Source organism: Engystomops pustulosus, chromosome 3 (assembly GCF_040894005.1).
Source record: "Engystomops pustulosus chromosome 3, aEngPut4.maternal, whole genome shotgun sequence".
In the NCBI taxonomy this organism is placed as follows: Eukaryota; Metazoa; Chordata; class Amphibia; order Anura; family Leptodactylidae; genus Engystomops; species Engystomops pustulosus.
Window position 1 is genome coordinate 115,388,796 of NC_092413.1, and position 1,153,433 is coordinate 116,542,228.

Below are 1,153,433 nucleotides of genomic sequence, written 5' to 3' on the forward strand. Positions count from 1 at the left end.
GCCAGATAAAAGACAGGATGAGGACACAGAATGGGAAAGCTAAGAGAGAATTGGAGTTTCAGGCATGAAATGTTTTCCTGGAGTGATTGGTGTAAACCCCTTAACGACGCCCGCCGTAATAGTACGGTGCACATCAGGTGCGGGTACATAGAGAGGGCTCATGGGCTAACCCCTTCACCATAGTCGGTAAGTTTTTGCTGCATATTGCAGCAAAGACTTACTGGTGACACCCGCAATCGATGTTAACACAAATTTGCTATCCCTGTGATCGCACCGACCCAAAGAATAAAGTAGACATGTAATTTGGGGTGCACAGTGAAAGCTGTAAAATCCAAGCCCACGAGAAAACGGAGCAAATGGCATGGAATAATAAATACCATCATTATACAGTGCAATTTGTTAAGCAGAAAACAAGCCCTCACAGAGCTCTTTACGTTTAAAAATAAAAAAGTTATACATTTTTGAAGGTGGGAAATGAAAAATGGAAATGAAAAAACAAAAAAGGGCCAGGTTATTCAGGGGTCATTAGCATGTTTGATGCTTTGTAGAATGGGTATTAATCTGATAGTCCAGGGAGGGGGAAACAAGAGAATTGTTGCACCTCAGGAGAAGTCCTGGAGAAGTGAGTGAGAGGTTCAAATTAAGGAAGAGAATAATATAAGATCACTGGCAGATCGAAGAGATCGGGTTGGGTGACTGAGATGAGAGAGGAGAGGTAGGGAGATGCAGCATAATGCAGAGCTTTGTGGGTGAGGATGCTTATTTTAAATTTTATGTGTAAGGAAACAGGCAACCAATGCAGTGCCTGGCAAAGACTACCATATAGCGTTTGGTCCGAAAAACAAGCCTGGCTGCTGCATTAAGAATAGATTGTAAGTGCCAGTTGAGAAGAGAGTGAGTCTGTGCCACAATTAGGGTTTTAGATTAATTAAATGCTACTACTAGAAAACAAACCCTTATGAAACTCAATGCACTGAAAGATAAAAATAGATGTTACAGACCACAGGCAAACTATATTGTGGTTAACCAATATGGCAATTTTAAAAAAAAATAAATGTGTTCTCATCTCTTCCTTTGCTACTGATGTTCCGAACCTACCTGATACAGTGCTGGAAACAGGGAGTGGTGGGCCTGGCCGACCACCTTGGCCAGCTGAAAGCTCCCCGAGCACAGCTTCTGTGCCCCTGTAAACATAAGGAGCAACTGAGGAGGTGAGTACACATTTTTTTTTAAAAGCCTGACCCTCAATATTATATTAATGAATTATATTCTGGTCTTGGTATAAATAGGTATATGGCAACTATCTTTATGTAATATTTTTGTTAAACCGGGTAAATCCTAGCTAGGAAATTGAAGAAAGCCTGAATCTTAAATTAGAAAATACAAAGCTACATTCATATTGATGAAATAAGCACTTTTCATTTCTTTTTAAAATACAGCAATATTTAGTAGATGAATTATGTGAACACAATACCCTTTTTATGTATTTGATGCTATAAATATTATCTTGAAGGCATTATAATATTTTGGGTGAAAAATAAGATAGTTTACTGCAATCTAGTGCAACAGTGTGGCATGATGCCACCATGGTTTATTTAGTTTTTCCTTTAAATATATTTCCTCTCTCTTCATCAAGACTTGTTTTCTCTGAAACGCCACCTCCAATCAGCAGAAAAACATCTGCATGCATTTTAAATGCACAACTGAAGAACAAAACTGGGTTTACTAATTTATGGGAAGAATGAAAGCTAAACCAGGTGATGATTTTCAGGAGTGCATCATATTGATTTTTATTACCAAATACATTACTCGTATTTGCTTTGTGTTAGTATACAATTTACTGGCTGTCAGACATTCTTGTAAAATCGGAATAAATTCCGTTTACTGCTGAGAAAGCAAATGAATGTGACTTTTTTTCCCCCTAAACCATGCAGAGCCATCATTTGCATACATAAATACATTTACTCCTTTTGCAGATGAAGCCTCTGCATTCAAAGTCAGAAGCAAACATCGGAAGCCTCATAACAGATCTCAGTTCTATCTCTAGAGCTGCAGGAAAAGCATCTGTCCTTAACCCAATTTTTTTTAAGCAACCACCAGTCGTATTAAACGGAACACAATATTTCCTATCTAAGAGCACCTCATCATTTTCAGTGTCAGATGCTTTAGCTAGATGTGAAAACACTGCACCAGCTGTAAATCCTCTGTCTTTCGCAATGGCTATGTCATGTACCAGTTTTATTAGAGCTATTTCAGTGGAATGAGCTTTTCTAATGCCAAATTGGAAGAGTGTCGTGCTCCATAAACTTAGTCGTTGTTCATGCACATTTTTTTAACAGTTCAGCTATTAGAGTTTGAACTGAAATAAGGTTAGTCAAATGTTTTAACTTCATTTTCTTACATGTTCCAGAACCACTGTTGTTTCTCCACGATCAGAATAATGGTATCATTGCTCAAATATCTCATTACACCTTAAAAGATTATGTTATATAACAAGAGAATTGCTAATAAAATAATACATGCCATACTATTCAAGCAGTTGGACCCTTGAAATCTTCAGAAACCTTATACTTTGAGGGGTATCTGTCTGTAGTTACTTTGTCTTGTCTGTAGTGTTTTGTCTTTGTCTCCTTGTTTTGCCCTTTGGCGCAGGAAGGCAAGGTAATCTAGCTGTCCCCTACTGCTTATGGTAGGCTAGCAAATCAGGCATGGAAAGCTAAAAAGGAGGTTAGTTTCAGGGCCAACTGTCTCTGCCTATGTCACCTGTCCATTCCCAGATTCCTGCATCACATTACAATAATATTACATAAGTAGAAAATGTGTGCTCCTATTAGATACATAATTGTGAACCTTGCTGTGGTGATAAAGATAGGGAAACATCCAAATTATGTGTGAAATTACTGGTCCCTAAACCAGGCCAGGATTCTGGTGCCATAAAACCAATATCCACTGGAACAAGATTCTATCATAAAAACCTAACGGCCCAGTTAAGGGATTCTAGCAACCTCCATTACAGAGGTCAGTAAAAGATGATGTCCTATTGTCACGGGTGCTCCCACGACCCATGTCTCAGGTCACAGGCTCACCCGTGCTCCTCTGTTTCCCCCTGTGCAGGTCTGACACCTATCACCGCTCCTGTTTATGGTCCGGAGGCTTTGCATGTTTGTCCCCGCCTCCCAGGGCGCGCATGCGTCAGCGTTAGAAAATTTAAAGGGACAGCGCACCACTGATTGGTGCTGTGTTTCACAGCCTTGTTCCCATGACCTTTGCGCTTAATGTGATTTCCCGTTGTGACCCCGGACCTGCTCCCATTTAGCTCCTCCCCTGCCAGCCCTGACGTTCTGCTCTGCCTCTGACCCTGAGCCTTTGCTGCCTGTCTTGACCTCCTGCCTGTTCCCGACCACGAACCTGCCTTCTGTTTCTGTACTTTGCCTTAGCTGCCACCACAGACAAAATTGCACCTGTGGAAAGACCTTGTGGTACCACGCCACAGCAAGTCCAACCCACTTTGCGGCGGGCTCTGGGGAAAACCAGGTACCACTTAGATTCTGGTCCCAGGTGTTGGCTAATGTCATCATCTGCGGTGGTCCAGTGGGTCCACTACCCCTGGAGCCTTACACCTATCTAATGAAGGTGACATCTAAAAACTCCCATCCTGCTATACACATCAAAGATTACAAAAGGATAAAAACAATAAATCAACGCGTTTTGATGCTACCGTGTCTTAGTCATGATCTTATCCAGAGTGATACATATATAGTAACACTCAATGGTGGCCTGTCCAGGGGAGGGAAATGTATGAAAGTGATCATGAAAACCCAGCATCCATGTATCCCGCATGACACTCCGTTCAATGCCGGCGACTATAACCACGGATAACAGAGTTCCCAGTCCCAGTTTTCCCCTCCCTTGCAAACATTTATATATTGCAGTGGAAAGATGTCTTCCTTTTCTCATCCAGCAATCCGTACCAGGAGTTGATAGTATGGCTAGGCCATTATATTAACGACCTGGTCTGGATCTGGAGGGGAGAGAGATTAACTTCTTAGATGTTTGTCTGAAGGGTTGTGGAAACAGAATCAATTATAGCTAGAGATGAGCGAACACTAAAATGCTCGGGTACTCGTTATTCGAGACGAACTTTTCCCGATGCTCGAGTGCTCGTCTCGAATAACGAACCCCATTGAAGTCAATGGGAGACTCGAGCATTTTTCAAGGGGACCAAGGCTCTGCACAGGGAAGCTTGGCCAAACACCTGGGAACCTCAGAAAAGGATGGAAACACCACGGAAATGGACAGGAAACAGCAGGGGCAGCATGCATGGATGCCTCTGAGGCTGCATAATCGCACCATTATGCCAAAATTATGGGCAACAGCATGGCCATGACAGAGTGACAGAATGAAGCTAGATAGCATCTAAAACATCCAATAATTGACCCTGACACTATAGGGGACGGCATGCAGAGGCAGCGGCAGCAGCGGCAGGCATGGCAACATACCCTAAATGGACTCAGGCTTCAAACCAATGGGTAGCAGAGAGGAACCAAAGGAGGTGAGCAAGAAGCGCTCAAATAATATCGGTACATGATAAAAGTTTGCCAGTATATTTTGTGGATTACACAGCAGGGTGGCGACAAAGTTAACATGGAAGCCATGAAAACAACCCAAAATTCTGCCTGACACAGCTCGTTTGATAAGGGGACCATGTATGGAGGCAGTGAACTAGTAGTAGATTAAAGGTGCTGCAGTTAAAACTATGTTAGTTGGATCTTGGCATGGAGCTGGCGCTCCGCTGCCAGGCGAGCTTTCGCCAATCCAAGCCCCTGTCTCTAGGCTACTCCCCAAACAGCACTTCTAAGAACCTTTTGTATAAGATCAAGTGTAGTAGCGTTCTTATAAGTTTAGGATATGCCGGGTGAGGGGAATGTAAACAGATGCGCAAGAAGCACATGATGCGCATGGAGCTGGCGCTCCGCTGCCAGGCGAGCTTTCGCCAATTCAAGCCCCTGTCTCTAGGCTACTCCCCAAACAGCACTTCTAAGAACCTTTTGTATAAGATCAAGTGTAGTAGCGTTCTTATAAGTTTAGGATATGCCGGGTGAGGGGAATGTAAACAGATGCGCAAGAAGCGCATGATGCGCATGGAGCTGGCGCTCCGCTGCCAGGCGAGCTTTCGCCAATTCAAGCCCCTGTCTCTAGGCTACTCCCCAAACAGCACTTCTAAGAACCTTTTGTATAAGATCAAGTGTAGTAGCGTTCTTATAAGTTTAGGATATGCCGGGTGAGGGGAATGTAAACAGATGCGCAAGAAGCGCTGAAATAATATCCCTAAATGGTAAAAGTTTGCAAGTATATTTTGGGGATTACACAGCAGGGTGGCGACAAAGTTAACAACTTTGATGTGGAATGCCCTGTAATAGCTCTTGGGCGGTGTGCCTTTTATCGCCTAGGCTCAGCAGTTTCAGCACCGCCTGCTGTCGCTTAGCAACGGCACTGCTGCTGTGCCTAGAGCTACCGACTGATGGCGCCATGCCCACGGATGGTAATTCGGAGGAGGAGGAGGTGGAGGAGGGGTGGGAGGAGGTATAGTAGGCCTTTGAGACCTGGACCGAGGTAGGCCCCGCAATTCTCTGCGTCGGCAGTATATGACCAGCCCCAGGGTCAGACTCGGTCCCAGCCTGCACCAAGTTAAGTGTAGTAGCGTTCTCATAAGTTTGGGATATGGCGGGTGAGGGGAATGTAAACAGATGCGCAAGAAGCGCATGATGCGCATGGAGCTGGCGTTCCGCTGCCAGGCGAGCTTTCGCCAATCCAAGCCCCTGTCTCTAGGCTACTCCCCAAACAGCACTTCTAAGAACCTTTTGTATAAGATCAAGTGTAGTAGCGTTCTTATAAGTTTAGGATATGCCGGGTGAGGGGAATGTAAACAGATGCGCAAGAAGCGCTGAAATAATATCCCTAAATGGTAAAAGTTTGCCAGTATATTTTGGGGATTACACAGCAGGGTGGCGACAAAGTTAACAACTTTGATGTGGAATCCATGAAAACAACCCAAATTTCTGCCTGACACACCTCGTTTGATAAAGGGACGATGTATGGAGGCAGCTATATGGACGACTTTTGGAGGTAGCAATGGAGACAACGTGTGGAGGCTGCTATGGAGACAATTTAATTTGGATAGTGCCTGTATGTGGCAGTCCCAAACATTTTTCAAACCAGAGGAGCAGGTAGGTGGCCCTGCAGTAAAATGGAATAGATTGAGTGCCTGTATGTGGCAGTCCCAAAAATTGTTCAAACCAGAGGAGCAGGTAGGTGGCCCTGCAGTAAAATGGAATAGATTGAGTGCCTGTATGTGGCAGTCCCAAAAATGTTTCAAACCAGAGGAGCAGGTAGGTGGCCCTCCAGTAAAATGGAATAGATTGAGTGCCTGTATGTGGCAGTCCCAAAAATGTTTCAAACCAGAGGAGCAGGTAGGTGGCCCTGCAGTAAAATGGAATAGATTGAGTGCCTGTATGTGGCAGTCCCAAAAATGTTTCAAACCAGAGGAGCAGGTAGGTGGCCCTGCAGTAAAATGGAATAGATTGAGTGCCTGTATGTGGCAGTCCCAAAAATGTTTCAAACCAGAGGAGCAGGTAGGTGGCCCTCCAGTAAAATGGAATAGATTGAGTGCCTGTATGTGGCAGTCCCAAAAATTGTTCAAACCAGAGGAGCAGGTAGGTGGCCCTGCAGTAAAATGGAATAGATTGAGTGCCTGTATGTGGCAGTCCCAAAAATTGTTCAAACCAGAGGAGCAGGTAGGTGGCCCTGCAGTAAAATGGAATAGATTGAGTGCCTGTATGTGGCAGTCCCAAAAATGTTTCAAACCAGAGGAGCAGGTAGGTGGCCCTCCAGTAAAATGGAATAGATTGAGTGCCTGTATGTGGCAGTCCCAAAAATGTTTCAAACCAGAGGAGCAGGTAGGTGGCCCTGCAGTAAAATGGAATAGATTGAGTGCCTGTATGTGGCAGTCCCAAAAATGTTTCAAACCAGAGGAGCAGGTAGGTGGCCCTCCAGTAAAATGGAATAGATTGAGTGCCTGTATGTGGCAGTCCCAAAAATGTTTCAAACCAGAGGAGCAGGTAGGTGGCCCTGCAGTAAAATGGAATAGATTGAGTGCCTGTATGTGGCAGTCCCAAAAATGTTTCAAACCAGAGGAGCAGGTAGGTGGCCCTCCAGTAAAATGGAATAGATTGAGTGCCTGTATGTGGCAGTCCCAAAAATTGTTCAAACCAGAGGAGCAGGTAGGTGGCCCTGCAGTAAAATGGAATAGATTGAGTGCCTGTATGTGGCAGTCCCAAAAATTGTTCAAACCAGAGGAGCAGGTAGGTGGCCCTGCAGTAAAATGGAATAGATTGAGTGCCTGTATGTGGCAGTCCCAAAAATGTTTCAAACCAGAGGAGCAGGTAGGTGGCCCTCCAGTAAAATGGAATAGATTGAGTGCCTGTATGTGGCAGTCCCAAAAATGTTTCAAACCAGAGGAGCAGGTAGGTGGCCCTGCAGTAAAATGGAATAGATTGAGTGCCTGTATGTGGCAGTCCCAAAAATGTTTCAAACCAGAGGAGCAGGTAGGTGGCCCTCCAGTAAAATGGAATAGATTGAGTGCCTGTATGTGGCAGTCCCAAAAATTGTTCAAACCAGAGGAGCAGGTAGGTGGCCCTGCAGTAAAATGGAATAGATTGAGTGCCTGTATGTGGCAGTCCCAAAAATTTTTTAAAACAGAGGACCGGGTAGGTGGCCCTCCAGAAAAATGGAATAGATTGAGTGCCTGTATGTGGCACTCACAAAAATTGTTTCAAACAGAGGACCGGGTAGGTGGCCCTCCAGAAAAATTAAATGCATGAAGTACTATAGCAAGAGCCAGTGGGCCCTGTCAAAAAATAGCCATTTTCCTCTGCTTTACTGTACAAAGAGGAGGAGAAGGAGGAAAATGAGGAGGAGGAGGAGGAGTGGATCAATTATTCAGGTTGAGCTTCCTTCACCTGGTGGAGATTGGAAATTCTGAGAAATCCAGCCTTTATTCATTTTAATAAGCGTCAGCCTGTCAGCGCTGTCAGTCGACAGGCGTGTACGCTTATCGGTGATGATGCCACCAGCTGCACTGAAAACCCGCTCGGACAAGACGCTAGCGGCAGGGCAGGCAAGAACCTCCAAGGCGTACAGCGCCAGTTCGTGCCACATGTCCAGCTTTGAAACCCAGTAGTTGTAGGGAGCTGTGTGATCATTTAGGACGATGGTATGGTCAGCTACGTACTCCCTCACCATCTTTCTGTAAAGATCAGCCCTACTCTGCCGAGACTGGGGACAGGTGACAGTGTCTTGCTGGGGTGACATAAAGCTGGCAAAAGCCTTGTAAAGCGTACCCTTGCCAGTGCTGGACAAGCTGCCTGCTCGCCTACTCTCCCTCGCTACTTGTCCCGCAGAACTACGCACTCTGCCGCTAGCGCTGTCAGAAGGGAAATACTGTTTCAGCTTGTGCACCAGGGCCTGCTGGTATTCATGCATTCTCACACTCCTTTCCTCTCCAGGGATGAGAGTGGGAAGATTTTGCTTGTACCGTGGGTCCAGGAGAGTGAACACCCAGTAATCGGTGCTGGAATAAATTCTTTGAACGCGAGGGTCACGGGATAGGCAGCCTAGCATGAAATCTGCCATATGCGCCAGAGTACCAACGCGTAAGAATTCACTCCCCTCACTGGCCTGACTGTCCATTTCCTCCTCCTCCAACTCCTCCAACTCCTCTTCTTCTGCCCATACACGCTGAACAGTGAAGGACTCAACAATGGTCCCCTCTTGTGTCTCGCCAACATTCTCCTCCTCTTCCTCCTCATCCTCCTCCACCTCCACCTCCTCCGATATGCGCTGAGAAACAGACCTCAGGGTGCTTTGGCTATCAACAAGGGAATATTCTTCCCCCGTCTCTTGTGACGAGCGCAAAGCTTCCGACTTCATGCTGACCAGAGAGTTTTTCAACAGGCCAAGCAGCGGGATGGTGAGGCTGATGATGGCGGCATCGCCACTGACCATCTGTGTTGACTCCTCAAAGTTACTCAGCACCTGACAGATATCAGACATCCACGTCCACTCCTCATTGTAGACTTGAGGAAGCTGACTGACCTGACTACCAGTTCTGGTGGAAGTTGACATCTGGCAGTCTACAATCGCTCTGCGCTGCTGGTAAACTCTGGATAACATGGTCAGTGTTGAATTCCACCTCGTGGGCACGTCGCACAACAGTCGGTGAGCGGGCAGTTGGAGGCGGCGCTGCGCTGCCCTGAGAGTGGCAGCATCTGGGCTGGACTTCCTGAAATGCGCACAGATGCGGCGCACCTTCGTGAGCAAATCAGACAGATTGGGGTATGTCTTGAGGAAACGCTGCACTATCAGATTTAACACATGGGCCAGGCATGGCACATGTGTCAGTCTGCCGAGTTGCAGAGCCGCCACCAGGTTACGGCCGTTGTCACACACAACCATTCCCGGCTTGAGGTTCAGCGGTGCCAGCCACAGATCAGTCTGCGCCGTGATGCCCTGTAATAGCTCTTGGGCGGTGTGCCTTTTGTCGCCTAGGCTCAGCAGTTTGAGCACCGCCTGCTGTCGCTTAGCGACGGCACTGCTGCTGTGCCTAGAGCTACCGACTGATGGCGCCGTGCCCACGGATGGTAGTTCGGAGGAGGAGGTGGAGGAGGGGTGGGAGGAGGAGGAGGCATAGTAGGCCTGAAACACCTGGACCGAGGTAGGCCCCGCAATCCTCGGCGTCGGCAGTATATGAGCAGCCCCAGGGTCAGACTCGGTCCCAGCCTCCACCAAGTTAACCCAATGTGCCGTCAGCGATATATAGTGGCCCTGCCCGCCAGCACTCGTCCACGTGTCCGTGGTCAGGTGGACCTTGTCAGAAACGGCGTTGGTCAGGGCACGGATGATGTTGTCTGACACGTGCTGGTGCAGGGCTGGGACGGCACATCGGGAAAAGTAGTGGCGGCTGGGGACCGAATACCGAGGGGCGGCCGCCGCCATGAGGTTGCGAAAGGCCTCGGTCTCTACTAGCCTATAGGGCAGCATCTCCAGGCTAAGCAATCTGGAGATGTGCACATTAAGGGCTTGGGCGTGCGGGTGGGTTGCACTATATTTGCGTTTCCGCTCCAGCGTCTGGGGTATGGAGAGCTGAACGCTGGTGGATGCTGTGGAGGATCGTGGAGGCGACGATGGGGTTTTTGTGGCAGGGTCCTGGGCAGGGGGCTGACTAGCAGCTGACACAGGGGAAGGAGCAGTGGTGTGCACGGCCGGAGGTGAACGGGCTTGTTGCCACTGAGTGGGGTGCTTAGCATTCATATGCCTGCGCATACTGGTGGTAGTTAAGCTAGTAGTGGTGGAACCCCTGCTGAGCCTGGTTTGGCAAATGTTGCACACCACAGTCCGTCGGTCATCCGGTGTTTCCTTAAAGAACCTCCACACTTCTGAAGATCTAGCCCTCGCCGCAAGAGCCCTCACCACGGGAGCTTCACTAGTTGACAGTGGCGCTGATGCACCAGCTCTGGCCCTGCCTCTCCGTCTGGCCCCACCACTGCCTCTTCCAACCTGTTCAGGTCGAGGACTCTCCTCCGTCTCAGAAGCACTGTGTTCACCCGGCCTCTCAACCCAGCTTGGGTCTGTCACCTCATCATCCTCCGATCCCTCAGTCTGCTCCCCCCTCGGACTTCCTGCCCTGACAACAACTTCCCCACTGTCTGACAACCGTGTCTCCTCATCGTCGGACACCTCTTTACACACTTCCACTACGTCAAGAAGGTCATCATCACCCACAGACTGTGACTGGTGGAAAACCTGGGCATCGGAAAATTGCTCAGCAGCAACCGGACAAGTGGTTTGTGACTGTGGGAAGGGTCCAGAAAACAGTTCCTCAGAGTATGCCGGTTCAAATGCCAAATTTTCCTGGGAGGGGGCAGACTGGGGGGGAGGAGGCTGAGGTGCAGGAGCTGGAGGAGTGGCGATTTCGGTGACATGGGTGGACTGCGTGGAAGACTGACTGGTGGTGGACAAATTGCTCGAAGCATTGTCAGCAATCCACGACATCACCTGTTCGCACTGTTCTGGCCTCAACAGTGCTCTACCACGAGTCCCAGTAACTTCAGACATGAACCTAGGGAGTGTAGCTCTGCGGCGTTCCCCTGCTCCCTCATCAGCAGGTGGTGTCTCACCCCGCCCAGGACCACGGCCTCTGACCCCTGCAGTAGTTGGACGCCCACGTCCCCGCCCTCGTCCTCTACCCCTAGCCCTCGGGTTAAACATTTTTAAAATGAGAGTTATAACTTTATTTTTTTTTTTACTTTTTTTTGTTTTTTTTTGTGTTTTTTTTTTTTTTTTTGTGTTTTTTGTTTTTTTTTGAGTTTTTAAAACCAAACAATGCTATCCTATTGCTATGGCTATTTTCTAGCCAAGTATCAAAGGAAGCACAGTACTATGCCAGATGAGATGACACTGAGTTATTGCCTAATAGAAATCCAACCCCTACTGAATTTTGCCACTTCAGCCTTTGCTATGGATATGTGCGCCACTAAGCGCAGAACACAGCGGTCGCAAGTCCCACTACAAATTGCTCAGAATTGGCAAGTACATGCACTGCAGAAACTACAGTCACCAGCAGATCAACCAGAAATCAAATATATAGAACGCTACTGTAGGCTTCAAGAAGCTGTTTGTATTCTCCTATGGCTATTTTCTAGCCAAGTATCAAAGGAAGCACAGTACTATGCCAGATGAGATGACACTGAGTTATTGCCTAATAGAAATCCAACCCCTACTGAATTTTCCCACTTCGGTCTTTGCTATGGATATGTGTGCCACTAAGAGCTAAACACAACGGTAGCAAGTCCCCCTGCTAATTCCTCACAAAATGGTAAAAGATGCAAATTAAAATAAAAAAAGTAGAACGTTATTGTAGCCCTAAGAAGGGCTGTTGGGTTCTTTGAGAATCACTCCTGCCTAACAGTAAGCTAATAGAACACCCTAACGCTTTCCCTGAGCAGCAGCAGCTCTCTCCCTAGCGGCATCCAGAGACAGAATGATCCGAGCAGCGCGGCCAGCGGCTAGTCTATCCCAGGGTCACCTGATCTGGCCAGCCAACCACTGCTATCGACGTGTAAGGGTACCACGTCATGCTGGGTGGAGTGCAGAGTCTCCTGGCTTGTGATTGGCTCTGTTTCTGGCCGCCAAAAAGCAAAACGGCGGGAGCTGCCATTTTCTCGAGCGGGCGAAGTATTCGTCCGAGTAACGAGCAGTTTCGAGTACCCTAATGCTCGACCGAGCATCAAGCTCGGACGAGCATGTTCGCTCATCTCTAATTATAGCCCATATAGGAAAGATTCTGCAGGCAACCCCCCGCAGCAGACAATTTACCCAAATAAAACAAATAATAAACAAATACCTTCCCTTATTATTAACCCCTTATCACCGACACTAGTTTTCAGCTTAATGACCAGACTTGATTTTTCAAATCTGACATGTCTCACGATAATTGGTTATAACTTAGGAACGCTTTAACATATCCAGGTTTTGCGTTTAGTTCTGAAAAAAAGTGAAAATTTGGCAAAAGTTTGTAAAAATTCTTCATTTTCCAAGTTTGAAATGTTCTGCTTTCCAGACAGGAAGTAAAACTACCCAAAAAGCTTGATAATTAACATTTATGGAATGTCTGCTTTATGCTGAGATGATATTTTATGCGTCCTCTCATTTTTCTAGGATGTTATGAGGTGCAGAACTTTAGGTGCCATTTTTCTCATTTTCATGAAAATTGCCAAAACTCACATTTTGTGGGACAACTCAGCTTCCAAGTGACTTTGTAAGGCCTAAATAATAGTAAAACCCCATAAATTACCCCACTATGGAAACGTGACCCCTCAATGTATGTAAAACAACTTCTATTAAGTCTATTAACCCTTTAAGTGTTTCACATGGGTTAAAACAATATGGACCTGCGATTTAGAAACTTTCAAATTTTTTGGGAAAATACATTCATTTAGGACAAAACTGACAGTTTCAGAATAAATTAAATGATGAAACGCACTGCAACATTTGATGCCCAATTCCTCCCGAGTGTAGCGATACCCCATATGTGGTGGTCTCCTGCAGTATGGGCGCACGGCCGGCATAGAATGAATGGAGGTGCCCTTCACAGCAGATTTGTATTGTCACATTGTACAAAGTATAAATTTTAATTTTTTTTGGTAATGCGAACATGTGAGGGCTTATCATTTACGGGATGATATACATTGTATATATAATTCATTTTGGGAGTCTAAATCTTATTCATGAGATTTTATTAACTATTTCAAGTACCCTTAATGACCGCCGTAAAAAGCCGTTACGGCGGTCATTAAGGGGTTAGAGGACGATGCAATGATCCCGATTATATCGTCTGGTGTGAAATGTGGCCAAAATAGTCAAAACTGTAGGCTCTGTGTTATCACCTAGTCTCTTTGACAGTACTGTGGGAGCAACACCAATTCCAAGTTGGTTGAGATTCCCAGGGTGTTTTAAATGTGGACACACAAGGTGCAAAGTTTGCACATACATAGCAGTACAAAACACTTTCTGTTCCTTTTCAGGCAAGGAATTTGTTATATGTAGCTGTATAAACTACAACTCAGAAAACATCATTTATTTAGCAGGTTGTTCAATTTGCCACAAACAATATGTGGATCACATAGCTTGTCCCCTCAAGGTTAGAATAAGGTGACATCTGTCAGATATTGGAGGCAACACTGTAAATATTTCTATCCTGTCAAGACACTTTCGATAGGTACACAACAAACAAACACAAGGATTTGTATGTTCAGGTATCGAAAAGGTTTTTACACCTAAGAGGGTAGGTGACATGAAAGGCAAGCTGTTGAATTGGGAGACATTCTGGATGTTCATGCTTAATAGCTGGCATCCAGTGGGTCTAACCAAAAGATTAGATTTAATTTTGACCTACTGAGGGTAGATCAGTCTTAGTGTATGTTACCCCGTGTCTGTCTCAATATGAAGCTATTGTTATGATGTATAATAGGGCTTGCCTGGTGCAAATATAACTGGTGGAAGAGTCATAATGATACACAGCGCAACACGTCTATTGCAAGGTTTTGGTTCATGTGCGCATTTGTATATTAATGTATGTTAACCCCTTTTAACATATCCAGGGGATTTTGAGATTGTTATCCATCACATATTGTACTTCAAAGTAATAGAACATTTTTTATATCTTTTGTGTTTAGTTACAAAAAAAAATTAAATTTGGCATATATTTCTAAAAATTATACATTTTCAAAGTTAAAAATTTTCTGCTTTTCAAGCAACTTTATAACTAAGATTTCCCAAGTGCCTGCTTTATATTGGTGTGGCTTTTTATGCATCCTCTCTCTTTTTTAGGTTGCGAGGAGGTTCAAAATTTGGGTGCAGTAACAGCCAAGATCACGGCTGTCGTGATCCCGCCTGTTTAACCCTGTAGATAGGATTTTGGCGCATGTGACAGAAATGGGGGGGTTGGCTGCCGGACTATCCGACTGATTCAAACTGAGTGCAGGATTTAACATTTAGATCAAGATCAAGCACTCACATGCACCGGGAAGAAGAAGGTGAACTCCGGCGGACCTGATCGTGAAAGCGACAAATGCAGGAAATCGGGTACACAATCTTCTTTAAATTGCAGCAGATGTGCATTCCGGTCGGACAATGCACTTTTCAGGGATCGTGCAGGACAAGTAAGTAAATGTGCCCCATTGTGTATTACAACGTCCATAACAACCCGTACAATAAAATAAAATTGTCACTGAACCAGGTACAGTGAATTCTGTAAAACGGAATAAAAACTCACAAAAATTATGAAATTTTCACATCTGATCTCATAAAAAGTGCATAAAAATTGATCAAAAAGTAATATTTACCTTAACATGATACCAAGACCGGACTGTCTGACGATCCTGCATTGTGGCGCGATTCACGTAGCTACACGATCGGATTGTGTCACATCAGCGCCGGCTTGCATGTGACAGAAATCGGGGTACGTTGCCGTCGGACAACCCGACAGATTTGGACAAACCACGGAATTTAAAAAAGGAATTGTGTCGCAAGATCAACCACTCACATACACCGGGAAGAAGAAGGTGAACCCCAACGGACACATGCAGGAACTCGGGCGCACGATCTTAGTGAATCGCGCCAGACCCGAAACCTCATCGCACAACGCAACGCAGGGACAGGGTAAGTAAATCTGCCCCACTGCGTTTGATGCATACCCAATGCCCAGCATTGATGAGTTACTAGCCAGTGGCAGATACGTTACAATTGTGGACTTGAGTAGGGGATACTGGCAGATTCCCACGTCCAAAGAGGCTCACTAGAGGTCTGCCTTTATCACTCCGATTGGGTTCTATGACTATGTAGTGATGATATTTTGTATGAAAAATGCACCTGACATTTTCCAGGGCTTGGTTATCCAGCTGCTTGAAGAGTTTGAAGGTTTGTCATAGATTACCTGGATGACATTTCTGTAACCTAAAGGGTATGCAAGGTGAATTAATTATTGTTTTTATAGACACTCCCTAAATGCACATGTTGCAGAAGATACATGAAGTAAGCTAGAGCTGTTCAAACAACCTATGGTATGGCACAACACTTGCTCACAACCCTGAATGGCTGAAATTCCCCTTTAATTATTATCAGTGAAACTGAGCCTTTTCAGAACAGTAAACTTCCACCCGGTCCTTAATGAGGTTTTTATGGGTCAGAAGTCCACCCAGTAGCATATTTATAACTGAGACACGGACATGGAAATTCAGAGATCAAGAATAAAACAATGGATCTATGTATATTCATGGATCGAGAATATAACATCAGACAAAACAATGGGACACATTTACTTAAAAATTCAGATAGTTCACTAAAAGTGCTATATCCATGTATAATGCTACGTGCGGTGATTCACTAAGATCATGCGCCAGAAATCATTAATCTAGTGCTTCTCCGCAATGGTCTAACAGAGTTCACCATCTTTATTGTGGGGCACCTTTAACATAGGACATGCAACACAATTTGTTAAATACGGCGACAAGTCTGAATCAGTCATACCATCCGACAGCACGCCCCATAAATTATGTTGCATGGAAGCCAGCGCAGCTGCACCACAAAGGGTCGCATGTAATACAATCTCAGTGCAGACACTTCTTAAAGCTGCAAGCTGTTTTAGCCATGTAGAACGTGCACAGTCTGACAGAAGTGCAGCGTGTGACCCTTAGTAAATGTGCCCCGATATATACAATAGAGATATATGCAGTGAACAGAGTGTAGATTACAAGTGGAGTACCACAAGTCTAAGCCATTCAGTGAGTCAGTTACCTTGTACTGGTCAATGGAGATGGATGGCCCATATTTAATGATTCTTTCTGCCTTATGATGGTTAAATATCTCCCAGGAAAGAACAATGAACAGAAGGGGCAAATTGCTTATATTAGGACACACCCCATTCACCCCCTCTAGGTGTCTTTAGAGAACAGCCCACCTTGGATCCACAGAGTAAATGACAATCTCCAGCTTGTTTTCCTGATTTAAATGAGCTATTCAAGATAAGGCTGAGGAAGTTGGGGAAATCTGGGACATGTGTGATATACGGTGAAACAAAAAACACTGCCATGAAACCTTCCCCCTCTTGCTATATACTCTACATTTTGATCACAGTACCTGTCACAGGTGCTTCAGCAAATCTGAAACGTCCAAAACCCAAAAAAAGCAGGTGATATCCTTTTTAGGAACAAAATAATACTATAAGAAGTTATTTCCAAACTACAGCACAATGGGTCTCACAAAAAAGAAACTGCCCCAAATAGTGATTTCTGAATAGCTAATTAACCAGCAATTTTTGTTGATCAATTCATTTTGGAAGTGCCCTATAAAGGCTTTTGTACTATATACCCCCACAAGTAGCACCATTTTGTGAACCTAACATCTCAACTTATTCAAATCAGCATTTAATAAGTCTGTTAATCCTTTAATTTTTTTCCAGAAGCAAACAAAAATGGATAGAAAATTTTGAAATTTCAATTTTTGACTACAATTTTTTTCATTTAGCCACATTCAGAAGGAATTTGAGGTAAATATACATTCCAAAATTTGGGGGTTTTTAGAAGGCCAATATTGCTGCAAATGTTTTGTGGTGTCACAGTTTAATTGAAGAGCCCCTGAAGTAACAGCACAATAGAAAACTCCCAAAGATGTCACCATTTCAGAAACTAGACCCCTCAAAAAATGTATCTGTGGTTGTGGTGAGCATTTTAACCCCCAACATGCTGGCCGAAATCTAATATAAAGTAAATGGTGCAGAGTAAAAATTGCGTTTTTATCTAAAAAATGTCATTTTATTGCCAAATATATTGTGCCCAACCCATGCCACTTTAGACAAACACCCCAAAAATCATTCTGCAAGTTGTCCTGAGTATGCCAATACCACACACGTGCCAATAATTGACAGGCTGGGCACACGACAGGGCTGAGAAGGGAAGGAGTGAAATTTTGCTTTTCCAGCTCTGTTTTCACTTGTTTGCATTTGGAGCGCCATGTCATGTTCGCAGGGCCCCTGAGGTACTAGTGCAATAGAAACCCCCCAAAATTATACAATTTTGAAAACTATAACCCTCAAAGAATTTATCTGGGGTTGAGGTGAGCATTTTAACCCTCAACATGCTGGCCAAAATATAACGCAAAATAAATGCTGCAGAGTAATAAATGGGTTTTTATCTCAAAAATGTTAGTTCAATGTCTAATATATTGTGGCCAACCCATGCCACTTTAGAAAAACATCACAAAAATCATTCTGCGGATTGTCCTGAGTATATCACACATGTGAACTATTACAAAGAGAGGCTCGTTAGATCTTCAATCTTGGCTGTATTGCACCTACAGGTATCAATGAAGATCTTCTATTCTCAGGATTTTACAAACAGCGTTAAGAATGCAGACTAAAACACGGATGGTGAGACTATTGTAGTCTTAGGCGTTGCGAAGTATGTTAAATATTTTAGTTCTTACATTTACAGTTTTTACCTTGTTCTTAGATAGTATTGGAGTCAATAGCAACTTATAGTTTTTCACTATTCACTAAAAGATAGCACAGTAGAGTCTGTCTACACTTTATTATCACTTGGGGAGGCTTTTCTTTCCCTCTTGTAGGTTTGGACCCTTACGGTCCCTTATCACTGTTTTTTGTCTTGTTATTGAACTAGATAGAACTCGTCTTGTTAATTATTCTTTCACCACGGTTCTCTTCAATAGGGTAACCAAGGCACAATTAACCACTTCCTTTTTGACAGCTTTTGTGATAATAGACACTAGGATCTTTATAAAAGAGAGAAGAAACTTTAAGAGAGCACAAGAGCACAGGTAAGGATTTGGATATACTCATAAGAATATATATAAAAAAAATATATATACTTTTTCCCTCACGTTTTTCCTACACGTTTTTTTTTTGCTGTGCAAAATTCAATACTGTCTTTTCAAGTTTTTGTTTACAAGTAACTAACCATAAGAAGGATATGAATATTCATACTTACCAAAATTTTTTTACATGTTCTGCTTTCATTTGTTGATAAAGGCTCATCTGTCGTGTCTGATGGTCGATTGCTGATACTAATACTCCTTAATAGAAGTAAAACTGTTCAAGGAACATAAATAAGAAAAAATAAAAAATAAAGGAAAAAAGAAGAAATGCCAGAAAGAACAGAAAGAAGGAATGATACTGAATGAGATACAGTATGATAAACTTAAGGAACACAAAAGCAAAGAGGAAGATGAATAAAATAAAATAAAATAATTGAATTATACTGTGATAAGAGGAACTTTCCAAGTAAGAAAGACACATGAGATAAATGGGATGCAGAATATACCCCTTAATGCACTCATTTGGGGGAATGGAGTAGAAAGAGGGAAAAAATGTAATTAAAAAATATGTAATTTTTCTCTGCAATACCAGAATGGAGCACTGTAAAAATTTCATTGTTTTCTCAAATGTGCCATTATACTTTCAAATGAAATCAGACCAACTCATGCCACTGTGGATAAAAACCCCAAAAATCATTCTGCGGATTATTAGGGGTATAGTAATACCCCATGTGTGGCAATAGGCTACAAGAGGGAGACACGTCAGGGCTCGAAAGAGAATGGCATTTGGAGCACAGACATTTAATCTTTTTTTGGCATCATAAAACATTTGTAGATACCCCTAGGGATCAGTACAGTAGAAACCTCTAAAAACTGACCGTATTTTAGAAACTACACCCCTCCATGAATAAATCTAGGGCTGTAGTGAGCATTTTAACCCCACAGGTGGACCCTAAGGATGATGCATAATGGATAGTGCATAGTACAAAATATCCATTTTGTCATCTTGTGCCCAGCTCCTGCCACAGGAGATAAACACCCCAAAAATCAGGATGCGGGTTCTCCCGGGTACGGCAATACCCCATATGTGGCAATAATCTACAAGCTGGGTACATGGTAGAGCTCAGCAGGGCTCTTGTCCTTGTACCTACCACACAATACTGAGTTGCTGATTAGTGCTCAGCTCTTGTGCCTTTTGACCTTTTCCCCGTGCAGCGACTTCGGGAGACCTCTCTGATTTTTCCTAAAAGTGCCGCATGTCGCAGTTTGTCTGGAAGCGAGGCACTTGAACAGGGTAACAGTGGTATGAAAATTATCCAGATAGAGATGGTAACCCTGGTCCAATAGTGGGTGGACAAAATCCCAAACTATCTTTCCAGCAATTTCCAGGAAGGGGGAGCATTCATCCTCCTCCTCCACAGAACTACTACTCCTCCACAAAACTTCTCCTCCCCCACAGAACTACTACTCCTCCACAAAACTTCTCCTCCTCCACAGAACCACTACTCCTTCACAGAACGCCTCCTCCTCCACAGAACCACTACTCCTCCACAAAATGCCTCGTCCCCCACAGAACCACTACTCCTCCACAAAATGCCTCGTCCTCCACAGAACCTCTACTCCTCCGCAAAACACCACTTCCTCCACAGAACCACTTCTCCTCCATAGAACGCCTCCTCCTCCACAAAACTACAAATCCTCCACAAAATGCCTCCTCCTCCACAAAACGCCTACTCCACTTTGGCTATGGGAGGACACTTTGGGAGGAAGAGGTAGACAAATAAAACAGACACTCGTCCCCACTGCATGACCTCCAAATCAGTATATGTCTTCTGGGACATGATGAGGGGGATAGTATACAACCTAAACTGAACTACACAGAACAACACATACTCCTCTGCAGAACAACACAGAACTACACAGAACACCTACTCCTCTGCAGAACAACACAGAACGACAACAGAACAGCTCCTCCTCAACAGAACAGAACACCTACTCCTTTACAAAACGCCTTCAACACAGAACCACTACTCCTCCACAAAATGCCTCCTCTTCCACAGAACCACTACTCCTCCACAAAACGCCTCCTCCTCCACAGAACCACTACTCCTTCACAGAACGCCTCCTCCTCCACAGAACCACTACTCCTCCACAAAATGCCTCGTCCCCCACAGAACCACTACTCCTCCACAAAATGCCTCGTCCTCCACAGAACCTCTACTCCTCCGCAAAACACCACTTCCTCCACAGAACCACTTCTCCTCCATAGAACGCCTCCTCCTCCTCCACAAAACTACAAATCCTCCACAAAATGCCTCCTCCTCCACAAAACGCCTACTCCACTATGGCTATGGGAGGACACTTTGGGAGGAAGAGGTAGACAAATAAAACAGACACTCGTCCCCACTGCATGACCTCCAAATCAGTATATGTCTTCTGGGACATGATGAGGGGGATAGTATACAACCTAAACTGAACTACACAGAACAACACATACTCCTCTGCAGAACAACACAGAACACCTACTCCTCTGCAGAACAACACAGAACGACAACAGAACAGCTCCTCCTCAACAGAACAGAACACCCACTCCTTTACAAAACGTCTTCAACACAGAACCACTACTCCTCCACAAAATGCCTCCTCCTCCACAGAACCACTACTCCTCCACAAAATGCCTCATCCTCCACAGAACCTCTACTCTTCCACAAAACACCACTTCCTCCACAGAACCACTACTCCTCCACAAAACGCCTCCTCCTCCACAGAACCACTACTCCTCCACAAAATGCTTCCTCCTACACAGAACCACTACTCCTCCACAGAACGCCTCCTCCTCCACAGAACCACTACTCCTCCACAGAATGCCTCCCCCTCCACAGAACCACTTCTCCTCCACAGAACGCCTCCTTATTCCACAAAATGCCTCCTCCTCCACAAAACGCCTACCCCTCCACAAAACTCCCACTCCTCCACAAAATGCCTCCTCCTCCACAAAACGCCACCTTCTCCACAGAACCACTATTCCTCCACAAATCGCCTCCTCCTCCACAGAACCACTACTCCTCCACAAAATGCTTCCTCCTACACAGAACCACTACTCCTCCACAAAATGCTTCCTCCTCCACAGAACCTCTACTCCTCCACTGAACGCCTCCTCCTCCACAGAACCACTTCTCCTCCACAGAATGCCTCCTCCTCCACAAAACCCCTAACCCTCCACAAAACTCCTACTCCTCCACAAAACGCCTACTCAGCACGATTCACACTTAAAAGTGCGTTGGAGACAGTGGAGAGCCGTGGATCTGCCCCCCACAGTCTCTGTTCACTGTAATTGGCCAGTCTGTACAGATGTGGCAATCACATCGATCGACATCACAGGACCAATCAGATCAGCCCTGTGATGTCAGAGGGGGGATGTCCCCTCTCAATCCCGACATGCGCCACAGGTCTGTTATCCCGTCTTGCGACTGGATGACGTCATTTTACCATGCCGCCGCCAGCCCACAGTGTCGATTCGCTGTAATTGGCGACATAATCTTTACATGTTGCGCTGCCCGCGGATATGGCCGCTGCTGAGCGCTAACTTACTGCGCTCAGTGGCGGATATAACTGCCGCGGAGCGGCAAGGGGTTAACAACCTGCCTCTGATTTCCTATCTGCACCTACTTATCTACCGCCTCATGTGGGATCTAGTGATTCGGTGGATTTCAACTTTGAATATGCTATAAGGGTATGTGAGCAGCAGCAGTAAATAGTACAATTTCAGCTCCTAATCGCCTGGGTGAGCTAAACTAGTGGCCATCAGCAATTCACCACTAGTGACTGAGCTGCCATGAGGCAAATGTATGCCTTGCTGCACTACGTCCAATATGCCACTAATATGGTCTGCATTAGCTGGATTCAAAACTGAAATTGTCAAATACCGCATTAGCTAGATTTTAACCACAGTGAGAGGAGGGGTTTGTGATTTTGTTATTGCTTCTTTTAATGCTATGAGCATAAGGTAGTCTGAACACTCAGAGTTCCTTTAATCTCAATTAAATTAACAGCCTTTATTTTTTAATTAATTTTTTTTCTTTGTTTTTTTTTTCATCTTATTATTTTAAGTACTTTTAATAGCCCATTGTGAGCAGGGAAACTGCCCTGTTATTACTCCCATGTTTATGCCTCTACCCCTCACTACCTTAATTTGTCAGCAATTTTTGATTGTTAAAATTCAGGCTCATGTTCAGGGTCAAGCCAATGAACCAATTTTGAGAAACACGTGTGTCACTACTGGTGTGTACTATGATCAACATGATGAAAAATACATTGTCCATGACACATAGTACTCCTACACTGTCAATAACAGCTCAAGGATGGGTCCATGTATTGGTGATCTATTATTCAAAGGAGACATTATCTATATGTCCTTTCTTCCTAAAAACTAACATTACAAGTTTTTGTAATTTTTTTTCGTAGGCTGTAACCGTTTAAACTCAAATAACTGCACTGTAGAGCTAGACATTAACTGTAGGATAGTTTCAGTCAAGAATCGCTTTATTACAGTATATTAGGCAGTATATACAGTATATATAGAAATGCATTATGTGTTATGCATTATTATATTCTCTGTTTAGCTAATTCTAAGATGAGAATACTGTTTGGAATATTTAAAGCATATTATGCGCAGAGTTTATTTTCTAATGTTACCTAGCAACAAAAAGGCTATTTTGGTAATGCACATAAACCTTTTTAAAAGTTTAGTAAAAAATAAATAAAAATGATATTATAATATACCATTGGCTGTGGGTGTGTGTGTGTGGGGGGGGTACACTGGGTATAGGGGCCTCTGGTCCCTTCCCTCTAGGGGGGTTTTCCTTGTGCTTAATTGTGGCACATTTTTAATTGCTTTTAACATTGCATGTGTCTCACTTTTGTTATTTATGTGGAACAATATTGTATTTAATAAAATTGCTTTTGTTTATTGAGATTGGCCTCTTATTGCACTGCTGTTTTTATTCCCTATTTGAGTTTAAGGAGAGGCGGTTCTACCATTACCCTAGATGGGGATTCTTTACTGTAAGAGCAGTGAGACTTTGGAAGTCTCTGCCACAGGAGGTTGTTATGGCGGACTCTATGTACTCTATGTAAAATATTCTGGGTTATGGGGAAAAAAATTGTTTAATTCTAATAGGTTGGGCTTAATAGACCTTCATATTTTACTCACAATCAATTTGAATAGCATTTTAGGGACCTTAGGTAGAGTGGAATTCAGCAATGCTATCTGTGGCTCTCTTAGAGGCAAAGTATCTGTAAGAGAGAAAATAAAATGTCCGCCTTCCACTGAATCATATAAGACAACTTCATATTTGGAGTAATCAGATGAGAGGAAAGAAAGGAAATGTTACAACCCATTGTAGTCAATTTAGAAAAATATTCAAGGATAGACAGGGTCCTCATGTTTGGCTTTCAAAGTTAATAAGAAACTTTGGAATTGAAAATAGTGATGTACCTCAGAAGGAGGAAGGGGAAAAAAGTCCAAATTATTGCCTACCCAATAGTCTGTAATGCGGAAAAAAAAACCCTTGTTTAACCACCATTGGGAGGAAATCCTGACAATATTTTGGGTCAGGTTTACTTACCCGGTCCATTCGAGATCCAGCTGTGCGTTCTCTGCGGTGGATTCGGGTCTGGCCGGATTCATTAAGGCAGTTCCTCCGAAGTCCACCAGCGCTGAAGAGCATCGGAACGCACTCAAGTTCACCGGCCTATTCCTACTGAAGGTAAGTGCAAGCTCCGCGACACTTTTTTTGTTTTAAATGCGGCGGTTTTTCCAAATCTGTCGGGTTTTCATTCAGCCACGCCCCCAATTTCCGTCGCGTGCATGCCAGCGCCGATGCGCCACAATACAATCACGTGCGCCAAAATCCTGGGGCAATTCAGGGGAAATTGACTCAAAGCGGAAATATTTGGGTAACACGTCGAGAAAACGCGAATCGGGCCCTTAGTAAATAAATTGTGACCAAGGGTCTATGCAGAGATACCAAGGTATGTCCTTTCAAGATAAAAATCCCACAATGCTAACATTTGTGAAAGAACTGGAGATAGGATTGGGGGGGAGGGGAAGGGAGCTGTTGAGCTTTAACCAAAGGACAGACTCAATCAGAACCAGATGCCTCTACAGGCAGTCCCCGGGTTACATACAAGATAGGGTCTGTAGATTTGTTCTTAAGTTGAATTTGTATGTAAGTCGGAACTGTATACTTTATCATTGTAATCCCAGACAGACCTTTTTTGGTCTCTATGACAAATGGATTTAAAAAATGTTGGGTTGTCATAAGAATCAATATTAATACTAAAGCTTCATTACAGACACATGTGATAACTGTTACAGCTGTTTATTGTAGCCTAGGACTAAAATACAATAAATTACCAATATCCAGAGGTCCGTTTGTAACTAGGGGTCGTATGTAAGTCGAGTGTTCTTAAGTAGGGGACCGCCTGTATTTGAACCCACCGAGGGTAATTGGATATGAGTATATGGAGAATAAATTGGAAGCTCCCAGCCCTTCTGGTATATGTGGGGTAAATAAAGTCTTATTCGGAATACTTCTAGGGACATAACAAGGACATCCCTGTTAATGAACCTGATATGTGGGGCCCTAATTAGATAAAGCAAACAAGTTAATAGGGTAATTTTAATGAACCACTACACTAACAAGCCATGTGGTTAGTCAGTCAATTCTAAAGCCAATTTACGTAGCATGGGTGGGAACTGAGCTGTATCGAGGGAAGCTATACCTACAGTAAATTTAGTGCTAAATTTAAAGCAGTAGATTTGAGTACTTTTTTGAAGTTCCTTTAGATTTAAATTCCTTTAGATTTACTTTGTTTAATACTAGATTTACAATCATATGTGAAAACTGCATTATTTGTGACCGTAGCCACCAGTATATTTAACTTGCCATTTATAATTAACATTTTGACAATGATTGCTGACAAGGATACACTAAGTACACTAAGATTTGTACTCATGATTTACACTTGCTTTAAGTGCCTTTAACTTACCTTGAAAGAAAAAAAAGTAAGCTTATGATGTTCCTTCACTGAAAAACTATTGAAAAAAAAAAAAACTCTTCTTTACATATTACTGACCAGATAATGTAAAAATTAAGTAACACAGAGTCTCTGACAGAGTCACAATGGTCTCTGACTTGTCATTTATAGTAGGGTAGGTACAATTTACCAATTTAAAACCAAGGATTTCACATACCGTCATAATAATCAAAGATGTTTTATCCTGCTGAATAGAAGATACAATAGCATGTCATATGCACTGTCAGTTTTGTACTATTAAAATCTACTTCAGGTAACTTCGAAACAGAACTAGATGACAACTGGTATAATGTATATTATGGGACTAACACAACCAACCTGAGTATAAATAGTATAAGAATAAGATAGTAAATCAAGGCAGATCATAAATATACTAGACAATTTAGCAACAAAGCATAAAGTTTCTCATGGCCTACCCAGAGCCGCTATCATGGGGGGTCTAACGGGACTTTGTTCAAGGGCACCCATTTTCCTGTCACCATCAGTCTAAAAAAAAATACTATACTTACCTTTCCGCTTCTTCTCCCTTGTTGGTGGCCGTTCGGATGACCTTCCATAGGGATTTGCACTTTTTATCTCCTTGAGCTCTTGTGGTTGTGTCTCCTTACATCAGACATTTTTAACCTTTTTGTACAGTATATTGTTGAGGTCTGTCAAGGATTGCTTTACCCCCTGTGGGTTTATCACATTTATCGCATTTACATATCACGGTTATGTAGACGTTCTGGCGATTTTCCCTGACTTCTGGCCTGTTTGAGGTGTCTTTATATCTTGAAGTCGATGTTTTCAACCAAGCACTCTGGCGGTGCAATGTAGGCTACACACAAATAGATGTCAGACTGAGAGCTGAGGATGGAGCGATCTATTCTTATCCAGATGTGGCTCTCTCCTCTCATCATTCATGTCATCTGTCCAAGGAGCTCATCTTTGTACCACATTAATATTCCTCCTGAGCTCCAGCCCTACTTGGTGTTCTTGGTGTTCTTTATTTTTCCTGGAGTATTTGTATGTCTATGTTCTTTAGACTTTTCTTGAAATCTGGGTCTAGTGCTTAACCTCTAAAAACCAAGGCGTTTAGGCCCTGAATGTTCCAGCTACTGATAATAAGGGACATGGTTGTTGTGTCCATATGCCTTGTAATGAACATTTCTGTTTAGAACAATCTTGATTTGGATTGGTTGGTTCAGTCCAGTCATGAATCTTTTGCACAAGGTGATAAGCAGGGTCTTTATCTCCTCCATGTTGTCAGGATCAGTGGATCCTCTGGACCACCGCGGGAGATGGAACTAGCTGACACCTGGGACCGGAATACAAGTGGTACCTGGTTTTCACCAGAGCCCGCCGCAAAGCGGGTTGGACTTGCTGCGGCAGGATACCACCAGGTCGTTCCCAGGTGCGACTAGCCCGACTAGCCCATGGTGGCAGCCGAGGTCGAGGTACCTTAGCAGAAGCAGTAGCCAGGTCCAGGCTCTTGGTCAGGACAAGCGGCAGAGGTGCAAGGTCAAGTCCAAATCTGGGGTAAGCAATGGGAGATCCAGGCAGGTGGGAACGGGAACACAGGCACACGGAACACAGCAACATGGAGGAACTCGGGTAACACGGCAACACAGGACTCAGGAGCGGAGACACACAGGAACGCAGGAATACACAGGAACGCAGGAATAAACACCAGGAAGCTTTCTCTTAGGCTGTGAGGCACAAAGGACACAGGAAGGGGAAGGATTCTTAAAGGTGAGGGGTTCAGCCAGTGCACCAATTAGTGGTGCGCTGGTCCTTTAAATTTTTGGCAGGAGCCACGTGCGCGCCCTAGGAGGCGGGGACGCACGTGCACGGCAGTCCGGGGAAGAGCAGGAGTCGATAGAGGTGAGTGAGTTGACCGGGCTGCAGCGGGGGGGCACAGAGGAGCACGGATGCGCCCGCGATCTGAGACATGGATCGCGGGAGCACCCGTGACACATGTCTTTGCTCTGTATCTCTCTGTGTCAGGCAGGTGGATTTCCCCATGGTTTATACCTCTGGTGGTCTGGTTTTGGGTAGGGGGCTTTGTTTTGGACTTCTGGTAGGAAATTTTTTCTGAGGTCCATTTATTATTGGTCACCTCAAGATAGGATTTTTGTCATGGCATTGTGTGAGGTCCAGGCCATGGCATTGTCTGAAGTTCAGGCCCTTGCTCTCTGTCTAGGACAAGGTTTTCATCCCTTTGGCCAGCATGTTGACCCCTTGTTTATTTAGGTGTTTGTTGTCATACAGCTGGTGATGATTGATGAAGGGTTGTTGTGCCAGGGTGATATGTGGCATCGCGCTGGTTTTGGCTGCCAGCTGAGTATTGATCTCCTTGGCGGTGTGGTCAAGGAAGTCCTTTCTTGGAAGGATGATACGATTATTTTGCAGCCAGGAAACATTTGCATTTGCTGTGCAGTCTGGGCTACTGGTGCTCTGTTCTGCTATCTGCTGTCACAGGTCCTGAAGGTTGTTCGTTCCGGTGTGGATAATGATGCACTTTGGGTTGGTAAAATATGGTTTGCCCATGACAGCTTTAACTTGTGTTAATATACTTCCCACTGGAGTCTTTTATCAGGACTATTTCTGGACTTTGTGGTTTCTTAGTGACCAGCTTCCTGGTGGTGGTGTCCTGTGTTTGGCTACCCTGTGGTGGTTGACCCTCTGTTACAGGGGTGTGTTTGGGGACTGTATTTTTGATTTTAGATTTTTAGTTCTGCTATCTCATTCTTGAGTCTATTATTTTATTGCTGCAGCTCTGTCAGTTTGTTTAGCTCTCTGGTCATTTAGTCATTTGTGTTTCTCTCGCCATTAAATAATAAATTAACTTTCTAATTGAGAAAGACAATCTCTGAGTGTCTCAAGTGAGAGGTGTGAAACAGCAAGGGGTTCTCTGTTAACTGTCTGTGTAAAGGTGAGGACATCGGTAGTTTTAAAAGTTGTGTGTGTCTTATAAGTTTGGTCTTCATCTTTAATGAGAAGGATAGATGTCTTCAAATTCCTCCAGATTTGCCTCACTCCCCTGTACCATGATGGTGCTGCTATTGTACACGTTGATGATGAGTGGGGTGTCTGGGTCCAGTACTCTCATTTGTTGGCCCTTGCTGATGCCACCCTTTGTGATATTCTTGTGGTGTTGGCATATAGCTTTGTGCCAGGCCAGGGGATGATCTGTGTTTTAGAGGTGAAGTGAGCAAAGAGGTTTTCTGGATTTTCTCGATTGTAGTATGTTTTATGGCTTTTCATCCCTCAATGGACTATTCTATTGCCTTGCTTTGTGTTACAACTTTTCATTTTAGGATATTTTTTATGTTCTATCGGTTTGGCTTGCTGGTTGGTTTCTAGTGGTAGTGCTGTAGTCTCTTCAGGCTCTTTCTTCTGGTTTGTGCTGCTTTGTTTAGGCTGAGGTCTTTCTTTTCTTGTTTTGCTCTTTAACCCATTAAGCCAACATGACATTGGGGAACATCATGGTGAGCTTCTTTTTCACCCACCATGATGTTCCCCAACGTCATGTGGATCACACAGGCTCAGAAGCAGGGCCTGTGCAATCCGTGCAGGAGGCCAGCTGTATTTGACAACCGAGCCTCTGCACTAGTAGCCAGGATCGCAATAGTCACGACCTAGGCTGTTTAATCCTTTAGGTGCTGCAGTCAACATGAAGGACCCAAGGACTGCCTTCTCTGAATGCTTGCTGGGTTGGACCCAGCAAAATAGTTGTCAGCCTATATATTTGCATAGGAGGACCAAAAAAAAAAGTAAAAAAAAGGTTTAATTAAAAAAAAATTGATACACAGTAAAAGTCCCCTGAATGCCCCTTATAGGATAAAACTTCCAAACACAATGAAATGTGAAAAATACCACAAATACAGCATATATAGAATAAAATAAAATCTTTACTGAATTCGTTTTTTTCATTTTTTTTCATTTTCATGGCAATATTTTGTGTCCTGTTGCTTCTGTATTCCATGGAGTCTAGATTTTCCAGGTTTTGCTCATGTTTAGTGCTGCTTACTCCTTAAAGGTCTCTAATATGTTCAGCTCTTGCTAAAGCAGTACTTTTGCTAGAAAACGCTAGTTAGTCCAACATAAAGGTTACTAAACAAAAGCACAAATTCTTCCTTTGTTATGTTCGTTATGTCTGGAGTAGAAATCCATATAGGAGATCCTCTGAAATGGATATCCATGGAGAATAAAAGCTAATTGTGCATCCTAAAACCATCAAACTTGGACATTGGCTCTCAAGTATATCCTGTGTGCACCCGCATTCGGGTGTCTCCAGAAACAAAGCCCATTAAGAGGGGGCCGATGATCATCTTGGACTAACTAGCATTTTTTAGCAGAATATATTTTGGTATATGGTTTCATTTGTACTACCTAGTGATAGTATTCAGTATTTGACGCCAAATGTGGTGAAATTGATGAAAATACACATTTGCACCATTTTCTTTTGGACCCAGTTTTCAGGACATTCACTGTGCCCTCCAAAAGACAACTCTCTTTTATTCCTTGGGTATGTCTGATGAGAGATATCAAATTTGTATAGAATTTCTTACATTTTTCTAGATTTAATAAATGGAAATCTTTTTTATGAAGAAATCTTAATTTTGCCATGTTCTAAGGTCCATAACTTTTTCATTATTCAGTGTACGGAGCTGTGCAAGGTTTCATTTTCATTGCTACCATTTTGAGGACTGTATGACCTTTTGATCCCTTTTAATTGAAATTTTTATTTGTTTAAAATGGCAAGAAAGTGACAATGCAAACAATTTGCCACTATTTTCCGCCACGGGGTTCAATATTGTTTTTCTATTTAGGTACATCATGTTTTGTTGGACACGTGGATGCCTAACATGTTTATGATTTTTATTTGTATATATATATATATATATATATATATATATATATATATATATATATATTGTAGCGGGGTCAGTTTTAATGTGACAAAGTCCAGAGACAGGCTTGATGGCAGAAATGCGGTTTCCTTGCGGCTTTTATTGCCAGCCAAAACAATGCAGCTTTACAGGCAAGTAAAATAAAACAAAGCGGGGAAACAAAAATGGGCTCGTCTGAGCGCTACTTGTACATCAGCAGGTCCCTCTCTAGCAAAGCAGCGTATTCACAGCGGCTAGTGACACACGGCTGGCAAGCCTTCCAGAGCAATGTCTCTCACACAGAGCTCCAGCCCAGTATGCAGCTCTGGGATAAAACCCCTTCTCCCAGCTGCACTTGGTAATTAGGGCTGTGCAGTTTCTGGTCAGTGCATTAACCCTTTACCCCAGGTATGGAAGTAACCTGAAAGGAATATATACACCATCTATTACCTTTCCAGCCGCTGTCCTACATACCCTCCCCCTCTGCTCAGACCTGTGGGGAGGAGCACTTTGTGCCCCTAGAGAGTGGACACGGGACAAGGCATCAGCATTACCTTGCTTAGACCCTGGGCGGTGTTCCACATAGAACTTATAGTCCTGAAAGGCTAAAAACCACCTGGTTACCCTGGCATTTTTCCCTTTATTCTAAGCCATCCATTTTAAGGGAGAATGATCCGTCACCAACCTAAACTGTCTCCCTAGTAGGTAATATCTTAGGGACTCAATGGCCCACTTAAGCGCAAGACATTCCCTCTCAATGATGGCATAATTCTTTTCTGCAGAAGACAATTTCCTACTCAGATAAACAACAGGATGTTCTTCTTCTTGACTATCTGTGAGAGGACAGCTCCCAAGCCGACATTAGAGGCATCTGCCTGGACCACAAATTCTTCTCTGAAATTTGGGGCCATCAACACTGGCCTTTTGCACAACACCTCCTTTAACTGTTGGAATGCTTTGTCTGCCTTCTCATCCCACTTGACCATAGCAGATTTTGACCCTTTGGTAAGGTCTGTGAGGGGGGCTGCAATTGTGGCAAAGTTTGGCACAAACCTTCTATAATACCCGGCTAGTCCTAAAAAAGCCTTTACCTGCTTTTTTGAAACAGGTTTAGGCCAATTTCTTATAGCCTCAACCTTATCCATTTGGGGCTTAATGACACCTCGCCCAATGGTATATCCCAAATATCTGGCTTCCTCCAGGGCTATGGCACATTTTTTTGGGTTAGCTGTCAAGCCCGCCTCTCGAATTGAGTTTAACACCCTTTGGACCTTTTTTAAATGCGACTCCCAGTCTGGGCTAAAAATAACCACATCGTCCAAATATGCAGACGCATACTCCTTATGAGGCTGTAAAATAAGGTCCATCAATCTTTGAAATGTAGCCGGCGCACCATGCAGGCCAAACGGGAGAACTACATATTGGAAATGACCATCAGGCGTGGAAAATGCTGTTTTCTCCTTCACCGCTTCAGTAAGTGGCACTTGCCAATAACCTTTGGTCAGATCCAAAGTAGTAATGTATCTTGCCGGGCCTAATCTTTCAATCAATTCGTCTACTCGTGGCATAGAGTAGGTGTCAAATTTTGAAACTTCATTTAACTTTCTAAAGTCATTGCAGAACCTAAGACTGCCATCAGGTTTGGGAATCAGAACTATGGGGCTTGACCAACCACTGTTAGACTTCTCTATAACCCCTAGAGACAACATTTTACCCACCTCCTCTGAAATAGTCTGTCCTTGAGCCTCTGGTACCCTATAAGGTCTCAACCGTAACTTTTGGCCTGGCTCTTTCACTATGTCGTGCTGTATGACATTGGTCCACCCTGGCAGGTCAGAAAAAGTCTCTCTATTTCTCTGTAGGAACTCCTTGACCTCCTGTACCTGTACTGCAGACAAGGCTTCTGATATGTGGACTGCTGGTAGTTCATGACTAGGTGAATCTCTAGGCCAACTTCCAGCAGTCAGCACCTCTATGTCTTTCCGAGGCTAAAGCAAGTTCACATGGTAAATTTGGAGTGGCTTTCTTTTCCCTGGTTGATACACCCTATAGTTTACCTCACTTAGTTTTTCCCGAATCTCATAGGGGCCTTGCCACTTTGCCAAAAATTTGCTTTCAGCTGTCAGCACAAGCACTAACACACGGTCACCGGGTTGAAAGGACCTGACTTTTGCAGACTTATTGTACACCCTAGCTTGAGCTTCTTAAGCCTGTAACATGTGCTCTTTCACAATGGGCATTATGGGGGCCATCCTTTCCTGCAATTCACTCACATGTTCAATAAGGCTATGGTGTGGTGTGCATTCCTGTTCCCAGGTATCCTTGGCTATATCCAATAGCCCCCTGGGGTATCTACCGTTTAACAATTCAAATGGGGAAAACCCTGTGGATACCTGTGGCGCCTCCCTTATAGAGAACATCAAGTAGGGCAAGAGGCGGTCCCAGTTTTTTCCATCTTTGTCAATTACCTTCCAGAGCATCCCCTTTAAGGTTCTATTAAACCTTTCAACCAGACCGTCCGTCTGTGGGTGATATACAGATGTACGTAATTGGGCAATGTTTAGGAGATGACACAGCTCTTTGGTGACCTTTGACATAAACGGTGTCCCTTGGTCGGTTAGTATCTCTTTAGGGATCCCCGTTCGAGTGAACATTTGGAATAGTTCCCTTGCTATTGTTTTTGAAGAGGTGTTTCTGAGAGGGATGGCCTCGGGATAACGTGTGGCATAGTCAAGTACGACCAAAATATGCTGGTGCCCCCTGGCAGACTTAGGAAGGGGCCCAACCAAATCCATAGCTATGCGCTCAAAGGGTATTTCAATTATGAGTAGTGGGACCAGCGGACTACGGAAGTGTGGTCTAGGGGTGTGTATTTGACACTCTGGGCAAGACTGGCAAAAGTCCTCTATTGCCTTATAGATACCGGGCCAAAAGAACCTCCGCTCTATACGTTCCCTGGTCTTTTCTGCCCCCAGGTGCCCACCCAGTACATGTGAATGGCCCAGCTCCAATACCAAGCGTATGTGGGACTGTGGTACCACAAGTTGCTCCACAACCTCAGAGTCAGTTTTCTTAACTCTATACAGCAAATCATTATTTACCATAAAATGTGGATACACCAACTCTCTACCTGGTTCTTGGGAAACACCATTGATCACCTTTACATTCTTCAGGCATTAGCTAGGTTGGGGTCCCTCAACTGTTCTGTACCAAAGTTTCCCTTTGCAATTTGTAGGGCAGAGAACTCAGTCTCAGGCAAAGTTTCCTCTGAGTCTCCAGCGAGGACCTCTAAAGGAAAGTTCTCCATTTCCCTTGGTGCTTCTGTCACCGTGTTTGAAAGTTTACACAGATTTTTCACATTTTGATTTGACCTATACACCTTAGCTTGCTTATTTTCCCACAGGTTCCAAAACAGAGGAAAATCACACCCCAGTATGACTTGGTGCATCAAGTCTTTAACCACGCCCACTCCATGCCTCACTGACCCACATGGAGTCTCCAGTTTCACCAAGGATGTGGGATAGTCTTTTGAATCACCATGTATACACACCACCCCCCATCCAGCGGGTCTGAACTTAGTCTGGGTCGACCAGGCTGGCATGCAACAAAGTCACTAGACTTCCCGAGTCCAGCAGGGCCATCACATGACGCCCTCCAATCTTGACTGGGCACACTTGCCGCTCACTTACAATGTCTTTCTGGGCAGCATATGAGGGCCTTGCAAAATAAGACCTGCGCCTGCCCAAATCACAGTCCATGGGTTCAGTTTGTTCTGGACAACTTGCAGCAACATGTCCTAAACCACCGCAACGCCAGCAAACTATCTGTGCCCGAGCACCAGGCACCGTGTCCCTTCGGGGATTTGATAGTCTTTTGGCTTGGCCCTCTGAGGGGACACCACCCTCTTTAACAGACAGTCTCATCCCTTTAACAATAGGAACAGTCTTACCACTGGGTGGTTTTCTTTTGTTCCCAGGGTTACGCACATCCTGCAGGTACTCTTCTGTAGCAGTGAACCTCTCAACTGCAGAAACCAAATCATCAGTGCTTTTAGGATTCGTATATCCGAGGCCGCGCTGCATCCTCACTGGTAGGGCGCGGATGAAACGATCAGAGACCACACGGTCCACAATCTGGTCTGTGGAGAGGGCTTCCGGCTGCAACCACTTGTTGGTGAGATTGTAGAGGTCATACATCTGAGACCGTACAGGCTTGTCAGGATCATATTCCCAGTTGTAGACACGCTGGGCTCGGACAGCCAAGGTAACCCCTAGCCTAGCCAGGATTTCCCCTTTCAGCTTTGCATATACTTTTGCATCCTGCACTCGCAGGTTAAAGTTACGCTTTTTGGGGTTCTCCTGACAAAAATGGGGCCAACACATCCACCCACTGGTCCTGGGGTAGACTCTCTCTCGGCAATCCTTTCAAAGGTACCCAGATACGCCTCAATGTCATCTTCCGGAGTCATCTTTCTTAGAGTCTTTTGCACCAAATGGCGTGGCATAGACTGCAATGCTGAAGCTGTCACTTGTCTCTCAGCCAAGACATGTAACTGCTGCTGGTGGGACTGGTTCAGATGCTGTTGCTCTCTCACCGATGTCTGTTGCATCTTTACCACTTCCTCATGCACTTGTCGCTGCAGAGCGCTTGATTGTTGGAGGTTGATGTTGGACTGCACCAGCTGTTTTATAAGCTCCTCCATCTTTAGTCGGGCCTTTGTCTGTTGCAACCGTCCCTTTAAGAGTACTGTCTCTTTAAGAAACTGCCCGCATCCTCCACCAAGATGTAGCTGGGTCAGTTTTAATGTGACAAAGTCCAGAGACACAGACAGGCTTGACGGCAGAAATGTGGTTTCCTTGCGGCTTTTATTGGCAGCCAAAACAATGCAGCTTTACAGGCAAGTAAAATAAAACAAAGCGGGGAAACAAAATCGGGCTCGTCTGAGCGCTACCTGTACATCAACAGGTCCCTCTCTAGCAAAGCAGCGTACTCATAGCGCCTAGTGACACACGGCTGGCAAGCCTTCCAGAGCAATGTCTCTCACACAGAGCTCCAGCCCAGTATGCAGCTCTGAGATAAAACCCCTTCTCCCAGCTGCACTTGGTAATTAGGGCTGTGCAGTTTCTGGTCAGTGCATTAACCCTTTACCACAGGTAAGGAAGTAACCTGAAAGGAATATATACGCCATCTATTACCTTTCCGGCCGCTGTCCTACAATATTATATATATATATATATATATATATATATTTGTATATTTATCAGTTCTAAGGGAAGGGGTTCATTTGAGCTTTTAGGTTTTTAATAACATTTTTTTGTTACTTTTTTCCCACTTTCTCACTGTAATTTTCAAGTACCCTGTGGGGGTCTAAAAATATAGTTAAAAAAATGGCCAATGTAAGAATGATTATTCCAGTCATTAAACCCCGTAGACATTGTCACTTTTTTGCCATTTTGCAACACACAAAACTTTTAATAAAAAGTGATTAAAAGGTCGTACAGACCTCAAATGGTAGCAAAGAAAATGGCTTCTCATTCCACTGAAAATGAAACTTTCAGGGTCGCTAGGGAGATTGCTGGGACTTCCTGTTCTTCTGCTGGTGCCAGCAGCGTTCTCCGACCCCCGGCGCGTATCCGTGCAAACTCCACCTCTCGTCCCGGGCAGCGGCTGCTAAGATCTCGCGCTGTCTAGGAGTTGTGTTCGGAACTGCTGGGACTTGTGGTACCTCTGCATGATGCCTGGTTGTTCTGCACCATGAGGGGTTAATTCCCAGTAGCTGTCCAGCTCCTATCAGGTTCTGGAGTTGGAGTTCTGGCTGCATAAATTGCAGCTTCACTAGTCACCTGTGCCAGTGTTTGAAATCCCTTCTCCACTCGCTCTCAGCATTAGGTTTGACTTGCTCTATATCTGTATCTGTATCGTTGTTGACCTCGGCTCATTTTTGACATTGACTCTTTGCCTACTGATTTTGCTATTGACGTACCCTCTCGTTGTTTCTCCGGCTAGTTAACCATTCTTTTGTGTTTTATGTTTATCAGTGTATTTCGAGTCTTCAAGTAGTCGCCCCACGGTTTATCGTGGGGGGGCTATAGGAAGGGACAGAGGTTGGGGCAAGCTCAGGGCACACTATCCCCTGTCTTTTGTGTTACCCAATCCTAACAGAAACACTGGCCCACACATAGGTCTGCATCCTGTATATCAGTGATTTTCAACCTTTTTTGAGCCGCGGCACACTTTTTATACTTGGAAAATCCTGGGGCACACCACCAACCAAAATAGCACAAAATGACACTAAAAAAGTCATAAAAGGCCTCCCTTTACTAATAAAAAGGCCCTGGCGGCCTCCCTTTACTAATAAAAAGGCCCTGGCGGCCTCCCTTTACTAATAAAAAGGCCCTGGCTGCCTCCCTTTACTAATAAAAAGTCCCTAGCTGCCTCCCTTTACTAATAAAAAGCCCCTAGCTGCCTCCCTTTACTAATAAAAAGTCCCTAGCTGCCTCCCTTTACTAATAAAAAGCCCCTGGCGGCCTCCCTTTACTAATAAAAAGCCCCTAGCTGCCTCCCTTTACTAATAAAAAGTCCCTAGCTGCCTCCCTTTACTAATTAAAAAGCCCCTAGCTGCCTCCCTTTACTAATAAAAAGCCCCTAGCTGCCTCCCTTTACTAATAAAAAGCCCCTAGCTGCCTCCCTTTACTAATAAAAAGCCCCTAGCTGCCTCCCTTTACTAATAAAAAGGCCCTAGCAGCCTCCCTTTACTAATAAAAAGCCCCTAGCTGCCTCCCTTTACTAATAAAAAGCCCCTAGCTGCCTCCCTTTACTAATAAAAAGCCCCTAGCTGCCTCCCTTTACTAATAAAAAGGCCCTAGCAGCCTCCCTTTACTAATAAAAAGCCCCTAGCTGCCTCCCTTTACTAATTAAAAGACCCTAGCGGTCTCCCTTTACAAATTAAGAGCCCCTAGAGGCCTCCCTTTACAAATTAAGAGCCCGTAGCGGCCTCCCTTTACAAATTAAGAGCCCGTAGCGGCCTCTCTTTACTAGTTAAAAGGCCCTAGAGCCCCCCCTTTACTAATTAAAAGGCCCTAGAGCCCCCCTTTACTAATTAAAAGGCCCTAGAGCCCCCTTTACTAATTAAAAGGCCCTAGAGGCCCCCCTTTACTAATTAAAAGGCCCTAGAGGCCCCCTTTTACTAATTAAAAGGCCCTAGAGCCCCCCTTTACTAATTAAAAGGCCCTAGAGGCCCCCCTTTACTAATTAAAAGGCCCTAGAGGCCCCCCTTTACTAATTAAAAGGCCCTAGAGGCATCCCTTTCCTAATTAAAAGGCCCTAAAGGCCCCCCTTTACTAATTAAAAGGCCCTAGAGGCCTCCCTTTAGTAATTAAAAGGCCCTAGAGGCCTCCCTTTACTAATTAAAAGGCCCTAGAGGCCTCCCTTTACTAATTAAAAGGCCCTAGAGGCCTCCCTTAACAAATAAAAAGCCCCAGCCTACCTTTACTAATAAAAAAAAAGACCCTAGCTGCCTTCCCTATACAAATAATAACCCTATATACTTACCCTTGATGTCTTCTTCCGCGTACCTTCACTCCTAATGGCGATCCGCTCACCTTCTGCAGCTCCTGCACCGCGCGCCTCTGGTCACGTGACTTACGCGACCTGACGTCAGGTCGCGTCAGTCACGTGACATGGGCCGCGCGGTACAGGAGCTACAGAAGATGGGCGGATCGCCGACGCGGGGCTTGGAGGTAAGTATGGGGCAGAAATACGGGGGCGCGGCGGCAGCTTAGTTCGGGGAACTTTCCCCCGCGGCACACTCAACCTTGTGTCGCGGCACACTAGTGTGCCGCGGCACACAGGTTGAAAATCACTGCTGTATATGACCTGCTACATTCACTCCTTCCATGGAGCCTTTGTCCGCTGTGGTCAATCAGGTCCAGACCTTAACTCAGTTATCGAGGGGACTGTTTAGGAGCTCAGGTACTCCCAGTTGTGTCTAGAATGTATTTACCTTGTACGGTTAAGTTTCAATCTGTTTCCTGTACTGGTCGCACCTTCTTGCATTCAGGCGCTGCAACTAATTTAATTGATTATAATTTTGTCTCTCAGTTTTGTATGTCTTTGATTCCATTGTCCTCTCCTATCCAGATGTCAGGTGCGGATTTGACCCCTCTACAGGCAGGGTTGATTAAATTCCGAACCCCGCAGATAAAGCTTATGGTAGGAGCTATGCATGAAGAATGGTGTTCTTTCCTAGTTATGGAAAATTTGTCTGAAAATGTCATTCTTGGTCTACCCTAGCTCCGGATCCATAATCCGGTAATTAATTGGGAAACTCTGGAGCTGGTTCATTGGGGTCCTCACTGTAAGGATCACCTGACCAGAGTTTCATTATGTACAGTAGTGGCTGAAGATCAGAGTCTTCCAGGTTTTCTCTCTGATTACTCTGATGTGTTTTCAAAACCCTTGTCCCAAGTCCTTCCTCCTCACAGGGAGTTTGATTGTAAAATTGACCTTCTTCCTGATGCTAGATTGCCTAAGGGTCGTATATATAACCTGTCAGTACCAGAACGGGAGGCACTGAAGAGTTATATTGATGAGAGTTTGGCAATCGGACATATCCGTCCCTCTGAGTCGCCCACTGGGGCCGGGTTCTTTTTTGTTGAGAAGAAAGATGGTGGTTTACGGCCGTGTATTGATTATCGAGAATTAAATAGGATAACGGTAAAAAACTCAGGTCCTCTCCCCTTGATCCCAGATCTCTTAAATCAGGTTTCTGGGGCCCAAGTTTTCTCTAAATTAGATCTCAGAGGGGCTTATAACCTGATTTGGATCCGGGAAGGGGATGAGTGGAAGACCGCATTTAATACACCTTTGGGACACTTTGAATACCTGGTTATGCCCTTTGGTTTGAGTAATGCCCCAGCGGTGTTCCAAGGGTTTATGAACTCCATCTTTCATGATTACATCGGTGTGTTTATGGTGGTGTATCTAGACCATATTTTGATTTTCTCTCCTGATATGATTTCTCACCAGCAACATCTCCGCCAAGTACTTACCAGGTTGCGCAAAAAGCACCTCTTCGCTAAGCTGGAAAAGTGTGTTTTTTGCGTCCAGAAGGTTTCCTTCTTAGGTTATGTTGTGACTCCCTCTGATGTACAGATGGATCCGAGTAAGGTTCAGGCGCTCACGGACCGGGTTTGGCCTACCAATCTTAAGGCCCTACAACGTTTTTTAGGTTTCGCTAACTATTATCGGAACTTTATTAAGAACTTTTCCGTGATCGCCAAACCCCTCACGGATCTAACCCGTAAGGGTGCTGATCCGAACAATTGGTCTCCTGCCTCTTGCTCTGCGTTTGAAACTCTAAAAGCGGCATTCTCGTCAGCCCCAGTTTTGGTTCAACCTGATCTCTCTCTACCGTTTGTTGTGGAGGTAGATGCCTCCGAGGTTGGAGTAGGTGCAGTGTTGTCTCAGGGGTCCTCCACTCTCACCAGACTTAGGCCCTGTGCATATTTCTCTAGAAAGTTTTCTTCTTGTGAGAGGAATTATGATATTGGTAATCGAGAGCTCTTTGCCATTAAGTGGGCATTTGAAGTCTGGCGACACTTTTTGGAGGGAGCTCTTCATCCGATAACTGTGCTCACGGATCATAAGAACTTAGTATATTTGGATACGGCTAAGCGTTGGAACTCACGTCAGGCTAGGTGGGCCTTGTTTTTCTCTCGCTTTAATTTTGTGGTCACCTACCGACCTGGGTCAAAAAATGTGAAGGCTGATGCCTTGTCCCGTAGCTTCGGGACTCCTGAGCTTCCAGAGGCTACTGACAGTAATATTTTGTCTCCAGGTGTTGTGCTGGCAGCTGTCTCCTCCCACCTCTCCTCTCAAATTTTAGCAGGACAAAGATCTGCACCTAAAGACCTTCCGGAAGGAAAATTATTTGTTCCTCTTTCTGGTCGTTTGAGAGTGTTGGAGGAGACGCATTGCTCGGTATTGGCAGTTCATCCTGGAATGCGGAGTACCTTGGATCTCTTAAAAAGAAGTTACTGGTGGCCTCACATGACTAATGATGTGCACGCATTTGTTCAAGCCTGTCAGGTCTGTGCGCGAGGAAAGACTCCCAGGAGACGTCCTGAGGGGCCTCTTCTTCCGCTTCCAGTTCCCACCAGGCCATGGTCTAAAGTGTCTATGGATTTTGTCACTGATCTGCCAGCATCTCAAGGCTATACAGTGATTTGGGTGGTAGTGGACCGTTTCTCTAAGATGGGACACTTTGTTCCATTAAAAAAGTTACCTTCAGCTGAAGAATTGGCTGAATTGTTTATACAGAATATTGTACGCCTCCATGGTATACCAGATGATATTGTGTCAGATAGGGGCGTACAATTTGTTTCCAGATATTGGCGAGCATTTTGTTCTAGACTGGAAGTTAATTTGTCGTTTTCGTCGGCATTTCACCCTGAGTCTAATGGTCAGTCCGAGAGAATGAATCAGGAGATGATTCAATATCTGCGACTCTTTGTCTCGGACAGTCAGGACCAGTGGGTGAAATTCCTTCCATTGGCAGAATTTGCTATTAATAATCACTGTAGTTCTTCCACTCAGGTTTCTCCGTTTTTCTGCAATTATGGTTTTCATCCTCGTTTCTCCTTTTCTTCTGTGCCTGTCTCTAATATTCCTCGGGCGGAAGCTATTACATCCAAGTTGCGCACGCTCTGGTCGCAAGTTCAGGAGAATATTCAGAGGGCACAAAATACTATGGTCCAACAGACTGAAAGAAGGCGCACTAACTCCGATACGTTTGTGGTGGGGGATAAAGTGTGGTTATCAACAAAAAACCTTAAATTGAAGGTCCCCGCTTTGAAGTTTGCGCCCAGGTTTGTAGGTCCATTTGTTGTTACTGAAATTGTTAACCCGGTTTCCTTCAAGATTACTCTTCCAGCAGGGTGGCGGGTTCATAACACCTTCCATAAGAGTCTTCTGAAGCGCTATGTTGAGCCTGTTTTGCCCCTTCCTGACCCTCCTTCTCCATCTATTGTGGAGGAAAATCTGGAATTTGAGGTGGAAAAAGTTGTGAATTCCAGACCAGATGGGTAGGTAACTCCCTGCAGTACCTGGTCCATTGGAAAGGTTTTGGTCCTGAGGATAGGTCTTGGGTTCCGGCTAGAGATGTTCATGCGCAGTGGTTACTCAAGTTATTTCATCAGGCCTATCCTCAGAAGCCATCTTTAAGATCTAGGGGTCCAAAGGCCCCCCGTCAGGGGGGGGGTACTGTCAGGGTCGCTAGGGAGAATGCTGGGACTTCCGGTTCTTCTGCTGGTGCCAGCAGCGTTCTCCGACCCCCGGCGCGTATCCGTGCAAACTCCACCTCTCGTCCCGGGCAGCGGCTGCTAAGATCTTGCGCTGTCTAGGAGTTGTGTTCAGAACTGCAGGGACTTGTGGTACCTCTGCATGATGCCTGGTTGTTCTGCACCATGAGGGGTTAATTCCCAGTAGCTGTCCAGCTCCTATCAGGTTCTGGAGGTGGAGTTCTGGCTGCATAAATTGCAGCTTCACTAGTCACCTGTGCCAGTGTTTGAAATCCCTTCTCCACTCGCTCTCAGCATTAGGTTTGACTTGCTCTATATCTGTATCGTTGTTGACCTCGGCTCGTTTTTGACATTGACTCTTTGCCTACTGATTTTGCTATTGACGTACCCTCTCGTTGTTACTCCGGCTAGTTAAACATTCTTTTGTGTTTTATGTTATCAGTCTGTTTGTGTTTCCCTTCCCACACTTATCAGTGTATTGCGAGTCTTCAAGTAGTCGCCCCACGGTTTAGCGTGGGGGGGCTATAGGAAGGGACAGAGGTTGGGGCAAGATAAGGGCACACTATCCCCTGTATTTTGTGTTACCCAATCCTAACAGAAACCTTATACAGCTCCAGCATCTGATCCTAACATGTACTGTAATACTACTGTAGTGCAGTGGATGGGGATTCTCCTATTGAAACAACTTTGTCAGCCAGCCTGCCATCTGCCTACCATCTGCTTCCCTCACATTTAAAGGGAACCTGTATGTTGTCAAGAGCCGAACACCATCCAGATCATGTTTGTTTCATAACCCAACATAGTGACATCATCTAGAAAATAAGCTTTGAAGTGACTTGTAAATTGGTTGTATAAAGTCAAGGAGGAAGAGATTTTAACACTGAAGTCCAGCTCTCTCTTCCTCTGAAAGCCTCCTTAATTGTAATTGGTGGTCCTGCATCCAGCAACATCATTACCAGATTTCCTGGAGTCTGATGTATGATGTTAATTCTTTTGGAGGAGAAGTTCAGAGTTTCTCACCTTGACCTTAATGTTAAACTCTCCACCTTCTTGACTTTATACAACCAAAGAGTTGATTTTCTGGATGATGCCACCACCATGGGCCATGAAAGAAACCTTGAACTCTTACTGCCATGCACAAATTGACTTCAGACACAAGGGCCAACATAATATGAAGAATAGAAAAAAATTTTGGTGAGACCCTTAAAGGTCAGGGGAAACACCATAAGCTACCTGATTATCTTGCTATCAGAACAAGTTATATATCTGTATCATGAACTCATGATTGATACATTGATCTGAAAACCATGCAATGTCAGCAAACATCTTCAACTTGAAAATAAGGAATTTTCATTATCATTCAGTTGTTTACAAGGGCGAAAGTCGGTTTTCTTCCACTACACTGATTGAATACATGCCTTAAGTGCCAGCCTTGACAGAATACTCATTGTATCAACTGTTATGTTGCATTGTATTTCTGCCAGCAAAATAAATCCTCTTGATACATAAATGCATTGCTAAATATACGTCACTGTAATAACCTGTCAAATATGAACGATGCTAAAGAAAGTTCATGGTCCATGAATCATGAATTTTAGATGTATTAGCCTATATGACATTCAGGCACCTGTAAGATGGGCTAGGTGATGATTCTGTATTATGTTATTCGTAGCAATGTATCAAGGCTTACCGAGCTACGCAGATATTTTGCATGTTAAGATGTTATGTACTTCCTTACTTATTATGCAAATAAATTCAATGTAGGAATAGTTGCAGTAAGCAGACCTGTTGAACATGACTGCTTGGCACATTTACATTTAAAATGTTGTACAGAATCCCTTTTACCATCTTACTGTCTATGGAATACAAACATAATGGGGGAGATTCATTAATGTGTCTCAGGCTCTCATGCTGGTCACCACTAGGTTTGTGCTGCACCAGATTCATTATTGTGATAATGAATCTGGACTGTTGAGTTTTACATTTAAAGCTGCTTTTAGCTGGTCTAAACTGTGTGTGACATTTTGGCACAAGCTCCTACTTTTTTGGTGCACAGGCTCCATACAGCCACGTACCTTTCTCTAAAATCACGCCCCTATTTGAGATGCCAAGCCCCTTTCCCAGATGGGCTTAAAAGGGTCAAAAACTGATCTAAAAGTTTTTAGTCATTTTAGTCATTTTTTGGTGCAAAATGTCATTTTCCGGCACAAAAGCAATCACGAATTCCCCCCAACAGGTTTGATATATCAATTTGTCTACACCAGAAAATTGGAGCAATTTGCATCTGAAATGCAGTGCGCCACATTTACTGAAGGTTTTAGACCAATTTTTTGGCAGTTTTCCGACTCCTATAAAAATGGGGCGTGTCTTTGGTAAAAGGGGGGGGGTGTTTGCACTGAAATAATTCATGCACTAAGAAAATTCAATCAATACAGGAAATCCTGCAAGCTATCAAAACCTGTAATGAGGCTATACAGGAATTATCCAGCAAATTTGACAGCACCTCAAGTGATATAATGCTAATTAGAGAAGATGTCAGCAAAATCCGTGACCGATTGAGGGAGAATGACGCTAAGGTCGCCTCAATAAAGCAATAAGTGCAGAATGTAAAAACAGAAATGGCTATATTAAAAAAAGAAAATAAAGACCTGAGCGATAATATAAGTGACCTAGAAGATAGATTGCGCAGAGCAAATATACGGATTGTTGGATTCCCTGAAGGGGCTGAGGGGAAGAACCTCATAGACCTTGTGGAAACCTGGCTTAGTGAATAGCTGGGAGTGGATAAATTGTCCAAAAACTTCGGGGTGGAAAGAGCCCATCGGGTCCCCATGAAACCCAACCCTCCAGGCTATCCTCCAAGGCACCTCTTGGTGAAGATTCTCTCCAGTAAGGACAGATATATCATATTACAGGAATTGTGCTCCAAAACAGAAGTGGTATACGGGAATACGAAAATAATGTGTTTCCCAGAATTTTCTAGGAATACCCAGATGAAGAGGAAAATGTTTATGGATGTGAAAAGAAGGATGAGGAAAGCAGAGATTAAATATGCATTGTTGTTTCCTGCAAAACTGCGTGTAATATTCCAAGGAAAAACTCATTTCTTTTCTAATCCTCAGGAGGCGACAGAGTGGCTGGATAGTAAAGGGTTCTAGCAACTGACTATGGGGGGTAGGCATTGTGTCGGTCGGTCAAGGCCATCATGCCCATCAGAGCTATGCAATTAATGTCAGTCCAGAATATAATGCAGAAGTTCTGTCGTGTTTTTTTTTTCCTTTTTTTCCTTTTTCCCTGTGATGTGTGATTGCAGATAATATGGATTCCTTGGATACTATGGACATTATAGCAACCAGGAGTTAAAAGGCTATTCAACGCATATTTATGGGAGATGGCCACTTGATATTAAGTGCACTCATCCATGAAAAGATGATCACCAATCTGAACTGACGAGAGGGAAAGGCATGTTCGATATGGTTTATTTAATACAGAAATAATATTAAAGGGGGAGGGGAGGACGGATCACATGGCTCAGAGGAAAGAGACCAACATGGACCGGAATAGGTCTATGATAGGCCATTTGGTGTGTAAGGGGGGGGGGGGGCTCCAGCCAGGGTGCCATTTGTTTTTTGTTTTTTTCTTTTTTTTTTTTCTTTCTCCTCCTGTAGTGGCTCTTGAATGGAAGTTAAAATCATTGCATGGAATATTATAGGACTGAATGAGAGGACAAAAAGAAGGGCTGTACTGGACTGCATAGAGAGACATTTACCCGGTATTGTCTTAATTGAAACTCACTTGACAAATGAGAAAGTATTTAAAATTGAAAGAAAATGGGCAGAAGTTAAATTACACTCGGTTTTCACATCTACGTCACGGGGACTGAGTGTACTTATACACAATAGAATTAACATCAAAGTGCTAGAGACACGAGTAGACAAAATGGGAAGATATATATTCATTGATTGTGTTCTAGAGGGGGTACGCTGTGTATTATCATTTGTCTATATCCCGCCGCCATATAAGGGGGAGATAATGAATCACTTACTCGTGTTCATAGAAAATAAGCCAAAATGCCCATTAATATCCTGTGGGGATTACAACTGTACAATGAGCGAGAAACTGGACAGGATAAAAGTAAATATGAGTACAAGAACGGAGGGTGAATCTCCACTTAAAAAGTTTTGCACAGAGATTGGATTAATAGACATCTGGCGATACAAATATGGGGAGAAGAAAGCCTTTTCCTGCTACAGTAGCTCGCACAGGTCTTTATCAAGAATAGATATGGCGTTATGTAATGAGTTGTGTGTACAATACATTAAAAGGATGGGCTATGAAGCAAATTCCCTCTCCGACCACTCATTGATGATAGTGGATCTAAGTCTGAGAGATGATAGCGCAGGAACACTACCTCCTCTAAGAATCAACTCACATTGGCTAGCAATAATAAACGAAGATGAAATAATTACACAAGAGTTGATAGAGTTTTGGGATAGGAATAGAGACAGTAATAATATTGGAGCGGCGTGGGATGCAATCAAGGCCTTTTTACGGGGTCTCCTAAAATACTGTGGACTAAAAAGATGACTAGAAAAAAGGAGGACAGTGCAGAATAGTAAAGAAAACGATCTAACGATCCCACAGAAAAAAAAACAGGGGCTGACCTTGAAGAGGCAAGAATAGAATATAAAAACTTTTTACTAGGGAAAGCTCAGCATTCCTCCTTCTTTTCAGGATACAAACAGTTTCGTGAGGCAGGAAAGCCAGGGAAGCTATTAGCTAACATCATAACTTAGCACAAAAAACAAAAAAGTATAGAGGCTATAAGGAATGACAAAGGGGAAATCTCTAGAAGATCAGAGGAAATTAAAAATATCTTTTTGGAAAACTTTGAAAGATTATATAAATCTGAATTAAAAATGAGTGATGAGGGCATCCAAAACTATTTTTCTGGCATAAAATTTCCCAAGTTAACGAACACCCAGAGGCTGGAACTGGATAAACCAATTTCTCTGGAGGAACTCCAAAACGTATTGAGTACTATTACAGGGAATACAGCTCCCGGGACCAATGGATTGCCCTTTACAGGAGATTCGGGGGTATATTACTCCCGGCCCTGTTGGAGACCTTACAGGGGGCAATGAATGGAGGCCTGCTATCTACCACAATGAATCAAGCCGTAATTGCCTTAATTTTAAAAAAGAGCAAAGATATACATGAGGTGGACTCCTATCGTCCAATATCCCTCCTCAATACTGATGTTAAGATTTATTCTAAATTGTTGGCAGTAAAGGCTGAGGAAAGTGATATTGGATATAGTGGATGAAGATCAGGCAGGATTTATGCCAAATAGACATGCTTTGAATAATTTAAGAAGGCTTCAGGCCAACATCCTGTTGGGACGGGTGGGGGTCGCTCCATCCTGTCTATCGACGCCACAAAAGCGTTTTATAGGGTGGAGTGGCTCCCACTCTGGGAAACCCTGGAGAGGTTTGGCTTCGGGACAAATTTCATCAAATGGGTGCAATTATTGTATCTTGAACCTAGAGTGTGCATTAAATTGGGGCGATTGGTGACCAAAATGTTAAGGTTAGGTAGAGGAACCCGACAGGGATGCCCTCTCTCTCCTCTGCTCTATTGAGCCATCGGCAATAATATGTAGAAGGAATAGGGGAATAGCCGGCTTCGGCAGCAGGGGAGAGGAGGACAAAATCCTTCTCTATGCCGATGACTTGTTGTTTTGCCTCAGTGAAACAGAGAAATCTTTGCCAGAAGTCATAGACACCATCTTGAAATTTGGGGAAGTGACAGGAATGGCTGTTAATTGGGGCAAATCTACACTCTTGCCATTAGATGATATGGAGTTAGGGGAAACAGGAGATTTAAAAGTTCTGAAGGAGAACGAGCATTTTCAATATCTGGGTCTTAAAATCGGAGGTAAGGCTAGCTCATTTGTTGAACACAATTTGGTGCCGTTGATCCAAAAGATCGGGAAAAGAATTAAAGTATGGATTAAATTACCTATATCACAGGCAGACAGGATAGCTTTGATCAGAATTATAATACTATCACAACTTCTCTATGTCATATCTGCCACTCCTACTTGTATAAATAATAAATACTTCAAGACTATAGAAACCTTGCTTAACGAGCTGATCTGGGGCAGAAAGAGGGTTCAGATTAAAATTCAGCAATTAAATCAGCCAAGAGGGAAAGGGGGCATATCGTTAACAAACTTCTTCTGGTACTATATCTCTGCTATTTTACAATTTTTAATAGTTGGAAATAATAAAACGATAATCAAGGAAATAGCAAGGAGAGTTGAATTAGACACAGATAGCGGACTAGGGGACTAGTATTGGTGGAATCTGGGTTACTGAAGGACCCCAGAATAGCTAGAATTCCCTTATGCAGACTTTTTCTCAAAGTATGGATGTGGTTTAGGCAAAGCTTTAACATAAAGGTGAGCACGGAATATTCACCACTGTGGAATAATTTTGTAATAAAAGAATTTAGGGCTTACCACAATAGAATATACTGGGAAGACAAGGGTATAAAGACATTTTCAAATTTGAAAAATTCTTTTGAATTAGAGGATAAGCACTATTTTAAGTACATACAAATGACATACAAAAGTGAGAGGATGTCTAGTAAGAAGGGTTTATTTGTGGGGGAACATGAACAGATTAAATTTTTGGATGAATTATGGAATAAAAAGAAGACACTTTCTAAGATATATAAATTTCTCACAAGATCGTTGAACTCTATAAATGAACACATAAGTAAATCTAAGTGGATGAAAGAAATGGGTACACTGAATGAGGCACAATGGGATAATATTTATAGTAATATGGAATTGGAGAGTCCTTCAAATTGATACAGATTACGATAGTCTACAGACTCCATTATAGTCCGAAAATGATTAGTAAATTTAAAAAAGGGATAGAAATAGATTGTAGCAAATGTAAGGAGAAAAATGTAGATCTGCTGCATATGTTCTGGAAATGTAAGCCGGTCTTAGCCTTTTGGGAAGCAGAGTATGCAAAGATAAGAGAGCTCATCAAGATCGATATACCAGATACCCCGGATGTAATGATATTGAGTAACTTAACTGGAGTAAAAGGGAACCAATATGAAATCAAATGGTTAGCAAGGGTGTTATTTATAGCAAGGTATGTAATAGTCAAAAAATGGATCCTTAAAGAACCACCAAATGTAAAGGAGTGGGAAAGTCATTTAGAATGCATTAAAAAATTAGTGAGTTTGGTTTCTTAGTTTGTTCTCTTATTTATTTGTTTATGTGTGTATGTGTATTTATATATGTGTATATATATGCTGCAGAAAGATGTGGCCACTAGCAACCAGGGGAATGTGTGCTCCAGTAAGAAGGGTAATGGGAGCACAGGCAAGGTCAGACAGGTGCTGGTAGTGGGAGATTCCATTATTAGGGGAACACACAGGGCAATCTGTCACAAAGACCGTGCATACCGAACAGTGTGTTGTTTGCCGGGTGCTCGGGTTCGGCATGTTGCGGATCGGGTTGATGGATTACTGGGAGGGGCTGGTGAGGAACCAGCGGTCATGGTCCACATTGGCACTAATGACAAAGTAACAGGTAGGTGGAAGGTCCTTAAAAATGATTTCAGAGATTTAGGCCATAAGCTCAGGGCAAGGACCTCAAAGGTAATTTTCTCCGAAATACTGCCTGTACCACGTGCCACACCAGAAAGGCAGCGGGAGATCAAGGAGGTAAATAAGTGGCTCAAAAGTTGGTGTAGGAAGGAGGGGTTTGGGTTCATGGAGAACTGGGCTGACTTTTCTGTGGGCTACAGGCTCTACAGTAGGGATGGGCTGCACCTCAATGGGGAGGGGGCTGCTGTTTTAGGGGAAAAAATGGCTAGAAGGTTGGAGGAGTGTTTAAACTAGAGACCTGGGGGGAGGGCAACTACACTTGTGCAGGGCAACTAGACGGTGTACATAGAGAGCTGGGAAGAGCCATAGTCCATGGGGGAGGAAGGGGGGCTGGAATGAAAAGTGTATGTACACAAATGCCAGAAGCCTCACAAACAAAATGGAGGAACTGGAACTCTTGATGTTGGAACGGAAATATGATATAGTGGGTATCAGCGAGACATGGCTGGACAGTAGCTATGACTGGGCTGTTACTATAGATGGTTATAGTCTTTTTAGAAAGGATCGTATAAATAAAAAAGGGGGAGGGGTTTGTTTATATGTGAATTCTTGCCTCAAGCCCGTCTTGCGAGATGACATCAGTAACGCAAATGTGGAGTCCCTATGGGTGGAGATAAGAGGAGGGAAAAATAAAAATAAAATATTACTAGGGGTTTGTTATAAGGCTCCAAATATAGTGGAGGCAGCAGAGGAAATTCTGATAAGTGAAATGGATGCGGCTTCAAAGCACGGTGAAGTACTTATCATGGGGGACTTCAATTACCCAGATATTGACTGGGGGGCAGAAACCTGCAGGTCCTTCAAAGGTAGCAGGTTCTTGTCAACAACAAAAGACAATTACCTGTCGCAACTAGTCCTGGAGCCAACAAGAGGGGGGGCACTGCTGATAGGGTATCAAAACTACAGGTTGGGGGGAACCTGGGGAATAGTGATCATAATATCATTGATTTTGTATTACGCTTTACTAAGCATGTTAGTGAAGGGGCAACCAACACTCTAAACTTCAGGAGGGCAAATTTTCATTAACTAAGGGAAGACCTTAAAGGCATAGACTGGGATAATGCTCTCAAAGACAAAAGCCCCCCCCAAAAATGGGACTTTTTCTCATATATTCTGAAAAAGTCCTGTGAGAAACACATACCTTATGGGAAAAAGCATAAAAGGAACAAGAAAAAGCCTATGTGGCTAACTAGTCTTGTAAGGAAAGCAATAAGCGAGAAAGATAAAGCATTTAAGGTGCTAAAACGTGAAGGTAGCGATGAGGCATTACAGGATTATAGAGAGAAAAATAAATCCTGTAAAAAGCAGATAAAGGCCGCAAAAATAGAGACTGAAAGAAATATTGCCAGGGAGAGCAAAAATAATCCCAAATTATTTTTCAAGTATATAAATGATAAGAAACTAAAAACAGAGAGTGTGGGTCCCCTTAGAAATAACATGGGGGTCATGGTGGAAGGAGATGAGGAAAGGGCCAATCTACTGAATGTCGCCTTCTCAACTGTCTTTACCCAGGAAAATCCCCTGGTGGAAGACACAATGAGGAATAATGTAAATTCTTTTTATAATGTCAACAGTTTAACCCAGGAAGAGGTACGGCGCCGCCTCGCAACCACTAAGATAGATAAATCACCTGGGCCAGATGGCATACACCCCCGGGTTCTGCATGAATTATGTACGGTGATAGACAGACCGTTATTTTTAATACTTGAAGATTCACTGAGGACTGGTTATGTTTCACAGGAATGGCGCATAGCAAATGTGGTACCAATATACAAAAAAGGATCAAATAGCGATCCTGGAAACTACAGACCCGTAAGTCTAACTGCTGTGGTGGGGAAAATATTTGAGGGGTTTATTAGAGATGCTATCCTTGAGTATCTCACTGTGCACAACCTTATAACCCAGCGTCAGCATGGGTTTATGAGAGATTGGTCCTGTCAGACTAATCTGATTGGTTTCTACGAGGAGGTAAGTTCAAGACTGGATCTGGGGGACGCTGTGGATGTTGTATATCTGGACTTTTCAAAGGCATTTGACACCGTGCCACATAAAAGGTTGGTATATAAAATGAGACTGCTGGGAATAGGAGAAAATCTGTGTATCTGGGTAAGTAATTGGCTTAGTGATAGAAAACAGAGGGTGGTCATTAATGGCACATTCTCAGATTGGGTTGATGTTACCAGTGGAGTGCCACAGGGGTCAGTATTGGGGCCACTTCTTTTTAATATTTTTATTAATGACCTTGTAGTGGGTTTACACAGTCAAGTTTCAATATTTGCAGATGATACTAAGCTGTGTAAAGTAATAAATACTGAGGTCGATAGTTTAGCATTACAGAGGGATTTGTGGAAGCTTGAGGGATGGGCAGAGAAATGGTTGATGAGGTTTAATGTAGATAAATGTAAAGTTATACACTTGGGCCATGGAAACAAAAAGTATAATTATGTTCTAAACGGTCAATTACTTAGTAAAACTGAAGCTGAAAAGGACTTGGGCGTATTGGTGGATGGTAAACTTAATTTTAGTGACCAGAGCCAGGCGGCTGCTGCTAAAGCAAATAAAATAATGGGATGTATCAAGAGAGGAATAGATTCTCATGATAAAGACATAGTTCTGCCCTTATACAAATCCCTGGTCAGACCACACATGGAATATTGTGTACAGTTTTGGGCACCAGTATTTAAAAAGGATATAGTAGAGCTGGAACGGGTGCAGAGGAGAGCAACCAGGATTATTAGGGGAATGGGGGGACTAGAATACAATGACAGATTACAAAATTTGGGATTATTCAGTTTAGAAAAAAGACGACTGAGGGGAGACCTCATTACAATGTACAAATACCTGAACGGACAGTACAAGGATCTCTCCAAAGATCTTTTTATACCTAGGCCTGTGACCAGGACAAGGGGGCATCCTCTACGCCTAGAGGAGAGGCGATTCTACCATCACCATAGACAAAGGTTCTTTACTGTAAGAGCAGTGAGACTATGGAACTCTCTGCCGCAGGAGGTTGTTATGGCCGACTCTATGTACATGTTCAAGAGAGGCCTGGATGACTTTCTGGAGAGAAAAAATATCACGGGTTATGGGGATAAAACATTTATTTAATTCTTTAAGGTTGGACTTGATGGACTTGCGTCTCCTTCCAGCCTTATATACTATGATACTATGATATATATATATATATATATATATATATATATATATATATATTACACTCACTGGCCACTTTATTAGGTACACCTGTCCAACTGCTCGTTAACACTTAATTTCTAATCAGCCAATCACATGGTGGCAACTCAGTGCATTTAGGCATGTAGGCATCGTCAAGATAATCTCCTGCAGTTCAAACCGAGCATCAGTATGGGGAAGAAAGGTGATTTGAGTGCCTTTGAATATGGCATGGTTGTTGGTGTCAGAAGGGCTGGTCTGAGTATTTCAGAAACTGCTGATCTACTGGGATTATCACGCACAACCATCTCTAGGGTTTACAGAGAATGGTCTGAAAAAGAAAATACATCCAGTGAGCGGCAGTTCTGTGGGCAGAAATGCCTTGTTGATGCCAGAGGTCAGAGGAGAATGGGCAGACTGGTTCGAGCTGATAGGAAGGCAACAGTGACTCAAATCGCCACCCGTTAAAACCAAGGTAGGCAGAAGAGCATCTCTGAACGCACAGTTTGTCGAACTTTGAGGCAGATGGGCTACAGCAGCAGAACACCACACCGGGTGCCACTCCTTTCAGCTAAGAACAGGAAACTGAGGCTACAATTTGCACAAGCTCATCGAAATTGGACAGTAGAAGATTGGAAAAACGTTGCCTGGTCTGATGAGTCTCAATTTCTGCTGCGACATTCGGATGGTAGGGTCAGAATTTGGTGTCAACAACATGAAAGCATGGATCCATCCTGCCTTGTATCAACGGTTCAGGCTGGTGGTGGTGGTGTCATGGTGTGGGGAATATTTTCTTGGCACTCTTTGGGCCCCTTGGTACCAATTGAGCATCGTTGCAATGCCACAGCCTACCTGAGTATTGTTGCTGACCATGTCCATCCCTTTATGACCACAATGTACCCAACATCTGATGGCTACTTTCAGCAGGATAATGCGCCATGTCATAAAGCTGGAATCATCTCTGACTGGTTTCTTGAACATGACAATGAGTTCACTGTACTCAAATGGCCTCCACAGTCACCAGATCTCAATCCAATAGAGCATCTTTGGGATGTGGTGGAACGGGAGATTCGCATCATGGATGTGCAGCCGACAAATCTGCGGCAGCTGTGTGATGCCATCATATCAATATGGACCAAAATCTCTGAGGAATGCTTCCAGCACCTTGTTGAATCTATGCCACAAAGAATTGAGGCAGTTCTGAAGGCAAAAGGGGGTCCAACCCGTTACTATCATGGTGTACCTAATAAAGTGGCCAGTGAGTGTATATGTGTATGTATATGTATATGTGTATATATAATTTTTTTTTCTTTTCCTTTTTTTTTTCTTTTTTTGGACCTGGCTGGAGGGGAGGGGGTGGTTGGATAGGCAATTTGGGGATAAAGGTATGCAATTATGCAATCAATTTTTGTAAGATTAATTAAAAAAAAAACAAAAAAAAACAAACATAAACTTAAAATAATTTTAAGGTTTATTACAATAAACTTGTATTAATATTTGAAAAAAATAAAAAGCTGCTTTTAGCTGGTCTAAACTGTTCATGACATTTTGGCACAAGCTCCTACTTTTTTGGTGCACAGGCTAATCTCCATACAGCCACGTCCCTTTCTCTAAAATCACGCCCCTATTTGAGATGCCAAGCCCCTTTTCCAGATGGGTTTAAAAGGGTCAAAAACTGATCTAAAAGTCTTCATAAATGTGTCAGAAGGCATTTTAGACATTTTTTGGCGCAAAATGTCATTTTCCCGCGCAAAAGCAATCACGATTTCCCCCCAACAGGTTTGATGTATCAATTTGTCTACAACAGAAAATTGGAGTAATTTGCATCTGAAGGTTTTAGACCAATTTTTTGGCAGTTTTCCGACTCCTATAAAAAAGGGGCTTGTCTTCGGTTTGCACTGAAAAAATTCATGCACTAAGAAAATTCAGTCTGTGTGCTGGAAAATCCAATATTGCAGGCAGTAAACTAAACTAAAAGGAGATGCAAAGTCTGATTCCCCAGTCTTATACTGCACCAGATTAATTAGCCAGCATCAGACACAATGATGAATCTGGTGCAGCAGAGAACTGTCTACTCTGCACTGGTCTAAAGACTGACACATTAATACATCTTCCCCATTGTTCTTGTACTATGAACAAAACAGTGAAAACTGCACTACGTGCAATTTGCCTGCGTAGTGTGCACGGTGTGCAAGATTCATGAATTGTGGAGCATGTTCTTCATTAATCTGGCGCCCCCTCCACTGCTCCAACAGAGTGCACCAACTTATTTTTGGTGCAGCTTTAGCACAATTCTCCTGGAAACTGCTTGATAAATGTGTCACACGGTCTGACTGCGCAACGAAATGCTCCTTTCAATGCAAAATTTTGTCAGGTATAGTGCCCCATTGGTATAGATTTACCTTAAGTTTTTCTATTTTGCGTTGTTTTTTGCACCTAAAGGGGCAGATTTACTTACCCGGTCCATTCGCGATCCAGCGGCGCGTTCTCTGCGCTGGATTCGGGTCCGGCCGGGATTCATGGCGGTAGTTCCTCCGCCGTCCACCAGGTGGTGCTGCTGCGCTGAAAAGCATCACATTTCTTTTTTTAAATGCTGCGGTTTTTCCGAATCCGTCGGTTTTTCGCTCGCCCACGCCCCCCCATTTCCGTCACGTGCATGCCAGCACCGATGTGCCACAATCCGATCGTGTGCGCCAGAATCCCTGGGCAATACAGGGGAAATCGGCGCAAATCGGAAATATTCGGGTAACACGTCGGGAAAACGCAAATCGGGCCCTTAGTAATTGACTCCAAAATGTCTCTATTTTGCACCATATTTGTCCCATGTCAAAATTTGCTTGGATAGATGTGTTCATTCTCTGTGGTTGGTTTTTGAGACTTTTTCATATGTTTGCGACTTTTTGTAAAAAGTCTCAATGATAAATAATTCTATAAATCAGCTTTAGCTGACAAAATGCTGCTGGCAACATATAATCATTTAACATTTAGGAATATTATTCAGACTATATTTTATGTTTAAATTTTAATAATACTGTTTCAGCTTTGTATATACAGATGTCCTATCCCTGTAGGTCCTGCACATAGTACGGCAGCAGTCAACTCTCCGTTTATAAGGAGAACTTTTGCGGCTCAGCAATGTGTCCTTACACTGTATATCACTGACGTATCACTGTGAGCTCATAGGTGGCTGTATTCTGCCTGATCCTCCCCCTGAATACAGGGGGGGAGTCAATGCCCTTATATGGAGACTGAAATCACTGGAGACCTCCCACCTGCTGAGTGACAAATGTGTTCGCGCAGGGGGAAGGGGCAGGGGAGGGGTTTAATGTGAAGAGCCCCATATTATGATGGTTTATATTGTTAAGCTATCATAATCGTTTTCTGTTTGAAAGAATCAATTTAAAACAAAATTATTAAAAAACATCAAGAACAGCTGTATGCTTCTGATGCTTCTGACAAATGTTTATGTAAACAATAAACATGAAGTTACAAAATTACAAAAAAAGGCTTTTATTCACGCAGAAGTTTATGGGAGAGTGAAAATTTACATCAATGTGCAGATTCCTTGAAGAATTCTTAGTCAATATTGATGGGAAAAAGGGGAAAATCTGCATTTAACTGCATATTAAAAAAGGGAATTTGCTGATTTTGCGCATGACAATCTACAATATGTGCAGAGCTGAACACACAGGTAGTTTGTTTACCTATTTTTTAAAACCAACAAAAGAAGAAAGTCAAATGTGTCTGATTGTTTGTTTGTTTTTTTGGTTATCTGCTCCTGCTCTGTAGAGGAGCACTTTTGAGATTTTTTTGGGACATTTAAAAAAAGGTCACATATCATAAATTAGGAAAAACATCTGGATTCCTAAGTTAAATAAGGCAAACTTGGCTAAAATCCATGCGCCACTTATTTTTGAAAAGTCTCAAAAAAGTCACAAAAAAAGACGCAAATATGCAGAAAATACAAAAAGTCGCAAAAGACATACCAAAAAGTCACAAAAAAGACTATATATCTGGCCTATTGACGCCCACTGGAAGATCCTGGAAAATATGCAAATATGTTTTCCAGGATGGGATAAGGTAAATACAGTATTGGGGCACATGTATCAAACTTTTTGCTTGCCTTTTTCTTTATTTTTTTATCACTTTTCGCGGCGAATGTGCTAATCTTTTACACCTAAGACAGTCTCCTTTCAAAGTCCACAATTCTCTCGGTTTCTGTAGTATTCCTTGAGTGATAACCTGAATCCAGATGTGAAAGTTGCAACTTTTTTTAAAAAAGTTGGAACTTCTGGCACAAATCTACCACAAAGCTGCCACTGACCAGGCTTAGAAATTAGCTTAGAGCCTCTCTTTCCTCATGCACAAGCCCTGCAACAAACTCCAGCAGGTCCTTCAGCTTAGTCATGCCCCTTCCCACCAGAGAGCTCTCTGATAAAGCAAGTCCTATTGTTTTCTTCCCTGGCACCAGCATCCATAAAGTGCTGGCACAGTCTCTCTCTGCTTCCTAAAGTAGCAGTGTGTATACCAGCTTATGTGTTCCCAGCCTATCAGTGCTCACCTGGGACTATATAGACAAGCTTGTCCTATTCCCCAGTACCTGAGCAAAGACTAGTCTAAGGCTGATGAGAGATGTTTTCAATTCTGATGTTTTCAATTTTTTACCTTTGGCTCGTTCACTGACTACATTCCTGATCTGATGTCCTTTGTGCACGACCCCAACTTGTAATTTGACCTTAGACTGACCAATACCATTCTCTTGCCATATCCTTTGGTGTCACAGACAAGTGTCTTTTTGCCTGTTGGGCATTGCTCTCCAATTGATAGCTACATAAGAACTCTTCAGAGGCTCAGACAGAAGGTATGCACTGGAACCCCTTCAAAAGTTCTCAATTCTCTAATATGTTGGCAGTTATTTTTCTAACATTAAAATGGCTATTGAATTAGCAGTACTTAAATTGATTGCTTTGTTTACCTTCACAAAAAGTACACTTTTAGGTGGATTGTTTATCCTGAGAGCTATTCTTAATAATGATGCTGTGCGTCTTTTACCATTTACTTTTGACAAATTCAGTGTTACTTATCAGAAACTTACATTTGCCAACATTCATTAATTTCAAACATTAATTCAACATCAAACTCGGCTTTCTTGTTTAAGACTAACTGTTATATTCATCAAAGTGACTTATTTATCTCACATGCGATAAATAAGACATCATGCTAACATATTCAATGAGGCTTATTCATTAGTGTCTAAATCATTGTTTGATGAATAAGCCCCACTGAATGCAATAGTAAGACATCTTATTTACCTTACAAGAGATAATTAACAATCTTGATGAATAAAAATCTAAGTACCATTCAGCCAGTAAAATAACTCATTATAGCATACTCAATAGGCTTTCTTGCAGCAAGAAAAAAATCTGCATTTCAGGCAAGAAAATGCTATAGTCTGATCTTCCAGAGTTTTCAAATCTTTCTCTACATAGATACTATAACTGTGGGTACCTGGAACGCCTGATGATTTTTTACATTTTCAAAGTACAGTTTTTTTCTTCTTTTTTTCATGCACTAACACATGTCATTTTATTATATGTATATACATTAATTTAGACAGCATATGCTTTAAATGGCAGCATAACATAGATAACATATGGTAAGGGTTGAAACAAGAATATGTCATAAGCTGCATACTATATCCCAAGAGTACTGAAGATGCCGTGATTCTAATTTTATACTGTACGTTAATATTGTAAGAAAATGTAATCAGCACTAAATCATCCTTATACTTAGTTCTAATTGGTGAAAAAATTATACTTTAATAATTTGATACAAGTACATTGTAACATCCGTGCCAGGACCGTCTTCTGTCGTCTACTGGCTTATGTTTTGAGACTTTCCCTTTCCCTGATTTTGTGCTGTATCTGCTATCTTGTTGTGACCAGGACTGCTCTTGATTCTTCCGTTATTTGTTTGTGAGTCTTGTTTTGTGTCCCCCTTTTGGCATAGGGAAGGAACATAGTTATTCTATTTCATCTTAGGATACGCCAAGGCAAGCAGGCAGGTGACAGTTTAGGTGGGCTCAGTTTAGGGCTCACTGTCCTTTTTGTCCACCCTGTAACATATATGCATGCCACAGTAATTAGTTAACAATGGTAGGGCACAATGTGTCAGATGATTAAAAACTAGTAAATCTTCAAAGATAAAAGACAATACTAGTGCACATAAAAGAAAACATGCCTTTCTGGAGATTAATAATATCACATCATATAGAAATAAAACTTTTTCTAAGAAGTTTTTGCTGATACAGGGAGTTATTGTGACAGGGTTAGGAAATAATTTTTCCTGCTTTGGGACAATTAGCATTAGATTTTCCCGGATTTTGCCTTCTTCTGGATCAACGCGGTATAACTTAATAGGTTGCACTTGATGGACTGATGTCTTTTTCTAACCTTATTTATTTACTATTTGTAATAACTGGGCCAGCACATATACCGTAAAATGTCTTATGTTGGGACCCAAATGTTTTTTTATATCTATTTCTAACTGAAGTATACAGTCTATGTGGAGCTCTTGTCTATTTGTTTTTATTTGGCTTTTAGTTTTCTTCAACTGCCCTGTGCAATGGTCATTGCAGCTACAAGGAGAATGGTGAGCCCAATTTAATCTCCTAAATGGCTTTTCCTGGAGCCTTGTTTTACTAGAGCTATCACAGTGCATCTGGTTACCATGGCGACTGGACCTGACCAAGGTGATCTCCTAACTGCTGACACTGAAAGCGGTGTTGCAGGCGTAGGGAGAAAGAAGCAAAGTGGCACTGCTGGGTATGCATAGATTCTAGAGAGTCTTCTTATAGGTTGGTGAAACCGACCTTGTTATCAGTGGTGGGGGTTATGCTCTATTCACATTGAAAATACAAGATGAACTTATAGTAGGGGGGAAATAATGGCACTCATTCCATGGAACTCTTCAATATGTGCTGCATTATTGTACAAGTAAGCATCATGTGCAGTAGCCAGGACTAACAGGTCACTGGGTCAGAGTATAATGCCTTAATGGCTCAGAAGATGTAAAAAGAATATTTTATATATATCTATATACCGTGTCAGACTGTCACTGACCATCCCTTTTTTATAATTTTTTTTGACAGTCTCTTCCAGCAACTGTCTGGCTCTGACACATTCATTCCAGTGACTGTCTGTCTCTGACACTCTCTTTTCATCAACTATCTGTCTCTGACACACTCATTCCAGCGATTGTCTGTCTCTGACACTCACATTCCAGCAACTGTCTCTCTGATACTCTAATTCCAGCGACTGTCTGTCTCTGACACTCTCATTTCAGCAACTTTCTGCCTCTGACACTCTCATTCCAGCAACTGTCTCTCTGATACTCTAATTCCAGCGACTGTCTTTCTCTGACACTCTCGTTCCAGCGACTGTCTGCCTCTGACACTCTCATTCTAATGACTGTCTGTCTCTGACAGTCGCAGTCCAGCAACTGTCTGTCTCTGACACTCTCATTACAGTGACTGTCTGTCTCTGACACTCTCATAACAGTGACTGTCTGTCTCTTACACTCCCATAACAGTGACTGTCTGTGTGTCCGACTGTCACTTTGTCTATGGGGAGATTTATAAGAAGTGTCTGAGAGTAGAAATGCTCTAGTTGCCCATGGCAACCATTCAGAGCTCAATTTTCATTTTCCCACAGATGTTTATAAAATTATATCTGATCTCTGATTGGTTTCCAAGGACAACTGGAACAGTTTTACCTCAGACAATCTCCCCATATCTCTGTATCCATCTTACCTCACACATAAGTGTCTTATACTCACTGCCAATAGTAACCAATCACAGCTCAGAGCACATATTAATGACCTGTGGCAGAACAGCAACCAATCACGGCTCAGCTTCCAACTGCCACAGCAGCAGCAGACACTGGCTCCTGTATATGGTGCTTAATAAGTGGATTTTGGAAAGAGTGGGGTGAAAATTTTGTTTCAAAACTGAGTCTATGATGTTCCCAGTGTCACAGGCAACAACGGTGCTAAATTTGGTGATTGTGAACTCGACGGCACAGATTCCTTTAGCGAACATACATACATACACATATACATTCAGCTGTATATATTTGATTAATCTCTGTAAGATATAGGAGTTTTCTAATATTGCTAATTAAACTCAAGGCTGAAACTGAAGCTTATTTCCTCTTTTAAGGTTGGCTAACAATTCTGAATTGGAAGCAACATTTTAATGTCATTATTATGTGTAATCAATATTCAGTAACAGCATTAATAACAGTTATGCTAATAGTTGTAATAAAGATAACTTAACCTCTTGCCACACAGCAGCGGAAATATCCGTCACTGCGCTCTGGCACTTAGCACTCCACGGCGGATAGATCCGCCACTAAGCTGATGCCAATATAGCTCAAAATTGGATTTGAGGCATCATTGGCATGCATGGGGTGTCAGCTGTAACTGTAGCTGTCAAATGTAACACTACATGGAGTGAGCCATGATCGCAGGTGTTTAACCTGTTTATTGCCTCGGCCAGCAGCACCGTGGCATTTAACGTGCCTATCAAGGGTCTCTTCCCCATGATCGCCCCCCTGCGCCGTCTCCATTGCAGCCCTGAGGTTCGATCAAGACCTCAGGGCTGTCTGCAGGCTTTAAATGCTTTTGCATAGGCTGACTGAGCTAATACCCTGCAATACATCCGTATTGCAGAGTATTATTATGAACAAGCAATCAGATGAAAAAAATTTTCTTAAATAGTGTTCTTAAATAAAAATAAATTAATATAAATGCCCATAAGCCCCATAAACATATAAAGAGACATATACCCCATATACACTTGAGTATAAGCCGACCCGAGTATAAGCCGAGTTATCTAATTTTAAAACAAAAAACCTATTGACTGGAGTATAAGCCGAGGGTGGGAAATGCATTGGTCACAGCCTCCCCAGTATATAGCCTGCCAGCCCCTGTAGTATATAGCCTGCGATTTCATTAAAAACATTACTTATCCCCAAAAAAGTTAATTTTGAAATCTCCTTGAAAATATGGAAAACTGATGGTAGTTTTGGAGGCTGCCTGACATCAAAATAAATTATCCAGACTTTTCAAAAATTATGAAAATGTAAAGCAGACATATGGGAAATGTTATTCAGATGGTAAAATTAGCTGCCTGAAAACAAGATAATTTAGAATTTTTAAAAAATTAAAAAATGTCAGTTTTTTTTTATACATAAACTCAAAACTTATCAGCCAAAATTTACCACCAAAATGAAATACAACATGTAACAAAAAAACTCATAATCTTAAAATCGCTTTTATAGGTAACAGTGTTCAAGAGTTATAACTTTATAAAGAAATCCATGTCAGAATACAAAACATTGGGCTGAGCCTTAGGCCCCTTCCACACTAGCGAGTGTGATGCGATGAACTCGCATCACACTCGCAACGCAAGCTGCCGGGAACGCACAGCCCGAACGCTGCACCGCGGGAGTGAACTCAGCATGTCAGTTCACTCCCGCGGTGCAGCGTTCGGGCCGTGCGTTCCCGGCAGCTTGCGTTGCGAGTGTGATGCGAGTTCATCGCATCACACTCGCTAGTGTGGAAGGGGCCTTAAGCTGTAGGTCCTGAAGGTCCTGGTAGGTCCTGAAGGGGTTAATATTGAGTTCTCTATTTACTACTGAAACCTCGACCATTAATGTTTTAAGCAAGACCAATAACTTACAGTTCTGATTGCTTCTATCATAAGGAAAATATCAATGTCTATAACACAGCATAACTTAGACATAAGACCTTAGTATCTAGAAACAAGAAAAAAATATTGAAATCTATATAATATATCATTTTAGACAAAATTTAAATTTGTCAAAAACATCAAAATCCTGATTTTAACAGGGCTTTTGTTAAGGGCTAGAGCTTAAAGGGAACCTGTTATCAGGAGCCCATTTTCTGGCTCCCCTTGTCCACATAGAGGATCGTGTGCACATTGCAACAAATGTTTTATAATAAAATTGGCTTTTTGTGATAAAAAGAAAAATTAGATAAAAGTTTACCTTTCTCTCTGCAGGGCAGTGTCCATCATGCATCTAATTCAAATGCCCATATCCCTCCTATTTAAAATAGACGCATGATGGAACGGTTTCTGGAGGGTCCTCACTGGCCACTCCCATGGAACACGAGGCACTGCTCTGTAATGAGAAAGGTAAACTTTCACCTAACTTTTCTTTTTATCGGAAAAAGACAGTTCTATACAAAAGACATTGGTAACGTGCACACTTTTTTCTATGGGGACATGGGGGAGCCAGAAAGAGGGCTCCTGATGCCAGGTTCCCTTTAATAAAAATCTGCACTTACATTCCCTCACTTTTATTGCCTTGCTGTCTCTCCAAGTTACTCCTACCATCCCTACCCTTTTAGTGTATTGTCACAGCTGGTGGGCTATCCTTGTTATTCACTGATTGCCACATGAAGAACGCATGACTAATGGTTTTGCACTACTTTCGGTTATGATTTGATTATGATTTTTTTTTTGTCTTTATAATTTAAAGGAAATCTACCAAACAAATCAAGCGTGAATAAAGTTTTATTTTTATTGTAATGCTGCAATGAGAAAATTTTGTTTTTCTTAAAGGGCACCTACCACCAGGATAAAGGACTGTATCCAAATGAGCCAGATGAGCTCCAGGTTCCATAGGTGTTAATGGAGCCTGGAGGCAATCTGGCTCATTTGCATACAGTTTTTAATCCTGGTAGTAGATATCCTTTAATGTTTTTTTTGGGGGGGGGAGCAAAAATGTTTTAAAAAATTGCAAATGTCAATGTTTTTGCTCTACAGTACAGTATCAATATGACGATATAAAAAATAGTTTTTTATTTTAGTGTTTAAGTACATTAAAACATGTTTATTGGATAAATGTCATGCTGCTGGATAACTTTTTTTTTATTTTTCATTAGATAAGCCATGATGGCTTGTATTTTTGTATTACATTTTCTATTGGTATTATTCTATATTACATACAGAGCTGACAGAGGAAGACTCCCTTTCTATGTTAAACACCTTAGATGGGATGGTCTGGACCAAGACAATAGTATGAATGGTTACAAAACTCTTTTCTATTGGTTTCCCATCAGAAACTGACTCCAATGCTTTTATCAATGACATCTGCTACTAAAGCTCACAGTGAGAATAATCATAGGAAGGCCAGATAAATAGAATGTAAAGGGGCATTAGTTTGACATTACTTATTGTCATGTATGTTTTATACAAGAGGAAGTACCATTTTATTCTTATCACAATGTCTAAAAATCATAGAGTTTGCATAATATCTACGTGCTGACTGCTGCACAAACTATTTCTGAGGAATATGTAGAATAGTATTTTTCATGCAACAATTGTTTAAACTGAATTGTATTCCCTACAGGTGTTGAGATGAAATGAACATTGTGTGGTTGTGCTGGCGGGCTTAAGGTTCTGGACACAAAGAAAGTGATAAGTTGCCGTAAATACTAAAGGGACTTATTTAAGGTCCCAGCTATTTCAGCAATGAAGCCTTCCATGTTTCTCTTGATTGATCCATTTTCTAAATAAGCAGCCGAGCCCAGAGTACAAAATGATGCACACATTCCCAAGCACTTTCATACATTCCTTACACTGTCATTTCATCCTTTAAGTCTTGGTACTTAGCATTTAGAGTAGAAATTTATTCGGCTTGCTTGGCAGTTTAACTTGCTATTCACATTCTGTTTACACACATTATACAGAATCCATTTAAAGATAGTTCTTTTGTAATCATTATCACCTTTTAATAGTTGACATGTCAGTGTCCTTAAGTGAGCTTCTACTGTCTTCATGAGGAAAAAACAACATTAAGAGGTGGTTGAAGAACTGGAATGTTTTGTCCAAATGAATCTAAGCATTATGGCATTTACATCCCATTTTACAGTGAGTCATTTTATACACAAAGATGTTCTTTTTTTAATAATGTTAACAACTATTACATAGAAAAAAACTATCTTGCTTTGTAGAAAACCAGGCAGTGGTAAGTGTGTTACTTACAACTGTAATATCTAATTATTTTAATTGATGTTATAGCTCTGACTTGAATATTGTTATATAGGACAAGAACATAACCATGAACTACCTACCAGACCTAAAATGCTGTATCCGGACTATGGGACATCAATTTATCCAAGAGGTGACATCACATAACGTGTACAGCAGTGTGGAATATGATATAGAAGTAACTCAGCACTCAGCACATATGTTGAACAAGTTCATCCAAATTCCATCCAAATCTATGCAATCCACTTATTTTTTGACATTTTGGTCAATTCCTGACCTTCCTCAGAAAACCGACTGCTGGAGGGCAAATAGGATAAAAAAGAAAATGAGGAAATGTAGGCCATGGTGTGGCTCCATTTTCAGTATGCAGCGTGGTAGGTAGTACAGCGCACAGCATGTGAAAAAAGAGCAGTCCATTTTCTGTGGAAGGTCACAAATTGACCAAAATTTAAGTGGATTGCATAGATTTGGATGGAATAAAATATTTTTCTAATTTGTTCAACATATGAGAGACGAGTTACTTCTTCGCTTTTGAATCGGGGTGGCACCCTACTTGTGCACCTGTTTCCCAAGTGTTGTGACGTGTTTACAGATATACTGTGGAAAATGATGGCACAATAGAAAGATTTAATATTATATTATTGTAGTGTGTATTTTCTCTCATTTGTACACATTGGGGCACATTTAGCGTATATTCCGGCGTATAAGACGACCTGGTGTATAAGACGACCCCCCTACTTTCCTGTTTAAAATATAGAGTTTAAGATATATTCGCCGTATAAGACTACCCCTTTTCCAACGCATACAAAACACCGGTAAAAATTTAAAAAAAAACAGATTTGAATTTAACATGGTCCTTTTTTTAATTTAAATTCTTATGACATGCAGGTATATAGCAGGAAAACTGTCGCTCATGAACATAAGGCATACAACAACAACATTACCATCGTCCATTTTACTGTAAATGTTACCATACTTTAACATACTTTACATACTTTACCTTAAATTTTTATTTTATTAAATATTCCATGCCATGTACTCAGCAGCGGGAAAAAAATTCCAAATGCAATGAAAATGGTGAAAAAACGCATTTGCGCCATTTTCTTGTGGGCTTGGATATTACGTCTTTCACTGAGCGCCCCAAATGACATGTCTAATTTATTCTTTGGGTCGGTACGATTAAGGGGATACCAAATTTGTATAGGTTTTATAATGTTTTCATACATTTACAAAAATGAAAACCTCCTGTACAAAAATTATTTTTTTGATTTTGCCAACTTCTGGCGCTAATAACTTTTTTATACTTTGGTGTACGGAGCTGTGGGTGGTGTCATTTTTTGCGAAATTTGATAATATTTTCAATTATATCATTTTTAGGACTGTACGACCTTTTGATCACTTTTTATAGATTTTTTTATATTTTTCAAAAGGGCGCTATTTTCCATTACGGGGTTAAACGCATTGAAAAACCATTATCATATTTTGATAGATCGGGCATTTTCGGACGCGTCGATACCTGATGTGTTTATGATTTTTACTGTTTATTTATATTTATGTCAGTTCTAGGGAAAGGGGGGTGATTTGAAATTTTAGGTTTTTTTATTATAATTTTTTTTTTTACTTTTTTTATTTATACATTAACCCTAGGTTGTCTGATCGACCCTACCATATACTGCCATACTACAGTATGGCAGTATATGGGGATTTTCCTCATTCATTACAATGTGCTATCAGCACATTGTAATGAAGGGGTTAAAACGAAATAGCCTCGGGTCTTCGGAAGACCCGAGGCTACCATGGAGACGGATCGCCCATGCGCCGCTATCTTTTTGAGGGTGCCGGCAGCTTTGCCGGCAGCCAACGCTGTGAAAACATTTATCAAAACAGGTGCAGTCTCTACTATGCACAGTTTGTTTGTGGAGTCTGCAGATGCACCACATGAATCTGGCGCCCCCTGGACTGCTCTGTAAGTGTGCACAATTTTTTGTTTATGCTGCAGAATTGTGGCGCAAGTAAGTGAAAAAATGTGGTACAAACACTACACGACTAAGCATACCCCTTTAGGTGCACCCTTTTTTTATCGTGTCAGACACCGTGCAGCCATGACACAAAACTGGCACAGTTTGAGTACAACATAGGTTCTTTAGGTTTGTTATTAAGTGGAATTTGTTTTTAAGTTGGAACTGTATATTTTATAATTGTAACTACAGACAATTTTTTTTTTTGTCCCAGTGACAATTGGATTTTTAAAGTTTTTTGCAGCATTGGGAAGAAGGATTATCAATAAAACTTTATTACAGACACCTAACAGCTGATCATTGAAGCCTGGGGCTATAGTAAAGCATCCAGAGAGGTTCACCAGAGGTCACAATAACACAAAAAAAGGAGGGTAACAGGGCTGAACTATTAAGGGTCTTTTGTGCAGCCAGTATGGAGCGAGCCAAAGTGCATAGATCCTTAGTAGACAGTAAGCATGTTATATCAGTGTGGTGCTCTAACTGTAGCAGCAAGTCATATGTGATAACTTCATATGTGATAACTTGGTGAGTGCCAACTTTTTCCTTCTATACATTTTGAAGTTATCACCAGAGGTCACAGTTGGTACAGAGGTCCATCTGTAACTAGGAGTCGCCTGTAAGTTGGGTGTCCTTAAGTAGGGGACCGCCTGTACATGTGTTTGCATGTTCTTTTCAGTACAAAGTCAAACAGAAAACTGGCGCAAAAACTTTAATAAATGTGGGCCATAACTTTTTTGTCCACATTGGTATGTGAGGGCTTGTTTTCTGAAGCAGTTGTATTTTTCAATGGTGCCATTGTTAGGATAAATAAACTACTGTTCCACAAAAACATCTTTAAATGAACTCATTTGCTTTTATGTTGTAATATAGTATATGGAGAGTTAGAACATTTGTCTGCAAAAGAGTGGTATGATGGCTTGTAATTGCAGGATTGACAATGCACAATGGGCATCTAGTAGCCGCACCTTGTAGCTTCAGCTCCGGCTACAAGAAGCCACTTTAAGATATTTGCATATTAGGGGATAAAAGATTTATAAAGTTAGAAGACACTGAAGGATTAGCCCTAAAAAGGGTTCCCATGTCATTCATTAGTTGGACCTTCCACCGGATCTACCTTAATATGTAGATCCAAGATGGTAGGTTTTCTTTAAGAAATGTATATATTCTATTTGGATACATATACTGTATGATAAGACAGTGATCTTTCCTTTTGTTTACATTAGTGTCATAATACACATATTTTCTGTAACAAGCTCAGTTATACATAATAATTTGTGTTGGAAACACTGAATACAATAAGAATTATTCCTGAAACTGGAAAATGCCTTGTAATCTCCCTTGACTTTAAATGCTTACAGTAACAGCAAACCATTTTGTCATTGAATAAATCACCAATTAAAAAAAAATAAATCTGTAAGCATGAAAAAAATGATTTATGTCTCTCATTATTTGTAAAAGAAATGATGACAATCACTGTATGAAAGTTATCTTCTTAGAAGAAGCTAAGTGTTTGTTCAAAACAAAGGCCCTTGTGGGTTTTACAGGAAAACACCTGACAATATCATCCGTGTAATATGGGTCATAAACACATTGCTTGCAGGATGTTTATGAGCCTCAAACGTTGTTTTTTTGCTTCAGATACAGTTTTTGACAATTAAAAATCATATAACCATTCAGTAATAATAACTCATGTTTGTCATCTCCTTAATGCTTTCAAGCAAAATGACTATATCTATAAAGCTCAAAGCAATAAGAGATACAAAATTTTAATTTCCTTTGAATATTTACCAGGGGCTGATCACCCTATAGAAAGCACTGTGCAACGAGTTACTTTAATTAGATGCTACTTACAAATAGCCTTGGAAATTGTAAGAATAGTGTTCTCATTTTGCTTCCTTGTTTCAATCACACGGCACAAGGGGATTCTAACTCTTCTCATATGATGAAACTTTAATGAGATATCTCTTTGAAATGATACAGCATTCAGTCTGGAAGAGGAAAAAATATACACATGTCAAAAGTGTATTGACAGCCGGCAGGCTCAAAGGAGGAGAAATAGAATATCTGTGCTGGTGTTTTCAGTGGAAGTGATTAAAAATGACTTGGAGACTAGTTGATAAACAAACACACTGTTGTATCTTTAAAGCTGGGAATTAGGAGAATGTATGTGATTTAAAGCTAAAGGTTACGCTTGTGAATGACAACAGGAACAATGAATGAACTCTCAGTCAGAATACTGTAAGCATCAGCTGTAATTCTGATGTGTCAGTAATCTTGTCAGTTCCCATATATTTAATAAAGGGAAAATAAGAAGGAGACGTTGAAAACATTTGTAAGAGACACTCCATGACTGTATACAATGGGGAAAAAAATTAATATTTTTAAAGACAATGACATGGAAATTCAAATCAGCATTCATTGGGGGAACAAAGATCGGACAAAACATTATAACCAATAATATCGGCTGGTGCCTCTGATAAAAAGCCCAGAAGTGCTAATTGGTAATGTAAAGCAGGTGACTCCTGGAGATAATTCTTATTCTCAACTTAGGTCATCCAGAGGACCTCCAAACCCTGCTGATAAACCAATGAAACTTAGTTTACACTATATGCAAGTATCTGTGTCACCACGTCCAATCCTGCCAGAGGTCATTCTACCATCATATTGAGAAAAAGCAAAAAGAACACACTTTTTTCCCTTTTTTCCAGAGGGAATTCTGCATGAAAACCGCACATTGATACAGATTTGATGTGGATTTCATTAAGATTTTTACATGCCCATAGACTTCAATGCAAAATAATGCATTCAAACATCTGCAATGACGAAGAAGAAAAGTAACATGATCATTATTTTCCACAATGAGCAACAATTTCCATACTTAGTAAAGTAAAGTTGACAATGCATTGATGTCTATGGGCGAGCAAGAATCTGCATCACATGTGCATTTTTCCCACATAATTCCTTCAGCCTGGGGCTGAGTAAAAGGGGGAAGAAATGCATGTGAAAACCAAAAAAAACACAAGAGTAAATAGATAAATCAGCACAAAAAATGCATGTTAGCAGAAAAAATACAGAACACCAAATCTTCATGCAGTTTCATTAGTAAAATGCCTGCTAAAACCTCAGCAGGTGGCTGCTTGCAGTTAAAGGAAACCTACCATAGGGAATTTACCTATTAAGGTAGATCCAATGGTAGGTTCCTTCAATATTATTGTACTTTGCACGTCAAACAATTGCTGGAGAGACCAAGGCTCGGCTTTGGCTTTCTGATGAAAGGGACATATTGGAGCAAGATTTAGAGGGGGGCAAATGCTTAAAAACTGAAAAATACTGTGTGAACCTAGCCTAAAAGGAAATCTACCATCTGGAATGTACTTACTGTAGAAGATCCAGTGACAGATTCCCCAGGGTTGTGTGATCCAGAATTAGATTTTTTTTAATTGGCTGTATGGCCTCCTTTGTCCCTCAAACCAGTCTTTTATAATATGCAGAATAACTGCAAATGCTACCTCCCGCTGGACCAGTATGATCAGGAAAGTTCTGCAACCTGCAATCAGCGGTGCAACAAATGGCACTGCACATACGTGGTACATGCTGTTGGTTTCAGACACATCACAGATTTTCAATGGGGTGTCTCAGAGTACACAGAGAATATGGTGATACTCCCTGTATCTTTTGCGGTTAATCGGCATATTATTCAGGATCGATTGTATGGTTAAAGGAGGCCATACTGTTGCTTAAACTAAAAAAAGGTTTTGACCATGCTGCCATGGAGAATCTGCCACTGGATCTTTTTCAGTAAGTAGATTCCAGAATGGGGGTTTCATTTATGGGTGGAGGAATGGCTCTGTGAGTGCTGAGACACATAATGGGATGTACAAACTCATCACAGGGCAATAGCCTAAGCCAATACGCCTTATCATGTGTCCCATGTTTCATTATATCTCATTAAAATTTATGTGTCCCAAGGATATTGGAAACTGTCTGCATTTTGTGCTGATATGGGAGGTTGATCAATATTCAGTCAATTTTATTAAGCTATCTAGGGGTTACAAATAAATAAGCCTACTAAAATGCTATAGAACGGATCTGTTGATCGAAACTAGCAATTTTCTTTAGAATTGTAATCTTCAAGTAGAAATGCATATAATGTTACAAGAACATTAGATACGACTCTAGTGAAATAACATGTTTTAGAAAAGTATCTGTCACAGTATATCATTTTCTGTTTTTAGAATATGCGTTTTCATTTTTAAAAAACTAATGTATTTACTCGCAAAAGTAGTGGGATTAAAGTGGCTGTGTGAAATATTTCCATCTGTATGCCATTTTTTTACTTTTGCTACTTTTTAGTCTTTTTTATTGAAAAAAAGTTCTAAAAATAACATCAAACATTTGTTTTCAACATTTACATTCATAATAACAGATGGACAGGTTATCAGGGCAAGAATATAAATGCTCTGATCCATAATTTGAAGCATTGAATTCAATTCTAGTAACATCCATGTATTGCTAAGTTTAGTTTCCTTTATAAATGATTGCATGAGAAAATGTTTAAGTGAGTACATCAAGGCATATTCTATAAGCGTCATTAAAAGGAATAAGATGTTCAGCCTACGGCCATGATAACTGCACAAATACTGAGCATTTTGTCTTGAACTCATTTAAATGAAAAGTGGCCTGTTTTATAAATAGTGTAGTAAAATTATTAAATTATTAATTAAAGAAAAAACTTTCTATTGTATAGGTAAAACTCAATTTTATTTTGTAATGCTACATAGTTTGACTATAAAGAATATATTTCAATTTATTCTGTTTACGAATCCGCTCTTTATGCAGAAACGTACACAATTACCGTATATACTCGAGTACAAGCCAAAAATGTGCTGAAAAACCCAAACTCGGCTTATATTCGATTAAAAAAATAAATGTAAGTACTCACCTTTCCAACGCCCCCACGGGTCTTCTCTTCTTTGGTAGGTCCGTGTTACGCTGCGGTGCACAAGCTGTGACATCAGCAGCTGCTGTCATCATATTGTGTGTGCTAGCCGGCACATACTCTGAAGTCAGCAATAGCACACACGGACCTGCTGTTGCCGGACCGAAGAAGAGAAGAACTGCACGGGGCGTCGAAAGGTGAGTATTTACCGGCTGGCTTTAAACTTAGGCAGGGTTTGGCTATATTGGGGGAATGCTGGCTAGATAATTTCAATGTTGAGAAGTATATAAATGTATATGATGCAAAAAAGAAGACGCATACGAGTGACCATCTTGCAGCATAAAATGCATAGTCAATTTTGGTGTATAAGTTTGATAATAAAATAATATAGATTGTTGACTTTTATTTGATTTTATAATAATACTACCATGATTGAATCTGTTTGAAGATCTTATATCTAATGTTGATGAAATGTATTACCTTTTTCTAAATTGCATGTTTCTAAGAAAACATGGAATAAACTATGATTTTATAAAAAGCTCACTGTACAGTTTAGTACAACAATGAACAGCTTGGATAGTAATAATTAATAGAAAATAATCCTGCTCTTAAACATCAGAAAAGGCTTGCCCATGTTAGGTCTTCTATTTGCCTTGGAGGCCTGTTCATACAAATGATGCAATTAATCTGTATACATATATGCATTGGCTTATGCTCTCCAATACACAAACAAATTGTCAGAACTAGCAAATTGTTCTGATTGGGATCAGGTTCAAGCTCTGCTTGTAACTACAAGCAGAGCTACCTGTGATTGACAGCTCCTTCTCAGGATCTTTCCGTGGGAAAGCTGGGTGTGAGTATGTGCTTGTTCCATCTGCAGCTGTGGTTTGAGTGATGGATGGCTGAACCAGTCAGTGCTGGAGGCAGTGTCCATTGCTCTTCAGAGGGTGCTTTTTATTCAGTCTCCTGTGTTCTCTAATGCTTTTGCTATTGTGTTGTTTGTTATTCTGTATATTTGACTTCTGCTTTGCCTATCGACTGTTCTATTTACTATAAGATTCTGTACCTTTGCCGTCATCTTAGTTTTGACCCGGTTTTGTCCGACTCTGCGTGTCTGTATCTGTTGTTTGTCCCTCAGTGTCGTGTATCTCTCGTTGTGACCCCCCCCCTTCCCTTTCCCTGATTCAGACTTGTGTTGGTTTTCAGTGTACCGGTTTGAACACTCGTCTTTATCTGAATTCCTGTTACCTGTCGGCTCCACCATCCAGCAGCTGCCAGAAGTAGTAAGTTTTCCCTATCACCTTCTCTCAGGGATCATTAGTTGGGTTCCATATAGCATGTCCAACCTTGTCAGGGCAGCTTATGTGCCGCAGACAGGGCCATAGTCCACAGGGACGTCGCAGGGTGAGTTCGCCACCACTTACCCAGTCTGACAGCTAACGCCAAGCCTGGTTGTGCTGTTGCTGGACAGGTTCATTACACATATATTTACCATTTATTTGAATGGAGGAAAATATTAAATGATAGGAGTCACCTAGAAAAACATGATATTAGTTTTCAAGGGAGACATGCAAATATTGATATATACACAAGTGGACAAAATTGTTGGTATCTCTCATAAAGAGAAAGAAAAACCCACAATGGTCACATCAATAACTTAATATGACAAAAGTTAAAATTAATTACATTTTTAATAAAAATGAACAGATGAAAGGCAGACACTGCTTTTCTACCAAGCTTCAACAGAATAAAAATAAATAAATAAAAACTCATGAAACAGGCCTGGACAGAAATGATAGTACCTCTGAAAAAATGTGAGCAAAGTGTGGAATCACTAATTAGATGGGAAGCTGTACAATAATAGAGTGGTAAAAATGGCAAAAACAGCATTTGCGTCAGGATCAGTTTTTATGACTTTAACTGTGCACTTCTTTATTCTTCTTTATTCCAAATTTATATAGGCTTTATTGAAACATATGTGTACGAAAAAAAATTGTTTTGCCATCTACTAGCGCTAAATACTTTTTCAAACTTTGGTGTACAGAGCTATGTGAGGTGTCATTTTCATCGCTATCATTTTGAGGACATTTTATTACATTTTTATATTATTTTCCATTATGGTGTTCACTGCTGGCAATAACTGTTTTTACATTTTAATAAATTGAGCATTTTGAGACGCAGCGATACCTAAAATGTTTGTGATTTTTACTGTTTATTACGTTTTATATTAATTTTAGGGAAAGGGAGGTGATTTTAACTTTAACTTTTTATTTTTTATTATTTTGTCAACTTTTTTTTTTTTTTTAGACACTCAATACTGCAATGCTACTGTATAGCAGTTTACAGCATTTTTACACAGTATTCATTAAAATGAGCCAATCGCTCATTGTAACGAGACTGCATATGCCATGCAGCCACAAGTCTGACGTAGACCATAGGCTGCCATGGCAACTGATTGCCGCTTTCAAGGCCTTCCTTGTGAGCAATGATCATAACAAAGATGGCAGCGCCGGCACTGGGGGGAGGCACTGTAACTGTACTGGAGTGGGGGGGAGACCCCGTTACTGTACCGGAGTGTGAGAGGCCCTGTGACTGTATGGTGGTGTGGGGGAGGCCCTGTGACTATACTGGGGTTGGGAAAGCCCTGTGACTATACAGGGGTAGGGGGAGACCCTTTCACTCTACTAAGGTGGGGGTAGGCCTGTGACTAAACTGGGATGGGGGAGGCCCTGTGACTATACTAGAGTGGGGGGAGTCCCTGTGACTGTACTGACGTGGAGGAGGCCCTGTGACTGTACTGGGGTGGGAGGAGGCCCTGTGACTGTACTGGGGTGGGGGGAGGCCCTGTGACTGTACTAGGGTGGGGGATGCCCTGTGACTCTAATGGGGTGGGAAGAGGCCCTTTGACTGTACTGGGGTGTAGGGAACCCCTGTGACTGTACTGGGGTGGAGGGAGCCCCTGTGACTGTACTGGGGTTGGGGGAGGCCCTGTGACTGTACTGGGATCGGGGAGGCCCTGTGAATTTACTGGGATGAGGGGAGGCACTGTGACTGTACTGGGGTGGGGGGAGACACAGTGACTGTACTGGGATGAAGAGGCACTGTGATTACACTGGGGTGGGGGACACCCTGTTACTGGGGTGGAGAGAGCCCCTGTGACTGTACTGGGGTGGGGGGAGTCCCTGTGACTGTACTGGGGTGGGGGAGGCCCTATGACTATACTGGGGTGGGGGGAGGCCCTATGACTACAAAGGGGTAGGGTGAGTCCCTGTCATTGCACTGGGGTGGTGGAAGCACTGTGACTGTACAGGGGTGCGCGGGAGGCCATGTGACTGTACTGGGGTGGGTGAGGCCCTGTGACTGTACTGTGGTGGGGGGAGGCCCTGTGACTGTACTGGGGTGGAAGGAGCCCCCGGGGTTGGGGGAGGCCCTGTGACTATACTGGGGTGGGGAGGTCCTGTGACTATACAGGGGTAGGAGGAGACCCTGTAACTGTATGGGGGTGGGGGAGGCCTTTTAACTGTACTGGGGTGGGGGAGGCCCTCTGACTATACAGGGGTAGGGGGAGACCCTGTGACTGTACTGGGGTGGGGGAGGCACTGTGACTGTACTGTGGTGGGGGAGGCCCTGTGACTGTACTGGGCTGGGGGAGGAATGTGAATATACTGGGATGGGGGGAGGTCCTGTGACTTCACTGGGGAGGGGAAGGCCCTATGACTACACAGGTGGAGTCCCTGTCAATGTACTGGGGTGGTGGAAGCACTGTGACTGTACGGGGGTGCGCGGGAGGCCATGTGACTGTACTGGGGTGGGTGAGGCCCTGTGACTGCACTGGGGTGGAAGGAGCCCCCGGGGTTGGGAGAGGCCCTGTGACTGTACTGGGGTGGGTAGGCCCTGTGACTATACTGGTGTGGTGGGAGGCCCTTTGACTGTACTGGGGTAGGGGTGGCCCGGTGACTGTCCTGGATGGAGGGAGGCCCTGTGACTGTACTGGGGTGGATGGAGCCCATGTGACTGCACTGGTGTTGGGGGAGGCCCTGTGACTGTACAGGGGTGGGGAGGAGGTCCTGTGATGTACTAGGGTGGAGGGAGCCACTGTGACTGTACTGGGGTGCGGGAGAGGCTCTGTGACTGTACTAGGATGGGGAGGCCCTGTGACTGTACTGGGATGGGGGGAGGCCTTGTGATTATACTGGGGTGGGGGAGAACTGTGACTGTACTGGGGTGCAGGGAGGCCTGTGACTGTACTGGGGTTGGTGGAGGCCCTGTGACTGTACTGGGGTAGGGGGAGACCCTGTCACTGTACTGAGGTGGGGGGAGGCCCTGTGACTGTACTGGGGTGGAAGGAGACCCTGTAACTGTACTGGAGTGGGGAAGGCCCTGTGACTGTATGGTGGTGTGGGGGAGGTCCTGTGATTATACTGGGGTGGGGGAAGCCCTGTGACTATACAGGGGTAGGGGGAGACCCTGTCACTGTACTGAGGTCGGGGGAGGCCCTGTGACTGTACTGGGGTGGGGGGAGGCCCTGTGACTAAACTGGGATGGGAGGAGGCTGGAGGCTTCATGACGATAAAATGGCTGGCTAGGTCATGGAAGATGAAAGTAAGATTAAGAGTAAGTGCTGGTATTACCCCTCAACTCACAATACTGCAGCATCTCACTTGTGCAGTGACTCTTCATTATTTTCTCCTATGAGGAGAGAATAAGACCTTTACTTAACCGCTTAGCACTCTGCGTCTGATATATCGGACGCTGAGTGCAATGACTTAGCACTTAGCATCCGACATATCGGACGCAGAGCTGACGCCGGTTCAGCTCAAGAGCTGCCTGTAGGCACTGATGTCATGTTAAAGGCACAGTCTCAGCTTATGCAAGTGCATAAGCTGACACTGCATTTACCCCACAATACATCAGTATTGCAGAGTATTATCATGATCAAGCAATCAGATGATGACGGCAATGCAAAAATGATAGATTTTTCCCACATTAGGGTTTTCTTGGATAAATTTAGTAATTAAATGTAAGAAAAAATATTCATGTATGGTATCCCCGTAATCGTATTGAACTTTAGAATAAAGATGATTATTAGGCTATATGGTGAACACGAAAAAAGAAAAGTTAAAAATCCAGTACAGAATTGGTGCTTTTCTACTCCTGCCCTCAAAAAAAGTTCCTAAATTTTCAACAATAGGGGATAACAACCCCAAAATGGTAACACTGGAAAAAACATCTCATTCCGCAAAAAAATGGCGTCACATGGCCCCAATAGTGAAAAAGCAAAAATTTTATAGCCTATAAAAGGGACCAATGCTAAAACTAAAATCCTAGCAGCTGCAGGGTGCTCCTTTCCTTATGCGCCTTGCTGTGCCCCATAAAAACAGTAACGGTCATGTGGGGGGTCTCTGTACTTTCTCTTTTTATCTTTTGGATATGTGCAAATTTTAGAGCTAAATGAACGTATAACCGACAAAATTTGACAATTCTAAATTTCACCTCCATTTTGATTTGATTACTATGAAGATCTCAAGGGGTTAACAAGGGGTTACTAAAAGCTGTTTCTGTATGAGGGGTGCAGATTTGAAAATGGGTTGGTTATATAGGGGGTTTTGATGTTAAATATGTAAAATTTCATTCAAAATGGTATTTTGAATTATGAAACTGTAAAGTAGACATATGGGAAATGTTATTCGGCAACTTATTTAGGTGGTAAATCTATCTGCCTGAAAATGCAATGATTTTGAATTTCAAAAATGGCAAATTTTTCAAAAACATTCATAAATTTTTCCTTTTTTTGTAAATAAACGCAAAACTTATCAGCCAACTTTTCCACTAAAATGAAGTACAAAATGTGGGGAAAAAAACAATATCAGAATCGCTTTGATAAGTGTTCAAAAGTTATATCCATATAAAGTGACGCAAGTCAGAATCCAAAAAATGGGACTCAGCTTTAAGCTATAAAATGGCTGCGTCCTTAAGGGGTTAAATAGCTACAGCCGCAGTACACAGCAATACATAGACTGAACTACTCAGGCAGACATGCCAGGAGTGATGTCAGATCTGTACTGTTTTGTGACTATTGCTGCACAGTGCTTTATTCAAAAATATAGTTTTTAGTGTGATAATACTCTGCAGAGCCCCTTTGCAGGCACAGTTTTTGACCGCTATATAGTCATGGTTTGCTGCAGTGGACATTTTTTTTAGCACCCTTTAGATTTTTTTCTTAGGTCTGTGTCTGTTTTTAACAAGTTGGTGGATTTACAACCACCTGTTCTCTATCTGGGGATTACAGTAGTGGTATGTCATCTGTGGTTTTACCAACTAAGCTTTTACTCTGTTTGTATAGAGCATAAGTTGGTGTTTTATTTTTGTAATTCTGATCTAGATAATAAGCTTGGCTGAATGCTGCAGTTATGGAGCTTGGTTCTGGCCCTTTATCTTATGTTAGATGCTATTAATAAATCTGTCAAAAAGTTTTTTACGCTTTAATTAGGAGTAGTCGGGTAGTCTTTCTCGTTACATGAAGGGTGGTCCCCCCAAAAAATTTTCTTTGGTGCGCTCAAGGTACTCCAGTCCAACACTGTCTATGATTGCCATGTGAGGCTTGTTTCAACCACGTGATTGAACGAGTTGTCGTGTAGTGGCTGTGTACAAGCCTGTCCATCAGAAAATGCCCCTTTCTGAATGTGATCCAGGGCAGGGGCTTATGACATCACCAATGTGGGGGTCCATACCTAGAATCCCCCAATGTTTGTTGATAATATGTTGAATTCCAGAAAAGTCCCCACTGTAAGTTGGAATCAGCTGGACAGGGTTATTACTAAGAAGGGGTTTATGGGCCTTATTCATAAGAGACGAGCGGTCACTTTCTATGGCACTCTGAAAGGCCTTCCATAAAACAGCATCAGGAAAACCCTTTTCTAGGAATCTTAACCATAGTTTGTCAGCCTGTCTTTTAAACTCTTTATTACTGGAGCAATCAAAAAATACAAAATAAGGTTTGGATGGTGCCTGACCTCAAACCCTGCTGCGCCACAATATTCAAGACCAAAGTACAAATGGTGAGTCTGAATTAGTAAAACGTAAATTTTACAATAAAGTTACATTCTACTAATTCAGACTCACCATGTGTACTTTGAACATTACAGGGGCAGTTGCTTCTAAGTCTTAAAAACTGGCCTACAGGAATACCACAGTCTATCAGTAGGAGATGACTGCTTTCCCAATGAAGTAATGCATTTATAGCCGTGAGTTTCCTGTATACAGTAGTGTCCAAAGTACCAAAAGAACCCTTACTGATCAGTATATCGATAAAAGGGAGCTCAGATTCATGGATTTCATAAGTGAATCTGAGTCCTATCGTGTTCTGATTTAATCTCAATATTCTTAAGATTCTCCTAGTTGGGGTCACCAAAGACTATCACCTCTTCCCACCAGCCCAATAGCAAATTTGCAAAGGTTGGCGCAGGCACACCCGTGCCCCTCTCCGTGGCTATACCACGGTCCCGAATCACTTACCGCTCTGCGTTCCTGCTCCCATCCTGGCTGGCCAGCATGCCGGTCCCCACTCCCTAGGACGGGCATGCTCCAGCACTGGTAGATTTAAAGGGCCAGCGTGCCACTGATTCGTGATGGCCACTTCCAGGTTTCTTTATAAGCCGGCTTCTCACAGCAATCCTTGTCGTCTCTTTGAGCTATATGCCATCAATAAAGCTTCCTTCCGTGATTGTTGTTTCTGCTCTGACCTCCAGTTGTGACCCCGGACCTGACCCAGACCTTGCTCGTACGCTGCCAGCCCTGACCTCTGGCTCTGTTCCTAATTCTGCACCATTGCCACCTGTCCTGTCTATCCGCCTCGGGCCTGCTTAGTGTTCCTTTACCTCGAACTTGGCTGCTACCGTGGACAAGTCGCACCTGTGGAATGACCAGGTGGCACCACGCCAAAGCCTGGCAGATTGGAGGGCATGATAGTATATGTGTCCCTAACATTTAATAAATCCATGCACAGAGACACATATGCTTCAGAATTCAATACCAACACATTACCACCCTTGTCTGGGGGATTAATAGTGGTTGATGTATCTAGTTCAAGGTTCCTAAGTGCAATCAATTCAGACCTCAAGTTACAGTTGCCATACCTTTACTGAAAAACCCAAAGCTCATCGGTAACTTAATTTAAGAATACATCGAAGTATCACCTAAAGGTGGCAATTGTGTATCTTTCTTTTTCAGATACATAAAAGGCCAGGTGGTACAGTGTCATTTTCAATGCTGAAGAGTAATTAAACATCACTAAGCAATTCAAGGGGTATTCCTAGCTCTTGGCTAGTTTTAAAATTCTTACGCCTATGGAATTTGTGTCATTTAAGTATATTTACAAATAGATGCAAGTCTTGCACAACTTCAAAGATATCCGAATGTCCAGTAGGGACGAAGATAATCCTTTGCTCAACAGCAACATTTCCAATGAGGTTAGTATTCTAGAGGAAAGATTAACTATTTGGGGATTTCTGTAGGGGTGGGGTTTGGATGTGTTGTCTTGCTCCATAAAGGGTAATTGAGATCTATAAAACCCCTAACCAGTTCCGTGACCCCCCCACGGTCGTAGGTTTGTTTCCCCTCTCCCATCCTCTACGTCTAGTTTTGCCTGTGTGTTTCCTTGTGCCTGAATCAGAGACCTCAGCTTCAGTGGAGGATCCTTCAGTCTCAGCTTCTCGTCTCGAATAGTAAGGGGAGTAGACTCTGTTTTCTTTGAAATCTTGCAGATATGTCAAAACCTGTTTATGTTTGCAATCATTAACCCCTTAAAGACCGCCCTATCGGGATTTCACGGTGGTCATTAAGGGTACTTCTTCTGGCGCAACGCCTTTATACGCAAAAAATGTTCTAAAAAGTGATCAAAAAAAGTTACGTTCCCTAATATGATATGACTGAAAAGAACAACTCTTTACACAAAAAATAAGCCCCCAAACAAATCTGACAACAGAAAAATACAGACGTGATGGCCCTGAAAATTTGTCTATAGTAAAAACAATACGATTTTCTGCAATATTGGTTTTGCTCAGTAAAATTGAGCAAAGATAAGAAAACCTATATAAATGAGGTATCACCGCAATCGTAGTGAACCAGTGAATAAAGATAAAATATTATTTTTATGTTACAGTGAGCGGGGAAAAAAGTGCTTAAAATCCAAAATAAAAATTAATGATTTTGTTTGTGTCCCCCTTGAAAAAGTTAATAAAATCTCACGAATAAGCTTAAGACCCCCAAAAATAATTACCTATCCATTGTATCTCATCCCACAAATAATAAGCCTCATATGTTCGCATTACCAAAAAAATTAAAATTTATAGCTTGTACAATGTGACAATACAAATCTGCTGTCAATAGCGCTGCTTTCATTCTATCCCTGGCCGTGCGCCCATACAGCAGTTTACCACCACATATGGGGTATCAGTACACTCAGGAGAAATTGGCATCAAAAGTTGCAGAGGGTTTCATCATTTAATTTATTATGAAATGGACAGTTTTGACCTGAATGAATTTATTTTCCCAAAAAATTCTAAAGTTTCTAAATCGCAGGTCCATATTGTTTTAACCCATGTGAAACACTTAAAGGGTTAATAGATTCAATAGAAGTTGTTTTACATACGTTGAGGGTTGAAGTTTCCATAGTGGGGTAAATTTTCACTTTTTTTAAACCAAAACGCAAAACGTATCACTTAAATTTTACAACTAACATGAAGTACAATGCGTCACAAGAAAGCATTCTCAAAATCACCTGGATATGTTAAAGTGTTCTGAAGTTATAACCAATTATCGTGACACAGGGCAGTATTTGAAAAATCGAGTCTGGTCATTAAGCTGAAAACTAGAGTCGGTGATAAGGGGTTAAGATGAAATTGGAACCTTTCGATTTAATTCTGAAGTTGTTTGTTTTTGAACTTAGGTTCGGCTTCATATTTTTTGGTGATATCAATCTGTTCTTTAAGTTTGGATTCAAGTCTGGTGAGGATAACTCTTTCCTCATTAAGAAGAATCTACATGATCCTGAGTGAGCTGTTGGTAGCATCTTGCTCCCATTTATTAATTAGAGATGTGCTCTGACACCTGGCAACTGGAGTAATATTGATCCTAAGCCCTATTGGTACTATTTTGTTACTAGTTTTCAAGGCTCTGCACTTCACAGCATTATGTAATTTGCTCCTAAAAAGCCTTTAATAATTCCTTAAATGCCACATAAAAAGAATGTGTATATCTTTTCTGTACATAATCCACATCAGAAAATACATCCTTGACCTCACTCAACCACTGTTCCTCATTGTCAGGAGGTGAGGAATCTGTCCATTCCAATCAAAATGTAATAGCAATAGGATCAAGGGTAGTGGACCCACTCTACCACAGGGAGTGATGACGTATGCCGACACCTAGGAGCGGAGTCTAAGTGGCACCCGGTTTTCATTAGAGCCCCCCGCAAAGCGGGTTGGACTTGCTGCGGTGGGATACCACCAAGTCGCTCTACAAGTGCGACATTGCTTACGGTGGTGGCCAAGGCGAGGTACAGAGTGGTGAGGTAGAGTTGTGGTCAGGGTCAGGAATTCACCAAACAATCGCAGGACATAGGGAACAAGCTTTTTCAACAATAGGGAACAAGCTTTGGCACGAGGCACAAAGATCTGGCAGGGGTCAAAGGATGAGACTGGCTACTTAACAGGTCAGGCGGCCGGCAGCACTAATTAGCAGTGTGCTGGCCTTTTAAATCTGGCAGAGCTGGGGCACACTAGGATGCGCGCGCCAGACCGTAGGAGCCGCTGCTGCATTGTGGGGAGTTGAGTGAGAGCTCTGGCGTGGAGGGACACAGAGGAGCACAGGTGCACTTGTGACCCAAGACATGGGTCGCAGGGGCACCCGTGATAAGCAAGACACAAGTTTGGAAATATTAATGTAAATATCAGTTAACTGTCATTGAGTCACAAAATTCACCAGCCAATTAACAACACTAGGAAGATGTGAAGAATAAGCATAAAACATAAGTTTTACTTGTTCGCTTGTTTTGTTTGATATCTCCTTAATATCCAACATTGTTTTCCACCACCATGATGCCTTGGATATGGAGCTCTGAAGCCATATGGGTGATGCTATTCACCTTTATGGGTGGTGACTGACCCTATCCTAAGGAAATCTGTTCTCTCCTCCTGAGTGTTTTGCATTATGCCTACATCGTATCAGTTCAAATTGACAACTTTCCTCTATGTACTGCATCGGTTCTGTAATGTTACAGTTTGTTATATGATCAATAGGGTAATGTATCTTTTGCAGTGCAAAGGTATCTTTAACACACATTACTATTTGCCGTTAGGGTTGTACACCACTGTGGGATTTACCTAATGTTAGTCCGACATTGATTATTGCTGTGCAACTATTTGCAACCACATTAGGGTCTGAGACTCCTCCCCCCGATTGTATCTTGTGATTGCATCTCTTACGTGATCTTGGATAGAGGCACGTAACTAGTCATCACTTCTTGCTGCATGCCATGTGTTTATGGTGTGGCGCCCATCGGTACACTGAATATTTATTGCGACTCGACACAGGTAGGTGGAGTTTAACTCGATTGGTTTAAGTCTTGACATCACAAAACCCACTTGTCTCCACCCTCCCTTCTCTACTAAACCTAAATAAACTAAACATGATTTGCGAATGGCTATTACCACTGAGGAGGGTGTGTTCAACATTATCGCTGCGTGCTTAAATTAGCCTAGTGGAAGGTATACTATGCCGCTTCATATTACACCACTGTCATGCACCTATATGTGACCTGCATGCCACAGTCCACGCACAATTTGTCTAGCTTCCTTGATTAAAGGCCCACTTTTTGTGATCCTGGAAACGCACAGGGGTTTCTGTGAGGACATACTAGTTATTTCTTATATCTATAGGGACTCCCTGGGACTCTCCTTGTCAGGGCAGGAGTTATGATATGGAGCTAGGGACAACGCAGCCATAGGGTTTACAAGGTCCAGTGCCTCATCTCCTCCTGGTCTGGGATACTCTATATGGCGGTATGTTCTATCTATAATTGCCCATATATAGTCCTGCTTTCTGAAGACAGATAAGATCTGCTCCTTTTTTCACTTCACTGTGTTTGGGTAGCTCCACACTCTTTAGGTTTGCCAGTATTGTTGTGCTGTTGTACCAGTATGTGATTGCTGCTTTTATTGAGCCTTGGTTTTATATACTGTGTATTGTGCAATTTTTTTTCCATCTTTATTTATTAAAAGTTATGTTTTATACCTATTCTTCACCTCTTCCTAGTGTTACTAATTGTCTGATGAATTTTGTGTCTCTTTGACAGGGAACTGATATTTACGTAATGCAATCGTTCCAAATTTGTGTCTTGTTATTCATGGTAACCACAAAATGTTCTTACAGGAGCCTTTCTATATTAGGCAATAAAATATAAATCATGATGACAACTCACTCAGTTTTTAATCTTAAATTGAAATTCAACAAGCAGTCTATCACCCACACCCTATCTCAATCCAACTAACAGTAGTAAGTCTGCTGCTAACAATCGAGTTTAAAGACAAGCTTTATGTAAATAGTATGGAATCACTTTACTCCTCTTAAGTCATTCAACAGACAAGAAAGATATATAGTGGTATTAAAACAGTAAACTTTATTATAACAAGTTTGGTCATAGAAACTAGTCTTGTGCTCTTGCAGGATTCCCTGGCCAATCATTGCCCAGTCACTTTAGTGATTCTTAATTTAGTCTGGAAATCCTGTTAGCACACAAAGTGAGTTTCTCAGATTTAGCTCACTTGCTGTTAATGGGTTTTAAGCTGGCTGAACACAAAACCCATATCAGGATTCAATCACATGCAGTTTGGCCATATTTCTGTATGATGCAAGAACTCCCATCTTGTGTAATGTGTGTTATCCGCGGAAATGGACCACCATGTTCATCTGCAGCCAGACTTAGGTTCCTAACACCAATAGTTTGAAAAGAGACACTAAATGAAAGCTATATGATTCGCAGAATAATACAGAATGTAAAAGTATCTGCCTTTACATAGCTCAGAGGAAGTCTGAAGGCATGAAAGCATGCTAAAAATATTAAAGGCAACCTCTCACCAGAGGGCTTTTATTAGCGGGTGACAGGTTGACACACACAGAAACAATAATGTATAATCTAAACATGTTTTTAAAAAGTCTTCTTAAAAAGAGTTTTATATTTTTGTAAAATAAATTATATTAAACTTTACCTGGCTCCCTGCCAGCTGTCATATGCGAGTCCCAGTGGTGTGTGAACAAAGTCCCAGCTGCTGATGTAAACGCATGTTCTCTTTACTTATCAATCAAGATTCCCTCCTCACCTCACTAACCACAGCAAGCAAATCTCATGCTTGAACGTAAGCTGCTAATACTTTACATGCACACAGGGCATGGAGACTGGCTACCAGGAGATGAGGCAGAGGAGGGAGGAGGAGGAATCCCCACCTTCCTGAAGTAAACGCTCATTTTCCTCATTGTTCCAAACAAGCCTCCCTCCTCCTCCTCCTCCTCCTCCTCCTCCCTCCTCTGCTGCATCTTGTGGTCTGAACGCTATCTGTGCATAGCAAGTAGTAGTAGCTGACAATCATTTATTTCAGGAGGGGGGCTCAACTAGTTTGCCCACACACTCCTGGGACTTGCATATGAAAGCTGGCAGGTAAGGTTTAATGTAGTTTATTTCAAAAACTATGGAAGTCAGAGCTTTTTTTAAAAAAAACATGTTTTGATTATACATTACTGTGCCTGTGGAATCCTGTCCCCTGCTTGACCAAAGGCCCCCTGGTGACAGGTTCCTTTTAATTCTATTCACACTTTTACTGCTCGTATTGACATAAAAAATGCAACGATGATAATAATGGGGATGAAGGCCCTTTCCCTTTCCCCTAAACTAGCTGCTAACCTAGACAAATCCACCTTGGGCATGTATAGCACTTTCTGGAAGAAAGCCACAATTTTCTAATTTTGCACAAACCTTTTAATGTATTTTACACTGAAGATCCCTATCAATCAGCTTCACAAAAACACAGAATATCATAGAACATGATATAAATAAAATATGAATATAAGGACAGTTTTGGGAATGTTTACCTTCAGTAAAGTTGGAAGCATTACAAAGCGTCATGCATGGCATCCGAACATCAAAAGCGTTTCTGAATGTAATATGATTTAAGTGGAGAATGTGGATCCAGCATATAACCTTTTAAATTATTAGTATTTATTCTAAGTAGAAATGCACATCTATTAAGTTGCCAACCAGATCAACAAAGATTTCTTTAAAATGCTTATTTAAATCTTAGAATAAACCTTAATATTATTTATGACAGTAGTATGCAGTAAAGAAAAGTTTAAGAAAAACCTAATATAGTGCTGTACATGCGGCAGATAATTGACACTTCATACTACAGCATCTCTAGGCACAGCATACACTGTGCAGTGTATAATCAACGTTGTAGTGATCTTATTCCACAGATGCCAACTATCTCCTTCAGTCAAGATGGATCATGTGATGCCCAGGTGTCTGCACTCCATAAAGTTGGTAAAAGGGTAAGAATATCTCTTTAATTGCATGATCTTTAAAGAAAGGTTATCATAAATCATCTTCTTGTTTCTTTCACAAAATGTCTCCAGTTTTCTTACATGTGGAATATTATATTGGTAAAACAATATATTGCTAAAAAATGCTATGTCACCCACTACTATGTGTAATCCTGCTACTTATTGCTATTGAACATGATACATATGTGACTATATATATAATCTAATAGGAGAACTTGAGTTTAAATGGCATCTACCTCCAGGAGGAAGGACTGTATGCAAATGAGCCTGAGAGTGTTAATAGAGCCTGGAGCCCCTCGGGCTCATTTGCATACAGTCTTTCATCCTGGTAGATGTCCTTTAAACACATAGGGAGCAGATTTATCAAGCTGTCTAAAAGTCAAAATATTCTTAGTTGCCCATGGCAACCAATTACAGCTCGGCTTTCATTTTACCGTGAGCCGTGATTGGTTTCCATGGGCGACTTAAAATATTCTGACTTTTAGACAGCTTGATAAATCTGCCCCATAATCTTGCAATTATATACTGCAACTTGATACTGTAAATTTGCTCCATACATCTGGACAATGTTTTTCCACAAGTTAGTATGCCATAATACGGTAAATCCAACTGATGGATTGCTATTAAAAGTATAACAATTATTTACTGGAATACATTTATTAACGAAACTCATTTTTTATTTTATGTAGAAAACATTAATTCTAATTAACATATTACTGACAATTGAAAAATTATGTTGGAAGCAAAAGTCATAATTTAAAATGTACAAAACAGCAAAGATCATCATATAGCAATGAATTCAAGAATAACTGTAGAAACTCGAAATTTTTCAAGGCTTTTACACAATTTATTGTGCATAGACAAGAGTTCCGATTATTTCCAGGGTTGGACTGGCAAAGCAACCCACTGGGAGATTTCCCGGGGGAATGACTGCCTCTGGGCTGGTTTCATCATGTTTTAGCTGTGATTCACTGCAAAAGTGTGATGAAAAATGAGTTCAGGAGCACACAGCAATCTGCAACAGGACCTGTAATTACATCATTCACAGTCCTATTGGATGGGAGGTGCAGATTAATGTAGCAAGATAAATATACATTTACTCACATCCTCCCAGGTAAAGGATCTTAACTGATGTCATGTTATCACATGACCTGCACATTACTGCATTATATAGGCAGGGCCGGTTCTAGACAAAGTGGGACCCTGGGCAAAATTAAAAGCGGGGCCCCAAAATAAAACTATTTTATGACCAGTCACAGTCAGCAAGAGGCTCCCTTTAATATGATAAAATAAACTGTAATTTTGGAGAATTTTATTGGAAGATAGGGAGATTGATGGGCAGCATGGTGGCTCAGTGATTAGTACTACAGCCTTGCAGCGCTGGTCAACATCTGCAAAGAGTTTGGTCATTCTCTCTATGTCTGTGTGGGTTTCCTCCGGTTTCCTCCCACACTCCAAAAAATTACTGGTAGGTGGATTAGAGTGTGAGGCCCATTGGGGACAGGGACCGATATTTTCTGAAAGCAGACACTTGCCCCGTTTTCAAAATTGCATCAAAGAGTTTACAGACATAGGTGCCTTCATGCAATTTTGATTCAAACTGAAACATTTTATAAAAAATACTTAAAATTTGACTTTGATGGCAAAAAAATTGTTCCAAACAGAATTTACCTTCACATCTCCTAAATGTACTAGATGGACATGGGTAGAGTTCCCAAATGTGCCCTATTGATATGTTCACATAAATAAATCCACATAATATGACTAAAACTGTAATACAGGTGGTCCCCTACTTAAGAACACTCGACTTACATACGACCCCTAGTTACAAACGGACCTCTGGATGTTGGTAATTTATTGTACTTTAGTCCAAGGCTACAATAAACAGCTATAACAGTTATCACTGGTGTCTGTAATGAAGCTTTACTGTTAATCCTGATTCTTATGACAACCCAACATTTTTAAAATCCAATTGTCACAGAGACCAAAAAAGTTCTGGCTGGGATTACAGTGATAAAATATACAGTTCCGACTTACATACAAATTCAACTTAAGAACCAGCACCATGCTCCAAAAGTAGCTGGCACTAGGCAGCTTAAGTGCCAGTACCTGGCAAAAGTGGAGCTGTGGGCAGTGTCCATTCTGACATAAGCCCCAAGCCTCACAACATTGTTTCAACACAACACTGTTTGTGTCGCAGTGGCACCCCTACTGTAGTAATACCTAGGCATGTAGCCTGTGTCTGTGGCTAGCATATTTTCGTGCTGTAATCATTTCCCCATATGCTATGTAATGTGGTCATATTAACCTGTATTGTGCTGTATCGCACTGTTCTGTTACCAAGTCTGTATGCAACTTAGGAACTAGCACCTGAGTAACAAGCAACATGCAAGAATGATGTGTCTCTCGTAGTGTATTTACTTAGTTGCAATGTTAACCCTGTCTTTATTGTGTGTACAATGGCCAGGACGCTATGTACATAAGAATTTTAAAGTATTATTGTATCGTATTTACATTCACATCATCAAACAGATCCAAGCGTCCTACCTCCAAATGTAAAATTGGAATAATCACTTTTTAAACTTTTAATGGTTTGATCTACATCATGAATCTTTCCACTTCATCTAGCTGCCTTGGTGAAACTTGATACACAGAGAGCAAAGTAGCGAGTTGTGCGATTTTGATCAGTGTGAATGGGCGCCAGCATATGGTAAATCCCCCCTAAATATGAACTTTAACGCAAACAAATTGTTAAACACATGGGGGCACATTTATTTATAAGGTCACTCAAGTTCACTAAAAGTCCATTGTCTGTCTATTATGCTGCGTGCGGCAATTCACTAAGATTGCTAAGAAATCATTAATCTGGGGCTTCCCCGCAATGGTCCAACAGACTTCACCATCTTTTTTGTGGTGTTCCTTTAACATAGGGCGTGCAACATAATTTGAAACTTAAATACGACGCTTGGTCCGAATCAGGCAGACGGTCCCTCGGCACGTCCCCTAATTTGTGTGGCATGGAAGCCAGTGCAGCTGCACCACAAAAGGGTCGTTTGCGACACAATTTCAATGCAGACACTTCTTAAATACTTGTGCAAGCCTATTTTCCCCATGAAGAACGTGCACGGTCCGACAAAAGTGCACTGTGCGACCCTTAGTGAATGTGCCCCATGGAGTCAATATTTCCAACTATGCATGAAATATCAATATTTATTGCAATCCATTAAAAACACATGTTGCAGTAATGAAGTATTTCAATAAAAAAGAGAGAAAACATGCCCCATTTTAAACCATTTGGCATGTAAAGATACAAGTTATTTGTAGATAGCCAAACAGAACCAGCAACTAAACTCTTAATTATGCGTCTGTGTTGCAGCAATGATCCCTATCATTAACAATATTTACGACACTGCGGCTGGATTCTTGCCTCTCTACAACACTAGACCCTAACAACATGTATAACTCAGGTTACCTACCATGACAAGTGTAAAGTATGCCTACACTTGTTGTGGGTAGGTAACCTCATATCAGACCCTTACAAACGTAATGTTTTTAAATGATTTTATACACTTTTCCAATGAAACTGGGGTTGCTCTGCTACCCAAGTTACAGGGGAAAGTGCACAATTGTAGTGACATGTGCCATAGTTTGGGCTTTGAAGGGTCCAGTGTATGTATAGATAGCTGACCAGCCACTGACAACACCGCTTCTATAAACTCCTTAAGGGTCTATGACTGCCCTCTGTAGATTTATGTATTAAATACTCAACAACCGATAATAATAATAATAATAATGATAATAATAATAATAATAATTCATATAATAATAATGAAATCAATGCATTTCTAAATTTAATTCTTTCTCTCTTTTTTTTTTAAACAGGTGTTAATTGATTTTAAGCAGATATATCAGAGAACCAACACTTGTGTTATTTTCTTAAAAATTCATATCCTTCATTGTGTGAAAAATACAAAAAAATACAAAGCATGTGGAGCATGCATGCTCAATAATAAAATCGCTTAGCAGGCCTACCCGTTTTGTACATTACGGTGTGTGGTTCTTAGTCATTGTCTATCTGCTAGTAGTAAAATAATCATTTAAATAGTTTTCATACTTACATCGTTGAGATTAATGCACCAGCACAGTTAGTAAGACAACAAACAAATGCTACAATTATTTAAACTTAATGCATAGTTTCAAATATACTTTAAACATTTTGTACATATTAATAAAAACACATTGTATCTATTGTTTAGACCTTTCATTGATCCAATTTTAGGACCCAATATATTTCTCTCTCTTTTGGGGATGGTAAGTTTCTCAATAGCTGTAACGTGCAACATTTGTTAATGAATCTGTTTTACATGAATCCCGGACATGTTCTGATATTCTTACCTTGAATGGTCTGATTTTCCTGCCGACATACTGTATGCACCATTGTGCACAGGCAGCTAAGTATATGACTAAACGGCTGTTGCAATTAATCATTAAAGAAATGGAAAAACATTAATTATCCTATAAAGGAAGCAAAAAGTTTTATTAGGTATCATATATTTGCATGCATTACATCTGTTTCCTCCACATGGATAAGAGTCTTTACTCGATAGTCATGTAGTGGCTTATGATTTCCTTCTAATATCATAAACTGATGGAGAAACCATGTCTCCTATTGACACACTCTACGGGCAACAAAATCTGTAGTTATGGATGAGATTGGGTAGAAATCTGAATTCTTAGCCTTTCCATCATACTAATTTTTTGTGCTTCTTCCATACATTGTTGTAGATTAAGTTCAGTACTTTGTTCCTGAAAATTAAGGTTTTCAGTTCAGTTTTGTATGGAGCATATTGTTTCATGCTCCTATATGTTCTGGGGTTGTCTATTGCAAAAAAATTACTTTTTACAGTCAAAGCTCTAATACATTTTTGCACATCCATGAGTAAAAATTAAATCTCTTTGTCAGCACATACTTTAAATCTTTGCTTAGAATCGATATTTGCATTTTACTTATTATGCATGCAGATAAATTCAATACTGTTAGTTCCTGTTCATCGTCCCTGTCTTATTTTTTCTCATGTTGGGATAATATGTTGTGTTGCCTCCTGTGTTTCTTCCCTGCTCTCCTAGATGTCCTCCTGGAGGGGGTTTGCTGTTCATTCGTCCCGCATAGTTTTTTGCAGTTGCATTCGATTGGGCACTGTTCACATGAGTATGACTAATGCATGCATCAAGTTGTGGGTTGTTGTTCTCCATGTGACACATAAAAAAAATAAAAATTATAATAAAAAAACATAAATGTTCAAATCAGCCCCTTTCCCTAGAACTGGTATAAATATAAATAAACAGTAAAAATCATAAATACATTAGGAATCGCCACGTCTGAAAATGCCCGTTTTTCACTGCGTTTAACCCCGTAATGGAAAATTACCAAAAAAAAGTAGAAAATTACACTTTTTTGACATTTTGAAAAATCAAAAAAATTCCATTAAATGTCATACAGTCTTAATAAAGGTGGCATTGAAAATGTCATTAAAAGTTGCACAAAATGACACCAAAGTACAAAAAAGTTATAAGCATCAGAAGATGGCAAAATTAAAAAAAAATATTGTACAGGAGGTTTTAATTTTTGTAAATGTATGAAAACATTATAAAACCTATAGAAATTTGGTATCCCCGTAATCGTATCGACCCTAAGAAAAGAGTAGACATTTCATTTGGGGAACACAGTGAAAGCCGTAAAATCCAAGCCCACAAGAAAATGACGCAAATGTGTTTTTTCTCCATTTTCACTGCATTTGGATTTTTTTTACCGCTTCCAAATACATGGCATGGATTATTCAATACCATCACTATAAAGTGCAATTTGTTACACAGAAAACAATCCATCACAGAGTTCTTTAAGTGTAAAAATAAAAAAGTTAAAGATTTTTGAAGGTGGGGAGTGAAAAATGAAAATGAAAAATCATAAAAAGGCCAGGTCGTTAAGGGGTTAAGATTAGAGATGAGCGAACACACTCGTCCGAGCTTGATGCTCGTTCGAGCATTAGCGTACTCGTAACTGCTCGTTGCTCGGACGAATACTTCGCCAGCTCGAGAAAATGGCATCTCCCGCCGTTTTGATTTTTGGCGGCCAGAAACAGAGCCAATCACAAGCCAGGAGACTCTGCACTCCACCCAGCATGACATGGTACCCTTACATGTCGATAGCAGTGGTTGGCTGGCCTGATCAGGTGACCCTGGAATAGACTAGCCCCTGCCCGCGCTGCTCGGAACATTCTCTGTCTGGATGCCGTTAGGGAGAGAGTTGCTGCTGCTGCAGAGATAGCGTTAGGGTGTTATATTAGCTTATTGTTAGGCAGGAGTGAGTCTATAAGAGCCCAACAGCCCTTGTTAGGGCTAGAATAGCGTTATATATATATTTTTTTTTGTTTGCTTGTGGCTGGGCTTGCTGGCACTAGTAGTGCAGCTAGTACCATATTGTGACGAATTTGCAGGGAGACTTGTGAACGTTATATTTAGCTCTTAGTGACACACATATCCATCTCAAACACCTAAGTGGGACAATTTATTAGGGGTTTTATTGAATTAGGCAAAGTCTGACGATTTTTTTCAAAACTTAAAGTGACTTAAAATCCAGTTGTTGTGTGCTGTTAGTGTAGTTTAGAAACTAAGCATACAAGACCCCATCCGGGTTTCTTAGGCCTACAATAGCGTTATATATATATATATTTTGTTGATTTGCTTGTGGCTGGCCTTGCTGGCACTAGTAGTGCATCTCGTACCATATTGTGAGGAATTTGCAGGGAGACTTGCGAACGTTATATTTAGCTCTTAGTGACACACATATCCATCTCAAACACCTAAGTGGGACAATTTATTAGGGGTTTGATTGAATTAGGCACAGTCTGACGATTTTTTTTTTTTCAAAACTTAAAGTGACTTAAAATCCAGTTGTGTGCTGTCAGTGTAGGTTAGAAACTAGGCATACAAGAACCCAACCGGCTTTCTTAGGCCTACAATAGCGTTATATATATTGTGGGAGATTTGGCCCAGTACAGACCCTGGTAGCGGGGTGCTGTGATGCAGGTCAACACAGTGACACCAAGGTACAGTCCAAAACAGGTCTAGCCTGCGTTTATTGCAGCAGGAACAAAATAAAACAGCCTTCACATTCAGGCAACAAAACAAAATAATATCCTACCCGTCAGGGTGCTAACTATACAGTGATTCTCTGACTCACCACTAACAAAATACTTTGCTGCTCCAGGCACAGAGGTCAAGGCTGCGTGCTCTCCAGCCTCCACTCAGAGAGACCACACTCTCAGCTCTGCTAGGCAGCTTTATGCAGACTGATTAGGCTGCTCCCATCACCTGTGTCCAAGGTGCTGGACAACACAACCTCAGCACTCAGGCCTCGCATAGTATGAAATCCTAGGGGAAACATACAACCCATCCACAGTTAACCCGTTCAGTGTCTCACATACCCTCCCCCTCTGTTTGACCCTGTAGGGGCGAACACTTTTTGCCATCAGACAGTGGGTACGAGACAGGGCATCAGCATTCCCATGCAGCTTTCCTGCTCGATGTTCTACCGTGAACTTGAAATTTTGTAACATTAGGAACTACTTTGTGACCCTGATGTTCCTTTCTTTAGCCTGACTCATCCAGGTGAGGGGAGAGTGATCGGTTACTAGCGTAAACTGTCGCCCTATCAAGTAATACCTCAGGGATTCCAGAGCCCATTTGATCGCCAAGCACTCCCTCTCAACTATACTATAGTTCTTCTCAGGGGGTGTGAGCTTGCGGCTTAGGAATGTCACAGGATGTTCCTCATCCTCCACTACTTGGGACAGGACAGCCCCTAAACCCACGTCAGAAGCGTCAGTCTGTACAATAAAGGTTTTGGTGAAGTTAGGGGTGATCAGTACCGGTCCCTCGCACAAAACCGTCTTAAGTCGCTGAAACGCCCCCTCAGCCTCTTCACTCCACTTTACCATTACCGACCCGCTACCCTTGGTCAGGTCAGTCAGGGGTGCCGCTATTGTCGCAAAATCGGGAATAAATCGGCGATAATAGCCCACTTTGCCTAGGAAAGCCCTCACTTGCTTCTTGCTCACAGGTCGTGGCCACTGCTGTATCGCCTCCACTTTATTTACTTGGGGTTTGATGACCCCTCGCCCAATACAGTACCCCAGGTAACGGGCCTCTTCCAGACCAAGCGCACATTTTTGGGGGTTCGCTGTCAACCCTGCTGCCCTCAGGGAGTCTGCCACTGCTTGTAACTTGGCTAGATGACTCTCCCAATCGTTACTATAGACTATGATGTCATCCAGGTAGGCCGAGGCATATCTCCGGTGAGGTTTTAGCACGAGATCCATTAACCTCTGGAATGTGGCAGGGGCCCCATGTAGCTCAAAGGGAAGTACCACATACTGAAATAGACCATCAGGGGTAACAAAAGCTGTCTTCTCTTTAGCCCTGTCAGTAAGGGGTACCTGCCAATACCCTTTCGTCAGGTCAAGGGTGGAGAAGAACCTAGCCTGTCCAAGTCGTTCTATCAACTTGTCAACTCTAGGCATGGGGTAAGAATCAAATTTGGATACCTCGTTCAACTTCCTAAAGTCATTGCAGAACCGTAGGGAACCATCAGGCTTGGGAATCAACACAATAGGACTCGACCAGTCACTTTTAGACTCCTCGATAACCCCCAGGTCTAACATCTGCCTGACTTCTTCGGTTATGGCTTGCCGGCATGCTTCAGGGGCCCGGTATTGTTTTTGGTGTACCCGGATGTGGGGTTCGGTTATGATGTCATGCTTGATGACTGAAGTACGACCCGGTAACTTAGAGAACACATCAACGTTTCGAAGCACAAACTCCTTCGCTTCCTGAATCTGGGCCCTGGAGAGGGACTCCGAGATCCGTACTTCAGGCACCTTGGCATCGGGTACACCTACCTCGGGCGTCACCTTCTTGGGGACAGATGCTTTTCCTACTCCCACAGCTATGAGGGACTCTCTTTCCCTCCATGGCTTTAGGAGGTTCACGTGGTATATCTGTTCGGGTTTCCTCCTCCCCGGCTGATATACCTTGTAGTTGACCTCCCCTACTTTCTCCATGACCTCATATGGACCTTGCCATTTTGCCAAGAACTTACTCTCTATGAAGGCAACAAACAATCCCAGTCCTTCCCATCTTTGCTGACCACCCTCTTTAGCATCCCCTTCAAAGTCTTGTTAAACCTCTCGACCAGGCCATCTGTCTGGGGGTGATATACAGAGGTGCGGAGCTGTTTAACCTGCAGTAATTTACACATCTCCTTCATTACTCTAGGGGTACCCTGGTCAGTCAAGATTTCCTTGGGGAGGCCTGTGCGGGAGAATACCTGTAACAGCTCCCTAGCAATGTTTTTGGAGGAGGTGTTCCTTAATGGAATCGCCTCTGGATACCGCGTAGCGTAGTCCAGGATAACCAGGATGTACTGGTGCCCCCTTGTGGATTTGACTATGGGGCCAACCAAATCCATTGCAATCCGTTCAAACGGCACCTCTATGATTGGTAATGGGAGCAGAGGACTCCGGAAGTGGGACAACGGGGCAGTAAGTTGACACTCAGGGCAGGAGCTACAATACCGGTTTACCTCCTCCCATACCCCAGGCCAGAAAAATCTCTGCAGGATTCTCTCTCGGGTCTTCTCAGCACCTAAGTGCCCTCCCAGCACATGTTTGTGTGCCAAATCTAGCACCAGCCTACGGTGAGATTGGGGTACTACAAGTTGCTCAAACTCCTCACCCCGTATCTGGTCAACCCTGTACAACAGTTCCCCAACAATCACCATTCGGGGTATATTTTGTCAGCCCCTGGTATTTGGAGTACCCCATTTATCACTTTAACATTCTCCCGTGCTTTAAATAAGGTAGGGTCCTGTAGCTGTGCAGCCCCAAAATTTTCACGGGAAATCTCAAGGTCCGGCATGTCGGCCCCCTCCTCGTGACCCTCGAACTCACCAGCTAGGACCTCTAGGGGAGAGAATTCATCACCTGGGGTCACCCCTACTGCTGGTGTGGGTACATTGGCCTCGAAGGGTTCAGGGGCCAAGGCCGGGCATATCCGATGTCCATTATCTGTAATAGCACCTGAGGTGGGTCTTCGTCTCCAGAGGTCCCAAAACACCGGTAAGTCTCTGCCGATAATAGCCTCATGAAACAGGGTCCCCACCACCCCCACTTCATGGGTGATAGTACCACAAGGTGTATGTAGGTTGATGACGGCAGTGGGATATTCGCGAGTGTCCCCATGTATACATAACACTCCCACTTTACGCCCACTGTACAGTCCAGGATCAACCAAAGTTCCCCGCACCAGGGTGACCAGACTTCCTGAGTCTAGCAAGGCTTCCACCGTGTGACCACCGATTGTGACCATACACACTTGGGGTTCAGCATCCGTGACTGACTCGGCTGCCAGAACCGGCCGGGCAAACAGTGACATTCGCCGGGTCTGGTTGCAGTCCATTGGCTCCACTGACAGGGGACAGTTGGCAGCAATATGGCCCATTTCATGGCATCGCCAGCACTGGATACGGCTATGACCTCTGTCACGAGCCTCACTGGGTTTCTGTGTATCCAAGCCCCCCAGTGGACCCCCTCCCAACCTGACCTGTCTCCCTTTTTCTGCAGTAGCAGTCTTACCAGATGGTTTAGTGGTCTTGTCACTAGCACTGCTTCGTGTGGGAGAGATAAGTAGAAGATCCTGCGTAGCCCGAGATCTCTCTACTAGGGACACGAGTTCCTCAGCATTTGTGGGACTGACCTGTCCAACCCATCGCTGGAGCCGAGAGGGCAGAGAACAGGTGACCTTGTCAAGAACCACTCTCTCGACCATCTGTGCTGGAGTGCAGTCCTCGGGTTGTAGCCACTTCCGGACAAGATGGATCAGGTCGTGCATTTGGGAGCGCGGGGGTAGTTTTTCAGAGTATGCCCACTGATGGACCCGGCTGGAACGAAATTGTATGGTGACGCCAAGACGAGCCAGAATCTCCGCCTTTAGCTGGTGGTACTCACAGGCCTCCGTTTCACTCAGGTCGTAGTAGGCCTTCTGCAATTCAACTGTTAGGAACGGTGCCAGGACATCTGCCCACTGCTCAGCTGGTAACTCCTCTCGCTCAGCTACTCGCTCTAAACACAGTGAGATACGCCTCCACGTCGTCGGTTGCCGTCATCTTTTGTAACGCCTTCTGCACTGCAGCCCGTGAGGAATGCTGGACAACCGGGTACCCTTGCAAACCAGTATGGGACCCCTCAGTAGTCGTCACTTGCGGTGCTGCCATAATGCCAGAAAACTTTTCCATCATCAGCTGGAACATGGCTCAGGACTCTTCCTGCTGTTGCAGGAGCATGGTTTGCTGCTGGCAGGACCTCTCCTCCTGCTGCTGGAGCATGGCTTGCTGCAGCTGTCGATTAGCCTGGGACTCTTCCTGCTGCTGGCGGGACGTCTCCTCCTGCTGCTGGAGCATAGCCTTAATAAAGTCCTCCATCTTGGCTTTATGCTGCAATTTGCCTGCAGCTTTCACCCAGGCCATGCAATGTTGCAGGATGTAGCGAGCCTTTTCAGGTGTGTGTCTTTTGAACTGCCCACAATCCGAAGCACCATATGTGGGAGATTTGGCCCAGTAGAGACCGTGGTAGCGGGGTGCTGTGATGCAGTTCAAGACAGTGACACCAAGGTACAGTGCAAAACAGGTCTAGCCTGCGTTTATTGCAGCAGGAACAAAATAAAACAGCCTTCACATTCAGGCAACAAAACAAAATAATATCCTACCCGTCAGGGTGCTAACTATACAGTGATTCTCTGACTCACCACTAACAAAATACTTTGCTGCTCCAGGCACAGAGGTCAAGGCTGCGTGCTCTCCAGACTCCACTCTCCAGAGACCACACTCTCAGCTCTGCTCGGCAGCTTTATGCAGACTGATTAGGCTGCTCCCATCACCTGTGTCCGAGGTGCTGGACAACACAACCTCAGCACTCAGGCCTCGCATAGTATGAAAACCTTGGGGAAACATACCGCCCATCCACAGTTAACCCCTTCAGTGTCTCACAATATATATATATATATATATATATATATATATATACGTAGGGAAAGTCCAAAACAGCACTTCAAAGAAATAGCAGTGGTGGGTGCAGGCACTCAGAACCAGGCTTTAGGTCCTCCAGAGGTAGGTAATTGAAAATAGGCAGCACTCCAAGGTATTCAGTGAAAAAGTGGTGTTCTTTATTCCATGTTAGAGTACATTAAAGTACATAAGCAGCGACGTTTCGGCTCCAGGGAGCCTTTTTCAAGCCAAGTGAAGACAGTGGAGCTCATATATATACCAGAGTGATCACATGATTAAGTAGCCCCGCCCCCTAATTTGCATATCCCGTCTAAATTTACAAACATGATAGGCATTAAATATCCACAAAATCATCAATAAATATATACATAGTGAAAGTGCATGTGCTGTGGTACAGTACATACCATTGATTTTACAAATATCATCAAGATTGTGTATTATAAAGTGCTAAGTGCAGTGTTACAATCAAAAACAATGACAAAAGATTCCAGGATCTCACCATCCCATCCACGCGCTGCAGAGGGAAAAAACCAGCCTGTGAGCGCGCCGATAGCCTCCGTGCGTTATACGCACATATGGAACGCAAGCCAAAGGAGGTGTAATGCTGCTATACCGTTGTCTAGGAGACCAACGTCACTAATGCTCTGCTGTCACTCATATTACTAGAACCAGTCGGTGTAATGCAAAGCGGTACATTGTAAATTATATGCGTGTGTAACGCTGAATAGATTAGGGTCAATGGCACAAAAAGAGGGCATATATAGTTATACAGAGTCGGCACTTTTAGTGTCCGAGGGGCCAATAATGGCCAATGAAAGAGGAGGTAACGGGTCAGGTCCCTGCGTATTCAGGAGACAGAACCCACGGGCATCTAATCCACCCTGCAGCATCCAATTAGCTTGTCAGGGGATACGGATCCGGTGCCACTACTCCCCATGTTAACCCTACACAGGAAAGCCACTCCCTTGGCACATAATATGACCACTGGGTACATTAACTGGTACCGTGGGTACCTTGATTTATTAAGGGAAATTGTACAAGAGTAGACAACAAGGTGAAGCAACAAATCCAAAAAAGGCAAAAAACGAAAAAGTAGCAAAATTTAAAGTAGATGGCAGCATATGGTGGTGTCGGATGGTGAGGAGACTCCCGGTATTGGCTTCAATACATTCATATATTCATGTCATCTGGAAAAATAAAAGAAAGACATTTTAGTAATATTACTCAAGTGTCGTAAAAATATTTAGACATTCATTAGAGGTGTTATCACTTTGTGTCAACACATCCTATAGGATATCATAAAGGTCTCCAGGCTAGAGCATTGTCACATACATTTCAAATACCGGTCAACTTAAAATCAACATTAAGACCTTTTGGTCTAAGGGTGTCAAGGACATATATCCATTCTAACTCCTTCTTTTTCAAAATGCGTTCTCTGTCCCCTCCTCTACGCAATGGGGGTACATAATCGATCAATTGGAATCGTAAGTCCTTTTCTGTGTGGCCTGCCTCAATAAAGTGTTTCGGCACAGGTAAATCTCTCCTACCGCTACGTATTGTGTAGCGGTGTTGGTTGAATCTAGTTTTAAATTCGAGAGTAGTCTCTCCAATATAGATGAACCCACAAGGGCAGCTCAGTTTATAGATCACATAGCAGCTATCGCAGTTAAGGTAGTGTTTTATTTTATACTCAACATCATTGTGAAGGAACATCGCACCTTTATCCATTTGTTTGCAGTTGATACAACTGCGACAAGGATAAGAACCCTTGTTTAGTTGACCCATAATCCCTGTTTGTCTGGTTTTTCACATGGACCCCACGTCCGATTTGACTATCCGATCTTTTAACGAGTGTGACTTTCTATAGGAAAAAAGGGGAGGATTCTGGAATTCGGGGATATGGACTGGACCCCCCGATAGTTTAGACCAATGTTTGCGAACAATATTAGAGATGGCAATACTTTGTTCACTATATGTGGATACGAAAGGGAGTCTTTTGAGGTTAGGCTTTAAATTTTGCTACTTTTTCGTTTTTTGCCTTTTTTGGATTTGTTGCTTCACCTTGTTGTCTACTCTTGTACAATTTCCCTTAATAAATCAAGGTACCCACGGTACCAGTTAATGTACCCAGTGGTCATATTATGTGCCAAGGGAGTGGCTTTCCTGTGTAGGGTTAACATGGGGAGTAGTGGCACCGGATCCGTATCCCCTGACAAGCTAATTGGATGCTGCAGGGTGGATTAGATGCCCGTGGGTTCTGTCTCCTGAATACGCAGGGACCTGACCCGTTACCTCCTCTTTCATTGGCCATTATTGGCCCCTCGGACACTAAAAGTGCCGACTCTGTATAACTATATATGCCCTCTTTTTGTGCCATTGACCCTAATCTATTCAGCGTTACACACGCATATAATTTACAATGTACCGCTTTGCATTACACCGACTGGTTCTAGTAATATGAGTGACAGCAGAGCATTAGTGACGTTGGTCTCCTAGACAACGGTATAGCAGCATTTCCGGTCATGCGCATTACACCTCCTTTGGCTTGCGTTCCATATGTGCGTATAACGCACGGAGGCTATCGGCGCGCTCACAGGCTGGTTTTTTCCCTCTGCAGCGCGTGGATGGGATGGTGAGATCCTGGAATCTTTTGTCATTGTTTTTGATTGTAACACTGCACTTAGCACTTTATAATACACAATCTTGATGATATTTGTAAAATCAATGGTATGTACTGTACCACAGCACATGCACTTTCACTATGTATATATTTATTGATGATTTTGTGGATATTTAATGCCTATCATGTTTGTAAATTTAGACGGGATATGCAAATTAGGGGGCGGGGCTACTTAATCATGTGATCACTCTGGTATATATATGAGCTCCACTGTCTTCACTTGGCTTGAAAAAGGCTCCCTGGAGCCGAAACGTCGCTGCTTATGTACTTTAATGTACTCTAACATGGAATAAAGAACACCACTTTTTCACTGAATACCTTGGAGTGCTGCCTATTTTCAATTACCTATAATATATATATATATATATATATATATATATATATATATTTTTTTTTTTTTGTTTATTTGCTTGTGGCTGGCCTTGCTGGCACTAGTAGTGCAGCTAGTACCATATTGTGACGAATTAGCAGGGAGACTTGCGAACGTTCTATTTAGCTCTTATTGGCACACATATCCATCTCAAACACCTAAGTGGGACAATTTATTAGGGGTTTGATTGAAATAGGCACAGTCTGCAATGTATTTGCAATGTATGATCTGTATTTATGTATTTTAACTCAAATAAAATATGTTTAAAGAAAAAAAAAAAGAAATAGGCACAGTCTGCTTTTTTTTTTTTTTCAAAAATTAAAGTGACTTAAAATCCAGTTGTGTGCTGTCAGTGTAGGTTAGAAATTAAGCATACAAGAACCCAACCGGCTTTCTTAGGCCTACAATAGCGTTATATATATTTATTTTGTTGATTTGCTGGCTGGCCTTGCTGGCACTAGTAGTGCAGCTAGTGCCATATTGTGACGAATTTGCAGGGAGTCTTGCGAACGTTCTGTATAGCTTTTAGTGACACGCATATCAATTTCGAACACCTAAGTGGGACAATTTATTAGGGGTTTGATTGAATTAGGCACAGTCTGCTTTTTCTTTTTTTTTTTTTTTCAAAAATAAAAGTCATCAGGCACAGCACAAAATCCTGTTGTGTGCTGTCGGTGTAGGTTAGAAACTAGCCATAGCAATAGGATAGCATTGTTTTCTTAAAAAAACTAAAACACAAAAAAAACACAAAAAAAAATAAATAAACAGTTTACACTTTAATTTTGAAAATGTTGAACCCGAGGGCTAGGGGTAGAGGACGAGGGCATTTGCGTCCCACTACTGCAGGGGTCAGAGGCCGTGGTCCTGGGCGGGGTGAGACACCACCTGCTGATGAGGGAGCAGGGGAACGCCGCAGAGCTACACTCCCTAGGTTCATGTCTCAAGTTACTGGGACTCGTGGTAGAGCACTGTTGAGGCCAGAACAGTGCGAACAGGTGATGTTGCGGATTGCCGACAATGCTTCGAGCAATTTGTCCACCAGTCAGTCTTCCACGTAGTCCACCCATGTCACCGAAATCGGCACTCCTCCAGCTCCTGCACCTCAGCCTCCTCCCCCCCAGTCTGCCCCCTCCCAGGAAATTTTGGCATTTGAACCGGCATACTCTGAGGAACTGTTTTCTGGACCCTTCCCAGAGTCACAAACCACTTGTCCGGTTGCTGCTGAGCTCTTTTCCGATGCCCAGGTTTTCCACCGGTCACAGTCTGTTGGTGATGATGACATTGTTGACGTAGTGGAAGAAGTGTGTAAAGAGGTGTCGGACGATGAGGAGACACGATTGTCAGACAGTGGTGAAGTTGTTGTCAGGGCAGGAAGTTCGAGGGGGGGAGCAGACTGAGGGATCGGAGGATGATGAGGTGACAGACCCAAGCTGGGTTGATAGGCCGGGTGAACACAGTGCTTCTGAGACGGAGGCGAGTCCTCGACGAGAACAGGTTGGAAGAGGCAGTGGTAGGGCCAGATGGAGAGGCAGAGCCAGAGCTGGTGCATCAGCGCCAAATGTTTCACGTAGTGAAGCTCCCGTGGTGAGGGCTAGATTTTTGGAAGTCTGGAGGTTCTTTAAAGAAACACCAGATGACCGACGGACTGTGGTGTGCAACCTGTGCCACACCAGGATCAGCAGGGGTTCCACCACTACCAGCTTAACCACCACCAGTATGCACAGGCATATGAATGCTAAACACCCCACTCAATGGAACCAAGGCCGTTCACCTCCGGCTGGGCACACAACTGCTTCTTCCCCTGTGTCACCTGCTGCATCTGCTAGTCAGCCCCCTGCCCAGGAACCAGGCCCAAACCACACCTTCGCCTCCATGATCCTCCACAGCATCCACCAATGTCTCCATACGCAGCGTTCAGCTCTCCATACCCCAGACGCTGGAGCGCAAGAGGAAGCACAGTGCAACCCACCCACACGCCCAAGCCCTCAACGTCCACATCTCCAAACTGCTTAGCCTGAGATGCTGCCCTATAGGCTGGTAGAGACCGAGGCCTTTCGAAACCTCATGGTGGCGGCCGCCCCTCGGTATTCGGTCCCCAGCCGCCACTATTTTTTCCGATGTGCCGTCCCAGCCCTGCATCAGCACGTATCAGACAACATCATCTGTGCCCTGACCAACGCCGTTTCTACCAAGGTCCACCTGACCACGGACAAGTGGACAAGTGCTGCCAGGCAGGGCCACTATGTATCGCTGACGGCACATTGGGTTAACTTGGTGGAGGCTGGAACCGAGTCTGACCCTGGGGCTGGTCATATACTGCCGACGCCGAGGATTGCTGGGACTACCTCGGTCCAAGTCTCAGGCCTACTATGCCTCCACCTCCTCCTCCGAATTACCATCCGTGGGCATGGCGCCATCAGTCGGTAGCTCTAGGCACAGCAGCAGTGTCGTCGCTAAGCGACAGCAGGCGGTACTCAAACTGCTGAGCCTAGGCGATAAAAGGCACACCGCCCAAGAACTATTACAGGGCATCACGGCGCCGACTGATCTGTGGCTAGCACCGCTGAACCTGAAGCCAGGCATGGTTGTGTGTGACAACGGCTGTAACCTGGTGGCGGCTCTGCAACTCGGCAGACTGACACATGTGCCATGCCTGGCCCATGTGTTAAATCTCATAGTTCAGCGTTTCCTCAAGACATACCCAAATCTGTCTGATTTGCTCACGAAGGTGCGCCGCATCTGTGCGCATTTCAGGAAGTCCAGCACAGATGCTGCCACTCTCAGGGCAGCGCAGCGCCGCCTCCAACTGGCCGCTCACCGACTGTTGTGCGTCGTGCCCACGAGATGGAATTCAACATTAACCATGTTATCCAGAGTTTACCAGCAGCGCAGAGCGATTGTAGACTGCCAGATGTAAACTTCCACCAGAACTGGTAGTCAGGTCAGTCACCTTCGTCAAGTCTACAATGAGGAGTGGATGTTTGATATCTGTCAGGTGCTGAGTAACTTTGAGGAGTCAACACATATGGTCAGCGGCGATGCCGCCATCATCAGCCTCACCATCCCGCTGCTTGGCCTGTTGAAAAACTCTCTGGTCAGCATGAAATCAGAAGCTTTGTGCTCGTCACAAGAGACGGGGGAAGAAGATTCCCTTGTTGATAGCCAAAGCACCCTCAGGTCTGTTTCTCAGTGCATATCGGAGGAGGATGAGGAGGAAGAGGAGGAGAATGTTGGCGAGACAGAAAAGGGGAGCATTGCTCAGTTCTTCACTGTTCAGCATGTATGGGCAGAAGAAGAGGAGTTGGAGGAGGAGGAAATGGACAGTCAGGCCAGTGAGGGGAGTGAATTCTTGTGCGTTGGGACTCTGGCGCATATGGCAGAATTCATGCTAGGCTGCCTATCCGTGACCCTTGCGTTCAAAGAATTTATTCCAGCACCGATTACTGGGTATTCACTCTCCTGGTCCCACGGTACAAGCAACATCTTTCCACTCTCATCCCTGGAGAGGAAAGGAGTGTGAGAATGCATGAATACCAGCAGGCCCTGGTGCACAAGCTGAAACAGTATTTCCCTTCTGACGGCAGAGGGCGTACTTCTGCGGGACAAGTAGCGAGGGAGAGTAAGGGAGCAGGCAGCTTGTCCAACACTGGCAGGGTTACGCTTTACAAGGCCTTTGTCAGTTTTATGTCACCCCAGCAAGACACTGTCACCTGTCCCCAGTCTCGGCAGAGTAGGGCTGCTCTTTACAGAAAGATGGTGAGGGAGTACGTAGCTGACCATACCATCGTCCTAAATGATCACACAGCTCCCTACAACTACTGGGTTTCAAAGCGGGACATGTGGCACGAACTGGCGCTGTACGCCTTGGAGGTTCTTTCCTGCCCTGCCGCTAGCGTGTTGTCTGAGCGGGTTTTCAATGCAGCTGGTGGCATCATCACCGATAAGCGTACACGCCTGTTGACTGACAGCGCTGACAGCGCTGACAGGCTGACGCCTATCAAGATGAATAAAGCCTGGATTTCTCAGGATTTCCATTCTCCACCAGGTGAAAGAAGCTCAACCTGAATAATGTATGCACTCCTCCTCCTCATTTTTCTCCTTCTCCTCTCCGCAGAGGAAACTGGCTATTTTTTGCCAGGGCCAACTGGCTCTAGCTATAGTACTCTATGTATTTAATATTTCTGGAGGGCCACCTACCCGGTCCTCTGTTTTAAACAATTTTTGGGAGTGCCACAAACAGGCACTCAATCTATTTAATTTTTCTGGAGGACCACCTACATGCTCTTCTGGTTTGAAAACTTTTTTTGACTGCCACATACAGGCACTATCCAAATTTAATTGTCTCCATAGCAGCCTCCACACATGGTCTTTATAGCTGCCTCCACACGTTGTCTTCATTGCTACCTCCACACATCATCTCCATAGCTGCCTCCCAAAGTCTTCCATATAGCTGCCTCCATACATTGTCACCTTAGCAAACGAGCTGTGTCAGGCAGAATTTTGGGTTGTTTTCGTGGCTTCCACATCAAACTTGTTAACTTTGTCACCACCCTGCTGTGTTATCCACAAAATATACTGGCAAACTTTTATCATTTACCGATATTATTTCAGCGCTTCTAGAACACTACTACACTTTATCTTATTTAAAAGGTTCTTAGAAGTGCTGTTTGGGGAGGAGCCGAGAGACAGGGGCTTGGACAGGTGAAAGCTCGCCTGGCAGCGGACCGCCAGCTCCATCCCAAGATCCAACTAACATATTTTTAACTGCAGCACCTTTAATCTACTACTACTTTACTGCCTCCATACATCGTCCCCTTATCAAACGAGCTGTGTCAGGCAGAATTTTCGGGTGTTTCACCAGATACATAATGGAACTCGGCCCATCTGTCGCCACCATGCTGGAGACCTGAAGTTGCAATCATAGCAGCGCAGTATGGATGCCCCATACTGTCGCTCTTAATCATGGAACCATTTCCGAAAAAACTATTAAAAATAAAACCGCTATGCTATTCCATTATTCCTAGATGAAATATTCAAACGACCCCACCTTTTTTGAAAATTATAATTTTTTCAAAGTAAACGCTTCTGGCCCCCAGGCCCATTTTGGGTGAGGAGGAGCCGAGAGACAGGGGCTTGGACAGGCGAAAGCTCGTCTGGCAGCGGACCGCCAGCTCCATCCCAAGATTAGGCAGCCTCAGAGGCATCCATGCATACTGCCCCTGCTGTTTCCTGTCCTTTTCGCCTCCACGATCCTCCACAGCATCCACCAATGTCTCCATGTGCAACTTTCAACTCTCTATACCCCAGACGCTGGAGCGCAAGAGGATATACAGCACATCATCCCCTTTTCAAATGAGCTGTGTCAGGCAGAATTTTTGGGTGTTTCACCAGATACATAATGGAACTCGACGCATCAGTCGCCGCCAAGCTGGAGACCTGAAGTTTCAATCATAGAAGCAATATGGATGCCTCATACTGTCACTCTTAATCATGGAAGTCGTCTCCATGGCTGCCTCCACATGTCATCCCCTTATCAAACGAGCTGTGTCAGGCTCATTTTTCGGGTGTTTCATCAGATACGTTATGGAACTTGGTCACTATGTCGCCACCATGCTGTGTTATCAACTAAATATACCATCAACCTTTTGTTCACATAGGAAATCATTTCCGCGCTTCTTGCTCTCCTCCTTTGGTTCCTCTCTGCCACCCATTGGTTTGAAGCCTGAGTCCATTTAGGGTATGTCGCCATGACACTCTCTAGCCTGCCGCTGCTGCCGCTGCCTCTGCATGCCGTCTTCTATAGTGTCAGGGTCAATTATTGGATGTTTTAGATGCTATCTAGCCTCATTCGGTCACTCTGTCATCGTCATGCTGTTGCCCATAATTTTGGCATAATGGTGCAATTAAGCAGCTTCAGAGGCATCCATGCATGCTGCCCCTGCTGTTTCCTGTTCATTTCCGTGGTGTTTCCATCATTTTCTGAGGTTTCCAGGTGTTTGGCCAAGCTTCCCTGTGCAGACCCTTGGTCCCCTTGAAAAATGCTCGAGTCTCCCATTGACTTCAATGGGGTTCGTTATTCGAGACGAGCACTCGAGCATCGGGAAAAGTTCATCTCGCTCATCTCTAGTTAAGATACATTAGAGACAATAATGGGTATACTGACCCCATCAATAATATACAAATAGACAAAACTAAGAGTGTAGGAAACACACAGCAGGAAAGGCGGATACAATGCTAGGGTGCATGTTGGGAATTTATTGTGCCCCTAATATATTATCTGAGGCACCACTGAGTTAGAGCGAATTAACTGCTTCCTTTTCTCTATTTTTATGAAACATTTTTTGGCCTTCATATACTTTTTACATTCTGTGTCTATACAGTCTGTGTTCATTAACAAATAAAGTTGGTAAAATATTAGCAAAAGCACTGCTGTTTTAAGGATCGCTTCCTAACTCTTGATAAGAGGTTTGCAATCATCTCCTGCAATCATCATGATTATCCTATTCAAATATTACAAAAGCTTTATCTGGATTTAGTAAGGGAAGTTGGAATGTTATTATGTTTCTATTCTTTACATATTATTTTGAAATTGGGATCAAAAATGTACATATACGTGTAAAGCTTAATACAGTGCACAAAATCAATGAATTTTAATCATTATTATCCTTTTCTTGTAATACAATATATTTTCCTAAGATGAATTCAGCAAAAATAGCAATACATAAAAGAAAAGTAAGACAGAGGTAATTAAAATAAGACAAGCACATCAAAAATCTTCAAACAGAAAGTAAGCCTAAGCTAAGCTTATTTCTTGAAAAAAGCCACGTATGAAATTGATTGAAATACACATTAAATAACAGATACAAACGAAGAAAAGGAACAAATGCTCTTTTCACATATTAGGATCAAAGACAGTGTGACATATTTTCAATTTGTATTGCAGACATATCCATGCCCTGTTCAAACAAATGAGTATTTCTCTTTCACTCCGTACAAAGCAGTCTAACTGAAAAAAAGTTCCACTCAAGTGGCACTCAAGCCTGGTATTATAAATTAAAACCTTGAGTCACAACAATTTGAATTTCCAGATAAATTATCTTCTGGTGGGTTAACAAATATATACAATTAAAATTCTTTTATAGAGAGTTTTATATTTAGGATGCAAGTTCATCCTTACAAGTATGTGTTATTAAAAAAATTGTAGCCAAGTACAATTAGGAGCATCAATATTAGGACAGAAACAGCATTTTACTAATTTTGGTTTTGTACATTACCACAGTGAATTTTGAACAAAAATTTGAATTTTCAGCTTTAATTCAGTGGGTTAAACAAAATGCCTGCACATAAATGTAAGGAAACAATACATTTTAACCCCTTTGTGACTTAGCCATTTTAGGGCTTTAGGACCAAGCTTGATTTTTTAATTGTGCCGGATTTCATTTTAGGAGGTTATATCTTTGTAACACTTTAACATATCCAGGGGATTGTTTTCTCATCACACATTGTACCTCAAATTAATAGAAACATTTTGATGATATCTTTTGTGTTTAGTTATTAAAAAAAACAAATTTGGCAACATTTTTTAAAAATTATTCATTTTCAAAGTTCTAAATGTTTTGTTTTTTTAGGCTGGTAGTCACAGCACCCAAGTAACTTAAAACTAACATTTCCCAAATGTCTGCTTTATATCAACGTGGCTTTTATATGTATCCTCGTTCTTTACTAGGTTGTTGGGAGGTTCATAATTGTGGGTGCAATTTTTCTCATTTTTATGAAAATCAGCAAAACCTTTATTTAAAGGCACCTACTCAGCTTTAAGTGACTTTAAGAGGCCTAAATAGCAGTAATACCGGTAAAGTATGCCAATTTAGAAACTACACCCCTCAATGCATGACTTTAACCCTTTCCCGACGCGCCGTACTAGTACCGCGCGTCGGGTCCCGGTGCATGGAGAGGGCTCTCGGGCCGAGCCCTCTCCATAGCCGGTAAGTCTTTGTTGCATATTGCAGCAAAGGCTTACCGGTAACACCCGCGGGTGTTTTCACCTTGATTGCCGCTGGCAGTGCTGCCGGCGGCTTCAAAAAGAAGCCATCTTGTCGCGGATCGTCGCTCCCCGATGATGTCACGGGGAGCGGCGATCCTTCGCCATGGTAGCCTCTAGTGTTCCGAATACCCGAGGCTACTTCGTTTTAACCCATGCATTACAATGTGCTAATTGCACATTGTAATGAATGGGGAGTAAAATCCACATATACTGCCATACAGTAGTATGGCAGTATATGATAGGATAAATCAGAATAACTAAGGTTAGAGTACCCTATGGGGTCTGAAAAATAGTAAAAGTAAAAATAAAAAAAGTTTAAAAAAAATTATAATAAAAAACCTAAAAATTCAAATCACCCCCCTTTCCCTAGAACTGATATAAATTTAAATAAACAGTAAAAATCATAAACACATTAGGTATCGCCGCGTCCAAAAATGCCCGATATATCAAAATATAATAGCGATTTTTCACTGCGTTTAACCCCATAACGGAAAATACCGTCCAAAGTCGAAAATTGCATTTTTTTGCCATTTTGAAAAATATAAAAAAAATTAATAAAAAGTGATCAAAAGGTTACACCGTCCCAATAATTATAGCCTTGAAAACGCCATCAAAATTTGCAAAAAATGACACTACCCACAGCTCCGTACACCAAAGTATGAAAAAGTTATTGGCGCCAGAAAATGGCAAAATAAAGGTTTTAATTTTTTTAAATGTATGAAAACATTATAAAACCTATACAAATTTGGTATCCACGTGATCGTACCGATCCAAAGAATAAAGTAGACATGTCATTTGGGATGCAGAGTGAAAGCTGTAAAATCCAAGCCCACAAGAAAACGTCGCAAATGTGGGTTTTCACCATTTTCACTGCATTTGGAATTTATTTCCCGCTTCCCAGTACACGCCATGGAATATTAAATACTGTCACTATGAAGTGCAATTTGTTACGCAGAAAATAAGCCATAACACAGCTCTTTATGTGGAAAAATAAAAAAGTTATAGATTTTTGAAGTTGGTGAGTGGAAAATGGAAGTGAAAAAACTAAAAAAGGCCAAGTCGTTAAGGGGTTAAGAAGTATGTTAACCCTTTAGATGTTTCACGGGGTTCAAAACAAATTGGATATGTAATTTTTATTAGACAATACATTTATTTTGGCCAAAAATTTAACTGACACAAAGTATTAAATGACAAAAAACTCCACAAAGTTTGATACCCAATTTCTCCCAGGTATGAGGATGCCCACATATTTGTTGGTAAACTGCTGTATAGGCACATGCCCGAGCATCGAATGGAAGGAGCTTTATACAGAGCAGGTTTACATAGTCACATTTTACAGGCTATTCTTTTTTTAATTTGGGGGATCCATTTTTTTCTGTAACATCATTTAAGGGGGTTGAATTGCTAATAATGAAATTTTATTGGTGGTGGTTAAAAAAAATCCATACCATAAAAATAATGGGGCACATTTTCTTACCCAGTCCTGTCGCGATCCCCGATCCAGGAGGTCACCTTCTTCTTCCTGCTGTATGTGAGTGCATGTCTTGCGGCGCAATTTTCAATGTTAAATCCTGCGCGTTGTCTGAATCCGTCGGATCGACAGCCTTCCCCCCCCCCCCCGATTTGTGTCACAGGAAAGCCGATGCCGATGCGTCAAAATCCGATGTTAAACCCTGTTAACTTGTTTTGCAAAAAAAAGAATTTTGTGAGAAATTTGCTTGTTTTTGCATTAACATGTATTAACCCCTTAAAGATGCAAGACAATATAAATCGTCTTCATCAGCAGGCCATTGCCGCATGAAGACAATTTAAATCATCCTTGGGATTGTGCTGGCACTGCTAGTGTGCCAGCGTGATTCACAGCATGAGACCGGCTGTTACATACAGCCTTAGTCCCTGCTATGCCTGCCTGACCATTGCTGGGTTCCCTCTGTCACTCCCCCGGACCAATGGATAGCGGGCTGCCGTGGGTCGCCATGGCAGCTGGAGGTCTGACCAAGACCTCCATGTCTGCCATGTACGGTGGCCTATGAGATCCAGTCCGAGACTGGATCTAAAAATGACAATTTTAGTGCTTCCTATCTCCCAAAAACATGTAATATAGAAAGCGATCATCAAGTACCAATCTATCCGCTACTTTTTCCGGCAATTAACCAGCCCTAATAACCCTCTTTTGATTGAGGAATAAAAAACTTATAGGTCTCAGGATATGGCAAATGCGGTTTCCATAAAAAGGAGTTTTTATTTGCTAAAGTAGTAAAATATAAAAAAAAACCTGCACATCTCCTTAACTGTATCATGTTTATTATACTGTGGGGTGAACTGAGTAAATGTTAAAATTGAAAAACTAGTGGCAAAACAGCTGTTTTATTTTGCACGGTTGCAAGAAAGAGTTAAGATATTTGAATTCTCATGCTATTTTTACCATAAAAATAAACCCATTGAAAAATACAAATATTCCCGCAAAAAAACAAGCCCTTGTATGGCCATGTCAAATAAAAGATAAAAAAGTTAAATCTTTTGCAATTTGGGCAGGAAAAAAAACATTAAAAAGTCTGTCTCCTGAAGGAGAATTTAGGCCATGTCCTAAGGGTGTTAATGGGCATAACATTTTAATTTATTTGTTTACAGAGCTGTTTAGGGCTTTTTTTGTGGGACAAGCTACACTTTTCTTGGTATCATGTCGGGGTAAATATTACTTTTTGATAACTTTTTATGCTGTTTTTATGTGGTCAAAATTTTGTGATAATTTCACACCCCCCATAGGGGTAAGAAGAAGCGCAGTGTTGCACATTACGGTTTGTTTATGACAAAATAAAGAGAAAATATCTTGCAAGATTATTGAAAGACGGCACAAGTGTAGGAAAACGCCAGCTCACCAATCCAATGAGGCTCCACCGGAAAGACAGACCACTAATAATCCCTCTGGTGCACGAGAAACAGTCTACACACGGCCATCGAGTAATTCCAAATAAATATATGGAGAACCAGCACTCACAAGGAAATCTAAAGGTCTTGTTAATAGGGCATCTACCACCAGGATGAAGGCAAATGAGCCTAAGGGGCTCCTGGCTCCATAGGTGATAACACGATGGGATATAGCAGGGTCGATATGTCTTAAACAAGACCTGTAGACCTTGTGAGTGCTGGTCGTATATATATTTTATCTTGGAAGATGTGTGCCATCCATTTCTTTCTACAATTCTTATAAACTTGGTTAGCATTGAGAAAAGTTTTGTTTTGGTACCTATTGAAATAGGTGCAAAATAGGGATGATAACGAGGCAATTTTGTTGTAAAAAATGAGCTAGAGAAAATACCTAACAGAAAATAATAACAGAAAGTAAAAAATAAAATTAAGAAATAAATTCATTTAAATCATTACATTAAAACCAAATAAAATAGTGTTGATGTCACTTCCCTATAAAACAAGACCTTTCAGTCAAAAAAAGGAGGCATTGTTCAGTGGAAGCCTGGAGAAAACCTAACTCATCTCATCAGAAGTTGACTTATATCTACTCATTTGCACAACAGAAAAAAACGGCTGTAATTAAGGTACAGTGCCTTAGTGGCAGATAATGTTAGGCGATATGAGGAGGACTTTCTTTTGATGTAACAGAAAAGGGGTAAAAATTCGGATGACAGGTCTTTTGAAAGTGAAAATATACTGTTGAAAGTGAAAATTGAATGTTGAAATTTACTGTGCTGACTTATGAATATGTCTGCAAGGTTCATTGGTCATTGAAATGTACATACAGGCAGTCCCCGGGTTACGTACAAGATAGATTCTGTAGGTATGTTCTTAAGTTGAATTTTTATGTAAGTCGGAACTGTATACTTTATCATTGTAACCCCAGTTATAAGAACCAGGATTAACAATAAAGCTTAATTGCTGACACGTTTGATAACTGTTATAGCTGTTTATTGTAGCCAAAGGATAAAGTACAGTAAGTTACCAGTCCGTTTGTAACTAGGGGTCGTCTGTAAGTCGGGTGTTCTTAAGTAGGGGACCACCTGTATACTGGTAGCTGTTACAAAGTGCAAAAGGTAATGAAGAGTGTACAAGAAAGTGAAAAATGTTCTTACCACAAATGTGCTCATTTAAAGGAGTGAGATATGACCTTTTCAAGATGTGTATTGTATATGTACTGAAAACAAACATAATCCTTCTATGGAGTAGGCTCATGGATTGATTATTTTCCGTATAAGTGAAGTATCTGTTTGCTTTGTGTGGCAAATGCCATGTACCAACACCTTCGCAACCAAAGACAAACTATATTGTCCTCATGCTGCAAAGGGTGTATGGAGAGAGCTCACAAGCAAATCTCTCTATACACAGCGGGTGACGGCTGTATAAAAAAATTCTCACTGATTTGTTGTTCATGGTGAAGGCTATATCATGTGAAAATTTTCTCAGAGACACGGAAGATTACCAACAAAAAAGAGTATACAGGTGGCAAGATTCCAACTTCCAAGGATTCCGTAACAGACAAAAATTTAATTGGCGCTCATCCTCATCCAGCAGTGATAGAACATCCGACTCACGCTGACAGGGTTTTTTAGGCCACAGATTCCCAATAACATCACAACAATATCCAACATCGCATCAAGATACAGTCGACCCACGAGAAGAGGGCGCAAGACAACCACCACCCCCTCAACGCTCCCAGACCCGCTCTCAGGTGAGTGTGACCAAGACCAAGACAACTCCTCGCAGACGTTAACACCTATAGAAATGGCAGTTCTTAGTAAAGGCCTCAGTTTTTGTCCTACCACTCCCCTTAACACATTTACCCTAGAAGATGATTAACATTGCTTCTTTAGATCAATACACCTCAAAGCGCACTTCTCTGAGACACCATCTACAAATAGAGATCAGGAGATCACTTCCAACATTACCATTAACAAACTGGGACTCTGTAACAAAAATAACTACAATCCACCAACCTGTTACCACCCATTAGAGACCTACATATCTTTAGTCAACAGGGACATCCAAAACAGTGTGACAGATATCAAGAAACAAATACAAACACAGCTCAAATTTAAGTCAGAACGTCAGGCCCTAACATCCTTACAAGAATCGAAAAACTTGATCATAAAACCAGCAGAGCAGCGGCAGAACCATAGTGTTAATGAATAAAACAGATTACATCAATTAGATACAATCTCAGCTTAATGACCCAACTACATACCAGAAACTACCAAGGGACCCTACACCACAAGTAGCCACCCTCATCCTAAACAACATCTCTAAATACCAATCCCTAGGCACCATTGACTCCAAAACATCACAATTTCTGACCAACCACCATCCCATCACCCCTGTTTTTTACATTCTTCCGAAAATCCACAAAAGCCTGGGCAAAACCCCTGGGTAGACCCATTGTGTCCTCCACGGATTCAATACTAGCACCCATTTCTATTTACCTGGAAAAAATCCTCACTACCCTGGTCAAAAAAGCTCCCTCATTTCTCCTAGAAACTTCACAGTTTCTGGACTTTATCAAAACCCTGTCACCCTTACCACAACCCTCCATCTTAGTCACCTGGGAGGTCTGTAGCCTGTATACATCCATTACACACAACAAGGGCATCAATTCAGTCAAGAAACTTTTAGACCAGAACCAAATCAAAGGACATGAAAAGGACTTTATCCTAGAACTTCTACACTTAGTTCTTCATAATAACTTCTTCCTTTTTGGTGACCAATTCTTCCTTCAAATCCAGGGCACAGCCATGGGGTCCAATGTAGCCCCCCCCCCCATACGCAAATACATACATGGCAGCCTTTGAATAAGACTACATATACAAAAATGATATTTTTCAGCAATGTTCCATCTTTTGCCGCCATTACATTGACAATGTGTTTTGCGTATGGGTGGGCTCATTGGACTCCCTACAGTCATTACACTCATACCTTAATTCAATAACACCAGAACTACAGTTCACATTGCCTTTTGATTGCTCCCAGATGAACTTCCTTGATACCCTGGTCATACAAGACACACAAGGGAACATCTCTATAGATCTCTATGTCAAACCAACAGATCGCAACACCTTATTACATTTCGAAAGCTACCAACCACCCCAAACAAAAAAGTCACTACCGTTACCCCAATTTAGCAGAATAAACAGTATTGTCAGTAACCCTTCCAAAAAAATATAGAGACTAACATAAATGTCAGCAAAATTTCAAAATAGAGGCTATCCATACAGTACTCTCACCAATTCCAAAACCAGACCCCCTAGGCAAGAACAGGTAACACCTAAAGACTCAACAGCATGCATTCCTTTCATCCACCAATACCACCAAACTTCTCCCTTACTCACTAGGGCTATTAAAAAACATTGGCCACTACTTTAACAAACTTATCCTAGTGTTCAGGAGTTTCAACTCTATCCCCCCCGCCTCCCGAATTTGTTACAAGCGTAACAAAAATCTGAGAGATAAGCTAGTACGCACAGACATCGGCAGTGTAACAAAAAAGACTAAAACTTTTCTCTCTGCATTTAAAAAAGGCACATTTCCATGTCTAGACTGTAGCCAACGTTCTGCCGTCAATTGTGGCGAATGCTTCTGCCCAAGAATACCCAAGAACTGGCCGGCGATATCCGATCCAAGGATATTATAACTGTAACTCTAGTCTAGTTTGCAGTCTATTTACTTAAATGTCCCTGTGATTTACTATATGTGGGCGAAACCACTACTCCTGTAAAAGACAGGATAAGCAAGCAGAAGTCCACAATACCAACTAACCAGAACTTATTACCAGCGCATTTCAATACCCACCATCATCATCCGTCGCAGCTACGGTATCAGGTAATTGACCATGTGGAGAGATCCCAGATGAGGTGGCAACAGGACAATGCTACTATGCAACCGTGAATCCTTTTGGATTCTTACGTTACAGACGAACCCCTTGGACTGAATCAAGCTTATGATCGTACCTATACATAATCCATGTTGTTGCAATTTTTTCATTATGTACCAGTAATTGTTTTATTATGTGATTCCGAACATATATTCCTTTCCCCTTTCTTACAGAAAAAGTAGTTACCTCCGCTGTGTTCTGCTCTCCTGGATGGTAAAAATACACATAGCATAGTGTGATACTATTATGTCTTTTCAACTTATAACCACCTAACTCTTTTTTCTCCATTACATTATTCCACACTTTGCCATTTCTTCAGCATATATATTCATCACTGTGTCTCATACTATTAGATTGTTCCTAACACCACACATTTTCAGCGACACAACTTCAGCCACACGCTCTATAACAGTGGTGGCAAACCTATGGCACAGGTGGCAGAGGTGGCACTCGGAGCCCTTTCTGCGGGCACTCAGGCCATCAGAGTTCACCAAACACTGAATCTTCCTACAGTCCCAGGCAACTTAAGAGATCCTGCTCTCAGTGCTAATTTGGAACTGGAGGGAAAGTAAGAACTGCATTATCTTTGGAGGTCATCCTGCTGGACCCACCTTTCTTCCTGTACAGAGAGGCCATGGAGAGAAGCTACCATGATAGTTTGAAATTGCCCTCCTTCTGTCATCTGTACTGTTGGCCTTGGGGGACCGATACAATTAAACGATGTGGAAGAACAGGGAGCAATTTGTTACTGTATAAAATTCCATGTTGACACTTCACGGTAAATAAGTGGATTTTGGTTGAAGTTTGGGCACTCAGTCTCTAAAAGGTTCTCCATTGCTGCTCTATAACATGCGCCCAATCTGTCTCTTAGCTACATGACATGCGCCCAATCTGTCTCTTGGCTACATGACTTGCGCCCAATCTGTCTCTTGGCTATATGACTTGTGCCAAAATTAGTTGCTCTCCATAGCAACAGGTATACACATACCAGGACATGCATTGATCGATGGTATGACGTACTTCCAGTCTTGCGCAACACACACATCGGGGCGCTCTCTCACAGTATAAAACAGTAACAGTCCATGCTTGCAACACAACCTCACCAAAACCTCCTACTACACAACTTGCAGTAAATACTTTTGCTCCTCACAAGCACTCTGTCCCTTACAAAGTGACTGTTCTCCTTAACATAGACCTCTGGTTATTGATTATCATCTCAAAACTACCTTCATTCTACCTTTATTCCTTCACACACAATTTGTATATACCATTTACCTGACTACAGCTCTCCTACATATACTTCTTTAGACCTCCCTCTTCTATACTTACCATGAAATGTCTACCTAGCTTTCTATTATCTGATTGCTTCTTTGCCATGATTATGATATCGCTTATTTTGCGTCAATTTTTTGTTATATGATTTATCTTATACAATAACCATGCAAGTCTCACGTTATTTCTATCCTTCCTAGGTCAGATCTAACTTGACAAAGGTCGGGATAACCGAAACGTCGTAATTTTGATTTGTTTATTTTGAAAAAATTCTCACTGATTTGTTGTTTATGAGGAAGGCTTTATCATGTGAAAAATTTTGTAAAAATTAAAAAAATAGAAATAAGAATACAGAAAGTGTGTGCCATGTTTTCCGATTGGCTGTATAACACAGCTGACACCCGCCTGTTGCTGGCACCGATCGCGGCAGATAACCTGTTAAATGCACCTAACTTACCTTTACATGGGCGCTGCCATCTTGGATGTCTGATCGCCTGTGACGTCACATGAGGGAGGAGATCAGTTGCCATGTGCAATGATCTCTAATAGCCAGCAAATGGCAGTCTATTAGAAATCATAGTAAAATTGCTATATACTTCACTTCAGCCTTACCATTCTCTCCGTAAGTGGATGCCTCTTCTTTTGCTGTTGGAGCAGTGCTCTCTTAACCACCTCCTTCTGGAAAAACTCACCCTTGCTGATTCTTCTCCAAGAAATTCTCTGCAACAGATAAAAATTATGGGGATAAGGATATTCTTAAGCTGCCATTGGAGGAGTGGAGACATTTGTTGGAAGAAGCCTCACATCCAGTCACAGTATACACTAACCATAAGAATCTCTTATTTCTGCATTCAGCCGGCATCTGTCTCCACTCCTCCAATGCCGCCTAAGAATACATCCTTGATCCCAGGAGCATACAACTTGCCACTGCTTATGTTAAAATTCTGACTCCACCACATGTTCAAACTTTTGTCTGAATTGTGACCAAAGTTGATGGTTTGGGCACATTCCTATCGCTTTTGTGGGCATGCAGGAGTCAAAAAGACTCTTCTGTCATGGAACTACTGGTGGCCTTCTATTAGACCATATGTGAATACGTTGCTGCCTGTCTTCAGGCACCTGGGTAAAAAAAACGCACCTGGGTATCCTATTGGGTTTCTTCAACCACTTCCGATTTTGGAGACTTCTTGGACACATAAACATTACAGACCTGCCTCCATCTAAAGGTTACAACACCATCTGGGTCGTGGTGGACCGACTCTCCAAAATGTCACGCTTTGTCCCCTTGATAGGATTACTTTCTGCAGCTACATTAGCCTCCGTTTCCATCCCAGATGTATTCAGGAAATTGTATCAGACAGGGGAACACAATTCAATTCTCAATTCTGGTAAACTCCATTTCTCCTCTGCTCATCATCCACAACTCAATGGGCAAACCAAATTCATGGTAATAAAAAGAGACGCCGGTTCCATTATGGTTTATTTTAGATAAATTCTGATTATCTACTGACTTAATCAGACTCCGAGTACCTAGGATGAAATTTGCTGCTCGTTTCATTGGTCCTTTCTCCATAACACTAGTCATCAATCCTGTGTCTTATCGTCTTGCTCTGCCACCATCCGTACGTATCAACAACGTCTTCCAACAACTTCTGAAGCCATTAAATCTCAATAGATTCTTTACATCCACCATGCCATCCAAGCTTGACCTTGTGGAAAACCTGGAAGAATATGAGATTGATGAAATCATAGACTACAAGAAAGGACCTCTCTACCTTCTGGTCAACTGGAAGGGCTATGGCCCAGAGGAACACCCCTGGGGGATAAAAGAAATTGTACATGCTCCCCAGCTTCTGAAAAGTATTCTTGGAAAAAAGGGAGAGAACTTGGGGTGTTGAGAGTCCATCCCTAAAAGGGGGGTAATTTCATGATTTCTGCACTGATTCTGTATTCTATCTGCTTCTAGTTCCAACTATGCAGATTGCTTGCTGTCATGGTTCTGCATTCTGACTCCCTCTGGCAGCAAATATGCAGATTGCATACTGAACTCCCTCTAGTGGCTGTTGCTTAGCATTGCACCTAACTCCTGGAACTTCCTCTTGTGGTCATGTGATCTGTTCTATTGGATGGGCTACCTGAATGATTAGTCTTTGCTTGAGTTTTAGGCCGCTACCTTCTGCTCCAGCACCCTGCCTGGGAACTTGTGTTTCCCAGACCTTATGTTTGTGGCCACTACTCCGCTGTTCCTGTTCCTGCCTCCGACTCTGAATCTCTGGACTTTGCTCCGTTATCTGCCTCTCCTTGGCCCTGGCTCCGTACCAGTCACTACCAGTGAAGCTTTCACTATCTGCTGCTTCCCTACAGTCTAAGCTTCCTGAAAACCACTGGCATCAAAATCCATTCCGCTTTGGGATGGACTCTGGTGAAGACAAGGGGGCTTGTATGCTCTGCATACCTCACATATACACTCACCGGCTACTTTATTAGGTACACCATGCTAGTAACGGGTTGGACCCCCTTTTGCCTTCAGAACTGCCTCAATTCTTCGTGGCATAGATTCAACAAGGTGCTCGAAGCATTCCTCAGAGATTTTGTTCCATATTGACATGATGGCATCACACAGTTGCCGCAGTTTTGTCGGCTGCACATCCATGATGCAAATCTCCCGTTCCACCACATCCCAAATATGCTCTATTGGATTGAGATCTGGTGACTGTGGAGGCCATTTGAGTACAGTGAACTCATTGTCATGTTCAAGAAACCAGTCTGAGATGATTCCAGCTTTATGACATGGCGCATTATCCTGCTGAAAGTAGCCATCAGATGTTGGGTACATTGTGGTCATAAAGGGATGGACATGGTCAGCAACAATACTCAGGTAGGCTGTGGCTTTGCAATGATGCTCACTTGGTACCAAGGGGCCCAAAGAGTGCCAAGAAAATATTCCCCACACCATGACACCACCACCACCAGCCTGAACCGTTGATACAAGGCAGGATGGATCCATGCTTTCATGTTGTTGACGCCAAATTCTGATCCTACCATCCGAATGTCGCAGCAGAAATCGAGACTCATCAGACCAGGCAACGTTTTTCCAATCTTCTACTGTCCAATTTCGATGAGCTTGTGCAAATTGTAGCCTCAGTTTCCTGTTCTTAGCTGAAAGGAGTGGCACCCGGTGTGTGTTCTTCTGCTGCAGTAGCCCATCTGCCTCAAAGTTCGACGTACTGTGCATTCAGAGATGCTCTTCTGCCTACCTTGGTTGTAACGGGTGGCGATTTGAGTCACTGTTGCCTTTCTATCAGCTCGAACCAGTCTGCCCTTTCTCCTCTGACCTCGGGCATCAACAAGGCATTTACGCCCACAGAACTGTCGCTCACTGGATGTTTTTTCTTTTTCGGACCATTCTCTGTAAACCCTAGAGATGGTTGTGCGTGAAAATCCCAGTAGATTAGCAGTTTCTGAAATACTCAGACCAGCCCTTCTGGCACCAACAACCATGCCACGTTCAAAGGCACTCAAATCACCTTTCTTCCCCATACTGATGCTCGGTTTGAATTGCAGGAGATTGTCTTGACCATGTCTACATGCCTAAATGCACTGAGTTGCCACCATGTGATTGGCTGATTAGAAATTAAGTGTTAACGAGCAGTTGGACAGGTGTAACTAATAAAGTGGCCGGTGAGTGTATGGGCTTAGGGAAGCTGGTGAAGCAGAATTTCATCTGACCCACAAGGTTAGTGGCTGGCTGACCCACAAGGTTACGGGGAAAGACTGCAGATGTTTTTGGCCACAGGTAGATGTTTCTGCAAATTTTTTTTATTGTATGCCGATGAAACCTCATCCTGTCTTTACGTTTTTGTCCTGTTTCTCCAACATAAAGGCTGCCCACGTGAAATTTTAGGCACACAATCAGGTTGACCACATTAGAAGTTGAACAAATAAGATGTGGCCAGAATGTCATAGTCCTGCTGTGTGTTGGGGATCTGTATCCTGTCGGTGGTCAAAATCAAAGGACATGTTTTGCAGCTCCTGATATTACAGGGGGAAGGTCATTTTTGTATGTTTGTTGATAGGGTGGTCCTGATTATGATATTTATATTTGGAGGGTCTTAGGTGGTCATCTTTGATGAGTATGTGGTGGAGTTTTCTTGAGGTTATTCTTAGTATTTCCAAATGTGGATTCTAAGTCACAACCATTGCTACACAATTGTTGTTTACCTTTTATTCTGTGTGTCTCCATCGGCTACTGTGTGTGTCTCTACTTTGGATCTTTATTGTTGTGTTCAAGAAGTTTAATTCACTGTATGCAAAATTTGATGTCAGGTTTATTGTAGCTGTTGTTTTGAACCTGTTCAGAAGATCGAAATATCATCAATAAACCGGTAGTAAACCAAGGGTTTGATAGCATATTGTGGTGCCATCTTTGTTCCCATAGCAGTTCCAGTGTTCTGTAGGTAGATTTGCTCCCCAAAGCAGAAATAATTGTTCTTATGGATAAATTTGGTCATCTGTAATACTGGGTCTGAGGTAATCCCAGAGTCTGGAGATGAATTTTGTCAGGCTTTTAGTTCATCTTTGTGTTGGATGATAGAATATAGGGATTACACATCCAGGCTAGCCAGGATACTGCCCTTGGGGAGAGGACCTATAGAAGATATTTTTTTCAGTAGGTCTGCTTCCAGGAGGAGGTCGGTGGTATTTCTACCTAGTGATTTAAGGATACCCTCTACCCATCCTGATATTTTTTCAGAGAGATCATTGGTATCCCTGGGTTTCCTGGTTTATGAATTTTGCGAAGCATATAAAATACTCCTATTTTGGGATTCTCCGGGATCAAGTCCAGAAGGTTTGAAAAATCTGTAGACATCCCTTTAATGACTATCCCCAGTTCTCTTGTGTATTTTTGAGTTGTCTGTCAGTAAGCTGTCTATGTGATTCTTTCATGTAGTCAGATGTATTCATCAGGACTGCAGCGCCACCCTTATCTGTAGGTTTAATTATAATTTCATAGTTGTTTTTATGGGAGTTGGTGGCCCTTCTTTCCTGCACACTGATGTTAGAGGTTTCTCTGTCTTGCTTCTCTTATATTGAAGTTTGTATTGAAGCTGTCTAAAACAGTCAAAGTAATGGTCCAAAGTGTTGTTGCGGGCAGGTGAGGGGGTCCAATCATAATTTTTTTTTCTTTTGTTTTACAGCCTGTCTTGTATTTGGCAGTTTGAGAGTAGCCTCTTCTTTCAGTCTTAACCTCCTGAAAAATTGTCACTACAGAGTCCTGTTTTAGCTAGAGGTTTGGTGGGACAGAATATCTAGAGAGTCCTCTAGATAGTATATCCACTTCAACATTTGTGGGTTTGTAAGATGACAAATTAATTACACAATTGTCTTTACCTGTGTCCTTATGGTATGTCTGGAAGAGCTGCCAGGAGTTTGTAGACCCTCTGGATAACCACAGGAGTTGATGCTAGCCGCAACCTGGGACTGGAGTCTAAGTGGCACCTGGTCTTCACCAGAGCCCTCCGCAAAGCAGGATGGACTTGCTGTGGCAGGGTACCACCAGGTCATTCCGCAGCACCAGTGCGACTAGTCCCTCTGTGGCATTCAGGAAACAGTCCAAGGTGGAATGCAGGAGACAGTCCTTGCCCGGAATGACAGCGGGGGTACAACGCTGGAAGAAACCCTGGAACCTCTCAGCAGAGACACGGAGCTGGCAGGAGCGTAGGAACACCGGCACACAGGAGACTCAGAGGAACACTGGTAACACTGGAGACAGGAACACCATTGCAGTCTGCGTCATTGCCAACCAACCCCCAGATCCTGACAATATGGGGCACATGTACTTACAGGGTCACCAGAGTTCACGGAAAGTGCATTGTCCAACTATAATACGCTGTGCCGCGATTCATGCGCCCAAAGTCATGAACGTGTCGCTTCCCGGCTCATGTCCGACCGATTTCACCATCTTTTTAGTGGTGCAACTAATTGCTTTGGCTTGCGACACAATTTGAAAGTTAAATCCCACGCTCAGTCCGAATCAGTCGGAGTGTCCGACGGCAAGCCCCCTAATTTGTGTTGCGGCTGCGCCACAAAAATTGTTGCATGCGCCACAATCCCAGCGCATACATTTCTTAAATACCTTTGCAAGCCAATTTAGCCCCAAAAATGGTGTACAGTCCGAAAAAAGTGAGCAAGCGACCCTTAGTAAATGAGCCCTTCTGTGTACAATTGAATGCATTCTATTGATATTTTATGTAATAGAGAAACGCAAGTTATAAAGTTCTTGTGAAGTGTAAATAAATTTATCTGTGAAAGTGTGATATGTGCAAATTTTTGCATATGAAAAAGGAGGTTCACATGTATTCAACCTGCCAAGTCAATACTTTTTAGAGCCACCATTCTGATGGTGTGTTGTGGTACATAACTTTTTTCAAATTGAAATTAAGACTTTTTATAGCTTGCTTTCAAAAATGTCTTTCTTCTTGGCACTCTAAAGGACAGATTTGTAGAGTATGCAACTTATAGTTGTCCTGTAGACAGGGCCGTATTTAGACTTGATGCTGCCTTAGGCACTTACAGAACTTACATCCCCTTATTGGTATCATCAGTTTTTGTCTAACAGCGGCATCCATTTGTATATAGTCTGCATCCATGGTTGTTGGGATGGGGGTGATGGGTTGCCATCCTTCCCTCACCTAAGAACAATGGATACAGCCCCCCCATGACCCACTCTAGCCTCCTCTCCTTCCTGGCAGAATGCACGTGCTGAAGCAGCACATAGGAGCATGAGTTTTGTAGAAATGCAACCAATCATGAGGAAGTAAACGAAGCAATCACTCATTGCTCACCATGGCACTGCTGTGGCCACTCCTCTGACGCTGCAGACAAATGTGTCTGACCTGAGGCTGACACACTTACAAAAAAGCTATACCGCCACTAAAACCACCACCTTGATTGGATGGGCATTCACTCCTACATTAATGATCGTCTGGGTCTTCCGGGTGTCTGCTCCTCTCGGGTTTGTCTTATGGGCCTGGTGGGGAACATTTGAGAGGGCTCTGTTCAGACTGCTAATGTTCTATGGTAGGAAGGTTATTTTGCTGAACTGGAAGGCTCCTAAGCTCCCCACATTAGCCAAATGGATCTCGCTAATTAATGTGAAACTTTCAATGTATAAACTCACTTACACGGCTAGAGGTACTCCAGATCATTTTATTTCGATCTGGGTTGTGTGGGTAACAGCCCAGACTGCATTTGGGGAGGAGGAGGGATAGCTTCGTATGTATGAGGTGTGAATGGGTGTGTGAATGTGCATTCTCTGCCTTGGGGAGGAGGGGCCTCCTGTGGGGTAAATATCGCTCTGTTGTTGCATCACTAGTTGATGAACTTATCCTGTATTGATATTTTCATGCTGATAACCTATTTTCCATGATTGTACCTTGTACTTCCCTGAGGCGAATGTTTTCCTTGTGTACTGTTGTATTCTTGAAAAATGAAAAAGACAATCTTAAAAAAAAAAACACCACCACCCGGGGGTGGGTGAAGGTCAGACAGAAAATGTATATTTTTGGCCCTGTCAGACACTCCCCCACTATTTTTTCTGCCCTAGGTGTCCATGGTGCCTAGGTGGAAATAAAGCCCTGCCAGTAGACCAATTCTCCCTCCTGAGATATTCTGGGCATCTTTGTTACTTCCTTTTCGGTTTAATTGGATGTCCATGTCTTAGAAGGTTAGAAGTTGTGCCATATATAGATGAGAGCTTGAACATAAAAGATATTTAAAAAAAAAATAATCCTGGAATACATTTTGTCACAGCTTTATCTCACAGCTGTCTGGTTCGTTCGTTGGTTTTCGTTATGCTGTTTGTCCACAGATGTTGCCTAACAAACCTGGGATGCCTTCACAAACCAGCTGTAGTTATGATTGAGAATAAATTCCTGTTTGAATTTCTCTATGTTAAGACTATCTTGTTTTTGGACTACTACCCTTTATTCTTAGGTGAACCATTGCAACAGCAGATATTTACTCCTGTATTGAACTCCTTGATTGAACATTTAGTCTGTCAGTCAATATTACTTCTCATGTGACAGACAGGGAGTGAATTTTTAAGTTCTATCTGTTTAGTGTGTAGACTCGGCATGCAGCCCATTTGATATTATATTTAAATTTCCTGCTGCGACATGTTTTTGACTTAGAAGATTACCTGCCCCAATGACTTGCTAGAATTCTGTACTGTTGTATAGTGCTTGTTTGTATGTAATTTCTCTGTTCCATGTCTTGTCTTGTTTTCCTACCCTTGTTTTGAACTTATTTGGTGGAAGGATTGTCGATAGTTTGACACTTGTGTTTGGTACAAGGTCGGCAAATTGGAAAAAGCCTGTGGGTGAGATTAGGCTTTACTCTTTACCCTTTTTCCTGACAGTGATAATGAGACACTCTGGATACTATTCATGGGTATCAGATAGCAGGGGGCTGAACACATATGAATTCCACACTTTTCAGTTTTTTATTTGCTAAATTTTTTAATTTTCACAAATACTTAATACTTTGTGTTACTCAAGCACTAAAATTATGTATCAATGTTGTAACATGTTATGTTTAAAAAATGCAGAAAAGTAAGCAAGAAGGTTCTTTTCGTATTCCTCCGACGTCTTCTTCCTCTGTACCTTCCACTTATTCTCTTATGCCTATAGTCATACAGACCTATGCAGGTAGAAGTGCAAGTTGAAGTTGGAGTTATGTCACCTCAGCGATGCAGAGAGGAACGCCCTTTGCTTCTGCTGTGGGAACTCCGGTCATGTCATGCAATCCTACTCTACCAGAACTCAGTTGAAGAAACATCAGCGACTAAGCGATAAATTCTGCCAAGGTACCTCAGATGACATCATCAATTGGTGCAATGGACGTGCACCAATTTTGGTGATACATTCCAAAGACCTCAAATCCCTCATTGTTTATTTTTGTGGTTTTCAAGCCCCTGACTAGTTTTCCTTCTAAAGTTGTTTTGTCTGCTACTGAGATAGATTGTAACAGATACTGTCATCTGTTACAATTTTGGCTCATAACAACACCCCTGCAGACAAATTTTTTGTACCTTCTATATATGTGGTAAAGGTTACGGAGGAATGTGACAGTACTAGTACTGTATTTGCTGAGCATTCTCAAGTCACTGCTACAAATTGATTTCCAAATTAACTCCTAGTCACAGAAAGGAGAACATGTTGCATTATGTGATGTTTGTACTAGAGCAAAGGTTCCCAGGACATTTCCTGCAGAACCCTTGCCTGTTCTGTCTAAGCCATGGACTTATTTACCCATGGATTTCATCCCTGATCTCCCTCCTTTTCAGGGTATCATTGTGATCTGGGTGGTAGTAGATCTCTGTTTCAAAATATGCGCTTAATGCAAAGAATCTGTCACTCTGTTAAAAGTATTCTTAGAGTGCATGGGGTAACTCAATCTGATGTCTTTAATAATAATAATAATTATTATTATTATTATTTATTTATATAGCTTTAATCAATGGGTACAATCTGTAAGTTTCTATAGTGAGCTCTGTCAACAACTGTCAGTTTCACCATCTTGTCACTCCTGTGAATCTAGTGGTTAGGTTGTGAGAAAACCAACATGTGAACCACACCCAAGGTTGCTCTGCTTGATGCTGTGATTGATAGCTTGTTCTGTAGAGTTAATTCATTTGGCTGAGTTTGGTGTATGTTATGTGGAAATCTGGGTGATTTTATCTTCTATCTTAAGCTGGGAGTCTGTGAGTTAGGTGTGGTTTAAATGATGGATGGCCAAACCAATCAGAGGTCAGGGTGGTTTCCAGCGACATAAACCTGCCTCTTACTTACACTGGTCTCTTGCTACTTGTATGTGTTCATTCTGTATTGAGCTATTGCTGTGTTTTGATTTTTGCCCATCTATCTCAGAATAGAATGTCAACCAGTTTCTGCGGGTTAGCACAGGGCCAGGAAAGTAGACAGGGACAGAGGTCTTTGGTTAGCACAGAGCTTGCACCTCTATTTCTCTGTCATGACACTAAGATTTGATAATATGCCCCAAAAATTTCCATAGTTTGAACCAAATAGGTGACATAAAGCTACAGAAATTGTCACTGGGGCTCCCACGATCCCTATCTCGGATCGCACCCGTGGTCCTCTGTGTGCCCCTGCTGCAGCCCCTGCACCGGACTCACCTCTCCCAGCTCCTGCTATCCTCCAGACTGCCGTGCGCGCATCCCCGCCTCCTAGGGCGCGTATGCTGGCTGCCGGAAATTTAAAGGGCCAGCGCACCGCTGACTGGTGCACTGGCTGAAAACCTCCACTTTATAATCCGGCTCCTCCCTTCCTGCTCTGCCAGATCTTTGTGCCTCACAGCCTGAGGGAAAGCTTCCTAGCGAGTATTCCTGTGTTCCTGTGCATTCCTGTGTTCCTTTGTATTCCTGTGTTCCTTTGTCCTGCGTTTCTGTGTGTTCATGCGTTTCTGTGTATTCCTGCCTTTCTGTGTATTCCTGCATTTCTGTGTATTCCTGCGTTCCTGTGTATTCCTGCGTTCCTGTGTATTCCTGCTTTCCTGTGTGTTCCTGCTCCTGAGTCCTGTGTTGCCGTGTTACCAGTGTTCCTCCGTGTTGCTCTGTTCCGTTCCCTTCTGCCTGGACCTCCAGTTGCTGACCCCGGGTTGGAATTGACCCTGCATCTCTGCCGCCTGCCTTGACCCTCTGCCTGGACCTGACCACGAGACTTTCTTCTGTTAAGGTACCTCTACCTCGGCTGCCACCGTGGGCTAGTCGCACCTATGGAGCGACCTGGTGGTTCCCTGCCACAGTAACTCAAACCCGCTTTGCGGCGGGCTCTGGTGAAGACCAGGTGTTACTTAGACTCCGGTCTTAGGTGTCGGCTAGTACCACCTCCCACGGAGGTCCATCCTGACAGAAATGTTTGTAGAATGTGGCACATGAGCATTTGCTATAAATGTAGTTCATTGATAGACTCTCTAATCCAACTTTACTCTGTCTAGATATAAGATAAATCTTGCCTAATATTCTGTATGTTTAGACTTTCAAAATGTATATAAATATGCTGATCTAATATAATATTCTAGTATATAGAGTAAAAAAAAAAGATTTTATTATGTTGACAAAAATAGATTTGACTAAAGCATTTTTTAGCATTGGCAACATTTTCCAACAGCTATACTGTACATTTATATAATTCTGAAAATTGGATTGTACTGTGCATAACATTATCTTTTATGTTACCTATAATACTATAATGGAAATATTATTGGATTGTATAATTTAGTCACAGTTATGGAAAAAAGTCAAAGACTAGGTGAACATGAAAAACTACTTGTGATTTTAACAATGCCTTGTGAGTCACATAAAGCTCAGTCAGCAGGTTGTATAGAACCCTTGTAATATTTCCTTGAAATATATTCCACTGACAGCTGTGTAAAGTTCCATCTTTCTGTTGCTTACAGTGACTAAATTCACAGTGACGCATTTATACCTTTGGGATTAAGCTAAAACTATAGGAATGGAATAATGACAGAAATGACTAAGGCTAAGTGCAAATTCATAATGTGAAATGTCAAGAGGCTTAACTCTCTAGTTAAAAGGAGGCAATTATTTCACAACTTCAATAATCTTTAAATGAATGTGTACGTTTCTTAGGAGATTCATTTTCCGAAATCCAGAGAATTTAATCTCAAAAGTAAACACTTGGTGATTCCACTTTTATTCAGTTGATATAAAAGGAATGGCGTTACAATTCTAATTTCTAAAATCTTCCAAGTAAAGAAAGGGAAAAGGAGCACAAATGACTTTGGTCATGTGGAGATCAACTAAAGATTTTATTGTAGATCTCATTTAATATATAATACTGCATATGTGTTCTAATAATAAGTCACATGCTGTACAGATTTCTAGAACAAAGATAATAGGCTCTAAAATTGGTCTAACATAATGTCATTCTCGTAATCCTATTTAAAAAGTAAAAGCTATATTGTTAACTAACACTTTTTTCACTATACAGAGGAACTTATGGATATACCCAAGAAGATTTCTAAAAGCTTTGAATTAACTAGATGCTGTCAAGCCTCCACAAGGAATAAATCCAGGTCTCTTGAGTTAAAATATGTAGTAACTTATGTATAATCTCAGTAATAGGTCATTAAAAAGGTTACATGAAAATGTTCCAGCACACACCACCATCTGTCATTTGATGTGAAAAGATATTTTACAATATCCTTAGTTTGCAAGGAAAAAGATGAAAAGAATAAATGTCACTCCTATTAAAAAATAATATTGCAAATTATGCATTGCAGTATTTTGCCAGTTTTGGTTCCTTTTTTAAAAAAAAATTGGCTCTAGCTCAAAAGGTGGTCCATATTGTTTAGTATTAAATCCATACTGTAAATATTCCACCATATAGCAAGGCACTGCTAGTTTAAGAAGATGTTTAGTGCTGGACGAAAAAATGTAAGTAGCAGTGTCTTGCTATATGGTGGATTAAATCCTCTGGGGAAGAATTGCCTAAACGGAGGAACAAGGACAGTGGCTGATCCATATTACACACTTCTGACAGTGTTGTGCCTGAAAGAACAACCCTATCAGGTGAGAAGAGAATATATACTACTTCTATTGGCTATATCACTGAAATTCCACACTAAGGAAAACCCTTTCTTTCCAGTTTTGTTTCCCTTTAATATTGTAAATATTATGCTTGTTCATTTGGCAGTCTGGTAATAGCAGCACACAATAGAAATTTAAAAATAGTGCCTTCAGTGGTAATGGCTGAAAAAAGATCAACTGATCCCAAAAGATCCCTGCAGCAAAGGTGATGTGTCAGGATCTGTGGTAGTGAAGTAGTAAGCCGTAGTGGTAGTAGTAAGCCTCCACCTGGGACCTGAGTCTAAGTGTTACCTGGTTTTCACCAGAGCCCGTCGCAAAGCAGGTTGGACTTGTTGCAGCGTGGTACCACCTGGTTGTCCCACAGGCGTGACTTTGTCTGCGGTGGCGGGCAAGGCGTAGTATAGAAATGTAAGCCAAACTCATGGTCGGGGACAGGCAGGAGGTCGAGACAGACAGCACAGGACCAGAGTCGGGGACGTAGTGGTAGGTCAGGACAGGCAGCACGGGATTGGAGTCAGGAACGGAATCGAGGTCACAATGGGTAATCAGGATAATCGCAGTGGGCATGGAATACAGCTTTCTTTCAGGCATGTTAGCACAAAGATCTGGCAGGGGACATAGGAAGGGGCAGGAATTTATCAGGGCAGGCAGCTGCCCAGCGCCAATTACTTTAAATTTCACAGAACCGGCGCGCACGCCGGAGCGCGGACATTGCGGGGACCATCGATGGAGTCGGGACAGGTGAGTTACCGGCTGGGGCACACAGAGGTACATTATGACATTATGTACTATTACACAGTGCACAGTGAATGAATAGGCAACGATGTAATTAAGGAAATAATTAGGACTCCACTGTGGCATCTAATCCACTAGCATATTGTGTCAAAGGTTGCTGACCCTCACCTGCCATTATGGCATGTTTGCTGGTATATGAAAAAAGTTTTACTAGATGTTAAATGGGTTTCTGCCCATACTGTAAAAAAATTTATTATCACTACTACATGATGATGGGAGTAGATCTTTTACAGTTCCAAGTACAGAAGTTGCTGCTTCTTTCTTGAGAAGAAGCTTTTCTATGACACAAAAGGAAGTGCTACCTCCATCTCTGTCAGAAGTCAGTCACCTGGAACAATGTTCACACTACCTCTGAGATTCAAGTAAATATTTCAGGTAATTGCTATTATAATTAGTTGCAGCAGCATTATGGTGTGGGCCATGAGCACTCTTCTTTTATTAGTCTCAGTTGGCAAGATGTCAATGTAAAAATATATGATAATAAATGTGGACCCTATTTTTTGCTGCAGGTAAGTGTTTGAGAAATCTATCATAGCAATCCTAAACAATGGGGTTGATTTATCATTAGACAGGCCCCTTAGGACAGTTGGGAATGTCTTTTTTTGAAGCTCCGCTGCCCATCAGATTAAAGTACCTTATATACCGTATATATAAAATGTGCTGAAAAACGTCACCTGGGCTTATACATGAGTCAATAAAAATAATAAACTTATAAACTCACCCACTGGGGGCCCAGACGCTCCTCTTCTGTCTTCCCTGCAGTTCCTCTTGTCTTCGGTCTTCTGTACAGCAGGCAGGGACGCAGCCATGTTATCTTCCTGGCCGGCACATACTATGATGCGGCCGTCGATGACATCATAGTATGCGTCCGCTGGGAGATAACATGGTCGCATCCCTGCCTGCTGTACAGAAGACTGAAGAAAGAAGAGGAGCAGCGGGGAAGACAGAGGAGGAGCGCATCGGGGACATCGGGAGCCACGCTGAGCATCGGGGTCGCCGGAGGTTAAGTATATAAGGTTTTTTTTTTAGTGCTGGGTGGGCTGGCTGTATACTACAGGCGGAAGGCTGGGTATGCTGTATACTACAGGGGGCAGGCTGGGCTGGCTGTATACTACAGGGGGCAGGCTGGGCTGGCTGTATACTACAGGGGGCAGGCTGCGGTGGCTGTATACTACAGGGGGTAGGCTGGCTGTATACTACAGGGGGCAGGCTGGGTATGCTGTATACTACAGGGGGCAGGCTGGGCTGCCTGTATACTACAGGGGGCAGGCTGGGCTGCCTGTATACTACAGGGGGCAGGCTGGGCTGCCTGTGTACTACAGGGGGCAGGCTGGGCTGCCTGTATACTACAGGTGGCCGGCTGGGCTGGGAGTAAACTACAGGGGGCAGGCTGGGCTGGCTGTATACTACAGGAAGCAGGCTGGGCTGGCTGTATACTACATGGGGGCAGGCTGGGCTGGCTGTATACTACTGGGAGCTGGCTGGCTATATACTACTGGGAGCTGGCTGGCTATATACTACTGGGAGCTTGCTGGCTATATACTGGGGGGCTGTGACCAATTTCCCATCGTCAGCTAATAGTTTTTCCCAGATTTTGGTGGTAAAATTAGGGGTCTTGGCTTATACTCGGGTTGGCTTATACTCAAGTAAATACGGTAGTTTTGCCCCTTTAATAAATGTTCTTATGGTCTACTTTCTGTCTTGGATTTTTTTTTCCAAAAAATCCCAAAAAAGTGTCAACACAAACACCAGCAGGGGACTGGAGTAACTAAGAGACTTTTTATGGGACTTTCTGCACTAGCAGTAGTTCTGTTTATGTCAGATTAAAGAAGAGGCAGAAATAAATGCCACTTTTTTTAGGCTTTTTATGCCAAAGAAGCACAGGAAAAAAGCCAATATTTATATGCTTCTCCTCTGGTATCTATGCATCATAGCAATGGGGTTCAACTTGGTATCAAACTAAATAACCTGGGTTTTTGTTGCATCCTACATACTGAAATAACTTGCATGATGCTGTATATTACCATTTTGCCCAAATAAAAGATCTACTTATAAAAATAGGAGAAAAGCACTACTTTTCAAAAAAAATATTTGATCAAAAGTATATTACTGCCAGCGAAGCGAAAAGCAAAAGCATTTTTCATTTCAGAAGACAACACATCCAAATGATAAACAGATATTGTACTAGTTGTATATTTTAATTGGCTTTGTTTTCTTATTATGTTTAGTTATTGAAAATACAAAATATGTTTGTCAAATTTTAGCTACAGTTCTCCAGTATATATCGATTCAGATTAGGAAACACACACTCTGGCTGGCCTTTTCAGGATATTACCACAGAGACAGGAGCTTTCTCAAAGCCAGAAGGGTTTCAACCCAGTATTGAGGAATAGCTTCCAGTTGAAAATCCCCATGTCTGGCAGGAATCACAGCATCTGATTTGGGAAACCAGCAATCATATTCACAACATCATATTATGCCATGTGTGCAAGCTGCTGGATGTTGGCCTGCCTGAATCCCACTAGTGCTGCTCTTCATTTACTTGCTTACAGTGACTGACAAGAAGCTAGGAAAGCATCCAAAATCACAGAATCACATATGTCTCAGGAGCTGGTTGCTGTATTCATGCTTTTTTTTACCATTGCTTGTGTTACTCTTTCCTTTTGCAAAACTATGTCAATTTATCATGAACATGATTTGTCTAATTAGCTCTTTATTTAACCTCCGGGACTGGGCCAATTTTGGCCTTAAGGATCACAGGAATTATTTAGTTTTTCCTCTGCTTCATTCCTTTAACGAAAACATATTTTTTATGTTTTATTACAAAATGTTTAGATTGCTATTTCAAATCTTGTTTTTATTGTTTGTTGTAGACATCATTATGATATACACTAAGGTTAATGTTACATTTACAAGTTTTTTGTGTCTTTGTATGTATAAAGACTTACGGTATATACTCAAGTATAAGACGAAAAAATGTGCTTAAAAAACTCGGATTACACTCGAGTCTGTAAAAAAATAAACTCTGTACTCACCTTTCCGACAACCCCCACAGGTCCTCTTCCTTCTTTCGGTGCTCCGTCTCCCTTCCGGCGCACACCATATGACATCAGCTGCTTGCTCACATCATAGTGTGTATGCTGATGGCTGCGCAAACACTATTTAGTAAGCAAGCAACTGATGTCATAGTGTGTTCTGTGGCAGTGCACATGGAGCTAGAGGCAGAGCCAATAAAGCACCAGAAGAAATCAAAAAAATGAGTACAGAGTTTTTCTTTTTTTTTTATAGGCTGGGCAAACTTAGGACAGGGAGCTGGCGATAAACTAGGGGCAGGGGCTGCTGGCTATATACTTGGGGGCATAAGCCATTGCATTCCCCACCCTAGGTTTATACTTGAGTTAATAGTATTCCCAGTTTTTTTCATTAAATTATGTACCTCGGTTTATACTCAAGTCAACCTATACTTGAGTAGGGACGGCACCAGCACTGGGCATACCTGGGCAAGTGCCAGTGCCCAAAGCTGCTGGGGGGTCCACTTAAGGATGTACATAAGGAATCCATGGGGGTGAGGTGGCTGTATCTACTGAATTCATAGGGTGTGAGGGGGGCTTAAATAAAATAACCATGAGGGGGCTGTATATAAAATTACCATGAGGAGGCTGGATGATATGATAAACTAGAGAATATTTTAGGATTTTGAATGCTGCCACCTGAGATCACTACAAAAGGGTCCACTGAGGCTCTGTTGCCCAGGGGCCTATTGAAACCTGGAGCCGACAAAGTACTCGAGTGTAATAAAAAGTTATATGTAAACAGTCTATCATGGTATCACATTTAATCTGTGATTTATACCCTGTAATTAGATTGTTTACACTGTGTGAGGAAATTTAAGAAATTGTGGAAAGCCTATTAAAAAGGAAAGAAATTTCTTGCACATTAGTATTGAGACATTTTGCTATGTCTCTTATTTCTCTTTTGAGCAATGACTTCATATTAATAGTGGAAAAGACAAAAGGCACAAGACAAAAAATAACAAAATGTGAAAGGATATGAAAACCTTCTAAACCTACTGAAAATTATCAAAAAAGTTGTAAGCCCGGAACATTTAGGTTTTGATCAAAAAGCTGTATGGATTATGCAGTAGTGGAGATGCAATGAAAAGATCTAAAAGTTTCAACCCTCCAGCGTCTTGATAATGATCTATCAGCCATATTTAAAAAATAAAATAAAATATTTAAAAGAACCTGCCTTGGTGGGGGTGGTTACCATTCACACAGAGGCCATATAACCTACGGATCCACCCCCCTGTCATACGACTGGGTAACAATGAAGAATAAACATAACAAAGTATGTTCAACAATAGAGCAACTATTACGGGCATCTACAGTGGGTACGGAAAGAATTCAGACCCCTTAAAATTTTTCACTTTTTATTTCATTGCAGCCAATTGGTAAGGTCAAAAATGTTCTTTTTTTCTGCTCATTATTGTGCACTCTGCACCCTATGTTGACACAAAAAATGAAATTTAGATGTTTCTGCTAATTTATTTAATAAGAAAAAAATAAAATATCACACGGTCATAAGTATTCAGACTAGAGATGAGCGAGCACTAAAATGCTCGGGTACTCGTTATTCGAGACGAACTTTTCCCGATGCTCGAGTGCTCGTTTCGAGTAACGAGCCCCATTGAAGTCAATGGGAGACTCGAGCATTTTTCAAGGGGACCAAGGCTCTGCACAGGGAAGCTTGGCCAAACACCTGGGAACCTCAGAAAAGGATGGAAACACCAAGGAAATGGACAGGAAACAGCAGGGGCAGCATGCATGGATGCCTCTGAGGCTGCTTAAATGCACCATTATGCCAAAATTATGGGCAACAGCATGGCCATGACAGAGTGACAGAATGAAGCTAGATAGCATCTAAAACATCCAATAATTGACCCTGACACTATAGGGGACGGCATGCAGCGGCAGCGGCAGCAGCGGAAGGCTAGAGAGTGGCATGGCGACATACCCTAAATGGACTCAGGCTTCAAACCAATGGGTAGCAGAGAGGAACCAAAGGAGGTGAGCAAGAAGCGCTCAAATAATATCGGTACATGATAAAAGTTTGCCAGTATATTTTGTGGATTACACAGCAGGGTGGCGACAAAGTTAACATGGAAGCCATGAAAACAATCCAAAATTCTGCCTGACACAGCTCGTTTGATAAGGGGACCATGTATGGAGGCAGTGAACTAGTAGTAGATTAAAGGTGCTGCAGTTAAAACTATGTTAGTTGGTTCTTGGCATGGAGCTGGCGCTCCGCTGCCAGGCGAGCTTTCGCCAATCCAAGCCCCTGTCTCTAGGCTACTCCCCAAACAGCACTTCTAAGAACCTTTTGTATAAGATCAAGTGTAGTAGCGTTCTTATAAGTTTAGGATATGGCGGGTGAGGGGAATGTAAACAGATGCGCAAGAAGCGCTGAAATAATATCCGTAAATGGTAAAAGTTTGCCAGTATATTTTGTGGATTACACAGCAGGGTGGCGACAAAGTTAACAAGTTTGTTGTGGAAGCAATGAAAACAACCCAAAATTCTGCCTGACACAGCACGTTTGATAAGGCGGGCATGTATGGAGGCAGTGAACTAGTAGTAGATTAAAGGTGCTGCAGTTAAAACTATGTTAGTTGGTTCTTGGCATGGAGCTGGCGCTCCGCTGCCAGGCGAGCTTTCGCCAATCCAAGCCCCTGTCTCTAGGCTACTCCCCAAACAGCACTTCTAAGAACCTTTTGTATAAGATCAAGTGTAGTAGCGTTCTTATAAGTTTAGGATATGGCGGGTGAGGGGAATGTAAACAGATGCGCAAGAAGCGCTGAAATAATATCCGTAAATGGTAAAAGTTTGCCAGTATATTTTGTGGATTACACAGCAGGGTGGCGACAAAGTTAACAAGTTTGTTGTGGAAGCCATGAAAACAACCCAAAATTCTGCCTGACACAGCACGTTTGATAAGGCGGGCATGTATGGAGGCAGTGAACTAGTAGTAGATTAAAGGTGCTGCAGTTAAAACTATGTTAGTTGGTTCTTGGCATGGAGCTGGCGCTCCGCTGCCAGGCGAGCTTTCGCCAATCCAAGCCCCTGTCTCTAGGCTACTCCCCAAACAGCACTTCTAAGAACCTTTTGTATAAGATCAAGTGTAGTAGCGTTCTTATAAGTTTAGGATATGGCGGGTGAGGGGAATGTAAACAGATGCGCAAGAAGCGCTGAAATAATATCCGTAAATGGTAAAAGTTTGCCAGTATATTTTGTGGATTACACAGCAGGGTGGCGACAAAGTTAACAAGTTTGTTGTGGAAGCCATGAAAACAACCCAAAATTCTGCCTGACACAGCACGTTTGATAAGGCGGGCATGTATGGAGGCAGTGAACTAGTAGTAGATTAAAGGTGCTGCAGTTAAAACTATGTTAGTTGGTTCTTGGCATGGAGCTGGGCTCCGCTGCCAGGCGAGCTTTCGCCAATCCAAGCCCCTGTCTCTAGGCTACTCCCCAAACAGCACTTCTAAGAACCTTTTGTATAAGATCAAGTGTAGTAGCGTTCTTATAAGTTTGGGATATGGCGGGTGAGGGGAATGTAAACAGATGCGCAAGAAGCGCTGAAATAATATCCGTAAATGGTAAAAGTTTGCCAGTGTATTTTGTGGATAACACAGCAGGGTGGCGACAAAGTTAACAACTTTGATGTGGAATCCATGAAAACAACCCAAATTTCGGCCTGACAAACCTCGTTTGATAAAGGGACGATGTATGGAGGCAGCTATATGGACGACTTTTAGAGGTAGCAATGGAGACAACGTGTGGAGGCTGCTATGGAGACAATTCAATTTGGATAGTGCCTGTATGTGGCAGTCCAAAAAATTTTTCAAACCAGAGGAGCAGGTAGGTGGCCCTCCAGAAAAATGGAATAGATTGAGTGCCTGTATGTGGCAGTCCAAAAAAGTTTTTAAACCAGAGGAGCAGGTAGGTGGCCCTCCAGAAAAATGGAATAGATTGAGTGCCTGTATGTGGCATTCCAAAAAAGTTTTTAAACCAGAGGAGCAGGTAGGTGGCCCTCCAGAAAAATGGAATAGATTGAGTGCCTGTATGTGGCAGTCCAAAAAATTTTCAAACCAGAGGAGCAGGTAGGTGGAGCTCCAGAAAAATTGAATAGATTGAGTGCCTGTATGTGGCACTCCCAAAAATTGTTTAAAACAGAGGACCGGGTCGGTGGCCCTCCAGAAAAATTAAATGCATAAAGTACTATAGGTAGAGCCAGTGGGCCCTGTCAAAAAATAGCCAGTTTCCTCTGCTTTACTGTACAAAGAGCAGGAGAAGGAGGAAAATGAGGAGGAGGAGGAGGAGTGGATAAATTATTCAGGTTGAGCTTCCTTCACCTGCTGGAGATTGGAAATTAGGAGAAATCCATGCTTTATTCATCTTGATAAGCGTCAGCCTGTCAGCGCTGTCAGTCGACAGGCGTGTACGCTTATCGGTAATGATGCCACCAGCTGCACTGAAAACCCGCTCGGACAAGACGCTAGCGGCAGGGCAGGCAAGAACCTCCAAGGCGTACAGCGCCAGTTCGTGCCACATGTCCAGCTTTGAAACCCAGTAGTTGTAGGGAGCTGTGTGATCATTTAGGACGATGGTATGGTCAGCTACGTACTCCCTCACCATCTTTCTGTAAAGATCAGCCCTACTCTGCCGAGACTGGGGACAGGTGACAGTGTCTTGCTGGGGTGACATAAAGCTGGCAAAAGCCTTGTAAAGCGTACCCTTGCCAGTGCTGGACAAGCTGCCTGCTCGCCTACTCTCCCTCGCTACTTGTCCCGCAGAACTACGCACTCTGCCGCTAGCGCTGTCAGAAGGGAAATACTGTTTCAGCTTGTGCACCAGGGCCTGCTGGTATTCATGCATTCTCACACTCCTTTCCTCTCCAGGGATGAGAGTGGAAAGATTTTGCTTGTACCGTGGGTCCAGGAGAGTGAACACCCAGTAATCGGTGCTGGAATAAATTCTTTGAACGCGAGGGTCACGGGATAGGCAGCCTAGCATGAAATCTGCCATATGCGCCAGAGTACCAACGCGTAAGAATTCGCTCCCCTCACTGGCCTGACTGTCCATTTCCTCCTCCTCCAACTCCTCCAATTCCTCTTCTTCTGCCCATACATGCTCAACAGTGAAGGACTCAACAATGGTCCCCTCTTGTGTCTCGCCAACATTCTCCTCCTCTTCCTCCTCCACCTCCACCTCCTCCGATATGCGCTGAGAAACAGACCTAAGGGTGCTTTGGCTATCAACAAGGGAATCTTCTTCCCCCGTCTCTTGTGAGGAGCGCAAAGCTTCCGACTTCATGCTGACCAGAGAGTTTTTCAACAGGCCAAGCAGCGGGATGGTGAGGCTGATGATGGCGGCATCGCCACTGACCATCTGTGTTGACTCCTCAAAGTTACTCAGCACCTGACAGATATCAGACATCCACGTCCACTCCTCATTGTAGACTTGAGGAAGCTGACTGACCTGACTACCAGTTCTGGTGGAAGTTGACATCTGGCAGTCTACAATCGCTCGGCGCTGCTGGTAAACTCTGGATAACATGGTCAGTGTTGAATTCCACCTCGTGGGCACGTCGCACAACAGTCGGTGAGCGGGCAGTTGGAGGCGGCGCTGCGCTGCCCTGAGAGTGGCAGCATCTGTGCTGGACTTCCTGAAATGCGCACAGATGCGGCGCACCTTCGTGAGCAAATCAGACAGATTGGGGTATGTCTTGAGGAAACGCTGAACTATCAGATTTAACACATGGGCCAGGCATGGCACATGTGTCAGTCTGCCGAGTTGCAGAGCCGCCACCAGGTTACGGCCGTTGTCACACACAACCATGCCTGGCTTCAGGTTCAGCGGTGCCAGCCACAGATCAGTCTGCGCCGTGATGCCCTGTAATAGTTCTTGGGCGGTGTGCCTTTTATCGCCTAGGCTCAGCAGTTTGAGCACCGCCTGCTGTCGCTTAGCGACGGCACTGCTGCTGTGCCTAGAGCTACCGACTGATGGCGCCATGCCCACGGATGGTCGTTCGGAGGAGGAGGTGGAGGAGGGGTGGGAGGAGGAGGAGGCATAGTAGGCCTCAAACACCTGGACCGAGGTATATGACCAGCCGCAGGGTCACACTCGGTCCCAGCCTCCACCAAGTTAACCCAATGTGCCGTCAGAGATATATAGTGGCCCTGCCCGGCAGCACTCGTCCACGTGTCCGTGGTCAGGTGGACCTTGTCAGAAACGGCGTTGGTCAGGGCACGGATTATGTTGTCTGACACGTGCTGGTGCAGGGCTGGGACGGCACATCGGGAAAAGTAGTGGCGGCTGGGGACCGAATACCGAGGGGCGGCCGCCGCCATGAGGCTGCGAAAGGCCTCGGTCTCTACTAGCCTATAGGGCAGCATCTCCAGGCTTAGCAATCTGGAGATGTGCACATTAAGGGCTTGGGCGTGCGGGTGGGTTGCACTATATTTGCGTTTCCGCTCCAGCGTCTGGGGTATGGAGAGCTGAACGCTGGTGGATGCTGTGGAGGATCGTGGAGGCGACGATGGGGTTTTTGTGGCAGGGTCCTGGGCAGGGGGCTGACTATCAGCTGACACAGGGGAAGGAGCAGTGGTGTGCACGGCCGGAGGTGAACTCGCTTGTTGCCACTGAGTGGGGTGTTTAGCATTCATATGCCTGCGCATACTGGTGGTAGTTAAGCTAGTAGTGGTGGAACCCCTGCTGATCCTGGTTTGGCAAATGTGGCACACCACAGTCCGTCGGTCATCCGGTGTTTCCTTAAAGAACCTCCAGACTTCTGAAAATCTAGCCCTCGCCGCAGGAGCCCTCGCCACGGGAGCTTCACTAGTTGACACATTTGGCGCTGATGCACCAGCTCTGGCCCTGCCTCTCCGTCTGGCCCCACCACTGCCTCTTCCAACCTGTTCTGGTCGAGGACTCTCCTCCGTCTCAGAAGCACTATGTTCACCCGGCCTCTCAACCCAGCTTGGGTCTGTCACCTCATCATCCTCCGATCCCTCAGTCTGCTCCCCCCTCGGACTTCCTGCCCTGACAACAACTTCCCCACTGTCTGACAACCGTGTCTCCTCATCGTCGGACACCTCTTTACACACTTCTTCCAGTACGTCAACAAGGTCATCATCACCCACAGACTGCGACTGGTGGAAAACCTGGGCATCGGAAAATTGCTCATCAGCAACCGGACAAGTGGTTTGTGACTGTGGGAAGGGTCCAGAAAACAGTTCCTCAGAGTATGCCGGTTCAAATGGCAAATTTTGCTGGGAGGGGGCAGACTGGGGGGGAGGAGGCTGAGGTGCAGGAGCTGGAGGAGTGCCGATTTCGGTGACATGGGTGGACTGCGTGGAAGACTGACTGGTGGACAAATTGCTCGAAGCATTGTCGGCAATCCACGACATCACCTGTTCGCACTGTTCTGGCCTCAACAGTGCTCTACCACAAGTCCCAGTAACTTCAGACATGAACCTAGGGAGTGTAGCTCTGCAGCGTTCCCCTGCTCCCTCATAAGCAGGTGGTGTCTCACCCCGCCCAGGACCACGGCCTCTGACCCCTGCAGTAGTTGGACGCCCACGTCCCCGCCCTCGTCCTCTACCCCTAGCCCTCGGGTTAAACATTTTGAAAATGAGAGTTATAACTTGAATTTTTTTTTACCTTTTTTTTATGTTTTTTTATTTTCTAGCCAAGTATTACAGCACACTACTATGCCAGATGAGATGACGCTGAGTTATGAAAAAAATAAACGTAAAATAAAAAAGGAAATGGCAGACTGTGCCTAATTGAAATACAACCCCGGGCCCTAATAAATTTTCCCACTTCGGTCTTTGCGATGGATATGTGCGTCACTAAGCGCAAAACACAGTGGTCGCAAGTCTGACTCCAAATTGCTCACAATTTGCTAGTAGATGCACTGCAACAACTACAGCCACCAGCAGATCAACCAGAAATCAAATATATATAACGCTACTGTAGGCGTAATTAAGCCGTTTGTATTCTCCTATGGCTATTTTCTAGCCAAGTATTACAGCACACTACTATGCCAGATGAGATGACGCTGAGTTATGAAAAAAATAAACGTAAAATAAAAAAGGAAATGGCAGACTGTGCCTAATTGAAATACAACCCCGGGCCCTAATAAATTTTCCCACTTCGGTCTTTGCGATGGATATGTGCGTCACTAAAACACAGTGGTCGCAAGTCTGACTCCAAATTGCTCACAATTTGCTAGTAGATGCATTGCAACAACTACAGCCACCAGCAGATCAACCAGAAATCAAATATATATAACGCTACTGTAGGCGTAATTAAGCCGTTTGTATTCTCCTATGGCTATTTTCTAGCCAAGTATTACAGCACACTACTATGCCAGATGAGATGACGCTGAGTTATGAAAAAAATAAACGTAAAATAAAAAAGGAAATGGCAGACTGTGCCTAATTGAAATACAACCCCGGGCCCTAATAAATTTTCCCACTTCGGTCTTTGCGATGGATATGTGCGTCACTAAAACACAGTGGTCGCAAGTCTGACTCCAAATTGCTCACAATTTACTAGTAGATGCACTGCAACAACTACAGCCACCAGCAGATCAACCAGAAATCAAATATATATAACGCTACTGTAGGCGTAATTAAGCCGTTTGTATTCTCCTATGGCTATTTTCTAGCCAAGTATTACAGCACACTACTATGCCAGATGAGATGACGCTGAGTTATGAAAAAAATAAACGTAAAATAAAAAAGGAAATGGCAGACTGTGCCTAATTGAAATACAACCCCGGGCCCTAATAAATTTTCCCACTTCGGTCTTTGCGATGGATATGTGCGTCACTAAAACACAGTGGTCGCAAGTCTGACTCCAAATTGCTCACAATTTGCTAGTAGATGCACTGCAACAACTACAGCCACCAGCAGATCAACCAGAAATCAAATATATATAACGCTACTGTAGGCGTAATTAAGCCGTTTGTATTCTCCTATGGCTATTTTCTAGCCAAGTATTACAGCACACTACTATGCCAGATGAGATGACACTGAGTTATTAAAACAATAAACGTAAAATAAAAAGAAACTGGCAGACTGTGCCTAATTCTACTCAAACCCCTAATAAATTTTCCCACTTTGGTGTTTGAGGTGGATATGTGTGTCACTAAGAGCTAAACACAACGGTAGCAAGTCCCCCTGCAAATTCCTCACAATATGGTACTAGCTGCAAATAAAAAAAAAAAAAAATTATAACGTTATTGTAGCCCTAAGAAGGGCTGTTGGGTTCTTTTAGAATCACTCCTGCCTAACAGTAAGCTAATAGAACACCCTAACGCTTTCCCTGACCAGCAGCAGCTCTCTCCCTAGCGGCATCCAGACAGAGAATGATCCGAGCAGCGCGGGCAGCAGCTAGTCTATCCCAGGGTCACCTGATCTGGCCAGCCAACCACTGCTATCTACGTGTAAGGGTACCACGTCATGCTGGGTGGAGTGCAGAGTCTCCTGGCTTGTGATTGGCTCTGTTTCTGGCCGCCAAAAAGCAAAACGGCGGGAGCTGCCATTTTCTCGAGCGGGCGAAATACTCGTCCGAGCAACGAGCAGTTACGAGTACGCTAATGCTCGATCGAGCATCAAGCTCGGACGAGTATGTTCACTCATCTCTAATTCAGACCCTTTGCTCAGTGTAGAGTAGAAGCACCTTTTGAGCCATGAGTCTTCTTGGGATTGATGCAACAAGTTTTCACACCTGGATTTGGTTGGATGGTGAAAGTTGGTCGGCAGACATTTTCAAATATTTCCATAGATGCTCAAATGGTTTTAGGTCAGGGGTCTGGCTGGACCAGTTAAGAATGGTCACAGAGTTCTTCTGAAGCCACTGCTTTGTTATTTTAGCTGTATCCTTAACTACATTGTCTTGTTAGAAGATGAACCTTTGGCCCAGTCTGAGATCCAGAGCACTCTAGAAGAGGTTTTCATCCAGGATATCTCTGTACTTGGAAGCATTCATCTTTCCTTCCATTACAACCAGTCGCCCTGTCCCTGTAGCTGAAAAAAACCCATAGCATAATGCTGCCACCACCATGTTCTACTGTTAGTGATGAGCAGTGATTGGATTTCTCCACACTTACCGCTTAGAATTAACACCAAAAAGTTCAATCTTTTTCTCATCAGACCACAAAATCTTATTTCTCATAGTCTGCAAAATGAGAGGCAAGGAGAGGCTTCTGACAGCACACACTGTCATAAAGCCCCGACTGGTGGAGCGCTGCAGTGATATTTGACTCTGTGGAACTTTCTCCCATCTCCCTACTGCATCTTTAGAGCTCAGCCACCATGGTCTTGGGGTTCTTCTGACCAAGGCTCCTCTCCCACGATTGTTTAGTTTGGCTGGATGACCAGGTCAGGGAAGAGTTCTTCTTCCATTTAAGGATTATGGATCATGTGCCCTTAGAATCCTTGAGTGCTGCATAAATTCTTTTGTAACCTTGGCCAGATATGTGCCGTGCCACAATTCTGTTTCTGAGCTCATTTGGCAGTTCCTTGGACTCCATGATTCATATGTGCACCGATATGCATTGTGAGCTGTGGGGTCAATCAGTTTCAATAAACACAGATGGACTCAAAAGAAGGAGTGGAACCATCTTAAGGAGGATCAGAAGGAATGTGAGTTAAATATGAGTGTCACAGCAAGAAGTCTGAATACTTACATTTCAGGTTTTTTTCTGTCAAGATGGGGTGCAAAGTGTACAGTAATGAGCAACAAAAAGAACACTTTTGATCTTCCCAATTGGCTGTAATGAAACAATGGGTAAAAAATTTAAAGAGATCTGAATACTTTCCATACCCACTGTATATAAAATGGACATTATCATTTTATTCATTCATAAAAAATATTGTATTAAAAATGAGTAAATTCTTTTACAGTGGCACTGCACTCCAGTCAAGTTAACCCTCAATTCAGTGCTGCCGCTGTGACAGAATGGCACTGTGGCAGAATGTTAATCAGTTGTATAATGCTTTGACTAACTTCCATATGATTTTTTTTACAGTGGAACAGGCCCTGCTCCCTGCTCTTCCTGGACCCATCTCAAGAATTAAAAGGGGACTGTCGAGACATTTTCTTGTTGCCACTTGGGAGGTTATTCCTTGTTGCTGGAGATCTTCAGTTCCTCCTTCTAGAGCTGATTGGGTTACCACTCTGAATCATATTTTCAGAATGGAAGAACTAAAAGCCATAGGTGATGGCATAGTTGTTCCACACCACATGGTCGACCTTGATGAAATTCAGGAACTCCCACTCTTTCGCAGCTTGTGTCACATCTGGGACTCTGCCCTAAATTAAATTTTTTTGAATCTTCTTTCCGTTTTATTTTCTGCATAGACTTTCCTCAGTTATAAATTATCATTGCAGGATCTATTTCAGATGTTATCAGCTCCTTCCATTGAATCCCTGAAAATACATACCACAGTCACTTATGATTGGCTAACAATTTCATCCAACATTTTCAGCAACTAAGGGAAGACCTTAAAGGCATAGACTGGAACAATGTTCTCAAAGACAACCCCCCCCCCCAAAAAAAGGGACTTTTTTTCATATATTCTTAAAAAGTCCTGTGAGAAACACATACCATATGGGAAAAAGCATAAGAGGAACAAGAAAAATCCAATGAGGCTAACTAGTCTTGTAAGGAAAGCAATAAGCGAAAAAAATAAGGGGTTTAAGGTGTGAAAACGTGAAAGTAGCTATGAGGCATTATAGGATTATAGAAAGAAAAATAAATCCTGTAAAAAGCAGATAAAGGCTGCAAAAATAGAGACAGAAAAATATTGCCAGGGAGAGCAAAAATAATCCCAAATTATATATAAGTATATAAATGATAAAAAACTAAAAACGGAGAGTGTGGGCCCTCTTAAGAATAACAAGGGGGTCATGGTGGAAGGAGATGAGGAAAGGGCAAATCTACTGAATATCGCCTTCTCGACTGAAGACACAATGAGGAATAATGTAAATTCTCTTTGGGGGCCAGATGGCATACACCCCTGGGTTCTGCATGAAGTATGTACCGTGATAGACAGACCGTTATTTTTAATATTTGAAGATTCACTGAGGACTGGTTATGTTCCACAGGACTGGCGCATAGCAAATGTGGTACCAATATACAAAAAAAGGATCAAAAAGTGATCCTGGAAACTACAGACCTGTGAGTCTGTGATGATACTAAGCTGTGTAAATTAAGAAATACTGAGGTCGATAGTTTAGCATTACAGAGGGATTTGTGGAAGCTTGAGGAGTGGGCAGAGAAATGGTTGATTAGGTTTAATGTAGATAAATGTAAAGTTATGCACTTGGGCCGTGGAAACAAAAAGTACAATTATGTTCTAAACAATGAATTACTTGGTAAAACTGGAGCTGAAAAGGACTTGGGGGTATTGGCGGTTGGTAAAATTAATTTTATTTACCAGAGCCAGGCAGCTGCTGCTAAAGCAAATAAAATTATGGGATGTATCAAGAGAGAAATAGATTCTCATGATAAAGACGTAGTTTTGCCCTTTTACAAATCCCTGGTCAGACCACACATGGAATATTCTATACAGTTTGGGGCACCAGTGTATAAAAAGGACATAGTAGAACTGGAACAGGTGCAGAGGAGTGCAACCAAGAATATTAGGGGAATAAGGGGATTAGAATACAATGACAGATTACAAAATTTGGGATTATTCAGTTTAGAAAAAAGATGACTGAGGGGAGACCTCATTACAATATACAAATACCCAAATGGGCAGTACAAGGATCTCTCCAAAGATCTTGACCAGTACAAGGGGACATCCTCTACGCCTAGAGGAGAGGCGATTCTACCATCAACATAGACAAAAGGTTCTTTACTGTAAGAGCAGTGAGACTATGGAACTCTCTGCCGCAAGAGGTTGCTACTCTATGTACATGTTCAAGAGAGGCCTGGATGCCTTTCTGGTGAGAAAAATATATCACCGGTTATGGGGATAAAATATTTATTTATTTCTTAATGTTGGCCGGCCTTATATACTATGATACTATGAACACTGTGCTAAACCCAATTAACCATACTGCCCCCACATAAATTAATTATACCCCTCACTGCCCAACTGTAAACAGCACATACTGTATATCCAACACACCCTTTACACTACTTTTAACCACACTTTGCCCCACATAAATATCACACAATGCACTGTAATGAAAAATACACTGTCACATATAAATTTACTTGGACGTAATTAAATAATGTGGCCCACAATATAATAATATAGAACAAGCCTATGCTCCAAGAACCTATATTGTCTTCTATTATCTTTACTTTCCTGCATAGCGATGCAAGATGGCATCAACCTACTGACATCTGTCTGCAGGATGGCATGATATGGAGTGGGACACTCAGCTTATGACCAGGCAGCCCACCAGGAAATTTCCAGGTGAGTTACATTGCCTATGAGCCTGGTATAAGATAGTATTTAAGGTTTAATATAGGTGCCAGGTTATTTGTGCTTTAAACAACTGAACAGAAACAACTGTTATATATAGATGTTGCAAAAACACCTAGGTCCCTTTTTGGCCATTTGACCTTATAACATTATGCAAATGAGCCTAAGGATCTCCAGGCTCAAAATGGAGCCTGGAGCCCCAATGGCTCATTTGCATAATTGTAAAGCCTTTTTTCCCTTAAAAACAGGGCATAAGAAGATGAAAGAAGAACTTATCCTGCCAGAGGGGGCACATGCCAGTATGTCAGTATGTTTGGTTTCCAATCCTTCTTTCTGATGGTAGATGTCCTTTAAATATAACAGCAAATATTACAAGTACTGCAGCTCTATTTTTGCTATTATAAACAATGTTACAGGAGGTTGGAGGGTGCGATAGAGAGGAGGCCTTACATATATAATACACTCTTCTATGCATCGCTAATAGATAATCGATTTACATTTTCTTCAATCTCTTATAAAAAGATCACAATACAATCAGCAACCTTCTCATATGGTAAAATCATTATTAGTCCTTAGAAATTATACAATGGCAGAGGCTGTAAAAATGTTGAAATATAGCTGGAGTAATAGTTAGGTACAACAGATGGAGAAGGTCAGGTGGATTGATAGGCGTACAACTATTACAGGAAAAGAATGTGACAGCATGCCCAGAAACATTTCAATTATATATAAGAGTACTTAAAACACCACAAGGAAGGCAGGAAAGGATGTTGAGCACCTTTTATCTCAGGACAATAATACAGTGACATGTAGAAACACTGCAGATGTAACAATCAGGAGAAGCATCAGCCATGTTATACAATTGTGTCATCTTTATATTCTTTTATGACACAGTGTAAGTGGTTCTAAAGTTGGAAATCCATGCACACTTGGATGACTTAGAAGTATATCTGACAAGTTATTTCTTCACCTTGATTTACCTTCATAAGCTTAATTCAATAGAAAATGCTGTAGCTATGTCTTGTAAAAATTAACTATAGAGTATAGTTGCAGCACTCTAAATGTAAAGTGATGTTTGAAAGACAATGGAGAAAAATGTTGTTCCCCAGCGAGATAATCAGTAGGACAGCAGTTGTTCCTTTTTAAGTGTCACTTCAAAGTTGCTGCGAGTTCTGGTTCAAAGGAACAGAGTCCTTAGCGGTACAATTAATAACATATACCAGATACCAGAATAACCTTTACGTTACTTAATGTCATATAGAAAGAGGGTAGTATCAAGCATATAACTATGTATACAATTAGACATTTATTTCACATATATATATTGACAAGGGGCAACATGTTTCAGGGAGGAATTACCCCCTTCGTCAGGTCCAATAAATAGTTCAGTCTAGTTGCTTAACAATACCCTTCTGCTGCCTGATGCAGAGATTGTAAATGGAATGCGGAATGGAAGGTTTCCACAGGGGAAATAGGAAAAAATTACTCTGATTAAGGGTCGCTCATGCATCTGGTTTGTCAGCAATCTGGAGAGTATTCGGAGTAATTTTTTCCTATGTCCCCTGTAAAAACAATCCCCTTGTCCCCTTCTACAATCTCTGCATCAGGCCGCAGAAGCGTATTGTTAAGCAACTAGACTGAACTATTTATTGGACCTGATAAAGGGGATAATTCATCCCCAAAATGTGTTGTTCCTTGTCGATATTTATGTGAAATAAATGTCTAATTGTATACATATGTATATGCAACCTTCACAATGCTAAAATTGATTCTACTGAGTGCTTTGTTGTAAAGTTATAAATAAGCACATAATTCTGCAGGAAGATTAGTCCATAGCAACACAGCAGTTATCCACCCTGTATGAAGAGGTTTTAACTCCTGAGCCCTCTCCATAAACACCCATCCTAGACATGGTTTTGTAACAGAAGGGGTTAAACTGTGCCAGATTTATCGAAGTGTCTGATTATGAGATTATGATAGGCTATCAATAATGAATAAGAACAGGTATTCTAACTGTTTTAAATGAGATGAACAAAAAGACAACATATTACATATGCTACAGTCGTGTAGATACATTCACAAATTTTGGATGAGGTGTTGGACACCATTAAGACAAAATTAAACATAGAAATCCCAATGGGCCTGATATCATGCGTATTTGGGGTTTATTGATAGTTATGAATAAATGGGGATATGTGGAAATAATAAAGATTTTTTTTTTAACTTAGGTTAAAGGGGTATACCCACAAATACAACTTTCGTAATTGTACTCTGAATAACAAAATAACATATTCTTTAATTCACTGTTATTAACAAAAATACAGCATTTCACAGTTATAATTCCAACCTGTGTCTATCAGTCCTGGTGTACACAATTTTGGTTGCCTCTAGACTCGACCCTGGTCGGCAGACCTTTTGTTTTTTCTGTCTGACACTGCACTGAGCTGCTTCCTGCTTCTAGCCCCCACCCTTGCATTCCAAGCAAGCTCACATAGAGACTTCCTGCCATCACATCCTGAGGTGAGTAAAGCTACAAGCTACAGAGAGCTAACATCTTTATCAAGGGGAGGGAGAGAGGGAGGGAGGTATATAGCAGAACTGTGTGTGTTATAGGTCAATTAGCAGAGCTGAGAGTCTCATTGTGTGTTATTTCCATCTCATGGATCTCATCATCTCTCATCTCTGATCTGTCTCATCTCTCTTTCAATGTGTCAGATACTAGTAGAATGATCAGAAGCAAAAAGAAAGTGTATATAAACCTGTACCCTGATAATCTAACTACATTATCAACACACAAAACTAGAGGAATCATGAAGTGTCTGCTTGGAGAGTCCCTTCCCATACCCTGGAATTTTACACTGACCATCACTGAGTGATAAGAGCTAAAACAGCAATAAAACTGAGTAAAATTGTAAAATAGGGTTGATAATTATCTTTATTGTGCAAACATCACTGGTGGATTGAAATTTGAGAATTTTCTTTCCTGGGCAAACCCATTTAACTCTTATAGGGGTATGCTCATGAAATAAAGTTCTCAAATCTTAATCGTAAAGATAATGTTTAACTTTTCAATTTTACTTGCAGTTTTATTGCTGCTATTGGTTCTATCACTGCATTAGCTGAAGTGCAGACATTTCCTGAGTCTTCTGTGCTATGCTTGTGTATGAGATGCTGTGTGCAGACAATGTGCTGAGATTGGTACAGGGTTTATCTACAAATTCAGTTAGCTTCTGAAAATTCAACTAATATCATAGAAAAAAGGAGAAGGCCATAAGACACAATGACACACTCGGCTCTAATATTTCACCTAACCAATAAATCAGACCGCTATGTTCCCCTATTCTGAAAAATCTGCCTGACCATAGTCAGAACTGAGTCTATGGTCATATCCCAACCAAAACCAAAATATACAACATCAGGACTGATAGAGACAGGTCAGAATTATATCTACGACATACTTTATTTTGTTAACCCCTTCCCACCGATGCTTTGCACCATTTTTTGTGGGCTCTGTTTTTACGGCTTATTATTTGGGGCAGTGCGATTATGAGGATTATGATGATGTCGCAGGGGAGCCAATTGGAAGCAATATGAAGCCGCTGTTTAGGTGAAATGGTTGTCAAAGAGGATGACAATGAAAACTAGCAGGTCCACTGCCTATCTTGTTGGTAACAATGATTGTGGCAGTTAGCGTAAGGTGTCTGTTGTATAATACAAAAGATACCTGCCCTGTAAAAAAAGGGTATAGCCCGTAAGCCTTCTCCATACAGCCTTAATTTCTTAAGGACGTACATGTCCTATGGGTATTCCCCAAGAGGTTAAAATATTTATAAATCCTTCCTGGGTGTCTGTCCTAATCGAAGTAGGTAGAGGGGAGGGAAGAGATGGGGAAAGATTATGATAGAATACTTTTTTATCTTACATAATGTACAGTATAATGAAACATGGGTAATGTGAAATTTGTTTCACATTATCCAGGGTGGGCCAGGCAGATAGGTTGCAGATTCCATCTTTTATAGATGAGTGGTGGGAGCCAAGATGGCACAAAGCTGTACTAAAGTAGGTAGGCCCAGAAGGGCAGAAAGGTTGTAAACTTAAGCGGCTAACTGTGCATGTGGTCCATCTGGAATTCAACCCGCAGAGCTTGTGGTAGAAGGGCAGCAAAAAATGTTGAGGGCCACATCCAGGAAATTAGGGATGGAATCAGGCAGGATGCAGACACAGATGTGCCCTCTCTTATTTCTCCAAATCTCTAACTTAGCTTAAAGCTGGTCAATCCATGCTCGAACATCATCTATCCTTGACCTGTCAGCATCAAGGGATTTAATGATGCCATCAGTCATGCTCCAAAACAGCACAATGTTGACTAAGCTCCTTAATCTGTACAGATATTTTCTACAGCTGCGGTCAGTCAAGACTGGAACATGGCTTGAATTTTGTCAAATAGATGTACATCCACAATGGTTGACTTGTGCGGTCATTGGTTAGGTGACCAGATCAGATAGTTATCTAAGCCAAGAGAGTCAGGTCTTTTGGTTGGAGTCTGTGTCATCTTAGACAGAAGTGCATGATTGAGAGAATAGATCCATTAAAGTCCCTTTTGGTAGAGTGTCCAGCATTTTAGTTGATTTCCCATTTCTCATAGTTATACTCATCAGGCAGTTCATAGAGGCTATGGTATGTAAGTCACATAACCAAAAAAGAGTTAAATCCTCCAGCACTTGAAAATAGTATAAAAATAGTTCCTTTATTTAATCCATATTGCAAAAAACATGCAATCTAACTGCAATATAAAAAATGGTAGGTGGACCTACAGTTCCAGGCCTTTACATACCGTCTGTTCACCTTTCGCTTCACACACATATTTATATAAAACCATCTTAATAGCACACCTGTATTGATCCGATTTTATGATATCATTTCTATATTCAAAAAACACATCCACACTGTAGCATGATCTTATACAGAAACACTTTCTCACAACCACAACACAAGATGAGGGAAGGAGGATCTGAAAACGAGTAAAATACATCAATTGAGAGGTATGTTTACGGCATACACCTTAACAAAATATATATTATATGGGCTATACAGACACAACACACCCAACAGGTAGAATATATATGTATACGAACCTAATACCCTTTATGTGAGAAAAAGGCAAAAAGGATTTATTACGGCTCGTAAAAATATACATGAGATCAGTCCTATTAGTTAAATCCCATGGATGCCTGGTATGCAACTCCAGGATCCAAAAACCCTCCCTATTTCTCAATTTGTAAACCCAATTGCCTCCTCTAACCAGTTTGGTAACCCTTTCTATAATAGTAGCCACAAGACCATGTACATTACTATCATGCATTTCCCGATAATGTTTAGATAAATTGGACACATATTAGTTTTTTTCTTCATCTCTAGTATCTATGAGACTTTTGGGAGAAAGATTTTATTCCATAATCCCTTTGCACCACACATACAGTGGTATGGTCGTTATATCAATGATACTCTGTATGTGTGGATGGGACACCCTGAGGACATTCCACTGTTTCTCAATCTTGTTTTCTGTATGAGACACATCCTGAATATACAGGCGGTGCCCTACTTAAGGACACCCGACTTACAGACAACCCATAGTTACAGACAGACCCCTCTGACCTCTGGTGAAGCTTTCTGAATGCTTTACTATAGTCCCAGATTGCAATAATCAGCTGTAAGGTGTCTGTGATGAAGCTTTATTGAAAATCCTTGGTCCCATTACAGCAAAAAATGTTTAAACTCCAATTGTCACTGGGGGCAAAACATTTTTTTGTCCGGATTTTAAAATATACTGTTTCAACTTACATACAAATTCAACTTAAGAACAAACCTCCGGACCCTATCTTGTACGTAACCCGGGGACTGCCTGTATTACTTTTTTGGATATTCTATTGACAGGTATTAGTATATCAGGTAGAATCCCCACTAAATTACATAGAAAGGTCAACAGTGGGAATACGTTATTATATGCAGTTGTCAACCCAGACATACTGTTTATAATTTACCCATGGGGGATTTCATCAGGGCAAGCTGCTGCTGCAGCACTAATAGTGATTTTGGGAATGAATGTGCCATAATATGTAAAAGATTGTACCAACACAACACAAATGATTAATAAAGCATATGATATAGTTAAATTAAAGGACAGCGAAAATTTGGTCCACACAAGACACAAAACAACATTGAATGCTGACCTACGCACCTTCCATTATCATATGGATCTGTAATGATTGAGAGCACTTTGACTACAGTGACCTGCATTCTCAATGATTAATAGTTTTGGCTGAACATTACTAGTGTACTGACGGATGCAGCCCATATTTGGTATTCTACATGTGATTTGCCATATTAGCTTATTAATAGGGTTGGTTTGGATACTATCTACTTCTAGAGGAGGTGTTTTGTTGGTCAACCTTATCCGGCTGAGCCAACTATTTGTGTTTTGAATGTACTTTGCCCATTTTTAATTGTTTCTATTATGTTCACTAACTCCTTATATCTTTCTTATGTCTGAATAAAAATTCATTATATATGTACTATTTATGCCTTACGACACACCTCTTTTTTCTTGGCGTAGTACTAATTCATGTTTTGTGTGTTGGCATATGCATGATTTTTTGGCTATACAAGGTCCTATGTCTAGTAATTATGCAGTTGTCACCCCAGACATATTTTTAATAAGTTACCCATGGAGGTGTTCATCAGGGCAAGCTGCTGCTGCAGCACTGATAATGGTTTTGGGAATGAATGTGCCATAATATGTAAAAGATTGTCCCAGAGATGATATACAGTACACTACAAATGATTAATTAAGCATATGATATAGATAAATTAAAGGACAGGGACAGTTTGCTATTTGGTCCACGCAAACCACAAAACAACAGCACTGATTTCCATGATATAGTCAATATAATCAAAAATATTTACCAATTCTACAGTCAAGATGACTGTATATTTCAGGAAAGATGTTAATTTGTATCCAGGCGAGCTAAAACTGTAGGTAATGTAGTGTCCCCTCTGTATGAGCCCAGCCAGACTGGTGTATAAGAAGCGGGGAATGCTCTTCAATGTCTGTCCTTATATCACACCCACTAAAACTTTTTGTTCTTCACAAACAAATATACTATATAGGATCAAAACACTAGTTAATTGTGACACTAAATACATTGTTTACTTTTTTGTCCTTCACAAAGCAAGAAACTATATAATATCAAAACACTAATTAATTGAAATACTTTAAAACAAGTAAATACATTGTTTACTTGTTTTGTTGTAGTATCTGCCAACTGCAATATATTAGCAGTACAAAGAGGCCAATTCCAAGGTATATATATGAATGAAGGTAATGTACATGGTCTTATCGAAAGGGTTTTGAAAATGTTTAGAGGAGGCAAATGAATTTACAAATTAAGTTATAGGGAAGCCTTTTGGATCCCAGAGTTGGATACCAGGCATCCAAATAGGACAGATCTCATGTATATTTATGAGTTATAAGGAGTTGGAGCAGTAAGGAAGAGTACCATGAGTAAGTCCGCCTACCATTTTATATATTGCAGTTGGATTGCATGTTTTTTACAATATGGATTAAATAAAGGAACAATTTTTATACTATTTTCGATTCCGGAGGATTTAAGTCTTTTTTGGTTATATAGTTTCACCGTTAGCAGATGCATTTTTTCCTTCCTCCCCCTCCCTTCCTCCATGCACCAGTTTGAAGGAATTCTTAGGTGGCTAAAATGGACAATTTCAACTTCAAGGAGAGCTGACAACATGCTTATTGTCTTACATGTGAATACAATTATCCTGCATGTAAGCCACATAGGTGTCTCTGTATTTCAGATGATCAGAGGGGAGCCTCTGACAAGTAACTTGATGTAGCTATGCAGAGACTGTGCGGGTAAGCAAACCATCCTCATGGAGGAGCCACCCACGCCGTCAAACAGGGTACCCTGTAAAGATAAAGGCTCCAGCGACCAAAAAAGGCAGCTGCTTCAGCTTCAAACCAGATACTGTAGCTGGCCCTTTAGATGGCTAAATTAGGCTGCAGAGCTAGGAGTGGAGGCTAGAAAGTTGTCTTGCTGGAGAGAAGCTGGATGGTCCTAGAGTTAAACTCTGCATGGTAGAGAAGGCTCAGGGAGGTCGCTGGCAACCCAATGCAGCATGTAAATGACTATCCAGGGCCCAGAATCCGTGCTGGGAGTCAGCAGGACCAGTGTAGGGTGCAGAGTCCTACCAGATCCTTAGAAGGGTCCCAGGGAGGGAGAAGACATGGCTCCACACAGGTCAGGAATGGGTGTGGAGTGACCAAAATCAAGGATCCAGCAACAGATGGAAGCAGGCCACAATAGGCCGCATGTGGAAACAAAGATGGTCACTTGCAGAGTTCAGTTCAGGCACGTCTAGAAAAGTTGGCTGGTACCCCGCATTCCCTTCTGTGTTACAGTTATTTTAAAAATAGGATAACAGATTAAGCAAATAATTCAACCTTATCATTTTAATTGTGCTTTGGACAAATCATTAACTTCAATACCTCAACAGTTCTTGTGTTGCTTTTCACTGTAATTCTAAGGTCTTACTGTGAGAGACCCATAATGATTTTTTTCTTGTAATTCTGCAGTTGCAGCTCATTGTGTGCCAACAGCAAGGGACTATTTGAGGAAGATATTTGAATGATTTGCAAGGAATTATACTAGTCTTCTCATTAATGTTTTGTGGACAGCAAAAAATGGCAAATGTTCTTTTTTAAGCTATAATGTCAGAGTGTGCAAGAAAGATTTTCTTGTTTGATAAAAGGACCATAAATAATGTCACTACTCTTAGATGTCTCATTAAAGTGTCTGCGTAAATAGATAATTCATCACTTTCCATACATACGTCCTACACTTTTTGACATTACACATATATTTTTTATACCTGCACATTATACACTATTACCCTAAAATAGCAAACAAGGAAAACTGTATTGTAGATGCTGAGCCAACACTTTCTCTATTGTTATTGCTTGAGCTTTACACCCCAGCTGTAAAGAAGTGCATGTTGTTTGATAGAAGCAAATAAAAGTATCTATTTCCTTACCTATTCCCACACAGAGCACAGATATTGGGGGTCATTTACTAAGGGCCCGATTCGCGTTTTCCCAACGTGTTACCCGAATATTTCTGATGTGCGCCGATTTCCCCTGAATTGCCCTGGGATTTTGGCGCACGCGATTGGATTGTGGCGCATCGGCGCTGGCATGCACGCAATGGAAATCGGGGGACGTGGTCGAACAAAAACCCGACGGATTCTGAAAAACCGCCGTATTTAAAAAAAAAAAAAAAGTGTCGCGGGACTCACGCTTACCTTCACTTGGTCCGGCTTGGTAAAGATCAGTGCATTCCGGGGAACTTCAGCGCAGCAGCGCCACCTGGTGGACGTCGGAGGAGCTACCTTTGTGAATCCCGGCCGGACCCAAATCCACCGCCGCTAGATCGCGATTGGACCGGGTAAGTAAATCTGCCCCCATTGTGTGTGGGCTTTTAAAAAAAACTTGCCTCGTGGCCGAACGAAAACCCGACGCATTCGGAAAAACCGCCGCATTTTTTAAAACAAATCTGTCGCGGAGCTTGCACTTACCTTCACTCAGCCCGGCTCAGTGAACTCCAGCGCGTTCCGATGCTTTTCAGCGCAGCAGCGCCACCTGGTGGACATCGGAGGAACTACCTTAATGAATCCCGGCCAGACCCGAATCCAGCGAAGAGAACGCGCCGCTGGATCGTAAATGGACCGGGTAAGTAAATCTGCTCCATTATGTCTGATAGCTGTGGGTACTAGGTGTATTACCCAATTTTCCGCTCTGCTTGCAAATTTGAGCAATGAACAGTCATTTTAAAAAAAATGTAAGGTAAGTCCATGAGAGACATACCGTACCTGTTACCCGTGCCTATAACTATATTTTTTCCTCCACAATTTACCTTTTGGATAAAGATCATGCTTTTATTTTAGCAAATTTGAAATGGCTTGCTTTGGTTTTAGCAAATATTAATTATACAGCAATCATTAATATTATTGTTCACAGGGAAATATTTATGTATAAAAATTAGCCTGTAGTCTGACCCAACTTCTTAGAAGTCATCCTCATTTTTGGGAAAAAGGTCATGGCTTTTTAGTCACATACATAGCACTAAAACTGGCTGCTTGGAAAATGAACATTAAGCTACAACAGGTAAGCCAATTTCATCACAGGCTAACATGGCATCGCAGTACATAGCTCCTTCTCCAGCCCTTTATGGTTGAGGTGGCCAGGAAAAAGCCAAGTAGACTGTGCTGTGCTGACTCTGTAGTTCATTTAGAATTTAAAAGAAACCTTTCACCAGCTTCTACACTCCTAAAGTAACAGCACTAACAAGCAGGAGGCTAAAATTATGTTAAATACCCGGTGGCTCAGTGGTTAGGACTTAAACCTTGTAGTGCTGGGCTGCTGGGCTCAGGTCAACATCTGCAAAGAGCTTGTATGTTCTCTCCGTGTTTGGGTGGGTTGCCTTCCACACTCCTAAACATACTGGTAGGTTGATTAGATTGATAGATCTAACCACTCTGCTACCTGTACAGTAGAAAGATTCCCTTCCTTCATTAGTTTTATATTATGTTTGGAGCAAATAATCATTCAAGGTAACCATTTAAACCCTTAAGTTCCTTCCAATTACCATCAGTACTTGGTTTCTGTTAATTTTTTGTTATGGAATGGGATAATGGAAACCTGAAATTGTGGACCAGTTTTCAAGTGACAAGGGCAGTCTGGTAAAACTGTGCTAGGTAGTATGGTAGTATTTATCCCTTGTTATCACTGCCTTTTGTTTTTTTGCAGAAAGTCATGGGGTTTAACCCATATACTGCCTACCTAAAGAGGAAACTTTTAAATTAGTTTCAGCAAGCAGTGTACAGGTTAAACGTCCTGACTTGCTGCAGAAAACAAAAATAAAGGATAAGTAGACCAGACTCAGGGGCAAAGCTAGTACATAACGCCACCATGCCCTGTCCTGCACAGTGAGTATGAATGTGTATTATATGGCAGGGGCCATTATATACAAGTGGCTGTATATACTGAGGTCTATGAGGGAGATAATATACTGGCGGCTGTAGGGGCACATTATACACTCTGGTCTGTGAAGGACATTATTTCCCAGGGCTGTGGGGACATTATATACTGGGGGCTGTTGAATACCTTATATGCAGGGGCTGAGTGGACAATACTTACTGGGGGATGTTGGAAGACCTTATATACTGGGGATCAGGACAGTTTATGGGTAATTTGTTGTACAGGGCGAATCATGTGCCATCATTTTTAGCAGAAAAAGACCCCCCCCCCCACACACACACACACACACAAATTTAAAACAGAGACTTGCATTTATGTATGGATTAAAATGTATGTAGCACTATACCACTATGTTAACTTAGACATTGTTCCCTTAAATTAATTCTAACATATATAGTGTCCGCTCATTAATTGAAACATACAGGGGGATATACACTCACCGGCCACTTTATTAGGTACACCATGCTAGTAACGGGTTGGACCCCCTTTTGCCTTCAGAACTGCCTCAATTCTTCGTGGCATAGATTCAACAAGGTGCTGGAAGCATTCCTCAGAGATTTTGGTCCATATTGACATGATGGCATCACACAGTTGCCGCAGATTTGTCGGCTGCACATCCATGATGCGAATCTCCCGTTCCACCACATCCCAAAGATGCTCTATTGGATTGAGATCTGGTGACTGTGGAGGCCATTTGAGTACACTGAACTCGTTGTCATGTTCAAGAAACCAGTCTGAGATTATTCCAGCTTTATGACATGGTGCATTATCCTGCTGAAAGTAGCCATCAGATGTTGGGTACATTGTGGTCATAAAGGGATGGACATGGTCAGCAACAATACTCAGGTAGGCTGTGGCGTTGCAACGATGCTCAATTGGTACCAAGGGGCCCAAAGAGTGCCAAGAAAATATTCCCCACACCATGACACCACCACCACCAACCTGAACCGTTGATACAAGGCAGGATGGATCCATGCTTTCATGTTGTCGACACCAAATTCTGACCCTACCATCCGAATGTCGCAGCAGAAATCGAGACTCATCAGACCAGGCAACGTTTTTCCAATCTTCTACTGTCCAATTTTAATGAGCTTGTGCAAATTGTAGCCTCAGTTTCCTGTTCTTAGCTGAAAGGAGTGGCACCCGGTGTGGTCTTCTGCTGCTGTAGCCCATCTGCCTCAAAGTTCGACGTACTGTGCGTTCAGAGATGCTCTTCTGCCTACCTTGGTTGTAACGGGTGGCGATTTGAGTCACTGTTGCCTTTCTATCAGCTCGAACCAGTCTGCCCATTCTCCTCTGACCTCTGGCATCAACAAGGCATTTCCGCCCACAGAACTGCCGCTCACTGGATGTTTTTTCTTTTTCGGACCATTCTCTGTTAACCCTAGAAATGGTTGTGCGTGAAAATCCCAGTAGATCAGCAGTTTCTGAAATACTCAAACAAGCCCTTCTGGCACCAACAACCATGCCACATTCAAAGGCACTCAAATCACCTTTCTTCCCCATACTGATGCTCGGTTTGAACTGCAGGAGATTGTCTTGACCATGTCTACATGCCTAAATGCACTGAGTTGCCGCCATGTGATTGGATGATTAGAAATTAAGTGTTAACGAGCAGTTGGACAGGTGAGTGTATATCATGGCTCATGCGATGGCGTATGATAGCCCAGCCACTGAATTTTAGCAGTGCGATCCATCGGCCAGCTACCCCCCCCCCCCCCCACCTGGACTGGAGTGAAGATGACAGAGAGGGCAAAATAATTGCAGCTGCTAGCAATAAGCTTAAGCAATTATTTCAGGGCCTCTACATGACATGGTGCAGAGGCACTGATAAATATGCCCCACAGTGTCTTTAAAAATTAAAATATTGTGCCTGTCATGAATTATGATCATAGCAATTTACATATACACTTCACCAGAGCAAAGCTTAGTACATAAATCTAGAAAAGTATGAAGTTCAATACAGTACAGTACAAGAATTGAGCTTCCTACAGAAACACAACACCAGGACCAATTATCCCAAATAATTTTACATATTTACAGAGCTCTCTCATTTACATATATACGATACCCTTTTAATGAATGAATACATGCAACCCCCCCCCCTTTAATTCATACTGTGCAACCTATAAGAAATATAGATAGATACTGTGCCTCCTTTATGAAATACCATCTTCTTTTTATTCGGTATCTCTAATAGATATTTATGTGATGATGCATCTGTATACATATCAATGATCACACGCTCTATACCACTAAGGCATCACCTTTGCAGGATGGTGGTAACCACAGAGAGAAAACTAGCTTCAAAGAATCCAAACAATAAATATTCAAAATGGCAGCTTAAAAACATGATAACCCCCGCCCACCCCCAGTGTATAGGTATCCAACCCACTGGCCCAGTATATATGTATGCAACACACTGCCCACCTAGTATATAGGTAGCCCCAGCCCAGTGCCCCCCAGTATATAGGTAGCCAGCACACTGAACCCCCTTCCACATCAGTATATTGATAGCCAGCCCACTGCAGGCCCCAGTATATAGGTAACCAGCACACTGCCCCTTCCATCACAGTATATAGGTTGGCAGCACTTTCTCCCCAAGATATAGGTAGTCCGAGCATATGCCCCCAGTATATAGGTAGTCCTTATACATGCCCCCAGTGAATATGTATCCAGCACACTGTCTCCCAGTATATATGTATCCAGCACATTGCCCACCCCAGTAAATAGGTAGTCCCAGAACATGCCCCCTGTATATAGGGAGAGTAGCAGCAGAGATAGAAGCAGGATAACCCTGCTAGGAGATCAGGATGTAGGGACAATGAAGAATATAACATGTCTGTGTGGTAAACTCCAAAGGGATGACACATGACTGGAAGAGAAGACAATGGGGCAGATTTACTTACCCGGTCCAGTCGCAATCCAGTGGCGCATTCTCCAACGCTGATTCGGGTTCTGCCGGGATTCAAAAAGGTCGTGCGCCCGATGTCCACTTGGTGTCGCTGCTGCGCTGAAGTCTGCCGTAATTCACCTTCTTCGTCTCAGTGTATGTGAGTGCTATTTTTGGGACACAATTTTTTTTTAAAATTCTGCAGGTTTTCCAACGGCCACGCCCCCCCAATTTTTGTTGCATGAAAGCTGGTGCAGATGCGCCACAATCCGATCTTATGCGCCAAAATCCCAGGGCAATTCGACGCAAATCAGAAAAATTTGGGAAACGTGGCGGAAAAACGTGATTCGGACCCTTAGTAAATGTGCCCCAATGTGATTCTAACCCAAATGGAGAAGATAGAGAACAACTACAATCCAAGGACCCGTCACCTACAGTCACTGGATGCAACAGGTAGGGATTTTGCCTCTGTTTCTTTTAAGTTCTGAATAGGATAGATACAGATCTTTTTACAGTTGGTGTTACAGTTGCTGGCATGAGCACATGTGAGGGGGGTTATGTATAGGAGTGGACACTACTAAAAATTACAAGTTACAAATGGTGCCCCTGATCTTTAAGATTCTAACAATGCACATGCATAGAGCACTTTTATATCTGCCTTTCCTTTTCTATCTGTCCAGATGGTTGTAGGAAGGATATACTGCTGGACAGGAAAGTTAAAGGGTGTGGAGGGCATAATTCACACAAGTAAAGCTCAGCATCCTCTATTCTTAATAACTAGAGCTTCTGCAACATCTTCATTTCTCCTCTCCAGCCAACCTTAGCGTTATACATCCCTGCTACATTAACTCCACGTCACAGAACGTTCTGACACTGGACTTTGCTAAGACTCTGAATTTAGCAGAAAGAGGAGCAGTGAAAAAGTGTAATGCCCTCCTTTGCACAGACCTCTATTCATGCACTTCTTGGCAGCCAGGACATGCCACAATCAGTGCTTTTTTAACTCAATTTGCCTCATTGCGGTGCACTCTTGGGTATATCTTTTATTTATTCTTTTATTATATTTATTCAATTAAGGTAGAGTGCTTTGGGAGCGTTGCCAGAGCCTTTTCTGGCACCAGCTTTACTCACTGATACACATACCCCACCACTTGTAGTCCACCAGTTGCCTTTTCCTAAGCTGCCTCCTTCTCTGGCAGGCTGCCTCCTGTCTATCTACCAAGAAGCAGTATCAGTGAAGGAACCTGGACAAGGTTTAAAGAGCACAATGTGGTCAAAGGTATAGAGAACAATACGTGGTCTTTGGCTGAATAAGGGGTAGTCTACTCTAAGAGGGTCATCTTACTTAAAGTAAATCATATTTTGCTACTTTTTGAAGTTGCAATTCAGAAATCTTCTTGCAAAATCTGGATTTACAGGCGGTCCCCTACTTAAGGACACCCGACTTACAGACGACCGCTAGTTACAGACCTCTGGTGAAGTTCTCTGGATGCTTTACTATAGTCCCAGACAGCAATAATCAGCTGTAAGGTGTCTGTAATTAAGCTTTTTTGATAATCCTTGGTCCCATTACAGCAAAAAATTTTGAAACTCCAATTGTCACTGGGGCAAAAAAAAAAAATTGTCTAGAACTTCAATTATAAAATATACAGTTTTGACTTACATACAAATTCAACTTAAGAACAAACCTCCGGACCCTATTTTGTACGTAACCCGGAGACTGCCTGTACGTGATCTGGAGTAAAATTGTTGGAAGTAAAAAAAATGGGTTTATGTTACAGCTTGAGTTTTTTGGGGGTTTTTTAAACACATTTTATTCGGTTTTCAATACAAAAACATAAAACATTATGACATATATGCCGAGTGTATCAGTGTACGTTTCTTTAAATTGAAAATAATTACCAACACTCCAGTGTTTGTTGATCACTATGCTGACATTTTCTGGTTGACAAAAAGCCATATATTTGGAGAGCAAGAAGGGAAGGGTATACAACTCTCTAACCTCTTTCCACGCTATCAACGTGTCTCTCAGGACTATTGACTTTTTCACTATCGCGGGCCATCTGTTGTATTTTGTGTGCAAAAGAGCCCCTAGGTCATTTGGTACTGCCAATTGTTGCTCCAGCTCTACATTGGAAAACTGTCCTGTCCCATGTATCCAGTCACGTACATGACGGAACAGGCATGCCAGGTTATATCCCCTTATGTTTGGTAAATTTACCCCTCCCTCCCATTTTCCTAGCATTAATTTCCTTGCAGCTATACGCGGTCTTTTCCCTCTCCGAATAAAGGTTTTAAAGACCTTCATTATTTTATTCACATCCACATGCTTCAATAGCACAGGGATAGTCTGCAGTAAATGGAAGTTGGACTCCGGCCTATGTGAATTCCCAAATATGTCACATGAGTGCTGGCTAGCTTAATTCCCAGTTCCGGTTCGGCCAATCTGTGTCCCTCTGATTTGGCCTTAAGTCTAGAACTTCACTCTCTGAAACATTAATATGAAAACCCACAAATTTTCCAAATTCTCCTATATGGTTAAACACCTTTCGGAGTTGGTGTTTAGGATTGGAGAGAAAGAGAATAACATTGTCCGCAAACAATGCCACCTTCACTTCTTGCGTTCCAACCTTAATACCGTCAAAGAGGGCGGAGTCCTCTAGTGTTCTAGCCAGTGGCTCTAGTGCCAGGTCAAACAACAGTGGGGACAGCGGGCAACCCTGTCGTGTGCCCTTTTGGAGTTCGAAGGGGGGAGAGAGAAAGCCACCCGTGTGTATACGTGCCATTGGAGTATTATATAGGTTCTTAAGGTATGTGTTGAACTTCCCTGTGATACCAAATTTTTTCAGGACCACCCACAGCCAAGGCCATCTGACGTTGTCGAAAGCTTTTTCGGCATCAAGTGCCACCAATACTGGATGTTCTCCTGGCTGAGGGTAGGTCTGAACCCTATCTAGAACCGTCAGAACTTTTCTAATGTTGGTCACTGCTGTCCTTCCTTTTATGAATCCCACTTGGGCCTTCCCTACCAACCCCGGCATGTATTGCCATAATTTTAGATAGTAATTTAATATCTTGGTCTATTAGGGATATCGGGCGGTATGAACCTGGGTTTAATAAGTCTTTCCCCTCTTTCGGTAGCAGTTTTATGTATGCTGTCTTCAAGTGAACGGGAAGGGTCTCCCCACGTAGTAGGCTATTAAAATAGGGCGCCAGAACAGGGGTTATCTTGTTTTTTATGGCCTTAAAAAATTCTGCCGTGTACCCATCTGGTCCGGGGGCTTTTCCATTTTTTAGACCTCCTATGACTCTGTCTATTTCTTCCGGGGTAATATCAACATTAAGGGTGTCTAATTGTGTTTTGGGTCAGTTTCGGGAGCTTAACCCCCTCCAGGAAGGATTTTGCCACTCCCCCCCCCCCCTATTTTCATCGGCATACAATTTTGAGTAGAACTTCTGAAAAATACTATTTATTTCCTTCGGGGAAGTAGTTTGGCTACCATTTGCTGTGCATAGCGCATGGATGTGTGCGGTCCTATATTGGCCTTTAGCTAGCCTAGATAGTAAACGCCCTGATTTGTTTTCATAGCGGAAGAGCTCAGATTCAAAGGATTGGCGGTAAATTTCTTCCCTCCTATCAAGCCATAGATCATAGTCAGATTTTGCCTCTTCCCACGCTGTTTTGCTAGCTTTGTTGCACTAGCCTTTGCATACTTTGTCTCTACCTTTTTCTTTAAGCTGGCTACATAGGCCATACGTCTGCCCCTAATGACTGTTTTTACCAAAGTCCAGAATGCCCCAGGATAATCTGCAGTGTTCCCATTATCTGCTGCGTGCTCCTCCCACCATAATTCTAGTATTTTGTTAAATGTGTCGTCTTTTGTGAGGAATGTGGGGAAACGCCATAATATATCTGTTCCTTTGGGATATGTATTGTGTAGTTACCTGGACTGGGGAATGGTCTGAAATGGCTATTTCACCTATCTGTGCCTGTAGGAGCCGCTGGCACAATTTATTTGAGAGCAGAACATAATCAATTCTTGACCAACAGTCTTGTGAGTGTGAGTAATGGGTGTATTCCCTGGTATCTGGGTGCATTAGTCGCCATGCATCGTTTAGTCTCGCCCACGTAATGAAGGCCGGTAGAGCTTGGTCGTTTGACCGCGTCTGTGGCCTATTTATGTGAAGAGTTGGTCTATTACGCTTGCGATCTTCATCGGGAGACAAAGCCGCATTCATGTCCCCTCCCACAATGACTAGGTCATTTCCGTCCCCTAGCAGCATATTGGTCATATTGCAAAAGAACGGATCGTTAGAGTTGTTGGGGCCGTAAACACTATATATAGACCAAATCTCTCCATGGTAGTCTACCTGAATTCTCGCCCACCTACCCTCTGTGTCACGGGCTTGGTTTATGACCTTACCCGCAAAATTTTTGTGAAGTAGGATAAGTGTTACCGCTTTTCCATTTTGTGCTGGAGAGCCCATCACCTGCCCCACCCAGAACTTTTTGAGGCAAAAAAAATCCTCATCCCCTAAATGGGTTTCTTGGAGCAGTACAACATCTGGACGAGCCCGTCCTAGGTGTCTCAGGATTTTGGTTCGCTTCTGTGGAGATCTTAATCCCTTCACATTCCACGTTATGACTCTCATTAGCTAATAACTATGTCAGTAATAGGTGGAATAAAAGTATGTTATGTACTTTCATTAAGGAGTACAGGTAATGGGCCCCCCTTCTCCACTGCCTAGTTCTTTGTTTTTGTCGTTGTTGTTCCTTTGATCTCCCCCAAGGGCTAGTTGTGATGAGTGAATGAGTACATTTTCCAGGTATTATCAGTTGGAGTATGTTGGCATCAGAACAATACAAAATAATACATTGAACCCTTAACAAAATAACATAATAACACAAACATTTCCTCCCCTCCTTGCCCGAACCCAGCCATTGTGGTTGCTGTGAATAAGCCCCCATTTGAGCTTCTGGACCTCTCTTTTTTCAGAGTGTCAGGAGCATCTCGGCCACCCATTCCTGTGTCTCGAGCCGTCCAGGCCAACAGTCTTGAAGTTGTCCAATAAGGATTGTCCTGGTATAGACCAGACCACTAGCTACCATCCCCCGTTCAATGTATGCTCAAACCTCAGGGCCATAACCACCCTTGAACTAATTCTATATAAATACTTTAACACTTTTCCTAACTTTAAGCTACATGACTGTTGCTTATGTTCACAAATCTATACTCTATTGTGTGGCGCACCTTACAGTGCATTGCAAATCTTACCCCACCTCTACCGATAGTCCATGGTCAGGCTCTTCTTGATGCTTGCGAAGCATTGCGGCCCATCTCTGGGGAAGATGCTCTTGAATCTCGACTCCGGAAGCAATGTCTCTGGGTGGCGATGGTGAAGTAGCCCTTTTCCCCCTTTCTCCCCGTAGTTGGGATGAGGATAGAACTCGATGTTTCAGGAGTGCCTCTTCTGCTGTCTTAGGTGTTGAGTATGTTCCCATGGAACCATCGTCGTAGAAGACCCTCAAGGTTGCTGGGAAGGCTAGCTGAAATCTTATCCATTGCCCCACCAAGGCTGTGCAGATATTGCTGAATGCTCTTCTTTTTTTTGTGACGTCTGCCGAGTAGTCCTCGAACAAGAGCAGCTTGGAGTTTCTGAATAGCAGGGGTCTTTTGCGCTGGCGGAAGGCCCTGATGATATCAGTCTTGTCATTAAAGTCAAGGTATCTCATTATGACTTGACTTGGTCTTATCTGGTCCAGGTCCCTAATTGAGAGCTGCAAGTTGGTGAGTTTTGGGTCTGGGCCCAGCCTGTGCGCCCGCTCCACTCTGCATCTGCCTGTTACTCCCAACACCTTGGGCAGTTCTAACTCACAAAAGGCCTAGAGTTTTCCTGGGGGGAATGATTCCGGCAGGCCTACCAGTCTCAAATTGTTCCTCCTGGAACGGTTTTCCACATCATCCAACTTTTCAGTTAAACGTTTCACCTCTAGAGTAACATCTTCCAGCCGGCATTTTATTTCATCTTGTGTATCCTCTGTGTTGGCCACTCTCTGTTCCACTTCTAGCAATTGCGTAGCCTGTTGCGATATTTCTTTCTGGAGTGACTGTATTGCCGCTTGCATGGAAGCTTCCAGTGCTTTTTGTATGTCTGGGGGCCAATTTTGCTACGACTTCTGCTGCCAGTAATTGATAATTCATTTGCGGAGCTAGTAGCGGAGCACCTAATGTATCAGTCGTTGCTGCAGCAGTTGCGAGTTCTTCCATGTGTCTTTCTTTCCCATTCTGTGAGTCTATTATCGTGTTGTTTCGGAGATTTGGAAGCGCTCTCTTGGGGGTTGCCCGTTTTGCTCTTTTGTGCACTCCGTAGTAGGTATCTCTTTATGCACTGCGCTTTCAGTAGGATTGGATATGCGAGTATGTAGGTCGGGTCTGCCCTGATGGCTGTGTAGCAGCCCACCTTAGGTGCTGGAGCGGGTTAGTTGTTGCTATCCCCCTGAGATATAAGACCGGGCTGCTCCTGTTCTTGCGCAGGAGCCCACCTGAGTGGTACTAAAGAGAGATCTGTCACTGCCTTTCTGTTATGCAAGGCTGTGCTACCTTGCTGGATGTAAAGTAGCCTCCTGGGTATAATGAGAGGGAGCTCTCTTGGCCTTTCTTTATTGGGGAGCCGGGCTGCTCTAACTGGCTTAGTAGCTGCCTGTTTCTGATTCCTTTGTAGGACAGGAAAATGGAGGAGAGGAGGGGGGGGTTCTGGAACCTTCAGTCTAACTTTGAGGGAGTCTCTCAGGTACCCTGTGGTGAAATTGTATTGTCAGCAGGCTGTCTGACGCTCACTGCTGGGATGCAGCTTACCTCCCCCACCTCTGCTGTTCTGCGCTGTGATTTCGCGCCTTCGTGCCACGTGGCTGGCCGTGGTATGGCGCTCGGTCAGCTAGCGGGTTATGTTCCCGGTAACCCAGGCTGACCTCTGGGCTTGCCTAATCCCAGTCTCCGCTGGGCTGCTGGTGTTTGCCCTCCGTGTGCTGCTGCTGGCAAGGCCTCTAGGCGCGTATGCGCCGCGTGTCTCCCTGCCGCCTCTAGCACCTGATCGCGGTCCCGGTGCTCTGTGGCCTGCCTGCCGTCAGTGTCCACCTTCTGGACCAGGGTGAATGCCCGAACGGCTGGTTTGCTGCGGATTTTCTGTAGGTGGTATGCGGGAGCTCCGTTCCTGCTTCCTTACATCTCCGCGCCGGAACCGGAAGTCACCACAGCTTGAGTTTTAAAGGCCTTACAAAATGCAATGTTAATTATTCCAGACCCGTGGAAACCCTGTTATGAAATATGTGCTATTGTACTACTTTATTTTTCACAGAAAAAAATTAATAGAATTAAATCAGCTTATACATATATAGTACATCTCTACGCATATCTCATTGCAATTAGATAAACCCTTTTTTTATACAATGTATAAATATATCAAAATAATAACAGGAATCTAAAAATAAAATAGCATAGTCGGCTACAGCATTTCATTATGGTTAATGGTTGATGTATGTGTAATGAATACTACTGTTCTAGTTATATTATACAGTTTGAAGCTAGTAGGCGGCTACATCTATATCCACTTATTCTCTTTTTCAGAACCAACAATCAAGAAGAGTACAGCTGAATTTCATGGTAATAATAACAGCATATTCTTTAACTATTAGTCACAACATAGCAATATTGCACATACCCTTAAATGGTACCAATAACAATAACAGCTCATCATGCAAAAAAAAATCCCTTAACTAACTCAGTCAGCTTTCAAGTAGAAAGTAGATAACATGGTGATGCAAAAACGAATGATTAGAATAGTGTTTTCATTGTATAATACTAGCAAAACAATATATAGATTTATGCCATATGGTAAATGGCCCAACATTTTCTATAAAGAGTTAATACATTTCAGTAAATAAGTTATAGGTACCCAAATGGACTCCACCAAATGGTACAAATTGCAAAAAAAACAAGCCTTCAACAAGCAAATTTTATGGAAAAATAAATTTATGGCTGCAGCCAGTTTTGTCCTGAAACTGTCTACATCATTTGAAACTTAAGGGACAACTTATTTTATTAACTTTACTTTTATTAACTTTGGTTCTCAGTGTTTTGTAGCCTGAAAGGCAGCATACTTTAAACACCTAAAGTTCATATGTGGTTATTGCCTCAATACTGCAGGCTCTTTCAATCTACTTTTGCATAGCTAAATTTTGGATTACCTACACATGAATATACATAACTATATTCACAAACATACTAAATGCCCATTAAAATATTAAGTGTATTAACACACAGCGCACAAAATATACATTCTGTGAGTCTATTATCGTGTTGTTTCGGAGATTTGGAAGCGCTCTCTTGTTTGATGAGCTTTGTTTGGATGAACAACCCATATTAGGACAAAACTGTATAATAATAATAATAATAATATGTCACTTTTATTGTTTAAATTAAACAAGGTACCGTATATACTCAAGTATAAGCCAACCTGAGTATAAGCAGAGACCCCTAATTTCAACACAAAAAACTGTGAAAACCTATTGGCTCGAGTATAAGCCGAGGGTGGGAAATGCATTGGTCACTGCCTCCCAGTATATAGCCAGGAAGACCCCTGTAGTATATAGCCTGCCAGCCCCCTGTAGTATACAGCCTGACCAGCCCCTGTAGTATATAGCCTGCCTAGTCTGTCTCCGATGGTGCCTCGGGTCCTTCGGTCCTCTTTGGATCCTTCCGCTCCGCGTAGGACCTACGGGTGACGTCAGAAAGGTGAGTTTTGCCTTTTTTTTCTTGTCTTGTGTATAAGCCTAGTTAGGGTTTTTGAGAACAAATTTTGTGCTGAAAAACTAGGCTTATAATCGAGTATATATGGTAATTGTACTACTTGGTGTTCAAGGGACTGTGTTTAAAAACACAGTGCAGACTATGCCCGCAGTCTTGCCATCCACACTGTAAGTGGTACCATTAATATCTAGATAGTTAGCTGTGACTTATAATACATACAGTATACATACAGTATGAGAAAGTGGTATGTTTCTCTGATGGTGAATTATATTGTCACATCTATAGGCTAGATCTAAACCTAAAGTATTTCAACACAAGCATGCCCCTATGTAATAGATGTATCAACACTATGCAGTTCCTATATGATGCATGTATAACACTTTCTAAATAAACACTGACTGACTGGAGGTGCACATACCACTGCTAGTTTAACATTATCCCCCAGACATGTTTTGCCAGTAAGACTGGCTTCATCAGGGGTTCGGGTTAAAACTCATCGTGAGGTGATAACGCAGCGTATATAAAAATAAGGCCACTCCCAAAGCAAGAAACATTAACCAATAGAATGAGAGAGAAAAGATTGTCCCCCAAGGAAGGCGAGGCGATAGAGATTGAAAGATAGAGTTGACCATACATAACATATGAACGGGGGTGACAGCTCATCGCTAAGGGATATCATTGGTTGATGCTGAAGACTCAGTTATCCAATGATCTTGATCCTCGTCTTTGCATCAGTGTCCGCGCTTCCTATCAGCTGATAGTTTGTGTATCAGCTGACCGTCCACTGTTCCTGTTTGGCACATGTCAATCTACTTAGCCGCTGATCGGAGTATGTATTGGCTGGCAGAGATATGTTGTTTCACTGTGCAAGTCAGCACTCTTAGCCGCTAGTACAGATGTGTGTTCGCTGCGCATGTCAGTGTACTTAGTCGCTGATCAGGACGAAAGATTGCCGCTCATGTCCACACACTTAGTCGCTGATAGGGCATATATGAGAATTGTCAGATGCAGGGACAGAGTGTTCCAAGTGTAGGCCAATTATAGGCCTTAAGAAGGGAAATATCAATGTTATCACCTAGAAGTGATGTGAGACTACAAAAAGTGTAAGTGTATATATGATGCTGAGGAAGAAAGTTTCAATAATCATTAATGTTCCAGTTCAATGAGATAGTATAAGAGCATGTATGCCGCACTTATTGATCGGCTATGAGCCGTCATTGGTTCAACGTTTAGGCATAAAGACTCGCTTAGATATGATTAATAAACAGAAAATAAAGATCACAGTGCATGTTACCAAGGGGACATTATTGAATAAAATAAGATAGATCAAAAGGAGAGGCTCAGATCCCCATTCGCCGACCTACATGAAAAGCATAATACGAAGAGTGATATATCATGAGCAATCACAATCAGTGAGGTGTGTACAGAAAAAATCTGAACTTATAGGTATGCAGCAAAGGTAAACCCTTCATTTAGGGGCACTGGGCTCAGAGATTTGAGGCAATGTAACCATTTAACCTCCTACTGCAGAACTTTGAAATCAATGTTTCCCTGACAAAGTCTTGTCTGGACCTGGTCTATCATCACGAATCTGAGGGTACCTGAATTCCCTCTGTGGTGAAGTCTCACGTGTCTAGAAATTGGAGTATCTTTGTTTGTTGTAATGGAGCTGATGTGACTACAAATTCTCCTCCACAGTTGTTGTATGGTTTTGCCGACATATATGCATGGGCAGGTACATTGTGCCACATAGACCACTGCAGGGATTTCACAGTTGAGGAAATGTTTGATGAATATGATCTCATTGTTTGCTGGATTGACAAAAATTCTAGTTCTTGGCATAAGTGGACAAAAAGTGTATGATTCACGTGGGAAGGAGCCCGAAATTAGATTTCTTGATCTTGGAGCAGTTACTGGGGCCTCGCTGAAATCGCTATGTACTAGAAAATTCTGAAGGTTAGGACCTCTACTATAAGTGCGTGTAGGCCTATCTGTTCATCTTTCTCTCAAATCTGAGTCAGCTGTTAGTATCGGCCAGTATCTAAAGAGGATTTTCTCAATGCTATCCGCAAAGGCATCGTAAGTACCTATGCATCTAATAATTTGGTGTGCATGCTGTCGTGTCTTGTTCTGAAAGAGAGAATTTCTCTCTCTATTTCTTGCCCTGGAATAGGCTTTGTATCCATAACTACTGTGTTACCCCCCTGATCGGAGGGTTTCACTGGTTGGTCAAAGTCTAATCGAAATTTCTCCAGGGCTTTAATTTCCTCAGCACTCAAGTTATGAAATTGTTGTCTCTTATCCATTTTGAGTTTCTCTATATTATTAGAGACCAATTGTACAAAGGTCTCAATATTACAATACTATGAAAAAGAAAGGGTATGCTTGGCCCGAGGTTTCATGTCTGTGAGTGGGGCTTTTATATTAGATGGACCGGATGTATTTTCTTCCTCCAATGTCAAAAGCCCTTCCAGTGCCTTTTCCTTTATTTAAGTTTTTCTTGTTAGTTTCTTCTTCCTTGTGCATTATGTGGAGTGCAAGTTTCTGAGCAAATAAGTTCACGTCTTTAATCCATAAAAATGTGTCACTCAAAGGTGTGGGTGTGAAAGTGAGACCTTTTTGTAATAATGAATTCAGTTTAGGTGACAGTGTTTTTGAAGATAGGTTGATAACCAAATTGTTGGGGGGGTTAGGGTCCCAAGAGCCATTACTTCCTATTGTACCACCATTTCTCTCTATCCCAGAACTGTACGCTCAGAGTCTGTGTGCCTAAAAAAGGAGATGGAAAGGGTGTGATGGTCAGATGTGGAATGATAGAAGTTTGTGTGTTGAAAGGAGGTGGTTGTGCAGTCGGTGTGAATGTGCATTGTGGCTTCATTGTTCTCCTGGGATCTATGTTCTTTCATTATGTTACTATTGTGCTGAAGAACATTGCTGACTGGTTAATGGTAGTGACAGTAAACAGTAGTGACACCATGTTCCCTTGCATTTTGTCACTACTGTATTATTCAAGAAATTGTGACAATTGTAAGTTCTCTTTTGTCAGGGAGACTTACGATTTTTAGTATTTTTGCATTTAGTCACTCCCTGATGGGGAGATTGGACCATCATTGGATCTTCATTACTGGAAAAATCAGGCTTGGAAATGTCTGTATAGAGAGGTCTAGAACCGTGGTTTTTATTGCGTTTGTGATTGCTTCCCTGGTAGTATATCTGCCTTGTTTCAAAACCCTTTCTATCTCTTAAGTATTTCTGATGTTTTTTTATCTTTAACCCCTTAACGACTTGGCCTTTTTTTAGTTTTTTCACTTAAATTTTTCACTCACCACCTTCAAAAATCTATAACTTTTTTATTTTTCCACATAAAGAGCTGTGTTATGGCTTATTTTCTGCGTAACAAATTGTACTTCATAGTGACGGTATTTAATATTCTATGGCGTGTACTGGGAAGCGGGAAAAAAATTCCAAATGCAGTGAAAATGGTGAAAAAACACATTTGGGACGTTTTCTTGTGGGCTTGGATTTTACAGCTTTCACTCAGCGTCCCAAATGACATGTCTACTTTATTCTTTGGGTCGGTACGATCACGTGGATACCAAATTTGTATAGGTTTTATAATGTTTTCATACATTTAAAAAAATTAAAACCTCCTGTACAAAATATTTTTTTTTATTTTGCCATCTTCTGGGGCCAATAACTTTTTCATACTTTGGTGTACGGAGCTGTGGATAGTGTCATTTTTTGCGAATTTTGATGACGTTTTCATTACTATAATTTTTGGGACTGTGCGACCTTTTGATCACTTTTTATTAATTTTTTTATATTTTTCAAAATGGCAAAAAAATGCCATTTTCGACTTTGGACGCTATTTTCCGTTACAGCGTTAAACATAGTGAAAAAACATTATCATATTTTGATAGATCGGGCATTTTCGGACGCGGCGATACCTAATGTGTTTATGATTTTTACTGTTTATTTATTTTTATATCAGTTCTAGGGAAAGGGGGGTGATTTGAATTTTTAGGTTTTTTTATTATAATTTTTTTTTTTTTAACTTTTTTTTATTTTTACTTTTACTATTTTTCAGACTCCCTAGGGTACTCTAACCCTAGGTAGTCTGATCGATCCTATCATATACTGCCATACCACAGTATGGCAGTATATGGGGATTTTACTCCCCATGCATTACAATGTGCAATTAGCACATTGTAATGCATGTGCAACACCCTCGCCGATGCCATGGCGAGGGAGGGTTTGCGAATAAGCCCCATAACATGTCACCACGTCACACAGGGGACATTGCAGTGGTTAATCCTGCCTGGCAAGGCAGAAGTTAAATCTGTATATGATGTACAAGTCCAGTATCCAATGATCTGTGTTACATCCTGTGCTTTATGAGCTGAGATGTGATTGGAGGAGCAGCCACCACCTGACCAAAGGGAGGTAATAAAACCCCCTGGTCAGGAATATTCCAGTATGTCTTTCCAGAGATCTTTTCAGAGAGATTCAAGTGTAGGAGAATCCTAGAGTGAGTGAGTAATCTCTGTCTAGCCCATACCAGAGCAGGAAGAGCCTAGCCCCTGCCTCTGAAGAGTGGAGCATTAGACTAGAGTTAGTGTAGTGAGGAAAAGGGGTATCATCTTACCTTTAAAGGTGATACCTGAAGCCCTACAGGACAAGCTGAAGCTTCCTACCAGGACACAGCTGCCTTCCCAGCCTGCCCTCTACATCCTGAGGCTCCCTCCAAAAGCATCTCAGCACTCCATCTACCTGTTAAAGGCACGTTGCTGCGGTTCCTGCCGGTTCAAATAAAGAACTGTAAGTTGTTTTCTTCAACTTCTGTCTCCGTCTGGTCCCTGCTAATACGGCTGCCTTCATCACCGGCACCCTGTCCATCACCCAGAGACTCACACTCGGGACATTAAGGGGTTGCCCGAGGGAGATCCGCTATAGCAGCCTCTCCCTCATCATTTCTTGCCAACACCACCCTGCTGGAGACCTGCCAGGCTGTAGGACAGCCCTCCGGTTCCCCCGTACCAAGCACCGTGACAATAGCGTGCTTAGGCCGCAACCGCCAGCCACTCCGGTACCGCGGGCCCCGGCTGTTTCCAGGCCTCACCTCAAGGGCTAGGCCCCGGTGGGGGATGTTGCAAGTGGCGTCACGAACAGGATTGATACTTCTGTGCCTTATTACGGCATTAAAGACTTTCCTTTATTAAAAAGACTGTGCTGCCTAACCCTGCTGCCATCCGGGTTTAGGCCCAAGTGCTTGTGTGTCTCTGGAATGAACTGTGTTATACTGCTGCCACGTGCTGTCGAGCACTCCAGAGGCTAATCCTGGCAAGAACTGTACCAGCTCTGCTACATCCGGCGCTGCCGTGCCTGAAGATTTTTACCTCAGAAACTGTGGCGCAGCAAATAATTCAAGCCCGCCAAAACCTTCACTGGCGGGAAACCCAGATGACGCATCAAGCTCCACCCACGCGCGAGGGGCGCGAACCCCGCCTCCTGTGGCGCAGGAAAAATTAGAGCCCGCCACAGCTCTTGGCGGGAAGGACTTGGACTCCTCCCACTGGCTAGAGGCGGACTTCTTGCCCTGCCTCAGAGAAGCGCCAGAACTCGAGTGGATTTTGGACAGTGAGGACAGCATCATGTGGGGTCCTCCGCCCTTCCCTCCTGTGGAGCGTCCTGAATTCTATGAGGTACTAGAGACTATGGTGGTGGTCTCTGCGCAGCCGGTCCGGAGACCCTCCGCTGGACATCGGCTGCACCGAGGATTGACTCGGGCCTTCGTCACCAGGACGTGTTTTCAAACGGTGACGCAGTACCAAGTCCCACCCGGGCGGTTCCTCATACCTATCCCGGTTACCATCCCGGTACCACAGGCCCACGTGGAGGCGCCACGTGGGGAAGCCCCGACTCCTGTCGAGCCAACGCCTGGGCCTACTGCGGCTGTGCCACCTGCTCCGAGGCCTACCATTCCTGCTGTTCGGCCTGCTAGCCCTGCTGTGACGGTTCCTGATCCTCCGGCTGCTCCTGCTCCTGTTCCGGCACCTGCCCGACCATCACGGAGATCCGAGCCTGAACCGGAGCCCCGAGCCCCAGCACCGGCACCTCCGCAGCCTCGAGGCAAAGGTGAGGCCGCCCGCCAGCGACTCCGGGACGCTGTCTCGGAGCAGCGACGCCGCGAGAAGGAGGCCCAACGCTACATGGCCGGCCGGTCTACAGCTGGAGCCTGGGTGGAGAAGAACCGCACCACCGGCATGGTCCGGTTCTTCGATAAGCAGCGTGGCTATGGCTCCGCCACCCAGGACTACACCGGACGGGAAGTATTTATACCCCGTCGGTCCGTCAAGAGGCCTGATCTGCCGGAGAGTCAGCACAACCTGAAGCCAGGCGAGTGCATTGAATTCTCCCTGCAAGAGGAGCCCCGAGGACCTTGGGCGGCTGGTGTGATCCGGATCCCCGACTCCGATGAGGACCGCTACTTCCCGCACGACGACTGGTATGAGGACGACGAGTGGCCGGAGTCTCCGAACACTTCTTCTTCCTCGGCTGCGAGTCCCCGGGCGGTGACCCACGTGAATGCCCCATCCACGGTAATCGTGAGTACGGGTCCCATTGCCATCCATGGGCCGGGCATGATCCAGGGCGCCACCCCCACCGTCTCCCCTGCCGGGAGCGTTGCAAGGTCCCGCGGCTCTTCTGTGGGAGAAGACATCCCGGCTAGCGAACCTTGTCCGGAGGTTCCATCTAGGCCCACATCTCCCCTTGCCGGTTACCAATGGGGTGATGACCCGGCCCCGGAAGAACCGGAGCTGGAAGGAGCTGCGGCGCGGCCGCCGGGCCCTGTTTATTTCTTCCTGGACCCCTCCGTGGTCCCTGGCTCAGTTGAGCCCCCGGCTGGAACAGCCGACACCCCGGGCGACAGCGCTCCTCCCCCTGAAGGTCCGGAGGATGTTCCTGCACCTGCAGTACCCGCTACTGCCACCGGGTGTCCCCAGCCGGCACCTACTCCCGCTGAGGACGCACAGGATTCCCTATTGCCTTTGGATCCTGTCCCTGCTGAACCCAGCGAGCGAAGGTGCATCTGACTAACCCCTGAAGGGCTGTAGCCCACTTCAGGTACTGTACTATGTACATATTGTAAATATTTATTTCTGTCCTTACCCTGTAGAGCCAGAAACTGTCCTGAGACTCTTACCCTTATTTATCTCAGTCCAGAGATTATACATTGTCCTGTGCTATGATAGCACCCTTCCTCTGCCACAGCAGAGATTTCTTCAAAGGACTCTGTCCCTCTCCAAATAGAGGAGACCCTTTGCATCTCAGTGCACTTTTCCCCACATCAAGGGCTGCACCCAGAAGATGGACTTTGTCATTAAAGACCTTCTGAGAGATTTTTGCCAGATACTCCAGGGAAAAGTTGCTATTGCTATTGATTATTATTTTGCACTTAATGCCTTCCTTTTTAGGTATGGACATTCTGCTTGCACTCTTTATGCCTTTTCTTTGCAGGAAAAGAGACATTTGCTACCGTGCTACCCTGAGTAGCCTATCTACCTCTGTAACGTTTGTAACGTTCAAGATGTGTACCCATTGGGCTCCTAAGCCAATGTGATCTTAACCTGTTTGCACACTGTCATATATGCCAGTAGTCTGCATTAACCCTTTCATAGGCTTTTCAGGTTGTAGTGTGGCTGTGTCGGACCGTCTTTCTTGTAAAACACTGACCGCTACCTGATCCCTCAAACCGAGGTTTGCACGTGGGGGTAGTCCGTAAACTGCGGGTCCTAAGGGGACCGGGGGTGTTACAGAGTTAGCACCTGGATGCCACCCATACATGGGTAAGGATGCCAGTCAGGAGGTACTCGTGTCGCATATGCTAACGCAATGCAGATATACACACTATATAATTGCCGCCAGGGAAGAAGCGTTGATAAAACAAATATACAGGCCTTGGTGCAAGGAGTGGATTACAGGACATGACACCACACCTTTCCTACTGTACAGTTCGGTTTAATGGCATCAGCGACCAACTGTCATACAGCTACATGTTTTGTCTTAGTCCGACACCAACCCAGGTGCCTGTCTCCAGGACCATGGGCGGTTTGTCCCTACACCTCACATAGCCTGCACTTCCCAGAAGTGCCCTTAGCCCCCTCTGTGCCCCAAAACATCTGTAGTCGAGCCGAGGGCGGCTCTTTCAATTGCCCCCGGGGTATGCAACACCCTCGCCGATGCCATGGCGAGGGAGGGTTTGCGAATAAGCCCCATAACATGTCACCACGTCACACAGGGGACATTGCAGTGGTTAATCCTGCCTGGCAAGGCAGAAGTTAAATCTGTATATGATGTACAAGTCCAGTATCCAATGATCTGTGTTACATCCTGTGCTTTGTGAGCTGAGATGTGATTGGAGGAGCAGCCACCACCTGACCAAAGGGAGGTAATAAAACCCCCTGGTCAGGAATATTCCAGTATGTCTTTCCAGAGATCTTTTCAGAGAGATTCAAGTGTAGGAGAATCCTAGAGTGAGTGAGTAATCTCTGTCTAGCCCATACCAGAGCAGGAAGAGCATAGCCCCTGCCTCTGAAGAGTGGAGCATTAGACTAGAGTTAGTGTAGTGAGGAAAAGGGGTATCATCTTACCTTTAAAGGTGATACCTGAAGCCCTACAGGACAAGCTGAAGCTTCCTACCAGGACACAGCTGCGTCCCAGCCTGCCCTCTACATCCAGGCTGGTGAACTATCTCCTGAGGCTCCCTCCAACTCACATCTCAGCACCCTACCTACCTGTTAACGGCACGTTTGCTGCGGTTCCTGCCGGTTCAAATAAAGAACTGTAAGTTGTTTTCTTCAACTTCTGTCTCCGTCTGGTCCCTGCTAATAGGCTGCCTTCATCACCGGCACCCTGCCCATCACCCAGAGACTCACACTCGGGACATTAAGGGGTTGCCCGAGGGAGATCCGCTATAGCAGCCTCTCCCTCATCATTTCTTGCCAACACCACCCTGCTGGAGACCTGCCAGGCTGTAGGACAGCCCTCCGGTTCCCCAGTACCAAGCACCGTGACAATAGCGTGCTTAGGCCGCAACCGCCAGCCACTCCGGTACCGCGGGCCCCGGCTGTCTCCAGGCCTCACCTCAAGGGCTAGGCCCCGGTGGGGGATGTTGCACATGGGTTAAAACGAAGTAGCCTCGGGTGTTCGGAACACCCGAGGTTACCATGGCGACGGATTGACGCTCCCCGTGACGTCATCGGGGAGCAGCGATCCACGACAAGATGGCGGCGCCCATGCGGTGCCATCTCTTTGAAGCCGCCGGCAGCATTGCCGGCGGCGATCGCAGAGAAAACACCCGTGATCAGTGCTAGCACCGATCGCGGGTGTTACCGGTAAGCCTTTGCTGCAATATGCAGCAAAGACTTACCGGCTATGGAGAGGGCTCGGCCCGCGAGCCCTCTCCATGCACCGGGACCCGGCGCGCGCCGTACTAGTACGGCGTGCGTCGGGAAGGGGTTAATCTCATTCGCAAGAGTATCAATATATTTATGTAGTTTGTTCTTGAGCCCTAGGAACTCAGGGTGTTGATTAAATACCTGTATATCCTGAATCTCCTTTTGTAATTTATTATGTAATTTATGCAAAGGATTTTTTTCATAAGCGTGCATATATTCAATCATGCATCAAGAGTTTTTGGTCAAGATTGTCTGACAGCCCCTTAACCCCTTAAGGACGCAGGGTTTTTCGGCTCATTTCTCGCTCTCCAACTTCAAAAATCCATAACTTTTTAATTTTTCCGTGTACAGACCTGTGTGAGGGCTTATTTTTTCCGTAACAAATTTTACTTTCCCGTAATGTTATTTATTTTAACATGCCGTGTACTGCGAAGCTGAAAAAAAATTCCAAACGTTCTTGTGGGCTCAATTTTTACGACTTTCACTCTTCACTCCAAATAACATGCCTACTTTATTCTTTGGTTCGGTGCGATCGCGGTAATACCAAATTTATATAGGTTTTATTGTGTTTTAATACATTTTCAAAAATTAAACGAATGTGTACAAAAAAGAAAAAAACATTTTTGCCATCTTCTGACGCTAATAACTTTTTCATACTTTGGCGCACGGAGATGTGTGAGGGGTCATTTTTTGCGAAATGAGGCGATGTTTTCATTGCTACCATTTTGAGGTCTGTGCGACATTTTTATCATTTTTTATTTTATTTTTTATGTTATGTAAAAAGGTGTAAAAGTCGCATTTCGGACATTTGGGCGCCATTTCCCGCCTCGGATGTCACCGCTGCCCGTAACCGTTTTTATATTTTGATAGATCGGGCATTTTGGGACGCAGCGATACCTAATATGTTTGGGATTTTTACTGTTTATTATGTTTTATATCAGTTCTAGGGAAAGGGGGGTGATTTGAACTTTTAATATTTTATGATTTTTTTTTTTAAACTTTTTTTTTTCTTTTTTTTTCCACTATTTTTTAGACCATCTAGGGTACATTAACCCTAGATGGTCAGATCGCTCCTACCATATACTGCAATACTTCTGTATTGCAATATATGGCATTTTTGCAGGTCATACATTACAATGAGCCACTGGCGTTGAGAGGGTTAATAGCCGCGGTCGGTGCTTGCAAAATGCAAAAACCCCCACCTTTGTATGAAGAGGACTCAGCCCGTGAGCCCTCTTCATACATCCCTTATACCTCTGCGCCGTAACTCTAGCGTTAAGGGGTTTAAAAAATCAGGATGATTTGGGGTTGATTTGGATTCTCAATCCCCTATAGGTAATTTTCAAAACTCACTACCTCCCAACTTGCTCTAGTATATTGTTTATAGGTCTTGTACAGATCATTGAAAGCTAAGTGAATATCACTTTGGTTCATGGGTAAATCTTCTGTTGAAAATACCTGGGTGGCCTGTTGTGTGACACTTTCAAGGTTAATAGATTGTGACAAGAATCCTGTCATATCAGGATAGCTTTTAAGGCAAAACACAAAGAGGAAAGACTTGCTTAGTATACTGTGTATACTATCACAGGAGAGAAAACTTGCAAAGTATAGTGTATTGAGGATGCTCAGATGTACACACAGAATGCCACCTACTCAAGAAAGTAGTGGATGGGAGTGGTATCCCAAGGTCCCATACTGGAGAAACTCCTAGGGTTTAAACACTAGTTACAAAAAACGGACCTAATGTCACGGCAGAGATTCTTTACACAACTTTATACAAAGCTGTCACTGGCAGACTGAACAACCCATATCTGGACAAAACAAAATGATAAAATGTCACTTTTATTGTTTAAATTATAAAAACAAGGTAATTCTACTACTTGGCGTTCAAGGGGGTGTGTTTATAAACAGTGTGGACTATACCCACTTACAGTCCAGCTGACAAGACTGTTGGCATAGTCTACACTGTGTTTTTAAAGGAGCCCAAAATTAGATTTCTTAATCTAATCCTTTCTCTCTTGTTCTATTGGTTAATGTTTCTCACATTGGGAGTGGCCTTATCTTTATATACCCGGCGTTATCATGCCGCAATTAGTGTTAGCCCGAACCTGATGAAGCCACTCTTACTGGCGAAACATGTCTGGGGGCTAGTGTTAGAATTTATTTAGAAAGTGTTATACACACGTCATATAGGGACTGCATAGTGTTGATACTTCTATTATATAGGGGGATGCCAGTGTTGTAATACTTTAGGTTTAGATCTAGTCTATAGGTGTGACAATAATTCACTTTCAGAGAAACATACCACTTTTTCATACTGTATGTATTAGAAGCCACAGCTTCTGAAAAATACTGGCCCAATCGCCACAGCAGACCCCTGGTTGACAGGTGCGATTTGAGCCAGATCTTTTCACTACATGGCTAATTGTGTGCGTCACGTTAAGAATAATAACTCTGAGACATTGATACTACATACTGTCATACTACACTCCTAGCCCTATTATCTTATAAAATGCTTATTTCATTTTGTAACTTCGATTCCCATCTGAAACAACCATACAATGCCCTAAGTTTCTAACTATCTAGATATTATTGGTACCACTTACAGTCCGGCTGACAATACTGTGGGAATAGTCTACACTGTTTTTTTAAATACACCCCCTTGAGCACAAAATAGTACCAAGCACCAGGTAGCACCAAGTAGTACAATAACCTTGTTCTTATAATTTAAACAATAAAGGTGACATTTTATTATTCAGTTTTAAATTGCACCAAATGCATTAAATTAGAGGGTTATTACATGATCATTTATTCAGGGGGAATATAAAATAAATTATAATACAATTGGAGGGCCGCAATGTGGACGTTTTACTTATGGGGACAATCAGTGTGGGCAGTTGTGTTGTAAGGCATATATTTTGTTATCCGGGTGACATTACACTGTAACGACTATGGTATTTTTAGTGGTGCAATGCAAAGATGTTAAGACATCTGGGAGAAAATTAAGCAGCAGGAGTTAAATCCAGGAGAAGTAATAGGGGCACATTTACTAAGGACAGTGCAGAGTGTATAGTCATGACCAAAAGTTTGGAGAATGATACAAATGCTATTTTTTACCAAGTTTACTGCATCAGGTTTTATAATGGCAATTTGAATATACTCCAGAATGTTATAAAGAGTGATCAGCTTAACGGCAATTACCATATATACTCGACTATAAGCCTAGTTGTTCAGCACAAAAAAATGTGCTGAAAACCCAAACTCGGCTTATACTCGAGTAAAAAATATAGGTTCTACCAGGTTTTTGTGGTAAAATTAGGGGCCTCGGCTTATACTTGGGTCGGCTTATACTCGAGTATATACGGTAATTGCAAATTCAATATTTGCTTAGAAAATGAACTTTTTCCCTTAAAACACATTTCAACTTCATTGCAGGCCTGCTTTAAAAGGAGCAACTAACATTGTTTCAGTGATTGCTCCATTAACACAGGTGGGGGTGTTGATAAGGACAGGTCTGGAGATCAAACTGTCATGATCAAGTAAGAATCACACTACTGGACACTTTAAAAGGAGGCTGGTGCTTGGCATCATCGTTTCTCTTCTGTTAACCATGGTTATCTCTAAAGAAACACTTGCAGTCATCATTGCACTGCACAAAACTGGCCTAACAGAGTATCGCAGCTAAAAAGATTGCACCTCAGTCAACAATATATTGCATCAATTCAAGGAGAGAGGTTCCAGGGCGCCCAAGAAGGACCAACAAGTGCCAGGACTGTCTCTTAAAAGAGTTTCAGCTTCGGGATCGGGTTACCAGCAGTGCAGAGCTTGCTAAGGAATGGTAGCAGGCAGGTGTGAGTGCATCTGCACGCAATGTGAGGCAGAGACTCTTGGAGCAAGGCCTGGTGTCAAGAAGGGCAGGAAAGAAGCCACTTCTCTCCAGAAAAACATCAGGGACAGAATGATATTCTGCAAAAGGTACAGGGAGTGGACTGCTGAGGACTGGGGTAAAGTCATTTTCTCTGATGAATCCGCTTTCCGCTTGTTTGGAACATCTGGAAAAAAGCTTGTTCGGAGAAGACAAGGTGAGCAATACCACCAGTCTTGTCTCATGCCAACTGTGAAGCATCCTGCAACCATTCAGGTGTGGGGTTGCTTCTCAGCCAAGGAAATCGTCTCTCTTACAGTCTTGCCTAAAAACACATCCATGAATAAAGAATGGTACCAGAATGTCCTCCAAGAGCAACTTCTCCAAACCGTCCAAGAGCAGTTTGGTGATTAACAATGCCTTTTCCAGCATGATGGAGCACCTTGCCATAAAGCAAAGGTGATAACTAAATGACTCAGGGAACAAAACATAGGGGTAGATTTACTTACCCGGTCCACTCGTGATCCAGCGGCGCGTTCTCTGCGGTGGATTCAGGTCTTCCAGTGATTCACTAAGGCAGTTCCTCCGACGTCCGCCAGGTGTCGCTGCTGTGCTGAAGTCCGCCGAGGTCCGCCGGAGTTCACGATCCATTGCTGGGTGCAGGTAAGCGCATGTCCAGCGACACTTTTTTTTTTTAAATGCGGCGGTTTCTCCGAATCCATCGGGTTTTCATTCGGCCATGCCCCTCGATTTCCGTCTCGCGCACGCCGGCGATGATGCGCCACAATCCGATTGTGTGCGCCAAAAACCTGGGGCAATTCAGGGAAAATCGGTGCAAATCAGAATTATTCGGGTAACCTGCCGTAAAAATACGATTCGGGCCCTTAGTAAATGACCCCCATAGAGATTTTGGGTCCGTGGCTTGGAAACTGCCCAGATCTTAATCCCATTGAGAACTTGTAGTCAATCATCAAGAGACAGGTGGACAAACAAAAACCAATAAATTGTGACAAAATGCAAGCATGTAATAATATTTGTGTCATTCTCAAACCTTATGGCCATGACTGTACTATGTGCAATTACCTGTGTAGTGTGCAGGGGGGACCAGATTCAGGATTCAGGATTTCTGATGCAGTTTCTGAATGAATATATATTGCACCACTATTTTTGGTGTGTCTTTAACATTCAGTCAGCCTCTGCATGATAAATCTGGTACAGGGTGCAAATGAGTACCAGAACTCCCCCTTCAATGCAGATATTTGTGTCATATAAAGACTAGTGCCGCCTCGACACAAAAGAGTTGCATGCGACACAAATGTGACGCAGACACTTCTTAAATACCTGTGTAAGCAGTTTGACCTAAAAGAACATGCAAAGTTTGACAGAAAACTGGTGCACAGCCCTTAGTAAATGTGCCCCATTATAAACATCTTCCCCAGTGAGTTATTTGTCCTGATGTCACTGACTAACTTTATGGCATGTGCAGCATCAGTGAGCCAGCTTTGCCTACTGAATGTTGACTGGCAACAAGGTGTGGAGATGTTATCAATTGTTGGCAATGATGTCGGATTTTTCAGATCATTGGGGGTCATTTACTAAGGGCCCGATTCACGTTTTCCCGATGTGTAACCTGAATATTTCCGATTTGCGCCGATTTTCCATGAATTTCCCCAGGATTTTGGCGCACACGATCGGATTGTGGCGCATCGGCGCTGGCATGCACGCAACGGAAATCGGGGGATGTGGTCGAACAAAAACCCGATGGATTCGGAAAAACCGCCGTATTTAAAAAAAAAAAAAAAGTGTCGCGGGACTCGCACTTACCTTCACTTGGTCCGGCTTGGTAAAGATCAGTGCATTCCGGGGAACTTTAGCGCAGCAGCGCCACCTGGTGGACGTCGGAGGAACTACCTTTGTGAATCCCGGCCGGACCCAAATCCACCGCCGCTGGATCGCGATTGGACCGGGTAAGTAAATCTGCCCCCATTGTGTGTGGGCTTTTAAAAAAACTTGCCTGTATTTTACATTTAAACCGAATGTAGGCTGCATCTATGTCTATAAAACTAAAGACCGACTGGGGCCCACAATATTAATACTGCCCAGGGCCCCTGGCTTCATTAATCCGCCACTGTTTGCACATACCCTAAACTGCAACAGGCAAACGCAACTTAGAGCTCAGTGTTTTGACATTCAATTACTCTCTTTTAGCATCACAAGTTAAATTATGTTTACTGTTCTTTTATAAAAAAATAAAATACAATTAAAATAAATAAATAAAAGATATATTTGAGACACTCTGAGTCAAATTTAATTTTTTTTAATAGAAGTTGGAATTACCCATCCAGAATAGGTATTGTGTCTCAACTGTAATTATAAATATATACTGTACTATATGACATCTGGAAAATCTATAGTTAAATATACTGTGCTGTATAAAGAAGGCAAACCTTTCACAAGCAGAGATACTGAAATATATTCTACTCTATCTCAAGCTGTACCTGGACACCTGCTGATGTTCTGCTAATAACTTATGGTAGTTATTGAGATGATAATTCAGAACACAATTTTCCCTACTTAGATAAAGCACACACTTTTGAAAGTAGTAGGGGTACTATTAGTTAAGATAGGATTGAACACTACTGCAGAACCTTGAAAAATATGCCTAATGTATGAAATGTGGTCTTTGTTCACAATCTAACAGTGCAGTAAATTAGACATTATTATGGCTTTTTAATGCCCATTAGCAATTTTCTAGTACTTATATCCATGCCATCACAAAATGACAAAATGTATATGAAATAAAAAATTATAATCTGTATATTGCAAAGTGTTTTACCTTCCATTACTTTCTACTTTTTTGTTTTGCTTATAATACATTCATCTTTTTAGACAAATTTATATATATATAAGTAACTGTGTCTCAGTTTGATAAAAAGCATAGCTTCCCTACAACTGGACATTCACAAGAAAAACTGCCAACCTATAGAAACTCACCTTATTGATAAGTGTAATTGTAACCCAGTTAATAGTGGAATTGTACAACAATTCTAATAAAAGAGAGTGTAAGGCTTAGTTCACACTACGGTTGTGATTTCCGTTTCTGGTATCCACCAATAAAAGTAAAAAACTGAAATAGAATGGATCAGTTTTAAATCCCATTGAAATCAATGTAAATTTTTATGTCATCTGCTGTCATCAGTTGAACAGTGATCCATTATTCTTCAGGCTGCCCAGGCACTCCCACGCACCCACAACCCCTCCCCCCTTACAGAGAGGTAGAGGGAGCACAGTCTGACCCTGCCCAGGCCCCCAGTGATGTTCCCCCTCATCTGTTCCCGCCCGAACCTCTGCCCACTTAGTTTGCCTGACGTCTGGTCACAGGACCCGACCCGCCGGGCAACATCTACCAGGACTACCAAGTCTGGTAAGTAAATATACTGTACATATATATCTACGTGTGTGTATGCTGTGTATATGCTGTATGTGTGTATACTATATATATTTCTGTGGATGTCTATCTACTGTATATATTTATGTTCTGTATGTGCTTGTATATAATGTATGTATGATGTCTATATACTGTACGTATGTGTGCATATTTTATTTGTATGTATATGCAGTGTTTATATGGTGTGTTTATACTGTATGTATGTTTGTATATAGGGTGTGTATATACTTTATGTCTATGTATATGTGTTTATAATGTACATGTACTATATAGAATGCGTGTGTATACTGTATGTATGTTTGTATATATGGTGTGTCTATACTGTATGTACGTTTGTATATAGGGTGTGTATATACTTTATGTCTATGTATATGTGTTTATAATGTACATGTACTATATAGAATGGGTATACATACTGTATGTATGTTTGTATATATGGTGTATCTATACTGTATGTACATTTGTATATAGGGTGTGTATATACTTTATGTCTATGTATATGTGTTTATAATGTACATGTACTATATAGAATGGGTATACATACTGTATGTACGTTTGTATTTTATGGTGTGTCTATACTGTATGTACGTTTGTATATAGGGTGTGTATATACTTTATGTCTATGTACAGTATATGTGTTTATAATGTACATGTACTATATAGAATGGGTATACATACTGTATGTATGTTTGTATATAGAGTGTGTATATACTGTATGTATGTTTGTATATAGGGTTTGTTTATAATGTATGTCTATGTATATGTGTTTATAATGTACATGTACTATATAGAATGGGTGTATATACTGTATGTATACTTGTATATAGGGTGTGTATATACTATATGTCTATGTATATGTGTTTATAATGTACATGTGCCATATAAAATATGTGTGTATATACTGTATGTTTGTATATAGGGTGTGTCCTGCATGTAAATACTATCTATGGGGATCTTATCTGTATTTACTGTCTATGGTGGGGATCCTGCCTACGTATACTATCTGTGAGGGACGCCTGCCTGTATATACTATCTAAGGGGGTTTTGCCTGTATATACTATATATGGGGGATCTTGCCTTTATATACTATATGTGGTGGTGATCCTGCCTGTATATACTATCTATAGGGGTATTGTCTATATATACTATAATTGGGGAGTGGTCCTGCATATATATACTATCTATGAACAACACCTACCTGTATATACTATCTATATTTTAATTAGGTGATATATAGGATGTTTTATTTGTGTTGTCAGTTTTTTTGTTCGGGTTATATATTATCCAGGTGACATTATACTGGAATTGACTGTCGTATATTTGCATGCACAGTGCGGAAATGTGCTGCACAGAGCTAAACACAACTGTTGGTTAATACAGCATCCATAAACCGTAGGAGGGAGAAATTGTAATGAATTCCTCTGCATGATGGAATAGATCATATCCTATAAAGGTACTAGATACCACTGACCTGTGTCATTGGAGGGTGCGCCATTTCCATTTTCGCCTCAGGCAGCAGAAAGGCTAGAATCGGCCCTGTGTGTGATCTGTCCTGTAGGTACTGTTGCACAATCACTATTATGCCCCCATCGTCCATCTTTCCTTGCGTTATTCCCACCACCGTCTGTTTTTCCTTGCATTGTGCCCCCCCATTTTCCCTTTCCCCCCAACTGCACTTGTGAGTGCGTTGTCATAGTAGGAGCAGTGCACGTGGTGTGCGGTGCATGTAATAGCGCACGCCGTGTTTGGAGGTGGTAGTAGTGCATGCAATTTGAGAACTTGCCACTAAAACTATAAACCTTCAAAAATTCGTAAAAAAAATAAGCAAACTTAAAATAACAATTATAGAAAGAAGACAAATGGCGAAAAGTTTTCTACTAAAAAAATTGTGGTATGACTATAAATGGTATAAATTGTGGTCAAAAAACAAGAAACAAGTTAGAAAATTAAAAAGTTGATTTTTGTACCCCAAAAAAACCTGACAAATCTACTTATATAAACTACAATGTATCACAAGTTTGATAAGTTAAAGTGTTAAAAGTTATTACGGTGGTCAGATTTAAAAAAAAAAAACACGCTGAGCCTTAATGTGCAAACTCACTGCGTCCTTAAGGGGTTAAAATGCTGTTTTCAGCATTTTGAATCTTTTAATATAAGTTTAATTCACATTACCTGGCTCCCTGCCAGCAGCATCTGGTGAGTCCCAGACTGCATCCTGTGATTGCCTGTGTTGCCTTATGCATTCTTCCTATTCCTCCTCCCTCTCCTGGCTGCTCAATACACATGACAAGAAGTAGAAAAGGATGAGGAGAAGAGACTGACGAGGGCACACAGGATACAGCTGCCTCACCCCTGAGACTTACCACATTCTGTTGGCCTATTTCAACTGAAAGCCTTTGAAAGCAGGTATCCCAGATGAAGGCCAAATTGGTGACCTTTTATGGCGTAGCAAGAGAAGTTGGTCATTCCAAGTTAGTCATTTATAGAATATTGCATTCTCACAACATCACAAACTCATTCAGGTCCCCCAAGAAGGTTGGTCATCCTCAAAAAGACAAATGCAAGAGAGGACAGGATAATGCAGAGAATACAAAAGCTGGAATTGCTTGCCATTTCAGTACCGAACAGGGTGAGGATCAGTTTTGTGATACAGTTTTGTCTGATGTATCTCAACAATTATGAGCATTTGGACTGAAGGCCTACTCTATAGTGACCAAACCTCTCTTTAGCAGAAAGAATGAAAAGTCTAGACCCACCTTTACTAAGCTGAATGCCATGTGGGAAACATGATCATTAGAGATGGGCGAATTTGTTGAAATTTGGTTCGACCTGATTCGCCACATTTTTTGAAAATAATCAATTCGACCCAATTCGAATCACGACAAATTGCTGTAAAAAACCAGGTATTTCCTGGCTGCAGAGAGCCTGTAGGGTGTTGTAGAACATTGTGACATGCTTAAGTATGCATAGGGAGCGTAGTTTGGTCTTCAAACAATGCTGTGTTTTAGTATGACACACATGACAGCCACCGCTCTTAGAATCGCTTCACTCTTCAATTCAATGGGCACTTACAGAGGCCAACGTGACCAAAAAAGTAAAGCGGGAATGCAGCCTGCAGCCAGCTCAAAAGGACTGAGGGTGAAGATCTGCACTCTTTTTACACTGACATCAGATGATTCCATAGATTATGACAGAACCTGTTCTGTTAAACGTGGATATATGTAGAAACCCCCCTAAAGAGTGCAGAGGGTGGCGGCAGTAATTTTGCACATCAATTTTGACATCACTGATCATTTTGCCCTTCATTTCATCCGTCAGTGTCCGCTTTCAATCGGTCAATAATCCATCTTCAGTATAGCTAAAGCCAAAAACAAACAGGTGTAGATCCAAAACAGAGATGACCAGTAAATGGGATATTTGCATGTCCTCTGTATCCACTCCTGCTTTTGGCTATCAATCCTGAGGCTATTCATTCCTTCTGACAGATAAAATAAAGGGGTAAACCAAACATAGTGGCAACATCATAGAGCGATGGAGGGGGAAAACAGCAATATGGAAATCACAGGGTGTTCCAGGGAGACAGCGGTCAGTTGGCAGCAGCATGAGTAGGCTGCAGAGTGGCACAATGTCAAATTATGGAGGCGGCGGAAACATGGTAGGCCACGGAGTGGCACAATGACAAAGCGTGGAGGTGCCGTCAGCAGAAGCAGCAGCAGGAGCCCACAGGTGGCAGTAACATGGTGGCAGCAACATGGAAAGCCACAGAGTGGCACAGTGAGAAAGTGTGGAGGTGGCGGCAGCAGCAGCAGCAGGAGCCCACAGAGCCCACACAAGGGGAGGCCACATTGTGGCACAATGACAAAGTTTGAATTGAATTTGAAGTTGAAATTTTCCATTTAAATTTGAATTTGAAGATTAGAGATGCCACATGCATCATACATTACAGTTTTCCTGAAAATATCATGTCTTTGCCAAAAAAGAACTGTAAAGTTGGCACCAGCAGCGACAGCATGAGGTCAGAGAGTGGCACGATGACAAATTCTGGAGCTGGCAACAACAGAGAAGGCCACATCGTGGCACAATGACGAAGTTTGAAATAAATTTGAAGTTGAAATTTTCCATTTAAATTCGAATTTGAAGATTAGAGAGGCCACATGCATCCTTCATTACTGTTTTCCTGAAATTGCAGTTCTTTTTTGGCAAAGACATGATAAGGTGGCACCAGAAGCAGCATGAGGTCAGAGAGTGGCACAATGACAAATTCTGGAGGTGCCAGTAACATGGGAGGCCACATTGTGGTACAATGACAGAGAGTGGAGGTGGTGGCAACATGGTAAGCAACAGAGTGACACAATGATAGACTGTGGAGGTGGCAGCAACATGGTAAGCCACAGAGTGGCACAATGATGAGAGTGCGGAGGTGGTGGCAGCAGGAGCCCACAGAGTGACACATAGACAGGGTGGAGTAGGCGGCAACATGATTAGCCACAGAGTGGCACAATGAAAGAGTGTGGAGGTGGCGGCAGCAGCAGGAGGTCAGAAAGTGGCACAATGACAGAGTGTGGAGCTTGGGGCAACGTGGTAGGCCACAGAGTGGCAGAATGACAGTGTGGAGATGGCAGCAACATGATAAGCCACAGAGTGGCACAATTAAAGAGTGTGGAGGTGGCGGCAGCAGCAGCAGAAGGTTAGAGAGTGGCCCAATGAAAGAGTGTGGAGGTGGCGGCAGCAGCAAGAGGTCAGAAAGTGGCACAATGACAGAGTGTGGAGCTTGGGGCAACGTGGTAGGCCACAGAGTGGCAGAATGACAGTGTGGAGGTGGCAGCAACATGATAAGCCACAGAGTGGCACAATGATGAGAGTGCGGAGGTGGTGGCAGCAGGAGCCCACAGAGTGACACATAGACAGGGTGGAGTAGGCGGCAACATGATTAGCCACAGAGTGGCACAATGAAAGAGTGTGGAGGTGGCGGCAGCAGCAGCAGAAGGTTAGAGAGTGGCCCAATGACAGAGTGGAGGAGGCCGCAACATGATAAGCCACAGAGTGGCACAATGATAGAGTGTGGAGCTTGCGGCAGCAGCAGGAGGTCAGAATGTGGCAAAATGACAAATTCTTTAGCTGGCAGCAACATGGTAGACAACAGAGTGGCACAATGACATAGTGTGGAGGTGTGTGACGATTCCAGTCCCTGGTAAAGTTGGTGGGAGGCAGATTGAGAACTGGCAGCAGATTTGTGGCATCAGGCGGGTGGCAGCATCAGAATAGTGGCTGAGGCAGGTAGTTAGAATCCAGACTCATTTCTCAGTGTTTGGGGGAGGCCTCATGGCTGATCTAATTTGATGCATAAGGCATTGGTGTGTTGAAATCCTGGCCGATCCACTCTTGAGTCATCTTGACAAAGGTCAGTCTTTTAACATTATGGGTGGACAAGCAAACCCTTGGGGTAATGATGGCCCTCGCCGCACTGAATACCCGCTCTGATGCCACACTACTGGCCAGGCAGTACAGCTTCTCTACAGCTAACTCTGTAGGTTGCAGCCATGCATCAAGTTTGTCTGCCCAGTAGACCAGGGGATCCTCTACCTGGGGTGGTAAAGTGCTGTCCAATTAGGCAACCACCTGCTGATGCAGGGTCTGCTCCATGTCCTGCTGCTGCTGCTGGTTGCAGCCTCCCACCTCACTAGGCGGGTGAAGGAAGCTGCTCATTAAGTACTTCAGACTTAAGCTTTTGCTGATGCAGCTGCTACTGCTCCTACCCTCCCATCTCCCCACAGCAGCCGTGGCAGTAGTATGTGAGCGATGACTGCCAGGAATCCCCCGGTCAGACCTGACAGAGGATGGACAATGGCGCACATAGGCAGAAGACAACTGTCTTTTCAGTATTTCTGTATAGTACGCCAGTTGTTCCTCCCGCTCAGCAGCTGGAAAAATGTCACCCAGTTTTGACCGGTAGCGAGGGTCCAAGAGGGTGGAGATCCAAAACTCATCCGTATGCCGGATGTTGACCATTCGGCTGTCACTAGTTAGGCAAAGCAGCATGCTGTGGGCCATTTTCGCAAATGACTCTGAGGGACTCCCGGCCTCCATCTCCACTGTATACTGCCACGGTGCTTCTGGGTCATCTGCCTCGTCTTCTACCTCCTCCAGATGCTCCTGCTCCTCCTCTCTTGTCACTGGAATGGAAAAACAACTGATTTCACCAGACTCTGCTTGTGCTCCAATGTCCTCCTCCTCCAGTTCAGCCTCCACTGGACTCATGTGGTCATGAGATGTAGTCTCCACTTCTCCAGTGCCCTGACCAGACAGATTTTGCAATGAGTTCCAGGACATGAAGCAATGGAATGACGTTATTCATCCCGCAGTCCTGGCGACTGACAAATAACGGGGCCTCTTCAAAGGGCCTGAGCAAAAACCAGGTGTCACGCATGAGCTGCCAGTGGCTGACATTAAAGTTACACTGGGGAGTACTCCATTCCGCTTGCATCATCAAAAAATCATTAATGGATTTTCTCTGTTCATACAGACGGTCTAACATATGGAAGCTGGAATTCTAACGGGTGGAAACATTGCATATCAGACTATGTTGGGGTAGGCCATTCTGACGCTTTGTAAGAATGGCTGAAGTGCATGCACAGTTTCCTGGCCATTTTTAGAATGTCATGCAGATGGGTGGAAGACAGGAGGAATCTGTTGACAACCAGATTGAACACGTGCACCATGCAGGGTGCATGGGCCATCCCTCCTCGGTGCCGCGTGGACACCATGTTCCTCCCATTGTCTTACTATTTTCATTTGTCGCGGAGAAAGCCACACATTGATTTCTTCTTGCATGATGCTGAGCAGTTCCTCCCCTGTGTGACTTTGTTCGCCCAGGCAAACCATTGAAGCAGAAATCACTGCAAAGGGATTAATGTCGTCAGCATACATCATGACTGAGAGTAATGGCCAAGCTCTAAAGCTCTAAGAGTGTTCAATTTCCGAAACTGGGTGGAGTGGTGTACTCCGTGCAGTATGAAAGACTAGTGATGTACTGGGGCTGCAGATGTGCTAAAGTCATTCAAAGTAAAGTCCTATACACTTCCTACTGATTTGTGTCTGTTGTAACATTCTGAAAATGTAATTGCAATCTTTGTGTGTGCTACAGTCATTGCTGTTCTTTTATAATAACCATCATGTTTTTTGCAAAAAAAAAGGTTTCATGTTGATATACTTTGATAATTTTGTTAAACACAGTTCTAGTGGCATGCATGGTGTACCCCTTGTTGGTGATATATTCCTCTACGGTGGCCATCTTGAGCAAGAGAGCTAAGACGCCATTACAGGTCCAGCCTGGGGGGGTGTATGTTGCCCAATCAGAAGCTATAGAGTTAAATGTTTTAATTCAGCTATTTTTCTTATTTAAACTGTTGATTGCCTTTCACATTATCCTTAGCATTTTTACTGTCCTTCAGCCTCTGTTTTCTTATTATTTGTTTTGGTTATGAAGAAGCTTCTGTGTTTTGCTGTGTACAGAACTGACATGAAAGTGGCCGTCAAGTATAGATAACACAGGATTTCTCCATATTGAGACGTTGGAGTCTGGCGTTGGAGTATGCAGATGACCTACTGTTTCTGTGCCTCATTTTTTACAGATTTGCCAGAATGCATGTATTGACGTTATGTGTTTTCTGTTCCAGAAGGGTTACAAAGTTTCCAGAGACAAACTCCAGTGCTTCTCAGCCACAGGCAGATACCTGACAGAAAGAAAGCTGGCAGTCCAGAATGTGCCCCTGTCCTGAAGCCCTAAGCCTCTTCACATGTTTCTAGGACTGGCCAGCTACTGCAGGCCTGGGATAAGGTCTGCTGCCTCCAGCCTGATGCTGCCCCTTAGTAACTGCATTGCCTCTTCCCCATTTGCCCTTAGTCAGGAGGCAATTGATGCATTTCACAGCCTTAAGCTGGCAAATCCTGTCTGCCCCGGCCCTAGGCACATCCCACTGAACCAGACCTTTTGTTTTATTTTGCACTGAGTATCTAGTCCATGCCACATGTGCCTTAGCCCAGGAACTTGGTGGCCTCCCCAGTGGCCCATTATTAGGCCCGGTTAGATTCAGTCGTGAGGGGAGCCCCTCGTGTGTCAGTAGCTGCAGCCAGCGATCTGCTCAGCAAGGCAACTAGACCCTAGATCACTCAGTTACAGTGCAAACCACACATACCTTGCACAGTGTCCTCACCCAAGTACAGCCCAAGCATCTGAGCAAAGGCCAGACAGCTCAGGCTCCAGTGTACACTCCTGATGCCCCAGGATACACTGTCACCAGTCTTCCAGGATTCAGAGAGGGGGGAGAGAAGGGTGATTAACCCAGATGTTGAGTTTTTTTTCTCATAGATGGTTCCAGGTCTGCAGGAGAAGACAGATGGTTCTACACTGGATATACAGTGGTCAGTGGCGCACATGAGGAAGTACGAGTAGAACCACTCCCTCCACACAGGTCAGCGCAGGTTATTGCATGTTGTGTGGTCCCCCTCATCAAGTCCACTATGTCCCAGATGGCCTCCCGGGTAAGCACCACGACAACTGCCTGTTGGAGAACCAGCCTGTTTATAAACCTATGGACTGTAGAAACTCAGTGATGTGATTTGAGTATGCAGGCCTCCAGTATGTAACCCCTGAGTGAGTGGCCTCCAGAGGATCTGGTGAAGAGTTAACAAGTCCAGCAGGTAAGGGCTTAGCCTACATGTGGGTACCTGAAGCTTGAGGAGGTTACTTACAGGCCAGCAAAGCTCAAAAGGGGGGAATTGTTGGTGATATATTCCTCTACGGCGGCCATCTTGAGCAAGAGAACTAATACGCCATTACAGGTCCAGTGTGGGGGGGGGGTATGTTGCCCACTCAGAAGCTATAGAGTTAAATGTTTTAATTCAGCTATTTTTCTTTTTTAAACTGTTGTTTGCCTTTCACATTATCCTTGGCATTTTTACTGTCCTTCGACCTCTGTTTTCTTATTATTTGTTTTGGTTATGAAGAAGCTTCTGGAGACATTCTGTAGATAAGCATGTCTGTGAACAAGGCCTATTAATTTTTTCCCAGAATGTGCTGATGAACTCATTATGGCCAATAGCATTGAAGCATTCTATTCACGCCTCTTTGATTACTCTTCTGTCTGTGATATTATGCATTTGAGAGATTAAAAGGGAGAAGATCTTTACATACACTAAGAGACTGACGTGTGTCTTGGTTTTATGTTCAAGCCCCGGGGCAGCCATGAAATATTTAATATGAAAGTCCCTGTACAGCATGAAGTGAGGACTGTTTTGAGTCCTAGATAAAAATCTCTAACACCCTAAAAAAAACATAAAGTATGATTAATGGAGATTACATTATTTTTGAAAAAATCAAGTGATCTTACATTGTTCTCTATTTTTGATCTCCAGGGTATATGGCAGATGAATTAAATTAAATGTGAATGCTTAGATGACAATACCTTTAAGTATACTTACCATTTGGGCATTTGGAAATGTTGGTAACAATCCCCATGAATATCACCATCTGTGGTTAAAGATGACACTATTTATTTCACATTCATTCAAATACCATTTGCTTCCCATTACATTGGCTGCCACATGATTATATTATTTTTGCTGTTTATTGTTCTTTATCTGTTATATGTGCATGCTTGTAATTGGACTATTAAGTGGAGTTTCGTTGCTTTTTGTGTTGGCCAAAAACTGATGAGGGTAATACTTGTAATTATAGAGGTAATATAGTCTTTATTACATTTTTCATGAATACACTTTGTTGTCTATTTCATTAAAAATAGTTTTTCATGTTGGGTGGTTGTGCGACTAATTTTTATTCTGGCTTACATTTTCTCGTTTGCGTCGGAGAACAAGTATATTTACTATATGGGATTTTGGAAAACATTTGGTTAGCAGTATCCATATCCAGATGTCTTGTTGAAGTATGCTGAAACCCTGACAATTACTGTTAGGAGAATCTCATGGTCTGTTTAAGGCCATAGTACACAGGAGTTTAAATACAGGAATACCGTTAGCCATGTACATTATATATAAGAACTTGAATTGGATGTTGCAATTATAAAACAGATTGGAAACAAAGTATACATATTTTACTAAATGTCCTTTATGTTCACTCCTCATAAGGACTCTATTGGGTTAAATTTGATCTTGGCCCATGTGTCCTGGTGATTTCATCTGTAGCAATAACTGCTGTTTACAACAGAAATATTGCTAAGATAGGAACTCTGCGGTATACCGAATTTATGTCCCAGCCAGTGAGGGATTGAACATCCCTGCTGCCTGGAGGCTGTTTAAACAATAACTATAAGTCTGTATTGCCCCTAGAACATTTCCCCCTAGTGAATCACAAATACATCTTTCAAATTATTGTAAGAATCAACATAACATAACTCAGAATTCAGAATAGCTAGAGTAGAACTGCTCTGAGAGCTAAAGTATTTGAAATGCCATGGGTATGGTTAATGCTTTCCATAGTAAAACTACATTTATTGTCCTAGTGTTGTGTTATATTGTTTTATAAAAAAGAAAGTTATTAAAAATAAGCTTTTCACTAGGGTTCTAATCTATAAAGAAATGTTTTGCTTAGAGACTTTACCTCTAAAATATGAGCAGTAGAGTAAAGAACACATAGCAGGCATGTCAACTAGCCTATTAAAGGCCACATACAGAAAACTCTGGTCCCTGGCTACTTCTGTGACTTTCAATTAAGAGCAGCCTAAAGCTTGTACAATGTTCTGTATGCTCTAAAAGATTTAGTTCTACAACCTTTTTTTATTTATGACTATATTTATAAAGCTTTTGAAACTAATAATAGTACTATATAAAAAATATACCTTTGTAGTTACATACAAATACATTTATGCACAACTAATGATACTTGTATGAATATGCAAATCAACTTGAAAGGGGGCAGGCCTCATTTACCCAGTTTTTAGCCATGATGCAAACATAAGCCAAAATAGTTGATTATGGCTAATGGGACAACTATTCTGAGGTGAGCCAAGGCATCCAGACAACATGATTATCTCTGCCTTGCCTCATTGTTATGTTTCTGTTATTACAGTATATGGCAGTAAAAAACTGTTTGTCAGGAATCCTAGACATGACAGATTTCCTTTAAGACAGTGTAACAAAAAAATTTAAGATTTGAAGGATAAACAACTGATCATTTTCACTGTTAACCCTCTGCTGATTCAATTTCTAAGGCATTTTCTGTTTTTGTGTTTCTACTGCTATTCATGGCATGAAAATAATTCACTTTTTTACTTTTTTATGTTTATAAAGAGGTCTGAGGGATTGCTTTTGTGGGAACCTCCTAAGTGTACTGGAAAGGCTGTGCAATGTACTGGAAATCTTGAAATTGACCCAAAAAAAACTGTTGCACCATTTTCTTACTATCTGTTTTTACAGCTTTCCCTGTAGAGTTCAAATTACAAGTATTCTTTATTCTTTGGTTCGGTAAGGTCACAGAAATGCCAAAACATATATGCTTTAAAAAATGCCTTTGTATTGCCATTGTGACACACGTAAGATTTTTATAGCTCAGTGTAAGAAGCCATGTAAAGATTCCATTTTTACAGGATAATCTGAAATTTGATCTGACATTTGGGAACCATTTATCAATGTTATGGGTTTCAAAAGGGAAAAAAAATGGATGATCCGTACTTTTTAACTGTTTAAAAATTTACCATTTGTTATAACCTTTTAAAATTTATGTTTTGATAGATCAGGCATATTTGGACCAACATATCTAAAATGTTTCTGTTCTTATTTATATATTTTATTTATTTAATATTCTAAGAAAAGTGGTGACAAGAATTTTTACATATACAGGCAGTCCCCGGGTTACATACAAGATAGGGACTGTAGGTTTGTTCTTAAGTTGAATTTGTATGTAAGTCGAAACTGTATATTTTATCATTGTAGTTCCCGACAATTTTTTTTTTTTGCCCCAGTGGCAATTGGAGTTTCAAATTTTTTTGCTGTAATAGGACCAAGAATTATCAATAAAGCTTCATTGCAGACAATTTTAAGCTGATTATTGCAATCTGGGACTATTTTAAAGCATCCAGAGAGCTTCACCAGAGGTCACAGTGGGCAGAGGGGTCCGTCTGTAACTATGGGTTGTCTGTAAGTCGGGTGTCCTTAAGTAGGGGACCGCCTGTATACATTTTTATAGTTTTTAACCTATTTATAATTTTTTTCTTACATTTTTCAGGCCCCCTCATGTGTTTGAACCCCAGAGTTTCTAATCATGCTTTGTAATATGGAGTCTAAAATGGCAGGTAGAGTTGAGTGGTTTGGTCGAAATTCGGGTTCAAGGGTTTGTCCGAATTTTGCAACAAAATTCAATTTGAGACACAGACTTTGTGATAAACTTTGACCTGAACACGGACCACATCGAAGTCAATGTGGTACTTAATTTTAACATCCCAAAAAAGGCTGTAAAATGGGGCTGGTAAAAGGGTATAACCGGGCAGTGAAAGTACTTAAAGATGACCTGTCACATGTAAAAATGGCACTAGGAGATACTTACTAAAGTAAGCAACTCCTAGTGCTATAACAGACGCAGCAGTGTTTCCGAAAACCCTAGAAGACACTGCCGCGATGTACACTAGGAACTGCACTGTAAGCGTATTCATGAGGGGGAGGGATTAGGAGTGGGGCCTATGGAGTGGGCGGGAAGGTCCAGGGGAGTGTACATCGCAGCAGTTTCCTCTCTACATACATGCTCATTAATTCTATTATTGCCTTTATATTTACAGTCACTATGAATCCATATATAGATATAAACCTGCTACTTATTGTATAGAATGACTGATTTATGGCAGTTTACTTGAACTACAGATATGTTGCCGATTGTATAATATGTAGTATATTACTGTATGCTAATGTTCTCTTTGTATATACTTTTGTAGTGGCTGATAAAGTACCAGTTCTGGTCCAAAATATTACTCATTAATTTGACTTTGGACTGCTATACTACTATTAAAAAATGTGTGAAATCCCAATATGCTGGAAAGAGTGCTGATTGTCTTGTAATGTATGTGTACTCTAATTGTGCACCTAGGATTAAACTAATGAATAAGGAGTGACATGTATGAAGGCTGTTCTTTTCTTCTTCCTCATCTGCCACCATTACATCCTCCATCATAGCCTGAAGAGCTTTTTCAAGCAAACAAAAGATGGGGATGGTAAAGCTGGAGATGACGTCATTGGCGCTGACCATGTTAGTGGCATATTGGAAGCAGTGCGGCACTGAACAAATGTCCCTCATGGAAGCCCAGCCACTGGGGGTGATGTGCTGCTGTTCACTGCATCGACTCACTTGGACGTTCTCGAGTTGGAATTCCAGAATTCCTGAAGCTGCTAAAACACTTAAAAAAATTTGTAAAGTGGAATTCCATCTATTTGGTACATTACATATCAGGCGGTGAGTGGGCAGGCCAAAGTTCTTCTTCAGTGCAGATAAGAGAGCAGCAGCAGGGCGTGCACACCAAAAATACACAACATGAACCACAAGAAGCAACTCCGGCAGGTTGGCCAGAAACCTTTGCACTACCAAGTTGAGCACATGTGCAAGACATGAGATGTGCATCAACCTGGTTTGTCCCAAAGCTGCTACAGGGATTGTTAAGGGACTACATGCCGGGAAAAGTAGTGCCAGCTGGGAACTTCATAACGTGGGACAGCTACTGCCATCAGATCTTTAAAGCTGTCTCCACCAGCCTGAATGGGAGTATTTCCATGGCCAGCAATTTGTAAATGCTCCTATCCACTACCAGACAGGGCTGATTCTAGCTTTTTGCTGCCTGAGGCTAAATTTTAAAATGATGCCCCGCCCCCCCTCGCACGCGTGGACGTGCGTGCGTGCCCCTGGTGATGCTACCTTACACACTAGTAGTCATTAGTCAGAGATATTAGTGACCTCTAGTACCTTACAGGTGACCATCTACTCCATCCGGAATGGTACTTCTTTATGCTTTCTTCCGGCCTTGGTTTTCCTGCGAATTCACAAAGAAATGTCTTCAACTCCATGCAGCACAACTCACCATGGCGCCCCTAAATATACCACAGTCACTTACAGTATAATGAATTGTGATTCCAATATATATATATATATATTATCCTCATAACATGACTGAACAAACTATTCCCAACATAAAACTTCCTTTAGTCACCCAAATTAGAGCATATAGAGCAATTCAATTAGGTGCCCTAATTTAGCCTCCCCCAATAATGAACAGCCACCCCCCCCCCCCCCCCGTATACACAGCCTCTCCTCTCTACCATTTATATACAGCGTCTCTCCTATCCCCCTGTATACACAGCCTTTCCTCTACCCCCCTGTATACACAGCCTACACCCCCCCCCACCACCCGTATACAGTCTCAGTTCCCCCACCACCTGTATCCAGTCTCAGCTGTATACATGCCCCACACAATTACCCCTAGTAATGTCTCCCATACAACCCCCCAAAATTTCCCCAACAGCTACCCCCAGTAAATAATGTGCCCACACACATAGCCCCCCAGTAAGTAATGTGCCCACACACAGCCCCCAGTAAATAATGTGCCCACACAGCCTCCCAGTAACTAATGTGGCCACACAGCCCCCAGTAAGTAATGTGCCCACACAGCCCCCCAGTAAGTAATGTGCCCACACACAGCCCCCCAGTAAGTAATATGCCCACACACAGCCCCCCAGTAAGTAATGTGCCCACACACAGCCCCCAGTAAGTAATGTGCCCACACAGCCCCCCAGTAAGTAATGTGCCCACACAGCCCCCAGTAAGTAATATGCCCACACATAGCCCCCAGTAAGTAATGTGCCCACACAAAGCCCCCCAGTAAGTTATGTGCCCACACAGCCCCACAGTAAGTAATGTGCCCACACAGCCTCCCAGTAAGTAATGTGCCCACACAGCCTCCCAGTAAGTAATGTGCCCACACAGCCCCCAGTAAGTAATGTGCCCACACAGCCCCCCAGTAAGTAATGTGCCCACACAGCCCCAGTAAGTAATGTGCCCCAACCAGCCCCCCAGTAAGTAATGTGCCTCACACAGCCCCCCAGTAAGTAATGTGCCTCACACACAGCCCCCCAGTAAGTAATGTGCCTCACACACAGCCCCCCAGTAAGTAATGTGCCTCACACACAGCCCCCGATGTTCTTCCCCTTCCCTGGCCCCTGTCATGTCTCCCCCTCACCTCACTCAGGCAGCTCTCTCTGTGTGTGCACTGCTTTCCCCGGCAGGTCATGTGACCATTGCATCATCAAAGGTCCTTCAGCCTTCAGCCTCCGGGAGTCTTATACTCCAGGAGGGTGAAGCAACTGCTGGGGAAAGCAGTCACTGTACATGTTCTCATCACGATCTGTGTCCTAAGGACACAGATCGTTATGAGAGAGGGAAGGAAGATCTAGGGATCCCCCTACTGCACTCACCATTCAGTGCTCCCACGCATCTCCCTCATCTTCTCCAGCTAGCAGCCGCTCTGTGAAGGGACACAGGAGCAATCTGCTGCACCGCTCTGCCTATAAATTACATCACCGCCTTAAAGGCGGCGATGTAATTTATTTTACAGGTGGCACGGACCTGCCAGCCATTGGCAAGTCCATGCTACCAACGGCAAAATGCCACTCTTAAATTGGGTCCGCTATCTGCCGCCTGAGGTGGGGACTTCACCTCTCCTCATGGCAGAAGCGGCCCTGCTACCAGAGTTGTTCTTTTCATTTAAAAATGAGGATGAGCATGGCAAAGATAGTCCGACAGAAGTTGAGGCACTGTTTGCCATGTAATTGACCAATGCCTCAACTTTGTGTGGCCTACCAGTACATGCTGCACACCCTGGCACCTACTTGCATCAGAGGAACTTGGAGCAGGTAGAGATGGAACACATCCTCTCCCTGCAGCACCACGTCCACATAACTGTCCCTTAATTCCTGTGTTTCTTATTTTAAAAGACCTGCAGTACCAAACTTTACTGTGAAAGCACCTTTATGATCAAGGTATTACTGATTGCTTGTCTCAGGAGGAGTGTAATAGGGTCATCAGAAGCACTGAACACACTGCTTTTACCACTCTTGCCACATATAAGATCTTCAATTATTGACTTTTACGCAGCCTTTCTTGTGGATTATAATGTTCTGCAGCAGCTGACGTGTAGATTAAGATCTGTGCCACTAAGGTTTGGATTAAGTTTTTCAGCAGGTGATGTGTGTATTAAAACATTTTTGCAACAGCTATGGTGTGCATTCTAATGTTCTGCAGGAGCTGAAATATGTTTATTCAGACTGTCAGCTCTGAAAGCCGACATTGTTGCTTCACACACTAGCGATCTGCTAGGAGAGAGTAGAGCTGAACAGTCACTGGGGCTTATTTACTAAGGGTCCACGGATCGCACTTACATCGGATTTTCCAACATTTTTGGGATTTTCGCCACTGTGAAAGGTATTTAACAGGGGATTGTGGCGCACATGATCAGAATTTTGGCGCAGCTGCTTCGGCTTTCATTCAACAGAAATCGGGGGCCGTGCCATCAGACGATCCAACTGATTCAGAATGAGCGCAGGATTTAACTTTAAAATTGTGTCGCAAGATCAAGCACTAACATACAAAATCTTAGCAAACTTAGTCGAACAATGCACTTTTGGGGAACTCCAGCGGCCGGGTAAGTAAATGTACCCATTATGTTTCAAAGGGATTTGCTATAAAATGTTGTTCTAAATACATATTTTATACAGTGCTATCTTATTCCGCAGTGCTTTACAAATCATGGCGTACATACACAAATATAAAAAGACTTTACAGAGTAATAATAATAATAATAATATCAGAGCTTTCCCTTTCCTTTCCCTTTCCCTAATCTGGTGACTACTGTATATCAGACTTAAAGTGGTTGTTCACTGCCAGCAATTAAATTATAGTATTTGTGTAAAGAATAGTTATACAATTTTCCAATATACTTTCTGTAATGATTCCTCAAGATTTTCTACATCTCTGCTTGCAGTCATTCTATGGAAAGCTTCTATGCAGTTAGTAGAAATCTGTCCATTGTCTTATTATGTCACACAGGTGCACAAGCTGATGTCACAAAGATGCAGAGTCATGTGATAACTGAATCTTTCTGTAGTGTTCAAGGCTTGTGACCATACTCACGCCATGCTATGCTTGAGGCATTGATTGACATGCAGGCTTCCGCTGGGGGCTGGGGGTGTTTCATGGGTGGCAGTTGTTGTGACAGATGGCCAAACCAATGGGCTATAGAGGTTGTGTTCAGGACTGTGTGTTCAATCAAGGCCCGATATTCTTCTGACTCATTTGATTTCTCTTGACTCCTGTTGCTACTCTGCTGACTACTTCTGGTTACTCTGACTTTTAACTGTTTTGTAAACATTATATTGCTTTTGTACCTAGTGATTTTGTGCCTCTCCACTATCTTAGTTCTGAATCCCAGTTAGTTGACATCGGCTCAATCCCAATCTCCAACTGGCTTTATTCCTGAGGTGGTGCGGGTATCAAGTCTGCATCAACCTCTCTCAGCATCACTGCAGTTTCTTCCTCTCCTGCACAGATTGCAGAACCCTAAGACAAAAGTGTTTTTTTACAACTTCTAAGTTATCCTTTCCTCCCTACATAGTTCTAAACAAGAACTATGTGGAGTGAATAGAGGCAGCTGTCCTGGCGCTGCCTCTATAGAACCATGATTGCCGGTGTGAAGACGTTAACCAGTAATAAAAAGTATATACACTAAATAAACAAATAAATACACATTCAGATTTTACAATAAGTTAAACTTCTATCCACTGGAAATAAACATAGAAGCTTTGAGGAATTAATACAGAACGTATATATGAAAATTATATAACTTTTACCAACACAAACTCTATTAAATATTTGCTGAAAGTGGACAACCCCTTTAACTTTTATCTATCCCTATGTGTCACAAAAAGAGCCACAAAAGGCAACAGATAGCTAATGTGAGTAAATAAGAGAATTGATTATATTAGCTTAGTGCAGAGTTAGGCAAAAAAAAAAATGTATACTTAACAGTTGTACTTTAAAACCTTTTTTGTATGAAAAAGCTAAAAGAAGAGTAGATCCTGCCAGAGGGGGCACACACCAGTATGTAAGTGTACGTGGTTTACATTCCTTGATTCTGGAGGTAGATTTCCTTTAAGAGGGAAAGTTGTCTGGCTTGTGTTTGTTTTCACTTCTGTAGCTGTCCACTTACCCGTGTAGTGTTCGCCAACTAGTTGCTTTTACATTTTGCGCAGTTTACCAATAACTAATGTAATAACAATTAAACATTTTATATTTTTCTAAAAAAAAAACACAAAAAGAAGTTAATAGAACCGCACCTACAGTATTTGTCACTGAGAAAACTGCTACAAAAATAGTTTGGGGTACCTGAGAAATAAAAGGCTTGGGACATCAACCTATTCACGAATGGTCAACATAAAATTAAAGGGGTATTCTTGTCTGGGCAATAACATTTAAGTTTGATTAATCTGCCATACATATATATGTATATACAATTCTTCAATTAGAAGTTATTAAAAATTTTTTACCTGGTTGAAGATAATTTCTTATAAATGTAGTCATATGGTCCCTTAGAAACAAGACTGTGTCCTTGGATACAGCCACCTCTGCTGGAGGGATTGCCCAAAGAAACAAAAGGTTTTTGTATATGAAATGTCCAGGATTCCTTACCTGTCCTGTGGTAATGAATGCTGGAGCCAGGTGGTCAGGCACTACTGAATAGTACATGTCTGGCCACCACTGCTAGAGTGTGGGATGGTCGTATCCAAGGAAGCTTTATGGTTTCTAAGGGACAACATGGCTACATTTATGAGAAATTATCTTAACACAGGAACATTTTTTTAATAACATCCAATTGAAGAATGTTTACATATGCAAATGCAAATTATTCTGTATGATTAATACTGTAATGGAAAAACAAAACCTTTTTAAAAATCACTGAGATTGTGCAGACCCAAAGAATAAATGGTTTGTGTCAATTGGCCCGCCTTAAGAGCTGTAAAATCAAAGCCCATGAAAGAGTGGCACAACTTAGCTTTTTTGCAAATTCCACCACATTTGGAATTTTTTTACAGCTTCCCAGTACATTGTAAAGAACATTAACTTTTACCACCAGGAAGTCCAATTTATCCATAGATAACAAACCATTGTACAGCTTAGTAAATTAATATAATCAAAAAGATATGGTTTGTGGAAGGAGTTTAGTGAAAAATTGAAAAGCAAATACTTTGTCCTGAAAAAGTATAGGAATTTATTAACCATTATGCACCAGACTTCTGGCAGATTTGCACCAAAAAACTGAATCTAATCTGAATACTATGTGAAACATTTTTCTTAGACCATTCTTTTAACCCCTTAAGGACGCAGGGTATTTTCGCTCATTTCTCGCTCTCCATCTTCAAAAATACATAACTTTTTCATTTTTCCGTGTGAGATGTGTGAGGACTTATTTTGTGTGTAACAAATTTTACTTTCCTGTGATGTTATTTATTATTCCCTGCCATGTAGTGGGAAGCCAGAAAAAAATTCCAAATGTGGAAAAAATGCATGTGCGTCACGTTCTTGTGCTCAGTTTTTACGACTTTCAGTCTGAGCTCCAAATAATACCTCTACTTTATTCTTTGGTTCGGTACAATCACGGTGATACCAAATTTATATAGGTTTTATTGTTTTTTAATGCATTTTCAAAAATTAAACAAATGTGAACAAAAAAAAAAAAAATGTCACCATCTTCTGACGCTAATAACTTTTTCATACTTTGGTGCACAGAGCTGTGTGACGTGTAATTTTTTGCAAAATGACGTTTTCATTGCTACCATTTTGAGGACTGTGCAAGATTTTGATAATTTTTTAATTACGTTTTATGTCATGTAAAAAGGTGTAAAAGTCGCATTTCGGACATTTGGACACCATTTCCCGTCTCGGAGGTCACTGCCGATTGTAACCGTTTTTGCATTTTGGGACGCGGTGATAACTAATGTGTTTGTGATTTTTACTGTTTATTAGATTTTATATCAGTTCTAGGGAAAGGGGGGTGATTTGAACTTTTAATATTTTATAAGTTTTTCAAATTTTTTAAACTTTTTTTTCACTATTTCTTAGACGATCTAGGGTACATTAACCCTAGATGATCATATTGTTACTACCATATACTGCAATAATACTGTATATGGCATTTCTGCACACTATACATTACAATGAGCCATTGGCTCATTGTAATGAATATGCAGAAGCCATTCAGCCTCGGGTCAAATGAAGACCCGAGGCTACCATGGCAACCAATCGCCGCTCCCCGATGACGTTCGGGGGAGCGACGATCGGAGGTAAGATGGCGGTGCCCATGCGCCGCCATGCTTCCAGTGCTGCCAGCGACTTTGCCGGCGGCAAACAACAGGTTAACGCCCGTGATCGGTGTTAGCGATGGGTCTTAGCTCCGTGGCGGATATATCCGTCACTGAGCGTGAAGGGGTTAAAACTTTTCAGTCATGCCCTTCAAATGGTGGATAGAATACAGAAAATGGGACCATGTCCGACGACATGGCATGTATCTTTTCTTTTTCTTGTGCTTCAAAGGGAGCATGACAATCGGAAATGGGGGTGGTCTTGGTAAAAGTGAAAAAATAGTCCGTGCACCAAAAATTATAAGAGGGAAGCTTTTTAAAACAGCTTAAAGCAGGTCTAAAAGTAGAAGTTGACAGTTTTAAACTGTAACAAAGTTTATCATCTCAATAATGAATCTGGCACAGCAAAAGACAGCCTTCACTGTTGGAACCTGGACACATTAATAAATACCCTTTATTGTGTCCAACCATATTAGGGATTCTGTCACCAGATTTTAACCCATTAAACCCCCAGCACTCCCAGGTAGGGTATGAAATGCCCTCACTGAGTGCCACTTCAGACATCCCTATCTTCAGTTTTCTAGCACCTATTGACATGAGCTAAGGAACAGAAGATATAGGCAGTTAAAGGCATAGTTGGAATTTGATTTACAGATAAACATCCAGTACCCACCTATTTATTTAAGATGTCTGTATCTCCAGTTTGTTTAACATAGACATCTGGATTAAATCCTCCAATGCAGCCTCTAAAAGTGACTAGTCTCAAGCAATACATGACTCTATGCTGCTGATTTTCACATAACTGTGGAAGTAATTTTGTTAGGTAAATAGGCAAGGGACCTAGTAGTTTCTTGGGGTAACATTTTATGATAGTCCCTTTAAGGCTTTGTAAGGCGTAGTCATGAAGGGGTTAACTGTCTGTTTTATTAGTAATAATTAATACATTTTAATTATTTACTGAAAAAGTAAGGAAATTTGAGCTAATAATGAAAAGAAAAGAAAAAATACTGTGTTCCAATAACCAACACAGAATAAGAGCAGTAATGGATGATACTTTCAAATAAATTACAAATCAATTTATGAAACATTGCTTTGTTTGACTATTTTTTTTCAGTCAGCTATTATTTGTCTTGTTCCTTTTATCCTGGAGTAGCTTGTGAAGTATGCCTAGTTCACATCTTGGCGGCAATTGCTTTGAAAACAAGTGAGTTATAATTCTGTCTATACATGGCTGTATCAATTGTCTGGTTGGCAAACTTACAAAAAGTATTTTTTTTGGTATATACAAAATGAGTTTGTGAAATGCCTTAGATATGGTTATATATTTGCCTTTGACAAGCTGTTTTTTGTCTCACTGAGCAGGTATTTTATACTTTACTGTTTTCTCATCTATACTCCTAAGCTCTTTATTTTGATCTATTAGAAGAACCATGCTTGCCACTTTGTGTACACGGTGGGTACAATACAGGGCTGTATTTGCCATTAGGACATGTCCATCCAGCAACAAGGTGCAGGATTTGATTTCATTTTTAAAATATTTTTTAGTTCAAAATTGCTAACGTTAGGAGTGGGGACACAGAAGGTTTCATAATGTACTGAGGTGGGATCATAATAGATACGGGTGGGGATAAAAATGATGAGGGAGATTTATCATAAGTGCGCCAGTGTATGATTAAACCCCCACCCCTCTGGCACCACCAGCTAGATCAAGAGGCTTAAACCTCCTTGTGTATCAAGGCGGGCAGTCATGCAACGTATATTTCTGAGCAAGGCCCTGTCTGGCATAGAAATATGCCACAGCCTATGAATTCTAACTTCTAGAACCTTGTTATCTGCAGTAAGTGCTCAGGTGCGGGACACGAATGCCCCGTGCTGTTCAACTCTGCCGCTGGACATGCCCCCCTTCACAACCCTCCATGCTCCCTTGGCGTGGAGCTGGTGTGCAGGGAATAATAATTGCAATGGCTGGCAGTTCGAGGGTTTATACACCTGTTTTCTGGCATAAAAGACCCCGATAAGTCTATGGAGAGACAGGGAGTGAGAACTTATGGACCAAACTCCTACTTAACACCATCACTAATGTATACAAAAAGTGATGGAATGCTTCTTTTTGCAGGAGCCAGCCCCCCTGCGCTGGGTACTTCTTTCCTATGGTTCCTGACACTGGAGCAGAAGAGGAGTAAAGAGAGGGTGCATTTTTTTTCTCAATTTTTTTAGGCTGATCTAGGGTCTGTATAAAATCTAATTATGTGACCCAAGGGTGGAGCGTCAATAGAGCTCTAATGATAATCCCACCATTTCCACTTCTCACTCTTCCTGCAGTCCCAGGCAGCTCAAGAATTATCATTTTAAAATGGTGTTCAGTATGACATATCCTAGGCTGCCTGGTCCTGCAGGAGGAGGTCTGAAGCCCTATCTGATGAACTGTTTGTTGGGGTGACAGTAAGCATGCCACCTCTGGCATGTATGCCACAGGTTCCCCACCACTGGTATAGGACTTGAGTATGCCAAGAAATTTGAAAAACTGCTTTTTTTTACACAAAGGCCAAAAATTGATACATTGAAAAAATTGAAACATTTTTGAAAGACTTTGAGATATCAAATGAAGACATTGATGATCGTGTGTATCTATTATTCATCATGTCACAACGCAAATATAAAATATGTGTGTTTTATATTGGTTATGTAACCAAGCATGGGCATACTATAAAAGAAACTTCATGCTCCATGGAAAAAAGGAACATGGATTGGTCAGGTCCCCTTTCTCTGGTAGGGGTTAAGGCTCTATATAGAGCTCCAATCAAGAGCAATTGCATTTCCCTGGTGGCAAAATCTGACACTGAAATGGAAGTCAGGTTTTTGCTATGGGGCCCCAACTTTGCAAGTTATTCTACAGTATATAACATCAGCATATTCTTCACTAATAATGTTTTTATACAGATTAGCTCTTATTTTCAGGAGGCCTCAGTCAATTTTCTGAAAACAAAAAGGCACATTAAAGTACAACTATAAAGTATAAAAACTTTTGCCTAGCTCTGGACTAAGCTATCAGTCCTTATCAGTAGCTGCTGGGTGCAGGAGAATATCAGTCCCAGCTGTATGTTTCATAGTTTACATGGTTGAAAAAAGACACATGTCCATCAAGTTCAGACAAGTAAGGGAAAGGATTGGATGAGGAACTGATTTAGGGGAAACAATTGTATAGAACATAGCTGTCTATGTTACTTAGGTGTAAAAAAGTATCTAGACCCTTCTTGAAGCTCTCTGCTGTCCCTGTTGTGACCAGTGCCTGAGAGAGGCTATTCCACAGATTGACAGTTCTCACAGTTAAAAAGCCCTGTCGTCTCTGGTGATCAAACCTTGTTTTTTCCAGATGGAGACCATCCGCAACCTCATCAGGAGCATGCTGATGGGAGTAGGGAGGTCATACAGGCACGTGGATGCCCCAAGCAATACTGAGCCTCATTTTGACTTGTTTTAAGGACATTAAATGAAAGTTGGATCAGCCTTTAGTATATTTTCCAACTTTAATTTTGGGGGTGACTCCAAATCCAGGCCTCCATTGGTTAATAAATGTGATTTCCAGTTATAACCATTTTTTTTGCAATTTTGTTGACAGCACATTTAACTGTGTACAGAATAAAGAATTCAATGAGAATATTTCATTCATTCAGATCTAGGCTATGTTATATGAGTTTTTCCTTTATTTTTTGAGCAGTGTATACATGTTACATTCCAATGACCTAGCCTACGGGATCTTTTCAATCCAATATGAAGTGCTGTATTCTTTGTATAATTTTCTTCATCCATCTGTGCCATCAGAAACTCTTTTTGCTTTATATATTATGTAAATGTTCTCCAATAAATTAGAAATTATGTATGTTACATATAGTCTATCTGGTAGTCATAGTATGTGTCATGATAGCGGCTTATAGCAGTACTTGTACAGGTTATCTATGGGGATTAGTGGCATTAAGACTGTAATACCTGATGGGCCAAAAGTTGGCTACCGGGGTATAAATGTTGCCTATATGGGTTCCAGTCTCCCCATTTAATAGGGGTTGACTTGTTACCCTTTCCCCTTTAAAATGTCCTGGTATACACATATTAATTTGGAGAGCCATAATGGCTACAATTACATATGCCCTTCGCTGTGCCATTGATCAGCACATGCACGACTTATGGTGCGTGTTATTTTTCTATACATTTCAGCTTTTTGAGCTATGAGGTTACTTTTACCAGCGTGAAACACAGACGGCTACGATCGGCTTGGAGCTGTCGCTATGTCTGTGTTTGTATACGCATGACGTAGGCGGTTCCCTTGACAACCCGGCAGTGGCTATTTCTGTCATGTGCATTATGCCATTACATGGCTTGTGTTCCATCTATGCGGGTCACACTCGTATTTGCAAGGAAGGAAGGAAAAGGAAATATCCACTCAATCCGCACTGGTGTGAAGTTTAAAAAATGTTTAGTTCAATTTATTCAGTTCATCAAAAAATTAAAACCAGCAAGACATCACAAGAAAAATGCATATGGTGACGCGTTTCGGACAAAAACAAATGTCAGTCCTTAGTCATACCTAACATAGCATTGATGTGAGGTTGAATATAAAGAGAAAAGGAAACCGGAAAGGTGTTAATCGCAAAGGAGGCATTGTCATGTGGTGTGGATACACATGATCTGAAGAGAGGATCTGCGAGAGACAGGCAAAGCCGCAGTAACCCAGCAACCGTGGGAGCCGTGTCCTGTACAAATGCAGAAACTTTGCATGTTACAATGACATATTAATAGTCAGAAAAGAATGAGTAGATTTAAGCAACCCAGTGATTGCGGATAATCCCAAAAAGAAGGAATATCTAAAGGTAAGTGAAAATTGTATTAATGGTAAAATTAGGGACATGAAATTTTAGGCTAGTTGTAAATGAATGCATCAATAGATGTACATTAGATCATTTTTATAATTCATGCCCTTCATGCCCTACTACAACCTTTCGTCATGAGACTACCTGGATTCTTACAGGACAGCAAAACCGTCTTATGTGCCATGAGCCTACTCACCTGGACCAAGGACAACAGCTGGCTCACGTGTGATGTCGCGGCCCTGTACACGTCTATTCCCCATGTGAGAGCGTGCAGGGCCGTGGCATCCCACCTGGCCAGATACAGTAATTTCTCTGTGGTTCTACAAAATTTTATTTTGGATGTACTCATTTTTCTTTTGAATAACAATTTCTTCATGAGGAAACCCACGCAAACACGGAGAGAACATACAAACTCTTTGCAGATGTTGACCTGGGTGGGATTCAAACCCAGGACCCCAGTGCTGCAAGGCAGAAGTGCTACTCACTCAGCCACCGTGCTGCCCTTTAAGCGGACCACAGGAAGGTGATACTGGAAGACCAGGGCAGTATCCATGAAATTTCCTGCAGAACCAGAATTCAAGAAGGCTGTGGCTTGAAACTGAGTAAGTAAAAACTGAGCTGAGTAAAATAGGCAAGTTCAGTCATGAAGAAGCTTTGCTCTCACCTAGGGACGCTCCTCTCAAGGTGTGTGCGTTTCCCAGTCGCATGAAGGCAAACTGGACAAGACTCAAGAAAGTTCTCTGGGCTGCCACAATAGGAAAAGGTTCTCCTGTCTTCATCGGGAGTGATCTTGAGGTGTCAGACGAGCTTTATCCACCTCCATCGGTTCCTCTGGAGTAGACACGGAAGGTGGCAGGCACGGTCTAAGGAAAACAGGAGCCTGGCCAGGCAATCATCGAGTCCTGACTTGTAGTTGTTCCAGATGCTGCTCCTTAAAATGCTCGGCAAAGCGTACGTCAGTATCAGTGGCCAGAGTGATGAGATCACTCAGCATAGACGGCAGGTCATGTGCAGCCAATGCGTCTTGAACTTTACCAGACAGTCCTTTTTTAAAAGTGGCGACAAAAACCGCTTCATTCCACGAGAGCTTAGATGCTAAATTGCGGAATTGAACTGCATAGTCTCCACCAGATGGGTCCCCTTGGCGTAAATACAGCAGGAAGATTTCTCAAAGACGGACCGCAATTATGCAAGGAAAGTGGAGATATTAGCCGTGATCAGGTCATTCCTGACGCAGAGGGGGGTGGCCCATACCAGGGCTTTCCCGGAAAGCAGACTTAGAATAAATGCCACTTTTGACTGTTCCATGGAAAACTGTATAGTCATCGGCTAGATGTGCAGAGAGCATTGTGTGATGAACCCTCTGCATAGATTGGGGTCTCTGTCACATTTAGAGGGCATGGATAGTCGCAGTCTGGGTTCTGACGAAGATGATGGAGCTGTAGTAGCAGGAGGTTATGCTGCTGGTCGCTGCGTGGCCAACAATTGCTGCATAGTGAAAGTGAGGTGTCCAAGTTGCTGGCCTTGTGAGGCAATCTATTGGAACTGCTGGACCACCTTGCTGGTGAGATCAGCCAGTTCAGGAAGCAGAACCATGGCGGGATCCATGGCCAGATGTTACTGTCCAGCACCAGGGGTAGTGGACCCACTGGACCGCCGCGGACGATTACGTAAGCGACACCTGGGAGCGGAGAGGTGGCAGCCAAGGCGCAGTATAAAGTCGTGAGGCAGAAGGTCGAGACAGGCAGCACAGGATTGGAGTCGGGGACGCAGCGGTAGGTCAGGACAAGCGGCACAGGAGCGAAGTCAGGAACGAAATCAAGGTTACAACGGGGAATCAGGATAATCGCAAAGGGCTTGGAACACAGCTTTCTCTCTGGCATGAAAGCACAAAGATCTGGCAGGGAACACAGGAAGGAGTCTTTAAATCTCAGGAAGCCGACGCATGCGCCCTAGGAGGCAGGGATGCGTGCCATGCCGCCGGAGTCAGCACGGCAAGAGGTAAGTGAGCCAGCGGGGAACTGGGGCAGAGGAGAGGGGCATGGGTGGGTCACAGGAGCACCTGTAACATACATATATATATATATATATATATATATATATATATATATTTTTATTTTTTTTATTTTTTTTTTAAATAAACTTATATACTCACCCTCTGGTGACCCCGATGCTCAGCGCGGCTCCTCTTCTGTCTTCAGTCTTCTGTAACAGCCGGCATAGACAGGGCCATGTTATCTGCCGGCCAGCGCATACTATGACGTAAGCAGCGGCTGCTTGATAGTATGCGCCTGTTACAGAAGTGTGCGCCTGTTACAGAAGACGAAAGAGGAGCTGCAGGGAAGACAGAAGAGGAGCCGCACCAACACCCGGAAGTCGCACTGAGAACCAGAGTGCCAGAGGGAGAGTATATACAGGTTTCTTTTAAGTGCTGGCTGGCTCTATACTACAGGGGGCTGGGTGGGCTGGCTGTACACTACAGGGGGCTGGGTGGGCTGGCTCTACACTACAGGGGGCTGGGTGGGCTGGCTCTACACTACAGGGGGCTAGGTGGGCTGGCTGTATACTACAAGGGGCTGGCTGTATACTACAGGGGGCAGGCTGGCTATATATTACTGGGAACTGGCTGGCTTTATACTTCTGGGGGCTTGCTGGCTATATACTGGGAGGCTGTTACCAATGCATTTCCCACCCTGAGCTTATAGTCGAGTCAATAGGTTCTCCCAGTTTTTGGTGGTAAAATTAGGGGTCTCGGCTTATACTCGGGTCGTCTTATACTCGAGTATATACCATATATATATATATATATATATATATTTATATAAAATGTATGTGTATGTACACATACAGGCGGTCCCCTACAAGCAGTAGCACTGATTCTGTGTCATTATTGGCTGGGTTTCACGTGAATGCCATCACTGCTTTGGCATCACTGCCCATAGCTGATGTCACTACCAGGAAGTCCAACCCACTTCACGAAAAACTGAGAGGATATTACAGATAGCTTCATATACCTGTTTGCCCTATATATCAGGGTAGGTAAAAAACAGAAGCATGATACAGGTATCGTTGGAATTGTTGCCAGAGGCTCTCTCTAGCTGTGCTAAGATTATTTTTTGTCAAGTAACTTTACAGTTACGTTTAGAGATGGGTGAATCAATTCCAACAATTCTAAATTTGCAGCAAAGACTGACCGACTATGGAGAGGGCTCAACCCGTGAGCCCTCTCCATGCACCTGCACCCAGCATGTAACGTACCCCTACGTCACATGCCGTGATTCGTTTCCATTTGATTCAGTTCAAATAGAATTTTCGTGGAAAATTCGTCGAACCAGGTCGATTTGAATTTTCACTAATTCGCCCATCTCTAGTTACGTTTTAAGTGACATGAACGTGTTAGTATGTTATTATGTTAGCATTTTACATTTTATCTGACTTTGCTTATATCATCACTGTAATCGGGCAAGCTATTTTAGCAGACTATTAAACAAGCATTATTATTCCTTTATAGAGATTTACTGAAAAATACCACAACTGATATTGTATTTTAATTTTACTTGTAAACACTTGGCAGTATGCTGCAGTACATTCATTTTACTCATCTCTGAAACAGACTTTGACATTTTAGTAAAAATCCCAGCTATTGGGAGCCAGAACTGCTTGTTTGACTGCCCTATGCTCTAGAGACATGGAACTAGAAGTCTGCAATAAAAACAGGAGAAGATCATGTGCATTGATTTTAGATGGAAAAAGGCCAAGGATAACACATTTAAGAAGATTACCACAGTCACGGTTCCTGGATCTAAGTAAGTACGTGGATCTGGTGTAAGTGGCCCTGGTTTATCATGCCTAATTTTCATGATAGATGGTAGTCCAAAGTCAAAATCAGAGCTAAAGTTGATTTTCATCTAAAATTTAACACTGACTATATAGAAGGGCACATTTACTTATCCGTCTTGTGCGATTCCCCGAAAGTGCATTGTCCGACCGGAATGCACATCCGCCGCGATTCACTAAGATCGTGCGCCTGATATCCTACATGTTTCGCTTCCCCGCTCAGGTCCCCCAGAGTTCACCTTCATCTTCCCGGTGTATGTAAGTGCATTGTCTTGCAAAACAAATTGTATCTTAAATCCCATGCTGAGTCCGAATCAGTTGGATTGTCCGACACCCTGCCCCCCTATTTCTGTCGCATGTAAGCCAGCGCACAATCTTAGTTAAATAACTGTCACAGCGACTCAAATCATGAAAACTTCGAAAATCCGAAAGTGTGATCCGCGGACCCTTAGTAAATAATCCCCATTATATTGGTAAATTAGAATCTTTTTTACAGATAATTTAAAGTACTTTTTACTATTGTCCAAAAGATGTCTGACCCTTCTTTGAACAAGCTTCTCTATTTTTCTGGTGAGTAAATAATAATGTTCTCCATTTGGTGGGGACTGATCATAGGAAAGTAGAGCCACGCTACTTCAGAGCTTTGTGAGAGTACCAGCTGTGATGGGTGCTCCTACGACCCATGTCCCAGGTCGCAGGCGCACCCGTGCCCCTCTCCAGTTCCCTGAACCCCCACTGCTGACTGCCTTTGCATTCCAGCGATTGCTCCAGCGTCCCGGGGCGTTCATCCCTGCCTCCCAGGGAGCTCGCGCGTCGGCTTACACAGAGCTAGTGCGTAGCTAATTGCCGCTGGCCATCTGGTGTCTGTTAAATAGCCAGCCTCTTCCCACATTCCCTGACGAATCTTTGTGTCTCGTGCCTAAGAAAAAGCTTTGTCCCTATGCCTTGTGATTGTCTACTGTATTCCCGTTGTGACCCCGGTTCTGTTCCTGACTTTGCTTTTGTGCTGCCTGTTCCAACTCTGATCCCACGCTGCCTGTCCCGACCTCCTGCCTGTCCGAGACTCTGTCTCTGCCTCACGACTCTGTACCTTGCCTTGGCCACCACCACTGACAAAGTCATGCCTGTGGAGCGACCTGGTGGTACCACGCTGCAGCAAGCCCAACCTGCTTTGCGATGGGCTCTGGTGAAAACAGGGTGCCACTTAGATTCCACTCCCAGGCTTCGGCTTACGTCATCATCTGCAGTGGTTTAGTGGGTCCACTACCCCTGAATCCTAACAATAGCCTGTTAACTGATAGTGCCTCATTAGATCCATTAAATACTTACCCCTCAGTGGGGAAGCTGTTTTGGTGGAATCGGAAGTGGGCTTCTCTAGTACACCAGGACAGATTATAGGGAGGGCATCTACCACCTTACTTATAAAGGCACTGTCCAGCAATGTCCGACAGCCAGCTCAGAGCTGCGCCTGCCTACAAGAAGTAATAGTGACTCACTCAGTGAGTGCATGTTCATGGAGCCTGTGCTTTTTGGACGCTGAGCTGCATGAAGAAAGACACCGTATTCCCAAGACGTTTGTACCTAACACTGGTCAGCTGAATTGGTTGCAAGTCCTAGCCAACCAGTGTTAGGTTTACTAATGAGTGATCTGTGAGAGGAGGAGAGAGCTAGGCCAGCAGCTAGGAGAAAGTTTAGAATATTAATGATGATTTAGAATAGTAGTGTGTACCACTGGGCTAGATTCATCAATTATCAATGTCTTGTAAGGAACACAAACTGGAGTATGGATACACGTGGAACATGGATACGTTCTCACCGGATTACTTGGAAATCAGAGGAGAGGATGAAGGTAGGCAGGCTTTGGAAAGCAGATGCAAATATAGCCAAGATGTCTGTATAGTGGTCTATTCTGATCGGAGGATCTTTTATTGTGGGAACACGTCTGAAAGACTTTTATTATTGGAAGAAAAAGAAATTGGTGGAATTACATATAAAGACGAAGAAAAAGACCAAAAGAGCTCCGGTTAGAGTATTTATATTTGTAAAATGTATTACTGGTTAAGAAGGATGAAAAGTCTTAATGGATTATGAGCAGGGCATATTTTCTTTATAAAGAACAAAGAAAAATGTCTACAGATACCAGAGTGGTAAGGAAGTTGACTGGATGTAACACACTACATAAGTGAACATCATTAGAACAATGTGCTTTAGAATTCCTTATACTTCAGTCAATGTAACACTGACGGCTTAGTCTAAGATCCAAAAGCTGACAAACCATAACTCTGCAGTGTAACTCTAATGCAATTTAAACAGAACAAAAAGAGGAGGACAACATATTGATACCGCTACATGTGCTTAAGAGTTAGGATGACAAAGACAGAAAAGATCTGATAAGCCTGGTATAAAGGTTTAGCTAGTAATTTACCAAAATCCTGTTTCTATAACATTTCACGCAAGGTAAACTTAAACAATGCTTTTGTTACAATACACATGCTCCCTGGTGTGTGTTATATTACAAATAGTAATCGCACACATTCAGCAAACAGAATTTGACAAAAAAGCCTGTATAAAACTAATTAAAAAATTAGTTTCTACTCATACAACTTGAGATTTCTACTATATATATTTATATATAGTAATAAGATTATAATAAATCAAATTTTTACCATTTGCACCAAGCTTCAAAGTTTAGTATCCAACATTTTCCATATGTCTGTTTCATGTTGGCTTGAAACATTCTATTATTTTATTGAGACGTTATACGTTTTAAGCCCCTTTCACACTTGTGTTGCATATCACGTCAGAGGGCAGAGCTTGAAAAACTGACCCTTTGCCTGTGATTTTCATCAGTTTTTGATCTGATTCATTAACGTTCAATGCGCTTTCATTGCATTTTTCATGCACAGGCGTGAAAAAGACTCATGACTGTGGTCTATCTTTTCTAGGGCAACTGCTCAGTGAAAAACACATTGAGCAGATTTACTTGCGTGGTCCATTCGCGATCCAGCGGCGCGTTCTCGGTGGAGGATTCAGGTCTTACGGCGATTCACTAAGGTAGTGCGCCCGATGTCCACCAGGTGTCGCTGCTGTGCTGAAGTCCGTCGGAGTTCACCAAGCTATGCTGGGTACAGGTAACAGCGTGTCAAGCGACACTTTTTTTTAAAAAAAATACTGCGGTTTTTCCGAATCATAGTATCATAGTATATAAGGCTGGAAAAAGATGCAAGTCCATCAAGTCCAACCTTTAAGAATACATAATTGTTTTATCCCCATAACCTGTGATATTTTTTCTCTCCAGAAAGGCATCCAGGCCTCCAGGGTCGGACTGGGGTACCTGGGGCCCACCAGTGAAATTGATTTGGGGGGCCCACCTACTACTACATAGAAATATTGTGGGATAAGGGAATTTCTAAGCACTAGCGGGGGCAGTGAAATAAAGGATAAGCTAATCCCTTTCACCCTCCCTCTCTGCTAGTGCTCGGCTCTTGGTTTGTGTACAGGGGCTGCAGGGGTGACGTTATCTCAGGGCATTAATGTTAGGGATAGTATAAGAGTTACCCATGGTGTCCCGGGCTTCTGCTGGTGCCTGGGCTGTGGTTAGGGATGTAAGTGTTCGCACTGCACCAACCTTCCAATAAAACTGATGACAATAACCCTACTCTGGCATCCCCGCACCACATAGACAAGTCACACCCGGCTCTCTGACCCTATAGATATAACCGTACATGAGCTGAGAGCTGTCTCACACTAGAAGGTTAGTCAGCGACTACAATACTGATCTGACACAGGAAGAAGTAGCATCTGGTACCTTACAGGTGACAAGTTTTCTCCTTCACATCCAGAATCATCATAAAATCTGGTTGCAGAATTTTCTGGCAGATGTGTTCAGCTCTAGGAAGCAGATCCCCGCACTGCGCCCCTAAAAACACCACAGTTAATTACTGTAGGGTGTAGGGTTTATATAAATATATAATACCCCTTCCATTTCATATACACAAGGGGGTGTGTATACTGCCCCCCTGGGCCCCCCTTTGCTCTTCCTCCTTTTAATAAATACAGCCACCGCACCCCCCCCCCCCCGAGGGCCCCCTTTTGCCCTCAATTCTTTTTATATTTTTTGCTCCTAAGGCATTATTTTTATAAATTCTAACCCCCCTTTGCCCCCCATTCTTTGGCCTGAAGGTGGGGGATAAGAAAAAAAACAAAAAAAAAAACAACTCACCTAATCACAGTCGGCGGCGCTTTCTCCTATCTTCAGCTCTTCAGGGCCGGAGTGAAGAGCGGGCATGACAGGATGTGCGGCGCGTAATGATGTCATTACGCGCCGCACATCCGGAGTCTTGGAGACTGTAAGACTCGCGGTACTAGCACCGCGAGTCTTACTGCGGCTGCCTGCGGTTGCTTCCCGCGGCACTGACCACCAATGTCCGCGATGACAGTCCCGGACCAGACATGTCATCTGCATCTTAAAGATGCAGATGACATGTCTGGGGCCGGCTGTCAGCCGAAGGAGCAGCCGGCGCCAGCATCTGCATACTAGTGGCTGGGGCCTCCGATGCAAACGGAGGCCCCTGCAACTTTGTGTCGGCCGGGTGTTGGTGTCTGGGACCGGGGCCCACCGGGGAATTCACCGGCCCCCCGGCAACCCAGTCCGACGCTGCAGGCCTCTCTTGAACATGTACATAGAGTCCACCATAACAACCTCCTGTGGCAGAGAGTTCCATAGTCTCACTGCTCTTACAGTAAAGAACCTTTGTCTATGGGTATGGTAGAATCGCCTCTCCTGTAGGCGTAGAGGATGCCCCCTTGTCCTGGTCACAGGCCTAGGTATAAAAAGATCTTTGCAGAGATCCTTGTACTGTCCATTCAGGTATTTGTACATTGTAATGAGGTCTCCTCTCAGTCGTCTTTTTTCTAAACTGAACAATCCCAAATTTTGTAATCTGTCATTGCTATTCTAATCCCGCTGTAATGCTAAACTATCGACCTCAGTATTTATTACATTACACAGCTTAGTATCATCTGCAAATATTGAAACTTGACTGTTTAAACCCACTTCAAGGTCATTAATAAAAATATTAAAAAGAAGTGGCCCCAATACTGACCCATGTGGCACTCCACTGGTAACATCAACCCAATCTGAGAATGTGCCATTAATGACCACCCTCTGTTTTCTATCACTAAGCCAATTACTTACCCAAATACACAGATTTTCTCCTATTCCCAGCAGCCTCATTTTATATACCAACCTTTTATCTGGCACGGTGTCAAATGCCTTTGAAAAGTCCAGATATACAACATCCACAGCGTCCCCCAGATCCAGTCTTGAACTTACCTCCTCGTAGAAACCAATCAGAATAGTCTGACAGGACCGATCTCTCATAAACCCATGCTGACACTGGGTTATAAGGTTGTGCACAGTGAGATACTCCAGGATAGCATCTCTAACAAACCCCTCAAATATTTTCCCCACCACAGCAGTTAGACTCACGGGTCTGTAGTTTCCAGGATCGCTATTTGATCCTTTTTTGTATATTGGTACCACATTTGCTATGTGCCAGTCCTGTGGAACATAACCAGTCCTCAGAGAATCTTCAAATATTAAAAATAACGGTCTGTCTATCACGGTACATAGTTCATGCAGAACCCGTGGGTGTATGCCATCTCACCCCGGTGATTTATCTATCTTAGTGGTTGCGAGGCGGCGCCGTACCTCTTCCTGGGTTAAACTGTTGACATTCCAAAAAGAATTTATATTATTCCTCATTGTGTCTTCCACCAGGGGATTTTCCTGGGTAAAGACAGTTGAGAAGGCGACATTCAGTAGATTGGCCCTTTCCTCATCTCCTTCCACCATGACCCCCATGTTATTTCTAAGGGGACCCACACTCTCTGTTTTTAGTTTCTTATCATTTATATACTTGAAAAATAATATGGGATTATTTTTGCTCTCCCTGGCAATTTTTCTCTCAGTCTCTATTTTTGCAGCCTTTATCTGCTTTTTACAGAATTTATTTTTCTCTCTATAATCCTGTAATACCTCATCACTACCTTCACGTTTTAGCACCTTAAACGCCTTATCTTTCTCGCTTATTGCTTTCCTTACAAGACTAGTTAGCCACATAGGCTGTTTCTTGTTCCTCTTATGCTTTTTCCCATAAGGTATGTGTTTCTCACAGGACTTTTTCAGAATATATGAGAAAAAGTCCCATTTTTTTTGGGGGGGGGGGGGCTTTTGTCTTTGAACACATTATCCCAGTCTATGCCTTTAAGGTTTTCCCTTAGTTGCTAAAAATTTGCCCTCCTGAAGTTTAGAGTGTTGGTTGCCCCTTCCCTAATGTTCTCAGTAAAGCGTAATACAAAATCAATGATATTATGATCACTATTCCACAGGTTCCCCCCAACCTGTAGTTTTGATACCCTATCAGGTCTGTTGGTTAGGATAAGGTCCAGCAGTGCCCCCCCTCTTGTTGGCTCCAGGACTATTTGTGACAGGTAATTGTCTTTTGTTGTTGACAAGAACCTTCTGCCTTTGAAGGACCTGCATGTTTCTTCCCCCCCAGTCAATATCTGGGTAATTGAAGTCCCCCATGATAAGTACTTCACCATGCTTTGAAGCCGCATCCATTTCACTTATCAGCATTTCCTCTGCTGCCTCCAATATATTTGGAGCCTTATAACAAACCCCTAGTAATATTTTATTATTCTTTTCCCCTCCCCTTATCTCCACCCATAGGGACTCCACATTTGCATTTGCGTTACTGTCATCTCACAAGACAGGCTTGCGGCAAGAATTCACATATAAACAAACCCCTCCCCCTTTTTTATTTATACAATCCTTTCTAAAAAGACTATAACCATCTATAGTGACAGCCCAGTCATAGCTACTGTCCAGCCATGTCTCGCTGATTCCCACTATATCATATTTCCGCTCCAACATCAAGAGTTCCAGTTCCTCCATTTTGTTTGTGAGGCTTCTGGCATTTGTGTACATACACTTTATATGGTTTTCCCTGTCCGTATTCCTTTTGTTCTTATTCCCCAATCTCATTCCAGTCCCCCTTCTTTCCCCATGGACTATGACTCTTCCCAGCTCTCTATCTACACTGTCTATTTGCCCTGCACAAGTGTAGTTGCCCTCCCCCCTGGTCTCTAGTTTAAACACTCCTCCAACCTTCTAGCCATTTTTTACCCCAAAACAGCTGCACCCTCCCCATTGAGGTGCAGCCCATCCCTACTGTAGAGCCTGTAGCCGACAGAAAAGTCAGCCCAGTTCTCCATGAGGCCAAAGCCCTCCTTCCTACACCAACTTTTGAGCCACTTATTTACCTCCTTGTATTTCGGAGAAAACTACCTTTGAGGTCCTTGCCCAGAGCTTATGGCCTAAATCCCTGAAATCATTTTTAAGGACCTTCCACCTACCTCTTACTTTGTCATTAGTGCCAATGTGGACCATGACCGCTGGTTCCTCACCAGCCCCTCCCAGTAATCTGTCAACACGATCCGCAACATGCCGAACCGAGTACCCGGCAAACAACACACTGTTCAGTATGCACGGTCTTTGTGACAGATTGCCCTGTGTGTTCCCCTAATAATTGAATCTCCCACTACCAGCACCTGTCTGACCTTGCCTGTGCTCCCATTACCCTTCTTACTGGAGCAGACAGTCCCCTGGTTGCTAGAGGCCATGTCTTGCTGCAGCATTGCTACCCCAGAGCTGATATCCCCCTCATCCGCCAGTCTGTCAAACTTATTGGGGTGCACCAGATCTGGACTATACTCGCTACAACTCTTCCCTCTACCCCGCCTTCTACATGTTACCCAACTAGCTTCCCCCTCACTCTGCACCTCCATACTTCCCTCCCCACACCCATCTTCCCCAGAGAGTTTGTGCTCCAGGAGCAGCAAACTTCGCTACATATTGTCAATTGCCCGCAGCCTTGAAACTTGCTCATTTAGATCCAGAATCTGGGCTTCCAGATGAGCAATTTTCATACATCCCACACAGCAGTCTTCCCCCTTGAACGGCTGTTCAAGGAAAGCATTCATGGCACAGGATGTACACTGCGTAGCAATGCCACTTATGGAGTCCTTTGTTCTAATGGGGATTACAATAGAAATATGCACAAAAAGAAGAATTTACAGTCAAAGTAACACAAAATACAGCAGTTACCTGCTAAAGTCCCTCAAACTTAAGTCCCTTAAACGTAAGTCACACTTAGGACAGCACACACTTCGGATCAATGCACACTCGCCACCAAGCTCCCATACTCGCTTTTCTGATGCTTTTTTAAAGGTTATGTGCCACAAAACTCTGCTGAGCTCACTGCAACAAGATCTGGCTGCAAACCGTCGGGTGTTCCTATGGCCATGCCCCTGATTTCCGTTGTGTGCATGCCAGCGCTGATGCGCCACAATCCGATCAGGTGCGCCAAAAACCCGGGGCAATTCAAGGAAAATCGGCGCAAAACGGAAAAATTCAAGCCCTTAGTAAATGACCCCCATTGCGCTTGCATGTATCTCATAGTGCAATGCGTCTGTGATGGACAGATGCTTTCTATATTCAATAAAATGAAATAAATGGATTCCAGTTTATTGTAAATATCAATAACTTCAAGCATATAGTACAAATTTCATAAAATTAAATACACTAACCAAAGCATAAAATATATAAAAAATACATCCCCTGTATAAAGTATATACCAAAATCACTCCATGGTAGTAAGGCGGATGCTACAGTTCCAAACGATATTAGTACACATATTTGGAAATATTCAAATATAAAACTGAACACTCCACTTTACTCAACATTCATCTAGAATCCAATTACAGGGAAAAATATTGTGTATACAATATACAATGTACATACAATATCTAAAATACTCAATATATCAATAAAATATGCATAAATAATAAATACACAAATAGAAGCTAATCACCTCTGCATGAGAGCTCTCATTTCTCTCAACATGTATACCTACATGCAGGGGCGTAACTACAGTGGTAGCAGCCATAGCAACTGCTATGGGGCCCACAGTGTCAGGGGGCCCCAGCATCTGACCTGACACACTAAAGAGTGGGGGATGTGCATCATTATATTCATATTATTCTGCACATGTATATATGCTGCATCTAGGATGTGTATAAGTTGTATGTGTATACAGTGTATGGCATCTGTATATGCTGTATGTGTGTATATATGCTGTGTGTTTGTAAATGTCACTGTATGTGTGTGTGTGTGTGTGTGTGTGTGTGTGTATTCTCTATATGAGCATATGTGCATAAGTGTATAAATGTGTGATTGTAACTTGCATGTGTGAGCATACAAATATGTATCGTATTTAAGTGGGAAGAGGGGCCCCATGCTGACGCCTGCTATGGAGCCCTGCTACTCCTAGTTACGCCACCGCCTACATGCGTATTATGCACTAAAGGCGCAAAGCTGATTAAAAAGAATATAATGCAGGAATATTAGAGATCCTATATACTCTTGCAACAGGCTTTCAAATGACTGCAGTTAAATTAAATCCTCCCTTTTATAGGCCTGCATATACAAACATACCATATATACTCGAGTATAAGCCGCCCCGAGTTTAAGCCAAGGTACCTAGTTATAACACAAAAAACTGGAAAAAACTATTGACTTATAAGTTGAGGTTAGGAAATGCATTGGTCCTAGTATGCCCCCAGTATACAGCCAGCCACTGCATGGCCCCCCAGTACAGGCAGTCCCCGGTTACATACAAGATAGGGTCTGTAGGTTTGATCTTAAGTTGAATTTGTATGTAAGTCGGAACTGTATACTTTATAATTGTAAACCCAGCCAAAATTTTTGGGGTCTCTGTCACAATTGTATTTTAAAAATCTTGGAATGTCATAAGAACCAGGATTAACACTAAAGCTTCAGTGCAGACACCTGTGATAACTGTTATAGCTGGTTATTGTAGCCTAGGACTAAAGTACAGTAAATTACCAAAATCCAGAGGTCCATTTGTAACTAGGCGTCGTCTGTAAGTCAGGTGTTAAGTAGGGGACCGGCTGTACACAGCCTGCAGCCCCTGCCCACAGTATGCAGCCTGCAGCCCCTGTCCCCCAGTATACAACCTGCAAGCCCCTGTCCCCCAGTAATGAATACCAATTATCCAGGAAAATTTGTAAAGAACAAGGACCACTACCAAAAAGCTATATATACCTATATACAGGCCTCGTACAAGCTATTCAAAAGAATGTAAACAGCAATTCATGCAAAATTCAATAGATTTTATTAATAATACAAACAAACAACACATGTTTAACCCCTACGGGACTCAACCTCTTTTGGCCTTAAGGATGCGGCCCCATTTTTCAAATCTGACCTGTGTCACTATAAGTGGTTATAGCTTTGGAACGCTATGAGATATCCAGGGGGTTTTGAGATTGTTTTCTCGTGACACATTGTACTTCAAATTAGTTTAATAATTTGGATGAAATCTTTTGCGTTTAGTTATTTAAAAAAACTAAATTTGGAAAAATTCTTTATTTTCAACATTCTAAATTCTTTACTTTTGATGCAGACAGTCATAGCACCCAAATAAATTCATAACTTACATTTCCCAAATGTCTGCTTTATGTTGGCATGGTTTTTTAAGATTCCACATATTTTACTAGAATGTTATGAGGCTCAGAATTTAGGTATCATTTTTCACATTTTTTGTAAAAATACCAAAACCTGTATTTAGATGGACCTGCTCAAATTCTAAGTGACACTGAGAGGCCTAAATAATAGTGAGACTCATAAATTACCCCATTATGGAAACTACACCCCTAATTGTATGAAAAACCACTTTTATGAAGTTTGTTAACCCTTTAGGTGTTTTATAGGGATTAAAACAAAATGGAGGTGCAGTCTGCAAATTGTAATATTTTTTCACAATACACTCATTTTGGGTGGAAAATTAAACATTTACAATGGATTAAATGAAAAAAGGCTCCACAAAGTTTGATACCCAATTTCTCCCGAGTACAGGGATACCCCATATGTGGTGGTAACCTGCTGTATGGGCGCACGGCCGGGCATAGAAGGGAAGGAGGTGCCATCCAGATCAGATTTGCTATGTCACATTGTAAAGGATATAATTTTTTTAATGTGGACCTATAGGGGCTTATTTCTTTTGCCACATGAGATGCACTTTTCTGGTACATAATTTTGGGGAATCTATAGGCTAATTGGTGAGATTTTATTAACTCTTTGTTGGTGGAGGAAATGAAAATCATCACTTTTCAGGAAGATTTTTATGGGGTTTTTTTTGGGCTGTTTACCATACCATAAAAATAGTATATTATTTTTATTCTATGGGTCGCCACGATTACAAAAAGATCTCATTTATATAGATTTTTTATTTTTTCCCATTTTTACTGAATAAAAAGTAATTTGGCAAAAATGTTGTTAATTTTAGCATCACCATCTTTCATATGCATAACTTTTTTATTTTTCGCCTCACAAATCTGTTTAAGGGCTTATTTTTTGCGAGAAGGATTGTTCTTTTTAGTGTTCTTATTTTGAAGTGCATATCATTTTTTAAATAACTTTTTAGAGCATTTTTATAGGGTATTAATTGAAGATTATCTTTTTTTGGGGAGCTTTTTTGGGGTTTTTTTTTACGGGGTTCACTTTGCGAATCTAATAACGATTCTGTTTTATTATGCAGATTGTTACGGACGCAGGGATACCAAATATGTGGGGGTTTTATTTTTATTCAATTGTACTGAATAAAAACCAATTTGGAGAAAATCTTGTTCATTTTAGCATCACCATCTTTTCATATGCATAACTTTTTTATTTTTCAGCTGACAAATCTAGTTAGGGACTTATTTTTTGCAAGAATAGTTGTTCTTTTTAGTGGGCTTATTCTGGAGTGCATAACAGTTTTTAAATCACTTTTTAGAGCATTTTTTATAGGGTATTAATTAAAAATGATCATTTTTTCGGAACGTTTTTGCGTTTTTTTTCTACGGCGAGTACCGTGCGGGTCCAGTAACAATTCTGTTTTATTATGCAGATTGTTACGGACGTGGCAATACCAAATATGTGGGGGGGGTTTTGTGCTTTTGTGTTTTTTATACTTTATTAAGTGTTTTTATAGGAAAGTGACATTTTAGGGGCTTATATTTTAATGTATTTATTTTTTTTTTATTCTAATCTATTAACTTTAGTGGCTCCGATCGCGGGTGTTAGCGCAGGCTGTCAGCTGTACTAGACAGCTGACAGCCGCTGCTTCTGGTACCGGCTCCGTTCGTGAGCCGGTGCTAGAAGCAGGACGTTATAGAACGTCCCCGTGCGCTAAGTATCTAGCCCCGGGGACGTACTATAACGTCCTGTGCGCCTAGGGGTTAATCACCACAATTAAAAACATCCCATAAAAACAATCCCTGGTGGACAAAAAAGGGGTACAATCCTGTATGAATAATGTCACATACAATAGTAGATGAATACAACAAGGTATAGATGTAAACAACAGTGCCAAATCTATAACCCGGCCATAAAAGATAGATACTGGTAGGAGGTCAAGTGAGAGTCAAAGACCAAAATATAAAGTGCATAGTGCAAAACAATTCATATATACCGATAAGATTGTATCGTAAACAGGAAAGTATGGCGATGGACCAAATGAACCCCTGTCCCCCAGTATACAGCCTGCCAGCCCCTGTCCCCCAGTATACAGCTCGCAAGCCCCTGTCCCCCAGTATACAGCCTGTCAGCCCCTGTCCCCCAGTATACAGCCCCTGCCCAGCCTATAAGAAAAAAAAACTGTACTCACCTTCCGACGCCCCCGGGAGGTCCTCTTCTGTCTAACACTGCTCCGGCTCCCTCTCCCCGTGCGGTGCCGCCGCTTGAGGCGCTGATGTCACAGCTCAAGCAACAGCAGTGCACAGAGAGAGGGAGCCGGAACATGGTAGGACAGAAGAGTACCTCGCGGGGAGGCATCGGAAGGTGAGTACACTTATTGGAGTTTTTTTTATAGACCTGAGTATAAGCCGAGTTAGGGTTTTTCAGCACATTTTTCAGCAAGGATATACGGTATGTCCTTAAAAATACGGTTCTTTATATGCGGTTACTACCACAGGATATGTACTGTCTGTCCTTTGCTGACACACAATTGTACTAGATGAACACCTTATGTGCCTTTACAAAGTTATGCAATCCAAGGGGTCACTTCAATTCTTATTCATTTCAAAAGCTTTGGATTTTTTTGATATTTACTTTGTGGTAAGTCTAGAAGTCACCCAGATGTCTCTACCCTGGACCCCCACGTTTTGCAGACACTTAGTGAGTCTCCGCTGGATCTTTACTTGTGTAAGCTAATGCCAGTGCCCCAGTCAACTGATCCCTCGGCAGGGAATAGACAATTATCTTTGAGTGGTATAGATGATAATTTGTTAAAAATATGCCGATGACTTGCAATAAACTTTTGTGTCAGCGATTGGGTTTTAAAATTTTGTGGATGTGGATGTATATCAAAGTGGCTATATACTCAGGGGGGCAGGCTTGCTATATACTACAGGGAGGGAGGCAGACTGACTATATACTCCAGGAGGGCAGGCTCACCATATACTCCAGGGTAGGTAAGTATTATTCTATTATACAGGGTAGGTAAGTATTAATCTATTATTGTTTTTGCATGGCTATATACTCTGGGGGGGGGGGCAGACTGACTATATACTCCAGGAGGGCAGGCTGACTATATACTCCAGGGGGAGCTGGCTATATACAATAGGGGGGCACAGGCTGGCTATATACTATGGGGGGGCAGTCTGGCTATATAATACAGGGGGTTAGGATGGCTATATACTCCAGAGGGGGGCTGGCTGACTATATACTACAGGGAGGCTGGATCTATACTATGGGGCGGGCAGGCTCTATACTACAGGGGGAGCAGTCCGACTATAAACTCCAGGGAGGGAAGGCTGCCTGTATACTTAAGGGAGGGCTGGCTATATACCACAGGGGGGAGCTGGCTGTATACTACAGGGGGAGGCAGGCTGGCTATACACTACAGGGGGGATGGCTGGCTATATACTACATGGGCAGGCTAACTATATACTCCAGGGGGGGCAAGCTGGTTATATACTACAGGCTGGCTCAATACTATGGGGCTTGCTGGCTATATACTACCAGGGACTTGCTGGATATATACTACAGGGGGAAGGATGGCTATATACACCAGGGGTGGGTAAGCTGACTATATACTCCAGGGCGGTTGGCTCTATAGTATGGGGCTGGCTATATACTACCAGGGGGATGTATGGCTATATACTACAGGAGCAGGCTGACTATATATTTCAGAGGGGCCTGGCTATATACTACAAGGGGGCAGACTGGCTCTATACTATGGGGCTGGCTGGCTATATACTACCAGGGGATTGCTGGCTATATACTACAGGGGCGAAGGATGGCTATATACTCCAGAGGGGGAGTATTTTCAGATTCTCAGGAGGTGCCTCATCAACAAATTCTGGCCTGGAATCTATTTCAGGCACTAACGATTCCTATACAAAAACCCAGGACCGAAGTCCGGATGGAGTAGACGTTCCACTACCAGCCTACCCCAACTCCATAATAAGCATTTTGGGCCACATTGGCACCTAACATGTTTGTGATTTTTATTATTTATTTTAATATCATTTATAGAAAAGGGGGTAGATTAGGATTCCCAAGGGTGCTTTAACCCTCGGGGCTCTAATAATTTCTACCATATGTTGCGATACTACAGTTTTGCAGTACATGGAGAAATTGCTACGGATCTATAACACTGTGACTCTTGCACATCATTATAGATGCTACCCAATGACAGGCCCTTGAGTCTTCTGGCTGTCATGGGAACGGATCATTGCTCCCCAATGACATCACCCGATCCAAGATCATAGTATCATAGTATATAAGGCTGGAAGGAGACTCAAGTCCATCAAGTCCAACCTTCAAGAATTAAATAAATGTTTTATCCCCATAACCGTGATATTTTTTCTCTCCAGAAAGTCATCCAGGCCTCTCTTGAACATGTACATAGAGTCGGCCATAACAACCTCCTGCGGCAGAGAGTTCCATAGTCTCACTGCTCTTACAGTAAAGAACCTTTGTCTATGGTGATGGTAGAATCGCCTCTCCTCTAGGCGTAGAGGATGCCCCCTTGTCCTGGTCACAGGCCTAGGTATAAAAAGATCTTTGGAGAGATCCTTGTACTGTCCATTCAGGTATTTGTACATTGTAATGAGGTCTCCCCTCAGTCGTCTTTTTTCTAAACTGAATAATCCCAAATTTTGTAATCTGTCATTGTATTCTAGTCCCCCCATTCCCCTAATAATCCTGGTTGCTCTCCTCTGCACCCGTTCCAGCTCTACTATATCCTTTTTATACACTGGTGCCCAAAACTGTACACAATATTCCATGTGTGGTCTGACCAGGGATTTGTATAAGGGCAGAACTATGTCTTTATCATGAGAATCTATTCCTCTCTTGATACATCCCATTATTTTATTTGCTTTAGCAGCAGCCGCCTGGCTCTGGTCACTAAAATTAAGTTTACCATCCACCAATACGCCCAAGTCCTTTTCAGCTTCAGTTTTACTAAGTAATTGACCGTTTGGAACATAATTATACTTTTTGTTTCCATGGCCCAAGTGCATAACTTTACATTTATCTACATTAAACCGCATCAACCATTTCTCTGCCCATCCCTCAAGCTTCCACAAATCCCTCTGTAATGCTAAACTATCGACCTCAGTATTTATTACTTTACACAGCTTAGTTTCATCTGCAAATATTGAAACTTGACTTTGTAAACCCACTACAAGGTCATTAATAAAAATATTAAAAAGAAGTGGCCCCAATACTGACCCCTGTGGCACTCCACTGGTAACATCAACCCAATCTGAGAATGTGCCATTAATGACCACCCTCTGTTTTCTATCACTAAGCCAATTACTTACCCAAATACACAGATTTTCTCCTATTCCCAGCAGTCTCATTTTATATACCAACCTTTTATGTTGCACGGTGTCAAATGCCTTTGAAAAGCCCAGATATACAACATCCACAGCGTCCCCCAGATCCAGTCTTGAACTTACCTCCTCGTAGAAACCAATCAGATTAGTCTGACAGGACCGATCTCTCATAAACCCATGCTGACACTGGGTTATAAGGTTGTGCACAGTGAGATACTCCAGGATAGCATCTCTAATAAACCCCTCAAATATTTTCCCCACCACAGCAGTTAGACTTACGGGTCTGTAGTTTCCAGGATCGCTATTTGATCCTTTTTTGTATATTGGTACCACATTTGCTATGCGCCATTCCTGTGGAACATAACCAGTCCTCAGTGAATCTTAAAATATTAAAAATAATGGTCTGTCTATCACCGTACATAATTCATGCAGAACCCGGGGGTGTATGCCATCTGACCCAGGTGATTTATCTATCTTAGTGGTTGCGAGGCGGCGCCGTACCTCTTCCTGGGTTAAACTGTTGACATTATAAAAAGAATTTACATTATTCCTCATTGTGTCTTCCACCAGGGGATTTTCCTGGGTAAAGACAGTTGAGAAGGCGACATTCAGTAGATTGGCCCTTTCCTCATCTCCTTCCACCATGACCCCCATGTTATTTCTAAGGGGACCCACACTCTCTGTTTTTAGTTTCTTATCATTTATATACTTGAAAAATAATTTGGGATTATTTTTGCTCTCCCTGGCAATATTTCTCTCAGTCTCTATTTTTGCGGCCTTTATCTGCTTTTTACAGGATTTATTTTTCTCTCTATAATCCTGTAATGCCTCATCGCTACCTTCACGTTTTAGCACCTTAAACGCTTTATCTTTTTCGCTTATTGCTTTCCTTACAAGACTAGTTAGCCACATAGGCTTTTTCTTGTTCCTTTTATGCTTTTTCCCATAAGGTATGTGTTTCTCACAGGACTTTTTCAGAATATATGAGAAAAAGTCCCATTTTTGGGGGGGGGGCTTTTGTCTTTGAGAGCATTATCCCAGTCTATGCCTTTAAGGTCTTCCCTTAGTTGATGAAAATTTGCCCTCCTGAAGTTTAGAGTGTTGGTTGCCCCTTCACTAACGTGCTTAGTAAAGCGTAATACAAAATCAATGATATTATGATCACTATTCCCCAGGTTCCCCCCAACCTGTAGTTTTGATACCCTATCAGGTCTGTTGGTAAGGATAAGGTCCAGCAGTGCCCCCCCTCTTGTTGGCTCCAGGATTAGTTGCGACAGGTGGCGACCTTTTTAATTTATTAGTTTATTTTATATATAAAAATTGTATTTGTCACACTACAGGACATGAATAAGCAATCATTCAATTGCTTGTTCATTATAATACCCTGCAATGCTGCATAGGCTGACACACTTTGACCGTATGGATAGCCCTGGGGTTGCCATATCGATGAACAGCACCCCCTGAAAACACTGCAGGCAGGGCACCGATTGTCGGAGGAGATCCCCCTGCAGGAATTCAAATGCCGTGGTTGGGTTGTCTGCGTCACCTTCACAGCTTGCTCAGACTGCGGGTGTGACACACAAATGGCAGCTCACACCCTTGTTTCCCGATGCTGGTTCAGTTCCGTTGATAAGCTGAAGCGGCATCAGCTCCATGACATACTATTATTGCCTGGAGCAATATCTGTTAATGTTTACGGTATATGGCTCCATTGATGCGGTGAAATAGTCATGGGCCCTTGGCAGAGTAACACTGCCAAAACATTATGTGGCCACCACCATGCTTTGCCATGGGGAGCATTTTCTTTGGGTCATAGGCAGCATTTCACTTCCTACAAATGCTGTGATTTGAGTGTATGCCAAAGAGCTAAATTTTTGTCTCATCTGACCACAACATTTTCTCTCAATCACTCACACAATCATCCATGTATTCATTGGCAAACTTCAGAGCAACCTGCTCATGTGCCTTCTTAAGCAGGGGGATCTTGCGGGCACTGCAGGATTTGAAAACATTACACCATAATGTGTTACCAATGGGTTTCTTGGCGACTGTTGTCCCAACTGCCTTGAGGTCATTAACAAGTTGTTTTAGGCTGATCTCTCAATTTTATTATGATCAAGAATACCCCATGAAGTGATATTTTCCATGATTCCCCTAATCGATTTCAATTGAGACATTTTGTATTTCTTCCATTTTCTAAATATTGCACAGTCGTTGCCTTCCCACCCAGCGTCTTACTTATGATTTTGTAGCCCATGCCAGCCTTGTGCACGTCTATGATCTTATCCCTGACATTGTTAAAAAGCTCTTTGATCTTGCCCATGTTTAGAGGTTAGAGTCTTAAGAGTCAAGAGTCACTCTCTACTCTTCACATTATAATAGAAGACTTTGGACTCATCCTTTCCTGAAAACTTCTGTACAACTATGGACTTAGTTCATACCGACAAATCTACATATTGGTAACCCAGATGACACCAATAATGCTTAGCTGTCTTAAGTGATGATTGTAAGCTTGTAAGATTGAATGGCGATCTAATAGATGTATGCTTCTCTTTGTTAAATAAAATTAAAAAAAAAAAAAGGAAAAAAAAGAAAAGTTACTCTGACCGGAGCTCCTGATCTTTCAACTTTATCCTTCTTTTTGGTATTGTGTTCCACTGATATAGCTTGTGGAACACAATACCAAAAAGAAAAACAGGAAAAAGTTGCAGCTAATGAGTTGGTTAGGAGCTCATAACTGGTCTGTAGGAGGGATCAAATACTTATTTCTCTCAGCAAAATGTAAATAAAATTATTTAATTTATACAATGTTATTTTCTGGAATTTATTTTTGATATTCTATCTCTCAATGTTAAAATTAACCTACCCTTAAAATTATAGACATACGTTCATGTCTTCGTCAGTGGGGAAACTTACCATTTCAGCCAAGGATCAAATAATTATTTCCTACACTGTGGGGCAAATTTAATTACCTGTCTGACGAAGTTCCCCAAAAGGGCATTGTCCGACCGGGATGCAGTCTGCCGCAATTCACCAAGATTGTGCGCCTGATATCCTGCATGTGTCGCTTCCCTGCTCAGGTCCGTCGAAGTTCACCATGCAATGGTGTAAGTGCATTGTCTTGCGTCACAATTTGAAAGCTAAATCCCGCACTCAGTCCGATCAGACGGATCATCCAACGGCACCCCCTAATTGTTGTTGAATGAAAGCCAGTGCAGCTGCACCAAAAACCGATCACGTGCGACACAATGCCAGTGCAGACAGACCCCCTGTTAAGTACCTGTCACAGCCATGCAAAACTCGAAAAATGTTGGAAAGTCCAACTAAAGTGCACATGCGGACACTTAGTAAATAAGCCCCAGTATGTCCATAGTATGGTTTTAACCTTGGTTTGGTTTCAGGAGCAAGTCCACTTAAAGAAGTAAATTTTTTCTACTTGTGCTGAAACCCTTAGCAATGTCTAGCTGTCTATTTTGAAGTAATTTTTACATTTAGGTTTATCACTGCAAAATTAGTCTAAAAGTCACGGGTGGACCCATATCGCGGGTCGCGGGCTCACCCGCGCTTCTCTGCCCCCGCCAGCGCGCCGCCAGCGCTGCTTACCTTCCCTGGCTCCCGTCTCGCTCCCTTCCGCCGTGCGCGCGCGGCCCCGTATGCTAGGGCGCGCGCGCGGTCACTTCTCAAAATTTAAATCTATTAAAGCATGCCTCTTCCTGCAAGCCCCTGCCGGATCTTCGAGCCTAGCACCATAGAGAAAGCTTTTCTGATGCCTTGTGCTCTGCTTGTGAATTCCCGTTGTGACCCTGGTTCCGTTTCTGACATCGCTCCTTTGCCGCCTGCCCTGACCTGTTGCTACGTCTCTGACTCCGATCCTGTGCTGCCGGTCCTCACCTCCTGCCTGTCCCCGACTACGAGATTGCCTGCCGTTTCTGTACCTCGACCTTGGCTGCCACTGCGGACAAGTCACGCCTGTGGAACGACCTGGTGGTACCACGCCACAGCTTGTCTAACCCGCTTTGCGGCGGGCTCTGGTGAAAACCGGGTGGGTACCACTTAGACTCCAGTCCCAGGTAGTGGCGTGTGCCATCGTCCGTAGTGGTTCAGAGGATCCACAACCTCCAAGCCTGACACTAAATATTTTTAAAAATAAACATTTGTTAAATTTTATATTCTTTTTTACAATAAACTCCAGAAGAAAGCTGCTCATTAACAAAAAAAGAAACACATTAGAAATATCTCAACACCAATAAAATCTTTACATTTAGTTGAGATAAGGGTAGAGAAAATACAAATATATTTGCTTTTGAAACAACTTAAAGGATACTAACAGTATTACAAAGAAAGTAGGAGGCTGATTTGCTGTGCATATCACGTATAAGACGTAAAGATTGAAAGGCACCCTGAATAGCGCAGTATGGTAAAAAAGTCCCAGACAGTTAATTACTGCCCGTGTGGTATTAAGGATTATAGATTTTATTATTGTTCCATCCACTGCTGTGAGAACACACATTTCTTATCTCTACAGAAGCATGCAAATTGCAATTGTGCTTCTAATGATTATCCAATTATTTCTTATATTTCACATAGTAATATCATGCTCAGAAGGTATAAGGCTTTGATGTTGAGACTTGAATAATTGTACAGTAATAATACTTTATTCCAGTCACTCAGTGTCCAATACAATTTAAAGTCGAAACTCTCCAGATACAAGAAAGGCATACAAATACCTAAAGGGAGCATTAAAGATTGAAAATTATTTATAAAAAGGACTGCTCAACTCCACACCCCATTATCTAAAATGTTTAGACTATAGTAAATGGTATTCATGAAAAAAAAGGAACATACGTACCCCATAGACGGCTATAGCGCCCATGCTCGGAACGGTGTACATATACATAACAAGTGCTCACCGTTCGGACCGAAAAATATAGAGCATGCTCTTTCTTCAGCCATATCGACGGCCGTGCAGTTACTTTTTTCCTCCCACACTCCAAAAATATACCAGTAGGTTGATTAGATTATGAGCTCCATGGGGACAGGGACCAATTTGGCAAGCTCTGTGTAGTGCTGCGTACTTATGCACTATATAAATAAAAGAATTATTATTATTATTATTATTATCTATGGAGAGGGAGGGGGATGATGCCCATCTCTGCAAACATTCTAAATGGGGAAAAAAACTCTTTGCAGTAGCTCCATATACAGTTAGGGCCAGAAATATTTGGACAGTGACACAATTTTGGCGAGTTGGGCTCTGCATGCCACCACATTGGATTTGAAATGAAATCTCTACAACAGAATTCAAGTGCAGATTGTAACGTTTAATTTGAAGGGTTGAACAAAAATATCTGATAGAAAATGTAGGAATTGTACACATTTCTTTACAAACACTCCACATTTTAGTAGCTCAAAAGTAATTGGACAAATAAACATAACCCAAACAAAATATTTTTATTTTCAATATTTTGTTGCGAATCCTTTGGAGGCAATCACTGCCTTAAGTCTGGAACCCATGGACATCACCAAACGCTGGGTTTCCTCCTTCTTAATGCTTTGCCAGGCCTTTACAGCCGCAGCCATCAGGTCTTGCTTGTTTGTGGGTCTTTCTGTCTTAAGTGTGGATTTGAGCAAGTGAAATGCATGCTCAATTGGGTTAAGATCTGGTGATTTACTTGGCCATTGCAGAATGTTCCACTTTTTTGCACTCATGAACTCCTGGGTAGCTTTGGCTGTATGCTTGGGGTCATTGTCCATCTGTACTATGAAGCGCCGTCCGATCAACTTTGCAGCATTTGGCTGAATCTGGGATGAAAGTATATCCTGGTACACTTCAGAATTAATCCGGCTACTCTTGTCTGCTGTTATGTCATCAATAAACACAAGTGACCCAGTGCCATTGAAAGCCATGCATGCCCATGCTATCACGTTGCCTCCACCATGTTTTACAGAAGATGTGGTGTGCCTTGGATCATGTGCCGTTCCCTTTCTTCTCCAAACTTTTTTCTTCCCATCATTCTGGTACAGGTTGATCTTTGCCTTATCTGTCCATAGAATACTTTTCCAGAACCGAGCTGGCTTCTTGAGGTGTTTTTCAGCAAATTTAACTCTGGCCTGTCTATTTTTGGAATTGATGAATGGTTTGCATCTAGATGTGAACCCTTTGTATTTACTTTCATGGAGTCTTCTCTTTACTGTTGACTTAAAGACAGATACACCTACTTCACTGAGAGTGTTCTGGACTTCAGTTGATGTTGTGAACGGGTTCTTCTTCACCAAAGAAAGTATGCGGCGATCATCCACCACTGTTGTCATCCGTGGACGCCCAGGCCTTTTTGAGTTCCCAAGCTCACCAGTCAATTCCTTTTTTCTCAGAATGTACCTGACTGTTGATTTTGCTACTTCAAGCATGTCTGCTATCTCTCTGATAGATTTTTTTCTTTTTTTTAAGCCTCAGGATGTTCTGCTTCACCTCAATTGAGAGTTCCTTTGACCGCATGTTGTCTGGTCACAGCAACAGCTTCCAAATGCAAAACCACACACCTGGAATCAACCCCAGACCTTTTAACTACTCCAGTGATTACAGGTTAACGAGGGAGACGCCTTCAGAGTTAATTGCAGCCCTTAGAGTCCATTGTCCAATTACTATTGGTCCCTTGAAAAAGAGGAGGCTGTGCATTACAGAGCTATGATTCCTAAAACCTTTCTCCGATTTGGATGTGGAAACTCTCATATTGCAGCTGGGAGTGTGCACTTTCAGCCCATATTATATATATAGTTGTATTTCTGAACATGTTTTGTAAACAGCTAAAATAACAAAACTTGTGTCACTGTCCAAATATTTCTGGCCCTAACTGGTAGTTAAAAAGTGATAAATTCTTTGATACACCTTCCAACGTGCAACTAACTTTTCTGCTAGGAAAGATAAAAACTTAAATGGTGCCAACCTACACCATTAAAAAATCTTAAAAATAAACCTACACACCTTATCTTTTAAGGACGCAGCTTTACAGCTTAAGGCTCACTCCCATTTTTTGGATTCTGGCTTGCGTCGTTTTATATGGTTATAACTTTTGAATACTGTTACTTATCAAAGTAATTCTGAGATTGTTTTTCCCCACATATTTTACTTCATTTTAGTGGTAAATTTTGGCTGAAAAGTTTTGCGTTTATTTACCAAAAAAAAAAGAAAAAATTATGAATTTTTTGAAAAATGTGGCATTTTCGAAATTCGAAATCATTGCGTTTTCAGGCAGATAGATTTACCACCTAAATAAGTTGCTGAATAACATTTCCCACATGTCTACTTTACATTTTCAACATTTTTGTCTGGATAATTTATTTTGACGTCACGCGGCTTACAAATCGAATATCGCTTTTCCGGATTTTCAGCCTTGACTATTTTGGGGATAAATACAGTTTTGAAGGAAATTTTACATAATTAGCATCAAAACCCCGTATATAACCAACCCATTTTCAAATCTGCACCCCTTAAACTATCAGAAACAGCTTTTAGGAAGATTTTTAACCCCAATTCATAGTAATTGAATCAAAATGGAGGTGAAATTTAGAATGGTCAAATTGTGTCGGTTATACGTTCATTTAGCCCTAAAATTTACACATTTCCAAAAGATAAAAAGAGAAAATCCACCATACAATTAGTTCTGACCCACCACATGTGGCCATTACTTGTTTTATGGGCGCACAGCGAGGCGCACAATGGAAGGAGCACCCTGCAGCTGCCAGGATTTTAGTTTCCTCATTGGCCCCTTTTGTAGGCTATAAAATTTGTCAAATAAAACCCTAATGTGGGAAAAATCTATAATTTTTGCATTGCCGTCTTCCAAGTGGCATAACATTACTTCATTTTTACGGCTACGGAGCTGGTTGATGGCTTGTTTTTTGTGGAGTCAAAGATATAAAATTAGTGCTCTACTCCTTATACTGTTTGTCAAATGGCTAGAGCCTCTCACCACCTCTTCATTGGAATACTATACGAAAGAGAAAATGATACCGGAAGGGTTAAGATGGCAACTCCCCCTTAATATCGGGGAAGGAGATACCCATGATGTGTTGGCATGGGAGGAGTTTTTAAATCTATGCTCCTTTAATGCCATTGCATTTATTATTAACATTAGGAAAAAGAAATTGGTCAAAATTAGTGAGGATATAGAGGAATATAAAAGGAAGTTGGAACCTTTTAGGGAGCTGGATGACTATATCTGCCTTTCTAATAACTGTCAGAGAAATATAAAGAGGGCAGAAAATGAAATTAAAAATAGAAAACATAAGAAATATCAGAAGGTAAAAACTGAATATGAAAGCAAGCAGGTTTATAAGTGGCAAAAGAAGAAGAACAATCAGGATGAGGAACACTCACCACCTGTGGGGGGAAAAATACCCAGTTGGGTGTATGAAGATAAAAAAGGGAAAGTCAGCAAAAATACACAGGATACATTAATTCCCAATGGATTGGCTATTGGAGGAAATACCATTTACAGAGATGACTCACGTTCCCGGCCTTGGCAGGGACAACAATTTCACAACTATAATAACGGGCACTGGAGATCACGTAGAAACTACAGATCACCATATGGATACAATTATAGGGATAGCAGAAATAACTCTAACTCACCACACGGTTACAACCATAGGGACAATAGGAATAATTCCTACGTCCGTTATGGTCCCAGATATGGATCCCAATATGGCCATGACCAAAGGTGGAGGGGCAATAATTATAGACAGGAGGGGCGGGGATTCCCTGACCCCATTCCGACACAGAATAGATACACTCCGTTGCTAACTGAGCAATCACATACACTGACGAATCAAAGGGGGGATTTTCACTTGGAAAAGGGCAAATCACTAGCAAAGGAGAGGGGGGAACCTACCCTCAATACCCCAATAAAAAGAAAACTAGGAGAGGGAGAAGGAAACGGACACTCGAGCCTGCCCAAGAGGACAAGGGAGACCGAGAAATAGGAATTTTCAATCTAAGTAATACTGAGTTAAGTGATGCACAGATTCGGGTTTTGAACAAAGGTTTTAAGTTTGCACCCAAACCAAAATTTAATAAATTTCAAACGTATATTGATATTCACAAGTTTGTTAGAAACATTAATTTAAAAAAAATTTTCTTAACTAAACCAACCACTTCACTGCTACCTATCACTGAGAGTAACCAAACTCTACATTCCGGATTAAAAGAAAAGTCCTCCTTCGTTCCCAAAAATCCTGCCAATGAGTGCATAGATGCATTTAAGAGAGTAGTACTCAAGGATTTAAACAAAATAAAGGTTTACCGCACTGGTGATAATTTAACTAAGGATGAGAGGGAAGCTTTAAAGTCACTTAGGGAGAATAGAAATATTATTTTAAAACCAGCGGATAAAGGAGGGGGGGTGGTTGTGCTTAATAAGGATGATTACGATTTGGAGATGAATAGACTATTGGGGGATTTAAACACATACCAAAAACTCACCTACAACCCTACTGAGAGATACAAAAAAGAATTATATTCGCTATTACAGGAAGCTCGAGAAAATAACATTATTAATCAAAAAGAATATAATTATTTATCTATCAAATTCCCTAGGATTCCAGTGATATATTATCTTCCAAAAGTGGATAAGAATGTAGAGAAACCCCCGGGACGACCCATCGTCTCTGGTATAAATTCCCTTACCAGCCGGCTCTCCGAATATATTGATTTTTACTTGCAGAGACATGTCACTAAAATGAAATCATTTCTAAAAGACTTCCAGCAAGCTATAGATCTTTTTAAAAATATAGAACTGGGCAGTGGTACTCCTTTCTTATGTAGCTGTGATGTTACGTCCCTATATACCTCTATCCCACAAGATCTGGGGGTAGAGGCAATTAAAAAATGCCTTGAAAAGGATAAGGAATTAACATTGGAACATAAGGAATTTATCATTAAAGCTATTGTTTACTGCTTGAAAAGAAATTACTTTTGGTATGGGGGAAATTTTTTAATCAAACAACCGGAACGGCCATGGGTGCGGAATTCGCACCCAGTTTCGCGAATTTGTATATGGAGATGTTTGAGGAGGAGTTTATTTACTCCACTACGAACCCTTTTGAACAATATATACAAGTATACAGGAGGTATATAGATGATTGCATCATTGTGTGGCTGGGTACTTCTATTGAGTTTGAAAGATTTATTAAGTACCTCAATACAAACAATTTTAATCTAAATTTTACCTACGAAATTGATCCCAAAAAAATCTATTTTTTGGACCTAGAAATATACATAGAAAATCATAAGATTCTAACTAGAAATCATTTTAAAGCCACCGATGTAAATAGTTTCATTGAATTTAATAGTTGCCATCATCGCCCCTGGATTAACAACATACCAAAAGGCCAACTAAAAAGGATTCAAAGGAATTGTAGTAAACAGGAGGATTTTTCTGCACAGGCTGAAATCATCTTAAATAGGTTTAAGGAAAGGAACTACACCAGCGATATTCTGGGGAGGGCATATGAAAAGGTATCTAACAATAGACAAAAAATTTTTGGGGAAAAAAAAGATAAAAGTGAAAGCATCTCCTCTAACCCCATCTTTGTTACGAAATATTGCAGGGAGGCACTGGATGTCAAAAAAATAATAGAGAAACATTGACATCTCATAACAAGTGATCCGGTGTTAAGTGAAGTGGTCACCGCTAGACCTAAGACTGTCTTTAAAAGAGCACATAATATTAGGGATCTAGTCACCTCAAGCTTTGTGAGAGAGGGAAACACAAAGGGTCCAGGGATGCAAGGATTCTATAGTTGCAAAGAATGTCAGGGATGCAAGTATAGAAGTTGGGTGGCTAAAGGGGTAGTAAAGGAATTCAATATAGACAGGAACTCACCCCCATACAAGACAAAAGATTTTATAAATTGCGATACTTGCGCCATTATTTATTTGATTGTTTGCCCATGTGGACTCAAGTATGTTGGGAGGACGGGGAGAAAGCTAAAAATTAGAATCGGCGAGCATGTTAGTAATATAAAAAAGGGTTTAAAGACACACAGTTTGTCTGCCCACTTTCGTGAGAAGCATAACCAGAACCCTAAAGATTTAATTTTTTTTGGTCTGGAAAGAGTTGAGGCACACTGGAGGGGAGAAGACCTGAACAAGAAATTGAATGTCAGGGAAGGTTTTTGGATTTACCACCTGAACACCCTCCAACTATATGGCCTTAATATAGACTTGGAACTAAAAAGTTTTCTTGTATAATTATTTTAGTAATCACTGTATTACTGTATAATGTTTCAATGCTGATATAGGAATGATATAGGAATGAAGGAGGCGATCTTAATATGTACAGCATCAATATTGAACGAACATTTAAAGTTTTTTAAATTTGTTTTTTAAAATTTGTTTACATGTAAGTAAGCTTTTGTGTATTTTTGTATTTCGATATGCAAATTAACATCAGCTTGTATGGCAATACACAACATCATGTTTATGCGGATGGAAGGTCTTGGTCTCCCTGAGTTAGGGGGGAAGTGGTTTTGTGTCGGTGTATGTGATTTTGGTATAAAAACACCAGTGATGACGCCAAACACCATGCCCCGGAAGAAGCCTGAATAGGCGAAACCTGGGTCGGGCGAGGTGTTTTAGGCGTCTTATGCTTTTACTACATGCGCGCTTTTAAATTGGAATGTGTGAGTATATACAATAAATACTATTTCCTTTTTGAACCTGGCAATCTGCACTATCCTTTCGCATACCTCCTGATGTAGGATTGGGAACACACCGTGGACACGGTAACGAGACGAGGATTGTGTTTCAACCCACTAAAGGAGGATGATTGGCGATGCAAGGAGTCGGGGATATCTTTTATTTCCAGTCCATGAAGAGGTGGTGAGAGGCTCTAGCCATTTGACAAACAGTATAAGGAGTAGAGCACTAATTTTATATCTTTGACTCTGTGACTTTGTGGCATATACGGGAGTATGCCGTATTAGTGGCTCCTCCATATTTTTATGTTACATTTTCCATCTTACCTGGATATTTTATTATTTGTTTTTTGTGGAATATGTTTTACTTTGCACCAGTATAATTCTGGAGTACATATGTTTTTTGATCACTTTTTATAGCATTTTTTGTGGATTGAATAGGTAAAAATCATATTTTTTTTTTAACGCCGTTCATCGCGCGGGTTCAATAATTATTTACTATTATTCTACGGGTTGTTATGGACGCGGTGATAATATATATGTGGGGTTTGTGTTTTAGACTTAGATTTTTATGCAATAACCTTTTTTTTTTACTTTTTTACAGTTTCCACCATGGGACATGAACAAGCAATCATCTGAATGCTTGTTCATGATAGTACTCATGAAGTATTAGTATGTATTAGCAGTGTCATCCTATGTACATGCATAGGCTGACACTGTGCCTGAAAGATAACGTCACAGACGCCATCTTTCAGACAGTTCTTACAGGCAACTCTGGGGTCCAGATCGAAACGGCTTGGAGGTCGGGGGTGATCGTGGGGAAAAGACCCCCCAGAGGCATGTTAAATGCCGCGGTCGAGCTGATTAAACACCCGCGATGGGAGCCCACTCTGACCGCCAGTGTTACACTGGGGTGTTGGCTATCAGTCATAGTCGACACCCCGTGTTTCCCATTGCCGGTCCGGCTCAGATCTTGAGCTGAACCAACATCAGCTCTGCGTTTGATATACAGCAGGAACCGGGACAGGTGAGTCCAGTGCAGCGGCTGCTGCGGGGGCACATGGAGGAGCACCTGTGACATTAGCTTTTGAACCTCAACAAATGAAGTACCTAAAAGGTGAATCTCGGTCACAAAAATAATCCCCCATATGTCCAAATTACAAAAAAATAGACATTTTACAGTCTGTAGATTGTGACAATGCAGATCTGCTCTGAATGTCGCTCCTTCAATTCTATGTCCGGTCACGTGCCCATACAGCAGTTTACAAATACATATGGGGGATCCTCAAACCTTGTGTAGTTTTTTGTCATTTAATACATTGTGACAGTTTAAGTTTGTAAATTACACCTCCATTTGGTTTTAACTAGAGATGAGCGAACACACTCCTCCGAGCTTGATGCTCGTTCGAGCATTAGCATACTCGTAACTGCTCGTTGCTCGGATGAATATTTCGCCAGCTGGAGAAAATGGCATCTCCCGCCGTTTTGATTTTTGGCGGCCAGAAACAGAGACAATCACAAGCCAGGAGACTCTGCACTCCACCCAGCATGACGTGGTACCCTTACACGTCGATAGCAGTGGTTGGCTGGCCTGATCAGGTGACCCTGGAATAGACTAGCCCCTGCCCGCGCTGCTCGCCTCATTCTCTGTCTGGATGCCGTTAGGAAGAGAGCTGCTGCTGCTAGGCAGGAGTGAGTCTACAAGAACCTAACAGCCCTTGTTAGAGCTAGAATAGCGTTATATATATATTTTTTTTTTTGTTTGCTTGTGGCTGGGCTTGCTGGCACTAGTAGTGCAGCTAGTACCATATTGTGACGAATTTGCAGGGAGACTTGCGAACATTATATTTAGCTCTTAGTGACAGACATATCCATCTCAAACACCTAAGTGGGACAATTTATTAGGGGTTTTATTAACCCCTTATCACCGACACTAGTTTTCAGCTCAATGACCAGACTCGATTTTTCAAATCTGACATGTATCACGATAATTGGTTATAACTTTGGAACGCTTTAACATATCCCGGTGATTTTGAGAATGTTTTCTCGTGATACATTGTACTTAATGTTAACACCTCAAACACCTAAGTGGGACAATTTATTAGGGGTTTGATTGAATTCGGCACAGTCTGCTTTTTCTTTTCTTTTTTTTTTTTCAAAACTAAAAGTCATCAGGCACAGCAAAAAATCCTGTTGTGTGCTGTCAGTGTAGGTTAGAAACTAGCCATAGCAATAGGATAGCATCGTTTTCTTAAAAAAACAAAAACACAAAAAAACACACAAAAAAAACACCAAAAAAAATTACAGTTTACACTTTAATTTTTAAAATGTTGAACCCGAGGGCTAGGGGTAGAGGACGGGGGCGTGGGCGTCCCACTATTGCAGGGGTCAGAGGCCGTGGTCCTGGGCAGGGTGAGACACCACCTGCTGATGAGGGAGCAAGGGAACGCCGCAGAGCTACACTCCCTAGGTTCATGTCTCAAGTTACTGGGAGCCGTGGTAGAGCACTGTTGAGGCCAGAACAGTGCGGACAGGTGATGTCGTGGATTGCGGACAATGCTTCTAGCCATTTGTCCACCAGTCAGTCTTCCAAGCAGTCCACCCATGTCACCGAAATCAGCACTCCTCCACCTCAGCCTCCTTCCCCCCCAGTCTGCCTCCTTCCAAGGAAAATTTGGCATTTGAACCGGCATACTCTGAGGAACTGTTTTCTGGACCCTTCCCAGAGTCACAAACCACTTGTCCGTTTGCTGCTGAGCTCTTTTCCGATGCCCAGGTTTTCCACCGGTCGCAGTCTGTGGGTGATGATGACATTGTTGACATAGTGGAAGAAGTGTGTAAAGAGGTGTCGGACAATGAGGAGACATGGTTGTCAGACAGTGGTGAAGTTGCTTTCAGGGCAGGAAGTCCGAGGGGGGAGCAGACTGAGGATCGGAGGATGATGAGGTGACATACCCAAGCTGGGTTGATAGGCCGGGTGAACACAGTGCTTCTGAGACGGAGGCGAGTCCTCGACGAGAACAGGTTGGAAGAGGCAGTGGTGGGGCCAGACGGAGAGGCAGGGCCAGAGCTGGTGCATCAGCGCCAAATGTTTCAAGTAGTGAAGCTCCCGTGGCGAGGGCTAGATTTTCGGAAGTCTGAAGGTTCTTTAAAGAAACACCGGATGACCGACGGACTGTGGTGTGCAACCTGTGCCACACCAGGATCAGCAGGGGTTCCACCACTACCACCAGTATGCGCAGGCATATGAATGCCAAACACCCCACTCAATGGAACCAAGGCCGTTCACCTCCGGCCGGGCACACCACTGCTCCTTCCCCTGTGTCACCTGCTGCCTCTGCTAGTCAGCTCCCTGCCCAGGACCCCGGCCCAAACACCTCCCGTGCGAAAACCACACCTTCACCTCTACGATCCTCCACAGCATCCACCAATGTCTCCATGCGCTGCGTTCAGCTCTCCATACCCCAGACATTGGAGCGCAAAAGGAAGTACAGTGCAACCGACCCACACGCCCCAAGCCCTCAAAGTCCACATCTCCAAACTGCTTAGCCTGGAGATGCTGCCCTATAGGCTGGTAGAGACCGAGGCCTTTCGCAACCTCATGGCGGCGACCGCCCCTCGGTATTCGGTCCCCAGCCACCACTACTTTTCCTGATGTGCCGTCCCAGCCCTGCACCAGCACGTGTCAGACAACATCATCCGTGCCCTAACCAACGCCATTTCTGACAAGGACACCTGACCACGGACACGTGGACGAGTGCTGCCGGGCAGGGCCACTATATATCGCTTAGGGCACATTGGGTTAACTTGGTGGAGTCTGGGACCGAGTCTGACCCTGGGGCTGGTCATACACTGCCGACGCCGAGGATTGCGGGGCCTACCTCGGTCCAGGTCTCTCAGGCCTACTATGCCTCCTCCCACCCCTCCTCCACCTCCTCCTCCGAATTACCATCTGTGCTGAGCCTAGGCGATAAAAGGCACACCGCCCAAGAGCTATTACAGGGCATCACGGCGCAGACTGATCTGTGGCTGACACCGCTGAACCTGAAGCCAGGCATGGTTGTGTGTGACAACAGCCGTAACCTGGTGGTGGCTCTGCAACTCGGCAAACTGACACATGTGCCATGCCTGGCCCATGTGTTAAATCTCATAGTTCAGCGGTTCCTCAAGACCTACCCCAATCTGTCTGATTTGCTCACGAAGGTGCGCTGAATCTGTGCGCATTTCAGGAAGTCCAGCACAGATGCTGCCACTCTCAGGGCAGCACAGCACCGCCTACAACTGCCCGCTCACCGACTGTTGTGCGTCGTGCCCACGAGGTGGAATTCAACATTAACCATGTTATCCAGAGTTTACCAGCAGCACAGAGCGATTATAGACTGCCAGATGTCAACTTCCACCAGAACTGGTAGTCAGGTCAGTCAGCTTCCTCAAGTCTACAATGAGGAGTGGACGTGGATGTCTGATATCTGTCAGGTGCTGAGTAACTTTGAGGAGTCAACACAGATGGTCAGCGGCGATGCCGCCATCATCAGCCTCACCATCCCGCTGCTTGGCCTGTTGAAAAACTCTCTGGTCAGCATGAAGTCGGAAGCTTTGCGCTCGTCACAAGAGACGGGGGAAGAAGATTCCCTTGTTGATAGCCAAAGCACCCTCAGGTCTGTTTCTCAGCGCATATAGGAGGAGGTGGAGGAGGATGAAGAGGAGGAGAATGTTGGCGAGACAGAAGAGGGGAGCATTGCACAGTCCTTCACTGTTCAGCATGTATGGGCAGAAGAAGAGGAGTTGGAGGAGGAGGAAATGGACAGTCAGGCCAGTGAGGGGATTGAATTCTTGCTCGTTGGGACTCTGGCGCATATGGTAGATTTCATGCTAGGCTGCCTATCCCGTGACCCTCGCGTTCAAAGAATTTATTCCAACACCGATTACTGGGTATTCACTCTCCTGGACCCACGGTACAAGCAAAATCTTTCCACTCTCATCCCTGGAGAGGAAAGGAGTGTGAGAATGCATGAATACCAGCAGGCCCTGTGGCACAAGCTGAAACAGTATTTCCCTTCTGACAGCGGAGGGCATACTTCTGCGGGACAAGTAGCGAGGGAGAGTAGGCGAGCAGGCAGCTTGTTCAACACTGGCAGGGGTACACTTTACAAGGCCTTTGCCAGTTTTATGTCACCCCAGCAAGACACTGTCACCTGTCCCCAGTCTCGGCAGAGTAGGGCTGCTCTTTACAGAAAGATGGTGAGGGAGTACGTAGCTGACCATACCATCGTCCTAAATGATCACACAGCTCCTTACAACTACTGGATTTCAAAGCTGGACATGTGGCACGAACTGGTGCTGTACGCCTTGGAGGTTCTTGTCTGCCCTGCCGCTAGCGTGTTGTCTGAGCGGGTTTTCAGTGCAGCTGGTGGCATCATCAATGATAAGCGTCAGGGCCGGCTCCAGGTTTCAGTGGGCCCTTGGGCGACAGAGCCTCAGTGGGCCCCTTTGCAGTAAACTGGCGTAGCGGCATGGATTCATTATATACAGCCTCCTCACCCCCATAAATTAATTATAAGCAGCCCCCCCATGGATTAATTATATACAGCCCAGGCCCCCCTCACCACCCATAGTTTAATTATATGTAGCCCCTCTCCCCCCCATGGATTATATGCATCCCCCTCACCGCCCATTATATGCAGCCCCCTGCACGCACCCCCGATTCATTATATACAGCCCCTTCCTCATCCCCCCATTCATTATATACAGCCCCTCCTCATCTCCCTATTCATCATATACAGCCCCTCCTCATCTCCCCAATTCATTATATACAGCCCCCTCCTCATCTCCCCAATTCATTATATACAGCCCCCTCCTCATCTCCCCAATTCATTATATACAGCCCCCTCCTCATCTCCCCAATTCATTATATACAGCCCCCTCCTCATCTCCCCATTCATTATATACAGCCCCCTCCTCATCTCCCCATTCATTATATACAGCCCCCTCCTCATCTCCCCATTCATTATATACAGCCCCCTCCTCATCTCCCCAATTCATTATATACAGCCCCCTCCTCATCTCCCCATTCATTATATACAGCCCCCTCATCATCCCCCCCATTCATTATGTAAAGCCAACTCCACATTCTCCCCACCCCCCATTCATTATATACAGCGGCCTCCTCACCCCCTCCCATTCATTATATACAGCGGCCTCCTCACCCCCTCCCATTCATTATATACAGCGGCCTCCTCACCCCCTCCCATTCATTATATACAGCGGCCTCCTCACCCCCTCCCATTCATTATATACAGCGGCCTCCTCACCCCCTCCCATTCATTATATACAGCCCCCTCCTCATCCCCCCCCATTCATTATATACAGCCCCCTCCTCATCCCCCCATTCATTATATACAGTCCCCTCCTCATCCCCCTATTCCGTATATGCAGCCCCCTCAACCTCCCACCCCATTCATTATGTACAGCAGCCTCCTCACCCCCCATGCACTAGTGAATGTGACCATTAAAAATAAAGAGAATAATACTCACCTCAGTCTTCTGGTCCGGTCCGGAGCTTCCCCTTCGCCGACTTCCTCCTCCTGCCGGCGGCCTCATGCGCAGCATCCTGCTGCAGACGGAGCGCCACTTTACGGCCCTAGAACCCGGCACGGAACTTCTGCTTGGGACGGGGGTTTTGCTGCACGGCAGCGGTAAATGGAGCGCCGCTTTACTGTGCTAGCACCCGGCACGGCCTGGCTGCTGGGGGATGAGATCTTGCCACGAGTGGGCCCTCCCAGCAGCTGTGGGCCCCGGCACTTGCCCGGGTTTGCCGGGTGCTGGCGCCGGCCCTGATAAGCGTACATGCCTGTCGACTGACAGCGCTGACAGGCTGACGCTTATCAAGATGAATAAAGCCTGGATTTTTCAGGATTTCCATTCTCCACCAGGTGAAAGAAGCTCAACCTGAATAATGTATGCACTCCTTCTCCTCATTTTCCTCCTTCTCCTCCTCTTTGTACACTAAAGCAGAGGAAACTGGCTCTAGCTATAGTACTCTATGTATTTAATTTTTCTGGAGGGCCACCTTCCCGGTCCTCTGTTTTAAACAATTTTTGGGAGTGCCACATACAGGCACTCAATCTATTTAATTTTTCTGGAGGAACACCTACCTGCTCCTCCAGAAAAATTGAAAACTTTTTTGGACTGCCACATACAGGCACTATCCAAATTTAATTGTCTCCATAGCAGCCTCCACACGTCATCTTTATAGCTGCCTCCCAAAATCGTCCATATAGCTGCCTCCATACATCGTCCCCTTAGAAAACGAGCTGTGTCAGGCAGAATTTTGGGTTGTTTTCATGGCTTCCACATCAAACTTGTTAACTTTGTCACCACCCTGCTGTGTTATCCACAAAATATACTGGCAAACTTTTATCATTTACCGATATTATTTCAGCCCTTCTTGCGCATATGTTTACATTCCCCTCACCCGCCATAACCCAAACTTATAAGAACACTACTACACTTGATCTTATACAAACGGTTCTTAGAAGTGCTGTTTGGGGAGGAGCCGAGAGACAGGGGCTTGGAGAGGCGAAAGCTTGCCTGGCAGCGGACCGCCAGCTCCATCCCAAGATCCAACTAACATAGTTTTAACTGCAGCACCTTTAATCTACTACTACTTTACTGCCTCCATACATCGTCCCCTTATCAAACGAGCTGTGTCAGGCAGAATTTTCGGGTGTTTCACCAGATACATAATGGAACTCGGCGGATCTGTCGCCGCCATGCTGGAGACCTGAAGTTGCAATCATAGCAGCGCAATATGGATGCCCCATACTGTCGCTCTAAATCATGGAACCATTTCCGAAAAAACTATTAAAAATAGAACCGCTATGCTATTCCATTATTCCTAGATGAAATATTCAAACGACCCCGCCTGCTTTGAAAATTATAATTTTTTCAAAGTAAACGCTTCTGGCCCCCAGGCCCATTTTGGGTGGGGAGGAGCCGAGAGACAGGGGCTTGGACAGGCGAAAGGTCGCCTGGCAGCGGACCGCCAGCTCCATCCCAAGATTAGGCAGCCTCAGAGGCATCCATGCATACTGCCCCTGCTGTTTCCTGTCCATTTCGCCTCCACGATCCTCCACAGCGTCCACCAATTACTCCATGCGCAACTTTCAACTCTCTATACCCCAGACGCTGGAACGCGAGAGGATACACAGCACATCATCCCCTTATGAAACAAGCTGTGTCAGGCAGAATTTTCGGGTGTTTCACCAGATACATAATGGAACTCGGCCCATCTGTCACCGCCATGCTGGAGACCTGAAGTTTCAATCATAGAAGCAATATGGATGCCCCATACTGTCACTCTTAACCATAGAAGTCGTCTTCATGGCTGCCTCCACATGTCATCCCCTTATCAAACGAGCTGTGTCAGGCTCATTTTTCGGGTGTTTCACCAGATACGTTATGGAACTTGGTCACTATGTCGCCACCATGCTGTGTTAACGACTAAATATACAGTCAACCTTTTGTTCTCATAGAGAAATAGAGAAATCATTTCAGCGCTTCTTGCTCACCTCCTTTGGTTCCTCTCTGCCACCCATTGGTTTGAAGCCTGAGTCCATTTAGGGTATGTCGCCATAACACTCTCTAGCCTGCCGCTGCTGCCGCTGCCTCTGCATGCCGTCTTCTATAGTGTCAGGGTCAATCATTGGATGTTTTAGATGCTATCTAGCCTCATTCGGTCACTCTGTCATCGCCATGCTGTTGCCCATAATTTTGGCATAATGGTGCGATTAAGCAGCCTCAGAGGCATCCATGCATGCTGCCCCTGCTGTTTCCTGCCCATTTCCGTGGTGTTTCCATCATTTTCTGAGGTTTCCAGGTGTTTGGCCAAGCTTCCCTGTGCAGACCCTTGGTCCCCTTGAAAAATTGACTTCAATGGGGTTCGTTATTCGAGACGAGCACTCGAGCATCGGGAAAAGTTTGTCTCGAATAACGAGCACCCGAGCATTTTAGTGCTCGCTCATCTCTAGTTTTAACCCCTGTAAAAATTCTTAAGGATTAACACACTTCTTAAACTTGATTATTCAAACATTGAGGGGTGTAGTTTCTAAAATGGCATAATTTAGGGGGGGAGTTACTGTTATTTAGGCCTCTCAAAGTCACTTAAAGCTGTGCAGGGGCCTCCAAATTTCGGTTTGTGGCGATTTTCAAATTGCACCTAAAATTCTGAACCTCCAAACAACCTAGAAAAAAATGGATGCATAAAAAGACTAGCCAATATGAAACAGACAGTTGGGAAATAAAGTTATTTGGATGATATTACTATCTGCCTTAAAAGCAAATAATTGAATAATATTTAGAAATTTTTGACAAATTTCAGTTTTTTTTATAACTAAACTCATAAGATATCATCAAAATTTTTCTATTAATTCGAATTACAAATATGACGAGTAAACACTTGCTAACTGCTTGGAATGTCAACTCTCTCTTTACAAATCCATCCTGTGTTGTCCTTCCATCTGTTAGGCTTCTCTGCAGTCACTTTCACCTTGGACTTTGTATATAGGATGGCAGCTAATGGTTGGTTCAAGAAGCAGAATTTTTATTTATTAAATTATTTTATAATGTTCCCTTATAAAGAAAGGCTGGACCATTATACCATTATGCTCTTATACCGCTTGTGTCACCCCCTTCATCTTCATAGAATGTAAGCTCTTGTGAGCAGGGCCCTCACTCCTCTTGTTCCATATAACGGTTTGTACTCTCTAATGTAATATATTTGTATATGTCCCCTATGATTTGTAAAGCTCTATGGATATTTTATGACGCTATATAAATAAAGATTATTATTATAAACAGTCTCAAAATACACTATGTTACAAAGGTATAACCTCCTATAATATAACCTCCTATAATGGTCCTGAAGCCCTAAAATGGCTTAGTCTCAAAGGGTTAAGATACATTGTCAAGCTTCAGGGGTAGTGGACCCACTGGACCACCACAGACGATGATGTAAGCCGACACCTGGGAAAGGAATCTAAGTGGTTCCCGGTTTTCACCAGAGCCAGACGCAAACCGGTTTGGACTTGCTGCGGTGTGGTACCACCAGGTTGCTCCACAGGTGTGACTTTGTTGGCGAAGCTTAAAGTCCTTAAGCAGAATCATAGTCGGGGACAGGCAACAGGTCAGGATGGGCAGCACAGGATCAGAGTCGGAGAGGAAGCAATAGGTCAATGCAGGCAGTGGAGGAGTGTATTTAGGAACGGAACAGGGGTCACAACTGAAAATCACAATAATAGCACAGGGCATGTAACACAGCTTTCTCTAGGAACAAGGCACAAAGATCCAGCAGGGAACACAGGAAGAGGCTGACTATTTAACAGAATTGTCAGATGGCCAGCGGCAATTAGCGGTGCACTGGCCCTTTACAGAGGTGGCTCAAAAAAATAATGGGAACACTCAAAAACACCATAGATCTGAACAAATGAAATATTCTCATTGAATACTTGATTCTGTACATAGTTGAATGTGCTGAAAAAAAAATCACAAAGAAATCATCAATGGAAATCACATTTATTACCCCCTAGGCGAACCTGGATGTTATAGTACGTCCCGGTGGCTAGATACTTAGTGCACCAGGACGCAAAATAATGTCCTGCTTCTGGCACCAGCTCACGAACGGAGCCGGTGCCAGACGCCGTGGCTGTCAGCAGTCAATCACAGCTGACATGGCGCGCTAACACCCGCGATTGGAACTGGGTCAAGCATGACCGCAGCGTGTAAGGGTGTTCCTACTATGGATTGGATCCCCCGTGGCGCTTACCGGGGGATCCGATCCACTTCTGGGCAGCCCCGAAGTCTGCCTAGTGCTCCGAGGCTGCCCGATCTCCCTGGCAATCAGATCCCTTGCGGGTCTGACTGTAAACTGTCTGAGCATGCGCCTGCATGCTCAGACAGTTTACACTGTTCTACAATGAAAAAGTATTGTAGAGCAGTGCATTGGACTTGAACCAGCGATCAGAGTAACGCTGGTTCAAGTTCAAGTTTGTATAGGTGAAAAAAAGTGAAAAACAGTAAAGTTAACACATTAGAATAAATAAAAAATAAATACATTAAAATATAATGTAAAATATAAGCCCTTAAAGTGTCACTTTCCCATAAAAACACTTAATAAACTATAAAAAACACTAACACACACAAAAAACCGCCACATATTTGGTATTGACACGTCCGTAACAATCTGTATAATAAAACAGAATCGTTACTGGACCTACTTCCAGTTACTTTGCTGGAAAATCCACAAAAAAGGGAAATCGTGCTAATGTTAACACTAAACCAATTTCTTTTATTACAACATACAGTAATTAATTTCATCTTATCAAAAAAACTATAAAGAAATATTTACTGATTTTGGAACAAAATAAAGATTTAAATACATGTCTTTCACAGGTGATTACTACTTTTGCAGTATATTTGATAACTTGCATAATATGTAGGAAACAATATGTGAGATGCACAACTAATTCCCTGAAAACTCGCATTAGGAGACATTTATCAGACATCAAAAACACAAATTTAACCAAAATATCTGCTGCCTCAAGGCACTTTCGTGAGGTTCATGGGGGAAACTGTAATTCATTCACTTGGCAAGGGATAAAGAAAGTTAAGAGACCAGAGAGGGGAGGAGATCATAGGAAAAAATTAAAGAATAGAGAAACATTCTGGATGTTTATGTTATAAACTACCCAGCCATTGGGCATGAATAGAAAAAAGAGACTAAAAATTTTTATTTATCTCACCCATTCCTTGTAGCCACGTGTTAGAAGCCGGTGCTCGGACAAACTGAGCCGATTCAGTACAGGTGCAGAGGAAGAGCAGGTGAATCCAGCAACCAGGCAGAAAACATTACAAAACATAAGTATAAAACTTCAATTTATTTCATCCTTTAAAAATGGGTTAAAAAGGTACCATAGTAGCGGAAAAACGGACGTGTTTCGAACTAAATGCTGTTCTTAATCATAGTCAACAAATCACCATACTATGTTAAAAGTTATATTGGGCATGAATCTAAGACAGGATCTGATATTGTGCTATTATTGAAACATTTTATTTTAATATTATTTTTGAGCAACAAGGTTTTTTTGTGCCCCTTAATTATGTAAACATGTAATTGATAATTGGGATACCATGAACCTTGACATGTATTATGTTTTTATCTGTATTTGAAATAAAGGAAACCATTTTATTCATCTATTATCTCCTCAAGCGCTGGTCCCTTTCTTGTTGGGTTACGTTTGTGCCCGAAGTCCGTGGGGCTTCTTGCTGTCTCCTGTGCTGGGGGTGAATCGGCTGGAAGGTGAGCTAGACTTTTGGACTTTGTGTTTGCAAATCATGTATAACTATACAGATAATATAAAAATGTAGATGCTAAGTGGTGAAGCACTTTGAAATGCGTCTAGATGATTATTGATGTGGTTTATATTTGGAGAACACAAAGAGGTCAACTGAGACAATCCACAACAATATACCTGCGGCACCTTGTAGTACATAGTAAATACTGCATCTATATGGAATACTACCATGCTCCAAATCAATCTGAAGGGGCAGCATCATCAGTCACATGAGCAGCCGACTTAATACATACGCAGAACTATGATTGAGATGCTTGGCATCACAGGCTCAGAAAGCCGAGCCAGCTCAGAGGTGAACACCAAACATCTGATGGTCAGTAAATAGCAAGACTGGGTATACAAACAAATCAATATCAGGAATTACAATATTGTGAATAACCCGATGTAAGACTCACATTAGACATTATTTGATACAATATTTACAGGCCTTTTATTACTCAGCACAGGGGCGGAACGCCTATCGTAATTGTCTTACAATCAATAACATTATGGTGTCCTTTATAGGCAGAACATACTGGATAAAACCCAAATAGAACATTTAGTTGTACAAAGGATAGAGAAGGCCCTACTATCCCGCACAAAAAAAAACCTGGATCCGACTACATGAGCTTATTGTGTATTTAACAGTGAAGTGCATCACAATATTGAATATGCATTTACTGTCAAAAGAGTTTTCAGTATACTTAAATATATATTGCTTATGGATTTTATTTTTATCACATTTCAATGAATTAGCTTAATTAAGTATTTTTAATGTATGTTTATTTCTATGGGTACAATAAATATGTACCCCTCTAACATTATGGGACAATCCTGAATTTACAGTGGGACAAACAAGTAGGCTTTTTGTGCCATGACGCACAAAAAGCCTAACCAAGATAAATTCTTAATTTGGTCTACCACCTAGGCAGGAATGCCCATAGGCTCAGTTTCAAGCCTACTGCACCACTAAATTGCACTAAACCTGGTGGGTAAGATTGTGTCTAACAATCTAATGGGGGGGTCCAAACTCCTGGAGATCAACATCCATTCTATAAATGTTATTAACACCAGTGAGGGCAGACTCAGACTTAACTCTGAAATTCCCATATTTGGAGATGAGACTAAGGGCAAACAATGTGTTAAGGCAAAGTGCATGTGTATTTGGTAATGATACTCAAACACGTCATTCATGAAAAGTGGAAAAGTGTGAAGAAACATTTTTAAGTTAATTCATGATGCTATGTATGCTTTAAATATTCCTGCCTCTGAATCCTGATTAAATAGGATTACTAAATGTCCAAAATGATCCCCCACTGACTTATTTCACTCAATGTGGTAATGCCCCTTACTGCACTCTTTTTGGAGGGACTTACAAAGCTTTATTATTAACTCCTTTAAGGTTGCAATTCCCTTCCAATCATTGGCTTTTCTTTTACACACTTTTACGCCCATCATACACATCCTCCTGCTGATAGACAAACATTGCTTATTCAATCACTGGCTGCTGTCAACTCTCCCAACAATTTCTGAGGTAATAGATCTGAGGTCTACCTAAACATGGATAGACTAGAAGCTGAAAGAGTGGGTGATAAGCACACAAAATCCTCTTTCGCAAATGGCGCAAATTTATCACCAATCACTTATACACTGATGAGATCAGAGAATTTATATCTTAACTGTAGAACTCAGTCTGCTATCTTGTTGAAGACATCAGAGGCACATTGGGCAGGCTCTGAGTATGACTAGCTTAGATGTAGATGTAGGTGCTTTCTGACATAAGATCATTAATATACAGATTCCCTAATATCTGACTTGTTATGACAACCTGTGCTACCGCCCCTGGTCTTTTTCTTTTCTTTATTCTTTTGAATGTTGTTGATCTTTAGTTTAGTTTCAACATGTGAGATAGGGATGTTACTGATGTATCTAATGGCACAAGATGTGCAAGATTGGAGGAAAATCTGAAAACGGGAGAGGGAAAATGGCAAAGAATTCCTGAAACCAAAAAATTTGTTAAACTAATTTTTTGCCTATGAACCATTGTTACTGTAATATTTTTGTATGATATGAACTGTATATCCTTGCTTAAAGAGGTATTCCCACTTCGGTAGATTAATGTTGTTGTTTGTATGATGAAAAATATTAAAATTTTACAATATACTTTATTAATTCCTCATGCTTTTCTAGATCTCAGTTCGTTAGTATTATAGAGAGTAATCAGAGCTGTGTGTAATGAGCCGTGCACATGTGTGACCGTGGTCAGATATCTGTCCGTTGGAAATAAACAATGAAGCTTTCTATAGAATGACAACAAGCTGAAGTCTAGAACACCAAGAGGAATTGATACAGAAATTATATTGGAAATTTGTATAACTTTTCATTACTCAAACAATATCAATTACTCGTTGAAATGTGAATACTCCTTTAAGTTTCTAAATAAAAATGTTAAAAAAAGAAGCAATGGGAAAATCACAAACTCTTCCTCTCATTGCAGTTAATGGAGCTCTGGGTGTTCAAACTTTGTTATTTACATAGCGTTCAAAAAAACAGTGGGAAAACCACAAACCCTTCTCAATGTGCTTAAAATCCAGCAACTGTGGTATTTGTGGTATTTCAATTTTGAAGATAGCTAATGCAGAATTTGACAATTTTAATTTTAAATCCAGCAACATGCAGAATTTGATTGTATCACTCAGAAGTAAACACAGCCGAGTTATAAGGGAACCGTGCCTGGTTTATCTAAATGAATGTGAGGAAACCCAGTGTAGCTGTGAACAGGTAGTTTGCTGGTGATGACACCACTGGCACATTTGCAGAAGAGCAGGAGAGCACCTGGCCAAATGTCCAATTCTACCACCCAGAAATTGAATGGGGAAGACCCATCCTTCAGTATCAGGAGACTTCCTGCCAGCAGCAGCATGAGGAGTGTTAAGCTACAAAAAGATATCTGGGGAGGGGGAGGATGGCACAGCAGATCTAGGAGTGTGTTGTGGAATAGCAGAGATATAGGAATGCTAACTGTGCCATTGTGTGCAATAGGCATCTCATGGATTGCATCATCTCTGATCTGTCTCATCTCTCTTTCTATGTGGCAGATACTAGTACAATGTTCAGAAACTAAATTAAAGTGCATATAAACTTGTACCCTGATAATCTAACCACATTTTTATCTCACAGAACTATATGGATCATAATGGGGCAGATTTACTTACCCGGTCCATTCGCGATCCAGCGGCGTGTTCTCTGACGCTGATTCGGTTCTACCGGGATTCGCTAAGGTTGTGCGCCCAATGTCCACTAGGTGTCGCTGCTGCACTGAAGTCCGCCGGAGTTCGCTGGAATTCACCTCCTTCATTCCGGTGTATGTGAGTGCTATTTTTGCAACACAATTTTTTTAAAAAATTCCGTGTTTTTTCCGAATCCATCGGGTTTTCCAACGGCCACGTCCCCCGATTTCTGTCGTGTTAAAGACGGCGTCGATGCGCCACAATCTGAACGCTTGCGCCAAAATCCCGGGGGAATTCGCCGCAAAACGGAAATATTCGGGAAACCCAACGTAAGTGCTGCATTCGGACCCTTAGTAAATGTGCCCCAATGTGTCTACTAAGAGAGCCCATGCCCACACCCTGAAATTTTGCACCGATCATCACTGAGTGAGCTAAAACAGTAATAAAACTGAGTAAAATTATAACGTAAAGGGTTAAAATGATCTTTATTATTGTGTTAACATCACTAGGGGATTGAAATTTGAGATTTTTCTTTCAAGGGAAAACCCCTTTAACCCCTTAAGGACGCAGGGTATTTTCGCTAATTTCTTGCTCTCCATCTTCAAAAATCCATAACTTTTTCATTTTTCCGTGTATAGAGCTGTGTGAGGGCTTATTTTGTGCGTAACAAATTTTACTTTCCCATGATGTTATTTATTATTCCATGCCATGTAGTGGGAAGCCGCAAAAAAATTCCAAATGTGGAAAAATTGAAAAAAACTGCATGTGCGTCATGTTCTTGTGGGCTCAGTTTTTACGACTTTCACTCTGCGCTCCAAATAACACCTCTATTTTATTCTTTGGTTTGGTACGATCGCGGTGATACCAAATTTATACAGGTTTTATTGCGTTTTAATACATTTTCAAAAATTAAACGAATGTGTACAAAAAAGAAAAAAAATTTTTGCCATCTTCTGACGCGAATAACTTTTTCATACTTTGGCGCATGGAGCTGTGTGAGATGTCATTTTTTGCAAAATGAGCCGACGTTCTCATTGCTACCATTTTGAGGACTGTGCGACATTTTGATCATTTTTTATTACATTTTTTATGTCATCTAAAAAGGTGTAAAAGTCGCGTTTTGGACATTTGGGCGCCATTTGCCGTTCCGGAGGTCACCGCCGTCAATAACCGTTTTTATATTTTGATAGATCGGGCATTTTGGGACGCGGCAATACCTAATGTGTCTGTGATTTTTACTGTTTATTATATTTTATATCAGTTCTAGGGAAAGGGGGGTGATTTGAACTTTTAATATTTTATTATTTTTTTACATTTTTTAAACTTTTTTTTTCTTTTTTTTCCCACTATTTCTTAGACCCCCTAGGGTACATTAACCCTAGATGGTCTGATCGCTCCAGCCATATACTACAATACCACTGTATCGCAGTATATGACATTTCTGCTCACTATACATTACAATGAGCCACAGGCTCATTGTAATGCATGTGCAGAAGCCATGTATCCTCAGGTCAAACGAAGACCCGAGGCTACCATGGCAACCGATCGCCGCCCCCCGATGACGTTCGGGGGAGCGGCGATCGGAGGTAATATGGCGGCGCCCATGCGCCGCCAAATTTAAAGTGCCGCCGGCGGCATTGCCGGCTGCAAAGAAAAGGTTAACACCCGCGATCGGTGCAAGCAAGCCCATCTCTGTATGAAGAAGGCTCAGCCCGTGAGCCTTCTTCATACAACCTTCACAGCTCCATGGCGGATATATCCGTCACGGAGAGTGAAGGGGTTAAGTATCCGCCTGCCTGACAGACCGTATCAAGATCAGCAGCCATAAAATCATGTGGGCCAAAACTACTTCAATATTATACATGTAGAATCTGCAGCCCTTTATTACAAATGCACTACAAAATCTGTCTGCCACTATAGATTCCCACAAATCATAATCCATGTCTTCAAGATCTTTAACACTGTTTTTTTTTTTCACTAAACTTCAGAATAATATGTGTCAGTATTTCAAAAATATTTTTAAAAAAGTGTAAAGTAAAAGAAATAAAATTTTAGTCTGTTTTTTAGTTTAAACTAAACTAAAAAATGTACATCTGCTGATAACAACTTCACAGATTGCTTTGCAGGGTAAATCTTGTATCATCATTTTTTACAGTTAGGATGGAGAAATATTACACAATTACATGCATAAATGTGTTAGAGACACAGTTGCAAGTATAAACACAAACATGTTTTCTACCTTTTGGTGCAAATAACATGGAAAATACTTTAGTTCATTTTACAAACAGAATGGACAATTACTGCCTATGTTTCTTAACCCCTTAACGACTTGGCCTTTTTTAGTTTTTTCACTTCCATTTTTCACTCCCCACCTTCAAAAATCTATAACTTTTTTATTTTTCCACATAAAGAGCTGTGTTATGGCTTATTTTCTGCGTAACAAATTGCACTTCGTAGTGACGGTATTTAATATTCCATGGTGCGTACTAGGAAGCAGGAAAAAAATTCCAAATGCAGTGAAAATGGTGAACGTTTTCTTGTTGGCTTGGATTTTACAGCTTTCACTGTGTGCCCCAAATGACATGTCTACTTTATTCTTTGGGTTGCTACGATTATGTGGATACCAAATTTGTATAGGTTTTATAATGTTTTCATACATTTAAAAAAATTAAAACCTCCTGTACAAAAATTTTTTTTTTGTTTTTTTGCCGTCTTCTGGCGGCAATAACTTTTTCATACTTTGGTGTACGGAGCTGTGGGTGGTGTCATTTTTTGCGACTTTTGATAGCGTTTTCATTGCTATCATTTTTAGGACTGTGCGACCTTTTGATCACTTTTTATTAATTTTTTTATATTTTCCAAAATGGCAGCGATTATATTTTGATAGATCGCACATTCTCAGACGCGGCGATACCTAATGTGTTTATGATTTTTACTGTTTATTAATATTAATATCAGTTCTAGGGAAAGGGGGGTGATTTGAATTTTTAGGTTTTTTTATTATAATTTTTTTTTTTAACTTTTTTTTACTTTTACTTTTACTATTTTTCAGACTCCCTAGGGTACTTTAACCCTAGGTTGTCTGATCGATCCTACCATATACTGCCATACTGCAATATGGCAGTATATGGGGATTTTACTCCTCATTCATTACAATGTGATGATAGCACATTGTAATGAATGGGTTAAAACGAGACAGCTCCGAGCCTCCGTGAGGCCCGAAGCTGTCATGGCAACGGATCACCGCTCCCCGTGACGTCATCGGGGAGCAATGATCCGCGGCAAGATGGCGGCGCCCATGCGGCGCCATCTTTCTGAAGCCTCCGGCAGCATTGCCGGCGGCGATCGTAGTGAAAGCACCCACGATCGGTGCTAGCACCGATCGCGGGTGTTACCGGTAAGCCTTTGCTGCAATATGCAGCAAATACTTACCGGCTATGCAGCGCGCGTCGGGAAGGGGTTAAAATATAAAGGAACTATCCCAAGCTTGTGAACTTTTTGCAAATCAATGTTTTTATACATCGTAACGCTATTTGGCTTTCTGTAATCCCAGCACTTCAATTGTTTCTGCCCTTACCTAATGCTCTACCTTCTCTTTTGGTTATTTCTTTCTTTTTATTAATTAAACGTTGGAAATTCCAACGATTACCGTTTTGCGCCACATTTAAAAGGGGATTGTGGTGCACGGTATTTAACATTTGAATTTGTGTCACAAGCCAAGCACTTACATGCACCGGGAAGAAGATGTGAACTCTGGCGGACCTGAGCGGGGAAGCGACACAAGCAGGAAATTGGGCACACGATCTCAGTGAATTGCGCTGGAGTCCATGATCGTCGGACAATGCACAGAGGGGATCGCGCAAGGGGCGGGTAAGTAAATGTGCCCCAATCTGTCCATGCTTTGCTGTCTCCTCTTCTTTATTTATTGAGCTTTTTGTGTCAGCTACAAGTCAAATGGGTGTTTAAAATATAATTTAAAAATTCTAAAAAGATTTCACCTGACAATCATTGTACATCTGGTTTATTTAAGCACTTTATTCCAAATTCCCTCATGAAAAAAGTATAAATGCTATTTTTTTAGAATCATATCCTTTTGTGCCATGTAATAAGAATTAATTTATACACAGTTTCTTTGTAACTAACAACATTTTTTAGCTTTCAGAAAACTGAGTACCAGATTTGACCCGAGATTTGCCAATTTGTTTAGTATTATAGAAAACCCTTAACTGGATCATGAACACCCACTAACTTTTGACAGTAGCCAATGAAGATCCTGAGACTGCAGGGGTGCCTTTGCAGTTTCTCCTGCGTTGATTGCAAGAGTAAGACCAGGACTCTGGCTTTCAGACGCAGCTAGAGACCCTAGGGAGAAGGCAGAAGAGGTTTATTAACGCTTTTGCCTTCTACTTTCTCCACTGCATAGCGCTAAATTTTTATATCACTGTATTAAAAAATTATTTATATGCATATATATTAAGAGTGAATATCTCTGGTTCTCTTAAGCATCCATGCACTTTCCCTATATCATTTTACAGAGGAGACTCTCCGGTTCAATAAGACACAAGAATTGTGTCTCTTTGTACAAGGGTTCAGGGGATAAAGGCATTTGAAGTGTGCCCCCCTCCAACCTGTCAGCTGAAGGCAGAATATAGAAGAAGCTGCAGGAGACTTTCACTTTCACTTTGCAGAAGTACATGCACCCTCTACATTTGTAGCTGAACTTGGGAAAGGTTAAATAATGCTGTACATAATCATAACATATTTTGGTAAAAGTTACTACTTATTTTAAAAAAAAAGCAAACTTTAATTGGATAAATGACAGAAAAAGCTTATTTTTTCACTCACATGTCACGAAAAAAACTAAATAAAAATTGTTATGATATGTAAAGTTTTTCCAGAGATCATTTAAAGAAGTGCATAGCAGAACGTCAAAATTTGACCTGGACATTCAGGCACCGATGGCCATTGGTCACTAAAAGATTAAAAATAGAGAATACTAGACATAAAAAAGTATTTTTTCCCCACTTTTTGTAACTTTGATCCCCAAGTCCCCCAAAAACTATAGAATTTGTTAATTTTCAACTAGCATTTATATGTCACAAAAAATACCTTCCCCAAAATTTCCAAGGTAGCATGCAAAAAATAGAAGTTGTAACAAACGACTTAATGTCAGTTGTTACAAAAATAGTTAATTTAATAGCTGCTCGCCTCCTTCACAAGCGAGAATTTTCTGAACTTTTATTGGAGGTTGATTCCACCTACAGTGGACTGCTGATGTACAATAATGTACGATGGCTGAGACGAGGCAAAGTTCTTGATCGCTTTGTGGAGTGCTTTGAAGAAATTAAGGTATTTCTTGAGGATAAGGATCTGGGAAACTTTCCTCATTTCTATGATAATAAGTGGGTCAATACCCTGATGTTTTTTACAGATATCTCTGTTCATATTAATGAACTGAACTTAAAGGGGTATTCTCATCTGGGCACTTACATTCAGTTTCATTAATCTGCCATATATAAACATTTCTTCAATTGGATGTTATTAAAAAAAATGTTCCTGTGTGAAGATAATTTCTCATAAATGTAACCATGTTGTCCCTTAGAAACGAGATAGCTTCCTCGGATACGGCCACATCTGATAGATTGAGTGCACAAAGAAACAAAAGGTTATTGTATATAAAATGTCCGGGAGTTACTACATGTCGTACAGCCATCCTGTGGTAATGATCGCTGAATCCTGGTGGTTTGGCAGGACTCTATAGCGCAAGTCTGGCCACCGCTGCCAGAGTATGACGTGGTCGTATCCGAGGAAGCTATCTCGTTTCTAAGGGACAGAATAACTACATTTATGAGAAATTATCTTCACACAGGAACATTATTTTTAATAACATCCAATTGAAGAAATGTTTACATATGGCAAATGAATTTAATTAAATGTAAATGCCCAGATGGGAATACCCCTTTAAAGCTACAAGGTTTTGGCAAAAGTATTGACGTTACGTTTGGATACATAAAAGCTTTTGAAAGTAAACTTAAAATTTTCAAGCGAGATGTAGAAACTAAAACTTATAAGTATTTTCCTTGAGTAACAAAGTATTTTGAGAAGGTCAGTGCAGCTGTACAAAATGAAATGGAACCCTTGCATATAAAGTGCCAGCATGTTTTAGACTCCTTACTTGACCAGTTCAGTGATAGGTTTAATCAATTTAGAAGCCTAGAACAGACCATGAAAATAATTAAGTATCCTGATGTAGTAGTCTACAGTAGTTTGGAATTAAATGGTTTTCAATGAATACAAATTGATGACTTGGAGATGCAACTTGTAGAATTTCAGGAAAGCATCTGGGGTCAGGTGTTTGTTGACTTGAGGTCAAAACTTGAGAACCTAGAAAGGTGCCGCTTGGAGAATCAAGAGGAATGCCACTATGAAAAGGAAATTTGGAGTGCCTGGAACCGGTTACCAGACACTTTTAGCACCCTGAAAAATATAGCAATGGCTTTACTTACTATTTTTCCCTCTACATACTTTTGTGAGACCTTATTCTCAGCATTAAATAATATCAAAACCAACAAAAGAAACAGATTGACAGATGAACTTAGTAGCGCTTGCTTGGGCTTGAAGTGTACAAAATACCAACCTTCAATTGAAGATTTAGTGAATGAAATTCAGCTGTCGCTGGACTGCCACAGGTTCGCCATCACTGGAAGAATTCCCCCTCCCCCTCACTTATCTTAGTTCATGGCACCCCACACAAGTTAAATAACAGCAAGACCAACAAAAGAAACCAACTGACAGATTAACAAAGAACTCACTAAGCAGGTAAGTTAAATAATTATACATATTTGTTATTTAAACTCTAAATATCACAAAATTAGGTTTTTTTTCTAAAGGTGACACACCACCCGAGTTATGCTCGTTTTTTTGGCGAATTTTGACACACCAACCTCAAAAGGTTGCCCATCACTGTTCTAGGTGCTAGGGATTGTGAGTTATTCATGTTTAAAGTGAAGATTATGGGTGGGATTTTTATATATAAAATCACTCCGAACTGCAAATTAACAGTTAATATTACCGTAACCTGGCACCTAAAAATACAATTCTAGATTTATATGAAAGAGGCGATTCTCCTCTTTCAGAGGAAAAAAACTCTAGGTGCCAGGGATCCAAACAGTTTAACTAAACAGAGCTGGACTCATGTGAAGGAAGATCAGAAGGAAATGGACAGCATGTGAGTTAAATAAATATGAGAATCTCAGAAAAGAGTCTGCATACTTATGACCATGTGATATTTCAGTTTTTATTTCTAATAAATTAGCAAAAATATCTACATTTCTGTTTTCTTTCTTTCAAGATGAGATGCAGAGTGTACATTAATGAGCAAAAAACAGTCTAAATACTTTCGGTACCCACTTTATAGTCCATGTTGCTTTTTGTGCTGAGCACAATTCTTTCTTTTATATTGTTTTGGACTGTCCAGCATTTTAAATCCGGGATAATATTTTTATATTTTTAAAAGGTGATATATATTTTTAACTGTGATCAGTCTGTTCAGACTGAAGTTGCATTATGGTCCTTTTTGGGTTAACATATCAAACTACAGACCAATGTGGGACACGTTCTGCCTGACCATTTTTTCACTGAAATTACATGACAGCTTTCCTTTAATCACTCGATGTTTTCTGATTGATAATTGATGTGTCATTAAAAATGTGCACCAACTCTGTCCTACAGGTTGTGCACCACATTTAGACGTTTTAGATTCAGTTTCAACAAATCTTCTGAGGACAATATAGCTTCACAGATGGGTTGAGGCTCTGTAGAAAAGTGGTTGGATTATGATGCAACAGTGTGTGACAAACTGCTATATTTATGGTACAACTTTCCTGGAATAAACAACTCCAGAAAATTGCCTATTCCTTCCCTGTTAAAATTCAGTGTTTCTAATCTATTCCTGTCATGAAACAGTTCTTCATTTACTGACTTCAGTCAAAAGACAAATGATATAGAACTCCATCTACCTTAGACAGGCCTACTTGCAATAAATAATCACCCTTAAAGGAGCACAACCAATGAGCCCCGCAATCAATAATTTTATAGATATCAGACAGGTGGTTTACAGGCTATCAAACATATTCCTTAAATATTTATAGAAGGCTTGTCATCACACAACTGAAATAGGCATCAGCTATATTGCCTATTAACTGATGCCTGAGCAGTATTTATTTCTCCTTGTCTATCATATTAATTGGTCCCATAATTTTGCACACAATGGGGCATATTTATCAGGGCCTCTGTGCCATGTCACTTATTGCTAGCACTTGCGATTATTTGCTGTGGAAGCCATTTTAGAGCTATGTGGTAAGTTACCAGGGATTCCATATGCTATGCTCTCCTACTGCTGCCGTTATCTCATTTCTGTGGTGCCTACTAATGTGCCCCCCCTGAAGTTGCCCTGAATAGAAGACTGGGGGCCCCCAAATTAGGAAGGGTAATGTTCTCCACTGCCTGGACAACGCGTTAGACCAGTGTGCAGTCACCCATGGCAACGCTTCCTCTCCTCTGCCAGCACAGTGCTTCTACACATATCAGCGTTGCACATCCAGCTACAGCAGCCTATGTCTCAGTCTCTACTTTCTCTCCTCCACACTCATCCAACTCAATCCCCCGCCTTGTCGTGTTCATTGTTCAGGCGATCGGGGGGCTCCTCCAAGAACCACCAGGTGATTTCCTTTGTTAACTTGAGTAATAGTTGACAACAAACAAAGATTACTAAAAAAAAAAGGATGAAAACATACATTTTTACATAAAACTCAGATCAATGCAGAGGTTTAGCACAAACAGGGATGTAAAAATAAGTCAAAGTGAGCAGATCAACACCACAACAAAAATGTACACTTCCAAAAATGCTAAAACAAAAGTCAGGCAATATTTGGTTGCATTCAACAAATGTGAATACAAAAACTTAAAATGCTTATGCTTTAAAGATTGATGCTATAAAAGATATCCTATCATAGATGTTACATTTATTGTAACATGTATGAGAATATCTTTCATAATATCAATTTTGTTTGGGTTGTTGGTATGGTGATGTGTGGTTTACTCAAATTTTTTTTATAGCATGTTTGTGTCACTGCATATTTTTACATTGTATATGATTTAAGATGTGTGTATATATGAAATTTGCACAATTTCTTGCTTATCTCTTGCATGTATCTTTGATTTTTACATATTTTTCACATTCATTATTCACTGTATATGTATTATTACATGGACTGCATATGGATTATGAAGTGTGTGTGTGTGTGTGTGTGTGTGTATATCACTCACCGGCCACTTTATTAGGTACACCATGCTAGTAACGGGTTGGACCCCCTTTTGCCTTCAGAACTGCCTCAATTCTTCGTGGCATAGATTCAACAAGGTGCTGGAAGCATTCCTCAGAGATTTTGGTCCATATTGACATGATGGCATCACACAGTTGCCGCAGATTTGTCGGCTGCACATCCATGATGCGAATTTCCCGTTCCACCACATCCCAAAGATGCTCTATTGGATTGAGATCTGGTGACTGTGGAGGCCATTTGAGTACAGTGAACTCATTGTCATGTTCAAGAAACCAGTCTGAGATGACTCCAGCTTTATGACATGGCGTATTATCCTGCTGAAAGTAGCCGTCAGATGTTGGGTACATTGTGGTCATAAAGGGATGGACATGGTCAGCAACAATACTCAGGTAGGCTGTGGCGTTGCAACGATGCTCAATTGGTACTAAGGGGCCCAAAGGGTGCCAAGAAAATATTCCCCACACCATGACACCACCACCACCAGCCTGAACCGTTGATACAAGGCAGGATGGATCCATGCTTTCATGTTAATGTTGCCAAATTCTGACCCTACCATCCGAATGTTGCAGCAGAATTCGAGACTCATCAGACCAGGCAACGTTTTTCCAATCTTCTACTGTCCAATTTCGATGAGCTTGTGCAAATTGTAGCCTCAGTTTCCTGTTCTTAGCTGAAAGGAGTGGCACCTGGTGTGGTCTTCTGCTGCTGTAGCCCATCTGCCTCAAAGTTCGATGTACTGTGCGTTCAGAGATGCTCTTCTGCTTACCTTGGTTGTAACGGGTGGCGATTTGAGTCACTGTTGCCTTTCTATCAGCTCGAACCAGTCTGCCCATTCTCCTCTGACCTCTGGCATCAATAAGGTATTTCCGCCCACAGAACTGCCGCTCACTGGATGTTTTTTCTTTTTCGGACCATTCTCTGTAAACTCTAGAAATGGTTGTGCGTGAAAATCCCAGTAGATCAGCAGTTTCTGAAATACTCAGACCAGCCCTTCTGGCACCAACAACCATGCCAAAGGCACTCAAATCACCTTTCTTCCCCATACTGATGCTCGGTTTGAACTGCAGGAGATTGTCTTGACCATGTCTACATGCCTAAATGCACTGAGTTGCCGCCATGTGATTGGCTGATTAGAAATGAAGTGTTAACGAGCAGTTGGACAGGTGTACCTAATAAAGTGGCCGGTGAGTGTATATATATATATATACATATATTTTAACCCCTTAGTGACCTCCCATACTGGTTTGGCGGTCACTAAGGGGCCTTAGGCTAGGCCGATGGGTTTCTTCATCAGCCTAACCTACCGTAAGTTCTGCAGGGGCCCCCCGTGCAGGGAAGAGCAGTACACTGTCCTGTTTAACCTGTTAGATCCCACGATCTCGGGGGGGCCCCCTCCCTCTCTTCCCAAAATCCCCTTATGCGATCGCGACCCCGTAACGGAAAAAAAATGCCAAACTGTCACTTTTTTGCCGTTTGAGAAGGCGACATGCAGTATATTGGTCCTTTCAACATCTCTCTCCACCATGATTGCCAGGTTATTCTTCAAAGGCTCCACACTCTCCGTTTTTAGTTTCTAATCATTTATATACTTGAAAAATAATTTAGGATTATTTTTACTCTCCTTGGTAATATTTTTTGTAGTCTCTATTTTTGCTACCTTTATCTGTTTTTCACAGAATATTTTTTTTCCTCTATAATCCTGTAACTAGGATTCCTATGTTCGCACTTTAGCACCTTAAACACCTCATCTTTCTTGCTTATTGTTCTTCTTACAGTACTAGTTAACCACCTTTGGGTTTTTCTTGTTTTGCATATGCGTTTTCCCATTTTTTAGAATATTTGTGAAAATGGCCCATTCTTTTGGGGGCTTTTGTTTTTGAGAACATTGGGGGTCATTTACTAAGGGCCCGATTCGCGTTTTCCCGACGTGTTACCCGAATATTTCCAAATTGCGCCAATTTTCCCTGAATTGCCCCGGGATTTTGGCGTACGCGATCAGATTGTGGCGCATCGGCGCTGGCATGCACACAACGGAAATCGGGGGCCGTGGTCGAACGAAAACCTGACGGATTCAGAAAAACCGCCGCATTTAAAAAAAAAAAATTGGTCGCACGCGCCATACTTACATGCACCAGGAAGAGATCAGTGAACTCCGACGCAACTCGGCAGGCCTCGGTGCAGCAGCGACACCTGGTGGACATCGAGCGCAGGACCTTCATGAATCGCCGGAAGACCCGAACGCTCGTCGGAGAAGCCGCCGCTGGAACGCTAATGGACTGGGTAAGTAAATGTGCCCCCATGCCTATAAGGTCCTCCTGATAAAAGCTGATAAAAATTGGCCCTCTTGAAATTTAGAATGTTCATTGACCCTCTTAGTAAAGCATAATGTACAATCAATGATATTGTGGTGACTATTACCCAGGTTCCCCCCAACCTGTAACTTTGATATCCCGGTTATGGCCATTTGAAATGCTGATAGTGGCCCACCCTTTGGACTGGTCTGTGGCATTGATGCAGTGTATCGGTTCCCGTTGATGCGTTTGGGACCGCACATGCGTGTGAGTGTCATACTGGAAACAGGCTGCAGCCATTCTCAGGTGTGACCGCTTATTATCATCTGGCACCTCAGCATGTTTTAAGTCCCTTTAGGAAGCATGTAAGGCCTGTTGGTGATCATACACTTTAACCCCTTGCCACCAAAGACACTTTTGACCTTCCTGACAAGGCCCATTTTTTTTTCAAATCTGACATGGGTCACTGTAAGTGGTTATAACTTTGCAATGTTTTAACATATCCAGGCGATTTTGAAATATTTTTCTCGAGGACACATTGTAATCCACGTTAGTTGAAACATTTTGGTGATATGTTTTGCGTTTATGAAAAAAAATTGGTGAAAATTGTAACAATTCTTAAATTTCTTTCCCGACACAGTCATAGCAGCAAAATAACTTTATAACATTTACCGAATGTCTTCTTTATGTTTACATGGTTTTGTATGTGTCTTCTCATTTTTGAAAATTTTATTTTTTTGGCTAAATGAATGTATTTTTCAAAAAATTTATGCATTCTCAGTAGATAAAATATCACAATGCTCCACAAAGGTTGATACCAGTCACAGGTGTTCCCGTGACCCATATCGTGGGTTGCAGGCTCACCCCTGCCCCTCGCTGCCCGCAGGTACAGTGCCAGTGCCAATCACATGTCCCCGCTCTTGAATCTCCTCCTCCCTCTGTATGCGCGCGTCCCTGTGTCCCAGAGCGCCAGCTTCAGGAAATTCAAAGGGCCAGCGCACCATTAATTGGCTGTAGCCATTTTCCTAGAAGGCTATTTAAATTTTTATTGAAGATTTACATTTTCACATCTCCACAGCAAATGCGAGGGAACCTATATTTTATATTCTAATAGCAGTACATTATAAGTGCTATATGTAAGTTAGAGAAATATTTAGGTTTCTTCTGCCGTAAGGTTCATCCGAAGTCTGTTGTTTCGGTGTCTATGGCGACAAGGGACCAGAGTTTGTTTGCTTTCTATTTCCCATGTGGGCTGATCATCAGATGAGGTGTACCCTATGGTTATCTAATGGCGACCTCTGGCATCATCCAACTGGGGGTAACACCAGAGAATCTCCACCATAAAGGTTGTAAAGGACGATGAGGAACTGACTTGTATGTGACGGCTCCCTCACCTCACCTCACGACCACCATATATGGAGCATGTTTCCTTTCTCCACGCCACACCTCCAGCACGTGTCCAGCAGCGAGGGGTAGTCTATGGAGTCCCATAGTTTCAAGGTCTACGATAGGAAAAGGGTCTGCGGTTCCAAGTCTATTTGTCGGAAAGGCACCCAAGGGAGTAGTCGTAGTGGGATCGTAGAGCTATATTGCTCAATCCGGACCCACTGTTTAGAGGTATGATGATGGTGCCAGTCCAATAGTCTCACCATGGCGGATGCCTGGTGATAGAGTCTGAGGTCGGGCAGGCCCCTCCCCCCCCCCTGCTATTTTTGAGCGAATAAGAAATCTCCAGCCAATCCTCGGATGGGTTGAACCCCAGATTAAACGAAGCGGGGCTGAGCGGATGGATTTAAAGAAGGAAGCGGGTGGCTGGATCGGTACTCCCTGGAACAGATAGAGGAACCGGGGTAAAATATCCATTTTAAACGTATTGATCCGGCCAAACCAAGACAGGTATTTTTTATCATAGGAGGAAATGTCTTTCAGTGTACGTTCCAAGAGTGGAAGGTAGTTCAAAGAGTATAGTTTTGCTGGATCGCTGGGAACCCTAATGCCTAAGAAGGTAATTGCATCTGTGTGCCAGCGGAAGGGGAAGGCGCCCTTAAGGGACTGAACTTCGGAGGATGGCAGTGAGACGTTCAGTGCTTCCGATTTACCGTAGTTAATTTTAAAATTGCTTAGCTCTCCATACCTCTCCAGTTCCGCGATCAGTGAGGGGAATGAAATTCTAGGTTGCTGCACATACAACAGAATATCGTCTGCAAACAGCGCCGTCTTATGCTGTCGTTGGCCTACTTGTATTCCATGTATACTGGGGTTATTCCGGATGGCACATGCCAGATGTTCCGTGACAATAATGTATAACAGCAGTGATAAGGGGCAACCCTGACGTGTGCCATTATGGATTGCAATGGGTGGGGAGAGCGAGGATCTTCCCCAAGAAAGACTGACCTATTCCCAGCTGTGTATGTGCTGCTGACATGAATTCCCAGTGGACCCTTCTCTGCGTCTATTGACAGGAGGCAGGAAGGAGCTGAGCGTTTACGAGCATGCGCTATTAGGAGGAAAGTTTTATTTAGATTATCTCTAGCCTCCCTGCCCCTCACGAACCCCACCTGGTCTGTATGGATTACATTAGGGAGATGTGGTGCCAGTCGGTCTGCCAATATTTTGAAGAACAACTTCAGGTCAACATTCAGGAGCGATATAGGCCTGTAACTTGCAGTGGATAATGGGTCCTTCCCTGGCTTCAAAAGGATGCTAATGTTGGCTTCTAGCGATTGAGGGTAAAAGGCTGTGGTAGGGTATATGGCGTTAAAAAATCTTGTCATAAGGGGGGCTAGTGTGTCCCTGAAAATTTTTATAAAAGGCCGGTGTGAAACCGTCTGGTCCCAGACTTTTCCCTGAGGGGCATTTTTTAATAGCCTCAGAGATTTAGAACTCTGATTCTAATTCTTCTACCACCTTTGGTTCCAGACTTGGGAGCGACGTTTCTGCAATGTAAGCCTTTATGCGGTCGCTCAGATCACCGGGATGTTGATCCGAGGTCTGTCCTTTGATGTTGTATAGCCGGGAGTAGTATGTCCCGAACTCCACGCTGATGTCGACAGGATTATGAATTACACCCCCAAGAGAGCACGTCCCATATCCCGCGTATCTCGTCCTCGAAAGGTATAATAGTCGGGCCAGAGGTCTCCCGCATTTATTGGACCGTTCATAAAATCTACTCTTAAATCGTAAGTAGTTGGCCATGGATTTCTGGTCTAGTAAGGTCCGGATAGCATTATGGACTTAAACCAATTCTGCCAGGTCTCCCGGGGTTTGAGATAGTTTGTGTCTCTTTTCTAGAGAGTTTAATTGTTGGAGCAGGGAGGATAGTTATCAGAGTTCTCCCTTTTTAATCTGACTCCGTGATCTATAAACCGGCTCCTAATCTCACATTTAAGTGCTTCCCACTTCATCGGGAGCAATGTGGGAGAAAGATCGTGTGTCCGCATGAAGGTAGTCACCGTGTCTTTTATGTCCTGTGAGCGTCCTTGAGTAAATTGTCGTTGCCCTCATCCACAAAGCTCTGAATAATGCTGCATCTCCCTATCCCTGCACCTCTTCTCTCATCTGTTTATTGCCCTTCTCGTTCTCTTCGATCTGCCAGTGACATTAGATTAATCTCTATCTTAATTCGAACCTCTCATGCACGTCTCCAGGACTTCTCCCGAATTGCTCCAATTCCCTTCCCTGGACTCTCAGACTAATAGCCACCCTCCAAAGTTTCAAACATGCTCTTAAAACCCATCTCTTTAGGCAGGCCTATGACACTTGCTAACTGCATGAAACGTCAACTCTCCCTTTACTAATCCATCATATGTTGTATCTCCCGTCTGTTATCTGGAAAACAGCAGATATATACAAAGCTCCAGGCTTCTCTGCAGTCTTTTTCACTTGGACCCTGTAAATAAGATGGCAGCTGATGGCTGTTTCTAGCAGCAGAATTTTTATTTATTATTGTTCCCCTATAAAGAATGGCTGGACTATTATACAAGCTCTTTTTCCTGTGTCAACATCCTCATAGTCTGTAATCTCTTGTGAGCAGGGTGCTCACTCCTACTGTTCCATAGGACGGTTTGTACTCTGTAATGTAATATTATATTTGTATATGTCCCCTATGATTTGTAAAGCGCTGTGGAATTTGATGGCGCTATATAAAGATTATTATTATTACCAGGACAACCTTCTCCTGGAAAATCACTGGTGACCTTTACCAGTCGCATGTGTTTCAAAGGAAATGCAAATGTGAGCAGACTGAGCCCCGATCCCAGATTTTGCATTGTATTTCTAAATGCAATGTGACGGCACCCTAAACATTAAGATAATACTAGTAATAGTATCGTATCGCACTCAAAATTCTGGTATCTGTGCAACCCTAAATAGCAGTAATGTTTGGCTCAAGGTGTGAGCCTTTCTCAAGCGAAACATAAGAGGTCAAATACACATATAAATACAAATTAAAAAAAAATAATTATAATAATATATATATACATATACACACACACAAACATGGTGGGCATCACATAATGCAAACCCCGCCGCATCCAGTTGGTTCTTACTACTAAGCTTTCTTACTAATCCATCTGAAATGTGCTTTAAGAGGAAATATGATCATTCACGAAGGGGCATGAGATCATGGGTTTCTCCAAATTTGTTTTCACAGAACCATGAGTATTTCACCAGATTTGCTCAGATTTCTTATAAATATTCTTTGGACCTTATGCTTCTGGACATACAGTTTTTGAAGAAAGAAATTTTGATTTTAGAAACATCTATGAAGGATACCATCTCTAACAATGATTTTTCCAAGTTTTCAAATTTAATCAAAACACGTTTGCCGACATTAAGACTTGAATACTCAAAAGAAGAAAATGGATGTGAGGCAATGATGACTACAAGTAGGTCCAGATTTATTCCTGGCAGGGATCCCAAGGCCGAAGTGGTTTCCTTCCAACAGAGATGGTAGCCGCAAATTTAAAACAGAAAAGGAAACGGGTATCAAAATATTAAAGTTACATCTCCGAAAAGATGGCGATGCAAAAACAAATGAGATTTCCTCTATATTCGTTTTTTCCAGTAAAATTGTAAAAATATATGAAAAACGATATTAATGAGGTATCGCCATAATCGTAGTATTTTTAGTGTACTGTGTACGACCTCCAAAAAATACAAAAGGAACCCAAAATTGACAATTCTTTTCACCCATAAATTCAAGAGTTAATTAAATCTCATCAATAAGCTAATGACCCACTAAAATGAAGTATTTGTAAAGCGCGTCTCATGTTACAAAAAATAAGCCCTTATACATCCAAATTGCCAAAAAAATAAAGATTGTATAGCCAATAAAAAGTGACAATGCATAATCTGCTCTGAATGGTGCAGCTTCCCTTCGATGCCCTGGCATGTGCCCATACAGCAGGTTACCACCACATATGGGGTATTGTTATATGCGGGAGAGATTTGGTATCAAATTTTTTGGAGCGTTTTGGTATTTTATCCACTGAGAATTTGTACATTTTTTGAAAAACTCATTCATTTAGCCAAAAAAAATATTACTTTCAAAATTGCATCCGATTTTGTTATGACCCCTGTAAAACAATTAAAGGGTTAACAAACTTCATAAAGGTTGTTTTATGTACGTTGAGGGGTGTAGTTTCTATAATGGCGTAAAAATCGCACCTAACTTTCAAAGTCCCATAGCATCATATAAGAGTATGCATAAAAAACCATGTCCCCATAAAGTAGACATTTGGTGAATGTTAGTTATTATGTTTTTTTGCGGTTATGACTATGTTTGAAAAAAGTAGAACATTTTGAAGTTCGAAAATCGAGAATTTTTCCAAATTTTCACCAAATACAGGTGGTCCCCTACTTAACCCCTAGGCGCACCAGGACGTTATAGTACGTCCCCGGGGCTAGATGCTTAGCGCACGGGGACGTTCTATAACGTCCTGCTTCTGGCACCGGCTCACGAACGGAGCCGGTACCAGAAGCAGCGGCTGTCAGCTAACACCCGCGATCGGAGCCGGCTCCGATCGCGGGTGTTAACCCCTTACACGCCGCGGTCAAACATGACCGCGGCGTGTAAGGGTGTTTGCGCTGTGGATCGGATCCCCCGTGCCGCTTACCGGGGGATCCGATCCACTTCTGGGCAGCTCCGAGGACTGGCATGTGCCCCGGAGCTGCCCGGTCTCCATGGCAGTCAGACCCCTTCCGGGTCTGACTGTAAACTGTCTGAGCATGCGCAAGCTTGCTCAGACAGTTTACACTGCTCTACAATAAAATAGTATTGTAGAGCAGTGTATTGAACTTAAACCAGTGATCAGAGCATCACTGGTTCAAGTTCAAGTATGTATAAGTAAAAATATGCAAAAACACTTAACACTACACATTATAATAAATAAAAAATAAATACATAAAAATATAAGCCCCTAAAATGTCACTTTCCCATAAAAACACTTAATAAAGTATAAAAAACACAAAAACACAAAAAAACCCGCATATTTGGTATTGCCGCGTCCGTAACAATCTGTATAATAAAACAGAATCGTTACTGGACCCGCACGGTACACGCCGTAGAAAAAAAAACGCAAAAACGTTCCGAAAAAAGATAATTTTTAATTAATACCCTATAAAAAAGTGCTCTAAAAAGTAATTTAAAAAATGTTATGCACTCCAAAATAAGCCCACTAAAAAGAACAACTCTTCTCACAAAAAATAAGCCCCTAACTAGATTTGTCAGCTGAAAAATAAAAAAGTTATGCATATGAAAAGATGATGATGCTAAAATGAACAAGATTTTCTCCAAATTGGTTTTAATTCAGTACAATTGAATAAAATACACAAAACCCCCACATATTTGGTATCCCTGCGTCCGTAACAATCTGCATAATAAAACAGAATCGTTATTAGATCCGCAAAGTTAACCCCGTAAAAAACAAAACAAAAAAAAGCTCCAGAAAAAAGATAATTTTCAATTAATACCCTATAAAAATGCTCTAAAAAGGGATTTAAAAAATGTTATGCACTCTAAAATAAGACCACTAAAAAGAACAATCCTTCTCGCAAAAAATAAGCCCTTAAACAGATTTGTGAGGCGAAAAATAAAAAAGTTATGCATATGAAAGACGGTGATGCTAAAATTAACAACATTTTTGCCAAATTACTTTTTATGCACTAAAAATGGGGGAAAAATAAAAAATCTATATAAATGAGGTCTTTTTGTAATCGTGGCAACCTAAAGAATAAAAATAATATACTATTTTTATGGTATGGTAAACAGCCAAAAAAAAACCCCCATAAAAATCTTCCTGAAAAGTGATGATTTTCATTTCCTCCACCAACAAAGAGTTAATAAAATCTCACCAATTAGCCTATAGATTCCCCCAAATTACGTACCAGAAAAGTGCATCTCATGTGGCAAAAGAAATAAGCCCCTATAGTTTCACATTAAAAAAAAAAGAAAAAAATTATAGCCTGTACAAAATGACATAGCAAATCTGATCTGGATGGCGCCTCCTTCCCCTATATGCCCGGCCGTGCGCCCATACAGCAGGTTACCACCACATGTAGAGTATCCGTGTACTCGGGAGAGATTGGGTAACAAACTTTGTGGAGCCTTTATTCATTTAATCCATTGTAAATGTTTAATTTTCCACCCAAAATGGGTGTATTGTGAAAAAATATTACAATTTGCAGACTGCACCTCCATTTTGTTTTAACCCCTATAAAACACGTAAAGGGTTAACAAACTTCTTAAAAGTGGTTTTTCATACGTTGAGGTGTGTAGTTTCCACAATGGGGTAATTTACGAGTCTCGCTATTATTTAGGCCTCTCAGTGTCAATTAGAAGTTGAGCAGGTCCATCTAAATACAGGTTTTGGTAATTTTACAAAAAATTTGAAAAATGATACCTAAATTCTGAGCCTCATAACATTCTAGTAAAATATGTGGAATCTTAAAAAACCATGCCAACATAAAGCAGACATTTGGGAAATGTAAGTTATGAATTTATTTGGGTGCTATGACTATCTGCATCAAAAGTAGAGAATTTAGAACGTTGAAAATAAAGAATTTTTCCAAATTTTTGCCAAATTTTGTTTTTTTTCCATAACTAAACACAAAAGATATCATCCAAATTTTTAAACTAATTTGAAGTACAATATGTCACGAGAAAACAATCTCAAAATCCCCTGGATATCTCATAGCGTTCCAAAACTATAACCACTTAGAGTGACACAGGTCAGATTTGAAGAATGGGGCCGCGTCCTTAAGGCCAAAAGAGGCTGAGTCCCGTAGGGGTTAAGGACACCCGACTTACAGACAACCCATAGTTACAGACAGACCCCTCTGACCTCTGGTGAAGCTTTCTGAATGCTTTATTATAGTCCCAGACTGCAATGATCAGCTGTAATGTAATGAAGCTTTATTGATAATCCTTGGTCCCATTACAGCAAAAAATGTTTAAACTCCAATTGTCACCTGGGCCAAAATTTTTTTTGTCTGGATCTACAATTATAAAATATACAGTTTGACTTACATACAAATTCAACTTAAGAACAAACCTCCGGACCCCATCTTGTACGTAACCCGGGGACTGCCTGTATCTGATTTTCTCATAAATAAATGCAAAACATACCACCAAAATGTTTCAACTGACATGAAGTACAAAGTGTCACGAGAAAATTATTTCAAAATCACTTGGATATGTTAAAGCCTTCCAAAGTTATAACCACTTATAGTGACACAGGGCAGATTTGAAAAAAACAGATCGTGTCAGGAAGGTGAAAAGTGGCTTCAGCGTTAAGATGTAAGAGGATATTGTCTTGCATTAGTTATAGGCCTGACTGGTTGAATTTGGAGTTTGATTTACATAATCTGTTTAGATATATTAAGTCGAAGCAATTTCTTCATGAGTGTACATGTAGTAGTACACCATCTACTGCTGAGTTGGCGTTTAAAGATTTTGAATTGCAGAATAAGAGTTCTTTTTCTCCTGATACAAATATACCCCACATGGAATCTTTCATTGCATCAGTGAAGGGAGACATTGATAAGTAGCGTTCTAATTGTACAGATTGTAACCTGGAGAGACCGAGTTTAACCAGCGTTGAAATTGAAGCCTTGGGTGGCTTGGTCCATGACGACAACATCACCATTTAACCAATAGACAAGGGTGGGGCTGTCGTTGTTAATTTCCATACTAAATGAAATACACCTTCTGCCAGATCAACATGTGATGTTAGTTTCATTTGATATATCTTTGTATACCTCTATTGACCATCAGAAAGGGTTGTCAGCTGTACAAAAAATTTTGCACCTGAAGTTTGCAGTTTTATTTTGAGACTTCTTGAATTTGCGCTAAACATACAACTATGTTTAATTTGTGGAGACATTTTTTTTCAGCTAATGGGGGTTGCAATGAGGGTCAATATAGCACCAACATACAACAATATTGTCATGGCCGTTCTGGACGAGCAGCACATCTAAGCCTCCTCACACTTTGTACATGTGGAGGAACATGTGGAGGAACATGTGGAGTCCAGAGGAGGAACACCATCAATATACCGCCACCACCATCTCCTCTGGACTGGAGATGAAGTAACTATAGAGGAGTAACATAGTTTTCTAAATACCAGGGATTCCTCATGGTGAAATCCTTTATCAAGTTACAATTCCTTGATGTGTTAGTTACCCTTCACAGCAATGTGATATCTTCTGATTTGTTTGTATAACAGACAGACTGTAACAAACTTGTTACATTTGAAAGTGGCCATCAGAGACCAATGCTCAAATCAATTCTTAAGTGTTGAAAGAATCACTAGCGACTCAAAGAAGGTAGTCACAAATATGGATAAGATGAGCAAAAAAATTCATGTTTAGAGGCTATCACAAGAGGATTGTTGACATTAATAGAAATAAATCCATGTTATGTACATGTAAAGATCTATTGGCCTATAAAACAAATACAAAATCAATGACTTGTATTTCCTTTGTTTCAATGTTTAATGATAAAAGTAATAATATAGCAGAAATTATAAAGACACATTGGTCAAAGTTTAACTATGGTGGCACACCTATACCCTTTGTTTGCATTCCAGTCATTACAGGACAGACTTGTTAAATCTGTCTGATTTTAACCCAAAGGGGTTAGAAAATAAATGATGGTCCAACTAAATGCATGCATGCAAGATGCTGTGGTAACCATGCTGGTTCAGTATACCTTCAATTTTGAATAAATTCCCAACAGTGTCACCAACAAAGCACCACCACATCATCACACCTCCTCCTCCATGCGTCACAGTGAGAACCAGGCATGTAGAGTCCATTCGTTCACCTTTTCTGCACAAAGACACGGTGGTTGGAACCAAAGATCTCAAATTTGGACTCTTCAGACCAAAGCTCAGATTTCCACTGGTCTAATGACCATTCCTTGACTGTCCTTAGTAGTGGTTTCATAGCAGCTATTTTACCATGAAGGCTGCTGCACAGTCTCCTCTTAACAGTCGTTGTAGAGATGTGTCTGCTGCCAGACATCTAATCTGATCTGCTGTTAACCAGCAGAGGCTGGTGTCTCAGATGAACTTATCTTCCACAGGAGAAGACTCTTCTTCTTTGAATGAGAAGGTGTGCTTGTACTGTGTAAATTTATAGTATACAGGCGGCGCCCGACCCCTAGTTAAAGACAGACCCCTCTGCCCACTGTGACCTCTGGTGAAGTCTCTGGATGCTTTACTTTAGTCCCAGGCTGCAATGATCTGCTGTAAGGTGTCTGTAATGAAGCTTTATTGGTAATCCTGGGTCCAATTACAGCAAAAAATTTAAAACTACAATCAAGCTACATCTTTTTATACTGCTCAGCAACGGATCTGTCGTATCCCAGTGTATAAGCATACAGTAGGATACATGGTCGCCATACGATGGAAGGACACTTCAGAATCCCCCTGACATGTCCTTACAACGCACGGCGAATAATATGATGCGATCCCAGCCTAACTTTGTTTTATACTGTTTGAATGTAGTTTGAACTTATCTACAAGCTGTTGCTCCCAACGTTTCATCACCAATCAGTACACTAAATCCCAGTGGTTGATTTCCTTTAAAGGGAACCCATCACCACTATTTTCACAAATACTGGTAGGTAGGTAGGTTCCCATAAAGCTCTAGTAACTATCTCACACCCTGCTTGTAGCTAAAAATGATTCCCCTGAGATTCCCATATATTCAACTTTATAGTTTTACCTTGTAACTAAGCATGGCTACAGCGAGTCCAGGTGGGCGTGGCCTCCTCAGGCTGAGTCCAGCAGCTTCTCTCCATCCCTATTGCTGTCTGCTGCTATAATGTCATGTGACCAGGGTGACATAATCGCAGGTCCTATACCTTTTGTAGCATTAGGAACTGTACACTAAGCATATATGTCATGAAATCACAGCATATTTTATCACATCAGCCTGCATGGAGAGGAGTAGAAGTCCATGGAGGCTGCTGTGATTGTTTTATCTGGTCAGATATGTACATGGGGTATAGTTTTCATATTAAGTAGCTTAACCCCTTAAGGACGGAGGGTTTTTCGCCTCATTTCTCGCTCTCCAACTTCAAAAATCCATAACTTTTTCATTTTTCCGTGTACAGACCTGTGTGAGGGCTTATTTTGTGCGTAACAAATTTTACTTTCCCGTAATGTTATTTATTTTAACATGCCATGTACTGCAAAGCTGAAAAAAAATTCCAAATGTGGAAAAATTGAAAAAAAACCGCACGTGCGTCACGTTCTTGTGGGCTCAGTTTTTACGACTTTCACTCTTCGCTCCAAATAACACGCCTACTTTATTCTTTGGTTCGGTGCGATCGCGGTGATACCAAATTTATACAGGTTTTATTGTGTTTTAATACATTTTCAAAAATTAAACGAATGTGTACAAAAAAGAAAAAAAATTTTTTGCCATCTTCTGACGCTAATAACTTTTTCATACTTTGGCGCACGGAGATGTGTGAGGGGTCATTTTTTGCGAAATGAGGCGACGTTTTCATTGCTACCATTTTGAGGTCTGTGCGACATTTTGATCATTTTTTATTTCATTTTTTATGTTATGTAAAAAGGTGTAAAAGTCGCATTTCGGACATTTGGGCGCCATTTCCCGCCTCGGAGGTCACCGCCGGCCGTAACCGTTTTTATATTTTGATAGATCGGGCATTTTGGGACGCGGCGATACCTAATATGTCTGTGATTTTTACTGTTTGTTATGTTTTATATCCGTTCTAGGGAAAGGGGGGTGATTTGAACTTTTAATATTTTATTAATTTTTTTTATTTTTTAAACTTTTTTTTTTCTTTTTTTTTTCACTATCTTTTAGACCATCTAGGGTACATTAACCCTAGATAGTCAGATCGCTGCTACCATATACTGCAATACTTCTGTATTGCAATATATGGCATTTTTGCAGCACATTCATTACAATGAGCCACTGGCTCATTGTAACGAATATGCAGCTGCCAGATAGCCTCGTGTCAAAAGAAGACACGAGGCTACCATGGCAACTGATCGCCGCCCCCCGATGACGTTCGGGGGCGTGGCGATCGAAAAAAAGATGGCGGCGCCCACGCGCCGCCGTCTTTTAAACGCCGCCGGCGACTTTGCCGGCGGCGTTTAGGGGGTTAATAGCCGCGATCGGTGCAAGCACCGACCGCGGTTATTAGCGGTGGGGGTTTTGTGCAAAATGCAAAAACCCCCACCTTTGTATGAAGAGGACTCAGCCCGTGAGCCCTCTTCATACATCCCTTATACCTCTGCGCCGTAGAGCTACGGCGCAGAGCGTTAAGGGGTTAAGGACCTTTGATGTTGTCATCCTGGTTACATAACATTAGGCCGCACCCCTTGGACTTGCTCCAAAGCTGCTTAGATACCAGGCAAGATTATAACTCTGATTTTATGGGGATCTGAGGGGAACTACTTTTAGCTACAAGCAGGGTGTCAGATAGTTACTGGAGCTCTATAGGAACCTGCCACTACCTGTATTTGTGAAAATAGTGGTGGCGTGGTTCCCTTTAAAGGGGTTTTCCCATCCACAGGATTATAAGCAACTTGCTTATCGTGGGGGGTCTCAGTGATGAGACCTGCACAGATCACGAGGGGTCCCAGATACCTCCGTCGGAGACCTCGTTGCTCCCCGAGATTAATGAAGTAAACGGGAGCTGAAGGAGATTGCCGAACATGGCGATTTCTGTCAGTTGCATAGTGATGAATGGAGCAAAACGGTCATGCTCGGCCGTCTACTCCATTCATCTCGGGGAGCAACAAGAGGACTGGCGGAGGTACCTGGGACCCTATCGGACACCTCGTTCTCGTGATCCGTGGTTGTCTCATCACTGACACCCGCATCGATCAGCAAGTTAGACCCCATACCATGGATAGGGCACAACTTTTTTGCATGGGAAAACCCCTTTAATGCAATTTAGAAATTTTCAGTTTGATTTGCACATGCCACAATTGTAAAAATTGCTTTTGTCAATAATACAACAAAACTTCCAAAAAATGCCCTTCAAGCAAAGGATAAAACAACCTTCATCCCTGTGTCCCCCTCCTCTACACACAACATGCATCCCTGCACTCGCCTCCCTCTTCACACAACCTGCATTTCCGTTTCACCCCTTTTTACACAAAACCTTTCCCTTTCATACAACTTCCACCCCCGTGCCCCCTGCTTCTCACACAACCTGCTGCCCCATATCGCCTCTACTTCATACAGCCTGCACCCACACCTGCTGCACGGTGCACTCGTTACGTTCGCCCAGCACCAAAGACACAGCAGCCCTCTCTAGCGCTAGCTAGTTACGCTCCTCCCACACGAGAGTCAGGTCGCGTGTTCATGACGTCATCGAAGGTCCTCTAGCACTCGGAAGTAGTGTCTCCCCAGGTAAGTGAACGTAGCGGTGCCATGTGTTTGGGGCCCGACCAAATTGCGTGTATTGTGTATTCAGAGACCGCAATAAACGTATGTGATCTGCGATGTGCACGTCTGAATACATCCTTCACCTCTGTACCTGACGTCTAGCTTAGTCTCTCCTTAAGAAAGCCTGGTAGTGTATGACAACTTGTAATTTGTACATTCTGTGAAGTAAAACCGACCAAAGTTGGGGAAATGATACGGGAATAAAAATGCACATGTTTTCATGTTCACCCGAAATGCACCTAAAACAATGAGAACATCTGGTAAGGTTTACAGTAATTGTCTTTGGTCACATACTCCTGGAAGAGCTGGTTGACAACCAACATGGCCGCTATTACAGCTGTCACTATATCAGAGCTTGTGACAGCAGTGGACAGTCCCTCTAAAGCTTTCTGTGATGACCTTCAAATCAGTAGGTACTGTACTTCTTTTATGTATTGTGCTATATGTAATGCCTTTTCATGTGCACAGAGCTCAAAAATAGTGGGGCAGATTTATCAAAATGTCTAAAAGTAAGAATGTCCTTAGTTGCCCATGGCAACCAATTACAGCTCAGCTTTCATTTTACCAGTGCTCATGAATATTTTAAAGGGGAGCTGTAATTGTTTGCCATGGGCATCTAAAAACATTCTTTCTTTTAGACATTTTGATTCTTTTTTTGAGCTCTGTGCACATAAAAAGGCATTACATATTGCAAAATACATAAAACAAGTACAGTACCTACCGCTTTTGAAGGTTTTGCCAGGAGTTGGAGCTGAAATACATGGTTGTCAGTTTGTAAATCAGCTGTGCACTGGCAGGCCTCTGTGCAAATAGTGATATATGGTACAAGAAGTCCCTTCTCTGCTGTAATCCTGATTAATGTCAGCATTGGGAAGCAGCAATTCCTTGCATCAAACATTACTGTCTTCTGCACTGTGGCCTACTTGTGATTTAAAGCAAACCCTCTTTCTGGATACCCCATGTCCCCATAGAGAATAGTGTACAAATTGCCAAAGAGTATTTATAGAAAAACTGGCTTTTTTGAGAAAAAGATAAGCTATATCAAAGTTTACCTTTTCGTATGCAGATCTGTGTCCCTAGTCCTATGGGAGTGGCCAGTGAGGAGTGGGGTAGAAATGGATGACATCCTTATGGGGAAAGCAACAGGGGTAGGCGATGTGGGGAACATGCACGTTTTTATTTTAAATTGATGCATGACAGAGCTGTTTCCCGTGGCTGGGAAGAAAACTCCTCACTGACCATTCCCATGGGACTACGAAAGAGCTCTGCATACACAAAGGTAAACTTTGATCGAAATTATCTTTTTTCCAGAAAAAGTCAGTTTTACTATAAAAACTTTTTGGCAATGTGTACAATATTCTCTATTTGGATACAGGGGGAGCCAGAATAAGGCCTTCTGATGACAAATGCCCTTTAACTCACAGACAAGATTTTAGTGTCCTGATTGGAGGGAGATCGTGAGGGAGAGACCTCCAGAAGGCAATTAACAACCGCGGCATTTAACAGGTTAAACACCCGCGATCAGAGCTCACTTGGTGTTATAATGGGGTGTCAGCTGTAGTTAGAACCTGTCGCCAGGTAACCTCCCCACAAAGCATACATAGTAACATTGAGATGTCTGTTATACATGTTCCATTGATGCCTCTATCCATGGTATTAGAGGCAGCATTCTTGACTTTTATTGATGGCCTCTGTTCTAGTCATGGGGATGGAGTGCTGCAGTATACAGTCAAGCTATACCCCTTCTATTTCACATATATAAAAAGTAAAGGACAAAACTGTGATTGTGAACATATAACATGGTCTATTTAGCCACTTGCACATTTCCCAAAGATTGTGTGGGGAAGACTTTCCGTCAACTTAGAAAAAGGGTCCAGGAACATATGCTGGACATCAAGGACAACAAGGATACCCCGATAGCGAAGCATATGGAGCAATACCATCAGAGCAACAGAGGCATATAGGTGGTAAGACCATCTGTAAGAGGGGGAGACTGGGACAGAATGATCCTCAGGAAAGAAGCCCAGTGGACCTTTAAAATAAACTCTATAAAACCACATGGAATCAATGATTTCATATCCTATGCAAGCTTTATTGAATGATATTAGGGGTAACGCCTTTACCCTGGGCATCAAAATTCCCCCCTCCAGAACTCCTTATCCATCTGGAAAGGATTGCTCTGGTCACCACATATGCTGTCACAGCGGATTCCCCAATGTCGTATGTCCTATAGGACATAAGCAGATATTGCTATCCCATCAAGTGCTTGCTAAGATCACGTGAGAGCACCATGGATACACTCTAAATACCTCTAAGCATATTTGAGCAACATTCATAAAACTGCCAGTCTGTTCCTGCAACAAAAGCACTGGAAGCAGTGCTATTTCAAGCAAAAAAATAGACCTCAGATCTAACTCAAAGTCCCAATTAGTAGCCGACGGGCAGGCTGATACAGGTTGGCTATAACATTCTAAACAATTGACATGCCTATACTTTATGCTGTCTATAATAAATCGAGCTGGCACAGGGCGACCAGTTTTAATAGTATAACAGAACGGACTGTGAGCGGCTTAAAGGAAACCTACCACTTGGGATAGGGCTTATCCCGCACCGGGGTCCGCGCTCGGCGCACCATGCGCGCTACCACTTCCTATTCAGATGCACGCACGGTCGTGCGCATGGTGCGCCGAGCGCGGACCCCGGTGCGGGAAAGCCAGTAAGGATATAAACATTAATAAACTGTTAAAACACTTTAAAACTGTTTAAAAACATAACGGAGATGAGCGCCGGCACCAACTCACCCTGAGCTGGTGCACGGCATGTCCAGCTTATAAGCCCTATCCCAAGTGGTAGGTTTCCTTTAAACCCTCCATTGACTATGGTGGGCACCTTGATCAGGGCAAGCCCAGTAGGACCAGTGCCTCATATACGCTGATGGTCCGTACCGAGACATCCAATCTTACTCACCGAGAATACTTGTAGTATACTGACTAGATATACAGAACCAGCGTTTGAGGTAGATCAGATCGTCCCCTGATCCCGCTGAGCGTGGAAGGGAGAAACCTGTATCCTGTACATGTTGCGATAGAAGGCATCATTCGATAGATGTGATATGTGAAAATCTGCTTAACACAGCAGGCCCGCCAAGGTTGAAACCTTGCACAGAGTCACACCTGATTACACAGATACCGCTAACCCCTATCGCAAGGTACAGGTACCACTAACCTGTTTGCGATTGCTAACCTCCATCGCAAACAACATATTAAACACATACCTGATCCCGATCCGAAACAGCATATTAAAATACATACCTTCTGTCAGTAGTACAGTACGCAATAGTCAGGGGGCAGTCCTATCTCCACACTGGCGCCACCCACTACGCGCTGGTTGGTTAAGCCAGCCTGACTCAAACAAAGCGTCATGGATGACGCGCTGCCAGTTCATTGGCCACTCGGGGAGGCTCGCCGGCGGTGACGAGCCTAAGATCTGAGTTAAAAGGAGGACAGACGTGGCGCGCCGCGGCTAGCAACATGCCGGGCATGCACACAGCACATTCGTTTGCACAATTTATACCCTAGATTTTCGTGCCTTTCCAAAAAGACCCCTGATGAGTTCTGGCAAAAACGAAACGCGTTGGGTCCTAGGGTCAATTCAGTATGAATGGCAGTCATTAGATTAGACCATAGCTTCTATAGATCGAGACTTCAGTATATTCAGATAGGAGTGTATGTGTGAATGGCACTACCAGATAAGCATCAGATAAGACTGATGTTGTCTAATTGCAGAAAGGCTATATAAAAATTAGCATAAAGTACCTAAGCCAACCTTCGCTAGCAACTTGAGCACAGTGGTAGCCAGCCAGAGGTAGAAAGCAATACCATCTAGTCACTCCAAAAAAGCATATCGATATATAAAAGCAGCAGGTCAAACTGAGTACCGCTCTAGTCACACTGCCAAAACACTGAGTGGTGAGGTAAACACTGTATCCAAACCACCACAATGCTGTATAAAACATTTTAGAGTTGCTGTTAGTAAAGTTGCAGTAATAGATGCAACAATCAGAGTAGGATTCAATAGCAAATACAGTCTTTGCACCTACTAAGGAAGAACTAACATAGCAATCACATTTATGTTATATGTTCACAATCACAGTTTTGTCCTTTACTTTTTATATATGTGAAATAAAAGCTACGTTTTAATTCTTAAGAAAAATAACTCCACTGTCAGTGAATCTAGTGCAATCTATCTAAGGAGCTATTAGTTAAACCGTCAAAATCTTTTTTCAGTGAAAAAGCTATTCCCCTTGGTGACACTGCTAACTAGGCTGAAGAAATTCCTGTTGGAGGCGTAAGGAGAAAGTGAGCTGTACTGCTCTGCTATATTGTTAACCACTGCCTCAGGAAGGTGGGCACAGAGAGGGAGCTGGCTGTGTGAATAGAAATCAGCTTTCCTTCTAAATGGCCAGTGAGGGGGCGGTGTTGGCGTCAGTGAGGGGGTGAGGTAGCATGACTGCATAATAAAGCTCCCTGCCTCCATGACTGGAACAGAGGAATAGTCTTTTTCAGAAGAATGGTGGCTCTGTTCCCTTGAATGTGAAACATGTATAAAGACATCTAAAAAGTACTATATATGCTGTGGGGTGGGGAGTCCTGGTGAGCTTTTTGTAAATATTTATCAGATGGGCTCAGTGAACTAGATCAACTATTATTAGACGGTCGGACTTGCAACTACACTGGTCTAATGTAAAACTCATTGATAAGCTTTGCCCAGTGGGGCAGATTAATCAAAGAGTTTGTTACTGAATTATGTTGTAATTTGTACCAAAGAATGTCTAAAATGTATTGCACCACATATTATTAGGCATTTTAGACAAAAAAGTGGCGTTGTCTTGAAAAAGCACATGAAAAAGCCTGTAATGCAAAAAGTGTAATCTGAATGGCTAAAACAGTGCATCTTCATCTTAAGTCAATGTTTGGTTACATTCTGCATGAACACCCTAAGGCAGTGATGGCTAACCTATGGCACTGGTGCCAGAGGTGGCACTCAGAGCCCTTTCTGTGGGCACTCAGGCCATCACCAGAGATGACTCCAGGTAGCTTCCTCCAGTCCCAGACAGCCCAGGACTTGCTGTGCACAGAGCTATTTTAAAGTGACAGCTGTACCTGGGACTATGTTCTGCTTTATTGGTGTCCTCAGGTGCTGGTATCAATGAAAACTGTGACAGAGAAGGGAGTATAAATCACAAATTAAATTTCTGTGTTGGCACTTTGCGATACATAAGCGGGTCTTTGTTGTAGTTTGGGCACTCAGTCTCTAAAAGGTTTGCCATCACTGCCCTAAGGCCTCATTCACAATTTGGTAATTAATCAGTAATTTAACCCCTTAGTGCTCAGCGCCCCCTAAGCTGATGCACCGCTGTTACTAGCATCCCCTAGTAACACCCGCGGCCAATCGCAGGTGTTTAACCCGTTAAATGCCGAGGTTAGTGCAATTGCATAATTTAAACGGCCTTCCGAGGGTCCTTCGCCCCCACCCCCCTGCACCGTCTTTGGGGGCGCCGATTGTTACTATTTTTAGTATTTACTAATTTATTTTTTGGTGTTTCTGATAGTTTGAGGGGTGCAGATTTGAAAATGGGTTGATTATGGAGGTTTTTTAATGCTAAATATTTAAAATTTCATTAAAAACAATAATTATCCCCAAAATAGTCCATGCAGAAAATATGGAAAATCGATATTTGATTTGTAAGCCGCGTGACATCAAAATAAATTATCCAGACACTTCAAAAATTATGAAAATGTAAGGCTACATTCACACTGCCGTTGCCCACCGTACCGGTGCAGCCCTTACTGCGACCTTTAAAAAGAGACTTTCGGGACAAATTAATGATGCTCTGTCTGCACGTGACTGGCCGTCTACTCTGAGTGAATGGATCGATATCCGGTTTACGAAGCGCTCTGAGGAACAGCATCTCTATTAAGTGCTAGTCCGGCGCCGACGTTTGCATTACTTGGCTCCCGGCTTCCAAAGGCCTTTCAGCCTCCAGCCATGACTTCTGCAGAAGAACCAATGCATGTGGACAGAGCCTGACTTTCTCCTCAGGTACGCTCCAGATGATGTCAGGAGGAATTCTGTCTGTACTGTGCCGGTCCAGAACTTTTCATTGGGGCTTATCCTGTTCGCCCTGCAGTGTCGCTGCATGGTGGTTCCTCATCCAGTCTTGGTCTCCTCGGTGATTTACAGGCCTCTGGAGGGTCTTCCAGCTTGATATCAGGACTTTGCTGACATTTTTTCAAAGGAGCAAGCAGAGACTTTGCCTCTGCACCGGCTCTACGACTACCCTGTTGATCTGCTGCCGGGTACGTCTCCGCCTCGGGGTCGGTTGTACCCTCTCTCACTGCCAGAAACTACAGCAATTTTCGGGCTATATAAAAGAGCACCTGCAGAGGGGGTTTATACGTAAATCCTCTTCTCTGGCTTCTTATTTGTGACCAAGAAGGATGGGTCACTCTGCCCTTGTATCTACTACCATGGTCTTAACAAAGTCGCCGTTAAGAACTGCTATCCTTTGCCATTGATCACTGAGCTGTTTAACCGCCTACGTGGTGCAGGGTCTTCTCGAAACTGGACCTATAACATTCGTATCCGCAAGGTTGACAAGTGGAAGACTGCCTTTAACACTCGCCATTTTAAGTACCTGGTTATGCAGTTCGGGCTTTGTAACGCACAGCCATCTTTTAGGAGTTCGTCAACGACATCTTCAGAGACTTGCTATACACCTGTGTTGTGGTTTATCTAGATGATATACTGGTGTTTTTTGCGGACCTTGAATTCCATCAGTCCCACGCGCGTCAAGTCCTCCGTAGTCTAAGAGCCAATCGCCACTATGCCAAACTTAGTAAGAGCCAGTTCCAGCTGAAGAGTCTGCCCTTCCTTGGCTACATTGGGTCTACAAATTAATCCTTGTCTGCGGTTCTTTAATGGCCACACCCAGTAGGACTACATGCAATACAGAGATTCTTTGGCACTCGCCAAGAAGGATGCCAATCCCCTTATCTGGCCTTGAGTGGATATAGAAGTCTCAAGATTAAAATCTACCTTTTGCCTCAGCCTCACTCTGCCTGATACAGAGTAGCCTTTTCATCGAACCAAGCTCCAGGCCGACAAGAAACATAGGCTTCCTCCTAGCTTCTCTCCAGTTGACAAGCAAAAAATACAGCAATAACAGCTATGTGCTGCACACCTCTCTCACGCAGCAACAAACGGTCAAGAGTTGATCCAGTAAACCCAATTTGTAAAACATAGAAAATAAGTTCTGACCGGCGCTCCCGATTCCCTTGCTTCCGTGTGTCTTTCTCTTCCAATATGTCACTCACAAAATAGAGCAGTTCACACTCCTCCAGCACAAATTCCTGAATCCTCCCATAAGAATATACCGCTATTCAGACCAACACTCCTGCGTTTTTCTTGTGACCTTCTCCGTATGCAACATATGTTGCGGTAGATCGCTGGAAGAAATTCACCCACAGATAGCGTAGTACAGTTTAACACTCAGGATTTATTTAGGTTAAAAACATACTCACAAAAGAGCGATAAAAATGTGCATATAAAACTCCAATATGGGACGCCAGCTGCACCCAGTAGAAGCCAAACCGGGCGAAGCCCAGGGTCGGGCGAGAATGTGCAGCTGGCGTCCCATATTGGGCCTGAGGAGAGATTTTGGGAGCCCGAGGACAATATCCTGGACCATGATATGCAGAGATTTCTGTCACAGGCTCTCTCGTGCCCCGCCAGTGCCACCCACCTGTCCCCATTCCTGTTCCGGCTCACGCGGCTGTGTGTGCGCGTCCCTGACTCCTAGGGCGCTTGGCTTGAAAAGATTTAAAGGGGCAGCGCACCGCACCGCTGATTGGTGCTGGCCATTCCATGGGTAAAAGCCGGCCTCTCCCAGCATTCCCTGCCGGATCTTCGTGCTCTATGCCATTGAGAAAGCTAGTGGACCTGCCTGTGTATTGACTTCACGTTGTGAACCCGGTTCTGTATTTGACTTTGATCCTTTTCCGCCTATCCTGACCTCCTGCTTTGTTCCCGATGTTGATCCTATGCTGCCTGTTTCGACCTCCTGCTTGTCCCTGACCCATCTGCCTGACGTCGTTGTACCTCGCCTTGGCTGCCACCGTAGACAAAGTCACACATGTGTGTCGCCGTGGCAGGCACTGGTAAAAACCAGGTGTTACTTAGATTCCGGTCCCAGACGTCGGCTTACGTCATCGTCCAAGGTGGTCCAGTGGGTCCACTGCCCCTGGAGCCTGACAAACCCCTTAGATGTCAGAAGAAAAGTCCTTCACTACCTACAGATAACTAGGAGTTGGCGTACAGACTCAAACTTTATTCCTCTAGTTTTAAGGCGAGAATAGAGGCAAGAAATTGCTTGCTGGATCAGACTAACCATCAAAGACTGTTATACCTAATAAAAGTTAGAAGTTCCCTCGAATCTAAAAGCCCACTCAACCTTGGGCTGCTATCGGGTGGACTTATAATCTACCAGAGATTCTACAAGCTGTAGTTCTACAAGAAAATTCTACAAGCTGTAATTCCTCCCTAAAAAATCCCTTATCATCTGGTACATCTCCAGGTGGGGGCCGATTTGGCTTTCCTTTAGTCCACCGTGGCGGGCGAAATTTTTCCTCCACTAGATGCTGTAATACTTTTATTGTGCGCTGAAGTTTTTTTTGGTATGTGATTTAACATGCTATTAAACCTCCTTGCTTCCTTTCTTGGTGTTGTTATTTGGCAGACACTAGAGATCGATGCAGGGGACGGACCTCTTAACCTCTCTCTGCGTGTCCCGTCAGAGGTCAAGGGCTCATCCTCCAGGTGGGGCCATCATGGTGGAATTTAAAGACTTTTTAGTTGCAAGTTGAAGTACGGACCCATACTTGCGTCTAAACATGCTCCTAGAAAGTTGCAAAAAAAATTCCCCCATGTTCTTATGTATCTCAACCTGTGATACATGGGAACACACAAGTGTGCTGACTTCAGATTACTTTGAAAAGAGGCAGCAGAAATACAATGATAAATGTGCTCCAAGTAGTACTTATAGATGCTTTTATCAGTAGTACAGCATATAGTGCGGTCGGTGGCCTTTTCACATGGTGCGTACACAGATTTTTGGAAAACCATTGCCGTGTGTGTGAATAAGTCCTTCCGGCCCAAACGCTCTTTACCAGAACCGACCTCAGCATGTCAGTTCAGTTTCTGTTTATGAATATTCGGGCCGAACATTATAGCAAGCACATGAAGCGAGTTGATGATGAGTTGCACGCATCAAACTGGTTTGTGGGCAATAGGCCAGCACTTCAACTTCTGTGCAAGAAGATGCCATACATAACCTGTATATCTCCATGGCCTGCTGTATGTCATCTTGCATCATAGTGGTAGTCCAACAGCGTGCTAGACTACCTTGCACTTGTAGTTTTCCCCAATAAACTTTCCTACTCTTATATTATCACTCACGTATATCATTATTAAAGGGAACCTACCACCCCGATTCTACCTATAAAGGTAGAATGGGTGGTAGGTGGATGGATGGGATGTGAGGATTAGCCCTTTTTTGGGCTAATCCTCACGTCCCGGGTGTCTTTTAGAAAACTTTATTGCATGTATATGCTAATTTTTTATGCGGCTACTGGGGCATGGAGTAGCCGGACATGAGGCTACTAGTCACAGCTACTCCACGCCCCAGTAGCCACGTTACTCCGCCTACCAGGTAATCTTCGGCGCGCAGCTCATGGTAGCTGTGCGCCCTCGTCCGAGTCCCCCGGCTACTGCGCATGCGCAGCAGTTCCGGAGCCGCGGCCATGCAGCCGAAGTTCTGCGCATGCGCAGAACGCAGGGGACCCGGACGAGGGCTACTGCGCGCCGAAGATTACCTGGTAGGCGGAGTAACGTGGCTACTGGGGCGTGGAGTAGCCGCATAAAAAAATTAGCATATACATGCAATAAAGTTTTCTAAAAGACACCCGGGACGTGAGGATTAGGCCAAAAAAGGGCTATCCTCACGTCCCATCCATCCACCTACCACCCCTTCTACCTTTATAGGTAGAATCAGGGTGGTAGGTGCCCTTTAAATTAACGCATATATGGTTTCATTTGATCACAGCAACTTGTTTTAATATATTCATTCTGTGTGTGTATGTCTGTTATAGGGTGAGTTGGACGTACACAGGAAGCTCTTTATTAAAATCAGAATGGGACCGATCAACTGAATCTTCAGTCACGAGCTAAAAAAGAAATAGATTTCAAATCAGTTCAGATTTATACGCCATAAATGCATGCATTGGAGATTGCATTTATAATATCTTTTTCTATATTAAATTGAGGCATAATAGACACCTTCCTTTTAATGGTACATCTGAAAACACGAGCTGTTTATTTATATGTTCATAGTGTGTCTTTATAGTATATGTTATGAGAATTATTCAGGATATAAGTCTTGCAGGTTTTTCATAAAGCAGCTCTATGAATGGAGCCATAATGATATACTTTTTCAGAAGGAGAGGTTGGCACTTGACATATGCCTTTGCTTGTATTTTTAGAAATATAAGTTTGGCAGTCTATTTTTGGCTGGACTTCAGGAGTATCTGCATTTTTCTTTTATCTGTGTCTTTTTATGCATGTAACAAAAAATCACAACATTTCCCATTTTTTCTTTTGTTCACCTTTACAGGTCATGGCTCATATTTCAGTCTTTCCTCTGTTCGTGCTGGATTAAATCCAGCTGCCAGCAACTTAATATGACAAAACTGAAATCCAATTTTACCACCCTTCACTCTGTCACTAACCTTTCATTTCCCCTCTTCTCAATGTTGACAACGCATGCATCATCACTGCCTCAGTTGCCAAAAAGTCCAGTTTTTACTACAGGCAAACTTTTTCTCATTGTCAGCTAAAAAACCAAGCTCTTCAATGATTTACATTATAATTGTGTTTCTATGTCAGCTGATCTCTGGAAATGGTTTTATGTTTTAAAAGCAAGTGTCGGCTCGTGATAAATATACTTACTGGTCCGTATATATATATCTGCGTTCTCACCTAAAGACCTTTTGTAGCACACAATTGATTACATTTAAAGAATATTATATAGATAATAGATTTAAAGAAGATTCCAACTTTCTATATTGTTGATGGGTGTTTGTTATGGACAACTCATATGCCTGTGTAAATGGGTTAAAAGCCCTTTGCCCTTCCCCCACACCCCTGCACACCAACTTGCTGGTTCTGTGGAATAAAACCTGTGTGCTGGTGAGATCCCATGGACCAAGCACAGCACAGTGCATTGGAGTCCATGCGTCATAAAGTAATATGATGCAAAGAATCACTGTCTGCTGGACAAACCGCAGCGCTTACACTGTAACAATGTTCAAGGAACCTGTCATGTAAATTTACCCACCCAAAATAAAGACTTCATTAAAAGCTATATTTAAAACAACGCAAGACACCGGAATCTGGTTACTGACCGCTTGTGTCTCCAGAAAAACGCACCACAGAGGCCCGGCTTGTACGCTTTAGCAGTGTTTGTAAACGCAGCGCTATCGGTACAAGTGACCGTGTCCTAAATGGTTCCTTTCCATGGTTGCAATGTTACAAAAATAAGTTTGTAATCTCGCATGGAACTCACCTGATTTGAGTCATGCACACTAATTGAATCCATCATATTAAGTTTTACTTGCATTGCCTGCCTCCTTGTCCCTGTTTGACCTGCTATGACATTCTGCTGTATGGAGAGCTCTGTTACATCATTGGGCACTCAGTCATGGGACCAGAAAGACATTATGTTACATCTGCAACATCTACCTCATGTATGTATCTGATCACATGAAAACACAGCATGCATCCATGGACGATGGGAAACGTAGAAGTTGATGGAGGCTGCTCTGATTTTATGTGATCAGATATATGCATGATGTACGGTTTGCTAATGCTACCAGATTAAAGGATCTTTAATTATGTCAGCCTGGTCACATGATATGCTCAGAAGAATGGGACATGAGTAGGAGTAGAGGGAGGGGCTGGCTGAGCAAGCACCAGAAGCTTTTTCTGATGCCAGGTTATATAACATAAGATTAATTTATGCGGATGTCAGGGAAACCATTTTTAGCTAAAAAAAGGGTGTCAGTCAATAGGGCTCTATAGGAACCTGTCACTATCTGTATTAGTGAAAATCTGGTGACAGATTCTCTATAAGCTGTGACCAATCTGGGAAACTAAATCGGTGCAGGTCCACTATTCTTTACAGGATCATGTAAATTATGGCTTAACAAAGATTAAGCACTCAGGATTGTTTATAAGGGTTGACCAGGAGTGTATATATATTTTATGGGCAATGCGAATCAATCAACTTTCTGTCACTATGCAATTTGTGGGGATACACAGGTTATTGCAATTTGCTTTTGTGTATCTAAATTGACTGTAAAGCATGATGAACCAAGGACACTTACTCCAACACTTAGACCCAGGCACTGTGACTATAAATAAAATTACGCTAATACCCTTGAAAGGCTATGGGCGTGTTACAGAGGCCCACTGGGCTCTGGCTTCACAAACTGTTACACTGCAGCAGCTTATCTCAGTCTCACCTTCCTCCTTGAACTGCCTTTAATCTCTGCATTGGTGAGCGGGAAAGTGCTCTTTTAGAATGTAATGGCCTGTGAATTTTTAAAAGTTAAGCTAAAAAAAAGGAGGAAGTGCATAAGAAATTTGAACGATCACCACAGGCATAGTGCCTTGATCCATGAGTAAGTGTCCTTGGTTTATCATGCTTGATTTTGATGGTAATGATTACCTTTATTAATCCTGTAGTTTTAATACTCCTGCCTACTTCATGTTTGTACATAACTTGCTTTGTTTGTTTTGAATTTTGTGTAGAAGGTGTTAATAAAGATAAACTGTAAGATATATGTACCACAGAATGAAGCCATTGAAAGGTACAGCTTGTAAAAACAAGCTTGTTGGAGAAAAATACAAAAAAAATTTGATAACATGAGTTTTATGCTTGTTTTTTTTTATCTGTTTTTTTCCCCTAACTTATTAACAAACATTTTCCTCTGTTTCATTTTAGGTCTTAGAACTTGGAGCTAAATCTTATTTTTCATCCTATGGATCACTGAATAAGAAAGAGATGGTTTTACCTCGTCTCACAGGAGCACTGCGTTCCTTTTCAAATGTCACTAGACAAGATGATTACAGGGGAGACTCGAAAGACTTGATGGTAAAATGTTTTATCAAGGACGCAAAATGCTAAACATTCACAGTGACTCATGATAGTCCAATTCTTTATATATTGTGGTAAATTGCGGTTAAAAGTGTTGAGCCAGCATTCTCACAAAGTGCAGTTTGTAGATGTAAAAATACTGATACACCCCCAATGTTTTTGATCCAGTTGCTGTTCCTAGCAGAATTTGTAGAATGATCCTTCACAGCTCGCAATGAAGCTCCAAAAGAGGAGGAGTATTTATTACTATGCAGTTTGTCTAAAAATATGGGGATTAAGGACCGAATTTCTGCAGCATGTCCATTTCAAATTTGCATGGTCCAGAGATCCCTTCAAGTTTTGCATTTGGGTCTGGTCACATGCATTTGAATTGTGTTTAAAAAAGAGAGGATCTGGGTTTGCCGCAGCTGAATTTTTATTTATTTTTTGTGATTGGGGCATACTTAATACCCAATTTATTATTTTTTTTTGCATCTTCTGGTCCATGTTGAGTGTGGTACAAACCATTTGGGGATATTTATCACTGTTTGTACACCAGTTTTCAAGTGTAGAAGCTGTGAATTAATCATAAATTCTGTGTGGGTGGGGGGCGTTGTACAATCTAAGCAACTCAGTTAGTTACAGCTGGATCCTGCCAGGAGGCTTAACCCTGCTTGAAGAGGAGCCGGTAGCCTTGGGCACATGCTCGACCCCTGGGCTGCCACAGGATGGATCGGATTCCACAGTAAGCTTACCAGAACGATCCGATCCACCGGGTACTTACTTACACTAATGCTTGACCACATCGTGTAAGGGGTTAAACATCAGGGATTGGAGTTTTTCGATCCTGGGTGTTCGGGTCTGGGCTGTGATGACATAATATGTATGAAGCCTTGAAAATTAGTATAATTGTTTGTATAACGAAAAGTTGTGCAATTTTCCAATCCATTTGTGTATCAATTCCTCAGTTTTCTAGATATTTGCTTGCTGTCATTCTATTAAATCCCTCTTTGTTAACTTGTTGTCCGAATGAGTCCTAGGGGCTTATATTGGTGACAATATAAAGCTGCTCAGCCCCTCCTACTTTGTGCAGATCAGACTGCATATTGTATGCAACAGGTTCCATTTAAAGGGGCTCGCCCATGAAAGCATGTTCTCATATTTGTATCCCCTAGTGATGTTTACACAATAAAGATAATTTTTAACCCCTTACTTTGCAATTTTAGTCAGTTTTATTGTTGTTTTTGGTACTGAAGATCAGTGTAAAATTCAGCGGTAGTGCTGATTGCTCTGTGCTATGAGATTCTGTGTTATACACTTTTATTTACCTTCTGAACATTCTACTAGTATCTGACACATAGAAAAAGAGTCATGAGATGGATATAAGACACAATGACACACTCAAATCTGCTGACTCACCGAATCAATTAGACACAAAATAAGCACTGCTATGTCACTCACCACCCTCGGATACAGAGCTTATCTTGTTTGTGTGCTTCTGATGGCTCCTCTCCACGCTGTGCTTATGAACTATAAAATGCGTATGTCTGCAGTGTGCTGCCTGCCTTCTACCCCTCCCCCCTCCAATGCAAGAGAAGCTTAAGGTATCTGACCACCATAGTCAGAAGATTTACAGTCTGAACTGGGGATGTGTTATTTTTTTTATCCTCTGTAAATGTAAGAATCTTGTGGGAATACCCCTTTTAACTAAACCATATTTTCTCTAAAGAGTCCTTGGTCCTTTAAGTTATTTTTTGACTACGGTATTTATTTTGGACTTGAATTTAAAAGAAGAAAATATCTTTGTCTTTGCTAACAAGCACTAATCACTTTTTGGAGGATCACTTCTGCCTTCAATAATTTCAACATTTAGATCTGTAGTTTCAGGTATATTTGACCATACTGCATTAATTTTCCAGAACAAAAGATCAAAGTTGCGTGAACAAGTTTTGGAGTCTGACCTTACTTGGAAGAAAATAACTCAATTTGTCACTGGCATTGTGGACAAGGAGCATGAAGCAATAAACGAGGGCCTAAAAGAAATATTACAGGCTGCAAAACAGATCGGTAAATTACTTTTTGTTAAAGACGAATTCTTTGAAATTCATGATGTGCTGTGAATTCTACTTGGTAATTTTTCACCTGGCTAGTCAGAGTAAAGGAGAGCCTCACTTGATTGTTCTGCCGCAAGTGAATTTTCAATCTACTGATCTTTGGTTCAATAATTCAGACTTAAATATTTACATAAGGGTGACTGTGGGGGTTGTAATTCTCCCAGGTTGTCATTTTTATTGTAGTGCTTATGATTTGGAGTGAAAGGTTTAAGCTATTACAGGGGAGATAGCACACATTTATTTAGAGGCAGTTTAAATCAAACACATGCGTTATGCCAAACCCATTGCTTTGTTTTCTTACAGTTGGAACAGACTATGGACAAGAAGCAATTGAAAGTGGAGCCGTCTTCCTTTTTAGGACTTTCTATGATAAGGACTGTGTCAATCAAGAAGCAACCAAAGCTATCAAACAGATGTTTGGCCCCTTTTCATCAACGTGCGCCACAGAGGCTTGTGATGCCACCAATAAAATTGTGTCATTTTTGACCGATAAAGAGCTTAAGAAACTTTCACTGATGTTTCAGGAAGACCCTGTTGAAGAAACGGTGCCGTTTGGGAGAAATGTAAAATTCTCTCTAGAAATGTATGAACTAGAAGAGACTGAAAATATACCATTAAGTGGCGAATTTGAGACCAATGAAAACATCAGCTTAGACTTATTTAAAATTCAAAATGGCCTCAAAGCCTGTACTGTAGACCCCTCTAGATCCAAACAAAATGTCGGCAGCGGTGAAGATGATGGCTCTTTGTTATATGATGCAGTTGAAAAATACGTGAGGTTGCAAAATTCGATTGGAGGTCCCACAGTCGAAGATTTGTGCAGCACTATATTTGAGATGCTGGCCTCTTCAAAGAGCAATGATGAGCTTCAAAATGAGGTTTGTGTATCTCTGTTTTACATTAATATATTTTTACACCTCAAGATTTCTTGGTCTTGTCCCAGTACCTATTCTGCATAAAAAATTACTCCCAATGAATTCTTTACAATGGTTCTCATGGAATTATTTTGATGGTCTTAAAACTAGGATTTAGTTTTTTACTAATAGTCTTTCATGTTTCTTTTTTTCATTCACCTCTTTAAAAAGTGGATTTTATTTAAGTTATATATATATATAGACATACGGTACATCCCATTATCTAGTCTGTCATTAAAAACTTTTGTCTGACTGAAGATATTATAGTCTTATACTTGTTATCCATGGCCTCATTCCTTCTAAAATTAACTTGAAGTGAAAAAAACTTGAATCAAAAAAGTTTTGGATCATCCTGTAAATTTAAAGAGCTGCTCTGACTATATGGACTGCTGTAAATTAGAATCTAAATTTACAATCAATTTCTTTTTATGTGGTCAATTAGCAAGATAATCTCATCCCAAGTAACTAAAACAATTGTTTCAATTCTACTGTGACTTTGAGCAAGATGTCTGTGTTTGTTCCTCTGACTGGGTTCCTCCACCCATGTCCTTGCACTTATTGAAAACCTGATCTGTCAATCAGTTTCTGACTTTCTTATCTGAACATAGATCTGAGTAGTCAATTTAGCTGGTAGAGACATCAGGGATGCCAATTCCTATAAAATATTTATGTATGAAAAACAGTGAGCAGACTATTAATGTTCAATTAAAATTCACTGATGTACAATGCAACAAAGTTATTAAGTGGCACATGCATAACGATAAATTTGGGGTAGCTTTGGCTGTCCATGCCCCAAAAATTGAGCTCCACTAATTTCACCACCTTTATCAACTCCAACTGGGGTAATCTTTTAATAGTTGCCATTCAACCAATTGTACCACACAATGCGGGATATTTATCAAAGGAGTCCAAGAGCAAAACTGTTCTAGTTGCTTATGGCAAATAGGAGCTCAGCTTTCAGATGAAAGATGAGCTCTGATTAATGTCACATTAATGTGGTGTATATGGACTTTAATAATATAGGTCTTTTAAAAGCTCATTGACAACTGCAGAAACTGTAGAAAGTGATTTGGGAACGTTTCCTGCATATCTTGAAAATGGTTAATTATTTAGTAAATAAAATAAAAACACATTTATAAACTGTTAATATGAAACAGACCTATCAGAAATGTTAGAGAGTAGAATACATATTTTGAAGTTTGCTAATTCTTTGTATTTTTATAAGAAAGCAATTCAAAGCAAAACAATTCAAAGCATTATAGCCAAAATTTGCCTATAAAATAAAATATCTTGGGGCAGATTTATTTATCTTTTTAGGGTCAACAAAAAGATGTATCTGTCTCTAGAGGTCACGCCCTTGTTGTTATAGTTGTTGGAAAAGTGTAGAAAATCCATAATGAACGCATTTCAGGACATTTTAGCGCAAATTTTGACAGAATTGTGTTGCAGACAGTTTGTGATATATCTACCCGAAAAAAATATTCTATCACCTTTAAAATAAGTAATGTATAAATTGTTGATGTCAGTGTTTCTTTAGCTTACAGTTATGCCTCTTGGAGTGTGTAACTCATATTGGAGCGAGTTATGATATATTTATAACACAAGTGAAATGCAAATGTTTTTGTTAAGCCTTTGCCAAAACTCATTTTAAAAAGCTATCCTAGAAACTGTCAAGTTTTAGGAAACATTAGACTTGGCAAATCACATCAATAAATTCTTAGTCACAAGTATAACTTTTTGACCTGGTAAGTTTTAATTTATGACACACTGCATGAGATTGTTCATTAAGTGAGTTGTAATTTCAGTGTATGTGTAACATGCTCACTGGCAGCACTAAGACCGTTGTTTGCTGCCAGAGAATGCACACATTTTTTGCAGGTAGACTTTACAGCCCTGGTCGGTACCCTGCTGACAGTCTGAGTCCAATGTACGTTTTTATAACTGATGTAACATAAGTGATGGAAGTGATCATTAATGCAGGAGGTGGATAGTGGTGAGTACAGCCAAGAAGTTCTCATTGCTGCCGTGTCCTCTTCTGCCGCTCCGCTCTGTGTCCGACATGTACAACCAGTGTCAGAAGCCAGAACAGGCCCAGGAGAGGTTCCAGGAGTGGCAAGTACTTGTCTGCTCCCAAGTCCTTTCCTGCTCCTAGCACAGTTCTGCTGTGGGTGCTGATGCCGCCACATACAACCAGCACCAGACACCGAGGAGAGCAAGTTGTTCACCACTGGCCTATATCCGTAGATCAGGAGTAGAACATACATTTAAAGGAAATTTTTATCATTTCATATGTTTGTGGAGCTGGTCCATTTTATCTTGACTATACAGGCCTGCAGCCAGTGGTAGGAAAGTCAACAAAGAGAACACAAAGAGAACAAAGAAAACCACAAAATGCACAAAGTACTCTTTAAACCCTGAGCCTTGTCATATTTCCAGGCAAAAAAATTAGGCCTACATTTATGGCATTTATTCTGGAAACCTAGCATATTAAGTAAAGACTTTGCTTTTCATAGTAGCACAAGCTGGATATGACATTAGAAACAAAAACATGTTCATCTAAAAATGTTGCTTTTTCTGTAACCTCATATACCAAAAAAGAGAGCGTTGTACAGGGCTCTTATGCTCCACTCAGCGCCTCTAATGGTTCAGCCAGCATGAGTGCCATACACCTAAGAAACATACATTTATCACTGGACACCCTGCGATAGGGAACCGTGCTAGTAACCTCCATGAGTACGAATGTCCTAAAATTATTTCCCACAGTGAGCCCATCCATGGCAGTGTTATATGAGATTGGACTGTACCCGTTTCCAGTAGCAACCCACTATAAAAACCACAACAAGTTATGCCCCCATAGCCAATTTTAAAACTGCTGAAGATTGTGAAAAATGGAATTGTGACCAACCGTCTTGACACCTCACTTGCAAGTCTGACAATAAAGATTCCAGTTTATTCCGTGTATAAACCGTGTCTGAGTTGGTCATTACAGACTTGCATCACCCCAAGAGGTTTGTATGGGCTCAGGGAAGCTCCAGCGAGCCCTTGAACCATAACACCAAGTCCCCCTCTGGGCACTACAAAACCCACCACACCAACATTAAGGAGACATATGGTAAATGTTAGGAAGTAACCGCTTTGTATGCCAAGACTAACGGATGAACATTCTATTTAGAATTCTGAAAACTGTTTCCTAGCACAGTGACGGCGAACCTTTTATTTACGGAGTACCCAAACTACAACCCAAACCCCACTTATTTTTAGTGAAGTGCCAACACAGGATTTTAAGCAGTAAATGCTCCTGGTTCAGCTTTCATCGTAGCGGTCTTGAAGACGCCAAAAAAGTTGAAGCAAAAGAGCAAATTTGGACTCTTATTGTATCTTCTCTTCAGTGTTCTTCTGTACAGGAAGAAACATGGGTTCAGCTGAAGAACCACCAAATATAAATAGGCCCTTCTCACTTTTCCTTCAGTCCCAAGCAGCCATGGAATTGTCTCTTTAGAATTGCACTGAAAGCAGCATTTAAAAAAAAAACTTTAAAAAAACTTTTGATATGTTGTAGGGCAGGTAATTTTAAGCCCTTTTGCAATTGGATTAGTTACCTGAATCTTGCTCCTTCCTCTTGTATTCTGCAGACTTCCCCTAGATGTCCGTGATCTCTCATATAGCTGTTGCTATGCACATTGCGCCGTCTTCACTGAAGAGCTGAGACTACTGAGCTAGAGACACGCCCCCATCCTCCTCCCTGCAATCAGCAGATTGCTTCGCGGCTCAGTGCTCCAGCAGTCATGTGCAGGTAGAAGCCCTCACTAATGTAGTAGCAAAACAACTACATTCTCATCTCTCCCTCAGCTTTCCCTACACTTGCATATAAGCAAATAATCCACACAGACACAAGATCATCGATCACAACCCCCCTATCCCCATCACCTCACACTCCACAGCAGGAAATGGCAGGAGAGACTCTGCCAAGTCTTCAAGCTGCCCCCTCATGTGCTGTGCTGAAGTTTTCCTTGGATAGGTAGATAGGTATGATATACACAGATAGGTAGGTAGATAGGAGATAGAGCATAGATAGGAAGAAAGATAGGATATAGATAAATATGAGGTAGATAGATATGGTGTCATTGGTCAGCAGCAGGTGCTTGTGATGAGGTGACAGGAGGCAGGTCCCGTTCCCCCTTTTTGCTGATTGTAGTTTTTTTGAGAGGTGGAAACCGTGGTTGCTATGGGCCAAAAAAGGTACTAAATGAGGACCTCAAGGCAAAATACTTTGAGGAATGATTCTCAGAAACACCTTGAGCAGAATTATGGTTTTTTATTTATTTATTTTTTTGCTCAGAATGACGGTTACATTCTAAGTTCCTAGGAGTGCAGGACAAGTCTTGGTGAATACGACCCTGGCGTATATCAGCCATAATAAACTATTGGTGTGAAGTGCAACTTAGGCTATATTCAGCACACGCTTCTCATCCCGGCCCCTCTTCGTAGAGAAACTTGGTGAACGGCGCCGTGTTCCGGGGCAAGATAGGACATGTCCTATCTTTCTCCCGGGTATGGAACATTACAGTGCCGTACTGCTCCATACAACGCTATGCACCCATTGGGTGCTTATGGGGGGAACGTAGATCTGACGTATGTATGTCCCCAACAGCTGTCTGAATGCAGTCTTATGACGAAATAACAATGTCAAAATTACTTGGATTAGACATAGAAGTCTGTTATTACCGCAAACAGTGACATGTCAGTGATGTGTCAGATGTGAACACATCTGGACAGTTTCCTTTTACTTTGTGATTGTTTTATATGATAAACTAAAGTATTGTAGCAACATGACATAGTCTTGGTCATGACGAAAAATAGATCCTTTGGAAGGGGGAACTCCCCAGTCTGACTCCCCAGTCAGACTCTGAGTCCTAACTATTTACTGGATTTGGCTTTGCCCCAGCCATCTCTTGAGAGGAGCGTGAAGGAGATTGAGTTTAAGTAATAATAATATAATTCTTTATATAGTGCTTACAGCTCTGCTGCACACGGTTTGCTAAATCAGTGCCTGTCCCCATGGGGCTTACATTCCAATCAACCTACCAGTATATTTTTGTAGTGTGACAGGAAACCCGAGGACCTGGAGAAAACATACAGACTCTTTGCAAATGTTGACCTGGATGGGTAGGAGTAAGCTTAATCTGAAGCTGATGCACCCCTCTGCTTGTTTCCAGGAGCCAGCAATGGATCTGGCAAAGCCACGGTGTCCTGTTCTGGGATCAATGACATTGGGGTAGGCAGTAGGAGACTCCAGTGGTGGTGTACTTTGAAGCTGCAGGCATGAGTTCCTGAGGTAGCCTCAGGTGGGAAGAGGTAGATTCTGATCTGGAGATGCAGGCCCTAGGTTCCTTTCAGTGCTCCAGGCTGGGGCTTCACCTTGGTAGTCTGCCTCATTGGAGTGGAAGCCCTCCTGTATCTCCCAGAGCTGAGACTCTGCAGGGGAAATCTGCTGCCAGGATCGGTGGCTCCCCTGGAACTGTCAATGGGCCTGGGGAGCAGTTTCTCCTCCAGGGGAAGCTCTGGCGGTCGTGGAAGGCACCTCTGCTGGCCGTGGCCTGAGATCGAGTCCCGGCTTCTGGAGGTTCGGTAGGCCGCAAGTGCCAAATACCCCAACTGTCTGGGGCACAGTATCACCCTTCATAGGGTAAGCAAAAATGGCTTTGGATTTAATGGTCGGAGACAGAGCTGCAGGAAAATGCGTCCGTCTTGGTCTACAGCTTGGACACGCCCCCACTATACTATATGTAGTTTTTATATATTGTGCATTTATTATTTTGAATAACATACATCCTGTTGACACCCATCTTTATCTGTGTAAAATCTGTGAATTTCTATGTAATGAAAAAGAATTATTATTCTGGGTGGTCAGATGTACATTTAAATTGATCTTGAATTAATCGAAAACTAGAAATTGCTATGAAGTAGAATTCATATTGCAGTAAAACTGCATTTCCTTCATTCTGGATGCATCTCATTAACAATAATAGATAAACAGCAGTTTTACTTGTATATAAAATGCTGCCGAATAGAGCCCCTGAGGTCTAAAAAGCAGTCAGAATCTATTAAGATAACAGCACACAGAAGAGCAACTTGTGTGCATCACGTAAAAGCCGCTGAAGCTCTAAATGCTACTGTAATGGATGTTTTACAGTATCTGTAGCCGCTTTTATTGGACACACTGTAATTGGGAAACCAGTGCACCCAGTTTTATGACATCGAGACTATGTATATACAAAGGATATAAGCTGTTTTACATAGAGACGCATCTTTAGTGTCTTAACTCACCAGGGCAAAAGCATGCCAGCCAGCTTTCTTTATTTCTACAGCATAAAATAACTGGAACTGATAGCTTAGATGGGTTTTTATTGGCTTAATGCTTAAAAAAAAACCAATCCTGCATTAAAATTGGTGGGATCTGTGTCAGGTTAGGTTAGCAACAACATTTTCTTTATAGTTTTGGTATACTTATTTTCAATTTTCTTTTTTTACTGTTTGAAAATGGGCACTAGTAAACATTGCGCTGCAGTGTCCCGTTCATTCCCTATATAAAGAAGCCAAAAACTAAATGGAAAATGTTCACCATTTAGGATAGAATAGAAATGAATAGAGCATTAAACCGCACAGTATAAACTATATCTAATTAAGAGGTATTAAGAAAAGATGGAATCGAAGCAAATGACTGCTCAGAACCCTGAAAGTAATGAAACAATACTATAAAACGTGTAAGTGAAATGTAGCTTATAATTGAATGTAATTGCTTATGTGTTCCCTTTCCTTTCTGATGTGTCAGAAAACAAAGCCTTTTTAATTTAGGCACTTGTTTCATTGATCCCCAGAGACACAACATAAATCATTCAGCTTTTGAAGCCTCTTCAACAAACATTGGATTTTAGAGTTTTTTACATTTCACTTTAGTATATATTACACAGGAGAACAAAAAAAATTACCAGCTAAATGCACTACTGATGTAGCTATGCATTCCAATATATCCGCTAAGATCTCTTGGACACAGTGAAATACTTAAGTGGAAGCGGAAGTCAAGCATTACGAGGAAATTGATATTTCTTGCCAGAAAAAAAAGTGACGTGGGTCATTTTCTAGCCTCCCTTACGTGCTTGACTGTGGGTTTAAATGAAAATGGTGCCAACCACTCTATAAAACTCTCAGCAAGCTGACTGTGTGTGTGTGTGTGTATGTATATGTGTGTATATGTATATGTGTGTGTGTATGTATATGTGTGTGTGTGTATGTATGTATATATATATATATATATATATATATATATATATATATATATATTTCTAAAAGTTACATAAAGGCGGTTCATTTGACTTTCAGATGGACCTCTCTGCCTGCTATGACCTCTAGTGAAGCTCTTTTCTTTAGTCCCAGGCTGCAATGATCAGCTTTACTGTACTGTACTGACATTAGAAACGCATGTTCATACTTATAACAGTTGATGTATAATGCACGTTTCACAATGACAGTCTGCTGTAAACTACAGAGCAATATGTGTTAGGGAGAACGGGCTTCCAAAAATGTATTCACACATTGTAAAATGAGTGCTAAATGTGCTGGTCTTAGACTTGAAGCGTACTCGGGGAAACCTCATGGTGCCCCAAATCCCGCAGAATATGCAGTGGAGCAGATGTTTGTATTACTAGCCTTCAAGATTGGTGCAGCCTCAGTGTGTTACAAAAGTATTTATTGGGAGGAAGTTGTCATTACAATTTGTCTTTGACTTGGTTGTCTATGTTCAATTCCAATTTTGTTTTATCTGAATTTGTCAAGCGAGTCTATGTATGTTGTTTTTGTTGCAAAATATATATTTTTTTTTTTAGTGCACAGTCCCTCTAAGGTGCAGTTGGTCTTAATAAATTTGGAACTGTTTTTATGACCTATTTCTATGCCAGGCAGTGACTGGAGTCATTTTGCGGCAAAACATGCACCTAAATAAAAATTTGTGCCAAATCACAAATCATTAATTCAGTATTGTAAAAACTAGTCTGTGCAAATAAGGAATTTGGCGCAGACAATCTGAGGACTTTGCACTGTCCTATGTTCATCTGGTGCAATGGGAAGTTGTAAAACAGCATTTATACCAAAACTGTGCCAAAACAATGCCAAACATAGACACAGAACCCAATGATAAATTCCCCCCAATGTGTATAGTATTCAAAACCAATACTATAGTATGCAAACATATTTAAAAGGAATTATGGCCTGGAATGTGGCATTTTAACACCTGTTAATGTGCTTTGTTTTATACCATTCCATTGTGGTTTTTTTCCTTATCATAAGGATACTTGTTCTTCTTGAAGACAAACCTACAGCCTCTCATAGGTTTTTACTCTAGAATGGCTCCTTTCATCTTCCCACCAATTTTGGTCAGCTTCCAAGTGGTGGGAGCATTCTTCCAACACCATGCCTCATGGTGTGGGAGTTGTGATGTGTGAGCTTTCCTCAATGCGTAACTTTTGCTATTCAGGCAAAAAAAATATAGTCTCATGCAACCAGAGCACCCACTTGCATATGCTAGCTATGTCTACTACATAGTTGGGGGGGGGGGTTGTTTGTTTTTTTAGGAATGTGCAAATGGGACAACTTATGGCTTGCTTTGTTAAATGGCTTACTTCATGTTAGTTGTCCATATAAGCCAGGTTTGTGAAGTACAAGTTTCCTTTGGACAGATTCTCCCACCCATTGACCCCGGGCTGTTCACATGTTCACATGAAATGTCTACCTCAGATGGCCCCCTTTTAATGAAATATTTGCTACAGATGCTCCCATTTAACAAAATGCCCACCCCAGATGCCGCCTTTAATGAAATGTCTATCTCAGATGGCCCCCTTTACTAAAATGTCCACCCCAGATGGCCCACTTTACTAAAATGTCCACCCCAGATGGTCCCCTTTTAATGAAATGTCCACAGTAGGGCCCTCTTGAAAGAAAAAAAAATCTATACTCACCTTCTGTCTTCTCCTCTTCTGGCCCATGGCTCCGTCTTCTCCTTCCTTGCGCATACACCATGACATAGCGGTGTTGCAGCCAAATGGCTTCATAGTGGCGCATGCACTATGACGTCACACCAGAAGGAGACGCGGGGCCGGGGAGAAGAAGCCGGAAGGTCAGTATAGACTTTTTTTGGGTTCCCGCCCATACTACCTATAGGAAGATCTGCTTTTCTTCCCACCTGAGCGGTGTATGTCTGCTGCTTTCCTTGTCTCGGGTGTCGGCTAAGGTGGACGGCCATGTCTTTGTTGGTTTCATTTATGGATTATGGATTGCATGTGCTTCATGAACGGTTAAAGTATTGTTTTGTTTTAAGCCTAGTCATGCAATACACTCACCTCTAAGGTGAGGTGTAGTTATACTGAGAATAAATAGTATACTTGCCATATGTACGGTACTTTTTTTTTGGTGTTCAGAGTACATAGTGAAATTATACATTTGCATGCTACAGTTTATTTATTCCTAAAAATTTGGTAAAGCATGTGTCATATTCTTTCCATTTAACCCCTTAAGGATTCGCTCATTTTTTTGCTCTCCATCGTCAAAAATCCATAACTTTTTCATTTTTCCGTGTGCAGAGCTGTGTGAGGACTTATTTTGTGCGTAACAAATTTTACTTTCCCGTGATGTTATTTATTATTCCGTGTACTGGGAAGCCAGAACAAAATTCCAAATGTGGAAAAATTTAAAAAAAAATGTGTGTGTGTCACGGTCTTGTGACTTTCACTCTTCGCTCCAAATAACACCTCTACTTTTTTAACAACTTTTTCATACTTTGGGGTACGGAGCTGTGTGATATGTTACTTTTTGCGAAATGAGCCAACGTTTTCATTACTACCATTTTGAGGACTGTGCGACATTTTGATAATTTTTTTAACATTTTTTATGTTATGTAAAAGTCACATTTCGGACATTTGGGCGCCATTTCCCATCTCGGAGGTCACCGCCGGCTGTAACCGTTTTTATATTTTTATAGATCGGGCATTTTGGGACGCAGCGATACCTAATGTGTCTATGATTTTGACTGTTTTTTTTTTTATATTTTATGTCAGTTCTAGGGAAAGGGGGGTGATTTGAACTTTTAATATTTTATTAATTTTTCACATTTTTTAAACTTTTTTTTTTTTTTTTTCCACTATTTCTTAGACCTTCTAGAGTATATTAACCCTAGATGGTCCGATCGTTCCTACCATATACTGCAATACAACTATATTGCAGTATATGGCTTTTCTGCTCACTATACATTACAATGAGCCACAGGCTCATTGTAATGAATAGGCAGAAACCATGTAGCCTCGGGTCAAACGAAGACCCGAGGCTACCATGGCAACCGATGGCCGCCCCCCGATGACTTTCGGGGGAGTGACGATCGGAGGTAATGCCATGCACTGCCATGCTTAAAGTGCCGCCAGCGACTTTGCACCGACCGTGGGTGTTAGCGATGGGTCTTTGCTGCGATATGCAGCAAAGCCCATCTCTTTATGAAGAGGGCTCAGCCCGTGAGCCCTCTTCATACACCCTTCACAGCTTGAAGGGGTTAAAAAAATACTTGATGCTTTTGTTCATTGGTTACAATAACATAATATTTATGTTCGTGGCTTTAACACGATGAGAAAGAGTTCAAATATATATAATTCAGCCAGCTCTACCTTGTTTAGATAAACTTTCCATTTGGAAATTCCTCGGATCTTGCTCTTAATGAATTGCAACATCCCCCACCGGGGCCTAGCCCTTTGAGGTGAGGCCTGGGGACAGCCGGGGCCCGCGGTACCGGAGTGGCTGGCGGTTGCGGCCTAAGCACGCTATTGTCACGGTGCTTGGTACGGGGGAACCGGAGGGCTGTCCTACAGCCTGGCAGGTCTCCAGCAGGGTGGTGTTGGCAAGAAAAGATGAGGGAGAGGCTGCTATAGCGGATCTCCCTGGGGCAACCCCTTAATGTCCCGAGTGTGAGTCTCTGGGTGATGGACAGGGTGCCGGTGATGAAGGCAGCCGTATTAGCAGGGACCAGACGGAGACAGAAGTTGAAGAAAACAACTTACAGTTCTTTATTTGAACCGGCAGGAACCGCAGCAACGTGCCTTTAACAGGTAGATGGAGTGCTGAGATGTGAGTTGGAGGGAGCCTCAGGAGATAGTTCACCAGCCTGGATGTAGAGGGCAGGCTGGGAGGCAGCTGTGTCCTGGTAGGAAGCTTCAGCTTGTCCTGTAGGGCTTCAGGTATCACCTTTAAAGGTAAGATGATACCCCTTTTCCTCACTACACTAACTCTAGTCTTATACTCCACTCTTCAGAGGCAGGGGCTAGGCTCTTCCTGCTCTGGTATGGGCTAGACAGAGATTACTCACTCACTCACTCTAAGATTCTCCTACACTGGAATCTCTCTAAATCTTCCAGAACATTCCTGGCCAGGGGGTTTTATTACCTTCCTTTGGTCAGGTGGTGGCTGCTCCTCCAATCACATCTCAGCTTACAGAGCACAGGATGTAACACAGATCATTGGATAACAGCATCTTGCATCATACAAAATACTTAACCTCTGCCTTGCCAGGCAGGATTCACCACTGCAATACCGCTATGTCCTATCAGGACCATGTAGTGTAAGGTGATTACATGCAGATGGGACGTATTCGCAAACCCTCCCTCGCCATTGCATCGGCGAGGGTGTTGCAGAATTATACCAGCTAATTCACACCTGATTACAATAGTGGTGTCTCTAAACTATGGACGAAATCCGAAAGCGTCCAACGTGCAAATATTTTAAGTTGTTCATACACTATAAATGCTTACTTAACCCTTTCACGGGCTGAGCCCTCTACATAGCCGGTAAGTCTTTGCTGCAAATCGCACCCGCACATCGCCGCCAGCTTCAAAAAGATGGAGGCGGCACTTATTGTTGGAGATCGGTTGCCATGACAGCCTCGGGTCTGTCTGGATTAACCCATTCAGTACTATGTGCTAATTGCACATTGTAATGTATTAGGATGAAAATCCCCATATACTGCCATACTGTAGTATGGCAGTATTTGATAGGATCAATCAGACAACCTAGGGTTAAAGTAACCCAGGGAGTCTAAAAAATAGTAAAAATAAAAGAAATTAAACAAAAATTCTAATAAAAAAAACCTAAAAATTCACCTCCCTTTCCCTAGAAGTGATATAAATATAAATAAACAGTAAAAATCACAAACACATTAGGTATCGCTGCATCCGAAAATGCCCGATCTATCAAAATATAATAACGCTTTTACACTGTGTTTAACCCTGTAACGGAAAATAGCACCCAAAGCCGAAAATTGCACTTTTTTGCAATTTTGAAAGAGATAAAATAATCAAAAAGTGATTAAAAGGTCATACAGTCCTAAAAATGATAGCATTGAAAACTTCATCAATAGTCGCAAAAAAAATATACTACCCGCAGCTCCGTACACCAAAGTATAAAAAGTTATAAGCGCCAGAAGATGGCAAAATAAGAAAAAAATTCTACACAAGTTTTTAACTTTTGTAAATGTATGAAAACATTATAAAACCTATACAAATTTGGTATCTCCGTGTTCGTACCGACCCAAAGAATGAAGTAGACGTATCATTTTGGGTGCACAGTGAAATCTGTAAATTCCAAGCCCACAAAAAACATTGTAAATGCAGTTTTTCACCAATTTCACTGCAATTGGAATTTTTTTTTCCCGCTTCCCAGTACTCGGCATGGAATATTCAATACCACCACTATGAAGTGCAATTTGTTACTCAGTAAACAAGCCAAAAAGTTATAAATATTTGGTTGTGGGGAGTGAAAAATGAAAAAAAAAGGGCGAGGTCCTTAAAGGGTTAAGCAACACAACATCTTCTATCACCCATCAACTTACATACTCTGCTTTACTGAACTTGCCTGTATTTTTAATATACAGTAGAAAAGGGACTAAGCTACACCTGAATATATATAAATGGATTCTAAATTCTTAACTTTTTCTTTATCAATAGATTTAATGCAGCATGCATAACCAGATTTACTGTAATATACCCCAATTTCCAGAGCATGGTCAACCAGAGATTCCCCAGATTGATGAAGCCGTTACCTTTGCACACTATACTCCTGCCCACTTCAGCTTAATCCTGACATGTGAAACACTGACCCTTGTAAATCCCCCCCAGTGAGCTGGTATTACATACACTTTCAAGCAGCATTGGTGAATGCAGTTGCACTGCATGGTTGCACTTTATCTTCATCTTAAGGTAATACTATTGGCACAGTTTCTTCCAGGTAATGGCCTCTGGAGTAATTAATAGCTTTTATTTGGAGGCACCCTATTTGTTAACTACTTTAACAATGCCAAAGTCAAGGTCACTTTACAACTTAATTAAGACTGCTTGTAATGGGAGGATTATTTATTTCTGCATGCTATAATTAATTCAGTGGGCTGTACATAAGGTTAAAAGCAGGTACTTGAGAATTTAAAAGCTCACTCGACATTTTGCTTTCACAAGTGCGCACATTAATTGACAGGTTACCTATGCCGAGGGCATACACTCGCTCTGATTGCATCGCTGCAGAGAAGCAATTTCTCGCTTGTAATTTCACTGGGATAAAGTGTTATTATTGAAGCTTATAACTTGTTTCAGTACATATTAGACAAGTAAATTGATTTGAAAGGAAACCACAAGACAGTCTTCCTCTCCGTGTATCCATCACTAATCACAAGGCTTATATGTTGCCTCCCGAGGGGAGTCTTGTGTGAGTGTTTAGATCAGGCCTGAGAATCATTGTGGGTTGCTCATTTAATTTCTTTCAAGTGCCTTCTTCATTTCATGTTCCTGTGTCTGGCATGGTATACTTATACAGCGTAATGCTTATTGGTGTTACAGTAAAAGCTAACTTTCTTTAAAGTGATACAGCTCATTAAAAATCTACAGGCTACCTACCTAGTTGGACTTCATAATCCAGCGTGAATGGAACCTCTTGATGAAGATCCTACAGTTACATCCTCTATTAATATGTGCTGCAGTATGGCAACCTCATATGGCACTATAGAATACTTCAAAACTTTAGCCTTTTTCTAAAGAATCCTTGATGAAAATAATTGTTTGTATTGTTGCATTAGAAATTATATAATAGGATGTGAATGTTGTTTTCTGTATCTGTACAAGAATCTATAAGATGTCCGTATTCATATTCTATTTTGCCACAAGGAAATAAGCATTTAGGTTAATGTGTATATTTATTTTGGGAAAAATCTTTTCCTTGTGTAAAATAACATCACCATCAGATGTTGCACTAAATTTTTTCTAGGAGAGTAACAATATACCGCTTACCATTTTTGAGGTGTATTTTGAGGAAAGGAGAAGTATGATATTTTCAGTAATAGAAATACGAGTTTAAAATATTCCCCTTGATCCCCCAGACCAAACAGTGGAGAACCCAAAGGCCTTTATTCCATTAATTTTTTTTTTATTGGGGAGGGGGATTATGAAATGTCTAACTCTTCCATTTTGTTTTCCTTATTTTTGTTGGATAATTAAAATTTTAAATGTACTTTTAGTTACTACTTGAAAAGAGTTAGCGGGAAGCACATTATATGCTGTTTTGCATACAGATCACATGTAGCAGTGATCTAATGGACTGTACACATGGATATGCAGAGTTGGATGCACATGGAATCTACCTTGCATTCCTATTAAAGTCGTATGCTCCAGGAATCATTGCGATGTCATCACTGACGTCACTGGATCCCATGGCATTAGTGTGCACAGTGCTGCGACAAGGGACTTACTGTAACGGCCCCGTTACTGTAAAAGTTTGTGCGGTCATTCTGATGACACCAGACAGGGCAGTTTGTTGAATATCGTGTTTACTGAGAGGAATTAAGAAAAGTGCTCCCCCCTTACTTATATGTCAGATACAAGTAGACAAAAAAAATACATGAGGCATTATTTCTTGCTTTTGCTGGTATGATATGCCCTTATATTTCCTCCTACATCTCCTTCTCCTCATCCGTTTGCACTGAAGACAGGATTTGACTTATCTAATAAACTTTGAAAAAGAAAAATAATTGCAATGTTTTTAAACTTCAGTTTGGTGGGTTTAGCATTTGTGATGCATAATCTTATTTCCCGGGTGGCTTTGCGAATAATCAGATGCCTCAGTAAGTTCTATAGTAAGATTTAAGTACATTGATTTAGCACAGAATTCTGATTTGGTTTTTTTTCCACCTTCTGTTAAGACTTAATTAAGACAAGAATAATATAGCAGCAGGATTTGTAGTGATGGCAGTAGGCATTATGGGGAACATATTGTTCTGTATTTTACTACAGTAACCTGCTTACAATGGTAGTGATTACAAATGTATGCATATATTGGCTTTCTAATTATTGAGCTAACAGTTTTCTATGGAGCAGTTTTTTATAAAGTTTTTAGTGTCAGGATCAGTGGATCCTCTGGACCACCCCGGGAGATGGAACTAGCCGACACCTGGGACCGGAATCCAAGTGGCACCTGGTTTTCACCAGAGCCCGCCGCAAAGCGGGTTGGACTTGCTGCGGCAGGATACCACCAGGTCGTTCCCAGGCGTGACCAGCCCGCGGTGGCAGCCGAGGTCGAGGTACCTTAGCAGAAGATAGTCTCGTAGTCAGGTCCAGGTTCGGGGTCAGGGCAGGCGGCAGAGATGCGAGGTCAAGTCCAAATCCGGGGTCAGCAACAGGAGGTCCAGGCAGGTGGGAACGGGAACACAGGCACACGGAACACAGCAACACGGAGGAACTCGGGTAACACGGCAACACAGGACTCGGGAGCGGAGACTCACAGGAACGCAGGAATACACAGGAATGCAGATAATCACCAAGAAGCTTTCTCTTAGGCTGTGAGGCACAAAGATCCGTCAGGGAACACAGGAAGAGGCAGGATTCTTAAAGGTGAGGTGTTCAGCCAGTGCACCAATTAGCGGTGCGCTGGCCCTTTAAATCTTTGGAAGGAGCCGCACGCGCGCCCTAGGAGGCGGGGACGCGCGCGCGCACGGCAGTCTGGGGAAGATCAGGAGCCGAGAGAGGTGAGTGAGATCGGGCAGCAGCGGGGGCACACTGAGGAGCACGGATGCGCCCGCGATCCGAGACGGGGACATTTAGCTTATTGCTGTTGCACTAAATGTATATATTTCAGCCTGTTCTACCTTATTTAGTTAAACCTTTCCATCTGGAAATTCCTGGGATCTTGCTCTTAATCAAAAGGATAGGTCAATAAAGTCTTAATGATGGGGTGCAATACCTGCTAATCACTCAGTGATGGTCAGTGTAAAATTCCAGAGTGTGGGTGGGGACTCTCTAGGCAGACACTTCATGATCCATCTAGTTCTGTAGCTGAAAATGTGGTTAGATGATCATGGTACATATTTATATACACTTTCATTTAGCTTCTGAACATTGTACTAGTATTTGACACCTAGAGATGAGAATAGATGCCTATTACACACTGACGGCTCTGCTACATATTTGTTCTTACACTATGAGATCTTCTGTGCCTCCCTCCTCCTTCCCCAGGATAAAGAACTTATCTGCCTTTAGTTTGCAGCTTCTCTCTCCTCACGATGTTCTGTTTGCTGGCAGGAAGTGAATGATTGTCCTTGAAGGGGTTATCCGGGTGTTAAAAAATACTGAGGGCCGGGCTGGGGTGGGCTAGTTAAACATAATAAACGTGTACTTGCCTCGTCCGGTGCTGCTGATGTCCCGCGCCGCAGTCAGTCTCTTCTGTGCGCCGGTTTGTATACAGGGGCGCACAGGGAGTTTCCGGACGGCCAGAAGCTCCCATCCGACACCATCTCCCAGCGCTTACAACGCTGAGAGATAGGGACAGGTGGGAGGAACCGGCCACATTGCGGACCGGAAGCACCCTGTGTGCGGCTTCTGTGCCCCTGTAAACAAACAGGGGCACTGATGAAACGGACCGCGGCGCGGGATATCGGCAGCGCCAAAGGAGGTAAGTACATGTTTATTATGTGTAACTAGCCCACCCCAGCTGGATAACCCCTTTAAGCTCTATCCTGGACTGCAGGGGGCCAGAAATCTAAGCTGCATGGCCCTCACAGAAATCCAAGATGGCTTCCCGAAGTCAGAAGTTACAGGGTGATGTCTATGGGCATTTTAAATTGCGTACATCAGCACTGATAGGCAGGTTGGAATTAAATCTGTGAAATGCAGTATTTTTGTTAATAGTGAATTAGAGAATGTGTTATTTTTTTTTTATCCTGAGTATTTTTAAGAAACTTGTGTTTGTGTAAATACCTCTTTAAACTCTGACCATATTAAGTCTTGGATAACAGCATTAGTGCAAGGATACAACCTATTGATCAGCTTCCAATTTATTCCTACATTTCCTGGTGGAATTTTCGAGGAATGATATAACAAAATGTTTTATGACAGTTTGCTTCAGAATTTTCAATTTATGGCGAATGCAAGTAAGCTTGTGCAACATCCCCCACCTGGGCCTTGCCTTTTCTTGGTGGCCTGGGGGCAGCTGGGGCCCAGAATACCCTAGGCATGCTGTGGTCATGGTGCTAGGTATGGGGACCGGAGGGCTGTCCCACAGCCTGGCAGGTCTACAGCAGGTTGTGTGTGCAAGAAATATGGAGGGAGAGGCTGACACAATGCTTCCCCCTGGGGCAACCTGGGTGATGGGTGGGGATGTCTGTGGTGGTAAGCAGCTGTGCAAAACAACTTACAGTTCTTTATTATTAACAGAAGTTTCTGAAGCTGGAAAGGTCATGGAGAGCCGGTCCACAGGAAAGGTTACAAGCAGCCTGATAGTAGATGCAGGCTGGGCTGGTGCTGGGGGAACTGAGTCCGGGTGTTGGAGCTGCAGTTCTGGGCTTAAGTGTCTGGACTTGCCCTGACTGCTAGGCAGTAGGCCTGAGGCACTAGAATTTCCTGAGATGAAGACGCAGGCTGTGGCAGCCTCTAGCTCTGACTAGAGTGACTGACTGCTAAGACTGACAGACCTGAGACTAAGACCATGTGCTTTCGCCCAGCAGGGGATTATATACTCTTTGGTCAGGTGGTAGCACCTCTCCAATCACCTTCCAGCTTGCATAACAGAAACCTCATTGGACAATTGCATATTACACAATTAACTGTTGCCTTACCAGGCACTAACTGCATCTGCAGTTGTAATATCCTAGTTCTAGAAGCTTCCTAGGAGGTTCATGACTCCCACCTAACCGCTCCTGACCTGGAGAGGGAGCTATTCACAACTACCAACCTGCTTGTGCATTGGCAGGGGTGTTGCACGTGGTTTAAAATAACATTTTATACTTGGGTTTTCATAGCATGTTTTAGAAATCTATTAAAGTGGTTTTTAACAATGTAAGTATAAGGCTCTAATAGGGTCACCCATATTATAATTACTGTGATAAAGTTTGCCGTTTACTTCCATTTACTCCACTTCATATGCCCGTGGGTAGAAGTACTCTGGGCTTCCTGTAATGTCTGGTTTCCAGTTGGTGGATGGAGGGGCCTGAGCAGTCATTATTGTTTGCGGACGTTTGACCGTAACAACTACACATCCCCCTCCATCCCCTGAAAACCAGAAAGAGATGGGGCATCACAGGAAGTCCTGAGTCCAGGGATTACCTGACTCACTGCTCCTAGTAAATTGTAAAAGGATATGTATACTATAAGTGAACCTAGGGTTGCACGATTTATCGAAGTTTCAGTGCCAAAACCGTCCAACCGGTTCAATACCAGGATTACCTGCTGTTCAATACTGAACATGTAATCGCTGTGGAAAGGAACCTAATACATGCTGTTTGAGACTTCCAATGAGAGGAGACTCAACAAGGGGGCTTTTGTGGCTCTTGACAGAAGTGTAAATGCAGTAGTTAGGTGCCCATGACTTTAGTACCAGTGGTTTTTAAATATCCCCCTCATCAGATCTTCCTAGCCAGGTCCCTGAACCTTGGTAGCTGTGATGGTACATGATAGGTTACCCACTCAGCCCTGTTTCTCTCTGGCTTGCTGATTACTAGTAATTAAGGTAGCACGGAGAGATAAAGTACCGGGGCTGAACAGGTTAAACTGGTCCTAAATAGTTTTAATTGTCCATGAAAGTTGTGTGTGTCATAGGTCATACTCTATATTTAATATGAACATCAGTAATTGTTAAACTTTTACTGCAGCAGAACATTGTAAAAATATAATTTTTGATACAAGTTAATTTTGTCTAGAGCAGCGGTGCTTAACCTGCGACCAAAGCACAGGGGTTGCCTAAAGAACCGTGATTTTATTGCGTCTTCGATGAAACAACACTAGTGTCTGTCGGACCTTGCTTTACATCATTCAAGGTCTAGCTGCAGGGGTCGCTATAGCAGCTGTATTTCTATACAGAAATACAGCGCCTATAACCTTGTGGCTAAAGGAGCTTTGATGATGTAATCATCACATGACCTTTCAGCTTCTCAATCACATACAACAGGGCTGCTGACAGTGAAGAGGGGGGCAAGGATGGAGGACTAGACCCGTGGGGATCCCGGGTAAGACCTGGGGAGGGGATTCTTTGTTTTGGAGAGGGTGTCCGATTTTAGACGGGTTTGTTCTGTGAAGGGTCGGGCGAGGGCAAATCTGGGATTGGATTTTGTGTTGTGGAGGGTGGGGTGACCAAGACCAGGGGGTGAGAATCTTTTAAAGGAGGGGTAGCAGACATGGGGACTACCTGAGTTAGGTGAGGAGGAAGATGAGACCTGCGGTCGAGCAGTGTTATATTATATTATAGTAGTTATATTCTTGTACATAGAGAGCAGTATTATAGTAGTTTATATTCTTGTACATAGGGAGCAGAATTATAGTAATTATATTCTTGTACATAGGGAGCAGTATTATTGTAGTTATATTCTTGTACATAGGGGGCAGTATTATAGTAGTTATATTCTTGTACATAGGGGCAGTATTGAGAAGAGATGCAAAGTTTCTGCTCACCTTCTGGCTGGACTGGCCCCCAGCGCAAGATACATCCAAGAAAGCCCCACGGACCAAAGGCACAAAATCCACAATAGAAAAAAGATGATGTACGCGCTTCAGGGGATATGCTGATAAAACAAATTCTTTTATTTCGCATCCAAAAAATCCATAAAAGTACATAGGGAGCAGTATTATAGTATTTGTATTCTTGTACATCGGGAGCAGTATTATAGTAGTTATATTCTTGTACATAGGGGCAGTATTATAGTAGTTATATTCTTGTACCTAGGGGGCAGTATTATAGTAGTTATATTCTTGTACCTAGGGGGCAGTATTATAGTAGTTATATTCTTGTACCTAGGGGGCAGTATTATAGTAGTTATATTCTTGTACCTAGGGGGCAGTATTACAGTAGTTATATTATTGTACCTAGGGGGCAGTATTATAGTAGTTATATTCTTGTACCTAGGGGGCAGTATTATAGTAGTGATGTACAAATAACAAAGCAAAAAATGCAGTGGTATATACTCACCCCTGAGTTTGTAGTAAGTTTGTGTATGCCGTGTACAGATGGTTAGGTTGCTGGTCCGGTTCCAAGCACGTGAGATGAGAATGAATGAAAAAGTGATGTCCATCGGCAGCAGGCGAAAAAAGTCAGTGGCTGGTAAAAAAAAAGGCTTTATTGAAAAAACAATGGTTAAAACAAGGATCGGAGCGTGTCTGGATGTACACATGATGCCATCTTGAAGGATTTGATTAAGCGTGGGATCGCATTGTAAGATGGGTAAGTATTTTTTTTACAGTATTTACAATTTGAGTGTACATAGGAGAAAAACGAGTGCAAAACACCGGTTTGGAGATGGCAGTATTACTCTTATTTGGTTTTTCAGTTAAGTAGTGTGAACGAGGTTTTGCGTTCACAATATTTTGGGCTCGTAGACCATCAGAATTAGAATAGCCTCTTTGATTTAGGCGAGATGTCATATTAATGGCCTTGGTTTCATAAGAAATATTGTCAGAACACGCACGTTTGGCTCTAATAAACTCTCCTATAGGTAGATTTTTTGTAATGTGAGCTGGATGGCAGCTATGTTTTCTGAGGAGTGTGTTACCACTGGTGAGCTTGCGGTAAAGGGCTGTGTGAACTGTACCATCGTCTGGGTTACCCGTGAGCATGACGTCCAAGAAGGAAATGGAATTGTTGCCAAGTTCAAAAGTAAAAGATAAGTTAAGATCGTTGGCATTGATGTAGGAGATAAAGTCAACGACTGCCTCCCGGTGCCCAGTCCACACCAGGAGGCTGTCGTCGATGTATCTACCGTACCATTTTATCATGTAAACAAATGAGTTGTTGGCATTGTATAGGTGTCTTTCCTCCCTCTATTGAAAGAGACTTGAGATTTCTTTATTCCAATATGCCTGAATGTAAACAAAATCTTACCTCCAAAGAGAGACGCTCTATACGAGAACTGAGGACCAATCCATACATACTTGTAAGACCTTCAGACAAAGGAGGAAGCATCACAGTTCTTGACAAAGAGTTATATCGCACTCAAGCTCGCATGATGCTGACTGATAAGAGTACCTACCACTGCCTATCTTCTGATCCCACCAATCGCATAAAAAACCAAATGACATCCCTAATCCATGAGGGATTACATCTAGGAATTATTGATACCCGGACTGCAGAATACCTCATTCCCGAGAAACCTACGTGTGCAAATTTCTACATGCTTCCACCAGCACAAACAAGGCTTTCCACCAGCCTTTCGTCCAATAGTGTCTTGTACCGGTTCTCTCTTGGAAAAACTTGGAACTTGGTTGGATGATCTTCTACAACCTCTCGTCACCCGTTTGCCTGGCTACATCAGAGACACTAAAGCCGTCTTATTGGCTATGACCGAATTCACATGGAACCCTGATGATACCTGGCTATCTTGTGACTTCGCTTCGCTTTACACATCCATCCCGCACAGACTAGCATGCCATGCTGTAGCCTATCATCTACAAAAATACAGCACGTACTCTGCATCACTACAGGACTACATTGTATCAGTTTTGTCTTTGGTAGGTACGGTAGATACATCGACGACTGCCTCCTGGTGTGGACTGGGCACCGGGAGGCAGTCGTTGACTTTATCTCCTACATCAATGCCAACGATCTTAACTTATCTTTTACTTTTGAACTTGGCAACAATTCCATTTCCTTCTTGGACGTCATGCTCACGGGTAACCCGGACGATGGTACAGTTCACACAGCCCTTTACCGCAAGCTCACCAGTGGTAACACACTCCTCAGAAAACATAGCTGCCATCCAGCTCACATTACAAAAAATCTACCTATAGGAGAGTTTATTAGAGCCAAACGTGCGTGTTCTGACAATATTTCTTATGAAACCAAGGCCATTAATATGACATCTCGCCTAAATCAAAGAGGCTATTCTAATTCTGATTGTCTACGAGCCCAAAATATTGTGAACTCAAAACCTCGTTCACACTACTTAACTGAAAAACCAAATAAGAGTAATACTGCCATCTCCAAACCGGTGTTTTGCACTCGTTTTTCTCCTATGTACACTCAAATTGTAAATACTGTAAAAAAATACCCATCTTACAATGCGATCCCACGCTTAATCAAATCCTTCAAGATGGCATCATTTGTACATCCAGACACGCTCCGATCCTGGCCAATATCATCTCTCCAAACACCTTCACTGCTTTTACCCAGGGCAGTACGTGGCTATCGTATAAGGGCAGTTTCTGCTGCGGGGGCTCCCGATGCAATATTTGCAAACATATGAAAAAAACATCCACTTTCACATCCGTGTCCATCAATACTAATTACAACATCAACAGACACATGAATTGTGAAACCTCGCATGTTGTTTATTTAGCCGAGTGTGTTACCTGTAAATTGCAATATGTAGGCTGCACCTACAGGAAGCTTAAAGATAGGCTCTCAGAACATATCACCGGTGCCAACCCAAATACCATCGCCAGCACCCGCAATTTAACTGGCCTATCTAAGCATTTCCGAGACACACATCTGGGAAATATGACGTCCCTCAAAGTGTGTGCCATCGATCATGTCCCTCCACAGAAACGTGGCGGTGACAGGGTTAAATCTTTACATCTTAAAGAAGCCAAATGGATCCTGCTGCTTGATACCAGACATCCTCTTGGTCTTAACTACAAAAGTGACCTTCTATATATCTACTAAATGTATTATTTTCCCTGCCTCTCTATATAAGTGCTTTGGTCTTTGTGGTCATACACTGTTGTTTTTTTACGCATAATTTTTGCATCTTTTGTATATTCTGTGCCTGTGCTCATTTGAATATCATCACCTGTTACTGAGTATTGAAGAGGCGTAACCCTCAATGGCTTACTTCCTTTTGCTTTAAATACCAGTTCATTGCTTTACCTCCTAGGTATGACTAAGGACCCGCTCTCTAGGGTCTGAAACGCGTAACCTGCTACCATGGTATCCTTGTTTTAACCATTGTTTTTTCAATAAAGCCTTTTTTTACCAGCCACTGACTTTTTTCGCCTGCTGCCGATGGACATCACTTTTTCATTCATTATAGTAGTGATATTCTTGTGTCAGGGTCGTAATCGACAATTAACCGGTCCAGTCAGTCACCTCCAAATTAGATAGAGCAAGTGTGCACGTTTTCAAGATAAAATCTGAGATAAGATTATTCAGGTTTTAATCTTAAGCAAGCTCTTCACTCTAGCTTTCATGACAGCAAGATTGATTTTATTTCCGTGTTTGTAGCTTTTATACAGAAGAGAGAAAGGTGTGGTTATGTGTCATGCAGCATCATAATGGGGAAGGGTTAAGCAAATTTGTCTAGCATCCGATGTGCCCTGGTTGGTCAGTTCCAGTATCTGGGCAGATAATGTCCTGGGCGTTGAGTTTCGATATGAGGGATGAAGCCTTTTTGGAATCAGGAATGTTGTTCTCTTCTTGGATGTAGGGTGTTGGCTGTGTGGATGCCGGCGCCATCTTAAGTAATATATCTGAGCATATTGCTGAGGAGGAAAAACTTTAGTATTTGCCAGCTATATAAAAGTATAAAAATATAAAACTATAGGCTCATATACAAATATTCCCCTTCACAATCCCCCCTAAATACTAAATTTTTCCTCTAACGTACCTTCGAGGTTGTCCATGAGTGGGGATAGGTCGGGGTGGGGATTCTTCACAAACTTCGGGCAAGGCCTGCCCTTTCAGCAAGACCTCACCTCCCGCTTGCACTACGCTAACTTACACTCATGGAGTCCTCCCATCTTTCCCTAAATTAGCTCCATGGATGGGGGATTGGGCAATCGTGGTTTATTTTGGGGCATATTAACCCATAATGTGGTTAATCCTGAACCAATGTGGCACGAGCTAAAGAACATCATGTATATAGAAAGGATATGTTTCCTCATGGTGAGGCCGGGTCTCTTCTGCAGTGGGAGGCGTGTGTCCAGGTGGTTTTCCCTTCAAGTTTAACTGCAGTGGGGGAGACAAGAACCACAGTGTATGGACCGTCAAACCTCAGGTCCATGCAGTTCTTGCGGATGTACTTCTTTACGTATACTTTGTCACCTGGTTGGAAGTCGTGGACCGTGTCACCTGTGGATTCAGGAATAGAAGCAGAGACTGCAGAATGTGTGTTAGACAGTTCTTTTAGACAGACGGACAACAAACTTAACAACTTTATCCATCCCCTCAGCTAACTGCTGCTCCCTAACTTCTGACAACTTACGTGGTGACCCAAACAGAATCTCATAGGGAGTGAGACCATGTTTGGCTTGAGGGGTGTGTCTGACATGGTACAGGGCAATGGGCAAGAGTTCTGGCTATTCCTTAGGGTTTTCTTGTGTCATCTTGAGCAGTTTGTTCTTCAAAGTCCCATTCATCCTTTCAACTTTCCCGGAGCTTTGAGGATGATACGGCGTGTGGAGTCCTATGTTAGCTCCTAGCATCTGCTATAGTTCTGTGTAGATTTGTCCGGTGAAGGCTGGTCCTTGGTCACTTTCCATTACCTGAGGTACTCCAAATCTGCAGGCAATTTCAGTAATCAGTTTCTTGGCTGTGAGCTTGGCAGTCATGTTGACAACTGGGTAAGCTTCTGCCCATCCTGAGAACATGTCCACAGCTACTAAGGCATATTCATATCTTCCTGACTTGGGAAGCTGAATGTGGTCAACTTGGATCCTTTGGAAAGGGTAATCTGACTTGGCCAGGTGCTGGTAGGGCACTTTGGTCGTGGGAGCTGGGTTGCAGGTAGCACAAATGGAGCAGGCCGTGATGTAGGCATTCACAGCAGTAGATAATCCTGGAGCAAAATACATCTTCTTGGCATAGCCTAGTGCTTGGTTCTTTCCTCTGTGCGTTACCCCATGAGCCCAGGCAGCAATGGCGGGGTACAGCTTTCTAGGGAGACAGACAAGTCCTTGCATTGTCCAGAGTCCATTCTTATAAGCAGCACCCCATGTTTTCCATGCTTTATGCTGTTCTTCTGGGGCCATCTTTTGTTCCTCTTGTAACTGAGCAAGGGTAGGAGAGGTGGTCCTTCCCTCTTCCTCCTTTTTCTTCTTCTGGGCTCTAGTGGCCACCATACAAGGGTAGGTCATCTCTTGTTTTTCCTTCGGGACCCTTTCCAGCCACTCGGATGACACATTCCCCATGGCAGCTTCTTTGGCTGTGCAGTCAGCCAGGTAGTTTCCTCTGGTTGCTTTAGAGTTCACTTTTCCGTGAGCTTTTACCTTGATCACTGCCACTGCCACCTTGGTAGGCAGTTGTAGAGCTTCCATCAGGCTCTTGATGAGGTCTGCATGCTTCACTGGGGTACCTGCGGCTGTGATGAAGCCTCTGTTCTTCCAGATTATTCCAAAATCATGGGCAATGCCATGGGCATACCTTGAGTCAGTCCTGATGTTCAGTCTTCCCTTTGGCCAAAGTACAGGCTTCCTTGAGGGCTATCAGTTCGGCTTCTTGAGCTGACATGGAGGCTGGTATGGCTTCCGCTTTCACCACCTGTGTTTCAGTGGTTACCGCATAATCTGTATGGTACCTTCCAGACTGGTCTGCAAACCTGGAGCCGTCTGTCCAAAGTTCAAGGTCAGGATGGGGTAATTCCTGGGTAGTTACCCCTGGAAGCGTTGAGGTATCATCAAGAAGAACTTGTAAACAGCCATGAGGATCTTCAACTTCTGGAGCAACTCCTGGGTCAGCTTCTTCCCCCCTGGAATGTGGAAGGAGAGTGGCTGGATTGATGACTGAACAACGTTTGAAGGTGATATGGGAAGGCAGAAGTAAAGAACACTGAAGTCTGAGGTGTCTCTGGTGGGTCAGATGTCTGGGTTGGGTCTGAGAAAGAACTGCCGCCAGATCATGAGAAGCTTGAATGATGAGGTCATGTCCCAGGACGATGTCAGCAGTCTTGTCTAGGAGTGCATGGGCAGCATTAACTGCTTTCAAAAAAGTAGGAGATGTTCTGGCCACAGGGTCCAGACGGCAAGAGTAGTAACCATAAGGACGTTGTCTCCCAGCATGCTGTTGCGCCAGGACACCAGTTGCATGTCCTTCACTTTCAGAAACAAACAGGTTGAAGGGATGGGTATAGTCTGGAAGTTCCAGAGCAGGCGCTCTGGAAATGGCCATCTTCAGTTGGTGGTGACAGTCTTGTAGATGTGGGAGGACCAGAGGTGAAGCACCTTGTGGTCCTCCTGACTTTAAACAGTCATACAAGGGTTGCATAAGCCTGGATGCATCCGGAATCCATTGTCTGCAGTAGGTGATGAGTCCCAAGAAAGAGTGGAGTTGGTTAATGGTGGAAGGAAATGGTAACTTGGCAATGGCAGATTTCCTGTCTTCTATGAGGTGTCTGGCCCCTTGAGAGACACAATGTCCAAGGAAAATGACCTTTGCATGACACCATTGAACTTTATCCTTGGAAACTTTGCAGTTGGCTGTAGAGATACAGCAGGAGAGACAATGACTCTTGCTCCAGCAGTTGTTTGGAGTCGGCACAGAGGAGAAGATCATCCACATACTGTAGGAGAGTAACTTGAGAATGCTCAGCAATCCAGGGAGACAAGACAGTCTTCATAGCCTGAGTAAATTGGTTAGGGCTGTTCTGGGCACCCCGTGGGCACCTTGTCCAAGTGAGTTGGCTTCCACAGGATGTAAAGGCAAACAGATAACGGCACTTCAGGTGTAAGGGTACACTGAAGAAGGCATTAGCAAGATCGATGACCGTGAAAACCTTCGCAGAGGGTGGAATGCTGGCCAGCAAAGTGTTGGGGTTGGGTACCACCGGAGTTTCCAATACAGTAGCTGCATTGATTGCTCTGAGGTCCTGGACTGACCTGTACTTGGGTGGTGACCAGAGTGAGGAGGGGAGTTGGGCTGAGACCCGGTCCGGGACTCCATAGAGGAGATCAGGTTGAAGAATTTGCTGAAGCATCAGAGGGAGAGCTCTAAGTACACATCTGTCCATAGTTCCCTCTTCTGTCTTGGGATTACGTAATTCCAGCTGAAGACCTTGGGGGGTAGAACTGATAAAAGCTCTGAGGTGTTGGAGAAGGTCTGCCCCCAAGAGGTTGACGGGGCAGGTACCTGACACCAGGAAGCGAGCCATGACATCAGGGAAAGGTCCAACGGGGACAGGAATAGTGAGGGGAGACTCAGCAGTGGTGCCAGTAATGCCAATACAATCCTGTGGTCTTGGTTCTTGATATCTTTGGTCCTGGTACCTGGGTTCATCATGTGATCCTTTATAGTCATCAGGTCTGGGTATATTCTGGGACCCTCTATAGTCATCAGATCTAGGTCCACTTTGGCACGGTCTGTAGTCATCTCGGGGGCGTTGACTGGGTCTGGACCTGCAGTCTCTTTTGACATGGCCTTGTCTTCCACAAATCCAGCAGGTAGGGCGAGGTCTCTGGTTGTTGAATCCAAAGGGTCCTTGCTGTTGTGGTGTCTGCCACGGATGAGATGCATGGGGTACTGGTGGCTGAGGGTAGTAGTTGACAGGCATAGGTGGTCCTGTAGGGGCTTGCTGTACCATGATAGGAGCAGGGACCGTTTCTTCATCTGAATCACTGTCCATTGAAGTGGTGGTCATCAGCATCACTTCCTTTTTTCTTCTTGTCTCTCTCCTTATGTTGAGCTTTCTGGAATCCTTTGATTATGGTTACAGCATCCTTGAATCCTGCGGATAGGATTTCTGGACGAGTGGCAAGAACTTTGTCTTTAAGTTCATCTTGGAGGCCCTCCACTAGGGCCTTTACAAGCATGTGGGCTTGGATCTTATTATGGAGGGTGAATCCGAGATCCTCAAATTGTTGAGACAGTCTGGAGGAGTACCTGTCCATAGGTTCATCTTTTTCCTGCTGGACGTCCTGGATAGAACCTGCCTGGTCGGTGAGGGATTCCTGTGCCCAAGTCTTCATCTGGGAACAGAAGTCCAACCCTGACTGGTAACTGTCCTGGTCCGGTACTGCTGAGGCGTCCAGATACTTCAGGATGACCTGCAGATAAGTGTCAGGAGTTTTAACAGTAACCATATTGTAAAGATCCCTCCAGGTGGCACCATAGATCTGGCGGTTCTGCTCCAACTTCCGCAGAAACTGCATAGGGTGTTTATCCGGGTCTGGGAGTTTACTGATGATAGTGTCCACTTGCGTGGGTGTGAAAGCCACGTACCTAGTAGGTTCACTGGTGAGGGTCTTGCTCTTCAGGGGAGCTTCTGCTGTGACAGTAGTCATGTTTAGGTCAGGGAGTGTAGGAACACTGGGTGTGACTGTTTTTTTCTTCATCTGGGACTGCAGGGTCTCCACTGTTCGGTAGTTTGCTGTCCACACTGTTCCTCTTTCCCCCTCTGGGGTGCCTGTGGGGTAAGCAGTGGAGGCTGCGGTCCCTTGGTGTGTGAAAGTCCGGTAGAGAGCCGGGCCCTGGACTTGGGAGGGTCAGTTTTCCACTCATCTCCGCTGTCTGCTATAGCGGCATGTCTATCTTGCAAGCGACTGTAGAGTGGGGACCCTTGCAAAATTTCAGGGGTTATTTGGACTTGAGGGGCCGGCTGATCCTGATCACGCTTTTTGTGAGCTCGGGTGTCATGCTGGACTGGAAACAGGCCTAGCGCCTGTGAGGGGTGAGATGAACTTTCTTCCGAAGCGCTTGGGCCTTGGTAGTAGGCCCCGGAAGAAGTGAGGATACAGTGGCTGCACCCGGGTCTCTGCAGGAGTACCAAGATAGCCACTGCCGGAAGAGGGGCATATTCTGGATTGCCAGCTTTCTTTCTGCCAGATATTTGCCTGTGGCTGAGAAGCAGTGGCCTAGGAAGACCACTTTCTCCTGGCAGTACTGGAGTTTGTCTTTGGAAACTTTGCAACCCTTCTGGAACAGAAAACACATAAGGTCAATAAATGCATCCTGGCAAACAAAAACAGTAGGTCCTCCGCATACTGAAAAGGAGAACATCCAGTAAGGGGCTAGTCTGCCAGTCTACTCCCTGTAGGGCCGTGGGGTATTGGCTGTGTGAGTTTTACCCCCCTTGTGGGAATCTACATCAGGTATACTGGAATATTGAAGTGGTAAAGGCAAATAGGTCCTGGCAATCTTCATGTAGGGGCCCAGAGAGAACATTTGCCAAATCAATAACAGTGAATAATATGTCACTCTCAGGGACTGCTGCCAGTTTGGGCTAGGGACCACTGGGCTTCAGTACACTCATTGGCAGCTTGGAGGTCATGGACCATGCTACATGTATCCAGCTGTTCTTTCCGGGCCTTTTCCTTGACCGGGAATGGGTTAAAATCATCATCGGGCTAGCAGGGGAGAGTTTTACAATGAAAAGCACTAACTCTATTTGGAAGAGGGGGACTGTTCTCGCTGACATCCTTGCCCGTAATCACCCCCCTTGTCCTGCCCTGTTGGGGCCGTCTCCACCACTCACTATAGTAATGTCTCCTCCCCACAGTCGAAACACGCCCACTTGGGTCGGTCGGTTGAGACTTCCGGAAACGTTGTCAATCTGACTTTGCCGTGGTCTGTGAAACTGGTCTCTGTTTCCCTCTGGCTTTCAGTCCCTGTATACATAAGTCTGGTAGAGATGTCTCCAGTCGTTAACACCTTTGGTAACAACCCATTACAAAACAGATGTACACTACACTGTCAGGTCATCAAATCTTCCATTACCGTGTGCGTCTTGCTTTATCTCATCCAGACATATAGGATTCTCTTAACTATCTATAAACTTCTGGCCAGACTCCAACATCTCAACAAAATCCAGGTACACTTAAGTTGGTTTTTAATCAAAAAGGAACAACAGTCAGTCATAGGCTCTGTAATGCAGTCGGGGGGCTCGTTCTTGCTTAGTCTGTTGTGCTGTAAGCGTCAAGGTCAGAACAGAACACACACTGATAACACAGCTCAGGCAGAACCGTAGATTTTTGGAGAACTTCAGCGTCAAGGTCATTTACATGTCTTCAGAAAACAAAACGCAGCTACACAGCCCCCGAGATCTCCCTCTCGTTAACCTCTTAAACACCAGAAAGCAGGTACCAGACACATTGCAACACTTTTTTATAGTAATTTTTCTGCAGTTGTCGGGAACAAATAAATTTTTAACTATCAGAGATGACCATACCCAAACAGACAGGCCCTGTTCAGGCCCTTCAATGGTGCTTCACTGCTACCCACAACCAGCGTTTATGGCTGCCAATAGTAGGGTCATAGGTAATTAACTTTCAGGGACTTGAAGGGAATATAACTTAAAATGGCCGCCACTGAAAAATAAACTGTCTTAAAATGGCGTCTACCGGAAGAGGGGCATGCCCCACTTCCGGTGGATTTGGGGCTGTGTCTAAATGGGGTGTGGAGCACCACACTGACGACAAGTCTCCACCCCATCCGGGTTCTGAATTCCACATACGTCACATGTCCACCCCTCCGGAGTTGAACCGGCGCCATTATAGGGCGGTGGCGCGCCAAGAGGAACGGCGGCCATTTTAGATACATCTTTTTCATTACAATTTTTAACACTTTGTGATTCACATTTTACATATCCGTAAGTCATTTCTGCCCCTTCACTGCCACCTTCTCCTTTCTTGCGCTGACTCTAACAGCCCCTTGTCCTCTAAGGACCCTTTACTACCATCTAAGATGGTCTTCCACAGTGTGGGCTGTAATCTCCCTGACTTCCCTGGCTGTTCTACAAACTTGTACAAGTCTTTTGCATATTTCACATATTTCTTTCCTTCTCTCTGCTCCACTATCTGGGTTGCCATCTGTGCTCCCGGGGGGAGGCTGTGTTCCTTTCTCATGAGACGTAACATTCGGTCTAACTAAATAGAGTACTATGTTGGCGTGGCCACTCGCTCAACACAGCGATCCCCGTTAAATCAAAATCCTTTCCACACGTGCGCCACGGTGTTATTCTGTCCTAACCAATATACAGGCTAACACGGTGGTCTGGTCCCCAACCAGAATAACGGTATCCACTACGGTACTCTATGCAGGTAACTCTCCTAGTGAGAAGTTCCTACTGGGTTATACTCCCCAGCTCGCCTTATTTTAGGCCTAGACACCCGTCATGGCGTATTTCTCTACTCTGACGGCCGATGTCACTAGACATTACTTAGTTACGTCTCTAAATATTCTTTTCCTGATCACAATACAACTTTAAATAACCAGACGGCAACACACAAATTTACTTCACTGTCCAGGCAGAAATTATCAGTGACTGATGGAGCGGGGGTGGTGTTTGAAAACGAAACTAAATCGTCTTCCTTGCTGTGTCACGGTTCTGAGCGTAGCGCTGAGACAAAGAGAGCCCACACCACTCAGACAGTCACCCCGCAGACCCGTAGAGTCCGGAGACTACTACCTCACGCCCTCGGATACACAGATAAGTACTATATATATATTATATACATAGACTTACCGTGTTCCTGTGAGATTGATCAGATCTCCTCCGGGAGCGTCAGGGGTCATCCACCGGGTTTTAGTGCGGGTCCCCGGGGGCTCAGAGGCTCAGGCCACGCCCCCACAGTTGAGCGCCAAATTGTCAGGGTCGTAATCGACAATTAACCGGTCCAGTCAGTCACCTCCAAATTAGATAGAGCAAGTGTGCACGTTTTCAAGATAAAATCTGAGATAAGATTATTCAGGTTTTAATCTTAAGCAAGCTCTTCACTCTAGCTTTCATGACAGCAAGATTGATTTTATTTCCGTGTTTGTAGCTTTTATACAGAAGAGAGAAAGGTGTGGTTATGTGTCATGCAGCATCATAATGGGGAAGGGTTAAGCAAATTTGTCTAGCATCCGATGTGCCCTGGTTGGTCAGTTCCAGTATCTGGGCAGATAATGTCCTGGGCGTTGAGTTTCGATATGAGGGATGAAGCCTTTTTGGAATCAGGAATGTTGTTCTCTTCTTGGATGTAGGGTGTTGGCTGTGTGGATGCCGGCGCCATCTTAAGTAATATATCTGAGCATATTGCTGAGGAGGAAAAACTTTAGTATTTGCCAGCTATATAAAAGTATAAAAATATAAAACTATAGGCTCATATACAAATATTCCCCTTCACACTTGTACATAGGAGACAGTATTATAGTAGTTATTTTCTTTTACGTAGGGGGCAGTATTATAGTAGTGATATTCTTGTACATAGGGGGCAGCATTATAGTAGTTATATTCTTTACGTAGGGGGCAGCATTATAGTAGTTATATTCTTGTACATAGGGGGCAGCATTATAGTAGTGATATTCTTGTACATAGGGGGCAGTATTATAGTAGTGATATTCCTGTAAATAGGGGGCAGTATTATAGTAGTAATATTCTCATACAATCTACATAGGGGGCAGCATTATAGTAGTTATATTCTTGTATATAGGGGACGGGATTATAGTAGTTATATTCTTATACATGGTTTGGGGGTCACCGCAACATGAGGAGCTGTATTGTATGGGGTCACAGCATTAGAAAGGTTGAGAACCACTGGTGTAGAGGTTATGGAGGCATGGAGTAGCTGCACTGTAGAGCGGGAGTTACGACTGCCCCACACCCCAGTAGCCTCTTTGGATCCCTTCTACAGCCTCTCGTCTATGAAGCCAGCGCTGCTGTGCATACGTAGGAGTGCATGCGCATGCTGCACTGGGATATGCATGACTATGAGGAAGCCATCATTCCTTATCATGCAGATATTATCAGAAGATAAAGTAATTGGTTTCCCTGTAATCACATGAAAATTAGTAACTTCAATTGTGAAATGACTTGTTGCAATTTATAAGAAATTGTTGTTAGCATGCACTGTTATGTGTCCATGGAGCAGCAGAAGAAAACTCTTATCAATCAACTATTATTATTGAATTCTGTGTTCCCTTGCTCTGTTTCTTATGCAAGTGCCTTTCATTGCAATTCCACTTGTTGTAATGATGAAAATATAACCACAGAGCAGGAAGTCATCGCTACAGAACAATTTCAAGGGTGCCATTTTTTAAATAATCAATGTTGTTTTTTTTTCAGGGAAATGAAAACGCCAACATATAAAATATTTACTATGGAAATGCATCACAAATTTCTGAAGCTACCTTTATTTACCAATTAACTTCACTCCTTAAGGTCGCAGCCGCTAGTTTCTATGTTAAGCCTCAGCTTTTTTTTTTTTTTTTTTAATTCAATATCTCTTCCTATGGTAATGACTTTTTTACACTTTAGCTTATTTAAAGCTACTATCAAAATGTGCATAACCCTGGGACACATACTTGTAGATCCAGACACAGCGACTGTGGTATTCTTCTTATATTTGTTATCCATAGCCTCCTTCCTTTTAGAATTAACCTTTACGATTATGCTAATGAGGAGCTCTAGTAGGTGTTACCAGAGCCCCTCAGTGCTGCAGAGGTCGCAGGCAGTTTACAATTAGCAGAACATGTAATTTGTAATCTAGCAGCAGCAGGAAGTGCAGAGGGAGAGGAGACCTGCCCAGCTCATTGTAACATCCAGTAAAAAGATGTTACTGGGCAAAAGGAGATATCAGTGACGCCAATTGCAGTTATATTTCATTACATACCAAAAGCAGCAGACCTGGGAGAAACAAGTATAGTCAACAAGAATGCAATACATATTGCACTTCTAGTGGCAAAGAAATGCATTTTACAACATTGGTTAGAATGTACCCACGCTCCTCGCAGCTCCGCTGTTACAGTCCGGCCGGCATTGACAGCTCAGTGCACCGCCGGCATTGCACAGACTATGACGTTGGCAAGCAGCTGACATCATAGTCAGCGGAGCTGCGGGGGAGCGACAGAAAGGTAATATGCTGGACAGGGGAGTGGCAGGTTGGCTATATACTGGGGAGGGGCAGGCTGGCCATATACTGGGGGGTGTCTGGCTGTATATAAGGGGGGGGGCTGGCTGACTATTTACTGGGGAGGGGCTGGCTGGCCATATACTGTTGTTTTATGCTTTATATATTTTGTTTTTTGTTTCCTTTGTTGTGGTGTTATTTGATTTTGGGAACAAAGGGGGGTACATTGTGTACACGCCCCCGATTACCCTAGTTGCAAAAGTTATAATACTGAAACTTTTCTTGAATGAACCTTCACATTCTCACTTATGTATAATATTCAGCCTCTTAGCTATAAGCTCCACACTCTGCTGTGTGGGTGTGTTTAAGATGCACAAGCTCTGGTGTCATTGGTCAGCACCAGGCGCTTGTGATGAGATGACAGGAGGCAGGTTCCGCCCCTCCATCTTACTGATTGTAGGTCTTTTCAGAGCTGGAAACCATGGTCCCTATGGGCTAAAAAAGGTACTAAATGAGGACTGAGAGGCAACATACTTTGAGGAATGATTCCCAGGGACACCTGGAGCAGAATTTTGTTTGTTTGTTTTTTTTTGCTCAGAATGACGTTTTTGCAGAAGGACGAATGAAAAAGTGAAATGGGTGCAAAAAATAACATAAAAATGAACCTACAAGCTTTAGTCTGTGGACCTAGGGAATGTGATAGGGCCCTAAGATTTTATTTTTTTAGCAGTGTATGCAAAATAACATTACAGTAACATGTAGACACATTATTGCAATACTGAAGAGAAAGCAACCGAAAAATTGTGTTCGGTTTTTGGAATTTTCAGTGTCCATCCTCACTGGAGCTAGCCCTCTCAGGGAAGTAGGAAAAAAGATTTAAATGACTAGTGAAGCTAGAGCCCTGCTGTGCGGACTGCTGGTTCAATAAACTATTAATACAAGCTTTTCTTAAAAGAAATCCCAGACAGAATCCCTTAGAGCACAGTTTCAGAACACATTGACACTGTTTCTATTTTGCTTTCCAGAGCTCTATTTTGGGATGCTTCATTTTTGTATGGCATCCCATAAAAAAAACTACAACGAAAAGAAACTATGTATTCAATGTTAGGGTACAATCCTGAGTTGTATATTGCAGTCTTAGCTTAAATATCAGCTGACCTTTTATAATAGTCATATGTACTGATAGGTTCACCTTTGTGTCTGTGATTTAGTTAAAACCAGAAAAAATATGAGCAACTACTTCTGCGTGCTGTGTGTGTGTTGTTTTTTTTAACTGAATGAATCTTCATTGGAAGCTCAGACATTTGTATGAATTTAGCGTTGTAATCAACTACCATGAATGTTTACTGAAAAAATCTTCCCTGTATTGAAATGCATGACTGCATGAATGTTGAAAACGCGTTGCAGTGACAAATACGTTATGGTGAGTTGCCCTATATTGCTGAATGTACACCAGATCAAAATATCACCTTTTTTTGTCTGATATATTTTTATTTCATCTCTGAACCAATACACAAAGTCAACGTAAGGTATGGAATTGCTTTCTTTTAGAGTGTTCTCGGTCTGTTCTAGAAAGTGATAGGTGAGAGAGTAGAGATATAAGTAGGGCTTTATCTGTTGTTCCCGTCTGGTGTTTTATATTGTAGAACACTTTATGAAGTAAACTGCTAAAAGAACATGCTAGCTTGCACTAAACCTGATTTTTATTTGCAACGTTTAATCATCATCTCCAGCTTGTTAGATTTACAGTTACAGTTGTCCGTTTTTTTTATCCAAAAGGTAAAACATCAGACTCAGACAGATTACACCATTTGGGGAATGTCACAAGGCCATTAGAAGTAAATTTATCTTGACTAAAACTATTAAGAAATCAATTGGATTTGTTATCTCGTTCCCCAAGCTGCAGCCCGGTTACGTATCTTGTTGCAGAGTCTCCCTATCACTTTTGTCATGTGAATATATATGCCGTTTATCACACAGAAAATAAGGATAGGCTGATGCCACACGACAAAAAATGTCTTTGATTTTTCTTAGGTGAAAAACATTCCGCATATAGAGCATGAGTTATCTGGAGACGATAAACTAACCCAATTAACAGAGAAGACCTATAACCAGGATTCTGCAGAGGCACTTAGCACTGCGTTACTTGACTTTCTTTGCTTTTGTAACTGATATCTTCTCATTCTAAAATCAGAGTTGAGAACTTTTGTCTCTTTTATTATATCAACGCATTATATTCTGTTCTTGAGATGTAAAATGAAAAATTAGTTTTGCAATTCAAAGGTGATGAGTTTAGTAATAAAATTCTGACAGATATGCGGAAATATAGTATCTGCCATATTGAGGTTATTATTTAAATTCAGCGATGCTATAATGTAAGAGATGCTATAATGTAAGAGAGGTTCTAATTTACTAGTTAAGGTATATATGAATATTTATGGTATGTCTGCAACTACATAGATGAACCAGTGACCTACTTGCACATAATATGTACTCTAAAAGTTTGTGGTCACCCAGACAACATTTGTGTTTTCCATGAAAACTCATACTTTTAGTTTTTAAATCAGTTGCAAAATGATTAGAAAATATAGTCCAGAAACTCAAGGAGAAAATTATTTCAAAAAATAAAAGTTCAAACCTTTCAAACTTTGCTTTCATTAAAGAGAACCCGTCATGCAAAATAACCCCCCTAGACTGAATATATTTTCATAAACTGCCATTAGAGAGCATTGCCTCTATCCCTTCATTGTCCCTCTACATGCCTGTAAACCTAAGCAATGAGGTCCTAAAGCTGTATGCAAATGACCTGTGAAATGTCCAATGAAGCATTAGCATATTCAAGCTGTCCACTCTATTCATGAGTGGGAGGCACAGCCACACCCCCAGTGCATGACTGACAGCCTGTATAATGATGTGAGGCTGTATAATGATGTGCCTCCTGGTGCTGGCGGCCACGCCCCCTGCAGCCTGTGTGTGCATGTGTGTGTGTTTAGGAGAGATACAGCAGCTCCAGGCAGCCATGTTACAGCAGAACATGTCAGATTCATGTGTAGCTGCTGTCTGTGTCTCTCACCTGTATATTAGGAGGATGCAGCATGTCAGCAGATGCAGCACACACACTAGCCATGCTTTACTATACATTACACACAGACCTGAGCAGGGGGAGGAGAGGGGAGGGGTAACAGGGGTGACATCACTGCCTCTGACCAGCCTCATTTACATGATAAAAAATAGATGATTTTACAATGAATAATGTATGAAATAACTAGATAAAGGCTGGGATGGGATCCTTGTGAGCTGCTCCAACAGGTAGTAGTGACAGGACAAGTGACACAGACCTGATGACAGGTGTCCTTTAAATAATGCTCCCTTTACTGCAATTACAGCATTGCAGACCTTTGGCATTCTAGCTGTTAATTTGCTGAAGAAATGTCACTCCATACTTACAGAAGCCCATCCCATGAGTTGGATTGGCTTTGATGGGCACTTATTGCTTACCATGCGGTCAAGCTGCTCCCACAATAGCTCAATGCAGTTGAGGTCTGGTAACTGGACTGGCCACACCATTACAGATAGAATACCAACTGCCTGCTATTTCCCTAAATAGTTCATGTGTACTAGGTGCGCATTGTTCTGTTGTAGAATGAAATTGGCTCCAATCAAGTACTGTCCACAGGGTATAGCATGCCATTACAAAATGGAGTGATAACCTTCTTTATTCAAAATCCATTTGACCTTGTACAAATCTCCCACTTTTCCAGCACCGAAGCAACCCCAGACCATCACATTTCCTCCTCCATGCTTGTCAGGCATCTTCCAGCATGTTTTCAGTTATTATGCGTCTCAAAACTGTTCTCAAACACAACAAACTTAGATTTGTCTGCCCATTCATCTGTCTTTTCCAATCTTCCTCTGTCCAATGTCTGTCTTCTTTTGCCCATATAAATCTTTTCCTTTTATTAACCAGTCTCAGATATTACTTTTTCCTTGCGACTCTGTCCTGAAGGCCAGCATCCTGGAGTCGCCTCTTCATTGTAGAGGTTGACACTGGCATTTGGCAGGTACTATTAAATGAAGCTGCCAGTTGAGGGCCTTTGAGGCATCAGTTTCTCAAACTATAGACTCTGATGTACTTTTCTTTTTCCTTAGTTGTGCAGCAGGACCTCCCACTTCTCTTTCTACTCTAATTAGAGTCTGTTTGTGCACACCATTGTAGGAAATCTTCAGTGTCTTGGCAGTTTGTTCCATGGAATGGCCTTAATTTCTAAAAACAAGTACAGGCTGTAAAGTTTCACATGAGTTTTCTGGACATTGTGAGAGTTTGATAGAACAAACAAATGCAATTTTCCAGAGGATTAAGCAGCTCAAAGGAAGGTCAGTTCTATAGCTTCTCTAATCAGCCAAACAGTTTTCAGCTGTGCTAGGATACAAGCACAGTGCTTGTGCTTGAACAAGTGTTTTTAAGGTATTTGCAAGTATCCATTAGCCTTCTCACACAGTTAGCAAACACAATGGGGGGATTTAACAATGTGTCTCAGGTTCACCCAGTTTCTAGTTGGCAAACACTAGTCTTTTGCTTGCCTGATTTAACACCGTGATGATGAATTATGTTGCAGTATAAGACTGTCGGTTTCTACTTTAGACCTACTTTTAGGTGATCTAAACTGTGCACCAGAATTGTGGGCGCACGGACAATTTCCTGCAAGCCACGCATGTTATTCGGACAAGTCTGAAAAGTGCCAAAAAAGTCTAAAAGCATTGATACCTGTGGTCAAGGCATTTTAGACAGTGTTTTTGGTGCAAAACCAGCAGAATTGTGGCGCAAGTGCTTTATAAATCCCCCCCCCCCCCCCAATGTACCATTAAACAACAGGATTGGTGGTTGTTGGAAATGGACCTATATGCACCTATGTAGATAATGCATTAAAACCCAGACATTTGCAGCTAGAATAGTGATTTACCACATTAACAATGTAAAAAGTATATTAATTACTCATTTAATGTAAGCGTCATTGAAATCAAATGTCTTTTTCCTTTAAAAATTAGAAAATTTCTAAGTGACCCCAAACTTCTGATCAATTGTGTAATTTTGAGAACAATTAATGCAATGTAATGCAATATCAAAAAAGGAAATCACATGACAAATACCTTGTGTTGTACTCAATCAACAAAATGTATATTTAATGAGTAAAACAAAACATTATAGAATTAAAGTAACCAAAAATTACTAAAATGTTCATGTATTAAAATATGAATAGATTATTTCATGAGCCTGTTTCAGGATAATTTCAGGCCCTCCCATTACCTTTTTTTGTTATTACTTTACACCGACTATTATAAAAATAAGAAATTCTAAACAAATATATAAAACATCAAAATGATTTAACCCCTTAGGGTTTTATTTTTCCATGTAAAGAGCTCTGTTTGGGCTTTTTTTTTTGCGTAACAAATTGAACTTTATAGTGATGGTATTTATTATTCCATGCCTGTATTGGGAAGCGGGAAAAAATTCAGAATGCAGTGAAAATGATGAAAAACCGCATTTGCGCCGTTTTCTTGTGGGCTTGGATTTTACAGCTTTCATTGAGCACCTCAAATCACATGTCTATTTTATTCTTTGGTTCAGTACGATCTTGAGAATACCAAATTTGTACAGGTTTTATGTTTTTATACATTTAAAAAAATTAAAACCTTCTGTACAAAAAAAAAATTCTTCATTTTGCCATCTTCTGGCACTAATAACTTTTTCATACTTCAGTGCACGCAGCTGTGGGTGGTGTCATTTTTGCGACTTTTTATGAAGTTTTTAATGCTTTCTTTTTGAGGACTGTATGGGCTTTTGATCACTTTTTATAGTATTTTTTATTATTTTCAAAATGGCAAAAAAGTGGCATTTTCGACTTTGGGCGCCAATTTCCGTTACAGGGTTAAACGCTGGGAAAATTTGCTAATATATTTTTATAGATCGGACATTTTGGGACGCGTCGATACTTAATGTGTTTATGATTTTTACTGTTTATATTTATATCAGTTCTAGGGAAAGGGGGGTGATTTAAACTTTTACTTTTTTTTGCTATTTTTTCATATCTTTTTTTACCATTATTTTAGATCCTCCAGGGTAATTTAACCCTGCAAGGTCCGATTGCTAATACTGCTGTATTGCAGTATATACCTATTTTATTATGATTTTTAATAGCCTGCTCTCTGCTGGTTGATTATAAATCATTGCACCTGGCAAGCCTACGAGTCTCAATGAGACTCTAGGCTGCCATAGCAACCGATCGCCACCCTCCGATGACGATCCAGGGAGCGGCGATCGGGCATCCAAAATGGCAGCCGGCATTTAACAGTAAATTAGGTGCCGCGGCAGTGACAGGCGGGTGTTGGCTGTTTTATACAGCCGTTACCCGCTGTGTATGGAGAGAGCTCAGCTCGTGAGCTCTCTCCATACACCCCTTACCGCGCGAGGACGATATAGTTCGTTCTCGGTTGAAAAGGTGTTAATGGCCAGACTCTGTAAAAGTATACATGCTTTGACATAAGTAGTTTGAGATATTTGATCCTACCACAGTATTTATTTGCTTTTTTATTTTGTTTTTGTTTGTATCTGATACATTTAAATCAGTAAAATCAATATCTTGCTGTATTGTCTCACGTATTTGACTATTTTATGGCATTGGCATCAATTTATATATCGGAGAGACTGACTTATTGCTCGTCATTAAGTGATGGCTATATTTTGGCATTTCTAAAATACTGAGTCATTTGTATTCTGCAGAGCGGTACCTGATTTTGCATCCAGTGTTACATGTTTGAGGATACCGGGAGTGGGCTCCATCCCCCTTTTCTGTTTCTCAAGTCCAATATTTGTCTGTCAATTCCTGGCTTTGACACAACAATAAATTGTAGCTGGTTTCACTAATATTCAATTTGCATTGGTGTCTGTTTTTTTTATACTACAGATGTGACATAGTGGCTTAAAATGCCCATTTAAGTCTGTTCAAGTTTCTATCATTTTGACATCAAAGCTAGCAGATAATTTCAGACTGTGCTGGATTGGAGGGTATGCATTCATACAACTGTAGATGCCGGCTTGTCCTTCTTATTGATGTCTAACGGGAGAGAGGAGCTCAGTGTTCCTGGGCCGCAGAGATGTACATTCTGGAGTCTACAGGGAGTCAAGTGTTTTAAGGAATCTCACAGTTCTTGGTGCCAAAATAGGGTTACAGTCAAATCTGTTTACGCTCTTTAGGGTTTATTACTTTGTTGTCCATGTTAATGTGGTGCCAGCATGCCACATAGTTCAAAACATTGCTTGTTGTGTATTATAAAGATTTTATTTTTATTATTTTCCTTAGTGCAAATAGAAGTTAATTGACAAAAAACCTTGACAAAGATATTGTTGCAAAATTGTTATAACTCATAACCAATGCATGTGTGCTTTAAAGGGGTATTCCCATTTTGGCAAATTAATGTTATTGTTTGTATGATGAAAAATGATTCAACTTTCCAATATACTTTCTGTATCAATTTCTTTAATTTTCTAGATCTCTGACTGTTGTCCTTCTATGGAAAGGTTTACCTTTGCTTCCAGTGCGTAGAAATATGACCATGTTTACACTAATGAAGCTTTCTTTAGAAGGACAGCAATACGCAGTCTAAAAATACATGAGGAATTGATACAGAAAATATATTGTAAAATTGTCTAGCTTTTCATTCTTCAAACAACAACATTTATTTGCTAAAAGAGCTAAGAGTTAAGAGTTTTTTTTTCTCCCTTCAAGACCATCACACAAAACCCCTAGATGTCGACACCCTTCTAAAAGTGTGACTAGGTAGATAAACCTGAAGTTTGATATCTTTGTTAAATAAAGGATGTTGTGTTAGTAAGGCTGGGTTCACACTACCCTTTAAACTTCTGTTCCTTACCTCCGGAAAGAACAGAGGTTTAACGGATCTGTTAAAAATCCGTTTGTCATAAATGTAAATTTGACATTGACATCAATAGGATTTTTAATCGATACGTTAATCCTCCATTTTTTTTTACAGCGGTAAAGAACTGATATTTGATCGTTAGTATGAACTTTCCCTAAGACATTTGCTTTTTACATTTTAAACTGTTCAAGATATATGTCCCATATATCTGTAGAGAGCTTGATGCCTCTCACTCTAACCTTTTAGACCTTGTACATTTATGACCAATTTTGTTTATAATGGCTTTGTGCAGTGCTTTGTTCAGCATTTGCTGATTTGTCCATTTCATTTACGTCAGTGTTCATTCAGCAAATATTTTTAGTTACTTGTCAGCCTTTTATAAAACATAGTAACCAAACTGAACAGTATGCATCTATCTCAATTGTCCATCTGATAAGAGATTCATAATTGGAATGCTTTTAGGTTCAGTGCATCTATAAAAACAGCAAATAACACATCTGATTGACTGTAGTGCCGTGGGTACTGCCTGTTCTCCCCATAATTGGGGATATTTATTTCATAATTGGTTATATTGGAGGTCGCAGAGTAGAGTTGACATGTAATTTACCTGTTTAATGTAAATGTAGGTAGAACGGAGCAGGTTTTTGTAAATGAGCTCTGTGCTCCGGCATCTCTTGCTTTCAGTAATTTCCTATGATTCTTAATATTAGCAGCTCCTTTTTAAAAGTTAGTTTGTGTATGTGAATGTTTTATGTTGATTTTATGCACACAGAGACAAACATTTACTAAACCTTTCACTAGCTAGACTGTGTATGCAGTCACAAAAGGTTCCAAGTGTATTACTGTGTTACATGCTGTATGATATATTTGGTGGCAAGATAGGCACTTTACCGAAACTCCAAAAAGGAGTATTCAGAGAAAATTTCCACAGCCAGCTCGTGAGGGCTTGGAAAAATCCTCACCAGTTGGACCTGGAAATTTTCTCTGAGTATTACCTTTTGGAGTTTCGTTAAAGTGCCTGGCTTGCCACCAAATATATCATGTGTCATTGTGTGACCTTAGCAGTAAGGCGCACCGTGCTTAAGCAGGAGAAACCGATACAGGGGGCTGGTTAGCTGGAATTTGTATATGTCATTATAAATCTAATCAGGGCTGTGGAGTCGTAGAGTCAGAATCGGTGACCATTTCTTTTGGAGTCAGAATTGTGATAGAATGGACCGAATCTGACTGTAAAAAATGTGTACATTTTGATCAGTGCAGTATGTGCTGAGTATTTTTTTTTTAATAAGAATTTGGAAAAATTGTCTAAGGATATCTAAGGATTTAGCAGCACCAAATGCCACCCCTGAAATTATAAATGCCATAGTACAGCAATAAATACCAATCCATCATCCAAATACTACTTCCAGAGCAGACTATAGTATTTGACACCCCAGAACACCGAGCACACCGATAATAATGGAGAAACCCCTGAGTAGACAATAATACTGAAGACCCAAGAGCAGACAACTACTAATAATGGAGACAAATAAATAAAATCCTCTCCTTCCCTGGCTGCTCATCTGCTCTGTGCACTACACTGAAGCTTCTCCTCTCCTTCATGTGCAAGTACCCAGAAGCAGTGTAAATATAGATGATAAGTACTTACCAATTCTGGGTCCTTTCCTGCTTCTGCTCTTGGTTCTGTCATTGATGCACTCAGTCCCTAAAAGGTTCGCCATCACTGGTCTAGGGGATGCAGGGGGGAGGACTAATTTTTAGACATTTTTATGGAACTTTATTAATGAAATATTAATTTTGTAATCGTGCCGGAGGAGCTCATGTGGGCGGCGACCCGATCGCATCTCGCCCTCCCCAGCTTTTAATTTATGCACGCCCCTGCTTCAAGCCTGCTCCAGGCCGGGGAATTACGATCCGGCTGGTGACATCAGAGCCGGGCCATGGAGAGAGATGTGCATATTCTTTCTCTTAGCTCCCCGGCTGTGAGGAGGCTTGCAGCGGGGGGCGTGCATAAATTAAAAGCCAGGGAAGCAAAGAGGCGATTGGACCCCATCAGCTTGTGCGCCTTCAGCTCTTTTACAAAGTTAATATTTCATTAATAATATTTTTATTTTTATATGTACAGAGCTGTAGAAGGTCTTGTTTTCTGCATAACAAATTGTACTTCCTAGTGGTGGTATTTTATATTCCATGCCGTGTACAGTGAAGAAGACATACAATTCAAGAAACCGCTAATTTCCATTCCTGAGGGCTCTGTTTTTGCGTCTTTCACTGTGCATCTCTAATTTATTCTTTGGTTTGGTACAATCGCAGGGATACCAAACTTATATAGGTTTTATTAGGTGTTAATAGATATATATATATATTTTATATATGTAATGGAAAATGTTGCTTTTTCTTCCAATGATACCCAGCCATCATTCTATTGGAAGCAGTACGGCTTGAGTGTATGTGTGTCATTGGTACAGTAAACTGTTTACATCGGTAATTACGTTAGAAGTAAGAAGAAAAACAATTATCTTGTCTAAATTGCACAATAAGGTAATATTATCAGCCCAGTACATGTTTGGCCACTGGCTCACCCATCAGTCACATTATAAAACCATTAACTTATGATTGCTTTTATTATTAGAAAAAGGTTGGTTAGGCCAAGAGTAAAGACTTTAGAAACATTTATCAAAAATAAAGCTCTCCTATGGCAATCACAAAAATCTAAAAGGTTTTTAAACATCACTAATGACAGAGCCTAAATATGGCTTGGTCCTGAAGAGGCTAATATAACTGCAAAACCAGTTTTTTTTCGTCTGTATAAAATTGTGATGTATGTGAAGCAAGTACAATAAAAATCCTTTAATTCTTTCATAATCTTAAAATATTTCAGCTTCTGTGATCCGACATTGGAAATCTGTTTCCAAAATCTGAAGCCTTTCTCCATGCTTTAGACATTGTAGAAATTGTACAAAGATGTGAAGCAGACTGTAAGCCGTTCTCAGATCATTCTCATCCCCATAAACCGTTTTGTTTTTGTTTTTTTGCTTCTAACAATCGCTAATAGTCACTTTTCTATTCTTCTCTATATGCAAGTAAATCCAATGTATTTGGATACGGTTCCTGTTATAGTGATGGTTTATCCATATTCCTTTTTTGCAGCTCTTTGAACTCCTTGGACCTGAAGGATTTGCAGCAATAGAAATTCTCCTGCAACAGAGGCAAAAAATAGTGGCTAAATCTGTTAACTGGCAAAATGATAAGCAATACAGTTTTCCAGGTAAGAAAGATATATTCAAATGTGAGGATCTCATAGTTTTTTGAATCATAAAGGGTATAAAATAATAAATACTCAGCCATGAAATGTCTCCGTGCTTCAAAAGCCAAAATATAGAGTTTAGCTCACCAGAACATTGTATGAAAGTGTAGTTTGCGTTACAGATCCCTCCTGGATTTCTCTCTCTTCTGGAGAAATGTGAACATTTGCACCATGGTTCATACAATGCCATATATCCCATATCAATGAGAGGAATTACTTTACTGGAAATATGTACCATTGCTCATACGAAGCCATATATGCTATTGCAATAAGAGATATTGCCCTACTAGAAATGTGCACCATTGTTCATACCATGCCTTATATTCCATGACAATGGGATGTATTTATATACTAGAAATATTCCCTATTGTTCATACTTTCCCATATATCCCATGGCAATAAGAGGTGACACTTTGCTGATACTCTATGGATTCTACGCTGCATGAAGATGGTAGCTTAGTTTTCCTGTGGTCGAAGGATCAGTCAGATATGCTTTGTGGAATGGCTGCATTGTAATGGATGACACCTGCTTTGCATTTGTATTAAAGCATGACTGTAAAGCTATAGTGATTTTACCAAATTATTATATGTGATTCCTTGCTTGTCCTTTTCTTTTCAAGGTTATGGCATTTACAGTTCTGAAAGTGTTTTGACACTTAGGACGGAGACTAATGTCTGTCCGTCTATCCCCTCAGCCTGAGGCCAGTTAGCTTACCCACAGATCCTGTGATGCCTTGTGTTCTCTCTCCAAGTAATCTAGCATTAAATACATTTAGTTTACTACAGGTAAATCCACTGAACAGTGCACAATTTACATTCAGGATGTACATGGTGACTAGTCTGGCAGCTTCCATCACATAGTGGAGCAGGGGGTATGTAATAAATGAAATGGTAGAAATCATTAATACATGAAGTCTATAGCCTGTGCTGTGTGAGCACTAAGGGTTAATAGCTTCTCTGCACAGAGCTGATAATTTCCGATGACAAGGTGGGGAGAGTGAACAGCAGAAGATGGAAAGAGAGACAGAGAAAGTTCTGTAGAATCAAAGACTGGGATGGAGGGCTGATGGGAAACAGAGAGATCTTGTACCTCACTATTCTGTGCTGGAGACATTTGCATTCACTGTTCTGTACACATCCAGCACTACTACATTCACTGTCACACGACCTCCTCCTCTGTGAGCAGGGAGCAGCAGTTCCTTTCCTTCCATGAAATCGACCAAGAAACAAAATGTAAACAAAGTATGGATTCATAGGGCTTATCAGCAAATGGAGAATAAGCAGCTATTGCAGCAATGAGGTAATCGGAGGTGGACAGCAAAGAAACTGCTACATATAGGTAACAAAGATAATAGGCAAATTTGTTTTACATCCCAAGAGCTATTGATTTATTGAAAAAAAAAAACCTTTACAGTTACTCTTTTCAGTTAAGAAAACCTGTTTTCTTCTACCAGCTTGTGTCAACAATCAATCTGAAGCTATCAGGGCTACAGTATATCATGTCATCCTGATTTCCCATTAGAATGCCTTTCTACCTATTGCCGTCAGTTATCCTTTGTCTTAATAAAGCTGTCGTTTTTCAGTTTTACCCTTCAGGTAGAGATTCACTAGCTCCTTTTCACTAATTTGATTGTACATCCTCTTCTTCTTTCTGCCATTCTTCTGACTCGCCTTTCTTAAACCTTTCAATCTGTCTTCTTCTATTTGTTCTTGGCCTCTCTAGTTCTTGTCATGTTTCTTTCACATCTCTAGTCCTTCATACACAATTGCTAAGCAAAGGTGGTACCGCTGTATTGCTGTATATATTTTCATGGCAGCTTTGTACAGTCTGCAATTCTTAATAGGAAATCCTAACATTTAATTGATGCTAAGGCTAAAGCAGGTTATGTACCCTGACCTGCATATTGAAATCAAACTTTTATTTTTTGCCCTTAGATTTATATGCCTTTGACGCTACATCTTGACTTTTGATTGTCCATGAACTTTATTGTATCTCGGCTTATTGTGTTGCTTCTGCTGTTATTCTTAGTAAAGAGCTATTGTGTGAAGTCGTGTTTTACTATTTCAGCCCTTGATGTTGCACCTTGTAGCTATATTTGCCTCCTCACTACTCTGCACCCAGAAGTCATGTTCGCTGGGTTTTCTTTTTTTTTTCTGTCTCTGAAGCAGTAAGATTATCGCTTATAGTATGTAAGAGGATGCTACTGCTCTGGCAATGGACATGCGTTTGTAATGGGTCTCACAACACAGCCTTATGTATGAACACATCATCAGACACAATTTCTAAATCAGAATTCACCATATTGGCCCAAAGAACGGTAAGACGAATGAAGCCCTTACACCGACATTGGACATAGTACTACGTCACGGATGGCAAGGATTTGCCGCATTGTGACGTAGTACTAAGTCCCCCTTCTGGCACTGGCTGACAAACGGGGTCGGTGCCAGAAGTGATTGGAGATTCCTCTGATTGTGGGTGTTAACCCCTTACACTCCAAGGTTTGTAAGGGCTGTGTGTACCGAGTTGGACCCCCCTGTGGGAGTCTGATGCTCGGATGGCAGCCCCGGGGCTGCGCAATCTTCTCCGGGAGCCGAGTCAGAGTAATACATCTGTATTACGCTGTGTTATAAGAATAAGAGCATCGCTCGTTCAAGTCAACCTGTAAAAGTAAAAATAATTTTTAAAAATGTAATTAAAGTGAAAGTCCCCTAAACACCAACATTCCGTATACATACTTAATAAAGTACAAAAACAACAAAATTATGAGAAAAACCCACATATTTGGTATTGCCACGTCCGTAACAATATGTACAATAAATCAGTAACATTATTGAACCCGCTGGGTGAAGGCCGTAAAAACTAAATCCCAAAAACGTGCCAAAAATATATATATTTTTCATAAAATCTCTTCACAAAAGTGTTCAAAGTGTTCAAAAAGCGTTATATGCACCAAAATGGTACCACTTAAAAGGACAACTCAACAAGTAAAAAAATAAACCCTGAACCAGCTCTGTCAACCAATAAATATAAAAGTTATATCTCCAAAAAATGGTGATACGAAATAAAAATGAAGTATTTGTAAAGCGCATCTCATGTCGCAGAAAATAACTTTTATTTGTTCATATTGCCAAAAAAATTGATTGTATAGCCATTCAAAAAGGGTATCAAACTTTGTGGAGCGTTTTGGTATTTTATCCACTGAGAATGTGTAAATTTTTTTAAAAACACATACATTTAGCCAAAAAAAATTTCTAAATTGCACACAATTTAGTTTTAACACCTGTAAAATAGGGTTAATAGACTTCATAAAAGTTGTTTTACATATGTTGAGGGGAGTAGTTTCTATAATTGGGTAATTTATGCGGTTTTACTATTATTTAGGCCTCTCACAGTGACTTGAAATCTGAGCAGGTCCCTCCATAGCAGGATTTTGCATTTTTTTATGAAAATGTGAATGACACTAATGTGAAAAAAGTTCATAACCTTCTACAAAAATGAGAGGATGCATAAAAAAACATGTCATTATAAAGCAGACATATGGTTTATGTTAGTTCTCAAGTATTTTTGCTGTTGTGTTATGTGTTGAAAAAGTAGAGCATTTTGAATTTCGAAAATCCAGAATTTTTCAAAATTTACATCCATCATTTTTTTTCATAAATAAATACAAAACTTAATAGCAAATTTTTTTCAAGTAACATGAAGTACAAAGTGTCACAAGAAAACAATTTTTAATAGACTTTGATATGTTGAAGCTTTCTGAAGTTATAACCACTTTTGACTAGTGATGCAGATTTTAAAAAATGGGCCTTATCTGGAAGGAAAAAAGAGGCTTTGGCGGTAAGGGGTTAAAATCTCTGGGGAACAGAAGGTGATGGGAAGACCTTCCTTTCACCTTTTGGGGTTTCTCTCCCGTTATGCTCTCCTGAAATAGGTAGAGTAACAGATTACCCCAATGCAGGTGTAACCTGGGTCTTAACTCTTTATAGTCACTTGAATTTCTGAAATGAAACAACATTTTTTTAAGGTTTAACTTACAATTTGGTGTATAGAGAAAGTTGTCAAGTAGTTTCCTACATCTGCTGAGAAAATGTTGTTTAGCTGACATATGTTGTGTATAGAAGCTCCAAAGCCCTTCCCTTTTATTTAGACCATGTGTAGTCGGAAGGTCAGTACTACTTTATGTTCAACTGACGAATCCTGCTAACTCATTGGTGCAAATTGACGTACCTGTATGTTCGAGGTGGCAGTTTATCATTTTGGCAGTGCTGCCATGATGTTCTGTTAGTTTTGAATGGAGCAGCAGGACACTTGCTTGACTGTCTTCGGTGTGAATAAGATTCCTGTTCCCAAGATCGGTGGGTGTGCAGATGACAAACTAACATGTTAGAACTCTTTTAACCCGTTCACGACCTGTGACGTAATAGCACGTCACGGGTCGGCCGCGGGTGCATGGAGAGGGCTCACGCGCTGAGCCTTCTCCATAGCCGGTAAGTCTTTGCTGCATATTGCAGCAAAGGCTTACCGGTAACACCCGCGATCGGTGCCTGCACCGATCGCGGGTGTTTTCCCACTGATCGCCGCCGGCAAAGCTGCCGGCGGCTTCAAAAGGATTGCGGCGCATCGGCGCCGCCATCTCTTCGAGGATCGCCGCTCCCCGTGACGTCATCGGGGAACGGTGATCCGTCACCATGGTAGCTACTTCGGGTTAACCCATGCATTACAATGTGCTATCAGCACATTGTAATGTATGAGTAGTAAGATACACATATACTGCCATACTGTAGTATGGCAGTATATGATAGGATCGTGCAGACACCCTAGGGTTAAAGTACCCTAGGGAGTCTGAAAAATACTAAAAATAAAAATAAAAAAAAGTTTAAAAAACAAATTATAATAAAAAACCCTAAAAACTCAAATCACCCCCCCCTTTCCCTAGAACTGATATAAATATAAATAAACAGTAAAAATCACACATTAGGTATTGCCGCGTCCGAAAATGCCCGATCTATCAAAATATGATAACGGTTTTTCACTGCGTTTAATCCCGTAATGGAAAATCGCGCCCAAAGTCGAAAATGGCACTTTTTTTGTCATTTAAAAAAATTTAAAAATTCTATAAAAAGTGATCACAAGGTCGAACAGTCCTAAAATTGATAACATTGTAAACGCCATCAAAATCCGCAAAAAAATGACACCACCCACAGCTCTGTACACCAAAGTATAAAAAAGTTTTATTAGCGCCAGAAGATGGCAAAATCCCCCAAAAAAATTTTTATACAGGAGGTTTTAATTTTTTTAAATGTATGAAAACAATATAAAACCTATATAAATTTGGTATCCCCGTAATCGCACCGACCCAAAGAATAAAGTAGACATGTCATTTGGGGCGCACAGTGAAATCCGTAAGATCCAAGCCCACAAGAATACGGCACAAATGCGTTTTTTTACCAATTTCACTGCATTTGGAATTTTTTTACCGCTTCCTAGTACACGGCATGGAATATTCAATACCATCTCCATGAAGTGCAATTTGTTACACAGAAAATAAGCCGTCACACAGCTCTGTACATGGAAATATAAAAAAGTTATGGATTTTTGATCATGGGGAGTGAAAAATGAAAATGAAAAAACAAAAAAGGGCCAGGTCCTGAAAGGGTTAAAGGTTTTGAAACATGCTGTATAAACTACAGAATGGCAGGTCCGCCTACTTTAAATTGGCTACAATCCTCAGGGTTCCCCATTTTAAGAGCTGTCTTGGTGACCAGAATGTTGGTTTTTACATAGCTTTTTAAGAAATCAAGTTTTATTTAAAAAAAAAAAAAAAAAGTTTCTTAGTAGACTTGAGATTTAATTATTTTTTAATATTTGAGCGAGATTAAGGACTGTTTTTTTTTTTTTTTTTTTAAATCTTTTATAAAGGCTACCTTAAAAGAAATGCCCCGGATGGTTCTAAACCCAACTATGGCTGTCAAGTCACTGTCCACTCTGAACAGGAAAAGCAGCTCATCAAACAGTATCGTCGAGAAGAAAAACGTCATGCCAGGCGAGAAAAACGAGTAGGCGAGGAAGGAGAGATTTCTGGTGAAGGGCTAATAGGCTTTGATCCAAAGGAACTGCGGATGCAAAGGTAATAAATGCCAGAAGCTGAAAAATGTTTTAGCTGTAATTGGTACTTTAATGTATCCTAATCGTTTATTTTCTTTAAGTTCAGCTTTTTGAGATTACACGATTTCAACTTCTGGTCACGTCTAAGCAGAAGTATAGAATTTTTTTTTCCTCTATGAAAACCTAATTTTCTAGGATAAGGAAGCAGTGATCTGCTTAATTAGAATCTGCTTGGTCGCTTTCACGCGGTTTAGAAATGCAGATTAAGGAGGTAAGCCATCTTCCTTAGGTGCTCTGTACACACCACTAGTTTAAGATTTATGAAGTCTGTACTAAATGCATTGAAACTATCTGTTTTTCCTCCGGAGATTAATGGTTGCTATTTTCTACGTTGTCATCTTGAAATATAGGGAAAAAAGGGAAAGCAAATAAGGCGTTGCAATGCTGCAGTGAAAGAAAAAAAAACTAGCCTTGTTGGCTTTTTAAATATTGGACCCATAAAATGTGTGATCTCTACATTGTTACGTGGCATAGAGTGAGAACAGCAACATTGTAAATAAGAATGTCTTCTGCGGCTATTGAGATGCCAATGCCTACAAATTATGCCTATAATTTGCTGCAATTGTTATTGGGAGAGTGTTTTTATCCTTACTCACTGACCTCTTTGTTTCAAAGCAGGTGAATTGTTAAATTGACTGTGACACGGACAACACACTGCTTCATATACTCCCACCTCTTCCCTGTTCTTTATCTTGTTAGGGTCACCCCAGGGACTTTATTCTAGGGAAAACTATGTAAAAGTATATTTCTGCCTTCATTTCTTTCCCCAGTTGTGTGTGTTATTGTGAATCTCTGAATATTGTGGTGTCCATCAGCAATGTTGCTTAAAATGGTCACATACCAGGCTTTTGTAGCTCACGTTGGATGTTGTTTGGTCTTTGTACCTAAACTCTTTGAGTATCATTCTATCTCTGTGAAGGAAAATCACTGTCCTAATAGAGTTATGGAATTTAGTCTTTCTTAACTCCTTAACCCCTTTAAAGCTTCTTTAACCCCTTAAGGACGCAGCCTGTTTGCAGGTTAAGGCTCGCAACTTTTTTTGGAAATTTGACCAGTGTCTCTTCCTGTGGTAATAACTTTTCAACGCTTTAAGATATCTCTGTGATTTTGAGATTGTTTTCTCGTGAGACATTGTAGTTTATGTTAGTAGTGTCATTTCAGTGATCCGTTCCTTTTTTGGGGGGTAAAAATTCAAAAATTTAGGAAAAATTTGAAAAAAATGACTATTTTCAAAGTTTCAAATGTTATAATTTTTAGACAAAAAGTGATACCACAAATTTTTTTTGATAGAAACCTTTTGCCATTGGTCTTCTTTTTATATCCATAATTTGTTTTACGTTTCCATTATTTTTATGGATGTGAGAAGGTTTGAAGTTTTAGTAGCAACTTCTCAGATTTTCTTGAAATTTGAAAAATGCGAACTTTTTGGTGATCAATTCAGTTTGGAAGTGCTCTATAAAGGCTTATGTACTATATACCCCCACAAGTAACACCATTTTATGAACCTAACATCTCAACCTATTCAAATCAGCATTTAAGAAGTCTGTTAACCCTTTAATTATTTTTCCGGAAGCATATGAAAATGGAGTGGAAATTTTGAAATTTCAATTTTTGATTTCAATCTTTCCAATTTAGCCCTAAAACGGATACATTCAGAAGGAATTTGAGGTAAATATATATTCCTAATTTCTTGCCCTGCTTCTTCCGAGTACGGCGATACCAGACATGTGGATGTCAGCTGCTGTTTCCCCGCACATCGATGTCCAGAACAGAGTTAGCGATACCGGGAATTTGGAAGGCCAATTTGGCTGCAAATATTTTGTGGTGCCACAGTGTAATTGAAGAGCCCCTGAAGTAAAAGTACAATAGAAAACCCCCCAAAATGTCACCATTTCGGAAACTAGACCCCTCAAAGAATTTATCGGTGGTTGTGGTGAGCATTTTAACCCCCGACACGCTGGTCAAAATTGAATGCAAAGTAAATGGTGCAGAGTAAAAATTGTGTTTTTATCTCAAAAATGTCATTTTAGTGCCTCATATACTGTGCCCAACCCATGCCACTTTAGACAAACACCCCAAAAATCATTCTGCGGGTTGTCCCGAGTACAGCAATACCACACATGTGCCAATAATTTACAGACTGGGCGCACAGAAGGGATGAGAACGGAAGGAGTGAAATTTTGATTTTCCAGCTCCGTTTTCACATGTGTGGATTTGGAGTGCCATGTCATGTTGGCAGGGCCCGTGAGGTGCCAGTGCAATAGAAACCCCCAATAAATGATACCATTACGGAAACTAGACCCCTCAAAGAATATATCGGTGGTTGTGGTGAGCATTTTAACCCCCGACACGCTGGTCAAAATTAAATGCAAAGTAAATGGTGCAGAGTAAAAATTGCGTTTTTAGCTCAAAAATGTCATTTTAGTGCCTCATATACTGTGCCCAACCCATGCCACTTTAGACAAACACCCCAAAAATCATTCTGCGGGTTGTCCTGAGTACAGCAATACCACACATGTGCCAATAATTTACAGACTGGGCACACAGAAGGGATGAAAACGGAAGGAGTGAAATTTTGATTTTCCAGCTCCGTTTTCACATGTTTGGATTTGGAGTGCCATGTCATGTTGGCAGGGCCCGTGAGGTGCCAGTGCAATAGAAACCCCCAATAAATGATACCATTACGGAAACTAGACCCCTCAAAGAATTTATCGGTGGTTGTGGTGAGCATTTTAACCCCCGACACGCTGGTCAAAATTAAATGCAAAGCAAATGGTGCAGAGTAAAAATTGCGTTTTTATCTCAAAAATGTCATTTTAGTGCCTCATATACTGTGCCCAACCCGTGCCACTTTAGACAAACACCCCAAAAATCATTCTGCAGGTTGTCCCGAGTACAGCAATACCACACATGTGCCAATAATTCACAGACTGGGCACACAGAAGGGATGAAAACGGAAGGAGTGAAATTTTGATTTTCCAGCTCCGTTTTCACATGTTTGGATTTGGAGTGCCATGTCATGTTGGCAGGGCCCGTGAGGTGCCAGTGCAATAGAAACCCCAATAAATGATACCATTACGGAAACTAGACCCCTCAAAGAATTTATCGGTGGTTGTGCTGAGCATTTTAACCCCCGACACGCTGGTCAAAATTAAATGCAAAGTAAATGGTGCAGAGTAAAAATTGCGTTTTTATCTCAAAAATGTCATTTTAGTGCCTCATATACTGTGCCCAACCCGTGCCACTTTAGACAAACACCCCAAAAATCATTCTGCAGGTTGTCCCGAGTACAGCAATACCACACATGTGCCAATAATTTACAGACTGGGCACACAGAAGGGATGAAAACGGAAGGAGTGAAATTTAGATTTTCCAGCTCCGTTTTCACATGTTTGGATTTGGAGTGCCATGTCATGTTGGCAGGGCCCGTGAGGTGCCAGTGCAATAGAAACCCCAATAAATGATACCATTACGGAAACTAGACCCCTCAAAGAATTTATCGGTGGTTGTGGTGAGCATTTTAACCCCTGACACGCTGGTCAAAATTAAATGCAAAGTAAATGGTGCAGAGTAAAAATTGCGTTTTTATCTCAAAAATGTCATTTTAGTGCCTCATATACTGTGCCCAACCCATGCCACTTTAGACAAACACCCCAAAAATCATTCTGCGGGTTGTCCTGAGTACAGCAATACCACACATGTGCCAATAATTTACAGACTGGGCACACAGAAGGGATGAAAACGGAAGGAGTGAAATTTTGATTTTCCAGCTCCGTTTTCACATGTTTGGATTTGGAGTGCCATGTCATGTTGGCAGGGCCCGTGAGGTGCCAGTGCAATAGAAACCCCAATAAATGATACCATTACGGAAACTAGACCCCTCAAAGAATTTATCGGTGGTTGTGGTGAGCATTTTAACCCCCGACACGCTGGTCAAAATTAAATGCAAAGTAAATGGTGCAGAGTAAAAATTGCGTTTTTATCTCAAAAATGTCATTTTAGTGCCTCATATACTGTGCCCAACCCGTGCCACTTTAGACAAACACCGCAAAAATCATTCTGCAGGTTGTCCCGAGTACAGCAATACCACACATGTGCCAATAATTTACAGACTGGGCACACAGAAGGGATGAAAACGGAAGGAGTGAAATTTTGATTTTCCAGCTCCGTTTTCACATGTTTGGATTTGGAGTGCCATGTCATGTTGGCAGGGCCCGTGAGGTGCCAGTGCAATAGTAACCCCCAATAAATGATACCATTACGGAAACTAGACCCCTCAAAGAATTTATCGGTGGTTGTGGTGAGCATTTTAACCCCCGACACGCTGGTCAAAATTAAATGCAAAGTAAATGGTGCAGAGTAAAAATTGCGTTTTTATCTCAAAAATGTCATTTTAGTGCGTCATATATTGTGCCCAACCCATGCCACTTTAGACAAACACCCCAAAAATCATTCTGTGGGTTGTCCCGAGTACAGCAATACCACACATGTGCCAATAATTTACAGACTGGGCACACGGCAGGGGTCAGGAATAAAGAAGCACAATTTAGGTTTTCAAGCTTCGTTTTCACTAGATTGGTAATGGGGGGTACCCCTGAGGTACCAGTACAATAGAAACCCCCAAGTAGTGAACCTATTTTGGAAAGGGCACCCCTCAAAGAATGTATGTAGGCTTGTATGAGCATTTTAACCCCCAACACGCTGGCCAAAATTGAGTGCAAAGTAAATGGTGCAGAGTAAAAATTGTGTTTTTATCTCAAAAATGTCATTTTAGTGCCTCATGTACTGTGCCCAACCCATGCCACTTTAGACAAACACCCCAAAAATCATTCTGCGGGTTGTCCCGAGTACAGCAATACCACACATGTGCCAATAATTTACAGGCTGGGCACACGGCAGGGGTCAGGAATAAAGAAGCACAATTTAGGTTTTCAAGCTTCGTTTTCACTAGATTGGTAATGGGGGGTACCCCCGAGGTACCAGTACAATAGAAACCCCCAAGTAGTGAACCTATTTTGGAAAGGGCACCCCTCAAAGAATGTATGTAGGCTTGTATGAGCATTTTAACCCCCAACACGCTGGCCAAAATTGAGTGCAAAGTAAATGGTGCAGAGTAAAAATTGTGTTTTTATCTCAAAAATGTCATTTTAGTGCCTCATGTACTGTGCCCAACCCATGCCACTTTAGACAAACACCCCAAAAATCATTCTGCGGGTTGTCCCGAGTACAGCAATACCACACATGTGCCAATAATTTACAGGCTGGGCACACGGCAGGGGTCAGGAATAAAGAAGCACAATTTAGGTTTTCAAGCTTCGTTTTCACTAGATTGGTAATGGGGGGTACCCCCGAGGTACCAGTACAATAGAAACCCCCAAGTAGTGAACCTATTTTGGAAAGGGCACCCCTCAAAGAATGTATGTAGGCTTGTATGAGCATTTTAACCCCCAACACGCTGGCCAAAATTGAGTGCAAAGTAAATGGTGCAGAGTAAAAATTGTGTTTTTATCTCAAAAATGTCATTTTAGTGCCTCATGTACTGTGCCCAACCCATGCCACTTTAGACAAACACCCCAAAAATCATTCTGCGGGTTGTCCCGAGTACAGCAATACCACACATGTGCCAATAATTTACAGGCTGGGCACACGGCAGGGGTCAGGAATAAAGAAGCACAATTTAGGTTTTCAAGCTTCGTTTTCACTAGATTGGTAATGGGGGGTACCCCCGAGGTACCAGTACAATAGAAACCCCCAAGTAGTGAACCCATTTTGGAAAGGGCACCCCTCAAAGAATGTATGTAGGTTTGTATGAGCATTTTAACCACTAAGGTGCTGGCTCAAATGTAATACAAAGTGAGTAGTGCAGAGAAACAATTGTATTGCAATTTATCAAATATGCCATTGAAGTGACAAAAGTATTTTGCCCAACTCATGCCACTTTAGACAAACACCCCAAAAATCATTCTGCGGGTTACCCCGGTTAGGGCAATACCCCATAGGAGGCAATAACCTGTAGGATGGAGACACGGCAGGGCTCAAAAGGGAATAACTTGTTGGAGCACAGACATTGTACTTTTTTTTTTCTTTTTGGCATCATGAAAGATTTGTAGATGGCAATAGGGGCCAGTACAGTAGAAACCCCTAAGAACTGACCCTATTTTGGAAACTACACCCCTCCATGAATTAATCTAGGGGTATAGTTAGCATTTTAACCCCACAGGTGGACCCCTGAAAAAGTGCATAATGGATAGTGCATAGTAAAAAATATCCATTATGTCATTTTGTGCCCAGCTGCTGCCACGGGAGACAAACACCCTAAAAATCATGATGCATGTTTTCCCGGGTAAAGCATACGGGATAGTAATCTACAGGCTGGGCACATGGCAGGGCTTAGAAGGGAAGATGCGGCATGCGGCATGATGTATAAGCTGTGCGTCAGGGTAACAACAGGGTACTCTAAAAATCCAGGGATGTATGATAAATTCGGAAGCAATCTTTCATACATAACCCTGGTTTTTCTGGGCATGTCTCACAGTGATGAATGGTGTCCTTCCTAATGCCATTTTTGGAGCACACCCTGCACCTCTTTTGTGACCTTCCCTTGCTGGCTGATTGGGGAACTACTCCTGGAAAGTGCTGCCCTGGTACAATACGTGATGTGGCCTCACTTCCAGATGTGCTAGCACTCTCCCCTTCCTGGTCTCCAAAAAGAAAGTACTTTATTACCACCTCTTGAAATTCCAGGAAAGTTCCCCTCTGGCCGGCATATCGATGCAGCACATAAGCATTATACAATGCCATCTGCATGATGTGCACGGCCAGCTTCTTGTACCACACCCTCGACTTCCGCATGGCATTGTACGGCTGAAGCACCTGGTCAGACAAGTCCACCCCTCCCATGTATTTATTATAATCTAAAATACAGTCTGGCTTGGGGGCTTCTGCACTGGCACCTCGTACTGGGACAGGGGTGGTGGTGTGCTCATGTATTGTGGTTAATACAAGGACTTCTCTCTTGTCCTTGTACTTAACACACAGTACAGAGTCGCTGCATAGTGCCCTGCTTTCGTGCCTTTTAAGTTTTTGCCCAAGCAGCGACTTAGGGAGACCTCTCTGATTTCTGCGTACAGTGCCGCATGCCGCAGTATTTCTGGAAGTGAGGCACTTGAACAGGGTGGTGCTGGTGTAGAAATTGTCCAGGTAGATGTGGTAGCCCTGGTCCAGCAGTGGGTGCACTAAATCCCACACTATCTTCCCTGTAACACCCAGGAAGGGGGGGCATTCTGGGGGCACTATAGTGGAGTCCTTCCCTTCATATACCCTGAACTTGTATGTGTACCCTGATGAACTTTCGCACAGCTTATACATTTTCACACCATATCTTGCCCTCTTATTGGGCAGGTACTGGCGGAATTGAAGTCTCCCTTTGAATTGTACCAGGGACTCGTCTATGCTCACATGTTTGGCGGGAGTATATGCCTGGGCAAACTTGGCACTAAAATGATCTAATATGGGCCTGACCTTAAATAACCGATCATAACTGGGGTCACCTCTGGGTGGGCACTGTGTGTTGTCAGTGTAGTGCAAAAACTTATGGATGGCTTCAAAGCGCATCCTGCTCATTGCCATGCGGAACATGGGGGTGTGGTACAGTATGTCTGTGCTCCAGTAGTCCCTGATTGAAGGCTTCTTTACTATCCCCATAAGGAGTATTATGCCCCAATACTTGTGCATCTCTGCTGCAGTGACAGGGGTCCACCTGTAGGGTTGTGCATAAAAGGACGTGGGGTTTTGGGCAATATGTTGTGCAGCGTAGAGATTTGTCTGAAATATAATAATATTCAGCAGCGCCTCATCAAAAAAAAACTTAAAAAAGTCCACAGCTCTGAGCCCTGTCGTGTCAAAGTTAATTCCAGGATGGCCCGTAAAGTCAGGGACCTGAGGGGTATAATTATCTGGGGCTACCCATGTGGGGTCAGTGGAAGCCCCAGACGCTTCTCCTGCAGAAGTCCCAGAAACTTCTCCTGCAGAAGTCCCAGGCACTTCTCCTGCAGAAGTCCCAGGCACTTCTCCTGCAGAAGTCCCAGGCACTTCTCCTGCAGAAGTCCCAGGCACTTCTCCTGCAGAAGTCCCAGGCACTTCTCCTGCAGAAGTCCCAGGCACTTCTCCTGCAGAAGTCCCTGGAACCCTACGGCGCCTTCTTGGGGGTCCTTCCAGGTCACTAGAAGATGAGCAGGAGGATGATGATAAGTAAAAGGGACCATCATCCCCACTAGCTGACTCGGTGTCAGAGGCAAGCATGTTATATGCCTCCAACACGGTGTACGTCTTCTGAGACATTGCACACAAAAAAAATAGAGAACTAGAAAAATTAGATAATGTGCACCAAACTACACGGATAAACCGTCTAGCAGGCACACAAAAAAAAAAAAATATAATGCACACCAAACTACACGGACAAGCCGCACAGATGGCACACACAAAAAATAATGTGCACTAAACTACACGGACAAGCCGCACAGATAGCACACAAAAAAAAAAAGAGAATGCACACCAAACCACACGGACAAGCCGCACAGATGGCACACAAAAAATAATGCGCACTAAACTACACGGACAAGCCGCACAGATAGCACACAAAAAAAATAATGTGCACTAAACTACACGGACAAGCCGCACAGATAGCACACAAAAAAAAAAAGAGAATGCACACCAAACCACACGGACAAGCCGCACAGATGGCACACAAAAAATAATGCGCACTAAACTACACGGACCAGCCGCACAGATGGCACACAAAAAATAATGTGCACTAAACTACACGGACAAGCCGCACAGATAGCACACAAAAAAAAAAAGAGAATGCACACCAAACCACACGGACAAGCCGCACAGATGGCACACAAAAAATAATGTGCACTAAACTACACGGACAAGCCGCACAGATAGCACACAAAAAAAAAAAGAGAATGCACACCAAACCACACGGACAAGCCGCACAGATGGCACACAAAAAATAATGCGCACTAAACTACACGGACAAGCCGCACAGATAGCACACAAAAAAAATAATGCGCACTAAACTACACGGACAAGCCGCACAGATGGCACACAAAAAAAATAATGCGCACTAAACTACACGGACAAGCCGCACAGATAGCACACAAAAAAAAAGAGAATGCACACCAAACCACACGGACCAGCCGCACAGATTGCACACACAAAAAGTAGCTACGTACGGGTACACCTACGGCGCTCTGGAAAAAAATATTACCAGGCACCGAAAAAAAACCTATGTGCACCGCGCAAAAAGGCGCTACAAATGCACCTAGCTTGCCCTAAGACAAACTAACTACCGCTAAGACTGCTAAAGATTCTGTGCAGCGCTATTCACACGGCGCACTGAAAAGTGCGTCCAGTGCAGAACAACGCTAACACAGCGCACTGAAAAGTGCGTTTGGGTTCAGAAGGGACAGACAGGGAAAAACGGAAGACACGTGGGATCACACAAGGCGATCACACAGGGAACACACAGGACACAGGAAAAAACAGATAGGATGGGAATTTGTAGGGAACAATAGGGATCAGATAAGGATCAGAACACTATTTATAGTGTAAAAGTGTATTTTGGTGCACACAGTAACGCTCTTTCCTCTCTCCAGCGATACCAAACCAAAATGGTGCCGCTGGAGGAAGAGGAAAGGGCTAAAAGCACGTTTTTCAGCCCAAAATCGCTGTAATTGGCCAGTCAGGTTTGACTGGCCAATCACGGCGATCGGCGGGCGGGACCGATTTGATTGGTCGGGTGACGGAGACAGGAACTCCTCCTGCCTCTGTCACCCAATTCTCGTCCCGATGTCACCACGTCGCGAGACGTGGTGACAATTCTAAAATCCTATGCGCTCGCGCCGTAGCTGTACTGCGCTGAGCGCTAATCGTCGGAAGCTGCGCAGTACAGCTACGGCGCGGAGCGCTAAGGTGTTAAATGACAAGGTCTCTGCAAAAGCAATACATATCATAACAAATTTTACTTAGTTTTTTTCAAGACATGTGAGACTTAATCTTGATATGATATTTTTAATAATTACATATTTAAAATTTGCCAATAATTGACTACAAGCATTTTTGTCATTTTTCCAATTAAAATGTTTTTAATTTAAGTTTAAGTAGTAATTTCTTTACCAAGCTATGCTATAAATATTTGCAGCATTATTCTGTCACCCTTTCCTAGGTTCAGCTACAGATCTCTGGCACTTTGAAGCATCCATATACAATCCATATATCATATTTAAGGGGGAACTCTCCTGTTTAATATGGCACCATAACTTTAACTTTCCCTTTGCAGAAGTACATGCACCCAGACCCAGACATGCGCCAGACTGCAGCCGACACTGCAAATCCATCATAGTTGCTTTGTAAAATGCTTTTATTTAAAATAAATTTTGGTTTATTTTTTTTGGTGTCTGTGTTGGGGGGGAGGTTTTTTTTTTTTTAAGGTTTTTTATTAATTGAATTTGCGTCTGTCACTTTTTACGTGTTTTTACTGTTTATGCAGTCCTGTTTCACATACACCTCATGCCACCTCAGCACTCGCCAGGCACGCACTCCCACGTAACATATACCTCATGCCACCTCGGCACCAGACATGCAGTCCCACGTAACATATACCTCATACCACTTCAGCACTCGCCAGACACGCACTCCCACGTAACATATACCTCATGCCACCTCAGCACCAGACATGCAGTCCCACGTAACATATACCTCATGCCACCTCAGCACTCGCCAGACACGCACTCCCACGTACCATATACCTCATGCCACCTCAGCACCAGACATGCAGTCCCACGTAACATATACCTCATGCCACCTCAGCACCAGACATGCAGTCCCACGTAACATACACCTGCCACCTCAGCACCCGGCAGACACGCAGACCCACGTAACATATACCTCATGCCACCTCAGCACCAGACATGCAGTCCCACGTAACATACACCTGCCACCTCAGCACCCGGCAAACAAGCAGTCCCACGTAACATATACCTCATACCACCTCAGCGCCAGACACGCAGTCCCACGTAACATATACCTCATGCCACATCAGCACCAGACATGCAGTCCCACGTAACATACACCTGCCACCTCAGCACCCGCCAGACACGCAGTCCCACGTAACATATACCTCATACCACCTCAGCACTCGCCAGACACGCACTCCCACGTAACATATACCTCATGCCACCTCAGCACTCGCCAGACACGCACTCCCACGTAACATATACCTCATGCCACCTCAGCACCAGACATGCAGTCCCACGTAACATATACCTCATGCCACCTCAGCACTCGCCAGACACGCACTCCCACGTAACATATACCTCATGCCACCTCAGCACCAGACATGCAGTCCCACGTAACATACACCTGCCACCTCAGCACCCGGCAGACACGCAGTCCCACGTAACGTATACCTCATGCCACCTCAGCGCCAGACACGCAGTCCCACGTAACATATACCTCATGCCACCTCAGCACCAGACATGCAGTCCCACGTAACATACACCTGCCACCTCAGCACCCGGCAGACATGCAGTCCCACGTAACATATACCTCATGCCACCTCAGCGCCAGACACGCAGTCCCACGTAACATATACCTCATGCCACCTCAGCACCAGACATGCAGTCCCACGTAACATACACCTGCCACCTCAGCACTCGCCAGACACACAGTCCCACATAACATATACCTCATGCCACCTCAGCACCAGACATGCAGTCCCACGTAACATATACCTCATGCCAACTCAGCACCAGACATGCAGTCTCACGTAACATGTACCTCATGCCACCTCAGCACCAGACATGCAGTCTCACGTAACATGTACCTCATGCCACCTCAGCACCAGACACACAGTCCCACATAACATATACCTCATGCCACCTCAGCACCAGACATGCAGTCCCACGTAACATATACCTCATGCCAACTCAGCACCAGACATGCAGTCTCACGTAACATGTACCTCATGCCACCTCAGCACCAGACATGCAGTCTCACGTAACATATACCTCATGCCACCTCAACACCAGACATGCTGTCTCACGTAACATATACCTCATGCCACCTCAGCACCCGCCAGACACGCAGTCCTACGTAACATAAACCTCATGCCACCTCGGCACCCGCCAGACACGCAGTCCTACGTAACATAAACCTCATGCCACCTCGGCACCCGCCAGAAACGCAGTCCTACGTAACATACACCTAATGCCACCTCAGCACCTGTCAGACATGCAGTTCTATGTAAAATACACCTCATGCCAACTCAGCACCTGCAAGACATGCAGTCCCATGTAACATACAGGTCTTCACTGACCTTATCACATCCACTCCTATCAAGCCCCCTCACCTCCATACACGTGTATGCACACAGTACCTGAACACGTTCTACTTGCAGGCAGCCATTACAGCTCTACTTCCTGTGAGAAGACTGCGTAGTAAGCCACGCCCCTTTCCTGGAGGCTCCGCCCCCTCCCGTGACATCACGGCTACTCAGACTACCACGCTCCGGACCGCTCAGCCCACACACTACAGGGGATAATTGCCAAGCTTACTTTTACGCTTGGCAATTATTCTGGGGAGTAATGGCGCCTCATCATGCGTCTATGACGCTTGGTGAGGCGTTAATGCGATCTCTGGGTGCAATGAGAATTTTAACCCTTTATGTGCTGTTCCAAATCTAATACAAAGTGAATGGTGCAGAGTAAAAATCATTATGCAGGTTCTGCCAGGTACGGAAATAATCTATGGTCTGGGCGCACAGCACAACAGACATATTACAAATGTTTTTTGTCAGCATGAAGCATTTTCAGATGCCTTTAGGGACCAGTAAAGTAAAAAGAAAAACTGTCCCTAATTTCAGAAAATACACCCCTTAATTTATCTAGGATTGTTGTGACTATTTCAAATATGCCATTTTTGTCCAAATATATTGTGCCCAACTCATGCCACTAGAGAAAATCACCTTAAAAATGATTGTTGGTTCTCCTGGTAACAGCAATATCCAATTTGTGGCAATAATCTATTACCGGGACACAAGGCAGGGTACATCCAACAAATAAGAAAATTAAATTAAAACACTTCTCTATGCATAGACTACGTTTGTTGGGTAATGTATCACACTAATAAATGTTTTCCCTCCTTATACCCCTTTTTGAACACATCCTGCACCATTTTTGATTCCTTCCTTTGCTTGCAGTTTGGGGAACTTCTCCAGGAAAGTGTTGCCCTGGTACAACACTTGTGGCATCGCTTCCGGAAGCACTGGTGCTCACCCTTTCTAGTCTCCAAAAATCAGTTTTATTACCACCTTTTGGTATTCCAGGAAAGATCTGCTCTGGCATGCACATCAATATAGCACATATGCATTATACAGTGTCCAGCTTCTTGTACCACACCCTCCATTTCCACATGACGCTATAGGGCTGAAGCACCTGGTAGACCAAGTCAACCACCCCCATGTACCTCTTGTAGACCAAAATGTAGTCAAGTTTGGGGGGTTTAGTACTGGTACCTTGTATTGGGACAGGGGTGCTGGTGTGCCCATGTATTGCTGTTAATTCAAGGACCTCTCTCTTGTCTGTTGTACTTAACACAAAATACAGAGTTGCTGCATTGTTCCCTGGCTCTCATGCCAGTTTTTGCTCAAGGAGCAACTTAGGGAGGTTTTTCTTTCTGACCATGCTATATGCCACAGTATTTGTTGAAGCGAGGCATACGAATAGTGTTATGTTCATATAAAAATTGTCATATAATTGTCATATAAAAAAGTATAAGTGGAAGCCCCTTTCCATTAGTGGGTGCACTAAGCCCCAAGCTACTCCAGCAATTCCGGCAAGGGGGGTCATTCTGTGGGCTGTATCCTGGAGTTCTTAAATTTGTAGGTAATAATAATAATCTTTATTTATATAGCACCATCAAATTCCATAGCACTACAGACTTAGGGGAACATATACAAAATAAAATAAGACATTGCAGAGTAATAACAGTCATATGAAACAATAGGAGTGAGGGCCCTTCTCACAAGAGCTTACAGTCTATGAGGAAGAAGGGGGTGACACGAGGTATAAGAGCTTACATAATGGTCCAGTCATTTTTTAAAAATAAGGGAATGGAATAAAAATTAATAAATAAAAATTCTGCTGCTTGAACCATCATCCATCAGCCACCATCTTATATACAAAGTCCAAAGGAACGGTAGGGAAACCTGGTACCTTGCATTTTCTGGATACAGACAAGGGGACTACCCAGCATTGGTTAATAGAGAGCGATAAGCCTGCCTAAATATATAGGTCTTAAGAGCACATTTGAAGGTTTGGGGGTTGGGTATTAGTCTGACCCTCGGTAGGGCATTCCAGAGAATTGGTGCAGCTCTGGAGAAGTCATGGAGACCTGAGTGGGAGGTTCCAATTAAATAAAAGTTTAACTTAACTTAAAATAACTGGATAAGCGATAGATTTAGATAAGAGTGAACAGGTAGGACGGTGCAGCAATATGAAGAGTTTTGTAGATGATGGTGACTAATTTAAACTGTATTTGAAAGAAGATACGCAACCAGTGCAGTGACTGGCATAGACTGGATGAATCAGTGTAGTGTTTGGACTGAAATATGAACCTGGCTGCTGCCATGAGAATGGATTGTAGAGGAGAGTGTATAATAAGTGGATGTCCGTGTAGGGATTTACAGTAGTCTAGAAGAGAGTGAATGAGAGCGACAACTTGTGTTTTAGAGGTTTCAATTGTAAGATAAGGTAAGATTTTAGAAATGTTTTTTAAGGTGCTTACGACTAGAGCGAGCAACATATTGAAAATTCTGTGCAAAGGAGAGTTCGGAGTCCAGCCTAGCCTTAAGACAATGAGCCTGCTACATTGGGGTTATGGTGACATTACAGACAGAAATAGAGAGATCAGTGTTTGGGTGGAGACTGTAGAAAGGCAAGAAGTTCAGTTTTGGAAGCATTAGGGTCATGATTTGAGAGATGGCAGAGAGACAGTCACTGGTGTTCCTCAGCAAGGCGGGAGTGATATATTACGTGCAGACTTGTATAGCTGGGTATCATCCGAATAAAGATGATACTGAAAACAAAATCTGCTGATGGTTTGTCCAATGGGGGCAATATAGAGTGTAAAAAAGAAGAGTACCTAGGACTGAGCCCTGAAGAACCCCATCAGTGAGGGGGAGAGGCGAGAGATCCAGAGGAGGTGACACTGAAGGTGCGGTGCGAGAGAGGAAAAAAATGTCATTCAGGCCATCTTGAGTTAGAGTTGGCATCAAATGCTGCCGAGAGATCCAGAAGAACTAAGAGAGAATAGAGCCCTTTGGATTTGGTGGTGAGGAGATTATTGGAGACTTTAGAAAGAGAAGTTTAAGTACAGCGCAAAGAGCGGAAACCAGATTGTTGGGGAACAAGTAGGGAGTTGCTGAGAGATGGCGTGTTAGTCGAGAATAAACCAGGCACTCCAGGAGTTTGGAGATAAAATGAAGATTTTAACCCCTTAAGGACCCAGGGTATTTTCGTTCATTTCTCGCTCTCCATCTTCAAAAATCTGTAACTTTTTTATTTTTCTGTGTACAGAGCTGTGTGAGGGCTTATTTTGTGCGTAACAATTTTTAATTTACCTTGATGTCATTTATTATAACATGCCATGTAGTGGGAAGCCGGAATAAAATTCCAAATGTGGATAAATTGAAAAAAAACATGTGTGCGTCACGTTCTTGTGGGCTCAGTTTTTATGACTTTCACTGTGTGCTCCAAATAACACCTCTACTTTATTTTTTGGTTCGGTACGATTGCGATAATACCAAATTTATACAGGTTTTATTGCGTTTTAATACATTTTCAAAAATTAAACAAATGAGTACAAAAAAGATAAAAAAATTTTTTTCCATCTTCTGATGCTAATAACTTTTTCATACTTTGGTGCACGGAGATGTGTGAGGTGTCATTTTTTGCGAAATGAGACGACGTTTTCATTGCTACCATTTTGAGGTCTGTGCGACATTTTGATAATTTTTTGTTTCATTTTTTATGTGATGTAACCGTTTTTATATTTTGATCGGGCATTTTGGGACGCAGCGATACCCAATATGTTTGTGATTTTTACTGTTTATTATGTTTTATATCAGTTCTTTTCATCAGTTTTTTCATTTTTTAAACTTTTTTTTTTTCTTTTTTTTCCCACTATTTCTTAGACCATCTAGGGTACATTAACTCTAGATGGTCAGATCGCTCCTACCATATACTGCAATACTTCTGTATTGCAATATATGGCATTTTTGCAGGTCATTCATTACAATGAGCCACTGGTTGACTGATCACTCATGTCAAAAGAAGACCCGAGGCTACCATGGCAACCGATCGCCGCCCCCCGATGACGTTCGGGGGGCGCAGCGATCGTAAAAAAGATGCGGCGCCCGCGCGCCGCCGTCTTTTAAACGCCGCCGGCAATGACAGGGTTAATAGCTGCGATCGGTGCAAGCACCGACCGCGGTTATTAGCGGTGGGGGTTTTCTGCAAAATGCAAAAAACCCCACCTTTGTATGAAGAGGACTCAGCATGTGAGCCCTCTTCATACACTCCTTATACCTCTGCGCCGTAGAGCTACGGCGCAGAGCGTTAAGGGACATCTACCATCAGGATAAAGAATTGTAAACCATGCACACTGACGTACTGGTGTGTGCTCTTCTTTTAGCTTCTTAGAACCTTGTTTAGAAGGTTTAGAACGCTTAGGCTCAATTGCATAATTAAAAACTTTATTTTGTAAAAACAAGGGCATGACAACCTACAAGAAGAGCAGATCCTGAAAATGGTTGACACACCAGCATGTAATTGTGCTTGGTTTACATACTGGTGGTAGATGTCCTTTAAAACGTGGTGGTAGTTAGCAGCACTGGATGTATCCAGGGAAGGTTTCTTTAGGAATCGAGTGACAACCGCATGCTTGAAAAAAGAGGGATAGATGCCAGAAGCGCGAGAGAGGTTGAAGATTTTAGTGAGGTGCGACGTGACCTCTGGGTAGAGAGCCTGTGTAGGATGTGATGGGATGGGGTGACTGATGCAGGTAGTGGAGCAAGCAAAGGAGCCTGCACACTTCATCCTCTGTAACTGGCTCAAAGGAAGAGACCGGACAGGGTGAAATAGCGGAGGTAGGAGTAGTTCATGGAGTTAAGGGGAATTTATTTCCTGGTGAATGCAGTCTTTAACCCCTTATCAACTAGCCTGTTTTTGTTTGTTTCTTTGTTTTCACACTTCAGTGTATGGAGCTGGGCATGGTGTAATTTTGTTGTAGTTTTCAATGCTACCATTTTAAGGACTGTAAGGCCTTTTGATCACTTTTTATTGAGTTTTTTAAAATGGCAAAATAGTAGCCTTTTTGACTTTGGGTGCTATATTCCATTACGGGGTTAAATTCTGTGAAAAACAGTTGTTATATTTGATAGATTGGACAATTTGGGACATGGCAATATACAACGTGCGTATGATTTTATCTTTTTATTTATATCAGTTATAGGGAAAGGGGGGTGATTAGAATTTTTTTTTTCAACTATTTTTCAGACCCCCTAGGGTACTTTAACTCTACGTTGTCTGATTGATCCTACCATATACTGACATACTACAGTATGGACGCATATGGGGATTTTCCACACCATCTATTACAATGTGCAAATCGCATTGTATTTGATGGTGTAAAACAAGACCTTGGGTTTTTGTATGACCCAAGGCTGTCATAGTAATCTGGGAGGTTTTTCGGGGGGCAGCGATCAAATGCAATATGGCAGTGCCCACACTGCAGGCATTTACGTGGGTAACACCCGCGATCTGTGTTAGCACCAACCAGCAAATGCCAACGCCCACCCTGTGTGGAGAGGGCTCAGCCTGTGTAACCGACGGGAGCCAACATGTAACATACTATTTCGTCACCCATTGGTAAGGGGTTAAAGTAGGTGGCTGGATCTTCTGCCACAAGGTTTTTAACAAGGTGCTGAACCTTTGGTGTTAGTAAATAATGAAGAATATCGAAGACCCTTTTAGGATTGTTAGAGAGAGAGGATATTAGATTAGTGAAATAGACCACTTTGGCGAGATGGAGGGAAATGTTATATGTTTAAAGCATAAATTTGAAGTGCAATAAGTCTGCAGATGTGTGCGATTTTATCCACAGATGTTCGGCACTCCTGTAGTACTGCCTAAGGAAACGTGTTTCTCCTCCTAACGCGGCGCGCGGTCCTTCGTCCTCCTAACGCGGAGCGCGGTCCTTTGTCCTCCCAACGCGCCGCGCGTTCCTTTGTCCTCCCAACGCGGCGCGCGTTCCTTTGTCCTCCCAACGCGGCGCGCGTTCCTTTGTCCTCCCAACGCGGCGCGCGGTCGTTTGTCCTCCCAACGCGGCGCGCGGTCGTTTGTCCTCCCAACGCGGCGCGCGGTCGTTTGTCCTCCCAACGCGGCGCGCGGTCGTTTGTCCTCCCAACGCGGCGCGCGGTCGTTTGTCCTCCCAACGCGGCGCGCGGTCGTTTGTCCTCCCAACGCGGCGCGCGGTCGTTTGTCCTCCCAACGCGGCGCGCGGTCGTTTATCCTCCCAACGCGGCGCGCGGTCCTTTGTCCTCCCAACGCGGCGCGCGGTCCTTTGTCCTCCCAATGCGGCGCGCGGTCCTTTGTCCTCCCAACGCGGCGCGCGGTCCTTTGTCCTCCCAACGCGGCGCGCGGTCCTTTGTCCTCCCAACGCGGCGCGCGGTCCTTTGTCCTCCCAACGCGGCGCGCGGTCCTTTGTCCTCCCAACGCGGCGCGCGGTCCTTTGTCCTCCCAACGCGGCGCGCGCCCCTTTGTTTTTTCCCCACATGGCGAGCGGTCCTTTGTCCTCCCAACGCGGCGCGCGCCCCTTTGTTTTTTCCCCACATGGCGCGCGCTCCTTTGTCCTCCCAACGCGGCGCGCGTTCCTTTGTCCTCCCAACGCGGCGCGCGCTCCTTTGTCCTCCAACGCGGCGCGCGCTCCTTTGTCCTCCCAACGCGGCGCGCGCTCCTTTGTCCTCCCAACGCGGCACGCGCTCCTTTGTTTTTTCCCCACATGGCGCGCGGTACCTTGTCCTCCCAACGCGGCGCGCGCGCCTTTGTTTTTTCCCCACGTGGCGCGCGCTCCTTTGTTTTTTTCCCACGTGGCGCGCGCTCCTTTGTTTTTTCCCCACATGGCGCGCGCTCCTTTGTATTTTTCCCACGTGGCGCGCGCTCCTTTGTATTTTTCCCACGCGTTAGGAGGACAGTCTCAGAATCACTTTGATAAGTAACAGTGTTCAAAAGTTATAACCATATAAAGCGACGCAAGTCAGAATCCAAAAAATGGGAGTGTGCCTTAAGCTGCAAAATGGCTGCGTCCTTAAGGGGTTAAGGGTACTATTGTGTTATGTTGAAGCACAAGCTCACTTTTCTTTTTTCTTTTTTTTAGGGGAAGTGCTCTGCCGTTTAAATTGCAGCTGGCATGTTTAGGTCTCCAACCTTGGGGATGCTGCTGAACATAGTATATACTATAATGGATAGAAAAAACTGTTTCTAGAAATGTGATGTTTTTTTTCTTCAGCGGTTCACATAAGAAGGCATGGAAGATCATAGTTTAGCAATTACTTAACAGAGTTGTAAACCATTTGTGAAAAAAGTAGCATAATAAAATGGACCTACAGGCTGTAGATGCATAATATCTTCACTTAACTTGATCTATTTTTAATTAAGGTTAAGGTTTTTACCTTGTATAGTGGTATGTGTTCCTAGGATTCATTCCTAAGTCAGATCTTTTCTCTTACACCTTGTTTACATTTTTCTTTGTTCCTGTTAGTTTGATTATTCTCATGTTTTTTTATATGCCAGTACTTTGTTTTGATCAAAACAGTTTTTCCTACAGGGAACATGCACTTTTAAATGCCAGAAATGCACCAGTTCTGGGAAGAGAAAGGGATTATGGCGAAAGAATTGTGTACCCACATGTTTATGACTCATATGCTGAAGCCATTAAAACATCTGCATTTGTTGGTGGAGCAAAGGTATGTTTACAGCTACCTTCTCATTTCTGGCTCATGTCATAGAAAATATATATAGCTAATCATGTTTTTGCTATTGTAGCTGCTTCTGCCAGAAGGTATTCAAAGAGAAAACAACAAAATGTATGAAGAGGTCAAGATCCCTATTACTGAGCCAATGCCAATAGGATTTGAAGAGAGGCCAGTCTACATTAAAGACTTGGATGAGGTATGTATGTTTACTTGTACCATCCTTAGTTTAAAATGTCTTCAAGGCTGAAAAGAACAGTTCTTGTTGCAGTTACTCTCAGTACCCACTTTCCTTATTTCAAAATTTCAGGATCCCATAATCTGAAAATGTGAGGAGCTAATAGTTTTGTTAGGTGCCCCTGTGCCTTTTTTTTGCATACAGCAACACTGAGGTTACTGGTAGGGATCATTGCTTGTTTTTCTTGTTCCGAAAAGGACAGGGGATACTTGTCATTTGGTGAGGATTCCAGGATTTAGACCTCTGCTAATCAGTAGTATGGAGGCCTATTTTAATTCCAAAAAAATAGAGCAGCTGAGCTCAGTAGTGGTAGGTCACTTGCTCGACTTGCCCCATTTGGGGGTACAATAGACCCCAGTTTTCATGATTTGTTGGTATGCTGCCTGGGTCTCACAAATTACTCCTTTGAGTCTGCCTATTGTGTTCTCTTGAAGAAGTTACAGTATTGTCAATTTTTCTTTGTTGAATAAACGTTTACCATATTTTTTGGCCTATAAAGCGTACCAGATTAAAAGGCGCACCATCAATAAATGCCTGCTAAAACGCCTAGGTTCATATATAAGGTGCACCGGATTATAAGGATTAATGACCAGCAGGTGGCAAATCTGTGCACAGTTCAAGGCAGCTGTTGTCTGTAAGTACGGTTCATATATAAGGCACACTAGACTATAAGGCGCACCTTTGATTTCTGAGAAAATCAAAGGATTTTTTAATGCACATTTTATAGTCCGAAAAATATGGTACTTGGTTTTATTTTTGTATTTTTCAAGAGCAGTTTGGCTATCGCCTATGCTATTAGATGCTTTTTATCATATATTGTGACCTCTATATTATTTTGTGATTATGTATACAATATATAGACTATTCTAAGACGTATGTTCTCTGCAGATAATAGTGCATGGGCACTGCACTCAAATACTTTTATATTCTCTGGTGTTATATTTTGTGTGAGTTGTTATTAATACCCATCTATAAAGTTTTGGATGATACTGATACTTAGTGTAATTATTTGGTGTAAGTATTGTTTGAACAAGCTACATGTGGTGCACCTACATGTATTAATTCTTTCAGCTATTTTTACCCTTGTACCCAGGGTTGTCACATTGCACATGTGTAGCTTTTCATATTCAACTACGATGCCCAACACGGTGTAATTTTGCTGAATAAAATTAAGCAAAGGAAATTTTGAGGTTCAGTAATTCTTAAAAACCCAGGCCAACAAAGATCTTCGCAATATTTGCAGTGCGTTATAAATGATTCAGGACTCGGCTTTCGCTTTTTTTAATAAAAAAATTCACATGAGCTCAATGCGAGTGCAGACACTTTCTTAAATGTCCTTGAGCTTGAAAATGACAGTATAAGGCTGTATGCTAGTCATTGAAACATCTGCACTGGCACGTACAGTGACAGACTTCCTCTACTGAATCCATTTGCAAACCATTGATTAGGAGGAGAGAATGGAATATCATGCATGGACAGGAGATTGCTGAGCACATTTTAAGAAGCAAGCTGAAATTGCTTTGTGTGTGCAAGAAATCTGCTCATACGCAGACGTCAAACCAAATTAGTGGAACTGTTCAGCCTTCTTTATATCACATTTATGTCGTCTCCGGGGACCTGTTGTAATTCCTATTGACCCACATTCTCTCCATCATTCCAGCCTAATCTAAAAGGGTAAACTGTTTTTACAAAGCTAACCAGGTCTGCCAGTCTCCCTTATTGTCACATTTCCAGCTTCTTTATATTCAGTACTGTCACTGTAGCTTTTTTTTTTTCAATCTTTTTTTGAATGTTTCTCCAAGTCGGATTTTACTCTGGGGAACTAATCCCCTTTTTTACCCACCAAACTTTATTTTGTCGCCTTTTTTGGTATAATGTTTACATGTGCATAGTAATATATGCAGTCCCTGTGTTACGTACAATTCAGGTTCTTTAAGTTTGTATATAATAAGTATATTTTACTATTGTAGCTCCAGAAAAAAAAAATTGTCCCTTCTGGGATGTTAAAGCATCTTTCCCACCTTCATCTTTTATATGTAAGTGAACAAAAATTGACAAGAGCAAGATCTTTTGATCACTTGTTCAAGTCTAAGGCTAAAACTATAGTAAAAAAAAATAAATTTATATTATTTTTATATAACAATAGAAATAGAAAGAAAACATCCCTAAAAGGAAACTTGCCAAAAAATGATTTTTTAAATTAATTCCCTTCACAAAAAAATATTTTAAAAAGTGATCAAAAAATAGAATGTGCTCCACAATGATACCACTGTGGAAATCCACTTGTCATGCAAAAAGTAAGCCTTTAACCAGCTTTTTCAACTTGAAAAATGCATAAATTATGCCTCTGGAAGCATTGCGATGCAAAAGTAAATTATTTTTTTCTCCAGTTTTGTTTTTATTCAGATAAATAGGCCAATTTTTTAAATAAAATATAAGTGAGTTATTGCCATAATCTTAGTGATCCATACAATAAATATAAGCGATTATTTTTGTGGTACAGGCAGTCCCCGGGTTACATACAAGATAGGGTCTGTAGGTTTGTTCTTAAGTTGAATTTGTATGCAAGTCAGAACTGTATATTTTATCATTGTAATCCCAGCCAGAACTTTTTTGGTCTCTGTGACAATTGGATTTTAAAAATGTTGGGTTGTCATAAGAATCAATATTAACACTAAAGCTTCATTACAGACACCTGTGATAACTGTTACCGCTGATCATTGTAGCCTAGGACTAAAGTACAATAAATTACCTACATCCAGAGGTCCGTTTGTAACTAGGGTTGTATGTAAGTCGAGTGTTCTTAAGTAGGGGACCGCCTGTACAGTGAAAATCGAAAAAAAATATATTTTATAGTCAATATTGTTTGGACTATAAGACTCATCCCGGATCTAGTCTTCCAAACACACACACTCACTGACTGGGCACACAGAAAAACACAGCTCTTTTGTACATACACAAGGAACACACTGGGCACTGCTTCACACAAACACACAGTTCTGCTATACACACACACAAGGAACAAACTGTGCACTGCTATACACAAAAATACAGCCTGCTATACACACATAATGAACATACTTGTGTATATATATATATATAAAACTACTGATATACACATAAACACACACAATGTGAAATTTTTGGGTCAAAATGAATGTAATTTCCAAAAAAATTGCAATTTCTAAATCACCTCTCAAAGTCACTTGAAAGATGAACTATTCCTTTAAATTTGATCCATATTTCCAGCTTTTGCATAACTAAAGGCAAAACATATCACCCAATTAATGTCCCTCAGCAATGACAGTGTCATTGCTACAATCTCCCATTCTCACTACCCACTGTGTGAATAGACCTTGCAGTGGGTAACAAATGGTGATGGAAGGACGATCTACAGGTCTATCTTTGGTATGTGCATGTTAGGTTGGGTCAAAGAAACAGCCTATTGACCCTCAATAGTGCACTGTAGTGCACTATAGTGCACACTATAACACCTTGCAGTATAAAAGTAGAGATGACTATAAATGTTACAAGGAATTTTAAGTCGGGCCCTAGGTTGCAGCCTAAAACTTGAGGCCCTACACCTACCCCTTTCTTAGGTATCTGGTTAACACTGTGTTGGACTGGACATTCTTGTGTTGGATACAAATAAAGGTGGGCCTTAAAGAAGTCACATGAGTATATTGACTGAAATGAAAAACACAGTAGGCCATGTAAAAACAGAAGATATACCAAGGCCTATTGTATTCCATAATATATTAAGTTTATTAGATTATAAGATTAAACATAAAGTTTAAAAGCAATTAGAAGAGGAAAAATACCTTAAAAAAAATAAAATTGGGTCCCATGACATTACGATGGTGAGCACCTGCAGAGGTTTCCCTCTCTTCCTTTTGCCTTCCCTGATCAAAGGAATGTATATCTAGATATCTATCGATTACCGTAAATACAGAGCCGACTCGAATATAAGCGGAGGTACCAAATTTTACCACAAAAAAGTGCATGTATGACCTCCCTACAACGCATCGGCAACCCGCACATGTGTCTCAGATAGTGCAGCTCATCCAGCATGGCACATCAATGCAAGCTGTGGTCAGAAGGTTTGCTGTGTCTTTCAGCATAGTTTCCAGAGGCAGGAGATGTGGAGTGGGCCGTAGGAGGGCAACAAACCATCACCAGGACCAGTCACAAGACCTTTGTGGAAGGAGGAGAACTGCCAGAGCCCTGCAAAATGACCACCAGCAGGTGCATGTGTCTGCACGGTTAGAAACAGACTCCATGAGGATGGTATGAGGGCCCAATGTCCACAGATGGGGGTTGTGCTCACAGCCCAACACCGCGAAGGACACGTGGCATTTGCCATACAACACCAGGATTAGCTAATTTGCCACTTGACAGTCTGGAAACGCCGTGGAGAGCGATCTGCTGCCTGCAACATCCTTAAGCATGATCGATTTGGCAGTGGGTCAGTAATAGTGTGAGGTGGCATTGCTTTCGAGGGCCACAGGGCAAGGGGAGTATTGACTTTGTTATTTTATAGACTCAAGTATAAGCTGAGTTTGGCTTTTTTCAGCCCATTGTGCTGAAAAACAATTCTGCTTATACTCGAGTATATACGGTATATGCCAAGTAAGGTGCCAGATATCATAATGCCATAACAGCCCCTGAAATATACAAGCAACATAGCAAAATCACACACAAAGACAAATGAACCTGGGGGAGGAGGAGGGGGAAGAGTCTCATTATTTATTATCTCTTATGTATCATTGTGTTTTTACTCAAAGTATTAGTAGAACGTCTGGTATAAACTTGATGTAACACTTAAAGGGGTTATCCGGGTTTAAAATTTTTTTTATGTCCGGGCTGGGGAGGGCTATTTAAACATAATAAACATGTACTTACCTCCTCCGGTGCTGCCGATGTCCTGCGCCGCGGCCCGTCTTCTCCGTGCGCCGGTTTCATTACACCGGCGCACAGGGAGCTTCCTATCATATCACCATAACCGAAAATAATGAAGACTTTGTGAATGAAAACAAGTCTTTATTGCACAATCTATTCATAAATTACATAACAAGATATTATCTGTATTGGTGTAACACTTAGTCTGGTGTAACCACACCTTTCAGCATTATGCCAAAAATCACCAAAACACATAGATCAGAATTATACAAGATTTCAAAATTTTTGCCGTTCCTACATGCATTTTATCGAATCTCTTATGCATAAGCTATGAATGCATTCTTTTCTGTGTGTATGCTGTATAAAATTTTAAATTCACAAAACATTTATTAGTATATGAATTACTGTTGTCCTTATTTTAGTAGAAGCAGATACATATCTAGGGCAGCAGATTTATTTCTCGCATACTATCAACTGTGTGTAATCAATTAACTCTGTGCTTTGGGAGAAGATAAAGTGTTCAGGTTGCTTGATACAGGGATTAGTATTTACATCTTATTGTTTTTCAGCTTTTTCCTTGGTGATTAATATTAGACATTTAATAAGTACCTCTATGTCTTAAAGGGAACCTGTCACCAGAAGACCCATTTTTAGCACTCACCCAGTCCCCACAGAGCATAGTACATACGCTGCTAAAGTGTTTTTGTATAAAAAAAATTGGTTTAACAGAAAAAAAGATATGTTATATTGTACCTTTCATTAGCATCTGCTGTGTGACTAGGCAGTTGCCAAATGGGAGGGGCTGGAAAGGAGCAGTTCCCCCCCACCCTTGGGGATCAGCTACTCCATGTGACCTTTTCAAATATATGAAAACACCCATCACTTGGCTTAGCCACGCCCCCTGCTCCTCTACAGCCAATCCCAATATTCATATATTTGAAAAGGTCACATGTTTCCCAAGGGTGAGGGGGAACTGCTCCTTTCCAGCCCCTCCCAATTGGCAACTGCCTAGTCACACAGCAGATGCTAATGAAAGGTACAATATAACATATCTTTTTTTCTGTAAAACCTATTTTTCCACCACGTCCCCCATGACGGCCACTTGGAGGATGCCCTTTGACCTCTGTGGGAACAGGAAGGAGAGAGGTTAAAAGTCCCCTCCCAGCATCCTCCCACCAGTGTTCTTCCTGTTCCCACAGGGTCAGGATGGAGAGAAGGTCTCTCCTTGCATCTTCCAGGTGTAAGGGGGGACGTAAACACTCACCGTCGCGCGGTCCTCGACCAAGCCACGCAGGCCGGGTCCACGGGCGGCTCCGGCACTCCCTGGTCATCCCCGTCCGGCCTGGTAAGCACCGCTCGTCCCGCTGGCAGCGTCGCCTAAGGGAGAGCGGTGGAGCTCCGTGCGCCTTAAATCAAAAGATCCCGGTGTGTCGCGCGGAGGCAGATGACGACTTCCGGCGCGACCGGAAGTGACGCTCCAATGCCGGGTCCCGGAGCATGAACGCCGGCTGCAGCCTTCAACAGGGGGATGGGCTCCCCTAGAAGGTATTTAAGTCAGATTTTTGTGGGTACACGTTGATCTGAGGTCTAAGTTCAAAGTTTGTTCTGGACTCTCGTGCAGTCGTGTGTTTTGTCTCCCTGCCGTCACAGCCATGTCTGAAGAGGCAGATGTAGGCTCTCTCCACCCGCTGGTACTCGTAAGTGCGCTGGAGGTGTCCTCCACCTGGTATATATGTGTATATTTGTGTTTATGGTCTCCTGCAACAAATTCTCCTCCTTCCCTTCCAGGAGGAATCTGGTGGAAAGGGGAAAGGCAAGGAGTAGAAGTAGGAGAAAGGGGGCAAAGTGGCGAGATCCAAATCAAAACCATCTGATGTTCAGAGCAGAAGATGTAATATGTGCATTAGCAAGTTACCCGATACGCATAAGAAACCGATATGTAAATCTTGCATAGATAAATTATTGAGAGACGAAAAAACCTCCTTTATGGATGAGATTAAGGAGTTTATCGAAGAAAAATTTGTATCCCTCGCTTCAACCTCTCAGGTTCTTCAGGGTCCCTCCCCTAAAAGAGCCCGTATGGATCCAGATTTAGCCACTCCTGCATCAGATTCAGATGTCTCTGAATCTCCGTCATGTTCTTATAGAGATTCAGAAGTAACACATTCTAATTTACAAGACTCTGAAGCCAGGTATTTGTTTCCTATTGAGGAAATGGAAAGACTACTCAAAGCAGTAAGGGATACACTAAACATTGAAGATATAATCCCTCCTAGATCAGTCGAAGAGGATCTCTTTGGAGGACTGAGGACTAAAAAGCGAAGGGTCTTTCCTGTCAATGATACCTTGAAAGATCTGATTACGGCAGAATGGCAAGAACCTGAAAAGAAAATAATGGTTTCCAAAAATTTCAAGAAACGACCTCTGTTCGAACCTAACGATTCGAAGATTTGGGACGCCTGTCCTAAAGTGGACGTACAAGTCTCCAAGGTATCCAAGAAGATGGATTTACCATTTGAAGATGCGGGACAGCTACGGGATCCTATGGATCGTAAATCCGAGGTACTACTCAGGAAAGCATGGGATACATCTATGCTAAATCTGAAGACTAACCTGACGGCTACCTCGGTAGCCAGGACACTACTCTTCTGGCTGAAGGAGCTGGAAAACCACGTTAAAGACCATACTCCCAAAGAAGTTATCCTAGAGAATATTCCTCTCCTTAAATTAGTGACAGCCTTTCTAGCTGATGCCTCAGCGGAGTCCATCCGATTTTAAGCTAAAGAAGGGGCCCTATCCAACGCATCCAGGAGAGTGCTTCGGCTAAAACAATGGGGAGGAGACATCCATTCCAAAACAAAATTGTGTGGAATCCCCTTTTCAGGCGAGTTCGTCTTCGGTCCGGACCTCGATGCCATTCTCGAGAAAGCTGCCGACAAGAAGATGGGGTTTCCGGAAAATCGACCCAACACCAAAAGAAAATTTTTTAGTGGCCCCAAGGACCAAAGGGAGAGCTACAGAGGAAAGGGCAAACAAGGCCGTTGGAGCTATCCCAAGGGAGGTAGAGGTCGTGGCTTCTTGTTCTCAAATAGTGACCCATCAAAAAGTAAGAAGCAGTGACGCCAGGGTTGGGGGAAGACTCACGTTTTATACTTCTCAATGGGAGAAGATAACATCAAATCTCTGGGCAAGAGACATTGTAAAAAATGGTTACAGAATAGAATTCTCCCGTCTTCCCCCACAAAGATACTTCTGTCCATCTTCATCATCTCCTTCTACACAGGTCACCATCTGGCAGGAGGTCCAGAACCTGCTACAACTGGGGGCCATCCTGAGAGTTCCGCTCAATCAAGAGGAACAAGGTTTCTACTCCCCTCTGTTCACAGTGAAAAAACCAAATGGATCGAACCGCCTCATAATAAATTTGAGAGGATTAAATCGCTTCATAATATACAGATGCTTCAAGATGGAGTCTGTAAGATCTGCTATACCCCTCATCCACTGAAACTTCTTTATGTGCACCATAGACCTAAAGGACGCTTATTATCACGTTCCTATCCACCCTTCCTCTCAGAAGTATTTAAGATTCTCTGTTCTTTCCTTGGAAGGGGTAACTCACCACTTTCAATTTTGTGCACTACCCTTCGGAATCTCTTCCGCTCCCAGGGTATTTTCCAAACTGATGATAGAGGTGGTTGCTTTTTTAAGAAATCAAAAAGTGTCTGTCGTTCCCTACTTAGACGACTTCCTGATTATAGCCAATACCAGCTTAGACCTAACCAGGTCTCAGGATTTCACTATTTCTACACTCACAGGTCTGGGGTGGATCGTCAACTTTCAGAAGTCAAATCTTTCCCCCCTTACCCAGATAAAATTCTTGGGGGTAATCTTAGACTCATGTCGTCAAATCTCTTCTCTTCCGCAGGACAAGAAGGACAGCATCAGACACCTCATAACATCATTCAGGAAAAAGCCAAATGTTTCAATCCGGACAGCTATGAAGCTCTTAGGACATATGACAGCCAGTATCCCAGCAGTATCATGGTGCCAAAACCACTCCAGATCACTCCAAAGCTGGATCCTTTCATCCTGGGACAGATCACCAAGAGGCTTAGAGAAAAAGGTCCAGATCCCACTGAGTGTGAGACGAGATCTTTTGTGGTGGCTAAGTACAAAGAACCTAGGAAGGGGCGTCCCATGGATCCAACAGCCCTTGATTACCATCCAGACGGATGCAAGCAAGTCAGGTTGGGGTGCTTGTTTCCAGGATCAGCTGGTACAGGGTCAATGCCAAATCCTCCAACTTCAGAGAATTACGTGCGGTTTGGGAGACACTGAGATCCAACAGGTCTCACCTAAGGAATTCACACCTCCTGATATTATCCAACAACATCACCACTGTATCATATCTGAGGAGACAAGGAGGAACCAGGTCTCCGAATTTACTGGCCCTATCGCAGAAGATCTTCAAATGGGCAGAGGACAATTGCCAATCTCTCTCTGCGACTCATCTTTGTGGAAGAGAAAATCTAACAGCCGACTTCCTGAGCAGGAAAACTCTCTCACCAAATGAATGGTGCCTAAAGCAGGAGATTTACGACCATCTGATCACCCTATGGGGGCAACCACTCATAGATCTTTTTGCCTCAAGAGAGAATACAAAGTGCAACCATTTTTATTCTCTAGACGCAAGAGAACCATTCTCGATTCTGGACGCATTCAGCCATACTTGGGACCAGCCACTAGCATATGCCTTTCCCCCAATTCCCCTGATTTCAAGGGTGCTACGCAAGATCTACCTGGACAGGGCCAGGGTAATACTAATCTGCCCGAACTGGAAGAAGAAGAGTTGGTACCCTCTTCTGAGATCCATGGCTCTTCAGGAACCCATCCTACTTCCTCCGGAGAACGATCTTCTATTTCAAGGCCCAGTCTTTCATCCAAGACCGAGCTACTTCGACCTATCGGCATGGAACCTGAAAGGGAACTCCTGCTAAGGAAGGGTCTTTCCTCAAGGGTGGTGAACACTCTACAGGTGAGTAGAAAACCAGTGACATTTGCCATATATCATAAAATATGGAAAAAATTTGTATCCTTTTGTGGGGATAAACTTCCATCACAAGATAACCCTAATGTCTTTCAGGTGTTGGAGTTCCTGCAAGCTGGACTAGAAAAGGGTCTATCCACAAGCACTTTAAAAGTGCAGGTGTCTGCCCTCGGTGCCTTTCATGACTGCTGCCTTATGGACAATAGGTGGGTAAAAAGACTCATAACCGCCTCTTCTAGGATCCGTCTTCAGGTCCTTACTAAAATCCCTACCTGGGATCTTACTTTGGTTCTCAATGCCTTAACTAAAGGTCCATTCGAACCAATAGAAAGTACTGATATCAGAAACCTGACCTTAAAAACAGTTTTTCTGATAGCTATAACCTCAGCCCAAAGACTAGGAGAACTCCAAGCCATTTCTATACTAAAGCCTTACTTAAAAATTTTAGATGACAGAATTATAATAACTCTTGACTCTGCTTTTCTTCCTAAGGTGGTCTCGGATTTCCACAGAAACCAGGAAATTATCCTGCCGTCTTTTTGCCATAATCCGACATCCTCCAGGGAGGCCAAATGGCATACTTTTGAGGAATGGCGAGTAGATAATAACCTCTTAATTCAATTCCAGGGGCTCAACAAGGGAAAAAAGGCATCTAAGGTCACTATCGCTAGATGGCTCAAGATGGCAATTTCAAAGTGTTACAGCCTACAGAACAAGCCAGTACCATCGAACATAAAGGCCCACTCCACAAGAGCCATGTCTACATCGTGGGCAGAAAGAAGGGGAGCTACGTTAGACCAGATTTGCAGGGCAGCAACTTGGGCTTCCCAAAATACATTCCTCAAACATTACAGATTAGACATTCCTAAGAATAAGGATCTGGCCTTCGGAAGGAAGGTGCTTCAATCAGTTATGCCACCCTAACTTATCATCTCATTTGATAAGTCTCCAGGTGGCCGTCATGGGGGACGTGGTGGAAATTAAGATTTAGAACCTACCGGTAAATCAGTTTCCACTAGTCCACCATGACGGCCTATTTATTCCCTCCCTAATATTGATTGTTTTGTATTCTGGTTTGTGACTTAACATACTAAATAAATACAGTTGCATCCATTACAGGTGTGGTTATTTGGTAGACACTGGTGGGAGGATGCTGGGAGGGGACTTTTAACCTCTCTCCTTCCTGTTCCCACAGAGGTCAAAGGGCATCCTCCAGGTGGCCATCATGGTGGACTAGTGGAAACTGATTCTAATTCTTAATTTTATACAAAAACACTTTGGCAATGTATGTACTATTCTCTGTGGGGACTGAGGGAGTGCTAAAAATGGGTCTCCTGGTGACAGGTTCCCTTTAAGTTATAATATGGATTTCCATTCTGTTAGGTAATGCGTCCTTTCCTCTTTTTCACAAGTGTTGTTGTATATGTTTGTGTTTCCCAAGAACGTATCATCAATTAAAATATGAAGGGAAACGCATGAACAATCAATCGCTTGTAATGGTGCAAAATTAAAAAATTAAAAGTAGTGACCACCTTTATTTCTGTAATAATTTATGGTTTAATTTTTTTATTCAAAAGCTGAGCATTACAAGCTGCACACTCCCTTCTACTCCCTACTACTCCCTACAAAATGCTAACCCACAAACATGGAACAGCTGTGTGCCAGAAGCATAAGGTGACACAAAAAGGAAATCAAAACTAAGAATTAAAGTACCCCAGGAGTTTGAAAAATAGTAAAAAAAAATATTTAGTTTACATTTTTTTTTTAAAATATAAATTGAAATTTGTTGAAATATAAACAAACAGTAAAAATCATAATCATGTTAGATATTGCCGATCCTAAAATGGTCCATCTATTAAAATATAATATGGTTATTTTTTGACGTTTAACCCTGTAAGAATAAAAGAATCAAGCTTCTAATGCTGGTATAGGTCTCGCCACACTTTTGTTGGAAATGGTCCATAAAAGAGCTGTAAGGATTCAATCCTTTCTCCTCAGCAGAAACTATTTCGAGACCTGTTCACACTGAAGAGGATCAACTATTGCGTTTTTCAAACCGATGTTGCAGGTATCCTGTCAGAGCTAACTGGATAGATAGATAGATCCATGGTGCTGATATAACCAATTAAATAATGTCTTTAAAAGTGTTGATTATACTCACAAAATATTCAAAATATTAGCACTTATCATGTAAAACTAGAGAGTCACTTGCCTGACCTTGGGTTTCGCCATTTGGCATCTTCGACATCTAGGATTTTATGATGAGCACTGAAATTTAAAAAAAAACCTTGGGAGCACAATTAACATTTTTAAATAAATTATTTTGACTGTTTATATGCACCATGTTTACGTTTCATTCCATTTAACTCTGACAGAGAACCTGATAAATCTTGTAGTTAATATAATAGATGATCTTCTTCAGTGTCAACAGGTCCTGAAACAGTTTCTGCTGAGGTGGAAAGAATGGATCCTTACAGCTCTCTTATGGGCTATTTTCAACAAGGCCTCATGTACACAAATCTATGTGAATGTGTGGCACAGTCTAGGGACTGTGTGACTTGTTTGTGGCCTAGGACGGTGCATTGAAAGAACCATGAACATGCCCAATAAAAGGCTATATTTCTGTGAGCTAGCCGCAGTTTTTACAGCCTCTACCCCTGTACACTGTGATGTGCCTGAAGCCGAGTGTGGTGAGACTTAGACTAGCATTCAAAGTTTTGAGACATTAGCAAATGTATTTGATCATGATATGATAAATAGAAATTGCCATATTACCGTATATACTTGAGTATAAGCCGAGGGTGGGAAATGCATTGGTCACAGTCTCCCAGTATATTGCCAGCCAGCCCCCAGTAGTATGCAGCCAGTCAGCCCCCAGTAGTAGTATACAGCCAGTCAGCCCCCAGTAGTAGTATACAGCCAGTCAGCCCCCAGTAGTAGTATACAGCCAGTCAGCCCCCAGTAGTAGTATACAGCCAGTCAGCCCCCAGTAGTAGTATACAGCCAGCCAGCCCCCAGTAGTAGTATACAGCCAGCCAGCCCCCAGTAGTAGTATACAGCCAGCCAGCCCCCAGTAGTAGTATACAGCCAGCCAGCCCCCAGTAGTAGTATACAGCCAGCCAGCCCCCAGTAGTAGTATACAGCCAGCCAGCCCCCAGTAGTAGTATACAGCCAGCCCCCAGTAGTAGTATACAGCCAGCCCCCAGTAGTAGTATACAGCCAGCCCCCAGTAGTAGTATACAGCCAGCCCCCAGTAGTAGTATACAGCCAGCCCCCAGTAGTAGTATACAGCCAGCCCCCAGTAGTAGTATACAGCCAGCCCCCAGTAGTAGTATACAGCCAGCCCCCAGTAGTAGTATACAGCCAGCCCCCAGTAGTAGTATACAGCCAGCCCCCAGTAGTAGTATACAGCCAGCCCCCAGTAGTAGTATACAGCCAGCCCCCAGTAGTAGTATACAGCCAGCTTGCCAGCCAGCCCCCAGCAGTATACAGCTAGCCAGCCCCCAGTAGTATACAGCCAGCTTGCCAGCCAGCCCCCAGTAGTATACAGCCAGCTTGCCAGCCAGCCCCCAGTAGTATACAGCCAGCTTGCCAGCCCGCCCCCAGTAGTATACAGCCAGCTTGCCAGCCCGCCCCCAGTAGTATACAGCCAGCCAGACCGCCGTTGCGCCATGCATATAAAAAAACCCTTGGGCGCCCAGTTACTCGGTGCGGCTTTTCTTCGGTCTTCTCCCTGCTGTATTAGCCGGCAGAGACAAGTCCACGCAATCTGTAGGGCGACGCACACTATGACATCATCAGCTGTGACACCGCCGCATCCTAGCGTGCGCTGGCCAACATATCGCATGGACGCGTCTCTGCCGGCTAATAGAGCACAGAGAAGACCAGAGAGAAGAGGAGCCACCAGGAGGTGCAACGAGCATCAGGGCGCCCGAGGGCGAGTATATAAGCTTATTTGTTTAAATTGACTCGTGTATAAACAAAGGTGAGGTTTTTCAACACAATTTTTGTGCTGAAAAAATTAAGCTTTTACAGGAGTATATATGGTAAAATGTCAGGAAGATGGTTTTGAGAAATCTGGAAACTCCATTTGATTTAGAAAATGAAGGTTGCCATTTAATAAGAAAGAGCCAAATATGAATTTATGAAAGCTTCAAAGTAACAGTTTTTTTCTTTGTGCCTGCTTTGTAAAAAATATTTCTTTGTGATATTACACAAACTTTCTGGTACTATACTACTGCTTAGCTGATATACAGCGCCAGACATTTAGGGATTCCATTCTTTCATGCCATATCTTTCGTTAATATACTTACAAGTGTTTCATTGACTGCATCAAAGAAGGTTCAGTTTGCATATGGTAGAAAAAAATTTGCTTCTATGAATCACTATCCCTGATAAATGGCTTGAGCTTTTTACCTAAAGTGGGTTCTCGAGGTAGGATTTATTTCTTTGTTACATGCCATTTCCATTTCCTTTTACTTACAGTACATAATTAATGACCTAAATAAAAAGTGGATTTCTCTGCTTAATGCATAGGAATTATTACAAAATCAATACACCCCTTTCTTTCAGTAATGTTTTGTTGCTTTTATAATTTTACCAAGTAAGCAAGGCTGGGTGAAGTAAAACACATTAGTGCATAAATTACCATGTTTATACTATCCTTTGGAAAGCTTAGCAGTTAATAGAACTATGCTTCTGTGGCCATAATTCTCTCTGAGATCTGCATAAATGTTTCTTATTTCTGCACCTATTATCCCCTGGCATTCGGCACATAACAATTAGCTTATTCTTGTATCTGTGTGATGGCTTGTTTTTTTTTGTTTGTTTATTTTTTAAATACCGCCAATGTTGGCTCAAACCGTTTAACTTTCTTGGAATAGTCATAGACAGAAAGAATGAAACCTTATCAATCATTTAAAACGGTATTACGATTTTCTGGATTTATTTTATTAGAGAATAAGATATTATACACTTTTCTAATGTGTGTGCAATTAAAATTTTCATCTCACTTCTTTATCATTTCAGTGTGAGACCTCCTGTCATTCAATTGCCTAACCCTAACTTTCCTATGTCTTATGTTGAATTTCCTTCTTTAATTCTAAATACTTTCTTCACAGTATGACACAGTTAAATAGAGATAGACCGAGGCATTTATCACAAATCTCCTAGAAACCATTCTAGGAGCCATTTTACACCTTACCTGGAAACAGATGGGGAAAAAAAATACACAACTGTAAAAGAGTTGTTATAAAGATCTGTTTCCACCATCAGTGTGTATGGTAACGATACATGTATGAATGAAACCTAGTGCTGAATGATGTCACAAGGCAGTTACCACGTTAAAGAGAACCCGTCATGCAAAATAACCCCCCTAATCTAAATATATTTTCATAAACTGCCATTAGAAAGCATTGCCTCTATCCCTTCATTATTCCTCTACATGCCTGTAAACCTAAGCAATGAGGTCTTAAAGCTGTATGCAAATGACCTGTGAAATGTCCAATGAAGCATTAGCATATTCAAGCTGTCCAGCTTATTCATGAGTGGGAGGCACAGCCACACCCCCAGTGCATGACTGACAGCCTGTATAATGATGTGAGGCTGTATAATGTTGTGCTTCCCGATGCTGGTGGCCACGACCCCTGCAGCCTGTGTCTGCATGTGTTTAGGAGAGATACAGCAGCTCCAGGCAGCCATGTTACAGCAGAACATGTCAGGTACTGGTGTAGCTGATGTCTGTGTCTCTCACCTGTATATTAGGAGGATGCAGCATGTCAGCAGATGCAGCACACACACTAGCAATGCTTTACTATACATTACACACAGACATGAGCAGGGGGAGGAGAGGGGAGGGGTAACAGGGGTGACATCACTGCCCCTGACCATGTGACCAGCCTTATTTACATAATAAAGAATAGATGATTTTACAATGAATAATGTATGAAATAACTAGATAAAGGCTGGGATGGGATCCTTGTGAGCTGCTCCAACAGGTAGTAGTGACAAGACTAATGACACAGACCTGATGACAGGTGTCCTTTAAATCTGATTCTCTTAGCCCATGGTTGTACGGAAGCTGTACCATTCTACTGTGCACAAAACCTTTCTAAAAGAGAGGTATATGAGCAGAATTTTAAATACATTAAAATTATTAAATGAAAAAAAGGGACACACCTTTAAAGCTTAAAGTCTCCTCTGAATTGTTACAAGCTTTTGTGTAGCAGTAGCAGAATTAAAGCGCATTTAAGTGGAAAGGCTGTTAGATTTGTAGAAAAGGACAACATCGGCCTGTAATGGAGAAATAATCTCAGTAATTTTTGGTTATTGTTTTAGGAAAATACACTGGTTGTCGTCATTTTCGTTATATGTCGTTATATTCCCCTCACACATCACATCAAATATTCATAGCTGTGAAATGAGGATTTCTTGCAACATTTAATACATCTACCAATATATTTTCCTGTCTTTGGCTGAGAATTCCTAAATTTCAGTACAGTGCTTGTTATATACAATTTTATAAAGAGATTGATAGTGGTTAACTTTTATAATGAAAAGTGTCTTTATTTTACTCATACTAATGGAATCTGTCATATCCACACATAGAAATTATTTTGGAAATTCATACCTAAAGGGGAAATGGCCTTGGACTAAGGTAGGCTCAAAACTAAATTAGACTAGAAAAAAAAAAAAGCACAAAGCATGCCCTGGCGTAATATAATGGTTGGCTATTGAGGCTTAAAAAAGGGTCTGTCCCATTATTAACTTACACATTCACCCTGTAAGAAATGGGAATCTACCATCAAATCATGCATGATAAACCAGGGATACTTATTTATAGATTCAGGCGCCATGATCTTACATTTGTTATTCATGCCTTCTTTTTTCTAAAATCATATTCTAAGCTAATTATAGGCGTTTTACAGAAGCCCTCTGTGCTCTGGCATCACAAGCTGCTGGCTGTGGCTGCACTGCAGTTGCACATCTCAGTCTTACCAAGACAAGACATGAAGGGAGCCCTGTACTTCCTGTAATATTGGCATCAGTTTACAGTGAGCACACAGTCAAAGGGGGAAGTGCTTCTCCACAGTGTAGCAACCTGTGGATCTGCAGCTGGAGCCGATAGCCAGGACTGCCACTCAGAAGTTTGGGGCCCCTGACTGGCAAAATTTTTTGGGTCCCCTACAGAATAATAATCTGGCTCGGTGTGCACAGTTTCCTGCACCTGAGAAGGCAGAAGGGTTTTCTGTGACTTGTGGCCCCTTCTCCTTGGGGCCCTTTAAACACAGTCACACTAAACCCCCCTTGATGGCGGCCCTGCTCATAGACCTTTAGGCTCATTAGCACATTGATTTTAGAAGGAAGCAATGGATACAAATTATAGGATTACCAGTGTCACTGTGTCTTTTCTCTCTTTGTATGTGTCAGATACTAGTACAATGTTCAGAAGCTAAATGAAAGTGTTTATAAAACTTTACTTTGATAATCTAAGCACATTTTATGCACACGGCATCTCATAGCACTACACAGATCATAATGGGGCACATTTACTTACCCGGTCCAGTCGCGATCCAGCGGCGGGTTCTCTGCACTGGATTCGGGTCCGGCCGGGATTTAATAAGGCAGTTCCTCCGCCGTCCACCAGGTGGCGCTGCTGCGCTGAAAAGCATTTTAACGCGCCGGAATTCACCAAGGCCGTCTGAGTGAAGGTAAGCGGGTCCCGAGCGACACATTTTCGGTTCTTAAATGCGGCGGTTTTTCCGAATACGTCGGGTTTTCGTTCGGCCACGCCCCCCGATTTCCGTCGCGCGCATGCCGGCGCCGATGCGCCACAATCCGATCGCGTGCGCCAAAATCCCGGGGCAATTCAGGTACAATCGGCGCAAATCGGAAATATTCGGGTAACACGTCGGGAAAACGCGAATCGGGCCCTTAGTAAATGACCCCCAATGTGTCTGCTTAGTGCCCCCCACCCCCCCACACACACTCTGGAATATTACACTGACCATCACTGACAGGAGCTAAAACAGCTGAAAATGTAGTAAAATTGTAAAGTAAGGGGTTGAAATTTTTTTTTGCTAATACAGGTTGATGTAAGATTTCCATTAACAATAATATATTAGCTTGCTTGTATATAAGCACATTGGTAATATTTCATACAATATATGTAGCTTTAAACATTCAAGAAAATTCACTTCTGTTGAAAATGCAACTGGTTAAATGTATACCATTAAGCACTGACTTTAGAAAGCTGCCCTCTGTTGTATTCTGGAATGAAATCCTATATTAGCTTGGTGTAAGACCAGTTCACAGTCAGTTTAACTGAATGCCCCCTGCAGTCTTTTTTTCTCGCTTTTTCTACTACACAATAGGGTCATGCTAAAGTTCTCAGTTTCCCTGCCGTGTGGACTAGTAGAGCCTCAAGCAAAGCTAGTAGCACTCTATGCTTGGGACTGTCAGATTGCATGGTTCATTGAAAAAGAAATGTAAAGGAATTGATCACAAACTCTTAAGTTCTGAAAGACCCGGCTGGTGGCAAAGAAATTGAACTCAGGGGTTCCTTGTGTTGATGCTTTTAATTTTCTGCTGGTTTGACAGTGAATCCCAAATGCAAATGTTTTCCAGCAACATGTTTTACAAAAAAAATAAAGATCTGTAGAAAACAGCTGCAACAAGTGTAAGGTTATAAAAGAACTCTGCATTGAAAGCACGAAATAGCTTTGTCATTTACGATAATAAAATACAATGTAAAATATTTATTGCTTCCTATGGAGACACATTTTGTATTTGTATATCTTATGGCTGCTGTTCAGCTATAGAAGATTTTTCTTTTTTTCTAATCACTGAGGCTTTTCAAGTGGGAAGTAAAACTTGCATTTTTCTTTTAATATAGGCTACGTGCGCACAAACACGTGTAGTTCTTGGCCTGCAGGTAACAGATCCATGGTAATCAGAGTGTAAATCTGCTGCTAAGCTGTATTTCCACAAAATCGGAGTGTCACACAAATTGAATTTGTTACAAAGTCAAATTATTGTGTATTGCAGCAGATTACATTTTTTTTACAAAAACATAAACCTATTCGTGGATTCCCTTAAACCCTATGCGTACATAAAAGTAAAAGTAGGTCAATCGGGACATGCTATTGCATCCAGCTTCTGGCATCGGCTCACGAGCGGAGTCGGCACCAGAACCAGCGGGTGTTTACTGTATTTCACAGCTGACACCGTGCTCTAACACCCACGATCGGAGTCGCCTCTGATCACGAGTGTTAACTCCAAAGGATCAGACTCTCGATGCCGCTTACCAGAGATCCAGCCATGAGGTCTACCAAGTGCCCTGGGGCTACTTTTCGGGTATGACTTTCATAATGACTAAGATGAAGAAATGCACTGCAAAGTTTGATGCCCAATTCTCCCGGGTGTAACAATACCCCATATGTGGTGTTAACTGCTGTATGGGCATACAGCCGTGCATCGAATGGAAGCGGCGCCATTCAGAGCAGATTTGTATTGTTACAATGTACAGGCTGTAAAATTTTAATTTCTTTGTGGCTTATTATTTGTGAGGTGAGATACAATGTATAGGTAATTCATTTGGGGGTCTTAAGCTTTTTTCGTGGGATTTTATTAACTATTTCAAGGAGGATACAAACAAAATCATAAATTTTTATTCTGGATTTTTAGCACTTTACGATTATGGTGATACCTTATTTATATCGTTTTTCTTATCTTTGCTCAATTTTATTGAGCAAAACTAATATTGGAGAAAATCCACTTTTTTTTTTTTTTTATACTATAGACAAATTTTAAGGTGCATAACTACTGTATTTTTTTGTTGACATGATAGTTGAGGGTTTACCGGGGGGAGGGGGGGTCTGATCCACGGGGGCCAAACTTACACGCTGCGGTCATGCTTGACCACGGCGTGTAAGGGGTTAAACACCTGGTATTGGAGTTTTTCCGAGGCCGGGTGTTAGTGCCGGGTTTGGGCTGTGATGTCACAGCCTGACACCAGCACCAGCGAGACCCGATGTCCCGCAATCCGTAGAAAGGCGTCACGTCAGAAGAAGTACCCTTAATGACCGCCGTAGAATCCCGATAGAGCGGTCATTAAGGGGTTAAATGACAATGTATTTGGAAAAGCTTTACATATCATAACAATTTTTACTTTGCTTTTTTTTTCCCAAGACATGTAATACTTAAACCTGATAGGGTAGTTTTATTAATTACCATGTATACTCATGTTTTAGCCAAGTTTTTCAGCTCACCACCTGAATGCGCCCTTAATGTGTACGTTTTAGGGCTAAATGAAAATACTAGTACAACAATTGAAATGTAAAAATTTCCAATCCATCTTTGTTTGATTCCTGAGAAAGAAATAAAGGTTTAACATACTTCCCAAATGTTAAATTCATAAAATGGTGGTACACGTGGGGGTTTATGGTACATAAGCCTTTTATGGGGCAATTCCAAACTAAATTGGTCACCAAAAATGTATTTTTCCATCTCTTGAAAATGTGAGAACTTGCTACTAAAACTATAAACCTTCTGTTTTTACCTTTGTAAAAAAAGGAAAATAATTATGGAAATACAAAGAAGACAAATGGCAAACAGTTTCTACAAAAAATGTGGTATGACTTTGCTTAAAAAGTAAAACATTTGAAACTACTAACATAAACTACAATATCACAGGGATATGTTTAAAGTGTTGAAAAGTTGTTAGCACAGGTAAAATCACTGGTCAAATTGGGAAAAAAAAGCCAGGCCTTAACATACAAACTGGCTGCGTCCTTAAGAGGTTAATGAAGTGAGAATAATATTTTTCATGTTAGGTTAGCATTTTTCCTTTTGTTTTTGTAGGTTTGTTATTTTCACACCTACCTCAAGGGGCTGTTACTTTAGTGGTGCAAAAGCTGGTGGCAACTTCCCCTTTACTCCTTTGAAAGAGTGGGAGAGACCTGTTTTTTTGCACATTTAGATTTAGGGCACCATGCACACGAATGTATGGGGGAACTTGTGCGGCCAACTCATGGCCTCCATAGAGGTCTATGGGACCCAGTCACGGTGTGTTGAGCAGCTACACGGAAAAATATAGGACATGTGTGGCTTTCAATGGAGAGGGGAGGGGTGAATTCTCTCTGAATGTAAAAAATGTCATTTGGTTAGATTTTTAAAAAATATTTGACATGTATAATTATTTTTTTTGATCTGATGTGTCTTTTGCAAGATATTCCATCATCCCAACCTTTTTGTTACACCCTGTATATTTTCCTCTGGGTAAAATTGCTTTTTTTACAACAAGATTATTTACATATTGAATATGGTTGATTAAAAATAAAATTGGCAATAAAATCAAGCTTTTGTTATTTTCCGGCAGCTTCTAGTAATGACATTGTTTTTCTTACCCTTAATGGGGTTTTTTGTTTTTGTTTCCAGTCTCAAATACCTTGAGTCATGTTCTTGTAAAGCACAATATTAATATTTTTAATAAATATAATAAGCAAGTTGGCGAATTTGTTAAGAAATCCATTTTTCGCTTAATTTGCATAGCAAACATAGCAAAGCTGAATACAAAATATGTAATCAGGCAGATTCTTACCGGTATATTCTCTTCAGATTAAAAAAAAATTGCATCACTTTTATTCTCAACTGTTAGTGACTCATTAAATATGTGCAATGCATCCGTTCTCTGCATATTATTTTCTATTTTTATCTTTTATTTGTAAAAGCGATATGTGGTAGTCCCTAAAATACATGATCTGTGCCTGCTGTGTTGGTAATCTCTGTGAACAATAAAATTCTTCATCAGGGAACGTTACCTGGGGAATAAAGGGAGATAAATTACCCTACCATATTCTTTATCTCCTCTTTCCAGCCGTCTGTGTACTTGCGGTTTGCTGCTACTACTCTCTCGACACAATAACTTTTTGGTGTTGATTGCTTTGATGCGTTTCTCCTCTCAGGTTTTTTTTTTCATCCTTACTAAATTCGCTTATCAGTGCTGTTCATCAGCACCTGCAACCTGCTTATCATATATCACATCATGAACATTGAAAACCTTCAAAAGAAAGGAGAGCAACTGATTTAACTTTTGGATGATGCTTTTAAAGATGCTAAGTCGTCTGCAGTTTACAAGGAATAGTTTTCTGGTGGTTATTGTCTGTCATTTCTATTCACTGGAGGTATGCTGCTGGTTTGTAGCTTTTTAATGGAAACTGCCGTTGCAAAGCTAAACTATTTATTTGTTAAAATATCAATCCCAAGATATCAGAGAGAACAAATTAAATAAAGAAAATATAAAAACCTGCAAAGTCCCCTTGACAGAATAATTTTGGGGAATGCTTTGATCTAATTAATATGTGTTCTGATTTTACTTTACCTTTTGTTATTTTATTTACCATCAATATACAAAATTATATTTAATTTGTATAAACAAAAGATCACAGTAGATTTCAGAATTTTAAAAGTGAACCTAAAACCAGGATTATTTTGTTTGGCTGGTGACTGGTTTCAATAGCCTAATCTATCCTTTATTTTAACTCCTTCATGACCGGCCAACATAAATATAACACTTGCCAGTAAGTGCCGCGTTCATGCTGGCACTGATTGCAGCAGCAAACCTGATGCCCTAAAAAAATTGGATGTTGTTAATCATTATATACATACTATACTGTCCGTTGTGCAGCATAATATGCATATAACATGGCACATTTTCTACAGTACACACTGTCGGCGGCTCAAAAAAAAAAAAAAAAAGGCGGGGTAGAGTGAGTGGAGAGCAGACTGACAGGACTAGGGATCAGTCATCTCTAATTCTTTCTGTGTACTTCCCCATGTGGTCAAAAGCTACTGGGACAGATCTGTCTATGTGTGTGAATGTATATATGCGTGCATAAATGTGTGTGCATAAATGTATAAATGTGTTTACCTGTGTAAGAGTGTATAAATATGTGAATACAGGCAGTCCCCGGGTTACGTACAAGATAGGGTCCGGAGGTTTGTTCTTAAGTTGAATTGGTATGTAAGTCCAAACTGTATATTTAATAATTGTTGATCCAGACAAAAGCATTTTTGGCCCCAGTGACAATTGTAGTTTAAACATTTTTTGCTGTAATGGGACCAAGGATTATCAATAAAGCTTCATTACAGACCTCTTACAGCTGATCATTGTAGTCTGGGACTAAAAAGCATTCAGAAAGCTTCACCAGAGGTCAGAGGGGTCTGTCTGTAACTATGGGCTTTATGGTTAATCCTGGTTCTAATGACAATCCAACATTTTTAAATCCAATTGTCACAGAGACCAAAAACATTTGTCTGGGGTTACAATGATAAAGTATAGGGTTCGAACTTACATACAAATTCAACTTAAGAACAAACCTACAGTCCCTATGTTGTACGTAACCCTGCCTGTATTTTCTGAGGGGCTAGGTGTCCCCATTCAACCTTCTGCTATGGGGCCCTGCCTCATCTAGTTATGCTTCTATTCCTAGTACATGTCACAGAATATTACATGGTGTCACTAGAAAATACAAATTTTCTTGCAGATAAAAAGCCCTCATTATGACTTTGTAAAAAGAAAAATTTTAAAGTTACACCTTGTGGAAGGAGCGGAGTGAAAAACCGAAAAGAAAAAAAAAGGTCTTGAAGGTGTTAAAAATTTCTTTGTCAGCATTCTGAATACTGCCACTACTTTATAAAACTTGATTTCACATTACATAGCTCCTTCAAACAGTGTGTTGGTGGGGCAGCTGTAGAAGCCTGTTTCTCTGTCTTGCTAATATGTTTTCCAGGATGAGATATGGAAAACATTGACTTCTTAGCTACCTTGTAAGGCAAACTGCTTAAAGGAAACCTACCACTTCTGATGGTAGGTATTAGATGTAAACACCGGGCACCAGCTCAGGGTGAGCTGGTGCCGGAGGTTACCTTAGCTAGTGTTTTAAACCGCTATATCGCGGTTTAAACACATTTTGATTTCCAATCAATACCAAAATGAAGATATAACCATTACACAAGTAACGTGTCCCTCTACTAAGCACGAAACACAATACCAACAATAGTAATCAGGACTAAATTCATCACAAAAGTCACAATAGAGCAACAAAAATACATTAATCAAATTTTATTCACCACAAGGTACCAAAAAGGGACAATACAATTTAAAAACATCACTAAAATACATAACAACAAACACACAAAGGCGGTGGTGGTAGATAAATACACAATTTCACCTAAGTAGGTAAGAAAGTAAATATAAAGATTGCAGTACACGTATCTATTAGAGTACCCAGGCCCAATAGTCAATTCGCCCAAAGGAAAAAAGGGCATTACATATACAAAGGCCTACCACTCTGCCAGAACAACTCACAGGACCACCACCGCAACACCCCCGATTTCCAGCCCCGAGGTAGCTTCGGCGCTGCGCGCGGCCGTGCACGCGTGACGCCTCCCGCACTTTCTATGTAGGCGCATACGGCCGCGCGCAGCGCCGAAGCTACCTCGGGGCTGTAAATCAAAATGTGTTTAAACCGCGATATAGCGGTTTAAAACACTATCTAAGGTAAGCTCCGGCACCAGCTCACCCTGAGCTGGTGCCCGGTGTTTACATCTAATACCTACCATCAAAAGTGGTAGGTTTCCTTTAACATCAAGCATGACTTTCAGGGAGCCTAAGGGCATGATGTGACATAAAGGCCAAACCAGTTTATCTAAACCAGAGGGAAAAGACCCCAACTGTAGCCAGCACTGTTTCATTCATATGGTTGTATCTCTTCAGTACAATGTTGGGAACTGGTTTAGCTGCGTGAGAGGCTTTTGACTAGGGTCAGGAAGTAAGAGCTCGTCTTAAGGAGTCTTTGCAATTAAGGCCCCCTTCCAGTTGTATGGAGACTTTTATAGCCGTTGAGGACCCCTAGAAATATATAAAAATATATATATTTATATTATTATATTTTCCAGAATGTTTCTCAGTCTCCTCATGCATTATTCCCCACAGGGAAAGGGGAAATAGCACGAAGTGTCCCGCCAATCTCCATTTTTGCCTGAATTGATATGGGACCCAACTGACTTTGAGATCAGGAGAACCCTTTATTACACACATAAATTCAAGTATTACTGTCAGTGTATATACACAGAAAATTCTAGATATATCAGAGTGGCTTAAAGCAAACAAATCCCCATTAAAATGCAGTGTAATTTGCAGGTAACATGTTTAAGAGCAGTATGAGCTAAAAAGATTGATACACAGTATAGTTCTATAATTCATATTTTTAATACTTTAAGGGGTGTTCCCATCTGGGCATGTAAATTTAATTTAATTCATTTGCCATATGTAAACATTTCTGCAATTGGATGTTATTCAAAAAAATGTTCCTGTGTGAAGATAATTTCTCATAAATGTCGCCATGTTGTCCCTTAGAAACGAGATGGCTTCCCCGGATATGACCAGCTCACATTTTGGCAGCAGTGGCCAATGAGTCCTGAGATGTGCTATTGAGTCCTGTCTGACCACTTGGATTCAGGGCTCATTACCAGACGACAGCTGTGGGACATGGAGTAACTCCCAGACATTTCATATACAAAAACTTTTAGTTTCTTTGTGCAATCACTCCAGAGAGGTGGCCGTACCCGGGGACATAGTCTTGTTTCTAAGGGACCATATCACTACATTTATGAGAAATTATCTTCTCACAGGAACATGTTTTTAATGACTGCTAATTAAAGAAATGTTTATATATGGCAGATTAATGAATCTGGATGTGAATGCCCAGACAAGAATACCCCTTTAACTTTTCTTTTTCTATGCAGTGAAGTCATGGGGGGCAGTCCTCGGTGACTGAAGTTCTATTGAATCTTTGACCGCAAAACTATTTATCAAATTTCTCAGCTCCTCCTGCCTTATAAAATGCTGCCTGCAAATTACACTTAATTTTTATGGTGTTAGGTTCTCATTTTGTTATATGATAAGACTGTCTACGCTGTTGCTTGGTCTCGTTTTCACCAAAATGTGATATGAACATTGTAACATTTACCAAATAAATGTCTGTACACTGACTTCAGTAATATCTCTATATAAACTACAGTAGTTTGTAGGAGATATCCTACTAGATAATTAAGGGACTGCTCATATATAGATTTTATGATCATAAGCTGCTGTGAGTCACAACTAGTAGAGATGGAAGAGAAAAGAGAGCTTGAACATGTTGCATAATGACTATTACAAGCATAGAAGACCTCATAGATTGGTAATATTAGAAAAATTGTTGTAAGGTATTGGAAAAAATGCTAAAATAGTTATGCAAATGGCAGGCGTATCTCTGATTTTTGCACATACCACAAAATATCTAGGTTGCTGAAATTGCACAGTTGAATCCTATAAAACATGATCGCTACATCAGTCTGGATTGGTCAGAATACAAGCAGCAGAGTGGAAACCGAGGCGCAAAACCAGAATTTTTTTAATGAAAACTATGTCATTGTGATCGTACCTTGAAACATGTTGATGCACGGTATGAGATCTTGTTTTTATATAAATAAAAAGTTCTGGTTTTGCACGATTATTTCCACCCCAAAACACAATGACCAGAAACAGTACTATTCCTACTGTTTTATGCCAAGTATGTTGAAAGGTTTAGTATGCTTTAAATGCATGAGTTATCACGCCTTCAGCCATTTTTTTGGGAGTTGCTGCAGTGAGCGGATGTTAATTTAAATGCTATAGTGCTTTATGAAATACATTGCCAACAACCAGTTCATTTGCTGGCAGTTTGGTGTTGCTTTTTCTGTTTTTTCCCTATACTTACTTTATAAACATGACAAAGGTTGTGTATAATTAGAATATGAGTGCTGACATCTTAAATAAGTTTTCTCCTAAGTTTAAAAAAGAACTAATTAAACCCACAAACAAATAAAATCCTCTTTATCAGCACAATAAAGCCAGTGTTTAATGGAGCAACTGTAATTGCAAGATTTTTTATTGTTTTTGTTCTCCTTTTAAGTATCCATATATATTTTATTTATTTTTGCTACTAACAATCTCTATATTTCCCAGACAATACCAATTACAGACTGACAGATTTTAAACTATGGAAAGATGTAGCTTTTTATTAGCTTTCTCCCGCTATTGTGTTTTTGTACTTAAATTAACATATAGTCCAGGCACTACATATACCGCCTTAATAGTTTGAGTATGTATGTCTTTCTTTCTTATGTCTTTCTGAATTTTTACAAGTTCTTCTGAAACAGTAGGTTAAAGACAATTCTCCAACCTCTCTTGTCTTGCTTGAACTGCTTAGTTTAACAAAGCTAGATTGTGATACGATTTAAACAAGTCAACCTTACTTTGGTGCACAGAACAAAATCCCTTTATCCAAGTGGATTTTCACAACATATAGCAACGTATTTTCTAAACTCCAGTAGTTGAGGCAAAAAGCAGTGTTCTAGGCATTAGGGCTTGCCATGCTTTTAAAACCTGAGACAATTCATAAATATTTTGGTGCATTCCCTTAAGGAACACGGACAATGAAAAATGTTACATTGTGCTTGCTTTTTGTTTTTCAACAAAATATTGCAATTAAAATGTCACACATAGGACTATATGGGAATATTCCCTTGTTTTTTAATTAATCCAGTATATTCCCAGGATACTACAATTTCTAAAATGCTGATAGCTATTGGAATTGGACTACAATTAGAAAAGGTCACCACCAGCCCTTGAAATAAATAAAGCATAACATCCCTCTAGTGTTTTTATGGGGGTTTGAGTTGCTAAAACACAAAATATGTAGATTTATATTTCATTTATATTGAATCTATTTAGTAGCAGTGATTTACAGAAGCATAATGTGGTATAGCGTGTTATGTTTCTGTATTAGCACTTGCCACAATATACTACCAGGAGTTTATCTCTTTAGTTTCTGACCTGTGTTTGAACTCTGGATATATTGCACAATTACATCTATTTATTTAACCTGATTTTCTATATTTTATATTCATTATAGCCAGCACATACTCATGTTATGAGAGTACCATCTAGGATATACAGTGGCAGTAGTTATATCTGAATGACACAAGTAGCATGATTAATTCTGCTGTAAATAATAACCCAGCTCACTCGCAATTAAAAGTCTGTATTACAATTTTTTGCAGATTCAAAATTTTCTCATTGTTATCAGTTCAGATAAAAGGGATGTCCATATGCAAATAAAAGACCTTCTAGAGTAATAACATGGTCAGATGAAACAATAGGAGTGAGGGCTCTGCATAGTCCATTTGACGATATGTCCATCTACTTATGGCCTCATGCATTTTCCGGGCTAAGTTCTATTGCTTGAGGCCTATCGGTCATTGGTAAGTGAGCACCGCTCACCCCGCCAATGTCCATAGTTGAGACTGGTGTTGCTGCGCATGCCTGTAACACGTCTGTTGTATGTTTTTTGACAAAGGACCATTGGTCTGAAACACCACTGTACTGTAACACTGATGTAACTCTTGCACAATAAACATTTTGCATCATTTTGCACAATCAAGAAGTGCACCGTCTGTATCTTACATTGGCTATTTAGGTTGCATCCCTAGATTATGGCACATGCCCCTGACCTATTATTGCAACCAAACTCATCTTTGAAAGTCCAACTACAGGGACTCTCACATAACAACAACAGACCATCAGGCAATCCAGGGACTGGGGCTTCTTTTCTCCCTTATTCATGGTGTGGTGCTTCTATTCACAAGGAGAAAATGAAGAACAGTCCAACATTACAGTGATAATATGGGGTTTTGAATAAAGGGATACTCTGAATCTTACTGTAGCCATCCTAAAGCAGTATACCAGGAGGGAAAACAAGAATCCACAGAAGTCAGTGGAGAGCTCATACAATGTGTCTAGAAAACAAAAACATGGTTTTAGTACAACAATTTTTTTGTTGAGTAAAGGTATAACAGTTTAACAATACATAACCATGCTTGGAAACACACATGTAATTTACACAAAGTACACATAATATGCTTTTCCATACCAAACATTTTTGAACTATTTACAGCAAACGGTAGCATTATTACATAATTACAGGTGCCATTTTCCAGTCTGTTTCAGTTATTTCTCCTCTGGCAGTATAGCTGGAAGCATACAATATTTTTGATGGTGTAACGTCAAGCTCGAAATTATGATTCTGTCACTTCAGCGTGAAAGGACATTTAAATTACGCTCTAAGAAAATCATGGTTTATTATGTGTGCTTACAATTCTCTGAAGAGAACATGATATCACTGAAAGGCTTCATCTTGGTTTAGAAAAGTTTTAATCTCTGACCATTATGGTAGAATTGAGAAGAGAATTGTGCAGCTGCATAGCTTTATTATGCTCCAGTTGTGTCCGGTATCTGATTGTTAATGAAACCTTACAAATTGTATCAGTAAACATTCTGGGATAGCAAGGAGATGGGTTAAATAACTGCTATTTGTTCTTATTCTTCTAATTACAACCTCTGCAGAGCACTTAAAATATATATTGAGGCAGCTGTATGTACCAGCAATGATAAAATGTTAACGGTTGGCTTGGAAACCTATCCCTTTGTTTGTTTCTGTGCTTAGAGGTATGTGTAATCATTAATAATAGCTAATTAAAACTCCGGTGTAATGTGCAGGGCCTAAAAAGAGAATGGAAAAAAAATTGCTCTTAAAGGAAAACTGCATATTTGTATGACTGTACAACCTGTTCCACAAGATTTGTTAGTGGTTCAGATTATAATTTATGTATCATTTAAATGGGTATTTACACCAAGACACCAACAAGATTCTTAAATATACTCGGGATAAGAAAAAAACACATTCTCTAATTCACTGTTATTCACAAAAAGACCACATTTCACAGATATAAGTTTCTATCAGTCTTGGTGTTTACATTTTGTTGTCCCTGGATACGACTACGACCACAAACTCCTGACTCTGTTCGGGTATACTCCTCTAGCATGAATAGCTTCTTTTGTACTGCAAGCCCCGTCCCAGTACATGGAGAGGGCTTGCGGGCCGAGCCCTCTCCATAGCCGGTGAGTTTTTGCTGCATATTGCTTACTACTAACACCCGCGATCGCTGTTTTCCTGACGATCGCCGGTGGCATGGGCGCCGGCATCTTGCCGTGGATTGTCGCTCCCCGTGACGTCATCAGGGAGCGGCGATCCAGCACCATGACAGCCTCGGGTCTTCCTGAGGCTGTCTCGTTTTAACCCATTCATTACAATGTGCTATCAGCACATTGTAATAAATGAGGAGGAAAATCCCTATATACTGCCATACTGGAGTATGGCAGTATATGATAGGATCAATCAGACAACCTAGTGTTAAAGTACCCTAGGGAGTATGAAAAATAGTAAAAGTAAAAATAAAGAGAAGTTTAAAAAAATATTATAATTAAAAAACCTAAAAATTCAAATCACCCCGCTTTCCCTAGAACCAATATAAATATTAATAAACAGTAATAAACACATTAGGTTTCGCCGCGTCCGTAAAGGCCTTTCTATCAAAATATAATAACGGTTTTTCACTCCGTTTATTTCCGTAACAGAAAATAGCGCCCAAAGTCAAAAATGGCACTTTTTTGCCATTTTGAAAAATATAAAAAAAATCTATAAAAAGTGATGAAAAGGTCACACAGTCCTAAAAATTATAGCAATGAAAATTACATCAAGAGTCGCAGAAAATGACACCACCCACAGCTCCTTACACCAAAGTATGAAAAAGTTATTGGCGCCAGAAGATGGCAAAATTAAAAAAAAAAAAAAAATTTGTACAGGTGGTTTTAATTTTTGTAAATGTATGAAAACATTATAAAACCTACATAAATTTGTTATCCCCGTAACCGTACCGACCCAAAGAATAAAGTAAACTTGTCATTTGTGGCACACAGTGAAAGCTGTAAAATCCAAACCCACAAGAAAACGTCGCAAATGCGTTTTTCACCATTTTCACTGCATTTGGAATTTGTTTCCCGCTTCCCAGTACACGGTATGGAATATTAAATACCATCACTGTGAAGTGCAATTTGTTACGCAGAAAATAAGCCATCACAGAGCTCTTTATGTGGAAAAATAAAAAAATAAGGGGTTAAGCTATATCTCTAACTATAGAGCTCACGCCTCTTCTATAGAAACCTTGTTTGGAATGTGGTACACAGCATGTCCCCAAGTCTTTGGTGCAAATGAATACACAATTATAGCACATTTTGCCAAGTAAAACCCTTAGCATGGAATATATGTTTTTTTTTTTTTTAATTTGTACTTGCCTATAAAATGCTCTTTCATATCTTATTTTAGATGCAATGTTGATTGTTTAAAAAGTTATTGATATTTTAGCACCATACCGCTCCTTTAAATGGATGGTTATGTGAAATCTCATCTATTAACCTAAGAAAACAACACTTCCAAAATCATATAGAAACGAGCAGAGAAGAGTTAAAGAGGGCCTGTCACCCTGAAATACGGCATGAGGAGCTGCTTACTAAAGTAAGCATCTCCTAGTGCTAAAACAAACTCCGATAATGCTAACGAACACTGCTGCACTGTACACTACAAACTCTCAAAGTGGTACGGCGTATTTATGAGGGGGTGGCGCGGTCTGAGGCACTGCCTCTTCCCCGGACTGCCCCGCTCACTCCATAGGCCGGCAGTGACACGGCAGTCACCACCCCTAAACCCGCCTCCAATCCTGCCCCCTCATGAATTGGCCAGACTGCTTTCACAGCTGTCCGGCGATTGTAATTTGTTGCGTTTGTTTTAGCACTAGGAGCTGCTTACTTTAGTAAGCAGCTCCTAATGCCGTTTTTCTGGGTGACAGGTCTTCTTTAAATGTGTTGAATCACAAATGAAATGTGATGTGATGTGATGTGTACTGACAAGGTGCATTATACAGTTATTGACATATGTGTCCTGTAGCTGGAACACACACAGCATAATCTACAAACTTTCTGAGGCACTGTTCACATTTCAGTTACCCATCACTGGTAATAGTTTTTTTTTTCTGTGTTGATCTTCCCTGTAGAAATAAAAGAAAATAAATAATATGAAACCATTGCTTGGGGGGAGAGAATCAGCCTTTTAATGGAGGCTGTTTCAGATGCATTTTTAAACCTTATTAATTATCATAATAATTGTAAATATTTCTATGAGAGTCATTTTAATAATGTTATGTGTTTCCTCTGCCTATATCTCAAATTTTTAATCAAGGAATAAATCAGAACAGTATTATTATTTTTTGCTACACTTTGTTTTCTTCACTATGAGATGATTATGATTCTGCTGAGAATCTTCCCAGCGCCATATATTGCATGACTCTGCTAACAGCAGGAACTTCTGCACCATTATGCAAGTACAGTGGAAAGTTATGATTCTTTATGTGGAATGGTCAAATGCGAATAGGTTAAATTATGTTTGTGTTTCATGGAATATATATGCTCTAATATTATTAATTAACAATTATCCTTCCTTAGTAGTTTATGCTTTTGTTTTGCATCTTATAGTAAACTTACCATGAATAATATATATTTGTGTATGAACAAATGTAAAGAAAAGTATTTATAATTGTATATATCACCTGTGTATACATTATTCTGCTAATTTGCCATACCTTTAAATGGATAGTAATGCAAAATCTCACCCATTAACCATAAAAAAAAAAATGACTTGCAAAATCATTTAGAAATGAACATAGAAAAGACAGCGGGTTTACGCGCCAAGTCCAGAGACCAGCATGGGCGGCGCACAGTTTGTGGGGCCACAGCAAGCCCTCAGCGAGGAGACTGGCACATATGGGTTTGGGATGACTGAGAGCAGTTGCTTTTTGACAGTGGGCTGATGACTGCTGTCTGTGCAGCACCACATGGCACACAACATGTATGCTGCCAATGACTCGGCACCCACCAGAGTAGCAAAGGAGCCCGCATTTCACTAAACAACTGATGACCCTGCATTCCGCACACACCACCAGGTTTGCAAACCCCCTCCAGTGCCTGCATGTACAATTGGGGCACTGCTCTGTCCTAATACCTCTATACCTACTGGTAACAATACCACTGGTGACCTGTTGAGGTCATCACTGCCATGGACCAGCTGTCAATCAAGGGACAATAAAACAATCTCACTCCCCAAGTGCTACTGTATCTGCTAACAGTGTTTACTCTTCTCTCCTTACATTGATTGTTCTTTTTTTATCACTTGTCTCATGAGCTAAGCCATTACTTTCTCCATTTGTGTATAAATTTGTGTTCTATTCAGTTATTGTCAGATGAAGAGACCTAACTAGTCTTAAAAGCTTGCAATTGTCATGTCAACTTTTTTAGTTGGCCAAAAGAAAGTATAAGCAATTGAACCACTGGCTAACACGCTACAAAGAAACTTTTAGATTTCTAGCTGGTGTCAGGTTCCAATAGCTTATGGTATGCTGATTTAAAAAAAAAATCCTTAACCAGCATTCTGAATTATTTAAGTACTCTATATCAGTTATAATTTAATTTACATTAATTACTTTTAATTTACATTACCTGGGGCCAGCAGCATGTAGTGAGTCCCAAGGGAGGGACAGCTGCACCCTGTCACACCATCCCCCTCTCTCCCCTGCTTTTCAATGCACAGGATAGGAAATGGGGGAGTGGGGAGGGAGCTGCATGAGTGTGGCGAAGAGGAGACTGACAGCGGCACTGACGGGCTTCATTTGCCTCTGCCCTCCTCTGGACTCGCCACACTGCTTCAAGGGAGCCTGGTAATGTGAAATAAAGATTTATAAAGTAATAAAATAAATTAAAAATCAGCATAGCATAGGTTATTGGAACCTGTCACCAGCTAAAAATGACATTCCTAGTGATTGGTCTCTTCTTAAACCAAACCAATCTTTTTGTGAATCAACAGTCTGAGGATAAGAACAAATTTGGCAATAACCTATTTTATAGTTTAACGTATGACTTTTAATATAAAGAGGGGATATCATAACAGATGTTCCATCCCTTTCCTGAAGGCCCTGGTAGTTTAGTAATGTTAAAACTGGCAACAGGTTCCCCTTAAAAATGTTCACAAGGATTTGTTATTATTCCTATACATGTAACGTTACTTGGTAACTGTGGTAACCTGGCAAGTGCAGTGTTTCTAGTTTCAAGAAATTTGTGTACACTTCTGATTCTTTCACTTTTGCCATAGAATTTCTAACACACACACACAACCAGCTTAGCATATGATTATATTTTAATATAATTAGCATAACTTTTTTTCTTTTAAAGCTTAATGTCACATTAAACTCTTTTAATTGGATTTTGAACATGGATTAGCTTCTCATCCTATTTTTCACACTTTCGGCAGCTCTATTCCTTAGGCTTACAGTGAACAGCAGTCTTGTATGTTACTTCTAATGTGTGAATTAGTAATATTTATTTCCGTTCTTTTTCCCACATCAGATTGGACAGCTGGTCTTCAAGGGCGTCAAACGACTGAACCGTATCCAGTCCATAGTGTTCGAAACAGCTTATAACACAAATGAAAACATGCTCATCTGTGCACCAACTGGAGCCGGCAAAACTAACATTGCCATGCTAACAGTCTTGCATGTAATTCGCCAAAATATTCAGCAAGGTGTTATTAAAAAAGATTCTTTTAAGGTAAGCAATAGCACTAGTATTATCCTGTATGCCTGGAATACTAATCGGGCCAATATACTAGAAACAATGCAGAAGTGTTTCTTCTTTACAAATATAATTTAAGGAGTATTCTATTTGAATGTTCTATCACTAAGATGTGACAGATGATGACTGCAACCCCTCTCTGGTATGATATAAGCTTCATCACAATCTTTTTTTTTTTATCTATACCCAAAGTGAAAAGTATAAACTAACTCTAATATTGCATTTTGCTATAAGTTGAAAAGCAATTGATTATTTCAAATGCTATATTTGGGATTAATATATTGATAAAAAAAGACTGTTTTTGTCTCTTAATGATTAGAGTATATTGAGTCATATGGTCCCTAAGAAATGAAGGGCATTTGCCCTTGGATACGACCTTGCCTTGGATGCTGTAGTGGTTCAAAGAAACAAAAAGCTTTTGCATATGAAAATGCACGAAAAAGTTGCTACATGTCCCACAGCTGTCCTGCTCCTAGACTGCTCATAGTTGCACCCAAGAACAACTATCTCGTTTCTAAGGGACAACATGAGTACAGTTATGGGAAAATAACCTCACCCAGGTGCCTTTTTATTAATAACATGCATTTGAAGATGAATTGTGAAATGCGCTCTTTCTATCTCTTCTATTTCAGTCATATGACCCTGCTTTAAGCTGATTTAATTTTTTTCATCTTTTTAAAATTATTGGGACAGTCTATGTGGGTTTCTCAGTGTGCTCTGTGAAATAAAAGGTTACCACACATTTGACTAGAATAAGATTATTCACATAGAAATTTCCATATTTTTTAAACGGACTCACTGATTACTAAAGAAAAAAAAAACCTAACTTGATCAGGGACATGTGGCAGTGAAATTAAATGTGTCATTCTCCATTTTGTGCTTGATGACAGGTTCTTTTTGAATTCTGTTGCCCTGCCAGGACCTTGATCTTGTATTCATATGATAAGGTCCTAGTCAGGTGATTGTTCATGGACAGTTAGAAATCACATGCTGCTGTCATTTTATGGTCAGGAATGTCTGGCTGGTGAACTAAAAGACTGGATGCAGGGTCTTATTTTCTGATTGGTGTTCGGTAAAGGGAATACTGGGAGAATTATTTTTAAGCATTCCTTATACATTCCCGTTTAGAGAGACAAACATGTTTTGCTTAAATTATGCAATCTATTGTTGTTACTAAATGACATAGAAGTTCATAGTAATGTTGTGTGTGCATCCCTTCTGTACCTCGCCACAATGAAAAACAAGATTAGGTGTTAAATGCTCTGTGCACCGTTTCTTGTTCTTTGGATGAAAACGGATATCCCATGTTCTGTTATCTTATACTAGTAAATAAAGAGAAAGTTTTTCAAGGGTATTAGTCATTCGTAATTCACACAAAGAATGCTGCTTAATTTAGTTCATTACTATTACAGCAATTCGTGTTTGTGTCCTGAAAATCTTATTACCCATGTGAAAAGCTATGAAAATGCGTTTAGCTTTGATGCAGAACCAATTTTCTAAGTGATGAGGCTATATAAACAAAATCCATTGTCCTCTAAACAGCTGCACACTTATCCAGGGAAGATAACGACTTTTCATATATCACGATTAAGATTTTTCACTGGAAGTGCCTCCAATCATATTTCACAATAAATTGTGATTTGTACTGGTTGCTTTGGGACAAATGACATTGTGAGTTTTGCTCATTTATCAACTTGGTGTCCGTTTTGTACAGATTGTGTATGTAGCTCCTATGAAGGCCCTGGCAGCTGAGATGACAAATTACTTCAGCAAGCGTCTAGAGCCACTGGGTGTCACAGTGAAAGAGCTGACTGGTGATATGCAGTTGTCAAAAGGTGAAATTCTACGCACCCAGGTGAGTTCAGCTAAGGTGGCATTTCCTTTATACTGTTTTTTATGACATTACTTTCACCTTATTTATGATATGTTGGTTTTGTATTTGCAATTTAGTAATCAGGTTAACAAATATTTAGTACATATTTGAAGTGTAAAACAAATCCATACAACATTACAGATAATTGTCAACTTTTTAACCTTCACATAGTCTTTCTCAATACACATGCATTTGTTGCCATTTATTATAACAGTTGCAGGTTACCTGGGCTTATAAAAAGGGTATTGGCATAAATCCCCCTTTTATTCCTGTATTAGCATACCGTTCTATCTCTAAATAAAATGTTATTATATTTAATATTAGCCATCTTTGAAAGTTGAATTGGAGCGAAACTTATATTTCCCAAGTATACTTTTTTGTTGTAAAATACAATGACCATGTTTTTATGTTAAACAGGTTTAGGAATTTCCGATTATATTTTTAAATTGTTCCAAATTTTTATTTAAATTGTTCCAAATATTTATTTAAACATGAAAGCATTAACCTAGTATGGTGATTAAAGGGAACCTGTCACCACATTTTTCACGTACCTACTAGTGACGGGTTCTCAGAGTCTCATTAACTAAACGCCACCCTTCTTATAGCTAACAATTTTTCCCTTTCATCCCCATAAAATCATCTTTGTTATCCTACCTACCTACCTACATGAAAGGGGATGTGTCGTTCCCGGACAGAACTTCACAAATTCTTTTATTAATGATTAACATATTTTTAATTTTCCCTTGCTCAACCACCGTTCTTAATCTCTTCAGATGAATGACAGCAGTAGAAAAATCATGTCACGGACAAGCACAGATAAATGCATGTTTGAAGGTGTTAAAAGGCAGGCATGTTGTAAAACACTGAAAATAGTTTTTTTATTTCAAAGCTTTCAAAAGGGTAAATTTTTGGATACAGGTAGAGTTTTAAACACACTCAGTGATATTTGAAAAAAAAAAATGCTTGATGAGGGACTATACTTCCAAAAATTAGACCTGCCCTAAATCCACACTGACAGAATTTTTACAAAGTAGGATGAATTATTAAGAGATCTCAAAAAATTATTGCATGGTCAGCAGCCTGCAGTGATAACTTTCAGAACTAAGACCTGGTGGATAACTTGGCTTTTTTGGACAAAGCCTAAAAATTCTCTTTTACTAAGAGAAGAATCATTTCCTGTTGCCTGGCCAGGTACTGGTAAGTGGCAGAACACTATGGAAGTATAAATGATCAGCCAGGGACAGATTAACCCCTTCCCGACATTTGACGTAATAGTACTGCATGGCGGGAGGTGCGTTCCCGCAAAATGCAGTACTATTACGTCAAGCTTCTGGCCCCGGCTCCTGAACGGTGCCGGGGCCAGAAGCTGCGGGTGTCGGCTATATATTATAGCTGACACCTGCCTCTAACACCCGCGATCGGGGATTTCTCCGATCGCGGGTGTTAACCCCTAACACGCCGTGGTCGCGCTGACCGCGGTGTGTTAGGGGAATTTCGCAAGAATCGGACCCCCCCGCGGCGCTTACCCGGGGGGGGGTCCGTGGTTCCGATCGCAGCCCCGGGACTGCCAGTGCCCGGGGCTGCGTGATCCTCCTCGGTGAGCCGGGTCCTGCATGCTCAGCCGCATGCTCAGTGTGTTACATTACACAGTGTAATACATCTGTATTACACTGTGTAAAGTGAAGAATAGCTTGAACAAGCGATCAGTGGATCGCTTGTTCAAGCTTACCTGTAAAAGTGATATAAAAACAGTTAAAAACATTTAATGAAAACATTTTTTAATAAAAAGAATTAATTAAATAAAGTTAAAGTCCCCTAAACACAAACATTCCCTATACACATGCAATGAAGTGGAAAAAACACAAAATCGCCGAAACCCACCACATATTTGGTATTGTCGCGTCTGTAACAATCCGTACAATAACTCAGAAACATAATTGGGCACGCTCAGTGAACGCCGTAAAATCAAAACACGAAAAACTCGCCAAGAATGTAAATTTTTCATAAAATCTCTTAAAAAAATGTTATAAATAGTGATCAAAAAAAGTTATGTGCGCCAAAATGGTATCAATTGAAAGGACAACTCAACACGTAAAAAATAAGCCCTAAACCAGCTCTGTCAACTGAAAAATATTAGCGTTATATCTCCGTAAAGATGGCGATGCAAAATCAAATGAGATTTCCTCTATATTAGTTTTTTTCCAGTAAAATTGTAAAAATAAATGAAAAACTATATAAATGAGGTATCACCATAATCGCAGTGATCTGTAGAATAAAGATATTATAGTATTTTTAGTGTACGGTGCACGACCCCCAAAAGATACAAAAAGAAAGGAAACCAAAATTGACAATTTTCTTTTCACCCATACATTAAAGAGTTAATAAATTCTCATCATTAAGCTAATGACCCACTAAAATGAAGTATTTGTAAACTGCATCTCATGTCGCAAAAAATAAGCTCTTATATGTCCAAATTGCCAAAAAAATAAAGATTGTATAGCCAATAAAAAGTGACAATGCATAATCTGCTCTGAATGGCGCAGCTTCCATTCGATGCCCTGGCATGTGCCCGTACAGCAGGTTACCACCACATATGGGGGATTGTTATACGCGGGAGGGATTGGGTATCAAATTTTGTGGAGCGTTTTGGTATTTTATCCACTGAGAATTTGTACATTTTTTGAAAAACACATTAATTTAGCCCAAAAAAATTTACTTTCAAAATTGTATCCGATTTTGTTTTAACCCCTGTAAAACAATTAAAGGGTTTACAAACTTCATAAAAGTTGTTTTACATATGTTGAGGGGTGTAATTTCTATAATGGGGTAATTTATGGGGTTTTACTTTTATTTAGGCCTTTCAAGTGACTTGAAACCTGAGCAGGTCCCTCAATAGCAGGATTTGGGTTTTTTTATGAAAATGTGAAAAATTGCACCTAACGTTCAAAGGCCCATAACATCCTACAAAAATAAGAGTATGCATAAAAAACTATGTCCATATAAAGTAGACATTTGATAAATGTTAGTTATTAAGTTTTTTTGCGGTTATGACTATGTGTGGAAAAAGTAGAACATTTTGAAGTTCGAAAATTGAGAATTTTTACAAATTTTCACCAAATATCTGATTTTCTCATAAATAAATGCAAAACATACCACCAAAATTTTTCAACTAACATGAAGTACGATGTGTCATGAGAAAACAATTTTAAAATCACTTGGATATGTTAAAGGGTTTCAAAGTTATAACCATTTATAGTGACACAGGGCAGATTTGAAAAAATGGGCCGTGTCAGGAAGGTGAAAAGTGGCTTCAGCGTTAAGGGGTTAAAGTTACATCTCCGAAAACATGGTGATGCAAAAACAAATGAGATTTCCTCTATATTAGTTTTTTTCCAGTAAAATTGTAAAAATAAATGAAAAACTATATAAATGAGCTATCACCGTAATCGTAGTGACCTATTGAATAAAGATAATATAGTAATTTTAGTGTACGGTGTACGACCCCCAAAAAATACAAAAAGAAAGGAAACCAAAATTGACAATTTTCTTTTCACCCATACATTCAAGAGTTAATAAAATCTCATCAATAATCCAATGACCCACTAAAATGAAGTATTTGTAAAGTGCATCTCATGTCGCAAAAAATAAGCCCTTATATGTCCAAATTGCCAAAAAAATAAAGATTGTATAGCCAATAAAAAGTGACAATGCATAATCTGCTCTGAATGGCACAGCTCCCCCCTCAATGCCCTGGTGTGTGCCTATACAGCAGGTCACCACCACATATGGGGTATTGTTATACGCGGGAGGGATTGGGTATCACATTTTGTGGAGCGTTTTGGTATTTTATCCACTGAAAATTTGTACATTTTTTGAAAAACACATTCATTTAGCCAAAAAAATTTTACTTTCAAAATTGCAATTAAAGGGTTAAAAAACTTCATAAAAGTTGTTTTACGTTCGTTGAGGGGTGTAGTTTCTATAATGGGGTAATTTATGGGGTTTTACTTTTATTTAGGCCTCTCAAAGTGATTTGAAACCTGAGCTGGTCCCTCAATAGCTGGATTTTGGGTTTTTTATGAAAATGTGAAAAATCGCACCTAACTTTCAAATGCCCATAACATCCTACAAAAAAAAAAAACCATGTCCACATAAAGTAGACATTCGGTTAATGTTAGTTATTAAGTTTTTTTGCTGTTATGACTATGTGTGGAAAAAGTAGAACATTTTGAAACTCGAAAATCGAGAATTTTTCCAAATTTTCACCAAATATCTGATTTTCTCATAAATAAATGCAAAACATACCACCAAAGTTTTTCAACTAACATGAAGTACAAAGTGTTACGAGAAAACAATTTCAAAATCACTTGGATATGTTAAAGCGTTTCAAAGTTATAACCACTTATAGTGACACAGGGCAGATTTGAAAAAATGGGCCGTGTCAGGAAGTTGAAAAGTGGCTTCGGCGTTAAGGGGTTAAGACCACCATGGGCCCTGGGCTGTATGAATATAATAGCCCCATAGTCTGGAATACACTTTTTACAAATGGTACTAGAATAAAGTTTCTTGTGGAATGGAGGATGTGTTCCTTCTGCTTGCTTACTATCTGCCATTTTACAACCTTTGGTGGACCTTCCTGAGAGCAGAAACAGATGTATGAGGATTTATTGGATAAAGCTCCTTCTCTGTATAAAATTTCCTGGGTGGTTTGGGTGGCCATAGGCCCCCTAGAAGACTTGGGACCTGGTCTACTGCCCAAACTCCCGATTATTATAATCCGCTACTGATTTCAGCGGGCTGTGTAAAAACTGGCTGCAACAATGCGTTAAACTGGAAAAAGGTCCTTTTTTGCCCTGTAAAAGGCAGTGATTTCCTCTTGCTTGGCTTGATTTGGTAACAGAATACTACAAATAAAAATGAAAACCAGTTCCAGTGGGCATACTGACTGGCTGCACCAACACCACACCGATTTATACAAAACGTTCACATCTGAAAACAACTTTCACTTACATTTTTGAGAGCTTATAAATTGTCTTATTATGCTCCTGACATGTACAAAGAACAGTTCTATTGATAGATCTAATTTCTAAGAGCCAGAAATAATAAAACATCTCTATTAACAGCAATAACATTCATGCCTTGGGTGATGAGTTTCATGTACAGGCAGTCCCCGGGTTACATACAAGATAGGGTCTGTAGGTTTGTTTTTAAGTTGAATTTGTATGTAAGTCAGAAATGTATATTTTATAATTGTAATCCCAGCCAGAATTTTTGGGTCTCTGTGACAATTGGATTTTAAAAATGTTGGATTGTCATAAGAACCAGGATTAACAATTAAGCTTAATTCCAGACACCTTTAATAACTGTTGTAGCTGCCTAAAGCTAAAGTAGAGTAAATTACTAATATCCAGAGGTCTGTTTGTAACTAGGGGTTGTCTGTAAGTCGGGTGTTCTCAAGTAGGGGACCGCCTGCATATCCATAAATGTTACAGGGGGACTTGAACATTGAAGAATATTTTGGGGTTTGTTTAAAGTGCAAGTTTTAAACACGAGTAACATTTTCAATATAGTATTGGAAACATTTTATAATATATGTTTTAGTGGTATTGTGCTACTTAAAGAAAAAGTCACTCCTTAGGCGGCATTCACACGACCGTAGGGGGAATTATGTGCAAGCTGCTGTCTTTACATACATCCCCCATAGACCGGCAACGGCCGCACACCGCTGATACTAACAAGCCATGCACTTGGGTGACAATGCTCAGATATCTGTCTACTGGAAGTTAACATTGAAGCTTCCTATAGCATGACAGTAAGCAGAGATCTTGAAATCCATGAGAAAGTATATCGGAATATTGTATAACTTTTCATTATACAAACAATAACATCAATTTGCTGAAATGGGAATACCATTCGCTTTGCCAGAAGTAATCAACTGCTTCAACCGTGTGTTTATTTCTAATGCTTGTATCTAAACTTTCAACATCTATTGTGACAAGCCATACACCTTGTTCCAAGGTTATATTCTTAATTGTTTAAAGAATTTGCATTGTATGCCGTTTATTCTCATAATGGCAGAGTTTATTATCCAGACATTTACTACATCTCTCCGTCAGGCACATGGTTTCTTTCCTTGTGACCATTGCATAGTATGTCTGATTGTACTCAAGAAGAAATCCTTCAGAGATCATAGTGGACACATCTACTATACAGGAGCATATAACCTCTACTACTAGAGCTATGCACTACCATGTATGTGTAGTCTGACTTACATTGGTATGACATCAACAATTATGACAAATTGCTGGCAGAAGAAATACGACAAAATAAGCCATCCCTACTACCCCAGTGGCGGAACATTTTAAAAGAGCACGCTACTTTAATTACAGAGATCTACAAGGGTGGACATTAACGCTAATAATGTTACAACAGGCTTTGGGGGGGGGGGGTTATATATCCTCCTTCTCAAAAAAGAGTGTGAATGAATTCACAAAATGTGTAAAGAGTTCCAGTTAGCTGATGGTTATTTTAGTTTGTATCTACAGGTATTGTCCCATAAAGTTACAGTTTCACATTACCTAAATGACGTAACACTTGCTAGGTGTTTCCTGACTCTAGTACAGGGGTCAATTAATCAAAGTGAGCTTAGCTTCTGCACTGACAGCTGAGCAACCAAGTGGCGTCCCTCGGTCACTTGGCCTGTGCATCTCTGTACCTAGCTCCATAGCTCTGCTGGCAGTGCTCCTCAGAATGGTGTCCAAGCAGCATTTCAAACAAGGGAGACCACACCACCAGTCCTGAGATGTGGACTGTGCCCTTGTTATACTGTGTAAGAGGGGCGAAACGTAAATCACCTAATGTTCTACCACTTAAACAATAATCATTATAATACAAGAAGGTGGTTTATAATAGATATACTTTGCTAAGCAATTGACAATTAATGAAGATTATGTTTTTAATCTTAAACTCAAATCTGTGTCCCATCCTATTTCCCCTTTTCCTGAATTTCATTTGGTGAGTGAGTGAATCAACATCAACATAAAACTCTTGACTATACCATTTATATGTTTATCAAAAGGGCTGTGAGGCTTTAAAGGACTGTAAAGTTTTTTCCCCCATCAAATCAATATATTTTGGTATGTAGAACAACTTTGCGTATTATCTTTGTTAATTATTTGCAGCAGATTCTTTGCTGTACCCCTCAGATTATCTCAGTGCTGAAGTAGCTCCTTCCTTTGCCTGTGCTGAGTAGCCCTCGAGTCCATCTGATAAACAGATCTACAGTTTCACAAGAAGGGGAAGCTGCTTCCTGCTCACAGAGGATGTCATGTGACAGAGCTCTCTGTCTATGTAGCAGAGTCTTTCTCTTCACTTCCTGCTGCAGCCCTTTCCCCTGTGCAGAGGAGCTATTAACCCTTGGTGCTCAAACTGCCCAGACTATACACCTTATGTACTAATGATTTCTGCCACTTATTACATGTTCCATGCTACTCCATGTGATGAGACATGCCAGGCTAGTCACTATATACATTCTGTATGTGCACTGTGCATTGTTCACTGGTTTCACTGGATTTACTGCTAAATTTCTTTGAGAGAAAACAAAGGGCAGCATGGTAAATGTGCGCAAACTTATTGGACTCAGCTTAAGGGCAGATACAGGAAGACCTTAGTCTCTGCCCACTTCACCTCCGGTGATAAGGATTTTTGACATAAAGGCGAGTAACACAATATGGGCATTGTTAGTGATCCATTAGAAAAAAAGACAAAAGAAAGTGTGTATAAGGGCCAAAACTATATACAGAATATATTTATTTATTTCATGACATAGTACCAAACAAGACACAATTTAAAAACATCTAAAAAGTACACCAGTACATATTACAAAGACCACTGTATCAGACCATGATAAGTCGATACATCACATTGCATAAATGAAGATCAACTTGATAATTATTGCCAAAATCCTCATAAATAAATAGCGAATGTGCAGAGAGGTGCTACAAAGTCACCACATGTAACCGCATGTAAAAGCAACTTCCTCAGGGGTCCATGTTGTTTGCGACGGAACGTGTGGGGTATTCCTACACATTGCCTGGTATTTACCTAGCCTGTTTCTGCCTCGTTGACAATTTTGGTGTGGTAACTATACATTAATACAGAGTGTCAGATTTCTGTAGGTTGTGCCATCTTTTCCATGTATTACATGCGGTTACATGTGGTGACTTTGTAGCACCTCTCTGCACATTCACTATTTATTTATGAGGCTTTTGGCAATACTTATCAAGTTGATCTTCATTTATGCAATGTGATGTATCGACTTATCAAGGTCTGATACAGTGGTCTTTGTAATATGTACTGGTGTACTTTTTAGATGTTTTTAAATTGTGTCTTGTTTGGTACTATGTCATGAAATAAATAAATATATTCTGTATATAGTTTTGGCCCTTATACACACTTTCTTTTGTCTTTTTTTCTAATGGATCAGTAGCTATTTTTTGTGTGTGTGCTTGTTTACATTATGGATAGTATTTGGATGTATTGAGCTGTGCAGGTTTCCTTTTCCATGTACTAAAATATGGGCATTGTTGTGTCACATATGAGAATTTGGAAAAATGATTATAACTTTCTTTACAGTTACTCATTAATGTCTGACATATGTATTTATTTTTGGGAAAACACATAGAATGTATATATATATATAAGTAAACAAAAAACGGCAGCACTCCCAAGGATTGAAGAAAAAAAGTGAGGTTTTATTCCATCTCTCGCTCAAAACCTCACTTTTTTTCTTCAATCCTTGGGAGTGCTGCCGTTTTTTTGTTTACTTATACTCATACTCTTTGGGTAAGAGCACCTGGATAGCACCCGCATTTCTTTTTTTCTCTAAGGCTGTGCTGCTCTTACTATTCTTTATCTATATATATATATATATATATATATATATATATATATATATATATATATATAATATATGTATATATATTATATATGTATATATATTATATATGTATATATATTATATATGTATATATATTATATATATATATGTGTGTATATATATATGTGTATATATATATATATGTGTGTGTGTGTGTGTAGTTCTACGCACACACACATATGCATGCGTACAGTCTTCGGGGTATTTTATTTTTTGTGAATTAGCTTGTTTTTTTACATGTTGTGTTTTGTCAGAAACCTCTGGGTGCCATGTAATGTCCTAGACAAAGGTTACAATACAGCGACACAATGGGACTAATTTAAACATTCTGCCTTTGTCCTTACAGTGGCTGTTTCGTAATAATCTTTGCTGAGACATCCATTTTACGGTTGATGAAGGGGAAAAAAAATTGAACACATTTATCAGAGCCTACCAATATATTTCTTGTGTAATAAGAGTCAGATTTTCTGTTGCTGTACACCCGCCGGGTCCATTGTTTCTGTTCCAAATATCTGTTTATTAAAAATAAACAAACTGTAGTTTACTGCCAACTTTTATGGCTCCCTTCGTTTTGAAACAAATCATACACGTAAGCAGACATAAGACATTTCACCAGAACAACCTTACTATTTCATTTTGTGCTATTTGGTAAATTTCATTATACTCAATTGAGTGAAGAGCTTTTACATTTTTTATGGCGTAGTGGCAGCATGCAAAATTGCCTTCTAGAAAATGGAATCTATTTTGTACTTTATGGGAGAAAGGTTCCCGACTCCCGTCTCATAATGCAATGGTCCGTGCATGTTTTATTTCCTTACAGGTATAAAATTGCTAAGCAGCATTCAAGTAAAGGCACACTCTTAACAAATGTAGCCTCTCTGCACCACCAAACAAGACCATTCCCTGCTTTCCGAAATAAATCCCGTTATACTAGCTTTCAGAAAATTGCACCACGCTGAGGGTTGTGATTATTCAATGTTTAGCAAGAGAGTGGCTTTGACTCTGCGTAGGCCATTAGGGTATTAATATTACTCTACAACGTAATGTGTACTGATTTTATAATGGGTGCAGTGACCAAAGTTATTTACAAGAAGCAAATAACTCTATCAGATCCGAGAACTGGTGCCCTTTGAAAACTTTGAATGTATTGGATGGAGTATAATGACTTTGTCATTGTGATATTTGTAAAAGGGACGTTAGGCTCATAGGATGGTTCATTTAAATGATGTATAGAATATTTTTGCTATAGAACACTTGGTGAAAAATTGTGAATGCATAAAGCTGCTGAATTCTCTATGGAGTGGATACTGTATTACAAGGTTTTTTTTTATCAGTGCAATGTTCTCTCTGCACAAAGACTGCTATAGTACTTCAAATGCTAATCCCATTCAGGCCTTCAGTCCTTGTTCTTCAATAAAGTATGACTTTCAGCTGACCTTCTGCTTACCCACATCTAAATGTGTTCATCTGAAGGGAAATTTCTTATAAAACCAGGATTAGAGCGCTCAAACTTTTAGAATCTATATTCAGAGACATTTTTTAAGCTTTCCCCATTCTGTCTATGCTTCGTGTTAGCATAATGAGGCTTTAATTTTCAGCATGCATAAAATAGCCATCTCATTTTCTCATGAAATTGCAGCCTCTGTTTTTTCTTAAAATATCATTTGTTGGAGCTGATGATCTTTTTATATTTGCAGTGAAGCAATAGAATAGTTTTTGTTCCAGTGTGGCTGGCGCTCAGATGAAGAGTGTCTAAGCAAGTCTTCTCTTGGCAGGTTTTGTTTCTCAGTTTATCGTGGCACTTCCTGCTGATCAACTTCTTAATCTGTTTTAAGCCTTTTAGATGTGATTTCAATTACTTTTTTCCGTCAGCCAGAAGAATTAGCACATTCTTCTCCTTCATTAATATCTGGCTTAAACTGTTAATTAGATCTCCATGTGGTCTTAATGCTGACAGTTACAGGAAGCTGGTGTATTTTACATGTCCATATGCTTTCCGTTAATCATATAGAGCGAAGGTTAGACATTGAATGTATGTAACAGCAAGGACTAGACCTCAATACTGCAGTATGTGGCTTTTTTTTGTTTTTGTTTTTTCTCTTTGCATTTAGTACATGTGGGTCAGGGACTAAGCTTTTGTCAATTAAGGCCGCCTTGCAGGTGTGTGGAGCCTTCTAGCCATTGATGCTCCACTAGGGGATTCTGGGATATGTGCAAATAGTTTTTCCTAGGTGGGACAAGGAAAACCTTGCCTCTTTTGCAACCTTGAGGCATGTATATGTGAACAGAGCATGTTTTATTGTCGAGTATATTCTGTGTAAGTCACTGGAGTCTGAGGTTCATATAAGGAAGGATTTCGTAGGGACTTAAAGGAGACCTGTAAGAAGTTTACCTCCCAAACCAGCAATGTCTGCTGGTAAATGCATTACAAGTACTACCCATATCGCCTAAAATTATCTGCCAGTGAGGCACTGTACCTTAATTACTGCTGTTTTCTGATGGGCAAATTAGAGTATTTGACTCAAGATATGACGCTTACCCCTTCTGCACCCTTATTTTGGCTGCATCCTGCCACTTCATTCAATTTTATGGAAGTGTAACCAATTGCAAAGCACAGAACCTCACTTAAACAGTGAATGCAAGTGGCACAGTCTCTTCAAATAAGGAAGATAGGGGAAAGAGAAGGAAACGGGGATGTATTGTATTACAAAGTTTACTTTTATCATATGCACTATTGATTTATGTAATAACGGAAATGTAAAAGTTTAATCATGCATTTCATTATGGATGCAGAAGGCAGCATTGTTTACTGTCAGGGAAGATTTGACTGTCTATCTTCATGATATCTCATGAATCCTCCCAAAATATTTATTTTGTGCAGCTTGTAAGATCATCCAATTGATGTTGAGTTTACCATCACCTGTTGGGAGGAATTTCTAAGGAATATCCTTTGTTTACTTCTTGCACTTTCTGAAAAAAGCGATAGTGGTGCAAAATAAGGACAGCGCCGCTTTGAGTTGTATTCTTAATTGTGTTTGCCTTCTAGGAAGTGCCATTCATAATTATTTTATCAATGATCCTTCTAAACCATATATTTTGAGCATTATAGAAATAATCAAACAATTTCTTTTTCAAGCCACTTATAAATGACCTACTCCTACAAAAACAAACATACATTTTTAACCCCTTCCCGACATGTGACGTAATAGTACGTCACATGTCGGGTCCCGGTACATGGAGAGTGCTCGCGGGCCGAGCCCTCTCCATAGCCGGTAAAATTTTGCTGGATATCGCAGCAAAGGCTTACCGGTAACACCCGGTAAGTGTGTAAGGGTGTTTTACCGCTGATCGCCGCCGGCAAAGACCCGAAGCTACTTCGGGTTAACCCATTCAATACAATGTGCTGTCAGCACATTGTAATGTATGAGTAGTAAAATCCACATATACTGCCATACTGTAGTATGGCAGTATATGATAGGATCGTACAGACACCCTAGGGTTAAAGTACCCTAGGGAGTCTGAAAAATAGTAAAAATAAAGTTAAAATAAAAAAATTATAATAAAAAAACCTAAAAATTCAAATCACCCCCCTTTCCCTAGAACTGATATAAATATAAATAAACAGTAAAAATCATAAACATATTAGGTATCACCGCGTCCGAAAATGCCCGATCTATCAAAAAATGATAACGGTTTTTCACTGCGATTAATCCCGTAACAGAAAATCGCGGCCAAAGTCATTTAAAAAAAAATAAAAAATTCTATAAAAAGTGATCACAAGGTAGTACAGTCCTAAAAATGATAACTTTGTTAACGTCATCAAAATCCGCAAAAAACGGCACCACCCACAGCTCCATACACTAAAGTATGAAAAAGTTATTAGCGCCAGAAGATGGCAAAATCCCCCCAAAAAATTTTGTACAGGAGGTTTTAATTTTTTTAAATGTATGAAAACATTATAAAACCTATACAAATTTGGTATCCCCGTAATCGTACCGACCCAAAGAATAAAGTAGACATGTCATTTGGGGTGCACAGTGAAATCCGTAAAATCCAAGCCCACAAGAATACGGCAAAAATGCGTTTTTTTTACCAATTTCACTGCATTTGGAATTTTTTTCCCGCTTCTCAGTACACGGCATGGAATATTAAATACCACCATTTCGAAGTGTCATTTGTTATGCAGAAAATAAGCCGTCACACAGCTCTGTACATGGAAAAATAAAAAAGTTACAGATTTTTGAATGTGGGGAGTGAAAAATGAAAACGCAAAATCGAAAAAGGGCTGCGGCGGGAAGGGGTTAAATAAAAAAGGTTATCATTTGATGTTATTGTGCAAAAGCACTAAAATATAAAATAAAACAATGGTTTGGTTTTATCGTATTCATACTTGCCTGCAGAATAAAGTTAGCATATTATATTTTGCACACAGTGCACTGCAGAAAAGCATTAAAAAATTTAAAAAAAAATGAACATTTGTAATTGAACTGGTTTGTATTTTTTCCCCCTTTCCCTTAGAATTGATATAAAACGTAATAAACTGTTAAAAATCACAAACACGTTCCGTATCGCTGTTTCTCAAAATGGGCGCTTCATAAAAATATAAAAACGGTTATTGCTGTCAGCGAACACCATAACTGAAAATGGCACCCAAATGTCCAAAACTTTACTTTTACACCATTGTACACCACATAAAAAAGGTGATGAAAAGCTTGCACAGTCCTCAAAATGAAAACGTCAGCTCTTTTCAGAAAAAATGACACCTAACATCGCTCCATACACCATAGTATTAAAAAGTTATTAGCGTCAGAAGATTCGTTTTATTTTTGAGTGTATCAAAACACAATAAAACCTATATAAATTTGGTATCACCATCATTGGACCAAACTAACAAATAAAGCAGTGGTGTTATTTGGAGTGCACAGTGAAAGTTGTAAAAACTAAGCCCACAAGAATGTGACGCAAATGTTTGTTTTTTTTTTTTTGCTAATTTCACCACATTTGGAATTTCTTAACAGCTTCCCAGTAAATGGCATGGAATAATAAATAACATCACTGAGAAGTAAAATTTGTTACACAGAAAATAAGCCCTCGCACAGCTCTGTACACAAAAAATTAAACAGTTATCGATTTTTGAAGGTGGAGAGCGAGAAATGAGCGAAATAACCCTGCGTCCTTAAGCATTATTATAATTATATAATTATTTTTTATATATGCATTTATTTTCCTGTGACTCCTCGCCTTCTTTTGGATTTTTCTGTTTTCTGTAAGCATTTTTACTCTGTGAATTATTGTCTTGGTTTACAAATCATGTACAATATTAAATGTTTCTGTATTCTACAAGAGTCTGACAAATGAATGGCACTTGACACAACTATAAAAAAGACAAAATATGTGTTTGTCTTGATATTAATGCCACTGATTGTCACAGGTTTCTCTTTTGTAATCAGTAATAGTAGAAGGTAATATATTTTTTCTCTTTTCTCTGCAATTTCTGACTTATTTTTTTAAATGGTAAATAAAATAATCAGTGACTTACATATCTTTTCCTTTTACCTTGCTTTGCCTTCAGCCAAAACTTAACAGTTGTCAGTTATTCATATTCCTCATTTGTAGGAATTGTGTACCTTCTCTTATGGCTTTTAGCATACTTTCTACAACAACAAAACACAATGGGGCAGATTTATCAAGCTGTCTGAAAATCAGAATATTTCTAGTTGTCCATGGCAACCAATCACAGCTCCCCTTTAAAATATTCATGAGCATTGGTAAACTGAAAGCTGAGCTGTGATTGGTTGCCATGGGCAACTAGAAATATTCTGACTTTCAGACAGCTTGATAAATCTGCCCCAATATTCTGCACATTTATGTGCCATAATCACTTCTAGGTTTTCTAAATGTGGGCATTTACCTTGACTGGACTGCGAGTCTTAAAGTTTTCTTTTCAACCAATGAACCTAAATGTATCTTGTTCTCAAGAAGTCACTTTTTAGCAGGAATTTCATTTTTATCGCAGACAGAGTTTCAATGAAAGACAATACACACTCTCCCATAAAAGTAAGGTCTGCTCTAGACGGATACCTTTTGTCCATTTGGCTGCTGTAAAGCATATTCATGTAAAGTATGTTGTGTTGTGTGTGGGATTTTCACGCACAACCATCTCTAGTGTTTACAGAGAATGGTCCAAAAAAGACAAAAACATCCAGTGAGTGGCAGTTCTGTGGGCGGAAATGCCTTGTTGATGCCAGAGGTCAGAGGAGAATGGGCAGACTGGTTCGAGCTGATAGAAAGGCAACAGTGACTCAGATCTCTGAATGCACAGTACGTCGAACTTTGAGGCAGATGGGCTACAGCAGGAGAAGACCACACCGGGTGCCACTCCTTTCAGCTAAGAACAGGAAACTGAGGCTAAAATTTGCACAAGCTCATCGAAATTGGACAGTAGAAGATTGGAAAGACGTTGCCTGGTCTGATGAGTCTCGATTTCTGCTGCGACATTCGGATGGTAGGGTCAGAATTTGGCATCAACAACATGAAAGCATGGATCCATCCTGCCTTGTATCAACGGTTCAGGCTGGTGGTGGTGGTGTCATGGTGTGGGGAATATTTTCTTGGCACTCTTTGGGCCCCTTGGTACCAATTGAGCATCGTTGCAATGCCACAGCTTACCTGAGTATTGTTGCTGACCATGTCCATCCCTTTATGACCACAATGTACCCAACATCTGATGGCTACTTTCAGCAGGATAATGCGCCATGTCATAAAGCTGGAATCATCTCAGACTGGTTTCTTGAACATGACAATGAGTTCACTGTACTCAAATGGCCTCCACAGTCACCAGATCTCAATCCAATAGAGCATCTTTGGGATGTGGTGGAACAGGAGATTCACATCATGGATGTGCAGCCGACAAATCTGCGGCAACTGTGTGATGCCATCATGTCAATATGGACCAAAATCTCTGAGGAATGCTTCCAGCACCTTGTTGAATCTATGCCACGAAGAATTAGGGCAGTTCTGAAGGCAAAAGGGGGTCCAACCCGTTACTAGCATGGTGTACCTAATAAAGTGGCCGGTGAGTGTGTGTGTATGTGTGTATACATATATATATTATTTATTATGTATTTTTGTAGCTGAGTTGTGATGAACACATAATAGGACCTCCCAAAATGGGGCATTTAAAGGTTAAACCAAGAACACCATTGGCTAGTTTGAACAGAAGTTTGACAATCAATCACACCTGGGCTTATTTTGTTTTCTATTAAGGTAATTTTTGACCTACCACTATGGTGCCACAAGGGATAGCAAATGTAGCTTTCTACGTCATTTTAGGACATATAGTGTTTATAGTAGACTAGTGCTGTAGTTTCTCCGATTTCTACCAAGCAACTGCCTATCTTACAGTTTCAGCAGATGTGCTTGGTATTATAATTTTTATTTTATTGGAATGAGCTGCACATAGTTTATGCAATGGTTGAATATGATATCACTGGCTAAGAATAGACAATTGCTGGATGTCCATTGTAATCTGAAACAGAGCACCTTTACTAAGGACCAGCAAATCACTTCTTAAACATGGCATTTTAATAATCTTACCCTTAATATAACTGGTTTGGAAATAATTTTCTATCTAGTGGGAACCTTTGTTATCTGTAAATAAGTGTATGGTTAGATTAAGACAATCACACTTTAGGTAGGAGTAAGAAACACACTTGGGCAGCTTTATAAACACTGTCCTAAGTTGAGACAGTACAGAGTTATACTAGACAGTCTCATTCTGCACCAGATTTATACAAGTGTCTAATGCTGAATGATAAATCTGTCCTAGTATAAAAGTGTCTAGTTGTACTCTGCACCACAATACCACGCCCCCTTCTTAGGTCACACCTCTTTTGTCGAGCTAGCTGTAGGAGAGCCAGGAAACTGTCTAAAACCCTTTATAAATGTGGTGCAGACAGTGAGTTTTTAGTGCAAACTATGACAGATTTCTGTTGTGGACCGATTAATCTCCCCCACTGTGTACTGTGTGTAACTGTATAGTCATGTGTTCCTTCTTTAGGCAGAATATTGTATATGCATATAGTTATCTGCTTGTTCTGTTCTTGTGTGGTAGAGCAAGTGAAGGGAAGAGATTGAAATGCATGAGCAGATGCGGTGTTCATTGTCTTTTGAATGATCTTGAATAAAAGCCTCTAGTGAACCTACATATATCAGTGGATATTTTTTCATCACTGAAGATATTTATAAAAATTTGACTACTGACATTATTACTTTCCTCAGGTGACCTCTTTGGTGTGGCAATGAAATGCAAATGCTTTGGCTCATCCGTTTTTAGCTACAAATGAGAGATTTAGTTCACAAGGAGGACTCATAAAATATGTATTAACTGCTCATTTTGCCTTAAATCCATAGCTGATAAGGTACTCAACTGTTTGAATGTTTTCAGCTTCCTGCACTCCTGAATTGTCTATCTTTACTTAGCTTTATATTTGCACTTCGTTCTTTAACTTAATGAATCATTTTATTCTTAAGGGTGTATTCCCATTTTAATCATAAAAGATGTATTCACAGGGTATTCAATAAATGCCAGATAGCTGCAGCTCTCTTGTTTGCAATCCTTACCTATGAACTACTATTTGTTTGTTTGTTTGTTTGGTTTTGTACCATTTTTCATAGAGTTGAACTAAAGTGGATGCATTCACAAATGTCTCAAATGTTCAAGTTTCACTATGCTTAACATACTTTCGGACAAGTTATTTTGTGGAGAAGCAAGCCTAGGATAGCATGGGCTTTTCTGACACATCAAAGACAGGCTTCATCATAGTGCCAACTTTTCCCAATATCCTCTTTAAGAAGCAATGGCTTCCCCTTATGATCTAAAATCCTTACTTCACACAAGATATGCAACAATAAGTGAAACAGTGGGTTGCTTTAAGGGACCATCTGCATTCATAGAGAATGAGCGGTGGTGGCTGACCAGAAAATACAACTTACCCGAGTATAAGCTTGAGTATAATCAACTTGAATAGAAGTCAAGGGTGGGAAAAGCTATTGTCACAGTATATAACTAGCCAGCCAGCTCATGCCCCCAGTATATAGCCTGCCAGCCCATGCCACAGTATATAGCCTGCATACCTATGCCACCAGTATATAGCCTGCCAGTCCAGAGTATATAGCTAGCCTCTGCTTCCACTATATAGCCAGCCATCCCATAGTATATAGCCATCCAGGCTATAATATATTTCCAGCCAGCTCATATTATAGCCAGAACACACCCAACCCTCCCACTCAGCACATAAAAAAAATAAACTCAGTACCCGTGCAGGTTCTGGTCTCTTTCTTCTGGCAGCTAAAGGCTATAATGTCAGCTAACTAATAAGCCCAGTTTGTTTTTTTCAGCAATTTTTTTTGTGCTGAGAAACTGATTATACTCAAGAATATACGGTATGTGTCCATTTGTTCTCACAAGCTCAATCAATCCCTCCCCATAATACCTTTGATTTTTTTTCTGGGGTCCTCACAATACAGACCATGATTATATTAAGGTATATTTCTATTTAAAGAAAATCTACCATCTACTAGGGGCATTTAATCATAGATCCAGGCACCATGACTGTGGTATTTTTTTTTAATTTTGTTATCCAAGTAAAGTAAACTTTTAAAACTATGCTAATGAGCTTGGGGGCTCTGTGGGTTCTTTTCCGGAGTCCCTCAGTGATGTATTTTCACTATTACAATGAGCAGAGCAGGTCAACTTTCCCCCTGCACTTCCTGCTGCTGCTAGATTACACAGAGGGAGGAGGGAGAGAGCAGTGGGAGGGTGAGACATATTCTGCTCATTGTCACAGCCTGTGAAACTGCAGCACTGAGGGGCTCTGGTGGGGTTTTCAAGCAGTATAGTAGCCACAATTCCAGCTGGTGTTGAGTTAGATTGGTTGGGGACATTGTTTTCTACGGTACCTGTCCTATTCTCGGCATCCTGGAGATGTCACATCCAGATTTAGTCTGGGACAGCATGATTGGCTGCCCAGGGGCGAGCCCTCTTCCTCGGATATGCCTATTGTTTCCCCATTGGTTACAGCCATCTGGTAGTGGTTGGCTTCGGGTGGGGGTGGGGGGGTCGTTCTCTACATAGACCTCATCTTGGTCTCTGAGCTACCCCTGGGTGCCAGCTATTCCAAACAAGTAAGGAATTAGTTGCTGTGGTTTTCCTGAATATTTTGGTAGTCAGTCTACCAGATTCAGAATAGAGATTGTGTCATGATGAATCTCCGATGTAAGGGCAAGACCAATCCGGTTGGAATTAAGGATGGTCACAAATTCCTTAAACAAATTCCCGGGGTCCTTAACACAAAATCAGGACATCATCTATAAATCTTACCCATAATAGGATGTTTGATGTACTGAACCAGCATGGTTACCACAGCGACATTCTATTCCATCTGGTTTGCATTCAGTTGAACCATCATTTATTTTTCAACAGGACAATGACCCCAAACACACCTCCAGGCTATTAAGTGCTATTTGACCTAGCAGGAGAGTGATTGGGTGCTATGCCAGATGACACAGTCACCAGACCTGAACCCAATCAAGATGGTTTGGGGTGAGCTGGACCACAGAGTGAAGGCAACAAGTGCTAAGCATCTCTGGGAACTCCTTCAAAAATGTTGGAAGACAATTTCTGGTGACTACCTCTTGAAGTTCATCAAGAGAATGCCAAGTGTGTGCAAAGTAGTAATCAAAGCAAAAGTTGGCTACTTTGAAGAACCTGGAATATAAGACATTTTTCAGTTGTTTCACACTTAAAGGGGTATTCCCATCTGGGCATTCACATTTAATTAAATTCATTTGCCTTATGTAAAAATTTCTTCAATTGGATGTTAATTAAAAAAATGTTCCTGTGTGAAGATAATTTCTCATAAATGTAGGCATGTTGTCCCTTAGAAACGAGAGAGCTTCCTCGGATACGACCACGTCACACTCTGGCAGCGGTGGCCAGACTTGCGCTATAGAGTCTTGCCGGACCACCTGGATTCAGTAATCATTACCACAGAGTGGCTGTGGGACATGTAGTAACTTCCGGACATTTTATATACAATAACCTTTTGTGTTCCTTGTGAAGCTATCTCGTTTCTAAGGGACCCAATGACTACATTTATGAGAATTTATTTTCACACAGGAACTTTTTTTTAATAACATCTAATTGAAGAAATGTTTACATATGGCAGATTAATGAAACTGAATGTAAGTGCCCAGATGAGAATACCCCTTTAAGTTATATATGTTAAGTATATAATTCCACATGTGTTAATTCATAGTTTTGATGACTTCAGTGTTAATCTACAGTTTTTATAGTCCTAAAAATACAGAAAACTATTTGAATGAGAAGGTGTGTCCAAACATTTGGTCTGTACTGTATGTAGGAAGATTACCACAACCACAGTGCCTGAATATATTAGTAAGTGCCCCTGATTTTTCCATGCTTGATTTTAATGGTAGATTTCCTTAAAAAAAGATGGAGGCAATGGTGTTAGACAAGTGGGAAGATAAAGACATAACTCTTCAGATTTTAGGTGGATGAAACAGATATGTCTGATGAACTCCCACTCTAAGGTCATGTCACGTGGTGTACTTATTCTGGAAGGCCTCACAATTTAGTACGTAGGCCTGCCCACCTATGCAAGATAGTGCCTTTGCGCTAAATTCTACTCTTAGCCCTGTCACTGTCTCAAACATTTCACTGCCACAACCGATACGTTTCTTAGCCTTACTAGTGAATAGTTGAATTTTTTTTGGAAGCCTTCTAGGTCAGTGATGGCGAACCCTTTAGGGCAGTGATGGCTAACCTATGGCACGGGTGCCAGAGGTGGCACTCAGAGCCCTTTCTGTGGACACTCGGCCCATCACCAGAGATTACTCCAGGTATCTTCCTGTAGTCCCAGACAGCCCAGGACTTGCTGTACACAGAGCTATTTTAAAGTGACAGCTCTACCTGGGACTATTTTCTGCTTTATTGGTGTCCTCAGGGGCTGGTATCAATGAAAACTGTGACAGAGAAGGGAGTATAAATCGCAAATTAAATTTCTGTATTGGCACTTTGCGATAAATAAGCGGGCCTTTGTTGTAGTTTGGGCACTCGGCCTCTAAAAGTTTTGCCATCACTGCTTTAGGGACTAAGTGCTGAAACTACCAGCAAAAGCCACATATTTTTCACAAAGTGCCAAATTAAGGTAACTAAAGTAACTTACAGGCTACAAATGTATTGGCATCCTGAGGACACCAATACAGTTGGAAAGAAGAAATTCTGATTATTATTATAGCTTCCCTCTAAGGTCCCCTTAACAGGATGAATCAAAGGCTCAGAGAAGGGGCCAAACCTCCTCGCTCCTCCTGCACTTCAAGTCACTTTAAAATAGTGTTAAAGTCCTGGGCTGCCTGTGACTGCAGGAGGAGGTATTGAATGGTGAGCTTTGTGCTGGGTGATGACCAGGGTGCCCACAGAGAGGGCTCTGAGTGCCACCTCTGGCACCAGTGCCATAGGTTCGCCACCACTGTTCTAGGTGGTAATGTAGTCCCAAAATGAGCAATTAAGACAGTGAGCATTTACATGTCTTAATTATTTACACTTGATGGATTTTCCTCCTTCCTCCCGGTTTGTGATGTCCCTGAGAAAGGGATGTTCCAGTGCTAATCTGAACTATACCTGCCCCACAGTGAGGCACATTTTGAAAGTGAATTGTCAAAAGAACTCTTCAAAAAAAAGGTTGCAATAATGCAACCATCTTTAATTGACTGCGTAACCTCATTCTCTATCACCCCATATCAAATTAGGAGGTGCTATTCTTAAAATCTGGGGGCTTATATGATCAGACCATGTTCTTGAATAGCTTCAGTCCTGAGATTTAAAAGGCATGTAAAATAATTTCTCCCTATCCTATCCTGTTAGCAGAGGGCTCATAACTATGGGTGATGTCCAAGTCATCAAGAGGTTTGTGATTTCTTTGTTGTAGTTTAGGCAGGAAATCCCCAAGACGGGCTCCCCCACATTACTGAACAGCTTATCCCTTTCATCCTGCCTGGGGTGTAATATGTACATATACTCTTTGGGATGTGTAAACTTATCACATTCTCCTCCCAGACTACTACTTTTTATGTAATATGTGTGACTGGGTCCCCCCCCATTGTGAAAGCTTCCTTACAGAATTGGGTCATAGGTGACATTTGTCTGAATAAAGGTGATTGTGAGAGGATGGAGAACTTTAAACAATAAATTAATCGCCATAGTTTATACCATACCACACAACAGTATGGAAGTGCACAACTAGGGAAGTTTAAAGGAGGACATACTTCAGCATCAGACACAATGATTTATCAGGCGCAACCGTTTACAGTCATGGAGGCTGAACTGTGAGCCACTAAGTATAACTAACTTAACTAATAACCTATTTGTCTTTTACTTCACTTTTAACTCCCTGTGCAGGAACCCTCTGTTACCTCTAATTTGGTAAATTTTGCTATAAGAGAAAGTACTGTATGTAGGACCTTTTCTCTTTTTTTAGGGTGCATTTACACAGCCGTCTTGGGGGATGTATATTTGGCCCCAAATTTGCCCCCATAGTCTCCATAGATGGCAATGGCAGCCCGACGGCAGTACAGTGCCAAACGTGTGGCTTCGTACACCAGGAAACGATAGAGCATGCCGCCATGTGAATGGACCCTTAAACTCAATTTGTCATAACAGTTTGAACATATATGTGGTAGAAATGTCTGTCCCGCTGTTAAGAGCCTGTACATTACAGCACATGCGATTTTCAAAATTTATCAAGATCATGTGACTGTTATGAGTAACATACAGTGCCTACGTAGGGGCCCGTTTCCAGCCGCTGTGCACCATTTTGTGTAGGAGGCCTTAAAGGCAAAAATGTGGTGAGAAAGAAATACACTAGTGGGACCCTTGGTGAACTAGTTTGCAGGGAGTTGACCTTAAGTTTAATTGTATATGACTCAAGCAGACTGTGATTTGTCTGTTAGATAACTTTGAACATAACTTTCAGTCTCTAGTGTATCAAGGCTCCATGTGTACAGGCAGAAGGCATTAACTGAGTTTTGCATGCTTAATGCTTATCTCAATATTTATTGCATTCTATACACTTGAAATTGCTCCCCATCTTCCCATTTTAGAGACATAATGTTATTTGATTACCTTTTAATAAGCTTTGGAAGTAAGTGCTGGAAGAACAAATCCAGTTACTGTGGTGAGCTGTACAAGAGAAGCATGAGCTAAGTGTGAGGCCTGTGCTGTGTTATCCTGGAACTGATTTTGGCTCCATATGACCTTCAAATTGTATTAAAATTGTACACTGATACTTCAATTTCATACAGTGCAGACTATTTAAATCCGGCTGAAAAAATGGTATTCTCCATTTTATTTGCTTAAGAAGTGTAGAGTATCTTCATAATATGATCCTATAAAATAATTGTCTTTGGATCCATGGTAAGTAGCTTTGAGAATTGCTCCATTGCTACATGTTCCATGCTTATGCATGACACATTTAAGTAAATCTGTCATCAAAATCAAGACTGATAAACGAGGGTCACTTACTCATAGATCCAGGCACCGTAACTATGGTAATCTCCTTTTATTTGTTATCCATGGCCTTCTTCCTTCCAAAATCAACCTTTAATATTATCCTGAAGGGCTTGTGGATTGTTAAGAGTTCCCTGATGCAACGGCACAGGCTGTAACACTCTGCAGGAGCACGTCTCCCCCTCCCCCTGATCCCTTTGTACTCCCTCTCTCCTCTGCGTGAAGTAATCTTACTTGCAGCAGATGACGTTTCAGCAACGGAGGGGGGTAAAGGGCTCCTTGCACGCTCTAACAGCTTGTGAAGCTAACAACCCCCTTCAGTCTCATTAGCATAATTTTAAAAGTTGATTTTAGAAGGAAAGAGGCCATGGATAAAAAAAATATAAGATTTATACTACTTAGTTTTGATGGTAGATTTCATTTTAAATAGAGCATCCATCATTTTGTTTTATATCTTTTTTTTTTCTACTGTTGCACCTATTTTTGACAGATATACTATGCACAGACAGAAATATTTATAAGATAGTATGGCAACTTCTCTTAGCTACCACTGTATGGAATTATGTAGCATTAGCTTCCTCTAGCCAATCCTAGAAGTTCAATTTTTTATGAAGCGGCCCAGGGGACTTCAGTTCCCAATTCTGCTAATCGCTAGAGGACCCCAGATTGAATAGGTAAATATCTTTAATGATAAAATCTTTTTAAGAAGATTTGAATGATTTCCTAACCTCTCTGTTTTAATAAATACTTGTATTCATCATTAAAAAAATATATTCTGGATCAGATTTTACATACGTAGGCTACATTCACACTTCGGTCCCTGGTAGAGGAGGAGGAGGTGAGCACTGCTCACTCCGCCCCTCTCCATAGAGAAACATGAGGCACAGAACCATATTCCGAGAAAAGAGAGAACATGTCCTATCTTTACACAAGGTACGGAACGGTACGGTGCCGCACTTGTACTGTACCATACCGCTCCCATTGGGCGCCGTGCACCCATTGCCGTCTATGGGGGACGTATATATGCCATATATACAACGACTGTATTTACCTCCCCCATATGATTAAAGTAACATAAATAATCTGTAGCTACAGACAAAAATTGCTAGATAGTTTCAGGTATTCACTGCTTACCAGTCCGATGTATGATCCAATGCAGCTGATTGCCTCTTAGTGTGTACGGTGCCTGCAAGAGCATAAATTCTGTGCCAATGAAGGTAAAAGATCCAAAGAAATAGCAATGGTGATCCAACACTTCTATAGTTTAGTAAAAACAGTAGATTTTTGATTTCATTCCATTAAAAGTTTTTCCATGAATAGATACAAAAAAACATTCATGCTCAAAGTTTTAAAAGCACGAACAGACTTACGCATTTTGGATGCTATGTGATATGGTCCTTAGTCATGGTTTATTTGCTTCCAGTGAGAGAAACATTTAAATTACTATCGGGTTTACGTTATGATGTCGGGGCATGCACAGTAAGGATATTAGTAAAATGGGTATGCCGTATGAATGACGTATAAAACACATGTATATCAACATTGATGAAGTGTATATTAAATGTTTTTCATAGAAATAGATGGTATCAGATCTGTTATTGAATCCTTTTGGTGAGTGTGTGTCTATTTATAGGATCCAATATGTCTCTCTATTCTAGAGTTTGTTCTACCCCCACCTCTTTTGGGGGTGGCAACCTTTTCTATCTCTGTGATATGTAAGCTTGTCATATCTCCTTGGGGAGTGTCATAAAGTCATAAAAGTGTTTTGATAGAGATGACATGCTTTTGTTGATCAAGTTATCTACTTTTACATGCATGGCGAATGTGTTCAGCTATTCTTGTTTTAAGTGTTGTTATAGTGCTCCCAATATATTGGGTGCAGCAGTGAGTACATGTGGCCAAATATAATATAAATGATCTTTGTAATTGAAGTATACAAAACTTTTAGTCAATGCCGAATTATAATTTTTATTTTCTATTACCTCATACATTTGTATATAAGGAAATGTTTTAGCCTTACTGAAATAACAACGGGGTCTCATTGGTTGCTGTTTTTATAACTTGTGGATCACTAATAAGCTCAAACAAATCCACACGTCTAAAACCTCTATTTCAATGCAAATGTGTTGTATCCCTTTGTGCTGGCAAGGGATCGGATGGGAAGGATTATGTGTGAGCTCTGTATACATAGGTTCATACCGTAGAATATTGCTTTGTAATTCGACTGTGTATATGCTAATGCGATTGGTCATTGAAGCTCAGCTTAGTACAACAAGTAATGTCTTAAACCAAGAAAGTCAAAATGATTTCCTTAGACCATGGGGTTAATGCTTAAATTAGTTTAAATTCCTTGTGTTTTTGCTTTGTTTTATTTTCCGGGGATTTTTTTGCTGTGTTATACACGTACAAGGGTTCAGTGCTTTGCTGTTCACTTGGGAATGCTGTTCTGGAATGGAAGAAAAAGCTTAGAAGGCTGAATAGATTCTGGCATCCAAAAGATTACAGATGATTAATTGTAGCAGTGATGACAAAGTAGAAGTGAATGGTGAGACAGAGACCATGATAAGGGTGTCAGACTTGAATAAGGTGAGCAGTGCTGAGGATGGCAAGCCGCATCAGGACCTCTGAGTAATATGGATGACCGTACTGATGGTTTTTGTCAGCTGATGGACTGTAATATTGAGTCGTGAGTGCTCAACTCCCAGTTGCAATCTGCTGCTAATAAAATAAAATAATAGTTCTTGATACTTAGTCTCCTGGATAAGTGTAATGATAAGGAATGCCGCAGCCGTGTTTAGAACCCCCCGTCTCCTGTACTGCTTTAAGGCTTAAGCCAGACTGCACAAAGCATTGTATATATACTGGCTTTACAGTCACATGGAGTCCATTTTATCACTGTGCTGAGATTTATGTGAAGAAAGAGAAACTCTATTTTTGACACTGGGGTCTCCTGTGGCATGACCTCTATATTGTGCCACAAGTGGGTTATGCTTGAAGACCTTGGTATTTTGGGTCTATATAATTGCTGTGGCCACATGGCTGCACATACTAAATCAGCCTCCTGGGCCTGCATCGTTTCTAGGGAAGATTTTGTTCCTATAAATGGTCACGCAATGAACTAAGGATTTTACTGCTGAAACCAAGACGGCTTGTCAGACACAGTGCACAGAGCTAATATTACTGCCGTTTACAGCATTAGGATAAGGCCTACATATTAGAATATGTAGGAACCTGATGCAATGGAAGTACAAAATAAAAAACAGACATTTACACAGATACTACAAACCAGCATTCAGTACTCTGAGTGGTTTGGGGAGAAAAGGGCTGATTTAAGGCCAACCATAAAGTACTGCCTGGCATGGAAGCTGCTACTTATCACTTAAGTTTACAGTTTGAATCGTGTTTACAGGAGGTTGAAGGAAGTGAAAACACACTCCATCTTTTACTGATAGCAGATATCTCCATTGTGTAGCAAGTAACTTTTATTATGCATGTGTTTGCCTTCGTACAACTGTCTTTGCACAGCAGAGAATTTGCTTCAGTTCTTTTTTTTTTTTTTTTTTTTTTTTTTTAATCTTCTAGCTTAGATGAACATTTGCATTGTTTACGTGTTCGGACTCATCCACAGCAAATAACTCCTGTGTGCAAGTTTGTCTTTATTGCTAAACAATTCTGTTTTTACACATAAAAGTTGAAGCAATAAACATTAGTTTGTTGCCACTATAATTGTGCTAAATGAGAGTACAGAAATGTAGAAAATAATTGTATTTCATTCAGATCATTGATCCTTGCACAGCAGACAAATATTGCGGATAAGCCCAACAGTGTCACCTGCAGGTGAATAAAAGGGCCTAATAATTCTCCATCTGGCAAATGCAAAAATCCGTCTTCAGAGAAATATCATTTAGATTATGCTCTCTAGACATATCTCTAGATGTCTCAAATCTGCATTTTTAAGGTTTTGTAATATTTTCAGCATTGCTGATTAATAATGGTAATTAATTTCATGAAATGCTTGAGGGGTCTATAGCAGTGGTGCAAATAGTTTCAGAAAGTCGCCATTGACTTACCAAATGTTTAGCTTTAAGATCATCACTTTTTCTGTTGCCCAGCAGAAAGATTTTTATTGATTAGTAACATTGGACTTTTCATTGTGACCAAATCTTGAAATCGGAGGCACCATGCTGATTTCGGTCTGCACCTATTATTCTGGAATAGATAAATATTTATCACCATAAAAAAACCCTCTAATTCTGTTCTGTTCCCTCTTGCTCCCTACCATTAAATCATTCACAGGGTGAGATTTATCAGAAGTGTTTGGTTGCCATGGGCAACTAGAACACTTCTGCTCTCAATCAGAACTCAGCTTCCATTTTCCCACAGTTGTTCATAAACTTAAAGCTCATAGTTGCCTTGAGCAACTAGAACAGTTCTGCTCTGACGCTTTCGATAAATCTCCCCTGTACAATCGTTCAGCTTCACTGAGGGATCAGTTTACAGATTCTTTCCATAAAAAACTATGTAGTGCGTTAAAGAAATAGAAGAGAAGTGGTTCGATAAATGATGAGCACGCTGGCACGACGAACATAGGATGTAGGGAATAATGCACTTGACACATGTGTTAGTTAGCATATTAGGGAAGCTAACTGTGTGAGTGATCAAGCTATGACAATATAAATTCTGATACAAAAACCCACAATGCTATAAATAAATGAACGTAACAAAACTCAATGTTATTAGTCACAAAATAAAGCTTAAATTGTTTGATTTTATGATTCACAAAATTTTATGGCCTCTCTAAAGTAGTAGGAGTTATCACCAAGATGGCCGCCACTGGAAACTACAAGTCCCATGATCCTTTAGTTTAGTGGATGCACAGCAACCAACCGACAACAGCCAAACATAGTGGTGATCACGTAACCTGCCCAGGCAGCTGCAGGACATGTGATTTGGACATGTGACCAGCGGCCATCTTCTTTCCTGTGTCTTTTCCACGTGGAGGAAATTAATGGACTGATTAAGGGGCCAGTAGCATTTTATTTCTTCATTACAGTCTATGTCAACAGCATTTTTCTGCTAAGGGGAGCAAAATTTTAAATGACTAATTACATATAAGCTTATATTTTAAGGACCCATTTGTATATGAATTATGTTGATGAAGTAGTGGCTGACTCAACCAATGTGATATTAAAAGGAGTCTGGCTTCCCCATTAATCAGATGATTCAAGTGCTCATTATTAATCAGGCACATATTCTTATATTTGGTAGTGGCTAAATTGAAATGTTTCTCTCTTTGTGTTCATTTCATAATAGGGTGATTGAAAAAGTCAGGTTGATGTAAATAAAAAAATATTTTTTGTTGTTTCTTGGATACCAGTTTATTAACATCATTATTTTGGAAAGAAATGCATTTTTCTTGTGTTCAGAAATACTGTCTAAGTAATTAAAGTTATAATGTTAGTCGGTTCACTAAGTTTCCTCATCCTAGAAGCCGTTTAAAGCTAGATTAGAAGACTGCAGGGATTCTTTCTTTCTACATTAAGCTAGCTCAAACTTATTAGCAAAGATAATTAAACATTACTTCTTTGTAACATTTACTTTTTTTTAGTAGACAAACTAATTAGCTAAATTACAGTAATTGTATTTTATAACCAACAACAATTTTCAGTAGTAAGTTCTAACATGAAGGCAGTAGTAGGTCTGAAACTACTTATGGTCATTCTCTAAGACAGTGGTTCTCAACCTGTGGGTCGGGACCCCGGCGTGGGTCGAACGACCAAAACCGGGGGTCGCCTAAAGCCGTCGGAACCGCAATTTTACTGTGTTTTTACTGCGAGTTGCATGGTTTGGGGTCACCACAGCATGAGGAGCTGTATTGCGGGGGCCCTGGCATTAGAAAGGTTGAGAACCACTGCTCTAAGATATTGTAGAAGTGAAAAATAGAAATGTGCGTGTACTTCCACCCTGCTGCCCACCGTTATATTGAGATGGGGGTCATTAAGTCCATTTTCAAGATAGAAGCACCCTTTTAAAGAAAAGCTACAATAAGAATCAAGCATGATAAAACAGGGACACATACTTGATAGATCCAGGCACTGTGACTGTGGTAATCTTCTTATGTTTGTTATCCATGGCCTCCCTCCTTCTAGCATCAACCTCTAAAATTCTGCTAATGAGCCAGAAGGGCTCAGGGGGCGTCAATAAAGCCCCTCTGTGCCATAGCTTCACAGGTTGTTACCTTGTTTCACCCTCCCTGCTCCTTGAACACTGAACAGTCAGTGAAGCTAAAGCACGTAGCGGTTCTGGTAACATTCACAAAAGCCCTTTACACTCATTAGCATAACTTTAAAAGTTGTTTTAAGAAGAAAGCAGGCCATGGATAACCAATATGGTCCATGGTTCATCCGGATTTTAGCTACATGTCTGCTGAACTCTCAGAGGACTGAGCACTTTTTCATATTTGTGTTTGTTTTTTATTTATCTGAGCGACAAATTTTACTTTTTAGTTTTTCAATTTATTATTCTATGCAATGTACTGGAAAGCTGGAAAAAATGTGATGGAGTGAACATCAAAACACAATTGCACCTTTCTCTCTTTGTCTGTTTATGCTTTATCTCTACGGTCCAGATGTGTTTTTTTTTTTTTTTTTAACCAAAGATCTGCTTTTCCATTTTTATGGTACAATTAGGCTACAATTTAACCCCTTAAGGACACAGCCTTTTTGTTTTTGTCTTTCCAGTTTTCACTCCCCACTTTCAAAAAAATCAATTTTTTGAACCTTCCAACTTTTTTATTTTTCTGTGTACAGACATGTATTTATAGTGATGGGAAGCTGAAAAAAAATTTGATACAATGAAATTGACGGAAAAAAAAACACATTGGCACCATTTTCCTTTAGGAAAATTTTCCTTTAGGACTTGTCATTACAGTTTTCATTAAGCATTAAAAAAACATATAATAGATCAGGGTTCTTATTTGGGTCCCTGTGTGTCTTCTTTGGCCATTCTAGGATATGCTGTGCTTTCTCTGAGTTAATTTCCACACCCCTCATCTCTTAAAAATGGGAGGAAACATAACAACTCAACAACAACAATAAACCGTATAGATTGCACAGGGTACCACACTTGTTGCATAAAATTTTGCCTTAAGTTTCCCCTCTATGCTGGGGTTGAGTTTCTGAGGAAGGTACGCTGATCCATGCTTTCTGGGGATGTCTTAGACTACAACAAAAAAAAAACATTGATTTACATTTAAAACTGACAAAACTTGCTGTTCTTAGCTGCTTCACAGTTTCAGGGGCACTTCTTTCTAGCTCCCACAGGATATCAGTATCGGTATCTGACCAATTTTATTATCTACAGTGTCAGAGGGGAGGTGCTGAAGCGGTTGAGGGGAGTGTGCTAATAATTATGCTAATCTTCTCTGTCACTGACCAGTTGACAGTGTCAGAAGCTGCTGTGTACATGAACATTGTGATCTCAGGATGCTCATCCATGACACTGTTGGCAGCTGCTGTGCGCTCCTGGCCTCTGTCCACACACAAATAGCAGGAGAAAAGCATGCGATAAACGCCCGCCGGACATGAGAGACTAAGGAGCTACAGATTGGGAACTATAAACATCCCTCTACAAGAAGCAGATGATTACTGTTATAGAGCATATTAATTGAAGTCTGAACATAGATATTTGCAACAAAGGATCCCTAGTCCTGAGTGAGAATATATTGGAACTGCGAACTGTTCCAGTCGTACTGTCATACAGCATGCAGGTTGTCTAGTAGGCTCATTGCTCTGGCTTTGCTCTATATAGCATGCTCAGTGCCTAGATGGCTACTGATATGTAACACGCAGGCTTCCTAGGTGGCTATTGCTAAATAACCTGATCTTTGCCTTGGTGGCTATGCTTGATGGGATCTGAAAGATGAACTTTTTAACTGTATTATGACACAAATAGCTTGTTCCTAGTTACATAACCAAATATATGGGCTTCTGGATTGACATAACCCAAGCAACCACTAAACTCAGGAATTAGAATAGTAATATTTGCCTGACTTTGGGGGAGTTTTATAGGTAAAATTGTGAGATTTCACATAAAAGGAATTTAGAAAAGACATTTCATACTCTACCCGAGAGGACTAGTAGTTTAGTGGGGTAAAACTTGGAGACAGGTTCCTTTTAAAGAGGACCTGCCAACGATATAAAAGGCACTAGGAGCTGCTTACTAAAATAACGCGCGGTCCGGCGTTTTTATTGTATGGCACGGCAGTGTCTGCTAGCTTTATCGGTGGGATAAAAAGCTAAAAGTGTAACACTGATGCATCTGAGATAGCGCTAGGAGCTGCTTACTTTTGCCTTTTTATGGGTGACTGGTCCTCTTTAACAGTGCCCCCATGACATTAAACCTGACTTTTTCAAGAGGCCTGATGACCGGATGCGTGATAGGATTCACACCAGTATATCTTTTCCAAAAGGAAGGGACTCCTGAATGTACTGTACCGAATGACAGTGTTGTTGCATCTTTTGAGCACAGTGTGGGGAACTGGCTTGGCTGAAAGAGATGCAGGTCAGGGAAGAAAGTGTTCTTCTTATGGAGAGATTTCCATTAACCCCTCAGCCTCTTTTGGCCTTTTTTTTTCAAATCTGTCCTGTGTCACTATAGCTTTGGAACGCTATGAGATATCTAGGGGATTTTGAAATTGTTTTCTCGTGACACATTGTACTTCAAATTTGTTTAAAAATTTGGATGAAATCTTTTGTGTTTAGTGTTTAAAAAACTAAATTTGGCAAAAATTTTGAAAAATTCTTTATTTTCAAAGTTCTAAATTCTCTACTTTTGATGCAGATATAGCACCCAAATAAATTTGTAACTTACATTTCCCAAACGTCTGCTTTATGTTGGCATGGTTTTTTAAGATTCCACATATTTTACTAGAATGTTATGAGGATCAGAATTTGGGTGCCATTTTAAAAATGTTTTCAAATTTAGATGGACCTGCTCAACTTTTAATTGAATGTGAGAGGCCTAAATAAAAGCTAGAATTGTTAATGACCCCATTATGGAAACTACACACCTCAATGTATGAAAAAGCACTTTTAAGAAGTTTGTTAACCCTTTAGGTGTTTTATAGGGGTTAAAACAAAATGGAGGTGTTGTCTACAAATTGTAATATTTTTTGACAATACACTCATTTTGGGTGGAAAATTAAACATTTGTAATGGATTAAATGAAAAAAGGCTCCACAAAGTTTGATACCCAATTTCTCCCGAGTACAGTGATACCCCATATGTGGTGGTAACCTGCTGTATGGGCGCACGGCCGGGCATAGAAGGGAAGAAGGCGCCATGCAGATCAAATTTTCTATGTCACATTGTACAGGCTATAATTTTTTTTGTTTTTTTATTGTGGACCTGTAGGGGCTTATTTTTTGCCACATGAGATTCACCTCTCTGGTAAATTATTTTGGGGGCATCTAAAGCTAATTGATGAGATTTTATTAACTCTTTGTTGGTGGAGGAAATGAAAATCATCAATTTTTGTTTATTCTATGGGTCTCCAGGATTACAGAGAGACCTCATTTGTATAGTTTTTTCCCCCCATTTTTACTGAATAAAAAGTAATTTGGCGAAAATATTCATTTTAGTATCACCGTCTTTCATATGCATAACTTTTTTATTTTTCCGGCTTACAAATCTGGTTAAGGGCTTATTTTTTGCAAGAAGGATTGTTCTTTTTAGTGGTCTTATTTTAGAGTGCGTAACTTTTTCATATCACTTTTTAGAGCATTTTTTAAAGGGTGTTTTAAAGGGTGTTAATTAAAAATGATCTTTTTCGGAACTTTTTTGAGGTTGTTTTTACGGGGTTCATTTTGCAGTTCCAAAAAGATTGTTTTATTATGCAGATTGTCACGGACGTAGCGAATCCAAATATGTGGGGGTTTTGTGTATTTTATTTTATTCAATTTTACTAAACATAACTCATTTGGAGAAAACTTTCTTCATTTTAGCATCACCATATTTTCAGATGCAGAACTTTTTTATTTTTCGGCTGACAAATCTGGTTAGGGGCCTATTTTTTGCAAGAAGAGTTATTCTTTTTAGTAGTCTCATTTTACAGTGCGTAACATTTTTTTAATCACTTTTTAGAGCAGTGATGGCAAACCTTTTAGAGGCCGAGTGCCCAAACTACAACAAAGACCCGCTTATTTATCGCAAAGTGCCAACACAGAAATTTAATTTATGATTTATACTCCCTTCTCTGTCACAGTTTTCATTGATACCAGCACCTGAGGACACCAATAAAGCAGAAAATAGTCCCAGGTACAGCTGTCACTTTAAAATACCTCTGTGCACAGCAAGTTCTGGGCTGTCTGGGATTGCAGGAAGATAAATGGAGTCCTCTCTGGTGATGGCCTGAGTGCCCATAGAAAGGGCCCTGAGTGCCACCTCTGGCACCAGTGCCATAGGTTAGCCATCACTGTTTTAGAGCATTTTTTAAAGGTATTAATTAAAAATTATCTTTTTGGAACGTTTTTTGCATTTTTCCCCCCTGGTGTTTACCGTGCAGGTCCAGTAACGATTCTGTTTTATTATACAGATTGTTACGGATGCGCCAATACCAAATATGTGGCGTTTTTTGTGTCTTTGTGTTTTTTATACTTTACTAAGTGTTTTTATGAGAAAGTGGCATTTTAGGGGCTTATATTTTTATATATTTATTTTTTATTTATTCTAATGTGTTAACTTTAGTGTTTTTAACTTTTTTTTTACTAATACATACTCTGATCGCTGGTTCAAGTCCAATACAATGCTGTACAATACTTCTTCATTGTAGAGCAGTGTAAACTGTTTGAGCATGCAGACGCATGCTCAGACAGTTTACAGTCAGGATCATCGGGCAGCCCTGGAGCACTGAGCAGACTTCAGGGCTGCCCAGAAGTGGATTGGATCCCCCAGTAAGCAGCACGGGGATCCGATCCATAGCAGGAACACCCTTACACGCCCTGGTCATGCTTGATTAAGGGGACGCTCCGATCGCGGGTGTTGGCCGCTGCTCTTGGTGTCTCTGAATATACAATCTGAAAACAAGGTGTAGAAAGTAAGAAAAGTTATTTTAGTATTTTATTATGCCTTTATTATCGTTTATAACTAGACATGTAAATGGGTGTCTGAGGTATATGATATTTATTACATGAATGGTATCAATTGAGTATGTATTGATTAGCAGGGCCGGCGCTATGGGTAGGCAAAGGTGGCAATTGCCCATGGCCCCCTGAAAGGGGAGAATCTCTTCTTTCAAATGAATCTTGAATTTTGTTTTTAGGTGCCATGGATCCAGAGATATTCAGGTTTAAATTGAGAATATCAGGTGCCATTTTTATATATAAAAATCACTCCCAACGGCAGTTCAACAGTTATTATCTCCATTTTCCTAAAACTTAGAAACACAAATTTAGATTCGTATAAAAGAGGAGACTCTCTTCTTTCATAGGAAAAAAGAAGTAAGGTTCTATGTGTCACAGAGCGGGAGATATAGCCCTCTGAATTGTCCCCCCCTCCAGATTCTTAGCCAGCGGCTACAGGGAGCATTTGCTGGACACAGGAGATGCTGCACCTCACAGATAATGGAAATATTCACTTTATATGTTACTACATTTTGACAAGGGATAATATCAACTAATATTCATGTTTTTAACCCTTCTCTATGCAGAACTATCTAAGAACACACTTTCTCTCTTATTCCCTTTTATTTTGTGATAGTTTTTTGTTTTGGGAAAATTGACTGATACAATGAACATTCAAACCCAGAACATGTCCATAAAGTTATATGTAAAACCAAAAACACACACATGTTCTGGGATAAAGTTTTTATTTCACACCATCCTCCATTATTTACACCTATGTTATGATGTTTTCACTCTCATTCTTATGATCCGCAGAGGGTTCTGTTATTGGCAGCTAATACAATGGTACACATCTAAAAGTGACTTTATTATCTCATTAGCTTGGTTTATGGATATATTGTTATTTATTTGGGTGACCATTGTGTAAGGAACATACAATGATAGATTTGTGTGAATTTTCTAGCTGAAAATCAGATAGATATCTAGTTATTACAGTGTTAGTGATATTATGATGATTCGAACATATCAATATGGGACATTTGTGAACTCTACACATGTCCATCTATTACATTTAGGAGATGTGAAGGTAAATAGTTTCTGTTTGGAACACATTTTTTTGCCATCAAAGTCAAATTTTAAGTATTTTTTTGTAAAATGTTTCATTTCGAATCAAAGTTGCATGAAGGCGCCTATGTCTATAAACTCTTTGATGCTATTTTGAAAATCCGCTATCTCCTATAAAATTCTCCAAAATTACAGTTTGTTTTACCATACTAAAGGGAGCCTTTTGCTGACTGTGACTGGTCATAAAATAGTTTTATTTTGGGGCCCCACTTTTAGTTTTGCCCAGGGCCCCACTTTGTCTAGAACCGGCCCTGTTGATTAGGCTGGTGTGACAGTGCCATCTATGGTGGCAATTACTGCTGTGATGATTTCATGGTTTTGTATAGAGGTATTTTCCTATATATTCATTGCATTTAGGTCAAAGGATGATGTCTCCAGCATTCACTGAATAACAATATATATGTTTATTATAGGAAATCCTAAGCACTCGTATTGCTGCCATTATAGGTTCTATGTAAGTTGTTTTAGTGGTTTTGCCATCCACATGGACTGTGCGACCCAATTCACACCTATGTTGGGGCTCTCGGTAAAGGAAACTAAATTCCAAAGTTAAACTTCAAAATAGACTTCAATGTATCTTATGTTACAATTTTTTATTTGAAGCTGAAATGCATATGCAGGTTGCTTTTTCCCTCCATATATAATTAAAAGTGAAATGGAATCTGCTGAACGCAGTTGTGAACTTGGCCTTATATCAAAGTAAATCAGATTTACTACCTGGTCACTTGAGGTGTATTAGATACTGTTGTATTCATCATATATGGATAATTTTTTTGTCATGTTTTGTGCCGTTACTGTTATTACCACTTTTTTTTTACTTTTTAGAATCCATTATTTTAATACCTGTTTTATTATTGCCAGGCTTGTGCATTTTGATATGCGATGAGACTGCAAATTGAACTTATTGGTCTTGCAACGGTATATTCCCAATCAGTTGCACGGTGTCAAATTATCTTTGTATGTGAAGTCTATCCAATTAATTTTTACATTCTGGATCTGTAATTGAAACCTGTCATCCTTGACCTAAATATAATTAACTGGATTTCAATCCAAAACGCTTCTTGCTTTACAATAACACGTATATGCTGCATGCATTGTGCCAATCATCCTCTTCTGTTAAAGAACACATTGAAGAGAAGAAAGAGGGGGAGAACCTTGTCTGTAAGGAAATGTTATTCCGGGTGAAGCCAGCAAGTTAAGGTAGACATCACTTGAGACTAGCACTTGTAGATAGTTGTCACATCTGATTAAAGGACCCACTGGCAACAATGAGAGTTGGCATTGTTATATCAGGGGTTAGCATAAGCATAATTAGCAAAGTGATTAACGACAAAAGAAATGCTGTGTAATGTTCTGGGATCAATTTTCCATTTAAAACACTTGCACCATTATTTAAACTTACATGTGGTTAGTTAATTATCTATTTTACAATATTGAAAAGCTGGATTTCTCAAGGCACACAAGCTGTTCTGTCCCATCTGCAGTCCAGCTATTAAAAATGTGATTTGCACTGACTCCAAACAGACTGTTTTTACCCTAGGAAGATCCACGGAGCAGGTGTTCTTATCATATTACTTTGCAGTACAGTTAATACGACCCTACTGCCGAAATTGCTTCTCTCAATTGGTTTTTCCTTGGAGTATATGCAACTGTTATGTGCATAAAGTAGTATGCTTACTAGCTAGAAGCACACTGCATGCTGTAAAATGAATTATTACTGTCTTTAAGCCTATTTATTTGCTTTTAAGTCTCATTTCTCTTCTTTACTAATATTGACAGAACTCATTGAGCCACTCAAGCCTATGCTTACATCTGCCATTACAAATGTGTTAAAAGCATTTTCATTTTTCCATGTAACTGCACATTTATTGCAAAAATACAGTACGCCACAACTAAGAGGTTCACTTTTCCAAGACATACTAATTGTGTAATTTCATAGAGTTTTATGTACTATGGTTATCTTTTCCTAACATGTATGTAAAACTATGTCATCATGCTTAGCTGCTTTTTTTTTTGTACGTGGGGATGTACACAGCGCATATGGCAGAAACAATGGCGGATCTCTACCTGAGCCCTATATAAAGATTTGTCATCAGTCTTTGAAAAACCTTTTTGCTCACCTTCGGCATCTTTTTCCCGACCCGTGGCTCTGTCTTCTATTCTTCCGACCCTGGTGCATCACTATGACGCTGCGGTGTCGGGGGACGTATGACGTCATAGAGTAAGGGCCCATGCGGCACTTTTATATTTTCAATAGAGTCCTTCTGTGTACGTTTCTGTAAAGGGGGCTCTGTTGTGAACATTTCTGTAAAGGGGTCAATGCCATGGATATTTCTGTAACGGGGGCTCTGTCGGGATGTCAGGGCCACATGACATCATAGTGTAAGGGCCCATGCAGCGCATACACTATGACGTCACACAGCCGCGATACCGACACGCCATGGTGTATGCACCCGGGACGCAAGAGAAGAAGACGGAGCCACAGGACTGGGAAAAAGAGTCCGAAGGTGAGTAAAGAGGCTTTTATTTTTTTCAAGAGAGTCCTGCTGTGTACATTTCTGTAAAGGGGCTCTGCTGTGGACATTTCTGTAAAGCTAGCTCTGCCGTGGACATTCATGTAAAGGGGGGGCTGCCGTGGACATTCATGTAAAGGGGGTTCTGCCATGGATACTTCTGTAAAGGGGGCTCTGCCGTGGACGTTTCTGTAAAGGGGCTCTGCCGTGGACGTTTCTGTAAAGGGGCTCTGCCGTGGACGTTTCTGTAAAGGGGCTCTGCCGTGGACGTTTCTGTACAGGGGCTCTGCCGTGGACGTTTCTGTACAGGGGCTCTGCCGTGGACGTTTCTGTACAGGGGCTCTGCCGTGGACGTTTCTGTACAGGGGCTCTGCCGTGGACGTTTCTGTACAGGGGCTCTGCCGTGGACGTTTCTGTACAGGGGCTCTGCCGTGGACGTTTCTGTACAGGGGCTCTGCCGTGGACGTTTCTGTACAGGGGCTCTGCCGTGGACGTTTCTGTACAGGGGCTCTGCCGTGGACGTTTCTGTACAGGGGCTCTGCCGTGGACATTCATGTAAAGGGGGGGCTGCCGTGGACATTCATGTAAAGGGGGTTCTGCCATGGATACTTCTGTAAAGGGGGCTCTGCCGTGGACGTTTCTGTAAAGGGGCTCTGCCGTGGACGTTTCTGTAAAGGGGCTCTGCCGTGGACGTTTCTGTACAGGGGCTCTGCCGTGGACGTTTCTGTACAGGGGCTCTGCCGTGGACGTTTCTGTACAGGGGCTCTGCCGTGGACGTTTCTGTACAGGGGCTCTGCCGTGGACGTTTCTGTACAGGGGCTCTGCCGTGGACGTTTCTGTACAGGGGCTCTGCCGTGGACGTTTCTGTACAGGGGCTCTGCCGTGGACGTTTCTGTACAGGGGCTCTGCCGTGGACGTTTCTGTACAGGGGCTCTGCCGTGGACGTTTCTGTACAGGGGCTCTGCCGTGGACGTTTCTGTACAGGGGCTCTGCCGTGGACGTTTCTGTACAGGGGCTCTGCCGTGGACGTTCTGTAAAGGTAGCTCTGCCGTGGACATTTCTGTAGAGAGTGCGCTACTGTGGACGTTTCTGTACAGGGGCTCTGCCGTGGACGTTTCTGTACAGGGGCTCTGCCGTGGACATTCATGTAAAGGGGGGGCTGCCGTGGACATTCATGTAAAGGGGGTTCTGCCATGGATACTTCTGTAAAGGGGGCTCTGCCGTGGACGTTTCTGTAAAGGGGCTCTGCCGTGGACGTTTCTGTAAAGGGGCTCTGCCGTGGACGTTTCTGTACAGGGGCTCTGCCGTGGACGTTTCTGTACAGGGGCTCTGCCGTGGACGTTTCTGTACAGGGGCTCTGCCGTGGACGTTTCTGTACAGGGGCTCTGCCGTGGACGTTTCTGTACAGGGGCTCTGCCGTGGACGTTTCTGTACAGGGGCTCTGCCGTGGACGTTTCTGTACAGGGGCTCTGCCGTGGACGTTTCTGTACAGGGGCTCTGCCGTGGACGTTTCTGTACAGGGGCTCTGCCGTGGACGTTTCTGTACAGGGGCTCTGCCGTGGACGTTTCTGTACAGGGGCTCTGCCGTGGACGTTTCTGTACAGGGGCTCTGCCGTGGACGTTCTGTAAAGGTAGCTCTGCCGTGGACATTTCTGTAGAGAGTGCGCTACTGTGGACGTTTCTGTAAAAAGGCCTCTACCGTGGACGTTTCTGTAAAAGGGCCTCTGCTGTGGACGTTTCTGTAAAGGGGCTTCTGCTGTGGACATTTCATTTATGAGGTGCGGCTGCTTCTGGACATTTCATTAAAGTAGAGGCTGCATTTCCTACCCTTAGGACTTATACTCAAAACAATTTTGTTGTTGTAAAATTAGGAACCTTGGCTTATACGCGACTTCTTACAGCATGAGGGGGAGTTCAACTGCAGAGAGCACAGAGGCCGAGCCAGCCAGGGGTAACATCCACATCTCCTACAATATCTGGGAGATCTGGACTGGATGGCACTGTGGTGGATGGTTTCATGCAGCTAGGGCAGTGGTGGCGAACCTATGGCACGGGTGCCAGAGGTGGCACTCAGAGCCCTCTCTATGGACACCCGCACCATCACCCCAGTGCAGAGTTCGCCGGACAGGACTCAAGGCCTCTTGAAGTCCTAGACAGCCCAGGACCCTAGAAGAAAACTACAATGATAATCCAAATTTCTTCTCCTTTCTACTGTATTGGTGTCCTCAGGTGCCTATACAATTTAAACCTGTGACAGAGCAGGGAGTCATAAGTTACTGCTTAAATTGTCGCATTGGCACTTTGCGAAAAATATGTAGGTATTGGTTGTAGTTTTGGCACTTGATGTCTAAAAGGTTTGCCATCACTGAGCTAGGGAATGTGATGGGTTTCCTAAATAGTTGGGTTTACTTTTATGAATAGTACAAGATTAAGGATATAGAGTAGTACTTAAGTCCTAACATCCAGGCACATGTTGGTTTGGACGCTGTGGGGCACTACTTGTGTGAACAGCCCGGGGGCCCATGGGTCACTTAATCTGCCACTGGGCAGAAACCCTTTGTGACCGAGGGCCTTTGGTGTCTGAATGTCCAGGTCAAATTTTGCAATTCTGTTCCGCTCTTCATTAAATGAAAATATCTTTGGAACCATTTTTTTTTTCATGACATGTGGGAAATTGTTTTTTTTTTATTTTTTTTTTACAGAATTAAGCAGGCAAATGCAGACAATGACATGAAATGTTTTTACTACTTTGCACTTTTTATTGCCACTGCCACTTTTTATTGCAATGGAAAGTGGCAGTGGCGTTTAGCTGCGGAGGGCAGGGTTTCCACAGGCAAGAAGATTTCCTTCTGTTTGTATCAGAAATGTGTGCCGTTTACTGCGCTAGTGTAAGACTGTCCATAACTGGTGAAAAATTCAATTTCTGGAGCATTGAAAGTTGTGCCATATTTATTAAGAGTCATGCCACGTAATTATTATTATTAGGACGCAGAGTACATCAGTAAATATTGGTTAAAACTAGTGTAGTTCTATGCAATGTTGTTTTTATTTTTTTATTTTTTGGTGTTTAGGTTATCTTCTATTTTTGCATGTTTGAAAAAAAATCAGTTTACACATTGTGTAAGATGTACAACATATGTAATAATTACCATGTCTGGGCCCTGTTGTCAATGTGTTGGCAGAAATGTTCTTCTTTCCTGAAAGAAACAAACCAATACATTTTTAAGTTGAAGTCCCTATTTCAAGCTGGTGTAATGACTGGTCATTTTAGAAAGTAGAATTCTGTATTATAGTACTTGAAGGAGCGTGGAGAGCCAGAGGTTTGATTTTGAATGTAATGTTCCAGAACCAGTAAAGTGATTAAGCACATTTTCTTTATTCTACTGAATCGTTCATGAGTAGTCAGACATAGATTTTCTTTAAAAATAATGTTCAGTGTCTTTGCAGGGAAATCATTGAAAGGTGTATTGTTGAAGTGTTGCCGCAGACATTTACTACATCATTTCTCTCATTTTTGTTAAAATGTAATCAGCTTTGTATTTTAAAAGAACTGCCAGTACAGTGCCTTTAGTTCCAAAAATAAATGTGAATGATGGCCAATTAACCTCTCCAATCTTTCTATCAGCAACTGATAAATTGCAAAATACTGCAATCTGAATATTGTTAGTCTTTCTTCATCCCGGGAAAATGAAAAATGTTACACAGCTTGTGTGGTTGAGTAAAGGCAAGTGTCCATATCTGAGGTCTGTGTGTCAGAACAAGAAGCAAATCTGTGTGATGCTGTTTCTCACACTTATTATTATTAATATTACACATTATGTAAATGATAACTTTGCAAATACTTCAATAGCTACAAAAGTAATATTGTTAGTTCATTTCCTGAGAAATGAGATCTAATGTCCAAAACACATGGGTCAGTAAGACAACTGGTAACCCACAGTAATTTAACCCCTTCAGGACCTATTTTGGCCTCAGGAACGCAACCCAATTTTTTCAAATCTGCAATAAGTCACTATAAGTGGTTATAACTTTGGTACACATATTTTGTCGTGACACATTGGGGGAGTTTAATAAATCTGTCTATAAAAAAAATTGTCTTATATTGCACTAAAAATGCACCACATTTATGGGGGAATTTAGACAGTTTTCCGGGTATCCTACGACTAGTTCACCACAGGGAGTCGGCTAAGAAAAGGGTGCGTGGCTTTGTGACAAAAAAGTCTGTGCACCAAAAATAGTGTTGACCTGACAGAATTTTGTCCTAGTTTTTTTGGCGTAAAATAAACCAGCTAATAAGAGGAGAAAGGTATAACTAGACAATCTTAACCCGTTCCCGACACGTATTTCTGCTGTGTGTTATTCGATCCAGTATGTTAACCCCTAAAACACATATAGATTTCAATCGGACCGCCTCTCCGCTTACCCAATTGCACCACAGCTGCGCGAACTCCATTACTGTCAGGTCCTGCCTCTGGGCAGGACCCGATTTGTAACACACTGAAATACATTCTTATTGCAATGTGTTGGCTCAATATTAGCTTGGACAAGCAATCAGAGGTTGACTTGTACAAGCCAACATGTTTAAAAGAAAAAAAAAAGTTTCAAAAATGTTTTTTTTAAATACAAATAAATAACGGACATCTACCATCAGTTTACTGATGGTAGATTTGTCCTAATGATGTTACTGAGGACTGAGGACTTCTTATTATTTATCCATTGTGAATATGTCTATATCTTGAAAAATACATTCATTTAGCCAAAAAAAGAGAGTTTCAAAATTGCACCCCCTATAAAACACTTAAAGGCTTAACAAACGTCATTAAAGTTGTTTTACATACATCGAGGGGTGTAGTTTCTATAATGGGGTTTTACTATTATTTAGGACTCTCAGATCGACTTGAAACCTGAAAATTTGAAAAATTGCACCTAAAAGTTTTAAGCCTTATAACATCCTACAAAAATGAGAGGACGCTTAAAAACACCATTCCAACACAAAGCAGACATTAGGTAAATGTCATTTATTTGTTTCAGAAAAGTAGAACATTTAGAATTTCAAAAATCAATAATTTTTCCAGATTTTTGTCAAATATTTATTTTTTTTCATATCACCCACATGTTTTCATTAACATAAATTACAATGTGTCATGAGAAAACAATTTGAAAATCATCTGAATATGTCAAAGCTTTCCAAAGTTATAACCACTTATAGTGTCAGATTTGAATAAATGTGAATAAATGGGTAGTGTCAGAAAGGCACATAATGGCCACTTTGGGGTTATCATCCAGAAACAGACACTTATATGAATCTTGTGTAGTATAAGATTGTCTAGTCTAACTCTGCACTGTCTAACTGTGGGATACTTTCCATAAATCTGCCTACTAGTGCTTCAAAATAGTTAAAGATTTGGATAATATCTTTTGTGTAGTAAAGTAAAGATTCACCATTTTCTAAATTCTCTATTTTTCTGGAAGGTAGTGATACCACCCAAATAAATTCATAACTTACATTTCCCAAATGTCTGCTTTATGTGGGCATGATTTGTTATGAATCCACTCACTTTTTTCAGGATGCTATGTGGCTTAGAATTTGGGTGCAATTTTTCACATTTTTTGGAAAATCACTGAAACATATATTTAGAGGAAACTACACACCTCATCGTAGGAAAAACACTTTTAAGAAGCTTAACCCTACAGGTGTTTTTACAGGGGTTCAAACAAAATGAATTAAACATTCACAATGGATTCAATGACAAAAGCTCCACAAAGTTTGATGCCCAATCTGTCACGACTGTACAGATATACAATATGTAGTGGTGAGCTGCTGTATAAGCACACAACAGTGCATAGAATGGAAGGGATCCATTCAGAGCAGATTTGCATTGTCACATTGTATACATTTTCCCTTTTTTATGTGGATATATTGGTGGCTTATTTTTTGCTGGATTAGATGCATTTTTCAGGTGCATCTTTTTGAGGCATCTATAGATGATCAATGAAATGTTATTAATTCTTTCTTGGTGGAGGAAACGAAAATGATTAACCCCCCCCTCCCCATGGATTAAATATAAGACAGGATCTAATGGGTTTTTTTTATTAACCCCTTAACGCCGCAGCCCTTTTTCATTTTTGCGTTTTCATTTTTCACTCCCCACCTTCAAAAATCTGTAACTTTTTTATTTTTCCAAGTACAGAGCTGTGTGATTGCTTATTTTCTGCGTAACAAATTACACTTCAAAGTGTTGGTATTTAATATTCCATGCCGTGTACTGGGAAGCAGGAAAAAAAATTCCAAATGCAGTGAAATTGGTAAAAAAAAACATTTGTGCCGTATTCTTGTGGGCTTGGATTTTACGGATTTCACTGTACGCCCCAAATTACATTTACACTTTACAATTACACTGTACGCCACAAAACAAATTTAGGTTTTATAATGTTTTCATACATTTAAAAAAAAATTAAAACCTCCTGTACAAAAATTTTTGGGGGGATTTTGCCATCTTCTGGCGCTAATAACTTTTTTATACTTTGGTGCATGGAGCTGTGGGTGGTGTCGTTTTTTGCGGATTTTAATGACATTTACAATGTTATCATATTTAGGACTGTGCGACCTTTTGATCACTTTTTATAGATTTTTTTTTTTTTAACTGGCAAAAAATGTTTGGGCATGATTTCCCGCAGTGAAAAACCGTTATCATATTTTGATAGACCGGGGATTTTCGAGCGCGGCGATACGTACTGTGTTGATGATTTTTACTGTTTATTTATATTTATATCAGTTCTAGGGAAAGGGGGGTTATTTTGAGTTTTTAGGGTTTTTTATTATTTTTTTTAAAACTTTTTTTAATTTTTATTTTTACTATATTTCAGACTCCCTAGGGTACATTATTCCTAGGTTGTCTGTAAGATCCTATCATATACTGCCACAGTATGGCAGAATATGTGGATTTTACTCCTCATACATTACAATGTGTTGATAGCACATTGTAATGCATGGGTTAACCCGAAGTATCCTCGGGTCTTCATGAGACCGGAGGCTACCACGGCGATGGATCGCTGCTCCCTGATGACGTTACGGGGAGCGACTATCCTCAGAAAGATGGCGGCAGCCTTGCCGGCAGCGATGAGCCGAAAACACCCTCGATCGGTGCTGGCACCAATCGCGGGTGTTGTAGGTAAGCCTTTGCAGCAAAGACTTACCGGCTATGGAGAAGGCTTGGTCCGCAAGCCCTCTCCCATGCACCAGGACCCGGCATGTGACGTAATACTACGTCACATGTCGGCAAGGGGTTAAACAGGGTAAAGGTAACACATTATGCATGTATCATCTTGCTACAAAAGTTCAGCAGTCTTAAGGGGGATAAAGTGAAATAGATACAAGTAACAAGGTAAATTGTATACATAAATGTATGTTTCCCTTAAGTACGAACTTCTCTTTTTTCACCCACTCCAGGTTTTGCTGTTCCACACCACCTGAATAACTCTATAGCAATTAAACAAGCTTTCAGGGGTGAACATTTGTAACAGGAAACACAAGATACTTTGTTTAGCCGTGAGTAAGATTGTATTGAAATGTGTAGGCTTTGCCTGATAATCGACCGTGTGCCTTCCTAAGTATTCTATTGCCTGCACAAATTTTAATGAACCTGGAATAAAGTACTCGATACATTTTTAAGGAGCGTGTCTGCAGCGGGATCCTTTGATTGTCATGTCTGAGATGCATTTTTCAGGTACATTATTTGGGGGCATCTGTAGATCAACAATGAAATGTTATTTACTCTTTCTTGATGGACGAAAGTAAAATGATCAATTTTTTAGCCGTGATTCTGGTAATACCTCATTTATATAGCTTTTTTACTTTTCCCCAATTTGACTTAATAAAAAGTCAATTGGAGAAAATCTTGCTTATTTCAGCATCCTCATCTTTTCAGAGGCATCCATTTTTGTATTTTTAATAAGGGCTTATTTTTTGCCAGAAGAGTTTTTCTTTTTAGCAGTTTTAACATAAAATTTGTTTATCACTTTTTATAGCTTTTCTTAAGGCTATTGATGAAAAAATCACCTTTTTTGGAATTTTTTTTTAGGTATTTTTTCTCAGTGCAGGTCCAATTATGATTTTGGTTTATTGAGCAGACTGTTGTGGTTGTTAGAGTAGAGTTTCAGCTGTGATATACAGCTGACACTCACTTCTTTGTGTACCAGCTCCACTTGTAAGAGCAAGAAGCCTGTTGTATCTCTTTTCAGGAAATATTACGTTGAGGTGCATGAAAGGGTTAAAGATTGAGCATGGTAAGCAGTCTATGCAATCCTACAATAGAACAGTGTTTTTTTAGAGTATTTTCTGCAAAAGCCATCCTACTTTCAACATTTGTGCATCTGTCGTTCTAGAAAGACCTTCTACTGTAACTATTCCACTTTGGTCTAATTTATAAGGCCTAGTTCACATCCCATATACACTCACCGACCACTTTATTAGGTACACCTGTCCAACTGCTCGTTAACACTTAATTTCTAATCAGCCAATCACATGGAGGCAACTCAGTGCATTTAGGCATGTAGACATGGTCAAGACAATCTCCTGCAGTTCAAACCGAGCATCAGTATGGGGAAGAAAGGTGATTTGAGTGCCTTTGAACGTGGCATGGTTGTTGGTGCCAGAAGGGCTGGTCTGAGTATTTCAGAAACTGCTGATCTACTGGGATTTTCACGCACAACCATCTCTAGGGTTTACAGAGAATGGTCCGAAAAAGAAAAAACATCCAGTGAGCGGCAGTTCTGTGGGCGGAAATGCCTTGCTGATGCCAGAGGTCAGAGGAGAATGGGCAGACTGGTTCGAGCTGATAGAAAGGCAACAGTGACTCAAATCGCCACCCGTTACAACCAAGGTAGGCAAAAGAGCATCTCTGAACGCACAGTTCGTCGAACTTTGAGGCAGATGGGCTACAGCAGCAGAAGACCACACCGGGTGCCAATCCTTTCAGCTAAGAACAGGAAACTGAGGCTACAATTTGCACAAGCTCATCGAAATTGGACAGTAGAAGATTGGAAAAACGTTGCCTGGTCTGATGAGTCTCGATTTCTGCTGGACATTTGGATGGTAGGGTTAGAATTTGGCATCAACAACATGAAAGCATGGATCCATCCTGCCTTGTATCAACGGTTCAGGCTGGTGGTGGTGGAGTCATGGTGTGGGGAATATTTTCTTGGCACTCTTTGGGCCCCTTGGTAGCAATTGAGCATCGTTGCAACGCCACAGCCTACCTGAGTATTGTTGCTGACCATGTGAATCCCTTTATGACCACAATGTACCCAACATCTGATGGCTACTTTCAGCAGGATAATGCGCCATGTCATAAAGCTGGAATCATCTCAGACTGGTTTCTTGAACATGACAATGAGTTCACTGTACTCAAATGGCCTCCACAGTCACCAGATCTCAATCCAATAGAGCATCTTTGGGATGTGGTGGAACGGGAGATTTGCATCATGGATGTGCAGCCGACAAATCTGCGGCAACTGTGTGATGCCATCATGTCAATATGGACCAAAATCTCTGAGGAATGCTTCCAGCACCTTGTTGAATCTATGCCACGAAGAATTGAGGCAGTTCTGAAAGCAAAAGGGGATCCAACCCGTTACTAGCATGGTGTACCTAATAAAGTGGCTGGTGAGTGTATAGTGAGCCAAACCCTGAAGTGTTCTGTGTGTGAACACACAGAACAGAAGAGGGTGCGGTCACACACTGCATTTATAACTGCATCACAATCAGTTTTCAGGTGGATTTAGGTGCAGTTTTAATTTAACAGTGAAAGACATGAACTGAGCGGGTGAATTAGATATTGAAGGGAAAACCTGTTCAACAAATGTATTTTACCTGTTAAATTAACAAAACTGCACCTAAAATTTTCTCAAGGCTGATCGCAATGCAGTTTTATTTGCACCATGTGACTGCACCCAAAAAATCCCATACTACCTTTCCTCTGTATAGTGACTGGAAGGACTTGCACCTGTTCTGTGTGTTCAGCCACTCCTGGTTCTGGCCTATAATAACTGGAGATGTGAAACGGAGATGTGAACTCGACCTTCTATAATATGTTCAACAAAATATCAGTAAAGTCAAGTTTCAGTAGTAAAGCATGACACCACCTTCAAGTAGACATACTGTTAACCCCTTCCCACAATGTCATTATTAGTGGACAGTGATACATATTTTGCTGATCCTGAGGCACTCTGATAAAAAAATCAAACATTTTTGGGCCAATTTATGGAGGAGACATATTAATTGTAGATTTCTCTGCTCTCTTCTGAAACTTAGCCGTGTCGTGTAGTTTATACTTTGACTCTGCAAACAATGAAGTGTATCACGTATTAACAGAGAAACTAACTTTGTCTACACTTCAGATGTTTTGTCATTTGGACACAGCTGAAGATCAGAAAGGTGCAGATAATTTAAAAGGGCAGTCATCAGGGAGCCAAGTACCCATATTCACCCCCTCCTCCCTGTTCCTACTGCAGGGGTTTTCCTGTATAACTGGATTTCATGTAGTACCTGCCTCATGTACATTATATAAGGAAAAATTAACAGCTTAATTTCTCTACCCCCAAGGGCAGCTTCCCCTGTCTGCGGCATTAGGCGATTAAATGCTGAAATGCTGCATGAGTTTTAATACATTAGTAATACAGAAGCTTTGCCTTATAGAATTCCCCAGTTACATTTATCATGTTGATTAGTAATAGAATTATCCATTTCATGTTATGCAGTTTAAAGGTTGTTCATATTTCCCAGGTGTGTCATGTATTTGCTATTTCAATGGGCAACTATAAATTATACCTATAAAGATACTATTAAGACTTTTAAAAAGTAACATTAGGTTTAAAAGGTTGACATTTGTTCTTGCGGTCATTTTACCTATACTAAATCAAAGTAAAATATTTTATGTTATCTTTGTTATCATTTTAATAAGAAGGCAAGTATATTGGATATTACTAAAAAGCCCATTTATTTTACTTATAAGGTCCCAAATAAAATGTCTTTATCTTGAGGTAACCCATGAACCCAATAAAAGCATGGAGATGTTCTTGATGATTGTGCTAGTAACTAAGTTGTGCTGCGTTTTAACTAAAACTAAAATGTTGTTAATTTTAGCATCACCATCTTTCATATGCATAACTTTTTTGCGAGAAGAGTTGTTCTTTTTAGACTCTTATTTTAGAGTACATAACATTTTTTTAATCACTTTTTAGAGCATTATTTATAGGGTATTATTTAAAAATTATCTTTTTTGGGAGCATTTTTTTAAGGGGTTCACTTTGCGGATCTAATAATGATTCTGTTTTATTATGCAGATTGATACGGACGCAGCGATACCAAATGTGTGGGTTTTTGTGTATTTTATTCAATTGTACCGAATAAAAACTAATTTGGAGAAAATCTTGTTCATTTTAGCATCACCATCTTTTCATATGCATAACTTTTTTTTCTTTTTCGGCTGACAAATCTGGTTAGGAGTTCCTTTTTTGTTCTTTTTAGTGGGCATATTTTAGAGTGCGGAACATTTTTTAATCACTTTTTAGAGCATTTTTTTAAAGGTATTAATTAAAAATTAGCTTTTTTTGGAACGTTTTTTTTTTCGTTTTGTTTCTCCGGCGTTTACCATGCAGGTCTAGTAACGATTCTGTTTTATTATACAGATTGTTACTGATGTGACAATACCAAAAATGTGGGGTTGTGTTTTGTGTTTTTTATACTTAAGTGTTTTTATGGGAAAGTGACATTTTAGGGGCTTATATTTTTATGTATTTATTTTTTATTTATTCTAATGTGTAAACTTTCAGTGTTTTTACATTGTTTTACTTTTCCATACTTGAACTTGAACCAGCAATGCTCTGATCACTGGTTCAAGTTTAATACACTGCTCTACAATACTAATTTATTGTAGAGCAGTGTAAACTGTCTGAGCTTCCAGGAACATCGGGCAGCCCCGGGGCACTCGGCAGTCCTCGGGGCTGCCCAGAAGTGTTTAGTAAGCCCTTTGTATATTAGTAATCTGGCTAGGTTTAAATGAGCCCCTCCCCCAATTAAGTTCGACTAAAGTGATAATAGATATTAGATTGTCTACCCTTTGAAGGTATATACCAGATTTTAATGTGAGGAAATGGATTAGTGCTTGTATTGTGCACTTGTCAATTTTGAGGGATATAATATAACCATTTGAATATATTGCAACCAAATTTAATTCACCCCAATCGGAGAGGTTTATGTATTTAAGGATTAAATCCTTCCTATTTATGTCCAGGCTGAGCAGTAGGTTTTTAGTATACCTGGAAGTTTTATTAGTTTCCAAAAAGCTGATGACAAATTTAGAGTTAGTATTTCTACCTCATATGGGGATTGATTGGGATGTAAGCGGAAAGGGAAACTTAGCTATATGATGCGATGGGGAAAGGAACTGGGCTCTACCTTTCCGTTATCTGAGTAGTTGTATGCATTATGTGTTGTGTACTATAAGTGCAGGAATCACTCAGTAATTCTGTTTAAACTGCATACAAGCTGGTACATAACCCCTAATAGACAGGCTAATATTTATAAACATAATCACACTTTTGTTGGCATGATCGTAACCAACCCGTCATCCTATCTCACCTATGTTCCTGGGATAGCTAGGTTCTGGATTGAGTTTATATCATTGATTAAAAGTTTGTGGAATTGGACAATAATAATATTGCCAACACAACTGCTACTGAACTTACTTCCAGGCTATTTACTAAATGAATATAGTGATTCCTATGGGGGCTAAAAAGGATATTTTTCAGTAGCTAGGGCTGTTATAATTAGGAACTGGAAATCTACTGCCTGTCCCATAATCAAGGATGTGATTTTTGGGTTTAATGAAATTTGGAGCTTATAACAATGTGTGTTGGAATATGGGTTGTTAGATCTAGAGGACTTAGATCAAAAGTGGCAATATTGACCAGCCTATAGAAGACTATCAAGGCTTAAAAAATTAAAAGATTGTAGCATTCAATTTAGGCCTTGTATAGCTCACAAATTACTTCTGTGTGGGGAGGGCGGGGGTTGTATTGGTGAGCAGCCGAGCTGGCAATACCTGCCTGAGCTGAGCTCTGCCATTGCCAAAATCCTTGTTATATTATTCTGAGCAGGCACCGGAGACTTCTAAGAGAACCTTCCGGAGACTCACCTACGTTTTGAAATTAGTATCCAAAAGAGTGTAACAGGGTGGTAAGGGCAAGTTTACCCCCAGTTAAACTAATAATGATGTGTAAATCAGAAAAAATTACACCAAAAAACATAATTCAACTTTAAATCTTTATTCAGTTCACAAAACATGATTAAAATGTAGCCATTGGCAAAGAGAGCCAACAAAATTAAAAAGGTGTGTTTTATAATCCATATCACCAATTAACCCAAAGTATAAATATGATACAAAACATATTCTAACAGAACAGACCTAATCACTCTAAGTTTAGTTGTCAGATATTAATTACAAAAGAATTCATACATAGAAAACAATGGGATAAATCATACCAGTAAATAGGACACCACACCAGCCAGCCCCGACACGTGTTTCGCAGTACGCTTCCTCGGGGGGGGGGGGGTGTCTGGTCCCTAGTATTCTCCTCCTATTTAAATGTATGCATAACAAAATTTGCATACTAGTTTAATAAAAGTTAACAAAAAAGTGCGGGGACGTGAGGGCTATCCTCACGTCCTATTGATCCACCTACCCACCCGATCTACCTTTATAGGTAGATTTGTGGTGGTAGGTTCCCTTTAACCACTTCCCGCTGCAGCCCTTTTTCATTTTTGCGTTTTCTTTTTTCACTCCTCACCTTCAAAAATCTATAACTTTTTTATTTTAACATTTACACAGCTGTGTGATGGCTTGTTTTCTGTGTAACAAATTGCACTTCAAAATTGTGTTATTTAATATTCCATGCCGTGTATTGGGAAACATTTCAAATGCAGTGAAATTGGTGAAAATAACGCATTTGCTCCGTTTTCTTGTGGGCTTGGATTTTCCGGATTTCACTGTGCGCCCCAAATGACATGTCTGCTATGTTCTTTGGGTTGGTACGGTTACGGGGATACCAAATTTGTATATGTTTTATAATGTTTTCATACATTGACAAAAATTAAAAAATTATTTTGCCAATTTCTGGCGCTAATAACTTTTTCATACTTTGGTGCATGGAGCTGTGGATGGTGTCATTTTTGTGACTTTTGATCACTTTTTCAATGCTACCATTTTTAGGACTGTACAACCTTTTGATAACTTTTTAATTAATTTTTTTATGTTATTCAAAATGGCCCCAAAATTGTGTTGATGTGCAGTAGAAGTTTAATCAGGATGTGCCTATGTGGCTTTCTGCTTGCCAATATTATCTAATTCAAGTTTTCACATTGTTTTCTAGACATATTTGTGCATATATTATTTTATTTTATTTACTCGTGTTTTATATGCGTTTGGAAAAGGGGTAGTCTTATACGGCGAATATATCTTAAACTCTATATTTTAACAGGAAAGTAGGGGGGTCGTCTTATTCACCAGGTCGTCTTATACGCCGGAATATACGGTAAATGCTTTTCATCTACACTTTTCCCTATGGGAAAAATAAACCAGTAGCAAAATCTAATATTACTTCTAACAGAGTTTAGACATGGAAAAAAGGTTACATGGGCTGCAAGAAATTTACTCTGACAGAATAGGTATAGTTGACCTGTTTTTTATTCTGCTGTGCCCTTGTACAAATCTAAGATTAAAATGTCACTCATGAGTTTATTTTACTGAGTTTATTTTACTGTCCCCACTACTTTATATATAATACATTTTAATCTGTTTTAATTACTCACAGTGTGATGAAGCATTTGTAAAAATGATTTCACACTTTTTTCACATAAATTTAAGCAGATGGTAATGGTATTGTGGTAGATAAACATTAGCAGAAATTTAGGTTACACAGAAAACATTTTAAAGGAATGTGGCTCTCTTGGGCACATGTATCGTATTTTTAGCTTGGCTTTAACTTCTTGCTTCTTTGTCTATCATATGCACTTTTTCTACTTTTTTTTTTGGACCTTAAACAATCTCCCTTTAAACTTCACCAGGTTATCACCAGGTGTGAAAATTCTAGATTTTGGCGCAAATCCACACCTTCCCTCTACTAGGTGTCAGAAATGGCTTGGAGATTTTTGGAGACATTTTTTGTTACTTACTAAAAAAATGAAAAAAGCAAACTTTCTGACAAAGCTACATGGAAGAAGAGGGATCTGGCTCTTTAAAGACTCCTAAAACATAACTGAGATATGGACCAGAAAATACTAGTCAGGAGGTTGCATGGTTTGGTCTTCCCTAGTCACATTTAACAGCTCCACCTCCAGTATTTGGCCCTAGCCAACTACTTCTCTTTTCTTTCACGAGAGGTATTGACATATTTTTTTCCCATGGCGCATCCATGTCTCCATATTGAATAATCTCTTTAAGGCTAGCTACCTTCCTAAGCTGTATCAAGGAATATTTTATTTGCCAGCCAAATTCTTCTCTACATTGATGGTGGGAAAGTGCCATGAACTACCTGTCTGCTGATGGCTGTTTGGTTTGACTGTGCCTATTCATGTTTTAAAAATTAAGAGTTTGATTTGGACATTAGGATTGTCCCAATTGTCCCATTCTATGGGAGGTACATCTTACAGGGGAGCTGCTTAGGAAATATATGCCACAGTATGCCTATACAGTGCCATTCATCAGAGTTTTTTCATTGCAAACTGCAAACAAAAGGCTTAGCGGCAAACCTTCAAGATACTTGTATCATTTTTTGTCCCATCAAATGCTGATTGGTAAAGTGTAAATGAAATGTCATTGTTTCTGTTTACCAATCAAGATCCATAGCTAAACTACTCTGAACAAAGGCAAAAAGAATTGTACTTTTGTATTTTTGTTCCCTCTGTCGGGATGAACACATACAAGATGAACTCCGTACTGAACATAACACATGTGGAATCCTATTGTAATAATCCAAATTAGTAAACCCAATTACCATAAATGATTAAATGTTCTTTTCTGTATACTTTGCTTTGAATGACATGATTAATAGTGTAAATAACTTGCTTTATATAAAACGTATTAGATGTGAAGGTGATGTAATAAATGACATCTTCTGTTGTATTCAGTTATCTATTTAGATTTCCATGCTTATTTCATGTTGTTAATTATTGCAGAGGTATGGTCACATTGTATCTGGTCACTTATTTGCAGTTAATAGAATATGAAAACAAGTCCAATCTTCCAGTATTTTATGTGCATGTCATGAATATTATTCAGTAAATGCAGCATAGCTCCAACAAATTACTTAAATAGCTGGGATTGCTTGTTTTTCACACCTTGAAAATTGTAATATGCATTGCTAAATGTATTCCATTACAGTTTGCTAATTAGTCTTGTGTGGAAGTACAGCTGCTAATCTCAATGGCTGACATGGTTAATTTCCAAATCATAACTGTTCCATCTGCACCATCTAGGCCCAGTTTTGTGTAAAGCCATGCTGTTAATGTATTTGTTATAGTTATCTAGTAGTAATCTGACCAAATTGCTCTTATGACTTCTATTTAAAGGACCATTAAGCAAATACGCCAAACAGTAAACAACATGCTTGTATGCTTCCTGACTGTTGATAATGAAAAAATATATATCTGTTATTTCTATAGCAATCACAGCAATTAGGCAGCTTTTCCTTTTTCTCTAATTTCCATACACTTTGGTACATTTAATCCAATGTGAAAACAGTGACCCAGTTTTAGTATTTACATACTTTTGTTTTTTTATTTTTGTACTAACACAAATCTGTCTACATGAAAGTTTAGACGGATTTGCAGATGCCAAATTTTAGAGCAGAGGAGCTGAATTGATATAAAGTTTTTTTTTTCTTTTTAGGAAAAGATTCAATGTAACTAGAACTATACCTATGACTTCTAAGCAAAGAAGGAACAGTATTAAATATATAATTAATAATCAGCCTTCCTTAGTCATACATTTTTAGACTCCTATATGTATGTCCATCAAAGGAGCTACTGTCCAGATAAGTAAGCTCCCAAAAAAACAACTATAGTTCAGAAAAGTACATATTATCTGATCGGAGCTGACCTCCTAATTCTTCAGACCCAAATAATCAAAACGACTCAAAGGAATTTTATCACATCTTCACTGTATTAGAAAAGCCAGTAGTTCAGGACAAATCCACTCCGATTCCACCCCAACGCAGCCCACAATGTGCCGTCATTCAGGGTTGTTAGTGGAATTGGGGTAAGTACATAGTTCTGGTTACCAAAAACAGTCACAAAAACAGTGTGCACTTATCATAAAATCACATGACCTCAGGATGCCAAAATATGTTAGTAAATACTAAACAAAGATCACTATTTTGTAAGGAAGGAGCATTTTTATAACTACCAATAGGGGAAAAACTAGACATGTTTGGGCACAACTTTTTGCAAATTCTGTAGTTATGACCTTACATTTTTTGCAACCCCACCTCTTTATTCTCTTTCTTTTGGTAGCTTTCACTTCCCTTCCAACCTATCTGCAGCTAAAATGGAAAGCAGGAGTGATATTGGCACACAGTGCCTGTGGGCCTCTGTTACACACAACAGCAACTCACAAAGGAGTGCAGACTTTATCCCCCATCTCAGTGAACCCATCGTCATGTGACAGAACAGCGTGTATGTTAAATGTACATTACCCAAATAGGATGATGTAGTGTAAACATATGGCCATGTATCATGAAGGTTTTTTTTGGTAAATTGCCAAGTATTGTTTAAAGATTCTTATTAAATTACAGAGTAAACAAATGATTATTCTTATTCCAACAGATGCTTGTGACTACACCAGAGAAATGGGATGTCGTCACCAGAAAGAGTGTTGGAGATGTGGCATTATCACAGCTTGTAAGATTGTTGATATTAGATGAAGTGCATTTGCTACATGAAGACAGAGGCCCAGTGCTGGAAAGTTTAGTAGCAAGGACACTACGACAGGTAAAGACATTAAAGCTCTATCTTAACAGGTACCACCATGATGAATTTTCTGAATAATATAGGCAAGAAGTTATAGAACTTCCAAATATTAAGTAATGCTGAACATTCCCGCTAGCGTTTTTCTCACAAATTGCTCACAGAGTCATTGGAATAGATTTATCAGAGGTGCTATACATTTGTACTGCAGTGTGTTAGCGTGTTCAAACTCTCATTGAGCCATTAGAGGATCGCTTGTTCAAGCCATTATTGGACCTGCTTAATGAACACCGTAAAAAAACAAAACAAAACTGCCAAAAATGTTTAATTTTTCTTCTAGTTCCTCCAATAAAAGGTGATCAAGAAAATTATGTGCGCCAAAATGGTACCACTGAAAAGAACAACTTTTCACCTCAAAAATAAGCTCTTAACCAGCTCTGTCAGCTGAAAACATACAAAAGTTATTTGTTCACAAAGATGGTGATACGAAGAGATTTTCTCTACAACCGTTTGTCTTCAGTAAAATTGTAAAAATATATTTAAAAAACTTTATAGATAGAGGCATCACCGTAATCACCAGATTTAGATTAAGTTGGTTGTTTAAATTTTGCAAATGTAACATTAATGATAAAGTAATTTTAGTTTGACAAGCACTTACACGAAAGAGCCCTTTGGTTCCTTTGTGGTTCAATTCTCGTCTAATTCTGTTGTGCACTTATAGATGCACTTAAATAGAAATACTACCCTAGGGAGTCTGAAAAGTACTAAAAATAAAAATAAAAAAAAGTTAAAAAAAAAAAAATTATAATAAAAAACCCTAAAAACTCAAATCACCCCCCTTTCCCTAGAACTGATATAAATATAAATAAACAGTAAAAATCATAAACACATTAGGTATCGCCGTGTCCGAAAATGCCCTATCTATCAAAATATGATAACTGTTTTTCACTGCGTTTAATCCCGTAACGGAAAATCGCGCCCAAAGTCGAAAATGGCACTTTTTTTGTCATTTAAAAAAATTTAAAAATTCTATAAAAAGTGATCACAAGGTCGAACAGTCCTAAAATTGATAACATTGTAAATGTCATCAAAATCCGCAAAAAACGACACCACCCACAGCTCAGTACACCAAAGTATAAAAAAGTTATTAGCGCCAGAAGATGGCAAAATCCCCAAAAAAATTTTTGTACAGGAGGTTTTAATTTTTTTAAATGTATGAAAACATTATAAAACCTATACAAATTTGGTATCCCCGTAATCGTACCGACCCAAAGAATAAAGTAGACATGTCATTTGGGGCGCACAGTGAAATCCGTAAGATCCAAGCCCACAAGAAGGCGGCACAAATGCGTTTTTTTACCAATTTCACTGCATTTGGAATTTTTTTCCCGCTTCCTAGTACACGGCATGGAATATTCAATACCATCTCTATGAAGTGCAATTTGTTACGCAGAAAATAAGCCGTCACACAGCTCTGTACATGGAAAAATAAAAAAGTTATGGATTTTTTATCATGGGGAGTAAAAAATGAAAATGAAAAAACAAAAAAGGGCCAGGTCCTGAAAGGGTTAAGGACCAGGCCCTTTTTTGTTTTTGCGTTTTTATTTTTCACTCCCCACCTACAAAAATCTATAACTTTTTTATTTTTCCGTGTACAGAGCTATGTGATGGCTTATTTTCTGCGTAACAAATTGCACCTCGTAGTGATGGTATTAAATATTCCATGCCGTGTACTGGGAAGCGGGAAAAAAATTCTAAATGCAGTGAAAATGATGAAAAAACACATTTGCGCCATTTCTTGTGGACTTGGTTTTTACAGCTTACACTGTGCGCCCCAAATGACAGGTCTATTTCATTCATTGGGTCAATACGATCACAGGGATACCAAATTTGTATAGGTTTTATAATGTTTTCATACATTTACAAAAATTAAAACCTCCTGTACAGAAAAAAAATTCTTCATTTTGCTGTGTTCTTGCGCTAATAACTTTTTCATACTTTGGTGTATGGAGCTGTGAGTGGTGTCATTTTTTGCGACTTCTGATGACGTTTTCAATGCTTCTATTTTTAGGACTGTGCGACCTTTTGATCACTTTTTATAGAATTTTTTCTATTTTTCAAAATGGCAAAAAAATGCCATTTGCGACTTCGGGCGCTATTTTCCGCTACGGGGTTAAATGCAGTGAAAAACGGTTATTATATTTTGATAGATCGGGCATTTTCGGACGCGGCGATACCTAATGTGTTTATGATTTTTACGGTTTATTTATATTTATATCAGTTCTAGGGAAAGGGGGGTGATATGAATTTTTATGTTTTTTTAATATAATTTTTTTTTTTTACTTTTATTTATTTTTTTTACTATTTTTCAGACTCCCTAGGGTACTTTAACCCTAGGTTGTCTGATTGATCCTACCATATCAGTATGGCACCACAGTATGGCAGTATATGGGGATTTTGCATACCACCTATTACAATGTGCAGATCGCACATTGTAATAGATAGCCTCGATCATGACAGCCTCGGATCTTTGTGTGATCCCAGGCTGTCATGGCAACGGATCGCCGCTCCCCGGTGACGTCACGGGGAGTGGCGATCGGAGCCAAGATGGCGGCGCACACGCCGATCGCGGGTGTTAGCGACGGGCATTTGCTTCATTATGAAGCAAATGCCCGGTGAGTATGAAGAGGGCTCAGCCCGTGAGCCCTCTTCATACTCCCCCATGCGCAGTAAGACGTAAGGGTACGTCTTATTGCGCTATGGGGTTAAACAAGAAATGCTGCTGAATCAGTGTAACTGCAGCATTCTCAAGGTATGTTTGGTTCATAATGCATGAAATCAAATGGTAGAAGTATACATACCAATAAACAACAAAAGTTGCAGATACAAAACTATTGGTTGAGTTGCCTGGGACTTCTGGTACTGACCTAAGCACACATACCTGAGAATGAGAGAAATGAGTGATGGTGAGATTAGGTGAAAGTGATGACAGAAGATGACAATGAAGTTAAAGGATTGCAAGGTCATATTACCTTATGCTACGCTCTGGTCTTATTCTGTTTAAAAGAATGCACTGCCGGTTTAGCCAATAACATTCATGTTAGCCCAATATCTTAGCCTGGTCCCACAGACTGAACACAGTATACATAGAAATATATATCCCATATGTCCCATCTGCCAAACAGTCGTACTAAAACTGCAATAGTTAATACAGTTTTGTTATATATTTCTATATAATTCAGGGACTCCCATCCACTGCACTGTGTGCAGTCCGATTGGGCCAAGGGTAAAGTCGGGTCAATGAACTCTGCTTGCTCACACACACTGATGACATCATAGTGTGGGCATGGTGTGCTGTGTAGGTATTGTATTACTGGGGGAGGCTGCTGCATTGGGTGGGCATTGCATTTCAGGAGGAGGCTTCATGGAGCTTTTAATTAGTGAGATTAGTCTATATGGGGCTTTTGATTAGCGAGAGAAGGCTGTATGCAGCCTTTGATTAGGGAAAGTAGGGTACATGGAGCATTTTCTTAGTGAATGGAGTTTGCATGGGGGCATTTGATTAGTGATTAGAGGCTGTATGTGGCTTTTGATTGAGCAGAGGCAGCCTAGGGCGTTTTATTAGTGTAGGCAGGCTGCATGAGGCATTTTATTAGTGTAGGCAGGCTGTGTGGGGCATTTTATTAGTGTAGGCAGGCTGTGTGGGGCATTTCATTAGTATAGGGAGGCTGTATGGGGCATTTCATTAGTTGGGGTGGCTACATGGGGCATTTCATTACTGGACGAAGCTTTGACCAATGCATTTTCCACCCTAGACTTATTCAAGTCAATACGTTTTCCAAGTTTTTAAGAGTAAAATGACGTGCTTTGTCTGATGCTTGGGTCAGTTTATACTTTTAATTTATGGGGTTTTAATATTATTTATAACTCTCAAAGTGACTTTAAAGCTGAGCAATGCCCTCAAATGTATGATTTTGTGTTTTTATGAAAAACGTCAACAATCACACCAAAAGCTTCATAACATTCTACATAAATGAGAGGACGCATCAAAAACCATGTCAACATAAAGGAGTTGTTAGTTATCAAATTAATTTGGTGTTTTGTTGGAAAAGTAGAAAATATTTAAATTTCAAGAATAAATACTTTTTCAAAAGTTTTGCCAAATATCTTCATAAATAAATGGAGTACATATCACCCAAATGTTTCAACTAACATGAAGTGCAATGTGTGTCTCAAAATCACCTTCATATGTTAAAACTAAGTTAGAATCACTTATAGTGACACATGTCAGTTTAGATAAAATAGGCCATGTCAGGAAGGTGCAGAATGGCCTAATCGTTAAGGGGTTATATCATAACTTAATGTTTTACCGAAATTCATAAATTAATCATGCAGATAATAGTAAACTTAGTAATCTACTTTATTGAATACATATGTCCCAAAGTCCTTATTATCTAGATATCAAATCAGTTAACCTCCAAAATTTGGCCCCAGTGACAATTGGAGTTTAAACATTTTTTGCTGTAATGGGTCCAAGGATTATCAATAAAGCTTCATTACAGACACCTTACAGCTGATCATTGTAGCCTGGGACTATAGTAAAGCATTCAGAATGCTTCACCAGAGGTCAGAGGGGTCTGTCTGTAACTATAGGTTGTCTGTAAGTTGGGAGTCCTTAAGTAGGGGACCGCCTGTATTATAATTTGCTTATTACAATGTTTACTATTATCACCTACAACATTAATTTCTGACATAAAAAAAAAAATCTTCAGTGGTTTAGTTCAGTGATTTTCAACCTTTTTTGAGCTGCGGCACACTTTTTATACTTAGAAAGTCCTGGGGCACACCACCAACTAAAATAGCACAAAATGACACTAAAACAGTCATAAAAGGCCTCCCTTTACTAATAAAAAACCCCTAGCGCCCTCCCTTTACTAATAAAATCCTCTAGCGGCCTCCCTTTACTAATTAAAAGACCCTAGCGGCCTCCCTTTACTAATCAAGAGCCCCTAGCGGCCTCCCTTTACTAATCAAGAGCCCCTAGCGGCCTCCCTTTACTAATTAAGAGCCCCTAGCGGCCTCCCTTTACTAATTAAAAGGGCCTAGCGGCCTCCCTTTACTAATTAAAAGACCCTAGCGGCCTCCCTTTACTAATTAAGAGCCCCTAGCGGCCTCCCTTTACTAATTAAAAGACCCTAGCGGCCTCCCTTTACTAATTAAAAGACCCTAGCGGCCTCCCTTTACTAATCAAGAGCCCCTAGCGGCCTCCCTTTACTAATTAAGAGCCCCTAGCGGCCTCCCTTTACTCATTAAAAGGCCCTAGAGGCCCCCCTTTACTAATTAAAAGGCCCTAGAGGCCCCCCTTTACTAATTAAAAGGCCCTAGAGGCCCCCCTTTACTAATTAAAAGGCCCTAGAGGCCCCCCTTTACTAATTAAAAGGCCCTAGAGGCCCCCCTTTACTAATTAAAAGGCCCTAGAGGCCCCCCTTTACTAATTAAAAGGCCCTAGAGGCCCCCCTTTACTAATTTAAAGGCCCTAGAGGCCCCCCTTTACTAATTAAAAGGCCCTAGAGCTACACAGGGGCTCCCCACGGCACACTCAACCATGTGTCGCGGCACACTAGTGTGCCGCTGCACACAGGTTGAAAATCACTGGTTTAGTTACTCATTAAATCTACCTTGTTATGACTGCTATGGTATTTCAAGTGTGCAGTTTGAGTTGAAGCTCTGTAATTTGGTGCAGGGGCGTAACAACATCCGTGCACAGACCCTCCCTGCTAACAGCACAACAGTAACAGCGGCCCCACTACGTGCAATGTAATGGGGCCCCTCCTGCTGTGCTGAACGTAAAACTGCTCACCTGTGCCGGCCGCCCACTCTCCCACCCACTGCATAGCCGCTTAATCTCCTGCCCGCCTGCTGGCACATCCGCCCTCCGCACTACACAATGGCACAGCTGCTAGCCCAGCCTCCCCCCACCCACCCGACGACACTTGAAGAGCTATGAGTGTATATGATGTGCATTTGTATGTATACATGTGTATTTTTGCTGTATATACTGTTTATATAGGCTCTATGTATACATAGTGTGTAGATGCTGTATATACTGTGTGTGTGCATAGGCTGTATGTATACACAGTATATGTGCATATGTTGTGTTAACATATATATATAATATATATATGGTAAGTGTATACTATATGTCAGTGGTGGCGAACCTATGGCACGGGTGCCAGAGGCGGCACTCGGAGTCCTTTCTGTGGGCACTCAGGCCATCGCCCCAGAACACCAGACAGGACTCAAAGAATCTTCCTGCTGTTCCAAGCAACTTAAAAGATGCTGCTTTCAGTCATATGTTGATACTTAGTTCGCTACTTGGGACTGTAGGAAGACGGAGAATTAGACAGGACCTCCTGGTGGCCCCACGATTCTCTGTGTACAGGGGGACACTGGATAGAAGCTAAAATGATGTAAATTTTACTTCTTTCTACTGTGTTGCTGTCCTCAGGAGGCAAATATTGTTGAAAAGATTGAAAATTGTTGAAGAACAGGGAGCAGTAAGTTAATTTTTGGTTGGCACCTCGCGATAAATAAGCAGGGTTTTGGGTTACAGTTTGGGCACTCGGCCTCTAAAAGGTTCGCCATCACTGCTATATGTATTAGAATATGATGTGTATATATACTATAAGCATGTATATAATGTGTATGTTCTGTACAGTATGTGTGCAAATTTGATGTTTATATACTGTATGTGTGTATAAATGTATGGAAGTGTAAATATATTTTATTACATTTTATCTACTGTATTAGTAGATACATATATATATATATGAGTGCATAAATGTGTACGTATGAATGTAATAGAGTATATAAAAGTGGATATATGTTTATATGTTTAGACTGGTGTGTATATAATATAAATGTGTGTATATGAGTGTGTGATCTTATAAACGTGTCTGTAGAGATATGTATACCTTATATACTCAATATATATACAAAAACTGTGCTGCAAAACCCTATCTTGGCTTATGCTCGAGTCTATGAAAAAAAATAAAAAATTCTGTACTCAACTTTCCGACGCCTTCTGCAGGTCCTCCTCTGTCTTCGGCTCCGACTCCATCTTCGGCTCCCTATGTGGTCTTGTCACACACACTATGACGTCAGCCGCATACTGACATCATATTGTACGTGCTGCCATCGGCACACACTATGATTTCAGCAAGCAGCTTGTATCGTGGTGTGTACGACAGGACCATGTGGGGAGCCGAAGACTGAGCTGGAGCTGAAAACAAAAGGGGACCTGGAAGGGGCGTCAGAAAGTTGAATACAGAGTTTTTTGGTATTTTTTTAGGCCGGGCAGAGGGCTGCTGGCAGTATACACTGGGGGGGGGGGCGGGCACAGGCTATACACTGGGGGGTAGGCGCCAGCTATACACTAGGGGGCAGGCGCCAGCTATACACTGGGGGGGGCAGGCGCCAGCTATACACTGGGGGGTCAGGCGCCAGCTATACACTGGGGGGGGCAGGCGCCAGCTATACACTGGGGGGGGCAGGCGCCAGCTATACACTGGGGGGGGGGGCAGGTACTCGCTATACACTGGGGGGCAGGCGCTGGCTATACACTGGGGGGGGCAGGCGCTGGCTATACACTGGGGGGGAAGGCGCTGGCTATACACTGGGGGGGGGCAGGCGCTGGCTATACACTGGGGGGGGGCAGGCGCTGGCTATACACTGGGGGGGCAGGCACTGGCTATACACTGGGGGGCAGGCACTGGCTATACACTGGGGGGCAGGCACTGGCTATACGCTGGGGGGCAGGCACTGGCTATACGCTGGGGGGGGCAGGCACTGGCTATACGCTGGGGGGGCAGGCACTGGCTATACGCTGGGGGGGCAGGCACTGGCTATACGCTGGGGGGGCAGGCACTGGCTATACGCTGGGGGGGCAGGCACTGGCTATACGCTGGGGGGGCAGGCACTGGCTATACGCTGGGGGGGCAGGCACTGGCTATACGCTGGGGGGGCTGGCATTGGCTATACGCTGGGGGGGCTGGCACTGGCTATACGCTGGGGGGGCAGGCACTGGCTATACACTGGGGGGGCTGGCACTGGCTATACGCTGGGGGGGCTGGCACTGGCTATACGCTGGGGGGGCTGGCACTGGCTATACACTGGGTGGGCTGGCACTGGCTATACACTGGGGGGGCAGGCACTGGCTATACACTGGGGGAGCTGGGACTGGCTATACACTGGGGGAGCTGGGACTGGCTATACACTGGGGGAGCTGGGACTGGCTATACACTGGGGGAGCTGGGACTGGCTATACACTGGGGGGCAAGCACTGGCTATATACTGGTGGAGCAGACGCTGGCTATAAAGTGGGGGGCAGGCACTGGTTATATACAAGGGGGAAGCTGGCTATATACTGGGGGGGCTTCTGTCTATACACTAGGGGGCAGGGGCTGGCTATATACTGGGGGAATGTGCTTGCTAGCTATATACTGGGGGGCGTTTGACCAATGCATTTCCCACCCTAGGCTTATACTCAAATCACTAGGTTTTCACAGTTTTTTGTGTTACAATTGGGTTGGTCGGCTTATACGCGAGTATATACAATATGTTTTTTAACCCCTTCCCGACTGCTTGAGTCGGGTGCATAGAGAGGGCTCACGGGCTGAGCCCTCTCCATAGCCGGTAAGTCTTTGCTGCATATTGCAGTAACACCAGCGATCGGTGCTATTGGGTCTTTTCCCATCGATCGAGCTTCAAAAAGGCGCTACCATCTTGGTGAAGATCGTCTCTCCCCTTAACATCATCGGGGAGCGGCGAATGGTCGCCATGACAGCCTCGGGTCTTCCAAAGAACCGAGGCTGTCTAATTTTAACCGATTCATTACAATGTGCAGTATGGCAGTATATGGTAGGATCGATCAGACAATCTGGGTACAACAAATGCGTTTTTTCACCATTTTCACTGCATTTGGAATTTTTTTCTCACTACCCAGTACACTGCATGGAATATTGAATACCATCTACTATGAAGTGCAATTTGTTACGCTGAAAACAAGCCCTCAGGCAGCTCACTACATGAAAAAATACAAAAGGTATAGATTTTTGAAGGAAGGGAGTGGAAAATTGGGGCCTGCTATTGGGGCCAGGCTCTCCTAGTTATGCCCCTGATTTGGTGTTAAATGCTTTCTATTTAACAGGTCACTATCTTATTATTGTGTCTTACAAATTTGCCCTGCTGTAATCCACATCTAAGAATTGTCTTTACTGTGGTATTTTTATATTACTCCCTATGTTGCATGTCCTCTGTCTCGATACTTCCTCAAAGTTAATATCAAGAATGCCCATGGCTTAAGAAAAGAGCAATTGTTGTTTACTGCTGTTTATGTTCTCTGGCGACATAATGACATTGGCCGATGTTTCAAAACACCTTTACCCAAGCAATTTCAGTAAAGTTTGTTTAAAACAACCTGCAGCATCTAAGTATTATGTTAGTAATTTAACTAGATCATCTCAAAATTGAATACATTGTTTGATTCCTATAACTACCAGTCTAGTTTTTGTGCCTGTGGATGTATATGATGATTAATGTCATTTGAAAGCCCCATGTAAATGTTACACCCTTGTATTTTGAGAACATGGGATTTCCAGTCCCATGGTATTATATGCAGTGCTTTTTATAGAATATTTCAATGGCATCCTCATAAGTTAAAGTAACTGTAAATCTTTCTGATGTCGATATGAAAAATATAAGATGATGGATTTGTCATTTACAACCAATGATTGATGTCAGCAGAATGACAATGCAGGTTATAAAGAAAATAATGCCTTTGGCTCTTCATTTTCAGGATCACCTTTTGTAAATTTTCCATTTGTAATGCTCAGTGATGAACATTTTATTTTAGAATTGCCAGTGGTTGTTTCATTCTCTTCTAAGTCTCTAAATTAAGCTATCTCAGGAAATGTACTGGAAGCTTTGGTACGGGAATGACACCTATGATCCATGGATTTCCAATTACCTTGAAGTTTTTTTCAATCCCCTAGGCAAACATGAATGTAATATTTCATTTTCAGTGTATTTATACAGCATAGTAGAGTGTAAAACATGTTGCCGGACAACAGATGCATGGAAATACTACCATAAACTATGTTTTATGCACATATAAATAGACTGTTCCATGTTGTTTTTATGTTATGATAGAGTGCCCTAGTTCACTTTTGAGCAGTACCTGTATACTTAGCCTCTAACTTGTATACTTTAGCCTCAACAGTTTGGGATTATTTCATATTAAGTATTGTATAATTTGAAAATCACTCTGACTACAGTTTTTCTGCACTTTTTCAACATTTTTATTGCATAACTTATTATATATTACACATATTTTTAACAGACAAATTCTTTCTTTGTTTTAGCAATTGTTTCAAAATTACATAAACATTTGGCCAATATTTAAATGTGTCTCATACACCATACTGTTGAGGTATTCTAAATGTCAACAAAGCTGTAGGATTGCCAGTATACTAATACTTTAGAAGTACATGCAGTTTCATTAAAATAAAATAGCAGAAACGATGCCCATATTGACTTTTTTTAAAATCACCCATTACACAAAAAAATTCTATTAAACGCAAAAAAAATCTTAATGAACCCCAAATATGAACGAATTAAAACTGCAGGTCATTACACAAAAATTTAGCCCTTACACAGTTACATTGACAAAAAATGTCAAAAGTTTTGGCACTTGGAAGACAATAATGCTAATGTTTTTGTCCCCCAAAAGGATTTCATGATAAAAATGTAGTTAATTAAAAAAAAATAAAATTATAAAATTGGTATTGACCTAGAGAAAAATGTTTATATGGTATTTAGGTTATGCAATACAAGCAGAAATTTTTTAATTAGAAAAAAGTCAGATGTGCATTCTTATGTATACAGCACAGAAAGCATTAAATGTTTATCAATAAGTTATGTTCAACCCATAATTGCTTAAGTTTTATACAAACTAGATTTTTGACCAAATCAAATGTTTCAGTAGAAGAAAAATAAATAAGTAATGGCTTGTAGAAGGCTGTGAACTTGTGTGAACTTATTATAAAGTTATTGTACTGAAATTTTTTAGAAATACTCATTTGTAATATACATAACTTTTTTATTTTTACAGTTACATGGACAATATAGAGAGATTATAACTTGTATATAGTGAAAAAAGTGAATTGTAAAATATTATGTCCTTATAATATCTTTATCCTTTATTAATGCCTTTCTTAATAGTTAACAGAATTTGTACTTTTATTAACCATTTGATTATTTATTTTTGTTTTAGGTCGAATCAACACAGAGTATGATTAGGATCTTGGGCCTTTCAGCTACTTTACCCAACTACTTAGATGTTGCCACATTTCTTCATGTTAATCCCTTTATTGGTCTCTTTTTCTTTGATGGACGGTTCCGACCTGTTCCTCTTGGACAGACGTTTATTGGAATAAAGTCAAATAACAAGGCAAGTAAAAATGTTAAGTTAAAGTATACTCCATTACTTAGCTTGAAATCATATACATAAATTATCCTCCCTAACCCTTTCCCTGCCGGGCATTTCTGGAAATTTGCCAGGTATTCAAAGCTGGTATTTGAAAGAATGCAGGAAATATCTCTTATACCCTTTGCCATGCTGGTGCCACTTTGTGAGAACATATGAAATACTTATCGACAGGGAATAGATTAAATGCTCTAACACGGCAATAAATATGTTGGATAAAAAAACATATGTAAAATGTCCAAATAATAACAAATAGTTTATTTGGCAATATAACTAAAATGCACATATTTTGTATTTTGTAAAAATACAACCTATTCATGGTTTTAACCCCTTCCCGACATTTGACTTACTATTACTGCATGGCGGGAGGTGCTTTCCCGCAAAATGCAGTAATAGTACGTCAAAGTTCTAGCGCCAGAAGCTGCGGGTGTCGGCTATATACTGTAGCAGACACCCGCCTCTTACACCCGCGATCGGAGATTTCCCCGATCGCGGGTGTTAATCCCTAACCCCCTGACAGGGGCATTTATCTAGAATCGGAACACCAACCCCCCCCCCCCCCCGCGCGGCGCTTACCGGGGGTGGAGGGGTGCTCTGCTGCTCCGATCGCAGCCCCGGGACTGCGTGATCTTGGCTGTGACACACTGAGCATGCGCAGCACTGTATTAGGTGAAGAATAACTTAAACAGTGGATCGCTTGTTCAAGCTAACCTGTAAAAGTAAAGAAAAAAAGTTAAAAACACTAAATAAACATACTTTTTAATAAAAAGAATTAATTGAATAAAGTTAGAGTCCCCTAAACACAAACATTCCCTATACACACATCTAATAAAGTAAAAAAAACTGAAAATCACCAAAACCCCCCACATATTTGGTATCGTTGCGGCCATAAAAACAAAACCCGAAAAACTCGCCAAAAATGTAAAATTTCATTTAATCCCTTCACAAAATGTATCAAAAAGGGATCAGAAAAAAGTTATGTGCACCAAAATGGTACCACTGAAAAGGACAACTCAACACTTAAAAAATAAGCCCTAAACTAGCTCTGTCAACCAAAAAATATTAAAGTTATATCTCTGTAAAGATGGCGATGCAAAAACAAATGAGATTTTCTTTATATTTGTTTTTTTTCCTGTAAAATTGTAAAATATATAAAAAACTATATAAATGAGGTATCACCGTAATCATAGTGATCTATAGAATAAAAATATTATAGTATTTTTAGTGTACGGTGTACGACCCCCAAAATATACAAAAAAAGAAACCCAAAATGTATAATTTTCTTTTCCTCCATACATGAAAGAGTTAATAAAATATCATCAAAAAGCTACAGACCCACTAAAATGAAGTATTTTAAAGCGCATCTCATGTTGCAAAAAATAAGCCCTGATATGTCCAAATTGCCAAAAAAATAAAGATTGTATAGCCATTATAAAGAGATAATGAATAATCTGCTCTGAATGGCGCAGCTTCCCTTCGATGCCCTGGCATGTGCCCATACAGCAGGTTACCACCACATATGGGGTATTGTTATACACGGGAGGGATTGGGTATCAAATTTTGTGGAACTTTTTGGTATTTTATCCACTGAGAATTTGTACATTTTTTTAAAAACACATTCATTTAGCCAAAAAAAATTTACTTTCAAAATTGTATCCGATTTTGTTTTAACCCCTGTAAAACAATGAAAGGGTTAACAAACTTCTTAAAAGTTGTTTTACATACGTTGAGGGGTGTAGTTTCTATAATGGGGTAATTTATGGGGTTTTACTTTTATTTAGGCCTCTCAAAGTGACTTCAAACCTGAGAGGGTCCCTCGATAGCAGGATTTTGCTCTTTTTATGAAAATGTAAAAAATTGCACCTGATGTTCAAAGCCCCATAACAGCTTACAAAAATGATAATATGTATAAAAAAAACCACGGAGGCATAAAGTAGACATTCGGTGAATGTTAGTTATTACATTTTTTGGTGGTTTGACTCATGTGTGGAAAAAGTAGAACATTTTGAATTTCGAAAATTGCTAATTTTTCCAAATTTTCACCAAATATCTGATTTTATCATAAATAAATGCAAAACATACCACCAAAATTAAACTAACATGTAGTACAAAGTGTCACGAGAGAACCATTTCAAAATCACTTGGATATGTTAAAGTGTTCCAAGTTATAACCACTTATAGTGACACAGGGCAGATTTGAAAAAATGGGCCGTGTCAGGAAGGTGAAAAGTGGCTTTGGCATTAAGGGGTTAAGCAATGAAAATATGCAATAACACTGCACAATTTCTTAAAAGTATTTTATTGCAAACTGTATGAAAATTTATTGATGTCCAGGTGACAGCCCTGGATTTCTAGAACTTTGAAAATCCATTTATATTCCAGGATTCCAGCTGGACTTGGTGCACTGAAGTGCCCTCAAGAAGTTAAAATGTTGAGATAAAAATTCTAAGTAGTTTGATGAGACTCTTCTAATGCTACAATATTGCTGCTATAACACATAAATGTATGGTTACACAGATCTTCAGGACTCAACACTGTCTACATCTGTGTATGGTGAAATTGTTGCGGGGATTCTTTTAAAGAGGACATTCAGTCTCAACAAAATTTATTTTTATCTTTCTTCTTTTTATAAATAGATCACTTCATTTTTGCAGTGTTGTTGGAAGTTCAGAACATTTATCCTCATCTATATTTTCTTTAATATTTGACATACGGTAAAGGGGCTTCTGGGATTAAAAAAAAAATTATGGCTGGGGGATGTATTAAATAAATAAAGCTCTTATACTCACCTAATCTGGCCCTCCTGTTCTACAGTGGTGACACTCATCACTCCCTGGTCTCTGTTTCGGATTTGCAGTGCCTCCCAAACCACTGCCGTGCACCTGCCACTGTCTGAAACTAATGCTGTAGTAGGCGCATTGCTGTGATAGGGACAGCACTTCTGCATTTGTATACAAACAGAGGCTGGTAGTAAAGGGCTATAACGCTAGTATAGTATACTGCTAAGTATACTGCCAGAGAGCTGTGAGCTCCTTAGCTATAACTGTATGGCAGGAATCTGTATGGATGTTTTAAGTAATTTTGGTAGGAATTTCTGACCCCTGTGGAAAATTTGGTACAGTCCATGCACTTTTCATAATACATGAAATTCTAATTGCTGTAATAAGTATAAGAATCATCTCATCAGAAGTAGGTCCACATCATAAACAGGATGAAAAAGAGCACGTCAGAGACTGATGCATGAAATACCATTCTCTCAAACATTGATATTTTGAGAGCAGTTGCTTTTTTTTATAGCAAACAGAGTCCCCCTTTTTATATAGGAAACACCATCATTGCAAAATTATTTACTCGCTGTTTGTGGCTTTGCTTATCTCTGTTTTTTTTAAAAAATAACAAATAAAACTCATTACCTTGATCCATTTGCTCAGGTTACTGTCCACTGCCTTACGTATTTTAGATGCTGTTACTTATCTGTTCCATTTTGATATTTTTATTATTTATTTTATAATATTTTGAAGAATAAAATATTTGCTTGGCTAATACAAAAGTCATTTACCCGAACTGTTCTGAATAATTGGTAAATCAGTCTGTGCAATATCACACCAAGAAACAGGTACTCTGTGAAATGAGTCAACTTCAAAGTGCAATTGCATCTGATTACATTCTTGTCTCATTTTCTTTTATGAAGTTTCTTCTCGCCTGTCACATATGTATTGCAAGTCTCATTAGTCTTGATATTATTGCGCTCACCGCTTTGAACAGTACTCGCTTCCTATAAAACCCTCTTAAATGCTGCTCTCCATTTGTGCCTTTGTGTCATCCGATTGTTGTGTAAACCCAACCACTGTTTTATACTCAATTCCTGGAATATGCTGCCAGTGTTAAGGGTTAAGTAGCCCTTTTTCATTTGCTTTTCTGTAAAGTGAGATATCTGCTAACCATAGGGAGCGTTTTAAAGTTTATACACAAAAGGATAGTTTGCCATATGGCACTTATTGCAATGTGCATATTTTAACCTTCATTAATTGTATCAAGTATCTGTCTATAAAAACCGCCATTGCCTTTCCTTAATTATCCTTACAAATTGCGATTTGGCTGTACATTTGGAATTAAAATGAATAGCTTGATAAAGACATGTAGTTTCTTGCTTAATTGTATCTCCCGAAAGTTGACCTTGTTTTTATGAGGCGTCCAATGACAACCAAGCTTTCTGCTATGGCTTACACCAAAAATTCTGTCTACTTTTCATTTCATGTTTAGTCATTTAAAATATACAGACAGATTATATTGCTCTGTTAATATGATTTGCAAAGTGTCATTATTTTCTTAGATTAGTGTCGTTTGGTTGCTGAAAAAGGCTCCTATTTTACAGTGTATATACTGTTTTATAGTTCAATGAACTCCAAAAAATGTATTTGGTTGTAGATAGACCCCACTCATTCCAGTGCAGTTGGATTTTCTTTATTCTAGGCTGTGCCGTTCCAAAGTAATCGATGTTGTTATTTACACTATTAATTGTGCTCATTCGGCTTGCTATTATCAAATAGGCCATTGCATACTTTCTTCATCATACTAGCATCACCTAGCTGGCAGTATAGCACCGGATTAACATTTTGGGTGTCAGAACTAGTGACAATTATTGCTTGAGAATCACTGGGGTTAGAGTAAGAAAAAAAAATCTAACAATGTTGACATCAGTGGAGCAATGCCTATTAAATAGTGCTACTAAAGAGTGCTAAGAGTCGGAGGGGCTGAGACGCCCTTTTTTTTATACTGTATGTACATTAATCATTTAACTATAATTTTTAAACCACTGACTGGTGAAGTAAGCAGCAATGATCATCTTGTAACTTTGACAGTGCCATTCCAGACGACTGGGTAAAGTATACCTAAAATGGAAGGTTTACGGGGTCACTTCATTTGCAGGAGTTGGTATTTTATCAGAATTGGTCAAATAAAAAAACAGCTGGTGGATTGGCAACTAGGTGAAACATCATTAACCCTTTAAGGGCCAAGCCAGATTTTCTAAATCTGCCCTGTGTCACTACAAGTGGTTATAACCTTCAAATGCTTTAACATTTTGAGGTAATTTTGAGATTGTTTTATCGTCACACATTGTACTTCAAATTAGTGGAAATATTTGGATGATATCTTTTGCATTTAATTATGAAAAAAATAAATTTGTCAAAATTTTTTAAAAATTCTCAATTTTCAAAGTTCTAAAATCTTTGCTTTTCAAGTTGATAGTCATAGCACCAATTAACTTAATACATAAATCCGCCCTCTCATTAATATGCCGGACCACTTTGAGAGCGGTTAGTGGTTTGTAGTGTACAGCGCAGCAGTTTATGATAACGCAGAGGTTTCCGATAACGCTAGCAGTATAATTCTGCTGCATCTGTTTTAGCAATAGGAGCTGCTTACTTTAGTAAGTCGTTTTTGAGGGTTACAGGTCCTCTTAAAATTGTGTCACATGTGGGGGTTTATAGTACATAAGCCTTTATTGGTCACTTCCAAACTAAATTGGTCGCCAACAATTTTGTGTTTTTCAAATCTCTTTAAAATTTGAGAGCTTTCTACTAAAGTTATAAACCTTCTAACATCCATTAAAAAAAAATTCTAACAAATTATGATAATTAAAGGAAGACAAATGGCAAAAGGTGTCTACAAAAAAAAAGGACAACTGAAAACATTGATGCTGCTAGTCATCACATACTATTCCAAAACTGATTTGGACATTAAAATAAATAACACTGTAGCTCATAATGGGGCAGCTATGTGGCATAAAAATACATTCCCATAACCCTCTGTTAGTGCATCATTAGGTTTGTGTAGTATGGCATTTTAAATATATGAGGACAGGGAATGTTGCCATTCATTGGTGATGTTTACTTTGTTTTTAATCTGTTAGAATGCCATTTTACTTGTTTAGTTATGGAAATTCAGTTTTGCACGTTATGCATTACATTATATCCTGTTTTCTGAGAAAACATAAACGCAATTCACAGGAGGGGTCAGAGCAGGCTACACCTGCTGAGGAGGCTGAGGGCATTCGGAGTGCGGGGGGCTCTTCTTAAGACCTTCTTCAACTCTGTAGTGGCATCAGCCATCTTCTTTGGTGTAGTCTGTTGGGGTAGCAGCATCTCAGCGAGGGAGAGGAGCAGACTGGACAAACTGATTAGCAAAGCCAGTTCTGTCCTGGGGGGTCCTCTTGACACAGTGCAGGTGGTAGCTGAGAGGAGGACACTGTGTAAGTTGGAGTCTATTCTGGAGAATAGCTCCCATCCCTTGCATGAGACTGTGGTGGCATTGGGAGCACCTTCAGTGACCGACTGCTTCACCCCAAATGTGAAAGGGAGCGTTATTGTAAGTCATTCCTCCCTGCTGCCATCAGGCTGTTCAACAAACAAGGCCCAAACAGAAGTAACCTGCGCCCCCCACCTAACCAGTCCCTGCAAGTCCCATCCACAGACTAAACATCAAACTGCCGATCATTGCTTGTCTCTTTTTTTGTCTTTTTATCCCCCTTTTCTTTTTTGTTCATTTATCCCTAATATTATTGTTGTCATAGTTTGTACTTCACTCTCTGTACCCTCTCTGCTGCTGTAACGCTGTGAATTTCCCCACTGTGGGACTAATAAAGGACTATCGTATCTTATCTCATCTTAAATAGATTAGAAAGCCCTTAAAACTAAACATGCATATTTCCCTAGATATGCTTTCTATATTCTTTAACCCTCAGATTTGATGTATTTGTCATATTAAATGCTATTGTTCCATTAAGTTAACAAGAGAAATATAAGGGATGAAGCTGTTCATAGTCATTCAACTTTAAAGCCCATGATAATGGTATCCTCTCAGTGATTTACATTGAATAAACCTGGATGCACTGTTGGACTTGCCAACACAGATTTTTACTGACATAACCTATGTCTGTCTGTCTGTCCGTCCACGTTCTTCCTGTAATATTGCGAGCGCAGCCGCTCTCCCTCAGAAGTGTTCGGTAATGGGTCACCCATTGTAGTTATATATGCAAATTTTACTTGCCTGTGTTTTTCTCTTGAGTGCATCAAGGAAGATCTGTCTGCACAGATCCTGTCTCCTAATTATAAAACATGTGAACTTTATGGACTAAGGGCATTTAATCCACTAACCATTCAGTTTTGCTTAATATTCAGATGACACATTGAATGAATATATGTTTTTAACTCAATTTTTTTTTTTGTCCCTTCTGATCTTTAGACACAGCAACTTCATGATATGGAAGAAGTCTGCTATGAGAATGTTCTTAGAGAAATCAGAGCCGGCCGACAGGTAAGATTTGCATTTAATGAGAATCTAAATTCACAGTATAGGGGATAACAATCTAATAGATGGGGTTCTAAATGAGGGAGTGGCTGGTCGAGCATGCTTCCTGCCACACCATTCAATACTGTGGAAGCTTTAGAAATTGCAGTCCACAATGCTTAAAGATCTCCAGCACTCCCAATTACTGTCTTTAAGGGCTCTTTTACATTTGGTGATTGGCTTTACTGTGGTTTAAAAACAACTTTTATTACCCCCTCACCATGGCAGCACCACCAGAGAGAGGGGTCAGCCCCCAGGGACAGGAGACCCAAACTTAAAATTTTCGCTCCTCCTCCAACTCAATATAGTTTTTTTGTCCCTCTGGGAAACCTAACAGGAACCTCATTGAGGTTCTTGGATGCCTCCGTGGTGCTTGTCGGAGTGTGCCAGCAGTTGCCTGTGTCCCCCAGATTGGCCGTGGGCCATGGGGAGCTTGTGCTGCCACTGACGTGCAATTAGAGCCTGAGAGCTGTGGTGGAGATCTCCTGGGATGTGCTATGCCCGCCGGAGTGTTTGCTGTGTGGGCAATGCAGCTGCTCGTTGAGTGTCGGCGTCCTTTCCTCACTTCCTGTCAGAAATTCAAATATATGGAGATCCTAGCTCACTAGTCTATGTGCTGTCCCTTGTGAGGGAGAGTATCTCTTTGAGTCACCATTGTATAAAATAATGGAGAACACCTCGAAGAGAAAGAAGCACTTCCCTGGCAATCAGGGATTCAGAAGTAATACTTTTTGTCCACAAAGAAGGTTTTTACCTACTCAGAAGCTTAGGTACCACAAGGATGGTGGCTGGAAGTCATCTAGGAAGCCAAGGAGTTTCATGTTCAATCAGCACCCAGTCCCCATTAAAAGAACGAGCCAACATTGACGCCAAGTTCTGGTGGGGGGGTACACTCTCCTGCTTCTACTTGGAATGGGAGAAAATATCTAATAATAAGTGGGTGTTAGATCTCATCCTCGATGGCCATTTCTGCCCCCCTCCCCACGAAGGGTTAAGATCACTTGTATGTCAAATTCCAAAGCTTAGCTGGCACTAGAATTGGAGGTCAATACGCTTCTTCAGAAGTTGGTGCTAATTAAAGTCCCACCTAAGGAGAAAGAACTAGGGTTCTATACGACCCTTTTCCAAGGTAAACAGCCTGATGGTTCATTCAGGGCTAATATTAAGTTGAAACTGCTGAATTAATTTCTGTTACATTTTAAAAAGCAAATGGGAGAAGTTAAAATCCACAATAAAAATTAGCTTTTTCCAGTTACATGACGTTAATTGATTTGGCGGATGAGTACTATAATGTGTATCGTATATTTGTACATCCTTCTTACCAAAAATTTCTAAGAGTTGCTGTGTTCTTTGACATATCTACATTTTAAAGCTATGCTCTTTGGAGTGGCCATTGCTCCTAGAGTTTTTACCAAAATTAATAGCGGAAAAGGCTTCCTTTATACGATTACACTGTGTGGTATTTTTGTTCCCTATTTGCATAATTTTTCTTAGTAGGGAAATCTGCGAAAACTGTACCATCCCAAATAGTTTAGATTCAGGAGATTTTGGGGATATTAGTTCGGTTAATAAATCTTAAAAAACCTTCATAACCCTTCACACTCTAAAGTATTTTTTGGTATTTGTCTGGATTCTGCTTGCCAAAAATCCTTTCTCTCCCCTGATATAGTCCAGAAGATTCAGAGGGCCGTATATGATTTATTAATAAACAATCTTCCCTTCGAAAATCATGTGAGTCTTAGGTCTTTTTACCTCAGCTATGCCAATGGTTCCATGGGCTCAAGTACATCTTCATATGTTAGGAGATGTTGGGATGTTGGGATGGTAGTGATTCTAGTTTAGAGGTTAACATTTATTTACCTGAAAATATACTTTAGTCTCTAGAATAGTGGTTGGTACCTACAAATCTTAACCAGGGTCTAGCTTGGAGGCAGGAGGACCCCATGGTATTAACCATCGATACTAGGTCCTGGGTGCTAGGGCACTCATCTAAAAGACCAGATTTTTTAGGGATTCTGGGCTAACTCTGAGGTAGGAAGGTCCTTAACCCCTTAAAGAGAACCCGTCATGCAAAATAACCCCCCTAAACTAAATATATTTTCATAAACTGCCATTAGAGAGCATTGCCTCTATCCCTTCATTGTCCCTCTACATGCCTGTAAACCTAAGCAATGAGGTCCTAAAGCTGTATGCAAATGACCTGTGAAATGTCCAATGAAGCATTAGCATATTCAAGCTGTCCACTCTATTCATGAGTGGGAGGCACAGCCACACCCCCAGTGCTTGACTGACAGCCTGTATAATGATGTGAGCCTGTATAATGGTGTGCTTCCTGGTGCTGGCGCCCCCTGCAGCCTGTGTGTGTATGTGTGTGTGTATAGGAGAGATACAACAGCTCCAGGCAGCCATGTTATAGCAGAACATGTCAGATTCATGTGTAGCTGATGTCTGTGTCTCTCACCTGTATATTAGGAGGATGCAGCATGTCAGCAGATGCAGCAGACACTAGCCATGCTTTACTATACATTACACACAGACATGAGCAGGGGAAGGAGAGGGGAGGGGGAACAGGAGTGACATCACTGCCTCTGACCATGTGACCAGCCTCATTTACATGATAAAGAAAAGATGATTTTACAATGAATAATGTATGAAATAACTAAATAAAGGCTGGGATGGGATCCTTGTGAGCTGCTCCAACAGGTAGTAGTGACAGGACAAGTGACACAGACCTGATGACAGGTGTCCTTTAACGCCGAAGCGGCTTTTCACCTTCCTGACACGGCCCATTTTTTCAAATCTGCCCTGTATAAATGGTTATAACTTTGAAACGCTTTAACATATCCAAGTGATTTTAAAATTGCTTTCTCGTGACACATTGTACTTCATTTTAATTCTAAAAATTTTGGTGGTATGTTTTGCATTTATTTATGAGAAAATCCGATATTTGGTGAAAATTTGGAAAAATTCTCGATTTTCGAGCTTCAAAATGTCCTACTTTTTCCACACATAGTCATAACAGCAAAAAAACTAAATAAATAACATTCACCGAATGTCTACTTTATGTGGACATGGTTTTTTTAATGCATACTCTTATTTTTGTAGGATGTTGTGGGCAGGGCCGATTCTAGCTTCTTTGCTGCCTGAGGCTAAAACTGAAATGCTGCCCCCCCCCCCCCCCCAAAAAAAAAAAAAAATCTTAGCCCTGATCTCCTTCTATATTCAGCCCACTCCAGGTTCTGGTTGCTTACCGTTGCAAAAATTGTGATTATTTCATTGCTTCTCCCCCAGAAACTGGCATAGAAGCAATGATAAGTGTCCCCCATGAATTAAATAGTATTTACACTAAAAGCACATAAATACACAACACATTCTATCTGTACATATATATACATACAACTTACAACATTAACATTCCATATTAATACACATTTCTAATCTACACATACTCTTGTAATGAATCATGACTTACCATTCTTCTTTAGTGGATCTTGCTGGTACATCAGCAGTTAGTAGATGGAGGGGGCAAAAGGGTAACTAAGGGGGTCCAATGCAGCAGCATACAACATACATACAGAATCATACACACACAGCAGGCAGCAGCATAAACTCAGACAGAATCATATACACAGCAGGCAGCAGCATACATACACAGTATACACACACAACATCATACACAGCAGGAAGCAGTATACATACATAGTATACACACACAACATCATAAACAGCATCATACACAGCAGGCAGCAGTATACATACACAGTATACACACACATCATACACAGCAGGAAGCAGTATACATACACATCATACACAGCAGGAAGCAGTATACATACACAGTATACATACACATCATACACAGCAGGAAGCAGTATACATACACAGTATACACACACAACATCATACACAGCATCATACACAGCAGGCAGCAGCAAACATACACAGTATACACACACAACATCATACACAGCATCATACACAGCAGGCAGCAGTATACATACACTGTATACACACACAACATCATACACAGCATCATACACAGCAGGCAGCAGCAAACATACACAGTATACACACACAACATCATACACAGCATCATACACAGCAGGCAGCAGCAAACATACACTGTATACACACACAACATCATACACAGCAGGCAGCAGCATACATACACAGTATACACACACAACATCATACACACAGCAGCATACATAGCATACACACAGCATTATACAGTACACAGCATTCACACAGCAGCATATACACAGTATCATAGACACAGCATTATACAGTACACAGCACCATACACACAGCATTCACACAGCAGCATTATACACATAGTATCATACACAGCAGCATTATACACACAGTATCATACACAGCAGCATACATAGCTGCTGCTGAACTTGAGAAGCTCTGAGCTTCTGCAGCAAGTCACCGGAGGATCCTTTGCTGGGACAGAGGCTGTTTTCTTTCACAAAACCGGTGCAGAGGCTGGGATGGAGCCTGCGTCCAGAGGCTTCACTGACTGGTGGAGCAGCAATCAGCTGGAGTGTGATCGCTTTGCTGCTCCACCAGTCAGTGAAGCCTCTGTACAGGGCCCTTCTCTTCCATCAGCCGACAAGGAGCAGTCCACCGGAACCTTCCCCCATACAAAACATTGGCACTCTGCCCGTCCCTATTCCTGCCAGGCAGCGCTGCTGTGCATGGACGCAGGCGGTGTGACATCATCAAACGCCACCTGCGTTCTTCAGAGCTATAGAGCACTGCCGGCGGAAGGTCTGTAGTGCTAGTGGGAGATTCGGGTGAATGCCCAAATCACCCATATCTTGTGTTCCGCCTCCATCAGGGCGAAATTTTCATCCCGCCTCACGGCAGATGCGGCCCTGGTTGTGGGCCTTTGAACGTTAGGTGCGATTTTTCACATTTCATAAAAAACGCAAAATACTGCTATTGAGGGACCTGCTCAGGTTTCAAGGCACTTTGAGAGGCCTAAATAATTGTAAAACCCCATTATAGAAACTACACCCCTCAACGTACGTAAAACAACTTTTATGAAGTTTGTTAACCCTTTCATTGTTTTACAGGGGTTAAAACAAAATCGGATACAATTTTGAAAGTAATTTTTTTTTGGCTAAATTAATGTATTTTTCAAAAAATTTACAAATTCTCAGTGGATAAAATACCAAAACGCTCCACAAAATTTAATACCCAATCCCTCCTGCGTATAACAATACCCCATATGTGGTGGTGACCTGCTGTATGGGCACACGCCAGGGCATCGAAGGGAAACTGCGCCATTCAGAGCAGATTATGCCTTGTCACTTTTTATTGGCTATACAATCTTTATTTTTTTGGCAATTCGGACATATAAGGGCTTATTTTTTGCGACATGAGATGCACTTTACAAATATTTCATTTTACTGGGTCTGTAGCTTTTTGATGACATTTTATTAATTTTGGGGGTCGTACACCGTACACTAAAAATACTATATTGTCTTTATTCTACAGATCACCAAGATTACGGTGATACCTCATTTATATAGTATTTCATTTATTTTTACAGTTTTACTGGAAAAAAACTAATATAGAGGAAATCTCATTTGTTTTTGCATCGCCATCTTTAATATTTTTTGGTTGACAGAGCTAGTTTAGGGCTTATTTTTTATGTGTTGAGTTGTCCTTTCAAATGGTACCATTTTGGCGCACATAACTTTTTTCATCACTTTTTAGAACATTTTTGTGTAGAGATTTTATGAAAAATGTACAGTTTTGGCGAGTTTTTCGTGTTTTGTTTTTACGGCGTTCACCAAGTAGGCCCAATAATGTTTCTGAGTTATTGTACGGATTGTTACTGACACGGCGATACCAAATATGTGGGGGGTTTTTGGCGATTTTGTGGGGTTTTTTTACTTTATTACCTGTGTATAGGGAATAGGAGACTTTAACTTTATTTAATTAATTCTTTTTATTAAAAAATGTTTTTGTTTAATGTTTTTAACTGTTTTTATTTACTTTTACTGGTTAGCTTGAACAAGCGATCCACTGATCGCTTGTTCAAGCTATTCTTCACCTTACACAGTGTAATACAGATGTATGCTCAGTGAATGCTCAGTGTGTTACAGCCGTGTCCGGGTGCACGGAAGACTATTACGTCAAATGTCGGGAAGGGGTTAAATTCCAGAGAGTTGGCAGCAGTATGGGAGGCTTTGGGGCAGCTCTTTCTAACATTTCAGGGTCCAATGTAAAGATAACTCCAGTACGTTAGCTTATCTCAACTATTGGGGAGGTACCAAGAGCCAAGATCTAATGGTCCTAACATTCATCCTTCTCCTAAGCAGAGCAACATCTGCCATCCATCTAGGCATTTTATATAAAGGGCCCAGAAAACAGAGCAGCAAATTTCCTGAGCTGGACCTGCTTGAAGCAGGGAGAATGGTACCTCAACAGACATATTTTCCTAAAGATCACCTGTCTTTAGGGGAATCCAGGTGTGGATCTATTTTGCTTTTGGAACAACAGACAAGTGTCAAAGTTTTGTTTCCATAAACCTATAAGAGGGACCTTCGGGTCCTTTTTGCCCTGTCAGTGAAGTTGGAGTTCAGACTCGTTTGTGCCTTCCCTCCACTAGTATTACTACAAAGAGTCCTGAAAAAGATTAGACAGGATCGGGCAACAGTAATTGTGACGTGCTCCTTGCACACTGTAACAACTTGTAAATCTGCAGCATGAATGGGCTCTGGGAACAGCCCTAGTAGCCTTTTATGGCTCATTAGCATAATTGTAAAAGTAGATTTTTCGAAGGAAGGAGGCTATGAATAATAATATAAGAATATTACCACAACCACAGTTCCTGGATCTATGGGAATGTGCCCCTGCTTTATCAATGCTTGATTTTCATGGTTTTTTACTAATTTTCTGTAATACAGCATTACACCATAACTGTTTTTCCATGTGCCACAGTTAAGAATATATAACCGTTTGAAATGTTCCCCACTACAGCCTGTTGGCTGAAGGTAGAATAGAGTAGGAATTGTAGTTTGAAAACTGAAAGCTATGTCTGAGGTACATATAGACTCTGCATCTGTAGCTAAATCTGGGGAAAGGTGACGTATTGAAAAATTCTTAATATATAAGAAATATATATATAAGGGGTAATTAACCCCTTACTGACATGTGACTTATTAGTACGTTACATATCAAATGGGTGTATGTGGGTGTTTGGAGAGGGCTCACAGGCTGAGCTCTCTTCCTACAAGGCTTGTGTTTGCTGCATATTGCAGAAAGCACCCTCCAGTAACACCTAGGTGCTGGGTGCAATCTGACGCAATGACAGCTTCACATCTTTGTAAGACCTGAGGCTGTATAGTTTCAGAACATTTACAGTATCGGTAAAATTCCCATATGCTGCCATACTGTAGTATGGCAGTGTACGGAAGGATCAATCAGACAACCTAGGGTTAGAGTACCCTAGGGAATCTAAAAAAAAAATAATTAAAATAAATCGAAGTAAAAAAAAAACTAAATTCAAAACCCCCTTTCCATAGAACTCGCCAGCTAGCGAGTGGGACAAGCTTCATACCCCCCACGCTGCAGTCTCACACCACTTGAGAAAGGAGTCCTAGTTACTCCGAAACGCGTTGTGACCCAAGATTTTTCAAATAAATGCTTCTTTAACCATGATGTAATTAATTAGCAGCAGAATGCTAACAACAATTTTCATAAAACTTAACTTTTAATTACAACCAATAAAAGGTATTTTTAAGTATATATAAATCTAAAAATGCCTAGTGTATTGAGCAGAAAAATAAACAGGTCAAACAGTGCACATTATATAACCACCTGCACAGATTGAAGACAGCATTGTATTGGGTAGAGGAGATATAAAGGTTTGGTCTCACCCGTCTTCACACGATGGGGCTTGGATGCACCGGCACTTCTGTAGGGAAGAATTCTGTCTTACCCTGTTTTTGCCCTTTCTGCACTCCTACACCCGTTGGTTGTGACTCCCAGCCCTTACAAGGGCGGTCCCCAAGACTGTCCCTTCATGCAGGCTAGTGCACCCTACACTGTAAAATTAATCGTTACTCCTTCCCTACGCGTTTCGTGCACAGTCATATGCACTCCTCAGGGGAAATATACTTATACATACAGGCTTCGGCCCTATAGCATCATTAAACATCGGGTGTGAGCAGTGGCTCATCACTTGCTGACTCTCACTAGGTTGTTAGTCTGGCGTTGGCGCCATATTTTGGGCGCATGCGCCTTAAATAGCCGTATCGGCCCGCCCCCTTTACTGCTGCCGGTCGAACATGTGACTCTGCAGTGATCACGTGCAGTCGTGGGCGGAGTCAGTAACTATGGACGCGGTTAGTTACGCTTCATACAACTCTCCACATTACTGACTGAGGACCTTCCCGTCACTCCGCATTCGACCCTTCAAGTTTGTGGCTGCTGCTGGGTAAGTGGGGGTAAAGGACCTCTTAACTCCCGCAACCTTAGTCGCACGATTAACCCGCGATTTAAGTCTCCAGGGCAGCAGATTATTTGTTATGCTCCCTTGGCAGCGTTGCTGAGAGATAAAAAAAGAGACCTTTAATTAGAATCATGGCTATATTTTTTCTCCTTTCACTTCTCATTTTGGCAAAGTAAATTCAATGCTTATATAGACAACTCAACAACAAGGTTATTTACAGGCATGGATGTTACATCAATAAATGACAAGAGTTACAGGAAAGAAGTGAAATTCAGCATCTCATTGAGACCTTTGGGGGCAACTGTGTCGAGAAGAAAGATCCACTCGGTCTCTCGTTGCAGGATTAATCTATCCCAGTCACCCCCCCTTATTGGTCTCTGCACTGCTTCAATGCCATGGAATTTAATTTTGCTCACATCCCCATTGTGAATCTGATTTACGTGGCGGGCCAGGGGTGTATCCCTTTTGTGTACTATGTCTCCCAGGTGTGCTCCCACTCTTCTTTTCAGCTCACAGATGGTCTTTCCTATATATTCAATCTTGCATTCACAAACTGCTCTATATATAACACCTTGTGTTTTGCAGTTTATGAATTGCTTAATTTGGTAGGTAATGCCCGTTACTGTAGATGTAAAAGAATCGCATCTAACCATCTGGGGGCATGCGACGCATCCACTACATTTGAAACTACCTGTGATCCTGGTTGGTCTCTCAAGCCAAGTACTGTTCTGATTATGGATAAAGTGGCTGTGGACCAATCTGTCCTTTAGTGATTTCCCCTTTCTTGTAGGTGACCGTTGCCCGAGGGCTCACTACTTTCTTGATATCCGGGTCCATTAATAAAATGTCCCAGTGCCTATCCAGTACCCTTTTTGCAGCCGTGGCTCCATTATCAAATGTCGTGATCAGTCTGATCACCTTCTCCTCCTTAATCTCCATTTGTTTTTTAAGGAGATCATGTCGGTCCTTATGGAGCGCATTCTGATAGGCTTCCCTTAGGATCTTGTCCGGGTACCCCTTTGCTTGGAACCTACGACGCAGGTCATCTGCTTGTTTGAAAAAGGTGGCCGCGTCTGAACAGTTCCTTCTAAGGCGCAGGTACTGCCCCTTGGGGATGCCTCGTTTAAGGGGCATCGGATGGCTGCTCTCCCATCTCAGTAGAGAATTTGTTGAAGTAGTCTTACAGTAGATCTCAGTCGTCAGTGCTCGGTCGTTGTCGATAGTGATGCGTATATCTAAGAATGGTAAGCTATTAACAGAGCTCTCATGGGTAAAGCGTAAGCCTATTGGGTTAATATTCAGATCTTTCACAAAATGCTCGAAGGACTGGGGGGGGCCCTGCCAGATCACAAAGACGTCGTCTATAAATCTGTACCACGCCTCGATTTTCGAGGTGTCTGGTGTCTCTCCCTCCCCAAAGACCATAGTTTCCTCCCACCAGCCCAGGAGCAAGTTGGCATAGGTTGGCGCACACGGCCAACCCATGGCCGTGCCCCTGAGCTGGTGGTAGAATCTCCCATTAAACAGAAAAAAATTCCTGGTAAGGCAAAATTCCAGAGCCTTTAGGATAAAGCTATTGTGACCCTCTTGCTGTATTCCTCTTGATCTTAAGAAATGTGCAACAGCTTTCAGACCCATGCTGTGGGGTATAGAGGAATAGAGCGCCTCCACGTCAACGCTTCCCAATATGTGCTCGTGACCCAGGGAAATACCGTCCAGCTTGGTCAAAAGATCTAAAGTATCCCTTGTGTATGAGGGGAGTGTTAGAACAAACTCTCTCAGGACTTTATCCAGGTAAATCCCCAAATTTTGGGTTATATTACCTACCCCTGATAATAGTTCGCTGAGGCTCATGCAATTATTGCTAGAAGAAGAAAGGAAGATTTTAGCAAACTTAGAGGTAAGACTACAGGAACAAATAGAACTAACCAAAAAGTTTGAGGGAGAACCAGAGTTCAAAAACAGGGAGAGCGCCCTCCAAGCAGCTATAGAGAAGTTCCAATATCATGTAAAGGAGCGTAAACACCGCCAATATTTGCGTGATTTCCAGGACTTCAAAGAAAATAAAATTTACTCTGCAGTTGCAGGAAGAAGACAGGTGATCCGTGACACTGATATTTCATCCACGGAAACAGAAAACTCTGATACGGATTCCTAGGCGCACCAGGACGTTATAGTACGTCCCCGGGGCTAGATGCTTAGCGCACGGGGACGTTCTATAACGTCCTGCTTCTGGCACCGGCTCACGAACGGAGCCGGTACCAGAAGCAGCGGCCGTCAGCTGTCTAGTACAGCTGACAGCCTGCGCTAACACCCACGATCGGAGCCGGCTCCGATCGCGGGTGTTAACCCCTTACACGCCGCGGTCAAACATGACCGCGGCGTGTAAGGGTGTAAGCGCTGTGGATCGGATCCCCCGTGCCGCTTACCGGGGGATCCGATCCTCTGCCGGGCAGCTCCGAGGACTGGCATGTGCCCCGGAGCTGCCCGGTCTCCATGGCAGCCAGACCCCTTCCGGGTCTGGCTGTAAACTGTCTGAGCATGCGCAAGCTTGCTCAGACAGTTTACACTGCTCTACAATAAAATAGTATTGTAGAGCAGTGTATTGAACTTAAACCAGTGATCAGAGCATCACTGGTTTAAGTTCAAGTATGTATAAGTAAAAATATGCAAAAACAGTTAACACTACACATTATAATAAATAAAAAATTAATACATAAAAATATAAGCCCCTAAAATGTCACTTTCCCATAAAAAAAACTTAATAAAGTATAAAAAACATAAAAACACAAAAAAACCCCGCATATTTGGTATTGCCGCGTCCGTAACAATCTGCATAATAAAACAGAATTGTTACTGGACCCGCACGGTAAACGCCGGAGGAAAAAAACGCAAAAAACATTCCGAAAAAAGATAATTTTTAATTAATACCCTATAAAAAATGCTCTAAAAAGTGATTTTAAAAATGTTATGCACTCCAAAATAAGCCCACTAAAAAGAACAACTGTTCTCGCAAAAAATAAGCCCCTAACAAGATTTATCTGCCAAAAAATAAAAAAGTTATGCATATAAAAAGATGGTGATGCTAAAATGAATAAGATTTTCTCCAAATTAGTTTTTATTCAGTACAATTGAATAAAATACACAAAACCCCCACATATTTGGTATCCCTGCGTCCGTAACAATCTGTATAATAAAACAGAATCGTTATTAGATCCGCAAAGTGAACCCCGTAAAAAACAACCTAAAAAAACTCTCTCTGATAAAGATGATTTTTTATTAATGCCCTTTAAAAATGCTCTAAAAAAGTGATTTAAAAAAGTTACGCAATCTAAAATAAGACCACTAAAAAGAGCTATCATTCTTGCAAAAAATAAGCCCTTAAACAGATTTTTGAGGTGAAAAATAAAAAAGTTATGCATATGAAAGACGGTGATGCTAAAATTAACAACAATTTTGCCAAATTACTTTTTATTCAGTAAAAATGGGAAAAAATAAAAAAATATATATAAATGAAGCATTTTCATAAACGTGGCGACCCAAAGAATAAAAATAATATACTATTTTCATGGTATGGTTAACGGCCAAAAAAAAAAACACATAAAAATTTTCCTAAAAATTGATGATTTTCATTTCCTCCACCAACAAAGAGTTAATTAAATCTCACCAATTAGCTATAGATGCCCCAAAATTATGTATTAGAAAAGTGCATCTCATGTGGCAAAAGAAATAAGCCCCTATAGGTGCACAATAAAAAAAAGAAAAAAATTATATCCTGTACAATGTGACATAGCAAATCTGATTTGAATGGCGCCTCCTTCCCTTCTATGCCCGGCCGTGCGCCCATACAGCAGGTTACCACCACATGTAGGGTATCGGTGTACTCGGGAGAAATTGCGTATCAAACTTTGTGGAGCCTTTTTTCATTTTATCCATTACAAATGTTTAATTTTCCACCCAAAATGAGTGTATTGTGAAAAAATATTACAATTTGCAGACTCCACCTCCATTTTGTTTTAACCCCTATAAAACACGTAAAGGGTTAACAAACTTCTTAAAAGTGGTTTTTCATACGTTGAGGGGTGTAGTTTCCACAATGGGGTAATTTACGAGTCTCGCTATTATTTAGGCCTCTCAGTGTCAATTAGAAGTTGAGCAGGTCCATCTAAATACAGGTTTTGGCGATTTTACAAAAAATGTGAAAAATGGCACCCAAATTCTGAGCTTCATAACATTCTAGTAAAATATGTGGAATCTGAAAAAACCATGCCAACATAAAGCAGACATTTGGGAAATGTAAGTTATGAATTTATTTGGGTGCTATGACTTTCTGAATCAAAAGTAGAGAATTTAGAACGTTGAAAATAAAGAATTTTTCTAAATTTTTGCCAAATTTTGTTTTTTTTCATAACTAAACGCAAAAGATTTCATCCAAATTTTTAAACTAATTTGAAGTACAATGTGTCACGAGAAAACAATCTCAAAATCCCCTGGATATCTCACAGCGTTCCAAAGCTATAACCACTTATAGTGACACAGGCCAGATTTGAAAAATGGGGCCGCGTCCTTTAGGCCAAAAGATGCTGTGTCCCGTAGGGGTTAAGCTACTTACTGTACCCCATGCACATGTCTCACCGCATAAAACAATCAGAGCAGCCTCCATGGACTTCTACTCATCTCCATGCAGGCTGCTGTGATTTAATGTGATATGATTTCATGAGCTATATGCTTGATGTACAGAGTTTTCAGCCATTGTGTCCGTGATACCTAGGAGGTTATAAACTACTTATCTAGCCGTTTCACTTACTGGTTGGTGGACCCTACAACAACATTGGGGCTTCCTTATGGTTGTTATGTCAACTTGGAGCCCTTTGAAGTCTGCCAGACCTATCAATACAATATACCAATTAACCAATGGCATAACTTGAAGCTGATGGGCCCCGTTGCAAAGTCTGTGCCAGGCCCCAACTATAATGTATGATTTATAGTACTAGTCTTCTCATATGGGAAAGTGACACCTTGTGGGCCCCCTAAGCACAGAAGGGACAGCATTCTCTGCACCTCATCAAGTCACACTTCTGTTATTAACCTTTTCTTTTTTTTTTCATAAACAGAGCTCTGATGTTAAAGAGAACCTGTCACTTAAAATTTCGGCACTAGGAGCTGCTTACTAAAGATTTGTTCTTAGCACGGCGGGCACACGGCAGCGGGGGGAGAGGAGGAGGAGGTGAGCGCAGCTCACCCCCGCCCCTCTCCATAGCGATATATGGCCGCGGTGCCGTAATACGGAAAAAGATAGGACATGTCCTATCTTTTCCCGGGCTACGGAGCGGTACAGTGCCGCACATGTGCTGCACCGTACCGCTCCCGTAGGGCGCCGTGAGCCCATAGAAGTGTATGGGGGACATATATATCGGCCGCATATACGTCGGCCATATATACGTCCCCCATACTCTAGTGTGAATGTAGCCTTACACTGCGGCATTCGATCAAGCACTAGGAGCTGCTTACTTTAGTAAGCAGCTCCTAGTGCCGATAAATTGGGTGACAGGTCTTCTTTAAGCACAGATAGAGAGGGCTTATTTAGCAGGCAACCATCCTTATTACCGACAATTGGTTCTAGTTATTCTGACACCCATAAAAATTTTAATACAATGTGATGAATAAATTGTACAGATCACAAAAAGCTATCAATGAAACCATCACATGGTCCTGCAAAAAATGTCACCTTACCAAGCTCCGTACTCTGAAGAATGAAATACTGATATTCTACAGTAAGACAACAAAAACTACAGGCAGTCCCCGGGTTACATACAAGATGGGGTCCGGAGATTTGTTCTCAAGTTGAATTTGTATGTAAGTCGAAACTGTATATTTTATAATTGTAGATCCAGACAAAAAAAAATCTTGGCCTCAGTGACAATTGGAGTTTAAACATTTTTTGCTGTAATGGGTCCAAGGATTATCAATAAAACTTCATTACAGACACCTTACAGCTGATTATTGCAATCTGGGACTAAAGTAAAGCATTCAGAGAGCATCACCAGAGGTCAGAGGTGTCTGTCTGTAACTATGGGTTGTCTGTAAGTCGGTTGACCTTAAGTAGGGGACTGCCTGTATATACATTTGTCATATACATGAGCATAGTGATTCTGGTCTGCACAATGAATTCAGTCAAAGCAAAGCCCATAAGAAAAGGGTCCAATGCATCCAGCCTTTTAGTACATTGCATGACTGGTGTCTCTACAGTAGGAAGTACAATTTATCTCTACCGTAACCAGTCCTGATGCAGCTTGGAGTAATACAGCAATACAAAATTGCACAGAAATACAAGAAATGTAAAATGATCCTTATGGGTCCAATGGTTGCCTTAGGCAGTCTTTAATAAAGTACAGGTGGTCCCCTACTTAAGGACACCCGACTTACAGATAACCCCTAGTTAAAGACGGACCCCACTGTTACCTCTGGTGAAGCTCTCTGAATTCTTTAGTATGGTCCCAGACTGCAATGATCAGCTGTAAGGTGTCTGTAATGAAGCTTTATTGATAATCCTTGGTCCCATTACAGCAAAACATTTGGAAACTGCAATTGTCACTGGGGCAAAATAAACATTTTTCTGGATCTACAATTATAAAATACAGTTTCGACTCGCATACTAATTCAACTTATGAACAAACCTATCTTGTACGTAACCCAGGTACTGCCTGTGCATGCATTCTCCAGAATGCATTCAAAATAGGTAATGTAGTTTTGTTCTTCAGTTGAATTTGTACTGTATGTTAGTTGGACCAGGAATATTCTGTAATTGTAACTCCAAATACGTTATTTTTAGGTCCTTGTGACAATTGGGATTTAAAAATTTTGAGAAGACAAGGGATGAAGAATTAAAGGGGTATTCTCATTTCAGGAAATTTATGTTATTGCTTGCATGATGAAAAATTTGAAATTTTTCCAATGTACTTTCTGTATCAATTACTCGCGGTTTTCTAGATCTCTGCCTGCTGTCCTTCTATAGACTAGGTGGGCGGCTCGTTATATCATAGAGAGTAATCAGAGCTATGCGCTATAATGAGCTGTGCACCTGTGTGACCATGGTCAGATTTCTCTCCACTGCAAGTAAACATAGAAGCTTTCTATAAAGGACAGCAAGCAGAGATCTAGAAAACTGAAAGGAATTGACACAGAAAGTATATTGAAAAATTCAATCATTTTTTTTATACAAATCATAATATTTATTTGCTGAAATGGGAATACCCCTTTAACAATAATGCTTCATTGCCAATACCTTACAGTTGATTGTTGCAGCCTGCGGCTAAAGTTTCCGCAATCAATGCAGTCAAAGCAAAGGCTATAAGAAAAGGGCGCAATGCATCCAGCAATTTGTCCTTACTGATACAGTTTGGAAAAATACTGTATTAGGGCTTGTGTAGACAAAAATATGAAACTTTTTTGGCTGATGCAAAGAAAAAAAATATTTAAAAAAATGGTATTGAAAATTAAATTTAGAACCCTAGTAAAACCACAATAGTATAAGAGCTTGTTAACCGTATCCCTTCTACCATAAAAATCAGGCATGATAAACCATTGGCATAGATCCAGGTCCAGACTGTGGTAATCATCTTATATTTGTTTTCCATGTACTCCTCCCTTCTAAAATGAACAATTATAATTATGCTAATGAGCCTGAAGGGATCTGTGGCATGTATACAGAGCCCCTCAGTGCTGTAGCTTTATGGGCTGTTAGAATGAGCAGAGCAGGTCTCCCCTCCCTCTGCACTTCCTGCTTAAAGAAAGAGAGAGCAGAGGGTTGGATTAGACATGTTCTGCTCCTTGTAGCAGCCTGTAAGTCTGCATCCGATAAGAAAATTACCATGGTTACTGTGTCTGGATCTATGAGTAAGTGACCCTGGTTTATCTTGCTTGATTTTGATGGTAGATTTCCTTTAATTTGCTTTTTTAGCAAACTCCACTGAAATGTGGAGTGTTTTTTTTAGTTAATGTGTTTTGTTAATAGAGGAATTATCATTATTATTATTAAGTGTATGTCTCACCATTCGCCCAGTCCAAAGTGACCATGGGTTCATGTTTAACTGTTCCCTTGAACTTCTTGTTGAGAACAGAGAATGAAGGTAATGATGAAACAGTTTAGGATATATTGTAGTGGTGGTGAGCATGTAAGAAATGTTTGAGGTGCAGACATGGGTACGGTTTGGTCATATGCTTTGTTCTTACTGATTTCCCTATTGAGGCTTTTTTTTTACACAACATTTTTTATAGTATTCTCTAGCCAATATCCCAGTATAGGTAGCAGAGTAATATATGGGGTATTGTAGTTGTTGTTTTACTTATAATGCATTCCCACATTGATGTTGGCTTTGTCTTCATCTTGGGGTAACATTTTTCACTCTGGATGACTTGTCTGTTCACAGGTAGACACAGATGATCATAAATTGCTCGTACCCACTTCCTTCATCCTATGCTTTCAAGACCGAAAAATGGCTGCTTCACAGTCAAATTTGTTTAAAAAAAATAAAAACTAACTACCACACAGCTCAAAAAGGTCAACTGTGACACACTGCTATATTTGAATTGAAAACCTACATTTACAGCAACTGTGTTGAGTCCTTGCATCATGGCAATGCATAATACAACGACACCATGTCCTCTGGCCAAGCAGCAGTGCCAACACTGTAACACTTGTTACTGTTCAGTGCTGCTGTTTGGCCAGGAGGCAGAAACTCCTGTCTAGAAATGAGCAGACCTGAACCTCCCTTTGGGGTGTGCCCAGCACAACCCATACATATTACTGCATTGACTCCCGGACAGCCTATCCAGCATATTACCACCCCTAACAACTAGCCATGGCTTTGATTGGCCAGGGTTGTCCCCTTGGCCAATCACAGCCATGACTGGTAGCTAGGGCTGTTGGTTTGCTGGATCGGCTCTTCAGCAGCGAATCCGGTAATATGTCCAGGTCGCACTGGGCGCACTCAAAACCTGAACGGGGGAAGTTCAGGTGTGGTCATCTCTATTCCTGTCACTGCACTGTGCTTGGTCCATGCAATGTGATCTGCAGATGGTTCTGTTTCCTCAAATCTAGCATGTTTATGTGCAGGGGGCCTTGGGTCCAGTTTATATTGTCGTTACTGGTGTCCACCATTGGTGGTGCTATTTATCACAGCAAAAATGGAAGAGTAGCAGACGCCACTGCCTTGTATGAATTCACCTTTAGAAGTAGTGAAGATCTTTAGAAGTAGCGGAGATCTAGAAAACCGAGATGAATTGAAATAGAAAGTGTATTGGAAAATTGTACAACTTTTTATACAAACAATAATATTTGCTGGAACAGGAACGCCTCTTTTATCTCCCCCTCAAGTGTGGAAAATATAGGAGAAATATATAGCATTTTTATGAAAACCTTACAAAATAAAGAAACAAATGAACTATTTAATTGGTTATTTAGATTTGCTTTCTAATAAAATGCAGGCAGTTGGTTTCTTAGACTTTATTTTAGCCACACACTTTAAGTAGGACATGTAGTTTTGACGGATTATTATTCCCATTGCTGTAAATCTGTTGGGCTTCAGTTCTTGCCTATTCAGTATAAATTCCCTACGGGTTGAAATGTTATAGAATGGAGCATGCAATTAATACTTACATGTTTTTTGTAATATATTTCATGCTTAGTTCTTTGTTTTCTCCAGTATATGGCAATTTCTCTGCTGCTGATTTATAACTAGGATCATCTCTTGTGTATGGTTCACCTTGTTGCTGCCCATTTATGTACCTATTTTATCAGATACTACATCAATGTGCCTGGTTCTTTATATATAGATATGAGTTCCTAAATATGTAGTATTTTTTCCCTTTGAATACCAAAGTATAATTTCATGCAGTTACAATTAAAGTTGAATTATATTGTAATGTCTGTACACAGCATTCTTTACTTGTTTTATGTGTTCTGTGATGTATTTTCAGACCCTATACTGCAATTTAAGGTAAAATAATTCAATTTATACCAAAAGGAAAAGAGGAAGTTTTCAATCTAGGGCTGGAGTTTCTGCAAGTTGTTATGGATGGTCTGTCAGCCTGAAGCTGACATTAAAGGAAACCTACCAGTTCAAATGGTAGGGGTAAGCTGTAAATACCGAGCACCAGCTCAGGGTGAGCTGGTGCCGGTGCTTACTTTCGTTAGTGTTATTAACCACTGTATCGCGGTTTTAACATTTTTTTAAAGTTTAAAGCTGAAGCTGCTTCGACGCTGCGCGCGACATCTCCGGCATTTCCTATGTAGGTGCGCACACGGTCGTGCGCACACAGCGCCGAAGCATTTATAGCTATGAACTTTAAAAAGTGTTAAAACCGTGATACAGATCAATTATTTGCTGAAAGTGGACGACCCCTTTAAGTGGAGCTGCATTATGCTGCTCATTTCCTCCCCTGTGCTCTTTGTGACTGCAATACTGTAGAGTTCAACCAGAGGTCTGCTACAGATTATACACAAGTGATTTTTTTCCAAAAACTGCAGGAATAAATGGAAACAAGACTATCCTCTTTATTTTAAGCAAAAATGGGGCCTTTTTTTTGAAATGTACAATTTTTTTTAAATCATTTTTTTTTTGTTTAATCAATTTTAAATTTTCCAACCAGATATTTGTTATAAAAAAAATTTAGTTAACAGAACACTAGGGATAGTTGCAGGGTCGGACTGGGGTGCCTGGGGCCCACCAGAGAAATTGATTCTGGGGGCCCACCATGCCGCTACCTAGAAATATTCCCTAATTCACAGTGTTTCATCACTATTTCATCATTGGTGATTTTATACCAGGGCAAAAATATTAGGGATGTAAGCGTCAGTGCGTGGCACTAACTTACCAATAAGAATAACGAACAATAACCCTTCATCTCCTGCGTATTCTCACTGCACCACATAAAGAAGACTAGCAACTGACATTATCGAAATCGTCTAGATAGTCAGTAATTACAGTTACCAGACTCAGAAGTGGGATTCAGTACCTCACATGTCACACGTCTTCTCCTTTGGGTGCTGAACTGCACAACGACTTCTCCTTGTTTTTACTCATCACTGGAGAATTTTCCTCCAGATATCTTCATCTGTGTGTGGCACATCTCCACACTGTGCAACTAAAAATATCACCGTCACTACAGCACAATGTCACCTGGATAACAATATAAAATATATCCTAAATAATATTTACCCATCACAACTGACCAAATTGTGCCCCCCACAAATATCAAATATACCCCCATAACAAAACCATATTGCGCCCTCTCCAGAAATCAAATATTACATTGTGACTTTTCAGTATATTACAATATAGACTATAGCCATTATACACCTAATAATTTAAATTGGACATCATTCATTCCCATAAGTTATTACATTATACAGCATATCATTTCTGATTAATCATTTTAACTACAAAGTCTTACAGTGCTCCTACTTATTATGTTTTATATAATGCTCTCCCTAGTTATTCCTCTTATATTTAGTGCCCCTCTTATCAAATATTTTATATAAAGGTTTTAATAAATTTTATACTCCTTTTGTGTATATATGGGTAGAGAACAGTACTACTACTCCTATCCTGTATATATGAGCACAGCACAATACTACTACTCCTATCCTGTATATATGAGCACAGCACAATACTACTACTCCTATCCTGTATATATGAGCACAGCACAGTACTACTACTCCTATCCTGTATATATGGGCACATCACAGTACTACTACTCATATCCTGTATATATGGTCACAGCACAGTACTACTACTCCTATCCTGTATATATGGGTACAGCACAGTACTACTACTCCTATCCTGTATATATGGGTACAGCACAGTACTACTACTCCTATCCTGTATATATGGGTACAGCACAGTACTACTACTCCTATCCTGTATATATGGGTACAGCACAGTACTACTACCCCTATCCTGTATATATGGGTAGAGAACAGTACTACTACTCCTATCCTGTATATATGAGCACAGCACAATACTACTACTCCTATCCTGTATATATGAGCACAGCACAGTACTACTACTCCTATCCTGTATATATGGGCACAGCACAGTACTACTACTCCTATCCTGTATATATGGGCATAGCAAAGTACTACTCCTCCTATCCTGTATATATGGGCACATCACAATACTACTACTCATATCCTGTATATATGGTCACAGCACAGTACTACTACTCCTATCCTGTATATATGGGTACAGCACAGTACTACTACTCCTATCCTGTATATATGGGTACAGCACAGTACTACTACTCCTATCCTGTATATATGGGCACAGCACAGTACTACTACTCCTATCCTGTATATATGGGTACAGCACAGTACTACTACTCCTATCCTGTATATATGGGCACAGCACAGTACTACTACTCCTATCCTGTATATATGGGCACAGCACAGTACTACTACTCTTATCCTGTATATATGAGCACACTACTACTACTCCTATTCTGTATATATGGGCACAGCACAGTGCTACTACTCCTATCCTGTATATATGGGTACAGCACAGTACTACTACTCCTATCCTGTATATATGGGCACAGCACAGTACTACTACTCCTATCCTGTATATATGGGCACAGCACAGTACTACTACTCTTATCCTGTATATATGAGCACAGTACTACTACTCCTATTCTGTATATATGGGCACAGCACAGTACTACTACTCCTATCCTGTATATATGGGTACAGCACAGTACTACTACTCCTATCTGTATATATGGGCACAGCACAGTACTACTACTCCTATCCTGTATATATGGGCACAGCACAGTACTACTACTCCTATCCTGTGTGTATGGATACAGCACAGTACTACTACTCCTATCCTGTATAGATGGGCACATCACAGTACTACTACTCCTATCCTGTATAGATGGGCACATCACAGTACTACTACTCCTATCCTGTATAGATGGGCACATCACAGTACTACTAAACCTATACTTTACATATATATTCCTTTAATGACCCCTTATTGTAAACAGTCCTGTAATGGATTCTCTTATAATGTAAAGTACTGCAATGCCACCCCCATCTCCTTAATATTTAGTCCTGTAGTGACCCTTTACTATTCTATATACAATCCTACTGTACAATGGGCCCCCTTATTATAGATATTCAGTCTAGTAGTGACCCCCTTCTAATTTTTAGTCCTCACATACACTGCTCCACCGGAGTGTGAATAGTTAAAATAAAATAATAAACCTCAGTGCTCCCGCGTCCTCCGCTTTTCTTCTCTCCTCTGGACTGGGACTGACAGGATCTAGACGCCGTGCGGCAGCGCGAGTGCATCACCCCGCTGCCGCGCACCAGGGGTCAGGGTGCAACGTGCGCTGGGAAAAATTCCCGGCTGCATGCACAGCCTGTGCTCAGCGGTCGCCGCTCAAAGTAAATGGCATCACCATTGACCGCTGAGTTGCATCAGTGATGGTACTCGAGCGGCCGCATATGGCCGCATCGAGTACCAATGCTGTCACTGGCAGGGGCCTCAGGTGGGGATGGAGGCCCCTGCCGTAGCAGTGGTATCGGGGGACCACCGGAGGATTCACCGGTCCTCCGGTGCCCCAGTCCGAGCCTGGATAGTTGTATGTTTTGCATGGTCATATTCCTTTAAAGGGGGTCTTCTTGCCATTTTCCCTATTCAAAGCAGCAGATAGTGTTAAGCTGCAGCCCTGGAGATCTGTATAACCATTCCTGTGTTGTATGTAGCAGGAGGACTGGGAAAAATGCTTTGATATCCTGGGATTGCCCTGGGGGGGGGGGGGTGCACTCTTGTTTAAGATCTCAACGGAACAGCCCTACTACTTTGCTGTTCAATATTCGTATCTCAGGTATTAATATCCTTGGGAATAATCTGCACTTACCTTGAGTACAGAAGTTCCTGTACCTATGTCTCAGTAATCAAGCACATTGGAGAGGTTGTTGGGCATGCATGACTGTTCACTACCGCTGAAGATCCCATTTATGAGACACATGATTCATGGGTTTTTTTTTTTTAGACCTATCTTCTGGATAAGTACCTGAGATGGGAATAGCCCCTTAAAAGTTAAACATAAATTACTTGTTGTTTGGTTCTACCTGTTATATTTAGTGGAAATTTCAGATTCTATTTTTATCTTTTAATATATTATAAAAGAGGTAATCAGGAATCTTCTGTTTTCTCCATGCACACAATGTATAGAACTATTTACAATGTTAGCTTAAGAAGAGCATTGCTTGCACATTGCAGAAACTGTCAAGGAAAAATTCTCTGGTATATTTTACAGTATAACACAAACCTAACATGCATAAGTAGAAGCGATCTGTAACAGCAAATTATTGAAGGCTTGTGTCCAGAAATTTAATCCGCTCCTTCCAAATCTGCCTTGGGGAGATGTCAAGAAGTGATTAGTTTTATTTCAAATATTTAGATGTACAACTTAGCAGTTTTGTTTCAGATCTCTGACTACTCCGCACCTTGCAAACTGGGTGATAGCACCAATTTATCCTACAAGCTATGCATGATATTTTTATTTTCCTTACTTAAATGCCAAGCGCCTTTATGTAAAACCAGTTGAAATGATTATATATGGGTTCAGTTGTATATTCATATGTTTAATACACATTCCGCATATCCTTGTCATTTGCAGAAGAAAGGACAGTGGGAGGTAGTTGTATTTCACTCCGGCATGTGTTATGACAGATGGAGAAAATCTTTTCATGTTGGTTTTTCAACAGTCGTACTCTGCAAGACTCCAAGCTCTTCCTGGCTACTGGGAAATTAAAAGTTGGCGATTCAGCCTTTAATTTTTATCCATCTGCTCCAGCTAATGAGACGTCTCATTTGTAGGCTTCACTTTGAATTACCAAATGCATGTGCAGCTTTATCATTCTTCCTCCCAGTGTGCCATCTCCTCCTGTGTAACTTACAAAGATGGATAATATTAATAATAATAGATAGCTTACTTAGACTTGGGTTTTTGATAGACTTCTCAGGGTAAGGCTCCTAGAATTAATCCTTAGAGTACACATTTCCTCTAAATTTCTCACAGTAATCGATGTCTCCCTTTGGAAGGGTTTTGAATAACCCCAATTCTGGCCCTTCAAGCATATGGAAACAACATTTTCCTACACCGCTTTGTGAATAATGTAATTTATCATTATCATACAAGGTGTGGCCCTTGCACTGATGCAATCACTTATATACCGTAACGCTCAGCTACATAGGTTAGCTCTTTTGGGTATAATTCTAATGACAAGACAATGTTTATGTCTGTAATGAATACATTACGAAAGGCAGACCTACCCTTGGGATATATCATACAGTGCTTGGTCAGTATTTCACAAACTGAAAATCAATAAGCCAAATTATGATACAATAATAATTGAACAATCAACTCCAGTAGAAAAAGTTGGGGTATAACTTTTTGTTTCCTTCTTTAAATATCTATTACTTGAATGCTTAGTTTGGTGGGGCCTATTCATCTAAACAGTCTTTATTACTTCAGCGTATATCTTAAAATACCAGTTAATTGCATAATATAGAAGTTATTCTGCAACTTGATCAGTTTGTTTAGCTGCTTCTGCTTCATAACACGCATAAAACACTGTTCCCTTGAAAATGTTACTTTTTAAATGGAGTTGTCTAGATTACCAAAACAGAAAGGAGATTTATAAATCCTTGTAAGCAAAAACTGTCTCTATTGCCCATAGCAACCTATCACCACGCAGATGTCAGTTAATATTATGAAAAAAAAATAGAAAGCTGCAAAGTGATTGCTGCTATGGGCAACAATCTTTTACAGTCCAATTGTTTATAGTTTTAAGGTTTTTCATTAAAACATTGCTTTCTCTGAGCCAAGTTCTGCTGCTTCTTTCGCCTTCGCCATTTAGCCTGCTGTTTGTTTTTCACTTACTGTTTTATATTACTTCTGGGTCTCTTACACTGTCAGACCATAGTTATAGTATAATATGTGATTATAACAGCTACTAATCTTAAACCCAAGGAACAGATTTGTACTGAGCATAAGGCACAATTTCTGAGACTCTTAGGTTAGGTTTAATATCCATCCATTCAGCAGCAGTGTATAGCAATGGAGGTTTTTATAGCATGCCGCTCATTTTCTCTAATCAGTGAAAACATGGTGCAGGACAGACTTTGTTCTATGGCCCTTAGAGATGCAAATAACCTTACAGCAGTCTCCACAATGGAAAGGGAAAGCTTATATAAATGTAATAACTATTTAAATGATGTAAATGTACCTGGTGACCCAGTGAGAGACAGAAATAAATAATTGTAAGAATGCTTTCCTATAATCAGAGGATGTTTTGTTTATGTAACAATAGGATATTTTAAAAAATTTAAAAAACTTCTTGTATAACATTTGTGTTGGTACTTAACAGGGTTGTCCACTGAAAAGTTATACAATGTTCCAGTATACTTTATCAATTCCTCAGTTTTCTAGATCACTATTTGCTGTCATTCAACAGAAAGTTTCATTCTTTACTTCCTGTGGATGTGACCACAGTTAACAACAAATGACAGCAAGCAGAGATCTAGAAAACTGTGAGGAATTGATACAAAAAAATATATTGGAGAGCTTAAATTTATATTAGACTTTCTAGGTATAAATATGCAGCATTTACGGTGCTGCATGTGAAAAAGTTTCGATTCTTACAAGTAGCCATTTTGAATATCTGCAGGTTCTGTCTTGTGCATCATACACTTCATAGACTTGATACAGACGAGAACAGTTCCGGACTATAACCTTTGTTGTAAAAAGCTAGGGATGTAGCTACCTCTTTAAGCTACTTTTATAAATGGTAAATGTATTACCCGATTTAGATGTAACAGAAGTTCTGGGGCATATCTGCTAGTAGTTACCTGCTTATTGCCTTAACTTTTATTTCACGGGGCGTATTTTACACCTCACATTCAAAATAAAATGTCGCCCCACAATACTTGTATGAAATGTTGCGAGATGTGCTCCGATATATTCCATCAATGAATTTGTAGTATGTTCTCTACTTGTAAACATCTTTGTCTAATACTTTCCAGTACTTCCAGAAAAAAAAGTTTTTAAAAAAATGACACAAGCACTATCAATTATTTGCTGAGTGGACAACCCTTTTAACGTAATCAAAATCCAAAAAATGAATTAAAAATTCAATCGGGCAGAATGTTTTGTTATAACTGCAGGCCCTTCACTTTACCTGTTTGCAGAGACCCCATTGGTCAGAATTGTATTTTATTAATGTGTATTCCAGGAAAGTGCCATCTGCTTTTAACCCCTTTATTGTCATTCTGCTCAGGACGTATGAAGCGGGCTTCTGCGATCAGTATTGTTGTATATTGTATAAGTATCTTAGGTGGTCTAGAAATATAGTATGAAAGTAAGAAAAAAATTTAAAAAGTAAACCCTAAAAGTTCAAATCAACCCCCTTTCACTAGATGTCAAAAAATAAACCAACACAATCATAAACATGTCCCAAGGGTCCTTTTATCAAAATATACGGTTATTAAAACCCTGGTAAACCCCGTAGTGGAAAATGGTGCACAAATGTTTGTCTTTTTAAAAAAGTGATCAAAAGGGTTAGGCTAGTTAAAAAGTTAGGTATTTTTGAAGGTGGGTATTGAAAAATGGAAACAAGTCCAAAAACAGTTGACAATTAGACATCTACAAAGCAGAATCCGTTATGAAGACAGAATGTCCTAGAAGCCTGGCCTTTCTTTGCTGGGCACTTCATTTTAAATTTTTTTAATTTTTACAATCTTTGAACTGTGGTCATCGGTTTTCTGATGGGTCTCTTTGTCAGAATTCTTTTTGATGCTTTTGAGTTGTCAGTGTTCACCAATGTATATAATAAAATATACTTTTGATCTGTTTAGAAGGAATAGATATACACTGTAAAGGCTTTTATTATAAAAAAAAACACATAGTAGTCTAAATAGATATATTGCATAAGAGCTGTATCTCTTTAGATAGTCCAGGCTTCACAAATGATGTGGCACATGGAAGAACTGGAAATGTATTCTGTGCTGATGGACACACAACATGATGAATAGCTGTTATGTTAGCTGTGAAGTGCGTTCATTGGGATAATGCACATATATTGATTGTGAAGGTAATTCTAGGTAAAACTCGTAAAACGTTCCACGGAGTATGCCCCAAATAGCTTAGCTGAGTGTTCGAGCATGAATAATAAGCAGCTGTCTTTGAGAACTATTCAACCATGCAACCGAGACACAGAAACTAATAGTAATCTATCAGAGATTAAAACATGATGCTAGTGTATTGAGTAAATGGCAGATGCATCATGGATTTCTCCGATATTATTGATGGGGAGAATGTCTCTTTAGTGAATAAAAGCATTACGGAAGAGTAGTAATTTATATGTGTGTTTTTCACTTTATTATACTGTAGGTAAATGATTTCTATTGGTTGACTGGCTGCTTGTGGAGTGTGTGGAGGCATTGTACTTCCTTTTATATAACACATTGTTATGCATGTATAGATAAGTGAACCCGAACTTTGAGTCATGGACGCTAATCCAGCAATATGTCTGGATCATGCTGGGCACACCCAAACTTAGAAAGCAATCCCGCTCATCTATAGTTACTGTATATACTCCCTGAGATTGCGCTGTTGGGGGCCGGGGTAGTGACAAAAGGTACCGAGTTCTCTCCTTTGCTGCAACAATTGTGCTCAATTGTGGCAGTTAAGGGGTTGAACTGCCCAGCAAAGTGAGATCTTCCTGGCGGGCAGACGCAGCAGGGCCAGGCTGGAAGTAACAGCCAGTTTCCTGCTGCCGATTGCGTGGGCACACAGGCAGTGAACGAAATAGATCGTCCAAATGCGGCAACGGGCTGCTTTGCTGCTCTAGGAAATAAACAGCATTCCCCAGAATAGTTAAGAGTACCTCTCATGCTTCTGTAATGACCTTACTTGGGTTGGTTCCTGCACTGCTCTAGGGAACCCTTTGTTACCAGGACAATCTATACAATACAGAAAAAACTATATTCATTACCTTAATAAGTATATTAATATTTTCACAATGTCAAGTTCTGTAAGTCATAGAACCATAAGCACAGAATATTAAACATTTCCACTAGAAAAAACAATATGTCTCGCAGATAAAAAGCCCTCATATAGCTTTGTAAACTAAATAAACTTACAGCTTGAGAATGGAGCGGATTCAAAAACAAAAATGCAAAAAAATAGGTCTTGAAGGGGTAAAGAAACTCAAACCTTGCACTCTTCTTTTTCCCCCTCAAATGTGTAATTCACCAACTCTTCACTCATCTTTGATTATATTCTACTTGTTATTGTTTAAAAATATTGTTAAATTTCACTTTAGGCAATGACGCTAAAACAAGCAGTTTTGTGTAGTCTGCTCCACTAGTTTCAATAGAGAAGGTTAGATTGAAAAATTAACATCAGTTTGTTAAAGCAACATCGGCATGCTCAATTCAGTTTGGAAGATTGATATACCTTACATTATATGTTAGTGGAAACAAAGGATATATGCTTCACTGCCTGTATTTGTTAAAATTATGGTTTTTGTGGTTCACACTGAAGTGATATGGCAATGCTCACTTAGATGTAATAGACTGTAGAATGAATATCTGTAATGTGTGTCATTAACAGAAGTCAACCATTCAAAATAATTTTCTTTGAAGCCACAGACCATGTTCTTTTAATGTGATAGTAGAAGAATCTGTCAGCAGGATTTCACGTTTATCATTAATATTACTAGTTGCACTCACTTTTAAAAGTATATAAAAGGATACATGGCTTCTGGCTAGCCAACTGGATTGAGTAAGGGGCATGTCTGTGCAAGGCTGCAAGTCCTTGTGTCGTCATCATTATCTCCTCTCTGCTCTGGTAGTCACACCCCACCCCGCAGATGTGAGCTGACAGTTTTTCTTGGAGAACAGGGTCGGCTAATGACTGCATAAGGGAGGGAAGAAGGAGAGAACTATTGCAGCGAGGAGTTATTGATGATGTTTGCAGCCTTGTAACAGACACTCTCATGACTTTCAGTTTGCTAACAGGGAATAAGGTATACTTTTATATATCTTTAAAGGTAAATGAAAGCAGTACTGTTAACTTTTAAAAGCAGATTGGGAATTAGTATTAAAAAGGCTGTGGGAACCTGTCATTAGATGAAAGTGTGAAATCCTGATGACAGCTTCCCTCTAAAGATAAGTGCACACTACGTTGGGGCTGCCCAAGACACCATCTCGTCTGCTCCATATAGTGGATAGTGAATAGTTGTTCATTGTGGCCGGGGGGACCAAAAAAGCAACAATTTAAATATTTAGCTCCATTCTAAATATAATAAAAGAATGAAAAAAAAAAAATCTACCGTAAAAATCAATCATGAAAAACCAGGGACACTTACTTTTAGATCCAGGTACTGTGACTGTGGTAAGCTTCTTATATTTGTTATCCATGGCCTTCTAAAATAAGCGTTTACAATTATGCCAATGAGCCTGAGGGGCCCCTGGGGTTGTTTCACTGAGAGCACCACAGTGATATCTTTTCACAGGCTGCTACAGTGAGCAGAACAGGTCTCCCCCTCCCGCTGCACTTCCTGCTGCTAGACTACACAGGCAAGGGAGGAGAGAGAGAGCAGAGGAAGGGAAGACATGTTCTTCATATTGTAACAGCCTGTGATGCTGCCGCACTGAGGGGCTCTGGAAACACCCACCCTCAGGCTCATTAGCATAATGTTAAAAGTTGATTTTAGGAGGGAGTATGACATGGATAACAAATATGAGAAGATTACCATAGTCGGGGCTCATTTAGAGAGCTGTGTGCTTGCTTTGTCTGGATACAGAGCAAGAAGGAGGTCGGGAGGAGGAGGAGTCTGGAGGGTTGAGCGCTCTTCCCTCCATAAAAAGACCAGCGGCCGCCGCAGCAAGAACGGAGTGCATAGAGGTCTATGGGGGCCATGATCTGGCTAGCTGGAATCGTTCGACCAGATCACTGCCCTCATAACAGCTGTGTGAATGAGCCTTCAATGAGCCTGGATTTATTAGTAAGTGTCCCTGGTTTTTCCATGCTTGATTTTGATGGTAGATTTCCTTTATATACTGCTGACACTTATTGATATTTTACATTATATGTACTGTTTTTTATTTATATACCATTAAGTAAATCTGGTGAGATATGGAATTTTTGTACTCGTTTACACTTTTTTGTGTATTTAAATTTTGAAAAAGAATGACAGTATGTGTCCATAAAATTCTCTGCATTACCTTGTTGTGGAGAAGGCATTTTGTTTGTGTACAGTATGGATTTATTTATAAAGAAACATGCTGTCGGTAGATTGACAATTGGCTTTTTAATAAGGCCAGGAGGGAAATGGGTATTGTGTATAAAGATAAAAAGAAATCTATGAGACCTAATGCTGTGCCTTGCTGGAGAGAAGGAAAAAAAGAAGCAGGCTTGGGTTATTAGCAAAATAGTAAAATAATGGACAGACTACAATCCGCACACTGAACTCTCAATTTTAGTGTAAGAACAGAAATGAAAAGGGTTATATTGCCCCTTGATTTTATAGTACATCATGATGTGAATGGAAAAAATATGATTTAAAAATATGCTGTGCTCCTAAGGTGGATAAAGACTTTAATTGACTACAAAGTAGATAATACCTATTTTATTACCAACTATGCTTTGTTTTATTTTTTATATCCAACTTTAAAATGCATTTCATTCATGTTAATGTTATTTTTATTTGAAGATTTGCTGCATCTGTACAAATAGTACTTTCTGAGCCATTTGTCAGCCCTTTATGTTGTGCGTAATTTCATATTGCATATTATTATTGCATAGTAAAGATAGTGCAACTCCTTGCTCCCCTGGGAATCTTGGACACTGGGCTTCCTAAAAAAAAATTCCTAAAAATAAATTGCCCTAGGATCCACACCAAATATATTACATGCTTTGGATATAAAAAATAATACTATGTCTCTTCACACTGATGGGGTATTATACTGTGTATATGGGCACTGAGGGAGAAATGATGCTGCTTGTGCGTGTTCTGATGGGGTCTGATACTGCTTGTATGGGTGCTGTGGGCACTTGATACTGCGGGGGCGAGGAGAAGGCAGGATACTATATATGCATATATGCAGACCGTTGGGGGGGGCATTATACTGTGTGCTTGGCCGCTGAGGGGACATGATACTGGCATTGAGGAGCATAAGAGATTGAGCAACTTAAAGGTCATCTACCACCAGGATCAAGTACTCTAAACCAAGCCTACTTAAATGATGGTGTGTGCCCCCTCTGGCAGGATCTCCTTTTCTTTTAGCTTCTTATGCACAGAGTGGTTCATGCCAGAGGGGGCACATATGAGTATGTAAGTTTGCTTGGTTTATAATCCTTGATCATGGTGGTAGGTGTCCTTTAAGTGGTGCATTATACTACACAAGGCGGTCATTATGCTATTTGGCTGCACAAAAGAAGCATTGAACCATGTAGGGGAATGGTATTATACAGTGTGGGGGATGCTATTTATTACACAAATCAAAGGCTGGACTTGGAGGACTTGCGTCTTTTTCCAACCTTATATACTATGATACCATGAAATCATATATAGATCAAGCACACTGACACACATATTGCATTCATACATAATACATGTGAGTAAACTTGTAGATCAGACATACACAAATAGCACACTACAAACAAACATCACACAACACACATCAACACACTAAATATACATACTTTTCACACTATTGTTGCTACCTTACATGATTTGGGTAAAGCCATCAGGTTGAGTGCACTGCTAAGAAGTTACAAGACATCAGACATGTTTCCCTGCCCCTCCCCCTCTGGTTCTGACTGATGTAGCACAGTGTAGTACAAACACTGGCTGGACTATGGTAATTAGAAGCCTTCATTTCGCTGATGAATGCTACTGGGTACTGGTGCACCTGTCCCCTCCACTGTCAGCAGGGCCAATGGGGATGAGGGAGCTCAGTTTAATCCCCCTAATGTCGTGCCTGGTTACAGCTCCATCTCTACTTCTTTAGAAGATCATGTGTCCGGAGCCTGTACGGAGTAACTGAGCTCCTGTCACAAGGCCAAGAGCGGCAGCAGTGAAGACAGGAAGAGGCTGCGGGCTGACATGTAGAAAGATAAATTCAGATGGGGTAAAACTGCCTGTAAAGGCGTTAAATTGACCTCTGTAACCATTTATGCACTGGGCGCTTCCAATCCAAATTTTGGTTGTGTATGTGAATGATATTTATAGCCAATAGAACAATTATGTTAATTTATCTTAAAATGAACCTTTCTAGATCCATATGACTGCTTTGTAAGCCAAGTGGTGCTTATAATAAGTAATAAGCTTATAAAGTTTATAGACATTTCTGTTCACCATGAGTCTTGCTGTTAGGTCAAGTGATCCTTTCTTGCGCAGTTTAACGGGAGCAGGGCATTGTTGATTAAGTGATGCTGCACCTTGCATCGTCCAAGTTGTGTACTGAAATGCTCACTTGCATACAGGGCTGGTGCCAGCACCAGGCAAACTCAGCCAAGTACCGGGGCCCTGATTTGTTGTTTGGGTCCACTCGTGGCCACATATCCGTCCCCAGCAGCCTGGCAGTGCCAAGTTTTTTGTTTTTTTTTTTGGATCACATTTGCTAGTCCATGGGGGTGAGTAGGAGCTGCATATAGTTCATGGAGGTTGAGTAGTGGCTGCATACAATCCATGAGAGGCTATGGGGGGGGGGGGCTGCATATTATTAATATATGTGTGGTGAGGCGGGGCCCATCTATATATAATTAGTACATGGGGGGCTGCATATAATCCATGGGGGGATTATATGCAGCCTTTCTTGTGCTGTAGCTGTCACTCTCCTCCTCCTTCTGCTTTCTAATCAAAGTTAAATACTATGTTAGGCTACATTCACACTGCCGTTGCCCGCCTGTACCGTACCGGGCAACAGCAGTGCACGGGGAGAGGAGGAGGAGGTGGGCGCAGCTCACCGCCACCCCTCTCCATAGGAAGTTATCGACATGTCCTATCTTCTTCCGGGGTACGGAGCGGTACGGTGCCGCACGTGTGCTGCACCGTACCGCTCCCATAGGGCGCCGTCGCCCATTGCCGTCTATGGGGGACGTATATCGGCCGTATATATGTCGGCCGTATATACGTCCCCCATACGGTATAGTGATCAAAATTTCAACATGCTATCCCTACCTTCTGTATACACCTCTAAACAATGAATCAGTGTTATGGCTGATGTGATAACAGAGCTTTGTTAGATAACTACTGTTGTTACCTATATAGGGAAGCATAGTATTTCCCATTTTGAGTTAGAAATCCAGTGTATAATATCTATAGCAGTATCCGGTGCCTGTCTGTCTAATTCGCTGTAGGAAACATAGGGCCACTAATAATGTACTGTGTAGCCTGCAAGTTACCAAACAACATATGGTATTTGTACATACAGAGGTATTTAGGTACATTAATGGAGGCAAGCTATACAGACTATATGTGTATTCTTCACTTCGGTTTATTTGGGATACGCAGGGCAACATGGAAATAGAAACGGCCATCGGTTAGTTTTCAGGCTGCAGAATAAATAATTTACATTACAGAGTAAGCTTTATAAATGTTTTTTGTTCCTTTAAGTAAACCAGATTCTTATTCAATTTTTTATTGTTGAATAGCTATTAGATGAACATTACGGGTAGAACAGACCGTTTTACAGTAATGCTTCATGTGTAAGAAAAATCTAATTTTGACTTTGGATGTCCTTTAAATGTTTCATAAAAATGTCAGAGACTCATAAAATCTGCAGCTTGTGCCTAAAAAATACATGTTATATAAATAGTTTTACTTCTTTAAACGCTTGACTACAGAAACACGTCAGTTTTATCTTCTGGTAACCAGTAATATGCATACTGTATTATTGAAAGTCCATAGAGACTCTGGAAGTTCTCAGAAATATCAGAAACTGTTCAAGCTGTATAATTGCTATCTGAAGCAAATTAAATATTGCTTGGGAAAAAAAAACCCGCAGCTATCATCTGTTTATTTAATTTAATTATATGGCCATATTTTATGTACGCTGCACACTGTTTTGGGTCGTCTATTTGGCCATAATCAGGTCTTCTTCTAACAATTGATTCTCTACACTCATGCAGCAGTAGGCATGACTGTTCTGTCAATCATATATATTGCTTTTGAGACTGGCTGAGAAAGTTGGTGGTTACTGGGTATCTTTGCTCAACAGCTTTTGGCACACTGCACATATTCAGCAAGCAAACATTTTGATAACTTTTGGCTCTGCCACTAATCTAAAGGCATAGGTCACAACAAAAAAAGCATGATGGGGATTTTTTCAATGTTATAATAATGATTGTTACATTTTCCAGTTTTTCTTCAGTATATAACTACATATTTTTTCAACTGGGTCAAAGATGTAGGTGTGTCAACCATTCCTATATTTCATTGGTCACCTAACATTTCAACAAACTTTGCAATAATCATTAGTACAACACAAACATGTGAACACAAAAATGTTTGTAATATATGTTATCAGATTAAGTACTTCCTCATTAACCGTAAATCTATAGGCAAAGACCACAAAGAAGAACCTGATGAAAATTAACAGTGGAAATTGGTTTTAAGTCACAATGGAAACAGAGTAATAATTTCTACAAAGGTTGTAGTGAGGTACTTTATATTCTCTGGCTAAGCCAATCAGCCCTTCCCAAATAGTAAAATTTAAGCCTAGAATGGAGTCTTCTGTAGACTTTTGGTACTTATTGTAATTTTTACGTGTGACAGTTTATCAAAAAATTGTGGAAAAATTGAACTTTTTTGATCGTTGTTGAGGAGATTTATTGGTATTTTGTCGTATTAACATATTGCCTTTCAAAACTGTAGCTATCATAGATCAACACTGGGCCTTAAGTTTAATTAAGGATTGTAGATGGCGGTTTAAGTTATGACTTAACAGTTTTTTTGCATTTTTGCATTGTTCATTTATCATTAATGTTTTGGAAAAGAACTTTGAAATATTCTTAACCAGAAGAAGACAATGCTACAATGTTCTGTGATCAATCACTTTAATGGATACCACTTTGTCACATTCTCATGGTAATAAGTGCCTATTATGTAGAGATAATGTAAATTTCCTTTGATTTAAACACAGCATTTAATCCAACACTTTTTACTATAATCGCAGATTTTAGCCTGAACTCCTGCCGTCTCTGAATTAGACAGCAAGAGGCTTACCTTGTATAAAATGATGGTAACATGAAATGCCCCCATATAGGAAAAGAAAATGGGTTTAAGGAAAATAAATTCAGACGTAAGGAAATAAACAAGTCTTTTTTTGCAATTTTTCTTAGATTTTAAATGAGGTGCATCAAATGGATTTAATTAAGCCTCACAGACAAAGAGAATGGATTAGTATGAACACAACTTAAGTGATACAGAATATTAACTTCTGAGGTGTAGAGAAATCTGTACTGAGTACTGGGCTAAAAAAAGAAAAATTGTAAATGGACCCTAATTACTTTCCTTTCATGTCACTGGGTCAATATTGAAAATAGCCCTTTCAGCTTTATGGAGTGTGCCTCAGTCACTGCATTCATCCAGAAGCAAAAGAGAAAAAGAGCAAAAGAGAAAACCAGCCATGAAATGGAATAAACTTTAGTTGTGAATCCAGACGTACCCACCTCAAATGTATCAAATATATAGTAATAAAACTGCTCCAGAAAAAAAAACCATTTGGACAGTATATGATAGCACTGTCAGACGCTAGAATTGCCACCAGTTTGTTGTTTGGTTGATAACAGGATTATCTTTGGCAAGAAACTGCCTAGGTGGTGTCTAACGTTAGACCAAGAATACAGATGTGTGGATTTGTTGATCAAGATTAAAAAGCGACCCAGGATAAATTTAATGTGCAATCACCTTAAAGGAAACCTACAACCACGGATCTACCTACTAAGGTAAATCGGGTGGTAGGTGCCTCTATTGTACATGAGGATAGCCCTTTGAGGATGGTACGGCTACTCCACGTCCCAGTAGCCTCTTTGATCCTCCTACCAGATATCTTTGGTGCACAGCTACGAGTAGCTGCGCACCCTCGTTCGCGAAGCCGGAGTTTTGCGCAGTGACCGTTCAGCGTATACTTCGTGTGCTGGCTTCGTGGACGAGGGTGCGCAGCTCCTCGTAGCTGCGTGCTGATGATATCTGGTAGGAGGATCAAAGAGGCGACTGGGGAGTTGAGTAGCCGCACAATGCAGCCTCAGCTCTGGCTACACCACGCCCCAGTAGCCTCTTTTGAAAATTAGCATATTAGGGGAATAAAAGTTATAAATAGATACCGGGGACTTGAGGATTAGCCCTTAAAAGGGCTATCCTCACATACAATAGAGGCACCTACCACCCGATCTACCTTTATAGGTAGATCTGTGGTGGTAGGAGGTTTCCTTTAAGGTCGTGCTAGACGAAAAACTATGATAAAGCACCGCAATCAATCAATATATCTTAGTAAAGTTTGACTAAATAGAACACGAGTGGTCAAAGCATCCAAACAAGTATAGAGAGAGTAGTAAGATGCTACTTATCTATAATAACTGCCAATCTGGCAAGTGGAAAATCAACAAGCGAGTGTTGTATCATAGATACTACGCTTATCCCAGTGATGCAAACTTATTCTAATAACTGTCCTAGTAGTAATACATCCAGCTGGCCAGTTACCCAATACTGTGCAGTATATGTAACCCTCGAAATTCAGTAAGTCATCATAAGAAATACAAGTATATCGGGAATTAATATATAAGAAAAAAAGCTAAGCAAAACTAAGCCAAGCTAAAAAGCTTAAAAAGGTTAGTTCTCACCAATCTGTCAGAAGTCTTGTGGCCATTGGGATTCAATCCAAGAGAGTGCCTATTAATCCTTACATATGGCTGGTGTCCTAACCCCGTGGTATAGTTCCCTCCCTACTAAGGGTGGCCCCAACTATGTCCCTAGTGGTGACTTTTATGCCCTAATACCGCAGGGTGTATTCCCTAATTTCATGCATTGTCCGATGAGGTCATCAGGGGAAGAAAGATGTAGTCTACCCACGAACTAGTGGTTCTTTAACTGAGAGAAATATGAAACTAGGTATTTGTGAGTGGGTTTTTTTTTTGGTAACTTTTGTACTTTAATTTTAAATATCCTTCTCTCCATAATCAGATATTTGAGCCAGCACATGCTGTGAGTGAGCTGGATGCAAGTTTGACGCATCAAACTTGCTTATGGGCGAGAGATCTTTAATAGTTAAAACCTATACAGTAATCCAAACTCATGACTGTAGTGTAGCTGAAATTTGACTTAAAAGAAAGGAAATTGGGTATGTTGAAATATGACTGCCCGATCTGCTCTTAGGATACTGCCAAAAACAGTTAATTATTAGCCTATGCTGCCTATACTAAGATGTGTATGCCTCTGACCCAGTTCAGAGTTATACAGCTTTATTTAAGCAGTTATTAAGTGGAAGACAAACCGAAAAGCTCTAGTTTTCATAGCTTACGTGATTTCAAGTGTGGATTCAAGACTGTATTGAGAATATAAGTGAGGAGTAAAAGTAGAACACAAAGTGTTGTTTTAAACATCCTTAACGCCTAAACAATTATTTTATTGCAATATAATGACTACTACATAATCATTCTTACTGTGTGTTGCGTTCCTTTCATTTCCATGGATTTTGAGAAAAGCATTTTCTGTAGATCTAAGAGAATAATGATGCATAATTTTACTCACTGAACATACTGCCTAAGAATCCCAAACAGTCTAAAAACTTAATGCATAAAGCTAAACCTCTTCTTTTTTTACACCTCATTAAACCAAACTGCAGCGCAAATTAAACCATTGTTTACATCATTAAAACAAACCTCACTTTAAACCTCACTTTCAAAGTGTTTTTGTTTCTTTTCCTAAAATAGTCAGAATCTGTAATGGCTTCATTTTCCTAGTACACAAAATTTTCTCTTTGAGCCCACTGTGTATTTTTCATTTTCTATTTACATACTTTTTGTTGAAACTTTGCCTTTGAGCTCCAACACATTCGAAATCTGGTTGTATAAAGACTGCCAAAAATAACAAATACTCTTTAATTCAGTGTTTGCAACACCTGTTAGGACTTAGTTTGCAGGGAGTAAAGTCTATGTATAGAAGTCACAGTTGCAACTGGGACCATAAGCCAGGGGAGCTACAAGCCCCTTATGACACTTTGATGTCCTTTGTAATCTCGTAATTTAAGAAAACCTTCATCCTTGCTCTAAGCAATAAGATTTATAATAGAAGCTTCCATAACAGTCCCCCTGCTCCCCTTAGATCGTTAGCAATTTAATGTCAGCGGTAGTATAGTAAGTAGCAGTACTCAGTATAGTAAGTAAATGAGGCTTCAGAGAAATATGCTGCAAGGGATTCAGAACATTGACTACATTTAGAGAAGATGTTACTGGATTTAACAGAAGCATCATCACCTCTCTCTGTGTTCAGCTCAGTATTATAGAGATATCTAGAGCTGAGCTGCTATATTCAAGAAGCTATTGTAGAATCTACCATACATGGAGTCGGGCTGTTGTATCTTAGGCTTAGTTCACATATGTGTCTGAGCTTTCTCTTATAGGAAAGTGTACCCCCCAAGCTTTAAGGGATTTTCTGTTATCAGTTACGTACCTGTAACACAATCTGTTGTTCTGCTAGTAATAACAGATTGTGTAATGGAACCTGCCAAATGCAGGTGTGAATGTATTCTGCTATTATAGCAGTATCTACCATACCATAAACATAATTGTATATTTCCCAGAATCCCCTAGTGGAGCATAAATGGCTCTAAGTCTCCACAAGCCTATAAGGCGGCCTTAATTAACAAACTCTCCATAAGGAGAATTGTTACTTCCTCTACCATGCCATACACAGAGATGAGCTGCTCCATCTAAGCTGACATTATATTGGTTTTCACTTTACATAGATAAAAACTACTGTATCTAAGCATCTTTTGGTAGTAAAGATGTATTATTGATTTTGATTGGCATTTATTTTTTACGGACCCTCATAAACTATAAACAACCACATCTTCTTAGTATTACTACACGGGCTATGCTTGCGTGTCTCCCACCTTTAACCCCTTCAGTATTTTTATTTACCTCATTCCAAAAGCCATAACTTTTTATTTTTCTGTTTACAAAGATGTATTAGGGCTTGTTGTCTGCGGGACAAATTGTACTTTTTAATGGCACAATTTAATATTTCATGCAATGTACTGGAAAGCTGGAGAAAAATTCTACGTGCTGTGAAATTGACAAAAATGAGACATACATTTGCAGCATTTTCTTGCCGGCTCTGTTTTTATAGCTTTCACTATGCACTCTAAATGACACCTCCCCTTTATACTTTAGGTCTGTATGATCACAGGGGTCACAAATTTTATATATATTTTATTATGTTTTAGTAGATGACATCTTTATGGGAAATTTGCTTGCTGCCAAATGGTTCTTAAAGAGAACCCGTCAGGCAAAATAACCCTCCTAAACTAAATATATTTTCATAAACTGCCATTAGAGAGCATTGCCTCTATCCCTTCATTATCCCTCTACATGCCTGTAAACCTAAGCAATGAGGTCCTAAAGCTGTATGCAAATGACCTGTGAAATGTCCAATGAAGCATTAGCATATTCAAGCTGTCCACTCTATTCATGAGTGGGAGGCACAGCCACACCCCCAGTGCATGACTGACAGGCTGTATAATGATGTGCTTCCTGGTGCTGGTGGCCACGCCCCCTGCAGCCTGTGTGTGTTTAGGAGAGATACAGCAGCTCCAGGCTGCAGCCATGTTACAGCAGAACATGTCAGATTCATGTGTATTAGGAGGATGCAGCATGTCAGCAGATGCACTAACTATGCTTTACTATACATTACACACAGACCTAAGCAGGGGGAGAAGAGGAGAGGGGTAACAGGGGTGACATCACTGCCTCTGACATGTGACCAGCCTCATTTACATGATAAAAAATAGATGATTTTACAATGAATAATGTATGAAATAACTAGATAAAGGCTGGGATGGGATCCTTGTGAGCTGCTCCAACAGGTAGAGGTGACAGGACAAGTGACACAGACCTGATGACAGGTGTCCTTTAATTATAAAAGGTTTTTCAGTCAGTGGGTTAAAAGCTGTTTTTTCAAGTTAAAGTAGCATGAGTACACATAAAAAGACAGGAGCAGATACCTGTACATTTCACCTAAACTGGGACTGCAGAACCTTTTACAGCCCAAGGGCCGCACTATCATACCGCTACCCTTCAGGGGGCCACACTATTAAGCAAAACTCTAGATGCGCCAAAAACCATAATACAGAGTAAATATCCCCTAGAAACCATACTGCATAATACTGCATTTGTATTATAATTTAGACCTCAGAGCAGACTACAATAAAGCACACAAACAAAACAATATTAATCATGGTGCAGGTAATTGGGGATAAATGTCTGCATGCAGGGGCTTTCGTAGACCCTAGTACTGTGCCCCTCCTGCAGCCAACTAGGTATTCATACTTATTATCTGCTGCACAGAGCCGATTCTAGCCTTTTTGCTGCCAGAGGTGAAAAGAATATAACTACTCATAAGCAAAAAATCAATAGGAAGAATGGGTAATGCAGCAATCCAAAAAACTTTTACATGTAGCTGTTGAAACATTGACAAAAATGTATTTAAATCCATTTAAAAAATACATGGTGAATGCAGACATGGACACAAAAAAGATAAAAAACACGAGACAAAAAAATGTAGCGGTAACACTTTTCGGACTATTGATTCCTAGTCCTTAGTCATTCATCAACTACTATAATACTGCCCCCTACATACAACAATAGAACTACTATAATACTGCCCCTATGTACAAGAATAGAACTACTATAATACTGCTCCCTATGTACAAGAATAGAACTACTATAATACTGCCCCTATGTACAGGAATATAACTACTATAATACTGCTCCCTATGTACAAGAATATAACTACTATAATACTGCCCCCTACAAACAAGAATAGAACTACTATAATACTGCCCCCTATGTACAAGAATAGAACTGCAATAATACTGCCCCTATGTACAGGAATATAACTACTACAATACTGCCCCCTATGTACAAGAATATAACTACTATAATACTGCCCCCTACAAACAAGAATAGAACTACTATAATACTGCCCCCTATGTACAAGATTATAACTACTATAATGCTGCCCCTATGTTCAAGAATATAGCTACTATAATACTGCCCACTATGTAAAAGAATATAGCTACTATAATAGCAGAAAAGGATGTAGCCTTCAGTACCAGCTTATTCAAAAAAAAGTTCACCTTCAATAGTTTGTGTACACTTTCTAATGATCATCTGCCTTTTGTATATTTTTATGGAATAACAAATCATAATAACTAGTAATAAACAAAACATCAACCTTTTTTTTAATAAGCTGGTGCTGAAGGCTCCATCCTTTTCTGCTATTTCCATTTCTACTTGGGTCCAGACCAAGCTTTTTCCTCAGTGAGCACAGCACTGCACAATCCGAGGACACCATCCAAGGGTGACCATACGCATTCATATACTTTTTTGGTATAACTACCATAATACTGCCCCTATGTACTAGAATATAACTACTATAATACTGCCCACTATATACAAGAATAGAATTTATATATTACTGCCCATATGTACTAGAATATAACTACTATAATACTGCCCACTATATACAAGAATAGAATTAATATAAAACTGCCACCTGTGTACAATAATATAACTACTATATAACTGCTCCTATGTACAAAAATATAACGCCTATAATTTTGCAGACCAAAGGAAAAGAAAAAGACAGCCCAAATACTGTATTTTTCGGCCTATAAGGCGCACCAGACTATAAGGCGCACCTCTAATAAATGCCTGCTAAGACATCTAGGCTCATATATAAGGCGCACTGGAGTATAAGGCGCAGTATCAAATGCAGTACCTAGAAAATGACCAGCAGGTGGCAGACCTGTGCACAGTTCAAGCCAGCTACACTTCCCGGGAAACTTGTCTTCAGCTGTCAGAGAGCTCCGATCTCAGAGGTATGGCTGCTAGGGGTTAAAGGAAACCTACCATTTCAAATGGTAGGTTTAAGCTGTAAACACCGAGCACCAGCTCAGGGTGAGCTGGTGCCGGTGCTTAGTTTCGTTAGTGTTAAAACCGCGGTATCGCGGTTTTAACACTTTTTAAACTTTATAGCAGAAGCCGCTTCGGCGCTGCGCGCGACCGTGCGCGCGCAACGCCTGCGGCATTTCCTATGTAGGCGCGCGCACGATCGTGCGCACGCAGCGCCTAAGCAGTTTATGCTATAAAGTTTAAAAAGTGTTAAAACCGCGATACCGCGGTTTTAACACTAACGAAACTAAGCACCTGCACCAGCTCACCCTGAGCTGGTGCTCGGTGTTTACAGCTTAAACCTACCATTTGAAATGGTAGGTTTCCTTTAATGCAGGGTGATGCAGCAGTGGTTAAGCTGTCTCCCTCTGCCCCTTCTCCTTCCCTCCTCAGCCAGGGTGTTATTCCTGTGGGGTTCCCTGTGGCTCCTTCTCTTTCCCCTGTTACAGGGCTGGCAGGTATGGGGGATTTCTTACTGATGATGATTGCCTCGTGGTCGGCACTATGGCAGCTCCGGTCTCTCCGTGCTAGGGGAGGGCAGGATGGGCACAATGTGGTGCCAGGGCACTTCAGGAGCTAGGGACCCTGTATACTGTGTGGGAAGGTGCAGGAACTTTCTGGGGATGGAGCTATTAAACACTGGTAAATGTACAGTACATCTTGTCTGTAGTACATTTCTGTATAAGTTCATATATAAGGCGCACTGGCCTATAAAATTACGGTACTGGTCCGGTTGCCCACTTTGAAGCAAGACCTGTAACAATAGACGAAAAATGGAGGGTTCCAGCTACAAAAATGACCTAAAAATGGACTACATGGACACACATACAAACCAGCATGGTTTGTTTGTGTGTCCATGTAGTCCATTTTCTGTCCTGTTTTTATTAAGTATCTATAAAATATGGATTATTTTTAAGTTTTTTGCATAATATGTGCTTGAACCATCCATTTTTCATCTATTGTTACAAAACTACTATAATACTGCCCCCCTATGTATAAGAATATAACTACTATAATACAGCCCCCTATGTACATGAATATAGCTATTATAATACTACCAACTATGAACTGGAATATAACTACCATAATACTGCCCACAGTTCTAGTCCATTCTGCTGCCACCAGTTATCGTTCCCCCTCCCTCCTGCCCCCAGTTTTAGTCCCCTCATTGCTCCTGCCCCCAGTTCTATTTTCCCCCTGCTGCCGCTATATCTAGCCCCCCCTGCTGCAGCCTCCCCTGCTGCCCCCAGTTGTAGCTCCCCCCCGCTGCCCCCAGTTCTAGTTCCTCATACTTACTGTGATGACATCATCATAGGTCCTTGAACTTTCCCTCTGTATATCAGAACAGGTCCCCCAGCACTGTGCTTACTGTACACTTTGCGAATCGCAGCAAAAACATAATAGAATCGTAGCCCTGCGGGGCCCGCAACCTGAGGGTCGTGTTGTGCACCCCTGACCTTAACGCTGCATTAGTTGCTTCTTGCCAACCTTTTATTTTGTTTTACATTGTGTCCTATTCTCTAAATAATGTTTTCACATTGAATCTGATTGTATTAAATGCAGAATGGACATTTCTTTTAGCTGTGGATAGCACGGTAGCAAAGCAAAATAAATGACTAAGCCATACAAACTCTCTTCGTTTTCCTTAATATTTCTGTTGTTTTTTTTCTTATTTTTGAAGGTAATGGTCTTTGTTCATGCCAGAAATTCCACTGTTCGGACTGCAATGGCCTTGAGAGAGCTAGCAAAAAACAATGGACACATTTCATATTTTTTACCAAACCAAGGATCCGATTATGGTCATGCTGAAAAACAGGTAAGCATGGAGCAATCCACCTTTGCCTTGTTCTTGAACTTGTCGGACCTACAAGATAAAACATGAGTTTATTTGTTAATTTCTTTAACTCTTTCCAGCTCTTATAAAGCAAAAGACAATATATGCCCTAGTTCATATTTTTTTCCCTTAAGTTTGTTTCTGGTTTATAGCATTGAGTGTGTTTTCATCTGAGAGGTTGCAATTAACATGGGGTTTCATGCCCTACTTAGTGCCACTTGTATCTCTTCCCTGATTAAAGATTGAGTATATTTCCTTATCTTTACTGCCAGTTTAGCCATGTAAGCATGTTAATGTAAAATTACATATTTAGCAGAATCTACTTTAACTATTTCAGGGCAGACGGACAACTTTGTAACTCTTATACTGCAAAATATATTTTGGGCAATGTGATCTGCAGCATACTCTGGGTTCTAAACAGTTTACACTGTAGATATTTTTGCATATGTTATACCTCTTGTTGTACCTTTCATAAGGTTCTTATATCTATCAAAAAGTAAAAAATATACTAATAACATTGGTTTAAATGCCCTAAAGGTATACACCAGTTAAATTATACTCTTGGCCAGCAGTCCCCAAATGCTGGCCAAAAGTCCCCAAAAGGTTGGGGACCACAGGCGACTACCCACTTTGTTTACCTGCAATTAGGGTGGTGGAGTCAGAATAAAATGGACTCCAAAAATTAATAATACATTTTTGCAGTTAGTTAACAGCAGTATGTGTTAAATATTTTTTTCACAGGAATTTGGGGAAATTATGGAAATGATGGTGATTTCCAGGCCATGTTGTTAGAGGTTCGTTCCCTGCTGGACAAGAAGGTTTTCTTCCCTCAGAAAAGATACAAAAGACTATGCAGTGTGTGACCTCAGTCAGTCAGGTTCAGGTTGATATTTTCCATGTCCTTCATGTCCCCCATGGTAGTCTCCTACCCAACAGTTCCGTGGACTCAATTCCATTCCAGACCCCTACAGTATCACATTCTTAGGTGTGGGGACGAGTAGCGAGTATACCTTGACAAATACATTGCTCTCCTTCAGGAGGTCCTACTCTCCCTATCTTGTTGGCTTCTTCCTCATAATCTGAATTTAGGTCTAGATTGGAACAAGAGGAGGGAGTCACCATATTTACCGCAGACGGAAGTAGAAGAGGTTGGGGATCTCATAAAGGAGAGTCAAATTTTCAGGGGTTATTGAACCAGGAGACACGCATGAGATCTCTAATTCCAGGGAACTGTAAGCCATTCTCTATGATCTTATTACAGTAATCCATCTGGTAGGAGCAGACGATTTTCTCAAAGATAATAGTGTTGTGGGGCGTCCCAGCAGTGGACTTTTACGCTACCAGAGAAAATCAGAAAGGTAAAAGCCTTCTGCAGCCCCAAAAAAAATCAACAAACCGTTGGTGGATGCATTTTCTCTAAAATGGACCTGGGGTCTAGCGTATGCATTTCTCCTTCTAATCCTGATTTCTCGGGTGATAAAAAAAACGATCAGAAAATATGGGGCCAGGATCATCTTAGTAAGTAACCTGTCAGCTAAAAAAAAAACAAGATAAGCTTTACATACTTATGAAAAACTGTCCCTAGCCCTCTTCCATTAACGCCACTGTCAAAATCATTGAGGCAGTAGAGCATACCGATAAATGCTGCTACACTGTGGCACTTAGGGGTCCAATTGCCGGCCATATCTTGCAGTGGTCCGGTGTATTCATGAGGCGGCTCCAGTCACTCCCCTCTCTTCTGTCTCTCTGCCCCTCCCTTGCTAGATCTCGACGGTGACTGCAGCGTGCGCCAGGAACGCTGCAGTCTCCATAGGAACATATGTGCCATGGCGCCGTAATACGGGAAAAGATAGGACATGTCCTATCTTTTCCCGGGGTATGGAGCGGTACGGTGCCATACGATGCTGTGAGCCCATAGAAGTGTATGGGGAACGTATATCGGCCGTATATATGTCAGCCGTATATACGTCCCCCATACATGTGTGTGAATGCAGCCTTAAAGATATTTCAGATAGAATACTCTCTTTTAAGGTATCCATCTTGTTTCCTTTAACCTCAACTTAAACGGGTGAGGTAATTGGTGGCCCATCTTCCAAGCCCCATACATGCAGGTTCTTCAGGACAGAATTGTTTTTAGAAAAGATTCAGCTTTTCTTCCAAAAGTTGTCTCCCCCTTTCACAGGTTGCAGGAGGTTTTCTTGCAATCTTTCTGTGAAAACCCCAGGTCCTAAGGAGAGGCTACATTCTATAATTCTAGATGTTCCTAATTAGTTTTGTTCTCTGGTAAGGACCTGGCAAAAGGAATGAAGCTTTCCCCTACTACAATCTCAAAATGGATTGTTGCACCAATCAATATAGCCTATAGTTCCACAGGTAGTCCTCTTCCTTCTGAAGTCAGAGCCCAGGCACCCCTAGGCACCTTGTGGGCTGAATTCAGAAATCCATCCTTCCAGGACATTTATAGGGAGGCTACATGGACTACTCCACATACCGCATTGCTGCATTGATGTCTCCTCAACAGCTAATTTCTCTGTAACTCTCTTGGTGGGTGCTGTTGTGGTGATGAGGAAAGCAATGGTTGCTCTTGACCTTTAAAGTTGTTTACTGGAGCCACAACAGCACCACAATTGCCCACCCAAGTGTCTTTTCTGGTGATGGTATCATGAGTTTTGCAGTTAAAAGATAGATAGATCTTGTATGTTAAATAAGTATTTGACATGGTAACAAGTCTCTGAAATCCTCTCTCAGTGGGTGCTACCGTGGCGAGTAACTATTGCTTTCTAATAGGAAACTCATAGGTGGCTTAGCTCTGAAAGTGTGTTATACCTTTGAGAATGTGTTGCTGAAGCAGGTATTTGCATTCATTTTGTGAGATGCATCTAAGCGTCTGTGTCTTTAATTTAGTTATTTCCCATGTGAAATTGCAGGTTTTCACTTAGAAAGTAAACATGATTACTACACGAAAATAAATGCATAATTCTGTGACTGTATTTCATGCATGTTAAGAGAGAAGTAATATTTTAATTTTGGTCTTTTCAGTTGGAAAATGGTTTTCATTTTTATCCATTAACCATGGAATTGGTGTAGGAATTAAGCTGCATATATATTACAGCTCAATATTTATTTCTCACAAAGTAAAACCTTCCTTATTGCATAATTTCACACGTCGGCTAAATTTTGTAGCACTGTCTGTCTAAATATTGTGTCACAGACAGACTCTTCCTCCTAAATATCAGCTTTCAGTTTAGGCTGGGAAATAATTATGGTTTTAATAAATAAAATATGTAGATTCTAATGATGACTGGGTCCATAGTTCATTTCCAGGTATCTACAATAAAGATCTTTACAAGGCCTCACTGAAACCCATTGGTCAATTCTAAACCTTCACTTTTATTTAACACATTCTAAAAAAATTGTAATGTGTTCAATTTATCAAAAAACATAAAGTGGTTTTAAAAATCTACTGCTAACGTGGAGATGACGTGTAACACATCAAGCTATACATAACTCCAGGGCCGGCTCCAGGTTTCAGTGGGCCCTTTGGGTGACAGAGCCTCAGTGGGCCCCTTTGTAGTAAATTTGTGTAGCGGAATGGATTCTTTATATACAGCCTCTTTACCCCCTCCCCCAAATTAATTATATACAGACCAGGCCCCCTCACCACCCATAGTTTGATTAAATGCAGCCCCCTTTCCCCATATGGATTATATGCAGCCCCCTCCTCACCCCCAATACATTGTATGTATCTCCCTCCTCACCCCCAATACATTATATGCATTCCCCTCCTCACCTCAATACATTATATGCAGCCCCCTCCTCACCCCCAATACATTATATGCAGCCCCCTCCTCACCCCCAATACATTATATGCAGCCCCCTCCTCACCCCCAATACATTATATGCAGCCCCCTCCTCACCCCCAATACATTATATGCAGCCCCCTCCTCACCTCCAATACATTATATGCAGCCCCCTCCTCACCCCCAATACATTATATGCAGCCCCCTCCTCACCTCCAATACATTATATGCAGCCCCCTTCTCACCCCAATACATTATATGCAGCCCCCTCCTCACCCTCAATACATTATATTCAGCCTCCTCCTCACCCCCAATACATTATATGCAGCCTCCTCCTCACCCCCAATACATTATATGTAGCCCCCTTCCCCACATTGATTATATACAGCCACCTCCTCATGTCCCATGTCCCACTTACAGCCCCTACACTAGTAAATGTGACCATTCAAAATAAAAGAATAATACTTAACTCTGTCTTCTGCTCAGGTCTGGAGCTTCCCCCTCTCCGTCTTTCTACTCCTTACGGCAGCCTCACAGTGTTTCAAGCCGCGGTCACAATACAATACATCATATGTTAGCCCCCTCCTCACCACCAATACATTATATGCAGCCCCCTCCTCACCCTCAATACATTATATGCACCTCCTCACCCCCAATACATTATATGCAGCCTCCTCCTCACCTCCAATACATTATATGCAGCCCCCTCCTCACCCCCAATACATTATATGCAGCCCCCTCCTCACCCTCAATACATTATATGTAGCCTCCTCCTCACCCCCAATACATTATATGTAGCCCCCTCCTCACCCCCAATACATTATATGCAGCCCCCTCCTCACCCCAATACATTATATTCAGCCTCCTCCTCACCCCCAATACATTATATGCAGCCCCCAATACATTATATGCAGCCCCCAATACATTATATGCAGCCCCCTCCTCACCCCCAATACATTATATTCAGCCTCCTCCTCACCCCCAATACATTATATGCAGCCCCCAATACATTATATGCAGCCCCCTCCTCACCCCCAATACATTATATGCAGCCCCCTCCTCACCCCAATACATTATATGCAGCCCCCTCCTCACCCCAATACATTATATTCAGCCTCCTCCTCACCCCCAATACATTATATGCAGCCCCCAATACATTATATGCAGCCCCCTCCTCACCCTCAATACATTATATGCAGCCCCCTCCTCACCCCCTATACATTATATGCAGCCTCCTCCTCACCTCCAATACATTATATGCAGCCCCCTCCTCACCCCAATACATTATATGCAGCCCCCTCCTCACCCACAATACATTATATGCAGCCCCCTCCTCACCCCCAATACATTATATGCAGCCCCCTCCTCACCCCAATACATTATATGCAGCATCCTCCTCACCCCCAATACATTATATTCAGCCTCCTCCTCACCCCCAATACATTATATGCAGCCCCCTCCTCACCCTCAATACATTATATGCAGCCCCCTCCTCACCCTCAATACATTATATGCACCTCCTCACCCCCAATACATTATATGCAGCCTCCTCACCTCCAATACATTATATGCAGCCCCCTCCTCACCCCCAATACATTATATGCAGCCCCCTCCTCACCCCAATACATTATATGCAGCCCCCTCCTCACCACCAATACATTATATGCAGCCTCCTCCTCACCCTCAATACATTATATGCAGCCTCCTCCTCACCCCCAATACATTATATGCAGCCTCCTCCTCACCCCCAATACATTATATGCAGCTCCCTCCTCACCCCCAATACATTATATGCAGCCCCTCCTCACCCCCAATACATTATATGCAGCCCCCTCCTCACCACCAATACATTATATGCAGCCTCCTCCTCACCCTCAATACATTATATGCAGTCCCCTCCTCACCCCAATACATTATATGCAGCCCCCTCCTCACCCCCAATACATTATATGCAGCCCCCTCCTCACCCCCCATTCATTAAATGCAGCCCCCTCATCAGATTTCACATTATATGTAGCCCCCTTCCCCACATTGATTATATACAGCCACCTCATCATGTCCCATGTCCCACTTACAGCCCCTACACTAGTAAATGTGACCATTCAAAATAAAAGAATAATACTTAACTCTGTCTTCTGCTCAGGTCTGGAGCTTCCCCCTCTCCGTCTTTCTACTCCTTACGGCAGCCTCACAGTGTTTCAAGCCGCAGTCACACGTTCCGCTAGTGTTGCATATGCGCTAAGGAAACGCATACGCAATCGGGCCGAAGGCCCCCCCCTGTGCGCTAGCATTATAAACGCAAAAAGTAAAATTCTAAAAATTAAAATCACCCCCCTTTCTCTAGAAGTGATATAAATAAACAATTAAAGGGGTTGTCCGAGTTTAGGTGGCCTGGAGCGGGCTGCTTAAAACAATAAAGATGTACTTACCTTCCGGTGCCCTTTGGTATCCTGTCACTCCGGTCCGGGCGCCATGTAAACAAACATGGCCACCGGAGCAGCGCTGCATTCAGCTTCCGGCCGTGGCCAGGTACGCCTCTCCGTCCCTATAGACAGCATTGTGTATGGGGGCTGGAAGGTTTTCGGGTCCGGCCGGAAGCTGAATGCAGTGCTGCTCTGTTTGTTTACATGGAGCCAGGACCGGAGCGACAGCAGCGCTGGATACCGGAGGGCACCGGAAGGTAAGTACATCGTTATTGTTTTAAGCAGCCCGCTCCCGGCCACATATAGTTTTTTTTTCAAAACTTGGACAACCCCTTTAAGTATCGCCGCATCCCAAAATGTCTGATCTATCAAAATACAATATTGGTAATTTCTGCCGTAATGGAAAATAGCGCCCAAAGGAGAAAATGCCACTTTTTAGCCATTTTGCAACATATAAAAAGTGATCAAACGTCTGCACAATCCTAAAATGGTAGTATTGAAAATGTTGTCTCATCTGACAAAAAATGACACCACCCACAGCTCCATACACTAAAGTATAAAAAAGTTATTAGCGCCAGAAGATGGCAAAATGAAGTTGTTTTTTTTTGGTACAGGAGGTTTAAATTTTTGTAAATGTATGAAAACATTATAAAACCTATATAAATTTGGTATCACCCTGATCGTACCAACCCAAAGAATAGAGGAGACATGTCATGTGGGGCGCACAGTAAATGCTGTAAAATCCAAGCCCACAAGAAAATAGCACAATTACGTTTTTTTTTCTACAATTTCACTGCATTTAGATTTTTTTTCCTGCTCCCAGTACAGACCATGGAATATTAATTATTGTCACTAGAAATTGTATTTTGTTATGGAGAAAACAAGCTCTCACACAGATTTTTACATGGAAAAATACTAAATGTATGGATTTTTGAGGGCGGGGAGTAAAAAATGAAAACAGAAAAACAAAAAGGGCCTGGTCGTTAAGGGGGTTAAACGTTCTAGAACTGGATTACTGATTGCCCATTATTATTATTATTATTATTATTATATGCATGTATGTTTAGAAAGAAATACACAGTAGGTCAAAACAATCCAATACAATTTTCTTAGCCTAGCCTAGTAGGAAAAGGCAGAGTAACCTTCAGGGTAAAATCCTGGATTATAGAGTATGTAGTAAGAGATGCTGCAATAGTCTTCGCTTAATAATTATATAAATGTAAGGTGTATTTATTCTTTAGGAGGAATAGTTAGGTGTACTGCATAACCTCTTGTTGTCATACTGCACACAGAGACACAAATCCATAGAAAATAAAGGGATTTCAACCTTTGCAATACAAAGGTAATACTCCCTCCTGCCACCGAAAAGTCACAGCTTAAAACTATGACCTTAAAAGGATATTCTTCTCTTGAATGTCTATGGCATATCTACAGAGTAAGCCACAGATGCATCCTTCTTCAGAAGAAGGGTTTAACAGATCCTATTAGTATGTGCAGTTCACTGTGGTGGAACCTGCATTTTCAGAATGTTTTGTAAATGCTGTATGTTTAACGCTACTAGGAGCCCTACTTTAGGAGGGATTTATTAAGACTAGCGTATTGAGCTCCAGTTTTTATCTCCCCCTTTTTGGATTGTACTGCTTATGCCTCTTAGTAAATCCGGATGAGCTTACATGCTTGTTGTAAAATATCAGTACTTATTTTGTATGGTTATTATAGGTATTTTTTTTTTAAATAAAGCAGTAAATAAAATGAAAAATATCTCTTGGCGCTAGTCTGCCAGAATGACATCCTATCAGATTTTAGCTGTAGTTTCCGCCTGTTTTCTGGTGGACAGATCTGTACAAGGAAAATCTGTTCCTGCCCTGTCACACCCATTTACTTACCGTGCAGTAAAATCTAAAATCGACAGAAAGTCGCAATTCCTGGCAGTACGTCTACTTCCATGCCTACCTTTGTATAATAAATGTCCTGCAGTGAGCTTACATCTTGGCAGTGTTCCTACAGAAAAGTCCTTCTTTACAGTGGTATAATAGGTAACCAATAGGTCCAGGGCTGATTCTAGCATTTTTTGCTGCCTGAGGCGAAAATTTAAAATGCGGCCCCCCTTTCTCCGGCGCCCAATGATTCTACCTCACACACTTGTAGCCAGTCATTAGACACAGACATAATTGACCTCTATTACCTTACAGGTGATGATCTGCTCCATCAGAAAGAGGACTTCTTTACGATTTCTCCCGGGGAGCTTGGTTTATCTCTGTGGAATTCACAATCAAAGGACTTCAGCTCCATGTAGCACAACTCCACACTGCGTCCACAAAAATACCACTTACAGTATAGTGTCCTAATATATAAATTATCCTCACAACATGACTGAACATACTACAGGCGGTCCCCTACTTAAGGACACCCGACTTACAGACAACCCATAGTTACAGACGGACCCCTCTGCCCACTGTGACCTCTGGTGAAGCTCTCTGGATGCTTTAAAATAGTCCCAGATTGCAATAATCAGCTTAAAATTGTCTGCAATGAAGCTTTATTGATAATTCTTGGTCCTATTACAGCAAAAAAATTTGAAACTCCAATTGTCACTGGGGCAAAAGAAAAAATTGTCGGGAACTACAATGATAAAATATACAGTTCCGACTTACATACAAATTCAACTTAAGAACAAACCTACAGTCCCTATCTTGTATGTAACCCGGGGACTGCCTGTATTTCCCACCTAAAGCATCCTTTATATTCCCCTGAATAATTTATATTATCTACAGCTCCCACAATTTGTTATACTGTATATACCACAACCCCTGAACTACCCCTGCTAATTTATTATCACATCCGACTTATAAACAGTTTCCCTAATTTATTTATAACATCCCCTATATAAATACTCCCAAATTAAATAATATACAGTACTCCATATAAGGCCACCCAGATTAAGTAAATTTTAGCCCCTATATACAGATTCCCTTATAGACAGTATGTAGAGCAACGCCAACCCCAGGAACACACAACCTGGACCCCCCAGTATACACAACCTGCCCCCCTCAGTATACATAGCGCCCCCCTCAGTGCACAAAGGCTGCCCCCAACTCAGTATAGTAGCACACCCCCACTCAGTATACACAGCCTCTCCCCCCAATATACACAGCCTCTCCCCCCAATATACACAGCCTCTCCCCCAATATACACAGCCTCTCCCCCCCATTATACACAGCCTCTCCCCCCCATTATACACAACCTCTCCCCCCATTATACACAGGTTCACCCAACCCAGTATACACAGTCTGCCCCACCCAAGTATATAAAGCCTGCCCCCCCAGTATATACAGCTTCTCCCCCCAGTATACAAAGCCTGTCCCCCAGTATATACAGCCTCCTTCTACCCCAGTATATACAGACTGCCTCCCCTATATATACAGCCAGTACTATTATATACAACTGACAACCATTTAAAAAAAAACCTGGTACTTACCTCAAGCCCCGGCGCTGCCCCGCAGCTCTTCTACCGTCAGCAGCAGGATCATGTGTAGTGAAACAGGCCAGTGTGCTTGATGTCGTGACGCATGCCTGTGTCTTGCTGCACCGCTCTGTCTTCATCGTCGTCATTGATTGTTAGATGATACAGACTTGCCAGCGTTTGGCAAGTCCATATTACCGGCGGCATTTGTAAATGTTTTGGGAACTGTCTTGACCGATACTTGCTGCTTTGTTTCTTTTGTTTATATTTCATCTGATTCTCTGCAAAAAAAATAACTTTTATTGAGGAACATTTTTTACCTCACCAGGGATAATATCTTTATGAAAAAATGGAATGTAATCTTTATTGCTATAATTCAATAATCTTTAATATAAATTACCAAAATGTAAAGCGCCCAATTAAAGTGGCTAATGAATTGAGCTTATCAAATACTGCCATGGAAATATTGTCTTCTATCGTGCCAGGTATTTATCATACTAAAGTATAGAAAACAATGGGAAGATTTATTAGAGAGTCATCCCACTGTTTAGTGCGCTAGCTTTTGTAATGTGCAGTAGCTTGGACCTAGTCCAAACATCTGTTCTTAAATAAAATTCTCAATTGCTGTAGACAAATACTCTGAATGTTAATTTGTGCATATGATTTGTACGTTTATAATTGAAAATAAGTAGCGTGAAGCTGAAAGTTTGCAAGAAAACAGAAATGTTTTGGCATCAATGCCTACCTGCCCCACGCCTGTGCAGTTACCCAGCAGCACAGCATGGACCGTTACTTCCATTATAAATGAGTTGTGTTATTTGTGTTTTGTCTTGCAATTTTCTCATAGTAAAACTATTACTTGGTGTCTCTTTTATATGGCACTGTTTACAGTACAATTGTAGTATTTTTTCAATAACATTGATGCGGAATATATAAGGTATGTTGAAAAATCACACCTGGCCTGAAAAAGATGGTTGTGCAGTGAAACCTCTAGTTATCTTTATCTGAGACATGAAAATAAAATATCCACAGCTTTAAAAATAACTGAAACACCCACAGCAAAAAGATTAACAGTATGAAAAGGGTTGTCTGCCAGTAGCTCGCAATAGATGGCCTTCTACTTAACCAGAAAGATTACTGTTACTTCACAAAAATACTATACAGCAAGCTGTCTGCATCTCTTCATTCACACAGCACATGTTCCCTTTTACAAAAATCCCTTTAAAACATGACAAGATTTTAGTTGTGATAAATAGGAGACAAAAAAGAAGTGACAATGGTGCCCTAAGGTAAACCTGTTTGATAGAGCACCGCGCCCTCATCCTAAGGTGGAGGCTTCTCTGAGTAGTGTGCTTATGGGGAAAGGTCACGCCTGGGTGGAACTAATAAGTAGTGACCAGCACCAATAGCATTTTATTCTATGTATGTGTTAATATTTCTATATAAATTGATGTTTTTTAGGTGGACCACTTCATAAAAAAAATATATATGTACCAAGAATGAAATACTTTTGTGTAATAGAAGATATTGTACAAAATAAAATTAGAGGGGTACTTGATATTGTTTGTGTAATGAAAAGTTATACAATTTTCCAATATACATTCTGTACCAACTCATGTTTTTTTTTAGATTTCTACTTGCTGTCATTCTATAGAAAGCTTAATTGTTTACTTCCAGTAGACAGAAATCTGACCATGGCCACATAGGTGCACGACTCGTTATAGCACGCAGCTCTGATTACTCTCTGTGATACTAGCGAGGTGGTCATGGTCAGATTTCTATCCACTGGAAGTAAACATAGAAGCTTTCTATAGAATGACAGCAAGAAGAGATCTAGAAAACCATAAGAAATTGATACAAAAAATATATTGGAAAATTGTATAACTTCTTATTACACAAACAATAACATTAATTTTCTGTAATGGTAATACCCCTTTCAGTTCAATAAATTATAAAATCATTAATAGTATTCTACAAAGACATCTGTTTAGCAATGTCTACAAGTCGGCTAATAATGTGTCATAGAAATGGCAATATCTGTGGATAAGGCCATTATTTTCAGTATTAAGAAATCGATAAATGAATGTTAAAAGGGTTTTGAAGGAATTTCTATGTTTTTTTTTTTTTTATTGTGGTTGCAATAATTTACCAGAATACAGCTATTATGGTAAATATTCCTTGCCACTGGGTTAATCCAAATTAAAGTTCCATCTATTCTTCTTCTATTTTAGCTATTAACAAAAACAGTTTCAGGGAGAACTAAAGAATTCACAGTAACATCAGCGTTTGTCAGTGGCATATTTAGTTCATGACTTATTAAAATCCTGAAAGTGGGACATATACTCATGGTAAATTCAGTGAACATCCTTCTCTGCCTTTTGGCTAAAATATTGATACCTATACACATGACTGAGCACTCTGTATTCCTAAGAGTCGACCATATTCAGCTCTTTTTAATACAGTTTAACACTTATCATTCATTTTGTGTTGGAGTTGAGGGCCCATCTTTATTATAAATTTGTCAGTTAGAGTAAAAATCTGAAAGCAGTGCTGTTTTCAGTTGTGTATGGGTTAATAGAGTACAGTAGTAAATCCTGAAGAGACAGATAAAATACAGAAAGAACAGTTTTGCTGTGAAGGTTCTGTTTAACACTAAGGTATGTTATATTGGTACTTCTTAAAGGGAATTTGCAGCTTTAAAAAATGGAATAAACTCAGACAAGAGATGTTAAAAAAACAATTGGTGCTGTAGATTTATAAATGTATGCCCTTTTTTTTTTATTTTGACCCACAAGCAGCTACCCAATGGCGCATCTATAGTATGTAAAGCCCATAAGAAGTAAGACTGACCAGGCTCTGTTAATGCTGATCCTGAACTTGAGTCAAAGAAAGCTGCATCTGATACTTCACGCAGTCATGCATGCAAGGATGGCCGGACTCTTAAATATTTTTCCTGCAATCTATTATCAGATCTGCTTTCCGTAAAAGATCATTTATCATATTGATCATTGCATCAACCATTGCCCTGACGTCACATTCACAGTATATACACAATGATCAGGATGAATACAGTATTTTCAGCAGCATAATTTATTATGCTTGTATCATTTTGATGGAATTTGCGGGTATACAATAGTCATTGATTCATGTTAGGGATAGACATTTGTCTTAGCATTTTTATACCATTCTAATCTGTGTAATCTTTATCGGTGTTGAGCTTTTTTATTTCCCTTTTTCTAGCTTTAATGCACAGATGTTCCTATTGTTGGTGTCCATTTTTGTAGTACAGTTTCTGTTTGACTATTTTCTGCCTTTATTTTCAATTTGATTCTTCTGTCTTTTAGATATTGTGTATTCCTATTTGTCCTTTGTTTTTTTTCCTTCACATTCCGCTGCTTGCTCGCCTCACACCAATTTACTTGCTATCTGATCTCTAAGACCTGTGCTCGGCTTCTAACAGTTTAATAGTCAACAGCAATGCACCCTGTGTGAGTGGGAAGCTATGCCGCTCATAGTTACGGCTGGAAAAATTGCTTAGCAGCAGAAACAAATGATAATGTAACTGTAATATTAGGTGTCTGTCCTTCAAAACTTGGGATATCTGGCTAGCCAGTGGCAAATCTGCTACACTGTATGATCATGGTCACAGCACTGAACGAGCATCTGAGCTCATTGCCATGCAAACATTTTATGGAATTGAGTGAAGTGACCAAGGGAACAAATTGTCTTGTAGTCCACAATCCCATATGGTACTTCACAATTAAATCAAAGGCTGCAGGTTACAGATTTCAGAAATGAATTCATGTCAGTATACAATATCCTTGAAGGACAAGGCTTATCGTAACAGTTTTTTGTGTCTTAGAATTGCAGAATAAAACCCAGGTGGGATTTAAAATGAAAAATGTCCCCAGAGCATTAAAAATGGCAAATGCCTTCAGCTCCTATAAATATTTCATGTTGGCAGATGATTAATGCAGAAAAGCTTCATTGTAGAGCAAATCTTTAACCCATGGTTGCTTCAATAAGACCTCTCAGTTCCTTAATTAATGAATGGTCGGATGACCCTCTGTAGTGCAGAGAACATAGCTTTGGCTTGTTCTATTATAGTTCACTCTTTTGGCTATGTCAAGCCAGGGATAGGGGCGCTGTTATCAGTGTTTTCCTGGCCAATATCTAGTTAACAAGAAGTATCTCACTGTTTGCACAGTCGGGGAGAGGCATGACCACTATCTGGTGCCAGCTCTGGCAGCTCCAGTTAATATTTAGAAGAAACAGCTTGAGATAGTTTTACTATGAAGCTGCTGGACTGGCAGTCATTCATATTTTGAAATCATTTGCACAGAATTTGTAAGACTTGCTTAATGCCAAAGAATTCTCTCTCTTAGTTAATTAGGAAGATTGGGCGTTTTGTATTTTCATGTAACATTGGTGTCTAGACATGGCACTATGGCTACTGCTTAAATTGATGTGACATTTAAAGAAAGAGGCAGAAGTGTTAGTGAATTAAATCATGGTTCTGAAGCCTAAAATACAAGGAGGGTGAATAAATATTGATGTCGTTAATGAAACATAGTGAGAATGTGTCACTGTATGTAATGGCATCATTATAGGTCAGTTATTGGTTTAAAACAATGATTCAGTAATATTTTACATAGTGGGTTTAATGTGATTCAAGTGGTGAAACCTCTTTTAGCCTACCTTACAAAATTATATTTATATAATTACGGTATATTATAAAACTTACTATTCTGAATACAAATTTTATTCTATATATTCTCAATTATATTGGTTAGTAATTAAGCTAGATTTTATAGAAAATAAATAACATGTGTAAATGTGAAAGACAGAGAGAGAACGTTCAGGAGTGATCATTATGATCCCAGGGAGTACAGGAGAAGCAAAGTTCCATAGAGTTAAAAACACGCTGAAACCAAAGATGGTGAGGCTTGCCTAGTTAAAGCAGGAGCAGGACAATACCCACCCTGTCGCTCATGTTTAAATTATGTTTCTGTGGAGTGAAAGATGTACTCACATTGGAGAAATGGTGTATTATGGAGGGGTGGGAGCTTTTAAAATGGGTTTTTTTTTCGTAAATAACATTTATTCCTGTCAGTTGGAAAGCTGAGTCTATTGTGGAAGTTGGCATCATAGGGCAGATGAGGGAGTCTAACATTCCCACACTCTGCCAATTGTGGGAGATTGCCACCATGTATCATTGGGAATGACTTCAGTGAATCTTTCATTATCTTCTGTAGCAGAAAAAAAAGGGTGAGATGCTACACTATTTTTTGACAATTAATTACAGAAAGTGTAACAGAACCTAACAAATGCAGGTATGAATTTAGCCCGAACGAAAATGAGCATAAATTGTATATGCTAATGTATGTAGGATAAAAAAAGGAAATAAATGCATAGGCATGTATGGAAAGAGTGAACGAAGACACAATAAATAAAATTTGACACAAAAATGAAACATGAGTACATAGAAATTAAGATAAAGAAAATGAGGCATATTTACTTACCCCTCCCGTTGACGGCGCTGATCCGGAATGTCCGACGAGGATTCGGAACTTTGGGCTTGTCTGCATCTCTGTTTTTCCCCCTTCCGTTATTATGAGCCAAAACCCTTTGGGGTTAAACCCACAGAACAGGTGCAGAATTTGGCATTGTACCTTATTTTTTGTGTGTCTCTAAGCTTGATTTTGGCCCTAAATAACAAAAAAGGGACAAATTAACTGGTCTGTTATTCAAAGCAACTGCAGTTTTTGGGGGAGATCTTTTCAATGAGACTGATATTTTTTGCTGATATGTTTGCCTAGTTTGTCCAATGCATCTTTTGAGTTCCTTTAGTGATGGCCAATTATTTGGACATGTAGTCCTTGTGTAAGGTAGGGTTGCAAGATGCATCAAACTCTGCACTTGTACGATACTTTCAAAGTGAATACAGTTCAATACCAGGTTTCTGTAGCTCGGGGTACTGAAAGAATTCTACCGTTCTAGAAACTTCTCCTGTCGGTCTCTGGCGGATTCCCATAGAGCAGACATCGGGAAGAGAAGCCTTTTAATAGATGTGTTAGGTTAGTGGCAGAGCAGTTCATTAGTGTAATTTTACCATCTATCCATAAATGGTGTCCCTACATCTCCCAATCTCCCAGGGCTTCACCTGACACAAGGTTCAATATTATACAATTGCCATACATACTCGAGTATAAGCCTAGTTTTTCAGCACAAAAAAATTTGCTGAAAACCCAAACTCGGCTTATACACGAGTAAAAACATATATAGGTTTTACCAGGGTTTTGTGGTAAAATTAGGGGCCTCAACTTATACTTGGGTCGGCTTATACTTAAGTATATACGGTAAATAACTTTTTGTCCCGCCCAGGATTTGAACCCACACTCCACCTGCTATAGAGATAAAAAGCCTCTATCCACTAGGCTATAAAGATGGATCTTCTCAGAGATCTCTCTTTATACCATCACATTATTATTCAGCATATAATACAGTTAAATTAAATGAATAAAACTATGTAAGACAAAAAAATGTGGACATGATGTCTGTGTGTAGTCCATATTGTATCCATTTTTTTTTACATCCATACACCATGCGTTATTTTCACATATGCAAAAAAAAACTGATGGGTTCCTGATCTACATCTGGCCTTGCCCAGTTGTTTGTCTAGCAACATTCGAGAAAAAAACTGTCGGCATTTCTATGTCTTGCATGTGCAGTCCGTATTTTTGCATATTCATTGTGTTCTATGGATGCATGGTCCACATGCGAGACAAAATAGCGCATACTGCAATTTTTTTCTCACTGTCTGCACATCCGTGAAACCTGTCTAAATTTTATATTAACCCTTTAAGGACCTCGCCCTTTTTTGTTTTTTCATTTCCATTTTTCACTCCCCACAATCAAAAATCTATAACTTTTTTATTTCTACACATACAGAACCTTGTGACAGCTTGTTTTCTGCGTAACAAATTGCACTTCATAGTGAGGTTATTTATTATTCCATGCCGTGTACTGGGAAGTGGGAAAAAAATTTCAAATGTAGTGAAAATGGGGAAAAACCCCATTTGCACCTGTTTTATTGTGGACTTGGATTTTATGTCTTTCACTGTACACCCCAAATGACAGGTCTACTTTATTCTTTGGGTCGTTTGCGATCACGGTGATACCAAATTTGTATCGGTTTTATAATGTTTTCATACATTTACAAAAATTAAAAACTAGTGTAGATTTTTTTTTATTTTGACATTTTCTGGCACTAATAACTTTTTCATGCTTTGGTGTACAGAGCTGTGGGTGGTGTCATTTTTTGTGACTTCTGATGAAGTTTTCAATGCTATCATTTTTAGGACTGTTTGACCTTTTGATCACTTTTTATTGATTATTTTATTTTTTTCAAAATGGCAAAAAGTGCCATTTTTGTCTTTGGGCGCTATTTTCCGTTACGGGGTTAAATGCAGTGAAAAACCATTATTATCTTTTGATAGATCATGCATTTTCGGATGCGGTGATACCTAATATGTTTGCAATTTTCACTGTTTACTTATTTTTATATCAGTTCTATGGAAAGGGGGGGATTTGAATTTTTAGGTTTTTTTATTATAATTTTTTTTAACTTTTAACTTTTTTAAATTTTTACTTTTACTATTTTTTAGACTCCCTAGGGTACTTCAACCCTAGGTTGTCCGAGTAATCCTACGATATACTGCCATACTGCTGTATGGCAGTATGTGGGGATTTTCCTCCTCATTCATTACAATCTGCTTTCAGCACATTGTAATGAATGTGGAGTTATGTTAATGAAAGGGTTAAAACAAGACAACCTCGGGTTTTCGGAAGACCCAAGGCTGTCGTGGAGACTGATCGCCACTCCCTGATGACATCACGGGAGCGATAATCCTCGGCAAAATGGCCCATGCGCTGCCCATGAGCCCTCTCCATTCACCCACGGCCGACCCATGAAGTGCTATTACATCACTAGTCGTGAAAGGGTTAACATCACCAGGATAACCTTTGAAAGACATATACAACAATGTCATAAAACACTAAAGCTTTAATGGCAAAACACTTTTTGAATGTTATTGATGGCATGTGTTTCAATGGAAATGCGTTTGCGATCAGACTGAGCCACGACCCCAGACGTTTGCATCACCTTTCCAAACTCAATCTAAACGCCCCATGTGACCGCACCCTAAATTCAGATAATCCTTTTTTTATTTTCTTGAAAATATCGAATTGAGTATCTCAATACTTTTCTGGTTATCGCATCACACTCAAAATTCTGGTATCGGTGCAACCCTTGTGTCAGGTGTCTTAAAGTTTTCCCAGCAAAAGCCACAAACATGTAATCACCTAAACTGAAATATATATGTCCATTCTACATATAACAGGATAGTTACTATTACACATAATGAATATGCACAGTTAACTGTCAACAGCTTTATGTGAAAAAAACATAGAGTAACTTGGTTCCCTCTTCAAAAAAGTGCATGTGATTGCTAAACTTTACAGCCCCTATGTGCATAGGGGAAAGAAGGACCATTTGCTTTGTTTCCCAACTACCATATTGTGAAGTTAAATACTTGTGACAGTATATTGTTCTTATGTGTATTATAATAGTGGCAAAGTACTAGAATTGTAGTGGAGGTATATATGGCACCATTTGTGATCCTCATGTGCATATTTTGCCCTGTTGAAGACCCCGGCTTCATAGTATCATAGTATATAAGCCTGGAAAAAGACGCAAGTCCATCAAGTCCAACCTTTAAGAATTAAATAAATGTTTTATCCCCATAACCCGTGATATTTTTTCTCTCCATCCTTGTTTGCCTGCCCTGACAATGGGCCTGCATCTTGGACTCATTTGTTGTCTGACTGCTAGATTACCACCTGCACTGAAATCTAGACAGTCTGTGAATAGGCCTAGCTTGTCCCATGATTCTTCAAACCAATGTCCCCTTAGCTTCCTGTGCCATTTGCTAACTACACTGAGACCACCAAAGTCAAACTGATTAGATATCACAGCGGACCCTTAACCCATGTTAGGTTTAGAAATATATAAGCCATTGGATGATTTTTCAGCCTTTTTGGAGAGGGTTCAAAATGTATGGCCTACTCTGAAAATTAATGACTATATATTCTGAACTATGAAATCTATAAACATAGTAGTCATGTAGTTTCAAATCTACCTTTAAATTGCGGAAATTGTAGGTGCCCCAGAATGGAAGATATCCATAGTAAAGTCAGAAATGCAATTTTCAGCTCCCGCTTCAAACTGTAACTTTACCTGTGGATATCTCTGTGTCTCTGGCACATAAAATGCTCATTACAGCAAATTAATGTCATTTTTTTAAAAAAAATTTTATGCGCGTCTCGTTATACATCACACAGCTCTGATTATTCGCTATGATATAACGAGCCGTGCACCTGTGTGACCATGGTCAGAATTCTGTGCACTAGTACAAAGCATAAACACATTCCATAGAATGACAGCAAGCAGAGATCTAGAAATCTGTGAGGAATTGATACAGAAAGTATATTGAAAGATTGTATAACTTTTTTATCATAAAATCAATAACAATTATTTGCTAAAATGGGAATACCCCTTTAAGTGATATTAAAGTGGAGATTCTCATCTTTAAAGTTACCATGGTACAGAAACTACAGAAATGTGGCCCCTTACAGCCTGTCAAATGAAGGCAAAATAGAGGAGCATGAAGCTGCAGGATATAGGGAGCTGACAGATGTGATAGGCTACAACTGTCAACATTGACAAGAGGGGCTCATTATAGGAAAGTGCCATTGCTAGACATGAGACATTGTGACCAATGGTACTAAACGCAAGTTGCAAGAAAGTTAAGGTTTGGAAAGTTATGATGATGATCCTGAAGATGCTGAAATGTTTCTGTTTGAATAAATGTGCATCTTTGTTAATGGAAAAATGATCTAATCTTCTGAAAATTAGCTCTAAACTGTTTTTCGTAACAATAATATACAATACAAGACCATGGGGCAGATTTACTTACCTGGCCCATTTGCGATCCAGCGACGCTTTCTGTGTGGTGGATTCGGGTCTTCTGGCGATTCACGAAGGCAGTTCCTCCGACGTCCACCAGATGTCGCTGCTGCTCTGAAGTTCCCCGAGGTCCGCCGGAGTGCACCATCCTATACTTGGTGAAGGTAAGTGCAAGTCCAGTGACACTTTTTTTTTTTTTTTAAATGCGGCGGTTTCTCCAAATCCGTTGGGTTATCGTTCGGCCACGCCCCCGATTTCCATCGCGTGCATGCCGGCGCCGATGCACCACAATCCGATCGCGTGCGCCAAAAACCCGGGGCAATGCAGGGAAAATCGCCGCAAATCGGAAATATTCGGGAAAACGCGAATCGGGCCCATTGTAAATGACCCCCCATGTCTTATTTTCCAGAATATATCGTTTTAGCTGGATGCATCTGTTCACTTTGGAATCTCATTTTACTCATTGTAAGGCTATGTGTGTTTGCACAAAAATAAAGGAAATCCATCAGGATTTCTAGAAACTCGTACATGATTTTTTTTCCCACTAAAAGAATTTTGGTGGATCACAAAACACATTCTTGTGCAAGCAGTCACTTTCTCATTGCCATTATTCTGTGTTATGCCTTATGAATATATAGATGAATGATACAAGTGTACTCGATGGGATGATCCCCACTTTAAAATGTTGTTAAATACTTAGTAGACCTCTATTACCGAGCACTATGAAATATCAGTCTCTATGCACTATTAACAATTGTATTGTATATTTTCTCTCATTGTTATACCTTGTCTGCTCAATCTCCCTTTTATACTTTTTAAGCTGAGGGTAAAATACTCAGAGGATCTAAGTGGGAAAAAATATAATGTAGATAACACATTTCTACGATTTAGGAATATGAATGTGCCCAAGAAAATTGCTTCTTTTTGTCATTTCATGCTCCAATTCATGCATTAAACTAAATGGAATGGTTTCTAGAGTGCCCGATTAGATCATTTCTAAACTACCTGCCTAATGCATTGTGCCACGTGCAAAAAACGGCAGCATAATACAGCTCTCCTCTGTAATATGAGTCACAAAATATCCATCAAATTTTAGACACGTATTTCATTTTAGATCCATGTTGTGATACTTACACTGTGTTCTCAATGGTTTTCCGGAGGAGAACACTGGGCTTGTTTTTGTCTACATTGGCTGACTTGTCAACTAACTCCAGAGCAGAAGTAATGAATATAGCAATTCACTGTTCTGATGTTTGTAGAGTAAGGTCATCTGCTGTTATCTGGCTAATGACCATGAACTGGCCATGGAAACCACGGCTGGCTAAGAGGCGCCAATTATTTACGTGGAAACCCTGTATGTGATGTGCTGGGAAATAGACACAGAGAGTCATGGGTAATAAAGAGAAAATTGTGCAATCTCATTATTCTTTGTATAAATGTCTCATTACATATGCATGCACATTAGTCTCCCAGGTCCCCTACCTGTCAGCTGTTTTATCTTTGTGGTTGTAAAACTTTGATTTCATGAAAATTCTATAAAATTCCCAAAGACCTCGCAATTAATGCTGCGAAATATGCAAATACATTTTCCAGGATGGGACAAGGAAAATAATGACTCTTTTTGCTACATTTAAAGGCAGCCCTCTTAACATCAGGCATCACTTTCTAAAAGCATAATGAACGTGTGCGATTAAAGCCAAACTAGTATATTTATTCCTTAAGGAAAAGATTCCCAACTACAGGCAGCACTGTTGCAACGTGGTTGCATTTCTCTTTAGTTCAGGGAACTGGTTTGGCTGAGTGAGAGGCTATTGACTAGGGTCAGGAAGTATTAGTTCCAATTATGGTGACTTTGACCTAATGTTTTTTACTGCATTTAAGCATGGAAATTAAAAAGTAAAGCATATTCTAATTATTGACAAACTAGATAAAAGATGCATTGGTTTGATATATTCCTTCTAAAGAAAATAAATGGTTGCCCTAACCTCAATTCACCCGGGCTCGATCAATATGTACTTATAGGGGTACAGATTTTAGCTTCATACCAATATCTGAATGGTTGGCCTTTGACACACAGACATTATGTAAGTATCACCAGAGTCCACCGATTTCTAGGTCATATATTTCTAGTTCATATACAGGTGTTCCCCTACTTAAGAACACCTGACTTACAGACGACGCGTAGTTACAAACGGACCTCTGGTAATTGGTAATTTACTGTACCTTAGCCTTAGGGTACATTAAACAGCTATAACAGTTATCACAGGTGTCTGCAATTAAGTGTTATTGTTAATGCTGGTTCTTATGACAATCCAACATTTTTAAAATCCAATTCTCACAGAGACCAAAAAAATTAGTCTGGAGCTACAATTATAAAGTATACAGTTCTGACTTACATGCAAATTGAACTTAAGAAGAAAACTGCCTGTATTAATCAAAGTTGTGAGAATATACATGCACTACTTAATAAATTTGAATATTAGCAAAAAGTTTATTTTTCGGTAACCCAATGCAAAAGTTGAAACTCTTATATTATATAGATTTATTAAAAACGGAGTGAAACTTTTAAAGTGTTCATTGATGATTATGGCTTATAGCCAAGGAAAATTAAAAAGTAATTATCCCAGAAAATTATAATAATTAACCCAAAACGCCTGCAAAGGTTTCATAAGCATTTTAAAAGGTCCTTTAGTCTGGTTCAGTAGGCAAATCTATCATGGGGAAGACTGCTGACTTGACAGATGTCCAGAAGGCAGTCACTGACACTCTCCACAAGGAGGGTAAGCCTCAAAAGGTCATTGACATAGAAATATTCCATTAATATCAAAGCATATTAATGGAATGTTATAGAGGTTGATAACTTTAAAGGGGTATTCCCATCTGGGCAATCACATTAACTGAAATTCATTTGCCATATGTAAACATTTCTTCAATTGGATGTTATTTTAAAAAATGTTCCTGTGTGAAGATAATTTCTCATAAATGTAGCCATTTTATCCCTTAGAAACGAGATAGCTTCCTTGGTTACGGCCACCTCACAGTTTGGCAGATATTCGCTATTGAATCCTGCCTGACCTCCTGGCTTCAGCAATCATTACCACAGGACGGCTTTAGTACATGCAGTAACTCCCGGACATTTTATATACAAAAACATTTTGTTTCTTTGTGCAATCCCTCCAGCAGAGGTGGCCGTATACAGGGACACATTTATTTCTAAGGAACCACATGAGTTACATTTATGAGAAATTATCTTCACACAGGAACATTTTTTTAATAACATCTTATTGAAGAAATGTTTATATATGGCTGATTAATCAAACTGAATGTGAATGCACAGATGAGAATACCCCTTTGAGCACATTCCAGCAAGTAATTCATATTGTTTGTGTGATAAAAAGTTATACAATTTTCCAATATACTTTCTCCATCAATTCTTCTTGATTTTCTAGATTTCTGCTTGCTGTCATCCTAAAGGGTAGCTTCAGTGTTGACTTACTATAGATAAATACCAGTCCGTGGTTATGTGATGTCACACACAGCTCGTTAGCATCACACAGCTCTGATTACACTTTGTGTACGTGCACCTGGATGATATCACATGACCTTGGACCAGTGTTAATCTACAAGAAATGAAGTTTTCTGTTGCATGAAAGCAAGCAGAGATTTTCAAAATCGTAAAGAATTGATTCAGAGTGTATACTGGAAATTTGTTTTTTTCAACTTTTCAGTACACAAACAATTTCAATTATTTGCTGGAATGTGCTTAATGTGGAAAACTCCTTTAAGTGGAAGGGAAAAGTGTTGTAGAAAAAGGTGCACAATTAACCAGGATAACCACAGCCTTTACAGCATTGTAAGGAAAAGTCTTTAAAAGATTTGGTAGAGATTCACAAGGAGTAGACTGCTTCTGGTCCAGTGTTTCAAGAGCGACCAAACACAGATGTACCCAGTACATGGGCTACATTTCATTTGTCAAGCCACTCCTGACCAAATGCCAGAGGAATCTTACTTGGGCCAAGGAGAAGAAAGAACTTGAAGGGAACCTGTCATCAGAAATTGGCATAATCCACCACTACCATTATGTTGTCAAGTATATGAGCAGCTTCTAGGTTATGTATCTTTCATGGTCCAGTGTGGTGGCATCATCCAGAAAATCAACTTTGAAGTGAGATGTTAATGGGTTGTATAAAGTTAGGGAGTCGGAGGAGGTTAACACTAAATAAAATCCGGCTTTCCTACCTCTGAACACCTCCTCCCATGTGACTGACATCATGTGTCAGACTTTGTGAGATCTGGTCTATGATGTCCCTGGACTCAGGACCATAATTACAGTGACAGGGGGCGTTCTAGGGCAGGGAAAGCTTGACTTCAGTGTTAAACTCTCCGCCTCCTTGACTTCATAAAACCAATTTACATTTCACTTTAAAGTTAATTTTCTGGATGATGCTACCAAACCAGGTAATGAAAGAAACATCATCTAGAAGCTGTTCAGCTGCTTGACATCATACTGGTATTGGTTTATTAGGTCAATTTCTGATGACAGGCTCCCAAGGTGCAAGATGTTCTGGTCATTGAGGGGTTAATACAAATAAACAAAAAGGTATTATATGATTTTATTGTTCAGTGATCTAGAAGAAAGCATAGACATTCTGTGTTTATCAGGAGGCTATGCTACATAACACAGGAAACATACACTACAACCACTTTCAGGATGATATACAGTAAAAACTGCATGAATACTGGATGTTTACTTGTATATAAGAATCATGTCATCTACTTAACCATAACTGGTTGTCAGTAGCTTGTTCTCTAAAATCATATTGCGTAGACGTTTTGGGAGGGAAAGGACATGAAAAGGCAGCAGCTGTTCTTTACAGATGAAAATGCTAATGGTCCATTTTAGATTTTACTCTCATCATTACACTGAACTTTAACGTGGATGGCAATGTATCACATCTTGTGTAAAGGGAGACCCCTGCTGGATTCATGGAAGAGTGGATTTAAAATCATCTTCAGTGCAATATTTGAAATATCATTACTTCTCTCTTCCGATTCATTTTGCCGATTTTGACACTCGTACAAATAAATGTAGCAGTTGAGAATCAATACATATGGTTGCCTTCATTTTACATTGGTTAATATTTTAAGTATTCCTTATTTGTAAAAGTCATTTTGTCCATTTCTAACAAAGAAAGGTGGAACATTTATTTACAAATCTAGAGGAATACGATAGGAAATATGTTTAATAAACCAGTAAATTTTCATTATAAATGTAGGAGGATTTGGAGCAATTCTTCTGACAAAAAAAAAAAAAGTACAACTCGAGCACAAAAACGGACTCTGAATTTCCAGGTATTTGTCCGCTCTGGAAGTGAATGCCTTAGGGCTCTGTAGAGAGATTTCTCTAACGATCAATTTATATCTGTGCCTGTAACCATGACAAGGGGGCATCATCTACTACATTTAGAGGAAAGAATATTTCACAGTCATTACAAACACAGTTTCTTCACTTAAAGAATGGTGACTTTGAACCAATCTTTCAGAGCAGGTTGTCATGATTCATATGGCCTGCAAGGCTTATTTCAGAAAATATCATGTAACTAGCATGCTAGAATGGATTGGGCAGCAATTCTGATACAATAGTAAGTGCTATGGTTGGTTACATATTGGCACAGCTGTGTAATGGACTTTTAGAAATTCAAAAGTAATGGGATCAGGTCTCACCAGAGTCACCTTCCCAGTTATTTGTCCTGTTGTTGTCCAATTATAATGAAAAGTTACCACAGAAATAAGTTTGGATCATGAGATTACCGCTTCTTTTTCATGTACAGGTTGCTTGTGAGGTTAGTACTGAAATTTGAGAGCTCTCGGAATCTATGGTTCAATAAAGGTTTATTGATAACAGTATATAAACAAAAGTATAGGGACCAGGAGACCTACAAAGTGGCCAACATGTTCGGGACGCAGCCCCATAATGCAGCTCTCAGAAATTAAGTAAGCTCTAGATTTCACAAGGGAATGGGTCCCTATCATCAATGGTAGTTTTTCTGCCAGAGGGGCATTTTGGCTCTCAAGGGTACTTACTGGTATTAGTGGTCACTTACTATTCAACAAATTTTACATTCATGCATAGTACATGCACATATAACAAATATTACAGTATTTCATATCAGAGAAAAATGCATCCTTCTCCACTTCATCAGGCTCTTCTCCTACCGTTCCCTTCCACTTAACTGACTTTCGCTTTGATTTCAATCTTGGTCTTTACTAATATGCACTGCAATCTTACTGAATAATGAAATTACAGTATTTAAGAAGTCAGCCACTTTTCAATAAATCTCTTGCATTAGACATGTTTAGGTATGTTTATGAACCGGTGTCTATGCCTCCTGTGAAAGCTGGTGTCTTTTCCTTTTCTCAACGCAGCTGTCTTTTCTGTCTGTGCTCCAGGCTGTCCATGTAACTTCTCTTTCTGTGTCTCTCTTTTCATACATACTGACAGAGACTAGTAGAAGGAGGGGAGGAGGAGTCATACTCTCTTGCTGCAGACTCCACCTATTCAGCAGAGAGCAGAGAAAGAGACGCAGAGGGTCTGCACACAGTACAAATATAAGTAACAGAATGGCTTTTTATGGATTTTTATGGCACTGCAGTGTTTAAGACTTGCTTAATATAATACATTGTCTGTACTGTATAAATTAAAGTAGTATTATGGCTTATTTTTCAAGTATCCTCAGAAAAGACTATAAAATAGGTAAAGTATGCCTAAAAGTAAGAACGTGGTTTGAAAGATCTTGATTTGAAAGATCACCATACCCTAACTCTTGGGTAACAGCTATACCATATGGATACATGTATTGAGATACCTTTACTTTACAGAAACTGGAGCTTTTTTTTAAAGTTTTTGTTCATTCATCCAGAAGAGCATTCATGAGGTCAGTGCTTACTAATATTGGACAAGAGTGTTTAGCTTACAATATCTGTTCTATTTCGCCCACAAATATTCTTCTGTATTGAAGCCTGGTCTTCCTAAACTGTGTAAAATATTAAAAGTACTCAATTGTCCCTTCTCTGGCCTTCCCTGCCTCATTTATCCTTGAGAACACACAGCGATATAACTTGGAGAGGCTGGGTCCCATTTTGGAGTTCTGCCTGGGGCCTCTTTCCCCTTAAACAATCTATACACATTATACACATATTTATTTACTTGTACACATATACAGTTTTACATAAAGTATATACACACCTTAAATGCACGCATATAGTATATACACATCACACATAAACACCCACATAGAGCTTATACACATCACATACAAATACACAAACAGCATATACACATCAATCACCATATTATCATCAAATTCATTTATACACTCATACACACACATGTATATACTATCAGGCAGTCTGCTTATTCCAGTGGGTGTTCGAAGCTACAGATCCAACCTTATGAAGCCCAGGAGCTTCTCACCACAGGGGGGAGGTATATAAGAGATTCCTATTCCAGCCATCATTCTTTCCCATCCCCTTTTCTGTGGAAGATGTGCACAATTAATATACATATTATGCTGCACAATTTGTATGTATATGATGGTGCATATCCTCAATTTTTTTGAGTGGCAGGTGAGGTGGCCGGGCCCAGTAGCAGATGCTATAACTTCTATCCCTGTAGATAAAACTCCTGAGCCCATATATCTATGCTATACCATATATGACACCTCCCTCCTATTGTTCTCAGAATGTTAACTTTCAAACTTCCCCTTACAGTGTTCATTAGCTACTCTAATCCTACAACTTGGTTCTTTGTGCACTGCACAACACGTAACAACTCCTTGGCTTTTTTTATGTTTGAACAATGTATCACAAACATACTATTCTGTCAATTCTTCACATATCCATAAGGCCTTATGTCATTCATAAGTCCATCTCCTGTAACAACTAAGTTCTGCCTGCTGACTCAACCAGACTGTAGCCGGGTGTCAACAGTAGTAAATTGTGGTCGGAGTTCCCCAATAATGGTAAAGCAGATAAAGTACATGCATTCTTCACGTTAGTCTAAAACTTATACACGATCCAATCATCCCTATTCTCACAAGTAACTTGTACAAGGTCTGTCATGGGGACAGCTTTGTCCCTGCGTCATCATTATTATCTCATCACACTTCTCACAGATCTCCCTCCTACTGCAGACGTTAATCTATTACATATTGTACTCTTAAAAAGGAGAGAACAAGGCAGGACTACGAATATAAATGGAATAAAAATGATTGCAATCTTTATTGACATAAATTAAATGATAACACTATTACATGATAAAAAAACATATAAATGGATGCAGGGTACATAAAAAATGGTGCACAGAAAAAAGCAGTCCTTACCAGGAAGAGGGTGTGTGGAGCTCCAATGTCTGGGGATGACTGCGTCCCCGATGTGCGTTCGGCTCGTAAAGAGCCTTCGTCTGTTGTCTCAACTTTGTTTTTGCTATTGTCCTTTTGTTTAGTTTTTTTTCATTACTTCTCTGTTCATTGTGTATAAGATCTGCGTCACTTGAGAAAGCCTGTTATACCATTGCTGATGAAGGGACCTAAGCTGTCCCGAAAGATTGTGATATATTTCAGCTAGCCTTAAAAGGTAAGAAATTACAATCTCAAGAAGGTGACCTTATGTGACCTATCAAAAGCAACAGGAAATTCTCACAATCTGACATGAAATCAGAATTAACCATTGCCATTTTAAATCGATTAGGATTACCAAAATTATTATCTGCCAAATGCCAGAATAATGAGAGAGAGAGAATTTTTAAAGGCATTTTTATTACTTTCTGCAAAGTCAAAAGCTTACATATGGTTTATTAGTATTGGGTCCTACTGCCCTTAAACAGTAAGACTGTCACAAGCTTCTTACAGTAGTTGGTGCATAATTCTGGCCTATTGCTCCTGAAAGAACAGGTGTAACTGAGGCATATTTGTAGGCCGCCTTTCTCACTTTTCAGCGTAACCCATATATTTTTAATAGGATTGAGATTAGTGCTTTTCGATGGCCACTCCAAAAAATTGTAACCAGTTTTGCAGGTCATTGTGAAAACTCTTTTGCACACAAGCTTTACCTGGCTGATATTTTGAGATGTTGCTTCAGTATTGACACATAATGTATGTTCTTCATGATGTCATCTATTTTGTGAAGTGCAACAGTTCCTAGGCATAGTAACGTGAGTGTTTTTAAACTTTTGACTTAGTAAAAAAATATATATCATTATTCTGATATTTGGCAAATATAAATAATTTTAGTAATCCTAATTAAGCTAAAATGGGAAAACATTCATATGTGTCTTTTTATAAAGTGTATGTAAACTTCTGGTTTCAATTGAATGACATGCATTTTTTGCTGTGGATATAGTCCACAATCTCTGGTTTAAATGAGCTCATCATGCCTGGGCTTAGTTCTAAAATCATTCTGCCTATTTAGTCAGGTCCCAGTTTCCTTGGTATTATGGAGCTAAACAGTATCTTACACAGACTCAAAAACATTGTGCTTTGCTTACTGGCAATTTCCAGGCTTTTCTCTAGTTCACCTTGTATATTCTTATTATACTACTCATATTTTATTCCATGCTTGTAACTTCCCTTCTTTTGTCATTAGATGAAGATGAAAATTTGTTGTGAGGCTGAAAATCCTGCAATGTTATTGACTGAAACAAGTATTGATTTTTTAACTGATAAAGCGCTGATGTCTTCCTCACCAAATAATTAAGTAATCTTTTTTAATTTACTTTACAAATAGGACAGCTAGATTTTGTTCAATGAATCACCTTTCAGTATAAAGTGTACAGAAGAATACACAGGATGTGGGGCCCCTCAGTTGGGCTCATTCCAGTGGAATTGATTGCTGTATTAATAGTAGTAAAACTCTCAAAGGATCTAGTTAAAAGTGTAATTGATCAATTTTACGTTAAAGGAATTCATTAGATTCATTCTGTGGCATGCTCCCAATAGTTGCTTTATTCTTAATGAGCCACCCATTAACTGTACATAAAAACTGATGTGTTAAATTGAAAATTGGTAAACTGAAAGAATTTTTTATCTTTGTATTACAGTTTCAAAAGGTAAAATTTTTCTCTTTACGTATAGTCCGTCAATAAATTGTCATTGTACACAGGTTATACTTTCCTTTCAAGTAAAAATCTCAGTGTTTTAGAAAAAAATAGTTTAGCAGGCTTCTTGTATGTAATCACAAAGCTTCATTATCTATAAAGTAGGTACAAATGTTTTTGTTTTTATGACCACCTGTAACATAGTGGATTGCGGATTAATTGACAAGACAGAAGGTATCCAAAATAAAACTGTAGATAACTTAAAAACCTAACTTTAACCCCTTATCAACGATGCTTGTTTTCAGCTTAGTGACCAGACTCGATATTTAGAATCTGATATTTGTCACGATAATTGGTCATAACTTTGGAACCCTTCAACATATCCAGGTGATTTTAAGATTGTTTCCTTAGACCATTGTACTTCATGTTAGTTGTAAAATTTAAGTGATACATTTTGCGTTTCATTCTGAAGAAAAATGAAAGTTTTGGCAAAAGTTTGGAAAATTCTTCATTTTAAAACTTTTGAAATGTTCTGCTTTCCAGACAGATAGTTAAACTGCCCCAAAAGCTTGATATCATTTCCAGAATATCTGCTTTATGTCAGAATGTTATTTTATGCGTTTTCTCATTTTTCTTGGATGTAATGAGGCTTAGAACGTTAGGTGCGATTTTTCAAATTTTCATAAAAATTGACAAAACTCATATTTAGAGGGACAACTCAGCTTTTAAGTGACTTTGAAAGGCCTAAATAAAAGTGAAGCCCCATTAATTACACCACTTTAGAAATTACACCCCTCAACGTATGTAAAACAACTTCTATTAAGTTTATTGACCCTTTTAAGTTTTTCAAATAGGTTAAAACCAAATGGAAGTACGATTTAGAAACTTTTGAATGTTTGGGGAAAATGCATTCATTCAGGCCAAAAATGACACTTTCATAATGAATTAAATGATGAAATGCTCTGCAAAGTTTGATGCCCAATTTCTCCCTAGTGTACCCATATCCCATATGTGGTGGTAAACTACTGTATGGGTGCATGGCCGTGCATAGAATTGAAGCCGCGCCATTCAGAGCAGATTTGTATTGTCACATTGTGCTGGCTATAAAATTTTTATTTTTTTGGTATTGCAAACATTTGAGGGCTTATTATTAAAATGTACCATTTTGGGAGTCTATAGCGCAGTGATGGCAAACCTTTTAGAGACCTAGTGCCCAAACTACAACAAAGACCCACTTATTTATCGCATAGTGCCAACACAGAAATGTAATTTGTGATTTATACTCCCTTCTCTGTCACAGTTTTCATTGATACCAGCACCTGAGACTGTCACTTTAAAATAGCTCTGTGCACAGCTAGTCCTGGGCAGTCTGGGACTGCAGGAAGATACCTGGAGGCCTCTCTGGTGATGGCCTGGGTGCCCACAGAAAGGGCTCCGAGTGCCACCTCTGGCACCAGTGCCATAGGTTAGCCATCACTGCTATAGCGTATTCATGAGATTTTATTAACTATTGTAAGAAAGACACACACAAAATCATAAATTTTTATTTAGGATTTTTAGTGCTTCTTTTTTCCCCTGCTCGCCATAACATAAAAATAATATTTTATCTTTATTCTCTAGTTCACTGCGATTACGGAGATGCCTCATTTATATAGTTTTTCTTATCTTTGCTCAATTTTATTGAGCAAAACCAATATTGGATAAAATCACCAACATTTTTTAGGGGCATAACTTCTGTATTTTTTCTGTTGACAGATCTGGTTGAGGACTTATTTTTTTGCAAAAAGAGGTTTTGTTTTCTGTCGTATCATATTAGGGCACGGAACTTTTTTGATAATTTTTTGTGAGGGTATTTGATGAAAAATTGTATATTATGGGAAGTTTTTCGTGGTTTTTTTTTTTTTTACATCAATCACCAGCGGGATCAATATTGATTTAGATTTATTGTCCAGATTAATATGGACACGGTGATTCCAAATATGCACTTTTTGTGTGGGTTTTATATACTTTATTTGGATTTTATATGTAACTGGGGTGATTATGGGACTCTATTTTATTTATTTAATTATATTATAAAATTATTTTAACTTTTTTTTTTTTTCTACACTTGGGCTTGAACAAGCGTTCCTCCGATTGCTGGTTCGAACCATTACACTGCAATTGTATTACAGTGTATATTGTAAGTAACTGAGCATACTCCGTTAGTTATATCAGGGTCCTGCCAAGAGGCGGAATCCACGGTGGACCCTGTGGCTACAGCAGGAAGGATTGGATCCCCCACTAAGCTCTCTGTGGGGGTCTGATCCACGGGGGACACACTTAAACACCGCAGTCATGCTTGACTGCGGCATGTAAGGAGTTAAACACCTGGGATCAGAGTTTCCCAATCCCAGGTGTTAGTGCCGGGTATTGGCTGTGATGAAATCCAACAAAGCCTAGCTCTGGCACCAGCATGACCTGATGTCCCACAATTTTCTTCTGATGCTGCAAAGTAGAAAAGGTGGCGTGTGAGAAGAAGTACTCTTAATGGCCACGGTAAAAACCCAATATGGTGGTCATTAACTGGTTAAAGGAGTTTTTTTGGATAATGAAATTGATGACCAGAATGTCGAACCACCAACAATCAGATATTTCATTATTGGGACCACACCATTGTACTGACATAGGAGAAAACAGCCCTATACAATGCAGCCCTGGGTTTCGTACAAAGGGTTTGTACTTAAGTTGAATTTTTATATAAGTCGTAACAGGTATATTTTATAATTGTAGCTCCAGACAAAAATTTTTTTGTCCCAGTGACAATTGGATTTTCATTTTTTTTTTTTTTGCTGTAATGGTACCATGAATTATGAATAAAGCTACATTACAACTGGTCATTACAGCCTGGGACTAAAGTAAAGCACCCAGAGGTCACAGAGGGCAGAGAGAATTCTCTGTAACGAAAGGTCGTCTGTAAGTCAGGTGTCCTTAATTAGGGGACCATCTGTATTTAAACCCTTGTAACTTTTTATTTCTTGTATCTGGCCCCTGCATCCCAACTATACCATTATATCAACAATGGTTGGGGTTTTTATCCAATGTTAGTAAATCTAAGAAGACTATTGGATAGGCCACACATTCGATAAACACACAAACAAGAGCCAAAGATGATGTGTGATTGCCTTAATAGAGCTAACTTGTTAGAAAAATACACATATTACTTTTATTGAACCTCATTATCACAGACACAAGATAAAAACAAAACACGTAGCCATGTGAATCCCAGCTTAGACGGTATATTAATGAATGCTGAAACTAAACTCCCCATCTCTGCTTGTTCTTGCCTATCTCTGGTGCCAAATGTTCATGGATGCTAAGCAATGGGGACTAAAGGCTAGTAAAGGGGTGCCAAAAATCTTGGTTACACCTAAGCCTGCAATACATCAATTGTCACATAAACCATAAGTCACCCATCAGTGTATTGAAAACTCTAAATGGAAAGGTATTACCAGTACGTTTGGGGAGGTGGCTGGCTGCCCCACGCATTCCTCCACCAAGCTTCGTGGCTTCCTGAGGCTCAATGTTAGAAAAGGTTATAACCATAGATGAGCGTGATTGCTTTTTTTTAGGTTTGGCCTGGGTTTTGGATGTATGGTTGTTTGATATGATATTTGCTTGTTCATGCTCGTCACGCTGAAGCAGCAGGCTGTGGAAGTTGGGATGTGAGGATATAATGTTTTAAAATTTCCAGTCTTTTTTTTTTAATAGCAGGAATTAGTTGCATATACATTTGTGTGGTAAACCTTGATAAAACAAGAAGACCAGATGCTTTCTATAGTGGAGGGTGTAAATATTTAATTCATTTTGTATGCTTTCCTAGTTATGCTTTGGATTCTATGAGCCATGAGTGGCACTGCATTATGGTTCTTTTTCTCAAATATATTTGAGCCTCTTGAATGCCACCTATGTGTTCTATTCACTGTGACTCCAAAAAAAGTGCTCCCAGAGTAAATAATTTAAAGGAGTCTACAGTTTACAGTATCAGTGCCAGATGCAACAAAGATTGCTAAGCAGTCACTTGGATGTGACTATTGTGCTATTTTGGTTTAAGGATTAGTCTGTAGGCCAAAATATGGTTATATGGTTTATTCCCTTATATTGATCGATATTTGGTGTTAGAATTTTACACATGCAAAATTTTTTTCAAATTGGGATGTTTTTTTTTTTTGTTTTTTTTTTTGAGTTTTTAAAAGGCTTTATTAAGTATATATGTAAAATTACAAGTCCAGCTCCGTTAATATGTTAAACACTTAACGTCAAACAGAGATGTTATAAACATTGAACAAAATATCACTACTGTATAGGATACGCATCTCATACATATCTATTGCTGTTAACTTATCACATAGACTTAAGAAAACAATTCTATACAAGTTAACTTTTCAGATGGACTTATTGAAACCCATATTTATTCCCCTTTCCCCAGACCCACCCCACCACCCCACGCTGGAAGTGTTCAGGCCCCCAAACAAAAAAAAAAATTAAAAAAAAAAAAAAAAACCCCGACTCTATGCCTTCCATTGGTCCCAGATAAGATTCAGTCTACTTCCTTTTCTAAATCGTTTTTCAAAAGCGCATTCATATGCACTGATGCGATCGACTGTGTTTTCCCATTCTTTTACTACTGGAGCTTTTGCTTCTTTCCAATGTCTAACCAAAACCACCCTTGCCACCAATAGAGCCTTCAGCACTACATCTCGTTTAGATTTTGTTCCTATCTTATCGGGGATTAAACCCATTAGGCCCAAGGTAACTGAGCGCGGGAGGGTACAGCTAGTCCGGGACTCAAGTATCTCAAAAATCTTACCCCAAAATTCCCTAATCTCTGGGCATTCCCATAGAACGTGGAGGGTGTCTGCATTCACATTATTACATCTGAAACACTTAGAATTGTCCCTAATCCCTATCTTGAACATTAACTGTGGTGAAAGATACGTTCTATATAAAATATTCAGTTGTACACATCTATGATTTATATTAATCGTGCTCCTAACCACATTTTTGTATATTTCTTCCCATTGTTCATTAGTGATCTCACCAACCTGCCTTATCCATTTACATTGACTAATGTGCCCCATCTCTTTATCAATATACTTTCGAAAGAAATGATAAATTCTCGCTAAACTTTTTGGACGAACCCCCCTTTCTAACATAATTATAAATGTGTTACACCCCTCAACCTTTAACCTTACCTTGTTTTTTTCTTTACTATACGCGTGTAAGAGTTTACAATACCTAAATTGATCTCTATCTCTTAAAATACCAACTTCTACCCAAAATTTAAAGGTGGGGAGTTCCCCGTGCATACCCAAGTGCTCCAGAGAAATAATACCTCTTTTTTCCCAAAACAGGTAATCCTCTATCTTATACAGCTCTGGGAAATTGACATTCCCCCATAAGGGAGTAAAGGTAAATCCCCCTTCAATTCCAAGCAACTTCCTTACTTCTCCCCATGTGTTCACCCAGAGTCTAGCCAATGGGATTTTCCCAGCCTCCCGGCATTTTAATTGACCCGCCTCCAGTAGTGCAAATAGTGAATTGTACCGTCGATTAATTTTCGTGGAAAAAATTTGAAAAAGCGTGCTATCTTTATTTTCTATTATAAATTGCATCTGTGCTGTGTGAGAAAGTGAGAGGTGTTGTGTGGGAAAACCGCTATCTGTCCTACAGGCAGATGAAATGCTGGTGGTAAAAGCCCTGGGTTTGTCTGCAGTAACCCAAGGGTTAATGCAGACATGATAAGCAGGAATAGTCTGTTTTGTCTGTGTTGGCCTAGCTAACACAGACACATTTGTAATGTCCGTACTGGGCCTGCTTATTATGGAGTAGGGGTAGGCTGGTAGTGGGACTCCTACTCCACCCGGGCTTCGGTCCTGGGCTTTTGTATAGCCCACAGGTGCAGGTCACAGGCCTCGTTAGGGTCTGATTTAGTCTGCAGGCCAGAAGCAGTAGGAGAGGCCCTACCTGGAGAGCTGAAAGCGAGATTGCATTCTCACAGCAAAGGTAACTGAGGGTCTCCTGTCTTGCTGCTGGCCAAGAGCGTGTGCCAGGCAGCCTGGTACCCGGATAGCTAGGGTCCTCCAAATGTATTAGACAGCGCCTAGCCGGGCAGGAATTACTTTTATAATGTTTTTGCATGTGCCTAAGCCAAGGCTGAATTTGTGTTCTGTTTTGCAAGTGTGAATAAACACTTAAGTTGGACTTTTAAACCTGCGTGTGTCACTGCTTCCTGCACTGCTACCTGTCAACTACCAGAGCAATTCCCCACAGCTGCTAGAAAATAATGGAAAAAAGACGGAAGAGATAACCCTCCCTTACTTTTATCCCTCATTAGTACTTCTTGTTTGATGCGTACCCTTTTCCTCCCCCACAACAGTTTATTTATGATTGCCCGCATAAGGGCAAACCATTTCTTGTCAATCCAACAGGGGCAATTACTTAATACGAACAGGATTTGGGGTAGTACAATACATTTAATTAGCATCACCCTCTCAGCTCGGTTTAATGGAAGAGAGCTCCGTGTATTTACTTTTGTCTTTACTTTTGACAAGAGCGGGACCACATTCAATATCATATAATCTCTCACCCTAGGACTTATTTTTAAACCCAAATATTCCAGAGATTTCGCTGTCTTCAACTCTAGATGTTCCAGTTGGCTCAAGGAATCCTCATCTAAAGGCATCAGGATGGATTTCTGTACATTTATCTCGAAACCTGAGTATCTTCCAAACTCATTGATCACTTTTAACACTTTCGGAACAGACGTCGCTGAATCTTTTAAGCAGAGAAGGATGTCATCCGCATAGAGCATGATCCTATCACTCGGTCCTCCATATCCTGCCCCCATAATCTCCTCACTTGCCCTCACCCTTATTGCCAGAGGCTCAATAAAAAGAGCAAATAATAAAGGAGACAGGGGGAACCCCTGTCTCGTACCCCTTGTTAAAGAAAAAAACGAAGAATAATCTCCATTTACTCTAATGCAAGCCCTCGGAGCAACATAAAATAATTTAATCCAATGCAGAAACTTTCTGCCCAAACAGAATCTATAAATCACCTCCCAGAGGAAGTCCCACTCCACCCTGTCGAACACTTTAGAAGCGTCTAACGACAGAATGGAGCGGGCACCCCCCAGGCCCAACTGCAGACTCGCAAACAATCATCTAATATTTGTACTAATGTGGCGCCCTGCCACGAAACCACATTGATCTTTATGTACAATTTCAGGGACCACCGTTTTTAGTCTATTCGCTAGTACTTTGGCTAATAGTTTGGCATCCGCATTTAGGAGTGATATCGGGCAATACGATTCCCTCTCTAGTTGATCTTTATTCTTTTTATGTATCAGGACTATTCCTGCCTCATACCACGACTCCGGGAGCTTACCCCTCGCCTGCGCGTCCTCCCAAACTTCGGCCAAGAGAGGAATTAGAATAGACCCAAATCTCACAAAAATTTCCAGAGGTAACCCGTCCAAACCCGGTGCAGCATTGCGCCTGGAGGAACTTAAAGTATCCTCGAGTTCTTTGACAGAAATGGGTTGGGATAGCAGATTGCTCTTTTCTTCATCTAATTTCGGAAAACTAATCCCATCTAAATACTTTTTGATATTATCTGAAGTGGCCTCTAAGTCAGATGAATAGACCGAAAGAAAAAACCTCATAAGTTCGTCCTTAATCTCACTTTGGCTATACACAATCTCCCCCGAGCTATTCCTAATTGTTTTTATTCTGTTTATCTCCTGATTTTGTTTTACTTTCTGGACAAGTCTTCTTGAGGAGAGTCCACTCTCACAGTGGGCCGACTGATTCAAGAAGAATTGTTTTTGAATAGCTTTATTAGTAACAAATTTATTATACCTCTCTTGCGCCTGTATCATGTTACCTAAACTATTTTGTGCTTTATTCTCCTGGAACGCCTTCTCCCACTTTTGCACTTCTCCCTTTAACTGCTTTTCTTGTTTTACAAACTGCCTTCGTAAATATCTCACTTCAGAGTCTAATAGACCTCTCAAGAAGGCTTTCGTCGAATCCCATAATAAACCATACTGATCTATCCCTCTGTTTACTGTGATAAAATGGGACAATTCACTCTTTAACTTATCTTCATCCGAGATAAGTGACAGCCAATGGGGATTTATCTTCCAGAATCTACAAGAGGTTGTGTCCACCCCGGACATCTCCAGCACTATCGGGGAATGATCAGAAATCGAGCGATTATCATATCTCATCTTTTTAATTCGCCCCAAGACTGAATCATTCCCCAATACTAAATCAATCCTGGATAAGGAGTTATACGAGCGATTAAAACATGAATATGCCAATTGATCCCCCGCAATATATCTCCACACGTCTGTCCATCCTATTTCCTGGCAGAATCTCGCGAACTGAGTAGCTCCCGTTACCCGGGAGACTGGTTGATCCCTCCTCACCCGGTCTAAACCGTCTGAAAATACAGAATTGAAGTCTCCTAGTGCTAACAGCGGGCACTCCCCTACTCTCTCTGAAAACTTAATAAGCTGTAAAAGTACTTCATATCTAAAGGGCGGTGGAATATAAATCCCTGCCACTACGCATCTCGTGCCTTCCAATATGCCATGCAGAAAGACAAATTTACCGTCGACGTCACACTGGTAGTCCAGGACCTGGAAATCAATAGATCTATGAATTAATATCGTAACACCCCGAGAAAAGGACGAGAAAACTGAACTATATGACTGGCTTACCCATCTTCTCTCTATTAAACAAAGCGTCTCCTTCACAAGATGGGTTTCCAGAAGGATTACTATTGCAGGCAATTGTTTACAAATATAATTAAAAATAATACATCGTTTCAATCGATCCTTCATCCATCTAATATTCCAAGCGATAAATCTTATAGCTGACATCTCTCACCCGTAGCAGCGAAACAAAAAAAAAAAAAAGGGGGATCCCCACCCCCTCCCCACCCCAATCCCACTGTCCTACCATGGTAGCACTCCTCCTACTAGAGCCTCTCCGTCCCCCTCCCCCCTTTCCCCCCGAATGCAAAACAGCACTAATAGAATGACCGTATATTCTATTTCAGAGCCCCTTCGAATCCAGCCAATCAGAGGCTTCCTCCGGGGTGGCGAAAAGTGGGAATGATTTTGCTAAATAACTTTAAGTTTAACTGGGAACAAGAGGGAGTACACAATGCCCTTTTCTCTCAATCTTTTTTTAACTTTATAAAACTTTTCCTTTTCTGTAAAGTCTCCCTAGAGAAGTCTGGGTACATGGCCACCTTCGCTCCTTGAATGGTCAGATCTTTATGTTCCCGGGCCACCCTAAATATCGTGTCCCTATCCCTGGACAGGAGGGTTTTGCATATAATAGTACGTGGGGAGTTGCCGGGAACTTTTAATACAGGTGGTATTCTATGTGCGCGTTCAATTTCAAAGTTAGATGAAAGCTGTTCTCTACCTATTTTTTCAATAAGCCATCCTTTAATGAACTGAACTATATTTTCCCCCTCTTCCTTCTCCGGGACCCCTATTATCCGCAGATTAGCCCTTCTGGCCCGATCCTCCATATCTGTCAAACTATTTTTGAGGAACTCATTTTCCTTTTCCAAAGCTCCTGTTCTTTTCTTTAATGTCCCAAGCTCCTTTTCCACTATTACTATCTTCTCTTCTGTCCTTTTCTGTTTTTCTCTAACTTTATTGAGGTCTTCCCTTAAAAGAGACATATCTCCTCTCAAGGCCCCCACTTGCTCCGTCAATTCGCTAATAGCATTACTACAATTTTTTATGGACGCTATGGACGCTAGGATTTCTCTGAGCAAATTGGGATGTTAAGTCCTTTTTAATTTTTTTCTGAATATAGTGCTTTCTGACCAGATATAGTAGCAGATATAGTAGCAGTCCTCTCTAGAAAAGTCCGACCGATGTGTACAAGTGTAATGGTGGGAATGGGGATTAGTGAGAGTGTTTGGGTTTTATATTGAGAAGCTTTTGAAATGTTAATGAAATGGAAAAATAACCCTAAATGACAGTGTGGTACATCAGCAGCTACGTATTTTTGGCATCACTGCGGTTTCTCTTGATTGTAAAATACATTTGGAATACTTCCAAGGGATTATATTATCAGCAAATAGTTATTACTTAAAAATGGCAAAAGGTGTTCTGTAAATCTGGGTGTATAAAGGGGGGGGGGGTTGTTTTTGAAGCTGCCTCATGTCTCTGTTAAACAATTCAGAGTGTAGACAAATACATTGCCATTCTGCAGTGGTTTTCAGTCCTAAGAGAAAACTGCAGTTGCAGAATGTTAGCTGGCCACTACGAAGCCAATGTCAGAAACACGAACGCATTACATGCTGGCCTTCGCTGCTTGCTTTTATAAGTGTTCATGGCAGAACAGTAAAGATCAAAGCTATGCAATCTTAATCATATACAGCTCAACAGAAGGTCAGATATTATGAATGGTAAATGTAACGCAGCACAATCCAGTTGTGATGTTATGCTTAATTTAAGATTGTGAATTTATAGGTAGAAATGAGAATTTTTTTGAGGCAACAATAGCTTGCTGTCATTTCAAGTATGTAACCTTGAGTGCAGCCACGTCACAAAGCTTTTAACCAAAAATAAAGTGATTTGAAAGCCTATGTTAAAACAGTGTCATTTTAACTAAATAGCAGCCTAGAGAAAATGGAAAAGGGAACAACTCTGGCATAGCAAAGTGATCATACTCAATAGATACTGAACAACAACGATATGTTCCATGATTATTTGGCTATCACTTTGATAATCAGTCATACAAACATTTAGATAAATATTCCAAAACAAATAAACTTGTGTCACTACACCTCAACAATTGACATGTAGTACATGGTTTACCTTGCTTTTAGAAGAAAGATCACAAGTAAATGATAAACTCCATTCTGCAGTTTTTGTTTTTTTTCCTTAATCTCACTATTTTTTGTGTTTTTGCTGACTTTAAAGAGGACCTTTCCTCAAGTTTATAAATCAAAATTATAAATGACATGCCTTTGGCCCCACATCATTTTGGTGTCTATTTTCATTTTTAATTTGTCTACCTGTTCAAAAGATATGGCCATTATAGAGCTTTTCCTCAATAGGTGGACTGTAAACATTTATTATATCTGGAGGAGTGGGCTGTATGAAATTAAACGATTCTACCTAGTATACCTTTATTAATTAATGGGAGGGTACACCAAAGTTTCATTTGTTCTGTCTATGATGGTGTTTGTTGAGCATCCACCACCCAAAAAGTTATATTTATCAAAGCAGAGATAACAATAGCAACTGTACAAGTGTCTATTATGCTATTCTATTCCTCCCTAGGTAAATATACAGATCACTCATCAAATCTGATGTTACCAGAAGATCACTGTGATCTGTATATAACAGCAGGGGACAGATACCGTATATATACTCGAGTATAAGCCGACCCGAATATAAGCCGAAGCGCCTAATTTCCTTAACTGGAAAAACCTATTGACTTGAGTATAAGCCGAGGGTGGGAAAGGCATTGGTCACAGCCTCCCCAGTATATAACTAGCAAGCCCCCTGTATTATATAGCCAGCCAGCCCCCAGTAGTATACAGCCAGCCCCCAGTAGTATACAGCCAGCCAGCCCCAACTAGTATACAGACAGTCCACACTAGTATACAGCCAGCCCCCATTAGTATACAGCCAGCCAACCCCCATTAGTATACAGCCAGCCCCCAGTAGTATACAGCCTGCCAGCCCCCAGTAGTATACAGCCAGCCAGTCCTCTGTTGTATATAGCCTGCCAGTCGTAAAAAATAAACTCAGTACTCACCATTCCGACAGCTCGGCCAGCTCCGCTTCCACCCTCATGTTCGCGGCAGGTCCGCGACACCTCCGTTTGCAGCGCCTCTTCTTTCTTCAGGCCGGCGCCAGGACCACGACATCTCCATGTGCACGGCCTGGCTGAAAACTCGGCTTATACTCGAGCATATATGGTATATAATAGGGCAGATTTATAAAAAGTGTCCTCAGGTGAGACAGTGTAGGGTAAAACTAGACAGTTTTACTCTGCACCAGATTTATAAAGGTGTCTTTAACTGGATGATAAATCTGTCCTACCATACTATTTGTTGGCTTACTTTATGCCACAAAATTCAGAACCAATTCTGTCAGGTCAGCAATATTTCTGGGGCACGGACCCTTTTTTTAGGCCTCACCCTCATCTAGACAATGATAGCCATGGCTATTTGCTTTTATTTCCGGGTTGTGTGACTAAACCAGAATGCGGACGTCGAGTCCACTCATGAGTAGTGGCCTGCATTGCACAGTCCGGTCTGGGGGCTGGCGTCACCACCAGGCGACATCATTTGGACATGGGGGGGGGGCATTAAATATTCATCTATCTAACTCTATATGTGTCTAGGAGTTATTTATATGTATTATTGAAAATTTCTAACTCCTCCTTCATACTTGCTTGACCAAAAATACTCCTCAAAAATAGTGAAAGGAGTATTTTTACCCTTTTAGAAAAGTGTTAGTGCAACTTCTGAATCTAAGAAGCTAATCTCATATGCCAGTTTTCAACTATCCTAGTTTGGGATAGTGGCGATCTATAAAATGCTCCCCCAATAATTATATCTATCCCACACCATACCAATTTCCTTACTCAAGTACTTTTGTAAGTAAGATCCCAAATAATCGCTTCATTTTGCAGGGGAATAAAGCCTTCTATATAATGACCCCACACAATTTAGTCTTGGCTTCAGTAATCATCAAAATAACATGGATGAAGGCCCCATCCCTGAAATTTTGCATGATTTCAACTATATGGAAACCCCACCCGCCTCTCCTCTACTCCCAATCAAAGATTTAGACTTTCTGTGGAAAACAGAAAACGATTGTGAGGACACTATAATAATTAGATTGACCAGCATATTCCCTCCCTTGTTGTAGACTCCTGAAAACAGGGCAGTAAAGACCATGGAAAATTTGAAAAACCCACAAGGTATTTTTGTTCTTGTTAAAACAGAAGTGCTAAGAAGGTGTTTGATCTCATACCTATACCTTGCACCTATATCAACTGAGAGGACATTGGGACATTTTGGAACATTTCTCTGGCTGATTGGAGTAAAACCTTAAAACTAATTTCCCCCACTTTTCGTGGTAACTCTCAGCAAGAGGCCTCAGCTAAGATCATACTTAGATTATACTATACCCCTTCAAGGCTACATCTAAGGCCCTCATCTGAACACTTTAACCAAATTCCACAAGGCCTGTTATATTTGCTTCAACTCTCCCCACTTTAAAACATGACCTCTAGCCCACACCCACCCCTTCCCTTCTCTTAACCTGATCTCTGATTCCCTCTACCTCCAACCTTCTGGATTATTGATTTTGTGTTGTGTGATTACACTGCGTAGAACACCTATGTGTCTGATTTTTACCTGTTGAATTGAAATAACTTTACATAAGTTGTTAACGAGAAAATTTGACTCCATCTACTCGTATTACCTCCATCTTCGGGTATTACCTTGTTTATATCAAATATGTTGCAATCAGGGCTGATTCTAGCTTTTTTGCTGCCTGAGGCGAAAACTGAAATGCTGCCCCCCCCTTAAAAAAAAAAAAATAAATCCTAGCCCTGATCTCCTTCCATATACCGCCCACTGAATTTACATACGCAACTTGACACTAGCGCTGTGTTTACAAACATAGCACTAGTGTACAGAGGTAGGTCTTGGCCCGATCGCGTATACGTTTCTATGGAAACGCATGTGATTGGTAACCAGTACCCGGTGTCTTGCAATAAAACAATACATAACACCGGATTCTGATTGCTTACTGCTGCAAAAATTGTGATTATTTCATTTCTTCTACCCCAGAAACTGAAATTAATTTAAATTAAATAGTATTTACACTAAAAGTGCATAAATACGCAAAACATTCTATCTGTACATATATATGTACATACAACTTACTACATTAACATTCCACATTAATACACATTTTTAATCTATACATACATCAGCCATATATATGAAATAAACCACTACTCCTATAATTATCATGACTTACCCATTCTTCTTCAGAGGATCTTGCTGGTACATCAGCAGGTGGTAGATGGAGGGGTCAAAAGAGTAACTGAGGGGGTCAAAGAAAGTAAGCAGCAGGACCATACACAGCATCACATACAGCAGGCAGCAGCATACACACTGCATCATACACACACTGAATATACATGCAGCATACACAGAGCAGGCAGCAGCATACACAGTATCACATACAGCATCATACACACACTGAATATACATGCAGCATACACAGAGCAGGCAGCAGCATATACACCGCATCATACACAGCATCATACACACACTGAATATACATGCAGCACACACACAGCAGGCAGCAGCATATACACCGCATCATACACAGCATCATACACAGCATCATACACACACTGAATATACATGCAGCATACACAGAGCAGGCAGCAGCATACACAGTATCACATACAGCATCATACACACACTGAATATACATGCAGCATACACAGAGCAGGCAGCAGCATACACAGCATCACACACAGCATCATACACACACTGAATATACATGCAGCACACACACAGCAGGCAGCAGCATATACACCGCATCATACACAGCATCATACACACACTGAATATACATGCAGCATACACAGAGCAGGCAGCAGCATCACACACAGCGTCACATACAGCATCATACACACACTGAATATACATGCAACACACACACAGCAGGCAGCAGCATACACACAGCATCATACATACACTGAATATACATGCAGCATACACACAGCACCACATACAGCAGGCAGCAGCATACACAGCATCACAAACATGAGGAAGCAGCATACCCAGCATCATATACACACAGCATATACATGCAGCATCCCACACAGCAGGCAGCAGCATACACAGCATCCCACACAGCAGGCAGCAGCATACACACAGCAGGCAGCAGCATACACAGCATCCCACACAGCAGGCAGCAGCATACACAGCATCCCACACAGCAGGCAGCAGCATACACAGCATCATACACACATCAACATGCACAGCATCATACACACAGAATATGCATGCAACATACACACAGCAGCATAAACACAGCATTACACACAATGTACATACAAAACAGCATACACAGCAGGCAGCAGCATACACACAGCAACATGCAGCATACCTGTAGCTTACACACAGCAGCACACATAGCTGCTGATGAAGTTCAGGAGCTCCGAGCTGGTGGGCGGAGCTTGCTAATCGGAGCTTCTGCAGCAGGAGCAGAGAGCTCACCTGAGGATCCTTTCTGGCTGCCCGGCTGTGGTGGAGCAGCAGCAAAGTGATAACTCTCCAACTGACTGCTGCTCCACCTGTCAGTAAAGCCTCCGCACATGCTTCCCGCCTGACCCTTCTCCTTCATCAGCCCACCGGGAGCCAGCCTTCCACCTCCTCCTGCTGGCAGCGCTGCTGTTCAAGGACGCAGGCGGCATGACATCATCAAACGCCGCCTGCGTCCTCCATAGATCAGCGCTACTGTGAGGAATCGAGGCAGCGGCAGGTCCGCACTGCTTGTGGGTGATTCGGGCGAGTGCCCAAATCACCTACAGCTGTTTTGCCGCCTAACTCAGGGCTCTGCATCTGCCGCCTGAGGCGAAATTTTCATCCCGCCTCATGGCAGATTCGACCCTGGTTGCAATTGTTACATTGGTAGTGATTTATCCAACCGTGTTCAGTTCACATTCCTTCGCATCCCACACCCAAGTATTGTCCGCCAGTTTTCTGCATTTATAAATTCCCCATTTGTGTATTTTGTTTATATAGCCTCATCAGGGGCGGATTAAGACTACCATCCGCCCTGGGCTGTATGAATATTATATCCCCTACTAGTCTGGAAGTCATTTCTGCCATTTCAGGGCCTTTAGAGGACATGAGAGCATGATCAGATGTACAAGGATTTAATGGGTTAAGGTCCTTCTGAGTGTAACATTTGGTGGATAGTTTAGAAGGCCATGGTCGTCCTAGAAAATTTGGGCCCCAGGGTACCGCCCATACTGCCTATATTATAATCCACTAGTGAGGCTCTCACTTTGGCCCAATATTGTGAATTTTGACTGGTAATGAAACCTTGTTTTTGTTTTTGTCTGTGGAATGCTTCTTGATGCTTGCGGGCCTTTTATCCTCTGCTTTTCGTGGAATATTATATTTTGTGTGTTAACGAAGACAAAATATCAAGCAAAACCTCAATGAAAATACATTTGACCCCTTAACGCTCTGCGCCGTAGCTCTACGGCGCAGAGGTGCAGGGAATGTATGAGGAAGGCTCACGGGCTGAGTACTCTTCATACAAGGGCGGGGGTTGTTGCATATTGCAGCAAACTCCCACCGCTAATAACCGCGGTCGGTGCTTGCACCGATCACGGCTTTTAACCCTTCCTCGCCGCCATCTTTATTCTGATCGTCGCTCCCCCAAATGGGGGGGGCGGCGGGCGGCGATCGGTTGCCATGGTAGCCTCGGGTCTTCGTTTGACCTGAGGCTAAATGGCTACTGCAGATTCGTTACAATGAGCCAGTGGCTCATTGTTACGAATAACATGCAAAAATGCTATATATTGCAATACAGAAGTATTGCAGTTAATGTACCCTAGATGGTCTAAGACAGTGATGGCGAACCTTTTATAGACAGAGTGCCCAAACTACAACCAAAACCCACTTATTTGTCGCAAAGTGCCAACATGGAAATTAAAGTGGTAAACTTATTGCTCCCTTCTATGTCATAGCTTTCAATCAGGTCAGTATCCTGAGGACATCAATACAGTAGAAAGAATGAGGACAAATTCAAGTTCCCCTGAACAGAAGGAATTGTCATCTCTGGAGCCGGAGCTTTAATGATAATGCAGATCTGCCCACCCCTTCCAATTCCTCCAGTAGTCTCAGGCAGCGCTGTTGCTTTAAAGGGTTTGTCCAGAGGTTAAATAACTTGACTGATTTCTTCCAAAAACAGTGCCACACCTGACTATGGTTTGTTCCATTATTGGGTCTCAGCTCTATTCATCTCTATCCAGCAGAGTTGCAATACCGACACAAACCATAGTCAGGTGTGGAGCTGTGTTCTGAAGAAAGCAGCCAAGTTTTTCAACTTCTTGCTGACCCCCTTCATAGTTTCATAGTTTATACGGTTGAAAAAAGACACTTGTCCATCAAGTTCAACCAAGGAAGGGAAGGGAATGGATGAGGAAGGGATTTAGGGGAAACAATCCTATATAGCATAACAATCAATGTTATTTAGGTGTAAAAAGGCATCTAGACCCTTCTTGAAGCTCTCCGCTGTCCCTGCTGTGACCAGCGCCTGAGGCAGGCTATTCCACAGATTGACAGTTCTCATAGTAAAAAAGCCCTGTCGCCTCTGGTGATTAAACCTTGGTTTCTCCAAACGGAGACAGTGCCCCCTCGTCTTTTGATTTGATTTAATCTGGAACAACTTACCACCATATTTTTTGTATGGACCATTCATATATTTATATAAATTAATCATGTCCCCTCGTAGTCGTCTCTTTTCCAGACTAAATAAATCTAGTTGTTTTAATCTTTCCTCATAACTAAGACCCTCCATACCCCTTATCAGTTTTGTGGCTCTACGTTGAACCCTCTCCAGCTCCAGGGCATCCTTTTTATGGACCGGTGCCCAGAACTGGACAGCATATTCCAGGTGTGGCCGAACCAGTGCCTTGTATAGTGGTAATATTACATCTCTATCACGAGAGTCCATTCCACTTTTGATACATGACAAGATCCTACGAGCTTTAGAGGCAGCTGATTGACATTGCATGCTGTTATTCAATTTATGATCTACTAGTACCCCCAGGTCCTTCTCAACAAGGGACTCTCCCAGATTTACTCCCCCAAGGACATATTTTGCCTTTGGATTATTGGCCCCCAGGTGCATAACATTACATTTATCCACATTAAACCTCATTTGCCAAGTGGATGACCAAACATTCAGTTTGTCCAAGTCACCCTGCAGCCTATGAACATCCTCCATAGACTGTATTACACTACACAAAAAGGCACCTTAAGAGTGCGGCAAGTCCTTGGCTGTCTGGGAATCCATGAAGATACCTTTTGTCCTCTTTGGTGATGTCCCATATGCCACTCTCGTTACCTTATGCTCACAACGGAGCCTCTTTGTGCTTCCTCTGGGGCCCCTGTGGTGATGGCCTGGGTGCCCACAGAGAGGGCTCTTAGTGCCACAGGTTCACCACCACTGGTCTAAGAAATAGTGGGGAAAAAAAAAGAAAAAAAAGTTAAAAAAAATTTAAAAAAGTAATAAAATATTAAAAATTCAAATCACCCCCCCCCTTTCCCTAGAACTGATATAAAACATAATAAACAGTAAAAATCACAAACACATCGCCGCGTAGCAAAATGCCAGATCTATCAAAATATAAAACCTGTTACGGCCGGAGGTGACCTCTGAAACGAGAAAAAGTGCCCAAATGTCCGAAATGCGACTTTTACACCTTTTTACATCACATTAAAAATGGAATAAAAAGTTATCAAAATGTCACACAGACCTCAAAATGGTAGCAATGAAAACGTCGGCTCATTTCGCAAAAAAATTACACCTCACACAGCTCCGTACAGTGAAGTATGAAAAAGTTATTAGCGTCAGAAGATGGCAAAAAAATGTTTTTTCTTTTTTGTACACATTCGTTTAATTTTTGAAAATGTATTAAAACCTATCTAAATTTGGTATCACCGCGATCGCATCGAACCAAAGAATAAAGTAGACGTGTTATTTTGAGCGCACAGTCAAAGTCGTAAAAACTGAGCCCACAAGAACGTGATGCACATTTTTTTTTCAATTTTTCCACATTTGGAATTTTTTTCCAGCTTCACAGTACACGGCATGTTAAAATAAATAACATTACGGGAAAGTAAAATTTGTTACGCACAAAATAAGCTCTCACACAGGTCTGTACACGTAAAAATGAAAACGTTATGCATTTTTGAAGGCGGAGAGCGAGAAATGAGCGAAAAAAACCTGCGTCCTTAAGGGGTTTGTTACTCAGGGTCTCAACTTTAAAATCAACTTTAAAATTATGCTAATGATCCTAAGGGGCTACCCTATCCCTCTTTACAGACTGTTACAGACTGTCTCACCCTTTATCCCTGCTTCCTCAGGACTTGTGCGTTGAGCACTTCCTGGTGTATTCCCAGTGCTGAGGGAGCAGGGGGAGGACAAGAGAATGTAACAGTCTGTAAAGAATGATGAGAAAGCGACTATGGTAACTCCTACACCCCATTAGCACAATAGTAAAAGTTGATTTTAAAGGAAAGGAGGCCATGGATAACAAATATAAGATTACCACAGTCACAGTGCCTGGATCTAAGAGTAAGTGTCCCTAGTTTATCATTCTTTATTTTGATTGCCTTTAATTTGCTTGTACAGTATATCCTGAATGTTCCTTATCTGAAATTTTGATATTTGCTTATAGATAATGGATGGGAATTTTTGCTTTAGATATTTCTTATGTATGGCTAGTACTTGTGTGTATGGCTTTGTATTTCTTGCATGAATTTTTCATATTCACTTCTAGATTATGAAATGTATTTCAATATTACATTTTATTTCAGGACTACCATTAGAATCCTGCTTCATATAATCATTTTAGCCATGTTTTTTTTTATAGATTTAACACCTGGAATTGTACAAACACTTTTATAGCAGCAAAAATTCATTTCAGTCCATTGCCTTTTTAATATTGCTACAGAAATGTTTAGCTCTAGTATTACTTGAAGTGGAACTTCTAGACTGATAAAAAGTCATACATCTTTCATGATAATAGCCTTTTCTCCTCTGTTCAAAATGAAGGATATTTAGATTTTGTCCCTCATTTAAACTTTAGGACTGCATAACCACATCCAATATTATTTCAGTGTGTGTTCATTTTTAAAGGAGGATTTTGTCTTAAGGTTCTTGTTTCTTAAGCGGTAAAAAGTGAAGCACTTGAGCGCTCACTGATTGTCCTTTACCAGTACATTTACTTGATGCTTACATCCACTCAATTTGCCATATTTGCCTTTTTCTGAAATGAAAATATCAATAAAAGTGTATTATTTGTTTTTAAGATAGTTATTTCACGAAATTTTGCCAGTATGACCACTCATCATTTTACCAGTATACATTATATTAATCTCACACACCAAAGCTTGCACATGTATTTATTATGTTTGTGCGGCACAGTTTTGTCACGGCTGCATTTTGTCCAAGACTTTTTAACACTGTGCACCTAAAGGAGCGTGTCAGCGTGTGTTCCTAGTTTTTGACTCTTTTATTACAGAGATGAAGCAAAATGCAACAAGAAAAAAATTGATGCAACTTTTTGCACATCCTGAAAACTTATCGCATCTAGGGCAACAGTATTAAATACTTAATAATTATTAAACTGTTAATAATTAAATAAAGTGTTGCAACTTGCACAAATAAGGTTCCAACTAAAACTGGTCACATTGCAGCAGTTTTATATATTTAGGCCTGTATGTTTGCATTTAATGCCTGTGTGCCTAAGGGTAGCGTATCATAGTAGGTGCAGTGCAGTATTTGCTTCTGCCAAAAAACCTGCCCACCTGTGATATTATCTGCACTGTAGCACCCCATTTAAGGTATGTTATTTAGTTATTTACTACAGAGGTCATGCAAGGTGGTCAATTCATTAATTATCTGCACATGTTGTTTTTCTAAGTGTTTGTTATAAGAAGCATTTCAATGGAAATAATTGAAAAAGATCTATGCATGTCGCTAGGTTATTGTGACTTTTTGCTCCTGGACATTTTTGGGGGGTCATATTTACTGATATTTTTTAATTTCCACAATATATTGTGTGTGTGCACAACAATATTGTGCAAAATTCATAAGATTACTGGCTGGAATACCGAAACCATATATGAAGCTTCCTGTTATTTATTATTATATGTTTCACAGCTACGGCACTATATGGATGCTAGAATTGATGTCTATTATTTAAATTGGTTTTCTTATTAATCTTTTTTAAAAATTACTAATTTTCATAGCATTATGATTTTCATCTATTTTACTATTTAATATTTAATTTCACTTCAATAGATACTGGTTAGGGTATTTGTTTCCTAGTAAACCCTGATATTTAACTCTGGCATGTATGTTTGGTTGATATTTACTAGGAGAATATAAGATTCAGCTAGGATTTAAATTCAGGGCATCCCTAGCCTAAACCTTATAACACTGCAGGATGTTTACTATATGTTAATCGGTTTATTTTGAAGCTATAAAATTTCATCATCCACAGAGATAGGAGACAATTTTATTGCTCCTCCTCTGCAGCCTACACAATTTTGAACTCCCTACTAATCTGTCATTATGCTTTTGACAGGTGCAAACCAACACACAAGATATCTGGCCTACATGTAGAGTTATGGACCTTATAAATTTTCACACACAAGCTTCAAACAAGCCAGGCAGCAAAATCTCATTCTGCTGAATTGATTTATCGGAAAAGAATGGCTGAAAGTTTATGAGTTGTGTTTGGACTCTAGTCAAACTCTTAGTGTGTGAAATTGAGAGCTAGCTACAGAAAAAAATGGTCTTTGTTGGTGTCCTGGAAACAACTTCTGTTTTGAGTTTAATTGAAGAATAATATATATATTATATGAATATATATTATATAATATATATTTCAAAGCAGTAAATCAGATCTGTCAATTCTAAAAATCCGGAAAAGCGATATTCGATCTGTAAGCCGAGTGACGTCAAAATAAATTATCCAGACATTTCAAAAATTATGAAAATGTAAAGTAGACATATGGGAAATGTTATTCAGCAACTTATTTAGGTGCTAAATCTATCTGCATGAAAACGCGATGATTTTGAATTTCGAAAATGGCAAATTTTTGTAAATTTCTTTGTAAATAAATGCAAAACTTATCAGCCAAAATTTACCACTGAAATGAAGTACAACATGTGGGGAAAAAACAATCTCAGAATCATTTTGATAAGTAACAGTGTTCAAAAGTTATAACCATATAAAGCGACGCATGTCAGAATCCAAAAAAATCGGGCTGAGCCTCAAGCTACAAAATGGCAGTTAACCCCTTAGTGACAAAGCTCATTTGTGCCTTGATGACGAAGCCCTATTTTTCAAAAGTGATGCTTTATCTGGTAACAACTTTAGAACACTTGAATTTATCCAATTGGTTTAAAAAAAAAAAATTTGTGACATGTAGTACTTCAATTTAGTGGGAACTTCTGGTTGATATACAAATCTTTGAAAAACAGAACATTTTGAAAAAAAAAAACTTTTTTTTTCCAAACTAATTACTAATTAACATTAACCATATCTTGGCTTTGTGTTGGTGTCATTTTATAAGTGTCCTTTTGTTTTATTACGGTGTTAGAAAGATCACATATTGGTCAGAATTTTTTCAATTTTGTTCGAAAATTTTGATTTAATTAATTTAGGGGTAATTTTATTTCTATAGAGGTTTTTGAAGTGATATTACGGTAATAGAATTCCCCTCCAAATCACCATATTCTAATGACGTTACTCCTCAAACTACTCAAAACAGCACATAGCAAGCTTCTTAACCCTTTAAGTATTTTACAGAAATCAAAATGGTTTTATTTTGAATTTTCTAATTTCGTCATTAATACATTCAATTAGTCTTAAAATTTACCCACTTAAGCTGAATAAAATTAAGAAATGTATCTACAAGTATATTATACAGTTTATTCCAAGTACGAGGACACCCCACATGTAGATGTAACCTTCTTTCTGGGCACATGGCAGGGTGCAAAATAGAAGGAGCGCTATTGAGCCTTAGTAGAGCCTTCGAGGTACCATAAACCTATTCCACCCATGGAATGACTCGATTATGTACACTTTTTATCAAGAGGTATAGGGGGGAATTTTAATCCCTTGGACATTTTATGTTTCTATTACGTGGCAAAATAAGGTCTTTTCAGCATAACAAATGATATTTCCTAGTGACCGTATCTTATATTCCATGGCGTGTACTGGTTAGTGGGAGAAAATTCCATATGCAGTTTTCCTTTGAAGAAGCAACTGCTGGTGGTGATACACGATGGGTTTCTGTCCCAGCTCCCCACCTTGGACAGACTACTTGCTGTATCAGGTATTGTACTGTTCAGGGCCTTCATGGTAAATGGTGGATTGAGTATTAATGCTACATTGTGCTTTCTTGAGCACCTGTATTGTGTGAATAGTTTTCTATCCCATGAATGCTGTGACAAAATATACACAATTGTTTATCTATCTACTGTTTCTGTGGTCATTGTTCAGATGGGGTAGATGGACTGCTGTCTCTGCACACACTATCATATGTTGAGATGTCATTTTGGTGAGTTTTCACCTTTTCAATTGATTTTATTTATTTTCATAGTTTATACGGTTGAAAAAAAGACACTTACCCTTTTGCCTGGTAATTATTCTGACCATCTTTTGTCTTACATGAATCATGTCTTTATACTATAGATATATTGTCTGATCATTATTTTTTTCTTGTCTGGTATATAGTTGCCATTTGACAGGCTGAGGGTTTTGGGGCTGGGTAGGGAGGGGTTGCTTTCTGATGGGCCGTATCATGGGTCCTACCCTCCCTTGGGTTTTGTATAGAGGACCTTTGTTTCCTTTTTAAATGTTTTTATTGGTTTTTGGTTTGGTGTGTAATACTTATGTTGTATTTATATTAAATAAAGATTGTGCATTTTGGTATAGCACATGTTCATCTTGTATCATTGAAAAAAGACACATGTCCATCAAGGTGGCACTCAGAGCCCTTTCTGTGGGCACTCAGGCCATCACCAGAGATGACTCCAGGTATCTTCCTACAGTCCCAGAAAGCCCAGGACTTGCTGTGCACAGAGCTATTTTATAGTGACAGCTCTACCAGGGACTATTTTCTGCTGTATTGGTGTCCTCAGGGGGCTGGTATCAATGATAACTGTGACAGAGAAGGGAGTATAAATCACAAATTAAATTTCTGTGTTGGCACTTTGCCATAATTAAGCAGGTCTTTGTTATTGTTTGGGCACTCGGCCTCTAAAAGGTTCGCCATCACTGCTATATAACATAACCATCAATGTTCTTTAGGTTAAAAAGGCATCTAGACCCTTCTTGAAGCTCTCTGATGTCCCTGCTGTGACCAGCGCCTGAGGCAGGCTATTCCACAGATTGACAGTTCTCATAGTAAAAAATTCCTGTCGCCTCTGGTGATTAAACCTTGATATCTCCAGACAGTGCTCCCTCGTCTTTTGATTTAATCTGAAACAACTTATCACCATATTTTTTTTGTATGGACCATTCATATATTTGTATAAATTAATCATGTCTCCTCGTAGTCGTCTCTTTTCCAGTCTAAATCTAGCTGTTTTAATTTTTCCTCATAACTGAGACCCTCCATACCCCTTATCATTTTTGTGGCTCTAAGTTGAACCTTCTCCAGCTCCAGGGCATACTTTTTATGGTCTGGTGGCCAGAACTGGACAGCATATTCCAGGTGAGGCCGAACCAATGCCTTGTACAGTGGTAATATTACATCCCTATCCCGAGTGAGTCCATACCACTTTTGGTACCACTTTTGGTACCACTTTTACATGACAAGATTTTACTGGCTTTAGAGGCAGCTGATTGGCATTGCATGCTGTAATTAAATTTATGATCTACATGTACTCCCAGGTCCTTCTCAACAAGGGACTCTCCTGGATTTACTCCCCCAAGGACATATTTTGCCTTTGGATTATTAGCCCCTAGGTGCATAACCTTACTTTTATCCACATTGTACCTCATTTGCCAAGTGGATGACCAAACACTTTTTGTCCAAGTCACCCTGCAGCTTATGAACATCCTCCTTAGACTGTATTATACTACAAAGCTTGGTGTCATCTGCAAAAATAGACAAAGTTCTATTAATTCCTACCTCTATATTATAAGTAAATATATTAAATAGTAGTGGGCCAATCACATAACCCTCATAACTGGTGACCATTCTGAGTAGGAATTGTTGACCACAACTCTCTGGATAAGATCCTTCAGCCAGCTTTCAATCCAATTGCAAATGAATCCTGCCAAACCAATAGACCTAATTTTACCCAACAGGCGTCTATGTGGGACAGTGTCAAATGCCTTTGCAAAGTCCAAGAATACAATATCCACAGCAGATCCCCATCCAGGCATCTGCTCACCTCCTCATAGAAGCAGATCAGGTTAGTCTGACAACTTCTATTTTTAGTAAACCCATGCTGGCTGTCACTTATTATACTATTTGATGTCAGATACTCCAGTATATAGTCTTTTACTAACCCTTCAAATATTTTCCACAAAATGGAAGTTAAGCTTACAGGCCTGGCAAAGTTCTAGAACCCTTTTTATATATTAGCACCACATTTGCCTTGCGCCAGTCACTTGGCACCACACCAGACATTAGGGAATCCCTGAAGATGTTAGACAGCGGTACAGCAATAACAGAACTGAGTTCTTTAAGAACTCTGGGGTGTAACCCATCTGGTCCAGGAGCCTTGTACACATTGATTTTATTGAGCTTAGATTGGATCATCTCTACATTCAGCCAGTCTAAATGATGCATGACCCGCACTGGCACCATCCACGTCAGAAGTTCTTTCTTTTGTCATATAAATGGAGCTAAAATTCCATTAAGTATCTCCGCCTTCTCTTGGTCTCCAGTCACCAATGCCCCATTTTCCCGAAAAAAGGGGTCCAACCTGATCTGACCCATTTTTTTTCTGCATTGATATACTTATACTTGTGTAGAGTCTTTTTGTATTGACATCGAATAAAGAGAATATGCAACTAAGAAATATGCAAGGCAATATTTAGTTCAGGCTGGACTTGCCTTTATCTCATATATCACATTCACCATATTTCTGAGACTTGTATAGTCATATGAAAATGTAGAGTGTTCTTTAAACATTTACAATGATAAAATACATGAACATTTCAACTCAGATATAAAAAGTAAAGCTGCATCATATTAAGTGTACAATTTTCAGTTCTTGCGAGCAGATAAGTACTTCTGTTCTTTAAAGATTTAATTATGTGCTAACCCTTTCTGATATTTTTCCAGTCTTAGTGTAATTCAAAGTACTTTACAGATGCATCAGAGCTAAGCTATCAAATGTTCTAGTCTATAATTTTACTAGTAACTCGTGTGCTCTCTGTGATCATTTACTGTGTAGATCTGGCAGTTAAATGCTCTCTTGGGGATGGTTAAAAGATTATGTAACAGGTTTAACAGAAACTATGTCCTCTGTGGCAAAGATCCTGAAATAACCCATTCTGTTAAAGTGTGCATCTTATTTTGGATAAAATTTACAGCCTGATCAATCTTCTAAGAAGGTTAAAAAAAAAAAAAAATCTCAGACACGCTTAAATAGAATTCTAATATGGTAATATGGTAAAGATATGATAAGTATAGTTTCTTGTACAGGGCCCTCCGGATGAGAGAGCTCAACCAGATGCATCTATGCAATACATTGTGAACCTGTTGATTTTGAGTGACAACTTCATTCCTTGTGGTGATATAGAGGTACAAAGCTTTTCAGCAGCAGGAAAACTAGGATTATAATTCTAGAATACATTTTTATATTAAAAGTATGAAGGTGATAAACTGGTGTCATTACTCCAGAGAAACAAAGAATCTGCATTATTAACTGTTGGATTTTTCTTAGAGTGTATTTTGTTATATGCCATCCTTTATAGGTAAACATTTCCAAAGTCTACATTTTTAACAAAGGGATACAAACACTGTGTGAAAATAGACCTAACTTTGAACTGCAGAATCTGCCAGTTGCTTGTTTGATGACTAATTTATAGCTTGCCTTCCTGTAATTTACCCGAAAATTTAAGGCAGAAATTAGTGTTGGGGACACTAGTAGACCACCCTCCTTCAAAATATTACCCAACTATGCTTGAAGACCTCTAGTGAACATAAGATACCTGTGTCAGCCTATAAATTGCTTAAGAACATTTTCCCAGCCTCTGATAGTTAAATATATACCTGAACACCAAAATATTAATAAAGACATGACTTTTCTGCTCTGTTATAATCCCAACTGTGCTGAAAACTTGGTAAAGCTGTAATACTTCATAACATTAAATGTTCCATTCTTATGTACCTGCAAGCTACTGACTCACACTCTTTGAAAAACGGGCCAAAAGAGTATTTATTACCATCGTAAAGAGTAAAATGAATGGCTTCTGTGATAACCACATATATACAATCCAAAAAAAAGCTTTTTATGCCTTTATAGGTAGCTTAATGAATTGGACCTGTAAATAGGAAATATTCATTATGGGCATACATGTTTATTTGCATTGGGTAGGAGTTGGATAGGGATTGGCTATTTGTTAATCTGTTAAGTCTAAGAAAACATGCTGATCTCTGCAATCAATCTTAAGTAATGTAATCAATAGGGCAAACCTCAAAAAAGCAGCCCTCTCCCAGGTAGGCATTAAAATATATACATTTACTCCCCTAATTAATTATTACAGTTAGAACATAAACAGTTTCTACCCTTAAATACAATACTTCTGGGTGTGTTATTGGGTTTTTGTATTACCATCTCCAGGTGTTAGTATATCAGTGCTATAAGTGCCCCCTTAAATTAAAATATGAATAGCTCCCCTCAAATTACAATATTTAGCTAGCCACGAATTAAAATAATGGCACAACGCCAGCACCAGAGCCATGTTTAGCACATAGATATAGCACCAAAATGATAAAGCATCAAAACCAAGTTTAGTAAAAAAATACAGCACCAGACTAAGGATATATATAAAATAAATATGATATTATCATAATAAATAAATAATAAAAATAAAAAATACTGGAGATACAAAAGCATCTCCCCCCCCCCTATAATTTCAGTCCCCTTCTGGTGGAGTAACATGGGGCATTTACCTTGTGCTTAGACACGCAATGCAAGCCTTGAGGAGACAAATGTCACCCAAACCTCTTTGTACTGAGAAGGACCTTCAACCATTTAATCCTCATACATTTGTTCATGCTCTCAATATACATATATACAAGAGCCATTTCAGGACCTGAAACCGCAGATTGAAAGACCAAGAAGCTGATTCTAGTGCCATTTGTAGGAAGTGATTCCAGACTTGTAGGGACTATAATATTTATATGGCCCATGACAGTCTTAATCTGCCGTTGTATGAAATAATTTCCTATATCCTTCCTGCTTCTATTTCGGATTTTCTAGATATCTGCTTGCCTGCTTCCAGTGAATAGTAATATGTTCTTGGTCACGTGATATCACACTAGTGCATAGTTAGTTATATCAAATGGCTGATTACTGTGACGTCACGTGACCATGGACTGATTTTTTTTTTTTTTTACCCACTGGAAGTAAATAATGAATGACAGCAAGCAAGGATCTAAAAAAATATGATAAATTGATACAGAAAGTATGTTATTATAAAATTCATAGAAACAAAACCATTTGCATTAATTCTATGCGGGGCAATTAAGGGGTGGGTTATGGCACTAAATGAATTTTAATTTTGATGTAAGAGCACATTGTAGCGGCCTGTACACAAGCACTACACTACACTACAACATCCAGTTTAGGGGACCCCTGCCAAAATTTTGCTATGAGGCCCACTCATGGTAATGATGTCATTATGCTGCTGGATAAGAGGATCTAAAAGGAGGAGTAAGGCACTTAATAGCATCTCTGTCTTAGACGGTCCCCAACTGCTGCAAATTCTCTTGGTCCGTATATTTTACTTTACACCAGAGGAAGAGTATTGATCTTCGGCTTTCTTCATAGATCCAAAATCAACAATTGTTCAGTGTTTTCCAGGTTAGAATAGTGGTTCCTGTAGTCTGTTCCAGACATTGTCAGTGTTTCTTTAATACATCCTCTTCCAGTAGATCGAAACAGCAAGAACAACAACACATGAGAGCCTATGACAGAGAATCCCTAATGAATACCACAGAACTTTAATTTGAGTTTTCCTTTAATTAATGGGCTAGGTGGAAAGGTCTGTCTTTTTAAGAGAAAAATCACTGATAATTTTACATGGTCTATATATGATATTGCAGCCTAACATCATTCAGTTAAGCTGCAGTACCATAGTTGGGTGGGGCTCAAAGGATGAAAGGGCATTCCCTAATATTTCCAGCAAGATGTTTTAAGGTTCCCTTGAGGTGTGTTCTATCCTTGTTTTCATCAAAGAACGCATGCTACAAAATGATATGAATGGGGCTATACATAGGTAAACATCAGTAATCTCTGAGCTGTTTATTGACTGAGCTCTATGAGATTCAGAAGCCAAACATCAAAAAAGACTCTTGGGTTTATTCTCATTTGAGATACTAAGAGCAAATTATTTTTCTAATTTCCTTTGCAGTGATCCATGTAGAAAGAAAAGATGCTTAACCATGATCTCAGCATTAAGTTCTCATATGTTTTTCAAAGCTCTATGCAAACCCTTTAAAATACATCCAGTTCATTATTGGAAATCTATATCTGTGTAATTGCGGATGAGAAAGGTTTTAACCTTTGTGTATCAAGAGGATATTATGTTGATTATTACATAACCAATTTTATGTTTGGCAATGTAAAATTATATTTTACCTTATGAGCGTCAGTTTCTATATACAGGTCCCTGGCTTAACCCCTTAACGCTGAAGCCACTTTTCACCTTCCTGACACGGCCCATTTTTTCAAATCTGCCCAGTGTCACTATAAATGGTTATAACTTTGGAACGCTTTAACATATCCAAGTGATTTTGAAATTGTTTTCTCGTGACACATTGTAATTCATGTTAGTTAAAAAATTTTGGTGGTATGTTTTGCATTTATTTATGAGAAAATCAGATATTTGGTGAAAATTTGGAAAAATTCGCAATTTTCAAAATTCAAAATGTTCTACTTTTTCCACACATAAGTCATAACCCCAAAAAACATAATAATTAGCATTCACCGAATGTCTACTTTATGCCTACTCTTATTTTTGTAGGATGTTATGGGGCTTTGAACGTTAGGTGCGATTTTTCATATTTTCATTAAAAAAGCTAAATCCTGCTATTGAGGGACCTGCTCAGGTTTGAAGTCACTTTGAGAGGCCTAAATAAAAGTAAAACCTCATAAATTACTCCATTGTAGAAACTACACCCCTCAACGTACGTAAAACAACTTTTATGAAGTTTGTTAACCCTTTAATTGGTTTACAGGGGTTAAAACAAAATCGGATGCAATTTTGAAATTACATTTTTTTGGGCTAAATGAATGTGTTTTTCATAAAATGTACAAATTCTCAGTGGATAAAATACCAAAACGCTCCACAAAATTTGATACCCAATCCCTCCCGCGTATAACAATCCCCCATATGTGGTGGTAACCTGCTGTATGGGCACGGGAAGCTGCATCATTCAGAGCAGATTATGCATAGTCACTTTATAATGGCTATACAATCTTTATTTTTTTGGCAATTTGGACATATAAGGGCTTATTTTTTGCGACATGAGATGCACTTTACAAATACTTCATTTTAGTGGGTCATTAGCTTTTTGATGAGACTTTATTAACTCTTTAATGTATGGAGGAAAACAAAATTGTCAATTTTGGGTTTCTTTTTTTTGTATATTTTGGGGGTCGTACACCATACACTAAACATACTATAATATTTTTATTCTATAGATCACTACGATTACGGTGATACCTCATTTATATAGTTTTTTAAATATATTTTACAATTTTACAGTAAAAAACGAATATAAAAAAAATCTCATTTGTTTTTGCATCGCCATCGTTTCGGAGACCTAACTTTAATATTTTTGGGTTGACAAAGCTGGTTTATGGCTTATTTTTTACGTGTTGAGTTGTCGTTTATAGTGGTACCATTTTGGCGCACATAACTTTTTTATGATCACTTTTTGGAACATTTTTGTTTAGGGATTTTATGAAAATTTTAATTTTTGGCGAGTTTTTCAGGTTTTGTTTTTACGGCGTTCACCGTACGGGTCCAATAATGTTTCTGATTTATTGTAAAGATTGTTACGGACGCAGCGATACCAAATATGTGGGGGGTTTTGGTGATTTTCCGTTTTTTTTTTACTTTATTAGATGTGTATAGGGAATCTTTGTGTTTAGGGGACTTTAACTTTATTTAATTAATTCTTTTTATTAAAAAGTGTGTTTAATTAGTGTTTTTAACTTTTTCTCTTTACTTTTACAGGTTAGCTTGAACAAGTGATCCACTGATCACTTGTTCAAGCTATTCTTCACCTAATACAGTGTAATACAGATGTGACACACTGAGCATGCTGCGTCCTTCTGGCAGGACCCGGCTCCCCGAAGGAGATCGCGCAGTTTTACTCAGTTTTATTGCTGTTTTAGCTCATATTACTCAATCACTACTAAAATTCCAGACACATAGAGAGATTAGACGGATCAGAGATGATGAGATCCATTAGATGCCTATTGTACTTAATGGTACATTGTCTATTGTATACTAAAGTCAGACGTTACAGGGTCTAGGGGCAACTGAAATTGTGTACATCAGAACTGATAGAAACAGGTTGGAATAATATCTGTGAAATGCTATATTTTGTTAGAGAATGTGTTATTTTTTTATCCTTAGTAGATTTAAGTTACAAATGGACCTGTATGGCCCCTGTGATCTTTGGCGATCCTCTCTGGAGACTTGTAATTTAATGAACCTTATTCCCATACTGCAATGGTCAACATAACAGTTAACACTAGGGTCTGCAATGAAGCTTTGTTGATAATCCTTGCTCCAATTAAATCCCAAAATATTTGAAATTATTTTGTCACAGGGACAAAACAAAAATTACCTTCTCTGGAGTTACACTTAAAAATGATACTGGTCCCCACTTACACATAAATTCAACTTAAGAACAAACCTACAGAATCTCTCTAGTATGTAACAAGAGGGCCGTCTGTGTTTCACCTACTGAGATTTCCACTATAAGTTAATCAGGAATGGCATCACTGAACTTTGAGTGAAAATGTAACAATTATCTGTAACTTTATCTTAGCATTTCAGCTTCATCACGCAGATCAAAATAAAAGAGTAATAAATATATTGTCACTTTATTTTTTTCAGAAATAATGAAATCTCCATTGATCTTCAGTTGATTGATTTTTTTTTTGTAATGGGTACGCCATGCCAATGCATAGTGCAACAGTATTTACAAAAAAGTAACAACGTTTATTTTGCAAAAAAACGCTATTTCTGTAGCACAAAGAAAGATTAGAATTACTTTTTCTGAAGGTAATAACAGTCGCCAATCAGTAGGAAGTGTACATGCCTTTGCTTTCAATGACTTCAACATATTTGGTCCATTACTTGTCCAGTCTCTTCCACAGTTTTGTGACTGCTGGGGATTTTTTGGCCATAACTTTGTCACCAGAGGTTTTCTATTGGGATTAGATCAGGACTCTGGACTGGCCATTTCATTATTTCATTTTTTTATGTTTCAAGGAACTGCTTTACTTGTTTTAAGTGAAAATTGTGAAAATTGTTGGCTGAAGTGAGTGAAGAATGTAAGGATGGAACCACATGTTGTTGAAGGTTTCTAATACGCACTTGCGTTCACTCTGCTTTGTAGCTGTATGGTCCAACTCCGGCTGCAGAAGACATTTCCCAAACTTGCAGATTTCTCAATAGTAGTATACATGGCTGTTACTTGTCACATGCTCCTCAATATTGCTACTAAAGTAATATGAGTAATAAAATAAAATAAAGTTTCAGACTTCCTCTTAGGCAAAAGCAGCAGTATTATACCACATTTGTAATCGCCTTTACATGTATACAGTATGCACTGCTCCATTTATTTATACCATGCACATACATTATACTATAATGACATGTTTTCTGTTGTTATGATGACTTTTTATTATCTTCTATTATCTGGCACCAACAAAGATATGACCCCAGACATGACAGCTAATTGACATATCAGTAAGCAGCTTCCCCCTGTATTCTGAAATACAGTAGAACAGCCTCTTGAGAACTGTTTAGAAACCTACATGGCTGCTTAGAGCTTACAAGAGCTTACAATCTATGAGGATGAAGGGGTTGACACAGGTGGTATAAGAGCTTGTATAATGGTCCAGCCATTCTATATAAGGGAACAGTGTAAATAATTTAATAAATAAAAATTCTTCTGCATGAACCAGCCATCAGCCGCCATCTTATATACAAAGTCCAAGCAGAAAGCGATTTTAGTGAAGCCTTTTTTAGGACCAGTGTAGAATAAACATGGTTACCAGAGCAGCCCAGTTAATGAGCGGCGCACTGCAAAGCTGCCCAGTGGGGAAGATTGGCAGTCCAAACCTTCTTACAGCTAATTACAGATACAGAAAATATAGAACTTGAGAGGGGGAATGAGAAAAGTAGATAGAAATAATGAGGGTATTAAACTGCTATACTGGTAATTTCACCATATAGTATGTAACTGCCAATCATGGATTATTTACTCAATCTGCATTAACTCTCATGAATAAACAAAATCCTCCTGTAATGACATAAGTTAATTGACAGTTGCATTTTGCCTACTTTTGTAGTATATTTATGAATTAAGATAAGATAAGATAATCCTTTATTAGTCCCACAGTGGGGAAATTCACAGCGTTACAGCAGCAGAGAGGGTACAGAGAGTGAAGTACAAACTATGACAACAATAATATTAGGGATAAATGAACAAAAAGAAAAGGGGGATAAAAAGACAAAAAACAAGACAATTATGTTGTTTACTTCTGAGACTACAGCTTATTCTTCATATTGTATGAAAACTAAACACAGAGGTAAATCATATAAACATGCAGGCCATGGATTTATTCCCTTTTCAGGGTGAATTATAGTTTTGTCCAGTTTACTTAAAATATTTTTTTTACCTCCTATAATTCAGCTGTTTTAGTAGGAATGACTATGGCCTCAATTGAACTGTTAGTGTCTGTTCATTATCAAAGTTTGATATAGATGATAACAGGAAAGAAGTCCACTTTGGTGATTTGGAAAGTTTACCAAGATTAATGGACCATCAACAGGAAAGCTGGAAATTGTCTATGGCAATGCTCAGTATGTCTCTTAGTCAGGTCTCCTGTATAAAGTTACTAATCAATACACCCAATAATGAGATATGTGCCAGCCACTCTGTATTATAATGAATGGAAATTGTCTAGTACAGCAAATAAAATAAGACATCACAAGTCCTCTATTCTCGGGTGTATAATATCGGCCTAAAAGGAATACAGTGCAGTGATGCACAGCATTTATAGATTTAAGTATCTCACGGGTAGACATATTGCTAGGGGCTTGGGGGCCAGCACTGGTGAATAGGGGTTTTAAAAGTTGCAAAGTTCATGACAAAGTAAAGGGACCATGACTAAGTAAGAATGACGAAATGCGTAGGTCTACTGTATGCTGCCCGTTTGCTGCTCTTATGTTGATATGAATTTTAAAGCAATGAAATAAAGAGCACTGAATTTATATGCATCCTACGTGACTGTGCTGGACTTTTCTTGGATGCTGGTAAGCTGCACTGAACAGCATTGTATTCTGATCTGCTATGGCTTTTCAGAGCCTGCATAGTATTATTAAAGGGATATTTCCATGAAGACAAAATTCTTAAATATAATCTGCATAACAAAATGATGCATTCTCTAATTCACGGTTATCAACAAAAATACAGCAGTTCAGATATAATTCCCACTTGTCTCTATCAGTCCTGGTGTTTATTTTTTTGGTGTCCCTTGACCATAAACTCATGATTATGGTCTGAAAGGTTCCTCTTACATGAATAGCTTCTATTTTACTGCAGTGGGAGGGCCAGTAGGTAGAGAGCACTGCACGCAGAGGCACTTCCAGTCCAGCACCAGCATGCATAAGAGCTACAAACTGAGTGTGTCATTGTGTCTTTTATCCATCTCATGACTCTAATCTGTCTCATCTCTCTTCTTTGTGTCAGATATTAGTAGAATATCATTCATAATAAATGCAGAGGTAAATCATATACACACGCTGGCTATGGATTTATTCTCTTTTAAGGGTGAATTATAGTTTTGTTTGGTTTACTTACAATATTTTTTTTACCTCGTATAATTCAGCTGTTTAGCAGGAATGACTGTGGTCTCAATTGAACTGTTATTCAGAAGCTAAATGAAAGTGTAGCTAAACCCTGTACCATGATAATCTAAGCATATTGTCAGCACACAGCATCTTATAGCACAGATGAATCATCAAGTGTCTGCTCAACTAGTGTCCTACACATTCTGGAATCTTACACTGATCAGTCTAGCAGTGATACGAGAATAAACAGCAGTAAAAAGAAGTAAAATTGCATAGTAAGGGGTTAATTTTTTTCTTTATTATGTTAACATCACTGGGGGGGGTTAAAATTTGAGAACTTTCTTTCATGGGCAAACCCCTTTAAGTGATGGGTGAAGGAAGCAATGCTTTATGTGGAGCTCCCCTGAGAATTTCACCTGCATGACTCTTTATTTTTTCTTTATATGACTTATTTTTTACCTAATTTTATTTTTCTATTTATTTATAGAGGCTGACATGGCATTCATGTTCAAAAGAGAGGGAAGGAGCTTAAGTGAAACCACACAAACACAGTTCAGTGTAGTCAGGGCAACTAGCACTTGGCTGACTGACAGCAGACAGCTAGCCTGAAGCAAGTGTTCTAAAGCCTTTTGGACAGGGGTTGTCTAAGATTATAAAAATAACCTAGAGATGGCTTTGGGGGGATGTACAAATAAATAAACCTGTACTTAGCTTTTCCTGCGCTTCTGTCCTCTGTCACAAAATATCACATAATCTCAGTGGCATTCATGGACAGTGGTGTGGGACATTGGGAGTGCCGGAAAAGGGAAGTATAGGTTTTTTTGGACAGATCCCCCTGGTGTCCGTTGAACAACCTCTTGATCCTCTGAATAGTTGATAATTGAATGGTGGTGGTCTGACTAAAGGCTTCTGTCCTTATCAAAGCTTATTCCATCTTTATTCACTTATAAATAAGGCTTGTAGTGACTTCCTGTGTGCATATCTGCTATTTTATTCAACCTGGGAGACACAAGGCCACCGTTTAATTGTGATCAGTGGTTTCAGTGATTGGATCCCTCACTAATTTAAAGGAAACCTACCACTTACAATTGTACTTATAAGCATCAAATACCGTGCACCAGCTCAGGGTGAGCTGGTGCCGGAGCATATCTTCATTATTTTCATAAAGCGCTGTAATGTTTTTTAACACTTTTTTAATCTTTATATTCTAAGTAGCCTCGGCGCACCATGCGTGTGACCGTGCCTGCGTGACTTTACCGGCTCTACAGAACTTCCTATTCAGGTGCACGCATTGTCGCGTGCATGGTACGCCGAGCACGTATCACCGTGCACTGAGGCTGCTTAGAATATAAAGATTAAAAAAGTGTTAAAAAGCAGTACAGCGCTTTATGGAAATAATGAAGATATGCTCCGGCCCCAGCTCACACTGAGCTGGAGCACGGTATTTGATGCTTATAAGTACAATTTTAAAGTGGTAGGTTTCTTTAACAAGAAATTAGTGTGACACCCTGATTATCTACTGACTACTTCCCTTTTTCCGGTCATATAAAAGGAACATTTCTTTTTTACACTTTTTTTTTCCAACATAAGGTCCATGGTGTAGGAAAATTGGGTAGAGGGGCTCCACCTTTTGTTTTTCCAGAGATTTTCTCAATTGTCCACTACTGTTATACCTGCCATGTCCCTGCCTTTCCATACATGTTTTGCACATTCAGCTGTTAGGAGCTCTGTAATTAAAGTGCTGTATTGGAACCTTGTTAAATGATTATTGATGATGATGGAAGCTTATTAGGCTCAACCTGTGTAATTGCACAACTGTATCCAACACACTCTGCAGACTTTTACAAGCTATAAAACATGAGTGGTAGCGGATGAATATCCAAATGTTATTCTTACAGTACATTCATCAAACAGATGGTAATATCTCATATGAGATAATATCTTATTGTGCACCATATTATCCCGTAGCCCAGATCCATCATTGTCTGTAGTAGCTCAATGTTTGATAAATTGACCCAATAAAATAACAGTGTGAAGTGGGCTTATCTCACTTGTGATTATATCCCTTCTTGATGAATACACTCAATTGTAAGTATCGTTAGCATTTCAGTAACCAGCAGTTAGCATATGTTAACTTACCCTCTGACATTTGCTATGCCAAAGATTTAAAGTGACACTTTAAATAACACTTTTTCCATTCTTGCGCCCCTTACCTGATTACAAGGTAGTTATAGGAAGTGCAGTTTAAGAGACATTCACTCCCCTAAAGTGCAGCCTCCTATCTGCTTTGATCAGACACCATCATAATGTTGGAATCTTATGTGGTCCTACATGTTACCAAAACTGTAAAAGTAGAGCATCACATGGACAGCTAGAGACTCTGACATTTATGCCAGCTGGGAGAACAGTTCGATACTTTTCTCTGTATTCCCCTAAAAAATCTAAGAGAGAATATGTGTATATTCCAGAGATTGCATTGTGATCTCTATCATTATAACTCTACAATTAAAACAAATAAAAACATTTTTTCATGGTACCTGGAGTTTTGCACCTGATTTTTTAGTATTTTGAGCTGATGATTCCAAAAATACCTTCCAATACTCTCTAGCAACTCTAGTTTATGATATTTTGATGCAATGAGTACCTCGTTCGTGTGACTATGGTTATTGTAGTTGATTACTTTTGGAGCATCCAGCACGAATGTCCAAGAACAATTCATCGCAGGAAATGAGGTTTCAGCAACCAGATGGAAAATCACTAGTCTATAGCCACAAAATAAGACATTCATTTCTATAATTTCTTTACCACAATTTTGAGGGACCTCTAGTTTGAGCATGCCAGATCTACAAAAGTAGAGCAGATAGGGGAAAATGGTATGATTTGCAGAATCGGTGCCCCAAACATACTTAGAACAGCAATAACTAAGTAAAGTAATGTTCACTGACTGTTTTTTTTCTGATGACCAGGGATATCATAAAGGTGGATAAGTCAATAGTATAAGAATATTAGAATCCTTCATAGAAACAATTGACTCTCCCTTCACTTATCAGGCTTCTTTATTCCTCCCACTTCCTAAACTACTCACACAATCTGTTTTGAGTTGGAAGATGGAGCTTTAGGTCAGGGCATAAGTGACGAGACAGAGAGTCCTACAAAGACAAACCTTAACTTGAGTGGTGTACTTCACCGCAATGTTGAATTCACAGCTATGCTGGTCAATGCACAGTAATATGGAAAACATTGGCCATCCATATTGTGATCCCAAAACCTGGAGCCGTGAAGTTGAGCTTTATGATACAAATGCGAAAATTCTGCTATTTTGTAACATTGTGATAGTGGCCATACCAGGCATTGATGTAATTTGATGAAAAAATGCTTAAATTAATTTGTATATATTGTACAGTATGTAAGTTAACCTGATCTTTATTTTCTTGGTTGGGGGGGGGGGGTCAATTGACTTTTCAATATATTTCAAATAAGAAACTGCATTCTAATAACTGCATGAAATAAAATAGGACTTGTGTTTAATGAACTCAGCATTTACATGTAGAAATTCTTGTGATGTATCAAAAAAGCAAATTTGTAGATCTGTTTGGTTCTCAGTTATCAACTTTTGTCTGCTTTTTGCAATGATCGTCAGTCGCAGATGGCTTTTTCTTTTCTTGCAAATTTCAGGTTTGTATGTCAAAATATTTATACATATAGATTAGATATTGTATATAAAGTAAATTCAATTGACAACTAGCATTTGCAACCTAGTGAAATATCCCTGCCGTTTACAGTATGTGCTTAGCATTTGAAATGTCAGACATGCTGAGATTTGCAATGTCTAAGTCTTGTGTTCTCAAGCTCCACTGACATAATTAATGCAACCCTACAGTTGTGTGTGTTTAGAAATGGCCATCAAAAAAGTTAGATTAGCAATTGGTCTGGTTTGTTAAACATATCGGTTACAAAAGTACGGTTTGTTTGTTATGGATAAAATAACATAAATATGTATCTGTGTGTGTGTGTGTGTGTGTACATATGTAATATTCCAAAATGTATTTAGTACAAAATTGAGTGATGATTAGTTTGAGAAGAGTATATGATGTAAGGTTGCAATGCCACATCTACAAAAGTAGAGCAGATAGGGGAAAATGGTATGATTTGCATAATCAGTGCCCCAAACATACTTAGAACAGCAATAACTAAGTAAGGTAATGTTCACTGACTGTTTTTTTCTGATGACCAGGGATATCATAAAGGTGGATAAGTCAATAGTATAAGAATATTAGAATCCTTCATAGAAACAATTGACACACACAAACACACGGCTTGATTTATGTTCCGCACTTTGCAAATGAGAATCTTGTAGGAACAAGCTTACAGCTGAATGTTCAATGTTGGCAAAGTCCACTCTAATTCTAATTGTATATCACTGAAGCTCTTCCACTGGGTGCCGATACTTATTCTATTGTGCTAATGGTTGAAATTTCTTTCCACCCCTTAGTAGTAAATAGCCAACTACTAATAGGCTTTTTACTACTAAGAGGTGGAAAGATATTTTAGCCATTAGCACAATGGAAGTAGTAGCGGCACCCAGTGGAAGAGTTTCAGTGATATACATTGGTTATTTAATACTCGCAACCTATTTCCATGGTCAATGCTGGTAAGCTTTGGCATACAGTGGGGAGGGGGGAGGGAAACATTTAGTCTTAAAAAGATGAGAGGCATGTAATTGACATCTTAGGTAGACCTCAACTATGACAATATGTGAAAACAAATCCAGAAAATTACATTGCACCTGACCTTCAGGTCCCATCCATAATATCCCTAATATATTTGTTATGTGATTGTGCTGTACTCTCTGTATTCTCTCTGCTTCTGTAATGTGGGAATTTCCCCACGGTGGGACTAATAAAGGATTATCTTATCTGTTTTTTGAAAGAAATTATTTGCAAATTATGGTGAAAAATAAGTTTTTGGTCGCTTACAAACAAGCAAGATTTTTGGCTGTCACAGAACTGTAACTTGTTCTTTAAGAGGATCCTGTGTCCTCCACTCATTACCTGTATTAATGGCTCCAATTTAAACTTGCCCACAACCTCAAACAGTCACACTTCAAATTCCACTATGGTGAAGACCAAAAAGCTGGGAAGACTGAATCTGCAATAGGCAAGCAGCTTGGTGTGAAGAAATCAACTTTGGGAGCAGAAATTAGAAAATGGAGGACAATGGGCTACAATATGAAGGAGATGAAGGACAGTGACCACTTTGTGATGGTGTGGAGGATTGGGCGCCACAATATGAGGGGGATGGGGAGGACAGGAGGCCACAATATGAGATGAATGGAGGACAGAAGGCCCTAATATGAGGGGGATGGAGGACATAATCCACAATATGAGCGGGGATGGAGGACAGGAGGCCACAATATGGAGGAAGGAAGAGAGGCAAGGGGGTGGAACACAAGAGGTCGCAATATGAGGGAGATGGAGGACAGTGGGCCACAATATGAGGGGAACGGAGGACAGGGGGCCACAATGTGAGGGGAACGGAGGACAGGGGGCCACAATGTGAGGGGGATGGAGGACAAGAGGTCACAATACAGATACAGAGGGACAGATGGCCAAACTATGAGGGAATTGGGAATCGCAGGGAAATTCAATAGCTAGTAACATAAGACAACAGCAGCATTTGGACAGGAACAATGACAGCAGACCATTCCTCTCATGATGTCAGCTTTGGTTACAGCTGATTTCAGCTAACCTCTTGTCAAACTACCACTGTTTTTTTTTTCAGTCTGTGTAAGCAATGTCTAGAATTCTGCACTTCTAGGAATACAACAATACAGTATTATGCCTATATTGAAGCAGATATTCTTATATGTTCTGAGAAAATGATAATTTATTGGAATGTAGTTGCAGAGTTCTCATGTACTTTCACCCCTTACCCGCAATTTGCATTACTATTACGTCAAACTTCTGGTGCCGGCTCCTTAACGGCTAGCCAACACCCGCCTCTAACACCTGCGATTGGAGATTTCTCTGATTGCGGGTGTTAACCCCTAACATGCTGCGGTCGCGCTGACCGCGGCGTGTTAGTGGCATTTAAAGTGAATCGGACCTCCCCGCGGTGCATACCGGAGGGATCCGCTGCTCCGATCACAGCCCCGGGACTGCCAGTGTCCCGGGGCTGTGCGATCTTGTTCCGGAAGACGGGTTCTGCCTCCTGGTAGGACCTGGCTGTAACACACTGAGCATGCATGGGCCCACTCGGTGTGTAAAAACAAAACCCAAAAAACTCTCCAGAAATGTACATTTTTCATAAAATCTCTACACAAAAATGTTCTAAAAAGTGATCAAAAAAAATTTATGTGCGCCAAAATGGTACCACTGAAAAGGACAACTCAACGCGTAAAAAGTAAGCCCTAAACTAGCTGTCAACCAAACAGTATTAAAGTTACGTCTCTGAAAAGATGGCGATGCAAAAACAAATGAGATTTCCTCTATATTAGTTTTTTTCCAGTAAAATTGTAAAAATAAATGAAATACTATATAAATGAGGTATTACCGTAATCGTAGTGACCTATTGAATAAAGATAATATAGTATTTTCCATGTACGATGCACGACCCCCAAAACATACAACAAGAAAGTAAACCAAAATTGACAATTTTCTTTTCACCCATACATTCAAGAGTTAATAAAATCTCATCAATAAGCTAATGACCCACTAAAATGAAATATTTGTAAAGTGTATCTCATTTCGCAAAAAATAAGCCCTTATATGTCCAAATTGCCAAAAAACTAAAGATTGTATAGCCAATAAAAAGTGACAATGCATAATATGCTCTGAATGTCGCAGCTTCCCTTCGATGCCCCGGCATGTGCCATACAGCAGATTACCATCACATATGTGGTAGTGTTATACGCGGGAGGGATTGGGTATCAAATTTTGTGGAGCGTTTTGGTATTTTATCTACTGAGAATTTGTACATTTTTTGAAAAACACATTAATTTAGCCAAAAAAATGTTACTACTAAAGTAGAACATTTTGAAGTTCGAAAATCGAGAATTTTTCAAATTTTTCTCCAAATAGCTGATTTTCTCATAAATAAATGCAAAATTTTTCAACTAACATGAAGTACAAAGTGTCACGAGAAAACAATTTTAAAATCACTTGGATATGTTAAAGCGTTCCAAAGTTATAACTATTTATAGTGGCACAGGGCAGATTTGAAAAAATGGGCCGTGTCAGGAAGGTGAAAAGTGGCTTCGGCGTTAAGGGGTTAACTTAAGCTCCTTTCAGCATCAATCACCTTTCGCATTTACAGTACTAGACATTACTGTCTGATTTCTTCTACCGTATTTTATAACCAGTTCAATGGAGCTGAATTCATATTTAAAGCTTCTAGTATACCCCTACATGTCATTGCATATGCTGCACTACTTGGTGTGTGCATGAGATTATATCAGTTCAAGAAATTCAGCAGTTTGTGCTGCCAGCCTGCAGAACCCGTTATTTACCTTTAAAAGTGGTACTGTAAATGTGCGGCATTGATTTTCCCTCTCTACTGCTATAGACTTGATTGATTCTCTTCTGCAGGCCTTAGAGTCTATGTAGATTTCCTTTGCACTTGGGGTTTGACTCTAAAGTTATACGAAAACACTCTGCACAATTGACATAAAATACTCAGAAGCTGCTTAATATTTCTCTTTTAATCTTCTTGTGTTAAACATTTCCAAGATAAACATAAAAGTTACCAGGGGACTTGTAAATCGTAAACTATGCAAATAACATCAAGATGCACAGCTCAGTATGTGCAGTTTTTAAAGTGTTTTAGGGCTTTATAGTTTTTTCTTCATTCTGTATATAGCACAATGCAAATAATTTCGGATAAGAACCAATATTACCTCACTATTCCACGACAATGTAGCTGCCACATATTTGTTAGTAGCCAGAAGTATTGAAAAGTAGTCTCTCCCTCATTACATAATAGAAACAAAGATGAAAAATATTCAGCTCATCATATGTCATATTCCCTCATGCCACACGGGCACACGCTTGGGCGTGCTCAAGAGGAGGAGAAGCAAGCTCTGCTCGGCCCTCCCCTCTCCACAGAAAATAGTGGCACACAGATGGAGCAGACGGCCAAAGATGGAGCAAGCCAGGGAGCCATAGACAGCTATGGGGGATGTATTTGGGCCATATATACGTCCCCCCATGCATTAGTGTGTGTGGGCCCTTAAAACTACCATGTTGTAAGGTTTGTTTCTCTGCTTCCATGAAAAAGGAATTCCTTATGGAGATGTGAAGACAATATTGGCTTATCACTTATGCATTTGGTGGAGTCCTCTTCCTGTAGCTTTCCTGCACTGTATAGCTCTCTCTGGTTGGACCTGTTTTTAAACTCATCTTGTTGGAGTTTTTTAAAATCAGGCTTTCAATCTCGTCTTAATGGTCCTGATCCTGTGATCACAAATGAGGGACATTTCTTTCTTTTATGGTAACAATATTTAGCAATTTGAAGTGTGTGTTTTTATTGTGTTGTTTTAGTTTTATGTAAAGATCAGAAATGTATCTTCAGATTTTTTTGTATTATTTCTAACACGAATATTTAACATCTACTTGCCTCAGTCATGTGGGAGCAGTGCTGCATCTAATCTTATCAACTATCTCCAAAGATGAACAGGAGTACGTCTTCATCTGTATTTTAGTGTAATAACTTTGTAAACAATACAAGATTACATCTGTAGACTTTGCACATCATATCACAGCAGAGCAGAACTTTGCCTTTTCGTGCAATTATTCTGATTACATTTTCGAATAATTTCCCTTTAATTTTAGAATAGATATCATTGAAAGGCTGTATCAATATCAAGCTTATTGCCAGTCTCCAATTGTAATTGCTCATACACTGCTTGGAGAACAGTTTACTTCGAGCTTACCATAAAAGCTTTTTACCCTCTCAATGTTTATTGGAACATATTTATAATTATACGTTTTCGATTGGAATTTAACATAGCATCAACTCTAATATGCAAAAGCTGTGATCATGGTGCAAGTAAATTAGCAGATTTTACAAAGTTCATCTCCGGCAGCCTAGCCTCACAACACCAACTAAATAATGTAAATTAAAACCAAACATTAACGGGATCTCATTTTGTGTAAGAGGCTGTACTCGGCAATTAAGAGATGAATTTCAATGTGTCTCTTGATGCTGATGGTTATCATTGACACTTGTCACAATTCCCAAGTGCACTATACTCTTGCGTCTTAGAGTTATGCATTTACTACCTCCTCAACTTCTGTATTGGCTTATAGAAGAATGTGGAAATGCTAAAACATTCAATGGTAAATGAGGAATACTTTCACAAAGACAAAGGTTTTAATAATCAAACGCCATCAAGGTTAAAGTTTGGTTTTTCCTAAAAGCTTAACTCTGAGATTTTTTTTTTTAAGCATCCTTGAATCGGTAAAGCAAGCTATCACTGTTTGCAGATCATGCATGTGTACATGTCAAAAAAAGGTCAACCATTTGGCATATAACAAACCTCTGGGATATGGGGGGGGAAATCAATTTTAATTAGGACTCTGGTAGCAAACCTTATATACCTCAGTACACCTCCAGGCACTCAAGGACATTTAAGATAAATTGCCACAGAAGTATTTCAATTGGTGAAAAAGCTTGACAAGGTCCCGATCAGATAAAATAATTTAATAACAATCCTACAACCTACAAGACTATTTCAGAAAGGGATTTTTTTCAGTAATTCCTATTCCACAAAGGCCAACAAACTTTTGATGGAAATTAACTTTCCCTTTTATTTTATTTTCTAGTTCACTTGCTTCTTTACTGTTCAAAAGTCACCTGTCCATGGTAAGAGTAAGAGGCAGCAGTGTTGTCACCATGGATGACATGGCTGCTGTTATTTACTGATTCACCATCCATATAGACAACAGGTTATTTTTTTTAATTTTTTTTAAGAAAAATCATTTGATATCCTCCAAATGCATATAGATAACAACTTAAAGTGCATTTACCTGATCCACCTCTACAGGGTCATTGAGTACAGAACGCCATGATGCAACCACGGATTGGCTGCAGTAGCCACATGACACAGAATTTATATTTATGACTAGTAGTGGAGACACTTTATTATTGTTATATAATTGACCATTTGAGGGCTACAGCATTTTGGGCAACCCTTTCAGATTGCAATCTACTTCTTACGTAATATATATTACGTAAGCAGTAGCTTGCAATTTATATGTACATCATTGCTCTATTTACTGGTATGGATACCTATATTAGGTACAGAAGGTATATTGTAGCCAGTGTGCGTCTCTGCTCTGATATTTTGTTTGCATACCGTTAAAAGGACCGGAAAAGTGACATTGTCAATGTCACAGTTAAATTAGACTTATGATTCGTATTCTTTTTAATTTTAACCTGGCTAAATTAATCTTCAGCACTAAGAATATTTAGTATTTCAATGAAGAGATTAGTTTATATTTAAATTTAAAAAGACAATTAAAGTACAAACTTAATCAGTTCAGTGTGACCTACCCTTTGGATGATAAGAGAGTGCCTAGCACACCAGATTCTTTGAAAATGAGCTGAAGTATTGCATTGTATTATCAAATAAATGCCAGGTCACTTTGACATGCTTAAATGATATAAAATGGATATATGAAGCATGACTGATCTGGTGAACTTACAAAATGTTTGCTCCCCAGTCATTATGAAAATAATGAGCAATATAATGAGCAAAAATGAGCAAAAAATAAGGATGTATGGAAAACATAAAAAGCAAAATGGGGTAAATAAATGTTTGTATTCCATTGATTTCATTGGGCCTTGGCACAGGTCATACGGCAAAGCAATGACAAAAGAAGGCAATACAGTCATTGTTCAGTCATTCAAGGGGTCATTTAAAGGGGTTGGCCACTTTAACTCATGTTTTTTGTAATGTGTATGTAAGTGTGAGGCGCAGACTAGTAGACAATATAAATCTATTAAAAGTTCTGCACAACTTTCTTGATGTGTAAATTGAAGTCTCATGTCTTTTACCTCATCAGCAAGACAATCCTGATCATAAAATGGCAGCAGAAGGGTGGGTCATGTGGTCTCTATATGTCCATAAACAATCTCCCTGCCAAGAGTTTTGTTTTTCTTTATATGTGGAAATGGGATCCAAGTTTTCCTTTTTTCCTTTTGTTGTTAATTATGTTTTTATAATGTGTGCCTGTTTTTTCACTGACTTAAAGCCATGAATGCTCTCATACATGAAAAGACAAAATATGACATTCACCAAGTTAATTGTAATAGAGAATTTTATCTAGGACTCAGAACAGTCCTTACTTCAGTTGTAAGGGTGACTTTCAAACTAACTCTTTCATGGCTGCCCGGTACCTGGACAAGAGCACAAAACCCAAGACACATCAGTTTCCTAGTAAATATAAAATCTCCCAGTTTATTCACACGCAGGCGCTTATATAAAAGACAGAAAAATCAGCATGGGGGGGTGGCGTGGGGGACGAGGTGATAGAATACTGCACTGCTATTGGCCATAATTAATTTTACCAGGACATTCTCCGAAAAGGTTAATAAATCATGCACTGTCTTCTCCGAGGCAGAATGTTTATACTAATTTGCCTTGTGTTAGCTCTGTATAAGTCATATTAAGGCCTTCAAGCAGAGAGGAGCGAGAGCACAGTGAATTCTAAACACTTTCACACTGGATGAAGTCTCCAGTCATTGCGATGGCTCTACACAGATCAAAAGCACCACCTGCTAAAACTAAAATGTCCGCTTGATCTCTAAAATGGCTTCTGTTTGGTTTGCTTGGTCAAAATGGCCGCTGTTTGGTTCTTTTGGTCCAAGATGGCCGCTGTAGAGGAATAGATCATTAACAATTGCACTTGAGAATTAAAAGTTCCATTAATAGTCCCTTTTAAAATAAAAAAAACTGACCTGGGCATAAACTCAGATCACTGAAGCATAAAAAAGTTTGGGGATTTCAGAAAAGGGGGAATTTTAAGTGTAAGGGCAAACAGAGAAGTGGGTTATAAGTGTGGAGAGCTTCATAGGAGGGACATTAGGACATTTGGGCTATTGAAAGGGGGGCATTATTAGTGGGGACTAAAGGAAGTGCATTGTATTATGTGAAGAACATCGGAGGCTGGAAGAAGAGCGGGTCTGTGCGAAACGGCCGTTGCCACCGACTACAGGCATTCCGCCTTCACCCCCCCCTCCCTTGCATGCACAGTTGTGAGTATGTCTTTGCTCCTGTAATGTGAAATAAAGAGCAAGAAGATTTTTTATCGAAGATTGATGAGTGCCGTCCATTCCTTCTCTGAATTAGAATTATGTGAAGAACCACTAACAGGGGTAGGCAGACTATAGACAATAGGGTTAGATCACTAAATTCATTTTATTGGAAGGTTTGCTGTACATCATGGTGGCTGGTATATTTGTACGCCAGGGGGCCTAATCATTTCTAGTTAAGCCCTTTTAAAAAGAAAAATAAAGGCAAGTTTTGGGGTTTGAAATACAGGCTTTAAAGGGTTAATACCAAATAGAAAGGGTTAATACCAAATAGAAATAGAATACCAAATAGATCTGATGTCCTAAGATGCCAGGAGTATCCCTTGTGGTATTTATGGTATATTCAGAATAAGTAGATATATTTTCAATGTCCCTGTATGTTTATGTCTAGTTTTTCCACCATATGTGAGGAAATTTTTAGTGTTTATTTTAGTCTTTCTTCTTTTCAGAGCCTTTGAATGAATTCTTACCTTTTAGATCCATCTTTACATGCTTCAATTTCTTGGATCATTGCACCTATCATTTTTTGTCACATTTTGACATAATTGCATCCATGTTGTGATAATCTATGCTATAAAGACAAAAGACATTTATATTGAAGTTTTTTTCTTTTTTGCATGTGAGCTTTACTTTTCTGCTTAGTATTACTTAAGTGATAATGTGGGTTTGTTTCTGGTGGAATATAAATGTGTTGTGTTAGTGTAGGGATTAAATGCTAAAAGCAGGTATTGCAGATCACTAAATATTGCACAAGACAATAGGGATGGAAATTTTTATTGGTGCGTCTAGTGTACTGTGGTGCATAAATTTTACTCCTAGAAAACATCTATTTAGCATTAAACGTGAATGAAAGTGAACTTGAGTGAATTGAATTTAACTATACGGCTGCAGAGCTCACCTGGGAGCTTCAGATAGCTAACTATGTGTAGATAAGCTTACCACATGCGCCAAGGATCTGCATGGATGCTTTATTGGACAACCTTGTCCTGTGTGGTGAACAGAGGCAGCACAGTATAACCCATGCCTCCTCTTATGTTTTACAATTAACCATTAGGGAAATGATGGACAATGAACAACATCATGTGTAAATGGACAATTGATCTTGTTGAAATCTGTCTGAATTAGAAGGAAACTGATCTGATGTGCACAACAATGTGTCTGTTTTTTACAACATTTTGTGTGTGTAAACCGTACAGTATCAGCACAATTTTTTGGTAGGAAATATATAGGCTCAATTTTGTTGACCAATGATTTTGTTGACCATTTACATTACCCAGATTCAAATATTTAGCAATGCTTGGCAGATCAGTCAATATTTTAAGAACAAATGCTTTAAAGGAAACCTATCATTTGATTTGATGCATTATGAAGCAAACATACATTGAAAATGCTGTAACTACACTGATGCAGGATCATATCTTGGATAATCCCTGAGCTGAGTGGTTTTGCTAAAAAAACAATTATAACATTCAGGACCTTGTGAAAGCTGAATCAGCATGGCTGTCTCAATCAACACTGAACTTGTAATTACAAATGGGGGTTAGTCAAGCATGACTAATCAACCTGAGCTGGATCACTCATACACAGCAGCTGGGGGATGGTGCAGCAGTTGATTATTCTGTCTGGCAGGGAGAAAGGTATCTTCTCCTGCAGAGAAAAACTCTCCTGCTATGAGAAGTGTGGAAGCAAGCAGTGAAGAAGCCATAGAAGCGAGAGCTTCACTATCATAATGTTATATCTATTTTATCAGCAAAACCACTCAGCTCAGGGATTAACCAAGACATGATCCTGCATCGGTGTAGCTACAGCATTCTCAAGGTATATTTGGTTCATAATGCATCAAATCAAATGGTAGGTTTCCGTTAAGGGGTATTCTGGAAATATGAACCTTTTTCAAAGCAGGCAGCGTGATCTCTAAGATGGCCATGGCAGGATACTCCAACTATCATGAGCCTTCAGTACTCATAGTTTCTCCCTCTCTTGCTCTTCTTCCAGTGATCTTTGTGGTGATGATCTATTATACCGGGGGAATTAATTAATGTGTTGCAGGCTCTGTCAGTGGAGAAGCTGCACCTTCACAGCGAGCTCCTCTTCCATAGCTACAACTCCTTGCAGAAGCCTCTTGCTGTGTAATACCACATGGTATCCTGCAGATTTGCTTCACAGTCTGATCACATGTTCATGACCTCCTGCAAGACTTTTAGTAAATTGAATTTAATAGTGGCTAAAGTACCTGCATCAATGTCAGTGATCAAGACTGTTCTTCACAGGTCATTTAGACTAACCAGGAGATTGCATCTACATATCCCTCTTGTACTTCCAGCCTCCTATGTCCCAAATAAATTATATCAGTCTTGTCCTTTCTATTCCCCTGCACATTTGTGTATATGGTGCATATATGCTGGTTGTGTGTGTGTATATATGTGTGTAAAAGTATATAAATGTGTGTATGGGGGTAGAATTTTGTATGTGTATAAATGTGTGTATATTTATATGTTTGTATAAATGTGTGTGATGGTATAAATGTGTGTAAAAATATGTATGTAAGCCTAGGGTGGGAAATTAGTCACAGCCTCCACCCAATATATAGCCAGCCAGCCCCCTGTCCCTCAGTATATAGACACCCCTCTGTCCCCTAGTATATAGCCAGCCATCTCCCTGCACCTCCAGTATATAGCCAGCCATCTCCCTGCACCTCCAGTATATAGCCAGCCAGTCCCCCTGTGTATAGCCAGCCAGTCCCCTCTATATAGCTATATATATAACTGGCTAGCCCCTGCCCCCCATTATATAGCCGGCCATCTCCCATTATATGGCCAGCCAGTCCCCCTGTTTATCGCCAGCCAGTCCCCTTTTTATAGCTAGCCAATCCCTGTATATCGCCAGCCAGTCCCCCTGTTTATAGCTAGCCAATCCCTGTATATAGCCTGAAAGTCCCCTGCATATAGGCAGCCAGTCCCCTGCCCTGCACAATAATGAACTCTGTACTCACCTTTTCGATGCCATCCCTCTACCCCTTTCTCCCACAGGTCCACTTCTTGATCCAGAGCCCCCGGCAGCGTCAGGTCTGTGCACCGCTAACGCATACAGACCTGTCGCTGCCGGCAGGACTGCATAAAGAAGTGGACATGCGGGGGGTGTCGGAAAGTGATTACAGAGTTTTTATTTTTTTAAATACCCTAGTAAAAGCCGATTGGTGCTGATACTTGGCTTATACTTGAGTATATACGGTTTAATTTTTTTAAGAGGAAGTGGGGCCCCATGCAGAAGACTGCTATGCCCCTGCTACTGATTATCACATGACCTGCCCTAGCAGGTGCAGGACATGTGATGTTATCATGTAACCAGCTCAGAGAGCAACTATCTTCCAACATGTTCCTCCTTCACTGGAACAGGACAAATTAAATGGCCTGTAGAATTTGTTTTCATCATTACATTCTATGTACAGAGCATTTTTCTACTAAGGGAAGCCAAATTTAAATAGCAACTAATTACATAGCCTTATATTTTAATATCTTGTTTGAATATTAATTTTGCTTATTCTTGTAATACCCCTTTACATTGCATTTTTTTCTTACCCCCAATGATATTTTCTTGAAAAGTGGGAAGCAAAAATTTTGAGATTTGGCAAAAGAGAAAACTGCTTCAGTTGTTCAGAGTGATATTACCAAGTGCTTTATCATGTTGTGACAGATTGAACTTTTAGTTTCATTTTCCTTAAATCACCTGAACAACCAGATATGTGACTGAACTCACAAATTATCAGGTGTTGGACTTTTCAGAGTACTGTCCCTAAGATAACTGCAAAAAATACATTCCACTGTAAAATTCAGAATGTTGTATGGTTTGTTTTTATTTAAAAAAAAAAGGATAAAAATTAATATACTGTAGTATATGAGTATAGTAAGGATTGTGCCTTTCCCCTATGAGAGGATAATATAGCTTTTCGTGTCTGCTGTGATCAGACACCAGGTCAATTTTGCACATTTTCATGTGGGAAAAACTATGTAATTTAAAATCCAAATTCAGTTCCAGAATACATGTTAATACTGGATTTTCAAAGCTATTATTAATTCAATGAAAATCCAGATGATTTCTGCTGAAGAAAATTTACTTGCTACAGATTTAAGAATCTTGACTGTGTATGTCAGTTGTATATTGGAAACTTTAATTGTCCTCTACAGTTGTATGTATGAAAATATTCACATGATACACATACCTCCCAACCGTCCCGTTTTGGGCGGGACAGTCCCGTTTTTTAACCCTTGTCCCGCCTGCACGGACCGTTAAGTGAAAGTCCCGGTTTTTTTGCGGTTTCACGGATTTTTCCGTTTTGTCCCGCCCCCGAGTCCCGCCCCCCCCCCCGAGTCCCGCCCCCGAGTCCCGCCCCCGAGTCCCGCCCCCGTCCTGCTCAGGATACAGAGAAGCCAGGGGGCGGGGTACAGCGTCCTCCTCCTCTCCAGCTCCCGGGCTGTCTGCTGCAGAGCCGGCACCTCCCCCATCCCCTCCCCTGGGAGGCAGAGCCCTCCCTGTCCTCAGGCTGCCACTTGCAGGCACATGGATGGATGGATGGATGGAGCAGTGCAGAGTGTCATGTTCTCTGCACTGCCCCTGCACAGCAGCCCCAGGGGATCATCCTCCGTGCAGGCAGGAACTCTCCAGCACTGCTACATCAATGGCTCCCTGCCCCCACCTCCTCCTGCTCCTCACTGAAGTTCGTCTGATGAAGCAGAGCCGAGTGTGTGCAGCTGCTGCAGTGTGATAACAGGTACTCTACAGGGACTGCAGGCAGCAGCTAAAGGGTTAAACACTTTCCTCCATAGACCCCCTGCCCCCATCCCTAACCCCCCCAGTGCCCTTCTATTCTGCTTTTATTGTACCATATACTTAATCCCTTAACCCCTTAAGGACGCAGGGTTTTTCTCTCATTTCTCGCTCTCCAACTTCAAAAATCCATAACTTTTTCATTTTTCCGTGTACAGAGCTGTGTGAGGGCTTATTTTGTGCGTAACAAATTTTACTTTCCCGTAATGTTATTTATTTTAACATGCCGTGTACTGCGAAGCTGCAAAAAATTCCAAATGTGGAAAAAAATTTTTAAAAAACCGCACATGTCACGTTCTTGTGGGCTCAGTTTTTTCGACTTTGACTGTGCACTCAAAATAACACCTCAGCTTTATTCTTTGGTTTGGTGCGATCGCGGTGATACCGGATTTATAGGTTTTATTGTGTTTTAATACATTTTCAAAAATTAAACGCATGTGTGCAAAAAAAAAAAAAAAAAAATTTTTGCCATCTTCTGACGCTAATAACTTTTTCATATTTCGGTGCACGGAGCTGGGGGTGGGGTCATTTTTGGCGAAATGAGCCGACGTTTTCATTGCTACCATTTTGAGGTCTGTGCGACATTTTGATCATTTTTAATTTCATTTTTTATGTGATGTAAAAAGGTGTAAAAGTCGCATTTCGGACATTTGGGCGCCATTTCCCGCCTCGGAGGTCACCGCCGCCCGTAACCGTTTTTATATTTTGATAGATCGGGCATTTTGGGACGCGGCGATACCTAATATGTCTGTGATCTTTACTGTTTATTATGTTTTATATCCGTTCTAGGGAAAGGGAGGTGATTAGAATTTTTGATATTTTATAAATTTTTTTTATTTTTAAAACCTGTTTTTTCTTTTTTTTCCACTATTTCTTAGACCATCTACGGTACATTAACCCTAGATGGTCAGATCGCTCCTACCATATACTGCAATACTTCTGGCTCATTGTAACGAACCTGCAGAAGCCATGTAGCCTCGTGTCAAAAGAAGACCCGAGGCTACCACGGCAAACGATCGCCGCCCCCGATGACGTTCGGGGGCACAGCGATCGTAAAAAAGACTTTGCCGGCGACAATGACCGACTGCGGTTATTAGCGGTGGGGGTTTTCTGCAACATGCAAAACCCCCCACCTTGTATGAAGAAGACTCAGCCCGTGAGCCCTCTTCATACACTCCTTATACCTCTGCGCCGTAGAGCTACGGCGCAGAGCGTTAAGGGGTTAAAGGGGTTTTCCCACAAATACAAGTTAGGCCCTATCCATAGGACAGGGCTTAACCTGCTGATGTGTGGGGGTTTCAGTGATGTGACCCCCATAGATCATGAAAACAAGGGGTCTGTTGGGGTCCACATAAGGTCCATGTCATCGCTCTATGACGGTAATGGAGCAGAATGGTCATACACGGCCGCCTGCTCCATTACTCTGACGGAACAATTTTTGCGTTTCCATATTTCACTCCCCACTTTCAAAAATCAATAACTTTTTTATTTTTCCACGTACAGAGCTGTGTGCGGCCTGTTTCTGCGTAACAAATTATACTTCCTAGTGACAGTATTAAATATTCCAGGCCCTGTACTGGGAAGCGGGAAGGAAAATATCAAATGTGTTTTTTATGGCTTTCACTGCGCGCTCAATAGGACTCCTCCCCTTTACTGCGCTCCATAGGACCCCTCCCCTTTACTGCGCTCCATAGGACCCCTCCCCTTTACTGCGCTCCATAGGACCCCTCCCCTTTACTGCGCTCCATAGGACCCCTCCCCTTTACTGCGCTCCATAGGACCCCTCCCCTTTACTGCGCTCCATAGGACCCCTCCCCTTTACTGCGACAACGAGCATGTCCCCCCCCTAGACAACGAGGATTTCCCCCCCTAGACAACGAGCATTTCCCCCTGCTAGACAACGAGCATGTCTCCCCCTGACCCCTAGACAACGAGCATGTCCCCCCCCAAGACAACGAGCATGCCCCCCCCCCTAGACAACGAGCATGTCCCCCCCCCCAGACAACGAGCATTCCCCCCCCTAGACAACGAGCATGTCTCCCCCCGACTCCTAGACAACGAGCATGTCCCCCCCCTAGACAACTAGCATTTCCCCCCCCCCCTAGACAACGAGCATGTCTACCCCTGACCCCTACACAACGAGCATGTCCTCCCCTGTGGCTGCGTGCCCTTTTTTGTGTGTTTGTGTTATTTTTGTCTTCCAGGACCGTGCCTGCTGTGGACTGCTTCGGATTCGAAGGATTACGTCTATGACCGACATTTCTAACAAATAAAATGGTCAACGAGGGTGTGTCTGCGTCTTTTGTTCAATAAAATTTTCTGAAAACGGTGTGATTATTTATTTTTTTGCGACACTCTTCATAGTTTGCCGTAGTAGTGGTGCCGGCTAGGTGACGGTGCTCATTACTAAGGGCTGGCCTTAGTGTTTGCCTTAATTTTTTTGGCAAATTTACACTAACGCCCATACCATTACCCCGGTACCCACCGCCACCAGGGGTGCCGGGAAGAGCCGGGTACAAACCAGTACCTGACCGTCTATAGATGGTCAGGTGTTGGGGCGGCTGCAGGCTGTTATTGTTGCGCTGGGATAGCCCCCTAACAGTGGCCTATCCCAGCTCAGTAATAGCAGGCTGCTGCTGCTTTTTTGTATCTGGCTGATTTGAACAATAGGGGGCACCCCATGCCGTTTTTCCCCCCCATTTTTTTGTAAAAATGGGGGAAACAGCCTGGGAGCCCCCTTTAAAGGGGGGACCCCAAGCATATTTTTGTCAAAAATTTGAAGAAAAAACGGCATGGGGTGCCCCTATTTTTCAAATCAGCCTGATACAAAAAAGCAGCAGCAGCCTGCCATTACTGAGCTGGGATAGGTCACTGTTAGGGGGCTATTCCAGCGCAACAATAACAGCCTGCAGCCGCCCCACTACCTGACCATCTATAGACGGTCAGGTACTGGTTTGTACCCGGCTCTTCCCGGCACCCCTGGTGGCGGTGGGTACTGGGGTAATGGTATGGGCGTTAGTGTGAATTTGCCAAAAAAATTAAGGCAAACACTAAGGCCAGCCCTTAGTAATGAGCACCGTCACCTAGCCGGCACCACTACTACGGCAAACTATGAAGAGTGTCGCAAAAAAATAAATAATCACACCGTTTTCAGAAAATTTTATTGAACAAAAAACGCAGACACACCCTCGTTGACCATTTTATTTGTTAGAACTGTCGGTCATCGATGTAATCCTTCGAATCGGAAGCAGTCCACAGCAGGCACGGTCCTGGAAGACAAAAATAACACAAACACACAAAAAAGGGCACGCAGCCACAGGGGGGGACAGGCTCGTTGTCTAGGTGGGGGACATGCTCGTTGTCTAGGGGGGGGGGACATGCTCGTTGTCTAGGGGGGGACATGGTCGTTGTCTAGGTGGGGGTACATTCTCGTTGTCTAGGTGGGGGTACATGCTCGTTGTCTAGGGGGGGGTACATGCTCGTTGTCTAGGGGGGGGCATGCTCGTTGTCTAGGGGACATGCTCGTTGTCTAGGGGGGGCATGCTTGTTGTCTAGGGGGGGCATGCTCGTTGTCTGGGGGGGACATGCTCGTTGTCTAGGGGGGGCATGCTCGTTGTCTGGGGGCGGACATGCCCGTTGTCTGGGGGGGACATGCTCGTTGTCTGGGGGGGACATGCTCGTTGTCTAGGGGGGGGCATGCTCGTTGTCTGGGGGCGGACATGCCCGTTGTCTGGGGGGGACATGCTCGTTGTCTAGGGGGGGACATGCTCGTTGTCTAGGGGAGGACATGCTCGTTGTCTGGGGGGGGCATGCTCGTTGTCTAGGGGAGGACATGCTCGTTGTCTAGGAGGGCATGCTCGTTGTCTAGGGGGAGTGGAATATGCCCCCCAATTATATACATAAATATACATTGGTGCCAGTGGATGCGTTGAAGGTATGAGCAGTGGCGTGGCCAGGGGGTGTGGTTAGGGGGCGTGGCTAGGGTGTGGCTTCTGTGGGTAAAAAAATCGCCGCTTCGCGCGCCGCCATTTTGTCCCTCTTTCTCCTCCACAAAAGTTGGGAGGTATGGATACATGTGTGCACCTGACCTTATATTTTTCTGTGCAATGCTATCAATCCCAAGATACACACAGGTAGCTAGATACATATCTGCCTGCTGGACGATTGTACTTCTATTTCTATATTTTCCTAAACAAACTAGTAGAAGTATATAGACAGGAACACCATTATAACTGTGGGATAGGAGCTTGTCTCATAAACAGCAAATGTCAAGTTTAATGTTCCGCTGATGGAGAGCTTTTGTGGTACAATCCATGCAATTCCATCACACAGGAAGTGAGATCGGCGCTTTATGTATAGTGTAGAAAGACATGTAATTCCCAGCAGGTCACAATGAGGTTACATGACCTGACTGAAGAGAAGGACCCTGTGAATTTTCAGAAAGCAGGTAATTCCTAAATAAGGGAAAATAAATTACTGGAGTATTGCTTGAATTGAGCTTCACAAGGATGATTCAGGAGTTCACAGGGAGTCATCCATGGCTGAACAATTGCAACCAGCATCCCATACATTTACAGCTTCACCATTAAATGTTACCAGTATGTGAAGTTGACCTCATTTTAAGAATACTGACTACTTCAGTCTCTCAATTTCTATTTGTCATGTTCCTCCACTTCGGACCATTCTCAAGAGACCTTCACAGGGCTTGAACTTTTTCTATTTTTAATTAAATGTAATACAGAACTTTAATTGTAGTGGTATCGCAGAGTAATTTCGCCATTTTCCACACTTCTCTGCAATAATTATTCTGGATAATGTTATGATTGATAACTTTTGCTTATCAAAACCCATGGGACATTTGTCATAGCAAATTTATTAAACGGTTTTAACAGATCTTTCTATAATCTTAATCTGAGCTTTATTCTTAACTCATAATGTGTGTATACATATATATATATATATATATATATATATATATATATATATATATATATTAGCAGAATGTGAGCTACATTATCCACAAACTACAAAGAAATGTGTAAGCTAGTTTAATAGCTTGCTCTTTAAAATGACAGTGGGTTGTTCCCAGCCTGTGCTTATCTCAGCACTAGTTGTATTAGATACACAAAATGTCTAAAGATGATTAATGATTGTTGCTAACAATGTCTTCCAAACTTGCAGCTCCTTTTTCTTGTACAACCGTTTGCATGCTGCTGAGCTTCACCCCTTATGGACACACGTCATACTGTTACGTCGGGTGCGGATACATGGAGAGTGCTCACAAGCTGAGCCCTCTCCATAGCCGGCAAGTCTTTGCTGCATATTGCTGCCGGCGGCTTAAAAAAGATAACGTCATCGGGGAGCAACGATCGGTCGTGTGACAGCCTCGGGTCTTCCAAAAACCCGAGGCTGCTTCGTTTTAACCCATTCCTTACAATGTGCGATTTGCAGTATATGCAGTATGGCAGTTTATGGTAGGATCGATCAGACAACCTACGGTTAAAGTACCCTAGGGAGTCTGAAAAATAGTAAAAATTAAAAAAAAGTTAAAAATATATATAATAAAAATTCAAATCACCCCCTTTCCTTAGAACTGATATAAATATAAATAAACAGTAAAAAGTCATAAACACGTTAGGTATCACCGCGTCCGAAAATGCCCCATCGGTCAAAATATAATAGCGGTTTTTCACTGCGTTTAACCTCGTAACAGAAAATAGCGCCCAAACTGATCAAAAGGTTGTGCAGTCCTAAATATGGTAGCCTTGAAAAAGTCATCAAAAGTCACACAAAATGACACCACCCACAGCTACACTACAGTATGAAAAAGTTATTAGTACCAGAAGATGGCAAAATCACATCATGTGTGTTTTAACATTTTCACTGCATTTGGAAATTTTTTCCCCCTTTCCAGTACACGGCATGGAATATTCAATACCATCACTATGAACACAGTTACACAGAAAACCAGCCATCACACAGCTCTTAATGTGTAAAAATAAAATTTTGAAGGTGGGGAGTGAAAAATGAAAAAACAATAAAGGGCCAGGTCGTTAATGGGTTAAAAGGGATGTGTTTGCTTTTTACAAGGCATCATGTGAATTCCACTGTAGTGGACTTTGGCTACTTGTAGTACAAATTTTCACCACTCATTCATTAACATACGTGACTGTTTTTAGGGATGTGCGACTGCGGCCTCATGCCGTTAATTATAATTATACACTCATACAGACTGTGTGCTTGATCTTTTATATTGGAGAACCCCATGGCATTTTCCACCACACAAATGTTAGGCTGCTTCAGCTGAATGTTCATTGCTTTTATGTTATTCGCCCTTTTGGATCAAGATAATGTATAGTTACATTGAGTTCAGTTCAGCAAATTAGAAGGACTTCTGCAGCTAAAATGCAGTCTTAATAGATTGCCTATATTTTTATGTTAATCTCACACATAAGATTGAAAATTCATGCTACAATGAATATCTGCCGAGCTGCTGACAAGAAATGTTAATGCACTGTTTTTCAATTACTCATGGACAATGTTGAATATTGAAATCCAGCTATGAGAAAGGCTTCTGGGACTGTTATCAAATCAACGTCCAATGTGGTTTATAAGTTGAAGGATGTGGCTCATAATATCAAAACACCAGGTCCCATCAATTATATTCAATGCTAACTGATCGGAATGCTAAATATCTTTTCAGGTGTTCCATGCTCTCATTGATCCTCTATGGTTGCACCAAGGCTTGGTTACATGCTGCTATTCGTGCTTTGCTTTTCTTCAGAAACTAAAACAATTCTATTCCCTGGTTTTACATACATATGGAACATCACTATCCAAAATTATTTAACTGAATGGTATGGGCAATAAATGACAAAATTACCACCAGTTACATAAGCTCAGAAAACAGAAGATTTAACAAAAAAAAAACACATCTTAGCAAAAAATAGTCCATAAACAAATCTTTATTCACAAATTCCCCAAAAAACGTTTAAACTAAGCAACTAGTCAAAAGCAGAATATGTGTCATAATTTATAAAAGCATAGATCATCGTATGAGAGCTGTATCATTTGAATAGAAATTCCAAACAGTTCTTCACTCTCTTCTACACACATTTATATACTCATGTGCATGCACATAGAGCATATACACACACATAATGTGCCATATACAAATATATAGCATTTATACACACATACATTATGTACATTTCATGTACAAATCAGATATGCACACATATACAGCATAAATAAATTACATATATGTTATTTACGTATAGTGCTGTACAATGTGCAGCATAATATGCAAATAATGGTACACATCCTCCATTCTTTAGTGTGTCAGGTCGAATGATGGTACCAGGGGCGCACCTGTCATGAGGCGAGTGGAGATTCTCGCCTCAGGCGGCGTGCCTCCTGTAAGACGAGGAGGCAGGTCCATGTCCTCCGGCCGGCACATGGACCTGCCCTTTACATAAACCCGCCCGCTGGCCTATGCGGCCCGCACATTATATTATATGGTATATGGCCGCACGCTGTATGTATTATATGCGAAATGGTGGCACACTGTATGTATTATATACTATGTTGTGGCACGCTGTGTGCATTATATACTATATGGGGGCACGCTGTATGTATTATATACTATATGATGGCACACTGTATGTATTATATACTATATGATGGTACACTGTAAGTATTATATACTATGTGGCAGCACTATGTATGTATTATATACTATATATAATGGTGGCACGCTGTGTGTATTATATGGTATATGGCGGCACACTGTATGTATTGTATGGTAAATGGTACACTGTGTGTATTATATGGCGGCATGCTGTATGTATTATATGGTATATGGGGGTACGCTGTGTGTATTGTATGGTATATGGTGGCACACTGTATGTATTATATGGTATATGGCGACACGCTGTATGTATTATATGCTATATGGCGGCACACTGTATGCATTGTATGGTATATGGGGGCACGCTGTATGTATTATATGGTATATGGGGGCACACTGTATGTATTATATGGTATATGGCGGCACACTGTATGTATTATATGGTATATGGCGGCATGCTGTATGTATTATATGGTATATGGGGGTACGCTGTGTGTATTGTATGGTATATGGCGGCACACTGTATGTATTATATGGTATATGGCGACACGCTGTATGTATTATATGCTATATGGCGGCACACTGTATGCATTGTATGGTATATGGTGACACACTGTATGTATTATATGGTATATGGCGGCACACTGTATGCATTGTATGGTATATGGTGGCACACTGTATATATTATATGGTATATGGCGGCACGCTGTATGCATTATATGGTATATGGCGGCACGCTGTATGTATTATATGGTATATGGCGGCACGCTGTATTTATTATATGGTATATGGGGGCACGCTGTATGTATTGTATGATATATGGTGGTACACTGTATGTGTTATATGGTATATGGTGGCACGCTGTATATATTATATGCTATATGGCAGCACGCTGTATATATTATATGGTATATGGCGGCACGCTGTATGTATTATATGGTATATGGTGGCACACTGTATTGATTTTATATTATATGGCGGATTGTTGTATGTATTTTGTTCTTTATGGTAGCTCACTGTTTTATTATATAGTACACGGTGGGATGCTCTATGTATTTTGCATTGCTTTATTTTCACATTAAACCAATATGATTGGGTCTGGTCCTGACACTCCTTTATATATTACATATATGGAGTGGGGGGGGGGTCTTTTTACAACTCGCCTCAGGCAGCAGAAAGGCTAGGTTCACCCCTGGATGGGACCCTCTGACTGTGTGGGCCTCATAGCAGCTGTGCCTTAGGGGCATTTCAGTAGAGGGGAGCGCCTCGGACCCGCCCCCTCATGACTTCAGAGGGCTGCAGTGTTTGCTAGTTTATCGGTAAAGCTAGTGATTTAACACTGCTATTACTGGGGTAGGGCTAGGGTGCTGCTTTATTTAGTAAGTGGTTCCTAGAGGGATTATTCCCGGTGACAGGTCCTCTTTAATAGGTTTCCTCTTAAAGGGGTTGTCCACTTTCAGCAAATCATAATATCGTTCGTGTAAGGGAAAGTTAAACATATTTCCGAAATACTTTCTGTATTCATTCCTCGCTGTTTTCTAGATCTCTGCTTGCTGTCCTGCGATCGAAAGCTTATATCTTTACTTCCATAGGATAGAAATCTGACCATGGTCATGTGTTGAACACACAGGTGCACTCATTATAACACTCATTATAACACACAGCGCCAATTACTCTGTGAGATGATAACAAGCTGTGCACCTGTGTGACATCACATGACCAGGGACAGATTTCTATTCACTGCAAGTAAACAATGAAAATTCCTATATAATGACAGCAAGCAGAGATCTAGAAAACTGTGAGGAATTGCTACAGAAATATATTGTAAACTTATTGTAATATGTAATGTTATATTGTAACTTTTACTCACACAAAACATATCAATTATTTACTGAATATGGACAACCTCTTTGTGTCAATTATTTGTGAGAGTCAAAGTTAACTTGTAGAAGTTGGTTGTCATCATTTTATAATTTGACAATATGTATGAATTAAAACGATAGACATTCAAGAAACCTTACATGAATTCAGTGCTATAACAGTAAGATGTGGTAAGAATATTCATCCAGAGTCAGGCATGAAACAAAGAGATGTCTGCAATTGCCATACTTTGTGTTTAGCTTCTCTGCAAACAATAGCAGTATTTAGAATATCAAAAGAAGGTGCCTGAGTCAGTTTTGTGATTGCATATTTCCTCTACACATGAATGTCTTTTCATTATGAACCAATCAGTCATTTACCAAATGCTTTTGTCTCCTACAGGTGCAAAGGTCTAGAAATAAGCAGCTAAGAGAGTTGTTTCCAGATGGATTTAGTATTCATCATGCAGGCATGCTGCGGCAAGATAGGAGTTTGGTGGAGAACCTCTTTTCTCAGGGACATATCAAAGTCCTGGTTTGTACAGCCACATTAGCCTGGGGTGTCAATCTCCCTGCACACGCTGTTATCATTAAGGTAAGAGATTATTCTGCAGAACGGAATAACATTGTCTGCCGCTTATTCTGCACTGGAAATTAGAACAATTGAAGCAGTGATACATTTTTGTTCATATGTCCAGGGTTCTTTCTGGCGTATATCCAGCTGTAATTTATAGCGGAATCCCTCTCTGTATTCATCAGTGGATAATAAAGTCATATAATAAAACGCTGCCCAGTGTCGTGCCATTACCCAGCCGCAGCAGGAGAAATCACCTGAAGCCAGACCTGGCAGTTCACTTCTGTTCAAGCACAGTCTAGGGAAAAGCAGTTTGCTGTGGGATGTGCACAATGCAAATGACCTGTTGGGTTAAACTTCTTGTTCTCCATTTAATTGAATAGCAACCTACAACTTGTCTGCATGTAAAAAGACAAATAACGCCTAAGGAATTGTAAGAAGAGCATCAGGGGCTTAGAAGTGGCTCTGAAGCTTTAAATAAAAGAGCAAAATGGGATCTGTTCTATTACCAGTGTGACATATAGTGGTGAAGAAGGCACAAATGTAAATGTTAGACTCTATATCTACATCATTGCAGCCTCTGGTTGGAAATACAGTATACATTCCACATGGAAAGCTGTATAGTGACATATATTACACATACAGTCTAACTCATTAATAAAAACATCTAGTGTTCCTCAAATTACCATATAGTTTAAATGTTACAATAAAAGGTTTCACTAGCACCAACCAAGTTTACAACCAGAGTTACTTTTTCATACAAACTTCGCTGTTAAATATTGGTAACCCACCACTTCCCTTCAAATCTGTATCAAGCTGAAGAAAATATATAACTTTTACCTGCTCTGTTATTAGAAATGTACTGGTATGACCTCATGCTAATTAAAGTCTATGAGTCTTATACCGGGGGTAAGTTGGTACCTGTAGTTTAGCACACAAGTCCACCCAATGAATTATGAAATCCGATGATGTTGTGCTTGGGCACAAATTATCCTATTGAGGACTCATTATCCAGGAAAGCATTTGTTTTTCTTTTCATCCTTGTGTGTAGCATTCCTGGTAAATCAGTAGCAAATGCAGGATAGCCCCAGCCGGCAGCTGTATTCCTCCAAACAGTTCAGTGGAGTGACTTTAATCGAAGTACTGATCCTCCAAAGCGGCACCTCCAACCATACTTCACTCCGATGGAACCCAAAAGCATAAAAAGGAAAGCAAGTGCTTTCTTCGATACTGACCCCTCTATTGGATATTTTATGCCCACTGAAAGATGAGGGACAACCTCATCGCACTTGATAATTCATTGGGTGGACTTACTCCTAGATCCAGACACTGTGACTGTGGTAATTTTCTTATACATGTTATCCATGTCCTCTTTCATTCTAATCAACTTTTAACTTTATGCTAATGATCCTGAGGGTTTTGGGGGGGGGGGGTTTGAACCCCTCTGCGATTCTGTTACACTCATCCTTCTCCCTAGGTACTTCCCCCTCCAAATTCCTGCTGTGATTTTAACTGTAGTGAGTGCACAGTGTGAAGAGGGACAGAAAAACAAAGAGGAGGAGCAGAGGGATCAGGGTGCCAACTTCAACAGACCCAACTCAAGGTAATGTGTAGTTAACCTGCAAAGAACACACAGGGAAGCAGCACTCCTGAGAAGTGTGATGATTTATTCATCCAAGGGCAAGATGCAACATTTCAGCTCCTCAAACACAATTTCAAACACTTCTCAGAAGTTCTGCTTCTTTGTGTGTTGTTTCCAGTGGGAAGGGGGAAGTGCTCCTTCAGAGTGTAACAGCCTTTGCAGCTACAGCATGGAGTAAAAGTTGATTTTAGAAGGATGGAGGCCATGGATAACAAATATAAGAAATTTACGAAAATCACAGAGTCTATGAGTAAGTGCCCTGAGAAAAAGGGGCTTTAACAAATTATAAAAATGAGCCTGAGGAGCTCAAGGCTCCATTAACTCCCATGGGCTTATTTGCATACTTTTAAAAGCCTTTTTTTTCTTAAAAACTAGGTCATAAGATTCTAAAAGAACAGCAGATCCTCCAGATCTTTGATCTGGTGATAGATGTCCTTTAAATTAGATGTCCTTTAAACTAGATTTTAGTATCTGTCCAAAAATCTGGCAACTATTCTTACACCAAGACATGTTCAAGCAAAAATTCTGGCAAAATTATGTGTTCAGCTATTTTATGCCCATATTTATTTTTCTGCTATAAATGACGGAAGTGTAACAGAAGATGAGCTTCCATACATTGTTTATGGGGATTGGAAGGTGAACGGAAGACCTTGGTTTTTTTATATTTCTTTTTTACTCTTTTAAATTGGAGAATGTAACTGAAACCACCAATGCAGGTGGGAACTGGGCCTTCCCTATTTATAGAACGCACAATTTCTGAAACTGCCTAATGGTAAACCATTTTATGGACTTGGTTTTATGATCACCAATCTCACACCTCACAGAGTCATATTATAGCCATACAATATCCGTATATAATGAGCAAAAGGGGATAAAGGTGGCCCCCTCTGTCCTAACCGAGCCTTAGAATGAAGCAGCACAGTGGGTACATTTTGATGACCACAAAGTAATGAAAAATTCTAGAGATTATTGTATGAAGAAGGAATACCTCTTTAGGGCAGAATTGTATATTACACAACAAGAACCACATTGGCTCACATTTACAAAGAAATATGGTACACTGTGGCAGGCTGTTATGTGCATCATATTAGTGAGGAATTTTGCAATTTTCTCCAATGCTTGTCAAATCTGAAGGAGTTCATGTTCTCTGTGGTTATGAAATTTAGGACATGTTTGGTGTGGGTGTGGAGCGTGGAAGGGGCCTAAGACAGTGAAAATATAGGCTGGACATTGCAGTGGCTGATGTAGGATGATATATTGGGTGCATCTTTTGAATTTCCAGTCTTATTTTATAGCACCTATTAGTTTTGTTACTTTGAGTCCATTTTTTTTAAAAAACATTATGACACTTTGCTGTCTAAAAGATGAATCCGTAAGGATATAGTGTTTCTACATATTTCTACATAAAACTTTCTCTTTTTCATACAGGGGACACAAATATACGATGCTAAAAGAGGTTCTTTTGTGGATCTGGGAATTCTAGATGTCATGCAGATATTTGGGCGAGCTGGGCGGCCTCAGTTTGATAAATTTGGAGAAGGCACCATCATCACTACCCATGATAAGCTCAGCCATTACCTGACCTTGCTTACACAACAAAATCCAATTGAAAGTCAGTTTTTGGAAAGCCTTGCAGACAATTTGAATGCAGAGGTATGTTTCAACTGTTTACAATATTTTTGGCTTGAAGTATTAGCATTTGTTTTACTGTGATAGCCTTATTGTTACCAATCCAGTGAAATCTCTCTCGGAGAAGCAATTTGTCCACAGAATTATTTTTTTGTTTAATTCTTCAGCTGATACAAGTGAAATAAAAACGCAGAGTAATATGATGTGCTGTATATATGATGTGGTACCTCCAGCTAGACATGTATCTTGGGCACTACAACTAATTAGACCAAACTTGTTTCAGTGGCCCACATGGAGTCTTACCAACCCAAAAATGTTCTAGTCTGTCCCTCCATCCGCTTTTTTTTAACCCCTTAATGACCTGGCCCTTTTTTGTTTTTGAATTTCCATTTTTCGTTCCCCACCATTAAAAATCTATAACTTTTTTTTATTTTTACATGTAAATAGCTGTGTGCAAACGACTTGTTTTCTGCATAACAAATTGCACTTTATAGTGATGGTATTTAATATTACATGCTGTGTACTGGGAAGAGAGAAACATTTTAAAATACAGTGAAATTGGTGGAAAAAAACGTGTTTGCACCATTTTCTTGTGGGCTTGGATTTTACGCCTTTCACTGTGTGCCCCAAATGACATGTCTTCTTTATTCTTTGGGTCAGTGTGATCACGGGGATAACAGATTTCTATAGGTTTTATAATGTTTTCATACATTTACACATTTTTTTTTTCATTTTGCCTTCTCGCACCAATAACTTTTTCATACTTTGGTTTATGGAGCTGTCAGTGGTGTCATTTTTTTGTGACTTTTGGTGACTTTGTCAATGCTTCTATTTTAAGGACTTTTGATCACTTTTTATTGTGCCATTTTCAACTTTAGACGCTATTTTGCGTTACGGGGTTAAACGTAGTGAAAAAACTTATTATATTTTAATAGATTGAGCAATTTTGGATGTGGCGATACCTAATGTGTTTATGATTTTTACTGTTTATTAATATGATATAGGGAAAGGGGGGGTGATTTGAAATTTTAATATTTAATATCATTTTCTTTTTTTAACTTTTTAAAAAATTTTTATTTGTATGATTTTTCATACAACCCCGTAGAGTACTTTAGCCCTAGGTTGTCTGGTCTTCGCCCCAAGCTTTGGCGGCGGTGATGGATGGGAAATATTACTTATTTTTGCTAACTTTTTCTAAATACCCCACATGATACTGACCCAACTGACCGATACTGGGAGGGGAAAATATCAAGCCCTACAATCCAAAATTCTGGTTTCAAAAAGTTGTAAAGTGTAGTTCTCCTACTTTTTCCAGTTAATTTTCACCAAAATGTTGAAGCATTTAGATTTTTTAGATCACACACCCCACTTGTATATTTTATTCACAATAAGTTTCACACAATATTCTTTAAGTGGGCCAGGGAGTTGATGGAGTATACAATAAAGTAAATATATATATATATATATATATATATATATATATATATATATATATATCAAAGTGTGCAACATTTTATCCATTGGAGGGTATGTCACAAATTTAGGCTCAAACAAAACAGATTTTTTTTTTTTTAATTTAGCTCATGATTCCCCCTGGGATCCCAGTGTAGTACAGTACCAGACTGCTATCTACCACTGGATTGCCAGTAAACATGCCAAAAATAAGCATTATGACCATGTAAAAGATTGAAATGGACGCCATGCTAAGGATTGGAAGACGAGGCATGGCAGGGACCAACTTTTAGAGGAATATTTTCTCAGGACCAGGAATAAGAAGAGTAACAATGCAAACAATTCAACAGTGCTTTCCATCTGATCTCTATAAGTAATTACTCTCTAATCAACAAGGCTTGTGTAGCTATACAGAATGCTAAAATGATGTAATCTGTGGAATACTACCTGTTGCTCTACCACACAGGTCGCAGTTTTCCCAGGAAATTCAGAGGCTGGCTATGTGAACACGACTGTGTGCACTAAGTAGGGTCATACTTCCTCAGCTTCAGTCTCCCTGGCTTTGGTAACAGTGCAGTGAGGTCTATGGATGCCTGAGCTGGCGCTGTGTGTGTCCATGTGCCTGAAGCCATACATACCGTATATACTCGAGTATAAATCGACCCGAGTATAAGCTGAGACCCCTAATTTTACCACCAAAAATTGGGAAAAACTATTGACTCGAGTATAAGCCAAGGGTGGGAAATGCATTGGTCACAGCCCCCCCCCCAGTATATAGTCAGCCTGCTCCCAGTAGTATATTGCCAGCCTGCCCCATGTAGTATACAGCCAGCCAGGCCCTGGTAGTATACAGCCAGCCAGGCCCTAGTAGTATACAGCCAGCCAGGCCCTAGTAGTATACAGCCAGCCAGGCCCTAGTAGTATACAGCCAGCCAGGCCCTAGTAGTATACAGCCAGCCAGCCCCCATGTAGTATACAGCCAGCCAGCCCCCATGTAGTATACAGCCAGCCAGCCCCCATGTAGTATACAGCCAGCCAGCCCCCATGTAGTATACAGCCAGCCAGCCCCCATGTAGTACACAGCCAGCCAGCCCCCATGTAGTATACAGCCAGCCAGCCCCCATGTAGTATACAGCCAGCCAGCCCCCATGTAGTATACAGCCAGCCAGCCCCCATGTAGTATACAGCCAGCCAGCCCCCATGTAGTATACAGCCAGCCAGCCCCCATGTAGTATACAGCCAGCCAGCCCCCATGTAGTATACAGCCAGTCCCCATGTAGTATACAGCCAGCCATCCCCCATGTAGTATACAGCCAGCCATCCCCCATGTAGTATACAGCCAGCCAGCCCCCATGTAGTATACAGCCAGCCCCCATGTAGTATACAGCCAACCTGCCCCCATGTAGTATACAGCCAACCTGCCCCCATGTAGTATACAGCCAACCTGCCCCCATGTAGTATACAGCCAACCTGCCACCAGTAGTATACAGCCAGCCCCCATGTAGTATACAGCCAGCCCCCATGTAGTATACAGCCAGCCTGCCCCCATGTAGTATACAGCCAGCCTGCCCCCATGTAGTATACAGCCAGCCAGGCCCTGGTAGTATACAGCCAGCCAGGCCCTAGTAGTATACAGCCAGCCAGGCCCTAGTAGTATACAGCCAGCCAGCCCCCATGTAGTATACAGCCAGCCAGCCCCCATGTAGTATACAGCCAGCCAGCCCCCATGTAGTATACAGCCAGCCAGCCCCCATGTAGTATACAGCCAGCCTGCCCCCATGTAGTATACAGCCAGCCTGCCCCCATGTAGTATACAGCCAGCCAGGCCCTGGTAGTATACAGCCAGCCAGGCCCTAGTAGTATACAGCCAGCCAGGCCCTAGTAGTATACAGCCAGCCAGCCCCCATGTAGTATACAGCCAGCCAGCCCCCATGTAGTATACAGCCAGCCAGCCCCCATGTAGTATACAGCCAGCCAGCCCCCATGTAGTATACAGCCAGCCAGCCCCCATGTAGTATACAGCCAGCCCCCATGTAGTATACAGCCAGCCAGCTCCCATGTAGTATACAGCCAGCCAGCCCCCATGTAGTATACAGCCAGCCTGCCCCCATGTAGTATACAGCCAGCCTGCCCCCATGTAGTATACAGCCAGCCTGCCCCCATGTAGTATACAGCCAGCCTGCCCCCATGTAGTATACAGCCAGCCAGCCCCCATGTAGTATACAGCCAGCCTGCCCCCATGTAGTATACAGCCAGCCAGCCCCCATGTAGTATACAGCCAGCCAGCCCCCATGTAGTATACAGCCAGCCTGCCCCCATGTAGTATACAGCCAGCCTGCCCCCATGTAGTATACAGCCAGCCTGCCCCCATGTAGTATACAGCCAGCCTGCCCCCATGTAGTATACAGCCAGCCTGCCCCCATGTAGGATCCAGTTTTCTTCCAGCAGGCGCATACTATGATGCGGCCACTGCTGATGTCATAGTATGCGCCGGTCGGGAAGATAACATGGCCACGTCCATGACCAAAGAAAGAAGAAGAGCCACGGGGAAGAAAGAAGACTGGACGGGCCGACTTGGGGACCTACGTGAGCATTGGGACGCCGGAGGGTGAGTATATAATTTTTTTTTTCCTTGACTCGTGTATAAGCACATTTTTTGTGCTGAAAAACTTGGCTTATACACGAGTATATACGGTAGTTTATTTTGCCAGTGACCAAATGGGCCACACTATTAAGCCGAGGGCAGGGGGCAGATTTGCCTACAGAAGTAACCGTCCACTCGTGGAACCAAGGTGGAGCTGCAACCTATGCATCCAACCGCTAGTGTGTCGCTGGAGAACTGAAGGGGACGAACCAAGGACGAGGAGAACGGCTGGTCAGTGCTGCATCACCCTGCAACACACCAAGTTACACAAAAAAGGTGATTCAATTAACATATTTCTACTTAAAAAATCTAAAGCTAACATTTTTGTCAAAGAAGGGTTATTTTTAAGAGTTAAAAAAAAACTCTTAAAGAAGCACAGCTTGGAGTAGAAATCATATATGCATTTATTCTCAAATGTATAGAGTAATATGACCCTTTTCCTACAATTTATTCATTATGTGTATTCGTTATACATATCATAATATCATAATACAAAAAATACATAGATACCTATAGCTAACTCTGTTATCTGCTATAAATAATTGATAAAAAAGAACAATGAATTGGAATTGACAACTTGTAAGCACTTATACCGTGTGACCACATGATGGCGCCAAATACTTGATATGAACTTGAGCGTTTTGCCACCAGATGGCACTCTCAGACCAAATATAAAGATGTCTGTAATGTTTCTGTCGGCAAGAAGAATCTATAGATTATCCTGATCATACTATTTGTTTAAGTGGCTCGATGTGCTGAAAGAATTACTCTGTGAAAGTGGTTTCAGATTCTCTGCCTAAAACAACTGTGAAAACCAATAAATGTAGCTTTACCCTACGAGTGATTTAAGGTTTTATCAAGTTATTTAGTTGTTAAATAATACAACCTGCTCATTGACAGCCGGGACCCTCATTGTGCCCCTGCTAATTTACATGAGGGCAGAGGGGCTGGTTCCTCACTGACAAAAACATTGTACAGATTTTGTGATTTTATGTTGAATAATTGAATTATTTTACACTTGGTACATTCTAGAACAAATGTATACATAGCTTACTATTAAGGCTGCCCGCACACACCAAGTTTTGAAATGCAGGCGCAAACACCGCCACTGGTGGGTAAGCTACGCTCAAGCTCAGATGACAAATGACTACCTAGGACTCATCAACAGGAATAGGACCTGCTCTATCTTTTGCATCTTAGGCAGTCGGCTCATGCATGGGGCATCTGCTAGCTGTATTAAAGGCTAGTACACATCCTCATTTCCCATGATTTCCATACTGTTCGTTCCTAACAGGAATGCTGCTGGGCTTCTGGTAGTAAGAGGTGTTTATATACAGGTATAACAAGTATGTGCAGTCTATTTACTGTTAAACAATGGAAATGCACCAAAAGACATTACATTTGTTGACTGACTGCAAACATAGATCTTAAAAAAAGTATATATTTACTATGCTATGTAAAATTGGATGAGAAAACAAGAATGTTAGGCATCATAAGGACTACTCCATCCACAAAGTAGTGGTAGAGGAGATGATATAGCCTTGTTTGACCACTACTTCGTAAGATTCTGGTGCTGTGCTTTTTGCTGTGGGTTATACAGATTCTATGGATATCACTTTTTAGGGCGCACTTTGTAATCTACACCATTATCTCATCTGGCTGTGCTGCTGTCTCCAATTATCACCTTAACTGCTAGTAAGAATGTGATACATTGTGCCTTATTGGTTTAATGGCACCTTACCATATTGTTGTTTTTCTTGTATCTAAAGTTTATATACTTTAACGTAGACCTTAACCTCTTCACACTCAGCACCATAATAATACGGTGCAGAGCTGTTAACACTGTATGAAAAGGGTTTATGGGGTGAGCCCTCGTCGTACAGAGGTGGGGTTTGCTGCATATTGCAGCAAACATCCACTGCTAACAACTGCAGGTTTTAACTCTTTGATTACCATTTAAAAGACGGCAGCATGTGGGCGCAACCATCTTTGTTTTGATCGTCATTCCCCGTGATTTCATTGGGGATCGGTTGCCATGACAGCCTCAGGTCTTTGTAAGATCAGAGGCCGTATGTCTTCTGCAGATTAGTTACAATGTAATAAATCATGTGTCAAAACAGCAGCATTGCAGTATATGGTATGAACGATCAAACTGTCTAGGTTTAAAGTACCCTAGAGGGGTCTAAAAAAAACTGTAAAAATAAAAAACTAAACACTCAAATCACCCCATTTCCCTAGAACTGATAAAAAAATAAACAGTAAAATTTAAAAACATGTTAGGTGTCACCACATCCCAAAATTCCCAATCTGTCAAAATATAAAGATTGTTATTATCGATGGTGAACCCCCAAAAAAGAAAACAGTGCCCAAATGTCTGAAACACCACTTTTATGCCATTTTACATCAAATTTTTCACCAATTTTACCACATTTGGATTGGTAATAATGGAATAAAAAACGCCACTGAGAAATAAAAATTGTTACGCCGAAAATACAGGCAAAGCCTCACACAGCTCTGTGCACAGAAAAAGTTATAGAATTTTTAAGGTGGAGAGTGAAAAATTTACGAAAAAAGGATGTGGCGCAAAGGCGTAAAAGGGGCTATCCAGTTTCCACAAATAATTACCAGTGAAAACTATAATAAAATTTTCCAATATACCTTCTGTATCAATTGCTTACCGTTTTGTAGATCTTTGCTTGTTGTCATTCTATAGGAAGTTTCAGAATGTGTTCACATCTGGAGCATTGCATTCTTAGGCAACCAAAACAACACGTTTGAACGGTTTGGTGAGGGTGTGGTCAAACATGGCGTTTGTATGACGTTTACATTAGATCGGTAACCAGCACCTGGTGTCTTGCATTTAAACAATGCAAAACACTAGGTTCTGCTTACCGATTATATGCATTTCCATGCGGATGAGTGCCGACCCTTGGCGTTTGCATTGTGTTTGTAAGATACAAACGCCACATGTGACTGCACCCTCTTTTTTGTTCTTCCTGTGGATAGAAATCTGTCCTTGCTCATGGGATGTTACAGAGATGCACATCTTGTTATAACACACAGCAGAAGTACTCTCTGTGATACTAGCGAGCCATGCACCTGTGTGACATCACATGACCAGGAATGAGTTTATCCACAATAATGCTTCCTATAAATTGCTGAGATTTAGACAACTGTGATGAATTGATACAGAAAGTATATTGAAATTTTTTTTATATCAGTTTATTTATAACATTTGTTTGCTAAAACCGGACAACCCCTTTGTAGTAAACCTTTTTGATAGAAGATATACAATAATTGCCCTGATTAGTAGTTATCTGGCAGTGGGTTACAAGTTTTCAATGTAAACTTTGTTCTGAAGGATCAATGAGAGAATATGGGATGGCCTGGGAAATGTAACTGTTAGAAATTGCTGCAATGTATCACCAATGTGTATATAAATATCTTCCATAAGATATAAGATCTGGCCTTATCTTTTATGTTAGGAATAGACATATGGTCACTCTTTTTACAACTCTTTTAAGACTGAAGTCTATGTATGTAACTCTGTTACCAATTGACATGTTTCATGTTGGCTCTCAGAGTTTTAAAGACTTCCTGGTTTTGCACTGGTTACAGATGAACTATTAACCATTTGTTTTTATTTGCCACTTTAATGTTGCACTTTCCTGGCCATATCTGGAGATAGCATTAGGGGAGAGGTTTCCATTACTTTTATGTGTAACAGTTGTGGAGAATGTTGGCAAGTCATTTGGAGAAATAAAGAGGTCTATCTGCTGATATATGATGTCTTCTGCTTTCAGTTTGTGCTTTAAAAGGGATAAATGGGAAACATACTGCTGGCAATGTAAGCACTTTGGGGTCTTAGAAGTGCATCACAAATTCACAGTAGGATTCCCATATAATGTATTGCCTGGATGTATAAGTGGGAAAGAATGCATAGATATGGTGACTATTTTAAAGGAAAACTGTCACCACATTCTCACAAATACAGCTAGTGGCACCCATCTTTTAGATATTTTTTTTTTAAATTTCAGATCCCCATAAATCATCTTTGGAAATTTGCCTTGCATACAGCTAAATTTCATTAGTAAACTGTACACTATGCATATATTTGATCGCATGAAATCACAGCATGCCTGCATGGAGTGGTTAAGTCCATGCAGGCATGCTGTGATTTCATGTGATCAGATATATGCATGGGGTACAGATTGCTAATGTTAGGAGGCTAATGGAATGAATGCTTTTAGCTAAGAGAAGTGTTACAGTTAATAGGGTGCAATGGGAACCTGCCATAAGCAGTATTTGTGAAAATGTGGTGACAAGTTCCCTTTTACTATTGTTAATTCTTACTAAATACTTACTAATACTTACTAATAGAATGATATATGGCAAAGAAGTTCTAGGATCGTTGATCACTGGTATTCTGACTTCTGGTGCACCTTCTAGTCCACAAATAAAATGTCCAAAGTCTTTCAGCTTTTGTTCCCTAATACAAAGTACAAAACAGTGGATGACCTATGTTAAAAATTTACTTTTAATACATGTATTATAATGAATTGTCTTCCTTTTCCCCAACGTACATAAACTCAATTTTCTTTGTGAGACTACTTTATGGATCCCCCGTCATTCTACATTCTGCTCCTTTGTACGTTATGGGTTCAAACGGAGGTCAATACCTTTTTATCATTATGTACATTGGGGTAAAGGAAGACATTTTACGTTGTGCCTTTGTAAGGAGAGCTTAAGTAATTCTCCTTGCTGGTTGGTGTTTTTAGAGCTCTTAATCGGAGTTCCCTTTACATTTTATTATTTTCATTAGAATAGATTTATTAAAAGTTAAGTTTTAACATAGGTCATCCACTGTTTTGTACTTTCTATATTCTTTGTTGACCTTGGTGGTCAAGGTAGGGAGTATACACTACCCTCCTCTTTTTTGTACTTCTGTCTTTGGTTCCCTAACAGTAGAATTTTCATTAATTTTTTGGGCTTGCCACAACACAGTTTCATTTAAAGTCAGCAGAAATTACCTTATAAACCTTTACTAGTATCTTATCAAGCATATCACCAACTCCCAGCTTTACATTTTATGGCCCAGCATGGTGACATCATGCAGAAAACTAACTTTTAAGTTATGTGCAAATTAGTTTTATAAAGTCACATCACAGAAAGGGGTGGTGTCATAGGACCAAATGAAAACATAACCTTTATTAGTACATATTATAAAATATGATGCATTTCTTGAAAAGTTATCCATTTTCCCCCCTGACAACCTGCTTCCGTGCCTAATACTCCTTGAATCCTTGAAACTAATGCTGTATTATGCGCAAACAAATAGGGGCATGTCACCAACCTACTGCAGCGCGGGATAATGGGAGGTAAACATATGTTTGGGGTGTTTTTTTTACACACCGCAAGCCCCTCCCCCATTCCACCTATACCTGGAGGGTGGGGTGGCTGACGAGCAAAATTATGCCAGGTCTGACATTGCTTTGTTCTAAGACTAATACGCTGCCTTCAAATGTTCCCTTAAAACCCCTCATTAAGGCAGGCCGTTCACACACTCTAACTGCATAAAATGTCAACTCTCTATTTACTAACCCATCCAGTGTACTCCTACCGTCTGTTATCCAGCAAACACCAGATACCAAGCTCCAGGCTTCTCTACAGTCTCATTGATTTTGTACATTGTGTATAAAATGGTGGCTGATGGATGGTTTAAGCAACATCAAGTTACTTTACTCTGTTCCCTTATAAAGAAAGGCTGGACCATTATACAAGCTCTTATACCTCTTTTGTCACCCCCTTCATCTTCATAGAATGTAAGCTCTTCCGAGCAGGGCCCTCATTCCTATTGTTCCATATGACTGTTTGTAATATTATATTTGTATATGTCCCCTATGAATTTGATGTCACTATATAAATGAAGATTATTATTGTTGCCGTACCAAACCTAAGAATAAATTAGAGGTGTTATTTGGAGCGCACTGTAAAAATCGTAAAAGCTGAGCCCACAAGAAAATGGTACAAAACCTTTTTTTTTCACCAATTTCACCGCATTTGGAATTTTTTACCCAGTTTTAGGTATGGAATAATAAATACTATCACTAAGAAGTACAATTTGCTATGCAGAAATAAGCCCTTATACAGCTCTGTATAATGTAAAAGTTATAGATATTTTAAGGTGGGGAGCAAAAAAATGATTGAATAAAGGCTGTGTCCTTAAGGGAGGGATTAATCTTCATAGAAACGGTATTGGCATGTGCCTAATTTACATGCCACATTATAATATATATATTATACATTATCTGTATGTAAATATATATATATATATATATAATGTGTGTGTGTGTTTGTGTATATACATATATATGGCCCTGTCCTTACCATGCTACCTGCGGCATGGTGGCATAAATAGGAAAATCCTAAAGAGAAACCAGCACAATAATTGTGCCTGCATCTTCATATAGCCAAATATATTCATACAAGTCCACATACACAATGACATGGATATAAATTGCTAATCATTATGTGCTTTACATTTCTTCTAATGCTTGGGTTTGATCAATTGCCCGCAGTTTCATGTATTTAGCTGGAGAATTTTTACTTGGTGCGATTTTATGAAATTATATTTGCCAATACACGGAAATATTTAGCAAACACGGTTATATTTCTTTTTAATTAAAAAATGCATTTACCACCAACTAAACACAATAATATAATATTTTTTTAATGCCAGAAAATATTACTTTTTAACATGTTACCATTTACATCCAATTTCATGGGACAAATAAAGCAATTATTTTCTCGGTCTGAGAATATCCTGGAGATAAATTGTTTCTAAATGCAGCATTGAATATTGGATAGGGTGACAGATTGCATAGTTTGAAACCTGGATTTAAGAAGTAGACCGCAGTGAACTGCATTATACAAGGGTCAAATGTACAGCACACAGGGTTTTCTTTATATCCTTTGTTTTATTCCTTTTTTTGATTTATTTTACATTGGCACACAATACAGCAACATAATGTAGTCTTGATATAGTCTGAATAGAAAGCATTGCATTGATGCCTTTTACTTTTGTATTCTCATGTCCTTTTTTAAAATTGATATTACCTTAAAATGTGAAGGATGTCCCATATATTTCATTGTTTTTGTGGCTGCACAGTTTTAAATATTGTGTGAAAATCCTGCTAAATTTTTGGATAATTATAGAAGTATACAATTATAATCGATACAATAGTTTAAAAGGGAAAACTTTGATTCCTAATTGTTTTCCATTATCTTCAATAGTGTTCTAAAGGCTAATAGATAAAGGAAAGTTTTACACTATATACTCGAGTAAAAGCCAAAACAGGGGAAAGTATAAGCCGAGGGTGCGAAATGCATTGATCACAGCCTCTCAGTATATAGCCAGCAAGCTCCCTGTAGTATGTAGCCAGCAAGCTCCCTGTATTATGTAGGCAGCAAGCCCCCTGTAGTGTATAGCTAGCTAGCCCCATGTAGTGTATAACCAGCCAACCCCCAGTAGTATATAGCCAGCCATCCCCCTGTACTAAATAGCCAGCTAGCCCCCTGTAGTATATAGCCAGCCAGCCCCCAGTAGTATATAGCCATCCCCTGTGGTATATAGCCAGTCATCCTCCAGTAGTATACAGCCAGCCCCCTTTAGTAAATAGCCAGCCCAGTGTAGTATATAGCCAGCCAGCCCCGTTTGCCAAGCACATAAAAAAAATAAACGTACATACTTACCTTCCAGTGTTCCCTGATGCTCCCGTCCCGCACCTCCTCTTCTTTTTTCTCGCTGCTGTATTAGCCGGCAGAGACACGGCCATGCGCTCTGCCAGCTAATTCAGCAGTGAAAAAAAAAGAAGAGGAGCCGCATGGAGAATCAGAGAGCTGCCGGGACTACCGTAAGGGAAGTATGTAAGTTTATTTTTTTATAGACACGCGTAAAAAACAGAGGTGGGTTTTTTCAGCACATTTTCTGTGCTGAAAAACTTGGCTTATACACAAATATATACTACGCCATTGATTATACTAGTTGTTTATAAAATATATAAGAAATAATAATAATAATATAAATAAGTTATATACAATTAATATTTTAAATAATGTGGCCATTATACTGCTATCTGTCCATCTCTTTCTTTCTTTTTTTTTCTTTCTTTCATTGTTTCTTTCTTTCTCCATTACAATCTTTTAATACTTTTTCTATGGTATTTCTCCATTATAGTAATAAAAATGTAATTAGGAAAATAAATGTATTTTTTAAGATGTTGTACTTTCTGTACTCCACCACTAAAGATTTTGCGACCCAGAGCATATATTTGTACCACTTATTGCAGATCGCGCTTGGAACAGTGACCAATGTGGAGGAAGCAGTGAAGTGGCTGAGTTACACATATCTTTTTGTACGGATGAGAGCTAATCCATTAGTATACGGCATTAGTCATAAGGTGTTTCAGGTAGGAAATCCATTTCTTATGAATATCTAACCCCTATTCTCCAGTCAGTAATGCCAGGATAAATATTTGCTTTTGTTTTCTGACATGATAACAGCCCTGCTTTTAGCTCATTTAGTTTAGTTCAATTTGTTTAGGCCTTGGTGATTGAAATGGTTTTAGCCAAAGGCTCCTTGAGGCTTTTAACTCTTTATGTATACTACATGATCCAGCTGGTATCTATCCATGATTGTGTCTGAATCATGCAATTGTCTGTAAAATAATACATTTACAATGTGACAGTGTTTGAAAATACTAAGTGATATTGCAGGCCGTTTCTATTCTAAAATTTTCTTTAAAATCAATAGCATTGACTAAGGTGATGTTGTTCTTTTTGGACTGACAAACAGATGGATCCCTTTTTGGAGAAGCACAGAGAACAGCTAGTAATTGAAGTGGGACGGAAACTTGATAAAACACGAATGATTCGCTTTGAAGAAAGGACTGGATTCTTTTCCTCTACAGACATGGGCAGAACTGCCAGCCACTTTTACATTAGATATAATACGATTGAGGTACTAAGTCTTTTCCACACTAGTGTATAACACAAAGTCAGAGGAAGTGACTACAGAACACAACTATTGTGGGCTTGTTAGTCGCTCCTGATAAGGACCTGTGTGAGAGAGTAGGATACGATCGTGTATGAAGTGCTATGATGTTGTGCTGTGGTGTGATTGTGCTGCCAGAATGACTGGCAGAGGTCCTAATGTATAGTCAGAAGTGGAGCTTTGAGGTAAGCAAATGAATAATACCATTGAAGTACTTTGGCTTATGCTCAGCATTTGTGTGCCAGAGTCAACTGGATTTATTCCAAAGAAATCCAAATGGTTTGTAAAATTTCAATATTGAGTGTCTTCTCGGATTGTGTCTCTAAACAAGATGTTTAGATTTGGTTAAAATTAGAAAAAAAGGCGGTGTCAACAAGGACTCTCAATGAAGTAAGGTGGATAAAAAAAAATCACAAAATAAAAAAAGTACCTTACTAGTCATTTTAGATTTTGGCTGGAAGAGGCACATGAAGATGTATTATTCAGGCACCATGCAAAATAAAGTATGCATTTTAACTCATATCAGCCAAACCAGAGACAATTGCCTGCACACAGCACTTTTTTGAAGTGCTCGCCTCACATCTGTAAGAGCTGGGTTACTATTTAGTAATATTTTGCAGGCAATTCTCTTTTCAAGTCTACTGGAGTTCCAAATAGAGAAAATAATCTGCTCCCATAGACCTCTCTTTAACCTGTGAACGTTCATTGTTGAACATTTGCAGGTTTTTACACAAATCTACACCAGACAGAGCCTGAAATGCATCAGGGAGTCTAAGTTCCCCGAGGGCGGGCTTCCATCATATGTCGGGGTCCAGAGTGTAAGCGTATGATAAAATTCCCCCACAGTGCGGATATGAAGGTTTCTGAGATGCTTGTTTAAATACTTCTCCATGTGTCTCACATAGAAATCTTCCTTTTTATCAACCTTAGTCAATTAACTAATGTTTATGAGTATCTTAACTAATGACCTAAATATCACTTACATTATCACAGATAAATTAAATGGACCTTTGTCTATTCACTTTTTTACTTATTTGACAGACATTCAATGAATTATTTGATGCTCACAAAACTGAAGGGGATATTTTAGCTATAGTGTCTAAAGCTGAAGAATTTGAGCAGATCAAGGTAAGCAGCAGATGCTTAGCAAAGTGTATTTTACAGCTGTCATTTCTTCTCTTCGTATGGCGTGGAACAGTTGTTACAATGACTAGACCTGAATTCCGGCCGTGCTGCAATATGTCCTGTAGTTATAATTTGGTTTTGGTTTTTAATAAACTAATTGGTCCCAGGAGAAACTTGAACTACAAATGTATTCAGGAAACTGACAATATATGGACTTGTTAATTAATGCTAGCCGACTGGTCAGACTTTTTTGTGCTATGATCCCCTACAATGAACACATAGGCTGAATACACTTATTGCACAGATCCACCTAAATATTCAGGAAATGTATAGTTTTTATTATTTGTTACAAAATATAAAAGGCATCTACCACCAGGATGAAAGACTGTAAATGGAGCTCCAGGCTCCATTAACACGTATGGAGCCCCTAAGTCTCATTTGCATACAGTCTTTCATTCTAGTGGTAGATGTTATACAGGTGTTCCCCAATGTAAGAACACCCATTTTACAGACGACCCCTAGTCGTTTTTTGACAATCTTTGGTCCCAGACATCAAACAACTTTGAAATTCCAATGGTGCCAAAAAATTTTTGTCTGGAGTTACAATTATAATATAAACCTGCCACAACCAGGAAGCACATAGAGCAGCCAGCAGCACCACTGTCATGTCATTATACCGCCTGTCAGTCATGTGTATAGGAGTATCTCATACACACACAGGCTGCATGGGGCATGGCCGCCATAACTAGGAAGCACATAGAGGAGCCAGCACCGGGAGTGTCACATCTTTATACAGGCTGTCAGTCATGTGTATAGGAGTATCTCATACACACACAGGCGGCAGGGGGCGGGGCTGCCACACCAGGAAGTACATAGAGGAGCCAGCACCAGGAGTGTCGCATCATTATACAGGCTGTCAGTCAAGCACTGGGGGATGTGGCTGTGTCTTATACTCATGATTTAGCTGGACTACTGAATATAGTAATGACTCATTGGACATCTCTCAGGACATTTGCATACAACTTTAGTACCTGATAGTTTGAGTTTATAGGCATGTAGAGGGACAATGTAGGGATAGGGGCGATGCTTTCTAATGGCAGCTTATGAAAATATATTTAGTATTGGCTGGTTAATTCGTACAAACCTGAAGAACCTATTTTCTACGTAACCCAGGGACTGCCTGTATCTTTTTTTTACTTTAGAAAAACTTTTTTTTCCCAGTGTACACTTGATATTTTTTATGTCACACCTGCAATTTATTGCTTTTTACAGTTGATTGTATTATTCATGTATATATGTGATTTTGGAGAGTGAAGCACTAGATATGCGGTAGGTCTAAGAGTTACGCCCAGATTAATTATATGCCAGGTCCTGCCTGGTGTAAAGTGAAGCGATATAACCTTTGCCATAATTCTGGTGCAGGCTATAGTGAATTTGGTGGACACAGCGTCCCCACCCTGACCTGCCTTGCTTCACAGCCACTTTTCAGAAAAGTGGCTAAGAGAGGTTAAATGGTGAAAAATATTGTTTCAAGTTGGGCTCCTCAGTTTTGCTTGTTAATAATGAAATGCATTTGACAAATAAAGATGTAAACTTGATGTGGCCGGACAACACTTTTTAGTATCTGTACAGATACTAGAAATACTGGAAAATGACCTGCTCAGTTTAATTATTGTAGCAGGATATGCACATCATTTATATTAACTGTGGTATCTCCATTCAACAATAGGAAGATATGGCATCACGCCATTATATGTAATTACTTTTATGTGTAAGACAGTTTACTTCTATGAATCTAAGCACTTGGATTATGAAGATATGCATGCTTTACACTGACTGCATACTAGCGTTACAACTGTAATGAATACATTCTAAGTTAATTCAAGATTGTTCTAATCTGGATGGATAGACATTTTTCTGTGGTCAAATTGAAATGAAATCTCATCATTTGCAGGACGGTGGGGTTAGCAGGCCAATTTGTTTAGCATAGCAATTTTTTCTGTGTCAATGACAGCCTTAATAATAGTGATGAATAATAAAATGTAATTGTGTCATTATTAATATACTTTCAATTAGGTCGCTTTAGCTACAGAAGAACAATTTTCTCTACTTCCTTATGTGAGAAATTGCCTTGACATAGATACTGGGTGGAAGCAAGTAATAATTATATGTATTTTTGTAAAGGTCCAAGTCTATGAAATATATGGCGACAAGTAATTGTCTCAGAGGCTCTCTAATCCTATTTCTTACCTTTGGTGAAGATTATCAGGATTAAAATAATTTTTTTGTAATGATACTTCTCAGTGGCACTCCACACTTGTTGTAATGGGGGAAAGTAAAGTAAGTCTAAAAACTTAGTCTTAGTGTTTTCTAATAATGTATTGTCCAGATGGCATAGTACCTGATCATTTCCGTTCAAGATATCTTTTTTGATATCTCCTTCTAATGTTCCATTTCAGCCATTTAAAGGAGTTTTCCAAGCATAAAAAATAAAATGATATATGGCTGGAGTATGTAAAAATAATAAATCTCTTATAATCACCGCTCTCCATGCTCCCATTCTCCTGTGTGGCCCCCCATCATGGTTTGATTTCTTGTGATCTAATAGATACATGGAGTAGATTTTTTTTAAATATTAGCAGGTAAAAGACCTTAGGTGACATAATTTTGGTCACATGACATGAAGTGCTGAATGGGAAGGAGGCAGCATAGGGAGGAGTAGAAATCAGTGAGGACAGGAGGGGCGTGTGACTATGGCCAAGCAGGACACGTTCCCTCTGACTAGCTGCTGGATTTGGCCATGTGCCAAGCATAAGGACAACAATTTTTATCTACAAATAAAAGGGTGGCATTTAGTTAATAGGGCTCTATGGATGAATGACCAGCAGTTGGCAGACCTGTGCACAGTTCAAGGCAACTGTTGTCTGTACGTACAATTCAAATATAAGACGCACTGGACTATAAGGCGCGCCTTTGATTTCTGAGAAAATCAAAGGATTTTTTGTGCGCCTTATAGTCCGAAAAATACGGTAATTGGTTATTGCACTTTTTGCTACACCTTCTCACTTGTTCAGTCTTCTATAACTTTCTATTTCACATTTAATGTTGCTTTTCTATGTTAGGTTCGTGAGGAAGAGAGTGAAGAATTAGAGCACTTAATTGATAATTATTGTGAACTGCCTGTTGCTGGTGGAGTGGAAAATGGCTATGGAAAAGTAAATATTCTACTTCAGACATACATTGGACGTGGCGAAATTGACAATTTTTCTCTCATCTCTGATTCTGCATATGTTGCACAGGTAATATTAAAAATGCTAGATATTTTACAAGAATATTTTTCAGCAGATTTGCCTTTTTCTTTTATATATATTTATAGTGTTTTTGAATGAAATTTTTTAACAGTATAACAAAGAAGGAATATCCAGCAACATTTGGCCTGTAAAATGTCATACAGAGCTTTGGATGTACAAATTGCTATTAGAAGTAATACCATCACCTTTTCACAATTACTAGTAATTAGATACCAAAATAGTTCAGACACATAAATCTCTGCCAATTTTTGCCTTTTTCTTTTTTAAAGTAGAAATATTTTACATTGATTTTTTTTTTACACCTGACATGTTAGTGGTCCATTTTGATCTCACATTTATGATTTTATTTTCACAGAATGCAGCACGAATTGTAAGGGCTCTTTTTGAGGTGGCCCTCAGGAAAAGATGGCCAGCTATGACTTACAAGCTCCTTAACCTTAGCAAAGTCATTGACAAGCGTCTCTGGGGCTGGGCTAGCCCTCTTAGGCAGTTCTCTATTCTTCAGCCTAATGTCTTAACAAAGTTGGAAGAGAAGAAGCTTACAATTGATAAACTAAAAGATATGAGAAAAGACGAAATTGGTAAAATAAATAATTAACAAGACTGTTTATATTAAAATATCCTAAATTAACACATTTTTGTTCTTTTTAAATAGTTGAATGTAGATTGAATGTAAGAAATTTAACTTATGTTATATTATTATAGGCTTGCTGTCATTCTATATAAAGCTTCCATGTTTACTTCCAGTAGACAGAAATCTGACCATGGTCACACAGGCGCACCACTCATTATATCACACATATCTGAATACCCAATATAATACTAATGAGCTGCACATCTGTGTAACCATGGACAGATTTGTGTCCACTGGAAGTAAACATATAAGCTTTTTTATAACAGGACAGCAAACAGGAAAAACTGTGAGAAATTGAAAGTATACACTATACAAACAATAGCATTCATTTGCTGTAATGGTAGAATCCCTTTAAGCTTTACTTTACGTGCAAGTTTCTTAAGGAGAGTTGAATCATAGTTGTGACTTTAAGGAAATTAAGGAAATTGTAAATGAGGATGTTTTATGTCCTTGTCTACCATCCGACCTTATCCTCCGCTGGTCTGTCGAAGCGCTGGTGGTGCATTTCTATAGAGATAATAACTGATGGTCCTCAGACTTTCCCATCGCCCAGATCCACCTCATTTGTTTTGATAAAAAAAAAAAACCTGAGCAAAATCCTAATCTTTAATGTGCATGAATTTAACAATTGTAAATAAATTCATATTTGGTAGCTATTTTTAACTCTACTGTGGAAATCATTGATAGGGTTAATACTTATTATTCATAGTTGCTAATACTAAAACCACGCTATACTAATTCTAGTTAAGTATTACAAAACATTAGAACATGCCAGGTCAAAAAAGTCACTCATTTTTACACCACAATGCAAAGCTCGCAAGCTGTAATATGCTCATCTAAAAGCTGATTTACAAGTCTGATTGCATTAGTGTTCCTGTATATGCAAACGTTTTTAACCTAATGTACCTTTTTTTAGGTCACATGTTGCATCATGTGAACATTGGGCTAAAGGTGAAACAGTGCGTCCATCAAATCCCATCCATTACAATGGAAGCGACTATCCAACCAATTACGCGCACAGTTCTTAGAGTTCGATTAAGTATCAATCCAGACTTTAAGTGGAATGATCAGGTATGATTCTCACTTGTAAAAGGCTAGCTACCTGTGAAGAAGAAACAATTATTACCTTATTTATTGTAACAATATTACAAGGGAGAAAAGATTCCTGTATGTAACTACATGCACATTTTTCTTATTGTATCATTCATGATGAAAAATTCTTGTTCCTTCTGTGTAATACATGAGAATATTTTCTTGCAGCATGAAATTTTACATGTGGTGCTATTATTATAATTTTTTTAAATTGTTTAAGGTGTTGTCCGGAATACATATATATATATATATATATATATATATATATATATATATATATATATATATATATATAGCTTGGGGGGAGTGTCAAAATAATAAACCTGTTATTCCCGTCGCTCCTGTTCATCCTGCCGTCACTTCCGGTCTTTGTATACAGAGGCTGCAGGTGCTGTGTCGAAATCAGCCATGAATTGGCTACTTCCTAAAACCTCCATCGCCGAGGTCCATCTTATCTGTGTGCCGGTTTGTATACAGGGGCGCACAGGGAGCTTCCGGCCGGCCGGAAGCTCCCATCCAACACCATCTCCCAGTGCTTACAATGCTGAGAGATAGGGAAGGATGGGAGTAGCCGGCCACATCGCCAGCCGGAAGTTCCTTGTGCGCGGCTTCTTTGCCCTGTAAACAAACAGGGGCGTGGATCAAACGGAGCGCGGCGCGGGATATCCGCGGCAACGGAGGAGGTAGGTACAGGTATGTTATTTTTAAATAGCCCTCCCCATCTTGGCCATAAGTAAATTTGTATACCCTGATAACCCCTTTATCCTGATAGGTGCAGCAGAAGTTTTCAGTGCCACAAAATGCCCTGCAGCCAGCCCCCCCCCCACTTTTGAAATGCCCTGCAGTCAGCCCCCCCACCTTTTGAAATGCCCTGCAGTCAGCCCCCCCACCTTTTGAAATGCCCTGCAGTCAGCCCCCCCACCTTTTGAAATGCCCTGCAGTCAGCCCCCCCACCTTTTGAAATGCCCTGCAGTCAGCCCCCCCACCTTTTGAAATGCCCTGCAGTCAGCCCCCCACCTTTTGAAATGCCCTGCAGTCAGCCCCCCCACTTTTGAAATGCCCTACAGTCAGCCCCCCACTCTTAAAATGCCCTGCAGTCAGCCCCCCACTTTTGAAATGCCCTGCAGTCAGCCCCCCCACTTTTGAAATGCCCTGCAGCCAGCCCCACCCCTATTGATGAATGGCCCTGCAGCCACTGAGTGTATAAAACTACTATACTCACCTTCAAAGCTCCCCGCAGCTCCAGGCTCTTCATCTGTAACAAAGCGGGCAGACACTTGTCTATGCTCTCTGTCCACCGGCGCCTACATCATAGTATCTGGCGGCTTTGTTACAGATGAAGAGCTGAATGGAAGAGGAGCCACGGGGAGATCGGCAGCACCTGAAGGATATACATTTTTTGTGCTAAACAGCTTACACACAAGTATATATGGTAGATTAGATCATTTATGACTTTTATTTTTATGATAAAATATCAAAAATATATACTCTATATTTATATTTTTATAGATCTTAAATATTATACATAATGGAATACAGATATTTAAATAATAATCTTAGTTAATACATGCTATGGACTTGAAAAAGTAGGAGATAACCAGTCATGATGGCTATAACAGTTCAAAGGCTTTAAATTCATTATGTAATTCAACTAAACAGATGTTTAATTCATTATTGGAAGACGATAGAAAAATAACAAGGCTGGAAAAGGAAACAAAGGGAAGATAATTCCTGCCCAAGTGATGAGGTGGTTACAGTTTTGTCATGTTCGGGAGTAGTACAAAGCTCATTAATGCCTGCTGTTGGATTTAACCTTTAGGTCAGCTCACTGACTTGCCAATCTTTTGTGAAACATAGACTAAACACGATGAGAGGCACTCGGTCACCCAGTAGGTGGTGACCCAAACAGTTCACAAGGTCAACACCCTGTAGCTCTTTATCTCCACTGCAGCCTTTATGCATTACGTCTTCATTATGCTGTCTGGTTTTTACATCTCTTGTACAATCCGGACAGATTTGCTTTTCTTTGAAAGTTAATTTTAAAAAGTTACTGTAATAAGCTTACGGTTAAGTCCCAAAGCTAGTGCTGCATTTATTTGAATCTATTTTCCATATTACATTTGGAGATTTATGCTTGCATAGTACATTAGTTACCTTGGTGTCACTGTTGAGTGAGAAATACTATAAATGTTGATTTAAGTTTTATGAAGTAATCTTCATTTATCTCATAATACAGCACATCACTTGGGCCACACAATAAATGAGGGAAATGAATTGTTGTTGGATAGCATCTAGCTTGCAATTAATCTAATATTTTTCCTGACTGAACCTGCTTGTACATTTATTTATCCCATCTAGTTTTAAGGAAACAAGATAATCATTAGAGATTTCATTTTATCTCTATGTGGCTTTTCTTTCTCAATCGGAAATGTTGGAAACTATATATATTGTTATTAAATAAAGTAAACCACAGATTCACAAACGTTTAATGCAGCATGTCATGTTGTTGATATCTGCATTTACAGAAACAACAATAGTAAAGTGTGTAGCAAATTCTTGTGAAAGATTGTTTTTGTTTCCTGCCAAATGAGATAAAATAATTCATATAGGTGCGATACAGTATAAAATGTTCTTGACACATTGACAGCATATACCACATAAACTTTGTAGACAAGGGGATTGGAATTATTGCATGGTTATTGCATGGTAACAAATATATACAGACAAAAACACGCATTTTTGGAAATATTTTATTGTATATTTTCATGGGACAACACGGAAGATGTGATATCTTGATACAATGTAAAATACAGCTTGTAGGATAGTGTATAGTGTACAGAGTGCAGCTTTTTAGATAGTGTACAAAGTGCAGCTTGTAAGATAGTGTACAGAGGTTATTATTATTGTTTGAACTGCGACGCTGATGCAGAAACATATCTTGTTTAATCCCTCTGCTCAGTGGTTTGGATGAAAAAACAATTATAACATTCAGGACCTTGGGAAAGCTGGGTACTGCTGGCTGCCATATATAAACACATTACACTGAGCATCCTGAACTTTCCAGCCAGGACTAATCAACCTGAGCTGGCTGACTCATACACAGCAGCTAGGGAATGGTGCAGCAATTGATTACTTCTGCCTGTCAACGACAAAACAATGGGCAGGACAAGGCTGGAGCATTGCATAATTAGGGTAACAGGAGAGAGCCAGGCAGCCACAGGAGCAACAGAGTGTCACCATCATAATTAGTGTAGCTACAGCATCCTACATGCATGTTTGGTTCATAATGTATAAAAACAAATTGTAGATTTCCTTTAAAATGGCTTAATTGTTTCTAAAGTGTCAATATTTTGTGTGCCTACCATTATTTTCCTGCTCTGTCTTAACTCTCTTGGGCATGAGAGATTCACTGGTTGCTACTGGATCCTAACTACTCAAAGAAGATTTCACAGAGCTGGTAGATGTTTGAGACCTTGGGTTCCTCCATCTGCTTTTTGAAGATGACCCATAGATATTCAGTTGGGTTTAGGTCTGGAGCGCAGGGCCGGGACAGTGAACAGTCACTGTCATTAAGAGGCTCCCTTTAGGCCTGCACAATTACACTTTGTGGTTTACAAACAGTAGTATGGTAAGGCAATGTGTAATATGGGAACTGTGGGAGATGATAGATGATAGGTAGATTGATGATAGAAGACAGGTAGATAGATAGAGTAGGAGAGAGGTCAATTGATAGATAGGAGGTAGATAGGGAGAGAGAGTATTTATAGAGAGAGTATTTATAGATATAAAACTAGATAGATGAGCGATTAAATAGATGGATATATCTAAGGTAAATAGACAAATAGACAAATTATAGGAGATTACTAGAAAATAGAGGTTCAACCAATGGGTATTATAAGGACCAATGCTACCTCTGCCCACAACAGTCCACATGCAAGGGGCCCTGGGAAAATGCTCAGTTTCTGCTCCCTAATGCCGGCCCTGTCTGGAGGCTTGCTTGGCAAGTCCAGCACCTTTACTCTGCTACTTTAGCAAGGCATTGTTTTGCTTACATATATCACAGTGGATGTTGGCATTTACAGTTCCCTCAATGAACTGTTTCTCTACACAACTGACAGAATTCATGCCAAGTCATGCCACACCCCTCACCATGACTTTGACTTTAGGCAAGACACATATTATTATGTCAAAGAAAAATAAAAGTATCTATGTTCTAAAGAGTGTATAAATGAGTGAATGTATAACGAGTGAAGTCCAGAATTAGAGCGCTCGCTGGCAGCTGACCAGGATGAAAAACTTGTTGTGGCACCTCAGAAGATAAAATCCAAAGGTTTTTTTAGACTTGCTACTACTTGCCTCACAAGTGCAGGCATTTCCTCCCCATTGGTACAACATGAGGTAATTGACTTTCACTTTATTTCTTATGCAACAACCCTGCCGATTCATAGGGTGGGTAATTGTTGTGAATAGGGCCCTCTCCATGGTAGGAGCTTTTTAGGGCGAATGATCACCTCTCTAAGAGGTTTCCAAAAGTGTAATTGCAGCTGGAACCACTGCCTGGGAGGGCAACAGTTAACCAATGATATGCTGTGTTCTTTACTGTAAAGTAAGCTGGAAGCTGTTTGGAGAGTGCTTCTACCTCACTACGGGAGTATAAAACCACTTGTGGGCAGGAGCACATGGTCTAAGTCAGTATATTTCAGAAGCAGAGTAAGAAGCAAGTCCAGTCTGCAGCTCCTGCAGAGCTGCCACACAGACACACTACCAGGAAGCAGAGATGTCACAAGGCCAGCTGCAGGACACCTTGGAGCAGTCAGGACACTAAGCCCCAAAGCAGAGGTCCACTGTTCAGGCTCGATCTTAACCAGCCCAGCCTGAAACGACTACCAGCCTGTGTTCAACCCTTCCTGCAAACCAACTATCTCCTACCAACTTTCCAGCCTGTTGAACCTGCTGCTGTTGTTAGGCCGTTGCCTGCTGTTGAAGTTCCAATGAAAAGCTGTGAATTGATTTGCACTATGTGATCCTTGGATCAGGCTGTACAACATCACTGGCTCCCCATCCTTCATCACCCAGCGATCCCTATAAACATCTCAGGGGTTGCCCCAGGGAGAAACCTACTCTATCAGCCTCGGCATCCATTTTTCTTGCACACCACCTGCTAGAGACCTGTCAGGCTGTAGGCCCATCCTCCAGTCCCAATACCAAGCATCGTGACGATCGTGTGCACAAGGCCGCATTAGCCAGCCACTTCGGTATTCTGGGTCCCGGCTGCCTACAGCCAACGAAGAAAAGGTCAGGCTCCGGTGTGGGTTGTTACACAAACAGGATTATCTACTTCTGTGCCTTAGGCTGACACTTTGAACTGTTGTTTTATTTAACTGTGTTGCCTAATCCTGCTGCCATACGGGTTAAGGCCCTACTGTGATTGAACTTTGCAAGATAGACTGTGCAATTCTGCTTCCTTGTGCTGTCGAGCACTGCTCCAGCACCAACAGGGTTAATACCTGCAAAGAACTGTCTGCTCTGCTACATCTGCTACTGCAGCACTGAAAGCATTAACTCTTGCAAACTCTGTGCTGAGCAGCAAGAAAATACAGCCCGCAAGAAACTCAGTTTGAACAGACCAAGCTCCGCCAATGCGTGAATGGAACGAATCCTACCTCAGAGCTCTGAGGCATAGGTGAAAATTCAGTCCGCAACAGCTCCTGCTAGGAAGGACTCTAGCCCTGCCCTCTGGTGCGAGGACTTCCTGCTCCACCACAACGCAGGAAGTGAACCCGAGTTTGTCTCATGGAGTGAAGAAGGAGCCCTCACCATGGCGAGACCGCGTCTACTGCCCCATGATGAGGAGCTTGAGTTCTTTGACGCATTTGAGACTCTGATAGTGCTGGCAGCGCATCCAATCCGGAGGCCATCCACTGAATCGTAGGACTGACTCAGACTTTATCCTGAATACCTATCTAAGGTCGGTGATGGAACAGGGTTCCCTACCCGGGAAACTCCTTGTCGGAACCAGCACTTTGTAGCCGGTCGATAAACCAAAGGTGTTTGGTTGCAGCAGGAAGATACCACAGGAGGGGTTCGGTCCTTTGACAAACAGAGAGGTTTCTGGTTCGCTACCAAGGACTATAAGGGACGGAAAGTATTTATTCCCTGTCGCTCTCCCAAATTGATGGCGGTAGAGGAAGCGCTGGCAACCCTAAACAACAGCAAAGCCCCAGGGCTAGACGGCCTTCCCAAGGAATTTTATGATAACTGTAAAGAGCTGCTTCTTCCTAATTTCTTACAGATGTATAATGCAGCCTTCCGAGAGGGATCGCTCCCCGATTCCTTATCAAAGGCCACTGTGGTTTTACTCCTCAAGCCTGATAAATACCCTGTGGTTCCTACAGGCCTATCGCCTTGTTGAACACAGATTAAGATTACAAACTATTGACCCATATACTGGCAACAAGGCTGAACAAAGCTCAATTATCTCTCATACACCTGGACCAATCGGGATTTATGCCTGGCAAATCCACTACAATATCCTTTGGGTCCAGGTGGTAGCACAGAAAAGCCGACACTACAGAGAGGATTGGGCCTTGGTCTCCCTGGACACCTCGAAGGCCTTCGTCGAATGGCCTTTTCTTAGACAATGCTTACAGAAATTAAAATTTGGCCCACGCTTTTGCTGCTGGATTTCTATTTTATATAAAGCCTCTAAGAGCAAGCTGATGATCTATGAAGAACTATCTCCAGAAATCCCCCTACATGGAAGTCCTTTATCGCCTCTGCTTTTCGCATTGGTGATTGGGATCCTTGCAATAAAGCTCCGCAGGGACACCACATACACTAGTGTATTCATTGGCCCCAGAGAAGACAGAGTGGGACTGCAAGCAGATGACATGATTCTGTTCCTATCCCACCCTTCCTCCTCCCTACCTAGAGCCATTATCAGGGCTGAACGTGGTCACCTCCTTTAAGTATCTAGGTATACATATACATAAACATCACTAACGTTCACTGACACAGAAGAATAAACCTAGTTAAAATGATAATATTGTTTATAGTGTTTATATCTTCTCCAACACTCTGCGGTCCCCTATTCCTAAAAATTTTTTTTAAAGAACTGCACTCCAGTACAGGCAGATTTGTGCGGTGAAACTCCAGGTGCAAACTCAGCCTAACATCCCTGCAATGCCCCAAAACGCAAGCGGTATGGCCCTCCCAGACTTTAACTTATATTGACTAGCAGGGCAACTACAATACATGTTTTACTGTGTCATGGGTGATCGACTCACTTATCCAGAGCGCCATTTATGTCACTACTTACGACTACAGTCCTTATGGTCCATACTAGAGGGTTCCCCTCACCTCCCATGCCCCATGCTGCCTCTAAATAGAATGGCGCTGCAGGTATGGAAAGCAGCTAAAGCCATCACACTCTTTAATTATATAATACCTAATATGCCCATTTGGCAAAATGCAGCACTACCCCAACTGGAGGGGGCGGAGGGATTGCAAGGTACTTTTGTTATCAGATATATACACAAATGGGATACTAGCTTCCTTCAGTGACCTACAGGAAAGGTGCAATCTAGACAGACTGCTGGTTTTACCGATACCTTCAACTACGGCATGCGCTGTCAGCACAATTCTCCAAAGGAAACCTCCCCTATATCTAAGTACCCACTTATAAGTATAAATAAAATGCAAAGGTATCTGATATCAAAGAGTTGAGCACACTCCACTACGGGCACTGTTAATTGAAAGAACTCATCCCTATTTTTCAGGATGAGACGCATAAAGATATCCTTTCCTCCCATTTTAAAGTATCCCCAGCAGTAAACAACATGATGACACAACTCAACATAATGCATCAGGCTTACCTAACCCAAGTACGTTTACACAGAATGGGACACGCACCCAAAACAACCTGTCCGCGATGCAGCTCCCTTTGCAGCCAACTTCTGGCACATGCCGACTTCTGGTTGGGGCCCCCTATTGCCCGCTTTTTTGGGAAAGGGTAACAGCCTTTCTATCAGACTTGCTCTCAATGCAAGTGCCTTGCACACCTAAGATATGTTTACTAGGGCTACTGTCTGAAGAAACCTGGTCTCACTACCACAGAATATTCCTACAAGAATCAATATTTATGGCCAGAAAATGTATCACTCTTAAGTGGTATGACCCTAATACGCCCAAACTGAGGCTAATATCAGTCAGATGTTACCTTACGAAACCTTGATCTTTAAAAACAGAAACTGCCCGGACAAATTTAATCGTATTTGGGGAGTCTGGTGCAACACTACCCGCACCAACTCACTCTCCAACTTCTTGCCTCAGATACCACCGAGACTAAATGTACACTAAAATTCCCCATTTACTGGATGGAAATACCGGATGTGGGGAGGCGACACCACTTAGTATCCTGGGTAGTTCTCTGGAACAGTTTCCATGCAAATAATTACAGTCTGGAAATGTTTGTTAATCACGTTTATTTTAGTTGTTAATTGATCATTTGAATTGATATCTGTTTCACAATGCACAGGCCTTCTAGCAGATAATATGTGTATGAGGCAAATATGAGAATATGCTTTGTAAAACGGAACAAAAGTTGTTTGTATACATGTGATTCTTTAATGTTCAATTTGACTTGACTACCTTCTCTGTGTAATGATTGTACTGTAAAACAGTTTAAAAAGTCAACGTATCATCTTCCACTTTTAATGGTCGTACCTTCTTAATTATTGCCATTATCTTTTACCACCCCAAAGGCATTAATGTAATAACAAAAAAAAAAAAACAGGAAATCAGATTATTTGAGCAACATTTTCTCCATTACCGTTAAACTGCCTTATTTCTCTTGTAGGCACATGGAACTGTTGGAGAGCCCTGGTGGATTTGGGTTGAAGATCCCACTAATGACCATATTTATCATTCAGAATACTTTCTTCTCCAAAAGAAACAGGTATTTACTATTAGACACTATTAACATTTATACTTTTTAACCATAATTTATGAATAATGTTCAATATTGCTATATTGGGATTATTGTCTTCCATGTCTTGTAGAAATAGCACCTTACATATTTATACTGTACTGGGGTCCTGACATCCTGACATCTCCTTGCTTTACTAATGTCCCATCGGAAAAATAAATTGTCACAGGCTATCTTCTGCATGTGCTACTCAGAATTCTGATAATGTACTTTAAAGGAAATCTACTTCATGGGTGCAGTGCTTCTTATCCAAGCACACTTACATGCTGGCATGTGCCTCCTAAAACAGGATCCATGCTTCTTTTTTGCTTGTAATAGCTTACCGCGTGCCGGGTCCGGATGCATGGAGAGGGCTCGTGGGCCGAGCCCTCTCCATAGCCGGTAAGTCTTTGCTGCATATTGGGTGTTTTCACTACGATCGCCGCCGGAATGACGTCACGGGAGCGGCTATCAGCACATTGTAATGAATGAGGAGTAAAATCCCCATATACTGCCATATTGCAGTATGGCAGTATATGGTAGGATCGATCAGACAACCTAGGGCTAAAGTACCCTAGGGAGTCTGAAAAATAGTAAAAGTAAAAAAAAGTTAAAAAAAAAAAATCATAATAAAAAAACCTAAAAATTCAAATCACCCCCCTTTCCCTAGAACTGATATTAATATTAATAAACAGTAAAAATCATAAACACATTAGGTATCGCCGCGTCCAAAAATGTCCGATCTATCAAAATATAATAACGTTTTTTCGCTGCGTTTAACCCCGTAACGGAAAATAGCGTCCAAAGTCAAAAATGAAATTTTTTTGCCATTTTGGAAAATATAAAAAAAATAATAAAAAGTGATCAAAAGGTCGCACAGTCCTAAAAATGATAGCAATGAAAATGCCATCAAAAGTCGGAAAAAATGACACCACCCACAGCTCCGTACACCAAAGTATGAAAAAGTTATTGCCGCCAGAAGACGGCAAAATAAAAAAAAAAAAATTTTGTACAGGAGGTTTTAATTTTTTTAAATGTATGAAAACATTATAAAACCTATACAAATTTGGTATCCACATAATCGTAGGAACCCAAAGAATAAAGTAGACATGTCATTTGGGGCACACAGTGAAAGTTGTAAAATCCAAGCCCACAAGAAAACGTTGCAAATGTGTTTTTTCACCATTTTCACTGCATTTGGAATTTTTTTCCTGCTTCCCAGTACGCACCATGGAATATTAAATACCGTCACTACGAAGTGCAATTTGTTACACAGAAAATAAGCCATAACACAGCTCTTTATGTGGAAAAATAAAAAAGTTATAGATTTTTGAAGGTGGGGGTGAAAAATGGAAGTGAAAAAACTAAAAAAGGCCAAGTCGTTAAGGGGTTAAAATTATGCAAATGAGCCTCAGGGCTCCTGGCTCCGTTGTCTGCAATTATTCACACCTTCATTCGGGGAAGTATGAGGCGGGCAGAAACACTGAATGGTGGCGTGAATAACTAGCAGACAATGGAGGCAGAAGGAACTTAAGTAATATTGCCACTTTCTTCTCAAAAACTAAGCTGTTAAAAGCTGAAAGTAAAACAGATCCTGATCAGAGGCATATTCCAGAATATAGGTGTGCTTGGTATAGAATCACTGCACCTATTTGGTACATTTTCTTGTAAGTAGTCATGAAATGCAGTAGTGGATTATAATGTAGACAGTTTAGGCGGTAGCCCAGGGCCCAAGTCTTCTAGGGGGCCCATGGCCACCCAAACCACCCACCAAATTATATACTTAGAAGAACGCTCACAAAGGGTCCTAAAACTGCAGATTATTAGCGGGTGAAATCAGTGGTAGAAGCTGGAAGCATATTGCCCTGTCCACTGTGTAGTGGCAAAGTGGGGTCATTGCAGCTCAGATCGCTATCAAATCAGTAAATTGCCACCCACATTGGTTACTGCAGAACAAATTCTAATTGAATGGGATCTTAGCTGTAGTTTCTGGACCTAGCCACTATACAATTAACAGATCCATTTGCTGCTTCCATCTACTGGCTGGTTTCTGCACCAACCAGAAATTACTAAGGGCTGTTTCACATTACTCAGTGATCAGTCAGTGTTCACGACCATGAAGAGTGTGGTGCCATGGACTGATCATTATTCTGGGGATTGAACTTCGTGCATAATAATGATATATGATGCACAGATTTCTTATTTCCCCCATATGCGGCAGAGATGACTGGACTGATCAGAGTAATGTGAAACAGCCCTAAGTGTGGAGGCTGCTAGGTGTTTAACTGTCACTGATCTGATATTGATCTGCTTGACATTTCGAAGGATGGCTAAAACAAACACTATCACCAGAAATGTCCTTTCAAGTAATCCCTCTTTTGTGTGAAATCTAACCCATTTAACCATCAAAACTAACCCCAAATTCATGGAAATTAGCTGAAAAGAGTCGCATTTGCCTCAGGTGAGGCACTTTTACGTGGGTTGATGGGGGGTTTCACTCCAGGTGCCCAAATTTTGAGCTCCGATGTATCCAGAACATGCTCTTAGTGTCATATTAAAGAATCTCAAAAGATATTTTTCTTGTATTGATACAGTTTTCAATAAAACTTTGAATGATAACCTCCCCCCCCCCCCCATCTTTCAGATTAGAACTAGCCCTCTCCATAGCTGGTAAGTCTTTGCTGCATATTGCAGCAAAGGCTTACCGGAAACACCTGCGATCGGTGCTAGCACCGATCGCGGGTGTTTTCACAGCGATGGCTGCCGGCAAAGCTGCCGGCAACCTCAAAAAGATAGCGGTGCATGGGCGCCGCCATCTTACCTGGGATAGCCGCTCCCCATGACGTCATCGTGGGGCGGCGATCCGTCTCCATGGTAACCTCGGGTCTCCATATAGCAGCAAAGGCTTACCGGTAACACCCGCGATCGGTGCTAGCACCGATCGCGGGTGTTTTCACAGCGATGGCTGCCGGCAAAACTGCCGGCAGCCTCAAAAAGATAGCGGTGCATGGGCGCCGCCATCTTACCTGGGATAGCCGCTCCCCATGATGTCATCGTGGGGCGGCGATCCGTCTCCATGGTAGCCTCGGGTCTTCCGAAGATCCGAGGCTATTTCGTTTTAACCCCTTCATTACAATGTGCTGATAGCACATTGTAATGAATGAGGAAGAAAATCCCCATATACTGCCATACTGTAGTATGGCAGTATATGATAGGATCGATCAGACAACCTAGGGTTAAAGTACCCTAGGGAGTCTGAAAAATAGTAAAAATAAAAAAGTTTGAAAAGTAGTAAATACAAAAGTAGTAAAAATAGTAAATATAAAAAAGTTAAAAAAAAAAAAATTATAATAAAAAACCCCTAAAATTTCAAATCGCCCCCCTTTCCCTAGAACTTACAAAAATATAAATAAACAGTAAATATCATAAACACATTAGGTATTGACGCGTCCGAAAATGCCCGATCTATCAAAATATGATAACAATTTTTCAATGCGTTTAACCCCGTAACGGAAAATAGCGCCCAAAGTCGAAAATGGCACTTTTTTGCCATTTTGAAAAATATGAAAAAAATCTATAAAAAGTTATCAAAAGGTCGTACAGTCCTAAAAATGATATCATTGAAAATATTATCAAATTTCGCAAAAAATGACACCACCCACAGCTCCGTACACCAAAGTATAACAAAGTTATTAGCGCCAGAAGTTGGCAAAATCAAAAAAATAATTTTTGTATAGGAGGGAATTGTACCGACCCAAAGAATAAAGTAGACATGTCATTTGGGGCGCTCAGTGAAAGACGTAATATCCCAGCCCACAAGAAAATGGCGCAAATTCGTTTTTTCACCATTTTCACTGCATTTGGAATTTTTTTCCCACTTCCGAGTACATAGCATGGAATATTTAATACCATCACTATGAAGTGCAATTTGTTACGCAGAAAACAAGCCATCACACAGCTCTTTACGTGTAAAAATAAAAAAGTTATAGATTTTTGAAGGTGGGGAGTAAAAAATGGACATGAAAAAACAGGAAAGGGCCCGGTCCTTAACCGGTTAAATGTCGTGTCCTCTCTTCACAGGTTTTTACAGGCTAGTAAAAAGATACATTCTGTGGTGTTTTATCAGAGGTAGATTCTGTTACAGTTTAACTTGATCCCGACCGTCCCACTGAAAAAAGACCTCAGAAGGCGCCTATCGACGGAACAGGACTGGGTCTCCAGTTGTCATACATAGCTAGAGACCCTAGGGAGAAGGCAGAAGCAGTTGATTACTGCTTCTGCCTTCTCCTTTCTGCACTGCATTTTTTATATTTAACTATCCCTATTTGTCCCCATTTTACCGGACCAAACCTAGAATAACTGAACTGACGTGGTGATTTCACTTTAGTCGGGGCAATGTTACCTGATTTATACAGAACAGATAGGATTATAGAAGATAACACCTGTATAGAAAACATTATTTCATATACTGCTGATAATAGATGATTTAAAGGCTTATTTACACCTCCTATTTATTCAGGTAATGCCATAGACCTCAGTGAGGTAGCTCCAAGCTATTAATGTCTATGGCTAAGAGGCAGCTGTAAAGGAAAACTTACAGGTGACTACAACTTAAATTGTTTTAGCAGTTCATGTTCTTTCTAAAAATGAGTTTTTTTTCCAACAGGTTGTCACAAAAGAACAACAATTTCTAGTATTTACAATCCCCATCTTTGAACCATTGCCCTCTCAGTACTATATCAGAGCTGTTTCTGATCGATGGCTAGGAGCTGAAGCTGTGTGCATTATAAATTTCCAACATCTCATTTTGCCAGAGAGGCATCCTCCACACACAGGTAGGACTTTATTACAGGAGTTGGTTTATTACTATATCCATGCTTTGGATATTCTGATTCTTAACAGTAGTTTCATTGTGGACTACACATGCTTTCCTGAGACTTGCTCTACACTGTGGATACTATTTGGTTCACAAATCGTGCACACATGGACAAAATTGTTGCTACCCTTTATTTATTTTTTAATACAAGTCTCTTTATTGTAATATAAAAATACCATCCTAGCATATAGAAAATATATAACATATAATATAAATAATAAGAGAAAATACAAATTACCATAGTGTAAGACAGAGACTTCTCATACCATTTTTTACAACACACAATATTTTAAAAAGAAAAACACCACTATTCCCAAGGCCCCCTTACCAATCCTAATCTGCTTGTTGCCATAGATTCCATGGGGGAGATTTATCATTACTAGCTTCTTGGCGTATAATTGTTGCAATCTTTTGCGCAAACATAGTGTTTGCAGGGTTTTTTTTGCGAGAAAAAAAAGTGACTCTAAAGTCACGCAATGCCAGAAAAAATACACCACAGAATGGGCAACGCCACATTTATCAACTGAGAATTTTCAAAAGAATGCAAATTTAATCGCAAAACACCACCACATAGGAGGTGGTGTAAGTGGGTCCATTGCTACTACAGGGGGAAGTTTTGCTCAATTTTAAAGTTTTTACTCAATTTTATGTTTGAGGTATCTGAGAATTTCCTGTGCAAAAACATTGCAAAAAAGCAGAAATTGATTACATGTTACACATGTGTGTGGCTGGTGCAGTCTATTCGTATAGAGCACACACAACTGATCACTTCAGAAGGCATTTAACACTGCACATACATCGGACTATAAATCTGACTGTTGGAAACCTGCCAGTCTAACACATAGACAACTGTGCAAAATCCTGCCTAATGATAAATCTCCCCCCATGTCTTAATCCACTTTGAAAACTACCACTACCTAGTGCTATAAAACTGTCTCTCTTAGGCTACTTTCACACTGCCGTATGGGGGGGCGTATATACGGCCAACGTATATACGCCCGATATACGTCCCCCATAGACAGCAATGGGTGCACGGCGCCCAACGGGAGTGGTCCGGTGCAGTACACGTGCGGCACCCTACCGCTCCGTACCCCGGAAAAAGATAGGACATGTCCTATCTTTCTCCGTAGTACGGCGCCGTGCGCCATATCTTCCTATGGAGAGGGGCGGGGGTGAGCTGCGCTCACCTCCTCCTCCTCTCCCCGTGCGCTGCCGTTGCCCACTACGGTACGGCGGGCAACGGCAGTGTTAATGCAGCCTTACAGTTAGATATTGCCATTCATTTTTTGAAGGCAGATCTTTGCTACTATTTATTTAATGAAAGAAAACCCACAATGGTCACAGAAGTACAGGCGGTCCCCTACTTAAGAACACTCGACTTACATACGACCCATAGTTACAAACGGACCACTGGATATTGGTAATTTAGTGTACTTTAGTCCTAGGCTACAATGATCAGCTGTAACAGTTATCACAGGTGTCTGTAATGAAGCTTTATTGTTAATCCTGATTCTTATGACAACCCAACATTTTTAAAATCCAATTGTCACAGAGACCAAAAAAGTTCTGGCTGGGATTACAATGATAAAATATACAGTTCCGACTTACATACAAATTCAACTTAAGAACAAACCTACAGACCCTATCTTGTATGTAACCTGGGGACTGCCTTTAACTTGAATCTGACAAAAGTTAAAATAAATAAAATGTCCATGAAAATGAACAGATGAAAGTCAGACATTGCTTTTCCACCAAGCTTTATCAGAATGTTTGAAAAATAAAACTCTTGAATCAGGCCTGGACAGAAATTACAGTACCCCTGACAAAACGTGAGCAAATGGACATGTTAAATTGCGGCGTGTCCAGTAATTAGCATCACAGGAGTCTACAATCTTGTAATCAGTCAGTGGTCTTTATATAGGGCTACAGCTACTCACTGTGCTGGTGACATGGTGTGTACTACACTCAACATGGGCCAGAGAAAGCAAAAGAAAGAGTTGTCTCAGGAGCCCAGAAAAACATATAGACAAGCATTCTAAAGGTAAAGATTATAAGATCATTTCCAAGCAGCTTCATGTTCCTGTGACTACAGTTGCACAAGATCTATGGGAGTATGGCCAACCTCCCTGGACGTGGCCACAGGAGGAAAATTGATGACAAATAAAAGAGATGATCCCTACTGTGATATATGGAGGAGGCTCTGTTGTTTCCTGGGGTTGCTTTGTTCTTTTCTGCATCTGGCACAGGGTGTCTTGAATCTGTGCAGGGTACAATGAAATCTCAAGACGTTCATGAGATTCTAGAGAGCTTGGTCACAGGCGCTGGCCAGTGTCTGAAAGCTTGGTCACAGGCCAAAATGTCTAAGAAGAAAACATTGGACTATTGTGAAGTGGCATTTTACGAGACATGACCTCAATCCTATTGAGCATCTTTGGAAGGAGCTGAAACATGGCGTCTGGAAAAGGTCCCCTTCAAACCCCAGACAATAGGCTAAAATACCTGCTGAGAGGTGCAGAAGTCTGTTTGCAAGTTATAGAAATGTTTGATTGTAATGATTGTCTCAAAAGTTTGTAAGATTTAAATTGTGTTTGTTTTTGCTCATAAATGTCCACCCAAAATTTACAGAAAAAAAACAGAAATATGGATTCGAGCTAGTTCAGCCATGAGTCTTCTTGCAAATGATGCAACAGGCTTTTCACACATGGATTTGGGGATCATCTGCCAATCTTCCTTGCAGATCCTCTCCAGTTGCCTCATGTTGGATGGTGAAGGTTGACACACAGCCACGTTCAAGTCTCTCCACAGATGCTCAATTGGGTTTAGGGGTTGGGTTTAGGCTTTGGGTCTAGGTCAGGGGTCTGGCTGGGCCAGTCACAGAGTTGTTCTGAAGCCGCTGCTTTTTATTTTAGCTGTGTGCTTAGGATCATTGTCTTGTTGGAAGGTGAACCTTCAGCCTAGTCTGCAGTCAATAGCACTCTGTAAGAGGTTTTCATCCAGGATATCTCTGTACTTGGCTGCATTCATGTCCATCTTTAATTGCAACCAGTTGTTTTGTCCATGCAGCTGAAAAACACCCCCACAGCAATGTTTCCACCACCATGTTTCACTGTTGGGATTGTATTTGGCAGGTAATGTTCAGCACCTGGTTTTCTTCACACATAGCTGTGAGAATTAACACCAAAAAGTTCATTCTTCATCTCATCATACCAGCGATTCTACTTTCTCATAGTCTGGAAGTCCTTCATGGGTTTTTTTTGCAAACTTTATGTGGGCCTCCATAGGCAGACTCTTCCATAAAGCCCAAACTCGCCATATACTGCCATACTGTAAATGAGAAATTTAGCAAAATGTGATCAAAAGGGTTGTACAGTCATCAAAATGGAAGCAATGAAAACCTCAGCTCATCTCACAAAAAATAACACCTTACACAACCCCCTACACAGATGACTGAAAAAGTTTTTAGCATTTTAGGGTTTAATTTATTAAACTGTATTAAAACATAGTAAAACCTGTATGAATAAATCATCCCTGTTATTGTACTGAACCAAAGAATAAAGTAGAGTTGTTATTTGGAGCGCACTGTGAAAGTTGTAAAAACCGAGGCCACAAGAAAATGGTGCAAATGCGTTTTTTCACCCATTTCACTGTAATTTTTTTCCAGCTTCCATGTACAAGGCATGGAGTAATAAATGCCATCACTGCGAAGTGTAATTTGTTACGCAGAAATAAGTTCTTATATAGCTCTGTAAACGGAAAAATAAAGAAGGCTGCGTCCTTAAGGGATTAAAAAAGTATTTATTTCGGGAGGGTTTATTTGAATAGAAAGTTTCTTTTAGAAGAAAAAGAAAAAAAGTGAGGTGCACTCACGTTCCCTAGGCTGGTCTGTATATCAGGGTTTTTCAATCCTGTGCTGCAACGGCGTCTGGCATGCAGGACAGATCCAAGGAGAAAATGAAGAAAGCCAGAACTCTTTCTTTTAGAAGGGTTGGCCACAACTTTTCTCTCTCTAACTGCTCTGTGCCATCCTCATCATGTCATCCACTGTGTCTCTCTCACTGTCCATCCTCACTAACAGTTACAGGAAGAGGGGAGGGAGTCATGCTGCTGCTAAAGCTCCTCGTATCATCAGTGCTCACACATATAAACAAAGAATCACATAGAGTCTGCACACAGCACAACATTAAGTAGCAGGACTGCTGAATCACTTGATGAACATTCAGGGATTATTATTATTATTATTAAGGCAGTATTAAGGAGATTCTAATTACCGTACTATATGTGTAAATTAAAACACATTTCTTAAAAAAATGCTGTAAAGGATTAAAGAACAGTTTTTCAACTAAACAACTGGTTTCCGTGGGTGTTAACAGTTTAGGTTGTGAAGTTTTATCTATACATAAATATTTGAACTGAAAATTAGCTACCGGCAGTTTATACGCCTTTTACTATTTTTTATAATAAGGAAATTGAGTAACTCATTATTGATTATTCTGTTTCAGAATTGCTGGATTTGCAGCCTTTGCCAATCACTGCCTTGGGGCATAGAGAATATGAAGCACTTTACAAGTTTACCCATTTCAACCCAGTTCAGACTCAGATTTTTCATACTCTTTACCATACTGACACAAACGTTCTCCTTGGGGCTCCAACAGGCTCTGGAAAAACAGTAGCTGCAGAGTTGGCCATCTTCCGAGTCTTCAACGAGTATCCAACATCTAAGGTGAGTAATATGCTTGAATGTGTTCATATATAGATGTTTTTTTTTTGTATTTGTGAATTGAGCAAGCGTCAAGGTTATATCCTGGTGTTAAGTATAAATATCATAGTAGTTTGGTATATAACAATGTATATGTTTATTTACAGGTCATGCAAACCATTCAAAATATAAAGCAGCTTACATAGTAAACATAATATTTATGTGTACAAATATAGAAAGCAGACTAAGCTCTTCAAATATGTTGCATTTCTAGGCAGTGTATATTGCTCCGTTAAAGGCATTAGTCCGAGAAAGAATGGAGGATTGGAAACTAAGAATTGAAGAAAAACTGGGCAAAAAGTAAGCATCCGGTTATTCAGTTTACATTTACCAAAAGTAAATAAAGAGTGTGCTTTAATTTGTTTAAAATTTCTAACAATATATCTAATAGGCAGCTGGTTTTGTCATCATGTGCAACCCAAGATTTCTGACAGATTCTGCACTGTAAAACACAAACCTCTTCTTACTGCAGCTACAAGGATTGGAGAAATAGGATATTTTGTCAACTGACCCCTTACAGTACTGTGATCAATAATGATCTCAGCTCTGTGCAGGGGGTGTGACTACAGGCACAAGACTCAGAAATCTAATCTAGACGATCTCACACAAAAATCCAAAATGGTGTCGACCCGAAGTCTGAAGTTACAGGGTCCGATCTAGGGGCAACTGAAATTGTGTATAGCAGGACTGATAGACAGGTTGAACTTATATCTGTGAAATTTTTGTTAATAAAAATTTTTGTTTATAACAGTGATTTAGAGAATGTGTTATTTTGGTGTGCTGAGTACATATTAGAAACTTGTCTTTGTGGAAAGAGTTACCGTCATTTCAAAAAACTTTTGATATGTTGTAGGGCAGGTAATTTTAAGCCCTTTTGCAATTGGATTAATGACTGAATGTTGCTCCTTCCTCTTGTATTCTGCAGACTTCCCCTATTGTCAGTAATCTCTCTGATAACTGTTGCTAGGCACATTCTGTCTTCACTGAGGAGCTGACTACGGAGGGAGACACACCCCCTCTTTCTCCTTTCTCTCCTCTCTCTGCACTCAGCTGTTTACCTCATGGCTCCAGTACACCAGCACTCAGTCATGTGCTGACTGAGACCATAACTAATGTAGTAACAAAACAACTCCACTTATCTCTACCTGAGCTTTCCCTATAATTGTATATAAACAAATAACCCCCACAGACACAAGCTGCAGATCAATCACAATCTCCCTTCCCCCATTCCCTCACACTCCACAGCAGGAAATGGCAGGATAGACTCTGCAAGTCTTCATGCTGTCCCTTCATGTGCTGTGCTAACTTATATAAGGTACTTAGATAGATAGGTACTTAGATAGATAGGTACTTAGATAGATAGGTACTTAGATAAATAGATAGATATGAGAGAGATAGGTAGATAGATATTAGATATAAGATAGATATGGTGTCATTGGTCAGCAGCAGGCGCTTGTGATGAGGTGACAGGAGGAAGTCCCGCCCCTCCTTCTTGATTATAGTAGTTTATTTGAGAGCTGGAAACCGTGGTTGCTTTGGGCTAAAAAAAAGTACTTTATGAGGACTGAGAGGCAAAACACTTTGAGGAATGATTCCCAGGGACTCCTGGAGCAGAATTATGTTTTTTTTTTTTTTTGCTCAGATTGACGGTTACACTTTAAGGCCAATGTAGTGAAGCATCCTGAGGAGACGCTGGTGGTCCGCAGTGTCAAACGCTTGCATAATGGTCTACATGCTAGTTGTTTAGCTACAGGTTCCCATATGTTCAGAATTAACATAACGTGTCTATTGATTTTCATAATTCCACAACTTTTTTCTCTTAGTGGTGCAGTTTTGAAGTATAGAACACACACAAATTGTAACCTAATTAGGAGGTATGAGGACTGACATAAGAATATTAAGGCTTCCTCTCAATAGTGACATAGGAAACTTTTCTTGTGCTTTTGGACATGTGTAATTGGGGATTAACAAAGTAAGTCTATTTTTACAGAGTTGTAGAGTTGACCGGAGATGTCACTCCTGACATGAGGGCCATAGCTGAAGCAGATCTAATTGTCACTACCCCAGAAAAGTGGGATGGTGTCAGCAGGAGTTGGCAAAACAGAAGTTACGTGCAAAAAGTCTCCATTTTAATCATTGATGAAATCCATTTGCTTGGTGAGTAGCATTACATATTATGATATTTACATTGTATCTATATCACTCTAATATTGCTATGTTTTATTGTTTATAGGGGATGAGAGAGGTCCAGTACTGGAAGTCATTGTGTCTCGGACAAACTTCATTTCCTCACATACAGAGAAGACTGTGAGAGTTGTTGGTTTATCAACTGCTTTAGCAAATGCAAGAGATCTTGCTGATTGGTTGGGCATCGGCCAGGTAGAAAACATTTGTTTTTTAAAAGCTAAAGAATGATTTATCAATTATATCTATCTTTAAATGTGAAATGGGTCACAAAGTAATTGTAGAAATAGAAATATACCAAAAAAGAACAGAAGACCTTATTAATTAACTGTTTTTGGTTTGTAGTATCATCACATCCTACTGATCCTACTTGGCTTTGTCACCCTGTTTATGTACATTTTTATCATGTCTTTTAAGAGCAGGTAACTGTTCTTATAATAGAAACTGGCTCCATAGGTGTGACCTACATCTATGAAATATTTATGGCATAGTGTGTGGATGTGGCATAAATATACAAGATGGGAACCCCAATTGTCAATTACGAAGACACCATTTTGTATGATGGTCTGTACATAAAATATTTGTTTGTTATATACTACCTGAACAGCACATCTTTAGTTTGTTTTTTAGAACATATCCATAAGTTTATTTGTATTTAGACTTGCTTAAAGGGGTTGTTCCTTTAAAAAAAATTAGCAGATGGGCTGAGGAGGGCTTTTAGGAAACAAAAAACCCTTTACTCACACCTCTGGAGCCGTCGGTCTCCTATCCCAGCGCCTGATATGGTGCTGGGACATGGGGACGTAGGTGGTGAGCAAAGGTTTATTTATTGTTTTTTAAGCCGTCCTCATCCGACCTGCTAAATTTTTCTAATAGTCAGACAGCCGCTTTAATTTATGAAATAATGCAATGTCTTAATAAAGATAAATATCTTTTTTTTTTCTCAGATGGGACTCTTTAACTTTCGTCCATCTGTACGACCAGTACCTTTGGAGGTCCACATTCAGGGCTTCCCTGGACAACACTATTGCCCTCGTATGGCTAGCATGAATAAACCTGCATTTCAGGGTAAATGTTCAAACTATGCGTGTGATAGTGCACTTACTGGATGTATAATGATACAAGCTTTATCACGTCTAGCATATTCCTACACCAGACTCATAGTTACATCAGTTGTCTTCAAAATGTCTCACAATTGTCCCATCTGTGCCAAATTTGCATTTTTTCTGCAACATTTCCCAAACCACCCGATTCACTTCTTACTTCAAACAACTTTCTCTAGATTTATCAAGGAAATCCAGATGTGCGAAACAGATTATAAAAGTGCAACTTATAAAAACACACAAATTTAGGCAAAAATACATTCCAGTCCCACCCCAGTAATGTAGGAAAAACTGAGGAAGTAATTGCACCAAATTTACAACCTCTGTGCGGATTTTTAACTAAAAAGTTGCATATCCACTGCAGACTCCCATGCCACCCCTAAAACAATTTAACTGGAGTAAGATTCTGCCACATAATTCAATGCTTTAGTGAACCACTATCTATTCCCTATTTAATACAGCTGGCACTGTTGCATGCAATCTCTGCCCATCTATGCTGCCAGGGAAACATAAAGGATGAATGCAAGGAGAATCTACATCATCCAGGAGCAGTGTGTTGTTAAAGGGAACCTGTCATCAGGATCACACATTTATCCCACATATTATGATCTCCTCTCTGCTCTGCTTACTCTCATCCACCTTCCCTCATGAAGCCCATATCTGACTCTGTGTTCCAAGCAATTCTCTTTCACTCACGTCTGCAGGATTTAGGATGGGAGAAGGAGAGAGCTGGCTGACCAAAGATGAGATAATGTTGACAGACATATGGACTCCAACACTCCTGTGACTTGATACAGTTTTCTGGCAGGGAGCCAGGTCAGGATATACAGGAACGAGCCGCAAGAGGTGTATGAAGAGGGTTTTATCCAGTCCTAAACCCTGTAACTGAAAATACCACCTAAATGTGCGAAATGACACTTTTTTGCCATTTTGCGAAACACAAAATATTTTTAATAAAATGCGACCAAAAGGTCATACAGTCCCCAAAATGGTATCAAAGTAAACAACATCATGTCCTGAAAAAAATGACACCTTACACAGCTCCATACACTGATGTTGTAAAAAGTTTTTGCCTCAGAATATGGCAAATTGAATAATTATGGCATTTCTTTCCAGCTTCCCAGTACATGGCCTGGAATATTAAATGCCAACACTAGGAAGTACAATTTGTTACGCAGAAAACAAGCACTCATACAGCTCTGTACACTGGAAAATAAAATAGTTATGGATTTTTGAAAGTGGGGAGTGAAAATTGTAAATGCAAAAATGAAAAAGGGTTGCAAAATGGTAGTAAAAGTAATTATAAATGAGTATTAAAAAGGCTATCCACAGCCAGCCTTACTTGCTGATCAGTGGGGTCTTGGTGATAGGACCCCCACAGATCAATAGAATGGGGGTTAAATTTTCCCCCATCGCACCCTTCGTAGCCCCACAAGTCTGTGCTGCCCTGTTCATCTCATGAGCAGTTCGATGGGGATATATCAGACCCCCACTTTCTTGATTCGTGGGGGTGCCTTTACCAAGATCCCACTGTGGAAAAACCCCTTTAAATCAATCTTTAACGCAGCACCTCATGTATGTGAATGGTTTGCACAGATTCTTCCGCAAAATGGTTGTAAGTATTTTATCAAGACTGTTTAGAATGTTTCCTAATTGTACATTTAGGAAGTAAATGTACAATAACAATTCTGTGTGAAAGATGTACATAGAAAGTCTTCAGTCTTTTAAATTGTGGGATGGGAGGTTCCATTTCTCACTTTTCTAGGCCTAATGGATTCTAGTTATGCTCCTAAAGCAGATATACTCTCACCGGCCACTTTATTAGATACACCATGCTAGTAACGGGTTGGACCCCCTTTTGCCTTCAGAACTGCCTCAATTCTTCATGGCATAGATTCAACAAGGTGCTGGAAGCATTCCTCAGAGATTTTGGTCCATATTGACATGATGGCATCACACAGTTGCCGCCGATTTGTCGGCTGCACATCCATGATGCGAATCTCCCGTTCCACCACATCCCAAAGATGCTCTATTGGATTGAGATCTGGTGACTGTGGAGGCCATTTGAGTACAGTAAACTCATTGTCATGTTCAAGAAACCAGTCTGAGATGATTCCAGCTTTATAACATGGCACATTATCCTGCTGAAAGTAGCCATCAGATGTTGGGTACATTGTGGTCATAAAGGGATGGACATGGTCAGAAACAATACTCAGGTAGGCTGTGGCGTTGCAACAATGCTCAATTGGTACCAAGGGGCCCAAAGAGTGCCAAGAAAATATTCCCCACACCATGACACCACCACCACCAGCCTGAACCGTTGATACAAGACAGGATGGATCTATGCTTTCATGTTGTTGACGCCAAATTCTGACCCTACCATCCGAATGCCGCAGCAGAAATCGAGACTCATCAGACCAGGCAACGTTTTTCCAATCTTCTACTGTCCAATTTCGATGAGCTTGTGCAAATTGTAGCCTCAGTTTCCTGTTCTTAGCTGAAAGGAGTGGCACCCGGTGTGGTCTTCTGCTGCTGTAGCCCATCTGCCTCAAAGTTCGACGTACTGTGCGTTACCTTGGTTGTAATGGGTGGCGATTTGGGTCACTGTTGCCTTTCTATCAGCTCGAACCAGTCTGCCCATTCTCCTCTGACCTCTGGCATCAACAAGGCATTTCCGCCCACAGAACTGCCGCTCACTGGATGTTTTTTCTTTTTCGGACCATTCTCTGTAAATCCTAGAGATGGTTGTGCGTGAAAATCCCAGTAGATCAGCAGTTTCTGAAATACTCAGACCAGCCCTTCTGGCACCAACAACCATGCCACGTTCAAAGGCACTCAAATCACCTTTCTTCCCCATACCGGTTTCCTCCCACACTCCAAAAACATACTGTTAGGCTGTTTAGATTGTGAGCCCCATGGGGACAGGGACCAATTTGACATGCTTGTGAAGCGCTGCGTAATCTGTGTGTGCTATATAAATAAAGAATTATTATTATATTATTATTATACTGATGCTCGGTTTGAACTGCAGGAGATGGTCTTGACCATGTCTACATGCCTAAATGCACTGAGTTGCCGCCATGTGATTGGCTGATTAGAAATTAAGTGTTAACGAGCAGTTGGACAGGTGTACCTAATAAAGTGGCTGGTGAGTGTATATTTATCATATTAGACAAGGCAGAATTTATAGGATTACTGTCAATCTTCCAGAACGTCTTAATGCAGAGAACCAAGACGGTGAACAGAACGTAGCAACAGACAACACATTCAGTCCGCTACATCTTTAGACTCTAAGGCTTGTAGTTGAAGAGGACCTGTCATCCAAATTTTAGACACTAAAGTGAGCAGCTTCTAGTGCTTGAACAAACACCACAGTGTAAGAGTGATAGCGTTACCGGAAACCTCCGGTAAAGCTATCAAACACTGTGGCGTTGTACAGTGTTATTGTCGGACAGCTCGCAAAGCTAGGGGGTGGGGTTGGGCCGTGGCTAGGGGCGGTGACTGGCGTGCGGCAGTCACTGTCGGCCTATGGAGCGAGCGGGGCGGTCCGGGGAAGAGGCAGACCGCTTTGCGAGTGGTCCGATGATTACATTGTACCCTGCCGCAATGTTTGATAGCGTTACCGTAGGTTTCCAGTAACGCTATCACTCTTACACTGTGGTGTTTGTTCAAGCACTAGGAGCTGCTTACTTTAGTAAGCAGCTCCTAGTGCCGAAAATGTGGGTGATAGGTCCTCTTTAAGATGTTTTATGAATTTGCATAATATTGCATTATGATTAGATAGCTGTTATCATTCATTTATAGACCAGCGACATATTCCACCACACTGCACAATAGACATGAATAAAAATGGACCTGGTGTGTGATGTTAAATGCTTTAACCACAGATAAATTGGTCCTTGTTTGGATATTTGGGTGGTATTTATGATATCTCATTCTTAGAAGTAAAATTTACATCAAGGCCTGTAGTGGCCTGTAAAATGACTGCTTAGCTTTTCTAATTAGCCTAGTGACAGAGCTGGAGTATTGATGGCAATTTTAGACTGGTCCTGACTATTTCTATTATTTATATGCTACAGAACGCTATGTAAAAACCACTAATGAACAATAAATCAGGCTCTTGCTGTTTAATCGCACCTGTTCTAGGGGATGAAAGAAACCATTACATCTTATGCCTCCAGATTCTTCCAGGCTGTATGTGTATTTAATGATGATGTATTCCTGCCATCTCCACAGACTGGCTAGTCTATTTCATTATTGACTTTCCCTTGGGCGCAACATAAGTATTTACTCTCTAAACTGTGACATTTTTTACCCTGTTTCTCATGGTGTTTAGAGAAAAACATTTGCATCAGCTGTAAAGATGTCACATCCATTTTTGTGTTAGTAATATAAGCATCACAAGAATTTTCTTAGGCCCGCCTTCATAGGAAAAAGGAAATAATGTATTGAGCTGCCTCCTTTGACAGCTTGAAACTTAAAATGCTGCAAAATGTAAAAAATAAACAAACTTTACAAACCTCTATGTTTAGGCTGATATGATCAGGAAGATATTTAGACCAGTTCTGCAATTATGATTCGTTTAATAATTACAGGACAATCATGTTCTGGGACTTAGATATTCATCCAAAGTTTGTCATCCATACTAGAATGCTGGGGTCCAACTTTTGACACCCCAATTGATCAGCTCATGTTTTTGGCATTTCCCATAAGCAGTTATAAGACTACTTTTGTGTGAAATTGCATAACTAGCACCTCTTCATCACAACAGCACCACCTGAGAGAGGGGACCGCTCCCAGGGACAGGAAACCCAGCCCATAAAATTGTACCACCTTCTCCACTGCAGTATGGTTTTTCTGTCCCATGTGGAGACACAGTCGGGTCCTTAGTAAGGATCCCTTAAGATGCCTCCAATGGTCTATACGTAACACAGGGAGGGGGACCGGGAGTTCCCTGGTCTCCCGTCAAGGTTGTGTTGACCCCCTCCTTCTGTTGTGTCTTACCTGGTTGGGGGCTGTAGCGGAGCAGGGGGCTGGATGGCCACTCAATGTGTGCTGATCTGGGAGCTAGGGAGGACCTCTTCTAGGCGGCACCGTGCTCTGCCTCTATGCTTTTATGAGCGAGGCACTGCTCAGAGCCGGCAGGCCGCATCAGTCCCCCACTTCCGGTAGAATCTGGCACCGAACATATGGTATGAGATACAGGGTGATTCGTGGTCTGGCTTATAACAGATGTTTTTTAAATGAGGCCTCTCCTGAGTTCTTGTATTTTCAGAGAGGGCAAGCTACTAGTAGAAAAGTTACTAGAAAGTAAAAAAATAAGGCCTGTAGGATTTGTGAGACTTCTCTACCTCCTCATATGAGAAATCTACTTGTGTATCATGTGTTCAGGATTTAGTCACACAGGAATCTTCAGCTATGTTTGAATCCATGTGTACCTTTATAAAAGAAGAGGTCCTTAAATATTAAAGTATTTCCTCTCCTGGAACTTCCAAAGTGTATGGGTCTTATTCAGAGAATTAATTTAATGTGTCTACCGACAGTTCTTTATAAGATTAAGAACAAGAGGATGCAGGAAGACCCTTGTTCCCTGTAGAAGATGCAGACCATCTGGTAAACTGATTAGGTACACGATGGAGATTGACAAGCAGAAAGAACACCTTTCAGTCCAGGATGTCATGTTTCAAGATCTGGGAGAGAAACAAAGACATGTATTTCCCTTACATAAAAACATTTCCTCCTTAATTAAAGCGGAGTAGAAGAAGCCTGACAAAAGGGGGTTCATTCCAAGAGCAGTCGAGAGGAAATACCTATTTGATGAAAAAGAGACCGAATTCTGGGACAAGTCACCAAAAATTGATGTAGCTAATTCTAAAATATCAAAGAAATCTGCATTACTGTTTGATGACACTGTAGCATTGAAGAACCTTATGGACAAGAAGACTGACGGTCTCTTTAAAAGATTCTGGGCGGCTTCATCGGCAGCGTTCAAGCCTAATATTGCAGCTACCTGTGTGGCTATATCTCTGCTTATGTGGCTAACCCAGATGGAAGAGAAATTGAAAGAAGGTGCCCCTAGATAAGCTTTGTTGACAGATGTCATGGCAGCTCAGAAGGCCTCGGCCTTCCTAGCGGATGCTTTCATGGATGCCTTAAGACTCTCTGCAAGATCTTCAGCCTTAACCAATGAAGCTAGAAGAGCCATATGGCTAAAAAGCTGTAATGGAGACGTGGCATCCAAAAGTTGTCTGAGTGCAATCCAGTGTTAAGGGGAATATCTGTTCTGGACTACGCCAGACAAGAAACTGGAAAAAGCTTCTGACATGAAAAAGGTATTTCCAACGCATCAGGAATTTAAAAATTGGTCCTTTCGTGCCCAAAAGAGATATTTCGCTTCCCCAAAACCCTGAGATTTCCAAGAAGAATTGGGTAGTACCTTTTCTATCCCTTCCCCCACGATTCAGGACTACAATTATGGAATTATGACAAATCAAAGTGCACAATTAGCTCTAGAAGCCGAAGTAAAAAATCTACTTCAAAAATCCATGTTGGTGGAGGTTCCAATCCAAGAAAGGGGCCAAGGTTTCTATTCCACATTGTTCCTGGTCAAGAAACCAGGTGGATCCATACATACAATAAACAATTTAAGACCATTAAACAGGTATCTGCTAGTTGAAAAATTCAAGATGGAAACTCTAAAATCAATAGTAAATTTGCTATTCCAGGACTGTTTCATGGCATCAATGGATTTAACTCTAAAACATTTACAGTTCAGAGCAATGCCCTTTCGGATAGCAAACTAATTGCCGAGATGGCATCTTATATTCGTCTAATGCAGGGCCTATTTGTTCCCTATCTAGACGATTTTCTGCTGGTAGGGAATTTGGTAAAACCGGTAGATTCTCAGCTGTCAAGAGCACAGAAGATCTTGGAAAGGTTGTGCTGGATAATAAACTTTAAAAAACCCTCCCTCACTCCATCCACATCCAAAAAAATTTTTGGAATCTTTTTAAATTCCAGATGTCAGAAATTCTTTCTTCCTGGGGAAAAGATTCTGTAAATACAGATGGCATGTCTGTCTTAGGCCTCTTCATAGCAGCCTCTCCATCAGTTTCCTAGGCCCAAATTCAGAGTCTGCATCTACAGTTACACATGTTGAGAATGTAGATCAGAAAATATTTCTTCCTCCAGAAGTTCTGGATTCCCTGGAATGGTGGATGACAACAAAAAATTTGACTTCCCCGGAGAATGGAAAGGTCAGTGATATGACAATTCAAACCTCTGTTCCTACTCCTGAAAGTCTTGAAAAAATCAGACAGGATCCTACAAGGGTCATCCTGACAGCCCCCTTTTGAAGTAAGAGGGCTTGGTTCTGATGGAGCTATCGCTTACAGATCTTGGATTCTACTAGATATCCTGAATATGGGGCAGGAGCCAGTCTGTCATCCTCAGAGCAACAGACTTCATCTGAGGCCTTGCTCTTGAAAGGATAATTCTTTCTAGCAAAGGTCTGTTAACCTTTAAGATATACTTTAGGATCTGGAAAGTCTTCTTTTCATTTTGTGTGCATGAAGCCTTACTTATCCAGTGTAATTTATGTGGACTAGTTTAAGACTTGGGAGTCATACTTTAGACCACCAATTAGTTGATCTAGTTTATGACTGAATTTTTTAGTGCACAGATGGACTTTTCTGGCTAGGCCACATCCCTTTCCATCAAGTCAGAAAACCGCTTAAAAAACATGGTCTAAAACCCTCAATAAATGTGGCGCATGGCATTTCTGATGCAAATTACTCCAGAATTCTGGCATAGACAGGGGCACTATCCCAGGTGCGGTATTGTTAGGTCTAATTTTCACATTTTTATTGAAAAATATTTTGTCCAGAGTCAATGACTTGTGTATTGTAGTGCAATGTACTTCAGGCCTAAAGAAGACCTGTCACTAAGAAAATAATGCCAAACGATATACCTCACTCAGTTTCACTGCGGCCCTGATCAAATGACTAAAGGTACTAATACTATCACTTTTGTTACAGCTATAAGAAGTCACTCCCCTGCCAAGCCTGTACTCATCTTTGTATCATCTAGACGTCAGACTCGACTCACTGCTATTGATTTGATTGCATTTCTTGCTACTGAAAATGATCCCAAACAGTGGCTCAACATGGATGAAAGGGAGGTATGTGATTTTCCTATAAGTAATATATTTCTTGAACATTTTTGGTTTAACCATTATCCGTATTTTTTAGTTATTTTCTACTAGAACCCAAAACTTCCCATTCTGTCTTATGGCCCGCTTTATTGTCTTTGAATGCTATGGTACTATTTTAGAGTCAATAAACATTTATTGGAACGGTACAGAACATAACATATAAAGCTTATGACATGGACAATCCAAAACAGTCATGCAATAGAACAGCAATGATATAATCGGATGACTTGTGTCCCAAAACTGTGCGCCTGGAGAGGCATGAATCTACATAGAGTAAAATAAGCAGGCTGCATCTGACAGATCCAAGTCATAGCAGTAAAACAACGAAACTAAATAATAAAACAACAAACAGAAACATCCACACACTCTTACATACAACAAGTAGTGTAAGGATAAAGACACGTACATGTTATATTGGGATCAGTATAGATGACAAAGTGAGGGAGGAAAGTTATAGAAAAGAGAAGGCATTCTGCAAGGATAATGCATATGCGCAAGTTAGGGAACAATTCCGGATGAGACCCATGCAGTGAGAGCGGGTGTGTCTTTAAAGGCCAGCCACGTGGACCACGTGGTGTCGAACACTGTCACTTTGCCATCATCTATTGCCTTAAGCTCTTCCATCCTTTGGATATGAGTCATAGCAACTACCCAATCAGCTCTTGATGGAGGCGTGATTGATCTCCAATGTCTACGTATAATCTGATGTGTGGCAACAAGAAAGTGCCTTAGCAAATCTTTTTTAATTTTGGAGATGGGACCAGGTAATGCGGAGAGCAGAGCCTGTTCCGGAACGAAAGTCAAATGGGACTTAGTTAAGGCATTGTATAGTTGATTGACATTGTGCCAGAGGGGAATGATTAGAGGGCAACTCTACCATATATGCAGCATTGTGCCAGCTTCATTTTCACATCGCCAGCATTGGTCCGAGACCTGAGGGTAAATTTGCCTCAATGTCACTGGAGTACGGTACCAGCATGAGAGGAGCTTAAAATTAAGCTCCTTCAGTTTGCAGCATGAGGAAAAGGGCATTCGTCAGCGTATATACCTTATACCACTGGTTCAATGAATGGTATGGTACTATTTTAAATTGTGCCAAAATGGCTCAGTGGTAAAAGATGAATCTAGTAGCCATTGTTTCCTAATGCCCTTGCACATACAGGCAGTCCCCAGTGACTGTTTGTTGGACAAAAGATTATCAATAAAGCTTCATTTCAGACACCTTACAGCTGATCATTGCAGTCTGGGACTATAGTAACATCCAGAGAGCTTCACCAGAGGTCACAGGGGTCCGTCTTTAACTAGGGGTCGTCTGTAAGCCGGGTGTGCTTAAGGAGGGGGCTTTAGTAGTGTGCTTTAGTAGTAAGTATTGTAGATTATGTGTTCTTACAGGTAATGTACCTATTATACAAACCAATATATTAATCATTTAAAGATCTATAGGGCTTGGTTGTTAAATTGTTTTGCTGGAAGCCTGGAATAATGCAGTTTACCTTTCATATAAATGTTGTTTATCAGTCTTATTTCATGAACAACTTCTCTCAGCTGACATGTTGTATTAGAAGAAAAGTGAAATTAAAACTTAAAACTTCTTACATGTTAAAAAGCAAAGACCTTTTTATTAATTTTGGTTCTCTTGTGCTGCTAACCGCAGTCCTGCTGCTGGACCTTCCAATAGTGAAAGTTTTTACTGCCTCCAGCTGTGCATGTGCAATCATTAGCATCCGTGCTTTGCTATATTTATGGTTATCTGCTCATAAATGATGGATTTTGTATTCTATGGAGTACTTTATTAACTTGACTGAATAGATGTTTTCTTTTTGCTTGAATAGCATAAGACTAGTCTTCTGTTGGGAAGGAATAAAAGTTTTGCCAATTTAAAAACAGAAAATATTTCTAGCCATTGATATACACTCACCGGCCACTTTATTAGGTACACCATGCTAGTAACGGGTTGGACCCCCTTTTGCCTTCAGAACTGCCTCAATTCTTCGTGGCATAGATTCAACAAGGTGCTGGAAGCATTCCTCAGAGATTTTGGTCCATATTGACATGATGGCATCACACAGTTACCGCAGATTTGTTGGCTGCACATCCATGATGCGAATCTCCCGTTCCACCACATCCCAAAGATGCTCTATTGGATTGAGATCTGGTGACTGTGGAGGCCATTTGAGTACAGTGAACTCGTTGTCATGTTCAAGAAACCAGTCTGAGATGATTCCAGCTTTATGACATGGTGCATTATCCTGCTGAAAGTAGCCATCAGATGTTGGGTACATTGTGGTCATAAAGGGATGGACATGGTCAGCAACAATACTCAGGTAGGCTGTGGCGTTGCAACGATGCTCAATTGGTACCAAGGGGCCCAAAGAGTGCCAAGAAAATATTCCCCACACCATGACACCACCACCACCAGCCTGAACCGTTGATACAAGGCAGGATGGATCCATGCTTTCATGTTGTTGACGCCAAATTCTGACCCTACCATCCGAATGTCGCAGCAGAAATCGAGACTCATCAGACCAGGCAACGTTTTTCCAATCTTCTACTGTCCAATTTCGATGAGCTTGTGCAAATTGTAGCCTCAGTTTCCTGTTCTTAGCTGAAAGGAGTGGCACCCGGTGTGGTCTTCTGCTGCTGTAGCCCATCTACCTCTAAATTCAACGTATTGTGCGTTCAGAGATGCTCTTCTGCCTACCTTGGTTGTAACGGGTGGCGATTTGAGTCACTGTTGCCTTTCTATCAGCTCGATCCAGTCTGCCCATTCTCCTCTGACCTCTGGCATCAACAAGGCATTTCCGCCCACAGAACTGCCGCTCACTGGATGTTTTTTCTTTTTCGGACCATTCTCTGTAAACCCTAGAGATGGTTGTGCGTGAAAATCCCAGTAGATCAGCAGTTTCTGAAATACTCAGACCAGCCCTTCTGGCACCAACAACCATTCCAACGTTCAAAGGCACTCAAATCACCTTTCTTCCCCATACTGATGCTCGGTTTGAACTGCAGGAGATTGTCTTGACCATGTCTACATGCCTAAATGTGATTGGCGCCATGTGATTGGCTGATTAGAAATGAAGTGTTAACGAGCAGTTGGACAGGTGTACCTAATAAAGTGGCCGGTGAGTGTACATCTTACAGAAATGCATTAGAAATGGTAGAACCTATATATTAGTGGAAGTCAATAGCAGTAACTTGTTACTTACAGTTCTATTCTGCCTTCCAGCTATCATCATAGCTGCAAGAAAGCTACAGACAGTGAGGTGTAGGTGCAGGTGTAATTGGCTCAATTAATTGCCAAGTTTTTCATAGTCATCATAGAATAGGTTCTCCTGCTCAAGACTGAAATAGGGTAATGATTGGCCTGTGAAAGCGACTTCTATTTCAGCCGTTCAAATTTGCCCATGATGTACATGGTTTAACTAGCCAGTAAAAGCAGTTTTACAGTTCCAAAATCAATGTGTAGGGCAACTTATAAGATTATGAGACATCCACTTCCTGTTCCCCAATGAACTGTGAGTTTAGAGAAACTTCAGTTTTTATCTTTGTGTAACTGAACCTCATTCACTATACTTAAATTGCTTCCTTAGCCTACGTGGCGATGGTATTAGCAGCTGCAGGAGAACATGAATGGTCAGATACAGGTTTTCTTGGTGAAAGAATGAGACTCTGTCTTACAAAGGAGATGATTTGGCAAAACAAATCACCTAAAATTATATGGGTTTCAATACCACTTTAAAAAACAAACACCTTACTTAAGCGGCATATGAGCGTTGTTGATGGAAGAGGTCTTAGTTGATGAAGAAAATTATAATGCACCTTCGTGTTTGGGAACAGTCCCTCGTAATTGTTTTTATGCAGTGCTGTTAAGCAGAAAAGTCACTGGTTGCCAATAATGTCACATATCCAAGTGCTGATCTACCAGAGCAGCTTGCTTAATATATTAATTCTGTTTTATCGCCAGCGTTTGCATTTAGCAGTTAGCATTAAACGCCAGCATGCCTGGGCTCTCATGAGAGCCGGGATTTTATGACAGAAAAGTGCCTCATAAAAAGTGAACACTTAATTATGAGAGAGAAGTTTTTACTTCATTTAACATCTGTTACAGATGTGATGTTAGTAAATCTCCATGTTAAAGACTTGTGTTTCTTGGCACATCTTAGTTACACTGGGCATTGCAAGCAATCAAGGGGCATTACTGAGTAGCATATGGTAAGAAGCTGATGTGCCCTGAAATAAGAAGACTAATAATTAGAGTTCTGTAAAAATAATGCAGAAAACCAACAGCAGCCACCATAGATCCGCTCCTAAAAGGCCTGTGCACTTAGCATCTTGAAACAATATATCACACTCAAAGGGACAGAACTGGGCTACACAATCTGTTAGCTCATTCTTGTCCAATCTGGTCTTGTCTTTTCTTTTGGAGCAAGCATTGTCATCATTGTGCTGAATTATACCCTGCCTCGCATGGTTTTCAGACATGGGGTAATGTATCTACTGAGATGGAATCTCATCCTTTACAAAGGCTTTTCTTATGCACCAATAAATTTTAACATGTTAGAAACATACGCAAATGGTTCAACATTTCACACATGCTCCAAGGTGGGGGCATGCTACTACTCAGCTTTGAAGGTTCAATTTGTCATAAAAGCACAAGAAATCCTCCTTATTGTGCTCTTGAATTGCAACCACAGTGCTTTATATAAAGAAGATGCTAAACTGGTCACACATTGCAAAAAAAATTCTTTTATAGGAAAAGTTTTTCTGAATTGAATTTTTATAGTACAATTTCCTTAAAACACATTTCCCATCATGTTGGCAAAACCCTATGAAGAATATATTTAACTGGATCTGCAATTGATATTTTGAAATAAAGTCATTTAAAAGGGGTAAAGGGGAAATCAACTTAAAGGGGATGGGGAGAGTTGCAATTTTCCCAAATAACCTCACAACGTTGTATAGGAATTTATATGATTTCCTGAAACAACTTTACCTGATTTATAGCTGCACGTCTTTAGATTTTTTCAGTTTCTATCCGTGTACAGTCTTCTTAGTGCATCATAACCACTCAGAACTGTCCAATTATATAATACTAACGTAATAGAAGGAAGATGCACTGGAAGGTGAGTCACCATCACTAGTGCATTGAGAAGCTCATTTACATATTCGCAAATTAAATAGATTTTTTTGTAAACTTGTAACCTATAATGTACTGCTCCCAGGTCCTCTACCTTTTCTGACAAAGCTCTGCTCTGGGTCCTGATGCCAGCACATCGAACCAGCATGGGACATAAAGCAGAGCAACTTCAGGAGAAGACCCAGGAGTAATAAGTACTTGTCAGATGTTCTGTACTGCTTTTGTTTTTTTCTACCTTCCCTGGGTCCTGATACCAGTGCATATAACCAGCGTGGGACAAATAGCAGAGCAGCACATGGCGGAGAGAAAAAAATGTCTGCTCTGATGGTATTCAGAATGTTGTCTGCTCTTGGGGTCTCTTGTCTTATTATTGTCTGCTCTCGGATATTGCTGTGTGCTCTACTATTATGGTATGCTCAGAATGTAGTATTTAGTTTCTGGGGTGACATTTAATGCTGTTCTGTGGTATTTATACTTTCTGTGGTTAAATTTTTAATGTACTGTGGTATTTGGAGCATCTAGGGCAGTGATGGCGAACCAAAGTGCCCAAACTGCAAACCAAAGTCTACGCTATCATTGCAGAGTGCCAACCCGGCTATTTAGCCTAAAATTACCGACAATCCCCCTCTATAAGGGACATATAATAAAGTAGTATCATGACCATTACCAGTACAACATGATAAATACCGCCATACTTATAATAAACAGACCAATATCACCAATAATATCACTAAGCATGAGCAAATACAGTGAGGAGCACTACCCCCATCCAGTGAGGAGCACTACCCCCATCCAGTGAGGAGCACTACCCCCATCCACTGAGGAGCACTACCCCCATCCACTGAGGAGCACTACCCCCATCCAGTGAGGAGCACTACCCCCATCCAGTGAGGAACACTACCCCCATCCAGTGAGGAGCACTACCCCCATCTAGTGAGGAGCACTACCCCCATTCAGTGAGGAGCACTACCCCCATCCAGTGAGGAGCACTACCCCCATCCAGTGAGGAGCACTACCCCCATCCAGTGAGGAGCACTACCCCCATCCAGTGAGGAACACTACCCCCATCCAGTGAGGAGCACTACCCCCATCCAGTGAGGAGCACTACCCCCATCCACTGAGGAGCACTACCCCCATCCAGTGAGGAGCACTACCCCCATCCAGTGAGGAACACTACCCCCATCCAGTGAGGAGCACTACCCCCATCCAGTGAGGAGCACTACCCCCATCCAGTGAGGAACACTACCCCCATCCAGTGAGGAGCACTACCCCCATCCAGTGAGGAGCACTACCCCCATCCAGTGAAGAGCACTACCCCCATCCAGTGAAGAGCACTACCCCCATCCAGTGAGGAGCACTACCCCCATCCAGTGAGGAGCACTACCCCCATCCAGTGAGGAGCACTACCCCCATCCAGTGAGGAGCACTACCCCCATCCAGTGACCAAATAGCAGGGGCAATATGAAGGATTGTTGAATTCAATTCGGAGGGGGGTTTGTAGGGCTAAGTGTGTGTTGTGGGGTGAAGGGTGGGAGCACTGCATAGCAAAGTTACAGGGAACCAGGCAGGCGAATTTTCAATCAAATCACCACATATGTTACATGTTTGTGGCCATATATATCTACCTCCCTTGGTCTGGAGCTCTGGGCACCTGTGCCATGCTGTCAGTGAGGGCAGTGTAGTGCTTCCTGGCATCACTGGCAGCATGGCACAGCAACAAGGGATCCAGCCAGGGGCAGTAGATTTGTGACCATGGGAAGCTGGCATACAGGGCAGTTTGGGACACTAAACAATAAGGACCTGTAGTTGTTTAGTGTCCCAAAGCTGCCTGCTGCCTGTGTAACACACACAGAACAGCTGCTGCTTCCATGTACTCACCGGGCGTTGTGTAAGCTCCGGATGTTCTGCCCTCATTCTCACGGAGTTCCCGGCTGCAGGGGAGGAGGGGGAGGGAGGGGAGGAGGGGGAGAGAGTTGAGGGGCGGGCACTGACTTGCTCTGTGTCTAAGGCAGCACTTGTGAGCACAGAGCAGGTCAGATGCAGACTACAGTATGAGAGATCACTGAAGCTCTCGGCAAGCGGCAGATTTTCCTGCATTGCCTGAGCTGCAGTGATTAACAGGGAAATGGAACAGGAAGATGGTACGCGTGCCCACAGAGAGGGCTGTGCGTGCCCTCTCTGGCACGCGTGCCATAGGTTCGCCACCACTGATCTAGGGTGCTGGTTACTGTTATGGCCGCTTAAAGGGGTTATCCGAGACCTGAAAAAAAAAAAAAGATAAGTGGCCGGAATGGGGATGCTTAAAAAAATAAACATTTACTTACCTTGGTGGTCCCTCCTGGTGTTCTGTGCCCCCATCTCTCCCTGCCGTGCCCCTATTTGTTTACAGTGGCATGAAAGCTGTGCTGATTTTAACTCGTCATACCCATCCAACCATTTGGGGATGGGTGGACGTGACCACTCAGAAGTTGAACTCGGGAGAGGCGGCGGCATGACGCATCGGGAGGGACTGCCGAGTTAATAAAATGTTTATTTTTTTAAGCAGCCCCATTCCGGCCGCATATAATTTTTTTTCAGGTCTCAGATAACCCCTTTACAGTTAAGCCGAATGACAATGCAGCTTTAGGACAAATAAAGGTTGTCTACCCCTAACCTAAATCTTTAGATCAGAAATAAAACAAACATTTAATCGTTTCCCTGTTAGGAATTCTGGAAATTTTGTTGTGTTATTGGCCAAAGCAATTTTTATTGCAGCTTAAAGAATTATACCCATCCCCATCAAACCACATATTTTCTGAAAGCAGACACTTTTGCCACTTTTAAAATTTGCATTAAGGATTTAATAGACATAGGCACCTTCATGCAATTTTGAATCAAAGTGTAAAATTGTATTTAAAATATGCATAAATATGCCCCAAGTGGAAAAAACCTTCAAACCTTCTAAATGTAGTAAATGAACGTGTGTAAAGTTCATAGGTAAAATAACCAAAAATCTACTTTTCAGCTACAAATTTTTTTTGTGCAACATATAGCGGTTAAACAGATTAAAATGTAAATTCACCTCTAAAACCTATATATTTTTTGAAAGCCGACAACCTGATGATTTGCATTTGCCTTAACAGATGACAACCCATACCACCCTCATGCAAAAATGCTACAACAGCCATGTTTGGTTGTAATCCAAAACATACAAAGTAAAAACCTCATATCCTGTAAAAATCTTTTTTTTTGTTTTTCAGAAAGCACAGCCTACCATTTATACAAAATAACTTACCGTAAATACTTGGGTATAAGCCGACCGAGTACAAGCCGAGACCCCTAATTTTACCACCAAAAACTGGGAAAACCTATTGACTCGAGTATAAGCCGAGGGTGCAGTATACAGCCACTCCCCATGTAGTATACAGCCAGCCCCCATGTTGTATACAGCCAGCCCCCATGTTGTATATAGCCAGCCCCCATGTTGTATACAGCCAGCCCCCATGTTGTGTACAGCCAGCCCCCATGTTGTGTACAGCCAGCCCCCATGTTGTGTACAGCCAGCCCCCATGTTGTGTACAGCCAGCCCCCATGTTGTGTACAGCCAGCCCCCATGTTGTGTACAGCCAGCCCCCATGTTGTGTACAGCCAGCCCCCATGTTGTGTACAGCCAGCCCCCATGTTGTGTACAGCCAGCCCCCATGTTGTGTACAGCCAGCCCCCATGTTGTGTACAGCCAGCCCCATGTTGTGTACAGCCAGCCCCCATGTTGTGTACAGCCAGCCCCCATGTTGTGTACAGCCAGCCCCCATGTTGTGTACAGCCAACCCCCATGTTGTATACAGCCAGCCCCCATGTTGTGTACAGCCAGCCCTCATGTTGTAAACAGCCAGCCCCCATGAGGTATACAGCCAGCCCCCATGCCTTCCCCCATAAAGTATACAGCCTGCCCCCATAAGGTATACAGCCTGCCCCCATAAGGTATACAGCCTGCCCCCATAAAGTATACAGCCTGCCCCCATAAAGTATGCAGCCTGCCCCCACAAGGTATACAGCCTGCCCCTATAAAGTATACAGCCTGCCCCCTGCCAAGCGTATAAAAAACTTAATACTCACCCTCCGGTGTCCGGATCGTTGGCGCGGGTCCCGATCTTCAGCGCGATGCTCCCAATCTTCAGCGTGATGCTCCCGATCTTCAGCGCGATGCTCCCGATCTTCAGCGCGGTACCAGGCAGCGGCTCCTCTTCTTTCTTCTGTAGCCGGCAGATCGCGTCCATGCGCGCACTATGATACCGCGGTGTCGCGGCTGATGACGTCATAAGCCGCAACACCGCTGCATCTTATTGCGCGCCCGCTGGCAGATCGCATGGACGCGATCTGCCTGCTACAGAAGAAAGAAGAGGAGCCGCCGCCTCCTGGTACCGCGCCGAGGATCAGGAGCCTCGTGCTGAAGATCCTGACCTGCGCCAATGATCCGGACACCGGAAGGTGAGTATTGCGGTTTTTTTTTTTCTTGACTCGTGTATAAGCCGAAGTCAGGTTTTTCAGAACATTTTTTGTGCTGAAAAACTCGGTTTATACACGAGTATATGCGGTATATCTGTGATAAAATGCAGAAATAACATGAAAATTCTAAATATCCACTGTACAAAGCCAGACTACTTATATAAAGAAAATGTACTTGTTTAAGATGTGAAGAGTTCATACATACCCCACATGTGCATATTTACCAAATTCTGCAGGGAACACTGCAAGAATCTCTCTCTGCACATGTTTCTTTCTCCTTTCTGCAGCCAGGCAGCTAAGATGCTGGAGGATGTGGCACAATTCAGAGGGCTACAACTTTGGATCTCCAACTTAAATCACCCCTTTTAGATGAACCTAGGATTGTGCCTTCTAGCTGCCAGGAGTACCGGAGATATTAACTGTTAAATTGACAGATACACACACATATATAATATATATATATATATATATATATATATATATATATACATATATATATATATATATATATATATATATATTATAGAGAGAGAGAGATACACACATATATAGATACACATAAATACATATTATCACTCAATGAATATTTTCTATTCAATTTGTAACTCATTTAAAAAAAAAAAAGTATCAGTTTTCAAGGAAAACACAGAGTTGTCTGGGTGACCTCAAAGTTTGATATATTGTACTCAAAAGTGAATATCTCTGGATCTCTGGCACCTAGAAACACACTCCTAGTTTTTGTTCTACTTTACTTTTTCATATGAAACTATTTCATTAGTCTACAGCAGGGGTCTCAAACTCGCGGCCCGCGGGCCAACTGCGGCCCCCGGGACAATATTTTGCGGCCCCCACCTGGAAAAGCACCGCCCGCCGTGTATTCATGGCGGCGGTCGGGTCACGCTGCATGGAGAGGGCTCACGGGCTGAGCCCTCTCCATAGCCGGTAAGTCTTTGCTGCATATTGCAACAAAGGCTTACCGGTAACACCCACGATCGGGCAGCGATCCGTCTCCATGGTAGCCTCGGGTCTTCCGAAGACCCGAGGCTATTTCGTTTTAACCCCTTCATTACAATGTGCTGATAGCACATTGTAATGAATGAGGAGGAAAATCCCCATATACTGCCATACTGTAGTATGGCAGTATATGATAGGATCGATCAGACAACCTAGGGTTAAAGTACCCTAGAGAGTCTGAAAAATAGTATAAATAAAAATAAAAAAAAGTGTAAAAAAAAAAATTATAATAAAAAAACATTACATTTCAAATCACCCCCCTTTCCCTAGAACTGACATAAATATAAATAAACAGCAAAAATCATAAACACATCAGGTATCGACGCGTCCGAAAATGCCCGATCTATCAAAATATGATAACGGTTTTTACAATGCGTTTAACCCCGTTACGGAAAATAGCGCCCAAAGTCGAAAATGGCACTTTTTTGCCATTTTGAAAAATATAAAAAAATCTATAAAAAGTGATCAAAAGGTCATACAGTCCTAAAAATGATATCATTGAACATATTATCAAATTTCGCAAAAAATGACACCACCCACAGCTCCGTACACCAAAGTATAAAAAAGTTATTAGCGCCAGAAGTTGGCAAAATCAAAAAAAATAATTTTTGTACAGGAGGTTTTAATTTTTGTAAATGTATGAAAACATTATAAAACCTATACAAATTTGGTATCCCCTTAATCGTATCGACCCAAAGAATAAAGTAGACATGTCATTTGGGGCGCTCAGTGAAAGACGTAATATCCAAGCCCACAAGAAAATGGCGCAAATGCATTTTCATTACATTTGGAATTTTTTTCCCGCTTCCGAGTACATGGCATGTAATATTTAATACCATCACTATGAAGTGCAATTTGTTACGCAGAAAACAAGCCATCACACAGCTCTTTACGTGTAAAAATAAAAAAGTTATAGATTTTTGAAGGTGGGGAGTGAAAAATGGACATGAAAAAACAGGAAAGGGCCCGTAACCGGTTAATCCGCTTCCCTCCGGTACTTGAAGATGATGAAGTCGCCGCTCTGAACGCACTTGGTGCAGGTCAGAGCGGCGACTTCATCTTCTTCGATGGGAGGGACACGGGGAGGCAAGTACCGGGGGGGGGGATGGAGTGTCCCTGACTGGGCTCAGTGCGGTAGGAGCTTGGGACCCCTCGGTGCACAGGACACGTTCATAGAGAGAACACGTCTCCCAGCTCGAGGCTTTCCTTGCGCTGGGAGACGCCATGACATTTGAATCTGAATAATGATATTTTGTAAGCGCATTTTGTGTGGAAAACTTGATGCGGCCCAGCCTTACCCAGAATCTACCTCCAGCGGCCCCCAGGTAAATTGAGTTTGAGACCCCTGGTCTACAGCCACTTAGGTGCCACCCTGTATATGATACGTTACAGTTAAAGGACCATACATAATTTCCCCAAGTTCATATGAAAAAGTATTCAGCACATGCAGCATTGATCAAACTCTACTAATTTATTATGTTATATATATGGAGCCAGTACATTTTGTCCACCAAAGCCCTGATTTGGAAAGTCCCCTTCTACCACTCCAAAAGATGCCATTTCAGAAAAGACAAAATTAATAAATCTGGCTAAAATAATCTTTCAGCATGTTACGAAATCACATTGGTGGCATCCATGACCACTACTAATTCCCATAACAAATGTTGTGAAAAGCCATTTGTTTAGAATGTCAAGAACAATGATGGTTAACTGCATACTGCAAAATGCTATAATTTAGGAAATAGGTGGAGGTGCTGTTGTTGTACCCTTTTCATATATCTGTGTAATGTGATATTTCCATTTTTAATCCCCTAGCCTACGTAGCCATTTTTTATCTACCTGACACAGAATCTGACATGTCTTTATAAGTGGTAATAACTTTAAAACGGTTTAACATGTGCAGTGATTTTTGAGATTGTTTTCTTGTGGCACATTGTACTTCATGTTAGTTAAAAAAAAATGTTGGTGATCTTTTATGAAAAAATTGATATTTGGAAAAATTGTTGATTTTCGAAATTCTAAATTTTTTACTTTTCCAATACACAGTCATAACACCAAAATAACTCGATAACTAACATTTACTGAATGTCTGCTGTATGTTCATGGCGTTTTATGGGTCCTCTCAGTTTTGTAGGATGTTATGAGGCCTAGAAGTTTAGGTGTGATTTTTCATTCTCAAAAATAATTGTACAGCGTTCAAGTCACTTTGAGAGGACTAAATAATAACACCACAAAGAAGAGGAAACAAAAAAATAAATGTAGAAAGCATAAAATAACACTTTAATAGAACAATTAGAAAAAAAATCCATTTAAAAAGATAACATACATAGAAAAAAGTCTACCAATGGTCAAACTGACTAAATATTCATAATAATTAATCACAGTAATATAGAAGGTATAGTCTTCAGAACCAGTCAAGATATTTGCTTACAAAATAATATTGCATATTACCCAGCGGAATAACAGAGGACAAGGGACACATACATATATACAGACCAAAGGTTGGATCCAACCTTACACGTGTTTCACCTTGCTTTGTCAGGAGTATGGAGGAAAATAATATCAATTCTGGTTTAATATTTTCTGCAATTATTTGTGGTCTGTTCACCTTACCATAAAAATATGGATTACTACAATTACGGTGATACCTTTTATATCAGGGGTCCCCAAACTACGGAAACGTCCGCTCGAGCACTATTATTGCAGGTGGAGCGATGTGGCCGGGAAACCACCCCGGCGCACATCGCTCTTTGAACCTGCATGCGCGGCCGCGTGATGACGTCATCAAGCGGCCGCGCACCTTTTCCTGTCCGGCAGCCGCAAGAAGAAAGAAGACGCGGAGGCCAGAGGTAAGTACAGGGTTTTTTAATTTTTTTTAAGCAGCAGTAAAAACATTGTGCCAGCGGGGGGCCCTATTATATGAAATAATTCATTATGGGAGCATCATATAAAATAACTAATGGTGGGGGCAAATAATAAAAATAATAACTAATGGTGGGGGGGGGGGCATATAAAATAACTAATGGTGGGGGAAAATAAAAAAAATAATAACTAATGGTGCCTGGACATATAAAGCAACTAAAGGTGGGGGGTATATAAAATAACTAATGGTGCGGGGGGACACACACATATAAAACAACTAATGGTGGGGGGGGCATATAAAATAACTAATGGTGGGGGGGCATATAAAATAACTAATGGTGGGGGGGCATATAAAATAACTAATGGTGGGGGGCATATAAAACAACTAATGGTGGGGGGCATATAAAACAACTAATGGTGGGGGGGGGACATAAAATAACTAATGGTGGGGGGGGGACATAAATTAACTAATGGTGGGGGGCATATAAAATAACTAATGGTGGGGGGAAGATAAAATAACTAATGGTGGGGGGCATATAAAACAACTAATGGTGGGGGGCATATAAAACAACTAATGGTGGGGGGGCATAAAATAACTAATGGTGGGGGGCATATAAAACAACTAATGGTGGGGGGCGAACATAAAACAACTAATGGTGGGGGGCATATAAAATAACTAATGGTGGGGGGGGGCATAAAATAACTAATGGTGGGGGGGGGGACATAAAATAACTAATGGTGGAGGGCATATAAAATAACTAATGGTGGGGGGCATATAAAATAACTAATGGTGGGGGGCATATAAAATAACTAATGGTGGGGGGGGACATATAAAATAACTAATGGTGGGGGGCATATAAAATAACTAATGGTGGGGGGGGGACATAAAATAACTAATGGTGCAGGGGCAACATATTCAATAATTAATGGAGAGGGGTCCCAGTATATTAATAATTAATTGACCCAATTAATTAATTCATTGGGCCAGTATATAAAATAGTTCAGAAGGGGGTGCAGTATATTAAATAATTAATTGAGGGGGGGGGCAGTGTATTACAGATGCGGTCACAGATGCGGACCCCTGTTTTATATAGTTTTTCAAAATATATTTTTACAATTTAGTGAAAAAAAAACATATATGGAGAAATTCTCATTTGTTTTTGTCTATTTTGGGTTGACAGAGCTGGTTTATGGCTTATTTTTTATGTGTTGAGTTGTTCTTTTCAGTGGTACTATTTTGGCGCACATAACTTTTTTTGATCTCTTTTTGGAAAATTTTTGTGAAGGGATTTTATGAAGAATTTACATTTTTGGCAAGTTGATTTTTTTTTACAGCATTCACAAGTGTTTTTTGTTTTGTTTTTCTACTTTAATAGAGTTGTATAGGAAATGGTGGTATTTAGGGTACTTTTACTTTATTTAATTACTTTTTATTCAAAAAACTTTATCAAGACAAAAGACCTTGTCAATCTTAGACCAGCCAACCGACTGCGTGAAAGCTACTACGAATATGGGGATAAATGCGGTTCATGGCTTGCAAGGACACTACCTCCAAAGGCTCCTCGCACACATGTTCTTTCTATTATCTCAGCAGTTCACTTGCCACAGGGTATAGTGGATGAATTCCGAGACTTTTATAAACGACTCTACAACCTAGATCACACTACCCAACAACACCCTCGACCCAAACACATGAAAATTGAGGAGTACCTATCTAACCATGGGCCCAAGCCTATATCAGAAGAACATTCTGAGTCACTAGAACAGGATTTCACTGAACATGAAATTAGAAGGGTCATAAAAGACTTGAAATCCGGTAAGAGTCCGGTCCAGATGGCTTTACGGCACGGTTTTTCAAACTGTTTGGAGAGGACATCACGCCTATACTCCTACAGATATTCAATGCAGCAGCAAGTGGTACTCCCTTCCTGACCCAATCCCTACAAGCAATTATCACAGTCCTACCCAAACCAGGGAAACCCCTAACCACATGTGGGGATTTTAGACCTATATCACTACTAAATGTGGATGTAAAATTGTTTGCAAAAATGATAGCCTACTGCCTCCATTCTCATATCCCAAATCTCATACATTTAGACCAAGTGGGCAGGAAGGGAGGCAAAAGATAACACGGTGAAAACGATCTCCCTGATAGCGAGAGCGCGAGCAAATGGTAACAAATTATGCCTTCTCACAGTAGATGCGGAGAACGCTTTTAATAGGGTGCGATAGGAATTCCTAATGGGAGTTCTTAGGAAACTCTGTCTAGGCCCCAAGATCTTGCAAGCCATATTGGCACTATATCGTGACCCCACAGCTTTAGTCCGAGTTAATGGTACACTATCGGATCCACTTCGTATCACAAACGGGACGAGACAGGGCTGCCCCCTATCCCCCTTTCTTTATCTTCTAGCAATGGAACCCCTGGCAAATGCTCTGAGATCTAACCCTGACATTCGTGGCCTCCTAGTGGGCGGGAAACATTGCAAATTATCATTATTCGCAGAAGATCTACTATTATACATCACATCCCCGAACACGTCTTTACCCGCAATATTAAAAGAATTCAGCTCCTATGGAGAGGTGAGCAATTTTAAAATCAATACACATAAATCGGAACTTCTAAATGTCTCCCTCCCTGCAATTGAACAGGCATGGCTACAAGCTAACTTCCCCTTCAAATGGGCAACTGAATCTATACATTATTTGGTACACATATCCCCTCTGACATGACCTCGCTTTTCGACCTCAATTATAAACCTATGCTTCGGACTATTGGAAAGGACCTAGAGAAGTGGGCACAACTCCCCTTATCGTGGTTTGGCAGGATCAACGTCCTGAAAATGGATATACTACCTCGCATCCTTTATCTTTTCCAAACTATACCCATCCCCCTTCCTAGGTCATACTTTGATAGACTCCGACGCATAACTCAAAATTTTGTATGGCGGGGCTCGCATCCACGCATCAGGCACACAACTCTCACACAACATAAACTTGATGGGGGAACAGGGCTCCCAGACTTTCACAGCTACTATAAGGTAACAATTGCCACCTATATCCTAGACATCTAGAGATGGAACTAGATCAGAGCCCCACCCAAGCTCTGGGAGCATTCTGGTGGCCTTCACTGCCACCTAACACAGACTTCTCTCCCCTCCTAACACTCATTCTAACCTCATGGCGAAAATTTGCACGCGCCTCAGGACTAATCAAAATTCCAGGCCAACTCACTCCACTAATTGGTAATCCAGCCATTGCTGGAATCTATTCATTAGCTCAAACAGGCCTTCCACATCTTCTTAGAATGAGAAACATTGTCACAGACACAGGAATCAGGGCCCAGAAGGGGTGACGACCTTACTTGGCGTCCCCCCACCAGATGGCTTCTATATTTTCAGATTCGCGACTTTTTCCTCATTGGGAAAGGTGGAACAATTACTGACCAATACCCCATTTGAAGATATTTGCCTTTCGACCTCTGCACCTCCACACGCGATCTCCTTGGTCTATTCCATGTTGACACAGCTGGACATGGCGGACACCCGCCCGGATTGTGCAGTTGCCTGGGAGAGAGAACTTAATAAATCCTTCACTCCTGCACAATGGCAAAAGGCGTTAATCTTGACGCATAAGTCGTCCATTTCCTGTCGTATGCAGGAACAAAATTCTGACCCAATGGTACAGGACTCCAGAAAGGTTACATAAAATGTTCCCCTCTGTCCCAGACACCTGTTGGCGTTGTGGAGCAGGAGTGGGCTCCATGCTTCACATTTAGTGAGAGTATGGTCCCATCCAGGATCTCTGGCGGGCTGTCTTTGACCTCTACAACAGTATCTTCAAGGGTAAATGGCTCTAACCCCTGAGGTGGCGCTTCTATCCATGTATTCTGGAACTATCGCTAAATACAAAAAAAGAGCATTACGCTCTACACGACAAATAATCCCCAGACTTTGGAGATCGACCGAGACACCTACTAGGTTACAGTGGATAGAGGCGCTAGACATAATCAAACAAATAGAGGAATTGAAGGCGAATGATGAGGGCAGATATGAACAATTCAATAACATATGGTCTTCTTGGATTGATTATCGAGACACCCCTGCCTTACGCGATTGGCTAACCTCAGGTAACAGCATACATGATTCATAAACATAGGTATGTGGCAGAAAGCACCTGCGCGGTCCGCCTCCCACCCCCCCTCCCCTCCTCCAAGCCCTTTAATCCCTGTATGTGTTGTCTTGTCTTATGTTTGGCACCCATTTCCAAGTTTTTTTCTCTCCAATTACCTTTGACAGGCCATATGGTGGTTTTGACAATTGTTAATGTTTTAAAAAGTTTACCCTTCTCACCAAATGCGATGTATACCACTACAAAAGTACATATGTACCAATAAGGTAAATGTATACGTATTTCTACATGTTGCAAACCAAACAATATATCGCTACATTTTGTATCACTACGCAACAGCCAATAAAGTTTGATGTTGAACTATAAGAAACTTTATCAATTGTTTTAAACTTTTTTTTCTTACCTGAACGCTTGGTCATACTCTTATTCATCTATAACAGATATATTGCATTGTGTTATGTTCAGTGTGTTATAGCCAGGTCTTGCCTGGAGGCAGGCCCCGGCTCCCAGAAGACATTGTACAGCCCCGGGCTGCCATTAAGGATCGGACCCCGCCAGTGAACGGTGCGGGGTGGGGGACCGATTCTCATCGTGGGTGTTACAGGCGGGCCTTTAGGGGCCGTGCCATAAGCTGGATGTAATAGTACTGCACGTGTTGGCAAGTCACTGTCACCCGTGCAGAACTATTACATTAAATGTCGGTAAGGGGCTAAAAAGCTAGGTAACAAACAAATAAACAAGCTAAGAATGTACATGACACATTGAGAAAGCTTAATTTAATTAATGTGATTTTTCCTGATTGTAAATGAAAATTTTTCCGTAATATTAGCCATTTTGATAGGTTACTAAAATTAGGTTATTGTGTTCCTATAGGTAAACATGCAAATATAGGCATGTGTTAGCAATCAATAAATTCAACATGTACAGTATAAGAAATATGTTGGATAAAAGTTGGTCTCACACTTGATTAAAATGTAAATACAGTAAGTGCATGCTGTAAATTGGGGTAAAGTAATATAATATATTTATAGAATTCTTAAAATTTAGAAGGCATTTACTACGGTGAAAGGGCATCTAGCACCTGGATGAAAGACTCCAGGCTCCATAGGTGTAAATGGAGACTGGAGCCCCACAGGCTCATTTGCATTCTTTATCCTGATGGAAGATGCCCTTTAAAAAATTGAGAAAAGAAATCAACATTCTTAAAACCGATTCCTTATAAGAACTGTAAGCTGCGAGCATTGTGCCAATGGTAAAAATAATTTTGTTTTCTGGAGTGATTTATGTGAAAGTTAGAGGGAGGTCAGTAAGAAGTGACCAGGGCTTCCAGCTGCTATTCTGACAGTATATTCGTACATTCTCCTGCAAAGGGCTCTATCCCTTTCCCAGCTAAATTACTTTGCTTAGCAGAACATGACTAACTGCACCACGGGGCATCTGTACCATACTAGGCTGCAAGCCAGGAAAAAAAGAGAGATTCACTATTAATTTGTTAGAGAAACAATATCCCTGAACAGAAGATTAGCTGAAAAATTGTGTTCCTGTATTGCTATAAAATTGTGTGGAAAAATCAAATGCAGGCTCTCGGCCACTAAGGTTGAAAATGATACCAAATTGTTTTATTTTCAGCCTCTGTGCAACCTTTCCATCAAGTAAAATCATTGTTGTTGTGTTTTTTGTATACTTTACAAATGCAGGGTAAACAGTATGAATGAAGATTTGGATGGTCATAGGTATAAGATTTATCTAGGTGTGCTTCTAGTATTCATCTTGTTATAAATTGCATATTTTAAGAGAACAGTAAGTAGTGGCGATTTACTACATGAAATCATGTAGGAAATTAGGATGAGATCATGTGTTTGTAGTATGTTTGAAGCCAAAAAGTCAGCCCACATTTCCAACATAGCTATTGATTGTCTTTGTCATCGATCTTAACATAAAGCAATAATTTATCAGTAGATAAAGACAGATTTTTGTATTAAAGAAGCGAAAGAATGGGCACCAACTGAATTATCTGCCAAACAATAGTGACTTGAAATATGACCATGAACAACTCTCAAAAAAGACGTGTAATGAAACAAAAACATTTCTTTATTACAGCAAAAAAAAAATTTACTTGCACCACAACATCACCAATATACCTGTGTATACTCGATTATAAGCCAACCCAAGTATAAGCCGAGGTCCCTAATTTTACCACAAAAACCTGGTAAAAGCTGTATTTTTTTTTATTCGCGTATAAGCAGAGTTTGGGTTTTCAGCACATTTTTTGTGCTGCAAAACTAGGCTTATACTCGAGTATATATGGTAAGTTGATACTTCATTAAAATGAATTTAATGGCAGGTGGGACTGATGCACTTGATAATACAGATCAGCTTACTGAACACTGCCCCAGTTCACTCTTCATGAACCCGAAATACAAAATATAAATCAGCAAGCATGTATGTGTAACATTAATACAGACAATAACAATTAATCACAAATTTATTATTATAAGTATTAAATAGGATGTGCAATATCCAAGGATATTGGCCGTGAATGGCAACCAAGATGTGTCTGGTAGCTTTAATGCTTTAAAAGGCAAAGAGACACTTGCACCTATAACAAAAAAACCCACGGGGGAAAGGAGCAGGCTGTGATAAACCCCACTCGTATCGCCACATGATTCGGCTTCCCCAGGGGTCCCCATGCATATACTGTAAGTTATATTATGCAACAACACTGGCTGTGAGGGGCAACCAAGAAGTGCCAGGTACCTTTATAGCTACAAAAGTGTACAAAAAGAGATACTTATACTGCATCTGTTACAAAAAGATGGCAAACATCGGGGAAGAGAGGGAGCAGGTTGTATGTTGCTGCAATATGTCTTTCTCTCTCTCCTAGTGTTTTTGGCAACTTTGTCTGTATTGTCTGTATTGCACATATTGTCTGTATTGATGTTACATATAATTTGGCTGTGGGGCTGTGTTTGGTAAGCTTATATGTATTTTTAAGTGCCTCAGTCCCACCTGTCATCAAATTATTTGGGTTTTTACACTTTTTAATGGTGTTTTCATTTACATTATGGTGCATGTAATTTTTGTGCTGTAGACAGATATTTGTTCACTATTGAAAATCAAAAATACAGTTTCTAGTCAACATAATGTTAAATTAAGGAGGATGCAGCTAATGAAAGCAATAGCTCAATAGAATATACTGATATTGAACATGAACATTTACTGAGGGGACGTCCACAATAAAATCCATTTAAGAGAAACATTTTGAACCCACAACTCATTATTTATGCATTATTTTCCAACCAACATTAAAAAATAATTTTAATAAATTGTTTAATGGACACAATATTGCTATGTATAAATGCCATGTGTGAGTCTGGCATCATATAATGTACATCTACATTTTAAACAATGACTATTTCTAATGACTTCGGACATCAGTGACACTGGCAACTTGGTTCTCTTCCGTTAGTTGTCCATTATGTCTAGTTATCAGATTCTACCTGGTGTTACAATAGTAATAGGACAGAATTGTGTAGAGTCCAAGCGATCTATTAAAAAAGATCAAATGGTTTTATGCTCTCCATTGTAGAGATTTATAGAATAAACCCCATAACAACAGTGCAAACTGAGCTTTAAAGGGGTATTCCAAGAACAAGCATAATTCATATATAAATGGGTCCATAAAATATAAGCTAATATGTAATTAGTTGTTATTTAAAATGTTGCTTCCCTTAGAAGAAAAATGCTGTTGGCATACAATGTTATGAAGAAATAAAATGCTACCGGCCCTTTAATCAGTCCATTGATTTTCTCCCCACGGAGAAGAAACAGGACAGAAGATGTCTGGTGGTCACATGTCCACATCAGGTCATGTGATCATCAATATGTTTGTCTGTTGTTGGTTGGTTGCAGTGCATCTAGTATGGCCAGTGTTATGGTGAGACGTCACCTCAGTTATGTAATGTGCAGTTACATATCATTGCTATAGTAACAGAGCAAGAAAGTCTGCTACATCATCACTGGGAGCAGAGCATAGAGGAAGGGGAAGTTATTGAGAACTAAATGATCATGGGACTTGTAGTTTGCAGTGACTTTCATCTTGGTGATAACTCCACCTACGTTAGAAAGCCCATAAAATTTTGTGAATCATAAAAGCAAAATATTTAAGCTCCATTTTGTGACTGACATTGAGTTTTGTTATATTCATTTATTTACAGCATTATGGGTTTTTGTTTTAGACATTCATATTCCTGGAATACTCCTTTAAGATTGTGGAAGCCTGCAAAGGCAATCTAAGGAATTGCATTCTCCTACCTGACCCATGTCTATGGCCTCTCACTTTACTAAACCAGTTCCTTATTCGGTACTTATGAGGTGCAATGACTCCTAAACTGTGTCTATTCATTCTTAAAGAGACTTATTAATTTTCTGAAGGAGTTTTGTTTCCCTCTTTGACTCTTCTCAGCAGTGAAAGAGTTGTCAACATTCTCTTTAGTTAGTATTTTTACAGAAAAAGAAAATATTTAAATTATAAAAAATGTTTAAAATGTTATAGAAAATGTCAAGTAAAAATGACATAGAATTAGATTGGCAAGTAACAGCATGTACTAGAAAATTTATCTTTTTTGTCTTTTTATTCAGACCCTTTCCCTAAAGCCAAATAATGGATACAGCAAACAAGATTACTGCCTGACATAAAAGCCTTCTACCCATAATTATACAACCCATTCATAACTATTATTTCATAATACCACTTTCACCTACCTGTCTCAGCAGTAGCTCCCCTTTAATAGTGGATAGATCTTGTCTGTTCTAACCTTGCTGCCAGGAATCGGTAGCCCCCCATCCTGCTCTATGTTTCCATATTAATAATTGGCCCTGAGAGTAGAAAACACCTTTAGAGTCAATAAACATTTATTGGAAAGTACAGAACAAGTCATACAAAGAGTATTATCTGAACAATCCAAAAACAATAGAAAACACTTTTAATAGTACCATGTAGTGTCTCCCTAAGAAGAACACCCAAAATGTTATTGCTTCCCTTTAAACAAGTACAATCTAGTTATACTGCCTTCAGTCCTAGTCTAAACCCTTTTCCTATGTTTGGCACAGATGGATGACATCATTGCCACTCTGAGGGATTCTAACTTGAAGCTTACACTGGCATTTGGCATTGGAATGCATCATGCTGGATTACACGAAAGAGATCGTAAAACAGTGGAGGAGCTGTTTGTTAACTGCAAAATCCAGGTATGTTGCTTCTTCAGCTAAGCATTAAATTGAACAAAAATAATCTTCTTTTTCCATTTACCAAGTCTCTTCAAATCTTCCAGGTTCTAATTGCTACCAGTACGTTGGCATGGGGTGTTAATTTTCCAGCCCATTTGGTTATTGTTAAGGGAACCGAATTCTATGATGGTAAAACAAGAAGATACGTGGATTACCCTATTACAGGTGGATATACTCACATAGCCCTTCAATATCAAGTAAACTGCAGCACTGCATGCCAATAGTGTGAAAGCAGATTCATGCTGACCATGTCACCATACTATATACTGCCGGCTTGCTAAATATTTTATGTGTTACAATACATACAGGGTCAAGAAATAGGAGTTCTCCTTATGGAGACTTTGCCAATTAAGTCCACCTTGCAGGCATGTGGATACTTGTAGCCATTGATGCTTCACTGGGGGAAATGTACACACATATTTTCATTCTCCCACATATTTGCATATTTCCCACAATACATACCCGTTGTTGAATGTCATAATGTTGAATGAAAATTCTAGCTCAGGGGAGCAACTAGAAATGTTTGGTCCCTATAGCAAACTTTTTTTTCTAAGTCCCCCAAAACTTTATGTTTTATTATTTCACTTTATCAGCAAACATGCCATACAGTTACTCTAACCACTCTCACTAGTGTGAAAAATGTATAATGTTATACTGAAAGGCTATACTTTAAGGCGCCCACTAAATAATGACCCCCTATCTGCCTTCTATTAACGCTGAATATTTGTTTTCAAATTCCCTGTCATTTGCCAGATGCATATAGCTTATATTGACACAAATCACAGCTGCTATGTTATATTATAAGTCACAATTATGTTTACAAGTTCTGTATTGTGTTATTAGATGTACTGCAGATGATGGGCCGAGCCGGGAGACCTCAGTTTGATGACCAAGGCAAAGCGGTGATCCTGGTCCATGACATAAAAAAAGATTTCTACAAGAAGTTTCTTTATGAACCATTCCCTGTTGAATCTAGGTAAGGAGATAATTACAATCTCAATATTGGTCTTAAACAATGGCCAACTTCAAACGACTATATTTCCTGAACCCTGGCACCTAGAAACACAATCTAGGTGTCATATTAAACCGAAGCTCCCCTTTGATAAAATATCAGGATTGTGTATGGATGATTCACAGAACTGAAGATATACACTCTTAAAGTTGCAATAAAATTTTTACATTTTATATACAGCTTTCTAATTTCCACTGTAACTTTAACAGTGGACGCCTTCATTTCTGTGAAACATCCAATTATCCAAAACACAAGAGTTGCCAGGGTACAGGAGATTTGAAGATGGCCACTGGAAAGACATTTATAAACTTCCTTTCTCCATGGGGCGTGAAGGGGTTAAAACAAGCAATATTATTCATACACTCAATGGGAGCCTCCCATTTTTAAAAGTTATTACTTTAAGCTCCCCTCAAAATTCACTTTTCAAAGTTCTTTTGCTAATTAGTGCCCAAAGGATATAATATTTGGCAGATCTGCATGCTCCAGGTCATCTCCATGCAATATTAAAGGGGTTTTCCTACGAAGTCAAGTTAGGACGTATCCACGGCTGTCTGCTCAATAAGTCTGAAGAGCGGTTAGGGGTCAGTTGGATGGGGCCATAGATGGGGCCTAACTTGCCTTCGTGGGAAAACCCCTTTAAAGTCACCAACATTGAGACTGTAATAACAAAAAAGCTTATTTTCTCACATTTGTAGTCATTTATCAGCTAAAATGTCATTAATAAAACTATCCTATCAAGTTAGTTTCACATGTCATACAAATAAACAAAGTAAAAAATGTTATTATATGTAAAGCTTTTCAAGATATTGTCATTTAACCCCTTATCATCAACATTTGTTTCAGCTTAATGACCAGATTCTATTTTTAGTATCTTGACGGTTCAGAACACTTTTACATATGTAAGAGATTTTGAGACTGTTTTATCTTGACACATTGTACTTGCATTTCTTTCTGAAAAAAATGTAATTTAAAAAAAAAAAAAAACCCTTCATTTTCAAAGTTTGAAATGTTCTGCTTTCCTGGACAGATATCCAGAACACCCAAATATCTTGATAAGCTAACATTTCCAGAATGTCTGCATTGTGATGACATGGTTTTTATGCCATTTATCATTTTTCTAGGATCTTATGAGTCTTAGAACTTTAGGTGCAATTTTTCATGAAAATCGCCATGACTCATGTCTGAGAGACAACTCCGCTTTCAAGTGACTATGAGAGGCCTAAATAATAGTAAACCCCTAAAAATTACACCAGTATAGAAACACCCCTCAATGTATGAAAAACAACTTTTCCGATCCTGGCTGTTGTGCCGGGTCTGGGCTGTGGTAACACAGCCCGGCATCGGCACTTGCAGGACACTAGTTCATGTAATCTTCTTCTGACATCAGAAGAAATACCCTTAGTGATCTCTGTAAAAACCTGATAGGGCGATCATTAATGGGTTAAAGAAGTGCAAGAATTGACATGGACATTTACATGTCATGAAGGGGTTAAGCAACAGCTAATAAATAAAAATGTGAATATTTTGCTCTTTTCTATAATTTTAGTTGGGGCTAATTCATGCAAACATGTTCCATTCAAGAAAGTACCTTTGTTGTTTCACTGATAAGCTGGGACTCCATGCATCATAAATACTTTCATGGTTGGATTCTTCAGCATCGTGTTCTGTGTGTGAAATCCAGCTACCACACTGTCCAGCTTCACAGACCGAGCATGTTCATTTGCACAAGCCATCGTGTTGTTGTCTTTTTCTATAATAATAATAATCTAAAGCTGTATCCTGTATAACGTTATATAAAATGTCTCCCGTAAATGCTAAACATGGTTATAGGTTATTATTGATCTGACAGAAGACAAAATATTTTGTTTTGACATCTGCTACACAATTTTCTTTTTTTATTATTTTCATTAACCAATGTCGAAAATAGCCAAATGCTATGGCCTTATATATCAGTAATTTATAAAGACATATAATTAATTCTACCATATACACTAAAAATAGTCTTAGCTGTATTTATATATTTCTCTAACTGATAAGTATAAATTTGCAGAAAATGACATGTAATAATTAGAACGTGGTACTTTGTGCAGCTGTAAAGTACGTTTTTTAAGATCCACCCTTCAACCTCTGTCCCAATTTTTTTTAACAGTTTGTTGGAAGTCCTGTCTGACCACTTAAATGCTGAGATAGCAGCTGGAACCATTACATCAAAACAGGATGCAATGGATTATATCACATGGACCTATTTTTTTCGTCGGCTGTTGATGAATCCGAGGTAAGATTTCTCTGATTTACTTAAAGGGGTATTCCCATGAAGACAAGATTCTTAACCCCTAGGGGACACAGCCTATTTTGGCCTTAAGGACGCGGTCCCATTTTTCAAATCTGACCTGTGTCACTATAAGTGGTTATAGCTTTGGAACGCTATGAGATATCCAGGGGATTTTGAGATTGTTTTCTCGTGACACATTGTACTTCAAATTAGTTTAAAAATTTGGATGAAATCTTTTGCGTTTAGTTATGAAAAAAAACAAAATTTGGCAAAAATTTTGAAAAATTCTTTATTTTCAACGTTCTAAATTCTCTACTTTTGATGCAGACAGTCATAGCACCCAAATAAATTCATAACTTACATTTCCCAAATGTCTGCTTTATGTTGGCATGGTTTTTTAAGATTCCACATATTTTACTAGAATGTTATGAGGCTCAGAATTTGGGTGCCATTTTTCACATTTTTTGTAAAATCGCCAAAACCCGTACTTAGATGGACCTGATCAACTTCTAATTGACACTGAGAGGCCTAAATAATAGCAAGACTCGTAAATTACCCCATTGTGGAAACTACACCCCTCAACGTATGAAAAACTACTTTTAAGAAGTTTGTTAACCCTTTACGTGTTTTATAGGGGTTAAAACAAAATGGAGGTGCAGTCTGCAAATTGTAATATTTTTTGACAATACACTCATTTTGGGTGGAAAATTAAACATTTAAAATGGATTAAATTAAAAAAGGCTCCACAAAGTTTGATACCCAATTTCTCCCGAGTACATGGATACTCTATATGTGGTGGTAACTTCTGTATGGGCGCACGGCCGGGCATAGAAGGGAAGGAGGCGCCATCCAAATCAGATTTGCTATGTCACATTGTACAGGCTATAATTTTTTTCTTTTTTTTAATGAGGACCTATAGGGGCTTATTTCTTTTGCCACATGAGATGCACTTTTCTGGTATGTAATTTTGGGGCATCTACAGCTAATTGGTGAGATTTAATTAACTCTTTGTTGGTGGAGGAAATGAAAATCATCAATTTTTAGGAAAATTTTTATGTGTTTTTTATTTGGCCGTTAACCATACCATAAAAATAGTATATTATTTTTATTCTATGGGTCGCCACGATTATGAAAATACTTCATTTATATATATTTTTTATTTTTTACCATTTTTACTGAATAAAAAGTAATTTGGCAAAATTGTTGTTAATTTTAGCATCACCGTCTTTCATATGTATAACTTTTTTATTTTTCACCTCACAAATCTGTTTAAGGGCTTATTTTTTGCAAGAATGATAGCTCTTTTTAGTGGTCTTATTTTAGATTGCGTAACTTTTTAAAATCACTTTTTTTAGAGCATTTTTAAAGGGCATTAATAAAAAATCATCTTTTTCAGAGAGAGTTTTTTTAGGTTGTTTTTTACGGGGTTCACTTTGCGGATCTAATAACAATTCTGTTTTATTATACAGATTGTTACGGACGCAGGGATACCAAATATGTGGGGGTTTTGTGTATTTTATTCAATTGTACTGTATAAAAACTAATTTGGAGAAAATCTTATTCATTTTAGCATCACCATCTTTTCATATGCATAACTTTTTTATTTTTTGGCTGACAAATCTGGTTAGGGGCTTATTTTTTGCGAGAACAGTTGTTCTTTTTAGTGGGCTTATTTTAGAGTGCATAAAATTTTTAAAATCACTTTTTAGAGCATTTTTTACAGGGTATTAATTAAAAATTATCTTTTTTCGGAAAGTTTTTTGCGTTTTTTTCCTCCGGCGTTTACCGTGCAGGTCCAGTAACAATTCTGTTTTATTATGCAGATTGTTACGGACGCGGCAATACCAAATATGCAGGTTTTTTTTGTGTTTTTATGTTTTTTATACTTTATTAAGTTTTTAATGGGAAAGTGACATTTTAGGGGCTTATATTTTATGTATTTATTTTTTATTTATTATAATGTGTAGTGTTAACTGTTTTTGCATTTTTTTTTACTTATACATACTTGAACTTAAACCAGTGATGCTCTGATCACTGGTTTAAGTTCAATACACTGCTCTACAATACTATTTTATTGTAGAGCAGTGTAAACTGTCTGAGCAAGCTTGCGCATGCTCAGACAGTTTACAGCCAGACCCGGAAGGGGTCTGGCTGCCATGGAGACCGGGCAGCTCCGGGGCACATGCCAGTCCTCGGAGCTGCCCGGAAGAGGATCGGATCCCCCGGTAAGCGGCACGGGGGATCCGATCCACAGCAGGAACACCCTTACACGCCGCGGTCATGCTTGACCGCGGCGTGTAAGGGGTTAACACCCGCGATCGGAGCCGGCTCCGATCGCGGGTGTTACAGCGCGGTGTCAGCTGTGATAGACAGCTGACAGCCGCTGCTTCTGGTACCGGCTCCGTTCGTGAGCCGGTCCCAGAAGCTAGACGTTATACTACGTCCCGGTGCGCTAAGCATCTAGCCCCGGGGACGTAGTATAACGTCGTGGTGCGCCTAGGGGTTAAATATACTGAGGATAACAAAATAACACATTCTCTAATTCACTGTTATTAACAAAAATACAGAATTTCACAGATCAAGACAGACACAGGCACTTACTCTACTAACAGAGACTTACTCTACAAGCCACAGACAGATAAGGTCTTTATAGCAGGCTGACCCTGTGTTTTATTGATAAGTTGAGAGAGCAGAGGTCAGAGTGTCATTGTGTTTTATGTCCATATCATGGAACTCTCATTTCTTATCTCTTCTTTTCTATGTCCCAGATGCACGTAGAATGTTCAAAAGCTAAATAAAAGTGTAGATAAACCCTGTACCCCTATACTCCAAGTACATTGTCAGCACACATCATCTTATAGCACTAGAGAAATCATGAAGTGTCTGCTTAGAAAGTCCTCACCCACACTCTGCAATTTTACACTGGCCATCACTTGTAGGAGTTAAGACAGCAATAAAAGTGAGTAAAATTGTAAAGTAAGGAGGTTAAAAATGATCTTGTGTAAACATCACTTGTGGATTAAAATTTGAGAATTTTCTTTCATGGGCGAACCCCTTTAAAGAGGTCTTTAATGTTGTATCCATATGTGACTGATGGATGCTACTTTGATGAAGTTTCTTATGGCTCCTTGTCCCTTTGACAGTCAAATGCAGACTGTCGACAGTGGTTGGGATTTTATGTTAAAAGTGAAGAAATAAGTTATATACACTATATGCATAACTCCCATTCACTTTAAAGGGAGTTGCAAAAATACAAAACTTAGCTTTATGATGTGTATTGGATATCTAAAATCACAATTTAGCACTAAAAGTACCCGCTTGATAAGAACCTGTTGGATGGAGCATCATGGCTTGATATTGGAGATAGGTGCAGATCCACTAGTGGGATATACAATACATTTCTTTTGTGTACTTCACCCAGGTGGTAGATTTTCTTTAAGATCATTGTATAATGTGTTTAGAAATTCATTTAAGCACCTTCTGATTTTATCATCACTATTGCTTTCCTGCTGGTGTTTACTAACCTGTTTTTTAACCTTTATTTTTGTACAAATGAAAGGAAACCTACCGTGAGTAATCTATCATCGGAAGTAGATCTAGATCTGCCTGCCTCTGCCCTAATCTGTAATTTAATAGTCCTGGAACCTTACCTTTTAACAACTTTATTTTAGTAATATGTAAATAAACTTCAGAGGCTACTGGAGCGTATACTAGCCTCCCCGAGCACTGGGAGCTAAGGCTACTCCTCTGTGATTTCATCGGGAAGGCGAAATCTGTCACCATGATAGCCTCGGGTCGTACAAAGACCAGAGGCTGTCATGTTTTGGGCTATATGTTACAATGTGCGATTTGTACATTGTAATAGATGATGTGCAACATCCCCATATACTGCCATACTTTAGTATGGCAGTATATGGTAGGATCAATCAGACAACCTAGGGTTAAAATACCCTGGGGTCTGAAAAATAGTCTGATGTATCAAAATATAATAACGGTTATTTAACCCCGTAATGGAAAATAGTCAAAAATGCCAGTTTTTTGCCATTTTGCAAAAAAGAAAAGTAATCAAAAGGCTGTACAGTCCTCAAAATGGTAGCATTGAAAACTTCATCAGAAGTTTGAAGAAAAATGTGCAGTACTCGGTACAGAACACCATACACCCCCATTATTGTCTGTAGCTACAAAGTATTTCTTAAGAGAATTTCTTTAAGACATTTGACCATTCAACACTGTCATTGTTATATACCACTAAATATAACAACCCAGATTACAAGCAAATAGTGCTGTACAAATGCCATAAAAATGAATATGACTATTAAGTAATTTATTAAAATACAATAATGTAAACCATACAAGCAAAATGTGCATTTGAGGTATAGTGAATAAACTTCCAGCGATGTATGACATTTACATTGTTCTATCATAGCTGAACAATGTGTTCCAATTACAATGTCAAAGCAGCTTAATTGTGAGTTAGGAAAAGCTTTACAACAGGCTTTAATCTGCTGTGGTTGTACCAAGCATCAAAGGGTTACATGTCTATGTGTTGCCTGTAATAAGGGGCTTTAAATTTGCTCAGTAAGTATCTCTAAGTGACATATCCCTGTTTGCTCTCCCTGCTTTGTTGATTATTTTCCACATCTGTTGAACCACAGTGCACTATTGTCTGTGAAATGGATTCTTAAGTGAGTAATTGAGCATCTGATTTGGAGGGTGTGGCTGCTGGCAGGTGGCAACATCTATAGGAATGCCAAAGCGCCACTTGCTGAATAGGCAACTAATGAGGCGCACAGGGGGAAAGCTCCATAACAGTCATTCCATTAAGTCACTACATGATTGGCTTCTAAGGAAAGTTCATTTGCAAGTCATGTAGTCTTTTAGAACGGACAACTTTGTGGTGCATTGTAGTATAAACATGTAGTTTCACCCAGATAATAAATTAGAGCCACTTCTATAAGATGATACTCTATGAGCTCTTCTTCCACATTATAGAGCTCATAAACACAATATTAATGTTACCTTAGTGTGGGGCACTGTATGAGTTTGTTATCACTTCACTTGTTATCACTTCCCACAAGGAATCTCATGCAGACACTGAAAAGACATACAGTTGCACATAGTAGTATTAAATCTTTATTATATTTTTTCATATACTGACACACCTTACAAAACATGTGGGGACATATACAAACATATCAAGGCATTACACAGAAATCACATGGTGAGATGTAATAATGAGATTGAGAACCCTGCTTGCAAGTGCTTACAATCTGCTCACTTGCATTAAACAAGCTGATGCAAACGACTACTGAACAATCACTTACCAAGTGTTGTACCACACTGTACAATAGCAATGTTTTTTGTACCGTAACACAGCAAGAAATTGGAAATCATCTTGAACAAACACTCCTAAGAATGTGTTCCTGATCTTTGCCTGTTGGGTCACCCCATCTCTATTTTCTATTATCTAATAATTCCTTGGAATCCAGTTTATTTTCCAAGCATGGTCTACTGGTCAACTTCCTTCTGAGAATGGGGGTTATTTCTGTGGGCAAGCTGTATTGACAGGGGTAATGGTGCTGATGAAAGCAGGGGGTTACAATGGTATTTGCTTTGGGTCAGATCTGCAAATTTCAATGGGGGATGGGTTCTCTAATTTATACATGTGTGTGGGCTGGGAGAATAAATGTGAACATGTTTGTAGTGGTCAGGGAGAGTAGTAGGTTAGATGGAAAAATTATGCCAATTTAAATATGGAGATGTGCTGCAAACAAAAAAGTACTTATATGGCCTCAAGAGCAATGCAGTGAAACCGAAAGGCTGATGTCCACATTGCGGGTTCAGTCACATTTGCCCTTTACGCAGATATGTGTTACACAGACCCTTACGTTGCCTATACACTCTGATGTAAAAGGGAATATGGTGCATTCAATAGAAATACTAAGTCTACCCTAAAGTATGGGGAAGCAGGTACCTTATATACTCGAGTATAAGCCTAGTTTTTCAGCACAAAAAATGTGCTGAAAAACCCAAACTCGGCTTATACTCGAGTCAAAAAAATAAATATATCTAAACTCACCTTTCCGGCAACCCCTGTATATCTTCTGTGCGATCTGTCCGGCAGGGTCTGGCAGGCTACATACACTGGGGCAGGGTCTGGCAGGCTAAATACACTGGGGCAGGGTCTGGCAGGCTATATACACTGGGGCAGGGTCTGGCAGGCTATATACACTGGGGCAGAGTCTGGCAGGCTATATACACTGAGGCAGGGTCTGGCAGGCTATATACACTGGGGCAGGGTCTGGCAGGCTATATACACTGGGGCAGGGTCTGGCAGGCTATATACACTGGGACAAGGGCTGGCTGGCTATATACACTGGGGCAGGGGCTGGCTGGCTATATACTGGGGAGGCTGTGACCAATGCATTTCCCACCCTCGGCTTATACTCGAGTCAATAGGTTTTCCCAGTATTTTGTGGTAAAATAGGGGCCTCGGCTTATACTCGGGTCTGCTTATAATCGAGTATATACGGTAATTACTCCTGTATGGTTGTGTCAAATTTAATAGCCTTATTAAAAGAATTCTATTTTTCAATATGTTCTGTGGTCATAGGCTAAAAACACTATTGCCTTGCCATGTGGCATCTTAGGCTCCACATGCATTGGTTTAATAGGATGCATTAGGGAACTCTCATTCTTATTCACAGACCTCAGAGATTTATTTATTTTATGTGACTTTGGCATCAATCTTTAATTTACATTTTTCCCTTCTCCTCTCCGGTTTTACAGATATTCTTGATACATCAATTTAGAGCAACTGTGAAATAGCTGACATGTTTGGTACATAATGGAATAATAGGGGCAACAAATCATTATATTTTTCAGACAGCTTAGATCTATTGGGTTAGTCTTTCCAGTAATAGTTATCACTATTCAGGACGTGGGTTCATTTCCACGGCTTTGTAGTATTGCATATTTTTCACTATGTCACCATAACTTATATTTTTGGATGCGTCAAAAACATTTCTCTGCAAAGTAAAAATAAGGGTTGTAGAGGCCATTATTTTTATAATACATAATATTTTCTAATACATTATATTGTAAACCGTTCTAAAATGTAAAAAGTATTGCACATATCTTCTGTAAATAGAATAGAAAGAAATGGGTCAATAGAATATTCCACACCTCAATAAGTGGTCCCTAATCATTCTGAACTTGGTCTGGTGATATGTGGTACAGTCCAGATATGGGTAGATGATATAACAAATCATTTGTTTTTGACAGGTAATGAAGTCATTATTCAAGTACAACTGTAAAGTATCAAAACCTTTGCCTAACTTTGCACAAAGCAAAAATAAGCAATTCTAACATTTACTCTAATTAGCTTTTTGTTGGCGTTTGGCTGCAAGCACAAGTTTTACCTTGCCCCTCCAGGCTGCTTTCCTTCCGTCTGTAAACATAGGAATCTGTACAGGACAGCTTAACCCCTTATCACCGACACTAGTTTTCAGCTCAATGACCAGACTCGATTTTTCAAATCTGACATGTATCATGATAATTGGTTATAACTTCGGAACGCTTTAACATATCCCGGTGATTTTGAGAATGTTTTCTCGTGACACACTGTACTTCATGTTAGTTCTAAATTTAAGTGATAAGTTTTGCGTTTCGTTTTGAAAAAAAATGAAAATTTGCCAAAAGTTTGTCAAAATTCTTCATTTTCCAAGTTTGAAATGTTCTGCTTTCCAGACAGGAAATAAAACTACCCAAAAAGCTTGATAATTAACATTTACGGAATGTCTTCTTTATGTTGAGATGATATTTTATGCGTCCTGTCATTTTTCTAGGATGTTATGAGGCGCAGAACTTTAGGTGCAATTTTTCTCATTTTCATGAAAATTGCTAAAATCACATTTTGAGGGACAACTCAGCTTTCAGGTGACTTTGAGAGGCCTATATGATAATAAAACCCCATAAATTACCCCACTACAGAAACTTCACCCCTCAATGTATGTAAAGCAACTTCTATTGAGTCTATTAACCCTTTAAGTGTTTCACATGGGTTAAAACAATATGGACCTGCGATTTAGAAACTTTTGAATTTTTTGGGAAAATACATTAATTTAGGCCATAACTGACAGTTTCATAATAAATAAAATGATGAAACACTCTGCAACATCTAATGCCCAATTTCTCCCGAGTATACTGATACCCCATACTTGGTGGTAAACTGCTGTATGGGCGCACGACCGAGCATAGGATCAAAGCAGCGCTATTCACAGCAGATTTGTATTGTCACATTGTACAAGCTATAAATTTACATTTTTTTTGGTAATGCGAACATATGAGGGCTTATTATTTGCGTGGTGAGATACAATGTATAGATAATTCATTTTGGGGGTCTATAGCTTAATTATGAGATTTTATTAACTATTTCAAGGGTGACGCAAACAAAATCATCAATTTTTATTTTGGATTTTTAGCACTTTTTTTCCCCGCTCACCGTAACGTAAAAATTTTATCTTTAGTCTCTGGTTCACTACGATTGCGGTGATACCTCATTTATATTGTTTTTCTTATCTTTGCTCAATTTTACTGAGCAAAACCAATATTGGAGAAAATCGCATTGTTTTTACTATTGCCAACTTTTCAGGGCCATAACTTTTTGTATTTTTCTGTTGTATTTTTCAGATCTGGTTGAGAGCTTATTTTTTGCGAAAAGAGTTGTTCTATTCAGTCGTATCATATTAGGGAACGTAGCTTTTTTTGATCACTTTTTAGAACATTTTTTATGATGGTGTTTGATGAAAAATTGTATATTACGGGAAGTTTTTCGTAGTTTTTTTTTTTGTCGTTCACCGAGCGGGTTCAATATTGATTTAGATTTATTGTACAGATTAATACGGACGCGGTGATACCAAATATGTAAAATTTTTTTGTGTTTTTGTGTTTTATATACTGTATTTGCATTATACAGGCAGTCCCCGGGTTACATACAAGATAGGGACTGTAGGTTTGTTCTTAAGTTGAGTTTGTATGTAAGTCAGATCTGTATACTTTATCATTGTAACCCAAGTGAGTGATGTCACAAGCATGTGACTCATCGCATGCTACAGGTCGTTCAAATACAATCATGTTGTCATGATCCATGTGAATGTCCTCAGTGCTCTGACTTACGTGCCCTTAGCCAAGGAAGCTAGGAAGTGCCGACTACTTCAATAGAAGCTGAATATGATTTTATAACAAGGAATGATAGATATTCCAGGCTGTATGGCTAGGAAGAAACCAGCAGCATGATACAGGTATTGTTGGAATAGGCTCTCCCCAGCTGTGCTAAAACTATTTTTTGTCAGTAACTTTACAAGGATTCTTTAACTGGTCTTTTATGGTTAGTAGTAGCCCTCATCCTTGACATGTTGGTTGTAGTACACTGTATCATACAAAATATAATTTTAGATTATTTAGAACTTTTTGCTATAAGATTGCAGGCTGCAAACTTAAATTATCACCAACACTAGTTAACAAAATAAACTGTGTAATATCTTATAATGCAAAAGTGTCTTATTGGCTTTTTATCCTTAAAACTCAGCTGAATGCAATCTTGCTAGCCGGACTGAGCTGACTGAGGTGTCCGATAGATGCTCTGTGTAAGGGGAGAGGGTTCATTGAATTGCAGATTTAGACAGCCACATAATGTCCAGGAAAATATATATTCCTTATGAACACACACTGAACAACTGAGTTTGTTGAAAGGTGAGGTACATATTATGTAACAATTCAGGTGATCATACTTAAATCTACTATGTATTGAACATTTTAGCATTTACGCTGTGTGCAGAATAGAATAAGAGATTAATTTTCAGTTTTTTTAACAGTTTTTTTTTTATTTTCTATTCTTCCATATTTATGGGACAGAAGGGCTTGTTATTGTTTCCCATTGGAATACTAATAGAAGTTTGACTGTCTAGCCCATGTGCTAGATGCTGTTAGTATGAAACTGCCTTTGACTTTCACACCTCTCAGGGGACGAGTAATTGTTGTGTTCAAACAGCCTGTAATTGTGATCCCGCTGGCTTTCTCAGTACGCTTCTGGCTATTAGAGTCATTAAACAACTCAGCACCTGTTAACAGCATTGTAAATATTCAACCTTCGTGTATGCTGCTTGAGACCAATATCTGGAAGACTGGCAGAGCCCAGCATTATAAATTAGAGCTACTGACAAGTCAATTATTGTAAAACTTGGTTTCATTGTGAATTAAATGAAATAACATGCTGATAAAAATGGCAGGCTATCTGTTTACTGCAAGGAAACAATAAAGACCGGATGATACCAAACAGTTAACATGCGACTGGCATTAGCTGTAATTAAACACTATTATAATTGCAACTCTACAAACAAAAAATTAATTTTGCTTGTTGTGTTTTTAAAGGTTTCATTTTTCAGTTCTGTTCTTTTTAAACACCATGGCGCATTATTGATTTTATTATTGTTTTTACACTAGCTACTACAATTTGGAAGATGTTGGTCATGAATCAATGAATAAATTCCTTTCAAATCTTGTGGAGAAATCACTCATTGACCTAGAGTGTTCATACTGCATAGAGATTGCGGAGGTGAGAAACTTAATATACCATATATGCTGTCATCATACTTTGTTTCTATTGTATCTACTAAAGTACTTAGTTTTATATACTATAGTTCACAAATAAAAATATACACAGTACAGTACATTAAAAGAGTTTTATGTATGCTCATATCTATAAAAATTGTAGATTCACACGGAAGGCATCCAAACTATGAATTTGCACATGTGGAATTATATACTTAACAAAAGAGTGTGAAACAACTGAAAATATGCCTTATATTCTAGGTTCCTCAAAGTAGCCACCTTTTGGTTTGATTACTGCTTTGGACACTCTTGCCATTCTCTTGATGAGCTTTAAGGGGTAGTCACCAGAAAAGGTTTTCACATCACAGGTGCACCCTGTCAGGTTTAATAAGCGGGATTTCTTTCCTTATAAATGGGGTTGGGACCATCAGTTGTGTTGTGCAGAAGTAAGGTGGATAGTCCTACTGAAAATACTGTAAGAATGTGTTTTATGGCTAGAAAAAAGCAGCAAAGTAAAACAAAACGAGTGGCCATCATTACTTTAAGAAATGAAGGTCAGTCGGTCTGAAAAATTGGGAAAACTTTGAAAGTGTCCCCAAGTGCAATTGCCCAACTGCTTCAAAGAAACTGGCTCACATGAGGACCGCCCCAGGAAAGGAATACCAAGAGTCACCTCTGCTGCGGAGGATAAGTTCATCCGAGTCACCAGCCCCGGAAATCACAGATTAACAGCAGCTCAGGTTAGAGACCAGGTCAATGCCACACAGAGTCCTAGCACCAGACACATCTCTACAACAACTGTAAAGAGGAGACTGTGTAAAATAGTTGCTAGGAAACCAACGCAAAGGACAGGAAACAAGCAGAAGAGACCTGTGTGGGCTAAAGAGCACAAGGAATGGACATTAGACCAATAGAAATCCATGCTTTGGTCTGATGAGTCCAAATTTGAGATCTTTGGTTCCAACCCCCGAGTCTTTGTGTGATGCAGAAAAGGTGAACTAATGGACTCTACATGCCTGATTCCCACCGAGAAGCATAGAGGAGAAGGTGTGGGGGTACTCTGCTGGTGACACTGTTGGGGATTTATTCAAAATTGAAGGTATACTGAACCAGCATGGTTACCACAGCATCTTGCAGCGGCATGCTATTCCATCCAGTTTGCGTTTAGTTGGACCTTAATTTATTTTTAACAGGACAATGACCCCAAACACTCCTCCAGGCTGTGTAAGAACTATTTGACCAAGGAGAGTGATGGGGTTCAGATGACCTGGCCTCCACAGTCACCAGACTTGAACCCAATCGAGATGGTTTGGGGTGAGCAGGAGCGCAGAGTGAAGGCAAAAGGGCCAGCAAGTGCTAAGCATCTCTGGGAACTTCTTCAAGACTGTCAGAAGACTGTTTCAGGTGACTACCACTTAAAGCTCATCAAGAGAAAGCCTAGAATGTGCAAAGCAGTAATCAAATCAAAAGGTGGTTACTTTAAATAACCTAGAATATAAGACATATTTTTTGTTGTTTCACACTTCACAATCTTTGAATGAGAAGGAGTGTCTGTACTATATGTATGTATATATACAGGCAGTCCCCGGGTTACGTACAAGATAGGGTCCGGAGGTTTGTTCTTAAGTTGAATTTGTATGTAAGTTGAAACTGTATATTTTATAATTGTAGATCCAGACTAAAAAATTTTTGGCCCCAGTGACAATTGGAGTTTAAACATTTTTTGCTGTAATGGGACAAAGGATTATCAATAAATCTTCATTACAGACACTTTACAGCTGATTATTGCAATATGAAACTATAGTAACATCCCGAGAGCTTCACCAGAGGTCAAAGGGGTCTGTCTGTAACTATGGGTTGTCTGTAAGTCCGGTGTCCTTAAGTAGGGGACCACCTGTATATATATATTATATTAGAGAGAGAGCGAAAGCGAGTATCTCCAGTCTCAAGTCTTATTTAAAAAGAGTTAAATAAAACAAATTACAAATTAATATTTATATAAACCAGCAGAAGAACTGTTTGTAGTATTTATTATAGCCCTTTTTTTTGTTTATTTCACTTTTATAAAGGCTAGATTATAAAATATACAACATGATTATTGTTTGTTTTTGTCTATCGCAAATTATATTTCTTTAGTTTTTTACGTTTGACATTGATTTGAGATTCCTGTTACTTTATGGTAATTTTGGATATACCACTTGCTTTGGCATGGCTGATGTTTTTTCACTTTACTTATTTTTCATAAATAAAACAAATAGCCCTAATTATACAGTACATAAGTTTCCAGCACATGCACTGTAAACAAACCAGAATACCTGTTTGTACCTCTCTGTTTGAAATCAAACCACCCACAAAAAATTTACGAGGAAAAACAAACCCAAGAAAAAGCATGTATAAAAGATAATAAATAATCTTCATTAGACAAAATACATTATTAAAAGACACAAATGTTATACCAGGTGAAACAATAGGTATCATCCAGGCAGTGGATCACCATATAGGTGCCGAGTAAAATGGTAAAAATGTACAAATCAGTAGAAGTCTATAACATTTTGACTTTTTAATAGTCCACAAAACTAGGGCGGAGGATACTGGTCCCACAAAACAGGCCCAATGAATATAAATTACTTACACTGTGAGGAAAACTATGGGAGGCATGGACAATATCACTGCCCGGTGTCCCACCCCCATTTTACAAAATGTTTAATCTATTTTATATTTTTGTTGCATAATATGCACTTTATGTTTAATTTCTGATTTATTACTATCCATAGGAACCTTAATTACAGTGGGTAGCTTTTTCTTCTGCTCAGTATTTAAGTAGTTGTAGCTGTACATTATTTATTATTATTCATTAACCCTATAGCGCAATAAGACGTACCTTTTGCACATGGGGGAGTTTACTCACCGGGTGCTTGCTTCACAATGAAACAAACACCCGTCGCTAACACCCCCGATTGGTGCTTGCACCGATCACGGGTATTAACCCTTTGATTGTCGCCGTCAAAGCATCCGACTGCATTAACAAGACGGCGGTGTGTGGGCACCGCCATCTTGGCTCCGATCGTTGCTCCCTGTTGCCATGACAGCCTCGGATCACACAAAGATCCAAGGCTATCATGTTTAAGGCTATCTATTACAATGTACGATTTGCACATTATAATTGATGATGTGCAAAATCCCCATATCCTGCCGTACTGTGGTATGGCAGAATATGGTAGGATCAATCAGACAACCTAGGGTTAAAGTACACTAAAAAAAATCACCCCCCTTTCCCTGGAAGTCATATAAATATAAATAAACAGTAAAAATCATAAACACATTAGGCATAGCTGCATCCGAAAATGCCAGAGCTATAAAAATAATAACTGTTTTTCACTGCGTTTAACCCCATAACGGACAATAGCGCCCCAAAGTCGCAAATGGCATTTTTTTGCCATTTTGAAAAATATAAAAAATTCAACAAAACGTGATCAAAAGGTCCTATAGTCCTAAAAATATAAGTCATCAAAACTCACAAAAAATTACACCACCCACAGCTCTGTACACCAAAGTATGAAAACGTTATTAGCAGCAGAATTTTTTTGTACAGGAGGTTTTAATTTTTGTAAATGTATGAAAAAATTATAAAACCTATACAAATTTGGTATCCCCATGATCGTACTGACGCAATGAATGAAGTAGACATGTCATTTGGGGCGCACATTAAAACCAGTGAAATACAAGCCCACAAGAAATGGCACAAATGTGTTTTTTCATCATTTTCACTGCATTCAAAAAAATGTTCCCGCTTCCCAGTATATGGCATAAAATATTAACCCCTTAAGGACGCAGCCATTTTGTAGCTTAAGGCTCAGCCCGATTTTTTTTGGACTCTGACTTGCGTCGCTTTATATGGTTATAACTTTAAAACACGGTTACTTATCTAAACGATTCTGAGATTATTTTTTCCCCACTTGTTGTACTTCATTTTAGTGGTAAATTTTGGCTGATAAGTTTTGCGTTTATTTACCAAAAAAGTGATGAATTTTTTGAAAAATTTGCCATTTTCGAAATTCCAAATCATTGGGGGTCATTTACTAAGGGCCCGATTCGCGTTTTCCCGACGTGTTACCCGAATATTTCCGATTTGCGCCGATTGTACCTGAATTGCCCAGGGATTGTGGCGCACGCGATCGGATTGTGGCGCATCGGCGCCGGCATGCGCGCGACGGAAATCGGGGGGGCGTGGCCGAACGAAAACCCGACGTATTCGGAAAAACCGCCGCATTTAAAAACCGAAAAAGTGTCGCTTGGGGATCGCTTACCTTCACCTGGTCCGAGGTGGTGCATTCCGGCGCGATGAGATGACTTTCAGCACAGCAGCGCCACCTGGTGGACGGCGGAAGAACTACATTCATAAATCCCGGCCGGACCCGAATCCAGAGCAGAGAACGCGCCGCTGGATCGCGACTGGACCGGGTAAGTAAATGTGCCCCATTGTGTTTTCAGGCAGATAGATTTACCACCTAAATAAATTGCTGAATATCATTTCCCATATGTCTACTTTACATTTTCATCATTTTTGAATTATCTGGATAATTTATTTTGACGTCACGCGGCTTACAAATTGAATATCGCTTTTTCGGATTTTCAGAATTGACTATTTTGGGGATAAATACAGTTTTGAATGAAATTTTACATATTTAGCATTAAAACCGCCTATATAATCAACCCATTTTCAAATCTGCACCCCTCAAGCTATCAGAAACAGCTTTTACGAAGATTGTTAACCCCTTCAGATCTTCATAGTAATTGAATCAAAATGGAGGTGAAATTTAGAATGGTCAAATTGTGTCGGGGATACGTTCATTTAGCCCTGAAATTGACACATTTCCAAAAGATAAAAAGAGAAAACCCACTGTACAATTTGTTCTATAATTGCTCCTGAGTACAGAGATCCCCCACATGTGGCCGTGACTTGTTTTATGGGCGCACGGTGAGGCACAGAAGGCAAGGAGCTCCCTGCAGCTGCCAGGATTTTAGTTTCCTCATTGGCCCCTTTTGCAGGTTATAAAATTTTTGCTTTTTCGTTATTGGGGCCATGTGATGGCATTTTTTTGCGGGACAAGATGCTTTATCCAGTGTTACCAATTTGGGGTTGGTATCCCCTATTGTTGAAAATTTAGGAACTTTTTTTGAGGGGAGGAGTAGAAAAGCATCAATTTGTACTGGATTTTTTTTTTTTTTTTTTATGTTCACTGTTTAGCCTAATAATCATGTTATCTTTATTCTATGGGTCGATACGATTACGCGGATACCATACATTTATATTTTTTCTTACATTTTACTAAATTTGTCAAATTAAACCCTAATGTGGGGAAAAATCTATCATTTTTGTATTGCCATGTTCCAAGTGGCATAACATTGTTACAGGGCTTGTTGATGGCTTTTTTTTGCGGGACATGTTTTACTTTGCACCAGTATAATTCTGGAGTACATATGGTTTTTTGATCACTTTTTATAGCATTTTTTGTGGGATTGAATAGGTAAAAAACATAATTTTTGGAGGGTTTATAACAGTTTTTTTACGGCGTTTATCGTGTGGGTTCAATAATTATTTACTGTTATTCTACAGGTTGTTACGGACGCGGTGATACTATATATGTGGGGTTTGTGATATGATTTAGACTTTTGAGTTATATGTCTCTTTAAATGTTTTGGGGCTTTTGGGAATTTTTATTGATTTCTTTCTTTATTTTTTATTGAAAACTTTTTTTTTTTTTTACTTTTTCACTTCTGTCACCAGGGGACATGAACAAGCAATCATCTGATTGCTTGTTCATGATAATACTCTGCAATACTCATGGACGCCATTTTACCGTCAGTTCTTGCAGGCAACACTGGGGTCCAGATCAGACCCCAGTGATTCCATAGTAACGATCGCCCCCCCACCCCCCGAAAACGGTGGGGGGCGATTCTGGGGGAAAGATCCCCCAGAAGCATGTTAGATGCCGCGGTCATTATAGTCGGCACCCCGTGTTTCCCGATGCCGGTTCGGCTCAGATCTTGAGCTGAACCGGCATCGGCTCAGCGTCCGATCTATCAGGGGGTTAAATACCACCACTATGAAGTGCAATTTGTTACCCAGAAAACAAGCTGTAACAGAGCTCTTTATATGGAAAAATAAAAAAGTTATACATTTTTGATGGTCGGGAGTGAAAAATAAAGACGCAAAAAACGAAAAAGGGCCTGGTCCTTAAAGGGTTAAGGAATTCGGCTTAGTTTATCAAGAAACAGGCTGCAATTCTCCCTTTTGAAGCTATCCAGGTTCCAGCCTCTATAGTTTGAGGCTATGGAAACTGCCTATGAGTTCAACCCCTTCATGCTCCATGAGATAACATTAACATTGTGCTGCTGCAGGGGGTGTATGGAGAAAGCTCATGGGCTGAGCTCTCTCCATAACTTGTAAGTGTTTGCTGCATATGGCAGAAAATACTTACCGGTAACGTAACGATAGCAGTGATTGCGGTTGTCAAGCTGTCCATGGGCACCGTCATCTTGATCGGCGCTTCCCGTGATGTCATCAGGGGGTGGCGAACGGTTGCAATGACAGCCTCGGTCTTCCAGAGACCTGAGGCTGTATGGTTTTAACCTATTCATTTAAATGTCCAATTCGCACATTGTAATGAATGAGGAGGAAAATCCCCATGTGCTGCCATAATGTAGTATGGCGGTAAATGGTAGGATCAGACAGACCACTTATGGTTAAAGTACCCTAGGGGAGCTTGAAAAATAGTTTAAAAAAAAAAAAAAGTGAAAAGAAAAAATTATAAAAAGTAAACACTCTAATTACCCCCCTTTCCCTAGCATGCATATAAATATAAATAAACAGTAAAAATCACTGTAGGTAAACAATGTAGGTATCGCCACGCTCCAAAATTCCCAATTTATCAAAATATAATAACAGTTTTTCAGGGCGTTTAAGTGCATGGCGGAAAATAGCGCCCAAAGTCGAAACTTTTTTGCCATTTTGAAAAATATTAAAAATTTTATAAAAAGTGATTAAAAGGCTAAAAAAGTGATTAAAAGTGATTATAAAAAATATGGGCATTGAAAACATCACCGAAAGTTGCAAAAAAATCACAGCTCCGTACACCGAAGTATGAAAAAGTTATTAAAGGGGTTGTCCGTGTTTTGAAAAAAAATATATATGTGGTCGGGAGCGGGCTGCCTAAAACAATAAAGCTGTACTTACCTTTCGGTGGTCTCCCGTATCCAGCGCTGCTGTCGTTCCGGTCCGGGCGCCATGTAAACAAACATGGCCGCCGGAGCAGCGCTGCATTCAGCTTCCGGCCGGACCTGACAACCTTCTGGCCCCCATACACAATGCTGTGTATAGGGACGGATAGGACCGGAGCAGCGCTTGATACGGGAGGGCACCGGAAGGTAAGTACAGCTTTATTATTTTAGGCAGCCCGCTCCCGGCCACATATAGTTTTTTTTTTAAACTCGGACAACCCCTTTAACACCAGAAGATGCCAAAATAAAAATTATTTTTTTGTGCAGGTTTTAATTTTTGTATATGTATGAAAACATTGTAAAACCTATATAAATTAGCTATCCCCGTGATTGCACTAACCTAGGAATAAAGAAGATATGTCATTTGTGGTGCCCAGTGAAAGCTGTGAAATCACAACTCACAAGAAAATGGCTCAAATGCATTTTTTTTTACCAATTTCACTGCATCGTTTTTTTTTTTTCCTGCTTCCCAGTACATGGCATGGAATATTAAATGCCGTCACTATGAAGTGCAATTTGTTACGCAGAAACAAGCCCTTGTAGATTTTTGAAAATGGGGAGTGAAAAATAGAAATGCAAAAATGAAAAAGGTCCTCAGCATCCTCCGGGGTTAAATTACTAGATACTGCAATGCAGTAATATTGCAGTATACAGATCAGTGATCAGACCCTAGGGGGTCTGAAATAAAAGAAAACAAAAGTAAAAGTTTAAATCACCCCCCCCCCCACCCCCTACTTCCTCTAGAATACATATAAAAATAATAAAAAATCATAAACATATTAGTTATTAGCATATCCCAAAATTGTCCCCAGTATATAGACAGCCCATACCCCCAGTATATAGCCTGCCAGCCCATACCCCCAGTATTTAGCCTGCCAGCCCATACCCCCAGTATATAGCCAACCAGCCCATGCCCCCCAGTATATAGCCAGCCAGCCCATGCCCCCAGTATATAGCCAGCCAGCCCATGCCCCCCAGTATATAGCCAGCCCATGCCCCCCAGTATATAGCCAGCCAGCCCATGCCCCCCAGTATATAGCCAGCCAGCCCATACCCCCCAGTATATAGCCAGCCAGCCCATACCCCCAGTATATAGCTATCCAGTCCCCTTCCCCCAGTATATAGCCAGCCCATACCCTCTAGTATGTAGCTAGCCAGCCTATTCCCTCTAGTATATAGCTAGCCAGCCATGCCTTATCCCCAGTATGTAGGCATCCTGCCTCTGCCCCTCAGTATATAGTCAACCAGCCCCTGCCCCCAGTATAAAGCCTGCCAGACCCTGCCCCCAGTATCCCAAACCTATAAAAAATTAACACTGTACAGGCAGTCCCCGGGTTACATACAAGATAGAATCTGTAGGTTTGTTCTTAAGTTGAATTTGTATGTAAGTCGGAACTGTATACTTTACAATTGTAAACCCAGCCAATTTTTTGGGGGTCTCTGTCACAGTTTTAAAAATGTTGGGTTGTCATAAGAACCAGGATTAACACTAAAGCTTCATTGCAGACATCATTTATAAATGTTATGGTTCTTTATTGTAGCCTAGGACTAAGGTACAGTAAATAACCAAAATCCAGAGGTCCGTTTGTAACTAGGGGTTGTCTGTAAGTCGGGTGTTCTTAAGTAGGGGACCGCCTGTACTTACCTTTCCGAGGCACCCCCGCAGGTCCTGTTACTTCTAGTGCTCCGGCTCCATTTTCGGGTCTCAGAGTGCGCCCCACACACACACTAATTTACATCGGCAGCTTGCCAACGTAATTGTGTGGGTGCTGCTGCTTGTGTCAGCAAGCCCCTGACTTCATAATGTGGATACCGGCATCTCGCAGGGACCCGAACATGGAGCCGCTTCACCGGAAGCAAGAAGAGTACCTGTGGGGGACATTGCAAAGGTGAGTGCAGTGTTAATTCTTTTTTTTTTTTTTTAATAGATTTGAGTATAATCCAAGTTTTACTTCAGCAATTTTTTTTTGCTGATAATCAAGTATATAAGGTATTTCAGAATAAAGGTGTCATTTAGAGTGCACCAAGAAAGCTTTAAAATCAGAGCACACATTATAATGTATTGTTCAGACTACAAAGCACTTGACTGTTTTTCTTTCTCTTTTTTTTTCTCTTCTTTTCATTTTTTCTCATTTCCCTTTTTTTCTCATTTCCTTTTTTTTGTTGTTTTTCTTTTCCTTGTAAATCGTATTTATTTTTATACATGTAATTGAAAGCTCTTCCTAAGTTTTCCTTCTAGCAGAGCGCCTAAAAAATGCAGCAAATGTGTGCTTGGCAATTTCACTAAACTTTTTCCAGCATTCCGGTACATTGCATGGAATATTAAATGGCGCCACTAAAAAGTACAATTTGTCCAGCAGATAACAAACCCCCACACATCTCTGGGGAAGTGGCGATTAACCCTTTCGTATTCAGCTTGATGTTTAAAAATAATACTCATAGCATGCTACGTCCAGGGAGAGAGCAGAAGAGGTTAACACTCACTGTTCAGAGAGTTCTGGTAGACAGATCTGCCTTGATATTGAAGACGTAACACCATTAACAAGAGGCACTTTGCAGCCTACCACCATGCGCTATACTCATATGGCATGGTAGTGGTTGTTAGGTTTTCTTAAGATTTCTGTAACTTTACGTCTACTATTTTAGAATCACTGAACTAAGCAAGACTGATTTTCAATGTGCTATATAGCCTAGGGAGAGGGCTGTCCTGTTAAATCTTTTTTTTTTTTTCTTAATCTTGATTCCGATACAGAAAATAGGTCAAAATTTTAATGTGCATTTTAAGTACACAGAAATATGCTCTCTTTATCAAATACACAGAGTTTAGATAGCATGAGAGTGAACTTTTGTCTAACCACTTTGAACTTGGAGTTCTTCACTACTGATCCAGCAGATGCGGGACTCATTTTAGTTGTTAGAGTTTTTTCATGCCGATAATCAAAATGTTGTTCTTAGAGTTCTTCAAGTATGAAATGAATACTAAACAGAGTATATGTTGGTGTAATAAAATAATTTTTTTACATTCATTACAATGTGTTTCTAGGATGAACAATCATAAACTTTACTTTAGAGTAATTTGTAGAAAGTTTAGCAAAAAAAAAATGATATAACTAAAAATGTTGCCAAGTGTGTTATCACGATGAAAGAATGTGAAGCACAGGATTAGGGTCAAGTTATCAATTATGACATAAAACATAGATCCATTTCCTCATATAAAATCAAAGCTAGCAACCTATTATTATGTAAAATATAATGGAGGCACCGACTTACTGTTCACGCGTGAAACTCACATCTTGGAGGTAATGGGATGAACATCCTTGTCCTATAACACCTTGACTTTCTGTTCTTTAATTGTCAGTATGTGTAGAATTATTATTTGCCATCAGTTGTTGCATTGTTGAATTCTTATCAGATTTTTTTCTTTCCAATACTTTAAATTGCCTTCACCTTTTTGATAATAGCATGGGAATGATGAGGTTCTAGTAGTTAAGGACTATGCTTTCCATTGTTTTATGTTTTTGAACCTAAATGACTTTCTTGTTTCATCTTTTCATGTATTATTGGTTTAAACATGTTTTTTCTGCCAAACCATTTAAGGGCAAGTGGATTTAAGTGCAGTGAAAGCATATGTGGTAGTCCGTGCCTAATTAGGAGCATCAGAAGACGGCACACAGTACTGTTCAGTAAGGCAAGATGGTAGTCTTACGGATAGATATAATGGGGGGCGTTTAATGTCTCTAAGGCACAAATTAAAGAAAGGCAATTTGTTCTGCAGAATGTGAAGCCAACAAAGGTGTTAAACTGACATCACACAAGGATGTCGTACATAATTCAAAACTTCTAAATAATTTAGATGTTATATAAAGTTTTAAAAGCTCGTAGGAATTTTAATATGCTGTCATATTAACCATCAAAGGGCAAAGCCCCCTAAACATAAAATCTTTCCAGCACATCTCCACCTTAAATCAGACTGTCCACTTATAGCAATAACAGGTATTAACAGGAAATACTAATCACTAATGTATCCACTGTTTGTTATTACTATATATACTTGTGTATAAGACAAGTTTTTCAGCACAAAAAATGTGCTGAAAAACATCACCTCTGCTTATACACGAGTCAATAAAAATAAACTTATATACTCACCCCCCAGCGGCCCCAGTGCTCGGCGCGGCTCCTCTTCTTTCTTCGGTCTTCTGTAACAGCCGGCAGAGAAGCGGCCATGTTATCTGATGGGCGGTGCATACTATGACGTCATCAGTGGCTGCATCATAGTATGCGCCTGCCGTCAGAGCGCATGGCAACGTCTCTGCCGGCTGTTACAAAAGACAGTAGAGGAGCCACGGGGAAGCCAGAAGAGGAGCCGCGCTGAGCATCAATGCAGCTGGAGGGTCAGTATATAAGTTAATTTTTTTTAAGTGCTGGGTGGGCTTACTGTATACTACTGGAGGCTAGCAGGCTGTATACTATAGGGAGCTGGATGTATACTACAGGCAGCAGCCTGGCTGTATACTACAGGCGGCAGCCTGGCTGTACACTACAGGGGGCTGGCTGGCTGTATACTGCATGGGGGCAGGCTGGCTGGATACTACATGGGGGCAGGCTGGCTGGATACTACATGGGGGCAGGCTGGCTGGATACTACATGGGGGCAGGCTGGCTGGACACTACATGGGGGCAGCCTGGCTGTATACTAAAGGGGGGAAATGGCTGTATACTAGATGGGGCTGGCTGGCTGTATACTAGATGGGGCTGGCTGGCTGTATACTAGATGGGGCTGGCTGGCTGTATACTAGATGGGGGCTGGCTGTATACTACATGGGGGAAAGCTGGCTGGATACTACATGGGGGCAGGCTGGCTGGATACTACATGGGGGCAGGCTGGCTGGATACTACATGGGGGCAGGCTGGCTGGATACCACATGGGGGAAGGCTGGCTGGATACTACATGAGGGCAGGCTGACTGGATACTACATGGGGGCAGGCTGGCTGGATACTACATGGGGGCAGGCTGGCTGGATACTACATGGGGGCAGGCTGGCTGGATACTACATGGGGGCAGGCTGGCTGGATACTACATGGGGGCAGGCTGGCTGGATACTACATGGGGGCAGGCTGGCTATATACTACTGGGGCTTGCTGGCCACATACTGGAGAAGGGGGGCTGTGACCGTTGCATTTCCCACCCTCGGCTTATACTCGAGTCAATAGGTTTTCCCGTTTTTTTGTGGTAAAATTAGGGGCCTTGACTTCTACTCGGGTTGGCTTATACTCGAGTATATATACTCGAGTATATATATTTGACTTTCATAGTCAAATATAAGTAGAGAAACATTTGCACACCTTTTGTGTGATTATTTAACAATTTTGTTTGTTATCACTAGATTTACAATTTTTTAAATGAATTTTCTTTTTTTAAAGGACAATCGTACGATTGAACCTCAAACCTATGGACGGATTGCCTCATACTACTATTTGAAACACCAAACCGTTCGGATGTTCCGAGACAGGTTAAAGGCAGAATGTTCAGTCGAAGACTTGCTTTCAATTCTGACAGTAAGTGAATGAGATGTAAACCAATTATTCTGTTGAATCACAATCCCTCTATTCTAATTTTTTAATCTAATAGTACACAATGCTGCAGTGTAAAATCTTACACTAACCTAAAGGAAAACAACCACATAATAAACAAAAAAAGGCTAGAAACACTCATGTCCACTCCTCTTCATCTTGATCTCTGCACTGGCTGTCGCTATTCTTGACACGCCGGGATCACCTAAGAAAGAACGTTATCAATAGCAGCACTGAGCGTGGGGACATCTTGTTAGATATTGATCAGCTGTTGATGTGTGGAAAATAAATGCCAGAGTTGCGCTTTAATGTTGGAATATTAGATTTGCTAATGTTTACTAAAAATGTTTTTTAATTAGTATCTTCTTGGTTTTTTTCTCACATAACTAGGAGCTCTATACAACATCCACTTATTGTACTTAGTCTGGTCCTAATTTTCTAATATGAAGTCACTCTCATCACCAGGGTCAGCTCCCTGTTTCAGTAGGCCCCAAAGGGCCCCATTGCAGTGAATTTATGTGCAGCATTGAAATTTCAGAAACTAAAACAGTGTGCTGTTCCCTAAATTATTCCCTAGTTTATCATATCAAATATGCTAAAGCCTCCCTCACCCTCAGTGGATTTATTAGATACAGCCCCCCTCACCCCCATGTACAGCCTTATGTGCCACACCCCCCTCCCCGCAGCTCTGGTCCCCGGGAATTGACCAGGTATGCCCAGTGCTGGGGCCGTCTCATCAGTACGATAACACTTAGCCCGTGTTGTCTCTCTTGCTGGAGAGATTTAATAGTATAATGAAGAGAAGGTCTTACATGCTATATATCGCCACCTTCAGTCAGATTCCAAAAGGTGGATTTTTTCCCAAATTTGCTGAATATTTAGCACTCATGGAAGTTTTTTGTCTGGAGATAAAAATAACAATCAGAATTTATATTTTGAGGAATGGATGTGTAGAATGACACTTAATCACAATGTTCAGGAAACAGGGGTACCGCACTCCTTGTGAGATACGGATGGTGCACCCTTATTTTTTTAAGGGGGTGTAGGGGTTGTTTGGATTTTTCACTTGTATATTTAAAGTGGTATTAATCTCTTAACTATTCATGGTATATTCTCAGGATCTGTGATAAATATGTCAGATAATAGATGTGGTCCGACATTGCAGGCAGTCCCTGGTTATGTTCTAGGTTCTCTAGGTTTGTTCTTCAGTTTAATTTGTATGCAAGTCAGAACAGGTATATTTTATGGTGTAAGTCCAGTCACAATTCTTTTTGTCCCTGCTAAAGGGGGATTTTACATTTTTTGTGTCGTCATTGGAACAAGGAGTAACAATAGTTTCATTGCTAATACCTTTGATAACTGTTACAGTAGATCACTGCAACCTGGGGCTAAAGGTCATTAAATTACCAGCATTCAGAGGTCACAGTGGGCCAAGAGATTTGTTTGTAACTAGGGCTTGTCTATGAGTTGGGGGATGCCTCATTTCTCATATTTGTGAATCCAAAATAAGCACGCCCCCCCTCCACCATTTTGATAAAAATGTATTTGTCCCATTTCAGTTAAATTAATACTTCTTGGCAATAAATTAGATATTCTTCTACCAGAAAAGGTTTTTTAGTTCTTGTTCCATGATTTCTTGGAATTCATCCATAAAAGGGAGGGAGTACATTTTATAAGCTTTTGCAATTCCATAACAAAAATCTATTCTACCTGTCAAGTTTCTGATTTATTCATTTTTATCCAATAATTTAGAAAATTAGTAGTTTTAATTAAAGGTTTTTGATGGAAGAAAATTGAGACCCAATGCAAACACTTCAATTTCCCCTGGAATTGAAAATCCTTCTTGGATAGGTGAAACTCTGTGCCTAGGTGTGACTTTCCCAAACATGTGAAACTGATAGCAGAGGGGAGGGAATTATCATTTTTATATCATGACACCACCTTTTTTATATTTATATGGAATTGTTATTTCTAATCCATTGAGTATATGTACAATAAATATATATTTTATATCCTATCTGTCTACAATCTTTGAATGGACGCATTCAGTGGACCCAGAACATAAACAAACAAGTTTCTTTTCACTAGTAGCAAGAGAGATGTTAAACACAAAGCATATAAAAAGATGGCATTTTATGTACTTTGATTTATTAATATAAAGCCAGTAAAACTATTTGAGTGTTTGCTTCTGCACATACTCTCTTGTTCTGTTTATACATGTACGATACCATTTAATGTAACATGTAATTTGACTGCTGTAACATTTGGTATGCAGTGTGTTGCCAGATACAGCTGGCTGTGATCTTTTAGAGCCATGCCTCTTAAAATAGAATATATTTTGACACAGATATAAATGTAGAGCTAATTGATCATTAAGTTACTTTTCTAGGAGTCCACATTAAAGGTGTAAATTGAAGCTTTCTGAAGGCGTGTTATTCATAAAAAGAATTGCACAGAATTTTGGAGATTTTTTTTTCATTTCACAAGCTAATGAGCTTTCTAATTAAGCCAATTGCTCCACACCTCCATTGTCATTCAATAACACTGCATCTGTCTGGTGTTAATGCTTTCTACTTGCTCATGGAGGCATTTAACAGTTTTGGCAACAGGGAATAACACAGCATAGGGTAAATGTGCTAATTACTTATAAGTGAAATTGTCAAGGGGATATTAACTGATAGAGTAACACACCAACACTTGAATGATGGAAACACATACTAATATTTAACATAATTCTCAATATACATGAAAGATTTATAGATAGATAGATACTGATGTTTTTAGCTTGTATGTAACTGACCGGCAACTGACTCATTTAGGCTTCTACAATGCTCTTCAATGGTTCCATCTGTTGTGACAGCTTCCCTTTAAAATAGCCTCATCAGGAGCCCTTTTACTGACTTCCTTATGTCCCCATAGAGAATGTGTACATTTTCTAATAAAACTTGCTTTTTCAATAAAATGAAAAGTTTGATAATAGTTTACCTTTCTCTCTGCAGAGCAGTCTCCTGTGTCCTATTGGAGTGGCCAGAGGGAAACCCCTCCACCACCACCCTCAAGAAACTATTCTGTCGTGCATCTATTTTAAATTTAAAAAACTCCCATATCCCTCCCATTTTAAATAGACACATGGCGGACAAATTTCCCAAGGTTGGGGGGGACAACTCTTTGCTGGCCACTCCCATGGCCATGGTTCATAGTACTAATCTTCTCATATGGGAAAGTGAGACCTTATGGGCCCCCAAAGCCTCTTGTGCCCGGTTGCGATTGCGCACTCTGCACCCCCTCAAGTTACACCCCTGCCCATGGGACATGGACATCTAACTTTTCTTTTTACCTGAAAAGGACAGTTTTATTATAACAACACTTTGGCAATGTGCCCACTATTCTCTATGGGGACAGGGGGAGCCAGAAAAAGAGCTCCTGATGACAGGTTCCATTTAAGGCCATTTTTGCTGCTAGACGTTTATTCAGCAGATACCAAATATATATTGAAAGCTGTAGTTGTAATTTTAAAGAGAAAAATGTAATTTTAGTATGTGTTAGTGTAGTACTTATTTTTCATGATATGATTTGTCTCTTTATATGTAGATACAAACCTTCATGATTCCACTGGTTTCTAGTGTTGCTTCTAGAACTAATAATAGTATAGCTTTTATGATATGCCTCCTCTTTTTTCTTTTTTTAAGAATCTGACAAACAGCACAGCAATTCTGCATTTTGTACAGTATTTCCCTTTGCAGGCTTTATCTCTAATTCTTGGGTGTGTTTCTGCAAGTTGCAGATGAACTAATACAATGTACAGGCGGTCCCCTACTTAAGAATACTCGACTTACATACGACCCCTAGTTACAAACGGACCACTGGATATTGGTAATTTATTGTGCTTTAGTCCTAGGCTACAATCATCAGCTGTAACAGTTATCAAAGGTGTCTGTAATGAAGCTCTAGTGTTAATATTGATTCTTATGACAACCCAACATTTTTAAAATCCAATTGTCACAGAGGCCAAAAAGTTCTGGCTGGGATTACAATGATAAAATATACAGTTCCGACTTACATACAAACTCAACTTAAGAACAAACCTACAGACCCTATCTTGTATGTAACCCGGGGACTGCCTGTATATCCCTTTCACTGGATGTAGAAAGTGGAAGAGGATCTGTTCATGTAATCCCCCATTCAGAAGCATCAGCAGGTTCATTTTGGTACTGACCTACTTTTTTTTACTGAAAAAGTGACTAAAATTGCAAAGTAAGGCAACATGCACAGCAGCACAAGGCATAGGTAGTAGCCGCTGGACTGGGCTGACTCCCATCTGAGTCTCGGCTTAAGAGAACCAAGTCGGTTTTATGGGGATGTGAGGGAAACGCTTTTTACCTAAAAGAATGGTGGTATGTGGTGACAGGTTGGTGTTGGAACCTGAAAACATACCAAAAACTAGATAGTTCTTCAGTGAGGTAGGGGCTAATATGCAGGACACAGAACTTCTACTAAATTATAAGAAGTGTTTGGCAGATATATATATAGTACATCCAGTTAGTGGGTTTTGTACCAGGGTAACAGTAGCATAGTCTTCGTTTGCTTACAGTGCCTGTAGATTTATGAGAGTTTTTTGCTATTCTCTCCTTATTGTGAAAACAACTTATCTCTGGTTTTCCATAGGACTGCATGAAAGTGAACTGTCTTATCTTAGAGCATAAAATAAATTGTTCAGTGACCATTCCAGCTGTGCTACAGATGTATAATATCTGTCCTCACGCTTACATGTTTCAAGCATTATCTTTAATAACCTTCTCTATCCACTAGGGGGCAAATGTCTGTGGTTTTGTATAAGCTGTTCTGTTGGTTTCCATTGTGTTCACATACTTTGTAGTAAAACTAAAAAGTGCCTGAATATAAACTGATTGCCCTGATAACCCTATTTTGTTCATGTGTTTGTGGACTCTACTCCCTGCCTTTCATAAGTCATTCCTTTCTTTTCATAGAGTTGTATTGGGGCTTCTTTTTAAAGACAAACTGTACTTACTAATGGCATCATCTTATATGCTATGGTCTGGCAAGCTGGAGAAGTAATTCCATCAAGATGGATATAGATAAAAGTAGTTGCACCATTTTCATATGGGTTTTTACAGCATTTACTGGGTCAGTACTTGGGCTGCTGTAACCATAGGGCAAAGGTTGCAGCTGCACCAGGCCCTGGGGGAGTCCCAGCTAAAATGTGCATCCTCATGCACATAGAGTTGAGTACATTGTACTGTGTGTCCTACAATTTCTAGCCAACAGATACACTATGGGCACAATACTACTACTTTAACACTGCATAAATGGTCACAAAAATTACTACTATTGCTATCCTGAATATATGTACACTGCTATACATGTACATGTATACTGCTTACTACTATGCATCCTATATTGACTTTAAGAGCACAGCATAGAACTACTTCTCCTACTTCTCCTATCCTGAATTCACAAGCACAGGGCAGTTTTTCTATTAATTCCCTCCTTATATAAGATGGGAACCATACAACTCCTCTCGTCATGTATGTATAAACACAGCATAGTATTACATTTTCCTATATTGTGTATATTAACTCTGAGGTCTGATTGGTTGACTTTTGCTCTTAGACACTTCTGGTAAAACTCTCTCCTGGGAGATTCCACTAGTTATTCCACTTACACTTGAAGACAACTTTAGTACCTTAAAGGCATGCTTACAGTATGTCTCTCCACAAAAAAAGGAAGACGGCTTCTTACTCGTATTCTGCACCTATTCACAGCACAAGTGCAGTGCTTCTAAAAACTGTCCAGCACTCTGGTCTGGGCCCCCTGAGTGTAACCCAGACAGTGGTACACCTTACTATTCTAAATAATCATTTATACTCTAAACCTACTTCTATTTACATGTCAGTCTAGCTGCTGGCATAGTGGCAATATATAGAAAAGAAAGCGAGCCACTAAGAATGATTTTCTTTAAAAATTTTTTGATTTTATATATTTCTTTTTCATAAATTGGTTACAAAAAGTACAAACATGTCAGAAAGGATTTTTCTTTTTTATCACTCATTTCTGAGGTATTACCTCTAAGTCCTTTATCACATATAGTTTGGGTTGCAAGCAATTCCCATTTTTAGAGTTTCACTGTACCGTGGCCTTGTAGAGACTTCTCACAGGTGGATTTCAGCAGAGGAGTAGATGTTCTCGTCAGTCACTTCTTAGCAGAGAAAAACACTCGCATGATTTTCGTGACGTTTCGGAGGTCACGCCTCCGTGGCAATAGGCATTAGCCTAAGTGCTAGCCTAGCTGGCACAATGGCTGTGGCAGTAGTACTGACCACTAGTCCCAGTCACCACATCAGTCCCATGTGCCACAGCTTCCCTGAGAGTTCTATCTCTTCCTCTAACAGATTGGGCCAAGTGATCTGTAAGGAAGTAAATCGATGCCTCATTCACATGAACGAATGATGGCCCATGATTCAGATAATTCCCCTATAGACGTATAAGGCACCTGGTCACAGTGCGGTAAGCACACACTGTCTCATCACACTGTAGCAGAACTGGAAATGTCCTATATTTTACAGTTGCTTCCCTTTCAATGGAGAAGGGAGGGACCTGTCTGGCCAATGTGCTAAGGAGCTGATCAGGTGTCACGCAGATCTTAAAAAGCATGCTGCATGCAGTATTAAATTGAGTACAGGGGTTCTAGGGGCTTCACTATCAAAGCCAGTGAGTCACGGTCACTGCTTAGAGGCAGGGAGGCTGGGACATGTGTAGCATGTTGGCACCACCTCTGCATGACATTCCCAAAGACAGTCAGCTGTGAGCTGACTGTCTTTGGGAACGTCATGCAGATGTGGTGCCAACATGCTACACATATTGTCTGCACACAGAATCTCATACAAAGCATAGCACAGAGGAATCAGGATGGGACTGCTCAGCTAATGCCCACCCTAACTGCTGAATCTAACACTGAGCAGATAATGCAATGATGTTGCAAAAACAACAATTGAAATTAAACAAATTAACATATCTTTCTCTAAAACAACAGGAAAGGTGTCTGGAAAGCAGAAAATGTGCATACAGTTTTGTTTTTACTAGTAGGGACTATTTAAGTTTTTTCTCTGGATTCTTTAAGTTAGGGTTTCAGATAGATTGGTAAGGGTTTAACTATTGGAACTCAACTGATCAACTGAAGGAAGGATTCGCAACCCCTCAGAACAAGCATGTTTCTGCAAACAGCTAACTAAAGAAAAAAGAGTCTTTGACTCGTATTTGGCTGATTTCACAATACCTTTCTTTACCTCTGTTAAAAAAAAGTAAAGAATGGAGGTTTAAAAGATGTTTACATAAAATTTACATTGATGTGAATGGGATTTTAATTAATATGTTAATCTGTTATGGTCAGTTTGTTGGATATCCGTTATCTATGCATTTATGTTTTTCAAATGAAGGAAAAGTACTGCAGCCTCCGTCATTTTTTGCGTCCAAAGAATGCATGAATAACGGATACCTGTCTTAATCGAATATACCATTTGATATTAAAATTTACATTGGCGTCAATGGGATTTTTAATCGATACGTTAAAGTTCCGTTAAATGGAGGTAAGGAATGGTAGTGTGAAATTGGCTTTAGCTGGTGGTTGGTCCTCATTTGTGGATCCTATAAAGGTTGATGACAAGCTTTTGAGACAACTAAGACTCTTAATCAGGAATGGTATAACACATTATCTGAAGAAAAAAAACATGTATACACAAAATGACATAGCAATGGTGTGATATAAAACAATACCATCAATGTGAGAAGATTAAAAAGATCTGCAAACAATTTAAACTGTTATTTGAGGTCTTGTTATTTTATGTAAAACTAGACATGACAAGCAGTAAAAGTTTTATTACTTACATTTTATTATCCAATTATAGCAGTGTTATTACACAGCTACACTACTGTTGTGAATGAAAAATCTATGACCAGGTACATGATTTGTGTAATGACGTTCTGTATTATTATTATTACCATAGAGTTGTTTAACATTCAGTGTTTTGTGACGTCATTTCTTTAGATACAGCCCTGTAAGCCTGTGTTTTTGTATCCTGTCATGAAGAGCAGATGGATGCTTGACTGACTGCTAATCCACAGCTGGATTGGTTTCTGCAGCCCCTACATTTCTAGGTTAGAGTGGCTTTTCTGTCGGACTGAGAGGGCAGCTAGAGAGGGATATCATTATTCATTAGAGTCCCAGTGGGAGCGCTGCCAGCGGAGATTAATTTTTTCTGTTATGCTTGTAAAACAAGCTCAGGTGGAGTCTGTAATCCTCAGGGCACGGGTGGCAGATCAAGGAAGATGCTACAAAGCTAGTTAATTTTCTGATTCCAGAGGAAACAGAAGCTCAGTTAGATGTATAAAAACCTGATTGCAAATCTAAGTAGCTAAAATCCAAATGGGATCTTAGAAAACATCTGGCACCAAAATCTTTCTGTAAAAAAAAGTCTTTAAAAGTTTACACACAAGCCAAGGCAATTTGCAGACAATATCCATTTATCACTCTAACATACAGTTTACGTACAGTAATTTATATTTGGACTTGTGTATTTTATTATACTAGTGTAATATTTAAGAAAATATCCACTTTCTTTTTAATTCTAGTGATTTAAAAATATCTGCTTGCTGAATGCATCACTTACACAGATATTGCGGGAGCCTTTCCTCTAATTTGGCTTCCATTAGCCCTCTGGAGTCTCCCAGGCCTACCTAACCTAAACTGTTGTTATAGCTTGCATGTGGCAGGACTCAATAGTAATATAGTCATATTGTTATTGACTGTGATACTGTAGTACTGCAGTATATGTTAAAGCAATCTAATGATTACACGTTTAAGCCCCATGAAAAAAAAAAAATAATAATTATATAATGTGGGAAAACATCAGAATGCTGAAATTGACATATTTATCTGCCCGGCACAATTCACAAACAATGTTGTACATAAAATATAACAAAAATACAAATATAATAAAATAAATTTTAAAACTTGAATTTTATACAATAAAATAATCATTTACAGATGGTAACAGCATAATCATACTGCCACAGCCTTTCAGGGTCTCCCAGTCCTGCTATGATAACATCCCCATTAGAGTAGTAGTGCAGTGTATTGTATGTGCAATCAAACCTTGTACTGCAAGTTATAAGGTTCAAAACGCCCTAGGGCAGTGATGGCTAACCTATGGGACTGGTGCCAGAGGTGGCACTGAGAGCCCTTTCTGTGGGTACTCAGGCCATCACCAGAGATGACTCCAGACAGCCCAGGACTTGCTGTGCACAGAACTATTTTAATGTGACAGCTCTACCTGGGACTATTTTCTGCTTTATTGGTGTCCTCAGGTGCTGGTATCAATGAAAACTGTGACAGAGAAGGAAGTATAAATCACAAATTAAATTTCTGTGTTGGCACTTTGCGATAAATAAGCGGGTCTTTGTTGTAGTTTGGGCACTCGGTCTCTAAAAGGTTCGCCATCACTGCCCTAGGGGACCCAAATAAACAAGTAAATTAAAAAAATTTAATCATTCTCCCTTTTCCCTAGAAAGCATATCAAATACTAGGAAATTAACTTAACAAATATTCAGGGCTTGTACTCACAACCTGTACTTGTAATCACACCACCAGGACTTGCAATTATTTTCCTCCTTATGCCACCCAAATGGGTGTGGAGGGCTACGAAGAGGGGCAGTGCCTGGTGGTGGTGGAGTGGGCTGACGCAGGGCATGCCTGCACACTAGCTATAGCCTGTGTCCCTTCAGACCTGAGCCCCCTTATATCTCCTAAGTGGTGGGGTTTACTTCATAAACTCCCCCAGTATTCCTGTGTCCCAGACTTCTCAACCCATTATCACACAAAAAATAATGATTTCCATACAGTGAACATCCAAATGTTGCCATTTTGCTTCCCCTTAAATCTGAATAAAAAGAAATCAAATGGTTTTACTGTTTCCAAAATTCTATCAATAAAAAACGACAGCTGGTCTCATGAAAAAATGAATAATCGCTTGAATCACCAAAGTATAAAAACAGCTGAACAATTTTGCCCACTCACTACTTGCCATTCCTATAGCTAAAGATAAACAATCCCTTGTTGGCTTTATGCTCATTGCAGATCACACAATCAAGGGTATTCTCCAACGAAGTTTGCTTGGTTTGAGGATCTCACATCTCCAGCATGTTGTGGAGTTGACAGCTAAATACCTACAATTAGTTGGCTCTTACTCACATCATGGGGACTCTGGATAAAATTCTGCATCTCACCAACTTTATATACATGCAGTAATACCTTGCCTTCTTCATGGTTCAACCTCGTTGAGAACTTTTTGGCTGCTTCCTATAATAGGACTTTTTTCTTTTCTTTTGCCTTACCCTATTTGTTTGTTTTGAACACCCTTCCATAATCCTTTGGGAGATTTGCCTTCCTTGTTTTTTATTTTTAAAATGAAATTATTGAATGTTTTATTTTGTAAAGTACAATTTTCCTTCTCTTTAAATTACTTATTAGCCATGGTTTCTAAAATAACCTATTGTTATGGTCATGTTTCATTCATACATGCTTACTTCAATATAGAATATTTAAAAAGGAAAAAAAAAGTACAAGTTAGAATATAGTGACCCAAAACTCTGCTTTTCCTCTAAAGGTTTTCATTTTTGTAAATGTATTAAAACATAACAAAAGCTACTTATTGGGAGTGTAAACAGGATGTGTCATTTGGAACACTTAGTGAAAGTCGTCTGAATTTTTTCCAGCTTCATCAATATAGTAAATGGAATGTTAAATTGTGTCCCTAGGAATTCCAATATCTTCTGTAGAAAACAAGCCCTCATACAGTTCTGTAAACAGAAAAATAATAGTTGTAATGGAATTTGGAAGGCGAGGAGTAAAAACCTGGAAGTTGAAAATGTGCTGCATCATTAAAATTAAGAGTTTCTTTTCTCTATGTATTAGACACCCCCCCTTAAAATAAACATTCATGTTTGATCAAGAGCTAATCTTTTTGTGACCAGGCTTCTTTTGGCATTTTTTATTGCCACATACATAAAGACAGAACTTTTTTATTTTTCCTTCAACATCAGTGTATAAAGGCTTTTATTTTCAGAACAAGTTACATCTTTTAGGTACAACGATCTCACTGATCATCTTTTAACCCCTTACCGACAATGCACGTAGTAGTATTTCACGGACAGCACTGACTTCCTGCATTGTGACATACTACTACGTCCAGCTTCTGGTACCGGCTCTACAAGCTGCGGATGTCAGCTGTATGTTACAGCCAACACCCACCTCTAAAACCCACGATCGGAGGAATCTCCGATGCATGACAGCGGTGGTAAAGGTCATCTGAAGTTATTTGGACCCCCACAGCGCTTACCGGGGTGGTCTGCTACTCCGATGGCAGCCCCTGGGTCTGCCAGTGTCCCTGGGCTGCACAATGTTTTGCGGGAGCCGGGTCCTGTCTCCAGGCTGTAGCACACTGAACATGTACAGCATTTTCAGTGTGTTACATAGCATTGTGTTATACATCTGTATAGCACAAGGGCTTGAACAAGCAATCAGAGCATCGTTTGTTCAAGCTCACCTGTATTTTTAAAAAAAAAATGTTTAAAACACTTAATAAAGTCTTTTTAATAAAAATTCCCATTCCCAATACACATGTAATAAAACTCCACATATTTGGTATTGTCGTGTCCGTAACAATCTGTACAATAAATTGTTAAGCTTATTGGATCTGCTCAGTGAACGCTGTGAAAAAAACCCCGAAATACTTGCCTAAAAATGTAATTTTTTGATAAAATCCTTCACAGAAGTGCTATAAAAATGATCAAAAAAGTTACGAGTTTCAAATTGGTAGAACTGAAAAGAACAACTCAACACGTATAAAATAAGCTCTGTTAACCAAAAAATATTAAGGTTATGTCTTCGAAAAGATGGCGATAATAAAAACAAATGAGATTTTCTCTATATTTGTTTTTCTTCAGCAAAATTATCAAAAAATATATAAATAAGATATCACCGTAATCATAGTGGTCTATACAATAAAGATAACAAATTATTTTTATGGTACAGTGTACACCCCTAAAAAAATGTAAAAATCTAAAAATCATCTGGATATATTAAAACATTTAAAAGGTTTTTTTTACTGTAATGACTTACCATGTGACATAAATAACATGACAAATGTATTCATACACAAATAGCAGACCTTGGAGACCCCCATCTACAATGTAATGACATTTAAAGCAGAGAGAATAGCCCTATCTCTGCCATCCTGCAATAGTCAGTTTACATGATGTGTTGTGGTATTTTTGGGAGCTATGGAAACAGCGTATTTCATTGTGCTACAGTGTTTCTGTATCTTCTGTTCACCTCTATGGGAGTCACAGAAACCGTATTCACAGTAACAGGTGTGTTCAGCTGTTTCCACTATTCAGACCACATCAGGTGTCCTCATCTCAGCTGTGCAGAAATGATCTGGAGACCATCCATGGAGATCGTGGGTACTCCAAATGTATGATCGGATTCGGAAAAAGGGGAGACAAGAAAGGACTATCCTAGTGTAGTATGTGAACTAAATTGTCAGGTAAAAAGATGGTAAATACGCTCACCTTTTTTGCGCTTTTTAGGACGCTTTGAATGATCTCAGCCATCTCAGCTGTGAATGACTAAGGAGGAAAACACTTTAAAATAAATAGTAACGGAGTGCAATTTGTCCAGTGTGATTGCTCATTTCAGGTAGCATTTATTTAAATTCAGGACTAGATGTTTTTTTCATTATGTCCTGATTGCATTAAACCTCAGAATTTAACCCCTTAAGGACGGAGGGTTTTCCGGCTCATTTCTCGCTCTCCAACTTCAAAAATCCATAACTTTTTCATTTTTACGTGTACAGACCTGTGTGAGGGCTTATTTTGTGCGTAACAAATTTTACTTTCCCGTAATGTTATTTATTTTAACATGCCGTGTACTGCGAAGCTGAAAAAAAATTCCAAATGTGGAAAAATTGAAAAAAAACTGCACGTGCGTCACGTTCTTGTGGGCTCAGTTTTTACGACTTTCACTCTTCGCTCCAAATAACACGCCTACTTTATTCTTTGGTTCGGTGCGATCGCGGTGATACCAAATTTATATAGGTTTTATTGTGTTTTAATACATTTTCAAAAATTAAACGAATGTGTACAAAAAAGAAAAAAATTTTTTTGCCATCTTCTGACGCTAATAACTTTTTCATACTTTGGCGCACGGAAATGTGTGAGGGGTCATTTTTTGCGAAATGAGGCGACGTTTTCATTGCTACCATTTTGAGGTCTGTGCGACATTTTGATCATTTTTTATTTCATTTTTTATGTTATGTAAAAAGGTGTAAAAGTCGCATTTCGGACATTTGGGCGCCATTTCCCGCCTCGGAGGTCACCGCCGGCTGTAACCGTTTTTATATTTTGATAGATCGGGCATTTTGGGACGCGGCGATACCTAATATGTCTGTGATTTTTACTGTTTGTTATGTTTTATATCCGTTCTAGGGAAAGGGGGGTGATTTGAACTTTTAATATTTTATTAATTTTTTTTATTTTTTAAACTTTTTTTTTTCTTTTTTTTTTCACTATTTTTTAGACCATCTAGGGTACAATAACCCTAGATGATCAGATCGCTCCTACCATATACTGCAATACTACAGTATTGCAATATATGGCGTTTTTGCAGGTCTTACATTACAATGAGCCACTGGCTCATTGTAACGAACCTGCATAAACCATGTAGCCTCGTGTCAAGAGAAGACCCGAGGCTACCATGGTAACCGATCGCCGCCCCCCGATGACGTTCGGGGGCGTGGCGATCGAAAAAAAGATGGCAGCGCCCACGCGCCGCCGTCTTTTAAACGCCGCCCGCGACTTTGCGGGCGGCGTTTAGAGGGTTAATAGCCGCGATCGGTGCAAGCACCGACCGCGGTTATTAGCGGTGGGGGTTTTGTGCAAAATGCAAAAACCCCCACCTCTGTATGAAGAGGACTCAGCCCGTGAGCCCTCTTCATACATCCCTTATACCTCTGCGCCGTAGAGCTACGGCGCAGAGCGTTAAGGGGTTAAAGAGTGAGTACTTCCTTCTTCTCATGACTGTAAGTACTGATTTTGCTGATTTCTACTTGATAAACGGTTACTGATTTTATAGTATAGGAAAGAAGTGTTAAATAAGAGGCAATTCATTTTAATAAAATTGCACAGGAACTGCAGATGAGAATGGCTGCTGGCTTGTTGGTAGCAGCGAGTGAACTTTTATTACTCTGCAAACAGTGGCAAAGGTCTCTGAGCTCTTGACCCTTGTTCACCAAGGATGCCATCCACACTGTTTGCCATAATGATTTAAGTTAAAAGGTGAATTGGTGAAACTAATGCCCTTCAGAATTTTTAAGTGATCACTGACCTGGTTGACTTCCCGACCTGAGTTTCTCTGTGGTTTTTAAATGTTGTTTTCCAGTATCCAGTAATCAAGATAATGTCCTGCATGTTCCAGATGAAGCTCTATTCAAGTGACTTCCATGTTGTGTTGTGAACAATAAGTAAATACAGAATTGCCCCCTGCAGGCTACACAGGAGCAGAACAATAACAGGGATGTCTTATAAGTTAGGAGGTAAACTTACATTTTTAGAAAATCGAATTATTGACTAGGTTATATATTTGATGGGGTGTATAATTAGGACTAAATTTCCAGAGCATTTCCAACATTCTAAGGCTCCATGTACACATGGTGCCGTGAGCCGCAAGCCAACTGGACTAGGAGTGGGTGGGAGCTGCTCACCCCTCCTCTCTCCATAGGGAGCTGGGCGGCAGTGCTACAAATCTAGGCAGGAATAGGACATGCCCTATGTTTAGCTGTGCCACTGCCTGTACACTATTAGCCTCTATGGAGGTTACTGTATTTTTCGGCCTATAAGGCGCACCAAAAATCCTTTAATTTTCTCAGAAATCAAAGGTGCGCCTTATAGGCCAGTGCACCTTATATATGAACTTATACAGAAACGTACTACAGACAAGATGTACTGTACATTTACCAGTGTTTAATAGCTCCACCCCCAGAAATTTCCTGCACCTTCCCACACAGTATACAGGGTCCCTAGCTCCTGAAGTGCCCTGGCACCACAACTAACATTGTGCCCATCCTGCCATCCCCTAGCACGGAGAGACCGGAGCTGCCATAGTGCAGACCACGAGGCAATCATCATCAGTAAGAAATCCCCCATACCTGCCAGCCCTGTAACAGGAGAAAGAGAAGGAGCCACAGGGAACCCCACAGAAATAACACCCTGGCTGAGGAGGGAAGGAGAAGGGGCAGAGGGAGACCGCCTAACCCCTGCTGCATCACCCTGCATTAACCCCTAGCAGCCATACCTCTGAGATCGGAGCTCTCTGACACGCTGAAGACAAGTTTCCCGGGAAGTGTAGCTGGCTTGAACTGTGCACAGGTCTGCCACCTGCTGGTCATTTTTAGGTACTGCATTTGATCCTGCGTCTTATACTCCAGTGCGCCTTATATATGAACCTAGATGTCTTAGCAGGCATTTATTAGAGGTGCGCCTTATAGGCCGAAAAATACGGTACTAAATGGAAGGCACTAGGTAAAACATGCATTTTGAATGTTATTTGAAAGAAATCTTTGTTATAGCAATCAATGTCTTACTAAGGCAAAAAGATCCACATGACTGAAACAAATTGCTATCACTTTACTTAACTATAGTCAAACCTCAAGTGTAGTAGCAGGGCGGACCTAACCCTGTTTGCAATTTAACCCCTTTAGGACGCGGCCCCATTTTTCAAATTTGGCCTGTGTCACTATAAGTAGTTATAGCTTTGGAACGCTATGAGATATCCAGGGGATTTTGAGATTGTTTTCTCATGATACATTGTACTTGAAATTAGTTTAAAAATTTTAATGAAATCTTTTGTGTCATGGAAAAAAATGAAATTTGGCAAAAATTTGGAAATATTCTTTATTTTCTAAAGTTCTAAATTCCCTACTTTTAATGCAGATAGTTATAGCACCCAAATAAATTCATAACTTACATTTCCCAAATGTCTGCTATATGTTTTCATGCTTTTTAAGATTCCACATATTTTACTAGAATGTTATGAGGCTCAGAATTTAGGTGCCATTTTTAGAATTTTGGGGAAAATCGCCAAAACCCGTATTTAGATGGACCTGCTCAACTTTTTTAATACACTGTGAGAGGCCTTAATAATAGATGTACTCGTAAATTACCCTATTATGGAAAATACACCTCTCAATGTATGAAAAAGCACTTTTAAGAAGTTTATTAACCATTTACGTCTTTTTATAGGGGTTAAAACAAAATGGAGGTGCGTTCTACAAATTGTAATATTTTTTGACAATAAATTCATTTTGGGTGGAAAATTACACATTTGCAATGGATTAAATGAAAAAAGGTTCCACAAAGTTTGATACCCAATTTCTCCTGAGTACACCATATGTGGTAGTGCCTGCTGTATAGAATGGAAGGAGCCCCATCCAGAGCAGATCTAAGAATTGTATAGACTATAATTTTTTTTTAATGTGGACCTGAGGCTCATTTTTTGAGACATGAGACGCACTTCTCTGGTACATAATTTTGAGGCATCTATAGCTAATTGGTGAGATTTTATTAACTCTTTGTCGGTGGAGGAAAGGAAAATAGTATATTATATGTATTATATTGGTTGCCACGATTACGAAAATACCTCATATATATATATACAATTTTTATTTTTTTTTGGTATTTTTACTGAATAAAAAGTAATTTGTCGATTTTATTTTTCGGCTGACAAATCTGGTTATGTGCTTATTTTTTTCCAAGAATCGTTGTTCTTTTTGGTGGTCTTATTTTAGATTGCATAACATTTATGCGTAACACTTTTAAGAGCATTTTTTTAAGGGTATTAATTAAAAATTATCTTTTTTTCAGAGCGTTTTTTGGGGTTGCTTTTTAAGGAGATCACTTTGCAGGTCCAATAATCATTGTTTTATTATGCAGATTGTCCCGGATGCAGCGATACAAAATATATGGGGGTTTTGTGTATTTTATTCAATTTTGCTGAATAAAAACTAATTTGGAGAAAATCTTGTTCATTTTAGCATTGCCATCTTTTCAAATCTTGTTAAGGGCTTTTTTTTTTTGCGAGAACAGTTGTTCTTTTTAGTGGTCTTATTTTAGAGTGTGTAATTTTTTTTTTAGGTATTAATTAAAAATTATATATTGTTCGGGACCGTTTTTTGCAGGGGTTTTTTTCGGCGTTTACCATTCAGGACCAGTAATGATTCTGTTTTATTATACAGATTGTTATGGAAGCGGCAATACCAAATACGTGGGGATTTTTTGTGTATTTGTGTTTTTTATACTTTAGTAAGTGTTTGTATGGGGAAGTAACATTTTCTTGTAGGTGCTTATATGTTTATGTATTTTTTTTTAAATGTATTTTAATGTTTTAACTATACCTTAACTATACCTTAACTGTTTTAATTACAAACTTGAGCTTGAACCAGCGATGCTCTGATCGATCAAGTCCAATATACTGCTCTTCAATACTTATTCCTTGTAGAGCAGTGTAAACTGTCCGAGCATGCAGTCGCATGCGCAGACAGTTTACAGTCAGACCCGGAAGTGTCAAAAGCAAATAACATATGTAGTACAAAACTGCCATGCTGACAGTATTAAAGGTATTGCTTGTGTTGGCATCACAGAAAAGGTATCCCTATACGCTGATGACACTCTGGTGTACCTCGGGGATGCTGGCTCCTCTCTCATGTCCATGACCACTTTGGCTCCTTTTTGTGCTTTCCGTTCAATAGGGATAAGTCGGTCCTATTCCCCCTTATTGGAAGCTGGGCCTGTTCATATCTCCTTCCCCATCCCTGTTCAGGTGGTGTCCTGCTTTAAGTACTTAAGTATTCTGGTCTCCCATAATATTCAGGCCTGTTCTGAGCTGTACATTGAACCTGTGGTATCTGCTACTGAATTTCGCCTAGGTGCCTACTGGCAGGGTGGGCCTCCATGCTTCAGTTTAGCTTTGTTACAGGCACCTAAATCCTGTGGTGGGTTGGCAGCTCCCGATTTGTATTTTTATTACTTGTCTTCTCAGCTTGTCTATGCCCAATGGTGGATTGATGTGGAGAGAGGCAATGCTGTTGCAGCTTTTGCGGGGCCATAATGAGATCATACGAAGTTCTTACCAATTTCCTTTATCGGTTCGGACCATTCCCTTTCCCGCTGCCTCTGTCCACGGTTACAGTTTGCTGTCGTAGGGCTCAATTTTTGGTGTGCAGTCCCAGCTCTCCTCTCTTGTCTCTTTGGACACCCCCTATGGCTCAACCCCTGCTTCTCACACTTCCCCTGTCTATCAGGATGGGCAATTTGGGGTGCTGCTGGGGTCAAGTTTCTCAGTTAGGTCCTGTCCTCAAACTTTGAGCGGCTTTCCCTTGACCAATTATGTGGGAAAATTGCTTTACCCGCCATAGCCTCTTTTCAATCTCTTTTGAGACATGCATTTAGGGCCCAGTTTGGCTCTACTACCCTGACAATGGAATTTCAATGGAATTTCAATGGGAAAAAAAACAGTTTTTTGTCCCTCACTATAAAGGCAAACTGTAGGATTTTTCTGAGGGTTCAGAATCTAATACTGTGATGGAATTGTGAATTGCAGGATCCATAGATGCTGCATATATAGAGAAACGTATAATTACCGGTTCCATTATTTTTGTAGCAAATGCTAATAGCCATTGGGTCCATCCAATAATAAGCATTTCTAGTGAATTTTTCTTTATCCTAGTTGTCTTTTATTATGTTATATTAATTGATTATAGGGAGTAATACCTCTATTAGTTTCACAAGTTATCAGTATGATATATGGTCACACATTATTTAACGAGGCATGCATAATTTCCTCAACTAGAGCTATTGTTTTGGGCTAAGAGATGTGTTGATATGTTTATGTTGGCGGGTTTTCCACATCCATAGAATATTAATGTGCCTTGCTTAGTAACTGCTTGCCATCCATGGTCTATTTGTATTCTCCCAATCACCCTTGATAAAACATATTCTCCTATATGCTAATAAAACAGTGCTTGATGAAGTTTGATGTGTCTTCACATGTAATGCGTGACCACAACAGGCCTATCAAGCTGTTGGTCAGCTCAGTGTCATCTTCTGATCCTGCCTTGCATCTCCTTTACAGTTGCAGTTCTATTGAGGTAGGTCAAAAAAATAGTTATACATTATGCAGTGCTGGGCCTATTATAGTCTATGATTCCAGATATTTTATATAGTGCTATATACGACCTGAAGTTGCTATATACGACCTGAAGTTATATTAATATTTTTGTGGTGTATACTTATTACAACCCGTATAATAATAATGATAAATCTTTATTTATATAATTCCATCATATTCCGCAGAACATCACTTGCCTTTAATGTTGTCATATAGGATTTTATATTTATCTTGTTTATATGTGACCCCATGTTTAGCACATACACTCACCGGCCACTTTATTAGGTACACCATGCTAGTAACTGGTTGGACCCCCTTTTGCCTTCAGAACTGCCTCAATTCTTTGTGGCATAGATTCAACAAGGTGCTGGAAGCATTCCTCAGAGATTTTGGTCCATATTGACATGATGGCATCACACAGTTGCCGCAGATTTGTCGGTTGCACATCCATGATGCGAATCTCCAGTTCCACCACATCCCAAAGATGCTCTATTGGATTGAGATCTGGTGACTGTGGAGGCCATTTGAGTACAGTGAACTCATTGTCATGTTCAAGAAACCAGTCTGAGATGATTCCAGCTTTATGACATGGCGCATTATCCTGCTGAAAGTAGCCATCAGATGTTGGGTTCATTGTGGTCATAAAGGGATGGACATGGTCAGCAACAATACTCAGGTAGGCTGTGGCGTTGCAACGATGCTCAATTGGTACCAAGGGGCCCAAAGAGTGCCAAGAAAATATTCCCCACACCATGACACCACCTCCACCAGCCTGAACCGTTGATACAAGACAGGATGGATCCATGCTTTCATGTTGTTGACGCCAAATTCTGACCCTACCATCCGAATGTCGCAGCAGAAATCGAGACTCATCAGACCAGGCAACGTTTTTCCAATCTTCTACTGTCCAATTTCGATGAGCTTGTGCAAATTGTAGCCTCAGTTTCCTGTTCTTAGCTGAAAGGAGTGGCACCCGGTGTGGTCTTCTGCTGCTGTAGCCCATCTGCCTCAAAGTTCGACGTACTGTGCATTCAGAGATGCTCTTCTGCCTACCTTGGTTGTAACGGGTGGCGATTTGAGTCACTGTTGCCTTTCTATCAGCTCGAACCAGTCTACCCATTCTCCTCTGACCTCTTGCATCAGCAAGGCATTTCCGCCCACAGAACTGCCGCTCACTGGATGTTTTTTCTTTTTCGGACCATTCTCTGTAAACCCTAGAGATGGTTGTGTGTGAAAATCCCAGTAGATCAGCAGTTTCTGAAATACTCAGACCAGCCCTTCTGGCACCAACAACCATGCCACGTTCAAAGGCACTCAAATCACCTTTCTTCCCCATACTGATGCTCGGTTTGAACTGCAGGAGATTGTCTTGACCATGTCTACATGCCTAAATGCACTGAGTTGCCGCCATGTGATTGGCTGATTAGAAATTAAGTGTTAACGAGCAGTTGGACAGGTGTACCTAATAAAGTGGCCGGTGAGTGTAGACTGTTGGTTTGAGTTAAGACAGGTTTTATCTGTATGTTAACATTTCTAAGGCCCAAGCACAGTTAAAGGGGTATTCTCGTCTGGGCACTCACATTCAGTTTCACTAATCTACCATATATAAATATTTCTTCAATTGGATGTTATTAAAAACAATGTTCCTGTGTGAAGATAATTTCTCATAAATGTAGTCATGTTGTCCCTTAGAAACCAGATAGCTTCCTCGGATACGACCATGTCCTGCCTGCCCTCCTGGATTCAGCATTCATTACCATAGGACGGCTGTGGGACATGTAGTAACTCCCGGACATTTCATATACAAAACCTTTTTGTTTATTTGTGCAATCACTCCAGCAGAGGTGGCCGTATCCGGGAAGCCATCTCGTTTCTAAGGGACAAAATGACTACATTTATGAGAAATTATCTTCACACAGGAACATTTTTTTTAATAACATCTAATTGAAGAAATGTTTATATATGGCAGATTTATCAAACTGAATGTGAATGCCCAGACAAGAATACCCCTTAAAGTCTTTGGGCTACCTTGATTCACAAATCTGTCCTGATTGCAGAGCAGGGAGTCTACTGCTCCCTGCCATGCCATAGCTTTAAAATAAACCTGCATCCTGAGGATTAAAGCTCATGTTGGAGATTTGGATGTGTCAAGGTGCCACACTGCTAATAAAACCTTTTGCCATGAAATTCTCTTAGTGTATCTGCATTTTAGTTTGAGAAATGTATTTTCTATGTGCATCCCTACAGGTTTATCTGTTTCTGAAATAGAAACCTGTGCAGATAACTGGACAAATATTATATGTGCTTTAGTAATATTTGTTGGAATATGTAAAATGGTGAGGGAAAATAAAAGTGAGACTATGTAGCTATCCATTATATATCTATTTGTTTAAATTTTTCTTTCTTATATAATTTTTTTCCATTTGAACAGAATTTGGCATTTCTGAGAATCCCAAAATATTCTTTTGAAAGAAAAGCCAAACACCTTCCATGCTACTGTTTTATTACCACTGAAGAAATGTAGCAAAGTATGGTTACTGTTATTTAAGGACTGCTAACAGCCAGCTGTTCACCATGTGGTCTGCTCCTGTGTGTGGGGGAGAGAGCTTTCCCAGTGCTCCTATTTGTTTTCCCCACATAAATCCGAGCTTGCGTAAACCCTGCGCACATGCCATGAAGCCATCTGCGAAAGTGCTGGCAGTCTTTTGATTTTCACTGAACTAAGATCTAAACTGAGAGTTTTCTAGAGCAGAATTCACAAAAGTCTCCCCATAATGGACAATGAGGCAGGGGACAGGAAAGAAAATGCCTCCAAACAGGCTCCAAGTATATATTGTGCTTGTAAGGAGTTTGTGGAGTATGACTTTGTTGGTGGCACCAAATAAACATTTGCTCTATTACTGTTTCAGATAGGACTGCACCTAGGCTTCTAAGGAGTCTATTTTCACCCATGGCCAAATAATAAAAGGTCTTGCACAGTTAATATTATATAGCCTTTAAAGCTATATACATGGAAAAGTAAAAGGGGGTGCATAAAAGGGGTCCATATTTTGTATGATGAGAAGGGACTGGGTTAAAGAACAGAGAGTCTATACAAGGGTATGTAGATTCTAGTCTAGAATTATATTTTTGCATAGTTTGGTGACTAAATCCTATATACCTGGCATTAGAAGGGATTTTCCTTTTTGTGGCTGAAAAACTGCATCAAAAAAAAAAAGGCTGATTAGTAAGTTTCACGCATGGTTTCTTTTTCTGGATTCACATGTGGTTTGGAAATTGCACACTCTAACTTAGATTCAGTACAAATACAGCAACACAAAACCAAATCTCCCCCGTCCCCTCCCTGTGTCACCTATCATCACTTCTTCTCACTCGGCAGTGTTTTATCTATTCACCAATCTACTGATGCTGGTACCTGAAGCAGGAGAGGACTGTGGAGTGATCAGTACATCTGAGTACTCGATAATCCGATAATCCTCTTCTGCTCCAGGTCCTGAAGGTAGTGCATACTACCAGCATTATGAGTCAGTATTGATGAGTACTTGTCAGATGTACTCACAGTTGCCCGTGCTCCTACACCAATGAGGGTTTCCATCAGAAATGGTGGGCGGTCATTGGTTACTTATTCTCCCACTTCCTGTTATGTATTAGAAACATTGTTTTTTTTCCCTGTACTGGAAAACATATTTGCATATTTCTATCTTAATATTAACATTAGAAACATTGTTTTCTTCATGAACGATGGTCATTGGTGCCTGAATGTCCAGGTCAATTTTTCATGTATTCTGGTATACGCTTCTTTAAATAACGATATCTCTGGAAAGGCTTTGCATATCATAAAAATTTTTACTTTGTTTTTTTTTCATCACATGTGAGACTTTATTACATTATTTTTATACATAATTTCTTTATAAAATTTGCCAATAATTGACTAAAAATGTGAAATACTAAGCTTTTTGGTAATTGTTCCTATTAAAGTTTTTTTAATAAGTAGTAACTTTTACCAATATATTTTATAAATATTTGCAGCATTATTCCATCACCCTTTCCCAGGTTCAGCTATAGATTCAGAGGGTGCATGCACTTCTGCAAAGTGAAAGTTTCCTGAAGCTTCTTCTACATTCTGCCTTTAGCTGACAGGCTGGAGGGGAGCACACTTCAATTGCCTATACCCCCTGAACCCTTACACCTAGAAACAAAATTCTGATGTCTCCCCTTTAATGTGATCTAAAGATTGTGTATGGATGCTTAACAGAACCTGAGATATTCACTTTTAAAGTTATAATTGGAAATAGAAAGCTGTACATAACAATCGAAATTTTTTAGTACAACTTTAACCCCTTAATGACCGCCCTATCGTTTTTTTATGGCTGTCATTAAGGGTACTTCTTACCTATAAAACCCAAATAAAGTATATAAAACGCATTAACACACGAAAAAGTACATATTTGGTATCACCGAGTCTGTATAAATCTGTACAATAAATCTAAAACAATATTGACCCTGCTCGGTGAACGATGTAAAAAAAAACTAAAAACTTCCCGTTATATACAATTTTTAATCAAATAACCTCACAAAAAAATCTTCTAAAAAGTGATTTAAAAAAGAAACGTGCCCGTATATGATACGACTGTAAAGAACAACTCTTTTCGCAAAAAATAAGCCCTCAACCAGATGGGTCAACAGAAAATACAGAATTTATGCCCCTGAAAAATTGTGATTTTATCCAATATTGGTTTTGCTCAGTAAAACTGAGCAAAGTTGAGAAAAACTACATAAATGAGCTATCACCTTAATCGTAGTGAACCAGTGAATAAAGATAAAATATTATAGTTCTATTATAATTAGCGGGAAAAAGTGCTTAAAATCCAAAATAAAAATGGATAATTCAGTTTTTACCCCCCTTGAAATACTTAATAAAATCTCATGAATAAGGTATAGACCCCAAAATTAATCATCTGTACATTGTATCTCACTCCGCAAAATAATAATATATTCGCATTACCGAAAAAAAATTTAAATTTTTTTTTAAGCTTGTACGATGTGACAATACAAATCTGCTCTGAATGGCGCTGCTTTCATTCTATTGTACCTATAAACAGACCTCACAAAGACTGTCCAAATAAATACACAACAATTATTGACAAAAAATATATATTTTATTAATTAATGATACACAGAAAATTACAAATGTATGATCACCATGATTAAAAACCAACCCATAAAAACAATCCCTGGTGGACAAAAAGGTGCATAGCCATTCCTGAAGTAGTGTTATTACAGTACAGGTAAATAAATAGCCTGGAGGGCACTAGATATAATATTACAATTAAGCCAGTTCAGATGGATAAGTTAACGACACGTAAAATCGGTCACATCAAATAGTACTAATGAACCTCCATAAAATATGGTTTCATATCAATACTAGTGCCCCTAATATATCACTAGCTGTATAAATTGTATTCTAAATCCTGGTAGGCAAACGCCTAATAATAGCAGACATGCAAGTATGTAAAGTGCATAGTGCAAAGAAATTCATGTATACCGACCAAACTGCATCATGCTCAGGAGAAATGGCGATGGACCACAGAACCCCGACGCGCATTTCGCCATCGCTTCCTCAGGGGGTACTTTCATTCTATGCCCAACCGTGCGCCCATACAGCAGTTTACCACCACATATGAGGTATCGGTACACTCGGGAGAAATTAGGCATTAATTTTTGGAGAGCATTTCATCATTTTATGCATTTTGAAATTGTCATTTTCGGCCTAAATTAATGTTTTTTTCAAAAAAATTCTAAAGTTTATGGGGTTTTACTATTGTTAGTCCTTTCAAAGTCACTTGAAAGCTGAGTTGTCCCTCAAAAGGCGAGTTTTGGTGATTTTCATGAAAATTTTAATCTGACCTAAATTTTTAAGCCTCATGGCATCCTAGAAAACTAGAGGACACATATAATATAATTTCAACATAAAGCAGATATTATGGAAATGTTAGTTATCTAGATTTTGGGTAGTTTAACTATTTGCCTGGAAAGCAGAACATTCCAAACTTTTTTTGTAAATTTTTTTCTTAATGAAACGCAAAATTTTACAACTATCATGAACTACAATGTGTCTCAAGAAAATAATCGCAAAATCACCTGGATATGTTAAAGAATTCCAAAGTTATAACCAATTATCGTGACACAGGGCAGATTCGAAAAATTGTGTCTAGTCAATGAGCTGAAAAAAGCGGGGTAAGGGTGGATGTTTCTATGGAGCATCCATACACAATTCTTATATCATATTAAAGAGTAGATTTTCTTGTATATGACACCAGAATTGTGTTCAGGAGATATATCCCTTTGAAGTTGTTCTTACGTTTATAAACATCCTTTCTCCACAGGCTATGTGAAAATAGCACGTGTATCTATAGCAATATTTGGCAGTTTTGAAGGAATTAACTTAAATACAAATAAAAATGTATAGGATATCCTTCTAAAATCAACTTTTAAAACTTTTCTAATGACCCTCAGCAGATCTGGTGGTTTTTCAAATTGCCCCTCGGGGCTGTAGCTTCACAGGCTGTTAAAATGAGCAGCGTAAGTTCACCCTCCCCCTGCACTTCATGCTGTTGCTACATTCCACTGGCAGAGGGAGGAGGAGAGAGAGCAGGAGGTTGGGTCAAACATGTTTGGTGCATTGTAACAGCCTGTGAATTTGCAGCATTATAGTGCCTTGGTAACGCCTGTAGAGCATAGCATAATTTTAAAAGTTGATTTTAGAAGGAAGGAGGCACAGATAAAAAATATAAGAACACAGTCACCCTGTGTGGATCAAAGAGTAAGTGCCCCTGGGTTATCATACTTGATTTTGCTGGTAGATGTTCTTTAAACTGCTATTTTGGATGGGTGTTAAAAATGCTTTGGTTCTAGAATTGTTCACAGAGTGAGTGAGTGCATTAGCAAATGGAACCCAGCGCTACAAAACTATAACCCTGCTTGAAAGGGAATTTGTCTTTGTTTTGCGTACAACATCTGGTTATTGCAATAGTTTATTGTAAAAGTATTGTCTGCTGATAACAGATCCCCTTCTAAGTGTAACCACTTATGTGATTAGATGATCTCTATGTATCTGGTTGCTTCAACCCCCTGCAATGTCAGCCTTGTAACTCCTAGCACAACGTTATAGTGTAGTACGTCGGTTGACCTGTGTGGTACACGCATATTAATATGGGACACCCTGTGATGGCAGTGATGGATGCTTTCAGTACTGCACATTGACCTTTCAAATGGAGAGAACAGAGGGAATGCAGCTTAGTCACACTGACAAATCCTCAGTGTCCCATACTCAAAATCACCTTACTGTTTATTCTGCAGTGCAAATTAAAATAGGTACAGATTTAAATTCAGCAATGTTTAATGCAGCTACAGATTTTAAGAAAAAAAATGTTTACTGTCTGTGTGATCTAAAATGAAAAACCCTTTATAAGCAGGGTAGTGTCATCATGATGACCCATAGAATAAAGTTAACAGAATTTAGACTGCATGTTAAATGCCTTGAAAGTGCAGGGCAGGTTGTATTTTAAAGATAACTTTTTACCATTTTCATGTATTCAAATTTGAGAACCCCTTTAAGTATCATTTAGCGAGGAGAGATTATGGGCTGTTTCACACAGTGCATGATGCGTAGAGTCCGGTTTCACGGTTTGACCACACTGTTTCCTTGCATCCTATCCATATATGATGCAAGGAATCCCACCCCAGCGATGTGGTCAGCACATGAGACCGTTCTCTACACGCTCTGTAGCGGGATCATCACACTGTATGAAGCAGCTCTAGAATGAGCTGTCAAAAATTGTCTGATGGACTACAGAAGACAAATTATTAAAGCATATGCACACCTTTCTCCCGTTACAGTTGGTCTCTATTTGTATTCAGAGGCCCAAAATGTGAGTAGCTTTAGTAGACTTGTAGCTGTGGTCTGGAGACAGGTGAGTATATGTCCTTTATTATTATTAATGCGACCCCTTTAATGGCTTATCCATAATGAAATGTTTGAGAAATGCATTATGCAATATGCATTTTCTGCTATAGGAATCACTGGCAATATAATATTTTACTTTTTTCCTGTAATTAGAAACCAGTGGGAAAGGGAAACAAACTTCCTTTAAATTCCTGGTTTAATGTATTGGGGCATGCCATGCTACTGTTTCTGGCATCCTTCTCTGATCTCTATAATCGTGCTTATTGTTCCACGGGAAAGCAGGGACTCCTTGCATCGTTTATCACGATGTCACTGGAGTCCTGTTCCTGCCACTATATATGGGTTTCTTGATTTACCACTTGTGCCCCAACCCCCCCCCCCCTGTCATTTTTATAGACTTCTATGACCACAGCTTGTCATTACTGAAGACAGAATTGAGCAGGGAATAGAGCAGTTTTAACGATAGATGAAGGTTCAAAGTAGTCTAAACCACCTAAAAAGGAATCTTTACTCATTATGATGCACTGTTTATTTGTGGGGAAAATGAATTCTGTCTATGCTTTATATCTCCATTTATTTTTTTCTATAAAAACACATAATTTTGAAAAGTTTCAACCTTTTCCTGCTGTGCGACAGCTGCTCCTCATTAGTAATTTGTGAAAACGTATGTTTTTTCACTCGTTTGAGGCAAAACGAATTTGCATTGATCATATTTGTGCTCAGTTTATAACTAAGGAAATGTTCATGAGCACAGGAATAGTTCTGCATTTGGTTCATACTGATATTTTAGTAACAGTTCAGTCACTTTTTACGGCATTATTACAGATCCATTTGATTGATTTGTGCATGTATACCTCAAAGATTTTGCAGCTAATTTGTTATTTAACATTTTTGGGTTTTTTATCCATTTTTATATAGTAGGATGGACAGAATATTGTCATATGTAGTCTTTGCCATTATATTGACATAATATTTATTTTGTATATTTTGTGTCTAAAATCTGATATCTATTATTAAGATAAAGATTTGAGCAGTTATTTTTACCATTCTATATATGTGTATATATATATATATATATATATATATATATATATATATATATATTCTGGTGCTCTAAAGAAAGCACACAGACAGAATGTGCTTAGATAAATTCATTCTTTTTTTGTTGCTACTGTTGAATCCATGGCATTTGCAGAACAGATTGTGGTTTGTAATGAAAAGGGAAACGAAAATGAAAAATATTGAGTGAACAGCAGGGCCCATTTGATGTGATTATGAAGAATGTTTCTTTATTCCGTCTTTTCTGCTGCAATCTGAAAACAGTAGCAGGGGGTTACAGGCAGACTTCATCGTATGATTGTCAATCACTGTCATTTAACATTTGCAATGGGGAGACATCTTTATGCTGGGCTGCCTGGTCAAATCACAGGAACAGATTTGCAGTTAGTAGTCCATCCAGCCTCCACTAAACAAACAAGGACAGGGCGGTCACACCAGCAATTCACATAAGAATATAATGGACTCTGCTGACCCCTCTGCCCTCCATTCATCTCCGCTCCAAGCTGAATCAAAGCTTCACTTGCTTTTCTCAATTTCCTTTAATTGCTGTGTGCATAAAGATAAGAAAATTAACAATTTGCATTTAAGAGTCTCAAACAGGAAATTAATCCAGCAACTTAGTTCAGTGTGAAAATACTAACAGGACTGAGCTGCTGAAAGCAATTTGTAGAAACTGCGATTGTCTTTTTATGTTGTGTTCTACATTGCCATTGAATGGTATCCTGTATTATTGCAGATGGGCACTTTATACTATCTATTTGTCTCTAAAATATTTATGTATCTTAGGCTGTAAGGGTTCTTTCTCACACCATATATGGTATGGATGTGCATAAGCACCGGGTAACCTCTGAAAAAACATGTGTAAATACATTTTATCCAGCCTGATTTTCTATGGCACAGGTTTTCTGTTTTTTGGCTATTAGACTATTAACATTCAACACTTTTCACTTTATGGTTACAGTCTCAGAGGTTTCACTATACATTTATATATGTATGCGTTTTTATATACTTTGGAGATCAGAATTAAAGAACAATGTATGATCACTTCATTTTTCCAGAAATAATGAAATCGTCATTGATCAACATTCTGAAGAATTTTTTTTTGTAAGGAACACAATGCCACTAGAAAAGTGTTTTTCAAAATAAACATACACTCACCGGCCACTTTATTAGGTACACCATGCTAGTAACGGGTTGGACCCCCTTTTGCCTTCAGAACTGCCTCAATTCTTCGTGGCATAGATTCAACAAGGTGCTGGAAGCATTCCTCAGAGATTTTGGTCCATATTGACATGATGGCATCACACAGTTGCCGCAGATTTGTCGGCTGCACATCCATGATGCGAATCTCCCGTTCCACCACATCCCAAAGATGCTCTATTGGATTGAGATCTGGTGACTGTGGAGGCCATTTGAGTACAGTGAACTCATTGTCATGTTCAAGAAACCAGTCTGAGATGATTCCAGCTTTATGACATGGTGCATTATCCTGCTGAAAGTAGCCATCAGATGTTGGGTACATTGTGGTCATAAAGGGATGGACATGGTCAGCAACAATACTCAGGTAGGCTGTGGCGTTGCAACGATGCTCAATTGGTACCAAGGGGCCCAAAGAGTACCAAGAAAATATTCCTCACACCATGACACCACCACCACCAGCCGTTGATACAAGACAGGATGGATCCATGCTTTCATGTTGTTGACGCCAAATTCTGACCCTACCATCCAAATGTCGCAGCAGAAATCGAGACTCATCAGACCAGGCAATGTTTTTCCAATCTTATACTGTCCAATTTCGATGAGCTTGTGCAAATTGTAGCCTCAGTTTCCTGTTCTTAGCTGAAAGGAGTGGCACCCGGTGTGGTCTTCTGCTGCTGTAGCCCATCTGCCTCAAAGTTCGACGTACTGTGCTTTCAGAGATGCTCTTCTGCCTACCTTGGTTGTAACGATTTGAGTCACTGTTGCCTTTCTATCAGCTCGAACCAGTCTGCCCATTCTCCTCTGACCTCTGGCATCAACAAGGCATTTCCGCCCACAGAACTGCCGCTCACTGGATGTTTTTTCTTTTTCGGACCATTCTCTGTAAACCCTAGAGATGGTTGTGCGTGAAAATTCCAGTAGATCAGCAGTTTCTGAAATACTCAGACCAGCCCTTCTGGCACCAACAACCATGCCCACGTTCAAAGGCACTCAAATCACCTTTCTTCCCCATACTGATGCTCGGTTTGAAATGCAGGAGATTGTCTTGACCATGTCTACATGCCTAAATGCACTGAGTTGCCGCCAAGTGATTGGCTGATTAGAAATTAAGTGTTAACGAGCAGTTGGACAGGTGTACCTAATAAAGTGGCCGGTGAGTGTATATCAAAATAAAACCTTTATTTTTGATAAACAAAATTAAAGAACAGAAATGACTGTAGCACAGAAAAAGATTATAACAACATTTTCTGAAGGTTACTACTGTCTCCAATAAGTAGGAAGTCTACAGGCCTTTGCTTTGAATGACTTCATCCCCGATTAACAGCAATAACTTGCAGGAATGTGAAAGTGTTCACTAATTTTCATCAGTGTTCTTTTACAATAATTGTATATAATCAAGTAGAAGCCGACTCAAATATAAGCCAAGTCGCTTAATTTCATCACAAAAAACTGGGAAAACTGTGAAGAAAAGCATACTCTTGGGGGCATTTCAAGAGCAGAGCTTTAGTTTATTATATGTATTGTAAAGGTTGTCCTGGTTATGTTGATAATAAATTTATAATTTATTTTAGGTCTTTTAAATTATTCTTAATTGAATTTAATTGTATTATATGATTAAAAAAAAAGAAATATAAAGAAGGATAATGTAGTGATATATAGAGAGATCTCTGAGAAGATATGATCTCTATATAACAGTAAACGTGTAATTCTATGGAAGCCCTAGTGAAGCTCTTAGATAAAATACTTCCATTGACAGTAGGAAAGTGCATAGGCTTGTGGTTGAGATCATGGTATTACTATGGAGATTGTAGGAAAAAAGATTGTCTGACCCAAAAAATAATTTATTTAAGAATATCAACCTTGTGTAAGTGGAAGCCCTCAAATATGTAGAAATACCATACCATATAGGTGATGGTGATTGGTTCCTTTTCTGCAGACTCCCGACACATCTCCCTCTCCTGTGCCCGAGATCTTTCCAAACTTTAAAGTACCAAGGTACATTGTGCATCCTGCAACCCGACTTCAGTATAAGCTAAATTGTGCTGAAAAGCTTAAAGAGGCCCTGTCAACAGATTTTGACACCCCCTCCCCCCCCCCCGACTAACAATGTCTGCTGATAAAGGGTTACAAGTCCACCCAAGATCACCTAAAAGTAGCTGCCAGTGGTGCACTTTACCTTAATTACAGTCATTTTTGTGATATGCATATTAGCTTTTCTGACTCCTGTCTCCTGGCTCTGACTCTTCTCTCTTCTCTCTCAGGCTAGCAGTAAACCACTCCCCAGTAAACACGCTCTGTGTCTCTTCAAATCATTGATCTGCCTCCTTGTACATAGGGTCTGTCTGTTAATATTCAACAACAGACATATAAAGCTCTATGTAGAGATGGGAAATATTGTGTCAATTTTTTTTACACGGTGCCTTGTGTTACATTCATGACATGTGACTAGACTGACATCATCACAGGTCCTTCAGCCTTCTAAGAATAGCAGGTTGTAACCCATGTATGTGATTACATGAAATCACAGCAGCCTCCATGGAGGATGGAGAGGAGTAGAAGTCCATGGTGATTTCATGTGGTCACATACATGCGTGGGGTAGAGTTTGCTATTGTTAAGACGGTAAAGTACCTGAGTTGATGTCACTCTGGTCACATGACATGAACTGTGACCAGTAAGAAGGCATAAGGCATGGGGAGGAGTAGATGGGAGGGGCTGGCCGAACAGGACACGTCCCCTCTGATGCCAGGTAATATAAGATAAAAGGTGATTTATTTATGGATGTAAGAGAAACAATTTTTTAGCTAAAAGAAGGGTATAAGTCCGTTATTAGAGCCCTATAGGAACCTGTCACTGGCTGTATATGTGCAAATGTGGTGACAGGTTCCCTTTAAATTGCTGTTATTTAACTTGTGTTAGGATATATTCAAATACACAATGACCTTGACTTGCGAAATTGTGTGTTCTCTAATTTATATTCTATATATATATGTATATATATATATATATATATATATATATATATATATATATATATATATATATATATAGGCTCACATCTATCTGGTTATAATAGAGCTATAGTGTATACCTAACATAAATTATTATTTTGTTTTGATTGTTACAATACAGTAAATACATAAAGGTACAGTATACGATAATATAGTTAACAGCATTTGTACAAACAATGATTTTTTTTTTATTGCTTTTACCATCCTTGTTGACATTTAGCAACTGTTCTGTAAATGTTGGATTATGTAATGTTATATACTGTATGTAGGACATTTAAGTACAAGCTATTATAAATTATAGATAAGAATGGAAGGGATAGAAACTGCTTTCGGTGCTGATTTTCTGACTTATCTCATATATAGTTCTATATAAATTCAGATTCATTTAATGCAGGAATATGGAACCATGCATCCTGTGCACAAAAAACACAAAGTCAGCCATATGGTCATATAACTCATTTAGCAAGCCTCCTGCTAGGTACTAATGCCCAGAGGAGTACTTAACATAAAGTGTGAGAAGAACTGTGTTTACTTCTAGCTGAAAGGAAAAAAGATGTGCTACCGTCACACACCATGTTAAAGCGCAAAAGTGAATATATTACATTTCATTTTTGTGTATGTGTATATATATATATATATATATATATATATATATATATATTTATTTATATATATATATATATTATTTTACCACTTTATTTACTTTCTACACTTTTTCTTATGAAGTCACTGCTATATATTGTAACTTGTAATTGAATTGTCTGTGGTGACAATATTATAATATAATGAGAAATATCCTTGTATCCAGAAGACCTTGTGTGACTATGTTGTCTTTGTGTTCTTGCTGTGGTAGGTATTGGAAGTAGAAATTGCTACTCAGAAAAATACTACTTGGTCACAAAAGAGCCAGTGACATAAAAAGACAACACTAGGTGTAACAAGCTGTTCTGGCTCATTTTACAGCTTGATAAGATCCTATACACCTAACTGTAGACCATGGATATACTATTACTATAGATAATTATTACTGAATCTTTACACATAAAATCATTTTCTGGCTTTCATGATATTCCTATCATAACTTTTCAGGTCATTCTATTTTACAATAAATTGAGGTCCCATTTTTGTAGTGCCTACAAATATACCGTTTATTATTTTGGTCATGTTTTATTGGTGGTATGCAAAATAATAATCCCTCATTGCCCTAAAGCGATGGAAAATTACAAACGTCTTTTGTTTGTTTTTTTAAGGATGCTGAAGAGTACACCGATTTGCCTGTCAGGCACAATGAGGACCAAATGAACTGCGAGTTGGCCAAACACCTTCCTATCGAAGTCAACCCACATTCCATGGATAGCGCGCACACCAAAACACATCTACTTTTGCAAGCCCATTTCAGTAGGGCCACACTGCCGTGTCCTGACTACGCAACGGACACCAAAACAGTCCTGGATCAGGCGATAAGAGTGTGTCAGGTAATCCTTCACTTCATCACTTCTTTGGATTTAAATACACCTTTCTATATAAATGTGAGTCAGTGGTGCCTCATATCTAACAAATTTTCAGCCAGTCTTTGAAGGCATGCAAAACTCGCTTGTAATGAGAGAAAACATCAGCAGAAAATATTAATTTCCCGTTATTTTTTTTCTTTATAGCAGAAGTTTTACCTTGTCACTGGCTTTCAACATATTTTGTATAATTTGATTTTAGAATATGTTCTACACTAGAAGACTTGATGATGATTATAACTGTAGCTATTGCCTCCTTTTTCCCATTACTTGCCAAGTTCCATCTGGAAATGCCATAAGCTTAGGTTGCTGTCTTGGTAAATTAACATGAAATTGGCTTAGCAGGATATTGAAACACCCAGGCCACCCTGCCCCAAACAGAAGTAGCTGATAAACAGCTCTGTATTGTGAACAGACCAGGATACTGCAGATCAGCACCCATTTATATGACTGTGATCTAAGCTGCAGTGACTTAGTTCAACTGCTACAATGAGAGCTGTTTTATTTTTGTTTTATTCTCTGTTTATGAGCTGAAATGAATATCTGTGGGGTTGTTGGGGTTGTCAGATCTGATATTGAGGACATATTTCACATTTAGGTGGAATACACCTACAGCTGTGTTATACAGCTGACACACACTAGGTATGGAGAGAGCCCAGCCCGTGAAATCTCTCTCCAAATACCCCCGCACCACCACAATGTTATAGTACGTCCTGGTGAACCCTACGTTCACCAGGACGTACTATAACATTGTGGTGGTGCGGGGGGTGTATGGAGAGGTTAGCAAATTTATCAGACACTTTGTAGATTTCAGACATTTTGTAAATTTGGTGCAAATGATGGCATTACAGAGCAGATTGTTATCGTATTAGAGATACATTGGGGATTATGAACTCTTTGTGACATAGGTCTGTTTAAAACACTTCACCACTGTTATTTTGCAGAGAAGCAGGGACTCTTTTCATCGTAGATCAGTATGATCAAGGAATCTTGCAGAGTCCTCAGCATCATGGTCAGTCCTTGACAAATGTCTCTGAATGGTCTGTGATCATGGACTGTCTGAAACAGCCCCAATAATATAAAATTGATGAGGAAACAACCCCTCCCGGGCTTTTTTTTTGAAATGTTGCCATGTTATTGGCGAGAGCAATTTTTACAAATTTGACATGTAGAAATAATATGTTCAGTTGACTAACTCAACACAACCTGCTAAATATAACAATAAAACACATAAAAAATAAAGGCACCCCTAAAAGCTATATATTGGTTCAAATCCGACAACCTGGTGATTACATTAGTTTTAATTAACAGTTGACAGCCTGTACCACACTCATGCAACTTTGTTACAAACACAAATACTTTAAAAAAAAAAAGTAATGTTTTGCGCACAAATAGGGATGTAAATATATTAAGTTAACGTGAGCATTTTTATAAATACCACGGTACACAGCATCAACAAAAATGTACACTACCAAAACTGGTAAAACAAAAGCCATGAAATATTTGCTTGTACTCCATAAATTTGTTGAAAAATATATATAACGCACAAAGCAAAAAGCTCCTATCCTGTCAAAATATTGTTTTTCCAGAAAGCACACATAACCACCTTCATGAAACTTTGCAGCAATCTGTGATAACATTTAAAATTTAAACCAAAATACGGTCAAATTCAGATTTATTATAAAAAGACATTGTAGTTTCCTAAAACAGTAAGATGTGAGGAGTTAAAACATACCCCACATGTGTATATTCACCAGAAAATGAAGCAAAGGTAATAAGAATTTGAGTAAGAACGCATTATGGTAGGAATAAATAATGGAAGAATGGCATGAAATAAAAAACTTTATTCAGGAACGTGTGTGAGTATATCTTTAACATGTTGGATGCAAGTTTTTAAAAAAAAGTTGTGCTGTTATTATGTAGCTGCGTTAGGCTTAGAGGGGTTGAATGTTCGTTCTCTCCCTTTTTTGCACAAAAACAAAAATGATCACTCAATATATGACAATTAGAGAGAAGTCTGTTCTCAGATTGTTCTGGGTAAGGGAGGGTTAATTACATGAATATAAGTTCATATTATCCCTTTCCACAATTTAGCAACAGATACATATATTTACTTTATATATAAATCTAGAATGGTGTTTCTTGGTGAGATAAGTCCCTTTTTGCCACATCTTCCAGAAATCCAATCACCAGAACAGCCACATTGTTGTGCGATTATAGACTATATTTCAAGTAACAGACAGATGAGGATTTCTGCACTATTTTTTCCTTTTATGAGGTTAAAGGAGAAACTGATACCTCATGTATATAGAGGAATATATGGAAAGACTGGAAATGCTTTTGTTTTGACAGCATTTTTTGTCTGCATATATGGGGGCGGTAATGTACTCGTAGTCTGGATTTTATTGATGTAACTGTTGAACAAAATAACATTTTTTCTCTTTTCTCTCTTTCTTTGTGTCTCCATTGCAGCTGTTGATAATTGTAAATATTTGTGCAAGGCTAACATTAAACTTTCCCTAGCATTTAGCAGACGTATGTTGAAATAAAATTCTATTTTTTTACAGTAGAAATAATTTAGCCAGTTAAATTGGTTTACAATGGTATATTGTGGTGCAACTTATTCGCCCTCCATGAAGCACAGGTGTACTGTGCCCGTACTAGAATATGTGCAGGAAAAAAAATACATCTCTGTGGGGGGCATGCCTTTATTTAGATTTCATTTGTGCGCGCTGTAGGTAATTGTAATTCTCCTACAAGTTGGCAGTTGCCATGGTTATAGTATTATTGTTCATTAATGATTAAAAAAATAGCTTATGCTAAATATAAATAGAATTTGTAATTTTATTTCATTACAATTTTTTTGTATTTGGTAGAATATTAGATTGACTAATAGTCATCGATCATGATCTTTTGGTCATGGCCTATTTTGGTTCTAGATGGGGTTTCCACTAATATCTGGTTCTTTTCTATCCAATGGCAAAGTAATATTTTTAGAATGCTGGGACCCCCCACAGGGATCCCTTGTAGCGCCATTTGATCAGAGTGACAGGTGTATGTATTTGAAAGAAGAAGTCTTAGTTTTTGATGAAATTGTACTCTCTAGTGGCACCATCCACTTTTCAGTGCAATGTAATGGGAAGCAGGAAAAAGGAAATTTGAAGAGGGCTCACCACAATTTTATTGATAGTACAGACAGTCCATGATAGTCCAAAATGGGTTCTGTAGGTTTGTTCTTAAGTTAAATTAATATGCAAGTCAGAATTGGTATATTTTGTGTAACACCAAAGTATTTTTTGTCCCTTTGACAATGGGATTATCATAATTTTGGGATGGCATCTGAAGAAGGATTAACAATAAAACTTAATTGCAGACAACTTTCATAACTCTTAGGTTGACCATCGCATGCTGAAGCTAACTCCTTTCCGTCGATGCCTTATGGTGTTTCGGACACTATTTTCCATTTTGATGGATCAGACATTTTGGGACATGGTGATACATAACATGTTTATGATTTTTATTGTTTATTTTTATATCAGTTCTATGGAAAGGTGGGTGATTTGAATTTTTAGGATTTTTACCCTGCTGGGTACTTTAACCCTAGCTTGTCTGATTGATCCTAGCATATTTTACTGATCATTTAATACAATATGCTACTGGCATGTTGTAACAAATTATCAGAAACTATCAGGGCACCCGTCATTATCAGAAACTGTTATGGCGACAGATCATCATTCCCTGATGACATCACGGGGAACGATGGCCTAAGCCAAGATAGCAGCACCCACGTTCCACCTCCTTTTTACTGCTAGCACCGATTGCAGGTGTTACCAGTAGGTGTTTGCTGCAATATGTAGCAAACACCCACCTTGTATGGAGAGGGCTCAGCCCGTGATAATGTTGGTAAGGGGCTTAAGTTCTGTAAATTACCAGCATCCAAAGCACTTACCAGAAGTGCAAAGGGGTCTGTATGTAACTAAGAGTAGTCTGTACGTTTGGTGTCCTTGGGTGCTGTATGATAAAGTTATAGTGCATTTCATGGGTGATGGAGGAAAGCCACCTTCCTCTGTGTGGTTTCTTAAGTGCTACGGTCACTATTAAACATGGCATGTAATAGGTTTAGTGGCCAGTTTACACAGTACCCTGCCCATTACAGTGTTGGCTGTTTTGGCCTGATACAGTGTTGGTACACGAGATGGGTGGGACAAGCCCCCGAAGTTTTAGAAACTTAGCTTCCATGCCACCATAAACAAACAGGGGCACGACTCCGACGGGCAGTGTCGTGGGATACCAGAAGCGCTGGAGCAGGTGAGTAAAGCTTTATTTTTAAAAAATCCTCCCCAACCTACATGCTAAATCTTTAGAATAGTCAGACAACCTCTTTAATTACTGATCAGAGACCAGAACTAGCTCAGTGCATAGCTCCACCACCTCACCCTTCTGGAACCTCACAATGCATAGACTGCATCTCCTGTTCTTTCCTCTTCACTCTATGGGTCCTTCTTGGCAACCAGAATGGCATGCAGACAAGAGAGGGCTGAGACAGGATGATAGCAGAAGATTACCAGAGAAACCGCTGCAATAAGGTAATAAATGTATGTTGGAAAAATGTTAGTTTTCTGCCATTGTAGCTATAAAAATTATTTTTAGAAACTTTACAGTTCCGCTTATTGATATGCTTTCTTTGCAATGGAGATCACTTAACTTAACACTAGCATTTGCAAAAGCCCTATGTGCAGATGTCTCTTTTCAAGAGATCATTGATGTGGCTCGGCCCATCAAAGTAGTTATGGCAATGGGTCCTGAAGGTCTACTACAAAAAAAATTCTTGCCAATACTTGCCCTGGAATTGAGGCCCTATGGCAATGCAGTGATTGGAGAGGAACAAATGGCACTGGAATTCTACATCGTCTGTATTATTATAATACCCAAACCCCTTTGCTACCACTTTCTCCCCAAACAGTCCCCTTTCACTCCTTATTTTTGATTTAAACATTTTTACCTTAATCAGTTAAACTCGCTCCTACTTGCCCAGATTCATCCAAGTGTTCTCCTTTGCTGATATGGTCCTTTTCTATGAAAAGTATTTTTGTACTGTGCTCTGGCCCTATCTGATTAGAACCTTTTCAGAATTTGGCCTTTTCAGAAACAACCCTCACTAATGTACTTGGCTATCCGTCTCACTCCACCATCCAACCACTCCACCTTATTTAAATGGAACAATTCCGCTCTTATACAACAATTTAGTGAAGACCTAGCCGTGTGGTCAAAACACACTTTCTCATGGGTACAAGGTACAATTAATATGGTCTCCCTTATCGTTTTCATTCCCTGTCCCTAGAATATTTAGGCTCTTTTCTATGTCTCCAAATTGGTGTAGTGTCAAAGGATACCTCACATTTTCAAAACATTTTGTTCCTCAAAAAGATGTCCCTAATGTTCCCCTCTATTATAAGGCTGTCCAGTTTTCTCAAATTGCTACTATGTGTATCTCCATGGGGGCTTTTTGGTAGGTTTCTGGGGCCCTGATTTCCATCACTTGGATGTCCGCTGATGCTGGAGACAGGAGCATAACTACAGTGGTTGCAGCCATAGCAGCTTCTATGGAGCCCGCAGTGTCAGGGGGCCCTATCATCTGACCAGACATGTTAAAGAATGGAGGATGTGCATCATTATATACATAAGTATACACTTACCGGCCACTTTATTAGGTACACCTGTCCAACTGCCCGTTAACACTTAATTTCTAATCAGCCAATCACATGGCGGCAACTCAGTGCATTTAGGCATGTAGACATGGTCAAGATAATCTCCTGCAGTTCAAACCGAGCATCAGTATGGTGAAGAAAGGTGATTTGAGTGCCTTTGAACGTGGCATGGTTGTTGGTGCCAGAAGGGCTGGTCTGAGTATTTCAGAAACTGCTGATCTACTGGGATTTTCACGCATAACCATCTCTAGGGTTTACAGAGAATGGTCCGAAAAAGAAAAAACATCCAGTGAGCGGCAGTTTTGTGGGCGGAAATGCCTTGTTGATGCCAGAGGGCAGACTGGTTCGAGCTGATAGAAAGGCAACAGTGACTCAAATCGCCACCCGTTACAACCAAGGTAGGCAGAAGAGCATCTCTGAATGCACAGTACGTCGAACTTTGAGGCAGATGGGCTACAGCAGCAGAAGACCACACCGGGTGCCACTCCTTTCAGCTAAGAACAGGAAACTGAAGCTACAATTTGCACAAGCTCATCGAAATTGGACAGTAGAAGATTGGAAAAACGTTGCCTGGTCTGATGAGTCTCGATTTCTGCTGCAACATTCGAATGGTAGGGTCAGAATTTGGAAGCATCCTGCCTTGTATCAACGGTTCAGGCTGGTGGTGGTGGTGTCATGGTGTGGGGAATATTTTCTTGGCACTCTTTGGGCCCCTTGGTACCAATTGAGCATCGTTGCAACGCCATAGCCTTCCTGAGTATTGTTGCTGACCATGTCCATCCCTTTATGACCACAATGTACCCAACATCTGATGGCTACTTTCAGCAGGATAATGCGCCATGTCATAAAGCTGGAATCATCTCAGACTGGTTTCTTGAACATGACAATGAGTTCACTGTACTCAAATGGCCTCCACAGTCACCAGATCTCAATCCAATAGAGCATATTTGGGATGTGGTGGAAAGGGAGATTCGCATCATGGCTCAGAGACTCTCACTGATCACATCCTGTCAGCACATGGTGAGCAGAGAGAGGCTGCAAACTACAAGCTACAAGGAGATAAGTGATCCGGGGGATGGGGAATTCAGGCACATAGCTGTGAGAGGCAGCAGAGTGTAACAGTGTAATGGTCTGTCAGCCTCTGTGTAATCTCATGTATCTCTGATCTGTCTGATCTCTCTGTCAGTGTACAATGTCAATAGCCAGATGAAAGTGTATATATACCTTGTACCCTAATAATCTAACCACATTGTCACCCAACAGAACTAGATAGATAATACAGTAGTGTGTCTGCTCAGACCCTGGGATTTTGCACTGAGCAGCCAGAAGAGTGAAAGGAGCTAAAAAGGCAATAAAACTGAGTAAGATTGTAAAGTAAGGGGTTAAAATGTTTAAAAATCTTTATTGTGTTAATATTACTAGGGGATTGAAATGTGAGATTTTTCCTTTGTTGGAAAACCCCTTTAACCTAAGTTTTGGTGTCTCCAGATTTGTACCTACCCAGGGAATCAAATTCTGTTATTTATACTGTACTGTGAACACCTAAATTTAAAACTAAAATATAATCATCGGGAATATGCTGCTCAATTAGAGGTTAATACACCATGTAACAGTGTATTAAGTGTAAAATACTTTTAGAGATACAAGTTAAGATTAGATAAACTGATAGATCTGAACTGCACAGAATTGCATAGTCCTAGACATATGTGTTTGTTTTTGGGGGTATTTTTTCTTCTTTTGCCAGATGACTTGTGCATTTAACATTTTGACATTCTTTTTAACCTGAGCATATAGACAGGACCTTCCTTATGTTTTTATATATAGCATATAGTTTGTAAGGTCACACATTCCCAGAGAACGTGTCAGGAGTTTGGGCATCCCACTATATTGATGTGCTGTGTGTTTTGAAATGAAAAAAGTCTATCCCATGACAAAAGCACACGTGTAGCGGCACAAGCTAATGAAATAGTTGTTAAACCTGTATAATTTATCTAAGCTTTTCATTTAATACCTGCTTGAAGCAATTTGCTTATTAGTTACGCTTGGTGAACAGGGGTTACATTTTTGTGAAGTTAAGATTTACTTTGTGAAGTAAATCTCTCCACTCACCCCCCACTGACCGATGGGTGAACTCAGGGGGAAGTGAGCAGCTCACAGTTTGTTCTAATGATGCTACTTTCTTTGAAAGTAAGGATCATTATTTTATCTGTTCACTACAAGTTACCATTGCAGCGTTGCTGTTGCTGGAAGAGATATAATCTCATCTCTCTCTTTTTAAAATCCCCATAAATTGTGTATAACTTTAATGCCTTTTGACTAAACTATCAGCTGCATTAAGCTGCGCATCAGAGATGAAAGCAGCAAGTCATTGCCACCCACCTTTTTGTTGTATGGGAGTGGATAACATGATTAGTGCTTAACCCATTTGGTGTGATCATTTCACTTAAGCATTAGCTGGGAAATGTTAATCACAAGTTTAATTCATCCGGCATTAGCATTTTGATTAACTCGGCACTAGCTGCTATACTTGAGGCTCTTAGAGCCCCACATAGCGCCTGAAAATGACTTTTTCATTAATTAAGTTTGTTAGACTGCAGCTGATCTTAGGAACAACTGTTGCACGGGAAATTATTATGGAAACACATATTGTATTATATATTAAGAAATGTAGATTTTCTCTTCAAGAGGACATTATCAACAGTTCTTTGAAATTGGTTACATTGTGATTTATTGCCAAAGTGTCATTAAACCATGATCAAACTATTCATCCCTCCGCTGTTTAGTTCTTCTTCCATTTTTTCTACTAGTATAACTCAAAGCTGCTGGGTAATAATTATAATTTCTTTTTTTATATAGCGCACACAGAGCTTGCCAGATCAGTCCCTGTACCCAATGGGGCTCACAATCTAATCAACCTGCCAGTATATTTTGAATGTGGGAGGAAACCGGAGACCCACGCAAACACAGAGAGAACATACAAACTGCTGATGTTGACCCTGCGACTTGAACCCAGGTCCCCAGCACTGCAAGGCTGTAATGCTAACCAATTAGCCAACGTGCTGCCCAATGCAAATCTTTAAAGCTCTTACTAAACAAACAAGCAATCAGTTTAATCAATATTGTAATATTTTATATAACGGTTCTTCACTGCGTTTAACCCCGTAACAGAAAATAGCGTCCAAACTTGAAAATGGCATTTTTTTTGCCATTTTGAAAAATATAAAAAAAATTAATAAAAAGTGATCAAAAGGTCGCACAGTCCTAAGAATTATAGCAATGAAAACGCCATCAAAAGTCCCAAAAAATGACACCACCCACCCACGAACACCAAAGTATGAAAAAGTAATTGGCGCCAGAAGATGACAAAATCCCCCAAAATAATTTTGTACAGGAGGTTTTAATTTTTGTAAATGTATGAAAACATTATTAAACCTATACAAATTTGGTATCCCCGTAATCGTACCCAAAGAATGAAGCAGACATGTCATTTGCGGTGCACAGTGAAAGCTGTAAAATCCAAGCCCACATGAAAACGTCACAAATGTGTTTTTTTTACCATTTTAACTGCATTTGGAATGTTTTTCCCGCTTCCCAGTACATGCCATGGAATATTAAATACCGTCATTATGAATTGCAATTTGTTATGCAGAAAATAAGCCGTCACACAGCTCTTTAGGTGGAAAAATAAAAAAAAATTATAGATTTTTGAAGGTGGTGAGTGAAAAATGGAAGTGAAAAAAATAAAAAGACCAAGTCGTTAAGGGGTTAAACATCATCTAACACCAGAATAAAGGATTGTATACCAAGCACACTTACATTCTGGTGTGTGCCTCCTTAGGCAGGATAAACACTTCTTTAAGCTTCTTTTTAAGGGCTATTTCTGATGACAGGTTCTTTTTAAATATTATGCAAATGAGCTTGAGGGACTCCAGGCTTCATTAACAACACAGGCTTATTTGCGTAATTTAATTATTTTATTTTTTTTAACCAGGGCATAAAAAGCTAAAAGAAAAGTGGATCCTGCCAGAGGAGGCACGCACTAGTACATCAGCGTGGTGGTCTACAGTCCTTGATGATGGTGGTAGATGTCCTTTAAAGTACAGCCCTGATAAAAGGAGGACATTCTATTTTTTTTTTTTAATTCTGTCTGGGTATGGAAGGCATCCACTGCTGTGTGTAAAATAACCATGCTTATTCATTTATCATTAGCAATAACACTGTAGAAAGTGAAATCTCACAGATCTTCACAAATATATATTCATTTTATGAGCTCAGAAGTAGCTGTTGTTTTTATAGTGGAGTAGTCATGCCCCCCAGCTACGTCTTCTGTTTTTTCACCTTTTTTAGGGAAAGTAAATGCAGTCGACCTGCTCATGGAAACCTGCTGTAATTTTAAACACTTGACTCCTGGGTTATAAAATAACCAGTACTATTTATTGCACAAACACATTAATAATTAACCTCATTAAAGAAAAACAGAATTTTGCCTGTAAGTTGGATAAGCACATACCTACAACACACACCATCAGACTGAGAAGGTGTGAGTAATAAATGCTAATGTGCAGAAGCAAACATGTCCAAAAGCAATGAACAGAACACACAAATGCTGTGACCCCCAAAGCTGTATTACAAGGGGCTACAGCGTGTGAAACATAGGTCTTCATGGAAACTGGATAAAGCTTAATGATGTGAATATGACGTGTGTCTAGATCTCTTCATAACAAGAAGTACAGAAACATGCAGGCAGTGCTGTAACAGAGTTACCCTTATGGTATAGTAGGTAGACACAATATTGCAGTGGTAGGTATGTACACCAATGTATAAGACATCTACTACATTTATTAATAGTAATGCTTTCAACCTTAATAAAATAGTTAATTTCATCTAGTTTCATCTTTAAAGTTTAAAGTGTAACTGCAAAGTTACGTGACAAAAAATAGTTTTGGCACAGCTGGAGGGAGCCTTTGACAATTCCAATGATACTTATGCTTCTCCCTATCCAGAGATGTAGGGCTAATAGAAATATGAGGCTATCTTTAAAACACTCTCAGCTTTTCCAGAAGTTGGTTGGACTTCCTGGTTGTGACATCAGCTATGGACATTGACACCAATAACACTGTGGGCATTCACGTGAACGTTCACAAGCAGCTCAGCCAATCTGAACACAGAATCAGTGTTACTGCTTGTACAAAGATCTAGTGCGGAGCAAGGCAGAGAAGACAGAAGGATTAATGCCACCTTCTCCATCCAGGTTAGAGATCTTAGAAAGATTATTCTGACCGGAGCTCCTTATCTTCCAACTTTTTTGTCCTTTTTCCTTTAATACTGTGTTCCACGAGCTGCCTTTCAATGTACTATTATCCACAAGCAGGCACAATCCTATAGTTCCTCCAATAGGAATAAATCATCTATGCAGACCTGCGCCCTTGCGTTTTTATCCTTCTTGGTTGCCACTATTCACCATCGTAGTTCACTGGAAGAAATATGCACACGGCATAGCGTAGTACTTTCTTAGTGCGCTATGTCGTGTGCGTATTTCTTCTAGTGAACTACTTCTACTAGTTACTCTGTGATACTAGAGTAACCGCTTATGCACCTGCTTGTCCATCACAAGACCATGGAAAGATTTCTATCCACTGGAAGTAAGCATAGAAGCGTTCTATAGAAGGACAGCAAGAAGATCAAATCACGAGGAATTGATACAAAAGTATTTTAGAAAATTGTAAACTTTTCCCTACACAAACCACATCAATAATTTTCTAAAAGTGGACAACCCCTTTATTATTATTTCTATCCACCTTATTTTTTTTCTATATAGTCTTTATAGAATTTATGCATTTCTTGCATTCTAGAAAATAATAAATGTAGTCATACTCTTGTATCAACTGGTGGATTTGGAGGAAGGGTTAAAAGCACTCCAAAATCTTGCTGAAATCCCAGGTTAATAAACTTAGCCCTATGGCATTATGAGAGACTTACTCACCAATGATTCTGTTACTACTGACGTTAATTAAGAACAAAAGCCGACACTGAAAGAGAATTACCTATTACATAAGGGATTTGCTGGCAGGATGAAATATGTAAAAAGTAACCTTTATTATATTGAAAATTGAAAGAGACCAAAATTGTAGATTAAAATAGGATGCTCAAATACAATTTGCTCGATTTAAGATAATACTATATGTTTCTATATGGAGAAAATACATGGTAAATTAGAGTGCAGAAAATCACCAGCACATTCATTGATGGATTGTAGAAAGCAACAACTGTTATTATCTTGATTCCTAAGAAAAACTGTTGATTCTAGTTGTCAAGGGAGACCCGCTGATTTACTACAGCAAGCCTTGATCAATTCTGGTATCAGCCGGTGTCCTAATGAATAGCAGGGAGTGTCGTGAACTTCTGTGTGATTTACAATTAGCTTCCCTGCTACTGTCCAGCTAACTTAAATCTGCACTGAAAGAAAGGCTCAGCTGCAGTCTTACTGACTTTAATAGACAACAGAATGCATACAAGGGACTTAATTTTCTTCTATTTGGAAATTACTCTATTTTTTTTTTAGTTTTTTTTCTATGTTTCAAGTGGGGAAACATAAAAGTGGATTATTTTATAATGACTCATCTGTGTACCTAAAATACATAAATAATCAAGTTTTTTATCATTTGCATAAAGAAAGCATTAAAAATAAAAATAACTAAGTATTATTTTTTAAATTCAGATGGTCAGATCACACTTCTGCTGGCAGGAGACGCTAGGAGCATATATAGTGTAAGCATACTACATATCAGTTAATTTTGGCTCCCTCTGGTGCTGGTGGTAGGCATATAGAATTTTATCAATTCATTCACTAGATGGTATTAAATATTAAGCAAATTACCGTATATGCAGACCTGAATATAAGCCGAGGTTCCTAATTTTACAACAAAAACTGTGAAAACCTTTTAACTCGAGCCTAGGGTGGGAAATACATCGGTCACAGTATATAGCTATTCAGCCCCTTGCCCCCCAGTAGATAGCCAGTCAGCCAGCCTGCTCCCAGTATATGGACACCATTTTTGCAAAGTCAATGAAAACTGGAAAGTTAGGCTGCCAGTTAAATAGGGTTTGTCAGATTTTACCAGGTGCCAGATTAATACCAATATTAATCAAGTTGCAGGTATCTGAAAGTGATTTTGATCCGTGTTCTTTTATCTAATTTACATTTTTATTCTGTGCTTTAGAATATATGCGACTTATGTAATAAGCTTAAGGACCAGGCCATTTTCGTTTTTTGGGTTTCCATTTTTCACTTTATTGTTTGGATCAGTGTGATCACAAGGATCCAAATTTTAAAAGGTTTTATTATGTTTTCATAACAAAACAATTGGGAGAAAAAGGTGGTGTTTTGGACATTTGGGCGCGATTTTCTTTTACGGGGTGCACTGCAGGGAATAACCGTTTTACTATATATTATTATACGCTGCAATACCTAACATGTTTATGATTTTATTTGTTTATTTTTAGATCAGTTTTAGGAAAAGTGGGCGATTTTAATTTTACATTTTATTTTTTTTTCTTCTTTTTAGACCTTCAAGGGTACGTTAACTCTTGTGAGCTGATCTTTCCTACCATATAGTGCAATACTGCTGTATTGCATTGCATGGAGAATTTGCTAACTATCTATATCCTGAATTCTCATACAACCACCAGCATTTATCTGCCGTCAGCGGCTTTGCTGGCAGCAGGTAAATGGTTTTTGCCGTAATCCTTAACGCATTAAGGCTTACATATACGTTATAATGCATTAAGGGGTTAAAATACTGCTATTTTACTCATGTTAGGATATAGTCACATAGAACTACACAATTACCTTAACATTTAGGAAATTGTGTGGTGTTCTCTAACTTTGATCTCCAGGGTATTTATATTCTAATAAATAGAGCTATAACAGGTATTAAGTGTCTGAAATTAAGCTTTATTGTTAATCCTGGTTCTTATGACAATACAACATATTTAAAATCCAATTGTCACAGAGACCAAAAAAAGTGTTGCTGGGGTTACAATGATAAAATATACAGTTCTGACTTACATACAAATTCAACTTAAGAACAAACCTGCAGAACCTATCCTTTACATGATTAGTCACAGTCGGGGTGTAATTTATTTTTTACAAACCATTTCTGCATTTTAGCCTATTTTTTGTTAAATAAATAATTTGTAATATGGTATATTTGTATTTGCACAGGTAAATTTAATCACGTCTGATTTTGATAGTGTTGTCAGAGAGGATGAGGCCAAGTGAAGCTATTTTTCTTATATTTTACCAATGATAAAATCTTAAAAGGTGTAATATATCTGACATAATTTAATGTATATTTGATCATCTTCTGTAGGCAATGTTGGATGTTGCAGCTCATCATGGCTGGCTTGCCACAGTCCTAAACATAACAAATCTAGTGCAAATGGTTGTCCAAGCTCGATGGATACATGAATCCAGTTTACTTACTGTGCCAAATATTGAAAAACATCATCTGTATCTCTTCAGGTATGTAGTCTTAAAATGCCACTCTTAAAGGGAATCTGAAATGAAAATGAAGCATGATAATCCAGGGACACTAAGGCCTCTTTCACAGGAATGTATGCTACAGTCAAGGCGAGTATACTGCCATGCACTGGAGAGAGGACTCCTCCATTCTCCAAAGGGAGGAGTGCAACACAGACTTCCTCACTGAGAAAAAGAGAGCAAGCTTAATCTTTTTGTGCTGTATGGCAAGTAATAAGTCCATTCAATTGGATGGACATCTTGCCAATTAAAATGTATGTGGCTGTATGCTACCCGTACTGAAACGGTTCGGTATAGGTAGAATACAACCAGAAAAAAATACTAATGTGAAAGGGACCTTACTCATAGATCCAGGCACCATGACTGTGGTAATCTTCTTGTTATCCATAGCCTCCATCCTTCTAAAATCAACTTTTATAATTATGCTAAGTAGCCAGAAAGGCTCTTCAGGGTGTTACCAGAGCCCCTATGTGCTGTAGCTTCACAGGCTTTTAGGCTCTTTCACCATCTTGCTCTGCTCCCTCAGGACTTCACCTCTGTCTGATGTAATCTCACTGCTTTATGCACACTGTAACAGCCTGTCAAGCTAAAGCAGGGAGGAGCTCTGCTGAAAACCACAGAGGCCTCCTGACTCATTAGCATAATTTTAACATTTTACTTTAAATGGAAAGAGGCCATGGATAACAAATATAAGATTACCATAGTCACGGTGCCTGGATCTATGAGTAACGCTCCTTTCACATGAACGTTTGCTCGCCCAGGTGAGCATACAGCCACGTGCTGGAGAGAGGAGGGATGAGCTTGTGTGATTTCTATACCTTTACTATATATACCCATTATATATCTAGAGAGAATCACATGATCAACTAGAGACTGTACCATCCCTACCTGCTGGGGGCAGTAAAATAACCCTTCTTCTACTAAATGTAAGAGACCAGATGTTTTAAATTCGGAGGGTGTACTGTCATCTCATTATTATTACTACTATATGACAGAAAAGTCTAATCAATAAGCAGTAGCCTTGACACATTTTGTGCTCCCATCCAGCCCATCAGCTGGTGGTAAGATTTCCTGTCATGTATAACCTAAGTGACAAGGGATTCTCAGATAGGTAGCAATAATTAAATAAGGTCTTACTAACTCACCTGTACAGACTGAGAGAGTATACACTCTCTACAAAAAAAATAAAATGAAAAAAGAAAAAGCAGTTTTCACTGCAACCACAGATCTACCTAAATGAGAGGCACGCCGATCGTGGGTGTTGGCTACAATTTGCAGCAAACACCTGGACCGTATGGAGAGAGCCCTCTCCATACTTCCCTAACGGCCTTGTGACGTACTATTACAGCACAGGTTGTTCATGGGTTAATGAAGTATATTACAAAGTTTACTATTTTCATTTCTAAAATAGAAATTTAGCTTCAAAGGTTTATTAGCATTTAAAGGGGACCTGTCACCAGTAAAAAGCATAGATATCCACAACCTTTCCAATACATTCTGAAGGTGTTACTGCATTTTGTTAAAACTCATGTAGTCAAGCTATCTAAAACTTCCACTAGATTACTCTATTGTAAAACCTCTTCCTCTCTATATCACACAATCCCCCGTCCTTCGAAGTCTCATGCATGTGCGCAGGGGATATATTATTTAAGGTTCCGCACTGTAAAACTCAACCACAGCTTAGGGAATTTAGTAAAATTAAGAGTGTGCTAGTGGAGTTTATTCTGCATTATGCCCACATGGAATGAAATTACTATCTATATTGACAGCTGCCAGGCTCAGTTATTAACATATTGAGGCTTTGTCATTCCCTTTGGCAGTCAGATTGTGTATCCATTCTATGTGTCACCTATAGTATGCTGTGGTAATCAAATTAACAACTGCTGCATTTGTAGCTGAAGCATCAGTCTGATGTGGTGTCAAAGTGCAATGGTAGATAGTGGAAGTTCCTCAGTGTCCATAACTCAAATCCAGTTTAACATATTTGACAATTAGACTCCTTCATTTACTTTACAGCCACAGGAGCTTACCTTATCTTACCTTACCTTAGGAACAATGAAACTAAATTAGTCTGGGTGCTTATCCAAGAGCACAGATGAATGAATCAGGTACTAAAGCTAAAATTATGTTTAATAATATTAAAGAAAGAGTTTTACTCTTCAGGACCCTTCTAGTGTAACCAAAGTACAAAGCAGTTGCAAAGTGCTGGGGGCTTTATGTATAACAACCTGATTAGTGGGGGTTCAACTACTGGGCCCCTCCATTTATGAGAATGCTCACAGCAGTTAACAAGAATGTGCGCCCCATTCTCATTAAATGAAGTAAGTGATGGACCCACCATTTAATACCATGGAAGTGCCGCAAATTCTCCAGCACTTTTATTTGTCAGGGGAGATTTATCATAAAGGTCTGAGAGCAAAACTGTTCCACTTGATCATGACAACCAATCAGAGCTCAGCTTTCATTTTATAGCTAAATTTCCCCCATTGTCTATGTGAGTTCTTAAGATAACGGAGTGCTGTGCTCAGGAATTTCCCACACTCCAAGAGCAGGGCCGGCTCCAGGTTTCAGTGGGCCCCTGGGCGATAGAGCCTCAGTGGGCCCCTTAACAGTGAACTTAAGTAGCGACATTAAAAAACAGACATTTAACATACCAAAACACATACGCACAGATATACAGCATATATACACACGCATCCAGTATATACAACACATACACACAGCTATACAGCATATATACACACACGCATCGAGTATATACAGCATACACACACACATATACAGCATATATACACACACATCCAGTATATACAGCATACATACACACACACATACAGCATATATACACACACATCCAGTATATACAGCATACACACACACATACAGCATATATACACACACATCCAGTATATACAGCATACACACACACATATACAGCATATATACACACATCCAGTATATACTGCACATACGCACAGATATACAGCATATACACACACGCATCCAGTATATACAACACATACGCACAGATATACAGCATATATACACACACATCCAGTATATACAGCACAAATGAACAGATATACAGCATATACACACACGCATCCAGTATATACAACACATACGCACAGATATACAGCATATATACACACACATCCAGTATATACAGCACATATGCACAGATATACAGCATATATACACACACATCCAATATATACAACACGTACGCACAGATATACAACATATATACAACACAAATGCACAGATATACAGCATATATACACTATACACAGCATACATACACACATCCAGTATATAAAACAGTATACATACACACAAATATACATGCATTTACATATGTACAATCATACTCACCCCAGCAGGATGTCACTCGGTCAGGACAGGGACAGGTGGACCGCATAGGAGAGGGCGGCCTGGCTGGACATTCGGCGCTGAGGCCGGGCTGGACATCCGGCGCGCAGGCCTGGCTGGACATTCGGCACTAAGGCCGGGCTGGACATCCGGCGCCAAGGCCGGGCGCGAGCCGCTCAGCCGGAAGGCGCACGGGCCGATCCGCAGGTGAAGTGGGCGGGCCAGGGAGCGCAGGGCGGGCCAGGAGTGATGGGTGTGCCGGGGAGCGCAGGGCTGGGCAGCAACATGTGAGGTGGGTAGGGCAGGGCGGGGCTGCTACGGGAGTGGGATGCCGAATTATACTTTGCTCCCGGGCCGATCCCACTACCTCTCCGCCCACCTCCTATGCGGCCTGCAATCAGCGGCGAACCTGGGCCCCGTAATACGGTGCCACATCGTCGTGGTGGGCCCCTTTGGAGCTGTGGGGCCCGGGTCAGCCGGGTGCTGACGCCGGGCCTGTCCAAGAGTATTGAATTAAAATACTAGACGCATGTTCTCAGTTCACATGTTGTTATCCCCTATCCTGTGAATAGGGTATAACAATCTGAAGATTTAAAAGGGACCTTGGAAAAAGTTAGGGTCATAGAGCAGTAGACAAGTACCGCAGAAAGGTATCGAAGAGATGAGGGTTGTTCACCACATACACCGCCTAAAACAAGTAACTCCTATGTGATAGCGAGAGACATGGTTGTTGCATCCAACCTATTATTCTAGTGTTTATTGTATAGGGGAAAAAAAGGGTTAGGGTAGCATATTGCGTCTGAAAATTGAAGGGAATGCTTATGTAACACGCTTATCATTAAAAATGTATCTATGTTATATCTCTTTATGCATTCTTACATTGTAATATTTATTACATGTACAATATACGTAATATTGTACCCCCAATAAAGCTGGTTCTCAAAAAAAAAATCTAAATTGGTAGGATTCCTTTCAAAGTAAATGGTCTTATAGGATTATGTTTTATCTATGTGCTACTTACCTAGCATTGTTTCTTAGTGTACTATATCCTATGCTAGTGTAGAATTCAAGTGGAGCATTCATGTATTTGCTGCAGTGTACAATGTGAGGATACTGGCTTTTAAAGGGAATTTCCTTCTATGTACATTTATCCCCTGTACCAAGGCCTGCAAGTTGCCAATATAATTTGTATATGTGACCAGTGCTTTTTTAATTTCTGCAGTAATACGGGAGATAGGTACCACAGAATTCCTAAAGAAGTAGGGCACTGTGAGGAACTTGTAGGCACCCATTTTTGTGATCTTCAGGGGCCTTCAACCTTCAAAGCACTTTTTGTACATCCTTAGAAGAGAGGATCATGAACATCTTGAATAAACCTTTTTTATTCTTATTTCATTTGTTTCTCTTTAAGAAAATGGAATACAGGAAAAAGAATGAATAATTCTGAAGACATGACTGGACCTATTGAGTGTCTTCCAGAGCTGGTCGATGCATGTGGAGGCAGAGAAGAAATCTTCTTTTCTCTTGTAGATAATGAGCTCTCAGCTGCACATGTTTCACAGGTAATCATTTCACTTTTTTCAGTTGTAAATTTATATTCCAGTCTACCAAAACTCTAAAACCAGTTTTGATGTATACAACATCAATTATCCTTTTGCATTACCATTTTCAAATGGTTGGAAATCAAAAGGCAAGGTACTGTCTTGTGGAGTGCTTATAGTTTTCACAAGTTATTGAGCTTTACAGTGACCCAAGAAACAGCTGGTGAATTACAGGGGACTCAAAGACTAGCTTGACTAGCCTAATCTCACTAAGGTGTTACAGTAGCAAAATACCTAAAGAAATACTGGGTGTGATTGGTGTAACAACATACACTGCGTCACAGCTTCCCATTTGCCCACGCTCACCCTGCCCATCGCTGGTAGGTTATACGGTGGGCATGTTGGCATCAGAATTCCACCATAAAGAAATGGGTGAAGGGGGCCTAGATTTAATGAATTGTGGGCCCGGTGGGATTTACTATGGGATGAAGGAAAGCCAGTGTAGTCATTACTCTGGCCAATGTTCTTTTGGGTACACTTGTGTCCTGGCATTCAGGGTTATTTTACTTTGACACATACAACCTAGCTCACCATTGTAGATCACCAAGCATAGCCTGTCATAGCTTCGGATTTGGCTAATGGACAATACTCTTTTTAGCATGATATAGATGGTGAAGATATTCTTTTGGAAAAACAAATTACCTTCATGGAGGCCTAAACAAACAACTTAAATCACCTGCTGTGTTTGTACCAGCTGCCACCTAACCTTGTAGAGTCCATGCCGTAAAGAGCCAAAACTGTGGTGACAAGAGGAATACCTATACATTATTAGGGAGGAGGTTTTAATGTTATTGATGTAAACTACTAATCTTACATGATAAAATCTAAAGGTACTTGAGGATAAAAGTTTTGACTAACTAATAACTATTTAAAACATGAAGTTAAAAATGAAGATAAAAACAAGACCTCATTCCTTAGAGCAGTCTATATTGTAGTGTTTACATCAGATGATTGACACGTTATGGTCCAATGTGTAGATTATTACCAGCATTTCAGTAGGAGGTGGCCGCGGGAGAATATTTTGCAGTCTCCAGTAACAATTTAGAAGATTTAGCAAAGCAACGTCTAGATATTTGTTTTATTTACGTCGTTATGCTATATCTGCTATTTTATGACTAGAACTTTTTGCACAGAAGAAAATACTTTCACTGCTACTGTAGAATTGCTGTGGGATTCTCTGTCCCAAAGCCCCAAAGATGGCATTTTATGAATATGATTATGAACTCCCAATTGTTTCTTAACAAGATTTGAAAGGTTATCAACATACACAATACTTTATAAACCACTACCATACGTGTCGGGTCCCCTCTCCATTTTCAGAACACCCAGCTCCGCCAATTGTGCATATATGTGGAGAGGGCAAGAGGAATATTTTTTGTTGACAGGGTTATAATGTGTGTACGGCCAGCCTAATGAGAGGCCAGGTTGATCGAAGAATTTGTGTGTCCTCATAAAAGCGGATCATTGATAGATAATTGAAAATAAACTCACAGTATTAAGACAGTCTTGGAGCATATTAAGAAAAAAATTACTCCATTTTCCCTCTATTTCAGGTTTTGTAGAGCTAATTTACATAACCCTGAATAGAAATCTGATGATTTCTAATGTATTTATTTGAATTTCCAATGGAAATGACATTCATACTTAACTAGACTTGTTAACCAACACAGAACTGGGTTTATGGCTATCCACTTCATTAGGTGCTTAATATGATATTGCTTCTACTCATTAAGCTGTTGTTCCCACACATGGAAATGTTTTCTCCACAGACTATTATGTGCTTTCCATTAGGAGCAAGCATTTTAATCCAGACCCTTTTTGTCCCTTGAGTGTATATGGTGTAATGCTCTGAGTGGCAAAATTGTACACCTTTTATAAATCTTTATTTATTTGAGGCTTTTTGTGCAATTGTTTATGACTGTCCCCTACTATTCTCCTAGAAGTGTATGTATACAATATTCTACATACACTCAGAGTATAGAGACCATGTTTTAAGCCATTTTTCCGAGCTTATAGTTAAGTAAAATAGATGGTTTAAAATTAGATTAGGATCTAGAAGAGATAATGCTGCAATTTCTTAATTTTCTAAGCTGTTACTATTGCCTTTTGGTACCATTCACTATTTGGAACTTTGATTTAGGCTGATAGCTGCACTGGAGCTCTACATCATAAGACTTACAATTGTATCCTTCTAAATGACAACACAGTTATGGATTTGTCATAATGTTAATATTGATGTTTTTTGATTGATTCTCCCATTTTCCCTGTAATCTATTTCATTGAACCCAGATTTTCTACTACAAGTAGGGTGAATGAGTAATATTTCAATAAAATGTAATGTTTACTTGAGGAACTCAATTACTATAAAACAAAAGGAATCAGTGTAAAGGTAATTTGTACAAATTGGAACAAGCTTTCACTTACCACATTTCTGCCGTAATGGAAGTTGCAGCACAACAAGTTTCAAATGTGATGAAAAATTATCAGGACATTGTTATAATTAGCTCAGGGAGAACTCAGAAGTAAACTTACCTAATTTATTTGCATAAATTGTCATTCTGTTATCTTTTAAACCAAATGCAAATTGGCTCTGTCTGATACGATGATGGTTATTTGGCTGAAAAGCACTTCAATTTGCGTAGCAATCTGGTGCCGACTCTACTGTGAGGCGATCCCAGGTAACATCAAAATTCTGAATTATTCCAGAAATTAGCAGGTTTAAAGCATCAATTTAAGTGCTAATTGCAGTAGTAATGAGAAAAAGCAGTACCACTGCGAGATTTGCATCTTTTGCCACATCAGTATGCCTGCAACGGCTGCTAACTGGAAGAGGATTTGGCTGCTAATTAAATAATTGTATGCATGGTGGCGTCCTTGTCTGATTCAATAGATGAAGATTAATCCTCAGATAAATATGTTTGGCTGGTGTTCCTAGTACCTGCAAAAACAGTATGAGCCTATATGCTGTGCCTGTTGTACTTCAGTATATGGAGACAGACAGAGGTATACGGCTGCCGTATGCAGTCATGTATGTGGTGGGCGATTTGTTAAGCAGATATATTAACAAGCCGCATGATTGTGGGTAACTGTGATGTTTATGTGATCACCTTGGACCCAATTGTGTGTAGGCAAATTGCTCGAAACCCAAATGCTGTCAGCAGTTCGCATATAGAATTCTGTTTGTTCCCAGTTCCAGAACATTTCTCAATAACATACAAGAAGGGGATTACATTCCTGAGCATGAATTGTCTCCAGAATATGGAATAATGCAATAGTTTTCTGTAGTATTTGTTATGTGCAGCTTCTTATTATTCATGTCTGCTTGTTGCATTTTAGGCATGGAACTTTGTGTTAAATCTCCCAACGATTGACGTCCAGATGACTATTAAAGGATGGTGGGAAGACCCAGTACAAACACACAATGAAATTTCCATTCCCATCATTTTCCCGGGGGTGCAGGAGAAAAAATGGATTTCATTACATGCTGATCAGGAGTATGTACTGCAGGTGAATCTGCACAGGATACGGTCAGGATACAAAAAGGTACAAAGTCTTTATCACTGCCTCACATGCATCATTAATATTAACACATTAGATTAAGTAGTATTGTGCCCCCTTATGAGGAGGTCCCAAGTAGTATATGGTTTACGGGTCATATATGGAATATCAAATGTATTTGCATTGATGGCAACTAAATTGCTAATCTTTTACGTTTAAATTGTTCATTGCACAGTCTAGCCTTGAGGTAAATTTGTTGCGGCATCCTTTCCTGGGAAGAATATGAGGTGTCCTTGAATGTCTTTGTAAATGATCTTTCTCACTGTAGAATCATGGACTTAACATTATTTGGAAATGCATAATAATCCTTGGCAGTCAACAATTGCTTCAGTAAGATCATTGCTGTGGTCTTTCCTCATTGTTGTGTTAACACATACCTAAATTCTCCAGATCAATAAAATTTCCAAACTTATGCTGTTGTAAAGGTGGTCATACTTTCTGATGATCAATTAATTATTGAATTATCAGCACCTGGCTGCTTATTACCCTTTCATTGTAAAATAGTTTTTCTATTTATTTTTCTTTTATATTATCTTTTGTCCTAGTTTTCCTTAAATACTTAATGGTGGGTCCTGTTCTTGTTCATCTGCCATTGCATTTACTTAATGTTAAGTCTATTTAAAGGGAACCTGTCATCAGAAATTGACCTGATTGATGTTGTATTTCATGACCCAGTTCGGTGGCATCATTTTTTTAGAAAATCTACTTTGAAGTGAGATGTAAATTGGTTGTATAAAGTCAAGGAGGCAGAGATTTTAACATGAAAGTCAAGCTAATCACTAAGTAAATTTCTTGAAGTCCGATGCACAATGTCAATCACAGAGGAGACAAATTCAGAGTAAAACGCTCTCCCTCCTTGACTTTATACAACCAATTTACATCTAACTTCAGACTTGATTTTTACCACACTGGAACAAGAAAGAAACAAAAACTAAAAGGTGTTACACTGCCTGATGATAAACTAGTAGTGGCTTATTAGATCAGATGCTGATGACAGGTTCCCTTTAATACTAGGTTTATTATGTCCTGACATAAAACCATAGAATTCAAAGAAGGTGTACTTTTTTTTTCTCATGACTCTATATACACACTTTTGTGGATGGTTATAAGAATATTGAGGTCTACATTATTTTAAATGTCTAGTGTATAGACATTTATTTAAAAAATTATGTATATGTATTTATCTGGCATTTTAATCATACATTATTTCTTTCAGGGAAAGCAAGATAGCAAAGCAATTGCTCCCAGGTTCCCAAAGGCAAAGGATGAGGGTTGGTTTTTAGTTCTGGGAGAGGTGGACAAGAAAGAGCTTGTTGCACTTAAGAGAGTGGGATATGTAAGAAATAAAAACACAGTATCCATTGCGTTTTACACTCCGGAGAACACTGGAAGGTAAGTGGCAGAGACTATTACTGGTTACATTACCACTTGGTAATATATATCATATTAAATGCTTGTTCCATTTCTTCTGTTTATCAGGTGCATCTACACGCTGTATCTCATGAGTGACAGCTACCTAGGCATGGACCAACAATATGACTTGTATCTCAACATTATCCCAGCCAGTGTATCGGCCCAAGTGAACACGGAGGTCGCTGCATCTGTGGGTGACCTTCTCCTGAAGTAACCCAACCTTCACAACTCTACTATGGGAACTCTTTTTGTGGAACAGAAAAGAAATTGCTTAGTGTTTCCCTGAAAAGAGACAGCTTTCCATCTTAACACAACACACGTGTACATTTTACCGGCAATACAGAACCACATTGACCTTATCTGAAATTGCCTGGTGTAATAAAAATTCATTCTTTTATTACTTTAAAAAGTGCAATGAGGGATTGGATAATAGAAGAGGTGAAGTGGGATTTGGTACTATTTAGGATGTATAACCGATTAAAAGCAGTTCTAGTATCATTTAGGAAGGCATATGAAATAGCTACACTGTTACCTTAGCCTCTGTCCAGTTCTAGTCAAGAATTTGTTGCTTTTTTGAAAGGCTTTGTATGAAGCAATATTCAGTCAAAATTATTTCAGCTCTGTTATGGTTTCACGATATACAGATGCCATAAAGATATTAACAGCTCCTTATACATGGAAGGAATATTCCTGATCAGATATTCCCCTTAATGTTTACATTAGATATATGTATATCAATATCATATTGAAGAATAGAAGACTGTACAGTAAACCAGGCTCCTACTCTTTGTAGGTTCATTACATCCTCTAAACCAAGACCTGCCAAAAAAAAAGCATTATAGATAAACATGTGCCACACGTTGCCTTGATGTTTACTACAGGTAACGACCAGCAAGGATGCCAATGGGCATATGAAAACTATAGGAAAGGAAACATAATGCAAGTGTTATATGATTATTGACTGTAAGTTACATTACGGACAATAGAGTCAGATAAACATGGCTGATATGACAGCTATACATTTGGTGCACCTATTTCACATCCATAGAATTGCCGTATGCCGTTCTCCTCCTGCCTCCATACTCCCAGTGCTCCATAGTAATCCATAGAGATCACATACCCTGTGATATAACTTGTAGGAAAGTTATCCTTTAATGGTTAGTACTCATACTATATTTTTGGGTCCGTGATGCGATTAACATTAATAGGATTATTTAGGAGGTTGTTGGTTTAATTTATAGAGCAATTGTTTCTTCCCTCAAATTGAATTGATATAAAATCTTTTCTCAACTCTTAATTGTCATCCTCATCATCAATAAGAATATATGTAGAATTATTTGGAGTGCCTTTTTTATCTCTCTGATGCTATATTGAAAAGAAAACCCCAATAAATCAAATAAGTTTGGTGTTTTCTGTTACCTATAATTTTGGCACTGTATTGCTTTTCTCAATGACTGTCAATTTCAAAAGCTTCTGTTTGAGCAGTGACAACAGCTCTTTCTGTCTTAGATTGGATCATTTGGTTTTAGGATGGATTCTGAACCTTAAATCAGCACAGTACAAGTATAAAGGGTTTTTATAACCCCATCCACATGATCCAGAAAATCTTCCTGCAGAATTCTCGTTTTGTTGTCGGAAAGGCACAACAGACCTGGTGCTTTAAGAAAACTTCAAATCCCTTGATTGTTTAGGTTCTAAAAAATATATAAGCGTAACACATGATTGTAACATCAATATCAAATCTCAATCAAAGAGGTTATATACAAATATACTAATGTCTTAAACCTAAATATGCAAACTGTTTTCAGGAATATTTTTGCTGCTTTCGAATACTATAAGTATTTATGTAAATGAGGAGCTGAGTACAAATAAATACCAATGATATCTGAGCTTCTATTGGTGTCTTCTCATGCTGATTGTTTTGTTGAATTAACACCAGGGAAAGGCTTACGGGGTCACTTCATTCACAATGAATATCAGTTGGGCAAAAAGTAAGATCTTGTAAAGGGAACATGTTGGTTATAATTATGGTTATTGTACAGTTTGTAACAGCCATGGCAATGCCAAATTTGGTGTTTTTTTAGACTTTATTATGCATTTCTATGGTTGGGAGGTGTTTCATGCATTTTAAAGGAATGAAAATAAAGCAATTCCCACAAAGACAACATTCTTAAATGTACACAGGAAAACAAAATAACACATTCTCTAATTTAATATTAACAAAAATGCAGCATTTCACAGATATACAGGCGGTCCCCTACTTAAGAACACCCGACTTACAGACGACCCCTTGTTACAAACGGACCTCTGGTACTTGGTAATTTACTGTACTTTAACCCTAGGCTACAATAAACAGTTGTAACAGTTATCAGAGATGTCTGCAATGAAGCTTTATTCCTGGTTCTTATGACAATCCAACATTTTTAAAATCCAATTGTCACTTGAGACCAAAAAATTTTTTTCTGGAGTTACAATTATAAACTATACAGTTCCGACTTACATACAAATTCAACTTAAGAACAAACCTACAGAAGCTATCTTGTTCGCAACCCGGGGACTGCCTGTAGTTCCAACCTGACTCTATCAGTCCTGGTGTACACAATTTTGGTTGCCCCTGGACCAGACCTGGGATCTGCTCAGTTGGCAGACATATTTTCTTCAGTGTGACCCTGTGGAGCTGAGCTGCTCTCTGCCTCTAGCTCCTACCCTTGCATTCCAGGACGAGCTTACACAGACACACACTTCCTTTCTGCCGTAAACAACACATTGTGATCAAAGTAAATCTACTAGCTACAGGCAGATACAATCTTTATCCAGGAGAAGGGGAGGTACATCAGATCTGACAGTGTGGATGTAGCTGAGACTTAGCAGTGCTGAGAATGTTATATACATCTCATGTATCTCATCATCTCTGATCTCTCATCTCATTTTCTATATGTCAGATACTAGTAGACTGTTCAGAATCTAAATGAAAGGGTAGATTTTCGGCACACTGTATCCCACAGCACTGCATGGGTTATAATATGTCTGCTTAGAGAGGCCCCTCCCAGACTTTTGAATTTTACACTAACTGGACTGGAGAGTGATAGGAGCTAAAACCGCAAAATTGTAAAGTAAGGGGTTGAAAATGATCTTTATTGTGTGAACATCACTAGAGGATTGAAATTTGAGAATTTTCTTTCATGGGCAAACCCCTTTAAGGGACATCTACCATCAGAAATACTCATCAAGAGATCTTCTTTCTAATCGATTTTTATTCAATCCTGGGGCAGGGCAATTTTCCTAAAAAAGAATTTGATAAAATATGCTAATGTCACATGGGTCCTATTTTCTTCATAACTACAGTACTCTAAATATTATTTGAAACACAAAATGACTTTAGTGAAAACCTTTGCTTATGGTTAAGGTAAAGATTTTAAGCAAGTATTTAGCAAGTGCTGATAGTAATAATATGAAGGTTTGAAGAAATAAATCACTAGCGAGCAGTTCCTTGTGTGTGGTGATGCATTAATTACACTGTTAGGACTTTACACTGCTGTGATTTAAGCCTAAAGTACTGTCAAGCTTTGCGTTCAGGGTGAAGGAACAAGGAAAGGAAATCTTTCCTGGCCACAGGAAGTTTTCTATAAAGGGTGAAGATAAAGAAGTTAGATAAGGCAGCTGCAATAAAAATGGATCTAAGGGCAGACTTGGTCACCAGTGGGATGAAACAGTTACTTTTCCTGAAAGTTGAAAGAGTAATTAGCACAGAAACCTCCATCAAGGATGAATCGTAGTGGTCAATTCTGGTATACTGTATCAGAATACATGTCTCATTCTAATATATTCTGTAGATTATATTGTTTTACATGTGTCACCTTCAAAGTGGATTCCTGAAAACACATTTAATCTGCCAGATTATTATTTTTTGAATGTATGTATGAAGGATTGCATGTAAATATTACAAAAAGCATAAGCATTTATTACATAGAGTGGAAATGGGGGAACTCCAATTCACTATACAATATACAATGCAGATCTTCTACAAATGCATTCCAAATGAAGGTGGTTACTTCAAACCAAGCATTTTCTTTTCTTAAATGTCATAATCATTTAATAAAAATTATGTAGATAACTGGCTGATCATTGCTGTGTTTAAAATCCCTGGAAATCCACAGTTCTCTAAAATGTATATACCGTAAGCACTGAAAATATTTGCCATAAAATGACCCTATTTCTGATAATGTTATTTCCTTTACAATCCCTGCTATAAATGAAAAAGGATTAAAAAAAAAACTTCTTAAGAGGAGGAAAACAAACGGTGGAATCACTGAAGAATGTGTTCTGTAGTTGCAGAAACACGCCCATAATGTCCATCTGCAACAGGGGTGGAAGTCAGTAACTCACCTGCTGCAAATTCAAAACCAACAGCAGATATTCAGGTTGGGATAAATGCCATCAACTGAAGTCCACAGTATAAATAAATAATATTCTATCCTAATAATTTGCTGCAGCATACATCCATAGACACTTTTAGACACATAGACGCTTTACCTATATACATAATAATGGCAGTCAGTTGGAAAGAGCATCTATGAGGCTTCTTCCCACAATGTAACTGCACCAACCTTTGACTGAAAGTTTCTGTGATGTTACTCAGATATGACCCAAAATCTTATAGACTTCTATCTGCAATTCCCTTATAGATTTCTCCAGCCTGTTAACATCAGCCTGATTCAGATTTTTACCCCAACAAATAACTCCACCATACCACAGGTATACACCACTTTCTTTCCAAATTATTATACAGATGATATTTTTCTCTGATTTTCCTATAATAATAATGGGCCACTGGGGTGTGCCCAGCTTCCGTCTGAAGTGGTCGCATGTAAGGAGAGCTCCGTAACTACCTAGCTCTAAACTTATTCTCCTGCGGATATCCTGCAGCCACTATGCCCGGAAGTAAGGCTAAATGTGCTTTCGGCCATTTGCAGAATACACAATCTGGAGCCTCCAGGGCTGACGCAAAGCTCCAGGAATATGCCTGGCAGGGCTCCCAAGATGACTCCGGGAATATGCCTGGCAGGACTCCCAAGATGGCTCCAGCGCCTCGGACCCTGCAGTTTCTGCCACACCTCATCCAGCACAAGATCTCAGACTCAGGGTCCGATAGCAACATATTGTGGGGTATTGCTCAGGTATAAGCTAGGTAGCGGTCGCAGACAGAGGGAAAGAGACAGTTCTCAGTTCAGTTCAGTGTTTATTCACACCACAAAACAAATGGAACAAAAATCCAGCATTGTCTTCATGCTTGTTTAAAACATAAACATACAGACCAGGCTTGGCCTTCTCACCCAGTAGCAGGGTCTTCACAAATAGTCCAAATTGTTGGTGTAAGTTCACACCTTGCAGAAGCTGCTGCATAGCACTTAGTCCATTTAAAGTCCAAAACAGCCAACCTGTCCTCCTAGACAGGACACGTGTTTGCTCTTGGAACAAGCTTCTCCCTCTGAGACTAGAGCTCACTCCACTCTCTTGTGCACACTTCCAGCTCAGCTTTGTTAGCTGGAACACCCTGAAAACCCGGTTTGGACCGGTGCTTGAAGTTTGGTCCGGTGCTTGATTTCAGCTTGCTGCATTACTCTGAGCAACACAAGCTGAGAGGATAATACCTCCCATCCAGCAACAAACCCCTGACTGTGTCACATACCCCCTCCCTTTGTTCAACCTTGAGGGGATGAACACTCGCCAGACAGTGCACCCGGGACAGGGCATCTGCATTCCCCTGTAGCCGGCCTGCTCTGTGTTCCACTGTGAATTTGAAGTTCTGTAGAGACAAGAACCATCTGGTGACCCGAGCATTCCTCTCCTTGGCCTGGCTCATCCACTTGAGAGGTGAATGGTCAGTCACCAGTCGGAACTTCCTCCCCAACAGATAATAGCGGAGAGACTCGAGTGCCCACTTGATGGCTAGGCACTCCCTCTCCACTATACTGTACCTGGTTTCGGCTGGGGTGAGCTTGCGACTCAGGAACCCAACAGGATGCTCTTCCCCATTAATTTCCTGAGATAGTACAGCACCGAGGCCCACTTCAGAGGCATCGGTCTGTACTACAAACTCCCTCTTGAAGTCGGGTGTCACCAGGACTGGTGACCCGCACAAGGCCGACTTCAAAGCGGAAAAAGCCTTCTCCGCTTGGTCATTCCAGCGAACCATCACTGTCTTACGTCCCTTCAGGAGCCCTGTCAATGGAGCCGCTACAGTAGCAAAATGGGGAATAAATCTCATATAATACCCCACCATCCCCAGGAATGACTTTATTTGCCTGGTGGTGACAGGTCGTGGCCAACTCCGTATTGCCTCTACCTTATTCATCTGGGGTTTGATGACTCCACGCCCAATGATATAGCCTAAGTACCGTGCCTCCTCTAGCCCTATGGCACATTTCTTTGGGTTAGCAGTTAGCCCGGCCCTACGGAGGGAGTCTACTACAGCCTGCACTTTTGCCAGATGACTCTCCCAGTCAGCACTGAAAATGACAATATCATCGAGGTACGCTGACGCGTAACGCCGATGTGGACGAAGCACAATGTCCATTAAACGCTGGAACGTGGCCGGGGCGCCATGCAGGCCAAAGGGTAACACTTTATACTGAAATAGTCCCTCAGGTGTGATAAAGGCAGTTTTCTCCTTGGCAGCCTCCGTCAAGGGCACTTGCCAGTACCCTTTAGTGAGGTCCAAGGTAGAAAAATACCTGGCCTGTCCTAAGCGCTCAATTAGCTCGTCCACCCGGGGCATGGGATAAGCATCAAATTTGGACACTTCGTTCAGTTTACGAAAATCGTTACAGAAACGTAGCGTCCCATCTGGTTTGGGTATCAAAACTATTGGGCTTGCCCACTCACTTCTTGACTCTTCAATTACGTCCAGCCGCAGCATCAACTGTACTTCCTCCGTGATGGCTTGTCGCCGAGCTTCGGGCACCCGGTACGGCTTTAGCCGGACTTTTGCCTGGGGCTCCGTGACAATGTCATGTTGGATTACGGAAGTACGTCCAGGGAGGTCAGAGAACACGTCCGTGTTCCGACTAATGAACTCCTTGGCCTCTTGAGCCTGTTTAGGGGAAAGGCTGTCAGCAATGCGCACTGTGGCAGCCGCTTCCCCGGGAACAGTTGGAGGTACTGGTTTCCCTTCCCCTAAACATACCGGCTGCGGGGTGCTCCCAACGCAGGTCTCCCTATCTCTCCAAGGCTTTAGCAAATTGACATGGTAGACCTGCTCTGGCTTCCGTCGCCCTGGCTGATGTACCTTGTAATTTACATTGCTTACCTTTTCCAGAATTTCGTAAGGGCCTTGCCACCTTGCGAGGAACTTACTGTCTACCGTTGGTACTAAAACCAAGACTCTGTCTCCTGGGTTAAAGCTCCGCACCTTAGCTACTCTATTGTAGACCTGACTCTGGGCTCGCTGAGCCGCCTCCATATGTTCCCTGACAAGGGGCAACACTGTCTCCATCCGCTCCTGCATCTTAGTGACATATTCAATGACACTCTTATGCGGAGTGGGCTGTTGCTCCCATGCCTCTTTGGCCACGTCCAGCAAACCTCGGGGATGTCTGCCATATAGTAATTCAAAGGGCGAGAACCCAGTAGAGGCCTGGGGCACCTCTCGCACTGCGAACATAAGATAGGGCAGAAGCAGATCCCAGTCCCTTCCATCCTTGGACACTGCTCTTTTCAGCATATTTTTCAAAGTTTGATTAAATCTCTCCACCAGGCCGTCTGTTTGGGGGTGGTAAACTGAAGTCCTTAACTGTTTAATCCCCAGCAACTTGCAGAGTTCCTTCATGACCTTCGACATGAAGGGAGTCCCCTGGTCTGTCAGAATCTCCTTAGGTATCCCAACCCTTGAAAACATCTCCATTAACTCCTTAGCTATAAGTTTGGCAGAGGTATGACGCAGTGGCACTGCTTCTGGATACCGGGTTGCGTAGTCAAGGACAACTAAAATATGTTGGTGACCCCTAGCAGATTTAGGTACTGGACCCACAAGGTCCATGGCAATTCTCTCAAAAGGTACCTCGATAATTGGGAGGGGTACTAGGGGACTGCGGAAGTGCTGCTGGGGGCTAGTTATTTGACAGGTCGGACAGGACTTACAAAACTCTTCCACCTCTTTGAACACACTGGGCCAGTAAAATCGCTGTAGTATACGGTCCTGGGTTTTCTGCGGCCCAAGGTGTCCACCTAAAACATGTTGGTGAGCAAGATCCAGTACCATCCTACGATATGCCTGAGGCACTATTAATTGTTCAACATTCTCACCCCGTAGTTGGGTGACCCGATACAGTAAATTATGGTGAACCACAAAACGAGGAAAAACTGCCTCAGCTCCTGGTTGTTGTGGCTCACCTTCAACCATTAACACATTCCCCCAGGCTCGGGACAGAGTCTGGTCCCGGAGTTGCGCCGTACCAAAATTGTCACCAGAGACGTTTAAGTCTGACAATTCAGGGCCTGGCGGCAAGTCCTCTACTTCCCCAACCATTACATTCATTGGTAGTGTCTCCCCATCATCCACCGAAGTGGCGGTCACCCCTACCGCTGGCCCTTCCGCCTCGGGTTCCCAAGGTTCTGGTTCTAGGTCTGGAACATGACCTTCAGCTATTGCTCTCCCTGACCCCTGGGGACTGACATGCAGTAACGACGGCCATAGTGCAGAGAATAATGGAAAGTCTCTTCCTATAATTAGGTCATAGGGCAGATTTGATGCTACTGCCACCTCGTGGACTTTCCTCCCAGCAGGTGTTTTTATGACCACCAGTGCGGTTGGATAATCTTTTAAGTCTCCATGAATACACAATACTCGAACCTTGCGACTAGTGAACTGAGAGGGTAGCGCCAGGGTATCCCGTACTATGGTCACTAGGCTCCCTGAGTCAAGTAGTGTATTAGCCCTGCACCCATCAACGGACACTGGGCACATGGGAGGTGCCCTATCTGCATCCAGGACGTCAGCGGTACATACAGGCCGTGCATAGAAGGAAGTACGGCGAGCGTACCCACAGTCCATAGGTTCGGAGGCCAAGGGGCAATTTGCAGCCATATGTCCCAGGACATGACAGCGCCAACAGCGGAGTGTGGGGATCTCACGAATCTTTGTGGAACGTTGTTTGGACATCGTTGGGGAGCTACTCCCAGCAGAAGGTCGGGGCTTTTCCTCAGTCACTGCAAGTGGGGGTGAGGGACGGGGTGGCTTACGCGTAGGGGTACAGTCCCGCACAAAGTCCTGGGTGGCTATATAACGTTTGACCAGACCAACCAGCTGGTCTAAATTACCTGGGTCACCTTGACCTACCCAGCGCTGAATGGCAACCGGCAGAGTGCGCACAAAACGGTCTACCACCACCCTCTCCACTATTTGGGCTGGGGTTAAAGTCTCAGGCTGAAGCCACCTTTTTACCAGGTGCAGTAGGTCATAAGCTTGAGACCTGGCAGCTCGGGATTCCACAAACCCCCACTGATATACACGTTGGGCCCGCACATAAACATTGACTCCCATGCGTGCCAGGATCTCACCTTTCAACTTCTTGTAGTCCAGGGCATCCTCCTGAGTGAGGTCAAAATATGCCTTTAACGCATCGCCAGTCAGGAACGGGGCCACCACTTCAGCCCACTGGTCAGGCTGCAGCCCCTCACGCTCTGCCGTTCTCTCGAACACCGCCAGGAAGGCCTCTACGTCATCCTCCGCTGTCAGCTTTCTTAGCGCAGTTCGGACTCTCTCTCTGGCCGCAGGCTGTAGCTGGGTCACCACTGTTGGAGTCTCACGCAGCGCCTTTATTTGTTGTAGCAGTAAGTCGTTAGTCTGTTGCTGGGCCTGCATAGCCTCAGAGTGTGCCATCTGCTGTTGAACATTAGCTTGCACAAGTTGTTTAATCAGCTCCTCCATCTTGTCCGGTGATGCTAGCTGAAACTTTGCAGGTTTAATCCACGACATGCAATGGTGCCCAGAAAAAAAACTCCGGTTTTGCACCACCCTCACTGCGTTTTGCCCGCTCCAAGCCACCAATTGTGGGGTATTGCTCAGGTATAAGCTAGGTAGCGGTCGCAGACAGAGGGAAAGAGACAGTTCTCAGTTCAGTTCAGTGTTTATTCACACCACAAAACAAATGGAACAAAAATCCAGCATTGTCTTCATGCTTGTTTAAAACATAAACATACAGACCAGGCTTGGCCTTCTCACCCAGTAGCAGGGTCTTCACAAATAGTCCAAATTGTTGGTGTAAGTTCACACCTTGCAGAAGCTGCTGCATAGCACTTAGTCCATTTAAAGTCCAAAACAGCCAACCTGTCCTCCTAGACAGGACACGTGTTTGCTCTTGGAACAAGCTTCTCCCTCTGAGACTAGAGCTCACTCCACTCTCTTGTGCACACTTCCAGCTCAGCTTTGTTAGCTGGAACACCCTGAAAACCCGGTTTGGACCGGTGCTTGAAGTTTGGTCCGGTGCTTGATTTCAGCTTGCTGCATTACTCTGAGCAACACAAGCTGAGAGGATAATACCTCCCATCCAGCAACAAACCCCTGACTGTGTCACAATACATAGACTTCCCCCAGGGTGTTAATACTGCGCTGGGTCATATCCGAGGGCAATTTAATGTTTGGATACCATGTACTGGTGAGGCACAAACCATGATAAGTTACCAGATTGGCTGTTTTTCTTACGAGATAGCGCTAGGTTTCTGGTGCACTGGTCAGGGGTTGTGTATTTATAACCTCCGACCTCCTCAGTTGTCTCAATTGGCCACTATCTGTTTTGCACAGTAACATCTACAGGATGACTGTTTACTGGCTGATTAGCTCGGGGAATTCTGCAGTTGCCCAGCATATGGCCGAAAGGGCTGGCACCAGGTTCTGGGCTCGCTAATATTACTATAACTTGTTACTTAGTTATCAGTTACAATAGTTCTTTTTTAGTGTAGCACGGTATGTCACTCACAGTCCGAGCATGGAATGCAAGAATGACAGAGGCAAGGAAGGGCAATATTGTTTTTTTTCCTCAGGTACGAGACTTACATGACCAGTCCAGGATCCTGCAGAGACCATGGGTCCAATCCACACATTCTAGAGGGTTGTCGCTATTGGGGCACATGGCGGTCATATAGGAATTGGATATATGTGAAACAGATACAGAGGGAAGGTACCTCTATGTCCATTCATGGATAAACTTTAAATCGTATGTTATTCTATGTCTTTATATCCTGCCATCGTCTGGGCTATCAATATTATATGAGGCTGAACGCTTTGCATCTGGGTATCCAGGTTCCACAGTTATATGCATGGAGGACTGCAATACAGTATTAGACACACTGGGGCACATTTACTTAGCCAGTCCTGCCGCGATCCAGCGGCGAGTTTTCTGTTGAGGATTCGGGTCTTCCGGCGATTCACTAAAGTAGTGTGCACCAGGTGCCACCGAGGTCCGCCGGAGTTCACCATCCTATCCTGGGTGCATGTAAGCGCGTGTCAAGACACATTTTTTTTTTAAAAAAAAGCAGTTTTTCCGAATCCGCCGGGTTTTCCGATGGCCACGCCCACCGATTTCCGTTGCATGCATACTGGCACCGATGCGCCACAATCCGATCACGTGCGCCAAAAACCCCGGGCAATTCAGGGAAAAATGGTAATATTTGGGAAACTCAACAAAAAATAGCTATTCAGGCCCTTAGTAAATGACCCCCATTGTCCCACTCTGGCCCTTCTCCGGCTGGACAGCGACCTTCCTTATTGGCATGGTTCCTGATGGACATGGGCTGGACTGACCTATGGCATTCCAGGCAACCTGTTATTAAGGAATTTACATGCCATACACCGGTCACGGATTCCTTATCCCACAAAGACTATGTATGTGGTAATGACAGGGCTTTACGGTGCTGGACTCTATAGATCACCTACCCTGAGGACTGTCTGACCACTCCCCAATTATAGCCACGTTCCATGCTCATGACATCTTTGCTGAAGGCCCCGTGTGTAAAATCCACCCATTTTGGCTTGGCCTTATGAATGATCAAGATTGAACCACTGCAATATTGGAAGGACGTATTGTAGGTTGCATGTAGTACAGGTGACTAAATATACTACGTGATCACTCACACAATTTAGATGTGTTTTGATAGAGTATGTCTTTTGAGTAATTATGGAAGAAAAATAGTTAGCTTTAAAAATAAACTAACTGGACATAAATTACAGCGGTAAAAACCTTTTATATGTTCTCTAACATTAAAGAGACGCCTTTTTTTTTTACACACCTTCTATAAATACGCAGGAACTGGAACAGAACACCACTTTGAATACCCGGGGAGAAATAAATTTTGACACTAATTTGTCTTTTTTTGATCATGTTTCCCTTCTACAATTCCATAAATTCATGGGTACCTGTCATGGAACAATTCCAGAACCTTGTGGAACTTGATCTGTCCAAGTTACAGAATGCATCCAATATCCCTGTCAATAAAAACCTAACAACTGCTGAATATAGAGGCATAAAAGAATTGAGAAATAATTCTAACATCATCATCAGAGTATCAGACAAAAGGGGTTCAATAGTTATTCTGGATAAAACCCTTTACCATTGGGAAATTATAAATATATGTTACAGGATGCAACCACATATACATCTTTTCCATCAGATCCCACACACATGGTAAAAGAAGATTTGGATAAGATCATACAGGAAGACCTTACTTATTTTTACTAGCAGTCCCATTCACTGGCACATTTTTTTTTTTATATAGAAACAACATGATAATAGAATCCTAACAGTTTGGATACCTGTAGTTGAAATGCAAACTTTTTATTGAATTTATATTGTCCATAATTGTGTACAATCTTACTTACATTTTTGTATTTCAATTTTCTCCTTTGTGTCTTCTTGGTAAATTTTTAGCGGAGGTTGTGAGCATTATTGTTAATCTCACCGTTTGTCTCATAACCTGTGCTGCATACGCCTTTCACATAGACCGATGTGATGTTTTCATCACATGACCTGCATTTACCTTTATGGCGTTTTGCATCACATGATTGAGACACACCTCCCATGACAGGGTGTATCACGTGATCTATACACGCTCCCTTTTTTGACGTGTTTTATCACATGATCTATACACACCCACTAATTGGTAGATGTTTCTTTTAAATTCTTAAGCAAATTCAACATTATTCAACCATGACTAAGAGCTTTAACAGCTTGAAACGCGTAGGAAATTTGTTTGTTTAACCTGCCATGTTTTATTCAAGTAATTAATAAAGACAGAAGTTTTATTTGGAAGTGCCGTGGTCCTCCCCTTGATTGTCTCCATACCAATTTTACATAGGAATTGATCAATCGTATCTCGAATGTATTACTGTTCTTACAGTTCAACAATTTTTTTCATGTTTGATAATAATTTGAGGTTCAGAAACACGGATGTCCAATGGGTTCCAAATTTTCAGCCGCCTTAGCCAACCAATATATGGGCTTATATGGGCAGGTTCACCTACAAACATCCCAAAGTTTGTCAACTATTTTAACATTAGCCCCTTAAGGATGTAGCCAGTTTATAGCTTAAGGCTCAGCCCCATTTTTTGTATGTGTCACTTTATATGGTTATAACTTTTGAACACTGTTACTTATCAAAGTGATTCTGAGTTTGTTTTTTCTCACATGTTGTACTTAATTTTAGTGGTAAACTTTGGCGAGTTAGTTTTGTGTTTATTTACAAAAAAAAGAAAAAAAGATCCATTTAAAAAAAAAATATCCATTTTTGAAATGCGAAATCATCGTGTTTTCAGGCAGATAGATTTACCACCTAAATAATGTCAGGGTCAGTGGATCCTTTGGACCACTGCGGGAGATGTTACTAGCCGACACCTGGGACCGGAGTCCAAGTGGGACCTGGACAGATACCACTGGTGTGACTAGCATGCGGTGGCACCCGAGGTCGAGGTACCTTAGCGGAAGACAGGCTCGTGGTCAGGTCCAAGCAGTAGGTCAGGGCAGGCGGCAGAGATGCAAAGTCAAGTCCAAATCCAGGGCCAGCAACGGGAGGTCCAGGCAGTAGGGAACGTGAGGACAGGCACACGGGACACAGGAACACAGCAACACGGAGGGACTCTGGTAACGCAGGAAACACAGGAACGCAGGAATATCGCAGGAGAGCTTTCACCATGGAATACACACAAAGATCCAGCAGGGAATGATGGGAGCCACTGGGTAAAATATAAAACAGGAAGTGGCTAGCCCCAATCACCTGTGCGCTGGCCCTTTAATTCTGGGGGCCGCGCACGGGACCTAGTCCGGACGGGAGCGGGAGCCAGGGGAGGTGAGTACACGGGAGCGTGGCCGGGGCAGCGGAAAGGGAGCACGGCTGCACCCGCGATCCGTGGTATGGATCGCGGGGGTGCCCGTGACAAATAAGTTGCTGAATAACACTCGCCATATGTCTTCTTTACATTTTTCTGAATTTTTTAAATGTCTGGATAATTTATTTTGATGTCCCATGGCTTACAAATCAAATATCGTTTTTCCGTATTTTAAGAATTGACTATTTTGGGGATAATTATTGTTTTGAATAAAATTTTAAATATTTAACATTATAAACCCCGTATATATCAACTAATTTGCCAATCTGTACCCCCTATCAGAAACGGCTTTTAGGAAGATTGTTAAGATCTACATAGTTTTGTCGCTTATACGTTCATTTAGCCCTAAAATTTACACATTTCCAAAAGATAAAAAGAGAAAATCCATCTTAAAATTTGTATGCAATTTCTCCCAAGTGCAGAGACCCTCCACATGAGGATGTTACTTGTTTTATGGGTGCACAGTGAGGTGCAGGAGGGAAGGAGAGACCTGCAGCTTCCACCATGGGGCATGAACAAGCAATCATCTGATTGTTTGTTCATGATAATACCTTGCAATACTGATGTATAAGCTGTGTCAGCCTATGCACGTGCATTGGCTGACACTGTGCCTTTAAGGTGTTGCCACCTCAAGGCTGCCATGGCAACGATTGGCACCCCGAAGAGAGCGTGGGGGGGGGCCCATTGTGGGGCAGAGACCACTTACAGGCAGTTTTAATGCCGCGGTCTCACTGACCGCGGTATTTAACAGGTTAAACACCCACAACCAGGGCCCGATCTGACTGCGGGTGTTACATGCCACCCCGTGTATCCCGATACTAGCTCAGCTCCGATCATCAGCTCAGTTTGTCCGATATATTGGACGCAGAGCGCTAAGGAGTTAACATTTACAATCTGAGTTTTATGTACATGACAAATACAAAGGCATTGTACAAATTGTTAAACGTTACATCCCTATACTATTACAAAATTATTAATTGTCAGAGATTTTGAAAAATCTGTATCAAAAATGCCCCCTCTTTGGCCAAAAATCTATCTCTGAATTTATTTGTCTCTCATTCTACATAACAGAACATTACTGCATTATACGGCTCACTCCTATAAGTTTAACTTGATTGCATTATTTGCATCAGAAGGGGCGTGACCAAAAAGCCTCAAGCCTCTTGTATTTAAAATACACATTGGGGCACATTTACTTACCCGGTCCTGCGCGTTCCCCGATCCGGAGTGTCAGATGAGAATGAACTCTGCTGCAATTCACTTACATGTCCGCCAGAGTTCACCATCTTTTTCCCAGTACATGTAAGTGCATGGCTTGCGACACAATTTTAAAGTTAAATCCCGTGCTCTGTCCGAATCAGTCGGATCGCCCATGGCCTGCCCACCGATTTCTGTCGGGACGGCATTGCAACCGCGGGACCCTTAGTAAATAAGCCCCATTGTGTCACTGATTTTATTAAGAGAAAAGATAACTTGGCACCCCTTATAGGTCAAAAATTGAGGAGAATAAACAGAATAGCAATCCAACACCTTTCCTTTCCACCTGCGCTCCAGCAGTCACAGCACCGCATCTCATCTCCATTTCTACTTATACCTTGCAATCCAGTAAGTTACAGCCCACTTGGGGTCATTTTATTTGTCACCACCATTGATGTACCACATTATATCAGATACAATACTTTACTTCATGTGTCTTGTCTTGGGAACAGCCATTCATTGTAATATTGTATTGCACCGCTGTACTTCATAGCTATCTTTTGATATATGACATGGGTGTCAGTTTCCTGACACATATGGGTAGATTTATCAAGTGTCTGAAAGTCAGAATATTTCTAGTTGCCCATGGCAACCAATCACAGCTCTCCTTTAAAATATTCATGAGCACTGGTAAAGTGAAAGCTGAGCTGTGATTGGTTGCCATGGGCAACTAGAAATATTCTGACTTTCAGGCAGCTTAATAAATCTGCCCCAGTGACCTGCATTATGTTAAAACTCGCGTCTCTGGTTTATTACAGTGTTGTTCATAACAGCATCTACATGCCCGCAATGCCATACAATTTCCTGTTATCATTTAACCCAACTATTGTCACCACACTGGCCACTTTCCAAGTTCTCTATATATCGATCTGTTGGACCATATCACTGTTATTATACTCTCCTGTTTACTTGCAACAAAACGAAACATTGCAAAATAATAATTTTTGTTGGATTGCTATACTGTTTATTCTGGATTAAATAAATTCTGCTAAATTTTTGACCTATAAGGAGTGCCAAGTCATCTTTTCTCTATATATATGGTGTAGTAACCTACTTGTACACCCATATACTCCAAAACATCAAGCGACGTGTATTTTTTCCAATACTGATTTTATTAAGGACTGCAATGGTCTAAAACGTGTCAGGCCCATGTGACGCAATACACATGTTTTAAAGGATTTTGTATGGACTTTTAACTTATCATTTAGTCTGGATGCTGAAGTTTTCCCCTTGGAAATTTTTGTCTATTACCTAGGCAGCTCCCACACAGCTCTCCATGCATCAACCCTATTTCCTGGTACATCCAGTGTCAAGGGAGGTGAGCTGAACCTTATTACATCTTTTTCTATGGTTTCCTTACTGAAAAGCACATCTAGGGGGAGGGCCTCAGGACCTGATGGTCTCCCACTGGAGGCGATAACAAAATATCAGGAGGCCGTGCTTCCTGCTCTCCTTTAGGTATTGAATGATTCTGTTGTGAACGGTTACCTCATCACCTCCTTCTATGATGCAGTAATCATTATACTACTGAACCCAGACAAAGATCCTTTGGAATATTGGTTGTACCGACCCATTTCTCTGCTAAATGTAGAATGCAAATTACTCACAAAAGGTTCTGGCAAACCAGGTGGATAAGGTGGTAACATAGTCCTTAGAGACCAGTCCGGCTCCGTACCTGGCCATAATAATAATGATATAATAATAACCTTTATTTATATAGCGCCATCAAATTCCGTAGCGCTTTACAAATCATAGGGGACATATACAACTATATTACATTACAAAGAACAAACAGTCATATGGAACAATAGGAGTGAGGGCCCTGCTCACAAGAGCTTACAGACGATGAGGATGTTGACACAAGAGGTTTTATAATGGTCCAGCCATTCTTTATAAGAGAGCAATATAAAATAATTTAATAAATAATTTAATAAATAAAAATGTTGCTGCTTGAACCAGTCATCAGCAGAGAAGCCTGGAGCTTGGTAGATATCTGCTGTTTGCCAAATAACAGACGGGAGGAGGACATAGAATGGATTAGTAAAGGGAAAATTGACATTTCATGCAGTTAGCAAGTGTGATAGGCTTACCTAAAGAGATAGGTTTTAAGAGCACGTTTGAAGCTTTGGAGAATGGGTATTAGTCTGAGAGTCTGGGGAAGGGCATTCCAGAGAACTGGAGCAACTCGGGAGAAGTCCTGGAGACGTGCATGAGAGGTTCGAATTAAGGTAGAGATTAATCTTATGTCACTGGCAGATCGAAGAGCACGGGAAGGGAGATAGACTGAGATGAGAGAAGAGAGATTGGTAGGTGCAGCATTATTCAGAGCTTTGTGGATGAGGGTTATTATTTTAAAGTGAATACGGAAGGAGAAAGGCAGCCAGTGCAGTGATTGGCACAAACTGGAGGCATCAGTGTTGCGTTTGGCCTGAAAGACGAGCCTGGCTGCTGTATTAAGAATAGATTGAAGAGGAGAGAGTTTAGCGAGTGGAAGACCGATTAGTAGGGAGTTACAGTAGTCTAGTCGAGAGTGAATAAGTGCAACAATTTTAGAAGTTTCAAATGTCAGAAACGGTCGGATTCTGGAGATGTTTCTGAGATGCATCCGGCAAGAACGAGCAAGAGATTGAATATATGGTGAAAAGGAGAGGTCAGAGTCCAGCACAACCCCAGACAGCAGGCCTGTTGCCTTGGTGCTATAGTGATCCCACAGACCAAGATGGAGAGGTCAGGGTTAGGTCGGTTAGTAGATGGTGGAAAGACAAGAAGTTCAGTCTTAGAAAGATTAAGTTTCAAAAAGAGAGAGGACATGATGTCGGAGACAGCAGAGAGACATTCGCTAGTGTTCTGGATTAAGGCAGGGGTGATGTTACGTGCAGAAGTATATAGCTGGGTGTCATCAGCATAAAGATGATACTGGAAACCAAATCTGCTGATGGTTTGTCCAACGGGGGCAGTATAGAGGGAGAAGAGAAGAGGACCTAGGACTGAGCCCTGAGGAACGCCGACACTGAGAGGAAGATGAGAAGAGAAAGATCCAGAAAAGGAGACACTGAAAGTGCGGTCAGAGAGATAGGAAGAAAACCAAGAGAGTGCAGTGTCCTTTAGGCCAATGGAGTGAAGCATCCTAAGGAGGAGCTGGTGGTCCACAGAACACTGCTGATAGATCCAGGAGAATGAGGAGAGAATAGTCACCTTTGCATTTTGCAGTGAGGAGATCATTGGAAACTTTAGAAAGGGCAGTTTCAGTGGAATACATAGAGCGGAAACCAGATTGCAGGGGGTCAAGGAGGGAGTTAGCTGAGAGATAGTAGGTTAGTTGAGAATAGACCAGGCGTTCCAAAAGTTTCGAGATGAAAGGGAGGTTAGAAACTGGTCTGTAGTTAGTAGCATTGGATAATACTATTGATAATCTACGTAGAGTGCAAACAATATTACAGCTGGGGATGGACAAGAAGATGGATTGAGCCTTGGCCTCGCACGACTTGACCAATGCCTTTGATTCCATAGAATGGGAGTTTCTGTTGGTCGTGCTTCAACCCAGATTTTCAGAAATGGATTTAAATTATATACCAAGCTCCAAGGGCATGTTACTCCCTCAAACGGGACCTGTTCAGCACAGTTTAGCTTGGGCGGGGTGCCTGCTGTCACCACTTCTTTTTGCACCAGCAGTGGAACCCCTGGCGGTGATGCTCCATTCAGACACAGTGGGGCACATTTACTTATCCGGTCCTGTCATGATCCCCGATCCGGACTGTCCGACGCGATTCACCAAGATCGTGCACCCGATTTCCTGCATCTGTCGCTTCCCCGCTGAGGTCCGCCGGAGTTCACCATCTTCTTCCCGGTGTATGTGAGTGCATTGTCTTGCGACACAATTTGAATTTTACATCCCGCTCTTAGTCTGAATCAGTTGGGTTGTCTAACAGCCCGTCCCCCGATTTGTGTTGAAAGAAAGTCAACGCGATTGCACTAAAATCTGATCGCGTGCACCAAAAAAACCTGTTAAATGCGGCGCAAATCAGAAATAGTCGGGAAACCCGACGGAAATGCAGTCCCCGGACCCTTAGTAAATGTGACCCAGTGTATTTGGACACTACATATGGGTCAGTGGAGGAGATACTTGGATTGTATGCCGAAGACCTTTTCCATTTCTTATTGAATCCAAAAGGTTGTTAAATAGGGCAATAGATGTAATTGATAGGTTTGGTACATTCTCAGGCCTGAGTATCAACTGGGGTAAGTCCAGCATAATGTACTTGATACAGAGGCAACCCCTGGGTCTGTCCCCCACTAACACAATCTTGAAACGTGTGACTAGCTTCAAATATTTAGGCATACATATAGCTAGAATGGTCACAAAGATGATAGACTCCAATGTTCAGCAGCTCCTTCCATACTTTAAGGCAAAGTTTGAAATTTGGGCCAAACTTACCGTATCAGTAGCAGGGTCCATAAATCTAATAAAAATGGTGGTACAACCAAAGTGCCTTTCATCTAACTTTTTCGTGCCTATCCCGAATTCCTTTTTTAAATCATTGGACTTTTGCAACGACCCAAAACATTAGCTGGGATGGCTATACCAGATATGTACCTATACTGCTTGGCAGGACAGATTAAACACTCAAAAACTTGGTTGGGTCACGAGGAGCTCACTGCCCATGAAATGCATGTAGCCACAAACCTAGGCTCCAAACGGCTATGGCATCTCCTCTACTCCGCAACTTGGATGGGTACCAAGCTATTACCTATTCACAGGGCGGTCAGGGGTGCTTGGCGGGAGGCATAAGGTGGATGGGATTCAAGACCACCCAGCTGTTCCCAATGTGGTCCCTTATGATAAAGTAGTATACATTCATAGAAATCCCCCCGAAAAAATGTGAGAAGGTGTGTGGTAGGTGGTGTGACTGCTCCATTACAATGCACTCTGCATCGGCTCTATCCTCCTTGCTTGATGCTTATGTATAGAAGATATTCTGAACTGTGTCTAAGTGGGCCCTGCGGCCCACACAGCTTGTGGCGGTGACTGGGGTGTTGTGCATATATATATACGAAAAATTAATAATAGGCGCATGCTACCCACCCTTCCTCTTTTTCTGTTCATGGCCTGGAATATTAAATACCGTGACTAGGAAGGGCAATTTGTTACATAGAAATCAAGCCCTTATGCAGCTCTGTATGCAGTGAAATAAAGTTATGGAATTTTGAGGGTGGGGAGCAAAATAAGGAAACACAAAAATGATCATAATCAAGCTTATGGGTGCCCCGACAACCAGAGTCATAACAATCGCGGTCACAGACTGGCAGATGTTTGCCCAAGACAAGGTATACGCACAAGATTTTCTATGTGTGTCATTCAGACACACCTAGAATTAAATATCCGGGGATGCAGGCAGGCGTGTCCCTGCCCTCTGCCTGTGTTCACTGTATGGCATGGTGGTAGCATAACATGGGGTGCATGGAACGGAGGGGCAAGTAAAGATTTTTTTCCCTGGATAGTATATTCTAAGGGTGGGAGTAATTGGGGTAAAGAAAAATGGCTCCTGGGCAGTATATTATAAGAGTGTGGAAGGGGATTGGTTCCTGGGCAGCATATTATAAGGGGGAGGGGAATGGACACACTGCCCCCCCCTCCCCCTGCGGACACACTGACCCCCCTCCCCTGTGGACACACTGACCCCCCCCCTCCGGACACACTGACCCCCCACCCACCTGGGGGAAAAAACCTCACCTTTCCTGGTTCCCCCGGAATAGCGCCTGCAGCTGCCTTCTGTCTTCAACCTGGGCCTCGCATATGCGCCGGTCCTGAAGCCGGCACACGTGATCCGATGACGTCATCATGTGCGCCGGCTTCAGAGCCATCACATACCATGTGGAGCGCAGCTTCGTGGGAACCAGGACAGGTGAGTTTTAGATTCTGCCTCTATACTGCGCTCCCAACGAGCGCAGTATAGAGGCAGAAAAGTAATTGAACCAGATGGTGATCATTAGTACCAGTGTCTTATAGCGACACTGCTACAATTAATCCTTGGCCGGGTGCTGGCACCAGGCCTGAATAGGCCAGATAGTATATTATAAGGGGGAGCGGATTGGCTCCTTGGTAGTATATTATAAAGGGGTGGATTGGCTCCTGGGCAGCATATTATATGGAGGGAGGCTCCAGAACTGTAAAAAATAAGGGGAGGGGCTCCTGGACAGTATGTTATAGGGGGTAATGGGCTGCTGGACAGTATATTATAAGACGGGGGTTAGGAAAATAATGTTTGCTGGAAAGTATATTTTAAGAGGGGCTTCCTGGACAGTATAGTATAAGGTGGAGAAACTAATGGCTCATGGACAGTATAATATAAAGGGGGCCCCTTCTGAACAGTATATTAAAGCGGGAAGGGGCTCCTGAAAAGTATATTAAAAGGGGGTGGCTTCTGCTCAGTATATTATTGGAACGGGGGCTCCTGGACCGTATAATGATAGAAGACTGCTGGACAATTAGAGGCTGCTAGACAGTGTGTTTAGTAGCTAAATTAACTAATAAGAGGGGCTACTATGCTACATAATAATTACTGGGGGCAATGCTGACTACATATGGATTGGAGGGGGGGCAGTTCTGCTACTTTAATGGGTACAGTGTTACATTTAAATTAATGGGGTACTAATTTGCTAGATATTAATGAATGGGAATAAACATAAATTTATAAGAGGATGCTGTTGCTGTACATACATAAATAAGGACATACTGTAGTTTGTTTTTTTACATGTGACATTATATAAGTGACTGTGGTGTTTTTAGGCGCAAAGGTAGAAGGCCAGAGCCACGACTGAGTTAAACAGTAAGTGATGTCTTCCTCATGGTAGCCCTGCTGTAGTAATGTGAAGTATATTCCCAGTTTTCTACATGGCAGATTATTAAAGATGAGTAGAGTCATCTCAAATTCATAATTTAATAAAACTATCAACTTGAATATTTTCATCAAATATTTAATTAAAAGTCTTTAAACTACTACTTCCACAATGTCTCATTTATTATTAAAAGAAATAAAATATTGAATATAATTTCTATCAGAGTACGCACTATTAGTTTTGTTCACACTTTATGAATGCGGTTGTTTGACCACCATATTTTATTTTTGATACTGATGAATTTATAGTATATTACTGCTATTATATTACACATGCAGTATTAATCTGTAGGAATAGGGATTTTATCTTTTTTTATGAGAGTTAACTTTTAATTTTTTTTCATAAATGTACAGTCATGGCCAAAAGTTTCGAGAATGACACAAATATTATATTTTCACATGATCTGTTGCCCTCTGGTTTTATGTGTGTTTGTCAGATGTTTTTATCACATACAGAAATACAAGTACAATCATATTATGGGTAACAAAAGCTTTTATTGACAGTTAGAATGTGTTAATGCATCAGGTCAATATTTGCAGCGTTGACCCTTCTTCTTCAGGACCTCTGCAATTCTCCCTGGCAGCTCTCAATCAACTTCTGTACCAAATCCTGACTGATAAGAATCCATTCTTGCACAATCAATGCTTGCATTTTGTCACAATTTGTTGGTTTTTGTTTGTCCACCCGTCTCTTGATGATTGACCACAAGTTCTCAATGGGATTAAGATCTGGGGAGTTTCCAGGCCATGGACTCAAAATCTCTGTTTTGTTCCCTGAGCCATATAGTTATCACCTTTGCTTTATAGCAAGGTTCTCCATCATGCTGGAAAAGGCATTGTTGATCAACAAACTGCTCTTGGACGGTTGGGAAAAGTTGCTCTTGGAGGACATTCTGGTACCATTCCTTATTCATGGATGTGTTTTAGGCAAGACCAGAGGCGTCGCTAGGTCAAAAGATCTCGTGCCCCAGATCTTTTGGCCGGTGCCTCGGATCTCCACGGGCATCATCCCCTCTCTCAACAAAATCCGTGTCCGCAGGATCCTGATGAGAATGTTTTCACTCACTGCTTTCCCCTGCAGCTTAGCCTCCGGGTGAATAATAGTCCCAGAGGCTGAAGGACCTGTGATGATGTAATGGTCACATGACCTGCCGGGGAAAGCAGTGCAGACACAGAGAGAGCTGCATCTGTGAGGTGAGGGGGAGACATGACAGGGAAGGGGAAGAACATGGGGGGCTGTGTGGGCACATTACTTACTGGGGGGCTGTGTGAGGACATTACTTACTGGGGGGCTGTGTGGGCACATTACTTACTGGGGGGCTGTGTGGGGCACATTACTTACTGGAGGTCTGTGTGGGCACATTACTTACTGGAGGGCTGTGTGGGCACATTACTTACTGGAGGGCTGTGTGAGGCACATTACTTACTGGGGGGCTGTGTGAGGACATTACTTACTGGGGGCTGTGTGGGCACATTACTTACTGGGGGGCTGTGTGTGGCACATTACTTACTGTGTGGCTGTGTGAGGCACATTACTTACTCTGGGGCTATGTGAGGCAAATTACTTGGGGGCTGTGTGGGCACATTACTTACTGGGGGGCGTTGTGGGGCACATTACTTACTGGGGGCTGTGTGAGGACATTACTTACCAGGTCTGTGTGGGCACATTACTTACTGGGGGGCTGTGTGGGGGACATTACTTACTGGGGTGCTGTGTGGGAACATTACTGGGGGGCTGTGTGGGCACATTACTTTCTGGGGGGCTGTGTGAAGCAGATTACTTAGTGGGGGGCTGTTTGAGGCACATTACTTACTGGGGGCTGTGTGGGGACATTACTTACTGGTGGTCTGTGTGAGGACATTACTTATTGGGGGACTGTGTGAGGCACATTACTTACTGGGGGCTGTGTGAGGACATTACTTACCAGGGCTGTGTGGGCACATTACTTACTGGGGGGCTGTGTGAGGACATTACTTACCGGGGGGCTGTGTGGGCACATTAATTACTGGGGGGCTATGTGGGCACATTACTTACTGAGGGGCTGTGTGGGGGACATTACTTACTGGGGTGCTGTGTGGGCACATTACTGGGGGGCTGTGTGGGCACATTACTTTCTGGGGGGCTGTGTGAGGCAGATTACTTAGTGGGGGGCTGTTTGAGGCACATTACTTACTGGGGGCTGTGTGGGGACATTACTTACTGGTGGTCTGTGTGAGGACATTACTTATTGGGGGACTGTGTGAGGCACATTACTTACTGGGGGGCTGCGTGGGCACATTATTGGGGGGCTGTGTGAGGCACATTACTTAATGGGTGGCTGTGTGGACACATTACTTACTCGGGGGCTGTGTGGGCACATTACTTACTGAGGGGCTGTGTGAGGCATATTACTTACTGGGAGCTGTGTGAGGCACATTACTTACTGGGAGCTATGTGACACACATTACTTACTGGGGGGCTGTGTGGGCACATTACTTACTGGAGGGCTGTGTGGGGCACATTACTTACTGGGGGGCTGTGTGGGCACATTACTTACTGGAGGGCTGTGTGGGGCACATTGCTTACTGGGGGCTGTGTGGGCACATTACTTACTAAAGGGCTGTGTGGGCACATTACTTACTGGGGGGCTGTGTGAGGACATTACTTACTGGAAGGCTGTGTGGGGCACATTACTTACTGGGGGGCTGTGTAAGGCCCTTTACTTACTGGGGGGCTGTGTGAGGCACATTACTTACTGGGGGGCTGTGTGAGGACATTACTTACTGGGGGCTGTGTGGGCACATTACTTACTGGGGGGCTGTGTGTGGCACATTACTTACTGGGGGGCTGTGTGAGGCACATTACTTACTGGGGGGCTGTCTGGGGCACATTACTTACTGGGGGCTGTGTGCGGACATTACTTACTGGGGGCTGTGTGCGGACATTACTTACTGGGGGGCGTTGTGGGGCACATTACTTACTGGGGGGCTGTGTGAGGACATTACTTACTGGGGGGCTGTGTGAGGACATTACTGGGGGGCTGTGTGGGGCACATTGCTTACTGCGGGGCTGTGTGAGGCACAATACTTACTGGGGGGCTGTGTGAGGCACATTACTTACTGGGGGGCTGTGTGGGCACATTACTTACTGGGGGGCGTTGTGGGCACATTTCTTACTGAGGGGCTCTGTGGGGGACATTACTTACTAGGGTGCTGCGTGAGGACATTACTGGGGGGCTGTGTGAGGACATTACTTACTGGAGGGCTGTGTGGGGCACATTACTTACTGGGGGGCTGTGTGGGCACATTACTTACTGGGGGGCTGTGTGGGCACATTACTTACTGGGGGACTGTGTGAGGACATTACTTACTGGAGGGCTGTGTGGGCACATTACTTACTAGGGTGCTGCGTGAGGACATTACTGGGGGGCTGTGTGAGGACATTACTTATTGGGGGGCTGCGTGAGGCACATTACTTACTGGGGGGCTGTGTGAGGCACATTTCTTACTGGAGGGCTGTGTGGGCACATTACTTACTGGAGGGCTGTGTGAGGCACATTACTTACTGGGAGCTGTGTGAGGCACATTATTTACTGGGGGGCTGTGTGGGCACATTACTTACTGGGGGGCTGTGTGAGGACATTACTTACTGGGGGGCTGTGTGAGGACATTACTGGGGGGCTGTGTGGGGCACATTGCTTACTGGGGGTCTGTGTGAGGCACATTACTTACTTGGTGGCTGTGTGGGCACATTACTTAGTGGGGGGGCTGTATGAGGAACATTACTTACTGAGGGGCTGTGTGAGGCATATTACTTACTGGGAGCTGTGTGAGGCACATTACTTACTGGGAGCTGTGTGGGCACATTACTTAGTGGGGGGCTGTATGAGGAACATTACTTACTGGGGGGCTGTATGAGGACATTACTGGGGAGCTGTGTGGGCACATTACTTACTGGGGGGCTGTGTGAGGACATTAATTACTGGGGGGCTATGTGGGTACATTACTTACTGAGGAGCTGTGTGGGCATATTACTTACTGGGGGGCTGTGTGGGGGGGGGGGGCTCTCTGCCCTGAAGGCCACCATCCTGGAATCACCTCTTCACTGTAGAGGTTGACAATGGCGTTTGGCGGGTACTATTTAATGAAGCTGCCACTTGAGGACCTGTGAGGCATCTGTTTCTCAAACTAGGGACTCTAATGTACTTGTCTTGTGGCTTAGTTGTGCAGCGGAACCTCCTACTTCTCTCTATACTCTGATCAGAGGCTGTTTGTGCCGTCTTCCTACCATTGTAGGAAATCTTTAGTTTCTTGGCAACTTGTGGCATGGAATGGCCTTCATTTCTAAGAACAACAATAGACTGTTGAGTTTCACATGAAAGTTCTTTTTTTCTGGCCATTGTGGGAGCTTCATAGAACAAACAGATGTGATTGTCACGCACTGGGGTGTGGGAAGAGTCTCTGAGGCTAAAGTCTGTGGACTCCCTGGACCACTGCGTGGGATGATGGTACTAGCCGCAACCCAGGAGCGGAGTCTAAGTGGACCCCTGGTCTTCGCCAGAGCCCGGATGGTCTTGCTGCAGCGGGGAGCCACCAGGTCACTCCACGGGTGTGACTAGGCCCACGGTGGCAGGTCCTGCCACGGGGAAGACAGGAGCTCGGGATGGCAGGACTCAGAATGGCAGGACCTCAGGATGGTCATCAGGATACAGGAACGCCACAGGAACACAGGACCGCCACTAGAACACAGGACCACCACAGGAACACAGGACCACCACAGGAAAACAGGAACGCACAGGAGCATAGGAATGCCACAGAAACACAGGATCACCACAGGAACACAGGAAACGCCAATTAGGACAACACTGGCCCTTTAAATTCTTGGAGAGTCTGCACGCGTACGGCCTAGTCGGAAGAGGCGTGCGGCCTGGATGGAACCAGAGCCAGGAGAGGTAAGCACGGGATGGGGCATCACATAGAGACGTGGATCGCGGGGTCACCCATGACAGTGATGCTTCAGATTCTCAACCAGCTCAAAGGAAGGTCAGTTTTATAGCTTCTCTTATAGGCAGAAACCCCCTTGAAGGTAGGGAGCCTCTGCTGCAGGAACCTCCTATCTACCCTGCAAGGCCCTGAGAGGTGAGAGGAACCTAAATAGGTTGTGCCATGACTAAGGGTGGACATTACACCTGAAACGCGTAGGCCAGTATCCTACTGTATATACAAGGTGATTTTTGGCTTTTTATTCTGTAACCTTCTTGACAAAATGTTGAAAATAAAGTATTCCAATTCCAAACCCTTCCAATGTACCAGATACTGCAGGGAATTACCAGCAAATCTGGAATTGAAAAGCTGAGGAGGAAAACAAGTTTACCTCCAACCTGGCACAAAAAGCTTGCCAGAATTTGGATATAAATTGTACGCCGCTATCAGACAAGATGTCCTCGGGACATATTTTGAATGAAGAGTTCGACCAACTCCTCTGCCGTAGGCAACTTTTTCAATGGGATAAAATGTCCCATTTTAGAAAAACGGTCTACCACCACCCAAATAACAGTATTTTCCTGAGAGGGTGGTAAATCCATGATAAAATCCATTGAGATATCAGTCCATGGCCTAGTTGGCACTGGAAGAGGGAGAAGAAGACCCTCAGGATGTCTCCTGGGAGTCTTTCCCCGTGCACAGACCTGGCAGGCTAGAACAAATGCTTTGATGTCGTTGGACATCCAAGGCCACCAGTAACTCCTCTTAAGAAGCTCCTGGGTACCCCAAATTCCCGGATGTCCTGCCAGAACGGAGGAGTGCGTCTCCTCCAACACTCTCAAAACGAAAGGTAGGTGGTACAAATAATTTGCCTTCCGGAAGGTCTTCAGGAGCAGAATTGACCAGCAAGAATTTGGGAGGAGAGGTGGGAGGAGACAGCTGCCAACACAATCCCCGGTGGAAGGATGTTTTCAGTCCCAGACTTAGTCGGCTTGGGTCTTCCAAAACTATGGGACAAGGTATCTGCTTTCACAGACGCCATCTGACCTGTAGAGCATTCAGGTGTTTTGCTGTGTCAAGATAGACCAAGTTTTTGTTTTTATGGTAGATTTCATTTAACCTCTTAAGCACCATCCACAGTACATGTACATCCTCAATAGGTTAAGGTTGTACGAAGAAGGTTCACAGGATTAGCTCTCTTAATACATATTATACAACAGATACCTGCGGCTGACTGCTGCTATCACTGCTGGCTACAGTCAGTTAACTTTTTAAGTTGTCGAATGGTCAAAGCAGATCATTCACATAAACAGCAGCTTCACATGGGTGTGGCAATATTGCTGCTAGTTGGCACCCCCCAATAGCTCATCAGGGGTTGCAGACTGGTTGCCCCCAATGCCTTTGTAAGGCTCCTATGGAGGCAATTAAAATTCTTCATCATAGCATGGAATAGGCAGGTTGTACTATAGAGGCTGCATTTATACTGCATTACAGTTACACTAGTATACTGCATGAGTCATTAGACCCCCTGGTGTTCATATACCCTAGAGCAGAGGTCCCCAACCGCCGGTCCGCGGACCAGGACCGGGCCGTTGGAGATTATCAGCGTCCTGCTCAACGAGGGGGCGGCACCGGCCAGCACTGAGCTCCCGCACCGGACGTCCCCACCTCCAGGCTCTCGGCTCCCCCTACCCCCGCTCAAGCTCCAGGCTCCTTTCCCGCTCTCACCGCTAACGTCCCCCCTGCTCCCGGCTCTCCGCCCCCCGGTCCCGGCTCTCCACTCCCTCCGGTTCCCGGCTCTCTGTTCCCTCCGCCCCCCGCTCCCGGCTCTCCACTCCCGTCTCAACCTGTCTCCGCTAACGCCCCCCTTTCCCCTCCAGGCTCTCGGCTCCCTGCCCCTGCTCAAGCTCAACGCTCCCCTACGCTTCCTCGGCTCTCGGCTCCCTCTACGCCCCCCCCCCTCCCCCCGCTCCCGGTTCTCAGCTCTTGACCAACCCGCTTCCGGCTCTCCGCTCCCGGCTCCCCTTCCACTCCCGTCTCAACCCGGCTCCGCTAACGTCCCCCCCTCCAGGCTCTCGGCTCCCTGCTCCCCCTGCCCCCGCTTAAGCTCCAGGCTCCCTAGCCTCCCGGCTCTCGGCTCTCACGACCTACCCGCTCCCGGCTACCTCACCGCACCACCACCGCTGCAGGACAAGGCACCGAAATTTCCAAGAACACGATAGAGAGGTAAGGTTACTTTATCTTTGCATATATATGTGTACTATGAGTATATATGTGTATATATGTGTAAATATATGTAATATGTGTGTGTATATGTGTGTTTGTATATATGTATATGTGTGTGTATGTGTGTGTGTGTATATATGTATGTGTGTGTGTGTGTATATATGCTGTATCTACTGTTTGTTTATGTGTATATATGCTGTATGTATATGCAGCATTTGTGATATTTATCAGGGCTTCTATTTTGTACTACATGGCAGTACTCGGTATGCATTTTATACTACTTGGCGGTACGTTGTATCTATTTTATACTACTTGGTGGCACGCTGGATGCATTTTATACTACATGGCGGTATTCTGTATGCATTTTATACAACATGGTGATACACTGTAAGCATTTTATACTACATGGCGGTATACTGTATGCATTTTAAAGTACACAGTGATACGCTGTATGCATTTTATACTACATGGCGGTACGTTGGATACATTTTATACTACATGGCGGTATTCTGTATGCATGTTATACTACATGGTGATAAGCTGTACGCATTTTATACTACATGGCGATACACTGTATGCATTTTATACTACATGGCGATACGCTGTATGCATTTTATACTACATGGCGATACCCCGTATGCATTTTATACTACATGGTGATACGCTGTATGCATTTTATACTACATGGCGATACCCCGTATGCATTTTGCATTGCTTTATTTTTACACCAAACCAATATGATGGATCTGGTCCGGACATTCCCTCTTTATAATTTTAGGACACTCCGGACCTAAAAAATTAAAAAGCCAAATCACTCCCCTTTCCCTAGAATGCATAAAAAAAAAAAAATTAACAAACAAAATAATAATATAAAGATGTCAGGTATCACTGCATCCCAAAAGTCTTGAGCTGTCAAAATATAAAAACAGTTATTCCCTACACCAAAATATAAAAATGTTTTTAGCCTCAGAATAGGGAAAAATTTAAAAAAATCCTTATAGTTAAGGTTTTAATTTTTTTAATCTATCATAGCCTAATAATACCTATATAAATTTGGTATCCCTGTGATCGTCTCAACCCAGAAAATAAAAGGGTGCTGTCATTTGGAGCACACAGTTACAATTGGTGGACACAAGAAAATATCTCAAATACATTTTTTTTTTTTTTTTTGCAATTCCATCCCTTTTGGAATTTTTTTTAATAGCTTTACAGTGCATTGCATGGAATATGGAATACCATCACTAGGAAGCACAATTTGTTGTTTGCTTGAAATCAAGCCTCCTTACAGTTCTGCTTGTGGAAAAATAAAAAAAGTTATGCATTTTTAAAGACAGGAATTGAAAAATGGAAACGCTAAACAATTTTATTGCCTGGTCCTTAAGGGAATAAGCAACATCCCCTGTTCCCACACTTAATAATTCTTCCTTTTCCTGTCCCCAAATTTTCGACAAATCTCAGTTACTGGCCCTCAATCAAAAAGACAGTGGTCCAGAATGGAGGGTTAATTGTAGTAAACAGTCAAAGTTGGAACAAGCCACTTGTAATCCTGGACAGCATCTCAAATTCAGAAGTGTTGTGCTAAACTTTGGACAATTGCTAGATTAGTATGAAATTCTAATTCTGTGATATACTTCAATTGTGTTAACATAATCAGTGGTTCAGGTAGTGAGGTTCTTGGAGTGGATAATGATCTTCTCATCCAAACAAATATTTAAAGCACCCCTGAATTATAAACTGCATATATATAGTATAATGCTTCCTGAGGTCAAAGAAAACTGCATTTCATAAAGACCTGAGACTACAAAGACAAATGAGGTGCATAAAAATACTCAATGTAGGCGCAAAAAAGAGCATAGGGAAGTGGAAAAAAAAACATTAATGACCCCCAGAGCATCCTCATATATACAATAAAGTAGGCAGGATTTTTATTTATCCCTGATAAAGATAAATAGATTGATCACTGAAATACAGGAATGGATGAGACACTGGAATCGTTTTTTGTTAAAACATAAGGGCAAGTGAAGGGAGACTAGCAATCTTATATGTTATACACGGGAAGCAGGAGACCTGTTATCTGTTATAGATGGTGGAGAGATAGATGAGTACATATAGGATAGATAGATAGATAGATAGATAGATAGATAGATAGATAGATAGATAGATAGATAGATAGATAGATAGATAGATAGATAGATATGGGATGGACAGAAAGATCATGCCTTGTTTATCCTATCCTATACAGTGCTCAGTAGTGTCTTGAGGGGTGGATCCAGAAACATTTTTTTTAATATACAGATAAGATTAGAAACATCTACAGAAAATAGAGAAAATATCTACAGAGAACAGATAGATCGGTAGACAGGTAGTATAGAGAGTAGTAGCAGGCAGCCTGCCCTGTGTGGAGGTTCACTATATTAGGTAGCTAGTAATTGCCGGTGATGACTACTCCTTGGCTGAAGGTCCGGTAAGTGGCCCGCACCGTGCTCCAGAGCCAGGCTCACTAATTCTACTCATTAAACAGCTTTGCGGGTGAGCAGCCATCAGCCGCTTATTCAATTAGTGCTGACAGCCCACCTACTATCTGCTCTACTGCTGCCCTGTCCCTATCATATACATGTCCCAGAATGGGGGGGCTGCACTACTGGGGTCACCAGCAGCAGCCTCACATACATAAGTGATTATTATATCAGAAGATTATGTGCAATATTCATTATCTCTCACTGAAACATTAATCGTACGGCCAGTGATGAAGAAACAGAACTTGAAAGATTCTGATTTGCCACACAGGAAAACCCACTGCTCTTATAGTATCTCATAAATGTGTGACTGTACATTATACATCCCACCCCCATATATTCCATATACTGTATGCATATATATCCACACACTGAGACTCCTAGCATAAAGATCTCATCATAATTAGTGCTGCTGACGTCCACAAGTGGAACACAATTCTATGTGTAAACATTAAAAAAATTAATTTTCAGATTGTTTTAATTAAAAAAAATATTTAAAATGTATTGGTTGTCGTATATTAAAATTTAAGTAAGATATTGTAACTAATGTAGCAAGGTACTGTAAGACACTGTTATAGAACATTAAAGGTATAACAGTGATCATTGCAACGTTCTGTAGGACACTGTAGTAGTAGCAGTAAATTATAGGACTACGTTTTAGTGAATTGTATTGTAACAATTTTATGTATGATAAGGTCAGATTGTTACTCATGTAGCAAAGTACTCTACATCACAGTTCTATGGTATAGAATGGAAAAAACGTACTAGTGTTGTGTACAGTGTTACATCACTTGACCTTAATACACTGTGTTAAATTATGGTATAGTTCATTACAAAAATTGTATTTATACATTGTATTTTGTTATATTTAATATTGCATTATTAAAATAACATCCCAAAGCAACATATTTTATATACTATAGTAGTGCAATAGTAACATACTGTTTAAACGCCATGTAGTGTACTGTAATGATGTACTGTTTAGCAATGTACTTTAATATAGTGTAATCCCACCTCGGTCACAACCTACTTGTAGTTGGGGTGGCTTGATTGATATTGTGTAGAAATATTGTAGCAGAATGTGTGTTGTGTATAGTGAAGTCAAGTACTGAGTGCGACCACCATAATAATGTATTTTTCTATTACAATAGGCTGTTGCATAATGTAAAGGTGTACCTGGGTGCTAATGTGTAGCAGTCATGGTACCTTGGTAATACACTGTGATTTTTAGGGATACACAGAAACTCGTGCAATTATTATACTAATGCAGTGCAGAAAATTGTAGGTCTGTCATTTTCTTATAACATACATAACCATGACTAAGTATGTATTTGCATCGTATTTATGACACCACTGAACTATATACTTACATTATGTAATATTATATCACTGTAATTTTGTCCACTGCCGATGTATTGTGATATTCTATTGAGTTCATATCTGCAAAGAGTTTGCATGTTCTCTCCGTGTTTGCGTGGGTTTCCTCAGGTTTTCTCCCACACTCCAAAACATACTGGAAGGTTGATTAGATGAGCCCCATTGGGGATAAGGACCAATTTGGCAAGCTCCGTGTAGCACTGCATAATCTGTGTGCGTTACATAAAAAAAATATTATTATAGTTAAGTTCTTCTATACATGTGTGCACTGTGTATTGTAATATGACTTAAAATTGTATATAATCAATCACATGTTACATATAGCATTACTCACATGATGTATATACGATACAAGTACATATACAACTGTGTGATGTTATATTATAGTACTGTTTATAGTACAGTAGTACGATGTATGATAGAGGTATTATATACTACTAGACAGTAGTACGATGTATGATAGAGGTATTATATACTACTAGACAGCAGTAGGATGTATGATAGAGGTATTATATACTATTAGACAGTAGTACGATGTATGATAGAGGTATTATATACTATTAGACAGTAGAACGATGTATGATAGAGGTATTATATGCTACTAGACAGTAGTACGATGTATGATAGAGGTATTATATGCTACTACACAGTAGTACGATGTATGATAGAGGTATATACTATTAAACAGTAGTACGATGTATGATAGAGGTATTAACCACTATTAGACAACAGCATCTCTCCTGTAATAAACCTTTTCCCATTTTCACATTTCAGATCTGGAAATACATGGTTCCAGCCTATAAGTGCATGTGCTGCGCGGTTTGGATGAAGTGACCCCCCCCCCCCCCCCTTTCAGCATATGATGATCCTCCTCCTATGGACAGGTAGTGGATCAGGCGACAAGTGCGAACAGGTCGCTAATTGTTATTTACTTACAGCACAATTAGCGCAGAGAGCATTTACTGCGCAGAATATTGCGTCTCTGATGTTTGTTTCTAATTAGATTCACTTGTTTATGTGAAACCAATCAGTAAAGAGCGATTGTAGTTGAGACTGGCACTGCCAGGCAATGACATGAGGGTAACGTCCACTCATATTCAAGAAATCTAGTGTCTCAGACACCAGGGAGAGCAGCACCTATGGCACACACCTATGTCTATTACACTAATATCCAAACCGGATAGAAGAGGAGGCTGCACATCCCCACATTCCAGTGACTAATTGTATTCTTTTCATTTATTAAAATTCATGGCATATTGTATGATATGTCATTCTATCCTTCTATATGTCTTGTCAATATGCTAATCTGTCTTATTAGAATCTTGTATAATTTTTATTTAAAATTGTATAATCCTCCTATCGTCTACTTAATATATTTCTAATGTCTTTAAAATCTGATAATTTATCTGGACATGATTATCTATCGAAATATCTATTAGTCTATTTTTGCAATGTTCTATCCATCGAATTCTCTATTTAACTATATATGCTTCTTATTATTTTATCACGTAATATTATTTATTTTCTTATTACCGACTTGTTTTACCTTTATAATTATGTACTTAATTTTTGGTATATATTTTAACAGAATTATTTGCGATGTATCTGTCATTTGCCTATCTAATAATCTAGAAGTCTGTATATAGTATTTTTCTGCTCATTTGTTTATACATGTCCCATGGAAAACCTGTTATTTAACTAATTTAGCATATTTTATTTCCAAGTAGATGTGTAAATCGATTAATATGAGATGATAGATAAATAGATATGATATAAATATGAGATAGGTAGATAAATAAATATGAGATAGATACATAGAGAGATAAATAGATATGTATATATATACATACATACATAGAGAGGTAGATAGATATGAGATGGAAGAATAAATACATGATAGAGAGATAGATAGATAGATAGATAGATAGATAGATAGATAGATAGATAGATAGATAGATAGATAGATAGAGGTAGATATAGACATAGAGGTAGATAGATATGAGATGGAAGAATAAATACATGATAGATAGATTGATAGATTGTAAGATAGATGGATAGGAGATAGAGAAATAGATAGATATGAGATTGATAAATAGATAGACAGACGTGTATTTGTTATAAGTCTGGATGGAGGCTGCTCATAGTGTGCAGTCATTTTCCGCAGGTCTCTTCCCTTGTGTATGACCTCCTCATGAAGGGAATGAGAAGTGTCGTCCATCCTGGAGCCTGACACATGAGGTAAAGACCTCCATTCGGAGCTGAGTGTGAAGCTCAGGTCTGGGTCCAGGACCGCCACCTCCGCCCGGCTGCTCGAGTGTGCCACAAGGACAGTTCAGGGGGTCACAGGCCATGGCCCCTCATAGTGCACCGCTCTTCTGACGTCACGTCTGCCAGCAGCCAATCCCTGCGCGGATAACAGAGTCCAGCGACCAATGGGCTGTGGCGGGGCGCTGTGAGTGGCAGTGAGGGAGGATACACAGAGCGGCACCGGGGATGAAGTTGTACTAAGTACAGCGCAGAGACAGGAACAAGTTAATGGGTTTCCTGAGCTCCCAATTACCCGCCCTGTAATCAGCACAGCCGCCTGCACGGGACCCGCTCTCCACAGGACACACAGCGGAAAGTGAGTGCTCGGCCTGCCCGCCGGGTGAGGTGGGGGAGGGCACCGCTCTTATCCTCCATAGCACTATAGTCTAGAGATCATATAGAGATAGATATTCTTTTATCTATCAATCAATCAATCACCAATTCCTGTTTAACAATTTGTTTATAATATTAATAATATATCTAGTCATCTCATCTATTTACTCTATCACTATGATATGTTTCATTCTATCCATGGTCTACCTATGTATCTATCACCAATTATGTTTATAATATATCTAGTAATTGTATCTATTTACTACATTTATCAATGAACGTAGATGTATCTATTCTATTATCTATCATCCGTCTTGCAATGTATCTGCTTTTAGAGAGGTTACTAATTTTTCATGTTGCTTTCACTTATTCTCACGGGTTTCTTTCTTTTCAACACATTAGTAAAGGTGAGTCTTCTGACGGCTACTTACTGTACTTTGTATTATATATACAATACTTCACATATGTACTTACTGTACTTTGTATTATATATACAATACTTCATATATGTACTTACTGTACTTTGTATTATATATACAATACTTCACATATGTACTTACTGTATTTTGTATTATATATACAATACTTCACATATGTACTTACTGTACTTTGTATTATATATACAATACTGCACATATGTACTTACTGTACTTTGTATTATATATACAATACTGCACATATGTACTTACTGTACTTTGTATTACATATACAATACTTCACATATGTACTTACTGTACTTTGTATTACATATACAATACTGCACATAGGTCCTTACTGTACTTTGTATTATATGTATAATATAAATAAATAATAAAATAATTTTTAATATATATATATATATATATATATATATATATATATATATATATATATATATATATATATATATTGAAAGAAAGAAATGTATGAATAGACAGATTAAATATCATACATTAACATTCGATATTGAATAATAAGATTACAATGGATAGAAAGATAATAGATGCTATAATTACACTACACATGTAGAAATAGTGATGCTACATGCACATATATTATGACTAGACAGATGTCAGACTGGTACTGACATGGCTGTGTAGTGTCCCCTGACCCTGTGCTCTGTCCTCAGGACTGTCTGGTGACCTGGGAGGACCCCTGATGTGACGACCCTTCATCTGTCCTGGAATGACACGAGTTGCTGCCCTGGCCTCTGGACTTGTGGATATGCGTGCTGTATAACTTGTACCCCCATGCCCGGGGTCGCTCTTATTGATGCTTCTGTGGAGTTGGACCTGTAGTCACATTAGTAGCCAAGGGTTAGTAGGAGATCGCCATGAAAGAAAAGTCCAAAAACGCGGCCCGGACTAGACGGGAGAAGGAGAACAGCGAGTTCTATGAACTGGCCAAACTATTGCCCCTGCCCTCTGCCATCACCTCCCAACTGGACAAGGCGTCCATCATCCGGCTCACCACCAGCTACCTGAAAATGAGAGTGGTCTTCCCTGAAGGTATGTGCTACTCACATAGATTCTCATTGGTTACCTCATCTGTTATGTGTGTACAGTGCCCGCACTGTACCTACCCCTGTGTGTAGATAATGCCCTTACAAAGCCCAGTGCCACCTGCCCAATACTACACCATTCAGATTAGTGATCATCTACATATGTGTATACCATGTACAAAAGGATAAAGCGTCTATCTATCTCTATATCCATTCACATCGAATAACTATATAGACACACACATATAATGATCCTAAGTAGATCATTTACATTATTTAATATCTGGATGGATAGTGAAATGGATAGATGTGTATAATTTATGACTGCATTCACATAAATGAATAAGTGCAGGGAGCTGTGCCTGCATGTATAAATTGGTGTAATAGCTATGGGGAGCAGTATTTTTCAGACAGATATATAACATTAGATCACTTTAATAATACTGGTGATATGACTTGTACATTTTCAGATCATTGACGTTAATAGCACATATTGACATACATGTGGATATAGCTATTTCTATAGGCAGATGCATAACACGATAGCTATGGACAGAGGAGCAATTTATGTACGGATTCGTAACATGACTCGGATAGCCCTGGTGATTTCACAACAGGCATTTAGTTGAATATATATATATATATATATATATATAGCAGAAGATACAAGACAAGGAAGCAGCACTCCGTGGAAAATTCAGTGTTTTTATTTCGCCAGTGGGCAGATGCAACGTTTCAGCTATCTCTATGCAGCCATTTTCAAGCATATATATATATATATATATATATATGTATAAGGTATGGATTCAGGTATTAATGTACAGATACATAACATTACTTTGATAGGAGCTAGGTAGACTTGTAGCCTGGGTTTCTTTGTGCCTTGTAGTGGATGCAGTCAGTCGATGATTTGTCGGCTCTGGGGTCTCTGTGGGCTTCTTTTCTGCGTGATTTCCAGCAGATTTGGCCAATTATTGCCGCTATGTAGCCGCCTGTGTGATGAGAAGAAGCATATGGCGCAGCGTGTAGGGCTGTGCGAGGAAGAATAGCGGCTGCTGGTCCATGGGTGCCCAGAGAATAATGCACCCTCCTCCAGGGGATACACAGCCTGGCACAGCACTCACTATGCTAATGCATGGACAATGCCACCGCACCCAATTATCATCCCCGACTGAAAAGAATCCACAGGTCATTCATTGTCCGGAGTCCTTTTCTTGCATAGTCAAATACTAAGCACTGGGCAAATATTCGCCTAAAACTGGACAAATAATAAGTAATCACCCTTTTCCAGAATCTAAAGACGAAAAGTGTTATAATGAAGATAGTAGGCACATTAGACGGAGAGCATAAAACAGGTATTATGTGTATCCTGTACAAGCTGGCATACTCACTCTAGATCTAATACTACTGTGTGAAGCTCACGATATACTACTTTTTGTTGTTGTATAAACTGAGGGCAATAATGATGATTACTAATACAAGGTCTAATAACAAGAAATCGGTTAAGTATTAGCTCTGATGATAATAATGCTAACGATAATACTAGAAATAATAATACTTCTATAGCTACTTAAAGTACTATGCCACTGACAATAATTATATAATAAATATATTGCTACTAATAATAACACTACTGCTACTAACAATAACAATGCTATTAGAATACCAGGAATAATATTAAATATGACTAACAAAATTACTTATTATAATGGTACTATTCGTAACATTACCACTGATAGTGATAATAATACTAGTACTAATTACAACTACTATAAAACTACTTCTAAACACCAATAATTATATTGGCATTCATTAATAAGGATACTGTTACAATACTTCTACCATTACTACTTATAGATACATGTATATTATAATCAACTTAACAAATAGCATTGACTATAACTCGTAGTATTTTTAATAACACCTTACATAATAATGTTACTGAAAATAAGAGTACCAATAAATCAATGAACACTATGACTACTAATAATGCTATAGCTGAAAATGACACTATAACTTCCAACCTAATTAACCATGAAGGCACTACTACTAATGCTGAATATAACACTAAACAATTCAATAAACTGTACAAATAAGTAAGCAAGCCTATCATAGCACTATGCTAATAGTGGTACTAGCTCTATATCCTCTCAGCTCATAGTAATCATAGTGATAGGTAATAATACTATGTGAATCCCCGTGTAACACAAGGAGGCCTGCAGCTCCTGTACAACATGGGCACGTGGTGCCCTGTGCACTATTGTCTGGCAGCAGAGGTGAGGAGGGGTGCGTGTAGGGTTACAATGTTTATTCTTCCAGCACAAGTTTTTCTCATCTCCTGGCCTTTACATTGGCCACTTTCGCTAATCCCTGCGTTTTTCATGTGGGTTTATATACTGATGTACTGCACTCAACCTCTAGTAGAATAGTTAAAAGACGAGATTTATGTGCAGGCAGCAGTAGCTCTGGTATAGTATGTGTACACTTTATAATAGGTACACTATGTGTACACTATGGAATAAGTAGAGTATGTGTACACTATGGAATAAATACAGTATATGTCTGCTAACCCCAGGACATGCCGTACAAATTGTGGGAAGGGGTTATTGTAGGGGTTCTGAATATTGCAGGTGGTGCATCTGTACATGGATAACAGGTCATGAGCTGGTCAGTACTGACATGAGAACAGCAATGACAGACAGCAGTGTACCCGGTATGTACACAAAAGTATATATCCACAGAATTTACTGTACTGAAGTTTAATCTCGGAATCTATCCAATAATTATTTAATTAAAAACTAAAATAATTACAAGTGTTTCCTGAGGTAGACCTCTATCTATCTATCTATCTATCTATCTATCTATCTATCTATCTATCTATCTATCTATCTACCGACCGACCGAAGTCCATTGTGGGTCCCAGAATCCCGACCAAATTGTACAGCAATAACAATATCAAAATCAGACAGACCTTCAATTTAGTGATGTTAGTGACCCACTTTTTCACTTTCATGAAGTGGAGTGCTGCCAGCTTTTGACATTTCCATATATGAAAAAAAAAACTTCAGCCAAGTGTTTTTTTTTAAATATATATATATATACACACACAACGTTGCCAGAATATGACAAATGTAAACCGTGTACACAAGATATAAAGCAAATGTGTGGAATAAAGTATAAAATGTCTGGCAAAGAAAGAGAAGTAGTACATAAAATATAAATATATAATGTAAGATCTGAGTGTTGAAAAGCAAACAAAACTACAAAACTATTGTCATTCTTTTTATTAAATATAATTTTATGTAGCTTTTCATGTGATGTAAAATAACCAGGGACTTTTGAGTCCAAATATAAAGCAGTTTATTATAATCTGTAGTAATAATTCTATGATCAGTAGGGAACTAAAAAAAAAGAAATCGGAATTATATAATAATATGTATCATGTTCATCATACTGGAATAGATTATTATTATTATTATTATTATTATTGACTAGGCGGATAAGTATACCTTGGTGTTCTTCATGACACCTACGGCTGTTTATTTTACTGCTTATTTAATGGCTTAAAAAATTGTCGCTTTTTGTTCCCTGTATGATCAGCTGGTATTATCTGTGCTATATTTATCTACTGTCAGTTATGTATATACTGCCCAGTACATATCAGGTAAAGCTATGGCGAACAAAGAGATGGTTTGTGTCTATTAATAATAATAATTATGTATTTTCTGAAGCTTTATAGCGAAATCTAACGATTAATGTGTTAACTAGGGTAATAGTAAGCGAAATAAATGCATTATAAATAGATATAATAGAACCATTTCATAGTATAACATATATATGTATATATATTTTTGTTCCCTAAATATACTTACAAATGTTAATTGGCCTATATTATGAAGAGCAAATTCTGTTATTGAAGTGTGGAGCAGACCGCAGTATGAATATACCTGGGTATTATGGATCAGGTCGGTTGCATAGTAATCGCTACACGCATCCAGCACCTCCCAGCGCTTTGCTTTGTACCGATGACTATTTCTGTATGTGTCCTTTGTATTACCCCAGGGCTCCATTGGTTTTTACTCCTTCATTATATAACTCGTTCACCTGATATTCTGCGATTTTTACAAGTTATCTACTGTATATTGCAGCCTCGTGCCTCTATATAGACTTATAATGGGAGTCAAGTTAATAAATATTGCTGAGTGAATAACTAAACCAGAAAGTCACTGTAACCTAAAACACGAAAAAAAAACTTTAAAAACATCAAAATATATTACTTCTCCAGAAATAATCCAGAAATTATATTTACATACACGAATGTCAGCTGTATGTTTAGTCTGTCTGTATTACTACATGTGGTCAGTATTACTCTGGATAAATATTGCAGCAATGTGATGCAGTCATGAAACAGCTCCAGACCCCATCTACAAGCATCGGTAGCAGCACAAGGAGGAGAGGCCACACGATTCTCTTTCTTGTAAATACTTAACTCTGTAGCTGCATTTCACGTATGTGATCCTACACATGGAGAGATTTATAGAAGCTGCACTATAGCCAGGAATCAGAACACCTTTTCCAGTTTGGGAGATATGTTTTCATTGTTTCTTTTACATTGTGCTTAATTGGATACTAATCTAGTTCACCCTGACACAGGGAAACTCACAGCATGTCTTTCCTATAAACTATCATGGATTCATGAATATTTTTAGGTTATGTATATGTTTATAGATCAGGTTCTGGTACACGTGAATATCCATAATTTTTTCAGTAGTTGCGTTAATTTTCACTGCAGTTATGCCAATTATCCTAAAGTGCAGTCGTTTCTTGCTGTTAGTATATGGGATGTAGCATCAGGTGGGGTTCATCTGACATTAGCAGTGACCATTGAGCCCCAATGACTATAATAAGGTCCTTCAGGTGTCTGTCTCACTAGCCTCAATGTTTTCAGACATTATGCACAAATATGAACCCGGCATTAAATTGGTTAATATTAGTTTGCCTTCCACATTAATGACTTGTTAATGAGTTTGTTATGAATGATTATAAATATAACAGAGTAAATTTCACCATGAGCTTTAATGAAACAATGTTAACATTTTTCCACAATAGGTTTTATTTCAGTTTCCGAATCCTGTAGTGTCTTACTGTCTTCTCCAGGTAGGCAGCTGCTTGTAGAGACAGACAGAAATGGCACTTAATGTGAATGATAGTAGCTCAGCTGGAGATGGGAGGTCCTGCTCATGTATCAGCACCTGTTAGTTATGCTGGATCTTCCCTGAATGGGCCTGTAGCCTCTCCTGGTGAGACAGTGAACACCAATGTAACAAAAATGTTGTGCCTTGAAATAAAGATAAAACTTTTAGTTTTTAAATTTAAGCCTTCTGATACCGTCTCATAAATATCCACCTCTCATCTGAAGTAATGGCATTGAATCATTAGAAATGTAACTGTTTACTTCCAGTCCTGGTCACCAGGAACAAATAGGTGCATGCCTCCATACAGACAGGTATGAGAGTTTTTCTCCTGTATCTGTCACATATATCAGTTCTATCTACCTTTTTTTTCCTACCTCAGCCAGACACAAATGATGACAGAATTGTTCAGTTTGAGCATCTAACATGCTGCTGTGTGTCTGTTCCATGGCCACCATGTTACCTTCTGGAGTCTGGAACAAACTCCTACATCATATTCAATAACTTCAGTGATCTCAAAAAGAGCTGCACAAATTATATTCAAAAATTGTTTAACTTTTCATTTTCTAGTGTGGAGGAAAGCCCATGTCAATGTAATTATAGAAAATACTGTTGTTTCCTGTCAAATTGGACAGAGGCATGTTTCAAGTCTGCTGTAAAAATGTCACTTAAAGTAAACCTACCATGATGAATCTACTATCAGAAGTATATCTGGTGGTAGATTCCCCCTGTCCACCTCTGCTCTAATGTGTAAATTAATAATCCTGGAACCTAATCTAATTTGTTAACTTTAACTTTATTATCATAATATGTACATTAACTGCAGAGACTACCATGGCATGTACTAGCCTTAGCTGCCAGTGCCAGGCCCGACTAGTACACGCCCCAGTAGCCTCTGCAGTTAATTTGCATATTACTAAAATAAAGTTCTTAACACTTTGGGTTAGGTTTTCAGATTTATTAAATTACAGATTAGGGCAGACGTAGGCAGGAGGAATCTACCATCAGATCTACTTCTAATAGCATATTCCTCATGGTAGGCTTCCTTTAAGACTGGTTCATATATATTACTTGTGTCAGACAGATGTTCTTCGCCTGATCTGGACACAGTTGATGACGTTCTGTGCACTACTGACCAATAGGAAACGGATGGAGAGACACCTGGAGTCATATATGATGCTAAGAGTCCTCATATAGGAAGACATTGGATCAGTTACATTTCCATTTGGATTTCTAAACCACAGTGAATGGACTCTATGAAGGATGAATAGACATAGATGGACCCATCTATTTCTTTCTCTGAAATCTATATATTTGTAAGGGTTCTTTTAGATGGGTTTCATGGTATTTGTAAAAATCTCTGATGGCGTACGGATGTGAAAAATGCTTGTCTGATAAAGCCCATGGCAGAAGTGTGTATCACTTCATCATGATGCTTACATTCCCTTTGGTTTGAGTGACAGGTACACTAATCTCCAATTACCAAAGACAATGTTCAAATTGTTTCTCAACTTTAGGCTTCCTGTAGCCCATGGAAATGGGATCATATGTTGGCCTGATTCCATGAAATGCACCCCTAGTAAAGAAGGGGAGCATTATACCAAAATATAATATATGGACTTCTAGTCTGCCAGCTGGTCTGTAGCGCTGGTACTGTATTATCTGTTGCTGGCACAGAAATATGGCCTGAAGATGGGAAGTGTTGTATTGTATTTTGGTATAATGCAAGGAATCCCCTTCTGTACAAAGTGTGCTGTCCATGGGATCGAGCCGACATGCAGGACCATTTCCACAGGTTTCATGATCTTAGGCAGGAGGCCTTAGGATGCAAGAAGATGCTGCGGCAGTGATGTGGCTGAGCTGTGGCTGGCCACAGAACTTAAGTAATTGTGTCCATAATTCAGAAGAAAATTATTATTTAGCAACAGTTTTATGTACTGTTAACAATAATCTGTTACAAAAAAATAATTTTGCTATGAATTATGATCACAATTACTTTGATGCTGCCTGGCCGCCCGTCTATTTGCACCCTTACTCTGATATAAATAGCACTGATCCGAAGCGGCAAACTGGGTCTCTACCCTTTTCTGCTAAGAAATATTGGAAAAAATAGCACAGTAGCCAACGTTTTTTTCCGCTATTATAACAGAATTGTAATGGAAGGCTACCTGCTTTGCCAGAAGTCAACAGGAAATGGAAAGTATTCTTAAAGTGGAGAGTGTAATGGAAACCCCAGACACAGGTGTGAACTGAGCCTTAGTCCAAACTCGAGAACTGTAAACATTTATATGTTCACAAGATTGCTGTTTGTTTCCTATAGCAACCAGTAGTGCAGTATTCTTACAAGGCTACTAAACTCAACTAAAAACAATGAACTCTGTTAAGTGTGAAAATGTGTTTTCTTGCATTACTTGACTGCTAGTTAGTGTAAAATCAGCATAGCAAAGTCCAGTAACAGTCCTGGAATATGAAAAAAAAAGAAAACCAGTGAAAGCGAGCATATATCATGTACTGCAGGAGTCCTGAGAGGCAGCATACACTTTCCAGTGACCTTCTTACCAAATTGGGCTAAGTTCACAATACCTTTCCTTATCTCCATTAAAAAAGTAAAGAAGGGAGATTTAACTGAGCTTTAACGTATCCCATTGACATCACTGTAAATATTATGTCATCTGCTCCACTTAGACACGAATCTGTTATCCATGCGCTTTTTGGACAGAAAAATTACGGGGGCTGCAGTACTTTTCAACCCTTTGAAAAAACACATGGATAACGGATACCTGCCAAACTGACCATAACTGATGACATATAATTTACAATGATGTCAATGGGAGTTTTAATTTATTTGTTAAAATTCTGTTAAATCTCCGTTGTTAATGGAATAGTAGTGTGAAATGGGCCTTAGATTTCTTCAGCTCATCCACGAACAAGATCATCAAGTGCTGTATGGTAATATGTTTACTGTACTGTACTTCTAAATGATTTATCACATTTATCCTGTTGAATGGCATCATATTTTTAAACAATATAGAAAAGAACAAAAAGCAATTTCCTACAATAGTAAATGTTTGAATGTAAACAGAACAAATAGTGAGCAGTATATGTTGTCTCTAATCAACATAGAATTATAGAAATAAAAAGCAAGAAAAACTATCTTTAACTTTTTAAATGGAGTACAACTGTGCTTCTAGGGTTGTATCTCTAGGCTGTTAATTCCTTGGCTCCACGTCCACCCAAAGGCAAGTTTTCAAGGCATTCTATACACTATGACATCTCAGGAAAATAGAAAATAGTTGTGGCTACTCTACTGGAGATGTCAAAAGATTACTAAAAACATGTCCCTACTATACATCACTTCCTGCCCTGTAGCTATTGGCTGAAGCTTCACCTTAGACATCCGGCTGGTCTGCTCCTTTCATTCATTTATGTTGTAATACTATTAATGCAAAGAGCTCTCTGCCCTTTAATAGCCGCTTCTGCCTTCAAGCATTACACCAACTTTCTTCAGAATTTCCAATCTGTAAGCTCTCTGCATATATGGATATTTGGTGTTGTCTTTCTGTTAGTGTGTTATTAATGACCTATAGAAATAGAAATTTTGCTGCACATATTACAGGTGCTCTGGAAAGGGTCCAAAATCCTGTTAAATATAGTAGCAATTGATTCCATTCACACTGTATGAATGCTAAATGATTTTATTGAAATCCTTTCAGTGATGTTTCAGTCCTTCCTAGACCTTCTTCAGACATGGTAAATTATATAAATATGACAGAATTACGTAATTACAAAAAGATTTAGACACAAAGAGACTTGGATACAATATAAATATAATCTAAAAATCTATTCATCCTATCTAAGATCATATGGAACAAATGAGATATTATAAGTGAGATCCATAATAGAATGGGTATGACTAAATGGTATCGTCACAAACAAATAGATACAATAGGGCATATCATACAATCAAGCATATAGTAGCTCAAAGAATGTATGTAACATAATGTTTCCAAATATCGGAAGTGGATCTTGTGGCAGGTAATTTATAACCTGCTGCAAGATCCACTTTGTATAATTGGAAACATCTTAGTATATACTTGATATTGTTGTGTTTTTATATAGTATCCAATTACTTTGCATCTGGATCTTTTTGTAAATAAGTAATTCTATCTCATTTATAAAGTTTACAGTGCTGAAATCATTTAGCATTCATTTAGTGTGACTGGAATCAATTGCTACTAATATTAATGACCTATCCTATGAATAGGTGAATAAATGGAAAATGCCTTTACTAATTGTATTAGTTCTAAGGTAAACATTTTGAAATATTTTTTTTCCAAAAATCAGCATTTCTTCATTTTGTTAAATGATCATTACCATACAACTTTCCAATATGCTCTCTGTATCAATTCCTCTGTTTTCTAGGTCTTCATGATGACATTGTACAGGAATCTCTAATGTTTACTTCCAATTAATAGAAATTTACCCGTGATGTCACACAGGTGTAATGTTCGTTATGTCTATCCAAAGCAAGTAAACATTGAATTTTCCTAGAGATCACAGCAATCAGAGATGTAGAAAACTGTGAGGAATTGATACAGAAAGTATTTTGAAAATTGTATAAAACCTCATTAAACAATAATATTTATTTTCTGTACAGGAGCACCCCTTTAAATATAAATTGACAACTAGTTATTACTAGTTGGGGTATGCCGTTTAACAGTTTAGCAGTAGTCAGTGATGAGATCTTCAGATTTTATGGAACAAGCCTTTCTAATAAGGTGAAAGTAACCTAGTTATTATTAATTCATAGAAGATGCAACTGCCATGTAAGCTACACAAATGATGCCCCAGAATTTTATTACTAAAATCGGACAAGTCAGAATTTTGACCAGCAGCATAACACCAGGCCGAGGAGCATTTAGAGGTTCTAAAGATGTTTATTATGTACTATACTATACATTACTATAGAATTTATACACATTTGTCAGGAAGAGGGTTGTTTGGGGCCAGCAGGTTGAGGGTACTCCTTAGCTAGACTCCTTCATAAGAAACCAAAGTGCTGCATACCACTCTTCTTTATTATTTTTAGTTTGTGAAAGAGAACTTACACTTTGATTTACACCTTAATCTAAAGCTGTTATAGCATGGCTTAGTTTATGCCACACAAATATGCTAGATTTTAGGCACAGTTTTGCCACACTTTTGGTGCAAGCCCTTTAAAGGAAACCTACCATTTATAATGGTCGGTGTAAGCTGTAAGTACCGGGCACCAGCTCAGGATGAGCTGGTGCCGGTACTTACTTTCGTTAGTGTTATAAACCGCGGTATTGCGGTTTTAACACTTTTTAAACTTTAGAGCAGAAGGGGCTTCGGCGCTGCGCGCGACAGCTCCGCTATTTCCTACGTAGGCGCGCGAACGATCGTGCGCACGCAGCGCCGAAGCCTTCTCTGCTCTAAAGTTTAAAAAGTGTTAAAACCGCGATACCGCGGTTTATAACACTAACGAAAGTAAGTACCGGCACCAGCTCACCCTGAGCTGGTGCCCGGTACTTACAGCTTACACCGACCATTCTAAATGGTAGGTTTCCTTTAACAAGAGACCACAACTTTTTTGTAGTGCAAGATAGTTTAGATGGTGGTTTACTGATTATTTTTATCATTGCATTATCTGTGATGTTGTTTGTTGTTCCTCTCTTGTATCTTAAATCATTTTTGTTGTGTTGGAAAAAGTGGGTGTAACTTTGACTTACAAGATATTCTAGGACACTTCTCTTGAAAGAAGTCTAGTTGAACTTATAAGCATGCCTAACCAATACAGTGTTACTTAGATGCCATTATTAGGGTCTTTATTGTCCTTACATGATGCAACAATGCAGATAAAATGATATTTTATGTATATAGATTATATAGATAAAGTATACAGTATATAGTTTTATGTTTATGCGTTTATGCAGTTTATAACCAAGTGAGTAGAAGGCAAGTGGATCAGAGCCATTAAGTAAGTGCTATAGTTCTGTTCTTCAGTGAACCCCATAAGGCTACACATGGCATTCATAAGGCACAGTTTGGGGTGATCAGTGTCGGACTGGGGTTCCTTGGGACCACCAGATAAAATTGTTCCGGAGCCCACCCTTCCTCATACCCCAGGAAATAGACCAATTTACGTTGTCTTTCTCTGTATCTCTGGGCTATATTATTAGGTTAAAGCCTGGCCCATAGAAGGATCCTCTGGTATTCTGGTGGGGCCAGGCCAACACTGGGGGGCTACTGTACAGCAACTGAAGAGGCTTGCCTCTATTTCACTCACTAGCTTATTTGCATAATCATAAAAACTTACTTTTCTCTGCATTGTTGCATCACTCCTTGACAAGAAAGCTATGTCTAAGTTTGTAAAAGATTTTGGACGTGGCAGAGCTCTTTTAACTTTAACTTTTCAAGGGGGCAGACAGTTCTGACTTAAGGTCATATGGACATTTTTTTCCACTTTATCATTGTTGAGTCCTAAATGCTATGATTCTTTACATTTTTCATCATACATGTGTGTTTAAGGGCTTGTATGCTGTGAGACAAGCTGTGTTGTTTGGCGGTGTCATATTGGGTTGACCATAAGTTTCTGCTCTGTGCTGCACATTTACAGCAATTACTATTTCAGCCAGTAAACAATGGCTGTTGAGTTCTGTTTGGTTTATGCCTCTTTTATATCCGACTCTTTGTCATAATTCTCTCTTAAAAACTGCCCAAGGAAAACCAATAACAAAATGGATCACATACCTGTCTATGGGATAAGTGATGCATCCGGTTTGTAATATTAAACAGTTTTCTGCAAAGAAGAGAAAAACATTTCGTGCAGTCTGTCACTTTACACTGAAACATGTGAACCTAACTCTGTTACTGTTATGTGATTATTTAACAACATCTCTCATAGATATCCGATAACCTCATGCACAAAATCTGATAAATGGTTGCTAATCCCATATATCACATGCTACAATTAGTAATATCAAAAGAAATGAAGAATAAACTTGGGTTTATGTTGGTAATGATCGCCTTACTCCAAACAAAAGAAACATTGATCTGGCTGGTGTAAGAACGCTGTCACATTGTCAAAGGGTCAGTCCTGCTGTGTGATCCTTTGTTGTCCTTTAAATAAGCAGTCTATTAAATGTCTTTGTACCTTGGCTATGGAAAAGCCTGCTTAACCCTTCTCCTCTACAGCGTTTTATTTGGCAGAAATATAGTCAATTTTGCCTCAAGTTATCGTGACAGTTTGTGAAACTGGGAAAATGTCCTGTTAAAAACAAATAAGAAATAAACAAGACCATTGAGCAAATCTCCAATCCTTGCACTAGGACGCTGTTAATTTAAAAACGCCCCCACAAACTCTTTAATTTGGAACATTCCATTCCAAGCACTCACTCCCATAATGCATTATGTAATATTGAGACCCATATTTCCCAAATTGACATTTCTTTTTTGCTGTTTCACAGATTTTTTTAGCATCTGTTTTCTTTTATGCTATGCTATGCCACTAAGTCAGTCCTAAGCAGTGTTTAACATAATATATCTCATTTGTGCGATGATCATAAAAAGTAATATGGTAGAAATCTATTTGTCTGTTACTCTGAGGTTATGGTGCCAGAAATTCCAAAAGACGGTTTATATCAAACTCAGTGATTCCTATGAGCTTCCTGAATGTTTTTGTTATGCTTGGACTTCAATAGGAGCCATAGTTTGCCCTATTGAGTACATATAGTAGACTCTGATCTATAGATGCCTGTGTGGAATTGCAGATAGATAAACCAGGGCATCAGCAGTGTGCTGCAGATACGAGTGTCTATGAGATCCTAATGAATTGCCTTCCAAGGGTTAGCGACTGGGGATGAGATATATATTGGACCTGGTAAAGTAGCTGCAGCAATTTCCCCACTGCACAGAGATGCCGGGCTCTCTCATTTTCCAGGACCTGGCCTAAATGATGCCTCTGGGATTAGGGCAATTTCACTGGATCTGCTCCGCCTCATTTGGTTACTAATTGCTTTCTTGTTTTATAAATCGAAATCTCATTTTCAGGAAATTACAAAGTCTGTGAAGCTAGTCCATTGAGGTAATCCGAGGGTCATCGTGCTGTATTTACAGGGGATGCATTACTAAGGCTGCACACTGTAGAATAGTGTGAATCATGTTGTACATCTATACATATATAATATATATATATGTACGTTACCACGCATCAGAGACACTCGCAAGCTGTGGGGATTTACTTCTAATGGGGGAGGAGGTAGTGATTATTGAGTGCCCCCCTTCAGTAAGCCGCTTGATTCCATTTGTAGCTCATTATTCCTGCAGCCTCTCTGCATTACTATGGGATCTTTAGATCTAGTTTTCAGTGTAATCCTGATGAAAGGGGCGGCGAGTTTCCATTTATTTTTAAAGAGACTTAATCAAAGGATTTGCAGAATTTGCTGCGGTAGGTCAAGTGCAAAAATCACAGTGTGAAAAGAAAAAAAACATGATGTGCAGTTACTGGGGTCTAATGTATACTAGTAATAGGTATGCAGGAGCTCTTGGCTGTCTCTATCAGCAAGCAGCAGCTACTATTGATGCCAGAAAATAGATGGTGAAAACTAAAGTTGGTGTTAAAGTGTAATGTGACCCAGTTACTGATTAACTCCAAGCGCTCTCTTCATTTCCTTTCTAGAGAGACACAGGAATGACTTTGCTCACCTAGGTTTAATAAGCAACCATGGCTCCATGCTGTTAAGATCACACACATTATACAGATTTATTATTAAGTCTTTCCTTGACGCAAATATAATTTTCCAAGTACGGTTGGACAAGTCAGTATCTACCAGCATATGATTTATAAAAAAAGATAGGTGGTTTTGCATCCAAATTAAGGAGAATATTTATGGGGGAATGGATTAAGCAAAGGCTTGAGATAATAGTATAAAACTAAAGAAGGTATGAGGCAGATGGCAGTAAGAAAAAGCATGTTTGGATAGGGCTACTGAGAGCTTCTGCAGATTAAGCCCCTGTGAATGTAGTGAAAGGGAAAGGAGACCAGACCACCTCTCAGTTCAGCCTTTATCCTCTCAGTAGTTTTCTTTGAATGATTGTTGCAGCCTTATAAGTAAGCACCTTTTATAGAGCTTGGGCTGCTGGCTTATGTGTGGTGCTATTGTGCCTCAGGACTGTTGCTTTATCAGACTTATCACAATGCAGTGGCACTGGTACAGCCCACTGATGACATTTACACTATCTATTACTTTCCCGACTGAGCTGAAGATGCTGATCACTCCTTTTAGCTAATGGGGGTACAATTACGTAGAAATGACATATATATAACTGTTTGGCCCAGATGTACTGTGCACATGATAAAGTGATTCCTTTGACCGCACACACTACTTATTCCAGTCCTTAACTTGTTACTGTATACATTCATGCTACTACATGTTTGTTATGGTCTTATAGCAGCTAACAGGTTTGTTACTATCGAGGTTTCGCTGTGCATTGCATTGGCTCTACCCCTGAGGTTTAGACAGACACAGGGTAATATGTATCATTATGTTTTCTGAACAAGTGAAACAAGTCTAGAAAATCTAAAAGGGAGATCAACCTAAAAAATAACTGTAGTTGTTTGTCAATCCAGCCTTTTTACTTACTTAAACATGCTGATAATTAATATGTTAGATTATAGGCTAGCATTTTTATTTGGCTTTATTTGTTACTATTTTAACTTATTAGAAATTAGTAATCAGTAGAGGAATATTACTTAATTTTAGTTGAAAGTTTATACTGTTAGACAAATATACATTTATCGGGTAGAGAGAAACTTATGGGCCTTCATTATGCTTGTCTGGAAATTAAAAACAGCATATCACTAGAAGGGGTTTTCCAGAATGACATTTATGATAGTAATAAGACTCAAAGGTGAAGGGTCCAGCTGCTGAGACCCCCGATGTCATTCCTATGACATATGTCAACTTGACATCTTAAGAAATATTTTACAGCAAGTCATTTCCTAATTTAACTGTGAACAAATAATATTAAAATTTACAAATCATAGCGTGTCTCAAGTTGGTCACACATATCAGGTTGCTAATGAACTCTTCCACTTTCAGTTAGGCATTTAGTTTGGTAATTCTATAATATAACTTTTAGATGTATAATACCTCACTTGTGATTGTAGTTTATCTGGTTTGTAAAAGGCCAATAGCTCCTTATGAAGGCCCCTCGGTCTGTCATGTAAGTAATGCAAAAGAATAATGTTAAACAAAATGTTAGGAAAAAAAATATTTATAATTGAAAAAAGTAAACGGTTAAACAGTAAAATTTATATAGAAATATCATCATATATATATATGAACTTAGTAAAACTTATTCAATAACACCTATATTTCTATAAAGAGCCACCATAAAGTCCTCATAAATAAAGAATTTAAGGTTCTCAATATGTGACAATTACACTACACAGCACGTGATTGACTTATAAACTGTGGTATAGTTATTATTTACATTCCCCCAAATTAATGCATACACTACATAGAATTTTTGAAAATATCATATATTTTTTTCTAAAATGGTGCTATTTGTAAACACAAAAGCCCCACTAAAAATAAAGCTACATCAAGAAAACAAATGAATTTTATTGATTGAAGAGCCAAAAAAAGTCACATTTTTCTTTATACCATCAATAACTGCATACTTAACCCGTTAACAATCTGGTCTTTTTTTGTTTTTGGGTGTCCATTTTTTATTCGAACTTTCTAAAAGCCATTTTTTTTTTTTTTTGCAAAGCTGTATGAAGGCTTATTATTTGTGGGACTAACTGCACTTCCTTGTGTCAGTATTTAATATTTATGCTACATACCAGGAAGCTCCAAATGCAATACAATTGACAAAAAATGCAGTTTCTGTGCTTTCTTAGGTATAATATTTATATCTTTCAATGTGCAGTCTAAATCACACATCACTTTTATTATTTTGGTCAGAACAATCAGGTGGACACCAAATCTATATATTTTTTTGTTTAAATAAATTGTTGTAATTATTTTATCATACCACAGTGTAGATAGCTTAGTTGTCATTTGTTTAGGTGTGGCAAAATGGCTAAAAATTGGTATTTCGGACATTTGGGCATTTTTTTTCTTTTGGTGTGGGGTGTAGGTTTTTCATTCTAGGAAAAGTAGGATGGTTTTTTAAATAATGATGATTTTAAACCTTTTTCTTATAGCTTTTGTGGGACCAATTGGGCACTTGAATCCTAGGGAGTCTGATTGCTGATGCAATATACTGTAATATTATTGTATTGCAGTATATTTGCACTTGGAAGGGTCCTGGCTGTCTTAACAACTAAGTGGTACCCCCCCCCATTAACATAATTGGGGAGCGCCAATTGAATCCAAGATGGCTCAAGTTAATTGGTTAGGGTACTCTTCCACTGATTTAAACTTTAATAATTATTTTTTTTTAAATTACTTAAATATTTTTTATGGAAAAATAAAAACTATTTATTAGAAGCCTTCCCATAAAGCTTTGTATAAAATATTGGAATATTGAAGTGATTTGGTTAATTATTATATTTGACATTTTTATTGTTTGTATGTCTCAAATATTTCCATTTTTTTTAAATTATACTGATAAAATGTAACTTTATAGGAAGCAATTTTTCTGTTCATTCTTTAGCCTTATAACATTTTTCATGATACAATTTTAAATGGGAATAATTATGATCATAATGATAATTATGAGGATACGACTACTTCTACAGTGATTATAACAATTAATTATTGTTATAATTATAGAAGTTATAAAATATATAATTATAAAATACTAAACAATTGTATTTAATTAACAGTAATAACTACAATATATAACAATAAAGCAATAAAACACATACATTTATATGAAAAATAATTGAGTAATTGTACAATAAACTACACTGTAATGATTCAAACATAATATTTAATCTTATAATTATATTTAGAATCATGTTGACAGTTAAAACAGACAACAATATTTACATTAAACTTTAAAACTAATATTTTTTTCATACTGCATGCCATTTCATGTGATTCAACATGAATCAACATGGAAATGTATATTCAATATAAGTAAACATATTAATTTTCGGTAATTTTAATTACATAGAGAAATTATTTACTATTATTAAATAGTAAATACTCCCTTATTTAATTATTATATTTGCCCTTATTATATGAGCCTTTTTCAAAAATCCCACAGATCAATGTGTCTGTTCATCTAATAATGCTGCTTGCTTCAGTCCCCTATTCCAGGAAAGTAAAGTTTCAAGAAAACTTAAAGGGGTATTCCCATCACAGCAAATTAATGTTTTTGTTTGTATGATGAAAAGTTATACAATTTTCCAATATACTTTCTGTATCAATTCCTGATGGTTTTCTAGATCTCTGCTTGCTGTCCTTTATAGAAAGCTTCATTGTTTATTTCCAGTGGACAGAAATCTGACCATGATCACACAAGTGCAGGGCTCATTATGGCACACAGCTCTGATTACTCTCTATGTTACAAATGAGCCGTGCACCTGTGTGAACATGGTCAGATTTCTGTCCTCTGGAATTAAACATAGAAGCTTTCTATAAAGGACAGCAAGCAGAGATCTATAAAACCATCAGGAATTGATGCAGAAAGTATATTGGAAAATTGTATAACTTTTTATCATGCAAACAATAACATTAATTTGCTGTGATGGGAATACCCCTTTAAGTTTCAGTGTTGGTACAACACTTTAGATAACTGCTGCTTAAACATTCGTTAGCTGATTCCCTAGACACGTGCACCATTAGGGTGCATATAGGATGAGTGGTAAAAACATTAGCTGGGCTCCTCCAGCAGTGTCCTATCACCAGCAGGGGCAAAAGTTTGTTGGATCAGGTAATTGCCTTTCCAACATACTTTGATTGAATAGTATTCCAGTCTCTCTGGTTTGGCTGAAGTTAATGCGCACAGGTATGTATCATCTACATCTATATTTTCTTCTACAGCATATTACTTAACACTCTCTATTTTTTAACTTGACTTTTTCTATTACATTTTATTTGCCTCATAAGGAAATAAATAGAAATCTTCAAAAAAGGCGTTTCAATCCATAACTCACAGCATGATTATGCTCCTACATACTAATATTCTTAACATGTGTATGTCCTCCTTTAGTAAGCATGTAACCGTAAGTGCTATAAAACTATGAAATACTTGCTAGGAGAGAGAATAGAGAACAGGAGACTGTTTCCCTGTACCCTTAAAGAGGCGGGTGACTGATGGTTCACATGTCATCGGTTCTGATTGGCCTGAATCATGTCATTGATTTTATCACCTGTATATTTATCTACACATGGTCAAGATGTATGCCAGATAAATACCTTAGCTTTCACAGACTGAAACATTATATCATTCATTGTGGACCTGTCTTGTCTCTTTTCTACATTAACTAAAGCCTAATGTCTGTCTTTTTGCACAATACTTCACCTTGCTTTGAAGCCACATCCCTTTTTTTCCACATTTTCATTTGAGACACTGATGTCATCTCGCAGGACATGCTCTAGGCATGATATTACACATAAACAAAGCACTCCCCCATTTTTATTTATACAATCATTTTTAAAAAGACTATAACCATTTTGTTTGTGAGGCTTCAGGCATTAGTGTACATACACTTTATATGGTTTTCCCTATCCCTATTCCTTTGGTTGTTAATCCCCAATCTTAATCCAGCCCCCAGCCCCCTCATGGACAGTGACTCTTCCCTATTTTGTTTTTGCACCTGAAAAGTATCATGTCAGCAATTGTGCCATTTGTAAATAACAGACATGAAACTTTTTACGTATATAACAAGCACAATAAACTTGTTAGTATTTCGATAAATCCCCCTCTTACATGTAAACCAATCTGCAAGATCACTTGTGAATTTTTTTTTTGTCTATTCTGTTTCTTATTTGGAATGCATCGCCTTTCGTTGCACAAAAAGACACAAACATTATAAAACAATGAGAGCTGTATGCCCTATTTCCAATGTGCTCCTCAATCCTACAGAGAAGAATATTAGCAAAACTAAAAAGTTAAACCTAAAATGCCCTTAAATAGGTATTCCCATCTCAGAGTTCACATTTAATTAATCTCCCATAGACATACATTTCTTCACTTGGATGTTATTAAAAAACATTAACTGTATTTAGATAATTTCTCATGAATATAGTGATATGGTCCCTTAGAAATGACATAGTTGTCCTTGGATACGACCACCACTGCTGCAATGATTGCACAAAGAAACAAATAGTTTTTGCAAAAGAAATGTCCGGGAGTAACTGCATGTCCCACAGCTGTCCTGTGGTTATGAAGTGCCGTGGTGGACATATCTATAGACAACTATCTGATTTCTAAGGGACATGACTACATACATGGGAAATTATTTTCATCCAGGTCCATTTTTTTAATAACATCCAAATGACGAAATATATATATATATATATATATATATATATATATATATATATATATATACATATATATATATATATGATACATTAAATGTGAATTTTCAGATGAAGATACCAATTTAAGGCAATACCCAACTGCATGTCTCAATTGTATATCTATCTATTAATTTATCCATCTGTATTAATCAATTATTTTCAATGTTTTATCCATAAAATACATAGGATGTAGCTTTCCATCCTTATTGATAATGTCATATTCTATCTACCAATCAATGTATTTCCCCACATGTGCAGTTAATTTGTGTATGATGTTTCTATCATCGATAGTTTCTTTATGAAACTTATGTGACTTAATGTTAAAATAAAACTCTATAAATTCTCATGTTTCTAATAGAAATTTTAACCAAATCAATTTTATTTGAGCTGCATCCATTCCACTTACCATGTGCATATCTTGTCTATTTATTTATTTAACAGACAGGCATCACTATGTGCATGGGTTTCATGGTCTGTGCTATATGAAATGCATTGTGCTTCGAATGAAAAGCTGCTGTTTGCAGTGAGATAATGTAGCAGACGACCTCTGGTCCTGGAGTACACGGCCAGCTTTCTCACCAATTCTTCTATTTGTTTATGCATACAGGGCTTGGAGAAGCCTGGGGCCATTCTAGACCTAGTTCCTTGGATAATGTTGGCCGGGAGCTGGGATCTCATCTCTTACAGGTAGAACATGCAGGGGAACTGCTACTTCTGATTAATGATTAAAGAATGTAGACCTTTCAGTGAACATTTAATTATCACATGGTGTAACTCATACATTTCTATGTATTTTCCCACTTTACTTTCCCGTACTTCCCACTTTACCTTGCATAAAATGTTGTGCTACCCTAAGTTTATGGCACTATTAACATGTATTGCTTAGACTATTAACATCTAAAATCTAGTAAAATGGGTAGTTTTACTATATTTCCATTTATGTAGACTATACACATGTATCGCTTCTTTCTATGTAATAAACAAAACTCCTTCCATAAATTCAGGAGTTCCATCTTACCATGTTGTTGCTGAATAAAAAGTCAGAGAAATAAGAGTGTAATGGAATGAATGATTGTTGTGTTTAGGAAAATACATATCTAATCCCCTGTTGTTACTTGTATAAACTGTTTATCAGACACCAGTGAAGTGAGAGACAGAATAGTCGATTTCTGCATTGCAGAAGCTTAAAGCCACTTTCCCTGCTGAGAGTCATATATCTTCACAGTGTTTACAGGTGATAAGCGTTTGAAATGTTAAACAATAGAAGATTAAACCCATTTCCCATATAGCACTCTCTTGTCTAAGACCATGTTTGATTCAACAATGAGATGTTTAAACTAGAGGTGAAGGGACATCTGACCACCCAAGTGCTTTCAAAATGTAAATGGTATTTAAATTGCTGCACTCTAGGTATTCAGATCGGGGAGTCTGAATTGTCTGATTATTATATTTTCCTTTCTCCTGCTTAGACCTTAGATGGTTTCATCTTTGTGGTTGCACCTGATGGGAAAATCATGTATATTTCTGAGACGGCCTCGGTTCATCTGGGTTTATCACAAGTAAGTGATGGCGAGAGAATACTTGTGCTTGTATGATTACCTACTCCTGCAGGTGTTAATGAGAGTATCTTATCATCAAATAATATTGATAGATGAGGCGTAGACATGCACTGTGTCAATAGTCCTAGGTATTTGTCTGGGAATCTGCCCTGTATTTTGTTTTCATTGGACAAAATTTGAAGGATATGGTTTATTTTCCATTTATTGTTCTTTTTATTAATTTAATTACATGGAAAAAAGTAATAATTTTCTGTTCCTGCAGGTAGAATTGACTGGAAATAGCATCTACGAGTATATTCACCCTGCTGATCATGATGAGATGACTGCAGTCCTTACAGCTCACCAACCATACCATTCCCACTTTGTCCAGGGTAATTCACCACCTGTCCTCACTGATTGTTTAGTGAGGCTTTGCACTGTGCCACATATTCAGAGAAACTAAGATGTAGAGCTAATACTATGTCACTTGTTTTGCAGAATATGAAATTGAGCGTTCTTTCTTCCTGCGGATGAAGTGTGTCCTGGCTAAGAGGAATGCAGGTTTAACATGTGGGGGGTATAAGGTAGGAAATTTGGAACAGCGGAAAACCTACAGAACCTTGTAATTTCTTAAATGGTGACCATACACTTTCACCAACTTATTTCCAGATGACTGCTTTGTCCACACCTATTACTCCTTAGTATATACTCAAATGCCTAACTCAATAAAGCGTGGATTTGGAGAAATGCTAGATACCTCAGTATGTGGCTTATCTCCCTACAGAACACATCAAGAATCTGGAAAGTTCATCAGCACAAATTATTGTGTTTTGTTTGTTTACTTATTAACGCTGCTGTGCAGGTGTGTGGAGAGTACAACCATTGATGCTTCACTGGAGGATTCTGGGAAATCTGTAAATATGTTTTCCAGAATGGTATATGGAAATCATTGTCTCTTAGCTACCCTGTAAAGTACCAGTTTGTTTGACCAGCAGCTTCAGGAGCCCCAAAACCAGACATGCCCAATTCACAGTGTGCATGTATTTTTAACTGATATATGCTGGGAAGAGTCAGATTAAGGCTTTACTCTTATGTGTGTTTTATCATCCTATATGATTAACAATATTGGAGATGTGTATAGGTTATTTCAAATGGAAAGGAATTAAAGAATATTATTCTTGTGTCTTACAGGTCATTCATTGCAGTGGATATCTTAAGATCAGGCAGTATAGTCTGGATATGTCGCCTTTTGATGGCTGTTACCAAAATGTAGGCTTGGTGGCTGTGGGTCATTCTCTCCCTCCTAGTGCAGTCACTGAGATCAAACTGCACAGCAATATGTTCATGTTCAGAGCTAGTCTTGATATGAAGCTCATATTTCTAGATTCCAGGTGAGTTTTTACAATTAGTTTATAGCAAGATTTGTGATCAAGATTAATAGCCACTATTTTTGTACAGAGTTTTACATGATGCATAATTTTCACCATATAGAAATTGGTTGTCTCTGTGTCAAATATAAGTATCCAGAAACTAACATAAATATTGAAAGAAAAATGATAAATTACAGAAGCAGTTTTGAGATATTTTTTATTATGTGTTTGCTTTTTAGAGTTGCAGAATTAACTGGATATGAACCTCAAGATCTTATTGAGAAGACATTGTATCATCACGTTCATGGATGTGACACATTTCATCTGCGGTGTGCACATCATCTATGTAAGGATTAAAGTTATTTATTAGTCATTTTCTAATTCTACTCCTGCTATTTATCACCAACTTTCCCTTATGGTAAGAACAATACCCTAAAAGGGTCACCCATATTGTACTTACCATTGGAAAGTTTGTATTTACTCCACAGGAGCTGTGAGTCACGTGGCCATTTGGTAGCAGGACTCAGGACTTCCTATCACATCTTGTGTCCTGCTGGTATTTAGCCAATAATTGATACTGTATGAACTCTTTTCTCATGATAACCACTCACATATCAGTGGTTGGAGGGCATGTGGATAAACTTAGCATATCTCCTCAACCATTTATAGTTCACATAATTTTTACTTAAAGGTAATGTTAAAGCCTTTTCCCAAATTGAAAGTAATTTATTATTATGTATTTAAAATGTTATAAAATCTAAAAATGAAAAAAAAAGTGAAAGTTCACACAGTTCTTAACTTTAGACCAATAAATGAATACCACAAATGAATATAACAAACTTTGTAACATTGAATCAAAGAAAAGTGCATTTTTTTTTCTATTTGCGTTACTTCTCTTATGCTCTCTTCCATCATATGAGTTTCACTGAATTCCACCTTTCCTACACAATTTTCTGTATATTAGACAACCAATATTAGAATGCAGTCAACTCTCGGTGCACACAATTGGCAGCATGCATACATACATTAATCTTTGATTTGCATTCATAGGCTTCTTTTTTGTCAATTCCATGGGGGTTATTGTCACTCAGGCGTGTCTGTTTAGCATGTCTGTTCTTGTGGTGTTGACTGCTTTCCACATTTTGGTATACGCCCCTATTGTGTCCAACATTGTCTCTTTTGATTAGTTGGATTTCAATAGCTTTTGTCCTTTGACTCCCTATATACAAAGAGACAAGAAAGTAAAGTCATGTCAAAGTACAACCATTTTTTATCTGTCATTGTTGTACATAGTACACATCCAGTACATAAGCTATATTGAAACTGTCTTAAAATGGACAATAATATAATCGTATTATATAATATGTAGCGCTTATTTATTTCTATAAAAAAATGTTGGAGTAAAGAAATATGTTTGGTGCATTTTAAATGACTAAAGTCATCATTAAAATCGCTGCCTGCTATGGGAAGTCGCAAAAGTGAGCCAAAATTTTAGAATTTTTTGGGATTTAGTATAAATAAATGTGACAATATTATGCCATTATATTAGTTTCTCAACATCTTTACAATTTGCTAATACTTGTTAGTAAAGTAGCTGTTGGGGATAATATAAACAGGGATAACAGATTTGAGCATTGATTGTGAAGATGCTGTAAATGTATTCTACATTAGTTCAGTTCCTGAGACCTGCAATACAGGGACAGTTATGTTTGCTTGTAGAGTATGTGTATATAGTATTCTATGTACTGTGTAAACACCTTGTCTGCAGAATATATATTACAAAATACCACTACATCTGGTGCTCAGCTTACCTTGAAAAGCTCAACTTATTTACACACTGAAATAAAAATTGCAGAACAATAGCTAGTCTGAAACTGTTCATTTTTTCACAACATTGGAAGAATAAGGTCGGGGGATGTAAGCAAGCTATTCTGTCACTCATTTAAAGGTAGCCTACAAAGTCATTTACTGCAAAGTAACCATCTGTAGACAGCATGTGAAGCAACACTACACTATATACAGTAAGTCTGTTTTTTAAAGGTGTCATGTCACCTATCAAGTACATATTCACCAAAATTCAATTTGGAGCATGTTTCTTATAACTTTAGCCTGTGCCATGGCACTGTTATTCATACTAAAATGTTTTAAATGTATTTATGGGATGTGTCAGCAATGATTTAACATTGTCAGACTGTGTTGGTTATAGTAGTCCTATTGTGAAGATATTGATATATTTCCAGTAAGAGTAATAGTGGAACAGTACAAAGCAGAATGATAAGATAACATTCTTAAGAGGTGTTATGTTGTGAGGGGTGCAGTGTTTTACTACAACAGTCATATCAGGAGAGCCAACAAACTTTCTGTTACATGTGCATTATGGAGTTTTTATATGGCCCTCTGCTACTATTCCCCTTTCTGGGTTAATGCATATATTCCCTTCACTGTTTATTTATAGAGATCTAGAGTATAACACAATTTGTTACTTTAACAGTAAAGGAAATTTAAAAACATATGTAATTACACATTTTATTTTTATTCTTTCAACTGTTGTTTTAGATAAGGGAAAATATATTTCCGAGAAAGAGATTTTTAGCTGCATATTATTACGGTAAATCATTTTGATAACACTTTTATCTGCGTGTTATCCTTACCTTTCTCAGTAATATCCATGACCATACTGTTCTGAGTTGAGGCTTTTGTTTATATTTATGTATATAAACTTGCAGAAACCCCAGTGATTTTCAGAATGTACCCAAAATACCCCTGAGAATCAATCGCCAGTGTGCATGTGTGACCAGCGCAGCAGTGCTCCATTCCTTTTTGTAGGGAGTGCAAGATCTCTAGTGGCTCTATAGAAGTGTTCCACTGAATGCTCCAATGGTTAGATTTTCAGTCAATTATGAATGATATCTTATCCTGTGGATAGGAAAAAAATAGTAATGTGGGAGAGCCCATTAATGTAACTTGAAATAAAAGATAAAACCCACAGATTCCTTAATTATTAATACTTTACAAAGCTACAAAAGTTGAGTATGTCTGTGTTCTGTTTACAGTGCTGGTAAAAGGTCAAGTAACCACTAAGTACTATCGGTTCTTGGCGAAACATGGCGGCTGGGTATGGGTACAGAGCTATGCCACAATTGTGCACAACAGTCGATCCTCCAGACCCCACTGCATTGTCAGTGTGAACTATGTTCTCACGTAAGTAAACCTGGGTATCTTAGTTTTCCATCATATCTGATAAACATTGTCGTCTTTCTTTGCTAATGCTCCACTGGTTTTGGCTGACATTACTGAGGAAAAATGTCTTTGTTGGTTTTTCATGGTTCACACGTTAAATGTATTGGTATATTTATATAGCACTTAACCAAAACATCTGGTTTTCTTCAGTACAGAACAGTCTGAGTGTCTTAATTTCAACCAGATTGGCCAATAAATCCATAAAAAGAAAAGTGATGGAATATATTTTTTAATCCATCGCTTATTTATTGCTAGAGTCTGAAGTTAGATGCCATTGATGTGCACTTAAAAGATATTTGGCTCATAAGAGAATAGCAGCACTTTGAGTATGATGATTTTCCATGGGAATGCAGTATCTGTAGTGTAACTAGGGGGCATATGAATCAGATCATTGCTTGGATGCAGTCTGGCATTGATGTTAGATATTTTTATATAAGTTTAAGGAACTAATTTTAGAAAATAAAAAGTTGATTTGTGATACCTGTAAAATATTTGGTTTATTGAGCCATCCCCTTTGTGAATGGTTTGTATTGAAGTGTTAGTAAATGAATAAAGGTCTCTACAGATCCTCCTTCCTCATTTCTCATTCAATATTAATTTATATACAGAGACTCCCAATATATACAGTCCATCCTCCATTCATTTATATACATGTATTCATAAAATGGTCTTCAATTTATTCTTCTGATGCTGAGTGAGAAAAAAGGGCAGGTTCATAACTACTTTCTGTATATAGTGTATGGGAGATATTATAGAAGATAGTCTCCTCTTACCAGCCGCTTTGAACAAAAAGAAGAAAAAGCTACTAAAAATGCTGACCACAAGCCATCTAATAGGCAGGTATAGTGCTACTCCTCATGTACACAGTCTGTTATTGAGTTTGTTAAATGTAAGATGTGCTACTATTACTTTCATATTGAGGGATAATGTTTATGAATATGTTGAAAATGATAGTAATGAAAATGAAACAGGAGCTATTTTAATACAGTGGTTTATTAAAAAAAAGGTAAGGAAATGCCTTGGGGTCAAACATAAGCAGATGTTTTAGGATTGCTGTCCTAACCTGGACCCAAACCCCAATCAGTAACATCGATTGTGGGTCATTGTGGTGCTAAAACTGATCGCTGGTGTTAACTCTTTAAATGGAGCTGGCAAAGTTGTCAGCAGCATTTAAATTGCTGAAGCCATGCATGCCGCCATTTTGGAGAGAGTCATTGCTCTCGATCCTCCTCTGATGATCCTTTTTGAAATTCTGACATCCTGCGCCGCCAGTATGCGGCAGTTGGCAGCACTGATGGCAGGCATTAATGGCGGGGGAAGGTTGAGCCTAGCCTGAACCTGAACTTCCACTCAACTCTACTGCTGTGAGATATGTGCATACTTCCATCCTCCATTTTACCACCTACAGAATCTCTCAATATCTTTCCTCTATGCAGCATGAGAGATGCATCCTTGCACTTCCGTATCATTAACTTATAGTGGTTAATAATTTTAAGATAACTTCTTATTAAAACATTTATTTTATGCTTTTTTAAAGGTCAGATATGTCTCACGTTACATTTGTATCTATTCATGTAGAGGATATTAAAGGAAACCTACTATTAATTATCTACCCTTTAAGGTAAATTTGATGGTAGGTTCCTAGTAAATTATCTTTCCCTAATGCTATAATACTTTCTAACCTTATCTAAACTTTATATAACTAATATGTAAATTTTTGGCAGAGGCTACTTGGGCGTTGAATATCCTTTCTGGGCTGTAGGTGTTAAAGTTAGTAGCCTCTTCTGTCCCTCCTATATGTGCATCCTAGTCTTGCTCTTGTAGTTCTCCCAGCTCTTTCAGCGACCTGCACATGCTCAGTAGCTCCGGTTTCAGTGCTGGCATGAACGACTCTTGTTTGCAGGCTGGTATTGCAACTTAATTCCATAGTCCATAACAACATGCAGAAACTACAACTAGTTTGATAAATGCCATTGATGTGTAATGGGGTTGGAAAATATCTTGTATAGGCTCAGTATGGAAAATCTGGACATTGGTATATGAATATCCATACATATAATTTATAGCTGAAATGAACTCAGTGACATGTGAAAGTATAAAATTATCTTATGTAAACTATTTTCTCTAATAATTGACCAACTAGAGTAATAGCTGAAATAAAGTAAGTTTACCACAGAGAGTGTATACTGTTTGTGACATATTTTTGCCTTCTTGGCAGTCATAGGCCACTTATTTAAAGCAATGGGAGTTATGATCTACTCTTTGCTCATGACATTATCACTCATCACCCCATTACAAGATCTTATGATGAATAGAGCCAAGGGATGGAGCTAAGCAGCTCATTTACTGAAGACATCTGAGATTAATAGTGAGCACTTTTACAGATTATTTACAGTATTGTGAGAGCACAAGGGCTTGTGCCAGTGTACTAAACTATATCATTACTAGCCGACTGTTGACAATAGCCCTGTGCAATATCATATTTTGCTAATCTAAAGAGTGGGTGAGATAAAATCTGGCTTGTTAAAACAAAAGCATAGTTTTTTTTACAAAACTGACACAAGTGAGGATTTGATAAACTGTTTTCAGTAGAATTCCTCTGATACATTGAAAACAGATGAGGCAGGCAAATTGTAAATAGATAACAACTATGTGTGTCCGTCTGTGATGTGTGTGTATATTTATCTATATCTATCTATATATATATATATATATATATATATATATATATACACTCACCGGCCACTTTATTAGGTACACCTGGCCAACTGCTCGTTAACACTTAAATTCTAATCAGCCAATCACATGGCGGCAACTCAGTGCATTTAGGCATGTAGACATGGTCAAGACAATCTCCTGCAGTTCAAACCGAGCATCAGTATGGGGAAGAAAGGTGATTTGAGTGCCTTTCAACATGGCATGGTTGTTGGTGCCAGACGGGCTGGTCTGAGTATTTCAGAAACTGCTGATCTACTGGGATTTTCACGCACAACCATCTCTAGGGTTTACAGAGAATGGTCCGAAAAAGAAAAAACATCCAGTGAGCGGCAGTTCTGTGGGCGGAAATGCCTTGTTGATGCCAGAGGTCAGAGGAGAATGGGCAGACTGGTTCGAGCTGATAGAAAGGCAACAGTGACTCAAATCGCCACCCGTTACAACCAAGGTAGGCAGAAGAGCATCTCTGAACGCACAGTACGTCGAACTTTGAGACAGATGGGCTACAGCAGCAGAAGACCACACCGGGTGCCACTCCCTTCAGCTAAGAACAGGAAACTGAGGCTACAATTTGCACAAGCTCATTGAAATTGGACAGTAGAAGATTGGAAAAACGTTGCCTGGTCTAATGAGTCTCGATTTCTGCTGCGACATTCGAATGGTAGGGTCAGAATTTGGCGTCAACAACATGAAAGCATGGATCCATCCTGCCTTGTATCAACGGTTCAGGCTGGTGGTGGTGGTGTCATGGTGTGGGGAATATTTTCTTGGCACTCTTTGGGCCCCTTGGTACCAATTGCAATGCCACAGCCTACCTGAGTATTGTTGCTCACCATGTCCATCCCTTTATGACCACAATGTACCCAACATCTGATGGCTACTTTCAGCAGGATAATGCTCCATGTCATAAAGCTGGAATCATCTCAGACTGGTTTCTTGAACATGACAATGAGTTCACTGTATTCAAATGGCCTCCACAGTCACCAGATCTCAATCCAATAGAGCATCTTTGGGATGTGGTGGAACGGGAGATTTGCATCATGGATGTGCAGCCGACAAATCTGCGGCAACTGTGTGATGCCATCATGTCAATATGGACCAAAATCTCTGAGGAATGCTTCCAGCACCTTGTTGAATCTATGCCACGAAGAATTGAGGCAGTTCTGAAGGCAAAAGGGGGTCCAACCTGTTACTAGCATGGTGTACCTAATAAAGTGGCCGGTGAGTGTATATTACAGCAGCGTATGATAGCAGGCAAGCCCGGTGGTCGTGTAAAAAACAGCTCTTTTGTTTAAATGCAGAAATTACGATTATATCCCTACTTCTATCATAGAAGCAGTGATAAATCGCCCACGTAATGCCGACTTAAAGTGGAACTAAACTTTTTAAAAAAAATCATAAATCTATAGTGCAAATGAAAATAATGAACTTTGTAATGTACGGTACTTTATTAATGTTCCTGTCTCATTCTTTTTCCTGTGCCTTTATTCCTTATTTAAGCAGTTAAAGTAAATCAGCTTTCTATCTCTGTAGTCCACTGAAAGCAATTGATAAAGAACTAAGATAAATAGTCTAATGACTTATTACTTTACAGATAGTGTCTGGATGGTCTGATCACAACAGAGAGCTAAATCATCAATGTAACAGTCTCTAGTTGTGGAATAGTTAATCATTAGTCTTCTTATTTGTCTGATGTAGAAGGAACTCTCAGTGCTTTCAGATACACTGCTCACTGCAGGAGAAAGAAGCAGAAAGACCCAAAGAAGCTGCTTTCCTAATGAAGTGCATTACAAACTTTACTATTATTAACTGCACTATTCGTTTCTGAAATGGAAAAAAAATGGTTAAAAAGATTTAGTTACTCTTTAAAGAGAACTTTTTCACCATTCTCACCCACTCTAATTATTTACATCCTTTAATAGCCCGTGCTGCATTCATAACTGTAGTTTGAAACTTATTACTGATCCCCATTGTTCTCATGCAAACAACATCAAAATATTTGGGACTCCATTGTCAGTTGGGAAGTACCAGGAAGTCTGCTCCTTCATTCCTTCATTCCTTTCCCTACATTTTGTCTTTTTATATAAGATATTAGCGTGTTTGCTATCCTGTAGACATGTAACAACAGTTTGTAAATCATTCCTTAAAGACCTGAAGACCACTATATTTTTAGAATAATTGGTGAACTCATAAACAAACATGAATTCTCTTAGTTTCTATATGGATGTGAATATTGCTGCTATCCCCCAGGTATTCTTTGACCATTGATCCCTAAGGAAATCTGCTGAAGCCACTGTATTACGTTTTCTCCTAGACTATAATGTAAAATGTCAGTATAGGTTCTGATAAAGAAATACAAAAAATAAAACTCTACTGGGAATTACTTTCAGGGAATTGAAAAAATAAAATAGAACATAGATTAAAATCAAAGGAGAAATAAAAGTAACCAATCAAGAAAATATATTTTTATATTGTCACCATGGAAGATATGTTAAAACATAAACACTAAAACATCAGAAGATGAGAGGTTATTTATTTACTTCAATTTGAAGCTTAACCCATGTAGCTCAAATATAGTAAGAATTCAAGAATGATAGAAAAACAGGATATGTTCTTTCAAATTGTCTTTTTCAATTCATATCTTTTTTTACTTTAGTCATTAGGTTATTAACTCCAAGACAACCACCTACTGACAAAAGTTTTCAGCTGGTACGGGTTGCGAGTTTACAGCAATGTCTTTCAAGTTGTTGCCGTTTCTTCTGCTCCCATGGTCAGAGACAGCCATAGACCCTAGGAAGAAGGTAGAAGTGGTTTATTACTGCTTTCTTCACTGCATAGTGCTGAAGTAGCGCTATGCATTGAATAATGGAGCCACCACAGCCACTGGCTTGAAAGACCTGGTGGTTATTGATGGTTATGTGATTGCTGGGTATGCAGGGTGAATCAGTGAAGAGTAATATGAGATTGTACTTTTTGGGCTAATTTCCCAATGGACACTTTAAATATAATCATCTGTAGCTTCTATATCTATGTATTTATCTATCGATCCCTCAAATCTATCTATCTATCCATACATGTCATCTCTACACCACTTTCAAAATTATTATGCAAATTATATTTCTCTCCGATTTTCCTAAATGGTTGATGCAAATGACAGTCAGTATAATAAAGGTCATCATCCATTAGAGTATAAATTGAGTTTTATTGAACAAACCTCCCAAGATTAAAAAAAAACTTAAATTACACAGTTTCAAATTATTATTTCAAATTATATTCAAAACATTTCATAGGTTGTAAAGAACTGAAAATGGTCATAGGAACTCTTTGGATAAAAAAAGCGATGATATTGTTGTTAGTGGTCAGGTAACTGGAAATCATCAAAGATATCCTTTATATGGGAATGGAAGAGTAAAATTGATCAGATAAGTTGCTTTGTGATTTTACATGATTAGAGATTTTCCTGTAAAAGGGAAAATATAATGCCATTGATTTGGAAACCTTGGATGTAATGGGGGGGGGGGGGTGTCCTGTGTTGTGTTGGGTAGTGACGGGTGAAAAAATGTTGTACATTTTTTAGTGTATTAAAACATAATAAAACCTACATAAACTTGATATCTCTGTGATCCTACTGACCAAAGGATTGAGGGGGACTGATGGTACTGCATAGGTTATTAAATACTGATGCTAGGAAGCATAATTTGTTAAGCAGAAAACAATTTGTAAACAGAGAAATAAAATTAAAAGTTATCGATTTTTAAAGCAGGGCAACAAAAATCTGAAAAAAGAAAGGGATTATAAAATGCAATTCTTTTAAAAAAAAAAAAAAAAAAAAGCTATGTAAGGAATAATTTTTTAGGATGAATAAAATTAAATGTTTTAACTGATTTTCATTCAAGTTAGAAATTGTATGACCTCCTAATTTAAAATTTTATGTTTGGCAAAATTACAAAAAGTGGCAATTCGAACATTTGGGGTCTGTATAATTTATCGTCAAAATGCAGTAGTTGGTATCAGGGGTGGTATTTAATACTGTGCTGTGATATTAATAATTTTTTGGAAGCTGTGTTGTGGATTTTGGTGCATCTAATGTGTTGGTTACTAGAGAGGCCCCTTGAAGTTGAGCAGTAGGACAATGTGGCTATCAGACCAATAAAGGTTGTGTCCCCTGACTTAGACTTCCACTGCAAGTGGGTTACATGACTAAATTTTATGTGTCATTTAGTATACTAATACATTTGTGATGGAACATAGCAGATTTTCATGTCTAGATACATTTTGTGTGGATAAATATTATGGTTGACATTGGCAAATTGGTGTTATGGTTCAACATATTCAACACTAAAGTGAATGTGGTATCAGATTAACCATTACATATAGGTTTATCTATATCTTTATCTTTAAGCCAGCAGATGGTCACTGTAAATCTGAATTGGTATATTTTTTTTCTCAGCAAGACCTATCCCTCCATTTTGGTTGGCAAATTTCAAATGCATAAGCTGCATGAGACCCTATTAAATCTAGTGTAGTGTAGTGTAAACCAAAGTGTAACCAACGTTCCTCACTAAATAGTATTTGTCTCCTGAAACTAGCAATTTACCTAACATTAATTACTGGGCATCAAAGATTTCAGGCACATTGGATAAATGTATGACAGAACATTGAAGATAGAATGCAGGCACAATTGGATTTTTCAAAAATGAGCTACCCTTTCTCAATCATTTTACCAGTTGGCGGCCATTACGCCAGGGCCAGAACCTGTGGGAGTTGTAAGTGTTAGATGGAAGCACACTGCCATTTTATTTACTATTTCTGCAGGTATGTCCATTTCTGCTGCAGTTTTCTGTGTGTGGCTCCTGCATACTGTTGAAATATTACTATTACCCTTAAAAGTTAAGATGACATAGGCATGGTTAATCTGCAAATGAGAGAAAGGCTCCATACATGGAAAAGCAATTTCATCTTAGTAGAAACTATGAATGCATTTGTTAGTAATATAATCAGTTCTCTGGGGAACTCTTCATTCTTTTCACATAGTAAACTAGCAAAGCAGACAAATATGGCCATAAAACAAGGATCAATACGAAGGCCAGAGATGTCTTTTCTCTATTGCATGTCTTGAAAGTGCTACCCAAAGTTATTTTTAATTCTAAGCAAACAAAATTACTCACATAATTATTGCATTATGTAATATGAATTATCAATGAAGCTGGTTTTGAATTCCAATTTACTTTCTAGAATAAAGCACCAGCTTTATGAATGGCCTAACAGACTGTATTCATGTAATAGAAACACTATCTAATAGGTGGCCTTAGCTATTATATCTAGACATATGGCAGTCGCATATAATCAAACCTTGTAGAAAATATATGCATCCTTTACAGACAATGTATTCAATTGGAGCTATATCTCCAGTTACGGCTTCTGGCTATTACACAAAGACAAATGCATATTTGTGATGGGTTCTGGTGTTGGCCATTCACTGATCAGAGGTTATTGGGCTGTCCGCAGGATAGGTCATTAATGCTAATCGAAAACCTTAAAAACCCCTTTAATAAGAAACAGATCACACCCAAAGCTGCTTTTCTGCCAGCCTGACACATCTGGCACCAGGGCCGGTTCTAGACAAATTGGGGCCCTGGGCAAAACTAAAAGTGGGGCCCCAAAATAAAACTATTTTATGACCAGTCACCATCAGTAAAAGGCTCCCTTTAGTATGGTAAAACAAACTGTAATATGATAGGGAGATTGATGGGCAGCACGGTGGCTCCGTGGTTAGCACTACAGGCTTGCAGCACTGGTCAATATCTGCAAAGGGTTTGTATGTTCTCTCAGTGTTTGTGTGGGTTTCCTCCGGGTCCTCTGGTTTCCTCCCACACTCCAAAACCATACTGATAGGTTGATTAGATTGTGAGCCCCATGGGGTTAGGGACTGATCTGGCAAGCTCTGTGCAGCGCTGCGTAATTTGCAGCAAAGGGAACGTAAAATCCATAGGGGACACCAAAAATTTTTGCAGAAAATTGCACTGTGCTTTACACAGATCTATCATTGTTTGCTCCCTTACACAATGGTGACCCAAATAAATAACCATTAACCAAGGTAATGAGATAACAAAAGTCACTTTTAGATGTGTGCCAATGTATTAGCAGCACAATAACAGAACCCTCCGTGCTTCATAAGAATTTAAGTGAGAGCGTCATAACATAGGTGTAAATAATGGAGGATGGTGTGAAATAAAAACTTTATTCCTGAATGTGTGTGTGTGTTTTTGGTGTTACATATAACTTTACAGATATGTTCTGGGTCGCAGTGGCAATGTAGCAACATTATGCGAAGAGGATCGAATGTTCATCGTATCAATCGTGTCAATTTTCCCAAAGAAAACTATCACGAAATAAAAGGCAATAAGAGAGAAAGTGTATTCTTAGATAATTTTGGATAGGAGAGGGTTAAAAACATAACTATTAGTTGATATTATTCCTTATAAAATTGTAGTAACATATAAAGTGATTATTTCCATTATCGGTGAGGTGCAGCAGCTCCTGTGTGCAACAAATTCTCCCTGCAGCCTAAGAATCTTAAGGAGGGTTACACTTCAGGGGGCTGTATCTCTGGCTCTGTGACACAGAACCTCACTTCTTTTTTCCTATAAAAGAAGAGATTCTCCTCTTTTAAATTAATTTAAATTTGTGTTTCTAAGTTTCAGGAAAACGGAGATATTAACTGTTAAACTGCCATCGGGAGTGATTTTTTTTATATATAAAAATGGCACCTGATATTCTCACTTAAAACCTAAATATCTCCAGATCCATGGCACCTAGAAACACAATTCAAGATTCATTTCAAAGAAGATATTCTCCTCTTTCAGGGGGCCCTGGGCATTTGCCCACTTTGCCTACCCATAGCGCCGGCCCTGTCTGGCACATTAAGGTGGTTTGGAGGAGAAGCAATGTTGCATTTGCTGGGTTGTGTTTTTGGGATGGGGAGAACGTCCTTGATCACAGTTACAGATGTAATAACATTCAAGAGATTAGGGCTGATAAGACTAACACATTGTGCATCTCACTTAATAATCAGCACACCTGGCCCACAACATGCCCGTGTTAGTAAGAGGTTCTGACCTCTTACTAACTCTAATGTCCACAATCTATGCAATGTCCAACCTAGCCTAGATTTCAGCTATAACCTGTGCCAGTTTTTTTGGCAGTTTTTTTTGGCATAGTAGATTCTTTAAAAACGAGCGCATATGTCTAGGGACAAAAAGTCACAAATTCTGTGGTGTGCACCAGGAATGGAACAATGGATACATTAAGGTCATTGCTTGCTTTCAATCTTGCGGCAATAGCATTGTGGTGGTTCATTAGACTATTAGATTGCATATGCTTCTGGGCACAAAATATCTAGAGGGTAGGCCAATAGTGAGTAGCCCCTGGTGACCAACCAACATTAGTGACTAAAGCATTTTTCTTTTAAACTCTATTGAAAAGCTTTCACAGGAGATCAAAAGCTGCTACAAAAGCAAGGGGATCCAAACTACAAATTGATGCTTTGACATTAGATATTTGCCTTCCATATGGATTTATAGTAGTTTTTTTGTATTTGTTTTACAAAAAAGAATTAACTACTTTGAAAATTTGTTAATTGTAAAGGGATAGACAGCTTCAAATCCTGATATTCATTCTGTGCCAAAATCAAAGTGTCTTGCTAAATGACATTTAGATTATTTAATAGATTTAGAGGGAGTTAAGCAGATTAGTGTACATACCTGCTAAGATCATTGATTTTCCCCATCAAAATAAACAGGTCAGTGAACTAATCATTTTAATTGATCGGTTGAATGTTAACATGGACAAAAGAAAAGAAAATTAAACCTAATTATCCAAATCTTTCATCCATTAGTTGTAACAAGTAATGCTGTAGATACTAAGACATATATAATACATATTATATTGAGGTTCAAGTTCTACAGTATATATTTATCTTTTTTTCTGTTGTGTGCAATGGAAAGTATCTAACTCAACATTAATAGTCTCTGAGATGAAGATGACCTACATTATCTCCAGACATCAATATCTGTTCTGTCTTTATATTATTCATTTTATTATATAAATATATAATATATAGACATATATAGACACACACACTTATATATTTGTGATGCTCTCCTCTTCTTGTGTCATTTGTTCCTATTGCAATAACTAATATTTAGTATTTTTTAATCTTCATTTTGCATGTTGTAACATTTGATCCAATATTAATTTGATGGTCTGAATTTGCTGGTTTTAATTATATCAATCTGAAGCATGTATGTTACTTACTTGAGACCATAAAACATAATAAGCATCTGCAACAGTTCTTGCTCACCTATAAACAAAGAAAACAAAGAGAAGTGTGTATAGGCAAAAAGGTATATACAAATCTTGAATATATACAAATATTGAAACTGAATCATTGCCTAACAACAAGTATTCTATTAAAAACACTTTAAAAAGTACATCTGTACAAATCCCCTAGACCCTTGCATCAAACCGTCATAAGTTGATACAGATCACATATTTTACTATACCAGGTAAAGGTCTTCTAGCTGCATAAACCATCCATGTAGACAATTTTAAAGTGAAGAAAAAATATTTTTTTTGTATCAGTAATATCAAGTGCAGACAGTAACACACCCAAATGGAAGGAATGGCACAGTTAATGGAAGTATTGTATAAACATAGGTTGTCGGTACATAGTTACCAGTCCATTGTTCAGGTGGCAGCCAGTATAGCAAACATATGTGAGAAAAATTCCCACGCGTTTCGTCGCTTATTGCGACTTTCTCAGGGACCTCTGTCTGCACTTGATATTACTGATACAGGATGGTTTATGCAGCTAGAAGACCTTTATCTGGTATAGTAAAATATGTGATCTGTATCAACTTATCACTGTTTGATACAAGGGTCTAGGGGATTTGTACAGATGTACTTTTTTAAGTGTTTTTAATAGAATGCTTGTTGTTAGGAAATCATTCAGTTTCAATAAAGATTTGTATATACCTTTTTGCCTATACACACTTCTCTTTGTTTTCTTTGTTTATTGGATAGTTCTATTAGTGTGTCGGCGTCAGTAGTCACTACATGGCTTATCTTGATTATATATTTTGAGCAGTGCAGGTTTTGCCGTTTTTTCTATGTATTCAGTTCTTGCTCACCTGGCATAGGCTTCATGCATGGGGATAAAAAGTTCTACAATGGAACTAGAAAGTCAGCGAAAGAACAGAGAGACTTTGATTATTATTACCCTGTTTCCCCGAAAATAAGACAGTGTCTTATATTAATTTTTGCTCCTAAACAAACGCTAGGTCTTATTTTCAGGGAATGTGTTGTATTTCCATAAAAAAAATAATTTACATTTATTGTTGGACAAAAAAAAAACTTCTCTAACATACTTATAACTCTCCAAACTTATTTCATGTAGAATTTCTTGTGACTTCATTTCTAATGGAATCATTGACCCCAATCTCACACATTTAGCAATAGCACCTTCCTTGTGGTATCTAAATGTAAGACATGGGGGGAGCTGCTGCAATGGTTGCCACTAGGTCTTATTTTCAGGGGAGGCCTTATATTTCTAAGCTTAAACAAAATTCTACTAGGTCTTATTTTCGGGGGATGTCCTATTTTAGGGGAAACAGGGGTATTTAGAAGTCTAAAGTCATAGCCTGTAACGTTGACTTCAAATATAATGCTAGGTATGCTTATATCAATAACCATTAGATTCCCTCATGTCTAGTCTTTACAAATCAATTTGTTGGTTTGTAAATTGGTTACATATCTTCAGGAACTTTAATAAATTTTAATCTTTTGTTTCTTTCGTGAGACGAATATTTTAAAATGACAACTATCTACAGTCATTTATACCACAGCTTTGGGGGAGGAGGGGGGAGATAAGTGAGGGAAAATTAAAACATTTGTAAAAAAATTAACAGAATGAGAACTTTTCAGGCAAAATCTGTGTTATAGAGGACTAGACGGGTTTGTACACAAATTTTGAAGACAACTGGAGAAATATTGCTTCAGACGTTATAGATTCAAAACAAGACAAAACATTTTGAAAAATTTAGTGATGCTTCTGCAAAGGGAATCTTGAATAATTTGCTAATATCTAATTAAGTGTACTATCAATACCATAATATAAAAAACTTTTAATAATATACTATTGTCATAGTGTAACTTAATGAGTTTGCACTGGGAGATCTAGTATTAAACTCCTATCTATTGTAACATGTAGATAAAACTCTCAACATGAAATGTTTATACCTGTGTGGTAAAATCCTTGGCAAGAAAGGATTGCCATCCTGATGTCTAAGTATTTTCTATTGCAATTTAACATTCTTAGATTTCTATTTAGAAAATTGCATTGGAATTAATCAATAGAAATAATAGGTTGATTTAGGATTCAATGCATCATGAAAGCATGTTGAATGTCATGTGGGTATTCCTACAACAGTATTGCAATGTGCTCTATTTTTTAGTAACCCAGCAGGGCATAGAGATGTGACTATTGTAGAAGCATATTCAAGACTATTAGAGATGGGGGAGCACTAAAGTATGTGTTTAGTTGAGTAAACAGGTACCTGCATACATGACCAAAAACAGTTTTCAATTGTAGATTTGCTGACCAAAGTTGCATCTCGCATTTAGAGAAAGAAAGGCAGCAGTTCTGAAAATCTAACACGTGAACTGCCATACTAACTAAACGGGGGCTTATACATTGTTTCATAATGTGAGAAATGTATAGCTGAATTTTAACATTTGAAGGAAACCTACCACTATGGATCTACCTAAATAGGTAGATCCGGTGGTAGCTGCATCTATAGTATGTAAGGATAGCCCTTTTTAGGGCTATTCCTTTATTCTCCTCTGCCTTTTCAAATCTTTAATCAGGGTAACATGCAAATTTTCTAAAGAGGCGTGGAGTAGCCGGATCTTAAGCTACATGGTGAGACTACTCCCCACCCCAGTAGCCTCTTTAATCCCCCTACACAGATATCTTCAGTGCGCAGCTACAAGGAGCTGCGCCCACTCGTTCACAAAGCCGGAGTGCTGCGCATGTGCAGTAGCTCCGGCTTTGGAGCCGAGATTGCGCAGCTGTCGGCCTGTGTTTTGCGCTTGTGCAGAACTCTGGCTTCATGGACGAGTGTGCACAGCTCCTTGTAGCTGTATGCTGAAGATGTCTGGGTAGGCTACTGGGGCGTGGAGTAGCCGCGCCGTGTAGCCTCAGCTACTCCACGCCCCAGTAGCCTCTTTAGAAAATTTGCATATTACCCTGCTTAAAGTCTAGCAAACATAGAGGGGAGTAAAGAATTAGCCCTAAAAATGGCTATCCTTACATACCTTAGATGCACCTACCACCAGATCTACCTTAATAGGTAGATCTGTAGTGGTAGGTTTCCTTTAAATCTAAATAATATAAAGACCATATAACATGCCTGTTCAGCATACCAAATCTACCTCATATCTGACTTAAATGTTCAACACAATTTTAAAAATGTGCTATGCTACAAAATGCACGCCTCTGTTCACAAACAGGAATAGTGCATTATCTGCTAAAATTCACTCTTAAACTGTGAAACAATAATAAATAAATGTTTGTGAATGTGTATAAAAATGTTTTCTTTTAAATAAAAAATACATTTTAGACATCTGTGCTCTTATTCATAGCATGGTGACTCACTGTGTATCAGAACTGTTTGCATTTGGCATATCAGAAAATTGTTTTAGGAGTTTAAATAAAAGAGCAGAATGCATATTTAGTCAAGCATTACTGTACTAAGGCATTAAGTAGATTAGAAATAAATGAAAGTAATTAAGGGAGCTGTCTTAGAAATGTATTATATCAGACATGAATCAACTGTTTGCACAAAACATTACGACTGGCTGGAGATGAGATTTAATCAAGTATGTGTGTTGTACAACATTCGTGTTATAAAAAATATTAATGAGCAGAGGCAAAAAGCAATCCCCGGAAATTTAGGAATAAATTATCCTTTAACTTATTTTGTTTGTGTCTATGCATGTTGGCAAGCAATGTCATTTTTTGGTCATTGAAAAAATAAACCTTTTCTCTGGTGCATTGGTATAATACAAAAACATTCTGTGCAAAGCAAATCTCTCCTATTGGGAGCAATTCATTCCTGCTATGAATTGGTACTCTTAAAAAAAAATCAAGGGATACCAACCATTTTTAACTAAGGGAGAATCAATGGCAAGGACAATGCCTTCCCATCACAGATGAAAAGGTCTTATAGGAAACCCATCATTTGAATATGTTGTTTAATTATAATATTAATATTACGAAAAATCATCATTGTCATATTTTATTATTTTTAATCCCTCCTCTGTCTGGGTGTAACTTGTACATACACTTTTAATAGCTGTCAGCTAAATTCTTACTTTGGCTTGCTGTATGTTTTTTTTTAACATTTAGCTTTTATTGAAAAGTTATGTCAAAATTAATTCATCAAAACTATTTACGAAATGGCAAGATGGCAAGTCTAGCTCATCTTTCCCTGTGTTGAGGATAATGGAGATTTAAAATTACTCATGCTGGAAAAGAATGAAGTAAAATGGATAGTGCTAAGTCTGCTATTAATGGGTGGTATGGACTCATTGGGAATTAAAACTACACTCTAAGCCCATCCCACTTGAAATTGATCCCATACTGTCTGGATACATCTTTCTAAGATTGCTGTGGGATTTGGAATTCTCTTTCTTTCCACAACTTATCTGAAGTTGTAATCTAACAGGCCTCTGTCCATAGGTCATGGTTTACAACAGTTGAGGATACCACATCTAAGATCCTACAACGCTCTCATTTAAAGAACATGTGTAACCCTCACAAGTAAATTAGCTTTGGGATCTTTCAATGGAAGTTATCAAATGGAAAATCTCTAAAATTCTATGCTCACCTGCTACTGCTTCTATTTTGATGAGAAATGGAACTGAAAGTGACTAGCACACTATACACAAGCTATCTATTCACATGGGTTCTCAAGATGTGTGTTGCTAGTGATAAAGAACACAGAGTTCCTAAAAGCATTAAGTGTTAGAAGAGTGAAGAGGAGGTGGGACCCTTTCAAACATTTGGTATTTATGCCATATTGGAATAAAGCATTAAATTTCAAATAAATTGGGGTGATTCAGACAGATCTTCCCATAGATAATGTTGTTCAGACCTACCTATAACTATAAACCAATGAGGAATAGCCTGTTAACATTCTTAAGCAACAATTTAGTCACTTCTCCCTTGGGTTCAAAAACAACCCACCCAATGTACCGGAATGGACTAGTAAGTTACAGCAGATGTGGTGTAAGGAGTAGTTGACTAGCTGGGAACACTATAAACACTCAGTGGGTCAGATTTATGAAAAGTGTCTAAAAGTAAGACCTATTTAGACACAAAGTGTAATATTGTAGCAAATTTATCAATGTGTCTGATGCTACATAATAAATCTGGAGTAAATGTATACCTCCAATTTTTGGCTGTTTTATGCCAGAAAATTTGGCCCTAGCATATTTTTTTTTGTCACTCCCACCTTTTTCTTATACAACCGTGCCCCTTTAATTAGTCCAGGGCCTGTACTATTAGTAATAAAGGTGTCTAAAAACTGAAACTTGATAAAAGTGGCGCAACACATTGAGAATTGTTTTTCCCACAAAGTAAAAATGCATCACCCTCTTCCTAAAGTAGTCACTTTTTTATTTGTCTGCCGAGCTAGTTAAGGGCTTTTTTGTGTCATCAGCTGTAATTTCCCTTGATACCATCTGGGGCTGTACAACACTTTGATCCCTTTTAGTAGCATTAAAAAAAAAGTGACAAAAACACACCATGCTAGATGCAAGAAAGATGCTCATGACTTGGCATACTAGTAAATAAACTTTCAATGATAGCAAATATGACTGATGGAAGTAACAATCATTTAGCTGCAACCCCCCTACAGAAACTGAAAACGGGAGCCTAAAAGGAGTATGGTCAGTTTCAGATATTTGTAACATTAATGCATTTCTGTGCTTTTATTGTGGCTGTATATCAAAAACTGAATAAATAATATCTAGTTCAGGTGTTCAAACCATTTGGGCTGGTAAGTATTACCTGTATTATGCGTACACTAAACCAATGCAGAGCACATCTACATGATTTTTCACATATGAATCAAATTCAAAATGTGCATTCATTTTTAAACAGGGATACAGAATACAAAGGCCTTCAGCTCTCTCTGGATCAAGTCACAACAAAACCAACATTTTCTTATGCAAATTCTAATCCAGCCATAAATGACAGTCGGAAGAGTAGTAAATCACGTCTACCTAGTACCAAGTCTAAATCCAGGACATCACCATATCCCCAGGTAAGTTAAATTTGACGCAAACCTGCTGGTTGATGGTTGCAAGTTTGAAGGTGCAGCCTGAAAAATGTCAAATATTTTTCAAGCACCTACTGCACATTTCTGGTTTCAAACAGTCACAAAATAGGGCATTGTAACATTTTGAGCTAACTTGTATAATAATGTTTTTCCATTTCTAATGTTTTTGCTGCCAGCTGCAGTTTTTTTAAGTGGGAGGGAAATGTTGGCGACGGTTATAAAGCAATTAATACATTTGCTGCATCTCTCAATTTTAGTCAACACAAACTTGGGCTCATGCACACAACCATATGTTCTGTATGTATGGCTGTATTCTGGCTGTAAATATGGGACGTATTGCTACATTATAGCAATGTATTGCACTGTATCCATACCGTATCCATATAAAATACCATGGGCTGGCAAATGATGGATGGCTGTCTATTGGCTGGCTGACAGAATGCAACTACCACTGGTTCTTCCTGTGGGTAAAAACCAGTCCATGATCATGTGATGTCACAGATGTGCACAGTTGATTATAACACATAGCTCTGATTACTCTGTTTTACTAATAAGCCACCTATGTGATATCACATGACCAGGGACCAGTTTCTGTCCAACGAAAGGACAGCAAGCAGAGATTTAACTGTGATGAATTTGTGCAGGAAGAATATTGTAAAATTGTATAACAAATCATTATACAAACAATTATTTGCTGAAAGTGGACAACCTCTTTAATTAACTGTCCATATATACAGTGTATTTGTGTTTATTTGGTCAGAAAATACAGCTTTTTTAAATAAGAAATTTATTCCTGCAATGATTTAAAAAATAGAAAATATTCATTGATATTAATTTCCATTAATGAACACAATAAAAATCAATTACCCATATTATCTAGTAGTCATGTGATTGTAAGTAGTCCTGTAATTAGAAAATTAAAATTAACAATTGTGTTAAAATTATATTGACATTCTCAACCAAGCATTTTGCATCTGGAAAATGAATGTGAATCAAACTGGAGAACATTGCGTCCTGAGTTCAATGGGTCATGTTGGTGGGTGGAAGCTGTCTATTTGTGTAACATTTATGTCCTTGCTAGCAAATACTAGATGTTATAAATAGATTTGGTAGTGTACACATTTCATTACAGGATCATATTCATATCTTAGAAGGGAGCATGAAATAACAGGATAGTACAATGTTAATTTGATTAGGTTGAATGAAAATACTAAACCAAACCAAATTTTCCCATGTGATTTTAGCAAAGATACATAAATGAGGCTTTAAATGATATTCATTGGGGATAAAGAAATATTTTACAGATTGCATAGGATTAGACAGGGGGTGGAGTAAACCTACAGTTTTTTTTTATATTCTCTTCTGTAATTATCAACAATATTTCTGCTTATGACGTTTGGTTATGAATAGCTTAATTAATAAAATACTTTAATTAGTCTCACAAACTTCTAAACCACTTTTCCTACCTATACATAACTGAAGCAGATGATATAAATTTTACAATAATATTTGCAGAATTAGTTATCTAACTGTCCATGATTTCTCCTTTTCGCCTCATGTAGCAAATTGTCAAATGTAGAATTAGAATAAGGGCACAGTATGTTCTTCTTCATTAAAGTATAATTTTCATCTTCATTATTATCTTTCCAGCAAATTATACACTACAGGATGCTGCACGGCATGACTTACATGTAAACCCTTTGTCTGCATGGATAACCAATATGATAGACTGACATGTCAATCCAAATATAGATAAAGAGAGGTCCTAATCAATTCTATTCATTAGAAAATGGGCACCACGGAGAGTCATGCCATTTAACAGTTAGTGGAGGCAGAACATTTAATCAAATGTTGTGATTTCCATGGTAAAATTAGACTTTATTACATTGTCAGAAATCTTGCCACTGTCCTCTCTAAATGTTACTTGGTTATACTAACTTTCATCAGTGTATATGTCAGCTCTATATACATAACATAGGAATTCTACTGTAGGTGAAAACAGTGTCCTGATAAACAACAAATGTCCCTAATTGATTACATACAATTAATTTACTACTATACTTACATGTATCTTATACATCTTATAACAACTAAAATGCTAAGAAATAACATCTAGTTTAGACTGGATTTCTCCCTGACAAACTATTGTAGTTGAGGTATAACAGGGTGACTATTTAGATAAATTATGACACAAGGTCAGCTTGAATCTTCAGATATGGGCCCCCTCTTACAGAGACCTTTATTTTGGTTGATGGCAGGAGGCACTGAGCAGGGAGAGCACAGTCTATGAGGATAATTTTTCAATATTTGGGTCCCTAAGCAAAATTATGAGATCTTCTAATGCAGTGATTTTCAACCTTTTTTGAGCCGCGGCACACTTTTTCTACTTAGAAAATCCTGGGGCACACCACCAACCAAAATATCACAAAGTGACACTAAAACAGTCATATTATACATATAGTTAATAATATAGATTCTAAATTTATTTTACTCACTCAGTGTGAAACCTGGGCCTGTTTTGATGAACACAAAAGGGATATCCTCCCTTTCCTGATAAAAAGCCCCTAGCGGACTCCCTTTCCTGATTAAAAAACCTCTAGCGGCCTCCCTTTCCTGATAAAAAGCCCCTAGCTGCCTCCTTTTACTAATAAAAAGTCCCTAGGTGCCTCCTTTTACTAATAAAAAGTCCCTAGCGGCCTCCCTTTCCTGATAAAAAGCTCCTAGCTGCCCAAACTACAACAAAGACCCGCTTATTTATCGCAAAGTGCCAACACAGAAATTTAATTTGTGATTTATACTCCCTTCTCTGTCACAGCTTTCATTGATACCAGCACCCTGAGGACACCAATAAAGCAGAAAATAGTCCCAGGTACAGCTGTCACTTTAAAATACCTCTTTGCACAGCAAGTCCTGGGCTGTCTGGGACTGCAGGAAGATCCCTGGAGTCCTCTCTGGTGATGGCCTGAGTGCCCATAGAAAGGGCTCTGAGTGCCACCTCTGGCACCAGTGCCATAGGTTAGCCATCACTGCCCTAGGGCCTCTCTTTACTAATAAAAAGCCCCTAGCGGCCTCCCTTTGCTAATAAAAAGCCCCTAGCGGCCTCCCTTTACTAATAAAAAGCCCCTAGCGGCCTCCCTTTCCTGATAAAAAGCCCCTAGCGGCCTCCCTTTACTAATAAAAAACCTCTAGCAGCCTCCCTTTACTAATTAAGAGCCCCTAGCGGCCTCCCTTTACTAATTAAAAGGCCCTAGAGGCCTCCCTTTACTAATTAAAAGGCCCTAGAGGCCCCCCCTTAACTAATAAAAAGCCCCAATGGCCTCCCTTTACTAATAAAAAAAGACCCTAGCTGCCTTCCCTATTCAAATAATAAGCTTATATACTTACCCTCCGGTGATGTCTTCTTTCGCGTACCTTCACTCCTAATGGCGGCCTTCTGTAGAGGTTGCACCGCGTGCCTCTGGTCATGTGACTTACGCGACCTGACGTCAGGTCGCGTCAGTCACGTGACATGGGCCGCGTGATGCAGGAGCTACAGAAGGTGGGCGGATCGCCAACGAGGGACTTGTAAGTATGGAGGCCGAAACATGGGGGCGCGGCCGCACCCAGGGCTGGCTCCAGGTTTCAGTGGGCCCTTGGGCGACAAAACCTCAGTGGGCCCCTTTGCAGTAAACTGGCATAGTGGCATGGATTCATTTTATACAGCCTCTTCACCCTCATAAATTAATTATATACAGCCCAGGCCCCTCTCACCACCCATAGTTTAATTATATGCAGCCCCACATGGATTATATACATCCCCCTCCTTTTCTCCCAAACATTACATGCAGCCCCCTGCATGCACCCCCATTCATTATATACAGCCCCCTCCTCATGCCCCATTCATTATATACAGTCCCCTCCTCATAGCCCCCCCCATTCATTATATGTGGCCCGCTCCTCAAACACCTCCCCCTGTTCATTATATGTGGCCCCCTCCTCACGCCCCCCCCCCATTCATTATATACAGCTCCTTCTCATCCCCATGGACTAGTAAATGTGACATTTAAAATAAAAGAATAGTACTCACCTCAGCCTTCTACTCAGATCCGGAGCTTCCAATTCGTTGTCTTCCTCCTCCTGCCGGCAGCCGCACATCGCTTCACACGCAGCATCCTGCAGCATACCGCGCGCCACTTTACGGCGCTAGCACCCAGCACAGCCAGGCTGCTGGGGATGGGGATTACACCACACGGAAGCGTCTTTCGGTCGGCTGCAGGGGAATGAGAGGGGTGCCGGCGCCGGCCCTGGGGGCACCATAGTTCGGGGATCTTTCCCCGCGGCACACTCAACCATGTGTCGCGGCACACTAGTGTGCCACGGCACACAGGTTGAAAATCACTGTTCTAATGCACTGCTCATCAAACATGTATGTAATAAACATGTAATAAATATGAAGTCGATATGCTCTAAAATCGCAAATGAGTTTTAGTTGTCTGATCCCCTTGCCATTGATGGCTTTTCCATTTTAAGTTACTATTTTTTTGCTCCCCTCCTTTAAAAATACATACTGTATATACTCGAGTATAAGCCGAGACCCCTAATTTCAACACAAAAAACTGGGAAAACCTATTGACTCGAGTATAAGCCGAGGGTGGGAAAAGCATTGGTTACAGCCTCCCAGTATATAGTCTGCCAGCCCCTGTAGCATACAGCCTGCCCAACCCCTGTAGCATACAGCCTGCCCAGCCCCTATAGTAGGAAAAAAAATAACACTGTACTCATCTTTCAGATGTCCCCCATAGGTCCTCTTCTGTCTCAGACAGAAGAGGACCTATGGGTGACGTCAGAAAGGTGAGTTTTGTCTTTATGTTTTTAGTTGACTCGAGTATAAGCCGAGTTAGGGTTTTCGAGCACAAATTTTGTGCTGAAAAACTAGGCTTATACTCGAGTATATAAGGTATCTTTTTTGATTTTTCAGTGTAAATTACTGTATGAGGGCTGTATGAGAGCTTGTTTTCTCTAGTGACAGTATTTAATATTCCACACCCTGTACTGGGAAACTACATATGTACCATTTTCTTGTGGGATTTCTTTTAAAATCTTTCAAGATGCGCTCCAAATGACACCTCACCTTTAATTTTTGTGTTGTTATGATCAAGGAGATAGCAAATTTGTAAAGGTTTTATTATGCGGTAATAGATTTTTAAATATTAAAAGAATCATTTTTTGCCACATTATGGCTATGTAGGATGTAATTTGTGCCAGGAAGATATGACATTTTTATTACTATTACTTTGAGAACTGTAAAACGTATTCCTCACCTTTTATTAAAATTTTTATGTGTTGCAAAATTATGAATAAGTGAATATTCGTACATTTTTGTTTTTCCTTTATGGCGTTTACCACCTTGAATTACCACTTAGTAGATCTGGAAATTATGTCATCCTTTCATTAGCTCCAGTCCCTACACAAATGCAACCAGGCAACTTCTGAGCCAATTTGTTTCCTCACTCCAATTTTGCCATTGAGGTATTTAATAGGAAATAAGTGACGTAAATGAAATTTTTAGGCATTTACTTATGTTAAACACTCCTAAGAATGCTTGTATTTCTAGAATATGGTTATTTAACAAAATAGTATGTCGTCCCAAAAGATTTGCCTCTGATTTTTAGTTGTAAATTGTTAAAAGGATTTATAGGCATAATTACACAAGGTGTACAATGTCTTCAGTAGTCTTTAAAAAACTGTTCTGTGCTTCAAGCATATGTTTTATGTGATGCACATTTCAAAAGGTTATGGCCTTATATAACTTTTCTGATTTTCCACAAATGTCACCTTCAATCATTTTTCATAAGATGATTATAAATTACATTTGGCAAGATATTCATGGTAGTCTTTTTTGTAATCTCAGTTTAAATTCTTATGGTGGATTGTTATTGCTCACAGTTATCTATATTTCTACTTGATATATTACATAGAAGTAATGAAACTATGAAATCTATTATTTCAAGGTATTGTTGACATGTATTTGTATATAAAGGGAAAAATAATCCTAAATACACATTACTATTATGACAAAGTATTTAAAGGTATTGTCTGAAAACCTTTTCACAATAGAAACTGTATCAAATCTACAGTATGTCATATCTAATATGACGGAGGAGGTTAGACATCCAAGAATTATGCCATTTCTTTTTATGGGCCAGTGTAGAATTTGATTATTTTTCATTTGCATTTTTTTTCATTCTCTCTTCTACAGCTAGAACTAATTTTGGTATCTGGATTTTAAAATGCTTGTAAAAAAAGCTTGGACTGTAGATAGGATTTTTTTTTTCAGGTGGCAAAACTTACTTCACCTGGATTTAGCTTGAAATGTTATTGAATATCAATAGACAGTGTATTACCTGGCACGTCAGTAAAAAAAGCTATATGTAGCTGCTGCCAACTACGGTAACAGAAAAGCACTGTATCCTCTTTTAGCTGTAAATTTTCTAAAAGCTAATTTGAAAATAGGATTTCAAAATTAAGGCAACTACAGCGGTCAGGTCCCCACCAATCACTGATCCCTAAAAATAGGGGTTCTCCTCGTGTTTCATACAAATCAAGTGGGGGAATGCATGCTTCATTCGCCTTTAAGTGACAAATAGAATTTTGTACTCATTGTTAACCCCATGAAAGCCAAGCACTATAAGTGCCCACCCCTACTCTTTTCACACGGGGAAAAAGTTATTGTAGTGAATAGATCTCTGATGATCAAATACCAGTCTAGATTAACCTTTGAAGGTGGCCAACACATTACTTGAATGAATCATATGCTTTCCTGAAAAGGCCTATTTTGTCGGACACTTACAATTATTAGCTTGTATGTATTTTTTATATTCCTAGTACAAATACTTGATTGGTAAATTTATACAACACAAAAATGAAGCAGGTAGTTGCTAGGCATACATGTTCACTAAGCCATGTGTCTTCAGTTTTCAAACATAATGCCACAAGCATATTAAATAAGATCGCATTTAGTCTTCTATTTTTATGGTTATATTATGTTACTGTAAAGAAGACTTCTGCCATCTGTGTAATGTTGTAATATTCAATGCAAAAACATATTTTAACTTTCAGGTTTACATCAGTAAAACATAAGATAAAAGTGATTTAATGGCTACCATCTGGTTATAGTGTAAGACATCTGTGGTATTTTTCTTTTGCTCCAGGTACACATAAGTATCAAGAATTTAAGTGCTGTTTGTATAATCCCCGATAAAGGCATTTTATTCTTTCTTAGTGAGCTGCAGTTTTCTTTTTTCTTACATTTCATCTACTAGAATTGTTTAAAGGTGACCTGCACGAAAACCCTTAGAGCTATTTACAGTAAAAAAAAAAATATGGAAAAGACATATACAATCTATGTGGAATATCATGCATTTGGTTTTAGTTAGATTTTAGAGTGTATTACTTTCAATAACTGTTTAACACAATTATTTCATATGTTTTTTTAGCTACAAAAATATTACTAGGGTGGTGAATTATTTCTTGTAATATTTTTTGTAAAGTTTATCAAGACCATAAATCATATTATATAACACCAACTCATTCTATAGTTCTAACTGTTAACAGTAAGATTGTTTCCCATACCACAAAACCAAACCTAATAAATGTGACTTCTTAGTTGAATACAGATATACATGAAAATGAGGCTATAGCTTCATAAGCAGCCGAACAAAGTTGAAATAATATTACAAAGAACAACTTAATAGAGATCATTACTCAATACGACAGCAGTGTCCCGAGTGTCACAACAAAGTTTACTTATATTGTAGCATTTACCGCATAAGTACACTGCTGCCATAGGTAATGAGTACATCAAGTAATGATCTCTAATAGGTTGTTCTTTGTAGTATTATTATTACTTTGTTTGGCTGCTTGTGATGCTATAGTCTAAACTTCCTCAGCCATGTATTCAGCTAAGTAGTTATGTTTATTTGGGTGGTCAGCACTGGTTCTTTTATGTCTTTTATGTAGGGATGACAATAGTGATTGTCAGTGTACACCTGCTGGGCAAGGGATACCCAGTTTTGTTCCTAGCAAATATCTATACACACTGTCCATGCCTCACTCTTGGGAGCGCCAGTGAATGGAATCTTATGTTTCCCATAGCAACCAATTACAACTTCACTACTAGTTTATTTATATACAGTGATATATTTTATAGCATGGATGAAAAAATGTATTCAATAATTGATGGTAATGTTGATTATGTATGCTATAAAAAAGGGGATGGTTGTGGCATAACTACCACTGAAACCACTTCTGCTTCATAACAAAACTGGGAAAAGGGCACTACTTCATCAAGACACGTTTGGCTCAAAAGTTAGACAATACATTGAGTGTATTGTTACATGTCACCTTCATCAATAACTGCTCCCAATGTCTGAGTTTAAATGCCCCCTTTCTTGGTTGATGGGCCAACATACCAGCTACATTGCCTGCTATACTGGTAGACAGGCCCATGGCAATGGCCATTTTATTCAATACAACACATATGCCACTTCAGTGTGCTTATGTATTATGCGAATGCATTGTAAATCAAAGATCCATAGTACCAAGTTAATCAACACAACCCGAAGAATTGATCTATCGATTAATACTGAAGAAGAGTACTTTTTGCAAAATATTACTGTATTTATGTTTAGTAAAATCTTATAATATTTTTTTTACTTCATCAAACTTAATGCCAGTTCAAGTAAAAAAAAATATGATTTAATATTTAAAAATGTGTTTTTAATATTTGCAGTATTCTGGATTCCATACGGAAAGGTCAGAATCTGATCCTGACAGTCAGTGGGGTGGCAGCCCTTTAACTGACACAGCTTCACCACAACTTTTAGATCCAATAGAAAGGCCAAATTCCCAGCAACATGATGTCTCATGTGCATATCGGCAATATCCTGATCGAAATGCTTTGTGTTTTGGATTTACCCTTGACCATCCAAGATTAAGTGATGAAAGGCACCATCATAACCAATCCTGTGAAACTGGCAGATGTGAAGCTGGAAGATACTTCCTTGGCAGTCCGCAAGCTGGGAGAGAGAATTGGTGGAGTTCCCGATCAACTCTTCCTGTGCCTAAGTCATCTCCTGAAAGTAGAGATGGATATGAGAACTCTATGCCACATATATCTTCTGTTCACAGAGTTCATGGTAAGGACATTTAGCAATTTGGAGGATAGTTTACATTATACTACAGATGAAGATAATTGCAAAATAACACTGTGATAGGATAAATGACTGTTGTGTTGAATATACTTGCTTTGTAATAACACATGCTAGTAGAATATACTAGTGACTAAAATTTTTATTTTATTCTTCTTATACTTTGGAACTGTTTATAACCTCATTTATATACAGTACACATTCTAATTTAATATAATTGAAAACTAGATATATCAATATGTATTTTTATGGAGATCACTAAGGGAAGTCCCATAGTGACCTCTATAAAAATACATAGGCTAGTCTGCTTCGTTCTTATGGCCTAAAAGTTGCATGGGTCTCAAAGCCTCGTACCTCCTTTAAGGTACAAGGCTGTGGGGAGATCCAGGCTGTTTGCTGCCTTTAACATGAGTTAATGAGTTTAATAGCCTGAATCTCCTTTCTGATGGAGGGTCCTCCCTCTCCCATACTTTTGGACCCCTGCCATGTGATCGTGAGATGCTGGTAGTTTCTATGGCAACAAGAAGCCATGCTATGGTTTTCCAGTGTATTTTACAAGTTATCAAGTAATCACTTGTGGAAGTACCATAGTGGGACTAAAAAAAAATTATAATTTTTTGTGTCTTTACCTCAAATAAAAGTGTCATCAATTGTGATCAAAAAGTCCAATAAGTAACTAATAAAGGAACCAATAAAATATCAACTCAATTAAAAAATTACAGCCATCACATACCGGTGAAAAAATAAAAATAATACTTGTCTTGAAAGTGGTTGACATGGAATCAACCTAGAGGAGGGAAAAAAATAATAATAAATAAATAAATATATATATATATATATATATATATATATATATATATATATATGTATATATATATATATATATATATATATATATATATAAGCCTTGAGAAAAAAAAATAATATATATATATATATATATATATATATATATATATATATATATATATATATATATATATATAAGCCTTGAGAAAGGCTGCCTGGAGCCTAAACGTCGGTACTGTACTATAATATACCTTAACATGGAATAAAGAACACTTTTTTTCACCGAATGCCCTGGAGTGCTGCCTACTTTCGTTTCCAAATATATATATATATATATATATATATATATATATATATATATATATATATATATGTATATATGTAAAATAAGTTTCGGCTCCTTAGACCTGAAGCCTTCTTCAAATTAGGGGTATATAACAATGTGACAATTTATATAAAATGGAAAGGAGGTAATAACAACACTCATGGGATCAACAAAATATATGTAAACATACAAATTGGTATATACATCCAAGCTTCGTTACTTGTGCACTTGTGCATACAATTTAATGGCAATCGACACTGCACATGTCCGTGATCATATGACTAGAGCTTATACACCTTGTTCCTTTGAAACTTCAGCACCTTATTTAGTCAGAAATCGCATTTTGGAAGTGATTTAATTCACTGTATGGTTATACAGTGGTCTTCCCTTCATTAATATGGCGTTGCAGTCTTGTTTTGTTGATCACATGATTGTTGTAATGATGTCACTTCCTTTCCATTTTATATGAATTGTCCCATTGTTATATACACCTTACTTGAAGAAGGCTCCAGGTCTAAGGAGCCGAAATATAGTTTGGACATGTGAATAAATGAGTACGCTTTGTCACATTCAAGTCTCGGAGTGCTGCCATTTTTTGCTGTTTTACATGTGGATGGATCTTGGTCTAGGTCCTGGGATGTGCACCTGAGCTATTTACAAATAGAACTGCTAAAAAATTTACAAATAGACCTGCTAAAAACAAGCCAGCTACAATGTTGGAAAAAGTTATGCTTGGCATATTAGAAGCGGGAAAATGCCATTAAGGCCCAAACAGGCCGACCGCTAAGTGGTTAAATTGTTTGTGGTAGTAGGAGAAATTCTTTAATGTCGTATTGGGCCAGAGAGGCTCATCACTGATGAACCTTTTAACCCTTCTAAGTACTCCACAAACTACCATTACTTTGAATGATCAGAATGTAATGCTTCATTTTTTCTGCAGTGGCTTTTGCAAGTGAAATGAAAGAATAGTTAAAGAATCGTTCTTGTATAAGCAGATGATTCTTGTTTCTGAAGCTGGATAGTCTTTGTATAATTAAGGCCCAGTTCACACTTGTGTTTGGACATTTGTTGTGTTCCGTTACTAAATTGATAATAACAGAAGTCTAACTGTGAAAATATACATTGATTTCAATGGACCTTTAATGACATTCATTAGTGCCTTCATTATTTGAGTAGAAAATTGAATAGAAGCTGGAGTACTTTTTCTTTTTCTGTCTCAAAACATGGAAGTCTGACAGAGTGGTGCAAATGGACACTAATTGAAGCAGTTAAAAGTACATTGAAATCCATGGACGTTTTAATCGATCTGTTTTGACTTCCATTTTAGTAATGGAAGATAATAACGGAAGTCCAGCACAGGTATAAATTGGCTGTAAGAGTTTGCAGGCGTGAGAGGGTACTTATGATGCTTGATTTAAACTTTAAGAATTTTGTGTGGAAATGTACTTTTTAAAATTCTGAATACATTTTTTTTCTGTTTTGGGACAGGGAGTGGGGGCTTGGAGAGGAGACGTTGTTCCAGAATGTTACAAAGCTGACTATTGTTTCTCTTCCTTTTTCAGGGAGAAATCATTGGGATGAAGACAGTGTTGTAAGTTCTCCTGACCCTGGATCTGCAAGTGAGTCAGGGGATCGCTATCGTACTGAGCAATATCAAAATAGTCATCATGAACCAAGCAAAATTGAGACACTTATCCGTGCCACACAACAAATGATAAAAGAGGAAGAAAATAGGTTACAGCTACACAAGTCTAGTCCAGATCAGCTAACTCCTATCAACGGAGCGTCAAAAAGAAATTCAATTTGCTTTGTCAATTACCAACAATCCCCGTTAACTGGAGTTGTGTGTCGGGGTCCATCTGTCTCTAATACTTCTCCCTGTGACCATCTCCAGCAAAGGGATGGAAAAATGTTGAGTCCAAGAAACAATGAATATGAAAATAGTCCTACAAATCTGTCCAGGATGAGCAGCCCAAATGCAGAGAGAATTTCAAAAGCAGGACTTACAATAACCAAGGACTATTTACATACAGATGTGTCCCCTCAACAAACTGTGGACCATTCCAACTCGCCAAACTACTACAATGCTCATCGGCCGTATTTTGATAAACATGCCTATACATTTACTGGATATGCTCTTGAGCACCTATATGACACTGAATCTATTAGAAACTATTCGCTGGGCTGCAGTGGGTCCCATTATGATGTGACTTCTCATTTACGAATGCAACAGGATCCAGCACAAGTTCACAAGGGTACATCAGTCATCATTACAAACGGGAGTTGATGTTTTATATGATGTCTTTTATCTTTTACAGAGAAAAGAAACCCTTTTCATGCCCATTACCAGCATCTAATGGCATATGGTGCACTGGATATAACAGCAGGGGACGCTTTGTATTTGTATTTATAAAATTTAGTTTAACGTTTTGGCTGAAATCAATAAGTTCAGAATAATGTTACTTTGCATATCATATATCTATGGTAAACAGTTGTGCAGTCTTGCAAAGCAAAAATAGGAATTTCAGTGTTGCAGGCTTCACATTTTGCTAATTACACTTGCCTGTAAATAGAGACCTTTTCCAGAAAAAAAAAAAAGTAAAAAAAAGAAAAAAAAGAAAACAAAATCCCTAAAACTATGCATATAGGACTTGAAGAAAAGTTGAATGTACAATGTTATGCATACACAGGCACAAATGCACATATCTTTGTATGTCTATAATTGCAAAAGCAAAATGAGTTACTTTTCAGCACAATAATGCTTTTGCTTTACCAGAATTACATTTTCTGTCTAATTACTTGAAGGGAACTTCTATACAGACAACTGAACTGCTTGTTTCCATACACCCTGAAGCATATTATTATAGGCGTCACTGCAGTGAATATTTATATACGTCGACCATTTATCTGTTAAAGCTAATGGTGTTTATTTATATATCTATATCCTGTATTTCATCATTTTATAGGGGCTACCTTGGTTTTCGGAGAAAAACCTAAATGTGTCCAATGGTATAAAATAAAAAGTAACCATAACTTGTTATGTCCCACACTACTCCAGCACCACTACCCCAGCTGTCCCTGCCATATTTGCAGTGATGTTATATCATTCATATTCATCATTTGCATGACTGCTGCAGCAAGTAATTGTCTGCAGTGGTCACATGAATTATGGATGAGATGCCATCACAGCAGCACCGCCAGTGACAACCATATTAGTGAAATTTGAGAGACAGTGGACTGAAAGAAAGTGGTTATTTTTCATATCATGCTGTTGGCTGCTCAAATTTAATCATGCTAGCTCAACACTAGTACAACTATCAAAAAAATATATCTCTCTCTATATATATATATATAGAAGGAACTTGCAACATAATCTTTAACAAAAGTTCATTAAAAAAGTGGTCAAAATGTATAATCTTCACCACATTCACCAGATTTTTTATTGGTATTCTATGTACTGATTTGTTTATCTAGCACCTTCAATATTGTATTTGCTTCTTCAATTTAACTGCAATTTCCAAATGGTTGGTTATATTACATAGGGTCATTATCTTCTTGCTTAAAATTTAATTTACATGAATTTTCAAAGTAAAATTTTGCATTGATGACCTTGGCAGTATAGTAACAACAAACTAAAATAGCCTGAAATCAATAGCTTTAATTAACAATCTATTTGACTAGGTGGGAAGTTGGCTACATGATCTAACTAGCTATATGTTCAGTTTTCATGTTGGCAGCAAATCTGCTAAATATTGACCTAAGGCAGTGATGGCGAACCTTCTAGAGGCCGAGTGCCCAAAATGCAAACCGGTCCCACTTATTTATTGCAAAGTGCCAACACAGCAATTCTAACATTAAATTACTAAAATCTTGCTCCGTGCTATACCACAGCTTTAAACAGTCCAGAGGACACCAATATCATTGACAGAAGGTGGGAAAATTTAGATTGGAGCTTCCCTGAACAGGAAGAAATGTGGGGCCAAGAGCAGGAGCTTCAATATCTCCACTGATAATCTGATCATGTCTACATCTTCTCTTCCTGCAGTCTCAGGAAGAGCCAGATGCTTCATGTCCTGGACTCAAGTCCTGTCTGGCGAATTCTGTGCTGGGGCAACAGACTGAGTGCCCAGTGAGAGGGTTCAGAGTGCCACCTCTGGCACCCGTACCATAGGTTCGCCACCACTGACCTAGGGTGTTTATATGGGGTCCTCCATCTATATATCATCCTTTTTCCCTGTATGCCCAGCCAGCAACTGATGTTACCATTTGGCTAAAAGAGGCTTTCCAGGTATGCAAATGTGTTCTATATGCCTAGGAGGCCTTTAAAAATAATAAACCTGTTATACTCACCTCTATCCCAGCTCATGTTAAGCCACAGCGCCGTGGGTCACTCCCATCACTCTGTTTGTATACGGAGTACTCTGGTGCAGCTGCACATCTGCTCAACCCTGAAGCTAATGCTGTATCAGGGGTGCATCATTGGTCAGGTTGGCATTTCCAGCCTCTGTATACAAACAGAGATCCTGCAGTGACAGGTGGCATCGAGGCTAAATAGGAGCAAAGAGGGAGGTAAGGCCCCCCAGCCACATGTAAAAAAAAAAATGTATACCTGGACAACCCTTTTAAGTTAACTTTCTTTAGACTCCATCCTGTTTCTAATATTTTTTTCATTTGTGTTTTAAAGAAAAATATAGAATTTACTGTTTATGGAAATGAAGTGTCCATCAAAGCAAGTGTTCTTGTTCTCAATGCTGTGCAAACACAACTACTGATGAAAGGATCAAAACTGATAAGATTTTGTGCATTGGATTTGATCGGCTCAACAAAAATTAATTAAAACAATTCCATACTAGTGTGAGCCTGGCTAATAATTTGAACTTTTACTCTTTTATTTTAAATTCCACCAGCTCTATCTCACAAATTATAAGTCTACACGGAAGGTCAATTACACTTCGATTGTAATAACTTTTTCCCAACACACTATAAAAAGTGTGCATTCTTGTATTTATATTGTATTTAAGGAGGAATATTGTTCCATATTTGTTTTTAGTGTAGAACATAAAATGGTTTATTGGACATGTCAGTGTTGAATAAAATGAAATGATACTTCCTACTATTGTAGGATAGAATATGTGTTAGACATATCATTTCTTTTAATCAAGAGAAAACTAAATATATTTTTATATCAAATATGTCATTTTTTGCAACCTTGATTTACATTATTTGTGAAGTTTACTCCTCTGCATATACATGCTAAAAGGTGTACCAATTTTAAAGTACCTCTTATCAGATTAACTGACACATATACAACAGTAACATGCACAATTGTAACTAAAATTAAAACTTCAGGATACATTACCAAAATATTATGATCAATTTTGGTTTTACTTTCCATATTGGATTCAAATATAGAGAACTTCCAGTGCTCACCTGGGCCTAGTTCTTTACATCAACCTCAACCTTCCAGGGTATAAAAATACTACCTACAAGAAATAAAAAAATACTAAATGAGTTTATGATGCACCTTCAAACATTATAATGTGTTTTTCACAGGTAAACAATATTTTCTCTATTTGTATTCTAATCACATTATGTACAGTATATTCATTCTAGGAAACAAATAAAATGAGCCAAAATTCAATACAGTTGTGACATTTTCCCCAGAAACAGTTGACACATTTAGCAGTTGACTGCACTTTAAAATGAAAAGATGTGTTTATGTTGTGAAAAGGAATTAGAATATTAAGGTCTGTTTTGTTTGCTTATATGGTTTTGCCCTGAAATAACCCTGAAATGTTTAATGAGCTCAGATGCTCAGCCTCAAATATCCGATCAGACATGCCTTGCAATGTATATTTCTAGTGACATTGTACAATATTATCTGTAACCCTTTGGAATTTCATGTAGAAAACATGACATATCTATTGTCAACATACCTTTCAAAGTGTTCCCATTTCTAATTATTTATATTGTAAATAGCTTTCTGAGGTCAATTTCAAGTTAATTGTGCATAAAAATGTATTTATTATGTGAAGACTTTTTGGTTTAAAATATAGTTAAAAGACTTATATTGTGTTGATTTATGTGTCTAATTATTTGTGCTAATATGTTACATTTGTGATATTCAGGAAAATATCTGTAACTATTTTATCTAAAACAATCTATCATTCTGCCTATCTTGGGCCCAGCCCTATTGTCCTGTGGTTAGATTATTCTTTACCAGTTCTAAAACGATATTGACTAAATATACTATATAGCCAATACCACCCCAATTTTATAGTTTCTTATGATGGCTTGAGTAAGCCCTCGTGTCTTGCTGCAATTATTTTAAGTCCACCCACACTGTTTCTCCACAGGTGTTAAAGGGGTCATCATGAGGTTGGCTGTTCCTACAAAAACAGCACCACACCTAATCATGGTGGTGGTGCATAATATTGCAATTAAGCTCCATTCGTCTCTGAAAATCTGAGCTGTAATAAAAGCCCAGGTGTGAGGGTGTATCAGGTGTGGTGCTGTTTTTGGAAGGTAGCAGCCATGTCTGCTAAATTTTGCTTAGCAATTAAAAACATTTTCTATTTGCAACATTTTAAATGTTTGGCATTGAGGTATATAGAATGTTGGGTGCACTATGATGTGTTCTCTTTGGTGATCCTGCTGGGTATTTTTTCCTGCCCTGTGGCATATGTTTGTGCTGTTACTGGTAACAATGCCACATTGAGGCAAATGTTGCAGTGCTGGTAACAGCTTAACTGAGATGACATGTCATAAAATGTCATTCAGGGAGCAGGCAAATAACATGTTGAGAGAGACAAAGAGGCTAAAACCCACCGGAACATATGCTCATCTAGCTTCCAATGGTAAAATGGGGTTGTGTAGGAGTTTGGCTGGAAGCTGAAAGTAAGTTTTTTACTCCCTTAGGGTAAATTCAGACAGCCAAGTGCTTGCCTGGACCGGATCCTAGCACAAGGCCGGGAAGTGAAAGGAGAAGGGATAATCACTCTTCACCAGTGGCCGCAAATCTGCCAGAATATAGGACACATCCTATATTTTGCGGTGCAGCCACCTGTCACATTATGTGCTCACCGCAATATCACTGGGAGCTATAGAAGTCTATGTGGGCTGTCATCTGGTCGCAAATCATCTGGTTGCAAATGAGTGCTTACATGGTCAGCACATGTTGAAGATAAACACATGAGCACACCACCCACAACCGAAGAACAGTGTGGCAGGGAAAGAGAGGATGAGGACTAGAGATGGTATGTGGTATTACAATGCTCACTGTAATTCACAGCTCCATAGCTCCCAACTTTCTACCGGAAGGAGACACTAAAATGGGCACCGCAGAACGTTTTACTACACCCATATTCCTGCCCCTAACCTCACCCTTAAATTGTATTGTAATGCCTCATTAAAGGGAATCTGTCACCAGGAGACCCATTTTTAGCACTCACCCAGTCCCCACAGAGCATAGTACATACACTGCCAAAGTGTTTTTGTATTAAAAATAGGTTTTACAGAAAAAAAGATATGTTATATTGTACCTTTCATTAGCATCTGCTGTGTGACTAAGCAGTTGCCAAATGGGAGGGACTGGAAAGGATCAGTTCCCCCCCACCCTTGGGGAACAGCTACTCCATGTGACCTTTTCAAATGTATGAAAACACCCATCACTGGGATTAGCGACGCCCCCTGCTCCTCTACAGCCAATCCCGAGTGAGGGAAGTTATTCATATATTTGAAAAGGTCACATGTTTCCCAAGGGTGGGGTAGGCATCTAAATAGTATCTCCTTAGAGTAAAAAGGGCTGAGCTGCAGTACCAGACACAGCCACCAGTTTATAGATATGTCTGGTAATGCAGTGATGTGTTATAATTTAACCTTTTATTATCCGATTACGTATAGTATACAAAATTTAAAATACATATTCACATTTTGCATCAGTACATAGGAAGAAGAAAAACATCACACCAAATAAATCTTCTCAACACTTTTCATAAGAATAATTTCCTTCGTTATCCTTTTCCCTTATTCCCGTTCTCTTTACCCTTCCCTCTCCCATTCCCCCCTTTCCCACTCCCCCCTCCCCACCCTGGCCGCGATGGGAAGAAAAGAAAAAAAAAAAAAAAAAGGGGGGGCTCCAACATATGTATTTCGACCCATATCTCTAATTCCAGTAAGGGGCCATCCCTCTACTAGCATAGATGTATTTACCATGTGACCCATTCAAGCCAACAATTGGATTCCATTCTATTGTTTAAATTTCCTCCTGTGGTATCCATATGTCCCATGGGGGTTATTTCATATTGCTTCATTGTTTCAACTGAATTGAGCCAGTCTGTAATATTCAAGGTTTTTTTCCCCTTCCAGTGTCTAACTAGAACTAGCCTTCCATTAAATAGTAATCTGTGAATTAGTTGGTTTTTACCCCATGACATCCCTAGGTGGGGAACAAGACCCAGGATAGCCACCGAGACATCAAACGTTAAATTGATCTTCATTCTAGTAGAAATGTGCTCATATATTTTGATCCAGAATTGTCTAGCCCTAAAACAGTTCCATAGGATATGAAAGATGTCGCCCCTTCCTTTTGACACCAAGTGCACCTCGAATCTTCCTTAATTTTAGCTTTATACAACATATCTGGGGAGTAATATAATCTGTACAAGATATTTAGTTGGATCACTCTATGATTCCAATTCTTAGAAACGTATTTTACATTTCTATAGATAGTAGGCCATTGTTCTTCCCCCAGTAATCCAGAAACCTTTGCCCATTTTTTTTGACTGGGATGTATTAAAGTCTTTTCCACTTCTACCATAACCCCTTTATATATTCTGGACAGATTTTTAGGTGCTTTGTCCAAGGTAAGAATCAAGGTCATTAAAGGGCAGGACTCAACTTTTAGATATTCCTTATTTGTTTCTGCTTTTACTGCATGCTTCACTTGCATGAATCTGAAAAAACCGTGTTCTTTTAGATGATAAGTTTGTCGCAAATTTTCGAAAGGCATTAATAGACCCTCATAAAATAAATCGCATATATATCTTACCCCTCTTTTTTCCCAAAATTGTGAGTCCACTATTTTTTTTAATTCTACCATGTGCTCATTGTGCCATATTGGTGAAAATACTATTGAACCCTTAATTCCAAAAGTAGCCTTAAACCATTTCCAAGTGTTATAAAGTAATTCCATAATTGGTAAATTATTTACCTTTTTCTTTAATATACCTGATTCCAAAAGTGAAAATATATTATCCCCAGTATGATCAGTTCTATCTAATAATTCCCTAAGAATTCTTGACTTTCTATCTTCCCCTATAAATTGTAGTTGAGAAGAAACAAAATAGTGAAATGGGGAGGGGAAAGAAACCCCACCCCTATCTTTATTCTTACATAAAAACTCCAATTTTAATCGAACCCTCGATCTCCCCCAAATTAAATCATTAAATATCTTACGTAAAAGTTTAAACCACTTGTCCTTGATCCAACAAGGGCTATTTGTCAAAACATATAGTATTTGCGGTAAAAGAACCATTTTAGCTAAGGCTATCCTGTCCGCTCTTGAAAGTGGCAGCCTATTCCAGATTCTAATTTTGTTTTTGATTTTCCCTATTAATGGTGCCAAATTTAACTCAACAAAATCCATAACCCTCGGATTAATCCTTAATCCTAAGTATTCAAAGCTTTCTCCCGGGTTTAGAATACATAATTCTCCTAGTTGTTTGAGATTGAAGTTGTCTAATTTACATAGAATTGATTTATTCCAGTTGATTTTCAAACCTGAAACATACCCAAATTTTTCTAGGATCCTCATTGTATAGCTGACTGATTTTTCTGAGTTTCTCAGATGTAATAAAATATCATCGGCGTAGAGGAGTATTTTGTCATCTACTCCTCCACATCCGCATCCCTGGATCTCCGTAGTTCCCCTGATCTTTATCGCTAATGGTTCCACAAAGATGGCAAATAACAGGGGAGACATCGGACATCCTTGTCTTGTACCCCTACTTAATTTAAACCCCTCCGAAATTGCCCCATTTATCTTTACTCTAGCAGTTGGCTCTACATAAAATAATTTAACAAATTCTATATATCTGTCTCCTATGCCGAATTTTTTCATTATCTTCCAGAGGGGGATCCACTCCACCCTGTCAAACGCTTTAGTGGCGTCTAGGGACAGGATGGAGCGGGCTTCCCCCCGGCCCATCTGTATAGCAGAATATAGGCGCCTGATGTTATCTTTAGTGCTGCGGCCCGGAATGAAGCCGCTTTGATCCTCGTTAATGACCCTACCTATTACTTTTTTTAGCCGATTGGCTAATAACTTTGATAGTATTTTCCCATCAGTATTTAATAATGAGATGGGCCGGTACGACTCCACCTCCGTGGGGTTTTTATTTTTCTTACATATCAAAGTTATACCGGCCTCATAAAAAGATCTAGGTAGTTTCTTATCCTGGAGACTGGCTTCCCAGACTTTAAGCAGAACGGGGAACAAAATATCCCCGAATCTCCTATATATCTCAAAGGGGAGCCCATCGAGGCCTGGTGAAGAGTTCCCTCTGCAAGATCTCAGGGTCTCCTGTATTTCGGTGATGGTTATTGGGGCATCTAATATATTCCTATCTTCTCTCTCGAGGGTGGGAAACTCCAGTGAGTCCAAGAATTTCTGGATCTCAGCTTCAGTAGCTTTTAACTCTGAAGAGTAAATATCTGTATAGAAAACCCGAAATTCTGCCATAATGTCCTCCTCTAAATGAACAAGTTCCCCTGTGTTGTTTTTTTTAATCCCTGTCAATAACTGGGATTCTTGTTGATTTTTAATTCTCCTGGCCAGCCCGCTGCCTGGTCTCCCCCCTTCTAAATGTGCTCTCTGACCCCAAAACAGTAGTTTACTCTTTGCTTTATCTTTTAAGTAGGAGTTATACTCTCTCTGACACTTTTCCAGGCTCAGGGACGCTTCTTGTGTTTTGTATTTAATTACATCTCCTTCTAATTTATTTAATTCTTGTCTGAATGCTTCCTCTTTCTCATGAAATTTTCTTTTTAAACCTGAAATTTTCCTACGCAGGAAATCCTTGAGATGTAATTTCAAGGACTCCCAAACTATGTTGATCGAAACTGAGCCCACATTGGTTTTAATAAAAAATTCGAGCTCCTCTCTTATTTCTTTCAGGTCCCCTAGCAGGGATAACCAATGGGGGTTCAGCTTCCAATGAACAATTCTTTCTCTCTTTTGTCCCAGACCTAGTTGAAGAATTATTGGGGAGTGATCTGACATTGCCCTATTCCCATATTTCATCTTTGTGATATAATGAAAAAACGGGCCATTTGCTAGTGCAAGGTCAATACGAGACCTTGTCTTGTAAGTTGCACTAAAACAAGAAAACCTTGGAGTCCCATTTCCCAATTCCCTCCAGACATCCAGCATCCCCATTTCCCCACACATCCGAGATAGTTGGGTAGAGTGGCCTAGATGTCCTGTCTCGCCTTTGGGACTCCATCTGTCCATACTGGGGTCCATAACTGAGTTGAAATCCCCCATCATTAGAGCCGGACAGTTCTCATATTTGTCCAGAAATAGCATATATCTTTTAAAGACCTCTAATTTAAAGGGGGGAGGAATGTATACAAATCCTATAGAGCACTTAATACCCATTAAGAGTCCATAAAGAAAAACAAATCGCCCCTCTTTATCTATTACACTTTCGATCACTTTGAAGTCAATGGCATTGTGGATAAGGACCGACACCCCTCTGGCATAATTCGAGTAGACTGAATGGAACTCCTGGAAACACCATTTTTTTTTAAGCAAAGTCACAGACTCTCTGGCAACTGTCTTTTGATTAAGTCAAAAATAATACACCTTTTTCTACGGTCATTAACTCCTCTGATATTCCATGATATCACGTTAATCCCCATATATCAACAAGGTAGGAAAAAAGGGGAGAAAAAGAAAAAAAAAAAAAAAAAAAAAAAGGAAAAAAAAAGGAAAAAAAAAAAAAAAAAGAACAACCAAGGGAACCCACCAATACCCCCACCGCTGCCACGTCCCACCCCCCCTCCCTTCCCTACCCCCAGAATGCTCCAGCCTCTCTGGAGCCCTCAACTAAGGAGCTGCCTATAATCCCCAACACCTATAACCCCTTTCCTCTGACAAATTCCTATTCATCTTAAATGCCTTTGGCGTCCAGCCACTCTGCTGCTGACTTTGGGTCCCCAAAAAAATGTGTGTGCCCTTGATATATAACCCTTAGTTTCACAGGGAACATTAGCGCGTATATAATATTAGCATCCCTCATTCGTTTTTTAACCTCATCAAACGATTTTCGTTTAAGCAATGTCTCTTTTGAAAAATCAGGGTAAACTGAAACTTTTGTCCCATTAACTGTGGGGTCTGGATGCTCTCGCAGTTTTTTCAGAATTAGATCTCTATCCCTAGATAGCAATATTTTACATAGCACTGATCGAGGGAATGCCCCAGGGGGAGTTCTTTTTCCTGCTAGCCTATGGGCCCTTTCTACTACAAAAGTGGGGGACAGGTTGTCTTGTCCCACTTTGTCAATAATCCAATCATGAATAAATTTAATCATATCATCCCCTTCCGCTTTTTCCGGGATCCCTATGAAACGTAAGTTATTACGCCTCGAACGGTCCTCTAGGTCTGCTATTTTCTCTTTTAGCTCTTTATTTTCCGACCTCATTTTGTCCTGGATTTTTTTCATAGAGGACACATCTTTTTCCACTTTTCTAATTTTCTAATTTTCTAATTTTTTGCAGTTCTTTTACCTTTTGGACATCCTCCCTCAGCAGTGATATATCGTTTCTAACTGCCCCTATTTGCTTAGACAGATCCTCAATTGTATTCTGACACCCTTCTATTGAGTGGTTACATAACTTTACTGACGCTAGAATCTCACTTAGCACATCGTCATTTTCATCTCTGGCCCTCCCCCCTTGCTCCTCATCCTCTTCTAACTGTAAAGGTGAGTATCTTGAACCCTTTAGTTTATTCTCCTGTTGACTCTCCTGACCCGGACCACGTCCCACCCCTCTGGTCTTTCCTGGAGGGGATTTCCAGAGTTTCTCAATTTTACTTTGAGATTCTGGTTTCCCTTTTTGGGGGGATGTCCCCAGGGATTTCCTGGTGCCTGTTTTGGGCCCCATCCTGTTCCTAACCCCACAGATGTACAATACTTTGCGGGGAAGGAGTTATTTGATCGTATTGAGGCGTATGCGCCTCCCCTCAGGTCAAGGGGAACGCAGCTATAGTGTCCAGGCAAAACCAAATAGACAGGGCGATAGATTCAAAAACACAATTAATCAATTATAGCTGTTGGATCTTCTCATGCATTGTCCATATTTTCCCTTTTCCCTTTGGATCAAGACGATTTGAGCAGGATTTACCGGATCTTATAAAAAAAAATGGTATAGCAATCTCTTCAAAAATAGCACTTTGACCTGGGAGCACGCCAGGCCAGAAGGCAGTGCCCTTCCAAAAAGCAAATAGGTAAATGACTGTGACGCCAACTTAAGTTCAACTTTTCAAACTTCGCTATGCCACTGAAAGCTCATAACACAGTCCGGGGAAATCCAAATAGACAGGGCAAAAAACACAACTTTAACAATTATAGCTGTAGGATCTTCTCATACATTGTCCATATTTTCCCTTTTCCCTTTGGATCAAGACGATTTTGGCTGTATTTACCGGATCTTATAAGAAAAAATGGTATAGCAATCTCTTCAAGAATAACACTTTGACCTGGGAACGCGCCAGGCCAAAAGGCAGTGCCTTTCCAAAAGACAAATAGGTAAATGACTATGGCACCAACTTAAGTTCAACTTCTCAAACTTCACTATGCCACTGAAATCTCATAACACAGTCCGGGGAGATCCAAATAGACAGGGCAATAGATTCAAAGGAACAACTTATCAATTATAGCTGTAGGATCTTCTCATGCACAGCTCATAACACAGTCTACAGAGTCTACACAAGGAATTCATGGAGCAATCTCACCCAAGGCAGTCCTGATCCCTCAATCACTCCTCCGAGTCAACTCCTTCCTCCTGCGATGCTTGGCAGGCGCGCCTCCCTGGGCTCCTTATACCGTGACTCCGGCTAGAGTTGAATCCTTTGTTCAGGACCTCTTGTTCAGGATCACCAAACGTGGCGTTAGCCCCTAGTGTGCCCATTCGTTCCTCCACTCCTCCGTCCACGTGCTCTCGGGGCCACTCCACGCTCCACTCCACCCCACACTGCTCGGCCGCGAGGACAGGCGCGAGGACAGGGTTCACCCCCGCCTCACTATATTTGTCTCCAGGGGCTTCCAGCTGGCATCCGAGACCGGGACCTCCGTTTTGCGGCACTAAATATGCATCCCGCCAGGCTTAGTAACGGGAAGCCCGAGCATCAGAGGGAGCGCTGGCAGGCCGCATGCCTCGGGGGTTTAGGCGTGGGGATTGCACGGCTGGTCCGTCCGACGACTACGTCATGCCGTCACGTCCTGCCGCTCTGCTCCTCCTCCTCCCTCTCGTGGGCGCCCAATGCAGTGATGTGTAGGATGCATATGTGTAGTATACACTTAAAATGTCAAATCTTAAAGGGAATCTGTTGCAAAATAGACTTTCTGCTCCCTTACATATTAAAAATCTCCTCCATAGTCATGTGAAAACAAGCAAAGAGTTTGATCAAAAACCCCATGATTGGAGGCAGGGTCTTTGATAGATCCAGTAAATTGCTAATATACTGCACTACAAACAAGCGGAGTTAATAATCTTAATTTTCTTTCTCTTAAATTGTGTAACTAGGATATGGCTAGCAAAATTGGTGGTATGCTCCATGGCACACTCTGCAATAAATATACTTTGCTAGAGCTGGAGTTCCAGGGTGAATACCGCTGTGACATATGTGCCTATATTTTTCATCTGGTAGCTTGTGGTAGAGATCTGGAGGAAGTATGCTGCAATAAGCGGGGTAGAAGTGGAGGGTAGAGAAAAAAATACAGGAGCCCCAGGTAGGTAGTTGGGTTATTGTAAATATAGGTGGTAGAAAAGGGTCCAAGAAAAGGAAAGCCAATTCTGACTCTGAAAACCCAAGCAAAACTGTGCAATAATGTAAGAAATCAGTGGCAGAAATGGCAGTCCTAGCGGATCCTGCTCTTCCTAACAGCTGGGGAAACGGCCCAGCTAGTAGTAACGTTTTTGTTTTAAGTGTCTTGTTGAGGCTGTTTATTAGCGATATTGCTGCAGAGATCCACTAGTAGAATTCAGTACTTCTGAGAAGAGATATATCTCAAATATACATCATACAGGACAACATCAGTCTTAACATGCAAATTTAAAGTTTGAGTGTTATTAAGTATTTGGTTACATTTTTTTTATCTTTACACCAATAAAGGTAAAGTTTTAGGCCTGAACCAATAAGGCTTTATCTGTTTTAGGACTGTTTGGAAATAAGGTACAGTGTAGGTAAGCCAAGACAGTTAGTGGTTGTAGGGAACTCTATAATCAGGAAGACATATAGAAAAATTAGTCACCAAGACCGCCTCAACCGAATGGTTTGCTGTCTTCCTGTTGCCAGGGTTCGGCATTTGGTGTAAAGGGTGAATAAATTACTGGGAGGGGCTGGGGAAAAGCTTACACACCTGTAATTGCCAGGCAAAGTTCTAGAACCTTTTTAAAATATTGGGACCACATTCTTCTTGCACCAGTTACTTGGCACCACACCAGTCATTAGAAAATCACATTATATAGGGGCAAAGCAATAACAGAACTGAGTTCTGGGGTGTAACCCATCTGGTCCAGGAGCCTTGTATTTATTTTATTGAGCTTAGATTGGATCATGTCTACATTCAGCCAGTCTAGTATATTACAGGATGCATCACCCGCATTTACACTACCCACACCAGATGTTCTTTCTTCTATCGTATAAACAGAGCTAAAAAAAACAATTTAGTATCTCTGCCTTTTCTTGGTCTCCAGAGCCCCATTTTCAGAATGTTGGTGTCCAACCTGCTCTGACCCATTTTTTCGCATTGATATACTTAAAAAATTTCTTAGGATTTGTTTTGATATCTTTGGCCACCTGTCTTTCATTTTGTAATTTGGCTTATTTTATTTCCTTCTTATAGAACTTAGTAAGCATCTTGTAATTAATGAAGACTTCAGGTTACTTGCCAGATTTAGATTTTTTATAATTTATTGCCCTATTAACTATAGCTATAAGCCCCATGTTGTGTAATCTTGCCCATATATACTTGTTAGAAGTATAATGACTTAGTATAGATTTGTATGTCTCTCATTTAACATTAGTATCATCATGTGACAGTATCTGATTCCAGTCTATATCCTGTAGTGCAGCCCTGGGAAATTAGCCTTAGTTCAATGTTTTTGATTTTACCACATGTTTGCTTTTTACAGTTAAAGAGGAAAATAATTATGTTATGATTGCTGTTCCCAAGGGTCTCCTGGACAGTGACATTTTTGGACAATTTCTGCATTGTTAGAAATTACAAGGTCCAACAAAGCATCACTGCTTGTAGGGATCTTCTCTTCATGGACCACTATCTCATTCACAATCACTTTTAAGTCTCTTCAGACATTCCACCTCCTCTCATATTTGCCCTGTATTTCCGAAAGAGTGTAAAATCTTGAATATTAACACCCGAATCATGTGATGCATCTAGCCATGTCTCCGATAAACCAACTACATCCAACTGCAAGACTTCTGGAATTTGTGAACATACATTTTAATTTTCCATAGTTATTTATTTGATTTATAGTGGTTTTATTAGCACATATATAATCAATATTGTTTTGTTTCATTCACCAGCCACCGACATAGACTGCCCCCTCTCTGACCTGTCTACCCCTTTAGCTTCTTGCTTTTCTTCCTCACCAAATCTTAGTTTAACAACTCCACCACCCTTGCTAGGATCTTCTCCATCAGCACAGAAGGCCCCCTTCTTATATATACTATATATATAGGTGCAAGTTATATGTGGAAAACAGCTTGTACCCCAATGAAAAGTCAGCCCAGTGCTCTAGGATCTCAAATCCCTCTGCTCTACACCAAGATTTGAGCCATGCATTTAACTCTCTGAGCTCCCGCTGTCTGCTCTGTGTAGCACATGGTACAGGCAGTATTCCAGAGAATACTACCTTGGAGGTCCTTCCCTTCAGTTTAACTTCCATTGTGGAAAAATATTGGAAGGGTTAGTAAAAGACTACATACAGGAGTATGTGACATCACATAGTATAATAAGTGACAGCCAGAATGGGTTTATTAAGGATAGAAGTTGTCAGACTAACCTGATCTGCTTCTATGAGGAGGTGAGCAGATGTCTGGATGGGGGAGCTGCAGTGGATAATGTGTTTTTGGACTTTGCAAAGACATTTGCCACTGTCCCTCATAGACACCTGATGGGTAAAATTAGGTCTATTTGTTTGACCGGAATGATTATATCCAGAGAGTTGTGGTCAATGATATCTAATTAGGATGCTCACCAGTTATAAGTGGTATACCCCAGGGTTCTGTGCTGGGACCACTACTATTTAATTTATTTATTAATGGTGTAGAGGTAGGAATTAATAGCTTTTGCAGATGACACCAAGCTGTGTAGTGTAATACAGTTTATGGAGGCTGCAGGGTGACAGGCACCTGGGGACTAATAACCGACTTGAAACATATGTCTTCAGTGGAGTAAATCTGGGAGAGTCCTTTTTTAAAAGAACCTGTGTGTACTAGTAGATCATACTATAGATTAAATAACATCATATAATGTCATCCAGCTGCCTCTAAAGGCAGCAAGATCTTGTCATGTATCAAAAGTGGTATGGACTCTCGGGATAGGGATGTAATATTACCACTGTACTAGTCATTGGTTTCGGCCTCACCTGCAATATGCTGTTCTGTTTTTGGCATCGGTCCATAAAAAAGATGCCCTGGAGCTGGAGAGGGTACAATGAATAGTCACAAAAATGATAAGGGGTATGGAGGGTCTCATTTATGAGAAAAGATTAAAACAACTAGATTTATATAGTCTGGAAAAGAGACGAGTAAGAATGGACATGATTAATTTATATGAAAATTTGAACGGTCCTTACAAAAAATATGGTGGCGATTTATTCCAGGTTAAATCAAAATAAAAGACAAGGGGGGAACTGTCTGCGTCTAGAGAAACTGAGGTTTAACCCCTTAATGGCCAAGCCACTTTAGGACTTCTGGACCAAGCCCAATTTTTAAAATCTGCCCTGTGTCACTATAAGTGGTTATAGTCTTTAAATGCTTTATCATATCCAGGTAATTTTAAGATTGTTTTCTCATCACACATTGTACTTCAAAGTAGTGGAAATATTTGGATGATATCTTTTGCGTTTAATTATGGTAAAAATTTAAATTTGTCAAAAATTGTTTAAAAGTTCTAAATACTTTGCTTTTCAAGCAGATAGCACCCAAATAACTTCATAACTAACATTTCCTGAATGTCTGCATTATGTTGGCAGGGCTTTTTATGCATTCTCTGATTTTTTTTAGGTTGTTATGGGGCTTAGAATTGTGATTGCAATTTTTCATATTTTTATGAAAAACACCAAAACCTATATTTACAGGCACCTGCTCAGTTTTCAAGTGACTTTGAGAGGCCTAATATTAGTAAAGCCACATAAATTACCACATTATAGAAACTATACTCCTTAATGTATAGTAAACCAACTTTAAGAAGTTTGTTAACTAGGTGTTTTACAGGGGTAAAAACAAAATGGAGGTGGAATTTAGAATTTTTTAATTTTTTTGGACAATACATTAATTTTGGGCCAAAAATTAAAAACAGATTAAATTACAAAAAATCTCCAAAAAGTTTGATACCCAACTTCTGTGTATGCAAATACCCCATAAGTGTTGATAAACTGCTGTATGGGCACACGGCCGGGCATACAATGGAAGGAGCGCCATTCAGAGCAGAGTTGCATTTTAGAAGCTATTACATTTTTTGTAACGTATACATGTAGGGGCTTAATTTTTCTGGTATGAGAGCCTCTTTCCAGGTACATCATTTGAAGGAGGGTTGAATAGCTAATTGCTGAGATTTTATTTCCTCTTTCTCAGTGAGGATAAGAAAATCATTAATTCTATTAGTATTTTTTTTGTTTATTCTTTGTAGGCAGCTCACTGTACAATAAAAATAATATGTTATCTTTATTCTATTGGTCACCACGATTACGGTGATATCCCATTTATATATATTTTTTATGGTTGACTTGTTTAGCAGAATATAGAACTCATTTGTTGAGAAATTTGCTTGTTTTTGCATCACCATGTTCTAAAAGGCATAACATTTTTATATTTTTATATAAACGGATCTTATATATATAAGGATCTTTTGCAGGACAAGCTGTACTTTCTTTTTACTCTTTTACTTCAGTGATCATTTGATCACTTGTTCAATGTAATATACTGCAATATTAATGTTTTGCAGTATATTACCTTAGTCAGCCTATGCATTCTGCATAGGCTGACAGCCGCACTGTTAGGTCGTGCTGAAAGCAAGCTCTAACACACACTTACTGCCAGCACCCCTAGGGACCTTCATAGGACCCCAGGGCTGCCATGGAAGCGGTCGGCACCTCTGCCAGTATTGCGATCCCACCTGTTATTGTGGGAGCCCGACTTTCACATACAGCACGGGCTCTGCTACTAAGCCAGGGCGAACCCCCGAGACGTACATGTAATTTCAGATATGGCAACAGACCGCATTTCCCAATGTACATGTATGTCCTAATGCATTAAGGAGGTAATCGCCAAAGATGACTGTGAGAACTGTCAATCTATGGAATAATCTGCCTCAGGCGCTGGTCACAGTATGGACAGCAGAGAGCTTCAAGAAGGGTCTAAATGCCTTCATGCAACTAAATAACATTGACATTGTCAGAACATTGGGGCAGATTTACTTACCCGTTCCTGTCGCGATCCAGCACCGCGTTCTCTGCGGAGGTTTTGGGTCTTCCGGCGATTCACTAAGGTAGTGCGCCCGATGTCCACCAGGTGTCGCTGCTGCTCTGAATTCCATCAGAGTTTACTGAAGTTCACCGCCCTACGCTGGGTGCAGTTGAGTGCGTGTCAAGCGACACATTTTTTTTTAAAATGCAGAGGTTTTTCCGAATCCGTCGGGTTTTCTTATGGCCACGCCCCCTGATTTCTGTTGCGTGCATGCCAGTGCCGATGTGCCACAATCCGATCGAGTGCGCCAAAATCCTGGGGCAATTCAGGGAAAATCGGCGCAAATCGGAAATATTTGGGTAACGCGCTGGAAAAATGCGATTCGGGCCCTTAGTAAATAACCCCCATTGTCTTTTTTTTCAACAGCATATGTTTTATACAATGAGGCGCAGGGCATAAATAAATGTACAACCAGGCAGTGCACATAAATGGTGCAACCGTATATTGAGCATATATGAATATCCATTAGACATCTGCCTTCTATTAAGCTTTATGAAGCTTAAGCACAAGTTCCATCTGTAATCCAAGGAAAATCAGAGCATGCACTTTTTTATTTTATACATCATACATACAAGGCTGTTCTCATTGACTGAGTAACTCTTCTGATTGTGCATTCACTTGTAGTGTTTGCATTGCATTACTTGGCTTGATTGCATTTGCATTTCCAGTGAAACGCATGCTATAAAGTAACCAGCATCCAGTGTTTTGTTGCCAATCGCACATGGTTCACTGTAAATGCAGATGCAATTAGGTTAAGCGTCACCTGTTTGTAAAACACTGTGCAAACACTACATGTGAATGCACCCTCAGTGAATGGGTCTTGGAACAGACAACAATTAGCCAATACCATGCATATATACTCGAGTATCAGCCGAGGCCCCTTATTTTACCACCAAAAACTTGGAAAACCTATTGACTTGAGTATAAGCTGAGGGTGGGAAATGCATTGGTCACAGCTCACCCCCCCAGGTATATAGCCAGTCTGCTCCTTGTAGTATACATCCAGCCTGCCCACATGTAGTATCCAGCCAGCCCCCTGTACTATACAGCCAGCCAGCCCCCTGTAGTATACAGCCAGCCTGCCCCCTGTAGTATATAGCCATCTTGCCCCCAGTAGTATTCAGCCATTATGCCCCCAGTAGTATACAGCCAGGCTGCTCTCTGTAGTATACAGCCTGCCTGCCCTCATGTAGTATACAGCCAGCCAGCCCCCTGTAGTATACAGCCAGCCTGCCCCCTGTAGTATATAGCCATCTTGCCCCCAGTACTATTCAGCCATTATGCCCCCAGTAGTATACAGCCAGGCTGCTCTCTGTAGTATACAGCCTGCCTGCCCTCATGTAGTATACAGCTAGCCAGCCCCCTGTAGTATACAGCCAGCCAACCCCCTGTAGTATACAGCTGGCCTGCCCTCTGTAATATTCAGCCAGCCAGCCCCCAGTAGTATATAGCCATCCTGCCCCCTGTAGTATACAGCCGGCCTGCCCCATGTAGTATACAGCCAGCCTGCTCCCTGCAGTATACAGCCATCCTGCCCCCTGTAGTATACAGCCATCCAGCTCCGTATAGTATACAGCCAGCCCCCAGTAGTATACAGCCAGCCATCCCTCAGTAGTATACAACCAGCCCAGCCAGCACTTAAACAAAATAAAGTTATATGCTCAATACTATATATCGGGGGCAAGTGCTGCCTATATACCATGGCAGGAGCAGGCTATATATGGGGCAAGGAGGAAGGCTACATACTAGAGCAGGAGTTGACTATATCAGTCTATATCAGGGGCAGGTGCTGGCTATATAAGAGTCGGCTTATACTTGCGTATATAAGGTACTTTGAATTTTTGTATGGAGCATTTGTATGTGTAAGGTGTCATTTTTTTGAGATGATGTTTTCTTTGCTACCATTTTGAGGACTGTACAACATTTTGATCACTTTTTATTAAATTTTTTATGTTATCTAAAATGGTGTAAAAGTTGTGTTTTTGAACATTTGGGCACTATTTTTCGTTATGGGTTTCACTGCTGTCAATAACCGTATTTATATTTTGATAGATTGGGCATTTTGGGACGTGGTGATGCCTAACATGTTTGTGAGTTTTACTGTTTTGTCAGTTCTAGGGAAAGGGGGGGGGGGAGTGATTAGAATTTTTTACTTTTTTATTTACAATTTTTTGGACCCTCTTTGGTACTTTAACCCTAGATGGTCTGATCGTTCCTACCATATGCTGCAATACTACTGTTTTTCAGTATATGGCATTTTTACATAGTATTCATTACAATGAGCCACTTGCACATTGTAACGAAACTGCAGATTCTATGCAGCCTCGGTCTGATGAAGAACCAAGGCTGTCATGGCAACCAATGCCGGCGGCATCAGAAGGGTTAATACCTGCGGTCGGTGCTAGCACCAATCGCGGGTATTATCGGTGGGTGATTGCTGCAATATGCAGCTCAGCCCGTGAGCCCTCTTCATATATCTTCCGCACCTCTGCGCTGTACATGTACAACGCAGCTCATGAGGGAGTTAATATTCTACCCCCCACACAATTAATTATTTAACATGCTGCCCCCACAATTAATTAGTTAATATGCTGCCCCCACAATTAATTCGTTAATATGCTGTCCACCACCCCACAATTAATTATTTTACATATTTCGTCCCCCACCATATTTTACTGCTGTTTGATTAAAAAAAAAAAACAACAACTTTGTACTCACCCCTGGCTCCCATGTCTTCTTTCTTCTTGGGTTTGCGGTCATGTGATGACGTCCATCCTGGTTCATGAAGCGATGTGCGCCAGGATTGTCCTCTGGCTACATTGCTTGTTTTTATTTGCATAGCAAATTTAACTACATAGTGACCATATTCAATATTCCATGCCTTGTACTGAGAAGCAGGAAAAAAATCCAAAATGTAGTGAAATTGGTGAAAAAATGCATATACAACATTTTCTTGTGGGCTTGGATTTTATGGCTTTCACTGTGTGCCGCAAATGATAAAAGATTTGTATAGGTTTTATAATGTTTTTATACATTTACAAAAATTAAAACCTCCTGTACAAAAAAAAATCATTTTGCCATCTTCTGGCACTAATAACTTTTTCATACTTTGGTGTACGGAGCTGTGAGTGGTGTCATTTTTTGTCTTTTGATGTCATTTTCAATGCTATCATTTTGAGGACTGTTACGGTCACTTTTTATTTTTAAGTGGCATTTTCGACATTGGGTGCTATTTTCAACTAGGGAATAACTGTTATTGTATTTTGATAGAATGAATTTTTGGGATGCATTGATACCTAACATGTTTATGATTTTTACTGTTTATTTATATTTATATCAGTTCTAAGGAAAAGGGAGTGAATTGAATTTTTAGGTTTTTTTAATTTAATTTTTTTAATTTTTTTTTTTTACTATTTTTCAGACCCCATAGGGCAGTGATGGCGAACCTTTTAGAGGCCGAGTGCCCAAACTACGACCAAGACCCGCTTATTTATCACAAAGTGCCAACACAGAAATTTCATTAGTGATTTATACTCCCTTCTCGGTCACAGTTTTCATTGATACCAGCCCCTGTGGACACCAATTAAGCAGAAAATAGTCCCAGGTACAGCTGTCACTTTAAAATAGCTCTGAGCACAGCAAGTCCTGGGCTGTCTGGGACTGCAGGAAGATACCTGGAGTCATCTCTGGTGATGGCCTGAGTGCCCACAGAAAGGGCTCTGAGTGCCACCTCTGGCACCTGTGCCATAGGTTAGCCATCACTGCCATAGGGCATTTAGCCCTAGCTTGTCTGATTGAACCTACCATTTATTGTCATACTACAGTATGGCAGTATATAGGGATTTTTACACATCATGTATTACAATGTGCAAATCACAGATTGTAATACACTGTGTGATAAGAGACAGCCTCGGGTCTTTGTGTGACCTGAAGCTGCCTTAGCAACAGATTACTGCTCCCCGGTGACATCACAGAAAGAGATGATCTCAGCAAACATAGCAGCAACAACCACTATTTAATAAAGAAGGCAGCTTTTCCAGTGGTAATCAGCCAGTGAGCCCTCTCTAATCACCCACAGCCGATGCTTGATGTACTACTAAGTCACGTGTTGTTAAGTGGTTAAAATTTATTGACTGTTCATTTCTTTGTCAGTGTGCAAACTTACCAGATAAGCAAGGGATCAAATAACTATTCCCTTCACTGTATTTGTAAATCAATTTATAAATCAAGATGGTTAAAGGGGCCCGCACTTTACCTACAGCTGTGGTACAGGATAATATGCCATTGCTATTTTTTTTTACCATTATGTGACGTCATCGGGAAGCAGCGATCTGTTGCTAAGGCAGCTTCAGGTCACACAAAGACCAGAGGCTGTCTCTTTTCACACAATGGGGCAGATTTATCAAGTGTCTGAAAGTCAGAATATTTCCAGTTGCCCATGGCAACCAATCACAGCTCCCATTTAAAATATTCATGATCTCTGGTAAAATGAAAGCTGAGCTGTGATTGGTTGTCATGGGCAACTGAAAATAATCTGACTTTCAGACACTTGATAAATCTGCCCCATTGTATTACAATGTGTGATTTGCACATTGTAATACATGATGTGTAAAATCCCCATATACTGTTACGCCATGTTTATTATGTGTTTAACACGGAGCTGTTGGAGACACATTTTTTAACACATAATAAAAACCATAATATTAATAGCAAAATAATAAAAAACCTACTAATAAACTACGATAAACACGAATAAATAACTATGATAAAACGCCAATAACCATCTATTACTACATCTAAATCACTAAGACACAATGAAATTCCATTTTCTTCATAAAAATAAATGCAGAATAAAATAGTAATAATAAATCCGGTAACAAAGTAATGGTTTTGATTTTAGAAAACTAAAGATCTTAAGGACTAAATTGAAATAAATCTCTGTTGTAAAGTGTACAAAAAGTCACTGCCATTTACTCACCATGTATGTAACATTTTCATCAGTGTTTTGTTGTTGGGTTAAATAATTGTTGGACTGGTGTATTTTTATCTGACATATATATATACAAAGTTCAATAAAACTGAACAATAAAAGTAACAGTATTTTTATTATATAGGAAGGATTCTTCATCAAATTAATCGCTCTGTTTTACCTGGTAGAAAATCATACATTTAGTGTTGACAAGTTTATGAAAAAGCCCTTGCTACATAGTTGAAATGTTTTTCTGCGGTATCTCAATTTCTATAAAATACGCTTTTAATGAAAGTAAGAAGAAGGGCAGATTAGAACTCTGATCAGCAATTTGTGGTCAAACAGTAATAGCTATTTCAAGCTCTATTGATTTTTATCCTCTGGAGAAATAGGTAGATAGCACCAATTTAGCTTCAGGGGAAATAAATCAAACAATGAAAGTATTCTTCTAGAAGTGTAAATAACAGTAAAACTGTAAAACCATAAACAGAAAATCACTGTTATTGTGAAATGAAAAAAAATATATTTTCAATCTGGTTTGATCATTACAGGAAAAAAATCACTAAAGTTCCTTTATTGACAACTCTGATGGAAAATGACAAAAGAAGTTCAGATATAGGGGTTGTCAGACTTAAAGAATGAATTCAATGATAATAATAATCTTTATTTATATAGCACCATCATATTCTGGGGTGGGGGTGATAACATCCTAATTCCGCCACAGTTTCAAACAGTGGTAACTAGAAGCAGATGGGCCCCAGTGCAAAGTCTGTGCCAGGCCCCCAACCATAATGTATTGTTTATAGTAATAGTCTTCTCATACGGGAAAGTGACACCATAAGGTCGCCTTAAACCTCTTGGGCCCAGGTGCGATCACAACCTCTGCACCCCCTCAAGTTACGCCCCTGGTTCCAAATAGGAAATCATATGCTGACATATAGAATTGCTATTATGGTCCTTTCCCATAAGGAGTTTTCCATAGAATATATTTCCCTACTAGAGGTCTATGAAAACTACTATAAGGGAATACATTTTAGTAGTGTAAATAGGTAAATGTATTGAGGCACAACATAATCCGCCCCTGTGTGCATCCAATGGTGTGTTAAAATGTTGGACTGTATCATTTTACATTTAGACACAAGGTGCTCCCATAAAATCAAATGAATATGCAAAAATGTCAGTTTCACCTTCTCTATCTGAACCAATATTTAGAACTTTCTTCCAGATCAGTGATTCTTATTTTAAGCGAACCTGTCACCACATTTTTGCCAATGCAGCTAGTGACAGGTTCCCTTAGAGTATTGTTAATGAAATGCCACCCTTCTTTTAGCTAAAAATTGTTTCCCTTACATCCCCATGAAATCAACTTCATACTTCATGACACTTCATGTCAAGTGACCTCATATGACGCTTGTATAATATATGTTATATGGATTATCAAATGAATGTTAGCAGTTGAGAAAGGCTCAGGGGAGAAACACATCCTTAGGTAAATTGATGCTATTCTGTTAAACTATGTGTTGGATTTACAATAAAGAAAAAGCTTGATTGCTACCTCTGAGTTTTGGGATAGGTCTTTGGGACCCTGAGTACTAGTTCCATACAACAGCATGTCGTAGCAGGCAGGGCAATTGGACACATTGGACTCGTCTCAGGGTTCTTCTGGTATTACCATGTAAGCTCTGGGAAATAAGCAAATACATTTTCCAGGATTGGAAAAGGAAACCCCATTTAAGATCTATCATTTAAGCTCTTGAGGTCCAGTTTGTGAGCCCTTGGCATTCTAGGAATGCTGCATGCTCTCAGAACACTTCTGCTTCTCCCACTTTAACTCCAATGCCGGCACCCTACTTCTCGATCCCATCTGGGCATGCAGGAAATGCCTGCGGAGCCAATCCCTGACTTTGGCACATCACAGCGTTGGACTGTTATTGGCTCAGTAGCCAATTTCATTTTGGCATCAGAAAAAAAGAGAAAATAGTAGACCCAGAAACATGAGAAAAGAAGTGACATTTGGTTAGGTAAGCTCCCCTTTTTTCTTTTAGTACTAAATTTAACCTGTTTTTAACCAACATGAGAATATTTTTAAAGTGTTTTTTTTTCTGGTGGATTATTGCTGTTGTGTTAAAAAGTTTAGCTAGTGAAATAGAACCACACTGGGACCTGAGAAGATAACACATGTCTTTCTGAGTGACGCATCCTGAAAAGGCTCTAGTGACCTTTTTGCATGCTACCTTAGAATATTTTGCTGTGGTTTTTTTGGGACACATAGAGCTAGATAACATGGTAATAAAAGTTGAAACATTTTTTTTCATTTAAATTTTTATTTGGGGTTAAAAGTGGATAAAAGGCTTTTTTTCATAATTTATAGTACTTTTTTAAAAAAAATTCTAATTAACTCAAAATGAATATTATTAATGAATTCCCACTTTTGTTTCGGTTGTAGAAGGGGATTTTTTTTTATTATATGGGGAAATGTCATTTTATTTTTATGAATGTTAATTAATATTTTCTTTGTGTGTGTGTTTTTACTTTTATGCCCCCTGTGAGGTCATAAAAGAACACTGGGGGACATTTTCACTTTTTTAAAAAATGTAATTAAATTTTTTGCTTCTACAAATTTTCCCCTGTCGCTGAGGCATCTGTAAGAGCCTCAGTTACAGGGGAAATGACCACCTGTCACTGGTGGTGCTGATCAGAGCTGTACTGGGTCTAATTAGACCCAGCAGCTCTGTTTAACCCATGTTTAAGGAGAATGGGTCTCCTTTCTCCCCAGGGTCTTCAGGTGTCTCTGACAATTGGAGACTGAAGCCGTCTAAAGCCGTCGCTAAAGACTCGAGACCTGCGCCAGCCGACGTCTAAAGTCAGTGGGCGGTCCCGGAGAAGTTAAAGGTTACTACATTTGCTAAAAGATGGTCGTCCTGTGTTTGGATTGTACGCCGCTCTCACATCTCCTCTGGCCCATACATTTACCTTCAATATTTTTTTCACTTCTAACTTTTTTTTTCTATTTTAAAACTATGTTAATGATGTTTCTAGTTAAAAACAATGTTGATGATGTCATTAAACCTTTTTTCTCTCTAGTGAGAGCTTTGTCAGCTCTTACCCGAGGACCACAGGAAAATGGTGAAGTAAACATAGATAGATAATGAACATGAAGATCCAATTGGGGTGGGGACTTTCATGGGCAAAAGTTTTTTTAATGCAATCTTTAGATCTTCCCTTATCTCTCATAGTAAAATACAATCTTTAAAAAATCTATGAGTCCTATGACAACTTTTTGGGGATATTTAATAAAAAGTCAATATTGGGAAAACATGTATTTCCTAGTGTTCATTAAAAAACAAAAAATGTGTTTTAAACTAAATTGTACATGTTTGGTCACATTTGTGTGCATTCTGGTGTAGAGCACAGAGACATGTTATATTGATGGTGATGAAGGTTAAAAGGTAAAGCACATGTATATTAATCTTGTTTTTCCTACTTTACAAAAGGTCAACAGCATATAGTAATCTGACATTGGTAGATGCCTGAAACATCTGCATGCAGTGAATCCTGGGCTAAGATGCCGAAATATTGGTAAAGCATGTGGTTTGATGAGACATAGACTCAGGGTCATACCCCCAACAGAAAGAAACACTTGCATTTTCTAAAGATCAATGCATGTAGCTTGTAATATGTAACAACAGCTGTACCTGATTATATTATCCCTACTCATTTCCAAATTGTCAGGGTTGTCAAACCGAAAGTAAATTATGAGAGTAACAGAGAAGTAGTATGGCATTTATGTGCACACATTGGGCAAAAAAAGTCAAGAAATACTAAAATAAAAATCAGTCAAGATGTACTAAAAGATATATACACTGCTGTAAAAAATTAAGAGTTGAAATGATACATAAATGAAGGAAATATTTTAATTGAATTTGGAGTCACCAACAAAATTAAAGTGGAAAAATACACTACAGACTGATCCAACAGACTGATCTTGTAAAACAAGACAAAATGAGGCGCAGTATTGTGTGTGGCCTCCACATGCCTGTATGACCTTCCTAAAATGCCTGTATGACCTCCCTAAAAGCCTTCTGATGAGGTTGCAGATGGTCTCCTGATGGATCTCCTCCCAGACCAGGACTAAAGCATCCGCCAACTCCTGGACAGTCTGTGGTGCAATGTGACATTGGTGGATGGAGCAAGAAATTATGTCTCAGAGGTGCTCAAATCAGATTCAGGTCTGGGGAATAAGCCGGCCAGTCCATAGCTTCAATGCCTTCATCTTGCAGGACCTGCTGACAAACTCCAGCCACATGTGGTCTAGCATTGTTCTGCACAAGGAGGAAATGAGGCCCAACCACACCTGCATATGATATAACAAGGTCTGAGGATCTCATGTCGGTACCTAATGGCAGTCAGACTACCTCTGGCAAGCACATGGTGAGCACACCATTACTGACCCACTGCCAAACCGGTCATGCTGAAGGATGCTGCAGACGTTCTCCACGGCATCTCCAGACTGTCATGTCTGTTACATGAGCCTGCTTTCATCTGTGAAGAGCACAGGGCACCAGTGACAAATTTTCCAATACTGGTGTTCCATGGAAAATGGCCCCTCCACATCTCCTGGTGTACTGGCCTGTCTACGAGTAGAGCCTTCAGCCTCTGGACACTAAGCTGCCAGACACAGCAAACCTTCTTGACACAGCTCCCATTGATGTGCCATTCTGGATGAGCTGCACTACCTGAGCCACTTGTGTGGGTTGCTGAGGCATTGTAGGGAGGTCAAACAGGAATGTGGAGGCCACACACTATACTAATCTCATTTTGTCTTGTTTTACAAACATTACATCAAAGTTGAGTCAGCCTATAGTTTGTTTTTCCACTTGAATTTTGTGGGTGATTCTAAACCCAGGCCTCCACCGATTAATAAATGTGATTTTATTCTCAGCACATTCAACTTTGTACAGAACAAAGTATTCAAAATATTTAATTCATTCATATTTCATCCTTTCCCTCTTCTTGGCCTGAAGGAACCTCCGAAAAACACCACGATCTAGAATGTTGTCTTCTGGCTCCCGAGACCTCTCTTCTGGCCCGAACCCCTTCTAGTCGACAAGAACCGCTTCCCTTTCCACCGACTTCATAGCCAGGACCTCTTTTACCTCATAGTCATCAGTGGAATCCGCCTCAGGAGCTGGAGGTGGTACTTGGCGGGAGAAGGGGTTCAGGATGACAGGTTTCAGAAGGGAGACATGGAAGGAGTTCGGGATGTGCATAGTGGGAAGAAGAGAAAGCTTATAGGCCACATGGTTGATGCACTTCAGCACCTCAAATGGATCCAGATAGCGAGGACCAAGCTTGCAGCTGGGAATCTTCAGCCAGACGTATCTAGAAGAGAGCCACACCTTTTCACCTGGAGAGAAGCCTGGAGACCTGCCTCTTTTGTCATTCTGGGCTTTGGTTCGGGCGGACACCCGGTGTAGAGATTGCCATATTTTCTCCCAGATGCACTTAAGGTCTTGAACCAATTCTTCCACAGCAGGGACATCAAAAGGCACTCACAAAGGGATAGGTAGGCATGGATGTCGTCCACAGACAACAAAGAAGTGAACGGCACTTGCAGATTCAGAGTCCAGAAAATTATGAGAATTCTGCCCAAGGTAAGAGAGTAAACCAATCGTCCTGATGAGCAGAGACAAAGTGCCGTAGATTGTCCACTTGTGGATGAGGTGCAGAAGAGAAGTCCAGCTTAACTTGCAGTTGGCTGCACAGGGAACGCCAGAACCTGGAAACAAACTGGACCCCTCGGTCTAAGACGATGTGTTGAGGAAGGCCAGGAAGCCGAAAGATGTGAAGGAAGAACAAGCTGGCAAGGCGTGGAGCCAATGGAAGACCTGGCAGAGGCACAAAGTGGGATATCTGGGAGAACTGATTCGTTACCACCCAGATGATTGTATTACCGGAAGAAGATGGGAAATCCGTAATAAAGTCCATGGCTATGCGAGTCCACGGGCAACTGGGTATTGGCAACAGCAGGAGCAGACCTGCTAGCTTGAGACATGACGACTTGTTATGGGCACAGGATTTCTATACATTTTATTTACATTTTTCTAGCATATATTTTAATGGAATTAATATATTGTCACGGGTTTGTTTGTCTTGCTGTACCTCCCTGTCTTACTGCTGATATGAAATAAAGAAGATTTGTTTGGTGAGTGCTGCTCTTTTGGTCTCTTATTGCTCCAATTGAATGTTCCTATTTTTCAAGCAGAGCACAACGCAAATTCTTCTCATGGTATAGATTTACTGACCGCTCCACACCAGGTCTTTTGAAGAACTCTATAATCGATCCAGGGCAGGACTTCAATGCTATTCAAAGGGCACAAGCAAGCCAATATAAACTACTATGTGAGCAGTAAAGGCATCTATATTAGAGGAGGATGTGGACACTTTGATACGTGTCTAGCCTTATTATAGCCTGATTACAGAGGATCGGCTGGTCTATCTATACATCTATATACACTCACTGGCCACTTTATTAGGTACACCTGTCCAACTCCTCGTTAACACTTAATTTCTAATCAGCCAATCACAAGGCAGCAACTCAGTGCATTTAGGCATGTAGACATGGTCAAGACAATCTCCTGCAGTTCAAACCGAGCACCAGTATTTGGAAGAAAGGTGATTTGAGTGCCTTTGAACGTGGCATGGTTTGTGGTGCCAGAAGGGCTGGTCTGAGTATTTCAGAAACTGCTGATCTACTGGGATTTTCACGCACAACCATCTCTAGGGTTTACAGAGAATGGTCCGAAAAAGAAAAAACATCCAGTGAGCGGCAGTTCTGTGGGCGGAAATGCCTTGTTGATGCCAGAAGTCAGAGGAGAATGGGCAGACTGGTTCGAGCTGATAGAAAGGCAACAGTGACTCAAATCGCCACCCATTACAACCAAGGTAGGCAGAAGAGCATCTCTGAATGCACAGTACGTCGAACTTTGAGGCAGATGGGCTACAGCAGCAGAAGACCACACCGGGTGCCACTCCTTTCAGCTAAGAACTACAATTTGCACAAGCTCATCGAAATTGGACAGTAGAAGATTGGAAAAACGTTGTCTGGTCTGATGAGTCTCGATTTCTGCTGCGACATTCGGATGGTAGGGTCAGAATTTGGCATCAACAACATGAAAGCATGGATCCATCCTGCCTTGTATCACACCACAGCCTACCTGAGTATTGTTGCTGACCATGTCCATCCCTTTATGACCACAATGTACCCAACATCTGATGGCTACTTTCAGCAGGATAATGCGCCATGTCATAAAGCTGAAATCATCTCAGACTGGTTTCTTGAACATGACAAAGAGTTCACTGTACTCAAATGGCCTCCACAGTCACCAGATCTCAATCCAATAGAGCATCTTTGGGATGTGGTGGAACGGGAGATTCGCATCATGGATGTGCAGCCGACAAATCTGTGGCAACTGTGTGATGCCATCATGTCAATATGGACCAAAATCTCTGAGGAATGCTTCCAGCACCTTGTTGAATCTATGCCACGAAGAATTGAGGCAGTTATGAAGGCAAAAGGGGGTCCAACCCGTTACTAGCATGGTGTACCTAATAAAGTGGCCGGTGAGTGTATATTGTAAGGAGACCATCATTTATGGAAATCTGTCAGTTTGTGGAAGTAATAACAGAATTAATGCCAGATAAGAAGACCACACACTATCTTTCTGATCCAAGCCTGTCTTCAGAGACCAGGTCTCCTTTCTTCCTACAATCTAAAATTTATAGCTTGTGGGATCTGTGGTATGCTTCTCATCCACAGAAAAAGGCTTTTATTTCAGTAATTACATTCAAAAAGTGAAACTCATATGTTATATAGAGTCATTACAATCAGAGTGAACTTTTCTCGAAAAATTTGAATAATTAAACCAAAACACCTGCAAAGGCAACCAAAGCATTTTAAAAGGTCCTTTAGTCTGGTTCAGTAGGCGACACAATCATGGGGAAGACTGCTGACTTGACAGATGTCCAGAAGGCACACATTTATTGACATATTCCACAAAGATGGTAAGCCACAAAAGGTCCCCGAGTGCTGCAGCAAAGCATATTAACCCCTTAATGCCAAAGCCAATTTTCACCTTCCTGACACGGCCCATTTTTCTGTCACTATGAGTAGTTATAACTTTGGAATGCCTTGACATATCCAAGTGATTTTGAAATTCTTTTCTTGTGACACTTTGTACTGCATGTTAGTTGAAAAATTTTGGTGGTATGTTTTGCATTTATTTATGAGAAAATCAGATATTTGTTGAAAATTTGGAAAAATTCTCAATTTTTGAAAATTCAAAATGTTCTTCTTTTTCCATACATAGTCATAACAGCAAAAAAACGTGATAACTAACGTTCACAAATGTCATTTTTCATAAAAAACGTGAAATCACGCTATTGAGTTACCTGCTCAGGTTTCAAGTCACTTTGAGAGGCATAAATAAAATTAAAACCCCACAAATTACCCCAATTATATAAATGACACCCTCAATGTGCGTAACACAACTTTTAAGAAGTTTGTTAACCCTTTAATTGTTTTACAGGGGTTAAAACAAAATCGGATGCAATTTTGAAATTTTTTTACATTTTTTTTTGCTAAATGAATGTGTTTTTCATTAACTCTTGAATGAAAAAAAATTGTCAATTTTGTTTTCCTTTTTTTGGGGGGGGGGGGGGGGCGGTTCTTACACCGTACACTAAAAATACTATATTATCTTTATTCCATAGATTACAGTGATACCTCATTTATATAGTTTTTTTCTAGATTTTTACAATTTCACTGGGAAAAAAACTAATTTAAAGAAAATCTCATTTGTTTTTCGGAGACATAACTTTAATATTTTTTGGTTGACAGAGCTGGTTTAGGGCTTATTTTTTTACGTGTTTAGTTGTCCTTGAGTTGTGAGTTTTGGTGAGTTTTTCAGGTTTTGTTTTTACGGCGTTCACTGAGCAGGTCCAATAATGTTTAAGTTATTGTACACATTGTTACGGATGCGGCGGTACCAAATATGTGGGTTTTTTTTGGCCTTTTTCTGTTTTTTTTTTTTTACTTTATTAGTTGTGCAGAGGGAATGTTTGTGTTTAGGGGACTTTCACTTAATTACTTCTTTTTATTAAAAAGTCTTTTCATTGAGTGTTTTTAACTTTTTTTCTTTACTTTTACAGTTTGGCTTGAAAGATCGCTTTTTCAAGCTCTTCTTTATCAAACACAGTGTAATACAGATGTATTACACTGTGTTATCTAACACACTGAGCTGCTCATGCTCAGTGTGTTATAGCCGGGTAGAAGGCAGGACCCGGGTAGAAGGCAGAACCCAGCTCCGAAAGAGGATTGCGCAGCCCCAGGGCACTGGCAGACCCCGGGGCTGCAATCGGAGCAGCAGACCCCCCTGCATCAAATCTGCAACAAATCTGCATCAAGTCCACACCATGATGCGGATTTGATGCAGATTCTTGCTTGATATCAGAATAGGTCAAACAAAACAGGTAAAAAATGCATGTGGAAAATCTGCCTGAAATCTGCAATGTGTGCAGTGGAGTCTCTCTTTTTCAAGATAGGTTTAGGGTCTTCCTTGGTTCCTGCGGAAATATCACATATACATGAGAATATTCCAGTGTTGGGGAAGAAAGATTGGGAATATTGGTGTTGTTGGCATTATTGTCAGATCACAAAAAGGCATTTTATGGTACAGGGTAGAATGGGGGCATTGTAGAGGATTATTTGTGAAGTACTCTCTGAATAGCCCTATTACAGTGTTTGGGGGAGCTGTATTAGGGGTATCAGCAGGATGACAATGCTAAGGGACCAAGATAGAGAGTATAATGAGAAAATTAAAGGGAACCTGTAATAAGAAATTGGTCTTATAAACAATTACCAGTATGTTGTCTAGCAGCTTTATGTTTCTTTCATGACCCAGCATGGTTCCATCATCCACAAAATCAACTTTGAAGTGAGATGTGAGTTGGTTGTATAAAGTCATATAAAGTCCTATGACAGGACTTCTGGAGATCTGGTTAGTGATTTCTCTGGGTGCAGGACCATCAATTACAATGAAGGGTGCTTTCTGAGGAAGAGAGAGCTTGACTTCAGTGACTTTATACAACCAAGTTACATCACACTTCAAAGTTGATTTATTAGATTATGCCACCACCCTGGACCATGAAAGAAACCTGCTTGACAACATATTGGTAGTGGTTTATTAGGTCAACTTCTGCTGGCAGTTTCCCTTTAAGCACATAAGACATCTGTGTCTAAACTCTACAGGAAGACATGTGGCTGGAAGAGGAACTATGATAACACTGGGCCTGATGGAGAAAGGAAAGTAGAGAACAACTACAATCCGAAAACATGTCACCTGCTGTCACTAATGAAATAAGTAGGTATTTCATATTACTAGTATTACCTTTTTTGGAGTGAACAAGTGCATTTGCTAGTAGAGCACGTAGGTGGAAACCAATGAGAATTTGGTAGATATACATTGGGGCCTGTGCCTCAGAACTTTTGTGTAGCTATCAAAGCAACCTGGGCTTCCATAACACCTTTGCAGTGCCATCAGCTGATTGCCTCCTTACCACCATGATGCAGTAATTCATGCAAATGGAGACCCCAACCAAGTATTGAGTGCATTTACTGTAGATACTTCTCATTGGGCCAACATTTCTGTGTTCAAATTTTTTTTTTTTATAGTGGTCTTATATAATATTCTAATTTTCAGAGATAATGACTTTTGGGTTTTCCTTGGCTGTAAGCCATAATCATCAATATTAACATAAATATACACTTGAAAAAGTTCACTTGGATTTTCACTTTTTGAATTGAATTACTGAAATTTTTTTAGCTGATATTCTAATTTATTGAGAAACATTTGTATACATACAATTACAAACTGTTAGAACTTCATTAGCTCATTATTCATTTACCTACAGTCTAGTAGACAATAGGAAGTGGTTTAAATTTGACTGTATCCCTGTATTTACTGTATATTTATCTATATATAAATTAATCAGGTATGAATTTCTGAAACAATATAAAACTAAAGATTTTATTGTTTTACTACAAAGCCATTTTCAGGCTCATATTCTACAATGTATTTCTAATATCCCTATTTTTTTCTCATATATTATATGAAGCAGTTTATAAAATACTGTTGTAGGAGTGGGCTCTGCAATGGTTGCCTGGCTAGGGGGCTCCATCCTAAATAAAGCGGACCAGACTACTTGGACTCGTAAGTGGGTAGATATTTTCATACAGGCAGTATTTTTCAAATAAAGTAAAATTATATAAAGATACATTCCTTGGAGAACACCTTAAATTTCTTGTGAAGCACTGGGGAATTTTAATTCTCTAAATATACCAATCTCTTTTGCCAATGTGACAATTATTCTTCGGTGTTTTCTCATCTTTACATTGTGACACTGTGTAAGTCAATATCTCTGGAAGTACTCTCCACTGGCTTGGTCAATGCATCTTGAATTACACTGTATTTGACACATTTGGACAGTAAACCAGCTCATCAATGCTTGTGCTATAGACCTATAAAACAGGTGGTGCATTGCATTACTGTGTCATTAGCAGATGGATTGATATTACCAGCATTTTAACAAGTTCAAGCTACATTAAGATGACATCTGAGTTGTGGAACAATGATCATTATTGTTCAGATGATTCTGCTGTAATTCTGATGATTCAATGCTTAAGTCAAAAAATAACATTTGCTTGTTGTTGACATGGTTATGTCTACCATTGATAGATACCTAACCACTGCATAGGAATTACTGACAATTGTATGATATAACTGCACTTTGGTTATCAGAGATTCATCAAATTCTTCTTGGTAGATCTTTTTGATGCTGGGCAGCATGCCAGTTATTGTTTCACAGTACATAATTAGTAGAATTGGTCAAAGTTATTCCTAGAAAATCCTCATGCCTGAGCGCTATATGTAGTTGACAACTTGCCGTTATCCAATATTCAAGTGGAGAGTCCATTTTCCTTACTATTTAGTGAGTTTAGCTGCTTTTAATTGAAAAATGTTTAGTTCTCTTTTTGTTTCATGTACCTGCTCACCATCAGATCTAGGTTTTAGGGAGCTGTAATGCAGTGCTCAAAAATGTATGGCTGTACAAAGTGAAGACCACTGTAATTAAGATGTGTATCTAATATATTATAGTGGCTGCACTATATTATTTATATGTATATGTGTATATATATATATATATATATATTTTTTTTTTTCTCCTCCAAAATTACCTCAGTAAGACAGTAGGAAGTGTACATGCCTTTACATTGAATCATTGAATGACTTCAGCACATCTGCAGCCATATGACTGCACTAGTCTCTCACACTGCTCTGATGTGATTTAGATGTGATAGGGTATAGATCAGGTCTCTGGGTTGTCCATTTCATTGTTTTAATGTTTTCAGTTTCGAGAAACTACTTTACTTGTTTAGCTGTTTGAAAGGGGACTGCATATCCTTCAATAAAATTGTTGGCTGATTGAGTAAAGAAGCAAACAAGGAATAAAACATGGGTTGTTGAAAAAGGTTCTAATACAAACTTGCATTCACTCTGCTATGTAGCTGTATGACCTTCTTCCAGCTACAGAAAACATTACCCAAACCATGACACTTCCTCCACCACCTTTCACTAACTTCTTTACACACTTTGGGTTCTGTTTTTCCCCAGTTTGTTGATGAACATAATGTATTCCATCAGATCCAAACTTAATTAAACTTGCTTTCATCACTAAAAAAAATGAACTGTGGAGTACTTCTTCTCAGTCCACATAATATACTTCTCAGCAAAGGTGAGTCTAGCCTTTTGATTTCTTTCTGATAATGAGATGTTAAGTCACTGAAAAGAGGGCTTTCAGTCTACATGCTCTTAAACGTCAAGACACTGTATGGTGATACAGATTCTTACCCTGTTCAGTGCAGACCTGGAAAGAAATGCTAGTTTCATTATTGAAATGACTACCTATGGAGATTCTCTGCATTATCCTGTCCTCCCTTGCATTTGGATTTCAAGGGTGACCAGCCTTCTTAAGGGACTTGAATGAGTTTGTTATGTTGTAATGATGCAGTATTCCAGAATTCACAGACTTGGAATGACCAACTTCTCTTACAATGACTGATAAGTCCCCCCCCCCCCTTTGTCCTTGACCAATTTTGGAATAGCACACCATTTTTTGTCAGTAAAATTCATTAGCACCAGGTGCCAGATTGACATTAATAACTTGCAGGCATCTGAAAGTGTTATCTAATTGTGACCAGTGTTTTATAATTTCCTAATTTGCATTTTTAGTCTGTGATTTAGAATATATACAATTTATGAAATAAGTTTAAAATACTTCTCCTATTGCACGCTTTCTGAAGCCTGCTATGATACTCGACTCTGAGGCCCTATCTGGATCTATCTGGGCCTCTTGCTTATGTTAGAAGTACCCCCTTCTACTGTGATTCATCTACACTTAGATATCTTGTGGCCAGGCAGAAGGGAAAAAGGTTTCAGAGGGCATTTTGATGAAATGATGTACAGGCGCCATGAAACATGCAGAGGAAATACTGACAAGTAGAAACCAATGTTATTAACAAAACCTAACCAATGTTACAGTTTTGAAAATGACACAATTTGAATTGTTTTACAAGGAGGCAAAAGTCAAAATGCATCCAGAAACTGGGCACATGACAAAGCTTGGAAGTGAAAGAGCACTATACTATTTGCCTTTTGGAATGCAAATTTTGCTGCTTTTCAGAAGATTTACTTTCAGAAAGGTTACTTTAAAAATGTAAACCCCAATAATGACATTTTGGAAACGACATAATGCAAATAATTGATCAAAAGAGAATTTTGACCTCACATGTGCTTTGAGAAAAGGAGTACACAATGGCTGTTACATGGTAGAAATGACAAATGTACATGTATTATGAAATTTTAGTGCCCAATTTGTTATACCTAGCCTGTGGCACAATCAAAAGTCCACCCTTATAGTTATTATGCTGTGTTTCATGACTTTTTAAACACTCTATATGTGGCCCTGAAAATATTATAGGGCCAGGGGAAGATTATTCGGAGGGGGCCAAAACCACTTCACTCTTAAAGGGAAGGGCTGTATGTATATTTTACTGAGTTGGCTGTACATATGTATTTCTAGGGGTTGTATATATATATGCATATATATAGATATTAATGGGGGCTGTATATATTTATTACGGGGCAGTGTATATATTTATTACAGGGGGTGGGGGGCGTTTTGTTTATTGAAGAAAAAATTGTGGGGAGGGCCCCCACCAATTTTCCGAGGGGCTTGTGCAAAGGTTGCCGTCATCTGTGTCAACAGGTTCGGACTGAGGGTGGTGCCATATTATGCATCACACTTTTGAGAACATGATTATGATGGTTAGTAGCCAGGTTAGGTCAGGAGAAGGAGGAGATAGGAGTGATGGCTGCAAAGCTTCTGTGAGATGATGAGTATTAATGGCACATGGGTTTGTAGGGATATTCTGTAAAGGAGAAAAACTATTAAGTGTATAAAAGAGAGGGCTATGATCTCAAAAGCGCAAAGGTAGTACTAGTGAAGTTATAGACTGATCAAACCAATGGTATTCCCCACCAAATGAAGGAAGGGAGGAAATACTAATTTGTAGTAAATGGATAAAAAGTTTAAACTTTATTTGTACAATGTAGATAACATATAATGAGACAAATACATAAAAAAGATACAATACACACAATGCGGTGAGTCACAGAAAAATTGCAGTCAAGAACCGGGACGGTTAAGGAACATAATGGTACAGAGTTATTACAAGAGACTGCATCATTGTGTAAAAAACAGAAGGAGGACCTCTTGAATACATGCTATATGGTAATTACAGTGCCTTAGTGTTAAGTAAATGGTATCTGGGTCTCCTGAGATAAGAAAAACAGTCCTTGTCACATTATATGTTATCTACATTGTACAAATAAAGTTTCAACTTTTTATCCATTTACTACAAATTAGTCTTTCCTCTCTTCCTTCCATTTGTTGGGGGATACCATTGGTTTGATTAACTTTCTGAGGTATCAGACTAGATGCGTACATTATGTAGGGGTGCCACTTAGGCATAGAGTTGGGGATCTAGCATTATATGCACGGTAATTTCTGTTCTTCCCCCTTTCCTCCCCTTGCGCTTTGTTCCTCATTGTTGGTTTCAAGTTATAGACTGAGCAGAGCAAATACTAAGTCAAGGATGTTTTCCTCCCGGTAAGTAGGAGGATCAGAAAGTTGAGAGAGTTCAATAGAGGTAGTTAGTGATAAAAGTCTCTAATGATGAGTGTTGGAATATCAAAAGAACGAAAGTGAGGAAGCCAAGAAGCAAAGTGGTCATGGAAATGACAGGGTAAGCCAGGTAGACAGTATACTATGGCCACACAAAGGGAGAGGGTATGAGAGTGTGTTCTCTGCTTTACACCACAACAAGAAGAAATAAGGTCGTTGGATAAAGTAAACAGTGCAGGAAAGGACTACAAAGGTGAAGGAAGCATGGAAGAACTAATGTGAGTGGTGGACACTGACATAAGAGAGGTTAACACAAATGCTTTCTAGTAATAGTAGGAGTTGGTTTGTTTTCTTTGCAAGCACACCTTTCTATTGCCCTTTCTTATTACCACTTTTATAATTGCCATAAAAATGAATATGTAGCTTCAAGCTTGGCATCAGGGCCGGCTCCAGGTTTTAGTGGGCCCCTGGGCGACAGAGCCCTAGTGGGCCCCTTTATGGGCCGCCCTCCAGTAGTCACACTGCCCCCCCCCCATCCCCGTGTACACATTCCTCCCCTCCCCCTGTATACACACTGCCCCCTCCTGTATACACACTGCCCCCCTTCCTGTATACACACTGCCCCCCTTCCTGTATACACACTGCCCCCTCCTGTATACACACTGCCCCCCTCCTGTATACACACTGCCCCCTTCCTGTATACACACTGCCCCCCTCCTGTATACACACTGCCCTCCTTCCTGTATACACACTGCCCCCCTTCCTGTATACACACTGCCCCCTCCTGTATACACACTGCCCCCCCCTCCTATATACACACTGCCCCCCTTCCTGTATACACACTGCCCCCCTTCCTGTATACACACTGCCCCCTCCTGTATACACACTGCACCCCCTCCTATATACACACTGCCCCCTCCTGTATACACACTGCCCCCCTCCTGTATACACACTGCCCCCCTTCCTGTATACACACTGCCCCCCCTCCTGTATACACACTCCCCCCCTCCTGTATACACAATTCCCCCTGTATACACACTGCCCCCCTCCTCCTGTATACACACTGCCCACCTCCTCCTGTATACACACTGCCTCTTGTATACACACTGCCCCCCCTCCTGTATACACACTGCCCCCCCTCCTGTATACACACTGCCCCCCCTCCTGTATACACACTGCCCCCCTTCCTGTATACACACTGCCCCCCCTCCTGTATACACACTGCCCCCCCTCCTGTATACACACTGCCCCCCTTCCTGTATACACACTGCCCCCCTCCTGTATACACACTGCCCCCTCCTATATACACACTGCCCCCTCCTGTATACACACTGCCCCCTCCTGTATACACACTGCCCCCTTCCTGTATACACACTGCCCCCCTCCTGTATACACACTGCCCCCTCCTGTATACACACTGCCCCCCTTCCTGTATACACACTGCCCCCCCTCCTGTATACACACTGCCCCCCCTCCTCCTGTATACACACTGACCCCCTCCTGTATACACACTGACCCCCTCCTGTATACAAACTGCCCCCCCTCCTCCTGTATACACACTGACCCCCTCCTGTATACACACTGCCTCCCCTCCTGTATACACACTGCCCCCCTCCTGTATACACACTGCCCCCCCTCCTGTATACACACTGCCCCCCCTCCTGTATACACACTGCCCCCCTTCCTGTATACACACTGCCCCCCTCCTGTATACACACTGCCCCCCTCCTATATACACACTGCCCCCTCCTGTATACACACTGCCCCCCTCCTGTATACACACTGCCCCCTTCCTGTATACACATTGCCCCCCTCCTGTATACACACTGCCCCCCTTCCTGTATACACACTGCCCCCCCTCCTGTATACACACTGCCCCCCCTCCTCCTGTATACACACTGACCCCCTCCTGTATACACACTGACCCCCTCCTGTATACACACTGCCCCCCCCCTCCTCCTGTATACACACTGACCCCCTCCTGTATACACACTGACCCCTTCCTGTATACACACTGACCCCCTCCCTGGCCCCTGTCATGTCTCCCCCTCACCTGATGCAGCTCTCTCCGTGTGTTACTGCTTTCCCCGGCATGTCATGTGACCATGACATCATCAAAGGTCCTTCAGCCTTCAGCAGTGAGTGCAAATGCTGGGGAAAGCAGTGAGTGCAAATGCTCTCATCGCGATCTGTGTCCGGAGGACACAGATCGCAATGAGAGAGGAAAGGAATCTCCCAGGCAGCGGGGCAGATGTCCTGCTGACCCGGGGAGATCCGTGGGCCCCTCCAGTACCCCGGGGCCCCGGCACTTGCCCGGTGCTGGCGCCGGGCCTGCTTGGCATTACGTTTTAGAAGTTTTGAGTTATTGTGCTGCTTACGTAACCCTAGCCCAGATAACTCAGCTAACAATATCCCACTAAAACTAACCCTGTGAACCTTTTACCTGCTACTAATTGCAACCCTGCTAACCCAGATGACCTTAGCCCACTAAACCTAACCCTGCTAATTCTTTCCCTGCTAACACTCTTAACCCATTCCATGATGATGGCACTAATCATAGTCCATTAACTCTAACACTATTAATAAAAATATGAAAAGGAATCCTGGAAGCTAGCCCCCCCATGGACCCTAGGCCCCTCCCCTGAACACAGCAAGGAACCCAGGACATCAATCCCCAACAACCGACCCCCTGGGGGAAACCGTATCTGGCTTGCATAGCGGTCTCCTCGTCAGGTTACAGGAAGAATGAGCTACTCCTGCTCCAGAAAGAGCAGCTGCAGCTCAGACTCTACTGTGCCTCCTCCTGCTCCAGACAGATCCGGATAACTGAAAGGAGGAAACTGACAGAAGTTTTAGTATAGTTGTAGTAGATATAAGTTTATTAAAAATACATTATTATATTGGGAGAGAGCCCCACTGATCCACTACATTAGCTCTACAGTATGGTGGTGAAAAGAAAAACCCTGACAAAGCATCTGTATGAAACATTTATGTACATCTGTATGTGTTGGAGATCGGCTGCCATTTTTTCTGTCCTACATATGTTATTCCATATAAATTTTTAACAAATTTTATTTTTCATTGATGAAAGTAGTATTTTTCTTTTACTATTTGTCAAGGAGATATTAATCGTGAATGTATAAGATGGGTTTAACTATAGGGTAATTACAAACTTTGTTTAAATATTTGGCATCTATTGAAGCGTCCAGGCAGCTTTTATGACATCCTGGAGCTTTAACAGCCTGATAACCTCTGAACTGAAGACTGGTCTGTTCAGACCCCAAAGGACATTTGGTCTCCCTACCCCCCCCCCCTTCTGCATCAGGATTTGGAAACAAAGAACTGTTTAAATATTCCTGGACTCTCCCCCCTCATTAACACTTTGCCCAATCGTGACTGACCCTCTGGACTAATTAATGAATGGGAGGTTCTGAAACCTGAACCAAACTGAGAAGTTATAAAACAATATGAAATCCAAGAATTGTTGTTCACATTTTGGGGGCTGCTTGACAAGCTGAGTGTGTCCCTTATTTCTCCCACCTCCAGGGATCAGGATTTACTTTAAGTTTGTAAGTTTCTGTTATTTTTCTCCCTTTTTATTTTATAACTGTTTTGCCGTGTTGTGTCCTTTGTAATTCTTTTGTTTTTAATATCTTCTTTATGCACTGATCAACTTTTTGTAATTAAAGCTTTTCACTTTAATTTTGGTCCCTGTATGCTCTGCGAACTCATAACCTTGTGAAGTGTGACTAGCTGTGTTACTGCTAAAGTGCATGTCTAGTGGTGTGACAAAGTGACTGCTTGAGAGCAAGAATTGATGTAGAGTGGGATACTTATTGGTCCCAGTATAAATGCAATAAGTGGTGGCAGCGGGTCTGGGGGGTGCTGGAGCTATATGAGGTGTGATTTATGCTCAATTTGTGTCCTGAGTGAAAGGTGGGCGCAAGTTTGAGTAGGCTAAATTAACCCGTACAGTTGCACCCCACGTCACGTGACGAGGCGGCGGCGTCCTCGCCGTGACAAATTGGTTGGCAGCGGTGGGATAAATTCATTTTTGTCAGAGCATTAAGTGTTGGGATTAAGTAACTAACCCCTGCACTTAAGGTCTAGTGGAATCCTTGCGAGGAGTACCCTAGTTTTACACGGACCAAATCAGTGCTGTTCTAAGACACACGTGCAAACAGTTTCCCTTCCCCGTTTTTCTTTTCTATCTTTTATTTGGCAAAGGTTGCATTCAGTGATGGCAACCATCTACAAGAGACAGAGCAAGGAGGCTCTAGTCCACCTCTGTGAGCAGAGAGGTATCGACCCGGCTGACAAGTCCAAAGAGCTGCTGGTTTGTGCTTTGATGGAGCAAGATGCAGAGCAAGGATCTGGCACGGCTCAAGGGAGCCAAGATATGGACATTAATCCTGGAAGAGTTTCCCCTGAGGCTACCCACAGCAGGAGCCCTAAGGAAGGCATGGATGTGTCTCTACAAATGGCCCTACAGCAGCTAGGTGAATGTGATCCTAGCCTGCGTCTGCAGCTTATCCTTCAGTTTAATCAGGCGGCCGCAGAGCGAGAGAAGGAGAGAGCGGCCGCAGAGCGAGAGAAGGAGAGAGCGGCCGCAGAGAGAGAGGAGAGAGCAGCCGCAGAGAGAGAGGAGAGAGCAGCCGCAGAGCGCCAGGCTGATAGAGAATTCAGGCTGGAAATGGCGCGTATCGAAAGGGGTATCAATTCTGTGCAACCCCAATCCCAGGATGTAGGCCCCAAAAGACCCCGTCAAGAACGTTTTCCAGTACTGGACAAGGATGGGGACTTGGACATTTTTCTGCGGTCTTTTGAGAAGACCTGCAGACAATACCATCTGCCCCGTGAGCAGTGGGCACAGTATTTAAGCCCAGGGTTAAGAGGCAAAGCCCTGGAAGTATTTGCTGACCTTCCTCTTGAGTTTGATGAGGACTATGATGCTATAAAAGCTGCTTTGATTAAAAAGTACAACTTAACTCCAGAGGTGTACCGCAAGAAATTCCGGAGCGTAAAGCGAGGACCAACTGACAGCTACGCTGATGCAGTAGGCAACTTACGGACTACCTTTCTACAGTGGACCCGAGGACTTTCTATCAACAGCCGTGAGGATCTGGAGGATCTCATGATAAAAGATCAGTTTCTGCACATTTGTCCTGTGGATGTACGACAGTTTGTTTGTGACAGGGAGCCTAAAACTGCGGATGAAGCTGCGCAGATTGCAGACTCCTACACCGCCAACCGGATGCCTGAAGGAAAGAGGGAAACTTCCCCCCAAAGGTCCTCCAGCTGGAAGGAGAAACAAACCAGGACAACATCACAACCTTCTGTCTCCAAAGTGGGTGAGAACATTACACTGAGGGAGTCTATAAATCAGGGGGATATGCGCAAATGTTTTAATTGTAACAAAGTGGGTCATCTGAGGTCTGCGTGCCCAGAGAGAGGGGCGACTGTCTACTCTACAGCACCAGTAGTCATGCTGCTTTCTGGTGATATGGAGAAATTACAGCATCATATGCAGCCTGTGATAGTGGGTGATAGAGTCACCCAGGGATTAAGAGACTCGGGGGCAAGTTATTCTCTTGTTCGCCCTGAGATTATAAACCCTGAGGACATCATTCCAGAAAAGACTTTGCCTGTGAAGGGGATAACTGGGTGCCATCCAGGAGTGCCCGTCGCCAAGGTTTTTATGGACTGGGGTTCTGGTAGAGGTATCAGACAAGTGGGAGTGTCACAAGAATTGCCTGTGGATGTATTGTTGGGAAATGATTTGGGAAAAATGACAACTGTGTATGTGCCTGATGTACAACAATCATATGAGAAAATGGGCAGAAGCCCAAGGGGACTGATCTGGGAGGGAGGACAGGATAGCAAGAGCAAGGCTATGCCTGCTCCAGAACCAGAGGTGTCCCAGTATGAGGAAGCTACGGGGGAGGGGGTGGTGAACGGGCCCCCAGAGATAACCCTGCAGTCAGCAGATATGGTGAAGGGTGTGAGAGGCTGCCAAGATGGAGTCTCTGAATCTGCACCTCAAAGCTCTAAGGTCCTGAGTGTGGATCTGGTGGAGGCCATTACTCAAGGAGAGGTCCTAGAGCAGACAAGAGGTGTCAAGATGAGTAAGGCTCAGAGCATGAGCCACAAAGATGCCTCTACTCAGACTGGGGAGATGCAGTGTGTCTATGAGCCAAAGACAGATTATACACTAGAACCAGTGCTGAGAGAGGAGACTGGGGTCCACAGTGAAGTTGGGTGCCCAATGATGAGTGTTGCCAGTGCAGTTTTGGGGAGCGATCAGAAAGGGGAGCAGGGGCATAGGGACTCTCAGGAGAGCGTTCAGTCAGTGGTCCAACCTAAGCCCTGTAGTATAAATGATAAAGAGAGGGACTCTAATAGCTGTACAGCGGGAAAACCAAAACACAATGTAACTGGGTACAGTAGTCCTACACTTAACTCCATTGGCATTTCATCCAGCAGGGAGAGGGTTAACAATTTCACACTTGGGAGAGGGGACACAGAACTTAGTGTTTCTGCAGCACAAAGCCATAAAGTCAGCAGGGGGTCCCAGCACAGCAGTGTACAAGTGACCAGGGGAGATAGTACTTGGCCTTATACACGGGACAAAGGACCAGATGGTTGATGTGCCCAGGTAATCACATCTTATGGCAATGATATTTATGGTACTGAACTTCTGCAATGTATTATTGGTAATTGGCTTGGGAAAATTTAAAATGGCGTGGGTCATTTCAAATTTGCCCAATCTTGAAAGGGGGAGGTGTCAAGGAGATATTAATCGTGAATGTATAAGATGGGTTTAACTATAGGGTAATTACAAACTTTGTTTAAATATTTGGCATCTATTGAAGCGTCCAGGCAGCTTTTATGACATCCTGGAGCTTTAACAGCCTGATAACCTCTGAACTGAAGACTGGTCTGTTCAGACCCCAAAGGACATTTGGTCTCCCTACCCCCCCCCCCTTCTGCATCAGGATTTGGAAACAAAGAACTGTTTAAATATTCCTGGACTCTCCCCCCTCATTAACACTTTGCCCAATCGTGACTGACCCTCTGGACTAATTAATGAATGGGAGGTTCTGAAACCTGAACCAAACTGAGAAGTTATAAAACAATATGAAATCCAAGAATTGTTGTTCACATTTTGGGGGCTGCTTGACAAGCTGAGTGTGTCCCTTATTTCTCCCACCTCCAGGGATCAGGATTTACTTTAAGTTTGTAAGTTTCTGTTATTTTTCTCCCTTTTTATTTTATAACTGTTTTGCCGTGTTGTGTCCTTTGTAATTCTTTTGTTTTTAATATCTTCTTTATGCACTGATCAACTTTTTGTAATTAAAGCTTTTCACTTTAATTTTGGTCCCTGTATGCTCTGCGAACTCATAACCTTGTGAAGTGTGACTAGCTGTGTTACTGCTAAAGTGCATGTCTAGTGGTGTGACAAAGTGACTGCTTGAGAGCAAGAATTGATGTAGAGTGGGATACTTATTGGTCCCAGTATAAATGCAATAAGTGGTGGCAGCGGGTCTGGGGGGTGCTGGAGCTATATGAGGTGTGATTTATGCTCAATTTGTGTCCTGAGTGAAAGGTGGGCGCAAGTTTGAGTAGGCTAAATTAACCCGTACAGTTGCACCCCACGTCACGTGACGAGGCGGCGGCGTCCTCGCCGTGACACTATTTATGTGGTAATTTGCTCTGTTTTGGCAACTGTTATTATGATCCATGGGCAACCAAAAAGCATAACAGTAGACTGATGGAAACAGGTTAGAAAAATGTCTAAGAAATGCCAAGTTTTTGTTAATACATTGAATTACAAAATATATTATTTAGTAATTTTTAGTATATTAAAAATTTTGGCTTCGTTGGAATAGCCCTGTAAGGCCTAGATCAAAGACCAAGGACCTCAATTTTACTATTTAGTGAGCCAACCTACAGAAGGATCAAGGGAACTTTATAAATTGTTCACAAATGCCATTTATTCAAAAAGCACCAACACTGCTTTATTTGTGAAATTGCTTTGTGCTGGCCTATCTAAGAGGACATTTTTCTCATCCTTACTGAAGTTTTATTCTCAGTTTATTGCAGACTTCCCATACATAGCCCCACTGTGAGAACCATGGGCCACATTTATCACTTTTGTGCGCCTAAGTGTAGTAGTTGCGCCTAAATTCTGGCGCACTGTTTTACCAGAATTATCACAAGCTACAACCATCTGTGACAAGTATATTTTCTGCCTCTTATTAATCACTTTTGGCACAGTTTAGGCGCAATGATAGATTCAGGCACTTACATGTGATCCTGCTACAAGCTCCTCTTTGCTTCTCCCACAGCCCAGAATGAAGATAACACTCACAGCAGCACCCAGGTGTGTGACACCCTGCACCCAGTGACCTCCTCAGCAGGGGCTTCTCCTGGAGGGGATCCCCAGTGCTGATCTCCTGCTGCACCCCTGTAATTCTGCACAGTATCCCCCTCAGAAACACTGGTGTCTGAGGGGGATTCTGTGCAGAATTACATGGGGGACACTTGTCTGTAGTTTCTGCAAAATTCTGCAAACTTCTGCAAACATTCTGCAAACTTCTGAGCTCTTTTGCTTTGAGCTCAGGAGTTTGCAGAATATTTTGTAAATAGAAGGTGATGAACTGTAAATAGAATCTGCAGCTCCTCTCTGCAGAGTATCTAATGTCTGTATGATGTACTACTGTCTGCTGCTAGAAATGAGCTGTTCTGCAAAGGGGCTCAGTGCTTTCTTCTCAGATAACGCCACCTTCAGGCTGGAGTGTTTTTGCGCCTAAATGAAAAAGTTGCAAGTGATGAATATCATTAGGCGCAGCAAAACATCTGGATTGGTAAGATAGATGAGGGAAAGCTGGTTATTTTTGCTGCACGGCTAGTTTGGCGGTTAATCGCAAAAATGGCGCAAAAAAGGTGCGCCTGAATGAAAAGGCGCAAAAACAACAGAAAAAACGAGTGATACATGTGGCCCCATGTTTGTTTTACATCTAAATCCCGAGTAACATATTGGCCAATCTTGTTTAGCAACAGAAAAAACATGGCCCCCATCTTGAATATTGCTCCTTTGCGTACACATAAAAATAAAGATTCAGATCACAGACTTTTCAAGAAATACATGCTCATGACACAGGGCATTTCTTTTGCTTGCCCATATATTTCGTTATTCGGTTTACACGTGACTCAGGAGCAGACAGGTTCCCTTTAAAGAACCTTCAGTGTAGGTTGATGATTGTTCTCTTCAGCATAGATTTTTGGATTCTTAAATTCTTAGATGGCAGGCATATTTGCTGTCAGTTGTATTATCTTTCTTCTTAGATTTCATAATAAAGTCACACCGCTCTTTATAATTTCCCATAGAAAAAATCTCACACAAAAATTTGTAAAATGATGCTGAAGCTGCAAAGAAATAAGCAAACTAAATAACTACATAACTAAGAATGGAACCAATAAACTAAACGGTGAGCTGCCATTTCTTTTTTATTTGAAATATTACTGGATAAAATTTTATTTCTGGATTGTCTGTATCTTCATGGGATACACCGGGGAAGGCAACATTATGGAATTATGTTACAGTAACACTGTCCACAGAAATATGTTGTGAAGAATTTTGTAATAATGTAACATTTTGCTATATTATTGCACTCACTATGTTTAAATTGTTGTTTATTTTTCACCTAGAAGCCACCAGTCTAATGACAGGAAATGTTTTCAAAGACAAATTGTTACAACTGTGCCGGCGTCTGTCTCAGTTCATTCTGGGACACTTAGGATGAGATATTTTATGTATCTAGCTCTTTTTGTTGTGTCAACATGGCTTTAGTTTCTGGGCTGTCTTGATTTATCACCACACCCATTTTCTGCTGCTCAGCAACGGAAGAGCAATAGTTAACCAGCTGAGATTGACAGAGCTCTGCCCCAATCACCTGTGGTTTAGTTTCTGTTAAATATCCTGCTGACAGTTTGTCCGGTTCGGGTTAAAGTTTATCATTGCCTGATTCATACCATGTGAGCCAGACTCTGTTTATCTTCCTGGCATATTCATGCTTCTGTATTTGACTATTCTCCTATATTTCTGTCTCTGTACTATATGACTAGATTTGTTATAAATAGGATTCTTCTGTGTTGCATTGTTTTGTGCTTTTTCATGTTTTCACTTTAGCGTAGGAACGGAACGACACCTAGTTACCGACCAAATTATTACATCTAGTTTTTGCTGCTCCTGGTTCACCGTGGTGGATCTTACAGTTCTTTAGAGTCTATCAGATATGTTTTCTGAACTAGCTATGCAAGTCCATGATCTCTCCCAACACTGCCAGCATCTGCAGCTGCCTTTTCCCCCTCAGGAACTGAAAGTTAAGATGTTGCTTCCAAATTGTTTCTCTGGAGACCATAAAAAGTTCCAGCTATATTTTACAATAAACCTGAATGTTTCCCAAGCTCAGAGGGTAGGTGTTGTTATCCCTATTGCAGGGAGACCCTCAATCCTGTGTCCCAAAAGGCATGGACATCTGTGGATCAATTATTTTCCAATCTCTGTGGTCCTTCTACACTGAGCCTGATGCTATTGTGTGTAAGGATCCCTTGTTTTGATTCTGAATGCAGGCTTATGAGCATGTCGGCCTGACCTGTGTTTGCTGGGATTTCTCTTGTTTCTCTGTGTCCCTGAATCCTGCCAGCAGCTTTGGGACCATGAATCCTGCCAGTATATTTGGCACCCTGAATTCTGTCAACTGCTCAGAACTCTAAATCCTGCTTAGAGCTCTGGAACCCTGAATCCTTCTTGCAGCTCTGGAACTCTGAATCCTGCCAGCAACTCAGGAGACCTGAATCCTGCCAACTGCTCTGGAGCCCTGAAGCCTGCCAACTGTTCTGGAGCCTGAATCCTGCCAGCAGCTCTGGAGCCCTGAATCCTGCCAGCAGCTGTGGAACACTGAATCCCTGCCAGCAGCTCTGGAGCCCTGAATCCTGCCAGCAGCTCTGGAACACTGAATCCCTGCCAGCAGCTCTGGAACCCTGAATCTCTGCCAGCAGCTCTGGAACTCTGAATCCCTGCCAGCAGCTCTGCAATCCTGAATCCCTGCCAGCAGCTCTGCAACCCTGAATTCCTGCCAGGAGCTCTGAAACCCTGAATCCCTACCAGCAGCTCTGGAACACTGAATCTCTGCCAGCAGTTCTGGAACGCTGCATCCGAAAGCCAGAAGGGAACGTCAACTAATGAATGTGTTATGTCTCTACTGAGATGTCTCTACTGAGATTTCCTGTGTGATTGCTGCACCAACCCAAGATCAACTCCAGAAAACTATGGTGCCTAAGTGTTAAGCAGGAGAGTCACTAAGGTATTCTGGTATCTTCCAGATTGGTATCTATGATAATTGTACCAGTGTCATTAAATGCTGGTAGTAATTCTGTGTCTGGTCTTGATTAAAGTTCTGTAACTAAGTTTGTTAATTTCACTTTTTATTTTAGCTGTAGGCTTGGATTTAGTCAAATTGGATGCTCCATTACTGGTAACTACTCCTTCAAAAAGGGGATAAACATGCTGATATATTTAATAATTTGTCTTCTGGTGTCATCCTAGAACTTCCATGGCTATCCCTGCATAATGCTGCATTTGACTGGACCTCCGATGAATTGATTAAATGGGTTCAAAACAGTTGTAACAGTTACACTGAGCGCTAGTGATACACTAACAGCAAGTCCATAGATAGATTATAATACTTACCCAAACGTTGTCACATACATAGAATTTTTGGTAGTTCCGCGGCCCTTATCCAACATGGCTGCTCGGCATTCTCTGGGATGGACTGCGCAAGCGCCAGATTTTGACGCATGCGCACTGTCACACCTCAGACGCCGATAGGGCATACAATTGAGAGTGAGGCTTCCACGTTGGGCGATCGATCCATCAGCATACTGGGTAATTTTAACCCTTTCTTTATTTAAAAACGCACACAATGTACACTTGATTTATGACACTAAATATGATATTATTGTATGCATTGAGCACATGTGTTCACATATGTATTTATATCATAAATGCACTTTATTGATAAACATGTTTTGTACTGAAATGATGATGTATATTTATTGTATATAATGCACCTGCACTTTAATGACATACCTCCACATGCATATTGCACATCTTGTTTCCTATATATACCCTGTGAGGGTCACTTGTAAAATTGCTTGAGAAAGGTGTATTACACCGAAACGTCGTCACTTGTTCCAATAAAAATCACCTACGATTGATCAAGAATTTTGGAGTGCTGCCCGCTTTTTCCCTATTATGTATATCCACGTAAGGACCTGGCCAGGACCTTTGGGGGCGCTGCACCCCTCCTTTTGAGGAGCTTTAATTGTGCGGACTTGAATTTTATTTATTCTAATTGTAGAGAGACTCATTACCTCCCCCCAAGCCCTTGTGTATGGGCCTCCCTCCTCCTCTCTCATGTGCTTTCCTTTCTTTCTCTCCCCGCCTTTTATAAAAAAAAATTATTTACTTCTCATTATAGAACTAAACATTGCATCAACATTGAGATTACTACTATCTCCTATGATAACTCCATACTCAACTTATATGACAGTCACGATGACTTGAATATGCAGGGTTTTCCTCCATCTTGTTCAAAAGGTTTTGCTCACTTCAAGTTTCTAATTTCTCAGAGCAAAGCCCTAAGGGTTGTTAGGTTCATGTCTCACTGCAATATCTTCATGTGTTTAATGTTACTTCTGAATCATGCACAGTTGTAATGCAAATATTGTTGTAAAAGGATCCTGCGTCATCCTTGACATGTATGTCCTGTACCCTGGCCTGTACGTGATGTTCTGTACCGTTTATTACATGCAAACCGCCTTTCTTTTCTTTTTCAGTAAACGATATTGAATATAACAACGTACATTGAAATGAAAGATGATGCAAAAGAATAGATTGTTTTTGAAATGATAGAAAGAAACAGAAACAAACAATAATGATAGACACATAGAAAGTTGATAACAGATGGATACATACAAAAACAGATGTTAATAAATAGATCATTAATGATTTGTAGATAAAAAAAAATTAACACATATAGATTTACATATAATAGGTTGATAAATGGATAGACGGTGAGATAAAAGTATAGTAGAATAATTAAATGAAGAAAATGTATAAAAATAGATTGAGTTGAGACACATGATACATAAATGGATAGATAACAATATAAAACATTGCTTAAAAATAATGAAACTAAATATGTTTTAGTGTAGTTTTTAAAATTTATGTTTATGAAACTGCATTTAATCACAATTTGCTATTGTTTGAAGGCTTTTATTTTCTATTTGGAATATAGCCCAGATAGTGGATTTAAAAAAACTGCCTTCACCAATATTCATTATTAAGACAGTGTTACTTAAAATCCTTGGGTAAATAGTCTTAGAGCTATGCAAAGCAACCATACCTCCAGTGCTTCTTTCTCCAAAATCCCACTTTCCAAATACATTGTATTTTCTAAACATTTCTATCTTCTATCTAGCTTTACAACTGCCATTGGTTGCCAGTAGTTCTCCCTAATTCCTGCAAAAATATTTCTATTATGGTAACTTCGCTGAGCCTGAGAGACAAAACCCTTTCCTCTAGTATTGGCTGCATTTCACCTCTTCTTAGCCTCTACTTGTTTTAATGTTTGCTAGCAGAAGAGACAGCTCGGCCGACTCAAAAGAGATATTCTTTTTGTCAACTATTGATCTCTGTCTCTCTTCCAAATCCAGCAGTATTGGCTCTTAGGATTACTATAATGCTGTAATCATTCCTGTTTAACATTCAGATTCATGGAGGACTTTAAGACACTAACATCAAAGGAACAAAAATGTCCTTGAAACAATCCATTTTTTATTCAGTAAAATATCAATTCTATGGGGTTGCTTTAAGCAGAACTTGGATTCCCTCAGTTTGAATAACAAAGAACCTCATTCAAAAATACATGTTAAAGTTTCACAATGTTATGTAACAAACAAGTTATACCAATTCTTTGTAAAAACAACTAATCTCTATTGACTCAGTTTTCACTATTATCCATAGTGTGGCCTTCCAATTCATTTATCTTGCATCATATGCTTTGATGTATAAGACTTAAAAACAAAACTAATTGAAATTTAATCTAAAACAGTAATTGAAAGTGTGATTAAATCTATAGTTTTTATTTTATAAAAAGATAAAATATTGTCACTGAATACATATGCAATGTTACTTCACACACTTTACAAATCACATTTCTGCATGTTAATAGTAATATTAAAGGTATAGGAGCCATTCTATAGTGCTCTGGAACAATAATCCTATTTTAGTACATAAATCCTATTCTGTTTCTTTAGTTTGATACATATCATGGTTCTGAAGACATGTGTACAATGGAGGTAATCTTTTGGCAAATAATACATTGATGAAGTTAGTGGTTTTACACTTAATAATCATAAAAAATTTATATTAGTAAATAATATAGGGGATTAGCAGAAAGAGATAAATTTAAGAGCCAAGCTACGAGTTAAAGTTAATACAAAATTGTATATATAAAAATGGCCAATCAGATAAATATGCAATTTATTTTATGTATAATCCCTAGTGTATGAGTGACATTTCTGATACTGCTTAACTTCGGGAAGAAAATATGTGGCCTGATTTGGAAATGTTTTTATTGAAGGCTAAAAAGTAGTTTAGACTTCTGGGCATTGTAGTTTAATTTTGTTAAAAAAAAAAGAAGCCATTTGTCTATTTGCCAAATTATTTATATGTCTACGAGAAATGTATAATTCCACCTTTACTTTGAATTTTCTTAAAATTTGGAGACATACAGTTTTACAAATATAACAATAAACCTACATCCAAGACAGTAGTTGTATGGACCGTTTTCACAATTTCTGCTTTTAATCTATGTTAAAAAATAAATTGCTACTGTCTCTTACAAATCTTATAAAAAAATATGTACTATGTTACATGAATATTTTTACCGGGCTCAGATGGGGGCGAAGAAGACAGCAGCCTGGGGTGCCAATGAGGAAAGTATCATTTATAATTTTACAATACTGCAGACATTTATGTCAGTGCTACAGTTTTTGTCTATATTGCAGAATCAACTTGTAACACTTTAAATTTCTGATTTTTTGCATGTCAAAATGTAATTTCTATTGATATGATCCAAAACAAATTTGGTATCTTTTTTTTTTTAAACAGTTTTGTGTGTAAAAAGGCTGGTATTTTATTTTTTCTCCATCACAAAATTTACCATATGCAATAAAAATTTTAATGTTTAATGATTTTTTTTAGTAAGGAGAGAGAATTAAAATTTTAATAGATCTATCTATCTATCTATCTATCTATCTATCTATCTATCTATCTATCTATCTATCTATCTATCTATCCATTTATTTTTATCCTCCTGAATTGGTTGAAAAATGTGAGTTTTGGATCCTTTAGGTCACTCCAGGGTGCCCTCACAATGAAACAGTTCCTGTGATCTCCCATTTGGTTGATTTGATCAAATGTCAGTGTTTGGAGTTATCCCATATATCAAACATTGCTGGTAGTGCCCTGCTTTATAAGAGCCAGTGGCAATGACACCTGGTTCACTTCTGAATAGGCACCATATTTAACATGTACATTTCTTATGTCTTCTTTATGCATGCAAAGAGTAAATAACATAGGTGGGGAGGACAAATAATTTTGCACCATGAAGGCTTGTCTGTATAATGAATATATCACACAATTTAGACACATATCTTTAGGAAACTAGATCATTTTTATATTTTGCTAAAATATTATTTAGAATCTTCAACCAATAACATTTCATATCACATTCACCATATTTTCTTTACTTAAGGCTTCACTGTAATGATTTAATTGTGTTTAATAAAACTTAATGTTCTTGTTTAGAATACAATCCTAAATGGGTAAAAACAAAATAGGTCCTTCCCTTTTCTGTTTATATTGTAAATGCAGCTTTTAAGCTGTTTTATGAACTTAATTAAATATACGGCAAACTTGTGAACAATGTATATTATGTATACAAATATATATCTATATATCTATATATATCTATATATATCTATATATTTAGGTTGACACTGTAACTCAAACCTTCTAAATAATAAAATGCATGATAGTAAATATGACATGCAGCAATTTATAGCAGCACTTGGGGTTGTAAAATAAAAACATATTTTCATCCATATGAGCTTAAACATCCTTTATACTTTCTATAATATTTTCCAGAATAGCGCTTTCAATATGGAAAAATATTTTTGTCATAATACTGCACTGCCAAGAACCTGTATAACAAGTGAGAAATATTTGTAATTTTGACAGTGATAAATAAATGAGGATGGTAAGAATAAGCATTATGCGTTTTTATAAAGAGAGCTAAAGACAAAGAGGACACGTTTTATTGGTGGAACCATAAATATCAAAGGATGTATAACAGTTAAAGACTAACATTTTTATGTGGGGTTAGAATATCTCTTAAATGCATGGGGATGTATTCAGGAATATCCATTTCCACTAGACGATTAAATTTTGCACTGATTTCCCATCTTTAAAATAAGCCATCATGTGCAAGGTGGGGGTCACGTCAGGGTAATTCCTGATTAGTAAAATGTGGGGCCAGTTACTATACAGCAGCATCCAAATAGCATGGTTTGTCGTAGTAAAAAAAGTTGCATGGATTTGTGTGTTTTTACGGTAGTGAAGGGGCCAAGGTTCTCCACTTATGGATAATACCTCTTCTCTGTGATAATCAATGGGATATTAAAGGGTTTTTCTATCAGGGGATGTAATGGTATAAAGGTATTGCAGTTTATACTTATACATCATGCTAATCTACAATACTATACATGGACAAAAGACAAATATGGCAATAATTTTTGACATACTATTTTACTACTAATAATATATGGTGCTTTAATACAAATCAAAGGTAACATAAGATTATATGATAATGCTCACATCTAATGGAAAATGTAATGTAGATACTATGGTCACTCTAAGTTTGTTATTGTTTATATTAAAGGCGCTCCCAGGCTGCAATGATCAGCTGTAAAGTGTCTGTAATAAAGGTGTAATGGGAGGACACAAACAAGGGCAGTGAACCCTGGCACTGAGACCCAGACAAAATTAGTGACAGACCCAGACCCGTGCCTGTCCAGACACAGACTTATCTTTAGCATTAAAGGTAACTGGCAAAAGAATCTTATGATCAGACACAGAGGGTACCTGGGTCGACCACCACCCAGACACAGCAGTTTTTCTGGCAATGACCTGGGTCTGGTAGAACAGTTCCGCAGAAAATGTTCTTCAAACGATGTTCCCTCCTTGCCTCCCAGTTCCATTGGCTCATCTGGTTCAATAGTCATGGGTTTGACAGTTTTTGCAAGGTCTCTTTTGAGAAAGCAAGAGAGACAGTGGAGGAAGGCAGAGAAGAAAAAACAGGAAAAGCCGACTCGCGTTCAAGTTTACGTTCTCTATGACGTCTGTCTAGCCTGACCGCTAAAGACATGGCCTGTTCTAAGGTTTTAGGCTCAGGATGTCCCACTAACAGATTTTTAATAGCATCAGACAAGCCCAATCTAAACTGGTATCTTAAGGGTCTATCATTAAGGGGCCACCTCCTGAACTCAGAACAGTAATCTTCTGCTGCACGTTTTCCCTGGCGCAAATCAGTTAATTGACCTTCAGCAAAACTGGTTTTGTCTGATTCTTCATATAAACACCCCAAAGCTGAAAAGAAAAGATCTACTGAGGACATTTCTGGTGCATCAGGGGCTAAAGAAAATGCCCATTCCTGAGGGCTTCCACGCAGGAGTGACATGATGATGCCTACCCTCTGGGCATCATTACCAGAAGACTGGGGCCTAAGATGAAAAAAGGTTCACACACGAACAAACCTGAGGTAGCAAGGGGGCGCTGTTCCTGCAACTGAACCCGCTCAGCAATGTTCTGTACCATCTGAACTAAGCCATGTATCTGGTTGCTAATAGCCTCCATAATACTGGCTCAGTAAGAATATAATTTGGGCTGGTTAAAATGTAATGGCAGGACACAAACAAGGACAGTGAGCCCTGGCACTGAGACCCCCAATCTGTCCCTACCAACTTATTGGGTCCCCCCTAAAAGGAGGCCAATAACTGGGCAACGTTCCCTCCCTGGGTAAGGTGTGAACACGTAACAATACAGACAAACAATATTCCAAATGATCACTTTATTTTAAGAAATTGTTTAGAGTTAGACAATATTGTGCTGTGCCAGATTTATGAAAGTGTCTGATGCTGGATGATAAAGACTGTCTAGTCGTACTTTGTGATGCCATGCTCCTTTTGCATAGAAGTAATAAAAGTGGCTGAAAACTCTCCAAAACCATAAATGTGCCACAGATAGTTTTCTGGTCCAAATTGTGACATAATTCTATCATAAACAGAATTATGAATATGTAGCAATATGCACAATAAAAAAAACCATATAGGATTAAAAACAAAACAAAGGAACACAGCTCATCTATAATATTATTACAAGTTATCGTAAGATATTACATCCAATATTATTACAATTATTTGTACAATGTATTTACTGTAGTTCCAAAAACAGTATACAGATCTACCAAAATTATCTTGTATATTACACTATGTCAGTGATGGCGAACCTTTTAGAGACCGAGTGCCCATGCTACAACTTATTGTTACCTGTTCTTTCACATATTTCAATCGTATTAGCTCCTAAGGCCACCAATACAGTTGAAAGAAGGAGGGAGGGACTATCATTGTAGCTTCTCTCCAGAGGAAGAATGAAGGGTCCAGCAGGATGACCTCCAAAGATAATGCAGCCCCTTCCATTCCTTCTTACTTTTCCGGCAGCTCCAAACCAAGCCAATGGAGTGTTGCTTTAAAATAGCGCTGAGAGCAGCATCTCTTAAGTTTCCTGGGACTACAGGAAGATGTGGTGGATTTGTTCCTGTTTGGTGAACTCTGTCCTGGGATGACAACCTGAGTGCCCACAGAAATGGCTCTGAGTGCCACCTCTGGCACCCGTGCCATAGGTTCGCTACCACTGCACTATGTCAATATATCGCAGGGGTCTATGCCTTCGTACTAATGTATGTTATCCAACACCCAATGAAATCGGCTATAATGTACTGTATATAGGGGAGAAATGCTATGTAATTGCAAAACCCTGTATTAGGACAGCACCAAATCTTAAAGATGGCAAACCCCTCTGACAACCATATTTAGAAAAATAAGAACAGGCTAAAAGAGATTAAAGAAAAAAGAAGTTGTCCAGCAATGTTGGTTTCCAGGAAAGGTAAAAACAAAATTTATTTTCAAAACATTAAAAGCATTACAATGCCATTGCAGGAAAAAATAGAAACTTCTGACGCGTTTCAAATCTTAACATAGATTCTCAGTCATAGATAGAGGATTGTTTGACACATGGTAAAATATACTGCATACTAACCGGAATTGACCTTTAGGTTCCGGACAAGTATTTACACATATTGCATCTGGAGCCATTGCATCTGTAACTACCTTGAAGAGATAACCAATTCATATTAGTGGAATTGGGTTGGAATTGATTTAGGGCTAGTCATTACCGAATGTTTTGGATCTCCTCGAGACATAGCAGCAGCCCTTTTTTAGGATATTCGCTAATCTTTTATCTTGGTATAAGATGGGAAAATTATGTTTCATGATAACAACAATTTTATTGTATTGTTTGCTATATTTGGTAACAAACATAGTTGAAGTTGAATCATTTGTTGTTTTCTTTTTCTTTGTTACTTTATTGGAGTCTTCGTAAAGTAGATAATCTCTGTTCTGTTTGTATACACTTCTCGCCGTATTCTGTAAAAGGTCTGTGTTGTAGCCTCTGGCTTTAAAACGATTGAATGTTTGATTGTATCTTTGTATCTATGTCGTATCTTTCTGATGTCGAACAGATTCTTTTTGTTCTTATATATTCCCCCTTGGGGAGTTCCTCTTTACATGGTTGGCATGACACGATGTAAGAGGGTATTTCCAGACACAGTTTTTTTTTTATATAGATATCTGTTTCAAATCTCATATTCTTTGTGTCACCTATTAAGAGGAAATATAGAAAGGGGGTTTCTTTTGGAGAGAAGTAATAAGTGAAAAACAGATTTTAAGAATTTTTGTTTAGATACTGTATGAAATTTGAGATGGATTCTGTAGGACCTTTCCATATTAGCAGACGGACGTAGAATTCTATGTCTCTGAGAAATGTATTGGAGTCACTGTATATAGTAAGTTCTTCATACCACGCCATATGTAAATTTGCTAGGGATGGAGAGAATTTGGCTCCCATCGGACATCCCTGGCACTGTAAATAATACATGTCAGCAAACATAAAATAATTGTTTGTTAACAGAAACAATAAAGTATCCAAAATGTGTTAAGTTTTCTGTATAGTTGCTATAATTTTTTAAATGTTGTTCAACTGCTATAAGAGCCAGATTATGTGGTATGGACGTATACAATGATGTGACTTCGCAGGTGAGCCATGTATACTCTTCAGACCTTTTAATTTTTTACATATTTCAGTACTTCGAAGCTGTCTTTAAACAATCCTCTATCTATGACTAAGAATCTATGTTAATATTCGAAAATCATCAGAAGTTTCTATTTTTTCCTGCCATGGCATTGTAATGCTTTTAATGTTTTGAAAATAAATTGTGTTTTTACCAACATTGCTGGACAACTTCATTTTTCTTTGATACATGGACTGACTCCGACTCAGCTCATCCGCGCAGTGGAGCAATCATGGAGATGTAGCACTTCAGGTGAGCTGTCTTTTTCCACCATCTTTTGCTTTTTTGTATACCTAAAAGAGATTAACCCCTTAATAACACAGCCCTTTTTAATTTCTAATTTTGTATTCCCAACTTTCAAAAAACCAAAACTTTTTTGTATTTCTATGTACAGAACTGTGTGAAGGCTTGCTTTCTGTGTAACAAATTGTACTTCCCAGTAATGGTATTTAATACTCAATTTCATTTACTGGGAATCTGGAAAAAAAATTCCAAATGTGGTGAAATTGATGAAAAAACACATTTGTGTAATTTTTCTTTTTTTCCTGTTTTCACGACTTTCACTGTGCACTTCAAATAACACAAGCTCTTTATTCTTTGGGTCAATATGACCACGGAGAAACCACATTTATATAGTTTTTATTATGCTTTATTAGATTTTAAAAAATGTAATTTTTTGTACAGAAAAGTCTTCATTTTGCCATATTTTGAGGCCAATAACTTTTCATACTTCAGTGTACAGAGCTTTGTAAGGTGTAATTTTTTATTGCTTTAATTTTGGAGACTGTACAACCTCTTGATCACGTTATTTAAATTTTTATGTGTTGCAAAATGACAAAAAAAGTGTGATTCCGACATTTGGGCGATATCATTAGCTAATAATAATAATCATTTTCATATTTTGATAGATCTGCCATTTTGGGATGCAATGATACCTGACGTATTTATTATTTTATCTGTTTATTTTTATATCAGTTCTAAGGAAAAGGAGGTAATTTGAGCTTTAAGGTTTTTATAAAATATCCTCTGCCAGTCTTCACTGCAGATGCTCTCCAGTTCCCTCAGGTTGGATGGTGAATGTTGGTGGACAGCCATTTTCAAGTCACTCCAGAGATGCTCAGTTGGGTTTAGATTAGGACTCTGGTGAGGCCAGTTAGGAATGGTCACAGAGTTGTTCTCAACCCACTGCTTTGTGTCCTAACATTGTCCTGTTAGGTGAGCCTTTTGCCCAGTCTGAGTTCCAGAGCACTCTGGAATAGGTATTCACCCAGGATATCTCTGTAATTGGCCACATTCATCTTTCTTTCAATTGCAAAAAGCTGTCATGTCTGCAGCTGAACTCCCCCCTCCTCCCCATAGCACGATGCTGCCAGCACCAAGTTTCACTGTTGGGACTGTATTTGGCAGGTGATGAGAAGTGCCTAGTTTTCTCCATACATACCGCTTAGAATTAACACTAATAAGTTCAATCTTCATGTAATCATACCAGAGAATCTTACTTTTTATGGTCTGGGCCACTATTCTTGGCATTGGCAAGTAGACAGGGACAGTTAGAGGTTTTTTTATACAAAAAGTTAGATACTTGACAACCAAGGGGCCCTTTCAACAAGTACAGATTGTCCAAAGTGGATAGTGCATTTACAGCCAAGAGTTTAACTTTTTTTTAAATTAAACAAGCTATCTTTAATATTTGCATTCTATTAATGAACAATACTGTGATGCCATAATTCCTAGTTAAAAACATAATAATTACATCACTATTTCCTGAATACTTAGAAACACATTGCCCATTGCTTTTTCCTCAAAAATTAATTTCATGATTTAAAAGAAAAATGCCATGCAAGTAACACAAAGTTATAAGTAATAAAAAATATGTTGATTTATACAAGATTAGCAATTTTATTTTGAAGTAACCATATGTTTGAAAACTATGTAACTCAGTGGCATAATAAAATCTTATTGTTTGACATAAAATCCTTGTCTATATGTTTCATGTTTTTTGTTTTGCAATCCTTCTAAAACACACTTACATTTTGTAAAAAATCTAATATGTTATGTGATGTACTATAATTTTATGGCATAGTGACAAATTTATCATATGCTGTTGTCATATTTTACATTATAGAGAGGGTGTTCCTATGGACTTCTTGTGAATTATATTTTATACATATTTTTTTACACTATTACACTTTACGTCCAATGATGATAATTGGAAGAGAGTTGTTATTGTACATACTTATCCATGCAGGACTCTTTCAACTAGTCTAAACTTATTTTAACACAGGTCCACTGCTTCATTAAAGGTTTAAAAGGCTTTCTGATGCAAATTTTAACTTAACCAATGCAAGTTCCGATCTTGCATTTTGGTAAAAGATGTAGTTGCTTATTTTAATTTAAAGATTACATCATAAACTTTGTTTCATCCCATACATATCAGTTTGAGCAAGATAGATACAGTCAATCGGGCACATTTACATAAATTAGGAGGCATTCTGTTGCTCAGTCGGACCGAGCGCCAGATTTAACATGCAAAGTCTGTCGCACGCCCTATGTTGAAGGTGCACCACAAAAAAGTTGGTGAACTCTGTCAGGTCAGTGCAGGGAAGCGCCAGATTCATGATTTCTGGGGCATGTTCTTTATGAATCTGGCACATCGAGCATTGTACGCAGGCAAAGCACTTTTAGTGCAGTTTCCCACATTCTTAGGCCTCTTCCACACTTGCGTTGCAGATCAAGTCAGAGTTTGATCAGGGTGTGATCAGGGTTTGGTCCTTGAAAAACTGACATTTTTCATCAGAGTTCAATCAGTTTTCAGTCAGAGTTTGTTCAGTGTCTCAGTTTTTTTCATGCACATTTTCAATGCATTTTCAATGCGTTTGCGAGGCCTTAGTAAATGTGCCCTAATGTGTTTAAAGCATGAATTATCCTAATCATGACTTAGTGTGTAGCACATATTCCTTACCTATCAATCAATAAAACCTGGCTTGCAGGTAAATCAGTGGCGTAACTAGAAGCTGATGGGCCCCAGTGCAAAGTCTGTGCCAGGCCCCCAACTATAATGTATGGTTTATAGTAATAGTCTTCTCATATGGGAAAATGACACCATAAGGGACCCCTAAACCTATTGGGTCCGGGTGCGATCGCAACCTCTGCACCCCCTCAAGTTACGCCCCTGGGGTCCATGCGTCTGTGGGATTTGTGCTTCATCCTAACATGTTACAATTTTAAAATGCAAATACAGGCGGTCCTGTACTTAAGGACACCTGACTTACAGACAACCCCTAGTTAAAGAAAGACCCCGACTGATCAGCTGTAAAGTGTCTGTAAGGAAGCTTTATTAATCATCCTTGGTCCCATTACAGCAGAAAATTTTGAAACTCCAATTGTCACTGGGGCAAAAAAATTATTTGTCTGGCACTACAATAAAATATACAGTTTCGCCTTACATAAAAATTCAACTTAAGAACAAACCTATGGAACCTATCTTCTACATAAACCGAGGACTGCCTGTGTGCATTAAAAACCTACATTAATATTCCTATATCCTATGTTGCCTGTTTCTGTCAAAAACAGGCTACAGCCATTGTTTATATTATTTGTCTAAACCGATTTATACATTATCCTTGGTCCCTCCCAGTTTTTAGGTTTAAACATTTCCATGTACATGTTCACAATGATCAATAAAATGATGTTGTATCCTTGTGTACATTAGCTCATTCCATTCATGCTTTTGAAATCCATTCCTTTTTTTGTATTGGTGATTAAAATGTATTACCGGTTCTGTGTACCGATATATCGTGCCATAAGAGCAGCCCCTATCTTAATTTCAGCCACTAATACCTCACCAAGGATTGCATAAAAATGAAAGAAATTCTAGCATCCTTTTCTTAGATAAAACATAGTTTTGTCCACCAGGCCTGCGTGTCAAAGAAATCACGATTTAAGTTTGGAACGCATTGCATAAGGCACCACTTCTCTCCTTAGCCTTCCCGCCAAATGCACCCAGTTATTTCTAATGATTCTTGAATAAAATGTATTTTTATATCAGAAGAAGGCGCTTAATTTTTTTTATTTTTATTTTGCCTTCAACTGATCTTTCCATGCGGCACACTACAGTACAGCTGTTAACAAACAAGAGAATTCAAGGTAAAAGATCACCATTTCTTTTTTTTACTTACATGCTCTTTTTGTCACCTAGTTCAGAGACACCCCTATGTTCGCCCTCTGGTGGTTCCTGCTACCTCCCAAGCCCCCATGTTGAAACTCTCAACATGCATTCACATGAAGGAGACTCATGCATGCACATCAAGGACACATCATGGTTGGTATGGTAACAGGATTCATCTGAAGCACATTTACCCACCCTGTCCCCGTAGTTCACAAAAGTGCATTGTCAGACAATCATGCACTCAAACGATCACTAAGACCATGCGCCCGATATGCTTCATGTGTCGCTTCTCCACTCAGGTACGACGGAGTTCACCTTCTTCTTCCTGGTGCATGTAATTGCTTGATCTTGCAACACAATTTGAAAGTTAAAGGAAACCTACCACTTGAAGTGGCAGGTTTCCGATGGCAATACCGAGCACCAGCTCAGGGTGAGCTGGTGCCGGAGCTTATTTTAGTTAGTGTTTTAAACCGCGGTATCGCGGTTTAAAACACTTTTTAAACTGTATAGCCGGCGCAGGCAGGTACGCGCTCGGCGCTTACCATGCGCGCGGCTCTCATTCACTTCCTATGTAGCCGTGCGCACGGTAAGCGCCGCGCGCGTACCTGCCTGCGCCGGCTATAAAGTTTAAAAAGTGTTTTAAACCGCGATACCGCGGTTTAAAACACTAACTAAAATAAGCTCCGGCACCATCTCACCCTGAGCTGGTGCTCGGTATTGCCATCGGAAACCTGCCACTTCAAGTGGTAGGTTTCCTTTAAATCCTGTGCTCTCCCGTGCCCTCTCTTAAATACCTGTCTAAGCTGTGCAAATGCGGAAAACAGTGAACAGTCTGATGAAAGTGCGATCCGTGGCCATTAGTAAATAAGCCCCAATGTCTTGCACAACAGATGTGCATAAGTAGATGGGGTATGATAATTGATGGTCATTTCAATTTCTCAGTTCTTGAAACGTTTCAGTCCATTCCATACCAGCAACGCAAGCAAGGGGAAATAAGTGTAACAAATAATAATGATGACTGACCAACTTTTTGTTATTAAATAACCTTTGTTAACTCTTATTTTCTAAAGTGTCATCCGTCATTTACTGGTTGACAGCTACCACAACTAAATATCAAATAAGAGCAAATAAAAATCGAATACTTATATTTATATAAATATAATAAATATATAAATATATATGTGGAAACATGTATATACAGTTCCAAAAACAATATAAAATAAACAATGGGAGCTTGTACTGGACATTAAAATTGAGACATACAATATTATGTTCCCTACTGAATGGCATATGAAATATGAGGGTAAACATGAGAACCTAATTAAACACTCTGGAGCACATTTACTTAGGGCCGTGCATCAGTTTTCTGATGCACTTTACACGTTCATTTCAGTGCAAACTGCCTGCATAGGTACTTAAGAAGAGCTAGCGCCAAATTTTCTGTTATGCCTGCACTATTCTTCATGTGACACAAATTTCTGCACTTCCGGTGCTCAGTCAGACTGTGCGCCACATTTGTCATGCGAAGTCTGACAAAAGTGTGTTGCACAACATATGTTAGGTTCACACAAAAAGTGGTGCCCTGTCAGGGCAGTGCAGGGAGTGCCAGATTCTTGCAGAGTGTACCCCAGAAATCATGAATCTGTTACACTATGCACTACACACTAGGCAAAGAGCACATAATGCAGTTTGCACTGTTCTTAGTAAATGTTAAATATTTTCGTAATGGTTCATTTCTTCATTTCTGAAATTGCAGGTATTAGTGCAATCTGAAAGAAAAACCAAAAAGCCTCTCTATAATATACAGTATTTTATGTTGTTTTTTCCTCTAGCATGTTTGTTTATTTTCTCGATTGCATATCTTTTTTTAACTTGATACTTTTTCAATGTATTTCTATAAAATGCTACCCCTGAAGATGGCTTATTGTTTGGTATATAGCCTGATTGCTTTATAAACCTATTTTTAAATCTACTTGTTTTTACATAGGGTGCATTTGATGACTTCAATTACAAATTTACTGTTACAATTAATAAAATATTTTTTTGTAAATTCGATAACTTGATGATTTTCTTGAGGTCACAAAATTAAATGTTCCTTGTGGAACCAAGACTATTCATTTTATTTGGTAACGAATTTGGTGAAACAATGTTACCAATATTTTGAGCTCATCTCTGCACAACCCTTAAAACTATTGAAGTGCTGAATTCACCTGTCGATATTTAGAATGTTTTTTTATTGCTGGCACAGCTGCTATTATCTGGAACACCCCCTTAATCCTTTTACTATACATGCCTAGTTCACAGTGTGCTCAATTATCTATAGGAGAATTGTAGAAGCCAAACCTAAGTCAAACTATCTTTATCAAGATCCTGTGATGAGTAAAATTGTGGAGCAGATTTACTTACAACATATGGGTCATCGGAAACAATGTGTTAACATATTGCAGCCTTGTATCAGTCATAATGACAACTAAAGTGTGACAGAGACAAAGGCAGCTTTGGTGTCTAATTAACCATAACCGGCTGCAGTTTTTAGTAAACATACAATGGATATATTTGTATGGTAGATCTTCCAGTTCTACTACATCCTCTACTTCAAATGCCAGAAACCTTTTGTTTCTTCTCCTCTCACTTAGGTGATGACAGAATATGTAGAACTGACTTAAAAGTAGAACATTAATCATAGATATTGTCAGGAGAAACAATGTTTACATGTGTAGAAAGAGAGAATTAATGGAATACCTCAGTCTCTTTACTGAAGCTGGTGACAGCATATCTCTAAGCAGTGAATAGGTAAGGGTTTGGGGATATTCATGAAAAGTATTTAAGAAGAAATGAAACTGATTCTTAGGCAAACATCTAAAATGTGTGCAGGGAATTGTTAGGACATTGACAGAATAGGATTTTTAAAAAAGTTTCATACATTTATTTTATGTTCTAGCAAGAGGTCAGACCAATACAAATGAACGCTGAAGACAAGAACTTTGTTATAATATGAAAGACAAAAAATGATTGCTCTAGCATGGAATGGGAAAAAGGTATCTAAATACAAAATGTATTTAATACATATTAAAACATCATGTGCACATGAAAAAAGGGGGTGCACATCTCCCCCCCTTTTCATGTGCACATGATGTTTTAATATGGATTAAATAAATGTACTGTTTAGATCTTCTAATATCATGCTGGAGCAACCATTTTTTTGTCATCTTGAAGCAGCCCGAACTTCCTCCATCTCTGTTCTGCGGAAAACCTGACTGATTGAGAGACTTGTATCACATGGTGGCTCACGTGGGGACGGCCCGCCCCCTCCGATTTCGGTTGCGTGCAAGCCGGCGCTGATGTGCCAAAATCCGATCGCATGCACCAAAATCCCGGGGCAATTCGGCGCAAAATGGAAATCGTTGGGAAGCCCGATGCGTCTGACGGACCCTTAGTAAATGAGCCCCTATGTGCTTGAATGCTTAGAAACAGGTAATTTTTTTTGCCCAGAATTGTCTAAACATGTATGCTAGGAAGGGGCGGCTTAAGAATGCCATGGGCTGTATTTCACTTACTACATATGGTACTAGAATCAAGCTTTCTGGGGAAATTGAGAATGTGCCCTTTCTTTCTGCTTTCAATTTGCAGTTTCTTGACCTTTGGAGGACCTTCAAAGATCCTGAAATGCCTCTTGTGTACATGTGTATTTAGAGCAGGACCAGATAATTCCGCAATTATTATTTTCTTCTCCTTCTATCCAAACCCAGTTTCCTGGCACCTACAAGGAAAGATATATATAAATAAAGAACTCTCCATTTTTCCTTGCCCCTAACCCCTCTCCCTCCCCCACCCCTGCACTCCAGATATCCCGTCCACAATCCCCCAAGAAAAAACCTTTCCCCCTGTGAGAAGTTCATTTCTACCCACATAGCCATACTTTCCTACATTTTTTAAGACTGTTTTGAAAATCATTTATTTTTGGATAACTCTCTCCCATAATAGTATAGTTGGTTACCCTTTGCCATATTAGTAACTTAGGAGGATTTGTTGATGTTCATAGTGAAACAGTTGTCATGTCTGCTACTCTAGGAACTATACAGCACCTCTAAACAGCACAGAACTTCAAATTGCATTCTGCAGCATGTAAAATTCAGACCCCATGAAATTTCTTGGGAATGACAAAACAAGTTTTTCACACCTGGATTTGGGGATCCTCTGCCATTCTTCCTTGCATATTCTCCAGTTTCCTCATGTTGGATGATGAACATTGGCCATTTTCTAGTTTCTCCACAGATGCTCCAGTGGGTTTAGGTCAGGGGTCTGGCTGGCCCAGTCAAGAATGGTTACACAGTTGTTCTGAAACCATTGCTTTGTTATTGTAGTTTATTTAGGGTCATTGTCTTGTTGGAAGTTGAAACTTTTGAGCAGTCTGAGGTTCAGTGCACTTTGGAAGAGGTTTTCATCCAGGATATCTCTGTACTTGGCCACATTCATCTTTCCTACAATTGCAACCAGTTGTTCTGTTCCTGCAGCTGAAAAACACCCCATAGCACCTTGCAGGTGATGAGCAGGGCCTGGTTTTCCCCACACATACTACTTAGAATTAACACCAAAAAGTTCAATCATCATCTGATCAGACTAGAGAATCTTTTTTTCTCATAGTCTGGTAGTCCTGCACATATTTTTTTGCATATTGTATGCAGACTTTTTTATATGCCTTGCACTGAGGGGAGGCTTCCGTCAGCACACTCAGTCATAAGCCCTGACAGGTGGAGGGCTGAATGATAGCTGTCTTTGTGTAACTTTCTCTCATATCTCTACTGCATCTCTGGAGCTCAACCACAGTAATTTTGGGGTTATTATTTATCTATCTCACCAAAGCTTTTCTCCCACAATTTCTTATTTTGGCTGGACGACCAGGTCATGGAAGAGTTGTGGTCATCCCAAACTTCTTCCATTTAAGGATTATGGAGCCTACTGTGCTTTTAGGAACCTGGAGTGCTGAAAAAATTCTTTTGTATCCTTGGCCAGATCTGCCTTGCCACAATGTCCTTGGGCAGTTCCTTAGTCCTCATCATTCTCTTGTGCTGTGACATGCACTGTGACCTGTGAGCGTATATATAGACAGGTGTGTGCCTTTCCTAATCAAGGTCAATTATGTTCATGTTATTTACCCTATCAACAATCAGAGATCACCTTTTCACTTGCTTGGGATATTTTACTTTCAGTAATTGAGCAAGAGTGTGAACTTTTGCTCCTCTGTGCCTTATTTGCCACATATTAACACCACAACCCAAAACTATTCCAAAATTCATATAATATACACACATTAAAGCAATCTACTGTCAGATTTCCTAATGATCAAATATTAATAAATACCCAGCAGCATGGTCACAGAATTATGCTTATTAATAGCTGTGCTCTTTTAGTTTTCTTAGAAAAGATACTTTATTTTTATTATAATGAAACCCAAGTGCTTATGACCAGAGCTCTTATGGGGTAACAGAAGCACTACTATCTCCTACCTCCCTGCATCTTCTGCTAGAAACCCAAAATAATGCCCTGCTACATTGACAAAAAAAACAGCTTTGTACTTTACAATGTTGAAGGGGGAGGGGGCGTCTGCCAAACTGGCTATTTCCTGAAGGATTTAAACCTTTGAATGGATCAATTAATACAGTAATAGTTAACAAAAAGGACAATTATAGTATTTATTTTTTCCTTATTGTGTAGTTTATTTTGAGTACATTTGCCTAGTACTTGGCAAAATACATGGATTTAGGGTTTTGGAATAAGATTCAAATAACATTTTTCTGCTATAGTCTCACTGATATGTTTCTGCATTCTGTGCTCTGTCACCAGACAATGGCATTATTTTATTTGTGTTTTACAAATTGGCAGCTCAACTCACAGGTCTTACATGTTATTGGATCAAATGCCATTAAAATGTAATGCTCTATTTGCTTCAATCTGAATGGAAAAATATGTTTGCAGTGTAAAACACTTTGTGGTAGGATTTCAGAAGGCAAGTGGAACTGATCGGTTCATTTGAGAATGTGACAGCTTGTTTGTAAAATACCAGTGTACATCTACAGCCTACAAACCCGGTATTACCTATAATGAGATTTACCTCCATTTTTATTCCTTTTTGATCTTACAAATGCATATGGTATTTACTTAGCACAGAAACATTCCTCTCACACAATTCATAAATATGTTTTGCAGAGAAATAAAAAAGACAGGTGTGCATATTGAATTTATGTTTTTTCCTCAATAAATTCAATTTTCAGAAAAAAATACCTTTAGGTTTTATTACTGTAATTCTTTATATGTCCAGTAGGAAAATATGTACTTCCAAATGTTCAAAAAAAGTTAAACAAACTGCTAATGATCAATGGTACCACAATCTTCACATATCCTTCCTGGTCTTAAACTGTAACAAGTTTACTTCCTTGTTATACTTGACAAATAACAACACTCTGAATGGACCATGGACATCCATGGCTTGATTTCTTTGCCAGTGTGGATTGAATGGGTTTTTACCAGCATCTGGTGAGAATTTCCTGTAGTAGATGGTAGCAGATTTTTTTTTCAAGAATGGAGTATTCTTAGCCGAGGTGGAATAAGAAATTTTCAGTCATAGAAATAAATAACTTCTAGCCCTTTATAGTGTTATAGATGTCTCTTTATACAAGAAAATCATTACAGCCCTTGTTTTCTGTGCTTAAATAGCAAATTGAGACAATTATGGTAATCGTACAACACTTCTTTTCATCTTCTCCAGAAATTTCAACCTACAGAGTGGAGTTTGGCTGACAACAGCCCTGCACCAGCCTAGACATGATGCACAGGATCCCTTCAGACAAGGCATGGGATGATTCACGACACACCTCCCAAATCAGGCTAGGACTGATGCACCACACCCACATAGACTAGACTAGGGCTTGCGCACTACACCCACACAGACCAGGCCAGGGAGGGACCATCTTCGTGGTTGTCTCGTATGACCTAGGTACACTGAGACAAACAGGAGGGCTGTTGAGGGGCCGGAGTTTTAAGGTTCCCTGTCTTGTCTTTTGTCTCTGGTTTTAATGTCCCCATTACACAGATTTATATTTCTCTAGTGATGGAGTTGTGTTTGCTCTTTACAAAATGAGCTGTTGTTTACACTGGATGCCACATATAATTGTATGCTGTTCATTTTTGTTGTTGGGAGGAGGACAAAAAATTAACAAAACTTGAATAGTTTTAAAAAAAATTTGTGATCACACAAAACCTGCCTCTAAAAACAAGACACATCCAAAATTACTATATCTACTGACCAGTAGTGAGTTATTATAGAGGCAGTTTGGGAAGTAGCCCTGACCCAAGCCTTCTTGGGGGCCCGTAGCCACCCAAATCAGCAACCAAATTTTATGCTGAGAAAGAGACAAATGTAATTACAGGATATTTTAAGGTCCTAAAATTTCAGTTTGAAGGCAGGCTGAAAGGCGCCATATATAGGAAGTGAATTCCAGACTTGTAGAGACTATAATATCTATACAGCCCAGAACCTATGGTAGGCTTAATCCACGCCTGCTCCTGACAAACTGGTTCAAGGTGGTAAGTTTTAAAATGTGCATTGCTCCTAAACTGAGGAACAACATTTAACAACTGCTATACACCATTTTGATAAGTTAGTATGAGGAAAAGCCAATATAATACAAACACATTGGGGCAGATTTATCAAGCTGTCTGAAAGGCAGACTATTTCTAGTTGCCCAGGGCAGCCAATCACAGCTCAGCTTTCACTTTACCAGTACTCATGAATATTTTAAAGCTGAGCTGTGATTGGTTTCCATGGACAACAAGGAATATTCTGCCTTTCAGACATCTTGATAAATCTGCCCCATTGTTTTAAAAAGTACCTTGGTCCTGTTGTGTCAAGTGAAAATGGGATTTTTAATTTTACTAGGGGAATAATTTTTTTTACACTTTATTGACATTTTTTACTACATTGTTTTATTTCTTCTGTAGGACTTTTTAAATGCGATCATTTACAATACTTTTATACACTGACAGGCAGACTATTAGATCACTCATCTAAATAGGCTTTTCTTAGTGGCAGACCAAGATGCCATTATAAGCTCACCAGTTGTGGTGGGGGAGGGGCAGATAGGATTCTTAGCCCTCTTCCTCAGAAAGCATTTTGATGCTTTTGTCAGCATAAAATAAACTACAAGATTTACAAGACCATCTTATTTGCACATTTCCTAAGAACAGACTAGCAATGTATAGAAAAGGGCATTCAAAGTGGATTCAAAGAGGGTTAACATCTGATGCTGAGTTGTATAATCTTAAAAACACTGGGGAAGGATTAAAAATGGTTTCTTACTAATTTTGGTGCAAAAAGTTTCACAGTTGTGCTCAGTTAACTTTTTGTGCAATTTTCAGGTACTTTTCCATATTTGCACCACAACTTAGTTTTGGATGGATTTGCTTTATGAAAAACTGTATGCAAATGAAACTGAGGGACCCAGGCTCCATTAGCACCTATGAGTGCTCATACTCATTTGCATACAATCCGTAATCCTGGGGGTAGATGCCCTTTAAATCTCCCCCAATATTTTTTATATCCTTTAATTTACACTGAAATGTAATTTACACTGAAAAGTAGCTCTGTTTGCAGGTATCTTCATTTCTAAAAGGTGTGTATGTTTGCTTTTTTCTCAATAGAGTTCTATTTTTGTTTTGAAAATCAAAAAATCTGAATATTGTAAAATATGATTTTTCCATTTACACATACTTAACATGTGTGTTTTTAGAGTTCTTGTTTTTAAGCATTATGCATTTTCTTTGGTAATCATACAATATACAAAAATACTTAACCTTTTGTTATAATTGCAATGTAAATTGAATTTAAAATCAAAAATATTTCTCCATAGAAACATTTAGTAAATATAAATAAATTTGACAATCTTGATTGGTCAATTGTGAAAAAGCTAAATAAAATTAAACAATAATAGTTAGTTTAATTTCAATATTGAAAGTCCCTCAATTTCTAACTATGATCTTAATATAATTGTTATCAGAATAAAATGCCAATTTATAGAGATGTTGTATTGGCAGCTAGACATGCCACACATAGACTAAAACCATGTATGTTTTATCTTAGAACAATACAGTCTACTCTGTGATTTAGCTCTATATTCACTGTCCCTTTCATCAATGACTTGACATTTTATAAATGCTAAATTGTAAAATATTAGCTAAAGCAAAAAATATATTAGTATGCATAGATTAAATATTTTATCCGTATGCTTGTTAAAATCTGAGCACAACTATCTAATAAAAAAGACCTGCTTCAGAGAGCTATGTTCTGCATTCCAAATTTTGGTTTCCCTTGGAGAAACAGTAGGTTTTATGCAACGCAAAGACTATACTTTCTGTACATGTTGAAACAGTAATCCTTCTTGGGATTTAGAAAAGATTTTCACAGATGGAGTGTGTTAGCTATCAAATTTTAAACAGGTCTCAGATGGAGAGTATGCTTGCCCTGAATGAATATATATTTAAAATGTCATTTTCTAAGCTAAAAAAACTATGTTTGGAGCTTTATAGAGTTAAATTGTGTTTTCCAAGACATAAGAAACATGGTACATGAACTTAAAGGGGTATTCCCATGAAGACAAGATTCTTCAATATGCTCAGGATAAGAAAACAACACATTCTCTAATTCACTGTTATTAACAAAAATACAGGATTTCACAGATATAATTCCAACCTTTCTATCTGTCCTGGTGTTTACTATTTTGGTTGTCCCTGGATCCGACCATAAACCTTCTGACTTTGGTCGGTTTCTTCTCATGAATAGCTTCTCTTGTCTGCTGACGCTGTGTGTTAAAGGTGAGTGAGCAGAGCTGAAAGTGTCCTTGTGTTTTATATTCATCTCATGGATCTCACCATCTCTCATCTCTGATTTGTCTCTTCTCTCATTTTCTATGTGTCAGATACTAGTAGAATGTTCAAAAGCTAAATAAAAGTGTTAGATAAACCCTGTGCCATGGTAATCTAAGCACATTGTCTGCACACAGCATCTCATAACATAGAGGAATCATGAAGTTTCTGCTTAGAGAATCCTCGCTCACACTCTGAAATTTTACAATGACCATCACTGAGCTAAAACAGCAATAAAACTGAGCAAAATTGTAAAGTAAGGGGGTTACAATTATGTTAATTGTGTAAATATCACTAGGGGATGAAAATGCTTAGGTATTATTTAAATTTTAGTTTGTATCAGTGATATATCTGTATATGACATTACATTACATTTCAAAGAAAAAAGATTGATTTAAAGATGTAAACTAATAATTCAATTTTTGGAAGTAAAATATTATTTTCAGAGTACATTATTTAGAAGTGGTGCATTTGACTATATAACTGACAGTTAATAGGATTCACAATTTAAATGCTCTAGAATTTTTTTTGAAAGATGAATCAAAATAATAGTTACCTAGTAACCTTAAAGAAGAAGGATTATTTACATTAAACATAAAAGAACTGAACATCTCCAATCTAGATTTTATTCATGGCATGTAAAAGTGGTATACTTTCTGCAAATTTTAAATAAAATGTTTGTTTTAAAATTGTAATAAAATATATTAAACATTTTACATACTTACATACAAATTTAATAGTAGGAAAATTTCAGGGCATCTTCACCAGGCACAGGCCTAAGTAGTCCTGAAAGCTTTATCAACAATTAAGGGCTCCATTAATAATCTTTTGATTTCCACTGATAAAGGTCTTTCTTTGCCCAATTAGAGGGCTGGTCAACACAGAACATGAATCAGATGGATGCACATACCTGTGTCACTGTGGAGTTCATCTGCCAAAAACAGAAAAAACTTTTATTTTTGCATCAGTGATGTTTATGCATAAAAAATGCAAGAACTGGAACTGCATCATTGAAGTTGCACGAGGGTAGAAAAATGATACTAATTGACTAATTAAATTGGTTAATTGGGCTCATCATTCACTACATCAGTGTAGAAAGCTATTTGTATTTAGTCTGAAATTTTCATTCGGCCAAACAACAACTGTGATTGGTGCTGTCATGATTGCAGCATTTAAATAAATGTGGCGCGAGCCTGCTGGCATTAGCATGCCACTAGTGCTGTGGACAGCCATTGTCCATCTCCAATGACATCCAAAATGGTGTTTGGCGTGGCATATTAGTGCCAGCAATCATGTGCCACATTGAAATAATTCTGCCTGTGGTTCTTCTGGCAGTGCTATCACTGTTGGGGGTATGGGTCTGGGTGCCCAAACCCGAACAGAATATTAAAGTTTTCAAGAACTCTATCAGGTAGCCTCATCTGTAATAAAAAAGCAATTTCTACATGATAATTAAGAATTTTATATGGGAAAATGAAAATTCATATAAAAATGCCCTAAATGGAGGAGTTCTGTTTATTTTACACCCCAGAATAAAATTAAGAGACCAGCTCCATTAATGGGCACCTGTTGCCAGCTTTTTACCTTACTACACTACTAGCCCCCTCAGGTAGTGTATTCAATATCCTTTACAGAATTGCCTATTTTAAGGAAAATTTTGCCCATCCAAAGTCTGAGAAAGGCTAGAGTGGGTCTACAGCCTCTCTAGCTTTCTATGACTTTACCTGCCCATATCTGCTTTTTTAAATCCCAGAACCACAAGCCTGCTCTCTTAAAGACTAAATTATCTTCTTCAAACAGAAAATAGAATTATTACATATATGTTTCTAAAGTAACGCTCCCCTATAGCCTCTCATCCTCAGTGCCATACTCCTGTTTCCATGACAGGATTCTTTTTTATAGATAAACAGATGAGATTTCTCATAAAAGAGGGAATTCTCAAAAGCATGTATCATATCATCTCAGCAATGGGTAGTACTTTAGTGGGGTACAGGTTGGTGACAGGTTCTCTTTAAAGTATTCCATTTCCAAGCAGATTGTTAAAGAGGACCTGTCACCCAAAAAAAAAACTCTCTAGGAGCTGCTTACTAAAGAAATCTGAACCTTTCCGATAAAGTTAGCAAACTCTGCACTGCCATGTCCTCAGAATGCCGGACCAGGCTTACAGCGGTCCAGCGTATTAATGAAGGGGTACTCCGAAGAAGGTTCAGATAAAGATAGCATTTTAACACTGCTATTACTGGTGTAGGGCTAGGAGCTGCTTAAATGGCTTTAAATCCATCTTTTTGGTTACATTTGCCCATATAATAGTAAATGTCTAACAATTTAAAATACAAGTGGTCGATATAAATAATATAGATGTGAATGGACAAAATTTCCATGTATAAACAAAAGTGTCCCTTCAGGGTCTTTGGTAAAATACAAAATTAGTATAACTGCCCTGAGTAACCAGAGCTTTTCCATTACAATTGACATAGAAAAAGCTCTTTAGTAGGAGAACATATTGTATATGCATATTTCAAATCTCTATCAAGGATAAGAATCAATGTTAACAAAATAGTTGACATTACAATCAACAAAAGGGTAGACTGATGCTTCTAGAGTAGTAAAGCTGGCCACTGGAACCAACAATACGAATACATGCGGAAAGATATCCAAGGATGACAAATTACCAAATTAACTGGTTTTTAACTTATCTGCAGGAGGTTGTACATTGCATGTCTTTTCCTGTCAATGACCAGTTGTTTGATTTATGAATGGAAGAAAGACGAGATTAACACTTGTTAAAATAGTGTAGTGCTAAGTTTACTTATGAGATGTAACTGGCTTTAAATATGCTGAGTAATAATACTTTAAAAAGGGTAGATTGGAAAATAAGAAAACCCATGTAAAAATGTAAAAAAATTATTATTTTAAGGAGTGAAGGGACACTATCACAAGGAAGAGAAATAACAATGTGATTTAATGTGATTTAAGTAAAAATACATAGAAATGAGTCCTACTCCAAGACAAAAATGTGCTCAGAAGTTATTTGGATGTATCTATCAAACATATGTATTACTTTGTTTTATAAAACATGTCTTAAACCCTATTTCCTATTTTAAGCCCTGGAGAGCAGGAGCCTTATTGTTTAAATTAATGATTATTTATTACTCTTTAATGTCTAACTATATGCTGTAGAAAATGTCAGTGGTCTAAAAATTAATATTATTTAATGGGACATGTCACCAGATTACTATTTTTTATCAGGGGACAGGTTGCTATAGACAAAGTACTGTATATGCCAAAAATGTATTATAAATTTATAAAAAATGTGGTGTTTGAAATAAAGTATGCAAAACTTTAAATGGTGAGGAAAATTTCAAATGACAACTTGCATCTGCTCTGTAATATATTCACTGCTCTCCATGTCACTCCTGGCGCCTCACCCCTCCCTCCCCTTCACACATACTCTCATTCTCTACTTGTGCACAGAGATACTGGAGGGGGAGATTGTCCGCAGTGAGCTAACATGTCATCAGGGGGAAAGAGGATGAGAGAGAGGATGTGGGAGAGGAAGGGAGGGGGAGGGAGGGGCAGGAGCCAAGAGTGATGAGGAGAGCAGTGAATATGTTACAGAGAAGACAAGAGTTGTCATTTGAAATTTTCAACCTTGGGACTTGGATGAAGCATCTAGCAGGACGCCATGTAAAGTTCAAATACTTTATTACAAACACCATATAAAACACATTTTTTAAAAACATATTTGGTATATACAGTACTTTGTCTAATGGAACCAGTCCTCTGATAAAAATAGCGCTCTGGTGACAGGTTCCCTTTAAATTCCATCCAGTGTGGATAGGTCCCAGTAATGCAAATAATCAATAAACATCTGTTTATATTGAATGTGTACAACATACTAATTATATTAAATACATCTGCGTTGTCATGTCCAGTTCTCTGTTCAGTCATAGGAAAATTAAAAATGAATGCTGAATCTATTATATGATGGATAAAACAATTAGACCAAATTAACTTTTAATGTGGTACATCAGGTCATTTCATGGTGTCTGCTTTTTTAATGGGCAAAGTAAGAAACAAGCATAAGACACTCTAGAGATTCTTCATGCTCATTTTTTTTGTTTACAAGGGGATAGTCAATTATATACATTTCTACTGATGATAACACTAGCATATAATTATAACATATGCATTTGTTATAACATTGTGACATAGAATAGAATAAAACTTTATTTATCCCAAAGCTAAATTATTTGTATATCACTGCTACAGGTCCTTTGTAGTTATAAAAAGTGCATTTTTGGTACTTAATATGAAGAATTTTACATGCTTAAATCCATAAATCCTCACAATTAGGCTATGGGCCCAGTGGTTTGCCATCTTCTTCTTATAGCAATATGATGAAAAGGCTGCTTCCTTTTTATTGTGTAGTCTGTACTGACTTCCCATGTTTTAAAGATTAAAGCTACAGGATCTGGTGTAATCCATCACAGCAGTGTGTGTATTTCTCACCCTTTGTAATATATGGATAAATAGCTCTCAATACTTACACAAACATGTGGGAAGCATAATGTAACTACAATAACACATAGTGATTTATAAGGAGCTTGCTGAATGGCAATACTTCAAACCATGGAAGATTGGATCCATTTGTAGACATTAAACATCTTGGTCTGCTGTCATATGTGATTTCTATCCAACATTAACCTATGCATTATTGGTAATGCTAATATATTATTACTAAATCTAAGAACTATACTATATTATGTTTACTACAGAAAACCATCATCATTATGACTGCGCTTTTATTACTTACTAGCAGAGATGACCGAGCTTGATGTTTCTGTTTGAGTTCAGAGTTCGGTTCGGCCCGCACAACCTGGACATATTGCTGGATTGGCCGCTTAACACCCCTAGCTACAAGCCATGGCTATGATTGACCATATGATTGACCATGGCTTGTCTAGTGAATTGCCTACTTTGAATTGCCTAGTGTGTTACCGGCGGGTATCTGAAGTCCATGTTCAGGGACCTAAATCTGCAATTTTTCCTTTGGATCAAAACACTGCGGTCTGTTCAAACCTTTTACTTACTGTTAATATACAAAAAGTGCTGCTGCAGATATAACTATTTTACATGGGGATTATTCTCTGTGTCAGAATGAGTTGAAGCCTGTTGAGTGTATTTTTCATTGATTTTGCTACTAAAAGTATATAGCCACTGAACTTAACTTCCGAACTGTATGTATAAACACAGCGGTCTTCTAGTGCTCTCTCCTTTAAAAGAGCTTTAACCAATTCCCACCTCCAACCTATAGATTTACATCTTTAATGACAATACCTTATGCAGACAGAGCATACATCCACAATCCTTACTTTAATTATTAATTGAATTGCATTAATTGCATAAAGCTGAAATTATCAGCTTTTTGTCATAGAACAAACATAGAACTAAAATTGTACTCTTCAAAGGTGCCAATACTGTATTGTGTACAATGGTCTACACAGGCTCTTTGTTCTTAAAGTGGTTTTCTAGAAATCCTGGAAAACAACCTGGTGGTCGGGGGGACCAAAGGCCAGAAGCCCAGAAGCCCGGAGTGCCATGGAGATAGGATAGGATGTCACTTCCTCTTACTGGTTTTGGCTTTTAGATACTGATGCTAAAAATTATCTATTTGCTGCTGTGTCAAACTGGCCTAACACATATAGTTTATTTAATTTATTATAATTCTTCACATCATTGTTTGCAGTCAGTGAACAGAAACATACTCAACTTGTTATAAAGTACAAAGGGAATGTTATATCAAAACTTCAAATGTCATAAGGTTCCTCACTAATGCACTTTCAAGATGAATTTTCTTCCAGCTGAACAGATTCATCCCATCAACACCAAATAGTGATATCAATATGTGATTGGATGTCTTCAATACATAAGATAAAGTCTATGTGCAAAAGTAAAACACAATTAGGCTCATAGGTACCATATTAGGTACATTTTCTTCATTCTACAGAAACTTTCTAGAGAATGCTAATCATTATGTAAAGTGTGGAAAAGCTCAATGCAGATATCTTACAGCATGGCAGTTTCGGCTACAGCCGGGCGGGCATGCATTCGGCATGCTGGAGAGGAGGAAGGGTGACCCTTTCTCTCTTCATAGAAATGTACGGCATACGGGCCATGCACACTGGGAAATGGGAGTGGTATGGGAGGTATGGCACACTGGGAGTGGTACGGTGCTGCATGTGTGCCGTCCATGGGGGAACGTGTATACGGCCGCAAGCTTGCAGCTGTACATATGACCCCCATATGTTAGTCTGAATGCAGCCTAAATCAAAGCCTGCTACTTCTGACCACATACTCAAAAGTATGAACGGTTCAACAGGGATTGCTGTATTTCACCTTTATAACATAGATTCTTCAAGAATGGAGGAGGAGAATGAGTATCTGTTTAATAGCATGCATTGAGGCAAAGATGGGTAAAAGGGAAGGTGAAAAGAGAACCACTTTCAGATAATTGTAAAACACAATTAAGTTTTCTAGTTTTTTTTGCTACAGATTGCAGAAATTGATACCTTTGAAGGAACTGCACATATATAGCCATATACCTTTAACGGAAATCTTTCAGCAGAAGAAAGGTTGTAGAGCAGTTCAATGCAGATATCTGACAGCATGACAGGTTCAGTACACTCCACTAGAGTTCAGCTACATTGCTTCCTGGAATGTAAATCAATCCTTTTACTACTGACAACATACAAAGGTATGAACTGCTCTACAGGGTTGCTACATAACTGGTTTACATGGTCACAACTGCTGATGGGTGTAAAATGATGACAATGAAATGATTTATGTATTTTGTTGAATGAACAAAACTAAATGTTTTAACATTGGAATAACTAGTACAACTGTCCAGACCTGAAGAAGACATCATTCTGAAGTTGCATTGTCTTGTTTTATTTGAATAAGATCCACTAAAACAATTAATAGGTTTGTGATTGTCCTTTAACACTTAGCATCCAGTTTTCCCACATCCAAATTGGGACTTTGGAATTGCATAACAAAAATCTATAAAACCTGTTTTGTGTATAGATTAAAGATACCAAGTGCACCAATTCCACTTTGAGCTGTGATCGTAGCAGAGACATGAGAAAAAGTTATACAAGTAACCTAAGGAGTCACAGGGGTTCATTATCAGCAGCACATACCTTAATCCCTTAAGGACCTGGCCCTTTTTTGTTTTTGCGTCTTTATTTTTCACTCCCCACCTTCAAAAATCTATAACTTTTTTATTTTTCCATGTAAATAGTTGTGTATGGGCTTGTTTTCTGCGTAACAAATTGACAAATTGCAGTTCATAGTGATGGTATTTAATATTCCATGCCATATACTGGGAAGCGGGAAAAAAAATCTGAATGCAGTGAAAATGATGAAAAAACGCATTTGCGCCATTTCTTGTCGGCTTGGATTTTACGGCTTTTACTGTACACCCCAAATGACATGTCTACTTCATTTATTGAGTCAGTACGATCACTGAGATAACAAATTTACTCACCTGGGGATGGAGCACGCTCAGTTGTGTTTCATCGTGTGACCTCGGGGCCCTTTGCCTTTTCGGTTCAGCAGCCGCGCAAGGCATCTACTCTTGCAGGTAAGGTTCTTTTCTTTGATTGGGGACCCCCACTGCACATATGCATTAAAACGCCACATGGACTCACACCTCCCAAACTTTTCCCCTGATGAAGTCACATCGTGTGACGTAACGCGTGGGGTGAATTATCTCACACCTCCTGAGTTAGGTGTTCATTATCCCTCGCGCATTCCTTGGTCTGTTTATTGACTGACACACCTTGCGAACCTTTTCATCTGACAGGTTGTATAGAGAGGGTTTTTAGCACATACCTATCTATCCTATTGACTTGTGATGTTTCTCATCTGTTTACATTATTGCTTACAAATTTTTTTTACATAAACACCGCTTGAATTTGTTACAGCCAGAGGGGTTTGTTATGGTGATTGTATTGTTTTCACCTCACTGAGTCTTTGCAGTGTATACCAGTACACTTTTTAAGTGTTTTTATCTATTTTTTTGGTCTCTTGTTCTGTGTATGTATTCTAATAAAGATTGTTAACAATTGGTCGTTATGACACTTCTTCTTGTTCTTGCTACAATAGCTTGCTAAAATAGCAAAAAAAATGGTTAAACGCAGTGAAAAACTGTTATTATATTTTGATACATCGGGCATGTTCGGACACGGCAATACCTAGTGTGTTTATGATTTTTACTGTTTATTTATATTTATATGACTTCTAGGGAGATGGGGTGATTAGAATTTTTAGGTTTTTTTAATAACATTTTTTTTTACTTTTTTAATTTATTTATTTTTTTACTATTTACTTTAACCCTAGGTTGTCTGATTGATCCTACCATATACTGCCATACTACATGGGGTTAAGCAGCTGCCACCCAGAATTGTTCTGATGTACCCAGATAATGAACTTTTCTCTACCACCATGAATTCCTCACTGGTCATCTGTATACACAGGGCCGCATCTGCCATGAGGCGAGATGAAAATCTCGCTTCAGGCGGCAGAATGCGGGTCCCTGTAAAGGGCGGTGAAATTTGCCGCTCTAAAGTGGGCGATTCGGGCGTCCTTTAACGCCCGAATCGCCAACCAGCTAAATAAATCGCGCCTGTCTCTTTAAGACACAGTCGCGATTCATATGTGGAGCGACGCAGCGCCTTTCCGGCAGCTGCGTCGCTCCGTTCTTAGCAGTGACACAGGCGTCATGACGTCACGGTGCATGTGTCACTGTACGGAGCCGGGTGAAGACGGGACCGCGCGCCGAGGGAGCAGCCGCCTGCAGGTGAGTATGTATTTTAATATTTTTCATGTACTTTAATTAAATGTGGGGAGGTTTCATGTTATACTGGGGGTACTATATGGGGCTAGAAAACGTTTTATTCTGGGGGGACGCTATAGATTTCATATGGGGCCATAATTATTTTATACTGGGGGGGGTGCTATATATGTTATTTGGGGCCATAATTATTTTATACTAGGGGGGGGGGTGCTATATATATTATTTGGGGCCATAATTATTTTATACTAGGGGGGTGCTATATATATTATTTGGGGCCATAATTATTTTATACTGGGGGGGGTGCTATATATATTATTTGGGGCCATAATTATTTTATACTAGGGGGGGGGGGAATGCTATATATCATATGGGGCCATAATTATTTTATACTGGGGGGGTGCTATATATATCATATGGGGCCATAATTATTTTATACTGGGGGGATGCTATATATATATCATATGGGGCCATAATTATTTTATACTGGGGGGGATGCTATATGGGATATGGGATACAGTATATTACTAAGCTGGGGGGCTGTATATGGGATACAGTATATTACTAAGCTGGGGGGATGTATATGGGATACAGTATATTACTAAGCTGGGGGGTTGTATATGGGATACAGTATATTACTAAGCTGGGGGGTTGTATATGGGATACAGTATATTACTAAGCTGGGGGGCTGTATATGGGGTACAGTATATTACTTAGCTGCAGGGGCTGTATATGGGATACAGTATATTACTAAGCTTGGAGGGGACTGTATATGTAGGGCAAGATTTTATTTAAGCTGTAGGGGATCTGTATATGGGAGCTGTATATAATTTAATTGGGGGGTGAATAATGAGGCCTTTAAATATATGAGAGCAGGGATATATAAAAATAAATTTTATATATATATATATATATATATATTCATTAGGGGGTGCTATATATTTATTAGTTATAGGATACAGATTACTTTGCATCATGTAAACCAAATGTTGGGGGGGGGGTCTGTATTAATAAATTGGGGGTGTTGTATATTGATTGGTGCTTAGCATGCTATAATTCCAGTAGACTAATATATATATATATATATATATATATATATATATATATATATATATATATATATATAAAATGAAGGGATGTGTTATATGTGGGGAGAGTGCGGTCAGTTGTGTTGTGAGGGGTATATATTATTTAGGAGAGCAGTGTTGTTATCCAGGAGACTTCATACTGTAAGTGACTGTGGTATTTTTAGGGACGCCGGGTGGAGATGCTGTATGGAGCTGAAGATATCTGGCTGTGAATTCAGCAGTGATACGTCATGGATTGGAGAACCCGGAATAAAGTTCTACTGATGGAAGAGATTGTCATCTATAAGGCACTAGATGCCACTAATGCCTCTCAGATCCGGTAGTCAGTCACACAGTGTCAGGGAGCTGTCTGTAGGGTTGTTAATTGTTAGTAAAGTTTAAGGATTTACTTAACAGGGAGTGGGGGTGGGGGGGGGCAGCATTTTAATATTCGCCTCAGGCAGCAAATGTGTATACAGCTTTCAAAGATCTATTTCTGATTGATGCTGCATCTCCTTATTCTTCACTACAGACGCATTGATCATTAACACATTAATTTATATAGACCTTCAGTGATATTTCCATTTATATCTCATCTACTCATGACCCAGACATTTTAATTTTGTTTTATGGTGCTGTGGTCTTTATTGACATCTGTACAATTCATATGACTGATGAACTGAGCTAATTATTTTGTGGAATATATTACATTTTAAACACAGTCTTAAAAGTACTTTGAATATGCAGCTCACTGATCACATTGAATGCATTGATTGGTGCCCAGAAATCATCACTTCAACAGGTATATAACAGGTACCTTCAACAGGTATATAACTTGAAAGAAAAAAGGATAGATCCAACACTCCTTGTATCGATGCAAATCTTCTGAGTTTATTGTCAAAAACAATATACATCCATAGATGTGTGCAAACCGCAGAACTGATCGACGCTATATGGAAGTAATATTACATTTTAAGTGTATTGGACAACCATTTATTATTATGGTTTACCGCCTTTTTAATAAACAATCAACTATTACATTCTACTTCTATTGGTTTTTGCATCTTTATTCTGGGGATCCTTCGGCCTCTTTCAGGAAATCTGAGTATCTATCATGTTTTCATACAGCTTCCAAGAAAAGCTGTATTGATTTTGGATGTGCTTTGTTTAAACACAGACTAATCCTTTAGACATTAAATCCTGCTAGTAGGCCGGGTTGGAGAATACTTCATTCGACATGTGTTATAACTAGAGATGGGCGAATTTGTTAAAATTCGTTTTGTCTCGATTCGCCGAATTTTTCGAAAGAATTCAATTAGACCCGAATCAAATCAAAACGAATCACGTTAAAAAATAGGCATTTCCTGGCTGCAGAGAGCCTGAAGGGTGTTGTAGAACGTTGTGCCATGCTTAAATATGCATAGGGAGCGTGGTTTGGTCTTCAAACAATGCTGTGTTTTAGTATGACACGCACAGGACAGCCGCGGCTCTTAGAATTGCTTCACTCTTCACTTCCATGTGCACTTACATAGGCCAACTTCCCCAAATAAGCGAAGCGGGAACGCAGCCTGACAAGGTAACATCTGTGCCAGCTCGAAAGGACTGAGCTGAGGGCCAAGATCCCACTATAACATCAAAGAGTGCACTCTTTTTACACTGAGTGGCACAATGACATAGTGTGAAGGTGGCATCAGAAGCAGCAAGAGCCTGCAGAGTGGCACAATGATATAGTGTGTTGGTGGCATCAAAAGCAGTAGCAGCAGTAGCCTGTAGAGTGGCACAATGATATAGTGCGTTGGTGGCATCAGTAGCAGCAGGAGCCTGCAGAGTGGCACAATGATATAGTGTGAAGGTGGCATCAGAAGCAGCAGGAGCCTGCAGAGTGGCACAACGATATAGTGTGTTGGTGGCATCAAAAGTAACAGCAGGAGCCCGCAGAGTGGCACAATGATATAGTGTGAAGGTGGCATCAGTAGCAGCAGGAGCCCGCAGAGTGTCACAATGATATAGTGTGAAGGTGGCATCAGTAGCAGCAGGAGCCGCAGAGTGGCACAATGATATAGTGTGTTGGTGGCATCAGTAGCAGCAGCAGGAGCCCGCAGAGTGGCACAATGATATAGTGTGAAGGTGGCATCAGAAGCAGCAGCAGGAGCCCGCAGAGTGGCACAATGATATAGTGTGTTTGTGGCATCAGTAGCAGCAGCAGGAGCCCACAGAGTGGCACAATGATATAGTGTGAAGGTGGCATCAGTAGCAGCAGGAGCCCGCAGAGTGGCACAATGATATAGTGTGAAGGTGGCATCAGTAGCAGCAATAGCGGCAAAGTGGCACAATGATACAGTGTGTTGGTGGCATCAAAAGCAGCAGCAGGAGCCCGCAGAGTGGCACAATGATGTAGTGTGAAGGTAGCATCAGTAGCAGCAGGAGCCCGCAGAGTGGCACAATGATATAGTGTGAAGGTGGCATCAGAAGCAGCAGGAGCCTGCAGAGTGGCTCAATGATATAGTGTGTTGGTGGCATCAGTAGCAGCAGCAGGATCCCGCAGAGTGGCACAATGATGTAGTGTGAAGGTGGCATCAGAAGCAGCAGCAGGAGCCCGCAGAGTAGCACAATGATATAGTGTGAAGGTGGCATCAGAAGCAGCAAGAGTGGCAGAGAGGCACAATGATATAGTGTGTTAGTGGAATCAAAAGCAGCAGGAGCCGGCAGAGTGGCACAATGATATAGTGTGAAGGTGGCATCAGAAGCAGCAGGAGCCCGCAGAGTGGCACAATGATATAGTGTGAAGGTGGCATCAGAAGCAGCAGGAGCCTGTAGAGTGGCACAATGATATAGTGCGTTGGTGGCATCAGTAGCAGCAGGAGCCCGCAGAGTGGCACAATGATATAGTGCGAAGGTGGCATCAGAAGCAGCAAGAGCAGCAGAGTGGCACAATGATATAGTGTGTTGGTGGCATCAGAAGCAGCAGCAGGAGCCCACAGAGTGGCACAATGATATATTATGAAGGCGTCATCAGTAGCAGCAGGAGCCCTCAGAGTGGCACAATGATATAGTGTGAAGGTGGCATCAGAAGCAGCAGGAGCCTGCAGAGTGGCACAACGATATAGTGTGTTGGTGGCATCAAAAGCAACAGCAGGAGCCCGCAGAGTGGCACAATGATATAGTGTGAAGGTGGCATCAGTAGCAGCAGGAGCCCGCAGAGTGTCATAATGATATAGTGTGAAGGTGGCATCAGTAGCAGCAGGAGCCGCAGAGTGGCACAATTATATAGTGCGTTGGTGGCATCAGTAGCAGCAGGAGCCCGCAGAGTGGCACAATGATATAGTGCGAAGGTGGCATCAGAGGCAGCAAGAGCAGCAGAGTGGCACAATGATATAGTGTGTTGGTGGCATCAGAAGCAGCAGGAGCCCACAGAGTGGCACAATGATATATTATGAAGGCGTCATCAGTAGCAGCAGGAGCCCTCAGAGTGGCACAATGATATAGTGTGAAGGTGGCATCAGAAGCCTGTAGAGTGGCACAACGATATAGTGTGTTGGTGGCATCAAAAGCAACAGCAGGAGCCCGCAGAGTGGCACAATGATATAGTGTGAAGGTGGCATCAGTAGCAGCAGGAGCCCGCAGAGTGTCACAATGATATAGTGTGAAGGTGGCATCAGTAGCAGCAGGAGCCGCAGAGTGGCACAATGATATAGTGTGAAGGTGGCATCAGAAGCAGCAGGAGCCCGCAGGGTGGCACAATAATATAGTGTGAAGGTGGCATCAGTAGCAGCAGGAGCCTGCAGAGTGGCACAATGATATAGTGTGAAGGTGGCATCAGTAGCAGCAGCAGCAGCAGGAGCCCGCAGAGTGGCACAATGATATAGTGTGAAGGCGGCATCAGAAGCAGCAGCAGGAGCCCGCAGACTGGCACAACGATATAGTGTGAAGGTGGCATCAGAAGCAGCAGCAGGAGCCCGCAGAGCAGCACAATGATATAGTGTGAAGGCGGCATCAGAAGCAGCAGCAGCAGGAGCCCGCGGAGTGGCACAATGATATAGTGTGAAGGCGGCATCAGAAGCAGCAGCAGAAGCCCGCTGAGTGGCACAATGATATAGTGTGAAGGCGGCATCAGAAGCAGCAGCAGCAGGAGCCCGCAGAGAGGCACAATGATATAGTGTGAAGGCGGCATCAGAAGCAGCAGCAGCAGGACCCGCAGAGTGGCACAATGATATAGTGGGAAGGCGGCATCAGAAGCAGCAGCAGGAGCCTGCAGAGTGTCACAATGATATAGTGTGAAGGTGGCATCAGAAGCAGCAGGAGCCTTCAGAGTGGCACCATGATATAGTGTGGAGGTGGTGGACAATTCCAGTCCCTGGTAAAGATGGTAGGATGCAGATGGTGCAACTAGCAGCAGATGTGTGGCATCAGGCGGGTGGCAGCATCAGAATAGTAGCTGAGGCAGGTAGTTAGAACCCCGACTCATTTCTCAACGTTTGGAGGAGGCGTCATGGCTGATCTAATCTGATGCATTAGGCATTGGTGAGTTGAAATCCTGGCCGATCCAAGCCTGATTCATCTTGACAAAGGTCAGTCTCTCCACATTACGGACAAGCGGACAAGCGGGTTCTCCTGGGGGTAACGATGGCCCCCGCCAAACTTAACACCCGCTCTGATGCCACACTACTGTCCGGGCAGGAAAGCTTCTCTACTGCAAACTCTGTAAGTTGCGGCCACGCATCAAGTTTGGCTGCCCAGTAGTCCATGGGATCCTCTGCCTCAGGTGGTAAAGGGCTGCCCAAGTAGGCCACCACCTGCTGGTGCAGGGTCTGCTTCATGTCCTGCTGCTGAGCTCTTTCCCGATGCCCAGGTTTTTCACTGGTCGCAGTCTGTGGGTCTTTAGAATGTCTTGCAGATGGGTGTAAGACTTCAGGATCTTGTTGACTACCAGATTGAACACGTGCACCATGCAGGGCACATGGACCATCCCTCCTCGGTGCAGCGCGGACACCATGTTTCTCCCATTGTATGTCACCATGGTTCCAATTTTTAGTTGTCGCGGAGAAAGCCACACATTGATTTCTTCTTGCATGACGCGGAGCAGTTCCTCCCCTGTGTGACTTCGTTCGCCCAGGCAAACCAGGTGTAGAACTGCGTGGTATGATGGAGCAGCACTTGTGGAGGCTGAGGTGGTGGTGGAGAAGGAGGAGGCGGACACTGCCGCAGGAGCAGCAGTTTGACAATGTGGAGGAGAAAGCGCCGTCTCTTGTTGAAGTTGTTGGTGTGGCTGGACGGCAAGCACATTCATCCAGTAGGCCGTAAAGGACATATACTGGCCTGACCATAATTACAGCTCCACACGTCCGCGCTGCCGTGCACCTAGGAAGAAACTGATAAGCTCAAGGACTTGCCCACCTTCTGTTGTACATATTGGTGATGGGCTGGCACAGCCTTTTTGGAAAAAAAATTGCGGCTTGGAACTCTCCACCTCGGTTCGGTAGAAGCCATTAGTTCTCTGAAGGGTGCAGAGTCCACGACTTGGAAAGGGAGAGACTACAGTACCAACAACTTCGACAAAAGCACGGTCAGCTTCTGCACCTTAGGATGGCTGGACATATAGAGTTGTCTTTTTGTAATCGCCTCGCTCAACGACTGCTGGCGCCATGCGTAGCGTGGAGCAGGAGCATCTTGACTGGGAGATGATGTCAAAGACAAACAGCTCCCTTCGGCAGAGGTGCTGAGAGCCTTGACTTGCTGAAACAGCATGAGTGCCACCAGGTGCTGCTGCTGTTGCTGCGCCTGCAGGATGGACAGCATCTGACACCCATTTCTCCCAGGCCATTGTATGGTGACGCTGCATGTGGTGGCACAGGGCCGTGGTGCCAAAGTTAGCTCCCTGGCCACGCTTCACTTTCTGCCCGCAGATACGACATGTAACCACGCTCGGCTCCTCTGGTGTCTTTACAAAAAACTGCCACACCGCTGAGGTGGTAATTTTACCACCAACACTCTGCACTAAGCGACTACTACCGCCGCTGCCTCGCTGAGCCCCTGTTCCACTGCTTATTTGGGCCTACGAATCGGGATTTGTACCCCGCGGACGTTTGGCTCCCGTCCTCGCAAAGCTGCCACCCTGCTGACTCATAGCCACAGTAGCGACTTGCTGCCTGCTCCGTAAGCTGACACTCTCTTCACCTGACGATGATGAATCCCCTGCTACACCCGGCTCCCAAGTGCGATCGGTTACATCATCGTCAATTTGCGTTTCCCGGTCACTGCTACTCTCCTCAACGATGTCAGTATGCACAGGCTGCCTACTGCAGGAAGCAGCGAAAGTCTGCCTCACCTCTTCACTGCAAAGCAGCTGCTGACTGTCCTCAAACACTTCGTCTTCGCTGAATAGTGGCGCTGAGCCCAGACCACCTAGTAGCTCTCTGGCTGCAGGAAAGGAACAGGATAGAGCCTGGTTGAGGACAGGTGAGGGCCGCTGACCTGCTCCTGGGCCATGCCAACTAATTGTTGTATCAGAGGAACCCACAGACTCTTGGTTGGGGTTGTCAGATGTTATATTTGAGGAATTGGATGACCTAGTCAACCATTCAACAACCTTTGGGTTGTTGATCAACACACTGCCACTAGATGACAACGGTAGTTCTGGCCTCACAGCTTCACCCCTGTTGCGACATCCCCTTACTGTGCTGCCACCTCTGCCTGCTCCACCTGCTCACCTTGCGTCTGACATAGTCAGGGCCGCATCTGCCATGAAGCAAGATGAAAATCTCGCTTCAGGCGGCAGAATGTGGGTCCCTGTAAAGGGCGGCAAAATTTGCCACTCTAAAGTGGGCTATTCGGGCGTCCATTAACTCCCGAATCGCCCACCAGCTAAATAAATCGCGCCTGTCTCTTTAAGACACAGTCGCGATTCATATGCGGAGCGACGCAGCGCCTTTCCGGCAGCTGCATCGCTCCGTTCTTAGCAGTGACACAGGCGTCACGGCGCATCTGTCACTGTGCGGAGCCGCTTGAAGACCGGAGCCGTGCGCCGAGGGAGCAGCTGCCTGCAGGTATGATTTTATTATTTTTCATGTACTTTAATTAAATGTGGGGAGGTTTCATGTTATACTGGGAAGGGGGGGGGGTACTATATGGGGCTAGAAAACATTTAATACTGGGGGGGGACGCTATAGATATCATATGAGGCCATAATTATTTTATACTAGGGGGGGGGTGCTATATATATTATTTGGGGCCATAATTATTTTATACTAGGGGGGGGAATGCTATATATATTATTTGGGGCCATAATTATTTTATACTATGGGGGGAATGCTATATATATTATTTGGGGCCATAATTATTTTATAGTAGGGGGGGAATGCTATATATATTATTTGGGGCCATAATTATTTTATACTAGGGGGGGGAATGCTATATATATTATTTGGGGCCATAATTATTTTATACTAGGGGAGGGGGGTGCTATATATATTATTTGGGGCCATAATTATTTTATACTAGGGGAGGGGGGTGCTATATATATTATTTGGGGCCATAATTATTTTATACTAGGGGGGGGGGATGCTATATATCATATGGGGCCATAATTATTTTATACTAGGGGGGGGCGCTATATATATCTTATGGGGCCATAATTATTTTATACTGGGGGGGGGATGCTATATATATATCATATGGGGCCATAATTAGTTTATACTGGGGGGATGCTATATATATCATGTGGGGCCATAATTTTTTATACATGGGGGGGATGCTATATATATCATATGGGGCCATAATTATTTTATACTGGGGGGGGATGATGGAATGCTATGTATTTTATTTGGGGCTATAATTATTTTATACTGGGGGGGATACTATATATATATATATATATTATTTGGGGCTATAATTATTATATACTGGGGGGGATGCTATATATATATATATATATATATATATATATATATATATATATATATATATTATTTGGGGCTATACCGTAATTATTTTATACTGGGGGGAATGCTATATATATATTATTTGGGGCTATGATTGTTTTAATACTGGGGGGGGATGCTATAGATATTATTTGGGGCTATAATTATTTTATACAAGGGGGGGGTGCTGTATATATTATATGGGGCCATCATTATTTTATACTAGGGGGGGTTCTATATATTTTATTTGGGGATTTGGTGCTATAATTATTTTATACTGGGGGGATGCTATATATATTATTTGGGGCTATAATTATTTTATACTGGGGGATGCTATATATATTATTTGGGGCTATAATTATTTTATACTGGGGGGTGATGCTAAATATATTATTTGGGGCTATAATTATTTTATACTGGGAGGAGGATGCTATATATATATATATATATATATATATATATATATATATATATATATATACAGGCGGACCCCTACTTAAGGACACCCGAATTTATATATATATGTAGCATTGTATGCATTTTGTCATGTGTTAACTACATTTATTTATTTCAAACTTTATTTTGTTTACACTGACTTATTTGGACAGGACAAAAAAAGATAATACATTTATTGTCTGTTGGTGCGATGTGATATGTATTGATCTATTATGATCTTATACATGGGTCATGGTTGGATGTACTTATGTACTTTTTAGGTGTTTTTAAATGCATGTTATGTGGTGTCAACATTAAATAAAGATTTGTATAGATATTTTGGCCTATACACTTCTCTTAGTCTTTTTGTTGGTACAATTGTCAGTATTGTGTGTTGGCCGCTTTTTGTCATTCTAAAAATACACTTTAGCTGTGCAGGTTTCCTTTGTGTGGTAATATATATTATATGGGGCCATAATTATTTTATACTGGGGAAGGATTCAGTATATATTATATGGGGCCATAATTATTTTATACTGGGGGGGATGCTATATATTATATATCACTATATCACTAAGCTGGGGGGATGTATATGGGATACAGTATATTACTTAACTGGGGGGATGTATATGGGATACAGTATATTACTAAGCTGGGGGGCTGTATATGGGATACAGTATATTACTTAGCTGCAGGGGCTGTATATGGGAGCTGTATATAATTTAATTGGAGGGTGAATAACGAGGCCTTTAAATATATGAGAGCAGGGATATATAAAAATAAATTATATATATATATATATATATATATATATATATATTCATTAGGGGGTGCTATATATTTCTTAGTTATAGGATACAGATTACTTTGCATCATGTTAACCAAATGTTGGGGGGGGGGTCTGTATTAATAAATTGAAGGTGTTGTATACTGATTGGTGCTTAGCATGCTATAATTCCAGTAGACTATATATATATATATATATATATATATATATAATGAAGGGATGTGTTAAATGTGGGGAGAGTGCGGTCAGTTGTGTTGTGAGGGGTATATATTATTTAGGAGCACAATGTTGTTATCCAGGAGACTTCATACTGTAAGTGACTGTGGTATTTTTAGGGACGCCGGGTGGAGATGTGCTGCACGGAGTTGAAGATATCTGGCCGTGTTTTAAAATATCTGGCAGCATTTTAAAATTCGCCTCAGGCAGCAAATATGCTAGAATCGGCCCTGGACATAGTGGTTTATAAACTACGTGGATTTCACACGTAAATCTGGCTGTAAACTAGAGTCCCCAAAAGGTATTGCAATGTGCGTTATACATATACCCCACAACTGACAGTGAAATTTCTGACAGTGAAAAGCTGCCGGCAGCCTCAAACAGATAGCGGCGCATGGGCGCCGCCATCTTACCTGGGATCGCCGCTCCCCGTGACGTCATCGGGGGGCGGCGATCCGTCTCCATGGTAGCCTCGGGTCTTCCGAAGACCCGAGGCTATTTCGTTTTAACCCCTTCATTACAATGTGCTGATAGCACATTGTAATGAATGAGGAGGAAAATCCCCATATATTGCCATACTGTAGTATGGCAGTATATGATAGGATCGATCAGACAACCTAGGGTTAAAGTACCCTAGGGAGTCTGAAAAATAGTATAAATAAAAATACAAAAAAGTTAAAAAAAAAAATAAAATGATAATAAAAAAACCTAAAATTTCAAATCACCCCCCTTTCCCTAGAACTGACATAAATATAAATAAACAGTAAAAATCATAAACACATCAGGTATCGACGCGTCCGAAAATGCCTGATCTATCAAAATATGATAACGTTTTTTCAATGCGTTTAACCCCGTAACGGAAAATAGCGCCCAAAGTCGAAAATGGCACTTTTTTGCCATTTTGAAAAATATAAAAAATCTATAAAAAGTGATCAAAAGGTCGTACAGTCCTAAAAATGATATCATTGAAAATATTATCAAATTTCGCAAAAAATGACACCACCCACAGCTCCGTACACCAAAGTATGAAAAAGTTATTAGCGCCAGAAGTTGGCAAAATCAAAAAAATAATTTTTGTACAGGAGGTTTTAATTTTTGTAAAAAACATTATAAACCTATAACAAATTTGGTATCCCCTTAATCGTACCGACCCAAAGAATAAAGTAGACATGTCATTTGGGGCGCTCAGTGAAAGACGTAATATCCAAGCCCACAAGAAAATGGCGCAAATGCGTTTTTTTCATCATTTTCATTGCATTTGGAATTTTTTTCCCGCTTCCAAGTACATGGCATGGAATATTAAATACCATCACTATGAAGTGCAATTTGTTACGCAGAAAACAAGCCGTCACACAGCTCTTTACGTGTAAAAATAAAAAAGTTATAGATTTTTGAAGGTGGGGAGTGAAAAATGGATATGAAAAAACAGGAAAGGGCCCGTAACCGGTTAATCCCCTTCCCTCCGGTACTTGAAGAAGATGAAGTCGCCGCTCTGAACGCACTTGGTGCAGGTCAGAGCGGCGACTTCATCTTCTTCGATGGGAGGCAAGTACCGGGGGGGAGGGGGGGATGGAGTGTCCTGGGCTCAGTGCGGTAGGAGCTTGGGACCCCTCGGTGCACAGGACGCGTTCATAGAGAGAACACGTCTCCCAGCATGGGGCTTTCCTTGCGCTGGGAGACGCCATGACATTTGAATCTGAATAATGATATTTTGTAAGCGCATTTTGTGTGGAAAACTTGATGCGGCCCAGCCTTACCCAGAATCTACCTCCAGCGGCCCCCAGGTAAATTGAGTTTGAGACCCCTGGTGTAAACTATGTGGATTTCACACGTAAATCTGGCTGTAAACTAGAGCCCCCAAAAGGTATTGCAATGTGCGTTATACAGATACCCCACAACTGACAGTGTAATTTCAGCGAAAATCACTGTATAAACTATGTGGATTTCAAACGTAAATCTGGCTGTAAACTAGAGCCCCCAAAAGGTATGGCAATATGCGTTATACAGATACCCCACAACTGACAGCTCACTACTTCAGATGCATGAAAGTCAAACAGATTTCTTTCTATTCGATTTTGTCACTAAATATAACTGCTATTTGGGCTATACAGATCCCCCTTAAAGAACAACCAGGGATTAGTCCACCAATCGCTACTGCAAATCCATGAAAGTCAAACAGATTTCTTCCTATTCGATTTTGTCACTAAATAGAACTGCTATTTGGGGTATGCAGATCCCCCTTAGAGAACAGGAGGGATTGCAGCAAGAATCGCACAGCACAATAGCAGCAGCTGGACGCTACAACATGAAGTGTGAAGTGCTGAGATAGAAAATGGCTGGTTTTATAGGGCGATGCGACATCACATAAGCCTGCCGGTCGCTGATTGGCTTACAGGTCTGCAGATGTCATCGGGGGTGTTCCTTTCTCCTTCCCAGAGTTCTCTGCCCCATGTAACACGTTGTTCTTGCGCCCATTTAGCAGAAACATGAGGGGAAAAAAACCAACTTCGTTCCCGCGAATCAGCATAAACTTCACCCATCTCTAGTTATAGCCAGTAAGGTTGTAATGAATATCTATAAGTTTGTTACTGATGTACACCATAGACTATGAAGGCACTGATTTGCTACTCAGCTAAGTAGAAAATATTAATTCATCTTTGTGTTTTGTAACAAAACAACTTTGGGGGGTATTTATAAGGGCTTCTACACCAAACCAGTGGCATAGAGGTCCTGAAATAATTATTGATAGCATATATGATTAATTCCCCCTTTCCACCACCTCCACGCCAGGTATACACTGTATATCTTAGATGAGTTAAACGTTTTGAAGTGCAAATATTGTGTTGTAAAACTAAGAAATAATAATAATCCAAATGATAATACAGGCGGTCCCCTACTTAAGGACACCCGACTTACAGACGACTCATAGTTACAGACGGACCCCTCTGCCCACTGAGACCTCTAGTGAAGCTCTCTGGAGGCTTTACTATAGTCCCAGACTGCAATGTCCAGCTGTAAGGTGTCTTTAATGAAGCTTTATTGATAATCCTTGGTCCAATTACATCAAAATTTTTTTAACTCCAATTGTCACTTGGGCAAAAAAAAAAATTTGTCTGGAGCTACAATTATAAAATATACAATTCCGACTTACATACAAATTCAACTTAAGAACAAACCTACAGAACCTATCTTGTACGTAACCCGGGGACTGCCTGTACTATGAACTATGATTGTGTTCTCTTTACATCTACCTTCTGGCCTCCAATTATAACAGGAACCATAGAAATATCATTAATATTTTTATATAAGTACCAACAGCAGTCAAAAGATCCTCTTGCATAAAATTGATACATTTAGATTTATTTTTGTCAAATGTGATGGAAGCACCAAATGCTCAAAATTTGGTGAAGCATGCAAGAATTTGTTTATTCAGCCTCCCTGGTTCTATGGCTTTAAAATAATGTTTCACTTAAGAGGGCGGGACAGTGTAACAGTCTGTAAAGCCAGATAACAGAACCCCCCCCAGGGTCATTAGCATACATTTTAAAAGTTGATTTTAGAAGGAATAAGAAATGTAAGAAGATTACCACAGTCACAGTACTTGGATAAAATTGTTCCCTTGGTTTACCATGCTTGATTTCGATAGATTTACATAAAAGAACTATTAATTATGTTCTGACTTTTCTCTCATGACCTGTATTGGGCTATATTATTTGTATTTAACATATGCAATTTGTTAACATTTTTCAACAAAAATATTTGGCATATATTAAAATCGGTATGTTGAATATAACTCACTGTAATGTTTTAGGAAAATTAAGTCAAGAACAACTTAAGAAATTATTAGTTTCTTACTCAATAAGTGACGTATAACATTTCTTAAATGTAACAGTACTGATTTTAAACTATATCTGGTATAAAAGGTTGAATTGTAAGTCCAAGACACAGCATGCAGAATTATCTATCATATGGCTTCTATTAGGACTACTGTACATGGTGCAGCTTGAAACTACATTGCCTCATTTGCCTTAGGCTATGGATTTGGTGAAGCAAATCTTTTGAACGTGTGGGTTTAACAGGACTTTTTAAGTAAGTGCCACTGAACCTGTCTTTAAAAATAATTACATCGGTCAAAGAAGCCATAAAATTGGATTTTATGTATCATATAATTTTGATCCTGAAATAGTTGTGTTGTTCTAATTGTACTGTGCATCTGTTTACCTATTCATATCATGGCATGTACATTATGTTTATTTCCAGTAAAGTACCCTCTACTTGATATATGATGGAGACAACAGTGTTGTAGCATAATCATGATTCCATGTTTTTCCTGAAAGGGAACAGGGACTTATTGCATTATATATAATTATTGATGTTTAGAGTCCTATCCCCGACACTGTGGTCGTTCTATAAAATCGGGCCACATGGTCCAAGAGTCACAGATTCAGCACATTCATGGGTTTTTAGCCTTATTCTGATTAAGCATCTGAGGGAATGCACAGGGAATACAGTTTGGGTACATGGAGGCTCCACCCTTCAATTAAAAGGTTCTGCTGCTTACATCTCGGTTCCTTTAGGCAACCAATATAAAGGACCCCAAATAAATTGTGTTTGGAAGCATAAAAAGTGAATCAGACTTTGAGGGAAAAATACTAAGCAAGCATTTAATCTTATATATGTAATATGTGTGTGTCTATATATATATATATATATATATATATATATATATATATATATATATATACATATACAATCATATGTATCACATTTTTATAAATTCTCTATAAATATAGCAATCCCTTTATTTTCTATATACTTTATTTAAATTTCTTCAACATGGGCTGAAATTTGGACATTCACCATGTCAAACATATTTTCACAATGGTGAATATATATCATGCAGTTGCATTGTTTAGTCAACTGTGACATTTAACCTTTCCTTTTTGGTGTTATTTATGAAGACTTTTTATTATGCATTCCTAACGTAGAATAGTCATAAAGCTCCTTCCCCTTAATATTGTCAGCATAAAATGAGCTACTTGGTATGGAAGAAAGTATCATATTGTCTTGCATATTCTCCTTGTGAATCAGACTCCTAGCTCTGGTCTGCATTCATTATAGTGCGTTGTATGTTTCTGTGTCAGCAATCTAATATACCTACAACTGAATTTTAGAGCGATGGCTGATTTTTTTGTGATTTAAAACTATGAAGCTCTAAATTTTTATGGAAAATAATATTCACTAAAACAAATTCACCAGCTATCAGTTTGGGGAAAATATTATATAATATTTTCCCCAATTATATAATATTATATAATATTTTCCCCAAACTGATAGCTGGTGAATTTGTTTTAGTGAATATTATTTTCCATAAAAATTTAGAGCTTCATAGTTTTAAATCACAAAAAAATCAGCCATCGCTCTAAAATTCAGTTGTAGGTATATTAGATTGCTGACACAGAAACATATTAGAAAATAAAGCTATTTAAACTGTAATAATCATAAATATTTTTGACAGATCAAATTTTATATAGGCCAAATTCAAATTCAAATACAAATTCACCAGCTATCAGTTTGGGGAAAATATTATATATATATATATATATATATATATATATATATATATATATATATATATATATATATATATATAATATTTTCCCCAAACTGATAGCTGGTGAATTTGTTTTAGTGAATATTATATATTAGATAAAATCTCCAGTTCTATGACCTGATAAAGATGTAATACTAAATAATTTGTGGCCTATATAAAATTTGATCTGTCAAAAATATTTATGATTATTACAGTTTAAATAGCTTTATTTTCTAATTCAATGCACTGTAATTGTCAAATTCTGCATTGTCTGATTTAGAAACATCTTCTTTGATGTTGATCATCAAGGGTCTGACTTGACACTCCAAACAAGCATCTGATTTTTGCCAAGATACACCATCTAATAAATAATAATATGCTTAAATTTCACGTTAGTGTTAAAAAGGGGATAATATTTGATATTTTAGGTTTCAATTTATTTATGTAGGTGTTTGCCTTATTTGTGTAATTCGTCTGTAAAGTGAAGTGAGAAAGTTTTGGAATGTTTGCTGATCTAACACGTAGAGAAAACACTCAAGATAAAAGAACAGGTATTTTAAAACCACCCCAAATAAGCATGAAAAGACCATGCAAACATAATCAGTGTATCTACAGCTGAAGACACTTGGGTTTTCCTGACAATAAACATAATATTGTAGCTAGCTTTTACTATTCTCGCCCTATAGAGCTACAACTGATTTAGGCAAACACTGTCTTAATTGGTATGTCAGTCAGTGGTGAGGTTTTTAGCACATTTGGAATTCCTCACAAGTGCAGCTTCATGAGTGTTACACATATAGCCTACTCTTTGAATATAATTCAGTAGATGGCCAAGTCTAAAATGCAAACTGCTAAAACACAAAATGAAGACCCCTTTATTGTAGGAGATGCCTCTCTCTCCATTTAATTTTATGTATATACACATGTATATGTGTATTTGGACAAGGAAGGGCACATGACCTCTCACTACCTTCCCTGCACTATAAGAACAAACAAGACAACCACTTGCCCAATATGGGGCTTTTGGGGAGAGGCATCCACTATTCCCCATTTAAAAATGAACAACTGTAACAATGCTGTTATAAATGCATTATTTATCCTACGGACCGAGATCTTATCCAGAGTTTATCTATTTTTGTAATAGACAAACAGTAACCTAAATCCCTGTGAGGCCAGTTTCAAATTGTAGGATTTGGCTCCACATTTTGTATTAAAAATGTAAAAGACAAAAGCAGGAATGGGTCCAAAACATGACCCAGTGAATTACCTCCAAAAAAGGCAGACCACACAGTTAGAATAATTACCACAGACATGGCAGTCCCAGAAGGTGCATACTGCAAATGCCAAACTGGCAATTGGATTACAGAACTTCAGTTCCACAAAATGGATCATCACTAAATAGAGCACCTTAAAGCATACATCACCTTTAAAGCTGATTTAAAGTGTCTTCCAACTCTGTGGGCTTCACAGCGACACTAGCAGCAGAAGGTCAGATGGGAAATAGGCCTTCTGCCACCTGTCAGCCATGGAGGAAAACCCACAGCAGCTGATGTTCCGACAGCCTGACTGGCTGTTCCTTTGGGTGCAGTTCCAGCTGCAGCCTCCAGGTGTCCCCTACCTACAGCTGTAGTCTCTACAGCAGCTTATTAACAGCCTGCTGCATCAACAGCAGAGCCTTCTGTTCCAGCACTTGCTGATAATCCTCTAATGGGCTGAAGCCCATATCAGGTACTGCTACTAACTGCTTTCTTTCCCAGGTTGGGCTGATGCCCTTGATTCATTTAAAATGTTATAATCTTACTCCTATTGTTCCATTTGAATGTATGTACTCTGTAATGTAATATTATATTTGTATATATCCCCTATAATTTGTAAAGTGCTGCAGAATTTGATGCGTTATATAAATAAAGATTATTATTATTATTAAGCCAGAAACTCTCCCTAGCTATGCTGTTGTACCCATCTCTGTGGAACGCAGAGAATTGCACTAGTGGCTATGCAAAGGACTCCATCTTCTTCCAGAACTCTCCGAGAAACAAACTGCTGCTGTTAAATGCAATTGGGATATTTCTATGTATATATTTTTTAATTCATACAGTATATAAACACATGCACTATTGACACATCCATACATTTATACACACATAGAGTATATGCACATCAAATATTCACAGACTGTATAGTACATACACGTTAAATGCATACATATAGTACATATACATCATATACAAATACATACCTGGGTTCAAGTCCCAGGGTCAACATCTGCAAAGAAGATTCACTGATACTAAAGAGGGATCTGACTGTGGATATTCTAAAAAATAACCTTTATTCACAGTTGCATTAAAAGTAGACCACTACATGGTCAAACCCATTAAAAATGTGTCATTTCCCATAATGCCGCGGGAAATATGAAGAAATTCATATCAGCTCAGGGTCGATAAGGTGATCTCAGACCCTAGAGAAAAGTTGCTATCGGAGTGTTTTCCAGAGAGGATGAAATAGGGCACGGACCTACACTGCAGGAACCACGGGCTTGCCACTGATACAGTCAGGCAGCCGGCTGGTCTAAGTGTATAGGTTTATTCGTCCCTACTCTCAGTAACAACACCATTCATTCTATATTTTTCGACCCAACGCGTTTCTAGTACTCCTATCATCAGGGGTCACGTACATTCACTGTCATTCATATATTGATTTTATGAGACAGAGCGGCGTGGGCTCACGCTGTCGCATTGATATAAACGGCCCACAGTCAGAATATCCACAGTCAGATCCCTCTTAAGTATCAGTGAATCTTCTTCTTATTTGAGAGATCTCTAATTTTTTGTTATTATCCGTATTTGTCAGTGAATTCTCAACATCTCCAAAGAGTTTGTATGTTCTCTCCGTGTTTGCGTGGGTTTCCTCCCCCATTCCAAAAACATACTGGCAGGTTGATTAGATTGTGAGCCCCATTGGGGACAGGGACTGATTTAGCAAACTCTGTGTAGCGCTGCATAATCTGTGTGCGCTATGTAAATAAAGAATTAAAATAATTATTACATACAGTATACACTCACTATATATACACATACATTATATATAATATATATATATATATTATACAGTATATACAGCATACACATACTTACACACTTACAGCCTATGTATGTATATATATATATATATATATATATATATATATATATACATATATATGTGTATGTGTGCATATGCATATAAATATATATGTATTTATAAATATGCATATATATGCATGTATATACATCCCACACACACAAATCTGCAATAGATCCCCATAGCCCCTCATCCCATCAGTTTGCTGCCAATGTGCAGCCAATCTCCATTTAAATCTATGGGAGCAATGAAAATAACCAAGTTTAATTCTGACCTATTGCACTCACGTTATAAAAAAATTAAGTAATAATAATTCTTTATTTATAAAGCGCCTACATATTACGCAGCACTGCACAAAGCATGCCAAATTGGTCCCTGTCCCCATGGGGCTCACAATCTAAACAACCTACCAGTATGTTTTGAAGTGTGGGAGGAAACTGGAGGACCCGGAGGAAACCCACACAAACATGGAGATAACATACAAATTCTTTGCAGATGTTGACCTGGGTGGGACTTGAACCTGGGACCCCAGCGCTGCAAGGCAGAAGTGCTACCCACTCAGCCACCATGCTGCTTTTGAAAGAATATTCCTGTGTAATATGAAGATGACTCTGGAAGGTTGACTTGACCCACTACAATTCACGTATAACAATAGAATGGGCATGGACGACGAAGTGCTGCATCTACTACATAGGACCTACTCTCACTTGGAACATAAGGGGAACATTGTTAGAATAACTTACTTTGACTTCTCCAGTGCCTTTAATACCATAGACCCATACTCATGAGGGATAAAATGACAAACCTCAAGCTACAGCCCACAATTATCAACTGGATACTCAATTACCTTACCAATAGGCCTCAATTTCTTCAACTGGGCAACACAAGGTCGGGCACTGAGGTCAGCAAACGTGGCACACCCCAAGGTACTGTGCTATCACCGTTCCTCTTTACACACTATACATCTGACTTCAGCCACAACTCAGACCACTGTCACCTGCAGAAATTCTCAGATGACATGGTCATAGTTGGATGCATTAAAGACGGGAGTGAGGAACATTACAGAGACATCATCAACTCCTTTGTGGAATGGTATGAGAATAATAACCTTATCCTTAAAATTTAATAAACCAAGGAAATGATCATTGACCTGTGTAGGAATAAAACTGCCCCCTGGCCAATTACCATCAAAGGCCAAGCCATTGAGCAAGTCAGGACTTATAAGTACCTGGTCGTCCAAATCGATGACGGACTGGATTAGATAAAAATTGTGACCACGTGGTCAAGAAAGCCGCTTTGAGATCTTATTTTCTCAGGAAACTCAAGACCTACAAAATCCTGAGAATGTTTTATGAGTTCACAATTGCAAGTGTACTGTTCTTTTGCTGGGGAGGGTGGGGTGGGGGGGGGGGCGGGGGGTGGGTAGGGGGGTGAAGGATACTATCAAAAGAAGGAACAAGTAAAAAATTGCAAAAATCATTAGAAAGGCTTAGGAAACTCTATGGATTTTATGTTCCTTATGTGTTGTTGTATGTAGTCCAGGCTTGGACAGTTTGTTTACAACTCAATTTCCAAAAAGGGATCAATAAAGTTATATTGTATTGTATACAGATTCAGTATGGTGGTATAATTCAGTTATGTTTTTGTAATGATAGTTGTCATAAATAGTTGTAAAGTTACAATATTTTGGGGGGGAGATGCCCTTCTTGACCTTTGCTTTAGGGCCTCATGTTTTGGGACCTCATGGCTTATTATTTATATTATGGCTTGCTTTTTGTTTAACAAATTATTTCCTTTTATTAAAAGGTCCATTTAATATACTAGAATGCTTCAAAAAATTCCAAATACACAGGAATTGACAAGAATTGTGTCATTTTCTTGTGTGCTTAAGATGAGCTTGATCACAGACATACCAATATTTTTTATCTTTCAGAAAGAAACAATTCTTCGCATCACCTATTACTAACACCTTTAACTTTTCTGTACTTCACCGTACAGAGGTGTGTAAGGGACTAGGTGACATTTTTGGAACTATATGGCCTTATAATAAATTTATATTCAAAATGTTAAGGGTGGCAATTTAGTAAAACGCAATAAACTTCTAGACATAATTTCTAGATTATAACCTGACTGCCCATTTTTGAATGCCACAATACCTAATATGTTTATGAATATACTTTCTTCTATGTATTAATGTGTACTTGTAGGCAAAGTGAGAATTTTAACGTACTTATACTGAGATGCCTAGATTAGTGGGCTTCCCTTATTATGTATTAAGCCAACCCCTCATGAGCAGCAGATTATAAATGGATTTGAGGAACTTGCATTTTGTTTCCTTTTGGTAAAATATATGGCCATGCATAATACATAATAAATTTTTATTTAATTTGTATTTTTTTACTATTATTTAAAAGTGTTTAAGCTTTAGGAGGTTTGATTGCTCATACAATATTCTTTAATACAACAGTATAGCAGTATATTGTATATTTATTGCATCACTATTACACCTTGCTTCCAGGAGGTTGCAATAAGGATCACATTATGGCAGGTCTATAAACCATATGGGTATAACAACCCTATTGTTAAGTGTTTAGACAACTTGGATTATCCTATTTTTCTTGTGTTCTGTCATTAGGAGCATTCATCCAATACAAATCCATAACAGGAAAAGTACAAATTGATAGAATACATAAATCCATCAAAATGCAACCAAAATGCAACCATCAAATGCAACTTATTTACAATTATATTGTCTAGAAGCATTACATGTATACTAGCCCCAAATGCACGTGATGAGTATGTATGGCTACATATGGTTTGTGGTTGCTGCACAGAAATAAAGTTTGAAATTTTTCATCAGTTTTTTAGAAAATCTAGCATCAAAATCAAGTATGATAAATCAGGGAAACGTACTCATCGATTCAGGCACTTTGTAATCTTAATCTTCTTATATTTGTTATCAATGGCCTTCTTCCATCTAAAATGAACCTTTAAAATTATGCTAATAACCCAGGGGGACTTTGCAGGGCATTTCGAAGACTTCACCTTGCTGTAGCTACAAAGGCTGTTACAAAGGCAGGAGATGAGGGGGGGAGACATGCTCCTGCACAGTGTAAAAGCATGTGACGCCAGAACACAGAGGGGGACTAATAACGCCCCACCCCGAGCCTTTCTGGCTCATTACCATAATTTTAAAAGTTAATTTTAGAAAATATGAGACCGATTTAAGAACAATACCACAGTTACTTTGCTTGGATCAATGAGTTAGCACGCCTCGTTTATCATGCTTGGTTTTGATGGTGCATTTCCTTTAACCCTAGCTTGTGATACATTTATCAGAATGACTTTACTCTGGTATGCTTTAGATGGCTGCTACTTATGCAATGTAATTCTATTACAATGTTCGCTGAAATGAGCAATAAATGATCGTTTTAATAGCTTCAATGTCCTACTCACTAAGGAGACAAGGTAATTAAGCCACTTATATGTACTTAAGTGTCAACCTTATACTGAGATGCCTAGACTCGTGGGCTTGCCTGATTATGTATTTAGCCTACCCCTCATGAGTAACAGACTATAAATGGATTTGAGGAACTTGCATTATGTGACCTTTTGGTAAAGAATGTGGCCAGGCATAATGCACTATGCATTTTTGTGACTATATACAACTGCTTATTGCAGGCTGTTTGTTTGTCCAATGACCAAAGCTAACATTTTCATGGAGATTTATATACTAGTCGGGTGAAATTTGCAACCACATTATCTTAGTTTACAACTGGCCTGTTTGGATAACATGAGTATGTTTATCTCAACTTTTAACTTAATAACATATGGTATTTTTTTTATAGATTAATGTATAATTAAATATTCCTATATGTTCAATTGCTAAAATTTTAAGCGTTTAATAAAAATGTATTATTTGTTCTTTAGCTATGATAGTTAATATATGCAGCTTTCTGTCTCAAACATGCCTGTGTTACACCATTTAACTGTGGAAGACAGATGGAGAGGTAGCTCATCCTATGTTTTATCATCCTAGCTGTGATTCATGACTGAGCTGAATGCTAATGTCTCACAGATTATCTAAGATCCTGCGTTCTCCCACAGGAATTGTGGCAAACTCAGCTCAGTAAATATTGACACCTGTAAACCAAGCTCACTGATGCCTTTGGCCATTCGGCTATCTCCCCATCTGTTTTCTTAGGATTTTAAGCAAATGTTTTTGGGCTTCATCTTTCATTTCATTGTAGTACTGTAAAAGAAATGTTAACCAGCAACTAATCTGACAACCACATGGCATGCTGGAAGACCCAACTCACATGAGAGAATGAAGAGTAAGATATGTAAAGTGTATATATCCCTCTGGTCTTCACTGCTTACTCTTCCATAGTTAACAGCATGCCGTGTTAATCTGCTTAGTTACAAAGTGGAGCTTTCTCTCCTATTCCCCATGGGATCTTTCTGACCACGATCAAAGTCCAAGCACATTCTTGGAAAACTCTATTGTTCCCCAGAGTGGGATTAATGACTAATTATGTCAGGTCATTCATCCAGATGGCCTCTCAGATGCTCCTTTGTCATTGTCCGTCCTTCCATATGCCCCTTTGACCTTGAGGTTTATTTCTATGACAACATGAAGCCTTAGCTTTCTTGCAGAAATTGCCAAGAAGTGGTCAGAAGGGGATGCAGGATAATCTGTCCACACTTTGTATTCTGTTTCCATCTCTTGTTAAATCCAATGAATAGATAAAAATGCTATCTGATCCCAGCTGAGCGATGACCATGATCATGATGCCATGTTACTTGCTAGGTTTTTAAATTAGCAGACAGCTTTGTACAATGAAACGTGCATTTAATTTGAAGAACATCAATCGCCATAATGTGATCTTTTTATCTCATTAATGTTTAGCAAGGGTAATAGAACAGAATTACAAAATATCACTGTGAAGGGAATACAATTCAGAGAATTATGGATATCCAGTATTAAAGCCCCAGAGATGTTTGGATAAATCTTCCTCTACGGTTTCAGAAATTAAAGAATCTTTAGTACTTCTGTCTGGTTTAAAATGGAGCTTTAGATTTTGATCTTATTCTAAAGATTGTGAGGTAAAGAAATCAATTCTGTCCTTCCCGATGCAGTCATGCAAGGCAATACATGCAAAAAATAACAAAGACTTCCTACTTGTTAAAACAAAAGACATAAGTTATGTTTCCTCTTTTGTTAATAATAGGAGGAATGTAACTAAATAACAATTTAAGAATAGGATTTTTTTCTTTAAAATATTACTAAATATAGCTGATTGCATGAATATAGCAATATAGTCTATTGGGGACTATTCACATTGACTTGTTTAATTATCTTTGACTAGACCCAATGTCATGTATTTTATACACCTGTGAATGACTTATTACATGATCATACTGCAAACAGGGTTTGTTTTATGTTTGTAACCATGGAAGCACATTAATCTTCATATGAGCTACACTGACATAGCCACAAGACACTTCAATCTTTTTCTCCTGTATACTACAAGTTTTCATATTCCCTAATATCTCAGTGTGTTAGCAAGTTTATTCTTTAAAATACCTGCACACAATGTAGAATTTTGGACATGTGCCAGCAGTATTTTCCACAGCTATGGACTCATGCAACATGGCTGTGCATGAGCTGACTGGCTGAAATGTAGATAATAGAGCAGGTCCTATTCTTGCTCTTATTTCAAGAGCTGAGCTCAACCTTAGATGACAATGGGGATGCAAACAACGGTTCATAGGACCATAATTTGTGTCCTGTTTAACTTCACAAGTGAAAGGTCACTGCCATGTAGCCATGTACCCAAGAAAAGAGAAACGGCATCATCACTATTAGTCTGTCAGCTAAGAAAATTACTAAACTTCATCATGTGAGTTCCATGACAGCTGTGAGAATACAAAATTAAGTCTCTCCATCCATTCCCAAGTTAAGAGGTGAACTTCTAGGCAAAATATTGGAGTCAACAAGTTGACTACATAAGGTATATCAATTCTTGTTGACAAATATGGTCATGCAGGTGGCTTGTGTGCTTTGTAATCATGAGATCCATCCAAGGCATCCAAGTACTGTGCAACATTCATTACACATGTCTGGAATTGTTTAGCAGCCAAAGACATTGAATACTTGACCAGGATCAATGGTGGTCCTAATGCTGTGCTATATGTGAGAAGTTTAAAAAGATAAGTTACTTTGTAAACTTTTTTCTCTGGATATCAAAAGGACAACATAGTATTCCAGCAGTGCAATGATCTGAAGCATATCTCAATACTGGTGAAGAAATGGTGAAATAATAATGCCATAGAGTTGCTGGATTTGCACCCATGGTCCCCAGCCTTCAACCCAATAGATCACTTTTGATGAAAAACTGTATTTGTATCCAAGTGATTCTACCAGTATGCACTAAAATTGAAAACAAACCTGATATCAGATTTTGGTTGAGCCATGCTTGAATATGATCTATAACATATCGAAAATGATGCAGTCAGTGTTGAAAGCCAAAGGGGGATCTAGAAAATTATAAAAATCTAAATTTAAATTTTAAGGAACAAAACAGTAATGATGTAGTTACATGACAAGAATCGGTAAAACTAAGCATATGCTAAATAGTACTGAATTTTGAATCGGCGTCCTTTGGCCTTTCAGTTCACTACCACTGTGCTATGTAGCCTGCTTATACTTTTCTTTTTGTTGCTTTTGTTTCTGCATTAGCTGCTGGGGTTTTTAGGTCTCAGGTGTGTTCATTTGTATTATACTATCAGGAGTAGTCGGGCTCCAGATAAGGCTGGTTTTGTCATTCAGTCTTTGCTAGGTATTGTTGTATCTACAGCTTATCACTGGCTCTGTTCTGTAGGAACAATTATACTTCCTAAGTAGCTTGTTTCTTTGACTGTGGTGAGAGATTCTGTATGTTCTATTGAATTTACTCACTACTTTCCTGTTTTGTGGACCTGCTCTGGTTGTTACCTGTTATTCCTGTCCTCCCTATTGCCCTCCTTCCTGTATTCAGTCTTGGTTGTGTGTTTGTGTGCATGCTGGGATCGCTAGTTCACAAGTTTTACTTGCAGCAATCGTTTACTTTAGAGGGACCCAAATTTATTACACCAGACCTTAATATCCTTAAGTCTTTTTTCCTACTATCTGGAAAAGTCTTCATGTTCAGAGAGAGAAGTTGTTGGGTCTGGAGCAAGTCTGTGAAGCTGACCATCACCCGCATGCAGGGACTGGCTTAGCCTTAGAGTATTGATGCTGGTATATAGGACCTGCTACATTAATCCCCTGAGCAATTTTAAGCCCCCCGGTCAGGGCTATTTCTCACTTTGACTGATATTTCTTTCTATGTTTTAAAACTTTTTCTTATATAAAAAAATCTTGCACTCAGAGAATCTTGCTCTGATGTAATATCTTTAGCATAATGAGGACATGTTTTGTGGAATGCATATGCATTGCAGCATCTCTTACTTTGTCATGGAATAAAAACAGCTCTCTGCATGTAGAGTGTCATCAGTACTGAACGGTCTTAGGCACTGGAGGGAACACAGTATATATTCTAGTATAAGCCAACCCGAGTATAAGCTGAGGTCCCAAATTTTACCACAAATACCTGGGAAAACTTATTGACTTGAATATAAACCTAAGGTTCTAAATACATTGGTCACAGCCTCCCTGAGTAATGTAATGCCCAGCAACCTCGTCAAGAAATGTAATATCCATCAGTCTCCCAACGTAATGTAATGCCCAGCAACCTCCCTCAGTAATGAAATGCCCCATGCAGCCCTCCCCAGTAAAGAAATGCTCCATGCACCCCCTTGTAATGAAATGCCCTGCAGCCTCCTAAATAATTAAATACCCTGCAGCCCCCCAAATTATGAAATGCCCTGAAGCCCCTAATGAAAAATGAAATGGACTGCAGTCTCAATATTAATAAAATGCCCTGCAGTTCCCCCTAATAATGAAATTCCCTGCATTCCCTCGGTGTGTAAAATTATGAAGTTACATATTCACCTTCCGATGCTCCCTGCGGCACCTTTACCTTCTTCTCTTCACTTGTAACAGCCGGCAGAGTTGTGTTCATGAGCTCTGCCACCGGCGCACACTATGATGTCAGCAGTGGCAACACCCCCTCTTCATAGTGGGAAGAGGAGCCGCGGGGAGCATCTTAAGGAGAGTATGTAACTTAATTTTCTTATACACCTATGTATAAGCCAAGGTGGGGTTTTTCAGAACATTATTTGTGCTGAAAACTTGAGGTATTCCTTTTTTTCAAAATGGTCATATCATGACAAATCTGTATTTGAAACCTGAAAAATGTGCATATTTTACAAAGTTACATTTCAGACTTATGTTAGCAATGAAAAAACATTCTCTGGTCCACTTGCTCATCCATATACCAATAAGTAGGTGTGCCTGTCAAACAGAAGAGCGCAAAAGTTCTCATAATGGAGACTGTCATTTAAGGCTGCTGCGCAGGTGTGTGGAGACTTCTAGCCATTGATGCTCCACTAGGGGTTTTCTGGGAAAATATTCAAAGTTTTCTGGGATAGGATAAAGAAAACAATGCCTCTTTTAGCCACTGTGTAAGGAGATCCAACCAGGTCAAAACAGTGTTGTCTACAGTTGGGAATCTGTTCCTTCTGGAATAGATAAACTGCTTTGGTTTAAATCCCTCATAATGTCATGTCTCTTGTAGGTCATGCCTCTTGTAGCTAAAAGAGGCATGGTTTTCCTTATTTTCATATTTTCATATTTTCCCAAAGTGCTAGCTTCTGAGTTGCCATACACTTCACAGCATACTGCTACCCATTAATACTTTTTATCCTCAATATTTGTGTGTATTTTTTAAATTTAAGAAGGTTGACACTTTGTATTGGCAGATAACTTGTTATCTATAAATTTTTCAATTTTAACTCCCCGCAGACCAGCGCAGACTTTAGACGACAGCGGGCACAGGTCAGGTGTCTCGTCGCTGTCGTTTTCTCTGCTCCTACGTTACCCTTCTCTGCTCCTCCCAGCATCGTGCTCTATAGACCCAGTCACGTGACCACCGGGCCTAAAGGGTTTAACCAGAGCTGTTGGGTCTAATTAGACCCAGTCCAGCTCTGATCAGCATCCCCATTGACAGGTGATGGTTTAACCCTGTAACTGAGGCTCTTATAGATGTCTCAGTTACAGGGGAAAACTTGTAAAAGTTTAAACATGGAAAATGTCCCCCAGGGGTCTTTTGTGACCTCAAAGGGGAAAAAAAGTAAAAACACACCCACACAAACAAAATATGAATAAATATTCATAAAAAATACATGCGCATTTCCCAATAAAAAAAAAATTGCCCATTTTATATCAAAACAACTGAAACAATATAGCATTTTTCTACTTTTAATTCCCATAAAAACTAGAAATAAAAAGAATCTTTAAACTTTTATTAAGTTTTAACCAGCTCCACGTGTCCCAAAAAAAACACCTTAAGCGCTGCATACGAAAATTTGCTAAAATACACTGGTCACTAGACCCTTTTCAGTTCGCATCACTAAGGGATTAATAGAACTACATAAAAAACAAGCTGTTTTTTTCACCATACTGAGCAGAAATTTTGAAAACTTCACTGTTTACAGTTTATTCCCAATTTCCTAAGAACATCCAGGGGTTTAAGTTCATATATCTTCATATTAACATTCAAGATAACAATTTAAAAAATCCTTAATGTTCCACAGTCTAATAGACTTGAGCATTGTATCAATCAAGAGACAAATGAGCATCGCACTAGGAGTTTGGCGACATCAATTGTAGAAAACCATTTTACTTTAGTCTATATATTTGTTTCCTTACTCTTTATAATGAACAAATAAAATAAAAATAGATTTCAGTCCACATAGCTGTTTCTGTTATTTTCAAAGATACAGACAAATGTTTTGGCTCATTAAGTGACAAAGCAGAAAATGTAATTGGAGACTGTGCACTTCTTGAGATGTTGAAATGCAATGGATCAAAAAAGTGTTTAAAGCCAGCGTCTGGCTCAGCTAACAGTACATTAAAATGCAATTATAAATGTTTTTATTATGTTGTGTGGACCAGTATTGTGTGAATATAGTACTTTAGAAATATTTTTATTGCTGGAATGTGAGGTGTACAAACAAGGAAGACGGAATGGGTTCCATATGAAAATAGAATGGGTAGTAGTGTAGATTTGTAGCGTTTTAGCCATGGAGAGCAGAAGAAGAGTGAAGAAATCAGGTGATACCTTTTTGAGGCTGGCTGAGTATATTTGAAGGTGAGCTTTCAAGAATACTAGTTCTCTTCGCCAGACATGATGTTATGCATGAAACAGAAAATTGACAACATTTTATACACACTAGGCAGTGATCATCAAAGGATATTTAAAAAAAACTTTAAAACAACAGATTGATAAATACAGGGACGGCAATAAACACACTTAAAAACCTGTGAGGCATGACAAGAGAGCCCAGTCTCTTATCTGCTTGTGGCCTCCAGGTCAGAGATAGGAGGTCATGAAGCTGGTATGAATGTCAAAACCACTTTGTAAGGTGTTGAATCTCTGCATTAATTTATGCTCCCATTCTTTCCTTTCCCTCTGTGTTATAAAATGTCCCATTAAAATAGTAATCTGCAAATCTAATATCAGATTGGTGCATGTTCATGCGCTGATGGAGTCTCTGACATGTTTCCCCAACGTAAAAGTGGTTGGACACTGTTGACGCAAAATAAGGTAGAACACATCAGAAAACCTGCAGGAAAAGGTCCTCTTGATCTTATATACCTACTTTGATTGAGGTACAGTTATCTGGTCACTTGTACGAATGTGCTGGCACGTTTTAGACCTGCTTTGCAGGCAGGGTGAGGTACCATTTTCTGATGGAGGTCTTGGGGCACTCCGGACAACCAGTTGTTTCAGGTTTGATGGTTGCTGGAAAGACAGGAGAGGTGGGACTGGGAATATTTATTTTAGTCTTGTATCTTTATGCAGAATATAATTCCAACCTATTTCTATCAGTCCTGCTATTTACAATTTGGTTGCCCCTGGATCCAACGGTAAATCTTTTGACTATGGTCGGATTCTTCTCATGAATAGCTTCTCTGGTCTGCACACTGCAATGCCCCTCCCCCTAGCTCAGACAAAAGCACGTCCTGCCAGAAAGCAGCAGTGTGCAGTAGTATTGCAGTATATGGTCAGAACGATCAGGCCATCTAGGGTTAAAGTACCCTAAAGGGTCTAAAAATATGAAAAAAAAAAAGTTTAAAATTTTAAAAAATAATAACATTTAAAAAATTCAAATCACCCCTCTTTCATAGGAACTGATATAAAACTAAATAAACATTAAAATCACAAACAGGGGTTATTTGACATTGTGCTGCTGTGGACTTTCTTTTCTGCTAAAATATAAAACCGGTTGTTGACGGCGGTGAACCGCATAACAGAAAATAGCGCCCAAAAGTGATCAAAAGGTCGCATAGTCCTCATTCTGCAAAAAAAATGATACCTTACACAGCTTACAAATTTATTAGAGTCAGAAAATGGTAAAAAAGTACAGAAAGAAAAAAAAAGAAAGAGCTGCAAAGTTATCAAAAACAATATAGGTTCTTTATTAAAGTTCTCCAAAAATGTATACAGATATATATATCCCACAAATGAGAAAATCATATACATAGGGTAAACAAGTAGCCCCAGTTGGAAAATGTATGTCCAGAATAAAACATAGTCAGCCAACAGTAAGGCCAATAAAGTGACAATAGTACAATGAAACAAATAGTGAAATAAACCCGGAGGTACCTTCGGTATTAAAAATATCATGTCTCTATAGCATACTTACCTGAAAGCATGATAAAGGGCAGACAAGGGTCAAAAAAAGGGAGGCCAAATGGTAAACCCTGACGCACGTTTCGCACAATACTTCGTCACAAGAAAGTGACGCAAAGGCTGCTTCCTTAAGGGGTTAAACATCACTAGGGGATTCAAATTTGAGAACTTTCTTTCCTGGGCAAACCCATTTAAAATTCATTGAGCCCTTTATGGAAGGCCTTTATTTTACAAATGCCTTTAAAGCAGACGTCATGAGTTTATACAATGAGTTTATGGCAGTGGAACTAAATCCACAACTGAATTGAATGACTAACACGTATATGTTTGTACTTTCTATGAACATTTCTTTTTTTTAAATTAAATTTATTTTAAGCAATATTTGATCCTAGGAAAACTAACAACTGTTACAGCTTTTTTTTTTAACACAACCATTTTGTTTGCACAGTGTATACATCATTACAAATAAAGGATGGTGTTACAGACATCAGCATAGTCTTTTGGGATCATTTGTAATACATTAGTACAAAGCATTGACCGCATTACTAATCCAATCACACGCTTCCTATTGATCCTATTTTGAGGAACCTGCCAGGGAGAACTATTTATTAATACCCAGTCAATTATGCTTAATTGGCTTATGAAATAAGCCAAACATTTGTGTTTCCCCTTAAGCCTGCAATCAATGAAGCCTTTAAATTTTGGATGTAGATACTAATTTCTCTGGCTTTTCTCTCAATTATCAAATATCTTTGACTGTAAAAACACTGTAATGTTATGGTAGTAACAAAGTGAACAATTTCCCATATACCAGCAAGAAATTATGGAGTATAAGAAACAAATGCTTTACTATGGATCTACACTAGAATTTAAGGTTGGACTTGATGGATATTTTTCTTTTTCAAAAAAACACAACTATATATACTAGAGTGGAGCCAAAGCATTAGAAGTTTAGGACCGGTACCCCCCTACCATTAACATCACGATCAGTGCTGAGACCAATTGCGAGCATTAACTCTTTGAATTATTATTAAATCAACCACATAGATTTAGTGGTTTTTACAAAATCACACTTACACGCTGGTTATTGCCACCTGACACAGTTTTCCTGTTAATAGCTTCTTTTCGTGAAAATTTGCAAATGAACCTCAGGGGCTTTGCACATTTCACAGAAGCCCCTTCTGGCTTAGTCAGCTGCTAATAATCCAGTCGTTCCTTCGGTGCTTATGCTTCCCTTCCTTTGTCAGAGAGCTAGTGAAAGCTGACAGAGCCAGAAAGGGCTTCTGTAAAGTACATAGGAGCCCCTAAGGCTCATTTGCATGTTATTAAAAAAGGAAATGCCTGAGTGTAATAATGTTTTTTGTTAAAATCGATTACGCCATTTGAAGCAATTACCCTTGCTGCATGTGGGCCACAGTAATTTAAAGGCCACTGGCAACTTTATCAGCGGCATTTAAACAGTTAACTGTGTCACTAATTACTTTACTTTAACCCTCTAAACATGGCACAATTTTACACTTTTTTGGTGGAAATTAACCTTCCCAACGTAGGATGTAATCGAACTGCATGGGCTGAGGTGACTTGCCTATCCATGCAGTACTATTACTTCAAACCTTCTGGCACTGGCTCCCAAGTGGAAAATTTTATATTTCAAAAATCAAGAATTTTTTGTGATGTTCGTCAAATATGCTTTTTTTCATAAATAGACACAAAACATCTTTCAACAAATTTGTCAGCTAACAAGAGGGTGCTATGTGTCACGAGAAAACATCTGGATATGTAAAAATGTTCAAATGTTATAACCACTTATAGTGACATATATTAGATTTGAAAAAATGAACCATGGAAGGTGCAGGAAGGTGCAAAATGGCCAAGTCATTAAGGGGTTAATACAGATGTATGTTGTAAATTTGCCTCAATGTATGGTTGATTTAGTAGCTAGTAGACTCCCTTGAAGTGTAAAACAAGCATAGGAAGAAAGAAAAGTATACGAGTGAAAGTGAATACTATAAAACCCTTTGAACCTTTATGGTACAGTGTCATGATGGCAGATCATACGAGAGCCCTTGTAGACCATACAACCTCTCTAGTTTTTTCTCGGTATCAAATATTTTTAAATTTGGAAGGCCTTATTTGAATGTGAACAGATCAATGTGAAAACTAGAATGTCTACTCTGTATTTTCCAATACATAGAACTAGCTTCTGAAGCAAGAAGAGAGAGAGAGAAATAATTTTAGAAAAGTGGAATAAAATTGACAGACCAAGAAAAGTACTGTGTATTTTGCAGGAACAAAAAGAGCTATAATTGTTGATTTTTTCCTATATAACAGTATTGTGCTTCTTACTTTCTTAGCCTTTTTGTTGCCACTACTTTTGCAACTTTACTATAGTTCCATCATGCATGTAACCGGTTATATTTTAAACTCAGTATAGAATTCTTGATAGTATGATTGAAAAGTATCAAATTTCTGCAAGACCATGTTAAATCAGAACATTCCCCCCCACACCTATTATGAGCCAATTTAAAATACTTTGGATAGTTTGGAGTCACTTATTAAAATATACTACATTTCACACTGGATTTTCCTTAACACTTCTGGAATTCTTGTGGCATTGCCTTCAAAAGCTAGGGAATGTGAGAATCCAAGAAGAGCTACTGATATTTTATGTACATATAGTGTTTCAGTCTTCAACAATAATGGCAGTTTTAAACAGTTGTCACAATTTACACATGTAAGGAAGATTAAAGAACAGGTTTCTCACCACGAGGGTAAAATTACCTGAGTTAAGAATTAACTATTAATAGGAACCAAAATATATTTTATAAACCTAATTTTGTATAATGATTAATGATTAAATGTGTAATATTATAGTCAACATAAGCATAAATGTTAGATTAGTAAAGAAAGATTCTGATGTTAAAGATTTTGGGCTTATGATGACAGCTGTAATGAATCAGAATTAGTGTACGGACCACATTGTAGTCACAAACCGTAATTACATCTGTGAGTCTACCTTCCAAATTCAAGTTTGAGCCGCAATTTTGGAGAATTTTGAATGATAAATACGCCTGAATATTATCATATTGGGTATGTTGAATGACAAGTTTGAGTTTTTAAAGAGAGATTTTTTTGGACTATACTTCTATATGTGTTTTGAGTTTTGGATATTATTTGACAATAAATGTCTGTAACATTCGGTTAAGTTTTAAAAGAGTGCCTCTTTGTTGCTGCTCATTCTAGAGGGAGGGGGGAACCATGTGATGCTAGCAGGATAACTTTGTACCTATTGAATTCAAAATCTACATACAAGGAATAGGCAGCTGAGGATCCGTCCCGTTCCCTATTCATACCTTCACAGCAACCTTGACCATCCCCTGCTCTCCAACCTATCTTCACAGCAGGGAAGCTGTTAACCCTTAAGGACTTTTAACACCAGATTACTGGTGGTAGAGTGTCCTAAATAGGCTGCTATGTCTAGGGGATGGGGTGACTGTGTTTTATATATATATAAAATACGAAATAATAAGTTTGTAAAAATGCAGGAAGCGCTCAGGCTGATGCCGCCCGGGCACCTCTCAGCTTTCCCGGTCTTAAATATATTTACACCTCCCTGCTGCAAGCCACCTCCTCCTGCCGGCCAGGGAACCGTCAGCCTGACCGCCTTCTGCACTTTTACAAAGTTATTATTTTGCCAATAAAAACGTCAAAATATATTTAGTTATGCATTCAGTGCTTATTGTGTGTAGACAAACACATGTTCTGATAGAAGGAGAGCACTATTGTAGAGGTGAATAGCTAGGCCCAGGGCACACCCTGTTTATTATTTTCTATCCATATATTTAGTATGATATATATTAATCTTTTGTCATAATTATACATTTATAGTATATTTAACGCAAAATATTATTCCCTGCAGCTAGGCACCTTATGGTCATTGAGGAGGGGCAGGCTAGGTTTTCCATCATAATAATAATGGAATATTCATGTTTTTATGCTATTTTATTGGGTTTTATGAAATGTATATACATCATTTATCTGTGGTAATGTCATGTAAAATAAACCATTTTTAGCAGAGAGAAGGTGCCTTTATATTACTTTTTATTCATTTTTTATATGTTGCAAAATGGCAAAAATGTGGCATATCATTGTGGATTTTTTTTATATTTATTTTTCCTTTATTTACTACTTAAGGTACTTCAACACTAGGCAGTTTTATTGCTCTTACCACGTACTGCAATACTACAGTATCATCACAGGGAGCGATAAGCTCATCCAAGATGATGGTGACTATGTGCTGAAATTAACTGCCAGTGGCAGCTAAATAGTTAACATCTGTGATTGCCACTAACATAATGCAGCCAACACCCACCATGTATGAAGAGGGAACATCCCGTGAGCCCCCTTCATACATTCTTAATGACATTTTGACGTATATGTACGTCATAATCCATTGAGAGGTTATGGATAAGAGCAACTACAGTATTTTTTGGACTATAAGGCACACCAGAGTATAAGGCGCACCATCAATAAATGCCTGCTAAAATGTCTAGGTTCATATATAAGGTGCACTGGACTATAAGGCGCACCTGATTATAAGGATGAATGACCAGCGGGTGGCAGACCTGTGCACAGTTCAAGGCAGCTGTTGTCTGTAAGTACGGTTCATATATAAGGCGCATTGAACTATAAGGTGCACCTATGATTTCTGAGAAAATCAAAGGATTTTTTGTGCGCCTTATAGTCCGAAAAATATGGTACATTTAAGTAATATTAGTTAAACAATATTAAGTCATAATAACTGTTGTTATCTGTAAAAACAAAAGAAAACATTTTCACTTAAAAAAGCTACAATAAAACCCACAAAATTATATGTGGTTTTGTGATGCTTGTTCTGAACTCACTTGTTATGAACTCACTAGCCAAAAATACCATACATTTCAAATACCATATTTCAAATATAAATCACACTACGTCACATTGCATTACACATTTCATATTTTAATTTCTTGTTACAAAGTTCATTTTAAAAATTCACATATAAAACCCGAAAACTATGCTTTTTCAGTTATTATCCCTAAGCTTAATTTTATATATAGGTAATATTGTTAGTTTGACTCAATTATTCGGGCAAGTTTTAGGGCAAAATTTTCAGTTTTGGCTTAATTAGACACATATATTCATAAGCTGATATTGATCCCTTTATAAATAAATTGAGTTAATTTTTTTCATTTTACTTATTGACTGTGACTGTAAAACTGACAGGTGGCTGGTTTTGATTTTAAGGGTAAATTGTGATTATAAATATTGCTCTTCTTTGTAGCTGACTGAGAATTCTGGTATTTTTTTATCATGCTGTCCAATTGGTTAAAAATCTTTCTCTGATGGACTGAAGCAGCTTGAGTGAACGCCTGAGCGCACAACCAATTAGGCTCATTTGAAGTAGCAGAATTGCCTTCTTTGGTGTTAAAACCCCATGTCAAACACTGGGCCTAAGCTCATTTGTAGTACAAAATGAGATTGACAGAGCAGCTGCAACAGGGGGCATGCCTGCTGGACGACTTAATTGTGGAGACTGAAGGGCCATCATGAACTGGCTTGTAGAGATTGTATCACCATGGCTGCATTACAAATGCTCCTTATTAACAATGATCTGTAATCAATGAGCTGAGGCAGCCAGACCCATTTGTGAGGAAGAAAAAGGGAGTCACAAGGCCCAGCTACAAAAATGGAACGGTAATGCACATACCTGAGATTTTCCTTTGTGCATTATAATGCATTTATTTTTTAGATATGAATTCTGCTTTAGATATTTCCAGCACCAATATATGAATACAATAAAGAAAATGAATGCTGCTTCAATAATATGAAAAAATGGCATAATATGGCAAATACATATATTGGCAGTGATCAATATTGTAATGCAAAACATTTTAAAAGACAAAGTTGGTGGCTCCTAAACCATTGTGTAGACATCATGAAATTAGACAACACCATATCGAATTTCTTAATAATAATAATTCTTTATTTATATAGCGCACACAGATTATGCAGCACTGCACAAAGCATGACAAATTGGTCCCTGTCCCCATAGGACACAATCTAAACAACCTACCAGTATATTTTTTGAGTGTGGGAGAGAACATACAAACTCTTTGCAGATGTTGACCTGGGTGGGACTAGAACCCAGGACTCTAGTGCGGCAAGGCAGAAGTGCTACCCACTTAGCCACCATGCCACCGTGCCACCCATTCTTGTCTTAATGCATCTTGCAGTTATGTATTAGTTAAGTTGTGCAAAATATTTTTTAGCTTTTGGGTAATTTCTATGTTTACTCATAGTGGCACTAAAGAGTGATCAAGGTGTGCTAATTTTGCACTGACCTTTTTATTTTTTATTTTCTGTCTAGAAAAGTGGTTGTGGCTTATTCTTCAAGCTGCTCCTAGACAGCTTTGTTGCTTGTGCTTTTAAAAATTTTGCAAAATTTGGTTGTAATGTTTAAAAATAATCTGTGCTGAATTAATAAATAATACAATGATAAAAATAGACACAAAACAATTTATTTGCATATATGTACTCAATAGATCATTAACACAGCAAAGTAAATTAACTTAGAAAATTGATAAAGGACAGACTAATGCACATAGGGGTTCGTCACTTTTCAAAAAAATCTCCATTAAAAAATGTCTCTGCATGTATATGTACCTTTAACCTTGCCTCCTTTGAGAGCGTCAGCCTTTCTCTGTTTTCACTATACTGCCCTCTACATGTATACAGAACTTCTTCTTTCTCACTACTCCAGTCCGTCCACATGAAATCACCTCTTTCTATAACAGTCAGTCTCACTTACAGACACAAGGAGAAGAGACGGGGAGAGCAGGATGAGTCAATACTCTCCTGCTGCAGGCCTCTCCTATTCTCCAGAGCTCACACATGTAAACAAGAGCCACAGAGAGTTTGCAGACAAGACTAAAGTAAGTACCAGGAATGCTGAATCACTTGAATGGCAAAAAAGAATGGCCTCGGAAAGGAGGGCTGCATAAGGAAATAATAATAATCTTTATTTATATAGCGCCATCAAATTCTGTAGCGCTTTACAAATCATAGGGGACATATACAACTATATTACATTACAAAGAACAAACAGTCATATGGAACAATAGGAGTGAGGGCCCTGCTCACAAAAGCTTACAATCTATGAGGATGAGGGGGTGACACAAGAGGTTGTATAATGGTCAAAAGGAAAGTAGTGGGATTTAATTTGCTCAAATGCATCAGTTTTATTTCATATACTAAGCCAACAAGTAGGATGTGCAAAGTTAATAATGCAAAGGGGTTCATTTATCTTTATGTGTGTATTTTTGTTTTGTCCAGATTTTGAGTTTGTTTGATTTATCATAGAGGGTCATATGTTAGGCAGTTAAGTCTACAGGTTTTTTGAACTTTTTTTTAAAGTCACACATGAGTTGCAAACTCTTCTGCAACCACTTCAAATTTTTTTCCTATGTCTTCTCAGCCTTGAATTTATTTGTGCCTAAAGTTGAGACTTTTTTTTATATGTTCTCATCTGGATTTTAAAGTTAATTCAGAAACAACACAGAAAAATTGTGAAAAACTATTACTATTTACAATCAAATTCTACTCCTGATTCCATTTATCAACATTGTCTCTCTTAAGTATTCTATTTTTCTCCAGCCATTGAAGTTATGTGAGTTCCTTCCATATTTCTCACTGTTAGTATCGTTGGCATATATGTGGATATCCATTCCGCCAATCAAATTGTCCTTACTGCCAATATTAGTAAGTTCACTAACCCGCACTAACTCGCCTACTGGCTCTTTCTTCATAATAATGAAAAACTCCTGTCTGCTTAAAATTGGTTACATTGCACCAGTTTTTACACCACTTGCCAATTACTATAAATATTGTTTTGACTCGTGTATTGTTTTTTGTCGTATGAGGGTTTATTTTTTACAGTTGAATTTTGTAATGGCACCATTGCATTCATTATATAACGTATTGTGAAGATTCTTTTGCAAGAAGGAGCAATTCATCATCAGTCATGTTGTTTTCCTGTTAATAACAGGTAACAAGGTTGCTCTTCTCTGAACCTGCTCCAGCTCAACTATTTCCTTTTTATACACTGGTGCCCAAAACTGTAAACAATTTCCCATGTGTGGTCTACCCAGTGATTTTTATAAGGGCAGGACTTATTGTGAGATCTTATGTCTCACTTGATACAACTAATTATTTTATTTGCTTTAGCAGCAGACAACTGGCACTGATGACTAAAATTAAGTTTACTATCCACCAATACCCCCAAGTTTTTTTATCCTTCATTTTTACTAAGACATTCACCAATTAAAACATAATTGTACTTTTCATTTCCTCAAACCAAGTGCTTTACCTTACATTTATATACATTAAACTTAATTAGCCATTTGTCATTCCTCCAGCTTCCGGAAATCCATCTTTAATATTACAATACCATTCTCTGTATTAATTACTAAACAGAGCTAGTATTATCTGGAAATATTTAAACTCTATGGTGTAAATGTTATGAGGTTATTATTAATAATAGTAAAAAAGAGGCACTAATACAGACCCCTTTGGCACCCCAATGGTAACTTCAGAACAAACGGAGATTGTGTCATTAGTAATGGTCTTAAAGCACTGATGTTGGGTTTTAAGGGTATGTACACTGAAACACTCCAGTATAGCATCTCTAACAAACCCCTTAATAATTTTTTGAAGTCTGAGGTCTGTAATTTCTGGGATCACTTTTTGACACATTTTTTGAATATTGGCACCAGAATTGCTCTGGAATAGAATTTTCCCTTAAACTGTAGCTAAACTTTCAAACAAATGTTTATTTTTCTTAAGTATGAGTCCAAAAAAATAAAAAATTTAACATACTTTGATAATATATTTTGTAGTGTTTCTGTTATACCCCCACCCTAGCCCACTCCCTTGCTGGCCGCACCTCCTTCATGCCCCTCTTCATCCTCCTAGCATGGAAGTGGCGGAATGGCAAACATAATCGCAATTGCTAGCAATAATTTAGCATTTGTGACTATTTCAGGGCTTCTACACCACTTTTGTGACATAGAAGTCCTGATGAATATCCCCTGTGTCAAGGTAAACACCTGTAGAAAAACCATATATGGACAGGTGATGGTATTTTCCCATGACGTGGTTCCTACTCTGCAGAGAACACGACATATCTATAAAAAGGCTACCCTCTCTATAGCTCGACATCTCCTCAGAGAAGATTCTCTTTCACACAGCTACTATGGGATATGTCCTCTGCAGGAAGAGAATGCCCTGCTCCCCACTTGATAGCAGAGCAGCAAGGGGAAAGTGTCTAACTGTCAACAGAGCCCCTACTCCACAGAATATGTATATAGGTTCACAAAATAGAGAAAAATATTTTCACTATGATCGGAGCTCCAAGATTTCTAAAACTTCGATGAACAGCACCAATCTTCAATTTCTCCTGCTGAAAGTATGTCACCATTCAGACTAGCACCATCACGTTCTCATTCTCCTCCTTTATTATATTGTAACTGGAAGAAAATATGCAGGCAGATGGTGTGGTACGTTCCAACAAGGTTAAAATTTATTCCAGTTCATTATACTCACAAAAATCCAATAAAAATGCGCATATCACAAATTCACATAACGGGACGCTAGCTTTCTCTCCGCCCGACCCAGGGTTTCGCCGGCAAGGCTTCTTCCGGGGCGTTGCTCATAGGTTATATATGTATATAGGTTAGCAACAGCAAAACCAGTCAAGGAGGAAATTTACAGAAAGTTCACTTTCATAAAAACATACAACAGAAACACTACAAAATAATGTGTATTATATGTTTTATTATTGGGACTTTAAAAAATTAAAGTTTAGTTTAAAGCATCGTCTATTATTTAAAATAGAGTACTGTCATTTACAGTACATAATTCCTGCAGTATTCCAAGTGTTTGCCATCTAGGCATCGTGATTTGTCTATTTTTGTGGGTTTAAGGTGTTGCGGCACTTCTTCCTGGGTTAAGCAGCTGTCATTTAATGGAGGGTATACATTATTTCTGATAATGTCATCCACCATGTTCTTTTCCTTTAAAGACAGTGTAGAGCATGACTTACCGTAAATTGGCCCTTTCCTTATCTCCCTCTGCTATGACCAGAGGTTATTCCTTGGTGGTCCAACTCTTTCAGTTCTTTACTGTTTGTATATTTGTTAAATATACAATTAGCTTCAGGTTTTAGCTTCTCTCCATTGCTGGGATACTGCATGTTTTTTATGCATTAGGTAGATTGGTTACTATTATTATGCTATTGCAGCCTTATTGCTAGCAATAATTAACGAATTAATTTGAAAACTCAAAAGGTTAAAGTCAGAAGAGAGAATAATGATCAGAAAGGCTTTAAGAATTGAAATAACTTGTATAATTTTAAAAGGTCTTCCATAACCATAATAATTTTCATCTAATATGTTTTATTTTGTTGCTCTATACAATTCAAGATTTCAATTTGGTGGAAACAGAACCTAGATAGTATCATATAGTTTCTAGGAATGTCATACAGTAACCATATCAACATTACATGCATTACCTGTGGAGATGTTTATTTTGGCGGCCCGATTGGAGAAAATACAGGGAGGAATTTCTATTTTTAAAATCAAATAAAGGGGTTGTTCAGGAATTCATTTTTTATACAAATTTGAGGGGGCTGCCAAACTATCAGGAGCTGATAACTCCTCCAGAGCTTCAATTTTCCCACGGTCACTGGCTGTATACAGAGGTTGGCGGTGCTGTCCTGACCACTGCCACATACCTGCTACTGTCTGAAACTCATGCATGTATACATGCATCGGCATGGCAGTGTCGGGAGAACAGGAGTGCTGGTCAGTATCAGCACTTTGATATTTTTACAGCCCCTCCAGCCTTGTATAAGAATGGAGGTGGTTTTTATCAAGGTAACAATGGAGGCATGGCTTTCCTTATCCCATCTTTTTTTGCATATTTTTTACCCATATTAAATTCATTCACAATAACAGAAATAAATGCCTCTTTAGCAGTAGATCCAGTTTAAATAAGGGTATAGAGTGGGTCCATTATCCAGCATTATTTAATATTAGATCTTAGTAAAAGAGAGATGAGCTTCCTCGTCAAAAAGAATAGTGGTCAATATTAATAGGCAAACTATACTATGCCTTTAATAAAATTTGCAACGAGGCACAGGTTCAGGGTTAAGGTACAAAACCTAACCCCCCAACATCCTAGTGGCCACTTCTATGAATGCTTTCTAAGGTTGAGCCCCTCAGATACCAGTTCATGGTTGACACTTTTACCTCTGTGCAATATGGTGGTGGGTGAAGCATTTGGATATGGTTTAAAATTTCCAATGAAGACTCATATATTATCATGCTATTTTATCAGTTTTATCTTTGCAGAATTTGCCATCATTAAAAATATAATTAATTTTCCTCAATTTGTTATTGACCATTGAAACGTTTGAAAGATCATGTTTATATTATCATTTGCCTTATCATTGGCCAAACTTCCTATTCTTCTTATCTTCCTATCCTCATATTGCCATCATGCCATATTATTGTTTCTATATTTAACTTTTTAACTCTTCTCAGGCCGCCTACTGACTTAAGACGTCGCTGCAATTTTCTACTGCTCCTGTGCTAGCCGCGGAAGCAGGACCCGGTCTCCATGTGTTAGAGACACTCAGACACCCTAGGGAGAAGGGAGATGCGGTTTGTTACCGCTACTCCCTTCTCCGTTCCTCACAGCACTGAATGAGCGCAATGCATGGAGGAGCAGAGCCGGAACTGCCGGGTCTAAAGGAGTTTAACAGAGCTGCTGGGTCTAATTAGACCCAGTCCAGCTCTGATCAGCACCACCAGTCACAGGTGGTCATTTTCCCTGTGACTGAGGCTCTTAGGCCCCTTCCACACTTGCGTTGCAGATCACGTCAGAGTTTGATCAGGGTGCGATCAGGGTTTGGTCAGTGAAAAACGCACATTTTGCATCAGAGTGCACCAGTTTTCAGTCAGAGTTTGTTCAGTGTCTCAGTTTTTCACGCACATTTTTAATGCAATTTCAATGCAATTTCAATGTGTTTTTCACGCACAGAAAATGCGCGTGAAATGGACTCAGGACTGAGCTCTATCTTCACTATGGCAATTGATGGATGAAAAATGCATGGCACTTGCATTGCACTTGCAAGTGTCTCAGAGTGCAATGCATTTTTGATGCATCTCCATAGACTTATATGGTGCGTTTTTCACGTGCGTGACTTGCAAAAGTAGAGCATGCTGAGATTAAAACGTGCGTTAAAAAAAATGCGCGTGTGTGCATGAAAAAAAATGCAAGTCTGAAAAGACCCATTGATTACAATGGGTCAGAGTGCAATGCAAGTTCTGCGCGTCAAAAGCACGTGCAGAAAACGCGTGTGAAAAACGCAAGTGTGAAAAGAGCCTTATACATGCCCCAGTTACAGGGGAAAACTTGTAAAAGAAAAAAAAAGAAAATTAAAAAGAAAAAAAAAGTATAAATGTCCCCCAGGGGTCTTTTATGACCTCATGCGGGACATATCAAGTAAAAACACACACACAAAAAAATAATAATAAATATTCATAGAAATACAATGACTTTTCCCCATGTAAAAAAAAAAAATTCCCTCGCTACACTACAAAAGCATCGCCATAGTCACCCGTTTCCCGAGACTATACATATTATATATCAAAACGACCAAAACAAATTAATTGATAATGTTCATTTTGAGTTAATTTGGAAACCAAAAAAAAAGTACTATTATTTACAAACAAAGCATTTTTTCCACTTATAACCCCAAATAAAAACACTTGCTCTATGTGTCCCCCCCCAAAAAACCACCACAAAAAATGTTAGGTTAGCATGCAAAAAAAAAGTTATGGCCCTTAAACCGCACTTATGAAAATTTGCTAAAAATGCCCGGTAACTAGAGCCTTTTCAGGCTGTGTCACCTGTGTCACAAGTTAAAAGTTGTTTCCCTAATTCCGTGGCTAAAACAGTATGTACAAAACAATTGACTGAGATCAATAAACTTTTATTGTATTGATATATTTTTTTTATATCAATTTTAATAAACATTCATTTTAATACAATGAATAATCTTTTTACAATGAAGATTTATTTTATATGACTTTCTGATTAAATGCCCATTGATATAACAGTATAGTGTAGCATGAAAAGTTAAACATTCTTGTAAAGAATTAAATTGGGTAAGACTTACAGTTGGTGGTTTCTGTATAAGAGTATGGTCACGATGTGCTGTGCATGCTCCATTCTTATTAAGAAAGCTGTTGTCTACTACTAGTGTCGTCACTCTGGGGGAACAGTTTGTGGGAACTCAGGTGCCGGCCAGGATTGTTCTGCGTCAGTTATTGTGACACCAGAAGAATATAACATGTACTTTTCTGGATATTGAAACTCCTCTGTGGACATCTTGCCTACAGGAACTACAACTACCAGGATTTGGGACAATACCATTGAACCTGGTAACATACTTGATGGTTTGATATGCAAGACTATAGGTACTGCTTCACCCTCTTTTTACTAGTTGCTTATGTTCTAATCAATTAGCAACTTATTTATAGGTTATACTAATACATTTCTGTACTTATTCAAAAGCGCAGGTAGACTTTATTTCAGTTGGATATAGGTTTGAAGGGAAAGTGTGGGTGTTCCCTGTACTTACCAGCAAAGTTTGTATTGAAATGTGTTTGTGTTGTTTGATTTTCGCCAGTTAATTAAATATCTTGTTATTTTATCAGTTTTATCATTGCAGAATTTACCATCATCCTCAATCAGCATTTGTCATTGACTAAGTCATATAAAAGAGATTGTTTAAGATTATGGAAAATGTGTTGCATTAATGTAAAGTATTTAAGCTTGTCATATGGTTGGATGTTAAATAAAACTAACACATTTCTTCTTTTTATCAGCTCTTGATAAATGGAAATGATGACGAGAATGATCATTTAGCTGCATCCCAATAGTTTAATGGTCTATGGATATGTCCCAATAGATTCAGTCTTACCTCCCTCATAAAAAGAAACATATAGAGGATTTCTGAAGAAACAATCACTGAACAAGATGAATGAAGCTTCCCATGCCTATTATCATTCAGAGACCTAGAAAAGGGACTTTAAAAATGCAGCACTACATTCTTCCCTTGATGTTTTCCATGATCTATTACAACATTATGTGGCAGATAAATTAATCATTAAAATCTTAGTAAAGTCTTTACAAATAATAACCAGGTGTAGTTTGATTGTCTTTGATCTCAGGGATAAAATTTATCTCTGTCATTTAATATAGAAGAAATACGGCATATGATTTACCTCATGACCAATACTTAGTGAAAGTTCACACAAGGGGTGATTTTCATAGCTGTTCCAGAGCTGTAAAGTTAGTCTGAGAGAAAACGTCAGTTTATTTTCTGTGAAAGATGATGATTTGTTAATTTTCCCTAGTTTTTAATTGTGTATACTGTTTTGGTTGGGTATCCAATTATATATGTCATACACAGTTATTTGGATTGTGTAAGATAGAAATGTATTTACGTTATATACTCGAGTATAAGCCTAGTTTTTCAGCACAAAAAATGCGCTGGAAAACCCAAACTCGGCTTATACTTGAGTCAAAAAATAAATATATCTAAACTCACCTTTCCGGCGACCCCTGTATATCTTCTGTGCGATCTGTCCGGCAGCGGCAGCAGGCTATATACACTGGGGCAGGGTCTGGCAGGCTATATACACTGGGGCAGGGTCTGGCAGGCTATATACACTGGGGCAGGGTCTGGAAGGCTATATACACTGGGGCAGGGTCTGGAAGGCTATATACACTGGGGCAGGGGCTGGCAGGCTATATACACTGGGGCAGGGGCTGGCTGGCTATATACACTGGGGCAGGGGCTGGCTGGCTATATACTGGGGAGGCTGTGACCAAAGCATTTCCCACCCTTGGCTTATACTCGAGTCAATAGGTTTTCCCAGTATTTTGTGGTAAAATTAGGGGCCTCGGCTTATACTCGGGTCGGCTTATACTCGAGTATATACGGTACCATATTTAAAATTCCTTTTTTGTCTGGAAATGACCATTTGTTTAGTGATGAGCTAAAATACAATGGGGAACCCTATAGCACATGCTCAATTCTACCTGATGTAAATGAGTACTCAGCACAGTAAATAAATGTAATTCACAGCGATGTCAGCCTCTATATAAAGAAGCTTCTTATTATTATTTTGGTTTGTGCAGTGATATGTTTTATGCTGCTGTGGCTAGAGATAAGTGAATTTTGCAAAAATATGATCTAACAACATTTCTTTTCCAAAAATTTGTCACTGGGAGAGTGTATGTGTGTTTCCGTCAATGTGCATAGCTGTAACATGCAGAACTAGTTCTTTCTCGTAGGAAAACAGTCACAGTGCCCCCAGTAGCCAATAGTCACAGAGCACCCAGTGGCCAATAATTACAGAACCCCCAGAAGACAAAAGTCATGGTGCACTCAGTAGCCAATAGTCAACGTTAGCCAGTGGTTGTGGTACCATGAGTAGCCAATAGTTAAATATTCTATATGTATTATACAAAGGCAAGAAGACTATTTCAACCACAAAAAGATATGGATAGTGCTCCCAAAATTTTATTAGAGCGGAGATAAATCATATGGCTGTGTTAAGCACAGGACATTATGGTATTTTAACTCAAAAATATGTATAATGATTGCAAATGTTCATATTACTAAATTTGATCAATTTTATGGCTTTGCTACACACATAGATTCAGGCACTATGACTTTGATAATATTCTTATATTTGTTATAAATGGCCTCCTTCCTTCTCAACTTTAGAAATTATGCTAATGAGTCAGCATGTCTCCTTTGGGTGTTAACAGAACACCTCTGTGCTGTAGTTTCACAGGCTGTTAGATTGTCTCACCCTCTCGCTGCTCCCTCAGCACTTCCCCCTCCCTCTGCTTGATGTATTCTGACTGCAGCAGTAGTTTCAGCACACAGAGAGGGGGATGTGTTCCTTGCACTCTGTTACAACCTATGAAGCTACAAAACTGAAGGGCAATTGATAACAAGTATTAGAATATTACCATAGTCTGGGTGCCTGGATATGCTGGAGTGAGTGTCCCTAGTTTATAATGCTTGATTTTGATGGTAGATTTCCTTTAAGCACATGCCAAAATAGCATTTTAACAATCCAAAATGGGGAAAGTCATAACTAAATTTCAGCAAATCTGTGATACATTTTATGTTTGTGTTTAACACATGCCAGAACTTTATTTCAACCCAAAAATGAGGATAGTCATGACTGTCAACAAACAAGTGATACACTATCTGTTAAATACCTGCCACAAGGGTGTTTGAACCTCAAAAATGGGGATAGTCAAAACAAAGTTTCATCAGATTGAGTGATAAATTTTCTGTTTGTGTTTAAACATGCTAAAATAGTGTTTTACCCTTAAATTGGTGATAATCATTACACATTTTCAACAGATAAGTGATATTGGGCATTGGGTAGCACCTTCAGTGACTGACTGCTTCACCCCAAGTGTGAAAGGGAACGGTATCAGAAGTCATTACTCCCCGGTGCGACCAAGTTAATCAACAAACAAGGCCCAAAGAGAAGTAAGCTGCGCTCACCACCTAACCAGTCCCTGCAGGTCCCATCCTCATCCTCTTTTTTTCTTTTAGTTCTTTTATCCCGAACATAATGGTTCTGTCATAGGGGCACATTTACTAAGGGTCCGCAGCCGCGAATCCATCGGGTTTTTCCCGAATATTTCCTCTTTGCGCTGTATTTCACGGAATTGTGGCGCACGCGATCGATTTTTGGCACAATCGCGCCGACTTTCGCGCAACAGAAATCGGGGGCGTGGCCACCGGACAACCGGAAGGATTCGGAAAAACCGCGGAATTTAAAAAGCCATTTGTGTCGCAAGATCAAGCACTCACATACACCAGAAAAAAGCAGGTGAACTCCAGCGGACCTCGGCGCAGCAGTGACACCTGGTGAATATCGGCGCACGGACCTTAGTGAATCCCAGCAGAACCCGAATCAGCGTCCGAGAACCCGCCGCTGGATCGCGACTGGACCGGGTAAGTAAATGTGCCCCATTGTCTTTACTGTACTCTCTCTGCTGCTGTAACGCTGTGAATTTCCCCACTGTGGAACTAATAAAGAATTCTCTTATCTTACATTTTTTGTATGTATTACAAACAAAAATACAAGTAACCCCAAAACCTCACCAGACAGGTGGTCTATTTTATGGATATATAACACACTTGTCAGAAGCATATTGTATTACATAAATTGGGATAGAGATCCTAAAACCTCAACAGACAAGTGATCTATTTCATGGAATGAATCTCAATCCAATAAATGGAAATGGAGACCCCAAAACTTCGCGAGAAAGGTTCTATATGTAATGGATTTATAACACACTTGCCACTTACTAGCAGGGCCGTTTCTAGGTAATTTGTTGTACAGGACGAATTTCTGTCATCACTACCAGGTATAACCTGGTATATATATATTAGCTTGCCTGCTGACGCTCACATACATGCATTCTTGTTTAGCATCTACACTGCTGATATTAAGCACAATTTGAAGGACACCTTCATTCAGAAACTCTAGGACAATATGGCAGTTGTGGTTGCATTAGGGGTGGTGATGAAATAGAATACATGGAGATTCTCGCTAGATATGCCTCCTGGAGTAAAACAAATGGCTAGTTGTTAAACATCTCCAAACCTAAGGAGATGGTAATCGACTATAGAAGATCACTGGTCAAAAACTTGTGATCACTTGTACATTTATGTAGAGGAATTAGAGAAAGTAAAATATTTATTTTGAGGTGTACCTGGACAACATGCTAGATTGGAGAACACATGTGGAATATCAGATTAAGGAAGACAATGGAAGATTGCATTACTTATGATTGTCCTTTAATATTTGCTGAAATGTTTTTATCAAACTGTAGTCACTACAGTCCCCCCCCCCATTATGAAATGCCCCATGCAGCCATCCACCCCAGTTATGAAATGCCCCATGCAGCCAGCCCCCCCACTGATGAAATGCCCCATGCAGCCAGCCCTCCTTCATGATGATGAAATCTGCCAGCCCCCCCTCCTGATGGGGAAATGCCCCATGCAGCCAGTCCCCCTACTGATGAAATGACCCATGCAGCCAGACAAGTTCTGGAGCTGACAGCAACATGGTAGGCCACAGAGTGGCACAATGACAAAGTGTGGAGGTGGCAGCAGCATGAGGTCAGACTGGGGCACAATGACAAATTCTGGAGGCGGCAGCAGCAGCAAGAGGTCAGAGAGTGGCACAATGACAAATTCTGGAGCTGGAAGCAACCTGGTAGGCCACAGTGTGGCACAATGACAAAGTGTGGAGGTGGCAGCAGCAGCATGAGGTCAGAGAGTGGCACGATTACAAATTCTTTAGGTGGCAGCAACACGGTAGGCCACAGTGTGGCACAATGTCAAAGTTTGAAATGAATTTGAACTTTGAAATGACTTTGAAGTTTTAAATGTTAAATTTAAATTTGAAGATTAGAGATACCACATGCACAAAAAGCAAAGGTGGCAGCAGCAGTAGCAGCATGAGGTCAGAGAGTGGCACAATGACAAATTCTTTAGGTGGCAGCAACATGGTGGGCCACAGTGTGGCACAATGACAAAGTGTGGAGGTGGCTGCAGCAGCAGCATGAGGTCAGAGAATGGGACAATGACAAATTCTGGAGGTGGAAGCAGCAGCAGCATGAGCTAAGAGTATGGAGGTGGCAGCAGCAGCAAGAGGTCAGAGTGGCACAATGACGAATTCTGGAGCTGGCAGCAAGCTGGTAGGCCACATAGCGGCACAATGACAAAGTGTGGAGGTGGCAACCGCAGCATGAGGTCAGAGAGTGGAACAATGACAAATTCTGCAAGTGGCAGCAGCAGCATGAGGTCAGAGAGGGGCACAATGACAAATTCTGGAGGTGGTAGCAGCAGCAGCATGAGGTCGGAGAGTGGCACAATGACAAATTCTGGAGGTGGCAGCAGCAGCATGAGGTCAGAAAGTGGCACAATGACAAATTCTGGAGCTGGCAGAAACATGGAAGGCCACATAGTGGCACAATGACAAAGTGTGGAAGTGGCAGCAGCAGCAGAATGAGGTCAGAGAGTGGCACAATGACAAAGTGTGGAGGTGCCACCAACAGTAGCAGGAGGTCAGAAAGTGGAGATGAGTGACAATTCCAGTCCCTGGTAAAGATAGTGGGAGGCAGATGGAGCAACTGGCAGCAGATGTGTGGCAGCAGGCGGGTGGCAGCATCAGAATAGTTTCTGAGGCAGTTAGGTAGAATCCAGACTCTTCTTAACATTTGGGAGAAGTATCATGGCTGAGCTAATCTGATGCATAAGGCATTGCTGTGTTGCAATCCTGGCTGATCCACCCTCTCCATCTCCACTGTATACTGCCATGGGGCTTCTGGGTCATCAGCCTCGTCTTATACCTCCTCTGGATGCTCCTGCTCCTCCTCCCCTGTCACCTGAGTAGAAAAACCACAAATTTCACCAGACTCTGCTTATGCTCCAATGTTCTCCTTCCTCCTCCAGTTCAGCCTCCAGTTTACGGTATACAGATACCCATAAAACGGACACCCTGGAATTGGAGCAAAATCAATCTAGCAACTACATGGATTTGACACTTATTTCTTGCTCTCAACTTTTGCAACAAAAAAACTATTGAAATTTGCGGTAAACAGATACCCCAAAACGGACACCCTGGAATTGGATCAAAAATCACTCCAGAAACTATGTGGATTTAACACAGATTTCTTGCTAGTAACTTCAGCAACAAAAAAGAACTGCATTTTGATGTATACAGAACCCCCAAAACGGACACCCTTTAACTGGAGCAAAAATCACTCCAGATACTATGTGGATTTTACACAGAGTTCTTGCTAGTAACTTCAGCAACAAAAAGAACTGCAATTTGGGGTATACAGATGCCCCAAAACAGACACCCTGGGATTGGAGCAAAAATCACTCCAGAAACTATGTGGATTTTACACAGAGTTCTTGCCAGTAACTTCAGCAACAAAAAGAACTGCAATTTGGGGTATACAGATGCCCCAAAACGAACACCCTGGGATTGGAGCAGAAATCGATACAGTACAGTACAGTACAAACAGCTAGACACTGGAGACAGCACATGCAGTGTGAAATACCGAGATTGGAAATGGCCGTCAGTTTTTATAGGGCTGTGACATCACAAAAGCCTGCCTGTGGCTGATTGGCTTACAGGTCTGCATGTCATCTAGGGTGTTCCTTTCTTCTTCGGGAAAAAACTTTGTTCCCACAAATCACCGTAAACTTCGGATTTGTAATCAATCGAAGTTTTCCTGAAATTCGGAATGAATTCCACTTCGTTCAAATTGATTCGCCCATCTCTAAACAATACATAGCAAAGACTGAATGACAAAACCAGCCATAAATGGAGCCCGGCCACTCCTGATAGGATAACACAAATGAACACAGCTGAGACCTAAAAACCCCAGCAGGCAATGCAGAAACACCGATAGCAAAAAGACAGCCACATAGCACAGTGGCAAAGAACTGACCAGAAAGAAAGGCCAAAGGAAGCCATCCAATTAATCCAATCCAATTAATAATGAAAAATAAAATGGCAGCACTCCAAGATTCCATCCAAAATTGTGTACTTTTATTCAAGTGGCCACTGCAACGTTTCAACTCCTGAGGTCTGGTGTCTCTCTCAAGCTCAAGTTAAGTTGCATTGAAACTCCTATAAAATTATTTAATACAACCAATGAATATGAATGGAGTCGACCAGACATATTTATAAAAGTTTGCTACAACCAACCATAGCTGACATATAAAAGTGCCACTAATAAGTGAATCAATTAAAAAATCTGATGACAACATAATTATAATAAAAAATGAATTAAAACGGTCCATGTCAATACCTTAAAAAAATTGGTTGCAACAAACTATTTCATATATATCTGCTTTATTCATATTCATTGGATTTATTAAATAATTTTATAGGTGCTTCTATACATATTTATATACCATACATACACTCACCGGCCACTTTATTAGGTACACCTGTCCAACTGCTCGTTAACACTTAATTTCAACTCAGCCAATCACATGGCGGCAACTCAGTGCATTTAGGCATGTAGACATGGTCAAGACAATCTCCTGCAGTTCAAACCGAGCATCAGTATGGGGAAGAAAGGTGATTTGAGTGCCTTTGAACGTGGCATGGTTGTTGGTGCCAGAAGGGCTGGTCTGAGTATTTCAGAAACTGCTGATCTACTGGGATTTTCACGCACAACCATCTCTAGGGTTTACAGAGAATGGTCCGAAAAAGAAAAAACATCCAGTGAGCGGCAGTTCTGTGGGCGGAAATGCCTTGTTGATGCCAGAGGTCAGAGGAGAATGGGCAGACTGGTTTGAGCTGATAGAAAGGCAACAGTGACTCAAATCGCCACCTGTTACAACCAAGGTAGGCAGAAGAGCATCTCTGAATGCACAGTACGTCGAACTTTGAGGCAGATGGGCTACAGCAGCAGAAGACCACACCGGGTGCCACTCCTTTCAGCTAAGAACAGGAAACTGCGGCTACAATTTGCACAAGCTCATCGAAATTGGACAGTAGAAGATTGGAAAAACGTTGCCTGGTCTGATGAGTCTCGATTTCTGCTGCATCATTCGGATGGTAGGGTCAGAATTTGGCGTCAACAACATGAAAGCATGGATCCATCCTGCCTTGTATCAATGGTTCAGGCTGGTGGTGGTGGTGTCATGGTTTGGGGAATATTTTCTTGGCACTCTTTGGGCCCCTTGGTACCAATTGAGCATCGTTGCAACGCCACAGCCTACCTGAGTATTGTTGCTGACCATGTCCATCCCTTTATGACCACAATGTACCCAACATCTGATGGCTACTTTCAGCAGGATAATGCGCCATGTCATAAAGCTGGAATCATCTCAGACTGGTTTCTTGAACATGACAATGAGTTCACTGTACTCAAATGGCCTCCACAGTCACCAGATCTCAATCCAATAGAGCATCTTTAGGATGTGGTGGAACGGGAGATTCGAATCATGGATGTGCAGCCGAAAAATCTGCGGCAACTGTGTGATGCCATCATGTCAATATGGACCAAAATCTCTGCGGAATGCTTCCAGCACCTTGTTGAATCTATGCCACGAAGAATTGAGGCAGTTCTGAAGGCAAAAGGGGGTCCAACCCGTTACTAGCATGGTGTACCTAATAAAGTGGCCGATGAGTGTACTTGAGTATAAGCCTAGTTTTTCAGCACAAAAAATGTGCTAAAACCCCAAACTCGGCTTATACTTGATTAAAAAAAAAATCCAAACTTGCCTTTCTGGCTTCCCCCGCTGCTGGCTATATATTGGGGCAGGAGGCTGGCTATATATTGGGGCAGGGGGCTGGCTATATACTGGGGGATATGGGCTGGCAGGCTATATACTGGGGGGCAGGTGATGGCTATATACTATGGGGCAGGGTCCGGCAGGCTATATACTGGGGAGGCTCTGATCAATGCATTTCCCACCCTCGGCTTATACCCGAGTCAATAGGTTTTCCCAGGTTTTTGTGGTAAAATTAGGGGCCTTGGCTTATACTTGGGTCGGCTTATACTCGAGTATATACGGTATATAAATATATATACTGAGCAGCGGTTCAAATCCTGGTATTTTCATTTGTTTTTCCAATTCATTCCAGTGCTAGTCAGATACAGAAACCAGGTGAAGAAGAAGGTGGCAAGAAGAAGCTCTTTGAGCAGCGCAAAATAGCTAGTTCCTGAGTTTACTTCTGCTGTATATTCCCTTTCTGCTCTGTTGGTCACTAGTCCTTTTATGAAGATGAAATAAAGAGACAATTTAAAATAAGAATCACAATGAGTGCAAACTTTTTTCTCCTTTTAAACATTGAATTATGGACATATACATGTTAGAGAACCATCAATAAGAGATTAAAAATGGAGCTTACAACTACAAGCTAACAAGAAGTTTATATAATTGTTATCCCTGGACTAAAAATAAGTCATAGTTCCCTATCATGAAATTTTTCTGAAATATTGCACCAGAAACCTGTAATTCCCCATAAAGATCACTGAAAGACCAATCTGTTTTTAGAGAGGTTCTAATGTGTATCAATATCAACAACAAAGATTCACATGCTTTGTAACCTTATTTGGTGTGTAATTTTTCTATTTTGTTATACACTTATATTGGTGTGAGATATGCATGGTATACTATATAATTTTGCGTCATCTGTTATCCACTGAGGGGGAAACCCTGAGATTGGAGGAGAGAATATCCTTCTCTGCCTCATTCCCTCCATGTGCCCAACACCTGTATAGGGGAATGCTCAGGAGGTTTGTGTAAACCGTCAGAACCAAACCTCTCGGGTCTTATGTTTTAATATACCAATCAGTGGGTATTTAGATATGGGTCGAGCTTCATTAGGAAATTGTACCGACAGTGAAAAACTGCTATTTTGAAAAACATGGATGCAGTGAATATGGACTCTTCAATTTAGGAATGTACAGATTTAACAAACCCAAGAACTGCTATTTTGGAAGACTCGGATGCAGTGAATACGGAATCTGTTGCTCTCTACACTGTTACGGCAATAGTACTGCTATTTTTCTAATTGCTGTTGCTGCTGATGATGAAGTAACGTTATTGCACTGCCCTAAAATTGCCCTGATAATAATTTTTATTTGTCCCTCACAACCTTCTCTCCCTAGCTACTTATTTTCCTTCAAAAGGGCAGTTTTTCCCTTACTGTCCCTCCAGCTGCAGCCTCTCCTAGCTCTCTCCTGGCTGTACTGGTGCCAGGGCATGTCACCCTGATCTTATACAGTATGGTCACATGTACCGCTTGGCCAGTCACATCCATGTTCAGTATGGGCATGGCTGTGTTTTCTAAGGAGCTGAAACCTTGTTAATTAAACAGGTTTCTGTGCCTTTTGCAGTTTCCTAAATGGTGGATACGTAGCCGTTTTCTTCTTTTGGATCTTGGGTGCCTACATCACAAAATTTGGTATAGACCTGAATTTTGTGTTTTGGATCTACTCATTATTAGTAATGAATGCTGCAAATATCAGTGTTGGCATGGCAGGTGTCACTGCCTGGCTGCTTTAAATGTGTGTGAAATCCACAACCACATTTGAGTTCTATTACCATATATACTCGAGTATAAACCAAGTTTTTCTGCACAAAAAATGTGCTGAAAAACCCTTACTCAGCTTGTACACGAGTCTATATATATAAGTGTACTCACCTTCCAACGCCAACACGGAAGGTCCTCTTCTGTCCAACGATGTTCCGGCTCCCTCTCTCCGTACGCTGACATCACAGAACGGCACCGCATGGAGAGAGGGAGCCAAAGCATCGTTGGGAGGAAGAGGACCTCCCTGGGTGGCGTCGGAAGGTGAGTATACTTTTTTTTTCCCTTATAGGCTGGGCAGGGGCTGTATCCTGGGGGACATGGGCTGGCAGGCTGTATACTGGGTGACAGGGACTGGCAAGCTGTATACTGGGGGACAGGGGCTGTCAGGCTGTATACTGGGGGACAGGGGATGGCAGGCTGTATCCTGGGGGACAGGGACTGGTAGGCTGTATAGTGGGGCACATGCACTGGCTGGCTATATACTGGGGGCAGTCTAGGACCAATGCATTTCCTACCCTCGGCTTATACTCGAGTCAACAGTTTTTTCCAGTGTTTTGTGTTAAAATTAGGTACCTCGGCTTATATTAAACAAATTGTGGTTAACAAGAAAAAGCTATAAAAATGTGAAGTAAAATTTGAATGGAAACTTCTTTCTCAGCTGTGTTATTTTGTATCTAATACTATTTTATTGTGCTACAATGACGCTGAAGATGTTAAGTAAACGCTGAGTGAGTAAAATAGCTGAGTGAAGACAGAAATATTGTTGACTTTAGTTAAAGTCTAATATCTTATTTAAGACTTCCATGTTACAGCATATGTGCAATAAATATAAAGTCCATTTATGTATCCTAAATAAGCAACACTGTATTAAATCTTCATTGCTAAAAAAAAAGTTGCCTGCGGCCCACAGCTAATCTTTATTAATCTAATCTAGATAATCCTGAGAGATGGTTACTATATCATCAAGACTCATTGGTATTATAGCCCCAAACATGTTTTACCAGGCAACTAGCTTCATCAGGGGTAACAGACTAACTGATATAGTTGTAATATACAATAATACATAAAATTGGTTTTACAAATATTTTAAAATTGTTACAACTACAAAATCAACTTATTTAAATTAAATTAAGCTCTGTCATCTATCATCTACACTCACCGGCCACTTTATTAGGTACACCATGCTAGTAACGGGTTGGACCCCCTTTTGCCTTCAGAACTGCCTCAATTCTTCGTGGGATAGATTTAACAAGGTGCTGGAAGCATTCCTCAGAGATTTTGGTCCATATTGACATGATGGCATCACACAGTTGCCGCAGATTTGTCAGCTGCACATCCATGATGCGAATCTCCCGTTCCACCACATCCCAAAGATGCTCTATTGGATTGAGATCTGGTGACTGTGGAGGCCATTTGAGTACAGTGAACTCATTGTCATGTTCAAGAAACCAGTCTGAGATGATTCCAGCTTTATGACATGGGGCATTATCCTGCTGAAAGTAGCCATCAGATGTTGGGTACATTGTGTTCATAAAGGGATGGACATGGTCAGCAACAATACTCAGGTAGGCTGTGGTGTTGCAACGATGCTCAATTGGTACCAAGGGGCCCAAAGAGTGCCAAGAAAATATTACCCACACCATGACACCACCACCACCAGCCTGATCCATTGATACAAGGCAGGATGGAACCATGCTTTCATGTTGTTGACACCAAATTCTGACCCTACCATCCGAATGTCGCAGAAGAAATCGAGACTCATCAGACCAGGCAACGTTTTTCCAATCTTCTACTGTCCAATTTCGATGAGCTTGTGCAAATTGTAGCCTCAGTTTCCTGTTCTTAGCTGAAAGGAGTGGCACCCGGTGTGGTCTTCTGCTGCTGTAGCCATCTGCCTCAAAGTTCGACATACTGTGCGTTCAGAGATGCTCTTCTGCCTACCTTGGTTGTAACAGGTGGCGATTTGAGTCACTGTTGCCTTTCTATCAGCTCGAACCAGTCTGCCCATTCTCCTCTGACCACTGGCATCAACAAGGCATTTCCGCCCACAGAACTTCCGCTCACTGGATGTTTTTTCTTTTTTGGACCATTCTCTGTAAACCCTAGAGATGGTTGTGCGTGAAAATCCCAGTAGATCAGCAGTTTCTGAAATACTCAGACCAGCCCTTCTGGCACCAACAACCATGCCATGTTCAAAGGCACTCAAATCACCTTTCTTCCCCATACTGATGCTCGGTTTGAACTGCAGGAGATTGTCTTGACCATGTCTACATGCCTAAATGTGCTGAGTTGTCGCCATGTGATTGGCTGATTAGAAATTAAGTGTTAACGAGCAGTTGGACAGGTGTACCTAATAAAGTGGCCGGTGAGTGTATAAAGGACAACCAATACATTTCCCCAGAAACCCTGATGCACAAGACTCATGGGATATAAAATTTTTTACTTCCTTTATCACGTCACATCAGAAAGCAAGAGAACCCCCTACATGAAAGTCAAATACATTTTGATGTGGTGACGCTGTTCAGATATATATCTTTACTGCTTAAATGTTTATAATACAACCCAGAAAAAGTTCTTTGAGGGCTGTGAGTTAGCTGCAGTATATAGTTGTGTGTATGAGGCCTAAGATTTATGTTTAGAGATGAGCGAACACACTCGTCCAAGCTTGATGCTCGTTCGAGCATTAGCATACTTGAAACTGCTCGTTGCTCGGACGAATATTTCGCCAGCTCGAGAAAATGGCATCTCCAGCTCTTTTGATTTTTGGCGGCCAGAAACAGAGCCAATCACAAGCCAGGAGACTCTGCACTCCACCCAGCATCACGTGGCACACTTACAGGTCGATAGCAGTGGTTGGCTGGCCTGATCAGGTAACCCTGGAATAGACTAGCTCATGCCCGCGCTGTCTCTGTCTGGATGCCGTTAGGGAGAGAGCTGCTGCTGCTGCAGGGATAGCGTCAGGGTGTTATATTAGCTTACTGTTAGGCAGGAGTGAGTCTACAAGAACCCAACAGCCCTTGTTAGGGCTAGAATATTTTTTTTTTCTTTGCTTGTGGCTGGGCTTGCTGGCACTAGTAGTGCAGCTAGTACCATATTGTGACATATTTGCTGGGAGACTTGTGAACGTTCTATTTAGCTCTTAGTGACACACATATCCATCTCAAACACCTAAGTGGGACAATTTATTAGGGGTTTGATTGAATTAGGCACAGTCTGCCGATTTTTTATTTTTTTTTTAAAACTGAAAGTCATCACAGGCACAGCACAAAATCCTGTTGTGTGCTGTCAGTGTAGGTTAGAAACTAGCCATAGCAATCATCATCATCTTCTGTGGTTTCTGTGTGATTTCTTCTGATCGTTTTGTTAAAAAAAAAAACACAACAAAAAAAAACACAAAAAACCACCAAAAATAAAAAAACACAAAAAAACAACAAAAAACACAAAAAAATGTACAGTTTACACTTTAATTTTGAAAATGTCGAACCCGAGGGCTAGGATTAGGGGTAGAGGACGAGGGCGTGGGCGTCCAACTACTGCAGGGGTCAGAGGCCGTGGTCCTGGGCGGGGTGAGACACCACCTGCTGATGAGGGAGCAGGGGAACGCCGCAGAGCTACACTCCCTAGGTTCATGTCTCAAGTTACTGGGTCTCGTGGTAGAGCACTGTTGAGGTGCTCTAACAGTGATGTGGATTGCGGACAATGCTTCTAGCCATTTGTCCACCAGTCAGTCTTCCACGCAGTCCACCCATGTCACCGAAATCAGCACTCCTCCAGCTCCTCCACCTCAGCCTCCTTCCCCCCAGTCTGCCCCCTCCCAGGAAAATTTGGCATTTGAACCGGCATACTCTGAGGAACTGTTTTGTGGACCCTTCCCAGAGTCACAAACCACTTGTCTGGTTGCTGCTGAGCTCTTTCCCGATGCCCAGGTTTTCCACCGGTCGCAGTCTGTAAGTGATGATGACATTGTTGACGTAGTGGAAGAAGTGTGTAAAGAGGTGTCGGACGATGAGGAGACACGGTTGTCAGACAGTGGTGAAGTTGTTGTCAGGGCAGGAAGTCCGAGGGGGGAGCAGACTGAGGGATCGGAGGATGATGAGGTGACAGCTCCCGTGGCGAGGGCTAGATTTTCGGAAGTCTGGAGGTTCTTTAAAGAAACACTGGATGACCAACGGACTGTGGTGTGCAACCTGTGCCACACCAGGATCAGCAAGGGTTCCACCACTACCAGCTTAACCACCACCAGTATGCGCAGGCATATGAATGCTAAACACCCCACTCAATGGAACCAAGGCCGTTCACCTCCGGCCGGGCACACCACTCCTCCTTCCCCTTTGTCATCTGCTACCTCTGCTAGTCAGCTCCAAGGAGCCCAAACACCTCCCGGCCCAAGGACTCCGGCCCAAACACCTCCCGTGCGAAAACCACACCTTCGCCTCCACGATCCTCCACAGCGTCCACCAATTTCTCCATGCACAGCGTTCAGCTGTCTATACCCGAGACGCTGGAGCGCAAGTGGAAATACAGTGCAACCCACCCACACGCCCAAGCCCTCAACGTCTACATCTCCAAATTACTCAGCCTGGAGATGCTGCCCTATAGGCTGGTAGAGACCGAGGCCTTTTGCAACCTCATGGCAGCGGCCGCCCTTCGGTATTCGGTCCACAGCCGCCACTACTTTTCCCCGTGTGCCGTCCCAGCCCTGCACCAGCACGTGTCAGACAACATCATCCGTGCCCTGACCAACGCCGTTTCTGACAAGCTCCATCTGAAAACCGACACGTGGACGAGTGCTGCTGGTCAGGGCCACTATATATCGCTTATGGCACATTGGGTTAACTTGGTGGAGGCTGGGACCGAGTCTGACCCTGGGGCTGGTCATATACTGCCGACGCCGAGGATTGCGGGGCCTACCTTGGTCCAGGTCTCTCAGGCCTACTATGCCTCCTCCTCCTCCCACCCCTCCTCCTCCTCCGAATTACCATCCATGGGCACGGGCATACCATCAGTCGGTAGCTCTAGGCACAGCAGCAGTGCCGTTGCTAAGCGACAGCAAGGGGTGCTCAAACTGCTGAGCCTAAGCGATAAAAGGCACACCGCCCAAGAGCTATTACAGGGCATCACAGCGCAGAATGATCTGTGGCTGGCACCGCTGAACCTGAAGCCAGGCATGGTTGTGTGTGACAACGGCCGTAACCTGGTGGTGGCTCTGCAACTCGGCAGACTGACACATGTGCCATGCCTGGCACATGTGTTAAATCTCATAGTTCAGCGGTTCCTCAAGACATATCCCAATCTGTCTGATTTGATCACAAAGGTGCGCCACATCTGTGCACATTTCAGGAAGTCCAGCACAGATGCTGCCACTCTCAGGGCAGTGCAGCACCGCCTTCAACTGCCCGCTCACCGACTGTTGTGCAACGTGCCCACGAGGTGGAATTCAACATTAGCCATGTTATCCAGAGTTTACCAGCAGCGCACAGCGATTGTAGACTGCCAGATGTCAACTTCCACCAGAACTGGTAGTCAGGTCAGTCAGCTTCCTCAAGTCTACAATGAGGAGTGGACGTGGATGTCTGATATCTGTCAGGTGCTGAGTAACTTTGAGGAGTCAACACAGATGGTCAGTGGCGATGCCGCCATCATCAGCCTCACCATCCCGCTGCTTGGCCTGTTGAAAAACTCTCTGGTCAGCATGAAGTCGGAAGAGACGGGGTAAGAAGATTCCCTTGTTGATAGCCAAAGCACCCTCAGGTCTGTTTCTCAGCGGATATCGGAGGAGGTGGAGGAGGATGAGGAGAAAGAGGAGGAGAATGTTGGCGAGAGGGGAGCATTGCTCAGTCCTTCACTGTTCAGCGTGTATGGGCAGAAGAAGAGGAGTTGGAGGAGTTGGAGGAGGAAATGGAGAGTCAGGCCAGTGAGGGGAGTGAATTCTTGCGCGTTGGGACTCTGGCACATATGGCAGATTTCATGCTAGGCTGCCTATCCCGTGAACCTCGCGTTCAAAGAATTTATTCCAGCACCGATTACTGGGTATTCACTCTCCTGGACCCACGGTACAAGCAAAATCTTTCCACTCTCATCCCTGGAGAGGAAAGGAGTGTGAGAATGCATGAATACCAACAGGCCCTGGTGCACAAGCTGAAACAGTATTTCCCTTCTGACAGCGCTAGCGGCAGAGGGCGTACTTCTGTGTGACAAGTAGCGAGGGAGAGTAGGCAAGTAGGCAGCTTGTCCAGCACTGGCAGGGGTACGCTTTACAAGGCCTTTGCCAGTTTTATGTCACCCCAGCAAGACACTGTCACCTGTCCCCAGTCTCGGCAGAGTAGGGCTGATCTTTACAGAAAGATGGTGAGGGAGTACGTAGCTGACCATACCATCGTCCTAAATGATCACACAGCTCCCTACAACTACTGGGTTTCAAAGCTGGACATGTGGCACGAACTGGAGCTGTATGTCTTGGAGGTTCTTGCCTGCCCTGCCGCTAGCGTGTTGTCTGAGCTAGAGGTTTTCAGTGCAGCTGGTGGCATCATCACCGATAAGCGTACAAGCCTGTCGACTGACAGCGCTGACAGGCTGACGCTTATCAAGATGAATAAAGCCTGGATTTCTCAGGGTCTCCATTCTCCACCAGGTGAAAGAAGCTCAAACTGAATAGCCGCCATAACCAAGCCAATTACTTATAAGAACAGTACTACACTTGATCTTATACAAAAGGTTTTTAGAAGTGCTGTTTGTAGCCCCCGCCTGCTTTGAAAATTATTATTTTTTCAAAGTAAACGCTTCTGGCCCCCAGGCCCATTTTGGGAGGGGAGGAGCCAGGAGACAAGGGCTTGGACAGGCGAAAGCTCGCCTGGCAGCGGACCGCCAGCTCATTCCCAAAATTAGGCAGCCTCACAGGCATCCATGCATACTGCCCCTGCTGTTTTCTGTCATGCTGAATTTTCAGGTGTTTCACCAGATACATAATGGAACTCGGCGCTTCTGTCGCCGCCATTCTGGAGACCTGAAGTTGCAATCATAGCAGCGCAATATGGATGCCCCATACTGTCGCTCTTAATCATGGAAGTCGTCTCCATGGCTGCCTCCACATGTCGTCCCCTTATCAATCGAGCGGTGTCAGGCTCATTTTTCGGGTGTTTCACCAGATACATTATGGAACTTGGTCACTATGTCGCCACCATGCTTTGTTATTGAGTAAATATACCGTCAACCTTTTGTTCACATAGGAAATCATTTCAGAGCTTCTTGCTCACCTCCTTTGGTTCCTCTCTACCACCCATTGGTTTGAAGCCTGAGTCCATTTAAGGTATGTCGCCATGACACTCTCTAGCCTGCCGCTGCTGCCGCTGCCTCTGCATGCCATCTTCTATAGTGTCAGGGTCAATTATTGGATGTTTTAGATCAGGGGTCTCAAACTCATTTTACCTGGGGGCCGCTGGAGGTAGATTCTGGGTAAGGCTGGGCCGCATCAAGTTTTCCACACAAAATGCGCTTACAAAATATCATTATTCAGATTCAAATGTCATGGCGTCTCCCAGCGCAAGGAAAGCCCCGAGCGGGGAGACGTGTTTTCTCTATGAACGCGTCCTGTGCACCGAGGGGTCCCAAGCTCCTACCGCACTGAGCCCAGTCAGGGACACTCCATCCCCCTGCACCTGCACCAAGTGCGTTCAGAGCGGCGACTTCATCTTCTTCAAGTACGGGAGGGAAGGGGATTAACCGGTTTTTCATGTCCATTTTTCACTCCCCACCTTCAAAAATCTATAACTTTTTTATTTTTACACGTAAAGATTGTGACGTCTTGTTTTCTGCGTAACAAATTGCACTTCATAGTGATGGTATTAAATATTACATGCCATGTACTCGGAAGCGGGAAAAAAATTCCAAATGCAATGAAAATGCATTTGCGCCATTTTCTTGTGGGCTTGGATATTACGGCTTTCACTGAGCGCCCCAAATGACATGTCTACTTTATTCTTTGGGTCGGTACGATTAAGGGGATACCAAATTTGTATAGGTTTTATAATGTTTTCATACATTTACAAAAATTAAAACCTGTACAAAAATAATTTTTTTGATTTTGCCAACTTCTGGCGCTAATAACTTTTTTATACTTTGGTGTAGGGAGCTGTGGGTGGTGTTATTTTTTGCGAAATATGACAATATTTTCAATGATATCATTTTTAGGACTGTATGACCTTTTGATCACTTTTTATAGATTTTTTTATATTTTTCAAAATGGCAAAAAAGTGCCATTTTCGACTTTGGGCGCTATTTTCCGTAACGGGGTTAAACGCATTGTAAAAACCGTTATCATATTTTGATAGATCGGGCATTTTCGGACGCGTCGATACCTGATGTGTTTATGATTTTTACTGTTTATTTATATTTATGTCAGTTCTAGGGAAAGGGGGGTGATTTGAAATTTAATGTTTTTTTATTATAATTTTTTTTTTACACTTTTTTTTATTTTTATTTATACTATTTTTCAGACTCTCTAGGGTACTTTAACCCTAGGTTGTCTGATCGATCCTATCATATACTGCCATACTACAGTATGGCAGTATATGGGGATTTTCCTCCTCATTCATTACAATGTGCTATCAGCACATTGTAATGAAGGGGTTAAAACGAAATAGCCTCGGGTCTTCGGAAGACCCGAGGCTACCATGGAGACGGATCGCTGCCCCTGGGGGAGCAGCGATTCCAGGTAAGATGGCGGCGCCCATGCGTCGCTATCTTTTTGAGGCTGCCGGCAGCTTTGCCAGCAGCCATCGCTGTGAAAGCACCCGCGATCGGTGCTAGCACCGATCGCGGGTGTTACCGGTAAGCCTTTGCTGCAATATGCAGCAAAGACTTACCGGCTATGGAAAGGGCTCAGCCCGTGAGCCCTCTCCATGCAGCGTGACCCGACCGCCGCCGTGAATACACGGCGGGCGGTGCTTTTCCAGGTGGGGGACGCAAAATATTGTCCCGGGGGCCGCAGTTGGCCCGCGGGCCGCGAGTTTGAGACCCCTGTTTTAGATGCTATCTAGCCTCATTCGGTCACTCTGTCATCGCCATGCTGTTGCCCATAATTTTGGCATAAAGCAGCCTCAGAGGCATCCATGCATGCTGCCCCTGCTGTTTCCTGTCCATTTCCGTGGTGTTTCCATCATTTTCTGAGGTTTGCAGGTGTTTGGCCAAGCTTCCCTGTGCAGACCCTTGGTCCCCTTGAAAAATGCTTGAGTCTCCCATTGACTTCAATGGGGTTCGTTATTCGAGACGAGCACTCGAGCATCGGGAAAAGTTTGTCTCGAATAACGAGCACCCGAGCATTTTAGTGCTCGCTCATCTTTATTTATGTTCTATTGACACTACTAAAACCTACCATACATGTGACTGTCAATGGAAGCTTACCTCCCCCTCTATCAAGAAGGCTATTCAATCTGTTCATCATACGTACAAACTTGGATGTATACATTCCCAGACACATATACATACAAATATATATATCCCAGACAAACTTGGATGTATACATTCCCAGCATATCTAAGTTCAGGAGGCTTCCTCTCCAGTTTACCCTCTCACACTACTTTACACTCTCAACTTAGGGATTCACTTAGTTGGTAAAGCATATTGTGCAACAAGATTTTTCATTGCATTTTTTTTTAAACTAGATACATTATAATACTAAACAAAGATTTTTGTAAAAAAAATCAGGCTGTTATGAATGTGTATGCACAATATGACTCATTTTACTGTACAATCCTGTGCTATGTGCTATGTGACACAGGTATTAAAATGAGCAGCTGGCTTTATAGTGTTTGATACATGCAATTAAGAATAAAAGCTACTTTCAAATATATTAGAAATATTGAAAATAAATACTGTATATACTCGAGTATAAGCTGACCCGAGTATAAGCCGAGACCCATAATTTTACCACCGAAAACTGGGAAAACCTATTGACTCAAGTATAAGCCGAGGGTGTAGTATACAGCCAGCCAGCCCCCATGTAGTATACAGCCAACCAGCCCCCATGTACTATACAGCCAACCAGCCCCCATGTAGTATACCGCCAACCAGCCCCCATGTAGTATACAGCCAGCCCCACGTAGCATACAGCAGCCCCATGTATATTCACACATATTGTTCTTCACATACTATTGTGAAGAACACCGTTTGGCACTAATGTCTTCTGATAAGTTAGCGGATGTACGGAAACATCTGCAATGTGTTCTTCAGTGAAGAACACATTGCAGATGTTTCCATACATCTACTAACTTATCAGAAGACATTAGTGAAGAAATGTGTTCTTCACAATAGTATGTGAAGAACAATATGTGTGAAGAACACATTGCAGATGTTTAACAATGGTCATTCTCCTTTTTGAAGTTCCACGAATATTCCATTGAATAAAAAAAATGAAGAAACAGGACTGACTTCCTTATTTCTAAATAAAATGACATATTTTATTGGTCCCCTTGGTCCCCTTGAAAAATGCTCGAGTCTCCCATTGACTTCAATGGGGTTTGTAATTCTTACGAACACTCGAGCATCAAAGAAAGTTCGACTTGAGTAACGAGCACTCGAGCATTTTAGTGCTCGCTCATCTCTAATTATTAATAAAGCAACCTTTGGGGATATAATAAGTGCATGTTTAAAACCTTGGTAAAAATAAAAGGTTCCTGTCATTTGATACTTGATAACAATTTAGCCTGCTTATCTTCCTTCAGGAAAAAAACAATGGGATATGTACTTTCTCTAGAGTTAGGATGCTCCTATACATATATGGTTAGCTAGTCCCTCTGTAACTTATGGGTGTGGTCAACATTATTCTGATGTGTATGACCAACCTCAAGTAGTGACATTTCTTATCTTTATAGTCTAAATTATGTTTAGAATGCATACTATTTGCAAAGGATGACATATAATAATAGTGTTGAGTGATTCTCATTTATCTTACGTCAAAATTTTCTCTTCAAGATGTCTTCAAAATTGTTGCCTCACAAATCTTCTACAGTGATAAAGTAAAAACTTAAAAATTAATTGAAGATGGCAGATGGCTATGGAAGGAAAGATTGACTGGTTTGGATTTCAATATGCCCAAGCATTTTCTTTACAGGGGAGATAAACTTTGACCATTGATGTCTTGCAGTGCCTTCCCATTAAGGACACATTCAAGTTTGTTTAGTATGGGTAGTATCACCGTAAAGGAAATCAATCACCTAAAAAACATAAAAAACATATTAATACTCACCGCCACTCCTCTTTATCTTGATCCCTGCAATGAACAGCGCTGGGATCAAGATGAAGAGGATTGGGGGGGGGGGGGGGGTAGTATTTTTAGGTTTTTAAATATTTTTTAGGTGGTCGATTTCCTTTAACTTTTTAAATAACTATAGCAATAAAAACTACTATATATGTGTGCTGTGCTAAGGAAATGATAGGAACTTTTATTTAGCAGGATTATTTAACCCTTGTATGTTGACCCTTGTATTGTTGTTTATATTGGGTTGAATCACCATATTAGATCAGTGAGTTTGTAGTTGCAGTTTGGGAACTCATTTTCTAAAAGATTTGCTATCACTGTCCTGTAGGTTCTGATTCTTAAGGAGCGAATCGCCATGCTGTTTTGCCGGCATCTCACTGTGGACTATCTCATCAGTTCTCAGTTACTCTTTTCTCATCCTCAGTTGCTTTACCCTCCTATAATTTCTGGTGCTGAAACTCAGAATTCTGAACCACAAAATTGAATACAAATTAGAAGTTGTAACTTTAGGCAACAATACACAAGGACTGCATTGTGGAACAGCAAGTAGGGAAAACTACTGAAATGATTAAAGATTAAATTACTGTATACTGAGGATTGTTATTAATACTAGAATTCCACTTTAAGGAAAAGAACAGCTGTGTAATGTATGTCTCCTGAATGCAAACTACTGTTTCCAATGTAGAATGTAGATTCAACTTTGCTACATGTGTGGGGGAGGCAGAAGAGATTGGGTTCTGTAATATTTTATAATACATTGTTGTGCTCAGTGTAGTATATCATTTAACACTGAATTTCTAGAGGACTCCCTTAGCATTCTTTTTCTCCAGACCTTGCTTCTAGTTTTAGAAATGAAAGTCCAAATTCCCAGAGAAGATCACTCATACAATGTAGGCAAGTCGAAGGGCATTATGGTATTAGTAACTATAACAGTATGAATAATCTCTGAATTGACACATACGATTGAAGCCATTAATCCATTGACAAGTGTTAGTTTTTAAAATGTTGTATTGTATACTTCTGAAAGTTAATTTGCATGAATAGAATTTCCTGCCATAGCTCTCATCATGTAGGCTTTTATTCTTTTACTATTTATACATATACTATTGGCTGTGGTTAACCATGGAGCTGAACATAAAATACTGCTGTAGGTGGTACTGCAGTATAAAATGTCTGCACAGGAGTTGCTGCTGGTGACTAGTAAGTGATAACCATCATGACACTAATTGACATGTCAGAAGAAGTTACACGGCCGTATTCTAATCCACTGATACCTTTTAAATTAATTTATTCTAATAAGCTGATCTATGAATGCGCAAACCCAAAAGTTCATGTTGCTAGGAATCATATTGCATATTTTGCTTATTTTGGGCCATAGTTCAAGTTGTGGAAAAATCAAAAGATATTTAGGATTGATTTAATTCTACAATCCAATTATTGTGTTGGAAAACTGAAGTCTAAAATTACAGGCCAAGTACCATATGTTTTTTATGTGATTCGAAAGCCAGTGGCATTTTAATACACTTGGATTTATATAATCTAACCTGAGAGTAGACAATGAACTTCTGTTCACCCATAAATTTAGTAATCCTGCTATAAATAAATATTAATGTCCATCATCATCCAGATCCAGGATTTTTATGGCCATTTAAACAATGTGACTATATAAGTTTCTAAATAAGCTTACTTAGAACAGGTCACATAAAAAACTTGCATTCTATGGATACTGAACCAAAAGTACACTATACATTTATACACTATATGGCCGACTATAGTGACTATGAAACACAGAAGCTTGATGGACATCCTATTTCAAAATAACTATTGTTAAAAAAAGGGTTGGGAGTTGGGACCCCTTGGAGACTACAATAACTTCTGCAACAATTTGGAGTATCGTAGTAAATTGACAGGGTCACAGGTACAGTAGCGTTCTACACATAGAGGTCCAGATTTGGAAAGCTTTAAAACAATACAGTAGGCATACAGAGGCAGGAGGTAAAGTTTTAGAATATATGCATATCCTTCTATTCAATATTATTATATAGAAAAAATGTGATACAAATGTGAAGCATTTGGAGTGTGAATGATAATTACATCAATTAGAATGTGACAATGTGGCCTATTAAGTTTCTAATTAGGACTATACAAAATGGAGTAAAACCTTGTCCTTTGTCTCATCCATGATGTGATCACGCAGTGTTAAAAGCGAGAATCACGCGCTGCACAAGACAAAAACAAGTCTTTTGCACATACCAGCGCGTGATTGTTGATACATATGTTACAATATGATGATGTGACAGTATCTAGTACGAATAATGCCTTTGTTCATTTCATGTTCATATATGATACAAAATGACGATGCGGCAGTATCTAATACAGATAATGCCTTTGTTTATGAACAGGGGGCAGGGACTTTCCAGACGTGACAAGTGGACGCACTTCTGTCTGTGATGCAAGCCGGGAAACTGCCTTCCTCTGTCGAGGTCCCCCGATAGGGAAGTGATGCTACAATATCCTGTAAATATATTGATGTTTTCTTCTCATGATTATAAGAATGAAGTGATAAGGATATAATTATATGGTTTTATGTAATTTTTAATAATAAAGTATTACTGTTTTATTAATCCCAATCTGTGTGTTGGAGAGCGCTACGTATGTTTGGGCACCGCCCGCACTTAGCTACAAAAAACCTGTTCTAATTCTGGCTATTTTTTACTGGGTGATCTGCTACATTTTTGATCTGTCTAATCTACTTATGGCCTATTATTGTGATTGATTTGTGACAGAATTTTGACACAGGTACATACCACAATTTAGCTACCCATAGGGGCAGATGTATCATTATCTGTATTCTACTTATTTGGTGTATATGGCAGTGGCAGATAAAGTTCACATGGGCCTGGATTAAGTGTCCCATGGGATTTAAAGTGCAATCGTCATTCTGAACAAAAAAAAAACTATAATACATAATTCTGCTCCAGGTGTCCCTGGTAATCATTCCTTAAAATATTTTGCCTCCCGGTCCTCATTTAGTACCTCTTTTGGCCCATAGCAACCAATCTATCTCATATCTATCTATCTATCTCTCTCTCTCTTCTATTTATCTCCTATCTATCCATCTATCTATCTATCTGTCTATGTAACACTCCAGCACAGCACATGAGGACACAGCACATGAGGGCACAGCATGAAGACTTGGAGATTGTCTCCTGCCATTTCCTTGTGTGAGAGGAGGGGGGGGGGGGCTGCAGTTTCTGCCTGTGTGGATAATATGTTTATACACAGGTGTAGGGGAAGCTGAGGAGAGAGAAGTTTAGGTGTTTGGTTATTACATTAGTGAAGGCTTCTCCCTGCACATGACTGCTGCAGCACTCAGCCATGAGGTAATCAGGGAGGGAGATGGGGGGGTGTCTCTTCCTCCGTAGTCTTCTTTATGAAGACGGGATGTCCATAGTAACAGCTATCTGAGCAGTCACTGCCATCTAGGTGAAGTCTGCAGAATACAAGAGGAAGGAGCAAGATTCGGGTAACTAATCCAATTGCAAAAGGGCATATGAAACGTTTTTTGAATTGACGGTTACACTTTAAGTACTCTATATCCTTAATCTTGTACTGTTTATAAAAGTAACTTGATGAACTTCGAACCTGCTCTTATAAAACATCTTTTTAAAAAAGCCAATCACATTCCCTAACTGCATGGAACCATCAGCCCCGACTACCGTCCTGGCGTAGGATAAACGCTGCGCTGCTGGCAGCCCGATACATCAAGAGGCAGAAGGCAGATTGTTTGGTCCTTTTGGGTAGAAAAAAGTGACTGCAGCATGGAGCAAGGCACAGGGGAATCAGGATGATTTGGCCATCTATATTTACTGTAACCTGGCCACATCCTCTTTCTTTCTTGGGTGAGACAGAAAAAGTGTCTGAATAAATGTAGTGAAAATAGGCCAGCCTTTTGTGCAACTTAGTGCAAATATATGTCATTTGTCTGTGAATGAGGTCAATCAATAGAATCTGAGGGGGATTTATCAATTCCTGGCTTGACAGTGCCAAGTCAAAGCATCTACTGTTTAAATAAAAAGGGATATTAAGAAAATTGTGGTTATTTCTCATTAGACCAGCTCCTTCGGACAGTTCTATATCTATTTTTGGAGCTCAGCTGCCCATCAGATTCATTAAAGTGGCTTTGGCCCTTTGATAAATGTTCTTATGGTCTATTTTCTGTCTGGGATTTGTTTTCAAAAAGTCCCAAAAATGTCTCAAAATGCATAAAATGTCTCAGCACATAGACCAGCAGCTGACTGGAGTAAGTTTGAGACTTTTTATGAGACTTTTTGCAAAAGTCTCAAGTCATGTATCTGGCTGTGCACGGTGTTGCACTAGCAGTAGTTCTATGTTTAGGCCAGTTTAATGAAGAGGTGTATGTAGTCCTGTGAGACTTTTTAGCAGTGAAAAGTCTCAAAAACCCTCAATGTGACTGCTTTGAGACTTTTTTACGCCAAAAAGCCCAGGAAAACTAATGATAAATAACCCCCTATGTGTTCTTCAGAAAAGGGGACAACAGTTGAGCTACAAAATGGAGGTGTTATAACTATGGTTTAAGATTTAGGGTGAGGGCATTATATGTTGAATGGGAACATTAACATGTATTTTTTATGGGGCTTATAAGGGGGTATTATATAATTCATGGGGATGGCCACAAAAGGGGGGCCTTATAAAATGTGGTGGGACATTAGAGTGGGTACTATACTGTTTGGGTATATTAGAGGGTGGAGTAATAAGCAGGGAAAATGATGTGGTTTAGGTCATAAATAGTCCTTTCATTGTCATAAAACTTGGGAGCTATGGCATAACTGATGTTTATCTCAGAAGGTGTAACATATGTCTGTGTATATGTAAATTGAAAAAATAGCATTGACAGGCAAAAAATAGCAATGCCTAGGTGCAAGCCTAGAATGAAGTCCATCCACTGGGGGTCACTCCTAAAAAATGGTACACAGAGAAATGTACATAAATATACGGTTTAATGTGCATACAGTGATTCTCAGTTCTGTATATGAAAATGAGTGAGGTTATTCAGGACTAAAAGCAGGTTTCTCCTAATTCCACAATGATTTTTCTTTGGTAATAGCTGCCAAAATCCCAGTGTTTACCACCTTTTGCAGTGCAAAGAGTGGAAATCTATTTAAGAAATAGAATCCATTCTATTATGAAACTCAAATTGTGCTGCAGGTTTTTAATGCAGAATGTAGATATGATGGGTCAGATTTGCCTCACTAATGTGTAGAGTGTGCCAAATTATTGAATACTGCCACACACTGCACCCACTGATTGTGTTTAAACCCATTGCACCAATTGTTTTTCATGCACTCAGTTTAACGGGAGTGCCCCACATTTCTGTTGAGTTCTTGAAAAAAAAAATGTGGAGCCCTATCCGAATCGGCACCAGAATGCCTTTAGGTGGAGAATTTTGTGGCGCACACTTCACATATACATGTGCAAGAATTTTGCACGTTCTTTTCAGTTCGAAAATGGGAGAAGCCAGTTTCATAAATGTGGACAGATGTGTTAAAATATGTTACTACACGTCATCAGTGGCAACTAATGTCCTTTGGGGTTTGACATGAAATAGTATAAGAACCACCGATTTTTATTTTTTATTAAGTATTTCTATGTTCTAATTTTATTTTTATTATTGTGAACATTTTTTTCTCTCCATAATATGGGGTATAGGTTTTATCGTTTGTGGGAAATAGTTTCTTTGTATGTGCAGAACTACTTTCTGATTCCAGTGAGGTCATTCGTATTGTTTTCAAGTCACGTGACTAAATAAAAAGTAATTTTTTTTCCCACACACCACCTAGCATCAATATATGCAACACATGTACTATAAATCACATTTACTACATTTACTAAAAAACAGTGCAATCTGCACTGTGTGCAGTTTGCTTGTGTAGTCTGCAGAGAGCGCCAGATCCAAAAATTGTGGTGCACGTTCTTCATGAGTCTAGCGTTCCCTGCACTGCCCCGACTGAGCACTGGAACAGAAATTTGTGTTGCGTGAAGGATAGTGCAGCTGCGACACAAAAGGGTCACGTGCGACACATTTGTGACACAGACAATTCTTAAATACACCTGCAAGCAGTTCACACATAAAAGAATGTGCAAAGACAGACAGAAACAGATGCAAGGTCCTTAGTAAATGTGTCACAATAACGTTCTTTACAGTGTGCTCCATGTATCATAAATGTTGTTATCTGCATGCCTAGTCTCTTAAAGGGGAGCCATTAAGTCTCTAAGCCAGACTGATATAAGCAAATTCTTAAATCTCATCCCCTTACCGACATGTGACGGAGTACTCCGTCACATGCCGGGTGCTGGTGTATAGAGAGGGTTAACAGCTTCCCTAGAACTGATATAAATATAAATAAACAGTAAAAATCATAAACACAATAGGTATCATCACGTCTGAAAATGCCCGATCTATCAAAATATAATAACGGTTTTTCACTGCGTTTAACCCGGTAACTCAAAATAGCACCCAAAGTAAAAAATGGCACTTTTTTGCCATCTTAATAAATATAAAAAATTCTATAAAAAGTGATCAAAAGGTCGTACTGTCCTAAAAATGATAACATTGTAAAAGTCATCAAAAGTTTAAAAAAAACGACACCTCCCAAAGCTCTGTATACCAAAGTATAAAAAAGTTATTAGTGCCAGAAGGTGTACAGGAGGTTTTAATTTCTGTAAATGTATGAAAAAATTATAAAACCTATACAAATTTGATATCTCCGTATTCGTACCGACCCAAAGAATAGTAGACATGTCATTTGGGGTGTACAGTGAAATCCGTAAAGTCCAAGCCCACAAGAAGAACCCTTCTTCATCCAATACCTTTCCTTCCTTGGTTGAACATGATGGACATATGTATATTTTCCACTGTATAAACTATGTAGCTATGTAATACAGTGAAAGACCTATTAGCTACCCACCTACAACCACAGTTGAATACTACGTAGCAGTCACTTCATGTTCATAACAGACAGAATTATAATTGAACATAACAATTTCATAGAAGCCACCATCATTATATGCAGCGCTGACAGTAAATGAAATCACAGTTTATCTAAAACATGCTGCCCATGGCCATGAGTCTAGTGTAATCACCACACCCTAGGTCTGCCATACATGCAAATATTCACTCCTATATGTGGCACACATTACAGTTTACTATCCTACAGAATATCACATAAAAAACTCATTTAAAAAATGTTATAAATTTGGTATTGCCATTATCTTACTGAGCCAAAGCAAAGAAAGAATGTGTCATGTGGATCACAAATTGAAAGACCAACTGGCATAACTTTGCAGATATGGCCTGCAAACTCCCAATTTTTATTAAATTCTTAATGTGCCACGTACAATCTCAAAAACAATACCCCAGTTTTATTACATTAAAGGGGTATTCCCATTACAGCAAATTAATGTTATTATTTCTATTATAAAGAGCTTTACAACTTTCCAATATACTTTCTGTATAAATTCCTCATTGGTTTCTAGATCTCTGCTTGCTGTTATTCTATTGGTTATTTCCTGTGGACAGAAATCTGACCATGGTCACACAGGTGCAGGGCTCGTTATAGTGCACAGCTCTGATTACTCTCTGTGATACTAACGAACCGTGCACCTGTGGGACCATGGCAGATTCTGTACACTGGAAGTTAACATAGAAGCTTTCTATAGAATGACAGCAAGCAGAGATCTAGAAAACAGTGAGGTATTGATAGAGAAAGCATATTGGAAAATTGTATAACTTTTTATCATAAAAACAATAACATTAATTTGCTGAAATGGGAATACCCCTCTAAGGTAGATGCCAGCTCCAATGCAGATTATGTGACTTAAAAAAAAATGTTGTTTTTATTTGTTTGGTTACTGTACAGCATGTTTTGGCTGCGGACAGTAGCCTTCATCCGGTGATGAAAGATACGCTCTGTGGTCTAACTGATATGCACTTTTGAAGGAACATACAAGTGAGAACCTGTTGCCTACAGACTTTTCATCCTGCACCTGATCATTTCCCTCTTTGCTAAAGTTTCCAGTATTGCCTCTCTTGTGGATACAGGTTAAAAGTCCTTATTGCAAAAATATATTACTCCCCAGCATATTTATACAATGGGGCTCATGTACTAAGGGTCCGCGGAGCGCATTTTCGTCAGATTTCCAGACAATTTCCGTTTTGCGACGAATTGCCCCGGGTTTTCGGCGCAAGTGATCGGATTTTGGTGCATCGACGCCGGCTTGCACACGACAGAAATGGGGGGGGCGTGGCCATCGGACAACCCGAAGGTTTCGAACAACGTGCAAGATTTAACATTTAGAATTGTGTTGCAAAACACGCACTTACAAGCACCGCTCCGGCGGACCTCGGCGGGGAAACGACGGATGCAGAAACACGTGTGCACGAGCTACGTGAATTGCGCCGGACTTCATTCTCGTCGGACCGCCTGAATCGGGGATCGCGACTGGACCAAGTAAGTAAATTTGCCCCAATGTGTCAGCTTTCTTCTAATTGCTTTCTGGGGGGTTAATTTTTGAAAATCTCCAGAACAGGCTTTATCACACCTTGTTACCGTTCAAGTGTAAAGACAGAGAAGAAATGTAAACCTTGCTCTTCCCACAACCATTTCCCTGTCTACATGCTGGCCCAGAAGGACAAATAAAAAAACAAGAAAGATAGACAAATAGCAAGACCAGTAAAAACCATTATGCTTGTCTCTGCATACCCTTGGAAATACAGGAAAACCTCACTACATCAAAGTGCAGACATGAAACAAGACAAACAATTAGATAAACACAATAAGTGTGGTAAACAATCCAGGTTACAATTAAGATATAATTGTTCATATAAGGTACATAATATCATACACAAATGGAAAGTGAAGAATGAGAGCCAAATATCAGAAACCAAAAGTAAGGAAGAATAGCAAGTGATACGCAGACAATAGAACTAGTAAGAAAATATAACCAGCGTACACAGGATATTTATGAGAGTAGGATGTTGCTCTAGTGTAAGGGCCAGAGCTCTATGCATATTTACTCTTGCTGGACCAGGGCAAACCTCAAAGAGCCAGATGTAGTAGATTCAATCAGCAGCCCAACCACTAGAGCACTGTTCAAACTTCAAACTGAAGTTAACTAAAATAATTAATTGTCTTCTCACTCAGAGAGTACGAATAGAGGAATACACAGATGTAACACAAGCACTGAACTTGTCCCCAGTGGGTTAAAAGAGGACTCCACCCCAGAACCTGATTTGTTCCAGCACAGCCTGAACCATGCTTGGATCCATACTGGAATCATTGGGTTCAAAATGTATCTCAAAAAGAAAACGTTTGCATATCAAACAGCCTTTTTTTTTCATTTTTAACATACAGATGATTACTGTGTAATATGGATGGGACCTGTCTTAAATGTCTCACTTGAGAATCTCTGTCAGGGAAGAAAATCCTCCTGACAAGTATACAGATGTATGAGTATCAGGAAACAGGTGCAAGCAGGTGCTTGGGGTGCAAGCACAGGAACATGGTGCAGGGTCTGAAAAAGGGTTCAGAGTACAGGTTCAGGGTTCTGGGTCAGGTTGAGGTTCATGGTTACCACATCAGGCAGGAAACAGGGTTCCAGGTCATGATAAGATGCAGGGGTGAAGATCAGGTAAGGATACAGGGCTCTGGATCAGGACAGGATACAGGGTTCCAGATACAGGTTAAGGATACGGGGTTCCAGAGTTGCTGGCAGGATACAGGAATCCAGAGCCAGAGTAGCATATGTCACATAAGAACCAGACCAGGCTGAGGGTCACAGAGTCTGGTCACAGAAAAAACAGCACTTTCTCTGCACTTTCCCCCCAGCAGCTGACTGGTTATCCTCTGCGTCATATAACCCACTGATGAATCCAACACAGAATAAATAAACCAGAATAAACCACCCAACTCTGTCCAGGGAGAAAATACTGTAAGGTAGCTGTCCATCACCTGGCAGCAAGACATTCCTCGGTGTATCTCACAATCTCTGAATTTAGCAGCTAGAGTTCTTTCAGAGTATTCTAACAGTACCCTTATTTAAGGAGGGGCCACTGGACCCTCATATACTGCATAAAAGAGTTTGATGCTGTTTAGTTTGTCAGGATTTCAGACAAACAGATATTTATAATGTAAAGGCAGATAAATATGCAGACATATGCAGACATCAGGGAACAGGCTTGGAATTGGGTTAAAAGCACAGGAACAGGATTCAGAATACGGATGGTGGTTTTGAATCAGGTTTGGGTTCAGGGTTCCAGATTAGGTAGGAAACAGGGTACAAGGTTAGGACAGGATACTGGGTTCCAGGTCAGGGTGCAGGGTTCAGGTTAAGGTTTGGATATAGCATTCCATATCAGGTTCCGGATAAGGGGTCCCAGATACAGGTTCAGGATATGAGGTTCCAAACTTGGAGTACCACAGGTCACTGAAGAACCAGACCAGGCTGAGGTTCACAGATTCAGGACACAGAAGAAACAAATAACCAGCAATTGGTAATTAGCTCTTATCTAGTTCCTGGATGCCGCCTCCAGCAGCTGACTCGTTAGCCTCTGCATCATTCAACCTGCAGCAGACTCACTTTCCAGGAATCAGATACTGCAAGGAAGCTATACATCAGCTCCCAACAAGGCAGCCCTTAGAGTGGCTCACAAGACCTGAAGCAGCCAGGGGATTCTTTGAGAGGATTCTGACAGCAACAAGATATTCAAAATGACATCCCTAATTCTGGTCAGATTATAGGTTTTTCTTAGTCCAGTTTAGAAAACTGGACAACCTGATTAAGCCAATCAGGGAGGGGTAACGGTGCCAACTTGGCAATGGTTGCAACTCTGGGTTCATGCATAGACCGTAAGACAAATATACAAAAGAGACAGACAAACAATAGCAAGGTCAGGAAAACTGAGTCAAACCAAGATGGCAGTGGGGTACAAAATCATAAGGCAAATAGAATAGTGAAAGTCACAAGCAATGGGTCAAATTCACAGCAAAAGAACAGAAAACATATTCATAATCAGAAGATAAATAGTTGTATAATGACATCACCAGTCAAAATAAAGTGCCTGGATGCAGATCCAGAAGCTAAGTGGTTTGGCCGTCCTCGACTCCGACTGGCACCTGTGACAGCCTTCTGCAGGGTATACACCTGGATGTGGCAATTATCCAGCAGGAGCCAAATTGCAGAATGAAAACATGACATCAAACTTCTAAACCTACTAAAAGCTTAATTGTATATCTATTTTTAGCTGCTGAGAATACAATAGCCAGTGTCTGGAAGACTCCCCATATTAGTTTTGACTCTCTCAAATCCCAACTGTCCAGAAATATATTAAATGACAAGAGAGGAGAACTGTTTTAGTTGCCCAATCAGTTAGCGCTCAGCTTTCATTTTATGATCTGCTGTGGGACAATGAAAGCTGAGCTCTGATTGGTTTCCAGAAACTTCTGATCTCCCTCAATACCTTTTTTCTTTCAAGACCACATTAAGCTCCTAGAACCGGTATTCTGGTCAACACCAGAATTAGAGGCTTTCTCATAATTCAGTCAAATGCAGTGCCTTTCCCAGTCTTCCCCTTTATCCAACACCTCTTCCCCATATTCTTTTTCCTCACTCTCTTATCCTGATCCTTATTTAGGACATTCCTGACTAGTAATTTGGTACCATGGACCTATAAAAGCAATATCTGGTGTTTGAAATCCCCTCTTTTTTATTTTTATTATAGCACAAGATTTTTGTATTTTCTAATATAATTATAATATAATTTACTGAACACCAGGCTCCAATTTTTCATATGACAAACCCTTGTTTGCGAAGCCTGCCGTCTGCACATGCGCAGAACAGCAGGCCTGCGGCTGCGCGGTCACTGCTCCCAAGCTGGAGGTACTGCGCATGCGCAGACGGCAGGCTTCGCGGACGAGGGTGTGCAGCTCCTCATAGCTGCGCCCCGAAGATATCTGGTAGCTGGATCAAAGAGGCTACTGGGGCGTGGAGTAGCCGCGTCGTGTAGCCTCAGCTCTGGCTACTCCACACCCCAGTAGCTGCTTTTGAAAATTTACATATTAGGGAAATAAAAGTTATAAAAAGATTGTGGGGACATGAGTAATAGCCCTTAAAAGGGCTATCCTCACGTTCAATAGATGGACTTACCACCCGACTTACCTGTAGAGGTAGATCCGTGGTGGTAGGTTTCTTTTAAGTAGCACTCTTACACATTAAATTCTCTGGTAAAATTCTAAGTCACTGGATATAATTTGTTGTGAGGGTAAAAGGTAGTATTCCACCTCAAAATCTGATCCAAAAAGTTTCCTATTCTGCCTTCTACTGATTTATGTTCTTTTTTGTACACAATGGGGGTCATTTACTAAGGGGCCGAATCACGGTTTTCCCTGAATTGTTTTGGTGCACGCGATCGGATTGTGGCGCATCGGCGCCGGCATGCACGCAATGGAAATCCGTGGGCGTGGCCGTACGAAAACCATTACAAGCAGAGGCTGCAATATAATCATGGCCTAACAGAGGTTTTTGTTAAATTCAGTATTGTACATTCAGTGAGACGCTGTTATTTACAATATTTTAGAATATTTTTTCCCTTGAAATCTACATTTTTACGTTGACTTATAAAGCATTAAAGTAGTATCTTGATGAGCCGTTCTTAATTTATTCTATATTTTTCTTTACATAACGACTAACCAAACCAAAAATATTCAGTGCGTAGGGGATTTACTAAGCTACTTCAGCATTAAAACATACACAAATGTATTCTCATTTATTCAGGAAATTGAATACACAGGAGAAAAATAGACATGGTCCTTCAAGTCAGAGATGACACTGAGCTTGTAAACGTTTTCATGCATAACTTGCATTACTTCAGTGTACTGAGGACATCTAATGGTTCTACTAGGAAATTATAGGCTTGTTTTTTTCACATTTATTTAACTTTAGCTTTCATGAACGGAGTGTGAAATTAGCCTTAAAGAACAGAGGTTTAACGTACCAGTAAAAATCCCATTGACATCAATGTAAATTTTATGTAATCCGTTATGGTCAGTTTGAAAGGTTTCTGTTATCCATGCATTTTTTTTCAAACGGAGCAAAAGTACTGCAACCTTCATCATTTTTTCCATTAAAAAAACACATGGATTAAGGATACCTGCCTAAACTGAACATAATGGACATGTCCATCTGAATCGCCTGCCAGAAAAATCAATTCAATCAATCCAGATGTCTTTACACCATAATGACCACTGTATATCACAGCTGAGCCACAGCACTAACACTTTGAATTGGGAAAACTAAAATCCCGGGGTCTGGGCAGTTGCCACCCATTAATATCGCCCAGGCAGGGTTCCCTGGGCCCCTTATAGTATGTTTTTATTATTCCATACCAGACGTACGGCCTCATAAAAAGGCCTGTCAGTCATGTGTAGTCATTGCCACCATGCTGCTTGTGCTTCCTCGCATATCATTCAGCCCGATCTGTGCCTTCCATTGTGCCAACTAGGCTTACACCAATGCTCCACTGTGCCCGATAGCTCAGCAGGTAGGCTAACAACACAGCCATTGAGCCTGCTAGGCCAGCAGCTGGGCTAACATGTAAGTAGGAGAAAGTTTAGAGTAGTAATGATAATTTGGAATAGTAATGTGTACCACTGTCTTAGCTACATTCAGTGGGGGCCTACACCAGATTTTTGCACCCAGGGGCCTTTACCCATGGCACAAAAGTCTACATACAGTAAGTAGTGAAGTACATTATACAAGCAATTAAGTGATCAGTATACCCTTGTGGAAGAAAGTTATAAAAAAAATTGTATAAAAGTTTTTTTTTATATAAGTTTTATATTTAAAATAATAAAGAAATGTTAGAAAAAACACCACCACACAAGAATCCACCCCTTTAAAAAAAAAGTGACACATATTTTGTACTTCCAAACTCCAACAACCCGGGCTTAAAATTAATATAGTATTTATCCATAGGACAAAAAACTTAAATAAAAACAATGCCAAAATTCACATTTTTAAATGATTAATTACACAAAAAAATGTGTTTGCGCACTGTTAAATCGAATTAAAATGACAGCATTGATGGCATTTTATTAACTCTTTCTGAAGGGGTGTATATAAAAGTATCTGTCCAATGTTGCCATAGAGATGATAATTGCGTTATTAAAATGCCCATTGTACTATGCAGGCGAATGCACAGATGTCATGGACCCTAAATCAAAATGACGTAGTGTGCATAGCTGTCAATCACTGGTAAGGAACTCCCACTGGACTCCTTAGCCCCAACAGTGCAGAAATAAACAAGTTAATTAACCCCTAAATGATGTGGACCACTTTGTTTTTAAGTTTCCATTTTTCACTCCCCAACTTAAAAATCTATAACTCTTTTATTTTTACCCCTTTAGAGAGCAGTGTTCAGGCTTATTTTCTGCATAACAAACTGTACTTCCCTATCTGTTATTCCATGCTGTGTGAAGTGTCAAAAAAATTCCAATTGTGGTGAAATTGGTGAAAAAACACATTTGTGCCATTTTTTTGTGGCCTTGGTTTTTATGATTGTGTGCTCCAAATGATACATTTTATTTATTCTCGGTGCTGCTAGAGGCAGTAGTAATTTATACATGTTTTATTGTGTTTTAATAAATTTAAAAAAATTAAAACCTTTGGTATTACAAAAATGTCTTAATTACGCCATCTCCTGACACCAAAAACGTTTTCATATTCCAGTGCATGGAATTGTGTAAGGTGAAATTTTTTTGCAAGATGAGCCGACCTTTTGATTGCTTTTGATCACTTTTTACAAAATTCTTTATGTGTTGGAAGATTTTAGACACTCTTTGGACACTATTTTGGCACTATTTTGGGCACTTTTGCCAAGAATAACTGTTTTTATATTTTCCCAGATCAGAACTCAACATTTATACTGAACTATTTAAACTTATTTAGACCTCCTAAGTTTTTTCAAACCTGGGGAGTCTGATTACTCCAGGAGAATTCACTATAAATCTATAGTGCCACTGGTAGACTGTTATGATCTTCGGCAATGACAGGTTCACTGTCATGGCAACTGATCATTACTCCCTGATGACATCACAGGGAGCAACAATCAAAGCCAATATGACACCCCAGCTTTTGACTACCACTGGAGGAATTTGGTGGCAGCATTCAAAGGGTTCACACATGCAACTGGTTCCAGCCAAGGATGTAACAACAGCCCATGTTGCTCAGCGGCCCTTCTCTCCCTGCTGACAGCAACAGCAAAGCAGTAACAGGGGCCCTGTTACCTGCAATGCAATACTATACTGTATGTGTGTATTTACTGTATAAGATGTGTATATTTTGTATGTATGAGTGTACAAATGTATATATGAGTACATGTCACGGGTGACCCCGCGATCCATGTCTCGGATCGCAGGCACACCTGTGCCCCTCTCTGTGGCGCCTCGCCCCCTGGCCCTCACTTATCTCGCCATGAGCCTGCTTGTTGCCGGACTGGGCTGAGAGCGAGGACGCACGCGTCGACTCTTTAGGATTTAAAGGGCCAGCGTCCTCCTGATTGGTGCTGGTACTTCCGGCTCTGCTATATAATCTGTCGTCTCCCATCCTTCCGTGTCGGATCTTCAGCCATTTCCTGTGAAGTGAAAGCCCACCAGTGTTCCTGCGTTTCCAGTGTTCCTGTGTTACCCATGTTCCTCTGTGTTCCCGTTCCTGTGGTCCTTTTTCAGCGTTCCTGTTACGTGTGCCTACGCCATTGAGAAAGCTTTCCTGCGACATTCCTGAGTATTCCTGCGTTCCTGTGGGTTCCTGCTCGTTCCTGCTCCTGAGTCCCGTGTTCCTGCATTCCTGTGTTCCTGCATACCTGTTTCCCGTGTGCCTGTGTTCCCGCTCCCATCTGCCTGGACCGTCTCGTTGCTTGACCTTGCATCTCTGCCTCCTGCCCTGACCCTGTGCCTGACCACGAGACTTCCGCTAAGGTACCTCGACCTCGGCTGCTACCGCGGGCTAGTTGCACCTGTGGAACGACCTGGTGGTACCCTGCCGCAGCAAGACCATCCTGTTTTGTGGCGGGCTCTGGAGAAGACCAGGTGCCACTTAAATTCTGGTCCCAGGTGTCAGTAGTACCCCCTCCCGGGCTGGTCCAGAGGATCCACTGATCTCGAATCCTGACAGCACATAAATGTGTGTGTTTAAGTGTATACATGTGTGAATGTACGAGCATATAAGTGAATGTATAAGTGTAGAACTTTATGTGTGTTTATAGAAGTATATAAGTGTATATATGAGTGTATAAATGTGTGTATGTGAGTCTATACTTGTTTGTGATTGTATAAATGTGTCTGTACAAATATGTATATAAAGGGATAGAGAATCTTCCGCTATGGGGCCCAGACTCTCCTAGTTACACCCCTGGTGCCAGCACTGATTGCAGATGTTATTGGTGGGTGTTTGCAGAAAACACCCGGCTTGTATGGAGAGTGCTCGGCCTATGAGCCTTCTCCATACTCCCTTAATGGACTAATGACATACTAATATTTCACAAGTCATTATGGAATATCAGTTAATTAAGTTTATTAAGAAATATATTATTAAGTTTTCTGTGTTTTCCTTCTGTATTCAACTTAACATATTAAAGGAAAAAAGAACGTATCCAGCATCCAGACGTTGACAAATGTTCTTTTAAAAAAATATAGTTAAAAAACAATAAATAAAGTGGAATATTTTTCACCGCCTGGATGCTGGATAACTTCTTTTTTCCTTGGATTGTACTGCTGTCTCCCACATATACTTCTTTGCATTCACTTGCTTCACCGGAACTAATAGGAGCTGAATTTCTTGTATTTTTAGTTTTTAAAGTTTAACATATTAAACCCACAATCAAAATGTTGACATTCTTTGAAAATTCTGTGGGAAAAAAATCTGAATTTATCACCAAAAATGGAGCAGCTGCCTTCTTTTCACTAATTCTACAGCTTTGCTGCCATCTACAGTGCAATGCCAGCAATAGCACATCATAAACTAGGTGATATAATCCACTGTACATTGCCTTCCAATCTAGAATTTAATACCAGAGTTGACCTGGTGGGACGGGGAGTTTTAGGAATTCTATTTGTTTTTGTCATTGATTACGTTTTAGACTTCCTAGGCCATATGGCACTTAAATAGTATTAATAGCACTGCCTGCATTATCATTATGTGTCATGAGAGAATATCATTATATATTATAGTTTACATAATGTTTTTATATAAACCTGTTAAGGGTAGAGCCTTGTTTGGGATTTAAAGATGCTGATTTTTTTTGGTAATTCAGCACAGGATTTTAAAAATGGATATCATTTTTTTTCTAAGGGTTATTCCAAGAATATGAACGTTTGCTACAAAAACCCATGATGCTATAAATAAATGAATACAACAAAACTCGGTGTCATTAATCACAAAATGGAACTTAAATAGTTTGCTTTAATGATTCACAACTACATCTCCCATTTTTTCTCAGTAACTCCCCCTCCCTCTTATTCTCTGCTGCCAGTGATGATGTAACAGACTTGTATATGCATCTAACAGTAATGTTGTGTGTAACTGCCATCACTGCACATTACCTCACTGAGATGGGTCTCACCACAACACTGGCCATACTGGATGCACTGCAACCAACCAACTACAGCCAAACTTAGCGGTGATCACATGACCTGCCCAGACAGAGCAGGACATGTGATGTGGACATGTGACTGACGGCCATCTTTTGTCCTGTGTCTCCCCCAGTGGGAAAAAGTCACAGGACTGACTAAAGGGCCAGTATCATTTTAATTCTTCATTATAGTGTATGTCCACAACATTTTTCTACTAAAGGGAGTATAATTTTAAATAACAAATAATGACACATTAGTTTATATTTCAATGACCCATTTGAATATGAATTATGCTTATTTTTAGAATACCCCTTAAGCCACTTAAAAGGAACCTGCCACCAAATTTTACCCCACTAAATTAGTAGCACCCTCAGTTTGGGTATCACATATCCTTTCTAGCATTGCCTCTTTAATTCGTCACCCATTTACCCATACATAATCTTCTCTAAAGTCACGTGAAAATGAGTTTGAGTCTGAGAGACGGTATAAGTTTATCATCTTTCAAGCCAGAACTGAAGATACAGGCAGTTACATTTTTGAAATCTTTAAATTTCAATTTTTTTATTTTTTAAATCTTTTTCTGAAGTTCACATTTCCAAACTTGATTTTGTCTGCCCATAAATCCAGTTCTGCAGCTTAGAGAACCACATGCATGATGTTGTTGGAAAGCTAAAATGAACCATCATTCTAGCTGCTATAGAACCTAAGATATAGGTGTCTAAAGTCATACCTCCTCTAGAGCTTTAACCTGAATTTGCTTGCAGAAAACAACAGGTTTCTGCTAATTTTTAGAAGGTGTGCCCATTGCTATCACAGTATAATATCAACTTAAGGGTTACCCATATAGTATAATGCTCCCTTTCTGTTGTTACCCCCCATACCCATACCATACAAAATACCCTTATTGCAAATCAGCAACATAAAATGCCCCTCCTCCCTATAGAATTATATGTCCTTTCGGAATTTTATGACACCTTTCTATGGCTTACAACTTGCAATTCTGTTTACATAGCTTTACCTTAGCATACTTCTACCTCCTCTCTCATATTGTGCCCCCCCCCCTCACGTTAAGACCTCTTTCCCCCTCCCCTCAAAATTGTGGCCACTCTTTCTTCTTCTCCTTATTGTTCCTCCTCCTGGCTATGGGCTGTTCCCTGGCACTGGTTGCATGTTTTCTGTTTGTCTGTTTTTAGCTCACATGCACAACCCTGCTCTGCAAGCCCCTCTCCTCACAATATATAGCTACTATGACATTAGGTTATGGACATGAGCCGTTATGATCACAGATAGTAATAGGAGTTGTGTGACATCACATGGACAGATTTCTATCCACTGGAGTAAACATAAAAGTTTTCTATAGCAGGACAGCAAGCAGAGATCTAGAAACCTGTGAGGATACAGAAAGTATATTTGAAAATTGGATAACGCTCTTTGTCACTGACCGTTTCGGTCACTGACAATCTGACCCTTTCAGTGACTGTCTGTCTCTACCAGTCTCTTTCAGTGGCTGTCTGTCTCTGATAGTCTTTTTTAGTGACTGTCTCTGGCACCCTCATTCCAGTGACTGTCAGTCTCGTGCACTCTCATTCCAGTGACTGTTGGCCCGGGCACTCTCATTCCAGTTACTGTCTGTGTCTCTGACACTCTCATTTCAGTGACTGTCTCTGTCTCCGACTGTCACTTTGTATATGGAGAAATTTATCAGAAGTGTCTGAGCGCAGAACTGCTCTAGTTGCCCATAGCAACCAATCAGAGCTCAAGTTTCATTTTCCCACAGCTGATTAGTTTCCATAGGCAACTGGAACAGTTTTACCTCAGACATTTCTGATAAATCTCCACCTATCTCTGTATCTCTTCCATCTTACCTCTTACATAAGTGTCTTATACTCATTGAAACCAATCACAGCTCAGATCTCATATTAATGACCTATGGCAGAGGATATATCCACCGCAGAGCTATGAAGGGTGTTTAAAGAGGGCTCACGGGCTGAGCCCTCCTCACAAAGAGTTCGGCTTTGCTGCATATTGCAGTAAAGACCCATCGCTAACACCCATGGTTGGTGCTTGCAAAGACGCAGGCGGCACTTAAAACATGGCGAAGGCCCTGGAATGAATACTGTGAAGGGAGGGGGAAGGAGAGGGGGCCCTGGAATGGCTACTGTGGGGGGAGTGGGAAGGGGGGCCCTGGAATGGCTCTGTAATGGATTCTATGAGGTGAGGGGGGCCCTAGAGTGCACGCTGTTGGTGGTGGGGGAAGGGGACCCTGTAATGGATTCTGTGGGGGGAGGGGACCCTGTGATGGAAGCTGTGGGGGAGAGGCCCTAGAATGGATGCTGTGGGGGGATGGGGGCCCTGTAACGGAATGCTATGGGTGTAGGGTGCTCTGGAATGGATGCTATGGGCTGGTGCCGCCTTTCGGGGCTGCTCGGGGGCCCTGGGGCCCTGTAGTGGATGCTATCGGGGGAGGGGGGCCCTGTAATGGATGCTATGGGTGGAGGGGGCTCTGGAATGGATGTGGCAGGGGCAGCAGGGGGGGGGAGGTTGTAACGGATGCTGTGGGGGATGGGGAAGGAGAGGGGACCCTGTAATGGATTCTGTGTTGGGAGGGGGAAGGAGAGGGGGCCCTGTAATGGATTCTGTGGGATTAAAGGGGCCCTGGAATGGCTACTGTGGGGGGAGGGGGAAGGGGAGTGGGCTCTGTAAAGGATACTGTAAAGAAAAAGGAAAAAAACACAAACGCTCCCTAGTACAATAAATTTTGGGATAGCCCACTGATGTCCTTACTGGTAAAGTAGCACGCTCACCTTTCGTCGTTGTGCATGCAGGCATAACACTGTTGGAAAGCACGTCGGATGCAGCCTAGTCCTAGCCGGTAGAGGGATACCGGGTACAAGATGCATAAAATATCCGATGGGCAGGGGCTCACCTCCATCCTCTCTGGTAGTGGATAAAAATAGGACTTTATCAACGGCGCTCTCCGATCCAAGTAGTTTGGTATAAAATATACAATTTTATTATAAATGGATAAAACCAAATATAATAATAAGATAAAATAAATATAAGACAACGTGTTTCGCATCCTACTCAGTGGATACTTCGTGAGGTTTGAATAGATACTGTGGTAGTGGGGGAAGGGAGCCCTGTAATGGATTCTGAGAGGTGAGGGGGGCCTTAGAATGTTGCTGTTTGGAGTGGGTGAAGGGGAGGGGACACTGTAATGGATGCTGTGGGGGAGCGGACCTAGAATGGATACTGTGGGAAATGGGGGCCCTGTAATGGATGCTATGGGTGGAGGGGGGCTCTGGAATGAATGCTTTGGGGGGAGGGGGCTCTTGAATGGATTATGTGAGTGGAGGGGGGCCCTGTAATGGATGCTGTGTGGGGAGGGGTCCCTGTAATGGATGCTATGGGGGGAGGAGGTCCCTGTAATGGATGTTGTGGGGGGAGGGATACCCTGTAATGGATGCTGTGGGGAAAGGGGGCTCTCGAATTGATGCTATGGGTGAAGGGGGGCTCTGAAATGCATGCTGTTGGGGGAGGTGTGGCCCTGGATGGTAGCTGCGATGGGAAATGGGCCAGATTCATGATGAGAACTACAATTCATTAATCTGGCACCCTCTGCACACTATACGGGAAAACTACACTATGTGCAGTATACACTCACTTTATTAGGTACACCATGCTAGTAACGGGTTGGACCCCCTTTTGCCTTCAGAACTGCCTCAATTCTTCGTGGCATAGATTCAACAAGGTGCTGGAAGCATTCCTCAGAGATTTTGGTCCATATTGACATGATGGCATCACACAGTTGCCGCAGATTTGTAGGCTGCACATCCATGATGTGAGTCTCCCGTTCCACCACATCCCAAAGATGCTCTATTGGATTGAGATCTGGTGACTGTGGAGGCCATTTGAGTACAGTGAACTCATTGTCATGTTCAAGAAACCAGTCTGAGATGATTCCAGCTTTATGACATGGCGCGTTATCCTGCTGAAAATAGCCATCAGATGTTGGGTACATTGTGGTCATAAAGAGATGGACATGGTCAGCAACAATACTCAGGTAGGCTGATGCTCAATTGGTACCAAGGGGCCCAAAAGGTGCCAAGAAAATATTCCCCACACCATGACACTACCACCACCAGCCTGAACCGTTGATACAAGGCAGGATGGATCCATGCTTCATGTTGTTGACACCAAATTCTGACCCTACCATCCGAATGTCGCAGCAGAAATCGAGACTCATCAGACCAGGCAACGTTTTTCCAATCTTCTACTGTCCAATTTCGATGAGCTTGTGCAAATTGTAGCCTCAGTTTCCTGTTCTTAGCTGAAAGGAGTGGCACCCGGTGTGGTCTTCTGCTGCTGTAGCCCATCTGCCTCAAAGTTTGACGTACTGTGCGTTCAGAGATGCTCTTCTGCCTAACTTGGTTGTAACGGGTGGCGATTTGAGTCACTGTTGCCTTTCTATCAGCTCGAACCAGTCTGCCCATTCTCCTCTGACCTCTGGCATCAACAAGGCATTTCCGCCCACAGAACTGCCGCTCACTGGATGTTTTTCTTTTTTGGCCCATTCTCTGTAAACCCTAGAGATGGTTGTGCATGAAAATCCCAGTAGATCAGCAGTTTCTGAAATACTCAGACCAGCCCTTCTGGCACCAACAACCATTCCACGTTCAAAGGCGCTCAAATCACCTTTCTTCCCCATACTGATGCTCGGTTTGAAATGCAGGAGATTGTCTTGACCATGTCTACATGCCTAAATGCACTGAGTTGCCGCCATGTGATTGGCTGATTAGAAATTAAGTGTTAACAAGCAGTTGGACAGGTGTACCTAATAAAGTGGCCGGTGAGTGTATGTATATCTCTTTACTTTTCTTTACTTATATTCATTCCTATGTTATTCCTCGCAGAAAAAATATGAATAAATTGACAAAATGGAATTTTTATTTACCCTTTCAAAAAAACTGTGTGTCTGCACATTCAGGAATTATTACACTATTTTAGACTGTGAATGAGTCATCTAACATATTGTTAAAGTAGTGAGTGGCACAGTACAGAGATCAAAAATAGTTTTTGTAGACTATATATACAGGCTTGCTAGAATATATGACAGCTTCTCTTGAATCATCTATATATTACTGACACAGATAATGTTATTTCTGCTAATTATTTTGAACCCTCAGTCATTAATGTATATATCTATGGACGGTTCCAGAATCCTTAAAGTCTTTCTAAAAAAGATGCATATACTTCCAGCATGGATGTCCACGTGTATGTGTACACTATAGCAGTGTGATCTCTAGCAATTAAAAAATAAAAAGCTACATCGTTTATAAAATGTTTCCCCTTGACAGACATAAATCTAATTATTAAAGGTAAAATAAAGTAGCACTGCTCCAATTGCTATAACTGGTTTAATGCTATTTTTGAACACACTTCATTAGGAATTGTACATCCATTTTAATACAGTAGCTTTTATTTGTATCTGAACAAGTGGTCATTTCCATTACCATTAAACACGGTATTTCTTTTTCATGTTTTTCACAGTTACTGATAAAATATCATTAACATAACTAAGGAAAATGACATAGTAATTGATGTCGGTCAAAATAAGCACTTAATAATGACAAAAATTACCCTTTGATTACTGTAAATGTCATGATTATCTCAATGAGATGCAAAGCAGAGCTAACATTGTAATGTTTATCAGGAAAATTCCTAGGTGGCTCTTTATCTGAATGTTTCATTAGAATATCACTAAAGACTTGTGACATTTACACAACTGCTAGACAATTTACAGTACTTACATCCTATATCAGTGATGGCGAACCTTTTAGAGACCGAGTGCCCAAACTACAACCAAGACCCGCTTATTTATCGCAAAGTGCCAACACAGAAATTTAATTTGTGATTTACACTCCCTGCTCTGTCACAGCTTTCATTGATACCAGCACCTGAGGACACCAATAAAGCAGAAAATAGGAGAAATTTGGAGAAATTTGGATGATCATTGTACCTTCCCTCCAGGGTCCCATAAACAGGAAGAATTGTCAGGGCCGGAGCAGGAGCTACAATAATAATCCAGATCTGTCCACAACCTTCCCACTCCTCCAGTAGTCCCAGGTAGCCCTGTTGCTTTTAATATAGCTATGTGCACACCAAGTCCTGGGCTGTCTGGACTGCAGGAAGATACCTGGAGTCATCTCTGGTGTTTGCCTGTGTGCCCACAGAAAGGGCTCTGAGTGCCACCTTTGGCACCAGTGCCATAGGTTAGCCACCACTGTCCTATATGAAGTAAAGATAGAAAATGATTTTTTTTTCCTTCTGGGTTGTTAAGAACAGTATAATATCTTTTATGCGTGTTTGTGTAATTCATTGCTGAAATGATGCATAGAATCACTATATACACAGGTAGTTGAGTTTTTATTGACCAAATCATTGGCTACAAGGAGCACGAGAGTATATACATATCTGACCAGCAAATTGAAAAAGCCAAAGCACACACCATCTTTAATACTTTCCTTTTCAGTATTGGATTAAATGAATACATTTATTCATAATTATAATTCATAGGAGCACTATGTAAATTAATTTCTCCAGATCAGGTTGGTTATGTCCACGGGAAACAAACTCGGGAAGCAACCAGAAGATTATTAGATCTGATACAGGTGACAAAATGGTCAGGCTTTTGATAGGGTGCAGTGGGGATTCCTTTAAGCTTTGCTGGAGCGATTCGGGTTTAGAGGGTCCTATCTGAAGGCAATAATGTTTCATTCATCTAGCTTTCATCGGACAAATGGTACACGACAGGGATGCCCCCTGTCTCCACTGATTTTCAATCTTTATATGTCGCTGGCTAATCTGGCGCACCCTTATAGTCCGGCACCTTCCTTCACTCTCTACCGGATCTTCAAGTCATTCCACTGAAGAGAAAGCCTCCTGTGTTCCTTCTGTGTGTTTCCAGACGCCTCCATGTTTCCCCTGTTCCTGTGGTATTTCTGTGTTCCTGTGGCGTTCCTGTGTTCCTGTGGCATTCCTGTGTTCCTGTGGCGGTCCTGTGTTTCTGTGGTGGTCCTGTGTTCCCGTGGTGGTCCTGTACTCCTATGGCAGTCACTCCTGTGATGATCCTGTACTCCTGTGGCGGTCCTGTATTCCTGTGGCGGTCGTGTATCCCGAAGTCCTGTCATACCGAGGTCCTGCCATCCTGAGGCCCTGCCATCTCGAGGTCCTGCCATCCTGCTTCCCTATCTTGGCTGCCACCATGCATCTAGTCGCACCTGTGGAATGACCTGGTGGCACCCCACTGCAGCAAGAGCATCCTGCTTTGCGGCAGGCTCTGTCGAAGACCAGGAGCCACTTAGATTCCGGTCCCTGGGTCGCGGCTAGTACCATCATCTCCCATGGTGGCCCAGGGAGTCCACAGACTCTAACTCCAAAAGACTCTCCCACACCCCCATGTGTGACAGTAAGATCCAGCCTTGGACTCCGCCAAGGTCATGAATTCTGCTAAAGCCATGGACTGTGCTAAGGATCCACATCAGCTACTGGCAGATTTGCCTGACAAATTTCATGGCAACCCCAAATTGTGCAGAAACTTTGTTTTCTGGTCCTTCCTGCTCACCACCGAAGGCGGCGTTTGTCTTCTGTTTGCTCTCTGGAGAGGCCCTGGCCTGGGCTACTCCTCTACGGTGGTGATCTGGACATGGCATACCATATACCATACCTATACCATAATCCTGGCAAAAATCTGGTCCAAGTACGAGCAACCTCAATTCCAGCTCCCACGCCCTGCCCTCCCAGTCTCCGGCCTTCCCAGAGGCTGCTTTTTTCCAAAAAATGATTGCAATCAGAGATTCTTTGGTATTATTATCTTCATTAAATTTGTCTTCAATGGAAAACCACAAAAAGAATTGTCAAAAAGCCAAATTGGATATAATTCCAAACCAAACATAAAAAAGGGGGTGGACAAAAGTATTGGCAATGTTTGGAAAAATTTTGTGATGCTTCCCTAATCAGTGTAATTAACAGCATGTGTAATTTACACGTGACACCTAACAGGTGGTGGCAATAACTAAATCCCACTTGCAGCCAGTTGAAATGGATTAAAGTTGACTCAACCTCTGTCCTGTGTGTACCACATTGAGCATGGAGAAAACAAAGAAAACCAAAGAACTGTCTGAGGACTTGAGAATCAAAATTGTGAGGAAGCATGAGCAATCTCAAGGCTACAAGTTCATCTCCAAAGACCTGAATTTTTCTATGTCTACCGTGTGCAGTGTCATCAAGAAGTTTAAAGCCCATGGCAGCGTGGCTAACCTCCCTAGATGGGGACGGAAAAGAAAAATTGACGAGAGATTTCAACGCAAGATTGTGCGGATGGTGGATAAAGAACCCCGACAAACATTCAGACAAATTCAAGCTGCCCTGCAGTCCGAGGGTGCAACAGTGTCAACCCATACTATCCATCGGTGTCTGAATGAAAAGGGACTGTATGGTAGGATATCCAGGAAGACCCCACTTCTTACACAGAAACATAAAAAAGCCAGGCTGGAGTTTGCCAAAACTTACCTGAGACATTGACTGACCTAAAACATTTTGGGAGAATGTTCTCTGGTCAGATGAGACAAAAGTAGAGCTTTTTGGGAAAAGGTATCAACAAAGAGTTTACAGGAAAAAAAGAGGCCTTCAAAGAAAAGAACATGGTCCTTACAGTCAAGCAACGCGGATGGTCCCTGATGTTTTTGAGTTGCTTTGCTGCCTCTGGCACTGGACTGCTTGACAGTGTCCATTGCATTATAAAGTCTGAAGACTACCAACAAGTTTTGCAGTATAATGTAGGGCCCATTATGAGAAAGCTGGGCTCCCTCAGAAGTCATCGGTCTTCCAGAAGGACAATGACCAAAACACAATTCAAAAAGCACTAGAAAATGGTTTGAGAGAAAGCACTCTCGACTTCTAATGGGTCCAGACCTGAATCCCAAAGAACACCTGTGGAAAATGGCAGTTTGGAGAAGGCACCCTTCAAATCTCAGGGACCTGGAGCAGTTTGCCAAAGAAGAATGGTCTAAAATTCCAGCAGAGCGTTGTAAGAAACTCATTGATGGTTGTTTGCAGTTATTTTGTCTAAAGGTTTGCTGAGGGTGCCAATACTTTTGCCCAGCCCATTTTTTGAGTTTTGTGTAAAATGATCGAAGATTTGACTTTTTTTTCATTCTCTTTTTTTTCATTGCAAACAAGATAAATGAAGATATTGTTTTTTTTTTTACTAAGGGTCGCACTAAAGCCGCACTTTAGTCGGTTTTTTCAACGTTTTCGGGATTTACGCCACTGGGACAGGTATTTAACTGGGGATTGTGTCTCACGCAATGGGATTGTGGCGTGGCTGTGCTGGCTTTCATGCGACAGAAATCAGGGGAGTTTGCCGTCGGACGATCCAACTGATTCAGACTGAGCGCGGGATTTAACTTTCAAATTGTGTTGCAAGCCCAAGCATTTAGATGCGCCACAAAGGAGAAGGTGAACTCCATTGGACCTGAGTGGGGAAGCGACACACATGGAGGATATTGGGTGCACAATCTTAGTGAATCGTGGCACAGTGCATGATTGTTGGTCAATGCACTTTTGTGATCTCCGCAGGACCGGGTAAGTAAATGTGCCCTATTAATACCAAAGAATTTGTGATTGCAATCATTTTCTGGAAGAAAACAAGTATTATCTGACAGAATTGCAGGGGTGCCAATGCTTTTGGCCACCACTGTATAATAAAATAGTTTTGCAATACATGAGAGTCAAACACTGGATAATCAAGGAAGACACACTGTATAAACTCAAGTATAAGCCGTCGCGTGTATAAGCCAAGGCCCCTAATTTTAACATAAAAAACGGAAAAACCTACTGACTCAAGTATAAGCCGAGGGTGGGAAATGCATTGATCACAGCCCCAGTATATAGCCAGCCAGCCCCCTGCAGTAGCCAGATACCCTGCCAGCCCCCTGTAGTAGCCAGCCAGCCTGCCAGCCCCCTGTAGTAGCCAGCCAGCCTGTCAGCCCCCTTTAGTAGCCTGCCAGCCTGCCAGCCCCCTGTAGTAGCCACTAGAGATGGGTGAATTTGTTAAAATTAGTTTTGTCCCGATTCGCCGAATTTTTTGAAAAAATTTGATTCGACCTGAATCGAATCAAAACGAATCACGTTAAAAAACAGGCATTTGCTGTCTGCAGAGAGCCTGTAGGGTGTTGTAGAACATTGTGCCATGCTTAAATATGCATAGGGAGCGTGGTTTGGTCTTCAAACAATGCTGTGTTTTAGTATGACATGCACATGACAGCCGCGGCTCTTAGAATCGCTTCACTCTTCACTTCCATGTGCACTTACAGAGGCCAACTTCCCCAAATAAGCGAAGCAGGAATGCAGCCTGACAAGATAACGTCTGTTCTAGCTCGAAAGGAACAAGCTTAGGGCCAAGATCCCACTATAACATCAAAGAGTGCACTCTTTTTACACTGACATCAGATGATTCTATAGATTACGACAGAACCTGTTCTGTTAAACGCGGATACATGTGGAAAGCCCCCCAAAAGAGTGCAGAGGATGTCGGCAGTAATTTTGCATTGATGTCACTGATCATTTTGCCCTTCTTTTCACACGTCAGTGTCCGCTTTCAATCGGTCAATAATCCAGCAGTATTGCTAAAGCCAAAAACAAACAGGAGTTGATCCAGAATAGAGATGAGCAGCAAATGGGATACTTGCATGTCCTATGTGTTCTGTATCCACTCCTGCTTTTGACTATCAATCCTGAAGCTTTTCATCCTTCTGACAGATGAAATGAAGGGGAAAAGCAAACATAGTGGCAACGTCATAGAGTGATGGAGGGTGAAAACAGCATTATGGAAACCACAGCGTGTTCCAGGGAGACAGCGGTCAGTTGGCAGCAGCATGAGTAGGCTGCAGAGTGGCACAATGACAAATTATGGAAGTGGCAGAAACATGGTAGGCCACAAAGTGGCACAATGATAAGAGTGTGGAGGTGGCAGCAGCAGAAGCAGCAGCAGGAGCCTACAGGTGGCAGCAACATGGTGGCAGCAACAGGGATAGCCACAGAGTGGCACAATGATTTAGTGTGGAGGTGGCATCAGCAGCAGGATCCCACAGGCGGCAGTAACATGGTGGTAGTAACAGGGAAAGCCACAGAGTGGCACAATTATATAGTGTGGAGGTGGCATCAGCAGCAGCAGCAACAGGGGGCCACAAAGTGGCACAAAGATAAGAGTGTGGAGGTGGCGACAGAAGAAGCAGCAGGAGTCCACAGGTGTCAGCAACATGGTGGCAGGGAAAGCCACAGAGTGGCACAATGATATAGTGCGAAGGTGGCATCAGAAGCAGCAGGAGCCTGCAGAGTGGCACAATGATATAGTGTGAAGGTGGCATCAGTAGCAGCAGCAGCAGGAGTAGCACCATGATATAGTGTGAAGGTGGCATCAGAAGCAGCAGCAGGAGCCCACAGAGTGGCACAATAATATAGAGTGAAGGTGGCATCAGAAGCAGCAGGAGCCTGCAGAGTGGCACAATGATATAGTGTGAAGGTGGCATCAGAAGCAGCAGCAGGAGCCCGCAGAGTGGCACAATGATATAGTGTGAAGGTGGCATCAGAAGCAGCAGCAACAGGGGGCCACAAAGTGGCACAAAGATAAGAGTGTGGAGGTGGCGACAGAAGAAGCAGCAGGAGTCCACAGGTGTCAGCAACATGGTGGCAGGGAAAGCCACAGAGTGGCACAATGATATAGTGCGAAGGTGGCATCAGAAGCAGCAGGAGCCCGCAGAGTGGCACAATGATATAGTGTGAAGGTGGCATCAGTAGCAGCAGCAGGAGTAGCACCATGATATAGTGTGAAGGTGGCATCAGAAGCAGCAGCAGGAGCCCACAGAGTGGCACAATAATATAGAGTGAAGGTGGCATCAGAAGCAGCAGGAGCCTGCAGAGTGGCACAATGATATAGTGTGAAGGTGGCATCAGAAGCAGCAGCAGGAGCCCGCAGAGTGGCACAATGATATAGTGTGAAGGTGGCATCAGAAGCAGCAGGAGCCTGCAGAGTGGCACAATGATATAGTGTGGAGGTGGCATCAGTAGCAGCAGCAGGAGTAGCACAATGATATAGTGTGAAGGTGGCATCAGAAGCAGCAGGTGCCTGCAGAGTGGCACAATGATATAGTGTGAAGGTGGCATCAGAAGCAGCAGGAGCCTGCAGAGTGGCACAATGATATAGTGTGAAGGTGGCATCAGTAGCAGCAGGAGGAGCCCACAGAGTGGCACAATGATATATTGTGTTGGTGGCATCAGAAGCAGCAGCAGTAGCCCGCAGAGTGACACATTGATTTAGTGTGAAGGTGGCATCAGTAGCAGCAGGAGGAGCCCACAGAGTGGCACAATGATATATTCTGTTGGTGGCATCAGAAGCAGCAGCAGCAGCAGGAGCCCACAGAGTGGCACAATGATATAGTGTGAAGGTGGCATCAGAAGCAGCAGGAGCCTGCAGAGTGGCACAATGATATAGTGTGAAGGTGGCATCAGAAGCAGCAGGAGCCTGCAGGGTGGCACAATGATATAGAGTGAAGGTGGCATCAGTAGCAGCAGGAGGAGCCCACACAGTGGCACAATGATATATTGTGTTGGTGGCATCAGAAGCAGCAGCAGGAGCCGGCAGAGTGGCACAATGATATAGTGTGAAGGTGGCATCAGTAGCAGCAGGAGGAGCCCACAGAGTGGCACAATGATATAGTGTGTTGGTGGCATCAGAAGCAGCAGGAGCCCACAGAGTGGCATATTTATATAGTGTGAAGGTGGCATCAGAAGCAGCAAGAGCGGCAGAGTGGCACAATGATATAGTGTGTTAGTGGCATCAGAAGCAGCAGCAGCAGGAGCCCGCAGAGTGGCACAATGATATCGTGTGAAGACGGCATCAGAAGCAGCAGCAGCAGGAGCCCGCAGAGTGGCACAATAATATAGTGTGAAGGCGGCATCAGAAGCAGCAGCAGCAGGAGTCCGCAGAGTGGCACAATGATATAGTGTGAAGGCGGCATCAGAAGCAGCAGGAGCCTGCAGAGTGGCACCATGATATAGTGTGGAGGTGGCGGACAATTCCAGTCCATGGTAAAGATGGAGGCAGATGGTGCAACTAGCAGCAGATGTGTGGCATCAGGCGGGTGGCAGCATCAGAATAGTAGCTGAGACAGCTAGTTAGAACCCCGACTCATTTCTCAACGTTTGGAGGAGGCATCATGGCTGATCTAATATGATGCATTAGGCATTGGTGAGTTGAAATCCTGGCCGATCCAATCCTGATTCATTTTGACAAAGGCCAGTCTCTCCACATTAGGTTCTCCTGGGGGTAACGATGGCCCCCGCCACACTGAACACCCGCTCTGATGCCACACTACTGGCCGGGCAGGACAGCTTCTCTACTGCAAACTCTGCAAGCTGCGGCCACGCATCAAGTTTTGCTGCCCAGTAGTCCAAGGGATCCTCTACCTCAGGTGGTAAAGTGCTGTCCAAGTAGGCCGCCACCTGCTGGTGCAGGGTCTGCTTCATGTCCTGCTGCTGCTGGTGGCAGCTACCCTCCTCACTAGGCAGGTGAAGGAAATTGCTCATTAAGGAATCCAGACTTAAGCGACTGTTGATGGAACTGCTACTGCTCCTACCCCCCCAAGCTCCCCACAGCAGCCATGGTAGTAGTTTTACGTGAGCAATGACTGCCAGGAATTTCTCTATAGTATGCCAGTTGTTCTTTCCTCTCATCAGCAGGAAAAAAGTCACCATTTTGGACCAGTAGCGAGGGTCCAAGAGGGTGGAGAGCCAAAAGTCATCCCTATGCTGGATGTTGACTATTCGGCTGTCACTAGTTAGGCAAAGAAGCATGCTGTGGGCCATCTGTGCAAGTGACTCTGAGGGACTCCCGGCCTTCATATCCACAATATACTGCCACGGTGCTTCTGGGTCATCTACCTCCTCCGGATGCTCCTGCTCCTCCTCTCCTGTCACCTGAGTAGAAAAAACACAAATTGCACCAGACTCTGCTTGTGCTCCAATGTCCTCCTCCAGTTCATCCCCCACCGGACTCATGTGGTCATGAGATGTAGTCTCCACTTCTCCAGTGCCCTGACCAGACAGATTTTGCAGCATGAGTTCCAGAACATGAAGCAGTGGCCGATCCAATCCTGATTCATTTTGACAAAGGTCAGTCTCTCCACATTACGGGTGGACAAGCGGGTTCTCCTGGGGGTAACGATGGCCCCCGCCGCACTGAACACCTGCTCTGATGCCACACTACTGGCCGGGCAGGACAGCTTCTCTACTGCAAACTCTGAAAGCTGCGGCCACGCATCAAGTTTTGCTGCCCAGTAGTCCACCTCTACCTCAGGTGGTAAAGTGCTGTCCAAGGAGGCCGCCACCTGCTGGTGCAGGGTCTGCTTCATGTCCTGCTGCTGCTGGTGGCGGCTACCCTCCTCACTAGGCAGGTGAAGGAAATTGCTCATTAAGGAATCCAGACTTAAGCGACTGTTGATGGAACTGCTACTGCTCCTACCCCCCCAGCTCCCCACAGCAGCCATTGTAGTAGTACGTGAGCTATGACTGCCAGGAATCCCCCAGTCAGATCTGACAGAGGATGGACAATAGTGCACATAAGCAGCTGCCAACTATGTGCTCAGTATTTCTCTATAGTATGCCAGTTGTTCCTTCCTCTCAGCAGCAGGAGAAAAGTCACCATTTTGGACCAGTAGCGAGGGTCCAAGAGGGTGGAGAGCCAAAAGTCATCCCTATGCTGGATGTTGACTATTCGGCTGTCACTAGTTAGGCAAAGCAGCATGCTGTGGGCCATCTGCGCAAGTGACTCTGAGGGACTCCCGGCCTCCATATCCACAGTATACTGCCACGGTGCTTCTGGGTCATCTGCCTCGTCTTCTACCTCCTCCGGATGCTCCTGCTCCTCCTCTCCTGTCACCTGAGTAGAAAAACCACAAATTGCACCAGACTCTGCTTGTGCTCCAATGTCCTCCTCCAGTTCAGCCCCCACCGGACTCATGTGGCCATGAGATGTAGTCTCCACTTCTCCAGTGCCCTGACCAGACAGATTTTGCAGCATGAGTTCCAGAACATGAAGCAGTGGAATGACGTTATTCATCCCGCAGTCCTGGCGACTGACAAATAACATGGCCTCTTCAAAAGGCCTGAGCAAACGGCAGGTGTCACGCATGAGCTGCCAGTGGCTGACATCAATGTTAAACAGGGGAGTACTATGGTCCACTTGCATCATCAAAAAATCATTAATGGCTTTTCTCTGTTCATACAGGCGGTCTAACATATGGAGGCTGGAATTCCAACGGGTGGAAAAAATGCATATCAGACTATATTGGGGTAGGCCATTTTGGCGCTGCAACTCAAGGAGGGTGTGTTTGGCTTTGTAAGAATGGCTGAAGTGCGTGCACAGTGTCCTGGCCATTTTTAGAATGTCTTGCAGATGGGTGTAAGACTTCAGGAACTTGTTGACTACCAGATTGAACACATCCGCCATGCAGGGCGCATGGACCATCCCTCCTCAGTGCAGCGCGGACACCATGTTCCTCCCATTGTCTGTCACCATGGTTCCGATTTTTAGTTGTCGCGGAGAAAGCCACACATTGATTTCTTCTAGCATGACGCGGAGCAGTTCCTCCCCTGTGTGACTTTGTTTGCCCAGGCAAAATAGGTGTAGAACTGCGTGACACCGCTGTGCCCTGCACATGTGGTATGATGGAGCAGTTGTGGAGGCTGAGGTGGTGGTGGAAAAGGAGGAGGCGGACACTGGCACAGGAGCAGCAGTTTGACAATGTGGAGGAGAAAGTGCTGTCTCTTGTGGAAGTTGTTGGTGTGGCTGGGCGGGAAGCACATTCACCCAGTGGACCGTAAAGGACATATACTGGCCCTGACCATAATTACAGCTCCACACGTCCGCGCTGCCATGCACCTTGGAAGAAACTGATAAGCTCAAGGACTGACCCACCTTCTGTTGTACATATTGGTGAAGGGCTGGCACAGACTTTTTGGAAAAAAAATTGCGGCTTGGAACTCTACACGTCGGTTCGGCACAAGCCATTAGTTCTCTGAAGGGTGCAGAGCCCACGACTTGGAAAGGGAGAGACTGCAGTACCAACAACTTCGACAAGAGCACGGTCAGCTTCTGCACCTTAGGATGGCTGGACGCATAGAGTTGTCTTTTTTTAATCGCCTCGCTCAACGACTTCTGGCACCATGCGTTGCGAGGAGCAGGAGCATCTGGACCAGGAGATGATGTCAAAGATAAACAGCTCCCTTTGGCAGAGGTGCCGGAGCCTTGACTTGCTGAATCAGCATGTGTGCCACTAGGTGCTGCTGCTGTTGCTGCGCCTGCAGGATGGACTGCATCTGACACCCGTTTCTCCCAGGCCATTGGATGGTGATGCTGCATGTGTTGGTGCAGGGCCGTGGTGCCAAGGTTAGCTTCCTGGCCACGCTTCACATTCTGCCCGCAGATACGACATATACCCAGGCTCGGCTCCTCTGGTGTCTTTACAAAAAACTGCCACACCGCTGAGGTGGTAATTTTATCGCTAACACTCTGCACTGAGTGACTACTACCGCCGCTGCCTCGCTGAGCCCCTTTGCCAATGCTTATTTGGGCCTGTGAATCGGGATTTGTACCCCGTGGACGTTTGGCTCCCGTCCACGCACTGCTGCCACCCTGCTGACTCACAGCCACAGTAGCGACTTACTGCCTGCTCCACAAGCTGACACTCTCCTGGGCCATGCCAACTAATTGTTGTATCAGAGGAACCCATGGACTCTTGGCTGGGGTTGTCAGATGTTATATTTGAGGAATTGGATGACCTAGTCAACCATTCAACAACCTTCAGGTTGTTGATCAACACACTGCCACTAGATGACAACAGCAGTTCTGGCCTCATAGAGTCACCCCTGCTGCGACATCCCCTAACTGTGCTGCCACCTCTGCCTGCTCCACCTGTCACCTTTCTGTCTGACATAGTGGTTTATAAACTACGTGGATTTGACACATAAATCTGGCTGTAAACTAGAGCCCTCAAAAGGTATTGCAATGTGCGTTATACAGATACCCCACAACTGACAGTGTAATTTCAGCAAAAATCACTGTATAAACTACGTGGATTTGACACGTAAATCTGGCTGTAAACTAGAGCCCCCATAAGGTATTGCAATGTGCGTTATACAGATACCCCACAACTGACAGTGTAATTTCAGCGAAAATAACTGTATAAACTATGTGGATTTAACACGTAAATATGGCTGTAAACTAGAGCCACAATAAGGTATTGCAATGTGCGTTATAAAGATACCCCACAACTGACTGTAATTTCAGCGAAAATCACTGTATAAACTATGTAGATTTAACACGTAATTATGGCTGTAAACTAAAGCCCCCAAAAGGTATTGCAATGTGCGTTATAAAGATACCCCACAACTGACAGCTTAATTTCAGCGAAAATCACTGTATAAACTACGTGGATTTGACATGTAAATCTGGCTGTAAACTAGAGCCCCCAAAAGGTATTGCAATGTGCGTTATACAGATACCCCACAACTGACAGTGTAATTTCAGCGAAAATCACTGTATAAACTACGTGGATTTGACACGTAAATCTGGCTGTAAACTAGAGCCCCCAAAAGGTATTGCAATGTGCGTTATACAGATACCAAGAGAATGATCCAGCTCAAATCCAAGTAGGTAACAGCATACAATGAATTCTTTATTTAGTCCATTTTTAAAAGAGACATGGGAACAGCAAAGAAATCCAACGCGTTTCAGACGCTCACGGCGTCCTTAGTCATGGATAAAATAACATTTCACAATGATGGTATTTAACAAGAAAATCATGTCATGTGACAAATGAGCCCTCCTCCGTAGGAAAGGGAAGTGCAATTAAGAAGGCCAACAGCTGATGTGAGTATGTCAACGTCATAGGGCCGTGCGGCCAATCAAAATCCCCAAGGGGAGTGGTTGAATGGTCAGGCCCGGCGGCGAACAACGTCACCATGGCAACCATCGAAACACTCCGCTGCGAAATGGAAAACTACGGGGAATCACTGTCGCATGAGGAATAATCAACAAGGTAAGTTTGATCATAAACGTGGGATCAAGATATCTAAGAAAGATTACTGATAGCGAATACACCGCATGCGACATTGAGATTATGGGAATAGACATGAGAACATTTAATAAGAAAAACATATAAGACATATGTAATAAAATCAATCATTATCTGACTGGGTTAAACAGGCGTAATAGGAAGGAAACAGAATACAAACTTATTGTAATAGAATACATGAAGAGGGAGAAGAAATTAGTAGTGGAGCATAATTTCATTTCTAATGTTCATGCCAAAAGGTGACATGGAGTTCAGTTGCATAATCCAGAAAGCCTCACGATCTAATAATAGTCTCCTGATGTCACCTCCTCTTTTAGGAACTGTGACTTTTTCTATCGCAAAAGCTGTAAAATTGCAAGTGCGTTTCTGGTGAGTATTTCTGAAATGGGTTGACGCTCCACTGATATTACGTGAGTCTGATCCTGAAATGTCATTCAGGTGCTCCAAAATTCTAGTTTTAAATTTACGTGTGGTACACGTAAATCCCTTTATTGTTCCCAAATTTTATCTCTACTTGCTGATCAGGATGTCTATAGGGAACTTAGTTGCAATCCCACTAAAATTTTCAATGATAAACTTCTGAACATTATTAATGAAGGTGTTTCCCTTGGTGTTATCACACACAAACAAAAGGATTTTTTACATGTGCAGGAACCGGTGATTCCCATCATACACGGGTTACCCAAGACCCACAAGAATGTCTCACCACCTCCCATGAGACCCATCATCTCTGGGATGGGGTCTGTTAATGAAAGAATGGGAGAATGGTTAGACACTCTTTTACAACCTTTAGTCAGGAGGGTTCCTGGTTACCTCCAGGACTCCTCTGATGTTCTCAGAAATCTTAACAAGTATATTTGGCGTGAATATAATCATTGGTTGGGCTGTGATGTTGTTTCCCTCTACACTTCCATTCCCTACACAGTAGCCATCAAAGCATTGGAATTTCATCTTAACACATACAGTAACTACTCTCCTGATTTGAAACAATACATCATACAAGTAACCCATCATCTCATGACTCACAACTACTTTATGTTTTCCAACAAATTTTATTTACAAACACAAGGAGTCCCCATGGGGGCGAAATATTCGCCCTCATTAGCTAACTTAGTCATGTCATGGTGGGAGTTGCAGTTTGTGTACACTGAGGAGAATCCCTTTTTGGCCCATATTGAGTGGTATGGCAGGTACATCGATGACCTCCTCCTAATTTGGAGGGGCGATGTATCTGCCATACCCTCATTTTTGGTTTATCTGAATTCCAATCACTTTAATTTGCGATTCACTCATTACTCTCATTCGAGTGAAGTCACTTTCTTAGATTTGAAATTACAAGGGGTGGTCAACACTCCAATCACTACATCCACGTTCAGAAAACCTACAGCGGGAAATACCATCCTGCACTATTCCAGTCACCACCCAAAACACACCACAAAAGCCATACCTGTTGGTGAAATGGTTAGGAGTAGGAGAAATTGCAGCTCTGACATTGATTTTCATCTGGAAACCACACAAATTTCCAACAGACTAACCAACAGAGGTTATCCCCGGTGGTCACTTGATAGAGCCAGACGCATTGCCAACAACAAAAACCGCAATTCTTTACTTAATCGCGAACAACATAGTAACATCATTACCAAATTTACAAAGACACCGGTACTTTCCCTCCAGCACAGCTTACAATTTCAGGACATAAAACATATAGTCTTAAAACTCCCTCTCTTACTTGATGATAACAAAATCGAATACATTCTCAAAGATGGTTGTAAATTTGTTGCACGTAGAGGCTGTACATTAGGCAACATTCTCTCTCCCTCAATGATTAGTGAACAACACTCCCAGAGAACCTGGTTACAGAACCTAGGTTTTTTTCGTTGCAGTTCGAAACGTTGCAAATGTTGCACATACATTAAACCCACTAAGTCATTTCATGACACTTCACATAAGAATATTTTTCACATTAAACACCATTTAACATGCAATAGCTTTAATGTTGTCTATGTCATACAATGTATTGAATGCAACATTCTTTATGTTGGTTGTACCACACGTAAATTTAAAACTAGAATTTTGGAGCACCTGAATGACATTTCAGGATCAGACTCACGTAATATCAGTGGAGCGTCAACCCATTTCAGAAATACTCACCAGAAACGCACTTGCAATTTTACAGCTTTTGCGATAGAAAAAGTCACAGTTCCTAAAAGAGGAGGTGACATCAGGAGACTATTATTAGATCGTGAGTAGAGATGAGCGAACACTAAAATGCTCGGGTACTCGTTATTCGAGACGAACTTTTCCCGATGCTCGAGTGCTCGTCTCGAATAACGAACCCCATTGAAGTCAATGGGAGACTCGAGCATTTTTCAAGGGGACCAAGGCTCTGCACAGGGAAGCTTGGCCAAACACCTGGGAACCTCAGAAAAGGATGGAAACACCACGGAAATGGACAGGAAACAGCAGGGGCAGCATGCATGGATGCCTCTGAGGCTGCTTAATCGCACCATTATGCCGAAATTATGGGCAACAGCATGGCCATGACAGAGTGACAGAATGAAGCTAGATAGCATGTAAAACATCCAATAATTGACCCTGACACTATAGGGGACGGCATGCAGAGGCAGAGGCAGCGGCAGCAGGCTAGAGAGTGGCATGGCGACATACCCTAATTGGACTCAGGCTTCAAACCAATGGGTGTCAGAGAGGAACCAAAGGAGGTGAGCAAGAAGCGCTCAAATAATATCGGTACATGATAAAAGTTTGCCAGTATATTTTGTGGATTACACAGCAGGGTGGCGACAAAGTTAACATGGAAGCCATGAAAACAACCCAAAATTCTGCCTGACACAGCTCGTTTGATAAGGGGACCATGTATGCTTACAGTTCATGCCAGTCGCTGCACTGGCTGCCAGTCTCCTTTCGAATACAGTTTAAAATAATAATAACCCTCATCCATAAAGCTCTGTATAATGCTGCACCCCCCTACCTCTCCTCTCTTATCTCAGTCTATCGCCCAACCCGTGCTCTTAGATCCGCCAGTGATCTTAGATTAACCTCTACCCTAGTGCGGACCTCCCACTCGCGTCTCCAAGACTTCTCTAGAGCTGCACCAATTCTATGGAATGCTCTGCCCTGGACTATCAGACTAATACCTAACCTCCAAAGTTTCAAACGTGCTCTTAAAACCCATTTCTTTAGGCAAGCCTATAACACTCATTAACTGCATGAAGTTTTAACTCTTCTACTAACCCGTCCTGTGTCGTCCTCCCATCTGTTATCCAGCAACCAACAGGCACCAGACTTCTCTGCAGTCCCATTCACCCTGGACCTGGTATATAAGATGACGGCTGAGTGGTTCAAGCGACAGCAATTCCATTTATTATATTTTTTTCTATTCCCTAAGAAGAATGGCTTGACCATTAAATATTCTTTTACCTCGTGTTACCCCATCATCTTCATAAACCGTAAGCTCTGGCGAGCAGGGACCTCACTCCTGTTGTTCCATACAAATGTTGTGCTCTGTTACATTACATTTGTATTTGTTTCCTATGATTTGTAAAGCGCTACAGAATATGATGACGCTATATAAATAAAGATTATTATTATTATTATTATGGAGGCAGTGAACTAGTAGTAGATTAAAGGTGCTGCAACTATGTTAGTTGGATCTTGGGATGGAGCTGGCGCTCTGCAGCCAGGCGAGCTTTTGCCAATCCAAGCCCCTGTCTCTAGGCTACTCCCCAAACAGCACTTCTAAGAACCTTTTGTATAAGATCAAGTGTAGTAGCGTTCTTATAAGTTTAGGATATGGCGGGTGAGGGGAATGTAAACAGATGCGCAAGAAGCGCTGAAATAATATCCCTAAATGGTAAAAGTTTGCAAGTATATTTTGTGGATTACACAGCAGGGTGGCGACAAAGTTAACAACTTTGATGTGGAATGCCCTGTAATAGCTCTTGGGCGGTGTGCCTTTTATCGCCTAGGCTCAGCAGTTTCAGCACCGCCTGCTGTCGCTTAGCAACGGCACTGCTGCTGTGCCTAGAGCTACCGACTGATGGCGCCATGCCCACGGATGGTAATTCGGAGGAGGAGGAGGTGGAGGAGGGGTGGGAGGAGGTATAGTAGGCCTTTGAGACCTGGACCGAGGTAGGCCCCGCAATTCTCTGCGTCGGCAGTATATGACCAGCCCCAGGGTCAGACTCGGTCCCAGCCTGCACCAAGTTAAGTGTAGTAGCGTTCTTATAAGTTTGGGATATGGCGGGTGAGGGGAATGTAAACAGATGCGCAAGAAGCGCATGATGCGCATGGAGCTGGCGCTCCGCTGCCAGGCGAGCTTTCGCCAATTCAAGCCCCTGTCTCTAGGCTACTCCCCAAACAGCACTTCTAAGAACCTTTTGTATAAGATCAAGTGTAGTAGCGTTCTTATAAGTTTAGGATATGCCGGGTGAGGGGAATGTAAACAGATGCGCAAGAAGCGCATGATGCGCATGGAGCTGGCGCTCCGCTGCCAGGCGAGCTTTCGCCAATTCAAGCCCCTGTCTCTAGGCTACTCCCCAAACAGCACTTCTAAGAACCTTTTGTATAAGATCAAGTGTAGTAGCGTTCTTATAAGTTTAGGATATGCCGGGTGAGGGGAATGTAAACAGATGCGCAAGAAGCGCATGATGCGCATGGAGCTGGCGCTCCGCTGCCAGGCGAGCTTTCGCCAATTCAAGCCCCTGTCTCTAGGCTACTCCCCAAACAGCACTTCTAAGAACCTTTTGTATAAGATCAAGTGTAGTAGCGTTCTTATAAGTTTAGGATATGCCGGGTGAGGGGAATGTAAACAGATGCGCAAGAAGCGCTGAAATAATATCCCTAAATGGTAAAAGTTTGCCAGTATATTTTGTGGATAACACAGCAGGGTGGCGACAAAGTTAACAACTTTGATGTGGAATCCATGAAAACAACCCAAATTTCTGCCTGACACACCTCGTTTGATAAAGGGACGATGTATGGAGGCAGCTATATGGACGACTTTTGGAGGTAGCAATGGAGACAACGTGTGGAGGCTGCTATGGAGACAATTTAATTTGGATAGTGCCTGTATGTGGCAGTCCCAAACATTTTTCAAACCAGAGGAGCAGGTAGGTGGCCCTCCAGTAAAATGGAATAGATTGAGTGCCTGTATGTGGCAGTCCCAAAAATGTTTCAAACCAGAGGAGCAGGTAGGTGGCCCTGCAGTAAAATGGAATAGATTGAGTGCCTGTATGTGGCAGTCCCAAAAATTTTTCAAACCAGAGGAGCAGGTAGGTGGCCCTCCAGTAAAATGGAATAGATTGAGTGCCTGTATGTGGCAGTCCCAAAAATGTTTCAAACCAGAGGAGCAGGTAGGTGGCCCTGCAGTAAAATGGAATAGATTGAGTGCCTGTATGTGGCACTCACAAAAATTGTTTCAAACAGAGGACCGGGTAGGTGGCCCTCCAGAAAAATTAAATGCATGAAGTACTATAGCAAGAGCCAGTGGGCCCTGTCAAAAAATAGCCATTTTCCTCTGCTTTACTGTACAAAGAGGAGGAGAAGGAGGAAAATGAGGAGGAGGAGGAGTGGATCAATTATTCAGGTTGAGCTTCCTTCACCTGGTGGAGATTGGAAATTCTGAGAAATCCAGCCTTTATTCATTTTAATAAGCGTCAGCCTGTCAGCGCTGTCAGTCGACAGGCGTGTACGCTTATCGGTGATGATGCCACCAGCTGCACTGAAAACCCGCTCGGACAAGACGCTAGCGGCAGGGCAGGCAAGAACCTCCAAGGCGTACAGCGCCAGTTCGTGCCACATGTCCAGCTTTGAAACCCAGTAGTTGTAGGGAGCTGTGTGATCATTTAGGACGATGGTATGGTCAGCTACGTACTCCCTCACCATCTTTTTGTAAAGATCAGCCCTACTCTGCCGAGACTGGGGACAGGTGACAGTGTCTTGCTGGGGTGACATAAAGCTGGCAAAAGCCTTGTAAAGCGTACCCTTGCCAGTGCTGGACAAGCTGCCTGCTCGCCTACTCTCCCTCGCTACTTGTCCCGCAGAACTACGCACTCTGCCGCTAGCGCTGTCAGAAGGGAAATACTGTTTCAGCTTGTGCACCAGGGCCTGCTGGTATTCATGCATTCTCACACTCCTTTCCTCTGCAGGGATGAGAGTGGAAAGATTTTGCTTGTACCGTGGGTCCAGGAGAGTGAACACCCAGTAATCGGTGCTGGAATAAATTCTTTGAACGCGAGGGTCACGGGATAGGCAGCCTAGCATGAAATCTGCCATATGCGCCAGAGTACCAACGCGTAAGAATTCACTCCCCTCACTGGCCTGACTGTCCATTTCCTCCTCCTCCAACTCCTCCAACTCCTCTTCTTCTGCCCATACACGCTGAACAGTAAAGGACTCAACAATGGTCCCCTCTTGTGTCTCACCAACATTCTCCTCCTCTTCCTCCTCATCCTCCTCCACCTCCACCTCCTCCGATATGCGCTGAGAAACAGACCTGAGGGTGCTTTGGCTATCAACAAGGGAATATTCTTCCCCTGTCTCTTGTGACGAGCGCAAAGCTTCCGACTTCATGCTGACCAGAGAGTTTTTCAACAGGCCAAGCAGCGGGATGGTGAGGCTGATGATGGCGGCATCGCCACTGACCATCTGTGTTGACTCCTCAAAGTTACTCAGCACCTGACAGATATCAGACATCCACGTCCACTCCTCATTGTAGACTTGAGGAAGCTGACTGACCTGACTACCAGTTCTGGTGGAAGTTGACATCTGGCAGTCTACAATCGCTCTGCGCTGCTGGTAAACTCTGGATAACATGGTCAGTGTTGAATTCCACCTCGTGGGCACGTCGCACAACAGTCGGTGAGCGGGCAGTTGGAGGCGGCGCTGCGCTGCCCTGAGAGTGGCAGCATCTGGGCTGGACTTCCTGAAATGCGCACAGATGCGGCGCACCTTCGTGAGCAAATCAGACAGATTGGGGTATGTCTTGAGGAAACGCTGAACTATCAGATTTAACACATGGGCCAGGCATGGCACATGTGTCAGTCTGCCGAGTTGCAGAGCCGCCACCAGGTTACGGCCGTTGTCACACACAACCATTCCCGGCTTGAGGTTCAGCGGTGCCAGCCACAGATCAGTCTGCGCCGTGATGCCCTGTAATAGCTCTTGGGCGGTGTGCCTTTTGTCGCCTAGGCTCAGCAGTTTGAGCACCGCCTGCTGTCGCTTAGCGACGGCACTGCTGCTGTGCCTAGAGCTACCGACTGATGGCGCCGTGCCCACGGATGGTAGTTCGGAGGAAGAGGTGGAGGAGGGGTGGGAGGAGGAGGAGGCATAGTAGGCCTGAAACACCTGGACCGAGGTAGGCCCCGCAATCCTCGGCGTCGGCAGTATATGAGCAGCCCCAGGGTCAGACTCGGTCCCAGCCTCCACCAAGTTAACCCAATGTGCCGTCAGCGATATATAGTGGCCCTGCCCGGCAGCACTCGTCCACGTGTCCGTGGTCAGGTGGACCTTGTCAGAAACGGCGTTGGTCAGGGCACGGATGATGTTGTCTGACACGTGCTGGTGCAGGGCTGGGACGGCACATCGGGAAAAGTAGTGGCGGCTGGGGACCGAATACCGAGGGGCGGCCGCCGCCATGAGGTTGCGAAAGGCCTCGGTCTCTACTAGCCTATAGGGCAGCATCTCCAGGCTAAGCAATCTGGAGATGTGCACATTAAGGGCTTGGGCGTGCGGGTGGGTTGCACTATATTTGCGTTTCCGCTCCAGCGTCTGGGGTATGGAGAGCTGAACGCTGGTGGATGCTGTGGAGGATCGTGGAGGCGACGATGGGGTTTTTGTGGCAGGGTCCTGGGCAGGGGGCTGACTAGCAGCTGACACAGGGGAAGGAGCAGTGGTGTGCACGGCCGGAGGTGAACGGGCTTGTTGCCACTGAGTGGGGTGTTTAGCATTCATATGCCTGCGCATACTGGTGGTAGTTAAGCTAGTAGTGGTGGAACCCCTGCTGAGCCTGGTTTGGCAAATGTTGCACACCACAGTCCGTCGGTCATCCGGTGTTTCCTTAAAGAACCTCCAGACTTCTGAAGATCTAGCCCTCGCCGCAGGAGCCCTCGCCACGGGAGCTTCACTAGTTGACACATTTGGCGCTGATGCACCAGCTCTGGCCCTGCCTCTCCGTCTGGCCCCACCACTGCCTCTTCCAACCTGTTCTGGTCGAGGACTCTCCTCCGTCTCAGAAGCACTGTGTTCACCCGGCCTCTCAACCCAGCTTGGGTCTGTCACCTCATCATCCTCCGATCCCTCAGTCTGCTCCCCCCTCGGACTTCCTGCCCTGACAACAACTTCCCCACTGTCTGACAACCGTGTCTCCTCATCGTCGGACACCTCTTTACACACTTCCACTACGTCAAGAAGGTCATCATCACCCACAGACTGTGACTGTTGGAAAACCTGGGCATCGGAAAATTGCTCAGCAGCAACCGGACAAGTGGTTTGTGACTGTGGGAAGGGTCCAGAAAACAGTTCCTCAGAGTATGCCGGTTCAAATGCCAAATTTTCCTGGGAGGGGGCAGACTGGGGGGGAGGAGGCTGAGGTGCAGGAGCTGGAGGAGTGGCGATTTCGGTGACATGGGTGGACTGCGTGGAAGACTGACTGGTGGTGGACAAATTGCTCGAAGCATTGTCAGCAATCCACGACATCACCTGTTCGCACTGTTCTGGCCTCAACAGTGCTCTACCACGAGTCCCAGTAACTTCAGACATGAACCTAGGGAGTGTAGCTCTGCGGCGTTCCCCTGCTCCCTCATCAGCAGGTGGTGTCTCACCCCGCCCAGGACCACGGCCTCTGACCCCTGCAGTAGTTGGACGCCCACGTCCCCGCCCTCGTCCTCTACCCCTAGCCCTCGGGTTAAACATTTTTAAAATGAGAGTTATAACTTTATTTTTTTTTTTACTTTTTTTTGTTTTTTTTTGTGTTTTTTTTTTTTTTTTGTGTTTTTTGTTTTTTTTTTAGTTTTTAAAACCAAACAATGCTATCCTATTGCTATGGCTATTTTCTAGCCAAGTATCAAAGCACACTACTATGCCAGATGAGATGACACTGAGTTAGTGCCTAATTGAAATCCAACCCCTACTAAATTTTCCCACTTCGGTCTTTGCTATGGATATGTGCGTCACTAAGCGCAGAACACAGCGGTCGCAAGTCTCACTACAAATTGCTCAGAATTGGCTAGTACATGCACTGCAGAAAGTACAGCCACCAGCAGATCAACCAGAAATCAAATATATAGAACGCTACTGTATGCGTAAGTAAGCTCTTTGTATTCTCCTATGGCTATTTTCTAGCCAAGTATCAAAGCACACTACTATGCCAGATGAGATGACACTGAGTTAGTGCCTAATTGAAATCCAACCCCTACTAAATTTTCCCACTTCGGTCTTTGCTATGGATATGTGCGTCACTAAGCGCAGAACACAGCGGTCGCAAGTCTCACTACAAATTGCTCAGAATTGGCTAGTACATGCACTGCAGAAAGTACAGCCACCAGCAGATCAACCAGAAATCAAATATATAGAACGCTACTGTATGCGTAAGTAAGCTCTTTGTATTCTCCTATGGCTATTTTCTAGCCAAGTATCAAAGCACACTACTATGCCAGATGAGATGACACTGAGTTAGTGCCTAATTGAAATCCAACCCCTACTAAATTTTCCCACTTCGGTCTTTGCTATGGATATGTGCGTCACTAAGCGCAGAACACAGCGGTCGCAAGTCTCACTACAAATTGCTCAGAATTGGCTAGTACATGCACTGCAGAAAGTACAGCCACCAGCAGATCAACCAGAAATCAAATATATATAACGCTACTGTATGCGTAAGTAAGCTCTTTGTATTCTCCTATGGCTATTTTCTAGCCAAGTATCAAAGCACACTACTATGCCAGATGAGATGACACTGAGTTAGTGCCTAATTGAAATCCAACCCCTACTAAATTTTCCCACTTCGGTCTTTGCTATGGATATGTGTGCCACTAAGAGCTAAACACAACGGTAGCAAGTCCCCCTGCTAATTCCTCACAAAATGGTACTAGATGCAAATTAAAAAAAAAAAAGTAGAACGTTATTGTAGCCCTAAGAAGGGCTGTTGGGTTCTTTGAGAATCACTCCTGCCTAACAGTAAGCTAATAGAACACCCTAACGCTTTCCCTGACCAGCAGCAGCTCTCTCCCTAGCGGCATCCAGACACAGAATGATCCGAGCAGCGCGGGCAGCGGCTAGTCTATCCCAGGGTCACCTGATCTGGCCAGCCAACCACTGCTATCGACGTGTAAGGGTACCACGTCATGCTGGGTGGAGTGCAGAGTCTCCTGGCTTGTGATTGGCTCTGTTTCTGGCCGCCAAAAAGCAAAACGGCGGGAGCTGCCATTTTCTCGAGCGGGCGAAGTATTCGTCCGAGCAACGAGCAGTTTCGAGTACCCTAATGCTCGACCGAGCATCAAGCTCGGACGAGCATGTTCGCTCATCTCTAATCGTGAGGCTTTCTGGATTATGCAACTGAACTCCATGTCACCTTTTGGCATGAACATTAGAAATGAAATTATGCTCCACTACTAATTTCTTCTCCCTCTTCATGTATTCTATTACAATAAGTTTGTATTCTGTTTCCTTCCTATTACGCCTGTTTAACCCAGTCAGATAATGATTGATTTTATTACATATGTCTTATATGTTTTTCTTATTAAATGTTCTCATGTCTATTCCCATAATCTCAATGTCGCATGCGGTGTATTCGCTATCAGTAATCTTTCTTAGATATCTTGATCCCACGTTTATGATCAAACTTACCTTGTTGATTATTCCTCATGCGACAGTGATTCCCCGTAGTTTTCCATTTCGCAGCGGAGTGTTTCGATGGTTGCCATGGTGACGTTGTTCGCCGCCGGGCCTGACCATTCAACCACTCCCCTTGGGGATTTTGATTGGCCGCACGGCCCTATGACGTTGACATACTCACATCAGCTGTTGGCCTTCCTAATTGCACTTCCCTTTCCTACGGAGGAGGGCTCATTTGTCACATGACATGATTTTCTTGTTAAATACCATCATTGTGAAATGTTATTTTATCCATGACTAAGGACGCCGTGAGCGTCTGAAACGCGTTGGATTTCTTTGCTGTTCCCATGTCTCTTTTAAAAATGGACTAAATAAAGAATTCATTTTATGCTGTTACCTACTTGGATTTGAGCTGGATCATTCTCTTGGTTTCGTGGATTCTACTCGTCTGGGGCGAGGACCCGTGCTCTCCAACACTCAGCGTTCTACTCGTGGTTTGAGCTGGACTATTCTCTGTTGCGTTATACAGATACCCCACAACTGACAGTGTAATTTCAGCGAAAATCACTGTATAAACTACGTGGATTTCACACGTAAATCTGGCTGTAAACTAGAGCCCCCAAAAGGTATTGCAATGTGCGTTATAAAGATACCCCACAACTGACAGTGTAATTTCAACAAAAATCACTGTATAAACTATGTGGATTTAACATGTAAATATGGCTGTAAACTAGAGCCACAATAAATTATTGCAATGTGCGTTATGAAGATACCCCGCAATTGACAGTGTAATTTCAGCGAAAATCACTGTATAAACTATGTGGATTACACACGTGATTATGGCTGTAAACTAGAGCCACAATAAGGTATTGCAATGTGCGTTATACAGATACCCCACAACTGACAGTGTAATTTCAGCGAAAATCACTGTATAAACTACGTGGATTGGACACGTAAATCTGGCTGTAAACTAGAGCCCCCAAAAGGTATTGCAATGTGCGTTATAAAGATACCCCACAACTGACAGTGTAAATTCAGCGAAAATCACTGTATAAACTATGTGGATTTGACACGTGAATCTGGCTGTAAACTAGAGCCCCCAAAAGGTATTGCAATGTGCGTTATACAGATACCCCACAACTGACAGTGTAATTTTAGCGAAAAGTACGAAAAAAAAAAAAAAAAAAAGTAAAAAAAAAATAATTATAATAAAAAACCCTAAAAACTCAAATCACCCCCCTTTCCCTAGAACTGATATAAATATAAATAAACAGTAAAAATCATAAACACATTAGGTATCGCCGCGTCCGAAAATGCCCGATCTATCAAAATATGATAACGGTTTTTCACTGCGTTTAATCCTGTAACGGAAAATCGCGCCCAAAGTCGAAAATGGCACTTTTTTTGTCATTTAAAAAAAATTTAAAAATTCTATAAAAAGTGATCACAAGGTCGAACAGTCCTAAAATTGATAACATTGTAAATGTCATCAAAATCCGCAAAAAACGACACCACCCACAGCTCAGTACACCAAAGTATAAAAAAGTTATTAGCGCCAGAAGATGGCAAAATCCCCCCAAAAAAGGAGGTTTTAATTTTTTTAAATGTATGAAAACATTATAAAACCTATACAAATTTGGTATTCCCGTAATCGTACCGACCCAAAGAATAGAGTAGACATGTCATTTGGGGCGCACATTGAAATCCGTAAGATCCATGCCCACAAGAAGGCGGCACAAATGCGGTTTTTTTACCAATTTCACTGCATTTGGAATTTTTTTCCCGCTTCCTAGTACACGGCATAGAATATTCAATACCATCTCTATGAAGTGCAATTTGTTACGCAGAAAATAAGCCATCACACAGCTCTGTACATGGAAAAATAAAAAAGTTATGGATTTTTGATCATGGGGAGTAAAAAATGAAAATGAAAAAACAAAAAAGGGCCAGGTCCTGAAAGGGTTAAAGAACAACCAGGGCGTTATAAAGATACCCCACAACTGACAGTGTAATTTCAACAAAAATCACTGTATAAACTATGTGGATTTAACATGTAAATATGGCTGTAAACTAGAGCCACAATAAATTATTGCAATGTGCGTTATGAAGATACCCCGCAATTGACAGTGTAATTTCAGCGAAAATCACTGTATAAACTTTGTGGATTACACACGTGATTATGGCTGTAAACTAGAGCCACAATAAGGTATTGCAATGTGCGTTATACAGATACCCCACAACTGACAGTGTAATTTCAGCGAAAATCACTGTATAAACTACGTGGATTGGACACGTAAATCTGGCTGTAAACTAGAGCCCCCAAAAGGTATTGCAATGTGCGTTATAAAGATACCCCACAACTGACAGTGTAAATTCAGCGAATATCACTGTATAAACTATGTGGATTTGACACGTGAATCTGGCTGTAAACTAGAGCCCCCAAAAGGTATTGCAATGTGCGTTATACAGATACCCCACAACTGACAGTGTAATTTTAGCGAAAATCACTGTATAAACTATGTGGATTTCACATGTAAATCTGTCTGTAAACTAGAGCCCCCAAAAGGTATGGCAATGTGCGTTATAAAGCTAACCCACAACTGACAGCTCACTACTGCAGATGCATAAATGTCAAACAGATTTCTTCCTATTCGATTTTGTCACTAAATAGAACTGCTATTTGGGGTATACAGATCCCCCTTAACCCTTTCACGACCCGTGACGTAATAGCACGTCACGGGTCGGCCGCGGGTGCATGGAGAGGGCTCAGCGCATATTGCAGCAAAGGCTTACTGGTAACACCCGCGATCGGTGGTAGCACCGATCGCGGGTGTTTTCACCTCGATCGCCGCCGGCAATGCTGCCGGCGGCTTCAAAAGGATGGCGGCGCGTGGGCGCCGCCATCTTTTCGAGGATCGCCGCTCCCCGTGACGTCATCGGGGAGCGGCGATCCGTCGCCATGGTAACCTCGGGTCTCGCGAAGACCCGAGGCTACTTCGGGTTAACCCATGCATTACAATGTGCTATCAGCACATTGTAATGTATGAGTAGTAAAATCCCCATATACTGCCATACTGTAGTATGGCAGTATATGATAGGATCGTGCAGACCCCCTAGGGTTAAAGTACCCTAGGGAGTCTGAAAAGTACTAAAAAAAAAAAAAAAAAAAAGTAAAAAAAAAATAATTATAATAAAAAACCCTAAAAACTCAAATCACCCCCCTTTCCCTAGAACTGATATAAATATAAATAAACAGTAAAAATCATAAACACATTAGGTATCGCCGCGTCCGAAAATGCCCGATCTATCAAAATATGATAACGGTTTTTCACTGCGTTTAATCCTGTAACGGAAAATCGCGCCCAAAGTCGAAAATGGCACTTTTTTTGTCATTTAAAAAAAATTTAAAAATTCTATAAAAAGTGATCACAAGGTCGAACAGTCCTAAAATTGATAACATTGTAAATGTCATCAAAATCCGCAAAAAACGACACCACCCACAGCTCAGTACACCAAAGTATAAAAAAGTTATTAGCGCCAGAAGATGGCAAAATCCCCCCAAAAAAGGAGGTTTTAATTTTTTTAAATGTATGAAAACATTATAAAACCTATACAAATTTGGTATTCCCGTAATCGTACCGACCCAAAGAATAGAGTAGACATGTCATTTGGGGCGCACATTGAAATCCGTAAGATCCATGCCCACAAGAAGGCGGCACAAATGCGGTTTTTTTACCAATTTCACTGCATTTGGAATTTTTTTCCCGCTTCCTAGTACACGGCATGGAATATTCAATACCATCTCTATGAAGTGCAATTTGTTACGCAGAAAATAAGCCATCACACAGCTCTGTACATGGAAAAATAAAAAAGTTATGGATTTTTGATCATGGGGAGTAAAAAATGAAAATGAAAAAACAAAAAAGGGCCAGGTCCTGAAAGGGTTAAAGAACAACCAGGGATTGGTCCACCAATCACTACTGCAGATGCATGAAAGTCAAACAGATTTCTTCCTATTCGATTTTGTCACTAAATAGAACTGCTATTTGGGGTATATAGAACCCCCTTAGAGAACAGCGAGGGATTGTAGCAAGAATCGCACAGTACAATAGCAGCAGCTGGACGCTACAACATGAAGTGTGAAGTGCTGTGATAGAAAATGGCTGGGTTTTATAGGGCTGTGTGACATCACATAAGCCTGCCGGTCGCTGATTGGCTTACAGGTCTGCAGATGTCATCGGGGGTGTTCCTTTCTCCTTCCCAGAGTTCTCTGCCCCATGTAACACGTTGTTCTTGCGCCCATTTAGCAGAAACATGAGGGGAAAAAACCAACATCGTTCCCGCGAATCAGCATAAACTTCGGCTTCATGACGAATCAAATTTTTCCTGAAATTCTAACCGAAGTTAGAAGCATTAGAATTGATTCACCCATCTCTAGTAGCCACACAGCCTGCCAGCCCCCTGTAGTAGCCAGCCAGATAGCCTGCCAGCCCCCTGTAGTACCCAGCCAGATAGCTTGCCACCCCTCTGAAGTAGCCAGCCATCCAGCCTGCCAGCCCCCTGAAGTAGCCTGTCAGCCAGCCTGCCAGCCACCTGTAGTAGCCAGGCAGATAGCTTGCCAGACCCCTGTAGTAGCCAGCCAGATAGCCTGCCACCCCACTGTAGTAGCCAGCCAGATAGCCTGCCAGCCCCCTGTGGTAGCCAGCCTACCAGCCCCATGTAGTAGCCAGCTAGCCTGCCAGCCCCCTGTAGTAGCCAGACAGCCAGCCCCCTGTAGTAGCCAGCCAGCCTGCCAGCCCCCTATAGTACCCAGCCTGCCAGCCCCCTGTATTAGCCATCAAGCCAGCCAACCTGCGAGCCCCCTGTAGTAGCCAGCCAGCCCCCTGTAGTAGCCAGCCAGATAGCTTGCCAGCCCCCCTGTAGTAGCCATTCAGCCAGCCCCCTGTAGTAGCCATCAAGCCAGCCCCCTGTAGTAGCCAGCCAGCCTGCCAGTCCCCTGTAGTAGCCAGCCTGCCAGCCCCTGTTGTGGCTAGCCAGCCTGCCAGCCCCCTGTAGCAAGCCAGCCAGCCCCCTGTAGTAGCCAGCAAGCCTGCAACCCCCTGTAGTTGCCAGCCAGCCCCTGTAATAGCCAGCCAGCCCCTTGAAGCAGCCAGCCTGCCAGCCCCCTGTAGTAGCCAGCCAGCTAGCCTGCCAGCCCCCTGTAGTAGGTAGTCTGCCCGAAAAAATAAATAAACTTGGTACTCACCTTTCTGATGGCCCGGGCAGCTCCTTTTCTAGCTTCAGGTGCATCACAGAGTGCACCGGCCGGGCTGCACTAAGGAGCCGTTGCGGCCTTGGTGCAGGCTTGAAGAAAGAAGAGGTGCTGACCACAGAGCTGCTGCAGACCTGCGATAGAAAACTAGGCTACATGCTTAACAGGGAGAGGGAATTAGGCAAGTTCTTTTATTTGTCTACAAATAATATTGAAAAGCTTTGCAAGTTACAACTAAGAAGTTATTTACCACCAACACGTTTAGTAAAATTTTCTTCTAATGAATCAGATTGCTGCTGGCGCTGTAAGCAGAAAGATGCAAACTTAAGTCATATCTGGTGGTATTGCCCTATAATCAGACCTTTTTGGCAAGAAGTGCTGACTTTGATCAAAGTAATATGGAATATTGAGCATGAGTTGAGCCCTGAATAAGTGCTCCTTAATTTGAATATATAGTTTATACCATATGCACACAGATGGACGGTACTAAGAATGTTGGCTTGTGCCAGAAAAGCAATTGCATCCCACTGGAAGACCCCAATAAGAACAGAGATAAAGGGGGTGTTGAATAATTTCAGACAAACCTATCAATATGAAAATTGTTTTAATGAAAATGGTACACTCAATTCTAGTACACAGAATTTTTGGAAAAATAGGAGTTGTGGTTGTAGTATGCAAGAAAGAATATTTCACTATAGATTGTAGTAGACCCCCATTTTTTTGTGTGTGTGTGTGTCGGTTGTGTGTGTAGCCCTAACCCCCCCCCCCAGGGAGATATTCACATGGACTGGACATTTTTACGTCTAGAATGTGTACATATATAGGTACTTTTGTTTCTCGGTAAACTGTATAAGTATTATGTTTATCTGTTTTGTCTATGCATGGAATATATTTAAGAATCAATTGTATGTAATTTAAAATTGGAAAGAAACAATTGAAATATTTTGGGAAAAAAAAATCATAATTATAATTCATAATTCAAACAATTATATATGTTGGATCCAAAAATAAATTGGTTGAAAACTTACACTTGCAACAACAAAGTGGGTCTACTATGGGCCAAGGCAGTCCATTTCCACTAAAATATAACTAATTAATTAACAAATAATAGTGTAAGGTGTACAATGAATTAACAGTCCCTATCCTAAGTAGGACCCTATAGGCACCCAATAAGTACCAATGATGTATTATTTGTAAACACTAAAGCAGCATGCTGATATTAAAACGTGAGATTACTCTATCCCCCCGACATATTACACCAAAAGATTGGGATCCTCAGGGGTGCCAGGGCAACGAGTCTCTCACACATGCATACTAAACATTGATTGCAAAGACTACAGACATGCGCAGTTATTGTTTGTCAAGTTGCCAAGAGAACATAATTTTTGCGCAGATAATGAAACTTCCCCTATGGATTATTGTCCCATTAGAGTACCAATTAGTGATTGACGGTGTATAATATATACTATAATTGATAGGATATCCCTCTCACACTCATAGCTCTGGCTATGGATGTCAATTCTAGTTAGGGAGAAGATTGCAATCTCTACAAATTGAGTCTAGTGATCTGTAATTTCTGTTAAAGGACACCTGTCATCAGGTCTCTGTCACTATTTCTGTCACCTCTACCTGTTGGAGAAGCTCACAAAGGATCCATCCCAGCCTTAATCTAGTCAATTCATACATTAATCATTATAAAATCATCTATTCTTTATTATGTAAATAAGGCGGGTCACATGGTCAGAGGCAGTGATGTCACCCCTGTTCCCCCTCCCCTCTCCTCCCCCTGCTCATGTCTGTGTGTAATGTATAGTAAAGCATTGCTAGTGTGTGTGCTGCATCTGCTGACATGCTGCATCCTCCTAATACACAGAGACACAGACATCAGCTACACAAGTACCTGACATGTTCTGCTATAACATGGCTGCCTGGAGCTGTTGTGTCTCTCCTATTCACACACAGGCTGCAGGGGGCGTGGCCAGCAGCAAGCACATGCAACAGCCATTACACCATCATACATTACATCATTATACAGGCTGTCAGTCATGCACTGGGGGTGTGGCTGTGCCTCCCACTCATGAATAAGCCAGACAGCTTGAATATGCTAATGAATCATTGGACATTTCACAGGTCATTTGCATACAGCTTTAGGACCTCATTGCTTGGGTTTTACAGGCATGTAGAGGGACAATGAAGGGATAGAGGCAATGCTCTCTAATGGCAGTTTATGAAAATATATTTAGTTTAGGGGGGTTATTTTGCCTGATGGGTTCTCTTTAAGGCATTTTAGGTGTCTCTGTTATACCCATACTTTTTTAGTAGAGGGGAGTATGTTTACAAATAATACATCATTGTAACTTATTGGTTTCCTATTTAGGATAAGGACTATTGTTACATTGTACACCTTACACACTCATTCGTAATCCGGTCAGTGCATATTGTTATATGCAGAGTAGCTGGGATTTCATGTAGATTTACATTTTAAGCAATGTGTAATAAAGGTTGTGTTTTAGTGGAATTTGGGCTGCCTTGGTCCATAGTGGATCCCATTTGTTGTTGCAAGCTATCACATTATTGGGCACTTCATGTACTGTGACTAAGATAATGTCATCTAAGGTCCTGTTACATTTGCTACAACTACCCCATGCATGTATCTGATCACATGAAATCACAGCATGCCTCCATGGAGGCATGAAGAGGAGTAGAACTACATGGAAGCATGCTTTGATTTCATGTGATCAGATACATACATGTGGTTGATGTTTCAAATGGAACTAGGCAAAGGACCCGGATAACATCACCCTGGTCACATAACATTAATTGCTGAGAAGAGGCATGGGACTTGGGGAAGGGGCAGACGAGCAGGTGACCCCCTCATATGCCAGATAATATAAGATATAAAGTTGACTTATGGGTTTTTAAGGGAAACATTTTTTTTAACTGTTAACTGTTTTTTTAACATGTTTTATTAGTAAACGTGGTACACAGCATTTGTACAGTATACATTGCATATACGTATCAGACATCATTATACATGCAGTTGAAGCATATCATATGATTTTGTGACAATCATCCATATTCTTATGAATAAACATATTACAATTAGAGATGAGCGAACATACTCGTCCGAGCTTGATGCTCGTTCGAGCATTAGCGTACTCGAAACTGCTCGTTGCTCGGTCAAATACTACGCCCACTCGAGAAAATGGCAGCTCCCGCCGTTTTGCTTTTTGGCAGCCAGAAACAGAGCCAATCACAAGCCAGGAGACTCTGCACTCCACCCAGCATGACGTGGTACCCTTACACGTCGATAGCAGTGGTTGGCTGGCCAGATCAGGTGACCCTGGGATAGACTAGCCGCTGCCCGCGCTGCTCGGATCATTCTGTGTCTGGATGCCGCTAGGGAGAGAGCTGCTGCTGGTCAGGGAAAGCGTTAGGGTGTTCTATTAGAATAGTGTTAGGCAGGAGTGATTCAACAAGAACCCAACAGCCCTTCTTAGGGCTACAATAACGTTATACTTTTTTTTTTTTTGTTTGCTTGTGGCTGGGCTTGCTGGCACTAGTAGTGCAGCTAGTACCATATTGTGAGGAATTTGCAGGGGGACTTGCTACCGTTGTGTTTAGCTCTTAGTGACACACATATCCACCTCAAACACCAAAGTGGGAAAATTTATTAGGGGTTTGATTTCAATTAGGCACAGTCTGGCAGTTTCTTTTTATTTTACGTTTATTTTTTCATAACTCAGCGTCATCTCATCAGTGTGCTTTCATACTTGGCTAGAAAATAGCCAAAGGAGAATCCAAACGGCTTACTTACGCCTACAATAGCGTTATATATATTTTATTTCTGGTTGATCTGCTGGTGGCTGTCCTTGCTGCAGTGCATATACTAGCCAATTGTGAGGAATTTGGAGTGAGACTTGCGACCGCTGTGTTTAGCGCTTAGTGACGCACATATCCATCGCAAAGACCGAAGTAGGAAAATTTATTAGGGGTTGGATTTCAATTAGGCACAGTCTGGCAGTTTCTTTTTATTTTACGTTTATTTTTTCATAACTCAGCGTCATCTCATCAGTGTGCTTTCATACTTGGCTAGAAAATAGCCAAAGGAGAATCCAAACGGCTTACTTACGCCTACAATAGCGTTATATATATTTTATTTCTGGTTGATCTGCTGGTGGCTGTCCTTGCTGCAGTGCATCTACTAGCCAATTGTGAGGAATTTGGAGTGAGACTTGCGACCGCTGTGTTTAGCGCTTAGTGACGCACATATCCATCGCAAAGACCGAAGTGGGAAAATTTATTAGGGGTTGGATTTCAATTAGGCACAGTCTGCCATTTCCTTTTTATTTTACGTTTATTTTTTCATAACTTAGCGTCATCTCATCTGGCATAGCAGTGTGCTTTCATACTTGGCTAGAAAATAGCCATAGCAATAGGATAGCATTGTTTGGTTTTAAAAACTAAAAAACACAAAAAAACACAAAAAAAAGTTTAAAAAAAAAAATAACTTTCATTTTCAAAATGTTTAACCCGAGGGCTAGGGGTAGAGGACGAGGACGAGGGCGGGGACGTGGGCGTCCAACTACTGCAGGGGTCAGAGGCCGTGGTCCTGGGTGGGGTGAGACACCACCTGCTGATGAGGGAGCAGGGGAATGCCGCAGAGCTACACTCCCTAGGTTCATGTCTGAAGTTACTGGGACTCGTGGTAGAGCACTGTTGAGGCCAGAACAGTGCGAACAGGTGATGTCGTGGATTGCCGACAATGCTTCGAGCAATTTGTCCACCAGTCAGTCTTCCACGCAGTCCACCCATGTCACCAAAATCGGCACTCCTCCAGCTCCTGCACCTCAGCCTCCTCCCCCCCAGTCTGCCCCCTCCCATGAAAATTTGGCATTTGAACCGGCATACTCTGAGGAACTTTTTTCTGGACCCTTCCCACAGTCACAAACCACTTGCCCGGTTGCTGCTGAGCAATTTTCCGATGCCCAGGTTTTCCACCAGTCGCAGTCTGTGGGTGATGATGACCTTCTTGACGTAGTGGAAGAAGTGTGTAAAGAGGTGTCCGACGATGAGGAGACACGGTTGTCAGACAGTGGTGAAGTTGTTGTCAGGGCAGGAAGTCCGAGGGGGGAGCAGACTGAGGGATCGGAGGATGATGAGGTGACAGACCCAAGCTGGGTTGAACACAGTGCTTCTGAGACGGAGGAGAGTCCTCGACCAGAACAGGTTGGAAGAGGCAGTGGTGGGGCCAGACGGAGAGGCAGGGCCAGAGCAGGTGCATCAGCGCCAAATGTGTCAACTAGTGAAGCTCCCGTGGCGAGGGCTCCCGCGGCGAGGGCTAGATTTTCAGAAGTCTGGAGGTTCTTTAAGGAAACACCGGATGACCGACGGACTGTGGTGTGCAACCTTTGCCAAACCAGGATCAGCAGGGGTTCCACCACTACTAGCTTAACTACCACCAGTATGCGCAGGCATATGAATGCTAAACACCCCACTCAGTGGCACCAAGCCCGTTCACCTCCGGCCGTGCACACAACTGCTCCTTCCCCTGTGTCAGCTGATAGTCAGCCCCCTGCCCAGGACCCTGGCACAAAAACCCCATCGTCGCCTCCACGATCCTCCACAGCATCCACCAGCGTTCAGCTCTCCATACCCCAGACGCTGGAGCGGAAACGGAAATATAGTGCAACCCACCCGCACGCCCAAGCCCTTAATGTCCACATCTCCAGATTGCTTAGCCTGGAGATGCTGCCCTATAGGCTAGTAGAGACCGAGGCCTTTCGCAACCTCATAGCGGCGGCCGCCCCTCGGTATTCGGTCCCCAGCCGCCACTACTTTTCCCGTTGTGCCGTCCCAGCCCTGCACCAGCACGTGTCAGACAACATCATCAGTGCCCTGACCAACGCCGTTTCTGACAAGGTCCACCTGACCACGGACACGTGGACGAGTGCTGCCGGGCAGGGCCACTATATATCGCTGACGGCACATTGGGTTAACTTGGTGGAGGCTGGGACCGAGTCTGACACTGCGGCTGGTCATATACTGCCGACGCCGAGGATTGCGGGGCCTACCTCGGTCCAGGTCTTTCAGGCCTACTATGCCTCCACCTCCTCCCACCCCTCCTCCACCTCCTCCTCCGAACTACCATCCGTGGGCATGGCGCCATCAGTCGGTAGCTCTAGGCACAGCAGCAGTGCCGTCGCTAAGCGACAGCAGGCGGTGCTCAAACTGCTGAGCCTAGGCGATAAAAGGCACACCGCCCAAGAGCTATTACAGGGCATCACGGCGCAGACTGATCTGTGGCTGGCACCGCTGAACCTGAAGCCAGGTATGGTTGTGTGTGACAACGGCCGTAACCTGGTGGCGGCTCTGCAACTCGGCAGACTGATACTTGTGCCATGCCTGGCCCATGTGTTAAATCTGATAGTTCAGCGTTTCCTCAAGACATACCCCAATCTGTCTGATTTGCTCACGAAGGTGCGCCGCATCTGTGCGCATTTCAGGAAGTCCAGCACAGATGCTGCCACTCTCAGGGCAGCGCAGCGCCGCCTCCAACTGCCCGCTCAACGACTGTTGTGCGACGTGCCCACGAGGTGGAATTCAACATTAACCATGTTATCCAGAGTTTACCAGCAGCGGAGAGCGATTGTAGACTGCCACATGTCAACTTCCACCAGAACTGGTAGTCAGGTCAGTCAGCTTCCTCAAGTCTACAATGAGGAGTGGACGTGGATGTCTGATATCTGTCAGGTGCTGAGTAACTTTGAGGAGTCAACACAGATGGTGGAGGAGGATGAGGAGGAAGAGGAGGAGAATGTTGGCGAGACACAAGAGGGGACCATTGTTGAGTCCTTCACTGTTCAGCGTGTATGGGCAGAAGAAGAGGAGTTGGAGGAGGAGGAAATGGACAGTCAGGCCAGTGAGGGGAGTGAATTCTTACGCGTTGGTACTCATATGGCAGATTTCATGCTAGGCTGCCTATCCCGTGACCCTCGCGTTCAAAGAATTTATTCCAGCACCGATTACTGGGTATTCACTCTCCTGGACCCACGGTACAAGCAAAATCTTTCCACTCTCATCCCTGGAGAGGAAAGGAGTGTGAGAATGCATGAATACCAGCAGGCCCTGGTGCACAAGCTGAAACACTATTTCCCTTCTGACAGCGCTAGCGGCAGAGTGCGTAGTTCTGCGGGACAAGTAGCAAGGGAGAGTAGGCGAGCAGGCAGCTTGTCCAGCACTGGCAAGGGTACACTTTACAAGGCTTTTGCCAGCTTTATGTCACCCCAGCAAGACACTGTCACCTGTCCCCAGTCTCGGCAGAGTAGGGCTGATCTTTACAGAAAGATGGTGAGGGAGTACGTAGCTGACCATACCATCGTCCTAAATGATCACACAGCTCCCTACAACTACTGGGTTTCAAAGCTGGACATGTGGCACGAACTGGCGCTGTATGCCTTGGAGGTTCTTGCCTGCCCTGCCGCTAGCGTGTTGTCCGAGCGGGTTTTCAGTGCAGCTGGTGGCATCATCACCGATAAGCGTACACGCCTGTCGACTGACAGCGCTGACAGGCTGACGCTTATTAAGATGAATAAAGCCTGGATTTCTCATAATTTCCAATCTCCACCAGGTGAAGGAAGCTCAACCTGAATAATTTATCCACTCCTCCTCCTCCTCATTTTCCTCCTTCTCCTCCTCTTTGTACAGTAAAGCAGAGGAAAATGGCTATTTTTTGACAGGGCCCACTGGCTCTAGCTATAGTACTTTATGCATTTAATTTTTCTGGAGGGCCACCTACCCGGTCCTCTGTTTTAAACAATTTTTGGGAGTGCCACATACAGGCACTCAATCTATTCAATTTTTCTGGAGGGCCACCTACCTGCTCCTCTGGTTTGAAAACTTTTTTGGACTGCCACATACAGGCACTCAATCTATTTCATTTTTCTGGAGGGCCACCTACCTGCTCCTCTGGTTTGAAAACTTTTTTGGACTGCCACATACAGGCACTCAATCTATTTCATTTTTCTGGAGGGCCACCTACCTGCTCCTCTGGTTTGAAAACTTTTTTGGACTGCCACATACAGGCACTCAATCTATTCAATTTTTCTGGAGGGCCACCTACCTGCTCCTCTGGTTTGAAAACTTTTTTGGACTGCCACATACAGGCACTCAATCTATTTCATTTTTCTGGAGGGCCACCTACCTGCTCCTCTGGTTTGAAAACTTTTTTGGACTGCCACATACAGGCACTATCCAAATTAAATTGTCTCCATAGCAGCCTCCACACGTTGTCTCCATTGCTACCTCCAAAAGTCGTCCATATAGCTGCCTCCATACATTGTCCCCTTATCAAACGAGGTGTGTCAGGCAGAAATTTGGGTTGTTTTCATGGATTCCACATCAAAGTTGTTAACTTTGTCGCCACCCTGCTGTGTTATCCACAAAATATACTGGCAAACTTTTACCATTTACGGATATTATTTCAGCGCTTCTTGCGCATCTGTTTACATTCCCCTCACCCGCCATATCCCAAACTTATAAGAACGCTACTACACTTAACTTGGTGCAGGCTGGGACCGAGTCTGACCCTGGGGCTGGTCATATACTGCCGACGCAGAAGATTGCGGGGCCTACCTCGGTCCAGGTCTCAAAGGCCTACTATACCTCCTCCTCCTCCCACCCCTCCTCCACCTCCTCCTCCGACGAATTACCATCCGTGGCCATGGCGCCATCAGTCGGTAGCTCTAGGCACAGCAGCAGTGCCGTCGCTAAGCGACAGCAGGCGGTGCTCAAACTGCTGAGCCTAGGCGATAAAAGGCACATATTGGATGTTTTAGATGCTATCTAGCTTCATTCTGTCACTCTGTCATGGCCATGCTGTTGCCCATAATTTTGGCATAATGGTGCGATTAAGCAGCCTCAGAGGCATCCATGCATGCTGCCCCTGCTGTTTCCTGTCCATTTCCGTGGTGTTTCCATCCTTTTCTGAGGTTCCCAGGTGTTTGGCCAAGCTTCGATGTGCAGAGCCTTGGTCCCCTTGAAAAATGCTTGAGTCTCCCATTGACTTCAATGGGGCTCGTTATTCGAGACGAGCACTCGAGCATCGGGAAAAGTTCGTCTCGAATAACGAGTACCCGAGCATTTTAGTGCTCACTCATCTCTAATTGTCATGTGTATTGTCTTATTTCTGTTCGATTAATTGGAATACGCTATGACTGTGTATTAGCTAGAAAGAAACGAAAGCAAATATGGCCAGAACAGTAATTCAATATAAATAAATGAACGGTCGGTCAGCAATCTCCTGTTAGTCTGTCCTCCTCTTATTTCTAGTACCCACGTCTCCTCCCCATGTTTTCCAAAAAGTTAAGTGAATGACTTGTCCATGTCTAGATTCAATAGTGGAAGAACACCGTAACCTAGTATCGTTTCAGTGTCGGGTCATATTGTGGAAGTTACATCTCTCAATTTCTGTCTAAATCGATGTGCTGCGTAATTTGTATCCCCTGACTCACACCAGGCTCCCCACACCTGCTCAATTGATGTTTGTACACTAGTAAATCATCATTTGTACATGGGTAAATCATCATTAGACTCCTCCTCCAGGGAGGGATGTATGTCTTCCATTTATCTATCACTGGTAGCATATTGCTCATTACTACCATAAAACATGGATGGGTTTAAAGCAATACACGTTTCAAGTCCTTTCCTGGACTCCTTCTCAGTTGCTATCTGGTCTCTGACTGTTCCGCTGGCTTTTTAGCTGTTCATAATTCCCTCGCTTCAGCTAGCAGCCAATCCTGAGTGTTCCCTACCGATCGTGTTATATAACCCTCAAATTCATGTTTTTTAAACTTTTTGCTTTTTTAATACTTCTCATAGTTTAATGGGTTTTTTGTGTGGTTCTTTAGCGACGATCTATCTGCCGATAGATAGAGCCGTGTTTTTTGACAGCGATCTATCTACGGAAGTCGACGTGGAACAAGGATAGGGGAAAGCGAAGCCTCCCCTACACGTCCCTGCATCGTCTCCGTCTCCTCAGCCTTATGTCTTTGAGTTTCCATTTAATCGGTAAGTATTAAATTAATATCGTTTCTGATAGCTTATTTAATCCTTCTGGTTGCAGAGTCTTTAATTTAAATATCCAGAAGATTTCTTGTCTCGTCTTCGTTTCAAATCTGTTTGTGTTTGTAACAGAAATATGAACAATAGGGGTTATCTGGAATGTATTCAGCCCTTTATGATGTTGAATGCAGTGACGGGCCAAACTGTGTTTTTTGTTTTTTGACTGATATTGATCCTATGCTGGTTCAATCTAGAGTGAAGAGGTTGAGTTGTTCGTCCAACTTATTGTCGGTGACAAATACATTCCATGATGTAAATAACATATTCTGACTAGCAAGTCAGGTTATGATTAATTTGGAATTCTTCTCCAGTGGAATGTGATTTGGATTTTTTCTTTTTATGTCCAATTGTTTCACAGCATGGGCAGCGACTTTTTTGACATTTAAAACTCCCTTTTTCTTTATTGTTTGTTGGGTCCTGTTTTTTATGTTGTTTTGGTTTACTAGGGGCCAAAGTTTGTTTAAATGTTCTTGCCCTTCTGTATATAAATTTTGATCGTGTTTTCTTCTTTTCGATGATAATTTGTATAGGTGGTGATGAATTTGATCTCTAGATTCTCTACATTCTTTTCTGTGGTGAGACATTGGGGCAGATTTACTTACCCGGTCCATTCGCGATCCAGCGCACGTTCTCTGCGGTGGATTCGGGTCTTCCGGCGATTCACTAAGGCAGTTCCTCCGACGTCCACCAGGTGTCGCTGCTGCGCTGAAGTCAGCCGAGATCCGCCGGAGTTCATAATCCTATTCCTGGTCCAGCGACACTTTATTTTTTTTTAATGCAGCGGTTTCTCCAAATCAGTCGGGTTTTCGTTCGGCCACACCACCCGACTTCCATTGCGTGCACGCTGGTGCCGATGCGCCACAATCTGATTGCGTGCGCCAAAAACCCGGGGCAATTCAGAGAAAATATTGGAAATATTCAGGTAACTTGTCGGAAAAACATGAATCGTGCCCTTAGTAAATGACCCCCATTGTATTTGTGTTTTTTTCCCCCTGCTCTTTTACTCGGATATCCCTTTTGTTTTAGTCTATTTTCAATGATTTTTGATTGTTCCCTGTTTGATTTTGTGTTGGTACAGTTTTTTCTAATCCTGAGAAACTGACTATAGGGACTGTTTTTAATCCATATTTATGGTGATTACTGTAAAAGCTGAGGTAGCTGTGTCAACAGAATTGAAGTATGTCTCTGTTACCATTTCCTCGTTAGGACTTGAAACGCGTATTGCTTTAAAACCATCCATGTTTTATGGTAGTTTTTATTATCATGTTTTTATGATGATACGATTTTTAAAAAAGAAATAAAGTAAGTTTATTAAGGAAATGAAGAAGTGTGTCCAGCGCTGATATTCCTTGGGGAAACTTTGGAGACTACATAGCTTCCAGACTAACAGATACCTCTTAAAATAAGAAACAGCACCTAATACCACATCAAAACTTATTATGATGCAGTTGTGCACCTTTGGTCTACAGACATTGGGGCACATTTACTTACCTGTCAGGAGGATTTCACTGAAAGTGCATTGTCCGATGATAAAGCACTGTGTGGCAATTCACTCAGATCGTGCGCCCGATATCTTGCATGTGTCGCTTCCCCGCTTAGGTCCGATGGAGTTCACCTTTTTCTTCCTGGTGCATGTAAGGGCTTGATCTTGCAACACAATTTGTAAGTTAAATCCTGCACTTAGTACGAATCAGTCAAATCAATTTCGGTCACATGAAAGCCAGTGCAGCTGTGCCAAAATACGATTGCGAGTGACACAATCCTCTGTTAAATTTCTGTCACAGCTGTGCAATCCCTGAAAACGTTGGAAAATCAAACAAAAGTGCGTCCGTGGACCCTTAGTAAATAAGCCCCATTATTACACTGCAGACCAGGAGAACAGAACACAGTCAGAGGCAGAATATAATAATATTAGGAATGATCTGTCACTTCTCCTCACATACAGAAAAATAATGGAGCGACGCCACAAGAAAGTTCTAGCAGGGACTTTCCGTTATAGTTTTCACTCCAGTGCAAATGTGACACACTGGGGCACATTTACTAAGGGTCCGTTGGACTAAGGGTCCGTGGGACACAATAAGAGCAACAACTAGCATTTTAGAAGTTTCAGTTGTCATAAATGGTCAGATTCTGGAGATGTTTCTGAGATTCATGCGGCAAGAACAAGCAAGAGATTAATTATGTGGTCTGCCGCCTTGGTGTTATAGTGATCCCACAGAACGTGATGGTGGGAAGATAAGGAGTTTAGTATTAGAAATATTAAGTTTCAAGAAGAGAGAGGTGATGTGACATGATGTTAGAGACAGCAGAGAAACATTCACTAGTGTTCTGGATTAAGGCAGGGGTGATGTTACATGCAGAATATAGCTAGGTAATCATAAGGATAAAGATGATACTGGAAACCATATCTGCTAATGGGTTGTCCGATGAGGGCAGTATAGAGGGAAAAGAGAAGAGGACCTAGGACAGAGCCCTGATGAACCCCGACACTGAGAGGAAGATAAGAAAAGAAAGATGCAGAAAAAGATACTCTGAAAGTGCGGTCAGAGAAAACCAAGAGAGTGCAGTGTCCTTTAGGCCAATGAAGTGAAGTATCCTGAGGAGAAGCTGGTGGTCCACAGTATCAAATGCTACCGATAGATCCAGAAGAATGAGGAGCAAATAGTCACCTTTGGATTTAGCAGTGAGGAGATCATTGGAGATGTTAGTAAGAGCAGTTTCAGTAGAGTGCATAGAGCGTAAACCAGATTGTATGAGGTCAAGGAGTGAGTTAGCTGAGAACTGAGACCTTGGTGTCAAGGAGGTAAGTCGAGAATAGTAGTTAGTAGCACTGGATAGGCCCAGGGATGGGGTAATAACTGCATGCTTGAAAGAAGAGGGGACGACACCAGAACAGAGAGGTTGAAGATTTTAGTGAGGTGAGAAGTGACTGCTGGGCAGATAAACTGTACCAGATGTGAAGGGATGGGGGTCAATGATACAGGTAGTGGGGAGAGCAGAGGAAGTGAGCCTGGATACTTCTTCCTCGGTGACTGGCTTTAAGCAAGATAGCGAACAGGGTGAGTTACTGGAGGGGAGGGGATTAGTGGGGTGAGTGGATTGAGAAATTATTTCATGGCAAATGGAATAAATTTTATCTTTAAAGAAGGTGGACAGATCTTCATCTCCAAGGCAGGTGGCTGAACCTTTGGTGTTAGTAAGGAGTGAAGAGTATTGAAAAGCCTTTTGGGATTGTTAGAGAGAGAGAGAGAGAGAGGATATTGGATTAGTAAAATAGACCTGTTTAGCAGGGTGCTCACAGTTATAGGTTTTAGCATAAATTTGAAGATGTTTGCAGATGTCTGCAATTTTATCCACAGACGTTTGGCACTGCCAAAGGAAACAAGTTTTTTTATCTGTGCCTGCATCTGTGTTGAACATTTCGGATAGAAAGTGGTGGTTAGTTGCTAGGTTTGGACAGGTGAAAGAGTAAATGGGGGACAGTGCAGACTGGAAGGTTTCTGTGAGTTGGAAAGTATTAATGGTACATGGGTTCAGGTATGAGTGATGGGTGGACGTAGAGATTGGCAACAAAGTGGAATTTGGTCCAAATTTGAGGGAAAATTTGATTTGTCGATTTTTTTTTTCCTTTATTACCAAAATGGGCGTGAGCACAATGTGTCACATGGGGCAGAGAACTCTGGGAAGAAGAAAGGAACACCCTCGATCACATGTGGAGACCTGTAAGCCAATCAGCGACTGGCAGGCTTATGTGATGTCACACAGCCCTATAAAATCAGACAGCCATTTCCAATTGCGGCATTTCACACTGCAGGTACTGTCTCCAGTGTCTAGCTGTTTGTACTGTACTATGCTGTAGTGATTTCTGCTCCAATCCCAGAGTGTCTGTTTTGGGGGATCGGTAAACCTCAAATAGCAGTTATTTTGTGTTCCTGAAGTGAATAGGAAGAAATCTGTATAAAATCCACATAGTTTCTGGAGTGACTTCTACTCCAATCCCAGAGTGTCTGTTTTGGGGATCGATATACCCCAAATAGCAGTTCTTTTTGGTTGCTGAAGGGAATAGTAAGAAATCTGTTTAAAATCAACATACTTTCTGGAGTGATTTCTGCTCCTAGTTGATTAACTAATATGTCAGACAGAAAGGTGGCTGGTGGAGCAGGCAAAGGTTGCGGCACAGTAAGGGGATGTTGCAGCAGGGGTCAGTCTGTGAGACCAGAACTGCCGTTTTCATTGAGCGGCAGTGTGTTGATCAACAACCCAAAGGTTGTCGATTGGTTGACTAGGTCATCCACTTCCTCCCAATAACATCTGACAACCCCAGCCTAGAGTCCGTGGGTTAGTCAGATATAACACTTAGCTGGCATGGCCCAGGAGCAGTTCAGTGGCCCTCACCTGTCCTAAACCAGGCTCTGTCCTGTTCATTTCCCTCAGGCAGATGTCACAATTCGTAGGGACGAACTGTCAGAGTCTCTTTGGGAAGAGCCAAGGAAGTACGCAGGAAATGCAGGACACAGCCTGAGATGACAGCAGGAACACAGAGGAACACTGGTAACACAGGAACACTAAAGAAACAGGAGGGCTTTCACTTCACTGGAAAATGTCTGAAGATCCGACTGGGAATGCCAGGAGCCGAATGGATTATATAGCAAGGCCGGATTAATCAGCGCCAATCAGGAGTATGGTGGGCCTTTAAATACTGAAGAGCTGGCGCGTGCACACCCTAGAGAGAGGCGCGCGGCCTAGTCTGGAGTAAGGAACGTGGAGAGGTGAGTCTGGACCTGCATGGCGCACGTGTTCAATCTGCTGGTCAACAGGTTCCTGAAGTCTTCCACCCATCTGCAAGACATTCTAAAAATGGCCAGGAAACTGTGCATGAACTTCAGCCATTCTTACAAAGCCAAGCACACTCTCCTTGAGTTGCAGTGGCAGAATGGCCTTCCCCAACATATGCGATGTTTCCACCCATTGGAATTCCAGCCTCCATATGTTAGACCACCTGTGTGAAAAAGGCATTAATGATTTTTTGATGATGCAAGCGGACCGGAGTACTCCCCTGTGTAACTTTGATGTTAGCCACTGCCACCTCATGTGTGACACCTGCCATTTGCTTAGGCCCTTTGAAGAGGACATGTTTTTTGTCAGTGGCCAGGACTGCAGGATGAATAACGTCATTATACTGCTTTATGTCCTGGAACTGATGATGCAAAATCTGTCTGGTCAGGGCACTGGAGAAGTGGCGACTACATCTCCTGGCCACATGAGTCCGCTGGGGGCTAAACTGGAGGAGGACATTGGAGCACAAGCAGAATCAGGTGAAATTAGTGGTTTTCTACTCAGGTGACAAGAGAGGAGGAGCAGGAGCATCTGGAGGAGGTAGAAGACGAGGCAGATGACCCAGAAGCACAGTGGCAGTATACAGTGGAGATGGAGGCCGGGAGTACCTCAGAGCCACTTCCGGAGATGGCCCCCAGCATTCTGCTTTGCCTAACTAGTGACAGCCAAATAGTCAACATCTGGCATAGGGATGACTTTTGGCTCTCCACCCCCTCGGACCCTCGCTAAAGGTCCAAAGTGGGTAACTTTTTTCCAGCTGCCGATAGGGAGGAACAACTGGTGTACTATAGAGAAATACTGTGCAGACAGTTGGCCGCTGCCTAAGTGCGCCATTGTCCATCCTCTGTCAGGTCTGACCGGGGGATTCCTGGCAGTCATCGCTCACATACTCCTGCCATGGCTGCTGTGGGGAGATGGGGGGGGGAGGAGCAGTAGCAGTTCCATCAGCAGCAGCTTAAGTCTGGAGTCTTTAATGAGAAGCTTCCTTTACCTGCCTAATGAGGAGGATAGCCACCACCAACAGCAGCAGGATATGTAGCAGATGCTGCACCAGCAGGTGGTGGCTTACTTGGACAGCCCTCTACCACTCCAGGTAGAGGATCCCCTGGACTACTGGGCAGCCAAACTTTATGTGTGGCCGCAACTTACGGAGTTTGCAGGAGAGAAGCTGTCCTGCCGGCCAGTAGTGTGGCATCAGAACGGGTGTTCAGTGCGGCGGGGGCCATCGTTACCCCACTTGTCCACCCGTAATGTGGAGAGACTGGCTTCTGTCAAGATGAATCGGCCAGGATTTTAACACAGAAAGGCCTTGTGAATCAGATTAGCTCAGCCATGATTGTGCCACTATGTGGGCTCATGTTGCTGCTTCTGCTGCCACCTCCAGAATTTGTCACTGTGCCACTCTCTGACCTCATGCTGCTGCTGCCACCTCCACACTGTGTCATTGTGCCACTATGTGGCCTCATGCTGCTGCTGCTGTCACCTCCAGAATTTGTCATTGTGCCACTCTCTGACCTCATGCTTCTGCTGCCACCGGCACACTTTGTCATTGTGCCACTATGTAGCCTCATGCTGCTGCTCCTTCTACTGCCACCTCCAGTATTTGTCATTGTGCCAATCTCTGACCTCATGCTGCTGCTGCCACCTCCACACTTTGTCATTGTGCCACTATGTTGCCTCATGCTGCTGCTGCCACCTCCAGAATTTGTCATTGTGCCACTCTCTGACCTCATGCTGCCGCTACTGCCACCTACACATTTTGATACTGTGCCACTATGCGGCCTGATGCTGCTGCTGCTACTACCACCTCCAGAATTTGTCATTGTGCCTCTCTCTGACCTCATGTTGCTGCTGCTGCCACCTCCACATTTTGTCATTGTGCCACTCTGTGGCCTACCATGTTGCTGCCACCTCCATACTCTGTCTTTGTGCCACTCTGTGGCCTACCAGGTTGCTGCCACTACCACAATGTCATTGTGCTACTCTGTAGCCTCCTGCTTCTGCCGTCACCTCCACACTCTGTCATTGTGCCACTCTGTGTCCTACCAGTTTGCTGCCACCTCCACACTCTGTCATTGTGCCACTCTGTGGCCTCCTGCTTCTGCCGCCACCTCCACTATCTGTCATTGTGCCATTCTGTGGCCTCCTGCTTCTGCCGCCACCTCCACTATCTGTCATTGTGCCATTCTGTGGCCTCCTGCTGCCACTCTGTGGTTTACCATGTTGCTGCCACCTCCACACTCTGTCATTGTACCACTCTGTGGCCTACCATGTTGCTGCCACCTCCATAATTTGTCATTGTGCCACTCTGCGGCCTACTCATGCTACTGCCAACTGACCGTTGTCTCCCTGGAACACCCTGTGATTTCCATAATGCTGTTTTCACCAACCACCACTCTATCACGTTGCCACTATGTTTGTTTTCCCCCTTCATTTCATCTGTCAGAAGGAATGAAAGGGCTCAGGATTGATAGCCAAAAGCAGGAGTGGGTAAAGAACACAGAGGAAATGCAAATATCCCATTTACTGGTCATCTCTGTTCTGGATCAACTCCTGTTTGTTTTTGGCTTTAACAATACTGATGGATTATTGACCTATTGAAAACGGACACTGATGGATGAAAAGAAGGGCAAAATGATCAGTGACGTCAGTGCAAAATTACTGCCGACATCCTCTCCACCCTTTTTGGGGGTTTCTACATGTATCCACATTTAACAGAACAGGTTTTGTTGTCATCTATGGAGTCATCTGATGTCAGTGTAAAAAGAATGCACTATTTGATGTTATAGTGGGATCTAGGCCCTCAGCTCGGTCCTTTCGAGCTGGCATAGACGTTCCCTTGTTAGGCTGCGCTGCTGCTTCACTTACTTGGTCAAGTTGGCCTCTGTAAGTGCCCATGGAATTGAAGAGTGAAGCGATTCTAAGAGCGGCGGTTGTTATGTGCATGTCATACTAAAACACAGCATTGTTTGAAGACCAAACCACGCTCCGTATGCATATTTGAGAATGGCACAACATTCTACAATCCCCTACAGGCTCTCTGCAGCCAGGAAATACCTGTTTTTTTAACATGATTTGACATGATTCGATTTGGGTTGAATCAAATTTTTTCAAAAATTTGGCAGACCCGGGTCATATCGAATTTTGACAAATTTGCCCATCTCTAGGTGGAAGGATTCTGAGGTGAAGGATGCCCGGCCAGTAGTGTGGCATCAGAGCGGGTGTTCAGTGCGGCGGGGGCCATCGTTACCCCACTTGTCCACCCGTAATGTGGAGAGACTGGCTTCTGTCAAGATGAATCGGCCAGGATTTTAACACAGAAAGGCCTTGTGAATCAGATTAGCTCAGCCATGATTGTGCCACTATGTGGGCTCATGTTGCTGCTTCTGCTGCCACCTCCAGAATTTGTCACTGTGCCACTCTCTGACCTCATGCTGCTGCTGCCACCTTCACACTTTGTCATTGTGCCACTATGTGGCCTCATGCTGATGCTGCTGCCACCTCCACACTGTGTCAGTGGCAAAATTTTAATCAAATTTTTTCAAAAATTTGGCAAACCCGGGTCATATCGAATTTTGACAAATTTGCCCATCTCTAGGTGGAAGGATTCTGAGGTGATGATTTAAAGTAAAAGAAATAAGATTGTGGTCTGAAAGTGGAATGGAACAATTGGTAAAATTAGATATTTAAGAGATTCGGTAGACTCAGTATGAGTGGGGGAATCAGAAAGTTGTGAAAGACCTAGAGAAGTACTTAGTGCTATGAGCTGAGAGACAAGTGGGGAAACAAGAGTGTTAATAGGGATGTTAAAGTCTCCCATGATGATTGTTGGAATGTCACAGGATAGAAAGTGACGGAGCCAAGAGGCAAAATGGTCAAGAAACTGAGCCGTGAGCCAGGAGGATGGTATATTACAACCACACGAAAAAACACTGATTAGAAAAGTCTGATGTTGTGGACCTCAAAAGATGGGAGAGAGGGTAGTAAGTAGTAGAGGTTAGTAAGAGAGGGTACAGGGCGTAGTAAGAGAGGGTACAGGAGGATTGACCTGGAAGGTGCAACTTAGAGCGAGTAGTATGCCTACCCTCCTCCCTGCCTATTCTCATTTCTGGAGCAGTGAGAAAAATGTAAACCACCAAAAGACAATACCGCAAACAAAGTAGAGTCATCCTGCTGGGTCCATGTTTCAGTTATGGCCAGCATGTCAACACTTAGAAAGAAAGAGGTCATGAACAGATTCTAGTTTATTGCCTACAGAGCGGGCATTCCATAGGGCACATTTAAAAGGGGTTGCAAGTGGAGGAGGAGAAGAGGGAGAACACTGAATCTTTATAAGGTAAGCAGGGCTTCTGTGTGAAATGTTAAAATAAGTAGAAGGAGAAAGACAAGAGACAAATCATGATTATCTCCTCTCTGCCTGCCCACCCGCTGACTTTAGACGTCAGTGGGCACAGGTCCGGAGTCTGCAGTGATGCCTTTAGACATGACTGCAGTTTTCCACTGCTCCCCTGCTAGTCGCAGGAGCAGGACACCCAGGGACTCTAGGGAGAAGGTAAATGCGGTTTATTACTGTTTTTCCATTCTTCACTCCTCATAGCATCACGCTGAAGAACTGAATGAGTGTAGTTCATAACATGTAGGTTGAAATATGCACTTTGGATTTGAAAGAAGATCGAACAAACTGAACGTTTTATACTTAAAGTGCTAGATTGCTATTTTTCTTTCAGAGTTGTGTTAGCTGTCTGACACAGTGTGGATTCATGTGCACTGAGCCCAAGATGTTATGAGTACTGTAACTATTGTGGCTATTGTGAGTAATCTGACTGCTCAAATCTTTTCTGTTACAGTACATACAAGGACACATATATAGATGCATGTACACACAAATGTACATTCGTTCAATCTCTGTCCAACAAAGAATTGCAGATAGCAATAGTGAGAGAACAACCATAGCCACCAGGAGGTTCAATTGGCTTTTGAAACACAATTGAATTGGAACAAGGAGTGGCTTGTTCCAATGGCATATGCTTTTCAACTAAAATGCTTGTGATTGGTAATGAGCACCACATGCTTTGCATTGTTTACTTGCAAAACATGTGATGCTCATTACCATTCAAATGGGTTTCAGTTGAAAGCCATATAAGATCAGGACAAGTGTTAAGGACAACACAATTCAACAGGAATGTGTGAACAGAGCTTCAGTGCAGCCATGAGCATTCCCCTCCCCAAAACATGCAAGGTATCCGTAGCCACACCTTTTGCTCCACCCCTTACCCCACCCACAATGTTTAATTTTTCCCCAAGTGCCCCCCATCTGCCTCTTCTAATGTACCCACCAAGCTCCATGTCACATTGGGCTCTGCCATCTCCGAATCATTGTGGCCCCACTAATAGCTCTGAAGCTGGCAGGCAGAATGCAGGCCCCTGACCGAATAGGGGCCTGTCCTGCTGGATCAGGGAAGGTTGGGAGGTGTGTCTAATACAAAGAAGAGAAGCCTAGAGTGACCAGAGTATGTAGGAAGTGTTTAGTAATGAAAGCAAGACAGCTTTTATTGCCCCCTCCCCAACCACAATCAATGAGCAGGTGTTGAGCTTGTCTAACAGTTTCTCTCATTCCTTTTTTCTAAAAGCCCTACACAAATTGTAACCTGTATGATATGTAAAAGAGGCATAAAGATACAGACTGTCAGCATATAGTAGATTTAGCTGTAAGTTGTGTGAGCATCCTAACTTTTGTCTAATACCTGTATATCCCCTTACAATGTGAGCCCTGTAGCAGTTGCTATGATGGTGGTAGTTACTCCCCTGGCCACTATAGAGGAAAATGAGGCCTGCTGTACTTTCATATGCAGTAGAATAAGGGTAACTGAAACTGAGTTTATTCTGACATTCTGTTTAGTTGGCCTCTTTTGTTTGAGAAGAGCCTTATGCATATGCTAGTTACACATTGGTAGATTATTCGATTGTATATACCAAATATACACCGGAGATCAAAATTAGAGAACATGGACATGATAATGTGGAAAATCTCTAGGGGTAATCTTTTCAACAAAGCAGCTGGAATTGCTCACCAGTGTAGCACTGAACAGGGTATGGATTTGTCTTACAACCCTTAAGAGCATTTGGACTGAAAACCCACATCAGTGGCCAAACCTTTGCTGAGGAGCATGTTGTGTGGACAGAGGAGAAGTGCCAGACAGTTCATTTTAGTGAAGCTTGTTTAATTTATTTGGGTCTGTTTGGAAACATCGGGTCTTATTTACTAAGGGTCCCGCGGCAGCATTTCTGTCTGGTTTTCCGACTTTTCGGGGGTTGCGGTGCCAGGAGAGGCATCTAGAAAGGGATTGCATCGCACGCAACCGGATTTTGGCGCATCGACGCCTGCTTTCATGTAACAAAAAGGGGGGAGGCGGGCCATCAGACGATCCGACAGATTTGGACTGAGCGCGGGATTCAACATTTAAATTGTGTCGCAAGACAATGCACTTACATGCACCAGGAATAAGATGGTGAACTCCGGCGGACCTGAGTGGGGAAGCGACACATGGAGGATAACGGGCACACAATCTTAGTGAATTGCGCTGGAGTCCATGAACGTCGGACAATGCACAGGGGGGATCGCGACAGGACCGGGTGAGTAAATGTGCACCATTATGTTTGTTGTCAAACTGGGGAAAGGCTAAACCCAAAGTGTGTAAAGAATTTAGTGAAAGGTGTGGAGAAAGTGTAATGGTTTAGGGAATGTCTTCTGGAGCAGTAGTTCACCTCTCATACAGCTATTTGGCAAGTATGCATTAGATCCTTATTCAACAACACCTGGTTCCTTACTGGGGTTCTTCACTCAATCATCCAGCAATTCTCATGCAGTAGAATGCCCCCTGTCACACATCAAAACAGCATTTTTTCTGTGAAACTGAAATGCAACCCCATAGTCCTCATTTAAACCCAATAGAAACCTCTGGAAACTGGAAGAAGAGTGGACCAAAATCACAGGTGAACAGTGTGAGAAACTAGTGATATCCAGTAGCTGCAAATGTGCTGAAGTCATTCAAACTAGTGGTCTGTTGATCTCCTACTGATGACTGCTGTAACCCTGGCTATAATCTCTCTTTGTGCTACAGTTATTGCTGGTCTCTAATTTTGATCATCTTTTGCAAAATAAAAGCTTTTATGTTAAAATTAATGTTGAATTGCAAAGTTTGAGTCATTTGGAGATCGGTTCCGGGTTCGCCTCAACTCCCACCATCCAGCACCCCCTTCCCTTGGCTCTTGAAACGCCACTGGTAAAGTCACCAACGGCCATTAAATTGCTGTGGCTAAGTGCGGTGGCACCACCTTGGCGACAGAGCAGGACGCTGCCAATTTAAGGGGGCTCGTCATCCCTATATGAAGTTGTTAGTAGCGACAACCCTCCCCTAGTGCCTAGACCACTGCAGTAATTCAAAGGCTGCTGTCAACTTTGCCAGTGGCATTTTAAATATTCAGACTTGTGATCAATACCCCTTACAAAAATCAAGTGTGTTGATCAATAGAGATTACATCATTTCTGAAAAAAATCAAGTGATCTTACATAGTTCTCTCATTATGATCTTGAGTGTACACTCACCGGCCACTTTATTAGGTACACCATGCTAGTAACGGGTTGGACCCCCTTTTGCCTTCAGAACTGCCTCAATTCTTCATGGCATAGATTCAACAAGGTGCTGGAAGCATTCCTCAGAGATTTTGGTCCATATTGACATGATGGCATCACACAGTTGCCGCAGATTTGTCGGCTGCACATCCATGATGCGAATCTCCCATTCCACCACATCCCAAAGATGCTCTATTGGATTGAGATCTGGTGACTGTGGATGCCATTTGGGTACAGTGAACTCATTGTCATGTTCAAGAAACCAGTCTGAGATGATTCCAGCTTTATGACATGGCGCATTATCCTGCTGAAAGTAGCCATCAGATGTTGGGTACATTGTGGTCATAAAGGGATGGACATGGTCAGCAACAATACTCAGGTAGGCTGTGGCGTTGCAACGATGCTCAATTGGTACCAAGGGGCCCAAAGAGTGCCAAGAAAATATTCCCCACACCATGACACCACCACCAGAAGCCTGAACCGTTGATACAAGGCAGGATGGATCCATGCTTTCATGTTGTTGACGCCAAATTCTGACCCTACCATCCGAATGTCGCAGCAGAAATCGAGACTCATCAGACCAGGCAACATTTTTCCAATCTTCTACTGTCCAATTTCGATGAGCTTGTGCAAATTGTAGCCTCAGTTTCCTGTTCTTAGCTGAAAGGAGTGGCACCCGGTGTGGTCTTCTGCTGCTGTAGCCCATCTGCCTCAAAGTTCGACGTACTGTGCGTTCAGAGATGCTCTTCTGCCTACCTTGGTTGTAACGGGTGGCGATTTGAGTCACTGTTGCCTTTCTATCAGCTCGAACCAGTCTGCCCATTCTCCTCTGACCTCTGGTATCAACAAGGCATTTCCGCCCACAGAACTGCCGCTCACTGGATGTTTTTTCTTTTTCGGACCATTCTCTGTAAACCCTAGAGATGGTTGTGCGTGAAAATCCCAGTAGATCAGCAGTTTCTGAAATACTCAGACCAGCCCTTCTGGCACCAACAACCATGCCACGTTCAAAGGCACTCAAATCACCTTTCTTCCCCATACTGATGCTCGGTTTGAACTGCAGGAGATTGTCTTGACTATGGCTACATGCCTAAATGCACTGAGTTGCCGCCATGTGATTGACTGATTAGAAATTAAGTGTTAACGAGCAGTTGGACAGGTGTACCTAATAAAGTGGCCGGTGAGTGTATAGTCTGCAGTCTGCAGTCTTAACCACCAGATGGCAGTATTGCATAACACTGCATCTTACTTTTTCACTACACATTTCATTGCACTTTTGGGGGGATATACACCTGTTTAGTTCTGTGTCTTTTTGACTAAGAAGTGAGGCTAATGTAAATTAATGCAAGTGAGTAAGTAAGTTTGTAAGGCACAGATGATTCCTCTGCAGCTAACCAATTGTTGCAACATATTTCCAAAACCTAATAGTTTTTTCACATTAGGATAGATGTTTTATTGTTGAGTCAGCATTTCAAAAATATTTTCCTCTAATTTTGCAACAAATAAGTTTCTGATTTGTTGCGTGAGGGCCCACAATATGAGCAGGAGATAAGAAGGGCTACAAATGAGGTGGGAGATGAGAGGGGCCACAATATGGGGGAAAGAGAGGCCACAATGGGAGGGGGGGGGGGCACAAATGAGAGATAAGAGGGGTCACAATATGAGTGGGCCACATGATATGATTGGGAGATGAGAGGGTAAACAGGGAGAGATAAGTGGGATGGATCACAATATGAAGGGCAGATGAAAGGGCCCACATTATAAGAGGGGGATATAAGAGAGGTCCACACTATGAAGGCAGATCACACGCCTGATTACCGCCCAAGTTGTGTTCTAATTTTTCCCTATATCTTTTTTACATTCCTTTATCTTAACCTTAAACTCCTTTACTATAACCTTGTACTGATCCTTGTCCTTTGAATGAAAAGCTTTTTATTTCGGCCTTAGTAGCCCTTTTACCACTTTCGTAATCCATGGCTTTAAATTTGGGTAGACTCTTAACCGGCATTGTAGCTCCTACACAGCAATTAATATAGTCCGTCACCATGTCCACCCACACATAGACGTCCCCCCCACTCAGTAACTTCAATACAGGTCTGTACATTCTACCTCTTCTGTCCACAAGTTAACTTGTTGAGTACGAACGGGCAATCTATATCTGACTGGACAGTACTTAGGATGTTGTAACGTTAGATTATGGTTGGATCTTCCTAAAGGTGGTAAAGTTACAGGGCGATAAGCATCTTTTACATATACAAATAGTTGGTCTAATACTTTCTCTCCTCTTGTTGGACTCACAACATATTGGGAAAACATGGGTAAAATCTTACTCCCATCCACATGATTGAAGTCGCCCTTGACGATAACTAAGCTGTGGGGGTACCTATTTTGCATATCACCAACCACACCCTGCAGTGCTTCACTGGCGGCTTCCTTAATTGCGGTTGGCGGAATATATGTTACTGTCAGTACAGCTACAGTGAATTCCCTTGGTAAGTATATTGGTCTAATTCCTAGTGTCAAAAATTCAATATCTTTACTACAGTGCTGGGTGTGTATGGTTACCTGACCCTTTGGACACCATGCGTTATTAACAAAGACCATGACCCTCCTCCTCTATTTTTACCACTTAGCCCAGGCTGAAATGACAAGATTAAAACCTAGCAAAGACACTACTGCATCCATAATATTCTTATGGAGCCATGTTTCTGTAAAGCACGATAGACAGCAATTAGCAATACCTTTCTTGTTGCTTAACCAAACTTAACAATTCATCCATCTTATTTACAATAGACTGTACATTCCCTGTCAGTATGGAGGGGATAAATGGTCTCATACTCCTTTTTGAAAATGTATGCTTCTTCCCTCCTCTATTTCCTCTGAATCATCTCATTACCTCCTTAGGCACCCACGGTCTCCTCGTATGACCCTTGGGAAAGCATTTCCATAAGGATAATAACATGTATCTGGACCATGTAATATGTTTTGACTCTAATACATTTAGCCTGGTGCAAACTATCCCTTTATTATGGAAGGCAGGCTCTTCCCTCATACAGGCAACTTCTGCCAGTTTGCCCGTCTTCTCCAAGTCAGCTGTAAAATAGTTTGTACAGACAGCTACAGTATAGTTCTTATTAGGCCAGCAATACTTTGTGTGGCACAAGCATACAGTTTTTCCGGACGACGGTAACTCAAACACACCCTCAGCTGACATTGTCAGTTGCATAAGTGTCCCAAACACCGGGGTTATACCATACATCTTGTTTTGTACAGGCGATTCTCAAGGTGGCCACTCAGGTAACTCATGCCGTGCCTCTTCATAGCCACACTCCATACTTAACTGGTGTGGCCACCCCGCACTATACATGCAGGGAACCCACCCACCATTGTACCGAGCCGGCGGGTGACAACAGCTATAGGACCCCTTTACAGAGAAGGACGTAAAACGGCACCCACTGACTCCTTAACTCCCTGAATAGCCAACCCTTTAGGGCATCCCACCATGTACCTTAGGTTCTGGACTTCCCAGGAACCCTTACCTTCACTGACATCTATGTCATGCTGATGTCTTCTGTCCCAATAGAACAACCGTCCATCTTCCGCGCTCGGGACCTCCAGGTCTTTACTGCAGTCCCAATTCATGAAAAACACATGTCCAGAGGTTCCCAGTTCTCTGGACCAGCAAAGATGATAAAAATCCAATCAAGCTGACCACGAGCACGGACCACAGGCCTGTATACTCTCTTACATGGTCACCAGCTCCACAGGGTCTCCTTTCAAAGCTTCACCACAACCAGGATCGCCTCTGCCATTACCACCAGAAGCTTGTCGGCTCATCCCAAGCAGCAGGCAGCAGGAGTACTTCCAATTGATATTCCCCAGGAACATAGGTAGAGACACAAGTTTTTGGTGTCCTGGCTCTCCAAACAGCCTCCACAGACCATGCCGCACTCTCTGCAAATCAGACTCCACGGCTCCACCAGTCACCTCCAACAATAGCCCCACAGGCACACAGGGCACCCAGACACAAACCCGAAGCTCCGGTGCTTGGGCTCCGATAGTCAGACTCTCCGGACGCCGTGCCTAGGCCTACACACATGGACACACACGGACCAACGTAACAAACGGAAGTGGAAGTGACATGCAGCCAGATCACCAGCGCACATAGTAGATGTAAGCATTTAGCTCTAAACGCATCGGTATTTGAGGAGGAGTTATTCTGGATTCACTTTAGAGGTATTTCAAAACGCAATTTATTTGCTCCTTGTGAACACAGCCTTATGCAGCACTCACTGTGGGTTCGCATTGGGTATTAAACACATTGGGGCTTATTTACTAAGGGTCCGCGGATCGCATTTCTTCATGACAATTTCGGGATTTGCTCCGGGGGGACAGGCATTTTGAAGAGGATTGTGTCACATGCAATCGGATTTTGGGGCAGCGGCTCCGGCTTTCATGCAATATAAATCAGGGGGCGGGGCGGGGCGTAGGACGATCCAACTGATTTGGACTGAGCATGGGATTTAACATTTAAATTGTGTTAATTGTGTGCGGAGTGCCTCTGCTCCCTTACTCACTGCTCCAGATCTCATCTTCAGATGGGCACTGCCCCTTCAGGTCATCTTCACCTTGGCCGCCGGCCAGTTGCTGACTGGTCGACCAGGTGCTTTAAGAGGTTTACACCAGTTCTGGATTTCCTGCCTGTGATAGTGGTGTTTTCAACCACCCTGGCCCTCCAGCAAGTATTTATTGGAGCATCCCCTCTCTCCCTCAGCACCTGAGGGTCAAGTACCTTGAGACTTGCTTGTAGTGCTCTGCTGCTTTACTTGTTAGTGGTGTTTTCAACTGTATAGCCTCATTCTCTAGACTTGTACAGGTGTACCTGGCCTCTGGCCTCATACAACTGTTCTCCAGTCCCCCTGGGACCAGCTGTCACGTGTTCCTATCTCCACGGAGGCACTTCCGGTATACCCTTGGCTCAGCCATCTCCACCATCAGGAGTATATTTTCTATGCATGCAGGAAACCCACTTTTAGTCTGAGCAGACCCCAGCTTGTGCACTTTTTCACGAGGTTGTGACCTTAATCTTGCTCTGACACATCATTGGGTAAATTGTTGATATCAAATTACGTAGGATGAAAAAATCTCTCCACACAATTATGTGATGTCTGGAGTTTGTCTCGCATGAAGATCAGGGAGATGGCCCCTTCAACTGGAGACTTAATGATTCACGTCTGCAAGATTATGTCCTACTGACCTTCAACAGACAAATAAGGTGGGTTCATCTTTCATTTTCACCTCAGGCTTGCAGCATAATGATGGAACATCATGAACAATGCAGACAGTGCAGCACAGTCATTGTGCAGTGTATGCAGGGAAAGGCTTCATGCCATTATAAAGATGGAGATACAATTTTATCCTCCACAATAATATTTAAAAAGGCTGTTCTGGCCACGTGGAGTACAGTTACCATAATTGAGATTGGGAAGGCGCTGTACCCAGAGAATTAGTGGTCAGGGGGGCCAATGAGTAAGAATGTATATGTAAACCCTTTAATAACTGCTGTATAGTATTTATACAGTGGTCATTTGCACTACTATTGCTAATGTTCTTAATGGTGAGCTTAAAGTGTAACCGTCATTCTGAGCAAAAAAAATAAATAAAATACATAATTCTGCTGCCAGTGTCCCTGGGAATCTTTCCTCAAAGTATTTTACCTCTCAGTCCTCATTTAGTACCTTTTTTGGCCCATAGCAACCAGGGTTTCCAGCTCTCAAAAAAACTACAATAAGCAAGATGGAGGGACGGAACCTGCCTCCTGTCACCTCATCACAAGCGCCTGCTGATAACCAATGGGACCAGAGCTATCTATCCATCTCGTATCCATTTATCTCATATCTATCTACCCATCTATCTCCTATCTATCTATCTTTCTATCTACCTACCTCATATCCATTTATCTATCTCTCATATTTATTTATCTATCTGTCTCTCATATGTATGTATCTATCTATCTATCTATCTATCTATCTATCTATCTGCCTAAGTAACACTCCAGCACAGCACATGAGGGGACAGCTTGCAGACTTGGAGAGTGTCTCCTGCCACTTCCTTGTGTGAGGTGATGGGGGAGGGTGGCCTGCAGTTTCTGTCTCTGTGGATTATTTGTTTACATACAAGTGTAGGGAAAGCTGAGAGAGAGATAAGTGTAGGTGTTTGGTCACTACATTAGTTGGGGCTTCTCCCTGCACATAACTGAGTGCTGGGGCAGCGAGACATGAGGTGATCAGCTGTGAGCAGGGAGAGAAATGGGGGCGTGTCTCTCCCTTCGTAGTCTCAGCTTCTTTATGAAGACAGAAAGTCCATAGCAGCAGCCATATGAGACATGACTGACATCTAAGGGAAGTCTGCAGAATACAAGAGAAAGGAGCAAGATTCGGGTAACTAATTCAATTGCAAAAGGGCTTAAAATTACCTGCCCTACAACATATCAAAAGTTTTTTGAAATGACGGTTACACTTTAAGAATCTTTTGATCCTCGTGAAGATGGTGCTCAGCTGTCATTTGCTTAGCTGAAAAAAATCTAATTCTGAGGAGTCTATTTTGGATCTTTAATCACGGCAGCATTTAAGTAGTTTCAGATGGAGGTAGAATGGTCATAACTGGCTAATATAACTGACGAGGGTCCAATGAAGTCTTCCAAGTCTGCTTGCAACAGGGGCATCACTTGGTCAAAAGATCCGGGGAGACCTGGATCTCTGTGGTTTAGCAGGACATTTGTCCGTCAGTGTCAGTGCTCAACTCTTATCAAGGAATAGTAGTTCAAACAGAATGAGTGGTCTCACCACCTGTTCACAGGTTAAAAATGGAAGATCGCCCAGGCACGCTGCTTTACTTTCTGTCTCCCTCCTATGGATCCAGAGCCAGTCCTCGTATCACCCCTGTAAACGTGGGGTACTGTAAATCCTATACCAGGGAGCAAATGGAAAGATAGTGCAGACCTCCAGGGTAAAGAAAGGATTTTTATTTGCGTATACTCACAAAGTATCAGTAAAAACGTGCGTTTCAGTAAAAGCATGTAGCGTCAAACACCTCGCCCGACCCAGGTTTCGCCTTTTCAGGCTTCTTCCAGGGCATGGACATTTGTCCAGTTGTCCTAAGCACACTGATTTCCCCTGCAGGACCTGTAGCCTCCAGGAGAAAATTACTGCCCAGAGGCTACAGAATCTGTGATGTCATGTGTAATGCAATCACATGACCTACCGGGGTATCCTGTGCACAGAGCTGCACTACCCTACCAGTGAGGTGAGGGGGAGAACATTTGGGGTTAACTGTGTGAGGACATTACTGGTGGGCTGTAGGGACATTTCTTGGAGTGCGTTTACACGTGGCACTAGGACAGGCCTAGTTTGATAGCATATCAAACAACAATGAAGAACATAAGACGCTCCACAAGGAAGGACACATGGCTGAAGAGGAGACATGTTGGTACTGGGCCAAATTGAGAAGAAACAGAACTACACGTCACAGGACACAGGTCACCTGCAGTCACTGGATGTAAGATATAGGGATTTCTCCTGTGTTTTGTGTAGCTATACATACCGTAAGTAAAGTTGTTATTGGCACAACCAAATGTTAGGGGTTTATGTACAGTAGTGGTCATTACTGTAACTGCTATACATTTGCATTGGGTCCTGTACCCCGGATCTTCACCCTAGCACTGCCCCTGGCTTGCAGTTTATATGCCTTTGAGGTGGGGCTTGGGTGGCGAAAAAGAAACGTTTTTTTTTTTAAATATCTTGGTTCTTTAGCCCAAATCAGTCTCAGTAGTATAGGGTTAAGTCACAACTAAGAAATTTATACAATGCTTTATGTGGAGCTGAAAAATGTAATACACAGCAAACTTCTTTAAACTAGTATAAAACAGAAAGAAAAAAAATCAAAATCCATTAATGCACTCCATAAGAAGAAATCATTTTTTCCAGAGATCAATGAAATAGTTATTAAAACCATTTAGCTGCAACACTTACTTTCTTTGGGTATTTGCTTCAAAGTAAAAAAATGAAAATGTTTCTATTTTAAATAGAAATAGGCCACTTGGGTATGGCATAAAAGTCCACCCTTGCAAAAATGTTTTAACCGTTGGTTCTCAGTTGTAAAACAGAAAGAAATAAGCTTACAAATATAGGATAGGATTATAATTGTTGCAGTTCTATACATAAAAAGATAATAATTACTTGAGAGGGAAGTGTCATACATACATATGCATATACATATACATAGAGCAGATGTGTGATGTCCAGAAATGTGCTGTCTATGTATTGGATATCACATATGTACATCCATTAACTTTAATAAGTCTACCTAGACATCCTTATTTTTCTACAAATTGTGGGACTGTTAAAACACCATGGCATCATAAATTATGTGATTCTTTTAGTGGATCAATTATTTAAATCAAAGTAATTGGATCAGTGAAAATCCCAGAATGAATGAATATGTATTACATTTCAAAACAAGGACCTAGTTAACACCCCAAAATATGGGGTTGTGGCTCTAATAACAAAAAGGAAATAATTCCATTGGATTAAAATTCTGAAGAGTGTTTTAATCCAATGGAATTATTTCCAGAGGGGGAAAAAGAAGGGGGGTGGGCAGGGCCAGATTAAGGGTCCCAGCGGTATGGAGCACCTCATTTAGGATGGGGCCCCCCAGCTCGGCAGCCGACGTGGGGCCCCCTCCCACAACAATATATGTAAAAAGATATAACATAGTTACACAGTTCCAAAGCTCTAGAGATATTAGAAACAATGGTATCTTTAGTTTTAGATAAATTCCTACCCTTACTAAACCATTTCCAATTTTGGTCCATGACAAACTAAAAAATACTACCACCATACTATTACCGAATAATGATATCACAATACTGTTACCATATAAAAGTACCATAAAACCAATATTCCAAACAATAGCTCTACAATTTGCAAATGATCCCTCGAAACTGACCCACAGAATTAGCACAACATGACCGGTATTACCAATAATTTACCACATATAAACTCCATTTACAGATGATCTTTACGGCCATATTGTTATTATACAAACACCCCCGAGCAAAGGGCAATATCACTAATGACACCTCTGTACTAGGCCCAAATACTAACATTACATCATGATTATCACCACTACATAATAACTGAATAATACTGCAATACTATATAATAACCTACACACACAGACCAGTATGTACCACCATATAGTTACCATATAGTAGTAGATACCAGTCCTGCACAGAAGCTGCAGTGTCATCCAATGACTTACAGGTGACGTCCCTATGTTGTCTCTTCCCTTCTGTCTGATCTTCCAGGAGACTTCTTCCATCCATGACTCTCTACGGGTTTATAACATCCTATATACATCCTATATACACCTCACACCTGTTCCTCACATACACAACTGACCACACTGTACCCCACATATATCATATATACCCCTCACACCACAACTGACCACACTGTACCCCACATATATCATATATACCCCTCACATCACAACTGACCACACTGTGCCCCCACATATATCATATATACCCCTCACATCACAACTGACCACACTGTGCCTCCATATATATCATATATACCCCTCACACCACAACTGACCACACTGTGCCCCCACATATATCATATATACCCCTCACACCACAACTGACCACACTTTGCCCCCACATATATCATATATACCCCTCACACCACAACTGACCACACTGTACCCCCACATATATCATATATACCCCTCAAACCACAACTGACTACACTATACCCCCACATATATCATATATACCCCTCACACCACAACTGACCACACTGTGCCCACATATATCATATATACCTCTCACACCACAACTGACCACACTGTGCCTCCATATATATCATATATTCGCCTCACACCACAACTGACCACACTGTGCCCCCACATATATCATATATACCCCTCACACCACCACTGACCACACTGTGCCCCCACATATATCATATATACCCCTCACACCACAACTGACCACACTGTACCCCACATATATCATATATACCTCTCACCACACAACTGACCATACCGCCCCAACATATATCATATATACCCCTCACACCACAACTGACCACACTGTACCCCACATATATCATATATATCCCTCACATCACAACTGATCACACTGTGCCCCCACATATATCATATATACCCCTCACACCACAACTGACCACACTGTGCCACCCACATATATCATATATACCCCTCACACCACAACTGACTACACTGTGCCACCCACATATATCATGTATACCCCTCACACCACAACTGACCACACTGTGCCACCCACATATATCATATATACCCCACAAACCACAACTGACTACACTGTGCCACCCACATATATCATATATACCCCTCACACCACAACTGACCACACTGTGCCCTCACATATATCATATAAATCCCACAAACCACAACTGACCACACTGTACCCCACATATATCATATATACACCTCACACCACAACTGACCACACTGTGCCCTCACATATATCATATATACCCCATAAACCACAACTGACCACACTGTACCCCACATATATCATATATACCCCTCACACCACAACTGACTACACTGTGCCACCCACATATATCATATATACCCCTCACATCACATCTGATCACACTGTACCCCCCACATATATCATATATACCTCTCACACCACAACTGACCACACTGTGCCCCCACATATATCATATATACCACTCACACCACAACTGACCACACTGTGCCCCCACATATATCATATATACCCCCCACACCACAACTGACCACACTGTGCCCTCACATATATCATATATACCCCACAAACCACAACTGACCACACTGTGCCCCCACATATATCATATATACCTCTCACCACACAACTGACCATACTGCCCCAACATATATCATATATACCCCTCACACCACACAACTGACTATACTAACAGTGACCACACTGTACATAACCCATTATGCAGGTTCCCCCCATAGTACTTCATTAGGTAGGTCTCCCCCTTAGCATTTCATTAGGCAGGGGTCTCCTTTAATAAATCATTAGGTAGGTCCTCCCCTTATGAATTTATTAGGCACAGTGGTTAATACACACACAGTGATGTCACAGCGGGTTAATACACACATACGCACACACACAGTGATAGTACAGGGGATTAATACATACACACAGTGATGTCCTAGCACAGGGTGTTAATACACACACAGTGCTGTCACCGTACAGAGGGCAGATACACACACAGTGATGTCACAGCACAGGGGGTTAATACACAACAGTGATGTCACAGCAAAGGGAGTTAAGACACACACACAGTGATGTTACAGCACAGGGGGCTGTTACACACGCAGTGCTGTCACAGTTCAGGGGGCTGATACACACAGTGATGTCCCAGCACAGGGGGTTAATGCACAACAGTGATGTCACAGCACAGGGGGTTAATGCACAACAGTGATGTCACAGCACCAACATTATCAATAAGAAAATGCTGAAAACCATAACAATAATTGATGACAACAACCCCACACCCCAATGCTGGCTGACTATGGACACTAGGAATATAACAGGACATGTACAGTACAAGCTGAGAGATGTCTCACACTAGAAGGTTAGTCAGTGAATACAATACTGATCTGACACTAGAAGTGGCATCTAGTACCTCACAGGTGACATGTTTTCTCCTTCAGGGCCAGAATCGACGTAACTTATGGCTGAAGAATTTTCCACCAGATGTCTTCTGCTCCTGGCAGCACATGCCCCACACTGTGCACCTAAAAATACCACAGTTACTCACAGTACAATGCCACCTGGATAACAGAAATATGCCCCCCCAAAATATACCCCATAATTAAACCTCTGTGTCCCATGCATATATTACTATACTACAGACCCTGAGTGATACTGTACCCCTAATTATATATGTCACACCCTAATTACACAATATATGTTTCCCCCATTACTTAATTTATATATTGCCCCCTTTAATGAATTAACCTACCTATTTATGGCCCTTTCTAATATACTGGGGTGCCACATGAATTTTAGAGGCTGGCCCCTCAAGTAATTATTTAATATACTGCCCCCCCCCCATTTAGTTATTTAATATACTGCCCCCACCCGACCCTATAAACTATTTTACATACTAGGCCTCACCCCCAATAAACTTCATACACTGGCTTCCTCTGTCCATTAATTATGTAATATACTGGGCCCCCAAATACATTTTTTTGCACTTCACTCTTTGGTTCAGTAAGATCACAGGGAAAATAAATTTATAGAGGTTTTATTGAGTTTTAATACATTTGAAAAAATTAAAACCTCATCAAGAAAAAAAAGGGGTTTTGTCTGACGCTAATAACTTTTTCATAGCGTATGTACTCAAGGCTTATACTCGAGTCAAGGAAAAACTCACCTTTCCAGCGCCCCCGCAGGTCTTCTCTTCTTCCATCAGCAGCGGCAGGTCTGTACACGCTGCCGACGGAACAAGAGAAGACCTGTGGAGGCAAAGGAAAGTTGTATACGGGGGCAGGCTATATCAGGGGCAGGTGTTGGCTATATAAGGGTTGCCTTATACTTGAGTATATGTGGTACTGAGATACGTGAGGAGTTATTTTTTGGTGGGATGAGCTGACGTTTTCATTGCTACCATTTTGAGGACTGTGAGACCTTTTTGATCAGTTTTTATTACATTTTTATGTTATGTAAAATGGTGTAAAAGTTGCGTTTCGGACATTTGGGCCATTTTCAGTTATGTGGTTCAACACCAGCAATAACCGTTTTTATATTTTTATAGATAGATCTGGCATTTTGAGACATGGCCATACCTAACGTGTTTGTGATTTTTACTGTTTAATAAATTAGTATCAGTTCTAAAAATAGTTTACTATTTTTTTTAGAGTACTTTAACCCTAGATGGTCTGATCGTTCCTACTATAAACTACAGTACTACTGTATTGCAGTATATGCAATAATTACACAGTATTCATTACAATGAGCCACTGGCACATTGTGACGAAACTGCAGATGCCATGCAGCCTTGGGTCTGACGAAGACCCAATGATATCATGGCAACCGATTGCTGCCCCCCGATGACGTCCCAGGGACCGAGTAACGATCGGAACAAAGATGGCGGCGCCAATGTACCACCCTCCTTTAAATGTTGGCGGCAGCTTCAGAAGGGTTAATACCCACTGTAGGCACTAGCACTAATCGCGGGTATTAGCGGTGGATGTTTGCTGTAGTATGCAGCAAACCCCACCGCTGTATGGAGAGGGCTCAGCCCGTGAGCCCTCTTCATACAGGTCCCGCACTTCTGCACCGTACATGTAAGCCTCAGAGCGTGAGGGAGTTAATATTGTACCCCCCAAACACACACAATTAATTATATAATATGCTGCCCCCACAATTAACTATTTAATATGCTGCCAGCCACACAATTAATTATTTAATATGCTTCCCCCCACACAATTAATTATTTAATATGCTTCCCCCCACACAATTAATTATTTAATATGCTTCCCCCCACACAATTAATTATTTTATATGCTTCCCCCCACACAATTAATTATTTAATATGCTTCCCCCCATACAATTAGTTATTTAATATGCTGCCCCCCCACACAATTATTTAATATGCTGCCCCACACACAATTAATTATTTAATATGCTGCCCCCATACACAATTAATTATTTAATATGCTGCCCACCACAGTGATCTATTTAATATGCTGCCCCCACACACAATTAATTATTTAATATGCTGCCCCCACACACAATTAATTATTTAATATGCTGCCCCCCATACAATTAGTTATTTAATATGCTGCCCCCCCACACACAATTATTTAATATGCTGCCCCACACACAATTAATTATTTAATATGCTGCCCACCACAGTGATCTATTTAATATGCTGCCCCCACACACAATTAATTATTTAATATGCTGCCCCCACACACAATTAATTATTTAATATGCTGCCCCCACACACAATTAATTATTTAATATGCTGCCCCCACACACAATTAATTATTTAATATGCTGCCCCCACACACAATTAATTATTTAATATGCTGCCCCCACACACAATTAATTATTTAATATGCTGCCCCCACACACAATTAATTATTTAATATGCTTCCCCCCACACAATTAATTATTTAATATGCTTCCCCCCATACAATTAGTTATTTAATCTGCTGCCCCCCCACACAATTATTTAATATGCTGCCCCACACACAATCAATTATTTAATATGCTGCCCCTCCCCACACAATTAATTATTTAATATGCTTCCCCCCATACAATTAGTTATTTAATATGCTGCCCCCCACACACAATTATTTAATATGCTGCCCCACACACAATTAATTATTTAATATGCTGCCCACCACAGCGATCTATTTAATATGCTGCCCCACACACAATTAATTATTTAATATGCTGCCCACCACAGTGATCTATTTAATATGCTGCCCCCACACACAATTAACTAATATGATGCCCACCCCCAATTAATTCTTTTAAATATTTCGTCCCCCACCATCTTTTAATGCTGTTTGATTTAAAAAAAATAAAACCTTATACTCACCTCGGGTCCCGCGTCTTGTTTCTTCTTGCGGCGTCCGGACAGGAAGGGGTGCGCGGCCGCGTGATGACGTCATCACGCGGCCGCGCAGCCTAGTTCATGGAGCGATGTGCGCCGGGGTTGTCTTCCGGCCACATCGCTCCAGTAATAGTGCTCATAGTGACGGGCAGGAGCTTCCTGTCCGGACGGACGGAGGCCCCTGCCCGATTGCCGATCGCCGGGGCACCAGTAGGAGCTTGAGCATCGGTGCTATTGGAGCGCCAGGCCGGGGGCCCCCAACCAATAAATCCGGATGCGGGGGCCCGGCGCTGGCGCTCCAATAGCGCCAATGATGATCCGGCTCTGGGGGTGGGTCACAATCCCTTGCCGTGCACCAGGACTTGCCACCTTTTAAAGGTTTGTATGCCAGAAAATTGCCCATGACAGATTTCTCAATTGACCCTGAATGATTTATACATTTGAGCATTATTTTTTATTTCATCTAGTTCTCTCATTTTTATGCTATAAAAGGAAATATATACTGTGACAGGACCAGGGGAAAAGTGTTAAATGGTTTGTATGCTTCTGTCCTACACTAGGAAGCCGAAACCTGGTCTGGAGGACCTAGCTGCTGCAGTTTGGAGTGTAGGGCTTGGTCCCTACTCTGCTCAGCCACTCCAGGTGATGGAGGTGATTGGAGCTTATAACCAGCAGCTCTGAGATGTTGCTTTATAAAGTCAGGAGGTGCACAAGAGAAGTCTCTCTCTCTCTCTCTGCTCCTGGGAAACCTTGTGTGAGTTGCCAATTGCTGTATGCTGTGGTTGGGAATCTGTACAGTAGGTACAGTTTCTGGGTAGTGAGGAAACTACTGTATTGTATAGTTAGTGGCCAGACGGCCTAGGATTTTATTTCTGTATTGTTTTGTTTTGCCATTTTAAAGAAACTGGTTGTGGCCAGTTGCACCTAACTTACCTGGAGTGGACTGTGACTGTGATGTGCCAAAAAGTGCTGGTCTATCCCAGGAGACGGCGATCCCAGAGCCGTTACAATACATAAATGCATATAAGATAGTATCCAAACAACATAAACTCTATTAAAGTTATTTATTCAGCCGTGCGTAACCTTTCTTCTTTCACCTCTGTTTTTGGCATTTGAATATTATGCATTACTGTGCACAACAGTATCTTTAGTGGGTAGTGTAGGCACAACAGTGAGAGCAGCAGTCTCTATTTTCACTGTGTACCTGTAACATCTGTAACGACCCACAGGATGGAAATTATACAAATTATACAAGTCCCATAACTGATTTGTAATTATTTGCTGCCACCTAATGCCACAATGCGAACCAGAGTTAATGGGGCACATTTACTAAGGGTCCGCAGCCGCGAATCCGTCGGGTTTTTCCCGAATATTTCTGCTTTGCGCTGTATTTCACGGAATTGTGGCGCACGCGATCGATTTTTGGCGCAATCGCGCCGATTTTCACGCGACAGAAATCGGGGGGCGTGACCACCGGACAACCCGAAGGATTCGGAAAAATCGCTGAATTTAAAAAGCCATTTGTGTCGCAAGATCAAGCACTCACATACACCAGAGAAAAGCAGGTGAACTCCAGCGGACCTCGGCGCAGCAGCGACACCTGGTGAATATCGGCGCACGGACCTTACTGAATCCCGGCAGAACCCGAATCAGCGCCGGAGAACCCGCCGCTGGATCGCGACTGGACCGGGTAAGTAAATGTGCCCCAATATCTAATGTTGATATTAAATGTTGCAATTTTTGTAACCTTTTTTTAGTCCCATCGGCTGGTTCAACTCAGCATACATTGCAGTGAGCTCCTGCTAAAGTTTATAAATGTAAATTCATTACAAGACTCTAGGTTTATCTGTCAGTGCTCCTTTTGTCTGTCATTCTTGTCTGTAATACTGCAGAGAGTGCATCCATATTGCTTCCCAAGCAGCTGAGCCGTTTTGGTTTCTATAAGCCAGCCCCTAACCACTGAACCAGAGCTGAGGCAAGCTCCGGATCCATAGCCAACCAATGCCATCCCCTTGTGGGTGCCTCCAGAGAGGAAAGATTAAAGCTATTACCTGCTGCTTCTATGGACTGTCTGCCATTAAATATACTGTTTTTGTTCACAATTTCTGTCTCCACATGTCCCCTGGCCAGCTGCAGCTAACACCACAGTCCTCCCCTTCACCATCTTCCAGGAATCTATTACCACTCAAACACGGGAGTACACCAGAGGGAATCCTTCGCTACATTGTGACCTCCTTCTTCTTGCATCTTCCTACTAGCCCTGGCAGGCATGGACGAGGCTTGTTCTCTTGGACCAAGCCACTTGTGAGACATTCCTGGTACTAGGCCTCATTACAACCCAATCTCTCATGTACCAGGGAATTCAACTGCCCCTACACTGTATACAGGCCCTGGTGGGGTAACGTTGCACATCTGTGTCAGTGTCATCTTCTTCCATCGTGTGCGACAGAGGAGGCACTGATTTTGTCTCTATACTTTGTACTTTACTTTTGTGAACATGAGCATAGCTTGCTGGCTGTCTAGGAGTTAATAGCACCACATACTTCTCCTCCTGCAACCTGCTCTAGTCCAGAATGGGTAACAGTTGTGAAGCTTTGCTTCAATAATAACTTGAGCAGAGGCTTTGGTTTTACATAAGTCCGTACTACTTAGGGGAAATTGCCAGTAGCTCTTCCTGAATGAGAAAAAATTAGTTTTACTCAGATCTTGGGAACCACAAAGAGGGATTAGCATGGAATAGTATCTGACTTGGCTAATCAAGTCCATGCTCTCACCCAAAGTCTGGCCAAAGCTACTGCAGCACTTTTCCTGTTCGACAGTCTCTTCAATCTCTGAGTTTTATGTCTTGCATAATTGTTCTGCTGCTGTCATTTTCGGTCTCCAAAATTAGCGTTGCATAGTCCTATTTTTGATTGGGCCTGTGGTCCTTCACGTCAGAGCCCAAGGCCAAGCTGCCTGATTTGTTTACTGGTGGTAAGAAGCTGTTTTTGTCCATCAGGGAGAGTTGTAAACTCATTCTGCCACAGTCCTCAGCTACTGACGGCCAGAATGTAGGCATTATTTTATCTCTCCTACATAAAGTCCTCAGGAATGGGCATTTTAATTAGCCTCAGATTCTCCTGAGTATAGATGAGCGGGTGGTTCGAAATTCATGTTCAATGGGTTCATCCAAATTTCATACAAACAACAAGATTTGGTTTGGGACGAACTCTGAGCCATACACGAATCCCATTGAAGTTAATGTGGACCTGGATTTTAACCCTCTCCCGACACGTGCCTTAATAGTACAGTGCATGTTGGGAGTGATTGGATGGAGAGGGCGTAAGGGGTGAACACTCTCTGTACCAGGTGGGTGTTTGCTGCATATTTCAGCAAATATCCACAAATCTCGCCACCATAGTAGACTCAATCACTGTCCCCTGTGAGGTCATCAGGGGTGGTGAATGGCTATTATGACAGCCGGGAGTCTATACTAGCCAGAGGCAGACGCTTAGAGATCACTAGCAAAATTGTCATATACTGCAATACTTCATTATTTCAGCATCTAAGGGTAAAAGTACCCTTGGAGGTAAAAAAAATATGTAAAAATCACCACTCTTTCCCTAGAACTGATATAAAAACAAAAAGTAAAAATCATAAACATGTTGTCACGCACTGGGGTGCAGGAAGAGTCTCTGGGGATAAAGTCGGTAGACTCCCTGGACCACCGCGGGGGATAACGATGCTAGCCGCAACCCGGGTGTGGAGTCTAAGTGGACTCCTGGTCTTCACCAGAGTCCGCCGCAAAGCGGGATGGTCTTGCTGCGGCGAGGAGACACCAGGTCGCTCCATGGGTGCGACTAGGCCTGCGGTGACAGCCAAGGACGGGAAGACAGGACCACGGGAAGGCAGGACCACGGGAAGGCAGGACCACGGGATGGCAGGACCTCGGAAGGACGGCTGGCAGGACCTCGGAAGGACGGCTGGCAGGACCTCGGAAGGACGGCTGGCAGAACCTCGGAAGGACAGCTGGCAGGACCTTGGAAGATCACAGGATAAGCGGACCAACACAGGATAAACAGACCGCCACAGGATAACAGCACCGCCACAGGAGCACGGGAACACCACAGGAACACGGAGGCGTCTGGAAACATTCAGGAAACTCAGAGGCGTCTGGAAACGCTCAGGAATCACGGCGGCGTCTGGAAACGCTGAGGAGGCTTTCTCTTCAGCAGAATGACCTGAAGATCCGGCAGGGGATGCTGGGAGTTGCCAGGCTATATAGCAGGGCCAGGATGCCAGCGCCAATAAGGAGGACGCTGTCTCTTTAAATTCCTCAAGAGTGAGGAGGAATGCGCGCGGCCTAGTCCACGAGCAGGAGCACCGCAAGGCGGACCTGGAGCCAGAGACCGGAGTAAGGAACCTGGAGAGGCTGGAGCAACTCTTGGGAAGCCGCAGGCTGGAGCAACTCTTGGGAAGCCGCAGGCTGGAGCAACTCTTGGGAAGCCGCAGGCTGGAGGCTGAGGCGCCACTGGAGCAGCTCTGGGAGGCTACGGAGGCTGAGGCGCCACTGGAGCAGCTCTGGGAGGCTTTGGAGGCTGAGGTGCCGCTGGAGCAGCTCTTGGAGGCTGAGGCCCCGCTGGAGCAGCTCTGGGAGGCTGCGGAGACACTGGGGACACCAAGACCAAGCAGGTCAGACGAGGTTGCCGAACTTGACGTGGTTCAAACTTGGACTGGATTTTTGCCAGGAACTTGGTATGGGTAACCATATCCGGGTCACCCCTATCCCATGGAGGAGTAGTCCAGTCCAGCGCCTCTCCAGAGAGCAAAGAAAAAACTAACGCCAACTTAGGACTGGGAGGACATCAGTTTGATGTGCAGCGAGCACTGGGCACCAAAGCTTCTGCAAAAATTGGGGTTGCCATCAAATTTGTTAGGCATCAAAAATTTGGGTCCAGAGTCTACTGCCGAAAAACATGGCGGGGTGACTGGAGCAACAGGAGGAATCGCGGGAGCCTGCTGTTGGGAGACAATCATCCTTTGAAGGGTAGCAGTGAGTTTGTCCAGGAGTTCTTTTTGGGCAGCAATTTCTTGTGACTGCTGGGCAATACGGCTGGGAAGGTCACCAAGTAGCTGGCGTGAGTTCAGTAGCAGGATACAAGACCTTGGCGAAGTCCATGGCCGGATCTTACTGTCATGCACTGGAGTGTCTTTGGAGCTAAAGTCTGTGGACTCCCTGGACCAACGCAGGGGATAACGATGCTAGCCGCAACCTGGGAATGGAGTCTAAGTGGACTCCTGGTCTTCACCAGAGCCCGCAGCAAAGCGGGATGGTCTTGTTGCGGCGGGGAGCCACTAGGTTGCACCACGGGTGCGACTAGGCCCGCCGTGGCAGCCAAGGTAGGGACACGGGAAGGCAGGAACACCGGAAGGCAGGACCACGAGAAGGCAGGACTACAGGAAGGCAGGACCCCAGGAAAGCAGGAGCACGGGATGGCAGGACCTCAGAAGGACAGCTTGCTAGGACCTCGGAAGGATGGCTGGCGGGACCTCGGAAGGACGGCTGGCAGGACCTCGGAAGACCACAGGATAACCAGACCGCCACAGGATAACCGGACCGCCACAGGATTACAGGACCGCCACTGGATTACAGCAGCGCCACAGGAATAAAGGACCGCCGCAGGATTACGGGACCACCACAGGATTACGGGACCACCACAGGAACACGGGAACACCACAGGAAGACGGAGGCGCTTGGAAACACTCAGGAAACTCGGAGGCAACTGGAAACGCTCAGGAATCACGGAGGCATCTGGAAACGCTCAGGTGGCTTTCTCTTCAGCAGAATGACCTGAAGATCCAACCTGGGATGCTTGGAGTCTCCAGGCTATATAGCAGAGGCGGGATGTCAGCGCCAATAAGGAGAACCCGGGCCCTTTAGATTCCTGAAGAGTTGGGCACGCACGCCCTAGTGAGAAGGAACGCACGAGCAGGATTACCGCCAGATGGACCCAGAGTAAGGAACCCGGAAAGGTAAGTTGCTAGACGGGACCATACATATCGGAGCACGGGTGCACCCGCGATCCGCAACATTGATTGCGGGGTCACCGGTGGCACATGTTAGGTTTTGCAGCATTCCAAAATGTCAGTTCTATCAAAATATAATAACAATAAAAGAACTTTTAGAAAAAGTGATCAAAAGGTTGTGCAGTCCTCAAAATGTCATCTCACCTTGCAAAAAATTACACCTCACATAGCTCCATAGAACAAAGTATGAAAATGTTATTAGCAGCAGAAAGTGGCAAAATGAATTTTTTTTTTGTACAGAATGTTTTAGTTTCCTAAATATATTAAAACACAATAAAACCTATATAAATTTAGTAACATAAATTACACATGAGGCCAAGAATATGATACTTGAAACAAATCAATTATGAAATTTTGGGCGCTCTATACACTAAAACATATTGGGGCACATTTATTTACCTGGCCCCGGGAGTCCCGGAAAGTGCATTGTCCAACGATAATGCACTGTGCCGCCATACACTAAGATCGTGCGCCCAATATCCTGCATGTGTTGCTTCCCCGCTCACGTCCACCGGAGTTCACCATCTTCTTCCCAGTGTATGTAAGTGCATTAGTCGAAACACAATTTTAAACTTAAATCCCGCGCTCCGTCTGAATCGGTCGGAACTTCCGACGCCACCCCCCTCCCCTGATTTTTGTTGCATGAAATCCGATCACGTGTGACACAATCCCCTGCTAAATCGTTGTCCCAGTGGCGCAATCTCCGAAAACTATGGACAGTCTGATGGAATTGGGATCCGCATTGGCTCATCAGGGCTCACCATAGTGTCAAAGGAAGTCTATAATATGTTCTGTGGAGTTGCTCTGGCTGACAACAGATAGAAGTGCAGGAAACAAGGACATTCTTTTCAGTCCAATAACAGATATTCAGCCTTAGGATAGGCATTAACAGGAGTTCTGTCGAATACAATAGCACCTTCCAATATATACGTGCACCTGGTTTCCAGGCACCCACTCTTGGCCAGTATGTCAGGAGGTACTCAGTCACCTTTGCAGTCACCTTTGCTGTATGAACACAGTCCAGCGTTCAGCTATTCAGGTAGTTCCTCTCCTACTGCTTCTGGCCTGCAGTCTAAATCAGGCTCTAACGAGTCCCATGACCTGCACCTGTGGGCTGTACTACTCACAATCGAAGCCAGATGTAGTAGGCGTCTCACTACCAGCCTACCCCTACTCAATAATAAGCAGTCCTAGTACAGACTTAACAAAAGTGTCTATGGTAGCTAGGCCAACATAGGGTCTGGGTGAAGGCATCCACATTGCCGTGCTTCACTGTGAAACTGAAATTTTGGAGGGACAAGAACCACCTAGGGAACCTCGCATCTTTCTCCTTAGTTCTACTCATGCGAGATATCAGACGATACTGTCGTCCCAGCAAGTAGTACCTTTTGGACGCCAACTAACATTTTATCTCCAAACATTCCTTCTCTACTGTACTGTAATTTTTCTCTGCTGGCGTGAGTTTCCTGCTCAGGTAGGTAATGGGGTGTTCCTCTCCATTCACCTCCTGAGACAGGACAACCCCCCAGCCCTAATTCGGTGCATCTTTCTGCATGATAAACTCTCTATTGAAGTTTGGCATAATGAGGAGGGGATATCTGCACAATGCAGACTTCAATGCCTGAAAAGCGCCTTCTGCTTGTTCATTTCACCGCACCATGACAGATATTTTACAGAGTAATTTTTCTCTTTTCTCTTTTTTTGTTTTAACTGTGGGACTTTTATGGACCGGTCCTGAGCCGTTGTTAGCTCCTACAGGCTGATTGTGCAAAACATTAAGACAAAAATCTCGATAAAGCATGTATATAAATTGTTATTTATTAAATTAAAACTTCACGTGCAAAATATGTGTTTTGAGTATGAAAATCATGATTTTTCAAAATTGTGGAGCTGATCATATGACTGAATTAACTAATGTTCCCATCTATATATATCTTGTATAGACACTAGAGGTGAGCGAGCATACTCGTCCGAGCTTGTGTACTTGCAACTGCTCGATGCTCGGATGAGTATTTCGGCTGCTCGAGAAAATGGCATCTTGCGGCGTTTAGATTTTTGGCGGCCAGAAACAGAGCCAATCACAAGCCAGGAGACTCTGCAGTACACCCAGCATCACGTAGTACACTTAAATGTTGATAGCAGTGGTTGGCTAGCCTGATCAGGTGACCCTGGAATATACTAGCCCCTGCCCGCGCTGCTCGGATCATTCTCTCTCTCGATGCCGTTAGGGATAGAACTGCTGCTGGTCAGGGATAGCGTTAGGGTGTTCTAGTAGATTACTGTTAGGCAGGAGTGATTCTAAAAGAACCTTACTGTTAGGCAGGAATTCTCCAGGAACCCAACAGCCCTTGTTAGGGCTACATTAGCATTTTTCAAAAGATAAAGTGACAGACTGAGTCACAGCACAAAATTCTTTTGTGTGCTGTCAGTGTAGGTTAGAACCTATCCATAGCAATCATCTTCTGTGGTTGCTGTCTGATTTCTTCTGCACGTTTTGTTCTATAAAAAAAAACACAAAAAAAAACAAAACAAAAAAATTACAGTTTATATTTCAGTTTTTTCCATAAAATAGACTTTAATTTTGAAAATGTTGAACCCGAGGGCTAGTGGTAGAGGACGAGGGCGTGGGCATCCAATTACTGCAGGCGTCAGAGGCCCTGGTCCTGGGTGGGGTGAGACACCACCTGCTGATGAGGGAGCAGGGGAACGCCGCAGAGCTACACTCCCTAGCTTCATGTCTCAAGTTACTGGGACTCGTGGTAGAGCACTGTTGAGGCCAGAACAGTGCGAATAGGTGATGTCGTGGATTGCGGACAATGCTTCAAGTAATTTGTCCACCAGTCAGTCTTCCACGCAATCCACCCATGTTAACCAAGTGAACACTTCTCCAGCTCCTCCACCTCAACCTCCTTCCACCCAGTCTGCCCCCTCCCAGGACAATTTGGCATTTGAGCCGGCATACTCTGTGGAACTGTTTTCTGGACCCTTCCCAGAGTCACAAACCACTTGCCAGGCCAAATGCTTATAAGAACAGTACTACACTTGATCTTACACAAAAAGTTTTTAGAAATGCTGTTTGTAGCCGGAGTACACTCAAGTTATGTCGCCTGGACAATCACCAGCGTGAGGCTGCGTCCGCTGCCTACACACGTCGTCTCCATAGCTGCCTCCAAAAGTCGTCCACATAGCTGCCTCCATACATAGTCCCCTTAGCAAACGAGCTGTGTCAGGCAGAATTTTGGGTTGTTTTAATGGCTTCCACATCAAACTTGTTAACTTTGTCGCCACCCTGCTGTGTTATCCACAAAATATACCGCCAAACTTTTATCTTTGACCGATATTATTTCAGCGCTACTTGCGCATCTCTTTACGTTCCCCTCCCCCGCCATAACCAGGCCAAATACTTATAAGAACAGTACTACACTTGATCTTACACAAAAGGTCCTTAGAAATGCCTTTTGTAGCCCCCGCCTGCTCTGATAATTTTTTCAAAGAAAATGCTTCGGGCCCCAGGTCCATTTTGGGTGTGGAGGAGCCAAGTGGCAGGTGTTTGGACAGGCGAAAGCTCTCCTGGCAGCGGACCGCCAGCTCCATCCCAAGATCCAACTAACATTGTTTTAACTGCAGCAACTTTAATCTACTACTAAAATCTATCTTTTCACTCCTCTTTTCTCACCTCCTTATGTTCACCTTGGGTGCCATAACCGTCCCCATTGCCTCCACACGTTGTCTACATAGCAGCCTCCACATGTTGTCACCATAGCTCCCTCCACAAGTTGTCTCCATATCAGCCTCCACATGTCGTCTCCATAGCTTCCTCCAAAAGCTGTCTCCATAACTGCCTCCACATGTTGTCCCCTTAGCAAACGAGCTGTGTCAGGCTCATTTTTCAGGTGTTTCACCAGATACGTTATGGAACTTGCTCACTCTGTCGCCGCCAGGCTGTGTTATCAACTAAATATACCGTCAACCTTTTGTTCACATAGGGAATCATTTCAGCACTTCTTGCTCACCTCCTTTGTGTCCAATTTCATTTTGCTGAGCAGGCTAACCATACCGCTTCAGCCAGGTCATGTATCGACAGGCAATGTACATTAGAGGAGGAATCAGGCAAGGATAGATTACATTGAACACCATCTACAGGAAAAAAATTAAAATTGATCTTAACCCCTCAGTGACCGCCCTACTCTAACAGTTCCGATCCCCTGTTAACCCCTTTGATCCAGCGCTCAACGTAGTGACCGTGGAGAGAGGGGGCTTGCTCCCTCTCCTATCGGCACCCCACTATTGCACCGCGGTCAGCCTAATGAAGGTCCCCGGCTCCGCCTGCGGCGCATGTCTAAGGCATAGGCTGAAACTTGTAATGCACTGCAAAACATGGTTATTGCAGTGCATTAGTATGAACTAGTGATCCCATGATCACTAGTTCATATGAAAGTAAAGTGAAAATAAAAAAAAGTAAAAAAATAAAATTCATAAAAGTTTCCCAAAACCCCCTAACACATATAAAACAATAAATAATAAAAAAAATGTGGGAAAAAAGTAAAAAAACACAACATGTTACGTATCACCACGAAATACATAAAATATTATTAGCCAGGTGAATAACAATTGCACATTTGAAAAATATATTGCCCTACAGGGTAAACTTAGGTCTGCTAGTAGCCAATCTCAGGTCATTGTTAATCTCGTTTACCTGTTGAAATGTTCCTGACTGTTGTTTATGGTTACTCAGTTCTTACTTTGCATCAGTCCCTTCATCAATAATATTCTCTGAGAACTAAGATAAATTACTGTATTATCTCTGCATTGTGTTATAATACTACAAGAGGAAAGAAAAACTTTAGTTCTTTCTTTACAATGTACTTAGAACTGGATTGATATGTATAATAACATATATTTGTTTATCTATTTTTGTTAAAACTTCAATAAAAAATGTATACAAAAAATAAAAATAAAATTATATATAGAGAGAGATATAAAAATCGGTTATTCCTGGCAGTGAACTCAAATGTCTGAATTGTCACTTTTTCCCCTTTTGAAGCACATAAAAAATGTAATAAAATGTGATCTAAAGGTCGCCCAGTCCCAAAAATGGTAAAAATGAAAACGTCAGCTTGACCCAGAAAAAAAATGACACCACAGCTATTTCCGCACTCCTAAGTATGACAAAGTTATGGGAGTCAGAATATGGTAAAGGTTATAATTTTTTTTTTTGGTACATACGTTTAAAATTTTTGGTAAAATCTATTAACACCTAATAAAACCTATGTAAATTTAGTATCCCTGTGATTGTACCAAACCAAAGAATATATTAGAGATGCTATTTGGAATGTACAGTTAAAGGCGTAAAAACAGAGCCCACAAGAAAATGGCGCAAATGTGGTTTCTTGTCAATTTTACCACATTTTGAATTGTATTTCCACTTCCCAGTACAAGGGATGGAATATAAAATACTGTCACTAGGAAGTACAATTTTTCACACAGAAAATAAGCCCTCAAACACTTCTGTATATGGAGAAATAAAAAAGTTATTGATTTTTGAAAGTAGGGAGCGATAAACATAAAGTAAAATGGTGGCAAAGAGGTTAAAATTCCCCATATACCACGTGATAAAAAGTTTAAAAATTCTGAGATAAGGGTTTGTGATACCTGAGGCCACATTCATACATGGCATTTTGGTTAGGTTTGGAAATGCAATCCAAAAGCTCCACTCCTGATAACATATTTTGATAACATTGTGTTTCCAACACGTTAACTAAACGCAAAGTAAATGCAATCTTCCTACAATGTGTGATCGCAACACAAAGCTGAGATTTTTCATAAATAAATGTATATAAATGTATATATCTACCAAAATTTTCCACTATTTTGAAGTACAAATGTAACGGAAAAACTAAATCAAAAACACTTGGGTAACTTAAAGCCTTCTGAAATTATAACTGGATAAAGTGACACATGCTAATTTTGAAAAATAGGCCTTGGTCATCAAGGCACAAATGAGCTTGGTCACTAAGGGGTTAAATATAGAGTCTTAATTCAAGACTCTTGAATATTTGAATATGTGAGGGGCTTCAGAAACAATAGTGATCATTTTTAATTGAGGGTACAATTAAAAAAGAGTTTGTGATTTTCTAATTAGAATGTAATTTTCTGTAAGCTCTGGCCAATATATAATTCTTTATGCGCCAGTTCCTTGGCATGAAGAAATTGTAACTTACTAAGTGCCAGACAAATTTATTATAACCTGCACCAAAAACATGGCACAAATTATAACTGAAATCTATGGAAGCCCTTAAAGGGGTTTTCCCAGGAAAGAAGTTAGGCCCTATCCACAGGATAGGGTTTAACTTGCTAATTGGTGGTGTTTCAGTGATGAAACCCCCAAAGATCCTGCGAACGGGGTTCCTATGGGTTCCAAGGTACTTCAGTCGGACACCTCGTCTCTCCTCGATATGAAGGTGGAGCTGACAGAGATTTTGGGCATTGAAATATTTAAAAAGTGGTTCCTAAAGATGTAGCAATGGATACAGCATCTATGGATATTTTTCACTGTGCAAAAAAAAAGACAGAAAATGGAGCGCTCAGCATCCAAAAAGTAGTGGAAATCTGTTAAAACATCACCAAAAATTTATTGGGTCTTTCTATATCAAAAACATTTCACATGGACATGAAGACATGACACAATACAAAAAGGAAAACGCTGTGGTAACTCGTTTCGGACTATAGCATGTTAGTCTTCACTCATACTTAGCGTGTTAACCTCGCCTCTGATTTACTTCCGTAGTATCGGTGGATTTCTGGATGCTTGAGCTCTCCAATTTTTGTCTGTTCTTTCCGCAAGTATTCTTTTTATCTGGATTCCAGACCGGATAAGAGGACTCCATGCATCCAGCCACCCCCTTCCACGAAGACTGACCTACCAGCGGTAAGCGTATCCTTCTTTCGTTTTTTGGCTATTCATCATTGATCATGTTGCCATACCACAATCAAAATATGCAATGCCACAGTCTCATTATTTACTGTGAGTATGCTTGTCAAACACTTTGGGACCAATGGGGGAGATTTATTATGTACCCCCTCTTCATTACCTTGTGCCTTAGACCTAGAAATTGTGCGGCCATATAACCAGCTCTCATCCGGTCGTGTGAATGGGGTCTAAAGATGATATTGTATAATATTGTGATACAAACATTATTTTTTTTTTTAAATGACAGAATGAAACTTTGAATGATTGACAGCACATTTTTTTCATTGGGCTGATCTAATTTTACTGGCATAGTGGAATGAGGAAAAAAAAAGAATAATACTTGGCAAGAAAAGCATGGCATATTTAATTATAGTCTTAAAGGGGTTATCCGGGTTTAAAAATTTTTTTATGGCCGGGCTGGGGAGGGCTAGTTAAACATAATAAACATGGACTTACCTCCTCCGGCGCCGCTGATGTCCCGCGCCGCGGTCCCTTCGATCCATGCCCCTGTTTGTTTACAGGGGCACAGAAGCCGCGCACAGGGAGTTTCCGGTCCGCGATGTGGACGGCTCCTCCCATACGTCCCTATCTCTCAGCATTGTAAGCGCTGGGAGATGGTGCGCATGGGAGCATCCGGCCGGCCGGAAGCTCCCTGTGCGCCGGTGTAATGAAACCGGCGCACAGACAAGACCGGCCGTGGCGCAGGACATCGGCAGCACCGGAGGAGGTAAGTACATGTTTATTGTGTTTAAATAGCCCTCCCCAGCCCGGCCAGAAGAAATTTTTTTAACCCGGATAACCCCTTTAATCTCTCTGGTAGTGTAAGGATTAGAATTAGATTGAAAATAAAGCTTTTATTTTGATCATTCCATTTTTTTGGGAACCAGCTTGCATGCTTGTCCATGAATGAAAATGTATTTTATTGTCCAAAACAATATGGTATTTCCCTTGGTTGAATCTTATGTTACATGAGTAACTGTAATACATTTATTTTGTAATTTAATCCTTCCAATTGTTATATGCTTATACTAATTGTATTAAAATGTTATCACTTAGAAAATAAATCATTTTACAAAATCATAAAAACACCATCAATTAAAATAATTTTTTCCAATATTGTAAAATATATTGTAAGCACGTTATTATATTCAATTAGTTTTGTCATGCAAATTGTAATTGTGCATTCTTTTACAGGATCATAAATTCAAGTTTTCAAAAGAGGCTTCAACAAATCAAAGATTTCCATTCTCTAAAAACATAATTTGTGTTTCATTAAAATTTATTTTATTCCGGAGCATATAAAAATGATGTTTTTAAAAATGATCAAGAATATAAATTAATATATTTAGTGGATCTGAAAATACAAAAGCTTTTAAAGTTTACTGTGTATTTAATAAATTAAGCTTTATACCTCCCTGGATATATAATTTATTAATTTCACAGATGTACTCTTCACAGCTTATGCATCATGCTGTATGCTGCACCTTCCTATATGAGCCTTGCTGTGTGCCCAGCCTGTACATTTGTCACGGGTGCTCCCCCAACCCATATATCTGGTCGTGTGCTCATGAGTGCCCCTCCCTACACGCTGGCGTGGCGCTCGCACTCTTACCTTTTCCCGGTCCTAGGGCCAAGAGCGTGCACCCCTGTCTCCTAGGGCATCAGAAAATTTAAAAGGCCAGCGTACCATTAATTGGCACTGGCCATTACCCAAAATTCTATATAAACCTGCCTCTCCCTGCATACCCTGCCAGATCTTTGTGACTTGTGCCTTAGCGAAAGCTTTGCCTCATGCCCTGCTCTGTTATTGTGATTTCCCGTTGTGACCCTGAGTACCCTCCTCAGCTGCCTGCCTTGACCTAATGCTACATCCCCAACTCTGATCCCGTGCTTTTGCTCAACGTTACTGTACCTTGCTTTGGCTGCCACCGCAGACAAAGTCGCACCTGTGGTACCATTCCGCACAAGTCCAACAGGCTCTGCAGTGGGCTATGGTGAAAATCGGGTACCAAGTGTCGCCTTACGTCATCGCCCCTAGTGGTCCAGTGGGTCCACAACCCCTGAAGCCTGATCTACACCGGCCACAAGAATCTCCAGACTGCTAAGCATCTCAATCCTCGACAGGCTCGCTGGTCCCTCTTCTTTTCTTGGTTCAACTTCTTGATCAACTTCCATTCAGCCGAGAAGAACGTCAAGGCGTATGCCCTCTCTCATGCCTCTGATGTTGTTGGGGAAGAAGTAGCTCCTCATCATATCATTCCCCCAGAACGACTAGTTGTTGCTGCTCCTGTGCACCTACAGCAGCTTCCTCCTGGCAAGACTTATGTCCGACCAGCTCTCTGGATACTGACTTGGGGACATTGCTCTGGCTGGGCAGTTGTAGAGATCTGTTGCTCTCATATCTCGCTATCACTGGTGGCCAGATCTGGTCAGGGATGTTTGAGATTTTGTGAGTTCCTGTGCTTCATGTGCCTGTAACAAGTTGTGACATCTCAAGCCTGCAGGTCTGCTCCTGCCATTGCTGATTCCCACTTGCCGTGGACTCTCATAGCCATTACTGATCATCCATCTTCTTCTGGGAATACAGTAATATAGGTGGTAACGGATTGGTTTTTCAAGATGTCCCATTTTGTTCCTCTGCCAGATCTGCCATCAGCTCCACGGCTTGCCAGTCTGTTCTCCCTGTACATCTTCCGTCTTCATGGACTTTCCCTGAACATTGTCTCGGACCGTCAGGTCCAGTTAGTTTCCCGTTTCTGGTGATCCCTGTGCGGTCAACTTCAAGTTAAGCTTGACTTCTCATCCACGTCAGACCCTGGGCTGCTATCTCCGCCATTTTGTCTCCACCCGACAGGACAACTGGTCCACTCTGTTGCCAGGGGCGGAATTCACCTACAACTCTCTGAAGTCTGAGTCTGACGATGCCACTCCTTTCTTTGTTGTTTATGGTCGACATCTACACCCACCTCTTCCTATCTCCGTGTCTGCTGATGTTCCTGCCATGGAAGAGTTGGTAGAAGACCTTAAGTCTATCTGGGAACAGACTCATCCATCTCTACTTCGGGCATCAGCCAACACCAAAATTCAGGCTAATAAGAAACGCAGACCTCTCCCAGTTTTTAAAAAAGTGTGGTTCTCCAGATATGTCAGACTGAAGATTCCAAGCTTTAAACTTGGCCGTGTTCCTGGGTCCCTTCGAGGTGCTGAAGCCCTTCAATCCTGTTGTATACAAGCTGGGCCTTCCTCCCACCATGCGCATCCCAAACTCCTTAGATGTCTCCCTCCTGAAGCCAGTCATCTCGAACTGCTTCTCCTGACAGAAACCTCCTCCCTCTACTGAGGCTGATGCAACTGGTGTCTATGAGGTAAAGTAGGTCCTGGATATGAAGTTGGTCAGAGGAAAGCGGTTCTTTCTCATTGACTGGAAGGGGTTCGGTCTGGAGGAGAGGTCCTGGGAGCCTGTGGACAATATCCTGCACCGGGATCTCCTGCAGAGAAAGTGGGGGTAAATGGGGTAAACGGCGAGGTGCTCACGCTTTTTACCTGTCCCCACCCCTGATTCCGGTTCTCGGGTCATGTGCGCACCAGTTTCACAAAACTGCGCACTGTTAATTGGCGCTGGCCTTTTCCCAGAATTCTATATGAACCTGCCTCTCCATGCATACCCTCCGGTTCTTTGTATCTTGTGCCATAGAGAAAGCTTTGTCCCATGCCCTGCACTGTTATTGTGAATTCCCGTTGTGACTGCACTCCTCTGCTTTTCCTTTGACCTATTGCTACGAGTGCATGTCCCCGACTGTGATTCTGCTCAGTGTCACTGTACCTCGCCTTGGCTGCCACCGCGGACAAAGTCGCACCTGTGGAATGACCTGGTGGTACCACGCCGCAGCAAGTTCAACCTGCTTTGCGGCGTGCTATGGTGAAGACCGGGTAGCACTTAGATTCCGGTCCCAGGTGTCAGCTTACGTCATCGTCCGCGGTGGTCCAGTGGGCCCACTACCCCTGAAGCCTGACAAGATTATGGGGTATTGCTGTACCTGGGAGAACCCACATCATGATTTTTGGGGTGTTTGTCTGTGGGAAGAGTGGAAAAGTTGCAAATGTTGGCAAATATGCAAACAGGACAAGAAAAATAAGCAAAAAAAGAGAAAATATAAGCGCCCAATGTGTCTTAGTTATATTTAAGCAATATAGCACCTGATTGCTCATTATGCATTCATAGCATACTATCTACCTAAAAGAGCTACTTATAATAATTAATATGCTCTGAAAGTCCCATCATTCTAGTAATTATCTCTAATTTTGTGTATACGTTTTAGCTCTTTTCACTAAAATTGACTTGTCATTTGATCACTTTATTTACAATTAGAATTTCAACATTTAAAATATTACTGTTTGTCTATTGATGCATAAAAGTATGTACTATCCCTTAAAAGGGTATTGCAGGAATCAGTATAATTCATATACAATTGAGTACTTTAAATATAAGGTTATATGTAATTAGTTGTTTACCAGAAAATCCTGTTGACATACACTGTAATGGAGAACTAATAACTACTGGACCTTTAATGAGTCCTTTGATTTCCCCCACGCGGAGCAGAAACAGGACAGATGATGGCCGCACATATCCTGCACCTGCCTGGGCGGGTCATGTGATCACTGCTACATTTGGCTGTAGTCGGTTGGTTGCTGTGCATCCAGTATGGCCAGTGAGGTAATGTGCAGTGATGGCAGTTACACATCATTACTATGGTAACAGAGCAGGACAGTCTGTTACATAATCACTGGGAGCAGAGCATAAGAGGTAGGAGGAGTTACTGAGAACTAAAGGATCATGGAACTTGTAGTTTCCAGTGTCGACCATCTTGGTGATAGCTCTGCACACTTTAGAGACGCCATAAATTTTGTAAATTATAAAGATCTAACTATTTTGTGACTAATGACATTGAGTTTTGTTATATTCGTTTATTTATATCTTCATGGGTTTTTGTACCAGACGTTCATATTCCCGGGAATACCCCTTTAAATCTTGTGCAATACTAATACCAAGTGTAATCCAGTATAATAGCACTCTACTTAAATAGCATTGCATTATTTTTACAGGTGAAGATCTGTTACCTGGGCATAATTTGGTACTCTATAACAGGGTAGTTCATCAATATAAGGTACTGCAAGGTTAGCTTTCAAGGCCAAGTTTTTTATTCATAAGAATAATAGATGCATCTAGCTAAAAAGTAAAGAATTCTCTGGACTAATTTTGCTATTGAAAGTCATGCTTATAATAAAAGATGCTTAACCTATAAGGCTATTTATTTAGTTTACCATATTTTCCAGCATATAAAATGACCTTTTAACCCCCGATAATCTTTTCAAAAGTCGTAGTTTTCTGCTCTGCTGGCTGTGCCTGGGCGACACACTTTTACAAGCTCCATTGAAACAGTGGCAATCATCTTCTTTACTGCTGAGAACGACTGCTCTAAATGCCTGCTCTGAAGCCGTACGAAATAAAACCCATCAGAATATGGTGCAACAGTGTTTTTTTTTGCCAATTCCACAACTTTTGGAAATTTTTTCCAGTTTCCCAGTACATGGCACATAATATTATATTGCCAAAGTCCCCAAATAGCACATTCAAAAATAAATTGAAAAAAATAAATAAAAAGCTATAGCTCTCCAAATATTGTGTCCTCCAAACATGAGCTTGGTTCCTTTAAAACTAAACATATTTAGTATCTATGTAATCTTGTTGAATCACAGAAAGTTCCTAGGATTTTAGAATAGTACAAAATTTAAATTGAGAAACAAGTGGCAGACTGCCTTTTTGTTTCAAGCAATAGTTAGTAGTTCCCGGACTAAGCCAGTCTGCATCTTTACACTTATAAAGTGTCCAGTGTTTGCTTTCGAAATGGCCTAAGTTTATCCAAACCTGTGAAAATCTGATTGTTCCATACATACTTTGTTCCTCATGTACTTATGTTTTTGTCTATTTCCGGTTTTATACCATTTTTTTCTTTTATATACTACCTAACTTCAGATTAAGAAGAAACTTTATTGGACATACCATTGCCAAAGACCATGTAGAATAATTCTTTGCAGCATAACATAATTGCATATCACTCAGTTGTATACCATTAGATGTGTTTTTTAGTTTTAATTTTTTAATATTAAAACTTTCTGTTTGTATCGCAACAAAATCTGAGACAGTTCATACCTAGTGCCCACATTAAGTATTTAAAATTTTGTTTACACTTTTTTTTTTTTTTGTGTGGAAGGTCTATGTGGTAGCACATAGTACTGATAGATAAAGGTGGATAAGTGCCACTTCTAATTACTTTTTCCTTTTTGAACACATTTTTACACCAAAATGTGTTCTTTGGCCAGTGATATGGCTCATTGTTTGGCACCTTGAGCTTTATGCATTGTTATGTATAGTTTACTGTTCATTTTCCTATATTTTGCTCATAAAAGCAAGGAATATGGGAATATGTAGAAGATAAAAAAGCAGCTATAAAATATTTGATATATTATAATTATCATAGTAAACAACTGCTTTAACAAATAATGTTGGTAATGAGATAAAATACTTTTAAGTGGTAATATTTCCAAAAGTTCTTAACTCGGTTACGGCCGCACACAGACTTTAGACGTCAGCTGGCGCAGGTCCTGAGCTTGCTGCAGTTTACTTTTCCTTCTGCGCTAGTCTCAACAGACCCAGTACAGCTCTTATCAACACATCAGCCCTTTTCAGACGGCAACATCTGGAAACTTATGACAAATCATTCGCCTCACTAAGAAAGAAAAAAAACCTTTGCAAAACAGTAACAAAAGTTGCAAAAAGGCAAAAAAGAAAAAGATATATATAAATGCCCTCCATGTGTCTGTAGGCTATATTTCTGCTACAAATCTACAGCTCAATTTTTTTTGGTTTTGTACATTTTGCGGCAGAACTGCTGTGGACAAATCTCAGATAGCACCATTTACTTTGTAAAGGCAAAACTCCTGTGTCTCCTCTTTTTTCACCTGACTCCTTGTTTGGACATCAAAAACTGCATCTGAAAACCTGAACATGGGAAACCAGCCGCACATGGGACAGATTTAATATCTACACTACATGTTGATTTTTATTCGATTCAGTGGAGTTAATTTATTATTACCTTTCAAATAGAAAACTGGTGTTTTTTCCCCTTTCTGTGCCTCTTAGGCCCCTTCCACACTTGCGTTGCAGATCACGTCGCAGAAAATGCGCGTGAAATGGACTCAGGACTGAGCTCTATCTTTTCTATGGCAATTGATGCGTGAAAAATGCATTGCACTTGCATTGCACTTGATTTTAAAAAAACGTGCATGTGTGCGTGAAAAAAAATGCAAGTCTGAAAAGACCCATTGATTAAAATGGGTCAGAGTGCAATGTAAGTTCTGCACGTCAAAAGCACGCGCAGAAAACGCGTGTGAAAAACGCAAGTGTGAAGGTGGCTACATAAAATACTTTAAAATATAGCATGGTTCCTGCACCCAAATTAATAGATGCCCCTCGGTATTTACTTTACTTGCATCTATTTTTCTACCACTGTAAAATGTTGTAGGTATTCTGCACAAACATAACATTGCATTTCAGTAGGAACATAATGAGCACATTTACTTACCCGGTCCCTGCGCGATCCCCAATCTGCACTGTCCGACGAGGATGAATTTATTAAGATCATGCGGCGATATCCTGCATGTGTCCCTTCCCGAATCAGGTCCACCGGAGTTCACCTTCTTCTTCCCCGTGCATGTAAGTGCTTGGATCGTCCGACAGCCCGCCACCCAATGTGTGTCGCATGAAAGCCAATTGCATGCGCTAAAAAACCCTTTTAAATCCCTGTCCCAGCGGCGCAAAAAGGTAAATCGTCAGGATGTCCGACGAAAGTGTGGTCCGCTGGGCCCTTAGTAAATGAGCCCCAATGTTATTGTACCTCCATATGCATTTGTTTTTCATTCACAGTTTTTTCCTATTGTTATTTGCAGGAAGCATCACTTGAGTGACTGCCTTGAAAGTGCTTCAATTTAAAAAGTGTTTACATTGTAAAATGTTCCACCCAGCACAGCATTTAGAAAATTCCACAACAAATAGATATATCTCATTTGACTACAACTTTGAGACAGCCTTATACTTTCTAAAAGTCTGTTCATGAAACCATTCCTGTAAATACATGTCTCTTCAATGCGGAAAAAAAATCTATTGGAATTCTGAACACATAATTGGAAATCGGTGGTATAATCAGTGCACTTGACATTGGAATGTCTGCTAAAGCAGCAATGACCTTCATATGATTGACCCAGGGGGAAATACATGCACTTAAAGGGAAAAGAACATGTAATATACAAGGGAAAAGAAAAACAATGCGGTGAGAATGTATCAAAAAGGGCTAGTTTTTCTGTAGACTGCAATGCAATTTGCATATGTGTCAAATATGGCATGACTTTGTACCTCTAATAGTATGTCCTGGAATGTTACTGCACTGCTACACAATACCATTAACTCCTTTAGTGTACAGCATGTTTCTGTAAAGTATATATGAAGAGGGCTCACGGGATGTATTATGCAGCAAACACCCACTCTTGGCATTGATCGTGAGCGTTAACCATTTTGGTTCGGATTTTCAGATATAATCCATCTCGGGTAAGATTATGGCTCCACTTGCCATCCTTGGGGGTGCCTGGAGCAGGCCTGGAGCAGGCCCGCTACTAGGAATTTCAGTTTCCCATTTTTTTAAACATCACTTTATCAGTCATTTGTCTTGACAGTATCTTGCATAACAATACAATGAAATGCATTGAGTGCTATTACATAAAAAACAAATCATTTTCATACATGGTGGCTTTATAATTATACAGGATTCACAGGACACACAACATTTTTTCAATTTTCCTTGCCCATTATAATATAACAACTTAACAGAAAACCCCTTCCTCCCCCTCAAACTAGTTTCCCATTTTAGATTTAGTTTAACGCTATCACTGGCCTTGGGCTGTAAAGAGATTGTGGGCTTCCAATGGTCTAGACGTTTTATCTAAGGTTAAGTACATAAATAAACATATTGAATGGGGACAGAACCATAAGCAATATTACTACATAGATACAGAAGAGGAACCAAGATTACTATATAGAAATGTTACGAGAAGCAAGATTGCTACATAGAAACGTTTCCAGAACCATGATTAAAGATGCAAGAAAAGGACAAAAATGACTACATAGCTACAGGAACAACCAAGTTTATTACATAGATACAGCACCAGAATAAAGCTTACAACATAGACACAGAATGGAAACAGGCAGAATAAGACAAACAGGCCTATAATGCATCAGATTTATCAGTGTCTGATGCTGAATGATAAATATGATGTAGCATAATACAGTATCCATGTTGTTACCCTCATAGGAGAAGATAACAGAGTTATAGCACTGGAGTAATGCTGCAGGTTTGTGAGTTCATGTTTACTATCTAACACTTTCTGTAAATATTGTGGCAGATGATGCCTTTGAATAGAGGACTTTTTTTCATTCTTCTGCTGGTCTGCCTTTTAGCTTCTTCTACCTTCATTTAATTTCTGTAGATTTAGCATAAAACAATTTGCACCTTAAAAATGTTCTGCAGACCCCATAGAAATCCCTATTATTCCCCTGCTGTAGCCAATATAGTACTAGAGGCCCCAAAATAGCCAATATTGTCACCTTGCTCCCAAGTTGCCCATAAAATACTGCTGCTCCCACTGTAGCCAATATAGAAACTGTGTCCCCACAGTATCCAATATAACAGTGTCCCACAATAGCTTATATAGTCACAGTGCCCCATAGTATATGATTGAAATGTATCACAGGTGTTCCTGCGACCCTTCTCTCGGGTCGCAGGCGCAGCTTTGTGCCTCCCTGTGCCCCCTCAGCTTTGCCAAGGGCTCACTCACCTGTTCGCGATCCAGCACACGCGTCCCGCCTCCTAGGGGGGGGGGCACACGCCACCTTATCGACTTACATATACATGAATCCAGCTAGTTGAAGTGACTAGTAAGAAAACATTTTGGTAAAACACCATACCCAGTATATGTTAAATGTTGTGGATATGGCTATTTTCTCTAAGCATTGTTAAGATTAATCTCTCTTCACCAATCAGCACTTTTCTTCAAGGTTTTTTCAGGTTAGACAGAAAGTTACATACTGTATACACAATCCCTGAGTAGTGGTCACTTCTATTGCTAAAGGAAGTAGAATATTATTTTTATATTATATTATTTTATTATATTATCTTTGAAAGCTTTAATGATATATGTCTAATATCAATGACTTGACAAATCAGTTAATTAATCAGAAAATACAATTGTCTCATTTCTTTTCAACCTATTTCATCCTTAACTGCTGACTAAATTGTAAGCTCAAATGTTTTATGCTTGAATCAATTGTCCTATACATATTACATGCTTCTTCACTGGAATGATTACCTTGTGCCTAATGCATACAAGAAAGGAGATAATGAATGCAGAGGCAAGAGAAAATGAAGGTATGCAACCAATGATTATTTAGTCAGATCAATATAATCATTTTATGAAAGAACATGAGTATGCCATAGAATTATCCTAGTAAGGGTGTTTTTAGATTGTTATGTATTGTGCAGGTGTGCTGGTCATTTTAACTGCACTGACTGCAGCTGCAAAGACTCATGGAGGGAGGGTTTCATGGAGCATTTGATGACAATCTACTGAAAGGGGCATTCCCATTTTCAGTATTTATGATATATAAATCCATCCCACCTTTGGGATCCACACCTAACTAAAGAATTAAGGCTGTTGGCTCCTTTTTTGTTGTTGCAGCCATTGGGGCACATGCATCATAGTTTTGTCTCTCTGAGGTGAATTTTAGAGACATTTGGCGGCTCTTTTTTATACCTTATAACTATGGTCCTGTCTTTTTACTTGTGATACACGTTCAGTTTTTCCTATCCTGGCAGGCGCAAATTTTGCCTTCTTTTTGAGTCTTTTTGTTGCAAATGTCTCAAATCCACATGGACACAAGCCACATGAGGGGATTATATACAGGAGCGGATACAAGCCACGTGAGGGGGTTATATACAGGAGAGGATACAAGCCACATGAGGGGGTTATATACAGGAGAGGACACAAGCCACATGAGGGGGTTATATACAGGAGTGGACACAAGCCACGTGAGGGGGTTATATACAGGGGTGGACACAAGCCACGTGAGGGGGTTATATACAGGATTGGACGATACTGTTAATTTGGGATTTAACATGTTGCATTTTTAATGCATTTTGAAACCTTTTACAACAGCCGAGGAGAGTGGATTTTCCTAATTACATTACTATTAATATTTGAATGTACAAAATGCATAGTAAACGCAATGTTAACACATGCGTTAACGTGGCATTTATATTGCGTTTTGTAAATGCAAATGTTAACAGTAATGAAATAAGGCAAATCACCTATCCTCAGCTGTTCTAATTAGTTTCAAAATGCATTAAAAATGCAATTAAACCGCTACATGTGACCTCACCCTTAGAAATAACCAATAAAAAAATGCAAAAATTTAAAATTTTTGACGAAAGAAGTTACTGTGCCAAATGTTAATTCCAATCTACATGTTAAAATCGGGTCCATGAAAAAAAAAATTCCTTTGCACCTGTCCTGGCACAAAATGGCAAAATGTTGCACGGAACATCTGGAAAACAAAGATACATAAGGCACACTGCACAAGGTGCAGACCAAGAACAGAGTTAAAAGTTACAAAAGTGGCACTAAAACAGCAAAAGTTGCTAAAATTGGACAATTTGATTAGCTGAAACTATGATACATGTGCCCCATTGACTTGAATAAAGAGCATCAAGTTCAACCAACTTTCCAACTATAGTGAGACAGAGGACAAGAGACCAACAATCTTGAGGGCCCTACCCTCAATATGATATGTGATTAATACCTAAGTGTGGAATACTCCTTTAATACTTATATTTACATGTAATCCAGCGTCTGGAATGGACTGAGACACAGACAGAGACAGTGGGCTTTAGAAGTGAACCCCCTTTCCAGGTTTCCCTGCCTCTTTTGTCAACGTACCCTAGAGAGTGTGTAGACAACTAGGAAATGTTCACTCCCTATATAAAAGTGCAAGACACAAAGGCAGGACAATCATTACAGCCAATTAGGATAAGAAGAGCTGTGTCATAGGACAAACACAGTACAAAATCACAAGAGCAAAAAATAGTAGGAACCAGGGCCACATCTGCCATGAAGTGGGATGGTTATCCTGCCTCAGGAGACAAATTGCAGACCCCTGAAGGTCAAGTCTGTAGTACCAAAAAAAAAATCAATTACATCAGCATCTTTAAGACACCAATGTAACTGACAGGCAGAGCGGCAAAGCACAGAACCACCTGTGTACAACACGGTTGCAGGTAGGGGAAGAGGATATGGTAGCAGTGGGGAGCCCTGAGGATGGAGCCTGAAGGTAAGTATGAGCTTTATAAGTTTTCACTTGCCATAAAGGGGGGTGTAGCAGTACATACTATCTATGAGGGATCTGGCAGTATATATACTTTATATATGGAGATATCTGGCAGTATATATACTATCTATGGATGGGGTACATCTTGTTTATACTACATATGGGGGTGTCTGGCTGTATATACTATCTATAGGAGGTTGGTCAGGTAGTATACATTTATGGGGGTTGGTCTGGGAGTATATATTATTAACAATAGTATAATAATTAGTATATACTTAGTATCAAATGTTTCCAGCATATTATGATCAGGTTGTGGTTTATTTTCCAAGATTGTCTTGCATTGTATTGCATTTAAAGGAAAACCAGAGATGCCATAGAGCTTTTTGCTGATCATAGCAGATCCTGGTAGTTTGAATCCCTGTGTAGGGGATACATGTTGTATGTATGGGAAAAGCCCTCTAAAGACAATCATGTTCTAGCCATAATGCTTTTCCAAAGCAACAATAAATCTTTGCTACATAACACCATCATATTCTGCAGCGCTATATAGATCAGACTTGTTCAGTGCACTAATCAATTTGCTAGAGACAAGAAGATCAATACTGTACCTGCAAAGAAAGTAAATCATGCAGCACTCCTAAGAAAGTGAAAAGACATCACAAGAATGAAACAAGCATGTTTCTGAAGTAACAAGCAGGGACACCGAAAGAAAGATGGTACAACATGGAAAGCAAAACAGCTTTCCAAACAACTTCCCAAAGTCAGTTAATAAAAGTCTCACAGACGTGAGTAGTGCGGTGCCACAGACGGATCACTATGCTTAGGACTGAACTCTGTGCAACATATTGATATGTGATGCATTGAGTTCTTTTTTCCCCAATATGCAGCAGAGCCAACAGTACAGTGTCGGCTCTGATGCATATCGGGGGAAACAAGAACCCTGTGTACATCATATATCAATATTATATATGAAGCTGATAGCCTCTCCACTAATATATGATATATGTGGAAAAAACACTGAGATTGCACAACATGCTAAACAAACTACTAGGTCAGTGTTATAAACCAGAAACCAATCACTTATAAAGATAAAACAAGAAAATATTTATTGGTATGCTCTAAAAACACCTAAAAGGGCACTACCTAATGTGCCGTCCTATCTCTGTGAAAATAAGACAGAGTAATCCTCCTCACTAATGCCTGACAATCCGGCAATGCATGTGGACAAAGTGCAAATAGTACAGATCAATAGGTCATCAATGGATGATCAAACATGCTAGCATCAGCAGTGTAAAAATGTACACATTATGGATAAATATCACCCAAGTCGATCTGTGTAAGGAGGAGAAGAAACGTCCCCAGGCGTATCGCCGCTTCCTGCGGCTTCCTCAGGGGTAACTGGATAGCAGATGATCCTGTCTCATATATATGGCTCACATGATGTCGGCGTCTGACGTCATTTCCGGCCTGCTGCGAGGCTGGGCCTGTGCGCATGTGCGCACAGGCTCCTCCACCTCCATGTGGGGACACCGCATGCGTCACGGGCCACGCCCCGCCGGCACACACCCGCAGGACTCCACCCCCAAACGGGGGCCGGCCCGCACCTCCAGATAAGTACATCGGTGTGGTACGATCCTATAGTGTTTATTTCAGAATGTGATCGGCTAAATGTATTTCAACTGGCAATGTTCCTTAGTAGGTACTTCTTGTTTCTGTAGTTCTCCCGGGCTCTCCAAGGGATTTCATAGGAGGTAGAAGGATTAGAGCAGGGATCAAGCATCACAGGCAAATGTCTATAATGGGATAATATAACATAAACATCCATCAATACCTAATAAAATAATATGATAAAATAATGTGCTGGACCTGACCTAAGTGTCAAGGTGGTGTGAACGCGGTGGCATGTGAATGTTATGTGGATGTGCCATGGTGCAGATGTGGACTATGTGTCCCTAATCCTGTGTACTGTGAATGATATTGCATAGGACAAGTGAGATATGCAAGTGTGGCTGCTAGTGAAAAAAAGGGAAGTGATGATGCATGAACGATTGCATGAAAGAATATATCAGCGTGATGTGTGATGTGACTATACTATACTGAGCACAGGCCCAGCCTCGCAGCAGGCTGGAAATGACGTCAGACGCCGACATCATGTGAGCCATATATATGAGACAGGATCATCTGGTATCCAGTTACCCCTGAGGAAGCCGCAGGAACGCGGCGATACGCGTTGGGACGTTTCTTCTCCTCCTTACACAGATGGACTTGGGTGATATTTATCCATAATGTGTACATTTTTACACTGCTGATGCTAGCATGTTTGATCATCCATTGTTGACCTATTGATCTGTACTATTTGCACTTTGTCCACATGCATTGCCGGATTGTCAGGCATTAGTGAAGAGGATTACTCTGTCTTATTTTCACAGAGATAGGACGCCACATTAGGTAGTGCCCTTTTAGGTGTTTTTAGAGCATACCAATAAATATTTTCTTGTTTACATCTTTGTAAACAAGTGATTGGTTTCTGGTTTATAACACTGACCTAGTAGTTTGTTTAGCATATATCAATATTATGTACGGAGTTCAGTCCCCAGCATAGAGATCATTCCGTGGCACGGCACATCTCACGTCTGTGACCATGGACTAATGTGAAACCAGCCTAAAATTGGCCTATTATTAGAAAGTCCAACAGGATTATATTAGGATACTGTTCTGCTGCTCTAAAAGCACAGCCTAGAGAAACTGGAAAGAATGATAATAATAATAGTAAGTCCTAAGTCTAATATTTTCTCATTTGGCTTTGATGACATATGCAAATTTATTGTTAGATGTTCAACTTTTTAATTTAATAATATACATTACTTGAAAAAAAATCTAATATATAAAGAGGAGTGTATGTATGTATGTTTTTATGTGTGTCCGCTAAAGTTATCTGCGCTAAAGTCGCGTTTGCAATCAACAAATTTTGCACAACCGCTCTCTGTGACTCAGGAAACGTCATAGACTATATTTTGAGTTGAAATTTTCAACCCACACTTTCCAAAATACACTTGTTAACCACCATATACAGGAGCCATTCCCTGCTGGCTGCTATGGCAGTAATCAACCAATCACAGCTCAGCGAGATAGAGATAGATATATAGATAGATATTGATCAATAGAGATTAAGAGGTAAAAATAGATAGATAGAAATAGACAGTTAGATAGATGTGTCATCGTATGATTCTATGTTAGTTCAATGCATTGAAAAAGTTGACCCCACTGCAAGGGGAGTTGACTGGAATAAGCTATTACTCTCATGTGAGGGATTTTGGATCATGACTCTTAATACCAGCTCCCCTAGTCGTCTCAGCCTTCAAACAGATCTTTTATATTTTTATTAATTAAATGTCTTTGCCACGTACTGCAACATGATGTACCCCATGTAAGCAGATTGTCTTTGCAGTACTTATATTCGAATTTCCCCCTTTAATCATATTATTGCATCTTTTCCTGTTTCCTAGGTGATGTCACATCTCTGTATGTATAAACATGTGTTTAATCTAAATTATGTCAGGTTACAATTAAGGATGGCTTTCCACCCAAAATGCGCCAACTCTAATTACCTATTCACATTGGATGATTTTTTTTCTTTAGAATTATGGAATAATGTAGTCAAAGTTTTAATTGGTCATGTTGGCGAACTACTTTCTATTCTTCTGTATTCACCTGGTGCAACCCAGACTTTTTTCTTTCCAATCATCTGATCCTGCTATTCACTGTCCTGAATGGAGAGCTGAGTACAAGGAATACATATATGCATGTATATGGTAATGGCCTTTATTTAAATCTGAGTACCTTAGAGTGCCATGTGGTCCTCTGTTAACCCCTTCGCACACTAGGACATAACAGTACATCCTTACGGCAAGATACTTCTCGCATGTTCTATAATGTCCCGCTTCTTGCACGGGCTCACAAACGGAGCTGGCACCAGAAACAGCAGTTGTCAGCTATATAAGTATGAAAAAGCACTTTAGGTGTTTTATAGGGATTAAAACAAAATGGAGGTGCAGTCTACAAATTGTAATAGTTTTGGACAAAACATTAATTAAACATTCCCAATGGATTAAATGAAAAAAAGGCTCCACAAAGTTTGGTACCCAATTTCTCCCAAGTATGCTGATACCCCATATGTGGTGGTAAACTGCTGTTTGGGCAAACTGACAGGCATTGAATAGAAGGAGGCGCCATTCAGAATGGATTTGCATTGTCAAATTGTGCAGCCCATACTATAGTGGCCAATTTTTTTGCCCCATGGGATGCACTTTTCTGGTACATAATGTTGGGGCATCTATAGCTAATTGATAAGATTTTAATATTTTATTATTAAGAAAATGAAAATCATCAAGAGTTTTTTTTTGTATTTTTGGCCATTCACCGTACCATAAAAATAATATATTGTTTTTATTCTATGGGTTCTTTTTTATTGCCGTTTTATACTGTCAGGTACCCAGTGGTTGCCCGATGTCCTGACCAGTCAGATCCCTTCCGGGCCTGACTGCTAACTGTCTGAGCATGCGTGGGCATGACAGACATTTTACCCTGCTCTACAATGCATTATGGACACACAGGGGGTCATTTACTAAGGACCCGATTCGCATTTTCCCAACGTGTTACCCGAATATTTCCGATTTGCGCTGATTTTCCCTGAATTGCCCTGGGAATTGCCCCGGCATGCGTGCGACGGAAATCGGGGGGCGTGGCCGAACGAAAACCCGACGTATTCGGAAAAACCGCCGCATTTAAGAACGGAAAATGTGTCGCTCGGGGCGCGCTTACCTTCACTCAGCCGGCCTCGGTGAATTCCGGCGCGTTCAGATGCTTTTCAGCGCAGCAGCGCCACCTGGTGGACGGCGGAGGAACTACCTTATTAAATCCCGGCCGGACCCGAATCCAGCGCAGAGAACGCGCCGCTGGATCGCGAATGGACCGGGTAAGTAAATCTGCCCCACAATGTATTACAGACCACTGATCAGAGCATTGCTGGTTCAAGTTCAAGTTTGTATAAGTAAAAAAGAATTTTTTTAAAAAAATTTAAAAACACATTTCTAAACAAGAAAACAAATACTTTAAATACAAAACAGCATGGGAAAATGGATAAATAGCCCAAATTACTAAGGGTAAGCAAAGATATACCTTAGTCAGTCTCAGGTCGTTGCTTGAACTGGTTAATTGTTTAAAAATGTTCTTCATTGTTCTTTGCTCATGTACCTCGTACTAATATTAGTCAGGTTAAACATACTAATCGATAGCATGTGCCCAGATCACTCCAGATTCCAACAAATAACAACAAGAGAAGTTTGACTTAATCCAAAACTACTATAACAGATCTGGAGATGATATGATGTGTATGTAAATAATATAATATGCTTCTGTGTATATGTATATGTATATGTACAGTTATAAAAATCAATAAAAATGATTAAATTAAAAATAAATAAATAAAAAATATAAGCCCCTAAAATGTCACTTCCCCATGCAAACACTTAATAAAGTATAAAAACCCAAATACACAAAAAACTCCACCTATTTGGCATCGTCACATCCGTAATCTGTATAGTAAAACAGAATTATTACATTATTAAGTAAACGCAGGAACCCCCTCCCAAAAAAAGTTCCAAAAATAGATAATTTTTAATTAATACCCTTAAAAAATGCTCTAAAAAGTAATTAAAAATGTTACGCATTCTAAAATAAGACCACCAAAACAACAACTCTTCTTGCAAAAAAATAAGCCCTCAATCAGATTTGTCAGCAAAAAAATAAAAAAAGTTCTGCATCTGAAATTGATTTTCTCCAAATTAGTTTTTATTCTGTAAAATTGCAAAAAATAAATCTATATAAATGAGGTATTTTTGTAATCGTGACGACCCATAGAATAAAAATAATATATTATGGTATGGTGAATGGCCAAAAAAATTTAACTTGATGAGTTTTTATCTTCTCCACCAATAGGGAGTTAATACAATCTCACCAATTAGCTATAGATGTCCCAGAATTATGTACAAGAAAAGTGCATCTCATGGGGCAAAAAAATAAGCTCCTATATGCCCACATTAAAAAAAGAAAAAAAATATAGCCTTCAAAATTTGACACTGCAAATCTGCTCTGGATGGCGCTGCATCCATTCTATACCCTGCCGTGTGACCGTACAGCAGTTTACCACCAAATATGGCATATCAGTTTATTTGGGAGAAATTGAGTATCAAACTTTGTGGAGCCTTGTTTTATTTAATCCATTGAAAATGCTTAATTTTCCGCCCAAAATGAATGTATTGTTCAAAAATATTACAATATGTAGAGCGCACCTCCATTTCGTTTTTACCTAACACCTAAAGGGTTAACAAACTTCTTAAAAGTGCTTTTTCATACGTTAAGGTGTTTAGCTTCCATAATGGGGTAATTTACAAGTCTTGCTATTTTTTAGGCATCTCACAGTCATTTGAAAGTTGAGCAGGTTCCATAAACACAGGGTTTGGCGATTTTTCCAAAATATGTGAAAAATGGCTCTAAGCCTCATAACATTCTAATAAAATTTGTGGAATGTTAAAAAACCATCCAACATAAAGCAGACATTTGGGAAATGTAAGTTATGAAATAATTTGGGTGCTATCACTATCAGCTTCAAAACTAGAGAATTTAGAACTTTGAAAATAAAGAATTTTTCAAAATTTTGGTCACATTTTCAGTTTTTTCTTAACTAAACAAAAAAGATATCATACAAATTATTAAACTAATTTGAAATACAATGTGTCACCAGAAAATGATCTCAAAATCCCCTAGATATCTTATTGTCTCCCAAAGATTTTACCACTGATAGTGACACAGGGAAGATTTGAAAAATCGGGCCGTGTCCTAGAGGCCAAAATAGGCTGAGTCCTGAAGGGGTTAATAAGGTAGCAGTATTTCTGTGGTAAAGCCACACATGTTAAGGCATATATTTAAGATAGATCCATAGTAACTTAAAATAGTTTGTAACACTTATACCATCCTCTTCCCATATTTCTGTGTCTAGATTTGCCACTGCATTTTTCATGCAGCAGAATCACAATCTTTTTCAATTGTGCTTGACCAAATCCCCAACCAACCCAGAAAGGCTGCAATCTTTACATTTTTAATGCAGCCAGGTTAGTTCTCTACTAGGTTCTTGTAAAAAAAAAAATATATATATTTTGTAGTCCAGTGAAATGCTAGCGCCGATTTCAGATGTTTTCCCGATGATCACTGCCGGCAATGCTGCACATGGGCTTTGCCATCTTGCAGCAGATCGTTTCTCACCGTGACATCATCGAGGACAGCCTTGGGTCTTCTTTGTTTTCACCCATCCATCACAATGTGCTATCAGCACATTGCATCTGGGAATATATTGGGCAGTTTTTTCGGAGTATGAGGAGACTCCACATGTGGATGTAACTCACTGTCAGGGCACACGGTGGGGTGTGGAAGTCATTGAGCTTTTGTATCGCAGGATAGTTTTCAGGTGCCATAGTCTTTTTCCATTTTACTTCCTGTTTAATGCTTCCTACTTTCAAAAATTAATAACTTTTCCATTTTTCCATTTACAGAGCTGTGTGATGGCTTGTTTTCTGCGTAACAAATTGTACTTCCTCGTGACGTATTTTATATTCCATGTCATCAGACAGCCAGGGCACTGCTCCTTCCTGCGCTGGGGGCCCGTGCAGACCTTAGGTTAGGCGGACTTAGAAACCCGTCGGCCTAGCCTAAGGCCCCTTAGTAACCAAAGGAGGAATCCATATGGGCGGTCACTAAGGGGTTAAAACTAGTGATGAGCAAACACACTCGTTCAAGCTTGATGCTCGTTCGAGCATTAGCGTACTCGAAACTGCTCGTTGCTCGGCCGAGTATTTCGCCAGCTCGAGAAAATGGCATCTCCAGCAGTTGTGATTTTTGGCTGCCAGGATGTCTGGCTGGATGCCGTTAGGGAGAGAGCTGCTGCTGGTCAGGGAAAGCGTTAGGGTGTTCTATTAGAATAGTGTTAGGCAGGAGTGATTCTACAAGAACCCAACAGCCCTTCTTAGGCCTACAATAGCGTTATATTTTCCTTTTTTTGGTTTGCTTGTGGCTGGGCTTGCTGGCACTAGTAGTGCAGCTAGTACCATATTGTGAGGAATTTGCAGGGAGACTTGCGACCGTTGTGTTTAGCTCTTAGTGACACACATATCCACCTCAAACACCGAAGTGGGACAATTTATTAGGGGTTTGATTTGAATTAGGCACAGTCTGCTGATTTTTTTTTTTTTATGTTTATTTACTTTTATAACTCAAAGTAATCTGGCAAAGCAGTGTGCTTTCATTGTAGGCTACAAAATAGCCATAGGAGAACCCCAACGGCTTACTTAGGCCTACAATAGCGTTATATTTTACTTTTGGCTGCTTGGTTTGTTTGTGGCTGGGCTTGCTGCCACTAGTAGTGCAGATAGTACCATATTGTGAAGAATTTGCAGGGAGACTTGTGACCGTTGTGACACACATATCCACCTCAAACACCGAAGTGGGGCAATTTATTAGGGGTTTGATTTAAATTAGGCACAGTCTGCTGATTTATTTATTTTTTACGTTTATTTACTTTTATAACTCAAAGTCATTACGCACAGCACAAAATCCAGTTGTGTGCTGTCAGTGTAGGTTAGAAATTAGCCATAGCAATAGGATAGCATCGTTTTGTTTTTTTAAAACAAAAAACACAGAAAAAAACAAAAAACAAAGAAAATGTACAGTTTACACTTTAATTTTGAAAATGTTTAACCCGAGGGCTAGGGGTAGAGGACGAGGGCTTGGACGTGGGCGTCCAACTACTGCAGGGGTCAGAGGCCGTGGTCCTGGGCGGGGTGAGACACCACCTGCTGATGAGGGAGCAGGGGAACGCCGCAGAGCTACACTCCCTAGGTTCATCATGTCTCAAGTTACTGGGACTCGTGGTAGAGCACTGTTGAGGCCAGAACAGTGCGAAGAGGTGATGTCGTGGATTGCGGACAATGCTTCTAGCCATTTGTCCACCAGTCAGTCTTCCATGCAGTCCACCCATGTCACTGAAATCAGCACTCCTCCAGCTCCTCCACCTCAGCCTCCTTCCCCCCAGTCTGCCTCCTCCCAGCAAAATTTGGCATTTGAACCGGCATACTCTAAGGAACTGTTTTCTGGACCCTTCCCAGTGTCACAAACCACTTGTCCGGTTGCTGCTGAGCTATTTTCCGATGCCCAGGTTTTCCACTGTTCGCAGTCTGTGGGTGATGATGACATTATTGACGTAGTGGAAGAAGTGTGTAAATAGATGTCGAACGATGAGGAGACACGGTTATCAGACAGTGGTGAAGTTGTTGTTAGGGCAGGAAGTCCGAGGGGGGAGCAGACTGAGGGATCGGAGGATGATGAGGTGACAGACCCAAGCTGGGTTGATAGGCCGGGTGAACACAGTGCTTCTGAGACAGAGGCGAGTCCTATACCAGAACAGGTTGGAAGAGGCAGTGGTGGGGCCAGACGGAGAGGCAGGGCCAGAGCTGGTGCATCTGCGCCAAATGTTTCACGTAGTCAAGCTCCCGTGGCGAGGGCTAGATTTTAAGAAGTCTGGAGGTTCTTTAAAGAAACACCGGATGACCAACGGACTGGATCAGCAGGGGTTCCACCACTACTAGCTTAAGTATGCGCAGGCATATGAATGCTAAACACCCCACTCAATGGCACCAAGCCCGTTCACCTCTGGCCGGGCACACCACTGCTCCTTCCCCTGTGTCATCTGCTAGTCAGACCCCTGCCCAGGACCCCGTCCCAAACACCTCCCGTGTGAAAACCCCATCTTCACCTCCACGATCCTCCACAGTATCCACCAGCGTTCAGCTCTCCATACCCCAGACGCTGGAGCGCAAAAGGAAGTATAGTACCACCCACCCACACGCCCAAGCCCTCAACATCCACATCTCCAAACTGCTTAGCCTGGAGATGCTGCCCTATAGGCTGGTAGAGATCGAGGCCTTTCGAAACCTCATGGCGGCGGCCGCCCCTCGGTATTTGGTCCCCAGCCGCCACTACTTTTCCCAATGTGCCGTCCCAGCCCTGCACAAGCACATGTCAGACAACATCATCCGTGCCCTGACCAACGCTGTTTCTGACAAGGTCCACCTGACCACGGACACGTGGATGAGTGCTGCCGGGCAGGGCCACTATATATCGCTGACGGCACATTGGGTTAACTTGGTGGAGGCTGGGACCGAGTCTGACCCTGGGGCTGGTCATATACTGCCGACGACGAGGATTGCGGGTCCTACATCGGTCCAGGTCTCAAAGGCCTACTATGCCTCCTCCTCCTCCCGACCCTCCTCCACCTCCTCCTCCGAATTACCATCCGTGGGCATGGCGCCATCAGTCGGTAGCTCTAGGCACAGCAGCAGTGCCATCGCTAAGCGACAGCAGGCGGTGCTCAAACTGCTGAGCCTAGGCGATAAAAGGCACACCGCCCAAGAGCTATTACAGGGCCTGTTGTGCGACGTGCCCACGAGGTGGAATTCAACATTAACCAGAGTTTACCAGCAGCACAGAGCGATTGTAGACTGCCAGATGTCAACTTCCACCACAACTGGTAGTCAGGTCAGTCAGCTTCCTCAAGTCTACAATGAGGAGTGGACGTGGATGTCTGATATCTGTCAGGTGCTGAGTAACTTTGAGGAGTCAACACAGATGGTCAGTGGCGATGCCGCCATCTTCAGCCTCACCATCCTGCTGCTTGGCCTGTTGAAAAACTCTCTGGTCAGCATGAAGTCGGAAGCTTTGCGCTCGTTACAAGACGGGGGAAGAAGATTCCCTTGTTGATAGCCAAAGCACCCTCAGGTCTGTTTCTCAGCGCATATCGGAGGAGGTGGAGGAGGATGATGAGGAAGAGGAGGAGATTGTTGGCGAGACAGAAGAGGGGACCATTGTTCAGTCCTTCACTGTTCAGTGTGTATGGGCAGAAGAAGAGGAGTTGGAGGAGTTGGAGGAGGAGGAAATGGAGAGTCAGGCCAGTGAGGGGAGTGAATTCTTGCACGTTGGTACTCTGGCGCATATGGCAGATTTCATGCTAGGCTGCCTATCCCGTGACCCTCGCGTTCAATGAATTTATTCCAGCACGGATTACTGGGTATTCACTCTCCTGGACCCACGGTACAAGCAAAATCTTTCCACTCTCATCCCTGGAGAGGAAAGGAGTGTGAGAATGCATGAATACCAGGAGGCCCTGGTGCACAAGCTGAAACAGTATTTCCCTTCTGACAGTGCTAGCGGCAGAGGGCGTACTTCTGCGGGACAAGTAGCGAGGGAAAGTAGGCGAGCAGGCAGCTTGTCCAACACTGGCAGGGGTACGCTTTACAAGGCCTTTGCCAGTTTTATGTCACCACAGCAAGACACTGTCACCTGTCCCCAGTCTCGGCAGAGTAGGGCTGATCTTTACAGAAAGATGGTGAGGGAGTACGTAGCTGACCATACCATCGTTCTAAATGATCACACAGCTCCCTACAACTACTGGGTTTCAAAGCTGGACATGTGGCACGAACTGGCGCTGTACGCCTTGGAGGTTCTTGCCTGCCCTGCCGCTAGCGTGTTGTCCGAGCGGGTTTTCAGTGCAGCTGGTGGCATCATCACCGATAAGCGTACACGCCTGTCGACTGACAGCGCTGACAGGCTGACGCTTATCAAGATGAATAAAGCCTGGATTTTTCAGGATTTCCATTCTCCACCAGGTGAATGAAGCTCAACCTGAATAATTTATGTACTCCTCCTCCTCATTTTCCTCCTTCTCCTCCTCTTTGTACACTAAAGCAGAGGAAACTGGCTATTTTTTGCCAGGGCCAACTGGCTCTAGCTACAGTACTCTATGTATTTAATTTTTCTGGAGGGCTACCTACCCGGTCCTCTGTTTTAAACAATTTTTGGGAGTGCCACATACAGGCACTCAATCTATTTAATTTTTCTGGAGGACCACCTACCTGCTCCTCTGGTTTGAAAACTTTTTTACACTGCCACATACAGGCACTCAATCTATTTAATTTTTCTGGAGGACCACCTACCTGCTCCTCTGGTTTGAAAACTTTTTTGGACTGCCACATACAGGCACTCAATCTATTTAATTTTTCTGGAGGACCACCTACCTGCTCCTCTGGTTTGAAAACTTTTTTGGACTGCAACATACAGGCACTAACCAAATTAATTTGTCTCCATATCAGCCTCCACACGTCGTCTTTTTAGCTGCCTCCTCATGTTGTCTCCATTGCTACCTCCACACGTCATCGCCATAGCTGCCTCCAAAAGTCTTCCATATAGCTGCCTCCATACATGGTCTCTTATCAAACAAGCTGTGTCAGGCAGAATTTTGGGTTGTTTTCATGGCTTCCACATCAAACTTGTTAACTTTGTCGCCACCCTGCTGTGTTATCCACAAAATATACTGGCAAACGTTTATCATTTACCGATATTATTTCAGCGCTTCTTGCGCATCTGTTTACATTCCCCTCACCCGCCATAACCTGAGAAGAGCAGATTTGCCTAATAACATTGTTGTCAACATTGCTTTTACAAAATGCATCAGTTAATGCTATGTTAATACATGTGTTAACATCTTTTTAATGCACTGGTAAACTGAAAGCAGAGCTGTAATTGGTTGACATGGGCAACTAAGAATATTCTGACTTTTAGCTTGATAAATCTACCCCATAGTGTTTTTTGTCATCATTAATTTTTACAAAGCTTAGGTAATCCGACATGTGTGTTGTGTAAAGAAGAGAAGGGATAGATTTCAGAAATCAATGTACATTCTTCAGATGTTCTTAATTGGGTTAAAAATACACGCATTAATCTATACAACTGGTACAATTAGAAAGAATCTCTTGCTTTTTTGTTATCTGGACTATTTTAACATGTATTTGCAGGTTTGTCTGCTGTTTTTACTATTCATACATATATAATCTCTACATTATGATTTCTTAGAAATTGCTGCATAAAGTTTAGAGAGACTTTTTAAAAGGCTTTTCCCAATGAATGGACTATCCTTCCTCTATCATTTCACACATTACCTCATTTACTAAGGGCTCCGCGGCTGCACTTTCGTCGGATTTCCCAACTTTTTCCGTTTTGCACCGAATTCCGCCGGGATTTTGGCGCGCGATCGGATTTTGGCGCAGGCTTTCCCGCAACATAAATTGGGGGGCGTGGTCGTCAGAAAACTGACGGATTCGGAAAAACCGCAGAATTTAAAAAACGAAGTGTTTTGCAAAATCAAGCACTTACATGCACTGGGGATAAGATGGTGAACTCCAGCTGACCTCGGCGCAGCAGTGACACCTGCAGGAAGTTAGACGGACGAGCTTGCTGAATCGCCGGAAGACCCAAATCCTTGTCAGAGAAAGTGCCACTGTATCGCGACAGGACTGGGTAAGTAAATGAGCCCCACTAAGGTTACTTGTTAGTTTTTCTACCCTCAAATCAGGATGTTTGCACCTGTTTTACCATCAGCTGTGTTGATTTGACAGCAATTGATATATGTGAATGGCCAATGTATGGATTCTGAAGCAGATGGCTCTGTACAATGTTTAGTGTCCCAAATGTGATTTTACAGCTTTTTTGATATAATGGGAGATAAGTTTGGTCCACTGAACAGTGCACAGAGCCATCTGATTGGCACAGCGTTCAGGTGTTGGACCCAGAGAAATGTCTAATAAATTTGGGATTAGCCATTCATTGTTCTGGACAACCCCTTTAAATATTCTGATGTTGCCCAAGTAGCCCTGGTAACAATAATTTTTATTTGCTGGAAACTGTCTAAGCCAGTGGTGGAAAATGTATTTACTCATGGGGCCACATGAGAAATTGGAATGGTTTTATAGGGCCAGACTAATATATTTAAAGCTTAACTGTAAAGTTATAATGATTTTATCAAATTATTATATGTGATTCCCCCTTTGAAAACAAACAGAATGATGCCTACTTCACCTTTTTCTTTCCAAAGCTATGTCATTTTTGTTCAGAAGTGTTTGACAAAAATCTTAAAGTGGTTGCAGACTAATGTCTGTCTGTCTATCCCCTGAAGCTGAGGCCAGTTGGCTTGCCCACAGATCCTATGATGCCTTTTGTTCTCTCTCAAAGTGAGTGTTCATACAGGATGTAGATGGTGATTAGCCTGGCAGCTTCCATCACATGGAGGAGCAGGGAACATGTAATAAGTGGTAGAAATCATTAGTACATGAAGTGTACAGCCTGTGCTGTGTGAGCACTGAGGGTTAATAGTTTATATTCACAGAGATAATACTGCCAATGACAAGGTGGTTGGAAGGCTGCAGTATGAGGTGAAGAGAGAGACAGTAAAAGTTTTGTAGCATCAAAGACTAGGATGTATGGACTGATAGTGAACAGAGAGATCTTGTACCTCACTATTCTGTGCAGGAGACATCTGTATGCTACACACACTGTCACATGACCTCCTCCTCTGATAGCAGGAAGCAGCAGCTCCTTCCCTCCCATGAAAGTATAAACAAAGTAGGGATTCATAGGAGAAGGAACATGGAGAGGAAGCATAATAGTTCTTTTACATCCAAAGAGCTGTTGAGTTGTGGAAAAAAACTTTTTTTTATTATGCCCTCTCTTTGTACTCCCCCATTCATAATGCCCTTTCTCATTATGCCACACTTCATGGTGCCCCCTCTCATTGTGTCCACATTTGTAATGGTCCCTCCATTGTGTCCCATTTCTAATGCCCTCTCTCCTTATGCCCTTTCTATTTTGTCCCCCATTTCATATTCTTTTTTATGGTGGTGCAGATATTAAGAAAAACCAAAAAAAGAGATGGGCGAATCGATTCTAACGAAATGGAATTCGTTTAGAATTTCAGGAAAACTTCGGTTCTGCACGAATCCGAAGTTTACGGTGATTTGTGGGAACAAATTTTTTTTTACCCTTTATTAGCAAAATGGCCACAAGCACATGACCAGGATAGGGCTGAGTCATAGGAACGGCTCACAGAGCAGAAAAAGGAACCCTCCTTAACCAAAACTAAATAAAACACACACATTTCTGTTGTTGGAAAAGTGCTGGTCACAGCTTTATTTATTCTTTGAAAATCTGTAAAATATAAACTTTATTAAACATATATTAACAATTGCAAAATATAAAAATACGTTAAACATCAATTTTCTTAGTGGCCGAGTACTTGACAACAGAGCAGAAAACTTGTTTGTCCCTTTTAGACAACCAACTAAGTCCGGTGTAACCATTAAGTAAAATATAATTGCTCATAACTCACGCTCAGCGTGTAAACAACCACACCTACCAATCCACAAGCCGCACACCAACCTGGCGAGTGACGAGGGCAGAATGTGGCAAATATCAAATGAATCCAGCTCCTGAGGTCAAACTCTCAAGGAGACTGCAAATTAATTCACCAAATTCCCGGACTTTATCCCAAATGATGCAATCAATTTACCAAAATATAAATTATCTGTTGCCAAGCACCCGCCACCGCACAGCGTCTTGACCCCTCAAGACGCCGTGCACCGCCACACCCTCCAACCAAAACCAACCACCTCAGACAATCCGTAATTAAAAACATCCAACCCAAGGTCCGTCAAGTGCACACCATCCTTACCCGTGTAGCTGCGATCAGCCTCCAACAAACCATGTCGCACAACCAAACCTCCATTCAAACGGATGAATTTACCAAAGCACTTATTGATCTTCACCCGAGACCGATTCAGTGCTGCCACTGAAACTGCGTTCCTCCATCGCTCCCTTCTCACCATCTCAGACCAAATTAACAAAACATCCGGATACTCACTCATAATCCACAACACATCTCTCTTCATCGCCTTAATCAATTGGCGCATAGGAAAACTCCCGATGTCGTTGCCCCTAGCATGGAT

At 40.8% G+C, this 1,153,433-nt stretch overlaps 3 protein-coding genes and 1 long non-coding RNA gene across 5 annotated transcripts; all 4 read left to right on the forward strand.

Annotated features, from left to right (window-relative positions):
* Positions 1-85,220: 85,220 nt before the first annotated feature.
* Positions 85,221-145,392, forward strand: LOC140120543 (uncharacterized). The gene is made up of 3 exons (XR_011853855.1): positions 85,221-85,329; positions 86,142-86,216; positions 145,113-145,392. It is a non-coding gene; the product is annotated as an uncharacterized lncRNA (long non-coding RNA).
* A 139,490-nt stretch (positions 145,393-284,882) lies between these two features.
* ASCC3 (activating signal cointegrator 1 complex subunit 3) lies at positions 284,883-783,262 on the forward strand. Of its 2 annotated transcripts, none has more exons than XM_072141894.1 (42): positions 284,883-285,039; positions 298,196-298,345; positions 300,247-300,394; positions 300,745-301,319; positions 346,736-346,853; positions 352,813-353,020; positions 373,009-373,147; positions 373,227-373,352; positions 407,771-407,971; positions 409,710-409,850; positions 466,032-466,196; positions 477,505-477,681; positions 484,963-485,034; positions 528,477-528,611; positions 620,632-620,823; positions 623,873-624,097; positions 636,518-636,637; positions 637,024-637,188; positions 638,263-638,349; positions 641,469-641,645; positions 642,013-642,238; positions 643,208-643,362; positions 652,241-652,339; positions 657,015-657,183; positions 661,724-661,944; positions 662,195-662,280; positions 663,971-664,137; positions 664,214-664,359; positions 665,112-665,232; positions 673,304-673,446; positions 696,221-696,358; positions 696,442-696,562; positions 697,241-697,373; positions 699,559-699,684; positions 710,185-710,296; positions 722,994-723,128; positions 756,922-757,146; positions 771,260-771,411; positions 776,213-776,363; positions 779,739-779,945; positions 781,177-781,352; positions 781,440-783,262. In XM_072141894.1, exons 2-42 carry the CDS (start codon positions 298,256-298,258, stop codon positions 781,585-781,587), a joined length of 6,618 nt encoding a protein of 2,205 aa, XP_071997995.1. In that variant the 5' UTR covers positions 284,883-285,039; positions 298,196-298,255; the 3' UTR covers positions 781,588-783,262. The 2 variants fall into 2 exon arrangements, with proteins under 2 accessions (XP_071997995.1, XP_071997996.1); XM_072141895.1 differs by lacking the exon at positions 284,883-285,039 and adding an exon at positions 285,085-285,202.
* A 34,171-nt stretch (positions 783,263-817,433) lies between these two features.
* SIM1 (SIM bHLH transcription factor 1) lies at positions 817,434-878,378 on the forward strand. Its single transcript, XM_072141896.1, has 12 exons — positions 817,434-817,607; positions 818,733-819,111; positions 839,411-839,490; positions 840,273-840,362; positions 840,625-840,733; positions 840,840-840,925; positions 841,533-841,732; positions 841,951-842,057; positions 844,765-844,912; positions 861,894-862,056; positions 870,842-871,247; positions 873,936-878,378. Exons 2-12 carry the CDS (start codon positions 818,937-818,939, stop codon positions 874,658-874,660), a joined length of 2,289 nt encoding a protein of 762 aa, XP_071997997.1. The 5' UTR covers positions 817,434-817,607; positions 818,733-818,936; the 3' UTR covers positions 874,661-878,378.
* Positions 878,379-917,040: 38,662 nt separating this feature from the next.
* On the forward strand, positions 917,041-919,675 carry LOC140122865 (uncharacterized). The gene has a single exon (XM_072144110.1). The coding sequence runs from the start codon at positions 917,041-917,043 to the stop codon at positions 919,285-919,287; it is 2,247 nt and encodes a 748-aa protein (XP_072000211.1). The 3' UTR covers positions 919,288-919,675.
* Positions 919,676-1,153,433: the final 233,758 nt, after the last annotated feature.

Coding starts and splice junctions, on each gene's coding strand:
- ASCC3 (XM_072141894.1), top strand. CDS start 298,256: ATGGTTTTACCTCGTCTCACAGGAGCACTGCGTTCCTTTTCAAATGTC. Junction 641,646..642,012: donor ATTCTGCATATGTTGCACAG/GTAATATTAAAA, acceptor TTATTTTCACAG/AATGCAGCACGAATTGTAAG. Junction 652,340..657,014: donor TTCTTCTCCAAAAGAAACAG/GTATTTACTATT, acceptor TTTTTCCAACAG/GTTGTCACAAAAGAACAACA.
- SIM1 (XM_072141896.1), top strand. CDS start 818,937: ATGAAAGAAAAGTCCAAAAACGCGGCCCGGACTAGACGGGAGAAGGAG. Junction 819,112..839,410: donor GAGAGTGGTCTTCCCTGAAG/GTATGTGCTACT, acceptor TTATGCATACAG/GGCTTGGAGAAGCCTGGGGC. Junction 862,057..870,841: donor GGACATCACCATATCCCCAG/GTAAGTTAAATT, acceptor TAATATTTGCAG/TATTCTGGATTCCATACGGA.
- LOC140122865 (XM_072144110.1), top strand. CDS start 917,041: ATGGACATTAATCCTGGAAGAGTTTCCCCTGAGGCTACCCACAGCAGG.